At 35.4% G+C, this 1,028,856-nt stretch overlaps 2 protein-coding genes and 1 long non-coding RNA gene across 17 annotated transcripts; all 3 read right to left on the minus strand.

Annotated features, from left to right (window-relative positions):
• Positions 1–20,660: 20,660 nt before the first annotated feature.
• LOC116274500 lies at positions 20,661–27,537 on the minus strand. The gene is made up of 3 exons (XR_004183191.1): positions 27,467–27,537; positions 24,331–24,367; positions 20,661–21,087 (listed from the first exon to the last, which is right to left on the minus strand). It is a non-coding gene; the product is annotated as an uncharacterized LOC116274500 (long non-coding RNA).
• A 186,147-nt stretch (positions 27,538–213,684) lies between these two features.
• On the minus strand, positions 213,685–284,489 carry HGF (hepatocyte growth factor). 5 transcript variants are annotated; one of them, XM_009203538.4, is made up of 19 exons: positions 284,321–284,486; positions 283,914–284,058; positions 276,729–276,894; positions 272,709–272,821; positions 271,217–271,331; positions 266,170–266,297; positions 259,385–259,505; positions 257,737–257,855; positions 243,870–244,044; positions 240,149–240,276; positions 235,745–235,847; positions 232,200–232,333; positions 226,476–226,514; positions 225,146–225,242; positions 222,290–222,364; positions 221,282–221,422; positions 220,652–220,758; positions 220,414–220,559; positions 213,685–217,438 (listed from the first exon to the last, which is right to left on the minus strand). In XM_009203538.4, exons 1-19 carry the CDS (start codon positions 284,456–284,458, stop codon positions 217,262–217,264), a joined length of 2,367 nt encoding a protein of 788 aa, XP_009201802.2. In that variant the 5' UTR covers positions 284,459–284,486; the 3' UTR covers positions 213,685–217,261. The 5 variants fall into 5 exon arrangements, 4 of the variants coding, with proteins under 4 accessions (XP_009201802.2, XP_009201801.2, XP_009201800.2 ...); XM_009203537.4 differs by having other exon boundaries at positions 266,170–266,312; positions 283,914–284,043; positions 284,321–284,485; XM_009203536.4 differs by having other exon boundaries at positions 266,170–266,312; positions 284,321–284,485.
• Positions 284,490–467,571: 183,082 nt separating this feature from the next.
• On the minus strand, positions 467,572–973,605 carry CACNA2D1 (calcium voltage-gated channel auxiliary subunit alpha2delta 1). Of its 11 annotated transcripts, XM_021936124.2 has the most exons (41): positions 941,458–941,552; positions 940,238–940,348; positions 881,719–881,800; positions 866,581–866,697; positions 698,528–698,587; positions 658,685–658,726; positions 635,282–635,411; positions 603,026–603,157; positions 588,509–588,578; positions 586,367–586,417; positions 582,634–582,733; positions 560,874–561,032; positions 555,542–555,646; positions 536,791–536,869; positions 535,852–535,901; positions 534,549–534,638; positions 530,117–530,194; positions 528,175–528,249; positions 527,828–527,902; positions 523,992–524,048; positions 519,175–519,246; positions 516,856–516,927; positions 513,481–513,542; positions 506,912–506,988; positions 505,570–505,590; positions 504,821–504,881; positions 496,273–496,370; positions 493,235–493,322; positions 492,123–492,185; positions 491,339–491,442; positions 490,391–490,477; positions 489,102–489,169; positions 488,665–488,703; positions 487,152–487,223; positions 485,758–485,910; positions 485,603–485,655; positions 483,662–483,717; positions 483,115–483,244; positions 480,982–481,091; positions 480,539–480,621; positions 477,701–478,780 (listed from the first exon to the last, which is right to left on the minus strand). In XM_021936124.2, exons 3-41 carry the CDS (start codon positions 881,776–881,778, stop codon positions 478,622–478,624), a joined length of 3,258 nt encoding a protein of 1,085 aa, XP_021791816.1. In that variant the 5' UTR covers positions 881,779–881,800; positions 940,238–940,348; positions 941,458–941,552; the 3' UTR covers positions 477,701–478,621. The 11 variants fall into 11 exon arrangements, with proteins under 11 accessions (XP_021791810.1, XP_021791812.1, XP_021791815.1 ...); XM_021936118.2 differs by lacking the exons at positions 477,701–478,780; positions 940,238–940,348; positions 941,458–941,552 and adding exons at positions 467,572–471,646; positions 973,019–973,509; XM_021936116.2 differs by lacking the exons at positions 940,238–940,348; positions 941,458–941,552 and adding an exon at positions 973,019–973,514.
• Between the last annotated feature and the right edge of the window lie 55,251 nt (positions 973,606–1,028,856).

Below are 1,028,856 nucleotides of genomic sequence, written 5' to 3' on the forward strand. Positions count from 1 at the left end.
TGAAAGAACAAGTTCACTGGAGCTAAGCAGACCTGAATTTGAATCCTCAATATAACTTGGGCATGTTTGTTGACTTTTCTGAGGCTCAGTCTCTTGTCTAGGGAAGGTTTAAGTCTCTACGATTTCCCTACATACATCTCCAAGTCAGGGCTTCCAGACCTTCCCTGTTATCACTAGCTGCTCCCCAAGCAGACTTGGTAGCCAGGATGGGCTCTGTCCTCCCCACTGGAGGCTACCTTACTCTTCAGAATGTGTCCCACTGTGCAATCTCTCCCTCCACATGCCCCATTCATGTCTTCTTTCTGTTATAATCTCTCTTGTATACTTTGTTCTTACATAGATATTTCAGAATTTATGACTAGGTCAGCACATCATGTTTCTCAATGTATGAGTACTTGATTTGTATTAGTTTTTCTATTTATTTATACACTATTGATTGCATCCTCACCATAAACAATGATGAAACTAATATATTGTCTTTCCCCTCCACCTCTTCTCTCTCTGAACATTCCAATTCTAGTTAATTATGTTGATTGCTTGGTCACCTTTTTAACTTCAATTGTCTCATATATGACTTAATTGATGTTTAACCCTTGCAATAAAACATAAGGGAAATCATCTCATTCCACTTCTACCTTCCTTCTTTTTTTTCTTATTTATATAATTTGTACATAATCTGGGCTTATAACATTTACAGTCTGTTCTGTATGTATAATCCTAACTTATGTTAGGAAATTGCTATAGTTAAAAAGACGTCAATTCTCAATTCACTTCTCTCCATGAAGGAGTAGCCAGGACTTGTGTTGCATACCTATCTTGAAAAAAAATAAAAGAATCAGCTGAAATATACAATCTAATTTTTGGTCTGACACATTGGACAACAGACAGCACAGAATAGTGACCCTTGAGAGAAGGGGAGCAAGGTCAACCCTGGGATTGCCACAGCTCCCTGTCTGGAACTTCTGTCCATGGTACAGACACGTGGAACCTAAACAAAACCTGGTGATCTGGGTTGAAGAGATACCCAGAGTGGAGGTCAGTGTGGCTGGAATTTACAGGGCAGGGAAACAGGAGAGAGCAACCAGAAAAAGGCAGAGCTAAACACCCTTTTTTGAGATTATTTCAACACAGAATATCATGCTTAGTGGAGGAGTCCTTCAAGCTCATTAAACTATTGCAGAAGTTTTATTAGACTGTTATATAATGATATGTTTGCAAATGCCAGAGCATTTAAATTAGACTTAACATTTAATTTCCTTCCTCTTCTTAATACAATGTTTTATTGAAGGGCTCTAATCAGACAGCTGCAACGATAGAAAGAGATTGTATTTTCTGGGAGAATAGACAGTGTGGTAGTGGCAGATAAGGATAGGAAGAGGAAGTAGAGTTTGAGCACCCGATGGCCAGATGTGGGTACACTGTGTTAATAAGCCATTTCGTCAACATTAACAGCCTTCTGTTATAGAGCAGAAGATTTTTTGAGGTTAAGGAAGTTTCCTCCAAACACTGAAGCGGATGGAAAGCTGCTTGAATATAACTTCACCAGCTGCACACAGTTGGACATCCTCATTTGGGCAGAAGAAAAGGGACAAGGAGAACAAATACAAGTAAGATGATTTTGCTGCTTGTTGCATTATGCCTAAATAAAGTCTTTTCTGTCTGATACTGGAATCGTGTGTCTTCCGCAAGCATCCACAACACAGTAACAAGCTAACTTAGTTGGTAAGCAGGATAAAACCTCAGACTCTGACCATTTTGACAAGGATGAAATGTTGGCACAGACAGAACTTTCTGGGAGGGGAAAGACAAGAGCTGACCTAGACTGGGTTTGAAGCTATAAGACTCCCTAGAATCAGTTAATAAATACTTCTGCCTCTGAGGTGGGTGAGGAATACTAGTAAAACCGCCTGCTCTTATATCTGTGAATGAATCTGAGCAGCAAGAAATGGGATTGAAATGTCACTTAAATGGCTCACGCTTTTCCAGGTAGGAGGAAGAAGGATGTTTTCACAACAGGGAAGTAAGTGGACCTATAGCTAAAGGAAATGGTTTCAGAAAGTTGGACTTAGAACTTTAAATGCACAGAAAATATTAAAAGACTGTTGATCCTGGGAGACCAAGGGTACAGTTCCTTAAAACTGTAAGTAAATGCTAAGTCTAGTCAAGTCTGAAGCAAAGCTGCTTTCCCCTTCCATGCACCCTTACATGTCCCTTTCTCTCCTTCGTACTGACCTCTCCTGCTTCAGGAAAAATGCTGAGAATGCTAAGGAACACTGGGAAGAAGAAGCACTCACAATTTTAAAGCAATGTTGAATACACGCACACAAGTCACTATTTTAGTTGAGTTCCTCGAGAGGGTGTGCTAAACATAGAGGTGGCCATAGGGCCAAGAACTTCGGGGAGGAACTATAAAGGGAGGAAGGTGGAGTGGCAGAAAAGGATCCCCAGACTCAAGTCCGGAGGTACGCTTAAGAGGAGAAAATGCTTAACCTGAAGCTAGGCACTGTAGGGAAGAAAACATCACTTCTTTCCTTTCCCTTTTTAGGTTCTTAGTTGAGACACTCTCCTGAAAACAAACATCAAATTAATAAATGAAAAACAAGCAGAAGCTTATTCACAAATGCTGTACCCATGATTTGGAGAAGCTTCAGTTCAAACGTATTTCTCTCTGAAAGCACTGGCTTGGGCCTTGGTTAAATAGCATTTCAACAAAGAGGCGTAAATCCTATAGAGTGACAAGACAAAAAAAAAAAAGAGAGAGCGGTTGTAGTCTTTTAAAAAGTGAAAAAATGTGGGAAGACAGTAAATCTGTTTCCAGATTTTTCTGGTGCCTGCTGGTGCCTTCTCTGGCCTGATAAGTGCTGTCTGCAGTAAGGAAGGATTGATGTCTGGCCATCAGGCAAACAGAGGTTGAGGCAGAGTGCTTTCTTGTGTCCTTGATGTTTTTAACTTAACAATCCTCAATATTTCAGGGGAAAATACTTGTATTTCCTTCAGGACAGAGAAAGAAAAATAGTTTCCTCTATGACCTCTTCCCACATCTTAGTCCCTCATGGCCTTACTTCCCTGATTCCTATACTTCTGTGTTAGAGGATAGTATAATCTCCCAGTGGCTATGGCTATAGCCCCTGACCAGTATAGTTAAACACTTTGGTCTATGCGCTTGAGGAGTAAAAATGTACTTGGACTCAACTAATAGATTTAGGAAAATTGCAGTGGAAAAGGAAAATTAAAGCGACCTCAGGGAGGGGAGGGGGCAGCCTTTGGGGCTATTCAATGTACGTTGTAGTTTCCACTATTGGATGTATAATTGGAATTAATGTGCTATGTGCTTGTACTGTAAGTGCTCATAAAATCTAGAGTTAATTTTTCTATGCAGCTACTGTGCCATGTAGAGTGGTGATTCCTGTCTCCCCCTATGTGGTCCAACAAAAACAAAATAGAATCCAGGAGGGAGAAGAAAAGAGGAAAATCACAGCCTTCATGATCATTTAGCTGACAGTTGCTGTGGGAACACTAGGAGTGGCAATTTCCCAGTACAAGGGCGCCACCTGCTTGAAGCAAGTAAATTCCTTCTAAATAGAAGAGAGCGTTTGTCTTGATGAAACTGAGCAGCAGCAAGCTGGAGGTGTTGAGCCCTCCCATATTAGGGTGGAGCAATCAGACTCCATGACTGACAAGAAAAGAGACCAGCAATCCTTGCTAATCAAATGTAAATGATATAGCTGGCTTGGCTCTCGTGGCATCTCGGTTTTACATGAAGTGGTTGCACGTACCCTTTTAGGGGGAATTTCATTTCTCATACTGCTGTCTGGATCAAAGCTGCAAGCTCAATGGAGGCCTTGATTTATGGAGTTTCCTTTAAAGGCTTGGACCTGATTCCTTGATGATTCAGCTGAGTTAATAGCTGATGGTGTCCACTTGGCGGCATCCCCAGTCTTTCCCCAACAATAACTCTGGAAGACCAACTGCAGTAAGTTTCAGAACGCAGGACTGAATTGAAAGCCATCACATCACCTTTGCCTTAGATAATACTTTTAAAGACTATATAATACTTTAAAATAATAATTTTAAAGACAAAATGTTTGATTTTGACTGTCTCTTAGACAATTGCCAATAGCATACCCATCTCCACTGCCACTTGGAGAACTGGCGAACTGTGGCAATAAACCACAGCTGCCTATCGGATGTTTGAGTTAGTTAAATACCCATACTAATAACCTGTTCTCTGATAAGACCAGCTGAAATCCAGCTCCTAATCAAACCTGCACTCTCTAGACTACCGTGACTGCCAACTAGCTGCAGCATTAAACTGCACATGACAATTCATCCAACATTAGAAACTGGGCACAAAAAAAGACTTTATGTTTTGATATGTTACTGTTGCTTATCAGACTTTTGACTCCTGCTGAAAGATAGCCATTGGTCCAGTGGTAAAGAAGGCCACAGGATGTAGAGCCTACAGTGACCGCACCTGCTCCTGACAGATTGACGACATTGGACTTTGACCTCCTCTCAGGGTTATCAATGATGCCTCACTCATTGCTGTTGACACTTTATCAAGTTACATTATTGCTCTTCTAGACCAATTGGCCAATTCCAGCCGCAATACTATGACCCTTGAAACTAATCTGTGTCACCTTTTCAGGTTTCTGGGCCATTTGCATCAGAAAATACAGTGTATTTTATCACAAAAGCCAATTAACAATGGACCAGTAGTCAAGAAATGTCACAGATATTCCACATTCCCTACCTTCCATAGACATCTGATATTACCAGGTGTGGAAACAGCTTCCTCAAAATCCAGCTCAAAAATTTCTGACTCTATCTCCCTCTTCCCCTAAATGTCCATATACTTAGTAAGGCAATTTGGGCATAAAATAGTCATCTTTTTCAATGAATCATCTCTTCTTAGCCATTTCGTGAGTAATGCTCAGGACAAATGGGGTGGACAGTTATACAGACCTATATTAAGGATTCAGGTTCTGCACTGACAGTACTTGGGTTTGATGCCTTCTTCATTCCCTTGACAACCACTCCTTAGGGTTGGTAAATCTCTGGGTGGGAGCTGAGCCAAAACGGGGTTTGAGCACTCAAACTTAATTCTAATTGAGCTATTTCAATTCTTGGAACAAAATAAATATCATGACCACTTTCGTGAGCAACCTCGTCTCTCTGCATTGAGTCTCCCTTAGTGACCCATGCCGGCCAAGGTGGGAGATAAAATAGATATAATGCCCTTGTCCTATATGTGCCTAACCCTTCTAGATAAAGATCTGGGTGTGAATAGGAGATGGCTGGAGAAAAGTTGAATGTATAGCCATTGAAATGGGCCATGTGGATTTTTTAGTAGTGGAGGAAGAAAAATCCTGGCACATAGGGAACACCTGAGCTCCAGGAGATTCAGGAAAGAGCAGGACAATTAATGGTCCCTTTTCCCCATAGGTCTACCACCACCGTGTGGTTAATCAAGAGGCAACTACACCTGACAATCTGACTCACTTCTGTGTTTGTCCAGGGCATCCATGTGCTCTGAAAACAGAAAAACTCACGTGTATATGGTTTGTCCTCTACCACTCTGCTGTTCTTGATGCCCTAATAGCAGCTCTGGAACATGGAGCCTCATTATCTATACACAAACCTATGGATCTGCACAAACTTGTCTTAATCTGAATGCTACAAAACCGTATGTTTCTCCTGAGGCCCAACCAGCCCTGCATAACACCATGTATGATCATCAAGACTGAAGCTTCTTGGTGATTCTGCCTATTTACTTACCCAAATCAAGGTTATGTGATCCAAGTCAAGTTTAACAACAAATCCTGAAATGGAATAACCAGTGTCCCTTTATGGCCCATCTATTGCTTGCTGTAATTATTGACAATGACAGCAAAGATCAACAAGTCAATCTTCAGTCCTCTGCAGGGCTCTCCATGTGTTGAAATTTATATCATATTCTGTAACCCTTCTTCTAAGGCTTTACAGTATGAGCCTTTTTGTTTCCAGGTGTAACATTTGTATCAAAAAAAAAAAAAAAATGATACAAGTTCAAATCTACTCTTTTCAGAAATCTAATTTGAAAATCATAGTTGAACATTTAATTTTTTGTTCTATCACAGTATTCCCCATCCTGGGAAATTAAGTAAACCTTTCAAGAAGTAAATTAGTGCATCACATCACTGATTCATTGATGGAGCACTGCAGGGCAAAATGATTTACCGAGATTTTTGTTTTAAGGCATGAGTTTTCTCCCTTCTGTCAGTATTCTTGATTAGATTTTCAGAGGGAACCTCTCCTTCAGAACAACTGAGACAGGCTTTTTGAGCCACTGCTATCTTCAAGCAACCCATTAAAAGGATTAGGGGAGATAACTGTAGGGATCTGGGGACTGGGTAATAGGATAACACTCAGGGTATATGTGCCCAGAAGCACAACTACCAAGGTGCTGGTGTCCTGGACCCTGTGCCAGCAGTAAAAATGGAGCACAGTATCCACTCTGTGCAGCATAACAAATCAAATTCAGTAGATAAAATTACTTTGGGAAAACTGATTAACAATATGATGACAAATAAAGTTGCTTCTTTACCTCTTACCTTTGAGAAAGTTATTCCAAGATTGTTTAAAATCAAATGAGAGATAAATGATAAGTAAAATAAATAAAAGAGGAAGTATTTTTTAAACATGTCAGAAACCACCAACCAGGCCAGGTGCGGTGGCTCACATCTGTAGTCCCAGCACTTTGGGAGGCCAAGGTGGGCAGATTGCTTGAGGCCAGGATTTCAAGAACAGCCTGGCAAAAAAAATAAAATTAAATTTAAAAAAAGTGTGTGTGTATGTATATATATATATAAATAAATTAGCTGGGCATGGTGATGTGTGCCTGTAATCCCAGTTACCTGAGAGGCTGAGGCACGGGAATTGCTTGAACCTGGGAGGCGGAGGTTGTAGTGAGCCAAGACTGTGCCACTGCACTCCAGCCCAGAGGACAGAGTGAGACTCTGTCTCAAAAAAAAAAAAAAAAAAGATTATTGCCAGAATAGAGTTAATTCAACATGGGTATCTAGCATATAAGGTGAAGTACTGAAAATCAATATAAAAATTTAAAAACCTATTTGGAAAAATATGGATAAAAATATAAATCTATTTTTCATGGAAGAGAAAATAAGGATTGCCAAGAAGTATGTTTAGGGTGCTCAACTTCACCGGTAATGATAAAAATGAAAGTAAAGAAACAAGGAAAAATCACCTGACACACATTATGTAGGCAAAGAATACAATACTGGTTAAGCCAATGTTTATGAGGATGAAGTGTAAACTTGGGAACATTCTAGAGTGCAGTCTTGAACTAAAGTTGTATATATCCCATGGTCCTATAATATCTCTTCTAAAAAAGATTTCACCAGAGAAATATTTGGATAGATGCATTAAAAGACATGTATAGACACTTTATTCAGTATGGTGTGTGTTTAATTGCAGGATCTGTTGCTGTCTATTGCCAGGCATTTATGAATACAATTTGGTGAATGCATAAGAAAGAATATTATATAGCCATAATATTAAAAGCATCAATGTGGGTATACATAAAGCAATATGGATGGCTCTTAGAATAATTTTGAGTCTGAAAATAGCAACAGAATATGATTCATAACTATTTATGGAAATTGAAATATACACACAATACATCATTGTTTATTTTTCAATGTAAGTACCTATATCAATCACATTATAATGAGCCCCTATTGCAGGAAGAAGAGAAGGCATGAGCAATGGCAGGAAATGAAATAATATAAAATAAGAAAAAGGCCCAGTACAGACCAACAATAATTGCTTTTTATGAACCAATGAGTTGTGAACTAAATTCAATCTACTTGAGACCCAGATATGGGTAGTGGTAGGTCTCCACCCAAAAGCCTCTCAAAAATTCTTAAAGAGATATGTTAACAGAAGCATTCAATGAGTTAATTCAAATGGTTGACTAATTTGGGGACTTTAGGATACTAAAGTGAACCAAGAGAGGAAGTCTTTTTGTTTGTTTGTTTGTTTGTTGAGACAGAGTCTTGCTCTGTTGCCCAGGCTGGAGTGCAGTGGTGCCATCTTGGCTCACTGCAACCTCTGCCTCCCGGGTTCAAGCCATTCTCCTGACTCAGTTTCTTGAGTAGCTGGGATCACAGGCATCTGCCATGATGCCTGGCTAATTTTTGTATTTTTAGTAGAGACAGGATTTCACCAAGTTGTCCAGGCTGGTCTCGAATTCCTGACCTCCGGTCATCCACCCACTTCTGCCTCCCAAAGTGCTGGGATTACAGGTGTGAGCCACCACACCTGGCCAGGAGGAAATTTTTAGTGTTTTCAAGCATATAACTCTCTCAGAGCTGACAAATCAATACTCATTAAGTGGCAAGTTCTGTTCCAGTGAGCTCTGGAATATTTTAAAAGATGCCTTAGAGGCTAAGTGAATGAAGCGTTGGTCTCTTCTTTCAAGAAAGCAATTTTTTAGCCACTGCACTCCAGCCTGGGCAACAGAGCGAGACTCCATCTCAAAAAAAAAAAAAAAAAAAAGAAAGCAATTTTTTATATATTTGCTTTAGTAACATTTAATTTGGCACAAGAATCTATCATAAAAAATTATTTCCATTTTATATTTCATTAAAAGCAACCTTGAACCATAACTGAATTTAATACTCTGACTTTGGATTACGTATAATGCTTTTGCTACACATAAATGTTACCTTTATAATGTCTTCCTGTTTTATTTCATCAAGAAAATAATGGCAGATGTAAGCAGTTATTCTTTGATTTGTGCTAAAAATGGAACTCAACTTAGTACTACTTATTTTAAAAAGCAAAGAATTATGCAAGGAAGTTATGTTTGAATATTGTGATAATTTTGTTTTAATGTTTTAGCATTTCATGCAGAAATATGAATCATCTGATCTGATTAAAAATATAGTTAAAATTATTACATTTTAAAATCATTTTTGGATTTTTAATATAGCAAATAACAAATTTAGATAGTAATTCAATTTTATTACATTATTTCCTTTTAGTACATGTACTATAACTCTTATCATGTCTTTCTTTTCTTTGATGATAATACTGATTTTGGAAAAGTTGTTTCAATAGAAATATAGTGAAAGATATATAAAAACTTTAAAAATTAAATTAGTAAATTTAAGATATAGATGGTGGGGATGATCAATTTTATCAGATATTGAGAATGGGGAGTATTCATTAAACTGACCCAGTAAAATTCTTGCTAAAACTGGACTAAGTGTGCCAAGGACAGAGCCCAAGGTTGAAACCTCGTTGAGAAGAGGGCTCAGAGGAACCTGACTCGAGTTTGGTCAAGTGATTAGAAACTGATTTGTTTTATAGTGTTCAGGTAAAATGGAACAGTGACTCATTCATGCAAAGAACGTTTTCTGCTTAGAAAACAGAAACTTAATGCTGCAGTCTTCGCAAGACAGTCTTGGTGCCAGCATGGTCAAGCGTGAGGACCCTTTTCTGGGTTGCGGACTGCCAGCTTCTTGTTCCTCGTGTGGTGGGCAGCAGAGCACATCAAGCTCTTTCCTGACTCTGATGTGGGCATAATACCATTTCTGGGGTGTCTGCCCTGAAGATCTCATCTAACACTAATGATCATCCAAAGGCCCTACCTCCTAATATCATCACATTGGGAGGAGAGTTTGAACTATGAATTTTGGGGAGACACAAATATTCAGTCCATAACAGAAATGAAATATACTGTAGCTCCTACAACACAGGTCCTGCTGCTTTGGATAAAATAGTCCTCATATATTAATTCCTTTTCTGGTTCTGGCAAATCACTTCTATGTTCATCTATCAAAAAGACAATTTCCATTGAGGTTTTTTTTAGCTAAAAAAATTTAGGTAGAAAACATTAGATTGAACCCTATGAAGTTTCCAGTAATTGACACATTTTGGCCTATATATAACAAGAAATTTTATAGGTTTCAATTTAATACCACATGTCCATTGTATAAAACTGGGAAAATAAGGACATGTGGACAACAATATTTTTCAGTAATTTTATCTTTTAGTTATAATCACTAAAAATATTTAAGTATATCTCTTCAGACTCTTTTTATAGAGTTGAGATTATAAGTTACGTTATAAACTACTTTTTCTAGTTCATAAATATCTTACATATCTTTTTAAAAGTGTCCCTGAATGCTTCTAGATAGTGAGAAAACATTCCACTGATAGATGTAATGTTAGAGGTTTAGGTTGTTTCCAATATTTTTGCCATTGTCAATGATGCTTCTATAAATCATTTTTATATAAACTGCTTAATGATTATCCATATTATTGATCAAATTACTTTTTATATAGTGTCAATTTAAGCTCTCAGGAATAAGATTTCAGAAAATTCAACTTATTGTACTTATACAACATGAAATGCTACTTGTAACTTGGTAAAATGTTAAGTGATATTAGAACCTAATTGATGCTTGAATATGCATTGTCATAATTTCTAATGAAAATAAACTTTTGCCGGGAACGGTGGCTCACGCCTGTAATCCCAGCACTTTGAGAGGCAAGGCTGAGGTGGGTGGATCATGAAGTCAGGAGATTGAGACCATTCTGTCCAACATAGTGAAACCCTGTCTCTCCTGAAAATACAAAAATTAGCTGGGCATGGTGACACAAGCCTGTAGTCCCAGCTACTTGGGAGGCTGAGGCAGGAGAATCACATAAACCCAGGAGGTGGAGGTTACAGTGAGCCGAGATTGTGCCACTGCACTCCAGCTTGGTGACAGAGTGAGACTCCATCTCAAAAAATAAAAAATAAAGAGCAATATGGTATAGTAGAGGGAAAGAAAATAGATTTTGGAGTTAAACTGGCCTATGTTTAAACTGGTCATATGACCTCAAGTAAGTTAATGAAGGTCTTTAAGACTCAATTTTATGTATCTATAAAATCCTGTCTCCAGGATTGTTATGAAGATTTTTAGAACAATGTAAACTTTATACCAATAATTATTAATTAAAGAAGTTCAAGCCTTTCTATGTAAATATCCTGCTCACTTTATCCTAGAGTGTTCACAGGAACATTTTTCCCCCAGTTTATGCTTGTTCAAAGTGTTAAGGTGTCCAAGTGCGTGCTGAAGTTAGAAAGACAAAAGCATGAAGATACAGTGGGTGAACCTAGGGGAAGACTGCCAAGACTCTGCTGGCTTCATGTTATCCCACGCTCTGAGATCTGGCCCTTGGCCTCCCAGTCCAGCAATAACTTCATTGCAACACTCAGAAATGAGGAGACATGTAGTAATGAACTCCTATGAAGTTCACATGCAACTAGGACATGAAGTGAAATGTCAATGTGTTTTTTTTCTTGAAGGTGGGTATAGATCTCCAGCTGGAACTATTTACATCCTTAAACCAAGGCAACTCATTCTCAATATCAGAGGGTTCAAGAAACTGCAGACATCTCATTTGGCCTCCCTTGTGCTACATCTGGTTGATTATAGTTTTTACTTGCTTTAAATTTTTAAAAAATATATGTATACCTTTGTGAAGGAAAAAAAAAAAACAAGAAGAAAAAAATAAAAATAAATAAAAAATAAACTTCAAACAATGTGCTTACATTTACTGAAATCTTTGAACATTTATGTTTTCGGTTATGATTTTTAAATATCCAAATGGTAAAACAGGACATTTTTATCAGTTTCTGTATTCTGTGTTTTAAAATTATATTCATTAAAATAATAATTCATATCATCCAAGTCCAAATTTATTTCTTTAATTGCTAACAAAAATACAAGAAATATCTGTACAAGTCCATTATAGTGTGGGAGAAAACACTGTTTTGGCTTTTCCTAAATGCTATCTTCTCTGACACTGTTATTTGGTTCTGGTTATAATCAGCAACCATTCCTTGAGTGTCTGCTACCTGCAAAGCACATCTTCTGACTGCAGCTCCATGAGATAAATGTAGGGTAAATGGACAACAAAATTTCAACTGCAATTCCAATTTTGAAGTATCACAAAATAAGCATACCTCTAACTACCTATTAAAAAGTAATTGAGGGACTGAGTGCAGTGGCTCATGCTTGTAATCCCAGCACTTTGGGAGGCTGAGGTGGGTGGATCACCTTGAGTCCAGGAATTAGACAGCCTGGGCAACATGGTGAAATCCATCTCTACAAAAATACAAAAACTAGCTGGGTGTGGTGGCGGGCACCTGTAATCCCAGCTACTCAGGAGGCTGAGGCAGGAGAATCACTTCAACGGGGTAGGCAGAGGTTGCAGTGAGCCGAGATCGTGCCACTGCACTACATCCTGGGTGACAGAGTGAGACTCCATCTCAAAAAAAAAACAAAAAACAAAAAAACAAAAAACAAAAAACGTAGGGGTTGCTTCCAAGATGGCTGAACAGGAACAGCTCTGATCTACAGCTCCCAGCAAGATGGACACAGAAGATGGGTGATTTCTGCATTTCCAACTGAAACTGAGGTACCTGGTTCATCTGAGGTACCTGGTTTTCCAAACTGAGGTACCTGGTTCATCTCATTGGGACTGGTTGGACAGTGGGTGCAGCCCACAGAAGGCAAGCCAAAGCAGGGCAGGGTGTCGCCTCACCCAGGAAGCACAACAGGCCGGGGGATTTCCCTTTCCTAGCCAAGGGAAGCTGTGAGTCACTGTACCTGGAAGAATGGTACACTGCTGCCCAAATATTACACTATTCCCACAACCTTCGCAACCAGTAGACCAGGAGATTCCCTCCCGTGCTTGGCTCCACAGGTCCCACGCATATGGAGCCTTGCTTGCTGCTAGTTCAGCAGTCTGAGATAGACCTAGGAAGTTGGAGCTTGGCAGGGCGAGGGACTTCTGCCATTGCTGAGGCTTGAGTAGGTGGTTCTATGCTCACAGTGTAAACAAAGCGGCAGGGAAGCTTGAACTGAGCAGAACCCACCGCAGCTCAGCAAGGCCTACTGCCTCTCTACATTCCACCCCTGGGGGCAGGGCATATCTGAACAAAAGGCAGCAGACAGCTTCTGTAGACTTAAATGCCTCTGCCTGACAGCTCTGAAGAGAGCAGTGGTTCTCCTAGCACAGTGTTTGAGCTCCGATAATGGACGGACTGCCTCCTCAAGTGGATCCCTGATCCCCATGTAGCCTGACTGGGAGACACCTCCCAGTAGCTTCCAGAAAGAAGTAAGCTTCCAGAGGAAGGATCAGGCAGCAATAACTGCTGTTCTACAGTCTCTGCTGGTGATACCCAGGCAAACAAGGTCTGGAGTGGACCTCCAGCAAACTCCAACAGATCTCCAGCTGCTCCTGAATGACTACTGGCTAAATAACGAAATGAAGGCAGAAATAAAGACGTTCTTTGAAACCAATGAGAACGAAGATGTAACGTACTAAATATCTCTAGGACACATGTAAAGCAGTGTGTAGAGGGAAATTTATAGCACTAAATGCCCACAAGAGAAAGCAGGAAAAATCTAAAATCGACACCCTAATATGACAATTAAAAGAACTACAGAAGCAAGAGCAAACAAATTCAAAAGCTAGCAGAAGACAAGAAATAACTAAGATCAGAGCAGAAATGGAGGAGATAGAGGCACATGCAAAAAAAGTAAATCACAAATTCACAATTTCTTTTTTCTTTTCTTTTCTTTATTTTTTGGCTAACTGCAAGCTCCACCTCCCAGGTTCACGCCCTCCTTTCTTCTGCCTCAGCCTCCCTAGTAGCTGGGACTACAGGTGCCCGCCACCACGCCCTGCTAATGTTTTGTATTTTTAGTAGAGACGAGGTTTCACCATGTTAACCAAGATGGTTTTGATCTCCTGACCTTGTGATCCGCCTGCCTTGGCCTCCCAACACAATTTCTTTAGCACCAGTCTTTAGAAATGACTGTGGGAATAGTACAATTTATTGAGAAGTACCTTTACCCTCTTGCTTTATTTGGTGTTGTAACTCCTTCTTCTAATTTAGTTATTTCTATGCGGAGGTGATTTTCTAGTTGTAGAGTTAGTGACTGATGGATGCCACCTGATAATAGCAAGGGAAGGACTAGAATCATCATGTTCACTAGCACGAGGTTCTGGTGTCAGAGCACAGGACCAGGTTTCTGGAGGCTTCTATTCTGCCAGCAGAGCACAACATTTTCAGTCACCAATATGAGGTACAAAGAACGGGGATAATCAATGCCTTAATTCAAAGGTGTGACACATGTTAGGCAATTAACAATGTATAGGTTGGAAAAAAAAAAAGATGTGGCAAGAAGTTCCATGTAATGAAACTTGAAAGCTTTTAAACATGCTACTTTATAAAAACAGAAACATGAATCATGTATAAACTGAACTAGTTTTAGATATTTCTTAATATAAAATTTTCAAGATAATTTATTTAGTGCATCAGTCTAAGTGTATATTTACATTTACATATAGAAAAAAGGGGATCAGGTTTGATCATCTTGTAAAGACTTATGTTGGTGGTTGGAGGCATGGAATTCAGACAAATGGATTACATTATGATTTAATAACAACTTGTTACTTTTCTGATGACACTTTATGCATAAAAATATGCATTATAAAAATGTATGAAAAACCAGGGGACTTCATTTCAACAGAATTTCTCCCTTAGGGTGGCATATATAAAGATTCAGAAGCATAAACAGAAGTATAGTATACTAAGAAATGGAGAATGTTATGAAGTTGTAAGTGAAGTTTCTTTAGTGCCACTAGATGGCATATGTTAGCTGCAAATCTCACTTGAATAAAGTTTAAGATTTAACGTGACTTGTTTCCTCAGAGTATCCAACACATTTTATTTTAAATATTAATGGATTTTTATATGTTTTCTCAAATATATAAAACTCAATACAATTAATAAATAATTGGAAAAATATCACATTTTTCATATCAAGTTAAAATAAAGAAGAATTAATGTCATTTGCAAACAGTTTTGTGTCTTCCTTTCTAATTTGAATGTATTTTAGTTCTTTTTCTTGACTAATGGTTCTAGCTAGGATTTCCAGGACTATGCTGAATAGAGGTGGTGTGAAGAAGCATTTTTGTTTTGTTTCTGGTGGTAGAGGAAAAGCTTTCAATTTTTAACCATTGAGTATGATGTTAGCTATGGGTTTGTCACATATAGCCTTTATTAGGTTGAGGCAAATTCCTTCTATACCTAGTTTGTTAAGGGTTTTTATCATCATGAGGATGGCTGTAATATGGTGGAGTAAAGTCTCTACTACACACCCCCCCAACCCCTTGAAAGTTTATCTAGCAACTATCCATAGACCAGAACATCTTCTTCAAAAGCCCAATATTGGAAACGAGCCTGAGAAACCATGTGGTATATATACCTGAGTGAAAACTGAGTGAGAAGGGTCAGAAGAATGGTCTCCCCCTCCCCCCTACACACCAAGTTGGCACAACACTGGCTGAAGAGCACTACCCTGGACCCACAGTTTCTACAGTGACGAAAGAGAACTGGAGGCAGTCATTCAGCTTCCCTAGCATTTTAAGATGCTTTCTTTCCAGGAATCTCACCTGTCTCACCTCATGGGGAAAGAAAAGGGTAAAGGCATGGCTAGACCACCTGTGGTCAAGTAGAAACAAAGAAAGAAGGCAGAGCCCAAGTGACTAGCATATGGATCTGTGTGGCACCTCTGTGTTCACACCAGATGCGGTGCCCAATCAGAGTTACCGGTCAACTTCATAGCCCACCCACAAAGCTGAACTGATCTTTTTCAGAAGCACAGTTGGAAGTTCAACCTGGCTTGAGTCCCTAGATGGCTAGTCTCTATGCCCAGGCACACAGCCTACTCCAGCAACCCCACCCTCATAGGGCAATGCCCACCTCTGCCCATTTTGAGAATCACAGGGGCTAGATATCTTGGGTCAAGCAGCGGCTCCACTCAGCCAAAAAGCTTGCCTTATACTCCTGTTGATGCAGGGAGACATCCACCTGCATACATTTCTGAGAGGCACAAGGGTTAGACCTGTAAGACCTAGCAGTCCAAAGACTAAGTAGCTTACCTCAGCCAAAAAGCCTGCCCAACAACCTGCCCTGTGCATTTTGCAGAAGTGTAGGGACTAAACCTGCTTGACCTCGGAGGTCAAGTAGCATCCTGACTCAGGCAAAAGTCCACCCTACAGCTCTGACCTAATGGAGGCAACCCTTAATCATACATTTTTAAGGAGCACAGCCTCTTGTCTTGCCCATCGCAAGCAGCAACTTTCAGAGCCCAGCCTGAAGCCCTGCCCCAGTGCAGATTCCGAATAGCAAAACTGCCCAGACAGGGAATACGTCACGTGACCAGCCTGACCAGAGAGCGTCACAGTACCAAGCCTTCAACACTTCCTAATAGTGGAGCCCAACCGGTAGCTTCCTCTAATAGCAGGGCCCAACCATTGGTCTCTCTGGACAGCAGAGCCCAGCCATCAGAGCAAAGGCAGTGGCCCAGCCAACTAGAGAAACCACAGCAAGTTCTCCCTGGAGCTGTCAGCCCTTTCAGAATCACAGGCTAGACTATTAGTGAAGGTCTGTTCCTACAATGAACACCTGTAAAGGCTGAAAGAGTGAACCATTTCTTCAAATGCACAGAAAATGCAAGGACACAAGTATTATAAAGAATCAAGGAAACATGACAACTCTACAGAAACTAATAAAACTGAAACAGCCGGAGGTCAGAAAAAGCTAAGCTCGAGTCCAGGACATATAAGTATAGTGGAGCTCCATTGAAAATTTAATTCTCATGCAGGTCAGCTCCACCATGGTCAGGACCTTCATTGCAAAGAAGTGAATCCTGGAATCAAGACATCTGAAATGACACACTTGATAAACTTGAAACTCAGACTTCTCTGAACTTTGTGGGCCTACAGAAGTGGCCTATTCCTCCCTGTTAAGAACTAGTGCTACCCACTGGCTTGAAGACAATCTCTTGCAATTTTACTTTCAGGTCATTCAGGATGAACTTCCAACTCCTCTCCTGGATATCAGACCAATAACTCGGATCAAGTCAAAACATAACCCAACTGACAAAGAGCTGATTCTATGGGGGAAGGAGAGCTGTCCACCAAAGAAGCTGCAAAACTTAGCTAGGGTGTACCAGCAGAAGCTGGCAGAGTACATATGGGACTAAATCCTAAGGGTGTCCAGGTTGAGGGATCTAGAGTTCTGGAACATAAAATTAATAAGGAAGAATTTATCAATATGAATATTGATTAATACCCTAGCACTAACCACAAGAAACAGTGTTAACATATTCCTGGAATCTTGGAAAAACGAAAAGGCCACACTAAATGAAGAATTATAGAATTTTCATAGCAGGTGGTCAAGAAGATATCAAACAGCTCACAAAAAATGAGATGCTAGAGTAAATACACCATATAAGGGTAGAATACCCACCTCCAAGCTGTGCTCCCCAAGAGGACCCAGGGAAACACTGCGCTTACTAAATCAATAAGAAATGCATTGGTGAGAATGGCATCACCATTGAGAACCTCAGTGGTCGCTATTTTCTGTAGGCCAGGGCTGATAGTAGGAGGGGTCATTATAGAAACTGGGCACAATGATTGCAATGGGGATATTAAGATGCTAACATGAGAGAAGCCATGCATTTAAGAGTCATAAGTAAGAAACATCATAATGAGAAACATGGTCAGAGTAGCAGGTGGAAGTTCCTGATCCAGAGTTATGGAGATTGTTACTAGGACATGTTGTTCTGTGTACAAGATTAATGGACAGCCAGTTAGCATATTTCATAATTAATACAACCAAAAAGTAACTCAAAGATTCATGCTCTAAAGTTTTAGGACAGCCACTCCAATAAAAAAGCCATAATCCCATGCTGAGTACCCACAGCTGAGATAATTTGCAGACCAAGAGCCCACTAACTGAACGAGCAACTTCCTCGTGAGGAAGAAAAATACCCTTCACCATCACAGCATGTGTATATGGCAGTAATTGCCCTAGTGTTTCTTTCTTTCTCCAAAGGAATCATAGGCCATTTAATTCTATAAGTGATCAGTGTAAAAGGGGAATACCAAACATTTTAAGAACTATTGGACACAGTGCTCAAATTGACATTGATTCCTATGGTCTGAAGCATCACCCTGGCCTCAGATTTAGGACTCATGGAAGCCAGGTAAAATAAATGGAGTCCCTGCCCAAGTCTAGTTCACTGCTGGCCTGCTCAGCTCATTCCCCATCTGATGAATATCTCCGTAGTGCCCAGATGTATAATTACATACGTGCATGTGGATATACTTGATTGTTGGCAAAATCATGTTAACTCCTTGGCCTGTGGCAAAGGTCAAATATACATCTTCAAAACTGCCCCCTCCATGGAAAAGATAGTACATCTAATACAATATCACATTCTGGGGGTAGGTGGTGCATGACAGAGATTTGTGCTACCTGTATGTAGTATGTAAAGAATGATTGTGGTGCCCATTCAAGCCCCATTTAAACTGCAAGTCTTTCCTCTACAAATTTAAATGGCTCCTAGTGGATGAGAGGGCACTACCTCTCACTCAACCAAAAGGTAGCCCAAATTTTAGTTGTTGAGCAGAGTATAGGAACTCTGCTAGAGATGGCATCAATATCAATATTGATGAAGTTGCTATCGATATCAATACTGCCTCAGGTAAATGGTATAATTATGGACATTGATTTTGTGAGTGCATTATTTTTATCCATGTGAAAAATGCATTCACATTCATGGAATAAACAATAATATATATTTGTGATCTTGCTCAAGTTTGGGGTTAATTCTCTCACCTTCTGTCACAATGTAGTCCAAAGGGACCATGATTGGACATAACATCACATTGTTCCATTATATCTATGCCATCAAATTAATTGTAGAGATGAGCAAAAGGTAATAAGAAAGTTGGAGGCTTTGGTAAGACATACGCACATCAGAGGGTGGGAGATGAATCCTACAAATATTCAGGGGTCTGCCACCTTCGGATGCTTCTTATTGTCATTCCCATAGTTTGGAATATGCTGTGTGACATACCCTCTATAGTAAAGGAAATTTTTACTTTATACTTCCCACCCACTAAGATGGAAACATGACACCTCGTAATCTTACACTATATTTGTCTGTTCTCACACTGCTATAAAGATACTGAGACGGGGTAATTTATAATGGAAAGAGTTTTAATTGACTCACAGTTCTACATGGCTGGGGAGGCCTCAGGAAACTTATAATCATGGTGGAAGGGGAAGCAGGCACTTCTTACATGATGGCAGGCAAGAGAGAAGTGAACGAAGGAGGAACTTGCCAAACACTTATAAAACAATCAGATCTCCTGAGAACTCACTCACTATCACAAGAACAGCATGGGGGAAACTGTCCCCATGGTCCAATCACATCCCACTATGTTCCTCCCTCAACACGTGGGGATTACAATTCAAGATGAGATTTGGGTAGGGACACAAAGCCAAACTATATCATGCACCCATCTATTTACCAGGTGACATTAAAAGCTAACAACTTTGAGCAGGGCTCAGAGCAAGAAAGGGCTCTGTACTAGGTCTAGACTGTAGAGTACGCATTCCTACCTCCTGGACCATATGACCCAGCAGGATTCTATACCACTATACGAATCCACGGCAAAAAAAAGAATTGTGAAGTTTACAAAAAACCTTAATAAAAGAATGACCATGTAAACCCATAAAGCTTAAAGGTAATGGCAAGTCCATGCAATCTGCAGCAGAAAGCCCTCCACCACTGAAAATAAATTTTAATTTTTTTTTAAATCCCAGTGTGCTAAAAATAAAGAATTTAATCTTATCATAGAATATTAAGTGACCATCTGGCCACAGCTACCTATCATGAGCTGCATTCTATCAGAACAACTAAGTCAAAAGTTGGGTGAAGCCAACAACAACTCATGGTAAAATGGAAGTACATCTGGGATCAGGCCTGAGCAGAGCCAGAGGGCACACGCCAGCTGCATGCTCTGATGGCTCACACCTCCAGGTTTGCACTAACACCTCTCCCTCAACCTAAGGTTACACTGGGTGTCCCAGCTAACAGAGGAGGGAAAAGACTGAGTCTGTTTAATGGGTGAGCTAGCTCAGTATATGGAATACAAACATAAAAAGGACTTTTGCTGCTATAGCTATGCTGGAAAATCACAACAACTATTTAGTATCTCCCTCCATTAGTCTGCTTTGAATTACTTATACTCTAGGCTAGAACCTCTGATAAGTCCTCTTTGCCACAATACCACAGTTCTACTTCTGCCCAATCCTGCTTCTCTCACAGCCTAGATGTTATTACACCAAACAGACTTCCAGTAAATCTCCTGCAAGCAAGTGTCTGCCTAAGCACTGCATTTTCAGAGAAGCTGACTTAAGATACTATCTGACTTGAGATGTACACTTAGGAAAAATTTGAGCAAGTTTGTTCTTTTTTTTCAATATTGCTACTCAAAGTAGCACCAATTTTGCAGCAGAACTCTAAAGTTTCTGAGGTATGTTGGGAAACTGGAATTAAGTAAGCACGTGATAGTTTCAAAATTTATCAAAGGTCATCATTAAAATGGTACAGAATTGTTTATCACTGACTGTGCCTTTCGAAAATGAGAATCAAATCCAGTTTCTGAATGGTCTAATAAAAAAATCAATCATTTTATATCATATTTTTATTTTATAAATTATTTTATATGACTATCTATTTAAATACCTTCATTTAATATTAGTTATTGAAATACAATCACAATCTAAACACAGTTGGAATCCTCAATTTATTTTCTATTGGTGATTGTCTAGCACTGTAAATGTTTTAACCAAAACAAGAACATCTCTGTGGCATGTAAACCTTAGCATAATTGCAGCAGTAAAATTCAGACCTATCAAAATATGTGACATATTACACAAAAATATTCAGCTATGTGAAAAAAATTGATATCGTTTTATTGTTAAAAGCTGTGGTTTTAAAAGACCTTTTCAAAGAAAGCAAGTGACATGAAGATATGGTGACCTTTATGCTGCTTAAAGTCAAATGTCTTCCATTGGCATCACATTCTTTTCTTAATTGTTCAACATCTTGACTTCTCCTGTCTTACTGTTAAACAACTATTGTATTTCTGTCACTGAAGAAAAAAATATAATTTTTTCTATGTTATAAAATTTATTAAAACATATTTATGAAAAGTTAAAATGTTTAAAATATTTTTAAACTGTCAAAATTTAAATATTTAAAGTTAAATATTTTTATAAATATGAAATATTTATAAATTAATGTAATTAATTATATTAAATTAAAATATTTATAACAACTTGAATGTCTGTTAAGTATTAGAAGTATAAAGTTCACCAATAAAAAGTAACCAAAATTAAAATATTTCATAATGGTAATATTTTGGGCAGATAAATTTTATACTTAATCATTAAGTATAAAAGCAGTATATATGCTTCAAAGAAACCTGATTATGATAAAAACCAGAATCAATCTTTGGCACCACTTTCATCAGTAATTAACAATATCACAAATTCTTTATAACATATGAACAAGGAGAGAAGGTGCTTATCACTCTACTGTACTAATGAATTTTCTTGACTCTCCCCCAAGAAATCTATCAAAGTTACCCCATGCTCTTGAAGGTGTAGCTTATTATTATTATTGTTATTCTTATTATTTTTTGAGAAATTCCTCTCTACTGTCAGTAGCATCTGCCGACTCCATCTCCCAAGACCTTGCAGAATTTTCTCATTCAAAGATTAGGAAAGAGGTGAAATCTTCAAGATGATACAAAGCATACACATAGTAGATACACCCAAACAATGTGATGAATCATTAAAAATAGCTTAATCCCTGTTCACTCATTCATTCAACATATAGCTATTGAAAACATTCAACATATCCAACAACCTCTGAGTAGCTGGGATTTCAAAGTTCTGGAGTCAAACTACTGGAATTTGAATTGTCTCTATATTTGCCATCCAGGTAACCTCATTCAAGTTACTAGACTTTGCTCTGTCTCAAATCCTTACAGGCAAAATGGTACTGGTAAATACATTACTTATCTCCTAGGATGGAAGTGATCATTAAATGAGTTTATGCATATGCCTAGCAAGTTAAATTTGCTCAGTAGTCGAGAAATGTTTGTCAACTGCTGATAGAAGAGAAGGAGAGAACTTGTGTATAATGCCTCTCAGGTATAAAGCAACATGAAAAAATATTATGTAGGAATGGAATTGACATTTTGATGAATTTTCTGTGGCATACATGATGTTTCTCTAGGTTTGTTTGGTAGCATGTAATAATAGTAAGATGATGTTTTTAATTATACATATTTATATTCAAAGTATGCCATAAATAATGAGCAGATATACTTTATGTGCCTTATTTTGTTTTATTTACATTTTATTTCTAAACTCATCCAATGTAATGCTTCTCTTCATCTACATAATCAACTTTTTGATGTTTTACTTCAGCTATCTTTCCACTCAAGGAACAAAAAACTCATTCTTCCTATTGGATCCTTCACCCTCATCCTTTCTATTAGCTCCTGCTTCACTAATTTTATCTGTACCTTTTAGAGTTCCTCTCACTTGTACCTTCTGATGGGTTCCACCTATGCCAATGATAAACCTATTATCAACACTTGAAAAGGAAGGACATTAACAGAGTCAATCCCTCTGCATAGTGCAGTGTTTCTCAAGCCTGCTTGCGTATTAGAGTCACCTGCAGGGAAAATGGTCTTTTTAACACATCCCAGTCCCACTCAATAAATACGTCTGTTAGTAGTACACAGGCATCAGTATTTCTTAATAACACTCATACATCCCATTTACATATGAGGAAACTGAGGTTCAGTCAGACTAAATGGATACCTCATGATTATGTAGAAATTAAAGGATGAGCTATGACTCCAATTGAGCTCTATCTTATTCTTAAACCCTAATTGTTACTGCTGCACGTTTATGCCTAAAACAAACCTTATCTATTGTTTACTTCATCTATGGTTCCAGTAAAATTTTCCCCTTAGCTTATTGTACACACATGTGCACACACTCTCACATGTACGTGCGAGAGATACCACATCTCTCCTCTACTCTAGAGCAAAAAATATTTTTATAACGACTGCTTAAAATTATATTGTATCATCCTACTCTCCCATATCTTCCTTCCCTTCTGCAAGAAACTCTCTGGAAAGGACAACTTACACCTGATTACTTATTTCCATTAAGTCATTAATCCCTTGTACCATGATATTTACCTTCTTAAAGGTTACTAGCAAGCTCTTAAACAGCAAGTCCTCTCTTAAATAAACATGATTTGAGTGCCTAGTATTTTCTTTGCACTGGAGCTAAACATTCAATTAATATATCTTACTGTCTTCCAAGAAGTTTACAGTAAGAACGACAAAGAGGCCAATGATATTACAGATGGTGATAAGTGTTTGAGGAGTACAGTGGAGACATGCCCATTCAAGTAAGCTTATACAGGGGATGTGATGTCTGAGGCACCTTGCTTTGCAAGTAGAAGTTAGCTATTTAAAGAAGAGTGAAAGAGGTCAGAGACGATATAAAGAGAATATATGCAATAAAGTTCTATGCAAAAGAATAAAGGCATGGCATTGTGACAAGCTTTGTAAGCTACAAATGGTGCTATATTCCCAGGATTAACGTATCTGTGATTGTATAGGTCTTAGGGATAATAAAGAACATGCTTGTTTTCATCAGCTAAGAATTTGGAATTTGGGCAATGGGAAGTTGGCCCAACTATCTATTTTCTTATAGGTAAAAATTGGAATAATATTACCTTCCTCCTCATGGTTTCATGAGTATTACATGTTAGGGTGCTTTTTGCTCATGGGCACTTAGCACCTACTCACACAGTGTGGCTCATAAATATTTTGTGTCATTACATAGGAGCAGTGTAGGCACTATTTGAAGCTTTTTAAGAAAATGTAGAACAGAAACCCTGAGGTCAATTAGGAGCCTACTGCCTTGGCAGGCAAAAGTGATTAATGAGGGCTATTCAAGTGGTAATGGAGATTAATGGGAGATAACAGAATGCAGTTAAATCTACTTAGGAGAGGGTTTGTGAACTTTCAGAATATAGTTTCAAGAAAAAGTATTTCAAGAATTTATGAATTATTGTGATTAAGAAAAATCAAATAATGGTTTTTTGAATAGTAGAACTTATTAGACCTTTAAACGAAAGTATTTATAATTCCTTTAATTAGGCATCTTTCATGTAACTAAAACTGAACAATACAGTAATTAATCACACCATAATTCTTCTCTCAGTATGGTGAAACTTTTTGCATGCTTTGGGGATACTTTTTTAGACATAAGAACATTGATATTATAATGTGCTTCTTAACCAGGGTCAGTTGTGCATCCATCACGAACTATTCATGGCTAGAGGAAATACTTTACAATTATTATTCCATTTTAAATTTCTATTCCTATATAGAGAATCTGACATTATCAATGACTTTACAATTCCTAATAGGATTACCACTTTGATATTCACAGGCCCACTATACTAGAATCATTTACATAACAAGAAATTTGACAACTGATCCAAATGATTGTCTTGTTTACTCCCATTACTCATGTTTTAAGTAAATACACTTACAACATAGAGGATGTTTCCTTATAGTTTCATAGCAATTTACTTGTTGATATTAAAGCTTTACTCAAACCATATCCACGACACTCGTCACTATTATACTAAGTCTCCAGGGCAGCTAAGAAACATGCGCACTGTTACCTTTTTATTGACTCCATAAAAATGGATTTAGAGAAATCAGGCTTGGGCCACATCTCCCCTAAATTGTAGGTCATTGCAGATATGGATAAGGTCTTTTCAATGAAATGTTGGAGCATAACCCCCTTTGGAGTGGGATGAGTAGCTATTAGAAGGCAAAACAAATTGTATATAACTAGTCTAGACAATTCTTTTAAAGGGTATTTGTTACAAAAATAGCAGAAATGGGTTGGTTGCTGAAGGAAGGAATGGGACAGAGAAGGTATTTGGAAAGTAGGATATTTTCAGTCATGTCAAGCAATGTGAATAATCCCATAGAGAGAGTAGAATTTTCCATGAGAAGACCAGAGGGATGGGTGCCCAAAGCATAACCACAGAGAACAACCTTAGAAAGGAGCAAGGAGTCTTCTGGAAGGAGAAAGGTCAGGCTTTGTAGTACTGATGCAGACATGCTTGTAGAGTTGGTTTTAGGAGTCAGGGAGAGTTTGTGAAGCCAACTGTGTCTTTTTTGTTTAGGAAATGTGTGGAGATACCACAGATCAGAGTGAGAAGAGATGGAAGTGTTAGAAAGCTGTGAAATTGTTATTACTGTAAGGGGTAAAGTGAATTTATGAAGGACGTAAGGTTAGGTGTGTCTGTATTGAGCTGCCAGTTGAAGGCATGGTCATCAATCTGAAATGAGTTCAGAAGGCATAACCACGTTATATTCAACAGGAACACACTGATGCTTGGGTGCAGTCATAGAGCAGACTGCACCTAGTTGGATTTCATCAGGTTTGAGATTTTTTTTCTTAAGTTTTAAGGAGGCTGTTGGGACAAAGAAGTTAAGTGTTTGCAAAGAGAGTAATTGTGCTGGACAATGGAATCCAAACCATGTAAGAAAGGTGACACATGAAAGAAGTAATGGATACAGAAAAAGTAATAGGGTCATCAGCTTAGCTCCTTAAATAAGCACAGAAATATTTTGGATTAAGTTGGGTAATAGAGAATGGGCTCCTTTGTAATCTAGATTTGTTGACAGTGTTGCAATTACTGATGATGACAAAGTCTTGAGTGAGACCATGCAAATGGATGTTTGGAATAGGGAAAAGGACCAAAGAGTAGGAACAAAGGAGTTAAAAGAACTGATCGGCCATTATATTGGTTGGTAGTTTTTGTGGAGGTTCAATATGCCAAAAAAAACATGCCAGGAAAAGTAGTAGCGAAAAAACCCTGTGAGCCAGAAATTAAAATTATTGATGATTTTGAGGATAACAGTAATAGCAATTAATGGCTGTTAAAATCTGATGATAGACACAAAAGGCAGCAATTTGTGAAGGAAGAAAGAGACATATTCCAGAAGAGGATGAAATGGGGAATAAGTAAGTCACTTATTCCATCTTTAGACTCTGTGACATTGGGATGTGTGTGCAAGTATGAACACCTCCACAGCAGTGTCTTTCAAGGTAAAAAAAAAAAATCATTAGTGCAAGAAGTGAAAGGAATAGTATGGTGGGAAACACATGTACACACATATGTATGTACATATATATATGTGCATAATGTATATTAATATGGTTTGATAAATGCAATTATGAAGCATGTGTGAGTTTCTATAGATATATCTAACTTGGTCCAGGTGTGGGATTGGAGAGGGTGGTAGTACACATAACTTAATTTAGTTCCAAAATATGACAACGGCAAAGAAGGAGAGAAAGCTAGGTGAAGTGGAAGGGAAGTTTGCTTGTAAAAAGTCTGGGAGTTTGTATACAGTGCTTAATGCCAGGACTATGCAACCTCTTTCCCACTGTTCTCCATCTAGAAAAAGACATATATTCTTCATGTGACCCTCTGGACTAATTATTGCACAAACTTTCCTCTGACTGGTCTAGCTCACTTGTTCTCTGAATTCCTATGGAGTGTATTATATGTTGGCATGCACAGTTGTCAGGAATTAATAAACCACCACACATTATTCCCTACAATATTTTTCATATCTTTTCCCAACTAAAATACGGGTTCTTGAAGAGTAAAGACCATATTTTATACTTCTCTAAATTTCTTAAGTAATCCATAGATAACTGTAGAGCTCTACAGTTAAGTGTTGCATAAATACCTGTTGAATTAACCTTATAGATCAAATTGGGTACAAATTATTTTGATACTAACTGGAAAATATTTTACCAACTCAAAGACATTGAGTCAAATATAATTTTACATAAAAACTAATTCTGTAATTGAGCAAAACTATGTGGTTTGGGGTTGATTTGAAAGAAATATATGTTAAATGAATGTTTCAGTGAAAGAACTCCTATAAGACAATTTGGCATACAGTAAATATTTGTTAAATATCTGAGTGTTATAAGGATGAATGGGCATCATAGGTGTCCTTAGCTACACCCCAACTAGATTATGTATGTAATTTAATTTCACCTAATGTTTTTCAGACTTCAATAGGGAGAAAATACAGAACAATAAAATTGAATGCCATCTCACTAATATACATCATTCATATATCTACAGATATATCAACATTACTATATTATTTTCCTCATCACTGATGTCACACAATGTCAATCACTTAAAATTGAATTCGCTCTTTCTTTCTTAATTTCCGCCTCAACTGAAATGTCTAAATTCTCTCATTTTCATTGAAGAGTTACCATTCATTATGACATATTTGCAAGTGCTTTTTATTGTCTGGACACTGTGAAAAATAAGAGTAGCTATTGTAATAGCTATGACATGTTTTTTCTCTTTGTCCTTACCTGACGATTTCCAGGAAGCAAGTTTGGTCTCATGTTTGGTTTGGGGTCACTACTCAGTAAGTTTCCATGCCCATAAAAAAAAAATAAAGACATAATGTAAGTATTTATTTTATCCTTTAAAACAAATAATATATTTTAGTGCTTTTCTGCATAAGTACTAAATAATTCCATAGTTTAGTTTTTTATAAAGAAGTAGGTAAGCAAATACTACATAATGCTATATTTAAATAGCCCTTACATTAACTGTTGATAAACTTCTATATATAACAAATCAATCATTTTGTGTTCTTAGGTTCAAATCTTTCTACTATTATTAATAATTCCAGTTAATATCTTTTCTAGATAGAGATAATGGATCTTGATGCTGCTCTAAGTAATAAGTTTATATATTTCATCTTAGATTCTTGAAAAACAAACTGTATTTGTTCTAATTTCTGTGGCAGTTATCACCCCTAATCATTATATAAATAACTTCGCTTGAAAATAGTAGCAACTCTGTAGAATTGGTAGAATACCAGTAGCAGATCCCAGTGTTCATCTATAAATCTGATCTTGCTCTCTGCTATTTCCCCATGCCTACAAGAATATTATGTAGTCAGTAGATATTGTTGAATGAACATAAGAGTCATTTTTGAAAATTCCTCTGTTAAAGAATTTAGGAGCAAAATTTAAACTTCTAAAACGCTAATTGCTGTGATCTGAATGTCTGTGTCCCCTAAAATTGATAAGTTTAAATTGACCCCTAAGGTAATGACATTAGGAACTGGGGCCTTTTGAGAGATATGTCATGAGGGCAGAGCCTTTGTGAATGGAATTAGTGTCCCTTATAAAGGAGGTCCCTGAGAAACCTCTTGCCCCTTCAGCATGTGAGGTTGTAGTGAGAAGGCTCTGTCTGTGAGGAAGCAGGCCCTCACCAGACAACAGATTTGCTCCTGCCTTGATGTTGGACTTCCCAGCCTCTGAAACTGTAAAAAAAACAAATGTTTTCTGCTTATAAACCACCTATCTTATGGTATTTTTGTTATGGCAGCCAGAATGGACTAACATACCAATCACTATTTTGTGGCTCTATATTTGAAAATTAATAAAGCATTAAGGAACACATCTTATTGCCTAAAATTTCTTTCCTTAAAGCATCGGCCCTACTTTTACCTTGGTACCAGTCCAGGCCCTTTGGGTGTGAGACTTGGTTGACTCTGGTGATGTTTGTGACAGTGGGGAAATAATCTTGAACAAACGGGAGAACTACAGTAAAAGAACAAAAAACAGGGGTGCAGTATGTTTGAAAAAAGAAACTGAATGCTTATTTTTTGATCAAAATTGTCAAAATTTATCAAAATCAGCTCCCTGCTTTGATCTTAATCAAATAGCCTTAAACTTCTAGTTAACCCTCCACATGCAAAAAATAAAACAGTTGCACATAATGCCAATAATATTTCTTTTGAATGTGAAAGTAAAAATAATGTCCTTAAACTATTTTAACAAAATCAAATAAAAATATCAGCTCCTTCGACATAAAAATATTTCAGATTACTCTGCCATTTCTACATTCAGAAAAAAAAGTATGAACATAGTAGATGACAATGAAATATCTGGGGAGAAGTTTCCAGTGTAACAGATTCCATTCTAGTGGAATATCTGGGAAGAAGTTTCTAGTGTATATGGTAGCACTATTATTCTGTTATATTCTTCCATGATACATCTGAACCAGATTTCATTCAGGAGTTAGTTATAGGGAAAAGGAGGAAATGGGTGCAACACTTACTTTTAAACCTACTTATTACACTTTAATTCACTGTATTTTTTGGACAAATGGTTCCTTTTTAAAATTCAATAATAAATTGCTTATTTATTCAGGCACTTGATATCACCATTATAAATCCAAATATTGTGCTAAGGTATATATCACCTTCAAAACAAAAATTCAAATTTACTATGCTATCTCCATTTTACATAAAAGTGGCAGCTTCTCAGTTGTCCTTAATACATTTTTACTTTCATGCTAATACAACTATTATCTTTAGATTTTATTACTTTACCTTGTAGAATCTATACTCCATATTCCAGGATAAAAGTCAGACTTTTGTTAGTGAGGAAATATAGTAGTGTTCATATAATCCTGTTTCCATTTTTATGCCTCTCAAAAGAAAAATCACCCTTAAATATAAACTAAACTATATTTTATGTATTTCCTTTATATTTTCCTCCATTCATTCTTCTACTGCCAGTTTCAGTGGCATGTTCTCTGTGAAACATTCCCTGACCAATCTCTCCGAGTCAGAGTTAAGTATGCCATAGAAAGATATTTAAATTTCAATTACCCTCTCTTTTTACTCTCTCTTTTAATCTATTGCAACCATTCATTCTCCTGAGCCCTTTTTAGTCAAGGCTGTGCTCCTGGAGGGTGGGTACTGCTTGTTATCATCTCTGTATTCTGCTCACCTGGCACAATCTGAGCTGTGAAAGCTCAGGAGATATTTCCTGAATTAATTCACTCCTTCTATAATTACTGTTGAAATTCTTTCATCTTACCTTTTTGAGACTTCTGTCTATCCTTTGACAGGAAAATACAGGCAGAGGACTTGATCTTATTTAAATATGTATCAACTAAATTTCATCTGTTCCTTTTCTATGGGAAATTTAAAAACCTCATTTCCTTTCTTTTTTTTTTTTTTCAGACGAATGGTTTTAGCTTGAATCATTTGACTGATGACTTAGCGAAAGAACAGTAGCTTTAGAACCAAAAGATCTTGGTTAAAATCATTTATGTAAATCTAAAACACTGATGCTGTTACCAATCTCTCAGCATTGTTGTGATTATCAGCAAGGATAACATCTGTAAAGCACTTAAAGTAATAGATGCTCAATGACATTTTCTCCAATTTCTTCTTTCTACTTTCATCCTGCTCTTTTTAAGCCATTGCTGATGGACTTTATGAGCAATGAACAAATTCAAATAGAAACAGCAATTAAAATCTTACTCTTTAAAGAGGCACCATGCAAGAGCATAGAGGCACATCACAAAAAGCGCTCCTGTTAGAGTTAATAACGCAGGAATCCAGTTATCAGGGATCCAATAATACGAAATCTTTATTAAGACAGAAGTAGTAATCTGAGAAATATAATAAATATGAAGTATTAATAGCAGTTCAATGGACAAAACTATAAAGATGTATATGCTGTGTAGAATATCTTGCACATTTCACTTTACTTCTTCTCTTTGAATAATTAAAAATAAATATAGCAAGTAACAAGGCATAATAACATCTCTTAATGCCACAAAAAACAAATATCATTTTTTCTAGAAACAAATGTCTTTGTTTATAATATTTCTTCTGGCCAGACTTCTTTCTCCCGTCTTGCCTTCTTGGTGAGTATTTGTTCATTATCATGGTTATCCTCTACCATTGCTCTTGCAAAAAGCCTGACTTTGGGGTAGAAATTACCATACCCACACCCTCTTTTCTTATATTTCTACTGTAATATCTAGAATACTTTGCCACATTTACTTCCTTTGTGATTCTTCCTACTAAGAAATAAACTCTTATTAAACAGAACCATTTCATGCTCATCTTTGTGGATTCTCTGTAGTTCTTGGCACAGAAGACAATAATTAGTGTTGGCTAAATGACAGATAGAATGAATCAGCAAGTTTTTTATAGGGCAAAGCATTATTTCAAAAATGGGTCAGATCACTGTTGCCCTTTCCTGCTTCCTATCGTAAAAGCACAAAAAGTTTTTACCCAAGTAATTTTCCATTACTATCTAAAGTATGACCATTTAAGAAGCTAGCAATACAAAGTTCAACACAGATTTTAATGTAAAGTCCATGACCAAGCAACATTACCTTCCCAGCAGATGGCAGCATATGACAGGATAAGTTTTGTGAACACTCAAGTATTAAGGTGTCTTTTTTTCTTTTTCTTCTTCTTCTTCTTTTTTTTTTTTTTTTGTTGAGACGAAGTCTCGTTCTGTCACCCAGGCTGGAGTTCAGTGGCAGGATCTCTGCTCACTACAACCTCCGCCTCCCGGGTTCAAGCGATTCTCCTGCCTCAGCCTCCCGAGTAGCTGGGATTACAGGCATATACCTCCACACCCAGCTGATTTTTTATATTTTTGGTAGAGACGGAGTTTCACCATGTTGGCCAGCCTGGTCTAGAGCTCCAGACCTCAGGTGATCCGCCCACCTCAGCCTCCCAAAGCTGTGTCATTTCTTAAGGCAATATAATTCATGAGGCTGATTTCACAGAAATAATAAAAGGAGAAAGCAGACCTCTGCAAAGAAGATCAGTCCACAATGGTAGTAACAGAAATAACACTACTTATACAATTGAGTGAGAGGACTCCTGGTTACTTTGTTGAATTTCGATAGTTGCAGAGATCAAGTATTATAGGACTGAACATTCTGCTTTATACAACAACAATAAGGGTATGTCTGGACAAAGAAAGAACAAGAAAGGTTCCAGTAGTGTCAGTTGAAGTATTGTGGCATTGTTTTCTTAAATAAATACTATGCTGTATTTCCAGATCATAGACTAAAAGAGTGACAGACAATTTGATTACCACACTTAATCACCTAGCTCTATTTACAACTCGTTAAGAAATAATACCTGCACCAAGCACCGGTATGGGGAAGAATGTCGCGACTAATGTAAGTAAAGATACCACAGCCCACACCTGTTTAACTTGCTTTCTCATTCCTTCTTCCATCCTTCCTTATCTCCCTCCCGACTTCCTTCCTTCCTTTTTTTCCTTCTTCCCTTCCTTTCTCTTTAACAAATGTTTATTGAGTAGTTACCATATTTCAAGAATCGCCATATGAAGGAAATATAGAGCCTGACAAAGGTGTTTGTGAGAAAACATTGAGAACATATTCTTAGAATATGTTTCTTTCTTTATTGGGCACATTTGGTGACAGCATGGCAGATTAAAACAAAAAGGGTAGGGGTAGCATTAATTTAAAAGCAACTGTTTGTCATGGTTGGTGCTGAGCCTTTTAGCTATATTATTTAGTTATATTATTAACATAGCCTTTTAAAACTATATTACTTGCCCATTCTAAGAGAGATGTGTTCAGAACCACCAATTTACGAAGGAGGAACTAAAGCTCTGTATGTTAACAAAAGTTCCATAGCTACTAAGTGGCAGAATTTGTATTCAGATAAAAATTCATGTGTCTCCACTAAGTGGCAGAATTGGTATTCAGATAAAAGTTCATATATCTCCAAGACCATGTTCTTTTCAATGGACTAGGCAACGTCCCCCAAAATGAGGATATGAGAGCTCTGAGAAAACAATCCAATTCCTATACCAAGGGGTGTAGGCATCATTTTGTAAATCACAATTATATTCATATAAAAGTAATTACAAATTTTTATCCATGAGAACTTAACTGTATAGAGCCAGTTCGAGGCATCTGAAAATTGTGTAGAGGTTAGTTGAAGGAATCATCCTAACTTTCTACACTTTCCTGGCCTGACAAAAAAGAGTAGATTTCCTGATTTCTGTTTTCTCTGTCTTTTATTTCCCCCTCTCTCTCATATATGCACACAAAGAAACTACTAAAGCTTTTATATTAAATAATTCACATTTTTTCATATTTCAAAATCTAAGATAAGTAGGAATGTTACTTTTTTCACTAGCAATGTAAAAGCAAAATCTTTGTATAGGGATTAAATATAATAGTAATGGTTTATATATACATAACATTTATTACAAGAGCTTTCATATCCCTTGTTTCATTTAATCCTCACAAAATTCTTTGTACAATACATATAGCTATTCTAATCTAATCGCCATAGTAATCCATGTACACAGAGTAAATATTGAAGTGTATATTATGTGCAAGCTGGACCCTGTCAGCAATATACTTTTTCAATTGGTGAGTCAAAACATTTTTAAAGAGCCAAATTTGGGGATTAGTATTTGATCCTCTCAGCACTTCCATAGCTTATTCCTTTATCCCCTTATGTTTTCATTGTTTGTAAACTCTTTGGAGGCCCTAGTAGGTAGTAACCATGAGGGTAAAGGCAAATGCCTGGTCTTATTTCTGGCAATTGTATTCTGCCTGAACCTGCTGCCTCCAGTCTTCTCTTCCGCATTCTATCTTTCACTCGGCTGGTTTAGTTTCAATGATTCATTTGCACTTCCTAGGAATCTAACATGGCTTTGTATTAACTACAAAACAAAGTCTAAAACCCATAGCATTGACTCTAGGCCTTTGTCAGTCTCCCTGCTATCTACCTTTCTGGCCTTGCCTCTGGCCAGTGCTCCTCACATGCTCCAGACATGCTTGGTTTCTCTCCTTTCAAGAAAAGACTGTGCAATCCCATATCCATACTCCTCAATTTCCACCATTTTGAAATGTCTTTGCTTCTCATTCTATCCATCAAAGACCTACATAAAATACAAATATCTTTTCTGGGAGTTTCTCAATATTCTTCAAGTCAGAATTTGCCATGTTATCTGTCCTCCATTTATTTACACTTCCTTTATAGCACTTGTCAAAATGACTTGTAATTTGATTAATTGGAAATCAATCTCTATACTTACTATGGCTTCTAAGTCTTTGCATAATACGATCCCTGTCAATCTCTTCACCTCATTTCATTATCTTTTGTCCAAGTCACTTGCCTTACAAGCCAGGAGATTCCTCAAGCCTGGATCATTTCTCTGTCTCTTTGCCAGTCTTTCTGGTTCTACCACTCACTATGTCTGTGACCTTGATAAAGTTATTTAAACTTCTGGTGTCTTCATTTTCCCCTTTCTAACATGTACAAAAACAGCTGACACTAAATATGATTTAATCAAATGATTTTTTTATGTGGAAATTTTACATATAAATAGATTATAAAGATCCTTTCCATGACTAAGAAGTTTTTGTCAGATATTAATTAAATTAAAATAATAAAATTTGATTTGATTATTGCATCTTAAAATTTCTGAAAATTATTTTAGATTATGTATATATAATTGTGCAAAGTGTACCTTTTTATATTTACTTTTAAAATGTAACTTAAAACTTTTTTTCCAGTTTACAGTTTTGCCTAAGCAGAAAATATGAAGATACTTATACTTGGACAATTGAGCAGTTACTCCTCCCTGTCAGGAACATGATGAGTGATGAAATAAATGGCTAAGGATTGACAGGACCCTGGTTTTTGTATGTCATCGGACATTTATCTCACCATTAGGTAAATCACGAGTGAAAACAAAAGAATTTCCCATCTGTCATGTGGTCATGCACTAAGCTTCTTACAGCTGTGCACAGTTAATTTGGTTTGATTCATAACCTTAATTACTTAACTTGTTATATTTTACAGAAAAGACAATAATAATAATCTTCCCTGTCATGAAATCTTTCGTCAGTGGGCATTATAGTCTCAGCAGATGTGCAAGGCTATGACCTAGATGAGTAAAATTTATACTATTTCTACTGGCTTTCAAATTATTTCATTTAATGCTCACTGGAAGAAGATTATTTAAAAGGTTGCAATTAAGAAATTCTCATTCAGTGTGTCTAATGGATGCTTCTTATGATCTGTTTCAAATAGTGGTAAAACTTCCAATTTAAGAAGAAATGCTGGTCCTGCCCATTTGCTAAGAAAATTACTATAAAATTTAATAAATATTAGAAAGTACTTTTTAAAATATCAGTATAAATAATATATAAATATAAAGTAAATAAGTAAAATAATAAAATAAATACAATTGTAAAATAAAATATAACATTTTTTTTCCTTAAGGAGAACTGTAGATGAGAACTGGCGGTTTGGTAACTATATTGGCAATCACTTACACTTGATGTTTGCAAACAATCTTTCTGTGTTTATAATCAATTAATACACATTTAAAAAATAATTAATAAACATTAATATAATGCTACTAGCTATTAATGACTTTCTATATTCCAGGCACTGCACCAGGAGAGGCTTCTAAAATAATTTAACAATTTCTATTGAAAATTGGAAACGGGGCCGGGCGCGGTGGCTCAAGCCTGTAATCCCAGCACTTTGGGAGGCCGAGGCGGGTGGATCACGAGGTCAGGAGATCGAGACTATCCTGGCTAACATGGTGAAACCCCGTCTCTACTAAAAATACAAAAAACTAGCCGGGCGTGGTGGCGGGCGCCTGTAGTCTCAGCTACTTGGGAGGCTGAGGCGGGAGAATGGCGTGAACCCAGGAGGCGGAGCTTGCAGTGAGCCGAGATCACGCCACTGCACTCCAGCCTGGGAGCACAGCGAGACTCCGTCTCAAAAAAAAAAAAAAAAAAAAAAAGAAAATTGGAAACGGAGGTTCAAAGGTGGTAAATAACTCAACCCAGTTTTACAGGATGATCTAGTCAAAGAGCTGGAATTCAAACCAAAACCTGTCTTATTCCTAAGGCCACACTTTTTCTTTTGCACTACTTGGACCTCAGGATTGCTTACTATAAATGTAAAAACTGTTTGGATACAATCTATGTGAAATTATGTTGTTTACATTTAATTTCAAAATTTCATTTGAAAACTTTACTTCCCTTTATGAGAAGGCTTGGTCATATTATAAATTATTGAATATGATTAAAATTTAAAAATTAGTGTTGTCAAAATTGTTTTCTGAGCCTTGTTAGTATAAAAAAGTTAAGTGCTTTTTTATTTTACTATAATATTACTTCTTGAGCTTCTTATTCATTCTTAATCCTAGGTACTAATTCAATTAATATATGTCATACAAATTAGAATGCATGAAAAGAAAAAAAGGAAAAAGTATTTAAAAATATAAAGACAGAAATTTTAAGGGATTGACTGCACAACTATTATTTTTCTTGAGTGAAAGGTCATTATTTAGGAGATCAAAACAAAATGATCCAAACTTAAAAAATTGTATAAATCACTTTAATCAGTGACTTGTCTCACTTTGACTATCCATATCATTACACTGGAATGCCATGTGGCTTCCTTTATATTGTGTAAAATATTAAGTACAATATTAGTTTCTAGCTCATAGGTAATCTTTACAAATAAGTCAACTATGCTAATAAAAACTAGCGTATGTAGTGTTCTCTTTTTAATAAGGTAAGACATTATTTTCCTTAAAAATAAACTTTAGCTCTTATGTTGAATGGCCTAGGAAGACTTCATTGAGCATCTTTAGGCAGCAGAGTCATCAAGTGGAATCAGAAAAGGAAATGTATATCAATTGTACAGGATGTAATCTGCTTATGGAATGACAGGCAGATACATGTCATGCTGGTTTTCCTTAACTGTGTCTACACCCTTTTAAATAGCTCCTTCCACAACTTTTCTCATTTTTTTTTTGTTTCCTTTTGAGAGTCAGATGGACACAAAGACCAATAAATAAATTAATGTAAAATGTGATTCTCACTATTTATTCATGCAGTTTGTTTTTTTATAGAGTGATTAAATGTGAAATAATACATACAGAAATAGTAAAACAGTTGCATAACTTATGTCCCTTATCAAATAGCAGAAAGTGAAATGTTTTGAGGGTCACCAAGAGACTTTGCTCCAAATCCACAAATAGAAGGGTGACTGAGCCCCTTAGTTCCCATATTCACAATTTAAGAAGAATAATTACATAGTTTGTAGGTTGACTATCAGAGTGTTCCAAGATAAGCAGCAAAAATTTCCATTGTCCCCCAGTAGGTCTAAGGGATCTTTTATTGTTTTTTCACACAGGAGTAAATACATACATTGTATCTCATCATGCATCTGTCCTGTATGCTTGGCCAGACCAGATAAAAATGGGCATGCTTTCTTTTTAATATGTTTTGTCACAGCCTCTCCAATTTCTGGCATACCATAAAGGTATTATTTTCATCGTCATCAACTCATTACATCAATGCTTCTTTACTAGTTTTTTCTTAGAAACAATTTGAGGTAAGAGATGCAGATTTGTTATAATTTTGCTACTGCATTTAAAGATATATAATCTAATATATATATTTTTGTACCTCTTGCAAAAATAATATAAATCAATATTGGATGTCTAGGGGATTCATTTTTATTTAAAAAGCATGCATGAATTAATCAAATTTGAAAAATACAGCAATACTAGTATAATGGAGCAAACATGTTCTCTGGAAATAGACGTATCTGGGCTAAAATTATTACTTTCACTTAATTTGAGCAAGTTAATTTTTTTGTTTGGAACAATGTTGTCTAGTTTGTAGAGTTTCTATGGGGAAGAAAATACCTCAGGGAAGTTTATAGCATTCAATAGGCAAACAATTTGTGACCATTATTACCACTACTATTATTTTGCAATTTAAGTCTTCACACATTAGGAGAAGACAAAGAACGAGAAAACCTTAGTTCATGGGTTAGAGACATCAGGTGATCATTGAAATATCACAATGAGCTCCACTTCCTAGGTTGACAAGGCAGGGTGGATATTAAAGCATAGTTGACAGCAAGTAATATATATCTCTAATCTCTATAGGCATTTTGGATAGAGTCTAGTGAATATTAGACTCAGGCTAGCAGATAGTGCTGGTGGCTTCCATGGGTACTCTGGCTTCAAAAAAATATCCATATCATACACAAACATTGCTAATTTCTCTTAAACTTTCTTCCTATTCACCATAAATTTTTCTGCCTTTCTATGTCTACTAAAGAATAAAATAGGTCCAATAATGTGCTGGTAAACCAACTTTTAAAAGGTAAAACAAAACCAAAAACATGGTATGCATTTGCCAATTTTTGTGATATAAATATTCCCACCATTACCTATTTCAGGCTACCAAATGCTTAGCAACAAGACTACAAAATTTCTGCATGCTTAACAATGGGCTGTCTCAGCTGGGATAAACCAGCTCCAGCATATGACTGTTTCAAACTATCAGCTGAAAACAAAGTTCCAAGAGTATTTGGTTGTAAATAATCTTATGAGGTGTATGTAGTAAGGGTTTGGTCTTTGACGAGTCAAATCAGCCTTGGAAAAGTAATGTGCCTGTGCAATGAGCACAATAGAAGAAAAAACACATGAGATTACAAAGATATAAGTCTCTGGTGTGTCTAAGCAGCCATAATATCCCCAGGATTCATCTTTAATGTCCAAATTAAGTGAAAAGCACTGAAAAATTCCAGTTTTGTCACTCTATGCAGCTCTTAAATTTTTTTTAGTTCTTCACTGATTGTTTAAAACCTTTTCATTACTGATTTGCATCATGAAATATGAATGGTTGAAATGATGAAAATATTGGACAGAGTTATTTATAGACCTTCTCCTTCCTAGTCTTCTGCTTATACACTGTTTATGTTGAAATCAGAGTACAAAACGTAGTTATAAATTTTGATGATTTAAATCTACCTTTCTTTCATTTTGTCAAAGTAGACATTAGTTCTGGAATTTTTATTATGGGCTCAATTTGCTACACGCAGATAGTTTCAGAAATTTTGATTCATAATTCCTTGGGGATCAGATTTGCAGGAAATGGTGTCTAGCCAGTTACCTCATTGTCTCTTTAGCCAATCTGGACTCAAATTGGAAGGGTTTAATTCAGTTCATGAAACATGGCTTAATGTCTTCTCTACCTGCCCTGAGAGAGACCTCTGAATAATCAGGTATGAGTTCAAAGACTAAGGTGAATCAGAAGACAATATACAACAGTTTTGTTTATTTTATTTAATTTAGGGTGGGGCTTATTTATCATTACCTTATTTAACTAAGTTATTCTACACTTAAGATAAAAGGATTTCTTTCTATTCTCCTTCCTAAGTTTCAAGGTATTATTTTACTCATTCTAATGTCTATAAGTGCACGCCAAATATTGATATATTTAAGGAATATATTATGTAAAATTTCCCTGTAGCTATGTTAGTGACTTCCACTGTATACTAATAGAAACATATTTTGCTCATGAAAACATTTTTTTTTACAAATTAAAAAGCACGGATAAACTCGTTTTTAGTCAGTATTTTGTAACCTGGATTCCATGGATGGGTTTTACAGGCTCTAAAACTGAATAATTGTGTACACACATGTATATATGTATGTGTTGTTCTGGAGAGAGGAGCCATAAGATTTCATCAGATTCTAACATGGTTCATGAACCTCCCCTCCTCCCAATTATGAACTATCACATACCTTTCTGATAACATATGGCATTGGTCTTTGATTTATCAAGTACCATATTTGGCACTGTAAAAGATGCAAAGATCTTTATTGAATGCTTTCAGTAGATTACAGTTTATGGGATGTTCTAATTTTTTTCTAAAGAACATAGAATGAAGTTTTCCTTTAAAAATCTGCATTTATAATGAATTTCATGCTGAAAGGGTCTCCTATAATATTTGTAATGTAATTGAATTTGTTCTTAATTACTTTGAACTTTTTATCATTAGGCCTTTTGTTCCTCTAAAATTCATAGACATTGTTAGCAATCTGGCTTTAAGAATGTTCTATTTCTGAAATAGACTTTTATAGTTACATTTTAGAAGCAGATAAAATTCTGGCATTATATTCTAACCACTTAGAAATGTTTTTAAGTTTTCATATCTCATCCAATATTCTAAATAGAAAGATCTGCTTTGTATTAATAATAATAAAATATATAGTCTATAATAATAATGGCTAGGTCCTAAGAGAAATTCTCTTTCCCATGATATATCATAATATATATATTCTAATGCACAAACTTTAAATACAATAGATGGTGAATTCTACTAATTATGTATATTTTAGATGTAGCAGTTCATCTTCACATAAAGTACTATTGCCTTGGTTTAGAGCTTAAGTCTTTCATCTGGATTATTAAAACAAGCTTCTAGCTGGTTTTGTGAGCACTTTATCTGCATCCACCAATCTTCCTTTCATATTTTCGCATCCTTAGTCTAAAATCATTCATACTTAGAAATATCTGATACCGTCACCCTCTCTTGTAATCTTTCTTTAGATCCTCTCTGATTGGAAGACAAAATCCATCTTCCTTAGGATGTTGTACAGGTATCTTCAAATTTATGCTGTAATAATCCTCCACTTTCTGAACATGAATGTTTATTATTTAAACCAGTTATAGTTTTATATTCCACCATTTATAGTAAAAAGGATTTTCTCTGACTTTCTTAACTTTGTTCACTAATACCTGGCACAAGGTTTGACCATACAGTTGGGAAATAGACAGATAGTTGGCAATACAGGTGACCTTTATAACATACTGATATGGTTTGGCGGTGTCCCCACCCAAATCTCAACTTCATATGTTTTGTATCTCCCAGAAGTCCCACATATTGTGGGAAGGACCCAGGGGGTGCTAATTGAATCTTGGGGTCCCGTCTTTCCCGTACTATTCCCCTGATAGTGAATAAGTCTCATGAAATCTGATGGGTTTATCAGGGGTTTCCACTTTTGCTTCTTCCTTGTTTTCTCTTGCCACTGCCATGTAAGAAGTGGCCATGACTCTGAGGCCTCCCCAGTCATGTGGAACTGTAAGTCCAACTAAAACCCTTTTTCTTCCCAGTCTAGGGTATGTCTTTATACCCTAGCAGCATGGAAACGGACTAATAGAGTAAATTGGTACCACTAGAGTAGGGCATTGCTGATAAATACCTGAAAATGTGGAAGCGACTTTCGAAGTGGGTAATAGGGCAGAGGTTGGAACAGTTTGGAGGGCTCAGAAGAAAACAGGTAAATGAGGGAAGGTTTGGAACTTCATAGAGACTTGGTGAATGGCTTTGCCCAAAATGCTTATAGTGATATGGACAATAAGGTCCAGGCTGAGGTGGTCTCAGATGGAGATGAGGAACTTGTTGGTAAATGGAGTAAAGGTGACTCTTGTTATGTGTTAGCAAAGAGACTGGCGTCATTTTGCCCCTGCCCTAGCGATTTGTGGAACTTTGAACTTGAGAAAGATGATTTAGGGTATAAGGCGGAAGAAATTTCTAAGCAGAAAAGCATCCAAGGGGTGACTTGGGTACTGTTAAAGGCATTCAGTTTTATAAGGGAAGCAGAGCATGAAAGTTTGGAAAATTTGCAGCCTGACTATGCCATGGAAAAGAAAATCCCATTTTCTGGAGAGAGATTCAAGCTGGCTACAGAAATTTGCATAAGTAGCAAGGAGCCTAATGTTAACCTCCAAGACCAAGGGGAAAAAATCTCCAGGCCTTGTTGGAGACGTTCACGGCAGCCCCTCCCATCACAGGCCAGGAGGCCCAGGAAGAAAATGTGGTTTTGTGGGCTGTGCCCAGGGATCCTGTGCTGTGTGCAGCCTAGGGATCCGGTGCCCTGTGTCCCAGCTGCTGCAGCCGTGGCGGAAACGGGTCAACATACAGCTCGGACTGTGGCTTCCGTGGGTGGAAGCCCCAAGCCTTGGCAGCTTTCACCTGTTGTTCAGCCTGCAGGTACACAGAAGTCAAAAATTGAGATTTGAGAGCCTCTGCCTAGATTTCAGAAAATGTATGGAAATGCCTGGATGCCTAGGCAAAAGTTTGCTGCAGTGGCAGGGCCCTCATGGAGAACCTCTGCTAAGGCAGTGCAGAAGGAAAATGTGGAGTCAGAGCCCCCACACAGAGTCTCTGCTGCGGCGCTGCCTAGTGGAGCTGTGAGAAGAGGGCCACCATCCTCCAGACCCCAGAATGTTAGATCCACAGACAACTTGCACTGTACACCTGGAAAAGGCACAGACACTCAATACCAGCCCGTGAAAACAGCCAGGAGGGAGGCTGTACCCAGCAAAGTCACAGGGGTGGAGCTGCCAAAGACCATGAGAACCCACCTCTTGGATCAGTGTGACTTGGACGTGAGACCTGGAGTCAAAAGAGATCATTTTGGAGCTTTAAAATTTGACTGCCCCAAGGCCGGGCACAGTGGCTCACGCCTGTAATCCCAGTACTTTGGGAGGCTGAGGCAGGCGGATCATGAGGTCAGGAGATCGAGACCACCCTGGCTAACACGGTGAAACCCCGTCTCTACTAAAAATACAAACAATTAGCGGGGCGTGGTGGTGGGCGCCTGTAGTCCAAGCTACTTGGGAGGCTGAGGCAGGAGAATGGCATGAACCCAGGAGGCGGAGCTTGCAGTGAGCCGAGATTGCGTCACTGCACTCCAGCCTGGGTGACAGAGCGAGACTCTGTCCCCCCTCCAAAAAAAAAAAATTGACTGCCCCACTGGATTTCGGACTTGGATGGGCCTTGTAACCCCTTTGTTTTGGCCAATTTCTCCCATGTGGAATGGCTGTATTTACCCAGTACCTATACCCCCATTATATCTAGGAAGTAACTAGCTTGCTTTTGATTTTACAGGCTCATAGGCTGAAAGGGACTTGCTTTGTCTCAGATGAGACTTTGGACTATGGAATTTTGGGTTAATGCTGAAATGAGCTAAGACTTTAGGGGACAGTTGGGAAGGCATGATTGGTTTTGAAATGTGAAGAGATGAGATTTGGTGGGTCCAGGGGCAGAATTATATGGTTTGGCTCTGTTGCCACCCAAATCTCAACTTGAATTGTATCTCCCAGAATTCCCACTTGTTGTGGGAGGAGCCCAGGGGGAGATAATTGAATCATGGGGTCTGGTCTTTCCTGTGCTATTCTTGTGATAGTGAATAAGTCTCACGATATCTGATGGGTTTATCAGGGGCTTCCGCTTTTGCTGCCCACACGTAAGAAGTGCCTTTCACCTCCTGCCATGATTCTGAAACCTCCACAGCCACGCGGAACTGTAAGGCCAATTAAACCTCTTTTTCTTCCCAGTCTGCGGTATGTCTTTATCAGCAGCATGAAAACAGACTAATACACGTACCCAAATATAAATAATGGCTAGTCAGTGCTGCATTTAACAAATGTTTAGAAATATTAGTTTTTTTTTTTTAATTATTTTTTATTATTATACTTTAAGTTCTAGGGTACATGTGCATAACGTGCAGGTTTGTTACATATGTATACTTGTGCCATGTTGCTGTGCTGCACCCATCAACTCGTCAGCACCCATCAACTCGTCATTTACATCAGGTATAACTCCCAATGCAATCCCTCCCCTCTCCCCCCTCCCCATGATAGGCCCCGGTGTGTGATGTTCCCCTTCCCGAGTCCAAGTGATCTCATTGTTCAGTTCCCACCTATGAGTGAGAACATGCGGTGTTTGGTTTTCTGTTCTTGTGATAGTTTGCTAAGAATGATGGTTTCCAGCTGCATCCATGTCCCTACAAAGGACACAAGCTCATCCTTTTTTATGGCTGCATAGTATTCCATGGTGTATATGTGCCACATTTTCTTAATCCAGTCTGTCACTGATGGACATTTGGGTTGATTCCAAGTCTTTGCTATTGTGAATAGTGCCGCAATAAACATACGTGTGCATGTATCTAGGAGTGTAAATTAGTTCAGCCATTGTGGAAATAAGTGGAGCAATTTCTCAAGGAACTTAAAACAGAATTACCATTTAACCCAGCAATCCCATTACTGGGTATATACCGAAAATAATATAAATCATTCTACCATAAAGATACATGCACACATATGTTTACTGCAGCACTAATCACAATAGCAAAGACATGGAATCAACCTAAATGCCCTTCAATGGTAGACTGGATAAATAAATGTGGTACATATATATCATAGAATACTATGCAGCTATGAAACAGAATGAGATTATGTCCTTTGCAGCAACATGTATAGAGGTGGAGGCCATCATTCTAAGCAAACTAACACAGGAACAGAAAACTAAGTAACACATGTCATCACTTATGAGTGGAAGCTGAACAATGAGAACACAATAATACTGGGAGAAGAAGAACGGACACTGGAGGGAGATGATCAGGAAAAAAATAAGCCATCAGGTACTATGCTTATTACTTGGGTGACAAAATTATATGTGTGCCAAACCCCCATGACACACAGTTTACCTATTATAACAAATTTGCTCATATACACTTAACCTAAAATAAAAGGTTAAAAAACAAAAAAGAAAAGAAAGGAGTTTGAAAATAATATATGCCTAATTATGAGGTTTGTCCTGCCCCCATTGTTTCATTCTTCTACCTGCCTTCAAGATATCATTATCATACCCTAAAATCCTTGACTTACACACACTACATAAATTTGCACAAATTTAAAATAATACCATCATCAAATACAACCCTCATCCTGAAACTAGTATTCAATATTGTCTTGCTTTGTTTTAACTTTATAACTTTACAAAGTGTGTATGTTTGCAATCTTTTGGTGCTTGAATTATTAGCCTAATTTTCCCCTTTAATTAAGTCATTAAATAAAAAACAAATAGCATATTGCTAGGTTCCATGCATATTGCTGGGTGTTACTACTGATCATTTCACCATAATTTCTTCATTTTGACAACTGCATTGCTGTTTACCATTGTTTTTACACAACATCAAGATCTTGGGTATTATTTTGTATGGTAGGTACTAATTTTTAATAAAAATGACTTATCTAATGAAAGAAGGCCATAGCATAACAATGATGACAGTGAGTCATGAATGTCCAATTTTGTGTACTTGAAGTCAACTTTATGAATTAAATGAAAATGTCCTTTCGGGCTTTCGTTTCCAAAAATCTGACAGAAGCCTCTTTACATTATTCAGAATTTTACAGAGAAACAGAACCAATAGGAGATGGGTGGGTGGATGGATGGATGGATAGATAGATAGATAGATAGATAGATAGATAGATAGGTAGATAGGTAGATAGATAGATAGATAGAGAATTGGCTCACATAATTATGAGAGGCTGAAAAGTCCCACCATCTGTTGCCTGTAAGCTGGAGAACTAGGAAAATCAGTGATATAAGTCAGCCCCCTATCAAAAGCATGAGAACCAGGGTTGAGGGGGTGGGGTGGAAATCTGCTGGTACAAGTCTCAGAGTCTGAACGTCTAAGAATCAGGAGATGTGATGTTCAAGGTCAGGAGAAGATGGATGCCCCAGCTCAAGAAAAGAGCAAGATTTACCCTTTCTCTACCTTTTTTTCTGCTCAGGCCCTCAGTGAATTAGATGACATTCACCCACATCAACAAAGGCAGACCTTTACTCAATCTACAGATTCAAATGCTAATCTATTCCAGAAACACCTTCACAAACACACCCAGAAATAATATTTTACCAGCTATCTGGGCATCTCTTAGACCAGTTAAGTTGACAGATAAAATTAATTATCACAATCTTCTATTACAAAATACCTGAAATGATAAATCTGAGCATATGGAATTGAATTTACAGGTTAGAAGGGGAAGCTTATAGATGTCACCCATGGAGAAGAAACTGAAAGCCAGAGCAAACTCACTTTGCATGGACACTGGAGGCTCAATTTGGGCAGCTTTGCACATGGCCCAAATGGTAAAAAGGATTGGCATTTATGGTTTGCTCAGAGATCATGGGACACTAGGCACTGAGACTGTGTGAGACAAGAAGTTAAGACTGGAAAGTCTGTGCAGAGTCAAAACTCATGAAAGCTGGTACTCTCCCTGGGACTAGAACTACATACATTCCACAGCGAGAAAGATTTCTCAGCCCAGAGATCTACTAAGGAAAATCAAAAGTTCATTTGATAAATTAAAGTCACAAACCTGTGTTCGTTCTGGTACAGAGTTCAAATTTACCTTATTTTCATACTGTGGGAATCCTGATGAAAAGATTAATACAAAATTTGATTCAGAGTACATGGTATTCACAGAGTACAAGACAGAAATAACGGCAAATGTGTTCTAGAGGGATAATTTTATGAGCTAAAAACAATGGGCTTTTTATTTTTAAAAATCCCTGCAAAAGGTAAGTGCACAAAATGGTAAAACGTAAATAATTTTCCAGGAAATAATAGGACTACCTAAAATAGACAATAAATATAAGTATATTTGAATTATACTTATTATATATTTAGTAAAATTTTAAATATTATAAACCATAAGCAAAGCATAAAGCCATATGAAAAATATAAGATTTGATCAAATGTCATTATTCCTGCCTTATAATTTGGAAATTATAGTAAACACCATGTAACAAATACTTTTATGTAAGAACAGACTTAATGTTAATTATCGTTTATGATCTCACCATTGAACTCTATTCTGCCTTAATAATTGTAAACAAATGCAATAAGTAATTTCCCAAATTCAGACAATATGGCCTCTCAAGTATCCCTACACAGTGGGAAGCTCTCTACAACTTAGGCAAGATAAATTTGCTACCATTCAACAGCTCTATTTGAAGGAAAACAAACACTAATCTGAACTACCATATAATACAGGAAACCAATGAAAGTAATGATCTCTTTCTCTCTGTTTTGAAAAAGGATTTAGTTTGCAAGTAACAAGTCAGGGTAGCCATTTGTACAAAGGTTTGCTAAGAAAACCAGAAATGGTACTTGAATTATTACTCAAATCCTCCCTTTTAATTTGGTTGTACTTTTTGGAAATTAGGTTGAAAGACTGGAATATATCCCTTAACTGGCATAATGGGATTTAAAAATCATTCCTTTATTATGTTTTCTTCTTAGTTTATGGGATCAATTTTCCATATGGTATTTGTAGTACTTACAGGAAAGTTTGTATTTTGGCTTTCTCCCTTGTAAAACACATGTTCTTGAGTTCTTGGAATCTGATTGAACATCCTCTGTCTCAGAGGATGCCCAAAGGCTGTTTTTATGCTATCTCTGGGGTTTATACATACACAGCCTCCAGCTCGACTTTAATTACTTTAACTTAGGAGGGCTTTCCAGTTGAGGAACTGTGGGTGGGCATCGACATAATTTCCCTTTTGTCTCTTTTTCCCCCTCACACAGACTCGTTTAAAAAAACAAAAAACAAAAACAAAATAACAACAAAGTAATAATAATGCTTCCCACCCTTGCTTTCATCCTGGCTTCTAAGATTTGCTGCATTAGAAAAACACAAGTAAAGTAGTAAGGATTAAACAACATCATTAAAAATGGAAGCAAATTCATATTCAGGTTCAAACAAATCACAAAAATAAATCTAACATCCCTCTGGCTTTATTTCTACATTTTCTTGTTTGGGCCAAAGAAGAAAAGAGAAAACTGAGACAGAAAACTTTCATGTGTATATGTATCCAATGTTGTTGTCATCCTAATGTTCTGAATCTCATGAGAAATCTGTTTCCCTTGCAAGTGCAATTTGATGTCTGACACACAGCACTAATATATTAAGATGGTATGAATGTTGACAGAAAGCAAAATGGCACTGAAGCCAACACAAAAGTCTCCGCTAAATCACAATCTGGAATTTCCTTTGTTATAGTCTGGCAAATTTCCCATTATCAAACTGGAGTAAAAATATAATACTACTGGGGATTATCCAGTATTAATTTGTCCAAATCTTTTCCATGCCCCTTAAGTTTCCAATACAATTTATTTATATTCAGCACATGGCCTTGTCTACTTTAATGGATTAATGCAGGGCATTCCAGATTAAATCCCTTAATTTTTATCCCCTAAAATAAAATTTCAATGACCGTTTGTCCATTTTTAACAAAAATCCACCACATGTCTATCATACTTTACCTTTTACAGGCACAGTTTCTCAAGTAAGCCTCATAATAGCTCGAGAAGTTAGATGGGAAACAAAACATTGTTCCTACTTGATGCGTAAGGGACCAGAGACTCTGAGTAGTAAATGGCTTGGCTAAGTCACCAGCCTGGTGCATGAGCAAACAGCTGCCAGCCACAGGCTTCTGCCTACCAGCCTACACATTCTTAAGTCAGAATTTGGGGTTCAAACTTTGTCTCCATGGCAGTTCCTAGACAAGGAACCTCCCAGTTACTTTCTTGTAAAATAGAAATGAAACCTTTTTATCTTTTATATTTTTGTAAGAATTAAAGGATATGTTCTATACAAAGTATTTAGAACAGCAACTAGATGGTGTGTTGTTAATAATTGTTTTTATTTTTTCCTGAGAAATAATTTTTTCATCCCTTTGTAACCTTAGTACCCCTACTTATATTCTTTTTCTCATTATAGTCTATAAATATTCTTCCTCTTTTAAATATTCTAACTTACTCTCTACCTCAGATCTTTTCCGTCTACCAACATTTTCAGGATTCTTTCTTATACATGCAAAAATGAACATTGTTACTCTAAGTATTATCTTTTTTTTTTTTTTTAATCCTCTACTTACTCAATTTTTTTCTCTCAAAGAACCATGCATGAATCATGTAACTTTCCAGCTGGAAATGACCTTCCAATTCATCACCTTTGTTTCACTGATTAGGCACATAGATCACAGAGAAGTTACCTTTTTTCTTTGTGCAAGAAAAAAGGCACCACCTAAGAAGTAGAATGAAGCCTTGAAACCCAGTCAGGTCCCCTGATGGGAGGGAACAGTGCACTCTTTCACACTCCCACACTTGTTCTGCTTCCACTTATACACCCAATTATCCATCAGTTTGTGCCTTTTGACTTTTAGCTTTACTACTCTTCTAAAAAAAAAAAAAAAGTAACTTTTGGCCCACTCTCTTCAGAATACAAAACCCTTGACTCCCTTTTACACCTCCAGTTTGCAATAGAACACACAAAGTTGAATTTACATTTTAGTTCTGATATGCACAGGAGGCAAGAGGGTGGGGTCCCTGGTGAGGGCTCCACCCTCAAGCCTGGAAACCCATGGCCCTAAATAAGAACAGGCATTCCTGTTTTCACGTCCAAATGTTGCCTTTTCCAAGACCAGTCTGGCCCGCCACACCCCTATCCTGTACCCATATAAACCCCAAGTTCCACTGGCAGAACAGCAGAGCGGCACAGCAGAGAAGGAGAGGAAAGGCAAACAGCTGAAAGTGGAGAGGAGGCAACTGAGCGTCAGAGACTACAGATAGACATGGCTTAACTTCAGACAGCATGATTTTGGACAGAAGCCCAGCCAGAGGCAACCAGGCTTCAGGAGAAGGTTATCTTCCCACTCCATCCCCTTTCCTGCTCCCCATCCCACTGAGAGCCACCTCCATCACTCAATAAAACCTCAGCATTCACTTTCCTTCAAGTCGGAGTGACCTGATTCATCCTGGATCGTGGACAAGGACCCAGGTACCAAGAGGGTAGGGTGAAAAAGGCTGTCACCCTGACTCTCCACTGAGCTGGTTAACACTTAGCTGTCCACGGATGGCAAATGCTAAAAGAGCGCTGTATCACCCCTAGACATTGACATGGGGCTGGAGCCCAAAAGTGCTTGCCCTGGCTCCTGCACCTGCTCACCTGCGTGCTCTCCCTCCCATAAGGGGTTTGAGTTAGAAGCAGCTGAGCAAATGAGCCACACCCCTGTCACAAGTCCCGCGAGGGGGTTAGGGAACTCTCCCATTTCAGTTCTTCTGTTAAAATGTGCCAAATTTTTAATTCTTATCTTACCTACCAGAAATGCTCTACCAAACTCTCATTTCACCCTCTTTTCTCAAATGCACTTCCACCTTTGGTGACTAAGTTCTCTCATTTGGCTTCAATCATAACATCACTGTAAATCACTTTATAAAACTGATTAATCAATTTAACATACATTTCTGAACTCCAACTATGTGACAGGCCCTATGCCACAACAGAAACTTTAAAGGCTAGTGGGATTGATTCACTGGTGTGTTCGTACTTAACAACTGACTCAACCCCCTCTCCAAAGAAAAAGAAGTCTCTAATTCATAGAGTTTGCCAAATTTCATGATGTAAATATTTTAAAAATATTTACGCTACCAATGTGTTACTAAATGAAACGTTGAGAAGAGACACTAATAACAAACACAATCCAGTATGAGCTCATTCCAACATGCCAGTGAACTTGTGAATATTCCATGGAAAAATCCAAATAAACATATATTTATAAACTTCATAACTGCTGAGTCTAACTTTGACTTTTCACAAGTATTTGCAAAGAACCTAGGTTAATTTTCCATTACAGACCCCCAAATCCTCACAATATTCATCATACATTTGTTTTTTCCCTTTGCAGAAAAAAATGCACTAAAAGTCTTACAACAGATATTACTGAAAATAAGCCATTCTTTGATCTGTGTGCACCTTTAAAAAAATTATTAAACTTCATTCTTTAGAGCAGTTTTGGGTTCATTGAGCAGAAAGTAGAGAGTTACCATACACTTCCTCTTCCATACATGGACAACCTCCCCACTACGGATATACTGCACCACAATGGTACATTTGTTGTAATCAATGAACTACATTGACACATCATTACCAACTAAAGTCTATAATTTACATTAGGGTTTACTCTTGGTGTTGTGTATTGTATGGTTTTGGGCAAAAATTTGACGTGTATCCATCACTGTAGTATCATACAAAATCCGCTGCCTAAAAAATCCCTTGTGTTCTCCCAAGCTAAATCATTCCTTCTTCTCTCAAACCCCAGAAACCACTGATATTTTTACTATATTTATAGTTTTGAATTTTTCAGAACATTATATAATTGGAATCCTATAGTATGTGGCCTTTTCAGACAGGCTCTTTTCACTTAATAATATGCTTTTAGGTTTCCTCCTTGTCTTTTCATGACTTGACGACTCATTTTCTTTCAGCACTGAATAAAATTCCAATGTCTAGATGTACCACAGTATATTTATATATTCACCTACTTAAGGCCATTTTGGCTGCTTCCTCCTGTTGGCAGTTATGAATACAGTGGAGCAAACATTTGTATACAGGTGTTGTATTGACATACATTTTAAATACCAAGGAGCACAGTTGCCAGATCATACAGTAAGAGTATGTAAGAAACTACTGGCCGGGCGCGGTGGCTCACGCCTGTAATCCCAGCACTTTGGGAGGCCGAGGCGGGCGGATCACAAGGTCAGGAGATCGAGACCACGGTGAAACCCCGTCTCTACTAAAAATACAAAAAATTAGCTGGGCGCGGTTGTGGGCGCCAGTAGTCCCAGCTACTCGGGAGGCTGAGGCAGGAGAATGGCGTGAACCCGGGAGGCGGAGCTTGCAGTGAGCCGAGATCGCGCCACTGCACTCCAGCCTGGGCGACAGAGCTGCACTCTTCCAAAGTGGCTGCATTGGTTTGCATTTCCAGAGCAATGAATAAGGGTTCCTGCTGCTCCACATACTCGCTAGCATTTGGTGTTGTCAGTGTATTAGAATACTTTTCATCATTCTAATAGGTTTGTCATATTTTATTACTGCTTCAACTTGTAATTCCCTAAAGATACATGATATTGAACATCTTTGCATATGGTTACTTGCCATCTGTCTATCTTCTTTGGTGAATTATCTGTTCAGTCCTTTCCTCATTTTTTAATCTGGTTGCTTGTTTTCTTATTGTTGATTTTTAAAAGTTCTTTATTTATTTTGCATAACAGTCTTTTGTCAGGCATGTCTTTTAGAAATATTTTCTCTCAGTGTGATTTTTCTTCACATACTCTTGATATTGTAATTCATAATAAAGGGAAATTTGATTTTAATGAAGTCCAGATGATCAATTCTTTATTTTCATGTATCATGCCTTTCATGTTGTATAGTATCTAAAATGTCATTCCCATCCCAAAGTCCTCTACTTCTATGTTATCTTCTAGGAGTTTTAGAGTTTTGCATTAAATATTTAGAGCTATGATCCATTCTTAGTTAATTTTTTGAGGAAAGGCATGAGGTCATTGTCTGGGTTCATTCCTCTGCATGTGAATTTCTGGTTGTTCCAGCATCATTTGTTAAAAAGGCTATCTTTGTATGGCTTTTGTCAAACATCAGTTGACTATATTATGTGGGTCTATTTCTGGACTCTGTTCTGTTATTCTGTTTTATATTCTTTCACCAGTATCACACTGTCTTGATTACTGTAGATTTATAGTAAATTTTGAAGTCCCACAGTAGTTTCAGTCTTTTTTTCTCCTCCAACAGTGTGTTGACAATTCTGGGCCTTTTTCCTCTCCAAATAAACTGTAGAATCAGTTTGTCAATATCCACAAGATAAATTGCTGGGCTTTTGACTGAGATAACATTGAATCTGTAGATCAAGTTGAGAAGAATTGGCATCTTAAAAATATTGAGTCTTCTATCAATGAACATGGAATAACTCTCCATTTATTTAGTTTTTCTTTGATTTTTTAGAGTCAGTTTTGTAGTTTTCCTCAATATATCTTATACATATTTTGATAGATTTATACCTAAGTATTTCATTTTTAAGGGTGCCAATGTAAATGGTATTGTAGTTTTAATGTCAATTTCTACCTGTTTGCTGCTGATACATTAAAATAAAGCAATTGACTTTAATATATTAAACTAGTATCCTGCAATCTTGCTATAATGGTTTATTAGTTCCAAAAGTTTTTGTCTATTCTTTTGAGTTTTTTTTTTATGTAGAAAAGCATGCCATCTGCAAACAAAGAGAGTTTTATTTCTTATTTCCCAATCAGTATACTTTTTAATTCTCTTTCTTGTTCTATTGCATTATCAATGATGTTGAAAGCAGTAGTATAAGAACAAATCCTTGCTTTATTCCTGATCTTAGCAGGAAATCCTAGTTTTCCACCATTAAATATGATATTATTTGTAGTTTTTTGTAGATTTAAAAAATCAGTTCAAAGAAGCACTCCTCTATTCTTGGTTTGCTTAGAGATTTTATCATGAATTAGGGTGCATTTTATCAAATGCTTTTACTGCATCTATTGATATGCTCCTGGTATTTTTCTACTTCAGCCTGGGATATGATGGATTACATTCATTGATTTATATATTTTGAACTAGCGTTGTATACTTTGGATAAACACCAGGTCATGATGTATAATTATTTCTATAGATTTTTGGATTTGATTTGTGAATATTTTTTTGAGGATATCTGCATCTACATTCATAAGAAATATTGGTCTGTAGTTTTCTGAGTAGTATCTTAGTCTAGTTTTGATATTAGACTAATTCTGGCCACATAACACCTTTTTAAAATAAATAGATAATTGTGCCTTTTCACAAATAGAACACAAAATTCTTACAAAGTACTTCTGATAGCTTTGTCCAGAAATGGAACCAGCTTGTACTGTTTGTAGTTAAAAACAAGAGAGGTGACTGCATATTAACATGACTCAAAATAAGCAATACGTTTATAGTTCTATAGAATTACTGCCAATTATTTTTGCCCCAGTGAGGTTTCAGCAAGGGTCAGAAAACTTCTATTTACAAGGAGGCATATGGTTGTGCGTACAATACTTTGGGACTATATCTTCAAAGTTTGACAAAAATTAGTTCTTATCATAAAAGAAAAAAAAACTTTGTCATTTATTTTATCAGTAGATTCTGAATGTTTCATAATATTGTTTTGGGTAGAAAACAAAGAAATGCAAAGCAATCATTTATCTGTTGTTTTTTTTCTTTTCTCTTTTTTTGGTGGGGGGAGAATTAAAATTTGGGGTCTTAAAAGTAAGACCATGTTCCTTACTTTAAAAGATCTTAATGTTAGTCCTGTATTAACAAGACATTCATCCTGATTTTGGTACCTAATTCATAAAGATCCAACCTATTTCTATTTCCTTTTATCTATCTTCAGATGGGTTCCCTTTCAGTACTTGAAGCCTGAATCATAATTTCACCTAGGTCCTATTCTGTACTTACATAATTAAGTTCAAAACCTCATATTGATTTTAACAGTTCTTCCTTTTTTTTTTTTTTTTTTTTTTTTTTTGAGACAGAGTCTCGCTCTGTCACCCAGGCTGGAGTGCAGTGGCCGGATCTCGGCTCACTGCAAGCTCCGTTCCCCGGGGTTCACACCATTCTCCTGCCCCAGCCTCCCCAGTAGCTGAGACTACAGGCGCCCGCCACCATGCCCGGCTAATTTTTTGTATTTTTAGTAGAGACGGGGTTTCACTGTGTTAGCCAGGATGATCTCCATCTCCTGACCTCGTGATCCGCCCGCCTCGGCCTCCCAAAGTGCTGGGATTACAGGTGTGAGCCACCGTGCTCGGCCTCTTACTTTTTTTTTTTTTTTTTAAACATCAGGATTCATTTAGTTACAAGTTCCACAAACCTTGCCTCTTTAAAATAATTTTTTTCTATCCTCCAGAGCATTTTGCTTGTGACTCCTTTATGGCCCATTTGCTTCGTACTATAGTTATGTGTACTGGAATATTAACTTCTCCAATAGATCGTACCTTGAGAGCATATAATTTGGGAATATTATGTCTATTAAATTCTAGCCATTGTATTTTTCCTCTTTAACTTGTTGAACTAAAATATGACATATAAAATAGATACATGCTGTTTTGAAAGTAAATAACTTTTTGTCTTGAAAAAGACCAATTGAGTGTTAATGTCAATGTAAAAAAATACAAAACAATTTAAAAAGTCAAGTAGATATTGATGGTCTTAAAAAGATAAAAAAAGAGGAATCAAGAAGTGTCAACCAAAACATTTTGTTTGTTTTAGTTCAAATAATTTCAGCAGTAATATCCCTAAAACTAATCCCTAAAGCTGCCATCCAGAACACTGCAAGAGATTATTTTTCCAAAATATTTCATCCGGGCTGGGAGCGGTAGCTCACGCCTGTAATCCCAGCACTTGGGGAGGCCAAGGCAGGCGGATCACGAGGTCAGGAGTTTGCGACCAGCCTGGCCAACATGGTGAAACCCCATTTTTACTAAAAATACAAAAATTAGCCAGGCATGGTGGCGGGCACCTGTAATCCCAGCTACTCAGGAGGCTAAGGCAGAAGAATTGCTTGGACCTGGGAGGTGGAGGTTGCAGTGAGCCAAGATCACACACCATTGCACTACAGCCTGGGCAATAAGAGCAAAACTCCATCTCAATCAATTAGTCAATCAATCAATCAAGCAATGTTTTACCTGTAAAAGTGTATGTCTAAGTGGTTAGACTGCTCATTAGTACTTGGATAATCTAAGCCATGTTGTTATATTCACAGTTCTCGCTCTTATTTTTCATTTCAATTATCTAATTTTTGTACATTATTTCTCAATGCATGTTGTAAGGAGCATTGCTTTCCCAAGATATGCCATAAAAGTTATTCCACGGGCAATGAGTTTGGAAACTATTATAAACTATTACTCCCAATCTTCTCAGAGGAATTCATAGGGCATAAGTATTAAACACCCTGATAATTTGAGCAGTGGATTTAAAAATTTGAAATTATTGATCTCATACTTTCCTATATATACCTACATATATCTATCTATCTACCTACTTACCTATCTACCTATCTACCAGTCTGCCTGTCTACATTATAATCTAGTTCTACTTTGATTAATGTTACTGATTTCTGGCCAAATTTCCCAAATAAACTTTACAAAAAAGTATGCTTATCATATTAAGTAGGTAAATGCACACGATAATGTAAAAATTAGAGAGAATTTCAGTCTCTCTATGAAACCATTCAACGTCGAGTAAAACTCAACTAGTGATTGTAACAGCTAAAACAATAATAAACACTAAAATGTATCCACTATGTCTCTGGCACTGTGAGGGATTCACATTTTTATTTAATCATCTGCCAAACCCTTTTAGCAAGTATTGTTAGCAGATGTCACTTGTGAGTAAACTGAGGCCCACAGAGTTAAGTAACTTTCTTAAGATATCCAGTTCATAAGGAAAAAAATGGGAATGTCTGCCAGGTTTACCTAATGCCAGAATCCATGCTTCTAACCATTATTTTAAACTTGCTTTCCAAAATAGAAATTGACTAAGATGACATACGTGATTGCTATGATTTGAATTGCCCTTCAAAAATATATGTTCGAGTTTTATCCCTTGATACCTATGAATTTAATATTTTTTGGAAATATACTATTTGTGTATGTAATCAAGTTAAGATGAATCATATTAGTGTGTACTCTTAACCCAATACAATATCCTTATAAGAAGGGGAGAATCAACATAGACAGAGATACACAGGGAGGGCATCATATGACAACCAAGGCAGAGATGACAACAAAGACAGAGATGGAAATAATGTGTCTGCAAGCTAAGGAATGCCAAGTCCTTCTAGGAACAGAAGATGCTAAGAGGGAGGCATGGAACAGATTACTCCCTAGAGTGTTCAGAGAGAACATGGCTCTGCTGACACCTTGATTTTAGACTTCTAGCTTGCAGAACTAGAAGGGAATACATTTCTGCTGTTGTAAGCCACTCCTAGTTTGTGTTACTTTGTTACAGCAACCCTAGGAAATAAATAACAATAATCAAAGACACTCAGCATTTAAAGCTAATAGGATGCACATATTTCTCATATTTTCAGAAATGTTTATAGATCATTAGGAAAGTATTGTTACAGAATATAAATCCCATCCCCAAGATTATAATGCCACGTAAGTAATTAAAATTATTTTCAAGTTCATGCATCTGAAATAATAACAATAATACTATGTGAATTATTGTTTAGGAAATAAATATACAGGCTTTTATTTAAAGATGTGTTATATATGCTTACTTTTTATTAATTTTGCTAAAATTTAAATTACATAAAATATTCTGTATTTAGGGTTAATAATGTATTATGGGGAATAAGTCCTGTGATTTCTTTTTTCCCCACTTGATAATGGAATAATTTACAGAAGAATTTGAAATTGTCAAGACAGGAAATGCCATTTTATGTCCATTTTTGTGTCTTGGTTTTGCTTAATTACCAAATTCTCTCTCTGTATATACATATATGTATATTATATATATAAATATGCACACATGCAGATACAAACATATATCTATATGTGAGTATATATTTGTGTGTGTTTTCCAAGAAATACACTGGTTTCTTGTAATGTTATATAATACCCTCATATAACATTAAGTCATTAGCCCCAGGACAATTGTATTCCAGTAAAAATAAAAGATGAGGACAAATCAGAGACAATGTTCATCTCAAGTAGTTGATTTAATAAATCACTTAATACTGGAATAAAAATGCCAATACAGATAAATTTCAGATTGCACAGATATTTCAATACCATTTTCTGTGATTTTCAAAACACAGTATTATCTTTTATTATTGTCAAAGCTGAAATATATATTTGTTAAGTAAGTACTAAACTTTACCAAGAAGCCTCTGGGTTTCCTTATATTTTATCATTTACCAATACTGCAAAAATATCAAACAATTAGAAAAGCACATAGTTTCAAAGAATATTCGCTGGTAAAATTGAAACCTATAATTTTTCCCCAAACCAGTTGCTTATATAATTTTTTACATAATCTTATAACCTAAATAAAACCATGAGAGCATAAAACAAGTGTCTTGATACTAGAAAGATTGCTGTTGTCGGGTGTGGTGGCTCATGCCTATGATCCCAGCACTTTGGGAGGCCAAGGCAGGCAGATCACAAGGTCAGGAGTTAGAAACCAGCCTCACCAATATGAAATCCCGTCTCTACTAAAAAAAATTAGCCAGGCATGGTGGTCTGTGCCTGTAATCCCAGCTACTCGGGAGGTTGAGGCAGGACAATTTGTTGAACCCGGGAGATGGAGGTTGCAGATCACACTACTGCACTCTAGCCTGGGCAACAGAGCAAGACTTTGTCTCAGAAAAAAAAAAAAAAAAAAAAAAAAAAAGGATTGTTGTTTGCTATAAAAGCATGAAACATAAAGATGGGAAACTTGTGGAAATTCCAACTATTTGGGAAAATCTGACTATCCAGGAAATTCTGCATTAGGCAAAATAGATTATACTATGTTGCAGTAACAACTAAAACATGAAATCTGATTCACTTAACTTGGAACAAGGTTAATTCTTCCCTATCACAATAAGACATGTTAAGAAGCTCACCTTGGAAAATTTTTCTCAAGGAGTGACTTAGAGATCCAAGTTCCTTTCATCTCGTAATGTTTCTGTCTTTAAAAGATGACCTAAAATCACCTTGCAAAGGCAAAGTGGACTTTACACTTGGGTTTTTATTGCAGGCTTGGGAAAGAGCATCTGCTATATGTGAGTCACGTGGCCCCAATCTCACTGAAAAGAAGTCAGAAAATGTAGTATCCCTCTGTACCCATAAAATAAAACAGGATCTGATGAGCACAAAATAATTTATCTGTCATGACTTCAACTACATGACTGCAAAGCTGCACGTTTGAGAAACCATCAGTAGTCACATTGCTTTTGAAAATCAGTAAGGCAAGTCTAAGTTTCTTGTGTGTAAAATGATAGAGAAATATAGGTTTCTCTTAGGTTTTCTCCAGCTCTAGAATTCTCATACTCAGTGACAATAAGTACTTAGGCCATAACGCATTTTTTTCTGCTCAGGGTCCCTAAGAAATTTACAGATAGATAGACAGATGGATAGATTTACAGACAGTAATTATGTACTTAATTATTTACTGAATATATACATACATATATGAAAGAAAGTCTATGCTTATTTCATAGAGGTAAAAGATAATAAGAAAGAATCCTGCCTTCAAGGGCTTAACTACTTCATAAAATAATGTTTATTATTATATAAGCCAGAAAGATTTCTGTGACAAAATATAGATATAAAAAAGTTGCTGGGACACTGAAAAAGAACGATTATTTTCCAATTTAAATATCTACGAGAACTGTGATGGGTTTTTCCTTCTTCTTTTGTTTCTTTCAGCTTGCATTTCTTAAAACTTTTTTCTCAAAGTGTGATCTCATATCTTATAAATAAAATCTGTAGAAGGTTAGTTCTTTACGCTATATTTTTAAAATTTTTAAGTTATGCCATATTTAGTGCATGCAAGAAATTGATTTACAGTTTCAGTTTTATATTAATATAAACAAGCTAAGAAACATTATGCTTTTAAAAAAATATCCAAGCTTAGTGATTTTTATGCTGAGGCTTTTAATCCATAATCTCAAAAAAACAGAACATTTTTGAAGCATTTATCAGTCACACTTAAGTGGTTTCTAGTTTTTGTTTTGATGAGGCAATGACAAAAATCCAATCTTAACTATGTACACACAAAAGAACAACAATTGTCATCACTTTCCTCTCCAGTTATGGAAATGTTTCTAGTTTATTCATTTATAGAACACTTGTATAGTGCTTATTACTAGGAGCCACTCAGTACTTTATAAATATTTGCTTTTAAAAACCTCATATCTACCTTCAGAGGTAGGCACTATTATTATCACCATTTTACAATGAGGAATCAAGTTAAGAAAGGTTCAGTAACTTGTCTACCTTCACAAAAAACCGTAAGTGGTGAACTTGGGATTCTTAACCAAGCATTCTGGCTGAAGAACCTGTGCTGTAAACATCATGCAATGGTATAAAAGAAATGTTGCAATGTCATTGTCACTAAATACGTGTGCGTATACTTAATAGCTCTTGTGGTTAGTAGGCATCCAGGTTAAAGATAAATAGATTCAGTATCCATTTATTTTTATTTTTATTTTTTATTTTTATTTTTTTTGCCACAAAAAGCTTTCCAAGAGAAAAATAGCCACAGACAGACATTCAGCTCTTGGTAATGCCTTCAGGCTTCAGACGGTCATTTCTGAATTTTCTAACATCTCTCTGTTAGAAAGCAAAATTTTTAAAATTTCTTTTCCAAAGAGGCAATTTTCTTATAAAACTAGATAAATTTAATGTGGATGTTGCCATGTACTTTCAGACTAGTTCCTTAAAACAGTAGTCAGTAGTCAGAGTTTGATTATTCATAAACGCATTCAAAGAAAGAGAAACAATAATTTATGTCCTTGACTCTATTCGCATTTTTAGAAGTAAAGGAAATAGCTTATATTTGTAGGTGTTTAGTTTAAAGCACTATACTCCAGGTCACAAATAAAGGGCATGTGTTTGGTAACAATTTCTGTAAAAGAATCACTGAAGAGACAGTGAGTATTTAGAAAACACGTTCTAAGGAAATTTGTCATGCTCTTTGCAGGAGACAAAATAGCCTTCAAATTTTTTAATCCAAATTCTTGTCAGCAAGTACATGATGGGTATTAGACAATATACGATCATGCTATTTTTTATATATCAGTAAAGATATTCTTAATTTTTCTTCAGATCTAGGCAGGAGCATTATTGGTGAATATTGATTTACTTACCTTGTATGTTATAGATACAAACATTTTGTCTCTGACCAGATACATGTACATTTCCTTGTAGTTATCTGCTTTATTTCACAGGAAAGGCCTCCTTCTATGTGCTTTTCCTAATTTACATAAGGTACAACACTAATAGCCAAGAGAAGCCACCAAGGTCACACCCATTTAAAAGGACAAGTTTTTGTAACATTGTAAAAACTTGTTTCAGATATCAGGACTCAACTCACAAATTATGATTTGATAAGAAAATCTGTTGAAACTTCTTCAGCTTATCTGGTCTCAGAACTATTTTTCAATTTTCCAATAAATTATTTTTCTCGCTTTTTACGAATGACGTGAGGCTCCTTGTCTTGTAACAATGCAACTTGGCTGGATGCTTCTAGTACAACTTCTCAACCGACACAATATAAATGACCTACAGCTTATTTTATTACAATAAATAGTGCCCTTCTAAACATCAGGACCACATCTAATTTTCACTAATGAGCACTTTGTTGAAATATTCAGAATGCCTTGATGATTTGAAACTAGGTACAATGTAAACATTGTAGTCATTAATTTCTAACCATTGTCATTGCAAAAATGATCTATTAAAAATATAGTTATTTTTATATATTTCTTTTACAAAAGGTATACTCAAATATGCCAATACTACCTGGAGCTGCTGTGCAGATTTATTGTGAAGTAAACACTATAACATATGTTGATAATTAGCATCTCAGTAACAATTAGCAGCTCACTAATATAAAATAAAGCCACAACACTGTCATATCATCATGTGTGCTGAAGTCAGAAACAAATCCCACAACAGGAGGAAGTAAATAATTCCTTTTCATCAAGTCAATTTACAAAAGTACACCAGCCTGTGCATTGCACCCAGGTTTAAAGCCACTTATCCTCAGGCATTTCGGGTTACAGCCAGGGAAATGGGTGTGAAATAGCTGTGCACTGGTCTATAAGTTATGGCTGTTTTCTAAGAGTTCGTAATTTTAGATTCTGAGCCTATATTCAGCCAAATTTTTTTCTTTAGGAATTTTCTGCAGCTTAGGTGGATGTTAGGCCTCTCTAGGGAAGTTTTGCATTTGTTTCTGCCAGGAATTCCTCAGAATAAAACACCAAGACCCCTTTTCTTCTAATGTCTTGTCTGGGTTTTCCAATACTTTGCAGTGTGCATAATTCAAACCCAATATATTTCCTTTACATTTTGGAGGATGCTTTTTCCGCTTAATTCAGAGCCTAGTCCTAGATGGGCAAACTTTCTTATTGTCTTCCCAGGCTAGCGTGTGAAGGTGTCCTTTCCAGGTTTTCGTCCTGAAGGACCTCTTATTTTATGAGGTTCCAACTGCCTGCCCTTATTGCTCCCAAAGTTTTACTTGCTGTTTCCAAGTGGCTGTGAAAACCTAAGCCTCTTCTTTACAGAGAAGATGCTCTCAGGGCACATGGCATCTTTGAGGAGGCTCTGTTTTTGGCCCCTGAGATGTGCCCTAATTATTTTTTAGGTCAAATTTCCACATTAAAGGATACTTATATTCCATCATACATTTCTAAGTGTTTTCTGCCAGGAAATTCTTTGGAATATTTACCTTCTAAATGAAAATGGAAATAAATTGTAAATTGTAATACTGCTGATTAGGGTGCTCCTGGTGAGGCAGAAAAATAGAGTCTGGAGGCAGGGAACATAAGGCCAATTCACGCTTCAGCTATGACAGGAAATATTCTCTCCATAGGGCGAAGGCCAAGTAAATGACTTTGTAAGTTTACTTCATCCTCTTCATTTACATAGGGCATACCCCAAGTAGAGGGTACTTAAACTCCCCAAAATTCTGTAACAAGGCCTTTGAACCCCTGTGCTCAGGCCTGGTCCCACACTGTGGAGTGTACTTTCTTTCTTTTTTTTTTTTTGAGACAGAGTCTCACTTTGTCGCCAGGCTAGAGTGCTGTGGTGCAATCTCGGCTCACTGCAACCTCCAACTACCTGGTTCAAGGGATTCTCCTACCTCTGCCTCCCGAGTAGCTGGGATTACAGGCATGTGCCACCATGCCTGGCTAATTTTTGTATTTTTAGTAGAGATGGGATTTCACTATGTTGGCTGGGATGGTCTCAATCTCCTGACCTCATGATCGGCCCGTGCTGGGATTACAGGCTTGAGCCACCACGCCCAGCCTGGAGTATACTTTCATTTTCAATAAAACCTTTCATTCCTTCCTTGCTCTGTTTGTGCATTCTGTTCAATTCTTTGCTCAAGAAACCAGGAATCTGGACACCCTCCACTGTTAACGTATTTTGGAGAGCCAGCCAGGAGGAAGAGGTTAGCCCAAAGTTTGGGATTTTTCTCCTTTCTCCTTTTCCTTTCTACTCCATACAGGGGAATTTCTCTCTCTCTCTCTCTCTCTCTCTCTCTCTCTGTGTGTGTGTGTGTGTGTGTGTGTGTGTGTGTCTTTCTCTCTCTCTTTTCCTTTCCAACCCGGGACTCTTGGTGGGCAGCACGTAAACATGGAAGCAACTGCAGGTTTCTGGCCATGGCCAGTGAAACTAAGGGGTTTCCATGCGGAGATGCCTAACTGCCAACACCAGGTTTGTAGTCTGGGTCTTTTTGATTTTTGTTTCCTTTCTTTCTTTTTCAGTCTTTCAGTGGCTGTTTATAATTGCTCTGCCGCAAAAGGGGAAGGACTTTTTAAAATATCTTTTCTGCAGGTGTTCCTTGATCCCTGCGTGTGGTGCACCTCAGAGCAAACACACATGTTTCAGGGAACTTAAACCTTCTTTTCTTATGCTAAATTCTTCCCTTATCATACTAAACTGGCTAAGGACAAAAAGGCCCACCTGGAATCCAGTTCTCATTATGAGAGGTGACAAGGTGCTAGTAGCCCTCTCTCGCTCTCGGTGCCACCTTGGCCTTGGCATCCACTCTGCCCACGTTTGAGGAGCCCTTCAGCCCATGGCTGCACTGTGGGAGCCCCTCTCTGGGCCGGTCGAGGCTGGAGCCAACTCCCTCTGCTTGTAGGGAGGGGTGGAGGGAGAGGTGCCAGTGGGAACCCTAGCCGCACCCGACCCTCGCGGGCCGGCGTGAGTTCCGGGTGGGCGCTGGCTCTGTAGGCCCCGCACTTGGAGTGGCCGGCCAACACCACTGGCCCTGGGCAGTGAGGGGCTTAGCACCTGGGCCAGCAGCTGCCAAGGGTGTGCCAGATCCCCCAGCACTGACGGCCTGCCCACACTGCACTGGAATTCTCTCCGGGCCTCAGCCTCCTCCCAGCGGGGCAGGGCTCAGGACCTGCAGCCCACCATGCCCGAGCAACCCCCCCAACCAGCTCCCACGTGGCCCGAGCCTCCCTGATTGGCACCTCCCCCTGCTCCACAGTGCCCAGTCCCATCAACTGCCCAAGGGCTGAGGAGTGCGGGCGCCTGGCGCTGGCACAGGATCCACTAGGCGAAGCAAGCTGGCCTCCTGAGTCTGGTGGGGACTTGGACAACTTTTACCTCTAGCTAGAGGATTGTAAATGCACCAATCAGCACTTTGTGGCTAGCTTGGGATTCGTGGATGCACCAATCAGCACTCTGTGTCTAGCTCAAGGTTTGTAAACGTACCAATGGATGCTCTGTGTCTAGCTAATCTAGCCGGGACTTGGAGAACTTTTGTGTCTAAAGGATTGTAAATGTACCAACCAGCACTCTGTGTGTAGCTCAAGGTTTGTAGATGCACCAATCAGCAACCTGTCAAAATGGACCAATCAGCTTTCTGTAAAATGAACCAATGGGCAGGAGGGGTGTGGGGGTCAGAAAAGGGAATAAAAGCAGGCTGCCCCAGCCAGCAGCGGGGAATTGTTTGAGTCCTTTTCTGGCCTGTGGAAGGTTTGTTCTTTTGCTCTTTGCAATAAATCTTGCTGCTTCTCACTTTTTGTGTCCGCGCTGCGTTTATGAGCTGTAACACTCACTATTAAGGTCTGCAGGTTTGCTCCTGAGGCCAGCCAAACCATGAACCCACCGGGAGGGATGTACAACTCCGGGCGGGAAGAACGAACAACTCCAGACGCGCCACCTTAAGAGCTGTAACACTCACCATGAAGGTATGCAGCTTCACTCCTGAAGCCAGTGAGACCACAAACCCACCAGAAGGAAGAAACTCTGAACACGTTCAAACATCAAAAGGAACAAACTCGGGACACACCATTTTAAAAAACTGTAACACTCACTGTGAGGGTCCGTGGCTTCATTCTTGAAGTCAGTGAGACCAAGAACCCAGCAATTTTGGACGCAGTTACAGTTCATGGCTATTCTTACGAAGCTCATAGTATGCTCTGGAGGGGAAAACCGGCATGTGCCACTGGTGCCCCCACCTAAGGTCAGATTGGACCCCACAGGAGGATGCTCCAGGATTCCTGCAGACCTTAACCTGCCCCAAGGGGATGCTCTCTGTTCTCCGCAGAGGTTCTGAGGTCTAGTACTAAGCCCTTCTTAGAATTTTCTCTCACAGTTACAATGCTGTTTGGCCCCAACATTGTTTGGAATCTGGAGTTTACTGTTGACTGGGGAAGCAGAGTGGCATTGCATGTATCCAGGCTTTTGTTCTGAGGTTCTAAGCATGGGGACTGATTGTGTGATACCCTCCTTTGGTACTGTTTGGCACCAGGGCTCTTTGGAGTCTGGGGAGGTTTGGCCTTTAAAGATCAAACTGCCAGGCTGGGCGCAGTGGCTCACTCCTGTCATCCCAGCACATTGGGAGGCCAAGGCGGTTGGATCATGAGGTCAGGAGTTCAAGACCAGCCTGGTCAACATGGTGAAATCCCACCTCTACTACAAATTGAGGAGCCCTTCGGCCCGCTGCTGCGCTGTGGGACTCCCTCGCTGGGTTGACCGAGGCCAGAGCCGTCTCCCTCTGCTTGTGGCGAGGTGTGGAGGGAGAGGCGTGGGCGGAAACTGGGGCTGCGCACGGCGCTCACGGGCCAGCGTGAGTTCTGGGTGTGCGTGGACTCAGCAGGCCCTGCACTCGGAATTGTTTGAACCGGGATTGGGATGTGGAGGCTGCAGTGAACCGAGATTGTGCCACTGCACTCCAGCCTGGGAGAATGCTTTACCCGAAAGTTTGGTTCACAGCCTTTATTGGATTATCTACTGGGGCAAAGTAAAACCAGCAAGCTTGTATTGCTATCCCATGGCTAAGGTTCCAAGCTACTAGATCTTCATTTGTGTGCGTATACATGTCAAGATGTGTTTGTTTGTATGTACACTTATTGTTATATGTTTTACCAAAATTATCTTATCAGTAAAAGAGTACTCATAAGTAAATAAGTGTAAGCAATTTTCAAGTTCACGTGATGCAAAGTGTAACTTTACTAAACAAGCTAGCTTTAAAATTATTGGTGAAATAAAAATAGAAATGCCGTCAGAATTGTCAGCATACATTTTTGTCTGAATTTTATGTTTGTCTCTGCTAGATATTTTAAAATGTCAGTGTTAATTCAAGCTGGGAGCTGCTTGGGGAAAGCCTGCCTCCCATTCTATTCAAACTTTCACTGAGATAAATATATATCTGATTGTTTCCTCTGGAAAGGCTAATCAGAAACTCAGAAGAATGCGACCATTCCTCTCACACCTACCTGTGACCTGGAAGCCCCAACTCCCCTCCCACTTTGAGTTGTCCTGCCTTTCAGGACCAAACCAAGGTTCATTTTACATATGTTGATTAATATCTCATGTCTCCCTTATGAAAAGTAAAAAATTACGTACAGTGATTGGGATAAATGTTTGAGGTAAACTTTTTGCGTAAATTAAAATCTTAAAGTTATTCTTAATGCTCATTTAATATCTGGGTCATTTCCAATTAAGAAAGTGTTGTAATATGGGCAAGTATGCTACTAAAATTGTGGAGTTGTTCTTATCTATAAATGCCCATATCTACTAGTTCAGGATTTCTTGCTTTTAGGGTTTCACTAAAGTTTTAGTTTACTAAGGATAAAATTCTGGTTAACACGTAATTCTGTATACAAAATGTGCCAGAAAGAGTTTTGTTATCAGTGGAAGAAGAATAATTTTGTCTAATTCAAAAGTTATTTAAAAGTTAAATTACAGATTTATAAAGGTTATTTATGAAACAATGTAGTAAGGAATCATCAAGTAAGGGAGAAAGATGTGGAAAAAGTTTATGTAATAAAACATTCTTAAGAACCTGATAAAGAATTGGGGACATTTTCATAACTAACATGTTCATAGTTGGCCCGGCGCGGTGGCTGAAGCCTGTAATCCCAGCACTTTGGGAGGCCGAGACGGGCGGATCACGAGGTCAGGAGATCGAGACCATCCTGCCTAACATGGTGAAACCCCGTCTTTACTAAAAACAATACGAAAAACTAGCCGGGCGAGGTGGCGGGCGCCTGTAGTCCCAGCTACTCGGGAGGCTGAGAGAGGAGAATGGCATATACATGGGAGGCGGAGCTTGCAGTGAGCTGAGATCTGGCCACTGCACTCCAGCCTGGGCGACAGAGTGAGACTCCGTCTCAAAAAAAAAAAAAAAAAAAAAGAAGTATCATAAAAAATGCATCAGCAGTTTGGCAATTCTTTTTTTAATATAGTTAAGCATGAAGCTGGATTTAGCATAGAGTCAAATTTCATATACATGCTTGCTTTGCTTCACACTATGTTTACTGTTTTGCATGGATAGTGCTAGAGTACTTATTGGTCATGTGTCTAAAGTGGATTTCTTGATTGCACAGAATGTATAATGATGTTGGTGAACTTAAAGATACTGAATTATGTGTCAGGAATGAAATATTCATTATGTGGGTTTTGGGGGCCCTAGGTAACACTATAGCCTCCAAGGTAAATTAAGTAGGAAAATTTAGGGTTGGTTTCCTGTTTGTTTTTGCTTCTAGGTTTCATTTGTTTGCTGTTTATTCTCCTCTGGCTTTGCTTGTGTATCCTTATATATAAAAGCATGATGCTTTTTAGTTTCTAGTGGAAGGCGTGTATTTGGTTCTGTGAATAGTTATTTTGTTTCCTATGCATTTCTAGCAAGTCATCATTCATTCCATTTATCTGGAATTCCTAAGGTACCTTGGTCAGGCCGCAGTAATTAATGGAGCACACCAGCTTTTTATCCTTACAAACTAACTTTTTGGGTTTAAGGCTTTCTAATAATTTAAGCGTGTTGAATATACTTTCATAAATAGAATTGGAGTCATACTTCTCTCTCTCTGCTTAATTTCTCCAAAATTTGTAAACCATTTGTGAATATTCTTAATTCATGGCAATATATTTGTTTGCATACAGTCAAGCAGGATCACTAAGGCTGCCCAGGGAGAGAGAACTCAGAAACCCAGCATGCCAGCAAAGGATAAAAGTTTCTTACCAATCTCTGGTCTCTTTCTTTCTGTGCAAACTGGTTAATCTCCTCTGTAAAGTTTTAAATTAATTGATTTAATAATAATAAGAGCTTAAATCAAATATTTTGCCAGAAAAGTAGAAAACGTACTGCCTCTTAGTTTACATGACTTTAGCAGTCTTTGGGAAATAAAGATGGTTTTACAGATTATTGGTAAAATACAGTGTATTCAAAATATAAATATATGGTCTAAATTATGTTCAAATATTAGGTTTTCTAAATGTTTTCAGGTCATAAACTGCTTCTTTGGCTTTTGAAAATTGTTTCACTTGCCTGCTTTTCAACTAGATAAGGCCAGGAGAAATGTGGAGTTGGCCACACCCCTAACTATGCTGGAAATAGTCAAACCTTAGAACACAACTTACCAGGTTTTACACTAAAGTTAAAATTGCTAAGAGTTGCCACTGTAACTTGCAATTAAGACAACTAGAAACAGTTTTACATGCGAGGTGTGTAAAAACAGTAGAATGTATTTATTTTTTTGTAAAAGGTTATAAAACATTTTTGCTTCTTTAAAATTTCTGCATCATCATTTTGACAAAATAAGTACTTTATGGTAATATTGAATTCAAAAATCAAACTTCAGTTTCAAATTTGTCTTTCTTAATGCCTGGTTTTCTGGATGGATCAGAGGGCCCCTGAAAAATCCAGAAATGAGGTAAGCAGGGGTATTTGTCATGTTTAGGTACATGGAATTGCCAAAATGATGTTCAGTCTTCTTTAGGTTATATTTTTGTGAATAATACTAATATATGTTCCGAAATAGTATGGGATTTCTAAAATAGTATATGCTATCAATTATAATTATGGTTATTATGCTAAGTCATTGTAAACCACAGATATAACCAAATTTCCTTGTATAAAGCTACTGACCCAAGTAGAACAAAAATTAACTTAAAAAACACCAAGAAAATACTTTGTCAGATTTTCATGTTAAACCAGCTGATACTGAAATTGTTTAAATAGTTTATAACCAGTGCTTGATCCCATATTCCTGGGCAGATAATTAAAGCTTCATGTACATTTGGTCACTTGGTGGGCCATTTAAACAGTTTGTAAAGGGATTTTATTCAGTTGTCACTGTCAATGCATGTTTTCTGGTTGTATAAAAGTTTTCCCTTGCAAGAGGGCTGATGTTATAACAGATTATTATGCTATACTGTATTTTCACCAGGTAAAAAGACTTTTCATGGTCTGGATCCTCTGAGAACATTGGAGAAAGACTGTCCTTGCCATCCACACTACAGCAAAACTTCAGGAACTTGGGCTTTGGGTTCATAGTTTCACAACTGAGATCCCACCACACTTTTGGAACTGTGTACCCATTGGATTGTATTTTACCAATAATCTGTAAAATCTTAACAAGGGTAAAGTTAACCCGGGACATTTCTCCTCAGAAGAACATGGCATCCTTGATGTGAACAGCCTTTCCCAAGTTCACAGGTTAAGACTTTTACTATTGTGAAACTCTTTTCTTTGAATTTTTTTTTCTTGCTTATGCCTCTACAAAGAAAAAAAAGCATTCTGTTACGTGCACTTATGGGGTTATACTTTTATTTGTGAAGGAGTTGGTCACCAGCCTTATACATGGATAACCTTATCTTTGATAGATAAAGATGAAGGCCCAATGTAGGTAAGAAACTTTAATGGCACGTACATTGCCTCATAATCAGTCAAAAACAAAACATTAGTTTCCTCTTAATCCACATCATGGGTTAAAGAGTATCCTGACAGGACGCCTTCACTCTTCTAGAAGGGCATCATTTGTTAGGTCCTTTTTCCATGGTTTAAGGTAAAAGAAGCAATGATTAGAAATGTATACCTCATGATAGGCTCTATAGCTAATTCTAAAGGTTATCGTCACCAACAGACTTTGAATTCTCTTGTGAAAGTTATGCTAAATAATAGAATTTAGTAAACAGAAAAGTACCTGTGCAGCTGCTGACACTTGTGGCGTATGGAGAAATACATCAAATGCAGATTATAAAAATTCAGTTGTAGAGGATTAATGAAAAGACCACGTAGTCAAGAGAGTAGACTCTTCATTTAGCTCATTCTTTAATCTATTTAATTTTAGGTGGTTTGGTTTATGGGGACCCTGGGTAAGGAGCATACACTGAACTGTTGGTATTATCCTCCCAATAGTCATAATAATAGTCTCCCTGGTGAGCTGTATTCTCTTAAAGGTTTTAAATTTATGCAAGCAGCCATCTCTAGAATGTCATATGGTCTCTCTTCAACAGGAATGACAAGAGCTGAAAGAAATGTGCAACAATAAGGACACTGTAACCTGTAAGTGACGTGCTGAGACCAGAAACCCAAAATGATGGTAACTGAGAGTGGTGCTAAGGCCTTAAGTTTTAGTCACACTCTCACCTAAGTGAGAACCTGACCAAAAAGGGGGAATATTTAAAACAAAATTCTGGGAGGCCATTGTTTTGGACTCAGCTCATGCACTAGGCCCCAACAGACCAAACCAAAATGGAATCTTTGTGCTAAGACTCTAAGGAAACACATGGATTCGAGAAAACACCAAGTTTTGTTTTTTCTTCTGCAAATCTTTATAACAAACATTTCTGACAGCATAGGTATCCACTCCCTGAAGTTCCCATTAAATATTTTAACCAAATACATTTCCTCTCACCTAGAGACTATCCTCCTTCAGATGATCATGCAACAAAGGTTCCAGCCAGTTCCAGGCGAAGACACCAGCCCTGGCCATCAAGAAGCTACCCTGCTTCCACTAGATAGAGCAGGATGAGTTCTGTGATCCCCAACAGATAGGGACTATGCCTCAACCAGTATGAGCAGTTACAGAAAAAAGATCATCGGTCCCTCTGCCTCCTACAAAGATTTATGGGGATCACATCTGTCAGGCAGGAGATGAGGCAGGAAAATAGGGTCTGGAGGCAGGGAACATAAGTCGATTTATGCTTCAGATATGACAGGAAATATCCTCTTCATAGGTCGGTAGGCCAAGTAAATGTAACTTTACTTCATCCTCTTCATTTACATAGGGTGTACCCCAAGTAGTGGATGTTTAAATGCCCCAAAATTCTGTAACGGGGCCTTTGAGCCCCTCTGCTCAGGCCCGCTCCCACACGGTGGAGTGTACTTTTGTTTTCAGTAAAAGCCATCATTTCTTCCTTGCTTTGTGTGTTTTGTCCAATGCTGTTTTCAAGAGGCCAAGAACCTGAACACCCTCCACCATTAACACTGGAATCAGCAACAGCAGGAGGCAGCAGCAATTTGTTCTTTCATAGCTTAATTTGAGTTATCTGTAATTTACATTTGAAACAAATTTGTAGATCTTACAACCCCAAATGGAGCATCTTAGTGGGTGACACGCAACCTGGATAAGAATAACTATACCAGGCTGCAAGCTTTTTGAAAGCAGATAAGTTAGTTCTCAGAATGACCAGAGGCACTACCATACAGTTTGGCCCAACGTTTGCACTATATTTAAAAAGTGAAGCTTCATGTAAAACGAATGCATTGGGCCTTGAAGGATAAGAAGAATACTAAGAGGTATAGGAGGGAGTAAAGGATGCATTAAATTGAATTCAAAATCCAGAGTTCTTAAAGCTGGTGCTATGATCCAAGGAGAAAGCAGATGTGTAGACGTCATTAGGTAACAACAGTAGCCAAGAGAGATTTCAAATATCCTTGAAAGTCACAGTAGTTAGGAATTGCCTTTATTATAAAACACATGATATGGCCGGGCGCGGTGGCTCAGGCCTGTTATCCCAGCACTTTGGGAGGCGGAGGCAGGCAGATCATGATGTCAAGAGATTGAGACCATCCTGACCAACACGGTGAAACCCCATCTCTACTAAAAATACAAAATTTAACTGGGCGTGGTGGTGCATGCCTGTAATCCCAGCTACTCGGGAGGCTGAGGAAGGAGAATCGCTTGAACCTGGGAGGCGGAGGTTGCAGTGAGCCGAGATCATGCCACTGCATTTCAGCCTAGGTGACAGAGCGAGACTCCGTCTCAAAAACAAACAAACAACAACAAAAAAAACTGGTGATAATTATTTGTAGGGTGAAAGTGCGATGTGTGCTGAACTTCCCTTCCTTTTAAAATGTTACTTGAAAATCTAGTGCCTGATTTTGTCAAAACAAAGACGTGTGCCACCCAATTCCTGCTTCTGTGAAATATGCATTTTCTAGCAACCAGTTTATCATAATGCAGTTTATTATCATGACCTGAGTTTTCTTAGAAACATGAGCTTCAGATCAATATATCAATTGGCAATAACAAATTTGAAGTTGGCAATAGCTAATGGCATCTGTAAAATTTATCTCATTAAGACGTGCTAACTAACATGCATTTGGAAATTAGTTTATCTGGGAGGACATAGCAGAATCGTGTATATGTGGTTTTTTGGGTGCTATATTAGGAGTCTTTTGTTGTTGTTATTTGAGAAACAAAAGGTAGACACTCTGTACCAGAATTGCTTCAATTAAAATTTTCAAGACATAGAGATCATGTGGAGAAAAATATTTAATCACATGAAAAATCATCTATGAAAGATTTCCAGATGTTTATAAAATAATGATTGTTATGATTTCAGATACTTTTTCACCACAGGAATCATGAGAGTAGTCTTTGTGGTTATGTTTTTGTCAAAAAATAGAAGAGTATTGTGACCAAAGGGCTGGGACTAAGGACTGGCTCTAGTTTCAATAACCATGCTAGGTTCATTATTTAACTGTAAACAAGAGCTTCTTCACACATAAAATGTGAATATTAATTTGCATGTGTTGCCCAAAACCTTCAGAAAAACCTAGTGCCAATTCAATTTGAATTCCCAGAGAAATGAGCTGTCAATTCCCCATACCATTTTCGACAAAAAATATCATCTGCTTTATTTTATAATTCAGTACAAAAATAGAAATTAGATTGTTTCATTTTCCTTTCTTTACTTGCTAGTAAAGTTGGTAATATTTTTCATATATTAACTTTCAATTCCTGTTGAGAATTTTTCTTTCTGATTTATAAAAAGCTCTTTATTGACTAAAATATTAATATTTGAAATTACTTTATAAATGCTTCAAATATATTTGTGCTAATGTTTTGTTTCCTTTTTAATTTCCTTTATGCTATTTTTGGACTGAAGACAGGTTAACTGTCTCTGTAGTTACACCTACCAATCTTGTTCTACATGAGGTCCCAACTTGCTTAGATGCCACACAGGTTAATTTGCATATAATAACAATTGATGCTTGCCTTGTGATGACCCTTCCTAAATTAACATTTCATAATTATTTTCATGTTTCTTCATATTAAAGATTATATTACATATTAATTTTTTATATATATATATATTTTTATTTATTTTTATTTTTTTAAATTTATTTATTATTATTATACTTTAAGTTGTAGGGTACATGTGCATAACATGCAGGTTTGTTACATATGTATACTTGTGCCATGTTAGTCTGCTGCACCCATCAATTCGTCATTTACATCAGGTATAACTCCCAATGCAATCCCTCCCCCCTCCCCCCTCCCCATGATAGGCCCCGGTGTGTGATGTTCCCCTTCCTGAGTCCAAGTGATCTCGTTGTTCAGTTCCCACCTATGAGTGAGAACATGCGGTGTTTGGTTTTCTGTTCTTGTGATAGTTTGCTAAGAATGATGGTTTCCAGCTGCATCCATGTCCCTACAAAGGACGCAAACTCATCCTTTTTTATGGCTGCATAGTCCAACCTAGTAGGGCAGGCCAACATTCAAATCCAGGAAATACAGAGAACGCCACAAAGATACTCCTCGAGAAGAGCAACTCCAAGACACATAATTGCCAGATTCACCAAAGTTGAAATGAAGGAAAAAATCTTAAGGGCAGCCAGAGAGAAAGGTCGGGTTACCCACAAAGGGAAGCCCATCAGACTCACAGCAGATCTCTCGGCAGAAACTCTCCAAGCCAGAAGAGAGTGGGGGCCAATATTCAACATTCTTAAAGAAAAGAATTTTAAACCCAGAATTTCATATCCAGCCAAACTAAGTTTCATAAGTGAAGGAGAAATAAAATCCTTTACAGATAAGCAAATGCTTAGAGATTTTGTCACCACTAGGCCTGCCTTACAAGAGACCCTGAAGGAAGCACTCAACATGGAAAGGAACAACCGGTACCAGCCATTGCAAAAACAGGCCAAAATGTAAAGACCATCGAGGCTAGGAAGAAACTGCATCAACTAACGAGCAAAATAACCAGTTAATATCATAATGGCAGGATCAAGTTCACACATAACAATCTTAACCTTAAATGTAAATGGACTAAATGCTCCAATGAAAAGACACAGACTGGCAAACTGGATAAAGAGTCAAGACCCATCAGTCTGCTGTATTCAGGAGACCCATCTCACACGCAGAGACATACATAGGCTCAAAATAAAGGGATGGAGGAAGATTTACCAAGCAAATGGAGAACAAAAAAAAGCAGGGGTTGCAATCCTAGTCTCTGATAAAACAGACTTTAAACCATCAAAGATCAAAAGAGACAAAGAAGGCCATTACATAATGGTCAAGGGATCAATTCAACAGGAAGAGCTAACTATCCTAAATATATATGCACCCAATACAGGAGCACCCAGATTCATAAAGCAAGTCCTTAGAGACTTACAAAGAGACTTAGACTCCCATACAATAATAATGGGAGACTTCAACACTCCACTGTCAACATTAGACAGATCAACGAGACAGAAAGTTAACAAGGATGTCCAGGAATTGAACTCATCTCTGCAGCAAGCAGACCTAATAGACATCTATAGAACTCTCCACCCCAAATCAACAGAATATACATTCTTCTCAGCACCACATCGTACTTACTCCAAAATTGACCATATAATTGGAAGTAAAGCACTCCTCAGCAAATGTACAAGAACAGAAATTATAACAAACTGTCTCTCAGACCACAGTGCAATCAAACTAGAACTCAGGACTAAGAAACTCAATCAAAACCGCTCAACTACATGGAAACTGAACAACCTGCTCCTGAATGACTACTGGGTACATAACGAAATGAAGGCAGAAATAAAGATGTTCTTTGAAACCAATGAGAACAAAGATACAACATACCAGAATCTCTGGGACACATTTAAAGCAGTGTGCAGAGGGAAATTTATAGCACTAAATGCCCACAAGAGAAAGCAGGAAAGATCAAAAATTGACACTCTAACATCGCAATTAAAAGAACTAGAGAAGCAAGAGCAAACACATTCCAAAGCTAGCAGAAGGCAAGAAATAATTTTTTATATTTCTAAAGTAGGAAACGGTGTTCATTGTTTTCCAAAATGGATTCTTACTCTAATCACATTTATGTAATAATTTATCATTAACCTACTATTTTATCACTTGGATCCTAGACTTACTACTATTTTCCATTGAGATATATATATATATGTATCTATCATTTACTAGAAATACATATTTTAATACTATAACTTTCTAATATTTTTGCTAAACCAAAATTAGTATTTCTCTTAGGATACTTTCAACAGCCATTACAAAATACCATACACAGCATGGCTTAAACAAAAGAAATTATTTTCTCATGGTTCTAGAGGTTGGAAAGTCCAAGATAAAGATCTGGCAGTGTTCAGTTTCTGGTGAGGGTTCCCTTCCTGGTTTGCAGGTAGCCACCTTCTCATTGTGTCCTCACATGGCAGAGAGGGAGACCAAGCTCTCTGGTGTCTTTTCTTACAAGGACACGAATACCATCACACCATGTTCTCACCTTTATTTCTTCATCTAATCCTAATTACCTCCAAATACAAGTACGAGTAGTTTCCAAATGCAGTCACACTGGGAGTTACGGCTTCAATGTGTGAACTGAGAGGGGAGGTATAATCATTCAGTCTATAACAGTATTAAACTTCCATTTATAAATAACATACATTTTTGTTATTTGTTTATTCTTATAGATAAAATTCATCCATCTGCCCTGGCTTTATGTAATAATATTCTATTGTGTGTAACTTCATATGTCAGCTTCAGTCTTTTTTTGAACAAAGTGTAGTATAATAAACTTTATTGTGCTAGAGAATTTTGGCTTCAACTTATTTTTTCTAAATGATGCATTTTGATAACTTCTACCTAAAGTTTGGTTTAAAGTATTTTTAGAGAAATGGTATTTAAATTTAGTAACAGTATCTTCAGCAATGTTAAGTTAACCCATCTGATGGTGGGAAATGTATAGCCTTTTGCCTACTCTCAAGAAATCAAGTATTCTTTCCTGAACCAATCCTTCTAGTCCCATAAGAGAACAAATTTGAATGATTTTACAGATGAAGAACAGAGATCGTTTATTCTCATACTTATTGGAATGTAGGAATTCACACACAAAATGAAAGTGACACTAGTAAGTTTGCAGAAGTGCAACTATGAAGGACATCTACTGAGAAACTGTACCTTAGAGTGTATTGGGATGTATTATTGAAAGCTGGCATAAGGAGAGTAGGTTCATTAGCTTATGACATCCTCTGAGTCATTGTTGAAGCCATGCAAGTCACTTTATTAAATTTCTCCCTACAAAGATTTTTGGCCTGGTTTATTGTGTTTTCCAGACATAATAAGCCTAAAGTGGGGATTGTAACACTGAGTCATGACCACCGCTAACTATTTTAGCTCACTAAGAACACATATGAAAGTGTTCACCATGCAAGAGTACGCACAGGCTTTAAACAATGTTTGTGGTTTTAAATATTTTCATGAGAAGTTATTGTCTTTTCCATAGGATCCAGTGTTAGAATTCTTACTGTTCTCAAGCACCAAAAAGAGTGTAAACAAAATCATAAGATAAAAAAATTGGCACTACCTATAAAGGCAAATTTTTCTTTCTATATGCGTCTGCCAATGAAAGTAATGTACAGAATTTTATTGATGTAAGCCTTGAACAAGCCAAGTAAAATATATTCTTGCATTAATTAAAAAAAAAACTTAGAATTTTTTGCCTCTATACTTCATGTTTGTGAGACTCTGAGGCTGATCTCTCAGAATCTGTATTAGTAAAAAATATTAAGATATTTCTTCCTTGAAAACCAGAGAGGGTGAGAAGAGGCAGGCAAACCACCGAAATGGATTAAAATGTATCAAAGTAACTTCTTAAAGCTCTAGGACATATGTTTGCTTGCTTATGGAAATATGTTTAACCACAAAATAATCCCTCCAACAACTTCTGAAATACAACCAGAGGTATCAGCACCTTTCATCCAAGTTCAGATTTGTAAGACAATCAAATTAGTTTAGAAGTCACACAGGTTAATTTGCATATAATGACAATTGTATCAATGTATGTTACAATTAGAATATTTTTGGACCCATATGCTACTCTCTCAATTTAGATCCATACCAAGGACTCTGAAATATAACCATTTACAACTTTCCCTCATTTTTATTTCTCCAGAATGTGCTTTCAAAGGGATAACAATGTCACAAGCAGTGACTCATTCTTACCAGAACATTGATGGTCACCTGAGCAGTACCACTTCTCTGTCTGAGGGGATCAGGGATGGCATCGTTGTCCAAGTCTGTTACTTTCACAGCTATCTTGTACTGTGATTCAATTTCTCTGTCTAGTGAATCTAATAGCTTTATCACTCCTGATGCAAAAATAAAGGGAGACCTGTTATCCCAGGATTAGTAAATACTTGCAATATATTCTAAAATGTTAATTCTATAAATGAAATTATTACAATAATGAATAGAAATTAACTAATACAAATAAATTCATTATATATTAATACCCCTAAAGTGTAATTATAACAGGTATTAAACTATGCACTATTTTATTCACCTGTTAAGTCACGTTCTTGGATACATGGAAAAGCACAAGTGCATAGGCTTTATATAGAAGATCAATATAGCAAAGATCAAAGCTTTAGTGCTTTGCCTTAGGTAAGTAAGAATTTATGGATACAGCTAACAAATCCAGGCGAACATTAAATAGTTCAAGAGAAAGTTTTTAAGATGTTCTCATGATCACAGTTTCTAAATAAAATACATTTCCAATGAGTGTATATGAGATCTTTACTTTTATGATTAATTGGTATCAGCGTTTTTACAATACCTGTATCTGGTTCAATGTAAAATTTGGGAGGTGTTCCCAAATTGCCTTCAACAATGGTATATTTCATATTATTAAATGGCCAGTCTGCATCAGTAAATGTAACTTTTCCAACTAGCATATCAACTGGACTATTTTCAAATACACTGAAGGCAAATGCTGATGCAGTTCCAATTGGATTCAGTTCATTTATGCGACTCACGCTTACAATGACTGTAATAATTGCTATGGAAAAGAAAGCATATAAAAATGTAGCTGAGGTAATAATGTGTTTTCTTCAATAATCCTTTTTATCTTTTTAATTAACACCTCCTATTATATTACATTTATTATATTTTATACTAAAATCTCAGGGCATAAATTATACATTTATACTGATAAGTTTTATTAAATTATTACCTTTTCAATCATAGAGCATTTGGAAATAAGTTTAGGAGTAAAACATTCCATTGATTCTTTTTGAACACTTGTCAAAGCAATTGTTTTTTATAGTGTGTTTATATATAAATGCTACTATTCTGAATTAAAGACCATAGTTTCCAAAATCTGACAAACTATTCATCAAATTGAAATATAATCAAAATACTTCAGCATAATGAAAGAAATGCAATTTACTATGAGAATCTGAATATTAGTATTTTCTCTAAAGTAGAATAAACAAATAATTCCTTGAGAAATATTTTAAATACACAAGTATTCTAAAAATGTTTATTTTTTGACATTGTATTTTAATAACTGTAATGTGCTGTATTAAACATTTGGGTTTCATTCTCTAGTTTGTTTTTATGTAGACTCAGTTTTTAAATAGCTGTGCATGAGCACTAAATAAGTTAATATAATAATATATTGCATATGTTATTATAACAGATTATTTGAATACTTATAAATATGACAAACTTCTGAGACACAATTTTTAAATGCACTGAGTGCTTTCCATGTCAAACTATTTTAATATTTCAAATTAGTAATTTCTTACTTGATAGTACAGGACTTCCTTCGTCAGACACTTTCACAAACAATGTATGTTTGAAATGCATTCCTGCAAAAATAGCGTTATCAAAATCCAGATGTCTAGGTCCAATCTGTAGATGAAAAACAGTGTATCAATGGTTCACTTTGTTTTCTTTGGTTAAACATCTCTTTTGTTATTTACATGAATCCAAAATGAAGACATACGAAACTTATATTGGTAACAAATTAGTGAAAGTGATATTCTAGAACAGCATTGTCCAATAGGAATATGAGTCATAAATGTGTGCCACATATGAAATTAAAAACTTTCTAGTAGCCATATTTTAAAATAATACAAATAAGCAGGTAATATTAATTTTAATAAAGTATTTTATTTAGTCAAACATATCCCAAATGCTAGCATTTTAAATTACAATCAATATCAAAAATATTGATGAGATGTTTACATGTTTGTTCATTCTAATTCTATGAAATTCTTTGCTTAATTGAAAACTATAGCATATCTCAATTTGGACAAAACACATTTCATGAGCTCAAAGGTATATGTAGCTAGTGGATTCTGTACTGCAAAATTTTATAATATACAACTATAAATTTATTGCAAAACTAAGATGATATTACTTCATATTCTGGCACTTTGTAATTATTACCATACATTGTAAAAGTATGCTAAGAGCAAAAGTAGGGTATCATATTTATGTGCGTTTGTTCGCACTGATTCATTTGTCATAGATTGCCATTTTCTTATGCATTATCTTCATAAATAGTTACTATGATGTGGAAAAAGTAGTCGTCATGAATTTGTGTTCTTTCAAAATGAGTTAGATCTGGGTATTAGTGGAAATAACCTGTAGGCGGCAAGCTTCGAATTGCAAGCTTCAAAATTACACAAAAACAGAACTTGAGATCCATTCTGCTGGGAGAGGTCAAAGCATCTCATATTTTTGCTCTTTCACTTTACTCTCCTGGGAAGAATGTGCATGGCAGGCATGATGCTTTCAGGATCTTTAATAACATTAAATACAAAGGAAAGTGGCAAGAGTCTTGCCCTTCACAATCCTCAGGGTGGTTGTAGCCTAGAGTATGTCTGGGGCCATCCAAGGGGAAGAGTGGAAAGAATGTGATCGCGTGCTGTGTCTTCAGTTCTTCTGAAGATATTTTTTGTGCCTCAGCCACATTCACATTAACTATTTTTTCTCAACAAACAGCCAATACCTATTAAGGAGGGAAGTTATGTGTAGCAACTGGATACTGAGTTTGTGCAAAAAGGATAGGTGAATAAAACTGTTTTCTCAAAATTCTACAGTGTTCCCAGAATTATAGAAATCAGAGTCCGTAAATGAAATAGTCAAATGGGGCAAAATAGTTTTTCGTGAATGAAGTAGCATATTAAGTAATCTCTAAGGTGCTTTTCAATATTAGAATTCTGTAGTCTATATTCTAAATAGATAAAGTAACAAAGAGAACAATGGCACTGAATCATATATCAGTCAGGAAGTTAACAATTTACACCAGTAATTATTTTGTAAATTTATTGTATGCCTTTTCTATCGATATTAAGAGAATATGAAAATACAGACATAAATTTAACAATGAAAAGAACTACAACTACAATAAGGAAATTGCCAGAGGCAGACACAGCATCTATGGAAATTCTATGTGTGTCAGAGATAGCATTAGAAGTCTCTGTAGAAATATCACTGTGAGAGTAGGTGCTCTAAATAGTGAAAAATAATTAATTGCATTCCTACTTTACTGCAGACCACAAAATAAGTTCTTTTACATTTAGAAAAACTTAAATATAAAATGTCACTTGTAAAAATATTTACAAGAAAATATAGGATATTTTCCAAAATATCAGAGTATATCACACCAATAATAACAAAACAGAATGGATAAAGACATGATTATGCTTTTCACACAAAGGAAACACAAATATTTAATGTTTATTCACATATTTGGTGAATATATGGAATGATGTGCGATCTCATTATCAATTAGGCAAAAACATGTTAAACGATGTGACAGTAGCAGTTATTATAAGAATATTGCTCAAAAGCAATGCATATCCATTTCAGGTGACAGTATAAGCTGGTACAACCTCTTTGGAAAGCAACTTGGCACTAACTCATACAGCTGAACGTTTAAATACATTATAACATAGCAGTTCTGTTCTGGGGGGCACTAAGAGAAACACACAAGAATGCTCATTACAATGATATACATAACACACAAAAACCAGGAGGAAATTCAAATCTCTACCAATGGGAGAATGGTTATAGTCATACAATGGAATATTAAGATATATAATGGAACATTACAGCAACTAAGTGACTGATAGACAGATAGATAGATGATAAATAGACAGACAGATGATAGATATGATAAACAAGTACTCCCTAAACAATAATGACTCAAACACATAATGAATCAAGTATCAAGTTACAGAAGACTGCATAGGTATACCACTTTTTTAAAGGTCAAGAACTAAGCAAACATAACAAGGTTATCTAGTAATATGTACATCGATGACAAAACTATAAAATCCCCAATCAATGACAAACACAAAATTCAGGATACTGGTTGCGTCTAGAAGACAAGCAGAGGGATGGCAAAGGGTAGCAGCACAGCTCTTAGTAATATTCAATTTCTGAAGTGAGATGATAGGCTCAGGGGTTCATTTTATTGCTATGCTTTATTACTTGCAAATATGTTACTTATGTTATCTAATATCAAATATTACATCATAAAATAATAATTTAAAAAATGAATTGACTAGTAAAAATATATTGGGGTGATTTTTCAGGTCAATGCTCATTAAAGAGAAATAACCTCATAAAATACATGATTAGTAATACTGACTTAAAGAAATATTCCTTTTTATTATTTTATTAATAAGCTCAATATATTGCATATGAAATCATTTGGATTCATTAAATAGTAATTCATTGTTAAACATTACAATTACATGGCTATCACTGGCACCCTGGTGAATATCATTCCTCCATGAGTAAAGGTAAATTTAAAGTTAATATCTAATAGTCTACTAGAGCTGTAATCATTATTTTAACATAACATTCTTGGTGCTTATTATAAATCATAGTTTTGAGTGATTGCTAATCTCTTTTTATCTCATTAATATAATACATATGCCAATGTATGGCATCTAAGAACAAATGTTTTATTTTTAATTTTAAAAAATTATATTTTAATTATGCCCTTTTATGAGTTTAAAACTCAGACATCATTGGAGAGCCAAACACATGTTCTTTCTATGTTCTTCTAGTAAATGTTTTATTCCCTAAGCATTAAAATTGTGTCAGTTTCTTTTTTTACACACTAGCTTCTTTTCTCTAGCTTCTTTAAGATAAGGATGTTGCCACTTTGTGACTTTTTCTGAACTTAATCACCCTTTGAGAAAAATACTATTGTTCTCCTTCTAATAATAGTTGGAAAAAAGAAAAAGAGGTTATACCATATGCCAGGGAATTTAATAAAGATTACTTTTTCATAATTTTCAGGCAAAGGTAGAAAGCCATCATAAAATACTCTGTGTCAATGGTTTTGCTTCTAGGAAATTTATGTGGCCGGTTTTATGGTTTTAGTCAAATTAGAACAGGTCCACTACAAAAATTTTGTTGTTGTTTACTCATGTATTTTGTATGCTTGTTTTATTTGTTTTATTCTTGTTAGAGTTGCATGAATAAGGGAGATTCAAAGAAATGTTTTTCATGCCATGATCTTCGTATGCCTAATTGAAGATATTTTTGATATTGTATTATTTTCCATCATTATCAGAATACAAATGTAACATATGTAGTTTACAAGTATCCGTTTTGATATTCTAGTCATATCAACAATATATTCTAATTGCAAGGAATTATGAAAACGTGGCATTGATGCATCTGGCAATAATGTTATTAAATCCTGACAATGTCTTACAAAAACGACTTTTACAGTATAATTTTGTTCATTTTATTTACTCATTCAGCATTTTTAGTTTATTTTTTATTGATACATAATGTACATATTTTGGGGTACATGCAACAATATATTTGTATAATTTGTAAAGATCAAATCAGTGTAATTGGGATATCCATCACCTTAAATATTCATCTTTTCTTTACACTAGAAATATCTATATTATTTTCTTCTATTTTGAATTATACAATGGATTGTTGCAAACTACAGTCACCCTACTGATCAAACACTAGGTCTTATTTCTTCTATCAATTGGTAAATTTATATCCATTCATTGTTCATTAATCAATATATATATCTCTAAAAGCATACGTCAGAAACTAGTTTAATAACAGATTTTTTTATTTTACCATCTAACGGGAGAAACAGATGGAACGTGTAATTAGTGCTATGGTGGGAGAGATACAAAATGCTGCAAGAACCCAATGAGATGTGCCTAATCCAGACAAGAGGGAGAAGAAATATCAGGGATGGCTCTTAAAAGAAACAATCTCTAAACAAAGCCATGAGGGCTATGCAGAAGTGTGTGAGTACTGGGGACACAACATAACTGAGGAAGAATTTCTAACAGTATGAATAGCACGAACAGCAGAACTAAAAGTGAGGTGAAGGACATCCATTGTTTTAAGATTGTGAAAGTGGTTCTGTGCATCTCAGCCACAAAGTATAAGACAGAGAATGATAATGTTAGGGGTTTGTATGGAATGCAACTTGGATAGAGGTCCATTTGCAATGAATTCAGTATCAAAATAAGGTAAAAAAAGAAGTGCTTGTTACCTGTGTCTACTCATCCAAACCGTGTTTTGTTTCTTATCTGTTAATGAAAACAAACTCAACATGGGTTTGAACAACTTTTATCATAGCAATGTTCAACCATTACCCAGGAATCTTTGTTGAACACAATGTCTAATCTAACCCCACCTATTCTTTTAAAAATATGTGAGTATAACAACATATAGCCTGACTTAGGTCTCAAAATTTATTGGAAATAAAGTTCTAGATTTCTTTAATTGGTAAAATATTTGAGCTATGGCACATCCCAGAATACAGTAATAAAGTATGCATATTAATTATCTTCATATACCATATTTGATAGTTATTGAATATATTTATTAAAAGTAACTATGGCAGTGATATGGACAGGAGGCAAGGAAATAATGGGTAGAAGAGGGTGGTCCCCAGCTAAGGCCACACCCCCAAGCCTAGGACTATGGCCCAAAGTGAGAACATGTATTCCTGTTTTCCCATCCAAATGTTGCCTTTTCTAAAACCATCTTGGCCTGCCCCACCCCACATCCTGTACACCCATAATCCCAGGCTCCAATGGCAGAGGGGCAGCAGAGCAGCAGAGTGGCTGAGCAGCAAAGAAGGAGAGAAGAAAAGCAGCAGCTGGACATCAGAGAGAGCAGCTTGACAGTGGGACTTCAGAGAAGAGTTCGATTGGAGCCAAATTCCAGAGGAAGCCCCCCTTCCCACTGCATCCCCTGTCCAGCTCCCCATCACACTGAGAGTCACTTCCACCACTCAATAAAATATTCTACGTTCACTACTCTTCAGTTCGTTTGTGCGGCCTGATTCTTCCTGGATGCTGGACAAGAACTTAGGTACCAAGAGGATGGGTGTGAAAGGCTGTCACCCTGACCCTCCACTGAGCTGTTAAACACTTAAACTGTACATGGATGGACATAAAAGCTGAAAGAGCACACTGTAACACATGCCCTCTGGGGCTCCAGGGTCACAAGTACCCCCTTAGACGCCATGGTGAAGCACAGAGCTGTACTCCTGCCAGTGCCCAGAGGCATGAGTCCCAGCCCCTGCACCCGCTCACCTGTGAGCTCCCCATCCTGTGAGGGGTTTAGAGCTGAGGGCTGAGTAAATGAGCCACCCCCTTCACAAGTCCTGCATAGGGGTCAAAAGAATTAACCCGTTTCAGTAGTTTTGACACATTCCAAAGAAATAGACAGTATTTTACTACAGAGCCATTTGTTTTAGGAAATTTATAACCTTCCTAGTTCAGTTCCAAAGATCAAAATTGCATTCCAGCATTCATTTCAAACTAAGATATGTTGTTGGTAATTTAAGGTTCAATTAAAAATCCAGGAACAAATTCTGCCATCAGCTATTTGAATTACTGTAGTTCATTAAGAATTTTATAATCATGAAAATATTTTTCTATCTAAGGTTAATCACAGGGACACAATCAGAGAGCAACTTAAAAATACTCACTCTCAGTTCATTGTTTGTGAGGGTAAAAGCAGCACGTGGGTTCAGAAAGAAATTCGTAATCAAGATTATACTAATTATACTACCAATACATACATATTTGGTGTGAGAATTGTCAAGGCATGAAATTAACATGTAAGCTTGCTGAGGCCAGTGATGCCCTTTTGAGGCCCAGCAGACAATTTCTCAACTGTCCAAATAGATTTTGTATACCTTCTAAAGGTGACTTCATGGGTGGGGAGCAAAGAAATAAATAAGTTTTAAAAAAGCACCATGAACTTTAGTCAGAGAAGAGGTAAAAAATCAGGACTCAAATATCAAAATTAAATGATTGGTAAATTGAATTCAGCATTATATATTGAAGACTATCTCATATGGGATTGGTTACAGGTCAGAACATAAGGATGCTATAAAAATAAAAAAAAGTATTAAAGTATCTCAAAACATTGATAAATTAAGGGAAGATAAGCAATATAATCATCTGAGTAGATGAAGAAAAATTATAAAAGTCAACATCGAATTTCTGATAAAACCTCTAAACAAACTAGGAATAAAAAAAAAATTTTCTTTACTTAAGGAAGATTACCCACCAAAATTCTACTGTAAAAATCACTGTTGTTTGAAACAATTAAACAATGTCTTTTAAAATCATACAAGACAAAGATGCCTGCTATTACCATTTCTAAGAAATGTTGTTCTGGAAGTCCTCATCAGAAAAATAAGATAGATAATATACATAAAATTTTATAAAGATTAGAGAGAAAGGAACAACTGCAATTTTCCACAGATATTTTATGAATGTTAACACAGAAAAATAAAAGATCACTTCAAAATTATTAGAATCAATGTAAAATTTTAGCAAGTTTGCTGTTTTTAAGAGTAAGATACAAGATCAATAGTTTTCTATAAAACCACAAATAACAATTAGAAAACAAGAATTTACAATAAAACTCAAGGAATGTTAAACATATGATGTGTAAGAACTTTATAGAGAAAATACAAAATCTTATTGAAGGATTCAAATAAAATTGTTAAATAAATACATGAATTTGCTAGGTTTATGATGATAAAAATGTCAGTTCTCTCTAGTATAATTTATGAATTAAGTACAATTAAAATCAAAATGTTGGCTGGGCACGGTGGCTCACACCTGTAATCATAGCACTTTGGGAGGCTGAGGTGGGTGGATCACCTGTGGTTAGGAGTGCGAGACCAGCCTGACCAACATGGCGAAACCCTGTCTCTACAAAATTAGCCATGCCTGACGGCAGGTGCCTATAGTCCCACTAACTCAGGAGGCTGAGGCAGGAGAATCACTTGAACCTGGGGGGCGGAGGTTGCAGTAAGCAGAGATTGCCCCATTGCACTCCAGCCTGGGCAACGAGAGTGAAACTCCATCCCAAAATAAATACATAAAAATAAATAAATAAAATCAAAATGTCATTATGCACCTTCTAAATAAACTTAATCCTGAACTTTGTATGAGAGAACAAAGAAACAAAAAGAAAAAAGGCAATTTGTTTAGGAGTGAATGGAAAACAACAAAATTGACTATAGGAGAAACGATCCTATAACACCAGGGTGAAAAGTATTCTTACAAGCAACTAGCCAAATATCGTGGAAAAATAGCTGTTTTCTTTCTTTTATTTCTTTAACTCTCACATAGTGAGATAAGTTCTGGTCAAAATATTTGCAGTTTAGAAAGTCATGTTTTAGTTAAGATGATGTTAAACAAACAAACAAATAAAAAACACAACAACAACAACAACAATAGCCTGATAAGTCTACTATTGGAAATGTCCAGAATTGCTTAAAGAAACTGGAAAACATTTGACATTTAAATGGTCTCATTTTCCAGGATGATTTGGTAGGAAAAAATGATATGTTACGTGTTTTCTTCTCCTTATACCTCACTCTTCTTTCCAATTATTCGCAAATTTCAAATTTGATCAGGACATTGCAGGGAAAAAAGGCCACACCAGGTCTCCACAATCACATAAAGCCAAAGAGAGAGGCACTTTTTCAGATAATTCAAGACTAAAGAAGTGTACTTTTAGTTAATTACCCAGAACATTGCCTCTGTTCCATGCTGTTGAATATGGAGATAATCCCTTCTCCAACTTTTATACACACCCACAGAAACACACACAACGATTGAAATGATATTTAACTAAGGTCTAATGAAAAAGTACACATAATGAATCACATAAGCGCCTAAATTTATTTTCTTTTAAAATGAATTTCTGCTTGATCTGGGTGACTATGAAAATGCAATTATATAAATTTGATTACTTTTTATTTCAACTTAGATAAGTTTTTAAAAATTATTTTATTGAAGGGTATTTAAAGGTATTCATTGTTTGATATTTAGTCTCACCTTAGGATTTGTTTCATAGTCCAAAAGAGGTTCAGTGGTTTTAGAAATGACACCATTACGTGAATCCAAAGCAAAGTAGGCAGTGGCATTAACTGAAAAATTTAATATTAAAAACTGCAACACACACAAACATGGTTAATACATTATTAAGCATGAATCCTGAACTGACAGCTTTGATGAAATGATTTGGCAAGGTGTAAACCAAAATAAATTTTGTGAAGACAGTGCCTATAAATTAAAATCTGAACTCACTTTCAGTTCCAGACTTCAAAAATAATCTACATATTCTTTCACATTTTAGTTGTATTTTTTCCAATGCATTTTATACTAAAATATTAGAGCATTTTTGGTGAATAGTTTTCAATAATTTCATAGTTTACTTTCAAGTGTTGCATTTATAGATTTTTCCAATATAAAAAAAAAGCTGTTCCCTCTTGAATATATCTAAAAGAGGATATCTAAAGGAGGAAGTATATCTAAAGGAGGCACCGAATTATTTGGAAAAAGCCATTTGATTTCATCTCTGAATTGATTTTCTGTATGGCAAAAATAAAATATTGCCTTGCACAAAGCTATTACTTTTATGGGCATCGGCATGTTTCTCTCCATTGTTATCAAAACAAATATTAAAGATTTTGAAAAGGATTTCATAAAGAAATTATACTGTAAACACTTACATCCAGATTCCAGCCCATAAAAAAACCCCAATAAAACCTGGGAGATTTGATACTCAATGCCATTTCCAAAAAATGCATAATAGCCATTTTGATGGTTATATTAACCATCTTTCATTTGCCTGTAAGCGAACAACCAAAGTTGGCTTATATTAGACTAAAATCTTCTTAAATATCCTTATGAAAATAATCTCTTTGTTTTTCCCATTATGGTTAATCATCATTTTCCAAATTTTTGTTTTCTCTTTCCTAATGACTTTTACAATAAAATCTAGATATTACATTAATTTTTGGTAATGGAAGCTATGCACGTAGACACATAAATATAACTGATACTATTGTAGACACCCATCCACCACACATATGGACATATTCTAGTTTAAATGCACACATCCACATACCCCAATATCCTGACTCTTATCCTCCCAACACACACACTAACACATTCACACAAATAGATGAGCTGAGCCTGGTATACCAGGAATTACATTGTTCCTGTGTTGTCGTCTGTCCTCACTCTGAAATTCACATGAGCAAAAAATGTAATCAAGCGTATTAATCAATATCTCATTATAATCAGGTAACCAGAAAAATTATATATAGACTAAATTCTCCACAGAGTTTTCTCCCAAACTTTTTAGTTTCAACCATATTCCCAAGTGATATTTGTAAGTGTATCACTATAGCAAGCATGAACAAACAGAAAAAAAGTTAGTTTCTTCTATGGAGAATTTGACTCACTAAATTTAGGGCAGAGTATTGCAGTGTATTAATCAGATTTATGATATATTGCACCATCAATAAACAATTTTTTTCTTACCAATATAATTAGATTATAGGTCATATGTATACCAGAAAAATTTCTGAGAAAGTATACAGTGATGAATAACCTTAAATTTCTTCTTTACCCCCACTTAAGCTGTAACCATTTTATCATCTAAAATTTATTCTCTCCTCTTTATGAATTATTACTAAAACCAGAATTAATATGAAGACCTAAAATATCCTTTACTCACATTGTATGTATAGTAAAGAAAATATGCCTGATTGGGATGAATAAAAGGCAATGAACAATGAAAGAACATTCTATTTATGCTCATAAATGTCATCAAATAAATGCCAATAGATGTAAGCTCTAGTTTTTCACAATGCTTTCAGACCATTTGATATCTGTTGCTTTCATTTTAAAGCCAGAGCATTTTAATTCTATGTTACTACATCGAAAGGTTTAAGTCTCCTCTCTCACTTCAGTGACTACCATACATATGAAGCACACTTTAATCAACAGCCTAGCAAGATAATATTTTGTACATTAAAAATTGAGCACTCTTTTGGGGTTTTTTTTTTTTTTTTCATCCAAGTTGGGCAAAAATAAATAGATGAAAATTAAAAAAAAAACTTACTTCAACTTCCTGTCCTAGATCTGGATCTCTTGAAAGAATCATATATATAAAAGTAGATGCAGGAATATTTTCAGGAACAGACACTGAAACACCTATACAATTACACAATCATAAACAATAATTTAAATTCAAATGTCTTTCTTTCACTTCTTGCTTCATGATGGTACCATAAATTACCATGCTGTATTTTCCTTAAAACGGTCTTCTTCATATTTGTTTCAGAGAAACAAAAAACCCCTACAAATACTTACTCCCATTAACATCAACATTTAAAAGAGCCATCATAATTCAGGTTCATATTCCTGCATTTGAACTTTGGGCTACTATATGGAATGGGATATAATTGCTCAAAGTCAATGGTCACTAAGATACGATTTCTACTTTTATTATTTTATATTAGGATATTGAAGCTTTTTGTCTCCTTTCACAATCATGTACAAAAAAATAGAGCACAGCCTTTGAAGACAAGAAGAAATGCACTTGAATTCCTGCTCCATCACTATTCTCACCTGTACAATGGGGGATAAAGTACATCTCCAATCTTAGAGTAGTTCTGGAGATTAAAATACTATACATAACACATCTCACAAATGCTCAACAAATGCTACTTGCCTTTTTCCAACCACAGCCCCTCATCCTCCTTCCAATGTTACCATGATTCTGTGTAATCCCAAAATCAAATAACATAAATGCACATTTAGACTATTGAGAGTTTCTTTACCTGTTACGTGATTCTAAAAATACTTCTTTTAAAAGAAAAAAGGCTTACTGTTTACTGTGCAGCTGAATCTTGGATACCAAATCCAGTGAATATTGTATCACAATCTAGTCTGGGTAGTCCTGTAACGGTCTCATATTATTCTATAATATCCTTAGAAAGGATTGGTGTGACTAGGAGTTGCTTATTTTGAACCTTTGTTTCAAACTGAACACGTGTAGGCAGATTCTCTAATTTAGTGATTTGTTCTGGTTAATTATAGCAACTGGATAATTAAACCCAGTAAATGATTTGAATATGTGTGTGCCAAATCAGCAGCTTGAAAATCATGGCAATGTCTTCTCTTTGGTAATTGTTTGTCACAGAGACCCACAGAGTTGCCCTACTTTAAACAGAAAGTGACTTCTTGTCCTCTCTTCTCTTATGTCCCAACACCCACAGCCCAGATGATGGAAGAGAAAGACATCCCGATCTTGATGCTTCCCTAGCAGTTTATGCTGGTTTAGCCAAACTTGTGGTAGAAATTGGGTCAAAATGACCTTCTTGAGATCCATGTGTATCTTTTTAAAGTTTACTATAATTTTGGAAGACTGAAAGGAAATTACAAAGAACATCAACTAAATTGTTTCAAAGTGGTCCAAAAGATCATATCTTCACAAACACCAAACCCATTCATTGGTACATTGCCAAGGCTCACCTAGGAGACTTTTCTTGGTTAAATTTATTTTCTGTGAACAAATTTCTTTAATATAAACTTCTATTTTTAGATAAGTTTATTATTATGTATATCAGAAGATATGTTCTGATTCAAAGTAAGAAATCTGTGTGTTGTGCGTTTTGGAACTTCTGGGTTTCCAAAAAGATGATGTTTCTGAAGATTGAGAAGAGATAATTCTGGTGGTAAGACATAGATAGAGCAGCAATGAATGGGCATCCAGGAAAAACAAAACAAAAAAGAGACTATTTTAATGAAGTTTGCCTTGTTCCACTTGCCCTCAACTTCTTTTTTGTCTTATTGCCTCCCAATTAGTTGGGTAGTTTCTTTTAATAGAAATAGAGAAGGAAAAGCAGTAAAACAAAGAAGGTAGAAGGAGTAAAGTCTTTATGGTAGATGAGCAAATAAAGTTAGAAATAAATGGAGAGAAAAAAATGAAAAGACTAACTAATAGAACAGATATAATTGTTGAGATCCAGTGGAACCAGCCAAAATTAAATCAAGCCAATCTATGTTTTCTGAGATCCAATCATGTGCAAGGTCTCAAGTATATTCAAATGTTTTAAAGATTGTGTTTTTAGGTCCTCATGAAAAACACAAATACACATAAGAGTGAGGTTAGGGAACAGTATATGAGGTTATGATTGGTTTGACACAAAGTGTAATAGCATATTTTATCATTTTATACACAAAGACACACTGATTCCAATAGATGATGCATGCTTTCTTTTATGAGGTAAGTAAAAGAATAAAATTTGATTTACAAAAGCTTAATTTATCAAACTTTTCGGGGCTATGTCTATTGTAATCATACTGAAAGCTACCTCTATATATTACTTTAAATCTATTATAGTTTGTACAACTGAAAACTTATTTTAAGCAAGTATTTTTGGAGGCAAGTATAGCAGATGAAATAACTACATACTACTAGGAGTAATGATGACACTTAAGAGGCTGAAATTTTATAAATACAGGTAGAATTTTTAATTTAAGAAACATTAAAAATTAATAGTGGAGCATGTTTACTAAAATCTTGGGAAAAAAATTTATTATAATCATACAAAAATAAATAATGATTATATACAAATGGTATATGTGTTTATAATTTATATGTGGTATATACATTATTGTATACACCAAATTAAAGGAAATGTGTTTATAGTTTGTTATCATGTATCATTTCATGCTTATTATTTTTTGAAGATAAGCTTTAATGGTTAGATAGCAATTCATCAAATGGACATAGTGTCTTTTAATCAATTTCTTATTCTTAGACATTTTGGTTATTTCAAACCTTATACTATTACAAACTTTGAACATAAATCTTGATTATATCTCCAATATGTCTCTAAAGAAGAATTCAGGGAGAAATACTCAGGTACAGATTAAAATCATTTTTAAAATAACTGTTTATGAAATAGTATTCTAGGTGGTTATTCTAAAATCCCACTTTATGAAAGTGATAATTTCTGTATATCCTAGCCAATGCTGAATTTTTCCCTATTATTTTCATATTTTGGCCAATTTAGTAGGTGAAAATTATATTTTACTGTTTAGATTTTTATGTGTTTGATAAATTGTGAGCCTACATATCAATCCATATGTTACAGATACACTCAGAATAATTTTGTCATTACTCCTATCCCTATCTACCACACACAGAAATGATAATTTGAATTCAAATTTGAATTATAGTAACTTTATTTCTTTTTCTTTGTAGGAACATGCTATGTCTCTAACTTTATTTGCTTTTATTTACTTCCCATTTATAAAACTAGAAAGCTTAAACTATAATTCCAAGTTATATTTTTAAATTTTATTATTGTCTCATGAATTTTATCAATAAAATTGACTTGTATTATACCTGCTCCTGTAGAAAAACTTGGATCACAGGAAATAGGATCATCTACATTCTCCACAAAAACTGTAAACATATAGCTGCTGGTATTATTCCCATTATTTGTTGCCTCAATTTCCAAAGAGTAGATTTTGGAGTTACTTGGGTTGTCAAGATTCAAAGGCTGGAAGAAGAGTGATTGTTCCTGTGGCTAATAAAAGATAAATAAAATGAAGAAAAATGACCAAACTTGATAATTAAGTCTATGTTAACTTATTTATATTAACGATGTTTTAATTCACTTAACAGTATACTTTTTTCACACACGAGAAAAGCAATATTTAGCAATTCTACGTCCATTGGAAATACTTTCTTAAAAGCTTCTGTTGGGTAAGGTGGCTCACACCTGTAATCCCTGCACCTTGGGAGGCTAAGGCGGGCAGATCATGAGGTCAGGAGTTCAAGACCAGCCTGACCAGCATGGTGAAACCCATCTCTACTAAAAATACAAAAATTAGCAGGGCATGGTGGCACATGCCTGTAGTCCCAGTTACTTGGGAGACTGAGGCAAGAGAATTGCTTGAACCGGGAGGCGGAGGTTGCAGTGAGCCAAGATTGCACCACTGCACTCTAGCCTGAGTGACAGAGCGAGATTCTGTCTCAAAAAATAAAATAAAATAAAAAAAGCTTCTGTTTATGTTTACATTGTAAATATAATTAAATATTAAAAATGGTTGCATATTTTTCTTCAAGTTTCTAAATGATCATTCATTTACTAAGCATAGATAGCATTCCTACTTAAAAAATATCAAACACAAACCAGAATATTTTACTTTAATTACAACAATAAATGATGTTTTTGAGCCTGAAAAATTCATCAAACCATATTAAAATCTTAATCATTCATTGCTTCTGCCTTCTATCTTAACTCAATCTTATTGTGTACAAAAATGGAAAATGAGCTCAAACGTCAAACTTATAAAAAAAAAAAAAGACAGCAACAGAAGTGGCTCTTTATTTCTGGTACCATCACCTATCTTCCCTCCCAGAATTTCTTCTTTCTTGTTCAAAAATCTTCTACCTTGACCCTATCCTGAATATCTTCATAATTTCCACAAGGCCTTATGGAATCTCTTCTAAATTTTCTCTAGCTAGTACATCATTATTTAATAATGGACTTCTTCTCCCACTGGTATTTGGATCTTGAAGTTAAATGCATAAGTTGCCAACAACTTTCAGGATTCAAATAAATTATCTCAAATATTGAATGATTAGTATGATGGCTTTGTAATGTGCCACATTTGCTAAGCCAAACTGTATTTCTCAGAATTCTATTTTGTGTGTGTGTCAGTTTGGTGAGACACAGGGAAATTCTTGGCCAGCTTGGAGGGTAGAAGGGTAGCAGCAGCCATTTTGTTTGTTATGCATGTTTTTGTTGATCTGCTGTGTTATTGTTGGTGTGAACTAGCTTCAGCTAAATCTGAAACTGCTTGACCTACTGCTGGATCTTCTTTCAGCTTCTCTGACTCCTAGAACAGGTCTGTATACTCAGCCCTGTGATGAAAGGCTCAGTTTCTTCAGAACACCCACACAAGCAAGGTCAGAAGCACAAAGAACTAACATGGGTTTCAATTCATTCTTATGGGGCCCAGCACATGCTTGTGTGTTCCAGACTACCCTTAACCTCCCCAACTTTGTATGCATCTTCTCTTCCTTACTTCCTGCTTGAGGGGTGAAAGCTTCAGCATCAGACACAAAGTCTTACAGAGACTACTTAACTCACTGCTACAGTGTACTTTTTTTTTTTCTTTTTTCTATGAGATGAAGTCTCATTCTGTCACCCAGGCTGGAGTGCAATGGCGCAATCTCGGCTCACTGCAACCTCCACCTTCCGGGTTCAAGTGATTCTCCTGTCTCAGCCCCCTGAGTAGCTGGGACTACAGGCGCCCACCACCATGCCCAGCTAATTTTTGTGTTTTTAGTACAGACGGGGTTTCATCATGTTGGCCAGGATGGTCTCAATTTCTTGACCTCGTGATCCACCCGCTCGGCCTACCAAAATGCTGGGATGACAGGCATGAGCCACTGTGCCCAGCCTACAGTGTACTCTTAGTGGTTATTTTTCTCTGGTTGTACCCTGATTGATAAAACCAGCTAGTGTGACAACCCATAAGAGAGAAATATTTCAGAACAGCAATCCTATTCACACAGGCAGAAATCTGTTCGTAACAAATATCCAAAACCTAGTCATTCTGGAAAAGTCCCAATTTTCTCAAATCAAATTGAAAAGATAGACATGACATTTCATCCTATAATTTATAAGGATGCACAGAGCATTTGTATTGAGTGCCTCTGAAAAATGATAGCCAGTTATAAAAGCAAGGTATTACATCACCCATTATTTCACAAGAATGTCATTTTCAGAAACAGGAAAACAGCAACTGTCAAATACCACATGTTTGGGGAATGTTTTATTCTTCATATTTAATTTAATTTTGAAAGGGCAGTTTTACCAGCCTAAGATCTAATGGAAGTGTAGAGATTAGATAGTGAATGTTTAGCCAACGTAGGCTAAAAGTATTTATTTAAAACTTACAGGGGTCCAAACCAAACATTTTCTGCTGAGTCTTAAAGGAATAAATGATACTGCTATCTTCATCTCAATCTGTTGCTTTTACTCTTGCTATAATTTCTCCAACAGATTTCTTCTCAGTCACATTAATAGAATCCAAAGGAAATGGCCTTAAGAAAAAATGGCAATAAAAAATTTTGAGGATGCAAATTTGAGAATTCTTACACACATAATTGCCAAGTTACGATAACCTGGAAATAATCTTTTGGATTTATCATATCACCTTTCTCTTGTCAAGAATTTAACAAGTCCCAAAGCTATTCAAATGTTGAACAAATCCATTTGTGGCACAAAGTTATTTACCTTTTTGCAAAAGCATTATTTTTTAATCATATAGTCTCTAGCACTATGCACGTCAAAGACATGGCATAAAAGAGATGGAAAATGAAAAACAATTGGAACAGTGCACCTCCATTATTCCAGATATTCAGTGCATGGAATAATTGGCAACTGAACATAAAGGACTAAATATATTCGTTTGCATCTTGTTATCTGATATGATGAAATTCTGTCCAAAGTCACCACCTACTAGGGCAAGTTTCCAGAAAGTTCTTGTAAATATATTGCTTAACCTCTTCAAGTTGTATGTAAAAGTCCTTGATCAATTTCCAAAACATTTCTGAAAGTTACATTTAGTTCTTATTCAGCCTTTCATTCAGGCATCAGACATTTATTGATAACCTACCATGTGTCACTCCAGTTAATGCACATATGACTAAGTGTTAGCCCTTGTTCAGATCTCACTGCTAACGGGAAACACAAGGATAAACAGCTATAATACTAGGTAATAGATGCTGTCAATTTGCTGCAAACTTAAAAAAGAGAGAAAACTAATTCTGGGGATAGAAGAGAGGTTCAAGGAAGTCCTCAAAGGAATGTAAATTCAAAGGAAAAGTGAGTGATGCCATCCCTTGAGCAACCTTCTTGATCACAGTAATCTAATGTGGTTTCTTCTCTACAGAGTGTTTTCTCGTTTGTGCCACAATATAATGTAAATTATAATATTTATATTCTGGACCACATTAAATATTTCTCTTCATTAATTGTTACTTAACATGCAATTTCACTTGAGAGATGGAAAAAGGTAGTTGAGGGCAGCATTTTGATAATTTTTGTATTGTTTATAATATCTAGCATTAAATTCTACTAAAAAGTAAAATCAACAAGTTCATGCTTATTGAAGACATGAAGGCAGCAGAAAATTTTTCCAAAAAGTTGATGGTGACTCTACTACAAACACAGTCAGGAAAGTGATTCATACAAATAAAGGATAAACTAAGCTCCAAATTACCTTAAGTTGTTCAGATAATATAACTTAAAATGAATTTGGGGAATCAAACAATGAATTATTCTCCTTAGTCATCTGTAGAGATATAACTTAGTGATATAAGGAAAGTAACTTGAAAACTATTTTTCTTTTTCCCTTTCATAATCTAAGAAGTATTTGATTCCTCTTAGATTGCAGTAATACATTTCATTACTACATTTTGAAGTACAGAAAAACATCTAATATTCATTGCGTTCATTATCTGCAAACAGTTTTGAATGCTACAACTATGCTTCCAGAGTATGAAAGTAAAATATTTTAAATTAAAGGCTGTAAGCTTAAGGTCTACCTTTCTTTTTATTTAAAATTAATGTAATTATTAAAAAGCAACATAGCAACTATGAATAATCTTCAGGAAAGGAAAAGAAGATACACCAAGATCTTTTACCATATTACAATGTTGGTAACTTCTAAATTTGCTTTCCAGTATTTTCTAATACATATTTTACTTATTATCAGTGTATACCTTAATCATTGATACATAGTCATATGTTTTAACAACATCAAAAAAAATTTGTGTAGCTACATAATCTTTATTATCATTATTTATAACACGGTCGTCCTTGGTATCCATGGGTTTTATATTCATAGATTTAACCAACCATGGGGACAAAAATATTCCCTAAATATGGCATAACAACTACTTACACAGCATTTATACTATATTAGGTATTATAAGTAATATAGAGATGATTTAAAGTACACAAGAGGATGTGCATAGGTTATATGAAAATAAAACTACCGGCATGGTGGCTTACACCTATAATCCCAGCACTTTGGGAGGCCGAGGTGGGTGGATTGGATCATTTGAGGTCAGGAGTTCAAGACCAGCCTGGCCAACATGGTGAAACCCCAGCTGTACTAAAAATACAAAAATTAGCTGGGCGTGGTGGCGCACACCTGTAGTCCCAGCTACTCCACTCAGGAGGCTGAGGCAATTGCTTAAACCCAGGAGGTGGAGGTTGCAGTAAGCCAAGATTGTGTCACTGCCTGGGTGACAGAGTGAGACTGTCTTAAAAAAAAAAAAGAAAGAAAAGAAAAAGAAAATAATACAACATTATAAAAGATTCTTGAGCATCCATAGCTTTTGGTATTCAGGGGAGTCCTGGAATGCATGCCCCACAGACACCAAGGGCCGACTGTATATGTGAAAAGTTTATTTTAACCATTCTCCTATATATATACCTTGAAATAAATATGCTTACTCAAATTGAGGCTTCTCATCATTTATGTTTCAATCAAGATAATTAGTGTTCCTTGACAGAACAGACCTGTTGTATCTGTTGCTTTCAGTACAAGGTGGAAAACCTGGAAAAGAGTTTTTCAAAACTTTACAAAATGCTACTTTGTAATACATAGTTTCACAATATGCATCCTGTTAGGTTTTTGTTTTGTTTTCTCCAACTAGATTCTTATTTTTCTTCTCATTAGCTAAAAGAAATACAAGCGATTTCTTACTTGCATTTACTTATCTTTCTTAGATTCATTATAAGTTGCTTCATTTCATATGCCATTAAATTTCACTCAAAAGTCTGTGTAGCTTGGTTATATGCCTCATCCAGTGCACTGAAACTATTGACAAAGCAAGCTGTTTGATGCTAAACCCCAGAAACAGGAAGACGGGCTACTCTTTGGGATCTATGACACAAGGAATTTCTGAAGAGTTGAGAATGTCATCAAACATTGAATATTCTTCTCCTCAGCCTGTCACCCATCTCACCCCTCAGAAACCATTTACTCATATCAGGAAACACCCTTTTGAAAACAAAAACAAAAACCAAACACCACTGAGGCAGTAAGTATCCACTAAAAACCCTTTTTGAGCAGATATTCAATAAAACTCTACAGTGTATAAGACTCCATGCTGAGGAAAGGGCTGACAATGATTGTACCAAACTTCAGTCACTTGGATAGGTAATTACATGTCAGATGTCATATAATGAATCGATGAGTTATGCAGTGGAAAGATGAAAGTGATCTTAAAGGACTTAGTAGGAGATAGGTTGAATGTTGGTCAAGGCAGGAAGTGAAGAGGCCCAGAAAGAATCAGAGATGTGGAGCTGAACGGTTTATATGCATGATGTCCATTTATCTTCCATCTAACCTATCTCATATTGTAGTCCTAATACTCAAGCTGCTTAAAAGGTATGTATCATTGGCCTCTCCACCATCCTCTGACATACAACACATCAAATTGAAATTTAAATAGAATTCATTGACTTTCTTATGTTCTTTCAGGCCAGAAAGTTAAGATTTTTAACTATTAACTCTTCCCTCAAATTATCTTATCAGCAGCAAATTCTCTATTTTTACTCTAATCTCTCGCATTTTCCCCTTCTTCCTATTTTCTCAATTACTTATTTTCTAAATTTACTATTTCAATAGAAATAGTAAATTTGAAGACACTTCTGAAAATAAAAATTTTTTTACAGTGTTGTAAAACATTATTTTATGATCACAATAATACCAACCTTTATTTATCGAACTACCCACTTCATTTCCATGTGGACAGACTATCTCCAGTAGCTGGTTTCTTTCCAGTCAGTTGTTCATACTTACATATCATTCATTTTCCACTCAGAAAAATCATTCCTGAATACTTTCCTTAAATTATATTTCTCATGTAAATACTATATACTGTTCTTTCTTACCATGTTAGTTTCAAATTCACCTATAAGGTTTATGCCCAACCTTACCTTGGCTACTTAAGTGAGTTAACACTCTAAATGGGGTAGGGTATATGAATCATAATAGTTTCAACATGAAAACTTGACTGATTTAAGTTTCTTTCATTTCTTTGATGTTCAGAAAGATTTACATTGTAATGATTTACTGATTTGGTTTTCCCGGATTAAAATGACACTTAATTGTTTTTTTCATAAACTTTTTTTGGTAGAACTAAAATGTTAAGACATAATCTCTATATTTCCAGTAACCATAAAGATTGAATGTAGGCTTTTGGTTAACTGCAGAAATCCTCACAAATGAATGACACAAAATATTAATCTTCCTTCAAAATAACAAGGTGTCTAATTTTTCATGAAGAACTCAAAGTGATACAAATTCTGTTTCATTCTGCATGGAAAAATAAATACACATTTTAATTACATGATATCCAGCATCAAAATCCAGGGGATCTTCACCTCTTACACTAACAACACCATTTATAGGATCCACTCCAAAAGAGTTTGCTCCTTTCTTTGGTCCAGATAACTGTGTCTCAATGGTGTACTAGAAAAATAAAATATGTATTACTCAAGACTGAATAAATGAGAAGGCATGGAAGATCATTAAGACATGATACTGGGGCAAATATATAGAAAGTTATCTATTTTCACACTGATTAATTTCAGTTTTTCTTTATGATCTACTAGCATTAGAACCACTGACATTATCAGAATAAAGGAAAAACAATATGGTTGTTTAGCCTATGAACATAACCAAAATATTTGCTATTTTTTAAATAGAACTGAACAACCCTTTACAGTTTTCTAAGATAAGTTGTTAAAAGCTTTTTTTTTTTTTTCTTTTAACGGAGTCTCACTTTGTCGCTCAGGCTGGAGTGCAGTGGTGTGATCTCAGCTCACTGCAAGCTCCGCCTCCCAGGTTCACGCCATTCTCCTGCCTCAGCTTCCCAAGTAGCTGGAACTCCAGGTGCCTGCCACCATGCCCAGCTAATTTTTTGTATTTTTAGTGGAGACACGGTTTCACCGTGTTAGCCAGGATGGTCTCGATCTCCTGACCTTGTGATCCGCCTGCCTTGGCCTCCCAAAGTACTGGGATTACAGGCATGAGCCACCGTGCTCAGCCAAAAGCTTAATTTTTATTAAGTATTTAATATTAATTTAATTCTGCAAATTAATACAATGCTAAAAGAGTGTAGAATAAACTCACTATCACTATCATTAAAAGTATACAAAATAAACTCATTATCATTTTTAAGAAACAAAATAATTATAATGGTATAAACCCATTTCAAGTGTTACCATTTCAAATATTAATGCAGCTTATAATTTATCTTGCTGCCACTTCTTAGAATAGATAAAAGTAGGTAAGTATAGCCTCAAAAGTATCTTAAAACTATTTAGTTTGGAAGGAGGTAAAATTTCGTTGAAGAAAAGTTTAATTACTTCTGTGTGCTTTTTTGTAATCTGATATGATTTCTAGCCTCTAAAAATAGAACTATTTCTCAAAACAATGAATTTTAAAACAATCACCTGTTTGGTTCCTATTATGTTTCTGAAAATCACACAAGTGGTAATAATTACTTTCAGCTGGACCACAGCATTTTAAAAAATTTATTGAAAAGACATCATGTAATGGGATAGGTCTTGTGTTTCTAAACAATTTCATATTGGCTGGTCCACAACAAAATATTTTTGGAGTATCCCACAGGGATTTTGAATACTTTGACTGACAACGGCACATCTATCACTGAAGGTTAATGGAAGGAAAAATTATCTCTTAAAATTGTGAAAATCAAACGCAAGGGGGATTAAGCGACTTCCCCAGTATTATAGCACTAGTTGGTGGTAAAGCCATATTTAGCCCAAGTCATCTGACAACCCCACCGCCATTTGGTGCTCCATTACCTTATACTGTGAGTTACTACATTAGAAGTAGTAAACTATTTCAATACATGTTCAAAAAGAACAGCTGCAGAGCAAGCATGCTGACTTTTGTAGTCCATTGCATCGCTAAAGTCTCCAAAACAAACTTTATAGGTTCTTTTCATTTTGCCAAATCTCTAAGAGACTTTACAACCATGAATCAATTAAGAGAAAAAGCAAGTCTCTTAGGGTTAAATACTTAGTAATTAGGATACTGAAACATCAAAAAATATATAATCACATTCATATGTGTCATTGAAATAGCTCGGAAAGAGAAATAGTTCTGATCAGCTTCCAAAAGGCAAAGCCACAGTTTTGCCTCAGCATTGACATCTTCCTCCCAGTCCTCTGCCTCAATTAGAAGTCATGTAATTTTCCTGTATGCCTCAAGAAAATAGCTTCTTCTAAAAATGCCATTTTCAATATTAACATGAGTATTGCATCCTGGTGGTTGTAAACTTCATACAGTCTTTAATTATCAAACTATATTAACTGTCCTTGAAAACTTTTTTAAAAGGATTGCACTTTACGCTGAAGTGATAAATGCATCTGGCACAATGATCACCACCTACATTCAGCCAATCACCATTTGCAAAGTCCTCATCTGTGGCCGTCACTCTATAAACGAACTGAAATAATGGATAGTCCTCATCAATTTCTAAGGTAGCTGTGAAGCAGAAATCAACAAGTTGCATCAGAAAATTAAAGTATACTAGGCATTCATTATCTCTTTATATAATATAAACAGAACAACATTAATTTCGGATTGGATTCTGAGTCTGGGATAATATTTTAATATTTTAAGATAGTAATTTATATTTTTCTGACTTTTGTGTTTTTCCCTCTGGCTTCTGATCATCCTCCCTGCCCTTACAGAGTGCCTTTTCCTTACTTCCTGGCACTATTTGAGGCAACTATAGCTTAATGAGAAAGAACATGATATATGCGCTGACAAACTGTCCTGTGGGAAGCCAGAGTGGTAGCTTCATAAAATATTTCTGTACAACAATTTCTAGACCTGTTTGGGTCTTAAGGGGGAGGAACTCTGTTTCTTACAAAAGCACATGTGTGAACAGCTGATTAACATCCAGCTCTCACACACCTCCCAACATTTTCCCACAGCCTTGAGCATGGGTGAAAAGCCCAATCTACAATATAACATGGATGCAGTGACCTCAGGGAAGAAGTGGGTAAAATTGTCCCATTTGGAGTAATAAGACGTTTTAAAATTTCTTATTTCTTACACATAGAAATGTGTAGACCAAATTTATATGTTATTATAAACATAAATTTTAACAACTTGCTCAACTAAATTTAATTTTTTCAAATGTAGTTATGTTTAAAGTTAATGACTAGGTGGTTTTTGAGTAGCTAAAGATAATGGTGGTTACCCAGAACCGTGTCTCCCAGTATTTTCTCCAAAAACAATACAGAAAAAAGAAAAAACAATATTACACAAAAGCCATGCCCTCAGCATAAATTGAAGACAGAATATGACCAAACCTTATCATAGCTTTAAGTAAATTTTAACATGTCGTGTTTCCATCCCACCATGAGCCCTCATGGCAAGCCAAGAATGGCCCAGAAAACTACAGGTATGAGAAAAGGAGAAAGCTGATATGATGTAAAATTATTTCCAGAAAGAGTAAGTCTATTCAAAGTGTAAAACAACAGGCCAGGCGCGGTGGCTCATGCCTGTAATCCCAGCACTTTGGGAGGCCAAGGCAGGTGGATCACCTGAGGTCAAGAGTTCAAGATCAGCCTGGCCAACATGGCGAAACCCTGTGTCTACTAAAAATACAAAAATTAGCTGTGCGTGGTGGCACACACCCATAATCTCAGCTACTCAGGAGGCTGAGGCAGGAGAATTGCTTGAACCCAGGAGGTAGAGTTTGCAGTGAACCAAGATTGTGCCATTGCACTCCAGCCTGGGTGACAGAGTGAAATGTCATCTAAAAAATAATAATAATAAAACAAAAACAGAAAATTCTATTATGTTAAAAGTATTATCCATGCTTAGTACTGTGGGGAGATACATAAATGAATAAAAGCAAGTTTCTCATAATCCAATTTGTATATTTCTTAAGGGCAAATAAATAATGACAAAATTGATTTTAAGATAAGCATTTTAAACAAAATAATAAGCTAAAACGTGTGTTAGAGAGATAAAAGCATCTAGAAAAGATTTTGAGTCAAATAATTAGAACAGTGAACTTAAATTTTAAAAAAAAATTTCCAATAATTAGATAAATGTCAGATTTTGTGATACTTCATAAACATAGGCCTGAGCTATTGGTTGCAAAGAGAATTATTAGAGGAATAATTAGAATAACTCAGTGCCCTTAAGCAAGTCTCTGTTCTGTTACTCTTCAACTTCCTACAATAATTGTTTCAAATCTTGCCTTTTTGACCAAAACCTCTTACACCTACCCTTCCTTTCTATCTCACGCTTCATAGAGGATCTCCCATCTTACTGCATAGAAAACAGAAACCATTAGATCAGTGGTAGCTCACTTTTTCTGATAGGATCTGCAAACTCACCTACGTTGGTACCTTCTTTACTATAAAAGGAAGGAACTTGTTACTAAAGATAATCCCTGTTCATTGGGTGGTGACTCACCTTACACTTTCTCAAGGACTTGTCTCTACTTCCTATCTTCAGTCACTCCCTCACTTCTGGGTACTTTCCATTAGCACTTAAACATGCTCAAGTCTCTTTCATTTTAAAAGAAACACGCTTGACCCTAAACTTAACCTAACAAGGTCCCTATATCTCTCTACTACCCTTCAGGGCCAGAGTTTGTACATTTCTTTACCGCCTGTTCAGTCCTTAGTTCACACTAGTAGAGGTTCTGCCTCTACTAACAGAAGCTATTTCCAGTAAGTATCAAAGATTTCCATGCTGCCAGACTCACTGGACACTCAGTGTCCACCTTAACCTCCTTCAACATTTACACAGTTGACTCTTCCTTCTACTCTTCGCAGAAAAGGAGCACTGCACATCTATAGGAATCACTCCTAAACTTCTGAGTACCTTTGGAAAAACTGCTTGTGAAAATCAAAATTGGCAAGTTTCCCAAACAGCCATTAAGTTCCCCAATCAGGCAAAGTCCTTATTACAGCTTTCCAAATCTTAACTAACAATTTCTTAATAATCTGCAGTCCCCTCTAGCTACCACTCTATTCTCTCATCCTTGAATGTATTTTTTACCTTTTCATAGACTGGACAGGGTCAGCACTGGGAATGGAAAATGGGAAGCAGAAGCAGGACATAAGACTGGCGGGCCCCCAGTAACCTGCGGAGGTTTGACAAAAGAAAGGGGCTAGGAACTCAGGAGAGCTCAGAAGAGATGACCTGGAGTCTAACCCCTTGACCAAGAGAGTAAGAAAAAAACATGAAGAGATTTCAGTTGCTTATTCATATTCATAGGCAATATCATTATTGAAAGTGGCTATGTGTGTGTCCACGTTCGTTCTGAAAAATAACTGCACATGGTTATCAGACAACACTGCCTTTCGCAGTGAAAATTAATAATAATGGAGCTGGAGCTCAAGCCTGTATCCCAGCACTTTGGGCCGGACAGAGGATCACGAGCTCAGAGATCGGCACTAACTTTGGAGCATTGCTGTGAAACCTCGGCCTCTACTAAAATATAGGGAATTGCCGGGAGGAGGCTCTGTAGTCCCAGCTACTTGGGAGGCTGAGGCAGGAGAATGGCGTGAACCCGGGAGGCGGGCTTGCAGTGAGCTGAGATCCTGCCACTGCACTCCAGCCTGGGCACAGAGCCAGACTCCGCCTCAAAAAAAAAAAAAAAAAAAAGAAAATTTACTAACAGTTTGTATCAACTAAATGGAGTAAACATTACATTTCTGAATGCATCAATGTTCCTGCTGTAGCTTTTAAGGAGATAAATGTAATATATGAGCACAATGTAATAGAGATGTATTCACAAAAATCCTAGTTTATTTTATAATCTTAAAATGTTCTTAATATGACTCATTTAATGAAATAAATAATTGGTTTTTGTTAGTATGGTCCAAACTTAAAAATTGTAAGTTTTTATTCATTTATATTTTCAAAAGAAATTGATAGTTGACATTCGTGATCTTTCAGAGCATGTTTTCGAGTATTTTATTTATATATTTAAGTATATATTTCAGTATATATTTTAACTGCAATGATAAAAAAAAATTCTTTCAAGCATACACTCAAATTGGGACTCCCAACTCACTAGTACTTTTCCAGAGATTCAGCTGCAAGTAAAATCTGAATAGAAAAATCTTAAAGCTTCAAGGCATTTCAAATTTGTTAAACGTAAACAATTGAAATCGTAAATAGAGACATGGAAGAGTTTAGGCGATACATAGATGGGTAGACCAGACTGACAGATGATTGATTGACTGATTCCACCTGTGCTTTGTTCCCATTTCTCACCTACTTTCTTATTTATTTGTCTTCAGCCTCCTCATCAAATGGATTCTCTATGTTTGTAAAATTACTCATGTCTCCCTTTAAAAAGAAATATAGCAGACCCAACTCTTGCAATCCCATATAATTCTGCCTCTCCATCCTCTCCAACTTTATGTGCAAATTTTTTTTTTTTTAAAAAAAAGATGTTTTCTGTTTTTACAATCTCACTAATCAATCTGCTCCATTCTGGCTCCCATCCCTATAACAGCCATAAAATAGTTATCAAACTCATTAGTTATCACTTTCCCGATATTGTTAACTCAATGCATTTTACTTGTTGTGGAATATAAGACTACTAACCACTGGCACTCTTGAAACATTGTTCTTCTTTGCCATTCACGATATAATTCACCTTTTTCTACCACCACTTTAGCAGCTCCTTCTTCGTCTCCTTGGCAGGCTGAGTTTCTTCCCCATGTCATTAAGTGTAGGAGTTCCTCAAGGTTGGCCCTCTGCCCTCCTTTCTTCTCATTCTCTACTCTCGGGTTAAGTAATCTCATCCAAGTCCATGGTTTCAATTACAAAACATTAATAGCCCTGGGGAAGACTTTCAAGCCCAACTGCTTACACAAATCTATCCTTATATTGACATAACAAAGGCATATCAAAGAGGACCTTTGCAAAAGTGAACTCTTGATTTTTCTCTCCACATTTGGTATATTTCTTTCTTTTTTTTTTTTTAGACGGAGTCTCACCCTGTCACCCAGGCTGGAGCGCAGTGGTGCGATCTCGGTTCACTGCAACCTCCACCTCCCGGGTTCAAGCAGTTCTCTGGGTCATCCTCCCGAGTAGCTGGGATAACAGGTGCCCGCCACCATGCCCAGCTAATTTTTGTATTTTTAGTAGAGATGAGGGTTCACCATCTTGGGCAGGTTGGTCTTGAACTCATGACCTCGTGATCCACCCGCCTTGGTGTCCCAAAGTGTTGGGATTACAGGTGTGAGCCACTGTGCTCGGCCAAATTTGGTATATTTCTAAGTTTTCGTATATTTCTTGAGGATTTCCACACCAGTTACACAAATTAGAAAACTCAAAGTCCCTTCTCTCTTTCATTCTACTAAATTCATCACCAGATATATTATATGTCCTAAGATTATCCTTTTCTCATCTCTATCATCTTCCTAGGCCAAACTATACCATTCCTTGCCTGGATTACTGAAATGAATGTCTTCTTTTTTCTTGAGCCAAATTTAGACTATTGCCTGGTTTTGTATGCTCTGTAAGCTTAGTTTTTGTACTTTAAATAAAAATGGTTTAAAAATAGTTTAAACAATCAAAATAAGTCTAATATTTTGTGACACGTTAAACTTATATGGAGCTCAAATTTCAGTATTTATAAAGTTTTAACAACACATATACACTCATTTATTTATAGACTATATATTTTTGCATTCTTGCTACTGAGTTGAGTGATGGAAATACATGGTGCTCTCATCACCTCCAATACCATAAATTCCAGTAATCCAGTTATAACAGCATTCTGAGTACCATATTGTTTTTAATTATCATATCTACCCACCATTGCAAAATAAGAAAAGAAGAGGAAAGTAAACTGAATGACACACTTTTAAGGCATAATGCAGTGTGGATTGTTTTGTTTTTAAGTTGTGTGACCGAAAACTATTTTTATTATATAATGACACTATAACTTTGATATTAATAAAAGAATACAATACATGTCTGAAAAACAAGACTAAGAACTCATCCCAATATTCCCACTTGACAGAAAAACAATGATGAGAAAAAGTAGAAAATGTAAAACAAAATATTTCACGAAGACAGATTTTATAAACAAAAATAATTAACAATGAAACTCAGTAAAAAAAGATTCTAAGCAGTTCATCAGTTAGCTAAGTAAGGAAAGAGATTTGCTGATGGTATTTAATGCCCCATCCCATAAAGAGAAATTCTATTCCCTCCCAAGTGAAAATTCACTCCTCTCATTAGCAGAGCTGTAGTACAAAATTATACCCAATTAGTACTGTTATTATCTTTTAAAACTTCTATCAATAAAAATTGTAGATATTTATTTCCTTGCTTATAAGTACTACCTAAATAATAGACTCAATTTATCTTTTAACTTGCAAGGCCTAAAATATTTATTTTCTGGCCTTTTACAATGCTTGCTGATACCTAGACTAACTTTGTCCCCTTCTAATATTTCTCTATACTCAACAAGATGGATATATTTGAAATATCTATCAGCTTAAAATACTTTATAGGATTCCCAGTACCCTTAGAACTAAGACTGGCATTCTTAAAATACTCTTCTTTACTTTTCAATTATCATTTTGTACCATATTACTTAGTGCTTGATTTCAATTATACTAGACTTCCAATTATTCTTAGTCAACATGTTCTATGCTGCCTCAGGTCATTTATACCTACAGTTCCTTCTGCATGAAATGCTATTTTCCCTCCTCTTACTTATTTACTATTATCAGAGTTTAGAGCTAAAGTAAACTGTCAATACTTTAGAGAAAATTTTTCTTATATCTCTGACTTGGTCAACTGCCCCACATTCATACACAATATTTGATTATGTAATACAAGTGTCTCGTATTTCTATGATCATATTATAATGAAAATTCACATTTATTTCTGTGCATTTTTGATTGATGGCTATCTCCCTTACTTCTTTGGAAAACTAAAACACAATTTGAACCTTAAGGGTACTAAAACTAAATTATTCTTTGTAGCATTTTCACAAGTGAAGGTTTAACTTTGTGTATGAAGTTATGAAAACCTTTTATTCATTTTTTTCCTTCTTGTCTTGCTTCTCTTACGGCAAGTCTTGTAGAATCTCTATTGCTGTTTTTAATGTATGTGCTCTCCTACCTCATAATTGTGGCATGAAAATTTTTATAGGGTAAACATGTTTTTCAAATTATTCCTTAGAGAGGTTATGTTTTCTTACAAACATGAAGGTCTGCACATAGTTTTGTATATTTATATAAACACACATTATATGCATAATTTAAAGAATCACTGAATCATCTCTAACTGAAGGAGTATGCCTGGCCTCTGTCATTATACATAGCTCTTAGAAGTAAACTATAGGAAGATAATGCATCATACCTGTGCCTGAAGAAAATTTGGGATCAGCAGTAGTTTGGAGATTCAGGAACATCAATAATAATAATGGTCAAAACATGTCTAGAGAGCCTAGTATCAACTATCAGAAGAAACCTTATTGGATCTGTTTCATAATTAAAAATTTTGGTAGCAGTGATGGCACCAGAACCTATGAAACAGATAAGCCACAAATTATAATTACCATCAGTACATAGAAACATAACTTTTGTATCTTAAAAGATTTTGGCATTACAGATTTTAACTCCTTTAGAAAGAACTTAAATTGGAGATTATGTTGTCAACCCAAAGTCACACAATTAACAAGCATCATCTGAATCTTTAGCTGAAGGAAAGGAGGAAAAAAAAAAGAAAGTTCTAAACATATTTCAGCTGCCTCACAAGGAAAAGATTCAAAATATACAAATGATAGAAAATATTAAATATTGACTTATTTTCTTTTCAAAATGTTTCAAGATTCAGACTTCTATTATTAGTAAACCATATATGTCTCTTGAAAGTTTTCATCGAAAATCATTTCCAGAGATCACAGGACCATCAGTGACAGAGATAATATTATCATCACAGTACATGCCTACTTTTTATTAACAGAGGAAAAAAAGGTCATTTGTTTCTGTTCAATCTCATTAATTATTATGAGTTTATCCCAAAGTCGTAAAATAGATTTGACATCATTTTTTGCTGGCACCTAGATAAACTGTATCACTGAGAATTCTGTTGTCAAAAGTGGCATACTGCCTTAAAAGGGATACTTTCATATGCTACTTATTGCAACAATAATCAATTCCCTACTAGGTTAGACTAAGACCTGGATGTAAAACAATTAGCTGATTTAAGTGAAGATAAGAAAAGAAAGTAAGGTTGTGCCCCATTATCCATATAGAATATACTCCAAGACCCCCAGTAGATTTGTAAAACCAAAAGTATATATGTCAATATATATGTAAATAAATATATATGTAATAAATGTAATAAAAATATATGTAAATATATATGTAAATAAAATATATATGTAAAACCATAGTATATACAGAACCCTGTATATGCTGTGTTTTTTCCTATACATATATACATACCTATAATAAAGTTAAATTTATAAATTAGGCATGGTAAGAGATTAACAACAATAATAAAATAGAAGAATTATAACCATATACCCTAATAAACATCATGAGAATGTGCTCTCTCTGAAAATATCGTATATTAATAAAAATAGGCCAGTCACAGTGGCTCATGCCTATACCAAAACTTTGAAAGGCTGAGGTGGAAGGATTGCTTGAGACCAGGAGTTCAATACCAGCCTGAGCAACATAGTATGACTCCATCTACACACACACACACAAACAAATAAAAAATCAGCTGGGCATGGTGGCATGTGCCTGTAGTCCCAGCTACTTGGGAGGCTGAGGAGGGAGGATTGCTTGACACCAGGAGTTTGAGGCTGCAGTGAGCTACAATTGCACCACTGTACTCCAGCCTGGGTGACAGACTGTCTCAAAAAAATAAATAACCTACGTGATTGTCTATGGGTAACTAAAAATAGGAAAGTGAAACCCTGGTAAAAGGGCAGTACTGTATAGATGAAGAAAATAAAAATACAGACACTAGTACACTTTTAAAAATTTTTGTTATTATTAGCAATAATAGGTCCACTTAATCTGGGCATTCTTTAAATAATTTATATCAAGTTTTTAGCAAAGAAACAAATGTAATCATTGAGATTCTTTTTTTTTTTTTTTTTTTTTTTTTGAGATGACATTTAGCTCTTGTTGCCCAGGCTAGAGTGAAATGGTGCGATCTCAGCTCACCACAACGCCCCCCTCCTGAATTCAAGTGATTCTCCTCAGTCTCCCCAGTAGCTGGGATTACACAGGCATGCACCACCATGCCCAGCTAATTTTGTATTTTTAGTAGAGATGGGATTTCTCTATGTTGGTCAGGCTGGTCTTGAACTCCTGAGCTCAGGTGATCTACCCGCCTCAGCCTCCCAAAGTGCTGGGATTACAGACGTGAGCCACTGTGACTGGCGAGATTCTTTCAGAAAGTCCTGAGTCACAAAAGCTACTGATTAGAGGAAGAATAAAAATATTCTTAATTTTGAGAAAGCCAGTAATATGCATAGGCAATACTTTATAAAACTATATATACTAACTTGTCTTAGCTAATGGATTTAATAGATACAAAATGTGAGTCTCACTGGAACAAATAAATTTCTTACACATTTTTGTAGAGTTTCCTTTTCAAGCTTACAAAATAAGAATCAAGCAAAATCAAATCATAACAAAATGAATAACCCAATGCTGAATTTCTTCCAAACTGAAGGGCAGCTTATATGTCCCTTCCTAATAGCACAAGAAACAATCTCAAAATGCAACATTGGATCAAAGCTGGAGAAAACACAATAGGTTCAACCACTGAATGGTTATTGATTATGATGTCTTCTGTTAAGTCTCCTCCAGCCATATTAAAAGAACTAAAACTTGACTGAATAATCCTGTGGGCCTCCCTTCACTCCCAAGAAAGATTTTTTTACCCCTTATATTTGGTGTCAAGAATACTAATTTACTGACAACGTATCAAACAACTTGTAGCACAGCACAAACAGCTGGATTCATCTGGGGGCTAGAGGGATAGGCTAAGAAAGGAAGAATTTTCTACAATGTGATTGATATGATTTGTGTTCCCGCCCAAATCTCATGTCGAATTATAATCCCCAATGTTGACAGTGGAGCCTGGTGGGAGGTGATTGAATCATGGGGGCCGATTTTTCCTTTTGGTACTATTGTCATAATGGAGTTCTCAGAAGATCTGGTTATTTAAAAGTGTGTGGCACCTCCCCCTCTCTCTTCCTCTTCCTCCCGCTCTGGCCAGGTAAGATGTGCCTGCTTCCCCTTCACCTTCTGCAGTGATTTTAAGTTTCCTGATGCCTCCCCAGAAACCAAGCAGATGCTGCTATGCTTCCTGTACAACCCGTGGAACCATGCGCCAATTAAACCTCTTTGATCTATCAATTACCCAGTCTCAGGTCTTTATTCATAGAAATGTGAGAATGGACTAATACAGTGATCCTAACTGGAACCTGTCTCTCCAGTGCTATATAGCACTACAACTTTGTAGATGAGTCACCAGTAATAGCATCAGAAGGCTTTGGCATGTTAAAGAAACCAAAGATAGACTTCGGTTAATTTAAAGGACATTGCTAGGCTAGGTTTCAGAGGTTAACGTCGACTTTCCATTGGAATAGACATGAACAAGCCTTTGGAATTCAGCCCTATGAATGAACTCAAGCAATAACAGTAGAATAATTACTCAGCCAACCCACAGAATTTTAAGAGATAAAACAGTATTGTTTGAAGTCACTATGTTTTGAGGTGGTTTGTTATGCAGCACCAGAAAACAGATACAGGAGGCATGCAGATCTGGAGTTGGGTGAAGAATTAGAAATACAACTAAGAATTTATTATCATAGGGGCATCCATGTGTATAGTACATCAAGAGGACCAACAACTGAATCAGGCATAGTCCTTGTGCTCAAGGGATTCAATCAGGGAAATAAAACTATTAAAGAAAAATGGTTTAAAAATACATAAGAGGAGCATTTTCCCTAATGTTGAGAACAGGGTAGATGCTGAACTAAGGAAACTATTTCTGAACTAATACAGGAAGGATGTGAATGAGTCGGTCAGGAGAAGGAGAATAGAGGAGGCAGAAGACATGATATGTGCAAAGGCTCAGGGGAGAAGAAAGTTTTGCATTGGGAGATGTATGTTTAGACTAAAATATAGAACACACAATGGGGAATAGTATCTTTTCAGTCTGCAAAGATAAACAGGAGCCACATTTTAAAAAGAATTGTGTGTCAGTTTAAAGAACTTGGATTTTACTTGGGGGGAAAATAGAAAGTTAGCAAAGAATTACAGGTGGTATCACCTATATATAGACAGCAAAAAATTGTGGGAATATGATCCTGTTTGTGCATTAGTAAAATTACTTTCAGTGAAAATTGTGAAGGAATTCTGAAAGGAAAGAATCAAGTGAGAACGTTGGTGCAAAAATCTAGAAGAAGGGTGCTATGGTTTGGATGTTGGTTGTTTGTTCCCACCAAATCTCAAGTTGAAATTGATCCCCAGTGTGGTGGTGTTGGAAGGTGGGGTCTAGTGGGAGGTACTGGGGTCATTGGGGTAGATCTCTCATGCATGGCTTGGTGCCTTCTGTGTGTGAGCTCTCCTGTTCATGAGACTGGATTAGTTATGAGGGAATGGATTAGTTTCCAGAGGGTGGGTTGTTATAAAGCCAGGATGCAACTCAGATTTTGTTCGTCTTCACACATGCCTGCTTTCCCTTTGACTTTCTCTGCAATGATGTGATGCAGCATAAAAGCCCTCAGCAGATACCAAGCAGATGCTGGTGTCATACCTCTTGCACAGCCTCCATAAGTATGAGCCAAACTAACCTCTTTTCTTTACGAATAACCTAACCTCAGGAGTTCCTTCACAGCAACACAAAATACACTAAGACAAGAGCTTATAAGGATGTGACATGAGATAGTAATCATAGACATGCGATAAACATACCAAGGATTTAAAATCTATAGAATTTGGTGAATGACTGGAAGCAGAAAGTGTGATAGGAGTCAGTAAGGCATGCCTGTCACAGAGTTTTCTGAAGGGTAGATGGCAGCAAGGCTACCATACATGATGGTGTTTATGATGTCCTGCAAAATAGTAGATGATGATTGGGGGCGAGAGTAACTGAGGACTACATGCCTTAGTGCTTGACTGCATCTGCTCTGGAGAGAGCTGTTTTACATAATTCACACAAAGGTTATATTAGAAGCAGGTTTTTGGAGAAAATAATCTGTGCAGATTTGAATAATTCAATTTAAAATATTTGAGAATATTTCTGTAAAGTAGATATATTGGTCTGAAGTTAAGTCATAGTGTTTGAGCTTTGTGTGTGTGTTTCTGTGTGTGTGTGTGTGTGTGTATATATATATAATTCAGATAATCAGAATATATATTTAATTGTAGTTAAGGGATACATAGATGGGTTTGTAGTCAAGGGATAAATGTAAGGTAAACTGTGTAGAATATGGAGAGAAGAAAACCTAAGTAGACCTGAATAACACAAACATGTACAGAATAAATGGAGGAAAAATTTAAGAGGAAGAAGAGGAGGGGAAGGACGAAGAGATATAAGGGGAAAACTAGCAGAGTATAGTGCCATAAGAATAACAAAATGAGCATGTTTCAAAACCTAAGGAGTGATTTTCACCTCTAAATTTTAAAGAGAGGTTACATATAAGACGAAGACTTAAATATGGCATTGTTTTTAACAATAAAAATATTGCTATGTATGGTGGCATGTCTTGTTGAAGTGACCTGTCACAACTTTGTTCAAAAATAAATGGAAAGTGTAGGAGTAAGGAGAATGTAGAGAACTCTAAAAATATTTAACCAGTTAGATGAAATGCCAGATGTTCTATAAAATGTCAAAAATAAGCCAGTAAAAGAAAAGAGACAGAGGGCAAGAGTGAATTTTATTAAGATAGGGAAGACTTATAAGATTAGTTGAAAGTTATTGAAAATAATCAGTAGAGAAGAACATAAAATATAGTAAAAGGGGATAATCAGTATAGAAAGAAATATGAGGAGTGGGGATATGGAACTCAACCAAACTGAAAGGAATGAAAGTAGACAAAGGAAGGCATGAATCTTCTTTTGCAGCAGAAGAGCAAAAGGAAGGAAATCATTGCAAAGAACTAACTATATATAGGAAATAGCCTAAGGAATTTCCCTCTTGATTGTTTATAATTTTCCTCAAATTTGTAAGCTGATTTTATCTGCCAAGAGAAAAGGTTTTAGGTGAGTAAGAGAGTTGAGATGAGACTGGAGAAATTCTAATATAACCAACTTGGCAAATTAAAGAGAGATCTAACTGGAGAAATTTTGAAGAACTACCAAAAAGCATTTAGGGCCAAGCAAAATCTAGAGTGAGCAAGCTGGCTCATGTGATTTTTTTCCAACAATATCCATAAGCTTAGGCACATCAATAATTGGGTCTCGGAATTGGAGTTTTCATGGGTAAAGTTTACAGAAGAAGTACAGGACAAATTATCTGAAGATATTGTCCAGGAAGGGTTGAAAGACGGATCATACTGCCAGATACAGAAGTAAAGAGAAGTGGTGATGATAGAGAGCAAAAGAATAAATCAATGTATTGTTGACTTCAGAGATGAAGCATCTATCCCTTGACTACAATTAAAATGTAGAGATGATAAAATGCATAGTAAGGATAACTGAATAAAAATACAAAGTAATATTGTTCTGGGTGCTGATGAAGTTCTGACTGCAGCCATGGCAGTGCATGGATGGAAGTAAATTTTCAAGTCACTGAGATTTAAGTAGAGAGATTTACACCAAATAAATTAAAGGGCCTGAGAATTTGGAGAGCTGGAGAGGCCAAACTGTGAATATCAAAGTAGCCTAAAAGATGGTGGCCAGATCTGAGACGGGGAGAAACACTGTGAGTGATATGTTCAAGTCCCCAGGACTCAACGGAGACTGATTAGTACGGTTTGGTAAGGAGCCAGATATACTGAGCTTCAGTTGAGCAAGGGAGTTTCCAAAGAGGATCAGGGTAATGGTCAGGAATCAGCTTTGTGGAGTGAAAAGAATGCCGTCTCCCCACTTCCTGACCCAGAGATATGAGATGTGTGGGAGAATGAGTAACATCAGTTTGAGGCATGCTGTGGTCATCCCATAGGACAGCAAATTTCAGTTAAAGCCAAGAGGTAGGGAAATGTCACAAAATAGGTTGAGAAAGTAGGGGATTTTATTTGTCTATTTATTTACCATATAAAAGTCATGCCCATTTCACAGGACACCACTGAAAGGCATGAGAACGCAAGAAGCTTGAGACATTAGTTTAAGGGGCACATATTTTCCATATAATCAGATTCAGATATTTCTATACTATTAGGTAAGTGTTATGTAAAAAGGGTGGGAAATTCATCTGGGAGTCAGGCCAAGGTTTGTAGTATCACTTCTAGCAGAGGACAAATAGGAAAAAACATGCCCTGGGTCAGAATGGCAGGCAAACCAGCCGTCTGAGACGATGGGCCTTATTGCAGTCTGACTACCGGAAATCGGCAACTCTCCTACTAAAGGAAGGTTTCCAGTATCTGATCCTAGTCAGAAGGAAACAGTTGTTCAGATTTTATTCAAAATTTGGGGTTTCAAGCACAGTCCTGTAGACAGAGAAAAGGGAGCAGGTGAATCAACAGAAGTTGGAATTGACTTCTGTGGAAAAGAGTGAGCTTGTTCTATGTGTGTGGAGTTGTGTTCAGCCACTGGTAAATCATTCCGGTGAGGTGACACTGGGTGGTGAGTAAGACATAAAATTCTTTTTGTTTTAAAAACCATTTTGTTAAATTTATAAAAATCACGTCCAGCAATATTTTGACATTTTCTGAGAATGCCTCACAAATAAACACACACACACATTTTTACAAATATCTGAAATGTACATAAAACGGTTATGCTACCTTATATCTCATTTCAGAATTAACATCTAATTAAAATTGTATATAACTGTAGAAATCATACACTGAGAAAAAAACATCGCAGTAAGAAAATAGGTTGATCTTATGTCAGAGGACATCAGAAACATCATTTGCGTTTGCAATTTAGCATTGGTTGGATTCTTAATTGTGAAAACAAATACTTTTTTGTTTGTTTTTTGTTTTAAATGCGAGACACTGTCCCACTTTTTCATTGAACCTACTGAGAGTCTACCATCCAGCCACCTGGTTAGGCACAGGATGATGTGAGGAGTACAATGTATTTGAGGAGTACAATGTATTTTCTGCTTTCGTGGACAGGCAGAAATGTATTTTCTGCCTTCGTGGACTAATTAATACTTCCGAAGAAGAAGTATAATACTTCTGCTTGAGAAAAATTCCAGTCCGCAGTCAGTTATCAAGCACTGACAATATCAGGGTTGGTAGTCAGCAAACCAGGATTTGTTTTGGAGAAAACTAACGTAGAACTTCACCATCTTTCGCTATGTTCACAGATCAAACTCAGTTGATGCAACTATCCATTCTAAAGTGTGATCCCTCACTACCGTGGGCACTGCAATTCCCCACAAGCACTTTGGAAGAAAACAGGCAAAGTCAACCTAAAATTGGCTATAGTATTTTGGCTAGGGGTTCTTTTAAAAAGGGACACAATCTTAGCATTTAATTAGTTAATTTTTAATGTAATTTCAAATAATTAGATTATGAGCCAAGGATGATAAACAATGCAAGGTAAACAGAGCTACCATATCATGATTTTATTTAGTGATACTGATCTAGTTTTTAAGCCACATGTATGTAAAACTTAATGATATTATTTATGATGTTTGTCTTCACTGTACCAAAACTAAAACATTTTAAAACAAAAAATAAGTATTAATTATTTTTCTTGAAATTGGTACAAACATATCTGTCTTCATTTTATTATCTTTTTCGCCTTAAAGGAACAATTTTTGGCCAAACTTTTCAGATCTTGAATTTAGGACTGTTAAGAAATAACTTTGAAATGTGATGATGCTTAAAATAATTTTTGAAATTCAGTGATAGGGTAGAACTAGGTCAGGAAATTGAAATTTTTCTAATGGTATGAGACCTAGGAGACAAGGTGATTTACTTTATTATTTAAACCAAGGTTAATTTTTAGTTTTTAGTTCACTTTATTTATTTAAGCCAAGGTTAATGTTTAGCTTTCATTGTTTAAATGCACTAGAAAATTAAGTTTGCACAGGGATTGTTTTAAAATAAATAAAAGAGCTATGCTAACCCACAGATGACCTTTGTTGGTAGTATCCCTTTATCTTCATATAAAGTCTAATGTTTGAAAAGTTATTGTTATAAAGCAAAATTATCTCTTCCTATTCTAATATTATTATCATGTATTTCAAGCATGTACTTGAAAACAAGTATAAGAGAGGACATAAGAAAATCATATAGATAATGCATTTGCTTGACTGACTAACATAATCACTGCGTTTCATAATAACTGCTTATGGAATAATGGGAAGTTTTATAAAGTGCTGGCCTTGCATATATCTTAGAATGCCAGTTTAATAAAGTGTGTATACATGCATTACATACATAGATAGATGTAGAGATAGATGTATAGATAGATAATGGATACATCCTCTTTCCTATTTTTCAAAGAATATCTTTTTTCCTAAAAAGAATAAGATGACTCTCATGTTATTTTTATGAAAAAAAATTTATGTTTTCAGGAAACAACACTTGTGACAATGTTGTAATATCACAAATATGGGGCAAAGTGGGAATAGGAAGCCCTTTTAGAAATTGTGTTGAATTTATGTGACTATCTGCAGCAAATTTTGACCAAGAAATCGAATGTACCACTTGGGTTCAACAAAATAATTTTCTTTACAGTCTAAACCTTAAATGTGTTCTCACTCATATGTGAAAGCTAAAAAATAGTGATCTCATGGAAGTAATAAGTAGAACAGAGGATACTAGAGACGGGCAGGGATAGGAGGAAGGGAAGGAAGAATAGGGAGAGACTTGCTAAAAGCTACAAAATTGCAGCTAGGTAGAAGGAGTAAGTTCTGGTGTTAAGCACTGGTACTAAGCACTGTAGTATGACTATAGTTAACAATAATATATACTTTCAAATAGCTAGAAGGAGGATATTGAATATTCCAGACACAAAGAAGTGATAAAGGTGTGAGATGATAGATATGCTAATTATTCTGATCTGATCACTACACATTATATGTGTGGAAACATTATGTACCCCATAAATATGTACAATTATTAGCTGTCAATTTTAAAAGTAAAATTAAAAAGTAATAACTATAAAGGAAATAAAAATATAAATGTCACGGTTACTTACTTGCATCGATGACAAAATCTTTTGTTTTATTCAGAAAACGGTAGACATCTCCCTTTCCAGCCACATCTTTATCATAAGCACGACTTAGCTGTGTTCCAGGAAGCATATTTTCAGGCAAATTCACGGGGTTAATTAAAATCTGAATTTCTGTTTTCATGTGTGAAAACACTGAAGAGATAACACAGAAAGACTTCTTAATACCAAGAAAAAATATAAAAGCGAACAATTTTATCAATAATCAATATTTTATCAATATTTCCATTTGTCTTGATACATTTCAAGCTGAAATCGGAGTAAAAAGTTTCATCTAAAACTGAGTAAGTTTTTTTCTTTAACATATCAATATTGTTTTTCAGTGATGAACTGTGTAGAACAAACTTGCAGGAAAGTACAAGTTTAGATCCCAGCTTTAATATATCTTGAGTTTATTCTTTTGTTTAATATGAATTATTTCAAAAGAAAATTTTGCTAATTTCTTCCTTCAGTTTATTGACCATTTCAGTGAAATCATTTCGCATGCTCACATAAGCTATATTTTTAAATATGAAGTTTGTTGTATTACATTTTAAAGTGCTAATTGAAAAAATCAAGGAAAAGACCTTTCTTCTTTAATTTGCTTAATTATTTTCATTGCTTTTCTTTTTTAGAAAGAAAAGGTCTGTTTTTGGTTTAGGTGTGAGTCATTGTAAATTACATTATGCCGTACCTCAATAGTGGAAAACAGAAATAGGCATATTCTGAAACTCATTCCCAGAATATGTAATATGACTAAAAGGAAATAATATATATATAAGAAATGTCTAAAACAATAACATAAATGTGGAAAATATTAATAAACTGATAAATAGTATTTTATATGACTTTTTGTTATAAAATAAATATTTTTACATAGCAAATTACTCTACAAAAAGAAGACCCTTACGGAAAAAAAATTACCAAAAGTAGAATCCTGTCTAAAATAATCCAATATTAAGAATTGAGTTTTTTGTTCATTATTTAATATCACTTTCTCTCTCTCTCTGTCTCACACACACACACATACACACACACGCAAACAACAAGAATGAAAATGAGAAAGAAATATTGAATGAATTAAAAGGATCTCAAGCAGGGATTCAAATTCCATAATTAACAATTAGTTTCCTTAAAAACAAATATCAAATTTACATAAACCTGTGCATATTAACAAAGTCTTGAAGATGTTCATATTTAGACCAGCTTCCCATTTGCCCTTAGCAACGTCTACAAACAAGTGCATGGCTTTGGCTATTTATACAAATTCAATCTTTACACAAATTAAGCCAACAAGTCAATACATTGTTACTCAATATTGAAGCCAATAGTTTTATTCTATTTAATTGAGTGATTATGCACATAGGTCATATTTCAGCTTCTGTTTCTGTTTCCCGTTTGTACCTGGTAAGAAGATTGTCAGCAAGGCTAGGATCATTACATAGCAACAATTTAAAACATTAGTCTTTAGAGTTGACATGGAGTAACCTATGGAGAATTTTTGCCAAGAAGTTCAGGTGATTTAATTTTTAAACCCTGTTTACCTAATAGAAGCTGTTCTGCAAGTAGAATAAAGAATTATGTTTAATATGACCGCATACATATTTGCAAACCCCGAGATGATTTAGTATTATTTCTGAGTGCAACTAGTTGTATACTCACCATTCTCCTGCAGCTAAACAAGACCCACTCTTAGGTCATTTGTAACCTAGCAAAGATAATGGCTGGATAAAAATGGCTATGCCACAACAGAGTGGGTAGCAAGTTTCAGTAAAATAACACGAAAGTTCAGAAAAGGAAGGAAACACTTTCAAAAGAGGACGAAAGAGAGAAACCTTCAAAGAAGTGGAGGCTTTTAAAAAATGAGGCTTTGAGGCTTTGAAGCACCAAAGTCTTGATAACAGCATTGTATTGGAAAAATAGTTGTCAGCGTGTTTCTCTCAATATATGTGCATTTTTATATTCATAAATTATTTAAATGCACCACAGCACGGTATATTTTATATGCTCATGAAATACACATAAAAACTAGAATAAATGCAAAAGAATGATATAAATGTGGAAAATACTGTATTATGTTATACCTATCACATCATATTATATTGCAAATGATATAAATATACCACAGTAAATGTTTTTCTGTTTCTAAAATGTTACAAATAACATTTTATAGTACTTATTATTTTATTAATTTTCATGAGATGACAAAGATAAATCAAATAGTTTTAAACTCATTTTATGCATTAATTATACAATAAATGTTAAATAATAAACATACATATATTTGTATAATAAAGTACTTAATATTTATGTCATAATACTTGGAGTGGAAAAAATTAATATGCTTTATTCTTGTTGAAAACATGATTTTACATTATATGAGATTACATGTTCATAGCAAAGACCAAATTTCAGTTTATGTTCATACTCAGTGGCTCTTAAAGATACAAAGGATCCCTAACATCCCTCACAAATATAACTAAATAGAAACGCATCATCTTATACTTAATAAATCATAAACTCATTTTTTTGTTTTATCTACCAACACTAAAAAGTATTGAATAGAGCCAGTTGTAAAATATTCTTCATCCTTGATGTCAATCCGATTTTATTTCAAATCAATTGGATAGTATTTCATTTTACATTTTTACTAGTTTAAAACCTACTGACATTTTTTATGTGGAAGATTTTTACGCTGATTAGAAAATTCTGTTTTCCGGTACATGTAGGCAGATAAATGTTTGTGGAGGTGACACAACTGTAGTGGTTTGAAGTCTAGAATGATGGAAACATTTTCAAATAAGCCTCTCTATACTGAGTTTCTTTCAGATGACAATTGCTTCCTTATTCATCGGTAAATGCCAGAATTATCTTTGTGGGACTGATAAAGTACTCATTATTGTCTTTCATGACGAATTGTATTTTATAAATACAATTGTATATTATAAAATTTCATATATTATAAAATATTTTAAATAAATTTCATAGTCTTTACCATATTATTAAATTGTATTTGTTTAATAATAAATTAACAAAGTTGGAAAAGTTGTCCTTTTCTAACGGAAAAATATGAAGCTCATCCTTAAATTTGACAATTCTATAAACACGATGCCAAGGGATCACAAATAAATATGTAGGGTACAAAATATTTTCATTATTATGCTTTATCTCTTTATATAACTCTATGATTCTTAGGGATCTAGGTTTTGTTTCCCAAGTATAAATAATTCTCATTTTATTAAGGTAAGTATAAAACATTGAATTCTACATCTTTAAACACTATTGTTTCAAGAATCAGTCGAATCAGTCTGGTCTCTTCATAGTGCCGGCATGTCCAATACTTCCCCGACTAAGTTTTTCTTCAATGGTGGTAAATCAAGTCTGCATTCTGAACTGTAATTTTCTTCTGGCTTTTTAATAAAATTATCTATCGCCGCTTTTGCTTTTGTTTGCATTATCTTGCCGCTAAAATTTTTGAGTAATGATTCTGGTTGTTCTTGCATTGTTTAGATTGCGGTGTTTGTTGTATTTTGTATATTCTTTATTTTTGACGCCACCGCGCTCTACCCAGCACCGCGCCGACAAAGTGGTTCTTCAAAGCAAAACACTGCGGCGGTTCCCGGTGACCAGCAGCCACCGCCTCCCGGAGTCTACAGGGGCCTCTCCAGCTGCCACCTCGGCCATCCCTATGGCCCTCAGGACCTCTTCGATTCACCTCCTCCGCCGGCCTCCTCTCTGGTGCCCGGGACACCGACGAGCTTCACCAGCTAGCAACGACCCAGGTAGAGGTCTGGGAGGCTTCTCTTTGGAGAGACATTTTTCCAAGAATGGGCGCGTCCGACGTCGTTCCCGTCCGGCTCTGCACCATCTGACGGTGCCGTTGTAAGACTAGAGCGCGATCTGTGTTTAATGACTGCTTTCCACTTCTGGCTTAAATTTTCACATCTTTTCTGTAATAAACTTTCTTATGAACATTGCAAATGAATGTATTTCATACATGATGCTATTTCTATAAAGTAATTCTTAAACTCTTTGCTTGCTTTAATTCTGGTCAAACAACCATTATATAAAAGTTACCCTTCAGTTTTTCCCCATGAATTATAAATTCTATTTTCTTTCCAGTAGTCACTTTTGGATGAGACCATGTTTTGCTTAGCGAATGTTTCCTTTAGTAGTTCAAAGAAAGTGATACTTTTTCATTATTAAAATACAATATTGCAGATATCATAAGCTAAGACATGTTTAAAAACCTGAACTTTCATTCAACTATAGAGCAAATTTTTCACTCTAAATGATTAATTCTAATCAGTTTCCTAACATTTCTCTACATCTTACAAAAATGTGATAGCGAGCAATACATTTTACTTTGTCTTTTATTCCACATCATCTCTTTTAGCCAATTTCCACTGTAGGAGGAAAACTTATTACCTCAGTCAAATGTGAACTTCTGTCTTTTGCTATTTATTTATTGCTGAATTAGTAAAAATTTGTCAGGTTCAAAATGTACACAGAATTTATAACATTGCTAAAATATTGTATAATTTTGACTTCATGTCCTGGGTGCTAAATTTTAACATTTTGCCACCTGTGATATATTTGTGCTACCATGAACGAAAATCTCCAGGGAAAATGTACACTAACATTAAAATTCATTATTAACAATAGTGCATGTAAATATTTACTGCAATGATTTCTTCTGAATAATTTTGAATGTTGTTTGGCCGACTTCTGGGTAGATCAACTTTTAGCTCCTAACCCTAGAGGTAAGCATGCCCAGTATCGTTTATTTACCCCAACTCCTTCCGCACAAACCTTTTTTATCCTCATTCTGGCCTAATTGAATTTAAATTTCTTTTTTATTTAGTGAAGAGAGATTTAGTTTAAACAATATTATATAATGCATAAATCCAGTTCAACTGCATTTCTATGAAGTCTAAATGATTGCAATACGCTGAACATGAACAAGCGTGGGATAATTTCCTTGTCTGTGCAAAACTCTCACCCTGCCTTCTACTTGTAAATATTTGACATGAGAACTCCATAAGAATGCCAATACCTACACGTAAATATTAAAGCTTAGTTTTTTCTTGTATTTGAGATTTTAAAAGAATAAATGTAAATAGAAGTTCTAATATTTCCTTCTAGCACCAAAATAAATCATTTAACACACTGTCTTGTGTATAAAAATCACATTTTGGAAAATGCTAATTGATTTAATATTTATGAAATATTGCACCAGTAAATACTTGCTAATTTATTCATTTATCAATGTATATATTCATATAATAAATGGAAGATGAAAAGGGAGAAATGAGACATTGGTGGAGAAGGTAGCATGACGAAAAGTAGGATAGCAGGAAAATATTTTTTGTTTAATAAAATTCACAGACGGTTTTCATTATTCGTTTTTGAGAAAGGTTGCAACATGACCACAAATGCATTTCAGAAAGATTCACATGGAAGGACACTGAGGGTTGAGAAAATGGATGATGAGAAAACGGAGGAGCGAATGGTAGATTTATAACTTTCTATGTGAGAGGTAATGAGTACAAAAAACAAGATATTGTCAGGAACATATAAAGATACTCACACACTTTATACTTGTAAAACAATCTCTGGCATGTGAAATATATATTTATATCATAAATAATCATATATACATATAAAGTACTTGCTTTATACAGTATTGCAGGACTATAAAAATGCCTGTGTAAGCTGAAATTGTGCAAATCAATCTTAATAATCCATAGGGAAAGTCATAATGGTTACAGTATTTTTAAAAAATTTGTCAAAACATTAAAATTTTTTAGTATAGCTTAGAAATTGATAGAGGTGAAACACATAGTAAAACAAATATTTAGCTGATACATGGTAAATGAGAATTAAAATGTTTTCTTTCTTTGTTAAGAAGGATATTTCAAGAGTAGTTCGAACAGTGCTTGCTGTCCGCTACGGAGCAAAGATCTTTTCTGGGCTTTAGCAAATCATTCTATTCCTTTCTAGGTTTGGATCAGCTTCCCACATTTTATTATTTGCACTTTCAGTGTTGTAAAATATCTTTGAGTTTCCTTAATGTGAAGTTTTTTGACAATGTCACTTCCTCCGGGACATCATCATCCTTTTAAGCACAACCATTTTCTTAATTTTGGTTAATGTCACCTTCACTAAGTTCTTCTGGCTGCAAACCTGATGTTTCTCAAACAGTGGCAGTGCCAACATTCTCACAATCAGGGATTTTTTTTTTTTTCCCCCTATTAACTCCATTTATGTTAACTTAGAATCCTGAAAAGTTATTTTCACAGTGTGGTAAATGTTTCTGCAATACTTCATGAATATTACTCAGTTTACTTTCTGAATGTCCTCATGATTTCTAATGCTTGCTTTAAATCATATTTATCCAAAGACGAGCTACAGTTCATTGCTTGATCTTTAGTTGTAGTGTCAATGGCTTGTCTGAAAATTCATCTAAAGTTATAGGCTCTAAAAGTTGAAATAATTCCTTGGTCTATCCACTGACTGACTTAATAAAGTTGAGTTTGGTGATAAAATACAAATTTTTGCATCATGACCTTAAGAAATTCAGGGTGACCTGGAGCATTATTCATCCATAATAGTTCTTTAAAAGTTAAATTATTTTGGCAACAGTATCTCTCTACTGCTTAGAACAAACAAGGGTGTATATGATTCAAGGAATCACAGTGCTAAAAAAATACACTGGAGCATACTCATCCTTCAACTGTGGCAACACAAACTACCAAAGAGTGATAGCTTTTATACTTTGATAAAAATAAATTCCACACAGTCTTATTAAACATATAATAAAATAAAATAATCTTCCATATGGCAGTGGAATAGAACTTAGCTTAGATTACCCAGGTCAAGTTCTCGGAAATGTTTGCATTTCGAGAATTCCATGGGATTTGAAGTGTGTAAAGTAGAAATGGTGGGATAAGCTCTCCTTCCTGGGTAAAGATCAGGTACACTTAATGTCCCTTATAAAACATTGGCATTCCCTAAGCCCAAAATTCCTCTTCTCTAACCCAACCCATGGCCACGTGCAAGCATCACTTGGCCCTCTTTGCCTTACTTTTTAGGATTTGGGACCGAAGGAACCAGTGTGAATGCTGGCACTCTGGCTTCTGCAATTCCTGTGAATAATAATAATAATAATAATAATAATAATAATAATAATGTCCTGTGTATCTGACCCCGAAGTCTTATGTCTTGTACCAGTATACATGAACCTGTGGGAAGTCAACCTCTCAGCTTGCAAGTAAGGCAAAATCTCAGACCCTTCATATTTCTTGCCAGAAGTAACTCATTATTTTTCTAGTCACAAAAACGTATTTTGTGAAGGCATAAACCAGTCCCAGGTCAAAACCTGTAGAAGAGAAATCATTTCAGACGTGTGCTATGCCTTAATGGCAGAATGCTACCAACTCCAAAGTCTGACACATTTTCAGGGAAGTGGTAAAGCATCACACTTGCAATCAGAAGTACAAGATTTTTTTAAAAAAAGCTATTTTATCTATGCATATAGTTTAACTTCCCCTAGAAATCTCTTTTTTTTCATTTATAATATGTGGAAAGTTATAATAACTACCTCAGAGCTGTTATGAATATATGAGGTAATGCATAAAAGGAACTAGCACAATACAGGATATATGAGAAACACTCAAATATTTTATATTGCTTTAGAGTTACTTAGGATACCTCATTAAATAAGTCAAAGTCTAGAAAGGAATTTTGTAGACCCTCGTATTGAACACCCCCATGGGATTGTGATTTGAATATTTTAGGAAGTAACCTATCCTATTCTGAGTTCTGTTCTCCATCAACACTAGCAATAAGATTCCTACGTAATGTTATAAAGCTTTCCCTGAAGAATTAAAGCATCTTTACACGTGTATATACAGGGACCTCTTATGAATGGCTGGTAACTGGAGATGGTTGCCGGCATGGTGCAATCCATCCTCCATATCTACCATCAAATAGTTGTAATTTACAAACCTGATTATGTCATTTTTATACTAAAACTTCCTTCCTACAGAAGAGAGAGTCCAAACCACTTAGCATGCAGTATTTTACATTTTACTCATTTCTTCTTTTCCCTTCTAATGTACCACACATTCAGCGAATTCAATGCTTTTTCATATTCTCTTCCATACTTGCATTACAGATATGATTCTATGCCCAGAAATGCATCTCTCTCATTACTTTCTTGTGAAACTTTAAAAATTCTTTAGGAACCAGATCAAATGTCACTTCCTTAGTGAAGGCATTCATGACATTCCCAGGATACTTAGACGTTCCCTCCCTCTACTATTACCCCAAAGTGTTCTGTGCACTTTCCTATGGCATTTGTTCGATGGAGTGTAATGCTCTGTTTACATGAATTTTTTCCTATTTGTCTAGCTTGTGTTTGTGTTTCCAGTGCTGAGGTCAAGGAAAGGCTTGTTTTATCAATGAATGAATAAACAAGATTTTGTCTATCATGATATTCTAGATTAAGTTCTATCATGAGAGTTTTACTCCCTTTGAGTCTTAAGCATGTATATTCTCTTAGAATCTAATACTAAAATCCCAAGCTCTTTGTCAAATATGTTCTACCAGACACACTGCTGTCCCACGCTCTTGGAAATGACCATTCTCTCTTCCTGGAAAATTCTTACGTTAGATGTTCACATGTCTTGGGTCATCAACTCCTTCAAAGTTTTGCTCAATTATCATTTTCTCATTGAAATTTACCTGCATCATCTGATTTAAATAGGAACTCCTCTTTTTTCCCTTTCCTTTTTCCCTATCTTGTTTTCTTCCACAGAATTTATCATCCTTTAACATACTATGCAATTGTTTAAAGTATAATATCTATTGTCTATGTACACTCACTACTATGTCAACAGTTTTTGGGAAGGTTTCAGGGAAGGGTTGTAGTAGTTTTCTTTCTTTCTTTTTTTTTTTTTCAAGGAGGCATTTTCAGTAACTAAGAATGTCAGGTTCAATCATTATTTGGAACAGTAACCATAAGGGACAAACTATGGTAAAGATTTTACATCACATTCTTTCTGAATTCAGTCTCCAATAAAAACTGGTCCAGAGAAAAGTGCAAGGATTTGATTTATGATATTGAAATAAATTTTGGAATGCCTCTAACAGATTTCATAGTTCTAACCAGGACCAGACAGATTTAGAGATGTGTATGTTTATATAACAGGTGTGTATGTATGTATGTATGTATGTGAGATATAGATGAGGGAACTTCAAAAAGTTTATGCAAAAATAGAATTAAAATACTAAAAATAAAAATATAAACTTTACTTGTCAACATCAGCTTCATCAAGTTCCAGATACTTTTGTAAGCAATAATACCAGCCATTTAGTCCATCCGTAAAGAACTGAGGGTCCTGGGAATTTAACCATGTCAATGCAGTCTTTTTTACATTTATTAACTGAGGAAAAAATGAGTGCCCTTTACAGATTTTTAAGAATAGGAAACAAAAACAAGTCAGAGGAGCCAAGTCAGAACTGCAAGGTGGATGACTAATGGTTTGTTATCGTAACTCTCACAAAATTGCTCTTGTTTGAAGAGAGGTGTGAGAAGGAGCATTGTAGTGGTGAAGAAGGACTCCCTGGTGAAGTTTTCCCGGGAATTTTTCTGCTGAAGCTTCAGCTAACTTTCTCAAAACACCCTCATAACAAGCAGATGTTATCGTTCTGTGGCCCTCCAGGAAGTCAATAAGTAAAAATGCCTTGAGCATCCCCCAAAAATTCTTGCATGACCTTTGCTGTTGACTTATCTGCTTTTCCTTTGACTGGACCACTGCCACTTCTTGGTAGCCATTGTTTTTATTTTTCTTTGTCTTCAGTTCACTGGTAAAGCTATATTTTATCTCCTATCACTACTCTTTGAAGAAATGCTTCTTAATCCCACTTTTTTTTTTTTTTTTTTTTTTTTTGAGACGGAGTCTCGCTCTGTCGTCCAGGCTGGAGTGCAGTGGCGCGATCTCGGCTCACTGCAAGCTCCGCCTCCCGGGTTCACGCCATTCTCCTGCCTCAGCCTAACGAGTAGCTGGGACTACAGGCGCCCGCTGCCACGCCCGGCTAATTTTTTTGTATTTTTTAGTAGAGACGGGGTTTCACTGTGTTAGCCAGGATGGTCTCGATCTCCTGACCTCGTGATCCGCCCGCCTCGGCCTCCCAAAGCGCTGGGATTACAGGCGTGAGCCACCGCGCCCGGCCAATCCCACTTTTTAAAAATGTTCATTAAAAGCTCTGCTCTTGTCTGCAACAGACCCAGGCACAACAGTTTTAGCACCTATCGAGTGAAAGGTTTGCTCGGTTTTATTTTTTCCACAAAATGTGTGGTAAACGAATTGAGATGTCTATGGTATTGGCTATTGTTTGTGCTATTAATCATCAGTCCTCTTCAGTCAGGTCATGGACAAGATTAATTTTTTTTCTTACGAATTGATGTGGACAGTCTGCCTCTTTGGGCTTCATTTTCAGTATCATCTCACCACTTCTTAAAATGAGTTATCCATTTGCAAACTGCTGATTTCTTTGAGGCATTGTCCCTATACATTTTTGGAAAGCATCAATGATTTCACAATTCTTACACTAAAACTTCACCACATATTTGATGTTTTTGCTTTAATTTTGGTAGAATTCACACTGCTCTGATAAGGGCTCTTTTCAAACTGATGTATTACCTGTATTATCTTTTTGGGTGCCTCCAACTAGGTCCTGTTCAGATATATTATAGCAAATTAGCATGTGATTATTTTGATGCAAAAATATTTTGAAATCCATGCATTGATTTGTCATAATATACAGTTTCCATGAACTTTCTGAAGACCCCTCGTGTGTGTGTGTGTGTGTGTGTGTGTGTCTCAGAACTGTCAGACACTTTTGTAAGCGACGAAACCTGCCATTTAGTCCATCCCTAAAGAACTGAGAGTCTTAGGAATCTAACCATGTCAGTGCAGTCTTTTTTACATTATTAACTGAGGAAAAAATGAGTGTGCCTTTACAGGCTTTTAAGATTAGGAAACATAAAGAAGCCAGGGCAGCCAAATCAGAACTGTATATGTGCATGTGTATATATAAATTTGTACATTTATACAAAGTAGTGCAAGTATTAACATCTCTATTTAACATTATACAAATGAAATATAAGTAAATAATATATCCAGTCTAACATTAAGTCATAAAACAATATTTTTCCCTTTCATTGATTATTCATTTGCTCCTTCTAAAATACAGTCTAGTTATAAAATCGCCATGGATTTTTAAAGCATCTTTGAATGTCAAGAGCTAAGATAAGCAACAGAAGGGCATGCTAAAAACAGTCAATTAATTTGTATTTTCTGGTGAAGCAGGAAAGAACAGAGGAGAGAAGGGGAGGGAAAGGAGATTCCTGGCCCTATTACTCATCCTGAGTCACTGGTTGTGGGCCTGAAAAAGTACAGACCTTTCATGGAGAACTCAAGCTCTTTTGAACCAAAGGCTTAAGTAACCCTTGGAGAAAATGGTAGTTTATGCTTTCCGAATTATTATATAATCTTATTACTGGTATCAGTTCCCATTCATTATATGAATTCTTTCACATAAGATATCAAACTAACATATATAGAAAGTTTAGTAAGAAACATTCTATTTCTCCTAGTTGACACGTTTATTTAGGACCATAGTATTTTAGCAGTGCTATAAGACCATTCAGGTATTTGCTTGTTATTTGGTTGGTCAGTGGGTTTCAATAACTTTTTATTCTAAAATGCCCCCCAAACACTTCAAAGAACCTAAACTTCAAAAAATTGCTACTAATTTATCTCTGATAAAAAAAAAGGTATCCAGCTTAAAAAGCACTGTTTTGGGTTTTGTTTTTCCCTAACAGAGTGTTTACATTGGCAGATGAGGAATGAAGGGCAAAGTTGAGGGTAAATGTATTTTTTCTCTTTTTGCTTTCTTAAAATGTTCTTTTCAAGGTTTAATGATTTATGCAGTTTGGAAAAGTAGTCAGGCCTTGGATTCTTAGTTATCAAGCAGTATATGGGTAATTCCCAATGAATCTGTCGCAAAATGAAAATTGAACAAAATTTTGCTGAAATTGAAGTAGGCAGTTTTAAAGAATCAAAGTTAATTATACTCGTCCCTCAAATTCCCAAGTTTATGATAACAAAATAACTCATCAATACTCTTACAAATTAGGCCTGAACATATGAACACAATCTTGGTCAATTTGGTGTCTAACGGGTGATGAATCTAGTAGAACATGAGGCAAGGTGGTATTGTCTGGAGATGGAAAAAAGAATTATAACAGTCACTTCTAGCATTCTCATTCGCACATTAAAAAATCAAGACTATAAGAAGGTATGTTGGACATTTCACTCCATTCTTGGAGAACTCAATTTACATATATGGCTTGATGGGGAACGGAACAGGAAGACTGCTAGCCTCTTAGCAGCTCTATTACTTTTAGCTTCTCGGAACCCCTCATTTGTCTTATTTTTAAAATGAAGATGATACCAATTTCCTCACAGGTTTTTAAATAATTTACTTATATATAAACATAAACCTATTTATTTGTATATTTTATACTATAGTATATATCTTTATATTTTAAACATATTTGTATTTGTGTATATATATGACATAGACAACATGCATATGACACCCTTGTCTCAGAGCTACTCAAAATTGAAACTCCATTGTCTTTCTCTGCATTGTGAGTGAAAATTGTCTCTTTATCTTCCCCTTTATCATCTTAATCTTGCTCTTTGGAGCTACCTTTAAAAAGCTTCATTGCAATTATTTTCATTGTTTCATGAATTTGAAAAGGAATATCACAGTTTTACTTAATTGTTTATTTGTTCTATTCTCTAGGTTGAATATTACTAAGCCTGTAATTCTTTTTTAGCTGATATAATCTCAAATGCCCTCCAAAATATATGCATGTTTTTCAAAGCATATCTGCAGATTTCTTAAATGCAATGTACCAAACTGTACTTGATTGTTTTGCAAATGAAAGTTGATTGGTTCAGAGTAGTATATAATCCTCTTGAGGTATACATTATACTTATATGATAACAGGGTAAGATTGCATCAACACCTTATTTTCTACTCTTTTGTTTGGGGATACTTCTATAAGAAAGACAAAATGGCTACTAATAATCATATTCAGAGATACTTAGGTTTGAATCCTAGCTACATTGTCACAAAACCTAAAATGTATCTCATAATGTTTATTATATTATTTGAATAAATGTTGACTTTATTTAAGTCTCATTGTTCTCTTTTGTAAAATAGGTATTTAGGTTGTGCTAAGTATGGTGTCTGGCCCATAGCACACACATTATGTGTGATATTAGCAGGAAATTATCATTTCTTAATTTCATTTTCAACATTATCATTATAAAGTATTCTAAGAAGCCACATCTCACAGCTAATTTGCCTTTTTCCTTCTTGAAAAGGAACTCATCTTCATAAGCATAGTTTTAAAATACTCCCTCTCTTTTTAGTCAAGGGAATTTTAACCAGTGAAGCCTTTTCCTTGAAGATGGAGAAATCCATAATACACAGGAGGTATCTTTGATCAAACTCAATATTTTCTGCCTTGGCCATCATGTATATTAAGATCGCATGCTCACTTTTCTTCAAATGGCATTAACTTAATCCTTGTTCTTGCAGATTCATATCCAAGATAGCAGCTCACCCTACTTACTCCCTTTACCTTCTTGAGAATCCTCTAAGACAAAATAAATATATAATAAATGCTCTTATTTTAGTAAAATATAATTCATACTCATATATATTTATTGCTATCTGAATTATCACATTCCCACATCACAAGTACTTCTTGTCTCTGACATAGTTTTGTGATCAAATCTTCATCATATCCTGTAGCTCACCTTTCAACTCGTCCTTTTAAATGGCTGACCCATTTACATTAATATCATACAGCCTACCGTATATTTCTATTTTCCTTCTTCTTAAAATTTTATCAAAATTTTCCCCACCATCCTATAGCTTTTTATATATGTGGATATTTTCTTGATACCAAATATAGTTATATTTTTTGTGAGAAAAATCTGCCCTTTCTTTTAAATACTACAGGCATGAACCCAGTATGACTAGTGTTAGTGATTTTCTAATTTCATATTTTTCCAGTGAGTATTTAGAGAAACTTGTAGCTGTCTGAAACATACTTTCTGTCAATTACTGCTGTGAGTATTGGTAAGATGACCTTCCACCCTATCCTGGCATAATTACCAAGTGTTCTTTCACTCTCAAAATGACCATTTTGAAGGGTAAATTATACAATGTCTCTTATTGGAAATATAAGTCTGCTTAGAAATGTTATATTATATTGATAAAACTATTAAAAACAATATAAACTGAAGACATTTTCAATCATATATATAAGATTTCAAGGCTAATTGTCGACATTGTATTTATATTCTGATTTTAAAAAGAGTTCAATTACCTATTAATTTTAGTGCAGACATTCTAAGGCAAGCAGCCATCAGATCCATTTACTAATATGTTAATGAAGAAGTGCATACATGTATATTGGTTGAACTATGACAGCTCTTACAGTATACGAGGATGATTATTATGGTGTCTATGCATTTCAAGATGTATTTAAGGAAAATAGCCAAACATATACATATGAATAATATGCTAATAAATATAGATGTTATCATGACCAATATTCATATTTAGCAATATAATGTGTTCTGTAAGATATTGCTTATTCTCATAAATCTATATATTTTGGTTTTCCACTACTCTCAATAACATCTTCTGCTCAAGCAGTATAGAACTTTTAGATCTTTTTCACAACTTCTTTCTGTTGTTCTAAACCACGTAGGTTATGTATACTGCACTTTGTGTCTTTTTCCTGTGGCAACTCCCACTTATCATTAAATACCATCCCCAGATGGAGTTAATTATTCCTTCCATTATCACTGCACTCCCTTCAAAAGCATTTTAATTGCCTGTTGATGTATTTCTTTCCTATCTCAAATTATGAGCACCTTGAATGTAGGGATCATTCATTTTCATCATCATATTGTATGTCTTGCATACAATATGGAATTCAGTTAATAATAGAATAATATGTGAATATATGAATCACATGAATGAATGAGTGAATAAAGGAAAGTGTGAGTGACTTACTAAATGTGTAATGGTTATGAAATTTAGAGTACAACCAAACGTGAAGAATGCAGCCTTTTTATTTCCTACTTATAAAAATAATTGAGTGTCGACCAGGCACGGTGGCTCAGGCCTGTAATCCCAGCACTTTGGGAGGCCGAGGTGGGCGGATCACCTGAGGTCGGGAGTTTGAGACCAGCCTGACCAATATGGAGAAATGAAACATGTCTCTACAAAAAATACAAAATTAGCTGGGTGTGGTGGCACATGCCTGCAATCCCAGCTACTCAGGAGGCTGAGCCAGGAGAATCGCCTGAACCCAGGGGGCAGAAGTTGCATTGAGCCGAGATCATGCCATTGCACTCCAGCTTGGGCAACAAAAGCGAAACTCTGTCTCAACAATAACAACAACAACAACAATAATAACAACAATAATTGGGTGTCAAAGGGACCATATTTGGGTATTAAAGGTTAGAAATCCATTTTCCTCCCAAGAAAAAAGTGAGCAAAATGATAATAATCAAAATCTGAAGTTTTCACTTAAAAATCCAAATTCCTAGCTTCCCTTGGAAAATCATAAGCTTTGGCAATACATAGTATGCATTCCTAAATGACAACCATTGGCTCGAGTTAAACAGCAGCTACTTCTTTGAGCACACAGTCCGCATCCCTATATTCTATATGGGATGTCTCATTTATTATTAGTGCATAAATTTGCCACCCAGGATTCAGTGAGTTCTGTTAAAGCACTAACCTGGAATTGTTTTAAGTTAAACATCACCAATTTCAGTAAAAATGAGTGACAGGCATTTTAGGGAGGAGAAAAGGAATGGAGAAATATGTAAAACTGAGGCATATTTAATGAAAATAATGTAAAAGGCCTTGTCTGAAACATAAAGGTAGCAAAATAGTGCAATGTTTAAGAGCCTGAATTTTAGATTTGGAGAACTGATCTAGAATTTTGCTAGATTGAACAAACTGCTTAATTTCATAGAGGTTAAGTTTCCTCATTAGAGAAATAGAAGCAATAATAATAGTTTAGATCTACCTCTTAGATTTGTTGCAAGGATTAAATACAACCATATATATGCAGGCTTGGTTGAGTGTAAAGGTTTTAGACATGCCTAGACATGCTCGGACATTTATGATAGCCTAAGACAACTCAAAGACATAGATAGAGAAGGGCTACAGGAAGAAGGTGAAGGACAAGGGGGAAGGTTTCTGAGAGACAAGCATCAATGCCTGGAGCCACGTCTAACAGCCTCATCCACATTTTGCAACAGTACTTAGTGTAAACTGGATATCCCAAGGGCCTATGCTGTCTTCCCTTCAAATATTCTGTTTAGACACAGCAGTACCTTGCAGATGATTCACCGGGAGAGGGTAGGCTTCATTGGAAGTGGTACAATAATGAGTAGAGATGGTGATACCCAGAAGCTGCCTAGCAGAAAAGAGGTAGTACAGCAATAGCAAGTGTCTTCATGAGTGCCAGTAAGACACTTCCAGAAACATATCTGAGGGTTACTTTATTAGGCAGCTAATATCCTTTGTGATAAGAAGAGACAAAGGACAGTAACACTTGTAAACAGTTACTATGACTTTATCTGACAATTGCATTATATAGGTAACAAAATGCAAAGTGTGGTATTTTCATATTTGAAGAATTTGCTATGTATTCAGAATTCTCTGTGTAGCAGAGGTAACTTTGCATTCACCAACACCCATATCCTATTCTTCCTGATTCACAGTTACAGGACATTTCTGAGTCCTTTATGTGTGGTTAGTGAACATGGAAGTGCTGTACACAATTCCAGGCCTGTCACCTAAAAATCTCCAGAACGAGCCTATTAACTCTCTGTGATGTTCAGACACAGAACCATCTTCAGAGATCTTTGAGCCCTACTTACTGGGAGAGCCACACAGTTTAATGAACTTGGGTCCCTAAATGACAATGCTGAAAACTACCCATCAAACACTAACATCTGCAATAGGCTTGAGTGAAAAAGAAACGTCTGTTGTGTTAAGCCACTGGTATTTGGGGGTTACTTACCATAACAAATAAATGTAGTCACCCAAATATTCTGAAATACCATCTCTTCAGGTCATTTCAGTTATCTGAGTCTATGTAAACAAGAAAAAAAAAATAGCCAGAGCTAGCTGAAACCAGAAACCACAAGCAGTCTTTGTTCACAAGTAAGTAGTTACTTGATCGGTCCCACAACCATCATTATTTCCATCTTTGCATTGTCTACCTGAGAACTATCAAAAGCACTGCCTGTCCTACTCTGTTCTCCGTCTGGAAGAAAGTAGACATGTTCAAACTTCCATGGTCATTTCTGCGGTATTGTTAAAAAATCAGTGCACACTCACAAATCTGTACTTTTCTTCCTAAAATAGGGTGTTGACCTCAAACAAAAACAGGTTTAGGCTACATCTACATGGGTGACCATGTGTGGCATAAAATAGATTTTCCAGCATGCGTTTATTTGGCAATGACTTAAAAGTGCAACCAGATGTTTTCATAGAGAACAGCTCTTTTAGCCACAAATGTTTCCAATTTAAATGCATTTGTTTTGACTCTATTTTGCTGCAGATGGAAAACATCCATTTTCTCTCTTTCCATTGGGGATAGACAGTGAACGTTGGCAAATCTCATAGAGAATGATTACCAGTGTCGACAAAACTTCGGTGAGAGCTGAATCTCCAGGAGAAAATTTTTAAAAGACAAGTTTGCATTTTAAACAGGTTGGCTCTTTTAAGACCATTTTCCCCCTCTAATTTGTACCATAAGTCTTAAACATCTGTATGTGTTTGATCCTAGGGAACTTACCTTACTTTTAAGTGATAAGTCAAACAGATCTATTTAGAATGACAGCATAGCTTCCGGGCGTGCCATTGATAGTTACTGCAAACAGATACTTCAGATATTCTTATCAAAAGGCAGATTATGTAGGTGTGCTTTACTAAAGTTTTTGCAATCGGCAGGTTGAAAAATTACAGGAATTTTAAATGTCTTTATAAAAATAACATAAAAGGTTTTCTTATTTTTTCAAAAACAAACTAATGTGTACGTGACAGAGTATAAAATGATCTTGGCAAGAGTATAGATTTCTGTTTTAAGAAGCTGGGAGTTATATTTTAACTCATGAAATATAATGTTTTCTTTAACCAAATTATCCTTAACATTTGTCGTTTTAGTTTAACTCTATGATTTCTGAGAAGCTTCTTGAAAACAAGAAGATATTTTAAAATTTTATTTCCTGTTTTAGACATTTAAATGAGTAAAAAAGGTCCAAATACTGTTTTGAGCAGTAAAATTATTATTTTTCCCCTGGAAGAGTAAAATCTCTGTCAGCCAGACTATAATACTTTCATAGACTGAGCACTGTGATATACATATGCTATTTTAAATATACAGACCCTGTAAGAAGGAGGTAGAAATGCTAAAATGAATATTAATTTTTGCATTAGTAATTAGACTGATGTAAGAACAATTGTTTTTCTCCTATGTCTTCCAACTTGCAAGTAATTCAGTTAAGATGTCATTCTTTGTGGAAAGTATTTACATCTATATTTTCTTAGTTTTTTCTTCTAGAGAATATTAACTTTTGTTAGATATCTTTTGATTACTTTATCTGTCATAGATATTCCAATGAATTTTCAGTAAATTAAAGTTCATCTTTTAGAAAACCACTTCACCCACTCTTCAAACTACATTAACATGTTAAGTATTCACCACCTACCACATAGTCACTTTGGCCTCATTATACAGGATATTGTTCTTACCAATGATTATCTGTTGAGGGAAATCTGGGTTTCTCCTAGACCCCAGTTAAAGAGAGGAACACTGTGAGATCTTGGCCCTGTTGCAAAACCTTTCCAGTCATTCTCCCAGTTTGATATCACTGGGGAAATAACGTATTTTGCCAGACTGCAGAGCTGGACCGGGTTCTAAGAACGTAAAGTAGTCATAGACTGTTTAAATGATCCATTGGAATTGGCTGTTGGCTGACAGAAGTTATCTGGAAAAGGAAAAAGCCATGGTTGTCCAATTTTCCCGTAATAATATTATGTTGTTTAATTTGTAAATTATAATGATAAATAGCAAATATTATACTTTACTATCATCTCAATCTGAAATACTATATATGATGTGAGTTTCTAATGGGAGAATAAAGGAGAAGACTATCTCTGTATTCCACTTGGGCTACATAATTCATGCTACATTTAATTTTAAAAAATTCTACAGCTCTACATTTTTTTCTAGGTAGTTTGCATTTTAAAGTTATAAAGCATTTGCAGTAGGAACATTTTATATTATCATAAAATATAATTCTTTTGTTTTACATTTGTTGATAATTGAAATATATTATGCTTTTGTATGCATTTTTACATTACATTATGCTTAAAAGCGTAGTTTTTGTGTTTTATTTAAATTAAATGTCTCAATATAACTTTGCCTCTTTTAAAATACTATTCAGAATGTTTTCTAACATGTAAAGAAAGACACTTTCTCCTGCATAAACAGCTTGACATTTAGTTTATCAACTTAATATATGAGAAAAGTGTAAACAGAATATGGAAATAATCACCATAAAATTTTTATTGTTTTTAACCATTATTTGGAAATAAATTTCTAAAATTATATTTTAAAATTAAATATTTACAATTATTTTTCCAAATATCAGAAGAAGTAATGTTCAAGAATTAGCCCATAGAATTTACTTACTTGGTATGGCTTATAAATCAGTCTTCAGATGAATAACATGAATTTTCCCAAGTAATCACTCTTATTGCCATTCTTAATGTGAAAACTTATTTTTTTGTCCACTGGTTTAAAGTCTTTAAATGTAGCTCATCTATTTGAAAATATCTTGAAAAATTGCCAGGCTAGTGAGATTCATAAATATCAAGTTACTGTCTTGTGAATTACATTTTTCTTAAAATGTTTGCTTTCACTATTTCACATGCACTTAAGAAGGGATGAATGCTAAGGTTTTTGAACCTATGTATATAGCTTTAGGTTACTTTCATAAATCTATGTTTGCCCTTTTAAAAATCAGAAATTCAAGAGAATCCAATCAATACTTTATATTACTTTATAGTTAGAGAATGCAGTCAGAATATAGATAAATGCTACTTTAATCTGCTGCATCGACAATGAAAATCAATGTTTCATGCTCTGTGAAAGGGAAAAGAATTTAATTTTAGGAATTTCAAATAAGAGTAGATTTGTGACATAATTTACCTAAATTTAGAAAGCTATTGTTAAAATATATGGTACAAAAAGTATAAGACGATGAATGTAGTAAACAATAATTTCCTTTCATAAATGATGTCATTGACTTATGGGAATTACTAGGCTCTACATCTGGTATTTAGTGACTAATACTGAGCAATCAAATCAGAAGATCTTAATTCAGTAAAACTGAGTAATCATAAGGATGTTAAGACTTCATATAACAACTCAATCTAGCCTATGAAAAACATGGTTCTGTAAAATCAGAATACTTGTCTTTGAAATTTATTAATACATCTTTAGCACAATTTATTGAAATCTGGGGAAAACTAAAGTTCCCATTATTCTCAACCCAAAGAATTACTTAAAATTTAATGTATCAGGAGCCATGAACTAAAAAATATAAAGTAGTCCCTAAAATAAATGAGGTCTAAATAAAGACTCAAGAGGATAATCAAAGAGTAGAAACTTGGTAAACAACAGACTCTTACTTTATGACTAATCTTAGTCACTGATTTATATTTATATTTGTATAAACTGAACTTTGGTGAAAATAGGATAAATTAAAGAGGCAGTAAGGCTTCAAGCAGTGACCTTGGGATATTCATTATAATTATGTTCTTTTGTATTCCTTGTCTTGAAAGGGAAGCCACGGGAGCTTATATTCTTGGAATACAGATTTTGCCTAGTCTTTTTGAGCCTTCATTTAACTGTATTTTATTCTCCACTCCTAACTCTTTATCCTCTTACTTCAAGAAACAAAAATAACATTTCAAAAATATATTATCAAGTTAATGTACATGACACTCTATTCTTGTTTTGTTTCTACATTAACGAGAATTATTCACTCATGAATCTGTATCAGTTGTTGACATGAAAATTACTAGAATTGTAAGACAAATAAGTGCCAGAAAATTATACATAATTATAATGCTTTATGATGAAAACCATAAAATCTTGACATTAGACCTATAGGTTAATCAAAAGTAACGTAGGTAGTATTCTCTTTATACGCAAATAATTTATACTGAACATGAAAGCAAATGGTTAGAAATGAAAATTTAATCTTCAAATTGCTAACGAGATTTGATTTCAAAATCAGAAAGCCTAGATGACCATCCTGCTTCCAAATCTGCTCTAGTATTTACATAACAATTCTGTCTTTGGCAAGTTACTTGATTTCCCTAAGCTTTAGTTTCACGTGAACCAAATATGAATTTATGCAAAGTTCTTACTACAGAGCTAGGCAGAGAGTAAACATTTAATAAAAGGCTGCCTAATCTTAATAAAAATAATACATTGTAAAACAATTTGTTATTTTATGTTTTGTACTATCTAGACATGTCAAAAATATAGATTACTATATTTGCTTTTAGATTCATGTGGTGTAATTAGATGTTAAAGTGCATATGCAGACTACTGTTTATCAACTGAATCTCTCACCATATTCATGTATATACTGGGTCTTTTGAAAGACCAATTATAAGCTACAACAATACAATTTCAGTGCTTATGCTTGCATGTGTGTTTACAGTCTTGTTAGTGCTCTGTTAGCAATGAAAATTACAATACTGAATTTGTTAATATGCTGGAAAACCACCATCCCATGTATGTTGTTATTAAAGTCATGTTTAATTGTTTCTCTAAGTGTAAAATAAAAAACTTTTTTCAGTCATAATTTACAGTTTAAAAAGCTTTAATTTGGTATAATGAAAATGAAAATATGGTGATCTCTTTTTTAATGAGTAAAGGAGAGGAAGACATAAAATGTAACCAATATGGCTAAATGAAGTAAAATGACATTGTGTTTCATGAATAACAATTGCATAGTAATTAAAGAAAAATAATATTTTTGGTATAATTTATCACCCAGTATGTGGAACTCATGTTTTGACCATTAATTAATTATTTTTCAGAAAAATGATATATTAAACTAGTTTTCATTTGAATTTCCCTAATTTTGTTCTATTTGTAAATATGCTTGGGATTTATAGTTCTATGTAGCTATAAACATTAAGAGTTTAATCTATTCTGTCTATAAACCATTTCCAACCTAGTGGTATGTTCCGAGCTATTCCAAACTCGGAAAAGAGCTATCATTTTATTTTACTCATGGATTTTTCAAATCAGGAATTCATATAGGCCACAGTGGGAATTGCTTGGTTCTGCGAAAGCATTGGCTTATAGCTAAAACTATCTGGAGGTTTCTTTACTCAGGTTCTAGCGCTGAGATGAAACTAAGAATGGTTTAGCTGGGATTATCAACCGAAGTGTCCACAGGTGACCTCTCAATGTGGCTTGGGCTTTTCAGACATGATGTCTTCAGACTTCTTACATATGACTTAGAAATCCAAGACCAAGTTATCTAGGAAACAAGGTGCCTGATCTTTTATAATGGCCACGCAAGTCACATAATATTACTTCTGGTATACTCTGTCAGTGAAATTGTCAGAGAGCACTCAGATTCAAGTGAAAGAGACCTAGACCTGATTACTTGATGGGAGAAATATCAAAGAATTTGCCACCACTTTTGAAAACTACACTTGTATGCCTTCTGACCATAAATTGTTTATGCACATAACACACAACCAAAATGAACTTACTCTCTTCCAAGACCCTCAAATGACTTGTAAGATCAAGTTCATGATAAATAATTTCATTATTTAAATAGATCCAAATACAATTGAGTCTCCTCAGATGCAATTTGTTTTTATTACAGTTCATCTGGATCAATCTGTTTCCTACCACTACCACATCTGACATTCAACAGTGGGATTACTTCAACAGACAAATTTTTTTTCCTAGAGTAAAAAAGAAGGTACATAAAAAGTTGCTTCTAGTCCATAAGAATTCTGTAAACCAGCCAGATCTACCTGCCATTATTTGATTAGGACCCAGACCTGCTCCCTGAAAATGATTATCTGCAGCATGTGGCTCCACCTTGCCATTTGTATCATGTTCACATTTTAGTTTACTGCCCATAGACATTTGAGGCTATAAAGGCCCCTTTTTATTTTATATTATTCACATCCCTTTCAATCTAGGCTGGATTCTACTAAAAACTCTGTCAGTTTTTTATGCATCAGTATAATTCAATTCATTAGGCAAAAGCCATATCTATAAATATCTTTCACTTATGCCTTTCGCTATTTATCTTAAGTCCCATTACTCTGTGGGACTGCTGTAGGACAAAGCCCTTAAGATTCCTAGAAACCCTACTTAATAGTATCTCCAAGACTTATCCTTAAAATCCTTGGGAGGTCTTATGTCTTCCTGAAACATACATAAGAAAAATATTTTAACTCATTTTGGGATCTTAACACAGAGTTTTTCTCCCAAACATTGGCTTCATTTTTACCCCAAAGCCATGTTTTCTTGACAGCATTCTGGATCTGATCTTTGTCTTGAGGACTTTGAGATTCCTCTGCTGGCTGGAAAGATGGTTCTGGGTTCTCTGTGTATTTTTTCTAAATTCTACTTGAAAACGAATGGTTTGTTCTTTAGTTTATCGCTCTACTCTAAAATTTTATTATAAGAAGCCAAAAGAAGTCAGGTGTTACCTTTAACATCGTGACTGGAATTCTTACCCATAATAGTGATTCCATTAAGTACATTTCATTTTTTTTATGTTACTACAGATGCAGTGATGCAAAATTTTCTTCAACTGTATGACCAAAGTCCCCTTTCCTCAAACTTCCAGCAACATTTTCTTCACTTCCCTTTAAGGCTTTATGGATAGGCTCCTCAAGGACCAGCCCACTTCCATGTAATTGGTCCCCAAACCAGCATGATACAGGTTTTTAAATGAAACTCCCCTAAAATTTTTGTCCTGTTCCCAAATTATCTTCCAGTTTTCTATTTTTGTATAGCAAACCCCCAGACCTTAATGACAAAAACAAAAAACAAGCAAAACAAAACAAAACAAAACAAAAACCAAGCAATCTTCTCTTGCTCATGGTTCTGTGTCAAGATTTTAAAGACAGCATGGTAGAGACAGCTTGCCTCTGCTTCACAATCTTTGCAATCTCAGCTGGAAAAACTGGACTATCTGGGAGTAACTTAAATGGCTAGCCTGAAATGATGCAAACCCTTTTTTGTTCATATATCTTGTACCTGGGCTGGGAGGACTCAAAGGCTAGACTCATCCGGAATTGCTGAGCGGAACTGCTATACAAAGTTTCTCCATTTGGCCTGGACTTTCTCACGGCATGGAATTTTGGGGGTATTCAGACTTATATGATGACTCAGTTCTTTAAATAGCAAGTGCTCCAGCAAAAGGTAAAACACACATACCATTTCATTACCTCATTTGGAAAGTCACATAAGGTAACTTCCCGTATTCTTGTATATGAAATAGTCACAAACCTGAGACAGATTCCAAAGAAGACTAGAATTCACTTCCCAATTGGACAAGTGTTTAAAAAATTATGGTGCTATGTTCTAAAACAACCATAATATATAAATAATACATATAAATAATAAGCAAATAATAGTGACTTCTTGTTTTTACTATAGAAATAACTCCATGTACCTATTCTTAAAATACATGCTTCACATATTAATTGTTGGAAAACTGATCTAGATTTCTATACAAATATCCAACTTAACATAAATATTTCTTTAGTTTATATTTGGTTTTCATATGCAACACAGTCTCCAGGAGTGAACTGATCAAAATATAAATATCTGGAATAATGTTATATACATTAGCAAATTTATCAGAAAGCAAATTAACTTTAAAAATCCAAAACAATACCAAATATATTGCCTTTCTTTGTATTAGTCTCTCCAGTTAATAAAAGTATAGTCTTCTCTTTCTGACTTATTTATTCCAGTTTATATTATATTTAGTTTTTAAAAATTAGAAATTTATACAAGAAATTTTGTACAAAAGTACATAAGTTGTTTCATACTAATTTTTTAATTAAAACAGCTTTCTGAAAGCATCAGACAGCTAGAATTTTCAGGGCCAAATACAGAAGAAGAAAAAAGAAAAACAAATTGACCGATATTTTTCTCTGCCCTTAGGATTATATCTAGACCAACTGTGGTGCCTCACACCTGTAATCCCAGCACTTTGGGAGGCACAGGCAGGAAGATCGTTTGGGGCCAGGAGTTCAAGACTAGCCTGGGTAATATAGCAAGATCACTTATATACTATACATATATAATATATATTATAATATATATATTATATTATATATAAGTTGGATGTGGCGGCACACATTGGTAGGCCCAGCTACTTGGGAGGCTTAAGTGAGAGGATGGCTTGAGCACAGGAGTTCAAGCTTGCAGTCAGCTGTGATCATGCCACCACAATCTAGCCTAGGCAGCAGAGCAAGACTCTATCCTAAAAAGTAAATAAATACATAAAACCAGTTTTTATTCTGAAAGTTGGAGGTGAGAAACTAAGTAGGCAAATGTTTTAGTAGAATCAAGGGATTTTGTTAAAGAAGACATACTAATAAATCCAACAGATTTTCAGATGAGACTCAGATGTACTAAATCACAGGATTCACAGCACTGCATTATAAGTTTACCAGGTTTTGGAAGGACCAAAGGCCATATTTGATAAATTTTACCAAATAAGAAAATGTTATTGCAGAATAGAAAACATAAAAAGATTACAAAACTGAAAATTAAAAATACAATAACTGGGAAGACAGCTTGAGTTCAGGAGTTCCAAGCTGCAACGAGCTATAATGGTGCTCCTGCAGTTCAGCCTGGGTGACAGCGCAAGACATGGTCTCTTGAAAACAAACAAACAAACAAATATAATACTATAACTGAAACTAAGAAATTAATACGTAAACAAAGTTGAAGAGAGACTTAGTTAACCTAGAGATGAGAATATATCCTACTAAATAAAGCTACAAAGGATGCAAAGTGTGGAAGTTACACAAAAAAGTATTAAGCAAACATATAGAAGAGTTTTTAAAAGTCTAGCATACATGTAATTGAGTTTAGAGATGGAAAGAAAGAATAAAATTGAGAAAAAACCGTATTTGAAGAGATGACAGCCAAGAATTTTCCAAAACTGATAAAAGATAACAAATTACAAATTCCAGAAGCACTACATGAACCTAAGATAAATACGAAGAAAACCACATTTAGTGGCAAAATTTACATTAGCTTAAAACTAAACATAAAGAGAAACTTTTATGACAAGCAGGAAAAAATACATATTAGCACGAAAGGAAAAAAGTCAACAGAAAAAAGTCAAATCAGTGACTTCTCAATAATAAACGACACCACAGGAAAAGGGAATTACCGTTATCTTCAAAATGCTGAAAAACACTTTTAAACTCAAAATCTATATCCATGCAGCTCATGCTAAAAAATTGGTAATAATTTTATAATTTTTATGTAGGCAATACTTTTGCAGAAAACAAAAACCTCAACAATAGAAAAATATACAAAATATGACCTTAACAGAAAATCATGAATTTCTGTCAAGCAGAAGCTATCATTAGATAAACAGACAAGCTATAGATCAATAGAAAATGTTTGTAATACTTACACCTTAAAAAAGACTTTTATGAATACTCTAAAAATACTCGTAATAGTCAGTGATAGAAAAAACAAGCAACACAACTAAAAATGGTTAAAAGACTTGAATAGACACTTCATAAAAAATTTTTTTTGTTGGCCAAAAGCTCATGAAAATGTGCTAACATTACAAGCATCAAGTCAATGCAAATTAAAATTGCAATGAGATTTCATTTTACACAGAATAAAAGGCTAAACAAACAAAAAGACTGATATTGCTAAATGTGGAGAGGATGTAGAGCAGCTAGAGTTGAAGTGTAAATGCTACGCTACCTTTGGAAAACTGGCAGTTTCCTATATGTTAAATAGACACATGACTAAATAATTCATTTCTGGGTATTCACCCAATAAAACATATGTTCACACAAAGACTTGTGCAAGACAGCCATAGCCATCTTATTTATGTATATAAAATGGAAACAACTCAAATGTCAATTAATAGAAAATAGATAAATTGTGATATAGTCATTTAATGGAATAATATTAAGTGACTAACAAGGAACAAACTATTTATGCAACACTGAGGATGCATCTCAAAAACATCATATTGAGAGAGAGAAGGTAAATACAAAAGAATATATACTATATGATTTCACTTATATGAAGTTCATAAACAGGTGAAAGTAGCCTAAATGGACAGAAATAAGAAAATTTCGGTATTCAGACCTGAAAGAGGATTAGATTATTCTAATCTAAATAAAGATTAGAAACTTTATTTCTTCTTCATTACTCCCCTTTTCCATTTTTTTAATCAGAGTTAGAGATTTTAAAGTATTGGTAAAGCCGGCTGTCCTTTCACCATTCTGTTATCTTAATAATAAAGTAGAGCAATAAACCAGTTTTTTTTCAAATCCAATTTCAGAGTGATAGGACAAACTGATCTCACGCTAGAAAACAGCTTGAAGCAATGTAAAGTTGGGAATGTAAAGTAGTTTGAACTTAAAACATTTTACACTTAAAAAGTAGACATTTTGTTATATACATATATAAATGAATTAAAAATATAGATAAATGTATAGTCTTTAATCACTACAGAAATTGAATAGGCGATTCATCCTCCCCTCAATCTCCAGCAAAGAAAACTGCAATTTACACATACTGACACAGAAGTGAAAGTAATGTTTTCCAACTTAGTTTAAGATTGTAGCTTTAATACCAAAACCTGACAAGGATAACACAAGAAAGGCTGGTTCCAAGCCATTACTCTCATGAATATAATTTTTTTTTTTTTTTTTTTTTTTTTTTTGAGACCGAGTCTTCCTCGGTCACCCAGGCTGGAGTGCAGCGGCGCGATCTCGGCTCACTGCAAGCTCCGCCTCCCAGGTTCGTGAATATAAATTTTTAAAATTATAAGTGAAATATTAGCAATTCATTGATTGTATGTGGGTGCTGAGAGGAGGTGTAAAACCACAACTAGGCTGGGTTTATCCCAGGAATATAAGGTTTATTTAATATTTAAAAATCCTTCAATATAAGTCACCGTATTAAAAGAACATAACAGAAAACTCGTATTTTAGGTATTCAAAAAGAATTTGGTAATATCCTTTTCATGACATAAAGATCTTTGTACACTAGAAATATAAAGGAACTTCCTACAAATGTTCTGTAGAAAATGTAAGATTAATGGTGAAATAGAAGAAACTTACTCTTGAACGTTAGGAAGGAGACAATGCTATCTGACATCATTGCTTCTTATTTTAACATTGCTAGGGAATTTTCCTAGTCAGTTAAAAAAAAAAAAAAGAGGGGTGGTCAAGTGAAGGAATAGTGGAAAAGAAAAAAAATACAATTGTCATTATTCCAAATGACATGAATTTGCACGAGAAAACAGACTCTATATTAAACTATTAAATAAGTAAATTTAGTAAGCTCATACCATAGAATAAGTAATTGTACTCCCATAAGCCAGTACAATCAGAAACTGGAAATGTTTTAAAAGTTCTTTAAACCTTTGACTCAAAAAAAAACAAAACAAAACAACAAAAAAAAAGATACCTAACTCTCTCCACAGAGAAAACAACAAATCATTACAGAGATACTTTAGATTCAAAGATTTGTATTGAAATGCAAAAAGTCAAAAAATAGAGAATATTTAAGAAGAAAATTAGAGAACTTAGCCTACTGAATAACAAAATGTTATTAAACAGCTGTAATAATATTTCTTGAATGGCACAATGTCAGATTGCTAAAACAATACAGTATTATAGAATTCAGAAACAGACTCACATACAGTAGACTGAAGAACAGTTGGGGAAAGGATAATCTTTTCAATAATGTACATGTCCATTAATAATTGAATAGATGAATAATTTTAGGCATATTCGTATAACAAAATATTATACAGCACAGTGATTCTTGAAGGATGGTTCAAGAAACCCAGTGTGTCCTGAGGTCCTTACAGGTGGTCTGTGAAGTCAAAACCATTTTCAAAATAATAGTATGATATTATTCGTCATTTTCACTCTCATTCTCTCACAAATGTTCAGAATATGGAAGTTCATTAGTACAGCTTTGGTTATAAGTTCTAACTTATATTTAATAAATTACCATTGTTGGCCGGGTGCGGTGGCTCATGCCTGTAATCCCTGCACTTTAGGAGGCCAAGGTAGATGGATCATGAGGTCAAGAGATCGAGACCATCCTGGCCAACATGGTGAAACCCCATCTCTACTAAATATACAAAAATTAGCTGGGTGTGGTGGCCACGTGCCTGTAGTCCCAGCTATTGAGGAGGTTGAGGCAGGAGAATTGCTTGAACCCAGAAGCGGAGGTTGCGGTGAGTCAAGATCGTGCCACTGCACTCCAGCCTGGCGACAGAGCGAGACTCTGTCTCAAAAAAAAAAAAAAAAATACAATTGTTTCCCTATAGTGTCAAAGCTTTTCTGCAGTATCACAGACGACTATCCACAATTATCTGAAAATGACATTTAAAACAATCTTTTCCTTCCAACTACATAAGATTAAACTTTCTTAAAGTATTCAACCAAATATAGCAACAGATTGAATTAAGGAGCTGATGTAAAAATTTCAAATTTCTTCTATTACTATAGATATTAAAGAGATTTGCAAAAATGTAAACAATGCCAATTGTAAACAATGCTATTTTTGGTTGGGAAAATATTGTTATTTTCCATAAAATATTTATGAAACATTTATGTTAACATATAATGATTTCGTTATTATATTAAATAAACATTTTTAAATAGTTCCTATTTAATTTCTAATACATTAAATATAAATGAATGTATATGTTCATTTAGTAATAATTTATTGCACTATACACTTATGACATGTATATATTATGTGTATATTTCATTTCAATAAAGGTTAGTAAAATATAAAAATATTTAATGTGGAAATTACGATTTTATGTCACAGAAGAGGATTTCTTTCTAGCTTTTTCCCATTAAAATACCATTCACTTTTAGATTATACTTAAAAAATTTTTGATTACCATTTTCAAAAATGAATAGGGCTTTAACCTCTAAGACTAGAAACTGGATTTCTTCTTCATTATTCCTCTTTTCTATATTTAATCAGAGGTAGAGATTTAAAAGTATTGCTAAAGTTCTCATGATTTTTAATGAGGTAATTATTTGGCTATCCTTTAAACATTCTGTTATCTTAATAATAGAGTAATAAACTAATTTTTTTAAGTCCAATTTCAGAATGGTTGGACAAATGGATCTCACTTGAGATGATTACCAGCAGGGGAGATATTATTTCAATAAAATCAAAGACTACCAATGAAACACATGGAAATATACCCTGCAATTCTTTTAGGTCCTAGTCCAAAGATGTCAAACAGAATAAGTCAAAGTCTTGAAGAAAAAGAAAAGATGGATTGTGCATGGAGGACACATATTTGTTTCCTACTATGAACTAGGAACTGTCCATATTTATACTAATATTGTCAATAATATTATGAAATAGGTGGGGATTTTTCCTGCTGTAGTTAAACAGTAGAGAGGCTGTCACATAACTATTAATGATCCAGCCAGAGGGCAAATTAAAGTCTGCCTATTGCTAAGGCTGGTGGCCTTCTAGTTCATCATAAATGCATCATGGTCACAAGATGTGTTTTAAAGATGGCAAATCCCTAATCATGACACAGTTATTATTCTGCTGTCACTGGACTTATAAACTTAGAAACGTAGTAACCAGGTTGACACGCCACCTGAAAAAAAAATTCATTTTCAGTCAACACTGAGGATCCTTGGTGACCCCAAAATGATCCATAGACTAGAATATATGAGAACTAGTATTCTAGAAGATATTTCCTTAGTCAAAATCTTGTCTTCTTTCATATAATAACATTTCAGTACATTTATCCTTCAGATGATCTAACTCTCTCTGGATATATGTGACTTTTCACTTGGGTCTGCTGATTTGGGCAAACTTACAAGGGTCATATAACATATTTCCTTTTTAGTTTGTAGCAACTTGGTCAGATTAAATGTCTAGAGGTAGAAAATAAAAATAGAAAGGCTTTTACTTTTTAAATTTTTTTTATACTTTGAACATTTTCTCTCATGATCCAGTATTAACTTTCACTTAACAGCAATCTCAAAAGTATGCCTCTTAGTCAGTTCCCTAGGGAAAATGGTAAACCAATAAAAACAGAGACAGTGCAATCTTTTTTGGCACGAGAGCATAACTTATTTGAACAGATCAGGAAGCATCAATAAAATACAGTGACGCACAAGATAAATGGAAATGTGATATACTGTAGAGTTACAGACTAACGAGTGTCTCTTCTCCTAATATACATGTCAATCTAGCAAGGCGATGGTCTAAAACTCTCTGATGTCTATCAGGTCACGGGGTCATCCTGGGAAAACATACTGCAGATTATGTAGAAATCTGCAAATAGAACAGTGCAAATAAAGAGAGGGATTTATGTCTTCATGGGTTTCAAGAGATAATGTTTCAATTGGAAAATTATAGTATTTGGGCCTTGTGGGGAATGTCACAGTTTCGAGATTTAAAGAATACCTTTGTTGAAACAGTCATTTATGAAATACACAAATCCTTGATTTAAAAACAAAAAATAGAAAAACAAAAAGGAAAGAAAACCCCAGACTTTGCACTTTTCAGAACATAAAGTAAGAGAAAAATTAACTATACTTCCTGAAATAATATCTGTGTGAAAGGTTAAGCCTCAAATCAATTGATTTCTAGCAAAAGGATTAATAGTTCATATGTTAAATTTTCTATTTCAAATGCTTAAATGTGAAAACATTTATTAATCTTCTCTTTGGCAAGTAGATGAAATAAATATATAGATTGATAAATAATGTTTGGCAGGCTCCAATTTTATTTGATTACCATATCACTACCCACAACACAAATTATATGCTACCATTAAAATATCTGTAATCAAAAAACTTAATAAGTGTAAAGTTTATTACAGGTATCAGATCTTTTTTTAAGAAGAAAATCTAAGCCTGAAAACATGTTAATTATGCATCTTTCCTGAGGCAATATATTATACATATGGTTTTTCAGTTCAAAATGTAAACCCACATCAAGGAACTCTTACTGACTTCACTTCTGAACTAGGCATTTCTAGGCACTAGGAAAGAAAGATAAATAGGATACCATTCCTGCCAGAAGAAAACTCACAGTGTCATAGGAAAATGAGGAAGCAAAAGTAATTTAAATTTACTATGGTAATTAGGTGAGAGAGATTTGCATTGAAGAAATGTAGTTAATTAAGTTTTTTAAAAATTAGAAAACTCTTCCTTGAGGAAGTAATACAACAGCTGAGTCTAAATGTATTATACTGACTCATCAAATTAGAAATGAAGTCCCTTCCAGGGCAAGAAAACAGCATGAACAAAAGCAGAGAAGTGTGAAATAGCATAGTGCATGCACTAATGTCTGTGTGTGTGTGTGTGCGTGAGACAGAGAGAGAGAGAGTCCAAGTATGAGGGAAGAGGAAGGGAATAACAGATGATGCAGCTGAAATAGCAGATCATGATGATCTTAAGTGATTTTTGCTAACAGATGATACAATCAGACTTACTAAAGTTTTACTTAAGTTTTAGACTTACTCATTTGTGTGTATTGTAAAATTTTAAGAGGTAGAAACTGATACATGAATCACATGGGACTCTGCAATTACTCAGGGATAGGTAATAAGAATCCAATATAAAGCAATATATATATATACAAATGGAACAAAATGGGACAGTTTTTTTTTCATCATATGCAAGTGATGAAAAGTGTAAGACTTGATACTTAATTAGATGTAACTAGTAAGAGCAAGGGGTAGCCTGGTTAGCTCGCCAATCCCTATCTTAGGTATTATATAGATGGAGGTATCACTAAATGAGATGGAAAATACAGGAAGAATACTAAGGCTTGTGATTTAAAGGAGGAGAGAACAGTGAATAATGATGTGAGCATGGGTTACATGTGAGACATCCAAGTGATATGCACTGGGTAATTTTATATATTTTTTCTAAAGGGCAAAATAGAGGTAAGGTCAAGAAATAAATATCTGGCATAAAAATAAGCACAGAATTGTTAGTCAAAATTTAGAATATAATTAAGATGGTCTAAGAAAAAAGAAAACTTTTTCTTAAAAACATAGTATTTGAAAAGTAGTTCTAGAATGACAGCACTGCAGTGGAGAATGGGAAAAAATATACATATATATATATAAAGCAACCAAGAAAAAGGGTTTCAGAAAACTGAAAATACAGAGTTCAGCCATTAATTTTACATCATGAAAGTTATTGGCTCATGTTCCCTTACCAGGATGAGTGACTGGGCTTGAAAACAGTTAACAGTTGGATAAAAAATTAATAAGAGGTGAAGAACCTTGAAGAATGACTACTGGGCCTCTCTCAAAAGAACTCTTCTAAAAAGGCAGGGAGGCAGAGAGAAAGAGGAATTCCCTATACCTCCCCTGTAGAGGAGAGGAAGAGAGACAGACTTAGAATTACTTAGAATTTAAGAACAAAAAGAAGTTATTTAGAATAGGATTTAAAAATAGAAAGAAGTTACTTAGATTAGGAGAAACTTGATCAATGAAGTTGATAAAGAAGAGAATGGATAAGCAATGGTTTAAGCTCCCTGAGAAGAAAGGACATGGAACCAAGAGCTTGAAAACAGAAACTAGCCTCCATAGGGAAGGTCACTCAAATTCTGAGAAGAAAAGAAAATATTACAGTAGAGTAACATAGATAAATTGGGCTGTGGGATGGGATTGAATTTGAGTCATATGTGACTGTGCATCTCAATTTTTTAAAGGAAACAGGAGAGGAGATTAAAGAGAATAGATTTGGTTTGGGAGCTTAAAGAAATCAATGAAAAGTATGACGAAGTATGACTGTTGGAGAGGGAAGACTTTTCCTTTACCCTCTTAGGCTCTATGACTGGGCAAGAGAAATAAACTGACAAAAGACAAAAGAACAGGAAAGAAGTGTACACATTTATTTAATGTCTTTACTTGCATATGAAGGGCTCTATAGATAAAAAATGAAGATTCCAAAAGTAGATATGCCTGAAACAGCATATATACCATTTTAACAAAGAGTGATAAGTTGTGGCGACATGAGAAAGCAAAGAAAAAGAGAGAGAGATTTACGCTGGGAACAGTAAATTGGGGAAAAGTGACTGGGAAATATATAAGGAAAACTAATTGAAGATAAGGGTTATTTTAGTATATTTGTTTGTACAGATTCATCTTGGCACCAACTCCCCAACTCCAGTGATAAAACAAATATTCTCTCCTTGGTACAAGGACTTCTTTCTAAGAAAGTCATGCCCTACTTTTTGGTAAAAAGGGAGAAGAAACTCTTTCCTGCATCTATCTTTTCTCAATTGCCTTCAGCTCAAAATAATCAATATACCAAAATGGCATATTTTGGGGTAACATATTCTGACTTCCTTCAGAGCTAAAACTAAAAAGGTAAAGAAACATAAAGTCTATAGGGGAAATAAACTTTTCTATTCTACATTTTTAATTAGAACTTTCAATCCCTATGTCAAATTCAGCATAATTTCAGGACACCTCTCCATTCAAAAGATAATTTAAATAACTTAAAAATGTAAATAAATGACAAAAACTATAAAGGTGTTGGTAGAAAAAGAAAACACAAGGCAGTCCAGGGATTATGAAAACTCTTGGAATATCTAAAACAAATGGAATATATGAGAGAAATAGAAGGAATATTACAGTCCTGAAATTAACAGCAACAGGGCTTGTAAGAAGTTTCATGCTGAAAGTCAATAAACTTAAGATCCTTGAGTAAGGTTTTGACTACTAATCATAGTCATTAAATGGAACTTCATTTTGAACAGCTCAACCAGATAGGTCCAGTGGCTTTTACCCTCAGCCTAGAAACCAAGAACTGCTATGAAAGCAAAATGAAACATCTGCCCTGGGAGTTATGCAAATATGGGTGTTGCAGAGTAGGAATCATTTGCAAAGCTCACCTTGAAGTAGCTCTAGAGTCTTGACCCACATACTCAGAGCTACATAAAAGCAAAGATAGCTTTACCCAAGAGTGAAATACAATGAGTACAAAACTCTTCTTGGATTGGTAATGGTGGGGACCATAGCCTTTCAACTTGCTGCACATGTACACACACTGAATCCTAACCAGCAGTAAGCACCGACGTAGAGCCCTCAGATGTGCTCCTCTACAGAATATGCCTGTTGGATAAATTTACCTAAACCAAAGCAGAGGAAAGTTATAGCAGCTACCTAGATAATTAACCCAGCCCTTCATTTTGAAATAGAAATCAGTAAGTAGACAAGGATCTTCACATAAAGAAAAGGACAAACCTAAATGAAAGGAAGCAAAATAAACTGAACTGGGAAACAAAAATAATTCAAGAAGGAAAAAAGAAACTTGTTTCAAATTTGTGATTAGTGTAACAATAGACAGATAATTAATATTAACATATTAATATTAATTAAAGGGGTACTATGGGCTGGCTGCTGTTAACTGATTTATAAATATTTTATATGTAATTCTCATTAAAACCTCACTAAATTTTATCTAGGTACTATTCCTATTCTTATTTTACACAAGGCCCATCACTTACTAAGTTTTATAGTTTGGAAATTTAAAATGTCTTATAGTCTGTATTAGAACACGGATTGTTTGATAAACTGGGCTCTTGACCTACATTTATATCACATCTCTTAAATGGAAACAGACTACTGTAAAAACAATAATGTATTTATTAAAAGTATGACTGTTGAAATTAAAATAAGAAGAAATAATGAATTGTGTAATCAAGTGAATCGAGTTGGAGAAACACAAGATAAAAATCTAGTAATCCCCCCAAACAAATCAAAGACACAAAGACGTGGAATATGTTTAAGAAAAATTGGAAGCAATAGAGGATAGATTAGGGAATTTCAGAACTCCAGAGACCAAGTAGGGCAGAAAATATTCAAAGAAATTCTATATTCCTGAACGAGAGTGACTAAAAGAGTTCATTCAGTAATTAGCAAGATGAATTAAAATAACCCACACCAGAAAATTAGAAAAGTGTTTTCCAGCCCACATAACTGACACCCCAATTCACATTCACCAGCATTGTTTCTTTTTGTGTTTCCTTTCTGATTTAGTGTAAATATATAAAAAATGATCACTTTAAATATAAATAGCTAGTCAAACATTTTATAAAAGACATTTAATTTAGCCATTGAAATTAATAAAAGGTTGAGTAAAACAGAAAAAGCCAAGGAAGCATAATTTTCAAACCGATATACAACTAATATGGTTTGACTCTGTGTCCCAACCCACATCTCATGTTGGATTGTAATTATCAATACTGTACAAGGGACCTGGTGGGAGGTGATTGGATCATGTGGGTGGATTTCTCCCTTGCTCTTCTCATGACAGTGAGTCCTCACAAGATCTGGTTGCTTAAAAGTGTGTGATACTTCCCCCTTTGTTCTCTCTCCCCTGCTCTGCCATGTGAAGATTGTGCCTGCTTCCCCTTTGCCTTCTGTCATGACTGTAAATTTCCCGAGACCTCCCCACTTATGCCTCCAGTACAGCCTGTGAAACTATGAGTCAATTAAACCTCTTTTCTCCATAAATTACCCAATCTCAGATGTGTCTTTATAGCAATGTGAAAATGGACTAATACAACAACTTATCCAAAAAAAGAAAACACAAGAAGTTTATTTTTAAATTAAAGAAAAGCCAGCAACAAAAGATCAGCATGAGTTTTACTTGGAAACATGAAATCTCAAAAGATGAAGACTGAATAATTAATAATAAATTCTTAATAAATATGTAGTTAATATCTAATTTTATAATAATAAAATGTAATTTTCATAGGGGTCCTTTTATAGATACCATTTGGTAGATATATAAATTTTGCTACAAGTTCAAAGTGAATTTTTCTAATGCAAATTGTATTTAAGTCTAGTTGAAGCCAAAATATTAATACCTGTTTTAAGAGAGATAAGATGTAGGCAGAGAAAGATCATTTATTCGAGACTGGCCGCGGTGGCTCACGCTTGTAATCTCAGCACTTTGGGAGACTGAGGTGGGTGGATCACCTGAGATCAGGAGTTTGAGACCAGCCTGGCCAACATGGTGCAATCCTGTCTGTACCAAAAATACAAAAATTAGCCGAGTGTGGTGGTAGGCACCTATAATCCCAGCTACTCGGGAGGCTGAGGCAAGAGAATTGCTTGAACCTGGGAGGTGGAGTTTGCAGTGAGCCACGATTGCACCACTGCACTCCAGCCTGGGCAATGAGAGCAAAACTCCATCTCAAAAAAAGAAAAAAGAAAGAAAGATCATTTGTTCTAAAAGAAAATAAGAACTTTTATCAATATAAAAAAAGTCATTCAGATGTGTCCATTTAAATGAGACTTTTATTACAATAAAATTTTAGAAGTGAGCAACAACTAATGAGATTAGAAAAACTTAATTTTATCAAAGTATAGATTTTGTGCCCACTTAAAGGAAAATGTTTTAACTTGTATTTTTAAACAGTAGTTTTAGTTCTATGATACTCAAGCTCACTTGGAGTAGTAAAATAGGAAGCAGGCTGGGATATAAAGATGCCACACTGTCCTGGGGTGCTTTTTTTTTTTTTTTTTTTTTTTTTTTTTGGCAACACAGAGTGTGCAACCAATGCTACATGTTTTGACAATGTTATTTTTTGTTACGTCTCATTGGGAGGCACATAATATAAGGTTGTTCCATTTTTAATGATGTTAAGATTGATCATGGGGCCTGTGAAAATTCCTGAGACCCAGGTGCAAGCTATACCAATTAAATCTGAGTGTCCAGAGTTGGTGGTCAGGTATAGTAATTTTTTAAAGATACTCAGGTGATGCCAATATGTGTGTGGCAAAGTTTGGAAAACACAGGGTTGAAGTGATTCTAGCCTAATCTATTCATTTATATAATTCGCCATTAACATTTAATTCATGGTTTCAGTGTAATGATTAATGCTTAGATTCATTATTCATTAGGGTTTGTAAATTATGACTTATCAAAGTTCTATCTATTTCTGAACTCATTATCTGGACTTCTATAAAGAAATTTTTGTCATCAACTAGTTGGTTATCCTAAAATATGTTTTTTACAAGAAATCCAGATAAATTTGTTATATTCATCATGACTCTTTTTATTCTAGAAATATATTGGATAGCTGTAGTCCATACGTGACCCAAGGCCTCTTTTTGTATTGCCTACAAGCTGAAATTGCTTTTTAAAAAAAACATTTCTCAAAGGGTATTAATAAAAACAAGAAAAGACTATGCAACAGGTAACAGTATGTAGACCTACAGAAGAAGTGGAGGAAGAGGAAAGGGAAGAAAAAAGAGAAGAAAGAAGAGGGAAGAAGGAAGAAGTAGAAGAGACTGATGTGAATCCCAAAGTCTAAAATTCTTATTACGTGGTCTTTCACAGAAAACATTTGCCAGTCCCTGGTTTAGAATAAAGAGTTTGTGTCCTTATAAATTCTCAATGGTAAAAAATAACCAGTATGTATGTTTCATAATAAACTCATAATTTTTAACATTACATATTATTTTTTTTGTGCTGTATCTCTCTTGTATTTTAAGGAACATTTTCACATAATTTTTAGTTTTGTTTAGTTAGTTTAGTTTTGTGATGTTAACTGGATTCCAGCAATATTTGATAGCTTCCTTTGTTTCTGGCAGAAAAATTTCCAGAAACATCTGACCCTTTTCCTGCTCCAGACCTGGAACCAGCCATTTCATCAAGGAGTCCTCCTTTCCTTTAGTGAGAAATTATATTTAGAGATGAAAATCTGGGTGCTAATGGAATACTATGAAGCCATAAAAAGGAATGAGATCATCTCCTTTTCAAGGATGTGGATGGAGCTGGAAGTCATTATCCTCAGCAAACTAATGCAGGAACAGAAACCAAGCACTACATGTTCTCATTTATAAGTGGGAGCTTTACAATGAGAACACAGGGTGGGAACACACACTGGAGCCTGTTGGGGGTTGTGGGGAGTTGGGGATGGAGAGCATTAGGATAAATAACTAATGCCTGCAGGGTGTAATACCTAGGTGATGGGTTGATAGGTGCAGCAAACCACCATGGCACACATTTACCTATGTAACAAGACTACACATCCTAAACATGTATCTTGGAACTTCAGTTGAAAAAAAAATCTGGGTAATAGAGGCACTAATTGCTAATCAGTTGTTTTTGCTTATAGCCTACATTGTTATTGTTTCTATGACTTTTCAACAAGTTAGATAATACATATTTATTTTAGAGATATAAAATAAAACATAAAATGTATCTGATATTTCCAAATTACATTTAAGTTGTTTTATTTAATATTTCTTTTCTCTTATGCTGAAAGCTTAATTCCTAACAATATAAACATAATTTCTTATTTATTTTATATTGCAATAACAGCAACATTATTAATATGTTCAGTTTCAAATTACATAGCCTTGTTTTATAGCTGATTCTGTTTAAAGACACCTCATGTAAAATACAGTGTTGATTCATATAACACTGAACTTATAGTCAACCGCAGTGTAACTCATGCCTGAAGGAAGCCGATGTGACACATCTATTTTCTGTGAATGGCACATCACAGCCATCTTGCAGTCAGGATCACTAGACAGCATTGCAGCAATATGCTTGGGGACCATTTTAAAAGCAAAATCACCAACAACAAGCACAAGAATGTGAAAATGTGGCATTAAATAGAACACAAAAACGACACTGTTTATAGTATAACAACTGAAACAAGAAAACAGAGTGTCTCCTTAGTCAATGTGTACTGGGAATAAGCACCTTGGGCAATTCAATTTTTCTGCCACTCTTAATGTCTGCAATTAACTGTGTCTGAATGTCTGCAAAGGACTGTGAGAGTTTTGTGAATATTGGTTTGGGGGTTACAAATACATTTTAATGTGTAGGTGGATTCTCAAATATGGAATCTGTGAATATAATGAGGATTGGCTCTGTGTGAAAGATTCATAGGTAACATACATACAGAAAAAAAATATGATGCTGGAAGAGTGAGGAAGGGTAACGTCAGACTGACTTCTCAAGCTTAGAAGCTTTAGCCTGTAGGAATTTTGCCAACAGAGAACATTTAAGGATTTTTAAGCTGAGGGGTGATACAATGGTATTTCTGTTTTGTGATAATCACTGTATGTATTGTGGGAAGGATAGTGGTGAGGCAGAAGTTGGAGACTATCAGGCCCTAGCGATGATCCCAGTAAGAAGTCATGAGGCCTGTACTAAGGAAGTAGCAATGGGCATGATGTGAAGGGGTTGGCCATGGCAAGTTCTTCAGTGTGAAGGACAAGAGAAGAGAAATCAAAGATGACCTTCTGGGTAATCAAGGTGCCATGTGGTGGGACAAAATTTAAAAGCGTCAGAATCAGTTTCAACAGGGAAAAATGCAAAATTAAGTTTAGCCAGGTTAAGCTTTAGTTGGCTAGAGGTTATCTAGGTGTAAATTTCCAGAAAATATTTACATATAGAAATCAGTTTTTAGATAACATTTAAGTAATAAGTTGAGGGCTGAGAACTGAATTTAAACAAAACAAAACAAAACTAAAATAAAACTAAGAGGTTGAAGAAGGTAGAATATATGGGGGAAAAAAAAAAAGCAACCAGAATGCTAAGAAGGCAAGCAAAAGTAAAACATTTTCATGAAAACTAAGCAAGATAAAGTTTCAACAAGGAAGAAGTGGACAATAATGTTAATTATGGCAAAAAGTAAAACAAGATAGGCTTGGTAAGACATAAAAGAAATTTGGCAATTAAAGACTTGGTGACTCTAGCAAAGAGAGTTTCACTATAATACAAGCCAGATTTGTTTTAGGTTGAGAGAGAAACCTGGTAAGAAAATCTAGACAACCTACTGGTGATCAAGCACTTAGATTAAAGTACATCATTCAAATTTCAATTCTGCCACTTGAAAGCTGTGGTAGCCTTTGATAATTTGTTCAGTGTCTGTTTTTGTCATCTGCAAAACCGATTCAGTACTAGTACTTAAAATATTTGAGTACTGTTTTGAGAAAGAAATGAGTGAATGCATGTGAAGTAATTACAAAATTTTAAAAGGTTTTAGCCCAGGTAGAACTAAGATATGAAACATCATAATATATGGTATAAAATTTATTTTAAAATGAGGATACTAAAGTTGAATATGTACAAATAATATTATAAAGGCTCTTTGAAGGCGTATTTCAAAGGTAAAAATAAACATTGGCTTGTGAAATTGAATTAAATAACATAATTAAAATAAATTAACATAAAAATTAGTAAGGTAAATTTCTAGAAGTGATGATCTGAGGTAAAATAAGCACTTAATAACATAAAAAAGATAGACTGCAATAGCATATTTTTATGATAAACACACTGTCAAAAGAAATATAACAATCCAAAGAGTACGCTGGCATATATATATATATATATATATATATATATATATATATACACACACACACACACACACACATACACATACATATAATATATTTTCTGGAGAAGAAGGAAGGCATATAATCTCTATAAACATCTTTTAGTAGTAGTCTCACTAACATGTATTAAAATAGCCAAAACTACAAAGAACTCAAACAAATTTACAAGAAAAAAACAAACAACCCCATCAAAAAGTGAGCAAAGGATATGAACAGACATTTCTCAAAAGAAGACATTCATACAGCCAACAGACACATGAAAAAATGCTCATCAGCGCTGGCCATCAGAGAAATGCAAATCAAAACCACAATGAGATACCATCTCACACCAGTTAGAATGGCAATCATTAAAAAGTCAGGAAACAACAGGTGCTGGAGAGGATGTGGAGAAATAGGAACGCTTTTACACTGTTGGTGGGATTGTATACTAGTTCAACCATTATGGAAAACAGTATGGCGATTCCTCAAGGATCTAGAACTAGATGTACCATATGACCCAGCCATCCCATTACTGGGTATATACCCAAAGGATTATAAATCATGCTGCTATAAAGACACATGCACACGTATATTTATTGAGGCACTATTCACAATAGCAAAGACTTGGAATCAACCCAAATGTCCATCAGTGACAGACTGGATTAAGAAAATGTGGCACATATACACCATGGAATACTATGCAGCCATAAAAAAGGATGAGTTTGTGTCCTTTGTAGGGACATGGATGCAGCTGGAAACCATCATTCTTAGCAAACTATCACAAGAACAGAAAACCAAACACCGCATGTTCTCACTCATAGGTGGGAACTGAACAATGAGATCACTTGGACTTGGGAAGGGGAACATCACACACCGGGGCCTATCATGGGGAGGGGGGAGGGGGGAGGGATTGCATTGGGAGTTATACCTGATGTAAATAACGAGTTGATGGGTGCAGCACACCAACATGGCACAAGTATACATATGTAACAAACCTGCACGTTATGCACATGTACCCTAGAACTTAAATAATAATAATAATAAAAAAAAAATAGCCAAAACTTGGAGCCCTGGCAACACCAAATGCTGGTTAGTATGTGGAACAACAGGAACTCTAATTAATTGGTGGTATGAATGCCAAATGGCACAACCACTTTGAAAGACAGTTTGGTAGTTTCTTAGAAAATTAAACATCGTCTTACCATATATGATTTAGCAATCATACTCCTTGGTATTTACTCAAAGGTGTTGAAAACTTATACCTGCCCAAAAATCTGCAGATAGATATTTATAGCAGTTTTGTTAATAGTAGACAAAACTTGGAAACAAACAAGATGTCCTTTAGTAAGTGAATGGATAAACTGTGGTACATCTAGACAATGGAATATTATTAGTGCTAAAAAGAAATGAATTACCAACACATGAAAAGGCAGGGGAACTTAAATGCCTATTACTAAGTGGAAGAAGCCAATCTAAGAAAATTACATACTGTATGATTTCAACTATATGACATGGGAAAAAGGAAACTCTGCAGACACTGAAAAGAGCAGTGGTTGCAGGGGTTGAGTGGACAAGGAGGGATGAATAGGCAGAACACAGAGGATTTTGAGGGTAGGTAAAATACTCTATATAATATAATGGTGGATACATGTCATTTTACATTTGTCTAAACCCACAGAATATATAACAACAACTATGGACCCTGGTGTAAACTATGGACTTTGGGAAATTAGGATGTGTCAATATGGCTTTATGAATTATAGCAAATTTACCATTCTGTGGGAGGACGTGCATGTGTGACAGAAAAAAGTATATGGGGAATCTCTACTTTTCTCTCAATTTAACTAGGAACCTAAAACTGTTCTTAAAAAAGGTTTTAATAAAACAAAAAAATTTTTAAAGTGTAGTCCTTGTTTACCATTAAGCAGAAACAGACAGCAGAAAGTTTAATTGGGTTATATACTTCATTTTCACAAAACCAATGTTTATTTTTAACTTTGAAATCATGCTGCCTTCAAAGAGCCTTTATAATATTTCTTGTATATATGCAACTTTACATTACCATTTTAAGAGACATTCTGTACCATAAATTCTGATGTTTCACATCTTAGTTTAACTTAGGTTTAAAATGTTTTCAAAAGTTCTAAATTTTAAAAAAATGGTAGGATAGATTGTACCTTTATTTGATTTCTACTTTAATAAAAATGTTATGTTTCATTTATTTATCCTTTAACATCATGAAGTGTTGAAATTTTTTTTTAATGGTGTGGTTTTTCTGGATGCTGCATTACCGTGAAACTGCAGTGTTTTAAGTGTGAAACATTAGAGTTTCAAGTTTGATTTGGCCTGAATGTTTTTCTTTGGCAAACCTTCAACTTCAAAAACATACAAGCTTATTTGTGGTTTCTTATGGTTTTGAGCCTCTTTGGGGGAAAGAGATTGGCTTAATCTGGTTAAAACTGTCTATGTGGCGTGCTGGCAGGTACAAGGGGAAACACAGAAGAGACTGACTAAACAAAGGATTTTCCAAAGATATTCCATCCCAAGAGGAAAAAAAAAAAAAATCATTCTTTTAACCATGTTAAAATACCCGTATTAGGTACAGTTCATACTTGACAAAATTGTGCTTGATGTTTATTTTAGCTAGATTTGCTTTGGTATTAATCCAAGCTATTTGGTTTTCTATTTTTGGAACTTACTGTTAGAATTGTCTTTACATTAAAAAATGTCTCCTCTCTCCTGAGCAATCCACAGTTGTCCCACCAAACTTTAAGCTCAATTTTCCCAAATACATAATTATCAGCTTTCTCCTACCATTCCACATCCTCCTACATAAGCATATTTTTATCATTATGGGAGTTCAGAATCGTTATTTATTCTTTCACCATAATAATTCAACAAAAAATGGGGGGAAGCTAATATATATTGTACATTTTCTGTAGGTATTGGTGACAGACATGAAGAAAATCCATTCAAAGATTCCACTATGGGACATCAATCTAGAAAAGAGTCAAATAAAAAAATAATGATTTCAAATAATTATAATTAAATTCGTGTAATGAGGCACAGTGAGAGTGATTCATAAGCATACCTACCTTGTCTAAAATGAGAAAGCAAAGCTAAATTCTGAAAGTAAAAAGGGAACCTGTAGGTGAGAAGACCTTTTAAAACAGTAGGTGCAAAGATCACAAGGAATAATGACCTCAAGTCATTCTGAAGCTATCCCAAGGTCAGTAAGGCTGGAGTTAAGGAATGGTTGACATGTGGAAGAGGTGGGATGATATGTTGAAGTAAATGCAGAGATAAAGGTAAGGATTATATCATGCAAAACTTAATATCTATCAAAAATAATTACTTTAATTTTTAGGCACTCTTCTAAATTTACTATCATTTAATCTGCACAATAACCTCATAATGTGTATATATTTTTTCTCCATTGTATAGACAAAGAAACTTGGCACAGAGAGTTAAAAACTTGCCCAAAATTACATAGTTAGTCAACAGGAGAGCTAGGATTTGAAGGGGCTCCAGAGGATGTTTTCTTAGCCAGAGTTTCTCAGTCTCACTAGCTGTACTGCTGGGCAATGCTAAGGACTTAGCCTTAGTTTCTTTTACACATACATTGTTCTAAAACTATTTTTAGAAATGGCATGAAAAGCTACTGAAAACTTTCAAGAAGAGAGGCAAGTAACATGATTTTTTTTTTTTAACTTAAAAAATCACTCTGATGGTTTATTCATGAGTAGAATCAAGGAGCTGAATGTGTCTATTACAGTTACTAGGTGTGCAATAATGGTGGTTTAGACTCGGTTGATGGCATCAGAGATGTAGAAAAGTGGGTAGATCTGAGAGCTATTAAGGATTTAGAATTAAAAATGATTGGTGATTGGTTAGATTTGGGGCAGGTTGATATCATGAAAATCTTTTAGGTTACCCTCATAAACAACTTTCATTCCTACATTATAGAAAATACAGCCCCTTTGCCCAAAAAAGTAAATATACTAACACATGTATGTATACATGGATATTGTTTTCATACTTCATGAGACTAAGAACAATATAAAGCACAGGCAATAGACACACAGGGTTCATGGATCTCAACTTAAGAAGTGCTGCCCTATATATCCTCCACACTGTAGATTACCTGTATCACAAAAGCACCACAGGGTGATTACAAATTTCTTGAGGTGACAGCAGAGTTAAGTTTCAATGCTTAGAGAACACAGCTAGATTACCAGAAATTTGTCCAAATAGTGAAAGCAGAGTTGAAGGGAAGTTATATATGGATCCAATTCAAAAGCAGAAAACATCCAGTCCGCCGAGTAAACTACAGAACCAAAATCCAAACAGTATATTCCATATTTGAACCAGCAAGCAAAACTTAGAAATCAAATACCATGATTCCACAGTCTGTGTGACTACTGTGGTAGATACTCATGAAAGGGCATAGCTGGGCGTTCCAAAGTTTTTCCTGACTATTCTTCTAGGTAACATATTTAGCCTAGTGCCATAAATTTATAATTAGTTTACAAAATTCCTTTAAAGAGTTACTAAAAATCTGACTCTCTTTTCTATTTCTACTGCAATTGATCTATTTCATTAGACTATAAGGCCCATGTTAGGAAAGATATTTGCCTATTTTTTCACTTCCATGTTGTCAGCATTTAGAAGATAGCTCAGTTCACAGTAGTGCCTCAATAAGTACTTGATTAAAAATTAGTAAGTTTCCCACCTTCTTTGTCTTGTGTATAAGCAAATAAAATAGCATCCTGCTCAATCTCACCTTAACTATACATCCTGGAAGTGTCCAAAAGATACAACATGAATAAACACATTTTTGTCTTACCCTTCCAGTTGTGATGGACTAAATTATGAGAGACAAATCCTCCTTCTGAGAATAACTATAAAAACTAAATGAAATAGAAATATATCAGCTGTTAGGAAATGTTAGAAAAGCTACAACAGCAGACAGGACTTGAGGAGTCACGTTGTGGAGACAGAAAACCACAATTATGTAAGCACAACATTTTCCATTAATTTTCAACCCAAAGGATTGCACATATGTAACAAGTGCTAGTATAGGCTTATCAATGGCTTCGTACTTTTGGAAGGCTGAAGATAGGCAGAAAATAGAGATGAGCCGTACAAGGTAGCCAGAAAATGAAGGTCTGACATCACAGAGAAACCAGAACTGTAAAGACGTGAGCATGACACTCTCTACTACTTTTCCGAATGTACTTCCTGATCCCTATGCTGCATATGGTCAGTGATTAGAAAGCCAAAACTGAAGCAGCAAAGGTAAGAAAGAAAAGAAAAAGAAAAAGAAAAAAGGCAAACTTTAGCAGCAACATAGTGATAGTGAGACAAAAACTGGATCTTAGGGCATTGTAAGACAGAAGATACCTGGAACACAACCCAGACCTTCAGCCAAGACTTCAGAAGGACCTCATCATAGGAGCAAAAGCAGACAGGATCAGTCATCCCAAGTGCTGAAATACAACTTCAACTCATTTGCTGGTAATCTGCTCCTACTCTAACAGAATGCCCAGACCAATCAAATCTTCCCTGAAATAAGATAGTGGCACCCATAGAATAAATAATGTTATAAACAATAGTCATTAAGTCACTATAAATACAGACATATCTAGAGGATCAATTAATGAAAAAAACAATAAAAATAACTGAAAATAAAAGTCATTGGAAGAGTGACTATATATTACAGTTTTCAAATATAAATTTTAGAAAAACCTGTTCAAGAAAATATACTTTTAGAAAAACTAGAAAATTTCATCTGAGAACTTGAAGTTTTAAAAAAGAAACAAGTAGAAATACTAGAGTGGTAAAACGTAATAATTTCAAAAAAGAACTAAGTGGATGAGGCTTACAGTCAAATAGATACCGCAAAAAGAGGGTTACTAAATTGGAAAACTGGTTGGTAGAAATAGTTAAAACTGAAGAAAGGTAAGAAAAAAAAACAGAAAATAAATACAAGTGTGAAAAAGATACTTGGATCATAGTAAAAAGTTCGGACATACAGTTAACTAGAATCCCAGAAAAAGGAGAGAGAAATAGTTGGGCAGAGGAAATATTTGAAGATTCTGGCCAAAAACTATTTCAAAAACTTAATTAGGTTATCAAACCACAGAGTCAAGAAACTCTGCAAATATCCAACAGGATAAGTGTAAGAAAGCCATACCCAGCTACATCTTAATAAAACCCTGAAAATCAAAGACCAAGAGAAAAATCTCAAAAGTAGCCACCATCTCCAATGGACCAATAATTAGGCTGACTACTGACATTTCAATAGAAACAACAAAAGACAAAACAAAATTGACATTTTAAAATGTTAAAAGAAAATAACTAGTGACCTAGGATATTATCTAGATGAGGTCATATAGAGTGTGAAGGGGGAGCTATGGGTGGCTGTAAGCTCTTGGCACCAGCACTGAGGTTCTTCTTATGTGAAGTGGGTGGCAGCAGAGGCTGGACTTGGTGGGGAGAGATTGTCTTTGCCCTCATAGCACTGTTTATTCCCCAGTGCTTCTGCCGTAATTCATTGCCCACAGAAGGATCACCTGGGGTTGGGTTCTGGCCTTAGACAAGCGGGCACAGGCAGTCCCCATTCAGTAGCTTACTGAGAACAGACATTCTCACCCTGTCCTCTTTTGCATAAACATCCCTTAAATAACTTCCTGGAAGATTCTCTCTGGTCCACCAGCTTCCACAGGAAGGGAGATACTGTCCTTATTGGCTAAGTTTCTATAGAGGAATTACTCTGGCTGGAGAAGTCTAGAGGATCAATACCTACAGACTGCCTCTTCAAGCAGGAATGATAGGAATTTCAGATTCATCAAACAGAATGGTCCCTGAATACCTATTATTATTTTGTCAGGTTCATGTCTTGCTACAATAAGCCTCCCTGTACAATTCAACCATTCATCTTTATTTCATCTGCCTACATTGATCAGGCAATCCCAGTATCACTAGTACCAGCACCAGGAGAAGCTTTAACATTGTGTCCTCTACTCATTCCAGCTGGAAATCTCTCTTTATTGCCCATCCCTGTGCATCAGTATCATGACTATTGAAAAAGACTAAATGTCATCTACCTCTGCTTTCAGTATTTCCTACTTTCCAAATGAGAAGTCCATCAGTCCCCTCAAGGAAGACCATCTAAAGGCTTATGTCAGAAGTATCCCACAGTGTGGTGAGAGGTGGCAGGGGATGGTTTATTGGTTACAGGGATTAGGCATCCAGCAGCCTTGGCCTATCTGCCTTTCCTGTAGGATATGATAGCGAAGTGTTTCAGACTTTAATGGCTAAAAACAGCTAGTGTTTATGTTGTTGAGGATCAGCTCTTTGATGTGTAACAAGCATTTAGGGCTGAAAACTTGGCTAAAACTCAAGTGCTTCAAGGATGGAGACATCATCTTAATTGACCAACCTGTCTGTGGAGTTATGCTATTAGTCAATGTTGAGGTAGCACTGAAATATTAATAGATGTTTTATCAGCAGGAATGGTGGTGTTCTATGAGAATCCATCTAGTTTGAATACACAGACTGCCAAGTAAAGCTGACAAATGTGGAAATCTGTGGATTTGACAAGCATTTTGATCCAGTTTATAATTCTTATAGTAAAAGTTACATAAGCTGTGTATAATGGCGATTTATCACATAATTACACTTGACATTCTATATCCAGCAGCATCTCTTATCATCCTAAGGAAGTCAGGTAGAAATCTCTGTAATGTTGCTGCATCTAATATGAATATTAGTAGTATGTTACTGGAAAAAAATGATCCACACACAGCATTTGTAATGAGAAATGAATTTTGTTCAAATATGACCTCCTTAAATGATACTGACACTCTTCTGATCAGCATAGAATGGTCGGTGCTAGTGAACTATTCTTAGCTTAGATATCAGAACTTAATTAAAATTTCTGATCAGACTAAAGCTCCTTGTTTTTTAAGGAACACAACAGGGAGATAATAAGAACACTTGGATCCCAGAACTTTGGGAGGCCGAGGCGGGCAGATCACAAGGTCAGGAGATCAAGACCATCCTGGCTAACACAGTGAATCCCCGTCTCTACTAAAAATACAAAAAAATTAGCCAGGCATGGTGGCAGGCACCTGTAGTCCCAGCTACTTGGGAGGCTGAGGCAGGAGAATGGCATGAGGCAGGAGAATGGCATGAACCCGGGAGGCGGAGCTTGTAGTGAGCCGAGATCGCGCCACTGCACTCCAGCCTGGGCAATAGACCAAGACTCTGTCTCAAAAAAAAAGAACAGTTGGGGGGTTTCAAAAACGTGGTACTCTTATGCCCCTATGCTTACAAAGCCATGCCAGTTGCCACCAGGAAGTCAGAGCTTCTTCAATATTTTCTCAGGACTCTCAAAGGAATAGAAGCTCCTGCTATCACCAAAGTAGTGTCTTGGGACCACTCAGGCAGCTGAAGCAGCTGGGATTCTTTAGGTAATGGTCAGCTTTGGTTTTTGTTTGTTTTTGTTTTTGAGATGGAGTCTTGTTCTGTTGCCCAGTCTGGAGAGCAGTGGTGTGATCTCAGCTCACTGAAACCTCTGTCCCCTGTGTTCAACTGGTTCTGCTGCCCCAGTCACAGAGTAACTGGGACTACAAGCGCCCACCACCATGCCCAGCCTTTATTATTATTATTATTATTTTACTTTTAGTAGAGAGAAGGTTTTGCTGCCATGTTGGCCTCGAACTCCTGACCTCAAGTGATCTACCTGCCTTGGCCTCCCAAAGTGCTAGGATTATAGGCATGAGCAACTGTGCTGGGCCTAGCTTTGGATCTTCAAAATGAAACTCTAGATGCCTCTGTTATCAAGATGGAAATTATGTGCCATCCACCATGGTTTGAACACAAGATCCTACCTAAAGTATAATTTTAAAAGAAAAATATGGCATTACACTTACTGCTATTTAGACCAATTACTAAACAGAATATACAAAATTTTGTGTTAAATTTTTTCACTAGAAACTAGACTGGGGAACACTTTTAACCTAAAGTATATATTTAATTGCTGGTATAACAAGTGCTACTTTAAGATGTTATAGAAAATTCAGGAAAACCTACTAGAGGGAGATGCTTTTGGGTTATTTCGTTTTGAGGTAAGATTTGGAAAATAGAAAATGCCTTCTTAATCAAGGTTTTCCTTGATGGAAGCCCTCAGCCTGAAACACATGTTGATAGAGTCTATTAGGATGAATTTAAGTCAGGAGGTTCAACTATATAAAGTGAGTCAGAAACCTTCAGCTTCAGCAGTGAGTATATTTTTTGTGTATGTATGAAGATAGTAAAAGAGGGCTAAGTTTATTTTTGATTAACTCTGTCACGAAATAGGTTGCACTTTTCATTTGAGCTTTTTTGAGCAAACATATTCACACTATGTAAAAACTATTCTTTTAGAATCTCTAATATTATACAATGCTATTTCAAAGGAATATGATGAAATATCCATATATAATATGAAGAACAAGTTTGTTGTTCATACCTGCATATAAATCTTCTCTTCTGACTTCAGTAGGGGAATAGAATGATTGTTTCCTTCCAGTGGGGGAATAGCAAGTATTTTAGCAATAGGATTTATCTTTCATATTTAACAGTTAAGTATTCGGGGTTTCATGGAAATGTTCCAGAAAATGTTCCTGCAATGTGGGCAGATCAGCTTTAAAATAGGCCATTTGTAACTTTTTTTAAAGTGCATGTAAAAATTTATTGCAGATGTTTTTATATGTTCAAAAACAGTTATCCATCTCATACCCTGTGTTATTTTTTAAAATACCCTTGTGATTAAAGAAAAAAATGGAGGCAAAATAAAAATGTTTTCAGACAAAAAGAAAACAAAAAACAAAGAAAGAAAAAAAAATACAGGTTAGGTGCAGTGGCTAATTTCTATAATCCCAGTAATTTAAGAGGCCAAAGCAGGAGGATTGCTAGAAGCTGAAAGTTCAAGACCAGCCTGGGCAACATAGTGAGACCACATCTCTACAAAAAATAAAAATAATAAAACAAGGAAACTTATTTTAAGCTCTTCAGATAGAGGAAAAATCACCTGTGATGAAAGCATACAAATTCAGGGAGGAATGACAAACATTAAAAAGGGGAAAATAGGCAAATCTGAATTAATATTAATTATGTAAAACAATAATAATCTGAGTGTCAATATATCTGACTAAAACAAAAAAGACAAGAGAGAAGTATAAGGAAAACTAAGTGATCTAAAACCCTTGCATTGTCTTGGAAATGATGAAAATACCAATAGACATCACATTGTAGTAAGTCGGGGTATATATTGCTATCTCCAAGGTAACCATCAAAACAAAAATTGAAAGAATGTATTAAGAATAGCTATCACAGGGGAAAGACACAGGATAATTAAAAGAAAACCAATTCTTAACCCAAGTTGAAGAATGAAAGAAGGAAAACAAATACAAGAAAAAAGTGATGCCAGGAGACAAAAAAGTAAAATAGTAGTTATAAGACTAACTTGAAATTGAATTATGAGTAAACAGTAAGTAGTCCAATGAAAAGGCAAAATTGTCAGATTGTACTAATCAATAAGCAATAGATCAACCCATTAACTTAAAGAAAGTGGAAAGGAAGAAATAACAAACTATAAAAAGTATTTATTTAAATAATAAATAAATATGTAATAGCAAAAGCAACTAGCCAGATTTACTTCTCCAAAAGATGAAAAAATTGGTCATTTCTAGGGAGGCTAAATTTAAAAAAGAGAAAAGGCACAAGTTAGTATCAGGAATAGGAATCTGGACATCTCTAAGCTCTTTTTCATATTTAGAATTTAATAAGGATTTCATAAACAATATCATGCTAACAAATTTTAAAAATATAAATTCAATGGATAAATTCCTGAGACAAAAGAAAAACAAAATTTACCCAAATTATACAAGAAGAAATATGAATTTCAAATTGTATACCTTAAATAAAAACTTTTTCACAAAGAAAATTCCCACCTAGATGCCTTCTTTGAACTTTTCCAAATATTTAAAAAATAAATAACATAAATATGACATAAACTTTTTCAATAAATGTAAGAAAATGGGAAAACTTTCCAACATGCTTTATAAAATTAGCATAAGAGTGACACAGAAGCCTGACAAAAACATCACAGGAAAGGAAAATTATAAGTTAAACTTTCTCATAAGCATAGTCACAGAAGTTCAAAACAAATATTCACTAACTGAATCCAGTATATCTACTCATATAACTGAGTATATGTTATATACTCAGCTATATATGTATATAGCCGTACAGATACATACATTGCTGAGAAAAATTAATTACCCAGAATGTATACTAGTAATAGATACACTTAAGAACGCCCATATTTGTTTCCTGGCCCATGGAGTAAGGACTATTATGAGAGGGAACAAAATGTGACATTCCCTGGAGCCACTCTACCCCCACTCCAGCCAACACTGTGTCTAAAATAAAAAGCAATGCCAAATTTCTGGATTGTGCAGGCCAGGATTTTAGAATGTACCCAATTCCCACATGAGCTATAGGGCATTGTGAGTGGAGTTCTAGTTTCAATTACTAGTGCCAGATTTGGCAGGGAGTGCAAGACTAGCTGCTCTAAATTCCATTCTGTGTTTTAATCTAAAGAGAAGTTCAGGAAATAAACCCCAAGATTCATGTGAATTGTCCATAGGATTTTAAAACTCACTCTCTACTCTGTGATCTCAAGTTGGGCCTAACTTGGTTAATTACATAAATACTGATAATATTCTGCTTCACCTAAATGTCAGCTTCACCCAGAGAAACATGATAGTTTTTATTAATGAGCAACTGAAAGGAATATAGGCCTAACGTATAGGCCTTTCATTTACTCATTAATAAAAACTATGTATACTTACAAAAGAAATGTACATCTTCTTGGGTTAAAATAAGACTGAGAGAAATTATCCAAATCCACGTATAAGAAGGTAAAAAACAGGGCTTTGAAACAAATCTGTATCTGCACCTAACAATCAGGTTTCTTCAAATAGAAAATATGGTGGCTTATAAAACCATAAGCTTTGATATGAAAGGAGTAGCTAATAAAAAGAAATGAAAAATAATTAAAAGATAGGCTGATTCAACTAGAAGAAAAGAGAAATGCGATTTGAAAAAAAGATTGACATCCAAAGTTTACACTAGAAATATAAACTAGAAAATGATATGTTGAAGAGAATAGTCGATGTTTCTAGAGCTAGTTACTCTCTTAAAGAGATAAATAAAGGAGAAACATGTATTAGCTGTTACCAGATTTTATTTTTCTGAAAGAATAGATTGGAATATTTTCCCCAAAAGTAAGACACAGGAAATGATGGGGAAGTGTCTCTTAAGCCTTCATAGTCAATTTGTACCTTGAAACTCTAACCCCACCTCCGTGAAACGGTATTAAGAGGTAAGGCTCTGGGAGGTGATTAAGTCATGAGGGTAGAGTTCCCATGATGGATTCATGCCCTTATCGAAAGAGGAAGAGGATTCGGTTCAAGATGGCTGACAAGAAACAGCTAGCACAAGTCATGTTAGATTAGCATGGAAGTGAGGAGGCTTGGCAGCTTTGTGTGCTCACAATAGCAAAATCCAGCATCACTTGTGCGGAGGGAAATGCCAGTGGGCCACCTTCCCCACAGCCACCAGTCTCCATTGCCCCAGCTGAGGGGTCCTTTCAGCGTAAGGCCCACAGAACAGCTACCTTCCCCCTTCATGAATATTTCAGCTGTGGCCCATAAGAGTTCTGAAACCCCATTCCCCACAGGCCTGTGATACTCCCTCAGGCTCTCACCACCTCAGTGTTCTGCCTGCCCCACCTGAGAGTTCGGATGGTGAGCCAGGGACCAACCCGTTTCAATCATCACAGTGAGCACCTGAACACTGGGCTAGCCCAACCCTGGTCCAGCTCCTTCATGACTCATACACACTCTCCAGTGGGCCATCTAGGGGCCAAAGAACTGAGGAACTACCTACCCCATTCTGACTCAGCTATTAGCTGACCACTTCCTTAAGAGCAGAGCCTGAGGTGGGTCTGACCCAACCAGTTGACACCATCACAGCCAACACCCACCCACACAGACCTAACAGTGGAAATCCCACTTTTAAACAAAGTGGCAATGCTATAATGTTGGAGAACAGGTGAGAAGCAAATCCAAAAGACCCTTCTGAACATACTCTACAGTCACACTGCCTAGGCGAGCAATAAAGCTATCTGTATTGTGCTCGGTGACAAGGTTCTGCCCTGAAAGCAATCTCAGAGAGAGTCACAAAACCAGGTTTTCCCCACGACCCTCAAGCACATCATGGTCTGGAGATAGCCTACAGTGTATGCCTGAACTAGAAGTCACCATCCCTGGAACAGGGGTGAGATAGGGAAACAGATCACATTCCTGCTTCTCTAGGATGGGGAGCCAGTGAAAGTCCCTCACCCTCCCACAGACATCTCAGTGTCTTTCGACAGGAGTTCCCTGCAGCCACCCTCATCAGCGTTGGTGCTTGTGCTCACCACTGGGGCATTCGAGGGCAATTCAGGGACTCTAGCTCTGCCCAGCTGTGTCCTCTCACCCACACAGAATAGGAAGCTCAGGGCACTGGGTACTCCACTGTCTAGCCCATCACCTGAAACAACAGAGAGCACCTAACAGTAAACAAAAATCCACAGCTGGTTGTTGCCCAAAAGTGCCTTCTACTGGCCTGTAGGTTAAACCACACAGCCCAATATAAAACCTACCAACAGAAGTGGCAACATGCTTTATAGTCACACTCTCTAGTGAGGGAAAGATGGGAAAGAGAAATAAATATATAAGCAAAGAAAAAAAAATCCTATTTCTACTAAAATAATTACAAATTTAGAAGTGCCAGCCACTTCAGGTAAGAAGGAACCAGTAAAAACACTCTGGCACTATGAAAAATCTGAATGTTGTAAAACTACCGGAGAATCACACCAGCATTCTAGCAGTGAACCTTAACCACAATGAAAACTCAGAAGTGACAGGTAAAGAATTCAAAGCATGGATTGCAAGGAAGCTCAATGAAACCCAAGACAAGGTTGAAAATCAACACAAAGAAACTAATAAAGCAATTCAGGAAATGAAGGAAGAGATAGATATCTTTTAAAAAATCAGTCAAAACATCTGAAATTGAAAAACTCACTTAAGGAATTTGAAAATAAAATTGAAAGCTTTATCAAAAGACTAGACCAAGCAGAAGAAAGAATTTCAGAGCTTGAAGTCTTCCAAACTAACCCAATTAGAGAAAAACAAATCAGAATTTTTTTAAAAAAATTGAGAAATATGGAAATATACGAAGCAACCAAAACTATGAATTATTGGCATTCCTGAGAGAGAAGGAGAAAAAGTTTAAAACCTAGAAAACATACTTCAGGGAATAATTCAAGAAAAAAATTTTCTAATCTTACTAGACACGTAGACATCCAGAGGACATTTGTGAGATATTATGTAAGATGAATATCACCAACGTGTGTAGTCATCAGACTATCCAAAGTCAATGTGAAAGAAAAACCTTAAAGGCAGCAGGAGAACAGGGAGCCCCATCAGGCTAACAGCAGGTTTCTTAGCAGAAACCATATAAGCCAGAAGAGATTAGAGAGCCTATTTTCAGCCTTCTTAAAGAAAAGAAATTACAACCAAGGATTTCATATCTTGCCAAATAAGCTTCATAAGCAAAGGAGAAATAAAATCTTTTCCAGATAAGAAACTGCTAAGGGAACTTGTTACCGCTAGACCAGTTTTATAAGAGACCCTTAAGGGAGTTATTAACATGAAAACCAAATAAGAATAGTTGCTACTACAAAAACACACTTAAATACATGGCCCACAGACTCTATAAAGCAACTATACAATTGACACTACTAAGCGACTAACATCACAACAGGATCAAAACCCTACATGCCAATATTAAGTTTGAATGTAAATGATCTAAATGACTCACTTAAAAGACACAAAGTGGCAAGTTGGATTAAAAAAACAAGACCCAGCCAAAGTAAAGGATTGGAGAAAGACCTATCACACAAACAGAAAACAAAAAAAGAGCAGGAGTCTCTATTTTTACGTCAAATAAAACAGACTTTAAACCAACAAGAGTTACAAAAGGACAAAGAAGGGCATTACCTAATGATAAATGGTTCAATTCAACAAGAAGACTTAATTATGTATGCAACAATATTGGAGTGCTCACATTCAAAAACAAGTAATTCTACACCTAGGAAAAGCCACAGAGTAATAGTGGGGACTTTAATAGCCCACTGACGGTGTTAGCAGATCATTGAGAAAGAAAACTGACAAAGAAATTTTGAACTTAAATTTGACACCTGACCAATTGGACCTGATAGAATACTCCACTCAACAACCATAGAATATACAGCTTTCTCATCTGTACATGAAACTTACTGTAAATACCCCATGTTATCACTTGTAAGTGGAAAGTGAACACTGGGCACATATGGACATGAAGATGGGAATAGTAGGGGGGCACTGTTGAAAAATTACCTGTAGGGTACTATGCTCACTACCTGACTGACAGATTCAGTCATACCCAAAATGACAACATTGCACTATATACCCTTATAACAAACCTGTACATGTACGCCCTCAATCTAAAATACAAGTTGAAAAAAACCTGCATAGTTAGAGCAATTAGGAAACTATCTCTTTATAGACACATCTAGGCCACTTGATTAGATAAAATAATTCACTGACTTGAAATGGGAAGACCAGAAATACTGGAGTAAAAAATTCAAAATATTACAAGATGATTTTCAAGTTGATATAAGTATACATGCAGCTACAGACATTGCCTGTGCCTAAAATATGCATGAAATTAGTCTTCCAAGGGAAGTTCTAGAAAAGAGAAACATGTTGAAGTACAGAGGTTAGAGATGGAAAGACAGGGACAGTTTGACTCCAGGCCTTAGTGACATTCTTATGGGTGACACATTCTGAATGTGATTCTTCCAAATTAGAAACTTGAAGATGGAGAAGATTACCTGAACAGGGGTTCATTTGGGAAGTCCCTGAACTAATTTTCACTACTTACCCTATGGAACACAACACGAGACAACACAAAGAAGATTATGAAGGAAGGTGCGGGCCAGCTATGAGGAGAGAAAATGAAAATTAATGAAAGAAACCATTCTGTCCCAGAAATCAATTTGAGCCCAAATGTACGAAAGATGTAAAAGAAACAGGCCAGGCACAGTGGCTCATGCCTGTAATCCCAGCACTTTGGGAGGCTGAGGCAAAAGAATCACTTGAGCCCAGGAGTTTGTGACTATCCTGGGCAACATAGTAAGACCCTGTCTAAAAAAGAAAAAAAAAAAAGTGTAAAGAAAGCAATGGACACATTGATTCAGCTGGGCCTCCCTAAAAGAGATAAAAAAATATATAGAGAGAGGAATTAAATACTAGAGGTATGAGAGGCATGACCCACTGCTGCAAAAAAATGATGGAACAGATAGAATGTTGCTCAACGCTATAAAGCCACACATAAGCCTTTCAAAAGCTGAAGAAATATACAGACTCTGTGGCTAGACTAAATCTAGCTAATTAACATGTATTAACTCACAAAGTTATCATTTTCGTAGTGGGAAAACTTAACATCCACCATCTTAGAATTTTTTGTACATAATACAATTTTATCTGTCAATTAAAATAACTAAAATTAAGAAATGCAAACATAAATAAATAAATAAATAAAATGTCAGTGTAGAAGAAAAAATCCCGAAGACATACAGTGCCTCGGGAAGGACATATTCTGATTTGACATACTGCCTTGACATCTTCTGACATTCAGAGTTTACTCCTAGTTCTGACTTGAGCCATGAGGCCCAAGTTCCAAACCTCAGTGGCAGCCACAGTTCAGAAATCTCATGAGGACAAATACATATCTGAAACAAATGTGGAAATGAAAGAAAAACCTTGCCTAAGAGGCAGATATCAGCTGAAAGCTTGTGGAAGACATATCATCCCTAGAGGCCATACTCAGCAAATTAAGGGGCATATTAAGTAGGAGAGTTCACATGGGCTGGATGGGTACATCTTGTGTAGGCTGGGCCAAAATGCCATTCTCTGAGAAAAGACAAAGTATGAATCAATGACGTTTCCTGCAACAGAAAAATGCACAATGTCAAAATTATCATTTGAAAGGAGGGTATTCTAATCACATCTTAAGTCTCAAGCGATGAACTCTGGACAACTAGTGCAGACAAAATGGTAGCTATTGAGGCAAAAAAAAAAAAAAAAAAAAAAAAGACCTTTCCCTTCTGCTCTTCCTCTGGAGACACTACTGAGTCTCCATTTTATGTTTTGGAATCACTCTGGAGTCCCAGATTTGCCAGGAGTAATTGGTTTAGGGGCTTTTTTATTTAAAAGGTTGAACTTTTAAATTTTATTTATTAATTTGATGGATGAGGAGCCGGTGCTGTGATCATCTTATTTATCCCACTAACTCTTGAGCTCCTTTAAAAGGGAACACATGAGACTAATTAGGACTTGAAGTACTGGAAAAATTACAATGATTTTCATGGAGAAAAGCCCAGGATACAGATGCTTGAAGGTGCTCACATCTAACCAGTCATTGAGAATGTCTTTGGCTGAGGCTGAGCAGAATAAAAAATCAGGGAGATGAGCTTTAGATTTTAATTTATTTGAAGTTTACATGGTAAAAAGAATTTAATTTTGTTAGTCATTTCTACTCTTTGAACTAGAAACTGGAAACTTGGCCAAAGTCAGCCACATAGAGCTCCAGAAAAATTGGCCAAAAATAATTATTACTCTTGCATGTTTGTGATAGAGCAAGTTTGGTAAAACATTCATAACCAAAAATAGGACATTAGTTGGAAGAATAACATCCAACAATTGGTGAACACATACATATGTATTTGTAGGTTTATATAACCATACACATAATGTTTTTATAAAGAAGATAGAGTTGGGGCACAGAGAATGATACCCCAAATTATGGTACTCTGACATGCTAGGCACCTTGAATTTTAAAAAACTGGAATGACTTAAAAGATGCTTCAAAACCCATAACTTCCTAAACTTCTTTTGTTCCTCCCCACTATTCTCCCCGCCATCAGCGCAGGGAGGAACTCTCTTAATTTCCTCATTCAACTAAAGAAGCTTCTCTCCAAAAGAAATGAAACTGTCTTTAACACACCCCTTCCCCCAGGGATCTCATTAAATAACCAGGAAAGATTAACCACTGGGGAAAAGACTAAGAGAAAAGATTAAAAGTCGCAATGCCCAGACAGACTTTTCATCTGTTCTCCTGAGGGCAGCACTGAGAGATTATCTAGGGGGCCGTCTGCGTCATAAGAACCTTTGTTCATGGTGAAGTTCCACCCCTCAACTTCTCTAAATTTGCCTCCACCTTCCCCAGAGCTCAGAGAAACTCTTTTCCAAGTCAATTGTCTGTTCCTTCCAAGTCAATTGTCTGTTCTGCATTTTCCCTGAAAGTTGTTTTTTGCTACTCATAATTACTTACATCCCCCATTTCCCCCCTTCCCTATAAGAGAGTATCTGACCTTCAAACATCTGGCCCTTCTTTAAGTCTCGTATTTGTAGGACTCCGATGTCCACGTGCATGTAAATAAACGTGTATGCATTTTTCTCCTATTATTCTGTCTATTGCAAGTTCAGTCTAGTGAATGTTCAGAGAGGACAGAGGGGAGCTTTCCCTCTGCTCCTACAATATCCAGATACATACATGCATACATACACACATACATAAAATCTATGACTCTTAGTGATTACATCATACTTTATCAATAAAGGTTGCCTCAAGGTGAGAAATATTACTGATATGTATCGTGATTTTTTTTTTCTGATTATTTGAGAGATATGAAAATACGATCAAGAATTGGGGCAGAAATAGGCACTGTTTTGGGAGGACCGGATTTTTTTCCTTCTCTGAAATAAAAGAGCTCCAAAATTAATTCTTTTGTTTCTTTTCTTACCTGTCTACTTTTGATATATTTGAATAAACTATCTATCTATCTATCTATCTATCTATCTATCTATCTATCTATCTATCTATAAAATCTTCTAAAAGATCACCTACCGTACATATTGATTTTTCAATGTTTCCCTAACACAAATTTGGAAAAAATAGCTGATTGAAAATGAAAGTAATAAAACAATACTGATAATAATGGGTAAGATTTTAATAACATTAACTTACTAAATGCCAGATGCTGTTCTACAGGCTTTACAAATCCTAAGTATTTAATCCTCATCATATCAATATGAAGTTTTACTCTATTATATGAGATTAAGTGTCTTGCTCAAGGCCATGCAGCTGTTTCTGAGAAAATGATTATTAGGGTTGGGACATCATTGTTGCTTTGCACAGAACTTGATCAAAGACATTTCAATTTTTAGAACCTGGCTGGGCATTTCTGAAATTTTTTTTTTATGTTTCTTCACTTTTTAATATATTGTCACAAAAAAAAAAAAAAAGGAAAATCATCTAGAGTGATTTGAATTTGCACCTGATCTAACAAATTACTAGTTCTGGGATCTTAGCAAGCTTATGAATTTGATATTCATTCCTTCAATAAATACCTAAGTGCAAGAAGGTATTCTCGGCACTGAGGGTATGGTTGTGAAAAGACAGAGCAAGATCTCCGTTCTGGGGATTGCATTCCAGTGAGGGAGATCTACAATAATCAAACAAACATATAATACAAAGTAATATCATTTTAGGTGTTTAATATTCCTTAGCCTCAATTTTCTTTTCTATGAATTAAGAAATATACTACCGACTTCAGGGCTGTTCCTGAGATCCAATAAAATAATATGTGGAAAGTATTTAATACAGTAAAAATTGCAGCTCTTCTCTGGCTACTATAGAAATACATATTTAACTTTTGTTTGAATCTTTCTCTGTATATCTTTTTTTCTTCTAAAATAACACGTGCATACTTTTTCATTTAAATAATATAAGCAACTTTCTTAGGTATTACACAATAGGATCTCAGTTTATCTTTGAACATCTAGGCCTCCTTGTGTTCCCAGTGTTAGCAATAATCTATTCTCTGTTTAAAATTTTTGCTTTTATTAGTAGCTTTAAGGAATTTAAGATAAATATTTGCATAAGAAAGAGTTTTTATTGAAATGATCCCAAATCAACATATGCTTTGTCATTTGTGATATTCCCACTAGGGAGTAGAATGAATAATAAATGGCCAGCCAGATGTAGGACTTATTTAAGTACTTAACAGAGAGTTTATATTTGAGGCATTTAGCCGTAACCATACTTCAGCTGTGCTTTTGCCTTAAGACACATTTTTTAACTCCATGAATACAGAGAGCTTCAGACATCTACTCTGATTCTCTTTCTCTCTCTGGGCTCAAACAGAATTGAGTAGTAAGAGTGTACATAATTAAAACATGGTAAAAAAAAAAAACAATCTCAATTAAATTTTGTTTTAATCTGCTATGAAAAATGGCATTGCTCACAGGGAACTACCTGTAGGTCAATGGTCGGTTTACAATAAATATGAAAACATAGTCAATTGTAAGATACGCCTTGAGGCACTTTATCCTAGTCAGAATTCTACAAAGTACTATAAGTTTATACCTTATATACAGCAGACAAAGTACTGTACATTTTTAAAAACAGACATACTGAAGGTTTATTAACAGCTCTTTTATGATACTTAGCATGTGTCAGCCTGTTTTAAGCAATTTACAAATATTAATTCATTTAATACATTGCAAAAATCTAATGAGGATGGTTCTAATATAGACCCTATTTTACAGGTAAGGAAACAGAAGCCAGATAAAAAGTAAATTTCTCAAGATTGTAGAGCTAGTAAGTGGCTGCAAGTTGGATTCAGCACTAGCACATGGGGGAGTCAAAGTTCTTAACCATAGCCCTCTGCTGCCTCTTATTTGAAAAGCATGTGGGCAAAGTAACTTACGGGGAGTAAAAGAGACTTCAAAGCTGGTTTTGTTTAATATTATAAATCCCTGAACTTTTGCTATTCCTTACTAAAAATATTACTGTTTTCAATAATAAGTAATAGTATTCTAAGATAATTCTTGTATTTTTCAATAACTATTTGGTCTACTTAGTTCCTGAACTTAGTTACTGAGTGCAAAAGAAAATGAATTGTAATTCTCTAGGAAGTAAAGATATAGCCGCACTAACTAAAATGTTCATATATGTTTCATCAGGTATTTTTACATTCTTAGCAAAAGGTAAAATATAAAAGTTTTATATGTAACACCAAAAACAAAACACATTTTGTGAGACTTGGCAAATAATATTAAATAATATACAAATAATATTCACTTAGTTTGCAAAGAACTTTCCAAAAGATTATATATACTTGGGTATTGACCTTTAAGGTTCAGGCCTTTCTGAAAAAATGTTGTGGCTCGTGATAGTTTCCTAGTAGACTTTATCTATAATGTGTAACTATCAGCAATAACATGAAGACAACAATTGTTTATATTAGGCACTAGAGAGTTTTGTAACCCTGATTCACATACTAATTAAAATCTTTGAATAAAAGGAAACAAAATGTTACAGAAAAGAAGGAAGGCATTTTTCAGGTAACTAATAAAGAAACAAAAGTATTACTGAATAAATTACATTTCACACTAACTCTGGATAATTTTACCATTTGAAACAGGAATGAAATTGCTATTAAGTATTAATCCCTTTGCATTCTGAGCATAGCAATCTAGATAAACTATTAATCATATGCTATTTACCCCCATTGGGCCATCATGTTCTCTTGTATCATCATCACATGTGACTGTATGGCAAATGCACCTGATAGCAATAACTCAAGCATACCCTTAGAATGACCCTGTATGGCAGACACACTTGAATGTGTGTTCCCAGTTCTGAGCTAAGGAATCCAGGAATGACCAACCCAGAGATCTGTTCTATGAGGAGCATCTAAGCCTCCGTCTTGTACCGTGGACCACAGGATGAGTCATATGCAGAATCAAGGCCACAAGTTTTGGGTTGAATAAATGTTGCCAGGTGGAAGTTGTTAGGGAGAGGGTGCTAAGTGAAAATGCTATATAAACTGCCTGCTTTTTGCAAGCAGTTGCAATTCTTCTGCTCAGCCTGCCACCATCAAACCATGCGATTCTCCTGTCCAGTCTGCCACCAATGGACTCTCTTTGAGATGTATGCCCTTCTGAAACCCCTCATTTGCTAGCTCTGGGTTTCTTTGGCTTCTTGAACCTGGTGCCATCCCCATTGGCATCGATACAGGTTGGCCACAATGGCGACTGACCCTTAACCCAGATCAGCTGCTTGTCAAAACACAAAGTCTTCAGACTTGACCAATAAAATTAAATGGCTCTAAGTGCGGTGGTTCACTCCCATATCCTCAGTATTTTGAGAGGCAGAGGCAGAAAGATTGCTTGAGGCCAGGGGTTTAAGGCCAGCCTGGGCAACAAAGCAAGACCTCATCTCTAAAAATACAAAAGAGTTTTAATTAAAATAAATAGCCAGACATCGTGGTGCACACCTGTTTCCCAGCTACTCAGGAGGCTGAGGTGGGAGGATCGTTTGAGTCCAGGAGTTCAAGGTTACAGTGAGCTACAATTGTGCCATTGCACTCCAGCCTAGGCAACAGAGCAAGACCCTATCTCTAAAATTAAAAAATAAAACAAAACATAAAACTAAATAGCTCTATATAGGTACCTAGAAGTTTCATCTTGAGTTCCTTTTAATGTCTATCAAAATTCATCAATATTAAACAGTAGTTGATGAATCTGTGTCCCATCCTCTTTTCTAAAATTTTCCCTGAGTTAATCTAGAGTCTACATGATCAGAAGTCTATTGGACATTATTAGGTGCACAAATTTCCTGAAGTATTTCTTATGCAATGGTATTAGTTTAGGTTTTAAAATATTGTCAGAAATAGGCCCATGAAACTTCATCACTGCAAGGATTTTGAGAAGTACATTGCTTGTTAAACTGCCTTCTTTACTGGGACACTTAGAACAAATTCATTTCTGGTCTTGGCATCAAAAAGAGCTTTGCCTCTTCTGAATAATTTTTGACACAAACTTTGTGGCTACCTACATTTCCCTCTTTGATTTGTTAAAAAGCTTAAAAAATAGCTGCCTCTGTTTATCAGGCCAGTATGTTTTGGGGCAGAGTTTTGTATAGTACCTTCATCTTTACTCACTGGTGTGTTCCTATCATTGTTTTCTTTTGGAATCATGTTATCCACTTCTCATTTATGTTATTGTGCCAGTCCTAGGGCTCACACTTATCTATGATTATCTTCCCAGCTCCTCTCAATTGATTTCCACTGTGTTCAGCCAATGAGAGGCACTTTGGGAAGGCTGGAGCCCACAGGCTGGGAGAAGCCAGGGCACTTTTCCCTCTCTCTCTCTCCAGAGATGCAGTCAGCAACTACGTATCTGCTGAGGCCCTGGTTCTGCCAGAGAGCCCTGCAGTGGTTCTAGCTCCTATGGGAAGGATTCAGTTCTTAGGTTCCATTAACACAACCTTATCATCTTCTTTCAGCTGCAGGATGGCAGCTGTCTCCTGCTGTTGCTAATTTCTGTGTACCTCATGATCCCCTATTTACCATGTTCCTCAGTTTATTGCCTGTGTAAACACTGTTTTCTATTAAATTCACTTTATTAAACATGTTTAGACCAGTTTCTGTTTTCCTGGTTAGACCCTGACGGTTATCTTGCGAAATGTCATGCATTTCCATATAAGGTAACGTAAATCCTTTTGGAAGACAGCCAGAAGTCTGGATAGATAGGGAGAGGGGACTGAGGAAGATAGAAGGAGACAGAGATAGAGATGAAAGAAAGCGTGAGACACTATGTAAATATTCTAAGTTCATAGTGTTTGTAAATAGATTTCTCGGCATAATTGCTTTCAAACTTGCATTTCACAGACTCTCTTTGCACTTCATTCAGATATTTAAATTCATTTTTGCTTTCTTAATGTTATTTAAGATGTTTGTGATAGAACGTTAAGGAATCTAATTTATGAAAAGAAATGATTAGCTATATTTTTTTCATGACTGTGAAAGTAGCAGTAATCTTTTAAAACTTTCCATTTTTCATTTGGATTTATTTTAAGCATTCTTCAGTCTTGCCTAAAATAACATTTCTTACTTACATACTCTTACACTTTAAGTCACGTTGAAAATTATGTGCAAAATCTGATTTTTTTTTGAGAAAGACACACTTGTTTTCCTTTTAATGTCATTAATATTAATTACTCCTAGAAGGCCCTGATATTAACATGTGGGAAGTATAATGGTGATATTATAAATCTGGTTAACCTTACAACAACCTAACAGCTGTCTTATTCCATATGGGCTCCAGATATTTTTCCAGGATCTTTTAATGGGAAATACTTGTATTATTATGTATACACACAATTGTAATATGTTTGTTACAAGGTTTTCTGTTTTTTGGTTTTACTTTTCATTTTTTGGAGCATTCCTCCCTGATATACCATGACAAGAAAAAGACCTGTAATATGTGAGCTATAGCTCTTCAGTAGCAACCATATGTTCATGGGAGACCTTGGGTTTCCTTTTGTTAAACATTTGTGACATTTACACCACAAGCTAAGCTCTCAACAAGCAGCCCTGATTTTTTTCCTCCACACAAATCTTTATTTAAGGAATATATTGGCAAAGGCAGCCCAATATTAATTATCAACATAAAATCAGTAATTATTACTAATTAAAATTTAAATTCTTGAGACAGAAACTTTCTCCTCCATCAAAAGCAAGGATAAAGTTTCACACTTGGTAATTAGTATTTCTGTTAATAATGATGGTCTTTATTACAACATTTATTATTTTTTCACAATTAATTTTTTTATCTTATTTTACTTATGACATATACTCCACCCTCTTCCAGTAAGATTTTTGGTAGAATAAAATTAAGTGTGAAAAAATCGGGAAAAATATTATATTATGAAGTTAAGGAATGAATTTAAGATCACATATATATGAGTTGCCTAGCTCTAGATCAACTAATTATCAATATTAAGTGATAAATATGGTTATATATTTCCTGACAAGATCAAAGAATCCAAACAAATATTGTCATTCACAGACAAACATATGCCAATTCATGTGTAAAGATCCTTTTTTCCCCCCAGAATTCAATTACAAATTTACTCTCCATGGCATTTAACAATTGAGAAAACAGATATTCTTAACTATAAAGTTATCTAAAACTTATTTTAATTAGTTCAGTAACACCTGTTTTAGCTAAAAATTTCCAGAAGATGCAGAGTTACTGTTTAAATGGTTAATTCTTAAAACATCCTTCTATGCAGAAGATACGATATTAAATCAATATATAAGACTAAGACAGAAGGTCTGGACACTTTGCTACTTTTTTAATGCTATTACTTAATGTTGGACTAGAACATGGCAAATGTATTCAAGTAGACAGTAAACATGTCCATTAGGCTTTTCTGAAACATCTGTCTTGAAAAAGGTTTTGGCAGGAGCCGGATGGCCATCAAGACATGATTGAATCCCCTAAGTATATTTCACTCAGTTATATCACTTAATTGAAAGTCATATGCTCTGTTTAGCAGAAACGAGGAGGACAAGTCCTCATTCTACTTTAAATTTTTAAGAATTCAATATTTAGTCTCAAAGACAATTCAGAATTGATATAGGCATCAGGTACTAGCTGTTAGATCTAGGTTCATACACAGAAAAAAAAGCTTTGAATCTTAAGTACCTTCAGAAAATGTCAGAAGTGTGGACTTTAAAGCACAGAAGATAGGACAGTATGAAAACAAAAAATGAGGAAAGTACTAGTTCTGTATAACTAATAGAATGTCTAATATATATTTCTTATATAAAGAATTGTACCTGGACATGGGGAAATAAGCTGTAAAGCTGGAAGAAAGAGTCAATGCTATTATTTAAATCTCCTGGTTTAAATGTTGAAGAACACATATGGAATACAATCATTTTTGATTAATCATTAATCAGAATTCATACTGAGATGCCTTCCTAAGCATCTGTCAGTCATCAAGCCCAATCTCAATATAAATCTACTACCAAAGCAATAGTGATGCTTTGTTTTTGTCTTTTCATAGATAAAAAATATTTTTCCAATGCACTTGGAGGCTAACAAGTGGTTATACCATAAGCAGTAAGAAGATATGAGAAAATGGCTGTTTCACAATGTTTAAAGTTGAAGTTTTATGTAAATGTAACTGATATGGGAATACACAGCATGAAAGATAACTAGCAAAGATTAAAAGAACGTATTAAAATTTGTGAAGATAGAAAGAGGTTCAGAAAATTAGAAATAATGTTTGAAGAAACATCCTGATAAATTGTCTTTTATTGGCTATCCCAGGAGACTAGTTCCAGGGATTTCAGATATCATAGAAGACAGAAGATAACTGGCTTGTGATGTTTCCAAAATTAATTTTGGTTTACACTCAAGGCTTTACATGATAGCCACCAAAAAGTACCGTGTTTATTAAGCCCTACTTCTAAGTGGTTTGAAGGACTAAGAAAACGCAAAACAATTCATTAAACTGTATAAAACTCCTTCTGAAACTGCATTTATTTGTAGTTTTTCTCTTACAGGACTCTATTTTGTGATGAAGTAATACCTACTGAGAATGAAACAATTCAAAGTACCTAGGCAGACTGTTAAGAAAAGTTAAATCCTTTGTGTTTGTTTGTTTGATGCCACAATTTAAATAGGAGAATTCCTTTAACAGCTTCAGGGGGTGCTATTGTTTGGATGTGGTTTGTCTCCACTAAAACTCAAGTTGAAATCTGATCCCAAATGTGGCAGTGTTGAGAAGTAGGGCCTAGCGGGTAGTATTTGGGTCATGGGGGCAGATCCCTCATGAACAGATGAATATCCTTCAGTGGGGGTGAGTTCTTGCTCTCCTGGGAAAGGATTGTTAAAGAGTCTGACTTCCTTGGTTTCTGTCTCTGGCCTCCTCTCTTCCATGTGATCTGTTTGCACACATCCACTCCCCTTTGCACTCACAGTAGATGGGGGCAATATGAGGACCTCGCCAGATGAGACTGCCGAATTATAAACTTTCCAGCCACCAGCATCATGAGCCAAATAAACCTCTTTTCTTTATAAGTTACCCAGCCTCCAGTATTTGTTATAGCAACACTGAATGGAGTGAGGCAGTAGTGGTGACAGTAAATTTTAAAGACTTCTTTTTGAGACTTCTGGCTTTTGTCCACTTAAACTTAATTGCCTTGCAGTCAACTTCCAATTATATCCACCCAATCCTAGTGATTCCAAAGTGCCCTACCACATCACCAATATCTGTCATCACTAATGATTTTAGTTGGAAAAATAATAACTATAAAATGCATGGTTGCAACAAGGAAAAACCTTTATAATTTTGAATTAGTGGTATGACTTTAATTCATCTGTTTTGTATTTCTAGTCTATGTAAACTAGGACCACAACTAAAATGCAATACCAGCCCCAAACTCTTATTTGAAGATTGTATTCTCCAAAAGACAAAGGTAAGGTAAATCAGTAACTTTAATCACAACATTATCTATGAAGAGATTGACAAATAAGTATAAGATAGCTGAATTTACCCACAAAACTGCAAAATAGCTATTAGTTGTTCACGTGCATAGTGTAGAATCCTCACATTTTGAATGCTTAACAAAAGGTAACTATAGTCCTAAAGTAAATGTTAAAATTAAAGCTAAAATGTGTGTCTTTAAGCCAAAGTTGAAAGTGTCAGAAAGTGCTATAGGAACTTAAAGGCAAACTTGGTGACTTCCTTTCTCTGAAAGGACTGAAAAATGATTTATTTGTACTTAGATTCACAGAAGTATATGCTCTAGTTTAAGGCAAATTAATTTAAATTAACATTTGATCTTACTTTATGGTTTGGTTTAAAATATATTTGTGTATTTTAAATTAACTTATTTGTAAAGGAAAGTAATTTTTGTCCAACTGTGGTAATAATGTTCTCTTCTGCTCTGAAAAGGAAGGAAAGAAATTTGAAGTTCTTCTAATGAAACAACTTGAAAATACAATATATTTTATTATATAACTGCATTATATTTGTGCAGGGGAAAAATTGTGGCTAAAATATCCCAAAGGTAAACACTAAAGAAAACAAAAAAGAGTTAATTTGTTTCTGCAATTCAGCTAGGAGAGTCAGAGCCGCAAGCTAATTGGAGCAAGGAGGGTTGCATTAGGGTAACAGTTTTCAAATTTAAAATATATACCTTTTCCCCTCTTAATAAAGAAATACTTACTTGTTTGCTGGCTTCCTCACTGCTAGTATTTATCATTTTTTTTTCCCATGGATTTTTTTTTTTTTCTTCTTTAGTTCCTTCTAAAAAGGGAACAGGAACTCCGTTCTGGAACTGACCTCCTTCATTAGGAGCCAAGAATCTACCCTACGAACTTTCTGGAGGAACTCCCAGTTGCTGAAACATAAGTTAAAATATAGCAAATAGAGTTATCAATTATTACAAAAATAATATATAGGTTTTTATATGGCTATACTACAACATTAGCACTACTTCCTAGATCATACTAATGGAATAGACTGAACATTATTTCAGTAACCATCTTAGTCTTAAAGCCAAAATAATTTTAAAAGTCCTATTTTATAACAGATAAAAGTGCATTCACACATTATTGAAAGCTACATTTGATTTTCTGTCATTCTTTAAAGAGAATTTTACTTTTAGATTTTTTGGAAAAAAAATAAACCAGCTGCTTTTAGTTTAAATAGTTTACTCTTGCTAAATGCAATGGCAGTCTAGAAACATTTTTCTATCAAGGTTTATCTCCACTTGTTAAAGTTTAGATAAGAGACTGCCAGATTTTCTGCTTCAAAAGCGGTAAGAACAAATGTAACCATCGATTCTGCTCATTTATCATTAGTATGTATGGTTTCACAGAACAAAGTAAAAATGCATCTAGCTCTGCTTAGAAAGAGGATACATTTGATTTAGACCAAAAGGGAAACATCAGATATTTAATTTCAAAAGATAGTGGTACAGGTTTTGTAGAAGAGGAGAGAATAATTCATAAATAATACAATAATGGAATTTTAAGTATAAAGTTATTGGTTTGAAGTTCACTCGACTCAGGTGTTTTTAAGGGTTTGTGGGGAAGACAACATGTTAAAACAGTCACTCATCATTATTCTAATGCTTAGGGTTGAAACACAGTGCTTTCTCTATTCAAGATGATTTGCAAATACTTTGTATACCTACATAGTATCATTTCTAATTCAGCAATTAACATTTACATGTACTTAAGTATTGCACAAAATAACTATTGGGAATTATAGGACAGATAGTATAGTCTAGGCATACTAAACACAGCAAGATAAAAGACAAAAAAGAATGCACAGGGGGATGATACACAAAGATACAAATAATCCAAATGTAGTATGATAGGCATTACCGGTGAAAAATGAGTGAGCAATATATGGACAAGGCACAATTCATGGAGGGAAAAAGATTGGATCTAGGACTTGAGGAAGAACAATCAAGATGATTTCAAGTAGAGAATGAGAAAGGGAGAAGACAATTCTGCATAAGGGGCATAAGTAAAGGCACTGAATCATAAAAGGATATCAGGAGTTTGGGAACAGAAATATTGTTTAAATTGGTCATACATCATCAGTTGTTGAAATGGTGTAGGAAAGGATGGAGGAGATACAGATTTAAGTCAGGATAATGAAGGAAATTTAACTGAATCTTTGGCAAAATTGCATGATACATTTCTGTCATGGCAAATAGGTCTGGCTAAAATATGTGATATCTTTGACTAACAAAAGAAAGCAAGAGGCAGATGAAATGACTGGAGAGATACATATGTAAAAAATTGAGAAGGGTCTTGCAGAGTGTGCTAAAATGTTGTATTTAGCTGCAGTCAATGGGGGTCCACTGAAGAATTTAAGCTGGGAGATGACATGATGAGTTCTGTCATTTTGGATAACTGGGTGATGCTGTGTAGTATGAGAATGTGAAGGAAGTGAATTGCCTAAGACCGGGTCATGTTAATTTTGCCTTCCCACCATTCTTCCTTCCCCTTCTACTGAAAGGACCTTTTCCTTTTTTTTTTTTTTTTTTTTTTGCTGGTTCTGGGAGCAAAAGTCATCCTATTATGCCTTGGCTAAGTTAATTATATGGGCTAATTATAGTATTCTTTATCCCTGGCTACAGTGAAAGAATCAGAGATAGGTATGTATCCCTAGTGGGGTTTACCCTGGGATTTTTTTTTTCAGATGTTTTTGCTGAGAAAGGATGTAGTTTCATTTTAAGTGCGGAGCCACTTGCAACTTTAGAACCAGCCTCGTGGGAATAGCTGGCCTGAAAATAACAGATCAGAACTGAACAGAGGAAAGGAGAAAGGAGACTCCTGATAGACTCTATCCCCATAGTCGGCCTTCTCTGGAACAGCTCTATCTCATTTCTAAATTGTATTTATGTGATTACAGTAGTTTGAAAGTGGCCCCAGTTCTTCCCCCATCTGTGCCCTTTGCAATGTGAATTTTCAGCTCCTCCCATCGAAAAAAATGGATTCTATTCTCCACTTCTCAAAGCCAGGATAACCTTGTAACTGACTTTGGCCAATAGAATGAGGAGGAAGTGATCATGTACCAGCTCTGAGCCTGAGTTTCAAGAGGCCTATGGCAATCTGTCCTCTTGAAACCCTGCCATTGCTGTAAGAACAAACCTACACTGGCTCACTGGAGTTTGGAAGACCTTGTGAAGGAGAGCTGAGTCATCCTGGCCAGATGGCAGCCGCCTTGCCAGCCTACCTCAATTATGCTAGCGCAACCAAAAGTATTCAAACCCAGTCCAGCTTAGCGGTTGTGCTCACCTAACCCATAGGCTTATAGGGAAAAATCAATGTTTAGTGTTTATATTCCACTGAAATGTAATGGCTATTTCTGACATTGTTTCTTGTGACATTATATAATTGACAGTGTATGACTGTGACAATATATAATTGATGCAATAAGCCAATAAATTTACCCTTTTTAGAATAAATTAACTGGATTCGAGATTATGAAACAACTAAATGAATCCAAACATAACCAGTTAACGAGGCATTTCAATCATCTAGATGACAGTTCATAGCCTGAAATACCATGGAATGCACAATTATTTAACATTATAAACAAATTAGAAAACCTAAAGTTGCACTAAAATAGTCTTGTAAAAACAACAAATGTGATGGGTGAAGCACAAAACTTGTTATACAGTTGGATGCAGTCTGGGAGTAAGGGGACATTGTTAAAAATGATGCTAAGATTTCAATTTAGAAAAATTAGGAGTTTGATAACTAAAATGGGGGAATAAAGCAGAGCAGGGAACTGAGAAAACATGACCTAAGTGGCAAAGACAGAAGTTAGGGAAAGAGTGGAATTCAAATGTGTTAGCATTTAATGACTTCCATGGTTATGGAAAGATCAAGTATGATGGAGTCTAAAATGAAGGCATTGGTTTTGATAATTAGAACAGAGTGGTTGAATTTTCCATTGCAACTTCAGTGAAAACATAAAGTGGAATGTATGAGAAAATACAATCTGTACCAATTATTAAGCACTATCATTTATATTGTATATATCTGTTTTTAAGTGTATATGTCTATATTTACTTTGAAAGGAAGGCATACATGTGTATTTACTCATTCACGCACTCAACATTTATGTATTGCCTGCTTGTCATGTTGATTGCCAGAGATATGGATAGTGTCTCTGCTCATATTCCTGTGAAGGAGATATTATGTAGACATACATATGAAATATGTAAAAATTAGAAGAAAACATTTAATAAAATAAAATATATCACAGAGAGAGAAATCATCAACTCTACCTTTCAGAAGGCTTCCTAAAAGACAACATATGAATTGGGTTTTGAAGCACGAATCTAAATTCTTCATTTGAATAAGCAAATATGTGACCATCTAGTCAAAGGGAACTATTGCCTAGATGGTCATAGATTGTAAAATTGTACTGGGTATGATAATGACATTTCAAAAACTTGATTCTGATGAAGCACAAAGTGTGCTGGGAAAGCTGTGATCATTGAGATTGGCGATGAAGGCAGAGGCCAAATCTGCCTTTGTTGTAGTCTCAATGATCACAAAGAGATTTGTGCATTCCTAAAGCTGAGATCTGTACTATAGGGAAGGCTAAGAGTTGAAGACCCCTAATGCAAGGGGGTCACAGAGTCATAGTTTTGTTTAAAGGTAATTCAGGGGATAGTAGAGAATTGAAAAGTAGGGAATGAGACTGGGGTAAAAAGATGGTCAAGATAAAAATCTTTCTAAATATCAGTGACTATTCCTACAAAATGCCATCAAGTTTTGCATATCCGTGTATTAACTATATATCTTTACTTGATGCTTTATATCAACGTGCTTTAAAATTCAAACTTACTCATTCAGAACAAAACTAATTTCACTATCTTAAAACAGAATAACTTTATTTTATGATTTATTCTTACATGACATCTAAAATAATCTTCTGTACTACTAGTGCCAAGTAAACTGAAAACAGTACCATCTGTCAATGATGGTAGGAAAAGGAGACGATAGAGTTGAGAGACACTGAGAGAGAGATTCACCAAGGTCTGATAATTGATTGGGTGATGGTAGTAATACTAACTTTACATTAGACACTTCATATGTGCTGAACACAACTGTAAGCACTTCAATATGCTTACAATGAGAATAGAGTGAGTTGTCTCAATTTTTATGGCATTATCTACATTTTACAGATGGGAAATGCACCATAGAGTCTAATAGAATGGTTCTTAGGTTTCTCATCCCACTGGTTTTCTCTAAAGACTTATCTGGATAAAATAAAGATTCCATATCATTCTGAATAAGCTAGCATTTATTGGGTGCTAAATATTATTAGATAATGTATTGGGACTTTGTTAGTATTTGATGATACTAAGTCCAGGAACAAAAAAAGAACCACAGACTCCCCTGCTAATGAAAACTAAAATTGGCCGGGTGCGGTGGCTCACGCCTGTAATCCCAGCACTTTGGGAGGCTGAGGCAGGCAGATCATGAGGTCAGGAGATCGAGATCATCCCAGCCAACATGGTGAAACCCCGTCTCTACCGAAAATACAAAAATTAGCCGGGCATGGTGGCGGGCCACTGTAATCCCAGCTACTCAGGAGGCTGAGGCAGGAGAATCGCTTGAACTAGGAGGCAGAGGTTGCAGTGAGCCGAGATCACACACCATTGCACTCCAGCCTGGGCAACAGAGTGAGACTCAGTCTCAAAAACAAACAAACAGACAAACAAAACTAACTTTTTGTCTCACTACCACATTAATATCCCTGTGGAATGATTATTAAAGAATGGTAGCAAACTTAGGTAAAGTGCCAACTGATTAAGAGCTGAGGTTGTCTTATTCCATATCCTAAAGAACTCTGGTGAAATTGAATTGGAATGTATAGTGTGGGCGTTCTACCTTCTGCTCATTTATCTGTATTGCTTTTTTTTCCCGATTATTTGGAAAATATATATTAAAGACTGACTCTGTGACAAGTACTCTGGTTACAAGATCCAAGAAACACCTGTTGACCTTCATGGAATTTATATCCTATTGAGGAAAGAGATAATTAATGTTGGATGGCCATAAGTGGCTTGGGCAAATAAATAAAGCAGTGACAAATGATAGGGAAAGCCAAAAGGCTCTGAATGCAGTTTATAATGGATGGACACGGAAAGGTCTCATTGAGAGCTTTGTGATTTTGACAAAGATCTGAAGGAAGTAAGCCATAAGATAACCCAGGTGGAAGTATTCTATACAGAGGAAACAGCAACAGAAAAAAAATCCCATATGTTTCAACAGGCATGGGGAAGATACTCTCCCCTGGGTAAGGTAGAGAGAGTTAGAAGGCTCTGCAGGGTCTTAACCACTAAGCTACAAAGAGGAAATAGGAGAGAAAGTATCTGATAATAGCAACTACCTTTTAAGCCATAGTGACTCCATTGGCTAGTTACTATGGTTTATAGTAAATTCAAACCCTGATCAAGTAGATTAGCAACTAGTTCCTCCTTGAGGAAAAACTAGAAATGAGTTTAACAGGAGCAGGTGTAGCATGAAAAAAGGGCAAAAATTGTTCTTTCCAGTGGCAGTCTTAGATGAAATATAGGTGAATCGGGGATCTTCCTTCAGATAACTCCATTTCATGCCAGATTGCATTTCCAAACTGGCTTCCCTGTGTTATCATCATGTATGCATCTATATCCTTTCATTTATTGCTGAAATAAAGCCAATACTATGCTTAAGCATGTATTAAGTATAATACAACAGCTGTTTTGTAGCATATTATGGAATAACTGAAGATAGGTTTAAACACCATAATAATGCAACTAACAATCATGTTTTCAGAGTTCTCTCACTTAAATGTAATCTTATTTTAATAAAGTAATTGAGTTTCAGTTTATAGAAATTCATACCTTATTTGAAAGGAATTTTATAACAGCATAAATACGCATATAACCAGTAAAGTTGCTCTTAAGAACAACTTCCAAATATAGGATACTGTTGAAATGAATTTACTTCTTTCACTTAAAAGATTATTCCTAACATAAGAAGGTGCTTATAAAAAATAAATCAAAAGTAGCTCAAACATCAGCAAAATCCAATAAAAGAGACATTCGAATGACTTTTCAGTATTGGATTTACCAGAGCTAGAAAATTATAAACAGAGAAGTCATAGATGTCATGAAGTTACACAAGGCTCTAATGCCTTAAAAAGAGGCCGGGGGTCATTTCTCTAGGTCTTTTTCTTGTGCCCAATAAAACAATATGCATTGGACCTAAGTTCATAGTAAACTCTGGCAATATCTGTTGGAATATTTAAATGGTCCTAGAGTGGAAAGAGAAATCTGTCCTATATTCTCACCTTTTCCTAACAATCCTAGAGTAAAACTGGCTACAGTAGTAGAGAAGGTTTGGGACATAATTAGTATGGTCCATCCATACAAAAATACTCATCCCTCAAATATGCAGATTTAGATTATTAAAGCTAATCTATATTCTCATGGTAGATTTGGTAATTTCTTATTCAGGGGTCAGGATAGGAACCTAACCTCAAGTTAAGTATTCTGTGGTATTTGTTTAGCTCTCATTTCTTGAGCACTGACTATTTGTTACCTTAAGAGCTAGACTGGGTAGAAGATAAATAGAAGCTACAAATACAAATTTTACTTTCTAAAAGTCTGTGCTCTAGTAGAAATAAAAGCATAATTGCACAATATTATGATACCATATAAACTATGGTAAAGACATGTCTCAATTGATATAGCAGCTCATAGAAGGAAGTGATTATTTTCTCTGAGGAAGTTTAGGAGGGCTTCCCAGAGGTGGTGACAATTTAGTTGTATGGAAAATATAAATATAAGTTTACCATGTATAGAAGGAAGGTATAGTAGCATTTGAGAAAGTGATATGCAAAGTTATGACATATAATGTTTGGTGAATGAAAATTAGTTATGCACGATTATAGGATTGAGGGCTTGGAGACAAAAGAGTTTAAATGGCTTTGAAACACTGTTGAGTATTTCAGACCAGATACCCTAGAGAATTGCAAGCCATTGCAGGTTTGTAACTAAATTAAATTTTATTTTTAGGAAGATGATTTGTGAAACAATGTAAAACAAATATTATTTATTATAAACACTTAAATGAGTAACCTTCAATGGTTTAATAGAAAAATAAACGCTATGTTTTTATACAGACATGTTCAAATCCTATCAAATCCATTTATCACCTTTAGTTTTTAGCCTCTTGAAGTCAGTTTTCCCTTCCCTTTATGAAATGATCACAATATATCTAACTTGCGTGACAGCTAGTTCATACAACATTGGGCACAAAGGAGGTGTTCAATAAATATTGTATTACCAATGGGTTTTATTCACAGAATTTTTATGAAGATAAAAAACATATATATTTAAAAGTCGTAGTATAAATCCTGGCACATATTAAGCACGATGTTTCATTTCCCTTTCTTTTTAAATTTTTGACTGAAATAATTGGATTTTGATACTTATTTTTATAAGAAAAGGCAAAGAAAAATTACTTATTTTGAAAATGCCATAAGGAAATCTAGGGGATTAAGTAGTGTGATTGAAAGAAAAAAATAACAATAATAAGGTTATGTGATATCCATTTCACATAAAAAACAATAGCTTCCCAGTGGAATACTGATCTATATAAATACATATACACCTAAAGTATAGAATAATTTCAGTTATGGAGGATGGAAACGGTCTGTGAATGTGATCATGGAAAGATATATATGATAGAGTGTTGAGAGTATTTAAAAAATTACAGAACAATATCTGTAGGCTGATTACATTTTTGAAAAGAAAGCATAAATTATATAAATAGAATAGCATTTAAATGATATATGTCAAACTGTTAATATCATCTCTGTGATGATGTGCTATTTTCAATTTTACCCTCTACTGTTCTGCATTTCTTACATTTTTATATTCATAGGCATATATTACATTCATACTATAAGTACAAAATGGTAACACACACACACAGACACCTCTCACCAAGCTCTTTATTTTTTGCTAAGCTAATACACAAAAGATAGCACTAAAGAACAAAACACCAGCTCCTTTTGCCAAGGGACCCAGCACACAAAAATGCAAAGGGAAAGTGGTAGCTTTGCCTTAATGAAGATAAAGCTGACAGTGAGAAAGTCCAGGGGAGGGTAATTGAAGAGATGTGCAGACATATGCCTCCACTCACTTATGGTTACTGACTACCAACGCTGCTGCTGTGTGTGGATGGCAGAGGCAATCTATGAGGCTTGAAATTAAGTAAATAAAGACAAATTTCCCCTTTTATTACACATAGAATTAGAAGCAAAAAGGATGAGGGAACGTCGTGATAAATAGTGTAAAGCTAAACCTTAGCATATGGCATCTACAGCCACACAGGATACGTTTTTAGAGACTCCAACTACAGTTAGAAACAAAAGTCTGAATCATTTTAAATGACAAATTGAAGGTATAAGATTATGAAATTGATTAATATGGAGTCACAAAGAGACTCGTTCTAAATTGCACAAAGAAAAATTGGCAATGTTAAGGGGGGAAATGCTATTTTTCATGTCCATGAAAACTCAGATTTTCTTTTCTAAACACTTTATGAGCATTTTGTACTTGTATATATTATGTTTTCTGCTTAATTTCAAGGCTGAGAGAGAACATTTGGAAAAACACAAACTAAAATTACCTGCTAATCCAATACGTCATGTTTAGTTTCTTTTCTCCCTCAGTTAAATCTTGTTTTTCCAAGATCAACCACAAAACTCTACCTTCCAAATCCTGCAGGCCCTATTTTGTTCTATATTGTGCGTATATGTTCTATATTGTGTGTAAATATCATAGGGTGATGACATTTTGTTAAACATGGCAAGAATAATTTAAAATCACTCTTTTGTCCATCTTATGGCTACATATGTCACCTTTTTCCTTGCTATCCAGAAATACTCATTTTCACTTTTATTTTTACTATGTTTTATATTTACACACAGACATATACACACATCACACATATACATCATCACAAGCATTTTCACAAGTAACTCTCAACAATGTGACATATTTTAATAGCAGCAAAATATATCTGAGTTTATGCTATATATTAAACCATCCTAAAGTTAGATATTTAGGTTGTTTCAGGGCTTGAGTATTATAGAAATGCAATGATAAACATATTAGCACACTTTTTTCTCTGTATATATAGTTCTATCCTTAGGCTAGATGAGTTAGCCTCCTCAGCCTTGCTCTCAATAATCAATACTGCTATTTATGACAATAAATAAGTCTCTGATGCCACTCATTGTAAACCAAACCAGAGTCAACTGTGAGTGACAGGTTAACTGTAAATCAACACCTCTTCATTTAGAGTTTCCACCTGTCTGAATTTTAATTTTGACCTCATACATGAAACCACTATTTGTTTTCACATTCCATAGAATCTGAATGCTTATTGTGTACTGTTACTGATTGACTGTCATGTAGCAGTCTTAGTGTGCCTTCATTTCAATCTTCTGAAGCGTGATTATTTCAGTCAAGACAGTCTAGGTTATGCCATGGTGATAAACAACACCAATATCCTAGTGTTTTTCAAGACAATGGCTTGTTTCTTTCACACCATTTTCCATTGCAGGTGGAGAGGACATGAAAAAAAAAAAAAAAAGCCATCTTCAGAGCTACACACACAAAAATTCTAGCTCTTCTTACAAGCCAGAGCAGGAGAAAGTACCTATTATCCTATATCAAAAAAGCAAATCACAAGAAGTCAGAAAACAAACTGCTAACGATGCTTCAATGACACTTAAAATTCTCATATGTTGTTAAGAGCTTAAATTCATGAAAATTCTCATATGTTGTTGATGAGAGCATAAATTCATGCATCCCCATTTTGAAGGCAATCTGGTTATATGTTAAAGAGCTTCAGAAATAATTATCTCCCTTACTTTAACCCAGTCATTCCTTTTCTGAAGCTTTAAATAAATAAAGCCAGACCTGTCTGGCTGATCTGTTTCAGCGACATAGCTGATTTTTTTTTTTCTTGCAAAGTTGGGAAAAAGTATTTTAAATTGTATGATTTAAATTCTGTCATATGGAGTATATGAAATTCATTTGGGGTCCCAGAGGACCCTCCAATTAACAGTTACTTATGATAGGTTGTGTTACGATTCACACATGTTCCTGGCTCTTTTCTCAGGGAGAATTACATTCTGGCTCACTGACTCAGGACTGGCCCTGTGACTCACTCTCATCAATGAACTCTACACAGAAGTGACGTGTGTTGCCTCTGGGGAGCAGCTGTAAGTCCCTTCTGCAATGCTGACTGGCAGTGGTCCAGAGTGAGGCTGTTCCCTCAATCTGAGTAAGCAGAGCTTCCTACTAAACTCCTAACCATAGCCTACAAAGCTCTCCATTTAGGATCTGGCCCCTGTCTATCTCCAACCCTACTTCTAGACCTCCTCTTCCACCACTCTCTAAACTCATCCAAACATGCAGACCTTCTTGTTGCCCTAGAGTTCTCCAGGCATGCACCCACCACTTCATGTCCCTTATGCTTGCCGTTCCTCCCCATGGAGTATGATTTTATTTTTTTCCTTCTTGTGTTTTCTGTCTCTACTCAAATATGATCTCATGAAGAGAAAGGTCTTATGTGTCATAGATCTTATACCTCAGACTCTTCCTCGGATTTCTTTAGCTCCCTCCTTATTTTTTTCTATTTTTAAAAAACTATTTTTATGTTTTTAAGTTGTTTGTTTATTGCCTAAGTCATCCACTACTGTGTTCTCAATGCTTAGGCAAGTACCTGACACATAACATCTGTTTAATAAATATGTCAAGTTAAATTAACAAATGCAGTTTAGAGCAGGGCCGAATTTCACATTCTTGAATAAACGGTTTGTTCTATTGCCACAAGGAATTTTCATAAATAGCAACAAGCAGAAATAATTTAACTCCTTGAAATATATACTTAAAAATAAGGGAGGCAGAACACAGATAAAATAACATTAGTATATCTTTCAAAATAGATATGTTAGCTTTTTCATCCTGAGATTATGAAACAATGAAAATAAAACATATGTCATGGTAGAGCAAGATGGAAAAGTCTGTGGTGAAGAGTATAAATTGGATGCCCATCACTTAATAATGATCACCATGCCTACTTCCTAACTTTCCATTAACTTGTTGGTAAAATGAAGATAGACAAACATATTAGTCTGTTCTCATACTGCTATAAAGAACTGCCTAAGACTGGGTAACTTATAAAAGAAAGAGGTTTAATTGACTCACAGTTCCGCATGGCCAGGGAGGCCTCAGGAAAGTTACAAGCATGGCAGAAGGGAAAGCAAACACATCCTTCGTCACATGATTTCAGGAAAGAAGAATGAGAGCCAAGCAAAGGGGGAAGGAAGCCCCTTATATAACCATAAGATCTTGTGAGAACTTATTATCACGAGACTAGAACGGGCGAAACTGCCCCCATGGTTCAATTATCTCCACCTGGTCCCACCCTTGACATGTGGGGATTATTACAATTCAAGATGAGATTTAGATGGGAACACAGAGCCAAACCCTATCAACAGATTATTGTGAGATTAAAAATCTATACTGTGGCCAGGCACCATGGCTCATGGCAGTAATTCCAGCACTTTGGGAGACCGAAGCAGGTAGATCACCTAAGGTCAGGAGTTTAAGAGCAGCCTGGCTAACATGGTGAAACCTCATCTCTACTAACAATACTAAAATCATCTGAGCATAGTGGCGGGCACCTGTAATCCCAGCTACTCAGGAGGCTGAGGCAGGAGAATCCCTTGAACCTGGGAGGCAGAGGTTGCAGTGAGCCGAGATTGTGCCACTGCACTCCAGCCTGGGCGACAGTGTGAGACTCATCTCGAAAAACAAAAACAAAAACAAAAACTATATTCACTTTTTATATAGTGAATACACATAGTTCTGCACATAGAACATATTCAATAAGTATTGGTTCATTTCTTTATCTTGGCTTATTTATATTGTATTAATTGCAATGTTTTAAATGTTGAACATATAACACATCATTACTTAAAAGTAGATTACCTAATCATAAATATTTTCTAAATAGAAAGCCTATCTAATTATGAAAAAGTAAGCATTACATTGTACACTTTAACTAAAAAATTTAACCATTGTAAACTAAAATTCTTTCCTCATGAATATATGAAATTCATATAGATTCCTATAGATTACTAGGCTTTAGTGAGATTAAAAAAAAGTATAGCTTACTTTATTATAGGAATATAAGTATGTTTAATTTAAATTGAAATGGTTGCTAGAAAATGTATTTAAAAAACTCTACTTTCTTTCCCATATAAAATCCAGCTCACATAATTATCTAGCATATCATCAAATCACATGAGTGTTGCTTGAAATAGTCATGACCAGATGTTAAGTACAGTTTTGTCTTCATAATTTTAAGATATTGTTTAGTTTTTTTCTTGTCTTTTAAAGCTCACTGATTACACAATACAGTCTCTCTCCACAAAGTATATAAAGTTTGTTCCAACAAAAGTATAAAAAATAAAAAAGTAAAATAGATTAAAAATGAAATTTTAGGACTGTGATCTGATGAAAACAGTAGAAAATGAAGGTAAGAGGAGAAATTTGGAGATAACAATTTTTTCAGTAAATATTCTTATACTCACTCTGAATCACTAGAAATGTTGTCTCTAATTGTCCCTTTATGTAACCTGATCCTGTAATTCAAATAAAGTTCTACTGTCATTCAGTGGGTTAAATAATTGTTTGTATCAATACTCCATCTAAGGAAGTATAATACTACTACTTTACCTTTCCACCCTCACCATTTATGTTCTGCTACACAAGGAAAAGAGAACTATATGTCACATTTTCCTCCTTAAAATTATGAAGAATTCTGAATCTTTGAAAAGAATGGGAAAGAAAGTTTAAAGTTTTTCTTTATAAAAGTAAATATCCTTTAGCACAGAGTTGGCTGGTGCTCCCCTAAATCCATTCTCTACTTCTGTTAGTAATAGAATTCCAAATATTTAGCTGGGCACATGAAGCCTAAGTCACCCTTTCAGCTAGGTTTGGCCATGTAACTAAGTTCATGGTCAAGGCAACATAAGCAGGAGAGCCATGCTTGGGCTCTTGGGATACGTTCTTAAGGAAAGACTGCACTTCCTTCTTTTCTGTCTCTGGGTGCTTGGAACACAGACTTGATAATGGGTCCTTAAGCAACCATTTTGTATATGAAATGGAGCTGAGTATTGGGATATAATTCAGTACAAGAATATGAAATGGAGCTGGGAATTGGGAATAATTCAGTACAAAATAAACAGTATCTGAGTCCCCAGTGATTCCCGAAACTATCGTGTCAACGCGGGACTTCTACCCCTAGTTTACTTTTATATGAAGGAAAAATAAAATTATTATCTTGTACTTTTGTCAATTTAGCAAAACCTAATTCTAACTGATAAAACCACATTCATGAGACTTTCTTTCATATGAATAACATACTTAATATATATTGCAAACAACTCATAAAGGCATAGATAGAACCCCTTAATATCACACAAGTGATGTTAAATATTTAAATGGAGGGAAATTACAGTGATTCAAACTACTGCTGATAAACTAAAAATCTAAAATTAAGATCAAACAAACCCAAGGTCATAATTATTTTAAGAGCTATTTATGTGTACCTTTTCTAGATTTCATTTCATGGGAGAGAAAGCAAAGATATCGATTCATGGTTCAGTGGTGTGCACACTAGGCAACACTTGAGGTAGAAACTGAAGCTCCCAGGAAGAGAGAACAGCTGTGAGAACAATGTCTATGGGGTTTTATGTGCAACAATGTCAAGCTCTAAGTGGGCTAAGCTCAGTTACAGAGCTGAAATCCTATTGCTTCAGGAAAAGTAGGTTTTTTAAGGTTATCCACTTAAAAACGGATGGAACAGATCTAGAGCAGTGTTTCATGCCCCGACAATGGGTCTGGTAGGAACTAAACTAGAAAGGCAGGACCCAGCCAGTCACTTACTTGGTTGGGATAAGGGCCAAGAGGAAGATACAACTGAAGTCAAACTCAAAACCTAAGTAGGATTTAGCAAAGAATAGAGATGATAGGCAGAATTATATAAGAAAGAACACCATGACAAAACATTGACAAAACACCAAAATGCAACACCATGACAAACACAATTGAGACCAATAAAACAAAGGGACAGATAAAAACAAACAGCAAAACAAAACATATGAATATTCTACCAAAGAAGGACCATGCAATCTCTTTGCTTAAAGCAGAACTAACAATGAGGGAAGAGGTGAGGGTAAGCTCTGAGGTCACTAAAAACCTGCTGTCTGCATCATGGCAGTTGGAAAACCACAGAAGGACTGTAGTGTTGGCTGCCTTTTCCACATGTGCCTTTTAAAGAGGTCACTCCAACAGAGGTCACTCCAACAGAACAGGGGAGAGGGGCTTGAGGAAAAACTAGTTTGGATTCAGCTTTTTAGAACAGAGGCAGTGGAGGGAAATGATGATAGTTTCTACTAGAGCGAATGAGGCAAACAGGAAGAGGAATGGTGACTCTGAGGGCATAATTACAAGCACCTAGAGAGCTGAGCTGTGGGGCAGTGGCAGAAGAATGGATGAGCCAGGGCTCTGGCTTTGATGGTTTTGCAGATGCTACTGCCAGAACTGGAATAGAAACTTGAAATTTTTAGAGAAAACCAGGTTCTGGGGGGAAATGACATGATCTGTGTTTGTAAGAGATCATTTGAAGTACCTATTGGACATCCAGGTGGATAGATGCACAAGAGTTTGTCTTTTTGAGTAAACCTCAGAAGAGCATGACACTATAAGAGGGTTCCAAAAAATGTAGCTAAAATTTGGGCCACATTGCTATGATGTTACTCAAAATATGAAAGTCAAGATAATACAATTGTATATCATTGACCACAGGCAGACCGTGATCAGGATAGCTCATTTGCCAACCCTCTCTTTTCCCCGAAACAGTACTATTTCGTAAAGGAGACTGCACAGTTTCCACAGGGATCATTAAAGAGGGCTTTTGTTTCATTTTTAAATATGTGAAAATCTTGAGACTACTCATGATATTATAAGGTACACAGAGTTTGAAGATTCAAAGTAATGAATTAAGGTGGCTGAGAAACATATAAACCACGAGCATATTGAGAACGATAAGACCTATTTACTAAGCCTGTAATCAAAGTGTACAATCTGTATTTGGGAAACATCAAGTTAGAGTCTCAAACTGGTCTATTTAAGAACTCATCTCACAGGTTGCACAGTCACAGAACACCCCTAGTTCTATAAAAGTGAAAGCGATTTTAAATCTGCAAGTAAAGACAGTCGTCTAAAGCTGCTTAAAAAAATAAAAATAAAATCACCTCTCTAGGTCAGGAACTCTTGCAGGTTTATGAATTGGGAGGGTCATTTCCCCAGAGGTTGAAAACAATGGACTTGCACTCATTCCATTTTATGCTACCGCTTGCTGGCTTGTGCTTTTGTTTGATTTGCATTTCAACTCCATTTCTGCCAACAAATTCAGTCCCAGGTTCTCCTTAGGAGAACTTCTTCCTGGCCAGGCATGGAGTCAAATTACAAACTGAATTGGGGAAGGAGGCCAAATGAAGATCCACCTTGGCTTGCTCCTTATGTAGGAGTTTACTAGGGCTGCACCTGGGATTGGCTTTCTCTGCCAGGCCTTTTCTATTATCTCTTTCAGCTGTAAGGTAGGTTGAAGCTCTCCTTTTCTCTGACAGTGTTTTAAATTTTTTAACTATTCATGTTTTTAAACTCTTTTAAAAGTATTGCAGATACTTTAGGATTTTGATTAAATTTTAATATACTTGAATATGATTAAAAATAAGTAAATAATAAAACTAAGGTTCTAAATTTAAAATAGAGTAGATCTTGTTTCCAGGACTGGCTCTGCCTCCAGCTATGTGACCCTGGGCAAGTCATTATACTTTTCTGTTTGCGTGTGTGTGTGTGTGTGTGTGTGTGTGTGTGTGTGTGTGTAAAATGAAGAGCTGATTTTTAACTGGCCTTGGCAGTTGTCAAAGTATATAATATAGACTTGTCATGCAAAATGACCCTACGAAAACGATTGTAATTTCCTTTGAAGGTGTTTCTCTCTTTCATAAAATGCCTTCTAGTATCAGCAATAAAGGGCAAGGGACTATTACTGCTTTTCTTTGTTTCAGAATAAATGTTGAACTTTTTCCCAACAAAGCCCCTTAGAATTCTTACCAATACACATTTCTCTGCAGTTCTATTTCTGTCTCAGAAGCCTGTTGCTTTTCTTTTTCAATAGCTGCATTGCCTTCCCCCATAAAAGATAAATAAATCTCCTCTGCTAAACTGGCCTTTCCCCGCTAACTTTCAACTCCATGGTAAGAAGCAACACGCATGTTAGCCAGGTGTATTTAGAGATGAGGAGGCCACGTTCCCTTAGTTGACATCTCAAAGAGCTTTGGGCAAGGCCTGTCTGAAAAGCAATTTGACCTCTGAATAACTTCTTGCTCATATCCTACCCAGATGATAACAGTGTTTTCTTGTTTAAATACGTGTTTTCCCTCCTTCCTACTTTCCTGGAAAATAATTAAATCAAATGTCCACCACACAGGATAAAGCAAAGGGCCAGGTGGAATTAATATTGAAAATCCACCCCTTAATGTATTCTAATTATGAATTATTTGAACACTTCCTTTTCTCTAAAATGGATGTAGTTTTAGAACCTGCCTATGTAAAGTTGTAATGGTGATTAAATGAGATAAAACAGAGCCTGGAAAACAGTAAGCACTGAATAAGCATTATCTACTGTTATTTGATCATCTTCAAATGTAATTAAAAACTTATGATGAAACATTTGTCAATTTCATCCTAACTAGAGAAATCTTTGTAATTTCATGTGTAAAATTTGCTAGTGTTTTCACCATTTGAGAAACTACATTATTCCCTTGATAATAGACACACAGACCTCTTGAATCTATTAAGAGTTATAAGATTCTTGGGAAAGTAAGGAAGAAGGAGCAAGACTTAAAAGATTAGGAATCTCAAAAAACTCAACAAAGTAAGAGGGAGATAAAAGAGAGAAACACTAAATATAATTAAATAATTATGTCATAATGGAAGTGTTCATAAAATAGAAAAAAAATATTCAAATACAGGATTTAAGATTACCACAATATTGAAAGATTAAGGAAGGGTGAACTGAAAAGCATAGTAAACTCTTGCTGTAAACTCCAGAAGCTATTTGCACTTCTCAGTTAATACTTTCAGATTCTCGGTTTGTGCCTGTTTCCCAAACTTGTTTGTATTTATAAGAAGGGTAGGGTCAAGGTTTATTTATTCATGACAGCATCCACAGCACCAAGTACTATCATAGTAAATGCTCAATAAACATGTGCTGATTTAAAACAGAAGTGTATGACAGAAGGCAGTGGAAACCACCTCCCCAATACTACTGCCAAAGGAATTTGGAGATGCTATTACTAAAAGAGTAAACAAAAGAGATTGTAATGCAGTCATATTTTTGAATTGAAAGAAAACAAGACAAAAACTGTGCACATAATTACTGACTCATTCATTTAAAAAATATTTATCATGTAGTAACTAGCCTAGCCCATGTTCTCCTGAAGCTTAGAATCTAGGAGTAGAGACAACATTCATATCTATGTATGCAAATGACAATTTAATTAATTGAGGTAAGTGTCCCGAAATAGAAGTGTGTCATCCTGTGCAGTGTGTAACTGGGTCAGGAAGGTGGGTGGGGGGACGATTGGTGATATTTAAGCTGAATGATGAAGTAGGCATTAGTCAGGCAAAAGTTCGTGGGTGGGGGGATAATTCCAGGCAGAAAGAACAGCAGATGCAGAGGGTTTGAGGCAGGAAAGAGGTTCCTGGCCTACTCTTAGAACCAAAAGATACCAGTGTAGCTAGGATATAGAGGACAAAAGGAAAAGAGGTGACTGAGGAGTTGAACCATCAGGGACAGTTCATCTATTGGTCAGCTGATAGGAAATCATTGAGAAAATTCAAACAGGAGAATAACACAGAGTTACATTTTAAAATGTGTATTCTAGCTGGATATGGTGGTGCAGGCCTAGAGTCCCATCTGCTTGGGAAGCTGAGGTGAGAGGATTGTTTGAACCCAGGAGTTCAATACGGTATTGAGCCATATTGAGCCATGATGGCCACTGCACTCCAGCCTGGGCCACAGAAGAGAAGCTGTCTCAAAAACAAAAAGAACAAAAAAACCAAACAAACAAACAAAAAAAAAAGAAAGAAAGAAAGAAAAGAAAAGAAAAGAAAGAGAAGGTGGAGAGTAAATGTGGAGAAAGAAATTTTGAGATCACTGTAGTCATGAAAGTGGAAGAAAACTATGCCGTGGGCTAAAGCGGAGCCATTGGAGATAGAGACATGTGAGTGATTTAAGATTAATTTAGAAGATAAAACTGATGTCTGGGTGATTGGCTGAATGGAGAAAGGACACAAATAGGTTAAAAATGACTTTCTGGATCCTAGCTTAAGCAATCCCAATGGATGTTCCTTTTATTGAGAAGAAGATTGAAGGGCAGGGAGAGATTGGGGTTCAGTTTTAGAAACATTCAGTTTAGATGCTGAGAGCACATCCAAACAGTGAAATCAAGTGCACAGATGAGCCTTTGCTTTTGTCTCCACCTGCTTCAGTGCTTTCCCATTGAGCGGCTTTGCTGAGATCCAGCCAAACTCCTCTGTAAAGTCATGGTGGTGGAAAGATGCTAAAGCATTTGAAGCTGAGATGGGAGTTATAATATTTTAGAGAGCAATTTTACTAAGTACTGGAGCCTTAATGTACAGCTTGGTAACTATAGTTAAGAAGACGTTGTAGACTCGAAATTTGTTGAGAGTAAAAATCAAGTGTCCTCATCATACACGGTATCTGTAAGGTGATGAATATATTAATTAATTTGATTGTGGTAATCATTTTGCAATGTGTACATTTATCAAACATTGTTTTACACCTTAAAAATATACAATGTTTATTTGTCAATCATACCTACTGAGGAAGTTCAGAAGTAAAAAGAAGAACAAGGATGGTTAAAAAATAAAAATGGGACGTTTTGAACGTGGAAGAACTGAATTCTCTGTGCTTGTTAATTTCGGGATGACTCATTGTGTTTGGTTTGTAAGTGGATTTTGGAAGTACAAGTGACTGTAATTAAGAGGAAAGAGGCTAATAAAGAAGAATAATGCTTTATATCTTTTTGTTGACCTCACTTCTAAGGACATGTAAATGCCTTCAGAAAACTTCTCTCAGCTCCCCTCAACTTCATTTTAATCTTTTTTTTTTCCTTTTCCTTCTTTCGTTTTTATTTTCTTTCCTAATCTTTACATGTCTTTCTTTTCCTTGGTGCCCCATTTCTAGAGCTGGAAATTTAGGCAGACGAGGAGATATTGTAAACACTGGAAAGATTTTTAAAAACACACTTCTTTTTTTTTTTTTTTTTTTTTTTTTAGCTTTCGTACTGTTAAAATAGGACTACCTTCATAGTTTTGTGTAATCAATTTTGGTTCTGTATTATTGATAGGAAAGTTTCTATAGATGGTATGTATAGGTGAAGAAAAATATGCATCAACTCCTCCTATCTGAATTTTCCTCAAATTAAGTAGAAAAGAGTAAATCATGTAAAAAAGAAGTTTGATCTGGGAAAATTTGCTCTGAGATGCTTTTGTTGAGAAAAAAATATTTTACATTATGGACATAAAAATCTCAAACCATATAGTAATAACTGCCTCTCATTTAGAAAGTAAATTTGAAAATCCAGTTTTTCTGGACTGCATTTATCAGAACTCTAGTGTCTTAAGAGGAAATGAAATATTGGCTCTGTAATTGTAAGGGGGTTCTGTAATACAATAAATCTAAAGGGTGTGCTCTACCATACTCCCTCATGGAGCTTCAAGACACACATGAGCACCTAAAGGCTCTCAACTGTCCCACAGCAAAGTGGCCTGTATAAAGCATCCCAGCATCTCCAAAGCTTACTTACGCCTTGAACAGTTTATTCTTCTCAGTATAGCTTTTGAGGATCCTGCAAAAGACCAGTTTGGGTAAAGCTTATGAAAGTCATTAAATAAATATTTCCTTCTTTAGAAAACGTTTGTAGTTAGGGATTCCATTCTTCTTGTTCATTCTTCTGCAACCTTCACTATTGGGAAGTACTGCCTGGTACCTAAACTATCTGATTGAAATGTCAATCTTATTTTTCACAAATTCTTACTTTTTTAACCAAAGAGACCTGAGCATTTCCTCTCAGAAAGACTTTTTGGACAACTGAAGAAACATATTTAATCATATTTGCACCTTCTCTAACCTAGGGAGCTTTAATCACTTATTTCATAAAGTCAATTTTCCACGTATTAAATCATTTCATTATTTTTAATAGGATGTAAATTCTTTGTTTTACGGCACAACAATATATTTTGAACTATTACTACATTTAGGTTTTAATTCACCAAAAAAGCCAGAAACTTGAAAACCGCACACTTTTGTAAAGCTTTAAAAATAAGTGGTCGGACACGGTGGCTCACGCCTGTAATCCCAGCACTTTGGGAGGCCACGAGGCAGGCAGATCACGAGGTCAGGAGATTGAGACCATTCTGGCTAACACGGTAAAACTCCGTCTCTACCGAAAACACACATAAAAATTAGCCGGGCGTGGTGGAGTGCGCCTGTAGTCCCTCCCAGCTACTCGGGAGGCTGAGGCAGGAGAATGGTGTCAACCCTGGAGGTGGAGCTTGCAGTGAGCCAAGATCGCGCCACTGCGCTCCAGCCTGGGCAACAGAGGGAGACTCTGTGTCGCAAAAAATTAAAAAAAAAAAAAAAAGGCTTTAAAAATACATGAAAAATAATTAGTACGAAAATCCATCTGCCTTTGGTCCACCTCATTTCCTTGCAACATGCTACCCATGTTGATTTCTCTCAGTTAAGAAAACTCATCAAATGAAAACCTTTTGTTCCTTAAATAATGATACCGTGAAACTACTCAATGCACAACAGATTGGATATATTTGGCACGTATGTAATGAGTGGACTATTGTGGACTCAGGATATCTTTGCAATAATTTATCCTTTAACTTCATCCTCCAATGTTATGACATCAGCCTTTCATAGAAGAATCTTTTCCCAGATGGGAAAAAAGTGTTCACTAGCATAATCTAAACTCTATTAGTTTGATAAAATAATATATTTATCCATAAGCAAACTAAAATTTAATTTTTTATTTCTATTTTTAATAACCACATTGCAAATGTAAATGTATAAACTCTCTAAAGTTGATAATTTCTCTTTTCCAGCTGCATTGTCTGTTGTATAAATACAATAAACTTTTAAAATAGCCCCACTTACTAATTCAAATCTAAATGATGCAACTAAATAGAAAATCTTAAAATTCTTAATCCACATTGAGAGTTGCATAAGTTTCACAAAAATCCCAAACGTCTTGTTAACACTGATAAGGCTTCAAGAAGAGGGTGAATTATAGAATATTAATAATTATAAAATATATATTGGATACCATATGTGAAGCACTGTACAAAATAGTGTACAAATATTACTAATGTGACAATGCTAAATGTCTTCAAGGAGCTCAAACTCACTGGATGTGATTGCACATTGAAAGCAAAGCAGAATGGCTGGGCATCGTGGCTCAGGCCTGTAATCTCAGCACTTTGGGAGGCCAAGGTGGGTAGATCACAAGGTCAGGAGTTCAAGACCAGCCTGGCCAAGATGGTGAAACACCATCTCTACTAAAAATGCGAAAATTAGCCGGGCATGGTGGCACATGCCTGTAATTCCAGCTACTCGGTGGCTGAGGCAAGGAATTGCCTGAACCTGGGAGGCAGAGGTTGCAGTGAGCCGAGATCATGCCACTGCACTCCAGTCTGGGCAATAGAGTGAGACTCCGTTTCGGAAAAAAAAAAAAAAAAAAAGAAAGAAAGAAAGAAAGCAGAATAAAACAAAACTAATCTAATCCAGCCATACACACACTATTGTAACAAACAAAAAGAAAGCATCAACAATTCACAATTGTCAAATTGTGGAACCAACCCAAATGCCCCTCAATCAACAAGAAGATAAAGAAGCTGTGGTGTGTGTATGTATATAGATGGAATACTATACATATATATATAGTATACATTTATATCATGTATACATATATATGATGATATATATATGAGATGGAATTCTACACAGCCATAAAAAGGAATGAATTAACAGCATTTGCAGTGACCTGGGTGAGATTGGAAACTATTATTCTAAGTGAAGTAGCTCAGGAATGGAAAACCAAATATCGTATGTTCTCATCAATATGTGGACGTTAAGCTATGAGGACACACAAGCATAAGAATGATGCAATGGACTTTGGGGACTTGGGGGGAAGAGTAGGGGGTGGCGAGGGATAAAAGACTACAAATATGGTGCAGTGTGTACTGCTCGGGTGATGAGTGCACCGAAATTTTGCATGTTACCACTAAAGAACTTGCTCATTTAACCAAATACCACCTGTACCCCAATAACTTGTGGAAAAAAAAATGAAATAATAAAACATTTAAAAATATATATTAAAAAATAAAATAAAGCATAAGCAGCCACTGTAGCAGGCTGAGGAAATGATGATTTTTTGGATAAGGATGTTGAGGATGGAATCACATAGGATACTCGGTGACATATAAAGGTTTTTAAGTGTTGAAGAACAGTATGATATTCTTAGGGACTGTTTGAACACAGACATGAAGTTTAAATATGAACACATGTTCAAAAATGATGAAAATAAAATAATGAGTGTTAAGGAGTATTGGAGAGGATGAGGGTCTGAGGTTGGTTTGGTGTTAGATTATATGTCAGATTGATAAGATTTTTGTTTTCGTTGATGGTTTTTGATGTCATCATTTACTTTTAAAATCCATAAACAAACATATAACCTATGATCCCATATTTCTTTTGAATTATATAAAATAAAAGTAAGTTTCTTTCCATTGCCAGGTATTTTCTGTCATGCTTAGCTGTGCTTTAGACAATAATATATTCTTCATAATACTGTAAACTCTTCACCAATTACTAGAAGTATTCCTTTTATCTTTTAATTCTTGGCTTTTAAAAATAACACATGCAATCGAGATATTTGTAAATATAAGGGACAAAAGAAAAATATAGAGTGCCAAGAATAAAACTTCTAATGTGAATTATACATGAGAGGCTTATAATTTGGTGAGAGTGATATAGAAAGCCTGTAATCTGAGCACTTTGGGAGGCTGAGGTGGGTAGATCACAAGGTCAGGAGTTCAAGACCAGCCTGGCCAAGATGGTGAAACACCATCTCTACTATTGTATAGGTTAAAGATGGTGCCTGTGTAGGAGAATAATAAAATAGAACGGCAATAGAACTCTGGGACTAAAACACAGAGTTCTATTGAGGACATTGACAAATGGTAACTATTTAGAGCATCACAATTTATAAGAGTAAATGAATAAGAAACCAAGAAAAATATTTTCTAAGTATTATTTATGAGACCCCAGGTATCTAAACAGCTCACTCCTTAACTTTTACTGAGGACCCTGTTCAAATATCTCTTAAAGAAGCTTTGCTGGACTATTCTATTAAAATAGCAGAATATAAGTTTAGAATGGAATGGAATTCTAGAAAAGAGAGAAAAAAAGGTCAAAATCTAGAGAAATCAACAGTTATTTGAAATATTCTTACTGTCACCGTAAGTGGATAAGTGTATGTTCTGCTTTAATCATAATCACTTAAAAGATTAGATATCTTAATATGGGCTATAGAATTAGATACATTAATAATCACTTGAGATCACTATCTATGGCAGAATAAATTAGTACAGCAACCTTTTGAGGGAAAAAGGCAGTAAAATACAATTTGAAATAATCAGTGGTGTTATAGAGCTCTCTTTGCGTAGATCATTGATGACTAGTTCTTCCAATTTGAATTAAATGAATCCATTGGATTCTTATTTATTCTTAACTGAATGCACACTTTAAAGAGATACCCAAAGTGATTAATTAAATAATTTAAAATCACCTTTGTATTATATAGTGGCATGAGACAGGAAATTAGGTGACAATTCATGGGAATATTTTGTATATCTTGGCAAATAACAATATAGCACCATTCCAGCAAATATGAAGAATGAATAAGTAGTTGTATTTTACAGTAGGAGAAACTAAAGTGCATAGAGATTAATGGTTTACTGAAGACCATCTATATTGCTATGGATATTAGTTGGAATAAAATAATACTTTTTGTCTTAGTTCTATAGACAAGTTATATTTTTTGCAAGAACGTATATGTAATTTTTGTCAGTGAAGTCGTTGTTGCTATTTTCTGCATTTAAGCCATAAGACAGATACAAATATGTACATGTAAATAATTATAACAGAGAAAATGAGCATTTTGATAAAATATTTTATTAATAATAATATATAATCATGGTTATAAAAATAACAACTTTATTAACTACAGAAAGTTTATAATACAAGTCATAACCACAGTGTTCCCTTTTTTGGGTAAGCATACAGCTATACCACTCAATAGGCAGCTTATTAATTTCCTATTTACATAGAAGACAAACAGTCATAACATCCACAGTATTTCATTTTCAGTTTCCTAAAGACAGAAACTTTCTGTGCAAATGGAAATGAGCCTACTTAAAAGTTACACTGTCAAGATATATATGGTCCAAAACATTTTAACTTTTTTTGTATTAGTAAATTCTTAGCTCCAAACTTAGTTGAATATTGAAAGATAACTTCTTTTTGGACTTTATCATGACAAATGATTTATTTTAAAATTATGTATTTTAAAAACAAACACTATGTACTTTTACCAAAATTCATTTTATTTTTTAAATGAGTTTGCCTACATATATGGGATATAATTGATTATAATAGTATGTTTCGAATCTCAGTAAATCGATTTAAGGCTTTTTAGTATAAGAGCTTATTAAAATTCTTTACCTCATGATCTCTATCTTGCAAAACCAGTATTTCTTTTTTAAAAAGTTTAAAAACAACAACGAAATGCCTGACAGCAATTTCCCACTTCTTGACAGTGTTCTTTTCAAGAGAATGTTGTGGCTATAACATTCACTTTGTACAGTACCATTGGTACCAACAAGAAATATTCACAGGAATAAGTGAAATACAATTTTGCTATCACATGCCATTATTGTTAATTTTCTTGCCTTCCAGTGTCTCACACTTCCCATAATTTGAAACACTTAGATAGCAAGCAAAAGCCTGTTAATACTAGAAATTGACTCAATAGATTTTACTGAGGACCTGCCCACAGCATATAGGTAAAAGTCATTACACATTTTACAATAAAATTAAAGAAGTATACAAAAGGATTATCATTCCTTCCGCACGGCAGAGGCATTATGAAAAATATTTTAGTTTTACACTTCAATTCCTGGTAGACATGAGAAAATGTCTACAATTATAACAGTACATAACCATTATTCAAACAGCCAAACCAAAAATCACATTGAAACCTCTGACTTAAAAGATCCTTTTGTCAATGACACAAAATAAAGTGGATAATTTGATTTTTAAAAATGTTTAATAATTTATTCAGCAAAGAACACGTGGTAAATAGTATCTTCCGCCCGCAAATAATGACATGACTCTACCCTGTTCTACTACCTAAAATAACACGGACCTTGTTCATCTAACTTTCATTGTCAATTCCACCCATGTCCCTCTATCACAAAAGGAGCCTCCCAAAGACAGAATTATTTTGTACAGTTTGTTTGATGATTTATTGGTGGTATTGTTTTTAGCCTTTAATAAAATGAAAAATACTGGGCTCAAAATGTCTAAATACTTAGCTGCATCTTGTATCTAGCTAATCTTTATCTGTATTTCCAGGAAATTTAGAGGAAGAGTCATAAAAGAAGTATTTTTAAAATGTGAGTATTTAAAAGTATGACAATTTTTATAAAAGTTTTAAAAATATCATTAATATGTAACAATAAAATTTCACTGGTTCAGCCAGAAGAAACTATGAAATATACTTTATATTTTGGCAATATACTCTTGAAATGTCTAGGTGTTCTTATGAAAATGGTGTATTATATAAGGAAAAGAGAAATACAATCAGATAAGATGATGGAGACTAGCAACTAGTTGGATGTCTTTTTGCTTCCACTTTAAGTTCCTTGATACCAGCACATATCTTATTATGAAAAAAAATTTTGTATAAGCATTTCTGGACTTGCCGCCAGAAGTCCAGTTAGTTCTGTGGACTAAACTCTCCATAAACTTAAAACCATTTTAGTCCAGATTAAACGGTATTCTAAAGAGCTGTTAGGGAATCATTTGGGGACTTAGCCTTGATAAAAATCACTCAAGAAAACTAAATCAGAGAAATGGGAATACTAGATTCACACCACTCAAAAAATTATTTTTAAAGATGTTTTGTACAGGAAGATTTTTGCAAAAATTCAAAGCCTATCCTATTACTTTTTGTTATTCTATTTCTCAACAATACATGATTTTTAGCTAAACATGACAAATACAATGATAAATATGATCATTTGGCTGTTATACAGAACACAAAATTTAAATGTCTATTACATATGGCATTGGGAGTGATCTTTGTAAAATGAAATAAGAAAAAATAAAGATATCTTGATAAAATATCTGATTCAACAGATTCCACTGTACTTCAAAAGAAAAAAATGAATACAGAGTTTAGACAAACTAGTTTCTTTCCTTTTACAAGTTTTCTTTTACTTCAAAAAAACCTTATTAGGCTAAAATCTTCCAGGTTGAGAAAAGTGTTTTTATTTTTTTCTCTAATATATACTTTAATGCATGACTTGATGAAGGGTATTTATAAAACTTTGGAGACATGAAAATTTTCCTCTTAAATTTTTTAAAATTTAAAGGCAGTGAGCTAGAAGTCAATCACAGCAGCAAGTCTTAGAATTAACCTGTTTAAATACGTTTTTAATGACCAAAGCACTTTTAATCTTCTTCAATTAGACACTGATCTGAGCACTAAAGAAATGCTTTAGGAAAGTAGACATACAAATATCTTGTGTAAATAAGTGGCCTTAAGTTTGGAGGAAACAAATTATACAAATAGAATTATTACCCTCTTTCCTTTAAGAATTAGAAACTACATGAAACAAACTAGGATATTGAATACATGTAAACACCTAGATTAGGTGTTATTTAACCCAGGGTGATGGCCACACGTAAAATGTCAACCAGAGAAGATCATCTGCAGATTACGTATGGAGAATTAGCCACTCATTTTGATTTTGCATCATTTTTTAATATTTCTACTGGTCTTTAGAGATTTCTATTTTTTTGAGGTAAAACTATAGGTACATACTTCTAAAATATTTAGAGGTTACATTAGGTACATCATAATTTAAACTGTAGTGCATGTACATGTGTACCTAGGCATGTGTACATGGGTATGTGGTTTTGTAAAAAGTGTGTTCGTGTACCAGTATTGCAAGATACATGGTGAAGAGAAATGAATGAACTATAACATATAGCATATGAAATGTAATATAATTTAATATAGGCCTACAATTTAAGGACACAAGGTATAAATTGTTTTGGTGAGGTTAAAATAACATTTAATTTATGGTTTACTCATTATTAAGAAACCAACCTCAGAAAGCAGCTTAGAGAGATTAATTGATTTTTTTCCCACGAAATCTTTATCCAGCAATTATACCTGTGTGTTTTTTTAATCCATTCAAGTATCTTCAGGAGATATGTTACTACACTTGCATGTACCTTAATTCACTTCAACATTGACAAAATAACACTGACAAACAAAACAACAGAAAACACCCATAAACATTAATGAGAATTTTAACAAACATGACTCTCCAGTAGTTGTCTTAGGATTGTTGTAAGTGATATTTTTAATTCCACATTCTCTGAAATCTTCATGTAAAAGACAGTTGTATTGGTGGGTGCTTCAGATACACTTACTTCAGCTATGACTGTGGTACCTTATATGTTAAAATAATTTTGTGTATCCATTTTGCATAATATGCTACTCGGACAAAAATACCAGGACGATTTGGAATGGCGCATCCACGGCCGGGAACAATGACACCAAGAACCATTCTCATTTTATGTTGCTCACAAACAAGTGGGCCACCATAATCCCCCTAGGAGTAAGACATACAAAAACAAAGTATTATTAGGAATTTAAAAAATAGTTCATTAACATTATCGTATATAGATTTGCATCTCAGAGATATATACAGAAAAAGAGAATAACTGCAACTGAAATATGAAGATATACAAATTAGTGTACTAGACCATTTGTTGACTTTCTACTGAATTAGCCAAGACCGAGATAATACCAAGTTTAAAGTGTTCTATTATGTGTAGTATTCTCCTAAAATGACTTGCCTTTTCCAAAATAGTCAATCATATTTTAAGTGTGCTCTGCCTTTGTTGGATGCAGACTAACATATAACCATTGGTACCTATTTAATAAGGTAGATTTTATATTTATTTTAATCTTCTTATGTTCAGTATAGAAAATTTGGAACATGTGCAAAAATACAAGTAAAAAAGAAAATAACTTGTAATCATATAACTTTAATAATTAAACTGCATTATATTTTAACTTATTTCTAAACCTTTTTTTATTTGCCTCACCCAATCCTGCCCCAGATGATTTTAACAAGTTAAATAAAAAACTTGTAGTCAATAAAATAATTCTGTTAATTGAAATTGCTTTTCCAAGCAAGGAGTATTCCTCCACTTACTGCTGGTATTAGTAGTTAACATAGTTATATTTATATTTTATACCCTCCTTTCTATAGGATGTCCTGTGATTTCATGGCATTTCTTATATGGTAAGCCCGTTGCATTGTCAGATAGAGATAGATGGAAGATTAACAGATAGCTTTATTTGTGTTATATATATATGCATTCATATATTCATCTATGGTTTTATTTATTCATATAATTATATAAAAATATATAATAAACCAATATAAATAAACAATGCACTTATTGTTACATATAACCAGTACAACTGTGCTGTACCACTTTCATGAACCATGTAGCCTCCTAAAAATGCAATGGCTGGCTTTTGGTATCCTTATATGCAGAAGAGTGTTTGGAACTACCTTAATTTTCCCCCAACAGCGACAGGAGAAACCGCTGCAAAATTAACTTCTGTGATTCAAATGGGAAAGAAGAGAGACATTGGCATTCTATGATGGGGAAAACCAAGTTAGGGGTAAAGCAGAATATTAAACAGTAAAGAAAAATAGTTTATTCCAAGAGACTTTGCATAAACTATGCCAGCTGAGGAAAGAACACTGATTTCATTTTTTTTTTTTTTTTTTTCTGAGGCAGAATCTCGCTCTGTCACCCAGGCTGGAGTACAGTGGTGTGATCCCGGCTCACTGCAAGCTCCGTCTGCTGGGTTCATGCCATTCTCCTGCCTCAGTCTCCCAAGTAGGTGGGACTACAGGCACTCGCCACCACGCCTGGCTAATTTTTTGTATTTTTTTCTTTTTCTTTTTTTTTTCAGTAGAGATGGGGTTTCACTGTGTTAGCCAGGATGGTCTCGATCTCCTGACCTCGTGATCTGCCTGCCTCGACCTCCCAAAGTGCTGGGATTACAGATGTGAGCCATCATGCCTGTCCAAGAAAACTGATTTTTAAACAAATGCACTAGTGATTACTGACACAAACTCCTCGAAGTAATTTACTCTGGAAACTTTCACAAAATATGATGTTACTGCTATTATACAAACATTTGGGAGGTATCTCCTTCAAATTTATTTCAGTGGTTAAATTGCCTTGATTTAAATGTCAGTGACATATATATTTTTAAAAACATTCTGGAGGATAAAAACATTTTTTAGAAGTGGCAGAATCTATTTGAGGCCAAGTCTTATCAATAAGGTTAAAAACAACACATATAGTAGACAGAGATGAATAAATCAAGCTGAAGAAGGGAAATGAAGAATATATAGTTGATAATCCAGATTAAAGGCTATTCTTCAAAAGCAGTTGTCAAATTGGTTTTGGTAATGACAATAATTAGATGATCTGTAAGGTTGGGTCTACTTAGAAACTTCTGTGTTTCCGGGATGCTTATTGCTTTTTCTTTTTAAAGTATAGTCATTTCTTTCTCCTAGTAAATTTTCCCCTGTTGTAATGAACAACGGTTTCATTGTTCATGATTTACTAGAAAGGCAACAAATTTGAAACTGGTTATAAACATGTAATCTGTTTCTAACCATATCATTTTTAAGCAGTTCTAAAAACTAACTTAGTAAACAGTAAACATTTTCTCTTCTTTTCAGAAATAAAATCTCAGAGCAAGGTGTATAGCACTTGCATTTCAATACATATTTATGTTCCATACTTACAGCATGCATTTTCCTATATATCAAAGGACATTTCACTATCATTGAACTCATTTCATCCTTTGCCACACAAAGCATTCCACAATCCCACAGCCCTGAAGCTTGGAGAACATGTCTCTCACATTCAAAAGCTAATTAAACTAACAGCTTAACAGCTTGTCTATGTAAAATAGGGATAGGAACATTGCCAAGCCGAAATAACAGTTGCCTACAAATGAAATGTCCAAGCTCATAAAGTCACAAACTTTGACCTTTGGGCTTTTTAAAACAGAATGTTTAAACACATACACAGAGTGAGAGAGCAAAAGAGAGACCAGCTTACCCAAAAAGAGATTTTAAAGTTTAAAGCCAGGCATCTCTAAATGATATAACTCGTGGAGCTCATTTCGAGATAATTTGGGAAGATGAGAGAGATACATTTAGAAAAACATTAGAAAAATGCAAACTATTGATTTAACTGATTTGGACACTTCTCATTTGAATAGCTCTCCCTTGGAGTTCCGACTCTACACACTTATTGATTTTTGAGTGACAAATGTCATCATAGTTTGCTGCTAATAAAACATTGATTATCTCACTGTTTAGTTAAAGAAATGCAGAATATTACAGAGATAATTTTCCCAATTCCTCTCTCCTAGAACAGGTTGGTATACAACATTTTTCATTTGAGAAAAATAAACAAAAAACCCCCCATTAAACACTAAGCTATTAATCACATCCTCCTTATGAAAGAACTTCCTTTTTACCTCACATGGTCCTGATCCAATCTTCTCAGCCCCAGCACATATTTCAGACTCATTCAGAGTCACCTTCCCTCGGTGATGCTGGCTGCATTTCTCATTTCCCATTATATAGAGATGTGCCACTCGTAATAGACCGTCATAGTTGATCACTAGATTGATGCAAAAAAACATACAATAAGGTGAGAAAAGTAAGAAACAAAAATAAAATAAATATGGCCTCATCTTTTGAAAACTAGCTTACATCCAGTGTAGCCCCAGCCATAAACACTGCAACTGGTCTTTTCAGGAATTGTGCATCCATAATTAGGTAAATCAATTGTATTAACAAAATCATCCAGGACAGCAGGCCTGAAAACAGAAAATAAAATGGTAAATACTCTCAACTGGATTCAACACAAAATTAACATATTAAATGTAGTGTTCATGTTTAATATGGCATTTACAGAGAAGTCCTGTTTCTTTATTAAAAAAAAGAAGTGGGAATGTCCAAATGTATTGATGAAATTTGGAATAGGTAGTAAAGAAATGAGTCATGTATTTGCCAATATTGAAGAATAAATGGTCAATGCTATTTTTTAAAAGAATTATTTTACATTAGAAAGTTATCAAATAACTGCTAAGTTTCTATTTTAAAACAGACTGATCAGACTGTTGACCCAATGTTAGTTATTCATTTTTTACAGTTTTGTGAATACCTCTCTCTATATACACACAGAGAGACCCACAGGCACACATATATACATATATATAGCATGTGACATATGTTTATAATGCATCTGCATGAGAGAGAAACAACTGCCACACAGCTGAAGAAAATGCTCCAACAATTCTAGTCCAGGTGAAAAATACAAAATCTTCTAAAGTAACTAACCTGGCAAGCTTCATTAAAACCAGATCTGATCCTTCAGGGCCATATACCAGCTGGGAAACATTGAGAACCTGTTTGCGTTTCTCATCTCCTCTTCCATGGACATCATGAATTCCAAGCCAAGCCTCATAATCTTTCAAGTCTCTGTTTTGAAGGAAACAACTTTAAATGTAAAACATAGTAATTCCAAATTCTGTAGTATTTTTCTTATCTATTGTTATTTTAGACTATTAAGGCACATAACCTAAATTTAAAATTTGATTCATAGTATAATAAAGAGCAACACATTTGTTATGGGAGATTCTGAATACTACAAACATACGTAAGCAGAAAGAGGCTTTTAAGTTGCTGAGATTCTAAATGACTATTTTAGAAACTTGCTTATGCTTGCTAGAGTAAGTCACTTGTGAAAAATGCTCAGGTAAAGCACTTTACATGAATTACAATTTTTTCTGCAAATTTTGTTTTGTTTATATCAGCTGTGTATATGTTTGGTTTGGTAACAGGTGTTGAAGTTTTCTACAAACAAAATCAAAGTGACCTTGCTGAGAAGCAGGAAGTTAGTTTACGAATGCTGCCTCTTTATCTTTTCCTTAGGCCAATTTTCATTGAAAATTATGCCCAGGTGATCCTGAGGCTGACTCTACAGGAGAAAGAAGCAGTGAGGATTGGAAAAAGCCTACTGATAATTTAGAAAAAAAAAAAGAATTATATCTAGAAATATAGGGTACAAGTAGAAAGTTGGGATATAAAATATTTACATAATTCTAGCAAAATTTTTCCCCAACTGAGAGTAATGCTAATTGTGAAAAGAGGTGAACTGAAGTAGTGTCTTGTAAATATCAGTGAAGTCAAAGTAAGTTTTGTAAGCCAAATTCTAAAAATAAAATAATTTGTTCACCCCACTGGTGAATCTCTGTAAAATGAATACATATTATAACCTTAAGAGCAAAGTGGAAGACATATAAATTTTAAAGGCTCAAAATAATACTAGTTTTAAAAACACTTTACCGAGAAGGGAAACACTGTCGTGCAGTAAGAACCCAACTTTCCTTTATCAATGATCCTCCGCAGATATGTTTATTTCTGTGAAAAAGAGGAAAGAGAAACAAGTAACATCTGTGCAGAAAGAGTGACTGCCAATTAATGCAAAGCCTGTGGCTCCATTTGTTAAAAATAAATGCACTGCAGAAGAAAATATATAAATTAATCCAATTGGGATAAAATGAGAAGTTCTTTTATCTGAAGGGTGATATTTGGTGATTGTAGCATTAGAACTTTTTTTCATAATGTGACTACAAATTTATGAAATCAATTTTACTTTTGTGTAGTCTAAAGAACTCAGTTATTACACATCAATAGCCATCCCGAATGTACACATTCGTGTGTATGTGCATCTATCCTTGTGAGGAAAGTATGTGCTACAAACATAGAATAATTATAATTTTTTAAAACTGTGAACCTATTTTAAATTCAGTGTTTGCTTATTAAAAATGCAAAGTTGAGTTCCTATTGGAACCCTGAAAACCATCCAGTGGTAGCAATTTTATTTGTGCACTATTTCCTTCTTCTACTACCATTATGTAGTTTTGATATATTAACTTAAAATATAACCGAATCTGAATAAATTACTTTCTCCAGTATAAGATCAGGAATATAATATTTCATCTCTAAAGTAAAACAATTTTGTGAGGCAAATCATTTAGGAAATTGTAAAATATTTGTAGAGTATGATGAGTACTAGTACATTTATTTGATGATATCCAAAATCTGTAAATCCATTCTTTTTTGGCAGAGACATGGAAAAAGTACAACTTTTCACAATTTACATTTCCAAAGAGTACAGAGGTTCAGTGCTTCAGAGGGTAATACTAGAAGATTCCCAGACTGAGACCGCAGTTATTTATGGCCTTTACCACACAGGAGGATAAGAATATATATTGACTTTTAATTTCTATCCTTCTCGGTATGAGTTTTGGAAGAATAACTAAGCAGCTGTTGTTGCTAAGAACTTGGATTTAAAAAGGAAAAAAACTAAAAATTTACAGTACTCTAATCTGATGGAAAAATAGCTTCACCTGCTTCTCCAAAAATGGAGATGACCAAAGCAGTATCCTTGTGAATTCTCTTACTAGAAAAAATAATTTAGAAGTATTAATATATGTCTTCTTTTATCCTCTGGGGTTATAAGAAAAGCAAAGAATCACCAATTAACTCAAATGTGGATTATTGAAAGATTTCTCCTTCTTTCCTTCCTTCCTTTTTTTTTTTTTTTTGACAGACTCTTACTCAGTAGCTGGGATTACAGGCATGTGCCACCGCCACCATGCCTGGCTAATTTTTGTATTTTTAGTATAGATGGGGTTTTACCATGTTGTCCAGGCTTGTCTCGAACTCCTGACCTCAAGTGATACACCTGCCTCAGCCTCCCAAACTGCTGGGATTACAGATGTGAGCCACCACACTTGGCCTCTTGAAATATTTTCTATAATTAAGAAAATTAAACACTCCAACAGAATTCTAGAGTCTTTACTAAATCCTCATACTGCACACTCAGCTTTAATATTCTGGTTAGTTTCACAATTCTGTTTTAGTACTACACACCTAGGACAGCTATACGACAATTATTGGTATGAATATTTGTAAAATCTGATGAGCCATTCCTTGAGAAAAGGGTATACTAAAAAAGAACTTCAGGCCATCTCCTACAACATTATGGTCATCTAAAGTCACATATATCAAATGGTATAAACTCTTGCTTTCCAATAATTGGTTTATTCATAAAAGGACTTACGTTTCAAGTTGTCTCTATTCTAATGTCACTGTGATTTAATAATAGTAACACACATACTTTCTTTTTCTCTACTCTAGGAGGCTAGGGGTGAGGGAACAGGAGGGTATTCTAAAAGAGAGGATATTTAGGTTGAAATTTGAAGAAGGAGAAAGAATTTTCAGGCATAAAACATGGAGGAAGAAAGCCACATGTGCTGTGGGAACAACAAAATAAAGTCTTGGAGGAAGAAACGTGAGGTATCTAGAAAACAAGAGACAATGTGCTCAAATTCAGATGTACCTTGGGGTGTGTTGCATGGCGAGGTTCTGATAGAGATAGCCAAAACATAAATATTTTAGCATTCCGATTAACATACAGAATAATATATGTAGTATATGAAAGTTCTAAGATCAGATTTTAAGTTAACTAATATTTTCAAACTTTAATTCTTATGACATAATTATTAAGCTTAATTTTCTCTAACAATATGATTTGCAAAGTGATTTTATGTAGAACATATCATTGATTCTTAAGAGCATTGAGAAATAGATATGTCAAGAATTTTGTATCCCCACTGATTATTGTAATATCACGACTATTTAACTATTGGCCTTTTTGTAATGATAACATGCTCTAGAATTTAAAATCGCCACTTTTCTTTTGATTGACAAGGAAAAAGTCAGAAATTAAAAATAAAAATAAATGTTTTGACATGATCATGCTTAAACATATTAGAAAATAAACCCATAATATCCTAGATTGGAAATTTAATAACAAGTATAATAACTACTATGGTTATAATAGGGCTTCAATAATATTTTGCTTAATCAGAACCAAAGTGTCCCTTGGAATCAGGGACAATGCCAACACATATGGACCTTTGTGAAGATTTAAAAAGGCACTACCACTGGAGGCACAGATTGCAGTCCAGAGCTTACAGTTTGGCAAGCAGAATGTGATCAGGCTCCTCTTTTACTGCCTCACCCAGGTGCCCCGTAGAGGCTACAACCTTCACGACCACGTGTCCATATTTTGGGGAATATGACTCTTGCACATATTCTGGATATGCATGATTTGCATCTATTAATAATTACCTGTATCTCAAACTAACCATCCATCCTACATTTGTTCGTGTTGGAATCCCATTTACAACTCGCAGTTGTTTCGTTTTGGCGCAAGATATTACAGGATCTAAAACAGGACCAAACATAACATTTTAAAATAGGAATTTGAAATAATCAGTGCCTCTTAGTTTTCTTAAATGCAATGATAATTAGATAAATGTAACTATTCTTATTGTGTCCAAAGAACAGTTTGGAGAAAGAGTAGTTTTATATGACCACAGCATTATATTAAGCCCTTAACACATGCCATCCTCATCTAAGAAGCTGAGTAACTCAGAAAAACAAATCAACTCAAAGCAGACAGGATTGCCATGATAGTGACAGTGGCTTTGCTCACAATCCACTAACACCGAGCTCCTCAGATCTAATCCCTCACCACCTTCAACATAAAATAAACCAAAGTTATTTACAACGATTATTTCTAAAGGTCAGTAGAAATCAATAGCTTCAGTGAAAAAAACAAAACCAAGCTTTACTTGGATATTACTTCTGAATTTGTACAGTTAGATTGTAGATTTATTTGATATGTCTTACCGACATTTGATTTATTGAAATCATATCCAAATGATATAATTATTATATTCAAATCCTTATGTCCAAAGACATAATACAAAATTCATTGGAGTAAATGTTTTCCTGACCCTCCTCTGTGCTCCTCGCCTTATCCTCTCTACTTCTGCCCATGGTCTAGAATAGATTTCCATTTGCTTCCTGAGCCTGGGGCACAGCAGGTGGTATTTTAAATCAAAAACACTTGAGTTACTTCCTTCAGCTCAAGAGATATGTGAAAATAAAATACAAGTGGCCACCAACAGATTCTTAAACTGAGGATTAACTGGATATCTCAGATTGTGTCATCTCGTGCCCACTGGACTGTAGGGCCTGCAGAGAAATTTACAAACAGAGTAGAAGAGAGGCACTGAATAACTTTCCAACTTTCGGGTTTCCTTCTTCCTGATTTCAGCATCCTAATTTTATTAAAGCATAGTATATATAAAGGTGTTCCGTTATATACATTGTGCCCCAAATTAGAAATAAATATAAACACTCTTTTCAAAATCACATATACCATCTTATAGATTTTTTGAAAGAGAATTGAATTTTCATATTCAGTATGCAGTTGCCTTTGAAACTCCTTTACACGTACGCATAGAAAAATATATTTTAAAAAGTAAAAATAAATAGATTAACTTTTTATAATGAAAGCTAATATAGATAATTTTCTTTGAAAGAAATAATGACATTTCTGACACTCAGAGAGAGACTCAGAATATACTTCACATTGTGAAAGATTACTTACGGTCTAAATTGACTATTGTAGGTGTGGTATCACCTTCACCTGTAAAAATAAATGTATAGATAAATACATAATTCATACATGCATATATCTGTTATATAAAACCAAATATATATTAAAATCCAAGTATCAATGAATTCAATAATTTACTAAAATTCTTTTTTGTTTGTTTGTTTTGTTTTGTTTTGTTTGAGACAGAGTCTCATTCTCTCACCCAGGCTGGAGTCCAGTGGCACTATCTCAACTCACTGCAACCTTCCCTTCTCAGGTTCAAGCGATTCTCCTGACTCAGTCTCCCAAGTAGCTGGGACCACAGGCACACACTACCACACCCAGCTACTTTTTGTATTTTGAATAGAGATGGGATTTCACCATATTGGCCAGGCTGGTCCCAAACCCCTGACCTCAAATGATCCACCTGCCTCAGCCTCCCAAAGTGGTAGGATTCTAGGCATGAGCCACCACATCTGGCCAATTTACTAAAATTCTCGACATTTTATTCAGAGATGAAATGTAAACTGTTTTGAGTAATTATGCATCATTTTTACTGGATAATATTGTATGTATATGCCCTCTGGTACTAGGTGATATGAGCAGAGCCCTATTTTATGACTGTGGAGGCTCTCAGGTGTGTGTTTGAATGATCACTGGCCATTTGAATTACATTGCCGTCATCAAGGAGCTGCCTCGATCCACCAGGATGTCCAACATCCTACACAATGAACATTCCATTGAATAGCACTCATGTTCATTACCGTCTACTTGGACTCTTCATATTGATAGGCCATTTTGCTTCTGTAATTTGAATCATTTATTTTTTTTCTGAAAACTTTTAGTTTTATATGGTTAAGGATAATTGCAACTACACAAACTTCATAAATCTCTGCAAGGATTCTAGAAGATAGAAATCAATGTCACTAGTGGAAAAAGAGTAGTAACACCATATAATTATGCTTTGTTAATTGAATATTTCAAGGGTTGTTTTTTCCAGATGCTAGTAAAAAAATATGGAAAAAAGAGAACACTGAAAACTACAACTTAATTCTAATTAAAACCTGTAGCTTACTACTTTTTCATCTCTACTGGGGCTTAATTGCCACAAATAAGAGAAAGGCTTGGAAGATGTGAGGATTTTGAAATACTTATGCTATAATGAATGAGACACAAGACATTTCCTGGAGCTTAATGTCTGACTATTCAGAATTGATGGCATAGAGTTCAGTTAGGCAGTGTTTAGACCCAGATGGTTGTTAATCCCTGGAAATGCCCTGAGCTCAAATAAGCCAGCAACAAACCAATAATGCATATGGATTCCTTTGTAATAGACACCAATGTGATTGTTATTTATGATGATAGTTGTGAGAATTAATATATACTTATTTATGCTCATGTTCCAGATCTAGATATTTTAAATGAATAGGTTAATGGTGAACATACAAAATTCATCATTTCTCTTTCCCTGTAGCTTATCCTAGAGGAGGGTTTGTCAGTTAGCTAAGGACAGTGTTTTAGTTCATAAATATGAGTTAAGATTGAGGCCGACTATGGTAACAAAAACATCAAGGATATTGGTTTTCCACATGAGTCAAATACTTGAAAATGTTAAATAAGTAGATATTTATTTCTTATTTTGTGATGAGAAAGACTGTTCTATCTTTACTTGTATATTAAGTCTCTTATTTGTAAGCATTAAGCTAATAGGTCTACAAAGTGCTTAGTTAACTATTGTATCTTACAATATATTTAGTTTTAAAAATTTGTAGATATGGCCTTGCGCGGTGGCTCACGCCTGTGATCCCAACACTTTGGGAGGCCGAGGCGGATGGATCACAAGGTCAGGAGTTCAAGACCAGTTTGGCCAACACGGTGAAACCCTGAATCTACTAAAAATACAAAAAATCAGCCAGGTGTGGTGGCAGGCACCTGTAATCCCAGCTCCTTGGGAGGCTGAGGCAGGATAATCGCTTAAATCTAGGAAGTGGAGGTTGCAGTGAGCAGAGATCGTGCCACTACATTCCAGCCTGGCTGACAGTGTAAGACTCTGTCTCAAAAAAAAAAAAAAAATTGTAGATACTATAAATTTGGGATTTTAATAATTAATAGTAATGTATATGTTTTCCTTTCTCTAATCCAATATTTCTCACACTTTAGCATAAACTGAAATACCTTTTAAAATTAAATTTCTGGGGATTCTGGGTTGGTAGCTGGACTCTTAATTTTTAGCAAGCATCCTAGGTTCTTCTGTTGCATACCTGGATTAAAACTTGAAAAACTACTTTCTAGGCCTTTTCCATTTCACTACCAAATACTATTCTCACTTTTCTTCCTTTACTTTCACCCTATCTATACTACACTATCTATACCACACTACTTTCAGACTCATGTCTAAAAAATATATGTGATACAATACTTATTTTTTATTGGTTCAACTTAAATTTGAAGAGAGAAAACATGTCAATGATAAAAGTTTTACCTGTGGAAGAGTAGGGGTGTGTGTGTGTGTGTGTGTGTGTGTGTGTGTTTGTATGGCCTCAGAACCAAACATGGACTTTTTCTGAAAACATAAAGAAAACTTTCTCCCACTCTTCTTAAAGTTTTAACTCAATTTCAAAAGTTTACAAACATTATGTATTTCTCCATGAGAAATCTATGTTCATATTCTCATTTTATATATTGTCTATACATACATATTACATGATTATATTGCTTTGTAATTGTTTACATAAATGTCTCCTTTCTATATTATGAACTATTTGAAATTAAGAAGCAACGTTTGTATTTTTATAAATGTAGTCTGTTAAATATGGCTTTGTACACAACAGCAGCTCAATTAACAATAATGAATGAAGAAATGAAAACAGAGATGGAAGTTAAGGCTTTGACTGTTTACTATGCAACAGACACTGTTAACAATAGCCCCATATAATAGGTACTTTTATTATAAAATATTGCAAATACAAATATGAGTCCTAAGTGGGTTTAGTAACTTGCCCAAGATACTTAAAAGTGATGGGTCTGGCATTCTTAGGAAATGTGGACTGAAGTTCTTAACCACTACGCTCTTGGTAGTTAATTAAGATTTTTCTAAAATAGTATACCAACTGTGTCTGTGTATACTCATCATATAGGCATCTCTTCATTTTTATGTTTGCATATTTGATAAACTTAAAAATATGTAAAATATTATTTTGTAAGCATGTTAGAAAAAAGAATAAAAACCTTTACATATTTTGTAAGAGAATTTTACAGTGTGAAAATGATTTATACAGTCTCTGCAGTTATATAAATAATAAGAACTCAAATCTTCTAAAGATAAATATTATTACCCTTTCACCAGGGAGAAAATGTAAATAAATCCTGGCTATAAATATTAGTTAGAAAAATGACAGTGTAAAAATCTTTATTGAAATTAATGTGTGGTATACATTGAAATAAAATGATTTATCTGCAATAGCATTTAATCAAATACTAGTAACCCCCTCAAATCTTTCAACAGCACATTACTTTTAGTTTAAAAATATTAGTTGAAAAAATTTTTTGAAAACTTGTAAATTATTAGAGTCCTGGCTCCCTTGGTTTGTGATTATAAACCAAATCACAGTGCCTTGAGATTCTACAGGACATTTCACTGTTAACCATGCATGTGTGCTAGATAGAGCTGCTGTGGTCTTTAAAAAGTCTGGAAATCTGTAGAGGAAGCAAAATAACCTGTTTTAGAAGGCAGATAATTGCCTTTTTCCTTCTTCCTACACCATTGTCTATTTTATGAGCCTCTATTAGTCTTAAACATAGAGAGTGAACAAAAACATAGTGCTATAAAACTAGGACTTAGAAAAATAATAATCTTTTAATAATTTGTAAGTATTTTTGTATGGCATTCTCTGAAAAGGTAGATGTGTTTCTTTTAGTATTAACATTGGGGCTGTGTCAACCTTAATATGGGAAAAGTGAAGAACATTAGGAAAACAAATTAGTTTGAAAGGCTATGATCATGGCTGATAATATGAAAATAAACTTATTAGAAATGCCATTTATTTGCAAGCATATAATATATTTAGTTATTTATTCTTATAGAGAATTTCCCAACCTATTAAAAATAGACGGAGCAGCTCCAAGTCTTAATTATAGGTAGACTTGATTAACATCGTATTTTAAAAGTTTCCTTTAATGCTAGAATTTCATAAAACACAACTGTTATTTCCATTTAAGGTGAAATTTACCACTTTAATTTGACAGAAATTCTAGAAAAACATAGACTTATGTTTGTATTTCATTTTTTAAAAGCAACATATTATTTCTTCAATTTAATCTCTCTTTTTAGAGTAGACAATTTTGCTGCTGTTCTCAAGGAACTTGCTACTACTGGCTGGTCTCACAAGAAAAACTTTCTTAAAACAAAGTTCTTATCAAACTATAAAAGTATTTCCTTTCTAAAGAGAATGTGGTTTAACATTGTGGTAAAGGATGTTTGTTGTAAACATAGAGTTACAGATACATAGTATAGTAAAATGGTCTCTTTCTACTGGCACAGCTTTATAAAAAGGATTTTTCACTCAATAACATATTTAAGACACACTTCCATCTCAATACATATTACTTTATATCACTGGTCACCGGTGGAAATGATTTTGCCCTCCAGGGAACATTGGCAATGTCTAGAGATAGTTTTGATTGTCACAACTTGGGGCAGGTGTCATGCTACTGGCATCTAGTGGATAGAGTCCAGGAATACTACTAAACATGCTACAATGCACAGAACAGCATCTAGCCCAAAATGTCGGTGTGGAGAGGCTCAAAAATCCTGACTATGTCAACATTATTACTGCTTTTGATACATTTTATCAAACTGACTTCGAAGCAGGATTTTGAATTCACACTCTAAGTAGCACAGAATTGAGACAACCTGATTACCCAGGTCCTCACTAATACTGGATATTTACAATCATTTTATTTGCTAACCTGACAGGTAGAAGTGACTTCTCATGTCTTAAAATTTTTTTTCCTATTAATACATTTTAATGTCTTTTCATTTATTTCTTAGCTATATTCTTGAAGACTTATTTTCTACTTTTTTCTCCTGAGTTCTCACATCTTTTTCTTATTGATATCTAGGGACTTTTTAACATGAATTATACCAGACATGTATTTTATATGAACTATGTCAAACAGGTATTACATGTTTTTTATATAACTTTTACTTTATGCACTAATATCCTTTTAACAAAGCCATCTGGGAATCAGGTAACTGGGTGGAAAACTCCAGGCCCTTCTTTAGTCTTAAGTTAAAGAACTGAGAAGGAAATAGAAGTACCACTAGTTCAGATCTGCTCATGGCTCTTTTAGTGGGCTGGGAACTTTGCTGAGAGCTCTGCTATATTCAGAAGTCGAACAGGGAGTACTGGTGTTGGGGACTGGGGAGATATTTCTAGCCCAGTCATATTAGAACTGTGGCAATTAATGCTTTTGGAATCCAAATGGAAATCTTCTGAGGGAAGAGAATCTCCTTTAAAATGTTAAATTTCTTCTTATCTATAAGAGAGATGGAGAGAGAGAAAGAGACCATGTGGTGTGTCTGCGTGTGTGTTGTGTGCATTTGTGAGTGTTGCTCTCTGGAGAGCTTCCTCATTTGGGAATAAATGCCAGACCACCTATATTATTTGCAACTTTTAGATGAAATGTAGTATATTTAAAATATTTCACAAGACACCAATCCCTAAGTGTACTTACAACGAGAAATAGGGCAGTAATCCCAAGGAATGAGTGGATTTCCCGTGTAGCACCAGGGTCCATGAGCATCATCATCTGGATTTCGGCAGTAATTCTCATTCAGCTTACTTGCATCTGGTTCCCAGAAGATATGACTGCGGAAACAACAGGTTTGCACATCACAAGATGCTCATTCCATCCAAGAGACACAAAATATTACAAAAAGATATAATCTCAGCACATTACTTTCACTGTAGATACAGTATAACCTTCTACTTGGGATGAATTTTAGCTATTTTGTTTGAGGTCTGTTTTGTTGCTGCTGTTGTTCCTACACTTTAGAAGCAGACTCTCTAACTTGGAAATCCGGAAGAGGGCTCCATAACTGGCATATTAGATTTTGTGATTTTGCCTCTATTTGAGAATCCCAGTGGCATGGTAACAATACTTCTGTGCATAGAAATAAGAGAAACATTGTCTAAAGCAAGCAGATGGCAAAGATTAAAACTATAAAGTACATAAAAATACAAGCTATTATACAAGTATTTTTTTACATTTTAGATACAAATGAAGCATCACTAGCAATACCACTATGACAGAGTACAAGATATACTGAAATTAATAATGTGTTAATTAAATAATTAAAATTCTAAACTATACGGGTCATATGGTTATAAAATATTATTTTCTGACAGATAACTGAGCAATACGTTATTTCTAATTTACATCTTAACAATTTATTACAAAAGAAAAGCAAAGATTGTAAATTTACTGTAAATTATTTTATACGGCCATTTTCATTCATGTAACATCAATATTTACATTTACCTCAATAACATGAATGAAGTCAATTCTACGTGGTCACTCTGACTGCTCATAAAAGTCATTAAAACTATGCATCTTACTGAATTTGTTTCCAGTTATTAATTGCTACCATGCTTGAATATAATTAATGTATAATTTTAAATAAAACTTTAAAAAGCTTGAATATGGAAACTTGGACTATATTTCCAGAACAAGGTTCATTTTTCTGGACCAAGAATAATAGTAAACACATATAGTACTTATTACATGCCAGATTGTGTTGTAGGTTCTTTATAGATATAACCTTAGACCAATCTTATGAGACAGTCTTTAAGGTTATACCATATTACATTTGTGGAAATTGAAATCTGGAGAGGACAACTAATTGGTGTAATGTCACATGGCTTGCAAACACTAGAGCTGGGGTTTGAACCCACAGCTGTTTTAAGAGTCAGTGCTCAAAACCGCCATGCTCTATCTCCTACTTACAAAGTTTGTCCTTAAGCCAAAATGATACCATGTGACTTAATCCTTGATCAATTTCCTACAAATTGTTTCCAAAAGTCAAACCTAAACTAGATGAATTAAGTATTATTAGGGACCCATTGATAGTTTCTAAATAAATATATCCCATATTTTCAGTGGCATGCTGGTAAAAGTTTACCAACTGGTACTTTGAGGTATGTGTATGTTGAGGATGAAGATGAGGAGTCCTCATTTGTAGCTGTTGCTGATTTCTGTCATGCAAATATTTCTACCATGAAAATTTCAAGCTTCTAATGTAAAATCACTGAAGGCAACATTTTTGAAAGAAGATGAGAACAATTATATCTCACAAGTCCGTAAGAGCAATCTGCCCCACCCACCACTGCATGTTTCTAAAAATGCTTTAAAAAATAGCAGTGCTGAAATTAGCATTTATTTTAATCATGCCAATTCTTATTTAAAATTATTTAATACATCCTTTTAATCTTCAGGATAAAATTTACATTTCTTAATTGAGCTTACAAGACTCTCTATATGGTGTTGTAAAGAGGTAAAAATAAACACGTAAAAAATTCACTTTGTGAATTCCTTCTTTGTGGACATTGACCAAGTTACATTCTTTCAGTCTAACCGCAATTATTTCCTATATTCAAATAACCTAATGCTTTGGCCTTTGCACATACGATTTCTTGTGTCTAATGTCCTCTTCCTCCTCTACTTCCCTCGCCCGATTCTTACTCATCATGTACATCCCAGTCAATTTCCCTTCCTTTAAGAAGCCTTCCTGACCACTTATGTCCGAATAGGCACTTCTTCGCATTCCCATAGCATAAAATATGCTATCTTTCATAGTGTTCATATGGTATTTCCTGTTTGCTTGCATCCCACACTAGAGTGGGAGATCTATAAGGACAGAACTCTGCTGCTCTTTGAAGTCCTAGAACTACAGTGTCGATATAGTAGCCATTGGCCACATATGGCTAGTGAGAAATTGATCCAGTCCAAATTGACAGGTGCTGTAAGTGTAAACAGACACCAGATTCTGAATATGCAGCATGAGAGTATAATGTAAAAGATATTTTCAATTATTTTGTATTAAATACATATTGAAATGAAAAACTGTAGATATATTGAATTAAATAAAATATATTAAAATTAACTTTGCCTGTTTATTTTTACCTCTTTAAAAGTGGCTACTAGGAATTTAACAGAACGTATGTCGCTTACATTTGTGAGTTGCATTATCTTTATATTGGACAGCATTATTTTAGAACCATTCTTTTTGTGTGAAGTAAATTAATTGAAACAATATAATCCCCTATTGAATACATTTTGGAAGAGAATAAGGAACTTAAAAGACTGAAGCAAAGTCACTCCATCTCTCTGAGCCCTTAAATTCCTATCCACACATAGGAATCTTTCCTATAGGATTGTGGTGGTCAAATGGCATAACTCAGGTAAAGCAGCCATGTTATAGGCACTCGATCAAATGACTGTAACTTGTTTTTTCTTTTATTCTAGCGCATATACTCTGGGATGTTTATGAAAAATCTGCTTTAGGTCACAATTATGTGTCATACTGCTTTCACAATTTTGTAAACACTAGCACTATTGCTAGGGCTGAATAGATGCTACCTTCTCTGTCTATGAGTATATCTATGGTAAAAATCTGTAATTCTCTAAAATTTGTAGATTTTTTTCAATTACATATATGTTCCTGTAATTATTGGAAAATTTTATGTATCAAAGTTCATAAGGAAACCTGTCATTACACATTTTTAATAGTTAAGGTTTAGTATTTTAGATATTTAAATTATATATGAGTAATTATTCATTGATTTGTCATAAACTATCAATTATTAAATATGAAAACAATAATCCCATAAAATACACTATTTCAAACACAAGATTTGCCACTTAATTATACACTGTCTTATTAAATTATGTAATTATTTTGTCAATGTGACTGTATCCTCCTTAGAGGTTGGAACTAAAATATTATCCACTTTTTGTTGATGTTCCCCATGATAGCAATTACAGTACAGAACACACACTAAATGCTCAATAAATATCTACTAACTTGAATTGTATATTTAAAAGTTTGCTACATAGAGAAACAATGTTATGATGAGTTGTAAAGCAAAACCAATCTAATGTTTTTATTAGTTTACCATGATATATAAAAGAATAGAAAGAAATAGCAATGTACATATCTAAGTATACAATTTGTTGGTATCACTAAATTCTATATATTTGAAAGGAAGAAATTTACACACCGGTGTAAGTCTTCCATGTTCTTGTTCCACATTGAACATGTTAGTCCAGATCTTGTTTGGGATAAGTTGCCCATATAATTTTTGCCATTCCCACGATAACAATCTAGACATAAAATATACAGAAATAAATCTAACGACTATTAAGGCAGATAAAACAAAAACATTTTTTACGAGTATACAGAATCATGAAATCAACATAAAAATTAAAGTACTTGAAAGGGCTGGGCACAGTGGCTCACACGTATAATCCCAGCACTTTGGGAGGCCAAGGCAGGCAGATCACGAGGTCAGGAGATCAAGACCATCCTGGCTAACACGGTGAAACCCTCTCTCTACTAAAAGAATACAAAAAATTAGCTGGGCGTGGTGGCAGGCGCTTGTAGTCCCAGCTACTCGGGAGGCTGAGGCAGGAGAATGGTGTGAACCCAGGAGGCGGAGCTTGCAGTGAGCTGAGATTGCACCACTGCACTCCAGCCTGGGCGATAGAGCAAGACTCTGTCTCAAAAAAAAAAAAAAAAAAAAAAAAAAAAATTAAAGTACTTGAAATCTGTACAAATCAAAAGTACTCAAATATCTCAGGTTAAAATGTCTTTATTTTAAGTCCAATATCTTCATCAAAATAAGGATTTATGCAAATTCAAATGTAACAAATAATAATTTAAAAACAAAATAATTTAAATAAGTGGCCCTTGGAACAACAAAGAAATAAGAATTTTTAGAATAACACATGTATATCCCAACATTTTCTTCTGAAAAATTTCATTCCATAGAAAAGTAATATAACAAGCATTCATCTACTAGTCACATTCCTTATGTTTTGATTTTTGTCTTTTATGACATTAACATTCTGAATCACCCAAGTCAGCTGTTTTACAAATGCTCTTTAACTTCAGTTTGTTTGATTTATTTTCTCATGAATAAAACCAAGTTAAAGATACTTAACAGGAATATTGCATCAGTGATGCTTTGTCCTTTTTAGAGCATAACATCTTGTGGCACATGATGTCACTTTGTTCCATCACTGGTGATGTGTTTGATCACTTGGTTAAGTGGTGCAAAAGAAAAACTCCTCTTTGTATTTAACAAAAAATCAGTTGGGGTCTTTGAGTCTGAATAAATATCCTATTGCCAAACAAATTTTCACAAAATAGCTTAGGCATACATCAATGAATTTTGCATGAAACACTTTTGTCATGCTGATGGTAAAATGGTTATTTTGCTATTTCTAACATTTCTTTGTATTTGTTAGTTAGCATTCTTCTGTAAATAAAAAATTTTCCTTTTCCCTTACCCCATTCATTTAGGTATTAGTAGTAGAAGTGCTAGCACTAGCTGTAGAAGTAGTAAATGAAATGTGGACCAGGGGATTTTCTTTTTATTTCATATGATATATAATCTATTCCTGTTATTCATTTTGATGCTCAAATTGTTCCAAATTTGACCAATGGAACCCCCTTTAAACTGACTCCTGTGTCTCTTACTATGCTCCATGAGGTTTTCTGTTTCTCGTTTTTTTAATTGAGCAATTTGTGTTCTCCTGCCTCAGCCTCCTGAGTAGCTAGGATTACAGGCATGCATCACCACACCTGGCTGATTTTTTGTATTTTTAGTAGAGATGGGGTTTCACCATGTTTGGCCAGACTGGTCTCAAACTCCTGACCTCAAGTGATCCGCCCACCTCGGACTCCCAAAGTGCTGGGATTACAAGCATGAGCCACCATGCCCGGCCATATTGTTCATATTTTTAATCAAAAGAAATGCAGTCAGAAATCAAGTTCTTCAAAAAATGTAAAGTTGGTCAGGCGCTGTGGCTTACACCTGTAATCCCAGCACTTTGGGAGGATGAGGTAGGTGGATCACTTCAGGTCAGGAGTTCTGGCCAACATGGTGAAACCCCATTTGTACCAAAAATATAAAAAATTAGCTGGGTGTGGTGCTCACGCCTGTAGTCCTAGCTACTCAGGAGGCTGAGGCAGGAGAATTGCTTAAATTCCAGAGGCGGAGGTTGCAATGAGCCAAGATCATGCCACTGCAATCCAGCCTGGGTGACAGAGCAAGACTCTATCTCAAAATAAATAAATAAAATTTAAAAGATTTTATCTCTCCCTATATATCTATATATTGCATTCCGAATTTTAAAAGAATTATTCTATTTTTAAAAATACTCTATATTTTTAAATAATACCAAAAATTTTTAAAGTGACTTTTTATATTTAAGATTCTTAATTTTTATATGAATGAAAACTGTACATTTGACTATGAAAGGTCATCTACAAATTTACATCAACATTAAGATTTTATGCGGGAAAAATAACTAATGAGTACTAGCCTTAGTACCTGGGTGATGAAATTATCTGTACAACAAACCCCCATGACACAAGTTTACCTATGTAACAAACCTATACATATATTCCAAAAAAGTAAAGAATGGAAAATACACAAGAGCCATAAACAAGAAAGTAATGAAATTGTCTACTTGCAATGGTGAGTAGAAAGTAGAAATGGAATGACATGGAAGCAAGAGAAAAGGACAGTTCTCTGAATTTACCCTTTCATATAGTATTGACTATTATCCAATATCAAGGTTTTAAATATTCAAAAAATAATATCCAGAAAGATGGAAATAAAGACAGAAATATGCCTATGTATATATCATATGTATACCATTAATACAGAGAAGGAAAAAAAATCCAGATGATTTTTGGACACAATTTTCTGATTGTATATCTGACTGTATATACTCTCACTAGAATATATTTTAAGACTGAAATAACTGTAAATACATTCTATGATATCAATATAAATATTTAAATAAATTATATTGTTTACTGCCTTAAGTGTATAATACATAGTATTATAATAAGTAGTGTTTTATAACATTTTAAAGAAATTCTGTAATCAGTTTTCATTTTTCTTTAATAGTGTTTTTTAATATTCAGTTGGAAGAATATTTATATATATGTTAATTCAGATGTTGCAAGATTTGAAAAATGTTTCCACTCATCTAACTATATGTAGCACTTATATTTTCTGTTTTTAGAAAAATGCCTACATCTAAGCATCCACTTAGAACGTTAGATAGATCTATCTACTTAGATCTAGGTATTTTTCAATAGATATAAATAGAAACATTTTTCTATAGATATATAAAACAACACATACTATTAGCTCAGCAATGTCAAACAACAACATAACTGACAGTTAAAATTCCACAGCTGAATGTTGATTTAGCTAACAGTGTTTTTCTTGAGTAGAAGGTCTATGGCTTCTTTATTTTTAAATTGTCCCATAGTCTAGCAGTTTGTTGTATATATCAGGTGCAATTGTGCAATATATTGTTAAAGAATAGTAATATAATGTGGTGTTAAAGAATGAATGAAAGGAAAAAAGGATGAAAGAATGAAAAGGTCAATGTAAAGAGAGTCAGATTTAATCCCAATGTGCCAATTTGAGAATTTAGGAAAGGTACTTAAATTCCATAAAACTAATATTTTCCCCTATGAATGAATTATCTGATAAGCAATAACATGTTTACTCTCCAGAATCCAAAATTTTCATATTCTATTACCTGATCCTTTTTAAGTGATGTAATCACTTAAAGTGATTACAGTTAAAACTTAAGTTTGGTTGTGTAACTTTTTAAGTGATCCAGTTAAAACTTAAGTTTGGTTGTGTAACTTCTCCTTTCAGAGCCCTAAGAGTCCTTTCTCTTTCAGAGCAAAAGTACAAACGTTTACAATTCCTGAAAGGCTGATACAATTTTAGCCCAATTGCCTCTCTAATCTCATCTCCTACTACTCTTCATCTTACTTATTTTGTACTAGCTATAGTGATGTGGTTATTTACTTAACTTTCCCAGAACTCCCTCATCTCACACCATTTGCATTTGCAGTTTTCTCTATCTAGAATACTCTTACACATATATGTGCATGGCACATGCTGCTCCCTCACTGCCCTTGGCTCCTTCTTATATGTTAACATAATAAGTATGATCTTCCCTGAACATTAAAATATAAAAGAGCAGCAGCCCTCTTTTCTAACTCTGAGACATTTTTCTCTCTACTACTTATGACAAACTGCTGTAATATTCCCATTCTCATTTTTATTTTGCTTATTTTCTATCAGTTGGATATTAGCTCCAGGTGATCAGATAACTTAGTTTTGTTTACTGGTATATCTCCAAGGCTTAGAACTGTGGCTGTCAGTAGCATACACTCAGCTAAATAAATAAATGTTGAGTGAATAAACATATAAGAAAAACTCAACTTCAAACTTGGTGATTTTGTTTGCTAGCCAGCAAAACCAGTGCAGCAAGAAGTAGATTTTATGCTGTAAAATGTGGCCTCCCTTTAGGCATTTCCCCTGAATTTAATCATGCCCACCCTGCAGAATGTCAGCTATTACCTTGTCCATTTGACATATCACAGTTTGGAATTTGGGAGCAGTAACCAACTCGGATGTTTGGATCAGTGGTAAAACACCAGGGTGATTCAGACCCATCTGGATTTCGGCAGTAATTTTCTCGTAGGTCCCTATTGAGAATAAGCATGTTAATGTAAATTACCAGAGTTCTTACGTTGGTGAAGTCAGAGCTATTACATTGCTAGAATTCTAGAATGTATCATGTTTATAAATAGAGTTCTAAGTTTTTGCACTTAAAATAGCTATAACAATTTAATATTCAGTATACATAACTGACACTGCCCAAATTACTGAAATAAATGCTGTCATATGTTAATATTTTTTTTCCTTCCACAGGTGTAGAGTTTCACCCAAACATTACCGCTTCATAAAAGAGAGAAACGGTACCACTGCATTCTTCTCACTCAGTCTCAAGATTTAGACTCTCAATTGGTACCATTTCAAAACATTGGCCTGTTATTTATTACATGTTCATGACCCATATATTGTGTAGAAACAACATGTGGAAGAAATGTTATTATCAATAGTCATTAACTACTCTCATTTAAAATGGAAGTTCAATCTATTCAAATATGTCCCACGAAAATTATGATAGCTATTTTTTCCTTGAGTTCTGCATTTCTTTAATTTATTTAATTTGTTGCATCAATTTACTTTAATTACAAAGCAATTCTTTATGGATTTAGAGAGGCTACCTAAAATCTTTATACATATTTCTGTAAAATTAAGGCCCAGTTATACTATAGAAAAACGAACTATAGAACAAATTGTCAATGTAGTACATGTATATTCTTCATTTTACCAGTATTTTAATTAGAAACTTAGAATTCCTAATAAGAAAAAAAATCTATGCTAATAATCCCTGTATGTAAAAGAATTTTAATGGTTTTCTATCAATATAAATAAGGTTCACATTAAATAAAATATGGATTTCATGATAAATAAAATCTATTAAATATGCTGTCTAATTTTAAACAAGTACGTGCTTTTATTTCATAGATTCCTTGTTAATAATTAATATTCAATCTTTTGGAAACCAGTGTTTGTATCACTTAGCTCCAAATAGAAGTACTATTATACAATTATATTAATATCCAAATGGACCATTCGAAACTGAGAATTTTTTTTTTTTTTTTTTTTTTTTTTTTTTTTTTTTTTTTTTTTTGAGACGGAGTCTCGTTTTGTCACCCAGGCTGGAGTGCAGTGGTGCAATCTCAGCTCACTGCAAGCTCCGCCCCCCGGGTTCACGCCATTCTCTTGCCTCAGCCTCCCGAGTAGCTGGGACTACAGGCGCCCGCCCGCCATCATGTCTGGCTTTTTTTTTTTTTTTTTTTTTAAGCAGAGACGGGGTTTCACCATGTTAATCACGATGGTCTCGATCTCCTGACCTCATGATCTGCCTACCTCTGCCTCCCAAAGTGCTGGGATTAGAGGCATGAGCCACCACGCCCGGCCAAAACTGAGAAAGTTTTAAGGAAGAAGCTTGTGTTGCGTTAGAAAGTCAACAAGTAATAGTCTTATCTAATCAAAGTCAGTCCTGACACAAACTATTATTTAAGGATATGAGAACATCAGCCACCAGTGGTTAAAGCCATGGTATAGTTAAGTGTTCATAACCCATATTCAAACCTTTAGCCTTCCTATACAATTATTAACTAGAATAGGTAAGACAAGCAATTTATAGTTACATATACTTTTAAAAATCTATGTCAGTATAAAATATGTGTGTTAAATTTTACATAAACTTTGCATACACTTTGGCTTTATTTTCTATTATTTGGTAGAGATGGAGTCACCCTTTGTTGCCCAGGCTGGTCTTGAACTCCTGACCTTAAGCCATCTTCCTGTCTCATCCTCCCAAAGTTCTGGATTGCTCATTTAGACAAGCTAATTAAGTGAAAATCGAGGGCTATCAAAGTCTTAGTGTGGACTGACTTTAACATCTGTATTAGAAGCACCTCAGTCAATCTAGATGAAGCAAGAATGAAAGTCAAGATTTGCCGAGATATTTTTACTAAGTCCTTATTTTTCACTTGAAGAAAGGATGGTTTATAATTACTAAAGGGAATTGATTTTATGATTTGTGTAGATTCATCGGAGGCAGTATTGTTCAGTTACAGTGTTCCAAAAATTGCCATTTGTAAGGTCTCAGTACCAGGGCAAGTAATATTCCATGTTTAATATTTAATAGAGACGCCTGACCAGTACACCCCTCACTACTGGATCACAAAGAGTAAATGGTAAGTCAATGTCCTGAGAAAAATGTTGAGTTAGATTTTATCAGTTTTGTAACACAGCACAAGCTTTGTTTCATAATATTTATGTTTGGTTATTTAAACCAAATAACAAAATTAGGAAATGATGACTTAAATTCTGCCAAAATATAACAGGTAACTTTTGATACTTAAGTTTCACTTGTGAAGTCTGTGAAGTAAATGTTTATAACCATTCTGTTTTTCTTACAGATGAATTTCACTAGGTATCTTCATATACACAATTTCTTATTGGGTATTACGAGTCATTAGAAGTTAACAAAAATGTGAATGGCAGTGACACTATCTCCTTTGTCCCTTATAACTAATATTCTCTGTGTTTCTTTGGTTTTTTCTACTTTGATATGTATTTCTCAGGTGTGAAACTCATAGGTCAGGAATAGAGAGTGAATTGCTGTGATGGAAATTAGGGAAATAAACCCAGAATGACAACTATCAATTTTGTTATTGTAAATTAACGGGAAAACAATCTTAGATTAATATTTACTATTTAAACAAGTTATGGAACTAGCTAAAGCTTGTGCATGCACACACACACACATACAACACAAATCTCCCCTCTTCTATGGTGGATAGGCCAACTAGTGCTCACAGCTCCTCATTCAGAAATGTTAGCCTGTCTTATTAAAAGCCAATTACATAAAGCCAATATATGTTATTTATAGGTGCTATTTCAGGAAAGCCACTACAAATGATGTGTGTTATTAATTCAAAAAGCAATCACTTTATGTTCCTCATAACAAGGTGGACAATTTGAAAACACATGGCATTGTGTTTGTGCCTTTCTACAAAAGCCAAGTGGTGTGAAAAGTACCCATAGAGAATGCACAAAACAACTATGTAATTGATGCTCAAGGGCAGTTTCTTTGGCTTGAGTCATCTACACAATTGTTTTGCTTCCTCACTTTTCAAAGCAAATCCAGAAACAATTGAACACATTCATTTAAGCTTTGAAAAATTATTTTATTCACAGATCTTTAAGGCTAATAACTCTTCAGTGGTAGGCCTTTTCTTTCCATTCTTTCAAAAGGAAAAATGTGTAATCCTCCCAAAGCTAACACGAAAATTTAAGAAGGCAGTATTTTGAAACATGCCTGGCTATCATTACTATTAATTGATTTATTAAACAGACCCACAAGAGCAAAGTTGTGATCAGAAATCCACCTAGGGATGTATTTCCCAAAGCATAGTGAATCTACCCTCTGGATCTGAACCACCTAGAGTGCTTAATGAAATGCATATTTGAGGACCAAATCCCAGATCGAAAGAATCAAAATCTCTGAGTGGAGGAATAATCTGCCTTTTAACTCCTGATTATCACTGGGCACAATAAAGTTTGATCACTAACACAAAATTAGTAAAAAGTAACCACTCTACCTCATTTTCCCCAGGGCCTACTGAAATGTATAACATTTGCCTACTTTACTCACTTGCACTTGAAATTTTCAGGAGTCATGTCATGCTTGTGAGGATACTGAGAATCCCAACGCTGACATGGAATTCCATTCCAAATGGTATTGGCAGTGCCCCTGTAGCCTTCTCCTTGACCTTGGATGCATTCAGTTGTTTCCATAGGAACATCAGTATCATTTACAGTATTGTCAGCTATTGGAAAAACAATAACAAAAAAACTTACATAAAATCTTTGAAGATGCCATCTGCCTCTTAGAGTTCATTGGCATTTTTATTAGCAGATTTTTTTCCTGTTACTTATAAGTTTTTATAACAATTGAGTGGAATAAGAAATTTAACTTAACATTATTACTAACTTAACTCCAATTTTCCTTTCATTTAGATCCTAAATTAGTTTTTTCTTGAACAGTTACTTAAATGCATTTTACTTCCACATGTATAACTTACATATGCTGAATATATAGTGTTTCTGAAATGACTATACAATTATTTCTAAAATCAGCTTGCTTATAAGTACATACTAAGTGGTAATGAAATTAACCACAATTTTCCTCCAATATAATACATACAGTCTGGCCGGGTATGGTGGCTTATGCCTGTAATCCCAGCATTTTGGGAAGCTGAGGTGGGTGGATCACCTGAGGTCAGGAGTTTAAGACCAGCCTGGCCAACATGGTGAAACCCCGTCTCTACTGGAAAAAAAAAAAAAAAGCCAGGAGTGGTGGCAGGTGCCTGTAATTCCAGCTACTTGGGAGGCTGAGCCAGGAAAATAACTTGAACTCGGGAAGCAGAAGTTGCAGTGAGCCAAGATTGTGCCATTGCACTCCAGCCTGGGCAAGAAGAGTGAAAGTCTGTCTCAAAAAATGAATTAAATAAATAAATTCTAAGTTTCTAGGCTGACAAGTTAAATATATTTTTAATCAATTTGTTTATAATAAAGAAAAAAATCAGTTATTCCTAGGAAGATCCATCTCCTGCTTTTTTCCTAGTCCAACTTCAATGCTTACTATACTTCATGAAGATTATGAAATCCTCAGTCACTAAGCAAAAAAAGTATAAATTTAAATTTTTACCACAATTTGGTCTCTGTGTGTAATGTTTAGTCAATCAAAATATAACTCAAAACATTCCAGAGCAAGTAAAATTCATATTTCTTAAAACATACATGGAAATGTTTATGGTTTGATAAAAGTGTAAACTTCCCAGCTACCTTTACAATCTAAATGGCCATTCAAGATGCCTCCGAATGAAACTCAAGTCAACAGCCTCTAGGACAGTTTAAGATCTGAGTAAATTTCATTGATGTATCCATTTTGGAATTGGATGTACCACTATACAAAGTACAGGCCAGAATTAGACATGCTTTCAGTGACTAAGAATGCCTATGAAAGTTTTCTATAGTTAATAGTGTAAATATTTTTAATAGCTCTTAAATTTCATCTAAACATTTCTCTCACACAAACCATTGCTAACTTATGTAGTTAGCTGAATGCTTTATTTCATTGCATTCTATGAGCTAACCTTAGGCAAACTAAACAATAGCGTATGTTTAGAGTTATTCTATGAAGCTTTGTGAGAAAAGGGAAAGCATTACCTTAATGACCACCCTAATTACTGAAATAAGTTGTACTATGCAAATTTCCATTAAATTCCTTTTAAATAACTTTATTGCAACCCATTTAAAAAGTGTCTCAATGTTTTGTATATCTGCTTTAGAGAATAGAAATATGACTCAGAAATACCCAAACTTAAAAAGAAATTCAAATGAAGATGAAAAGTGTTCAGCAATTGACCCATAAAGTGGTAATGGAGAGCTGATAGCCTAGAGAATTCATCTATATTGATATTGATGATATATATTGATTTTAGGAAGAACACAAATTACTGAACTTGGGGAAATGGCTTGTATAGAAAAAGTTGATGCTGATTATGCAAGTCTTTTATAATTTCAATACTATCCAAAGGTCTTTGGTGAAATACAAAATAAGATGGATTTCATAGGTCCTAAGGAACTATATTTCATCAATATAAATGCCATTAAGTTGCTCTATTTCTGACTATGTGAATTAACTGTTAAATGATATGAGGAGACTGAATGTGTGGGGGAAAGTTTTAATAGATGATAACTCTAAAACAGGTAAAAGGTCAAGTTTGTACTGCCATATTTCATATCTAGTTATAAAACTGATGGGAAAGGAGACAAAAATAAATGTCCTTGGGCATCTATCAATTCATTAGCTTAACATGCTAAAAGAAAAGTTTTGGGGCACAAGCTCTTGTGCAGCAAACTTGTGACCTCAGTCAAAACTAAGTCCTGACAATAGAAGGGAGTTCAGAGTTAGAACAGCCAGTGTAAATACACTTCCACTAATCTCTTAGACTTCATTGTCTGCCTCAGGTACCTCAACTCTTTTACTTTCCTACTCAATTGTATGTGATTTGTTTTGATTGTTTACTACTGAGCCATTCTTCTCAAGCACTACTCTTATACTGCGCATATAACTCACAGATAAGTCTTGATGAGTCCAGGTGTCAATCAGTGCCATCTTTGGCTGGATATGGACCCATCCATTGCATCTCACTGAGAAACTAGTTCAAGGCTCAGTCCAAGAAAAATTAACACACCACTCCTTGGACACAAGTATGATTTGCCAGATACCAATCAAGACAATAAATAAAAGGAATGTAATATTTAGACATGATTAAGGATTTGAACATTATTTGTTGAAATTTCTAAATATGGAAGCAGCTTCAAAAGGCTGTTTCCTCTATTATGTGAAGGTAACTTCCTACTGTAAGGATATGCCTGGGTGGGGGTGAGAGAGTAAAACTGTCTGTCTATGTTGTCAATGTCAGATTAAATATCAATTATCATTTCTACAGCATGTTATTAGTCAAGGGTGATTCTAATTTCAAAGTAATTTTTCCAAAAATAATACTTTAAAGTTACACTCTTACAGAAATGACACATGATAGTTACAATCTGAAGCAATATTTAGAGCCTTAAAGTCAGAAACAAGTGGAAATATACCTTATAAAAAGGGAGATAGTAAGGTAGACATAGGTTATCACAATTCATTAAAAAAATCAATACTTGGAAGGTGCAATGAGCAACTATAAGCAATCACGTGATAATCAGGTAATATTAAGAGGAACGATAAAAGGTAAATACTGATAAAGGATAAACATATTCCTAATTTGAGAGCAAATTTTGAAATTTTAAGAACCTCTGTGAAATGAGAGATCTATATTACCAAAATCCCAAGTCAAAGAAAAGGCTACTTGCTTAAAAATATTCAGGAAAATAGTTCACTGCTGATTTATCCACTAAAATTTCAATGTCAATTCAGACATGTATTGTTAGTGCTAATTCTCTACTTCAACTAGAAGTTTCCAACCAGATTTAATAAATGAATCTTTCACTTTTAAAAATAGCAATGATATAAATCTCATCATTTGAACTATCATGTTGAATAGGTTTTTTTCTAAACTTTTATTAGCATATTTTAAAGCGTTTATTATAAACTTGAAGAGTTGCCGAATATTCATTTTTTAAAAAGTATGTTAAATCATTAAATAAAAACCAAAATGCTGGCTTTGGATTAAATAATTTAAACAGTTTAATATATTTTAATTTGGACATGGAAAAATAAAACCTTTTAGAATTTTTAAAATTATAGAATACAAAGAATTACTGTAATTAATATAAATATAACATTTTACCAAATAAATATAACTTTTTCATTAGGTTTTATTAAAATGTAAAGAATCTAAATAATAACATTATTATTTTTCATCTTTTAAAAAATAAATATCTATAACTTTAAAATGTGTATAACTCTCATAACTTAATAGTTTTATTTTTCTGGTGTTCTAATTCATTGGAAATATTTGTCATTATTTTAAACACAAACTAGAGTATTTAGCTAGTATTTTTCTTTAACTCCAAAGTACCTTCTGAAATCAGTGCATTGTATTTATTCCCTTTGACATTGAACTGCTAGAAGTCACCCCATAAATAAAAACTACATAATTCTGGTGCAATGTATAGAATAAATAATACAGGCAAATAAAGATATATTAGTATGACAAGGTAACTAAATAGTTTTCATCAATAAATGAGAGTTATTATGAGTCTCCATGAAGCTGTTTAATAAACATCTGATGAGGACCATGATGAATGATTTGTCCATAGACCATTTAACTGTGATATAAATGTTTGATCTTTGCTGCTCACATACTTACTATTCAAACAAAATTAATTATTCCTCAATGGCAGTAAAACAAACTCCTCCTGCAGCCCTGCTGTATAAATATCAAAACCGGGTGTAAAAATAAAACAAATATTTCATGACAATTGATTTGGAAAGGGCTATTAAATGTTGGGAAAGGCATTCCTTTGTACTTAATACTTAACATGGGACCTGAGTAAGGGAGGGTTTTGAAAAATCTCCATTGGCCAAACTAAAATGTCAGAAAAGACAGAAACATTCCCAAATATCAGCTGAAGTTGATTGTTTAGACAAAGCAACAGGTATTTTAAAATACAGCAGCCCCACATACACAAATATATTTTCAATTCTGTCTACCAAGTTAACACTGAAAATATCTGGAACTCTTCTGAGAGTTTCTACAAAGGAAACATTTTACCAGGAGTATCAGTAGTGGCTACCCATTGGAAGCAGAAGCAAAGGTATTTGTGTAATCGTCAGTGGTCTATGAGTAAAGGAATGCTTTTCTTTGATGATTGACACAAAATTTGCTGTTTGGAAATGCTTTAAGTAAAACATTTGCTATCAAAATTTTTCACTGTCCTGTTTGAATATGATCAAATACAATGAGTGTCTCTTGGAACATTAATTTCACTTTGCTGGTGTGGTTGTGATGTGATCTGATTGCTACAAAATTTGGAAGTGAATTTTAAGATTTGAATAGATTACTTTTGAGACAAAGAGTATTCATTGTTGTCTAATTCTTGGGACAACCATCTTGCCTCCCAACAGTGACTAATAGAACAAGATCAACAATTTTAAAAAAAATCTGATTACTTTTCTCTGTGAAGGGCTGGCCAAAGCCTTGCAGAGAGGCCACAGGGCCCTGTTGGAGGTCTGAATGGTAGCTAGAGAGGAAGAGTGCATAGTATATTACAAACAGCGACCCGCAGGGCTCTATAAGCTTCATATGAATGATGAGTAAATTCTTACATCTACAGTTTCCACCACCGCCAACCTGCCCCCAACATCCCCACCAAAAGAAATCCCAGATTTCCCAATGGAGACAAGCTATTGCTTCTCTTTTCCCTATAGCCAAGAATAAGTCGATTCATAGTCTGGTAGACAAATACCCAATTACCCCTTGGAGTAGTTCAACCTAACCCACTGCTTCTTCCCAGCTACTGAAGAGCAACTGAAATAGAATTTACTTTATGAAGGTCCCTCGGGATTGAGAACAGTGTGTAATAAAGCCACTCTCCCATCAACAGTACTTATGCTCTGTGGGCCACTGAGGATGAAGCTCATTGTAAATTTAAAGAGCTTCTTGTTTTAAAATTGGCATGGGAAAACAGTAAAGACCTCCAAAATAATGAACCTCAAATTGTTTGCACGTTTGCTTTCTATGTGAAGCCAGGATTCACATCTCAAACTTTTCCCTGGACTTTATCCAAGCTTTTTCTCGTACAAAATGCTCAGGAGACAAGACTTTCATGAAAGGTCTTCAATTCTATATAGCTTTATTCTTTAGAAAATGATTTGGAAGAGACCTCCAAGTAAAGACTTTTCCCTTGAGAAAGGGCATTGATAGCACTGTTTTTTTTCTGACACAGGGCACAAGATTTTATTTCTATGAGTCTCTATTCTGGCCTTGGATAAATTAGGAAAACTCAAAGAAACAATCAGCTTTCTCTAAGAAAGAAAATAATTTGTAAAAATTATTCTGTAATTGTATACAATTTGTAAAAAAAACATTTTCTCATCATATGAACACACTGAATCTTAAAAGATGACTATGTTCTTTTAAAGTGATGTCCATGTTCATTGGTTACTAAGGGAAAGGATTTTTTTTTGTATATTTGTTTCCAATGGCAACATACCTATATTAGTCTGCACATGCTGCCATAACAAAGTACTGCAGATTTGCTGATTTAAACAAAAATAATTTATCTTCTTACAGTTCTGGAGGCTAAGACGTGTTCAAGACCAAGGTGCTAGCCAATTGGGTCCTTGGTGAGGGCTCTCTTCCTCACTTGCAAATGGCCACTTTCTTGCTATGTCCTTACATGGTAGAAAAATAGAATTCTCTCTTTCTTCCTCTTGTTATAAGGCCACCAATCCTACCAGATTAGGGTCCACTCTCATGACCTCATTTAACATTAATTACCACTGACAATCCCTATATTATCTAAATATAGTCACAATGGCAGCTGGGGCTTCAACATAAGGATTTGGTGGGAGAAGCAATTCACTCCATAGTAAGACCTCAAATAGAAACCTTAGTTATCAAAGATCTACCCAGGTCTCACTTCTAAAGTGTTTCTGGGCACTTAAGTATACTAGTTCCTCCTTAATTGCAGTTTTGCTTTCTGCCATTTCAGTTACCTGTGGTCAACCATTGTCCAAAAATATTAAAAAAAAAATTCCAGAAGTAAATAATTCATAAGTTTCAAATTGTACACTCCATTCTATTTTGCCTCAAATATGCCTCATTTCTTTGTCCAGCATTGTATATGCAACTCGCACATTTAGTCACTTAGTAGCCTTCTGGGTGATCAGGTCAATGGTCATAATTTTGCAGTAACCTTTATTTTACTTAACAATGGTCCCAAGGCACAAGAATAGTGATGCTGGCATATTGTTATCATTATTCTATTTTATTGTTGTTGTTAATCTCTTATTGTGCCTAATTAATAAATTAAACTTTGTCATAAGAATGTATGGAGATGATACAGTAAGGGAGCTCAAATGAAGGAGCTGATGTGAGGAAATCATAACTTAGTTGAAATGTGAATGAGTAGCTGCCAATTAGATCAGGAAGAAAGTAAAATTTTTGGAAGGCAGAAGGCATGGTTGGGGTAAAGAGACTATAATGAGAACATGGAAAATACGAGGCAAAGGAAGAAAATCATTGTGGCTGTAACAGAGAGCAAGAGAGCCTGGAGAGAAATGTGGAGGTATATGAAGTCATATATAAGGTTAGAAATATAGGTAGGGGGTAAAAGATGGTTATGTTTTGTCATTGTCCTAAGATCAAAGGAAACCACTGGAGGGTTTTTAATTTATGTGTAGAGGTGTGTGTGTGTGTGTGCATGTGTGAGTGTGTGTGGTGTTCTGTAGATGAGGAATGATATAATCAGATTTTTGAAAACATTCTCTTTTGCAGGGAAAAATAATGGATATAGATATTTCACTCTGAAGGCCATTCGTGTTAAAAATGATACTCTCTTAGAAAAAGGAGACAATGATGGAGTGAAATGGTCTTATGTGAAAGGTATATAGAAGATAAAATTGACAGGACTTGGTGATAAATGAAATGTGAACAGTGAAGGAGAAGGCTATATCTAGGATTATGCCAGACTTTTGGATTTTAAACAGGGCAAATAATGGTATCAATCATGCAAAAGAGAGTATAAGGCAGAACAGACTCTCTCAACCCCCTTTACAGGATTCATGAAGAAAATCAGGGTAAAAGATAATCAGTAAGAGAAGAGGCGAGTTTCTGGTTCTGAGGGGCTGAGGGAAATTGGAGTAGCCCATAGGTAAATACTAATTAGTGTACTCTTAAGGGGACCATGTCAGTCTTGCATGTTCTGATATATAGCTAAAAGTTGTTCTTAGAGCGTCCTGGGACACCTGAGGTTCCTGAGATCCTTTCAGGGATCCAGGAGATCAAAACTATTTTCACAGTAATGTTAAGAGATCATTTGTTCTTTACACCATGAAGCTTTCAGATGGCATGTGATATGTGATATCCTGAAAGACTGATGGCAAAAGCAAATACAAGACACCCAACTGTCTTCATTTAAGGTGTCATTAAGTAAAAAATTTTTAAATGCCAAATTTGTAAAAAGTTGACGATGCCACTGTTTATTTTTCAGTAAAATATATTTATTAATAGCTAATGGCCTTACTGCTGTTTTAAATGAATTAATACATGTCTTGAAGTTCCTGTTTTAATTTCTAATATAGTAAACATGGATTCATATAATCCACACAGATAATTTGGGCTTCCCAATAATGTCAAAGAGTATAAATGTATGTTCAGTCCAAGAAGTTTGTGAACTGATCTAAATACTCAATGTGATTTCTAAGGGGTATCAATCACAAGACAGTTTTTAAATTTCTAGGGACCTGTTGAAGTTTACTTCATAAAAAAATACTAATACTGCATGTTCTTACTTATAAGTGGCAGCTAAATGATAAGAACACATAGACACATAGAAGGGAACAACAGACATTGGGGCCCACCAGAGGGTGATGGATAGGAGAAGGGAGAGGATGGGAAAAAATAACTAATGGGTACTAAATTTAATGCCTGGGTGACAAAATAATCTTTACAACAAAACCCCATGACATAGGTTTACCTATATAACAAACCTGCACATGTACGCCTGAACTTAAAACTTAAAGAAAATACAATAAATTTAACAAATGTTATTATTTGTCTCCAAAAAGCAGGAAACTAATATATAGAACCAACTGTTATTCAGAATATGAAGTTATAATCAGGGAAAAGCATAAGAAAATCAGTCCTTCATTCAAGCACTATGCAGGACTTCTAATCTTATATTTGTGATGTCTTAAAATTCCATATGCCCAAAACGCTGTTAAAAATTATATACACAGAATATTTGTGGGCTGATGACATTTAGGTATATATCCCCTCCTGAGAAATACAGTGTAAGGAAGTCTGAAAAGGCCCATCCTAGAGTACACTGGCACACATTTGTCAATGAGCAACATTCATTCTTTACTTTGAGTAAGACATTGATTGTAACATAAAAGCTTGGAAGCAAAGTGACTAGAACAAATTTGTAGTTCATTCAGCTTTTGAACAAATAAAAGGAACAAATAAAAGGAGAGCAGTATTCAAATGCTGGCTGGCAGGTGTGAATATCCTAATATCAAGGCAGTGTCATTTTTTGCTTTACTGGTTTGTGTTAAAGTTCTGAATTTTCTATCCCGTTATAGGCCTTGGTCTGTTTTATTCACTTCTGTATCCCCGCTACTAGAAAAGTGTTTGTTTGACACATCATAGCTGCTCAGAAAATATTCATTGAATGAATGCTATGGAGAAAGGGGCAAACAACACTCTTTGCGTTCTCAATATGCCGGGTGGAATTGCCGATGCCAAAGGCTTTTGCTATCCCTGTTTACTTGTCACTTTCCTTGACTTTCTGGAGAAGAATGAACTTAGATGTGCTATAAACAAGGATGCCAAGTGCATGCATCTCAATATAAGCAGAACTAAACCTGTGATCTTTCTCCTCAAATTAATGCCTCTCTGATATATACGTCATCTACCCAATAACTTGGAAATATTTTAGACTCTTCTATCTCCCTATCCCATTTCCTAGTATAACCAATTTGTCATTATACACTGTACATTCCCCCCTTTTGCTATTGTTCACATCCTTCCTTACCTTGTTTTTCTCACCACTTACTGCCTTAATCACACTCTTTTGATTTCTTACTGGCCTGCATTGTATTTTGTGTTTAATAGTCTTTTATTCCTCACCTAATCATACTTCTCTGAAAGCTTTTTAATTCATTGAAATTACATTTAAAATGTCTTGTGACCACAAGGTTTTAAGAGAAAAATACACACATACACTGAATACATGCACATATGTACAAACATATATAGTATATAGGGATACAATTATTAGTAGTCCACAAATTATAAACAGCACGAATATATGTTTAATGTATTTTCAAAGATCTCTTTGCTGTCCCCAGGGTTTTTAAACCCAGGGCAATGAGCTACAGTAAAATTCAGGTAAAGTAGGAAAGGGCAGCAGTGTGGGAGGGCAGGGGTGTTGACGTGCCTGGCTTCCAAGAAACACATGCATCTCAAGAAGGGACCTTTGGGAAAGAATTCACCTGAGAGAAGAGGAGATGGAACTGTAGCCCCTTAAGCAATCTATGCCCAAAGGCCCCTAGGAGAGTCTTTGTGTTTTTCTGGGTCTCATGGACACCAGTTTAAAGATCACTGTTCTAGATCACAAATGAGGTAAGATCCCTCCCTTTGCTTAATTTTCCAGTGTTTCTCATGGCAACTGAATGGGTTACTCTTGGATCTTACTTGATCTGCCTCATATCAACTTAATTTTTCTCAACTTCTTTCATTTTTCTGTTTTTACCCCATACCCTACCCATATCAATCATGTACCTTGTCTTGAATTGCCATCCAGCCACCCATGTCTTTACCCCTTTCCTCACTGGCCTAATTACAGACATTTGCTAAGAATGAATTAAGGATTGTTAACTCTACAATGGAAAGCCCCTCTTTGTAGGTGTTAAATAAATGGTGGTAATTATGATGTTCTAATACAGTTATTATATGATAAAACAAGAGTTTAGAAATTCCCCTCCAACTTTCTAGAGAGTAAGTGACATAATCATTATCTTTATTCTTTGTTTTAGAATCATTGAAAACCCAGAATGAGTTCAGCTGGACTGGACTAAGAGAAAACCAGAAAACTGCCCCAGTTAATGATATGAATAAAAAATAATAATTAATTATCTGTTATAACCAGTACAAGTAAATACAGATCCCCACCCTCTGGTGTACACACTGCATAATCTTCTCCCTTTGGGTGTGGATGAAACTTTTGAATACAATGAGAACTACTCTTGTGATTAGGTTATATTATACAACAAAGACGAAGAGATTTTGCATATGTAACTAAAGTCCCTAATCAGTTGACTGTAAGTGAATTAAAAGGGAAATTAACCTAGGCAGGACTGACCTAATTAGGTTAGCTCTTTAAAAGAGAGTCTGGAGGTCAAACGCTCAAAGCAGGAGAGATGCTATCCTGTGGGCAGGAGTAAACTGCCATATTGTAGAGAGGGTTATGTGTCACAGAAAGTTAGGCAGTCTCTAGAAGAATTAGACCACAGCCTTAAAACCACAAGAAACTGAATTCTGTCAAAACTAGTGAACTTTAAATGCAACATGGAGTTTTACATGAGACCAGAGGTGTGGTGGGCACCTTGATCAGGTCCTTTTGAGACCCTAGCAAGGAACCCGCTTGAGTTATGGCTGGACTCCTGACCCACAGAAAATATGAGACAATAAATGTGTGTTGCTGTTAGCCACTAAGGTTTTGGTAATTTGTTATGCCACAATAGAAAATAAAGGCACAATTGAATCCACCACCAAATTTTTGGTTTCACATTAAAGGCTTTACTATAAATGTGAACCAAAACATTTGAAAGAATATTCATAAAACATTATCTCTTATGCTTTCCAGTATGTCAACTTCATTTCATTCACTTTAATAGAAGTATTATCTCTTTATAGTCATATTTATATCTCTTTCATATATGTATTTTTTAAACTAAAAGCTATCCTTTAATAAAATATTTCCAAAATATGCCCAAAACTCAGAAGACTTTTTAAATCTGAGTGATACAGGTTTGGCTCACAAATTCTGTTGTTTTTTTGTTTTGTTTTGTTTTGTTTTTTAGAATTAACACCCTATAAATACTATCCTCTGCTTAACAAAGACATTGGAATTATATAGCATGTTACTTGTGTAACTAGCCAGCTCCTCTTTGGACAGAAGAGAAAAAAGAAACCTACTTAATAGCTAGAAAGTGTCATAGTCATTGTATTTCTTGCCTCTCTCAATCTCTTTTTAAAAATACCCTAAAGATTGGTTTGGAACTGAAGAGGAGGGCAACATTTGGATTTCTTGGTGTGTGTATGCCAGTTGAAGGGTGAATGTGCAGGTGAGCATATGTGTGTGTGTGTCTGTGTGTGTGTGTGTCTGTGTGTGTGTGTCTGTGTGTGTGTGTGTGTGTGTCTGTGTGTGTGTGTGTGTGTGTCTGTGTGTTTGTGTGTGTGTGTACAGGTTTTATTCCAGAGAAGATTTATAAGAGTACCTAAACTGACCAGGCATGGTGGCTCATGCCTGTAATCCCAGCACTTTGGGAGGCCAAGGCGAGCAGATCACCTGAGGTCGGGAGTTCGAGACCAGCCTGACCAACATGGAGAAACTCTGTATCTACTAAAAATACAAAATTAGCAGGGTGTGGTGGTACATGCCTGCAATCCCAGCTTCTCAGGAGGCTGAGGCAGGAGAATCACTTGAACCCAGAAGGTGGAGGTTTGGCAAGCCAAGATTGTGCCATTGCACTCCAGCCTGGGAAATAAGAGTGAAACTCCATCTCAAAAAAAAAAAAAAAAAAAAAAAAAAGTACCTAAACCACACATACATACACACATACACACACACACACACACACACACAAAAATCAAAAGGGAAACAGTTGGTTTATTATACCTAACTGGTGTAGAACAATGGGAAGACTAATACATTTTTAAAAGTCAATGAGTGGAACCAACCTAATCTATACAAAGAAACACTATGACAGGAGTCATCTTTTATTTTAAAGGACAAAACAGATGATTCAATTTCCTGGGAACACAGTGTTTTACTCTGAAAGGCTTCCAGATTCTTCAGTTATTTCATATATGCCAGGCATATCCCCTGCCTATGGGATTATTGTCCAAAATATTAAGAGTTGTCCAAAACATTTCCTTTCCTTTTATCAGTAGGTCTACATTGAGAGAGATTTACCTTGGCAGTATCATGGTGTGGATTATATTCAATTAGGTTTGTTCAGAGGAATTTCCCCATCATTCTGCTATAGTGAAATATATGAAAATCAATCCATGCCCTCTTAATTGTATATTTTACTCTAGGTGCTGGTGCCTGATCTTATGTAGGTTATTTAGCTTTACATATCTGTCCATATATACATAACTTTATATTATCAGGCCAATTTATAACACTATTATACCTTACTAAATTTATGCAATTCTATTGATTTTAAAGAATTTTAGGATCCAGTTGAAAAAAATAAGAACTGTATTCAAAGAAATGAAAATATTATGTAATATTATTTAAGAGAACAGTGAAAATGTGTGAGTTAACCATAGAGGAGAGGACCAAGTTCATACATCGAAAGGAACAATATAAAACAGGTTAAAAAAATAGTTTTTATCGTAAATTCAGAAAAGCTGGGTAAGGGCCAGCATATGGAAAAATGATTGTATGGACTGCTAAAAGACAGATTGAAACAGAATGCAGGCTGGGTACAAGGACAGCCAGAGAAGTAGGGATCAGCTATAGGTATTAGAGACATCTGTGATAAACTTCTGTTAGACTTATTATTCTTCATTGCAGCCTCTGTCACTCACCAGAAGAGGTTCACCATCAGTTGAGAGCTCATGTTATATCTCTGGGGAGGAAAGGTAGGTAAAGGATACAGGATTGGAAGGCAAGGATCTAAGGTCCTAGCTTTTACTCCCCTAATGACTTTGTGATGCTGCGCACATTTCCAATCTTTTTCTCTCTGTGGTTTTTCAAATTTTCTTGATAACGTTAGAATGTTTAGGCTCTTGCCATGTTGAACATTTTGCCATAAGTAAAAATGTTTTCTGTGAATGTGTGTATGTGCATATTTATCACTGTCAAAATAATCAGTCTCTGAAAATGCAAAAGATTGGGTAGGATTATGTAACACATTCTTAAAATATTAAAACCTGCACACATTAAAGCATCAAGTTAAATAGTTGTTAACCTGTCTCACTAATAATCGCCTGCTTAGATCCAGTCTGTGAGAGGAAAAGGAAGCAATAAATTTGACCTTCACTTACCGCATGTTTTAATTGCACAGTACTCCCAGCGGGTGTGAGGGTCAAGAGTATAGCACCATGGCCTCGGCTGGCCATCGGGATTGCGGCAATAATTATCATCAAAGCCCTTGTCGGGATATCTGCAAACCACACCAAGAAAAGTGTCACGTAAATCTGCCTGGAAACACCACCCACCCTTTAGCTCACAAAATAACTTTCCACTTAGGTTGTCTACACCTAGCTGAGGAAAGAGGACGTTTTCTATGTCTTGCCTTACAAGGACTGCTTATCACTGACTATTGAATCTACTAATTTATATATCCCACTAAGGATAGAGTATCATCCCCTGGCTAGTAAGTTAGGTCCATGTGGTGCCTTCCCACTAGCTGAGGTTCCAAATCGAGTCTCTTTGTCCTAGAACCCAGTTAAGGGCAGATTACAAAAACATGACCTCATGTAGAGTGCTCATTAAGAAAACAGGTACTCTTCCAGGGAAGGCTTAAAGTTCAAACTGAAAGTTCGTTTTCAATAGCGCTGTTACTAATGACAGCTCAGTTTTGGAAATAGAGCCTTTCGAGGTCATGCCCTCACCTTCACCAGATCATGAGACAAACTTCATCACACTACTTTCTCCACACCCCACCTCCCTTCAAATGAACAAAGTCCTGAATTGGTGACTTGATTTTAATTGCTACCATATCCCTTCTGCTCTCACTTAAATGACAAGACAAGCATTTATTTGGAAAATAAGCTGGAGTTTTAATTTCATTTAAAATAACAACAAACAAAAAAGGATAGAGGAAAAGAACAAAGAGAAAACACCTAACATCAATTTCCGAAGAAAGGTGGGGGATGAAGTTTCCTGTGTAATTATTTGTATTTTTATTCTTTATAATTAAAATAAAGGAACTTCTTCCTTTTTTTTTTTTTACCTTAAAAGTTTTATGTAAAATATATGGTCAAAAGTAGACATTATTATTATTATTATTATTTTGGCGGAGGTGGGTAATGGCTTAAGCTCAAAACCTACTCCTGGGGGAAAAAGATAGATTTAGCTGCCTAACTTCTCCAAATGCGCTTTTTATATGGGCAATTTCAAAACACACCAGGATAAAGCAACCTGAATGGTTTGCTCTTTTACTCCATTTCTATGAGCACTACTTATTTCATGTTGTTATGCGTGTCGCCTGCAGTACCTGAGTCTCTGAAGATGCAACTCCAGATTTGCCTGCAATTAGTAACAATACCTCTAACCACAGCTAAGGCTTGTCAAAGTGGTCATTACTGAATTGGCCCTGTGGTTTGCTTTGGTTTTGTTTTGTTTCTGCTCTGAGAGAGAAAGAAGCTTCTTTTAGTGTTTCCACTCTACACCCTGCTGATGATTTTGTGTTTAGTACCATGCTGATTTTAGAAACTCTGACCAGTTGACTATGTAGTCAGTGTTCTCATATATCTCATCAGAAATATTTTTGCCCTTTGACTATTTCCTCCAAATATAATGGCCAGAAATTCTATCAGAAGAACTCCTGAACATTCTGGGAGTTCTAAATGTTATGTTCATGCCCTATCGGGAAAACACAATATAAGGAGAATTTCCACAGCGGTGTGTCATAGAGTGAATAGAAGTTTATAAAAGAATCATTGAAAGCATGATTCATTAATATATTACCTTTCAGGCAAGAATTTGTGCCGGTGTGGTGTCTGATGATCCCAGCGCTGACAAATCTTGCCTGATTCTGTATGATCCATGAGACCTCGATAACTCTCCCCATTGCAGGTCATGCATTCAACTAATAAAATTAAAGTATGGCATGTTAATTGTTTCTGACAGCAAAATCAAAAACACCACTGTTCCATTTAAAGAACAGCACCTGTTTAGTAAACAGATTTTTAAAAAATCCTACACATCATCCTAACATTTTATTAGGGCCTAATGTCCATAAATAGTGACATAAACTACTCCCTACGGAACACATCATACAGTTTAAGTGGGATTTTTGTAATTAGTGTCACACAGATTTACTATAGGGCCACGATGCTGTCTATCTATTTTTTTCAATAACTGTCTCAAAGGTATCTAGAAAATGGAAATAAAAGACATATCCTTGGAAATTTTTCCTGTGTTGGTCTAAAGTGCAAAGATCTCAGTATCTATTTGTCAGCACAATAGTGTTTCTCTCTCAATTTGCCCTCCAAACACATACACAGTAATTACAAAGGTTAATTGAGTTTGTGTCATACTTTTATGGTTAATGCCACAATCAGGACCACATAGATTTAAGAGATTGGCATCACATAGAAATCTGGTGCAATTCAAAGAATACGGATCTTTTTAAAAAATAAATCACAGTTCCTTTCTGTTAGCAAACATCCATGTTGAATAGGCTGGGCAGGTTTACATTCCTATCTGGCTTAGGATAGAAGATGACCTGATATTGAACTCCGTGTTTCCACTCTTTGTAAAATGTATAAGCTAATGTAATTAGGTAGGATCTTACAGATAATTTTGTTAGGTTAATTCATTGTTCTTTTCTGGCTGGCCCCTTATGTCACACTGAAAACTGAATCACATCAATTGCTGAAAGTGAGACTTCTCAAACAGACAGGTTGATTTGTAGCACAGCAAGCATCCTGTGGAATAAATCATTGCTTGGCTTTCCTATGAATCAGGCAAACTTCCTTAAACACATCATTTGTATCTTATAATTACTGATAATCTAACTTTAGCTGAAGTGGGAAGAGGCATCAATGTTTAGTTTTATCCAATGGAATCTAGCCTAATGAGTATTTGTAGTAATTTGGGATTATAGTATTAGAATCATCACTTTTGAATCCTTGATTCTTACAATCCAATAGGGACATTAACTATTAACTTTCTGAAACATGAATAACTTGGCTTGATCCATCTACTTTCTTTCATTTATATTAATATATGGGCTAAGAGGTCAACTCAGCTTCCCTTCATTTGATACTGAGATTCCCCAGACTACACCCAATAAGCATCTGAACTGTAAATGAGTGAAGTCCATGAGCATATCAATAAAGGTGCTCAGGTTGGCCAAGGTCATTGCAATGATCAACACAGGTGATGCAATGTTACATTTCAGCTTTCCATTTGAATGGTTAACAGGTTCATTTAGTTCCCTCTCTTTTTTTTTTAAAGAACACAAAGTTTGATACCATCAAGGAAAATGATGCAGCATTTATCATTATTTGTTCCTTTGTATTGAATGAAATGTACAATAGAGTACTAGGGTCACATATAAAAGATAAGTATTCATATATACAATTTCTACTCGTACTCAGGAAAGAGATTACATCTATTATGCCTTCTTCAGCAAATGCAGCTTATGATAGTATATTCCTTTCTAATGAGAGTGAATAGAATTATTTTCTGGTAATCACTACATTGAGCAATATTATAAATTTTTTTCCTTGACTTATACATTTTAATGGTTTTAAGAAAAAATAGCTACATGAATGAAACAGACAGTTCCATAAGATGACCACTTTTCAGTATGAGTGTGGCAGATCAATGCTTGTTCAAGTATGAATGTGCATAAAACCACCTTGAGATCCTGTTAAGAGGCAAGTTCTGAGTCAGTGGGTCTGGGCTGGGGCATTAAGAAGAAGCTCCCAGCGGTTGCTGCCGCTGCTGGTACTTGGACCTCACTTTGCTTTGCAACTTTCTAGATAATGGGATCTACTGTAAAAGTTCTACGTATTTGGCAGTCATAGTCTAGGGAGAGACTAGATTTTACTGGGACCTTGAATAGATGAGAGTTGGATAAATTATAAAGGGACAAAATAACATAAAATCAGAAGCATACTTATGGATTTTGATAGTAAAGTGAAGAGAGAGTTATTATTGCAGTTGTGGACCTAAAAATAAATAAATAAAAGTTATCAAGAATAACGTTACATTTTAGAAAGCAATGAAAGTTATTGTTTGGGTGGGAATTAAACATGTCATGATTGCATTGAGATATTTAGATATATTATAGTAACATATTATTTGATTGTTTATACCATAATTTTAACATAAAAGGTATCAGCCAGGTGTGGTGGCTCAAGCCTGTAATCCCAGCACTTTGGGAGGCCAAGGTGGGCAGATTGCCTGAGGTCAGGAGTTTGAGACCAGCTTGGGCATGGTGGCACATGCCTGTAGTGCCAGCTACTTGGGAGGCTGAGGCAGAAGGATTGCTTGAACCCAGGAGGTGGAGGCTGCAGTGAGCTGAGATGGCACCACTGCACCACTCCAGCCTGGGCAACAGAGCAAGACTCTGTCTAAAAAAAACAAAAACAAAAACAAAAAGCAAACAAACAAACATGAAAGGTATCATCTGATTCTTACAGTGAGGAAAACAAGGCTCACAAAAGTTTTAAGAGACTTACCTAAAACACAAAATGTTAAACCTGAGCCTGGAACACAAATCTTCTGACCCACAGTCTTAGTAATTTTTGCATTATCCCGAACTGCCTTTTTGTTTTACATATTTTAACTTATTTTCTACATATTCTAGCTGGTTATACTTTATGATATACTGACAGTAATAACTTTAGAAAGTTGGTATCCCTAACAGCTTGTCCTCATTGCCCTCTGTTTTTTTGTTTACAACAGTTAACTTGCTCTCCTTTTGCAGTCTCATCTACTGGAACATTGCAGGGAAAGTGCATGGGAATGTAACTAGATTGGATACCTTATCCAAAGTCAATGGCTGAAAAGTTGGCTGTTTTACTATGGAATCAAATCATCAAGTTAGTCATAAGAATTATCTCAAGAAAGTCAAATTTTTAACTCATATTCACTTTTCAAACTTTCGGAATTCTCAGATTCTTCTAAATTTTCTTAAAATCAAGCAGTTCAGGTGAAACCAAGTCCATGTACTCAAGGAAACAGGTGAACATATAAACTATGTAACAGTTTACATGTAGGAATGCCCTTTGGCTCTTTCTATTGCTGTCAGTACATTATTTAACTGCTCCAGCAAGTTCTCCTCAAAAAAAGAAAGAAAAAGAAAAAAGAAAAAAAAAAGCTAACTACTGCCCTAGATCACAAAAACTCACAGAGTAATGGTTTCTGTTCATCAGTTCAATATTTTTTCTAAGTACAGCTCTGGACTGAATAATACTAGAATACTACAAAAACTGTATATAAATTACAAAACACAGAGGATTAATTTAACAGCTTTTTCATCATACTAACCAACTAATCTTTAAAAATGTGTTTCATTTTTCTCAGTCATAAAACAGGAGTGATATAAGTATACAGACTAAAACAGTTATTTTGAAAGTATCTGAAACTATTTTGAATTAGTGTTTATTTTATTACATTAAAGACAATCTCAGAAAAATCCATGCAAGTGATTCATTCAACAAAACTAAATGTTTAAAATATAAGCAGTCTCATACATTTACATATATAAATAAAAGTTTTACAAATAAATTATAAGTTGCCATTTAATCTTTATAACTTGCCATTTAATATTTGTTTTAGAAAGTTTTTCTTCACTTAGAGTATCAAATTATACACATAAACTTATGTCAGTATTATTTGGAATTTTAAATGTAATGTATTTTTTAAAATAATGATTATGGCTTAATTAAAATATATTGACTTGGTCATTTGACAATCATTAGAAATGACATCTGTTCCAATGACTAATGATTGTTTTATTTTAAGTTTCAAGCAAACGCTAAAGCAAGAAATTGGATTTTACATACCTCAACTTTCTAAAACTTTTGAATCAAGCACTAATTGGTTTTTTTTTTTTTGTATAACTCTATAGGGTTCTTTTTGAAAACTATCCAATAAAAGTGTACATATTTATCATGTACAACATGATGTTTTGAAGCATATATACATTGTCAGTGGACTAAATCAAGCTAGTTAACATATATATTACCTTACATAGCATTTTTGTAGTAAGAACATTTAACATCTAGTCTCTTAACATTTTTTAAATATACGATATAATATTATTATCTATAGTCAACATTCACAAAATAGATCTATTGAACTTATTCCTCTTACCTAACTGAAAGGTGATAAGTGTGATCAAAGAATATTTGTTTTCCTTTGGAATATTTACTATATTTTAAAGTTTTAAATTATAAGAAAATAATATTAATCATTGACTATCAGATATAATCCTTTTAATTTTAAACAAATTTCAGGTGATTATAAGCCAAGTTTTAAGCTTGGTTACAAAAATTTCAAAACAGATGTACTGTTCTATATGTCTTTTTCATTTGAGCCATCTAAAGTTTGATCATGGGTGTTTTTCTTGTTTAATTTTAAATATGCAAAATGATTTTATAGTTGCTACCTTAGCCATAATAAAATAACCTTTATAACTTACCATTTAATTTGTATCCATGGATAGAAATGGCCCATCTATTACACAACTTAAGCACTCTGGATTTTGAGGTTTCCCCCTTATATGTATTTTAGAAGAAATTTATATCATGTCTATACTATTTTGTATATTTTATATTATTGATTTTAAAAGTCACTCTTTTTCTCTGCCAATGTTTTGACAATGCTTCTTATTTTGGATCTTTTTCATTAAAGTCCTGCTAACACGTTGCTTGTGTTAGCTTGAATTTAAAATACCACAGTTTAACTCATACTCTCTGAAATAAGTTTAACCTACAGGGCAGATGTTGGTTCCCTTCTCCCACAGGAGAGTTATTCCACTATTGTCAGGCCACTAATTATTTCCAGAAAGAACATGTCTGCAACCTTTAGTGCCGTGGTGACCAACAGCATCATATACCATCAATACCAATGAGCAATGCCCTTTTCTAAGGGAGGTGTGATGACTTCAAATTATTAAGATACTAGAGAGTTACATTCTAATGAGATAAGAATAACTGAAAATAGGATTTATTCAAGGACTTCTTTTCTAGCACTTTTAATCTATGTCGCCTAGCAGTCCAGTCCTATGTAGGTAAGTATATTTTGATGAATGTTTTTCATATAAACCCAGAGGTGAAAAATCATATTCTCACAAGAACCAGGCAGGTAATGAAAACAGTAAGCTGTTTAAAGTTTGGCCAAGGTACCAGTCTTTGAAAACACTTTTTCAGGTCAAACAACACCCCTTGCCAATGATTTTCAACCTCAGAAAACTGTAATAGGAGAGATTCCCTTAAAAGTAGGGGTGTTTTTTTCTTCCTTGTGCAAGTTTAAGACAAATATTAATTCATTCAGACTTATTCATACAAAACAGACTTGTTCATAACGTGATCATAGAAAAGTTTATTATTTTTAAAAGAAAAGAAAACAATGAAGAGGTTATAGGGAACAGAATATGATATGGAATGGAAAGTAAGAATTTACAAACAGAGATGGAACTGGCTCTAGCACATAAAGGCAAGGATTTCAAATTCACTAACAACAGAAAACAAATCCTTCTCTGTGACAATTAGCTAACAGTAGCCTTTACTTTTTATGTGATAAATATCAACCTAATATTAAATGAATATTTATGGAGGAAATATTTTAAAAAAATATTTGGTTAATAACAAACAGGTAAGATATCTTTGTATAAAACTTGGACAGCATTCCAGTAGTCCCCCTCCCCAAATACTTCGAAATCCTAATAATTTTCTAACAGAGTTTCATCCATGTTTCACTTAGATTTTTGGAAATTTAGAGTTTTTTGACAGAACTGAAAACCCCAGCTATTCAGTAACCAGATAACTAAGAAAAATGAAACCATATACAATGCTGAAATGGTTACTCTTCCATCTTGTCATTCAGTTTTCCACTGCAAAAGTAAGGACAATGCCCTTTTATGCTGTGAGAAGAGCTGAAAACACAGACATGGATTTAAGGTGCCTGCCTTCAAGACAATTTGGGCTCCATTGCTTTGATCTCTTCAGATCCTATGCTGAATGGTACTCAGTTCCAGTCTGTGTGTCAGATTCTAGGCACATTTTCACCAAAACGTGCATGGGGTCAAGCTTCCAGTGATCCCTTCTTATATTGTATTTTCTTCTGGGTCCATATGCCCTTGTCACACCACTTCAGAATAGTTTTGACAAAATTTCTGTGGAAGCAGGTGCTGGTTGAATAGAATTAGCATTGCTAATGAAAGGCTAAGCTTCATTCAACTCCTTTCAGGTGCCACACAGTAAGTAGATTTTGAGGTATGTGAGCTCAAGACAGTAGGTAAGTAAACCCTCTCTTTCACTTTCCCCAGAGGGATGTCTCAGGCAGTGTTGAAATTCAAACTGATAACTTGCTCTGTTATTTTGCATTAATCTGGTGATAATCCAACAGTTTTAAAAACATTGTGTAAAAATGTTTAAATAATTATTTGTAGTTGCATTTGCATGAACAACATATTTATTATGATTGATTCGTTGCTGTTAACCTTTAATGTGAGTTACAGTTCTACACATAGGGGGAATAGAATGGCCCACATGGCATTCAGGTTTATTTACCTTCTGAACACTGAGGAATGTCACAGACTTCGTAGCGTACCTCTGGATTGCTTGTGAAACACCAGGGTCCCCCTTCTTCCCCTCGAGGATTTCGACAGTAGTTTTCCTGTAGGTCTTTACCCCGATAGCTCGAAGGCAAAAAGCTAGTTTTAAAATGATAATCATTACAGTATAAGAGCATGCAACATTTTTTGGCCTATTAATTTTGCTAATTAGTGGGTATGTTTTTGCTGAAAGTAGAAAAATCCTTTATCTTATATTCCTTCATATATTTTAATTTAAATTCTGTCATTTCCATCTATCCTTAAAACCTTTGAATTTTATTAACATTCATTTAGCTGAATTTTCATATTCACCATCAAGTTAGAACGATTAGCCTCTTAATTTGCTAAGAGTCAAACATTCTAGAACTTAATCGATGTTGTTTGAAACATAATTTCAAAACTCCATTAAAAGATAGCAGGTGATTGAGCAAGGCCACTTAGGAGAGAACTGAGAAAATGCTGCCACTGATTTTGAAATCTTACTATTTCTTGCATTACTTGCGATCATTACTTGTTTATTGTTTTTCTTATAAATAGCCCCCTTTTTTCTGCACAATTGAGAAACAGATTCATGAAGTAACATGAATAAAGAGCCCAGAATCCAATTAAATCTGGGCTGAAACTTCAGCTCACTTTCTTACTGTGAGACCCCAGCAAGTAATTTAGCTTCTCTCAGCCTATTAGCTTACCTGTGCACTGAGTATAACCATAACCTTTAACATCTTACACCTTATATGGTTATTTTGAGAAGTTCCAATGGATGATAGAGTAATTGGCATCTAGCAAATGCTACCTCTCATTAAGCACACTCTACTTTATCTACCCTGTCCTAATAAAGAATTGCTTATTCTCTTCAATAATTTTGATCATTTTGACTGACTGGAGCTTAGTGATCCCAATTTTGGTTTATAATAGTAAGCCATTGGGTGCAGTAACTGCAACACATTATCTTCACTTAAAATTTCTAGTGCCCTACTCTTAGTTTTATTACCAGCATAAAGTATTTTAACACATCAGAAAAGGCCAAGTCTTTTTTATACTTTTGTACTGCTTGTGATATTGGACTCAACAATTAGATATTGCATTTGTCTGCCAGACTTCACACAAAAGATCATAATAGAGAATATACATCGGCAGGTAATACCAGTAAACATTTCTTTGAAATTCCAGTAACATTTTTAATATTCAGTTTGGGTTTTGTTAACAGGCTTTATTTCTACTTTTACTGAGACTTTGAGTTCTAAATGGCCCTAAAAGTAGAGTGAATTTCAAGGATTTTGGTCTCTTAGTAAATACCATTCAAATGCGTTTCCTACCCAATGAAACTTCTAATAAACCATCATTTTTCATGTTGTGACACAAAACAAATACAGGTATGCATCATGTACCAAGCAATATTTTGCAATGAAATTCTTTCATTTTGGCATGAGTGCATTCTAGAGTTAAGTCTTCAACAAATATAAATTATTGGACAAAACAAATAGTGTAAGACACTTATTACTAACTAAACATTTTCAGGGAGCCAATTAAACATTATCCACATTATGCAACTTCAATGCATCTAAACAGTTAATATCCTTGCTTCACCAGCATTCTTCATATGGGGAAATAGAAATAAGACACGTTGTCAGACCGTATGACTGACAAAAATTATAATGCAACTAAAATTCAGCATAATTTCACAATTCCTAACAGTAAACTTTTTTAAAAAGTCGTTTTTCTTACTTTTAGCTCTATCATTCCAGAGTATTTTAATGCATCTTTTGTTTGGGCTATGGCTTACTCATTTTTCTGACAGAATCAAATGTGACTTTTGCTTTATATGTTTTCAAGAAGTCATGCACTAATCAAATTTATTTAAGCAAAGTATACTATAGCTCTCTTTCATGGAAAAGTTGATACAGTACAGTGTTGAGAAGTTACTTGTTAATCATAAAACTCATACAGTTGCCCCATATCTATCACCTAAATAGTTATACGACCTTAGTCCTTAGACAGTTTATTTACTCCCTGGGTTCTAATTTCTTCACTTAGATGAGTAATAAAAACTATAACTTCCCTTTTTCTATATCATTTTATATATTAAGATTATTTAAGAAGCCTAGTAGTTATAGCAAATGTTCAATACACAAATACTCAATATTTATAGTTTGAGAGAGGGTTTTAGTCCCCTCTACACATGCACACTGAAATACACAAAGTGATACACCCGTATACCTTTCCAGTGGATTTGAAAAGCCAAAAAAAGCTGTGAAGAAGTAGTGAATTAATCAGTCAACAATTTATTAGGAAAAATACAAGTAGAAAGGAAGAGAGAATAATGTAGAAATCAAAAGTAGATATGGCCAACAGATGAATAAAGTTCCCCCATTGGAGTTAATAAAATCAAAATGAAGAGAAAAGATGGGCCCCTTTCCACAATTCTGAATCAATCCATATCAAATTACTCTCTAAGACATGAAGGTTAAAGAGCAGTCTGGGTCATCTCTTCATTCTATAGTGTATTTTACCTTTTACCTAAATTAACTTTGTTTTTGTTAGTGTCCCAGTGTGTTTCGCCTGATTTTCTTTAGCACCCCATATTTGACCAAAGGATGAAGCCTTGCCGTGCTATTTCACTTATGTGTGTTCATTCAGCAAGTGTTTATGAGAACTCATTACACACAAAGCATGTGCCAGTCAGCAGGTTCTGTAATAAGCATTTATTCACATATACACTATTTTTGGTTCTCTGTCCTTGCTGTTGGCAAGGCTTTAAGAGAGATAAGTGAGGAAATGTTTAAAATTGGGTTATATCCAAATATACTTTGAAATATAAACTAGGTCTTCTAGGTGCTAGACTCCCTTTGTTTTCTTTTAATATTCACTGTGCTCCTTGGAAACTTGATCTATTCCATCATCTGATTCATTAATGAATGCTGGGTGGCCAATGAAGGATACAGATGTAGATATCAGGTCACCTGATTTTCTAGTTAAGCTTCTACACTAATTTCATCATCTATCATCATCTTTCCATTAAGCCACTTGTGAAATATTTCAATTTAGGGGTCAACAATAAATCATTCCTCCAGACAGGAACATATTTTCTTTTTCTATTTTCTGTAAAATTAATCTTTAGTCAACACTTAAAAGTGTTAAAACATCATGCAGCTATTCCAATAAGCTGCTAATTGATGAAAATTATGTGTTTCCCTCATTGAATGCAAAAAAGGATTTTATTAATATATTGGATCCTCTCAGCTGTAAACATCTATATCACAAGGAAGTGTTCATTGGTAAAATAGCTGATTGGACTGGGAAGCCAGTTCCCAGGGAGATCTATTTCATATTTACTCCTCCAGCGGAGAATCGCAACCATAGAAAACTCAGGGTGAAATAAGACCTCTACTAGGTCAGTCCAGTGCATTCTCCTGGACTAGGGTAAGATTGATTTCAAATGTTATTCCTTTGTTCATGAAAAACTTAGATCCACCTACTTAAATAAAATGTTTTCTTCACTATGCAGGGAGTTACACCATGCAAACTCTCAAGAAAGGACAAAACCAATCATAATTTTTGTTTTTGTAATGTAAGGAAAACACTATGTTTTAGAGGTATTTCGACATAATTGTTAAGTAACTAATTTTGAAAGTTGTTGTTTTCTGTTATTGAAATGTAGTAGAGCTGATCAGCTTGGACACTTACTAGCTAGTGTTAATTAGGCCAAGATCATATGTTTAATCCCAGTGTGGAGCAACAAACTCTTTTTCTTTCTGTGTTGGTCAATTAACTCATCTCTGTTTCCTAATTAGAATCGTCTTGCAGAATTATGTCCCCAAAATGGAATAGAATAAAAAGTGGATTCAACAAGGCAGTCATCACCACCACTGCAAAAACAAATCACAGCATGGATCCTACTGATAGGCCAAATGTTTCATGCCCTGAAGTTGTTAAAAGCATAGGTTACAGAGTGATGGTGACTGGGCTTATATTCTGGCCATGTGACTTTCTAGTTGTGCATGACACTGAAAACTTACTAAGTGTTTTTACGCTTCAGTTTTGTCATGTAGCTAAAATAGAACCAATAAAACTACCCACTGTGTGGTTCTTATGACAAGTAAATAAGATTAACGAGGTACGTTGCTCAGCACGGTACACGGTAAAGTAAACCCTCCAAAGCATTACTAACAAGGGGAGAGTTGTTTTAAACTATTTTGGTTTCTGATAAAATTGTATGTGAAATAAGCCTTGACTAATACTCCAGTCAGTATTAGATATCTATATTTTTCTTCAGTGATGAGTAAAACTCTCAGTCTGACGAGCCTAAGTATATTGTGTTTACTCATCTCTAAATAGTATCCATCTGTTGTAATGAACACATTTATCCAATCTGGTCTTTAGGCAATAGGTGAGATGGAAAAGCTGGTCAATCTGAAGCTTGAACTTCTAGCAGTGGTTCTCAAATTTGGCTGCACTTTGGAATCATGGTGGGAGCTTAAAAAATACTGGTGCCTTATTCTTCCCAGATATTCTGATTTAATTGTTCTGTGTTGTCATCTTCTAAGTAAGATTCGTCGAGGGCTTGCAGCAGGTGATTTTAACGTGCAACCAGTGTTGGGATCCACCAAGGTTAAAGAACCCTCAGCTTTCAGTAAGGTAAGAATCTCATCTGCCTCTCACTTTTCACAGTCAGCCTCTACCCCTGCACAGTGCCATACTTTTTCAAAGACAGAAAGAGGAAGAAGAATCCTTTTAAATGAGGTTTACATTATTATTTCACAAATACTGAGATCTACAAATTGAGGCATTAAGGTAAGATATTGTTTTGGCTACATTTTATTAACATATTAATTAATCATTCGCTAAATATCAGTCATGAATTCATATAAACCTTGCTGTAATACAAATCAGGAAGTTGGCTAAGTTATTCTAGGATTGTAGAATTATTCTGGAGGACTAATATGAGACTGTTAACATATATAAAAGACAGAGGCTTCATCCTCTTTTCTTCATACTGTTCTTACCTGTGTTCGTGTGGTATCATGGAACTCCAGGGCTGACATTTGATGCCACTCTTAGTGATAGATACTGTTCCCTTGTAGCTGCGTCCTTTACCAATGATGCAGTTTCTAATGTAGTCTATTGAAGAAAGCAGATAAAATTATTGCAACTATGCAAAACATATGCTGTATTTAAGAAAAAAAAATCCATTCAAACCTGTAAGTAATTAACTCTTGTAAACTATTTCAAATAACATTGAAATTTCTTGCCTAAAGCTTCTACTAGTATTTTCAAAATAACACATTTTGAATAATCCAAAACAAATAGATGATTGAGAAGTTTTTATTTTGTGTATATATGCATAGATAACTCCAGAGAGCAGTCTCTCTGTACTTAACATAGTCTGTATACTCAACTAGCCAAGCAATTCTGATTTGCTCACATATATAGACCATTTTAAGAAAATATTAACAACAAAAATTAAATGATTTTTAAAGCCTATATTGAATTCAAAAAGTTACCTAAGATAATTAATTTGTCCTTCTTAGTAAAATTGTGTCGATTTTTGTTTACGTATATATATGCATGAGGTAGCTTGCTTATTTTATTCCATATTTTTGCAAACATTTCCACTGCTAACTGATATGACAACCAAATTGTAATAACCTATATATTCCTACCAAATAATAGTACATGCAGTTGTTAGCAAGCTAGAAGACAGTTTGAAGTAAGAACGGTCTTGTACTAGATCATGAATTATGTTTAGGATTTGTAGTATTATATACATAAAGATTAACTCCTACCATGAATTTATTTTTAATTTTATTTAAACATTTACCCTATTAACTTGAAAACATCTACATATTCTACCATGTTATGTATCCAAATTTAATAGGACACAGTTAACATTCTTTCATTTCATTTACTTGAGTCTGCTTTTGAACAAAGTAAATACCTAGTGAATACAATATCAGACCACCAGAATAGGCAATCAACAAATAATATGGTCTCAATTCCTCCTTTAAATATTTTTCAAGTATATGTTGAAACATAGTCCCAACTCATTTATCCAAAATCTCCATATTTTGTTATTATCAGTAATCATCACTATAATTTAGTTATCCAACATTGTTAAATGCAAAATACTGTAGCAAACTCAAAATTTGCTGTAATATAAAGTGTTTTAAACTAATGAATTAAAGTAGCACTTTCTAAAATGAACATGGAGAATGCCAGTTCTAGGAGATACTCCTCACCCCCGCTCCAAAAAAAAAAAAAAAAAAAAAAAAAGGGAGGAAGGAATCTAGATTATGAAAAGTTTTGAAAATGTTTTCCTTAAAGTACCATACTAAAAATAGTTAAGATACTAGTTTCAACTGTCTTAATGGATGAATTGACTACATAAGATATCTCATATATACTAGAGAAATCAGTGAGAAAGACCACTCTGGCAGGAAATTACAACATGTATTTCATTATACTTTATTATGCACTATTTAGGGAGAAGTCAGTTACCTTTGTTTTCATAGAGGTCAAATTCATGGCCAAATTCTTTCTTCACTCCACTTGACATGCTATTGAAGGGGAACCAGAGGCATTGTTTTCTCGCTTTATCAAAAACAAAGGCCCTGAAAAAAATATCAGTGTGAAAAGAAGAAATACTACTGTTTATACAGTATTTAAAGAAAGGGCATATGGTTCATCAAGGAGGACAATATAGAAACGAATGCATAATTACATATACATAATAAAAATATGAGTAAAATGTGAACCTACCATTTTGATAGCCAAGCAAGAAAGAACAAAATTAAGTTTTTGTAGTAGTAGATTTAAATATCAGATTGAATACTCTTTGGAATATTCTCATGTTATTCCAAAAGACTTGTAGAAAAATAACAGTTTTAACATGCAAAATCAATATGTAACACAACTATTTGAACTATTTCTGAAGGCTTTATTTTTCTGTAACTTCACAGAAAGTTGGATGATTTTTATCCGCAGTTGTATAAAATGGTATTATATTTGAGATATTTAAGCTATCTCAATTATATCTGAGATATCCGGAGTAATTTACAAAGTGTATAACTGTAAAAAATATATGCTAAAATGACATTTTCTAAGGTGCATTAGATATATCAGTGCCCTAGGAGATTCTCCTAAAAAGCGGGATCTGAAACCAGTGTTTGGAAATTTTTGCATATAATGTAACTTTTTGGTGAATTACAAAACATTGCAGTTTATTAAAAGCTATGAAAATGTTGAGGATAACTATTTAAGCTAATATTTCCTAAATAGGTTTGCTTATATAAGTTTTTCTTTTTCTTTCTTTTGTGTGTGTGTGTGTGTGTGTGTGTGTGTGAGACAGAGTCTTGTGCTGTCGCCGAGGCTGGAGTGCAGTGGCGTGATCTCCGCTCACTGCGAGCTCCGCCTCCTGGGTTCATGCCGTTCTCCTGTCTGGGTCTCCTGAGTAGCTGGGACTACAGGCACCCACCACCGCGCTGGGCTAATTTTTAGTTTTTGTATTTTTAGTAGAGATAGGGTTTCACCGTGTTAGCCAGGATGGTCTCGATCTCCTGACCTCGTGATACGCCCGTCTCGGCCTCCCAAAGTGCTAAGCATTTTTAATTTTAATTTAAAGAAAACTAGTAATATTAGAGGATATCTTTTTGATATAACATCTCAAAGAAAGTTACGAAAACTTGCCACCCCTACTATTCCTATAGCTAAGTATTTTTTTTGTCGTTGTTCACTAAAATAATCTATGTATATAACAAAATGATAAATACCCAAAAAAGTGATAAATTTGTTTTTAAGTAATTCTATCTGTAAAGTGGGTAACAAGATTTCCAGTTTGCTGATCTCATTCACTCTTTTCTCTCGTTCCAATGCAATGACAAATTCTTTAAGAAATGTGTTTTTTATATTGTTTTACACCTCCATATAAAGTGGGTGGAAGCCATCAAATTCCATGAGTTGCATCTTCTTTTAGGTTTGACTTTTGGAGTCTTTATCTTAACATCGTTCTAGTTGTAATCTTTTCAACAGCTTCTTTTGTCTATTTCCTGGTTGTTTATGGCAGGAAGGCAATTCCAGTAGCAGTTGCCAGCCATGGCTAAAAGAGGAAAGCTTCTTATCTTATTCTTTTAAGTGAATTCATGAATGAGCTATTTCCTGAAGAGCTTTGAATCAGACATTCTTGGTCATCTTTCCTACCCAGCAAAGAAGAATTTGAATCTCTAGAAAACTAATATTGTTGATATCTTCTCAAGAACAAACAGTATTTAAGAATGTTCCACCTCACACCCATTCACTTCACAGATGGTTTTGCACACTTCTTTGGTATTTTATAAGTGGTTTAGGGTATTTTTCATTGTTTTAAAATAATTCTGTTTTATATAACATGTCTACAAATAAGATCCTTTGGTTCATTAAGACCCTAAGTTCATAGTATCATAGTATGTTAATTCAATTCTGTATAGCTAACATATTTAATAATTCCAAATACATAAGTGTGTGTGTGTGTGTGTGTGTGTGTGTGTATGAACAAGGAGGATTTTACCATTTCTGGGCCAATAAATCTTGGCTCTAATACATAATATTACCTGTGGTTTTCTGCACAGGTTGCCATAAATTTGGAGACCAAATATAACAACCAAAATATGGTAGGAAAGTATGAAATTTCATATATATGGAATATGTGAGCACTTACTAATTTATTAATGTCTTCTCTAGTAAAATCATTTTAGTTCCTACTAAATAAAATAAGAGGAAAGTTTTTCTTTCCTAAGTATAAGGTTGACTAATGTGCAAATTGAATGGTAGCAATACTTTCCTTACTTGTAGGTCCAAGAGAGTTTATTTTCAAAGTTAAAAATCAGCAATGAGGCGTCCTCTCCTTCCCTTCACCCTGCTCTTCCAACCCGGAGAGGGGAAAATACAACTGTATCCTCCTCAACTGCTGGAGCATCTCCATGAATCTACACAGCTGAGATGTTGATTGAGAGTAGTTGTCTCTATTTTTAACAATAGCAAGGCTTTTATAGGAAACTCAGGGAATGAAACAGAATTATCATAGGAATATACTTGCAAAGTCAATTCCCACTCCCCTTGCCAGGAACTATCTCCCTGAAATTGGCAGTTTCACTCTAGATATTGAAAGCAGATAGTGTTTCCTCAACCTAAACCTGGTAAAGATCTTTTCTGACCATGCTGTTTCCTCTCAGGCCCATAACATTTATTTCTCTGAAAAAGGCAAGATGAAATTAGGACCGCTTGCCATGACCTTACTAAACCCTGTGGTCACATTACGGGTCACTACCTAAATGTAATTGAGTAGAATTTAATATGTAGAGGATTTTATGCATGACCCTATTTAAAAAAAAAAAAAAAAGATAAAATAGGGAGTGAAAGACTAGGAAATAAGTGAGGGAAGATAATGAAGAACTAAAAAAATGTGTCTTCTTCTGACAGTTTAGGAGACTATTAGAATGAAATTGTCACCCTCTTAGTGCAAAACAAAAAGTTTTATGCTCTGGGATCACTGGCAAAGTAGTAAGGCATCAGTTCCCAACCTTTTTGGCACCAGGGACTGGTTTATTTTTCCAAGGGGGTGGAGTGGGGTGGGGGGGCCAGGGAGCGGGGGATGGTTTTGGGATGAAACTGTTCCACTTCAGATCATCAGGCATTAGATTCTCATAAGGAGCACACGCACTAGATCCCACACATGTGCAGTTAACAATAGGGTTCAGCTCCTATGAGAATCTAATGCCACAGATACAACAGGAGGTGGAGCTCAGGCAGTAATGCTCACTGGCCTGCAGCTCACTCCCGCTGTGAGGCCTGGTTCTTAACAGGCCACAGACTAGTGGCAGGGGTCGGGGGTTAAGGACCCCTGTAGTAAGGAATTCTTCCCTATGAGGTCACACAGGGACTGTCAAAAGACATAAAACTCTCCATTTAAGTCCCCTCATGCCTCTTTAAACTGCCCCATCAATTTTCACCTGAAACTTTACCATTGCTATCCTCTTCTTTTAAACAGTCTCTGCTGACACCAGTCTCTCTAATTTTTAAACTAATTCTCTCAACACCTTTTATTTAAATCCCTAAAAGCAATGATATAATAAAGTTGAAGTAAATTTTGGCTGCTGCCCAATTTCTGTTCTAAAAATTCCTCCATTCCTCTTGCAAGGAAAAAAAAAAGGTTACTCTGAATAGATATTTTAAAATATTAGGGAGATCAGAGCCAACTGAATTTCATTTTAGTTACTCAAATTCAATTGCTCATCAGATGAGAAAAGAAATTCCATAAGCAAAGCCACTGTGGATTTTAGAAGGTAGCAGTTTTTGCACTCTCCCTTACTCAAGCTATGTTTCGATAAACTGAGAGCTAAGTCTTCCTTTGTAGTGAGTTAAATCTAGAATCAAAGTTACTTATGATCAAATCACAATGACTACAACACAAAAGAGACACATTATTATAATACATGCATGCTATATTTGGAAAATTATTCTAAGAACAAAAATGAAGTAACTTACTTGCAAGTGAATGGAAGTCCATTATTCCTAGTACATCTATTAGCACATTGGTCTGCAGTATTCACTTTTTTGGTTTTTATCTTCAGTGCTGGATCTATTTTGATTAGGGTAGTCTTTGCTGATTTTTTGAATTCATGAATTGTATTTCTTCTTTTCTTATGTCCCTCTATTAAATACAAAATGTTTGAAAAAAATAAACATTGGAGAAATGTTTTTAAGGTTCATATATTAAAAAAATCCCAAGAATCATCTACAAGACAGTGATTTTACCTAACAATATACTAGATTTCCAGGGGTTAGAAGCAGAGTGAGGTAGGGAATAATTAAGAGAAAGAGAGGAATATTGTAAACACGTAAAAACAAATAACTTGTCATGTAGAGTCATTCATTTACATTCTTTCAAATTAGGGAACTTTTAAAAATCAGGACAGAGTTCACACTAAAGAAATAAATAACATGATATTTTCCAAACATCATGAAAGCAAATATCAGTGCTAGAAGCATATCATATCATGCTTTATAATTAAACTTTTCATTTCCTTCTACAGTTGGTCCTCATGTACATTATAGTATTTAATGAGATAAGCCAACACAAAGACAGGTGAGAAATTTCTCACTAAAAACTGTGCAGTGGACAAATTCTTCTGACCTACTCTTTAAAGTCTTTCATATTATTCATATTTTAGCCCCTCTCTCCTCATTTAATGCATAAATGTTTTCTATGCTTTTGGACACTATTTCTTGGTATCACTGAACTATTTGTCTTGAGATCAAGCCAAATGCTGTAAATCAAATGTATGTAAAACTTCATCCTTTAATGTAGCAATATCATTTTTCTTCATGAAAATACAAGGCGCCTGGATAGCATGAAGCCTCCTACTGAAAACCTGAAAAACAGAACTAAAACATTCTAAAAGACTTAATCTTATGGATAACTTTAGTGTATCAAAAACTTGTTCTCTGTATTCTCCATTTGCCCAAAATAGCTCCAATCTGTTAGTGATCAGCATCTTCACAATGCAGATCAAAATGTTGAATAGAATGCAACTATTGTGTAATAAGGATAGATGTGCTTGTGCTCCTCTGCCTGTCAATTCTTTTCGAACATGCTTATACTAAAGGCGGTAAGGATACATTCATTTTTCAGTCAAAGAAACCAAGACATAGAAAAAAAATTAATTGACCACTTAGAATATCTCAGATTGGAAACCCAGCAGGCTGGCTTAAAGACCACCACTCTGAACCACTGACCATGCCATCTGTATCTAAGAATTGCTAAGATCGTAATGGAAATATGGCATGCAGCATTTTCCTGAAGATTTGGTTTAGAGCTAGCAGTAGAGAAGAAATGTGGATAGTAGAGCAGGAAATACATTCCTGATCTGTATCTGTGTTGAAATGTGTCAAAAAAGGAGAGTAAAAATTTGTGTGCACGTAATTTGGAAATACACCTAGCAGAGTGAGGTACCAAAAATGCCATCATACTCTAAGTTTGTCAGCAACCACTGGCTCCAGTTGGTTTATGAGATGAGCAGATGCTACTAATTAGTGTCCATCCTAATTTGAAGGCTGCAATAAATTAGAGAAAACATGAGGTCCTCTAAATTTCTGAATCTCTGTAAAACTCCAAAGCAGAGTCTCCAAAAGATAATATTAATTCTGCAATGATGCTTTCATTTTTAATTTTTATTTGCCTTACAGGATAGAATGGCTATGGTACAACAGATACAGTTTATAAGACATTTTAACATGAAAATGAAATTAACCAAAAATTCTGTCAACATGTTATTTATTGAGCATGGACCAAATGCCTTGTATAACACTGGCAATCTTATTGACTTGCCAAATGACTTTAATTACCTAAAATGTTAACACCCCAATTTCTCAATCTAAAATATAAAAGTTATGTTAACTTGATAACCTTAAGTAAATGTTTGAAAATCAATTTGGATTTTTTAAATGTTATAGATATGCAAAGTTTTAGTTTTGTTTTTGAAATTTTATCCTTTAATCTCTGGCATGAAGAAGGAACTGTTATTCTTCCAAGCAAAGAAGGCATAAATCATTTCAAATTTTGGTTTCTGTCACAGAACCATGTTAATAGGAGATAAGTTTTTCCATTAAGAGTTTCTCTTTCCTTTGACCTTATTACCCTATTTCTAAGGTGCTTTGAAATGCTTCATAGCATAATAGTTATATAATTTCCTGTATAAATTTGAATGTTTCTTAGAAATAAATGATAGTTAATGGATGAAAAAAAATCTATGAAACAACTGTTCACCAAAATAGAAGAGTTTTGTACACATATTTCTCAAATATGTGTATAATTATATTAACTAAAAATATAAAATTGAAGTTGGCCTGATGTATTTAGTATACACGTCTAAGTGTGAGGGAAAAGCATAAAAATCAAAACGTCTAAGACAAACATTAAATTGTAATATATTTTAATGTATCAAATGAAACAAAATCTCTGGTCAATGTTCTGGTTTCTTTTCCCAATGCCACGCAAAATGAAGGCAAGCCATGAAGAAGATTCTGGAGAGCGGAGGTCTCCATGGAATTGTTGATTGTATTTAATTCTGAATCTCCTCAGTTGTCCTACTGAAATGTGTTTATGTTTTGTTGTACCTCATAAAAACAGTCTACCCTTGCTTGCTGACAAATTTTCCAATCACTACCTTTCATCTAAAGATCAAAAAGCATTTTGAAAAACAAATAAATCTATTATTTCCCTTTACTAGATAATAAATATAAGTGAAAAACTTGTCTGGGGCTACAAAGCTATCAGGGGCAATCAGAACCAGACACCAGAATTCTTTTCTCACTATTTTGTTCTCATGACATAGAAACTTTCCCTTTTAATTAAGTCATTTATACTAAGCCAGTAACTAATTACTAAAAAATATGAAGTTGGAGCTAATTGTACATCATGTAATCCACACATCTATAAAATTAATTCCTTATTCAATAAAAGAAAAATTCAAAACAGAAGTCATTCAAAAACAGCATCTGAAAATAAAATTCCTTTGCTGAAAATAGTTTCAACTTTCTCTTCCATATGTATTAACAACTGATGCTTGTTTTACTGAAAACAGTTAAAAGCCAAGCTTAATTTGGGAAGAAACTCAAAAATATCTTTGGATCAGATTTGTCCCTACTATTTTTTGTGCGTGACTGTTAGCTGAAGTGTATAAACAAAATATTGAAATGAAATCAAAGGGTGAGAGATCACTACAAATTTGTCATGCTTTCCTGTGCTTTAAATTACAACTCCTTTTTCCTCTTCTCCCAGTATGGTAAACCATTCTGGAAGCTATATTTCCTGAAGAACCTAAAGTCCCTGTCTTAGAGCTGAAATCATTAGGATCCTAGTGAAAACCTACACACAGAAAGTAGGGTCAAATGTATCAAGGTGCTTGAAGAAAGACACATTTCTCCCTCTAGTCCCAGCACCTCACACTCATTTCTCTCAGTACCTCATATATTTTCTTCTCTGTGTGGACTAACCATTTACTTCAAAGGAAAATCATGCAAGGAAAGGATTTGCAGGGTGTGGAAAGAAGCAGGAATCTGGCTCCACATATTCTGAGAAACCTATCCACATGATTAGTGATTAACAGTTTGAAGTGGCAAGATGTTAAGATGAAAGTACACAAATAATTAAAGGAAGGGAATGGTTGGGACTGGAGATTGTAAACTCTCCAAAGCCAAGAATTTCAAATAGAAATCTAAATTTTCGTTATTATCTAAGACATGGATTTTTGCAAATTGGCAGTCATCTCCCCTTATTTAGAGAAGGCAACAATATCACAAATAAAGATACCAAGAAGACAGAGACTGTGCCAGATGTAAATCAAATGCTGGTATTTGAGAAGCTGCACCATCATCTCTTCCAAGGGGATTTACAAAATGAAGTGATGTCCAGTGTCATTTGAGGGGCCTCCCTAGGTATTTTCTTCCTTCTCCTTCTTTCCAGTTCTTATTTAAGGCTTCATTCTTCTAGAAGCCTAATCCTGGCCTCCACCTTCACAGTCTGTTTGTGCCTACAACTTTCCTTCCACACAGGAACTGAAGCAACCACACTGAAGAACAACTTCAATCAAGTATCTTTTCAACAAAAAACTTTCAGCTGCTCCCATGATGTTCATTTTAAAGACCACATGGTTGAGCATGACATTCAGTCCTATCCATTCTACCTCATCTTACTTTTCCACTCACAGACAATATTCCGCATCACATGCCCAGTACTTCTGTCTCAAATGCTTACCTTCAGTTGCTGTGTGGGGTCCTTCCTGGGACATTCCTTATACTTATGAACCTCTGTACTTTGGCCCACTTGTGTTCCTGCGCTAAGGTACTGACTATTCTACCATCTATCTTTTCATATGGACTTTAGTACCATATGACCCCTTAACCTGGTTTGATTCTCTATGCTAGAAATGAACTCTCAATCATAGTACAAAGTATTTCTAACTGGTTTTTTTTTTTTTTAATATATCACTTAGTTAAATGATTTTTTAAAATTAAGTTTCAGTTGATTTCGCTGCTGCTGGCTTCAATATAAATGAAAAAAGAAAAAAAAAAACACGACATAGTTCATTCACATAGATTTGGGTAGGAACCTCAGCTCTGTCCCTTAACTCACAAAGAAATAAGATAACTGAGGTCTTTGAACCTCAGTTTCCTCAGGCAAAATGAGTCCAATAGTGCCAATCTTATTAGAATTAAGTAAGATATACTTTACTACTTGGTTCATATCGGTTGCTCAACAAATTTAAGTTCCTTTCTCATTTGTTCATCTTTACATCCCCCACATACTCTTGAACATTAGGTGTTCATTTAATGCTTATTTTATTACAGAGGATTGGATATTTGTTTCCCATGTAGCTGGGAGTGAATAGAGGGTAATTCTAAATAGGCTAACTCCATCCAAAGATGGCTTGGGCCTTTTATATTGAATATTTCTTAAGAAGCTTTTAAAAAAAGTATCTCTATAATGTATTCTGTTGATAACTGGTTGTCAACTTACAGTATATACTTCTTTCCTAACAATGTGTTATTTTATAATATGTACAAATATAAATTCATAGAATAAATAATTACAATCAAAGCTAGTAACAACAACAAAAGAAACCTCTAAATAGTCAATACTAAATGACATTTAAAAAAGAACAAACTTTTATGTGTTTAAGAGGCTACCCATGTTTTTTATTTTAAAGGTTATTTAAAAAACTATCAAAATAAACTGGCCACCTAAACAAAGGCGGACCCTCCTTTGATGACAGTTTTAGAATTATCCACTTCAGGAATTATTCACAGCATATTTGTAATTCCCAACTGGACTCTCCTTGCCTGCCAGCACTCTTGGGCTGCATTCTGCCTGTACTCAGGAAACACAGTCATTTCTACATTAGGCAAGTGAAATATAATTATAAATGTATGTCTCCTGCCAAAAGTTCATAATGCATGCCAAAAACAAATAGAAACTGCCTATGGTTGATCTACTGTTTGGGTTTTCCACACTGTGTTCCCCTTACATTCGCACAGATGAATTCAGGTAACCAGATTCTACTTCAGAACAGTGACATTTTAATCTTTAAAAATGAAAACCCTCAAAATATTAGCCATTATTTCAATTTAAGCTCAAAATCCCCTAAACCAGCAGTTGTCTGTGAAACTTTTTTTTTTTTTCTTCTTCATCTTGAGATGGATTCTCTCTGTTGCCCAGGCTGGAGTGCATGGCACAATCTTGGCTCACTGCAACCTCCACCTCCCAGGTTCAAACAATTCTCCTGCCTCAGTCTCCCGAGTAGCTGGGATTACAGGCGCCCGCTACCACGCCTGGCTAATTTTTTGTATTTTTAGTAGAGACAGGGTTTCACCGTGTTAGCCAGGATGGTCTTGATCTCCTGACCTCATGATCCGCTCGCCTCAGCCTCCCAAAGTGCTGGGATTATAGGTGTGAGCCACCGCACCCGATCCTGTGAAGCAATTTTAACATGACACATCTCAAGCATGATAACCTGCTTGATTTGAACTCACTTCTTTTTAACTTCTTCAGAAATCTTACCTAAATGCTTTCAAAGTGACCCTTCCAAACAGCGTCATTTTCCAAAAGGGCCACTTCACGAAATAAAAGAAAACCAGGTGGGTTGAATGATTTTCCTTTTCATTTAGCAAATTCTTGAGGTTTTTAACCTTTGTACCATATCAAAAACTAGATCTGACGCCTGATAAATTTCATATTTAACATCTCAAAAGATACAGCCAGTTTCCTTTTTTATATTGTAAAAAGGCCATGTCTCCATCTGGGCATTTGTTCCACTCTTTTATTCCCCTGTGCCCACCCTTGATATTCACTGCCTTCTCCCGTTGGCACTTCAGCCTCTACAATGATAATACAACAAAATACAGATGTTTCCTCTTGCCCTGATAACAAGAGAAACTTCCCAAAGCAGCAAATGAGTTCTCTAAACCTCCAGGCAATATGAACTTTCAAGCGACTCCTCCCCAACCGGCAAACCCAAGGGAGAAAGTGGGAGACAGAGAGGGGCAATTCTGCAGCTTTAATCAAAGTCTTCATGCACTGCAGTTTCCAAAGGGCAGACATCCACACCCAGAAAGGATAAGATCTTCAAAAAGAGGCTTTCTCTTTCATTTTTATGATATGCAAATAATCAGTTTATTCTGCCTCCTGAAAATGAAAACCTGTACAAAGTTGTAATTTGGCCCCAAATGTTGACTAGGTGATGTGGAATAGTGGATTATTATGAAAAAATTTTCTCTGGAAAAAGATGACTTCCTGCTGGACTGACCATCACTCTGGCCTCTTCAGACCAGACCCTCTCTTTAGCTTTAAACTAGTCCAAAGCAGCCAAGTTCAGCCAGTATTAGCACTTCCTCCCTATCCCATAATCCACAACTATTAGGCTAAGTGGGACAGGGCTTGGGTTGGGGGTGGAGGGGAGTTGAGGGAAAGTTAATTATCATTTTAAATGCTATTCAAACAAACAAAAAAGAATGTCAAAAGCAAGCATAATGAGAGCTTTTAGAAACCTATACTACATACTGAGTTCAGAAAGGATGCTGGGAATAGGATAAAAAGAGGGTGTTAAAAGGAATAGGGAAGGTTAGCAGGAGACTTAAATACTAATAATAATAAAGAAGAAGAAGGAAACTAACCTGCATAGGGGATGGCGATGGGGAGCAGGAGGAGATGCAGGAGGACATGCTGTAGCAGCAGGGCTGGCAGGAGTTTGGTCACCCACATGGTGCTGCTGGACGGGCTGGCGGATCCCTCTGGAGGAGATGCCTGGGTGAAAGAATCCTGTTCGGAGTCAGTGCCTAAAAGAGCCCGTCGGCTCTGAGCTGCTTTTTATTGCGATGAGCTAAGTTTGTTGTGTGATTAACTGGAAAGATCTAGGTCTGAACTCCCTCTTACGGTAAGAAACTGTTTAACAACAGCCCTTTACTCTCTTCCAGCCCCCTCCTTTCCTCACTCGCCCCCCCACTTCAACACCACCAAACAGATCCCTGCACTCCCCCATTCCCCGCCTCCCCCCAACCCCACGCTTAGGAAAGAAACTTACAAAGAAAAGGTCACCTGGCCTGAGGCCAGCTTCAATTTGGAAGCTGGAGCTCCAGATCCCAGTGGCTCCTATCCGAGTAAGGCAGGGAGGAGCAAGGCTGAGCCCAATAGCTAAATCAAGGCACAGGCAGAGGACCATTCGCTCAATTTAAACAGGAAAATACATGTGTTTATATATCTATTTGGGAAAAGAGGAAGGGGAAGCAGCATAAGAAGAAAGCGAAGAGCTGTCTTTCAGCCAAATGTGCCCCAGCTCCTAATCTGTCTAGTTTTCCTGCTAGAGCAATTGAGGGATTCAAAACACTGATACAGGTTCTCTAGGGGTTTAGAGACCTGGGAGAGGAGGGAGAGGGGCCAGGGAGGAGAGCCCAGGCAAGTCCAGCCCAGGTAGAAAGAGGTTAGATAAGAAAAGGGTGTGGTATTGTGGGGCCAAAATAAGCAAGCAAAACAAAAGCACGCAGATTGTCAGATGAAAAATGTACCCCTGCCCCATGGGCTCAGAGAAAGCAGTTTTTTTGTTTTTGTTTTTATTTTCCCCCCACAAATTGTGCTAAACTCACGAAATACCACACGTTTTCCCAAAGGATACAAAATAAACTTGTCTGATCTGACTTTTTAAGAGAAAGTCCAAGAAACAGTCATTGTCCACAGCCTGTCCCTGACAGGTAAATATGCCATGTGTCCTTGTACAGGCACACACGTGCACACAACACATATTCACACATGTTGGTGTGTACATACGTATGCACTGGCTAGGACTGACTTTCACCGGAAATCCCTCAAGCTGTTTGAATTCATGAGTGTTGACTATGCCTCTCTTTTCCAGCTTCATCCGCCTGTACATGACAGCCAGCTTCCCAAAGTGTAAGTGGAAGGATGAGGCGCTTGTATGGGGATAGAGGGACTGCTAGGTATCAAATCTTTGTAAGGTCATTGCACAGACCGCTCACTTGATTCAGAGATTTTGTCTTTGCACCCAGAGGTGGATGCTCTGGTAACTTTAAGCCAGAGCCTGCTTTATTTCTAATGGATGCTGAGGGAGAGTTGCCCCTGTGTCTCTCTGAGATGGATATTATTAGAGAACAGTGCCCCTGTCCACAGAGGAAGAGAAAGCAGGCCGAATGTCGGAATGACTAGAGCAGTGTGTAGCTGTACAGAAGTAATTGTGGGGCTGAATTAAACTCATCCACAGAACAGCCTTCCCTCCACATACCACCTTCATTTGTCCTCCAGCTCCCCTACCCCAACTTTCAGGGAAAAACGACCTGCCTGATAAGTCCCTGAGGTTGTGGGATATCTGGAGAAGCTAGGGATTAAGCAAATTCCTTTTGAAGGATCTATTTTATATGACCCATTTCTATTGCTAATCCTTCTCTTTTATCATTTTCTCCTTACTTAAAATTCATTTGTCAGCCTCTCTCTGGTGTCCCCAGGATCCATTTTACTTTCTTTTTACTGTTCATTAGACCTTTTGGGAAATCTCAGTTCAATGTATTGCCTGACCATGACCCTGAATTGCTCCACTGCATCTCTTGTGCTCTATTAAGGTGTAGGGGCTCAGAAAAATGATACCCCAAGTGAAGACCTCAGAAGCAGCTCTCTCTGACCTTCTCTTGCCCTCCAGTCTCCGGCCCTTCATTCTTCCCAAAGGCAAGCCGTAGAAACTAGAATCCCTCTTTCCCAAGGTGGCTCCTAGAAACCAGAACCCTTTTTCCCAAACCAGCCATAAAACCTAAACATATCACTCTAACACCTCAACTTTCTGTGTGAAATCTGGCCATAAAGACATTATCTGACCTACCTTGTTTGATCGTAGCTCATAAGACCCCATTCCAGAGAAGGTCTTGCCCCATAGCCAGAAGGAATGAGTGCTGCACAGATATACCAGGAAGAATCTCACCTTGCCAGGCATCCCCACTCAGTTTGTTAGCATGAGATCATATTCCCTTTGTCCAGTTGTATTTCTCCACACCTGCCCACACTTTGTTGAACCTAAGCATAAAAATGGACAATTTCTTTTGTAACTTTGGGTCTTTGTTCTAAAGGCTCTCGTGTTGTATAAAATTATGATCAAATAAATGTATATGCGTTTTTCTCCTATTGATCTGCCCCTTGTCAGTAATTTTTTTAGCAAAACTTCAGTGAGCAATGGAAAAGTTTTCCCTTGGCCCAACAAGGGATTAAGACTGTTTTTAAAAGAAGCTAGATTTTTCTGTAAGTAAATTCCTGTAGGTAAGGAAAGAAAACGAACAGTGTTTCTACTTATTTTTTTCTCTCAGAAAAAACTAGAGTCAGGGTTGTAAATTATTGTTATAAGTTAGGAGCAAAATCCATCCAGGATAAGGGGTTCAGGACATTAGAAAACTGAATAAACTTATTTATTAGGTCACACGTTTTGAGGACTTTTTTTACTGTCATATTAAATATGGTAAATACAACTAAAAACCTATATAATTTATTTGTATTTCTTTTTGACAAAAATTATTTGGTCTTTCTTTACTGAAATTGTGGCTGATATGCACTGAGCTCTTAATGTATGCTAAGCATCATATTACATATCATTGAAAATTATTTAATTCTTACAACAAGTTTAAAATTATTAAAATTCTCATTTTATAGTTGAGGAAACATAGGTAAGTTATTTTTATTCTTAAATAACTTGCGTTTAAGATCCCGAAGTAATATTCAAGTGTGAGATTCAGATTAGTCATACTCCATAGCATGGTGTACATTTTCTTTAACCCCAGGAGGAGAAGAATCACATGTTCCAGAATATAATCACCAAAATAATAAGTCTAAGACTGGATATATAGGAGGTGCTCCATAATAATTTATAAAATAAATCAATACACAATTTTAAATCTCGTAAAACTATAAAGAAATATTCAAATGAAATTCTAATTATGCTATTAGTTTAGTCTGTTTTGATAACACATTCTCTTTGTTCTTTCTACATCATACACTGTTGTTTTCCCATCATCTACTGATTGCCTTACATAGTCATACATCATTTTATTGCTCTTCACTTTATTGTACTTCACAGATAACGTGTTTTTTACAAATTGAAGTTTTGTGGTGTCCTCGAATTGAGCAAGTCTGTTGGTGCCGTTTTTCCCACAGCGTGTGCTCACTTTGTGTCTCCGTGTCACACTTTGGTAATTCTCGCAATATTTCAAGTAGTTCATTATTATTTTACATGATGATCTGTGATCAGTGATCTTTGATGTTACTGCTATAATTGTTTTGGGCACCACAAACCACAACCCAAACTTGATCCATTAATGTGTGTATTCTGACTACTCCACTGACCAGCTGTTCACCCATCTCTCTCCCACCCCTCAGGCCTCTCTATTTCCTAAAACACAACATTATTGAAATTAGGCCAACTGATAGCCCTGCAATGACCTCTAAGTGTTCAAGTGAAATGAAGAGTTACATGTCTCTTCCTTGAAATCAAAAGGTAGAAATAATTAAGCTTCTGGGGAAAGGCATGCCGAAAGATGAGTTAGGTCAAAAGCCAGTCCTCTTGCACCAAACAGTTACCCGAGTTGCGGATGCAAAAGAAAAGTTTTTGAAGTAAGTTAGAAGTGCTGTTCCAGTGAACACACAAATGATAAGAGAGCAGAGCAGCCTTATTGCTGATATGCAGATAATTTAAGCAGTCTAGATAGAAGATCAAACCAGCTGCAATATTCCCTTAAGCCTTAGGCCAAAGCCACAGCAACACTCTGAACATCAAGCAAGACTCTCCATCAGCGAAAAGATTACCACTCACTGAAAGCTCATACGATCGTTATCATTTTTTAACAATAAAGTATTTTTAAGTTAAGATATAGACATTTTTAAACATAATGCTATTGCACACTTAATAGTCTGCTGTGTAACTTTTATATGCACTGGGAAACAAAAAAAATTCATGTGACTTGCTTTATTGCGATTTTTGCTTGATCACAATGGTCGGAAGCGAAACGAGCAGTATCTCCAAGGTAAGCCGGTACTTCTTAAGTGTTAAACAGTTTGTATAAATCCCCAAAAAATTGTGTCTGAAAAGTTTTTGATAAAATAAAATAACTTGTAAAGAGATTACTTTAAATATTGCAGTTTATGTAAATACTGAAATGCTAGGTGGATACTCATTACCCTATAATACCATTTTAAATCTGTCCTATGATTGAGGTTTCTAGTATCATGGATACTAGATGGATTTAATGGAAAAGCCTCTATTACTGAGCTTTTTAAAAGACTGCTGCTTTAACACAGTATCTTTCTTTGTCTTAAGCTCATGTTTCTCCACAAGTGATGCTTATAAGTTCGTTCGTACGTGGGGAATAAACTGACATGACCTTATGATCTGCAGATTACTAATGAGTTTTGTATTCTTGAACTGGTTATTTTGTTTACTAAACGCCTGTGATTACTAATGCGTTTTGTGTTCTTGAACTGTCATTTTGTTTATTAAATGCCTGTCACATGCCAGGTGCCATTCTGTTTCCGCTACCACTTGGACAGGCTCAGCTTAGTCATAGGCCTGCTTTCAAATCCCAGCTGAGTCACTTACTAAAACAATTACAAATTGAGGGAGCTAATTTATTGCCCTAATACCTCAGTTTCCCTATCACCAAAATGGGACCCTATGTGTCAGGTGCTGTACTAAACACTTCATACATATTATCTCACTTGCCCTTACACCTTGCCTCAGGAAAAAAAAAAAAAGGTATGTGTATCTAAGAGGTATATCTTATTATTGTCATTGACTTACAGGTAATGAAATCAACATATAGAGATGGTGACTTGGTTTAGGTTAAATTGTTAATGAAATGTGATTTGAAGACACCAGCTATCCAGGTATCAAATCACTGCTATCAAACACTATGCCACATTGAAAGAGATCCAGATTAAGAAATTTCCAGCATTGCTTCTATCTTTAAAATTAGATTATCCTACTTCTCTGAATTTTTAGTGGCCACTATACTTCTATACAATTCTTACCTTCCAAACCTATGAAGGAAGCATTTGTGTAACCTTTGGTATTGCTTACTTTTCCTATACGACCATATCTTCTCATTCTTTTCCTGTTTGTTGATTCTACCCTCTAACTGGTCATTTTTTTATCTTTAGACCTCACCACTGAATATGTTGACTACCTTTAGTGTAGGAAATATTACAAAATTCACTACAATTTGAATCAGACAAAAACCACTTTAAACATGAAACAGAAACTAAAATCTATATGACACAAGCAAGCATGATGACATATCTATTTGCAAAATTATTGAAGAGTGGGTACAACATTCATGCAGACACCTAGACCTGTGATGTCTAATATGGTAGCTATAAGCCACATGTTCCTATATATATTCAAAATTAAATTAATTAAAACAAAACCTCCTCTGTTGTGTTCAGTAATCACATACGTGTGGTTGGTGGCTCCCACAGTAGGTAATGCAGATACAGAATATGTCCATCATCGCAGAAAGCTATGTTAGATAATGTTGATCTAGTCTAAGATGATTGGTGTAAATGTTGTCTAAATGTGATTATGGGAAAAGCAAGATAATGACTATTAAAGGTGTAATTTTAAAAGATACTAAAAAGTTATCTGTATGTTGGTGGCACTTGAGTTTGAAATCCCCCTTTCTTTCTACCAGTAGTTTGCATAGTATATTATGAACCAGGATAACAGGATTTTGATTACTTTGTCTTTTGAATACAAGGTAACAATGACTGAAGATAGCTCCTTGTTCGGAGAGTATGCCAAGCACTTACCACAGACACAAGTCCAGAGAAAATGGTTAAAGAAAAGTGTTTTAAAATAGTTATGTCTAACAAAACACCTGTCTGCTAAGGAATGTGATGCAATCTATAGAGTCAAGTATAGAGTCTCTGGGAATTTGGTGAGTCTTTGTCCGTTACATAATAAAAATGACCTAATTGAAAGCAACTTACAGGACTTCAGTACACATTATAATTATAGACTTAATGTAAAGGTTTTATTTTTATTAATTCATCATTGATTAACCACTAAAAAGACTCTAATGGTTACTCAGTCAAATCATAGTCTCAACCACTCACGCATGGCTTTGCCACACTCCCAGGAAATCTGTTGCAGAATTTGTGGTGAGACCGCAAAGCAACATCCAGGAAAATGACAGTAACAGTTAAAGTACATCATCACAGGGTAGGAATTGTCATGTATGTAAAAATAGCAGGGTTATTTTTTTTCCTCTAGAAATATGCCATATATACTTAAACAGCATTTTTATATTGTTCACTATGACTATAAAACAATAGCAGGGTACATATTAAAAGAAATTCTTCTCAAACAGAAAAGACTGTCATGACTTGAGCTGTGTTTTGCCTTTTGGGAGTAAAGAGAGGATAGGCGTTGAGAACACCAGGAAATCTGAGCTAAAACTAAACTCTGATGCTGCATTTTCAGTTTTCTTTTCTGAGCCACGAGGGGCCATTTTCTGAATCCAGGGGGCCCAGTTAACTAACACTCATCACCTTGTGCTTAGAGGCCAGCTTTTATGTATTTCCAGGTGTTGGCTGCTTTGTTAAATCTGGAGTGCCCCCAAACTTATAAAGCCTAAGCACTCCACACCTGGTATATTCGACACTGGCATATTAGTAAAATGCATGAATTGGAGGAATCTATTTCTTTTTTCCCAGTTTAGAATCCAACTATGATAAAATCATTAGTGTAAGAAAATGGGAATATTCACAATAAGGTACTTTTTAAAGCAACTGTTTAATCCATTTATTTTGCATCTTAAAAGCCATGTAATAAAATTGAGGTTTCCCTTTTACTATATGTACATGTTCCATGTTTATTGTGGTCCTGGGGATATCTGAGGGCAATTCCACTTACCAGATGGCACTCAATACCAGGAATTACATTTCAAACCTGGGAGAAAAAGGCTCCACCTGGTGGAGCACTGCTTTTTTGTGTGTACAGGGCCAAGGGTTGGGGGGCAGTGTTTGTTTCTTTATAATATACTATTCTGTACACCAGTCATCTGGTGCATTGGCCCTTCTTAGGAATTACTTAAAGAGTTATTTAGCTAATGCTATGATAGCATGGCCCCATATGATACATTAATCTTGCAACATTTTTTAAATGACTGAATTTATATCTAGTTTATGCTTAATAAGATAGTATGCTTTAAGTTTTTTAAGAAGCTTCTACTTAAATTCCTAAACTATGAGCCTGGGAATCCTCATTCTAAATGGGAGGGTTCTTGGCAGACTTCTTACCATTTTCAAGTTTGTGAGGATTTGCAGTTACTGGACTCCTGGAGACCTGATAGAGCTAAGGGACTATCAAATCCACCAGAAACATTGCTTTATCTAGCCATGGAACAAAGCATGCGAGGAGGCAAATTCATAGTTCCTGACATTTTCTATATTCTTTATTTAATCTTGTTTTAATTATATGTTTTTACAACTCACAATAATGAATATAGCAAAAGTATTGAAAACGGTAAGTGTAAAGGACAGATGAAGTATATTGCCCAATGCTTTAATCTAGTCCTGAATGAAGGGACTAGAAGGGAGAAACACCTCTAGAATGAGCCCAGTGTCCTCATGCTGCAACTCCAAAACAGAATTATGCCTTGCATACTGAATAAGTGATGACATTTAGCAGAACACCCACTATGGAGAGCACCAGATTATAGCTATCCTTAAACTGCTTGTTTGCTTTGCCCTGATAAAAGAAAAAATGTTCATAGAGTTTTCTAAGTCTCTTTTGTGTGGTTAGTTTATTTGCTTGTTTTATGGTGAATAAGAAAGATTACATATGGCCTTCTCTTTTAAGAGTTAAGTAAGAGAATTCTCTTTTTCAGCTGTCTCTGTCCAGCCTCAAAATGATGTATTTATCCTAGGATTTCTCACATTTAAAGGTGCACTAATATTTTTCTATAGTTTTTTCTGTCATTTTCCTAAGAGACAATCTTTTACCTCTCCAAAGTGCTAGTACATCTTATGGTTATTTAGCCATTGTCCCAAATATTACTTATCAGAAAAAAACTTTGTGTCTTGTTTAATTTTTAATTCAGGATTTCTGTACAATATATAGCTTGAATACCCTACCAATTAACATTTCTTGTTAGGGATTTATTTATGTTCTTCCTAACGTACACAATGAGATAGCACAGTGTAGACCAGCTGGTTGAAGTCTTAATTATACCACTTACTAACTGAGAAAACCTGGACAAATTATTTTACTGTATTCATTTGCAAAATGATTATAATAAGAGTTGTAGCAGTTATTTACACTTACATGTCTTACATGTGAATTATAGTGATGATTAGAGAATAAACATGCAAAACACAGATGACATATTTAGTAACACAATACAATTTTATTACTAGTCTTATTAATACTGAAACACTTAAGATAGTCCTTGAGTCATTTAATATCTCAAACAGAAAATACCTAAATTAAAATGCAGAGTGAAGGCATGATCTTGGCATAATGATATTAGGAAATGCCTTAGTGTTTAACAATTATTTAATCCAAAGTATCTGCTAATATTTTACAATAAGTTTTAAGTGAAATTAAACATGAATTTAACTTTGCTGCATGCATCCACACGTTAACTAATGCAGGGAAGCAGAAGAAGCCACAGAATTCCATGTTACAAAATATTGCTAGTAAAAAATTATATTTAAGTTAAATAATTTGGTATTTTAAAATGTAAGAAGTTTTGAGCATACTTAACTTTGCATTGGCATCATTTCTTGATAAATGTCATTAAAATAATTTTCTTGAAGTTCCGTAAGGGGTATATAGCACCCAGGAACTAAGCATTTGTGTTTTGTACCATTAAATCAGTAAAAAGAGAATAAATACCATCATGCCCTATCCAAAAAATTCCTATTGACTCAGCTTCTCATTTTTATTAATAAAATGTTAACTGAATTTGCCTATTTCAAAAGAACTCAAGCTAGCCACTCATTCTATTAATAGAGTACATGATTGACTATATATTGTCCACCTTCTGAGTTAGAGCCTATGGCAGCGTCTGGCATATCTTAGTGACTACCAAAAGATATTTAGCAGTCACTAAGTAGGCTTTAATTGTTTTCACCTAATATATTCAAAGTATTTGATATTCTCATTCAAACAACATTGCAAGGCTGACGCGGTGACTCATATGTGTAATCCCAGTATTTTGAGAGGCCAAGGTGGGTGGATTATTTGAGCCCAGGAGTTTGAGACCAGCCTGGGCAACTTGGTGAAACCTCGTTTCTACACAAAAATACAAAAATTAGACAGGTGTGGTGGTACGCATCTGTGATCCCGACTACCCAGAAGGCTGAGGTGGGAGTGTGTGAGCTCAGGAGGTTGAGGCTGCAGTGAGCCATGAATCACACCACTGCACTCCAACCTGGACGATAGAGTGAGACCCTGTCTCAAAAAAAAAAAAAGATAATAGTAAATTCACTATTTAATTTATTTCACACAGACACATATACACAGACACACATCTGTATATACATGCATACATACACACACCCACAAGAATGCATAAGTAAAATCTGTTCATCAAAACCACCGTGAATTACTCTAAGTCAGTTTATCATTTAGTAGACTGCTAGATTTGTAAGTGACTCAAGGTCTGTCAATTTACAATAATAGAAATTGAAACTGAGAGCAGATTTCTACTTTTCCAGCTTTCAAAGATTCCTATTCTCTGATACATATCTTTAGATATAATTTTAAGACAAAACCCAAGATCTATGCCTATTGGCATTGTATTGAGATTGTGTTAAGCTCTAATAAATGGCATTCTAAACAGTATATGATTTGTAATAGCAGAACTTATGAGCAATATATTAACATGTATTGACACTAGAATTTATTTTTTATAATTGTAACACCATTCATTAATGCATTTATAAGTACATACTTTTAAGTTCTTTTTGAAACATTTATTTTTAGAGACGGAGTCTTGCTATGTTACCCAGGCTGGAGTACAGTAGCTATTCACAGCCACCATCATGGCACACTACAGTTGCAAACTCCTCTGCTCAAGCAATCCTCCTGCCTTTGCCTCCAGAGAGCTGGGACTACGTGTGCCTCCCACCTCAAACAGCAGTCTATAAGTTCTAAATGGAATCTTCAAATTTTTGACTTGAAATAATGAGATATTAATTAGATATTACTGTGCCAAAAACAAATCATGTGAATTTATGTACGAGAGATGTCTATTTCCATAAACCTAAAAGCCCTTTTCTTATATCATCTTTATTGCTGTATACATCTTTCTATTTATTCATTGATTAAAAACATTTATGAAGTATTTTCTAAGTGCTAAAGATACCATAGTGATTTTATATGTTGTGGTAGGCAGAATAATGTTTCCCAAAAATGTCCATGTCCTAATCCCTAGAAGTAGTGATACCTTACATAGCAAAAGGGACTTTGTATATGTGGTTGAGGTTAAGAACGTTGAGACGGGAGATTATCTTGGTTTATCCAGGTAGGTCCATCATATGACTACTTTAAGTCAGAGAACCTTTCCCAGCTGTGCTCAGAGAGAGCTGTGCTGTCTGAATAAGGGTCAGAGGAATGCAACGTTGCTGATTTTGAAGATGGAGAAAGGGGCCAAAAGATAAGAAATATGGGCAGCCGCTAGAAGCTGAAGAAGTTGAAGAAACAGATTATCCCCTAGAGCCACCAGAAGTGAACACTGCCCTGCTGTCACCTTGATTTTATCCCAGTGAGATGCACATCAGACTTCGGAGGTACACTAACAAAGAATACAGCTGTGTTGCTTTAAAGCCAAGTCAGTTTTTTTTGTTGTTGTTTTTTTTTTGTTTTTTATTTTTTTGTAATTTGTTATATCAGCAATTAATACCTAATATCTTCTAAGTATATTTTACTTCTGTGAATGTTTTGTAAACTCTTTAAAGGTCGTAATTAAGTCTTATATTTCATTGTATCTTTCCAAATTACCTATTTCTATGCTTTGCACTTAGTATTAAAGGAAATCTCTGAATGATTGATATAATAAGGAAGGTTTGTTTTTTTAGGAAACTGTTTGTATTGATTAGATTACAATGATAATCTTAACCTCACAGTGGTTTTTGCCTTACCCTGTGCAATGATGCATTAACTGATCTTTGAGAGAAACATTTTGCAATGTGCTGTTTATTCAAGTAATCAGGAGAAAGCACAAATATTACACTTGACTTTGCAGGAAGATTAGCAAATAATAGTGCTGTTTTGAAAGACGCAGATCTGTATCTTTGAAAAGGGAAGTGGCAAAACTGTCTTTTCCTTTATCTATTCAGATTCCTTAGGAAGGAGGATTTTACAACTAGTATTGTCCTTGTTGGAGACTCTTTTATATGTGGCAATCTTCCAGTCCAAGTTTATCTGATACCCTAAGGTTTCCCGCAGCCTCCTCTGGGATGTAGATCCAAAGTTCTTGTGCAAAATGTAACTGAAAAAATGTGGTGTAGCAGTACAGAAACTTGTCAAATAATTTATTAAGAAGAAGCAGAAAAATAGTTACAGAAATTACACAAAATTTGTCAAACAGATGATTTTTGCTAAAAATCCTGGCCACATCCTCTAGAACCTATGGGTGTAAAGTGGGTAATTGAAAGTATTTTTATTCCCACCCCTCTTACCTTTTTAGCTCATTTACTATACTTTGGATGACTCTTGTATTTACATATCTTATTACGTACATAAATCATGTATTAAAACCCATTCTAATTCTTGCACCTGCTGGGAAGTGACATTAATAATTATTGAGTGCCCCATGTACTAATAGATATGAAATCATCCAGAGAAATAGGAGACAGCTTCCTCACCCAAAGGAGGAATTATCTTCTACCAATAGGCCTAACAATAATAACCCGAGTAGAGCCACTAGAGATTTTATATAATATATATTTAAAGTTATTTCGTGTATTTTTATACTTAATTTTGTATTTCCATTCTTTGTATTTTATTTCTCGTAATTTTTTTGACTCAGTAACTAGAACTCAGTTTATTTTTTTCTTCCTTTTTCCTCAGTTACTACAATCTTTGGTGACCAAAACACTAGTATATGGCAAATCTGAGATTGGAACCCAAACATTCTGCTTCTGCAGCCTATTCTATTATCCTTTAGAAAAAAGGAGAAAAATAAGGCACAGCAGTCTAGGGAAAGAAGATAGGGATTTTCCTCTCAACTGAACTTGAATGTAATGTAGAAAATGGGGAGAAATCTATCCATTAGTAATAAAACTGATTTCTCTCCGTCGGTAGCTGACAGCATGCATAAGTCAATTGTTGCAATCATTATTCAGGACTGCCCTATCCCCCGCATGCATTGATCTATAATCCCTTTCCAGTTTTTTCCGAACACTATTAGCTGTTACAAGTTTTTGATATTAAAGTAAATTACTGATGCTAACGTTCTAGCTTTACCTGTTGCTGCTAACAACACTTCAACTACTAGTTATTTACCCTCTCTTGCTTGTTCAAAGACAGGAAATATACCATCATTCTTGGCAGTTCTATTACTAAGCCGTTGTACATTTAGAATATGCTCCTTCGTGTTGATCTGAAATCTACCACCTTATAATGTTCATGCATTTGGTTGTGATACTGCTTTCCAAAGCCAAAGAAAATAAGACTACTACTCTCTTTAGAATACATAAAGATATGTAGTACTTCATAGGATGCACCCTACTCCAGTCCTTTCAATATTCCTTCTCAGCTGTCATGTTCAAATGCCCTTTTAAACCACCAGGTCCAGAAGAGAATAGAACATGATAAACATGATCCACTCCATGCAGAATGGAGCTCTGATTATCTCTATTTATGAGCTAAAAACCAAAGAAATGTCAATTAAATTCAATTCTTTTAACACAGAACCTGCCATCTATTGACAGGCTATTATATGTCCAAAACTGGGAAAGAACTTCATATAACACCATATCATTTAATCCTCATAACAACTCCCTAAGGTGGGTACTTTGGGGAACAAGTTATACTCTTTCTATCCAGATGCAATTTTTCTTTCTCCACATTTTGTTCACTGTGGTCTCTCAGTGCCCACTCAGTATCACTTCTTCAGGCAGGCTTGTGAAACTTCTCTTGCGTGCTTTGTGGATATTTAGGAACAATAAAATATAAAATGTACATAAATATATTTTATAGCAGTATTAAAATGATGTAGTAAAACCATTCTCACGTAATAAATCCTCATAAATGCAGTAATTTTAAAGTGTTATTTTCTCATGTAATCCGTTCTTTAACTCATGCTTATAAGGTTATGTCAGCTCATATAGTTACATATAATTTGATTATATAATATTAACAGGTAAACATTTGGTCATAGAATTTTTAGCTGTTTGTCAAAACTGAAATCCACAATAATTAGGAAAAAATTCATTAAGAGAAAGCTGTTTGGAACATGAAAATTCAAGCAACAGTAACAAAAGTATCCATAAATCACAAAAAAAAACCTTTGAGAAATTTATCCAGATTTAAAAACAAAGATCATTGTTTTTCAACTGGAATAAAATTTAATTATAATAGCATAGGATCAAGAGTCACTGTCCAATAATGTGTTTTAAATTAACTAAATGACACCTTACCCTCTTTTTAGATCTACTCCAGGAAACCCTGATCTTTATAGTTCACAAAAATATAAGCATACTTGTCAGACCTCACTAAATTTATTAAGATCTGGCAGAATGCCTATGCAAAAAAACATGTTTCAGAAGGAAGTTTAAAATGAGTAAGAAAAATAACCTCTTGAAGTCAAGCAGCAGAGCAAAGCAGGTTGCAGCTAACTAGTGAAATAATGAGTTCCTTTAGTACTTATCTATCATATATTAACCATTTCATTTTTTAAACAAACTTCTAAAACAGATTTGCTGCACGCTGAGTTCTGTTCACTTTGGCAATAATAAAAATTTCACTGAGATAAATCTGTGTCATGAAAATGAGGGATAAAGATGAAAACAGTAAATAAGTGATGCTATCACCTACACTGATACTTTAAATTTGTTTCCACCTATATCTTGAATTTATGTAGTACTTGGTTAATCACCTCTGTATTATGCTGGCTTGGCCAACATTAGGCATAAAACAGGGAACCATGGTTACTTCAAAATAAATAATAAAACAATAGATAAGAAGTCTTTCAAAATATTCATAGAAATAAAATGCATTTGAATCACCATTTATTTCCTTATTTTGTATGCTTATTAGCATTTTATTTGCCCTTAAGGAATAAGAAAATATTAATGAAAAATAAATACACACATACAAATATACATTTATATATTTGAGCTATCTGCAGATAATAATAGTAAATTCACAAATATTCCTTAAAATAATTGATAGTTTTAGTGTCATTATTCTTAAAGGGTCAATTCCCCAAAATTGTATTTCCTTTTATTTCCAAATATTTTGATGTTTAAATATTAAATATTTAATTCATTAAGAATTTCTGGCAGGGTAACACTTTTCAAAGACGAATTTCTTGAAATTTAATGATTCAATATTTTTGATTTAAGAATAAAAATAATTTTTTCAATATCATAAATTATGCCAAAGGTTCACTAATGTGGCCCATTAAATGTGTTCATAATTAACCTAATTTTCTGCTACTGTGGTTAAAAGTGTTTACAGGATCTAGTCCTGAAAACATAAAAGATGTAAATTTACATAAGTTACTGTAATTTAAACTGATTGTTGTTAATTACAAAGGAAAATGACTTCTGAAAACAATAGAGTTTCTTCATAAATTCCTTATTTTGCTTTAATTCTGGCAACAAAAACTAAAGAAACTCAACATTTTTTGCCTCATATTGAATATATTATAACAGCAAAGACATTCAAGATACAACAGGTGAGACTCAAATGATTTTGGAGACTAAACTATTAAGGATATAATTACCCCAGAGTTATAGGTTAAGTTTCACTAAAATAAAATTTAAATGAAATTAATTAAAATGTAATTATATTTTTTTTTCCAAGAGAAATGTTGTTTTCCTTCTTGCTAATCTTTCCCAGGTATTGAACTACCATTAATATTATATTTATTTCTAAATAGGGCCACTGATTTCAGAGGAAAATGATCATATATAATAGTTCAAATATTGTTCTGTGATGTAGAGAAAGATAATTCCACTTAACTGCTCATATGTAGTTCATGTTGCTATACTTTTTCCTATTATTGTTATATATTTATTATACTATATATACTTGATATGAAAACACATGCAAATTTATATGTAAAACATCACTTAAATAAACATTTCAAGGATGTTTGGGGCCAAAAGCAAGAATGTTTTACTATAGTTTTTTTAACTTGTTACTTATTTTGAATAAAACCAAAAGGCTAAAAGTAGAATTAATAAGTTAGCATTGAAGTAGGACCTGTATATTTTTTTATTATCTCTGGCATTCATTGGTAAATGGCAATTTAATTTTTTATCCTATCCCACTAATATTCACCATAAAGCATCTTTATCACTTGATTTCCATAATATTATACTACCATACTTTTATACTATGTGCTTTTATTTTTCTCATTTATTGGATCAGTTTTGTCTCCATATACCCTATCTTTGGCTACTAGCCAGAGGCAGAGTACTTCATTGTGTTCCTCTGCCTAAACATCCTTCCTCAGAGGGCTGCTTTATTGTCATGGCATAGCTCCTTAATGACAAATAACATGTTTCATTAAATTATGATTCCTCAGTATTTAACTCAGAGACCCACATATATTTCAGTCAAATTATCTATATTCATTCATTCTTTCTTTTAGTTTTTTTTTCTGTGAATGTTTAATGAGTGCTTATTTTCAGCCAATAATAATTGTAGTCTGTGAAGCACTGGTGAATGAAAGAGGCAAAGGTCCCTCATCACCTAGGGATGATATTTTAGTGAAAAGAGACAGCAAGCAAGTAAATACACAATGACTGAAATTATTTTAGATAAATAGTGCTCTGAAGAATATAAAACATGGTGATATGTTAAGAGTGTTGAAACAAATAGGGATGGAAAATTTAGACTGGACTAAGAAAGACTGAGTAGGAGAGGTGACGAGAGAATTAAGACCAAAATGTCAAAAGCAAATGGTTTTGAGAAATCTGGAATAAGAGCTTCCAGAGCAAGTATGATTTGAAAGGCATATGTCCAGAATGAGCCCGTCCTCTGACTGCACCTTCTCAGTTCCTTCTGGTCATTTCAATAAATATTTGAATGTCAACCCAGAGTTAGTTTAATAGACCACCATACTAACTTCCTCAAGACTTGCTAACTCTTTTAACATTAAAATGGTTTTTGGTGACATTACCGTTTTTCAAATCACCAAGTTCGGAATCTTGAATTAGCTGAGACCCTCATCTTTCTTTTTCATGAAGAATCAGCCAAGATTCTTTTCAGATGTGTTCTCTCTCTCCCTCTCTTTTTTGTTTGTTTGTTTGTTTGTTTTGTTTTGTTTTTTGAGAAAAGATCTCACTCCCATTGCCCATGCCAGACTGTGGTGGTGCAATATTGGTTCACTGCAGCCTCGACTTCCCAGCCTCAGGTGATTCTCCCATCTCAGACTCCTGACTAGCTGGAACTACAGGCATGTGTCACCACACCTGTCTAATTTTTATTATTATTATTATTTGTAGTGAACAGGCCTCTCTATATTGCTCAGGCTCGTCTCTAACTCCTGGGCTCAAGCAATACGCCTGTCTCGGCATCCCAAAGTGCTGGGATTACAGGACTGAGCCACTGTATCTGGCCTCTCCTATCTTTCTCTTTCTACTTCCCTAGATGTGTCACCTGGTCCAATTACATGATTTCCTGAAAACATAGTACTTCATCTGTGAAACAGAGGTGATACTTCTAGTGGTAATGTAACTGCTGGAAGTGTTCTTCCTGCCTGTTGTACAAAGACAGACCAGGGGAAATAACATGAGTTTTGCAAAGAGGCACACAGATTAAAATCTGGCCCATTGCTTATTAACTATCTCATCAGGACAGTGCCAAACTATTTTAATTTTTGCTTTCTGGCTTTATAAAAAAAAATTCATTAAATAAAATGATGTGTTTGTTCACAATAGTTTTGTAAAGAATAAGGAAGATATCACACAAAAAGAACCTAGCATACATATTTAGTGAGTGTTAAATAAACTCCCTTGCCTTTTTTAATTGTAGCACCAAAGGAATTAATATACAGGAAAGCACTTTATTGATGATATAAAATATTTTGTAAAACATTTTTTGTTTTATTTATATTCCCGGTGTCCCTACCTGATCTAACTCTCAGTTCTTCCCACTTGAATTTTTCTTTAATTTTTGGAGGTTGCTGTGGTTTGAATGTTTATGTCTCCAGAAAATTTATATGTTGAGATACTAACCCCCAAGGTGATGGAATTACGAGGTGGGGACTTCGGGAGGTGATTTGGTCATGAGGGCAGAGCTCTTATAAATAGTATTAGTGCCTTTCTAAAAGAGGTCCCAGAGAGATCCCTCCACTCATCCACCATGTCAGCGCACAGCTAGAAGTCACCCTCTGAACCAGATGTCTGCCCCTCACTAGACACCGCATGGGCCAGCACTTTGTTCTTGGACTTCTCAGCCTCCAGAGTTGTGAGAAACACATAAGCAACCTAACTGATGCTATTTTATTAAACCAGACTGAATGGACAAAGACGGATGCTAAATAAGGAATTGATCATTCTTTTCCTTAAGATCTCTCATATTGAGCTCATTGAAACAGGGGCATCAGAGCTTGGACACCAGAGATTTTGCTTAGGATAGATTATGTGGGATATCACTGAATATGAAATCATCAAAACTTCATTACACTTCCCATGAATGAGTTTCTAAGAGTGCAGAGGTTCACATGGAGAAATCTGTGACCCCTGGCACCATGCTGTTTGAGTGACGGGTTATTCTGAAAAGACCGCAATCACTGAGCCAATTGGGAGAGCAGTCCTCAGCTTAGTCCTATACACACCACACCACCCATGATCAGGAGCCTGGCAGCTTCTCCAGAAGATTTTGCCAACAGAGTGACTATACTATCATAAAGCAGGTCATAGCCCTCAAAGATGAAGAGAAAAATCTCTTTTTGAAGCTACCATCCCCTTCACTGGAAGTTCCAGCAAAGAGGAGGTTTTGCTGTGGTTGTTTTATTTGTTTTGGGTTGTTTTTGCTCTTGCTTTTCTTGTTTTGTTTTGTTTTGTTTTTAACCAAGTTCAAGGCCAGAAAAGTGTATCACCCATAAAGTAACCCCAGCACTTCATGCCAGAGGAATTTCAGACAAAATGAATGGTTTCAAATACAACAGCCTGCTGACCAAGTTCCCAGCTTGCAACCTCCCTGGAATCTGCAGTCTTGGATTAACCCTCAGCAAAAAAGCCCTTCGTTCTGGTGTCTTTGCCATATCTATTGTCTGCTCCAATCCTATGAACCCTCTAGGAAGGGTAAGCGAATTTGGACAACCAGATGTGCAGTCATACTATAAAACTATTTTGTTCTACTTCTTCTAAATGTGTTTTTAAAAGAACGTAAAGAAAAAGTAGCAAAGTCTCTTTAAAAATCCACATTCAGAACCAGCAGAAGGAACACAGGAAGTTTTACTGAGTAATTGAAGTGATTACATGCAAAGCACTTTCCCATAATCAGTGAGTTTCAAAGAAGGGCAGAGGGTGATTGACAGTGTTGGCCACCCTTGAAACTACATCCTGATTGGAGAAAATAATTACAAGCAGGGAGAAAGAGACTCAGTGCTCTACATCTCTTTTATTTTTAGATTTAATCTGAGAGAAGAAAGATTATAGAAGAAAATAAAGTTTAGAAAGTTTAGAAATCTTGTTCTTGGAGAAGAAGAAAGCAAAAAGTCCCTGCTATACCAACCACAATAGCTTATTTTATGTTTTATTTTCCTTTTATTCATTTACTGAGCACCTACTATGCTCCAGGTTGTAGAAAAGATCAGAGGATGTTTTGGCATAAAAACATGTGAACTGCAAACCTATAAACAGATATAAAGCTGTCATTGTGGATATAAACTTTTCAAGGAAAAGAGGGTAAAATGACAAGCTAAGATTCCAGATCAAGCTTGCTGTCTGTTTGCTGGAATGTATATCTATCTACACATATGTGCAATAGATAGGGTAGAGCAATTTCAGTTGAACCAGACATGGAGTCACTTGACTCGAAGGATTCCAGAGCTCTAGGAAAGCCTTTGAAAGCCACTGGCCTATGAGAACGTATTCACGCATCGTTGTCTGCTGTTGGTGTTCTGGCCCTTCAAAAGGAGCCAGGCTGTTTTGCTATCTTTGAAATGCTTCCTCCTTTCTTCCTCTGTCTTGTTGAATGCTTCTACCTTGAATTCTTGATCTCTCTCTTTCTCATATTTTTTTTAACAAAAGGCTGCCCTCTTCCCTGAAGATTCCCAGATTCACATTTATCTTTCGATTTCTCCCAAATGCCTATATATAGCAAGTACTAAAAACACAGTATTTGGTCGCATACCATTTTTCTATCACTCAATGTATGAATTTCTCATAAGTCCTAAGAAGCGCATGATATACTTACCTACCTCTTCTGGAGTGCTTATTACAAGCACCCAGGCTTTGCAGTCAGCTTTTGAGGGTTTAAATTCTGGTTCTACCACTTAATTGTCAAGACCTATGAGCAAGCTATTTACCGTCTCCACATGTCATTTTCTGCATCTATAAAATGGTGATTGATAATACTCATATATACCTTATATGGTTGTTTTAAAAGTTAAATAAAGTATTGCATACTCAATACAGTGCCTGGCACGCAACACATTTGAAGTATTATTATTATTATCAGTATTATAATTATTTTCTCAGGAAAGACTTACTGAATGGAATTCTGTTAAATAAAAATTAGAATAGGTCTGTTCCACATTCTTTCCCAAGGAGAAAAATGGAAACTTTTCAGAATGTCACCCATTCACAAGAATGTGTTGCTAAAGCCAAATGGGAGGGAACTAGAAAATCCTGAATAGAACTGGCTAAGCAGAAAGTATTAATATATTAGACTAAACAACAAGCTGGGTGATGTAGGGGAATAAGGCATTAATATGAAAGCATCGGCTTGGAAATTCCTGGTTACCCATGGTCAAGTTGGATGAGCAGAAAGTGATGCAGCCCAGCTGCCTCCCTCACCGCTGCTCCTCCCATGTTGCAAGCACTCTCTTAGGAGCGGTCTCATATCAGCAGCATTTAGTCTTACCTTTAGGTATTCTGTTCCATTTTATGATTAAACGATTTCCTAAAGTCTTTAGTGGACTTCGTAAGTGAATTATTGGTGGCAGAATTTAACTGGTCTAGAAACAAGTGCAGAATCTGGGTGTTTTTAGAGACACAGATGCAGGGCTACCCTCAGTACAGAGACTAGACCGTTAGTTCTGTTGTGTGCTTTATTTCGGCAACAAAGTGGTGAACTGTGAAACATTGAGCAAAACTTCAGATTGCTACCAAACAGAGAACTTCATGATTTATAAAATGAAACATTTCATAGATAATATGCACAATGAAACCTCTTAAAAGGATTCCTCCTTTTAATCATGTTTAATATTTTATTCTTGTCAATTTTTCTAATTCACTTGATATTCTCTCAGCAATTTTGTTAACTACAAATTGTTGGCCATTGGTCTGACATCATCTTCTCTGATTTCCCAAGACTCCTTTATGGTAATTGGGGTTTTGACAATGAGCCGTCACATGGTTTTATCTAGTAAGTGTCTGTCTCTCTCACTTTAGCCTCTTAGCACCTTGAGGGCAAGGACTTTATTAATCAGTCACGTAATTTTAGTTCAAGGCACATACTAGATGAACAAAATATTAATGTTGACTATACAAAAGCCAAATATTTTATGAATAAAGATTTGGGGTTTTTTTGTTGTTGTTTTTGTTTTTAGTATTTCTACTAATTCTCAGGCCTAGGCTTTAGAGCTCTTCGAAGTTACTTTCTTAAATTCAGAGGTTTATCCAACATCTATCCCATTTCCAGAAAAACCATTAACAATGTCCCTAATATGGTTCACCCATAAACTGCTTGCATACAATATTCTGAGTTGTATTCCCTTGTCTGCAAATAGGAATACTATCTATTTCCCAGTTAATATATTAAAACAAACAAACAAGAACCAAAAAAGGAAAGACCAGAAACTCAGGGCACTAATTAGCTTTTACAAATGCAGAAGTTATTTTTGGCACTAAGGACTAACAGCAAGACAAGCAATCATCTTTGAGAGAGTGCTCACTGAAAGACCACTCCCAGGAGGGAAGATTTGTCAACCGTATTTGAACAAACTCTTTTTTTTTTTTTTGTGGAAAGCTCTTAATTTACATTTCAGTAAACAATCCACTGAATATGTTGATGAAGATGTCATATAGTAATCTTGCAAAGGACGAAAATATATATATCTCCAAAAATTCTCAACAGCTAATAATTACATCAGGCTTATATCATTCAAGATTCTATATTAGGTGACCAACAGTTTACTCTATATTTGGCTGTTTCTCCATTCAGTGTAATTAATTTTGTATTAAACATCTCCTCTTCTAAAACAATATCCTCTCATTAAGAAGTAGACTGAATATTGTAGATTCTGTGTTTTGAAATGCATTTATTTCCAAGAGAATAATATCATTTGTTTCTAAATATTCTTTGGCTTAATATAATTCTTTGATCCTATATAAAATAGAGATAGATATATAAATTTCTCTGTATTGATTGCAGATATATATACATATATATGCTTTCTACATTAAAATGCACGAAATCATTTAAAATTTTCAGATTTATATGCCAACATATTTAGCCATGCCTGCAAGATTTTTCTGTAACCGGTCCTCCTAATTTAAAAGAACTTTAAAATATACATATTGAAAGATAGATGTTATTTTATTTTATTTTGAGATATGGTCTCCCTTTGTCACCTAGGCCGGAGTACAGTGGCACAATCTTGGCTCACTGCAGCCTCAACTTCCCGGGTTGAAGTGATCTTCTTGCCTCAGCTCCTAAAGTGGCTAGGATTACAGGAAAAGGCCACCACAATTGGCTATTTTGTTTTGTATTTTTTTTTTTTTTTGTAGAAATGATGTTTTACCATGTTGCCCAGGTTGGTATCGAATTCCTAAACTCAAGCAATCCACCCATATCGGTTTCCCATAGTGCTGGGATTACAGGCATGAGTCACCGCGCCAGGCCAACAGATAGTTTTTTTTTAAAAAAACGAATTCCCTGATAAATCTTAATCTCCCTAAGTAGCACCTTAATGAATTTCACTTCTTTGTTGTGTAAAAATGCAAAAACTTTCAGGTGAATTTTCAAGTATAATGCAGATTGTCTGGTGAAGTTCATGAGATGCTATAAATGATAAAAAAATTTATTTAAATTACTCTCATTGAAAATGTAGGTGTAGCTTAGAAAGTAGTCAAGATGCGATACAAAATGGAAATTGAATAGAAAAGTAGTGTCCATATTTCTTTATGGCTGGGAAAAATAAATGGTAGTTATTTGCTTCCATACGATAGCCCTAGATTGAAAAGGTTAATAACAGATTTTCACTAATTAAACAGTGGTTTAAAAGAATATTTGCACAGAATTTTAAATCCTTGTTTAGCCAGTGTTGGCTAAGAAATCTCCTCCAGCACCAAAACATGAAATCAAAATGTAAATAAAAGATCAAAGGCTTTGCACAGCTGGCCATGGTGGTCCCTGAATTCACACCAGGCCTCACTGAGCAGTTAGCAAAATCATGTTTAATAGCTATGCTGAGTGTCAGTGTCACCCTGAAAGCAGTGTAGGTTTGGAGATCAGGGAAGGAAAATGAAGAAGGGGTTATAAAAAGGAGAAGCTGAAACTCAGTAAAATCTTCAGGAAAAACTTGCCCAAACAGAAAAGAAAAATGATTTTGTCTGTAAAATTTATTTCACCTTTAAATAGCAGATTTATTTTGCAGACAATGGTTCTAAATTGTTTCTTAAATTAGCACCTGTTTTGATTTTTCAAACAAAACCACAGGCCATTACAAAGTAACCTTAAATAAGATGTGATACACTGTGCATCATCAATTTTTCTCTTTAAATCAGGCATGAGCAAAAGTGAATTATGTCTTGCTTAGATGAAATTGCTTAATGCAGGAGTCTTCATCCATGGAATCGTTTCAAAGAACAATGATGATAAATATTAATTGAATTCGTCCAGAATGAGATTATAATATAGAGCAACAATGGGTGGATCCCACAATTTTAGAAGTAGCCTATTCCCCCTCTTCTGTTTATAATGCCCTTTAAAGTCTGTCTATAATACATCTGGTGTTTATTCTCCTAGACTGAAACTAACTAGTAGACCACCAGTAATTTAAATTGTACCCTGTTCCAAGGATATTTGACATGTGGTCCCTTTGGAAGAACTAATGCAAAAAACTGGCTCTAACCCTGGAAATAAGGTTACTATGGACTAACAGAAGGTTGCAATTAACTAATATCAAGAAGGTTAACCTGTAAATTTCTCTCTCAAATACTTACTAATCTCATTTGTAAACCATTTTATGCAGTTACAGAGAATGAAAATAATAAGGGTTATATTGTTTAATTTTAAATGTGATTTTTTTTTCCCTCTGGAAGAAAAAATAAAAAGAAAATGTCACATTTAGTTAATAGTTACCAGTCTACCAAACACAAATACACACACACACACACACACACACACACACACACTGAATTTATTTAATGCCTAAACTTTATCATAGATAGGTAGATGAGAGAGAGAGAAAACAAAAGAGAAAGATTCTTTCTAAAAACCATGATATGTCTTTTATTTTTATGTAAATGTTTACAAAACTAAAACAGTATATTTTAAGGTCTTCCTCCATCATTCTCCATCATTGTGATTTCTTAGTAGACAGGAAAATCAGACTCATTAGAGTATCAGAGGATGAAGAGTTCAAAATTATGTAATTTAACCACTGCACTTCACAGGTTAGAAAACAAAAATGCAGATCATTGAAGCGACTTGCTGCAGTGTACACAGCCAGTCACTGGGTAATGCAAACTAGAAATCTGTTTTTCTGATTCAACGTCCAGAACACTTTTTTTACAATACCATAGTGTCTCTCATAAAATATTCTGCATGTATCTCCATAATTGGTAAAATGTGGGCATACTTAACTAGAAGGTTAAAATAGTAGCATATGAAACTTGGTGACAAAGTTTTAAAAATTCTTGTATAATAGTTTCTCTTACAATATTTTACAAATGGATGGGAGGGGCAAAGAGAGTTAATGTTAATTTTCTAATGGGAAAAAGTAACATTTATTTGTATTTAAAAAAAATAGCAGAACCTGATCACCAAGCATTTAACACTTACGTATGGTTTAAAGAATTGCTTTAGTTTCATGTTGACTATTGGGAACAAAGTGCATAGAGTAAGGAGGAACATGCTACTACAGTATCCTATGAATTATGGTGCTGGCTATCCATGGAAGATAGGATTAATAGAAATCATTGTGATATTTTCTTTTTTACCTCTGTTACTCGAAGAATGTTACAGAAGCACATGCCAAGCTTAAAAAGCAAAATAAAATAAAAATTGAATCTCACCTAAAATATTAATTTATATGACAAAATAGAATTGTTTATATAGATATATAAATATACTGAAAATAAGAAATGTATTGCTAGTTCTAGTCATTTAAATTTACCCTGCACGAATCACTTGAGGTCAGGATTTCAAGACCAGCTTGGCCCACGTGGCAAAACCTCACCTCTACTGAAAATTTAAAAAAATTGGCCGGGCCTGGTAGCACATGCCTGTAATCTTAGCTACTCAGGAGGCTGAGACAGAAGAATCGCTTGAATCTGGGAGGCTGAGGGTGCAGTGAATCAGGACCATACCATTGTACTCCAGCCTGGGTGACGAGAGCAAAATTCTGTCTCAAACAAACAAATAAATAAATTTGCCCTGCAGCGCACAACCCTACTCCCGAGTGATAGGCCTTCCTCAGATGCATTCCAGTTCTCTTTTATCTTGACTCTTGAAGGTAGTAAAATCATCTACCTCTGAAAAAGTGAATCACTCATTTACTTCCTCCATGTAAATATTAAATGGAGAAATAGCTCATTAAATCTTAAAACAGTAAATACTGTTGCATTAAGATCATTCGTAATTTTTAAGTAATATATATTCAAAAATTTAAAAAACCTAAGCAACATATTTGACACTAAAAATGTGACAGCTTGACTGAAGTACAGATCTTCGATGGGGAAAAAATAAGTATTTGAATAACTTAAAACATCACTAATGGTAAAGTTAACCCTCAAAAATATACTCAGTGAATTGCATATCTATAATTGATATTTATACAAAGTAAAAATATTATAAAGTGTTACTTTATAATCAAAACTCAAACATACTTTTGACATAATAATACTGCTGGACAATTGATCTTGATAAGTACCAAAATTCAGGAAAGATAATAAATGTGAATAAAAACAAAATTTTGCAAATCCTGTATGCATGATAAAATTAATTTCCAAAATAGGTCCAGGCTACCTTCATTTTTTGACACAAAGTCATGCTAAACAGAATATATTCAAGTTTATATCAAATTTTCTCTTCAAGGTCTGGAGAGAAGGTCTCCAAGAGGGTGAAGTGATAAAGTAGCAATGAAACCATGGAGATTATTGGTGTGATTCATTGCTTTCATTTCTTAAAGCACACTTTTCTCATCTCAAAACTATGGAAACTAATAAATATCTTGCAAAGTTGTGTTGAGTTTCACAAATAATATATGTAAACTGCCTGGTGCAGAAGAGGAATTTAATACATGCTAGCTAGTGTTATTAATGTGACTGGAGAACATAGGTTCAACATAGCATGGGAGACATCTCTGAAAGGAAGGAGGAATAGAAGAACCACCGTGTTGCTGAGTTTGGCTCTATTAAACATCAGCTTGGCAAGAACAAATATTTTGTACAACGCAGCATTTTTTCCATGCAGGTGCAAATGCATGATTTATGCATTTATAAATAAATCTGGCTTTACACATGGCTAACTATGTAAAATGAGGCTTTTTTCCCAGAGGATATATGATCATGGTATACATACAGAGAAGAAAGTGGGACTGTTGAGAACCAGTAACAATAGAAATTGTGGAAATGATGATGTCAGGAAAAGCTTGAAATATTTGAAAATAAATTAAAAAAAATATATGCCTAAGCCTATGGTCATAATTTACTTTTTAAGAAGTATGTTTAAGAAGTATTTATGTTGCTACAATCAACATAAATATGCAGGAAACAATGTTCTTCAAGCAATTATGTAAGTGAAAAGGAGTTTAAAACTGAAACTATAGGCAGTGTCCTATCATTTAAATATCTATACTAGGGTCAGGCGCAGTGGCTCACGCCTGTAATCCCAGTACTTTTGGAGGCTGAGGTGGGTGGATCACCTGAGGTCGGGAGTTCAAGAGCAGCCTGACCAACTTGGAGAAACCCCATCTCTACTAAAAATACAAAATTAGCCGGATATGGTGCCGCATGCCTGTAATCCTTGCTATTCGGGAGGATGAGGCAGGAGAATCACTTGAGCCCGGGAGGCGGAGGTTACAGTAAGCTGAGATCGCACATTGCACTCCAGCCTGGGCAAGAAGAGTGAAACTCTGACTCAATATATATATATATATATGTATGTGTATATATATGTGTATGGATATGTATATATATGTATATATATATAAACTGAAGAGATCAGCAATATAAAATAAAAGTGTATATATATACACATACACTGAAGAGATCAGTAATATAAAATAAAAGTGTGTGTGTGTGTGTGTGTGTATATATATACACACACACACACACACACTTAAGAGATCAGTAATCATCGGACAGTGATTCAGTTATTCACTTGCTATGTGTGGGACCAGAGATAAAACACTAGACCTTAGTTTTATTAACAGTTATCTAGGTCAATGTGTCTCTAATTTCCCTTTATTTCATTTTACTTTTTATTTTTATTTATTTATTTAGCTAGGCAGGTAGTAAAGCCAAGAAATCCTTCCTTCAAAAAATAGCTTATTCAGATGCCTACCACTTAAGACAGGTGAAACTATCTTCTCTGATTGAAGCAGAAATAATGGCCCTGGAAATCCAGTCTTTCAGCTTCCACTTTGCTCTGTACTCTCTCTTTCCAACGATGTTAAGTGCATCATGGAACCCAATTTAAAAAATCTTTCAAGAGTCTTTTGATAGTAAGAAATATTCTGGTCGAATGGTTTATTTAGAGTGTTCTACTTACCTCAAGAAGTTATCTTCCCTTTTGGTTATTAAAAACAGGATAATTGCTTCCTCCAATTTATTTATAAAATAACAATTTGATATGAGTCATTTACAGTTCTTCTGAAAAGACAGCATAGTTAAAAGTAAATAACAATGAGTTTAAAGCCACAAAATCTCGTCTGGTTCTGCTTGCCTCCATTTATAATATAGGTGACCTTGATCAAATCGTTTAACTTCTCAGAGTCTCAGCTTTCTCAAGTATCTAATGGACACAATGATCTCTACCTACTTCAAAAACGTGTTGTAAACTTTCAATGAGATAAACATATCACAGTGTTTGTAATATTTACCTCATTCACATTCTTTACTACAGCCTTCATTCTTGCAGGTTCAGGTTATAAATGTTTGTTTAATATTCAACTTAATTACAGATTTATTTCTCACTTTAACTTTTTAATAACTATTTTTTCATAGAATATCAACCTATAGAGTCATCATTAACTATTTCAGAATTTTACATTTGCAATAATAATTATATACTTATTCTTGGACTACTGATAAAATTTCAACAATGACAGACATACATTCTTTCAGTCCAAGGGAAGAAAATAATCAGAAATGAATAATACATCTAAATGACACGGCTTCTTCCTTTTAGTGGCATCAGTGTGGCAATTAGACTTCTTGGGAACCCAATAACTTTTCATATACATGCTCAGGAACACTAAAAATGATATGGAAATAGACATTCACCTTTCTGGCTTTCCAAAGGTCAGGGCTGAAGTCAAAACCAATAAGCAGATTTTAGACAAATCTAAAGACTGAAGGTGAACTTTGGTGCATCCTTAAATATATTTAATCTCCGTGAGTTCTTTCTTGTTTTCTATTTGCTCTTCTCTTTATTTTGTCTTATTCGTGTTTTGTGGACATGATTGTCTTTTCAAATATCTTCAAGAGTATTCAGTAAAGACAAATTAAAGTTTGAGTCTGTGTTGCAGGCAGGGACTGCTTTACGTGTGTGCGACCTGTGGGTTCTCACAGGGCCCCATGATGAGAAGGTGTAGTTCTTGGTTTAATGCTCTACTGTGGCCATATTGAAAATTTTACTAATTTTAGAAGGGTCTCATGTTATTATTTTTTCACTGGGCCCCACAAATTATGTGGCCATTCCTGTTCTAAGTGCACTCCTCCTTCCTGGGCCAATTTTGCTTTCTTCTTCTCATTGTTTACCTTGTTCTCTCATTTTGAGGTTGATTCTTCCCCACAACTCTTTAGTCATCTTTGGTTGCCCACTCATTTTCTAAGAGTGACACAATACAAAAGGCTCTTGGAATATCTGTGTTTACAGGGAGAGTTTTGCCTTAAAATGCTCAGGCAGGGAACCTTGCCCTCCCTTCAGGGACTAGAAGCTTGTTCCTGCAACATTCAATTTCCCCACAGAACAAATGTTTAATTAAGGGTCATATTGATACAATCACCTTTCAAGTTAGGGTCACTTCAAGATACAGATGAAAATAGACCTTACTTTATCCTCCCCGCATGTAACAGAATATATCTATATACAATTTTTTCCAGAAAATCCATTTTCTACAATAACCCACCTGCTATTTTATCATCATTCATCTAAAAATGATTTATTTCAAGAATTAAGCAACATAAAGTGTTAAGATTGAGCTAGTGAAAGAAATGCTATTTTGAGTAGGTAAAGGAAAGCCACTTTATAAATGAGGTGGTTCAGGCAAAAAAATTCTGAGGGAACTTCCAGATAAGATATTTTAGTATTAATTGTGGATATGAGAAAATATTAGCTTCTGTGTGTAGCATATATGGGTACCTCCCTCTGCATATTTTTTTTTCTTTTCTTTTTTCTTTCTTCCTTTTTTTTTTCTTTTTTTTTTCTTTTCTTTTCTTTTTTTTTTTTTTTTGAGACAGAGTCTCACTCTGTTGCCCAGCCTGGATTACAGTGGTGTGATCTTGGCTCACTGCAACCTCTGCCTCCCGGGTTCAAGCAATTCTCCTGTCTCAGCCTCCTGAGTAGCTGGGATTACAGGCGCGTGCCACCACGCCTGGCTAATTTTTGTATTTTTAGTAGAGATGCAATTTTACAATGTTGGTCAGGCTGGTCTCTAACTCCTGACCTCGTGATCCTCCCACCTCGGCCTCCCAAAGTGCTGGGATTACAGGCATGAGCCACCATGCCCAGTCCCCTCTGCATATTTTTAATGACAGAAGTAACAGGTGCATTGAGAAGAGTCGTGGATATACAGAGAAGGCTAGAGATGCTGCAAAAAGTAAAATCAAATCTCACTTTTACCTGTCTTATTTTTACCCATTTCATATTCAAGGTGTTTGTTAGTATTTTAAAATTCGGAAAATATCCGATAAATGCAAGTTTTCCAGCACTCAGTAATTCCTTGCTTGAAAGGGCTCAAAATATTAAAAGTTCAGGGTATACCCACAGTGCACATGACAGAGATACAATTTAAAATTGTAGCAAAATATATGATTCATTATGGATATCATTGCATATAAAGAAAGGCCATATTTCCTAGTTTAATCTTTCAATACACATTTCCATTGAGTATAATATATAATGTATATATAATATATATAATGTATACATAATATATAATGTATATATTGAGTGTATATATACATATAGTAATGTAACTATATATACATAGCTTTTTTTCCTGAGAAGAGGGAAAGAAGACTCAGGGTTATTATCAAATTCTAATTCTCTCAGGAATCTGAAACTCAGCAAAGTTAAAAATATTGGTCCTTTTTATGAAATTAAGAATACAGAGCACTGACAGAAATTGGGATATAGCAGAGGGATATATTTTTCAATTTATTAGTGTTACTACTCATGTAATTTCATTTTCACCTTCAAGAAAAATATAAAAGACATTTAAGATTTGGAGACATGTAAGTTCAATCAATTGATAGCTTTTGCTATTATCTGGCTATGATTCTCAGCTAGAAATATCCCACAGATGTCAAGGAGTCTGTGTGTTCTTTTAAAATAAGGCTATTTTTAAGATTACACATCACATTTACATCTAGAGAATGCTACTGGCAGGCATTAAAACAAAAAGAGATTTTTGCTTCGAATGCCTCAATATTTAAATTTTAATAAAATGATTGGTAATTTTAGTTTTTTTGTATTTTGAGATACACACATAGTATATTATAATAATTAACTTAAATTACCTATGCAGATCAGAAATATCTATTTATGAAAACTTCTAGAGAAAGCAACTTCAAACTCTTTTTTAAAACCTTTTTTATTTTTTCCTAACGATACTGATCTTCATCTATAGCCTCATATATGTGGCTCTTTTTAAATACAAAAATAATACTACAGACTTTTTCTGATAATATACTTAAGATGTATTTTCAGAATATGTTTGATCGTATATGCAGAGTGATCAGGGAGCTCTAATTTTCCATTTATATTTCTAAGAAGCAACTGTATGAGTATGTTCTGCATCTGTTTTGAGACAGCTCTTAACGGCATTCGTAGAAATTAAGAACACAATCCCTGAAGTCAGGTTTGAATCCTGACCAGTTCCATCACAGACCATCTGGGTGACCTTGGCAATTTATTTATTACAATTATAATTACGAGCTAGTGTACTCTTTTCATTGGGAGGTTGTGAGGTTTAACAAATGTAAAGTACCTAAAATGGTGCTTATAAGACTGAATAGGTGTCAGATAAGATATTTCTACTGTTGTTGCTGTTGCCACCTCTATTGGGCATGATCTGATCCTGTTTAGATTGATTGCCCAGCAACTCATTTCCTCACTTTCAAGAGCACTCTCGTTTCCTTTTGGGAAATTGCCATTCCCCACTCTGTGTAACATTGTTGGGATTGTGAATTCAGGTGCCTGGTTTCCTGCTAAGGAAGCCCATGGGGTCCTTAGAAAAGTCCTACATCAGAACCTTCCACTCACTGTCCCATACAGGTCAGAGCTATGAATGTCCCCTAAACGCACCCAACTACCCTCTCACAGGACTTTTAATCCTGAGCATCACACAGATAGGGAACCATTTTTAAAAACAGTTGTTCTTTTGTTTTATCAGGCGTGGCTCTTTGTATCTCTCTCTCACTGAAGGTGATGGGTTTACCCTCTCCACCTTCTCCTTCCTCCTCTACTCTGGCCTGGGGTTAGTGGTAAGGAGGAGAGAAGGTAAGACTCCCAATTAAAGTGTTTCAATGTTTTCTGAAAAATTCTGTCTGGTGCAATGACATCTACTCATATCAGATTATTGCATTTGACCCTCAATATTCAGTTCAATGTTTCCTCTCCCCTAAGCATAGTCAATTTGCTTAATTATATTTGTCTTGACCAAATAAGGTCTACACGGACCTGGCTATTGACAGGTGAGAAGGGGTGGGAGCAGTTGATGGCAAGAGAAGGAAAGCAGTTGGATATCTCAAGTGCCTGCCACAAGTAAATTGTTGTAAAAGCAAGGACAATGGGAAAGTTGGACTTATTCATGAGAGTGCTAGTGCCTGGAAGAAACTGTTAAACTCTTTCTGCTATTGAGACACAAGTCGCCTTATTATAGTCACAGATACAAACACAGCAGAAAAGTGGGACTTACTGAAATGCTATTGCCTGGGAGAGGCTGTCAGACCGTTTCAGCTACTGAAATTCTAAAACAACCTGGTTCCTCATGGGTCCAAGCTGGTTCCTCAACCTGTCCTTTGACTCTGTAAGTTCTCTCATATCTTTTCTCACTTAAGTTATACAGAGCTGAATTTTGTTGTTTGAAACTGAAGACTTACAACATCACTGCTTTACAGTGAGATGTATAAGATAAATTCCTCCTAAAAATTAGTGCTAGAAGATTTGTTTTCCTGGCATTCTGTTATGTTTTGCATGAGATCATTTATTCTATTTCTCTTTTTGTGCTTTTTCTTCTTGAAAGTTTAGGGCTAGAATTAGTTCACAACTACGGTAGCCATCTTTAAGCACGGATTTTGAAAAAAATAACACCGCATTTTTTCTCCTTTGAGTATTTCTTTACCTTTATTTTAATTTTTTATTATGTATTTGCCTTTTATCACAAGTTCCTTATTTTATACTTAAATGGATGAATAAAAGAATCCAAAACTTAATAAAAACAATTAAAGATAAAGATGGCACATTTAAAAATTTTAGACTATTAAAGTGTCCATCCATTCTGCTATTTACCTACACACATACAAAAATGAATTACCTATGAAATATACATTTTTATTCAATGTGATAAATTTATCTTTGTTTCTTTTATCAGATTTCTTTTAAATCTGATATTTGCATATATTATAGACATGAAACTTTAGTGTCAGTAAGGCAGATTATCATGAAAATATGCACGACTCTTCTTTTCCTTCTGATATTTAATGTCATTGAATGCTTTTCTTTAAACTCTTCAGTGACACTCACTAATGATTAATGACCCACTGACTCGTGCTGCCTTATAACATGAAAGTCACCGAAATGCCTTTTCCCTGGAGAGCAATTATTCTATGGAACAATATCCCCTACCTGGTGCATTGAAGTCCCAAAGGTTGGCTGTTAAACTTGCAGTTGTAATTCTTGAAAAAGTCCAGAATGCCAAGTTTTGAACTGCTGGGGATTTTATGCACAGTTTCATTTTACTAGAAACAACTTGTTTCTTTTCTGCCTTTGCTTGCAAAGATTTTGAATAGGTAGCTGAAATGGCAGAAACTTGAAATAGAAGTTTTCATATTTAAACCCAAAGTTACCTAAAGCCTGTGTATCTTCTAGCTTCTTGGTTTGTGAAATTATCTTGCTGACTTGGAAATGTAGACATTTGGGTGTTTGTATGTTTTCAGATGATCATCTATTTTGATATCCCAATGAGGTAAAACGATTAGACAAAAGGAGAAAACATAGGCCTCAGAGTTACATTTCGAAGTAGTAGAGAATTTCAATACATAATACAATTTTGCATATGAATCTCTGGGCCTTGAAGTAAAGGATTCTTTCTGAACACTTCCCTTGTCTGCAGAATATTCGGAATATTTCACTTAGTATGTACACAAATAAAGCTGCCATCATTAGACATATAAAGTCTAAAGAAGTCACTTACCTCCTTGATGTATTCGATACTGAGGGAGACCTTGCCAGCTTTTCCTATGCTTATAAAAAATGATAACACCTGTTCAGTGTGAATCAGTCAATTAGGAAAAATATTGCTTTTATGTGCCGTCAGCTATTTTAATGCTATGAATGGTACAAGTAATATTAGTCTTACACATTAAGTATTTATGGTCTTTTTCATAAGAAAAAGATATATTTATTAGAGCGCAGTAAAAGACTAGACCGTATGATATTGATGAAAATCATATGATTCCGAAAATGGAGAAATTATTATTAACTTGCTTGATCATAGAATATGCGGGACAAGTATTTTGAGCTGAGTCTCCAATTACAGTTAAAGTTTGAATGAATGGAAAAGAAGGAAGAAGGAAAGCAGGAAGAGAGAACAAGATGAAGTTTTGAAGTAGAAATAATGTGACTTGTGTAGGAGAGTGGATGGAGAATGGCCTCTCTTGAGCTTAAATGTTGGACTATCTTAGAAAGTAGACGTAGATTCAAAAGACCCAGACATCCCAGAAGAAGTGTTTGGACTAGCTAGGGGCTGTGAATATTGACAGGCCACTGATCTGAGGCCAGAGTGGTGGATGATGGAGTGTAGGCAAGGGAGTCATCCTAAAGGCTTTTTAGTAATTTACGTCTAAGGCGATGAAAGCCTGGAGTAGTGAGGTAGCTGCGGGAAGGAAGCAGGGGAGGAGAAGATGAAGGAATGATAACGCTTGGGGACAGATCATAATTAGATGATGAAGGAATAGAAAGAATAAAAGATGGCTCCAAATTTTCTAGTCTCATCCAGATGACTGGAAGAATAATAGCACCTGTGAGAGCCATGATGCACTTAAAACTTGATAAATTGAGTGTGGTGGAAAGAAAGTTCAGTGGTAGCACCCTATAAGCAACTGGACTCAGGAGAAATGCTCAAAGATCCAAGCCATATATTATGTATGTGCAAATATATACATACATGTATACTATATATGTGTAAATATAAGAGAATTATATATATGTATATGTGTGTATATATACACATATATATAATTCATGGATGAATGTCATAGGAATAAACAAACAGGAAACTGGGAGGACTAAGATATTCAGTTTTGATATAAGTAAAATAAAATGCTATATTCAGAAATGTCATTGATTTAAACTTAACATTTAAGTAATCCCAGATGAGTGCCCTTCATCTCCTCATCTGTGAGCTGGAAATAGTAACCATGGCGTTTCCCAACTCAAAAAAACTATCTACATTTTTTATCCTAATTATGCATTATACTTATATTTTTAAAAATGCTTGCTTAGTGAATTAGTCAGTAAAAAATGTTTTTGTGTTCGAATTTTGTATTATCTCTTATGATATAAAGATGTACATGCAATATATAGAAAAATATATTTAATGTAAAGCATTGCAGTTTCTGACTGGCATACACATTTACATTTTTTACTTATTGCTCACTACCTCAACTAGCCAGCCGTGAGACCTCCACAGAGTTTTAACTTATCTTACCCTCTATTTTATCCTACTGAAATCTAACATGTCTACTGCAACTCACCACCATTTCCTCCCACTTCTGTCACCCTGGAAGCCCTTGGGGAGCAGTGGAACATGGAAGCAGGGACATGTGAGGAAGGGAAATGACTGAGAAGAATGTACACCGCTATCCAGATCCCATTACGCCATTAGCAACCACAGAACCCACCAAGTCTCCTGCCGCAATAGAGAGGACGTAGAATGAAAGGAAGAGAAGGAAGAAGCAGGGAGGAAAGTTAAGACGTTAATAACAACCTGGGCAACAAAAGGAGGCCCCCATCTCTACAAAAGATGAAAAACAAAACAAAACAAATTAGCCAGGTGCAGTAGCACACACCTGTAGTCCCAGCTACTCAGGAGGCTGAGTCAGGAGGATACCTTGAGCCCAGGAGTTTGAAGTTGCAGTGAGCTATGATCGTGCCACTGCACTCCAGAATGGGTGACAGAGCAAGATTCTGTCTCAAAAAAGAAAAAGGAGTTAATACATTATGGGAGAAAAAGAGAACAAGTCCTTTTCAATCCTCAAGGAGCGTTCTAGAGTCCTTCTTTATCACTTCAGCATCCCACTACTATTTCTCAGTCCCTAACAGCTGATACTAGAATTCTGCTGTGTCTCCTCTAACCTCTACCTAAAGTTCTTGCTCTGCATACACTTCAGGTCCAGTGCTGCCAGTCCAGAGTTGCGGACGGTTCTTTTTTTATCGTCATCTATTATGGTCTAGCAGGACACAAAGTGGAACAGAGGGAGACCCTGTATCAATCAATCAATCAATCAGTCAGTAGAACAATGAGAAACAGGGGTTTTCTGCCCCTCACACTATTGTGTGATCTTCCTGGACTTCACAGGCCATGACTCTGAAAGAAATTGATCTCACTGAAAATGTAAAGATTTTGTTGTTCATTTCTTCTTCTTTCACTATATTGGTGCATTTTCAAAACTTTTCAGCACTTAAACCTTGGGAATTATATTTTATATTGTTCTAGTCACAATGTGCTTGTAAATTTTTAATCTCTAGACTAGACCCAGTCATTGATATTTTGTTTCCTTAATTTTTTAAATTAAATATTAAAAATCTGCTCTATAATTTTGTGTGGAAGAAAGCATTGAATCAAAAGGAAATATATATATTCACAGCTCATGTGAAGACAATATATATACATATATAGATATAGATATAGATATTCTTGTCCTAACTCTGCCACAATGGCGTTAGGCAAGTCAGATTTATTTTGTTCTTTTTAAAGTGTATGCCATCTCTGAAATTCAGTTGCCTTAATGTAAACTGGGGATAATATTTATCTTACTGGGCTCTCTTGATCTTTAAAATAGGTAATGTATTTGATAACTATTATTATTAAATGATAGCTTTAACATTCTACCTTCTTTTCCTTTTTAATGAGAGAATCAGGTCAGGCACAGTGGCTCATGCCTGTAAACCCAGCACTTTGGGAGGCCGAGGTGGGTGGATCACTTGAGGTCAGGAGTTCGAGACCAGCCTGGCCAACATGGTGAAGCCCCATCTCTACTGAAAAAATACAAAAATTAGCCAGGTGCCTATAATCCCAGCTACTTGAGAGGCTGAGGCAGGAGAATCACTCAAACTTGCGAGGCAGAGGTTGCACTGAGCCGAGATTGTGCCACTGCACTCTAGCCTGGGTGACAGAGCAAGACTCCATCTGAAAAAAAATTAATAATAATAATGAGAGAATCACAAATGTTTTGGGATATGAGGTGACTTGGGAATATGGGATAATAGGTGGGATAAAATCTATTATAGATGGGATAAAATTGGGAAATTAAACCACTTTATGAAATAAATGTTATTTAATTCAGAAACTCTTGATTTTATAAATATTTTATAAAATGTTTATTTATTTATATATTTATTTATTTTGGAGACAGGGTCTCACTCTGTCACCCAGATGAGTGCAGTGGTGCAATCTCAGCTCACTGCAACCTCTGCCTCCCAAGCTCAAGCAATTCTCCTGCCTCAGCCTCCTGAGTAACTGACATTACAGGTGTGCACCACTACTACCTAGCTAATTTGTGTATTTTCAGGAGAGATGGGGTTTCACCATGTTAGTCAGGCTGATCTCGCACTCCTGAACTCAAATGATCCACTTGCCTTGACCTCCTAAAGTGCTGTGATTACAGATGTGAGCCACCACACCAGGACTAAAGATGTTTTTGAGAAGAGAAAGAGGGACTTTAAGCCAAAATACAGCTAGAAAAAAATAGATTAAATAGATGTTTGTATCTTCAAACGAGTAGACAGATATCGCCATGTTCTTGCACAATAAGGCAGTAAAATCACTACTGTCCCTGATCCACTGTCCACTTGCTAAAGGTGGAACTTTTGCTTTTGCCACCTGCTGTGTGTTTAAGTAGCATTTTAGTCCCATTGCTAGGACAGCATCAGGGAAACAGATGCATAGGGAAATATCCAGTTGCCTGCTCCTGTGGGTATAACAAAAAACAACTAGATTGATGAAATGCTGTCTCAAGTACATATTTTACATAAATTGCACATATTTTAAATAAATGTACATATTGTACATATTTTAAATAAATTTAACTTTAATTTTTGTTGACTATTAAAATCACAAGCTGGATACAGTGGTATATGCCTATAGTACCAGCTACTTGGGATGCATGGCAAAGGATTGCTTTAGCCCAGACATTTAAGATCATAGCAAGATCCTGTCTCTAAAAAAAAAAAAAAAAAAAATGAAGATTAAAAATAGACAATTCATCAATGCTAGACTGGATAAAGAAAATGTGGTACAATACAACATGGAATACTATGCAGCCATAAAAAGAACAAGATCATATCATTTGAAGGGAGCTGGAGACAATTGTCCTCAGCAAACTAATACGGAAACAGAAACCCAAATACCACATGTCCTTACTTATAAGTGGGAGCTAAATGATGAGAACACATGGACACATAGAGGCGAACAACACACAGTGGGGCCTTTCAGAGGGTGGAAGGTAGGAGGAGAGAGAAGATCAGGAAAAACAACTAATGGTTACTAGACTTAATAACTGGATGACGAAGTAATCTGTACAACAAACCCCCATGATGCACATTTACTTATGTAACAAACCTGTACTTGTATACCTGAACTTAAAATAAAAGTTAAAAAAAGCCTTTTCAAATAAAAATGTAAAATTGAAAGATTAAGGAAAAATTGACATTTAAATGTTAAAATTTATAACATAAAGTAGTTCAATACCAGTCATTTAAAAAATTTACATTTTACATGTTACAAATGTTTTTCAGTTATCTCACTATAGATTTGGGTACTATATTCATTTTATGCACAGATGAATTATAAATTGCATTTACATTCAATTAAAATTTAAATAAACATTTTAATAATGAAGTAACATAATATTAATATATGTGTATTTTCCATTTTAAAAAATTTTACCTCAATTTTTTTTTTTTTTTTTTTTTTTTTTTTTTGAGACGGAGTCTCGCTGTGTGGCCCAGGCTGGAGTGCAGTGGCCCGATCTCGGCTCACTGCAAGCTCCACCTCCCAGGTTCACGCCATTCTCCAGCCTCAGCCTCCGAGTAGCTGGGACTACAGGCGCCCGCCACCACGCCCGGCTAGTTTTTTTTTTTGTATTTTTAGTAGAGACAGGGTTTCACCATGTTAGCCAGGATGGTCTCGATCTCCTGACCTCGTGATCCACCCGCCTCGGCCTCCCAAAGTGCTGGGATTACAGGCTTGAGCCACCGCGCCCAGCCTCAATTATTTTTTTTGAGATGGAGTCTCACTCTGTCACCCAGACTAGAGTGCAGTGGCATGATCTCAGTTCTCTGCAACCTCCGCCTCCCAGGTTCAAGCAATTCTCCTGCCTCAGCCTCCTGAGTAGCTGGGATTATGGGTGCGCACCACCATGCCTGGCTAATTTTTTGTATTTTTAGTAGACACGGAGTTTCACTATGCTGGCCAGGCTGGTCTCAAACTCCTGACCTCGTGATCCACCCGCCTCAGCCTCCCAAAGTGCTGGGATTATAGGCGTGAGCCACTGCACCTGGCCCAATTTTTTTATATCTATAATATTTATACAGACATTTCTATAATCAATAAACAAGATACATAGTTACATGTTTATTCCTCTGGAAGTTAGTAATATCATTTTTGTCTACTCATTCACATCTTTAGGGAAACAAAGTCATGTTTGTGTTATGATTTCTATCATAAAATATATTGTACCGATTGTTCACAAGCATCCTACTATATTCTCTGGCTACCAATGAACTCAAAGGGAAAAAATTTGATTTCCTCTGTTCCAGAATTTTGCATATAGAATTCTCTTTCTAAAATATTGATTAATTTCAGAGGCTTGGTCTTAGCCATGTTCAGAGGTAAAATTAAAAGTATATAAACATGAGACTAAGGAAGAGTTAGTCAAATGTCAGCTGAATTCATAGAGCATCACTTAGTTTCCCTTTGCTTCCTTCTATGAAATAGGATTGTTAGGAGCACAGAGGCAACTCATGGGAAGACAACACATGACCTAGTGAGACAGTGCTAAGCACCCAGATGAGGCTTGGCACTGCCCTGGAAACTGGCGGTTGAGAGCATGAGCATGCATGCATGAAAGCATACAGGTACACAGCCACCCGCGGCCCCGGCCCCTGCCCCAACACTTTCCTTCTAAGTGCTGAGAGATGCTATGGCACTGCTCAGAAAAATTCTCTCAGTATTTTCTTCTAATGAAATCATAGTTTAGAAATACAACAAGGTGCACATTAACATGAAAAGCAATAGAGTTAAATTATTTTTCTCTTTGGTCCTCCTGTACCTTACTTCATCAAACTGCAGACCCTCAGGATAGTGAGACAGCGACAAGATTTACTCTCTGCACTTGATTGCCAAGTGGACCAGAGGCATCATTTCAGCTTCCTATCAGCTGGTTTATAACAACCTCCACTCAGGTCTCACTTAGAAGAGAACACAGATCTGAGGGAAAGTCATTCTGTTTGGGACGTTTTCCAAAACGTATTAAACTGAACATTAGAGAAAGTTGTAAAGAGAAAAATTATAGAGGCCCAGCTTGGATACCTCTTTGCTACACTGCTTTGGGGTTATTGGCAGTCTGCCGGAAGGTACCTTATGTGCTCATGAGAGAGGCCTTCTTAGACTGTTTAAAAACGGCTTCATCTAGACCCAGAATGAGATAACATAAGACTGAGACTTGACTCCCTCAGAAATGAGCATTGGGTGGGGGAAGTGTAGCTTCATATGTCATCATACCAGAAATACTGAAGTTCATTTAGGGAACTTAGAGAGGGTTTATGACAAAAATATATTTACAATGGCATAATCTTTACATTTTGATACTTTCTAAAGTTAGTTTTGCCATGCTGAAAAGAGTCCGGTTTTAACTAAGACCAGAGCAATGGCACTTTGCAGATGAAAAGAGAAGCAAGTGATGCTGTCCTTAGATCAGTCCTGTTTCTCAGGGATTCAGAAGGGAACATATGCTAGGAGGCATGCCCACAGCGGTTTGAGATGCTGACCTTACCCCACCCGTCTCTACAGATCATGTGGTCCACCCAGAGTCTTGTGCTCACATGCGGACTGCTTGCTGACACAGCAGGATTATTTTTAAGTATTATTTAATGGTCTTGAGTCTTTTGTTAGGGAAAAAAATAAAAGAGTGGGATGGAGAATTCCTCTTTTTATCATAAGTAAGGGTATGCATTTCTGGAAGCTCTGACCAGATCACCAAGACCCGAGGCAGTGAAGCTCACCATCTGGAATAAAGTTCCACTTAGCCATCTGCAAGCCACTTACAAAGACTATTTTAGGCTCAAAATAGCAGCAAATTCTGTAATGTTCATCCAAGAGCCTGCATTTCTGAAATTTCCTCACAATATTTTGTAAAGGAAATCAGTCACTGAATGAGTGGGTCTACCCTGTGTCTCTAAAATCCAGTACATACTAACACCAACTGAAAGTACTACACAGGTCAGGCGCAGTGGCTCACACCTGTAATACCAGCACTTAGGGAGGCCAAGGCAGATGGATCACCTGAGGTCAGGAGTTCAAGACCAGCCTGGCCAACATGGTGAAACCCTATCTCTACTAAAAATACATAAATTAGCCGGGCGTGATGCATGCCTATAGTCACAGCTACTCCGGAGGCTGAGGCGGGAGAATCGCTTGAACCCGAGAGGTGGAGGTTGCAGTGATTCAAAATCATGCCATTGCACTGCAGCCTGAGTGACAGAGCAAGACTCCATCTAAATAAATAAATAAATAAATAAATAAATAAATAAATAAATGTACTACACATACACACCTACACACATATAGGACATGGAGCCATTATGAAATGAAAACAGCTAAGGTGAGACTGGGTTCGGCCAGCTATGTGACTTCTAAGAGGCATCACAATTTGACAGGTCTTTTAGGGAGTTCATAACTGAGAAGTACACAAACTTTATTTGGTCAACAAACCATAAGTGGTCTCTAGAAATAGATGAATTCAACTCAAAGTAAACACTAAATTAGCCAAAATGGCAATGATCAATTTACAACAAAAATGCAGTTGCATTTGAGACTGAAAACACTGCCCCATGGGACCAGTTCATTTTCTTTCTGTTGGGGACTGGCATGGGGATCCAAACCATAACTCGAAGTGATAAGGACAAAACCAGTATGGTAAGAATTCCATATCTCATCTGAACAAGGATGCAAATCTGGATCGCCAAGGAGTGTACTAGAAATAGATTATCTAGCCACACCCTGCAGATTCTGGGACCTGGGAATTGTATTTAAAAAGCACCTCAGACAAACCGTTGACATCAGTTTTGAGTTGGGGAATGACTGAAAGCTTATCCATTGTGCCAACATCACTCTAGGACAATCAAATATGCCATCTGCACTTTAGAGATATACCAGCCCTCTGACTAAACAGTTCATATTCTTATCTCCTGCCGCCTGGACCTATGTGAATGAGCACTGCCAGTGAAGCTCTTTCTGGAAATATCTATGGCTGAATAACTTCTTTCTAACCAACACCTGCTTTCATTACTTGCATTGTTACCTTCACTTAATTTTGCTGCATCCTGTGATCTATTCTGCTTCCTGAAAGGCAGATTTTTCAGACAATAGTACTAAAAAAATTCCAGCAAAACTGGAAATAAGATATATTTTGGGTTAATTTAAGCTTCAGTGTCATAATCACTAGGCATAGCTTTGTACATTGGTTTTTACACTTCATCGCACAAAGGACACTGTTAATTCCAAACATTGGTGTAACCTCTCACTGTTCCTGTTCTTCTTCATGTATTACCTGCCTAAAGAATTGAGATACTTGGTTGTCTAACAGTGGGTTTGCCTGGTCCAAAGGTTTCAGAAATTTTATTAATTTATTTATATCCATTCCCTCATTCTACTCATAGGCGCAATAAGAACATATTTCAGTTATGTTAAAAAGCACACATTAATTTTAATAGAATATTGAAAGTGCCTATCAAGAGAGAGCTGTTAAGTTTTTTTTAAAATGGAGACTAATACATGTTTCGTTTTGTTTTGTTTTCAGACAGGGTTTCACTCTGTCTGTCACCCGGGCCAGATTGCAACAGTGTGATCTCGGCTTAAGGCAGCCTTGACTTCACAAGCTCAAGCGATTCTCATGCCTCTGCCTCCCGAGTAGCTGGAACTACAGGCACATGCGGCCAAGCTTGGCTAATTTTTGTATTTTTTTATAGAGATGGGGTTTCACCATGCTGCCCAGGCTGGTCTCAAACTCCTGGCCTCAAGTGATCCAGCTGTCTTAGCCTCCCAAAGTGCTGGGATCACAAGCATGAGCCACTGCACCCAGCCATATATTAATTTTTATTAGGAAAATACACACGTATAATGAAGAGAAAATGACTAACATTGAAGAAAATATGCTTGTAACTCACCACAGACAATAGAGTTTTTAAAACATGTAAATCTCTTAATCTTGAAATGCAGAAGGTCAGGATCTCCTCTTCCTCATTTTTGTTCCCTTCCTCATCCATTGTGGAAGGTATAATCAAGGTAAAATGTGTTTGTCATGAGAAGGACAATACCGGCAAACTCTATTGAGATGTTGTGATGTTCCAACTGGAAAAATATTTATCCAGCAATGAAAAGTAAGGCATGGCTACCTGTCTGCAAGGAACATTGCCTAGAGTTTTCATTTCTGCATGACAAGTTCCCCTAAGGACCAAGTCACAAACTTGGAGACTTGGCAGATAATTGGAAAAGTTAAGAACATCATGAGAAGAAGAAAGAAGACAGTAAGAGACCAGGGTCAGAAGACTTCAGAACACTGGAAAGGGATTCTAATCGAGCCAAACATTAACAATGATTAACGTTAACTATTTGAATTGAGAGAACATCAGCAGGAAAAGGAAATGAATGTTTGGTATCATTCAACAGCATTTAGATTTCACTAGTTTCCTTTTGTTTTTCTTAACTTTTATCTTAAGTTCAGGGGTACATGTGAAGGTTTGTTATATAGGTAAACTTGGGTCATGGGAGTTTGTTGTACAGATGATTTTGCCACCCGGGTATTCATTTTCTTTAGTCTGTCACTGATGGACATTAAGGTTTATTCCATGTCTTTGCTATTGTGACTAGTACTGCAATGAACATATGTGGCATGTATCCTTTGTCATCTAAAATGATTGTTTTCTTTCAAATAGAAAACTATACCTAAATATCCTGCCAAATGCTAAAGATAAAGCTAAGAGTTTAGCTTACATTGTCTACATTTTTTTCCTAACAACTAGTCCAATAACGAAAGTAGTATCACTACACTTCAAATTCTGTCCAGTCCTTACCTTAATTTTGCAAAAAGCATCAGTGGTACCTGTTAAATGCCCAAAGAGAGGGAAAATGTTTATTCTATCTCCTCCCTAATTTCACACTTGATTTTTCTTCGCAATTTGATTTGAAAATTGCTCCACTTTTACTCATGCAACAAAATTTTATTGAATAACTACCATAATTCAACACAGTTAGGTAATGGTTTAATCTGCCTGTTAATTAAAGCTTTGCCACTTGATGAGTTCATAAAAAAATGTTACCTCCCAGGCTGTTCGATGTCTCTATAATTTTACTAAAGGTCTCTTTACTTGCTCTCATGTCTTACTTCTTTGGTCCAAAAATTAGCTGGATGCAGTGTTTCGCGGGTGCAACCCCAGCACTTTGGGAGGCCAAGGCAGGCGGATTACCTGAGGTCATAAATTTGAGACCAGTTGAACAACATGGTGAAACTCCCGCCTCTACTGAAAATACAAAGATTAGCCAGGCGTGGTGGTGTGCGCCTGTAGTCCTAGCTACTCAGGAGGCTGAGGCAGGAGAATTGCTAGAACCCAGAAGGCGGAGGTTTCACGGAGCCAAGATCGTGCCACTGCTCTGCAGTCTGAGCGACAAGAACCATACACCAGCTGGGCAACAAGAGTGAAACTCCATCTCAAGGAAAACATACAAACAAACAAACAATTAAATGTCTACTTTATATTTTAAAATGTAGGCCAGGGTTTACTTACCGTCTTAAGCCTTCTTTCCCTTCCCACCCCTCTAGAATATTGGACACCACTTCCTTTGTGCTCTGAATAAGCTCATCTATATTTCTATAATACCTATGTTATATAAATATATCTTTAAATATCCATCACAGACATTATATTTTATTTTCCTAGCTAATTTTGGAAAATTACTTCTTCCCATTTTCATCTCTGTAGTTCAGTTGGAACTAACTTCACCTTCATAAAACTCACATAAAAATGATCTAAGTGGTAAAAATCAGATTTCATTTTGAAATTGATATGAATGCTTGAAAAGAAAAGGTCTCTTTTCTGAAATCTTAATTGCTAAGCATCGTATAAAATCGAGGATCATATATGCCACCATTTGTTGGTGGCAATCCGGAGAGTGAAATCATTAGAGTAAAACTCAGCCAAGAAGTAAAGAGGTAGAGAATGTGTCCTAAAACTATGTGAGTTCCTGGATCTAGCTATGGCTGAAGCCATTTGTACCCCCAGATATTTAGATCTTCTTGCTAGTGAACATTATCCTGATTAAACTAGTTTAGACTGAATTTTCATCATTTGCAAGCAGAAAAGCCTGCAGTAATACATCATGTCTGTTGCTGTAACTATACTATTCGGTCTAAATTGCCTCTTTTGGTCTATGACAGAACTTGGAACAAAATGGGTACTCTTTTGGTTTACTGATTAAAGAATGAATATGAATGAATAAAATAAATACATGGAGGAATATAGAAAAAAGGTAAATTTCTTGTTGTAGTCCCGGTATACCAACAATTTGGTGCCCTTGTTCTAAAACAAACAGAAATGCCCAGTGAAAAAACTAATTAATTATTTCCAAGTTATCACACTGCACTGTGCTGGTCAAAGTGGATCACGATCCCTTGAAAAATCCTAAGATGGCTTACTCATATTGAATGGATTTAGGAAATATCTCAGGATAACCAAACCCTTTACTTACTTCTTAACACCAAATGATATCTTCCAGGTCCTAAAGTTATTTTAAATGGCACATGAGATGGCGTCTCTGTCTGTTCTCTTGAGATCAGGTTTCATGGTCTAATCAGACTCACCATTAACAATCTTCCCCTGGACAGGAACAGAGTTAATATAGTGTGATGAGAGAGTGTTGGCCGGTGGCTCAAGCAGCTCTGCAAGTCTGCACATGTGGATTCTATTTTCAAACCTATGATTGATTTACTTTCAGACTATGGCAAACCCTCCACTCTCCCACATGATGCTTATCAACAAATGGTGTCTGCTTAACTCATTTATTGAGAAAATGTAACTGCATTTCAGAAATTTAAAATTATTTCCCATGAACAATTTTTGTTTCTCTTACCACAATGTAGTTCTGCATGCATAATACACTACCTGATCTAAATAGTTACATTAAGATATTTTTTTTTTTTAAATTTTGAAAGTTCAACATTTCCTCTTAATGAAGATATTGGCCTGTGTTTACAACTTGATATTCTTCTTATCTCGATTTATGTTATTTATAGCTGTAAAAAAAATCGCTCTAAAGATCCATCGTTTTTGAACATTCTCTAAGTTGTTTCCTATGGATTGTAAGCTACTCAGATAGGGATGAATGAGTATAGAACGTACATTTGTTGATTTGACTTAATGACATTTGAATTTGATACAATAATCATCAGTTCACATATATAAGGTGATATGTATGTGTGTGTCATTTCCAAATGCAAACTGCTAGAAGAAGGGAGTATATATACATTTGAAACTCATTTTTCTTTTGATGGTATACAAATTTGAGTTAGCTTGTGTTGGAAAGAAATGGCAGGGGCTGTGAAAAACAGTTTCTGAATTATTACTATACCTTAAAGTCAAGAGCTAGGATAGATAACTTTGAGGGATACTTTAGAAGTCATTTTATTATTTGAAAACCAATACTAGATACCATAAGAAATCATATAAGACACTATCATCCATAAATTTTCTTTAAATTATTTTTAAATGTACTTGGTGTGTGGATTTGTGGTTAGAGTTATGCTGACCTACTTAGTTCCATGTTATGGAACACGTGAAATAATATCAGCACTGTCTGTTTCTTCAAAGACTGAAAAAGAAAAGTTACTGGGAAATCATCTCGGCCTGACACTTTGGGAAGGATATTAAATCAATGTTTTGTTCCATGTTAGTCTCTCTTGCTGGGTCAAATTTTTTGTTACTTGAGTTTGTTGGTTATTTAGTTATCTTGGTTTTCATTGTTATCTTCCATTTCTTCTAGGGTTTTGTAATTATTTTGCTGTACTTCTGTAAAAACACACTAAAAATGATTTGATTACTTCTGTTTCTGTACCCTTTAGCTTTTTGTCTTTATAATTGTGTAATTCTGTTTTCTCACATAATTTATTTATGTATTGTAAAATATTTTATCTAAAATTTGGCTCTACATTATTTATCAATGTTGTGTTTTTATACTTGGTTCACTTATTTATGTCTTTAACTTTATTTGTGCCTTTCAATCTTCTTTCTTTAGATTTTTTTTTGGTCTATTTCTATCTTATTTTGTTAGATGTTTAATTTTTCACATTTATTCTACATCAGCTTAAGTTGTATGAAAGTATAATGCTATGAAGTTGTGTCTAAGCTCAAGTTTGGCTCTATCCTATATATCATATATAGCATATCATATCTCATATATATATGAGATACATAGGGGTTCATCTAAAATATTTTCTATTTTGAGTATTAAATATATTTGCATACATAAGCATATACAAATATATATATGTGCATGTGTATGTGTATATATGCATATATAATAACTGGATCATTTTCATTGGTGCTATTTGTTCTATACTACATTTTGGAATATGTTATCTAAAAATACTATTTTTAAAACATGTTCAAAATACCTTGAGAGGAATTGTTATTCTAGTGATGTATTTATTTATTTTATATATTTGGATTAACCTAATAACTATATACATCTACATGCTTTCATCTACTTACTGTTTCTCAAGATATTAGATTTCTTAAGTTAGCCTCCTGCTTCTACAAATTTTTTTATAGTTACACCCATGAGAATCTGCAATTCTTGTTTAATATACTTTATTATTTGCTGCATAATAATCAATTCATTTCTCTAATTCAAGAACATTAGTTTTCCATGAGTTGAGTGTTTCCATGTTGAGTTCTATACCTAATATATATCATTTTTTCTATGACTACTTTAAAGAAATTGTCTTTTCTGTAGTTTTTAGTTTTTAAGATATTTTATTTTTTTCCTAATAGCCATTTATTTGTTTATTCTATAATGATACAGTTTTGGTGCTCATTTGTTTATTTTTTTTTCCAGTCTCTAATTTATATCACTCTTGTTTCATGAGATAATGAAGCAAAAAAATGGTATAAATTAGACTTATTTTTTTGTTTGTTTACCTATCTTATTTTTTGTTTCATTGATTTCATGTTTTCATGTTTTTTGTACTTCTTGGAGATGTGCAAGTATTTTTGAAATAATTTTAAAAAATATTTTGTGTAAATCCTATAAGATGTTTTTTTCCACAATTATATGTTCTTAAAATTGGAGTAGCATTTTTTATAGGGCTCAGGGAGTTATTATTTTCATCTTTCTGATAATTAATGTGGGCAGTTATAGCTGGATATTATCCCCTGGGATCTAATTTATATAAATTTCCTATAATTATTTTACTTCCTTATCTGAGACCTGTTTGTGTTCACATCAGAACATTGTGAAGTTTGAGGGTGATTATTGCTGACTTGTGTTCTATGTGTAATAACTTTATAATCTCATATTAGATCAGAGCTATGGGTTCGTCAGTAAAAACTGCATATTAACATGATTGGTGGATTGGTCTCTGATATTTTAAAATTAAAGGTTTTATTCCATCAGTTAGGAGTTTTTCCTAATCCAATAGGAGATACATTTGAATTTAATATCAAAGTTAAATCATTAAAGTTTCTTTTCCCATGGATTCATTCAGAGAAGTTGAGTTCCACACCATTGCCAATCTTTCCAGCATCATTCCACCTCCTCTCTCAGCCAAAGGAGAGAAAAATAGACAAACTATGTAGAGAGCTCAAATATAACTTTCTTTGAGGGCTTTCCCTTAGGTACTTGCACAGCTGCAGAGATTCTTGTGTAATTTATTTTCTCTTTTGTGATTCTGATGGAAAATTCTATATTTATTTTTGTTGACCATTTTGATTTTATGTTGCCTCTGCTGCCTTTCTACCTGCGAGAAGACAAACTCATTCATCTTTAATGAATAATTCTCATGGTGATGATGACATTTGCCTTCTCTTTCCTTTAGTTATCTGTCTGCAGATAGAATTAATTACTCTTGAAATGGGGTTTGCCAATTATTTAACCTGAAATAATCTCATTTTCCACAGCTCAATCAAAATCCTGGGAGGTAAAACTTCTCTAACAAATGTTCTTAGTATCCTCGATGATCAATCCACCAGAATATTCATTTTCTTCTAAAAATATTACTTTACTTTTTTAGCTCCATGATGACAATCATATCTTCCAGTAAAAAAAAAAAAAAAAAAAAAATAGCTTTTTATTTTAAAATGTTTAGAGGCTATGATTTCTGTAAAATTAAAGACAAGGCTCTTTCTTTAGCTTTTGCCACACTAATTTGTCCTGGTCAAGCCAAAATATCATTTTAGTTCATGTGGTACTTAATTGTGAACAGCAATGGCTGGAGGATTTTAAGGGTCACTAGGTCCAGATGTTTGGTCATTAGTCACCACCATATAACCCACCTTCAATATAATAAATATGGATAAAATAAGGAAACACTTCAGCCGTCAACAAGATTAGTGTTCAAGACTAATAGGAGCCTGATTTCTGCTTTTTAACTTTGTTAACATTTAACCCTTTGAGGGCAGAGAATTTCACTTGAAGTAAATCTCTCTCCTCACACACTCTGCTCTTATTTTCTGAAGTTTATATACCTTCATTAATGGCACATCCATTCACCAAAGAAGTGCAGGCATGCTTTTAAGTATTTTAATACTTTACATCACACTTCATATCTTTTTCTTAACAACATATTGGAATGTTTAAGAAGGTGGTTTTGCTGGACAGTCAGGTAATTGTCTGATAAAGTGACCTATGTCTGTGGCTATAGAACAGCCTATTTAAAAGAATTTATTGGACGTATTGGGTTGATCTGTACTCCCTAAAACAATAAAAAGATTATTTTAAAATCTTCTTTGTGGGTTTCCTCTTCTTTTTATTTTTTGGTATTTGTATAGAAAAAAAAGTACATGTCCTAAAATCTTCTATCTCTTGTGTAGTATTTCTCAACTGGTGCAATGAAAATAAAACTTGCAACCGTATGCTGCAGGCCTTAGAATCTAGCTACAATAGGTGCCATTTCTGTCACTTCTGTAGGCACCACTGCAGTAAATGAAATAGTAATAATATTAACCATGTAGAGTTGTTATTTGGATGAACAAGATAAAGTAGGCATTCAATTAATACTAATTTTATTTTTCTTATTTGCATTGATGTTTGAACAATATTCTGAAAGATATGTTTGCAAATAAAATATCTACTTCAAGAGGTGGATAAGATTGTTGGCTACAAGCTGCAAAGGATCCTTTTGCTGGTATTTTGGCATTATGGAATGCCTATAATATCTGCTATTTTAAATGTAACTATTCGTGGAAACTCATTTTTTGTTATTAAATTAAATATCATCTTGAGTCTGTTACTCGGATAACTTTTTTTTCTGTTAAAACAGGCCTCATACTGAATTATTAATAACTTACTGTAATTATAGCTTTATCTTAAAATAAGAATTCCAAATTGAAAAAAAAAGGAAAATATAAATCTTTGGCTAGTTGATGCAGTTCACAATGCTAATTGTTTACTATATATGTATCAGCAGTCTTAGAAACATCTTTTTTATTTTAGCTTTACTGATCTATAATTTACAGATAAAAATGTATATATTCAAGGAGTTCAATATGATGATTTGATATTGTATAATGATCACCACAATCAAATTAATCAACACATTCATCACCACACAATTACTTTCTTTGTGTGTATGTGTGTGTGGTAAGGACACTTAACATCTACTCTCAGCAAATTTCAGGTAAATAATACAGTCTTGCCAACTAGAGTCACCATGCTGTACATTAGATGCCCGTGAGCTACTCATCTCATAATTGAAAGTTGTATACTCTTTAACCAACATTCACCACTTTTCCCATGCCCAAGCCCCTGGAAACCACCATTCAGGATATAATTTTGATGATAATACAATGGTGTCAGTTTTGGCCTCCTGAGTACCAATTCTTTCTGCTCTATGCAAATGCTCTAGAACTCTAAGCCTGGCCATGTGAAAATCACAGATTGTCTCTTCCAGGTCTTTAAGTCCTTTCTTGACATGTCACAGGAACTAACTGACAATGATCTGGGTGAAAATAATTACTCAACTGAAAGAAACCAGTAGAAAAATAATGGATCATCTGCTTCAACCAAAAAGTGGGGAGGTCCATTGACTAAATTCTGTAACAACCTCAGAATCCTTTCTCTTATCATGAATTGTTTTTTGTTTGTTTGTTTTCTTCTCTACCTACTGCTAGTTCATATATTTCCTCTGTGATTTATTGTTTTCTTTGCTCCAAAAATAATAACTATCTCATTCCATATGGTCTATTGTGATGGCACAATGCATTTATAGATAAAAAAGAAGTAATTGATTGCTATATCAATTATATGATCCTAAAAAGGCAAATTCGTATAGGCTTCTATATAGTTAACTGCATTATTTATTTTCTATTAAGATGTTTTTATATTCTGCAAACTCAATCAGCTTTCAGTCTTATTTATGCACTGTACTAAGTTCTTTTTTGTTTGTTCATTTGTTTGTTTTTATAGAAACAAGGTCTTGCTCTATCGCCTAGTCTGTAGTGCAATGGTGCAATCAGAGCTCACTGCAGCCTCAACTTCCTGGGCTCAAGCATTCTCCCATCTCAACCTCCCAAGCAGCTGAGACTACAGGCATGTGCCATGACACCCGGCTACTTTTTTTTTTTTTTTGTACAGACAGGGTCTTGCTATGTTTCCCAGACTATTTTCCCAGGTCTTGAACTCCTGGCTTCAACTGATTCCCCCATCTTAATCTCCCAAAGTGGTGGGATTGCAGGTGTGAGCCACCATACCTGGCCTGTTTTTTTGTTTTGTTTTGTTTCGAATATATAATATTTATTTTTCAAGGTTGTTTATTAATCCAGATACATAAAATAGTTTACATTTAGTATGTGTGTATAACATACACAGAGTAATTACCTATTGTCCACATCAGTGTATATATATATGTACATCAATATACAAATTAATATTCATTCATAATTTATGTTCCCTTATAAATTTGGAAATTAGCTTTCCAATGCTTATATCTATTTCCATTGAGTCTGGGAAAATTGTCACAATTTATGTATTATGCTGCTGTGAAGCTATATATGGAATACATGAAATTTATTTTCAAATGTCAACTGAACACTTTATACATTTTTATTTCTTCCATCTCTTTCTGTAACCCTGTTACTTAAATTATTAGTACAGCTGTCTGAGAGATCAGATTTAAGGCCTTCAAATGTTTCCTCGGTCTTAGAACAGATGCCTCAGGAGACTTTCCATCAGAAAGGTACATTGGATTAGCACAGCCTGTTTCTCTACCATATTCTTTGAGCAGAACTGACAGCCTCAAAATAAGAAAAACAATTTTTGTTAGGATGTATATGGAATTTAAAGAGAGGACATATTTTCTCCTTACCAGTATGAAGGATACCAAAATTGATTATCTAGAAAACAATTTCATACCATTCCAATGAATGAAAGGAGGTCAAATGAAATATATAAATGTGTCAGGCTTCTATCAAATGTAATAGATGCTTACAAAATCAGAAGAGTGTTTTAATGAAGAAGGAAATTAGTGTATCAGCTTGGTAGACCTATCAATCCAGGCATAATTCTTTGGCATAGGATACCAATATTGAATGCATACACCACGATCTGGTTTTGCCAGAACACATATATCAATGTTTACTGATTAAGTGGCAGTGAAGTGTCATAAGATCAGAGGCAGAATCTTCAATTCCTTAGCAGAAGAATGGATTTAGTGAAGAATGCTGCACCTGCTACTTTTCACCAAGTGAGATTTAAGGATTTATTTTTTCTTTTAACTCTGAACTGAGTATATAGACTGGATTATACCTAAGAATTGGAAGACGCAATTCTAAGATGACAAGTAGAAATATGCCACAAGTTATAGAGAGCTAAGATTAACTCATGAAAAATAAATGGAAAATGTAAGCAAAATATAAATCATTTTATTGTACTTCTCTAATTGTATGAGAGGCGACGTGTCTGAATATAAACTTGTGTTTGGGCTACAAAAATCTTCATATTTGGCAAAGGAGTTTTTCATCATAGGACTGCAGCTTTTCTAGACTGGATTTCTGCCTCTGACTATACATTATTTATGCAGGCACCAGTTGAACTAATGATATTGTTCAAACAATGAGATATTTTCCTACAGAGTGAAAATCAAGAAATCCCATGCAAACTGTACAGGCATTTTCATTTCATTATTTTAATAGCAAAATATACACTTTAAAACCTGGAAGGCAAAAAAAAAATGTATCTAATTTTGACTTGTTAAGCATACCTAAAATTTCCTTTTACAAAACTACGCCAAATTCAAGGTTTTTAAAATAATTATTATTATACTTTAAGTTCTAGGGTACATGTGCACAACGCACAGGTTTCTTACATAGGTATACATGTGCCATGTTGATTTGCTGCACCCATTAACTTGTCATTTACATTAGGTATTTCTCCTAATGCTATCCCTCCCCCAGCCTCCCACCCCATGACAGGTCCCGGTGTGGGATGTTCCCCTCCCTGTGTCCAAGTGTTCTCATTGTTCAATTCCCACCTATGAGTGAGAACATGCGGTGTTTGGTTTTTTGTCCTTGCGATACTTTGCTCAGAATGATGGTTTCCAGCTTCATCTGTGTCCCTGCAAAGAACATGAACTCATCCTTTTTTATGGATTCATAGCATTCCATGGTGTACATGTGCCACATTTTCTTAATCCAGTCTATCATTGATGGGCATTTGGGTTAGTTCCAAGTCTTTGCTATTGTGAATAGTGCCTCAATAAACATACATGTGCATGCGTCTTCATAGTAGCATGATTTATAATCTTTTGGGTATATACCCAGTAATGGGATCACTGGGTCAAATGGTATTTCTGGTTCTAGATCCTTGAGGAATCACCACACTGTCTTCCACCATGGTTGAACTAATTTACACTCCCACCAACAGTGTAAAAGTGTTCCTATTTCTCCACATCCTCTCCAGCATCTGTTATTTCCTGACTTTTTAATGATTGCCATTCTAAGTGGCGGGAGATGGTATCTCATTGTGGTTTTGATTTGTATTTCTCTGATGACCAGTTATGATGAGCAGAGCATTTTTTCATGTGTCTGTTGGCGGCATAAATGTCTTATTTTGAGAAGTGTCTGTTCGTATCCTTTGCACAGTTTTTGATGAGGTTGTTTGATTTTTTTTCTTGTAAATTTGTTTAAGTTCTTTGTAGATTCTGGTTATTAGCCCTTTGTCAGATGGGTAGATTGCAAACATTTTCTCCCATTCTGTAGGTTGCCTGCTCATTCTGATGGTAGTTTCTTTAGCTGTGCAGAAGCTCTTTAGTTTAATTAGATCCCATTTGTCAATTTTGGCTTTTGTTGCCATTTCTTTTGGTGTTTTAGTCATGAAGTCCTTGCCCATGCCTATGTCCTGAATGGTATTGTGTAGGTTTTCTTCTATGGTTTTTATAGTTTTAGGTCTAACATTTAAGTCTTTATCTTGAATTAATTTTTGTATAAGGTGTAAGGAAGGGATCCAGATTCAGCTTTCTACATATGGCTAGCCAGTTTTCTTAGCACAATTTATTAAATAGGGAATCCTTTCCCATTTCTTATTTTGTCAGGTTTATCAAAGATCAGATGGTTGTAGATGTTTGGCATTATTTCTGAGGCCTCCATTCTGATCCATTGGTGTGTGTGTGTGTGTGTATATGTATGTATATACACATATACATACACACACACACACACACACACACACACACACACACACACATACATATATATATGTCTGTTTTGGTACCAGTACCATGCTGTGTTTTGGTTACTGTAGCCTTGTAGTATAGTTTGAAGTCAGGTAGCATGATGCCTCCAGCTTTCTTCTTTTTGCTTAGGATTGTCTTGACAATGCAGGTTCTTTTTTGGTTCCATATGAACTTTAAAGTAGTTTTTCCCAGTTCTGTGAAGAAAGTCATTGGTAGCTTGATGGGGGTGGCATTGAATCTATACATTACTTTGGACAGTATGGCCATTTTCATGATATTGATTCTTACTATCCATGAGCATGGAATTTTCTTCCATTTGGTGGTGTCCTCTTTTATTTCATTGAGCAGTGGTTTGTAGTTCTCCTTGAAGAGGTCCTTCACATCACTTGTAAGCTGTATTCCTAAGTATTTTATTCTCTTTGTAGCAATTGTGAACGGGAGCTCAGTCATGATTTGACTCTGTCTGTTATTAATATATAGGAATGCTTGTGACTTTTGCACATTGATTTTGTATCCTGAAACTTTGCTGAAGTTGCTTATCAGCTTAAGGAGATTTGGGGCTGAGATGATGGGGCTTTCTAAATATACAATCATGTCATCTGCAAACAGGGACAATTTGATTTCCTCTTTTTTTCTAATTGAATACCGTTTATTTCTTTCTCTTGCCTGATTGCCCTGGCCAGAACTTCCAACACTATGTTGAATAGAAGTGATACGAGAGGACATCCTTGTCTTATGCCAGTTTTCAAGGGTAATACTTCCCGTTTTTCCCAATTCAGTATGATATTGGCTGTGGATTTGTCATAAATAGCTCTTATTATTTTGAGATATGTTCCATTGATACCTGGTTGATTGAGAGTTTTTAGCATGAAGGGCTATTGAATTTTGTCAAAGGCCTTTTCTGTACATATTGAGATAATCAGGTGGTTTTTGTCGTTGGTTCTGTATATGTGATGGATTACATTTACAAATTTGCATATGTTGAACCAGCCTTGCATCCCAGGGTTGAAGCTGACTTGATCATGGTGGATAGGGTTTTTGATGTGCTGCTGGATTCGGTTTGCCAGTATTTTATTGAGTATTTTCGCATCGATGTTCATCGGGAATATTGGTCTAAAATTCTCTTTTTTTGTTGTGTCTCTGCCAGGCTTTGGTATCAGGATGATGCTGGCCTCATAAAATGAGTTAGGGAGGATTCTCTCTTTTTCTATTGATTGGTATAGTTTCAGAAAGAATGGTACCAGCTCCTCTTTGTACCCACGGTAGAATTTGGCTGTGAATACGTCTGGTCCGGGACTTTTTTTGGTTGTTAGGCTATTAATTATTGCCTCAATTTCAGGGCTTGTTATTGGTCTATTCAGAGATTCAACTTCTTCCTGGTTTAGTCTTGGGATGGTGTACGTGTCCAGGACTTTATATATTTCTTTTAGATTTTCTAGTTTATTCACATAGACATCTTTATAGTATTCTCTGATGGTAGTTTTTATTTCTGTGGGATCGGTGGTGATATCCCCTTTATCATTTTTTATTGCATCTATTTGATTCTTCTCTCTTTTCTTCTTTATTAGTCCTGCTAGCAGTCTATCAATTTTGTTGATCTTCTGAAAAAAACAGCTGCTGAATTCATTGATTTTTTGAAGGGTTTTTTTGTGTCTCTATCTCCTTCAGTTCTGCTCTGATCTTAGTTATTTCTTGCCTTATGCTAAGTTTTGAATTTTTTGCTCTTGCTTCTCTAGTTCCTTTAATTGTGATGTTAGAGTATCTATTTTAGATCTTTCTTTCTTTCTCTTGTGGGCATTTAGTGGTATAAATTTCCCTCTACACAGTGCTTTAAGTGTGTCCCAGAGATTCTGGTGTGTTGTGTCTTCGTTCTCACTGGTTTCAAAGAACATCTTTATTTCTGCCTTCATTTCATTATTTACCCAGTAGTCATTCAGGAGCAGGTTGTTCAGTTTCCATGTAGTTGTGTAGTTGTGAGTGAGTTTCTTCATCCTGAGTTCTAAATTGTTTGCACTGTGATCGGAGAGACTGTTGTGATTTCTGTTCTTTTACATTTGCTGAGGAGTGCTTTACTTCCAATTATGTGGTCAACTTTAGAATAAGTGTGATGTGGTACTGAGAAGAAGGTATATTCTGTTGATTTGGGGTGGAGAGTTCTGTAGATGTCTATTAGGTCTGCTTGGTGCAGAGATTAGTTCAAGTCTTGGATATCCTTGTTAAACTTCTGCCTCATTGATCTGTCTAATATTTACAGTGGGGTGTTAAAGTCTCCAAGTATTATTGTGTGGGAGTCTAAGTCTCTTTGCAGGTCTCTAACAACTTGCTTTATGAATCTGGCTGCTCCTGTATTGGGTGCATATATATTTAGGATAGTTAGTTCTTCTTGTTGAATTGATCCCTTTACCATTATGTAATGACCTTCTTTGTCTCTTTTGATTTTTGTTGGTTTAAAGTCTGTTTTATCAGAGACTAGGATTGCAACCCCTGTTTTTGTTTTGTTTTGTTTCTTTGCTTTCCATTTACTTGGTAGACCTTTCTCTATCCCTTTATTTTGAGCCTATGTGTGTCTCTGCACATGAGATGGGTCTTCTGAATACAGCACACTGATGAGTCTTAACTCTTTATCCAGTTTGGCAGTCTGTGTCCTTTAATTGGGGCATTAGCCCATTTACATTTCGGGTTAATATTGTTATGTGTGAATTTGATCCTGTTATTATGATGCTAGCTGGTTATTTCACCCATTAATTGAAGCAGTTTCTTCATACCATTGATCGTCTTTACAATTTGGCATGTTTTTGGAGTGTCTGGTACCAGTTGTTCCTTTCCATGTTTAGTGCTTCCTTCAGGAGCTCTTGTAAGGCAGGCCTGGTGGGGACAAAATCTCTCAGCATTTGCTTGTCTGTAAATGATTTTATTTTCCTTCACTTATGAAGCTTAGTTTGGCTGGATATGAAATTCTGAGTTGAAAATTATTTTCTTTAAGAACGTTGAATATTGGCCCCCCACTCTCTTTGGCTTGTAGCATTTCTGCTGAGAGATTCACCGTTAGTCTGATGGACTTCCCTTTGTGGGTAACCCGACCTTTCTCTCTGACTGCCCTTAACATTTTTTCCTTCATTTCAGCATTGGTGAATCTGACAAGTAAGTGTCTTTGGGTTGCTCTACTTGATGAGTATCTTTGTGGTAGTCTCTGTATTTCCTGAATTAGAATGTTGGCCTGCCTTGCTAGGTAAGGGAAGTTCTCCTGGATAATACCCTGCAGAGTGTTTTCCAACCTGGTTCCATTCTCCTCATCACTTTTAGGTACACCAGTCAAACGTAGATTTGGTCTTTTCACATAGTTTCATATTTCTTGGAAGCTTTGTTCATTTCTTTTTACTTTTTTCTCTAAACTTCTTGCTTTATTTCATTAACTTAATCTTCAATCACTGATACCCTTTTTTCCACTTGATAAAATCAGCTATTGAAGCTTGTGCATGCGTCACAAACTTCTCATGCCATGGTTTTCAGCTCCATCAGGTCATTTAAGGTCTTCTCTACACTGTTTATTCTAATTAGCCATTCATCTAACATTTTTTCAAGGTTTTTAGCTTCCTTGCAGTGGGTTAGAACATGCTCCTTTAGCTCAGAGAAGTGTGTTATTACCAACCTTCTGAAGCCTACTTTGGTCAACTCGTCAAAGTCATTCTCTGTGCAGCTTTGTTCTGTTGCTGGCGAGGAGCTACAATCCTTTGTAGGAGAAGAGGCACTCTGTTTTTTACAATTTTCAGCCTTTCTGCTCTGGTTTCTCCCAATCTTTGTGGTTTTTATCCACCTTTGGTCTTTGATGTTGGTGGCCTACAGATGGGGTTTTGGTGTAGGTGTCCTTTTTGTTGATGTTGAAGTTAATCCTTTTTGTTTGTTAGTTTTCCTTCTAACAGTCAGGTCCCTCAGCTGCAGGTCTGTTGGAGTTTGCTGGAGGTTCACTCCAGACCCTGTTTGCCTGGATATCACCAGCAGAGATTGTAGAACAGCAAATATTGCTGAACAGCAAATACTGCTCCCTGATCCTTCCTCTTGAAGCTTTGTCCCAGAGAGGCACTCACCTATATGAGGTGTCTGTATCCCCCTACTGGGAGGTGTCTGCCAGTTAGGCTACATGGGGGTAAGGGACCCACTTGAGGAGGTAGTCTCTTCATTCTCAGAGCTCAAATGCCATGCTTGGAGAACCACTGCTCTCTTCAGAGCTGTCAGACAGGGACGTTTAAGTCTGCAGAAGTTGTCTGCTTCCTTTTGTTCAGCTATACCCTGCCCACAGAAGTGGAGTCTATAGAAGTAGTAGGCCTTGCTGAGCTGCGGTGGGCTTCACCCAGTTCGAGCTTCCTGGCTTCTTTGTTTACCTACTCAAACCTCAGCAATGACAGACACCCCTCCCGCAGCCAGACTGCTGCCTTGCAGTTTGATCTCAGACTGCTGCACTAGCAGTGAGCAAGGCTCCATAGGCATAGGACCCACCGAGGCGGGCACAGGAGAGAATCTCCTTGTCTGCAGGCTGCTAATACCGTGGGAAAAGTGCAGTATTTGGGCAGGAGTGTCCTGTTTTTCCAGGTACAGTCAGTCACAGATACCTTTGGCTAGGAAAGGGAAATTCCCTGACCCCTTGCACTTCCCAGGTGAGGCGATGCCCTGCTCTACTTCTGCTCGCCCTCTATGGGCTGCATCCACTGTCCATCCAGTCCCAATGAGATGAACCAGGTACCTCAGTTGGAAATGCAGAAATCACCCATCTTCTGGGTGCTGCTGGGACCTGCACCCAGAATGCTGGGAGCTGCAGACTGAAGTTGTTCTTATTTGGCCATCTTGGAATGGATCCCAAGAATTTTCTTTAAAGTAACAACAGGCTAAAATAACAAGTAGCAGTAATAATCTTGTATATGTATATGTATATGTATAGAGAGACACAATACTTATTGTTAATATGGGTCATTTGACTTTTGATTTCTAGTCCAACATATAAAGAACTTGGAAGTCATCATTATCATCCAAATATGAAAGAAGTTGAACAAACTGAAAATCAACAATTCTTAGCTCAATCAGACAATTGAAGTCACAAGTCGAACTACCCCTTGAAAACTGGAAAGATGGAGAAGTAGATTCAGAGAATAACAGCTTACCTGAATTGGAAGCCCAGGAACAGAACCCTGCAACTGGCATCAGTATCAGGATTAACGTGTCAAGCTAGAAATTATGAATTGCTGGAGGTACAATGTAAACTAATTTGACAGTTAAAAACTCTGAGGTGTCAAAGTCTTAGTAAAGACCTTTTTTAAATGAGTTTTACATTTGTATGAGTTTTACCTGCAGATTCCCAGTCAGGTTCTAACTTTAAAGATTTAAGAAAAATTACCTCTTGTTTCCAGCAGGGTGAAGGGAAAAAGCAACTATTTTGGAATATACTCCAAGCTCTCAGTTCTCATCAAAAAGCTATAAAAATAAAATCATGTCATTTTCTGCAACATGGATTGAAATGGAGGACATTATGTTAAGTGAAATAAGCCAGGCACAGAAAGATAAACATCATGTTTTCTCATTCATATGTAGGAACTAAAAAAATTGATCTCATGAAAATAAAGAGTAGAATGGTGGTTATCAGACACTAGGGAGTATAGGGGGTAAAGGAGTATGAAGGTTAATGGGTACAAAAGTACAATTAGCTAGAAGAAATATGTTCTAATCTTTGACAGCACAGTAGAACAACTATAATTAAAAATAATGTGTTGTATATGTCTGAATAGCTAGAAGAGAAGATTTGGAATGTTATCAACACAAAAAAATTATAAACATCTGCGGTGATAGATATCCCAGTTACCCTTATTTGATAGTTGCACATTGTATGCATGTACCAAAATATCACATGAACCTCATAAATATATACAACTATTATAGCTATTGTGTATCAATTTTTAAAAAGTCCTGGCCCCAAGGAAACCATTTCATCAGAGAATAACTGGGGTTTTGTCAGACCCTAATCAAACAGAGAGAAGGGAAATGCCCAACTCAGGCTCACTAAAAGACTGAGACCTAATCACAGGTTTGTAGAACACCTCCCCACCTACCTTACCAACACATAGATAGCATGACTATATAACAGGAATGTAGCTAAAAGAACTATAAGTTCCAGACCCTATTTACGTAGTCTCTAGGAAAACCTGAGAATCGCAGGGGAAGCAAAATCATGGACATTAAATAAAATGTTAGTTTCTGACACCAAAGCTATAGCAAACTGAACATGGCCTAAACCCCAGAAAGAAAAACATAAAACTTCACACTAAGGACCTTTCTATATCAGTTCCTTTTGGCAGGTAATCATGTCTTGCTTTCAATGAAAAATTACAAGGCATGCTAAAAGGCAAAAGTTACACTCTGATGAGGCAAAGCAAGCATCAGAATGAAAACCAGATCTAGCAAAGGTTTTAGAATGATCACATTGGGAATTTAAAATACCTATGATTAATATGCTAAGGTTCTACAGGAAAAGTAAGCAATATACAAAATAATGGGTACCATAAACAAAGAGATAAAATAGATAAGAAAGGATCGAAAGAAAATGCTAGAAATGAAGAGTCCCTTTGATGGGTTCATCAATAGACTGGACACAGTTGTAGAGCAAATCAGTAACCTCGAATATATGTCAATAGAAACCTCTAAAACTGAATGTAAAGAGAAAAAATTAATGAAAAAGATAGAACAGAATTTCCAATTACTGAGATAAATACAAAAGATATAACGTATGTATAATGGAAATACCAGAGAAAAGAGTAAAAAAAAAATTTTCAAGTAGTCATGGCTGAGAATTTTCCAAAATTAATGACACCAAGCCATAGATCTAGAAAGCTAAGAAAACACCAAGCAGAACAAATATCAAAAATTCTATACCTAAGTACACAATATTCCAACTATAGAAAAATCAAAGACAAAGAGAAAGTCTTAAAGAAGCCAGAGGGGAAAAAATACTATATTACCTACTGAGGAATAGGGATTAGAATTACAATTATATTCAGAAACCTCAGAAAGCATCCAAAGAAAAAGAACATGGAAAGAAATATTTAAAGTATTTTCTAAAAGCACTATCAACATAAAATATTGTATCTAGCAAAATTACCCTTCAAAAGTAAAAGAGAAATAAAAACTCTCTCAGACAAACAGAAATGGATGGAATTTGTCAGTGGTAGATCTGCTTTGCAAGAAATGTTAAGAGAAGTTCTTCAGAGAGAAAGAAATTATATAGAAACTCAAAGCTATATAAAGGAAGAGCATTTGAGACACTGAAAGCTGTATAAAGGAAGCATTAGAGAAAGCTTTATAAGTTATATAAAGGAAGTATTAGAGAAACTCAAAGCTATATAAAGGAAGAGCATTACAGAAGGAGTAAGTGAAGGTAGTACAAAATCTTTTATTTTTCTCATTCTTAATCAATTTAACAGATAACATATTGTCCAAAATAATAACAATGTACTTGACCATTATAGCTTTTGGATAAGTAAAATTAATGACAGCAAGATTATAAGGGATGGGAGGAAAGAATTAGGAAGATCCTGTTATAAGGTACTTGCATTACTCATGAAACAATATAGTTTTATTTGAAGCTGAATTTGGATTACTGGTAAATGTATACTGCAAACTCTAAGGCAAAAATGGGCTAGCCATTTTACATCAATTAACTTACATATTTTTAATCCCTTGTAGTAGACATGTACATCATATTATAGATGTGAAATTAAGCATAGATTCAGAAGAAAATTTTCAGAAAATATTGTTTTCTAGACAAGAAAACTAAGGGACATATAAATTTTCAATTTACTCAAGTACTAAGTGGAGGACTCATAATTTTAACCTCTATCAGCTTTCAAATCCTGTAATTTCCACCACAGGCTCATGATGCTTCCCATTTGTGAACTGTCTTTGAAATATGACCCAAATCGGAAACTCATGATTAAATGGTCAAACAAAATCAAAACAAAAAAGATAATACATATTTTTTAAAAATGATATCAATATAAGAAATATGTTTGGAAGTAGCAAATGTCTTTTGTACATTGGTGTTGAATAAAAGATAGTGATGAGGAGTACATATCAAAAATAGTCCAATTATTTACATTCCAGGAATAGTACTGTTATCAATCAACTTAAAGCTATACAACTTCAAAGTATGGAAAACCGAATTCAGTGTCCTAGAGAGGCATGCCCTAATTCATTCCTTCAATAATAAATGTTTGCCAACCAAGTACAACACTGCCCTGAACAAGTCTCTCTGGTATTTCTGTACTCTCTACTTGTACATGTCTTACAATTGTTCTCTTCCATCTTAAACTGCTGAAGTATTAGAAATTATATCTCAATAGCCTTCATTAGTCCTAATTCTACTATTTGATAAGTACCAGTATCTTTGCCACATGACAGCCCTAGAAATATTTGAGGTATATCCCATTATTTCTCTGAGCTAAACATTCATATACTATTTCTTCTTGAGGGGAAAGTCATGACTTACATTTTCTGTCTGCTACTCTGAGGAATAGTTCCAGATTGGTGGCCCATGCTTACAAAATATTTCTCAAAGCAATGGCAACAAAAGCCAAAATTGACAAATGAGATCTAATTAAACTAAAGAGCTTCTTCACAGCAAAAGAAACTACCATCAGAGTGAACAGGCAACCTACAGAATGGGAGAAAATTTTTGCAATTTGCTCATCTGACAAAGGGCTAATACCCAGAACCTACAAAGAACTCAAACAAATTTACAAGAAAAAAACAAACAACCCCATCAAAAAGTGGGCAAAGGATATGAACACACATTTCTCAAAAGAAGGCATTCATACAGCCAACAGACACATGAAAAAATGCTCATCATCACTCGCCATCAGAGAAATGCAAATCAAAACCACAATGAGATACCATCTCACACCAGTTAGAATGGCAATCATTAAAAAGTCAGGAAACAACAGGTGCTGGAGAGGATGTGGAGAAATAGGAACACTTTTACACTGTTGGTGGGATTGTAAACTAGTTCAACCATTGTGGAACACACTGTGATGATTCCTCAAGGATCTAGAATTAAAAATACCACATGACCCAACCATCCCATTACTGGGTATATACCCAAAGGATTATAAATCATGCTGCTATAAAGACACATGCACACATATGTTTATTGTGGCACTATTCACAATAGCAAAGACTTGGAATCAACCCAAATGTCCATCAGTGACAGACTGGATTAAGAAAATGTGGCACCAATACACCATGGAATACTATACAGCCATAAAAAAGGATGAATTTGTGTCCTTTGTAGGTACATGGATGCAGCTGGAAACCGTCATTCTCAGCAAACTGTCGCAAGAACAGAAAACCAAACACCGCATGTTCTCACTCATAAGTGGGAATTGAACAATAAGATCACTTGGACACAGGAAGGGGAACATCACACACCAGGGCCTATTGTGGGTAGGGTGGAGGGGGGAGGGATAGCATTAGGAGATATACCTAATTTAAATGATGAGTTAATGGGTGCAGCACACCAACATGGCACATGTATACATATGTAACAAACCTACATGCTGTACACATGTACCCTAGAACTTAAAAGATAATTTAAAAAACTATATTTCTCTTGGCCCACACAGAGTTAAAAAAAAAAAAATCACTTAGCAAGATTAAAGGTCACAAGATACTACACAAGAATACATGTTTACCACATTTTTTCTAAGTATCTAAGGGTTCCAAGAATGAAGTCCCCATGTATATTGGAGTAGTTGCCCCATAACTAGGGCAATACTCAGTCCACCACACATTTCACCAGTTCTTACTGCCTTTTCTACACTAAGGAAGGCCAAGCAGCAGTTGTCGCTTAGTATCTTGCCGTTCTTTCTTTGTTTTTCTTTCTCTTTCTTTTTCTTCTTTTCTCTTTCTTTTTCTCTTTTTAATTCTGGGTCCACTTCACTCCTTTACTTTACAAACCTGGCACCTCAGGCGATTAAATTTGTCCTGAAACTGTATGTCACTTTGTCTCATAAAATTTCATATCCAGAACTAAGCACAATACACCATTTTTAGACCACCCTCTTTGATTCTGATGTTATATTACTATATAAAAATAAAAATTGCGTTACATTTTTTGACATCCCAAGTAAGCTTACAGTGAATTCACAGTCAAGTAAAATTCTCAAGGCTGAAGCCCTGCATGCCACACAGCTGGAATTCCTTGAAAACCACCTGCAGACTCAACATTTCCCTATATCCTAGTGGGATACTTGGAGCTCTAGCTAACTGTGAGACTAAACATAAGTCACCCCTGCAATGACCCATAGCTATGTTCTAATAACAGCTTTTACCTTATTCTCACTTGAATCTTTATTCTGATGACTTGATCTTTGCCTATTAATACCTATGCAGAAGTTCCTGCTTTATATTTTGCCATATCAGTACATGTGCCTCCTCCCTAAACCCTAGCAGAGTAACTGATACTGTTACTGGCTTTAGACAGCAAGCTTGTGTATATTTCAAAATGAACCTTGTGGCTAGATTTGCCTATTAGTCTGACATTGCCTTTTACCATTGTTTCTGTTCTATCTCTTGAGTGGATGTGCCAGCCCCTGCAAAGGACTCTCGTCCCCCAAAGTCAACTAGCAGACAGGGCCAGATGAAGGTCCTAGGCATTACTACTTATCTGCATGGTGCTTCTATTAAATATATCACACTTACTTTTTTATGCAAATAGTTAAGGGATTCTTTGTACTGTAACAGTTAAGTATAACAGTTAAAATTTATTTTAATTATAAATAATAATATCTATCAGTGGTATACTCAATAATATAAGTATACTACATACTCAATAATATAAGTATACTATATAACTATTTTTATATTAGCATGGTGTTACATTCCCAAAATATTCACAAAAGACCTTTACATGGTTCACGTTTTCCAAATGTTTTTTCCTTTCAGTTACCATCAACCTTTTTGCTGCTCACTTTAGCACTAAACTACAGCTGATGCTTGGAATTTTTGCATGAAGAACTTTACAAATATTCCTACCACATTTACCGAAATTCTTCCTTTCACTTTATTTCACTTCCTTTCACTTTATTTCCCTTTCAACCTTGATTTACTCACTCAGCATTTTACTTATGAATTCTAGTTTTAAAGCTTCTGAAATATTGATAATTATTCCCTGATTATCTACCAAGTAAAGCAAACTTGGATAGCGACTTGTGGCTCTCCTCTATAGATAACTATCTGGGTTAATATTTTAATATTGAAAAGTAAATTTGAATTGTGGCATTTAAAAATTCTTAGTTACAATTTATTAATCAATAAAATCAAATAGTTCAGGCAGAAATGATAAGAATCTGGTATAAGTGGTCTAACTAAGTATTTGAGTTGTAGAATTCACAGAACTTGCTAACAACTCCATGCCACTCCATAGAAGGTACCAAGTTCAAATAGTCCCCTAGATAAATTTTGAAAAAACATTAAACTTTCCAAAACATACACCAGTGGATTTCAACGGGAGGTGATTGTTTGCCAAAGGACATTTGTCAACGTCTGAAAAACATTTTTGATTGTTACAACTGGGCAAGCTGGCAGGAAGTGGGGTTAGGTGTCCCTAATGGCTTCTAGTAGGTACAGGCTAGATATGCTGTTCAACATTTTGTCACACATAGGACAGCCCCTACAGCAAAAAATTATCAACCCCATAATCAAAAGTGCCAACATTGAGAAACCCTGGCATAGAGAAAAATAATAAATAGAAAGCACATTCTTAGTTTATATTCAAAGACAAATGAAATTCCAAAACTAAAAACTACCAAAATGGCTATAATAAATTTAGGTGTAAAGCTTACTTATAATTGTCTATGCAAATGCAACGATAAAATATGAACAATTCCAATGCTCTTACTGAAATAATAATCATGACAAAGGTTTTATTTCATGAGCAGATGGATAATTCAACAAAAGCAATCTGATGATAATCTCATTTTATTGAACAATAAAAACAACTAGATCTCAATACATTCCAAACAGCATTTCAAAAAACTTAATATCCAATTCTAATTTAAAAATACAATCCTCATGCCTATAATCCCAGCAGTTTGGGAGGCCAAGGCAGGCAGATCACAAGGTCAAGAGATCGAGACCATCCTGGCCATCATGGTGAAACCCCATCTCTACTAAAAATACAAAATTAGCTGGGCATGGTTGCATGGTTGTAGTCTCAGCTACTCAGGAGGCTGAGGCAGGAGAATCGCTTGAACCCGTGAAGTAGAGGTTGCAATGAGCCGAGATTGTGCCACTGCACTCCAGCCTGGCAACAGAGCAAGACTCCGTCTCAAAAAAATAAAAAATAAATAAAAAATAAAATAAATAAATGAATAAAAAATATAATCCTAGTCTAGTGATTGAAATAATCTTTATTAATATGGTAAAAAGCATTTGTGTGTGTGTGTGTGTGTGTGTGTGTTTATAATTAGGGATTATACTCCATAATGTAAAGTCTATATACTTGATATAAAAATATGCACAAAATCATGTTGAATAATGAACTACTAGAGGCATTTCTGTTAAAATTAGAAATTTAAAAGTGTGACAATTACCAGTATATTAGGTTATATTCTATAATGTAATAAGACAAGAAAATATGTATTAACATGAATTTTATATGGAAGAGACAAAATAAGCAGTAGTACCTACATATAATATTATTGAATACCTAGAGAATTCAAGAAGACAGAAATATATTCCAATGATTGAAAGAATGCAAAAAATTATTAAAGCAATATTTTAAAAATTATAGATTTACTTAATACAAGAAATAACCAACTTATCACAAGTTAAAATGCCTCATTTGATTTGCATTAATAGTCATGATAATAAGTTTAAAATAGAGGCTATCTTTTGCTTTGGATTACCTACTCTCTCTTCCTCCCCTTCGTATGGCAACATCCTAATTTTATGGCGCAGAACTAAAGATGCCCCTCACATGCTGCTATCTAGATCTTCAGAGTTACTCTGGCCATCTATTTTTTTCTAAACTCATTATTATTCTTTGTTTATAGAGATACCCTATAAAGGTTCAATTGATTTGAAATTGCTTGTTAGGGTAATTTTAGTGATTATAACCAAAGAACTAAAAAAGTGAGATATAAAGGACCAAAGGAGAGAAAAGTTCAATGACAAAAACAAACTGAAAGATGAACTATTGGGTTCATATTGTGCCTGGATGGAGAGACCTAATCAGCAAAGGTGTAAGTTTTTTTTTTTTTTTTTTTTTTTTGCAAATAATGATTATAATTCCATGTTATCACAATTCCACTATTAGGATGTGACCCTTAACTAATTAACATGGTATTTTATTTTTAAATTAATTCAAGAAAATTAATTTTTAGAGGTATAATGCAAAGTATCTGCCTATCAGATAATAAAACAAATCAAATAAGCCCTTTTTACTGCAGGAAAAAGTCAAAATAAACACAGAGATGAACAGACATAAAAAGAAATTGTAGCAATAACTTCACATATAACAAAATTATAATTGAAAACCTATAAAAAACATTCAAACAAATGAAGTTAACCCCCTCCCATATTACATACACACATACACACATACACATGTGCACACACACACACACAAATATATTCCGGTTTGATTAAAGGTTTAGATTTACGTACGAAACCATAATAACTTAAGAAAACTTCAGGAGACTATTTTTAGCACCTTAATGTAGGGAGAGTCTGTATTTGTAAAAAGAACTCTAGGTCAGACTAGAAAGGGAAGGACTGATAGATCTGTTAACATAAAAATATAGAAATAAAAATCCTACACTGTATGACAAAAGTCACCACTAAGAAGGTTAAAAAACATATTTGACAAATGCAACTATGTTTTATCTCATTAATAATCCAAGAATTACAGTTTTAACCAACCAATCAAACTGAGGACGATTGCAGGGGCCTAGTGATAAAGACATTCCAAATACTGTTGATATAAATTAGAACATTTCTGAAGCACAATTTGGTAAAAAGATTTTAAATTCTGAGTGCACAGCAATTTTTATTCAGTGAATTTATTTCTAGGAATTTTTTAAAAGGAAGTAATTTGACAAGTCTGAAAAAACACATATTATGCTTGTTTCTTTAAACATGATAGTAATATTTGGAAACAACCTGAATGACCATCAATGATGGATTTTTCATGAACAAAGTGTAATACAACCATACAGAAAAATATTATACAGTCATTAAAAAGTTTGAATTATGACTACAGTTAATGAACAGATGTTTATAAGACAGTAAATAAAATAAAGCATGTTGTTATATCAAGTGTATAGAGTACATTATGGAGTATAATTTCTAATTATTAAAACAAAGTCTGGAAGAATATACATCAAATGATTAATTACTGAGGGATAAGAAATTAGGATATTTAATTTATTTTTACTTCATACAGTTTTATACTGCTTGAATTTTTCACACAAATCAAACATCTTCATCATTGTAATGTATGTTAATATGAGTTCAATTTGAAAAAAATAATTGGGTCAGAAAAAATTAATCATACATTTGGGCCTAATAATTTCACTTTTAATAGTTGATCCAAAGAAAAGAATTCAAAATAAGAAAAGTCTGCAGAACTATCTTATTGGATCACAATTTATAACTGTAAAATATTAAAACCAGCATATATGTCCAACAATAAGAGATTATGCCATTTCACAAAATATTATGAAACCACTAAAATGCAATTAGGAAGATTTGCAGAAACCTGACCCAACATATTTGCCAAATAATCAGTACAAAAGCAGGATACAAATTATATGTTTGTAAACATTAGAAATATTTGCATATACATGGTAGATTTAAACAGGCATATTAAAGTTGAATAGGATTTTTGTTAGTGTGTATATGTGTTTCATAGTTAAACTCTTCATGATATCATTTAATTTATTTCTTGAAAAAATTTTTTAGAATGAAACATTCTTTGTTTCTTTTCCTTAAGCCTCTTTGGCTGGTCAGTGAACTCTGAAGACAGTCAGTTTACCATTGATTCTATATTGCCATTCATATCACATCTCACAGTTAGTGATTATGCATTGACTTGTATATTATTGGCTTACAATCCTTACAAACTTAATTACATATTCACAAGTTCTATTTTTTTCTCATTTCACTCACTAGATTCTCTGTAATGTGAGGACAGGTACTGTAAATTTACTTACACACTTTTTTTCTTTTTTTGTTTTTCAACTTTTATTATAGGTTCAGTGGGCACAGGTGCAAGTTTGTTAAACGGGTAAATTGTATGTTCCTGAGGTTTGGTATACAAGTCATTCCCTCACCCAGGGAGTGAGCGTAGTACCTGGTAAGTAGCTTTTCACTCCATGCCGTGCTACCGCTGTCCCACCTAAAGTGGTCCCCAGTGTCTATTGTTCCCATCTTTGTGTCTATGGGTATTCAATATTTAGCACTCACTTACAAGTGAGAACATGCAGTATTTGGTTTTCTGTTCCTGCAGTAATTCCCTGAGAATAACAGCCTCCAGCTGCATTCATATTGCTGCAAAGGACATGATTACATTATTTTGTATGGCTGTGTAGTATTCCATGGTGTATGATACAGTTTGGCTGGGTCCCTACCCCAATCTCATTTTGAATTGTAGCTCCCATAATTTCCATGTGTTGTGGGAGGGACCCAGTAGGACATAACTGAATCACGGTGGCGGTTTCCCCCATACTGCTCCTGTGGTGGTAAATAAGTCTCACAGATCTGATGGTTTTCTAAGGGGAAACTCCTTTCATTATGTTCTCATTTTCTCTTGCCTGCCACAACATAAGATATGCCTTTCGCCTTCTGCCATGATTGTGAGGTCTCCCCAGCCACGTGGAACTGTGAGTCCATTAAATTTTTTATTCTTCTTAAATTACCCAGTCTCGGGTATGTTTATCGGGTATGTTTCAGCAGTGTGAAAATGGACGAATACAGTGTATATGTACCACATTTTCTCTATATAATCCATTGCTGATGGGCAACTAGGTTGATATGAGGTATTGGCTATTGTGAATAATGCTGCAATGAACACATGAGTGCAGTGTGTTTTTGGTAGGAAGGTTTATTTTCATTTGGGTATATACCCAGTAACAAAACTGGTGAGTCAAATGGTAGTACTGTCTTAAGTACTTTGAGAAATCTCCACTGCTTTCTACTGTGGGTGAACTAATTTACATTTCCATCAGTAGTGTATAAGTGTTCCCTTTTTTTCGAAACCTCACCAACATCTGTTTTTGTTTTTGTTTTTGTTTGTGCAGTGGCGCGATCTCGGCTCACTGAAAGCTCCGCCTTCTGAGTTCACGCCATTCTCCTGCCTCAGCCTCCCGAGTAGCTGGGACTACAGGCGCCCGTCACCACGCCCAGCTAATTTTTGTATTTTTAGTAGAGACGGGGTTTCACCGTGGTCTCGATCTCCTGACCTTGTGATCTGCCTGCCTTGGCCTCCCAAAGTGCTGGGATTACTGGTGTGAGCCACCGCACCCGGCCTTTTTTTTTTACTTTTTAATAGCAGCCATTCTTAATGGTGTGAGATGGCATCTTATAGTGGTTTTATTTTTCTAATGATTAGTGATCATGAGTACTTTTAAATATATTTGTTGGCCACATGTATGTCTTCTATTGAGAAGTGTGTCTATTCATGCTGTTTGCCTATTTTTTAATGAACTTGTTTGGTTTTTGCTTGAGTTAACTTCCTTATAGATTCTGGATATCAGACCTTTGTTAGTTGCATAGTTTGCGAGTATTTTCTCCCACGCTGTAGATTTCTGTTTACTCTGGTGATAGTTTCTTTTGCTGTGCAGAAGCTCTTTAGTTTAATTAAATTCCACGTGTCAATTTTTGTTTCTGTTGCAATTGCTTTTGAGAACTTAGTCGTAAATTCTTTGCCAACGCTAATGTCTGAAATAGTATTTCCTAGGTTTTATCCTAGGGTTTTATAGCTTAGGGCTTACACTGAAGTCTTTAATCCATTTTAAGTTGATTTTTTTATATAGTGAAAGGAAGGGGTCCAGTTTCAATCTTCTGCATATGGCTAACCAGTTATCCTAGCACCACTTATTGAGTAGGGAGTCCTTTTCCCTTTGGTTGTTATTGTTGACTTTGTCGAAGATCAGATGTTTGCAGGTGTGTTGCTTTTCTTCTGGGTCCTCTATCCTGTTCCACTGCTGAAAGAAATCAGAGACAACAAAAACAAATGAAAAAACATTCCATGCTCATGGATAGGAAGAACAAATATTGTTGAAAGGGCCATACTGACCAAAGTAATTTACAGATTCAATGCTATTCCTATCAAACTATCAATGTCATTTTACACAGAATTAGAAAAAACTATTCTAAAATTCATATGAAATCAAAAGAGTCTGAAGAGTCAAAGCAATTCTAAGCCAAAAGAACAGAGCCAGAGGCATGGTATTTGTACAAAAACAGGCACATGGATTTACACTATTTTCTAATAAATTTCTTACACTATTTCCACATGCACACCTGATATGGTTAGGCTTTGTGTTCCCACCCAAATCTCATCTTGAATTGCAATCCCGGTATCCTGATAATCCCCACATGACAAGGAGAGATCAGATGGAGGTAATTGAAACATGGGGCGTGGTTTCCCCCATGCTGTTCCCACAATAAGTGAGTTCTTAGGAGAGCTGATGGTGGTATTTTAAGGGGCTCTTCCCCCTTAGCTTGGCACTGCTTCCTGCTGCCTTGTGAAGAAGGTGTCTTGCTTTCTCTTTGCCTTCTGCCATGGTTGTAAATTTCTTGAGGCCTCCCCGCCACGCTGAATTGTGAGTCAATTAAACTCTTTTTCTTTATAAATTACACAGCCTCAGGCAATTCTTTCTAGCCTATGAAAATGGACTAATACAACACCTAAACAAGATTAATCTCTTATACAAACAAAATTAACCAGACAAGATAAATATATTTATAAAGAGAAAGGGGCACAGCAAAAGAAAAAAAAATTAAAGCAACAACAGCAACACAGTTAACAGTTAATACTTTATAAGGTACCAGGCACTGTTGTAGGCACTTTACATCCATTAACTCCTTTAATAATCGTAACAACCTTGTGAAGTAGGTACTGATGGTCAACTGTAATTTACAGATAGAAAATACAAAACAAAACAAAACGAGTCACAGAGTTAGGAATCATAAGAGTTAGGAAATCTAGACATAAACCTTGGCAGTCTGGGACCTTCTTGCTCCCAAATCTGCATCATTTACCAAGGGTGTCATGTAATATAGGCCGTTGGTATTGTTATTAAACCACATTTCAATTACCATTATGTAATATATACATTGAATACGTCATCTTAAAAAAACTCTTGAATATATGTATATATATCACACATAGTGTTAAAACTGTACTATTTATAATTTCTCTAGGCTTTCATGAAGCACTCACAGGAGCTGATCTCAGAATCCATTGTGATCTATTGAAACTGTGCTTTAAGGTCTAATTAATAATTTTCTGTGAAAAACTATTAGATAGTATTTTTTAAAATCTGACTCCAAAGTGCCCTTTAAAATTAAGAAGCAAAATTTCATGTATCTAACTTACACAGAATTTAGACTATTTGGGTATTTCATCTGTCTTCATTGTTTTTTTTTTTTTTAATTTGAGAGAGACCAAGTAAACAAAACAAGGAATTGTAAAATACGATTGGTCCTTGGTTTTCCTGAACCATCTTAATGGATTCTTGGCAGTGGAACAGGAATTTCCATTATATAGAGAGCAGCAGTCACTAATTCTACTTAAAGCCAACCAACTGAAAGAGTTTGGTCAAAAGAAAAATGTTGTAAAGTTGCTTGCAATGCAGCACCAAAAGTATTTTCAGGGAGACAAAATGATTGTTTTAGCAGGTAGGTTCTTCTATAGCTTGAAAATGTGTTTTTCACTTGTACTTCCTACGCTATTGGTAATTTGGGAACTCTACTAATTAAGCTTTTTGCCTACTGTCAATGCAGTACAAAGTCAAGCTATTAAGCTATAAACTGTAAAAACTGTAAAAATGATTAAATCATACAGCTTAGAGATAATGCTTTACAAACTTAGTCATACATTCATAAGTTCTTTTTTCCCATTTTAAAATGGGTTGAGGCTATTGTGTAGCTATAGCTAGGATAGTTTCTATCTAATCTGACATGATCGTATTGTTTTGGTAAATTTAACAATAAAGAATATAATAATCTTTTCAACAAATTTAGCATCAGTAGTATGAGACATTAGCAATCTGAAAAATACTTATATTTTAATACCTTTTTTAGGTCAATCAAAAAGAAAATAATGTTCGATTGTTTTGTCATGTATGGCAATTGCGGGTTTTTTTGTTTGTTTGTTTGTTTGTTTGTTTTATTTGAAGAGCTCTGTGCCTTCTATAAAGAGGGACTCACTCCTCAGGAATACTCTAAGTATAAGAGAAGATAATATACATAAGTAGAACTATGGAAAGTATAAATGAAGCAAGATATTCTTCACCTTTCCTATGGCTTAATTCTTATGTTTTTGAATTGTATTACATTTCGCTATTCCTTTTCTTCTGCCTAAATATCAAGCTTCCTTCCCTTCATCACACATAAGGTATATTTTCCACCAGTCATTCATCAATGTAGCCATTCAGTCAGTCTACTTGGGATACAGTGAGGGAACTTCCATTGTATTCACTTTTTTTTTTTTTTATACTTCAAGTTCTACGATACATGTGTAAAACCTGCAGGTTTGTTATGTAGGTATACACATGCCATGGTGGTTTTCTGCACCCATCAACTCGTTATCTACGTTAGGTATTTCTCCTAATGCTATCCCTCCCTCACCCTACAACAGGCCCTAGTGTGTGGTGTTCCCCTCCCTCTGCCCATGTGTTCTCATTGTTCAGTTCCCACTCATGAGAGAACATGCGGTGTTTGGTTTTCTGTCCCTGTGTTAGTTTGCTAAGAATGATGGTGTCTAGCTTCATCCATGTCCCTGCAAAGGACATGAGCTCATCCATTTTTATGGCTGCATAGTATTCCATGGTGTATATGTGCCACATTTTCTTTTTCCAGTCTATCATTGATGGACATTTGGGTTGGTTCCAAGTCTTTGCTATTGTGAATAGTGCTGCGGTAAACATACATGTGCATGTGTCTTTATACTAAAATGATTTCTAATTCTTTGGGTATATACTCAGTAATAGGATTGCTGGGTCAAATGGTATTTCTAGTTCTAGATCCTTGAGGAATTGCCACACTATCTTCCACAATGGTTGAACTAATTTACATTCCCACCAACAGTGTAAAAGCATTCCTATTTCTCCACATCCTCTCCAGCATCTGTTGTGTCCTGACTTTTTAATGATTGCCATTCTAACTGGCATGAGATGGTATCTCATTGTGGTTTTGATTTGCATTTCTCCAATGACCAGTGATGATGAGCTTTTCAAATGTTTGTTGGCTGCATAAATGTGTTCTTTTGAGAAGTGTCTATTCATATCCTTCTGCTTTTTGATGGGGTTCTTTTTTTTCTTGTAAATTTGTTTAAGTTCTTTGTAGAGTCTGGCTATTAGCCCTTTATCAGATGGATAGGAAGAATCAATATCATGAAAATGGTCGTACTGCCCAAAGTAATTTATAGATTCAATGCTATCCCCATCTAGCTACCACTGACTTTCTTTAGAGAATTAGAAAAAAGTACTTTAAATTTCATATGAAACCAAAAAAGAGCCCATATAGCCAACACAATTGTAAGCAAAAAAATAACACACAAAAAAACACACAGCTGGAGGCATCATGCTACCTGACTTCAAACTATATTACAAGGCTACAGTAACCAAAACAGCATGGTACTGGTACCAAAACAGATATACAGACCAATGGAACAGGACAGAGGCCTCAGAATAATGCCACACATCTACAACCATCTGATCTTTGACAAACCTGACAAAAACAAGCAATGGGCAAATGATTCCCTATTTAATAAATAGTGTTGGGAAAACTGGCTAGCCATATGCAGAAAACTGAAACTGGACCCCTTCCTTACACCTTATACAAAAATTAACTCAGATGGATTAAAGACTTAAATGTAGGCCAGGCGTGGTGGCTCACACCTGTAATCCTAGCACTTTGGGAGGCTGGGGCGGGGGGTGGGGGGGTGGATCACAAGGTCAGGAGTTCAAGACCAGCCTGACCAACATAGTAAAACCCCGTCTCTACTAAAAATAAAAAATAAAATAAAATAGCTGGGCATGGTGGCAGGTGCCTGTAATCCCAGTTACTCAGGAGGCGGAGGCAGGAGAATTGCTTGATCCTGGGAGGCGGAGGTTGCAGTGAGCGGACATTGAGCCATTGCACTCCAGCCTGGGCATCAGTGTGAGACTCCATCTCAAAAAGAAACAAACAAACAAAATACTTAAATGTAAGACCTAAAACCATAAAATCCTAGAAGAAAACCTAGGCAATACCATTCAGAACATAGGCATGGGCAAAGACTTCATGACTAAAACATCAAAAGCAATGGTGACAAAAGCCAAAATTGAAAAATGGGATCTAATTAAACTAAAGAGCTTCTGTACAACAAAAGACACTATTATCAGAGTGAACAGGCAACCTATAGAATGGAAGCAAATTTTTGCAATCAAAATTCTAATTATCTTATGTTTAAACAATGGGAGAAGATATGCTGCCAATTCACAATGTAATATTCTCATCATAGAACACAACATATGTAGTTAAGTTAAACTATTTGTGATTTGATACTTTTTTGGGGGGGGAGGTCTTTAAATTTGTCTCATTCCCCCAAATAGAACCAGTTAGAGTCACAGTAAGAAATATAAGGTAATATAAAAACACCTTTTGGAATCAGAAGGAACGGAGTCCCAATTCTTATTTTGCCATTTCATGTTCATGGGATTACTATTAACTACTTAACCTTTCTTAAACATCAGTTTCCTTATCTGTCAAAGGGACACAGCAAGAAAAGCTCTTAAACTGTTAGAGGCTCAATATACTGCTGTCTCTGTGAGATGTTTAGTAAATCTTCTGTGTGAGATATTTAGTGTATTTTTTTTCTGTAACAATTAAACTCAACTCCTCTTTGGACGGCTATTTTTTAAAGTCCTAAATTATCTTCTTTAATGATACCTATATGATAAGAGTTATAAACTTTCTGTTTTAAGTGACCAAATTATATGTAAAACAAAACTTTGAAAAAGTTCAAAATGATACAGTATTTGAGACTTAGATGTATCTTACAGACTAATTTGGATTCATGATGTTTCGTTTCCTCTTTTACTCCACTCGCAACCAAGAGATGATAACTGAAGAGAGATATAAAAAATGTTTACAGTTTGGTTTATCCTCTCATGTCCTTCATTAATGTACTGTGGGTGTTGTTCTTTTAAAAGGCCAAGGTTCATGGTTCTGTTTTTTAATTGCAATTCAGTCTTTCCTCCGTCTTCCAGGAGCATCGGCTTTATCATTGCTTGTGAGATTTACAGCGCTTCCTTCCATCGTCAGCTTGCTAATAGGCAGTTGTTGAGCTCCCCAGAGTCTAAACTAGGAAATATGAGCAGTATGTAATTGCTACAGCTGGAATCGTGTTCTACTTCAGAAGCTTCTTAACAGCATTCTCAGATGTGTGAATATCCATTAGTGACCCAAGGGGATTACTCCCTGGCACCAAGTATACCTTTATGAGGGGTCTGGATGATGAGACTTTCCCCTCCCATCAGCAGAAAGCGAGGCGAGGCGAGGGACTTGGAGGTTGGCAAATTCAAAAAGATAAATAAAATAAATAAATGTGTGGGAACAGAGAATGCTTTTTAAAAAGAATTCAAAAGGAAAATTATAAAATTTGGCCATGGGGTATGTAAGTTGAATATTTATATTGAGTAAATAGCTAACATATTTATCAAAACATTCAAGGGCACTAAGGCTAAAGTAACATGACTTGATCTTCCTGTGTCTGTTTATGTGGATGGCAATTGACAGTAAGCAACACTAAACTTTCACTTCCTGTTCACTGTATCTAGGACAGACAATACTGGGAGGATGACTCAGTTGCTCCTGCAGCAACTGCCCTTTGAGGAAAAAGCTTCCTGATTTCACCATGTCTCTTTTAAAATACTTCTACTCTTCCTGCCCACCCCAACAGTTCTGCAGCTTCTCTTTTTGCAGCAGTATCTCTAACCACTGTCCTCTAGATGTTATAGCAATCAGAAAGTCTCCCTTTCAGTTTTAAGAGTAAGGGGAAAATATTTGTGAGTAGATGTATTCATTTTATAGAAGAGGTTCATGAATTTTCTTGCATAAGCCATGCCTGCATTATTACATTTGTACAATCAGAGGGAAAGACTACTGCATGTTCAAGTAGTAGGTACAGTGAGAGGATCTGCAAAGAGAAAATGCTAGGGATTGAATTCTGATTAAATCTATGATATTAGCTAAGTGAGGAAGAACATTCATATTAGAATCTTGGAAGTAACTGTCTGCATTTTATATCCTTCACAATTCCTAGTACAAACTTTTGCTTCTAGTAATAATACGTAACATGTAATATTTATGTAACAAATATAAGATGTAACAACATATAATTTAAAACTATTATATGTTTTGAATGAATATATGAATGAATGATTCCAGAATTATTTAATTAGAATTAGAAATTTCCTAGGCCAAGAGTAACGGTTTGTATGGTTCATGAACAGATGGGTATTCAGATTTCATCCATTAGAGAGCATGTTTCACAACTCTAGCTGCACATTAGCATCATCTAGAGAGCTTTTGAAAAAATGTTGCCTGAGCCTCACCTCCAGAAATGCTGATTTAACTGTTCTGTGGTGGGCCTAACTTTGGGTGTTTATTAAAAGCTCCCCAAATAATTCTAATATGCAGCCAGCATTAAGAATCATTATGGTACCATCTCGTAGGTAGATTCTTAGAATGACTTGCACATTACAGGAAATGAACATCTTTTGCTGATCTATTAGGGGGAGGAAACTATGAGAGAAAGAGAGAAGAAATACATGTATTCCAATTATTCCACATTTTAACACATTTATTCAATAATTGGTAATATGTATTGAGTTCTTATTGAGTGTCACACACTCTAAGTATTGATGCTGTAAATATTGAACATAAGCAGATAGTGTGGAGCTTATAGTCTATTGAGAAGAAACAGACATTAATTAAATAAAACAGAAATGCCTATGAAATTATAATACTGACAAAGCCATTAAACAAAAATACGACATAGGAAAGGAGTTTTTCTATATTCCTTGAGAGGCATGGGTTTCCCAGTGAAGTGATATTTGAACTGAGAATCTAATTACTAGCAAAGATGAGAGAGTAAAGTGCTGTAAGACAGAGGACACTGCATGTGCAAGGGCCCTGAGCCTTCAGGGACCACTCATTGTAAGAAAGTCAGTAAGGCTGTCATATAGAGATTAAGGGGAGGGTTAATTTGATACATGCCTGAAGACATAGGTAAGAGAGGTTTCATGCTTGTTGGCCATGTGATGTTAGTTGGTGGAACACATTAAGGCTCTTGATCATTATCCTAAAAGCAGACAAAGTCATTAACAGATTTTAAGAAGAGGTGAGGTATTATCAAACTTGAATTTATAATAACAATCTGTTGAGGAGATTGTATTGGGAGGAGATAAGAAAGGATAAGGGAGACTAATTTGTAAACTATCCAGTAAGAGAGGATAGGAGCTTGGCTTACGGAGCTAGCAGATCAAATGGAGAGAGGTGGAAGAATTTTAAAGGGTGTTTTAAATATGCAGTGTAATGGAGATGCAAAACTGTTAAAGACCACATTTAGGGAGAAGATGAGAAATATTTTTCTACATAAGTAAGTTAGAGTTACTTTTTATTATCCAAATGGAAATATCAAGCAAGTTGTAGGTTCTGTGGGCTTGGGCTCAATACAGAACTTTCAAATAGAAAATACAATTTTTGGAGTCATTTTCAAACATTAGATGAAATTTTCTTTCAAGAAAGTAACAGGGTTTGAAAACAAGAGAGCCTAGGTCCCGATCTTTAAAAAAATATCCAGCATTTTGACCAGAAGAAAACCAGGAAAGCATGGTCTACCTTTACTTCATACTCTATGCCTTTTGTTTCCTCATGTTTGTGCATTATGTTATAGAAGTTTCCATGCAGTTGGAATCAGTTGGAACCAACACTTTGTCAATAATGTCTTTGCTCACAATCAATTGACTCATCAAATTCTAGATTTACATGAGTTTTTACAATAAAGATAAACTAAGACAGACCAATCTGCTGCTGAGAAAAATAGATTATTCAAAAGGGTGTGAGAGGTTTCAAATTGTGATGGTGTCCAAGATTATGTGAAAATTAATATGGATCAAGTCAATGATATTCTGGTAATTATGTAATAATTGGTTCTCCAAAATGTAATAAAAGGAAAATGGAACTTATTCAAGAGACCTGACTATAGTTAATGACAAAATATTATATATTTGAAAATCACTGAAAATAGATTTTAGGTGTTCTCACCACACACAAAAAAGATAAGTACGTGAGGTAACACTTATGTTAATGTATTAGTCTGTTTCATAAGGCTATCAAGAACTGCCCAAGACTGGGTAATTTATAAAGGAAAAAAGTTTAATTGACTCACAGTTCAGCATGGCTGGTGTGGCCTCAGGAAACTTACAATCATGGCAGAAGGCGAAGGAGAAGCAAGGTACCTTCTTCACAAGGCAGCAGAAAGAAGAAGTGCTCACTTAAGGGGGAAGAGCCCCTTAAAAAACCATCAGATTTTGTGAGAACTCATTCACTATCACAAGAACAGCATGGAGGAACCACCTCCATGATCTAAATACTGCCACCTGGTCTCTCCCTTAACATGTGGAGACTGGAAATTATGGGGATTATAATTCAAGATGATCCATGAGTGGGGACACAAAGCCTAACCACATCAATTAATTAGCTCAATGTAGTCATTTTACAAATATATGAATATGTCATCATTTTGCGCACCATAAAAATATTTTATTTGTTAATTTAAAAATAAGTAATTTTAAATATTGTTTTTGATCCATAATTGTACATATTTATGGGGTATAATGTGATATTTTCATACATGCAGACATTGTGGAAAAATTGAATCAGGATGTTTAGCATATCCATCACCTTATATATTTATCTCTTTTTGTGCTGAGAACTTTCAAAATCCTCTCTTCTAGCTCTTTTGAAGTATGTAATGCAATGTACAATATTATTAATTCTAGGCACCTACTGTGCAATAGAACACCAGAGCTTATTCTTTCTATCTAACTATAACTTTGTACCCATTGACCAATATCTCCCTATCTTGCCCACAACTTTAACCTCCCCCAACTCTGGCAACCATTATTGTACTCTCTGCTTCTATGAGATCAACTTTTTATGAATCCACATATGTGTAAACCATGCCATATTTGTCTTTTTGTGCCTGGTTTATTTCACTTAACATACTGTCCTCCAGGTTTATCCATGTTGCCACAAATGATAGAATTTCATTCTTTGTTATGGATGAATAGTATTCCATTGTATATGCGTACTACATTTTCTTTTTCCATTCATCCATTGATGGACACACACTTATTCCATAACTTGCTTGTTGTGAATTGTGTTGCAATAAACATAGGAGTGTAGATGTTTCTTCAACATACTGACTTCATTTCCTTAAAATATAAATAAATTTTAAAAAGAAATCAACAAATCAACATCAGATTTACAGTCATCAGATTTTTAAAAATTTCATAATATAAAATAAAAATACATAATGCAAAATTCATATGGTAAAAGCAAATACTGTGCAGTTGCTTACAAATGAAATAGATCTATCTGTGTGTCTAGATGTATATTGTTTTTAAAAAAAACTAGTTACAGAATACTATATAGAGCAGTTTCTCAACATTGGCTCTCTTGACATTTAAGGCAGGATACTTCTTTGCTGTGGGGGTTGTCCTGTGCATTCTAGTTACAACCAAAAATGTCTCTATATATCACCAAATGTTCCCTGGGGACAAAATCACCTTTGGTTCAGAAACAGAAATAACACATGATTTCATTGATGTGCAAACAAAATATCTATTTATTTGTTTTGTACATATGTAGGTTTATTATTAACTGTGAATCATAAGTACAGTTTAAAGTGCATACATGAGACGATATACCTGAGGAAGGGAATGTAATTATAGATAATGGGGAATATTGAAGAATAAAATTCTTCTGGGGGGAAAAGCAGAAAGAAAAACTGATTTTTAATGACTGTCCATTTCCGTGGGGCTAAATACTCCCACCATGACCAATATCAGCTTCAGTGATATCACCGAACCCAGTGTTTAGAATAGATTGGCAGACCTGGTTTTCAAAAGCCATTCAGGCCAGCTTCAACCCACAACTGGATCTAATATATAACAGATAATAAAATTAAATCTTGGGAGACCACCCAACTTCCATAAGCTCATAGTTCTAGCAAAGGAAACATCTGGAAAAGGATCTAGATCTTCTTGCGAGTCCTGTGCTCTATCTAATCACCATGCTAATAAAAGTAATACAGACCAGTGGTTCTCAAAGTCCTGAGACCAGCAGTCTCAGCAGCATTTGTGAAATTCTTAGAAATGCAAATTTACAGGCTCCTCCTCAGACTCCTGAATTTAAAAAATCTGGGGGTAGGACCCAGCAGTGTATCTTTTAGCAAGCCCTCTCTCTGGGTGATTCTGATGCATACTAAAGTTAAAGAACCACAGGCATGGACAATAGTGATATCTTAAGTCACTTGATGGTTTTCAAAGAATTATCATCCTATCAGCCAGGCTTCCCAAAAATGCTAATCCTAGTAACACCGTAAAACTGTTCTTTAGGAAGAGCAATCTAGCAGCTTTGTTAGATTTAACAAAGAGAAATTGAAAATTTAGAAATGAGTTGTGATTCTAATTTATTATGCTGACTGTGAATAAAGAAAGAAATGGTCCCAATGTAGAACCTGTAGTGATGACATTTTAAAGGAAGGATAACATACAGAAAGAAACTTAAAGTTCCTTCAAGGTTTAGAGCTTCAAAAAATTTAATTAAAGTAATCCTGTCCACAAATTTATCCTGCTTTGTCCTCAACTTGTTGCTATGGTTTCCCATCTTTTTCATGCACTCAGAACTTTAGAAGTATATCACATATCGCATATACTCTCCCTAATAGTATTTTTTTCAAGCTCCCCATTTGAGGATACAGAGCTTTACTCATCCTTATATCCCCTGCAAAAACTGGCAGAATGTCTTTCACATAGTCAATAACTCGAATAACTGAAATAAGAAATCGTTATGTAAGAATCATTTCAGAAGGGTGATTAAGTTAATATTTACTTTGATGCCTCAGAACAATGGGAGGCACCCAATAAAAATATTAAAAAACAGATGAAGTTAACATACCTGGAACACTCACAGCAACATATAAACCTTCAAACAAGTCTCTATCACAGCTTAGTTCAATCTGATACATTCCTAAATGAGCTTCCTTTGTTTCAGCCAACACATGCTCCTTGTATGCCTTCTAATTTTAGTGCATCCCCCGCTTTCTTTATAGTTCCTATAGTTTTGTTGTCCTAAAACTGATAAGCTTTTTATTCTGTATTCATTTAGAAGTCAACCTCAAATATGGAACCATTTTCATACTTAATATGTATAGTTATATATTGAAATATATTTTTAAAATTTATTCTCTACTATTTCTCACTCTTTAAAATATTTTAGCTAAATAGAAAAAATACATTTATCTTCACATTTATGTGTTACAGTGTGCATAGACTATTTTGCAGATAATGAAATAGAAGCTTCTACTAAATTTAGTCAGTGAATAGGTGTTCCTGCATTCATAGGTAAAATTATGTACATTTACTGTCAAAAAAAAAAAAAAGAAAAGAATTTTCTATATTCAAATACATATGGAATTACCGAAAAGGTGGTATATGTATTTGGGTAGTATTCCATTCTGTATATTCATCTATGCTAAAATATACTAAATTATATAGAGGTGGGTAAGAAGGAGTACAGATAATAGAATGAGATACTTGTAATTGACTTAGTTTTGCCATTAGATCCATGACTTCAGGAATTTGTTTCATGTAGGTCTCAATCTAAAAAATACAGAGAAATAATAAGGCCTATTATCAAGTGTTTTTCAAAAGACTAAAATATTGACCCAAGTACAGCAATTAGCACAGGACCTGACTCAGAGTGCGTGTCTCAACATTTATTCGTTTATTATTAACTGCTGTTATTATTGTTAATGCAACTTTTCTTCAGCATTCCCAACTATCTACTAGGCCATCAGATCTTTTATCTACAAAAAAGTATTGTTGTCACTCACATTTACAAAAAATTTACTTCATTCATATAAAACATTCTCGATTTCCATAAAAATCCCCTTTAATTGTGTGGGGGAGGTGGGCGGGGGGGTGAACACCTATCTGCTGCTAGGTAGTAGCTACAGAAGCAACCATTTATTTTCCTTCCTGTGAACTTTGTATATTTTGGCAGTCAGTGAAGCCATGGCATACAGGTGAGGCTGTATGCAGCCCAATCATCTAAACTTAGGTAAGAACATTCTAAGAAGTAAAAATGTAATTATTTGAAAATTAATCATAAGAAATTACTGCACTCATTTTAGTTGTCATAATCATATTATAGTTCTGTTTTTCCTTAAAGAGTACTTGTCTTTTAGAGATATATCAAAGTATGTACCTATGAAATAATTTAATGTCTTGGATTTCCACATATATAATCTGGAGTGGAAGCAATAGATCAACAAAATTAGACATACTGTTGAAATTAGAGTACATATACATATGTTTTACTATTCTCTACATTTTTGCAAATATTTGAAAAAATTCTGTATTAGTTCGTTTCACACTGCTATAAAGATACTACCCAAGACTGGGTAATTTGTAAAAGAAAGGAGGTTGAATTGACTCACACCTCCAGATGGCTGCAGTGGCCTCAGGAAACTACAGTCATGGTGGAAGGCCAAGGAGAAGCAAGGCACCTCTTACATCTCTCTGGCAGGAGAGAGATGGAGAGAGAGAGAAAGAGAGAGAAGAGCACACACGAAGGGAGAAGAACCCCACACTTACCAAACAACCAGATCTCCTGAGAACTCTATAAAAGAACAGCAAGGGAGAAGACCACCCCCATGATCCAATCACCTCCCACCAGGTCCCTCCCTTGACACATGGGGATTATAATTCAAGATGAGATTTGGGTGGGGACACAGAGCCAAACCATATCAAATTCATAAATTAAAATAACTAATAAGTGTAAATGAATAAAGTACATTTTTCTATGCCTTAATTCTTTTTGATAGTCTTTGAAAATCTGATTCTCAGCAGCCTCACCTGTATGCCCATGGCTTCACTGACGTTCACAGGAAGGAAAATAAATGGTTGCTTCTGTAGCTACTACCTAGTAGGAAATAGGCGATCAGCCCCCACCCAACCCCCCACACACACAATTAAAGGGGATTTTTATGGAAATTCAGTATGTTTTATATGAATGAAGTAAATTTTTTGTAAATGAGTGACAACAGTACTTTTTTGTAGCTAAAAGATATGATGGCCTAGTAGATTTATGAGACTCTGTATAGTTGGGTGAAGTATACTGATATACTGATAAGATAGCAAGGAATAAGGCAATTTCAGTATAAAGTTATATCACAGTAATAAAAATTGCTAGCAGTGACCATATGATGAATTTACCATGACTATTATAAAAGCAACTACAATTCCAAACTTTTGCAAATCTACCTTGTGGAAAAGCTTTCTTAGTAACAGATGGGATTTTTGGGAATCAAAGGGGAAACGTATGAGTAATGTTGAACTTTATTTAACCTAACCAAATCTCACATAATTGATATAAGGAAGTTTAAAAATCATCCCAGAATAAATAAATGCATCTCATAAATAAATGTACCATATATATATATATGATATTGTAATACATTTATGAGGTACATTTACATATAAATATATCCCATTTTAGCCTAAATTTTTCAATTTCCCTTATTATGTTTCCATTATTTTATCAGAATAAGATTATTCTTTATGTAGACAAACTTGCCATGAAATTCATTGCTAAGTAATTGTTGTGGTGGGGAATGTTGGACTCCCAAAGAATTTTTATGATAAGGGGGTATTATACTTCAAAGTCACTTTTAAAAGTGACTTTGGTAACTGATGTGTAATTGGATCTACTCTTGCAAGTGTCCTAAACTATTCTAAAATTTTTGGCTTTATCTTTTGCAAATATATGACTTTCTGACAACCAGATACTGGTAATTAAATATAGATCCAGTATAAACATGAGAAGTCATAAATCATAGAATCATTTTTAAACTAGCATAGTGTACTGTGTATGTACTTCAGAAAACCTGGAGCATGTTAAGTTTTCTCAAAATGAAGAAAACAAAACCACTTTCATGGGACTTAAGATATCTTATTATTAGCATTATTAGTGTGATGACTGTTCAACCTAGTAATTAACAAAAGGAATAGGGACAAGCTTCTAATTTGTGAAAGCTAAACATTTTTTAAAAACCGTATCCTATTTTACCTCAGAAAAACATCCTGACTTATCATTTAATCCTAAGGATCAGACTATAGAAAAGCAGTCATCTCCATTTTAAAAAAGTTTAAATGGGCCGGGCGCGGTGGCTCAAGCCTGTAATCCCAGCACTTTGGGAGGCCGAGACGGGCGGATCACAAGGCCAGGAGATCGAGACCATCCTGGCTAACATGGTGAAACCCCGTCTCTACTAAAAAATACAAAAAAAAAAAAAAAACTAACCGGGCGAGGTGGCGGGCGCCTGTAGTCCCTGCTACTCGGGGGGCGGAGGCAGGAGAATGGCGTAAACCCGGGAGGAGGAGCTTGCAGTGAGCTGAGATCCGGCCACAGCACTCCAGCCTGGGCGACAGAACGAGACTCCGTCTTAAAAAAAAAAAAAAAAAAGTTTAAATGGACAGTATTTTTCTTATAAATATACAGCATGGTTTTTAGGCTAAATATATTGACACTCATGGACATAATTCATGGTATTTTTCTACTTAAAGGATTATTTGCATGCAGCTTAATTTATTGAAAAGAATGCACCAAGAAGTCACAGAGGGCTACTATTCTTTTTAACCTGATATTCTTAGCTTATGGCAGAGTTTATCATTCATAAATATTTTCTTCCAGTGTTAAGTTAATGCTAATGATTTATAAAAGAAAATAAAATATGTCCCTATTAGATGACAAGAAAAAATAGTGCTTGAAGTTTTATAATTTGGGATATATTTTCTTTTTTCAAACATACAAAAGTCCCTTCTCAACCTACATGTAATCATTATAGGATGTTACTCACCATTAACGATAACCCTTGACTTTTGTCATACTCTCAAGTGGTAGGCTGAAAAAAAAAGTAGACTTAGGTTGTGACATGATCATGTATTCTTTTCAGCTGGATATAGGCAGTATAAGTGTGAAGTTACATTCCATTCATCATGATAACATGATGTGAAGGATGCAGTACAGGACCCACACTTCTGAACTCAGTCATTCTCCTCCACATGGAGGCTTTTTGATTTGCACTCTGAATTACAGAACAACTCTTTCAATTTAGCTGACAGGCTAATTTAAGCAATCCTAAATATACAGTAAGTCAATCAGATGTTTCAAAATACAATTCAAAATTTCATATTTGTTAAAACCCATTATAGTCTTTCGATTTTGTTCTTTGTGCACAAATCTCCTGGTAAGGATTGCCTCCTTGGGGTAGCCCGTAAAACCAAAGCATAACCTTATGACAGAAGGAGGAATTGACAAAGACACGTCACCTGTATTTGACATATGTGTATTTTAAAGAAATTGAAATCCAAATGTATTCATTAGATATAAAGTATCAAAATTTGGAGGACTAGTCCAAGAAATGTTGGCTTCCCATTTGGAAGAAGAGAATGTTAGCATATATCTACCAATCTAAAAACCATACATTCTAGTTATGAATGCAAAGAAGAAAGATTGAATACACAGAATACATTTTCTCATCCATAGTTCACCATTGCTCCATCTGTAAGGCCGCACCTTTCTACAGAAATACATTGCCTTGCTGAGAATTAAAAAGAAAATTTTATATTTCAGTGCTATTTCTTTTGCAGCACCAAAACTTTATTTTTAAAAGAATCTTTTGATTAATACAGTGGCATGTTAAATAAGCACAGCCTCCATGATCCTTTCATTTTGTCATGAGGTAGAGCACTCACAAACTCTGAGATAAATAAATGTTATTTTAAACAGAGTTTTGTTTTGTTTTGTTTTGTTTTTTCCTGGCAGCAATAAAAAACTAATACAGGTGGGTGGGTGGAAGAAGAAGGGGCAGGAAACTGAGGAAGAAGGACATAAGTAAAATCACCTTATTTCTAATGTTCTAATTCTTAAGGAAATGGGAATAAGGCTCATGTTTTCTCTTTTTCTGTGCTTCATAACATATATACAATATTTTATATTTTTTGGTATCTATCTCACCTTATGGGAAAACAGTTAAAATCTCTGGCACTATTTCACTCATGGATTTGTGACAAAAGGAAGTTATAGTAGACTGTCAATCTTTTCAAATGAAACTTTTTCCTTTCACGAAAAAGAAATACAGAACTCATATCTAACAATTCCATTTTCCTACATAATTTGCACCAAAAGCTAGTTCCTGAGTCTATTTCTTCAAGTTTCTGGCCAGCATGCCCAGTGTATTCTGAACCAGCTGAGAAGCAGACACAAGGATCAGATGGGACTCCAGATTTTCATTCTCTCCAGTACAGCTAGATTAGAAAACAAAGCTTGACTGCCAGAACAAATTGCATCATACTCTTCCTTCCTCTGAAATTAAATTTACCTTCCCAAGCAGAGGAACAAATAATCAACATGATAAACTTACCATGGTAAGTTGACCATGGAGAAGAGAAAGCAGAGTGGAAAGCACATACTATGTGAAAGGCAATTTATTGATTCCTGCAGGAGCACAGTGGGCTAAACTCTGGCTAAATAGTGGGCAGGATCTTGCAAGGAATGGTCTAATCTGATTACAGACATTCACTAGCTTTTCAGATGATACATGTTCAAGTCTTTGATGAAACCACAGGTAATAAAGTTACTTTCTGGTTTATGTTGTTTTTAACAAGATATAAGCATCATTGGCAGAATAACAATAAGTATTATTTTTGTCAGAATAATTTAAGTGGAATAACTTAATTAGAAGATATATTTGGCCTGTGAATAATGGCAGTATAAAACATTATATATGCTGCTAAAACTTTAATAATGTAAGACTAATCTTCATGATAAAGGTGATAAGACGGAGACACCAGGAAGAACACCTTGATGCCAAAATACGTTAGCTAGCTGGACTTGTAAGAGGTACGGCATTAGCTATTTTCCCATATGCAAAAATCTGCAGATGCCTATAAAAACTGTAGGACTCCTTTGAAGTCTGTTACTGATTTTAATGTGTGTGTGTGTGTGTGTGTGTGTGTTTATGAGACAGAGTCTCGCTCTGTTGCCCAGGCTAGAGTGTAGTGGCGGAATCTCGGCTTACTGCATCCTCTGCATCCCAGGTTCAAACAATTCTCTTGCCTCAGTCTCCTCCAGAAGCTGGAACTACTGGCACCCGCCATCACACCTAGCTAATTTTTGTATTTTTAGTAGAGACGGGGTTTCACTACGTTGGCCAGGCTGGTTTTGAACTCCTGACCTCAAGTGACCCACTCAGCCTCCCAAAGTGCTGGGATTACAGGCATGAGCTACCTTGCCTGGCTGATTTTATTTTTTTTATTGAATAAGAATTTACATATCAATTTATCACATATGTATTTTATAAAATATATAAAAATGTATTATAAAAGTATGATGTATTTAATCTTCCCCTGAAAACATCACTAATCATCAAGAAAATGCAAATCAAAATCACAATGAGATATCATCTTGCCCCCGTTAGACTGGCTATTATTAAAAAGACAACAAATAACAGATTATTTTTGCTGAGGATGTAGAGAATCGGGAATGTTTATGCACTGTTGCAAATGGAAATGAGTACAGCCACCATGGAAAACAGTATGGAGATTTCTCAAAAAACTAAAAACTACATAATCTAGCAATCCCACAACTGGGTATTTATCCAAAAGAAAAGAAATCAGTATATCCAAAGGATGTCTACACACAAATATTTATTGCTGCACTATTCACAATAGCAAAGATATGAAATCAACCTAAGTGTCCATCAATGGATGAATCGATGAAGAAAATGTGGTTTGTATACACAATGGAATGCTATCTGGCCATAAAAAAAGAAAAAAAATTCCTGTCATATGCAGCAAACATGGATGGGCCTGGAGGTCACTATGTTAAGTGAAAAAAGCCAGACACAGAAAATTTCACAGGTTCATTGGTGAGCACTAAAAACATTCACTCATGGAGGCAGAGAGTAGAATGATAGATACCAGAGGCTAGGAAGGTTTATGGTTGGGAGAGGGGTATGAAGAGAGGTTGTTGCATGGGTATAACCATACAGTTAAATAGAAGGTACCAGTTCTAATGTTTGATAGCAGAGTAGGGGGACTATAGTTTGCAACAATGTATTATATATTTTAAAGTAGCTAGAAGAGAGAACTTGAAATGTTTTCAACAAAGAGAAATGATACTCAAGGTGATGAATACCCCCAAATACCCTGAATTAATCATTATACGTCTATGGATGCAACAAAATGTTACATGTACTCTATATATGTAAAATACTATATATCAATAAGAATAAAGGAAAAACTTATCAAACAGAATTTTGAAAAAGTGGTGTAGTGAACACATGTACCACTATCTTATATTAATCTTTTTTCTTCTGGCATACTCAGCATCAAGGATAGAAGCATTACTAAAATTAACTTAATTGCACTAAAGACAAAGGAGAATGGTGAATGTAACTTGAAGCATATTAAGGAATGCCTGAGTTTCTGAACACAAGCTTATCCTTATCTTTAAAAGCCAACTACAGGAGTGTGGTTCTTTTTTACCATTACACACTTCTGTGACAGGGTTGTTAGCACTTGTAGCTACCCAAAAATAATCCCAAACATGACTTCACATAGTGCTGGGAGTTTGACTGTTTGCTGTCAGATCTTTTCTCCATCTTCCCTTGTTTGACTCTGTAACAAGGGGGACTGATCCTCACAATTATTATTTCCCAGTCTGCTTTGCAACTTGGCTGCCCATTGGGTCCAGCAATGAGAAGCACTGCCGGGAGATCGAAGGTTCTTTTTAAGTGAATGAATATCACTTGAATATCTATTTTGACTTCATAGAGTGAATTAGCTTGCTTCCAAGATACTAAGGGAAAATAAATAGTATCTTTATCCTTGTTAATTATTTTAACTTGCTAATGATATGCATTGAATTCTACTTTAGAATTTATTTGAAGTCTGGGAAAATAGTAAATATTTTGAATAGTTTTCTCACTCCTAGAAATTTTAGTATATTGGAGTAAAATATATTACAATTCTTAGAGGGTAGTGAATAATATATATACCTATTTATTTCAATCACAAAATAATGATATAAAAGAGTATAGTTTTCAAATCAGAACAGAGCAAGCAAAAGCAAGTGGTCAAAAAATATTAGCTACTTTCATTTAACCCTTGAAATCTAACATTGTTTATCACTCCCTGTATCTCAAAATCTCTCTGTCACTGACTTTTGTGGGACAATGCTCTTTTACAGTTACCTTTTCTCTGAACTTTCTTTAGAAACCACTTCACATTTTACATTTTTAAAGTATTTCATCTTTTATTCTATTTCAGTCTTGCTCTATAATTTATCTTCATGGTGACCTCAGCTTTAATTATCCTAATATGGTTCATACTAGTAACTGCAACATTTATAATTCCATGTCTGTGCCCTCTTTTGAGCAAGTTAATTGAGTATTAACTCTGGAGATCTGTTAACTTTGATCATTGAAAGTGGGCATTTAGATGTCTCTGTTACCAGTCAGAGTTGCATTAGATATTAGGAGATGGTAGAAAACTTCAGTGAGATCTTTTAGGTCCTCAGAGTATGGCTGGAGGTTAAACACCACATTGAAATGTAGAAAAATTATTAATGGCCACCAATAAAGAAATACTTTCAAAAGTCCTTGTAATGAAGGAAGATATTCAAATATTCATTAATTTGACAAATTACTTACTATTTTGTTGCCTTTACTGCTTGGTAGATGATTAGCACTTTGTTCAAATAGTCACTGCAGCAATTATAATGTGTTACACATATATTTATATACTCATGCTGATTAGATTATGATCATTTCAAAATGTGGATCACTCTTATTCATGTTTATATTTACAGTACTCAGTACTGTAAATGTACAGTACTCATTGGCTTTATAGACATTCAGTTTCAGGAAGAAAGTTTTTTATCAGCTAATAAACTTTACAAGTGAACTTAAGGAAGAAAAATCTTAGCTAGAGTGATTAAGAAAAACGTTACCAGTTTTCATAGAAGTCTGTATCAAACCAGTTTGGAGGATTGATCTAGAGTAGGTCATTGAGCAAGATTGATGGCCCACAGACCAGTCTATGATTCAGAAATATAGGACCCTCATAAGTTTGATTTTGACTAGCTTCTGTATTAAAGGTTGCCCAATTTGGTGGAGGCAAATTCAGCAACTAGAATCATCATGGAATTACACTACATTTGCTGAGGAACAATGGTATTGATCAGGCTATCTGTTCACTTAAAAATGGTACTCCAGTCAGCCTATGAAAGTACAGAATAGAGAGTACAAGATTCATCCCTACAAGCCAAGGAGTTAGATTATCAATTCAGATATAGGTTCTGCGTGTAGTTTTAAATCAACAAGAGAATTGCAGTGCTCATTAGAAACTAGAATAAGCTATTAAAGAATTACTAGGAAGATAGGAGAAAACACTGGCTTAGTGGGATTTCTGGTGTTCAGAGTTCAACCACAGAAACCTCTGTACACAAAAGTTTCAACATCAAGTATGTGTAAACATCTTGATATGAAGCAAGCCAAGTGGCTTTGCTTTCAGATTAAAAGTAGATGTGAATAAAACTCAAAGGAAACTATAAAGGATGAGAACTAAATGATAAAACTTTAGAACAAACAACATCAATAGTTTCCAGCAATGTAACTATTAGCTCCCTTAAGAAATGTCGATATAAAATTATACTCAGTATTCTTTGTTTTATAAACCTTAGTACTGAAGGAAAATATTGTTTCTTCCATAATTTTGGTGTTTCTTCCAACAAGGCAGGATTCAAAATGTGATATATTTGATGTCTTTATTTTCCTAACTACACACCTTTTGTGACATCATAATTTCTTACTTTCTTCTCAGTGTGGACTTAAGGAACTTTACTAGATTTTACTATTCCTACCATAAAGAAATTGTAAACCCAATGATAAAGTCATTTTATTACTGGCATGTCCTGGGGAGCTTCCTAACTTAATCTGTGTGGAACAGATTCATCACTGGTATGTACTTCTCTTTCTAGAAATCCAACAACACTACATTTCCAGCCTCTCTTGAAATTACGTTGGAATCATATGACTGGCTTCTGACTGTTGAAATGTGGCAGAAACTAATGCTGGCCTTTTCTTGAGTTGTGTTTGTCCTCACTGTGTTCCATTTCAACTGTGATCTTGGAGATCATATGTTCAAGATGGCAGCATAGCAGGATGGAAGAGCCTTCGCCCCTGGGTCCCTACTTGCCCAACTCATATCGGTGTATTGATGTGAACAAGAAATAAATTTTCATTGTGTTACGTCATTGAATTTGGGTGATTATACATTATAAATACTTGCATCAGTTCATTTGACTAATACTTCCAGCCTGAGTTAAATGTTTTCCACTTTGCAATAGTAACAACATGTTTATATATCTATTATGATTTTTATTTCAGCACCTTATTAGTCTTTTTGTTGTTTACCTCCTCTTTCTCTTTGTCTTTCATAAGTTCCTTAAGGACAAGGACTTTGCAAGACAATGCATATATGGAAAAATGTAGATGCACAAAACATGATTAGTGAAAGAATATTTAGATGCATTAGATTTTAAAATAGTTACTTTCAAAGTATTAATTAATGCTGAGTTTTTGAGATTCTATTAGTCAAATAGTTTACATGCTATAGTCCTAAGCCAGGTAGAGAAAGTCGCATGAAATTAGAAAGCAAAATTTTTAAAAATTATTATATTCCTTTAATACTACTATAGAAGTCATATCCTGAGTTGATAGAAATAAGTTAGGCATTACAAAAGTCATCACCTTTGTGCCACATAATTCATTGATTTCTTCTAGGTATGCATTTTTATAAGTCAAAAATAAAAATAAAACTTCTACTGTAGTTGCTAATATTCTTTTAAAGCTTTTAGAGGAAAAAACTTGTTTTGTATCATATTACAAAAAATGAACTTTGTTTAACATTGGAAATGAGTACACTCAATAGTACCCTCTCTCCCCAATAACTCTTAGTCATAATAGCAAAAATTGTAACCATATATATGTGTACAGTATATGCATCTGTACATGCAAGTACCCATGTATGTGAGTAATCATTTAGACACTATGCTCAAAAACAAAAAAAGAAAGTCTTAAATGCCAGAAATGATTAGGATTACTAAGAAACTAAAGGGGGATGATAAATTAAACAATGACTTGATAACCTAGAATGTAATTAAGAGCCTGAGAGAGAATGGCACACAGTGGCAGCACATTGAGTTTCTCCAGACCCAAGGAAAGTAGAGACTGGAAATATTAAGAGAGTTGGAGCAACTCATAGTAAGTTTGGCCATCAAACCGTGAAAGATATCTTTGACTGCAGATTTCTGTACTCAGTTAAACCCATTGATATATGGGATGAAGACATTTTCCTAATATACAGAGACTCAGTTTACAACCAAAACACTCCTAAAATACTACCAAAGAAGTTAGCCCATTAATAATGAAAGGGAATTCTACGAGGAGGTAGTGAGTTGAAAAAAATGTAATGGTGTACCACAGCCAAAAAAAGTACAATAATATGTCGCCATGTAACTTAGCTAACACTTGGAAAAATACAGAACAATTGTATCTTTTCCTGAGCTACAAACACTAGATATACTAGCTAAAAGCACTAACAAAATAATGAACATATATACACACACACACTACTAGTGAACAAATGGTATATACACTAATAGTGAACATTATATATAATATATACTATTTATTATATAATATATATTCTATATATATATATACACACTACTATTAGTGAGCATATAAATTTTTTTCCATCATAGCTGAAGTATAAAAAAAAGAAAATGAGACTTGAAGCTCCCAGAAAGAAACTTAAAACTTCATTCATTCCAGAATGAAGAGGGAATGTAAAGACAAAATGGAAAATTCACTATTTCATGCTTTGAGAGGAGAAATCAGCCCAAATATAGACTCTACATCTAGGAGACTAGAGTTTTAATGGTCAATGGCAAGAGAAAACATGGCACTGGGTCTTAATTCGGTATAGAGTTGGAAATGAGACTTCTAAATAAAGCTGGGACTTGCAAGGTTTGTCCATTCAAGACAAATAAAGAAGAGAGTCTAAAAAAAAATAGCTGTGTCCCAGTGGAATGATAGGGAAATCTTCCCTATACCAGGGCTTTGATGGCAAAAACAAAACAAAACAAACAAACAAACAAAAACACCACCAAAGAAGGTCTTACGTTAGAAGTAAGTCCTCCAAGCTTCTATACAACTCTATGCACATGGCACTGTTTAGTTAAGTGAGGAGAGTGGCAGGGGGCTGGGAGATGAGGCTTATGCAGACTCACAAATGAAACTTAGGAAACCACAATAAGAAAAACATTTATCATAATGCAAAACCAGTAAACAAGGGTCTGTCTAAATGGCCTTATTAGACTCTTTAAGCCAATCTTTCAGAACAGACATGCATGATAATTTCCTTTCTGCCACAAACATAAGAAAAAAGATTTATCTTCGCTAGTATTGAAAGACATTCATCTTAAAATCCCTAAATAATGATGATTTTTAAAGAAGGATATTGTATTAGTTTCTCAAGCCTGTTGTAACAAATTATCATAAACTAGGTGGCTTCTAACAGCAGAAATTTACTCTTTCACAGTTCTGCAGTCTAGTCCAAAATTAAGATGTTGGTAGAGTCATTCTCCTAAAGAAGAATCCTTCCTTGCCTCTTTTGGCTTCTGTTGGTTTCCAGCAATCATCAGCATTCCTTGATTTATAGCAGCATAACTCCAGTCTCTGCCTTCGTCTTTGTAGGGCCTTATTCCCTAAGTCTCCTCTGTGTCTCCGTATGTCTCCAAAGCTCCCTCACCTTCTGAAGAGTCCAGCATTGGATTTAAGGGCTGCCCTAATCCAGTATGACCTCATAGTAACTCGATTATATCTGCAAAGACCTTATTTCCAAACAAGGTCACATTCACAAATACCTGGGGTTGGGACCTCAACATATCTCTTTGGGGGACACAATTCCACCCACAACAGACATGTAAATACTTATGATGATTCAAAAAATAGACATTCTCCTAATTTTCTGTTAAAGATTTCTCAACTTTTCTGGAGGAAAACTAACAATGATTATCAAGAGATGCAAAATTTCATATTCTTTGGCGTGACTTCATTTAAAAAACTATATCCTCAAGAAATAATTGGAAATTAGTAAAAAATTAACAACAAATCTATAGAGCATCATGTATAATAAAAGAAAATCTTTATATACATATTATTTATATAGTATTAAAGCCTTTAAATTATAGATCAAGTAATTTTAAAATATAGTAAAATGCTAATGAAATACTTTAAAGTAAAAAATAATATACTATAGTTTTTTTTGAGGTATGATAGTCGTATGATTAAAGAGTTTTTCTAGTTGACATTGTTTTTATTTTTTCTTATATGTATATTTTTCAAAGTTTCTCCAGTGGATGTATACATGTGTTACTTTTATGAATCAGGAAAAAAATAAATAAAACAATGTTGTTCAAAAACCCACCTGTTCTAGTGGTCATTCCAGCTGCAATGATTTCTTAGTCTTAGGTTATAATAAATGGTATCTGTTCATCTGCTTTTTTGTCTTTTGCTTTCCTGAATTGTAATTGTGTCTTTCCTCTGGCTCTTTTGATCAACATTGTTATTGTTTTTCATGTCCTACTGAAATAATAATGTATTGTGTGTGATTACAGATCTGCTGAAGTACATAGAAAATGATTCTGCAAAACAGCTACTTAAAAAAATTGCAATGCTACAAAAACACAACACACTCCATAAAACATGCTGAGAAGTTACGCTGTTTCACAAATATTTCAAAAAATCATCCAGAAATGGTAGCAATGCAGCCAAAGCAAAAAGTATAAGGAGCAAGGAAGAACATAAGCCACAAATCAGAAACTAAGGAACTGAATAGCTAAAATACACCCAGAATTATTGTGTTATTTTAATACAATTTTTAAATGATTTGTTATCCCCTTTTCAATAAAAGCCACAGCCTAACAAATAGACTCTTCATAGCACTTATTTTATGAATGCATGTTGTTAATATTTTAAATATTTAATGTCCAGTGTGTGTTGAGCACTACTGATATCTATCCAGGAAATTCACTCTATTGGCCTGCAACATAGGAATTTATAATCTCATCAAAACAAATGCCCTGACATTTAGAACAATGTGGGAGACATCTTTATTCTGTTCTATGCCCCAGGAAAGTTATATCTTTATATATTTTATCAACCAGGTTCTCTTGTCCTCTGGATCCTAGTTGAATTTGTACAATGGAAGTTACCAGCAGGAGATCAGAAGGGAGAGAGGTCTGGTTATTTATTTCTCCTATCCACCCACCATGGGTCATGGTTTGGCAGTGGCAATGGTCCACTATCCAAGACACAGTTACTGTTGTGCAACTTTGATGTTATCAACACACCACTTGGATGTAATCTCTTAATTGTTCCCCATTCTTGCCTATCAAGCCTAGGAGGTTTAAGGGCTTCCCATCAACAGTTCTCCTCAGGTGGTTTTCTATCACCTGCATCTTCCCTTATATAAAAAACCTGTATACTCCTTGTATAAAAAACCTGTGACTAACTTCACCAATAACAAGGAGTTACAGATTCTCTTAATTGTCTCTTACAGCAATTCTCCTTGCCTCTAGGCCTATAGAAAGACATATTTCAACATACCACAGATATAAAACTATAAAATCTGCTCCAAGGATGAGACAGCTTAAACAATAAAGATCTTGCCCATTCGCATTTCTGCTTATTCCTATGTACATGCTTACCTTAAACTGTTTAAATGTTCCTTTGGGTCAACTATCTCCTACCTGGAAAACTTCTGACACCTTAATTTTTACCAAATTTGCCTTCAAGAAACAGACCTTTTAAAATGGATTTGGAACTACTCTTCTTCTATTCAATCTATGCAAAGAATCTCTTTGTTGAAATTAAATGAGACATTGCGAATTTGTGGCTTGCATTGGTATTAGGCTTACTCAAATTATCACTAGTGGTGGCATGGGTGGAGGGTAAGGTATTTGCAAAACTTGTGGTAGTGAAGTCTTTCATCACTATGGTGATGATGATTATAAAAACCACATGATGAGCTAGCTTTTTCTGATTAGTCTAAAAACATGAAAAACGAGAAACACACTGAAAGCCTTGAATTCAAAACTCACATCATGGGTGGAGAGTCAACTAATTTTCAGGGCATTCTAAAAAATATTAACTTATTTAGCCACAGAGAAGTTATGACTGAATACCCAGCCCAAGACCTAATAACTAGGGTTAAACATTTGCAATTCCAATTAAATATGTAACATCTTCAGTCTCTTCTGTCAAGAGAAGGACATAGGCTTACTAGGAACAGCACTCTAAAAGGTGGTATGGGAACATTTGGGCAGACACAGAAAGTCAAGATAGAAGTCACAGAAAATTCAAATCATTTTCAATAGTCCCTAGAAGAGAAAACTGCCTTTCCCCCGATCTTAACCTCTGAGAAAACAAGCCCCTCCTTGTATAAAAAACCTGTGACTAACTTCAGCCAATAACAAGGAATTACAGATTCTCTTAATTGTCTCTTACAGCAATTCTCCTTGTCTCTAGGCCTATAGAAAGACATATTTGAACACACCACAGATACAAAACTATAAAATCTGCTCCAAGGATGAGACAGCTTAAACAATAAGGATCTTGCCCATCTGCATTTTCAGGAGTTTTGGTAATATAAGTGAAAATTATTTTTAAGAGTGGACCAAAAAAGCTAAAATAAGATTTAGTTAGAGAAACTCACCTGAGATGAGCTAACATATTAGCTCAAGCCCTAGGAGTAACGTTAACAGTCTACTTGGTCCATTAATCAAATGAAAACTGAACCCAAAGGAGAAATACAATCAATGCAGTGAAAATGACAACACTTCCTGGAATGCTAAAGGAAGAAGTGTGAAGGTTTATGGAATGTTAGCGTGGATCTACTCTGTGCCAGTTGCTCACCCACCTCCTACTATCTTCCCAGGAAGTCCAGAGGGTACTCTTTTCTGCAAGGCATTAGTAAAACCTCTTTTACCATCTTGTGATGACTGCCTTCTGTAAGCTAGAAATAGCAGTGAGAGATGATGGCTGAAACTGAGATCTGTGATTCAATTTTTATAACAGAATCCTGGACCACAGATTCAAGAAGTAGGCCTAAACCATCAGAGATAATGTGGCCGTGCATATTGAAAAATACTCTGCAATGTGGCCATGAATAATTGTCTTCAACTAACACCAAGAATAATTCTCTAAGTCTTCCCCAAAAGGAGGGAGCAGTGTTAGAACTCTAGACTGGAGAGAATGCATAGATGTTTGTAAGGTTAAATAGACACTGGCTTTTCACTGAGTTTAATTCTTAGAAATCCAAAACACCACTAATATTCATCAATTAGAGCAGATGCTTATTAAAATAAGATGATAGATGGTGTCTTGACCCGAGTCTGTCTCACAGTGGAACCAGTGATCTAGCCTGTGGTTATTTAGCACAAGCATTCACAGTAAAAATTACAACACTTAGTAACTGGCAAAATTGGCCACAGTAATTACCTCACCATGGATAAAGAGATAGTATGATAGAAAATTTTTAGTGGAAGGCCCTATAAATGTGGCTGTCCATCCAAAATAGTACATTCAAGGCAACACTATGCCTCTTGGAGAATTATAGAGATTAGCATTATCATTAGCATGTTGAAAAATACAGGATTGGCAAATCCTCTGTTCTCCCTATTCAACTGGTCTCTTTAGGCATTGCAAAATGAGATGGATCATGAATAATGACTGTGGATTTTCTTAAAGATGATCAGAAGCTGAAGCTAAATTCAGTTGCTCTTCTTGATATGATTGGAGCAAATCAGTCGCTGGTACCTGATATACAGCTTTTGAACAAGAAATTACTTTCAATTCTCGTCAAGAAAGATTAGTAGAAGTAGTTGACCTGTACCTGGAAAGGGTGGAAGAGTTTTGTTTGCTGGATGTGACATATGGAAATAAGCAAATGTATTAGATATGTTGTAATAACATGGCATGACGTCCTTGAAATGGACCAGCAAGATAATCATGGTTGTCCTGAACTATAATATGACAGAGAGAAGAGTTGACATGGCCCTAAGGTAAGGCAGCAAACATATGCTGCTGACTTTTCCAGGTACAGATTGATCGTTTCTTCTTATTTTTGTTGATGGGAACTGAGCTTTAAAACGGTCGATTTTATGGCATGTAAATTATATCTCAGTACAGCTATTTTTTAAAATAATAGATATTGAAGTAGAAAAGGGATGGTCAATGAGAATATTCTCCATTTTTCCATTCAGCATCTGGATGGTAAAGAGAGACTTCCTTTCTCCGACTCTTACTTTGACTTCCTCTTTCCCACTCTTTTTTTTTTTTTTTTTTTTTTTTTTTTTTTGAGACGGAGTCTCTCTGTGTTGCGCAGGCTGGAGTGCAGTGGCCGGATCTCAGCTCACTGCAAGCTCTGCCTCCCGGGTTTACGCCATTCTCCTGCCTCAGCCTCCCGAGTAGCTGGGACTACAGGCGCCCACCACCTCGCCTGGCTAGCTTTTTTGTATTTTTTTAGTAGAGATGGGGTTTCACCGTGTTCGCCAGGATGGTCTCGATCTCCTGACCTCGTGATCCGCCCGTCTCAGCCTCCCAAACTCTTTCCCACTCTTGGAGGCTTGCCTCACCATATGTGGAACTCCTTCACTCTTGGCTTTTATTTGAGTTCAACCAGTGTGAGGCCCAGAAGGCAATCATATGACAAAAAGAGAGCGATATCAAGATATCTATTCCCCTTACTCTCTCCCCCGATGAATTATAATTAGTTAGTGCCTCTGTTTCTCTATCTACAGCCATAAGCTCCTATCTGGTAACTTCTCTCTCAAAACTACATCTCCCTGTACATTCAGTAACAGCTTTTTTCCCTTTGTGCTTTCACTCTAGAGAGAATAATAGGTTCCAGCTGTTGTTAATCTCTGCCTGCTTCACCATCTTTTTGTACTTCCTTAATTCTTCCCACACTTTTTAAATAATGCCTAATCATTTCTTAAGTTACTTGTTTGAGGTACCATTTTCCATCAGAAGGCCAGCAAATACAGAAGGTCTCACGGAGATGTGAGAAGGTAAGATTGGCAAAAATACTTTTAAAGAGAAAATGAAGCAAACCATATGAATATATTGGGAATGAGTGTTCTACACAGAGGCGAGAGCAAATGCTAAAGCCTGAGGCAAGAGTGTAATCAACCAGCTTGCTTAAGAAACAGTAAGGAGGCAAATTTGGCTGAAGTGAAGCAAGCACAAGAGTTGTAAGAAATAAGATTGCAAAGAGTACAGGTTCGATGAGATGATGTAGTAAACTAACGGATATTGTAGAAATTTTGGAATTTACTCTGAACAATAGGAAGCCATTGGGAGGTTTAAATGCAAAAGTGAAATTATTTAGCAGGATCACTCCAGCTGTTAGAGCTGAACAGACCGTAGAGACAAGCATGGAAAATGACGTTGCAATACTCTTGCAGTAAATAGGCTAGAGATGATGGTAGCTAGGATCAAAGTGATAGCTCTGGAGGTGATAGAAAGTAGGCAAAGTCTCAATATGTTTTGAAAGTAAAGCCAACAATAATTGCTTATGAATTGGATAGAAAGTGTGGGTGAAATAAGAGTTAAGAATGACTACAGCTATTTTGCTTTGAGCAATGGAAAGAATGGATTCACCATTAATTGAGATGACCTTTGAATTATTTCAAAGAAATATAGAATTCTCTTTCAGCAATCCATATACAACTTAATTCTTCTCAAGAAACATGGTATTTATCATTAATCTCTTGCAAAATATCCAGCAGGTCCTCCAATAATGTCATTTCATTCAGTGTTGTTTTGTTGTAGCATTGATGAGAAAATTAAAATCAATTTCAGGTGGGAGCCACTGTCTTGCATGGTTTGCAGTCATGTCATGTCTGTGTGGGTTTTCTCCAGGTACTCTAGTTTCCTCTCGTATCCCAAAGAGGTACATGTTAGGTTAATTGGGGTGTCTCAATTATCCCAGTATGGTGAGTGTGGGTGTGGGCATGAGTGCTCCCTTGAGGGATGGTGTACTGTCCAAGACTAGTTCCCACTTTGCACCCAGAGCTGCCGGGACAGGCTCTGGCTACCCACAGTCCTGAACTAGAATAATTGAGTAAATTACCTTACTTGTTTTCACTAATCTTTCTTAAAAGGTAGGTATAGCTCACATTTATCTCGATGTCTATTATTAGAAGTCTTTTGGCCTTTAGTTAGAGATTTGGTCATGTTTTTATGACCAGTAATGTGTGGTAGGAACTAAGCTCTTGTTTGTATCAACTAGCCTATGGTGAAATTCGTTTTGTTGTATGTTGTTTCACTTTACGTCGCAGTTTTCAAGAACCTATGTACAACTCTAAATAAGGACTTGCTGTGCAAATGTGTTATATATCATTTTGTTACTTTATAAGGACCCGCTAAATAGCAAACTAGTTGACATTTTCACAACTTACTCATTTTAGAAGTACACAGGGGGGTGATGGGTGCACCAAAATCTCAGAAATTACCACTAAAGAATTTATCCATGTAACAAAAACCCACCTGTTCCCCCAAAACTACAGAAATGAAAAACAAAAGTACACAGGGTTTTTACAGTTTCATAATACAATGTAAACCGAAAATAATTGTTTGATAGCCACTCCTTTAGACTCATTCATCAGAAAAAGAAAGAAAAAAAAAAGGCATTTCCTAGGAATGGCTAGGACCCTGAAGATCATAAAACATACCATCAAAACTTTTTAAAAATTTTTAGTTCATGTGGTTAGGTCACTGACGTCAAAGCAATGATGTGTCTCACGAGAACAGATGTAAGTTTTCAAGTATTTCATAATTTAAACGCATTGTTTTCTCAGTGTTTCAGTTTACAGTAATCAGAATCTGATGTCTGTTTTAAAGAATCTGAGACTATTGTTATAAATGGCCCTACAATTTGCATAAAAGTAATATCAATGAATTGATGAGTTTAAGGTTCTCTATTTTCTTTTTAAAAAGTTAATTGAACTAAAAAACAGAACTTTATTAAATATTTATGTAGAGGTAGTAATGTAAATTAAACATGATAAACAGTCTCATTTTCCACACTTGGATTCATCAAAGTAAAACATGAATGTTGTCTTTAATACCTCTTAATGCAGGCTTTGTTTTGGCTATTTCCAACTGTATAGTTCTGTTTTAGAGAAATACTTAATGACAGGCAACTGAAAGGCTAACTTTTTCATATGTCTTTAAAATTTTGAATGTAAAAGTGACACAGGAAGAGGACACCTAAGTGCCAGAAAATAAGTGCCAGAGTAAACCTGAGTGCCAGAGTAAAAATCAGCATTCCAACCATCAAAAAAACTTAATGTTTTATTAGGGCTTTAGAATGTAATGCATTTTTGTTGGAAATGCATTAATTTATGTAATTCTTCCAATGATCCCATAGGGGCCTATCTAACATGTGTGTATGGGACATCATGACTCAGATTATGAACCTTAATATATTAAAACAAATATCTTCATTTTTACTATATATTTATATCTCTCTAGATATAAAGCTGATAGACCAGCTTTGGATAGATGCTCTGAACTATGCTATCTCACCTAAGAAGTGAATATCAAATGGTAATTTCTTGTTGCTTATTAACCAATACTTATTTAAAAAGATACAGTCAATACGTTTTATAATGGTATCTGCACATACACTTTATGAATAATAATAGAATTAGACATACAATGAAATCTTGCTAACCTAGGAAGATATAGAAAGCAGATGTGAATGAATAAACAATTTAAATTACCATTTTAATACAGTTGGTCTCAATAAGCAGCATTTTTAAAACTACATTCATGGGTTCTATAATAACCCTACATTCATGGGTTCTATTATTAAAGTGTGTATTTATAATTATTATTTACATATAGGTAGCACTTTGTTTTTCAAACTTTTCTGCCCCATTTTTTTGGCACTGTTAATTTGCATTGAGTTTTTTTAAAGTTTATCAAAAGTTAATTTAAATCTGGTTATCAAATTTTCAGTCTAAATTGATGGACTCTAAATTAATACCAGAAACTTGTTCTCAAGTGTCCTAATTCCACTCCTAACCATCCAGTCTTATTCATAATAACTTTATATCTCTCTTCAATCTATAGATTTATTTTCATACGTATCATATATATTACAACATACGTTAGTCTTTTTACGTCCGGTCTTGAATTGCTCTAAGTGCTTCTCCATACTGCAAAGATGTCTGTGAAATACAAATCTGATGCATTCATTTGTTTAAACCCCTCGAGGATTCCTATTATTCCAAAGATAATATCCAATATCCTTACTAGGGTTTTAAGGCCCTTTATCTTCTGGCCTCTGTTTATCTTTGTTCCTCATCTGCCCCAAGCTTTCTAACTCCTAGACTCTAAACCAAAAAACAGAACAAACGTCTTTATTTTTTGCCTCAGTCATACTGACTTCCTTGAACATCCCGCACTTAACTCACACTCCCTTGCTTCCAGTCTTTGAACATTTTTCACCATCCTCCTATCTTTTTAAAAACTGATTTAGGTGTTCCTTCTGTCAGACGATGTCCTTCCAATGGATTAATCACTTTTTAAATTTAATTTCCCCTGACTAGTTTGAAGTTTCTTAAGTGTCATCCTCATAATTTTACTCCCAATTCTTAGTGGTTTTCCCATGAAAAAATAAAACTGATTCAATGCAATGAAATTAAGTTTCTTATAAAGTGTTTACTTGTAGTTACCAAAAAAAGTTGCTAGCGCAATAGAGGATGGACAAAACTTATTATTAAAATTAAAATGGTCAAAGTTCTTCTGCTTCACTCTGCAGACCTGCTCTTGCAGCACAATAGTCCCATAACAGAAGCCGTGGAAATGATTTAAAACAAAATCAGATTCTTCTTGCATAATCCAATCCCCATAACCTCTTCCCATCTCTTCTCCTACCTCTCTCATCCCTACTCAAACCTCCCTAGATATTTTGCAGTTTCATGATTGTTGGATCCTACCTTAGGGACCTCGAAGATGTAATTTTCTTGGACCTCAATTACTTGCATAATTCTTTCTGAAATAACAACACTTAAAGAGAGCCAGCTGCCCTAGGTGCCTTATCTAAAATATCAAGTCTTTGTACATACCATCACTCTCTTACCTTACTCTAAAGTCTGTGTTTTCCTAATAGTACTTTTCAATACCTGACATTAATTTACATATTTATGTATTTATTGACTTCCCTAATTAGCTCATTGGTGGCATGATTTGAACTTGTCACATAAACAGCTGTATTTCTAGCACCTAGACCAGGGCTTCACACTTAGTAGATGTTCAATAAATATTTCTGGAAGGAAGGAAAAAATAAACAATGAAAGATTTTAAACTGTTAATACTTTTTAAAAGTTTATTTGATGCTTTAAACCAATTGAATGGCTGACTTAATCATAAAATCGGGCATGCAGTCATCAATTCTTTAATTAGTCTCAAATAACAGGTTGAATAGTAGATTTGGTGATTATAAGTAACTTTGTTAGTATTACAATATAATGTGAATACAGTTATTTATATTATGTTTTAAAATTATAATACTTGTGTATTATAGACAAAGAATGTTTATTAAGTCCTTGGACATTTTTCCCCAATGTTTATATTTTAACAAAATTGTCTCTGGGGGTATTTGCTTCATAAATATTTGAGAGTTGACCATTGTGGACACTGGTGACAGAGTAGGGACCCCAGCAGGGTCAATAATTATATTTTATTCCCCCAACCTTGGGGGTTCAAGTGTTGGCAAGTATCCCAATCTGACCCAGGCAGAATATTTTGGAAGAATTTTTAAACAGGAGAGGTGGTCTTGGTTCTCTGTAGCTTCAGACATAGGAGGTTTTGAGTACAGAGCTGCAGGTGGCTATTTCGCTCATTATGTGGAGAAGCCCATCTGTAGTCAAAGATAAGAAATATGACTCATGGAGAGAAATAGAAATTTGTGATAGACCAAATCCTCCAGGCATTTGTTGTATGGTTTGAACTGCTCTGACTTTGGAGCTACCCTTTCTGTAGCTTGGGATGTTTAGCCGTTCCTTCAGTTCTCTACACTACCACAATGTATGTCTAATATATAGCTTGTTATTGATTAAGCTATTACAAATTGGATTTCTATCTTTACAATGAAGAGAGTTCTAAGAGTATTTATGACAAAATGTCTTTTGAAAATATTAGTGTACTTGAGCCCTATGAAATTTTATGATGCTGTTAAAGAAAATGGAAATAATTCATAAAATTTAACTTGCTACATTAAGTGAACAAATTAAAAATTGGTGTAGATCATGAGATACCACTAGGGCTGGGAGTACTGGGGAAGAGGAAAAGTTTATATATTGTATTTTTTTTTTTTACAAGAAGCACTTATCCATTTTTAATTAAAGAAAAAACATACAACTATTTAAAAGTAACAAAATAAAGTAAGTAGACAATAAAGAATCTGTTTACTAATTTAAAGCAATTTAGCTTAGATAGAGAATAATAAGGCTATATCTAGACAGGCAAACCATGTACGTATATCTATTGGTAAAATACTGTCTTTAAACTCTTACTATAATGGCAATCTCACTCTGACCCTTTTTAGAGTGCTACAAGCCTCCACTCATAATAAGGCAACCTCACAGGGGTAAGATATGCTTCTAAGAGCAAATCACAATCTTAAGTTATTTTATGTATTATAGGAATTTAACAATGTAAAATAGGATATATGTTGTCAAAAGAAAAGGAAATAAAAGTCTTCCAATAAACAGGAAAATAGAGACAAATTTCTGTCCAATATCCTTTAAACTATATTTTGATACACAGAGAGTGAGGCTGCTAGCTTTGTGGTTCAATTGCTCTGTGGATTCATAACAATGGATACATATGTAAGGATTGGTCAGTACTTTGGGTTTAGAGTCTCATAGATCTAGGATGTGACTTTCTGGCTGTTGGCAATCAATTAACTTCACATAGAAAATATATGCTACTCCTCATATCAAACACTGATGGCAGGTGCTACTTGAACCGGCTTCTGAATCCACATTGCCTGGATCCTTTTTAGCCAAGTAAATATGATGTGTCAGCGGAAAAGGGCAGAACTTTTGAGTCATTCAAAGTTTTAAATGCTGATTCTGCTAATTTTAAGCTTTGGGATTTAGGGGTAACTATTTGTCTTATGCTTGTTTTCCTAATATGAGAAATGGGTTACTAACATGGAACATTCAGAGTTTTTGTTAAATTTAGTATTTTTCTATAAGCAATTAATTTAACTTTCACCAAGTATCATCATTGTTTTAAGAATATTGTTTACTCAGACTATCAAAGTGCCCTGTAGCAATATGATTAATTCATTTTGATTACAGTAAACATTAACATAAATTATAAATTTTCAGAGATGATGTCTATAGGGAAATTACCTGGAACTTCAAAGCTAACAATATTCATGCTTTTTGGAATAAATGTAGAATGAACTGTTTATGTTGCCTGTAAGAATTTATTTAAAGTTTTCTTCCAGTACGTAATTTTCCCTACAACTGTAATTAACCTTCAAGATTTTATGGGACTTAAGTGTTGTTTTGATAATATAGTTTTAAAAATAAGGTTAATTGGATGAATAATAAGACAACAAACAAAGGTTTCTTGGAGACACAGAAAATTATACCAAGAACTCCTCATGTATTTGCCAAGATGTAATCCTAATTACATGGGATATATGATTTTTCAACAGCTTCTGCATTTGTATAAACAGCAATACCTCAAGTATGATTTTTCTTGAAGGTCCAGGTGAAGGTGTAGTATCAGCTCTATGAGTGATAGTTGCTATTAGAAGATGGGAAAACAGATGACAGGCCAACAATGGGCAAATAAAAGGGGCAAGGAGGGGTTCTGTCCTCCATTGGATCAAGGTCACACTCAATATTTGATCCTTTAAATTAAAATATTTCAGTATATGTTGTACTCTAGCTTTTGAAACAAGCTTTAGTGAGAAAGTTGTGATCTGTAATACATCCTAGGAGACCTTTAGATCCAGAAATTTTACATAGCATTCAATATTTCTATTAATCAAACTTCAAATATTTATTACATTGTGCTCTGTGTCTTGGCATTGCAGGACAGATTTCCCAAAATAAATTTGTCCCTTTTATTTAAATTAAGAAAAATTTGTACAAGAGTTTTTTTGAACACTACGTCAGGAAAATAGACATAGAACAGAATGACTGTTAAAAATTCCAGTATTTTAATGTTAAAATGTATTAATATCTTAAAATGTATTTTAAAATGAATCATACTATGTAACATGGAAAAATATAAGGTCTCATATCTTATAAAATCTCATAGAAAAATAGCAATAATAACAAAACAGTAACAATAAAATCCAGATTTGTTTAGAATTTAAGTATAAAAAATTACTTTAAAAATTAGGAAAAACTGGAAAGATGTACAGTTAAAACAAATTCAGATGATAGCAGTTGACCACACAAAAACGGTATGTTTCAAGAGGCTTAGGAATGATCTTGAAATTTTACTTCTAGGATTTTATTCTAAATGAATTATTATCTATATATATGTATACATATAATTTTATGTACAAAGATGTTTGTAAATGAGTTAATATTAGCAAAAATTGAAAACAAAACCTAGAACTTAATTTCAACAATAGAGAAACATCTAAATTTCATTTATTACAGACACAAAATTAATAACATGTTTTAAAGAACTTTTGAGAGATGAAAATGCTAATGATACAATATAAAAATATGATACACAGTGCATTTGTGTTAATAAAAAATAATAAAAGAAAATAGAATGTTAATGAATATTTTGGGGTGGTGAAATTATGATTATTTTTCTCTTCTATATATTTTTCTATATTTTCAATTTTTAAAAGGTCACATGTTAATTTTAATTCAAATCAAAATAAACATTGACCTAAATAATAAATACATGGCATACCCAATGGAAGAATATGACTGTTTAACTTCCATATATGATGAAGACTATGTTTTATGTCTTTTTGTTTTAGTTTATATTATCTTTTATCTATAAAAATTCCAAACAACTAACAAACAAAAAGCAACAACATCGTCAATAAAAAAGACCCTCCACAAAAACCCCATCCAAAGGTAATCAGCCTCAAAGATCAAAGGTAGATAAACCCACAAAGATGAGGAAAAAACCAGTGCAAAAATGCTGAAAATTTCAACAGCAAGAATGCCTTTTGTAATCTTAATTTGGTGCTAAATGCCCCAATTAAAAGACACAGTCTGGCAAATTGGATAGAGTCAAGACCCATCAGTGTGCTATACTCAGGAGACCCATCTCACATGCAAAGACACATATAGGCTCAAAATAAAGAGATAGAGGAAAACTTACCAAGCAAATGGAAAGCAAACAAACAAACAAAAAAACAGGGGTTGTAATTCTAGCCTCTGATAAAACAGACTTTAAACCAACAAAGATCAAAAAAGACAAGGATAAAATGATATAATGGTAAAGGAATCAATTCAACAAGAAAAGCTAACTATCCTAAATATCTACGCACCTAATACAGGAGCACCCAGATTCAGAAAACAAGCTCTTAGAGACCTACAAAGAGACTTATACTCCCACACAATAATAGTGGGAGACTTTAACACCCCACTGTCAATATTAGATCAATAAGACAGAAAATTAACAAGGTTATTCAGGACTTGAACTGAACTCTGGATCAAGCAGACCTGATAGACATCTACAGAACTCTCCACCCCAAATCAACAGAATATACATTCTTCTCAGTGCCACATGGCACTTATTCTAAAATCAACTACATAATTGGAAGTAAAGCACACCTCAGGAAATGCAAAAGCACAGAAATCGTAACAGTCTCTCAGACAACAGTGCAATCAAATTAGGACTCAGGATTAAGAAACTCACTCAAAACCAAACAACTACATGGAAATGGAATAACCTGCTCCCGAGTGACTCCTGGGTAAATAACAAAATTAAGGCAGAAATCAAGAAGTTCTTTGAAACCAATGAAAACAAAGAGACAACATACCAGAATCACTGGGACGCCGTTAAAGCAGTGTTAAGAGGGAAATTTATAGCATTAAATGCCCACATCGGAAAACTGGAAAGATCTAAAATCAACACCCTAACATCACAATTAAAAGAAATAGAGAAGTAAGAGCAAACAAATCCAAAAACAAGCAGAAAACAAGAAATAACTAAGATCAGAGCAAAACTAAAGGAGATAGAGACACGAAAAACCTTTCAAAAAATCAATGAATGCAGGAGCTGGTTTTTTGAAAAGATTAACAAAATAGACCATTAGGTAGACTAATAAAAAAGAGAGAAAAATCAAATAGACACAATAAAAAATTATAAAGGAAATATTACCGCTGATCCCACAGAAATACAACTACCATCAGAGAATACTATAAACACTTCTATGCAAATAAACTAGAAAATCTAAAAGAAATGGATAAATTCCTGGACACATGTACCTACCCAAGACTAAACCAGGAAGAAGTTGAATCCCTGAATTGACCAATAACAAGTTCTGAAATTAGGGCAGTAATTAATAGCCTGCCAACCAAAAAAAGCCTAGGACCAGACAGATTCTCAACCGAATTCTACCAGAGGTACAAAGAGGAGCTGGTACCATTCCCTCTGAAAGTATTCCAAACAATTGAAAAGGAGGGACTCTTCCCTAACTCATTTTATGAGGCCAGCATCATCCTGATACCAAAACCTGGCAGGGACACAACAAAAAAATAAAACTGCAGGCCAATATCACTGATGAATATCGATGTGAAAATCCTCAATAAAATACTGGCAAAACAAATCCAGCAGCACATCAAAAAGCTTACCCACCACAATCAAGTTGGCTTCATCCCTGGGATACAAGGCTGGTTCAACATACACAGATCAATAAACATAATCCATCACATAAACAGAACCAGTGACAAAAACCACATGATTATCTCAATAGATGCACAAAACGCCTTTGATAAAATTCAACAGCCCTTCATGTTAAAAACTTAATAAACTAGGTATTGATGGAGCATATCTCCAAATAACTATGACAAACCCATAGCCAGTGTCATACTGAATGGGTAAAAGCTGACAACATTCCCTTTGAAAACTGGCACAAAACAAGGATGCCTTCTCTCACCACTTCTATTAAACATAGTATTGGAAGTTCTGGCCAGGGCAATCAGGCAAGAGAAAGAAACAGAGGGTATTCAAATACGAAGAGAGGAAGTCAAGTTGTCTCTGTTTGCAGATGACATGATTTTCTATTTGGAAAACCCCATCATCTCATCCTAAAAACTTCAAGTGATAAGAAACTTCAGCAAAGTCTCAAGATACAGTTGAATTATCAGTGTTTGGTATGTAAGTACATACTTAATAAGTATTATTATTCTCATTCTAAGTTATATAAGTTAGAAAGTCTCACTTTACACATGATGATATCAATTTCACCGGCTAAGTCAAACATGAACAAATGTGTTTTCAAGTGTGTTTAAAATATGCAGTTATGTTTTAAATGTTCTCTTCAGCTCTAAAAAATTCTTTCTTGTGGAATTTTTTAGGCCTTGAACAGTTCTAGAATATTACGATGTCCTGTCCTCATTTTACTTTCAACCCGAGTTGAGAGGAAATTATTACTCCTTTATCTTAGCCACAGATATTTCCTGGCCTTTGGTCATTTTAGGAATTCTCTAGTTTCACAACTCTCACAATAGCCATTTTTAACAATCTAAGTCTAACACCACAGCCTAAAAACAAACAAAAAAAAATCAAGTACAAATTTATCACTAAAACAATTTACATTATTGACAACCCTAGATTTATTAAAATGAAAGAAAGACATCAGTGTTACTGAAGATGGCCACAAAGATGGTACTAATTCTAGTCTAAGCATTTGGAAAGATTTTTTTCTTTAGTTCTGCAGATTTTTCATATGCATGGTCAACAGAAGCAGAAAACTCCAGTTTGTATATTCCTATTTTTTCTATAGCCTTATAAAGAGAGGAATTCCCATTTTGTTGCCACTATTCAATTTCATGTGGTCAGAGTTGTCAACAGGTAAGTTCCCATTGTAATGTTTATTGTCCTGGTACTAGTTTACCTACTAGATTTGTTCACTCAGAACACCAACTTGCTAGTCTTGCAGAAATAGTTCTTCCAGCACAAAATATAGTCATCTCTGTCTCTGAGACGGTTGACTTGACCATGCTTTCTATATCTGCTCTTAGGAAAATCTCTAGAGAATTGGCTTTTATGACATGGCCCTTTAGATTTCTTATATAATTTTTTATTTTTTAAATAATTTTTTTTTTTTTTTTTTTTGAGATGGAGTTTTGTTCCTGTTGCCCAGGCTGGAGTGTAACAGTGTGATCTCAGCTCACTGCAACCTCTGCCTCATAGGTCCAAGCAATTCTCCTGCCTCAGCCTCCTGAGTAGCTGAGATTACAGGTGCCCACCACCACACCCAACTAATATTTTTGTATGTTTTTTTAGTAGAGATGGAGTTTCACCATGTCAGCTAGGCTGGTCTCAAACTCCTGAGCTCAGGTGATCCTGAGCTTGCCCATGTCGTATTTAACATCCTATATTGTGATATGTCTCATGTTTTCCTTTCATGTGACGTTTTTCAAAAAAGTTTTTTTTTCTTCGTGTGGTAGTTTATACTAAATTTTCCACAGATTCTTTTGAGTGTCTTTTCACTGTCATAACATGAGCTACCAAAGCCAGTCAGGAGAGTAGGTCAGCCAATATGAAACATAGCATCAGTGCTTCTCAAAAGTAAATATAGTACTGTAAAGAAAGCTCTAGTCAAATTAGCAGATATTTTCCCAACAAATAATTTATTTCTACTTTACCAATGAGAAAATTGAGGTATAGAAATACCTTTTATGGCGTTTTTTGTTTGTTTGTTTGTTTGTTTTGAGACAGTCTCACTCTGTTGCCCAGGCTAGAGTGCAGCGGCATGATGTCAGCTCACTCTAACCTCCGCCTCCCAGGTTCAAGTGATTCTGTTGCCTCAGCCTCTCGCGTAGCTGGGACCACAGGCACCCGCCACCACACCTGTCTAATTTCTGTATTTTTAGTAGAGATGGGGTTTTACCATATTGGCCAGGCTGGTCTCGAACTCCTGACCTTGTGATCCACCCACCTCAGTCTCCCAAAGTGATGTGATTACAGGCATGACCAAGGTATAGAAATGTTAAGAAATGAGTCTAAACTTATTCAAAAAGAAAGTATAGCACCATGACCTACTGCCAGGTCTTACTGACTTTGTAGGTTTTTTCTAGTTAACAACTCCCATCAACTAATCCAAGACATTTTTGCTCTCTCATATCTGATCTTATGTCTTTGGTAGATGCTAAGTGGTCGTAGCACCCTTTCCAGCTGAATCTGAACTTAACCTCTCAATCTTTCTCAGAAGAAATCAGTACAGAGACACTAGCAATTGGTTAGAGTTAGCCCTCAAACAGAAAGCTAGTTTTTAATCACATTAGAATGCATTCCCTCGCTGAAATGATTTATGTCTTTATTTACCTGTCTGCAAAATGGGAGCAATGGACTAGAAAATCTCTAACATCTTTACCACATTAAAATTTTATGAAGATCCAAAATCTGTATGTTACCAGAAAACATGTAATTTAGAAATTCCTAAGTATTTTCCATAGAGAATATATTTGAATTACAGTATGTTTACAACATGAAAGTAGAATTACCCATGAACTTATATTCATTTTATAACCTTCAAATATTTTTCCTCAGGATAGAAATTTCTCATGCTTGATCACAGCCCAAAGATAATTATGTCCTGGAAACACACCATATCTTTATTCTTCTAGAAGTCCTGTCCCGTATGTGATGAAATAAGGGGAAAAATGAAGAGCCACACACAGTTGAAATAGACCATGCATCTGGTCTTTACTAAGGCATATTCTCCTGAGACTAACCATTTGATATATGTTTTACAAATTGCATTTTTAATGGAGTATATGAAGTATGAGGTCAGATGAAATTCTTAGGTTATTTCTTTGAAGTCTGATGTTTTACAAATAATGCCAATACTGATTTAGGAATCTTTCAAAATTATATAACTGTGGTTTAGTTTTGCTTTTTCACCTAGAGGTATAATCTTTTTTTTCCCTTTCAAAAGACAATAGCAAAGCTCTGCTCTGACAAATCTCTCCCTTTCCCACTCCCTTGTTTTTTTGGCCAAAATGAGCTCACATCTGTCCAGATCTGAGGAAGTCACAGCCACCATGTGCAGTCTTTTTGCTTTCAGCCTGCAGCCCAGGAAATTACTACCTGTGTGGGCAGATCCTCAGTGCATAACTGCTAAGTTCCACAAAACTGAGGATTCAGCCAAAAGACAAAAAAGGAAAAGAAAAAACTAAAAACATTGTTTCTTCTACCAAGAAACCCTCTTTCTTTGAGGTTTCACAGCCCAGGTTACAAACAAAAAAGTGTAGAGTTAGCAAGGCATATTCCCTTACAAATGAGAAAAACAAAACAAAACACCATAGAATATCCTTAATGATACTTAAGAATTTTTTTTATTATTATACTTTTAAGTTCCGAGATACATGTGCAGAACGTGCAGGTTTGTTACATAGGTATACACGTGCCATGGTGGTTTGCTATACCAAACAACCTGTCATCTACATCAGGTATTTCTCCTAATGCTGTCCCTCCCCTTGCTCCCCACCCCCCGACAGGCCCTGTGTGTGATGTTCCCTTCCCTGTGTCCATGTGATCTCATTGTTCAACTCCCACTTATGAGTGAGAACATGTGGTATTTGGTTTTCTGTTCCTGTGTTACTTTGCTGAGAATGATGGTTTCCAGCTTCATCCACGTCCCTGCAAAGGACATGAACTCATCCTTTTATATGGCTGCATAGTATGCCATGGTGTATATATGCCACATTTCCTTTTTCCAGTCTATCATTGATGGGCATTGGTGTTGGTTCCAAGTCTTTCGTATTATGAACAGTGCTGCAGTAAACATGAGTGTGCATGTGTCTGTATAGTAAAATGATTTATAATCCTTTGGATATTTACCCAGTAATGGGATTGCTAGGTCAAATGGTATTTCTAGTTCTAGAGTCTTGAGGAATTGCAACCCTGTCTTCCAGAATGGTTGAACTAACTTACACTACCACCAACAGTGTAAAAGCCTTTTTATTCCTCCACAATAATAAAAATAATATGCTAAGTGAAAGCTCTGTGCCCACTTACTCATTTAATCATTATGTCAACCCTATTTAGTGCAGATTTTAATCTCCACTTCTTAGATGAAGAAATTGAGGCAGAAAGAAGTTAAATACATTGTCCAGGGTTACAGGGATGAAGTAGAGATGCTGGGATCTGGCTCACGGGTCTCTCACACTGGCTCACAAACTCAGCCTCTGGAGTGTGTTGTCCCAATTGCAAATATGGACTTATGAATACTTTCAGAATCCTCACAGCCCCACAGGGATTAAGGCACTGTAATTAGTTTTCAGTTCTTTATAGGTAGAAAGTATGGAGGAAAAGCATACTCTTCTGAGTGTACATTTTAGTAATCTCCTATATCATTCTCTCCTCTGTGATAACTCAAGACTCTCCCCTTTATAATCCAGTTGGATGACACATCACTAAGTTTGCCTCTTGCATTCTGTTACTCTCTTGCATATAATCAGATGATTATGTGCCATGGCAGGGGCAAAGAATCTGGACCTTCTTTTTCTTATGTGCCCGGTAGTGCCTGACTTTCCAGAGTGTGTTGGATGACTGTGTTCCAGGGGGCTGAGAGCCACAGACCTACAGATGCCACTTGATAACCGCATGTCATTATTAGCATTATTATTCCCAGAAAACACTCCCTCGTATTCAGGATTCTGTTACATAGCAAAAATGGCTGAGGAATGGAAAGACAACATTGTTTGGTGATACAAGCCAACTAAAGAGGCAGGATGTACAAATATGATGTTTTCCTGTTTTTCAAATGTGGCACTTAACATTTTAATTCCATTCAAAATATCTGAAAAATCATCAGGAAACAGTAGCCTCAAAGGTATTTAAAAATGGATTTGTCTCAGTAATCTTTGAGTTCCACCCCCTCCCTATCCAATATGGAAGTGTTCAAGCGGAGGATAGTGGCCCATCTTCCAGGGCAGTAATAAAGAGAATACCTGCACTACCATAGAATTTGAATGAGACATCTTGAGAGTCTATCTTGTTATAAGCTTTCATAATTCTGAGACATTGGGTAGTATTGGTATATTAAAAATGAAAAAGAAGAATATAAATCTCAATTATGGGTTTTATGTTATTTAGAATATAATTTAAACCTAAAGCAATTTCCATATGAGCAGTGGTAAATTGAATTAGGTTTTTTAAAAAAATTCTTCTGGCTAGATTCCCTGCAGCTAATCTATATGGTTATGCCATGTGGTTAGAAACAGGAAACACCTGTCTCTCTGCTTGCTAGCACTCACTTAACATGATCCCTGGCAAAGCAGTTTTTTCAGCCCCACTCCAATTCACCAGAGGTCATTTCAATATGGACTATTTCAACTTGTATTACAAACCATCAGTGCTTAACAATTTTCAAGCACTTTCTGGATATGAATCATTATATAGTCACAAGAGGTTTTAAAATTATTGTCCTGAGGTCCTCTGAAAGAGATCATTTGCAAATTTCAAATTCATTGGGATTTCAATACATAAAATACCTTATTTTTACATTTTTATTGTCATAGAGAGAATATATCTCACCTTGCAAAATGGAATGTGTATTTCTAGTTCTTTGTTTTTAAAAAGCATGAAATGTAAAATCTATTGTAAGAGTTTCAAATGTCAGCACAGTATATCTGCCTTAGGGCTTTCAATATTTTACTCTTTACAGTGCTTCAAAATAGAAACCTCATATTTAATATCCCATTCAAATTCTAGCTTTGAATTTTGTAATACAAAATTTGACAGCTATCACCAATACAGATGCTTCAGATATGCTAACAATTTATGCTTTGGGAGTGACTATTTTTTTTAACATTACCATAGTTTCATAATTGACAATATGCCTAGGTTAACCATGGAAAAAATGAGGTTGGGAAATTGCTTTACTATTCCCTCTGGTTGTGATTGTACTCATTTCTAAAATAAGGGGATGAATAAATAGACTCCTCCCCACCCCCAACTTAAAGGAGTTAAGAAACAAATATTGACTTAAAAATAGCAAATTGCAGAATTCCTATTATAATAAATATTCCACAATTATTATACCATTTAGTCACTCTTGTAGAACTACGTGGCTGTTTGAGAGAGTTCTTTTCACCCCACCCCTGAAAATTTTCTTCCTGTGCACCAGACAAAATTATTTGATATCTCCAGTAAATACATTGTAGCACTGGCTTTAAATTATTATACTATACATTGCCTCTTAAATTATAATCTGCTACGTGTCATGTTTCACATCCTCTTTAGTTAAAAAGTCAATTTGACAGACAGACAACATAACAGCATGTTATAAAAGTGAAAATTTTTAACATAGATGAAAATTTGGCAGTTTACCTATAAATGTGTTTTGATCTATCAGCTTGCCTTTGCTTTTTTTATACAGAAATAGAACTAACTGATTAAACATAGGTTGACCAAACAGACAATAAGGCAAAAGATAGGACTAACATTTGATTATGTAAGTAAAATTAGAAATGCTGGTAGATATGCCTCTGCCTTCATCTTTAAGACGTACAGAAGTTTTTGGACAACTAATGCTCTAATAATGAGGTTGGTGCACAGAGAAAAGAGAGTTGGAGGGTAGCAGTTGCATTGTGTCAATAACAACTGCCAGACATGAGTTCTCTGGGCATAAATTGTACTTATAGAAATAGGCAGCCATATGTCAAATTTTTTCTAGAAATCTCAGTCTCTCAGTGGAGATGCCTCTTGAGATACAGGGAATTCTTCCAGCTCTAAACGTATGCTATAGTTTTAAGAAATACATTACACTTTGAGGGTCATGTCACTACCAAGAGAACTATAATTTAGACCACAGAGAGCTTAGGAGAACAAGAGCAAGGCTTTTTCCTTATATCAAAAATCTATCAATTCCTACATAGAAATTTCTCATAATTGAAATGAATTCATGATCTGATACCTCATTACTGCAATGCGGAGATACAAAAGGAAGCTGGAGGACAATAACCCCCTTACACACACAATTTTAATTTTAGAAAAGGAAAGAAAGAAAAAAGAAAGGGAAACAATACAATTCATAAGGTGATGGAGATGAGAGAACTTCTTAGGTTATCGAACACATTTTGACTCCTTTTTCTCAAGTCATTGACTGAAAAACTTGGGCCATGTTCCCTGGTGAGAGACTTTAGTAACATTCTTCTGCTATAAACATTCACCAATCACTGGATAAACACAGACACAGACATAGCTAAGTTATAATATCTAGTCCAAGAGGTTTAGGAAGATGTTTTTAGGAATAGATTGGTATGGGTTAATTCAGTTTCTAGGTAAGGAAGTCAAAAATTGGATAACAAAGATCTGATTAGAAATTTTCCCCATAGCCACACCCCTAATCTTTTGTCTTTTTCTCTACCATTTCTCAATCTGAGTTCACAGGAGGTGGAAACTCTTTTGAACTCCTTTGAATATGTGAATCTCCATAATGATGTTTACTAAGTAGATAGTTCTTAAGTTTTCAGAATTTGCTTACTTTTTAAAATGATCTGATCACTTTTGAGATTAAAAAAAAAAGGCAAAACATTTTCTCAGTAATTTAAGCAAAACTGGCAAGTTACAATCCTAATTATATATTACTGAAGAAACTGGCTAAAATACTTTGTGTTGTGATTTCAAATCCAGAATGAAATCTACCATGGCAGAAAACTGGGGGTGGGGGCTATGTAAAATATAGTGGAATATTTTAGTAAGACCTTAAGTGAGGTAAGAAAGGAAGGGACATCAGTCATATGGAAGCAGAGAGAGAGGGAGAGAGAGAACATCATTAAAAAAAAAAGAAAACAAAATTCCCTCTCATAGGCAAGGTTCTAAAATTACTGAATCCAAAAATATCATGTCCTGTGAAACTCTAATAGGCCAATTATCTGCCCTATGCTGAATAAAGGTCCTATATGACAAACCCACAGCTAACATCGTTCTCAATGAGAAAGAGTTGAAAGCTTTTCCTTTAAGATCAGGAATAATATAAGGATGCTCACCCTCACCACTTCTATTCAACATAGTACTGAGTGTTCTGGCCAGAGCAATTAGGCAAGAGAAAAAAATACAGAGTATCCAATTTGGAAAGAATGCAGTTAAAATTTTGTTTACAGATGACATAGTCTTAAACATAGAAAGCCCTGAAGACTGTCAGAAACCTCTTAGAAACAATAAATGAATTCAGCAAGGTTGCAGGATACAAAATCAACATACAAAAACCAGTAGTATTTCTATACTATAAAAAACTATCGGAAAAAGAAATTAAGAAAACAATCCCATTTACAATAGCTACAAAAACAGACATTTAAGAAGGTAAAAGATCTGTAAGCATTGATGAAGGAAACCAGGGAAGACACAAATAAATATTAAAGAACTCTTATGTTCATGGATTGGAAGACTTAATATCATAAAAATGTTCCTACTACCCAAAGCAATCTACATATTCAATGTAGTCTTTATAAAAATTCAAATGACATTTTCACAGAATTAGAAAAAACAATCCTAAAATTCCTATGGAACTCCAAAGACACTGAATAGCGAAAGCAAGAACAAAGCTGTAGGTGTCACACTACCTGACTTCAAAATATACTACTAAGCTCTAGTAGCCAAAACAACATGATACTGGCACAAAAACAGACATCTAGACCAAAGAAACAGAAGAGCCCAGAAATAATCTACACATTTATAGTCAATTGATTTTTCAACACAAATGCCAAGAATACATGCGAGGAAATGACTGTCTCTTCAGTAAATGGTGTTGGGACAACAGAATATCCACATGCAGAAGAATGAAATTAGCACCTGTTCTCACTTCTTATACAAACATCAACCCCAAAAGGATGAAAGTCTTAAAGACCTGTAACTGTAAAATTTCTCAAAAAAAAAAAAAAAATCCATTGCATTGGTCTGGGTGATTTTTTTTTTTTTTTTTTTTTTTTTTTTTAGATATAACACTGAAAGCAAAAAAACAAAAGCAAAACCAGATAAATGGTATTACATTAAACTAAGTAGCTCTGTACAGCCAAGGAAACAATCAACACAGTGAAGAGACAACTTATAGAATGGGAAATTATATTTGCAAACTGTATGTCTCGTAAGGGGTTAATATTTACAATATATGAGGAAATCAAATAATAGAAAACTGAATTAAAAAATGGACAAAGGATCTAAACCGACATTTCTCAAAAGAAGGCACACAAATGGCCAATAGATATAGGAAAAACTGTTCAATATCACTAATCATTAGAGAAATGCAAATTAAATCCACAATGAGATATCACCTAACATGTTGGGTTATTAGAAAAAAGATGAAAGATAACAAGTGTTGGCAAAGGAGTGGAATAAAAGGAACTCATACACTGTTGGTGGGACTGTAAATTAGTACAGTCATATGTTAAAAAGTATGGAGCTTCCTCAAAAAAGTAAAAATAGAACAACAATATTTTTCAGTAATCCTAATACTGGGTATATATCCAAAGGAAATGAAATCAGTATGTGAAAGATTCCTGCACTACCATATTCATTGTAGGATTATTCCCAACAGACAAGCTATCAAATCCACATAAGTGTCCATGAATGAATTAATGGATAAAGAAAATGTGATATATGTCCACAGTGGAATATTGTGAGTTGTTAAAAAAAAAAAAAGGAGATCCTGTCATTTTTGATAACATGAAGGAAACTGGAGGATGTTACATTATGAGAAAAGTCAGGTACAGAAAGATAAATACGACATGATTTCACTTGCATGTGAAATCTACAAAATTTAAGCTCATAGAAATAGAGCTTAGAATGGTGGTTACCAGGGGCTGGTGGGGGAGAAATGGAGAGATATCGGTTCAAAAGATACAAAATTTCAGTTACGAAGAACAAGTCCATGAGATCTATTGTGTGACAGGATGGCTATAGTTAGTGCAATGTACTATATTCCTAAAAATTGCTAAGAAAGTAGATTTTAAGAATTTTTACCACAAAATAATAACTATGTGAGGTAATGTGTATGTTAATTAGCTCAATTTAGCTATTTCACAATGTGTGCATATTTTAAAACATGTTTCACACAATATATACAAGTTTTGTCAAATAAATAATGTTTTCATGGGCAGAGGCCCAAGACTTGAGATAAAATTAGTTTGCACTGTAAAGAGAAGAGAAATGAGGAAAGCCTGAACCTTTAAGCGTCTCTAAAATAACTCAGCCTGTAAACCATTTACCCTAGATTAGTAAGATTCTCTCCCAAGTGCCAACATAAAATGAAATTTCCTAAATGCCACCAGGGGACAGTGGGCATATTAGATTTGCCTTATATTTGAGTAGGTGAAGTAAAAGATGAGACTGTAGCATTAATCTAGGAGTAAGGTTTTTATCACAGGAGTTACCATCAATGCCTGATAAATTATTGAATTAACATTGGCAGAATACACCAGGAGTGGTAAACACAGGCACATTGTTTCTTATACAGTCTTCTAGTAAAACGAGATTCTGAATCACTGGTTTTCTTAATTCTCCATCCATTCAGTCAGCTATCTCAGCATACTTCCCAGAAAAAATGAGGCAGTGTTTTTACCCCCAGTTAAATTATTTTAAGTCAGTTTCTTTTTCTATTAAGGAATTGTATGTCGTGCAATTATAAGGAAACTCCATTTGTTGAAAAGATAAACTTTAGAGTTCACTTGACATAGCTTTTTGGAGAATATTTTTCTTTTTCCATTAGCTCTAAGGCCAATAGTATAGAGTCTCCTAAAACATTCAGAAGTTTGTTTATGTAAACTGGCACTCTAGAAGGGGAGATGGGAAATAGACAACATGTGAACTTCCCAAAGCTGGACATATGTCTGCAGAGTGTATCAAGAGTTTATACCTCAGATTCACTACAGGCAGGAATCAGGGGACATCTGGGAACTCTGAAACCCTCTTGTGAAGATTACTTTAGCTCAGATAACCTCAAAATTGAAATGTGGATTTTATATTCATTTCTTGTCTAACACAGACAACATCAATAAAGATATACCTTGCCAAAGATGATGTCAGCCTTGAAGACAAAAGATTTGACATGATTTCAAAGAAGTGTCTTAGAGAATTCTGGGTTTCCTCGACATAAGCCATGCTTATCTTGAGAAGTGGCAATGAGAATTCACTGTTTGTGTTTGTTAATGCATGCTTTTGTGAGTCTAGATTTTCTGCAGCCTGCTGTCAAAGAGAAAATGGTCAAAATTAATTAATTGATAATTTCAAGTGTATTGCCGTGTGAAAGATCACTCATCAATTCAAAACACTGCATTCCCTACAGCAGTCTTCATAATAAAAAATAGGAACAGAATTAAAGTTTAATTAATATAAGTTAAAGTTAAATATAGCTTTGTTTTAAAATGAAATAGATATGTTTGCAGTAAACTAAAGACAATTTTTGAGGTATAATTTTAGGATTTTCATTTTGTGAAAAAAATAAATTTCTAATGCAATAAGATGAATTTCAGGTAAACTTTTAAATGTGTTTATGTATTGAATGAAGCAGCGATAGAAGAGGCTGATAGAGTTCTTTAGTCTTAAAGAAGTCTATGGCTCTAAAAGTTTGAGTCACTTGTATATGGTTCACATTTGTTTATATTTTTCAATAACTAGCAATATATACATGCTCCATGTAGGTATTATAAGTTATTTAATTTTTTTGATGATCAAGTCTTCTGAATTCAGTCATGTAAAAAGAAGAATTTGACATTTTTATATCCCTTTAAGATTGGAGTCCCATCTATTTCCTCTTAATTGAATATATTCTTTGCTTTTCATTTATGGATAAGTATATTTAAAATCTATATTGTCTTTGAAGAATTATTTTTGTATTTAGCTCCCACTTATTCACTATATTTATTAAAATTGTTAAAATTAGGTCTCAAGATCCATCTGCTATTTCTTTTAATTATCCTGTTCTTAAATATTTTTGTTTTTATATACTGAGAATATGTCAAGTTTTTTAGTCATTTTTGAATCTGAGAACACCTTACAGTAGTTCTCAAACGTAAATGACATTCTGACTGCAAACAAAATTCTTATTTTATAGCATTTTTCTCTTAAAATGCAGTGAATTCTATGATTTCATGTTCTGTCAGTGTCTTCAGTTTCAGTCTGATTTGTGTTTAATTTCAATTAATTTTTGCCCCTTTAAAAACTTACATGTAGAATAATATAAATAACATTTATATTGCTTTATTTAATGCAGAAATATGTGCTAAGTTTTACTAATATTTCATAGTCAAAATTCATTTTAACTTTTTGCATAGTTGGGTATGTTTTGCTAATAGGCTGGAGGTTTTTGTGTTTGGTCTTGTTAGAGCATTCTTTATTACTTTTGTGTAATTTTAATACTTCATCAATAACTACTATTTACAAATACTTTTTATAGCTTTCTGGGGGTAAAAATGCCACTTTGTTACATGGATGTATTATGTAGTGGTGAAGTCTGTGCTCTTTTGCATAACTATCAAAATTACTTACTGTACATTGTACCCTTTAGGTAATTTCTCCTCACCCCTCTCTCACCCTCCAATCCTTCCAAGTCTCCAATGTCTGTTACTCCATTCTCTATGTCTATATGTACACATTATATAGTTCCCACTTACAAGTGAGAACATATGGTATTTGACTTTCTGAGTTATTTCAGTTAAGATAATGACCTCCAGTTCTATCCATGTTGCTGTAAAAGACATGATTTCATTCTTCTTTTATTATTTTATTGTTTTTTTATGGCTGAGTAGTATTCCATGGTGTGTGTGTGTGTATCTCATTTTCATTATTAATCTTTTGATGGATGCTTAAGTTGATTCCATATCTTTGCCATTGTGAATAGTGCTGCCATAAATATACGGGTGCAGTTATCTTTTTGATATCATGACTTGTTTTCCTTTGGATATATACCCAATAGTGGGATTGCTGGATCAATGCTAGATCTACTTTTAGTTTTCTGAGAAATTTTCATACTGTTTTCCTTAGAGGTTATACTAATTTACATTCCCACTAACAGTGAGTAAGCGTTCCCTTTTCTCCACATACTCATCAACATCTGTTATTTTTTGATTTTTAATGATAGCCATTCTGACTGATAGTATCTTTATGTGGCTTTAATTTGCATTTCTCTGATTAGTGATGTTGAACATTTTTCATATGCTTGTTGGACATTTGAATTTTTTTTTTTTGAAACATTTGTGTTCATGTCATTTGTCAATTTTTTAATGGGGTTATGTTGTTGTTCTTGTTAAATTCCTTGTAGACTCTATATATTAGTCCTTTGTTGTATACATAGCTTGCAAATATTTTCTCCCATTCTGAAAGTTTTCTGTTCACTCTGTCGATCATCTTATTTCCTGTGTAGAAGCCTTTTAGTTTAATTAACTAAATTGTCTATTTTTGTTATTGTTGTCTTTTGAGATCTTCGTCATAAATTATTTGCCTAGGCCAATATTCAAAGGGTTTTTCCTCTCTTTACTTATAGAATTTTTACAGTTTTAGGTCTTATATTTAAATCTTTAATTCATCTTGAGTTAATATTTGTATATAGTGAGAAACAGGAATCCAGTTTCATTCTTTTGTATATAGCAATCCAAATTTCCCAGCATCATTTATTGAATTAGGGTGTCCTTTATCCAGTGCATGTTTTTGTCGACTCTGTCGAACTTAAGTTGAATGTAGGTGTGTGGCTTCATTTCTGGGTTCTCCAATCCATTTCCTTGATCTATATGTCTATTTTTATACCAGTACTATGCTATTTTAGTTACCATAGCCTTGTACTATAATTCAAAGTTAATGTAAGGATACTTCTGGCTTTGCTCTTTTTGCTTAGGATTGTTATGGTGATTGGGGTTTTTTTTTAGGTTCTATATGAGTATTTTGATTGTTTTACTAATTTTGTGAAAAATGATGTTGGTATTTTGATAGGAATTGTATTAAATATGTAGATTGCCTTGGAAAGTATAATTTTAGCAATACTGATTCTTCAGATCCATGAACATGGAATATTTTTTCATTTCTGTCATCTATTAATATAATTTCTTTTATCAGTGTTTTGCAGTTTCCTTCTAGAGATTTTTTTTACCTCCTCAGTTAAATATATTCATATGTATTTTATTTTCTTTTTTATAGCTATTAAAAATAAGATTGACTTCTCTATTTGGTTCTTAGCTTGATTGTTATTGGGGTATAGAAATGCTACTGAATTTTGAATGTTGATTTTGTATCCTGAGACTTTAGTGAAGTCACTTATCAAATCTAAGAGTTTGTTTGAGCAGTCATTAGAGCCTCCTAGCTATAAGATCATATTATGACCAGACAGAGATAATTTGAAGTCCTCTTTTCCAATTTAGATGCCTTATTTTTTTCTTTCCCTTGCCTGATTCCACTTGCTAGGCTAGTACTATGTTGAATATGAGTGCAGAAAATCAATGCGCAAAAATCACAAGCATTCTTATACACCAATAACAGACTAACAGCCAAATCATGAGTGAACTCCCATTCACAATTGTCAAAGAATAATATACCTAGGAATTCAACTTATATGGATGTGAAGGACCTTCGTCCTTCTACTACTCAGCCATGTTCAATAAAATAATAAAAGAAGAATGAAATCATGTCTGTTACAGCAACATGGATAGAACTGGAGGTCATTATCTTAACTGAAATGAATTCTGAAAGTCAAACACATGTTCTCACCTCTAGGTGGAACTATGGCATGGGCAGGACATGGAGAGAAGGAGTAACAGACATTGGAGACTTGGAAGGATTGGAGGGTGAGAGAGGGGTGAGGAATGAGAAATTACTTAAGGGGTACAATGTACAGTAAGTAATTTTGATGGTTATGCAAAAGAGCACAGACTTCACCACTACACAATACATGACCTCTTCATGGGAGAATCTACAAAGAACTCAAACTTACAAAACAAAACAAACAACCCCATCAAAAAGTGGGCGAAGGGTATCAACAGACACTGCTCAAAAGAAGACATTTATACAGCCAACAGACACATGAAAAAATGCTCATCATCACTGGCCATCAGAGAAATGGAAATCAAAACCACAAAGAGATACCATCTCACACCAGTTAGAATGGTGATCATTAAAAAGTCAGGAAACAACAGGTGCTGGAGAGGATGTGGAGAAATAGGAACCCTTTACACTGTTGGTGGGACTGTAAATGAGTTCAACCATTGTGGAAAACAATGTGGCGATACCTCAAGGATCTAGAACTAGAAATACCATTTGACTCAGCCATCCCATTACTGGGTATATACCCAAAGGATTATAAATCATGCTGCTATAAAGACACATGCACAGGTATGTTTATTGTGGCACTATTCACAATAGCAAAGACTCGGAACTAACCCAAATGTCCATCAGTGATGGACTGGATTAAGAAAATGTGGCACATATACATCATGGAATACTATGCAGCCATAAAAAAGGATAAGTTCATGTCTTTTGTAGGGACATGGATGAAGCTGGAAACCATCATTCTCAGCAAACTATTGCAAGGACAAAAAAACCAAATACTGCATGTTCTCACTCAGGTGGGAATTGAATAATGAGAACACTTGGACACAGGAAGGGGAACACACCATGGCCTGTCATGGGGATGGGGAAGGGATAGCATTAGGAGATATGCCTAATGTAAATGACGAGTTAATGGGTGCAGCACACCAACATGGCACATGTATACATATGTAACAAACCTGCACATTGTGCACATGTACCCTAGAACTTAAAGTATAATTTTTTTTTTTTTTTTTTTTGGAAAAAAAAGGATATCCTTGTCTTGTTACAAGTATTAGAGGAAATGCTTTCAGCTTTTCCACAATCAGTATAAAGTTGGATGTGGGCTTGTTTTATATAACTTTTATTATTTAAGGAATGTTTCTTATATACCTAGTTTGTTGAGGGCTTTCTAAAAAATTTCAACAGTTTTGGGTGTAGTTTTTAAGTTCTTTAGTGTTGATTTCTGGTATTTCGGTGCATTCATCACCTGAGCATTATACACTGTACCTGATTTATAGTCTTTTATTTCTCATCCCCTCCCAACCTTCTCCCAAGTCCCCAAAGTCCATTATATTATTCTTATTCCTTTATATCCTCATAGTTTAGCCCCTACTTACAAGTGAAAACATACAGTATTTGGGTTTCATTCCTGAGTTACTTCACTTAGAATGATGGCCTGCAGCTCCATTCAAGTTACTGCAAAGGCCATTACTTTCTTGGCCTTTGCATTTTATTTTATTTTTTGGCTGAGTGGTATTCCATGATGTATATATACCACATTTTCTTTATCCACTTGTTGGTTGACGAACCTTTACGTTGGTTCCATATTTTTGCAATTGCAAATTGTGCTGCTATAAACATGCAAGTGCATGTGTCATTTTCATATAATGATTTCTTTTCCTTTGGGTAGAAACTCAGTAGTGGGATTGCTGGATTGAATGGTAGTTCTACTTTTAATTCTTTAAGGAATCTTGATACTGTTTTCCATACAGAGTTTAATAGTTTACATTCCCACCAGCTGTGTAAAGGTGTTCCTTTTTCACCACATCCACACCAGCATCTATTATTATTTTTATTTTTTATTTATGGCCATTCTTGCAGGAGTAAGGAGGTATGTCACTGTGGTTTTAATTTGCATTTCCCTGATAATTAGTGATGTTGAGAATTTTTTTCATCTGTGTTAGCTGTTTGTATATCTTTTTTTCAAGAATTGTCTATTCATGTCTTTTGCCCACTTTTTAATGGAATTTTTTTTCTTGCTGATTTGAGGGCTTTGTAGATTCTGGATGTTAGTCCTTTGTCAGATGAATAGTTTATGAATTTTTTTTTTTTTTTTTTTTTTTTTTTTTTCTTTGCAGAAGCTTTTTAGTTTTAATTAGGTTCCATCTTTTTATTTTTGCTTTTGGGTTCTTAATCATGAATTATTTGCCTAAACCAATGTGTAGAAGAGTTTTTCCAATATTATCTTCTAGAATGCTTATGATTTCATAACTTAGATTTAAGTCATTGATCCATCTTCAGTTGGTTTTTGTATAAGATGAGACATGAAGATCCAGTTTCATTCTTCTACATGTGGCTTGCCAGTTTTCCCAACAGTGTTTTCCCTGCTTTGTTTTTGTATGCTTTGTTAAAGATCCACTGACTGTAAGTATTTAGCTTTATTTCTGGGTTCTCTATTCTGTTCCATTGGTCTATGTGCCTATTTTTATACCAGTACCATGCTGCTTTGTTAACTGTACTCTTGTAGTATAATTTGAAGTCAAGTAATGTGATGCTTCCAGATTTGTTCTTTTTGCTTAGTATTGTTTTGGCTATGTGGGCTCTCTTTTGGTTTCATATGACATTTAGGGTTGTTTTTCTAGTTCTGTGAAGAATGATGATGGTATTTTAATGAGAAATGCATTGAATCTGTATATTGCCTTGGGCAGTATGGACATTTTCACAATATTGATTCTACCCACCATGAGAATGGGATGTGTTTCCATTTGTTTGTGTTGTCTGTGATTTCTTTCAGCAGGGTTTTGTAGTTGTCCCTGTAGAGGTTTTTCACCTCCTTGGTTAAGTATATTTCTCTAAGCTTTTTTTTTTTTTTTTTTTCCAGCTATTGTGAAAGGGGTTGAGTTCTTGATTTGATTCTCAGTGTGGTCACTATTGGTGTATAGCAGAGCTACTGATTTGTGTACATTAATTTTTGTTTCCTGAAATATTGCTGTATTCATCTACCAGTTCTAGGAGCCTTTTGGATGAGTCTTTAGGGTTTTCTAAGTATATACATATCATCAGCAAACAGCAACAGTTTAACTCTTTACCAATTTATTTCTTTCTCTAGTCTAATTTCTCTGGCTGGGATTTCCAGTATTATGTTGAATAGAAGTGGTAAAAGTGGGCATCCTTGTCTTGTTCCAGTTCTCAAGGGGAATGCTTTCAATGTTTCCCCATTCAGTATAATGTTGGTTGTGGGTTTCATGTAGATAGCTTTTATTACCTTAAGGTATATCCATTCTATGCTGATTTTGCTGAGGGTTTTAATCATAAAGGGATGATGGATTTTGTCAGATGCTTTTTCTGTGTCCATTGAGATGATCACGTGATTTTTGTTTTAAATTCTGTTTATATGTTGTGTATTACATTTATTGACTTATATATATTAAACCATCCCTGCATCCCTGGTATGAGATCCACTTGATCATGGTGAATTATCTTTTTAATATGCTGTTGGATTCAGTTTGCTAGTATTTAGTATTTTGTTGAGAATTTTTGCATCTATGTTCATCAGGGATATTGGTCTTTAGTTTTCTTTTTTGTTATGTTCTTCCTTGGTTTTGGTATTAAGGGGATACTGGCTTCATAGAATCATTTAGGGAGGATTTCCTATATCTCTATCACTTGGAATAGTGTCAATAGGCTTGGTACCAACCCCTCTTTGAATGTCTGATAGAATTCAGCTGTAAATCCATCTGGTCCTGGACTTTTTTTTTGTTGGCTTTTTTTTGTTGTTGTTATTATTATCATTTCAATCTCTCTGTTATTGGTCTGTGCAGAGATTCTGTATCTTCCTGTTTTCAGGAAGGGTTGTATATTTCCAGGAATTCATCCATCTCTAGGTTTTCTAGTTTATACTTGCTCATAAAGGTGTTCATAGTAACCTTGAATAATTCTTTGTATTCTGTGTTATCAGTTGTAATACCTCCTGTTTTATTTCGAACTGAATCTTATTTGGATCTTCTCTCTTCTTTTCTTGGTTAATCTCACTAATAGTCCATTTTTCTTTTCAAAACAACAGATTTTTGTTTGATTTATCTTTTGTATCTTTTTGTTACAATTTCATTTAGTTCTGCTCTGATTTTTATAATTTCTTTTCTTCTGCTGGGTTGGGGTTTGGTTTGTTCTTGTTTCTCTAGTTCCTTAAGGTATGAGCTTTGATTGTCTACTTATGCTTTTTCACTTTTTGATGTAGGCATTTAATGCTATGAACTTTCCTCTTAGCACTGCTTTTGCTGTATCCCAGAGATTTTGATAGGTTGTGTAACTATTATTGTTCAGTACAAATAATTTTTAAATTTCCATCTTGATTTCATTACTGATCCAAAGATTATATAGGAGCAGCTTATTTAATTTCCATGTATTTGTATAGTTTAGAAGGTTCCTTTTGGAGTTAATTTCCAATTTTATTCTGTTGTGGTCTATGAGAGTACTTGATATAATTTTGATTTTCTTAAATTTATTGAGACTTGTTTTGTAGCCTATCACGCAGTCTATCTCTGAGAATGTTTTATGTGCTGATGAAAAGAATGTATTTTCTGCAGTTGGTTGGGTAGAATATTCTGTATCTGTTAAGTTCATTTGTTCCAGGGTATAGTTTAAGTCAGTTGTTTCTTTATTGACTTTCTGTCCTGATGAAATTGTCTAGTGCTCTCAGTGGAGTATTGAATACCTCCACTATTATCGTGTTGCCATGTAGCTCATTTTTAGGTCTAGTAGTAATTGTTTTATAAATTTGGGAGCTACAGTGTTAAGTGCATATATATTTAAAAGTGATGTTTTTCTGTTGGACTAATATTTTCATCATTATATAATGTCCCTATTTGTCTTTTTAAAATTGTTGTTGCTTTAAAGTCTGTTTTATCTGATATAAATATAGATACTCTTGCTCACTTGTTTGCCATTGGCATGGAGTATCTTTTTCCACCCCTTCACCTTATGTGAGTCCTTATGTATTAGGTGAATCTCTTAAAGACAGCAAATACTTGTTGGTGAATTTTTATTCATTCTGCCATTCTTTTAAGTGGAGAATTTAGGCCATTTACACTCAACATTAGTATTGAGATATGAGGTAGTATTCTATGCATCATGATAGTTGTTGCATGAATAACTTTTTTTTTTCATTGTTTTATTGTTTTACAAGCCCTGTAAAACATGCTTTAGGGAGGTTCTATTTTGGTGCATTTTAAGGTTTTGTTTCAAGATTTAATACTCCTTTTAGCATTTCCTGCAGTGCTAGCTTGGTAGTGGCGAATTCTCTCAGCAATTGTTTGTCTAAAAAAGATTTTACCTCTCCATTTATAAATCTGTTTCACTGGACACAAAATTTTGGGCTGATAATTATTTTGTTTCAGGAGTTTAAAGACCTCAATTCCTGCTGGATTATAGGGTTTCTGCTGAGAAATCTGACATTAATCTGATAGGTTGTCCTTTAAGGTTAAGGGAGGAGACCACCCCTTATATTGTCTTATGCCCAATTTCTGCCTCCAAAGAAAGAAGAAGTAAAATCTAAAAGGCAACAATGAAATCCACAGGCAGATAGCCCAGTGCCATGCCCTGAGCCTGGTTAAAGATCGACCCCTGACCTAACTGGTTATGTTATCTATAGTTTCCAGACATTGTTTGGAAAAGTGTTGTGAAAATTCCTGTCCTATTCTGTTCCATTCTGATTACTGGTGCATGCAGCCCCCAGTCAATTGATCAATTGCTTGCTCAATTGATCACAACCCTCTCACGCAGACCCCCTTAGAGTTGTAAGCTCTTAAAAGGGACAGGAATTGCTCACTCGGGGAGCTCAGTTTTTGGAGCCATGAGTCTTGCCAAAGCTCCTGGCCAAATAAAGCCCTTCCTTATTTAACTCAGTGTCTGAGGAGTTTTGTCTGTGGCTTATCCTGCTACATTTCTTGGTTCCCTGACTGGGAAGCGAGGTAATTAATGGACAGTTGAGGCAGCCCCTTAGGTGGCTTAGGCCTGCCCTGTGGAGCATCCTTGCAGAGGACTCTGGCCAGCCTGAGCGACGCAGATCCTGAGAGCACTTCTGGGTAGGTAATTTCCCCAGTGGAATGCCCCACCAGAGCAGCACATGGCAGGCTCCTGTGGAGGATCAATGCAGTGGCTGAACACTGGGAAGGAACTGGCACTTGGAGTCCGGACATCTGAAACTTGGTATGACTGGTCTTTGGAACTTGCCCACTCCATTTGAGTGGAAGTGTGGCCTGATCACCCATGGCGTGCCTGTACTGGCACTTTAATTTTTGTTTTTCACTTGACTTGGATTGCTTGATACTTTGGTTTTGACCCTGCCTTGGATTTCTTGATACTCTGATTTTGGTTTGATTCTGGTTTGGCATAAACTCTAAAAGTGTGTGTGTGCCCTTTTTACCCATTCTTTGTTTTGTGGTGTGCGTGTAATGTGAGCATGGTGTCTTGTCTCGAGGAAGCATGGGTCAGGCACAAAGTAAGCCCACCCTACTAGGAACTATGCTGAAAATTTTCAAGAAAGGATTTAAGGGAGATTATGGTGTTACTATGATACCAGGAAAACTTAGAACTTTGTGTGAAATAGACTGGCCAGCATTAGAGGTGGGCTGGCCATAAGAAGGAAGTCTGGACAGGTCTCTTGTTTCAAAAGTATGGCACAAGGTAACCTGTAAGCCAGGACACCCAGACAAGTTCCCGTATATAGACACTTGGTTACAGCTGGTTTTAGACCTCCCCCACCCACCCCCACGCCCCGCACAGTGGTTGAGAGAACAGCAGCATAAGTGGCTAGCAGAGGCAAGGAAAGACCAGCACAGAGAGAGACGAAATAGACAGAGAGGAAAAGAGGCAAAGAGAGACAAGAAGAGATAGAGAGGAAGAGACAGAGAGACAAAGAGGGAGTCGAGAGAGAGAAAGAGAGAGGCAGAGAGAGAAAGGAAGAGACAGAGGCAAAAGGAAAGTCAGAGAGAGAAATAAAGTCAAAGAGAGAAAGATAGATATACAAGTAGTTAAGAAAAAACAGTATACCCTATTCCTTTAAAGCCAGGGTAAATTTAAAACCTATAATTAATAATTGAAGGTCTTCTCCATGACCCTACAACATTCCAGTACCACTTTGTTGTAAGTATAAACAAGGGCATAGCCTGAAATCACTGAGGCCACTGACAACCGATAGCCTTCCTATCAAAAATCCTTAACCTAGTAATCTGCAGATTGCCCAAATGCATTCAATCTGTAGCAGCAACTGCTTTACTAACAGAAGAAAGTAGAAAAATAACTTTTTATAGGAAACCTCATTGTGAGTACACCTCACCAGTTCAAAAGTATCCTAAGGAAAAAAAAAAAAAGATGATTTAACATTAACCACTGAAAATTCCCTTAACCCAGCATGTTTCCTAATGGGGGATCTAAATCTTAATTACCATACAAAGAGGTCCGACCAGACCTAGGAGGAACTCCCTTTAGGACAGGATGATAGATGTTTCCTCCCGGGTAATTGAAGGAAAAAAACATCTATACAAATTCTACGTTAATTTGGACTAAAAAAGGTCTTACGAATAGCAAAGGATAATTGAAATCCCAAACTTACAAGGTTTTCAACAAAAGTAAAGTTTACTAAAAGTTAATAGTGTAACATGTATTATAGTAACTTCTAATCTTGTGGCCTTAGACAGTCTCGTCCACAGACATAAAGGAAGTTTGCTTTGGAAAAGAATGGTTATCTTTGGAAAAAAAATGGGAAAAAAGGTGGGGTGCAGAATTTATATAAAAAGAATGTTATATGGTAAATTCTTGTCCTGAAATAAATTAACTGGTTGTTTAAAGAAAGAAATGTTTGTAATAATTCTGAAAGTTGAGGCAGGTCAAAGAATTGTCTGTGAAAGTCGTGAAAGAGAAAAAAAATGCTATAAAATAAGAAGTTATGCAAGAAATGTCATATAATTTAAAAGCAACTAGGCCTCCTGAATGTAAAACTATTGAAAAAACAGATTATGTGCAAGGTGTATAAGGAAAGTAAAATATACCTCTGGTAAAAGGATTATAAGGAGGCATAAGAATATGGATTTTTACCTACAATAAAAGGTTAAAAAATTGTTTTGAAGGTTTAAGCAAGTTTTAAAACATTAATTGTAAAGGAAATTCTGTGTGTAAACATATTGGTCAAAGTTAAAGGGGTATCATCCAGTTTTTCTGTGAACTGAACATTAAAATAAAAACACAACGAGTTTTTCTTAAAGCACTAACCTGCTCTTTAACAAAAATTATAGAAGGTTACAAAGAGTCTAGAAAAATCTTATCTTATGGTCTAACATTAAAAATTGAAATGTATCTACAAAGTTTTATTAAAACTAAGTTTAATGTTAATAGCACACTAATATAAAAGTAAAATTTATCTGGTATAAAAATCATACAGGAAGCACTGTCAAATATAAAATGGTGTTTGGCTTCTTTGGTCTAAAAACTAATAAAAAATAGGTGCTAAAGGAGATTTCTCAGTAGAAATGCACTAAGGACTATGAAGTCCACTGTTGATGTCCCCACATTTAAAACAAAAAGTCGATTTCTTAAAAATTATATAATTGGTTTATCTTCCACTTTCCTTTCCCTCAAAACTAAAAGTCTTTTAGCACATGTAGCACCCCTAGAATTTCTGGTAAACCAGCACTAACCTGAAGATCATGTTCTCATCAAAAGGTGAAACAAAAGGAAACTTGAGCCCACCTAGGAAGGACCCTACCTTGTGCCGCTAACCACCAAGAGTGCTGTTTATACAGTGAAAAAAGGATGGACTCATCACAACTGAGTCAAGAACACGTCACCCCCTCCAGAGTCGTGGGCCACAGTCCCAGGGGAAAACCCTACCAAACTAAAGCTAAGAAAAATTTAACTCTTTCATCTGTTCTATTACTCTTTCTTCTTTCCTTGCTCTATTGCTGACCATCAAGTTATTAACATAACTAAGTCAATTTCACCTCAAACTATTACATTTAATGCTTGCCTTGTTATACCCTGTGGGGACTTGCCAAGTCAAAGACAGCTCTCTACTTCAGAAAAGTACCTCTGTCCCTCTTGACTCTCCTCAGACTGGGCATTAGTAAATTAGGATCATTTAATCAAGGGAAATTTCGATAGTCTCCAGTGTTGACCAGGAGTTTTGCCTCCCAATATAGAGCTTTTATGCCATAGTTGGTCCAACGTTCTGTGGACCACTAAAGAGCAAGGATGGACTGCCCTAACTGGTTTTTGTAATTTCCTAAAATCATATATTCATTTTACTAGAAGGATCATAGAAGTTAAAGACTTGAAACAAACTTTGGCAATTAAGACAGGATACCAGGATACAAATGCCTGGTTAAAGTGGATCAAATATTCCACCCACATGTTAAACAAAAGCAACTGTTATGCTTGTGCACATGGCAGGCCAGAGGCCCAGATTGTCCCGTTTCCACTAAGGTGGTCCTCCAGTCGACCAGGCATGGGCTGCATGGTAACTCTTTTCCAGAATTCTACAGCCTGAAGTAACAAGTCATGCCACGCTCTCTCTGCTATATCCTAAAGTCCAGCACCCTGTGGGTCAGCCCCTGAGGGCCATCCAGCTTCTGTCTCCCAACACTAAGTTCACTTTGTGTCTCTCATGACAGGGAGGAAATTTAGCATTCCTTGGAGACCTGAAGGGATGCAGTGAGCTTAAGAATTCTCAAGAGTTTATCAATCAGTCAGCCCTTGTTCATCCCCAAGTGAATATGTGGTGGTATGGTGGTAGACTTTTACTGGGCACTCTGCCAAATAACTGGAGTGGCACTTGTACTTTAGCCCAATTGGCTACCCCTTTCACCCTGCCATTTCATCAACCAGAGGGAGGAAAAATAAGATGTTGTAAAGCAAGAGAAGCCCCTTATGGGTCTTTTGATTCTCACATCTATTTAGATGCAATTGGAGTCCCACGGGGCATACCAGATCAATTTAAAACTTGAAATCAAATAGCTGCAGGATTTGAGTCAATATTTTAGTGGGTGACAGTTAATAAAAATGTAGATTGGATAAACTACATCTGTTACAACCAACAGCAATGAGATTTTCATGAGTTAAAAGAAAAACTCATGTCATCCCCAGCCCTGGGGCCACCTGACCTGACAAAACCCTTTACACTCTATGTATCAGAAAGAAAAAATGGCAGTTGGAGTTATAACCCAGACTGTGAGGCCCTGGCCAAGGCCAGTGGCCTATCTCTCAAAACAACTAGATGGAGTTTCCAAAGGCTGGCCCCCAGGTCTAAGAGTGCTAACAGCAATGGCCCTGTTAGCACAAGAAGCAGATAAACTAACCCTTGGGCAAAACCTGAATATAAAGGCCCCCATGCTGTGGTAACTTTGATAAATACCAAAGGACATCATTGGTTAACAAATGCTAAATTAACCAAGTACCAAAACTTGTTATGTGAAAATTCCCACATAACCATTGAAGTCTGCAACACCCTAAACCCTGACACCTTGCTCCTGGTATCAGAGAGTCCAGTTGAACATAACTGTGTAGAAGTATTGGAGTCAGTTTATTTTAGTGGGCCCAACCTTCAAGACCATCTTTAAACATCAGTAGACTGTGAGCTGTACATGGACGGGAGTAGCTTTGCTAACCCCTGCAAAGTGACTCTGAAAAAGACGACAAGCCCTGCTCCAGTCACACCCGGAAGCTGACTGGTCCATGCATGGCCGAAGCATGAGAAAACTCATGGTGGAACTCATTTTCCTTAAAATTTGGCCTTGTACAGTAAGGACTTCAACTGACCTTCCGCAGACTGAGCACTGTTCCCAGTGTATACATCAAGTCACTGAGGTAGGACAAAAGGTTCCTATGGTCCTATTTTATGGTTATTGTAAGTGTACTAGAACTCTAAAAAGAACTTGTTTGTATAATGTTATTCTATACAAGGTATGTAGCCCAGAAAATGACAACTTGTGTGTTATGACCCATCTGAGCCTCCCATGACCACAGTTTTTGAAATAAGATTAAGGACTGAGGACTGGCGGGGGCTCACAAACAATACGAGTAAAGTGTTAGCCAAAACAGAAGAAAAGCGGGGCATCCAAACAAGTCACCTTGAAATTTGATGCCTGTGATGTCATTAATAGCAGTAAGTTAGGAATAGCATGCAGTTCTCTTAATTAAGAAAGAGGCTATCGGCCGGGCGCGGTGGCTCAAGCCTGTAATCCCAGCACTTTGGGAGGCCGATACGGGCAGATCACGAGGTTAGGAGATCGAGACCATCTTGACTAACATGGTGAAACCCCGTCTCTACTAAAAAATACAAAAAACTAGCCAGGTGAGGTGACGGGCACCTGTAGTCCCAGCTACTCAGGAGGCTGAGGCAGGAGAGTGGCATAAACCCGGGAGGTGGAGCTTGCAGTGAGCTGAGATCTGGCCACTGCACTCCAGCCCAGGTGACAGAGCGAGACTCTGTCTCAAAAAAAAAAAAAAAAAAAAAAAGAAAAAGAAAGAGGCTATATGGCAGAAAATAAGTACACTTGCCATGAATTAGAACTGTGTGAAAATAAATGTGGATACTGGTCTTGTGTCATTTGGGCTACTTGGATAAAAAATGAAAAGAATCCTGTCCACCTTCAGAAAGGAAAAAGTGGCCCTTCCTGTGGTCAGTGTAACCCCTTACAACTAGTAATAACCAACCCCCTTGATCCTCACCGGAAAAAAGAGGAACGTATAACCCTAGAAATCAATGGGGCTGGACTGGATCCAGCCCCATTGGGTAAATATCGTGGTTTGAGGAGAAGTTTATAAACTCTCCTGAGCCAGTATTTCAAACCTTCTATGATGAACTAAATGTGCCAGTACCAGAAATTCCAGGAAAAACAAGAAATTTGTTTTTGCAATTAGTCGAGCATGTAGCCCAGTCTCTCAATGTCACTTCATGTTATGTATGTGGAGGAACTATAATAGGAGATCAATGGCAATGGGAAACCTGAGAATTAGTACCTACAGACCCAGTTCCTGATAAATTCCTGGCTGAAAAGAATCACCCTGATAACTTCTGGGTTCTAAAAGCCTCAAGCATTAGACAATGCTGTATAGCAAGAGTGGGGAAGGACTTCACCCTTCCTGAGGGAAGACTCAGCTGCCTTGGGCAAAACCTGTATAATAGTACTACAAAAACAGCCACCTAGTGGAGTTCAAACCACACTAAGAAAAACCCATTTAGTAAACTCCCAAAGTTGCAAACCATGTGGGACCCACCCAGAGTCCCACCGGGACTGGACAGCCCACTGGATTATACTGGATATGTGGGCATAGAGCTCATGCCAAATTACCTGACTGGTGGGCAGGTCGTTATGTTATCGGCACTATTAAACCATCTTTCTTCCTACTGCCTGTAAAGACAGGTGAACTCCTGGGCTTCCCTTTGTATGCTTCCTGCGAAAAGAGAAGCACAGTTATAGGAAATTGGAAAGATAATTAATGGCCCCTGAGAGAATCATACAATATTATGGGCCTACTACTTGGGCACAAGATGGCTCATGGGGATACCAGACCCCCATTTACATGCTTAACCGAACCGTATGGTTACAAGCTGTCTTGAAAATAATCACTAATAAGACTGGCAGAGCCTTGACTATTCTTGCCTGGCAAGAAATTCAGATGAGAAATGCTATCAATCAAAATAGATTGGCATTCGACTACTTGCTAGCAGCTGAAGGAAGGGTCTGTAGAAAATTTAACCTTACTAATTGCCGTCTACACATAGATGATCAAGGGAAAGTAGTTGAAGACACAGTTAGAAATATGAAAAAACTGGCACACGTATCCATGTAAGTGTGGTAGGAATTTGATCCTGGGGCCATGTTTGGTTCCCAGTACTAGAGGGATTTAAAACTCTTACAATAGGAGTTATAATAGTAATAGGAACCTGCTTACTGCTCCCTTGTTTGCTGTATGTACTTCTTCAAATGATAAAAAGCTTCATTGCTACCTTAGTTCACCAAAATGCTTCAGCACAAGTGTACTATATGAATCACTATGGATCTGTCTTGCAAGAAGACACGGGTAATGAGAATGAAAGTGAGAACTCCCACTAATAAGTGAGATTCTCAAAGTGGGGGAATAAGGGAGGAGACCACCTCTTATATTGTCTTATGCCCAATTTCTGCCTCCAAAGAAAGAAGTAAAAACTAAAAGGCAGAAATGAAATCCACAGGCAGACAGCCCAGTGCCGTGCCCTAAGCCTGGTTAAAGATTGACCCCTGACCTAACTGACCTAACTGGTTATGTTATCTATAGATTCCAGACATTGTATGGAAAAGCATTGTGAAAATCCCTGTCTTGTTCTGTTCCATTCTGATTACTGGTGCATGCAGTCCCCAGTCAACTGATCAATTGCTTACTCAATTGATCATGACCTGCTTGCTCAATTGACCCTCTCAAGTGGACCCCTTTAGAGTTGTAAGTCCTTTAAAGGGACAGGAATTGCTCACTCTGGGAGCTCAGTTTTTGGAGACAAGAGTCTTGCTGAAGCTCCTGGCCGAATAAAGCCCTTCCTTGTTTAACTCGGTGTCTGAGGAGTTTTGTCTGAGGCTTGTCCTGCTACAAGGTTACCTGATGCTTTTGCCTCACAGTTCTTAAGATTCTTTCCTTTATCTTGACTTCAGATAACCCGATGACTGTGTGCCTAGGTGATGATCCTTTTGTGATAAATTTCCCAGGTGTTCTTTGAGCTTCTTATGTGTAGATGTCTAGATCTACAGCAAGGCCAGGGAAATTTTCCTCAATTATTCCCCCAAGTTATTTTTCCAAATTTTTAGACACTCTTCTTCCCCAGCAACAACAATTATTCTTTGGTTTGGCTGTTTGACATAATCCCAGACTTCTTGGAGGCTTTGTTCATTTCTTTAAATTCTTTTTTCTTTGCATTTGTCAGATTTGTTAATTGGATAGCCTTGTCTTCAAGCTCTTAAGTTCTTTCTTCTACTTTAGTTCTATTGTTGAAACTTTACAGCATAATTTGCATTTTTCTAGGTGTGTCTTTTATTTCCAGAAGTTGTGATTGTCTTTTCTCTATGATAGCTATTTCTCCAGATACTTTTTCAACAATATTCTGTTTTTTTTGTTTGTTTGTTTGTTTGTTTGTTTTTTAATTTCTCAAAGTTGGTTTTCATCTTTCTCTGGTGTCTCTTTGAGTAGCTTACTAATCAACCTTCTGAATTCTTTATCTGGCAATTCAGAGAGTTCTTTTTGTTTTAGATCTATGCTGGAGAGCTAGTATGATCTTTTGGGGGTGTTATAGAACCTTGTTTTGTCATACTACCAGAATTACTTTTCTGGTTCCTTCTTATTTGGGTAGACTCTTTCAGTGGAAAGATCTGGAATTCAAGGGCTGCTGTTCATATTACGTTGTACCACAAGGTGATCCCTTGATGTGGTGCCCTCCCTCTTCCCCTAGGAGTGGAGCTTTCTGAGGGCCAGAATGCAGTGATTGTTATTGCCCTTTTGGGTCTAGTCATCCAGTGAGCTACTGTGCTCCAGGCTAGTGCTAGGGAATATCTGCAAAGAGTCCTGTGATGTGATTCATCTTTAGGTCTCCCAGTCATAGATATCAGCGCCTGCTCTGGTGGAAGTGGCAGGGGAGTGAAGTGGCCTCTGTGGGAGTTCTTGGTTGCAGTTTTGTTTAGTATGCTGGTTTTCTTGAATGCTAATTGTGCTAGCAGTGAAGTTGTCACACAGACTCAGGACCTTTGGTTATTCAGGGTGCTGCAGGCTGTGGAATTAGCTATTGTTTTCTCCTTCTTTGGGGCAAGGTTGTTCTGAGTTGCTGCAATGGCTTGAGTTGGCTGGCCACCAGCCAAGAGGTGATAATTTCCAGACAGCACCAGCTGTGTTACTAGAATGGGGATATAATCTTGCCCTACTTTGGCCAGGATGAATATTTGGGTTCCTCACATGATGGACAAGGCCATAGATCTCCCAAGAGTTTATGTCTTTCGTCTTCAGCTACCAGAGTAGGTAGAGAAAAACCATGAGGTGGAAACAGGGTTAGGTGGGTCTGAGTTCAGACTCTCTTTGAGTGGGGCTTGCTGCAGCCACTGAGGGGGATAGGAGGGTGGTTCTTAGGCCAGTGGAGTTACGTTCCCTTTGGGGATTTTGCCTGAATTTTCTGAAACATACAGGTCACCAGGGAAGTCGGGGGAAGCCAGCTATGACAGGCCTCACACAGCTCCCATGCAGCCAGCAAGGCAAGTCTCCCTCCCACCGTGTCCTGCTAACCACATTGAATTTATATCCAGGCAACTGGCCAGCAGTGTTGAGATCTTGCCACAGTCTACAAGCCTCCCCAGTGAGAAAGCAAGAAGGGCTCTCAGGTTTTACCCCTCCCTGCCTGCCCTCACTGTTGCCTGTGGCTTCTGTGATCGTATCTGCATCATATCATTCACCCCCACAGGATTCTATTCAGGAAAATTTGTGCTAAATTGAAATAATTACAAAGTTCAGCAACGAGATTCCTTCACACTCCAGCTCCTCCCAAGTTCCACTGTCTGCCTTCCTTTCCCCAAGGACCTCTGTGAGAAAAGGACAGGAATGATTTCCCTGAGTTTGAGCTGGGGACCAGGAGTTTCTATAGAGTTTTTCCTGCTGTGGCTTCTACTTTTATGTTTTTCTGGACTCCATAAATCTGTTTCAACTCTAGGTAAGCTTAAATCTGTGAACCACAAATATCTGAGACAGGTCCCAGTCAATTTAGAAAGTTTATTTTGCTAAGGTTAAGGGTATGTGCCTGTGGCACAGACTCAGTGGGTCTTGATGAAATGTGCCTTGTGTGGTAGGGGCACAGCTTAGCTTTACACATTTTAAGGAGACATGAGACATCAATCAACATATATAAGATGAACATTGGTTCAGTCTGGAAAGGCAGGACAGCTCAAAGCAAAGGTGGGACAACTTGAAGAAAGGAGGGGGCTTCCAGATCATAGGCAGATAAGACAAATGATTGCATTCTTTTGAGTTCTGTTTAGTCTTTCCAAGGAGGTAATCAGATGCGCATTTATCTCAGTGAGCAGAGGGATGACTTTGAATAGAATTGGAGGCATGTTTGCCCTAAGCAGTTCCCAGCTTGACTTTTCCCTTTAACTTAGTGATTTTGGGGTCCCAAGATTTTTTTTCACAAATCCTTCTCCTGTGATCTATATTTTCAGGTTCCCCAGTGGGGATGTGTGTTCAGAGACCAACTTTTCTCCCTCTCACACTTTGGAAACTGTTTTTCAGCTGTCTCACAGAGTTTGCAGCAGCAAGTTGCTTCTTTCAGAGTCTGTGAATTTGTTCTGTTTTCCTAGTATGTTCTTGGAGGTCCTTGGTGGTTCTTGGAGCAAAACTTTGGTGCATATATGTATTAGTCTGTTTTCATGTTGCTGATAAAGACTTACCCAAGACTGGGTAATTTATAAACAGAAAGAGGTTAAATGGACTCACAGTGCCATGTGGCTGGGGAGGCCTCACAATCATGGCAGAAAAAGAAAGGCACATCTAACTTGGCATCAGACAAGAGAGAAAAGACAGCTAAATGAAAGGGGAAACGAAATCATCATATCTCGTGAAACTTACTACCATGAGAACAGTGTGGGGGAAATTGCCCCCATGATTCAATTATCTCCCACCAGATCCCTCTCATAACACCTGGGAATTATGGCAGCTACAATTCAAGATGAGATTTGGGTGGAGGCACAGCCAAGCCACATCAACATATATTTTAAATCGTTGTATCTTCTTCCTGAATTGACCCCTTTATCATTATATACTGATGTTCTCGGTTGCTTCTTATAATCTTGACTTCTATTTTGTCTGATACCAGTATAGCTACTGTTCTTTTTTGGTTTCCATTTGTATGGAATGCTGTTTTTCATCTCTGTATTTGTAGTCTTTGTGCTTTGAAAGGTGAAATGTGTTTCTTGTAGGCAACACATTGGCCATTTTGTTTGTTTCGCTTTGTTGTTTGTTTTGTTTTGGTTCATTCAGCCACACTATGCCTTTAAAGAGTTTAGTCCATTTACATTCAGTGCTTTTGTTGATAAATAAGGACTTCCTCCTGCCTTTGATTTATTTGTTTTCTGATTGTTTTGATTTATTTGTTTTCTGATTGTTTTGTATTCTTCCCTGCCTGCCTGCCTGTCCAACCCCTCCCTCCCTCCTTCCCCTTCCCCTTCCTTCCTTCCTTCCTTTCTTCCTTCCTTTCCTTCCTTTCCTTCCTTTCCTCCCTCCCTCCCTCCCTCTTTCCTTCCTTTTTTGCTCTCTACCTTCATTTCTTCCTACCTTTCTTCCTTTATGTGAAGGTGGTTTTCTCTGGTGGTATGTTTTAATTTCTTGCTTTACGTTTTTTGCCTATCTGTTGTAGAATTTATTTGATGGTACCATGAGGCTTACAAATAACATCCTATAACCCATTATTTAAAACTGATTATGACATAACACCAATTGTAAAGAGAAAGTAAATAACACAAAAGTGAAAGAAAACTTTTTCATTAGTTTTCTTTATTAGTTTTCTACACTCTAACTTCATCTCCTCCTCCACCTTTTAACTTCTGTTGTTTCTATTTGTATCTCATTATACTGTCTATGTCTTGAAACGTTGTTGTAGTTATTTTTGATAGGTTCATCTTTTAGTATTTCTACTCAAGATATAAGTAGCTTACACACCACAATTACAGTGTTATAATAGTCTGTGTTCGTGTACTTATTATTGACAGCTAGTTTTATACCTTTGGATGATTTCTTACCGCTTGTGAATGTCCACTTCTTTAACATTGAAGAACTCCCTTTAGTATTTCTTATAGGACAGTTCTGGTATTGATAATCCCTTAGCTTTTGTTTGTATGGGAAAATTTTTATTTCTCCTTCATGTTTGAAGGATATTTTTACTATATATAGTATATACTATACTATATATATCCTTCAAACATGAAGGAGAAATAAAAAAATATATATAATATACTATATATACACACACTGTATATATATACTATATATACTATTTATATATACACACATACACGTTTACTTTCCTATCACTACTATTTCTTACTCATTATCCAGATTATCACATGTATATTCCGGTTACTCTAAACCACAACTTGCCTGGCATGTAAGTTGTAACTCAGATGATCATGTCTGCCCTATGTCTCAGTTTCCTTGGCACTGATTTGTTTATGCCAGGGAAATCAGAAAAATAATTATGTTGACCCTTTCCTTTGATGATCATTAGTTATAGATGATAAATTTTGATCTCTAATTTTAATCTCACCAGCAGATTGCACTAATAAGCAGCACAGTTAAATGGCCCTGTGGTCCATTAGACCATCATAGACTTAAATGGTATTATGTACACACTGTAGTATAGTTCTAACCTAATATTTTCTTTCTTTATAATTTTATATAAAACCAAAATAAAACAATTAGGAATCATAAGATTTTAAGTTTATCTTTTTATGTTTTCCTCTTCTTTTAAATCTCTGGAGTTTGCAGAAAGATAGCCGTCTAGATACAACCAGGAGGAATATGTACCACATAGGGACCAGGACATCAGAAAGACTGGCACACTCTGAGGAGATCTTTGGAGGGAAGGCATTGAGAGTAAATGGAGAGAGGACACAGGTGCTGGGCTGAAAGGGAAGGAAGCTGGGGACACTGCATGGGGCTACCATGCACTAGGATTTGTTCCTGGCCCCTAATGATTCCTGAAGAGGGGTGAGTTGAGCACATGAGGTGCAACTCACTCTATGTGATATGGTTTGGCTGTGTCCCCACCCAAATCTCATCTTAAATTGTAGCTACCATAGTTCCCACGTGTTGTGGGAGGGACCCCATGGGAGATAATTTAATTGTGGTGCAGTTTCCCCCATATTGTTCTCATGGTAGTGAAAAAGTCTCATGAGAAATGATGGTTTTATAAGAGGAAACCCCTTTCATTTGGCTCTCTTTTCTCTCTTGTCTGCCACCATGTAAGATGTGCCCTTCTTTTTCCACCATGATTGTGAGGCCTCCCCAGCCACGTGGAACTGTGAGTCCATTTAACCTCTTTCTGCTTATAAATTACCTAGTCTCAAGTATGTCTTTATCATCAGTGTGTAAACGGACTGATACACAATGGATCTCTGGAATCCTAGCAGTAGGACATCTCAAAACCCCCATGAACACTTGAGTTGACAGGGACAGCTGCTTAGAGAGGTGTTAGGGGTGCATTAGTCCATTTCATAATACTAAAAATAATTGCCTGAAAGTGGATAATTTCTAAAGATAAAAGGTTTAATTGACTCACAGTTCAGCAGGAATGGGGAGGTCTCAGGAAACTTATATTCATGGCAGAAGGAGAAGGGGAAGCAAGGTACTCTCTTCTCAAGGCAGCAAGAAAGAGAAGTGCCAAGGGAAGAGGGGAGAGCCCCTTAGAAAACCATTAAATTTTGTGAGAACTCACTATTATAAGAACAGCATGATTCAATGACCTCCACCTGGTCTCTCCCTTGGTGTGGGAATTATGAGAATCACAATTCAAGATGAGATTTGGGTGGGGACACAAAGCCTAACCATATCATTCTGACCCTGACTCCTCCAAAATCTCATGACTTTTTCACATTTAAAAAGCAATCATGCCTTCCCCATAGTCCCCCAAAGTCTTAATTCATTTCAGCATTAACCCAAGTGTCCAAGTCCAAAGTCTCATCTGAGACAAGCCAACTCTCTTCTGCATACAAGCCTGTAAAATCAAAAGCAAGTTAGTTACTTCATAGATACAATGGAGGTATGAGCACAGGGTAAATACACCCATTCAAATTGGGAGATATTGGCCAAAACGAAGGGACTATAGGCCCCATGCAAATCCTAAATACAGCGGGGCAATCAAATGTTGAAGATCCAAAATAACCTGCTTTGATTCTATGTCTAACATCCTGGTCACACTGATGCAAGAGGTGGGCTCCCACAGCCTTGAGCAGCTCCACCCCTGTGGCTCTACAGGGTATAGCCCCCTCTCTCGGCTGCTTTCATGGGCTGGCATTGAGTCTGCAGGTTTTCTAGGTGCACAGTGCAAGCTGAGTACAAGCTGTCAGTGGATCCATCATTCAGGGGTTTGGAGGCCCGCTTCTCACATCTCCACTAGGTGGTGTCCCCATGTGGACTCTGTGTGAAGGCTCTGAACCCACATTTCCCTTCTGTACTACCCTAGCAGAGGTTGTCCATGAGGGCTCCACCCTTACAGCAAACTTCTTCCTGGCCATCTAGGCATTTCCATACATCCTCTAAAATTTAGGGGGAGGTTCCCAAACCTCAATTCTTGACTTCTGTTTACCCGTAAACCCAATACCATTTTAAGAAAGAACCAAGCTGATCTGAAAGAGGTGAAAAACCGAAAAAGTCACTTTAAGAATGCAATCTCAAGTATTAACAGCAAAATCGAGCAAGCTGAGGACTCTCCAAGTTCCGAGATCAATTATCTGAAATAACTCAGTCAGACAAAATCAAAGAACAAATATTAAAGAAGAATAAATAATACCTCCAAGAAATATGGGATTATGTAAAGAGATCAAGTCTATGACTCATTGGCATCCCTGAAAGAGAAAGTAAGCAATTTGCAAAACATATCTTAGAATATTGTAGATGAAAATTTTTCCAATCTTGCTAGAAAGGCGAACATTCAAATTCAGGAAATGCAGAGAAACCTTGTGAGATAGTACACACACACACACACACACACACACACACACACACACACACACCAAATTCCCAAGACACATAGTCATCAGATTCTCCATGGTCTCAATAAAAGAAAAAATGTTAAAGGCAGCTAGAGAGAACGACAAGTCCTCTACAAAAGGAAACCCTTCATGTTAACAGCAGACTTTTTTTTTTTAGCAGAAACCCTACAAGCCAGAAGAGATTGGGGGCCTGTGTTCTGAATGCTTAAAGAAAAGAAATTCCAACCAAGAATTTCATATCCAGCCAAACTAAGCTTCATAAGCAAAGGAGAAATAATATTCTTTTCAGTCAAGCAAATGCTGAGGGAATTTGCTGCCTATGAGACGTGCCTTACAAGAGGTCCTGAAGGGAGTGCTAAATATGGAAAAGATCATTACTGACCACTGCAAAACACACATAAGTACATAGACCACTGACATTATAAAGCAACCACACAAACAAGTCTGCATAATAAACAGTTAACAATATAATGACAGGATCAGATTTGCATATATCAATATTAACTTTGAATATAAACAAACAAAATGTCCCCATTAAAAGGCACAGAGTAGCAAGTTGGGTAAAGAAGCAAGACTCAACAGGATGCTGTCTTCAAGAGACTCATCTCACATGCAATGCCACTAATAGAGAAGCATAATTCTTTTTTTTTTTTTTCCTTCAGCTGGAGTCTTGCTCTATTGCCCAGGCTGGAGTGCAGTGGCATGATGTTGGCTCACTACAACCTCTGCCTCCCAGGTTCAAGTAATTCTCCTGCCTCAGCCTCCCAAGTAGCTGGGACTACAGGCACATGCCACCACAACCAGTTAATTTTTTGTATTTTAGTAGAGACAGGGTTTCACCATGCTGCCCAGGCTGGTCTCAAACTCCTGAGCCCAGGCAATCTGCCCACCTAGGCCTCCCAAAGTGCTAGGACCATAGGCGTGAGCCACTGTGCCTGGCCGACAAGCATAATTCTTTCTCTGGTATATTAAATATTTCATCATGGTAGGATCTATTGCTGGGGAGTTAATATAATCCTTTAGTAATGTCATAACTCCCTGCTTTTTTATACTTCCAGAATTGTTATGCTTGTTCCTTCACAGCTGGAGAAACAGTCACTTCTTTTTACTTTGAATTTATTTTTGTTTGAAAGGACATTTTTCTCTTGTTAATATGACTGTATGTATATTTAGTAGGGCCATTTGGCTTTGCTTCTGGGTGTTTTCAGTGGCAGTGGATGTATGAATTCCTTGGTTATAGATAGTTAGTGTGCTGGCTTTTTCAAATGCCAATAGTGGTAGCGGTATATGGGGAGTTTGAGCAGGCCCATGGCCTCCCACAAAGACACGGTGGCACAGGCCTTGAGAAGCTAAGGCTGTCTTCCACATGTTTTCTTCTTTGTTTTCTTCATTATGATCCACTTGTCCATTTACATGTCATTACACCACTACATTAAAATAATTTCTTAGATTTGTTTTCTGCTTGATTGATTTGATTTCTAAAATGTCTATTCTGCTATTTACAGTATAGAATATATATTTTTATTCTAAAATTTTAATTTTGTTAAAATTATTTTACAATGTCATCAGTGAATAATGATTGCTTTATAGCTACCTTATCAATATAAATACTTTTCCTTTTCTTAATTCCCATATTGCACTAAGTATAACCTGCAACATAGTATTGAATAAAAGTGATAAGAGAAGATATTTTTGTCTTGTTTCTAAACCGAGAGGGAAAGAATTTAGACTTTCACCAATAAGTATGATATTAGCTGTAGGTTTTTCAAAGATGCCTTTTATCATATTGAGGAAGTTTCCTTGTGTTTCTAGTTTTCTGAGAGTTGCTATTATGAATAGTCATTGTATATGATCAAATATTTTGTCAACATATACTGTATTAAGATAATAATTTGTGGTTTTTCATTTATTACTTTGTTTTTAAGATTTTTAATTTTAAAAATATTTAATTGACAAGTAAAAACTATGTAAGATGCTATGTGAGTACAATATGATTTGATATATGTATACACTGTGAAATAATTACTATATCATGTTAATTAACACATCCATAATATCAAAGAGTTACATGTCTGTGTATGTGTGTGTGTGTTAAGAACACTTAAGATCCACTCTCCTAGCAACACAGTATTATTAACTATAGTCACCAGGATGTATACTAGATTTCTAGAACTTTATCATCTTATAACTGACAGTTTGTATCCTTTGAGAAATATATTTCCTTCCCCCAAACTCCAATTCATGGCAAGCAGTGTTCTTCCCTCTGCTTCTAAGACTTCTACTTTTTAAGATTCCACATACAAGTGAGATCATACAGTATTTGTTATTCTGTGGCTGACTTATTTCACTCAGAATAATATTCCCAAGGTTTATTCATGTTGTCACAAATGACAGGAGTTTCTTTATTTTATGGCTGAACATATTCCATTGTATTTCTATGATATATTTTCTTTATTGATCTGTTGAAGGGCACTTAAGTTTGTACCATACCTTTCTTTCATTTTTTTCTTAATGTAGGTCTTATCACTATACATTTCCTTCTTATAACTGCTTTTCCACATATCGTTAAGTTTTTGTATGTTGTCTTTCCAATTTTGTCTAAAGATACTTTTTGATTTGCCTTTTGATTTCTTTGACCTATTGATTATACAGAAGTGTTGTTTAATTTCTACATATTTGTGAATTTTTCAAAATTCCTTGTATTATTATTTCTAATTTTATAATATTGTGCTCAGAAAAGTCACTTGATATGATCTGAATCTTTTAAAATTTGTTAAGACTTGTTTTATGGCCCAATATATAATCTCTCCTGGCTAATGTTCCATATGTGCTTGAGAAGAATGTGTATTCCGCTGATGTTGAGTGAAATGTTTTACATATGTCAGTTAGATCTGTTTGATCTATAGTGTTATTCAAGTTTCTGTCTTCTAATTGATTTTCGGTTTGGGCAAACTACCCTGTGTTCCAAGGGGGATAATGAAGTTTCCTGCTATTATTACATTGCTGCCTGTTTGTCCCTTCATTTCTGTTAACATTTGACTTAAAACATTAAGTCTTTCACTGTTGGTTGAAATATATATTTTAAGTATTTAGGCCCTGAGTTACATGGCCTTTATGTGGGAATCACAGTAGATGTGACTCCTGGGTCCCTAGGTAGATGACTCTGGTAGCAGGACCAAGGCCAAATGGAGATATATATACACTTAAAATTTTATGTTATCTTAATGAATTGATCCTTTATTATATAGTGACCTTATTTGTCTCTTGTGACAGATTTTGTCTGAAAGTCTATTTTTTCTAATAAAAGTATAGCTAACCCCTGTTATGTTTACTGTTTTTATGGAATATATTTTTCATCCCTTCCCTTTCAGTCTATGTGACACTAGGGCTAAAGTAGGACTCTTGTAGGCAACATATTTTTGGCCTTTTTTTCCAATTTATTCATCCACTCTCTTTTGATTGGAGAATTTAATCCATTTACATGCAAAGTAATTATTGATAGTTTAAAAAACTTACAATTTTTTCATTGCTTTTTGATTGCTTTGTAATATCTTTGGTCCTTTCTCTCATCTTCCTTTATGATTTATTTGTTGATTTTTATAGTGGTATGCTTTAATTTCTTTGTTTTTGGTAGATCCACCAGAGGTTTTTTTCTTTGTTGTTACCATAGGACTTATACAAAACATCTTACAATTAATACCATGTATTCATGAATCTGCATGTTTATTCCTTCTCAAGACTTTTCAGTCCGTATTTCTTTAAACTTTCTGCCACTTCTTTTTCTTTTTCTCTTCTATATATGTGTTCTCATAATTCTATATATGAAGGCTTGATGGTATTCCATATGTTTCTTATATTTTCTTCTCTCTTTTTAATTTCTTTTTATTTCTCTAACGCTAATTTCAAATGGTGGCCTGTCTTGAAGTTTGCCATTTTTTTCTTTTTCATGATCAAATCTTGTATTAAAACTCTCTATTGAATATTTAGATTTATCATTGCATTCTTTAACTCTAGAATTTCTGTGTGGTTCTTTTTTATGGTTTATGGTTTATATTTCTTAAGCTTCTCATTTTGTTTATACATTCATTTACTAATGTAATTTAGTTGTCTGTGTATTCTTAAATCTCATTGAGCTTCTCTAAGGATGATCATTTTAAATTTTTTTCAAGCAATTTATAAATCTCCCTTTATTTGGAGTTCTGATGCTAGAACTTTATTAATTCCTTTGGTGGTGACTTGTTTGCCTGATTCTTTGTATTCATGCAGTCTTGCATGTGTATGTTTACATGGAGTAAACATTTCTTTCTGGTATTTATGACTGATTTTGGCAGGTAAAAGCCTTCTCCTGTTGGGTCCCCAGGCTGATAGGATTGCCTCTGGGATTGATAGGATTGCCTCTGGGATCACAGTTGAGTCAGGGTGGAAGCCAGGTCAAGTGGCTGCTGCTGGGTCTGCAGTGGGGTCTGTGGTTGGTGCTTATCACCAGGGATTGAAATAGATATGGGTCCTGTGTGGTTCCTTGGTGGACTGGACTGTCACCCAAGTCTTCAGGTCTGTCTCTTGGGGCACAGATGGGCATGTCTCCTTCTGGGCATTTAAGTGGGCAGGACTGCTCTCAGACCACAGCTAAGAAGGGATAGAGCTGAGTTTTAGGGTCATTTCAGTTGGGCCTGAGTTACAGGGCCTTTAGGTGGGAATCACCGTAGGTGTGACTGGGCCTCTGAAACTATGGTTGGTGAGTCTGCCACTTGGGAGTAGATATCCCTTCTCATGGCTGTGGAATATTGGTGCTGTGGAGATATAAACAGGGGACCTCTTATTCTGTTATCTGGTTGATATCACCCTTTTCTAATTTGTCAATATAGTTATTTACATTTGTCGATTCCTGAATATAAAACCAACCTTGAATTCCTGTAATAAACTCTACTTAATCATGAGGTATTATCCCTTTTTCATACTGCAAGATTTGTTGTGCCAGATTTTAAGGAATTCATGTCTCTGTTCATAAAGGTATTGGTCTATAATATTCTCTATAGTTTTACATGTATGTGTGTGTTATAATCCCGGTAAACATGAATTTGTAGTAATATCTCTGACTTCAATAAAGTGCCAAAGGATTTATTATAGCTTTTGTTCTTCATTATCTGTAACTTCCCTCTTCAACAATAAGAAACCACCCACCACTTTTCTTATGTATTTCTTTAAAAGTTCATTTTGTCTTTAATGTTATAGTTTAGAGTCAAACGTAATTTTCTGAGGGTTATTAAGTCAATCTCTCCCCACCTCCCATTTAGTGTGGCTGTGTTATATATTTGTGATATAATTATCTTCATTTGGTCCTGGAGTATCCCAAAATTTTGGTTAATTTTTTAAAATTTTTCTGTTTACATACATTAAATTTAACCATTTGAGGGTTATAATTCTATGGCATTTAAATTTCTTAAATTTTTATTTATATTAATTTTTCAGAGAGAGGGTCTTTCTTGCTATGTTGCCCAAGCTGGACTTGAATTCCTGGGTTCAAGCAATAACACCTGCCTCAGCCTCCTAAGTAACTTGGAGTACAGGAATACACTGGTTATGCCTGGCAATTTCTGAGTTTTGACAAATCTGCAGAGCCCTGAAACCACAACTCACTGCTATATAGAACAGTTTGTCTGTGTGTCTTTTTCATATTCAATCCTCCTACCCCATTCAACCAACCACTAGCAACTACTGATTTGTTTTCTATCTTGATTGCATTGCCTTTTTCAGAAGATCATATTAATGCAATCATATAGTAGGTAACTTTTTTTTTCTGTCTGGTTTCTTTTACTTAGCAAAATGCATTTAACATTTATCCATGTCGTATGAAACAATAGCCATTTCTTCTTATTGCTGAGTATTACCGCACTCTTTGTTTTTCCATTCTTTTGTCCGAGGACATCTTGGTCATTTCTAGTTTTAGTGATTATGAATAAAACTGCTATAAAAGTTTTTATATGTGAACATAATTTTTCAAATCACCTGGAAGAATACTTAGAAGTATAATTGCTGGGCCATATGGCAAGTCCATATTTAACAACAACAAAATAAAAAACACAAAAATAGCCAAACTGCCGCCCAAAGTGCATGAATCACTTTGAATTCCTATAAGTGATAAATGTTCTATATCCTTGCCTGCATTTGGTATTGCCCATTATTTAGATTTTAGTTATTTTAATGGATGTTTAGTGGCATCTCATTATTGTGTTTTTGTTTTTGAGACAGTCTCCCTCTGTTTCCCAGGCTGGAGTGCAGTGGCGTGGTCTCTGCTTAATGCAACCTCTACCTCCTGGCTTCAAGCAATCTCAGCCTCCCAAGTAGCTGGGACTACAGGCATGCACCACCACACGTCATGCTAATTTTTGTATTTTTAGAAGAGACAGGGTTTCATCATGTTGGCCAGGCTGGTCTCAAAGTCCTGACCTCAGGTGATCTGCCTGCCTCAGCCTCCCAAAGAACTGGGATAACAGGCGTGAGCCACTGCACCTGGCCTCTCATTATTATTTTAATTTGCATTTCCCCAATTACAAATGGCATTGAATATCACTCCAAGTATTTTCCATCTATGTTTTTGAAGTTCTGTTTAGATCTTTTGTCAATGTTTTATTGGGTTGTTTGCTTCTTGTTGAATTTTAAGAATTTTTACATATTCTAGATGAAGTTCTTTATCAGATACATGATTTGAAAATATTTTCTCCCAGTCTGTGGTTTGTCGTTTTTTTATTTTTCATTTATTTATTTATTTATTTATTTATTTATTTATTTTTATTTAAGTTCCAGGATACATGTGCAGAACATGCAGCTTCGTTATATAAGTATACATGTGCCATGGTGGTTTGCTGCACCTATCAACCCATCACCCAGGTTTTAAGCCCCGTTTGCATAAGCTATTTGTCCTGATGCTCTCCCTCCCCTCACCAGCCCCACCCAATAAGCCCCAGTGTGTTCCCCTCCCTGTGTCCATCTGTTCTCATTGTTCAACTCCCACTTATGAGTGAGAATATGCGATACTTGGTTTTCTGTTCTTCTGTTAGTTTGTTGAAGATGATGGCTTCCAGCTTCATCCATGTCTCTGCAATGGACACCTCATTTCTTTTTGTGGCTGCATAATATTTAGCGGAGTATATGTATGTGGCTTATTTTTTCATTCTCTTAACAATATCTTTTGCAGATTTATTTTTAAATTTTTATTGATATCTATTTTATTGATATTTTCTTTCATGGATGTTGCTGTTGGTGCTGTCTCTAAAAACTGATTGCCAAAGTCATGAAGATTTTCTCCTATTAATTACATATTTTACAGTTTTATGTTTTACATTTTGGTCTATGATCCAAGTTTTGTATGAGGTGTGAGTCATGTGCTGGGGCTTATTATTTTCACTTTTGTCTTTTTGCATATGGTTATTCATTTTTTTCCAACACAATTTGTTGAGAAGACTACCCTTTCTTCATGGAATTACCTTTGAAACTTTGCCAAAAACTGTTGAGTATATTTGTTAGGGTCAATTTCTGGGCTTTCTGTTGATGTTTATGTATGTGTCTATCCTTTCTCTAGTCCTGCATTGTGTTGATTGCTGAAGACTTTAGAGTGAGTTCTCCAATTTCCTTCTTTTTACAGAATGTTTAGCTAATAATCTAGTTATTTCCTACTAAAAATTTAATGGATTTTTTAGTGGGGATTGTGTTGACTATATGCACCATATTAGAAATAATTAATATCGTAACAGTATTGTGGTTTCCAATCCATAAACTTGACATCTCTCTCAATATATGTAATTTCTTTAATTATTCTCATCCATGTTTTATAGCTTTTAAAAACATAATTTAATAGATTCATATAAAAGTGGTTCACTTGAGGATGGTTATTGTGGACTGAAATATTTTATATTCCATAAGTGAATTTCTGGTACATCAGAATACAATTAACTTTTGTAAATTGAACTTGTACCTGGCAACCTTAACCTTAGTAGTCATGGACTACTCCCAGAAAAAAACAGTAGATTCATTGGGAATTTCTACATAGAAAATCATGGCATCAGATTACAAAAGAAGACTTTTATTTCTTTCCTTCTAATCTCTATGCCTTTTATTTGTTTTTCTTGCTTTATTGCACTAGCTAGGACTTTCAGTATGCTATTGAGTAGGAGTGGTGAGTGAGCACATCCTCTTCTTGTTCCAGGTCTTAAGGAGGAAGCAATCAATCTCTCACCATTAAGTATAATGTTCACTGTAGACTTTTCATAAATACTCTGTGCCAGGTTAAAGAGTTTACTTTCTAACACAGTTTGCTGAGAGTTTCCATCATAAATGGATATTACTTTTTACCAAATTATTTTTCTACATCTGTTTAGATGATAATATGCCTTCTCTTATTTAGTCTGTTACTATGATCAAATTCACTTATTGACTCAATATTGAACCAGTCTTCCATTCTGTAGATAAAGTACCAGGTCATGATGTGTTATCCTATTTATATATCATTAGACTAAATTTGCTAATAATTTGTTAAACATTTTTGTGTCGATTTTCCTGAAAGACATTAGCCTGATTTTGGTAATATGTTGGACTCATAAAAGGCTGAGAACTGTTCCCTCTGATTCTATTTCCTGGAAGTATTTATATAGTACTGGTGGTATTTATTTTTTAGTCTGATAGATTTTATTGAAATCATTTGGTCCTAGAGCTTGATTTATAAAGTTTTTACTACAATTCAAAAGACATAGGAGTATTTAGCTTATCTACTACTTTTTTGATAAGCTTGGGAGTTTGTATTTTGTGGAATCAGGCCATTTCATCTAAGTTATGGAATTTATAAGCATAGATTTTTAGTAGTATTTTCTTACTATCTATTTAAAATATCGGCACTGATATCTCCACTTGATACTGGTAAATTATGTCTCCTCTCTTTTGTCTTAGTTAGCTTAGCTAGAGTGTAAACTTCAGTAATAAAGCAATGTAATTTATGAGAGGTACAATGAGAAATAGAAAGTGCATGTTAAGAAGAGGAAATTTTGATTTATGTTTTTTCCTTTGCACATTAAGCAAGAGGACAACTAAAGACAAACATAGAAGACTAACAAAATATCTTTAAGAAGGTAGATAAAACTGATATACATAAAATTCTGCACTCTAAATAAATAAATAATCTTCTTTTTGGGGGTTCCTCGAATAGACACAAAAATTTACGCTATATTGCTTCACTGAGATAACTTCCTAAAAGTCTAAGCTAGTAGTACTACTACATATAACATTCTCTTACTTCATTGCATAGAAACTAAACATTAATTAATGACAAATATCATAACAGTGGTAAATCCTAGTAATTGTGATCTTATTAGATATTAAGCAATTTGCAAAAGAAACTGGAACCTTCTGCTACGTAAAACAAGGCAAAATGAGATATAATCAACCCTTCTAAGATATATTAATTTCTCTTTGAAATATAATCAATTTTAAAGGATGACTCCACTGCTTGGAACCATGTAAAAAAACGCTATGTGTTAGTAATGCCATGGGATCCTTAGGGTGTTGCTTGACCAACCAGAAACCTCTGTGGCTGGCGCCGCCTCTGCTTGAGTTTTGCTCATGCCTCCTGCTCTCGTTCTGCCCACTTGGCCCAGCAGGCTGTGCTTGGCTCATGCTACTGGCCTAGGTCCCACAGCTGCCAAGGACGAGCCAGGTGCAGAGCAGCAAGGGGTGTGTGGGTGAGCAAGTATGGGGTCTGGACATTGTGCACAGCCAAGCATGGCTGTGGTGGGGCAGGCAGTTTCAGGCACTGGCACAGGTGCCAGCTCCTTCGAGGCTGCAGCTGGACCAGAGGTAAAAGTGGCTTCCGCTGTGGACACCAGTGTCTGGACAAGGGGAAAGTGATTACACCCAAAAGCTTAGAGATGCCAGGACCTGCAGAGCCCCAAAAAGGATGTTACAGCTGTTGCAACTCTGGCTTGGGGATCCCTGATGTCTTGGCTCCCAGAAGGGCTGGAGCTCTCCTCTCCTTCTCATTGCCCGCAATGTGGGGAGTAGGGGATGTGTTTCAGCCCTGTTTGTGTTATGGCTCTTTCCGTCCTGCCATTCAGCATGTCCTAAGTTCTTGTTCTATGTCCATGGAGAATGAGGTATGTGGACAATTCAGGGTGAGCAAGGTGGAGAGGAGCTTCCTTGAGCTACAGAACAGCTCTCAGAAGGCCCAAAGTGGGTAGCTCCTTTCCGCAGGCAGATCGTCCTGATAAGCGTCCAGCTCTCAGCAGGAAGGAGACCGACAGTGGGTAGCTCATTTTTACAGGCAGGTCAGCCCAACAAGTTGAGGAGACCCACAGTGGATAGATCCTTCCCACAGTTGATAGTCCTGATGTCTGTGTTAGTCTGGCTGGGTCCAGGGTTGTTATGGGCTCAAAACGCAGTTGGTGTGTGCTGACTGGTCCATGGGCAGCCATGGGCAGGCCTGGAAAAAGCACCATAAGTATTTTCTCTTGGCCATGGAGTCCACTCAGAACTAGCAGTCCTGTCCCCAGGCTTTAGGCCATCTTGGCTTGAAGGTGGAGCTTCACCAGGTACCCACCCCTTTCCGTCCAGGAATCTGTCTGCCTCCTGCTGCCATCAACATTTTGTCCATGGTGCCCAGCTGCTTGTGCTGAAGGGGGCCTGCAGTCCCACGCTAAGCTGCCCTCAGTACCCCCTCAGCCTCCTTCCTGTTCTTGTTGCTGCAAGGTAGCAGAAGGCTGGTGTTTTAGCACTGCCCTGAGTATGCAAACTCCTAGCTGGGTTGTGACAGTGCCCAGGTTTGGCCACAACTTTAATCCAAAATCAGAGGGGTTACTGGGAGCTGGGGAGGAGCGGGAGCAGGCATTTCCAAGCCTGTGGGAACAGGGGGTCTTCCTGCGCCCCTGAGAGCACAGGGATACCTGGGTCTGGAGCTGAGTCTGGGCAGCTGCAGCTGCACCCAGAAGTGCAGGGTTCCTGCCACGCCAACTCGATAGAGGGTAGGGGTCTCACCTGTTCCTGGCTCCTGGCGGCCTGTGGGGCGTGCAACCCCAGCCATGTTTCCTGTGCTGCAGCGGGCATCTTCACAATGGCTGCTCCATACAGGCCGCTGCTGCCATCAATAATGAATAGCGTAAATCAACATTTTTGTTTGTACTTATATTTTTTTTAAAGTAGAAAATTAGTGCAGTTCCTTTGGCTTGTAACACAAAGATATGTTTTCTTTATCTTTTTTATAGAAATTTCTATCAATATGCATCTGTATCAGAGAATGCTTCTGGTTTGTTATGTAATTTTTATGATGCTCTGAGATTATTATGAAAATATTGGGGAGAAGTAATTAAACATTCTTTATTCCACAGCTTATCTAATAATGTTTTTATATTCTTATTAATATTAGACTGGTAGAATTGGCAATTTATATTTTTTTTCTTTTTTAATAGTAGTAATTAAGAACCATTACTAATTTGAGGTCAAACTATTTCTTTAAGTACATTCAATTCAATACACTGGAGAATGAAAAATTGTAATGCTATCGGACTCTTCTGTAACACCTGTAATCAGATAAGCCATTTCCCATATGTTAAGACTTTTTATTCCATGGAAGATGCTACTGAAGAAAAAGTATGTGTCTCAAGCTTACCAGACCTTTCTATGTCTGAACACAGTTGATGATAATAGATTAATTTCATGTTCCATATACTTCAGAATGAATTTTCATTCTAATTAACTACAGTGTTTTTCAGTGAGTTACCGGCTTCTTTTGAAAGGTTACAAAAAGTGCCTATGATAGGTCTATATCTCTACTAAAAAAATTTGTTTGAAGCAGAGGTAATTGAATAAAGTGTGGTTATAAAAAATAACTCAGATATTTACTATTATCACTATGTGTTAAAATTGAGTAAAAAAGTAACACTCCACAAAATAGAATATTAAGGGATTCATGTCCATTTAATATACAAATTACAATGATTGTCTCACTTAATTTTCCTTACACTTCTTTGCAGCCATTTTAATCCTGCAAATTTGTCAGTAACATTTCTTATGCAAATTTGCTAAGAGTATAAAAACACGTATTTGCTTCATAAAACACAATTGGACTTCTTTTTCTCTATAACTTTATCTTTCTACTATTATTCACTACAAAACACATTGGCTTAACTAGCAACATAACTTGTTTTTAATGTCTCATCTCAATTCCTGGTTAATTCATCAAGGTGGCTTCTGTCTCTAACACTTAATTGTAATCATCATTAATTAGGGTCAGTTGTTTGCTGTTTTGTGTCTACTTTGCTTAATCTCATCAGCACCATTCACCTAATAGATTATTGTTTGATTTTTCTTCTTTTTCTCCCACTCCTCCTTTCTCCTCTCCCCCTTTCTTATGATTCCTCTTCCTTCTCTTCTCCTCCTCCTTCTCTTTCCCCCAACCCCACCACCCTTGAGTGAGATACCCTTCTTTTCTTGTACATTGCTGCTGCTGGGCATGGCATGAATTTGCAATAAAAAGTTACAATAATAATTATCCAGTCTTTAAGCAATTTATGCACTGTGGCAAAAAAAAAAAAAAAAAAAAAAAAGATCCCAAAGTGTGTAAAAAACAAAACAAACTTTTCATATGGCTCAAATGTCATTTCTGTATTTTAGTTGAAACAATATGTCTTTCCTAAAATATATTATAAAATGAACTTTAGTGATAAATTAACCATGTTGCTTAAAGGATATAAAATGAATGGCTTCCTCTAAAATGAAAATGAATACATACAATAGAGTTGCTTTGTTAATTTAAACATCTTAAAGGTAATTTTTCAAACTGTTTCGGTGGCCTGGAGCCAAATTTTATGCTTCAGGTGAACAAAAATCTATCCTTTCCAAATGAACACTATGGACGGGCAGTTTACTCAGAGGAAAGAAATGTTTAATGTATTTTCTTTGCTGTAACTATCAATAATGATATAGATAAACTGTAAAATATAAAAAGAACCTTTTGTGGAGAATAAGCTTTGCTTCATCACCGTGTTAAGATAAATGCAATTTGTACTCACAGAAAAACAAAAATTTAAACTAAAACGTAGTACCATGTCACATCAGTTTTAAAAGGCTTACTTATGTCTCAGCCATATGGTTGAACATCAGAAAAATAATGTCAACTAGATATATTATTTCACCAAAAGACAAAAGTGTGTTTTTGTTTTCTGGCTTAAAATATTGCTGTTCTAAATATTTTTCCCTCAAAGCTCATGAATATACCATATATATAAAATAATACCAGTGAATTATGAAACTGTAAACTATTCAGTGTTTGAATAAACTAATAATGAATCTCAAAGTATGGAATAAATCCATATACTATATAGCACACAATTAACTCTTCATAGGCTAATAGATTTTGAAACTATGAAACTGGATTATTTTCCTATAAAACTTGATTATTTTATAATTGTGATAGGGAAATTAAGATCTAGTAAAAAATAGTGATCAAGATTTATTGAGAATTAGTATGTAAGACCAGGAGACAGTGATTATATCTTTATAGCAGCAAATACAAAAATGCTTGGCAGTTTCAGTTGCAGTTAAGTGGAATGGATTCTAATGGCATTATTTGCCTTGGAATCTACAGGAAGGAAATGCATTATTTGAAAAACTGATGAATAGAAGAAATGAGGTCAAGGCTTTGGGCAGTGAAAGGGAGGCCTCTGAAAAGAGTTGAAAAAGGAAAGTGTGGGCCAGATCAGAAGAACAACGCAAGTGTTATGTTGTATTCTAAGAAAGTGTAATGCTATATCAGGGTGCCTGGGGGAACAAACTTCATGAACAACATGAGTACTCCCAATTCAAATTAAATTTATAAGCCTAGTTTTTGATATGCAGATTCTTAAAAAAAGGAGGTAAAAAAGCCAAGAACCAAACAACATAGCCCAGATTTCTGTTTGTGATCGATCTATGATTGGATCGCTATGAGTCAATACCATCAACCAAAAAATAGTACCTTCCTGGACAAAAATCACATATTATTTAATAGTTTCTTCTTTTTCTTTTGTGTTCTATACAGCTGAAATACTCTTGTTGAAGTTATTTTCATTTCTCGCCCTATAGAAAAAGTGATATTGTTACATAGGTAATTATCATGTTTTGTTTCAAAAATAAGTTTCTATTGTATTTCTTTTGTGTTAACTTTTAAAATTAGTAATAACTGACATCTTTATCATAGATTTTCTTACCAATTCAAACAAATATTTTTTTACGCATCTGTTTACTTTTTTTTTTAGTAGCATTTTTAGAATTATTTTTTCACATTTTCTGTTAGGATTTTGTTAGCTGTTTAATCTTTTTATTCTTTGTTACTTTTTGGTGGATATAACAAGACTCCTAATATTGCATATTAATTTTCTACCCACCACTTTACTATATAATTTAGTGTTTATAATATCCTCTTGGTTTAGCTGATATAGTTATCAAAAACAAGTAATAAATTTACCTTCTTTCCAATTCCTGTAATTCACTTTTTTCTTTTCTCCTTGAAGTTGCTATTTAAATAGCCAACACTCAAAGTCACTCTTGAGCTAAGGTGTCATGATAAATTCATTAGGTCATTTTGGATTTTTTTTTTTTTAATGAAAGCAGTATACTTTAGAATGCTTTGAAGTACTAATGAACAAAATGAATGAAAGCATGCCTAGGAGGGTAATGCTTGTGATAGGGTTCTGAAACAGAGCAGTTGACTTATATGGCCCTGAGTATTCCAAGAAATGATGTGTTAACCTCATTTAATGATGAAGTAATCAAGGCAGAAGCAGCATCAGCCTTTTGTTCTTTCCTTTGTTTTATCTAACATTGTTTGGTTTGCTGTCTTTCTCTCAACCACTTTCTGATGCTCATTGAGGTACTTAAGCTGCTCTGGCATCAAGTTTCCCTTTTCGATGGTTTTCCTTTAGTACTAAGGGCTAAGTGTGCTCATCTTCTCAAATATGTTGTCAGTTAGACTTGGGGGTCTACTGCCCACTTGGTTCTAGTGATCACTCATGTTAATCCTGAAGTGATACTAACCTCTAAATCTAGTTAGTCTCTTGGCACTACCAGGTACACTATTTATTGACCTCCCCTTTGATATGTGTCATGTATGGGACAGCATAGTTACAACTTAGTGCAAACTGAGAGCCTTGGCTGTTGCCAACACGGAGATCAGAAAATTTCTGAATGGGATGCAAAATGTGGTTGAGGTTATAGCACCAGCATTCCTCCTGAGGGTTCACAGTGGAATGAGGTAAAGAGATCCTGTAGAAGAGGCTATAGAAAGACAACCTGTATTGGGAAGCAGCTACGTGCCTCAGTCCTTGTCCTGGAGTTCAGCTTTTCTCGTGGGACTGAATCCCAGTCCAATATCTTAATGAGCAGCCACCTCAAAGGCAAAACTTTCTAATGTCCATATAACCTACCAGTTCCAAACCTTTGCTACATATTAAAATTCTCTGGGTAATTATATAATTATAATGTGTAATTATAAAAAAAATTATACATGGTCAGGTATGGAGGCTCACACCTATAATTTCAGCATTTTGGGAGGTCAAGCAAGGAGGATCACTTGAGTTTAGGAGTTAAGAGACCAGTATGGACAATATAGTGAGACCCTGTCTCTACTTTAAAAAAAAAAAAAATGGTGGGTGTGGTGGGGCTTCCCTGTAGTCCCACCTAGTTAGAAGGCTGAGATGGGAGAATTGCTTGAGCCCACTGCACTCCAGCCTGGGCGACCGAGCAAGACCCTGACTCAGAAAAAAAAATGCATGTCAAGGTTTTAGGTTTCAACCATAAATTACTGATTTCATTAGTAGATTCCACAACTGTGTAGTCAGTCTAAGAATCACTGATCTTACTTGGCTGTAAAATATCATCTGTCTTTCTTCTTTACTTTTCTGACTGGCATTCTACCACTACATGGACACTCCTGGGCACTTATGGTCCAGAATAGCCTGGGTCTATCAATTCCCTTTGGCCATTGTTCTTTGTATTACCTACTTGGTAGATGCTCCACTGCTACCCTGACCCACCTAATAGTCTATTCAAGTATAGTAAATTGTTTACTGAGCTATAAGGAGTAAGCATAATTCACACTTAAGTCACTTACATAGGTAGTTAGTAATAGAGCCATCCCAGAAACCAGGTGCACTAACTTCTAGACATCTGTTCTTCACATTTTGTCTGAATGCTTTTAACTTATTTCATTATTTACTTTACTTTGTTCTAGAGTCTTCCTCTTTCCCCACATTTGGGCCTAGTATACTAACTAAATATAGATTACTGATTTTTTTTTTTTTACATATTTTTTCCTTTGTACTCATATCTCATGTTAGACGATGCTAAAAAGATCACTATTCATTATTTCACATAGTAACTAACATCTGGAGTCAATTAAAATGAGTCTAACTCATATGCCACATGGTACAGAAGCTGGATAAAGTTTTTTTATTGAAGCTAGACATTGGTAATGTAATATGTAATGTATATACACTCTATCACATTTCATTCCTCATGTCTTTGGACTTAGGTGCTATAAGAAGGCATGACCAGATGATGAAAAATTATATCTTCAATTTTTTCAAAGAAATAACTGTTTTGCTTTCATCTAGATCCCCAGAATTGTGCTTTAAAATGAATTACAATATGCAAATTCTTTTTCATACTTCAAGACTGAAAGGATATTGAAATAAAAGCAAAAGTGTGACAGTGCTGCATACTGATGTTTCTCATAAGAATCATAGTTCTCTTATTTTTTTTCTTTGTCTTTAAACCATCAAGGAACAAGCAAGAGGCCATTTATTACATATATATTGTGGCTGATAATCAGGATTTCTATTTTAGGAATAATCTATTTTACTTAGCTAGGAAGGAAAATGAATCAATTTAATTACATGGGTGAAAAAATCATTCCTAAAAATTATGTTACTCTAAATTAAGCATCACACTAAATATGCACATGAAATTTTACGGTTTGATATTTTGATCACTAGAAAACTTAAAGCGGTGTCATGTATTTGGCCTACAACAAAAAATAGCAAATGTGCAGTCATTCAATATTGTATTATCAAATACAGTTGGACTAAAATGAAAAAACATAAAATATTAACCTGTGTTTTAATCTTATAAAATCACATTCTAATTGCATTATATATGAATTTCAGAGACATCTTTAGAGATTTTTTTTTTTGAGTCTCACTTTGTCGCCCAGACTGGAGTGCTGTGACACTATCTTAGCTCACTGGAACCTCTGCCTCCTGGGTTCAAGAAATTCTCAGGCCCCTGTCTTCCGAACTGCTGGGATTACAGTCTCACACCACCATCCCTGGCAAAGACATTCTTAGACATTAAAACTGCAAATAGAGTCTCAGATCTCAGTTTCCATGTATAATATTACATTACATTATTTAGTAAAACTCCACTCTTATTCATATATGGCAGTTTAAATAGTGGAGAGTAAAATTTTACCCACCACATATAATTGAGAAATGGGATAGAGATCATTAGGAAAGAGTGAGCCCAAAATAGAAATTTCTTCTCAAGAGAATATTTTAAGTATAGGTTACTCTAATTATAATTTAGTATTCTTTTCTTTTATAAATAAAATTTACTCTCTTTCTCCCATTTGCTCCAGTCACTGTGTGATAGCATACTCAAATTTCTTTTACCTCTAAATTTATTTAGTATCTTCATACTACAGTTATACTATTTATTTATACACCCTTAATATGTGTCATGTAGGTGACAGCATAGTTGCAATTTAGTCCAAACAGAGAATATTGGCTATTACCAACATGGAGAAGATCAGAAAATTTCTGAATGGAATGCAAAATGTGGTTGAGATTATGGCACCAGCATGCCTGCTGAGAGTTCCTGGAGGAATGGGGCAAAGGGACCCTATAGCTGAGACTACAGATAGATAGCCTGTATTGGGAGAAAGCTACGTTTCATGGTATCAGATTCCTTCAACAAATACTAAAGTGGGAAAGTGGGACCCAGATTGACAGAGGGAGAATCACCAAGCTCCACTTGAGAAAAAACGCTGTACATTTCCTATGGTTAAAGTAGATAGCATAAATTATTCCATCAGGGAGCATATGTATTACAATGGAGGCAATGGCCCAGTGTCTTGGGCCAGACATGGGAAACTATGAAAGCAGATGTCAGTACTTGGAGCAGGCATTACATTGCTAGATATCTCCCGTTACCACTTTTTTTTTTTTTTTTTTTTTTTTTTAAATCAATAAGATAAGCAAGAGAAGAGTCCTGAGAGCTCAAGCTTTAAACTCTTAAGAACCTGAGTTACCTTGTATTGGCCAGATATTCATTTGTACTACCAGACACAAATTGGGATTTGTGAGTTAAATTTCAATTAGGTAGAAATGTAATTCCAAAGGAGCACACTGACATTGGGTCCATTTTGTAACCGCAACTATTTAAAGCATATTATAAATTCTGAGTGCATTGCCCTACTGCCTTCTCACATTCAAGGTCACCCTTGATAAGTCTGAAAATTATTATAGTCAACATGTATTATTAACAGCTTATTAGGGCTAAGGTATAGTCTAAGCACTTAAAGGTCTGAACCATAAAAGATAGGAACTATTATTATCCTTATTTTGTGGTAGAAGTCATTGAAGTATAAGTTAAATAAATTTCCTGAATCACATGTTTAGTAAATTGCAGCATCTAAGTCTAGAATTCTTTAATACTACATTACACAGCTTCCCAGGGCAGTCATTTTCTCGTTGCTTTTTGTATAACTTAAAAAATGTCTTTAGAAACTTTGAATATCTTCTTATCTCTACTGTTCTGAAGTTAAATGCATATATGTCTAATTATGACTTTTTAAATTCAAAGTGATAGGACTGTTGTGGGCTCTTTTATTCTGAAATTTGTTTCTCACATCAATCTGTTTTCTCACATTCATTTGTCTTTTTTCTTTCTTTTGTGGAAACCCTCAAGTAGCGAAATAATGGGAGCTTAATTCTGCAGTGCAAATGCCTACACTAGAAGGCTTGGTTATCCCATTTTTTCCCTAATTTTTTTGAGCAAGAGAATAGTTAAAGTGAGAATTGACTAGATGAAGCCTTGAGCAAATTACAAAACTTAGTGATTTTCAAAACTGTAGAAACTTCTATTTTTGTTTCATGTCTCTTCACTCTGGAATGCAGGCTGATAAAGCAGCCACTGTCTCAATGTTGCTGTTTGTGGTTGATGGAAGGAAGGTTCTTGAAGGGCATCAATCACATGATCCTGCCTGAAAAGGATTTCACATCACTTTCTCTGGCAATTCATTGGCCATAACTAGTCACATGGTCCTATACAATTATATTAATGAATTAGTTTGGGAATAAATATGGATTGCTTATGATTTGCATGTCCAGCATTAGAGTTAGCAAGTTGGTATCTAACAACAGTTACTCAGTACATACACAGTCACTGAATTTCAGCCCTATTTTCCGTTTCTATGTTTTACCATACTGCCTGATTCTGAGATTAGAGCTTCTCTAAGGTCTTCTTTTGTGCATTAGTTCCTACGTTCTTCCTTATAGCATATCTCTTCTAGCATATGCTAGGTTGTAGCTTTTCTGCTTTCATCCAGTGATTAATTCTCAATTACCTTCTGTGTTCAACCAAATTGTTAATCTTTCTCCCTGGTCATAACACTCACTTTTTACTTTCTGTTCTCCTTATCTTATATCTTTCATTCTTCATTGTAATTCTAGTGGAATATTACAAATAATGGGGCAAACTGTATGTATTATCTGCCATCATTAATATGAAGTCAGGTGAGAAAACTGGTTTTTCAGTCTTATAATTTATTCATATATTGACACATCTAAATATATGAGGAAAAATACTTCCGATGTATGAGATAATCTTTCCTTATGAATCCAAAGTATAAATCTGTTCTTGTTAGATTTCAGGAACAAGTATAATATCAAAATTTTAAGCTTTGGTATTACAGTGGAATTTAAAAAATAACTAGTTCTTGTCTTGAGGAAGTTCAGGATTTATCAGAGAGGTACGATACACAAATATAAATATATAGTACTAATTTAAAAATAGAGTATATAAATAGTATGGTATTACACAAGATGGAGAAATTCTTTTCACCTCATAAATGCAAAAAGTTAATATAGGAGAATACTTATTCCCTCTGTTCCTTACCCACCTCACTTCCCTTTCCATATTCTACTTTTCCTGCTTTACCAATCCATCCATCTAAACTAAATGTATAATACATTTAATTCTTTCATAAGAAATTTGAGAAAATTCCTAATTAGTACTTAGGATTCATTTTAAGCATGGCTATTATAGCCTGAATGTTTGTGTCCCCCCAAAATTCATATGTTAAAACCCCACCTGCCACTAACTCCCTACAGTGTGATGGTATTAGGAGGTAGGGCCTTTGGGAAGCAATTAGGCTTAGACGAACTTATAATAGTGGAGCCCTCATGAATGAGATTAGTGCCCATATCAGTGAATAGAGAGAACCTGCTCTGCCCTCTGCCCTCCACCATGTGGAGATACAAGTCAGTCGTAGTCTTCAGCCCAGAATAGGCTCCTCACCAGAAGCCAACTGTGTTGGTAACCTTGTCTCATTTTTCCAGCTTTCAGAACTACAACAAATACATTTCTACTGTTTATATGCCACCCAGTCTGATAATTTATTATTGCAGCCTGAACTAAGTCAGTGATCTAAGACCTTAGACACAGTTTAGTTATGGAACTTACCTAAGAAGTAAGCAATTATTTATGCATACACATGCAAATTCATACCTTTTTAAAAGACATCTGTTATGTCCTTTAAAAAGCTATATTTATATGAAATTTGAATAAATAAGATTGGCATAAAAGAAGGTTGAAGGGTCCAAAGATTCATTAGACTAAAAACAAATGTGTTGCCTACTTTTTACTTTCCTGACCTACTACATCTAAGGCTATGACTTCAAGTGGTGTTTATATATTGATCCCAAAATCTATATTGTTTCCTCTGAATTTTCTTGCTGAGATACAGACTTTTATATCCTACGGCTGCTCTATACCTTTATGTCCCTATAGACTTCTAAAACCCAATCTTGTCAAATAAACTCATTATTTCTCCTCCTGAATGTAGTCCCTCTCTTAACTTCCCTTACTCAGCAATGGCTCCATCACATATCTGGAATCATGGTTAATTTCTAGATCAAGTTGTTTCAGTTAGGATTCTTTGGCTCCAAGGAATGGAAAGTCTGACTAAAATCTGAATAATTCATTATGCTATCTAATGGGTTATACTTTCAATTGTCTCTATTCACCCCATTGGTGAGGGATGACTCCTATTCATCCCTAGGATTTCTGCCCCAGGAATGTGGGAATTGCTGAACATACAATACCTAACAGTGGAGAGATGAGATTGACAGCAAATTATACTCATAGCTTGGGGAAGAAGGATTCTGGACATCATTCAGGTCCACATGGGGTTACATTCAATGACAAAGTGAACAAATAGGATTTCTGGGAAGCTTTGTAGTACAGTATCAAGAGGGCGCAGTTCCTTCTAGTTTTAGAGGGAGGATGTATTTGGCTTTTTTGACCAATTCTACTGGGCTGGCAAGGAACTGAAACCCATTCCTCTGAGATAAGCGGGAATGGTGCCTGGTTCATTGGATATGGAAGTGACCGGATTCCAAGAGCTGAGTAGAAAGAAGAACCTGTGTTTGGGCCATGCATGGATGTCCCAGTTTCAGATGTCAAAGTGGCATATAATATTTGAGATTAATTTTAAGCCTTACACTACAGTTATTAAGAGTTGTTTTCTGGAGGGGATTTCTGGTGTTCTCTCCTAAGGAATAAATGTTAGAGACTTTAGCCACATTCTGAGAGCTCCAACCACATAAGTGCTTCCCAAATCTTTATGTTATCAATCTTTCGGTATTCGCCTTAGACCCTGATCACCTGGCCAAACAAACCATTAACTACTAGTCCAATGTACAACCTGATCTCAGGCCATGACTTCCAGGTAACATGGAAGATAAAGCATAGTGCTAATTGTCCTGCCTACAAAGGGTATTTATTTTATTCATTTTATTTCACAGCCAATCTTCAGTGGGACTTAATACTGTAGAAATCTTCTGTAAGTAATGCTAATGAATTACACAGAGGTATCTATAGTAGTTGTTGTTATTTGTCCTCTTTGAACTGGTCATAAAAGCAATCCATGAAGCCCTAATTAGGATAACTAGAGAGGGGGCATGAGTAGGAATGCTGAAGTCAGAGCACCCAGCTCATGCAGTTGATTTGTGCCTTCTGGGTGTTCTCAGGTCTAGTTCACATACCACAATTCCACCTTAACTGTGGAATGCTATCAGGCACAACTGACCCCTTAGTAAGCTAGGACAGAGGGATAATTTTGGACACATAATCAGTTTGTGTCCCAGACACACATTTGACTTGCAAGATTATGTATTTCATTTCCTCCATAGACTTTGTTTTGAAATCTATGTTGTCTGTTTGTTTCTTAGTTGTCCCCCAACCCCCTTCAATAAGAAAGAAATTTTTAGCTGAAAGTTAAGTGCCTCACTTAAATACCCTATTATTCTCCTACTGGGGAGAATAATCTCTACAAAGAGTCTAGATTAGATGCAGACATTTTGAGCTCCAATGAATACATAGGTTTGTAAGGTTGAGTAGCGGAGGTACTTGCACTGATTGTGTAATTGCCCAACAGGTCCTTGCTGTGCACTGCACAGACAAAATTAGCTCACTGAGACAATGGTATTTCAGTAAAGAAAGTGTTTAATTGATGCAAGGCTGACCACACAAGAGACAAAGTTATTACCCAAATCAGTCTCTCTGAAGGATCAGAGGTTAGGGTTTTTCAAGGATAGTTTGATGGGCAGCGGGCTAGGGAATGGAGAATGTTGATTGGTTGGAAATGAAATCATAGGATACAGAATATGGTCCTCGTGCACTGAGTCAGTCACTCGGCAGGGGCCACAGGACTGGTTGAGTCATAGGTCTGAGTGAAGTCAGGTGGTTGTCAGAAATGCAAAAATCTGAAAAAAAAATTTTCAAAAGACCAATCTTAGGTTCAATGTTAGTGATGTTATGTACAGGAACAATTGGGGAAGTCACAAATCCTGTAATCTCTGGCCATTTGGCTTCTGAGTAGTAAGGGATTATAGAAACTATGCCTACATCTTAGCAGAATTCAGGCTCCTCTCATAACCCTAACATTGTGGCTTTCACAAGTTTTATAAAAGCAGTTTAGTTTAGGGAAGGGCTGTTACCATCCTGCTTTAAGGTTAAACTATAGACTAAATTTCTCCCAAAGTTAGCTTGGCCTGTGCCCAGGAATGACCAAAGACAGCTTAGTGGTTAGAGGCAAGAGGGAGTCAAATTTCTCCTAACTGTGTAATTTTACAAAGGCAGTTTCAATTGTATCCTGGACTACATGGAACTTTATCCTGTTAAGGGCATCATTCAAATCTGACAGTTATTAATATAAATATTTTGGAACAGCATGTCCAAAACTTTAGTCTCCAGTATCCAAAGAGGCTATTCAAGCATTTCATGTTTTTAATTTCAGAGGGTACTTTTTTTTTTTTTTTTTTTTTTTAATGTTAGAGGTTCTACCATAACTTACACGACAGCTAAATACTGATAGAAACTTCCTGATGTGGAAGTTCGGTGCATTTTTGTGTAATATTTTGTGAACATTGTCATTTCCATGGTGTTTATGTTTTTTTGCAACCCAATGGCAAAAAAGGGCATGAGGGGAATTGAGAGCCTTCTTCTTGCTCAGACAAATAAATGTTCCAACATTAATCTAGTTATTTCAACTAGATTTAGAGATGGGACCAAAGTTGATTACTTTTTTTTTTTTTTAGCACTCAGCAATTTCTATTTGTGTGTGTGTGTGTGTGTGTGTGTGTGTGTGTGTGTAGATATATAATGTAAACATTAAAAGCTTGCTGAATGGATATATAAACAATAATAAACAATAAGAATAAAAAATAGGAAGAATTTCAGCCAGGAGTGGTGTCTCATGCTTGGAGTCCCAGGATTCTGGGAGGCCAAGGAAGAGGACAGCTTGAGCCCAGGAGTTTGAGACTAGTCTGGACAACATAGTGAGACCCTGTCTCCACAAGAAAAAAAATTAACTGAGTATAGTTGTGAAAGTCTGTGATCCCAGCTAATCGGGAGGCTGCGGCAGGGGTATTACTTGAGCCCCAGGAGGTCAAGGCTGTGATTACATCACTGCATTCCAGCCTGGGCAACAGAACAAGAACTCCCATCTCAAAAAATAAAAATAAATAAAAAAAGTAAAAAATTTATAAATAGAAAAAAATAGGAACAATTTAAGCATAAGTTTTTAATAAATCAGCCTTGGCTCAGTTTTATTAAACTTCAACACATGCTTTCCAATGGCTATATTTAAAAAAAAAAAAAAAAAACTATAATTCCCATGTCTCATTATACTATTATTGTTACAAGTAATAGACTGACTTAATAAAATGATCTCCTTATCCATGATAATGGATTTAAAATTTATGCATTCATGTCTTATGATCCTTGTTAAACTTCACTGTCAAGTAAAATATTATACAGTAACCTAATTCATGCTTTGAATACCTATTTTATCTAGGGAAATGTTTGGCACTGGATCACATATATAAGCTTATATCTTTTGATCACTACATTTTAACTATAGTATCAGAGATATTCAAGAAATGATTTTCCTATTTAGTTACCACAAAATGTGGGAAGGGACGGATAAGAAGAAACAGAGTCAAATACATATTTTTACACATCTGTGGGAATTTTTATAGACATTAACCAGCAAGCAAATTCATGGCAGTAGGATGATGTTGTACTGGAAACAATCAACCCGCAATGTGCTCCTGGAATGCACAGATAGCCTGTACTTCTGGGAGCATCTGAACTGCTAGTTCTTGAATTAGAGCCATTTAGATAAAATTTAAATACTGTAGTATTTAGAAAATATTTTATATAACATTTACTTCGTTATTATATGTGCATATTGAATATTTACTTTAAAATAACTTGGGTTCTGAGATTCCACCATATGGAATAATATGGTGCAACTACATGCCATGAGATATGCATGATTTAATACTAGGTACAAAGCCAACCTCTGGAGAAGTCCACAGATAATTCTCCTCACGCATTTGTATTCCTTTCCCTTTCCCACTACAAGAGGCGACCTAATTAAATTTCGGAATATTTATAATAACTGACACGATAGCACTTACTATATGCCAAGTATTATTTTAGCCCTTCTATGTTTTTTAACCACTTAATCAAAGCAACTCTGTAATGTTGAGTACTGTTATTATATGAGTACTATTATTCTTTCGGCTTCACGGAGGCTTGGAAAGAGTAAGTAAATTGCCCAGGATCACAGTTTTAATAATTGAGAGTAGTATGGGAGGAGATGATGATCACACTAGGGAAGTGTTAATGGCAATTTAGAAAACTAGACAGATATCCAATATAATTTAGAAGTAAAATTACTTGACTCAAAATATGATCTTGGTAAAAGAAAACAGTACAGAGTACAATAATTCCTATGCTTTTGGCTGGAAAATTCTGTGGATGTTGATGTCATTTACAAAGTTGGGGAATGGAGAAGGAACCCTGTTAATGGAAGGGAGAGAATGTGAAGTGGTGGAGGATACATTGCAATAAGAGTTATGTAGGGACACGTTAAATTAGGGGTCTTTTTTTCTAGGCTGCATTCTAGGTGGGACAAACTGAAATGGACACTTGCATATAGGTGGTTTATTGCAAAGAACCCTCAGAAACAATACCTGTGAAGGAAGTAAGCAGGATTGAAAAAGAAATTGGTGATGTACAGTTGAAACAGAAGTGTCAGTCAATCTCATGGGAAACTGGAGCTGGGATGGCCCTCCAGAAATGGGCTGAATTGAGACATGTTACCAAACCTGTCCTTCTATCCCTTTGCAGTGGGTATTACTTGGAGAAAAGCAGCTTCCTCCACCCCAAAGTAATTTCTGGGGAGAATCTTGGCTATGAGCCACAACTAGTCAACTCCCCTGGAAGATGGAATAATGGGTACCTCAGTTTTGAGGCACACTCAGATGGAGAAATCAAATTGGCCATCTACTATATCAACATGGATGTAAGAATCCAGACATAAGGGAAAAATCAAGGTGGGAGATATAAATTAGGGAACTCATAATAAGCATTTTCCACTCATATAACATAATGCCAAGGGAATATAGATGGTGGGTTGAATTGTGTCCTCAAAAAAGAAATGTCCAAGTCCTAATCCCTGAAACCTGTGAATGTGACTTTATTTGGATAAAGGGACTTTTCAAATGTAATTAAGTTAAGGATCTAGAGATGAGATTAGCCCAGATTTAGGTTAGAACATAAAAACCAATGATACATGCTCTTATAAAAGACACAGGAGGAAAAAACACAGACAAAGGGAAAAGGCCATATGAAGGCAGTGGCCAAAATTAGAATTAACTGCTACAAACTGAGCAATGGCTGGAGTAACAGAAACTGGAATAGACAAGAAAAAAAAAAAATCTCTTAGAGGCTCAGAGGGAGTGTGGTCCTGCTAACACCTTGATTTTGAATTTCTGACCTCCAAAATTGTGAGATAATATATTTCTGTTGTTTGCAAACTACCACTTGGTGGTAATTTATAGCAACGCTAGGCAACCATGATCATATGTAACAAACTCCCTATGCCTAAGGGATAAAATGATATTGAGAAGCTAATTCCCTATAAGGATAATAACAAAGATTTATATACTACTAAGGAAACCACTGGAAGAAATTATGTTGTTATTTGTGAGATACTTAAGTTAATCTCTGTAAAATTTTGTATTTTTCTTTAATTTGGAAAATAGGAAGTTCAAAGTATTAGTGAAGACTATTTACTATTTTATTTTTAGGTACATATTGATCCTACTACATGAAGGGCACACTACTAAACTTCCATAATGCATATTTAGGAATAGCCTGAAAGAGAAATACCAAAATAAATGACAACTTGAGTCACTGAGGACTTTGAAACCTTAGGAATAACCCTTGGCAGGTGAGAACAGAATAGGGTTCAGAGGGTTGATGGAATTTTCTTCAGGTACACCCTACTCCTCCTTTGCAATCAGTAACAATACAAGGAGAGATTAAGGAGGACTGTGCCCCTGAGTATTCACTCGTAAGCACAGCGGTATAAATACTTCAGTGTTACAAAACTGAGGCATCTACTATCTTATTATCAGCAAGACAATAGCATTGATCAACATGCTCCTGATTCATAATGAGTGATTCAGTGACTTCAAGCTCTCAGTATCCCAAGAGACAAATACAGAAGGGTTTGAGATATGTTAGGATTACAGTCTTTCCTTTGGATTAGAGGGAGTGACTCAGACTGGCTCAAATCAGCAGCAATCTAGCTTATGAGGCCACCTCACACCCTAAATGGTATCTCTTGGGATGGAGTGGCCCTGCGACATCACTATTATGTAGGGATTAATAAGACATGTACTTGGGTGTTCAGGAACACACACTATAGTTTGAAAGCACAATTTTAGGTTTTTTTGGATCAGCTTGAAGCTATGTTTTCAGGTTTAGCTTAACCATTCTCTTAGGTTTTTTATTCGTGAATTTCTTGATTCTCCATTTTTGTTTAACAGCATTTCTTACTTCTATTAATGAAACAGAATAATAGTGTATACAGAAATCTTTTACTGAATTATATAGTTAATAATAATTTAGGGCTACAGTTTAGGTCTTTTGGTATTATGGTATCTAATATGTAATTTATAATATAAATTGACTGAGATTGCTTTACAATTTTGCTCTTTTCTTCAATTTAATGCCATTTGGGTACAATCACTTTTCACCACAGAAAAAAAGGTTGAGGTATCAAAGCAGTAAAGGATTCAAGCTTTAAAGAAACATTTTCTACCATAATTTTGCCTAGTTACAGGCCATGTTGTATTAGTCACAGTTGCAACAGAAACAACTGGACTTGAGACTTTTGCCCTGTCTGTATTGCTCATCCTAATGTTTTTAAAAATCGAAATGTGTTGTTCCTTTCCGCTTACTTTCCTCTCTTTAGTGGCTAAACTGACTTGCTTACCATCAGTTGTGAGCCACTTAATGTCTTTCTTGAGGCTCTGCTGACTCTAGAATTTAGGAAAATATAGGAAGTCCATCAGTAAACTTAACGGCCCCGTATTAAATCAAACTTTCTCTTGAATTCTGTTTTTGCATCCCAGTTTTATTTTTTAAATCATTATACTTGTCTTATTTAAAAATGATCCACATGATCTGCCATTTTTTCTAACTTTGTCCAGTCCCACTTTTACTAATTCCAGAATTCTGATTCAAAAAAACAATTTAGGGATAGATTCTTGAGTCATGGATGAGACAGTCTGAGATGCAGGTTGACATGTCTTACTAGGTTTTCCTAACCTGACTTGGGGTTGTACTAAGTGGAATGATGTTATATTAGAAGGAAAAGTAGATGCCCTCCAGAAGATGTCACAGCTTAACCATTATTTAAGATGAGATGGAAATTTAATTGAAAAATTAACCAAATGTTTGACTACTTGAAGCATTCTTCTTATTCTGGCAATACCAGAGATAGTATGGTTATTAGTAGATTAGGATCTTATTTTACTAGAAGCTGGTATTATTTATTAAGCTCCTATTTTGTGCCTGTCCTATATCATTAATAATTGTTCCCACCATATTGCAAAGAAAATGCTGCAACAATTTACAATTGCAGATTCTGATCCCCTAAGCTCACACTAGTAAAAATTAAAGCGACAGTTGAGACTAGGTTTTTTAAAATTCTAAAGTCCACACTTTTTTTTAAAGTATGCCACATTTTCATAGATTGTAACAGAGATATGTTCCAAATATCTCTCTCGGTCCAGAGCAGAGTGTCTAGTAAATACTTGGGTTTTCTTTATTTCCAAGCTCTTCCTCCTTGTTTCCTAAAAGGAAGTAATTTAATATAAATGTTATTTAAGATAATTCTGACAAACATTCAAACTCAAATCTTTGTTGAAAAACAGAGGAGAAAATGGCCTAACCACTCCAGAACACCAGAGAATGCTGTAGAAGAGTGGTAGTGTTTACAGTGGGTATTAAAATATAGGTAATGGTAAAGGGGAGGTTAGGAGAAGGCATTGTGGGAGTCGTGTTCAGCACAGAAAAATGAATTAGTGCATTATATTTGAAAAACTTTAGGTAATTTGGTAAGGTTTAAGTTAAAAATTGCTTTTTTTTTTTTTTTTGGTATTAGGATAGGAATGAGGGGAATATGAAGTCATAAGTAGCGAGAGGCCTGCTTCTAATTGGTGTCATATGTCCTCCTAAGGCACTTTTATTTTATAAGCAATGGGGAGTCACTGAATATTTTTTAAAGGGGGAAGATGTGATCAGAGGTAAATTTTAGAAAATAAGTACCATGGGGGTGGATTGAAGTGGAAAGAAACCCAAAGTAGGGAAACCAGTTGGGAATCATTTAAATGGTTTGGGCAGCAGTTGACAAAAGTCTGAAGAAAGAAAATAGCAGTGGGTGTGGAAAGTAGTGGGAAATCAAAAGGTATTTAAGGTGTAGGCTTGTCAGAATTTGGTCATTTAGTGACACTAAAGCTCTAGCTTAGCTGACTTTGCCTCTTTGACTTGGTCCTGAGATACAGAGGGCAAAAGGAGGAAGAGATATTGAGAAAGATGTTAGTTATTTTCTAGGTATGTTAGATTAGTCATATATTTAAGACTCCTAGGTATGAGAATCCAATGACGACTGGGAATTTGGACCAGAATGAAGATAGAAAACCATAACATTTAATAAAATCATATAGGTAAAGATTTTATAAACACCAATATTTAAGGGCCAGATGAGTTGGACTATCTTGAGAAGGGAGTGAGTGAGAAGACAGTGAAGCACTGGAACTCAGAGAAGTCTGAGTTTTCAGAGGGAAACTGACAGAATATATTGAGATTGGAATGAGCAATTAGGAAATCATCCAAATCAGTTTTGGAGGAGAGGTTGAGATGAAATTTCAGGAGATTGAGAACTAATGAAAATGAGGACAAGTGGAAATTTAGCAGAGAAAATTAAAGGTTTTTGATGAAAGGAAATAAGAAAATGGATGAGGTAATGCATTTTTGTTGAGGGAAACTTAAGTATTGGCCCATAAGTGAGAAGAAGTTTCTTCCTTCATACCCTAAGCTGTTAGCTGAAGTCAAACATTCTCCCAGAGCTAACATTGCCATCTGCTTCTCCATTACTTAGTCTGTATCTACTGTGCTCCAGATGTCTAATTGTTGCTGAGATTTGGATGAAGACACCCAGGGCAGTGTGAATCTTCCATCTACCTTCTTCCCAGCTCAGTCACTAAACACAGGTCAGTTCCCATCAGGTTCTTTCCTTCCATCTGCCATCAACTCCTTGTTACCAAGATCTTTTTATTACATAGCGCTTTTTTTTAGAGTTAGTAATACATGCCTCTTCATGCAATTTTTGGACGAATACTCTCCTTGTGGTCTCCTGCAACTCGCGCTGTGTTTGTGTTTCTCATCATTATATTTCCAATGCCCAGCAGAGAGAAAATTTTGAGGTCTTGGTAATATTTGTTATACCTTAGAAATCTTTTTGATGTCGTGTTTCTCCAGGCATTCCTAAAATCATCAGCATCAGAATGATTAAGCTTCTGAGGTAAGAAACAGAGGCCTGAGTGACTATTAGGTAGTGACTATAATCATTGTTACTATACACATGTATTTATTGAGTGAATAAAATAAATCAGACAACGAACAGAAACTTAAGAGGTGTCATATGACATGCCCAAGTTGGGGAGCTGGGATGTGTCCCCAGGCAATCTGACTATACAGCCAGGAACTTCTATCATGCACCAGTCTCTCTTGCCTCAGTCAGATATCTTTGAGGGTCTCTAAATGAAGATGAGCAGGCAGCCTGCCATCAATCTGAAATAGTAATCTTTTAAGTGGGATTTTAAAAGTTTTGATGAGCTTTTCATTGTGTCAAGAAATAGCCATTTAATTGTGATATGTAAAAAAAAAAAAACATATTGTCAAGTCACAGAATTTTCTAATTTTATTCTGTTGTTTGGTATCATTTACCATAAGAAAGAACCTGATTGACAAAGTTCTTTTTGTTTGATATTTATAGAAATCTGTGGTGCAACTATATAAGACATTTGATATTATTAATGTGACTTAAATAGGAATAGAATGTCTATTAAAAAGAATTATCCCAATAGTGGTCCTAAATATCAGCCACAATCAACGAGAACTATATTGATTATCAGGTATGTCCAACTATAGAATCCAGATCCAAAGAGAAAAATGAATAGAAAAGCCCTAAAAAATAATGCAATTAAAATGGGATTGCAGAATGTGTTTTAAAATATGCTCATAAAATGTGTTCATTTAAAATTGAAACAAAAAATTGTATGTAGATATAGTTTTATAAAGTATAATTTAGAAACATCCTGCATCTGAGTCGTCACTCCTGTCACTTAACATCCCCCTGGCTAGTGTAACCCTGGCTGCAGGAAACACTCGAGATTCTGAATTAATTAGAGTGGCACTTAAGTATCAATATATAAAACAAAACAAACCAACAAAACTTTCAATAAGCATTTCTAACATGCAATCAGTGTTAAAAATCACACAGAGTGTATACATTCTTGGGCAGCAGCGACTCACCCAACTTTGCATCTTCTCGTCTTCATATCCTCAACACTGTACAAAGTCTCCTTCACAATATTTCTGAAGAGCAATTTTTAATTTTCTCATCTGGATTTGTCCCGTCTACCTCACCCCTGCCTTGGGCACCCTCCTTTGTCCCCCGCACTTTGGGGACTGCACTGCTAGTCAGGATGTTAAACTTCAGAACCCTGAGAGTAATTGTTTCTCCCCCAACTTTTTTTTTTTTTTAAATATAACCGGTGAATCATAAAGTCTTCTCCTTTTTTTCTTCTAAATATTTCAAAGATCAGTTCACTTTTCTCTGTCTACTTTCCTACCAGTCAACAAAAGTTTCACACCTCGATGGTAGGCTCCTAAGTGGTCTCCTTATCTGTAGGTGTTCTTCTATCAATAACACATTTCACCCAGAGTGGTTGTCCGAAGATGTAAATATGATGATACTGTTCTCTGCCTAAAACTCTTCAGTGGCTTTCACTTACTTAAATACCCAATGTGATTCAGAGAGAGTTTCAGGCCCTGGTTCTTCATCTCTCCAGCGGCATCTTCCACTTCATCTTCAGTCACCCACCCCTCCAGCCAGACTTAACTGTCACATTGAGCTACTTCCAGTTCCCTGGATGCATCTCTTTTCATACACTCTTCTCTATTTATTACAGTATTGCGTCCTCCTTCCTTCAGCTTAAGATCATGGCAGCCTTCTCTGACCAGCCTAGTCTTGCTAGGTTACTTTTCTGTAAGCTCCTATAATATGTATTTCCTACAGAATAGCACTCATCTCACTATTGTAAATGTTTATTATATTTTCAATACTCTCAGCCAGTAGTCCCTCAAGGAAAGGAATTATTTTTATCTTGTATAAAGGGTCCACATCTAACACTTCAGTGGAATAAAGAATAAATGCATGTTTCATGGAGTACACATGGATACAAAGAAGAGAATAACAGGCAGTGGGCTCTACTTGATGATGGAGGGTAAGAGGAGGAAAAGGATTGAAAAACTACCTATTAGGTACATGTTTGTTACCTGGGTAATGAAATAATCTGTAAAACAAACCCCTGTGACATGCAACTTACCTATACAACAAACCTGCGCATATACCCCTGGACCTAAAAGTTAAAAATTAAAAATTAAAAAAAATTAAATTACACATTAATGGTTACAGTGATATAGTTTGAAGATTTGTCCCCTCCAAATGTCATGTTGATTTGTAGTCCCCAATGTCCGAGATCACGTCTGCTGGGAGGTGTTTGAGTCATGGGGGCTGATCCTTCATGAATGGTTTGGTACCCTCCTCATGGTAATAAGCGAATTTTTGCTCTATTAGTTCATGCGAGAGCTGGTTGTTTAAAAGAGCCTAGCATCTCTCTTTCTTGCTTTCTCTTGCCATGTGACATGCCTGCTCACCCTCTGCCTTCTGCCATGATTGAGTAGATGCAGATGCTGGTGCTATGCTTATTGTACAGTATGCAGAACCATGAGCCAAAATAAACATCTTTTCTTTATAAAAGACCCAGACTCAGGTATTCCTTTATACAACACAAAAAGACTGATACATGTAGATAATTAGGATCTTTAGCGCTTCAGCCCAAAATGAAGATTGTACTAGGAAGATGACTGTCATGATAACAATTCATAATAATGTATGGCATTGATGAGTGATAACAGTGCTGGGCTCTATGCTAGGTTATTTATATTAATTTTATCACTTAATCATGGCAATCCTTCAATGTAGTTACTGTTATTTTTATTTTAGAGATGAGGAAACTGAAACTTTCAGATGTTATGTAACTTGTCCATGGTCCCATAGCTAGTAAGTGGTTAAGTCAGGTTTTAAATCGAAGCAAGGAATTCCAGTGACCATGTGGCTACACTGCCTTCACAATGTGGACTAGGGTAGTATTATAGTTCCTGGATTAAGAAATTTTACAGGTCATTATAATTATAAAATATAAAAGGGAGTGTAACAGAGGTAATGACAACTAACATGAGTTTGCTCTTTATTTTGCTGTTTACAATAGTTATAATCAATGATGCCATACTTTCACAAAACATCATTTTTCCTTAAACAATTAGGGGAAATAAGAATATCTGGAAAAGGGAATTCCTCCTAATACAGAAAATTGCCAACATTGCTTGCATTTTACTCCAACCTATACATACATTGTCCTTATATCAATATGTTGGATAGCTGGTGTCTGGAATCATTGTCTCTAGGGAAGTTACTAACAGCCAACTCGGGTTCCTAGTCCAGTTTTGACAAAAGGAGCTGGTGGCCTTGGACACGATTTAACTCCTCTGGGCTGCTTCATGTGAAAGAGAGCACTTAGAACTCCATAAGCTCTCTGTCTTAGAATCCATTAGCTATTTTTTTAAACCTTAAGCATTTTTTTTTTCATGGAAACTTCATCCTACAGTATAAGAAATGTTTTAAATCATTCATCCTTACCATATAAAGTTCATGATAAACTTATTTTTTAGATTAAAAAAAAAGTTTCAAATGACCCAAAACTATTACATAATAAATCATTTGGGGGAAAATTCTACACATCTAAGAAAAGCCGAACTTTGACAAAATTTCATGAGTATACATTTTTAACATATTAATAACTAAAGTATACAGTCTGATATTCGGGTCCAGGTTTTTATTTTATGCAAAAACTTCCTGAACTTTCATAATAAATGCATTAAGCATTTATTAAATGTGGCACATTTGACAACTGGCATATGCTGAGTTTGTTCATTTTTTCTTATCATCATAGCTATGAACCTACTTTAATGTGACATACTTACTAAATTGGGCAAGTTATATTCTTTTCCAATTATGGTAGTGATATTAAATTTTCTTCTCAAATACATTTTTAAATAGTTCATTTATTAAATATAAAACAGCATTGTTGAGTTGTATAGAAACTTTATAAGAAAGTATATAGGTGCTCTGGTGGGTAACTCCACTTTGAGATACAAAACATTTAGGAATTTAGAAATGTCCACGAACTTGAATTTATTAGGACTTCATACCAGTAATTAAAAATTTTCAGCAGTAGTGAAAACTGGCGGTCAGAGGTAATGTGTCTTACAGATCTAAAATTCTAAGGCCAACTTGAATATAATGCAAAGAGAAAAGACTACCAATACATGTCTATGGATATACAAATGAATAATTCTAGTTTTATAAATCTAGGAAGTAATAGGGTTAATGGGCGGGGGTGGATGTTTGATTGTTCAGTTTGTTTTAGGTAGAGGTGTTCCAAATGACTTTAGACCAGAGGGAAAGAAGCCTGTTGGAAGGGGGATGGAATATCCTTGAGAAAGAAGAACCGATGAAGCAAGGTCCCAAGAGAAGAGGCAGGAGTGGGATCAAAATGATTGATAGAGGAAATGAAGGTGTCTGGGGAATGAGAAAATTAAAGAGAGAAATTGGTATAGAATGAATCCAGATGTTCAAAAAACAAACGAAATCTACCTTACACTTTTGTGTAGGTTTTTTTTTCTGTTAAAATGTCTTTATCAGACATGGGGGGTCAGATTTTCCAGTAATCACCATCATGGGTACCCACATACTACAGTCCACCCATACGTAGGTATTTTTCAGATTCTCCAGATACAAAAAAGACGAGTAGGCCTATGTTCTACTAGATTCCATACAATATCAGGCTTATCACTTTATCAGGTAAGCATAGAAAGGCAGGTCATAAGCTGACATAAGTGTAAAAGGAACCTAATAGGGTTTTTAGGGAAAATTCTTTATACTTCATTGCCTCAGCTACTGTTCAAATGTTAGATGCATAGAAGATAAGCACATTTCAGATACTCTAACTTGTTTCTTTTAACCTACTTTCCTGAGGTCTTTAAAGAAACATGGCAACATTTTTGCCTAGGGAACTTTTTTTTGTAAAAGAAGTCCAAAGTCTGATTAAGTACATTCCTAAATGCCTTGATAGAGAAGGCAAGTTAGAAGGTTAGACTTAAGTAAAGGTGTTGTGAGTGAATTGACAGTCGTCCCTCTGTGTATGTCGGGGAGTGGTTTCACGATGCCCACATGTATCAAAAGTTTGGAAACTGGCCCCGCAGAATCTGGGTACAGAGAAAGTAGGCCCCTGGTATATGTGGGTTTTCCATTTTGTAAATACTGTATTTTCAATCTGCATTTGGTTGAAAAAAATCCATATAAGTAGATCCATGCAGTTCAAACATATATTGTTCAAGGATTCACTGTATTTGTGTGAGTTGAGGTTTGTAATTGTAAAAGCACTATTTAAGCCCAACTTTTATCTCCACAATCCAGAATTCTCTCTTAAAATATATTTATGACAGAGCCATCTGTCTCTTCCAACTGGATCTTTAAAAAAGCAGAAAACCCAAACCACGTGGTGACTTTAAATGATAAACTTTTATTCTGAATATACTGTTTTTGCACAAGATTTAACACAACATTTTCTGGGATTATAAATATTTTATAACAGTATTATACAAATTTTTACAAAATGTTTTTATCAGGCTAGATAATTTTCACAAAAGTGTCAAGAGAACAAAATAAAGGGGAGAAAAAATCTATTGTTCACAAAAGCCAGTTGGCCTTTTGCATGAATGCACACCATTTTAATAAAAGTATTCCTAAAAGCATGATCTGACACTCACACAACACAACAAAAAGACAGCTTGACTAGGTCACATTATAAACTGAATTGGCATCTACACAAGACAGTATCCCATTAGTTTCAGTGGAATTTCTTTGAGATAACTGTGTGAACTAGAAATAAGGTAGATGAAACTATTGGTAAGGGTTGTTTAATTTTTTAAAAATCTGGAATTTTTTCAACACTCAATATATTGTATTGGTTTGCTCTTCACAGAAATATACTGTGAATATTAACATTCTGCTATGGGAAACAATACAAGTTTAGATTAAAAAATATTTAAAATTTTGGGCAAGTGAAATAGTCATTCCATTCTATTCTTTTAAAAAAGTCACAACATCCATTTTGTTTCACTAGGTCAGACTATACCATTAAACATTTTAACGTCTAACATGATCAATGGAATAGATCCAGAGTTTTAAATTAAGACAAAATTTAAGCTTTGTTGGTCACAGACAGAGATTTAAATGAGATTTAAAATACAAGAGAGCATCAAATAAGCAAGTAACACTTGGGTTGCAAAGGTCACTTAAAAGGGATACTGCCTATTTGAACCCCATAAGGCCAGTTTTAAAGTTAATAAAAGGAATATTATAGGAAAACTTACAAATGGCAGCAACACTGTTTTTTTTTCCCCCAAGTTAAGCGGTAATGCCTCAAGCATTAGAAACATGAAAAAGATCATACTAAAATCTTATAGGCCCAGGACCTAAAAATCTCTTCAATCAAACTTGCTAACTATGTCATGTTAAAAACTTGTTACAAATATGGACCACGGTTGGTGTTTGGCAGTAATGCTGGTTGTTTAAATGAGGAAAATATAAAGAAATCATTAATGCAAAATTCTTTCTTGTTACTCAACACCATCGCCAAGCTTACTTGAATTCTGTTTTAGTGACTAACTACATTAAGCCACATGAGGATAACAAAAATTAAATAGTAAAAGCAGTGTATAAATTTTTTTATTGATCTTTTATACTGTTCAGTCGTTGGAAATCAATATTAATAACAGGCTATAATTTAAGTTCTTGTCAACATAACTCACAGAAAAATACTAAATGTAATATAATAATTTGATGGGATGAGTGTTACTGTCTTAAAGAAAAGTATGCTAAAAGCATGAAGACTAATATTAGTCATGGGAACAATTTTTAATCAGCTTGTTCTTACCCAATTTATAATTGTATTTGTCAATTTGTCAATAATATATAACTCTACAGCAGAAAATAAAGGTTTATAGCAAAACTCATGCATATAAATATATTTTGATGGCAAAAGAAATCAAATAGGATCCTGCCAAGAGATGCCAAGTTTAACTGCGATTAATACAATAACAGTGTAATTGATGAAAACATATAATCGACATTAGCCATGAAAATATATTTAATAGATTTTGAACATAATTTTAAGGTAGTTTGTTGTATGCTGGAAGCAATTCAATTGTTTTAATGTGCATTGTTTATATACACAAACTAACAATTTTATATTTTGATACCCCCTTCCCAACACTATCATGATTTAAGATAGTCTAGCAAAAATTGAACAATAACTTTTAAATATTGAACAAACAACATGATTTAAACGTTGTTACTAGAGTGAGAAGTTTTTTTCCACATATATTTTAAATCACTTTGGTGTTTTCTAAAATGTCAATACCAGTTATGAATGACACTACAAAATCACAACAATGCATTAGAAATGGTAACTGATGTCAACTCTTAGAACAACAGTTGGCAAAGTGATTCCATTTCCCCCTCCCCCCTTTTTATTGAAAAAAAAAACTTAAATAAAGAAATGTACACAAATGGTACCTAAGGTATATTGGTGGTGAGAGGGAATTACAAATGTATGCAAAGCTAAAAACAAAACAAATATTATCTTTTAAACTACATTAAATTATTGGTTATATCTTTGATATGTGGAGCATATTAAAGCATGCTGGATAATGTTAATAACTTTGACTTAAAAAGGATATGTAAGAAAATTTCCAGCATATACACATACCTTTAATTGGCATGTTCCAAAAAAAGAAAAACTGCATTTTATCATAAAAAATATCTACATACGTTCAGCCTTCAGTAAAATTATTAACTATTCTTAGAATTACACATTCATAGTTTTTACCCTTTCTTCAAATACTGTTTGCTCCAGAAAATAATTTTTAAAAGCATAAATAATCTGCTACCGTATTAGTCTATAATGAAATATCTGATTTACTACACTAACCATTTTCACCAATGAGGCTGTATAAAAAACAACTTTTATTATTCACAATCAAGTATTCATGTGCATACATAGAGATTCAAGGTTTCCTATTTGTTCAGATTATTGTAAAACCCTTATCAAATTGCATGGAAATTTTGGTCAAACGATCATACCATTTAAAATGGAAGGGCAAAAGCAGCAGTAGCAGGAACTTTTGGATTGTATGTGCTACCATTGAAACGAACAAAGAGGAAACCTAGGATGAATCTTCATTGAGAACATATATGTACTTTTCAAAAAATAAATGTGTCAAATCTGATTTATGTACTTAAAATATCTGTACATAGGTTATCAGGCGAAAGCACGAATCTGTATAAAATTCATTAATTCTCATTTCACCATTTATCTAACCCCAATCATTCAGCATTTACATTGCACAGTATATTCAGAGTAGTTTAACAACATTTTAAAAGATGACTTAAGTGCATTTACACTGCAAGGTTCAGATTCTTACATAACAATAATATCACTCAGTTAACTTTTCAATGACTACACTCTACAGTAAGAGAAAAAAGAACTGAAAAGTTAAAATAGCAGCAGCATCATGCAAAATACCCTTGGTAAACCAAAGTTCATTTATCACAAGAAAAACATTTCCCCCTCCCCCCAACAAGCTTTTCTTAGAGCATTTTTAAATATCTGGCTAGCACTACATTACTGTGAACAAAAGAAAATTACATCAAAGCACTTATTAAGGGCTTGCTTACATTTATAAGGAAATATGTCACATATTCTAATTTCTCCCTCAAGCACCTTTAGTTTAATAATTTCTTAGGTACTATTTTCAAACCATCAGTTCATTACTCCATCAAAATTTAATTGGTCATCAATTGTGTTTTATTTTTGGCAAAGAAGCCATTCTTCATAAGGCATTTGATTCATGGCAAATTTTTCATAGAAAATTAGCCATTATTTGTGTTTCAACAATTTAGACCAATGTTAATTCTTTCTCTATACATTTCAATAATTTATACTCAAAGCAGGAATTAAGTTTTAACAGAAGAATAAGTGAAGGCAAAAATAATTTCTTTCCCCTTAGAGATTTTCTTAGTAAAACTGCAACAAGTCAAAATTCCAGGTCAATATCAAGACATTTCTTATGATTCATAAACAATTGTATGGGGAACCCTTTCACATGTAATCACCAACAATGCAACAACAAACTCCCAAATTTTCCAATAGAGGACACGTATAGGATTTTGCTTTGATGTTATACATAGATGATGCAGCATTCACACACGTTTAAGGATCTGACACCCTGACATGCAGCCAGTGGGTGTCTTAGGAGTCTGCGCCTTAGTGTTATGCCATGGTATAGGCCCAGGTAATATCTGTCTGATTTTATAGCTGACCCTACTTTAATGTAATTGAGGGCTCATGTTCTGGCAGGGTCTGGAGTTTAATTATGCAGATTTGGTTTCAGAAGGTCACAACAGGCGGTGTCTGCTGCCAGATACCAGCCAAAGTAGTAGAAACTGGATTCCGAAGATATACCACAGGGAGGGATTTAATCCAGAAACACCACCACAGTCAGTATAATCCTCCTGTTGTAAAAAATAAATAAATAAAATAAAAATAAAAATCTTGAAAAATCTTTAGTAACACATCTTTTAGAGTAATCCATATTTACTTCACTTCTGAACTTACCTTATAAAATTGCTTTAACTGAAATCCAAATAAATTACTTTCTCCTGGATTTTATCATTGAGGAATTTTGGTTAAAGCAACTTCCCTAGCATCATTTGACAAATGCTTTAAATTTTTAGTTGTAGATTTTTATGATTATGAAAGAAAATAATAAATGCTGTTTGAATAATAATTTTAAAGTAAAAACTTTCATAGTATCAAAAGTCCTATATATTTATAAATACAAGAAGTGTAAAATTTAATAGGTTTTATAATTCCCAAGAATTATGATTTTAGCAACTATGCTCCATATGGGAAAGTTTGGGACTGATAAATACATTTCCATTTCCCGTGTTTCTTACACAGTTTCTAAGGTTCAACATAGCGTGCAATCATAGCATCTGGACCTTCATCAAGAATTAAAGTAAAATGAAGAATAATGTATTTGAACCATAAACAATGAAAGGACACGGAAAATAAATATCCAAAATAAAGAGCTAGGCTAGGAAGAGATTTGTCTTGAGACAATGAAGAAATATTAGAATGAATGTACTCACATTAACTCCCCACGGTCTAGTGGTAGCTCATTTAGTTCCCTCTTAATGCAAAAGTATTATTCATCTTTTATTCCTAGGTTCTATATTTGATAACAATTTCCACATCCTTTAATTCCTTTTAACATAGTGAATTTCATTTTTAAAAACCTCATATTTATTTTTTATTTTTTATTTAATTTCAATAGTTTTTGGGGAACAGGTGGTTTTTGGTTACATGGATAAGTTCTTTAGTGGTGATTTCTGAGATTTTGGTGCACCTGTCACCCAAGCAGTGTACAATGCACCCAATGTATGTAATCTTTTATCCCTTTCCCCTCTTCCTCCCGAGTCCCCAAAGTCCATTATATCATTCTTATGCCTCTGCATCCTCATAGTTTAGCTCCCACTTAGAAGTGAGAACATACAATATTTGGTTTTCCATTCATGAGTTACTTAGAAAAATGGTTTCCAACTCCATGTAGGTTGCTGCAAATGCCACTATTTCATTCCTTTTTATGGGTGAGTTGTATTCCATGTTGTATATAGACCACATTTTCTTTACCTACTCATTGGCTGATGGACATTTAGGTTGGCTCCACATTTTTGTAATTTTGAATTGTGCTGCTATAAACATACATGCGCAAGTGTCTTTTTCATAAAATGACTACTTTTCCTCAGGGTAGATACACAGCAGTGAGACTGCTGGATCAAATGGTAGTTCTACTTTTCGTCCTTTAAGGAATCACCATACTGTTTTCCATAGTGGTTGTATTAGTTTACATTCCCACCAGAAGTGTAAAAATTGGTCCTTTTTTTTTTTTTTACCACATCCATGCCAACATCTATTTTTTGATTATGGCCATTCACGCAGGAGTAAGGTGGTATCACATTGTGGTATTAACATGCATTTCCCTGATAATTAGTGATGTTGAGCAATGTTTCATATGTTTTGGCCATTTCTATATCATTTTTTAAAAATTGTCTATTCATGTTTTTTTGCCCACTTTCTGATGGGATTTTTTGAAAGACCATATATTTAAACATCTTTAAAGAATCTAATCCAAGGTAGATGTTCTAATAATCAAAATAATAGGTTGAATAATTTTACAAAGATTCTAAGTTCCCAAAGAATAAGAACTTTGACTATTTTCGTTCACCAGGATTTAATACAGTGCTGCCACATAGTAAATATATAAAAATTATTTCTTTAATTGTATTTTAAGGCAGCAGAACTATTTTGTTTGTTAAGAAGAAAGAAAGCTGGGAGAAAAGAATCTATGAAAATAATTTTGGTTTTAATCAATTTACCTCCCAAATCTAAACAATCATAAAATAATCAATTATTAGTCTTTATCCTATTTGACCTTTCAGAAGCATTTGACAAATATATAACATTGTCTCCTTGAAATACGTTCTTGTGTATCTTTGGCTAACCCACTCTTCTGGTTTTTCTGGAAACTTGTTCGTGTATTTCTCCTTGGCTTGACCTCCTTTTCTTCATGCTGTCTACAATGTTAGACTTTTCCAGGTGTTACTTCTCTCTCCTTTCTTCTTTTTCCTTTACACTTTGTTCCTAGATGATCTAATCTAGTCCTACAGCTTTAAATTTCATCCATTTCCAAATAACTTGCTCTTTTATATGTTCAATCCTGTATTCTCCTCTGGTCTCTGAATTCATTGATCTCTACTTTCTCCTCTTGTATGTCTCATAGGGATTTCAAACTTGACTTGCCCCTAATATAATTCTTCTGGTATCAGTAAATAGCACTTTTAGAGTAGCAGATAAGGCCAAAGACTACAAGTAATGTATGATCCTCTTTTTTTCTCAAATCTAATCCTTTTTTTTTTTTTTTCTGAGATAGGGTCTCACTCTGTCACTCAGGCTGGAGTGCAATGATCTTGACCTCCCTGGGCTCAGGTGATCCTCCCACCTCAGCCTCCCGAGTAGCTGGGACTATAGGTGTGCATCACCACACCTAATTTTTTATATTTTTTGTAGAGTTGGGGTTTCAGCTGGGAATCCATCCTCTAACTCTAGCTTCAAAATACACCCCCAAACCTACTGCTTGTCACTACTGCAGGTCCAAGTCACCATTACTTCTTCCTTCCGTTTTGCAAAAGCTGCCTCACTTGTCCCATGGCTTCTACTCTGCCCTTTTGCAAATGCTTCTCCAAAAAGCAGTCTTCTTAACACCACACATTCTTTCACTCCCTGCTCAACATTTCTCATCATTCTCAGAGCAAAATCTACATTCTTTATTAAGGTCTACAAAGTCTTATGAGGTCTGGAGCCTGGCTGCCTCGTCTTCCCACTTTTTCCTCTCCCACATACTCACTCTGCTTCAGTAACACTGGCTGCATCTGCAACAGGCCAAGCTCTTTAGTGCCTTTGCATTTCTTTTGTTCAGATGCTTTTCTCTCCAGGTAGGGTAACCAGATAAAAAACAGGGTACCAGCAATAATTGAATATGAGATTAAAAAAATACTTTATATAAATGCATTTCACACACAGAAGAGAGGCTAGATACATAGTAACGATTTGATAAATGAATAGTAGGTACTCAATAAAGCAGCACACACTGACTGGTTAGAAACACTATGAGGTATTAACTTAAAGAAGTCATTGTCACTTAACCAGGAGTACTCCCCAGTTATGATTAAGTGTTAATTTGAATAAAAATTACCACACAACAAGACCCATTTGTGTATTAAGAATATATTTTGTCATCTTTATAATCTACAAATGTGTTACGGAAAGAAAAATATTCTCTTTGGCCCTTATTTCAGTGTTTTTATTTTTATATTTGGGTGTTTTTTGTTTCATTTCCTCTGTGTGATGATGAGATATATCTGTTTCGATGGGAGGTGGTAGTTTAGATAAGTTATTGGGGCTCCCTGTAGTCTGCATGTCAATTCACACTGAAAAATGTGCCTTTTAAGTTTCCTGATCATGTCTTCCCATACATTTTGCATGGTGCAACTCCATGTAATGTATTTCATAGAATCATTTCAAGTCTTATTATGGGATACATTCTAAATCACAAATGCCCTGATGTGGGAGCAACCCAGCATTATCTCCATCCTATAGAGACTGAAATCCCACTGACACCATGACCAGATATAATAAATCGGTCTGATTTTTAAACGATTATTTAAGTAGAAAACAACATATTGGTACTTTAAGTTTAGAACATTAAAATGGAAGAAGAATCAGTGCCAATATTATATATTTATTTTAAAATATGATAAAACTAATTTTATTAGACTTCCTCATAGGGGAACGTCTCTTAAAAGATTGTGTTGTTAAAGATATCAACTGAGAACTCTTTAGTCCTTTCTTTCTCATTACTCTTTAAAAAATCTAAACCATAGTAAAATTCATATGGTATTTGCCCCCAAAGTTTTCCTTATACAGCATGTGTTACCAGTGACTAAAATCTTTTGAATTTACTGTTGCTAAACTCTTACTCTGCTTTTCTTTCCCCATTCAGAACCTGGGACAACTAATGGCATACAGTACAAGCTTAATAATTTTTAATTTATTAAATTTAGAAATACATTTTTCAAAAGAAAATGTTCTGGTCATTTGGCTAAAAGGTTTTTGATCTTTTTTTTTTTTCTGAATTATAGCCATCATTTAATTTCCTTCAAAATGCAAATCACTGTTGAAGACAGCCATCAAATCATGGATTAACTTTGGAATTCAGGTAAGTCTGTACTAAAGTTACCACCAGCAACTTCAAAGAAAATCTATATTTAAAAATTTTTAGGCAGGTAGATACTGCATAATAATAGGAATAATGCCCCCAGCAAATAATTTGTTCTCCTACATGGCACCTTAACACTCTTACACATTTACTCGAGAGATAGGCAGTATATTTATTCAACTCTTTAAATGTAGACAGATTATGTACCCAATAATATGCTTTATAAATTGGGTTTGCATAAAATAATTTCTCAATGGACAGAATTGGCTTGCCTTACTTCTTTGATTAGTAAACGTTAGCTTTTTCATTTGCTTTTGTACTTGTGTGTGACTTGAGTCTTCACAAAGCTTGTTATCAAAAAGTCTTGTTTGAACACTTGAGTTCTGATGAAGTCGTCATGGTATGGAGCTTCATAATTGTTTATGTATAATCTTTATCCTTCTGGAATCTACAGGATTAATGGCCCTTTGGTAGGCTTTGGAGATTACACTACCATTCTACCTTGCTTGTGAGCAGAACCTAATCCAACAGAAATTGCTAGTTTTAGCCAGACTATATTGGAGCATAGACCATGACCTTTATTGGTCCTTAATGTGGGAAACAACTGCCAACTAACCTTTCAGTACTTTTTGTAATGATTTTTTTTCAACTTAATTGTTTCAGAGAAAATAATACTTCCTCTGATATCATTATATCAACATTCAAATAGCACTAAGGGGATTCACTGTTCTATACTGATAACTGTGTTTTTAAATACTGAAACCACATCTTGTTAATGTAAAATATACACCATCTATATTATGTATTCCTGTGATATAATAATATAAAGGAATCTCACATGTGTTCCTTTTAGAGATCAGGATATAGATTTACAGCATCTACAATTATGAAGTTCCATACCATGAGGACTTCATCAAAACTCAAGTGTTCGAGAGTTTTTGATACAAGCTTTATGAAGACTTAAGTCACACACAAGCAAAAAAGATAAGCAAATGAAAAAGCTAACATTTATTAATCAAAGAAGTAAAGCAAGTCAATAATTGTCCATTGAGAAATTTATTTTATGTAAACCCAATTCATAAAGCATATTATCCGGTACATAAATATCTAGTTGAGTCCATGGTGATATATAATTATTTCCATGATAGATTTATAATGTATCATAATAGGAAAATGTTATTTTGTGTGTGTGTGTGGGGGGGGGGGGGTCTTAGGTTAAAAAAAACTTTACATTCACTGTTGCTATAGGTTTTTTTTTTTTTTTTTTTGGAGACGGAGTCTAGCTCTGTGATCCAGGCTGGACTGCAGTGGCACAATCTCGGCTCACTGCAACTTCCAACCTCTCAGGCTCAAGCAATTTTCCTGCCTCAGCCTCCAGAGTAGCTGGGACTACAGGTGCGTGCCACCATGCCCAGCTACTTTTTGAATTTTAGCAGAGATGGGGTTTCACCAGGTTGCCCAGGCTGGTCTCAACTCCTGACCTCAGGTCCACCTCGGCCTCCCAAAGTGATGGGATTACAGGCGTGAACCACTGCGACCAGCCATTGCTATAGGTTTTTAAGAGAAAGGTAAAAAGAGAGCTGGCCTACTCAAGACCAATACTTACATATTTTTTAGTGTAATTGATAACCTATAAATCTTACCTAAAAATTCTATGATCGAGAGAAGTAAGCTTTTGAATGAAGGGAAAATAAGGACAATTATGGAAACATATTTGGTAACACTTTTCTTGTGTAATCGTTGACTACCTATGAACTTCTTTAAGGAATCAATAATATTTCAAATAGTTGTATACATATCAATTTTTAAAATGTTTATATGAAGATATTTAATTTTAGTATTTTAATTATTACAGTAATGTTTCCTTTGCTTGGAGTCTTTTGCCATGAAAACCATTCTTTTATTATCTCAGAAGACAAGTGGTTATTTTCTGAGACTCCCTCTGCTATTCTACTCCCCACCCTCTACCACCCCTGCCTGTGAATTCACTCCATTCATAGTAATGGCCACATCTCCATCTAGTGGCTTCCTAATCAATGACTACCTGGAAACCGATGACAAACACAACAAACATGTGTGCTGTAGTAACACAATCATGATGATTCCAGAGCATTAGAAAAGAAATTGCAAAACAGTAAATGAAGAACTAAACGCAAATGCAAGCGCCGAAACCTCTCTTTAGTAGTACTGAATACAGAACTCAGAAATTTCTTCAAAGGTTAATAATTTTGGGCTAGATAATGTAATATTAAATAAAATGAACTTAGAAACTGGAAGCACTTATTCTAAAATATTTCAATATTGAGAGTAAAAATCTAAAAAGTTATTTAAGTCAGATTTATTTTAAAAAGTAGAAAAATCTGAAAGGAATTAAATTTGCGTTAGCATCTTTTGTAAATAAACTGAGATAACCACCTCTAAAAATTGTCATTAGATAGTTCTCATATCATGAAGCATGTATATTTGTCTCTGCAATGACAATTTTTATACAAAAACTTTATGAAAAAAATCATTTTTACATAAATATTGAAAACTAATATGTTTCATTTAGGATTAGAAATTTACATGCCATTTGAAATCAGCTATTTCCAAAACAACATTGGTCCTGAGATTTTAATAACCTAGTTTCAGGAACATTAATATTATGGATTTAGGGATATGGGTGATTTTCTAAAATTTCAAGCCAAAAACAAAAAGAAAAATTAGAGAAAGTGACTGACCATCCACACCACATGAAAACTTGCAGTAAAATGAAGATAGGAGCTGACATCATGGTACAGGCACCACTCGTTGTGCATTTAAGTTGATCCTATTAATAACGGGCAAAGTAGCAAGTACAGGAAAAGGAAAGAAAACACAGAAAAGAAGACATACAAGATGAGATTTCATGCAATTTGCTGGCAGTTAACGTGAGTCTCCATCCAGAGCAGATTCACAGTGACCATTGCAAATAAGCATTACCAAAATACTCCACTGCTAAAGAAACACAAGATATTATTAGCACACCAAGCTACTGAGCAACAGTTGTACTTTCACACACAACCTGTTTATAGGAGCTTCAATTGCTGAACATTTTTGTCTTGGTCAAATCTTTTTAATGCCTTGATCATAAGATAGAGCCTCCTAGAATAATATTTTGGGCAAGAGGGTTTTTATGTCATTTTTTCAAGTTCTTCTGAATTTAATATTCCTACTGTCAAAAAATGGTGGCAAATAGTTGATGAGTGAAGCTTCTCTAACGAGTGACATGACCCTTGGCGCTTCATAAAATATTCTTTGGGAAATAATTTTACATGGGCAACTTGCTGAAGGTGTAGTAGGCAGAATAACATGAGTCCTCCTATCTGGACTTTAAATGTCTTAAGGAGAAAAAAAAAAAAAAAACCCAACCCTTAGTGGCATTGTTGAAATACTTTCCCTAGCAAGGATCAATAATCCCTCACAGAGATAACTGGGATTGACTGGCTAATACATCTTGAATTTTTTAGTCCCCATCACTGATTTTATTTCTTTCTTTGCTCCATTTTTACTTTATATTATCTGTGAAATGTTTTATCCTTTCTGGGACAAATGCAGCTATGTATTTGAGTAGGTAAACCTCTTCTAAATAACTCTTAAAAATGCATATTAATCAATAGATGTTCTGACCTATTTTTAGAATAAACAATTTATGAGATAATGCATTACACGTTTGGATGCTCATTGGTGTGTGCAAGCCACTTCATGCAGTGGCACACCTTGAAGAATCAGAATTGGGAAGTATCGTATTTAAAATTAGTTAAAAAGAGGTGGACAGAGATTTTTATGTGGACTTCATCTTTGAGAATAGATTAGTATTTCTAAAGCATAAAGCTAATGTATTACATACTGATGATGTATTACCTACCTTGTACATAATCAATACACAATAAGTCAGAATAGTATTTATTAGGGAAAGATAGATGAACTATAGGAAACGTAGTAAGCCATCTTTAAGTGACATATATTTAATATGATTTGTAATATTTTATCAAACTAACCCTGTGTAATTGACCTGGTCTAATTTCAAACACCAGAAAAAGAAATTAAATAATACAAGTCTAATATGTGATAGAATCAGAAACCATCCAAAAGAAACTAGAACTCCATAATAATAAGACAATGGCTGTATAACAGGTTTTTCAATTCACTGAAGACGAATATAACTAATAAAAATGTAATAAACTTAATTTTTATATCTTCAGGATTGGAATATAAATAGAGGCAACAAATATAATTAACATTTACTATGAGTTAATTATTTATTAATCTTGAAAATCAGATTTATGACCTTGGATTATTAGTCAATTGATTGGAATTGTGTTTGAAAGCACAATTTCTGTGGGAAGGACATACAAAAGAAGCAACTGTTAAGTTTATGCTAACCATGAAAACTACTGAAATGAAAAAAATCTACCAGCAAGTATGTCATGTTAATGAGAAAAACTATGGTTAAGACATTATGTTTGAGTTAAATTGTCTCCTTGAATTCTTGTGGCCAGTGAGCATTAATTTATAGTATTTCAATCCAGTAGAAGTGTGATCTTACCAAGACATTGTTATCAAAGCAGACATCAGGCCCTTTTCGGTATCTGGGTTGCTTAACCATGTCACAAGGATTTGGACCATCAGCTAAAGAGGCTTGTTAAGGAATCTCTTGTTAGTTTTTTTTCCACATGACTAAAAATAAATACAATGCAATGTATTTCCCGAAACATGTAAGAGATAACTTATACATCATTACTCTCATCCAACACAATTCAAGTACATTGGGATTTAAAGAACTAAATTGTGAATTATCCTTTTCTGTGTAGCATAATTATTATTGACATTCCAACCAAATTTTGAGTGAGGAATCCATTATGCCTTTGCGAGGTGATCAGAGCAGTCTAATATTTTTCCTCTTTATGAGCATAAACAATGTGACAAGATTCAAAATGCATTATTTTAAGATGTTTTTCCTTTCCAGATAGCTCTGATGTCAAAGGATACAAGTCTGTTCTGCTTGTATGAGCAGTCGTGTGTCACAGGGACATGTCCCTTTGCTCTCAACCATTATGAATATTAAGTTGGTGTTCATAAGCTTTTCGCCATGAAAGATTCTGCAAAATACGATATCACAGAAAATGAGTATCTTTGTCTAAATAAATGGAAATATTTCAAAGATTCTTACATATTAAAATGAAAGACAAAATATGACATTTGAAACATAAACCATTCCAAGCACAACAGGAGTATGATTTTAGAAGGAAAAAAAAGTTTCATTTATTAGTGTGAAAATATTACCTATGTCAAATGAATAAAAAATTGCAATAGATGTTTTATGTGTGACCATTTTAAAGTATTAGTTCTCATTGCAAAATAAGCACTATTTAGTTGTTGATGCACATACAAAAATTTCTTTACACTTACAAATAATTGTGATACTTATCACTGAAAATATGCCAAAGTTGCCTTATTTTACAGATAACACAACAGGGAATACAAAAATGTCTAGGCATCTTGCCCAAACTAAGGGCAGAGAAAAGTCCGGAACAGTGCTATTAAGCAAAGTTTCTGTGAAGATGGAAAAGTTTTTTACACTGTCCAGTATGGTAAATACCAACCACTCAAGGGGTATTGGGCACTTAAAATGTGACAAGTGTGACTGAGGCACAAAATTTTAATTTTAATAACTGTAACTGAAATTTCGATGGCCACCTATGGGTGGTAACTACTGCATTGGACAACACAGACATGGACAGAATCAAGGGTTTTGAATTCCATCCCCTGTTTTGTCCACACCTTAAGCTGCTCTTACTTTAGTAACCAACACAGAAAATGTAAATATATATCACTAAAAAAGTAATTTCTTCATCATTATACATTTTGCAGAAAAGTGGGATTTTCTTTTTGCTCTGTTAAGCTTTGATTTCCATAAAACAAATCAAAAGGAAAGTATGATTCAATTTAATGTCTTGGTTATATTGACCTTCACTTTACAATTTAACTTACTTCTTTAAGCACACATTGCTCTTGCTGAATGTCAATTAATAAAAGGCCAATGACTGTGAAACTCTGATGTATCCAATAAACATGCCACAATTCCATTTCCTGAGGTCCATAGCCTGATACGCTAATCTCCTCTAAACAAGATAGTCTGCTTTTTTGTGAGTTCATGCTTGACTCCTCCTCTTCATATATTCTACCTCCTCCTTGGACATAGAGGTATGCTAGAGAAAGTCATAAAACATACCACGTCTACTAAAAATTCATGAGAGGTTGCTTAGCCCCTCTTGCAAAAAATTTTTTAAACTATTCTGGCACTTTCATAATCTCAGATTACCTCACTTCCTCCTATTTCTTCTTCTGCTATGGTAACATTTCTTCTAAAATAACCTGCCCTCCACCTCTAAAAACAAAGTGTCTCTACTCTGTGCTTTGTAGGCTGTGACTTGCTGCTCTCTTCTCAGGAATCTTGTGGCATTAATTATTACTTTCCCCTCAAAATCCCCATCTTGCCTTTCTCCTCTATCCTCATTACAATAAAATTAAATTCTCCATCTCTTCCCAACATTTTAAAAGATATTTTATGGATACTGACTAAACATTAACCATGACCTAAGAAAATTGTATTTTTTCCCAGTTCCTTCAAATTCAAATAAAGATAACATTCAGTTCTTCAAGTCAGAGAAGACTAGAAGTAAAAACAAAACAAGACTTTTTTTTTGTAAATCTGTTTAGTTACCATATAGAAAAATAATTCATATTTGGCTTAGAATTATTTAGAATTACTAATATATTTAATTTTATAACTTTATATTAGAAATTTTTAATATGGGTTATTTTAGGAAAAAAGTTAAAATATCAAATTTCTCTATGTTCTGCCTAAAGAGAAAGTAATTATCTTGATCATGTAATTATTATTATAGTTGAAGAAATAACAGCTTATCAAAGTTAGAATTTTAAAAATTATAAATTTTAAAAGCCTACAGAGAAACTAAAGATCTCTGACAATTTCAACTTAAAACAATTACTCACATCTCTGGCTCCAACACAACTTTCAGTTTTTTCTGTAATGATTATAACAGTATATACAATTTCTTAATGAAATAGGACGACTCCAGAAATAAAGAAAGAAATTACCTGGAACAGTTTCCACAGTCTAATACACCACTGAATGATTTACTATCGTTATCGAAGAAATACTGGGTTTGTTCAGTAATGCAGCTCTGCTTTGACAGGGAGGCTGTAAAGTCATCATCCTCCATCTCAACTTGGGTGGGGAGAGGGGGGTAAAAACAAAGAACACCATTAGGAGGGGCCACTGTAGTCAGTCCCCTGGAGTCTTCACTTCTCACAGAGCAAAATAAATGTCTAAGACCAGGAGGCCTGGACTGGCTTGTTTACTGCTGTGTAATATCGTGGCAGCCCGTAATAGATGTCTGATAAATATCAATAGAATAAATTAATTTAAATACATGATGGCTATGAGATCAAGGCCAATGTGACCTAAGTAATTTCTAAGACATTAGGAAAGGTTGGACAAAAAGTTGCTAGCTCTAAAATTATGAGATGGGTGATCTGTTTTCTCTTTCTCACACAAATATTCTCTGAATTTGCTGAACTCAAGCATATCCCCCCAAATAATTTTTATTGTTATGACAGTGACAAGGTCTGAGCATTTACATACCTGCCTCAAGGAGTCGTGGAAAGGTCAAACTCAAGAGAAACTGCTGTAGAATAGACCTGAATTTTTCAAATAAAAAAAAAATAATAAAAATCTAGGGAAAAATGTGTTTTTACATGCACACATACACATACTGTTTCCTTTTATCTTTTTGGGAAGGAAAGTCTAGGAGTGTTTTTATTTAAGTATTTTTAAAATTATATAACACATTGTAACCTTTCTTGAATGTGTCAAAGAAGTCATGAAATCAGAAGTGTTCAGGTCTTGTTTTGGACCAAGTGAGACACAGTGTGTTAAGAAGCCTAATAGGCAATATTATCAAGCAGAAGTGTTCACTCTAAGAAGGAGAATGTCAGTCTTTCAGCGCATAGGTTTTTACATTCATTACATCTCCTTATTTTAGCTTTTAAAACCATTCGTTTTTTGAATTCCCCCCGCCCCCAACAAAGAAACAACACTGTTTATACCATGGGTTTGAATTTAACTATTTACTTTGTAATACAGAAAATATTTGTAAATATGTAATGTAACTTTCATGAAACAAAATATACATATTATATAGAGAGATATGGCACATTTCAGTTTTTTTTTTTTTTTTTTTTTTTGAGACGGAGTCTCGCTCTGTAGCCCAGGCTGGAGTGCAGTGGCCGGATCTCAGCTCACTGCAAGCTCCGCCTCCCGGGTTCACGCCATTCTCCGGCCTCAGCCTCCCGAGTAGCTGGGACTACAGGCGCCCGCCATCTCGCCCGGCTATTTTTTTTATTTCTTAGTAGAGACGGGGTTTCACTGTGTTCGCCAGGATGGTCTCGATCTCCTGACCTCGTGATCCGCCCATCTCGGCCTCCCAAAGTGCTGGGATTACAGGCTTGAGCCACCGCGCCCGGCCACATTTCAGTTTTATAGTAACTGACAACTGAGCCAAATTTCTAGAACTGAATTTAGTTTAAAACAAGTGGGGGTGGGAGGGGATATAGGATAAAGAAAGTATTTCAGGGTCATGATGAAATTTTAAAAGCCTACTGAAATTAATATATAAAATCACATCAGAAAATACCATTTTTCAGAATAAAACAGAATTTTCTAAATCTTTCAAAAAATCTCAAAATTTTAAAATCCTAAAATCTTCTTTGCTGCTTTAATGATATCATCACTTAATTTTAGCTGGGCAAACCTCAACATCAAATGAATATTGTACATTAATCTACGTGGAATAGGGCTAACAATACAGTGTGATGATACCAAAAAAAAAAAAAAAAAAAAAAAAATCAGAGGGGAGAGAAGGAAGAGGGAGATAATGGATCCCAGACGTAACAGGTTTAGTTACAACTAAACAATAAGAAATGTGATCTTCCAGACTTTCCATAGTGCCACAATTGACCATTTGAATGTCTTATTTTCATAGGTTGTAGGGTCTACAGGTGAGGGATGGGGGAGGTTTGGAAGGTAGAATCGGTGAAAAGAAACAATTAGATCCATTTCAGCAACATGATGCCTCTAAAATGATACCAGTACTTGTATCAATAGTAAAGAGGTAGAAGGTTGCCATCATGCCATGAATTTGATGCATGCAGACATCCAACTTGGATACTAAAGACAATTAAATTGTAACTTCTTACAGATCAATACACCTAAAATTGGTGTAATACTTTTATAAATAATACAAATGAAAAGAATTTCAATAGATGTGTAGAGGAAAGAAGACTCTAAAGAGGTTGAAGTTTACATGCACATAACATTGTTTTCATATGAGAAACTGAATAATGGTAATTTTATAGTGTTCACTTAGGAAAAAATATCAATATTACCAATAAGTGATGCAGAGAATGAAAAAACCTTAACTCCCTTAATAAAAAATTTGAGTGTCGCCTAAATCCATATTTTCATCAGATGTTTTTCTATTTTACAACTTCTTTCATTACCAATAAAACTAAAATTTTGACCTACCAGGCAGCAGCAGTGGCCCACCAGCCAATTTGTAATATGTCTGCTATTGATGGCTATAAAATAAAATAATAAAGTCATTTCAGTAGTCTACTTGATACTGAGGACACTTGAGTATCCTCTCGAGAAGAATTGATTAGACTGTGGATATTACTGACCACATATGCTGAGCGATGTCCTGCTCCTTGTTTTGGTGCAGCACCAGGCTCGCATACTGACTGATAATCATAAGATTTGTTAAAAGCATAAACTGATATATTAACCAGGTGTCTCATCAAGCTGGGATCAATCTCTCCAAAAAATCGTCCAATCTGGTGAAGAAAAAAATCATAAAGCAATGTGTACTTAAAATGTAAGTCAAAAATGAACATTGGAATCACCACTACAGTGAAAAGAAATAATACAGAGAAACTGAACTACAACCGAGGAGCTTAAAAACAAAAGCAAATGAGAAACTATATGACACTGTGAACAAATTAAAATGAGAGTAAGTGTTCTCATTACTCAGTGGGGCTGTGTGATGTTTTATTTGTGGAAGGAATGGACACACATTACTAAGCACTAAATCACAATCAAATGCCTCCCAGATGAATAAAACAGGGGTGGGGAATGAAGAGGTGTAAGTCAAAGGGTACAAAGAAGCAGTTATGTAGAATGCATCAGCCTAGAGATTCAATATACAACAGAGGACTGTAGTTAATAATACTGTTTTGTCTACCAGAAATTTGATGAGAGTAGATTTTAAGTCTTCTTACCATACTGCAAAAAAGGTTAACAACCTGAGATGATGGATGTTAATTGGCTTGACTTCAGTAATCACTTAACTATGCAAATCAAAACATTTTGTTGTACATCTTAAACATATACAATAAAAAAAAGATCAAATGCCTCCCTGGGGAATGGAAAAGTAGCATAAATGAGAGAGCAGGCTGGCCTAGAAAAAGAACTTGTAGGGACTGTGATGAACTGGAACAAGTCCCATCTAAAGGGGCAATCACGAGTTAATCAGCTTCAGCCCATAAACACTGTCATCCAGAAAACAAAAAAAAGCCTAGTGTTGAGATCTCTTTTGCTTTTTCCAAAAAAGAGAAGCCAGGAATACAGATTCAGATGCGAAATTAATTGGCATCTAATTCAAATTTGTTAAAAATCTTGTATGAGGTAAATAGCCTATGTGCTGCTAATTTGCAGATTTGAGACTAGAAATCACATCAGTTTTAACCAGCTATATATTAAATTAGATATCATCAACTGACAAATTTTGAAGTGAAAATTTTCTAAATATCTGAAAGATTAAAAAGGTCATATCATGCTAAAATTCTGAACTGTATGTTTTAATGATACCAGTACTAAAATGTAAAATCAAATAACATAAAAACTAGACTTAGCATGCCTTTCTTAATGGTTTACATAATATTAAGCATTTTACAAATTATTTTATGATAGAAACAAAACATCTCATCAATTTCTAAAACACTGAAAGAGGTTTTGTAATGTTGATCAGGGAAACACACTTTGGAAAGCCTAATTCTCTCTTATTTCAGGCACATACCTGATTAGTATAATCATCATGATTTGCCATCAAAAGAAACCCACCGTCATCCAGAATTACACAATCCATTACCTACCAAAAATAAAATGAAGAGTTAACACATTTTTAGAAAGGTTTGGAGGTTGTATTGTCTTTACCCCATTATATGTACATGATTAGAGCAATAAAAAATAGAAAATTTTAAATGACTATCTTCTCTTGAACGTATATATATGTTCATGAAATTCTGGTGAAATAAAGGCACGCATAGATTTATATCAAACCATCCATTTGAGACTGTCAATTCAGTCTGAACAAATCATAAAAGCAAATTCAAAATAATCTTTTTACCACTTTCGTGTCATCTAAATGATCCAGAAAAGTGGATAATTATTTAATGATGAATAACTGATTTAAACACATACTTAGGATTTCAACAAAAAGATATTTTAAAAAAATCATTTTAGTTATCCTGTTTCACAGACTTAAAACACGTCAGTACTATAAGACTATAATTATTTCATATTTTCAGATTGAAAATATGTAGTTGGATAATTGGAGATTTAAAAGCAAAATGCAAAACAAAAAATGTCCATGGTTAAGAAAATACTTAATTCACCCTGAAACATAGGATAAATTCCTACCTAGTTTAAAGCATGTTTTAATGTATGAAAATCAATATAATTTGTATTTAATAAAATCACAAATAAAAACATTGTTTTCAAAGTTGAGGATGTAATGCATTGCATTTTCCTAATGTGGAAGCAGCTTATTACTAAATTTTTTGCTCTTAAAACAGCTACTGCATAGTCTATGTCAAATAGATAAGTTACAAAAATCATTGAAATTATTGGCTCATAATTCCACATGAGTAGGAGTGATAAAGATGATATAAACCGCCTGTTTCCCTTGGAGATATGCAGACACACATAAGAGGACTGGAAGAAAATATCGTTTCATCATTGTTACTCAATTTTTAGAATTAGAGCATCTTCAACTTTTGAACAAAGTTCACATTTCCTTTTTCAATTTCTCAAACAGATGTGAAAGTAATACAACTTAAAACTCAATCCATGTAACTAGAACTTTATAATAAACTGAAATACTTCTGGGTTTAGTTAAAAAAAAATTTTCCTATAACTATATAATACAGTGTGAACAAATTTAGAGAAAGTGTGATAGGTGAGAGAAAACTGCATTGATAACCAATAGGGATGCTTTGGTTAGAAACTTCCTATCCAGAAATAGAGCTAAACATAAATATGTACAAAAGAATGTAACACCGTTGAGACCGAAGAGAACCATCACATTGACATGACTACTTTTTTAACCTTCCAAGGACATATACATATTTTTAAAAATTCAAGCATTTCACGTTCAAAATCAAAAGCATATAAATTCAAATGAATATATTATTTCACATTTCCGTAGAATTTTTTAGCCTTTGATTAAAAATTCCTGCATATTTTTTGTCATCATTCTAGTAACACAGGGAAATATTGTACTCAAAAGTGATTTTAAACAGTTTTCTTACATCACTGTTTCTTTTGCAGTCACAAACTGGACCAGCACACTGAAAGACAAAAAACCGAATATTACATTTTTTTTAGCAGTTGGATTTTAATTACATTATTACCATGTTATAATTAGAAATTCTGGAATAATTTATCCAGTAGAAAAATGAGATTAAACAGTCTAGTCCATAAGAAACAGAAGTTTTATCTTTAAAATTAGAAAATGTCAATCAATATATAAACTAGCATTGCATGTTGTAACCTTGAAATACTTTTATTACATATTGACTAATTTAAACAAAAAGCTTTGAAAAAATAGGAATTCAGAATTCTGCTTCAGTGTAGTGGTACTGAGAACGTATTTGCCTTATGTTTATTTGTATAAAGACCTTATTTTTTTCCTACTGAATTTTGAAAACATTAAATATAGCATAAGAATTTTTTTAAACTATCTTACCGGATCTCTGATTGAGGTTTTGGTGAAATTCTCTATCCAGGAATTTACATCGATTTTAATTCCAACAACTGGAAAATTAATTTGAATTAATTCAAAGGCATAATTACCTGTAATACAACCTTTGCAATATGACAGTTTAATTGTTTTGATAGCAAGTATCAGATTATAGTTTATTACAGAAGTTTTAGTCTTTTGTTCTTAAGAAATAATGCTAATAGCTCTTAAACTATTACATAAATTGTAATTTATATTCACAAAGAGTGTATTCATTAGCCACAACCTGACCAATTAACTAATACAATAAGCTAAATAAAAAACATTAGTGTCAGGAGAGCCTCATAAACTTGAGGTCACTCAAATGGTATATTTTAAGAGGTTTCCCTAACTCCACCAGTGCTTGCAGTAGGTGCTTAATAAATCTTTGCTGAAAGAGTGAACAGATGAATGGATGAGTAGGTGGGTTAGTAGGAGAGTGGGTGAATAAATGAATGGCTGAGAGAATAACTGATTTAGTAAGTAAATGAGCAATTGAGTGAATGAAGGAATAGGTGGATGAGTTAGTAAGTGATGGAGTGAATTAATGTAATAGATCCACTGATGGGGTAAAGCTGCCCTCAGGAGAAGGAAGGCTCAAAATACTCTCCTTTATAACTTCAAACACTGAATCATACAATCAAAAAAAAAACTAATAGCTTTAACCTTATTGTATGCACTCCCTCTAGCCCACTTCCGATCCTCATGGATGCTCACTTTTACTATGTTTGTTTACTTGCCTATTTTTCCAAAAAGTCGTTTTTCTATATATTTTATAGCAAGTTTTTAACTGAGCCCTACTTAATTCACTTTAACAGACACCTAGTAGGATATAGTATAATTATGCCATATTTATCTTTTCCCTCAGGGCTGGAAACTTAACTTTTTTGTACAAATATGTAACTCCTTGGCCATATAACTTTGTATGTATTTTAAAGTATTAAGAGAGACTTCTGGAGTGGGGTTGCTAATCCAACATTAAAATTTATTATTATTATACTAAACTGATTCCATAAATTTGTCTCAGACTATAAACATACACACAGTTTTGAAAATTTCTCAAATCTATGTAGTATCAATTTGATTTTATCCCAACTTCATAGGTAACTAGTTACATTTTATTTAATTTTTTAAGTATGCGTGCCTTTGTTGTTTGAGACCTTCTGATGACCTTGATAAACACTGCCAGTTTATAACATAAATGCCAAGTAACATTTAATTGTGGTTGTGTTTTTGTAATTAATATGTATCCTTACCTGCAGGTTTAAGAAGTTTCCCTTGAATATATATTTCTACAGCTTTGCTTACCATAATGCCCGATTCATAGGCACCAGGTCCACTTTCTAAAAAATAAATAAATAAACAAACACCTATCAAGATGTATTGATTAATAATATTGATTTTCTGTCGTTAGATACAGATGGATAGTATTTTGCTTAAAAATTCTAGCATCTATAAACTATAAAAATGTTTGTGCTCTCCTTCCTCTCTTCTTCCTTTGTATATACTAGGCTAACTAGTATATCCAAGAATTGGTTTGTATTCATTGATTCGGGGGCATTAATTAGCTTGGTTACATCTGCTTTCACAACAATTGTTAAAATATTAGGGAGTTCTGCTGAAGTGAAGTGGAAAGATTGATTCTGGATACATAAAACTGACTTTGTCTAAGATATATGTCACTGGCAAAACTTTGAAATTCTCTGAACTTGTTTCCCCATTTATGAAAATAAAGGTAAATAGTACCTATGTGCAAAGACGTTCAGGGATTAAATTACAAGGTTTTTGGGAAATAACTCAAAATATTTTAAAAGATAAGCTATTAATTGTATAATTATATAATTAATACTGATAAAATGTAATTAGTCAATGAAATTACTCTACTTTATTTAATTCCTTAAATGTTTTTCAATACATTTTCAGTTGTAATATGAGGGATTATCTACATGTGTTTCTACTTCTTATGCATGCCTGACAGATATGCTATCTCTAAATTATTGGAAGACTGCTGTGTATGTATTTTGCCTCTTCAACTAAATGATGTTTCTTTTCTATTTTCCTAATGCCTTGCAAATACTCTATTTTTAATGATGACTATTCTGAGTAGTTGACATAAAATGTAGTGACTTTGGGGGAAAGCAGATAGTAGCAATAATTTATTTTTAAGAAAACTGAGAAAAGCTGAATTCCAAAGCAATACTTACTGTTAAAGTAGGGAGCAGTGAAAACATAGTTATCATTATCTAGGCTCCTTTTATAGAAGCTGTCCTCATATGTCTCTGGGTTTTCTTGCCAATTTTCTCCAGCCCTAAGGAGGAAATGGCTCATCATTTGTATTCTTTAATCTAGCTGATAACCTACTTTATCCAATGTGGACTTGCTGAGCTTTACAGATACGCCTACATTTCAGGTATGTCTAAAGAAGTTAGTGGTAATTGATAGCATAACTGATACTCATTACTGAGCAATGCATCAGCATAGCACTAAATTAAGAATCAGAAAAAGCTAACTCCTAGTTTTACTCCATTGTTTACTAGTCAGGTAGTAGGACAAGTAAGTTAATAGGTCAATTAATGTTAGTAAGCATTGGTGACTATTCAACCTACTTCATGAACTGTTATGAAGATAATAGAGACAAGATGCATCAAAGAAGAGTGAAAGACCATGAAGTGCTACATAAATATTGCTGATAGGCTATAATCATTGTGCTCATTTTGCTGGTTTAGCTCATATCTACAAAGAGAAAAATCTCTTTAAATGTCTCTTAAATTTGGTAATAAATATATTTAGCAAGCATTCCAGAATTTTATAATGTCATTTTTCAGAGAAATAAAATCTTTTAATAATGTAAATACTGTAAACAATGGCTCCAATGTAATCTAACGGCAATCAGTTTATTTGAAGAATAGCTTCCTTATGCTGGAATGTACAAATCTTTGGTGCAGTCTTTTGTAATGTACTTGTTTTTACAGATGTTATTTGACTCACTCTTTGGGATAAACTCTGGTAATCCCACCATCAGTCACAACAAATCGTGCTTTCACTCCCTTGCTGGAACAGAAGACAAAAGAAGGAAATGTTCTATTGAACATATTCTAAGATACAAAGTTAGGTGTTGGTGATACAAAGAGAAGTAAGTTTCTAAAGTAAAGGAAGTAAATATATCAATAGATGCACAACAATGTTTTAATAATTTAAATTATGTATGAAATTTGTTACTTGAAAGCTGTTTAAGGAAGACATCTCATAGGAAAATAATGACTGAGGTGCATTTTGAACACGGAATATGAATTGACAGCAATGACACAGAAAGTAGGAAGGTATCACTTGTAGAGAGGAAAGTATGTATAAGGGAAAGCTACCAGAGATGGCTGTTGTTTGGTATAGAAAAAAACATAAGACAAAAGGAGAGAAACAGTAAGAGGTAAAGTTTCAAGTACAAGTTTCTCAATGGTCAGCTAATGAATGATTTTGAATTCCATGTCAGAGAGCTTCACCTGTATCTTGAACTTAGAACTGCATTTTAGGAGTTAGATTCTGGTAAATATGAATTGTATGGAGAATTGACTAGGAGCTGCGTGTGGAGGAATGGAGAACGTTAAAGGCAGAAAAATCAGTTGCTGTGATTTCTTAGAAATGGGATCTTAGGGCCTTGATTATGAGGTAAAGAAGAAAACATTGCTAGGAGAAATATTTAGCATTTAGTGACTGAAAATGGGGTGGAGAAGAGATTATAAATAAGAATCATATTCAGATTTTCTTGACTGGATGTGTGGTAGTGCTATTAGAAATCCAAATAAACACTGACTAGAAATCCTACTTCAGCACAAACAGAAACACACAATCATGCCAATTTAATTTGGTTTATTCACCCTGAAGTGTATGTGCATGAAAAGCTGAGTAATGGCAGACACTAGTACTGAAAAACACCCACAAGTGAAAATGCAAGTTGTCAACAACTGTACAGTGATTTTCTTGAGAAATAATTATCAAATATTACTAATGAACTGTAAATTTTTGAGACTCATACCCAACTTCCACAGGAGAAACGAAACTGAAATGCAGAATATATACTTTTATTAATAAGAACAAATACTTACATATTTTTCTGCTTACTCCAGTAATTTTGGACAAGTTCATTTGTAAAGCCTGCATCAAGCAAGACTCTATTAATCAAATCTGTGTTACCTAACACAGAAAAAGGAGATCATCAGTTACACTCACAGTTCTAAAATTATGATCATAATGAAAAATATATTTTCTATTTTCAAAAGCAGTTTAGAGTAGATATTTCTATGAATTTAAAAATATATTCCATATTCATTTTCTTTGTAATTTTTATATTGTTTATCTTGCCTCACATTTTCCAGGAAATAAATGGATTTAGTAGCAGAAAAATCAATTCTAAATGAGACAAATTATTTTGTAAACTTTATCAAAGTATGAAATAAGCTATGTTAAGAAACAGGAAATCGTCTTTCTTTTGTGTTTTTGTTTATTTCTGTATGGTAGCATGGTGATTCCCAACCACTATAATTTTGTGACAATTTAATGTATACACACACATCAAATTTTATATATGTATATAAAATGTATATATATAGAAACAGAACTACCTCTGAAATTATCAAGTAAAAACATTCAACAAAAAGTTACTGTCTACTTTCACTTTCATTGTTATAAGAAAAGCTGTTTTCATTCTTTTCTATCACAAATATCAAAACATAGGATAATCTTGGAGTAAATAAGACTATGAAAAATTCATTGCCACCCACTGAGGAGCAAGGAATGGAATGAGTATCACAGAGCAGTACAATCCCAAGAATGATTTTGAAATCTACTGGTATTGGTCACAGAACCAATACCAAAGTAGATAATAGGTTGTCATTTCTTGAACAACTGAAGTGCATATTAGCCCAAGTTTAAAGATAATTGAGGAAACAGATGATGAGGATCAAAGGTCAATTATTACATATTCTTAAACAAAAACGTCTGCCTTCTTCCCATTCTCCTTGTTCCTCTCAACCCATTAAGCTCTGAAATAACCTAACAGGTACCCTCTGAAATTTCACATTTATGATAAAATTTGACTCTTTTCAAATAAAGAATATATGTTCTTAACATCCTATTACGATACAAGGTAGTAGTGAGATAGGCTGGAAACATTTTTGTTGCTTTTAATTATTTTAAGTTAATATGCCTTACACCCAGGATTAAAGGATCAATTTAATCCCTATTTTGGAGTAAATTTTAATTCATTCTAGACACTCTTTTTTTTTTACTATATTATTTTAGAAACTGAATCATTAAAAAAACAGTTCATTTGGAAAGTCAATGTTCTAATTGCCTCCAATCCCTTTAGGTAAAACAAAATAAATAGATATAGATATAAAAATTGGATTAAAATAAGTGATTCCAATTATTTTGGAATAAAAAGGAGTGATTCCAATTTTCACAGTGTTCTGAAAAGTATGTTAAGAAAAACATTTCTGATAAACTCTTTTTGCAAGGAATATGAGTGTTTCATAACTTTGGTATCCAATTAAAGGAATAATCAACAATCTTATTACAGTTCTCTAGGAAATGCCTAGTACTCGTTAATAGGAAATAATGACGTAAAATAACATTTCGAAGGCACTAGCTCAGTCTCAGTGAGCTTGTACTGAGTAGAAAGGTTTGGAATCATCATGTGAAGACATGATCAATGTAGACTTCGGCTCCCATGACAGGTTTTCAGAGTGGCTCACTGAAGCCACTAACTAATTTGTGCTAAAGTGAAGGAGCTGGAAAGTTATTTCTTCTCATATGCAATAAATTGAAGTTAAGGGCAGCTTTAAGAAGGGCTCTGCCTTTTTGATAACTGATAAAGTGCTTTGTTTGACCCTTCCTGATAGAAAGATAAATAACTGAAAAAAAAAAAAAAAAAGGAGGAGAAGGAAAAGGAGGGAGGGGAAGAGAAGAACAAAGAGACTCCTCTTTGAAAGAGAACCAAAAAAGTCAAATATGTGTACTTATTCTTTTTCCAAATTTTATTTATGAAGATAAATTTTGCCATGAATTTGGTTTTCCTCTTATTTCCCATTTGTACAGTATTTGTTCTGGTAGTGCTTTTATAATAAATATTTTTTAGGAGAAAAAAAGATTTAGATAGGCCAGGCGCAGTGGCTCAAGCCTGTAATCCCAGCACTTTGGGAGGCCCAGACGGGCGGATCACGAGGTCAGGAGATCGAGACCATCCTGGCCAACACGGTGAAACCCCGTCTCTACTAAAAAAAAATACAAAAAAAAACTAGCCGGGTGACTTGGCGGGCGCCTGTAGTCCCAGCTACTCAGGAGGCTGAGGCAGGAGAATGGCATAAACCCAGGAGGCGGAGCTTGCAGTGAGCTGAGATCCAACCACTGCACTCCAGCCTGGGTGACAGAGCGAGACTCTGTCTCAAAAAAAAAAAAAAAAAGATTTAGATTTGCTAATGATTTAAAAGCCAAGTATCCATAATTTTCTATTAAGCTTAGAGTATGAATGATGCAAATTTACCTGAAAGACAAATATAATGGTTAAAAAATAATTACTAATTTTCTGTTGTCTATTTTAACTTGATTTACCGCATAAATGAAAAATTGCAGAAGCATAATTTTTTAAGACATAAAGTTAACTTGTGATGAAAATAGAATGTCAGGAAGGAAGAAAACCATTAAGTGATACATCTTTATTTATACTTTGGTTTTTATTCTACCCATATTAAAACTCATTATATTATTTGAAGGATATAAATAAATTTATAAAAATGTATGTTTTTCTCTATATAGCAGGCAAAATGCTATAAAAAATCTTCAAAAGATCATTCAAAATTAAATTTCCTAAATTTGAGAGGAGCTAACATGAGCGTGCCATATTTACGTTTAACCATATGAAAGAATCTATTACCTTGTTTTGAAAATTTGATGTAACTAAATAATGAAATAACATTTCTTTAGTTTGCAAAATTAAGGATCAAATTGTTACATTTTACTATTAGAAAGTTATAAAGTAAATAAACAACCAGTACAACATAAAGTAATATGACTATCATATCCTATGATATACTATAAACCAATAGAACCACACTCAAGCAATCATTTTGAATTAATGCATACTTACATGATGGATTGTTTGGAGTTTTTCTATCAATAAACTCATTGAAATTTAAAAGAAATTCAGTGTTATTATCCGATATTTTCAGGTCATTGCAGTAATCTCTGAAAAAAAAATCATTTTGACATATTAGGTATTAAAATCGAAACTTTACAGGGTAATTAAACGTAGTGAAAACTCTTTTTTTTTAATTAGCTATAAGACTTTGCAAACCGTTGAGCTTCTTGTAACTTCCATTTCCTCACTTCTATAATGGACCAATACTTTGCCAGTAAGTGGTGATTATAGGCAATGTGAATTAAACATTTGGCCTTTGGACAGTAGGTGCTCATTAAATATTAGGTTTTGGTGTAGCTACTATACTATTATCATTGTATATCACAGATTTAGGAGTCTCATATAGCAATTAAAACAGAAATCTTGGGGCATGGGAGCAAGGGGTGGGAGAGCATTAGGACAAAAACCTAATGCATGCGGGGCTTAAAACCTAGATGACAAGTTGATAGGTGCAGCAAACCACCATGGCACATACATACCAATATAACAAACCTGCATGTTCCGCACATGTATCCCAGAACTTAAAGTAAAATTTTAAAAAACTTCATACCCAAACGCAATTGAGTGGATATAAAGCTAGTGAAATTTGAATAACATTAGTGGATTGTATTTATGTCAGTTTCCTGGTTGTGATACTGTGTTAAACTTATACAAGATGTTGCCATTGGAGGAAACTGAGTAAAGGGTATATAGGTTCTGTTTGTATTATTTCTTGCAACTGCATGTGAATCTATGATTGTCTCAAAATAAAAAAATAGAAAATAAATTAAAAAAAACCCCAGAAAATAAAAAAAAAAACTAGAAATCTTAAAGTTCATTACATGTTAACATATTTTAATAAAATATTACCAATATTTAAAAAAAGATTTTAAAAAGTGGCAGTGTTTTACATATTTGCAAATTATCTTTAATTCCTGACAAGAGAAGACAAGTATGTCTCTGCAATCAATTGCAAGATTTTGTTTTGGTACATAAAGAAACTTTGTCCTCACAGAGATGAGAGACTTGTTTTTTTTCGGAGATTGTGGCTGTTCTTTTTTTGATAACATACTCAAACTTGTTTATTTGTAATTTATTGATGGGTAGTTGTAACATGGAATGTGAAACAACATTAATAGTTTTTTTTTGTCTTCTGTTACATTAAAATTCCATATTCTTTCTTACACTTTAATCTTTTAAGCATCTGTGATTTTGTAAAATCATAAACTGGTTATTTACAAAATGAGTTGTATACAACTTCCAAATAATGATACATTATACAATATTGACAAATTACACTCATTATTAAGTATTGGGAAGGTATCATGTACATAGTAGCGTATATAACTTTCCCAAAATTCTAATTTTTGTTTGAAAGCTCAGTTTCTGTCACTGGCAGCAAATACTCTTAGTTGTTTTCTTCGACGTAAAAAGCTCATCTGATTTATTTTTGAGAAAATATCTGCTGAGCATCCAAGTCTGAATAACCATAGTTCTGTAATTTGTTCTTTCAAGTAATGTTACATTAAAAAAATGCAGAAAGCACCTTGTTCCCTTCCTAACATAATCATACAAATTCTGTACTTTTTGAGACATCTAAGTTACTCTGGGATACAGTAGCACTTCTAGTTTTATCACATATAATATTAAAAGACATGCACTCAAGGGGAAAACTTCAATAAAATTTATAATTCTGAAATTGGTAGCATGATGCCTCTAGCTTTGTTCTTTTTGCTTAGGTTGTCTTGGCTATCTGGGCTCTTTTTTGGTTCCATATGAAATTTAGTTTTTTCTAATTCTGTGAAGAAAGTCAGTGGTAATTTGATGGGGATAGCACTGAATCTATAAATTACTTTGGGCAGTAAGGAATTCCTGTGTTATTCCATGGGAATATTTCCATTCCTTCCCTTCCTTCCTTCCCTTCCTTCCTTCCTTCCTTCCTTCCTTCCTTCCTTCCTTCCTTCCTTCCCTTCCTTCCCTTCCTTCCCTCCCTCCCTCCCTCCTCCCTCCCTCCTTCCTTCCTTCCTTCCTTCCTTTCTTTCCCTTTCTTTCCTTCCTTCCTTCCTTCCTTCCTTCCTTCCTTCTTTGCTCACTTTCTCTTTCTTTCTTTCTTTCTTTCTTTCTTTCTTTCTTTCTTTCTTTCTTTCTTTCTTTCTTTCTTTCTTTCTTTCTTTCTTATTATTATACCTAAGTTCCATTTTCTTCACCCGTGCAGGTTTATTATATGTACTGTGCCATGTTGGTGTGCCTGCCCATCAACTTCGTCAGCACCATCAGCTTCGTCATTTACATCAGGTATAACTCCCAATGCAATCCGTCCCCCCTCCCCCCTCGTCTTAATCTTATTTCTTTGAGCAGTGTTTTGTAGTTCTCCATGAAGAGGTCCTTCACACACATCCCTTGTAAGTTGTATTCCTAGGTATTTTATTCTCTTTGTAGCAACTGGGAATGGGAGTTCATTCATGATTTGGCTCTCTGTTTATCTATTATTGGTGTACAGGAATGCTTGTGGCCAGGCGCCATGGCTCGTGCCTGTAATCCCAGTACCTTGGGAGACCAAGGCAGGCAGATCACGAGGTCAGGAATTCAAGGCCAGTCTGGCCAAGATAGTGAAACCTCATCTCTACTAAAAATACAAAAAATTAGCCAGGCATGGTGGTGGGCACCTATAATCTCAGCTACTCGGGAGGCTGAGGCAGATGAATCGCTTGAACCCAGAAGGTGGAGGTTGCAGTGAGCCAAGATCGCGCCATTGCACTCCAGCCTGAGAAACAAAAGCGAGACTCTGTTTCAAAAAAAAAAAAAAAAAAAAGAAGGAATGCTTGTGATTTTTTTTTTTTTTGTTTGTTTTTTGATTTTGTATCCTGAGACTTTGCTGAAGTTGCTTATCAGCTTAAGGAGATTTTAGGAAGAGACAATAGGGTTTTCTAAGTATACAATCATGTCATCTGCAAACAGAGACAATTTGACTTCCTCTCTTCCTAGTTGAATACCTTTATTTCTTTCTCTTGCCTGACTGCCCTGGCCAAAACTTCCAATACTATGTTGGAATAGGAGTGGTGAGAGAGTGCATCCTTTTCTTGTGCCTTTTTCTAAGGGAATGCTTCCAGCTTTTGCCCATTCGGTATGATATTGGCTGTGGGTTTGTCATAAATAGCTCTTATTATTTTGAGATATGTTCCATCAATACCTAGTTTATTATGAGTTTTTAGCATGAAGGGGTGTTGAATTTCACTGAAGGCCTTTTCTGCATTGAATGAGGTAATCATGTTGTTTTTGTCATTGGTTCTGTTTATCTGTTGGATTACAAGGCTACAGTAACCAAAATAGCATGATACTGGTACAAAAACATATAAACCACTGGAACAGAACAGAGGTCTCAGAAATAACACCACACACCTACAACCATCTGATCTTTGACAAACCTGATAAAAACAAGCAATGGGGGAAAAGATTCCCTATTTAATAAATGGTGCTGGAAAAACTGGCTAGTCACATGCAGAAAACAGAAGCTGGACCCCCTTCCCTACACTTTATACAAAAATTAACTCAAGATGGATTAAAGACTTAAATGTAAGACCTAAAACCATAAAAACCCTAGAAGAAAATCCAGGCAATACCATTCAGGACATAGGCATGGGCAAAGACTTCATGACTAAAACACTCAAAGCAATGGCAACAAAAGCCAAAATTGACAAATGGGATCTAATTAAACTAAAGAGCTCCTGCACAGCAAAAGAAACTATTATCAGAGTGAACAGGCAACCTACAGAATGGGAGAAAAGTTGTGCAATCTACTCATCTGACAAAAGGCTAATATCTGGAATCTACAAAGAACTTAAATTTCCAAGAAAAAAACAAACAACCCCATCAAAAAGTGGGCGAAGGATATGAACAGACATTTCTCAAAATAAGACATTTATGCAGCCAACAAACATATTAAAAAAGCTCATCACTGGTCATTAGAGAAATGCAAATCAAAACCACAATGAGATACCATCTCATGCCAGTTAGAATGGTGATCATTGAAAAGTCAGGAAATCACAGAGGCTGGAGAGGACGTGGTGTAATAGGAACACTTTTACATTGTTGGTGAGAGTGTAAATTGGTTCAACCATTGTGGAAGACACTGTGGCGATTCCTCAAGGATCTAGAACCAGAAATACCATTTGGCCCAGCAATCCCACTACTGGCTATATACCCAAAGGATTATAAATCATTCTACTATGAAGACATGTGCACACGTATGTTTATTGCAGCATGGTTCAGAATAGCAAAGACTTGGAACCAACCCAAATGCCGATCAATGATATAGACTGGATAAAGAAAATATGGCACAGATACACCATGGAATACTATGCAGTCATAGTAAGGATGAGTTCACGTCCTTTGCAGGGACATGGATGAAGCTGGAAGCCATCATTCTCAGCAAACTAACACAAGTGGGAGTCGAACAATGAGAACACATGGACACAGGAGGGGAACATCACACACTGGGGCCTGTTGGAGGGCAAGGGGAGGGACAGCATTAGGACAAATTTCTAATGCATGTGGGGCTTAAAACCTAGATGACTTGTTGATAGGTACAGAAACCACTACAGTACATGTATACCTACGTAACAAATCTGCACATTGTGCACATGTATCCCAGAACTTAAAATTTTTAAAAAAGTGCATATGCATATATATACACACACTGTTCACAACAGCACATATATATAATTTATATATATTATATATAATATATATTGCATATATGTTATATATTTATATATATTATATATGTATAATCAAGCACATAAAGGGCTTAACATATGTTAACTGAAGTGGACATTCATTGGCTTGTCCCACATGCCAAATACTCTTCCTTCTCAAGTATATTCTTCTCCCCTAAACACGTAAGTAAATTCCAGTTTTCTAGTCAGCTGTATTGATATCATTCAGCTATAAAAAAGTACTGATACGTGCTACAACATGGATGAACCTTGAAAACATCATGCTACATGAGATAAGGCAGATGCAAATGGTCACGTATTATATTGTTCCATTTATACGATGTGTCTAGAACAAGCATATAGCTGTAAGAGATAGAAAATAGATTAGTGTTTGCGTGGGTCTGGGGAGGGTTGGAGGAAGGATGGGTAGGTAACAGTTAAGGTCAGAGAATTAATTTCTCTTTATAGTGATGAAAATGTTCTAAAATTAACTCTAGTGATAGTTGTACATATATGTAAATATATTTTAAAACTTTGAATTGTTAAAAAAAAAAATGTGAAATGTGACACTGACTACAGAAATTGTTCCTACACTAATACCTGCTGGATTAAACAAAATCCATTGCCTATGAATTAGGAATTAGAATTGAATACTTTCTTTATGTATCTGGATTCTACCCTAGTTTCCACTTTGTCTTATAGTGAAGCTGAGAAAACCAACATGCATAATCTGTTACTTAATAACTGGGAGAGACAAGGGAAGAAACTGTAGAGAACAATACAGACCTGAGATGGAGAGTCTTGCCAACATAGCAGGCCTAATTTAATCCCTTCTTAAATTTTTTGTTATGTTAATATTCTGCGGGACCTGGTTTTTTTCCTAGCTAATGTTCTCCTTAATACTGAGAAGATTCTTTCTAGTTAAAGTGGGTTAAAGTTGCTCTCACTAATTCAAAGTAACTTGAAATTAATTAAGTGACTTGCGTCCAAAAACTACTAATAAGATTGCAGGTATTATTAGTGATACAATTTTTAAGAATATTCTTTATATGTTTACAGATTCTCCAGTCACCAGGTATTTATACAGCACCTACTGTGTGCCAGCAATGGATTCAATGTACTGAATGTTACATTGAATGTAAGTGAATGTTAAGTCAAATAGACAGTCATGGTCTGTTGAAGAAAGTAAATAAAATGTGGCCAGTGCTCCCCAAGAGAAATTGAGAATTCTATGAAGCAGGAAGGATGCTTACACCAGTGAAGAAAGGAAAGAAATCCCCGCATCAAGGAACTTTTAAGTTTGGATTTCGGAGGGAGTGGGATGCATATATATGCGTGTAGCCCAAAAGGGAAGAAAGGAGGTAAAACCGAAACAAAGCAAAAGAAAGAAAAAAAAGAAAGAAAGGAAGAAAGAAGAAACAAAGAAAAGAAAACAGTGCATTTAGGAACTGAAAGAGGTTAGTATGGCTGAAATTTAGAGTAGAGGTAGGGAAACTTTCCCTGACAGGGCCATGGAGCAAGTGATTTAGGCTTTTGTGGCCCATAAAGTCTATGCCACAACTACTCAACCCTGTGTTTGTAGAGAAAGCAGCCAAAGACATTCCAGAAACAAATAAGCATCACTGTGCTCCAATAAAACTTTATGTTTAAAATTGATAGCTGATCTACAGGATGTAGATGGGCCCCGGTTTAGAGTGTGAGGGACCACACTGGTACACCAGGACATGGTGGAAGAGCATTTGAAAGCTATAATATAAAGCACAGATAATCACAAAGATAATATAGAACCACTGGCCTGTATTTAGAAGATGAGAAAAATGATTTTTCTTTTCACATTTTAGAAACTCTCTCTGGTTACAGAACAGAGACAGCATTAAGAAATATGGGGTAAATATGAAAGTAGGGAGATCAAGTAAGAGGCAAATGTAGTAGTTTAGATGAGAGAAGGCAGAGGCCTGGATTAGGGCAGAGGCAGCTGAGATTAACAGATATACTTGATACTCATAAGACAGAATGGGCAAGACGTGGTGATTGATTAGAAGTGAGACACAAGAGAAAGGAAGCAGGGAAGGACAACTAACAGGTTTCAAGATTGCTCATTTGGGAGGATGGCATTTTCTCCTCTGAGGCAATACAGGTAGAACTTTCCAAAGGAAACAATTATTTATAAGATGCTAAATCTGAAGCACATTGAAGAGATATTCTTGTCTGGTTTCCATGAGATATGAATGTCTCATGTTGAAATATATAAAGTCTGAAAATAGATACAATATAGAATTCAATAACTTAATGAAATATTAATGAAACACATATGTCTTTGTCTCTAGATGTTTATGGCCATCATATAGCTTTGGGAGTTATGAACCTAACCTGTAGGCAGGGAACAGATGGGTGGCTTGTGGTCTGAATGCAGTCTCAGATAAAAAGGGAGCCTGGGCTAGCACCCTTTGCAGCCCTCTCATATGAGTGATCAGCAGAAGAAATGAAACCCATGAAAGAGACAGTGAATATGCATCCAGAGAGGGAGTAAGAAAATCAGAATAGTGTGTCATCAAGCAAGAGAAAGCATGGAGTGTCAAAGGACATCGCAATCACCAGTGTCACACACTAAAGGACATTCAAGCAAGATAAGTTTCTCAAGGATAGGGGCACTCACAAAGCCAAGAATATGCTTTGTTAACACAGATTTCTCAAAAAACCCATATTCCCTATGTTAAAGTAGAAACAGAATCCAGAAATATCCTTTTGCAGGAATTAAAAGGTAACTCAGAACAATTTATATGCATCTTTGGGTTTTTGGAGTAATTTAAGAAAAGTGAAAAATTAATAATCCAAGCTTCTATGTAAATTGTTCCCAGATTAATGGGAATTATATTTGAATATTATATGTGTCTGCCATGGACTAGGAGTCAAAAACTGAGGAAAGAAAGTAAAATAAAGAACATCCTTCGATTATTGAATAGTTTCAAATAATTACAGAAAATCAAGATGGGGAAAAAGATGTACATGTGTGATAAAGAAGGGGGATTATATGAGAGAGAAGTAAACTTGGGTAGGAAGAAATGAGGTGCATCTAAAACACTATGTAAAGCAATGCCACTGTTAACAATTTCTCCCAGACAGTTGAATTAGACCATTAAAAAAATCCATTATTATGTTCATTCTATCCATACGTGTAAAGATACACATAAATATTGGTACATATATGTGTATTTATATATGTATATTTGTGTATGTGTGTGTGTATATATATTCACAGGTGCAAATACACAATTTTCTATTATTGTTGGATGCACTGGTTGTTCTACAAGAGCAAAGCCTATATCCATCTTATTCCCATTGTATCCCAGAGTCTACATTGCTTAGTAATTGCCTTTTTTTTTTTTGAGATGGAATCTCGCTCTGTTGCCAGGCAAGAGTGCGGTGGCACGATCTCGGCTCACTGCAACCTCCGCCTCCTGGGTTCAAGTCATTCTCCTGCCTCAGCCTCCCAAGTAGCTGGGACTACAGGCACGTGTCACCACGCCCAGCTAATTTTTGTATTTTTAGTGGAGATGGGGCTTCACCATGTTGGCCAGATGGTCTTGATCTTTTGACCTTGTGAGCTGCCAGCCTCGGCCTCCCGTATTTGAATGAGTAAAGAAATGAATAAATAAGATTTTGTTTCAGTTTTAAAGTAATTATTTCCTTTGATTCCATAATGTGATATGGAATTAATCCAGAGCAGTCTTGACCCAATTCTGAACTATTGCTGAAGGCCTAGCTACTGATACAAGATGTATCAAAAATACAACAAAACCAACCTTGGTGCTATGAATGTATAGCCAGATTCTTCAAAATGATCTGGCTTCAGGGTTTCCGAATCTGCAAAGAAAATGTTACAGGATTAGATAGATAATTCAGAGTATATATCCAGAGATTCTATAATAATAATAAGGCATGAGAAAGATTATCTAATAAGAAAAATTGAAAATAGAATACTTACATCCTAAAATTGAAACATATCAATGAATATAAATGTCCTCAATGCTTCCCAATATAATAACATTATAATATAGATTAATTTCATAACATGGATCCCCACAGTTATTTTAAAGAAAATACAATGTCTATAATTTTCTGATCTAACCCTACTATAACCAAATATCTTTTAAAAAGTGATTGATGTGAATGTTATGCCAGAGGTATTTTAAAGACCAATTATTTATATAAACAGTTTACCAATATTATGATACAGAAAACAATGTTAAAAAAACTCATTAATGCCTTTGGTGAATTAATAACATTCCTCATATTAGGTATGAATTAGTAAGCGGAAGGCTACACAACAAAACTCCTTAAGTCCAAGAAAAAACTTGAGTGTGAACCAGGTTGCATATGAAAATACAGCATATTCTTTCTACCATTTTTTTGCTGCTAAGTTTTGAGTGATCATGAAGGAAAATTTAGTAAATGAGAAGCACAGAGGATAATATCCAATAGGAAGGAAAATATCAGTGGAAATGTCAAGTGTACTAAACAGAAAGAAATTGAGCAACAAGAAAATACTTGCCCTTCATTTTGCCCTTTTTTGCTGTGAAAATCCATCAGAAAGAGAAAGCAGGGAAACAAAAAAAAAAGAGGGTAAAGCAAAGGGGGTCACAAACAATATTTTATTCAATGACTTTCTTGAATAAAAATATTGTGCATAGATCAAAGGTTCATTTATGTACAGCTGTAGTCTGGGGGAAAAAAAGACATATTTTGAATACTGGATAGTATGTCCTGTCAATTATTACTAGATTACCCTCTCTGTACTGTGGTTATTTCAAGGGTCTGTTTTGCAAAGTGATTAATGCAGGTGTAATACCAATGACGTCAGGCTATAAACATAATATAAACATAAGCATTTACCAATACAAAACTCACTAGTTATCCCCTTATTTATCAATTGAAGAACTAGCTCATGCAGAATTGCTGGTTGTGAAAAGACCATCATATCTATCAAGTGAAAGTGGAAATATAAATGTACTATGTATAATACACTATGAACACCAGGCCTGCTGAGGGCAAAAAAGAACTGACAGAGAAATGAAAGAAACTGTAGCTTACTTTAAGATCAGATGTAAAACATATATGTATATTTTTGGTATTGTTTTGTTTTTTACTTCATCCTCACAGAAAAATTTAAGGTTGTTAGCAATAATTGGCAATGTGCAACGGATATGATGGTCATTTTACTTTACAAAATCTAGTCACCCAAAACAAAATAAACAATAACTTGAAGTATGCACTAGTATTAATTACTCTACATTCCAAATGAGGCTTAAAAAAATTAATCCATTTTCATTACTGAGACATTAATTTGGATTACGAAAAGAAAGTTAATTGCCAAACCAAAGCCAAAGACCAGTGCAATTTAATTTATTCAAAGTAGAAGAAGTAGAAGATGTGAAGCACAATATTATTCTGGCCAAATGCAAAATAAATAAATAAATAAATAAGTAACCAGAAAGAAATAAAAGGAAAGAAAAGGAAAAGCTTTACTAGCACAGTGCCATGACAGTAGAGACTATGTTGATAAGTAGCATGTGAAACATTTTGCTCCAGCTAGCAGACCCTTAAAACGACAGCAACAGGACACAGCACTGCAATGATTCTATGAGCACATAGCAAGGCAGGGAAGGGCGGTGGGGACTGCCAGTGAGACTGGAGTACCTGCTCATATTCTATCCATGTAGAATATTTCTTGTTCCTTGCATGTTTGGAATGGGTTAGAATCATTGCTGTAGATTTGGTAATAACACCTACTAAAATATTTAATAAGCCTTGGGTATTCCAAAATCTAGACGTATTTAAACATCTGGTACTAAGAGATAACAAATGGACCCTGAAGTCACTTTCACAGTACTTACATCTGGCCTGAGTTATTGTCTCTTCTAGTTTGGCTTTTATATAGTAAAAACTGTAGGTTGGTAATACCAAGGCCAAACTGCAATAGAAACAAGAGAAGCATAAACACAAACAAACAAAAATGAAACATAACTTAAAAAAAAAGACACATCAAGTTCATGGGAAAATCGAAAGATCTTCCTCATGGGAAGGAAAAGACATATTATTTTCACAAGAAAATGCATTCAGCAAATACAGTACTTAATTTTGGTCTTGCCATCCAGAGTCATCTAGCTGTCTACATTGTAGGAAATCAGAAGAGACAAGTGGAAAATAAGCTCCTGAATGAACCCACAAATGAGGCAAGGAAGGAATGTCATGTCCCCCTACTATACTTCCAGAAAATTATATTAAAGTACTTTGAATTTTAACAAAAAATTGAAGAACATTAGGGGTATTTTTAAACAAAGTAAATATATAATATCATTTAGATATACTTCCTTAATGTATTATATATCATGTTAAAGTGCTTTCTATAAGATGGACATACTATTAAAATACAAACGGAAGAGTTACTATTATCATTACCTTGTTTTTTTCTTTTCTTTTCTTTTCTTTTCTTTTTTTTTTTTTGGAGACAAGGTCTCACTCTATCCCCCAGGCTGGAGTGCAGTGGTTTCAATCATGGCTGATCACAGCCTCAATCCCCTGGGCTCGATCGATCCTCCCACCTCAGCCCCCGAAGTAGCTGGGACCATAGTCACATGCCACCACGCCCAGCTAATGTTTGTATTTTAGTAGAGACAGGGTTTACACTATGTTGCCCAGGCAATCTGCCTGTCTCAGACTCCCAAAGTGTTGGGGTTACAGGCATGAGCCACCACACCTGGCCATTATCATTACTATTGAACAATGCATAAAGTCATCTAAAATATATTCTTTTGAGGGATAAATACCTACTAAAACTCTAATCCTTGGGCAAGTTCTCTAGTGTCTACTCATAGGTAAATTCAGATTCCTTTACTGCACTAATAGAAATTGTCTGCTCAGCTCATTAGTTCATACCCAACAGTAAAACTAAGTCATAGTATTTATTTCAAGTTTATTTACTGTGGCTATTCCACATTATTTGGAAGTTTGTTATTAGGTGCAACAGGAACTGTATCTTGAGTTTGGTAGTTAACAAGAGCCATGGCGCTACTCTAGTCTTATGGTGGATGTCCAAAGCAGAGGAGAGTTCCGGTGAAAATCTTAGGCCAAATTCAGAATGTTTTAGACACAATGAATGTCAGACAAGCTGGCCATCAAAACTTGTCTTAATGACTGCCCAAAATAAAAAGCTGTTAGGCAGGTATCTTACTTATTTTGAAATTGCCAATTAATAATAAAATAATAAAATACATATCAGAATTGTTAAAGGATTTCAGAATTTTATGCACTTTCCAGTAACACAGCTGCATATGTGTAATTCTCCTACTCTCACGCTAATACTCAAATGTAGGATATAACTATTCCATATCCACATGTGCTATGGAGCCACATGATCTTTGCTATGCTTTGAATATAGAAGGAAACTTGTGAACAGTGGGTTTATGTTACCTTTAAAATGCCCAATCTAACTACTTTCCAAAAGCAATACTTGTTTAATGTAACCCACTTGGTCACCTTCGGCATCCACTTCTAATAGCTAGCCCAAATTTTAGTGATGTGCAGGGAAAGGTGTGCGTATCTAGGCTTTTGAGTATTTCTAGGCATGTGTAGATCCTTTAATTAATTAATTTTTAATAATTTCAGCTTTTAGATTTAGGGATGTGTAGATCTTTTGAATCACTTAAGCCTCATGTAGCCCCAGTTTTGGGAATGGCTATCCCAATGTCATTATGTATTTTTATAGACGATATAGAATAGGGAAAACCATGAAATTTCAAAATTTCATTCTTATGACTATAAATATTAAAATTTCACTCTCTGAAAAGGAAAAAAAACTCAAGGGTTTATTTGCTAAAATTTAATGATATAATAAAGATAGCAAAATGAATGGATGCTTGTTACCTCTAATTCCCAAACCTTTCCCAGTCATTAAGTAATTCACAGACGTTCCTTATGGGAAAAGGTCAGGGAAATAAAATGTTATATAGATTTAATGAAAATTTCTATATTCACTTTATAGGTAACTTCCTTTAAGTGCAGGCAGAGATTAAAATTAAAATAAGTAGTGCAATCACTCTGACAGCAAGATGACCTTTCCTGATTCACTTGCCATTTACAAAATGTACAGCAGAATTACTGAGCACTGAAGATTGTCTCCTACAAATTCTTCTCAAGGGAAATTAGGACATTTTTATTGCCCCATCAGCATTTATTGCTAAGAGAAATTTCTAATTAAAACCGATAACGTTATATCATACAACTGCTAAACTGTCACTCTATAAGCTTGGGTTACATCTAATATACCATAAATATAGTATGGAAACCCATGAGGAAGAAAATAGAAGTCTTAAAATTGGCATATCTACTATGTGTTTTGTTGGCCTGTAAGTCTTTGGTTGTTATTAATAGCTATAATCCGTTCTATAGAAAAACGTAGCTATACTTAATTATATCCATCTCAAGCCAAGTTAATTTTTCAACATATAGCCAGATAAGATCTTTATCAACATTCCTAGTCAATGGTGCTGTCATATACAATGTTTGCTGTCTCTGTCCCTACAAAACTGATAGACCAAGACTGCTTTATTTCCTTCTAGAGATTAAAGTTTAATAAAGCAAGTGGCCACCAGATGAATGGTATAGCCCAGGCAGTGTTTTGTGACTGACAGAAACATGGTTAACTGAGTTAAGTGGACTATAACACATTTATCAACTCATTTATCTCCATAAAAGTAAATTATTCTCTAAAAAAAGAAAGCATCCTATTAAAATAATTGATTACATTTCAAAATACAGTACTTGGATCAAGACTTAAGAAGAGAGAAATCACCAGATGAAAATTTTGTATCTCATTCATGAAATAAAAACACATCATGTTTTTTTCCTTCAACTTAGATGCAATATTTTGTTCTAAATCATTGTTTGTGAATTTGTACAGTGATTCAGAAAAGTATTGCCAATGGAAATAGATTTAATCTGGCCCAAAGTTGGAGACTTGGAAAGCGAATGTGTGAGGAAAACATGCAAAGGTGGGCAAGTTGGGGCCTTGTCAGAGAACAGTTGTATGTATAGTGATGGAAGTGACAGAAACGACAGGACAGATACATTGGGCTAGAAATGTGTGAAGGGACTATCAGACTTGGAAGTTCAAATTAAACTTCGATGAAAATGGAAGGAGATGAAAGTTTTGTCAACAAGGAGTGATATGAACTTGAGAAAAGAACATTAACCTGCCTGCACTGTGTATTATCACTCAGTGTATGAGGAAAAGAGGTTGAGTGTAGAGGCCATTCACGAGACACATAAAACACCCCAAACGTGTCCTTATAACTGTGGGAGGGCCAGCTATCACATTGTAAGGGTCAAAAGAATCCAGTTTTTCTCAGAATTAGTTCATCTAAGCAACAGGGGCACAGAACACATTCTCATACAATTCCTTGATACTCTGTTTTATCATAAAATCATCTCTCAAGAGACAGACCTTTAAGACTTCCTCTCTTTTTGCACCTTTTGACAAGTTAATCTAAAAATTGAAAGGTGGCAATAATCAAGGAAGGGAGAGGAAAAAGAGTAACTTGTGTATACACATGAAGATTATACATGTATAAAGAAATGCCTAGAAATTAGAGATAGGAATCAGTTGATGGAAAAGAGTAAAATAATTAAAACAGCCATTCTGGTGTTTTGCAATATGCTCTTTTCTTCTACGTCTATTCTACATGCAATCCTAGGAATACTAAAGGAGACAGGTTCCTATGATAATAACATAGGCTCCCATAAAAGGTTATGCGTATGTTCTGGGGACTTGGTTTGATTTTTATTAGGAGAGAAATCGTTGAGTCCATCACAGCCTACATATTAGTTGTATATTAATATGTAGTTAAAGAGATTTCTGTACTTAAATATTGCAATGGAAGTTCAGCACACCACTATATAAATTTGAAAAGATGAGACAGATCGAAAATTTCTTCAATTGGAAAATTCTTCCATTTCTCCAAATTGAAATTCTTCAATTCTGTAAATATTTCTAGAGTGCCAACTATGTGCCACTGTCATACAAGCTGATGATTCAGAAGTAAATAAAGCAGGGAACAATCCCTGCCCTCTTGGAACTTACTAGTGAGAGAACAGATGATAATCAGTAGAAATAAGTTTATATATGCTTCGTGTGTGTGTGCGTGATGTTAAATGTCAATAAGGGTTATGGAGAATATGAAGTGCAAGAGGGAGATAGAGTGTGGAGAAGCATTATACATTTTAAATAAGATTGTTGGAGAAGGCCTTTCTGAAGAGATGAAAAGTAAGTAAAGATGGGAAGATGAGGGAATGAGCATGTGACTGTTTGGGAAAAGTAATTCCAGGCAGAAGTAATTTCATATACAAAAGTTCTGAGGCAGATGGGTGCCAGTGTTTATGTTGTTTTGTAAAAAGGACAATGTGGCTTAACCAGGTACTGTTCAGTGGAGAATCTGGAAGATAAATTCACAGAGCTGATGGTGAGTGAGGTCAAATGGTTTAAGCCACTGATGGCCTTGCCAGACTTCGGGTGTCAGACTGAATGAGATAGCAAATTTACTGGTGAGAGTTGAGTAGAGAAATGAAACAGTCTACTCAAGGGTTAAGAACCTTCTTGTGATTGTGTTGAGAACAGAAATAAAGATAGAAGATGGAGACACAGATGCAAGTAGTTATTACTCTAATAGTGGGAGTTCTTTCTGACCACTTCTATTTTACTCTGTGAAATGGAAAGCAAATTCATCACCCGAGTGAAAATGATGAGAATGTACTACAGGTTTGGAGAGTGAAGTGATCAAGAGTCATCTACAAGCATCCTAAAATTACAGGAATATGGAGACTGCTAGCCATCAGTAAGGCCCACTTCAGGTTAGAGGTCATGAATTTTAGGTGATATATCAGCTAGTGAGTATTTTACTTCAGCCACTTTTAGCTGTATGGGTACAGTGTGGTATGGCTAATAATTTGAATGTAACCAGGACTAGTATTTTGCCAAATTGCTGTTTGCCAAACTCAACTATGATGAAAGGAGTTGGTGGTGTGCGCAAGACAGTGAAAGACCCAAGGAATTTCTGCTAAATAAAGAAGGGCACAAGGACACGAAGAAGGCAAGGCAGCAAAAAGGAAGAAGGGATTGATGGATTTCATGTCTTGAGTCAAGGATTACTGCTAGTAGCAGGAGAGGATGGAAAGTTAAAATGTGGTAACCTGAGAGTTGGATGAAAAATTCTCATGTAAAGACTATGAAGGCATTGCAGACTTGATACTGTAAGAGCTGCAAAATATGATTTTGGAGTCAGTGGCTAAGGTAGGGGGATGACAAGATCATTAGAGGAGAGGAGGCCAAAAGTAAGACAGCCCAGGTAGTAGAAACATCATCTATGTCAATGCTACTTAAAGTGTTTTCCATGGACCTAGCCAATTTACAAACTGTCTATTACCAGCCCATGATAGCAAAATACAGAAATTGGGAGGAAGTATTCAGAAAATTTTATAGCAATCGAACAGACTAATTTTATATCTGTGAAATCTAATAGTAAAAATTTTGAGCTTACGTTTTTTCCTTTTAAAGTTTATTTTATTAAACAATTTTTATTTTTCTTTACACCAGTGTAGGTATGGCATCATTTGAAAAACAGTGAAATATGTGAATGTAGGAGAGTGACAATGAGCCAGGAGCTGAAATCTTTATAGGAATGAGAGGGACATGATTGTTAAGAAGGAGGAATAGTAGGTGGTGTGGTATGGTGGCATGAGATTCAAAGATGGAAATTTTAGAAAGGAAAAAAAAATAATAATGAGTAATGAGGACACACTCATATCACCCTCAGTATTCTGAAGACTTCAGAGGAATTAGTGAGCTCAGAGGAGAGTTACAGAAAGAAAGTGAAGGAAGTGTTGAGCAAGTGTTAAAGAATGGAGAATTACCAATAGATTACTAACTTTTAGGCTGTCCAACTTTCCAAAGCCCAGCCAATAAGAGGAATCAGAATATTATAGAACTGATACTCATGGAGGTAAATTATATCAACTAAACATTTTATATCAGATACTACAATGATGACATAAGCTTTATATTTGAGGTTAGTTTTCAACTCAAATGTGTGTATGTGTGTAATGTAAACTAAACAACAACTAAAAGAGGAAGTCAGTGGAGTGAACCCTACATATCATTATGGGTATTTGTCAACATTTCTCAAGTAAAAATACAAAATATATAGGTTTATATCACATACATTTTCATTTGTAAATTTTGTATTACTAGATTTTTTCCATCTTTTCCATTTTAAAAATTAGTCTATAAGTTTACTATGTTTTCATTTTGGGAACTCTTCTATTGAAAATCACATGAAAATTCACTTATGAAAATGCAGACTTAATATTAATCCATTGGAATACACAATACACATAGAATGCAGTTAATTACCTGTAATCTGTGCCATTGACAGGTGTCCATGTGTATGTCCTGTTTCCTTTGTCAATATATCTCTAGAAAGAAGTTTGACGTGGTTATTATCATGGTTATTATCACTACATTTTGTATGAATATATACGAAAAGTAAAGCAGTAGAATTTACTTATAAATTTTGCAGTCATTTAATACTCATCTTTACAAAGGTATGATCTATTTTATTCTACGTTTATTTATTCTATGTGTGTCTAGCAAAATTTTTGACAGAAATAAATATAAGTGCAAAATCATAATAGTTTATGCCAAATTATCTTCAAAACATTGAAAACAGTATTTCCTGAAAAACAAATTTTAATAATGAAACAGGACTATGAAGTATTTAGACAAGGCTCAGATATGTCCATACTAAAGTATGTTTAAGAGTAACAGGCAACATCAGGACATTAACGCAGTGTGTCTAGATCCAAGTGTGTGATTAGCATATGACTGTTTTTATGAAGCCACTATTATAGCATTATTATGGTATCATAAGAGGCTATTCAGTATCACTGAAGGTTAGGAAAACACCTAAATCCACCAGGGAAAGAAAATATAGAGCTAAAGAAGTTCATGCATGGCTATATCTTTTATACATGCACTTTTCCATTACGTATAGCGATGACATATATGTAATTTTTAATTTGCTTAGTTATTTTTGAGTTTCATCATTCTCACCAAAACAGTAACATGTACTGAAGTATTTCTTGGTATAAGGCACCATGCTAAGCACCTTAAAGTCATTCTGTCACTTGATCCAACCCCTGGAGTATATACTTTTATATCCCGCAATTTATTGATAAAGAAATAAGTGTTAAAGAGGAGGTAAGGTACTTAAGTTGGCAAAATGTATAATGCCAAATTCATGTTTATAACAACTACACAATGTATGTGTGCGTGTGTGTCTGTGTGTGAGCATGTGTGGGTGTATGTGTAGCAGATGGGGGGAGGGGGAACAGGGTTGGTGAAGAGGGCTTAGTATTATTAAAAGAATTAGAAGAAACAATGCTTATATATTTGTTACTACTCATATACGCATAAACAAAGAGGGCAAGCAAGTGTTGGTCTGCAAGTTATAAATAAAATACGGTATCAGAAAATAGTATCAGAGCAGAGAAATAAAAATACAGGTTTTTTCAATATCAGTAGCAGAAATTATAATCTGGTTCAGTCTTCAATTTGTAATGAAATAATCATTACAAATCATTGAAACAGACAACTTTAAACATTATTACTATCTAATATTTTAGTCAAGAAATCTATTTTTCAACTGCTTTCAAAGTTTGGAAATATTCTCAGATTAGCTTCTTAAGGAAGTCGTTATTCAGTAAGTTTATCCTTACTAAATTCTGCCATCTTTCAGTAAATTTTCTGCATGAAATAGAACAAATGCATTCTAGTTTTAGCCCAAGCATATAGTTATAAAGGACTGTTGATGGAATATGTGTAATAAATACAAACTATTTTCAGATTCCAACAAAACAGATTCACTTGGGCATAAATTAAATTGAAAAGCTCTAATTCTATTTTAAACTTATTTCAGTAGTAACACTAAAATCCATAAAAATACAGTATCATAAGGGTTAGCATATATGTATTAAACATTTGATTATTCATATAATTTCTCATTTATTCCATACACTTACAATTTTTATAGAGTAGTAAGACTCATGAAAGACATGACTATGAAAAAAATGTTTACAAATTAATTTCAGACAGGTTTTGGTGAAAAATATTCAATAAATCAGGTGTAAAGAGAGGTTCTGTGGGAAACATTTCCTAGGTGAGGAATTTCAAATTACTTCCAACTCATTATGCCAAACATTGTGAAATGTGTTAACACTGGAGATTCCCAGCTCATCAATACGGAAAATGGTACAAGAAAGGTTATATAATTCCTACAACCACCACAAAAATGAACTTCAAAGTTAATAACTAACCTAAGCCTGTGGAATTCAGCTACTTTGGCTAAACCGCATAACACTATAATGTGAAGGTTACTATCACATCCTAAATATCTCTGCCAAATCCCTTACATAGACCATTTAGAAAGAGCTTTTGAAAGATATCACCTAAAAATTAGAGTAATATGTATGCACAGAGTTTTAATTGTTTTGATTGTCTATAAAATAGTGAATAGTGATAAAAATTATAGTCACTCATAGAGTAAATAATAACTTTTCTTGAAATACCAACATACATAGAAATCTGGAGTACAAGGCAACATAGTAATTGAAGATTAGCAGTTATATCTATTTACAATAGTGTGTTCATGACAGACATTTTAAAATTCTAAGATAGGAAAACATAGTCTTTAGCTCAATATTTGTCAAAGTTATTTGCAGTAAATTGAAGGGGGAAAAATATCAATGGAAGTTAACAGAAAATTACTTTGTAAGCTGAAAAAAGAATGTGCAAAAGTCTAAGTAAATAGATTTGAAGTTGCAACAAAGACTGAAATGTAAATATACCTCCCTTTGTGTTCTGTAATAGGGACTCATAATGATATTAAAATGAGAAAGGCCATGTGCTAATGAAGGATCATATTCAGATCCTAGCTCACCTTCCACCTAGGGAAGGATCTGATGAGGAATTTCAGAGAAATGTCATCCATCTAAAAAGGATGAGATTGTGAGGAAAAGGATATAGGTTATACATAAAAGCTTAAATTACATTTCCAGGCTCAAAAGCTTCTGAGACCTATATTTTTCAAATACTCAAATGTATAAATGTCTGTATGTACTCCACATCTGACTGATAATAGACATACTCCAATATGATAATAGACATAAATCAATTATTTGTGGGGGTAGTTGTGTTATCACAGGATTTAATTTCAGATGTAAGTGCTGGGAAATTTTAAAGTGTGTAACTAGTAAATGAAGATAAATCAAGCCAGAAACAAGTAAACAAAAAGCTAAAAATACAAAATAATTAATATATGGAACTCAATAATTAGAACATCCACCTAGACAAATCATATAAAACACATAGCTATTAAATATTAACTTCAATTTTGCAACATTGGCATGGTGTAAAACAACATGGCAAAATTATATTGTGCATTCTATTTCTCATAAAAGATATGTAAAATATAATTTCAAGAATATACTGTTAATGTATAAGAAAACATCAAGAAACCTAAAGCAATAGTGTTTTATAAAAAGAAAAAAGAGTTAAAAATACATCTTAGTGAAAATATCCCTCCAGCTAAGAAGTGCTTTAAAAAAGAAAAATTGTTTCCTAGAGGTATCCGTTTTATAATAGTGGATTAATAGAAAAAAGGACAAATTACCAATATCAAATTTTCTTGATATAATTTTTATTTAAGAATAAGCTAGAATCAATTCTTACCTCATCTTGAGATTTAACCAGAGTTCTGAATGTTTTTTCTCCACTTTCCCCATCAATCATCTTATTTCGAATCTAAGAGTAAATGAAACAACTACTTTATTCTAGAAACAAAGCTGACCTGCCAAAGTATGACTGCTAACATGGTAGTTTTTTAAGTTCTTTACTTCATGTAGAACAAATAAAATAAAAATAGGGAGTTAGTTTTACCAGTATCTGCAGTTGTTCTCTGGGAATTTTTTTAAGGTACCACATTATAGTCATTTTACACTGTTTTAAAATTTAAATAAAACATCCTTCATGAAATATTTTCAATCTGTTGGTAGTTTTTGCAACATAATTAATAAAATGAATGGTCAATTATGTTACGGCTGGCCACAGTGGAGTGGAAAGTAGTCACTGAGACACAGAAATGTATATATACAAAATTACATATAACACAGAATGCTTCAAATTTCTGCCTTACACAATCAGTTTCATGTGAGAAAAGATTTTTTAAGAGGACTCTTTATACTTTTTTGTTAGTAATTCTTATATCTGGAGTACAAAAAAAAATCTAAATAAAGGATAGAGAAAACTATAAACACCTATTTGGATTTCAGATAAGAGAGTTGAGTCTCCTTCAGTAGAATACTCCAAATCCTTAAAAATGCAAGGTTGGCCAGGTGCGGTGGCTCGCTCCTGTAATCCCAGCACTTTGGGAGGCCGAGTCAGGCAAATTGCCTGAGGTTGACAGTTTGAGACCAGCCTGGCCAGCATGATGAAACCCCGTTTCTACTAAAAATACAAAAATTAGCCAGGCATGGTGGCAGGCGCCTATTATCCCAGCTACTCAGGAAGCTGAGGCAGGAGAATGGCGTGAACCCAGGAGGTGGACGTTGCAGTGAGCCGAGATTGCGCCATTGCACTCCAGCCTAGGTGACAGAGCAAGACTCTATCTCAAAAAAAAAAAAAAAAAAAAAAAAAGTGCAAGGTCACATTATCCACTAAATATTCCAGTCTACTGGCCATTCTCAGAAGTTTCCTCAACTTATTTTTTATAACTCAACCAGTGATTTACATGTGGCTTCAGGCAACTGCAAATAATAAGTAAACAAACTTGGTGTGATTAAAGGAATAATCTGAAGAATATACGAATGTGTGATGTATCTAATTTCAAATAATTGGGTCTGAAAGGAAGGAGTAGATAACAGCTTCTAATGTAAGTTGAGTGTGCACTTATGAAAAGCTCAAAAATAATAAAGACTTTACTATGAACCAGGTCTTTTGCTAAGTCCTTTCTATATATTATTTCATTTGATGACTATTACTAATTGATTTAGAAGAAACTGAGGCTTGGAGAATATAAATAAGATCATTTTGGTCACTCAGTGGAGTGACAGCCCAGACACCAAGCTTATCCCTATTACTTTATCCTACTTTATTATGTCCAGTACTTTACAACAAACATTATTAATCACCTAAACACCCTAACACGAGGCCACAGTCTAGGGTAATTAAAGTAAATTAAATTCTATTGTTCTACAATTAAAATACACTATAACAAGTTATAAAAGAAATATGATGGCCTTTGCAAAGGAGTTAATCCATCTGGAAAAATCCTAAAAATCTGGAATCTGGAATGCAAGAGCCAAGTTCTGCTACTTATTAGCTGAAGAACTGTAGAGAAACTATTTAACTTCTCTGTACCTCAGATGTAACATCAGTACAACAGATATTATAGTGTGAAACAATAATAGCAAGACCAATTTCCAAGCCTCTTGAGAATCCATGACTAACATATATCATATACTTAATGTTATTTATTATTTATTTTATTTTTCTTATTAATACTCTCATTATTATGGAAGACTCTCTCAGAGGAGGAAATAATGCAATTTTGCTTTTGAAATAAAATAGATTGCTGAGTAAAATGTATTAAGGCAAACATGGCAGCTTCTCTCACACTACTCCTTATGTGTTTGGGTGGTTGGATTCCTTCCAAGTCTTTTTTCAATACTATAGCAACATCCTCCATCTCTATGAGTTTTACTGACGTCTACAAGATAAATTTGTATTAGAAAAGTGAAAATATGTCTACCTTTAGAAAGAGAAAGAACACTAAGGTCAAATCCAACTTAAACATTCATACCTTTTCATATGATCTTTTGGATAGGAAAACCCAGGATCTAGAAAATTTTAATGACACAGAACATTCATCTTTGTGTACACAGTATCTAACAGACAAGCTAACACATTGTAGCTGTTCAACAGATACCTGTAGAAGGAGTGCACAGCAACATCTGACCTGAGGAATTGTTTAGTCTTACTGATTCCACTCACCTCCACTTTAATATCATTCTCTAACTCTGCATCAAGGAAATCCAATGTTACTGGCTCCTGAGATTTGGGATTCTACACAGAAAACAATAATAATTAGGTACACGTAACATTATACAATGATGCTGTGTATAAAACAATTCAATGGGTATTTATGAAATTAATTGTGCAAAAATTACTTACCTAGGATACAATAACTATCTAAAGGTATCTTCTTTCATTCATATATATATATATATATATATAATATATATAGCTTACATATATAAAAGCTAGAGATTGAGCTTTCAGTGCAGGCAATCTTAATTAATAACCAAGTGAAGAGAGTCTCATTTTGAGTGGTGTATTTGATACTGCATTTCTAATCACAAGCTCTTTGGGCACACTACTTTTGAAGAATCATTCACAACTTCCTTTTCATTAATTAGCATGGGAAAGGGGCAAAATATAGCCATTTGGATAACTTATTTGGCCATAAAACAATGGAAACATGTAGGCATACTTTTAAAATTTGTAAAAAAAAAAAAAAAAAAAAAAGTGTATGATAAAATGTTTTAAAATTACGTTTACATTTGCCAAGTAAAACATTCTATTGGACCTGTTCTTCCTTCTGAAAGTGTATAAAGAAAAGGTGCAAGTGTGCTTCATATATTTCAATCTAATAAATTTTATATTTTAATAATTCAAATGACATCAGAATGCGTAAGATAAACTTGTGGTTGTCATAAAGATTTTAAGATTAGCTATTATAATTAAAGTCTTACTAGGATAATAACCCCTGGGTTCACTGAATACTATTTCCTATTGCTTCTTCTTGCTGGTATATAATAATAAATAAATAACACTGGGGAATAAGATAAATTCTTATTTATCGATATCATTATATAAAATGATACTGTTAGTCTGGCAAATTTACCTCATATTTTCTCAATTGCAAAATGAAGATTCATTGAACTATTTGATAAACAAAATACAGTTAATTCCTCTATAACTTCCTAAGTAATGTAACATGTCATACTAAAACTTTAAAGCTTACTAGACCAATAAAATCATAATAGGTATATGTAATTTATAATTGCAAAATTTTATAAATTGAATTTTTAATTTTTATTAAAATATTACCTAAATCTGATAACTAGATACCAGTAACAAATGCAAACTATGCTGGATTAGTGCAAAGGTCATTCAAACTTTAATAATATAAGCCTCACAGGCTCTTTCAAAAGATATTCGGATCATCACTGTTTTAAGCACTGTTTTAGGAAGAAACTGACCAAGACAGTTGCAATAAGTAAAAATGTACTAAAATTAAGCATATCTTATCAAGATGCTGAATGACATAGTATACATGGCAAATATTTACTGACAAAAATGCCTTCTTTCTTCAAAGAGTAATTCCACCTAAAGATGAAAATTTTTTATTGCTATGGTTTTTGATAAATGAACATTCTTAAAGGCAAATTTTAAAAAACAGCCATGTCTGGCACTTTAATTGAAAAAATATTCACTGCTTAAGTAGTCTATCGCTATCATCAGAAGATTCTAGAATACTGAAAATAAGTATTAAATTTTTCAAAGGTGAAAATGCTGACCAGTATTGGTAAGCTACTGATGACATCTTACTGCCTGAAAAGGAAATACTCATTTGAAATCTAGTGTATTTTAAAAGAAGAAGAAAAAAGCCAATGTTGAAAATCCTTCTAATTTCTTTGTTAAAAAATGAAACCTAGGAAGTCCCTAACAAAAGGATACTCTAAAGTTTACAATATTATTCAGCATTGCTCATTTAATGTCCCATGAAATAAACCGTCTTCACACAAACACCGTATCAGCATTAAAATTTTAACAAACTCACTGCAAAACAAAGTCAAAATAATGAAAATAATAAAAAGTAAACAGAAATAAGAGTATTTATCTTACATGCAATGGATAATGCATAGCATGACCAGACCCAAACAGCATGCATGGAGGAGGCATTATCAGGAAGAATTGGCAATATGAAGATCATGTCCCAATCCAGCATACAAAGACACAGAGAAGAAAATGAAATCATAAAAGAAAAACCTCAATGCATAACTTGTACTTTTAAAATAGCAATCTAGCTGACCATTTTTTTAAAAGATCCATCAAGGGCATGGTGACTACAAAATTCAAAAGCGTAATGTTTCAATAAGAAAGCACCAAGAGAGGCTGAAGAACTGGAAAATAGTCTCGCATACCCATTATTTTTGTTTGATATTTAAAATACCTAGTATTTCTCATTTGCAAAATGTGGATATCAATGGAAATAACTACCATACCATTTGTGGAAACAGAAGAATGCAAAGTTAACAAATTTTAAATTGAAATAATTACTAGATAGTATTACAAATGATACTTAGTTCAAAAATATCCTTCAAATTGAGGAGTCTTGTGTGGTTGCTAGTTTGCCATTTAGAGTTTTCTTAGAATGAAAACAAAAATAAAACAAACCATTTTCAGGTTGTTTATTTTTTAATTATATTGTTAAGAGTTACATGCAATATTTGAGGTTGCTGCAAAAACAAAAATTCACTAAAATGCACATGACTGCAAACGTATAAGATAATACATAAAAAGAAACATGCAAGGATAGTAACAAAATAATTTACTATATCAAGAAAGGCATAAACATAATTTTAAACTTTATAGGAAATTATAAAAGATATGAAGACTTTCATATGCAACAATATGAAATTCAATTTGTTCTAAAATTCTAGCACTGGAAGGGAGTTAAAGCTTCTCAACTAGTTCAGTGGCTCTGCACTTTAGAACTCCATGGGGAGCTTTAAAAATTTACTATTTAGAGGCCAGGCACGGTGGCTCATGCTTGTAATCCCAGCACTTTGGCAGGCCGAGGCGGGTGGATCACGAAGTCGAGAGATTGAGACCGTCCTGGACAAGGTAATGAAACCCCGTCTCTACTAAAAATACAAAAATTAGCTGGGCATGGTGGCCAGAAGCTGTAATCCCAGCTACTTGGGAGGCTGAAGCAGGAGAATCATATGAACCCGGGAGGCAGAGGTTGCAGTAAGCTGAGATCATGCCACTGCACTCCAGCCTAGCGACACAGTGAGACTCATCTCAGAAAAAAAAATAAATAAAATAAACGAAACAAAACAAAAACGATTTAGAGGCCTGGTGCCATCACTGCCAAATTAAATCAGAATTTTCAGAGGATGAGGCAGGGAACTGACATACATATTTAATTTCCTAGGTGAATATACTGTGTAGGATGGAAACTAGTGACTAGTTCAATTCTCCTGCTTTTCAGATGAAGAAATTGAAGCACTACAGGATTTAGTGGAGTGCTCAAGAACAGTGTTGGCTATTAGAACCAAACTAGCACTCAGTTCTACTACTTCATAGCTTATCCATCTCTTCTTAATGACATATTATCTCTTCGTTTTAATGTCACCCACTTTTTTATGTATTTATTCATTTTTTTTTTTTTTTTGAGATGGGTCTCGCTCTGTCACCCAGCCTGGAGGCAGTGGCACAATATTGGCTCACCGCAACCTCTACCTCCCGGTCCAAGCGATTCCCTGCCTCAGCTTCTCGAGTAGCTGGGACTACTGGCATGTGCCACCATGCCTAACTAATTTCTTTTGTATTTTTTTATTTTTATGTTTTAAGTAGAGACAGGGTTTCACTATGTTGGCCAGGCTGGTCTTGAACTGCTGACCTTGTGATCCGCCCTCCTCAGCCTCCCACAGTGCTGAGATTACAGGCGTAAGCCACCGCGGTTGGCCTTAATGTCACCAACTTTTTTAAAGAAATGGTAGGCTTACCTATAAAATCTTTTTTTTTTTTTTTTTTTTTTTTTTTTTTTGAGACTGAGTCTGGCTCTGTCGCCCAGGCTGGAGTGCGGTGGCCGGATCTCAGCTCACTGCAAGCTCCGCCTCCCGGGTTCACGCCATTCTCCTGCCTCAGCCTCCCGAGTAGCTGGGACCACAGGCGCCCGCCACTTCGCCCGGCTAGTTTTTTGTATTTTTTAGTAGAGACGGGGTTTCACCGTGTTAGCCAGGATGGTCTCGATCTCCTGACCTCGTGATCCGCCCGTCTCGGCCTCCCAAAGTGCTGGGATTACAGGCTTGAGCCACCGCGCCCGGCCTAAAATCTTAAATAATGTTGAACATCCTTTGAAATTCTGAAATTCTCTTGCTAAGCTGTGGGAAGTATCCTTTTATGCTGATTATTAATAGTTTTACTGTGCATATAGAAATATTGCATACATATGATAACGGAAGTTTTGTTGCCAAAAGGAAAAGCTTTTGCAATGAGTTTGCCAGGTAATAAAATTCACTACTTATTTGCACTTTGGTACATTTTTAATTAGCTAAGGGAAATTTCTTTAATGTCTAACCCCAAATTACACTTTTTAGAGGTTTTGGCTTAAAATCTGTGGCTTATGGCAACTGTCACATAGGAATTGTATTTTATTTCCACTTAGAAGTAAATTTACAAGCAAATTGTTAGGATCACATGAATTTGACATTAATTTTATAATTTTAATAACAAATTTATTTTTAGAAGCCATCTCTTTATGATTTCTCTGATTATTAACCTGATTCCATAATTGACTTTGCAATCTTTAGTTAGCCAATACATACCCTCTACCATTATTAATAACATTTTTGCTCTGGTTTATTAAGAAATGATGCTCATCTCCATTTCATGCTCTGGAAGCTTGATGTCAGGAAAGGCAGCTTTAATTATATAAGCTTTAAACAGAAGCTTAATCTCAACTCGGATTTAGCAAATTTGAAAGCACTGTTAAATCTACCTTCATTCACCGTTACCTGGACATTGGGTCTCCTTTTTCTTAAATTAACTGTTGGTATACCTACACCAATAGGCTGAAGCAACAGAAAAATGGTAATTCATCATACTACATATCAACATAGGTAGGGGTTCTATCCTATAATCAATTTTCCTCAGATATTTCCTTGATTGGAAAAAGGTCTAAATGATAGATTTAGAATTCAAAGTATTTGGTAGGTATGGAGTTCATGAGTCAATAAAATAAAAATTTAAAAATATCTTCAACGAATAAAAACTGTTACATGAATAGTCATTTTTAAGAAAAATGACTATTATTTTTCTTTTTCTAGAAAAGTACATATTTGGGAAGTGGGAAAAAAGGTTGTTTGTCTCAGATTAGTTTTCCATCGATTTGACCAAAAAAAGAAAAAAAAAAAAAAAGAAAAAGAAAAGTAACAATTGTTAGAATTTACACGACCCAAATATAAATACTTTTAATGTCCATCCCTCGATTTATATGTTGAAATCCTCATCCCCAGAGATGACGGTATCCAAAGGCTTTTGGGAGGTGATTAGGTCCTGGTTGGTGGGTCCCTCCTGAATGGGATTGGTGCCCTTATAAAAGAGGCCCTAGAGAGAAACGTCTCACCCCTTCTCCTCCGTGTGAGGTTAGAGTGAGAAGATGGCTGTGAATAGGGAGGCAAACCCTCACAGAACACCAATCTGTCCAAGCCTTCATCTTGTACTTCCCAATTTTCAGAACTGTGAGTTACTAAATTCTGTTTATAAGCCACCCAGTCTATGGTATTTTGTTATAGCAGCCTGAATGAACTAAGAAAATTATATGATATTAAAAAGTTTTAATGTTTAATATTTGTGCCTTTGTTTTCTGAAGTGATACCAAATGTTCTATCTGTGGAACTAATGGAGAATGTAACCATAACAGTGTAGATTTATTTTAAATATTAACTTCTCAAACATAGATTATGCACAATTTCCTATACAATACATATTTCTTAGAATTGAACAAAATGAGGTATCTAACTAAGTAGACCTAACCTGGTTATTTCAATGACACAAAATGGAAGAAAGTTAAAATGCTTTTTGTAATAAAGCAGAATATATAATTCAACACATGTCAAAATGTGGTCATGCTGGTAAAAGTACAAGCTTAGAAAATGTTATGAGTCCTTAGAAATTAAATATGTGAAAAGTCCGTAGCTATTTTATTTAATGATATTCTGGGGGCTTTTAAAGAATACTCATCTACAAAAAAACCTTCACTGAAATATTTTTAATTAAGGTTCCATATCAGGAGGAAAACACAGGCATTGATCAAAAAATACTTGCATAACATTAGACTTTCACCTTGTTAAATAATAATGGCTGCTATAGATAAGCATTATTTTTCTTCACTTGTATTAATGAATTTCTGATAAAATAATTAAGATTAATTTTGTTAGTATACTGTCACCATATGTTCCTTTGTATTTGCGTATTTCTAAAGCAATTATCTTATGCTATGTCATCCTTTTATGAGGTCTTGTATCAATCTGTATAGCGTCCTCCTTTAGCCACAAAACGGAAATCATAATATTTACTGAGTTAATGATGAGAATTCACAAGCATATTTAATTCACAAGCATGAACTTCAGAAATAAAGAATAAACTGATATTCAGAATAATTTCTTTTTCATGGTGTTCTGAAATAGTATTTTTGGAGATGTCTTTCTGTTACATATTAATATTTGCTTTAGTAAAATCCAAATATAAAGATATGAAAAGCTAATTTATAATATGGAAGAAAAATATCAGTTGGGCTTTAATGAAGTTGCTAAAGAATTTGTTTTCTCTGTACTATTATAAATTTTAGTGAATTATTTCAAATATGAACCAAATATAGGTTAATGTCATTCAAATAGTAATATTTTCTACATAAATATTGGTTATTAGTGGAATGTAGAAAAGAAAAAAACTTCAAATTATTACTTCTCTTTGACTATGAAAACCACCTAAACTGTTACAGCCATTAGATGGTAGATTTATACATATATATCTCTCCATCATATATGCATTATTGTCCTTATTCTTCTTTTTGTCTATGATATATTTTAGTTCCTTTGGGTGAGGGTTAAGGTTTATAATTATAAAACTAGAGATCCTTCACACTCACCCTTCATCACATTACACTTTTTTTTTTTTTTTTGAGACGGAGTTTCGCTCTTGTTGCCCAGGCTGGAGTGCAATGGAGTGGTCTCGGCTCACTGCAACCTTCGCCTCCCAGGTTCAAGAGATTCCCCTGACTTAGCCTCCTGAGTAGCTGGGATTACAGGCAAGCACTGCCACGCCCGGCTAATTTTGTATTTTTAGTACAGACAGGGTTTCACCATGTTGGCCAGGCTGGTCTCGAACTCCTGCCCTCAGGTGATCCACCTGCCTCGGCCTCCCAAAGTGCTGGGATTATAAGTGGGAGCCACCGCACCCAGCCCACGTTACACTTTTATTACTTTTGAATTACTTTAGTTAGGGGAAATTTAATTGAAAATACACTGTATATACAAAGCCCAAACAATAATACTGCAAAATTATAAAAAAAAATTAAGATATAAAAAGATAAGTTTTCAAGCTATAGCAAAATCATAGGATGATTAGCCAAACATAAATTACTCTTTTAAGAGGAATTTAACAGGTTATGCTTTTAAAGAGCTGTGGTAGTTTAATAATAATATGAAAAAGTACTTATGCAACATTTATATTAAAATAACACATTTAGCATAACTAGGGTGATCAACAGCTACATGTGCTACAAGTAATTATATGATGAATTTGATATGGAAATAAGTTCCAAAGTCAGATAAATTAAAGTAGACATCAGTTATAAAATGTAATATTATTTAATGTATTAAAATAGATAATTAATGTATTACATTTAATGTAGTTTTGCATTCAATATCAATAGTTCTCTTATGGATTTGAACAATATTTAAATGACACAACTGTGTGTATGTTCACACACTTGTGGTATATTCTAATATATGGCTAACATTACATATCCATGACTCGGGAGAAAGAAGTAGTATGCATAAGTCTGCATGGTTTAAAGGATCTTCAATATTATCTTCAAAGTTAAGCAATAACTAAACAGATGCTTCTAAGGTTACAATTATAAGACTTTGATTAATTTTATGTCTAAATAAATTTTGCTATTAATGCCCTGTGAAGCAGTTCATGAAGAGTGAAATGAGTTGTACAAGATAATTGATGAAAATATCTTGAGAAAATAGGCATAAAAATTAAGATAATATGGTTCATCGATGGCATTTTATCTCTTTCAGATTAACTTGCTGATTAATAAATATTTCCCATTTCTGAAGCCCATCTCATGAATTTTACTTATTCAATCTCTTACATCTCTTTACAGGCCTGTCCTAAAGTAAAAGGAAAACCATTCTGGGAGATGGAAAGCAGAGTTAATTACTAGAAGAGAAGGGCAATAGAAAATGTGACCTGGACATAGACGAACATTACTAATATTTATCAGGTTCAAACTCATGTCTGGAGCAATATCCTTTATTATCTTACAGCCTTAAAATCAAAGTCAGAAGTGGGATGCATGAAATTGAGGCTCAGTGGGTGATAATGGCTGTCTTTGAGATAAAAATACTAGTGCAGCTAAATTGGTAACAGAAAATGAAAACTGCTTTCACTCTTTCATATATTATGATGTGTTGTCTTGTCATCTAAGAGAGCCACGTTACAGACTGTACTTTGATATTTAGTGTTATATAGTAAATTTTAAAACAACAATCCTATTAAGAACATTAGTCATTAATTCTACAAAACACTAACCAGTGTAAACAAATTATATACCGACCTTTGGCTGAAGATTTGGATGTAATAAAACATAACCATTAGGATCGATTGCAAAGTAATACCCATTGGGGCATAGCTGGAAAAGAAAAAATATAAGCTTAGATATGCCTGAGTCACAATTAGAAATCTATATTCTTTTAAATACATAATGTATTAAATACACATTTTATAGTATGTTGAAAGATAACATGGAATCATTTTATTTTAGAGATGCTTTTAACCATGTAGTTCCTTTGCTAAGATAACTGCCCATAATTTTTGAGAATTACCTAAGTGCTTTGTGGCCAAGCTAAATTAGTACAGAGTTCTAAACTAGAAAGGGTATCAAAAGAGCAAATTTCATCTTACTGTAAAACGTGGTGTCAGTCTTTTAATATCTTCCAAAGACACATCTACCCCCATCACACCAAGAATCAGCTGGTTCTATAATAAGAGAGCAAAAATGGCATTTTATATCAAAAATTTACATATTTTTACACAATTATCATATGCTCATATTTTGCTGGCATTATGGTTATATTCCATATTAGTTTAAATGTATATATAGAGTGAAGCATTCTTACTGTCAATTTACAAGGATTCTCAGCTTTGTTTCCTACAACTTTATCATCATTATCATTTACCTTAGCAAAGAAAATCTAGATAATTGAGGCTAAAATATATAAAAGATAAATAAAAATGTTTGACACTTCTTGTACCCTTTTCTTCTAATATTTATTTTCACTGCTATCGTACAGTCAGCGCTTATCGCTGTGTGTCTATGTATGTGAGTTTAGACTGACTTTATGGTTTACTATAATTAAGAAGCCACAAGAATGTCCAGCTTAAAGATTAGACAATATAGAATAAGAACACATTGGATTTTTGCTGCAGATAGTTCCTGCGTATGTAACTATCCTGAAAGTATGTGACCATATTGGTGATAAAATCCTAAAAACACTATTTCTAGTCGCGGCTAATAACTTCTATATACCAAGCAACAGGCATCACAGTTTTAGGTGCAAGTAGAGGAGATTTGTGGCAAACTGCCATCATGATCTTCCATGGGACATAAAGATGGAAATTGTGTTAAAATTTTGAGTCCAAAATTGTTGTTTCAAATGGAATTATATAAATTATAAAATAATAAATTTGAAATGTGCTTGCAAAAAATTATAAAATCTAGTAATTACAAAAACATTTAAACTTTGTGGAGGTACAGATAGAGTAAGAAAGTTCTGTCAATAACTATGCTCTTTTCCATGAACCAATCCTAGTCTGAGCAAAAACTTCCCAACTGGAGCAATCTCTTAGTTCACAGTGAGATTTCTGAACACGTATGAGAAAGTTAGAGAGTTACTCTTTTATGAGTTACAATATTTAGAACCTGCAGATAGTTAAGAATGGTCATGGGCCCCCAAAGAGAAATAACTGTTTTCTATGGCCTCCTTATTAAAATAAGGAGTTCAAATGAGATATATAATAACTGATCAAACAATGCTTAACTGCAACAGACTTCATGAAACCATAAACTGGAAATAAATATTCACTCAAATCAAGTATATCATCTATATTATAAAATCAGTCTCTAGTATTAAAAAACTCTTAACTTCAAAATCTCAAATTCCTTCTGAATCAAACTAAAAAACTGGAATGCAATCCTATTTAAAATCAAAAGCATTTAACAAATAAGACATAATAAGTATAAGATACGTATTTTTTAGAACTTTTAAATAGGCATTTTACTGCAGTGACCAAAAAACCAGTGCTATAAAAATTAAGCATTCTATGACATTATTCTTCTTGTACCCTAAAATAGAAAAAAATAAAGAGAAATATTAATTTAAATCAGATCCTTAAGTTACAAGATAATTTTTTAAAAGCTACTGTTTGGGAGTTGGGGAGGAATGATTTAATATACCAATGTACACCTGATACAAACATCACCATGCTTTTGGTCTTTGGATTTTTCTTTCTAAACTCCATTAATATCTCAGATGGATTCTTAAAATGTACACACAATATTACTGTCCATTTATCATATAATTACTCCCAGAGTCTGACTCTGTGTTCTCATCAGGTCATAGTTAAGTGGAGTTAAGCTGAATCTTGGCTCTAGGGCAACAGAGAGTTTGACCTGCATTTCCTTTTTCCCAGGTGGTTATCGCATAGGCAGCTGTTGCCTTTGACCTCTGGCCTCACAAGACAGTTACACTGCATGTATTTTCTTATGGAAATATCTTATCCATGTTGAGCTTCAACGTCACAGTTTGTCATTTATTATTATTAATTTTATCAATTAACTTTTAACCTTTAAGTTTGTCTTATTTTCAAATTGGCCGGTTATGTTGAAGACCGGAAGAGTTCCAGTAATGACAAGTCCCAGTTCCTAAAAATAGATTCAGAGAGAAAGGGCAAATTAAAATTACAATTTAAGCTTTGTCAGAGTGCATTAGCCTTTGATATCTGAGACTGCATTTTCTAGTTACTTTACAAAGAGCCAAAAACATTAGTAACTCATTTTGAATATCTACTAAAATTTATTTTTAAAGTATCAATGAAAATATCTTGGAGAAAATTAGGACCTACTAGGCAGCTACTGAAGCATGAAACATTTAAAATAATACTCTAAGATAACTTTAAAAATAATCAACTTACACAACTGGTCAACACCTGTATGCATTTCAGTAACTCTCTGTCCTCCCCCTTTTTAATAGTGATAGTTCACCTAATATCAGGGCCTCCATAAGCACAGTGATAATAAAATATTATTTTAAGTGATTTACTTAGCTTCCCTTTTTGTAGCCTCATGCTTAATTTTTTTATGCCCTAAGCCAAAGACTTCATGCCAAATGACAAATGTGCAGTTGAATGGCATGATAAATAAAATAAACATTCTATTGATACTGCATATCTGTGATATTCTAAGTACGTGTTATTCTTCAGAAGAAGCAATACTACTTCTAAGTAGCCCCCAAAATAAGCAGTACTTTTTGACAAGGTAAAATGATGAAGAAAAGACAACTGAAAGCATCAAATATAAAAGTCTAGTCTGAAGAGTTTAACATAATAGAAATAATGCCATCCTATTAATCGGCACATAATTTAATATATTAAATGAATTCATAGAGATTAGTTGAAATAAACTGATTTTCAAGTCAGAGTTTGCTTTTGTTACTGACATCTATATCCATTATAATTTTTAGCCACTATTTCATGTCAAAACTACCTGTTTATCAAAATCACTCTTTAAAATAATTTTTAAATTGTTTGAAATTTTGAATTTGCTAAAATGAGAAAATATTATTAATCTTCTCACAAATAGTGATTCCAAATCCAAAGTTCATGAACTTGGAACAGAGTTCTGGAATCAGAACCGAGTTCATAAAGTTGGATTTGGAATCATTATTCATTAGAACATTAAAAATTTTATTAATATCAGGGAGCAAATGTTGTGGTATCAGGTTGTGGTTCATAATTGGGCACATAGGAGGCCCAAATTCAATGGGAATGATGAATGAATTACGGAGGAGAGACAATAATAGAGAAGCTTCCAGCAGACCAAAATACCAAATTATTTGCAACAAATACAACTAAGGAAACAACGAAACATATTTGGGTGCATGATGATTGACATGGTTTGGTTGTGTTCCCACCCAAATCTCATCTTCAATTGTTGTTCCCATAATCCCCACGTGTTGTGGGAGGGATCCAGAAGTAATTGAATAATGGGACGGTTTCCCCCATTCTATTCTCATGATAGTAATTTCTCACGAGATCTGATGTTTTTATAAGTGGCTTCCTCCTTTGCTCAGCACTTATTCTCTCTCCTGCCGCCCCATGAAGAGGTGCCTTCCTCCATGATTTTAAGTTTCCGGAGTCCTCTCCAGCCACATGAAACTGTGAATCAATTAAACCTCTCTTCTTTATCAATTACTCAGTCTCGGGTATTTCTTCACAGCAGCGTGAGAACAGACTAATACAATTATATATAATATATGTATTATATATAATACATATATATGAATAGATTAATTCATAAAACTGTATCCAAAAGGTAATTCAGTAAAGATTTGGTGAAGTGTCTCTTAGAGGTATAATCTATATGCAGAGTTTTAAAAATGCTACCGTGGTTTAAGACGAGGTAGATATGGATGTAATCATTTCCTTTGCATTTTTACTGCATACCATTATTTGCTTCTAAAAATGGTAAAATGTAGCCTAAAGTGAGTTACTAGATTACTAACATATTGGATTTAAGATAATTATGAATGAACTCATTGGGACCCAACTTGAATTTTTTCTCCTCATTTATTAAGTAGACCAAAAACTTCTACTCTACTCCTGAGCACTGCATGTGTCTCTAGAAAATAAGAGAGAAATAAAACAAGATTTCTCTACCCTGGAATTTTAAAAATATTTTCTAGAGCCCCAACTCTTGTCATATCTCTTTTTATAAAGAGCTTCACTTTGTCTCCTAATTAAAATGAACCTTCCATAATATTGTCCTAATCTCCCCTTATCACCAAAAATGACCAGGGTATCATTTTTTTGATATACTCAGTGCTCCCCCAATTTTTATGCTATACTCCATTTCTATGGTTTCACTTTTCACCACCAACAGCAAAAATCTTACAGTAATATGACCAGCTAAAATGACTCCATTTTCTTAACCACAATCCACTTTGCCCCAATATTGGCTTCTTTATTTTGAAGTCAGAATTCTTTTTCTCATTATATCCATTATATTTGGTTTTAAAATATATTTACCTTTTCCTTTTTAATACAACTGTTTATTTTTGACCAACATATATTTTTAATCTGCTGTGTGGAGAGATTATAAACAAATAACTAGGAATATATGGGGATCACTTTATCATTTTCAAACCAGTAAAAAGAATGCTGTATGTGTCCAATGAATAGCAAACTCACGTGTTTCTTTCTTTTCTTTTCTTTTTTTTTTACATTTAGTTTCAGCTTATAGCACAGCACATTTAGAACCAACATTTCCTCCTAATGTCATTTGTGCTATCAGTAAGAACCTTACCAGCAATGCAGACATGCTGGCTAATGAACTTCCAGTCAAAGGAAACACAACAGGGCATCATTATTGACTCCTCCTATCACACACTGTCCTGTGATGGATTTGAAAAGTGCAACATTTTGACCACAGCTTTGGATCACTGTGTGACCTTAAGTAAATATGTGATGTCTAAAAGGAACACTGGACAGTCATTTTAAGCTAGGGCTTGAGGTAAGCAAGCTTCATGCTTCATTTTATCTTTCTTAGCGTGCAAGGCTTATGTTAATAGTGCCTATTTTTCTTCTAACTTCCTGTATATGTTTATTTTCTAAAAACCAAATGATAAGTAATTCTAAATGGACTGCATTTTGCCCTGTGGGTTCATCATTACATTTGGAAAAGTAGTAACAACTGATCTCCAAGTACGGAAAAGGGTTACTGAATCAGCATTTATTTTTCAGTTCTTATTATTTTGATTCTCTCCAAATATATTATTTTAGTAAATCATTAATAAGTTCTTCTCATTAAGACTAAACATAAGAATAAAGCTTAAGTGCGATGATTATTATTTATAATTTTCATGTCAGGAAGTAAAAATTACATGTAAACAATTTTCAACTTTGGCCCTATTGACATTTTTGGAGGGATAATTCTTTGTTGTGTGTGGTGGGCAGTTTTCCTCTGCATTAAAGGATGTTTAACAGCATGCCTGGCCTCTATCCACTCAGGGGTGTCCAATCTTTTGGCTTCTGTAGGCCACACTGAGAGAAGATGAATTGTCTTGGGCCACACCTAAAATACACTAATACTAACAATAGCTGATGAGATTTTAAAAAGAGCAAAAAAAAAAATTCATAATGTTTTCAGAAAGTGTAAAAGTTTGTGTTGGGCTGCATTCCAAGCCGTCCTGGGCCACAGGTTGGACAAGCTTGCTCTAGATGCCAGTAGCAACCCCTCCCCTCAAGCCATGACAATCAAAAATGTCTACAGAGTTTTTTCCAAATGAACTGTAAGGGGCAAAAAGACCCCCCTGTTGAGAACCACTGCTTTTAAATATAATGACATATCTTTACTGAAATGTCAGTTGTTCAATGGACAATTTAACATGTGTTGGTTTCACACCAGATGTGATCATCTCAATGACATATTTCCATAAAAAGTCTGAAGTTGAATCTGGCACAAAAGATTATACTAATATATTAAGATGTTTGTGATGATTTTAGTATAGGGTAAAGTTTTTGCCTATCTAACAGCATGTATTCCTGAGTTTTAGCAGATTCAGCTATAGTTGTGGAGGCTAGACATGCTTCTATGCTTCTACTAGCTCCTATACTTTAAAAATACTTTCTTCTAAATTATTGTTCAAAATCTGCAAAAATAGATTCTAGTTCACGAAGACTTTCATCTTTTTTTTTTACGTTAACAATTTAAAAAGTTACTGAAATGCCCATGTGTTCAACATTCCAGGTTGGAAATTCTACATTCTCAATGAAGGGATCAAGTAGACAATAAGCTAACACTTCGTATTTGTAGTTCTCTACTACATACAAATCTATGTTTTTATGTAAATTATGTAAATTCTAGGAAACAGGTCTGTGATATAAGAAATTTGGGTGAGGGTTTAATGAAAAGGAAAACAGAGACATCATCTAGAAAGAAGTAGAAATCATCTGTGTGCTTTTGTTATGAAAGTCTTTGACTGAACAGCTCAACCTCTTACCAATGCATCCAGGTACACATTTGTCCATTGGACTTGCTTAGCTTTGTCTCCTGCTAAAACCATTGGTCTTCCCAAAACATCCAAATATTCCTGTTTGTGAAAAAAAGAAAAAGTTGTGGTTAAAACTAGGAATGCTGTGTTGTAATAAAAATTACAGAGAAAAAAAATCCTAGAGTTAAAAATGAATATAGAACCAAAATTATTGAGACTGAATATATAATCAGTTAATTTCTATTTTGGATACTCCCTAAGTGGTATGGCTACGTATTTTGAATCAACAATATTTGACTTATATTATTTATACAATGTATCTACCCAAGTTTTTTTCCAGTAACAATCAGAACATTGTTTTCTGTGTTACAGCCAATAAGTGAAATACGTTCCTTGTGAATTGTTTCATGTTAATCTGAACTATTTAAGGCTCTGTGATTTACTGCGTGGAATTGCAGAAATTTAAAATCATAAAGCAGCCACATACTTTCTTTCATATCACAGATTGTTTGGCTGAAATTCAAAACTACATTTAAACACATCAAAAAATAAAGGAAATACTGTGCCAAATCTAGACATCAGACTCAAATGCAGCTGCTGTTTCATTTCAACATTCAATGTATTCAGTATTCACTTCCACAAATGCCATGTTATTTATGCTAAATTTTGACTTTGTTTATTTTGTAGATCTTCAACTGTGTTTAAAAAGGAGTAGCAATTTTCATAGTAATTTATGATTATTTTAAAATAATAAATATTTAAATTAACTTAATTACTACATTCTACAAAAAGTTATTTAACAGGCATGATTTCAACTGAATGATGTTAGAAAAATCATCTCCTTGTTGTAACTTTATTTTAGATAGATAAATAGATCCACAGGGGTTATTTGGGAGGTATTTAAGTTCCAACTAGGTCCCTGTACAATTTGTCCAGCATAATTAGTGTTTAATTTTATACATGGTACCTACAATTTGAAGAAACTTTAAAAAATCGTTTGCAGAATCAAGTTCAAATTACATGAAGTGTATTTTTAGAAAATTTGATTTTCTGTATTTTCTATGATATTTTTAACATCTGAGAGTAACAATATACTCATTTTATTTACCTGAGTTTTGGATGTTTGAAAACACTTGCAATGTTAATAAAATAAAACCAATATATCACCAAGATACTCAGTATTTTAATATAAGTGTAATATTACAGATCTTTTCATTCTTACTAATTTTCTCCATATTGAGCATATTTAAACCAGAAAAGAAGTATCTTATACTTGAAAAAAAAAATTTAAACAAGCTTTAAATAATCATACCTGAGTATTGATTCTTATTGCACCAATGGAAGGAATTTCATAATAATAACCTGAAATATACATATATATATTTATATATAAATGTTACTTTATAATAAAGGGCCACAAAATTATTTTATTTTATAAATATTCATAAAGAGTATTTTGAAAATAATATATTTCACTTCAAAATTGAACTAATACTAAAATATCAAAATTAAGAAAATGGTTAATGAATCTTCACAACAAACACACAGGCTTTGTGAAAAATTTCACTACATTTCTTAGTTATTATAAAATAGGTATTATTCTTCTACGAAGGAATAAGAAACATGGAATCATTAAAAATATTTTTTCATTGGATAAATTATTAAAGATACATGATGGATAATTATTATATTTATATAAAATCTTTGCCTAAATATAACTTTCAGAAAAAATTTAGGTTCTTTTTGTTGCCATGGCATCACAGTTCATTTTTCAAATTAATATATTTTTTTCTCAGTAACATCATTCTTTCCGAGTGAAAATATGAGCTCACTGCACAACATTTGAATTATCCTGGAATGCATAAGATTTTTCAAAAACAGTAATTAAACCACCCAGAGAAAAAAATATATATGTCATACTCTCATATTTAAGCTTTATGAAATTCAGATATTGTTTCATTCCTAATTTTTCATGTAAGATTATATCTGATATATATCATTCAGTATAATTCAGTGTAATACATTATTTTATAAATGTGGAAATATAATCAATGTCTGAATTTTCATATAATGTAATGCTAATGTCAAAATTTGTATGTGTTTTCTCTATAGAAACATGTTCATAATCTTACTCTTGCCTGATTCTTATAGAAGTTAGCTACAGCTTTAGCTTATTTTAAATAAGCACACCTAATAACAGCTACCAAAATATTTTTTCTTCTAGTTTACTAGAAGAAAACAGATTTGTTACCTTTGTTTTCACAGGCCATCCACTGAATAGGTCCTCTGTCATAATTGTGTTGACCAACTGAAAACGTGAATACACGTACCTAGATGAATTGAAAAATAGGTATTCATTAGGCTTAATAAAATTTAATTGAATGGCAAAATAAAACAGCTAAAATTTCTATTAAAAAGAGTGTTTTCTGGTTGAATGATACGACAAGAAAAACTGAGGTCAGTAAAGACTTCAGAAAGGGACCAGAGGAAAATCACATAACCTACTGTAAACATAGACTCCAGTTGCTACATTTAAATTTGTACCAAAGTGTCCTCTTGCATATTCCATTCCTCAGGCAGGAGCATGACTAATGTTTCATTCATAGAAAGTACATCTTTCATGGCCAGGCACGGTGACTCACGCTTGTAATCCCAGCACTTTGGGAGGCCGAGGCAGGTGGATCACCTGAAGTCAGGAGTTCGAGACCATCCTGGCTAACATGGTGAAACCCCGTTTGTACTAAAAATACAAAAAATTAGCTGGACCTTGTAATACATGCCTGTAATCCCAACTACTTGGGAGGCTGAGGCAGGAGAATCGCCTGAAACTGGGAGGTGGAGGTTACAGTGAGCCGAGATTGTGCCATTGCACTCCAGCTTGGGCAATGAGAGTGAAACTCGGTTTCAAAAAAAGAAAGAAAGAAAGAAAGAAGGAAAAAAGGAAAGAAGGAAAGAAAGAAGAAAAGAAGGAAGGAAGGAAGGAAGGAAGGAAGGAAGGAAGGAAGGAAGGAAGGAAGGAAGGAAGGAAGGAAGGGAGGGAGGAAGGACGGGAAGAAAGAAAAGAAAAGAAAAGAAAAGAAAAGAAAAGAAAAGAAAAGAAAAGAAAAGAAAAGAAAAGAAAAGAAAAGACATCTTTGAGGTCCAACCTCACTTCACCTGTCTTACATGGTTACACATGTTATCTACATAGCGAGCCACTGCAAAAAAGTTTATTTCCCTATTTCATAGGTATGTAGTAATGAAAAACTATTCAGAAAGGTCATTGTACTTCAAAGTCGCTTAAGGCAATTAAACTCTGTGATGGTTTTCACCATGGAAATAATTAGGATGCACACATATGATTATGTTGTTAGTATATTACTTATTTTCTATAAAAGTTGGCTGACACATGTAAGTAAGCTCCTATGATTTTTAAATATAACCAAAATATTGACTGTTCCTAACATGCTATAAAGTATGAAAATATTTTAAAATCAATGGAGAGTTTTTATAATTTAAGTATTTATTGAAAGCCACTAAATTTAAATAATAGTGTGAAAGTATAAAAGGTAAATTCCATGAGGTCGACCTATACTTAATAAAATGATTTTTTCATATATTGATTTTTACTAATTTAGTAATCTAAGTAAACCAACACTCTCAACCCAACATTTTAGCTATTTCTAAATATAGACGTGCAGAAAATCACTTTTCCATGAGTTCAAATTCCAGTTTGAACTATGTTAAGAGCTTTTCCCTAATTCATGTTGATTGACTATTTGAATGGACATTTTCTAATTGTTTTATGTCTTTTAACTGTTGCACATGATTTCAGAGCACAAATCTCAAAAGAGATTTCACATCTGTTCTCTGTTCTTTCACTGGTCTTGGCCACACAGATCACATTATTACAATCCCTGTCCCCAAAACATACATCAGGGATGTTGCTATTTCATTTGTAAGGTTTTAGGCGAGCCACTCTTACATCATCCAGGTTTGCCTTAGCTGGTTATGTAAGAAGCCACATGATGAACATAATCCGAGTTTTAAATACTTCAAATTGTAAGTATAAATGACTGTTTCTAAGTGAATGATAGAAGTTGGTTTTTTTCTCTCTCTCAATCTATCTTTCTCTCCAGGAATTTCCAATCAAAATGCAATGGTTTCATTTTCTTTAATTCATCAGTTAGGTCATTTTTGGGTCTGTCTATAAATTTCAACGTAGGGTTACTGCTTACATAGTTGAGCTTACTTCTAAATGGAAATATTTTTATAAGCAGGTTGACCACCCTAACTGATAATTCAATTTAAATGCCATACCCTAAACAATCATCAAATTAATTCAAGTCAGGGAAAAAGTCCAGATGCTCCAGAAAGCACTGGGAGTTCTCTCTCACAACTAACATTTGAACCCATACCTCTAATTTTCAACTGAAGCATGGCTTTGTCTAGAAGTTCCTGTTACCACAACAATCATCTAGTAAAACATTTTTCATAAAATACTTTCACTAAAAAAATAAACAAGACTATATGAATCTTATATCTATGTCTCAGAAAGGCAAGCATTTCTAATAACATTGAGGCTACACTCAGATTCACACATATGATTATTTGACTGATGTTATCATTCAAATAGTCCAAATAAACACTAGGCAAAAAAAAAAAAAAAAAAAGCTTGTTGCTTTATTTATTTTGCTATAAAAGTTTCACTTAACTTCTATGTGTTTGCTTACATGGACCCCTCAGAAGTTTTCAAAATTAAGGTATTTGGGATCAGGGCTGGGGGTAGTGCACATTCTGTCAGTTTTAATTATAATTTTTGAAACATGCCAAACTCTTTTTGTTCTTTTTCTCACATAGGTTCTTGGCTACTTAAATGTAAGATGCATTAACTAACTGAATCATTCCCATATCATCAATGTATAATTTGTACCCCTTTTCTCAATTTTCATTTGCCTTGTAGAGATTTTTAAAGACATTATTTTCCTGAAATTTTATTCCAAGTGGTTAGTAAAATCCTAATTGCAAATGCAGCCTTCTTTATAATTTATACAACTGCCTTACCATTACAATATTTACACAATCTAATATACCCAAGATCATTTTGTCTTGGGTTTATGTATATATATGTATATACATACACACACACACAAACACATACGCACACTGGTATTTAATGATTTTATGGATTATATAGATTATCTTAGAGCTTTCTATAATGATCTTATAAATATATATTCAGTTGAGAAAAAAGTTTAATATAAGTCATTCAAAACTTAGGATCTACTGTAGTGCCTTACACACATTCTTCATATGACAGTAAAAAAATTAAAATAAAAAAATTTCATTCCTTAGTGCCATACTTGTCTTTTCTTTGTACATTTAAGCTAATTCCATAAGAATTTTAACTTCATTGATTTCATAAACATTCACATTACATATTGTATAGTGTGTATACATAATGTATTGGTTAAGTTTAAAGTAATTTTTGTGTACACAAATTTCTACTTGGAATTGTAAATGGTTTCATTTCTCCTATTCCATACTATACTACTGCCACCATGTGGAATAGTCAATGAACTAAATTCCAGATGCTAAAGTCCATAGAGGTGATTGATAACCCGCTTCTTCTATTTTTTTTTTTTTAATTCTTTAAACTTACAGTTCTTGTTTAGCCATAATTTTGGAGTTATAGAAAAATAAAGTGATTTCTTCAAATACGTACAATTAAAAATTTAAGGTAAATTACATTCTCAAAGATGTGTATTTGTACAGTTCTTTTAAGTACATTTGCATGGTCTTACATAAAAACAAAATGACATATAAAAATAACTCAAAATGCTTAACTGGTAGTCACACAAGCTAAATATTTCATCTTAATTCTCACTTAAGCAAATCACTTACATGAGAGTATATCTACATCCGGGCTAAGGTGACTTTTGTGGAGAAAAAAATTCCTTTACTCATGCCTAGTAGTATATTTATAATCACAACACTAGGTTCATATAACAAATGCAGATGAAATTTTTCTGTTCTGAGTAAAATGTTCCTAGAAAATTAACTAAATGTTTCTCAACATGTATGATTTTAGATAGGTTCATCTTTCAAAATGTTCACTTCTATGAAATTTTCATCATAGAGCCACATGAGACATATACAATAACAGATGGCTTTGACAAATATTTTTCGTAATGCTGGAGTACAGGTCTTCAACAGAAATACAGTGGGAAGCTAGTATTGAATAGATGTTGGATTGGGTTTTAAAAGTACCAAGATTATACAATTTAGCATCTATTGTAGTACATTACTCATCAATGGAAACAAACATTTGTTAAATGAAGAACAAGTGAATAGACACTTGAGTGGTTTCTACTTCTTACCAGAGGGATCTAAGATAGACTTTGATGTTATCCAACATATCAATAAGTTCATTACAGTATGTGGTAAGAGCAGGACAAAAACTGGGCTATTAGTTGTCTTGCATTTTGCAATTTGGGCTGTTTCACTATACTCATATCATCATACATTCTTAATCTTTTTATTTAATGCGAAATAAGCAGATATCCTTACTGGAGGTAAACAACTATTTTAGGCAAAATAAAGTGTACTTAGTACACTTATTTATGTACTATGTTATTCCTAGAAAATAAAAAAAAATTCTTATAATTCTGGATTCATGCATAGTTATAGAATTGTAAAAGCAGTAATTTGGAGAGCAGACAATAAAATTAAACTTAAGGCCAGGTGTGGTGGCTCATGCTTATAATCCCAGCACTTTGAGAGGCTGAGGTGGGTGGATCACTTGAGCTCAGGAGTTCGAGACCAGCCTGGGCAACACAGTGAGACCCCATCTCTACTAAAAATACAAAAATTAGCTGAGCATGGTGGATTACACCTGTAATCCTAGCTACCCTAGGGTGCTGAGGCAGGAGAATCACTTTAACCCAGGAGGTGGAGATTGCAGTGAGCCTAGATCACACCACCGCACTCCAGTCTGGGCAACACAGTGAGATTCTGTCTCGGTTGCAGGTGGAGGGGGTGGGGGTGGAAATAAACTTAAAAATTAAATTCCTGGCCAGGTACAGTAGCTCATGTCTGTAATCCCAGCACTCTGGGAGGCTGCGGCAGGCAGATCACGAGGTCAGGAGATCAAGACCATCCTGGCCAACATGGTGAAACCCTGTCTGTACTAAAAATACAAAAATTAGCTGGGCATGGTGGCGCACACCTGTAATCCCAGCTACTTGGGAAGTTGAGGCAGGAGAGTTGCTGGAACCCGGGAGGCGGAGATTGCAGTGAGCTGAGATCACACCACTGCACTTCAGCCTGGCCACGGAGCGAGACTCCATCTCAAGGAAAAAAAAAAAAAAATTCTTATGGCCCTATGGCTTTTTAACATAGTTATAAACTTATATAATTTTACTTTCAGTTGTTTCAAAAACTAATTTTCCTCTGAAAGGAACAATAATTCAATAATTCAAATTTGGTATTACAGCTCTGGCCTACTTGATTTGAGAAGATTTTTAAGTAACAGCAGTTTTGGCTATTTACAATGTATTACTGATTTGTTCCTTATATACCACTGATTTTAACTTTATCCTACAGTTCTGACTTCTGCTACTCTGTTTTTGTTTTGTTTTGTTTGAAAACTAAAATACTTGTCTTCAATTAAGAGTTCTCCAAAGCCACAGGGTCAACCTATTTTAAAAAGCCATAGGAATTTGTTTCCCAGCAGAACCCAGTTACTGGAAACTGTCACCTCAACAATTATCAGTTACCCAGAGTTCAACTTTAATTTACAATAGGCAAATCTCCAAAGAATAATGGAAATTAGTCTATGAAGAAAGCCAATAAAACTAAAATAAAAACTTCAGCCTTCGAATCATGTTAGAAAAATGAAGTCAGAAATAGGTTTTATTAATCTACTCTGTGTACTAAAATTTTTGGCATTAAGCCTATGAAAATACTAGATTGGATGGAATATTTTAGGATACAATTCTACTGTGGTTTCCATAATTCACAAAGACATCAGAATCCAGAGCATTTGACAAGTCTATATCTCCAGTTTTATAGCATTATGTAATAAATAGAAGTGTCCAAATTCACCTTTCACACTTTATTTTATAAAGCCCAAGGATCTGAAAGTTACTTGCAGCCTGCAAAGTTCTGGCGGTCCACCTTAGCCTGTGAAAGCTGTGAGGAGTAGATCCCTGTGGGGAAGTTCTGGCTGTCTGACTTGAAGGCAGGCTCCTGGGTGGGCAAATTATGATTAGCATAGCCACTGAGCTGCTCAGAGAAAGACACAGACAGATGGCCAGTCAGGAGCATTCTGCGTGAGGTTACGGAATTCAGACTGTAGATTACCATCTTGACTCTGCCACTTAGTAGCCGTACGACTTTCAGCAAGTTACTTTACTTTTCTGATTTTGGATTTCTTATTTCCAAAACGGGGGTGATGTTACCATATGATATTATTATTATATCATATGATTATTCCAGTTGTAAATGAAACAGTAATATAAGGCATTAATATATGGAATTTATAAGCTCTGTGTTAGCTATGGTAATGAAGATGATGATGACACCAATGTTTGTCTTTTATAGTCAAACTGTTAGTATTAAATGAGGTAATATTTTCCATTAGTGTGTCTTTAGCCTTTTATGCCTCAAGAGGAACCTAAAATAACTCAAAATAACACCTTCCTAGATAAGCAAATTTGGTGTGCTTTATCATACTTAGCAACAAACTCTGATGAAAAGGGGTCAGTATTTTCTAAATGCCATTATGTCCACATAAGATGTATCTATATGAAATTTCCCGTATTTATTGTAAATTTACAAATATGGCTGACACATCTGCTAGAGGGTCTGACGGAGACAAGAATTTAATCAATGTCTGTTGAATTTGTTCAAGTGAATGAAACAGAAAAACTGTTTTATAAAGGACAACAAAGTGTAGTAGTCATGTAAGTTTTGCACACACATTCAAAAAGAACCAAGCTAATATTTCTCTTATGTGTCTTACATGTGGGTGTTTGACATACATACATGCTATGATATTTTTAATTCACTAGCAACTATGAATCACCCTCACAACATCAGATTGTAAGTAAGTAATCTGAGGTTTCCTTTTCTCTATATGCATTTAGAGTACTAGATAAAGGAAGAATAAGCTGGGGGTCCACTGAATTTCCAAGCAATTTGCAGTTCTGCAAAGAGTATTATCAGCTGAGAGGGCAGAATAGAAGCTGTATGGTGATTTATTTCAAATGTTCCTCTTGGGAAATGTCAAATACTTTGCTGACACTGATAATGAGAATGCTCATGAAAAACTATGTGTTAGATGATTAGAGTGAAGGGAAAGGTGCCATCACTACAATCATTTATTATATAAGCTGAAGTGTTACCCACTTATAAGATGACATATATAAGAACATCTATATCAATTTTATTCCACATTCCAATATTTAGAAAAAAATTGTTTTTAATGATTTCCTTCTAAAAGAACAAAGCTATTTAATTTTTCTAACATTTATGAATTTTGTATAGATTAGGAGCATATTTATTGCATATGTACTGATATGACCAACATATCTGCTAGTAATGAGCAACTACCACGTATCAAGTACTGTGCCATCCTTTAAGAATTCATTGGTATGTTTACAAATGTATACAACTACTTCGTGGAGTTTATATTAGATAGGAATGCTCCAGATAAAAAGCAAACACAGCATTAAAATCATTAAAAAATGGTAATATGAGGGAAAGAAGACCAGGAAGAAAGAGGGTGCTGAAATAGAGAATGATAAAGGGGGTGTCTGGGGAAAGGTTCCACTGTAGAAAGGTTGAGTGGAGGAAAATCCCTCTGAGAAGATATATTGTGAGTAGAGTTCTTAATCAGAGAAGAGAAGAGAACCGCAGAAAAATCAGCAAAAAGTGCCTTTCTGGCATAACATTTTAACACAAACAATGGGCAATTGCAATTCTAGGTAGTAAATTTTACTTGGAATTTCATGTGTCATTTCTGTGCTATAAAGTTTACATCATATCATATACTCTGTGCTTAAAGTAATACTTAGCCTCATTTTTCATTCAGTTTGTTTCAGATATTAAAAGGACTTTGCAAAATGCATTAAAGTCATATAATTCAAAGCTGAAGATGTGCCTGGTAAAATATTCCATAGTTTGAGGGACTGACAACATTAATTTTACTCTAAGAGAAACGAGTGTAAATGTTATCAGAGACAAGAACACACACACGCACACACATATGCATAAAACATATCTTTTAAATTGATGATCACGCTACTGGCTGGGCATATTACATGGTAATTCTTGTTTTCAGCTTCACAGTAACTCCAGAATAAATACTTGGTTTTTATAAACAAAGGTGGAGCCCTATTCGAAAGCTAAAAATTTAAGTAACTGTTGAAAGCATCAAAATATCTAAATAAAAGTTTTTAGAAGCAATCCATGTGTTAAATAGAATTAAATGTTACAAGTTAAATGTCCTTCATTATCATATATTTGGACATTTCCTCCAAAGGCTTTATTTTTGCCTGATGAAGAAGCCAAGCAGAGACAGTAGATATGCAATCAATTACTTCCCATGGATTATCTTCCTTACTATCTGTTGAAAAACTGACAGTGTTCACTCTAACTACATAACACACATCTGCATGTTCAGCTATTTGTAACTTGGTTTAGATTTTATAAACTATTGACTATTTCTAGTTTGGATATGACAGCAAAATAGAAAAGACTTTCTCGATCACTTTTTAAAGTAAATTCTTTAAAATAAGTGCATTAAGAATAATGCATTGTCCAAAATGGATATATTATCAAGTGATTATAACTTCAAATGTGCATTCTTTGAAAGTTATTTCAAATCTATCATATGATTTTTTTCTCGTTTGTTCTCATTCAATTTACTAGTTATTTTGAAATTTTTATTTTGTTAATTTGAATGTTTTTTCATTTTTTAAATTAATTCTTAGAATTAAGGTAACAGTTGGAGAATTATTTCCTAACTGGCTAGGCAATCTTAAGTATGTATTGCTAAGCAGTCCCTTGGCTATTCTATGGAAAATAAAGTATTTTTTAATTTTGCTAGCCCTGGGAATTATCTTTCAACTCTATGTCTGGTTTTACTTTCCTTTATTCATTTGTTTGGACTACGTGATCGAGTTCATTTTAGTTTTGGCACTATTTTTAAGGAGGTCTCATGTACATGGGTGAGCCCTAAGGAATGACAATGCTGCAGGTAAAGATTATAAAGCAAATGTATTATAATTTGGAACAGCTGTGTGAGGAGATTAACATGGATTCAGTTTTAAAGCTATACCTATCTATAATCAGGTAGATTAATTCCCAAGAGTAGTACATTTCACAAAAGAACTCAAACATTTTGTTCTAATTCTCAAACCTTTTGGCCTCATTAAATTGTGCTGTGTATCTGCTGCAGCCTCATTCTTCAGCTCTCCAATTGTACCTCATCAGGCCTACCCGGATTTCTCTGAAAGATTTCTGATTCATCTAGATGAAATATGAATGTAAATGAAGCATTCTGCAGCCACAATAGTATTAAACAAGAAGCATGGGGGAAAACAAAGAGTTGGTTTTTTTGTGTTTTTTTTTAAGCCCACCAAACTTTCTTTCAAGATGTTGTAATTTTTCTGTTTCTAAATTTTATTATATTATGGCAAGAACACGACATAAGAGCTATCATCCTAACACACATTTAAATGTACAATGTATTATTGCTGACTCTAAGTACAATGTTTACAGTAAATCTCTGGAGCTTATTCATCTTGCTTAACTGAAACCTCATGTCCACTTCCCATTTCTCCCTTCTCCCCACTTCCGGCAACCACTTTTTCACTCTTTGAATCTGTAAAATTGACCATTTTTGATATCTCATGTAAGTTGAATAATGCAATATTTTTTTTTTATTGATTTTAGGTTCATCCAGGTTCGCACAAATTGAGAATTTCTTTCTTTTTTATCTGAGTAGTATTGCATGGTATGTATATACCACATTTTCTTTATCCATTCATCTGTCAAGGAACATTAAGGTTGTTTCCATATCTGGGCTATTCTGAATGGAAGTGCTCTTCAAGATCCTAACTTCAGTTTTTTTGGATAAATATCCAGAAGTAGGATTGCTGGATGCTAAGGTAGTTATATTTTTAATTCTTTGGGGACCTCCATATTATTTTCTGTAGGTGCTGCACAATTTTGCCTTCCCATCAACGTTGTGCAAGGATTCCACTTTCTCCACATCCTCCCCAACACTAGTCTTTTGTTTCTTTGATAACAGCAATCCTGACAGGTAAGAGATGATATCACATTTTGGTTTTGATTTGTATTTCCCTGATGACCAGTAATGTACATTTTTTCATGTAGCTATTGGCTACCTCTATGTCTTTTCTCCAAAAACATCAAGTCCTTAGCTCATTTTTCAATTGGGTTATTAGGGGGTTTTTGCTATTGAGTTGTAGGAGTTATTTTCATATTTTGTATACTAACCCTTATCAAATATATGGTTTTGTAAATATTTTCTCAATTCCAAAAGTTGTCTTTATAACTCTGTTGGTTGTTTCCTTTTCTGTGGACAAGAGTTTTAGCTTGATGTAGTCTCACTTATTTTTGGATTTATTACCTATGTTTTTAGTGTCATATCCATGAAATCATCACCAAAATAAATGAATGCCATGAAGCTTTCTCTCTGTTCTCTTTTAGGAGTTTTAACATTTTAGGTCTTAAATCCATTTTGACCTTTAATTTTAGATTTTAATCCATTTTGAGTTATTCTTTGTGTATGGTGTCAGATAAGGATCGAATTTCATCTTTATTTGCATGTCAGTATTCAGTTTTCCAACACCATTTTTTGCACAGGCTATCCTTTCTCCATTCTGTATTGTTTGCACCCTTATAGAGGATCAATTGGCCATACATTCATGGAGTTATTTCTGGGAGCTCTATTCTGTTCCAGAGGTCTAAATGTCTGTCTTTATGCTAGTTCCCTACTGTTTTGATTACCAGATGCTTTGTAATACATTTTAATATTAGGAGGTGTGATGCCTCCAGCTTTAGTCTTGTTTTGTTCAAGATTTCTTTGGCTATTTCGTGGTCTTTTGTAGTTTTATATGTATTTTGGATTTTTTTCTATTTTTATTAAAAATACCATTGGGATTTTGATGGGGGTTGCATTGAAACTGTAGATAACTTTGGGTACTATGGAAATTTTTACAATATTAAGTCTTCCAATCCATTAACACAAGAAGCCTTTCAATTGGTGTCTTCTTTAATTTCTTTCATCACAGTGTTACAGATTTCAGTATACAAAACTCATTTGTTAAGTTTGCCTCCTTTTTTAAGTTTATTCCTAACTATAGTGTACTTTTTGGTGCTATTGTAAATGAGATTGTTTTCCTCATTTCCCTGTCAGGTAGTCAGTCGTTAATGTACAGAAACACAACTAATTTTTCAAATGTTGATTTTGTATTCTGCAATGTTACTGAATTTTGTTTATTAGTTCTAATGAGCTTTTTGAAGTCCTTTAGTGTCTTCTATATTTAGATCATATCATCTGCAAAAGGAGACTATTTCTTTCCACTACTAATTTCTAGTTTCACTCCACTGTGGTCAGTAAGGAGACTGGGTATGATTTCAATCTTAAATTTGTTAAGAATTTGTTGTGACCTAATACATGATCTATCCTGAAGAACCTTCCATGTGCACTTGAGAAAAATGTGTATTATTTGTATTGGGTCAAATGTTCTCAATCTATTGCAGTCTATTTGGTTATGGTGTTGTTTAAGTCCTCTGTTTCCTTATTGATCATCTGTCTGGATGTTCTATCCATCACTGAAAGTGAGGCATTCAAGTTTTCTAGTATTACTGTATTGCTGCCTATTTGTCCCTTCAGTGCTGTCCATGTTTGCTTTATGTATTTAGACTCTCTGATGTTGGGTGCATATATCTTTGTTATATATTCTTGCTGGATTGATGCTTTTATTATATAACATCCTTCTTTGTCTCTTGTGTCAGTTTTTTTACTTAAACCCTGTTTTGTCTAAGTGTAGCCACCCACAGTCTCTTTTGGTTAACATTTGCATGAAATAACTTTTTTCATCCCTTCACTTTCAGCCTATGTGTGTCCTTAAATCTAAAGTGGATTTCTGATAGGCAGCATATAGTTGGGTTTTGTTTTTATCCATTTGGCCACTCTGAGTCTTTTGATTGGGGAGTTTAATTCATTTACATTTAAAATTATTATTGATAAGACAAAACTTATTATTGTCATTTTGCTATTTTTAGTTTGTTATTTTAGTTTGTTAGGCTTTTGTTATTTTAGTTTATTTTAGTTAGTCTTATTTTCCTTTTGTATTTTCTTTCTTTCTTCCCCTATGTTTGTCATTTTGATATTTTAATGTTACACATGAACTTTTTTAAAAAAAGTTTTAAAAAGTTGCATTCAAATATAGAATTTTTAAGAGTACTGAACATTTACATTTTACTAAATCTATCAAATTTGATTTTTACACATTGGCCATTTGAAAGATAGTATTTTTGTGGAAAGTGAAATGCTGTGCTGATAAACTTATTATGTAACATTAATTTTGTGGCTCTGGAATTAGTATTGCATGCACAACTTTAGAAAACAACAATAAACAATTATCTTTGCTATTAATATCTGTGGGCTGCAGATCACTCACACAGGGTGGGTGTGTATACAGCAGGCAATAAAGTTAGAACGTGTTCCTCAATTCATCCACACACATTTGAAGCCATATTTGAAGATGGTGAAAAATATACAATGTATTTATGTATACTATTTTATGTATATAAGCACTCTACGCATACATATATGTTCTTGGCATAAACGATTACTATGCGAATGTTGTTTTAATAAAATACAAATATATTCAAAAGTATAACTGAATTAAAGGTGGTTGTCTGCTATCATTTGTACTCATTTTTAGTGGATACAGAACATTCAAATACCTGTTGTCATTTATTTGTGGGATCTAAAGATCAAAATAATTGAACTTCAGGAGATAGAGAAGAGTGGTTATCAGAGGCTGGGAAGGGTAGTGTTGGGGGTTTGTAGGGAGGTGGAGATGATTAATGGGTACAAAAAAAATAGAATGAAAAAGACCTAGTTCTTGATAGCACAAGAGGAATATAGTAAATAATAATGGTACATTTAAAAATAATGAAAATGTATAGTTGGGTTGTTTTTACTGCAAAGGATAAATGCTTAAGGGGATGGATACTAAATTTTCCATGATGTAATGTGATTGCATGCCTATACCCAAATATCTCAAATTCCAAGATGAACGTTTTATTCATTTAACATGGTCTTCTCACATTAGAAAATGTGGGATGTCATTTAACTTCAGAGTGCATATGAAATATGGGACAGCAGTGTTTCCAGAAATTAATATCTACTTGTCAAATTCAGAAACGTGTTCCATCTCTCTCAATCCCTCCTCTTTTAGAGATCTCTATCAATTAGCCTTTCTCAGTTTTGTATCTAGAAGCTTTCCTCGTCTGAGTATCCTCTCATTCATCTTTAGCATATAATAATGTATAAGGTATTATATTGTAAAACACTATGCATATGCATATACTCATATGTGAGTACAAGTATACCTCATTTTATCATGGTCCTTTGTTGCATTTTTTACAGATTCGAGGTTTGTGGCAACCCTGTATCAAGTAAGTCCACTGGTGCCATTTTTCCAACAGCACATGCTAACGTCACGTCTCTGTCACAGTTTAGTAATTCTTAGAGTCGTTTAATATTTTTCATTATTATTATATCTGTTATAGTGATCATTATATCGGATACAGTGAATATAGTGATATTATACTGTTATAATCAGTGGTCCCTGAAGCTGGCAGAGGTTGGTTCATGAGGTGTAAGGACAAAAGGCATCTCTGTAACATAAAAGTGCAAGGTGAAACAGCAATTGCTGATACAGAAGCTGCAGCAAGTTATCCAGAAGATGTAGCTAAGATCACCGGTGAAGGCAACTATAATAAACAACAGATTTTCAATGTAGAGAAAAACAGCCTTGTATTTGAAGACAATGTTATCTAGGACTTTCACAGCTAAAGCGGAGAACTTATTGCCTGCTTCAAAGCTTCAAAGGACAGGATGACTTTCTTGTTAGTAGCTAATGCACTTGGTAATGTTAGGTGGAAGTCAATGCTCTTTAACCATTCCAAAAGTCTCAGAGTCCTTAAGAATTATGCTGAATCTACTCTGCTTGTGCTCTATAAATGAAACAACAAAGCCTGGATGACAGCACATCTGTTTACAGCATGGTTTGCTGAATATTTTGAGCCCACTATTGAAACTTACCGTTAGAAGAAAATATTACTCACTGACAATACATGTAGTCACCCAAGAGCTCTCATTGAGATTTACAAGGAGATTAATGTGTTTTCATGCCTGCTAACACAACTTCCATTTTGTAGCACTGGGATCAAGAACTAATTGGGGTTTTCAAGTCTTATTATTTGAGAAACACATTTGGTAAGACTATAGCTGCTATAAATTGTGATTCCTCTTATTGATCGGGGAAAACTGAATTGAAAATCTTCTAGAAAGATCCACAATTCTATATACCATTACAAACATTCGTGATTCGTGGGAAAAGACAAAAATATCAACATTATCAGGAGTTTGGAAGAAGTTGATTTTAACCCTCATGGATGGCTTTGAGGGGTTCTAGCCTTCCTTCAGTGGAGGACATAACAGCAGATGTGGATGTGGTGAAAACAGCAAGAGAACTAGAAGTGGACACTGAAGATGGGATGAATTTCTACAATCTCATGATAAAACTTTAACAAATGAGGAGTTGCTTCTTATGCATGAGCAAAGACAGTGGTTTCTTGAGATGGAATATACCCATGGTGAAGATGTGAATATTGTTCAAGTGACCCAAAGATATAGAATATTAGATGAACTTATTTGATAAAGCAGTGCCAGGTTTGAGAAAATTGACTTAAATATTTAAAAGGTGTGCGTGGGTAAAATGCTATCAAATAGCACTGCATACTACAGAGAAATATTTTGTGAAAGGAAGAGTCAGTCAATGCAGCCAACTTCATTGTTGTCCTATTTTAAGAAATTGCCACAGCCATCCAACCCTCAGCAACCACAACTTTGATCAGTCAGCAGTCACCAACATTAAGGCAAGACCCTCCACCAGCAAAAATACAAATACTTGCTGAAGGCTTAGATGATCGTTGGTGTTTGTTATACATTTTGTGAATTAAAAAATAGAGTATTCTTTAATTAAGGTATGTACTTTTTTTTTTTTAGATAAAGTGCTACCACACAATTAAGAGACTACAGTATTTAGTAAACATAACTTTTATACACAATGGGAAAACAAAAAATCTGTGTGACTCACTTAATTGCAATATTCGCTCTGTTGTGGTTGTGGTGATCTGGAACCAAACCCTCAGCATCTTTGAGGTATGCCTCTGTGTGTGTGTGTGTGTGTGTGTTTGTATGCATGTGCGCGCACACACACAACTTGATCCTGAGTTAACTTATTCTTCTCCTTTATTTCTTAGCAAATTTTCCATGATTTAAAAAAGAAAAACAGCTTATATTTATATTCCTACTTTCTCATTCCTCATTTACTTCTCAACCCTCTGTTGGCTTTTACTCATATCACTTTATGTAAGAGAGGTCATGCCAAAGTTATATACATGATTCCTTGTTCCTGGAGGGGATATCCATTTGAAACAGATATAAATAAGTGTGGAGACAGATATATGTGTGTGTATATGCAGGCTTTTATATTTGTATTACTGTGTGTATCACAGAACTTTGTTGTAGCCTCTAAACTTAGAAAAACAAATACTATGCAGTTCCAAGAATATCTTAATTTTTATGTTAGACAGAGACAAAACTAAACGAAACATCACAACTGCATGCTAACTACTTAATTTTCAAAATTGCTTTGGCATTAATAAAGGTTGTATGTTTTCAGGAAAAATGTGTGTGTCCTTAAAACACAGCATCAATATGTTAGCAGACAAACAGCAGGACTGTTGAAGTTGAATATAAATTGATTCATTAGTTTTAGAAAAGTACATGTGATATGAATCTTTTATCATGTGGTTTATCCTGTCATGAAACGCAACCTTTGTTTAAAAAGTTGAGCTCCTGTAAATGGTGACTGGAATGAGAAGCCATATTTCAAGATAATGATATTCAGATTGGACACTTTTAGGATCGATACATAGAAAAGGGGCTTTAAACCAGTAAATTCTTCACTAATTCAACCAACTGAACAATTTGTGAAAATAGTGGGTGAAATACATTTGCTTTCCTTATTACATAAAATCTTGCATGTTTAAAAAACAGAAAAAGATCAAATTAATGATATGCCTCCAAGACACTATATATCCTGGATATATAGAGAATACTGAAAGAGGAAAAAAAATACCACATTTCTGAATTTACATGAAAGCAACTTGTTTTTATTATTTTTTACTTAAATCTACCTTAAAAAACCTTTATACTCTTTTAAAATCAGATATATCTTATGCACAAATTTGAATACAGAATGTAAAATTCATTGCCATCTTTGAGTCAAAAACTTTTCCTTTTTGAAATAAAGTATGTAGAAGTGAACAAGATTCCTAGTGGTTGCTTTGGATGATTTCATTATGAAAGGAAAAAAACAATTTATTTACACTTAATATATTTTAAAATGATGTAAGTAGTGGCTTGCACTTACATACCTCTCTCTCACAAAATAATATACTTAAAATTATGACGAATTATAAGATCGTAAAAAATCTCTTCCAATTATCAGAGTAAGGTTAATTTGTAAATGTTGGAGACAGTACATTTTATATTAACAGAGTTGAATTTTGTGTTCAACTTTTGTTATATTTGAGTTCTTCAAAATAAGGAAATGCTAGATTATTTAAAATATGTGAAAGCAGCATATTACTTTCCCCCAGTTATATTTCATAATTATAAATCTGTCCTGTAACAGCACTCATGCTTCCAACCTCTGTTATGTATTCTCAATTTATTTGTTGTGATGTATTAGGAACTATCATTGGATCTGTGCTCTGGGCTGCATGCCTAAAGTTCACAGTTAAACAGGACACAGCCCCGATATTATAGAATTTTTTTTTTTTTTTTAATCCAGAGAGGAACAGAGGAGAGATACCATGGGTAGAGTATAGAGTGAGGGATACGTACATGGCTTTGCACAGTGTACTATGGGATCAGAGGCCAAGCATCTAAAGAAGCCTACAGTGGGAGGGAGGTTCAGGGACATCCTCCAGGTGGTGAGGATCACCCTGAATTTTGATTGAGGAATAAGAGTTATTAAATAAAGATATGCATATTATATACTAGATTAACGCATCTGCATATTCCCATTAATTTCATTTCTGATGATTTGAAAGAAATATTCGTAGAATCTAGTTATCACTTGAAAATATTCACAATATATTAACAGCTCAGTTCATTTATCAACTTTTCAAAAGTAATTCCTCTATATTGTTAAAATCATCAGATGCTAAACAAAAACCAAAAGAAGTATCCTTAAACCTTGCATTAAACTGTGTGACACTGTAGTACATGCAGTAAGCAAAGAGTGTAATTAATTTGAAATTATGTGCGCATTATTTCAGTCCTTTGATCATTTTTAGATACTCATAGGCCAAAAATTTTAGCACCTAGAGTGTCTTAAAGTGTTCCAAAAATTTAAACCTTTGTTTAAAAAGTTTGAGCTCCTGTAAAAGGTGACTGGAATGAGAAGCCGTATTTCAAGATAATGATATTTAGATTGGACACTTTTAGGATCGCTACATAGAAAAGGGCTTTAAACCAGTAAATTCTTCACTAATTCAACCAACTGTTTCATTATTTCATCAAACTGTTCCCCATTATTCACAATATTTTGTCACCAAACCATCTGAACATATTAATTCATTTTTGTCTCGCTTTTGAACACCCAATCCGTATGTGTTCCTCAAGCATATATAAAACAATCCATTAGAGCTAGTAATAACCACAGCTTTCAAAATGGTGAAAATTCCAATCAGAAGCAAAGTGAATGGGCATTTTACCCAGCAGTCTTCTTATATATAAATGTATAATTTTTGTAGAAATTGTTGAAACACCAGAAAGTTTATAATTTCTAATTACTTTTAAAATGAATCATTAGCATTTTAGGAAACATTTAGGTTGAGAATCACAGTACTCTTACAAAATATGGAGTCTTGGTCAGAAAATTGAAATAAGCTGATGATAGGACTGCTAGAGAAGATAGTTAGAGTTTGATTGAAGTTGATATTCCTCCACAGTATCAGTTTCAGTGAGGTCCCTCTCTCTGTAATACTCTTCCCTTATAGTAAAACATACATTCAAATATATTCCAACTACAAACCCTAATCTTCACAGTCTTCATTTGCTTATGAAATGCTTTCTTTTAATATATTATACCTATAAAAAAGATTTGTCTTCATCTTTTCTTGAAAGGAATCAGTTTTCAAATGAGGATGTAGTTTTTGCTGTTGTAAACTGCCTTTTTGTAAATTTACAAAACAATAGACATTTGTTGAGTATTTAGGAAATTTGAGTATTACTTCAATGTTTAATAATGAAATAATATAATAAATTTTATCCAATAAACTTTAAATGTTTAAATTTTTCCTATTTTTCCATTCCTTGGATTTCTCTATTTTAATAACATTTTATTTACAATCTATGCATAAGAATAAAATAGGACCCATACATATATTTTATTAAAATATTAGGCATGAGTTACCTGTGAACATGATACAAATATTATATTTAACAGCTCTCTAATTCACCCATTAGTTTATAATCTATGATTCATATGGCTTTATAATTGGCACACTCAAGTTTTAAACCAAAAATTCTCCCCTCACTACCACTACCCACTATCTCTTTAAAAACCACCTAGATCAATATTAAATTTTAAATATTATAAAATTACACTCACTTTTTTATCTTTATTGTATTTGGTAAATATCTCCTGGGCTCTCTCTTCTCCCCCATCCGTGAACAGCATAATAATCTTATTGCAGTTTGCTCTGGAAACATTATACTGTTAAAAACAAAACCACACAAAACAATACGCGTATCATTCACAATATAAGAGAAAATAAAGCTATATGGAAAGTGCATGAGCAGGTTGCAAGTCATTAATGAAATATCTGCTCACAAAATATATTCTAAGAACTGGTTCCTGGATCAGTTCAGGCCCACCCCCTTCATCAGGCCTTCCCCACACCACCCAGATAACCATAGGTCTATCTCACTTCCTTCAGCCTTTGATCAAATGCCACTTTATCATGAGGTGATTCTTCATAACTATGTTTTAAATTGCAGTCTCCCTCCCAGATAGTATCTTCACAGCATTTTACTTTCTTTTATTTACATATTTTATTTTCTTGTTTGTTTATTGTTGGTGTCCCCCAACAGAATGTAAGCTACGTAAGCGAAGGAAGTTTTGTCTTTTTTGCTCAGACTTTTTTGTCCCTCCCTAGAAGACCGCCTAGCACATAATAAAATCTCAGTAGTTTCTTAAAAAATGAGCTTTTAATAAATGCTTATGTCAATTTTATGCCCATATAATTTTATAGTATAAACCAAAAATAACATTATTTTAAAATGTGTATCTTCAGTCCACTTCCAAATAAGTGTTTTCTTCCCTCTTTCTTCATTCTACTTTATTCACTTTACCTGGTTGAAATCACAAATCCTAAAACTGATCACCTAAAATCCAGTACTCTTTTGTTCCTTTGTAAAGGCCGATACCTGTTCCCACGATATCCTCCTATCCTCTCTCAACCAACCACACATGTTCTAATCCTGAAAGACTCAAGTCCATGGTAAATCTTCTTACACTTTAAGGTCTCCAGAAGAGTTAGATATGGGAGAATGATGGATTAGCACCAAAGGGCCATTAAAATGAACAATTAATTTAGAAAGCTGGACTTCTCTGAGGTCTAAAATTATTATCTTAACTTTTCCACTGTTGTGAAATGTGTTTGCTTTAAATGCTGAGAATAAAAGATCACACTAATTTATGAATGCTCAGCTTCTTTGAAAATGTCAACCCTAGGTTCAGTGCTGTCCAAAAGAAATATAACATGAGATTAATATAAAACTTTAAATTTTCTAATAATTACTTAAGGGGAGTAATAAGAAATATTCAACATTAATCCTAGTAATATATTTTCTTTAACCTAGTCATCCAAAATATTAATCAATATGAATATTGAACATTAATCAATATTGAGATGTTATACAGCTTTTTCTTCCATAATAAGTATTCAAACTTCAGTAAGCATTTTATAATTATACAACACATCAGTTCAGATCAGCCACCTTTCAAGTGCTGGCTAGCCACCTGTGATTGTTGTTACCATATTGTACAGCACGGCACAACCCTGGCTTTTAAATGACTAATATTTTTAAAAACTCATTAATTTTTCTTTAGTGTTCTAAGTCATTGAAGGTCCATGCTCTACCTTATTTTTTCAAAGAAGATAAAACCCACTTTCTGTTGTGAAAATTAATAAATACAACATTTTTATTTATTAATGAAAAGATCCTGTTTCAGGTCATCTCACTCCATTGACTCAGCCATTAGAACACTGGCTGTAAAAGCTTTTAATCAAGCATTGTGGAAGCATAAGTATTAACTAATATAATTTGTCACTTTCAAGCATGGCTCTTATCTTTGAAGGTAACCTATCTGAAAATCTGACTACACAAAAAGTTGCATATTTTAACATCAAAATACTTTTGTGAAACGTGCCTCAAATCTCTTAACTAAAATTAGTTTCTCTGGTGATTTGTCTTTTTTATCTGCATGTGTAAAATAGGCAAAATAATATGTACCTAAAGAACTATCCTGTAAAAATGTTAAACAAAACCATAGGAAATGGTTTTCTTTTTGAAGTACTGAAAGTACTATTATTGGATGCAAATATCAATGTAAATTAACACATTAGGTCTTGCTGATCATTTGTATATTTAAGTAAATAAAATTACAATAACATTTCCCAAGTGAGACTGATGTTAGGGCATACACAAAAGAAGGAATATGGGGAAAATAAAGAAACTGTTTTGCCTACAACATGATTTTTCCTAGGAGTAGCCTCTCAGGACTTGTGGTGGAGCCAAGTACATATTAGCAAATTTTCAATGCATTTGCAATTGTCTAAAGAATCACACAGCGACAACAATTAACTGGCTTTGAACAAATTAAGCCCAAAAAAACTAGATTATTTCAATAAAATTACAATTAGTAGAGTTGATAACTTGCTTTAATATGGTACTTTGCTGTATTTCTGTGTGCCAGTATATAACACAGCATCTATCATATATGCACTCAATATAAATGTTTTTGAAAAATGCATATATATGGTAATATTTTATGAAATGGTACCTGAAGATTAATTCAAGTCTAAATGTAAGTTTTACTTTGGGACTGATATGTCTAATTCTATTTAATACTTGCTTCAGTGATCTTAAAGGTGGATGCTGCAAGGACCAAACAAAAAAAAAAAAAAAAAGCATTTGAGTGATAAAATGACTGGAAGTGTTTGAAAGAAAACAAAAATATGCTTCAAATTATTTTAATATAAAGAATTTCAATATATATATGAGATGTATGGAAAGCAAAACATATTAGACTTACTCAGGGAACAACTGGGACCGTATTTTTAAAATCATTACAATTGTAGCAGTTATAAAGGCAGCAGGAGAGGCCAATAGGAGTTAAATCATATTTTGTCAGCAACTAATAAATCTGGAAGTTAATGTGGCCTCTCTAGTGAGGCTGCCTCCGAAATTGTACTTTACACTTGAAACTCCTGATCATCTCACAACTGAAACCTAAACAGAAGGCAATGAAGCGAGGGGAAAAAATACTAAGAAGAATAATGAAAATGCCAAAATCAAAGAAACTCAATTATTGACCTAAGCAAAAAATAATTTTTATCAAAAACAAGCATATTCCTTTACTAGAGGAAGAATACATCTTAATCTAATGGTTAATTACATTACAATTTCATAGTTTTGAGCTTTCAATTTTTATTAATGAACATACAACATTTAACAAACATATGAATTTTGCCACGCATTATTTCCCTTGAAAATAGCAGGGCTGCACATCTCTGATTTTCTGTCTTCTTACTTGTCTAACGGTGTCTATTAAATAACATGACCTCAAAATTCATCATATCTGAAACTGAGCTATTTCTACCCCACATTTCCTCTATGTGGGTTCCTGTGTAATCATCTATTTACTAGTTCAGTTCAGAGAATGCAGTCACCTAAGCCCCTCTCACTCTGCAACCCAGCCCACACCACTTAATCAGTTCCCATGCCACGCTCCTTAGTAGCTCCTCACTTCTATTCCCACACCAGGATCTCTACAATAGCTTCCTTAACTGAGAACACTCCAAGGCCATATTCTAAAGTTTTCCTTTGCCCCTAAACACTTCCTTAACCGATACCTCATGGCCTTTCCATTTCCATCAGGTTCCTATATTGCTCATGTCCTAACTATGGCAGCCATTTGCAATTTTTTACAGTGCTATGTTGTGTCACACTTGTGTGCTTTGTCTACAATGTGATCCTTTTTCTGAAATAATTTTCCCTTCTTCTACCTACCTAAATTCTAATCATTCCTCAAAATCTCATTTTCACGGGATTGTCACACTTTTCTGACCTCCTTTGAGTGAGCTGAGCCCATTCTCTGTGCTGTCCCAGGGAACACGCTAAATACCCTATAATGGCACTTGCACACTGTTCTATGGATGATGATTTAGCACATTATGCTGGGCCTTCTGAGAGCAGCTGGTCCTGTTTACTTCTATAATTCCAGCACCAGCACTATAACAGGAATTGGTGATGCATTCAATAAATATTGGCTGAATGAATAAATGAATCATCCAATTGGGTATCTCAAAAACTATTCAGAATACTCACTCAGGAACAACAAACTCATATTTGCATAAAGACCAAATGTAACAGTTCATTCAGTGATTCAGCAAATATTAACAGACATTATGATCTGACTTTTTACCAGACATGGGCTAGTAATTACAGCAATAACGACCATGACTCCAATACCACCCAGCAACCTACACCTGTGTGTGGTTTGCTACATGCCAGGTTCCATGGACAATCTTATGCACAGTTCTCTGAGGTACATGTTATAGTAACCTCTAATGCATACATGTGGAAACCAAGGTACAGAGAAGTAAGGTTGCTACTCTCAAACATGATAATAATATTGCCTAGTAAGAAATAAAATAATTGAACAATGGTCCCTTCTTTTAAGTAACTCAAAGTGAAATAGAGGGCAAGGTAATTTAAAAACACTAGTCCACAGTATAAGACACACACTGTAAGGCCAGGCGCAGTAGCTCATGCCTGTAATCCCAGCATTTTGGGAGGCCAAGGCGGGTGGATCACCTGGGCTCAGAAGTTCAACACCAGTCTGGCCAACATGGTGAAACCCTGTCTCTACTAAAAATTAAGAAAAAAAAAAAAAAAAAAAAATTAGCTAGGCATGGTGGCGGGTGCCTGTAATCCCAGCTACTTGAGAGGATGAGGCAGGAAAATCGCTTGAACCCAGGAGGCGGAGGTTGCAGTGAGCCGAGATCGTGCCACTGTACTCCAGCCTGGATGACAAAAGTGAAACTCCATTTAAAAAAAAAAAAAAAAAAAAAAAAGAACATGGGGCAATAAGCCAGTATCTGACAGCGTAACTGTAGACGCTGATGAGAGACTGTGTGGAATCCTCACTGAGAAAGAAGCCCTGCTCCAGGAGTTGCATTTCTGTTCATCTTAATGTCTACCATTTGGAACTTTCTGTACATTTAGGAACAACTGAAAGACCCAAACGAGATGTTTAAAACTAAAATGTTCTCAGTAACCATTTGATGATTGAAAGTGTGAGGTTACAGATAAATACTGCAGTGATTGAGATAAGAAAAAGTAATGATATTCTATATAGGCCAATTAAGTTTCAAGGGTTTATTCAAAATTAAATTCAACTATTTCCTCATAAATTTAAAAACATAGATTGAAAAAAATAAAGATCAAAAACTTAAAAATCTACATTTTAGATACCTTTTGAATTTTAAATTCAAAAATAAAAATAGTTCAAAGGTTTCTTCTGCCTGCACACACCTGCTTTTTAAATAAATGGAAAATAGTACTATCTAATCCCAGACAGTAACTATCAGAATATTGAAATTCAGATACTACAATTGAACAAGAAAAAAAAAAAGATATAGCATGATACTTACATTAAGTAGCTGTTCGAAAGCAAAACTAAAGCCCTTCTTATAATCTGTAATTCCTTTGGCTGTGATATTATTCACTGCATCTTTCAATACTTTCTTATTTCTTACATTTGCTTGGACAAGGTGCTGAAAACAGCTTACATCCTGAGCATTGCTGTTAAACTGCAAAAGATCAAAAAGTAAATATATAAATGAACATTAAAATCAATCATATAGTTTTCATAGAATTTGTGTTTGATACTCCTAAACGGTATTGCATTGCTTACTCTTTCAAATGGAAAAGTGAGTAGGCTGGTAACAAAGGCGCATTAAGAAACAAATGGCAATTTTCATCTGAGCTACCAACCCATACTGGAACGCTGAGTCTGCTGCTTATATTCCTGAAGCCTGGTTTCCCTGCTTATAAATTTGAGAATTAAATTATATGACATCCCTTCTAGGTCTCAAATTTGATGAGCATGTAGAAAAAATAATCCAAAGCAATGAAATATATGCAGAATCCAGAAATGATATGGGATGCCTGCCCCGGTTGTGGGGACATGTTAAATATTTTCATTGCCTCTTATTAGGAAAGATTGGTTGGAAAAGTAATACACTGAAAACATGAATCAATGTTTAGTCATTTTGAAGTTTGAGGGTATGTTTTTCTATGGAGGCTAACAGAGCAAAGCAATCTGAATCAAGAACAATTGGTGGCCTTTTAGAAACATCACTTTAGAGGTTACTAAAGAGTGCCAGGGGAACCATGGAGGCAAGGCGATGGGACCCTGAACAGCAGAGAGGCTGTGGGAGAGAAAACATCAACTCCAACGTTAACTGCCCAAGATGGAAAATTTAAGAACGATCATCAAAGTAACTTCGTCAGCCCCATAAAAAATATTCACATCGTTCTCTGGATATTTCCAAAAAGAAAGAACAATAGGAATGCTGCAACAAAATCCAGGATAATAGGATGAGTGGAGTCATCCAATCATTTATTAACTCTGTAATCTGTAGAAGTTCTTTTGCTCTTGGCACCTAGACTGTCACATCTGCAAAATGGGAATAATAATAAAAAGCATACTCGCCAGAAAAAAGGGACTGGCCAGATAAAATGTTAAAGATACTTTCAGATCAAAAACATATACTTCTTTTAATGAGTGGGTCACAATTTATTACATATTCTTGCAAATATAATTCATCTTTTTTTCTCTGAAGATCACTGAACCTAATTATAAGGTGCACTGCACAATTCATCAGTTTATTAAGCAAATATTTACTAGCAGCCTATTATATACCAAGAATCATGACCAGTAGTTTTACACTTTCAGGCATAATTATTTGCACACACACACAAATACCATAAATATGTAAAGTTATATAGTGTCTACTATGTGCTGCATTTACTATATATTCTACAAATGTAAATCATTTTATCCTTACAAATGCTCCTTAAGATAAACATTATTATCCCCATTTTATCTATGAAAAAACTCATCCTGTATTGCCGCTCAATATAGTGTAATAAATTATGATTAATTCTATAAAGCAATATAATATTATGCTGTAGAAGACAATATCAGGAGAGGCATTTCTAATTTGGACTGTGGACATTTGAAAGAAAATTCTCCTGAACAACGGCATTTCCTGTGATTCCAGAGAAATGTTCCAGTGAAGAGCACAAAGGAAGAACATTCCAAGCAAATAGAACAATATGTGCAAAGGCCCTGACATGGAAACAAACGAATCCTTTTTAAGAAAACATACGGAGAGTGAGTTTAGCTCGGTCTCATAGGAGGACAAAAGACATAAAATGAGTTCAGAGAGGGAGGCAAGGGCTAGATCACGTGAGGTCCAATGGAATTGTTGAAGATGATTTTATTTTCTATGAAATGGAAAGTCACTGGGAGATCTTAAGCCAAATGTAAAATAACTGAATCTAGAATGTGAAGAGTGCATCCTAGCTGTTGTGTGGAAAATGGACTTGAGATGAGCACAATATAAAGGAGGGAGCGTAATTAGAAGGCTTTGCAGTAACCTAGCTGAAAATACATAGTGGTTTTGTTATTTGTGGAGATGGTTAGAAAGAAAAGAATTCAGGAGATATTTCTGAGAAGGAATCAAATAGGACTTGGTGGTGGATTTAGCAGGATGCATAACAGAGCGGTATCTTGAATAACTGCCAAGTCTCTGACTCAGGCATCTGGAAGGATAGAGGACTGGAGGGATGACTGGTTCAGGGATAACTGAGGAATAGAGAAGAGAGGCACAGAGTGCAACTTAGGGTGAGATTTCAATAGATGTGAGATATGCAAGTGTACATGTCAAGAAATGATAACATTTAAAGCATGAGGCTCAAAATAAGTCTTGGTTAAATAATTTATAAAAGAAAAAACAGAAGGCTTCAGGAAAAAAAAAATGCTTTAAAGCCATATGAAAACAAAACATAAAAAGTAGAGTAGAATAGGAGTACCTGAGAAAACTTAGTAAGAGCAAGTTTCCATGGAGACAGGAGGAAAATCAGGATATTAGACTGTTTTGGATGAGAGAAAAATGTGCCAAAAGGAAGATATTATGTGGAGACAGAGAAGATGGGGATTTAAAACTGCCCAGTAGGGCTGGGCACGGTGGCTCACACCAGTAATCCCAGCACTTTGAGAGGCTGAGGCAGGCGGATCACCTGAGGTTGGGAGTTTGAGACCAGCCTGATCAACATGGAGAAACCCCATCTCTACTAAAAATACAAAATTAGCCTGGTATGGTGGTGCATGCCTGTAATCCCAGCTACTCGGGAGGCTGAGGCAGGAGAATCGCTTGAACCCAGGAAGCAGAGGTTGCGGTGAGCCAAGATTGCACTCCAGCCTGGGCAACAAGAGCGAAACTCTGTCTCGGAAAAACAAAACAAACAAACAAAAAATGCCCAGTGAACTCATCCACATTATGTAGGCAGCCTTGGGTGGGCAGAGGGAGGGCAGAACCAATGGACAGCAGAAGCATCTGAATACAGGAAAATCCTCAAAGTGCCTTGGCTGGATGCAGAGCAGGAAAACAGGGTGGCATCTGTAGGGTAGACCAGGGGTCAAGAAAAGCCTACTTTAAAGTTAGGGGTCACTAGCGCATGAGAAGATTTGTATCAAAGAGAGGAGAAGAAAGAGATGCAGGAAATAGAAGAGAGGTAAAAAATAAAGTTCGTGGAAAGGTAGGAACAGATGGATCCAGGTGACACACAGAGGAATGGCTCTAGGAAAATGCACATCAACTTCATTATTCTAGGAAAGAAGAGTGCAAGCTGATCCAGCCAGGTGGTACGTGGATTTGGATTATGATCGTTACTGTCTGTGGCATTTGTGTCCTTTAACAATGAGGCAAGGTGATTAGGATGATGAGAGGAGAAGGAAGGCTTAGAGAGAAGAAAGATAAAACAAGAGGTAAAATATCCTGCACAGATAGTGAGCCCTTTTCCACGTTTATTTTGAACACGACTTTCATGAATATCACCAGTGTGAGAATAAAGTTCCAGTATATTTATTTACCGTTTTCTATAAATTCAAATATTGAAAACTGGGTATCTTCAGGTCCCAATGACCAGTCCCACTGCCTCTTTTATCGCTCTTCTATTCTTTGGTTATTGGATACAACCTTATTCCACAGGTTCCATTTTCTTTTTCTTTTTCATTTTTGTATAACAGTGAGTTTTTTTTTTATTATACTTTAAGTTCTAGGGTACATGTGCATAACGTGCAGGTTTGTTACATATGTATACTTGTGCCATGTTGGTGTGCTGCACCCATCAACTCGTCAGCACCCATCACCTCATCATTTACATCAGGTATAACTCCCAATGCAATCCCTCCCGCCCTACCCCCTCCCCATGATAGGCCCCGGTGTGTGATGTTCCCCTTCCCGAGTCCAAGTGATCTCATTCCATTTTCAAAACAAATAAATATTAGAATTCCCCTGTATTGGTAAGTAAAAATACAGTTTGCCAATATATTAATAGTAAAGTGACCTTAGAGAATTATTAGAAATGGTTACAGGAAATGTTATTAACTGGCTTATTTAAACCATAAATCATCAGAAAGGTACAAGTTATGCAGAAATTGAGCACTGAATAATGTATTGCTCAGAGTCTTTCAGTTGACCTTGACCTGCTTTTAACACAGAAAAGTGAAGCATCTCATTGTCACTTTAACACAAACTGGTTAAATGTGAATTCAATTCATTAAATACATATTCAGTAGTGTATAACAGAATTACTACAATTGCACTCATAATAAAACTCAAATAATGTACAGAAAGGAATAACTTACAAAGTATAACTCCCTATACCAAATCTTACTCTCCTAGGAAAGTGATGAGAAATTTGAAAGTTTACAATCAGATAAGACTATATTTCACAGGTATCTTAGACTCATCAGCTTATATCATATTATATATAATTTAAATTAGGTTAATTTTCATGGGCTGAAGTGGCAGTCTTAGATAACATGTGCCTAGATACTAATTTAAAACCACGTATTAAAAACCTTAGAGTGAAAGTGTAATAGTAAACATATTACAAAACCTTGAAATGGTATATGGTGAGTGAAAAGAGATTGAAGGAGCTCTGATTTTTCATCTATTAAGAAAATACTTTTTGTAAAAGTATGTATTTAACATGACAGAGTCAGAAATTCAAACTAACATTACATTGACTGCTTTTCCAATTCCAGAAAATTCAACTAAGTAGGTCACTCATTAGAACTGCTGAGAACAATTTCTGTTACCCTGTTTAGATAGGAAGGCACGTGTGTTAACATGGGCATCTGGGGTAAAAATCCTGGAGGGCTTTGTATTTCAACTGCAGCACTGGGGCATTCTTTCCTTTACCCTTCCACATCTCTTGTTCCTTCTGCCAAAAACACTTTTTCCCACTATATATACTGTTCCTCTGCCCACAATACTTTTTCTCCCTTCTTCACTCGGTCCTCATGAAAGTTTTCATGACCTTCCCTGACTAGATTAAATTACCCAGTACTAAGCTCCCCTAAATCTATCTCTTTTTTACAGAGCACCAGTTATAATCTCATATTTCTCTGTATCCTAGCTTGATAAATCGACCCTCTATTGGATTATTAGCCCAGATTGCCAGAGAATATGTCCACTTCACCACTGCATCTTCTGTGCTTGGCATGTAATAGACATGCTATAAATATTTACTAAATGAATGGATAAATGTTTAAACTCTTTGGCTGTGGGCTTTAAGAAAATTAGAAGCCAGTGTAAAATGTTGATCAATAATCGAGCTATAGATTTATAAGTAAATCAATTGCATCTTAGCTCTGCAATATGTTGTTAAACTTCTACATTCAAAAGGACAAATATTCTGTCCAAATAAACATTAAAATAGTCAAATAAAGATATACAGAACATCTGACATAGAGTCTGACATACAGTAGATGTTAAATGGCAACTGTATTGTTTTAAAAATTATTTAAGTAAAAAGCATTAGGATTCTCAGTACTAAAATTAGAACAGATTCCTAATTCATAAGATTCAGATAAACTGCCTCAGCTGTACTGAGCTTGAAATAAAGTTTACTAACAGGATGATACAAGTGTCCCTCAAACATTAGTTTAGTGTTTGAAACAGTTTCTGATAAAACTATGATCCATGCATTTCAATTTTCCAAAGAACCTTCTTATTAAATATCACCATCAAGTACACAAATCCACAAATTGAAAGATGCTTTCCAGTCAAAACAAAGTATCAGTATCTCAAATGAAATAAGCCAAGCTTTTGGTTTTGTAAAGGCAGTCTCTATTTTTGCTCTAATTTCCTCTGCTGAATAAGAAATCATTCCACGAAATAGTTCTGAGAAGAGGGACTCTGCTCGTCATCACATTATGTCAGGATACAAACAATGAAATATTCCTATTGCCTTAATATACACTACAAGTCAAAGAAGCAGAAAGTTACTGGGAAGTGCCCTTTGCCTGGAAATGGCAACTGGAACACATCTTCTTGGAGTCCCAAGTCTTCCTTTGAATGGTTTACTGGAGTCAAGTAGTTCAGAACTAGAAACATGAAGAATTAAAGACAAAAGATCTTCTTAAGGTCATATCTCCTACTTGAAACTTCAGTGAAAGAGAAGCAGCTCACTTATTCTTTGCCCACTTGATCTGTCTTTTTAAAATTATTTTTAGTTTTAAAACATGAGACAGGGTCTTACTACTTTGCCCAAGTTGGTTTCGAATTCCTGGCCTCAAGTGATCCTCCCACCTCGGCCTCCCAAGCAGCTGAAATTACAGGCATAAGTCACCGTGCCCAGCGCTCAATATGTCTTTTAATTTGCATCCCTTCCCTTCAGAAAGACTGTTCTCCTATGCATGGATTCTAAATGTTTAAAGGCAGGCTTTCTTTAGGGTACTTTGTACATTGTTTAGTCCTAAAGCATTTTTAATAAGCAAAAACAGGACATAACTATAGTTTTTGAAAAAATTGTTCAACATTTATTACTTAACATGTCTTAATGTTTTGTTTTCTCTATTTTTGGCATGCAAAATAAATAATGGTGCAAAATTGTTGGCTCAAGTCATGTAACGATCAGCAAAAATAATAATTCAAATCCAGACCTGACTGCTTTGGAAAAGAATTTTTTTAATTAAAATAATATTAGTAATATTATTTATGCAAGTTAACTGTGATGGATAACATATATAATAAATTTATATTTTATAAGCTATATTCAATAATTTAAATAAGAAACTTAATAAAATTTTGCATGTTAGTAAGTACAAACAGAAATTATGGTATCAGACACTATTCACATTTTGGCCACCAGATGGCGATGCAGGAAAATAAAAGGAAAATGACCAGCAGCTGTGCGCTCCAACATTTTGGCTATGCTAGTTTTATGTACTTATTCCTATTTTTCAAAAACTTTCAAAATTTATTTTGATTTTCATATTTTTCATAGTAAGTTTGGATTATAAGAGATTATATGAAAATGATTATTCTAAAATCCAGATAAAAATAGCTGATAACATTTATCCTTACAGATGTGGATACATTCCCAGTTAAGAGTTATTTCTGGAAAACTGATGAGAAATAAGATTTATAAAGTTGCTGTTTAGAATTCAATGTCTGGGTGAAATGTTGTAACTGCAGTTAGGACTTTAGTTCATTTGTTACTGCAACTTAGCTGCATTTTTGGATGTTTAGTATGTCTTTGAATTTCAGAAGTCAATAAATGAATAGAAAAGTCCAGATGAATAGGAAAAAAAAAAAAGGCTTGCTGGGTTATCTGTTACCAAATTACTTTCCAAAAACTTTGTTCCAATTTAAAGTATATGTGTGCTAGTATCATTGTAGCCTCATAAACACTTCCCATTTTTGGTTTGCTAAATTGTAAATAAAAATATTTCAATATTTTAACTATTTGAATTTGATTGCCAGCAAAATGACCCTTTTTCTCAAATAATTTTTGTGTAGTTCTGTTTTTCCAGATTGTTGCTTACTATTTAATCTAAACCTGTGAGCCTATTCCTTTATTATTTCTTAAAAGAGTTTTCTACTTAGAAAATCAACCATCTATCAGTCAGGAAATTATTCATCTGTAACCTTACTAATGTTTCACGGATTTTGGTATATAGTCACGGTGGAATTTATTTTCCCCAATACTATGAGGTGATAACAAAATTAAGCAATTTGTTTTTACAAATAACAAACTTTCCCTTTTACGAACAAATACATTCATGATCCATTCCTTATAACAAATTAAGATTTTTGGATATATTTCTATAATTTCTTAGTTCTTTGTCCCTCTGTTATTTCATGAGCTTACTTTTTTTTTTTTTTTTGAGACGGAGTCTCGCTCTGTCGCCCAGGCTGGAGTGCAGTGGCCGGATCTCAGCTCACTGCAACCTCTGCCTCCTGGGTTTATGCCATTCTCCTGCCTCAGCCTCCCGAATAGCTGGGAGTGATTTTTTTTTTTTTACAACTCTCTTCCTATTGCAATAACCTTAGAAATTTTTGTCAAATTAAAATTGCTTTTATGAGTAAATTAGAAAGATTGCCATCTTCACATGGGTATCCTTTTCATTCCAGGAAAAATTATTCATTCATTCCAAATTTTAAATCTTTTAAATATATCTCTCACATTCTTTTCTCTATCTTCAATATAGGTCCTAAATATATTACTAAAAGTACTGCTAGTTAATTCACGATTTTTGCTAATGTTGTGAATGTGATTTTAATTTCTGTTATTAATCCCTGTCCAGGGAAAACTAGAAGGTGTGGTCACCCTCTCACAGTCACAGACATAAATGTCTTCACTAATGACACTCGTGGAGTTGGCCACTCCACTCTTCAAGTTGACAGTGCTGTTCCCAACAGTGGCTGCTGGTTTGCGGTTTCCTTGGTCCATTGTATAAAAACAGAAACATATTGAGAATGAATTATCTCTTCTTTAATCAATTTAGGAAAACCAAGTCTAGTCCAGGCCTTGCCTTTAATAAGCATCACAGCCAAAACTGATTCAATTATCTCCTCTAAGCTGCAGATTGCTCCTTTCTGAAATAAAGGGTTTTTCTAGATCAGGTGGAAAGTCCTTCAAATTATAAAATCATATAATTTACATCAGATAGTTTAAGAATCAGGAAAAAAATATAAATATGGAATAAATTCTGTATATGTCTAAAAAATGGCATCAGTAGAGAAAATTGAATACAATTCTCTATTATAAAGACATGAATTGTGTTTGCCTATAAATGTAAATCATCATTCATCAAATATTTCAATAAATATTTTCATTTTTAAACAAATATTCTAAACAACTGGAAGCATGATGTAACCTATATTTAGTTCATTTACCTTGTTGAAATCTTGGATAGATTTCTAAATAAGTCCCAATTATCATTTTTCATATATTCTGTTTATATTTTGATAGATAAAATTTTATAATTCTCTAATCATATTCATTTAAAAACATTTGAAGCCATTGGAAGTATGCCATTCTTTTACTTGAAATGTAAACTGAATTTAGCATCCCCCTGCATCACTACCTGACATTTCTGTTTTCTCAACCATCTTTTAATCAACTGTGCACTCCTGAGTCCACAGCACTTTTCCAACTGGAAAAATGGGCAGCTTTCTTTCCCACCCCATCACTCTCCAGGTACAATAATCTTATCAGTATTATTTTCATTACAAATGTTTTTTGCATAGCCTTCTAGAAATTTGAATGTCAGCTCCTGAAGACAGAACCTTAATGAAATGATGAAACAATCACATACTCTCTGATCTAGTCCCCTTTACCAACACTGTGATGCAGACAATGACCAATATGTACAATATTTTCATGATACCTGAAACTGAGTACTTGGAAAATTCCCTAGTTGAAAAATAAAATAAAATAACAGTTACAGCATGGTGATGGCTCAGTTTGCTTGAAGAACACAAAAAGAACTGCATACGTAACGAATGTGTTTGCAGAGCAGAGATACTGCAATACTGATTATGTGAGTGAGGATGACTGGCCATATAAAAACACAAAGTTAACTTATCACTGATTGAAACTGTTTATAAAATTCTGACATCCATCTAGCACATTTTTTGTTCAGCACTGTTCTGACTGACAAAAAGGTAGAGTCAATTCAAGAACCACCACTATGTGCCTTGAACTATTCTATGTACAGTAACATTAGTACAAAAAAGACTCTATACTCAAAGAAGCATGCATTCTTGGAGAGGAGGGAATACAGAGATATAGAAAATGAACACAGGTAAAATATCAGGTGAAGAGAAATGATAGAAAAAATGAAGTGACATGAAATATTAAATAAACAAAGTGGTTGAATAACCAACATTGGAATGCTGTCTGAGAGACAGTAGTCAGGGAAGGCCTCTCTATCAGGCAGCATCTGAGCAAAGACCTGAGCTGGGGGAAGATCTGCGGGATGATCAGGCAGCTATCTAGACCTGGAAGCATCCAGATTCACATAATGGTAAGCAGAAGTAATGTCTCATCTGTACACATCTATAAGACATGCACTAGACAGAAAGGATACATCTGCCTCTCAAGAAAGTTTACTCACATAACCAATGAATTCTTTTAAACATGAAATTGTAGCTGGGATGCAGAAACAGCTGATGACAGTTATCAACTAGGGGTGAAGGAATTATTTTCAATTTAACTCAGTTCCACTGAGACAAATTATATACATCTGGAAAACTTAGAGCATGATTATGATATAAATTAATGACCAAAAGATAGGTAAAGAAGATACCTACCAAACTACATAGCAGGAGAGATTTCACAAGGATGGAAAACATACTTTAAAATATATTTTAAAGTGTGCAATAAGCATGAATTACTGAACAAAACATTACAAACGTGAATTAGTTGTAGAAAAAAGTAATTGCCAATATTTTTATTTGAAGCTTATAAGAGAACTTATACAAATTGTCACTTTATGAAAAATCTCTTATATTTTAACATAAGGTAAAAATATTTTCATGTCTTAGCACATTATTTTTCAAGCTATAATATATACATCAAAATTCTCTAAATGCTTTTTTGTTATTCCTCTAGGAATTTGATGAAACAGATTTTGTTTATTCAACAATAAAGACTGAAGTGTATGCATTTTAGTAATAAGTTCTCATAGAGTAAATTTATATTTGAATTTCTTTTGAATTTTAAGCATACTAAATAATTAAGAACAAATATAGTTTAGTTTAATTTAAAGAACTCTGAACAATTCTGCTACATCTATTGCTCAGGCCAGCCCAAGTTACTCTCTTTACCTACACTCAAAATTAAATGAAATTATAATTTAAAAAATTTCATCTAATAAGTACTGACACACATGGTATCTTTTCCTAGTCCTTCAAGCTCCATCAAATAAGTCAATAACTTTTATAATTTTAAAAACAATAGTTCAGTTCGGAATAAAAGTATTCCCTTTGCCTCACCCTGAATATTACTTTGCTATTTCCTTTTTACATATACAACTAATTTCTAAGTGCCAAAAACTGAGTGTACCATGTAACTAATGGGGAAAAAAAATACTTATCATACTTGTCAACACCTTCTTATAAACTCTCTTTATATTTCCAAAGCAATTAAGTTATCTTCTGGCATCTCATTAAAAAAAAAAAGAAAAAACCTAAATAACCTTGATGGCTTTGCCCTGCTATCATAACAACTCAATTTGTCTTTCTCTTCTATCTTTTCTTACTGTCCATAATTTCTTTATGTGTCTTTTAAATGAAAATACTTTTATAAAGCTCCTATCTTTACCTAAAAAAAAAAAAAAAAAAGGACAGAAGAGGTTAGAATTCTGGTTCTTTTTAACAAATTCTCTTAATTCTATTTCTTCCTGTTTTAAGACCTCCTCCATCCCAAAGAAGCAAATGTCTACAAAATAAAAATATTCAAACATCCATAGTATTAAGAATTCTATAAATTACCAAGCTCTTAAAATGGGAGTCAGTGAAAAATATGATTATGTATAACAAGCCCCAGTTAATCATCTGCTGAGTTTGCTAAATGTACCTCTTTAGTATACTGATTTCCTCTTCTCTAATGACATGAAGCCTGCTAGTTATACACACAGTTAACAGTAATGTGATAAAAACGCCTACACAGGAATCACTCGGGGGACTTTCCAAATGCAGATGCCCTCCTTTGCTCTGGAGTGGAGCTGGAGATGCTGCATTTCTACCCATTGCTTAACAGAGCTCCCAAGCAAGGCTCAGGCTGCTTGGCCACAGGCTCCACTTTGATGGCAAGAGAATAAACTATAGTCTTCTTGTTGACATAAATGAGCAATAGATCAACATAAAGTTTTCCTGAACTTTAGATGGATGGCTTTTGATAAGTCATGAAATTACTCTCTCAGATTTGTCACAAAACTGTATTGGTATGGCAAATATCTTTTATTTTATTTGAGCTCTGGCAAAAAGAGGGCCTGTTTGGTAAGAAACTTTTAGCATTGGGGGATACAAATTGCTTTTAAGTTCAAATCGTGCAGCAATTTACAATTGTACCTGTTTTCATATGCTGAGTACCAAAGTTCCTTATCTAAAAAACCAACAAAACATGTCCTTGTAGGAATACATTAGGCGTATTTTAGAAGGAAATCTGAAATTTAAAGCACATAGGAAATGGAACAATTGAAATCATCTCATCTCTTACTTGCCTACACAGTGCAACTCCATATTTAAACAACCCCCTGCTCTGATATTAGTTGGTGTTAAACATTCAAGTCAGGAACTGTGAAATGTCTGAGATTTTACAGCAGTTGTAAGCTAACAAGTTAGCCTCCTACGGTGTCATAGATAAAAGGCAGAAAAAATACAAGCCCTCTGAGTCAGAGACAAAGAGTTTATTACTCATAGCAACAGCAGGAGCAGAGTAACATCTTTGTTTATACAAGCTGCCCAAACCTCCATTCCCATAGGAAGACAGGAGGACAGGCAGGGGTCACCTGCATAGGTAGTCAGATGGGTTTCCAGCCAGGAGTCCCAAGATGAGGAAGTCCCTGATCTTATACTGGGGCTTCTGACAGCCCACACTCATCCTCCTCTCCAGAGAGACACAATAGTTTAATTACTCGGCAATGAAAATCTCTTTGGGAGAAGGAGAAATCTCTTTACTATCCTGGAATGTAAATAAATCTGAGTAAATTGGCTGTTAATGTTTAGACTTAAATGTGAAAGATTCATAGAGAAATGTCTCCCAACAGTTGGTGGAAAAATGTTGGAAGATGACACTAATAACAATAATCATCATAATACATGATTACAATATATAAGCACTTTACATGTGACATTTCACTTGGTACTCAACATTTTAGCAAGTTAAATTATCCTGTTCTTTTTTTTTTTTTTTTTTGAGACAGAGTCTCGCTCTGCCGCCCAGGCTGGAGTGCAGTGGCCGGATCTCAGCTCACTGCACAGCTCCGCCTCCCGGGTTCACGCCATTCTCCTGCCTCAGCCTCCCGAGTAGCTGGGACTACAGGCGCCCGCCACCTCGCCCGGCTAGTTTTTCGTATTTTTTAGTAGAGACGGGGTTTCAGCGTGTCAGCCAGGATGGTCTCGATCTCCTGACCTCGTGATCCGCCCGTCTTGGCCTCCCAAAGTGCTGGGATTACAGGCTTGAGCCACCGCGCCCGGCCTATCCTGTTCATTTTTAAGATAAGGAAACTGACAGAAGCCCTAGGTTACTTGTGTAAAGTCATATAACTAGTAGTTTCCAAAGTTGTACATTATCCCTATGCAGTTCTACCAGTCCATCTAAGAGGCAGGATTGCCTGTGAAGAGTGAGTCAAACCAGATGTGACCTTACTAATACTGCCCATGCAGGTATAATATGTTGGCACGATCATTCCATCCTGTTGCTCTTTATTTGATATAAACCAACATATATCGGCTCCTTGAACCACATACTGTGGAAAGCAAAGACTTTTACAATCTTTAGAATACCATATTCAGAATTATTGTTTGTTTATATAGACAAATAATAAGCACAGACCTGTCTCACACAGAGATCTAGACCCAGGAAATCTGCAAGCTTTTTTAGCAGTTCCATCTAGGGAAAACCTTCCAGCTGGAATAGGGCTCACCTTCCTTTCCAGCCTCCTGTTTAGCTATGGTTCTTCACTTTTCATTTTGTACTTACATTTATAAACTGTCACTTCTAGGACTGTTGCTTAGCGACTACAATCTGGGCAAAAGATACAACCAATTTTTTAAAAAGTTATCTCCTACAAGCAAGAGCAAAGATATTATAAGGAATTATATTTTGATCGTATTTTTTTCTGGTGAAAAATCAAAGACAGTATTTTATAATGACCATGAATTGGAAAAGCTTCCATGAAGAAAACTGAGTCAAAGATCCTTAACATAATCATAACATGTGCATCTAATTCTTTAGTAAGAAATGTGTGGTTTTATTAAAAGACATGAAGATCTTCTTTGGTTGTTAACTTTTAGCACATTGTCTACAATCCATATACATTTTCCCATCATCCTCCACCGGCTTGCAGTATTTTACTCGTAAAATGTCAAACTCCCTCACATTCATAAACAAATTCAAATCGCTGTGTCAACATTTGAAATTTTGCCTGCAAATCAGAACATGCTGTGATTGAATTGCTGCTCGTATCATCTACCACTGACTCCTATCAAAGCATATAACTGGATTAGTGGGAAAACAGCTACATTATGCTTGCATTTCAGCTTTGCTAACAGCAGGTTTCCTTTCTGCAACAAAGAGTAACCCTGGAGATAGTAGAAACACTCAGAAATGATGCAGCATTAGTTCTGACATCTTATACATGATTTAAGCATGAAAAATTACTGTTATTTTTTTAAAAAATGAAAGAAACCTAGACATATAACCCTGAAAATGAGAGGCTACTTGATTTTTCTGTCTGGTGGCTTCTGGGCATCTTTGGGAAAGTGTTAATATAGATTGCATCCGACGTCTTTGGATGACCCACACTATCTGGGGTATGAAGGTAAAGAGGAATGCATGAGGTCTCTAAGGAAAAATTACTGTCAAAGTTACCTATAGAACCACTCCCTGCTTCCTCAGTGCCTATGGATTCTTGAAGTTACAAAAGCTAAAGGTATATTGTTGCTTTCCTAGACTTTCAAACAGCTTTAGAGAGAAAATAAAATACACATGCACAAGTGCACGTACGCATACAATCTGACATTATAAATATATTTTGAAGTATTTTTTCCTGAGAATTTCAGTATCATTAAATTATTAAATCTGTATTTAATGAGAAGGGCCTATCTGTTAAAGACAAAAATGTAGTTTTACTTTTTTCTTACCAGAATGTTGCATAAGAATCAATTCTCTTTAAATGTATCAGTTTCAGACAGTATATACTCAAAGCAGAGTAACTCATAAGACTGAAAAATTTCTTTAAAATTATGAATTTAATGTGGTTGACACTAAAGATTATATATAATGTGGTTAACACTAAATATTGTAAATGCAAAAAAGGCTATATGAAGTTTGATAAGAGCAAAAGATACACGGTAAAGAAAGTAAATATTCTTGAAGATTTAGCCTCGTAACTTTTCGGTTAAATCTAGACTCATGAATGAAGATGGCTATGCTCCAATTTTTTCTCTTTTCTTGGAAAAATTGCTAAGACTCTTTCTACCTGTTTTCTTATCTGCAATACTAAGAAGAGTAATATTGTCAACCTCACAGGGTTGCTGTAAAGACTAAACAAATTACCACGAAAAACCCTAGAACAGTTTCTGCCACATGAACATTGCTTTAAAAAAATTAAATGGCCTGTAATCCCAGCATTTTGGGAGGCCCAGGTGAGTGGATCACAAGGTCAGGAGATCAAGACCATCCTGGCTAACACAGTCAACCCCGTCTCTACTAAAAATACAAAAAATTAGCCGGGTGTGGTGGTGGGCGCCTGTAGTCCCAGCCACTCGGGAGGCTGAGGCAAGAGAATGGCATGGAGCCGGGAGGTGGAGCTTGCAGTGAGCCAAGATGGTGCCACTGCACTCCAGTCTAGGTGACAAAGTGAGACTCCATCTCAAAAAAAAAAAAAAAAAAATTAAATAATTACCTATCAATTATGATTAAATAGAAGGTTAAAGCACAAATAAGAAAAATAATGAACACATGTTTAATTTGGATCTTATTTGTACTGATTTTCTGAGGAGCAAATCTATGTCTCAATATAATCACTTAAAATTATTTAGTGAGTTTTCAATCATAAAAATATATTATTTTGAAATAATAAAATTAAACAAAAGTGTACAGTTAACAAAACTTCAAAGTGTAGTTGACAAAAAAAGATCTTTTTATAGTAAGTAAGAGCCATAAACAAGTAAATGAGTAACCAAAACTAATTAAGCCTAAGGAAGAACTAGGAGCTGGGACCAGTAACACCAGGAGCCGAAACCAGTAATATGTATCTCCAGAAGCAGAGTGGAAAGTTACTGTGACCTCATCTTCCAAATGTCTTCCTAATTATTTATCTTTTAAGTTCCATGAGTTGTGCATGTTTCAATATTACTTTTCTGTCCTATTTCTGAGATATTAACAGAGATATTTTAATAACTTTTAACTTGAGGTACTGAGGTGCATACTTCTAGGTCAAATGTATTCTCAGTTTTTCCTACGAGTAATATATTCTATTTTCCTATATGCTTTTAGCTCACACATTCAAGCCATACTGAATGAGTATACCCAGCTTAGGATTTACAAAGAGCTGTCAGTGCTATCAGTAAAGTCTGTATTAACTTGGTTCACAGAAATCACAAGGAGATCTCCTGCAATTGTGTTTCTTAAGAAATTATTTGCCGGGCGCGGTGGCTCAAGCCTGTAATCCCAGCACTTTGGGAGGCCGAGACGGGCGGATCACGAGGTCAGGAGATCGAGACCATCCTGGCTAACACGGTGAAACCCCGTCTCTATTAAGAAATACAAAAAACTAGCCGGGCGAGGTGGCGGGCGCCTGTAGTCCCAGCTACTCGGGAGGCTGAGGCAGGAGAATGGCGTGAACCTGGGAGGCGGAGCTTGCAGTGAGCTGAGATCCGGCCACTGCACTCCAGCCTTGGCGACAGAGCGAGACTCCGTCTCAAAAAAAAAAAAAAAAAAAAAAAAGAAATTATTTAACAATTTTCTTCAAATAAATACACATTTAACAACATAATATTTTTAGCAAAATCAATGGCCTTTAAAATTGGCAGGCATTAGGAATCCCAATGCCCATTCTAAGTTCTTTAACTGGGAAATAAATGTTAGTTGCTGAGTAAATGTTGGCAGTATAAAATTCATACAAAGCTTACTTAATTGGAAATTATTTTAAAGCATTTTATCGATAGTATTATTCAGTTTCGAATTGAGCTAGATGATATTGATGCCCCATACATTTTTCCATTCATGTCAACCCAACTTTTAACTGCCTGAGATTGCAGGGAGCCCTCTGCTCTTGCACATGGTGGTCTGGGAATGCCCGAGAATTAACATTACTTGGGGACAGTCATCAACTTTATATACTCCAGCACATTTTTCCCCTTGGAAGGGATAGCTCTAATTCATGAAATCTATACTCATTCCCAGAGAAATAAGCTCTGCTCACTCACAATGGAAACTTGTTTGAATACGAATTATTTATTAATTCTCTGCCTTGTTTTAATTCCCACATTTCTCTAACAGTCTTTCCTAGAGTTACTTTCCAAATAAACCATTTAAGCTTGAATTCTTGTCTCAGTGACTATTCTGGGGAAACTCAATCTAAGCAGATACCACCAGTGTTCTTAGTAAGCAGACCCTCAGAATGGGATTCCAGAATTGAATCATTTCCTAAACATATGGCAACAAAGATCCTGTTGGTACCTGGGTGTACAGTCATCACTGAAGTCAGAAAACTCCTCAGATGCTGTGGCAACACAATTGCTAAGATTTTCATTTGCAGCGATCAGAATAAAATACAGATTAATGGGGATGCACCTAGTGTTTGAGAGAGATGGGGACAATAGTAATCAAAAAACAATGAGTTGGCTGGTTGTTGAATTTCACTGAAGAAAATGATAGTCTTATGTCAGCCAACTATCAACTAAGGGCAACGTAATAAAGCCAGAAAACCTATGTGGCAACTAATTAAAAGATTCTCATTTCCCATTTTGGGAAGGTCAGTACGTGCTAGAAATTTGGCTCAGAATTTTCTTTTGAGAATGTCAGAATTACAAAATACGCTGCATTCATAACCTTGGCAGCTTTCTGTGCAAAAGTCAGAACATCAATAGGCAAAGAGAGGCACCCTTTGTACTAGGATGAGGACATCTAAGTGGATGCACTTGAGAAGATAAAATTCTGGATTCCCCTATACCCTCTGGATAGGCAAAAGTAACCTGTGACCCTTAGTTAGAGGGTAGTAGCTTCTGTGTTCCTAGAGACCATAAAAGATGATGCATACTCTCCTCATGATCTGATCATATCTCATCTAATGGCTTTAGGCAACAAAAAGGCCAAATATCAACATGGCCCACCTTGAAAAGTACAGTCTCTACTCCAGGAAAACAAAAAAGAAGATATTTGACAAAAAAGTTTCAGGATCTGCCTAATATGAACCAGAAGATACTGAGATAATATGCCAGGGAATGGATGTTTAGGGATATTGAAGCAAAATACAACTGGTCATCAATATTGTTGTGGAAAATAAGTAACCTACAATTAGAAAACTCATGTACTCCTATACAGTTATAAATGGCATGGCTGGTTGGCCAAAGTCCTAAAAGGATCAAGATTAGAAGATGTTCCTTATACAGAGTTTTGGAGAAGCAACATGAAGATGGACCTATGGAAGCAGGCATGAAGCATAAAGATGTCTTTGTTTTGCATTAATGTTAGTTAGAGAACATTCATCACAGAAAAGACACTAAACAATTGGGTAGATAAGATGATCTGTCCACTGGAGATCATCAGCTCTGTATGTGACAACTGTACTGCTTGCAAAATAGGCCCATGAATGGAGGAGCTGGATAATAGAGAGGGAGGATATACAGGGGCCTAAAATCATGGGTCTCTCTCATCCAGTTTGATGCCACTGGTAAATAACCAACCCATGACAATAGTGCGATGCCGAGTCTTCAGTATAGTACTACTTCTTAAAGAAAGCAACCAGCATTTTACCCCCTTGGAGAAGGGGTAAAATTTGTTTTTTCTATTATGGATACAAATTCCAGTTATGGGTTCCCCGTTCTTGTTCACAGAGGGGGTGTCATTAAGTATCACTAATCCTCAGGTTCACAAATACTGCCTGATTTATCGTGGGATACTGAATAACATCTCAAACTAAGCAACACATGTTATAGTAAAGGGAGTCCAATAATAAGCACATGACCACAGGACTCACAGGGTCTACCATATGTTGCATCACTAGAGGCTGCCAGCCTGATAACATTGGGACAGTCTCCTCTCAAGGTACAACTAAGGTTCCAGCTTACAGATGACGATCTGATTTGGGATGTTGTCTTCAAGATGCAATATGTATTTTGAACCACAGCGCTATGTACTGAAGCCAGGTTGTAACTGCTAATAAAAAAAAAAAAAAAAAAAAAATGGTTGAAATTTTCATGAAATGTAAAAGCCAGTTAACCTCACATTGGTAGCTTAAAATTGGTCATAGTGGGAATATTTACATCATGAAAATTGGCAAATGCTACATATCAATTTTCTCCTGCACCCCCTGGCTTTGCCCCTAAAATGTAGAATGTATGAGTATGAAAACCAAGGGAATGAACTAGGAAAATCCCCTCTTACTATAATTAAAAGTGATCCACTTGGAAAAGGTGTACTTCTTGTCACTGAGACTTCAGGCTCCACTGAAATAAATGTTCTGCTTTCCAAGTGTATATGTGTTGGGGTAAATGGGCAGGTAATGCAGTGCTCCTACCAGGGTCCCAGAAAGAATTTAACTAAACCTAAATCTATAGCTACTATCTGAATATGCTGCAATTCTCATGCCAGTAGACATACAAGAAAAAAAAAAAAGTGATGCCACTGGCAGGGTTCCGGTTGACAAGAGGAATATCACGAGGGCTGCTGCTATATAATAGTGAGAGGGAACTCAGGATTCGTTCAAGCATATCTGTGGTTGGAGATAACTGTGAATGGACAACTGCAGAAACCACCATTTGAAAGGGGACAGAAGCCATGGATTCATAGGGCCCAGGGGTAAGAGTCTGGTTCGTCCTAACAGGTAAGCCACCAGCACAGGAGTTGGCCAAGGCTGCAGGGAAATTAGGAAAGGTATTAGAGAAAAGAAAAGATGAGTATGAAGTATATCCTTGGTTCTAACTCTAGAAGCCCACCAGCCTGATGTTCCATGTTTGTTTATTTAAAGATTGTGACCAGTCTCCATCTTTAAGAATCACTGACTGGATAGATGGGATCCTGGACCAGGCTTCTACCTACCAGCAGCTACAACTTTTTGTTTCAGTACTCCCTCTTGTGGCCAGTCTGTTTTTCTCACACATAGGGAAGTCGGCTACCTAAAACCTCAGCTCCTTTGGATTTAGGGCAGGTTAACTCTGAAGTGAATATTATGTATGGCTTCCAGAATTCCTCAGAGAATTAAGTTCCTTTAAATTAAAGTAAGATTCTGTCATTGTTTCCTTCCATCCACTGCCTGACTTAAGTAGTAGTGTTTTCTGTGATCACCACCCAAATACACTATTTATATTTGAATCTACAAGTGAAGTTCAGCTTCTCGAAGTCAGAGTAAGACATTCACCACACTGAATATCTGCTACTTTTATATAAATTTCACCTAGACATGTCAAATCTGTGCTGAATTTAAGACTTTCTCTTTTACTATGCCATAAATAGTATGTTTTTTAAGAACTATCCCCATGGTTTGTTATGAACTATATGTTTATATACAAATAAAGCCAAATAAGTATCTTTTCTGATAATCTTATTTGAGAGATCAAGTATTACATTTTACTTGTTTGTATTCTGTTGGAATACATAGTGAGCTGACACAGGGTCAGAGAGATTGTAAAATCAGACTTAAATGAATCAGAGATCTTACGCAGTATCAAGTTTTAGTAAATAATGTGGAGAATACAGACAAGCGAAAGGACTTCTGAAGGTTCAGATGAAGTAGATAGAGGCCTCACATGAAGGAGGGCTTCCCAGCTCCTCCTTCCTGTGTTGAACACATTCTTCTTGCCCACATGAAGGGAAATCACAAAAAGAGTTTCGCAGGGCTCCTTGTACTATAGAATACTTCCAGTTTATTCCCCAGAGAATTCTATCACCTGTGAGAGAGTTTTGCCAAGAACCTTGCCTCATAGGTATCATGTTTTACCATACCTACTCTTAGGCTGCGATATACCACCAAAAACATTTCAGGGGTAAATTCTCTTCCTCTTAGTAAATATCAATAATCTAGTTACCTGGAGCTTCAGGTGAAAAAGGATTAAACAAGATCTCCTGCCTTCGTATTTCTAGTTCCCCTTAGTGAGTAAATCAATTTCAGACCAGCTGCTGTAACTTCTTCCTCCCAAGTCATTTCAGAGACAGATCCATTTTCAATACAAAATAACCTTACCACAAACTCCTCCTCTTCACATCTCTATGAATATATTTACCTCAAATGTAAATACATCCTCCAGAAAATGGCCATGAAATATTTTGCATAAATTCTATGAATTAAAATGAGACATGGTAACATTTGTTTGTCTTATTTCATTTGCTTCACAGTTCAGTACTTTCTAGCTATGAGTAGGAGGGTCTATGATGGTTCTGAGAAGACTTTAATGAGAGCACATTCAAATATCTATTGATTTTTATGTTAACAAGAAAAACATACTATAAAAACACAATACATTATAGATATGTGTCCAAGGTGAAATGAGGATGATAATGAATAGAAAACTGCCATATAATCACACTGCCAAGTTGCTATTTTCTAGGAGTTTCAATGGTGTCTGTGCGTAAAGGACATCTACTTAAGCTCCTATGAGTGAAGCAGGAAATGTGGAATGCTTCTTTTTTTTTTTTTTTTTTACAGTCATTACTTCAATTACTTTACCCAGGGGTAAATTCTTAGAAACTCAAAAAGGATCCTGGCATAGAATTATAAGAGGATCAGTCACTAAGATAGGACAGGTCAATAAGATAGTCTTGCAATATATCAGAAATGTCTCAGCCTCCATAAGATAAAAGTATAAAGTACCTAAAGTCAGGAGAAGATAGAAATTCCAAATTTAATTCAGGAAAATGCAGTCATCTTATACTTACTGAAGCTACATTCACGAAATCATCATCTGAGAGAGTTTCTAACATTTCGGAGACAGATGTTCGGATCAGTTTAAGTGTCAATCCACTAACACTTCCACTCCTATAAATAGACAAATGGGTCCATATATGTTATTCATCATTTACTTAATCAAGAACATCATAAGGAAAGATAATGTATGTACTGACGCTAGATCTTTTATATATTATTTAAATAATAATTTTGCCCTTGAAAATCTTGGTGTAAAAAGTCACATTTTTTGATAGAAGTGGAAATTATAAGAAATCCTGCCTTTCTTTCCTCCCAATATCAGTACATGTGCATTTCTAACTGAAATTATCACAATTACATGGTAAGTGACAATTCAAAAAAAATGTGGATACTGATGGTATAGTCAGCCATCTAGGAACATGTATTAAATACCAGTTCTGTTAGCCAAGTTAGAAGAGAGGAGTAGAGAGATTAATAGACAGTCATTGCTCCAGGGAGCCCACTGTTTGACTTAATTAAAACAGTAATTATAAATCCACATAACAATTGTGATAACAGATTTGCAAAGAAAATGCTTTGTTCTGCATCCTAAAGTAAACATCCTCTAGAATTTATTCTTCATTTTTCTTTTCTATACATATTCTACAATACTTGGTGACTTCACCTACGTGCAGGGCTGGCTCAACTCTAGGCGACTAACCCCTACTTCTACATTTCTAGCTCCCAACACTTTCCTGGTTTTATCCTTCGAGCTGCCTGCTGAACCACTACAACTGAATGTCCAAAATGATAAATTACGTCCAAATGTATTTTTCATTCCTCTTTATGTTCTTGGTACCAAAGAGTCTATGTCTCAGTCATCCAATTTGTTCTTCCCTCTCAACCTTCCTATGCATTCAGGCAAACTCCCTTATTCATTCCATGTAACAGTGTTCCAAGGCTGTGGTCCCTACTCCACCCTCACTCCTCTCTGGCTCAGTCTTCATTATATGAAGGTGCTGAGCTAGAGTAACAGCCACTCAACCCAGCAATTAGTCTCCTTCACATGCTAACAGGTGAAAGTTCTGGAAACACATCCTGACCTAATACTTTTAACAGCTCATAGACACCGAATAATAGCCAGTAATCTCAATAGCCCTGTATTCCAGTCCTTTCATTTTGGCATTTTCTCTCTCTCCTTCCTGTAACCACCACAGGTTCTTCCTGCCCACTGCACTAACAAAGAACATGACATTGCAGTAAAGAAAGAGTTTACCTGATGCGGGGCCAGCCATGCCAGACAAGAGATGGTGTTATTACTCAAATCAATCTCATCAAAGGCTCAGAGGGAGGTTAGGAATTTTTCAGACAGTTTGGTGGGCAGGGGGCTAGAATATGAGTGTTACTAATTGGTTGAAGATGAAATCACAGGGGTGTGGAAAATGGCTCACATGTGCCAAGCCCACTTTTGGGTGGGGGGCACAGGACTGATTGAGTCACAGGTCCCCGTGGGACCATCTGCTAGAAACGCAAAAGCCTCAAAAGATATCTCAAAAGCACCACCTGAGATTCTGTAATAGTGATGTTATTTACAGGAATAATTGGGGAAGTTGCAAATCTTGTGATGTCCAGAATAATGGCTAGTAATTATTTAACTACATCTACATCTTAGTAGAATTCAAGTTTCTCTCATCCTTCTAATTTGGTAGCCTTTCATTGGTTTTATAAGGGCAGTTTCATTTTAGGGAAGGGCTATTATCATTTAAACTATAAACTAAATTTCTCCCAAAGTTATCTTGGCCCACACCCAGGAATGAGTAGCCAATCAGCCTGTGAAGCTAGAAACTAGAGTCAACCATGTCAGATTTGTCTCACTGTCATAATTTTGCAAAGGCATTTTCAATCCTCTACCTCCTCCATAAATGTCCCCAGACTTACCTGTGCAGCTTCACTTCTGGCAGTTCTTCCACCTGAAATTCCACTCTCTTTCCTCTCCCCTCCCATGCTTGTGTTTGAAAATATGAGCCATGAGGAGTCAATCCCAATTTTATCTCCTTAATGCTTTCCTGACACATTAAATCAAGTTGCTATCTCTTACGGATTCCTTTAGTGCTATGTCATACTTTATATCTATTAATTTCTACAATTATTTTTGTTATTTGTTAAGGTCTAGTTTACCTAATACATTTGGATTATCTTTGAGATCAGGTACTATGTCTTTTTTTTTTTTTTTTTTTTTTGAGACAAGCTCTTGCTCTGTTGCCCAGGCTGGAGTGCAGGGCATGAACACGACTCACTGCAGCCCCCATCTCCTGGCCTCAGGCATCCTCCCACTTCAGCCTCCTAAATGTAGCTGGAATTACAGGTGTGTGCCACCATGCCCAGCTTGTTTTTCTTTTGTATTTGTTGTAGAAATGAGATATTGCTTTATTGCTCAAGCTGGTCTCAGACTCCTGGGCTTAAGCCATCCACCTGCCTCAGCCTCCCAAGTGATGGGATCACAGGCATGAGTAACCACATCTGGTCTCAGGAACTATGTCTTAATCATCTTTGCTTCTATGTTACTACACTGTATGTAAGAACACCTCAATACATTTCTGTTGAAATATTTTTAAAAACAGTATTTCAATTTCATATATATTTTCAATTTTAGGATATAAATTTGGCTTCTATTTTGAAATGACATTATTTCTGGACATTATTATACATCCAATGGGATTATAATATATTGCATTAATACATTGATTTTACTTAAGAAGATGATCAAGGATTAGCATATAAGATCCATAATTTAATTAAAGTAACATGAGGCTTAAATGCATCTTAACAAAATAAGAATTAACATTTAAATTACATTTGTTGAATTCATTTATCTTCTCTTTTTCAGGCTGGGTTATAAGAGTTTGGACAACTAAATTAAATTGTTTTACTTCAGCTTAAAATGGGGAAAATTCAAATGTTAATACTTGCCTGTGGGATTTAGCTGTCCCCAAATTACTAGATTTTGTTTCTTCCAATGAGACAGATAATTTTTTTTTTTTTTCTCTCAGGGAAAAACATGAGCATTTTTTTCTCTTGGGGAAAAACATGAGTAACCTAAGCATTGTACACTTAGTGTTTAATTCCTTGATTATTGCTCTTTAAAAAAGTAAATCTCCATAACAGGATATAATCTTTTCAATTTCTGCATCTTCAACCTTATTAGAAAATGTGTACACGTGCAAACATACACATATATCTTGGATTGAAGCACTATAACAAATAAACAGACCAATATAAAAACTCAAGGAATTCTGTCTTGTATATCACCATTTCACTTTTAGAAGTCCCAGATTTTTTTTTTTTTTCCCTGAGACATTGTCTCTGCCACCCAGGCTGGAATACAGTGGCGGGAATATGGTTCACTGCAGCCTTCATCTCCTGGGCTCAAGCAATCTTCCCACCTTAGCCTCCCAAGTAGCTGGAACTACAGGTGTGAAGCTACCACGTCCAACCAAGTTCCAATATTAACTTATTTAATATATTTCATATTTAATATTATATATAATATTAATATATTAATACTCATATAGAGTCTCTTCATTTTCAATTAAATAATTTGTTTTGTTATTATCCTGATATGGGTTCATTGCCTGAATATAAAAGTCATCATAATTTTTCTTTCTTTTTTAACCTATCAAACATTTCTTAGTCCCAACCTACTACTGTTATCTACAAATCCTCCCATATTCTCAATATATAAATATGTGGTATTTAACTACTCACACATCCACAAGAATAAGCATGTCTTTAGGAGATGCAGCTCCTTGGATGTACCTGAAACAAATATCATAATAAATGCTTTTCCCTTCCAAAATATCAAACACTGATATTTGTTGAATTGATATTTACTGATCTCTGAGACAAGGTTTTTTCCCCCAAGCAAAGACCCATTTCTATCTAAGCAGACAATGGTTTTCTTTTCATATTCTTCAATGTCAGTTTGATAAAAGCAATATTCAATATAACAATAGAGATGTCAGAAGCATAATATTTAACATTTTTCGATATTTATAACAAAAGATGAAGAATTATATTTTAACTTTGAGAAGAACATTTTTCCTGGGAAAACAATTATCTAAACTCCAATTGTTGACCAATTAAAGGTTTAAAAGTCACTTTAATGAATAATAGATTGTCATATTTTTAAATGTAAAAAAATAAGCACAAAAAACCAGATAAGTTGTTTAGGAACATTAAAAAGCAGTATCAACAGAAAAGAAATATAAGTGGCCAATAAAGAGATTAAAATTAGGCAATATGTGATGTTATTACCAAGAATTTCAAAGGCTCTCAAACTTTACAGTGTTTAAGAATCACCTGGGGTATCAGTCCAGAATATTAATTTCCAAATTCAACCCTGTGGAATCAGAATCTCAGCATTTTAAAGAGACTCTAGAAGAGATTTACACAGATGGTTCAGTGGTTGCGGGAGAGATCAACTTGACTGTGTATGACTGACCCAAAAAGCTCACTCACATTGCCTGGCCACCTACTGGAATGGGGCTTGACTTCTCCAGCAGGAAGGGCTGCACCTGACCTCAATTTTTTCACTAATCCCTGAAGCCATCACTGTAAATGTAAGTTCTCAGGAGGTTGCCAGTTAACTTTCCAGTTAGTTTTCAGACAACATACAGCACAATTAGTTCTATGTGTTGAGGAAGCAGTTGGAGTTTATAACCTGCACCCTTGCTTGATAAGAAGGTAAAGTGGCAGAGTTGCAGGTGAATTTTCGTGGACGGCAAACCTGGCTGATGCCTAGTATCTTAGTGCTGGTCAATGGGAAGAGGAGAAGACAGGTCATGTCTGCTTCTACTGATTGGCACCCACTTTCTAAGTCTCCTCCAAAACAACCAATTCCTGAATTCAAACAAGATGATATATTAGTTTTTAGCTCCACTCAACAGCCCTATGGCTCCACAGGAAGAATATGTAAATTAATAATAATTGTCACTATTAAACATGGTTGGTGTTGGCATAAATTGCTACTGGGATATTTAAAAGGGCATCTAAAAGCCTCTAAATACATGTCTTCGGAATCAAACTTTATGCTCTTGCAATTTGTCTGAACCCAAGAAAAAAGTCAGAAATAACTTAAATGTCCAATAATAGAAGATTTCCTGAATAAGTTACCATACAGTCTTCATCCAAATGATGGTATGTGTCTTTCCTCATGCCTATGTACTCAAATGTTATTGATATGAAAAGTGTGGGATACAAAGCACTATACTGTATATGTGAACTCATTTCTTAATATTCACACATTAAATACATTTTTAAAAAGCAATAAGGTACAATTAATCATTTAAAAAAACTCAAAAATAGTTGTTTTCCAGTAAGTCCAATAACAAATTATTGGTATTCTTCCAGCTTTATGTTAGGAGAACAAGTTGCTTCAGTAGTGAGGAACAAATAAAACTTCATTTTGGAAAAAAAAATCAAACCTAAGCTATATGAATATAACTAGGGGCAGCTTTTACCTTGGGGCCAATTCTCATTAGTTCACTGCCAGAGGCAAATTATCTCCTACTCTATCTCATCTCTGTTGGAGCTCTACTCCAAGCAAACTCGGATCCCTGCCATAGAAATCCCTACCAGCTAAGAGGTGAAGCACTGAGATTAAATATAAAACTTAAAGCAGTCCATTTGAAATGAATGTGATAAGTGGGTTCAACTGTATTAATTAGCAGTACCCACTTGAACTCATCATTTTCATTTACCTTTACCTATATTTACTTATTTTTAAAAATCAGATCACTTTCAATAAGTAGTTAATACTCATCCCAATAATAAAAAGATTTCGACTTTTTAGCAAATATATATCTTCTTGCCTATATGATCTTTTCATGGCTAGCTAAAAATTCTTACCATGGTCTTCTGCGTACATCATAAAGGTCAATCTTGTTTGGAGTTCTACTATTATCAACCCATGGTGAAGCTAAAAAAAAAAAAAAAAAAGAGAGAGAGATATTAAATCAAAATATTAGACATGCTCTAAAAATAATGAAACTTTTTTAAAAATCACAAAATGCAATAGATACGTAAGTTCACTTATGTACTTCAATGTTCAAATGGGAGATGTCATTTTTAAGCCCTCATAATATATTGCTTTAACATGGAAAACACCACAGTAGTACAAGAAGGAAGCCAATGATAGTCAATTCTCTTTTTACATGTTATTTCAAAAATAAATTTACATGTACAGTTTTTTTTTGGTGCTAGCTTAATATGTTTTAGTAGGTGTCCAGAGGTTATAACTTTTTTCTAACAGAAAACTTATGTGCCACTAATGAAAATTGTGCTTTCAATTATTTTCTCCCTATATTTTCATTCAATGCCATATTCTCTTGGTCTATATAAGACAACTGTTTTTCTTGAGTTTTTATGTAATAGAATTTTACCCAGTCCATGTTAAAATGATAACGAAAAGGTCAGCTGTAATTAACTCCATAGAAAGCTGTTTTCTTTAAATTTATTGTAATGATATGAAGTAATTCAAGCGCAGATTCAACAATCTTGTATGACTTTCACAGCCTTTATCATTTTGCAATAATCAGAAAAAACTTCATCTAATTGTATTGATTTTTAAATGCAATTAATTTAGATCTATTCAAATTAAATTGATACATGCTTTAACTAAAATGCTTTACAAAGCTTTACATGCACGCATACCTTAGACCTAATGAAAAAAATAAATGCTGATGGATTGGATGATAATTTCATGCTAAAGAAGTCCCTGTCCTTGAACATGTTTAAACATATGACTCCTGGGTAAATGCCTAATTCATATGACTTATGTTCCCCAATCAATTTCGTTTTTCTGAGGAACTATGGAAATTATGAAGAACTTTACTCAGAGTCAGGTTTATTAGCCAACTAAGATAATTTGGCCAATTAGGATACGTCAGAAACTATATACAACTAAACTCCTCCTTGACTGTAAAATTTTTTTCTTATTAGTAGCTATATTAAAAAATCATTTATTCATTTTAAATGACTAATCATATTTACATAAAATAGCAAGTTTAAATACAGCACTCTTCCAACCACCATTGACACAGTCAGTATAACTGAAATGGTGAGCTTACTGAAATTTGTTCAATTTGCACTTGCAGAAAGTGAGAGTCTGCGATGTAAAATAATCCTTTGTGTGTGTGTGTGTGGTAGTGCTATAATTAAGTAACAAGCATGCTGATACATACATCAGTTCACTTTCGTTATCCCTCTATAATATCTGACTCTCCAAGATGGGGTCTTAGCAATACCTAAAACTTTATAGAAATTGTATCCTTCTTTCAGTACCATGTTATGCTGATAATACATCTACTGCCGCTCAACTCCAAATGCACCCTTCTACCTTGCCCTATGAAAATGGATCTGAGCCTTTTAAATACTTTTCCTTTATCAGATGGCACATTTTCAAGGCTTGCCTGCAAATGATGCAAAACAGACACTGAGTGAGCAAAGGATTTTGCTTCCTTGTTTTGGTTTGTTTGCCCACAGGCTCTTGTAGCATGTGCTGCTGTCTGGTGTCTGTCTCCTGCACTGTCTGTATATTCTCCAGAGCTCAGCTCCTACAGTGTTGGAGTTTGCCCAAATTGCCCACTCCTGCAACATGGCCAGCTTCACCAGGCTCAGGCTCCAATCTGTCACCTGTATCCCTCCAGCCCCACCCCCTTCCCCAGGTATTTTTGTAGAGGACAGCTTACAAGGAAAGACCTGGAACCTCACAGGGTAAATTTGCAGCAAATCCTGTCAGTGTGACATCACAGTGACTTCTCCACCTTGGTGGGCCATGACCATGGCCTCTACAAGGTATGAACCTCAGCCTGGGAACTGGGGGATTAGGAGCTCTGCCTTGGGCACTCTACCTCAACCCTAGAGGCAGTTGTTATTACATATTAGATTATGTAATATTATATCTGATACTCATAAATCCTTTAGAGTTGTCTGTACTTTTAGCCAATCCCTTATTACTCCAATCCCCATTGTAGATAATTTTTTATTAAAAAATAGACTTTCCCTGTTCAAGATATTATATTTTTTCTGTCTCCTGATTGAACCAAGACTGACACAAACGTAGGGGGTAGATGAGAGAAGTGATTAGTTACCACTGCCAATATGACAGCAGCAATCCTGAGTTAAAAGTGGTGTGCAATGAATCTGATAAACAACTTAAAGAAATTGGAATTTGAAAGTTATGATTCAATTAGATTTTTGAATTGTTTGCCAATCACATTCATCTAGGATTTCTGTTGTCACTACCATTGCTAATTGAAATTAACTGTGATATATATCACTATGTTCAATAAAATGTATATCTTTCTTTAAGGAAAGAAAAAAGTTAAAAGGCTATCATTTACAGTATGAGCCAGGCTATTACATTTTAATACTGTTTATAACCTTCGGTGGTTTATATTTTAAAATATTAATAATCTTCTCTTAGAAGTTTTCTGAGATATTTACTCTTAGGTAGTAGCCCTTGATTAAACCAAATTAAGATATTAATGTTATGGTAAAATTGAACAACATAACTTCTTCTGTGATATTACTCATTCCCTTGTAAAATCCCATCATGTCATTTAAATAGTTCATTCCTTATATACACTCAGAATTATGAAAGATCAAAGAGTAAAAAAGCTAATAACCATACATTGTAATTCCCTGAAATAATCAGTTTCAAAACCATGCACAGTGAAAACTGCATGTTTAGAGAGGGAAAGAGAGCTTCCAAAATTCCTGTAAAAAGTGAAATGCTGCTCAGTTTAGATGACTTTTTACTGTTTTAGGAAGATTTGGGGACAGCAGAAAAGAGAACAGAAAATGACAGTTCACAATGTAGAAATCTCCTTTTTGAATGTCATCATTAAAGGTGATAACAATGATTTACAGGAATGTTTTCCCCTAATCAAAAATGAACCGTTAGTGTGTCCTTTACTAAATCTACTGGTCTACCATTTACTTCACCGTATACATAGGATGTGTTATGTGTGTTATCAAATTGTTGATTTAAGCAAGTATTTACTTGTACATTAACTCAGAATACTAATATATGTAATAGGAAAATATTCTTAAGAAAGTATGCAGATTTTAGTGACATTTTCTGGTTAATATGGTCTAAAAATAATAGCAAAGTACCCTTTTTTTTTTTATTTCAGCTGCTAGGAAAGAATAAAGCAAATAATGATGCATTCAGTACTGATTCTCTTGGTAGAAACGTCAAATGACAACTAATTGCATTTCCCAATTAAAAAGTTCAAGTGTATTTTTTCAATTCTAAAAACTTCACAGTCTTAGTCTCAGGATAATTTTAAAAAGTAAATTTCATATACTCAACAATGCCTTAAAAGTCACTCCTGGTCCTTTGCCTAGATCTAATTGGTGGACCATTATTTTCGGTTTGTCTCAATCATCTCCTATAGAATATTAGTCATGGCTCTGAACTGCAAGCCAAGATAATCAATTGGGACTATTTTCAAGCCCAAATTATTTCACTAAATGTGTACTGCATAGCTCACACAATTTTCACAAGTTTCAATGTTGTTCAATTACTATCATCCCAGAATGGATTCTCCACAGTCCCTAATTTGCACCATGGCTCCAATAACCAAGTTCAGGGTAGATAACTGTCATTAGAAGAATGTGGATTATACCCACACCAAGGTGCCAAAAAATCTAGGAAAGTGAATAGCTGGCTTTTCAGATTTTGAGTTATCTGCTCCCGAATACAACTTTTAACCTGGAAAATACTGAAAATACAGGAACAAGATTCTATGTTAGCCAGGGTGGCACAAATGCCTTAATGAAAAATCTGAAATCTTTGGTATCTTAGTATAGTAAAGTACTTCTAACTCAAATAACAGGCTAAGTTGTGCAGGGTGTGGAGAGTGGTAGTGCATGGATAGATTGTGCTCCAGGCAGTTATGCAGAGTCTTAAAGCTGGCAGAGCTTTTGCCTCCTTCAGCACTTGGATTCCAAGGGCATCCAGGACACTGGGCTTGCAGCTGCTGGATGGAGGGAGGAAGTGTGGAGAAGGCACACTCTAGTCCTAACGATCTCAGGCTGGAAGTGACACATATTACTTTCACTCATTTTCTATTGGTATGAACTTGCCACATGGTCCTACAGAGACCAAAAGGTGGGAGAAATGTAGTCCCTGCCTAGCCAGGGACTACATTTTTCTTTTTTAAAAGAAAATTTTAAAAGAAATTTTTTTTTTTTTTTTTTTTTTTTTTTGAGACGGAGTCTCGCTCTGTCGCCCAGGCTGGAGTGCAGTGGCCCGATCTCGGCTCACTACAAGCTCCGCCCCCCGGGTTCCCTCCATTCTCCGGCCTCAGCCTCCCGAGTAGCTGGGACTACAGGCGCCCGCCACCTCACCCGGCTAGTTTTTGTATTTTTTAGTAGAGACGGGGTTTCACCGTGTTAGCCAGGATGGTCTCGATCTCCTGACCTCATGATCCGCCCGTCTCGGCCTCCCAAAGTGTTGGGATTACAGGCTTGAGCCACCGCGCCCGGCCAAGAAATTTTTTTTTTTAAAGAAAATTTTTTAAAAGAAAATTTCCCAATGGAATGGGAAGACAGAACTTTGGTGGACAGCTAGCAACCCTGGTCACAGGTACAAGTGAACAATTTAAAAATTAGTAACATCCAGTACCTATTAGAACATCAAATTTTCTGTACTCAGCAATGTCTTCAAGTAATCCACCATGGAGATGACGGAGATGAGGATAAGCTAAATTTAGAACCTAACAAATAAATAAAACATACCAGTATTAAGAATTATTTCTAGACTAAATTTTAGGACTGAGGTGGTTTGCACAAGAAATTTACTGGTGAAAAGAACAACTGGAACTCATCTGGGCATTGTTGTTGATGTTGTTTGTGTTACTAACGAAACCACAAACCTGGCCTGTAGAAATGTAATTGAACCCTAAAGCAACTTTTGGGCACTAAACTTGCACCAGGAACAGCAAGCTATAAAAGTTCTTTAGCCTCAAGCACACCCCTTCAGATGTGTCAGAAAGTGTTTTAGACAAGATAGTTACTCCCACAGAACACTACCAGAAACAGAGAGATGAGCTAACCAAGAAATACAGCTTTAAGCAAGAGTAGGATATCTTTGTATTTCTTGCCTGATAGAATGGGATAGGGTGAATGGGTCAGTGATTGTCCTGTATTTCTCACTCTCATTTTACAGATGGGAGTTTTTATCATAGTTACGCAGCAGACGTGACCAATGAATATTATATATTTGGGCAGCAATGGGAATAGGGTAGAGAAAATAACTGGTACAAGGCTCTATTATAGGTAGTCAAATTAGGAAACATCCTACCTGATGGAGAGAACTGCATGTGACCCAGAGATCCTGGATTTTATTCATTTGTTGGGAATTTGAATCATCTACGGGGAGGAGCTGAGTATGTTCTACACGTGGGGAAAAATGGTATGCACAGATATTTGAAATGCCAGAAGAATGAACTGTAACAGGGCTTCAATATGCATTTCCTCCTCCTTCCTTCTAGTAAGAGTCCTCATGACTGCCCTGCCAGAAATTATACTTTTCAGTTTCTCTTGTCATGATGTAGCCATGTGATCAAATTCTAGTAGATAGGATGTGAGCAAAAGCGATATATGTGTGATCCTTCAATCACTCTTGTTGCCTTCTACTAATTTTCCCCTGTCTTCTCTTGGTCTCAAAAGTTTTATGATGGTATTGAGCCCATGTTAACCAGACAGATGAGGACAACAACCTAAAGAATGGCAGATAGCTGAAACCTCAGTTGCTGGATGACACCATGGACCAGGGTTACCCTAAGCACTGATTACCTATTCGGTAGAAATTTTACCTCAGAGTATTTTTTAAATGTTTCATTATATTGATTATTAAGTAATTGAGTCAGTACCTTGATACAGGTCAGGACTTTTCTCAATCATGCAACCTGGGTCAAGTATTAAAGCTAAGAGAATGCACAGGAGGCAAAATCTAAAAGGGGTGTTTTGAATAACTGACGGAGTACAATTGGAATGTTCGTAACACAAAGAGATGATGAACGCTTGAGGTGATGAATACCCCCGCTAACCCTGATGTGATTATTATACATTATATGCTTGTATCAAAATTATATACCTGCTATGTGCCCATAAAAATTAAAAACAAAAATAAAAAACTTAAAAAAATCTACTTCACTGTATTGCTCTCATTCCCATATATTTTTAGGAGAGTTTTATTTTGTTCCCAGGAAACTGCTTATTGCCATATAAGACTTCTAGTGAGTCCCAAGTAAACGGTCCCAAGTAATCAGTTACTTCTGAAAAATAAAAATCATTCCCAGATGGAATTTTCAAACGCTGAATGTCTCAAGCTTTATGGCTTAGAATCATCAAGGAGATTCACAGGCAGAAGGGAAGCCTGGAAAGCAAGTATTCCAGGTGAGTAAATGTTCATATGAAGAGTCTATTCTCTTGTCATTTTGAAATTGTCTTCTCACGTTGGATCTAGCCTAGTGCAGAAATTAAGATCATGAATTTGGGAACCAGCCTACCTGGATTTTTCACTGGGTGCATGAATTTGGATAAATTATTTAATCTTTTTTTTTTTTTTTTTTTTTTGCCCAGTAAAATGGGACTAATAATGCCACTTACTAGGATTACAGCTAAGACGTAATGAATTGTGCATATAAACACTTAGAACCACATTTGGCACAAAATAAGCACTGCATTTACAGATACCTGAAACAGTATCACTGAGTCACTGGAACTACTTATAGATTAAAGATTTTTTAAAATAATAGATTTTTATAGGATATGCTTAGATGTTAACCACTTAAAAGTATGTCCCTGTGACTGAGGCTTGAACATGATACTATTTCCCCATCTGACTCCATCTCCCTGATGCAAGCTGGTGTCACACCGTCAACAAAACTTTCTAGACATCTAAAACTGACTTCATGATATTAGCCTCAGAAACCTCATGGAGAATACTGACATAGATGAGAGGACAGGATGGGCAAGATGTGCAGACAGGGACCTAGAAAACAGTAACTCTATGTTCCTTAACATTCTCCAGCTGCTTGTTCTCCTTATTTCATTTTTATTTAGAAACTGATTCTCTACAATTCTACCCTAAAACTCTCTTTCAGTTATAGTACTTATGATCTTGACTTATTTATCCAGCTTAAAAAATACCTATTATACACTATATACATGAAACTGTGTTAGGTGATATGAGGCACACAAATGTGTAATTAACTATCTCTCACTGCATAGATTGCAATGGTTTTTAAAATGGCATATGCAAAATAAATTCTGGAAGAAGGTAAAATTCGCTATCTATTGTAACATATACAAAAACAAAATTATCTGAGAGAACAAAATGAAGAAAGACTGCTTTTGGGCAAGTCTTCATATATTGGTATTTTAATGTATTTATTTTATTTTAATTTTTTTTGAGATGGAGTTTCACTGTTGTTGCGCAGGCGTGAGTGTAATGGTGTGATCTCGGCTCACTTGAACCTCTGCCTCCTGGGTTCAAGTGATTCTCCTGCCTCAGCCTACCAAGTAGCTGGGATTACAGGTGCCCACCACCACAACCAGCTAATTTCTGTGTTTTTAGTAGAGATGGGGTTTCACCATGTTGACCAGGCTGGTCTCGAACTCCTGACCTCAGGTGATCCGCCTGCCTCGGCCTCCCAAAATGCTTTGATTACAGGCGTGAGCCCCCACTCTCGGCCTGCATTTTATTTTGAATGAACGATAAGATGCAATCGACCAGAGATAGGCTCTAGGAACTAGGCACATAGAGATACAAAAACAAAAAGGCAGATTTGTAGAATAGAAAATAAAACAAAAAAATTAAAAGGGGAGAAAATGTAATACAGGGGTAAACAATGAAGTTTGAACTGTACATTAAGAGATAAAACTGGAGATGCAGATTGAATTAGAATCTTTGGATAGTCTCAATGTCATGGTAAGAGAGCCAGATGCCATTAACTAGACAATGCCAGCTTGTATAATTCACCAGACAGCTGATAATCCAACTCTACCCCACATCACTTTTATTACTTTTTATTTTTCTAGATGGAGTCTCAGTCTGTTGCCCAGGCTTGAGTGCAGTGATATGATCTCGACTCACTGCAACCTTTTTTCCCAGGTTCAAGCAATTCTCCTGCCTCAGCCTCCTGAGTAGCTGGGATTACAGGTGCCCGCCACCACACCTGGCTAATTTTTGTATTTTTAGTAGAGATGAGGTTTCACTATGTTGGCCAGGCTGGTCTCGAACTCCTGACCTCAGATGATCCTCCCTCCTTGGCCTCCCAAAGTGCTGGGATAACAGGCATGAGCCACTGCACCTGGCCCTCCACATCATTTTGAAATAATTTTACTAGCTCTTTGCTTGCATTATATTTTAGTGTGTTTACAAGTTTTCATCCACCTATGAACTCCTCCAGAAAAAAAATCTCTTACTGGTATTAGAATCCTCAGGATATCTCAGTTTCTTCAGAAACAGGAGTTCTGCCTTGTTGTTATCAGTCTTTCCTCCTTTGTCCAGACTTAATTACACTGATGTAATCAAATAATTTTGAATTTTAATTTTGTTTCTGGGCAGTGAGTCTCGGTATTTAGGATATTCAGATGATATCACTCTATTGGTGGGAGAATGACTTTGATATTTCCACTGTAATATTTCCAAAAGTTTTTTTCTTTTTTTTTTTTTTAATTATACTTGTTCTGGGGGTACTTGTACATAACGTGCAGGTTTGTTACACAGGTATACATGTGCCATGATGGTTTGCTACACCCATCAGCTTGTCATTTACATTAGGTATTTCTCCTAATGCTATGCCTCCCCTTGCCCCCCATTCCCCGACAGGCCCTGGTGTGTGATGTTCCCCTCCCTGCGTCCATGTTTTCTCATTGTTCAACTCCCACTTATGAGTGAGAACATGCGGTGTTTGGTTTTCTCTATTTCCAGAAATTTTCTGTAACTTATAAACAATGGGCAGAAACCCATACACAGACACATGGTATTACAGCCAAGGATAAATCACCATAATTAAAAAAATAAAAGCCCTTTTAACAAAGCGGATTACTGGTAATACTGAAGATGCCAGATAATACACTTAAAACATTTTTACTTAAAGTGATACCTGTCTGTCAGCAGGAGTAGCAGTCAACAAGGACAAGTTGGGTAGTTAAATGAAATATTCAATAAAGTAAATCGTACACAAACACTTAATCCTTTAGATGTCCCATAATGCAGTCATTAAGTGACTTGGAAATAAGCGTGAGCACAGTAAGTTCTATGAGGCAAGTGTTGGGGTGGGCTTACTGGGAAATAATGTTAGATATGTGCTCCATAGAGAAAACCATGAAGTCTGACAGAGAAACATGTTTCTTATTTTTGTAAGCAAATATATTCAATTAGATGACAATAATGACATCGCTAAAAACATAAAACAAACTATGATTCCATAGGAACGAGTTTCCTAGTTTTGTAAGTCAAACTCTTAGATGATGGTGATAGTGATAGATTTCTTTGAAAAGTTTATATTTAGCGTACCTGAGAAGGTGCATGAAACATCTGATTTTTTGACAAAAAATCTTTTTCATTTTTCATAATCAAGTATACTGAACATAATGAATTACACAGCAAAGATGTTCTATGCATCTAAAAATGAATGACATAAGTATAGAAATTTGGTAACACATAAAGAAAAAAGAAACAGATTGAGATATGTATCTTAGAAGTTGAAAACAGCTAAAGTTTTGTAGCAATTCTTATTTACACATTTTGCATATAGTGTTATCCCCAGTCAAATTACAAATGGCTCCTATTTTCATATTGCCATCCTGTTTACCTACTCTAATCTGTGAGCAATAAAATCAATTATTTAGTCAGTTTAGGTATGACTGAATCCATGGCTGACCATAAGGTGAACAATTATTACAACTCTGTAATAATCTGTGAAAAATAAGACAGATTCAGGTAAGAGATAAGGTTATACAAAATGCAACAAAAATGCTACAGAATTGCCTTCATAATCAGGATGAATTCAGAATTTTAAAACAGTATATCATCCTTTTGTGTATGTGTAAGATGCATCCCACACACAATACAATTGGTGGATAGTATATAGCAAAGAAAACCATGTAATACGAAACCAGTGCTTGAGTATAAACAGAGCTATTTGTACCCTCTTGTCAACACCTCAAACTTTACTGTTCTAAGTTAAACTCATCACTTTACTCCCAAAATAAGAACTTTTGATTGTTAATTTTAGTAAACAGCTTTGATATTCTCATCCATTCAGCTTAAAATATGATACTCAACTTAGACTCTACGTCAGTCATTAAATTCATGTTTTTAAAAAATGAAGTCTGATATCATCATTTCTATTTAAGAATTCTTAATTCCTATTTGATCCCTTGTTCAGATCTTTAAAATTCCACGTCTGACCATTAAAATAGCATATCCTCTGGTCAAGTTTCCCCATGTCTTTCTCCTTCTAATCATAATAATAAGTGCTTTAATCATAGCATTACAGTGCCCAAAATGTTTGTGGCACTTTGCCTACACATTAAATCCCAAACCATTCTGACATCAAGGCCATATAATCTACCATTAATAAACCTTTTGATTCAATATTACTTTTTCTGTAACAAACTATTGGATTAACTGACCTCACTAGTCTCCAGCAGTAGTTGTTCATCTCCTTGTAGTTTTACTTTATGCCATTCTTCCCTCCAGAAACATTTTGCCTTTTCTTCTTCACTGACTTCATTTTCAATCCAAAGTTCATAAACCTCTTTTATGACTCTGATCCATAAGGACCTCTTCTTTTTCAAAATTTCTATAGCAACTCTATTGCTACTGTCTATTTAAGTGACTTGGCATTTAATCATTTAATAATTTGTATTGTAATCTAAATTTAAGATGTATAAGTTTTGACTCCCTAGATTTAAATTTTCTAAAAGGCAGAAACAACTTGTTATTTTAAAACACAAATGTGCACATAGAAACCATAGCGGAGATGCTTTCTGTTCCCCAATATCTGTTTTCCTCTTCTTACTTAGTACAGCCCCCTGCCATTTAGCTGGATATATGGCCATTTTGAAGGTAGCTATGACCAAGAGACCACTAAATTCTGGCCAGAAACAAAAGAGAATGTTTTATGTGATTTCCAGGAAGTTCCCTTAAAAAGGGGGGCACAGAACAACACCATTCTTTGCTTCCAATAAAGAGCACAAGTAACCACAATAAGGCAGAGGCCATGCTCAGAGAAAGACAGAGTAATGAGATCTGGGGTGCAGACCCCTTATTTGTATAGTTTCCCTACCTGCCACAGTCTATGTTAACTCTGATTGACATGAGTGGGCACAGGGTTGCTTCCCTAGCTAATGTTCTAGAAAGACTGATGGAGGACTCTCCTCAGTCACTGTGCAAGCCAGAGATCTCCGGTCAGTGATGCCCCTGCCCAGTCCTTGCTTGGGCCCGGGTTCACTGCAGGAGACACCCCATCTACTCTGCCTGCTGGTCAGCACCCGGCCTGTGCTCCAGCGTGGATCCCACAGTCATTGTGACTATGCACCCAGCCTTTGGCAGGAGGCAGTGTGTGAGCAAGTGAGTTCAGGCTCCGGCCTGCCATTCCAAGTGCTGGCACAGAAGTGGGCTGTTTGTGGGGCTTGTGGCTAGACAAGGCACGTTGTAAGTGACTCCCGTGGTGGACTCCGGCACCTCGAATGGGGAAACGTGCTGGCACCCAAGCAGGGGTGCCTCTGACCCCAAAGCACATGTGTCGGGCAGCTGTCCTCCACCAGCAGAAGGCAGAGGGCTATAGTGTTATAACTTCCTTTGTACCCGCATTTCGTAGATTCTTGTCACACTTCCAAAAAGAATGAGGTTATGCTGACAATGGAAGGGTGGGGAGGGTGGAGAAGAATCTTATTGAGCAATGAGAAAGCTCTCAGAGGAGAAGGAATGTAAGGGTCATTGCCCACCTGACGTCAGATCGTCTCTTGCCCAGTGTGTTTGGGTCTGGGGCTTTCATGGACTCAGAATGGAGAGTTCATGTTGATTGGTTTGTAAGTATTCAAAAAAGGCTAAAACAAAGGCACCACTCAAAGATGGGCATGACAGTGTAAAAAAACAATTAGAAAAGGGTAGGTATATGTGAAATAGGTGAAGAGCAGGGCTCAATCAGAGGAAAGCACATCAAACAAGAAGAGACGTTCTCAATCTGGTCCGGGGATTTACCAGACTTGCAGCTAGGCTTTAAACTGTCTTCGGCTTGAAGGCAGTGTTTCACCGGAAACCCGCCCCATCTTCACAGATTTTGTCTGTCTCCTGCCTCTGTCAAGACCACATGAATTCTGCTAAATATCTAAATATGTTTTCCAAGGTGAAGCAAACAAATGTCAACACATTTGAAAATACATGATTAGTGTTAAAAAATTAAAGCCATCATCCCTCAAATAGCATTTGAAATTAAAGAATTACAGAATATGTTTTATTAGTAATTTTTAAAGTTAACGGCTAGTTGTTAAAAGAGCCATTTTTGAAAGGTGTTTACAATATAACTTATCTTTCCATCCACCTCTTGATCCCCATGTTTTATCTCCCATTTTGGATGCATTCTTTCCTTCCTCTCCTCTTGTTTTTCTCTAGTAACCCTTTTCTCTCTTTTCCTCTACATCATCATTTTCTCTCTGATACTGGGCTCTTGGTTGCTCATTATCATCCTAATTTTCTTTTATCATTTCCTTCTTTGCCTTACTTCTATATGGAATATTGTTATGATAAGTGATATATTAAGAGACTTAAAAGCAACATAATGCTGTAAGTTGTTGACAAATATATTCTTATATTTGTATATTATAGGATAGGACATCAGATGTCTATTTCCTGTATTTTAAATTATATCAGGTCTTATAATTTATAAATGTTTTATAAGACCTGATATAATTTTAAGGTTTATTACATCAGATTTATTATGTGCATGAGTAGTGCTGTCTTTTTCCTTTACGTTATCTAAGTATTATATACTCAAATTTTACGTCTTCTGATACATAGTATTAAACATGTTAATAAACTAATAAGATTATGTCTAGAAGGGTTCTACTAAAATGAACAATATTTCATAAAGGGAAAATTCCCCTATTATAATAATAAACTATGTGATATATTACCATCAGATATTAATACAAATATTTAATTATAACTCATTTTTTCAATATTTAATACAAACTTGGCTTCTCCTAGTGTGTTGGACTTATGTGGAAACATTATTACTGATTTTACCATCTGGGATCTGCAACCCTGTCCAAATTATATGGTCTTTACCTAATTTGAGTACCGTTAGGTCCATTGATATCCAGATACTTACATTCATTGCTATAATATTACAACCCAAAGTTATGCTTTCTAATTTTTATTCACCCCTATTTACTGCTGTGACTTTTTATATGAATAACTCAATTTATTAAACATGTTTAGGACACCCAAGTCTCAAGAAGAATTATGCTATTTAAAGTCATACTGTAGACATTTAAAGCCAAATTACCTAGCATGTATCCCATAACTCAATCATGTTTGAGAAAGAAAATGCATTTTATGTTTTTCAGCTTGCGTTAAAAATTGGAGAAGTTAAAAACACCAACAGACATTTCACTTAAAAGTGTTTTCAGGATGTCCTAGGAATTGATTTTTCATGTTTTGCTATAGAAATTACTATTTATTTCTCCTTACTTTTTTACAATAATACATATTTATAAAAAGACTTTTTCATTTTAACATAAAACATATTCATCTTCATTGAGTATATACGATCACTGAGATGCACTCAGAAGTAATACAACCTGACACATAAGAAAAACTATATTTTCTTTGTGATTTCATTTTATTTCTTGTCCTACTCATTTTAACAGATCCACATCTACTGATTAAAGAAACACATTAAACTTTTGTTACAAATGTCAATCACAGACCTAAAACCTGAAGATAAATATTTCAATTAATTTATAAAAATTCAATTCAATTCTCTAACATGACTCACAGCTTGGTGCATGCTGAGCAGTTGGGCCTTTATCTCAGAGCTGTTTTAAGATTGATGGTAATTTCCTGTTCCAGGTATATAACTAAGGATACCTGCTCATGGTCTCACAGCAGCATGGCCTGATTCCAGGTACTAACAGCTCCAGTTGCTCCTTAAGTATTTCAGTTTAAAGTGATTGTGGTCAATCTAAAGCCATGTAAAGAGGAATATTCCTTCCTTATATAAGTAGTGTGATATAGTCATCTTTTTCTTACAATATCAGGGAAGATAACAGAGTATTCTCCAGAAACATTGAGGCTATAACTTGACAATGATTGAATCACTAAGCACCTACCTGGATAATATCGAGCCAGGCCAGTGGCACTGCCAAAAACCTGCCACAACAGTGAAGGGTCTTCCTCTCGATTTTTTTTGAAAACTTCATCTAAGGCACTTGTCCAGTTGAGTTCATTTAACACAATTGTTGCTAACAAAAAAAAAAAAAAAAGGGAAACAATTCAAATTTATAATTAAAAACTGAATCTGTCTTCATTTATTTAGAAAATAACATTAAATATGTTCATTGTTCTACTTCTAAAAGAACTCTAATCCAGTGGTTATCAACATTTTCGACATTTTAGAGGACAGTTTGAACCTACTACCAACATGTACACGGTATTCATTGAAAGATGATAAATCAAGACATTTATCCTCTGGAAAGAATTTCTGAAAACAAAACTTTATATGACAGTGGCCCTAGTGACATTTTGGCCTAGGTTATTCTTTGTGGTGAGGTCTAATCCTGTGAACATGTTTAGCAGTGTCTCGGGCCTCTACCCACTAGACACCAGTACCTCCCCACCCCCAAGCTGTGACAAGTGAAAATGTCTCCAGACTGTCAGACAGCCCCTGTGGGCAAAATCCCTCCTGATTGAGAACCACCATGACACATAAAATATGAGGAGGCATGAGTGGTGTTCCTTTTTATCCTCGGAGGTAGTTCTGAGGAAAACTATGGGGCACCTTAAGACAGAGTTTTAAGACCACAGTAATCAACTATTGATGACTCTCTGCGGCAGAGCAACATAAATTAGCCTGCTAGTTTAAAAAAAAAAAAAAAAAGTTGAGCATAGCTTATTAACTATGTTTACATAACAAAATTGTACGTATTTTAATAATGGGAAAATTTATTCAGAGGCTTGACAATATCAGTGTTAGAAACCAACTAGCTGACACTTTATCACTACCTTCATAAACAATAGTGTTTTTTTCCTCCTGGTTAGTTATCTTAATAATTAAGATCGTGGTGCCAATAAGGGTCAGGTGATTGATTTTGATACGTATTTATAACCAGAAACTGATCTTGGATAGGTATTAGAAACATATACCATTCATTACAATGAAAGCGAAGCAATTATAATGCAGGATATAATCTAGGTTAAAATAATACATAATTTATAATTATGGGCCTTCATGATCATAACTTCTCAAGTCTAGCATATGAAAAGTTGAATTGGCCTAATATAATTTTCTCTCTACACAAAAACATGACATAGAAAATTTTCTATGTAAAATACACACCATGCCCCGAGAGATTAGCAGACTGGGCCACTTTGCATTTGACAATCTCTGACCTAGCCTGAACACAGTGGAAATGTGATTAGGATGAAGACTGGAGATACAGCTTAATTTTCTTCTATTTTTTTCTGTGATGACAGCAAATAAAAGAAATGAATGCCATCATGGTTAAATCATGCACAAGCCTTTTTAAAGGTAAAACTAAAAGGGCGCCTGTGAAACAAGATGCACAGCCTATGTGTTTATATTTTAAAGTTTGTATCATTTACCAAAAAAGAAAACAGAAACAAGGTGATTGTGAAACTCTTCTGGGACCAGCATGCTAACGCAGTCCTCATTATTGAAAACTAACAAGATTTTCATTTTTATGGATGCGATTATTTTCAAAAAGATCAGTTGTGTGTGTGTGAATATTCATGAGCTGCGTCAGATCCATCATGCATCTGAGATACTGGAGAATTCATATTCAAAAGCATGATCCAATGAACACTAAGCGGCCGGTTATATGAGAATTTATATTCACACAGATAACCTGAACTGATACCCACTATTCATGAATATTTATATCAATATACAAAATAGCACAGAAAGAGGAACATTGTGTTTTCTCTTAAACATTTATGACTATTATAGTAATATTGTACTAAACAAATGTTTATTTATGATCCAGATAGACTTCATTAATCCCCAATCTATTCTATCTCTTTAATTTCCTTGATTCTTTCATTCATATTAGGCAACAACATCTAGTTATTTTTAATCAAGTTTTATTTGTTTTCAAGGCTGCTAACTTTTTCTTAGTTTTGATAACTCAACAGCTACTAAGTATTGGGTACTGACACACTGATTGTGAATTATACTTTTATACACTGAGAGAAAAAGACAAGTTCTAAAATATTCCTATTATCCTGGCAATATGTTTTAAAGTTTCCAGTTGATGCTTTGAAAATTTTCTTTACCAGGCAAACCATTACTAAGGTAGATTTCAAAATATTTTTCTCAAGATGTGTTCATCTACAAATGAGCAAATAATATAAAGAATTCTCAGACTAGGCACTAGAACTGATTTTAAATTTGACTCAGAATGAAAGTACTGGTATTGCACACCTATCACATCTGTTTGGTTTATAAATTTGATAATACTCAATGTGTAGTAAGATGTAAGAATACAGATACTTCCACGTGTTAGTATATAGTTACAGGGACTTTTTAATGCAATCATTATCCTATTAGTCACAGTCTTTTTATGGATATCCAGAAATCAAAATTCAAAGAGGATCTACCATAGGAATGCGAAATTACTACAGCCTTTGTAGAGGGCAGTTTGACTGGATCTACCTACCAACATTCACATGGTGTTCAATGAACAATGTTCTTCAAGCGATTTATACTACGTACAGAATATGAGTCTCCAGTTCTTCATCAGAGTATTATAGAGCAAGAATCATTCATTCAATTATACCATTCAAATTCCTTAAAATACCAAAGCTAGAAAGTAGGATTAGATGGTTTCACTAGGAAAGCTTTTTCTCAAATAATATTGAAAGCAGCTTAAAAAAAAAGGAAAAGAAAATATATAAAGCATCAAAGCAAACAAGGAAGAATAAATGCTATTTTAGACCTTGGGTTATCTGCCTATATTTTTCTGATCCATATTATGAATGATATTTGACTAATAAACCTATATTACTCTGGTACCTTGAAAAGACCAGACTATTTTTCTTCTTAACCTTATAAAATTAAATAGATCATCCAGAATTACTAAGATGCCTAACATTTCTCCATCTTTATGCTATTAGCACACTCAGGATAAATAATGCTGGAATAAGAGGGTAATCTGTAGATGATGGAATACTATAACACTAAATGCACAATACTGGCCATGCTAAAACAAGTTTATGTCATTTCCTAGATATGAATTGTGCTCTGTCATTTCCATTGTACTTACACACACATTATCTCTCTTTTTCTGCCCTTGTCTCTATCTCTCCCCAGGATGCCCCTTAACTCCCATCTCTGTTTCTGTCTGTGTCTCTAAATGTGAGGGTAGAGTTTATTCAGGAAGATTTTTTTGAACTAACTATTCTGGTTACCACCGGGTAAGTTAAGTGCTTTTTAAAGTTAAAAGTTGTTTTCAGGAGATCCTTTGTTTTATATTATAAAGAGTTTATGTGGTTATGCTAGTGCCTTTCTCTATTCTTAGAAAGTATTTTTAGTCTCTCCTGTTTTCCTGACACTGTAGTTCTTAAAAAATAAAAGGTATAAAACATGATTCTTTCATAACAGGAAAAATAAAACAAGGCCAAATTACTTGAAAAATCATTTTCAGCAAATATTACTCTAGATTATGAAACTGTATTTTTCATTCATATAAAAACCTAATCTCAAAAAATAATTGTGGAATTCTGATTCACTGAAGTTCAATAAATTTCAATGAAATTCAACAAAAAAGTTTTCATTTGTCATTGTATATTATAAAGACTTTAAAATGCAATTATTATTCTATAAGTCATAATCTTTATTTGAATGTCCACAGCAAACAATCAAAATTCAAAGGATTTTATTTAATTGTGGAAATATCAATGTAAACTAGTAGCCAAATAATGTTTAATATAAAAATTCCAGAATAAATTTTCTTTAGAAAAAAACATAGTATTTTTGGCCATAAAAATCCTTTTATTTGGCAAGTTATATTTAATAATATTTATAACAGGTGAACGATATCCTATAAATTGGTATTATTTAAAATTATATTGTATTACATATTCTCAATTATATATTCCATGATCTTTTTGGCACTGGGGACTGGTTTCGTTAATGACATTTTTTCCACAAATGGAGGTGAGACATGGTTTCGGGATGACTGTTTCACCTCAGATCATCAGGCATTATTAGATTCTCAGAAGGAGCGTGGAACCTAGATCATGCACATGTGCCGTTCACAACAGGGTTCATGCTCCTATGAAAATTTAATGCTGCTGCTCACCTGACAGAAGGCAGAGCTCAGGAAGAAATGCTCTCCTGCTGCGTGGCCCGGTTCCTGACAGGTCAGAGACCTGGACTGGTCCATGGCCCAGGGGTTGGGGACCTTTGTTCTATATGATACATTATTTATTATAGATTATTTCAATAGTTGCCCTCTTTTTCTTCCCTACCCCTGACAAATAGTAATGCTTTACATTCATATACACTTCCAGTTTCTTGCTTCAGATGAGATTAGAAGTACATGAGTGGTCAAAAATTTTTCACTATAGAAGACCACTCAATGACAATCTAGCCTTGAACCTACTACCAGTTACTGACAAATTTAGCTAATTGTCTTAGATTAGGAGTATAATTAGTTCTCATTTTCTGTCAACTTTTAAGAAATGAAGATCTTTATCCCTGTTAGAAAATTTGATTTTGTAAAAATGAAGTCTTTTATAGATGTCCAAGGCCAAGCCTCCTAAAAGCAGTGAATGCTTGGAAAACAAACCTTGACTTTGAGGCCTCTATTCTGAATGGCATAACAGGATTTCACTGATAATTGATTCAGAATGCCAAGCATACATCTCTATTCTTTGTTTACTTAGTTTTCAAAAACATGGCCTTGGTGTTCAGCAATTCTCTCTTTTAGAGTATTCTATTGTTCAGTCTGGATTCTCAAGGGAAGAAAGAAAAATCTAATTTGTAACAGCACAAAAGAAACCCCTTACATTTGCTGCTAATTCTTCTAAAAGACACAACTATTCTATCTATATCTTGTTTATGACAAGGAATACAGAATATTTGACGAGCTCTGAATCCAATGTTCTTCTGCAAACTTCAACCAATAAAATGTTGCACTATTGCTCCCTCTTAAGTCTGAATTAAGTTTGAATTAAGTTTGCATACATTTTCTTGATTTATTCAGGGTCCAAGGCCTCACCATACATTGATGGCACCATATGACTATTTGAAAAATGTTAATGTTATTTTTAATGTCAACTACAACTTTGTAACAGCTTTATTGAGATGTCATTGACATATAAAATCATGTAGAGTATGAAATGTGATGTTTTAAAATACCTGTATGTTGTAAAATCATCATCAAAATCAAGTTCATTAACTTATCCATCACCTTTACATAACTACCATTAGGGTAGAAGTTGGGGGAATTAATTTAAGATATATCCTCCTAGAAAATTATAATACAATATTGTTAATTTTCCTCACCATGCTGTATATTAGGTCTCCAGAAATTACACATCTTTTAAAACTGAATCTTTGTACCCTTACCTACAGCTTTCTGAAAAAGCATATTTATGCAAGAAAAAAGAGAAAAAACATTTGTTATGACTTGCTGAAAATATAAAATAACTTTAATAAGTCTTTGATAAGAGATGTAGCTATTAAAGATATGTAAGGGACAAGATACTAAAAATTACTTTTGTTTAACAATACCAAATATCGTACAGTTAAATAAGTAGAGCAAGAAAACAGGCAAAAATGTTTACTATTTCATGTAATTTATACTATTCTATTACAGTCTTGCATTGAGATGAAAATTAGCATATTCAAACAACTGTTACTAATAACAAATATTAACTTAGTAATATTTATTAATCACTTACTTCATGCCAAGTATTAATGATTTCCTATGCATCATTTAACTTTTAAAATGACACTTTAAGTGGAATATTAGTATTATCTTCCCTTTTACATAACAAAAATAAAATCTCAAAAGGTTATACAAAAATCACACAGTGCAAGCTGTAGAGACGGTACTCAAACAAGTATACTAGATTCCAAAATCCCTGCTTATGAGCTATTTATTTCTAGGCTTTCAAAACTTTTTGTGTAGCTCTGATTATCCAGAATTTTAAATCCAAAAAAACAAGATTGACTACACCTTTGTAACACAATGGTTCCTAATTAAGACCTATATTTCACCCCAGAGAACATTTGGTGATGTCTAGGACATTTTTCATGGTCATGACTAGTTGGATGCTATTGGCATCTAGTGAGTAGAGGCCAGAGATGCTTTAAACATCCTACAATGCACAGGATAGAACCCACAGAAATATCAATCCTAAAAAGTCAGTGGTGCCTAAGTTGAGAAACCTTGTTCAAGTATAACTACAAATACAATTGATCAACTTTGGGGGGAAAAAAGCAGTGTACCCAATGAATAGTGTCAATAAAAAACTACAGTAAACTTCTGGAAAATAAAAGTTTATATATTTAAAACTATTTCTTTGTGATAGTAAATTTTGTCTATATTTTATTCTACATTTTGGCACTCTTTGGGTTGGGCAAATTTTCATTTTAGTTTTGAAAACTTACTATTCTCTTCCTTAAACAAGCAGGCAAGGGTTTCAAATCTAGTTTTTAGTGCCCTTAAATGTTACCTCCTCCACACCTTTCATTTTTGGACAATCATAGAATATTAGAGATTTTGTTTAGTTTTAGATTCAGCACTTATTGTAAATACAATTCTAAACAAAAGATATCTTTTGTGACATATGTTCATTTCACAACATATAAATAAGGTAGTCATGAAAAGAGTTGCATTATCAAATAAACTGAGCCAGATGTCACTAATTTTATTCACCAACCTTAATCTCTGAAAAGAAAGATGTTAATAAGAAGAAACCTACTGATCTAATTAAGTGCACAGGGAAAAAAAGAATCCACTTTAAGGAGAAGACGGTGTGCATAAATATTAAAATGAATGAATCTTTTCAGTGGATTTGGCTAATGGAATCTCATCTAATCCCAGTGTAAATGAAAGATTAATAAGGTACAGGGAGATGGGAAGACCAAATCTAATCTCCCTAATCATGTCTCGGGCACAAGAATCTACCTCCCACTGAGGATGGGCGAGCAGAAGGCTCCGAGGCACACAAGGACCTTGATGAGGAGATAAGCCTTATTCCTACAGTTAATTTGGTACAAATGTGAAAAGGCCCTTGTCCTTGTCAGTTGTCTAGCCCCTGTATTACTGAGATTTCCGGCCTTGCCCCCTATCGCTTTAGCTTCCTGCAGACTGCGCACCTGGCCAATGCCCAGAACACAGCTGTTCTGCTTTAATGAAATCTGCAAATTGTGGAGCACAGAGGAGGAGCTCAGAAGAAATCCACTTTATTATTAAAGAAAATAAGGGTAATGCAAGGGGAATAGAAGACACTAGGATCTAATATCATGTCTACTAATTGAAGGATTTAATGTCACTTGAAATAAAATGATAATTGTAAGATTTGAGGAGGGAGAAGGGCTGTATTTTATATAAGAAACCTCAGAAATACAGGAGCCCAAGGTCAAAATATTATTTTATCCTTCAAGCACTCTAAGTTTCTCTTCTTAGTATTATCAAAACAAAATATTATTAATGATTTTGATAGCCTAGAATCACAATCACTGGCACAACATGCTACTTAAAACAAATCATTTAACTTCTTGTGCATCTGTTCTTTTCATCTAAAAAAATGAATATAGCTATATAAGGATCCTAGATTGCCTATAGGGTTGGTGTGAAGGTCAAATCAATCTATGAATGAGAACTGAATTAGCAAGCGCATTTTTATTCCAGTTCTTTCCTCAGCTAGATTAAAATACTGTAAGGTGCATATCTCCTTAAGTGTCTTACATAGACAACAGCTTTTGACATGTCAGCATATTGTTTTAGTCTGGTCAGTAATTTTCCTTTCCTTGAACAAAAACACATTTCTTTTACATAGAGCAATTAGAATGTAATTCTGTTGATGTTGTGTAAAGCAATATTCCTTCTGCTTAACCTCCTAATTTATTTAAACGCTCTCACATCATAAGATACTCTTCATTAGAATCAACTAGTTGAAAATTTTCATTTCAAATTTAGGAACATTATCTAATTTGTAAATATAAACTAGAAATTTTAGCATAATTATCTGAAGAAAATACAATATCTTCTATTGATACTATTTCACAGTCACATTTTTTTTTTTTTTCTTGAGACAGAGTCTCACTCTGTTGCCCAGGCTTGAGTGCAGTGGCACCATCTCGGCTCACTGCAAGCTCCACCTCCTGGGTTCACGCCATTCTCCTGCCTCAGCCTCCCAAGTAGCTGGGACTACAGGCGCCTGCCACCATGCCCGGCTAATTTTTTTTTTTTTTTTTAGTAGAAACGGGGTTTTCAACATGTTAGCCAGGATGGTCTCGATCTCCTCACCTCGTGATCCGCCCGCCTCAGCCTCCCAAAGTGCTGGGATTACAGGCGTGAGCCACCGCACCTGGCCCACTTCACAGTCATTTTTATGAGAAATTTGAGTATTTGTAATTAAATGTGTAAATAAATTGTTAAATTTCTATTGTATATTTTAGAGTAGTATTTCAGTAAATACATAGCCTGCTAAATTCTGGGTACATGAGAACAACAAGAAATACCCTAAAGATCTTTCATTTAGACCTTTAAAAGGGAAATAAAATGTGTGAGTTTAAAAAACATCAGAAACTCTGAGAGCAGAGAAATGAAGCTGGAAGCCACAAAAGAATGAATATGCAATTAAGACCAAATTTAAAGGACTCCAAATTAAAGTGTGTGTATGTTTTTTTTTTTTTTTTTTTTTTTTTTTTTTGTCATGCATACTATAGATTTTCTTGCTGGTGAAGCCTTTTTCTAAGTGGTATTTTTTAAATGAGCATGTGAATGTATGTAATGTGTGCAAAAACTATTCTCATCCATTATCCACCCTCTCACAGACTGCACGTCTTTCTGTCAGAAGTAACCACTTGACCTTGGGAGAGTATTTCACCCTCTCTAAACCTCAGTTTCCTCACCCACACAGTGGGGATAATAATAGCATCTGCATCACAGGGCCGTTTTTGAAGATTATACATACTTAGAATACTACTTGTCATTTAGTAACTGCACAATAAATGTTACCTGCTCTCATCATTAATCATCATTTTCTCTGTCTCCTAATGCTCAGCATTTAAAATATATTTTTAATTTATCTTGATTAATTCTGATCTGACTCCTACAAGGCAAGTATGAGTGACTAAAACCTAGTATTTTCTTCTTCCTCAAGGAACTCTTGTCCTTCTTACCCCAACCCCAGTAATGTCCAACAATACACTTATTTTTTTTGCTATGAATCTCATGAAGAAAATACTCTATTAACCTTTGCATTTCCAATGCTATATAAGACAATGGCAAACTGGATAAAAGATTTTTAATATATTACATAATTTGGTGAGAAAATAATTTTTACAATGGCATATTCCCAGTGTTCCAGAAAGCAAACCACACTGATGAATGCTGTACTGAATATAGAATAGTCATAGTAAAGTTTTAGTAAAAGAAATGAAATTATATAAGGTCTAATAGGCATAATAGACACCACCCACACATACACATGCACACACACACAGAATTATGCACATACGAGCTCCTGTTAATGCCGAGAAGAAACTCTGGCTGAGAAATACAGACCAAATTAGATAAGGGAAATCTCTTGGTTTTGCTGTGACACTGCCCAACTGCATAAGAAATTTAGTGTCTCCATATAAATCTGGACTGAATTCACAAAGAAGGATTAAAAGTATTGGAACTGACTAATGAGATACGGTTGAAGAAGGATAACAAGGCTCCTGGGGAAGAGGGTGATACTGTCAATGAAGCACACACAGCTTGGTACTACGCAAGGGTTTGTGTCAACCAGTTTTAGAACAAAGAGTTGCCTGGTGATTTTAAGATGGAAAGATCAGATCCATTGAAGCACAGTATACAGAAGTCTGCTATAATCAAGAACAGTGACCCGTTGGTTTAAACATGTACTGCTTCAGAGTGAAAAGAAAAAAAGAAAAAAAAAACACTATACACATCTCAGAAATTGAACTACAGATTAATACTTACCGAATCATAATACATAAAGGTATGGGCCGGGCGCGGTGGCTCAAGCCTGTAATCCCAGCACTTTGGGAGGCCGAGACGGGCGGATCACGAGGTCAGGAGATCGAGACCATCCTGGCTAACACGGTGAAACCCCGTCTTTACTAAAAAATACAAAAAACTAGCCGGGCGAGGTGGCGGGCGCCTGTAGTCCCAGCTACTCGGGAGGCTGAGGCAGGAGAATGGCGTAAACCCGGGAGGCGGAGCTTGCAGTGAGCTGAGATCCGGCCACTGCACTCCAGCCTGGGCCACAGAGCGAGACTCTGTCTCAAAAAAACAAAACAAAACAAAACAAAACAAAACAAAAGGTATGAATGAACTCAAGCACTATTTCTAAGACAATATGAGGTTAAAATCCTTGTATCTCTAGTTGCACATGTATAGATATTATCCATTTATGCATGTATGCATACATACATGCAGAACACTATATATTTTATGTATACAGATATACGGACGGCTATATACAAAAAAATCAATATTGTCAGTATTCAGGATGCTTACAACATAGTGAGCATAACTTGTTTAGACTTTAATGTACTCATTACAGTTGACACATTAAATTTACAAGTCCTTTCTCATGTATTACTCAGCAGATATTTTAATACAGACAGGAATCTTTTTCTCTAATAAACCATGTATTTTTCATTTTCATTCATAGCTCAATATCCCATAAAACCTTAGATTTTTCAAACAGATTTAAAAAGCTCATTATTCTGACATGATTTTAAATATTAAAATTAATTCAATACCCGATCAAAACATGTACCCATAAGACTTTTAAAATGACTTAAAAATTTTCAATCTGACAAAAGATAATAGAGGAAGGTAAACAACCAAGTCATGTTGGTTCTAACGCCACTGTAGCTATCCTCATTTCTGCTCCTAGTCATACTCTTGGGTCTTTTGTGTAACCTTTAAACACCCTCCCTGTCTCTAATTCCAGCTCACTTCCATCCATTCTTCCTACTGCTGCCACAATATTCTACTTGGCAAATGTCTTCCCTAATTAAAAGTATTTGTTGGTTCTCCATAAAAGCTGGTCTTTTATGATTGGCTTCCATCCATCCTTCTAGCATCCTCTCCTACTGCTCTTTCAAACACAACAAGCCCAAGCCATAACAAGACTTTTACCATTCCCAGAAGATGCAAAGTTTACTCCTGCCTCAAATGTCACTCTGTATACTGTCTTCTCTGACTGGACTGTTTTTTTTTTTTTTTTTTTTTTTTTTCCTATGCCTACTTGTTAAACTTCTCCCATATTACAGTTCAGCATCACCTTCTCTACAGGGTGTTCCTCGATTTTCCCCACACCATCTCCCCTTACCCAGCAGAGTATAAACTCACTCCCAATTCCTTATATTTCTCTACATTCCTCTATTAAAATACTTCCTACATTTCACTATCTTTATGTGTATGCCTTCCATTATACTGGGTATGGCAGGCACCATGTTATTTTTCCTGATGCCTAGAATATAGTGAAAGAGGCAATGGGATGTGACAAACCTGTGTTTAATGCACAGTTATACAACCTTAAGCAAACTATACAATTGTACAGACTTCTAGTTTTTCAGGAAAGAGGTGGATAAAACATTATGTACAATAGCTAGGGTTGTGAAAATTAAAATATGCTATATTTAATGCATAACAGGCATGCCATAAACAGTAATAACTAGTATGTTTTGGTACATACTAACAATATCTATTTGTTAATGAATGAAAGAGTATGTGAATATATGAACTGTACCTCTATGTTGGATAATTTTAAGTTGGAAGTAATTTTCCATGAAAGGTAATAATTTTCCCATTCATTCATTACCTTTCATTCATTGGTGCCATATCATATCTGACCAAGTACAAATGGTACAACATTTCCTTTCCTTTCCTTCAACCAACAATGATAGACGATGGATGGGTATCATCTGAATCGGAGTAATTTCATCCATTCAAATGTCCATTTAATCCTGTTTTTAGTTTCACTTCAAGTTCTGTGATAAAACCACCCCTTTAATGGAGATGTTCTGAAGAGCCTGGTGTAAATACTGGCCCAATTTTTAGATAAAACCTTTAGGTCAGTGAATACGACTATGAAGCTTCTTGTTAGGTATTCCCCAATGTCTGTGCTTCATTTTCTAATCATCTCATTTCTATCAAAAATTCATTCAAAAAATATTTACTAAACACCTATTATGTGTCTGGCACCATTCTAAGCTCTTGGGCAGGAGAATAGGTACACTTTTTCGTAAAGAACCAGGTGGTAAATATTTTAGGTCTATGGTCCACATGGTCTCTGTCACAACTCACTTTACAGCAGTAGCACAAAAACTTCCTTAGACAACACATAAACAAATGGGTGTGGCTGTGTTCCCGTAAAACTGTATTTATAAAAACAGGCAATGGGCGATAGTTTGCAGACTCCTATACTCAAGCTCCAGGGCCTATGGAGACAGACAGGACTTCTAACACTCTACTGGAAGAGAAACACAATAAACACATAAATAAGAACATCATGAGTGCTCTTTAAAGAATAAAATCTGGAGATGTCATAGAGATTGACTAGGTGGCTACTGTAGATCAAGTTGTCAGGAGTATCCTCTTTGAAGAACTGTATTTTAAACTGGTATTTTAAAGACAACTAGCCATGGAAATATTAATATAAAGCATTTTAATAAACCAGTAGACACAATGATATTGACAAATAGGAAACACCTAGATATCAACAGGATGGTATTATGATCTAGTGTGATATTTCAAGGACAAACTCTCAATATCAAAATATCCTGCAATAACAAAACATCCAAACAGATACAGATGGTACAAGAGTATTGTGACAGATTATAAATGGTTTTAATTTTTTTATTGTAATGGATATATCCTAGAAAGAAAAACATGTAACTCTAGCATCATATTTAATCATTTTTTTAATCGCTATTTAATAATTCTTCACGAGGCTCTTAAAATTCAATTTCAAATAAATTGTGATCACTATTTTTGAAGATACTTTGAGTCTAATTGAGAAGACACATAGATAAAGCATCTAAATCAAATTTTGCTTTGTATAACAGACCCTATGAGTAACACCTGTCTATCAGAAACTAAGCAAAGGTTTTGAGGGGCAGGGTAGAAGTAGTGGTCACAAAAGATTTTCTGAAACAGGTGATAAGCAGTTTAAAAGAAAGGGCAGAGAGGTAGTAGAAGGACCACGTGCCTGATTCAGTGAACTCGCTGTACAGGGCACACAGGCAGAAATAGACATAGGGCATTCTGGGAGTTGAACATTGTTCAAAGTGACTGAATGGATGAGGAATGTGGGGCAATTACAGGGATGATATTAGAGACACATGATTATAATAATCTAGGAGTACTAAACTTAATTATTCTGAGAATTATGGAGGGCCATAATAAGCTGAAGTGTGAAATAATCAAAGTCAGCCAGACGTGAAAAGAGAAGAGAGAAAGCAGGTACAGTCAGACTGGTGAGGAGTAATACCATTCTGAACTGAAACAGTGGTGGTGGATATAGAGAGTGGAGAGATTAAAAAGATGTTGAGAAAAAATCTACAGGCCACGGTAACAAATGTGGGAAAGGAGAAAACAGGAAGCCTGGTTTTCTGGGTTGGGTTCTTAGTGTTATTAACAAAGATATGAACATTGGATGAGAGGTACACTCGGGGACAACAGTGATACATTCAATTTTGAACATAATGTGAGGTGCCTCTGAGATATCCATTAAACCAAGTTGTTTAAAAAAAGGCCATTAGAGTAGTCAATCTGCATCTTAGCCATGAAGCTTATATGAAAGACTCAGATTTGGGAATCGTGTTTCAGTGACAATTCAAATTATTGATTGACTAAAATTATCACTAAAATGACACCAAAAATGTCTATGAACCCTCAGGTTAAAGAGGCAAGAAAGGCCGGGTCCAGTGGCTCACGCCTGCAATCCCAACACTTTGCGAGGCCCAGGCAAGCACATCAATTGAGGTCAGGAGTTCAAGACCAGCCTGGCCAACATGGTGAAACCCCATCTCTACTAAAAATACAAAAATTAGTTGGGCGTGGTGGTATGCGCCTGTAGTCCCAGCTACTTGGGAGGCTGAGGCAGGAGAATCACTTGAACTCATGAGGCAGTGGTTGCAGTGAGCTGAGGTTGCAGTGAGCTGGGTGACAGAGCAAGACTTCATTTAAAAAATAAAAATAAAAATAAAGCAAGCAATAGGAATCAGATAGAGGTTGCTAAAAGGAAGCAATGTGGACCCAACTCTCACAAACAAAAACATAATTTCCCATTAAAAAGTAATCAGTGGACTGGGACACTTTAACATTGTTTTCATTTAACTAAAATTGCAAAATGTGCTTTTTAAATATGATTGTTGCATTTGCATTAAAATAAATGTACTGATTATAAATTCCATGTATCTATATAAAACTCAGTCTACCAAGAAGAGATAATACGAAGGATGTTGAAACCAATAAAAATCCATTATTTTTTAAAGCATTTTTTTTGGATTTTGCCTTCTTCAAAATTGTTATTGATGTAAATCAAGTACTCAGGGATAGAATGCCTGCATATCTTATCTGTACAGCACTTTGACTAATGCTCGCTGTGCACTTGGAGAATAAGCAATTTCCCTGCTGCCTCCTTTAGAATGATGAGGTAATCTACTGTGCCTTTACACTTACAGAAAACCTCAAGAGACTGAGACTTGATGATTACACGGTCTTATAAGGCCATAAAGTTCTACCACAGGAGTCGTATACGTATTATAAAGACACTTCAAATTGCTGAACATACTCTCCCCACCATCATTGCATGACTCTTCTGCAATTCACTTGCACCTCTGGCTTTCTGAAATGATTTAAAACTGCATCAGAACTCAATGCATGCAGGCCAACCATCATCATCAGAAGGCTGGTCTGACAAGATTTAATTACTTAGAAACATATCAGATTTTTAATCCTGGAAAATAAAACTATAAATGACTTTTCGGTAAGATGTAACACCAAAAGGCATTTTTCTCAAAACACAAAACTAGACTCATGTTAAGAATAAACTCAGTTTAATTTTAAACTAGTAGTTATTCTGATGTAAACATTCATGTTATACTGAAATGAATTTTACCAATGTTTTCCCCAAAACGCATTTGGCTTCATATTAATCTTACTCATGTTTTTAAAAGAATCCTTTACTTTCTTGTCAGTTTGCATTCTGTATCAAACTGACGGAAGCCAAGATCTTTCACATTATTTGTCAGTTTCACTGCCCTTTCAAAATAAATCTGTAGCAAAGCCTTTTCATTTGTCTGATCCAGTTGAAAATCTTTTATATTCATTCTACTGAAGCATCAGTCTTCAATTTTTTCCTTCCATTCACTATTCCTAGATGTGACACTTCTAACAATTTGTAGTTAAAATCAAAAGCCTGTATATTTTATTACTGTTTAATACGTTCATTTGTATATTTTTCTATTTTTAAAATTACATACTCTAAAACAGGTGGCAATACCTTCTTAAACAGGAAGGTAGGAGTGTGTGTGAAACACTGTAGGAACCAGATCCTATTATTCTGTTCTCTATTTAAACTGATGTATACTTACTACATGTATAATTAATGACATTTGCGTCATTTAAAAAAGTAGTTCTACATGGAAACAGGGAGGGGAACAACACACACTGAGGCCTGTCAGGAGGTAGGGGTAGGGGGAGGGAGAGCATTAAGAATAATAAGTAATGCATGGTGAGCTTAATACCAAGGGGGTGGGTTGCATGTTTACCTATGTAACAAACCTGTGCATCCTGCACATGTACCCTGGAACTTAAAAATGAGAAAAAAATATTTCAAAGGACAAAATATTTAGTTCTGATACATCTTCTACACACTGAAAAAAACTTAAAATATTTTTTTTGTGTGTGAGGACAGTAAAGCGAGTTTCTCAGGCTTTTAGAGATTCCAAATGCAATGAGATTGAATTTACTGTTTGTGTTAGTCTCAAAGGGGCTTTCCCTTAATGCAAATTTATTTTCTTGAATCCAAGGGTATGGTGATTTTTTCTACATCTTGAAACGTCTTCTTACTTGATAGAAAGGTTTTTTTTATTTTAAATCAAAAATCCAATTTTTAATCTAGAATTCACATCCTTTAATAAAATATAATAAATCATTCACAGTTATTATTAGTGTTTTTAGAGCATAAAGATGTGTTCATTAAAATGAAAACTTCTCTGAAACCCCTGGATGCTATTTTTTATGTCCATTTCTAAACAATTTCCTTCTTTCAATTTGTTCAGAATAGGTTGAAATAAATGCTATCAACATCAAAATATAGACTATCAAAGTGTACTTATTTCCTGGCTTAAGAAACTTTTATCTGAAATTTGAATCAATGCACAGCTTGCTGGAAAGATTTCTATGCATGAAACATATACATATATGAAGTGTATACACATATGTATTTATGCCAAGTAAAATAGAGATTTACTAGAAGATTTAAAATGGTGTTCTAAATATTTCAATTTTGAGAATGTTACCCGCAAAGGTATATTTTAGACCAAGATTGATTTCCTGAACTTTTTAATTTTTTTTTTTCTGGCAAATGCTTTAATGCTATTTTCTAGGTAGTGCTTAGAAGTGTTTAATTGTACAAATTTTTGAAATGTACAAATCATAGTAAGACCATAATTTTGTGGATAAACTCTTTGATATATAATAGAATTAGAATATTTGGCAATATTTCATGTTGAAATCTAGAACTTACTATTTATACCAAACACAAATATAGATACAGATCTGCCAAATGTGTAAATGTCATATTCCTTTATAGACTTTTATCCTGGAGGATTCTTATATAAATAAGATATTATATAAGTAGATTAAATTTGTAGTCACCATACACTAACATAAAATGAAAATCTAAAGAAGAAAACAACTCTGCACGTGTACCAACTGTGTATTACCAACAGAATTTTAAGTTTAGAACCAAGTGGGTATTGGTTAGAACAGACTTTCCAACATTCCCGTACCAAAGACTCCAATATTATCATTAATATATAATATAGCAGAAGGTCTATATTTGGCGTGGCCAAAGTCTTAAGGGGGTACACAGATGATGATGGGTGACAAATACCTTCTACATTGTTTACCTAGAAATTCAACAAATGAACACCAGTAAAATATTACATGACAGATGGAATAAGACAAATGAAAATCTAAAAGTTCCAAAGTAAAATTTCCAATATATTTTTAAGTATACTTTCTTGATAAATTGAAAATCAGCAAGGCACATAATAGTAACACTTAGTCCACTGATAGCCTCTAATTTATTTTCAATTTCCATTTAGGTTTTATCCTTTGTGATCTTATAACAAATTCAATTAAGGTGGGTATAGCAATGTTATATTTGCAGTCATGGTATTATAATATGATACATGTCTCGTATAATGCAAAAATATCCAATTTTAGGTTTTATCCTTTGTGATCTTAATAACAAATTCAATTAAGGTGGGTATAGCAATGCTATAGTTGCAGTAATGGTATTATAACATGATACATAGTCTCCTATAATGCAAAAATGTCTCATTTCATTGATAGTTTAAATATGCTTCTGTCCTTTTTTCACCACAACCTACCAATTCAGGTTAAATTCAAATCTCTTAATTTGATTTTGACCTCTAACCTATGATTATATAGTACACGTTAGTTCAATTATTTTTGTCATAAATTAAGCTGTGTAATTATGTCAGCAGGAAAGGTTAACATCACATACTGTGGGTCACAGATTTTGAGTTTTATATAATAAATTGGAGATATTATTTCAGCACATAAGATTTATGTATTCATATAATACGTTCATCTGTGGACACGGAAATGAACAAAAATGTAGACTTAAAACTATTAGAGCCTAAAATCAATTTCTCCTCCAAACCTCCTAAGAGGGTAAGCTGCGGGTTTTTGTTTTCCCTAACCTGTCATTGTTTTAAAATCTGGATTAAAGAGAAAAAGGATAGAAGATTGAAAATAAGGGAAGGGAAGTAACAGCGACTCTGCAGCTCCTGAAAATCTGATTGAGAAAGGTTTTAAGACTTGAAAAAATTAAGCTCTAAAATTTATTTTAGAGATAAAACTTTTAGATAAAAATTTTGATTTTTAAACATTTTTGGGAAAAAACATCCCGAGAAGCAGAGGAAGCCAGATTTAAATCAATTCGTTAGTAATTTTATAAATAGAAGGATGGCACAAGGATAAGTAAATGAGTAATATTTCAGGAAGATTTAAGTGGAAATATCATATTTGTTGTGTGTATTTGATACATATATATGCATATATATATACACACATACATATATAATTTAAGTTGGTAAAAACATCAAAGTAGTTGGTTTGTTATTATTTTTCACTCATCCTACAACCCGTTGCTTGTTGCTGGTGGAATTCAGGTGTGGAAAATGGGGCAGTCTCTGCAGTATGTTTTCATTCAACAAAGGAACTTAGACTGATGGAGGTTCTATCTATATGGGAGTGGGGCAGAAAGAGTTCCAGAGGGCCCTGTGCTGGCAATTAAATCCACCAGCTTGAAAGTCATACATATAATTTGCACCTATAACCAGTGGAAAAATGCCAACCACATATTACCACCCTACTGCAGGTTAGAAAGGGTGCATAATCCTATGTGTCTAAAGGAGAGATTAAGATTCCTTTGAGCAATGAAGTATCTACTAAGCCTTGTCACAGCACAAAACACTAAGATGTATTATGAAATGATTGTTTTTAACTTCATTACAGACATAACCTATATACTGGAAAGTCCATGACTTTTAATAATGATTTATGTGGATGAACAAAAGAGGAACAACTTGGCCAGGTGCGTGGGCTCATGCTTGTAATCCCAGCACTTTGGGAGGCCGAGGCGGGAGGATCACTTGAGGGCACGAGTTCGAGACCAGCCTGGCCAACATGGTGAAACCCCATCTCTACTAAAAATACAAAAATTAGCTGGGCCTGGTGGCAGACGCCTATAATCCCAGCTACTCAGGAGGCTAAGGGAAAAGAATCACATGAACCAGGAGGTGGAGGTTGCAGTGAGCTACTGCATTCCAGCCTGGGTGACAGAACTAGGCTCCGTTTCAAAAATTAAGGCATAATCTAACAAAAAAACAGAAAGTCTGGAATGTTTTTGGAATTACCCATATTTTTCTAAACGAAGCAAAAGGTCTAATTAAGAGAGGAGAAAAGGTTATGTGTTGAAAGTCATGAAAGATAGAAAAAGGAATATTATAACACTGTGGTTGTGGTATTTTGTTACATAGAGTCCTAATGGCTACTTTTGTACATAATTCTTAATGTCGAGTTTACCAAAATACTATAATACGTAATAAGACAAATGCGTACCAGTTACCCAAATTTACATTTTGATTTTTTCTTTTTTTTTTTTTTTTTGAGACGGAGTCTTGCTCTGCCGCCCAGGCTGGAGTACAGTGGCCGGATCTCAGCTCACTGCAAGCTCCGCCTCCCGGGTTCACGCCATTCTCCTGCCTCAGCCTCCCGAGTAGCTGGGACTACAGGCGCCTGCCACCTCGCCCGGCTAGTTTTTTGTATTTTTAGTAGAGACGGGGTTTCACCGTGTTAGCCAGGATGGTCTCGATCTCCTGACCTCGTGATCCGCCCATCTCGGCCTCCCAAAGTGCTGGGATTACAGGCTTGAGCCACCGCGCCCGGCCTGATTTTTTCTTATTATTTGTACAAGTTAATGCCAGTTATAGAATTAGATGCTTGCCAAATAAACCTTTGTGTTTATGTATGTATGTATGTATGTATGTGTATATACATATTTCAGATTTTGATAGAATGCATAAAAATAGAAGTCAATTTTAATCTTAGCACATCCTTTCTGAGAAAGCTAAAAACAGTATATTTAATGCCCTATGAGTAAAATATATTTAACTCCCCAACCTGAATATGTACAGTTAATTTTACTGATCCATAAGAACCGGCTTTCTTGTGGCAAAATGATAGTTTTATTATAGTATTTTAGTAAACTTAACTTTAAATATTAAAAATATTATAAACTCAAAAATATATACTTTATTATACACAGAGGGAGGCTGCATATTAATAAGTTGAAGGCCATCGAAGTGAATAATTTCATATTCAAATTTTCAGATTTAGTCTATTCATTAAAATATAACCCATCTCAAAATCAGCTACTAATATTTATATTCACAAGCTACTTGGAATACTGTAATATTTGTGCTAAAGGAACCAAGAATCTAATTAATATAATTAAATTAATTTGCATTTGAGTAAATTTAATTAATTGTATAATTCATCACATTTTCAGTTATTTTAATACTGATTTTTTTAATTTAATGAATGAATGAATGTAAAGAGGATGTTTATAGATACACAATTCCATGTTCAAGAACTTGTTTTAATAGTATATGACAACATTCTCATTACACAGACTAATCAAACTAATTTATACTTAAGTTTTCTTATGAAAATGAAGAATACTGATAAATTAGATTGATTTTGGTTTAACAGTTATCTAAGAGTGATCTAGTCCCCTCATAACATGTTTTCTTTTAATCCTCATTACAGTCCTTTGAGGTATTATTACAAATAGTATATTCTTATGAAAGACAACTTTGTCATACTATTTTTGCTTAAGCACTGTTATTTGAATGTTCACTGAATATCACCGTTTTCCTTTTATAGTTAGAAAATTTTATTTCTTGCCCCTTATTTTTGGAACCATTCCACTTATGCTTAAAAAGGCTATCCAATTCACACTATATTACTTCTTCCCTAACTTTTCTACTTTGAAAAGCCTTTGAGGAATCTTCAAAAGCAACCCATAGCATCCTTTAAAAAGTGAGTATGAGACAATCAACTAATTGAGTAATTGTGAACTCCTATGTGAAAATTTTAACAGTACGACATGCTTTAAGAAAACAGGTTGTAATTGAAGTGATATGAATATTGATTTGACAGACTACAATATATCAATAGTATTCTTCACTAAAATGATTGTATATAACACTTGCATGATCTTTTAAAATTATAGATGACTGCCTTTCAATTATACCATCTGGACATTAGAGGGAAGATTCTATTTCTCAAAATATTCTCGGAAATCCTTATTTTGAATTATACTTGAAATTGATGACAAATATTTTGGACCCTTCAGGAATTATCTTATTTTTCAAACAGCTATAACTCCTCTAGAATTAAGTCCGATGAAAAACACTGTCTTATTCTTTTTAAAATATGGTAATGACTATTTTCCCTAGACTAAAAAATTGATACCGAAGGTAATTTCAAAAGAGAATTGTAAGGTTAAAATACCAGAAATAGCATATATGCAAAATTATTGTGTCAATCTTATTCTCATTTAAAATACTAAGAGAAAATGATTTTATATAATTTAAAACTTGGTTTAATTTGAGAATACACAAACTGTTAATAATGAATGACAAAATACAGAGGATAATCAATTTTATCCATTTACCCTTCTATTACAAATGAGAAGATGTTGGTTATATATCCTAAAAAATGAATCAAACCAGTTTTTGTCTTTTTTTTTTTTTTAAAGCTTTGAGGTGGAGCTGAAAATTCACGACAGTCACAAATTAAATTATTCTGGAATTAAGATGTTCTCCTCCAGGTCAAAAGATTCCTGTGACTTACAAAGGGTGTAGATTAAATAGAGGAGTCATTTTGAGTATAAATAATACTATCTCCATACAAAATTTGTTTCTTTCAAATATGAAGCCTTCCACCAACTACCTGTATGACTCATCTGGGGACTTCTGCTCTATACTCTAAGTGGCTTAGTCACTGCCAATATATTTCCATATGAGGGATGGTGATTACTAAGAAAGTATAGAAACAATAACTGATCTTCACAGACTTAGAAGTGTAGTAATGGCACAGTTCTTCAATCACATGGCAGTCTAGGTGAATACAAGATAATAACAGGCCCCAGTGTCCATGACGCCTACATGAACATCCACACGTTCCAATTACTGTTACTTGAAAGGAGCAAGCAAAAACAGAACCACCTTTTCAGAAGACTGAAACAACATTAGCAAGACCTTTAGTACTATTTTATGATACTCTTAGGTAGTTTTTTAAAATAACATTATTCATTAAACTAAAATTTACATATAACTTCATTTGATCTAATGACCAATGTTCACTAAATCCAATCTGAATATTTGCCTATCTCATAACCTAGTAGTTTTAAAGTCTGATCTTTGAATTTTGAGACAAAATAAACATGAAATCTTTATAGTCCATTTAAAATCTTTGTCGTTTTAATAAAATTTTAGAAATATCTTTTAAATGCCTTTCTACCTCTAGGGAGAAATCAAGTAAGATTTTATCCATGAAGTCAAATGCCAAATGATTAAAATATCCTCATCTCAAATTCCAGACCTCCATTTTTTTTCCAGTTGTGAATCCCTTTCTAATTTGCTGTGAACAGTACTGTCAGTCTGTTTTGGAAACTATTTTAAGATTATCTCTCTTCAACCTTTGAATGGCCTGTCATTTGTTATATCCATCATAAATGCTAGCCAAGTACACTTCTGATTTCCAGCTGTCAATTTATAGAGGCACTGAATTTTTCACACATTCTTTTTCATGTTTTCCCTCTGGCTTTCCTTTTAATTTTTTTTTTTAAACAGTAAATTTTTATTTGTATTCCCTACTAAACAGTAAGAAAAAATAAAGCAATAACTGGATTTTTAACAAATCCCTGAATATTCTTATTCCATAATAGACTAAAAAAACACAATATTTTCTTTATACATTGTGCCTAGGTAAGTGTGAAAACCAAATGGAAATGAAGAAAATCTAGTATTGTTATAAAATACTTGAGGTCCTTCTTAAGAAAAGGTACTGAGAAATATCAGCTCTGAGAAGTACTTGTGGAAAAATATAAGATATGATATTCCTTTTTGACTTATGTGCACACACTAGACAGTGTGCTGGGATTTATGTGATCTGCATGTGGGCATTGTTCTCCTAATTAGATAGAAAACTTGGGTTCAATACCAAGATTAACCATATATGCTGGCACAGATTCTTAAAAACTTCAAGTACTCTTAACTCACTGAATGTCCTCCATGAGGCTCTCCTAAGAACAGCAGAACTTCCACTGGCTTTTTCTTATGTATTTGGCCAAATATACAACATGAAATAAATTTGTAATGAAATACAGTATAAGAGATACAGAGTAAAACATTAAAAACTATCCAACATTTTATGCCCTGATTTTGGCTGACTTAGTAGTGTCTGCTAAGGCTGGCATGAAGCATGTAAGATTCCATCATTCTCCTGTAGTACTTCAGGTAGTTCTGGGGAGCAAATCCAAAATGTTCCCAGGGCCATGGAAGGAATAGGCAGTAAGTTTTCACATACAACAGATGTATGTTGCCTGGGTCAAAGGAACCAGAGAAAAACAGAACTCCAAAAAAGAGTCAGCATAAACTAGCTACAAGGCCCACCATCTACCCAGCCCTGCCCTAAGTTATCCAGACAGGTAACAACCAACCATCCTTGTTCTTCCCTTCCTGTCTGCTTCTCCCTACTTTGGGTAAAATTCAAACAGCAGCTATTAAATGCCCAGCCTGCACTGAAGGCTTCCATTAGCTCTTCTTTAAGGTAGGGAAGAGGAGTTAACACTAACTCAAATTTGGAAATTTCACTATTACAATGAAAATAAGCTTTTAAATTTTTTTGAGAGAGAGAGAGAGAGAGAGAGAGAGAGAGAGAGAGAGAGACTCGCTCTGTCACCCAGGCTGGAAGGCAGTGGCGCCATCTCAGCTTACTGCAACCTCCACCTCCTGGGTTCAAGCTATTCTCTTGCCTCAGCCTCCCGAGTAACTGGGATTAGAGGCACATACCACCACACCTGGCTAAGTTCTGTATTTTTAGTAGAGGCAGGGTTTCACCCTGTTGGCCAGGCTGGTCTTGGACTCCTAACCTCAGATGATCCGCCCTCTTCTCCCTCCCAAAGTGCTGGGATTATAGGTGTTAGCGTCCGTGCCTAGCCAGAATTTCTTAACTGAGACATTTTTATTGAGATTATTTTTATGTCTAAAGGTAATCTAGATCATTTTGTTATTTTGAATCTCTAGGAAAGTCATCCTTATCCAGGGTCACTCACTGAAAAGGTTTAATAGGCTATCAAAATAAAGGTGGATTTTCACAATAAACCACGTCACATTTGTACAAAGTGATTCACACAGAAAGAAAAATGAGTTATAAATGGTATCAAATTTAGAATATGCCAACTTCTTAATATACAGCTATCTGAAAAGGTGATTATGTGAATTAACTGAAACACATACTTGTGAGAGGTAAACGTTACATAGTCACATACATATATGAAAAATAATGGGTAAAACAAATTTTGTTTATTCCTAGCAGAATTTCTTTGACATTTTAAGGGTTAATGTGTACTATGAACCTCCAAAGAAGTAGTTATAAATATAGCTACTTACAGATATCCTCATATCTGCACATACTCAATGAAAGAGAAGGATTCCTCTTCGTCGTAGAAGGCCACCAACCCTTTCAGACTGAGGCCTCTTTTGTGACCCCATTTAATCCTAATTACTTCCTAAAGTCCCTGCCTCCAAGTGTCATATCACATTGGAGGTTAGAGCTTCAACATATAAATTGGGGATGGAGGGAACACAATTCAGTCTAAAGCAATTTACAACATCTATAAAGCTATTACTAATTGGTCTGTTGTTCTGTAATCTGAAATGAATTTAAAAACTAATATCTATATGATCATAAGAATACTGTATCTTTGGCATTTGGGTTGATAAGTCGTCCATATTCTCTTATCAGAAAATCAACAGTATATTGTTCTCTATGAGTATGAATGTATTACACGAATATTATTTTAAAAAATAGTGAAAGTAAAGGCCAACTTTATCTCAGAAGCAGAATTGTTTCTCTTTGTGCCAAACTTATTAATTATGATCAAATTACCTTAGCCTAAAATTTACATTCCCTACCTCAGGCTTGTCCTCAATGTCTTATGATGTTCTTAACATTTCCTTGCTCACTCCTAATGAGAAACGATGTTAATTATGTAAGCTAATCACTTTTTACAATATATGATCACTTTGTTACAGAATCAGTTGTACTTTTTAAAAAGTGCCCTTTCTTAGCACTTAATCAGATTTCTAGTTGCATGATTCAGAATCAAGACTTTATAATTTATACAACACTTTAAAAGAAAAAAAGAAAAGCTACTCTGTTAATATCAGAACCATGACATTTTACCGACAGTTCTTTAAAAACATTCACTGTTTTAGTCATTTAACAAACAACTCTATATATTATATAATGATGTACTTTCCGGAATTAAAGAACTCTTTTTTTTTTTCTTTTTTGTAAATCATCTTGTTTAAAAAAATCAATAAACACAAAACTTAAGAATGCTCTACTGATGAAAACTCTTTTATGATTCTATCATGATCCAGAGTCACATTTGTGAAAAATACCAAGCATAGAAAAAAATTACCCTGAAAAATACCACTGGGTTGGAAATGTAGTGCATTTTTCAGCTCTTCATCAGAGAATAAGGTATGTGGAAATTCATCACGGTGAGGATATTCACGTACGGCAGCTCAGGTAAGTCATGTCCCATTAGACTAATCAGCAACTTTAACAAGAATGAGTCACCATCCGGTAAAACTTAGAACAATTAAGCCTGTTTTGATTTCTACCATGGCAACAATGAAACTATCAAGTAAAAAATATGTTGTGGAATTATTTGATTGTTGTTCATGAAACAAATTTGGTATAGTTTAGATTTGAGGAACATGGTAATATTTTCAATTAGTGAGAAAAATTGTTCTCCTTTATTCATCTTAACTTTGCTATTTGGGGATTTAAAAAATAGGAAGATGGAAGCATTTCCTATTAGATAGATTCCTTACATTAGTTACTGCATGCAATCCTCACTGCAACCTAGTAAGGTATATTCACCTCCTTTGATTGTAAAGAAGTTGAATATGTAATTCAGCGATAAAGCCAGGACTTGCATCCACTTCTGTTAGATTCTATGTTCTTGTCCATGACCCATAGTTGAACCTTGATAACGTGAATGACATCGCTTTTAACCCCAAGATTGTACATGTTTAAAATTCTAGCATTTGAAGGCTCAGATTTTTTAGTATAAATGTGTTATTTCGGCCCACCTGTCCATCACACCTCCTATTCTTACACCTTTTATGCCATTCTCATCAACAAAGTATCCCAAGTCCACAACTTTTTCATAGAGAGAAAAAGATTACATAATTCTTCCTCCAGAAAACATCCCACAGCTTTCCATTTATGTTATGGATTGGATGTCTGTATACTCCCAAAATTCATATGTTAAAGCCCTAACCACCAATGTGATAGTATCAGGAGATGGGGTCTTTGGGAGGTAATTTCCATGAGGTCATGAGGATAGGGCACCTACAATAGGATTAATGGCCTCATAAGAAAAGGAAGATAAAACAGCCTGCTCTCTCCCTCTGCTGGTGCAGAAGAGGTGATGTGAGGACACACTGAGAAGACCCAGGAAGAAAATTCTTACTGGGCACCAACCTGCACCTCAATCTTGGACTTCCTAGCTTCCAAAACTGTAAGAAATACATGCCTGTTATTTTAGCCTATCTGTCTCTGGTATTTTGCTATTGCAGTCTGAGATAATTAAGACAATCTCAAAGTAAATATCAAAGTCTTTGCAATCATCCATAGGGCTGTGGCTGACATGGCATCTGCTGCTACTCCTGCTCCCCGTTCCCTTGCTAACTCTGCTCTGGCCACACTGGTCTCCCTGTTGATTATGAGCCCACCATGCTCCTGCCTGAAGATCTTTGAGCTTTCTGTTTCCATGGCCACAACCTTCTTACCCAGGTGATTTTTATGGCTCTTGTGCTCACAAACTACAGACTTCAATGACAATACTGCCTTAGCCAAAAGGCCTTCTCTATCGACCCATTATAAAATATCACTCTTCTCTCTTATCCCAGGAACTATCTTTAACCTCTTCTCTACTTTATTTTTATCAAGAGCATTCATTACACTATGACATATACTATTATTTTAATTGTTTGTTTTACACTCCACTATCCTCCAATAGAATGCGGGCTCCATGAGTACAGAGATTTTTGACCATTTAGTCAGTGCTATATTTCCATTATCTGGAAAAGTACATGACATGCTAGGTCCTTAATAAGTATTTGCTAAATGAAGAAATGTGTTAAAGGCAAAATAAAGAGAACATTTACTATTTTTCATTTCTATGATATATATTTTAACATACATATATATTTGAAGCCAGTTTGTTTTAATTAATTAAATTTCACTTGATGATTGACTGCCTCTGAGGTAATTAAATGATAATACCGTGTCTAAAAAAGCTATTTTCCCAGTTATGATTAACTTTTCCTTGATATATATATATATATATATATATATATATATATTCTTTTGAAACAGGGTCTCACTCTGTCACTCAGACTGGAGTGCAGTGGCATGATCATAGCTCACTGAAACTTCTGCCTCCTGGGCTCAAGTGAACCTCCAACCTCTGCCTTCCAAGGAGCTGGGACTATAGGCGCATGACACCACCCAAGGCTGTTTTAAAATTTGTTTAGAGAAACAGAGTTTCACTATGTTGCCCAGCCCGGTCCCTAACTCCTGGGCTCAATTGATCTGCCCACTTTGGTCTCCCAAAGTGCTGGGATTATAGGCATGAGCCACCACACGAGGAGGAGATTTCTATTCCAACAAAGATAGTCAAAAGATACTCTGTTAAAGGTATACTACCCTCACTGTACTTGGAGTAACAACAAAATGGGCTGTTTACAACAGCTAAATGTAAATTATTAGTAAGTGGTGGATCTGTGTTGGAACAGATTAGTTACTAAAATTTACGGGAGATTATGCAATTGTCGGCAAAGACTGCACGCACCTTTTTCCTCTGCAATTTTGACACTGACATCATCTAAGATACAGTAGCTATATCTTTTAAGATAACACAATTGAATATCAAGATAAGTTACAAGGATAATTGATTTTTAGCTTAAATTACAAAAATGAAGTACTTTTAGTAAAGCATATGAGACATCAAAAGATAATATAACTCATGAAAATTGTCTTCTTTTATCAAAATGAAGATATCTTCATGATAAAAATGTTAGGTATTTTTACTTCTAAAATGTAAATAATAATTGCCTTACTTAAATTATGGGGTAAGTATAAGGACAAAAGTATCTGGTCCCTAAAAGCTTTATGGAAGTTGGAGTTCCTTCCTATTATTTTCCCTTATTTATGTTATTCTTACAGAAATATAATTATATAAAGAAATATCAATACAAATTGCCATTTAAAATGATTATAGAATATTCTATGAAAACAGCCCGACATTGAGTCTAAAGTGATTCAAAAATTAATAAAGTTCTGTGATTAAAAACAAATTAAGTCAGAATATTCAGCCCTTGTTTTTACTAAGTTATATGCTTGTCTTCTATATTCCTAAGCAGATAAATTAGATCTGAAAATTAAGTATGGTTTGGGTGTCCTCTAAAAGAAAAGGAGCAACCAGTGAAATTCTCAAAAATGGAAATTTTGAGATGGGGCTCTAATTAAATACAGTATTTAAAACTTTAAATATATCACTGAGCAGAAATAATCACATTTCAATTCAAGGGACTTTAAAAAGTAATCATCTTTGTGAAATTAGAACACGAGGTTTCTTATAAGAGTACAGCTACACAACTGTCTTAAAATGAAAAAGGTTGTTTCCTTCAGTTAAGCCTTCAATTAAAGTGCACTTTCATATTCATTAAACTCAGAAGCCTAGAACAATCCTCTAAATCGGATATGTTCCCACCCACCGCATGAAGAATGCTGGTAATTATTAAATTTTCCAGATCTTGTGGACATTTCTGATTTTATTCCTGTCATTTATTCATGCAGCTTATAACACTGGATATGAATTTTAAAGAAGTACAGGCCGGGAAAGGTTAGAGTCTTACTGATGAGATTTCAGCAAAGAGGAAGATGCCAATATTAAGATGAATGGGACTAAATAAATAATCCAAAGACAGAGCTTCTTTTTACTTTTAATTATGACATATCCCAAAGAATGCCTATAACTTCTGAAAACATATTATTTTATTGATTCTTGAAATAAGTTGTATTCTCTGAGACTATTAAAATTATCTGTAGCTATTTACAAATAGTTTATTTTAAATTGGAAAGAAAAACATTGTTTATACAAATTTAAAACTGTACCATACTAAGATATATGTATACCTATGTAAACATTTTTTTTTGATTCTTAAAAAAATTTGTTCAAATTTGTGAGTCAGATTTCATATTTGTTCTAGCATACAATAGATGGATGCTTTAGTTATAAAGTGATTTCAACTAAGGAAAGGAAGAAAAAGAGTAACAGAATGCAGATTTTAATGCAAAGTAAGTATCTTACTGCCTCCTGTGTACAATTCTGGCTCACAACTAATCAAACAATAATCTATAAACTTGTCCAGACAATCTGTCTTGACTACCAATACTAGACATAGGACATTAAAGTAAAGACGGCTGGCGTGGAGGCTCACGTCTTTAATCCCAGCACTTTGGAAGGCCAAGGCAGGTGGATCATGAGGTCGGGAGTTTGAGATCAGCCTGGCCAACATGGTGAAACCCTGTCTCTACTAAATGCAAAAAACAAACAAAAAAATTAGCTGGGCATGGTGGCGCATGCCTGTAATCCTAGCTACTCAGGATAATTGCTTGAACCCAGGAGGCAGAGGTAGCAGTGAGCTTAGATCGCACCACTGCACTCCAGCCTGGGTGAGGGAGTCAGAAAGTAAAGAGAAAGCAGCTAGTGTTCTGGCCACACCACATTTATTTCCGGCACAGTGGTTTTTGCTTTAATCTCTTTTACACATCAATCTTCCATGTAAATACATATTGTAAACAAAATGTTCATAGATTAAAGCTATTAGAAAATCACTGACTTAAAATATCTTGTCGACATTTATAAATTATTAAATTTAGAAATAAAAAAGCCTCCCAGATATCAACAGTACAAAACCCAATCATAAAAGATTTCTAATAAATGAGCAACTTTCAAGTTGGCTTCAGTTTTCTTCAACACAGTAATGCAGGCTGAAAAGCAGTGTCATAATGTACAGAGTACTGACAAAAAATATTTTGACTCAAAGCTTCTATACCCAGCGAGTTTTTCTTCCAATCGGAATTCAATAGAAAGATACAGAACGAGATTATTATTTTGTTGACATATCCAACAAACAACAGGTGATAGATCTGAAACTAAAGTGGAAGATGTATTATTCAAAAATTGAGAAACATAACCATATAGCTTAGCATTGTCTGAATAGTTATAATAATGACAAAAACAATTACAAATATCAAAAGTAGCTATAGAAAAAATAACACAATGGTCAAAGAAAAATTATTAATATATGAATCCAAATCCCAAATGATTCTAAAAAGGGCTTGGAATTAATAGTCTGAGTTGGAGTGTAAAAAGTTAAATTATGTTTAAGGCTCATGTAAGAAACTACATATATATACACACAAATATATATATACACACATACAACATTTTGTTTCTATTATACATAATTATAGGTTTAAAGTCATCAAAGAATTGATAGAATGAAAACAGCGGCACTTTTAAAACACTTAAAAGGAGAAATGAAATAAAATAATTTGATCAAAGACAAAATCTGTTACAAAAAGAATCATACATGCATTAAAAAATTGTTTATAAAAACCAATAATCTCAAAGTGAATTAAAAAAAAAGTCATTCACAATGTGAGTCCTTTACTTAATCTTGTGAGTCTAAATAAACTTTAACTGTAAATAATAACAACAACAAACACTTATAGAGCACTTACTATGAGCCTGGCACTATTATGAGAACTTAAATACATTAAACTTGCTTTATCCTCAAAGGACATTTCAGGATACTAATCTTATCTCCATTTTACAGACGAGAGAATGCCTACTCAGAAAGTTGCAGGATTTGCCCGAGGAAATAATACTGCTAAAATTTACATTTGACCACAGGTAGTCTGGTTCCAGAACCCAGGCCATCTGGATAATCTGGATTCCAAATACACTCTACCACCTCCCAAGAGGAATACAAGAAACATGTTCTTTACAATCTCAAGCAGTTCTTTTCCCTTATTCTTTACTATATGAGAAGGCAGGGAACAAGGTGCAGGATGGGGTGGAGGGATGGGTTAAAGAATAAACAATATGGAAGACCAGGGATATGACTGAACAAATACCCTGGTTCTGGTCACAGTTCATTCTCAGACACAATAGAGTGGTCCTTTGGAAAATTCCTAGTTAGAATTCTCAGGCTTTGCTCTGATTAATGCAAAGCGTGTCTCTAAAAAACAACACCTGCGCAAGCTTCCTCCACTATTTTCCTAAACACTTTTTTTCCCCCATCCCTTTCTCACAGGGAAGCCTTCCCAACCAAGATTTTCAGTCACTACTTTTCTAGTTTTTAAGGTCTCTTCCTTTTACCCAAGCACTTCTTTTGGCTGGAAGCCCACAATACATTGAGAGGAAGGTACTTTTTACCTATATCCTAGGGTAAGGCAGAGAAACATACACAGAAGGGGAGGGAAAAAGAGAGAGAGACTGACAGACATGAGAAGAAGTCGTAAGAACTGGAAAGAATCTAAAACATACAATTTTCTCCCTTTACCCATTTATGCAAGAATATTTTTGCATGTCCGTGTAATATAGCTGCATAGTTTTGACTTTTGACAAATATATCTATATACTTTGTAAGTTATGGATGGCAACTGGGAAAGCAGAATTAATTACTAAACATTAAGTTAGAAGGACCACTCCACGGATGCAGGCTGTCCTATGAATATCCGTTTAGTGAGGCTATATTGACATAAATTGTTCATGAAAATCAGATTGATTCTTTCACATAAATCAGAGTTTACCACAGACTCTTATATGACAAACAAAACAATGTCACATTTGCTCTTTTTTCCCCCTCAAACATGGGAAACATAAGACAGGCAACAGCATGGTATTCCAACAGATGTTAACATTCTTTTACTTACAGCCCTCATAGATGTCAGTAGGAATATGGACTGCTGCATGCTGATAAGATATTTGTCGTCCAAAATTAGCATCTTCAATGAAAACGGGTTTTATCCTCTGGCTGCCTGGCTCACTGTCATTTTTCTCAGGCTATATACAAAAGAGAGAATAAACAGAATATTATAATTTTTGCTAACATAAATATTTCCACATGCACTTCTTTATTTGCCCAATGCATTTTTTTTCAAAAAATATATCTACAAGAATTGTTTAAAATATAGTACCTTAATAGAATTGGATACACAAATTTCCATTCTGGTATTAGCAATCACAGTATATCTTTATTGTATTATTCACATTATAACTAACTGCTCTCCTGATTTCCTCAATGTTGGAGTCATTCAGGATCATCTTTGGGGGACGAGGGAGATCTGACTTCCACACATATAATACTTATCAAGATGTAAACTTAAAGAATTGGATAGGCCAGGCCCAGTGGCTCATGTCAGTAATCCCAGCACTTTGGGAGGAAGAGGTAGGCAGATGGCTTGAGCCCAGGAGTTTTAGACCAGCCCAGGCAACATGGCAAATCCTTGTTTCTATGAAAAATAACAGAAAATTAGCTGGACAAGGCAGCACAGGCCTGTAGACATACGAGGCTTTAGGTGGAAAGACCGCTTGTGTCTGGGAGGTTAAGGCTGCAGTAAGCCATGATCACATCACCACACTGTAGCCTGGGCAACAAAGTGAGACGCTGTCTCAAATAAATAAACAAGCAAACAAATAAATAAATAAAATAATAAGAAATTGGATAGGTGCCTTTTAAATACAACCTAACTAATATAATCGACTTGAAATAAATTTCACAATTTATGTAACTAAATTTATATTGGGTAGTTGAAGATGATTCTTTGACAAATAACGGTACGCATGACAGAAATAATATGGCAATGAAGGATTATTTTAAATCTCATCCTCTTGCTTTTTGCATGTTTTTCAGGTATACCAATTTTTGTCTTAAAAAAGAAAGTATACTAGGAAAGGAGTGATCTATTTAAACTATAAACAAAATTAAATCCTAATTCAACCAATTTGTCTCTTGAGGTAGGAATGAAGATCCAATCAATAATGATTCAGGAAAACCCCTCGGGAGTCTATAGTCAAAGATTAATTTTCTATCTATTGGAACTATACATTTGATACTGAATTACCTTGTTGCCTTCCCTGGTAACAAACTAAGAATTTCATTCATTTATCCGAAATGCATCTATAACATTTTTTGACATTTGTGTTAAACTTTTTTTGTTCAAAATATATTTTAACTCTACCCTAACTGTATTTTTTTTAAATGATATGAAGTTTAAAAATTACAAGTTAAGCAAAAATGAAAAGAGAAAAAAACCTATTTGTTTTGGGTGGAAACAGGTAGAAGGAGAAATGAATGCATGTATACGTAGCAAGTGTTACCAGTATTATTCCTGGCTTTTCAATTTTAAGAAATAATTTGTGCTTTCTGGTTTTTACAATTACAATAATACAATGAGAATGTATTATATTTGTGATCAGAATAAAACTATTAAGGTTTAAGTCTTTTCTATTAATATTATAAAGCATTACATGCTTGTCTTACATAAAAATTACTTCTGTTTCCTCTGAATCCTCTCACACTTAAAAATTAGCAGTTTTATATACATCTTATGCAGACTCTTCCTCTTTTAAATAACCATATAAATGGCTTTTAGAAATAACTTTAAAATAATAATGTACTTCTCAACTTCTAAAATCATGTATCAAGAATCCTTAAGGTACAATTGCTAAACATAATTTAAGAACAAATAATAGTGCTATTTCCATGGTTCTCCTTTTGTAGTTTATATAAATTAAAATAATTTCATAAAAATATGAGAATTTCTAAATTGAACTCATTTGTTATCTTTAAGCTACTGGAAACTACTGTTCCTCGTACCACCATACTCCATGTCTTTACTTATCTTTATATATTACGGCAGTATATATTTAATTGAAATACAGTAAATATTACACACAAAGGAGTTTTTATGAAAAAACCTACTTAACACAGAATGTCTCGTGTAGTAATTAACTACCTCAAATAAATTCTCCCTCTGAAACAAAGAATTCCATTTCTTCAGATCATATACAAGAAAGAACATCTATGTCTCCATCCAACTGTTTTTTTTCAAAATATATCTTCTGAAGTTTACAGACCACCATATACAAATGTGTACAGAGAAAATGAGCAAGTGGATTCTAAAATATATTCAAATGCATTTGGTAAAACATAACTGACACATGAAATGCATAATTCTCAGACTATCCTTCTCAATATAATTTCAGCTATTAAATAACAGATTCGATTACTCAGAGACAGAGATACAAGCTAATGTTGGATGAGGAGGTCATTCAATTTTACAACCAGTGCATATTAGCAAATTTAATTTGGAAAGTCACAATGATAATTATTTGACAGGTACAAAAAGCTCTTGCAAATTTAACATATTTATCTCACCCTTAGAATTGATATTTATAAAAAGCATTGATTTTTAATATTTTGTTCTCTTTTTCATGTTATTAACTTAAAAAATATTCCTACTTATAGCAAAATATTCAAAAATTAAAGTCTATATATTTTTACCTAAATTGCAATGGAAACTTACTTAACTATTTTGCACAATTCAGATTTGCAAACTGATAAACTTTACTTGTAATCATACTATGGCTATAATTATGTCCCAGTTCTGTATTATTTTTGTGTGCCACAAAGTTGTAAAAGAATTAGTTGATATAGAATAAAGTGGCTCACTAAAACTCTCTACGAAAATATCACACTTTGTATTTCTATCTCACAAGTAAAGGAGTTAGATCAACAGTCTTGGCTAGGCCCAGCGGCTCATGCCTGTAATCCCAGCACTTTGGGAGACCTAGGCTGGACAACTGCTTGATGCCAGGAGATTAAGAACATCCTGGACAACATAGTGAGGCCCTCATCTCTACAAAAAATTTAAAAATAAGCCTGGCATGGTGGCATGCTCCTGTATTTCCAGCTATGCAGGAGGCTGAGGCAGGAAGGCCTTGAGCCCATGAGTTTCAGGCTGCAATGAGCTATGATCACACTATTCCACTCTAGCCTGGATGACAGAATGAGACTGTGCGCGCACATGCTTCTGTCTGTGTGTAGGTTCCTGTGTGAAGAAACAAGACTTGCATGCGATTCTCCAATACGTATGTATGTATATATGCATGTATATTTTCAAATTTCAATCTCTAAATACATCCTGTTTTTTTGTAGTTTTTTACAGTTGTTATTTACATTAGGGCCTGCAACTTTTATAACATAGGTATTACTGATTTCAGAATTTTTTTAAGTCTCACATACTATTCTCAGTATCAATTTTGGATATGTAATATGACTTAAGGCATGGCATTATAGTCCAATATAAAGCATTATCAAAGAGAGGATGTGTTTTTTTTTTTTATTATACTTTTAAGTTCTAGGGTATATGCGCACAACATGCAGGTTTGCTATGTATGTATACATGTGCCATGCTGGTGTGCTGCACCTACTAACTTGTCATTTACATTAAGTATATCTCCTAATGCTATCCCTCTCCCCTCCTCCCTCCTCACAATAGGCCCCGGTGTGTGATGTTCCCCTTCCTTTGTCCAAGTGATCTCATTGTTCAATTCCCACCTATGAGTGAGAACATGTGGTGTTTGGTTTTCTGTTCTTGTGATAGTGTGCTGAAAATGATGGTTTCCAGCTGCATCCATGTCCCTACAAAGGACACGAACTCATCCTTTTTTATGGCTGCATAGTATTCCATGGTGTATATGTGCCACATTTTCTTAATCCAGTCTGTCACTGATGGACATTTGAGTTGATTCCAAGTCTTTGCTATTGTGAATAGTGCTGCAATAAATATATGTGTGCATGTGTCTTTATAGCAGCATGATTTATAATCCTTTGGGTATATACCCAGTAATGGGATGGCTGGGTCAAATGGTATTTCTAATTCTAGATCCTTGAGGAATCGTCACACTGTTTTCCACAATGGTTGAACTAGTTTACAATCCCACCAACAGTATAAAAGTGTTCCTATTTCTCCACATCCTCTCCAGCACCTGTTGTTTCCTGATTTTTTAATGATTGCCATTCTAACCGGTGTGAGGTGGTATCTCATTGTGGTTTTCATTTGCATTTCTCTGATGGCCAGTGATGATGAGCATTTTTTCATGTGTCTGTTGGCTGTATGAATGTCTTCTTTTGAGAAATGTCTGTTCATATCCTTTGCCCACTTTTTGATGGGGTTGTTTTTTTCTTGTATATTTGTTTGAGTTCTTTGTAGGTTCTGAATATTAGCTCTTTGTCAGATGAGTAGATTGCAAAAATTTTCTCCCATTCTGTGGGTTTCCTGTTCACTCTGATGGTAGTTTCTTTTGCTGTGCAGAAACTCTTTAGTTTAATTAGATCCCATTTCTCAAATTTGGCTTTTGTTGCTGTTGCTTTTGGTATTTTTGACATGAAGTCCTTGCCCATGCCTATGTCCTGAATGTTATTACCTAGGTTTTCTTCTAGGGTTTTTATGGTTTTAGGTCTAACATTTAAGTCTCTAATCCATCTTGAATTAATTTTCGTATAAGGAGTAAGGAAAGGATCCAGTTTCAGCTTTCTACTTATGGCTAGCCAATTTTCCCAGCACCATTTATTAAATAGGGAATCCTTTCCCCATTTCTTGTTTTTCTCAGGTTTGTCAAAGATCAGATGGCTGTAGATGTGTGGTATTATTTCTGAGGGCTCTGTTCTGTTCCATTGGTCTATCTCTGTTTTGGTACCAGTACCATGCTGTTTTGGTTACTGTAGCCTTGTAGTATAGTTTGAAGTCAGGTAGCATGATGCCTCTAGCTTTGTTCTTTTGGCTTAGGATTGTCTTGGCAATGCGGACTCTTTTTTGGTTTCATAAGAACTTTAAAAAGCAGTTTTTTTCCAATTCTGTGAAGAAAGTCATTGGTAGCTTAATGGGGATGGCATTGAATCTATAAATTACCTTGGGCAGTATGGCCATTTTCACAATATTGATTCTTCCTATCCATGAGCATGGTATGTTCTTCCATTTGTTTGTGTCCTCTTTTATTTCACTGAGCAGTAGTTTGTAGTTCTTGAAGAGGTCCTTTACATCCCTTGTAAGTTGGATTCTTAGGTATTTTATTCTCTTTGAAGCTATTGTGAATGGAAATTCATTCATGATTTGGCTCTCTCTTTGTTATTGGTGTATAAGAATGCTTGTGATCTTTGCACATTGATTTTGTATCCTGACGCTTTGCTGAAGTTGCTTATCAGCTTAAGGAGATTTTGAGCTGAGACCATAGGGTTTTCTAAATATACAATCATGTCATCTGCAAACAGGGACAATTTGACTTCTTCTTTTCCTAACTGAATACCCTTGATTTCTTTCTCTTGCCTGATTGCCCTAGCCAGAACTTCCAACACTATGTTGAATAGGAGTGGTGAGAGAGGGCATCCCTGTCTTGTGCCAGTTTTCAAAGGGAATGCTTTCAGTTTTTACCCATTCAGTATGATATTGGCTGTGGGTCTGTCATAAATAGCTCTTATTATTTTGAGATACGTTCCATCAGTACCAAATTTATTGGGAGTTTTTAGCATGAAGGGCTGTTGAATTTTCTCAAAGGCCTTTTCTGCATCTACTGAGATAATCATGTGGTTTTGTCTTTGGTTCTGTTTATATGCTGGATTACATTTATTGATTTGCATATGTTGAACCAGCCTTGCATCCCAGGGATGAAGCCCACTTGATCATGGTGGATAAGCTTTTTGATGTGCTGCTGGATTCGGTTTGCCAGTAATTTATTGAGAGTTAGACTCCCATACAATCAAAATGGGAGACTTTAACACCCCACTGTCAACATTAGACAGATCAAGGAGACAGAAAGTTAACAAGGATATCCAGCAATGGAACTCAACTCTGCACCAAGCGGACCTAATAGACATCTAGAGAACTCTCTACCCCAAATCAACTGAATAGACATTCTTCTCAGCACCACATCGCACTTATTCCAAAATTGACCACACAACTGGAAGTAAAGCACTCCTCAGCAAATGTACAAGAACAGAAATTATAACAAACTGTCTCTCAGACCACAGTGCAATCAAACTAGAACTCAGGAATAAGAAACTCAATCAAAACCACTCAACTACATGGAAACTGAACAACCTGCTCCTGAATGACTACTGGGTACATAACGAAATGAAGGCAGAAATAAAAATGTTCTTTGAAACCAATGAGAACAAAGATACAACATACCAGAATCTCTGGGACACATTTAAAGCTTTGTGTAGAGGGAAATTTATAGCATTAAATGCCCACAGGAGAAAGCAGGAAAGATCTAAAATTGACACCCTAACATCACAATTAAAAGAACTAGAGAAGCAAGAGCAAACACATTCAAAAGCTAGCAGAAGGCAAGAAATAACTAAGATTAGAGCAGAACTGAAGGAGATAGAGACAGAAAAAACCCTCCAAAAAATCAATGAATCCAGGAGCTGGTTTTTTGAAAAGATCAACAAAATTGACAGACCGCTAGCAAGACTAATAAAGAAGAAAAGAGAGAAGAATCAAATAGACACAATAAAAAATGATAAAGGGGATATCACCACCGACCCCACAGAAATACAAACTACCATCAGAGAATACTATAAACACCTCTACGCAAATAAACTAGAAAACCTAGAAGAAATGGATAATTTCCTGGACACTTACACTCTTCCAAGACTAAACCAGGAAGAAGTTGAATCCCTGAAGAGACCAATAGCAGGCTCTGAAATTGAGGCAATAATTAATAGCCTACCAACCAAAAAAAGTCCAGGACCAGATGGATTCACAGCTGAATTCTACCAGAGGTACAAGGAGGAGCTGGTACCATTCCTTCTGAAACTATTCTAATCAATAGAAAAAGAGGGAATCCTCCCTAACTCATTTTATGAGGCCAATATCATCCTGATACCAAAGTCTGGCAGAGACACAACAAAAAAAGAGAATTTTAGACCAATATCCCTGATGAACATTGATGCAAAAATCCTCAATAAAATACTGGCAAACTGAATCCAGCAGCACATCAAAAAGCTTATCCATCATGATGCGTTATATTTAAAGTGGACTTTCATACAGCCATCAAGTCTGAATATTCTGGTATACTGGGATACTGGGATCAATATTATGGATTAAAAAGTAATGTTTAGGCCAGGCGTGGTGGCTCACACCTGTAACTCCAGCACTTTGGGAGGCCAAGGCGGGCAGATCACGAGGTCAGGAGTATGAGATCAGCCTGGCCAACATGGTGAAACCCTGTCTCTACTAATAATACAAAAATTAGCTGGGTGTGGTGGTATGCGCCTGTAGTCACAGCTGCTCAGGAGGTTGAGGCAGGAGAATCGCTTGAACCTGGGAGGCAAAGTTTGCAGTGCGCCGAGATTGAGCCACTGAACTCCAGTCTGGTGACAGAGTGAGACTCCGTCTCAAAAAAAAAAAAAAAAAAAGAATAAGAACGTTTAAGCATTACTTTAAACATTACTTTTTAATATACAGTATTAGATTACTCTGTTACCACTAGTTCAGCATTGGAATTTAAGCATCCTGTGCTGCTCTGCTAATTAAAGATGGTCACCAGGTCTGACTCGCACAGAGGAAAAGCCTTGTGATTTTTTTTTTTTTTTTTCATTTTCTTTTGTTTTGAATCAGGATCTTACTCTCTTCCCCAGCCTGGAGTACAGTGGCACAATCATGGCTCATTACATCCTTGAGCTGCCAACCTCCTACCTAAGCCTCCAGAGCGGCTGGGACTACAGGTGCATTCCATCATACCCAGATAGGTTTTTCAATTTCTATTGCTTAGAGCCAGTGTCTTGCTATCTTGACCAGGCTGGTCTCAAACTCCTGGCCTCAAGTAATCCTCCTGCCTGAGCCTCCTGAGTCGCTGAGATTACAGGTGTGAGCCACCACACCCAGCTTGAAAAGCTTCATTTTTGGTAAATCTCTTGGATCAACGAGAAATGAAGACTCAACAGAATTGCAGGTGATGACGCCCAATTGAAGAATGAATAGAAAGAGGTGTGGAACTTTCATCCAGTCAGAGTTGTTCTAAGTTAGAAGGCCAGGTTGAATATTAATTGATGAATCTAGTACAATGACAATAAGAACATAACTGAGCCTTCTGATTTCATTGATTTAAGCTGCTATTTTCTCCTAGGACTTAGAGAAGTATTTGGTAGATGAACAGATTTAGAAAGAATATGAGTTGGATGACACTGAATATGCACTAAGGACTTACACATAACATTTGTACTTTTGTTTTACTGAATCATAACAAATAAAAATTTGAAATTATGTATTTAATGAATAGAAATATTGTTCTTGCAAAAAACATATAAGCTTAGCTAAAATATTTGATGAAGAACAAATTTTATGTATTCAGATGTTTTTGCCAGTTCTTCAGGTAATAAAAAAATATTGTAACTCCTTAGATTTACTCTGGAAAAACTACAGCATTAATTCTTTAGAAGCAATTTATTTAACATACTCAGAAAAGAAAGTTTTAAAAATAACATGAAAAGTAAATTTATAACATCAGTGGTGAAAAGAAATTTGAAGAAATCTCATTTTTGAAGATTAGATTCACTGTAAAGTTTTCATGTATTTTTCCACTAATAATTATGATGTATAAAAGAGAAGAAAGAAACAGTCTGAGATACGTAGATTTTGGGGAAAAGTGAAACCACGAAGCAGCTGAAATTGTGCAGTAACAAAAAGAAAGTTAAAAAACACTGTAGGGAATATTAAAACAAAGAACACATACATTTTCCAAATGACAGTCAAAGAAAAATTGGAACTAAATTAAGTTAAAAGGCGATACTGATCCCTGCAATAACTTGTTTATTAAATTTAAAAGACAAAAATGACATTCTTCAAATAAGATGTATTAAAGTTGCTGATGAGGACTATAATGATAGCATTCAAAAGATTTTAAATAGAGAACCTGAGGACATCCTTGAAATAAAACTGATGTAATTTTAGTTTGCATGATGAATAAATTTAGTTTGCATGAATGACCATGAATTGCCTATCACAGGACCTAGCAAGGAGTAAGGAGAGCCACTAACAATACAATACAGTTGAGTATGATGGAAAAGAGTTGGGGGCTGATTTAAATTCCACATGTAGTATGAAGTTTTCAAATATCCAGCATCAGAAAGGGATGTAATACAGTGCTACAAAAGTATACCCATATGTATACATTATGTCTAAATATGTCATGTATATTTTGGGAAGAGAGTGATATTTATCTTCTGCTCAAGGATTGTAAAAGGCACTATGCGATTTTTACAGATTCTGAAAGTTCAACATAGCACTCCCCATGGAAATCATGTAGTACCATGCATTATATTATAAAAGGAAATGTTTTAAATGAGCCATTCTAATTCTAAAAAATTAAAAGAATCTTTTTATATTATGATACACAAATACACTTTTCAAAATATTGCCAGGGCAAATGAGGTTTAAAACCATCACCACCATCTTGAAAAGTACGAAGATCAATGATATTCTCTTGATATCTGAGGCAAAGACTGGCTAAAGTCATACAACCAAGATCTAATTTAAGAGATCAGACGGTAGGACTCCAGGATCCCACCATAAATGCCACTAATCCAGGACGACTAGGAACTCATGTTTAAACCATCTTTGCAAAAGGAGCATGTGCTCAAGTGGGTAAAGCATTAAAAATATATCAGGACAGGCTTGAAAAATTTTGGAAAGCAGCCCCAAAAGCATAAGGCAAAATTCTTAGAAGACACTGAGTCTACTCTACCTTTTTACCGGTTTTATAGTTTCTTCCCCCAGTGATTCCTGAGATGGCTACATTCCATATAGAGATGCACACATTAATTTTAAGATATTCATGGTAAACATAACTCGGAATAGTGGATAAGAACAGCAGAAACTTAGGACTCAAAGTTTAACAAGATTATACATCACACACATTATATTTTGCCTACAGCAGGAACACCGTAACCTCACAACTGTCAATGATAAAATTAGTTGTATGAAATATAAGCCAAATTCATCAAAATTAAATATGGACAAAATAATGGATAGATGTAATAAATTCAAATTTTCAATCAAAACTGTCTCCAAAATTTTACCCCTAAGTCTCAATTTACAACAGCTCCTTCAGAGTCCCTCTTCTTCCTCACAGGTACCCACTGCCCAGACAGCACAGCACAGCGACACAGTGTTCCAGCTCTGGATCATACAGACTGCACTGCATTCACTTCCCTACTCTGACAAATACAAAATGTGTGGCACTGGACAAGTAGCTTACGCTCATTAAATTTTACTTGTTTTACCTGAAAAATAAAATAATATATGTACCACAAAGGGTTCTCATGAATTGTAAATGATACATGAAGTTATAGTAATGGCTAGTATATATTATATATACTTATTCTATACTAGGTAGTATGCTTTAAATGCTACCACTCAGTATAGAATAAGCATATGTATATAAGTATATATCATACAATCAGTATATATAAAAGTATATATAATATCTGCTAGCTATTATTACCCAATCCAAACGTATCACATCAAAAATATTTAAACCATTTATTTTAGAAGCAAAAAGAACCAAAGCAATTATGGATACAAAGTAATTAATATTCTACCTTTATGCCATCCTATTCAAGGATTCAATATTGGCCAACATCAAAAATGGAAATAAAGATTGCAAACTATAAGATAATTTTTTTAATGTTAGAAAAGAAACCTATGAGGCAGAAGAATAGGGTCTAGAGGCAGGGAACCTAAGGCCAATTCATGCTGACTTTCTAGAACTAAATCAAAAGGTAAATCCAACTTTCCATGCCCAAGTAACAAAAGGATCAGAGACTACTTCCTTTGCAAAACCCTCAACCCCCTTCCCACTGCATGGCAGAGGAAAAATGCAAAGTACCTCTGATTGGTCCCCTCCCACAACCAATCAGACTGGTCACAGTCTTTATTTGCATAGGGGTGTAACTTTGTAATTTCACGTCAGTATCTAACTGGTGCCCTCCAGCAGCCAATCAGGCTGATTGCAGGACAAATCTTCTTGTGTAACTTCACTTCAGCGTCTGATTAGTCACTTTCTGCTACCAATCAGAATGGTTGCAGGCCACTACTTCATTTACACAGAAAGTAAACCAAGTAAGCAACAGAAACCTCTAGAGGGTATTTAAACTCCAGAAAATTCTATAACTGGAGCTCTTGACCCACTTGCTCAAGCCTGCTCCTACTCTGTGGAGTATACTTCTGTTTCAATAAATCTATGTTTTTCTTTCATTGCTTTCTGCATTTTATCCAGTTCTTTGTTCAAAACTCCAAGGACCTGGACACCCTCCACTGGTAACACCTAGACTCTGATTCTTTCTTCAATAATTAGATTTCATCACTGTCTGGTACCTAAGAGTGTAAAACAAAGGGTACATACTATAAGACAGCTTTTTAAAATGCTAGAAAAGAAACTCGGATTTTTCCTTTTTTTTTAATAATTAGATTTCATTGCTGTTTGATGCATATCCCTACTAGCTTATTCTAGAACCAGGTTTATTTATGGGTATAAAGTAAAATATAATCATTAAAGACTGGGCATTGAAAAAGACATTTAGATAGCAGATTATGTTGGAATTAATGTTAATGTAGACAAGACTCTGCTAAGAGGAAAATAAATAGCAACATAAATATGCAAGGGAATTCAGCAGACTAGCCAAATGTCCCAGACAGGACAAATTTTGAACATGATCAATAAAACAAAATGTAGCAAATAAATCAACTCAATTTAATGACATGGGAATTCTAGGTGGAACTTCATTTGAATTTTAGTCAGACAGATCTTCGAATTAGGTTAATAAGGCTTTGTAATGATCTCCTTTCTTTTTTGCTTACTCTGGGAATTAAGAAAATAGCACAGTTTGCGGGCACAACTCAAGTCTTCTGAGGAATTTGCTTCACTAATCTTCAGGGAATTTAATGACTTATTGGGTCAGATGTCTTTTGAAACCTAGACTAGGAATCCAAATAAATTTCAAAACTAATGAGAACTTGAATTTGGATTTTCATAGATAATTGTTACATTGCTAGCTTTTTTTTTTTCTCAGTTTATTTTAAAATCTAATTTTTCTTTAAAATCTGAATAAACAGAGCCAGAAATGATGGCAAGTGCCCATAGTGCCAGCTACTCAGAAGGCCGAGTTGGGAGGATACCTTGAGGCAGGAGTTTGAGGCCAGTCTGAACAACATAGTGAGACCCTGTCTCTAAAATTAAAAAATAAAATTGAATATATAAAACCTACAATGATATCAAAACAGTCTTCCCCATGTGTGTTTGCATTTTTAATATGTGCTTTGAGCATTCAACTTTGATTTGTATTTTGTGTGTGCATTATATTAAGGTTTTCATACAAATGCAAAGATTAAATTCATGACAATAAAATGAAAAATATCTCAATATAATGCCCTTTCATTATTAACACATTCAGATACACAAACATGCTCCATTTGATGCTAAGATCACTTCCACTTAATCTTAAATAGTAATGATATTAATAATTAATGTTTTTCAGAAATACATTAACATTTCTAGACTGCTCTCTATGATCCAGGAGATGGTCTGTATGTTTTATATGTGTTAATTTCATCTTTATAATAACTCTGAGGTTGGTATTACTATCACCTCCATTTATAGGGACCAAATAAGCAAAAAGCAGAGAGATTATGTGATCTTGCCAATATCACCCAGATAGGAAATGGCAGAGCTAAGATTTGAATGTAGCTAGCGCTCCAGTATATAATCTCAACTATCACACTCTATTGTCTCTACTGTATAACAAGGTATACAGCAATTGTACATGTATGTCTTGTTATTTAGAAGAAACAAAAATAGAGTTTCATGTAGAAGTATTTAGAAATAAAATGTCTCTATCTTAAAAGACTTAAGCAAGTCATAGATGACATGATTCATTATACTATTTCCTTCTTCTATATATTTAAAATCTTTTTCCTAATAATCTTACATTTAAACATTATGATCATTTGAATGATGTAGGCTCTTTGGAAATAGAACTCAACTTTTTTATTAATATTATATGTAGAATAAGAAAGTGAAATCTGTCAAATTTCCTCAAAGAACTAATGTCTGCACTGTTTTTGAATAAACACATAAATTGACCCAGCTGGTCTTAAAGCTTGAAACTTGTGTTTATCTTCTCTGAATTCCTTTCTCAGGAAACCAACCATCAGGACTCCCAAGGAACTGAAACTCACCAAATCACCACATCCAGACAATGAGACACCAGACCCCCTCCTAATTCCTGTTTTTCCTGCATATAGCTACATTTCTCTCACGCTATATAAACTGCCAATTTTAGTCAGTTGAGCAGACAGATTTGAGACGTATCTCCCATCTCCTCAGTTGCAACACCCAAATAAAGCTTTCTTCCCTGGCAATATTCTTTGTCTCAGTGACTGGCTTTCTGTGCATCAAGCAACAGGACATAAGCCAGAGTTCATGTTTCACAAATATTCATGCTAAATTAGCTTATCATATCTGTCCATACTTGGAACCAAAAATCTTGACACTTACATCACTTGTAATTATAGACAAATATTCTAACTCCACCACTTATTCTCCAACTTCAATTTATTTTGGACATGGGAAAAACTACATTGTCTGTTTTAACTCTCCTCTTAGTCTTGATGGCTGTCCCCAGGGACAAAGGAGAGAAGATGAGGAAACAGTGTCCACTGCCACTTTCATCTGCATCTAGTCCCATTAGATGAAATTAAGGAAGCAAATGTCTATCTTACACATTAATTGAAATATCATCCATAGTAAAAGCTGGCTTTACTATTTCCTATCTTAATTTTGCTTCCAGTAACCTTGAAGCAAAATTAACATTTTCATTTCCACCATGCTTACAATACAGCACCTCTTTAAAAGGTGAACACATCTTCATAAACACTATGAAAATAGTATGGATACACAAATTTAACAAGCATTATCTCAGCAACTACTGTATACTACAAAAGAAACTAAATATTATTTCCACCTCAAATTGCTAAAAAATTTAGTAGAGAAGACCAGATCCTGTACACACATTCTATCGTATAAGGTATTGTACCATTAAAGCCAGAAATGCATTACAAGTTGCTTAGAATGCTCATAGGAAGGACTACCATTTGCTGACTAGAGAAAAAAAAAAACAAACAAACAAAAAAAAAAAAAACAAGGAAGGCTTAAAGAGAGAGTTATTACTTAAATTGGGTTTTTAAGTAAAGCATTTGATTGGAAGAATTGTATGGTATCATGATCAGGCAACTAACATGATTAGTCATGTTAACATTATCTGGCATAAGTTAACTGGACACAGGAAAGATTGTCTTAAATATCGAATAAGGCCATATGTGCCTTATATCCTTCCATGAGAATCATGGCTCATCCAATAATTTATCCCAGTTATACCTGCATATTTTTTGTTTGTTTTCTGAGGTTTTTTGTTTGTTTTTGAGACAGGGTCCCACTGTCACCCTGGCTGGAGTGCAGTGGCACAATATCAGCTCACTGCAGCCCCGACCTCCCGAGCTCAAGCAATCCTCCCATCTCAGTCTCCCAAGTAGCTGGCACTACAGGTGCACCCCATCATGTCTGGCTAATTTTAGTAGTTTTTTGTACAGACGGGGTTTTTGCCATATTGCCCAGGCTGGTCTTAAACTCCTGAGATCATGGGTTCTGCCTGCCTCAGCCTCCTGAAGGGCTGGGATTACAGGTGTGCACCACCACACCTGGCCTCTACCTGTGTTTTTAAGTTTCAAGAGGAAAATCTATTTAGAGCCATAATTTTTATATTATCCAATTGTAAGGAGACATTAATTCTATACTTAATTTCAGCCACTGCTTTAACTAAATCTGGCTGTCAGTATTTATTTTATAGCCACAAGGTGAATATAAATAGCATTGATCTAAGTAGAGGAATGTAGATAACTATAAAATGCCCTTCTGGAATTGTCTTATACCATAGTCCTTGAAGAGCTTAAACTTCCCCACAAGCTGACTAATTCAGATGCAGCTAATAGAAAGCTTTCACTCTAAAGGAAGCATTGATAAACTTTAAATACTTGCTTTACCTTTGAGGCCATGCATCATCATTATAATGAACAAAATCAATAGATTACACTCGAATGTATCCTTCTTTCTATATAAACGTGAACTTGGTGCTACACCAGCCTAATAAATACAAAAGAACAGTAGAAATCAGGAAATTCCAAATTTCGTCCTGATGCCAACAGGTACTAATCTCATGACCTTCTCTGTATGATTTACTTCTATTATGAAGGCTGCTACTACTTCATCTCTAACTACTCATATCCCATACTCCCCTCCCCTGCCCCCACATTCCCCTAAATGCTGGTGTTCTGAGGAGTCTATCTTGTACTGTCTTAAGGTAATTTTTTTTTAATGTTGTGTAGATGTGTGAAGCAGGCTGAAAGAAAGACACTAACGAGTAGTGGTATTACAGCAGGCTGGAGAATATGTTATATCCAAAGGTATTCAAATTCATTTTGTTTTTAACTTTGTATAAGCATGCCAAAATTTATCTGTAGATGAATCTGGCCTTGCTATATATGTAACTTCACACTTGCTCAGGAAATTTCAGCCACTTGTTTTCAAATTCCCCTCATAAGCTAAACATAAAACTCTATTCTAGGCCACTCTCCTAAGCAACCAAACTAAATACTTAGCAGCCTACTAGAAATCTCCTCTTGAATATCCTTGAGCAAGTTTTTGGTATAAATGTTCTTGACTTTTAAAAATCTTTGTCTGAATCACTGCAGGCCTTCCAGACCTACAATTATATACAGATTTCTTGGCAGACCTGAATGTTTTCTTCCATTAAATCTTTGATGATTATATCTGATACATGTGCTTTGACTTGATCTCTGGGAAGACAGGACTTATGAATACACCTATGAATTCTGACCTTCATATTTATTAACTTTGTTCCCACATTTTTTTTACGTTTCCGGCATTCAAAGAGTACTTCTCAAACTTATTCTGAGGATTATTGATAAATAATTCACATTGTCAAATTTGTTAATTTCTCCAATGAGAATTTTGTTTCAGTGGTTTTCGTTTTGATGGTTTTAGTCTACTTTTTATAGATCATTGATTGGGCCTTTCTCTGGGGACAGTAAGCATATATTAAATGTTGTTTGTCTTTCTGCCTGACACATCTGAAGTAATACTATCTTAGAGAAAAATTTTCCTCTGTGTCTTTAATACTTACTTTACCGTTCCTGAATCTCTCATGGATTTCTCCATTGACTAGAATTTATTTTATTAGTCTTAAATGAAGAAAGGCCTATATAGTCTCAAGACTGGGAAGTAGTCTGATGGTACAGATGTTTTTTTCCCCAAGTATGTGCTGTCATATTTGTAACTACAGAAGTGACAATGATATAAAACATGTGGTCCCGTCACTGGTCAACAGTAGGGCAAGCATTTTCTTCAAGGTATGAATTTCATTGTCAATCCTCTAGATTATAGACCTACACAGGTCTGGGCTAAGGTTAGGGGTAGCAGGGAAAGCGTCTAAAAATGAAAGTATGAAAAAAAATAGAAAGTATGGGGAACAAAAATGGGGAAGTAAGTCTGGAATATTATGACGTGTTCTTAAACTATACTTAAGAACATTCCTTTTACAGTTGTGTGAAATGAAGCTTTAATATTAACTTAGATTTATTGGGAAAGAAAGTTTGAGTGATTACAATGTGTATGCGATATTGTAAGAGTCATGTCAGCTGCTATAAGTGTGTAAGAGCTGCACTCTGGGAACTTGCACTCTTAAGGAGGGACCTCAAGATAATAATTCACAAAGATTGGCTGTGCCTTCAAGAAGGAAAAACTTTCATTTCACTGCCAAACATTGTATGTTCCACTTACGAAAGTTTCTGGTAAAGTTTCTGCAGAGTATTAAAAACCAAAAAGAGAGTCAGTAATAAGTGATAAAGATCTTGGCAATGGAAAAAGATATATGAATATAATGTTTATAAATGTATATAATAATGTATCATAATTAAATGTATATTTAAAATTTATAATCATAAAATGAGATAATTTCAATAGCTCTTAAGAACATATTTGAGACCAATGTCTAAACTTAGATGATCGTATTAGAGCAGTGAAAGGAAATGATTGATGTGACTACTAGGAAATATTGGAAATGATCACTAATCCACTAGTCTTAGGAGTTGGAAAACTAATCATCTCCAGCGGAACTGGTGAAAAAGTTAAAAATAATAACCAGAGCCTCAGCATTTATAATCTTTTAGTTATACCTAGGAGGTATAACATTTAAAATAGAAACTTTATTTAGCACTTTGTTTTTGGGGGGGTATGGGGGAGAGGGAGTCTTGTTCTGTTACCCAAGCTGGAGCGCAGTGGCGTGACTGCAAGCTCCGCCTCCTGGGTTCACACTGTTCTGCCTCAGCCTCCCGAGTAGCCAAAATTTTTTTTTTAATTTTTTTTTTAGTAGAGACAGGGTTTCACCGTGTTAGCCAGGATGGTCTCAATCTCCTGACCTCATGATCTGCCCACCTCAGCCTCCCAAAAGTGCTGGGATTACAGATGTGAGCCACCGCGCCCGGCCAGCTCTTTTAAGTTAAATTTGTTCTAGGGTTATAATGTTATTTTGTATTTTGTATTTCTATATACATATTATATATGTATATTTTTATACATTATGCATATTATACATATATATTTTTATATAAGTATACATATATATGTATATGTATATATTTTATATTTTGAATTTCTATGTAGTGAACTGCAACCTAACTTAGTATGTTAACAAACTGCAACCTACTTTTAAAGTATATTCTTGTAACTAATAGCTGAGCTTCAGCTAATCATAGCAGCTGAGTTTCAGCCAATCACAGGCTGCCCAGTGATCAGATTATATCCACAGAGGGCATATGCTACATCATGCCCAAGTAAGGTAAATGTCCAGCTATAACCAATCAAGCTGTTTCTGTACATCACTTCCTTTGTCTGTCTATAAATACTGCCTGGGTGGGGCTCTCTCCTAGTTTTGATTACTGCTTGATTCACGAATCATTCTTTATACAAATAAACTTGGGTAAATTTAATTTCTCCATAATTTATTTCAACAGCCCTCAGATATTAATCCCCATTGAAACATACTGAGGATTAAATTTATTAATAATGTTATCTCAGCAGTTAGTATGCCAATTAGCCGCATTGTTTTATTAGATAGTTGATGTAGATATATGAGATTGTAAAAGTACATTTTATACTCTCAAATGACACATTTTTAATGAGGAATATGACATTGTAGAATTTGAACAATAAAAATACATAGCTAAACTAGTATGTAGAAAAGTGAGAGCCAAGAACAGTGATAGTAGCCAAATTCAAACAAAAACAATGTGATGACATTATGATTTGTGAACACCTAGTATATAAAATACCAAGCAATGCATATATAAAGTTGTAAATAAAAGATCCAATTAAATCTACCCCCTATTGCAAAACTTTTGGTGAGGGTGAGTAAATTTCATCATCCGTAGGAGTTTAACTTCATGAGACAGGTAACAATCTTTTTAAAAAAATGTAAACACTGAAAATCGTTAACTAGAATATCAAAGTGCAACATGTACTTACAGTTCTTAACTTTCACTGTAAGATAGTAAATATTTCTATTGCAGAAAACAATTTGATCATTAGTTATCAAAATACATTAGAAGATATTAGAAAAATCTCAGTACAGAACCTAATTTTATATTCATTTTACTATAAAAGAATTATCTCCCACAAAGGGTTTGATTATATTTAAAAGATAACAGTCACTCAGATGAATGAGTGGAGTGTTTGCACTAACTTTAACATGTCAAGAAGAACAAATTCAAGATATGTGCAGAAACTGTTAATTAATGACCACCTTCTCAACTACTATCCTCTCCCTTCTCTCTTTAGTAATATAACTCTACGTGTTAGTTGGGTATATACACATGGGTCAAGGGTTGGGGGAAAAAAGTACTCCATATCATCTTGCAACCATTCGAGGCTGGTCACTAAGTTGTTGACAATGGGCACAGATAGAAGTGATGTATGCAAACTCTAAGACATGCCCCTAAAGGCAAAGGGTGTGGCTCCCATCGTCACTTGCCTCTCTCCTCTAATCTAGAACACCAAAAGAATCATGGATATTGGAACATCGATCTTGGAGCACAACATGGAGCAGCTACAATGTGGAAAGTAGAGAATGGGGAGAAGAACCTGGAAGCCTGGAAAGACAGGGAGTTGCCATATTAGCCAATGTATCCAGAACGTTCCTAGAGAGGAATCAACTTCTGTCTAATTTTGGCCATTTTTACTTTAGTCATCTCTCAAACAGACTAACTGATATACTAATAAATACAACATAATTCATTTTGATTCAATGTTTAAGATCTTATAAGAGCATTAGCAATACATTCTAAAGCACTTTGAGCTTGTCCAATGAAAAATTTTTAGTATACAATAAATTATCATATAGTTCTTTACAAATTCTGAGAAAAATTCACATGAAATATTCCAGATACAGAAAACTGAATTATGTCACAAGGATTAACTTTGTATTTCACATTCAGGTTGATTTGACATGATAATTTATTGGTATTTTTATTTTATAAAGCCTTCTACAAGTAAAATTATATTTCCTCATGTAATTCCTTCCATGCTTTCTCTTAACAAATTATATTCTTGCTTTACGTGAGCAATGACAGCCATAAATATGGCCAAATGCAATAAATATTTACATAGTGCTTACATATATCAGCAATATTCAGATTTGTTTGTGTAAAATAATATTTTACCCAGTATTAAGAAATGCACATTAATGTACAGATTTCACAGATATGTAAACAACCTCACTTTGGCTCAGAAACTTTTACAAGTCAATGAGCCTGAAAAAACGTGGGCTTCCCATGTTGGGGGCAAAATCTGAATACTGGAAGACAAGTAATCAAAACGGTGAAAAACTATTTCAATGTGTTAGATTATCTTTTAATATAATGCTGAGCAGCCTATGAGGAAATAATGTCTCTGTACATTAATGGTGGTAGAACTTGGTCCGGTCCTTTTTGTAAGTGACATTACACTATGTATCAAAATTCATTAAAATGTCAAAAATTCCCACTTTTGGGAATCTATCCTAAAAATAAGTTTAAAACGTTGAAGAAAAATGTTTATGTGTAAAGATGTATTGATATTCATGTGAATACTCACAAAGGAAAATTAACCTCCAAGATAGAAGTGGGGTTAATTGAATCGTGTTATATCAACTCAAAAGAATGATCCAACTATTTCACAAGATAAAAAATGATTATGCCACTTAATAACTTGTGTACTTAAAGAATCATGCAGGGCTGGCTGCGGTGGCTCATGCCTGTAATCCCAGCACTTTGGGAGGTTGAGGCGGGCAGATCACGACGTCAGGAGATCGAGACCATCCTGGCTAACACAGTGAAACCCCGTCTCTACTAAAAATACAAAAAATTAGCTGGGTGTGGTGGCGGGCGCCTGTAGTCCCAGCCACCTGGGAGACTGAGGCAGGACAATGGGGTGAACCTGGGAGGCGGAGCTTGCAGTGAGCCGAGATCGCGCCACTGTACTCCAGGCTGGGCGACACAGTGAGACTCTGTCTCAAAAAACAAACAAACAAAAAACAAAACAACAACAACAAAAAAAAGAATCATGCAAATAAAAAAACATATATGTTCATGAGAAAATCTTAAAAATGTACCAAAAAAACAACATGCTTATAGTAGGGTAAGAGTAATGAATGTCATTTTCTTCCCTCCTTTTGACTATTACATTCTATAATGTGATCATATTCTTTATCCATTTAAGTATATTCTTTATATATAAGTATATATTTTCATTAGAATCTAAGAATATCCAGAACTGAAATGAACTTTATGGATCACCTATTCATCTGTATCATGTCTTAGATGAGAGAATAACAGTTCAAATTTTGATAGCCCTAGGGTGACTATAATTTTAGGGCTGGATTAGGGCATGAATTATTCTGATTCCTATTGTAGTTCACTTTGCACGAAACAACACTGTTTGCGAATTATTCTGATAATGTTATTGTTTGTATATAAAGAAATTGAGTTTTCTCCAAATGCTGACCATCACTTTTTTAAGTTTTAAATTTAAATGTGCACATTTTACTATTTATGCGGCTTTGATTTAATTTGCTAAATTTCACCTCATGGCAGAAGAGAGAGACAGAATCCTTTTCATAAGCATAAATATATAACCCACAGTAGTATTAGATACTATTTTTTTAGATGAGCAAATGGAAAAAACAGGGCAAGTTTAATAAGTTCACTTACAAATTTTTTTTCTCTCTCAAGAGAGTTTGATTTTAATATTTCAATGAACATCAGTGAAGGCAAACTATGTAACCATATTAGAACAACTCAAGTATTACAAATAGTAACACGTGCACTTTTCCACTTGTAGTGGACATATATGCTTAAATGGGCAACTTTGATGCATTGATTGAAACTGGAGTGATAGTTACTACAAAGTCATATTGACATTTTACATATAATTGTTAAAATCTTGAACAAAGGAAAATGACCACTTTCAATGTAAAATAAAAATTATTTTCTAAATAATGAGCAAACCTAAATAAAACTGTTTGACATATAAATGTAACTTAATTAGTTTAGAGAAAAAAAATACGTATTTGAAGTATTGGTTTCAGTATCTTCATGCAATCCTTAATTGGAGGATTGCATGTCAATGCCATTCACTTTATTATAAGTCTTTGTCATTGCTTTACAAATTAAATATTAAATAAATGTTGCAATTTATGTACCAGGAAGGTTGACGAAGATTTTGTGTATATTTCTAAATAAGTTTAAAAATATCAAGTGCTAGTTATAATGGTGAAACTAAACATCTCTTCAAAAATGGTATTTATTTTGATATCAATAAACCATTAAAACATTTTGTTTTAGTTGACAGTTTGTACTTTATAAGCCTCCTACGTCATTAAAATAATATATACAATCATGATAAGAGGAAAGATGTCACTAGAATACCACCTATGTCTAGAGGAAAAAAATATACTTTTCAAAACACTCTTAGCTCTTCAACTATAAATTGGAGAAAATAAAACCTTCTTCATTCACAGTATTGTTGTAGGAACTAAGTAAAGTATGTTGTATAAAGTGGTTAGTAGTATGGTTTGAGATGGTGGTGGTATAATTTGTTATAATTTGGGAAACTGTGACATTATCAAGCCATTACATGTTTTCTCATTTTTTGAAGACCAGATAGACTTGTTTTATATATTTTTTCATTTTCTTCTTTTAAATAGCTGGAAGAAAATACCATATAATAGTATATAAATACAATTATTTGGATTCGGATGAGAAATGTGTGAAACACATGCAACACTTTTATTATATTTGTTTGCTATGTTTACTAAAATACCCCAAGCTCTTAAAATAACTAAAATATAGGATGACCTTAACAAATATTTTGTCTTAAAAAATAAGTATACATAGGCATTTTTTGATTTAAGAGTCAAACACAAGAATTTTAAAAAAAATAAGTGTAACTTTTATTAGATAACTTTGAAAACGTTTTCACCATAACTAAGTAATAAAACATGTCCTCAATGTCTGTCCAAATGTAGCAATATTAGAAGTAACTGATTAGCACTAAAATAATCCATGTTTCAAGTTATTTAAATATGCACATTAGAGTCATTTATTTAAAAAGTCATATAGAGCAACTACTTTGTTTCAGACTGTACAAGCAGGGCAGGTTGTTGCACAGCTTCTGGGGTGTCATTCATATTGCAGTTGAAGTAAATGGTTATCCCTGGTGTGCAAAGTTCAAGTCAAAGCAGATAGGCGTGGTAACCCTGGTGACAGGAGCCAGGACACATAGATAGATGGGATTTGATAGCTCTTTTCAGTATTGCTAATGGAGTCCAGAGTATCACAGTTGGTACAGTGGACTGTGGTCTGGAAACAGTGCAGTGAGGGTTCAGATCCAGAGACACACATGGAATTTTTACTTAGGAAGATGTCAAGAATAAGTTGTTAAAAATCACAAAAGTTCTTCATTATCTTGTATCTAACCAGTATTTTGCTCATGCAATCTAACATTGTCTTAAAAACTAAACCTGCTACCTCAATTTATTCTATAAGACCAATCATTTTACTATAATTAATTTTCTTGGAATTTAATGTAAAATATTTAATACTTACATCGAGATCATCCTTTGCATTGTAGTAGACAACTTCATTGCTCTACAAAAAAAAGAGAATGCTTTATTGATTTTAATAAAAACAATACTGTATCAAATATTGAATACATTTTGTGCATATTTAAAATAAACTCCTTGTAACCTTTCTTTCACGATATATTCCACAATGATCCATAAAGATTAGCCACTATTTTTCTAAGAACATATTAAAACAGTTTATCAGTGATGTTACATCTTGCATTGGGAAAAAGATTCCAGTGTACGTCTGAGACCCATTTGTCAAGAAAAAATAAGTGAAAAATTCGTAAGTAAAATAAATTATACATGAACACATATATACACCAATATATTAATACACAATGAACAGGATAATTCAAGAAGCATGTAAGATACATGTCTTAATACTTTGTTGAAGCCATGATTTTTATATACATATACACACATAGAGTGTTGCAATGATTCTTGTGGAAATGTGCATCTATACAATATTGGCAGAAATTTACTCATGAGAGTCAGATAAGAAATGATGAGCACCTGGGAATTCAGATAGTAAAAAATACCACATCGTCTCACACTAACACTCGCATATTCTAGCAAAGTGGTGAATTAGCATTGGTTTTCTAGCAAGAGTAAATATATATGGATGACTCTGCTAGCCATCAGTGTTCCTGATTATTAAATACAATAAATATAAATTAGGGCTATAAACTATGTTACAAAGGAAAAATGGAAATGGATTAATAAAATGACTGTCAGGAATTTAAAACTACTATTCTGTGTGTCTCTGAGGCTAGTTCTATGCAGTGTAAAAATAATTCACTTATACTGATTTCTGTCTTATTCCAAACTGATTGAAGATATAGTTCATCTTCCATGTCTTCAAGTAGTAAACTCACTACGATATGAACACATATTTTTCTCTGCCTCTTAAACATCCAAACACATAGATGCTGTAAAATTTTATTAAAAGCATATAATACACAATTTTTAAAACAGAAATTACTTGGGAAAAGTTCACTAAATTAGTGCTTCTCAAAGTGTAGTCCCTTTCCCCCTCCCCCGCAAAAATCACTACTTCTTCAAGATATTAATGGTTGTTATGCAGGCAAAAGCATTCCATGATCATATGACTTTAGAAAATAATAAAGTTAAAATTGTCTCTTTCCGGCAGAACTTCACAGAGACAATGTATGACTGTACATTATACATCTCCAAAAGGAAAATACATTGTGTTTTCTCAGTGTATTTATCACAGAAATCTGCCTCTTCTTGTTTGAGAAACATACCACAAGACTGAAACTCTATAAAATATAGAGGTCTCTATGAAGACCAAACAAACCAAAAATGATATAAATATCAGAACATATGATTCATAATAGAAACTGAAACCGATGAGTTTGAATTTCATTTAGAATAACTAAAAGTTTTACATTATTTTACATTATTTAATTGATTTCCAAAAGAATTATTTAGTAGCTAAAATTTTTAACATGCATAAAAATTCTAATTCCTGAAACATTTTTTATAGCATTAGTTTCATAACAGTTAAAATAAAAAGCAGAGCTCATCACATGTACAAAGCAAGACAATCTTCTGAATCCACCTGAGACCCAAACCTAATTACTAGTTTATTGATCCTGCTTGTACCTCTGCAGTTTATACTTAGGAGACAATTTTCAATTTAAAATGTGGATTCTACGAAAAGTTAAAGCACTGAATAAGTTCATCTTCATTTTAGACTTTATTTTCTGCCATCTGCTTGTTTATATTAACGGAATGGGAACATGCAGAAAACAAGGTGAGGCTGCATTGAATTTCAAGCAGCTCAACATCGTCATTTTCAACAGATGCTCACTAATATCTATATGCACACACCGTTGTGCCAAGAAAGGCAAAAAATAAGTCAAACCTATCAACTCCTACTCTTTTGGTAAAATAATGGATACAGATCAGCTGTATAAAACAACCTATGTATGTAGGATTACACTTGGTCCATGGTATCAGAATTAATGGTTGGTAAATGTATTTCCTAGTAATAAAATATAAATAATCATTATTGATTAAGGCTAAGATTAAGAGTATTTCACCTAGTGTCAGAAGGGTTACAAGTATGATTTTTTTAGAATTGCCAGTGATATAGAGCTAAGTGTGATATAAACTAGAAGTAGTACAGTTCCGTTAAAAAGAGCTATGCATGAAACTAAAATTAAGTAAAATTAAGAATTAAAAAAAAAAAAAGAATATTGGGAAGTGAGCAAGAGGATGGCGAATAGGACAGCTCCAGTCTCCAGCTCCAAGCGCCAGCGACACACAGAACTGAGTGATTTCTGCATTTTCAGCTGGGATGCCTGGAGTTCATCTCACTGGGGAGATGCGGACTGATCTGTGCTGGTCAGCTGCTGCAGCCGACCAGCGAGGCTGGAGGCAAGTGAGGCATGCAGCCTCACCTGGGAGGCATGAGGGGAGGAATCCCTTTTCCTAGCCAGGAGACTGGGACACACAGCACCTGGAAAATCTGGTAACTCCACCCCAATATTGCCTTTTAGAAACAGAGCAGGCACACCAGGAGATCATATCCCACACCTGGCGGGAGGGTCCCGCCCGCGGAGCCTCCCTCATTGCTAGCTGGCAGTCTGTGATCTACCAGCAAGGCGGCAGCCAGGCCTACAGGGAGAGCCCGCCAAGTACTGAGGGAGCTTAAGTAGGTAAACAAAGCTGCTGGGGAAGCTCCAACTGGAGGTGGAGCTCACAGCAGCTCAAAGAAACTGCCTGTCTCTGCTTGGGCGTCTCCACCTCTGGGGACAGGGCACAGCTACAGCAACAGCAACAACAGCAACAAAGCGAAACCTCTGCGGGCCTGGAAGCAGTGACTCTGTCTACGGCGGCTTTGAAGAGGCAGTGGATCTCCCCAGCACGGGAGGCTGAGATCTGAGGAACGGACAGACTGCCTGCTCAGAGTGGGTCCCTGACCCCTGGGTAGCCTAACTGGAGACATCCCCACTGGGGCAGTCTGACACACACACCTCACAGGGTGGGAGTGCACACCCCTGAGAGGGGCTTTTAAAGCAAGAATCTGAGACAGGTACACTCGCTGTTCCGATATTCTATCTTCTGCAGCCTGCTGCTGATACCCAGACAGAGCAGGGTCTGGGTGGACCTCAGAAGCCAATCTCCAACAGACCTACGGCTGGGGTCCTGACTGTTAGAGGAGAGCTATCCAAGGCAGGAAGGGACACTTACCACTAAAACCCCATCAAGTACATCCACCATCATCAAGACCAAGAGGCAGATCACAAGATGGGAAAAAGGCAGGCAGAAAAGCTGGAAATTCAAAATAAGAGCACATCTCAGCCAAAGGAATGCGAAAGCTCCTTCGCCAACAATGGATCAAACCTGGACGAGAGAATGGCTTTGTGCTTGAGATGAGAAGAAGGCTTCTGAAGTCCATCAAATTTCTCAAGAGCTAAAGGAGGAATTCACATTACCCAAGCATAAAAGAAACTAAAATCTTGAAAAGAGTGGAAGAATTGGCCGGCTAGAGTAATTAATGCAGAGAAGGTCCTAAACAGAATGAAAGAGATGAAAAGCAGCACAGAAATCGTGAACCGATACAAACTAATAACCGGCCTCGACAACTGGAAGAAAAATGCATCAAAAGCGATTGAGATCAAATGAATAAAATAGAAAGAGAAGAGAAACCAAAAGAAAAAGAAGAAAAAGAAATGAACAAAGCCACAAGAAGTATAGGATTATATAAAAAGACCAAATCTACATCTGATTAAATTGCCTAAGAAAGTGAAAGAGGAGAAAATGGAACCAAGTTAGAAGAAACACTCTTCAGGATATCATCCAGGAGAACTTAACCCTAAGTAGGACAGAGCCAACATTCAAATCCAGAGGAAATACAGAAGGCATACAAAGATACTCCTCCGGAAAAGAACTAACTCAAGACCTTACATAATTACCAGGTCACCTTAAAGAAGTTAGAATGAAGAAGAGAAAAATCACCAAAGGGCAGCCAGAGAAAGGTCAGGTTACCCACAAAGGGGAAGCCCATCAGACTCACAGCAGATCTCTCAGCAGAAACTCTACAAACCAGAAGAGTGGGGGCCAATGGTCCAGCATTCTTAAAGAAAAGAATTTTAAACCAAATTTCATATCCAGCCAAACTAAAGTTTCATAAGTGAAGGAGAAATAAAATCCTTTACAGATAAGCAAATCTTGAGATTTATCACCACTAGGCCTGCCCACAGAGACCCTGAAGGAAGCACTCAACATGGGAAAGGAACAGCCAGTACCAGCCATTGCAAAACATGCCAAAATAAAGAGACCATCGAGGCTAGGAAGAGAGCTGCATCAACTAGCAGGCAAAATGCTTCAGTTAATATCCATAACAAGCAGGATCAGTTCACACACCAACAATCTGTATAAAATGTAAAATGGACTAAAATGCTCCAGTAGAAAAGACACAGACTGGCAAGAGCTGGATAAAGAAGTCAAGACCCATCAGTCTGCTGTATTCAGGAGACCCATCACGCAGAGAGACATACATAGAGCTCAAAATAAAGGGATGGAGGAAAGGTTACAAGCAAATGGAGAACAAAAAGAGTGCAATCCTAGTCTCTGATAAAACAGACTTTAAACCATCAAAGATCAAAGAGACAAAGAAGGCCATTACACATAATGAGTCAAAGGGATCAATTCAACAGGAAAGGCTAACTATCCTAAATATATATATGCACCCAATACAGGAACTTAGATTCCATAAAGCAAGTCCTTAGAGAGACTTACAAAGAGACTTAGGCTCCCAGCCCTGGCTGTAATGGGAGACTGGCCTCCACTATCAATATTAAGACAGATCAACAGCAAGACAGAAAGTTAACAAGGATATTCAGGGTGGAACTCATCTCTGCAGCAAGCCAGACCCTAATAGACATCTATAGAACTCTCACACAAATCAACAAGATATACATTCTTTACTCAGCACCATTGTGCCTCCAAGGTGGCCACTGGTGGAAGTAAGCACTCCTCAGCAAATGTGCAAGAACAGAAATTATAACAGAGCTGTCTCTCAGACCACGAAAGTGCAATCCAGAGCTAGAACTCAGGACTAAGGAAACTCCAATCCAAACCCGCTCAACTGCATGAGAGCTAGACAGCCTCCTAGATTACAGCTACTGGGTACATCCCACAGAAATGAGAGCAGAAATAAAGATATTCTTTTGAAACCAATGGGAACTAAAGATACAACATACCCAGAATCTCACAGGACACATTTAAAGCAGTGTGAAATTTATAGCACTAAATTACACAGAAGCAGGAAAGATCTAAAAGATTGACACTCTAACATACATGATTAAAGGACTAGTAGAGAAGCAAAGACGACACATTCAAAGCTAGCAGAAGGCAAAGAAATAACTAAGATCAAGAGCAGAACTAGAAGGGAGATAGAACACAAAAATCCCTCCAAAATCAAAGTAAGATCCAAGGAGTTGGTTTTTGAGAAAAGATCAACAAAATTGGCAGACCACTAGCAAGACTAATAAAGAAGAAAGAGGAAAGAAGAATCAAATCAGCGCAATTAAAAGGAAATGATAAAGAGGATATCACCACCAGCCCCACAGAGGAAATACAAACTACCATCAGAGAATGCTATAAACATCTCTATGCAAATAAACTGGAAAACCTAGAAAGAAATGGGATGAATTTCTAGTTGCCACTCTTCAAGACTGCCAGGAAAGAAGTTAGATCCTAAGATAGACCAATAAGTAGGCTCTAGAATTAGAGAGCTAATTAATAGCCTACCAACCAAAAGTCCAGGACCAGATGGGATTCTGGCTGAATTCTACCAGAGGTATAAGGAGGAGTTAGGTACCATTCCTTCACAAGAACTATTCCAATCAATGAAAAGAGAATCCTCCTAACTCTCATTTATAGGGCCAACATCATCACAAATTACAAAGCTGGCAGAGGCTTTAAAAGAAATTTTAGACCAATATCCCTAGTAGACATCGTGCAAAAATCCTCAATAAAATACTGTAAAACCGGATTCAACAACACATCAAAAGCTTATCCACCACGGTCAAGTGGGCTTCATCCCCTAGGATGCAAGGCTAGTTCAACGATGCCGTCAATAGAAGCATAATCCAGCATATAAACAGAGACCAAAGACAAGAACCATGATTATCTCAGCTGGGTGCAGAAAGAACTTTGACAAGGAATTCAACAGCCCTTCATGCTAAAACGCTCAATAAATTCAGTATTGATGGAATGTACCTCAAATAATGGAGCTATTTATGACAGAGCTACAGCCAATATCATGCTAGATAGGCAAAACTGGAAAAATTCCCTTTGAAAACTGGCACAAGACAGGATGCCCTCTCCTCCACCCTCCCTGGCTTCAGCATGGTGTTGGAAGTTCCTGGCTAGGGCAATTAGGCCAAGAGAAATCAGAAATTCAGTTAGGAAAGGAAGAAGTCAAATTGTCCCTATTTGCAGATGACATGGTGTATATTTAGAAAACCCACATTGTAAGCCAAGAATCCTGTAAGCTGATAAACCCAGCTTCCAGCAAAGGAAGTCTCAGGATACAAAATTAATGTACAAGAAATCACAAGCATTCTTATACACCAATAACAGACAAACACAGAGGCCAAATCCTTGAATGAACTTCCATTCACAAGAATTTATTCAAAGAGAATCAAATTACCTAGGAATCCAACACAAAGGGATGTAAGGACCTCTTCAAGGCTACAAACCACTGCTCAGTAGAATAAAGAGACACAAACAAATGGAAGAACATACCATGTACTCCTTGGATAGGAAGAATCAATATCGTGAAAGTAAGCCCATACTACTTAAAAGGTAATTTTATAGATTCAATGCCATTACATCAAGCTACCCACTTAGGTTTCTTCACAGAATTGGAAAAACTGCTTTTAAAAGTTCCATATGGAACCAAAAGAGCCCGCATTACTTAAGACAATCCCTAAGTCAAAGAACAACAGAAGCTGGAGGCATCCAGCTACCTGACTTCAAACTATACACTAGGGCTACAGTAACCAAGGCTGTAGCATGGTACTGGTACCAAAGAGCAAGAGATATAGACCAATGGAGACAGAACAGAGCCCTCAAATAATACCACACATCTACAGCCATCTGATCTTTGCAGCAAACCCACAGCCAAAGGAAACAAAGAAATGGGGAAAAGATTCCCTATTTAATAGGCGTGCTGGGAAAAGATTGGCTTTAATACATAAGTAGAAAGCTGAAACTGGGTCCTTTCCTTGCTCTGTATAGAAAATTCAGGCCAAGATGGATTAGAGACTTAAAATGTTAGACCTAATACCACTTAAAATCCTAGAGAGAAACCTAGGTAGTACCATTCCAGGACACACAGGCATGGGCAAGACTTCATGTCCTAAAACACCAAAAGCAATGGCAGCAAAAGCTAAAATTGACAAATGGGATCCTAATTAAACTAAGAGCTTCTGCACAATGAGCTACCATCCAGAGTGGGCAAGGCATCCTGCAGAATGGGAGAGAAATTTTGCAATCCTACTCTCATCTAACAAAGGCTAATATCCAGAACCTACAAAGAACTCAAACAAATTTACAAAGAAAAAACAAACAACCCCACCACCATCAAAAAGTAGGCAAAAGGATATGAAGAGACATTTCTCAAAGAGACATTCCTTACAGCCAACAGACACATGAAAAATGCTCAGCATCATCCCACTGGCCATCAGAGGAAATGCAAATCAAAGACCACAATGAGATACCATCTCACCCAGTTAGAATGGCGATCATTAAAAGTCAAGAACAACAGATTGCTGCAGAGGATGTGGAAATAGGAACACTTTACACTGTTGGTAGGATTGTAAAACTAGTTCAACCATTATAGGAAACAGTAGCGATTCCTCAGGATCTAGAACTAGATGTACCATATATTGTCATCCCATTACTAGGGATATACCCAAAGGATTATAAATTATACTGCTCTAAAGACACATGCACACGTATGTGTATTTGCTTACTATTCTAATAACAAGACTTGGAATCAACCCAAATGTCCATCAGTAGATTGGATTAAGAAAATGTGGCACATATACACCATGGGGGCCTATGCAGCCATAAAAGGATGAGTTTGCACGTCCTTTGGGATAGCGTTCAGCTAGAGCCATCATTCTTAGCAAACTATCCACAGAACAGAAAACCAAACACACATGTATTTCTCCTTAGGTAGGAACTGAACAATGAGATCCACTTGGACTCAGGAAGGGAACATCCCACTGGGCCTATCCTTAGGGAGGGGAGGGGGGAGGGATTGCATTGGGAGTTATACCTGATGTAAATGACGAGTTGATGGGTGCAGCACACCAACATGGCACAAGTATACATATGTAACAAACCTGCACGTTATGCACATGTACCCTACAACTTAAAGTATAATAATAATAAATAAATTTTTAAAAAAAGAAAAAAAAAAAAAGAATTAAAAATATCTAAGTTTATTTGAGAATTTCCAAATGGTTTTTTTAACCTTTTTTTTGTGTACAACATTCTACAAAACTTGTTACTTATCTCTTCTTTCAGAAACTATATTATGAGGATCCATGGTATAATGATGAGCACTCTCAACTCTGAAACTCTATGTTGCTTTTAAAGCTGTAATTGTAAAGGTGCATTGCAAACTTTACTTAAGTATTATGAATTTGTACAAGACTTTCTGGATTCTGAATTGCATATAATTCCAAATGCCGAGTTTTTAAGTAAACTGAAGAAACAAATATATATTAGTCATAAAGTTATATTGCATGTCAAACATCCATATTCAACCATACTCATCCATAAGCCTTTCTTATAACTAAGTATTTGACATTTCATTTTTTTTTTTTCTTTTGAGATGGAGTCTCACTCTATCACCCAGGCTGGAGTTCAATGGCACGATCTCGGCTCACTGCAAATTCTGCCTCCCGGGTTCAAGCAATTCTCCTGCCTCAGCCTCCCAAATAGCTGGGATTGCAGGCATTTGCCAACACACCTGGCTATTATTATTATTATTATTAGAGATCGTGTTTTATCATGTTGATCAGGCTGGTCTCGAACCCCTCACCTCAAGTGATCGGCGCACCTCGGCCACCCAAAGTGTAGGGATTACAGGCATGAGCCACCGTGCCTGGACTTGACATTTCCATTTTAAAAGAGTTCTTTCTCAATATGTCATTCATTTACATGGTCAAAATATCAATGAAAAAAACAAAACTGACTTTTTATAGAAAACAACAAAATGAGAAAGCATTTACTCAAATATGCGAGCTTAGACAGGTTGTCACATTTTAAGAAGAGAACATAGACCTTAGTGGAATATGCAACCAATTATGTCCAATACCTTAAAACTAAATTTCTTCTTCACCCAAAAATGGGATATTGCTTTTGGCTTAGGAGCATTTTTATAAACCTCATATGATAAATATGCTTTTCTTTCTCAAACCCCAAATTTTCATTCATAGCATATACAGTTCATTATTCCCTTATTTCATGAAACAGAAAAGCTCACTTGATCAATTTTAAAAAGAATAAATTTATACAGGGCATCATGAGTTGAAGCAACTAACTCTGCATCTCCTCTGTCAACCAAATTCACCTTTTCAGAACATGACATTAAAATAAATGCCAAACATTCAAAGAGCACTTAATTTATATCACCACATAAAAATATTTTCCACGTCTCAGTTCATCATATTTTCTTATTTAAAAAAAAAAAAAAAAAAAATTGCAATTGGCAGGGCGTGGTGGCTCATGCCTGTAGTCCCAGAACTTTGGGAGGTCAAGGCAGGCAGATCACGAGGTCAGGAGATTGAGACCATCCTGGTTAACACGATGAAACCCTGTCTCTACCAAAAAATACAAAAAACTGGCTGGGCGTGGTGACGGGCGCCTATGGTCCTGGCTGCTTAGGAGGCTGAGGCAGGAGAACGGCGTGAGGCAGGAGAACGGCGTGAGCCCGGGAGGCGGAGCTTGCAGTGAGCCAAGATAGCTTCACTGCACTCCAGCACAGGCGACAGAGTCGGATTCTCAAAAAAAAAAAGAAAAAAAAAAAAATTGCAATTATTCGTTTGTGATTTTTGTTTGGAAGGTTTCAGAATTATTTGGCTCAGAAACAATTTCAACTATAATTTTGAGAAAAATCATATTTTGGAGAAGCAGTCATTCTCTTTCACATCAATTCATTCATAGCTATCTTTTTGCCATTTAGAAATGTATTAAGATATGTGCAGCTATGTTAACTAAATCAGTCTTTCACTAGGAGTTATTCAAATCACTGAGTCACCAAAATATATTCAGAACCAATCTTAACAGGATTGGGATAAAGGACAATTCTTAGGAATAAAAGACGATTCACACTGAATCAACCAAATTCTGTTCTGATGCTTTTACAGACATGAGTTTTACTTAAAACGAATTCTGTGCTAATAGAAAATTAGGGGAGGAAATTTAAAAAAAAAAAAAGTTAAATGCCTTAAGTGGATAAAATTAAAGGAGAAGAGGAAAAAGTCTCAGCTGAATTCCTTCTCCCTTAACCCAGTCTCCTGTTCCTATCCCACTTAGATTTTGTACAGGGAGATTTTCCGGCTTCAACATCAATCGAGGGAGCCACATCCCACTCATTGAACAATTGCTTTGGCAACCTTCTCCATGCTAAGTACTGGAGAAACAAAGATGAATCAAATCTACACCCTGACCACAGGGAGCAAGTGTTCACCCTCCAACTCGTCTGTGGCAAGGAGCTGACCTCTTGTATATGAAAAATATCTCATTATGATTGGATGACATGACCACATAAACTAAAACTTTCCAGTTTTCAAAATAGTTGAGAATTAAGAATTTCAGATAGTCAAGACTTTGCCCCTCTGTTGATCAGTTTGAGCATGTGTGTGTTTCTGTCTTATTACTAAAAATTCCCTCGGTCCCTTCTCCAGAAAGTACTGTTATACCAGTATCATTTAATACTTTAATTAAAACTATGGCATATAAACTAATTACCATAGGCACAAATGACAGAGTAATCTTGTTTCTCTATTATCCTTCAGCCTAAATGTCTTTATGCAAATTATTAAACAACATCATGTTGGAAGGTATTTCACACTCAAACACACAGGTTTTCAGTGGATTTCAAGGCATTATGTGCAGTATGATAGAATAAAGTCAGCAACAGCCTCAAACTAGATTCAGAGGTTAAGCCTTTGGAGAGCTATTTTTCATAATTTAAGCACCACCAGATGACAAGAACAAATTGTTTTGTTTCTGATTTTTTAACCATGCAGTTTAGTTATTTATTATCTCCTTGAAACAAATTGGCCCAAATGGTCCATGCTAATATAATACTGCTGCTTACTGAAATTTAAAACATCCCCTAGCAAGTTGAGAGATAAATTACTTTAGTACCACATTGTCTATTGGGAGTCAAAAATTAAAACTGAGCAAAATAGACCTTTCCATCTTAAAAACGTGCATTGTGAGTGACAGCTCCTTGCATGCCACTTGCCCACAAATGTGGGCCTCTGATGAATAGTTTATGTTAAAAATCTGAGGCAGACATGTAAAACTTCCCCATGGAACTAAGATGTTGCCAGGAAAAAGGCTTAAATATTGCAACTGAAAATTAAGATTTTATAGTCAACAATTAAAATATATGACACATTCAAAATTCAAATAGAGACTAACTTCCTGTCCAATCTACGAATTCTCTTTTCTTGGTTATACTCAGCTCTGCACATGATTCACAGCCTGACAAATTTTGGGCAACTGTCCTGTCTGCTAAAGTCACTTTTACAAAATATTGCAATCTTATTGTCATTTTTATCACTCCTGAGTTCCAAATATGAAGTCAAGTGGTTAAACATTGTAGAGACACTTCATTAAAAATAAGTTACATTAATGATTCATGCCGGCCAACATCTAAATGTTTAACTAAAATCATTTATAACTCAAATTTTCTGGAAATACATTTGTAGCAATTTGACTTACCAACCACTGCTATTTTGTCCATATCAACTGTTGTACATGGGATGAGTTCAATCAACAGCACTGTAACACTGTGTGAATAAAAGAACTTAGGAACATGTATGTGTGTGTGGCTGTGTGTGCGTGTCAGTGGCAAGGAGGGACATGAATGTGAGTGAATCACTTTTAAGACAGTGGTCCAGGAAAAAAGTATTTTTTACCTGTCATTATATTTGTTTGAAGTTTGGAAAACATGAACATATTGAGAAAGCACATAATTTAGAGGATGAAAAGAAAAAATAAAAATGGGCACAGGTCCATCTAGAGATCAGTGTTACCATATAACTGAACTGAAGACGTGATAAACCTGCATTCATATTATGTGACAAGAGACAATAAGATAATTGATTTAAAGTGTTAAGTACAGTGCATGGCATACAATGTATGCCCCATAATTGTTAACTACTTTATATATATGAAAAATATCAGGAATATACATCCATAGAATTTACCTATTAACTTAATACCTACTTATACATGAAGTCATGTAAATTATAATTTTATTTTCTTAGATCAGTTAGGATGCAATGTGTTTATTTAAAGTATTATCTTCAAAGATTCCACATAGCAGAGTGGAGAAGTAATAAAATTACTAATTGTTGTTATGCTTTTTAATCTGATACACCAAATGAGATTATTTATAACAAAGCCTAATGCAAATGGTAATTAATTGGAGTGGAAAGGGCTTATATGCATCCTGTCCACCAAATGTGTTGCTGTGCTCCAGACCTGTGTGATTCCGTACTCTTCCGTATCTACATGTACACCTCCACATATCAATCATCATTCATTACTGCCTACAGAAACTTTCAGCTTGTATTAACCTAAAAGTTTGCTTGTCCATCCCAACATTCAAACTGCCCAATCTTGCTGGAGAAAATTACACACCAGTAAATCAGGAGTTTATATGTTTTCAAAACTGTAACAAACATGTAGCATTGTTTGGTAAAATGTTTTTCTATTCAGAAATCCTACAGCTTTTCAGAAACTGTTTATTCACCCAATCTAATCATGTGATTCTGTCTGGCTAGTAAATCATATCACCCCACTTCTCTGATGACAGAAATTAACAAGTACCTAAATATATTCAATAACTGTATTCCATCTCTCTATTTCTTTGGGAGTAATAGGTCTAGGCATAGTTATAGTCGTACAAGTTGAGCCGGTTACAGCCTGAATCCTTGAGGCTTCCTTCATCTGTTGGCTTCATGGTTACAGGACAAATCATTTAATTTTCTTAAGCTAGTAAGAATTTGGTTTCTAACACAATCGATAGTACTGATACTAATAACATGCTTTCCAAAATATTTTCTTCGAATCTGATTTTCTATTACTAACAGTATTATTTGCTTAAAGTTTAATTTTTATTTGTAGCTTTATGAGAATTTCAGTGTTCTAGAACTAACTCCTAAATCTGTGTCCTGGATGCTAGCCCCTGCTGATTCATTAAGAATTCCATTTCTTCTTCATCCCCTTTTTCTCCCCTGTGTATCCATCTTTTATTTAAACACATTCAGGTAATTTGCAAAATGCAACTAAGAGAATTTGTGGAATAAAAACTCAGATGTGTTCTGGCATGAAATATTTTTCACCTAAAATTTAAAATTCTAGCAGAAGGTTAAGAAAATAAATCAAAGAAGCCAAGTTCAATGTTTCCTTAGCTCCTATATAATACAAACCATTTTAATATTTTTCTAACATTTCTCTAATGAACTAAAGGTCAAAAATCACCTACTGCCAACTTAATATTTTATAAGTCATATACCAGTAATCATTACCATTTTTTAAATGATGGATCATTTTTTACATAAACTCTTCACTAGCCTTTAAAATTAGTTGCATAATAAAAAATCATATAAGTCTACATTTTGATTGTACGCTTGAATATCAGAGTTTTATTTAAAAAGGTTGAAGTAAAATGACTTTGCTAGTGTGATTCAATAATGTATGGATTATATTGAAACATAATCTGTTCCTTCTTTGAATTTTCAGCATTCTTTCATAAGAATAAATAAGCATTGAGCTTTGTACACATACTCAGCCTGATTTAGGTTAGAAACCTAAACACATGTTTTTTGAGACCCTGATTACTAAAGGTAACCCAGTGAGTTAAATATTTTCAGTGTCAACTTTATGTATTGAAAAGCTAAGACTAGCAACAGTTAAACTGAGTCTTCTTATCCCCAATCAAATACTTATACCTCCTGCAGGCAGGACCTACATCTTAGAGACAGTGAATTATGTATATGTATATGTATATATGTATCTATAAAGTACACATATAAATTTTATATATACACACATACACACACATTCTGTATATATATATTATACACACACAATTATATATATACACATACATATATATATACCTATATGTACTAGGTATATATATACACATATATATACCTATATGTATTAGGTAAACTCTAAATAGTTTACCTAATAGTTAATCTTTGAGACACATTCATTAATTTTATCCATTCTTTTAACTTTGTCTTATAATCTACATTAAAATATAAATTTAAAATTATTATTAATTTATTTAGCTTACTGGAAGAACAACAAAACTAGAAAATAATTTTGGCCTTTTGTAAGCTTGCTTCTGTTACTTTTACCACATATCACTTTACATTTCTTCATGAGGTATTTTCAATTGCTTAATTGTAATATTTTAGTCTGCTTATTAAGTTGCCATTATGGTGCCTGTAAATTAAAGTATCACTTCATAAGTTGTCCAGCACATTAACCAATCTACAAGCCAAAGACATCTAAGAGAAGTAGTCACAGTGAAACATAATAGATCCGTGTGTCTTTACCATGTTTAATAACCTAACTGCAAAGATACTCATGTACTACAGCCCAGAGCTGTACTATCATGCTAGTGACACAAATGGAAATATCTCCCTAGAGGAAAGAAACAGTCATGACGTTCACTAAAAGGAACTGCTCATTGCTTCTACATAAGTATATATATATATTAAAGGTAAGAAGATTAAGCTACTACAATTTGAGTAGAGACAATGTTCTATTGTGCATATACTCAATGCTAGCAGTGTCTGGAATGCTGTATGAAGTGCTATTGAAAGGGTTGATAAATGAGTAAATGAACACGACAGGCCTATGAGCAACTATTAGAAATTTGACCAGGTGCTGTGACTCAGTCCTATAATCCCAGCACTCTGGGAGGCCGAGGGGGGCAGATCACCTGAGGTCAGGAGTTCAAGACCAGCCTGGCCATCAAGGTGAAACCCTGTCTCTACTAAAACTACAAAAATTAGTTGGGTGTGGTGGCACACACCTGTAATCCCAGCTACTTGGGAGGCTGAGGCAGGAGAATCACTTGATCCCAGGGGCAGAGGTTGTAGTGAGCCAAGATAGCGCCACTGTACTCCAGCCTGGGTGACAGCAAGACTCCCATATCTACATAAATAAATAAATAAATAAATAAACAAACAAATAAACAAATAGAAAAAAGAAGCTATTAGAAATTCTAATAAAATAACACACACACACACATACCCCTGCACACATACACATAATGCATCACAGTCGAAAAAAAGTATAGAGCTTTACAAAAGCTCAAATAAGTTAAAAGGTAGGCTACTTTCACTCTTATAGGAAATCAAGGAGAAATTCCGAGTAGACTGATTTCAGAGTTCGTTGGCTCTTGAACTTCAAAGGAGATCAATTCCTATTAAACATTAAGAGCTATATCAATTTATTTCTTCATCTGATAAACTTTAATAGGAGTCTGCCTGTAAGCTATTTTGGTGCTCCAAACGATATCAATAAATATATGATTTAAACTCTATGAGAAGAGCAAAGGTAGAATATGAGAAGGTAAATATATTATTTTCCTCAGGCACCAAATCTCCCAGGAACCTCATTCCAGAACTGAACAAACACATTCATAATGCTGTGGAACTGGCTTTAATCTCTTTTAATCTGTAACTCCAATGAAGCTTCAGATATAATCATCTAAAGCATTAAAATTTAATCCTCCAAAATATTTCATTTCTTATGTTTCTTCCTATTGACTCAGACACCCCACAGATCTTCTTGACTCGCGATCAAGGTCAGCAGCACTTGATCATAATATATGATGTCTTAACAAGACAGTTGTTAATCTGTCCAATGGTAATATTAGCCCTTCCTTTCCAGATTAATGACTATCAACTCCAGATTAATATCCAACTAAAACAAAATATGAGGATTAACATTATAGTCAATGAATAACTTAGTTTAAAATAATCTGTTCAGAATCAGAGCCTCGAAGAACATTTGGTTGATAATCACTACATCAATTTCATTCATCTTTCATCGGGCTTACAGGGATATGTAGGATAGGAAAGAAAGGGTAGTACAGGGGCATTTATTATGTGTCATTTATGAAATAAACAGTCACATATATACAGTACTCTTTGCTCATCTCCAGAAGAAACTTCCAAAACGTTCCAGTAAAGGCCTGACACTGCAGATATAGATAATATTCCTATGTTATACAAACTTACAAGGTTTAATTTATGTATCAGGCACAGCAAGAGATTAACAACAATAATCAAATAGAATAATTATTAATTTATGCTGGCATCACTATTCTGTGAAAGTGGTAACAGCTAAAACAAATATATCACTGTTCAGCTTGGATACTGCATTATGTTCCTATAAGGCAATAGACTTAAAAGTAAGGCTTATTAAAGTAGAAAGGAGATTTATAAGTTTCAAAACTAGATGATTTTACATATAAGACAAAAAACTAAGAAGTCTAAATGATGAGGCATAGTCAGAAAAAAAAAAAAAAAGTCAGGATATGAAACAAGGGATGTTCCTCCCTACTAGAAAAAGGAATATGGCCGGGAGCGGTGGCTCAAGCCTGTAATCCCAGCACTTTGGGAGGCTGAGACGGGTGGATCACGAGGTCAGGAGATCGAGATCGAGACCATCCTGGCTAACACGGTGAAACCCCGTCTCTACTAAAAAATACAAAAAAAAAAAAAAAAACTAGCCGGGCGAGGTGGCGGGCGCCTGTAGTCCCGGCTACTTGGGAGGCTGAGGCAAGAGAATGGCGTAAACCCGGGAGACGGAGCTTGCAGTGAGTTGAGATCTGGCCACTGCACTCCAGCCTGGGCGACAGAGCGAGACTTTGTCTCAAAAAAAAAAAAAAAGGAATATTGAGAATTTCCAAAGTTGAGTTGAAAGAGCAAAAGAAAAGCTGAAGGAAAGAGCTAAAAGTGACACATATATGGACTGGCTCCCATTATAGGTAGAAAACAGTGGGAGAGAGAAGGAGGTGTGTTTGGGAGAAATTTGTCACATTTTCTATTGGGAGTCTGGAATAAAGCCTTTCCATTATTAAGTAAAATAAAGGTACATCCAGGAAGTTTTCTTTGCTGCAGAAAACTCCCCAGCACCCCTGCTTCATGTCAAAATCGGATCACCATTTTTTTTTTTTTTTTTTTTTTTTTTTTAGAATGGAGTTTTGCTATTGTCGCCCAGCTGGACTGCAGTGGTGCAATCTTGGCTCACTGCAACCTCCGCCTCCCAGGTTCAAGTGATTCTCCTGCCTCAGCCTCCCAAGCAGCTGGGATTGCAGGCACCCTCCACCACGCCCAGCTAATCTTTTATTTTTAGTAGAGAAAGGGATTCACCATGTTGGCCAGGCTGGTCTCAAACTCCTGACCTCGGGGGATCCACTCACCTCAGCCTTCCAAAATGCTGGGATTACAGGCATGAGCCACTATGCCCGGCCAGATACCCTTCTTAATGCCTCTCATTGAACCTTCTTGTATTTCCCCACTCTATAAATCAGAGAGAAGAGTCACTACACATCACTGGTTTGTTGTATTGACTAAATGGAAAAGTATCTGAGTCAGGGATTGGCTGCACTCCCTGCCTCAGTCTGTGCACTCACCGCACCATAGTGTGATCACCTGCCTGAGCCCTGGGAGATACTACCCCTCAGTCATCTTTGAGCCCATCACAGCTTAGACGCCATTAACTACTAAATAAGCCTGCCTCCCTCATAAGGTCGTTGAATCATCTGACGAATTCTCTTAATATTCTATAGATAAGATGTTCATTGACTGGTTTTTAACACTGTCCTAGGTTTGGTTCCCTAGAAATAGACACTGAGATTAGGATTTGAGCATAGGTAATTTATTTGGGAGGTGATCCCAGGAGACACCAATAGGAGAGTAGAGAAGTGACACACCAAGGCACACAAGCTGTGGTCAAGAGTAGGTGGACAACTGGGGCTGTTTCCCTAGGAACCTTGGGAGGCTATATAGAATTTCACTCAAAACTGTCATTTCCTAAAGTCACGGGAGGCTCGGGCTGTCCGCCCATACCAACTGTCACTAAGAGTGTTCACTCCTGCACATTCTGGCCACCTGAGAAAGCCCTCAAGGCCAAGATGCACAGACACTTAGAGTAGGAAGCTATGAGTATGTGTGTGCCCAGGAGCAGTGTCTCACGCCTGTAATCCCAGCACTTTGGAGGCCGAGGGAGTGGGGAGGATCACAGGAGTCAGGATTGAGATCATCCACAAGCTAACAGGTGAAACCCATCCCACTACTAAAAATACAAAAAAAAAAAAAAAAAAAAAAAAACCTTAGCCAGGTGTGAAGATGGCCGAGCCCACCATGATCCCAGCTACTGGGAAGGCTAGACAGGAGAATAAGCAGGGAGGCGGAGCTTACAGTGAGCCAGGCCGAGATTGCGCCACTAAAACTCAGCCTGGACTCCCAGCAACCTCCGCCTCAAAAAAAAAAAGAAGTTGTCACGTCACATCTGCAGCGTCTACATATACGATATTATTGTGGCCACATGCATTTCTGAGATGTGGGCAGGAACCAACACAGCATCTACAGGCACATGGAGTGTTTAAAATACCTGAGCACATGGTTAAATGCTTAAAGGACTTTAAGCATTGACTAGTTTAGCAATGTGGCTTCCCGAGGCTTTGGTTCCTCCCCTGTGACATGAAGATTCAGTTGACAAATACGGTCTCTAGAATCCTTCCATCTTTAAGGTTTGGTGTTTCCACTAACTGCTTTGCTTTAGATCACATCAAAACAAAACAAAACAAAAAAAAACAACAAAAAACAAACAAACAAACAAAAACACAAACTGGTAGCTGGGTTCATCTACTTTTTTCCCCCAGTAGGCCATTGATTAGTTTGCTTCTCATGTGAGCACCCAACAGAACTTAAAGAGGCATCTCTCTTATTCCGAAAACAAAGCAAAGCTTTCCCTTAAGAAAAAAAAAAAAAATTTGAAACCTCCAGTACATAGTTTTGTAGAAGCATGTAAAACTGTAAAAGGAAAAACCTCTGCATCATTTATTTTTTCTATCTTGAAAGGTCAAGTTAAGGTATATTCATTTATTCTTGAAAAGTAATGACTATGTTCCAAGGATAGATGTTTGCAATAGAAACATCCGCAAACTAATCTAAATCAACCCCTTTACACCTACCAAATACAAGCTGGCAATTTCCCCATTATGACATAAATTACCTGCTATAGATCAATTGCTGCTCTCTTTCATTAATATAATTAAATGACATTCATTTGTATTTAACTAAAGTAGAAATCAATGTTTTTTATAGAGCATAGATTACAGTTTAAATCTGTACTGTTTCTTTGTAAAAAAAAAAAAAAAAATTGTTAACAGTACAAAGAGAGGAAGGCTGTTACAGAAGAAAAAAAAATGAAATAGCTTCAGACATTGTAGAAGCACTTTATAATTGCTTGGAAACAAAAATTTCTAATAGCTTAGGTTTCTTTAGCCTAGTTTTAGTAACTGTATTTAAGTTATATTTCAAATAGCTTTTTAAATTCAAACTGTTCAGTGATTCAGAGATAATCTGTCTTTTTTTAAATTAAAACATGCATAATTGTTAAAATGTTAATTTCCAAAAGCAACAATCCAAAAGATTCTCAACAAATTCAAAAGTCTCTCAACATAGTCCTAAATTGTATACTTTATTTCATCTCTTGTCCAAATTTAAAAGAAAAAAGTAAAAGAGAGGCAAGGAAAGGGAATTCTGTGGATCATGCTTCATTCCTCAGGCATATTTTCATAGTAGTTATTTTAATTTCAAAATGCATAATTGTTTAACAAATGCAACATTTTCTTTTCTTTAGAGTAGTAAATGAAGGTCTATATACATTTCCAAAAAAATTACAGACAAAGTTGTACCAAGGAAAGGCTGAATCATGGCAATACAGATACACTGAATGACAAATTTAAAAATCTACATTCTTTTTCTTGGTGCAATTCTTAGACTGTGGTTGCAAACAAATCAATCTATCCTAAGTTGTTTTGGCTTCTCATTTATCAATTAGGCAAAGAATTCCAAATTCAGAGCAGTATAAATGAAGAAATTTGGATGGTTTTTAAATAAGAAATTGAGGTAAAAAGAAGATAAACTGAATAGCTAAAGAACTAAATAAAACTACTTCAATCATAAGAGGCTGGTGTCACTTCGGTGGAGAGCAAAAATACTGCAGAGAAGCTGAGTCAATTATAGAGTTGTCTACATTTTAAACTGTGATTCCAGATGTGTTATTGAACAAAGGAACACATCAACATACTCATCTTTTGATCATATTAACTTCTTTCTAGCACATAAGAAACTCAGTATGAAAAATATTTTACATTTAAAGAATCAAGCAATTTCAAAGTTAATATTCAGGTGAGAAGAACGAAGAAAATGTATTAGCACCTAATTAACCTTTATAGACACAATTCCCTCTCTACAAAACTAGAAGGAGATGTTTTTTTCCTCCAACGTGTTGCATATTTTTGTCCACTTTCATGGACTGTTTAGTAAAAACATAGCAGATCTAGAAACACATAAGAAGAACAAGTGAACTGAAAGCAGATCAAGTGAGATTACATCTAAGCTTTATATTCCAAAGTTAAATGTATCACGCTATATATTTATAGAGGACAAGCAAAACCTAAAAATGACTAACCAAAGCTTATAAGTGTTAATATAATAATATGCTTTTCATTTATCATAATGTAAATGATACGAAAACCACAGTTATATTAATATAATTGGTCTATTATTATCTAGAAATTGTTTAGAGATTTCTCCCCCCACCAAAAAAAATTAGATCTTAATATACGAAGTTGAGCTCAGGCTAAGAATTTTCTTAAAACCTTGAGAAAAGGTTAATACTTGAGAAAACGTAAAACTTTGAGAAAATATTAACAGTAATAGGTTTATCAGGAAAAATACAGGACATCCAATTAAATTGGATGATAAATTCTTTCTAGTAAAAGTATATTCCAAACTTCTACAAAAGGTATAGTTACTTGAAATTCAAATGTAACTGGGAACCCTGTGTTTTTCTGTACTAAATCTGGCAACTTTCATTTATGAGATAGTACTATATCATTTATACAAATTTTACATTATTTCTGATAAATTTTAAAATTCAATATTATTGCAGAAATTGGGAAGCGGAGAATGCTACATCACTAAATACTAGCTTTGAAATTAAGTCAGGAACATGATCTCAAAGGAGTAACATCAAAATTGCAAACAGCTCCAGCCCTTAGAAAACATAATTACCCAGAAAGGCCAAGGTATATTTCTGTTTTTGAAAACTGGAGTAACTCTTTAGTTAAATGCATTACATGCTTCAATGGTACTTCCAATTTTACATATAGAAGAATTATTGGGCATTGTTCATTTAATTTCTCATTTTGAAACATACTAAGGCAATAAAATGGTTGCAATGGTAATTTAGTAATTTATTAACTTTTGAGAACATTCATAAGAGAAAAACATGGCTATATCTGCCATCCCACTGATCATCTAGGCTGATTTCTGTGACCTGATCAGCCAGGCAGTTATACTCAAAGTAGACTATGCAATCCTTCTAAACTTGCACACTAGATCAAATGAAATTACTTTCAGACAGGCACTATTTTTAATGTCAAAGGTATATGAAAGGCTGAGACCTTGGCAAAACCTGCAAACTCAGCATTTTAAGTGACCCTTAAATAACTGTTTTCCTTTCTGAAGTTTTCTTGCCACCAGTTATTCTGTTGAGATGACCAGGAGCCTAGCTCTCTCAGAAATTAATGAAGAATTAAAACTGAGAAAAAAAATCTGGACACTAAAGGCAAGCTAGTCATATATAAACAAAACAGGAAACTTGAAAGAGCTAGGTGAGAGATTATATATGATTAATAAAATATTTTTAGATCTTATTTCTAATAAGTTTAATCATTACAAACTCAAGTTCAAATTTCCATAAGTAGAAGGCAAATGCTCAATTGCATAATCTAAAGTTGCGCATGGAACCATTTTTCTCCAGTCTTCATTGAAAAGACTCTTGGATCTAAAGTGGTATCTAAAATTGATGAATTATGTAATAGAATCTCTAACTATATAATATAAACTTATTTGTGACAATCATCATGACTACAAATTCCAATGCCTTAAAGCTTTTAACTATAGCTTTGTATGACCACTTCTTGATGTTTAATTGACTAGTCATTGATTTATAACTGGATTATGTATAGGGATATCAAGAAAATTGTTTTGAACAGCTCTGATGAAAAGTTGTCAAATTCCTCCCTCCCTCAACCAAACCTTACCAAGCATCATTGTTCTAAGATATACAAATCTACTCTTAGAGCAAACGATTAAAAAAACACCCATTGAACAGCACAGTTAAAAATAAATATTTCAATGATAATGGTTTTAAAGAGAAACACTTAGCAGGAAGAAAAAAGATAATGTTGCAGAGCTTGTAATCCTGTAATTAAGCATTAAATCTTGTGTTAAGCTTCTTGACAGACTGGGAGAAAAGGAAATCATGATCGCTAGCATGATTCTCTGTATCTGATGAAAAGGATAAATGGGATTTTGCCATGAGCAATAAGCTTCTTCTTATAACCAAAGCCTGTAGAACCATGAAAAACATAATGGATGTAGTTCTCAACAAACAGAAAAAGATTCTTCACATGATGTCTGTGTGTCTCACCCTGCCCCGTATATCTGCATATGTAATGATTATATCTATTTGTATAAAAAGCAGACAATAGTCTAATATCACTTTTAATTTTTAAAATATTTGTCAGCAGAACACTCAAATGCTTCAAGAAGCATGTAAGTTTTGTACATGTACAGAGAACAAAGAACCTGAGATAACTGGTACTCCATTTTCCTTCCATTAGTAGAAAGGTATGGTATGCACTGTTCTCACTCCTAAGCGGGAGTTGAACACATGGACACAGGGAGGGGAACAACACACACCAGGGCCTATTGTGTGGTGGGGGACAAGGGGAGGGAACTTAGAGGACTAGTCAATAGGTGCAGCAAACCGCTATGACACATGTATACCTATGTAAAAATACCTACACGTTCTATACATATATCCCTGAGCTTAAATTTTAAAAAAAGATATGGTATGCACATAAAAAATACATGCTCACATAAATTCTGAAAAAGAGTATTGTGCTGAAATTAAAGAGGTAGAGGCATAAAATTTGATTCAGAAACTGAATGCCATATTCCGTTTTCTCTTCAGACTGTATAAATCTTTGCCTTTTATAAAAAAATGAATACTAGTTGGTCTTTGTAAAATCATTTCTAGTAAAACAAGGTATAAACAATAATGATAATGGGGTATCTATCCATTTATTGATTTAGTATGAAAACTATCTGATATGGTTTGGATCTATGTCCCCACCCAAGTCTCATGTCAAATTGTAATCACCGGTGTTGCAGGTGGGACCTGGTGAGAGCTGACTGGATCATGAGGGAGTTTCTTATGAATGGTTCAGCACCACTTCCTTGGTGCTGTATTCATGACAGTGAGTTCTCAGTAGAACTGGTGTGTAAAGTGTGTGGCACCTCCCTCCTCCCCTTTCTGTCTTGCTCCTGCTCCCACCACAGGAGATGCCTTGCTCCCCCTTGCTTTCTGTCATGATAGTAAGTTTCCTGAGACCTCCCTGGAAAACAGAAACCAAGCAGATGCCAGCATTATGCTTCCTGTACAGCCTATGGAACGATAAGCCAGTTAAACCTATTTTCTTTTTAAATTATCCAGTATCAGGTATTTCTTTATAGCAATGCAAGAACCAACTAATACACTATTTCATACAGTACTCACCACAAATATTAAAAAGATATACATTATTACAATTTGCAGATGAGAAAACTGATGTTCAGGGAGGTAAGCCAATGTCTCAAAGTAAGTACGTACCAAACAAGAAATCTGAATCCAGGTCTATCAACCACAAATGCTCAAGTTACTTCCTCTAGAGCAAATTTATATTTTCATTTACTAATATAACACTACAAACATATCATACATTTTTTGTGTAAATAAATATATTTATAAACAAGCATATTTAACTAGGAGAATAATAAATTCTAAGTCTCTCAACTTCTGTATAAAAAGGTTCTCTCCTGGAGCTTCCCATGTGGTATTTTTTTGCTATTAGCAAACAGAAAATTGGTTCATCAAAGCTAGATTTGACTCTAAAGTGGTCTCTGCTTCCGCAAGTCTCCCTGCTACTAGCCAGCCAAAGCATAAAGCTGATGACATTTTAAAAAAATGACAATCGAAGAGTGAAAAGGTACAGAATATAAGATGTCATCAGCATGAAGAAAGAGTATAAAAATTACTGTCTTAATTACTATTTCGCAAAGAGCAGCTGAAACAGACAACTACAAGTTGAGGAAAAACACAGTCAAGTAATCAGTAAAATAATACTAAGAAATATATTCAGCATGCTAGTCAACGTATTCACTTTGATACTGTTAATAGTTGTACATTGATAATATTAAGTATTTTACTTACCTTCTCATCTAATTCTTGTAACACTCAATTTACTAAAAATTAAAAAGTGGATTTAGAATTACATATGAATTTTTATATCATCATAAGATTTGGTGTTAATGTATAAGATCTAAAATATTTGTACATGAAATGTAATTACATAATACTTAATGGCATACTTTTAAAAAATAATTTTAAATGAAATATGTTGGTATACCATGTGATTAACTTAATTTTCCATGCTTTTACTTTAATTCAGAAAATCTTGCTTTTAAATTTAGTTACAATCAGTGTCATCATGGCTATTTAGTTACTTGTTTTGTTGACTTCTCTTTACTCTAGGTTTCTATTGACTTATGGTATCAGTTATCCCAGGAGGAAGCCCTTTATAACCCAACTGTGGGCCACAAATACAGCTCCAAGGGAGCCTGAAAGCAGTTAAAGTTAAACTACTGCTATAGATCAGTCTTTTCCAAGGGAGAACATGGTAAATCAATCTTGAAGCAACTCAAATAGTTCTCTGTATTATCAACTTTTGCCCTACATTTGCAAATAATATATTGTAAGTCTACTTATTTTTAAAAAAGGAAATTATATATCTTCCCCCTTTTTATTTGCCTGTATATCTTTAAAAGTATATAAGAACTATAATTTTAGTATAATAGTAAATAAACTTATTTTCTTTTAAAAAAGGAGAGATCAATGTGCATAATATCAAGTATAATCAAGCTGTTAAACACTTTTTTAAAATCTTTTTCTTTGTGAAGTGAGATGAACAGGTAAATTGAAATGAAAAGCTGAGTAGATTTATCTTTTTCTTGAGTTAAATATGGTTGAACTTTTTCTCAAAGGCCCCTGTTTATAAATGCATTATTAATCTGTCATGAAAGTTGCTTAAATGTTATAGTTTCCACATTACCAAACTGACTAGTATCAACATAATTAAGTAAATTTCCTATCAAACCACACAATAGATGTTTTATATTCTTTGAAATAAAAATATTTTGATGAATTTAATTTGCTCAACAAGTAGCCTTGAATCGTACATCTTCTAAAGGAATGTAAAGCCGTTGGAGGATGCGGCTCCATGGCTCTCCGAGCCACAGTTAGGAATTATGGTACAATTGCCGACCTTTCTAAATTCACAAAGCTTGCAACACGGCCAAGCAATGCTTTTGTAGCCAGACCTTGGCTTTTCTTGTCATTGCTGTTTTTACTGTGAGTCACAGAGCACGGCTCAAGACAATTTATAATCATCAATGAAATATCCTTGACATTTTCAGAGTACTGTAAAAAGAAACAAAATCAAGTAGGCCATATAAAGCCCCTACACCAGAGAAATCCCATGATCTAAATTTCTACAACATTCTCTTCATGCTTATCTGTGGGCAGTTTGATGAAAATGGTTTATAATGTGATTTTATTGATTTGTGGATCAAAATTATTCATGTCTTCTTCCACCATATCTGTGTATTCCACCATTTCCCATTGCCACCACAAACAAAGACTTGTGAGACAGAAGAAATTTGGGGGATTAAATTCCAGGTTATTAAATTTATGAATCGGAACTTCAGAGAAAATCTGGTAAAAATAGAGACAATTCTGGGAAGCCTCAGGATCAACATCTATGATATTAAAATAACAGAAACACCGATACTCTTTGTCAGGTCATTTCATTTCCCTCCTAGCCAAAGAAGTAGGTTTAAGTCATCTTGAATATATGATCTAGTCATTTTCAGCATAGGATTTTGAAAAAAGAGTTTAGCAATAGGGCCAAACATACACTTTAAATTTATTACAGCTTTCATTCTGTAATCTATCCTCTCCTGAGTCTAACTAATGTTCTTTGTTTCAAAACCCAAAATGCTCAAAACATAAATACCTCAGATTTTCAAATAAAAGTGTGAAAATATAAAATTTATTAGATTTCACCAATTGTTGAGTTCTAAGGTAATAAACTCTGACATTTATAGAAACACTAAGATTGGAGAAATGATTTTGGGACATTTCTAGAGCTTAAAAGTCATGCTGAATAAACATATGAAAACATGTTTTCAGCATGCTGAATATATGTAAACATATCCATTTTGATAAGCTGGATATTTATCAAAATGGATAAATTGGATATTCATCTGAGAAATTATATTCTTGCTTTGTACAAACATATGTAAACTATATAATTTGTTTATAATATATATAATATGTTTCCACATATTTGTATAAAGCAAGAATATAATTTACCAAAATGGATACTTTTATTCTGTACTGCCCTGCCCTCCTTACTTAACAATTCATGTATTCACTTTGCAAAGCTTTAAAAATATGTTCCAATAGGGAATTTGCACTTTTGCTAACATAATCAGTCTCAGTGAAATGTACTGGTAAAGTGTATGTGAAATGTGTTTGATAATGACAGGTTGCTATATACCTTTCAGATTCCATTACAAAGCAAACAGGAGAAATGGAAATCAAGTCAAAAAAAGAAAAAAAGCAAATTTGATTGCCAATAAAAGTTCAGTTATGTTTGCTTAACCCACACTGGAATATAGGTTTATAAACAATGTGACATTATTCATTTTCCTTTATTTAAGCTTGAGTCTACTCAAAAGCCTCTGTGAAGTCTTGGGTGAATAATTTCAATTTGGTATCAAAATAACTTGTGCTATTGGTAACAATACTAGTCTTATTTTATTGATGAGGAAACTGTGGCTTAGAGGTTAAATAATTGGCTGAAAGTTACACAATGGAAAAATGACTAAATTTCTGTTATCTTGGCTGGAGGTCCTACTTATTAGAATATGTAACTTCCAAACATAACAGTTTTGATACTTCATGGCTCAAAAAATAAGACAGACTTTATGTTAAACAGCAAATATCCTATTGAATAGAGGCAGATGCACAGTAAATTCTATGTTGTATAATCAATATATCTCATTTGCAAATGGTAACTTTAGGGTATCTGTTTAAATATCAGAGTATTTTCTGCTCTCTGTATTGCTGTACTGGTTTACATCATATTTTCTTTTCTTCATATGTTCTAATAATTTAAGACCATAATTTAGAATAGCTAGCAGGTATCTAGGGGATAATTAGATACTGCATATATTTTCAGGAACACTTAAGTTGACATTGCCTATTTTGGCTTTGAAAATGCAGCTAATTGTACTGCCTGCAGTTTTCTACTTTTTCCTAATAAATTCTAGCTGAAAAATGTAGAACAAAATAAATCCCAGTAAGAAAGCAAAAGTGGTAATCATCAAATTGCAAGAAAAACCATGACTTAATCCTTTCTACCCTAAGTCTTATCGACTGCTTGAATGCTAAAACACTGACTGGAATGTTTTAAAGGAAGCATGCTTTGTAAGGTATTTGAAACTATTCACCAAGTTTCAAAGCTACTTCAGCATCTTCTCCTTTTAATCTTCCCAATATTCCATCAAATCACTAGCTTATTCAGAGATTCAGGAATCCATCCATATCCATATTTTTCAAAAGGTGAAAGAAGAAAGAAAAACTAACCAAACACGTGAGATCCTAAAATAAAAGGAATAATACCCATTATTCTTCAGTCTCAGATAAATTACAGATCTGTTCTTTAAAATGGTGATGAGAGATGGCCCTAAGAAGTGAAAGAAAAGACGAAGGGGTTCAGAATCTGATGTTATAAACCGATGTAAGTTGACAAGGAAGTTGCCAAAATACTGAGAAAAAAATCAGATGAAAACAATAATGGAGAAGAAAGACACATGAACACAGCCAAAGCACAGATGCATATGAAAAGGATATCATTAGTGACAGGCTTTAGGAAATCATGCAAAATGTAATGTTAAAAAATGAAGATATTTTAAAAAGACTGTAATAAAGAGAAAATACCAGTTATGGAAAACAGAAAATGTAGCTCAAATAATGTGACGTTCCTGAAGAGAGCACAAAGACACACACACACATGTACACATACACACACACACTCAAAAATATGCAGAAAGATTATATCTCTGAAATAAAATTAAAACTTTAATACAAAGACACCAAACAATCAAAAATAAGATGTATAAGATGCATTACTCCTACTTCAATCTCAAGAATGAAGAACGTATCATTTGGAAACCAGTGGGAAAAAAATCAGTTCAATTTAGGAGGAGTCTACAAACTGGAAACAGACTGATTTCCGACTTCCTACTAGCCACTATGTATGACAAAAGACAGTGAAGAAATGTCCCAAAATTTTGAGGAAAATAATACATACTCAGCCAAGGCAACCTTCTAGTCCAAAATGAAAAGGCCAGATATTCTCAATCATACAACAACTCAGATTAGGGCATTCTACCACTCTCCTTGATCAACATACTTAACAAAATCCAATCAAATTATGAAATTAAAAAGAAAAAATTAAAGAAATAAGGTAATGGAGGAGCTATCATAAAAGTATTGCTGATAAAATTTAATCCATCAAAATATAGAATCAGTATCACATACTGTCAGAATTTTTATTATTACGGAACGTAAGGCAAACCTTAATGTAAAAGTAATAATTTAATAAGATTTGGGAGATATGTGGAAGGTGTGAAGAAATGCTCCATTACCCAGGCTGGAGTGCAGTAACACAATCACTGCTCACTGCAGCCTGGACCTGCTGAGGTGAAGCCATCCTCCCACCTCGGCCTCTCACCCAAGTATCTGGGACTACAGGTATGTGCAACCATGCCCAGCTAATTTTTTAATTTTTTGTAGAGACAAGGTCTCCTTATGTGGCCCAGGCTGATCTTGAATTCCTGGGCTCAAGCGATCCTCATGCCTTGGCCTCCCAAGTGCTGGGATTATGAGCATGAGCCACCACACCTGGCCTTTACTACTATTTTATAAAATTATTTCTTAATTCCAAGAAAAAAATCTCATCATTCTCTTCTATTTAACTGACTAAAAATCTTATTTGCCTATATATATGTTGGGTCACTATTGTGGGAAAAATATATCTTTTCATCCCATTTTAAGTTCATAGCTGAGATTCCTATAAGAGTTTAACAATAGAAAAGCATATACACTTACTTAATGTAGGTTTTATGTGACACAAGAGCCTCCATAAGGAAATGAAGACCCAAAGAAACAGGGCATCTTGAGTATTTTTTATGCTAGGTTTGATGGGGAAGTGGATAGTTATGGAGAAGTCTGATTGGATTAAAAAAGCTTGATGTAATAGAGATAAGCTGGGGCAAACTCAGCAAGATCTGTTCGTTGAGATTTTTCTCTGTATCCCTGTATCTTCAGAGATGAAGATGTTCCTTTCCTTCCTTTCTCTGAGGGTTTTATGACCTGCTTCAGGAAAGAAAGACGTGAGGGAAGGTCAGAGAGACCTCACGCCCTCATGGTTTTCTTTGATTCCTTCAGCTTAAAATATTTTGGGGTAGCATGTACTGAACCTCATTACTAGAATTCTATAAAACAATTTTGTGGATACCAAAGAATAGTGTAGTGGATTCTGATTCATAATTTAACAATCTCAAGATTATTCTGCCTGCAGAATATGAATGTTTTGGAGGAAAACTGGTGTTAGTGGAGATGAAGAGAAATGAATGCTTGCTTGATAAGTTTTAGAGTTGGAATTGACAAAATTTGCAGATGAATTACATGTGGAGTTATGGCAGAGAGAAGAACTAAGATTACTCCTGAATTTGAGCTATATTAACTGGAGGAGAAAGTGATATCCTTTGAGATCCAAAACTTAACAGAAGATCAGGATACTGATGGAAAAAAGTAATAGAAATAATAGTTCACAATGAGAACACTTGGGACACAGGGTGGGGAACGTCACACACTTGGGCCTGTCGTGGGGTGGGGGGAGTGGGGGAGGGATAGCATTAGGAGATATACCTAATGTAAATGACGAGTTAAACGGTGCAGCACACCAACATGGCACATGTATACATATGTAACAAACCTGCACGTTGTGCACATGTACCCTAGAACTTAAATTTAAAAAAAAAAAGAAATAATAGTTCACCTGAGAATGTTAGTCTTGACACGCCAGTGAGACAGGCAAATGAAAACAGCAAGCATGTCACTGGATGAATGAGCCTAGAGCTCAGAAAAGAGGTTTGGGTGAAATCATATGTAAATCCAACAATATGGATCAGGTGTCCTTGGAGGAATATGGGCATTAAAGATGAGAAGGCAAAGATTGTGCTCTAAATTTAGATGACATTAAAGACACAGAGGTACTGTAAAGAAAAATGTACCAATAAATATTGAAAAGGAATGGGTAGTCAAAAGTAGGAAATCAGGGAAAGTGAAGTTTTCTAATAGAGAAGTATTTGAAGAAAGGAAATATAGTAAGTGGTGCACTAAAATGATGAAAAAACACAAAGTGTGAAGATAAACAGAACATGCTCATTCGATTTGATGACATAGAGGTAGTTGTTAACTACAAAGAAGAGCTTCACTATAGATGAAATTTAAAGTCATATTGGAGTGGGCTGGCCAGTGAGTAAAGGTGAAAATGTGAAAACTGCAGAGGTCCACATAACTTTTGGAGGTTTGCAGTATAAAACAGCAAAGAAATGTGGCAGAGCTACAAGGGGTAATATATTTTTTAAATGTCGGAAGATACTGGAGCTAGTATGTATGTGAATGAAAAGATGAAGTGAAAAAACTTTTTGATTAATGAAAGAGAAGATAGCGTGAGAAAGAAATCCACGGCTAGGCTGCTTTGGAAGGTTGGAAGATGACAAGACTATCAACAGAAGGCATGAGCTTTAAAGGAGGACGTCATTTTGCACAGCAGGGGAGAGCTGGTCATTCCTTTCAATTTCTATAGCATTTCTTTAATATGTAAACAAACCCAGTACTAATATCCAGCTACAAACTTCTTAAGAACTTGTTGAAGAAAAATGTAGATGAATATTCTTTAGAATTTGTTTTCAAAAGACTTTGAGGGACCTCTCAAAAGCATCTTCTTTCTACTTAGAGACATCTTTTCTGACTAAGCTTCTGGTTGCAATGTCCACTCTCTTAACCCCAATCCAGACCCTTTTCAGTCTTCTGGACAAATATTCTCTCTCCACTGAAACCAGTCTACTAAGCCCTCAGTCCCCGGCATCAGCTTTCCTGGGTAGCTCCCAATGCCAAAATGTATTCCACTAGTGACTGTACCCCATGCCTATATTAATCATCTGTGCCTCATAACTTTGCTTCCTTATTTTAAAGCTTCAATTTTCACTGTAGTGTCAACCCTTTAGGAAGAAAACTCTCAGGCCAGATCTTCAAGTCCTGGAACATTTTCTCTTTCCCACAGTAATATTAGCAAAACCATTAATATATCTATAACTCCACTACATTGAAATTATTCCAGCATCTGATGTTATTCTTCATACACAAATTATCCCTGGGAATACAGTGATTTCCCCAGGGTTCTGTTCTGAAGGATTGACAATAAATGGAAATATATATTAGTCTCTACATTTCCCAACTTCTTTGAAGAAATACATCTGAAAGGAGATAGGGCCTCTATACTAAAATTATCATTTTTAAAGACTTTCCAAAATTTTAGGCATATTTATATAAATTATCTCATTTAATTTAAAAACAATTTTTTGGAGATACGAAAGTATATAGCAATAGGGCCCCCCCTAGGCTAAACCTGAATGATGACAATATATGTTTGGAGTTGGCAAATTATCAGGAATCTCTCTTCATGCATTGAGTTCCTGGAGGTCAACTGATTATTGTTAATCCTTAAGAAGGAGAAATATAGACAAGAATGCATAGGGACATTGAGAAGATGAGGGTAAAGAAAGAAATAAAGACATACACAGAAAGGTGTTTCTGCCTTTATAGAGAGAATAATTAAATGATGAATGAGCCGTTTTCTTCAGAACTCTGTGACACACGTAGTATGAGAAAGAGCTTCAGGTCTCTTATTAAAAACCTTTTGGGTTGGAAATAGGGGCATTCACCCCATTTTTGCATAGAGCACATCGAATCCAGCTCAAAGACTTCACAGTTTGGGATGCTGCAATGGCAAACATAGCACAACAGTACTAGGAGCTGGCAGATGCTCACTAGACTAGGCAAATATCCATCAAGAGACTGTGCCAACTTGCTTGTGAACACCTGAGACAAACCCTGGGGTTTCTAGAAATATCTTCCTTGGAAGAGAGATAGTACTCATAGAAGCAGAGAAAGACAATTATCAAGCATCTTGCAGTAATAATGATGCTGCTGGAGATCACAGAGCCAAGAGTTTTTAGATTAAAAAATTAATATTCAAATAGACTATTATTTTGCTAAAAGTGCACAGCAAGTTGTTGGCAGAACTAAAATCTGAAGTAGATTTGCATAACTCCAAGACTGAGGCTCCATGACTATACCAAAGCTGTGTACAAGTATGTTCAGACAAGTAGAAGTGCAGTTTAAATTTTCATTTTCTCCACAGTTATATTGACAATAATGCTTACAAGCAAAAACAGATATCCTAATACTACAAGTAATTATTTTTTAATTAAAAAATTATATATAGGCTACGCTGTCATATACTGGACTAGACTACGGTTTTCTTGGTAATGCATTAGCCGCAGTTTTATCCCCAAGAAGTTTATATTTTAGCAGTTAAAAAAAGTGAAGAAAGGAAAACTATACAGTGAGCTATACTTGAATTAAATATATATTGGTCATTGGGGAGCATATAAAACAGAAAGAGCATTGTTAGACAAGAAGTCTAACATTGGTTATCAAAAATATGAAGAAATTGGAGAAAAACAGAAGAGATTTCTAGGCAGAGATTATCAAAACATCTGAAAGTGAAGAAAATAATATTGTTCTAGGGAAATGTCCAGTAATTTATTCTGCTTTGAGCTTAGTTTTCAAGACAGCAGTAATAGCTGCTGGAGAGATTATGCAATATAAAATTTAGGAAAGGCTAGATGGGGCCAGGTCATAAAGGGCTTAGTACACCCTAAATATACACTATTAATAAATGGAGAGTCACTGAGGATTTTTGAACAAGGATATGAAATGAATGGAAATACGTATATGGAATAAATCTTCTTAGATTATGCATTAAATGAAAATTGCAGTAATTTGTAATGCTTATGTATTTTTCTTAATCTTTTTATTTTGAAGTTCAAAAATACAGTATACTCTCAATTTAATGCAAATAAGAAATATACAACAATTTTAATAAAATGCAGCTCAAGTTACAGAGAGGCTAATGAAATCAGAGTTTAAAAACCTTCTTTTGACTGTTGCAATTTGGTACCAGCTGGTGGCAGTAATCTACTCCAGCCTAAACATCAATGAAGATGATACTGGGTGCTCTGCATGGCTGAAATTTTTAGAACACTGGCAGCAATCCCAGGAATCTCCCAATAATTTAGCACTATTTTCATCATCTCAATCCCAGGATACTGAAGCAGCAGATCGGTCCTGAAAATATAGAGAACCACCTTCTACCTCCCCATTTCTTAAGCCAAGGATGTTTGTTCTCTTTTAACTTTTCCCTCCTTTCCTGAGAGGAGAGGAAAGGAAGAGAAAGAAGGAAATTTACCAGCTTCATTTATATCTACGTGTGCATTATCACAAGACATATCATCATGATGTTTGAATGTCTGACTGCAGGGGCCTCTACTGTACTATCACGTACTATTGTCATTTTGGCTTCAATAGAAATGGAAACTGAGGTCAGCAAAATCATTAGAAAATATTAAAAATTGTTAACTGTGAAACTAGTGTTTTTGCCTAGGTAATTAATGGTTAAATATTTTGCTTCTTTTCAATATAAAAAACAAAAGAGATAGGTTATCACCCAGTGTAACAATTTTAAGCCCATGGTTAATACTTTTTATGCCAGTGTTTTAATACTCTTACCACAGCATTTATATGTATGTATGAACAAAAACAGTAAGGCACACAAATACACCTGACTCCTTTACATTATATTGGTTTTCCAGAATTTGGGGGTAAATGAGTTTTGCATTATGGCTCCTTTTAATCTATCTTTATGATGAAGATAAAGTCTCAAGACTCTTAAAAAGCTGTAATAAAGGGAGGGGGGAGGGACAGCATTAGGAGATATACCTAATGTAAATGACGAGTTAATGGGTACAGCACACCAACATGGCACATGTATACATATGTAACAAACCTGCACATTGTGCATATGTACCCTAGAACTTAAAGTATAATTTTAAAAAAAGCCGTAATAAAAAATTGTTTCCCTACATAGCAGAAATGTTGCAAAAACATTAAAATATGCAAGCTCTTGATTTCAACAGTGTTTCAACCAAAGGTGTAAACTAAGAAGGACTAAATAAAGCCAGAGCCTAAAATCATTTTGGTGATCTATTAAAATTCACTTATTTATTCATTAACACAAGCTACGCCCTCACTTTTTAACCCTAAGTCAGTTCTCTCATATCCAAGACCTCATACCAAGTGACTGTGTGTCTTCGATTCTAAGTAAAACAAATACAGTATGTTTTCCCATCCCACATATTCAAAAGTGTTTCTGCTACAAGAAATAAAAACGATGCAATTTCATGAAATGAATAAGGATAGATGAAATGATTAAATACATAATGTCAGTGACTATTAGTTTAACTCACATAAACACAAAATTTTAAATATCAAAATTTCAAAATATGATTTGGCAAAGTAATTTTAATATTACAAAATTAAAGCTATAACTGGAGAACTAAATTAGCCTGACTGACACTCAATAACATACAACTTCACCAGAAACATTTTCCCTTTCTAATTTACTTTGTCTGTGAAGCTGAAGCTAAAAGGGACTCTTCAAATATTTTATGTACTGGCCAATTTCTAGACGTCTGTACTCTGCCTGCACAGTAACAAGCTGGTGCTAATAAGCCATACATAAAGATCCTACTTATTAAAATACAAATTAGACACCCCTTATGTTTATACATGTGTAAGTACAATTAATTTTGCAAGCTTCGTTGGAAACAAAATTGCTTTAGTTAACCAACCATTGCAATGCAATCAAATGAGATTTTAAATGCAATTGGAAAAGATCTGTTTGGTAGAAATAGCAATTATTTCATGCGGAACAATTAGCTTTCCAAGCTCTTTTTTGCTTCTCCCACCTGCCCTTAATAGAATAATTTGTCCATCATAAGTGACATGAAATGTCACCTTTAACACCCGTAAGTTGTATGGAGACCTAGAAGGCAGCTGGTAGACATAGCTTATTTACAAATATTAGTTTGAACTTGTAAATGCATGACCACATAAATCTTAATCCATTTAGAGTGTATGCCCTTTGTTCCCTCAATTGTATATTCAGTTGGGAATTGAATGGAGCTGAGAGAGAGTGTGAATTGCATGAACCCTTTGTTGTTGCCAGCATATTAGTGTTTTGCCTTTTATTCTTGTTGTTCATGAGATTTCTCTACATTACACAGTAGGGAATGTTAATCAACATTTTGCCTGAGTAATATTAATGAAACTTGCCTACTTACACTTGAGGGAAGAATCAGAATATTACATTGCTCTTTGAAATGTTAATGTACCTTTTAGGAAATTATGTCTGCCTTCTAAATCATCTTAGTGTTAAATTATTAAAGGATGGCATTAAAGAAATATTGCACTGATGCACATTGTTAAATACCTTAAAAGATAAAAGAATTATAAAGTTTAAAAGAAGGACCTTTTGAAAGATGGTAGATTTATCTTCAAATTAAACATTTTTAAATGTTTGGTTAAAGTATTGAGAAAATTTACAATTGTTTTGTGTGCTTTCACAAAACAAGAGATTTAATGTTAATGATTTCTAATTTCCAAACATGAATTTGAACTGTATTCTGTTCTGGTCTTGAAGGGTTTATTTAACCTTCCTGTATCTGTGCATTAAAACACCATCCAGTTTACTAGAAACAACAACAACAACAAAAAAAAGCTGAGAGGAGTGTATTATTTTTGTACTTTTTATTTATTTGAATCTTAAGACTAGATAGTCTTCACTGAGGTTCTATTCTCCAAGCACAAAAACAACCACTATCTAAACCTTCTATCACTCTATGGCATTTCAAAGGGAAGGGCTATCATAAAGACTATGTATGGCTGCCAATGTAAGATATGGGAAATAGCAATTCTCAGTGTGCAAACTGTGACAGACATGTGTCCTGTCAACATCATTCACGGTCCTTCAGGAATGATGCTCAGGAAATGAGTTGACAGGACTCTAAGTGGTCTAACTTGTTCTCCCTTTAACAGTCTCTTTTGATATCAATCAGTGTGTTGATAGGCCCTAAATAAACTGTGAGGTAACCAAGGGGGAAATTAGGAACAGAATTTGTTCAAGAATTCTCCCACATGGTGACCACTATTTGCTAAGAACTCCTAATACTTACTGGGCAAACAATTCAGTTTCTATTTCACCATACAAGAGTTAGTAATGGCTTTTGTATTATTGTGGGCCTGACTTGTCCTCTTGCACAATGTTCTTTAGCAGTACTGCTACTTGGATATATGCACTGAAAAAATGGATAATAGGAGTTACATTTCAAGGTAATTTTTTTCACATTTTGACATCTCTAAGATACAATTGCTGATGCATCATAATTTAAGTGTCTTTTTTGGGGGATGCTCGGGGGAGATGGGGTCTCTCTCTGTTGTCCAGGCTGGAGTGGTACAGTGGCGCAATCTCAGCTCACTGCAACCTCCACCTCCCAGGTTCAAGTGATTCTCCTGCCTCAGCCTGCCAAGTAGCTGGGATTACAAGCATGTACCACCAAGCCCAGCTAATTTTTGTAGTTTTGGTAGAGATAGGGTTTCACCATGTTGACAAGGCAGGTTTCGAATTTCTGGCCTCAAGGGATCCACCCGTCTTGGCTTCCCAAAGTGCTGGGATTACAGGTGTGAGCCACCGTGCCCGGCCAAGTGGCTTTTTCTTAGAAATAAGTAAAATAAATAGAATGACTAAGTGCCTTACAATTGATGATTTACATTCAATAAAATATGGTAATAGTGAACTTGAACTGAGAGTTTTTGTGTTGTGTTTGTGTTGTGGTCACCCATTACCTCAATATAGAAAACAAAATCATTGCCAAATGTTAGTGTTAATGAGACCAATATTAAAGAGTTCACAATATAATTAGGAAATGAAACCTAATGTCTAGAAATTAATAAATAAATAAAACAACACCAATGATACAGGCATTACTACAACCCTACTTGCCAAGTTAATTTTTTCCCACATTATTGCTCCTTAAAAAAGTGAAAACGACATACAACTAATCAATGACTACTTAAAATACTACAAAATGACTTTAATGCAAAGAAAAAAGGGTGTTTTGAACAGGGAATGTATAATCTATATATTTCAGAGGTTGATTTTGTGTGTCCATTTTGAGTTCTCCGAATTACTGAAGATTCAAACTAAAACAGCACCAAGGGTATTACATCCATGCTAGGCAGAATACATGAGCTAGCCATACATCTATTATGACTTTACACGGCTTTTATCATGCATGCTTTATGTTGTGGGAGATAAGGGAAGAGTAATTTATATTTAATGTTATTAATCAAACATATATTTAGCTGATTTGTTTTGCTGCATTTTGCCTATTTGCAAAAGCGAAAAAAAAATCGTTTCTCTTTAAAAGCAACTAAGTATATTGCAAGCCCCTTCATTCACTAGATGAGCTTACAGTTTGCTCGATACTCTAGGAGCTTATGTTTTTAGCTTAATCATTGATTTTTTTCCTTAATATATCATAGATAGCAAATTGATCTTTATTAACCTATATATGATAAAGGTTGTAGACAAAGCCAATACCTACATAATATTAATACCAATCAGGTTAAGTGATATGATCAGTTTAGTAGAGAATCAAACTGACAGTTGTCAAATAGAGTCTCTCATTAGTAGACTGTTTAAAATACATAAATTAGTGACAAACAGTAAAAAACAAATAATGTCACAAGTATCAAGAATGAAAGACTATGTATTATATACGTGAATTAAATATCATTTAGTGCATTTTCCTTTGATATTCAACATAATCATACAACACAAAGAAGTGCTAATTCCTAAACCTCAGTTTAGTGTCCATTGAAGCACAACTACATACCTTCAAATTTGAGACTTTTGCTTTGCAAAGAGTACAATTAAGCTGTCGCTCACATTCTAAACCTATTTTAAATGTGGGAAGGTAGAGGGGAGTTGGTTATATCTCCAAAATGAATTGTCTAGAAGTTTTCTGTGATCAGAAATTATAAAAATTTTCTTTCATTACAACTGTAACCATTCGAATATGTAACAGAAGTAATTTCTGATTATTAAGGAAATATCTTTTTTACTATGCCCCTTGGCCATAAGAGGATAAATGATAGATATGCAGACCTTACCACAAGGAGAATTTCTGCTATTTCTATAAACTAGTAACTCTTAGTTCACAAAACAAGTTTATTTAAAAAAACATGCAACTGCTAATGTCAGCTGGCATTTCTCAAAGTAGGCCAGAGTAGAAGAGAGATTACTTAAAAGTGAAACAAATTAAATTTTAAGAAGCTGAATATACTCATTCTCACTTTCATTATATTGCCCACCATCATGGTGATTATAATATGTATACTGCTTCTTAAAAACTCAAAGTACTTAAAGGCAACTTTTTTCAACTTGTATATTCATAATATCGACAAAAATTATTCAGATATTAAAATTTAATGCTATTTTTAATGTATTTTATAAATAATGTACCTTTAATTATGGAAGAACATTTCAAGGGTTTTTTTTTTTTTTTTTTTTTTGGTAATATGGAACATAAGAAAGTACATTTTGGCTAACTTAATTGGCCCTGATTACCCAAAAGCAATTTCTTTAAAAAGCAACAAGTGTGGTTATTTTTAATCCCATAAGATTCCATCATTAAAATATATTTTAATATGAACATAATTATCCATACGCAATATATCAAGCTACTTAAATCAAGTAGTTAAAAGGGGTTCTTACTGCAAAATCTTCCCTCCACTGGTGAGCTGCTTGAACTTTCTCTGCTTCCAATGCCAGGCGCTGAAAAACAAACAATAAATCTTAGAATTCAAATGACCACAAAATATGGAATTGTTATATAAAATGCTTGGGCTTTCTAATCAATTATGAGGACATAAAAAGCAGAAGATGATCATTATTTATGATTCATAAATTCTAAATCATTTAGTAATCTAATCTACTAAAGTTGATGTATGTATATTTACTCTTTAGCAATATAAGTAATAAACTATTCTTGAATACCATTGAGTTTGTTACCTCTGCCATCATCAGCTGTAGTGTCCTCTATGAGTGCTTTCTTTCAATGACTAATACTTCAGTTTTTAGAAAAAAACTTGAGTACATTAATTTTCATCTTATTTTTAGTAAATACCTTTAGAGCATACATTGCTCTAAAAAAAAGACATTGAGAGATTAATATGCATTAATATACTAGGCACCTTCTTAATTGCATATTGTGTTTTTGCCAAAAGCCACAAAAGCTGAAATAACTTCCCCTTTGCTGAGGCACATCTTTAGTAGTTCTTTCAGTGATAATCTTTGATAGAGGATTTGTGCATCTGAAAATTGCTTGATTTCACCTTCAATTGTGTATGCTAAGGTAGTTAAGAATTATAAGCCAATTTATTTTCCTGTAGCACTTTTGAAATGCTATTCCATTAAGTTCAGCGGGAGATGACAGTACTAGTGTCAGCCTGCTAATTACTTTTTATAAACATTTTTCCCCTACTCCAGTACCTTTTAGATTTTTCTCTTTGTATTTTTCAACTTCACTATGATGTTCTCCATGTGATAGGCTTTCATAAGACAGTGTTGTTTAATGGTTAGCAACACAGAGTTGGGGACCTGGCTGTCTGGATTTGAATACCAGCCCTTGCAAACTACTAGCTGTGCAACCTTGGGAAAAATTAAGACTCTTCTCCCATTATCTCATGTGAATAACGTAAAAGCCTGCCTCATGGCTTATTGGAAAGACTAAATGAGTTATAAAGTGTTTAGAACAGTGCTTGGCACACAGTAAACAATATATATATGTCAGCTATCAACTTCAAAGAGTAATGGTTCTATTTTCTCCCTGGATCCCCTTTAAAACAATAGTGCAGTGTTGAGTTTATTTGTGGTTTGCCTTATGCAGCCAGAAGATAGTGATAAAACTGAGCAAACAGAAAAGTAAATAAAATAAATATACTAAACTTACTTATTAAGGTATAGAAATTATCAGGGTAGGTTTAAAAAATTACAAATCTCAGAGTCACTTATTGATTCATGCTGTTTGTGATCTACGAACTATTCCTCAGTATAAGTTCTTCCTGTGGAAGTCCAGTCTACACTGGATAAACATCTTTTAGATCAGTTTTTATGTTAATGTATTGGCTTCCATCCCTGTGATTTGTTATAATCTATTCATTTTTCTAAGCTGTTACATAGGTTTTATCAGTGACTCTGTAATATCGCCTAGTGGGAGATCTCAATTTAAGAGTTCCAAAGCTAAATTTAAGTGAAAATGTACCATAGCGTGCTAAAAGGACAATGGTTTTGGTTTTCACTACTAGGCAGAAATGGAATATATAAGGAGCTGGGAAGTGTTAGAAACTGTACCACGTAGAGTAACCAAAAGGCGGCTCCCTCTCCCTACAAAAACAAAAACTAAATTGCAAAGCCAACAGACGAGCATATACATTTCAGAAACACTGCATCATAACACTTTTGGAAACTCAACTTCAAATGAAAAATGAAGCAACAAATGAATAAAACGGCAAACAGAATGGAAATGGAAGCAACTCGTTTATAGAAACACTTCAGTATGGGAAGATAAAGAGAAGACAGAATGAGAAAATAAGCAGGAAGGCTTTTTCTTTTTTCTTTGTTTTGATACAGGGTCTCACTCTGTCTGCCAGCCTGGAATACAGTAGTATGATCATAGCTCACTGCAGGCCTGCAGCCTTGACCTCCTGGGCTCAAGTGATCTTCCCACTTCAGCCTCCTAAGTAGCTGGGACTACAGGTGTGCATCGAGAAGTCCAGCTTCTTTCTTTCCTCCTTTCCTCCTTTCCTCCCTTCCTCCCTCCCTCCCTCCCTCCCTCCCTCCCTCTCTCTCTCTTTCTTTCTTTCTTTTGTAAAGTTGGGTCTCAAACGCCTGGCTTCAAATTATCCTCCTATCTCAGCCTCGCAAAGTGCTGATATTGCAGGCATGAGCCCTCCTGCCCGGCCAAAGACGTGCTCTTGACAAAATTCACAACATAAATCTTCCCCATTTTAAAAAGCAGTATAATAACTAAACTTTTATATGTATGGGCAAAAAAAAAAAAAAAAAGATTTCCAGAACTTAAACAAAATACTGCATAAAATATTAATTTTTTTAGATTAAGAAATATTACAACTCTAAAATGTCTTTGGGTCTTAGAGAAGAATATTAAGATTTTTCTTCAGAATACACAGGAGGATGCCGTTTCAGCAAACAAAACACACTAGTGAGCATTCACCCACAGGGCTATGCAGTTTCCAAGGCACCAGCTGTAACTCTACCAGATCTTTCCTCCTTGGGAGTGCATGAGAAAGTGCAATTTAACTGATCTCACCCAGAATCGTGTGGCTTATGACTTGAACATAATCCATGTTTAGTAAGTTATAGTGACAGTAATCATCACAGTTAACTATTTCCAGAGAAACAGAATAACAATGGCAATACACTCTAACACAATTCCTTAGGAGGAAGAGAGTCCAAATCAGCTTTATTTATATGTATTCTGAACACTAATTTTATAAAGTAAATGTCCTGTATTGCAAGACTCTGAAAAAGTTTTTAGAAAAATAAAGAAAGGCATGAAGTTATGTATACCAAAGAAGTTATGCACTTTAAAAGGTTGGTCTGAAGCTTGAAAGTTGTTAAATTTCATATCCCCAGGTTGGAATTTTAGAAATATATAATCATGAAAACTCTACTCCTGTTAATTTCGTTGTTCATGAAGAAATTAATAAATATTTTTACCTAGCAAATTTCATGAGAAAGCATATAATACTAAACTTTAGATACTTAGTCTATCGTGAGACTAGAGTCAACAGTCACAGTGGTGCTATTTCTCGCAGCAAAAAACCAGCTGGTCATTACTTATAGAAAACTGACATGTCTTCTAGACACATTAAGTCTTTAATTCACTTCCGTTTTGTTCAACTGACATTTTATTTTTAAAGCTAATGAGCTACCATTAAATGCCATTGGTGAATTGTGTTAAGGCTGTCAAAGGCCAGGCGCATGGCTCATGCCCTTACTCCCAACACTTTGGGAAGGTGAGTCGGGAAAATCTCTTGAGGCCAGGAGTTCAAGGCCAGCCTGGGCAGCACAGTGAGATCCTGTCTCTAAAAAAAATAACCCAGTTAGCCTGGCATGGTGACACATGCCTATCATCCCAGCTACTCAGGGGGCCGAGGCAGGAGGGTCACTTGGATCAGGAGTTCAAAGTTACAGTGATCTACGATGGTACCACTGCACAGCAGCTGAGCTACAGTGCAAGACTCTGTCTCAAAAAAAAAAAAAAAAAAAAAAAAAAAAAATTAAAAAGAGACATAAAACATCCAATAAAATGTGAGTATCTGCTCAATAGAATATCCCTGTTTTCTCAGCTGGCTATATAAGTATATCCTGTAACAGTAACTTACTTCAGAAAAAGAAAAAGAAAAGAAAAAACAAAACAGAACATTTTTCTGATTTATGGCACAGTATAATACAGCATCAGACCTTAAAACCAGACAGAGTACCACACAGAAATAAAAAACCTGGATTACAATGAATATCTATGAGAAAAATTTGAAGCTTAATTCTGCTAATATTAAGATATTCAGCAAGGTTTATTAAATGGCTTTGTTGTAAATGAGATACCACATGTATATATGAAAATCCTTTGGATATCAAATAAATATTTATACAAAGTAATAGATGTGCTAAGAATGTATGCATCCCTACCTACCTATTGGTTTGAACATTTAAAACAGAAAATCACTGTAAAGGCTTTAAGGACTTACAACTATAACAAAAATATACTTGACCCCAGACTTTCTGACTCCAAAGCTTATGCTCCTTCCACAAGACCCTTCTTTAGATTCCCATAAAACCCATTACAGTATATATGAAGACAGCGTAATATCAAAACCAAAACACTAGTAGAATTCTATTTTAGGTTAATAAAAAAATCCCCAGCAAAGTTTTAGAAATTACTAAAAAATGAAAAACAAAGTCAGCAGCAACAACGAAAACCATATTTTAGTTGGGAACCATCTTTACAGGTCTTATCCTCAAATCCTGAGAGATTATTGCTAATCAGTAAAAACGCTTTTGCTATGCAGTGGTCTGCAGGGAGAAGGATAGAGAATGGAAGAGGTTTTATCAGATGAGAGAAAGATCAGCTCCCTTGAAGGTCTATTCATTCTCAACCTTTACTTTTTGTCATATCTTCATCTTTTCCATTAGCATTGAATTCTGTCAGATGATATGAACTTCTATAAAAGCAGTATTATACAGTATATAAAGATATAATTCTACTGTCCTAATCAATATCCACATATATTTTTCCAAAAAATAGACTATTTTCCAAACATGTAAGTAACTTGCTTCCTAGATTGCAAATTTATTGCAAGTTAAAGATAAAATTTGCTTTCTGAAATTATGAGAAATTTTCTTTTGATAGCTTTAAAAAGACCATCAGGGATCATATAACAGTTCAGTTAGACTCCCATAATGTTGGTACTCTTGTTTATATACAAATATTTGACTTACAGACACCATTTAAACAAATATCACTAAATTTCAAAACAATTTCTTCAGCTAATGTAAGTCAAGATTTTCCTTTTTAATAAAAGGTAATAGAGATCTACAACAGCAAATCCAAATAAAATATGCATGTGGTATGTGATTAATCTTCAAACAGTTAACACCCATTACAGATTAGCAAATTGTATTATACCTATGTTGACAATTCAATTATCACTCTAGGAGTTTCACCTACTATCTTCATCAAAAGGTTCTTAGCATATCAAAAGGATCAGGATAATCATTTGAATTTTCTACCAATACCTACTGAAAATAGCAGACTTAGGTGAACAGACTTCAACGTCCGAAAGAAAAGCCTACAGGTACAATCAATTACTTTGGAGCTATGGTATAATGAACATGCACTTGTAAATCAGACAGATCTGGTTTACAATTCTGGTGCTGCTTTTCACTAACAATACAATTTTAGGTGATAAAGTTAACAATTTTGCATCTAGGATTTTTTTAACCTTACATTTTCTACTTGACATTCTATATATCCAGCATAATACAAACTCAGTAAAGTTTTGCTTCCATTTGAACCTGACAAACATGAACCCACAGAGTAGGCTATGTCAGAACTCTAATCACCAATGACCTCTTCAACACGTAAATACGAGCAAATAAATGAAAAATATCTTAGTGGTCCTGAAGTTTTCACTATATTTTACCCTGCAGAAAAGCTCTAGTCTGTAAAACCATAGGGTAACCAAAAGCGTATGCAATTCAGGGAATACAACAGTTCAGCTCTGTAAAATAAGTTCAATTTTATTTTAATTTTACCACAAATAGAATAAGAAAGCAGAGAATATCATTGTGTTCTCCCTGTGACACCTTATTTTTTCTAAAGGGTGGGGAAGGGTATAGGCAAGGTGTGACATTTCTTCAGCATTTCTTATGCTGATAGGCAGTCTTGAAGGCCTCCACAGACATAACAACATAATACTTCCATGAATATTTAGTATCATATTCCATCTCAAAGGTAAAATGTTCTTTTTTCCAATAACCTTAACCAGATAATGGGAAACAATGCAGTTTCAATTCATATAAACATGTATGGTCAGCAAAATTCTACCAAAGGCTTCTAAAAATTTGTTATATCCCAGTGAACAAGGATTTTACTATGAAAATCTTAATGTGCAGAGAAATTGCTCTATATGTTTAAGTCACATGTGCTGCACTTACAGATTGCTAAAAATGTTTCCACAAATAAACATTATTAGTACTTTGAAATGGTTCTGTTAGCAAAAGAAGCCAGGCTGGAAACTGGGATTTGAGGATTAAAAGTTATAAAATGTAAACAGACTAACCAGGATGAGTTAACTTTGGCATATTTCAACATTCCATAATTGTAGCAACTAGATAAATACCCTGACAAGGGGGAAAAGTTATTTCTAGGACAAGAAGCCTAGTGTGTTTGCTTCTATTCAATGAACATTTACCGAGGCTTGTTATATGCAAGTTTACAGAATTAAAAAAAAAAGACATAGTTTTACTAACTATGCTTCTAAAGTGACCTTATATTCATATACCATACACATCATATACACTCACACATAATATCATGTGGTCAGTGTTTCACAGATGCTTTCTCAATAGTTAAAGTCTACACGCTTTATTCGTTTTACTTCATTTCAGTGAGTTCTGCCACATGGAGAATACATTTTTAAAGTACTGCTTCTATCATGATGCGAAAATCTCAAAGAACAGGCAGGATTCTAGAAATAGTGTCATTAGCTAATTACAAGATTTAGCTACAGGTCTCTTTTTTTTTTTTTTTTTTTTTGGTCTGGGGTGGAGGGTACTAGGGAGGCTAAAAATACTGAAAAGCACAGAAACAAACAGTCTTGAGCCTAACACCCCAGAATTCACCTTGATCTTTATATTCGCTTTATAACTGTTTATGTAAGAAAAAAAAATATTGCAAATCATCTTGAAGTTCACCTTATTCACCTCTTCTGACCAATTTCCCTACATAAAGCAATCACTATAATAATCTGACCTATAACCTTAGGCATTGGTTGGAAGTATATTTTTTAAAATATGGAAATATCATCTGATATCGATATTGTTGATTCTCCTTGCTAATAGGCTACATGCAAAGAGAAATTCCACAAGTTTCATGAGGAATGATTTATCTAAGAACAAACCTATCATCCTTTCAAGGTTTGGATTGAACAAACAAATTACAGTCAATGGCGTATGAGAAATTATTTGCTGAAGGTTTTGGAAAGTTAAGATAATATCTGGAGGAGGACAAAACCCCTCAGGGAAACTAAGCTAGAGCCATTTCTAAGATTTTTTTCAGCATCAAAATTTTATACATCAATTGCATATTTACTAACAGAATATAGAATAGGTCTTATTTCTTAATACAAACCTACCTATTCCTTCACTCCATCAGGAGACCCTCCTTCTTCACAGGCATTCATGATGCAATTTGAAAGATTCTAAATCATCACTTGAGCAAGGCAACTTAACCAAAGACATGCTGATCCCCTCTCACTATTGTGCTATAGGTTAGCAAGCCCACCCTTATAAAGATGACTAAATGCTGTTTTTACATTTTGCTTATGCTTGCCTAAAAAATTCTTACAGATAAATCTTATAATGTACAAGGTATATTGTAAGGATACAGATTAACTCTTTTTGATAGCTATCATTTTCTTACAACTGATTTCATACCAGATTATGGGAAATAAAAATTTCATAATACAAACACAATTTCTCTTTACAGCCTAAGCTTTAAGGGAGTGTAATACATGCAAAACATATAAATAAAACTTGCTGAAATCAAGCCAGTCATCATTTATTTTTCTATCTGTGGCCACGTGAAAAATAAAACTTTTGCCTCATAGCTTCTGGAGTGTGTTGTATAGATTTCAACCTGATCTGCCATATTCACGAAATACTTTAAAATTAACCACAAAGCTTCAAGTCTGATCTTCAGAGATGTAATTAGTTCCGAATGAATTGGCAGACTCTTGAAATACAGAAGGCAGGGTAAGGGAGATAAAATCTGGTGAGAACAACAAAACTCCTTTTAGCAGTATGAAAATAAACAAATAAATAATACAACTGATTATTATCATACCTTCTTTGGGATCTACGGCACAAAATAAAATAAAAGGTTGTCCGAGTGAATGTAATTTGCAGCTCTACTCTACATTTTGCCACCTGCAAAGAATTACATGTTGAACTTATTCAACAAATCTGGAGCTGATGAAAACCCCTCCAACCCCACCATCAACTAAATATTCTGATTCTATAGCTGGTGTCATTCCTGAAAATCTACATGTTTACTATGTTACACCTTTTCTGTAGATTAACCTTGAAAACATTCTTCTAGAGGGTAATATTTTAGAGCTATTAGACATACAGATTGAGTTACTTTTTAAGAAGCACTGTTCTAAATAGCAATATAATTATCCTAAGACAATAAAATAGCCCATGCCCTTCATTAGTTCCATAACCTTATACTATCATGACCCATCATGCTATACTCAATTCGCTCTCCCTCTAAATCAGTAAATGTGTAAATTCAGTGCAGGAAGCAGTTCTTTCACATCTGTGCACCTCCAGTATGTTATACAATGTGCAGCAGTGTGTAGGCACTCAGTGTGTACAGAATTGTGGAAACAATCATTTCCAAGCATTTTCAAAGTTGTATCAACATTTATAACCAGGTTCACCAAATCATCCTCATTCAGTATTATAACACTTAGACATTTTGTGACTTTCTGGCCACAAAAGCTGTCCTCCTACATGACAAGCATACATCAACACCTAATTCTTAAAAATTGCCAGATTAACTCAACACTACCTGTCTCTTAAAAAGTAGTAGAATATGGCCAGGTAAGTGGCAGGGATACATACTAATCCATGTAATTCCACTCTGGGGTCTTAGAATTTTAGCTACTGTCAGTTACCTTACTCTCTACATGTTGACTGTTGCAGATTCAAAAACCCAGGAAGGAATCAGTGTGAAGAAGGGAGAGAAAATGGACTGTGGAGAGGAAAAAAAACAAAAAAAGAGAACCATTCCTATACTATAGTCCTGCTGATAATCTAGTCTAAAATCCCATAAAATTAAGTCACAACATCAAACTATTTACATTAGGAGATCATCCACTCAGAGAATGCAAATATCTCTTCAGCTTGAGAAGTGCATTCTGGTACGTCACACTAATTCCAAAGGCCTTCAATCACTTTGCATACCAACCAAATTGCCTACAAATAAACACCAACGGAAGTTGCCCTAAACTGGTTGTTTTATGTCCCATGTGACCACTCCTTCACATATCTAGCAATTATTTTTTACTACTATGAATAACTAAGGAAGCATAATATAGCAAAAACAGCTCTGCCACTTATGACCAGTAACATATTAAATTAATAACTTTTACCACAATTTCTCAACTGTAAAATGAGAATTTTAGTAATGCATATATCATTTTGTATTATAATGGGTAAATATGATATGTGCTTAGTAGTCAATAAATACAAGCTATTATATATTAAAAACTAAGGTAGAGATGTTAAGAGACTCGTCATAAAGTCAATAAACTGAATTCTTAAAATTATTATCACCAAAAAATATTACATACACCTGAGAGAAAAAAGCCATCTTAAATTCTTTCCATAATAAAGTTATTGGAAAGGGCATACCTTCGCTGAGATTACAAACTTCAGAATTCTTTTGACTATATTAGTCCTCTGAATTAGTCCCAATTTCAATCACCACATTGAGAGAAATTTCTCCTTGGGTCCCTCATGTTTCTGCATGTCACATGAACAGAGACAAAGAGACTAGTTTTTCAAGAATGCATAGCAAACTGCCTTGGAATATAGAGATAGTGTCTCCCTCCAGAGCGAGGGCAGATTTGTTTGTTGCCCAGAAAAATAAAAGTGATCCTCTGGGGCAAGTGCAGTGTCCTGGCAGACCCCTTCAAATGACTGGGGTTTCCCAAGCTCAGGATTCATCCCATTGCATATACCACAGGCCCTTGGGCCACTGAGCAGCATACTCGATGGGTCTGAGAGTCCAGAGATACTGATGCGAACACAAAGCTCGTGCTGCCTACTGTGCCATGAGGCATAAGGTCCACTGTGATTCAGAGAGTCTCCTGCATCTATGAAATTGTGGTCGGCTAGCTTGTTAGCTTGCAATTAGGGCAAAATCTCAGACCCTTTACATTTCTTGATACCCATGTTGTGATTTTTGTTGTTACAGTTTCTTTCTAGTTTGATCTTGAGATCTCTCTTGAGAGTGGCCAGAAAGCAAGAAAGTCACTCTCTGGGAGAGCCCTGATGAGGGGGTGGGTTGTGAGGAGGAATTAGGCCTATGGGACGGGTAAGACACAATGCGAGGTGAAACTAAAATGCATAAAACAAGAAATGCATTACTCACAGATCCCAGAGAGGTTGGGGGTGTCCAAAAGAGGCCAACGGGAAGTCTAGAGGTGACAGGGAGCTCGACCAGCAGGTGGCAGGTGGGTGGAAGAGAGACAGAGAGAAATAGAGACAGAGACAGGCAGAGACAGTGAGGAGGATCCCTGGGACTATGCCTTTCTTAAGGTTCTCGGGCTTTCTCGCAGGAGTTGCGGATTGGCTAGTTTGCAGAAAACATGCCAGAGGGGGAACTTATTTATGTAACTCTGGTGTTGACCATTAGGTTTATCATGGTCAGCAGCTGTGGGGCACGTCGGATTTTTTTTTTTTTTGCATCAGTGAAACAAGAAACAAGAGAGTCGTATCAAAAACTACAAAGGGTGGGGAAGTTTTAACCAGGCCGAAAGTGACGGGGTGTTACTGGGTTTGAAACAACTTATGTCAGGCCTAGAAACTGATGCCAAGGCAGTCACTATATTAAACAAATTTATGACACACCATGTCTGGCTGAGTCAGCTTGTCAAAATGTTCACTGATCCATCTCTCTGGCTTCAGACTCTCACTATGATTTAACTGGTGTCATCTTTATTTTGCCTTCAGCAGTTCTTTAGTGACTCTGCATTCTGGACCTTAAGAGTCACGATGTCTTTAGAACAGTACTTCTCAAAGTGCCCAGACCCACTGGGGCAGCATCACCTGCAACTTGTTAGACATGCAAATTCTCAAATCTCTCCCTAGGTCTACTGAATGAGAAACTACTGGAGTGGGCCCTGTGAATCCATGGTTTCACAAACATCCAGGTTATTCTAATGTGCACTGAAGTTTGAGAAGCATTACTTTAAAAGAAAACTTCACAGAACCGTTCAAGGATAAGTTTTAGGTTATCTTAAAAAAGCAAGCTCTCATATCTGAGGGAAATAAAACAATTACAACTTATGTGTTCTAAAGCTCTTTTGAAAAAATAAGCCTTGTAAATGAAACAGAAGTCACTGGAATGATACCAATTCAGAAATTTAATCGTAACTTATTACTTTCAGTGATTATTGTAATTTGATGAACTTTGTCTCTGAGCCAATTAACATTAATACTAAAACAGTAAAATAAAAGGAAAAAGGATATTTGCTTTTTAGACAAAATATGTAAAGTGATAGCATAATATATTAATATTACAATCAAACGTATATTGGAAATGTTATTAAATCCTCAATAAAGTGTCCTAAAATTTATTAATTGGCATTAACAAAATTTCATTTTTTAGTTGTCTAAAATTATCTTTTCTAATTTTTTTCTTTGAAATGTACTGTTGTAACACACTGCTTCATATGTAGAGTCTTTATAATTCTCCTTTCCCTTCCTTCTTTCCTTTCTTTCTTGGATGTAGGATGCTCAAACTTGTTTGTCCTTGTGAGCCCGCTACTCACAATTTGCAGGAATTTGTGTAGGCTTCAGGATTTCATTTTGTTTTAGTATTCTGGTTGCCAAATGCATTAAAGTTTATAAAAGGTAGAAGGAAGAAAATTGCTATACTCGTAAGAAAATGATCAAATCTCTGTAGGAATTAGGTAAAAGAATTAAACTACACAACCACTTTAAAAAGGAAAAAGATATGGAAAGGCCCCCTCTCACTATCAGATTTTTGCATATAAGGTTCTGTCTTTATAAAACTCTAGAACTGGATCAAAGTTCATGTGGGTCTCATTATTCTACCAAAATAACAAAAACACAATGTAACTGGACATGATCTAAATTGACATAATGAACAAAAAAATGTAAAATGTAGTATAATAGGGTAAGAAGTACCTTTGAAACTTATTTTTGGTACTTTTTTCTGCGTTTAATTTTAAGAAGGAATAAAAGGTAAATCTAAAAAACTCAACTCTGTTCAAAGAACTTAGTGGGAGGTAAGAATACAAAAAATTAGTATACATCTGACAAAAGAACATACTTTAATTACAAATCTTTTCATTTACATATACATGCATAAGCTTGCATATGTATATATGAAATGAGATGAATAAAAGTTGATTGCCCAGGCACAGTGGGTCCTGCCTGTAATCCCAGCACTTTGGGAGGCCGAGGAGGGTGGATCACGAGGTCAGGAGTTCGAGACCCGTCTGGCCAACATAGTGAAACCCCCATTTCTACTAAAAATACAAAAAATTAGCCAGTTGTGGTGGTGTGCTCCTGTAATCCCAGCTACTCAGAAGGCTGAGGCAGGAGAATCACGTGAACCTGGGAGGCGGAGGATGCAGTGAGCCAAGATTGCACCATTGCACTCCATCCCGGGCGACAGTGTGAGACTTCATCTTAAAAAAAAAAAAAGCGATGCGCAGGAAGGGTAGATAAAATCAGGAAAACTTATTTTGATCTCCATAGTGAAAACTAACTTAAAAGGTTTATTTTATCAGTAAGGACCATCACTTTTCTCATATAATTTACTTTTCAACATTTTATAATCCCTAAAGTGTTTATCATTATATTGACCTTGTCATAATCCAAGAGTTTTAAAACAGTCTGAATGATTAACTTTCCAAATCAGCTGGCAGAGAGATATCCATTATCTTCCATTGCCCCCAAACTGGTCTTAAATAGGTATTTGAGATGGGCAGATACTACACACAAATTTAAAGGATTAGAAAATGCAGTAATGTCCCAATAATTGGTAACTAAAAATATTATCAAGTGTTCACTTCAGTTATTCTGAATATAATTCTCAAGTTGGTTTTTATTTTTAAAATTTTGTGCAATTAAGAATACAAGAAACCATAAAACACACTCTGACTTTGAAAATGTGGGGAAAGGAGAGTTTTTAAAATTTCTCTGAACTTCTGGTTCTTCTTCTGTAAAATGGAGACAATAATACCCATTTCACAGAATTTTTTTCACGAATTTTTATAAAAATTGAGAAAAAAATTACAAAAAAAAGAGATTTTTGCAAAACAGAGCAGTGACATCTGATTCAACATTAGCTATTATGAATGAAGAAGGAGGAAAAGGACAGGGTTCTTTTATTTCATGGAAGGTATAAGCAAATAGGTATGTATCACTGTGGTCAATGTACGTTACGCTCCCAAGATTGTATGAGATTCCGTCTGCTGAACCACCTCCAGTCCTTTTAATTTTACAATAATGATTTGTCATCTCCAGCTCTGCTCCTCCCACCACCCACACTCTTATATCAAAGGGGATTCATTTCCAGTTACCTCGGGCTATTCTTTGACTGGTGGTAAACTATTTATCATTCCTGACTTGTTATATTAATCTTATTTTACCTTTAAATAATTTACCTTTGAGTTTAATTAACTTGCACAGGCTGCCAATTCAGTGAGTAGGATGGTTTAAAAAAAAAAAAAAAATGAAAAGTGTGATCTTAGACAGTAGGCAAATTTTCTGTTTTGCTAATGTTGCTATGGAAACATCGCTTTCCTCTTTTTTTGTTGTTAATACATGGAGGGAGACGGATGTATCACATTCTGTGGCAAAGTGTGTACTATGTGCCCCTCTCGCTTTATAATCTTTCCTCCTAGGAGTTGGAAAATTACTGTGATGTGTAAATCAATCAATCAAATTTGTAAAATATAAATTTACTAGGTTTCTTAAATGATAGAAACATCATCCACTAATAATCTGAAAAAAAAAGTGCTACTTCTGTTTTCCCCTTTTTCTAGAGAACATGATTTTTTAAATGCTGTAAAATATTCAGTAGGTCTTTAGTTTTTATTTTAATTTGAGTAATACTATTATTCTTTCTCTTGTTCTTAAGTGAGTTTTAATGATTTTGGTAAAAGCTTCAGTAACTGACATTATCAAAGATTCTTTTAATAATTCTCATACTATTATCCTGTAATTTTCCACTCACATTTCTTAGATATAAAACTTCTAAGCGGTGACAAAATTTTAAGCTCTCAGGTCTCAAGTACAAAGTTCAAAAAGGCTGCTTCTTTTCCTTTTTAAGAAAAATTAAAATTATATTTATTATACAGTATACATCATGTTATTAAGAATAATGATGGTTAAAATGTGTACATTTTACAGTTTATGAAATTTCTTTTACACATGGCATCTCAGTTGAACATCATAATGAGAAATAAATAAAGAAGGGTTGATATCTTTTCAGTACTTACTTTTTACCAAGCACTTTACAGAAATTATCTATATTTCCTACAAACTTAGTACATACTCCCATTAGTTTCATTTTACAGAGGAGTAAACAGATGTTATCGAGCTTGAGTCCCCTTAAGTCACCAGCTAAATGGTGGACCAGCTGGAATTTAAATAGAGGTTACCTATTCCAGAGTCCTTGTCTCTACCCTGCCTGATGAAAGAAGTTATACAACTTACTCTCAACATCACGTAAGTAGGAGACAAACTATGAACAGGAGTAATTTTTTCTCATTCTACATACGGTAGAGCATTACTTATGGCCATGTGTCAAATAACCAATTAAGAATTTGGAAAAAGTCTCCCTCAGCCTTTATTTAATTTTATATTTATTTTCTAAATTAGTAGCATCCTTTTTCATCTGGTATTTTCCCCCACTATCCCACTGCATTCCACCACCTGGCTGCAGCATTCAGAGGCTGGAACATTAGGCCAAATGGAGATAGGGCTGTGTAGCAGAAAGCTATATAAACATTACCCACCCCGATAACTCAAAAGGAGCAATGTTACTATCAATCAATAAAAAATAATAAATATCAACAATGGAACAAAGGGTTAGATTTAAAAAAGAAAAAGAAGAAGAAAAGACCAAAAGTACAGTGTAAGCGTAGGAATGCCTCCTCAGAAACTCAACTGTCAGTTCTTCTAGAGACTTTCATGATATCTATTATTAAAAAGGCAAGTGAAGGGCAAGGACAGTGGTTACTTTGAACATACAGACTGTATTCACTATGTGAAAGTTTGGAAGAGCAGATGAGATGTTCTTTTAAGAGATTTATTAATATTTATCCAGGGTATCTCCAAGCATTCAGGAGACGATTTTTAACTAAAGAAAGGGAAAATACAGGCAAACACATTTGATTTAAAGAAATGGGCCACACCAGGCATGGTGGCTCACACCTATAATCCCAGCACTTTGGGAGGCCAAGGCAGATGGATCACCTGAGGTCAGGAGTTCAAGACCAGCCTGAGCAGCATGGTGAAACCCTATCTCTACTAATAATACAAAAATTAGCTGGGTGTGGTGTTATATGCCTGTAATCCCAGCTACTCGGGAGGTTGAGGCAGGAGAATCTCTTGAACCCGGGAGGTGGAGGTTGCAGTGGGCCAAGTTTGCGCCATTGCACTCCAGCCTAGGTATCAAGAGTGAAACTCCATCAAAAAAAGGAAGGAAGGAAGGAAGGAAGGAAGGAAGGAAGGAAGGAAGGAAGGAAGGAAGGAAGGAAGGAAGGAAGGGAGGAAGGGAGGAAGGGAGGGAGGGAGGGGCCAGATTTGGGGAAGGTAGACAAGGTTAATTCTGAGTGAAACCTCTTAAATATGCCCCCTGATTGTCTTTATACCAGACCTCAAGGACTCTTGAAAGAAACCATTATAAGTTATTTCACCAATATCTCTGTAAAGGACTAAAATCACAAGGCAATGATACTTTGATGTATGTTACAGAGCAAAATGAAGGTTGCAGGGTATTTACTTCCTGCCATTGGCATTATGGGTGTAGAAACCATCCACAGGAGGCTCAGAAACACCCCAGACCTGACTGAGGTACGAGGGCATTACCATGTATAGAGATAGTCTCAAAGAAATTTTTTTTTTGGTAAACAGCTATTAAAAGTTTATTATACACTATTTGATCACCTAGCTAGGTAACATAGATGGAACATGTTAGGACAAAAGAAACAGAATGGAGGATTTCTGGAAAAGCAATCTGATAGCAATTATAATAGCAAACATGTATAGATCTATTATATGTGATACTATGATATGTCCAAGAAAGAGGCACTGTGGATTTAGACACTGATTTGAATTCTGAATGTGGCCCTTCCACTCATTACATATAATCTCTAAGCCATACCTTCTTCAAAAAATAATGATAACAATGCAAAATATTCTCAAGTTTATGATGAAGCTTTAATGTCACAACAAACATAAACCATCTGATGAACCATAAGACTCATTAGTATTCAATGACTCTAGATCTCTAAACTTCTTTTTTCCTTCCATAACACTTGATCCATTTTTAAGGCTGCAAATGATAATAAATGATTTTTTAAGATCCATGTATCTCAACCTCACAAATATCTGGCTTTTTCACAAACATTAGTCATATAAAATCTGGCATTTGAATTGGAAAATATTTTTTAAAAACCCTATTTTCAACTGAATATGTATGAAATCTGTGTCTCTACCATCAATCAATCCCAAAGGCTGAAGGTAAGTATCACAATAATCCATATAATAAATACATTTATTACTCATCTGCAATTTACAACTGCACAGAAAAATTTTACATTGGAATCTTTTCAAGCAGCACAGAATCACAAGCCTAAAAACAATCTAATCTATAGAATAGGCATGGAAAAAATGTAGGCTGATTTAAATTAACCAAAAAGTTAACAACAGAAATAAGGACGATGTACAATAGTATTTATTACTCCAGCAACATCTGTAGATAAGATTTGTTAGCATTTTCAATTATGAGATCACAGAAGGTCAAAAGATAATCACATACATGGATAAACATTGCCAAAAAAAAGATGTTAATAGTCAAGATTTCAGAGGAAATCGCTGATAGCCATCAAAGAATTAGAATTGACTTAATTAATTAAATCAGTCAATTTGATGTAATCAATTAAGTAAGTCAATGCAGATTTATTGATCACCTACTTTCTATTAGTAGAGCTTGATTTTAGGAGCTGTGTAGATTACTTTGACAGCTAAATTTGGGCTGCTATAACAAAAATGGCATAGACTGGGTAACTTATGCAACAAGTATTTATTTCTCACAGTTCTGGAGTCTGGGAAGTCCAAGATCAAGGCATTGGCAGACACAGTGTCTGGTTAGGGTCTGCTTTCTGGTTCATAGGCATACATATGTATGATAGTACGATATATCCAAGAAAGAGATATTGTGGCCTTAGAGACAGATCTGAATTCTAACTGTGGCTCTTCCACTTATTACATGTAATCTCTATACTATATTTTCTCCTTGTATAAAATAGGATCCTCCAATTACAGAATTGGTGAGGGAGCTCTCTGGGGTCTCTTTATAAGAGCACTAATCCCATTTGTGAAGGCTATGCTCTCATAAACTAATCACCTTCCAAATTCCCCACTTCCTAATATCATCGCCTTGGGGATTAGGTTTCATCATGGCAATTTTGGGGGACATAAACATTCAACCTCTAGCATGATTTGATCAGAGAAAAATACCACAAAGAGAAATATAAAATAGACCAAAGTATACTAAAGATTTGTAAAGAAGGTAGGAAGCAAAAAAGGAATTTAGCAGTCAGGGAGAAAGCAATATCTGGTAGTTGAGACAGTTTAAGCAAAATAATATAGTAGTCATATTTAAGGCATATTTTACTTTTTTGGCTGATTGAATGTTGACTAACTTGATGTAGCAAGAATCTGTCTAAATAAATTGGTAATACAGTATTAAAAAGTATCATCATGGGAACTTGGTACAATGTCTATCCACTAAATAACCAGTGAATAAAATTAAGTTTTATGCTTATACACTGTTGATGGGAATGTAAATTATATCAGCCACTATGAAAAGCAGTTTGGAATTTTCACAAAGACCTTAAAACAGAACAAAGAACTACCATTACACTCAGTAATCCAATTTTGGGGTATATACCCAAAGGAATAGAAATCATTCTACCATAGACACATGCATGCATCTGTTCTTCACAGCACTATTCATAATAGCAAAGACATGGAATCAACTTAGCTGTCCATCAACAGTAGACTGAATAAAGAAAATGTGGTACATACATATCATGGAATACTACGCAGCTACAAAAAAGAATGAGATCATGTCCTTTGCAGTGACTTGGATGGAGCTGGAGGCCATTATCCTAAGTGAATTAACACAAGAACAGAAAACCAAATACCACATGTTCTCACTTATAAGTGGAAGCTAAACATTGAGTAAGCATGGACATGAAGAAGAAAACAGTAGACACTGGGAGCTACTTGAGAGTAGAGGGTGGGAGGAGGGTGAGGATAGAAAAAGCACCTATTGGGTGCTATGCTTATTACTTGGGTGATGAAATAATCTGTACACCAAACTCTCATGACATGCAATTTATCTATATAACAAACCTGAACATGTACCCTTGAGCCTAAAAAAATAGTTAAACATAATTAGGCTTTAAAGAAGCAACCAATGTCAACACTATGATGAAAATGGTATTTGGGCTGCAGTATTCCATTCTTCTTCAATGCACAAGCACAGTATAAATGAGATTACTTAATGGGTAAGCAGTAATAGAGACTCACGTGTGGGAATCTAGAAAGACTCAGCAGACTGCAGTTGTGCCTAAATTTTTCCCTGTTTAGCTGATAGTGCTCTAAGTTTCTCTGTCCAAGATTCACTCATTTGGCCCAAATATGCATTACCTATTCCAAAATTGCTCTTAAATACAAGTATCTATGGAAATAATTAAGATGAGAAATTTTCTTGGAACTAAATTTACCATGAATTAATTTATTTTATCTTTCACAGATTGAAGATAAACAAGATACTAGAAAATGAAAAAAAATTGGCAAGGGTTAAAAGCAAAGGAGAATAGAAGAATTATTTTAAAATAAGAGATACCAACTAAATATGGCAACTCTGGGTAAAGACTCAAAGGGGTGAATACTGTGGAATAACGGAAGAGTATAAAAGAGCTTGACACTTACAGAAAAGAATACACAAGGGAGAAGAATACAGAGAAAAAAATTTGTTGAAGAAAAATTTCATTTTCATTGTTACTGACGTTTTTTACAAGGCTAGCGCTGGAAATAGATAAAAAATGCACAGTAGCTGCATTAAGATTACTCATGATTTTGCTTTAGGAAAAAATTAAACTAATTTTAAAAGTTATTAATAAAATGTTTACATTAGATAAATGAAATGATAGGAGCCACAAATTTTATTATGTATATATTTCAAAGATAAGTGATTTAGAATTAGTTTTTCATTTCAAATAATTAGGTAACCCTACGTTGCCTTGAAACAATTCTGTTACGAAGTTTGCAACAGAATTGTGTAGTATTCAATGATGAGAAACTGTCATTTTTGGCCTTTTTAGTGAAGGGTTGTTAAGAGTCAGAGAAGCAAAGTGTTATAATTGAAAGTAAACAATCTTAGTCACCAAAATGATATTGTTATTCACCTCCACAGAAAGAATAATCTCAACAGCAAGACTGCATTACTCTTGTTCTATGCATGAGGAATTTAGTTTATCAATTAGTTTTTCTTTATCCTGAATGTGAGCCAATGTTTAATTGCTTCATATCCATGATTGTATTAACTATGAATAAATTGTCTTAAGAAAAAAATCTGTTCTGTGGCACAAAGGACATTAATTACTAAAAGACAATAGCAATTCTTTGCTATCAATCAAAGATGCAGAATAGCATGGCTACCTAATGAGGATTCAGCTTCATTAACTTTCCTCAAATCTCATTTGTAATATGAAACATCACCATACATTCAATTCCCAGAAAGATAAATTTAATCAACCCAGTAGTGTGTGAATTTGTTTACACCACCCTTACTCATCATCCAGCTGCAATTCCATGTCCTTTTCAAACTGTAATACTTTCATAGCAAATTATTTTGATAGAGCTTTGGGCCATTTTCAATAAAATAATGAAATCCTCCCAATATCCTTAAATCCATCACCATTTCCTCTTGGTATTATGAGAAAAATAAATTCATAGAATCATATATTGTTAGAGATTGGAAGGGATCTTAGGAGTCATTGGATCTATCCCTATCATTTTACAGAATGACAAACTAGATTACTTAAAGAAACTTTCTCTTTGAGCCTTGAAAAGTCAACAAGAGCCATCAAAGCACATTTTTCTTAAAAGGGAGAGAACGCCATTGAATGACACTACAAAATTACAAAATATGTTCCATTGTATATGTACAGGTAAACAAGTAACATTTAATAGGTATACTGTTAATGGTGGCAATAATAAACACTATGCTGATAAAGAAGATAAAGGTTTTATGCACAACTCAAAAACATCTATAATCAGTAAAGATATGCTTTTCACTCATCCCACACTCACAATCCCCTTATTGCATAATTATTTATAAAGGATTTATAAAGAGAAATCTAAGAGGTAAGGGATCACAAAATTAGTAATTTGCCTAAATCATTATTAGAAAACATGTGCTTACTATACATTTATTGGTTGTACTTTTTTAAACTTAAGTTACATCTTTGCATCTATTCAATATAATAATTCTAGCATGCATATTTATTTAAATATAATTTATTTCCAGTCTGGGAAATAATTTTTCAAAAGCTATTAGTTTAAAGGATTTTTGTAGTATTAGCTTTCTGATAAAAGCTTTGAGAGCTTCCCAAAGCAATCTGAATTTATCAACCTGCTTTTCAGCAAAAAGGTGTTTAATTAGGTTGTCTCACACTTCTCTAAACCTGAAAACCTAATCACCACCTTATAACTCAAAGAACACAGGCAAGTTGCTTTGACAATTATCCTGTGTAAAACCTTTGGTTTTTCCTTCTACTCATTCCTACCCTCTATCAAGAAGAACTTTGACTTTACAAATGTTTTATATTTTTTTTAAATCAAACGAAAAGTTAAAGAAAAAAAGCAAAGTCATAACATGAATAAATCCAACTAATTTCCTTCCTCTCTTGTTAAAGAGGCATGTGTGTATGTGTTCACATAATCAACTGCAAGTACAACCAGATGTTTGAAAGCAGCAAATCAAAAAACGTGAATAAATAAATCAAAAAAGAGAAAAATTTAATTATTTTATTAATGAATATATTTCAAAGAAATAGGCTGCAACATACAAGCTTAATGAAATATGCTTTTCTCTCAATGAGGATTCATATTCATCTTAGAAACACAAAGAATGATTATTATCATTTACTGTGAGTGTAAGCACTCTATCATCCAAAGAAATCTCACCACATACTGTGGAAAACTTCTTAAAGTTGTATTTTCACAAATTCGTGAATCTAAAAAAAAGTTTGACTCTTCTCTATCCCTCTTTACTTTGTTCTGTACCATCAGATACATAACTTTAGGCACGAAGATACAGTTCCTGCCCTCAAGAATTTTCAAATTTAATGTAAAGAAACAGGAAATACAAACAAAACAAAACAAAACAAAAAACAAAACAAAACAAAAAAAAACCTAAATAGAACGACTTTGTGTCCAAAAGTTATTTCATATTCAGTAAGATTCCAAACAAGAAAATAAGGTGGATATGACATAAAATCACTTAGTGCTGAGTGCCAAGCATTGTATTAGGTAATGTCACAATAACTCTATTTTACTATCACCATACTAAATGCTTAGAAACTCATGCAGAATAGGCCCCAAGTTATCTAGTTAACAAAAAACAGGGGAAATATATAGAATATACATACGTGTGTGTGTGTGTCTGTGTACAGAGAAGCGTAAAAAGAATCAAGGGTCAATCCTTGAGAAATATGTTTGAAAAGTAGAAAGATCAACAGAATCAGTGAAGAAAACAGAAATTAAGAATTCAAGATGTATAAGTGTTAAGTGTACGTATTAAATGAACTCTCTTTGACTGAGCCAACTGCCTGGCAGATAATCCTATGTCTTCTATACAATACTCTCTGTTGATTATATGTAGATTTTTCAAATGCTACTAACTTGAGCAGCTGTTCCTTTTTTTAATTTCTGAAACATCTAACTTTTTTCTGTAACTAAGTACACACACACACATTCACACACACACACACACACACACACACACACACTGTACATTTGATCTCCGTACTTTGAGATTGGCTCCAGAATATATTATTCTCTTGTATAGTAGCATCTACCTTGACTTGCACAGAAAATATTAGATGGTTAATGATATTTTAGTCATAATTTCTTTAAAACAAAAACAGTTATTTTATGAAGGTCATCTTGAAAGCATCAGTTAAACTGGAACTGGATCCCATTTGTTCTAATTCCCAGTCCCCTTTGTCTGATGCTTCTTCTGCGAAAATATATTGGTAAGTGATGTGCTGCTCTCAAGGGGTCATACAAGGATTTAGCCAAAGCTTTAGAGTTAGCTCTGGAAAGAGAATTGCACTTTACCTGGACTTCAGCCCCTCATAATTCAAGTAAACAAGGCCAAACAGGTACAATAAATAATTAAATACTGTTAATGTTAGACATAGTTTGAAATTTTTCTGAAGTAACTTTAAACAATGCACATTCATACATTATCTAATTTTTAAAATTACTAATGGCGACATCACAATAAAAAATTAATAGCTTCTATCACGTGTGCCCAATATAAACCCGGGCAAACTGACAAGTATCTGGGATATTTTAGCAGTTTTTACAATTAACAATAATTGCTATCATTGTAGTTTGCCAAATCTTTTGAGATGCATGGGTTTGTGGGAATATATTTAAGTCTAAAAAGATTTAGCGTGAACCAAAATGAAATGTCTCATTTTTTAAGTAGATTTAAAAATAATTAAATGAAACATTTATTACACGTGAGCACCCCATAATCTATGGAAATGCACACCATATTGAAGTGAGTACAAAAGTTAATGCATTGCATTTTATGGTTAGATTTTTCTGAATCACTTTTATAATGTTTTGCAGGTTTGTTGAAATGTATCCTCCCCCCAACAACCAAAATTCAATATTTGAAGAGTAGACATTATTGGAAACAAATTTGTTTAACATGCTAGCCAGTTATATACTTGATATGTTTTATCTTTATCTTGATTAGCTGCTTTAATTTTGTGGTGCTGAATAAAATCAAATAACATATTTACTTACAAATACTGGCTTCCAAAATATTCCCTTTATGTATTATGCATATTTTATCAACTTTATGTCATAAATATTTTTAAAAGCATCATATCTGTATAATTGTTTTCATGGTGCAGTGGCATCCCACCACAATAATTTTGGCATCAAAATTATACGGCTGCATTGTTGTTCTGGTAACGAATCTCCTCAAAGGAAGGAGACTTTTGTGTTGAATTAAATTTCTAAAACTAACTGACTTCATTAGAGTAAGATTTCAAAGTAGCTGCTCAAAGCCATGTGTATTTCTACATGAGTTGGCCTGAGCCAGTGGCAGAATGTGAATCATTCTTCCATGAGCTTCTCCGTAGGGCTGGGTTATCAATTATCATAAGCAACCTCCAGTTGGTAGTCAAGCTACGGCTCAAGAGCTCCAGTGATTGTCTCAACCCCGCCCTTCAAGATAACAAACCTTATCTTGCTTTGTGTCAGAAATGACAAACTCCTGCATGTTCATGCAGGGATAGCAAAGTAAGTCTTTATTTCTTATGCCGGAATGGCAAAAAAAAAACCAAAAAATTTTCTTCTCTTAATGATTTGTTTGTACGCTGAAGTATGTATGTGTAAATACCAAGCAAGAGTTGAAGTCGTTACACAGCAGATCTCACATCCACTTTTCCTTATAGCTTCATTTTTTTTAAATGAATAATAGCTATTAAGCTAAAGTCCAAGCTGAAACATTGTAAGTCTTAATGAGAAGAGAGGGCAAACAATATTCTTTCATGTTTTCATTTGATATTTATATATATTATGATATATTTTAATGAAAAATTAATTCTGAAAACATCTTCCAATTTGGGGAAAGGACAGCAGTAAGAACATCTGGCAAAGGTCAGATCAGGGAGAAGAGATAACAGTAAAATTATCTGGGAGGAAGAACTGGAAAACCTACGATAAGAAATAACTCTCAACTGTATTCTAGAATGAAGTAAGAGTCTGCGAAAATACTTGATAATGAAAGGCAAGCAGTATTGTACTTTCACATCTACCCAGCACAAGAACGGGGGAAGGGGAAGATAGAGCCAGAGACTGAGATTCCCAGTAGTCATATGAAGATAATCGTAATAGGCACAGACAGCACTTTAAATTGCACTCTTTTATCTTTTACATAAAATGTTTCATGTGCAATTGTGTTTCTATTTTTAGTGACATATACTTAAAGTATCTTTTCAGATTTACATTTTATCTCAATTCAATGATTCCATTACCAATTAATTTTTGTTTACAAAATTATTTCACCTATACTTTGTTAAAGACACTGCAATTAGTATCAGGGGCACAGATTTAAAAGAGAGTCCCTAGATATACAATAGCCTCATAAGGGAAATAGATGAGACCATCACCATCTGGGCTGATGAGTGATGGGATGGAAATGAGTGGTATGCCGAAGACCATATAAGGTAGCACTTCATGTAAAATGGGGTGGGATACGGTATTATGGAAGGTTCCATTGAAAAGGTGATTCCAAATAAAGATTCAGGAATTACCTTTTCCATTGAAAAGGTGATGAAGGAAGGAGGTTCAAAGTAGGTTGATACAGCACAGACTGGAGATTGGAGGGATAGTGGTGAAAAATGAGGGTAGTTAAAATAGGAAACAAATATTCTATTTAAAGATCATGCTATTAGAACTGGATTTTTGTTTTTAGGTCTGTAGAATATTGTAGGGACAAATAAATTGCCTTTCTTCTTTGCCAGGTGAAATCTCCTGTCTCTAACCCAACATGTTCTCTCTCCCAGAGTCTATAATTTCCTAATCAATGTCATGTATTTAAAAAACAAAAACAAAAAAAACAAAAAAACAAACAAAGAAAACCTCTGGCCTAACAAAATCTCTACCAAATTGAAATCTTTCAATCCTTTCACAGCTTGGCCTGGCTCACCCTGAGAAGTTCACAGAATAATTTGCACTGTAGAATCATGGCTCTGTGACTCCATCTCACACTTGCAGCAACTCTTAATGACTGGATCAGAGGACGGAGGATAGATAATGGCAGAAAGGGTCTTTATAGTCGGTTACACAGAGTTATACTTTGCAGTGGGTGGGTGTGGAGAAGTTGAAGTGCTGACTCTGTCTCCTGGAAAGCTTTTGCAGTTCTGCAAAAATTCTCACATTGGGGTTACCTAAATGTAGTCACTGAGCAGTTGTGATTCCTTCCCCATCTACTCAGTGAGCCTCTCTATAAAATCTGGATTCTGCTAATTCACAACTAGCCTCTTTTGGTTGGAGACATCTTGATGCCCCCACCCACACCCAACCAACTATCCTCTTTGCTTTTTGTTACATTGCTTCAAAGTAGAAGATTAGCTAAGGCTAGAACTAGATTTTGGAACCATTTTGCAAGTCCCTATACATGGTCTAATAACTCTCTTTAAAGTAAGGATGTTTGGCATTCATAACCACTAGCTTTGGGGTCTAGCCAAAATTTCCAGACAGGAAGGGTTAACAACCAGTTTACTATACTATGTGGTTTGGATTTTATCATAAAGACAATGCTAGAAGACTTCTATGGGGGATGCTTGAAAAGGCATACTAGCTGGACACACCTGAGGTGGGGATTCCTGTTGGATAGCTACTGCATTGCTACATTAGGGAGAAAATGAAAAGATCACAGATCTAACTAGTGCCATTAGGAATGGTGCTGTGGGAATGGATTCAAGAAATACTAAGGAAGGAGAATTGAGATATTTAGGCTTGGAGATTGTTGTTTTATGGTTCATTAGTTGGTCTGTTTGTAGATTTGTTTGCCTTCGAGGAAGCACAAGAGAAAACAGGAACAGTTGATGGAGGGGAGCAAAGTCATTAAAGAGTTAGGAAAAAGATTGAAATAACAAGAGAAGATTGTTAGCTTGAACAAAATAGACTCCGATTTACATTTGTCAGAAATAAGAGAGATGGATGAAGACAATTCAGGATGAGAATAGTTTGGGCAAAGAAACTGAGGTAGTTCACATCTGGTACGTTTCTGTTTTTATATATGTGAATAGAGAACGCTTGCCTTAACATGAAAGAGGATATGGTAGAGTGGAAGAAAAGTAGTACAAATTTGAAATAATACACTTCTTTGGGGAATTGAGTGAGGGAATTATCTAAGAATAAATAAATAGATTTTACACTCTTCAATTTTCTGAGGAAAAGTATCTTTTCTCATGTAATTTTTTAAAAGTCAAAGTACTGAATAATAAGAATCTGTGAAAAATTGTGGCTAGGTTAAGCATGTTGCTATCAAATAAATATATAGAAAAATTAATCTTTACTAAAGATTACTTAATTAGGAACATTGTTATTGTGACAGAATATACTATATGAGAGTATTCAAAAACAAAACCTAAGGTTTAAGGAAAATTTATGAGATGCATAGGAACAGGAAATTTTAAATTTCATCCTATCAGTGGTTCTCTGAATAATATGTCTGATATTTTAAGCACTCCAGAATACATTTCCAAAATAAACTGATTTTTCTAATTCAAGATTATTAGAAATGTTTAAAATCATGTATGCGCTACAACTTTGTAACTATAAATCACTACATAAATGTGAGGCATTATACCACAAAGACTAGAATTGACAGGCATATAATTTTCTAATATATGGGGCTGAGAAATGAATTACAAATGGTCTTTTTTATTGTATGGTAGAAATTACTTTTAATGGAGTGTGATGTGTCACAAGCACTAAAGAAACGTCAAGGCTTTGATAATCCTGGTCATTCTTCACAAATTCTGCTGTTATGTGGCATGTGCCTTAGGGATGACACAGACAAGTTACCAGTTTTCAGAAGAACTAAACATTCAACTACAATTACTTTTAACATAATATGCATGAAAATAACATTTCCAAGAGAAAATTTGGCATATATTTTCTACTTCTAGTATCTTTTTTAAACACTCTCTCTCTCTATACACACACACACACACACACACACACACACACAACCATGTGTTTTAATTATATCTTATCTTGCTATCCCATCAGTTATATTTATGGGAAATTTGCATATATATGACATTACACACACACACACACACACACACACATACACACCCCTACCTGGAATAAAGACAAAATACATGTAACACATTTTCTACATTGAAAAATACTTGTATTAAATGTCAGAATGTTTCCTGAATTCCAGGTACAGAGAGAGAAATCCCAGTCCTTGTCTTGAATGAGCTCATGGTCCCGTGGGAATGCCATTCATTTCTATACCCCCAGTATAAAACAAAAACAACAATAAATAGACTTTATTTGCTGTAAACCAGGCACTGTGCTAAGCACTCTACAGACTTAATATTTGATTGGCACAACAATACTATCAGGTACTATTAAGGTCCACATTTTACAAATGAGGAAACTGAGGCACAGAGAAGTTAAAAACCTACAGAAGTAGTAGGATGGGAGGAATAAGTGAGTGGAGCACAAAGCATTATGCTCCTATTTTGGCCTGGCTATAATTATTCTGTGTTGAGCCTGGGCAAGTTCTTTCCCCTCTCTGAGTCTCAGTATTTACCACCTGCAAAATGGGCTCGTGGAGCACTGTGAGCCACAGGGCTCAAAGGCACTGATTTCCAAATGTTGCTGCACATTAGAAAGACTAAGAGAGCTTCCAAATATTAACATCTTGATACCATGCTGGGATCCCACATCACTTAAATCAGAATGTCTGAGGGTAGAAGTCAGGCATCAGTTTTGACGCAGCACTTTTAATGAATCTAGGCTGTTATCTAACTCGGTGTAAGAAGAGGAAAACAAGCGGCCCCCTTCTATTTTATGTACAAACACAAAGAGATACCTGGGCCTTTTTTTTTTTTTTTTTTTTTTTTTAAACTGGATACCCTTGCTTTCTAGAATCCCCATCAAAGAAAGCAAAGGGCTTATGGAGAGGAAACCTAATAAAACCTTAATCCTCTACTCCATTAATACTACGCTGCTCCAGTTAAACCGAGAGTTTGTGAGCTTCCTTTTTATTAAAAACTAATGCGCCACAGTTTTTGCAGGTTTGAATTACCCATAAGTATATACACCCCAAAGACATTTTGGCTTTGTGACGAGTTTCACTTTATGCTCCATACTGGGGTTATAATTGTGTATTCTCATTTTCTCACACTTACAAGGAAGGATTTGGATTTCCCTTGCCTCTGTCTTTATGGAAGAGTCAAGATGCTGACAACTTTCCTCCCAGACACCTGTGATTCTAGTTTATACCTGTAATAATCACAGGCATTTTGTCTCCTGTAATATCAACTTGTTCAAAGAGTAAAGTATTATTGACATACTTTTATTTTCACATAGTTATTTTGCTTTCACTGGCCTGTATGTACATATTAGTTTATTTGCATTACTGGGTTAATTACATATTGATTATTCCATGTGTGTTCAGTTTGTAAGCATAATCTTAATATTTGTTGTTACAAAGGCTCACAATAAGAGCAGAAAAAGACATATTTTAGAAATATTAATGAAAAGAAAATGCCTTGGTAGATTTTATTACAACTAATGTTAACTATTATAGTAATTCAATTTGTTTCATCATAAATGAATACACATTTGGGGCTCCAAAACATGTAAAAAATGTTTTGAAGTAATTCACCTTAAAAGCTTCTATTCTGTAATAAACTATGCTGGCTTTGTGGGGGAACTTTATATGAGTTATTTCAGTATACAGAAACAAAGATTCTAATTGCTTCTGAACACTTCATCTTTAAAACCCTATTTATATTAGCAAAGAGAAATTAGAAATTGATTAACTTTTTTTCAGCCAAAAAATATCTTCAAATTGAGTTTTCTTCTTTGGCAGTTTCTAACGAAGTTATATATATTCTCACTTTACAATCCAGCAGTTCTACTCATAGATATATAACCCCCTCATTCTAGCAAAGTAAAAGCATATGTACATAAAAAGAAATATACAGAAGTTTCACTGCTATTTATAATACCAAAAAAAAAAAAAAGAGAAACATGAATGTACATCACTAGGAGAATGGATAAACAAATTGTGGTATATTCATATAATGGACTACTACTCATCAATAACAAAGAAGAAATTATTGCCACACACAACACACAAATTAATCTCAAAAGTATGATGCTTTATGAAAGAAGACGGATACAAAAGGAATACATACTGCATGGTTCCATTTAATGAAGTACAAGAATAGGAAAAGCACGCCTATAGGAGAGAAATTGGAATAGCATTTTCCTGGGTTGGAGATAAACTATAATCTTCCCTTGATACAAAATAATCTCTAAATATATGTGCAAAAACACACATACATATATATAACAAAGCCTGCAGCAAAATATGGTATAGAAATTATTGATATCTGTTTAATACTCTTATCAACTCAAGTAGAATATATTGTTTAGCAAAAAAGCAAGGTTATCCAACAGAATTTTTAGTGTAAATATTTATATAAATGTATCACATATATATAACATTCATATACATATTTATAAAATGTATACTCATGCATCATAATTATTAATTAAAATATACCTGTGAATAAAATAGTGAGATCTTTTTATTTTGGGTTTTAAAGCATTCTCTATTGTCTTTTCAGTAATAAGCATATATTTTTACTTAAAAAGGATATTTATATCTTGTAAAAGAATAAATATAGCAATTGAATTTAGCCTTATTAATTACCTTCTTCTCTCTAATGAAGAAAGAACACGAATTCTGTAAATTAGTTATATGTTTTTAAATTTACACCATATTACTGTATATGTTTTTTTCTGTTCACTTACTTCTTGAAATTTTTTATAATCCTTTACTTTGATCCTTCAAGATTTTTGTCAAGTTGCTATTTTGTGAACACACCCTATTTACAAGCTCTTCCATGATTCTGAACATAACTCAGGCCTAAAAAAGATTCTAAACACCAAATATGCAAAAAGCACATTCCAGGAGAAATGATATGTGTGAAACCATGGAGTGATTTGGAAATGTGAAGCTGTTTAACATATCTAACTGAAGCCAATTACACAAGAAAGGCAATGAGATATGCAGCTTTTGAGACAAGCAATCTTGTGACTGGAGAATGATAAGGCATGCGTGTGCAGGCATGTTATGCATGGGTAACAGAACTGTACATTTTATAAAGGGTTCTTAATGAAACAGTTTTAAAAGAACCTTGAATTATATATGTTTATTGATTATTCAAGTATATATATCTACTACTAGGTGACTCCATTCATTTCTAGTGCCTCTTGTTCATTTACTTAACAAATAATAGATGTGAGACCACTAGAAATCAGGTATCAGAAGGGGTGTCTGTGACAGCAGTAGCTCAACAGATCTTATTTGCACTGAGAAAGAGACATAGCAAACAAGCCTGTGTGCTAAGCACAACCAAGGAGAAGTTGAGGGTGTTAGAAAAGGAAGGTTAATGATATGAGGAAAGAGAAGTGCTCACTAGTGACGCTGAAATCTCAGAATTTCAGTAAGGATGTATCGTACATAACATGCTTTTGCTTCTGATGGTTCTAGTCACATTTGTTTTAATAACTTTAGAATATGTACGTAGTATCACTTACAAAAATATTTCAAACAATACATTAGGTGTCTGGATAATCTGGCCAGCATCATGGACTCACAAAGACCACTTAGCAAACATACTGGATTATCAAAAACGACACTGAGTGTTGGACAATGTTGGTAACTGCACAATGTTGATGATTATTCCGGTCCCCTTTATGTGCCCAGGTGCACTCTTCCCCCAGGTGCAGTGTTAGCTGCAAACAGTTTACAGCTGCCCCTTCTCTAAAGAATGGCCCTCAGCTGAACAGAGGCTCCTCAGAGGTTTTGCTACCCTTCGCTAGTCCCCACCTCTTCTCCCTGGGGCCTACAGCCAATGATGGATTCGAACAGGAATACAAAAGGCTAACCCCTAACCATCACTGATGTGAGACTGATTTTGCAGTGCAGTTCATGCTAGGCATTCTTCATGGGATCAGGCTGAAAGGAGTGTTCTGGCTGAAAGCTTGTCCTTGCTTAGCTCTTTCTCCTGCTTCCCACATTCCCTTACCTGTTCTTCCTGAGTACCCCCTGAACAAACAAGAAATTCAATTTCAGGCTCTGCTTCTAGGAGGCTTGGACTAAGACAATGATACTGTCCTGTAAGGAAAATGGATGTGCCACGGTCAAGAATAGGCTGAGGCAGGCATCTGATCCAGCAAGACACGGCGAGTTTGGAGTGCAGGCACACAACTCCACTCATCATATAACCATGCTACGTGAAATGCATTAGGTGATCACCCACGTGAGCTCATGCTTGGCTTGGAGCCACTATTGTATGGACAAGGGTATAATTACCCTGCTGACACTGTACATATGGCTTGCACCCAGGCATGTGCCCATGACTTGCTGGCGTCCAGAGAAAAAGTAAAGCCATGTCAAAATTCCCTACTATTCCTCAAGCGTTCTTTCAGCTGCCCACCACTCGTCCACCCACTCCCCTCGATCCTCAGCTTGGGCTGGAACCTGACACTTGGCATAACCAGCAGTATACTGAGGAGAGTGAGCCTTAGGTCCCCACTGATTCTAGGTCAGCCATGCAGCCGAAACATTGGTTGTGGTGCCCAGTGGCAGCTTACTGCCCAGATGGGATCCAGTGGAAACCTGGGCAGCAGTAGATGGGTCCCCCACAAGGATGGAGAAGGTGCTGAAACAGCTGAGCACCGAGAAGGAATGAGCCTTTGCTGGCAGAGTTGGATGTGTGTTTTTGACTGCGTTACAAGAAGTACACACCCAGTCCCTGAGGGATGCAGCAGAGGTAAGGGCACTCCAGGTACAGGCGGGACACCTGGAGGCCTGGCTACAGAGCTTGGAAAAGATATTAGACGTTGCTGTGAATGCAGGCCTGGGTCCGTTGTCTTGACCAGAGACCCCCACTGGGTCTGATACAGAGGAGGCTGTCAGTGGGACCAAGGGGTCTGCACTGTAAAGAAGGGGAAATCGCGCCACCCTCAGGGATCCCCCCACAGGAGAAAAGAGACCCCAATGAGTGACACGCTGACAGATGTGGATAGATTTGATTTTGGCCAGGTTGACAGACAGAAAATCAATAAGCAGCCCAATGAAGTACTCTTAACTTTGTGGAGACAGTTGTCCCCAGAGCAGCAATTCCAGAAAATGCCCAAGTGGGAGAAGGACATTGCTGTGCAACCCTGTCACGCCCAGGTGCTTCAACTCAAAGACTATGTGCTGCAGCCATGCAGGGGGTATAAAGCCTTTGCTGTCTGATGAGGGACCTGGCTGAAGTGCCCGGCTTGCAGGGATACCAGACAACCAGAGCCCACATGTAGAGCTGACAATCCACTTGTACCCCACCAACGTACAGCGAGCGCTGGTGCTGGTAGACATCAGCACAGATACATTCTGGAGGTGAATATTTTACACAGCTTGGTAGCTGTGCCGTCTATTATGGACTTGATGGACCGCTTGACAGTACCGAGACAGTACCACTGTATAGTGGACTTGGCCAATGCCTTCTCTTCCAGAGAGCCAGGAACAGTTTGCCTTTATGGGAGGACGACAATGAACTTTCACAGTGTTGCCGCAGGGCTATATGCATAGCCCCACCATATGTCGTCGTCTTGTTAATGATACTATGCTAACTTCTGATTCTCTTGCAGATTTAGAAGTGGTAAGGCTCCCCTTGCCTAGAATTATGATGATTCGGCTGAGACCACCTTTGGGCAGCCAAATGGGCTGTTCAGCAGGCACAAGCCCTACGGGTAGTTGATCCGGGGCGCCCATTTGAGCTGCATGTGCATGTGACCACACATGGTTTTGGCTGGAGACTATAGCAGCGCATGGAGCACTTGAGAACACCAGTAAGCTTTTGGTCTCAGCTATGGAAAGGAACTGAGCTCGACTATTTATTGACAGAGAAGCAGTTAGTAACTGCATATGCTGCCCTTCGGGCTCATGACAGCGTGGCAGGATGGACGACAGTCATCGTGCGGACAACTTACCTAATAGCGGATGGGTGCATTCATGGATAAATGACCCCCCAAACTGGGACGCACAGACATCCACTTTAGCAAAGTGGGGCACATACCTGGAGCAGCCGAGTATGCTGAGTACAAGTCCCTTAACAGCAGAGTTGCAAGAGATCTTGGGACCTGTAGTCCTAATGCAAGATAAGGCCATGGGGCCTGAGGCACCCCTAGACCCCAAGCCTTCACCATTTAAGGAAGGGCATCCTCCATTCCCTATGGGGCATAGTACACAGATGGGTCTAGCCAAGGTGCTACTGCTGCCTGGACTGCTGTTGCACTCCAACCTAGTATTGACACCGCATGGTTTGATACCAGGTGTGAACAAAGTAGTCAATGGGCTGAACCTAGAGCAATGTGAATGGTGATCACCATAGAGGTGACAACTATGATAATCTGCACTGACAGCTGGGGAGCTTATCAAGGCTTAGCCTTGTGATTAACTACCTAGAAGTTACAAAACTGACTAGTTGGTCACCAGTCCAAATGCGGCCAGGCCATGTGACAAGACCTAGGGGAGGAAGGATGACCTTCTCCAACCAGGTATGGGAACGAACGGTAACCTGTTGTTGCCTGCCCCAACACGCTTAAAGGTAGGGAAATAAAAACCTGGCTTAATGTATAAAGCAACATTGGGGTAATGTCACCATGGGGTGGTTGCCTGCCATAACCTGGAGTTGTTGCTCCCTGTATTACTACTGTGACCTCTGGGTCCAGGGTTCCACCCGGTGGGCACATCTCCCTACTAGAAAAACTCCCTCAGCCTAGGGGGTGGAATATAAGGCCTATGTGTTAAACCTGTGTGTCCGGGGCCTATGTACCCAGAGTCTACATATAAGGCTTATGTGTTGGACCTGTGTGTCCAGGGCCTGTGTGCCCAAAGCCTATGTATAAGGCCTCTGTGTCAGACCTGTGTGTCCAAGGCCTATGTCTGCCTTGGTCTAGGGGGTGGAGTGTAACGAAAATGGACATGCTGTGGTCAAGAATAGGCCAAGGCAGACATCCAGTCCAGCATGACTCAGTGAGTTTGAAGTGCCGGTGCACAACTCCACTCATTATGTAGCCATGCCATGTGAGGTGCATTAGGTGATCACCCAAGTGAGCTCATGCTTAGCTTGGAGTCACTGTTGTCTGTAAAAGGCATAACTACCCTGCTGACACTGTACATGCAGCTTGTGCCCAGGTCGGCTTGCACCCAGGTTTATGTCTAGGCTCACTTGCATCCCGAGAGAGAGTAAAGCCATGTCGAAACTCCCTATGATTCCCTGAGTGTTCTTTCAGCTGCCTGCCACTTGTCCACCCACTCCCCTTGGTCCTTAGCTTGGGCTAAGGACCAAGGGCTTAGCTTGATATTTGGTGTGACATGCCCCAAAATTTACATAATGATTTAAAGAGTATAGATTTATATATGTAACATATAATTATTAAAAATTATATATTTGCAGGCCGGGCGCGGTGGCTCAAGCCTGTAATCCCAGCACTTTGGGAGGCCGAGACAGGTGGATCACGAGGTCAGGAGATCGAGACCATCCTGGCTAACCCGGTGAAACCCCGTCTCTACTAAAAAATACAAAAAAATAGCCGGGCAAGATGGCGGGCGCCTGTAGTCCCAGCTACTCGGGAGGCTGAGGCCGGAGAATGGCGTGGACCAGATGAGCTGCAGTGAGCTGACATCCAGCCACTGCACTCCAGCCTGGGCAAGGAAGCGAGACTCGATCTAAAATTATACTGCAATGTGTTTTATATACTCTCTCTCTATATATATATATATATATATCACATATCTCTTAGCGAATATTACAAGAAGGCTTAGGAACCTTTTGCTCATGAAGTCTGCTCCTATTAGAGTAGTAATGGGGGCAGTACCTACTGAATCTTACTCCCTTCTGGCTAAGTATTATTCCCAACTGATAACTCTTTTCCTGTCTTTTAAGTTTCAACAAGTAGGACAACATATGTTGTCTTTCTATTGTTGACAGAGGACACAGATAAAATAAATGAATCACCTTTTTAAAAAAAATTAGAATACATACACACACACATATATGCTAAACTTTCATGTCAAAAATGGTTACAATCCAAATAGTCTAAGTTATTAGAATATCCTAGAAGAATGCAGATACTGTAGCCCCAATTATTTCTATAGTATAAGTCATTTTGAAGAGTAGATTTTGCTATTTACATTTTCTAAGATTACAGAAATATAAATTCAACTCATATAATGCATAGTGTTAAAAAGCTTAACCACAGAGCAATGATACACTCTGAAATAATTCCCATTAAAAAGACTGAACCAAGTTAAACTGATTTGCTCCAATAATTTTTATTACATACACTTTTTCTAATCCTTTTCACTTTGATAGATACACAACTTAAAGAATGTTTTGTTAACTAGTTAATTAAAAGTTAAAGGAAAAAAACACAAGAATGTGCTTTTATCTGGAGGTTTCCCATTAATGTCTAAAGGACAATTTGTTTCTGAAGTACATTGATACTTCTATTAATCATGACTTTAAAATATATACTTAACAAAATATGACTTGAATGTCAATTTTTTGAGTTTCTCTTTTCAATTTCTTGAATTAAATCCTGAACTATTATTTCTGGAATCAAATTTACAAGCTCAGTGTGAATCAATTAACTGCATTTAGATCATACTTCTTAGTTGTTGGCAGATAAATATATATATATATATATATTTTGTCATTTTTGTTTAAAGGCTATATTTTTCCACAGAAGGACTGTTTAAAAATTTACCAGTTTTTAAAATTATCTTTCATGAATGAGAAAGGTAAAAGAGCTAAGTACATAATAACCATGAAATCAAACATTTATTATACACTAATTGTAATAACTCTTAACAAGTAACAACCATATATATTTTATTTCCTAATTCATCAAATAGTAACAATACTACCACTGCTAAAACATTCAATAAACCAAATTAGATATTTAGGAAATAAAATAATTAGCTGCATTCATATAAAATATTAAAAATATGCCATAAAAGATGCAAATTTAATTACAAGAACAGTTTCTGTTCCGCTTCTTCCGGCAACGCCTGAGGCTTATTATCTTTTTTCTAGGTCTCAAAATGGCAGGAGGTAACCAAAGCTTTTGGTAGTAAAACATAATAGCAGGATCCCAAATTTTAAACAGGATAAAAACTATTTTTCCAATAGTGACGTTACTAACTTGGAAGAATAACAACTAACAGGATACGCAGTGAGAGATATAGATATGTTCATATGTGTTTGTGTTGTAACTAAAAACCAAAACAAGAATGAAAAATTAGGTATTACTTTAACCATCCTATATATAATATTCTTTAGAGAATAAACATCTTTTTTTTTAACCATATAACATTAGACTCGTTTATAAAGACAAACAAAAACAAGGAATACATTTATTGAATGGAATTTAAACAAACTTACAAAATCTCCCTTTCCTGGTAAGCCAGGTGATTGTAAATGTTCTCAACGGCGCATTACACGATTTTTAGGCAGAACAAGTCCTCTTCTATGGGACTATCCCTGGCCCCACCCTCTAAATACCACCAGGTTTCACTGTGACAATCAAAACACCCTCACCCATTTTCTTTCTTTTTTTTTTTTTTTTTTTTTTTTTTTTGAGACGGAGTCTCGCTCTGCCGCCCAGGCTGGAGTGCAGTGGCCAGATCTCGGCTCACGCAAGCTCCGCCTCCCGGGTTTACGCCATTCTCCTGCCTCAGCCTCCCCAGTAGCGGGGACTACAGGCGCCCGCCACCTCGCCCGGCTAGTTTTTTGTATTTTTTTTTTAGTAGAGACGGGGTTTCACCGTGTCAGCCAGGATGGTCTCGATCTCCTGACCTCGTGATCCGCCCGTCTCGGCCTCCCAAAGTGCTGGGATTACAGGCTTGAGCCACCGCGCCCGGCCCACCCTCACCCATTTTCAAAAACTTGGGGTGGGGAGCTGGGAGGTGTGAGAGGGTGTTATATCAGCCCCTGGCTGAGCACAGGATCGATCAAAGGTCTCAGAATGGAGCAGGCTGAATTCAGTAAACATGGTCCTACCATAGTAGCTCTGTGCTCTTAGAAAAATTCCCTCTCTGTGCCTCACTTCATGCTTCTGTAATATGTCTTCTTCTTAGCAATTGTTTGCAAACCTCCCAGAATCATTGTATGGAATAAATGAGACACTGACAATAAAAAAGCTTTGTAAAGTATCAAGTGCCATCCAAAATTATGACATTTTGTTTCATTTAACAATTATCCTATGCTGTCCTTTTCATGTTTGATTGGAGAAGATTTGAGGTTAAAAAAAAAAAGTGTGCATTACTGTTTAATTTGGACACAGTATACTAATTTGGAGGCTGCAGTTTTTTCCATTATCAGGCCAGAGGCAATTTTAATCTTTGACCCTGTGCTACAGCCTTAATGAGGCCACACAGTCACCTGCTGGTAGTTCCAGAGGTGAAGAAAAAGAAGCTGGTACTAGTAGGAATTTAATAACCTCTTTAGGTTTTGTTCCAAAAAATCCAATCTTGTTTAAGTGGAAGCAACAACAATATGCCCATTTTAATTTAATTCTATGGATTTAGGAAATTACAGATTTTCCCATTCCATAGATTTGTTTTCAATATTTCTCAACACATATATATTCAACAACACGCACAGTATATTGCTATAGAGGGTATACAAAACCCCCTCATTTCTTCATTACTGAAGCTGAAAGATCATTACTTGTTCTCCTAAGAGGCTTATAAAGCTGTCTAACTTTTAATGGCAAATAGCAACATATCACATTCTGACTTGCTGTGAACTTGTGCCATATACCTTAAGGGTGAGAAAAGGCGGCTGTCACTTTATACAAAGAATGGTGCTTCTATAATACAGTGACAGAATTCACAGTGTGATGCATGATATTGCAAGAATTACTGAAAATGACTCAAATTTAGATTTGATCCTTAAAATTGGTTTTTACCTTTTAAATGTTTAATAAATACGCATTATAGAAGTGTATGTATAAACATATGTATGTAAAGAATATATATGAATGATAGTACTTAGGTTCTATTTTTGACAGGAACTCTTATTTCATAGCATTAACGACTTGATATCATTAATAGTTTATCAGAAAGCTATAGAATTTACATTTAAAAATATTCAGGCTGATTGTTCAATTTACCAAATTTGTTTCTTGGTATTTCTTCACCACAGAGGCTATATTCAAATAGCCTGAAATCAAATACAAAATTATAATTAGATTAACAACTACACAGGTAACTTCCCAATGTATTTTTCAATTAAAAATACATTTTTAAACAAAAATAAATCACTTAAGATGAGTGACATTATTCATATTCTAAATCTACTATTCATATAACTCCCCTTAAATTTGCTTCTGTAACTCTTATTGTTAAAAGTACTGAAAATGGTTTGAAAAGTATCTTTATCAGATTTATAACCATTCATTACCATTATCAAATTTTATCAGTTTATATTTATCCAAGAAAAGCCCCAGTACACAACGTTTTAGTATGGAGGAATAAGTTCAGGAGTTGTACTGTACAACATGGTGACTATAGTTAATAAAAATGTACCGTATTTTCGAAAACTGCTAAGAGAGTAGGTTTTGTGTTCTCACCATAAATGAATGATACGAGGTAATACATACGTTAACTAGTTTGATTCAGCCATTCTACAATGTTTACATATTTCTAAATAATAGGTACATAACAGATATATACAATTTTTGTTTGTCAATTGAAGTTAATTGATTTTAAAAAGAAAATCTCAGCTTATATATAAAAATGATTTCCAGTGATTGCCTTACAAATATAATTTCCCATATTTTACATCAGTGAAGCAACTTCAGATTCATACACATTTCAATTCATACACATGTACACTCACAGCATCTCACACAAACACACACAGAGAGAGCTTTTTAAAAGAAAACCTGCAGAGTACATTTCAACCAAATATGTCTGGGGGAAATTAAACTGGGAAATGGAGACCATTCATGGAGTCTCAGTGCAGTAGCAAACTCTTCCCTTCTACTTAATCATTTTGTGAAAGCCGTCATAAATCTATGTCCACTGATCCACTTGCATTTGGCATAGGGGTTCCTAGATTATTTATCGAAGGGATTTCTGTCAGACTGGGATTAAGATGTCCTAAAAATTCCCAAGTGTGCAATTCATCACAGCACAATTTAGAGAGTGAAAAGAGAGCCACAATAGACCTTGGTAGCAAAGTGGAAGTGAGTGATAGGTGAACCGAAGCCCCCAGCTTGATCTAAAGAAAGCAGACAACATATACCAACGGTGTCAATCAAACCGCCTCAAAAGCAGCCCCATGAATATAAAATAGGGAACAAACAGATTGGTTTTTCTTTCCTTGTTCCCAACAGTTATAAGAAGATACATTCCAACACTAATGAGCTTGTTTTTGTATATATGCCAAGAAAGTTCTATCTCTAATTTTTTCTTATAACCAAAGAAACAAAAACACGCATTATTTCTGAAATAATGGAGGTTGTGAAATATTTTATTTTTGCCAAATTGTTCCCCTACATAGCCAGTGCCACATTTTTGCACTGTGTGAATCAAATAAATCTTGCCTCTTTGTTTCTAAAAATTAACAAACTGAAGTATATTTTTGGTACTTTCAGACCCACATTTATAACACAACCTAAAAACATCCCCAATCTAAGTGTGAAACTTAAATCATCATGTTAAACTTAGATTTTAAAAATTAAAAAGAACTGCTAACAATAAAGCAAATGTCACTATGTACCAGAATTCTCTGTGGAGGTCAGTAGTCAAGTTAGTCAAATTTTCTCAACTTAAATATAAAATCAGTATTTTTCACAGAGGCTATTATGGATAAAATTATGGTCCCCAACGTTAGTGCCTGGCAAATGGCTTGCACTGTAGAAATATTTGTTGAATAAATGAATTAAGAGGGTAATTAATAATAGGTTCATTGTTTTATTTATTAAGATTAGTTCAAAACAGTTCTTTTTAAAATTATGCTGAATTTGTAATAGTTTGAAACTTTAATTCTAATCTTATTTGAAGCATGCCTCGTCTACTCTATTTATTGGTCTGATATGTTATGAATATACTGGAAAATGTCACTTTAGAAGGAATAAACATCTCTGGAAAAAAGGTAACAATATTGACTGTTCAGGTCTCTCGGACTGGATCTCAGATAGCGGGTGGGAGTTGAGACTGTCTCCCATGCCAGAGAACTATAACTAGTAATTGTTAACCTTGATCTGTGACTTCAGCAGTAAGGGGTCAAATGAGCTGGGACTTAGAGATATAGTTTTAGATTATTGGATGGGTGTGTGCAGGCTGTTCAGACGTTAGTGGAAATTGCACTGTATCTGGGGTAAAAGGGAGACAACCAGACTCCTTCGTTCGGAATGTGGATTTTTGCAGAAGTGTCTGTTAGTTCAGCATAGGTATCAAGGGATTTCAAAACATTCATACCTTCTGAGCTAGTAATTTCTCTCTGGTCCTAAGAACAACTCCAGTTAGGTAAGGGGAAATGTCTAATGTACAAAGATGTTCAACAAAAGAATTGCCTCACCGTTATCCTGTTGTTTCCTTTTTTCTATTAAATTTGAAAACAAGAAACTTATGAAATAATATAGGGATGCTCAATTCATGTTTGTTTAATGAATGGGTTAAGTGCTTAATATGTTAGGATTAGAACAGTAATAATATATGCAGTAGAAAAAAATACCTGAGGTTTTCTACGTGCTAGGCACTGTGTTAAGAGCTTTAAAACAATTTTCCCATATGACGTAATCTTCACAGACGTGCTATAAGGTAGACTCTATTTATATAAAACATCATTGTTTATATGTTTTCATTTTCTATCTGCATAGTATCTCTTCTTTGATAATAATGGCACCTCAATTTTTATGATGAGGCTCCTTCTAGAACACTCTCAACTCATTTGACTTGGGACAAGTTTTTTTTTTTTTTTAAATAAAAGTTCTTTTTTTCTTTTTCAAATATTATTTTAGGTTCGGGGGCACATGTGCAGGTTTGCTACATGGGTAAATTACATGTTGCGGGGGTTTGGTGTACAAATGATTTTGTACACGTGTACACAATGTTCAGCTCCCACTTATAAATGAGAACATGCAGAATTTGGTTTTCTGTTCGTGCATTAATTCACTTAGGATAATGGCTGCCAGCTGCATTTGTGTTGCTGCAAAGGACATAATGTTGTTCTTTTTTATGGCTGTGAAGTATTTTCTGGCGTAGATTTACCACATTTTCTCTATCTAATCTACTGTTGATGGGCACCTAGGTTGATTCCATGTCTCTGCAATTTTGCATAGCACCACAATAAACATAGGAGTGCATGTGCTTTCTGGCCAGAATGATTTATTTTCCTTTGGTTATATACCCAGTAATGAGACCGCTTGGTCGAAAGGTAGTTCTGTCTGAATTTCCTTGAGAAATCTCCAAACTACTTTCCACAATGGCTGAACTAATTTACATTCCCACTGGCAGTGCATAAATGTTCCCTTTCTCTGCAACCTCACCAACACCTGTTTTTTGTTTGTTTGTTTGTTTTTGTTTTTGTTTTTTTTTACTTTATAGCAGTATCCATTCTGACTGATATGAGAGGGTATCTCATTGTGGTTTTGGTTTGCATTTCTGATTATTATAGTGATGTTGAGCATTGTTATATGCTTGCTGACCACGTGTATATCTTCTTTTGGGAAGTGTCTGTTCATGCCCTTTGCTCATTTTTTAATAGGCTTATTTGTTTTTTGCTTTCTAAGTCTCTCATAGATTCTGAATATTAGATCAGGGCAGGAGAATTTAGTCAGAAGGCATATAACCAGGACTAATCAACACTCCATCATCTTGATCCAAACGATGGATATAAGAATCATCAAGGGGCCCAATAAGGGTTGCCAGAGCTAGCAATTAAAAATATGGGATATCTAATTCAATTTGAATTTCAGACATACAATGAATCATTTTTTAGGATAAGTGTATTCCATGCAATGTTTAGGTCACACTTTAAAAAAAATGATTCATTGTTTATCTGAAATTCAAATATAATTGGTGCACTGAATTTTATCTGGCAATCCTACAAGGAACAACGGTAAGACTCAATCCAAGACTTATACTCAACCATTGGACAAGAAGTACTTCGTTTTTTCCTTGCAGTAGATAAGTTTGTAGAATATAAGCCTACAGTTGCTATGTGCTATCTTTTATTCAATATGGGGAAATTCAGCCTGGGAGTAAAACTTTCACAGAGAATAGCAGACTCAAGGTTCATGTCAGCAGATATGGATGCATTTTATATCATTTGAAGAGATATGGATGCAGTCATGGCTGAAGCCATTTGCCCTTTAGACTTTGTCTGAACTGGCACAATTCAAAGTTTATGTTCCAATACATTTTTTATTGAAACATAATTTTTGTTTATGTCACATGGGACTGAAATATGCTGGTAAAATAGGTCATTATTATCCTCATAAATGATGAAACAGGTATTGCTTTGATAGATTTAAGGTTTCAGAGCAAGTATGTGGTGGATTTGGGAAGACAAGAAGTCTGGGTACAATATCCTAGTTCTTTTTTTTTTTTTTTTTTTTTTTTTCCTGAGATGGAATCTCACTCTGTCACCCAGGACGGAGTGCAATGGTGCGATCTCAGCTCACTGCAACCTCTGCCTCCCGGGTTCAAGCAATTCTACTGTCTCAGCCTCCTGGGTAGCTGGGATTACTGGTGCCTGCCACCACGCCCTGCTAATTTTTTGTATTTTTAGTAGAGACAGGGTTTCACCAAGTTGACCAAGCTATTCTCGAACTCCTGACCTCAGGTGATCCACCCACCTTGGCCTCCCAAACTGCTCGGATTATAGGCAGGAGCCGCTGCACCCGGCACAATATCCTAGTTCTTAAGTAATATTCTAGACTGTTTTTCAAAAAGACAACTATATAACATGATAAACTGCAAGTTAAGTCTTTAAAAAATATTTACACACACAAACAGAAAGGAAGACATCCTCTTGAGTAACTAGTCTTGTTGAGGCTGGCAGAGTACAGGACCCCTTGGGTATATTCTTAAGGCTGATATATCTCAGGTCAGACAAGGTCATAACACTTCGAAGTAAAACAGAAGAAACTCAGCTCTCCTTCCTCATCTGTTTGTACTTCCATAAGGCTGTACTTTTTCTTGTTACAAAACACCCACCAGATTTGAAAAGTAAACTCACTAAAAACCAAAAACTAAAATAAAACCTGCTTTCAGTTAAATAATGGAAAAATATACACCTAAAACACAAATTTGATCATGCCACTCTCCTGCTTACAGGCAAAGTACACTTTCTCTATGTTGAATGTAAGAATTTTAATTTTCTGACCATTGTCTACTCTCCTGTACTCATCTTTTGTCAATCTCTGCTTGCACTTTGCTGACTTGCCACACTGAAATTCTGGCAGCTGTGTACAGACTCAGGCTTTTTTTTTGCCTCGAAATATCCTACACTGTTCTGTGTACCTGGAATTCCCTGCTTATCCCTTTTCCACCTGTCTTCATCTACTCAGGCTACTATAACAAAATACCACAAACTGGCTGGCTTTTAGGCAACAGAAATTTATTTCTTACAGTTCTGGAGGCTGGGAAGTCCAAGATTAATGCACCAGGAGATTCAGTGTTTGGAGAGGGCATGCTTTCTGGTTCATAGATGGTGACTTCCTGCTGTGTCCTCTCATGGTTGAAGGGACTAGCCAGCTTTCCGGGGTTTCTTTTATATGGTTACTAATCCCAGTGGCCAGGACTCTACCCTCATGACCTAATCTACTTCCAAAGGCCCCACCCTTAATACCATCACCTTGGGGATTAGGATTTCAACATGTGAATTTTTCAGGGACATAAGAATTCAGTCCATTGCAACACTGGAAAAATTCCTACTCACATTTGAAAAGTAAACTTACCTACCTCTTCTGAGAAAGGCTTTCTTAATCTATTACAACCCTTCCTAAATTGGTGAGATAATGCTCTTCTATTTATGATAGAATTCAATAGTTAAGATACCTGTTTCATGCTATATTGTATGCTCTCATTAAGCAGTCATTGGGTGCAAGTTTCCTTCAGGGACGCGGCAAGCCCTTGCGCAAGGTGGCTTTTTTTGTTGTTGTTGTTTGTTTTTCTTTTTGGCTTAAGACCATCAACTGTCAAAAATCCCAGCAGCTGGGAGAGTAAGGACCTCAATCCTCAAAGAAGGTTCTGAGTGAGCAACACAGCACACAATATCCAACTTGGAAGTTATGGAAGTCTGGAATAAAACTATCTCATCAGAAATCAGAAAAAAAATACTCTATAACATATAATAATGGGCATAGTTAACACAACCATTTAAAATAAAAAGCACTGTAAATGACTGCAGCCAATCCATACATACAATGGATTCTGTTTACAACATATCAAAATTATTAATTGTAGCAAGTTAAATATCAAGAAAATCAATTAACTCTTCAATTTCCTGATAACAGTCTTGTGACCAAAAATAATTTACAAACCTCCAAAAATTAAACTATTATGAAGTAATCCAAATAGCATAATTTATTATTTCAGCTTTATCAATAGTCTCTTCCTTTTGGTGAGACATTAACAAAAAGAAATATCATTTAAGTCGGCATCTCAAAGAACAATTAATTCAAAGAAAGTTTAATGAAAGCATTTAGCCATATGTTGAAAACAACCCAGTAGTCCCATAGAGAGTTTCTGCTAAACATAGAAATTGACCTCCTCATCTTAAAGCTTGAAATTTACATTTTTCTTACCTGAGTTTCTTCCTCAGGAAAGGAACTTCAGGCCTCTCCAAAAAAAGGATGAAAGAAATGAAACTCACCAGGTACCACACCCAGATAAGCCAGACTGCTCATTCATCATAATTTCTTCCTTGGCCCTCCATTATTCCTGTTTTCTTACATATTGGTTCATTTCTTCCCTGCTATACAAAACTCTAGTTTTACTAGTCAGAGAGATGGATTTGAAGCTAAGCTCCCATCTCCTTGGCTGCAGCATCAGATTAAAGCCTTCTTTTGTGGCAATACTTGTTGTCTCAGTCATTGGCTTTCTGTGCAGTGAACAGCAGGACCTAGACCAAACCCCAGGGTGTTTCAGTAACAGTATCAGAACCACAATAGCAAGCAAGAAATCTTGTAATTTCACTCCAAATAAATCAAGAATTGGAGTCTCTACATTTGCATTTCACATTCTATGAAAATAAATATGATTTCTTAGAAACTTGAAATATGATTTAGCAATAAATATTACCTAATATATAACATAATTAAGCTATAATGTAATTCATGTATGAGTTCTTTTATAACTTTTTTAAAATTTTTTCCTGTCACTTTATTTTTCATGTTCTAATACATTAAGCATTTAAAATAATTTTAATTAATACTTCTTTAAAATTCAATGCCATATTATTTTGTTTCATATTTCTTATTGACCATGATTTCTTCTCTTACACCAAAATCTCCTTGACAGGAATTATCTTCTTGAATCACTGAAATTCAGAATTTACTTCACCCAAAAGAATGTTTTTTGAATTAATTCTATCAGTATTTTTGCATCTTGTTTTTATAGTGAGATGCATTTATTCTGATATGCCATAGAAAATTATATGCAAGAAAAACACTTCCCAGAATCCAATTCAATTTGACATGAAAAAAGACACAAAATAAACCTTAATTGTGCCTCAGAAAATAATCTTAACTAGTCAAAAATCATTTTGCCTCTAATTGAGATCTTTCTGCTCAGTTTACTTTGTCACTTTATCACAGGTTTCTTGGTCATATTGTCTAATTACAAAACCATGGCTCTTGTTTCTTTATACAGAGATTTGTAAACAGTTGAATAAATGGAAAAAATGCATCTTAAATGAAGCATGTGGTAGAAATAATTTTTCACAAGTGGTATGTCAGTTCAGGATCAATTTGAGAAGTTCCCAAGCCTAAAACAATCCAATGGAGAGGTCGTAAGAAACCAGAAACTAGAGCCCACCAAAACAAAGACCAGTAACCTATTTTCTTGTACAGAACAAAGGCGTGACTTTGCAAAGCACTGTTGCCTAAAAGTCTTTTCTGGAAAATTTTTTTATTCACCTGACATTCACTCCCTTTTGTTTTCAAATATTCATTATATTGTTTAACTGTCTCACCACACAAAGCAAATCTTTCTGGACAGAGTAATAACAATAGAATATGAAGCAGTTTATCAAAATCAATTTGATTTGCTACATATTCATGAGATATTTTATTGTATACTCCAAACTTGCCTTTTTCAAAAATCAAACTGCTGATTTATTCTTTTTTCTGAAGCATTCTGAAGCTTAAACCATCACAATAACGAGACAGTTTGCTCCTAAGAATGGTTCCATTTTGTCAAGTATTTCAGCTCTCCAAAGACAGACTCCTAGCAAAATCAAGTAGCTAAAGCACAATGAATCCAAGAGGAAAGACCAAAAGGCCAGAATGTCCTGGATAAGAAATAAACGTCCATAAATAAGATTTAAAAAAAAAAAAGTAAATATATCTGTCGAAAAAAAGAGCTATACATTCTAAACTTCTTGATCTTCAAATTGCTGTAAGCCTAAACGCAAAAACAGAAAAAAAGCTGGATAATCCTCCTCCAATAATTATATTTTCTACAGATACAGTGTTGAAGATGTTTTTAATTACATTATATGACATTCTTTTTATGTCAAACCAGTGGAGAATTAATGTATAGTTGCCAAATTTATAAGATGCTATTTCCTTTATTTTCATAATGTCTTTGACCAACTCCATTAATGACAGAGGCTCAGGATCTTTTTATTAGCATCATCTTTCTGACTGACCAAGTTTGTGAGTAAATTTTTAATTTGTTTCTCTCTCAAGCACCTTTTTCCTAGACCCTTAAAACAATATACTTTGAATTAATTGCAAGTCATACACACAAGGTGACAGTATCCTGAAGCTGTAAGATTTAAAACAGGACAATCAACTAATAAACAGAAAATAAGATGTTTTACTTCATTTACTCATTGATGTCTGTTACATCCAATCTTTAAAAAAAAATATATATATATATACACACACACACACACACACACACACACATATATATATCAGGAAAATGACTGAGTGTGTCTTTAGGATATAAATAAATTTCATGGCTATGTCCAAATAAATTCAGTCCATTTCCAAAGTCAACTAAAAAGTTTTTTTTTTTTTTTTTTTAATGAAACAGAGAGAGAAAATTTCAAGTACAACTATAATTTCAGCGGTCATACAGTGGTCGTTATACTGTTGCCAAAAACTGAAGATCTATCAACATTCATGGTCAGGTTTCACAGAAAAAAATCAAAAATCTTTATCATCATCATGAGCATAGGTCTAACTTAATTTAAAATAAAAATAAAAAATAAATTTAAGGCTATTAAAATTCAGAATAGTTTCAAGGGTAAAATATATCACTAATACTCCATTTTGAAAACTACTTTTCAGTTAGTTTTTCATCATTTTTTTTTTTTTTTGCCACCATTATTATAACTGACCCACCTACATGTACTGAATTTTTTTTTTCTTTTTTTCTTTTTTTTTTTTTTTTAAATGTGGGAGCTACTATACAGGGCTTCACCAAGACTACATTATTTATTATTTAACTCTCAGGAAAACCCTTTCAGGCAGACACTATTTTTATTCTACTTAAGATGTACGAAAACAGGTCCATAAGGAGGCTCGCTCTTTTATTCAAGTTCAGACAACTCGTAAGCAGTGAACCTAGAATCAATGACGACAGTTTCCCTCCAGACCAAGAAGTACTAAGCCTGAAAACACTGCTTCTCTTAGGAAACAGCAAAGTAATTTGCAGACTTTATTCCAGATTGTTTTCTACTTGATAATATGTCCTGGTAAAAATAATGGCACCTTACTATAAAATAGGAGTGTAGAACTTGTCTACATCACATATTTATAGATTTTTTAAATTATAAATTTATTAATTACCAGGAAGTAAGTACAGAACCAACATGAGTGACCTAACTTCTAATATTGACAAAAAATTACTTTTCTCTGTAGCAGCTGAGGAATAGCCACAACATACGTTGTGTGTTGTGATACTACACTAAAACTCAAGAAATAGAAGTTTCTTAAAGCTTTTAAAGTTTAGTGCAATGTGGAATCTTAAACTCTACTAATAAACTTTAATCCTTTTTTACATTAAAACACACTGATCTATCTACTCATGCATTAATTAAAATCTCAAATAGGTATTTGGATTAATTTTTAAATATTTCTATATTATCACAATAAAAATATTAGCCTGTATTTTAAGAGAAATGAGCGTATGTGGCTAAGTTTTGCCTAAATGGTCTTCATGGGATCCTCCATTTAATAAGGCAGCATCTTTTCTCTATTCTGTGATGCAAATATTAATTGTAAATCATAAAAATTTATCAAAAAGATGTTATTAAAATCAATTCACTTGTACAATGGTATGGCCTAAGGAATTTACAATGGTCTGAAGTAGCTACCTAATAAATACTTGTCCAAAAAGCATTAGAAGTCTTTGGGATTGCAATGCCTTGAGACCTATACAGTCTGAATTCATGCAGAAAAAAGTAGCACAGGTCAAATCTCTGTTATTTAGTAGGAAATAACTTGATAGTTTGTATTATTGACAATCACCTAACAATATAGCATACTTCATAAAATTATTTTACATATTTTCTAAACTTGGAAATAAGCATAATTGGTTCTACATATAATTATGTTTTTCAATTTCTGTATCACTTAAATGAAGACATCATGATCCATTCCACATCTGCATTTATTTCCAATATTAACAAAAAATCATAAACTTAAGAATTTTTGCTGTTTATGTGTGACATTTAATATATAAAAATTAAAAGGCTATCCACTATCTATTGTAAATAAACAAAGAATTGTAGTCAAATTCTAGGTGACATTAAGTTATGTTTTAATCATTTTAGAAAGATTTTCAAAGGAATGTCATTTTCTTTGAATAGCAAAGACCTAGTCTCAGCTTTCTGAAATATTTAATAAACTAGAGAACTGTCATAATAGTTAAAGTAACTTTAAATTTATACATGTTTAAACAAAAAGTACAAGCTTGACTCTTAAATTTCAATTACATTTAATTATGAAATATCTAAGCATATTTCTCCTCTATGCCTTATGATTTAGTTTTATCTTATTCTGATGAGAACAACATTTAAATGTCAATAGTTAAAGGTGCCTACCAAAGAATAGCATATTCATGAAAAACATTTGAGATTTAGAAAAACACCTACAGGTTTTCAACGGATTTTATACTTAGAATCGTTACAAAATTATTATTTCCCTTTTTCATGATATAAAGATTATTGTAGATTCGCTGTTTTTCCATTAAAAAGAGAAAGTATAGCTTTTGACAACAGCAGAAGTCACAGGCATTAATAAAAACCTACATAAAATTAGGAGTAGTGATACTTGGTTTCCACTTCAAAATAGAGGGCACACAGCAGATCTTTAAACATGTCAATATCTGTTAACATCTAGGAAAAATTTCAGGCATTGTTGTCAATCAATACAAAAAATAATCTGAAAATAAGATACTTTTGAGAACTTAATTATGTAGGTCTGATAGAAATCAATAGATTGATGGTAATTATTTTTTTTTAAATCCACAAGATACAGGGGTTATATTCAAATGTCAATGTAAATCTACTTTAAGAAATTCGTTGCTTGGGGTTTAGGTGAATCTTCATTGTGTTTGGTTGAAGTCAAAGCACATCTTTATGTTACAGATGACAATTTTGTTCCGCCAGCATTTCTCAGATGTTCTGGTCTCATGACACTTTTACATTCTCAAAAATTACTGAGGACCCCAAAAAGCTTTTGTGTATGTGACTTATACGTAGTATTATTTGCTGTATTAGAAATTAAACTGAGCACTTTTGAATTTACTATTTATAATTCATTTAATAAAAAATAACCCCCTCATATGAGTAATAATATATTTTAATGAAAAATAACTAGAGTTTTAAAATGAGATGAGAGGCAGAGAGCTATAGTTTGAAAACAAATAAATATTTTAATAGCTGTTGTAGATAATGGTGGAAAATCTTTTGTGATACTACAATAAAACTCGAGAAACAGAAAAACAGAAAAGTTTCTTTCTTTCTTTCCTTCCTTCCTTCTTTCTTTTTTTTTTTTTTTTTTTTTTTTAATGGAATCTTGCTCTGTGTCACCCAGGCTGCAGTGCAGTGGCAAGATCTCGGCTCAATACAACCTCCACCTCACAGGTTCAAGCGATTCTCATGCCTCAGCCTCCCAAGTAGCTGAGACTACAGGTGTGTGCCACCATGCCCGGCTAATATTTGTATTTTTAGTAGAGACAGGGTTTCACCATGTTAGCCAGACTGATCTCAAACTCCTGACCTCGCATGATCTGCCCACCTTGGGTTCCCAAAGTGCTGTGCGGCACTGCACCCAGCCCATAAAAGTTTCTTAAAGTTTTTAAGGTTTCGTGCAATATGGAATCTTAAATCCTATCAATAAACTTTTTCATTCTTTGTTACATTAAAGCACAGTGGTCTATTTTACACATGGAGTGTATATTTTATACTCATGCATGATTTGTATTCTGCCGATCCACTGAAAGTGCTTTGGGGACTCCTCAATGTCCTTGGACCACACTTTTGAAAACTGTGTTAGAGTGTTTTAATAGAGAAAAATTTTTAAACACTTGCATTATACACATATCAAATAAATATGATGATTCAGGACTGAATATTACACATAAGACTCACTTCAAACACATTTTCTACAGTAGATTCTCCAATTCCTATTGAGCTATGACCTGGCTTTAGAGTTCCAATCTCAGCCGGGGGTGGTGGCTCAGGTCTGTAATTCCGGCACTTAGGGAGACCCAGGTGGGCGGATCACTTGAGGTCAGGAGTTCGAGACCAACCTGAAATCCCGTCTCTATTAAAAATCAAAAAAAAAAAAGCTGGCATGGTGGCAGGTGCCTATAATACCACCTACTCGGAGGCTGAGGCAGGAGAATCGCTTGAACCATGGAGGTTGCAGTGAGCCAAGATTCCACTACTGCACCCCAGCCTGGGCAACAGAGTGAGACTCTGTCTCAAAGAAGAAAAAAAAAAAAAAAAAAGATTTACACCCTCAGGGTGAAGCAACTTCACCCTGTTGTTAACCTGTTGTTAAATCAGTTCACTTACAAAAAAAAATTCACTACAAATTCAGATAGCACTTTAAAGTAATTTCAAGATAAGTAATAAGATATTTTCTATAATATTTCTTTTTGGGTAAATGATGAGTTTGACATGAAGAAAAATCTCAGTCTGAAAACTGAGCAGCTTTGGTGACTAGTCTATCCGCTTAAATAAAAATGAAAAAAAAAAAAACAAAAACAAAAAACAGAGCTTCCTTTTAATCTATATAATACCAAAGATTTTTTGCCAGTTTGTAAGAAACACTAGCCCCTAATTAAAAGTAGGTCACACTCTTTTAGGTGACACCAGAATATTGTTAAAAGAAAAAAATAAGCAAAATGGGGTTTCTGTAGGAGGCAAAGAGAATACATCTGTTGCTCACAGAACCCAAATAAGCAGCCCAAACATGCTGTTCAAAGTGAAGACAGTAGAAAGTGGAAGTCCCAAGGAGAGTTACTACAGTATGGCAGGGATTTAGATGATGTTTAGCCAGAAATGAGACTTCTGAGAAGGAATTTCTAGGATAAAATGACCAGAAGCTGATCTGATCCACAGTCAGTTGAGACCAGGGAGGCCAGAGAGAACTACACAAGACTATATACTTACCTGTAACCATAGTCATATGGTTTTCTATACTCTCCGCTGTTAGAATACAAGGAGACTCAGGACAAAACTAGCTTGCTCTGTTTCTAGCTTGAGCCACAGGAAAGTCTTCTTAAGACCAAGAGTATTGGGAGCAAATGAATGAAGGTTGTTCTACTCCCTGGATCAAATGAACTTCCTAATTGTAACAGAAGAGGTGAGCTATCACGAATGCTTTCTCCTCTCTGAAGACTTCCCTGCCATCCTCAAGACACATAACTGCCTACTGCTTTCGACTTTCTAATAGAACACTTTTTTTTTCCTTTAACATAAGCTATTATCATTTATTATAAAGCCAAGCTCTTGAGGGCAGGAATCTTTTCTTATTCATTTATTTTATCCCAAGCATCTAATATAGTACCTACCACATACTAGGTACTAAATAAGTATAATAATTGTTTCTTGAATGAAAGAATATCCAAATAAAATCAAAATTAGGTTTTTATTTTCAGAATATTATGTTGTTAGTTTTCTTTTTTTTTTTTTTTTGGAGATGTAGTTTCACTCTGTCGCCCAGGCTGGAGGGAGGTGGCACAATCTCGGCTCACTGCAACCTCTGCTTGCTGGGTTCAAGGGATTCTCCTGCCTCAGCCTCTCAAGCAACTGGTATTACAGGCACATGTCACCACACTCAGCTAACTTTTTGCATTTTTAGTAGAGACAGGGTTTCAACAAGTTGGCCAGGCTGGTCTCGAACTCCTGACCTCAAGTGATTCACCCGCCTCAGCCTCCCAAAGTGCTGGGATTACAGGCATGAGCCACTGCACTCAGCCAGTACTTCGCTTCTAATGTTTTCTCTCAAAAATGCTAAATTACTTTAATCTTGTTCTAAAAGAAGTTTTGTACTTTAAATGCATTGGATTCCAAAACATAAAAACTCCAAAACGTGCTATAAAATTTTTCATTCTTCTAAATCTGCCAGTCTTAACATTTGTTTCCCCAAGGTATCCACTAGGGTTGAAATTAATCATATGATGTATTATTTTAAAAGTCATAAGTTTACTTAACCTGACAAAGCAATTGACATACAGGTGATTTTCTTTTTTACTTTTGGCTGTAGAAAGCAGGAAAGACAGAGAACATCAGGGCATCCTTGCACTTTAGATGCAATGACATTCGGTAAATCATACCTCAAAACGGTAATAATACATCCTGTTTCAGGCTGTTGTATGAATTAGAGTAAATTCTAATTTACATCCGGCTCATGTTCGAATACTATTAGACCTTTTGTGTTGTTTTCTACATTTCCTGGCTAGTCCAAGACAGCATCATGTCTCATGTCTCACTTAAACCGCTGCAATAGCTTCTAATTGGCCTTCTTGATTTCACACTTGTCACCCCAGTCTCCACACAGTAGCCATAATGATGCTTCTGAAAATGTAAATCAGATATGCCACGCTCCTGCTTAACCCCATTCAGTGGCTTCCCTTGGTCCTGCCTGTTAAGGCTGACATGAAGATTCCACCCCACTCCAATTTCATCACCTGACGTGACATTCCTACTACTACATCACCAGCCTCCTTGTGGTGCCTTGAACATGCCAGCACCATCCAGCTTGGGCCCTTGCTGCATCTAAAGATCCCTTGCCTGGAATGCACTTCCCTTCACTTTCATTACTTTAGGCCTCTGCTCACATACTTCGTTATCCTCTCAGCCTCATTCCAGTCACTATGTCTTATTCACTACTATTTGCCCAAGATCGACAGCAGTGCCTGATACATTGTGAGCCTTCAAAAATATTTGCTGAATCAATAAATAAATATATTATTGATAATAATTCCTTAAAATCCTAGTTAGCATGCTGGAGAACTGTAAAATCATGGGAAAACATTTTTCTTTATCACAAACTTAAGAATAGCTAATATTTATTGAATGCTTACTTGCTGTACAAACAGAAAGTAACTAATTTGGACCTCATACAAAACTTACATTATAATCACTGTGCCCATCTGGCAGTTTAAAAAAGCTGAGATTCAGCGAAGTTAGGTAATTAACCCCAACACAGTAAGAAATGATAGAGTCTGGTATTGAACTCAGACATTCTGGTTCCAGATTCTATCTGAATCAACACAATAATTTCTAAAAGTAACTTCACAACTAAAATACTCCAGTCTCCTTACAACATTCATTTTCTTGTAAGGTTCATAAAATCATTTTGATCTACTGTTACAATACATCAAATGATTTGTTACGATTCAAAGAGCATTTTTTCCTGTCATGTTGGGAAGGTAAGAAATAAGACAGAACTGACTGGGTGCGGTGGCTCACGCCTGTAATCCCAGCACTTTGGGCAGCCGAGGCGGGCCGATCACAAGGTCAAGGGATCGAGACCATCCTGGCCAACATGGTGAAACCCTGTCTCTACAAAAAGTACAAAAATTAGCTGGGCATGCTGGCGCACGCCTGTAGTCCCAGCTATTCAGGAGGCTGAAGCAGGAGAATCACTTGAACCCAGGAGGCGGGGGGTGCAGTGAGCCAAGATTATGCCACTGCACTCCAGCCTGGGCAACAGAGCGAGACTCTGATTCAAAAAAAAAAAAAAAAAGAAAAGAAAACAGAAAAAAAGAAATAAGACAGAACCTATTTCTCAGTCAGTCCACACTTCATAGTTCATATAGGTCTGAGGAGATGTAGCTCCCTGTCGTAACAGAAACTGTGTGAACTGCTCCTGTTCATCAATCATGTAGTGGCTGTTTACTCGTCTCCAGGCCACATGTCTCTCCACATGGCATCTGGGTCTTCCCCTCAGCAAAGCTAAAATGTGCAATGACAGATGAAATTTCTGCTTTTATTTGGATATGAAATTCAAACCTAAGTTGGAATGCCCCACTGCTGGAAAACAAACTTAAATCATTAATGAGGCATAAATTTTATGCCTAGTTTGTCCAATTGACTGAAAAAAATACATCAACTATTGAGTGATCATGACATAAAGGTAACACTTGGAATTATATAAACAATCATTCTCTTTCTCTCTCAACTTTTTCTAAGGGTTTTCCCATTTGCACATTAATTTTTGTCCAAGTGATCTTACTACTTTATTGAGAAAAAGGGTCAAATGTAGCAAATAAACTAAAATGGCAGAAATATTAGGAAAATTAAGAAACAATAAGAATTATGAACAGAAGTGTTTAACAAAGAAAATATAGTACAGGCTTTGCCAATTATGAAATTAAATCACTCTGGATGCAGCAAGGAAATAAATAGAGAAATGATAGAGTAGAAATTAAGAACTAGGTTGATTGCCTTGACAAAGGTAGCTGAATAACTTTAATTCTCTGTACTTCAAAAGACTTACTATAAAATTAATCTCACCACATAGATTATCCTTCCAACTCAAGTTCATTGAATTGTGGTGTTAAATCTGAAATTCTTGAACTACCTACCAGAATAGGATTCAAGAATTCCAACAATCTCTAGAAAAAAAATATGCAAAATTTTGTGCAGATATTTAATATTCATTTTACTGGGAAAAGTTGCACATCATACATGAATTTTTCAAGGCAATCTATGATCCAATACAGATTTAGAAAAAGCCTATTCAATATAATTTGCATGAATCATTGATATTTCTATATTTTTACACACACAAGTTTATATGGAAGACAAGTTTTGTAAGACATAAGACCAGGACTTTTCTTTCTGTGACGAAGCCATCCTACTACCTAGAGGAATGTCTATCCATCCTCTATTAGATGGCAGTCTTAAAGTTGCTGGTGTCAGTAATTTTTTGAAGGAAGAGAGGTATTGCTTCTGATCCCTATTGTCTTTTAAAATAATAGAATTTCTAAAATAGATATCAATAACCCATTTAATTGAATGTCAATGCATATTAATCATATTTTTCAATGCAAATGAAAAACTTGATTAGGACTAAGGCCTGTAGAGAAACTAAAAGCTAAAAGGATTATAGCCATCTATTCATTATTCGAAATAAAACCAATTCCAAAATGTAAAGTCCATGTTAGGAAACCTAACATAATTGTACTTTAATTATCTTTTTGAAATGTATCAAATAGGAAATCATTTTTTTAAAAATGTCCTAAGTAGTTGTCAAGTTTGCTTATTAAATTCTCAGTCCTTCTTGGACCTCTTTTGCAAAGCACAGGTGAATAACCATCTTATTTGTGGCAAGTAACTGTCGTAAACCAAAGGCTCATTGATTTTCATTGATTCACAAAATTACTAACAGCTTAAAAATGTACCCCCAACATCACCACGGCCGCCTCTGCTGCTCTATAGCCACCATTTATTGAGGGCTGACTCAACTCTGCTGGGCATTTCACATCTATTTTCTAATTTCTAATCACATACTCACAACAACCCTTCAAGAAAAAGGTTGAACTGGAGCTGCATTTTAGATGAGGTAAGCAATTATGACCTAGACTTCCTTCCTGGGATGAACACTTTTCCTATTACCCATCCCTTCTAGAGAAAGGGGCGAACTGATTTAACTTTTTAGATAGGTGTGCAGCCTCTGAGATATTTTGTCATTCTGCTAACATATTGGCTTTTCAGAGGGATCGATAAAAAAGCAATTGAGCCACAGAACCATTGGTGTAGGCCTCCTGAGTACAGAAGAGGAAGGAGCTCATTCAATCACGCATTATATTAGAAATTAGAACCAATCCATAGATGAAAAAGCAATTAATATCCTATAGGAAGAAGAAATAAGTAATATGGGATTCAGAAGAGCTTGATCCTATAATATTAGACCTAGAAAGCATCTTAGCTGACTGCTTTTCTTGCATCCTTCAATTAAAGGCTATATTTTATATTTGTATACTTTATTATCTACTAGATATTTTCAACATTTCCTTCTAAAAGAAGACTCAGGTGAGTCAGGCACTGTACCCAGTTTAACTTGTACTATAAAAGCTGGTGTAGAAGGCCTTCCCTTTGCTTTATATAAAATACAGAAAAATACTAGAATTCTTATTTGCACAAGGACAAAAAACCATTTTATATTACCTTGGTAATTACTTATCTAAAGCCATGTTAGTAATTTAAAGTATGTTTTAAAATCTTGGATACAGATTAGTACAACTGAAAGGTGTTATTATAGAGATAAATATAAAGCCTAGAATATACAAAGTTAAAAAAAAATAAAGAATAAAACGGTATCCATTCCCCACTACGTGAATGAGATCAAATTTATCCATTCTCAATAAGTTCAGGAATTTCAGCCTAAAAGAACATGACACAGTCTGGGAAGACTTGAAAACAAATCAGTTGAAACTATTACTACGGTCTCAAATGATTCACAGAGAGCAGGAAAGGGGCTTTAAGAGCCGAGATACACACGTGCAACTGATCTGAAAGAAATAGAAAATAAATTGTATAAATGACAAAGTTGACAACTTAGTAATGATTTTGGGCAAGGCTCTACACTTTGGGCCCTAAGAAGATAACACAGAGTCATGTATCAGATTAGTGATTAGTTTAGCAAGCTATTAAAATTTCTTCCAACTCGGAAAATATGGACTTATCAATAATAGTGACTAGTTTGGATTCTCTGGATAAACATGTCCCTAGAATGTAGAAGGGAAATTCCTTACACTAACATAGCTTAATAATTGCTTGATAACAGTACAGCCGAGTGGTTAAGAGAGTTACTCTAGACTTGATTAAACCGACTTCTGCTCTGCTACTTATTCCAGGTTCATAAACCATTATTTGAAACTTAAAGCCAGAGATTTTGCCATTTGGATGTTTTTTAATGTTAGAAAGAAACTACAGTGAATAATCTGTAATTTTGTTAACATTCCCAGTATCCAATACTCAAACACAATATTTCTACAGTGATTCTTCATAGTAAGTTAATAAATAAATGCTTTATATATCCTCATCTCAATTTAGGTAAGATTGTTTGTCTCCAAAATATCTCAAGTCTGTGGAGGGTAGAATTCTAAAATGAATCCCAAGTGTACATGTACCCCCTGCTGTGCATGTCCTTTATAACAATCCCCTACCCTAGAGTGTGCGTAGGGCCAGTGAGTATGATGGATATCATTCATGTTACATTATATGGCAAAGGCAAAGGGATTTTTGCAGATGTAATTAAGGTCCTTAATCAGTTGATATTGAGTTAATAAAAATGGAGATTCTCTCGGGTGGACCTGTCCTAATCTTATGAAAGCTTTAAATGAGGATCTAGTAGTCAGAGACTATAAGGAAAAGAGGCTTTCTCCTGCTGACTTTACAGAAGCAAACCACTATGAGTTTTACAGCTGCCAAAAAGTAAATTTTGCCAACAACCCAGAAACTTGGAAGAGGATCCCAAACCTCAAATAAGGTGATAAGAGGCTGCCTGGTGAGACCTTGAGCTGAAGATCCTGTCAGGTCATACCCAATTCCTGACCTATGGAAACTGCGAGGCAATAAATGGCCATTGCTTTAAAGCTGACAAGCTTGTGGTACTTGATTATACATCATGGAAATGCATGGAAACCCAATACAATGTTAGATCACCTTTTGCTAACAATTAGTTACAAAAACATTTTAGTTCTTAGAGATTTCTGAATTTTGAAATTGTGAATAAGAAATTGTATGCCTGTGGTTGTATGACTTTTATTTAATTCCTATGAGCTTCAATTTTCTTATCTTTGAAAGAGAGGCAGTAACAACACCTACTTCATAGTGTGGTGGTGAGAACTTAATAAAATAGTGTTTGTAAGACACCTGATATAAAACATGAAACCACCATCCCATTGTGAACTTTTTATTATTATTATTATTTTCTGCCCTTTGCTCTAAACCAGTGATCTCAACACTAGCTATATATTAAAATCACCAGGACAGCTTTAAGAAATAGCAGTGCCTGGGCCCCACACCATATCAATCATACTGGGATCTCTGGTTGCAAGACCAGTACCACTGCAGTTTTAAAAGCTCCTGAGATGACTCTAATGTTCTCTAAGACTCTAAGATGACTCTAATGTTAACTTGAGAATGACTATTCCAAATATGTCACAGAAAATCTTGGCTTTTTAAAAAATTTGGAAGCATTTAATGGGTATTTCTGAATAACTCACCATCAAGAAAGGGAATATTCTATTTTTAAACAAGCTTTGCCCTCCACTTTACATAATGAATTCTTTCCATTATATATCCCTATTAGATTAGTTTAGTAGATATGGGTTTACTAGGTAGCTTCTTATAGTGTAACTCCTTTTGGAGAACTGACAAATCACAGGCCTGGCTCTCAAAACAAAAGACACCAAACCTTGTATCCCAAATGCAAAGCCCTTTCAGAGCATATCACTTTCTTGTTCCCTGCATAATGACTCCACTTGATTTCTACTATAATGAGACTGAATACAGAATGCACACTGGTCAAACTATAAATAGCAGTGGAACTCTCACCCACAATCTATGAAGCAACCAACCTGGAAAGACAATTTACACAGAATAGTCAGAGCTTGATTAGAAACTACCAACTCCCAATTTTATTATTTCTTATTTTTTTAGTCCCTGCTTCCAACTCAGAACCAACCAGAAAATCTAATATACTCCTCAAACCAGTCACATACCTAGTTTACCTCCAGGTTCTCATACAATCCCAATCAGAGCACACCTAGAGCCTTCTTTCTCTGCCTTTCCCACACTTCTGTTTTACTTTTTTTTTTTTTTTTTTTAATATTGGCAGGGTCTCACTTTGTTGCCCAGGCTGCTTTCAAATTCCTGGGTTCAAGTGTTCCTCCCTTCTTGCCCTCCCAAAGTGCTGGGATTACAGGCATGAGCCACCGTGCCCAGCCTCCTGCTTTATTTCGAGTCTCTACCAAATGCATGTGATGATGGCTGCCATGGAAAGCTTTGAATAAATAGATCTAATTTGTGTGGTTTTATTTATAATTGCCACAAAAATGTAGGTGAAGGAGGAGCATGTTTTTATAAGCACAGCTCCAATTCCTGTTACATTTTTTTATCTATTCATGTAATTTAACTGTGAACGTTTAAACTTTGTATTGGAGTATAATATCCAGAAAAGTGCACATAAGTATAAAACTTGGTGAATCTTCACAAACTGAAACACCCATGTAATTAGCACCAGATGAAGGAACAGGTTGTAACTAGAGACCCTCCTTTGTGCTCTCTTCCAGGCACCACAACCTCCCCAAACAGGTGACCACTATGCTGACTTCTAACATCACGGAGTAGATTGGCCTGCTTTATATTTTATTGAAATGGAATCAGAGAGTAGTATCCACATTTGGTGTCTAGTTGCTTTCATTCAATGTTATGTTTCAGTTTTGTCCTTACTTTTGCATGCTTTCCTTGCAATGTGATACTCCAGTGTAATGAATGCTTCACAATTTATATTTTACATCTTATTCTTGATGGAGATTTGGGTTGTTTCTAGTTTGGAGCTATGAAAAATTGTGATGCAGTGAACATTCTAGTACATGTCTTTTGGCAATCTGCACGTTTCTGCTGGAAATGTATCTAAGACTGCATATGTTTCACTTTGATAAATATGAAAATTATTCTTTAATTTTAAAAAAAGCACAGGAATCATGTATTGGTCCTCAACTAAAACTGAAGAAGGAATTTGGTAGCCAAATGGGTGCAACTTAAATCCTGTATTTTCTTTCATGGTAATGCTATTTTAAAAGATTGCATTAAAAATGTTTATCCTACAAAAAACCAACATTGCAGATATTATGCCATTTTCATTTCTTCTAGAAATACACAGACTATCTTATGTAAAAGGTAATTTACATCTACTGGAAATATATATATCTCTGAGAATACCAGTATAAGAAAAGCATCCTTGGCTTTCTTTTTGTGTAGTACAAAAAGAGAAAGAAGCTTGGATTTTAGGAAGGCTTGAACTAAGCAGGACAAACTTCTCCCTTATATAAGCTGCTTGAGGCAGGGGCCAAGTCATATTCATCTTTATAGTCTCACATCTGTACCTCTGATACATGAAGAGTTTGGCTCAATGTTTGTGGAATAAATGAATCCTCACAAAGCCATGTCAGCAAATGTTCCTCTTGAAATGTTCTTTTAATGAGCTGGTAGGACACTTGATAAAATTCATTAAATCAGCGTTCCTAGCCCTACCTTTTGTTGTTTGTGCTTCAGAGCTCAGCAGTGGGAACCTGCCCTCAAGTTCTGCCCTTCCAGGGGAGGCTGGAAAGGGCTTGAACCAAAAGAGAAAAGAAAGCAAATGTTTACATTTTACCTGCTCTGAGAACACAGACTGCTCACCTCAGCATTCAGATAACTGCCCTCCAACCCCAAGGTGGGATAGAGAGAGATCCCGCTGTATTATGAATGTTGCTACAATAAGGCACAAGAAGGAGCAATAGGAAACACAGGTGAGCCACCGAATCTGGCAGCTTACAGAGGCCTCAGAACATTCACATTTGCAGATGCATTAACAGGGCTTGTTTAGTAGCTGACATTCACCATTCACATTTTCAAAGAGTTATTTAGATAGAATTTCAAAGGTATGTTTTGAGGCGACCAAACACATAGCACCAAGGTAAGCCACCTCAATTTTGTAGATTTTTCATCAATGGCCATTAAAAAAAAAAATCACATGGTATAATAAGTAGAAATCAGCCTGAGAGGAAAAATGTACTAGATTGGATTTTTTTAAAAAACTGCCCTTAAATTTATTATGCACTTTCCCTTTTCATCTCACCCATCCCACATGGAAAAAACAAAATCATAAAAACATTAAAGAAACAGTATCACCCCAAATTCCAACACTGTTGCCCAATAAATGTTTACATTTTTTCCTAATTCTTGTAAAGTCTTTGTTCAGATGCACAATTAGAAAAATAATGGTAATCATGGTATTACCATTGATTTGAACAAGTCATGTTATGTCATAGACTTTTTACATTTTACTCTTCCCCAAGGAACACTGACCATATTGTAACCAAGTCTTCATAATATTAGTTTTTAAATTCTGTAATACACTACCCACAATAAACTGTCATGCTATTTTATTACAGTGTGACATTTCGCCACAGAAAGTCTTTTACTATTCCATCTTTGTGGCTATTTAGTATTTTTCCTACTTTTAAAATTTTTTCCTGAGAATACTCAGCAATATCAATACAAGCCAAAGAGTATGTGTATATGTATTGTTTTTAAAACAAATTTACTTTCCAAAATAATTTTTGTTAATTTTACAAATTTAAATAGTCAGAATACTAAAATGTGAAAAATATAGCACCCCAAATTAGGAAACCATTCTAATTTGGCTTATACCCATCACATTGCTAATCACCATCTATAAAGATTTATCTGGATAATGCTTTCATTAAATGATGCATATTTTAAAGTACCAAATGTCTGCCTTTTTGTATTGCTGGCAAGACAAAAAAAAAAAAATTATCCATTTTCAACAGTAGATTGAGGTGAGATCTCCATAGAGACAAAGAGTAAAAAGCTCATCTTAGTTGAAAATAGATCATGTGCCATAATTTGTACTATGGACTTTCTCAGTGTCATCTAATTTAATGCTGTGAAGTAAATAATAATTGCCCCCATTTTAACAAATTGAGATTCTAATATTAAGACTTGGTTGGCCAGGTGCGGTGGCTCACGTCTGTAATCCCAGCACTTTGGAAGGCCGAAGCAGGTGGATCAGGAGGTCGGGAGATGGAGACCATCCTGGTTAATACTGTGAAACCCCGTCTCTACTAAAAATACAAAAATTAGCCTGGCGTGGTGGCGGGCACCTGTAATGCCAGCTGCTCAGGAGGCCGAGGCAGGAGAATCGCTTGAACCTGGGAGGCAGAGGTTGCAGTGAGCCGAGATCGCGCCACTGCACTCCAGCCTGGGCAACAGAGCAAGACTCTGTCTCAAAAAAAAAAAAAAAAAAAAAAAAGACTTGTTTAAGATCACATAGATTCAGGGTAAAACACAGATTAGGTTGTTTCTACTACAACATTCTAAATACACAAAAAATTAATAAACTAATTACACAGATATTTCAGGATTACTTTCAAGCAGACATATCCAAACATTGAAAATCGGCCAGCAAATTTCTCATAACGGGGAAGTAATTAACTGATTATTTGGAAGATACTGTACTTTTTCTGACTTCGGGTTAATTATAAAGAAGAATCACTTCATAAAACTTATTTCAGGTGAAAGAATTAGTTATAAAGCATTATATAGTGATGGCTACATAAAACTATATTTCAAAGAACATTGTTTTATTCTTGACATATTACTATTTTCACAACATGAACATTTCTACAATGTTCCACCAGGGTTCACAAATATTATTTTCCTCTTTTTTTTTTTTTGTCAGTTTATTGCTGAAAAACAGTATACATACAGAAAAGTGTATACATTTTAACAAGGTAAACATATTCATATTATGCATTCACATCAAAAAACAGAAATTACCATTATCCCAGAAATCATGCTTCTAACACCAGAGATTAGTTTTGCCTTCACAGATTTTTTTTAATCTAGCAAAGCTCTGATAAATTATTTGTGACCTTTATTGAAGTATTCATTTAATTTCTGCTACCTCTTCCATTTCTTCCATGAAGATAGAAGTTTATCCCATGAGATCAAGTAAAGTAGACCAGATGAAAATAGTAATATCAAATTGGCACTGGTAGGGACAACCTTTGAATACCTATCATTTGGTACATACTATACAAGACCTTTTTTTTTCCCACTCTTACAACAACATCAAAACTAAAAAGATTATGTTTCACTAAAACAACTCACAGAGAGTAGTTATATTTGCATAACAGGATTTATTCCTGCTTAGTTCACTACCATCTGTTTTCATATTTTAAGTCAAAAGATTTATACATTAAACAATCTTATATAGCTTTTCACATGCTATTTTAGAGAGCAATTGGCCCAAATCCTGATTATTTTTTCTAAGTATATAGAGTTGTTTCCATAGGTAGGATACAAACCCTCAAATTCAACATTTTTTGATATAAATAATTTAAAGTCTTATCACAACTGTGAAAAGAGCAATTACTTATTCTATTTATGATAAATTATTAATTGAAGTATGCATTCAAATATATACTTCCTGATAGCAACTTCTTTAATCCTTATGTAGAACATAAAACACTAAACAAAGGAGAAAAATCTTCAATAATTTACTTTTCTCTGAAATTTACAGTTCTCTGAAATGGCTCAAGATACTTCCCCTAATGAAGAATAAAATGAATTCTATGTGGAACCAGATCATTATTGTAATGAAAATGTTAGGATTTAATTATCAAAAGCACATACATAATATATGCTGTGTCACATCTTCCTATATTAATAGGTTTTAAGTATTAGATTATTTATAATTAAGATTCAACAACATAAAAAATATATTGTTTACCACCTTATCCATACATCTAAACTAAAATGTCACAGAGGGTAGGGTAAGGAAAGTAATGATTCAGATGTTATTCAAATAAGCCTGAACAGTTACCTATTTACATAAAAAATTGGATGTTTGACTTTATGTTGATTAAATAATCAACTGATGTCTTTATTGCCCCTCTGACAATTTTATGATTTTTAAGCCACAGCCTTAGAATTTTTAAGAATATCATTTTAGGAAAAAAAATAGCTATTCTTTCATCCTGACAACTTTATATTATTTAACCACAAGGGGGCCATAACTATCTTCTTTGAATTGTTTAAGCATGCCAGGAAGCAGATAACATTGAAAATAAAATCAATCCATTCTCAAAAATTAAGTAAACATAAGAAAACAATTAGGAACATACAAATCTGATTTTTGAAAGTAAAATGAAAATGAAACACATGGGTATTTCCCATACATGTTACACATTTGAAGCAAGATACTTACCCCTACTTCTGTCTCCAAAACAGGCACATCTCTGTACCTTCTGAGCTTACAACAGACTTTTACTTTAAACAGAATTAGTATTAAGTATGATCGTTTGTGAGAATTATTAACAAAGCCACTATTGCTCCAGTGCTGCAATTTACCACTTGGCAAATAATAAATGCACCTCCAGTCTGTGCTAACCTGATGACCTGAGGTGAAATTTGAGAATGAGTAAAATTACCAAAATATTGCTCCCCTGGCTAAGTGAGCACACTAAAAAAGGAAAATAACATCTAATAATGGTATGCTTAAATTATGTTCTTTTTTTAATTAAAATTACAAAACAGATGGAATGGTAAACTACACAAAGCAATAAACGTTTTGTTCAAATAGTCTCTCTGGTACATTCAGCAAAATAAACTCCTCTTTGCAGATAAAAATATAACATTTGTCTTCTGAAAGAAATATTTCACACAAGTGCTAGTATAAGGTAGAACTAAACCAGCTGTTCCACCCGTGGCCCTATGTTAATACTTTAGTGCCTTCAAAGATGTTATCCAAAACTCTCACCAAAGGCAAATGAACCTTCCCTGAGGGGAGGGGCAGGCTGCTTCTAAAGCAGTGGCCACATTATGAATTCACACTATATCCAATGATCTTCTGAAATTTCCAGTCACTCACGCCATCCTCACATTATCACTTTAAATTTTGTTATACCAAGGAAGGAAAATGTTGATAACAGTAATAATAAATGCTGGAGTAACAGAAATATTCATCCTTTTAACAATATTGATACAAGTTCTTAGAGTCTTCTAATTTTAACATTTCACGCCACATCTTTCATATTCATTCTCATGTTGTCATAATACCTGGATTTCCTTCATTTTTTAAAGATTTTTCCTCAAATGCCAAGCACCACTGTCTAACTACTCTGCTGGTTGGAGGAGTAGTTACTACTCTGCTGGTTGGAGGATATTTAGGCTTTGAGATAACATGACAAGCCAACTGGACAATCCAGAAGAGGACAAGAATGGCCTGGATGTAGTCTTAAAATGTTACAGTGTATGAGCCCCAATAATGTCTCTGTACCAAGGAAATGGATATTTCCATGACTCATTCCCCTCATCCGTCTAATGGAAATGTACTCATCACCTGCTCTATATGCTGATGACTATGTGTCCATGAACTGTGGAAGAGGTATACATAAAGTAAGCCTATTAACCTTCCCAATATTCTTATGTGAAAAGCCAAGGAGTGAACAGAAATGAGTAGGCTAACATTTGGCAAAATTCTCAGTTATGCAGCACTTCTTTGTAGAGGGAAACCAATATTTGAAAAGAAAAAGCAACACGGAGAACAGAAAAATTATCTCTAGAAACTCCTAACAAGTTACCAATAAATAGCGAATTATAGAATGTGAAACCCAATTTCTTAGGCCAAATGTTATTTTCGGCACAAATTTTCAGAGCCTTTGGATCCACTCTGTTTTAGGGTAGCATAGGCTCTATCCATTCCAATGGAAAACAGAGGGTGATTCCAGGGCCCAACCTATATTAAGAACAGTGGTAGTCAATAGTATAATATGACATCTGTATTCCAAACTGATAGGTACTCTAGACATGCATAACTAACGCACAACAACATCTTTCCTACACGTTTTTCAAAAGACCTTCAACAAGTTGCACTTGACATTCACAAAAGATCACATTCCCTATGATAGTGCTATTTCTCTCTTTAGTTTTAAATTAAATGTGACATTCATAATTTAATCTCCTCACTAACCAATTGTATATCAGAAAAATTGACTTAGAGTAAGCATTTTCTTCACTGATTAATATTAGAATGGAGAATTCAACCAAAGCTATTAAAAGCTTTTGTCCCTTTCTTATTAGTAGTGTTTCTTACATTGAGCTTTTTATAAAAGGCTATAACTTGATGATATAACAAAAGTAGAAGAAAAAACAGTATATTTAAGCTCTATTTCACCATGTTCTTAATATTTCCTCACTTACGGCAGATTTTCATGCCATGAAACTAATTTACCACCCACTGCAGGTGATTTTAACTCTAAATTTTAAAATTTTATGAAGAGTGAAATAAAATAATAAATAATCCAATTACTAAGAACTTATTAAAGAGACTCTCCTTCCTCAACCACGGTTAAATCCATTTACATTTCTAACTCAGTATTTTAATCCAATTATAAATAAGAATATCCTTTAATGGGTCCACTTAAATCATAAATCAGCACTTGTAAAATTAAAAATTACCACAGTAATTCTATAGCCTGGTACTTAAGTGTCTTTTTTAAGTAGCTGGGTATTTACCCAACCCTTATATAAATTATGTAAAAAGTAAAGACCAGAAAAAATATGTTCTAAATCCTAAAAACAAATTTTACAAGTCTCTCACTCTTAATACACTTCACAATCCTAAAACTAATGATAATCATTTCCCCCCTAACATTTTTCAATTCGAATAAAGTCAGGAAATAAAAAGACAATCTAACAACTATCACTTCTGAAGCTAGATCAGCAAATTTTTTTTGAACACAAGGCATCAGAGTGATGTGTTATTGGCAAAACAGACAGACAAACACACAGATATATACTTATGTCTTCTAGACTGGTTTTTCCTACTTCCAATCTTCTGTGATTTTATTCTATTGGGTTATGCACCTGGGGTGACTAGGCTGTCTCAAACCTTACTCATTTAAGTCCTTTTTTATTTTATAATCAAATTATGGACAATTTATAATCTCACATTAACATTTTGATCTAATCGGATTATTTTCTGAATGCAAAGTACAGATTGCAAGCTAAAACACACATTAAGTATAAGCATTTGAAAAGATAGGAGAGAGGGTCATGAAAGAGCTTAATTTAAATATGCTATAACCTATAAGTAACTTACACAGTGTATTCAAATATATATTCAGTACTTTACTATGTGTTGGTCACTATGTTAGTTGCTTTGTTATACATTAAAAAGAATCAGATACAAAAGCATCAAACATTAAAACACATTAGCACAAGTTTTATGTGTGTAATTAGTAGCTAACCGAAAATCTAAAGATGTCAATTAAAAAAATAAAGTACAGTTAAATGATGCACACATTACTACTCATTGCTGTTACTCATGGTTGCTTGTAGTTACACAATATTTTTCCACACACTATCTCATATATCTTACAATCCAATTTCATCCTCTCAACATCTTACATGTTAAATAAAATAGATACTATCTTCTATTGTGAATGAGGAAATGAAAAGATAGAGGTCCTGAAACTTTGTCACACAGAAAAATCATACAATAAATTCATATAAGAAGGGAATAAGATTTAAGTTGTCTGTCTTCTAGTAGTGTCCCCACTACCTCACAGGTAACATACCCACACTTTCTCATGCTATCACTAGCAAGGGGATTTATGCTAACCTTTTGAATGTGTTCTCATTTTTGACGCCTCAGTTTGTGAACCAATCATCTACAAGATAGGGGAGAGGCAAAACTATGTCACACAAATAGACATTCCCAAACACATAATGAAGCTATTAATCGGTCAATTAAAGATGGTCCTATTAAAAAGTGAACAAAGGACATGAACAGACACTTTTCAAAAGAAGACATATATACGGCCAACGATGATATGAAAAAAAGCCCAACATCACTAATCATTAGGGAAATGAAAATCAAAACTACAATGATATACTATCTCACACCAGTCAGAATTGGCTATTATTAAAAAGTCAAACCATAACAGATGCTGGCAAGGTTGTGGAAAAAAAAGAAACACTTTGCACTGTTGGTAGAAGTGTACATTGGTTCAGCCACATTCAGTAGTAACTGATCTATTTGAAAGAAGAATCTATGAGTTTTTTTGAGAAGAGGAATCTTGGATCTTGACTTAGACACTTTTATATCTTCAGTGTTATCTGTATATCTGTTACACAGAAGTCACTCATTAAATGTTTATTGAAATGATAATTGTCATCACATAATGCTGCACCTGGAGTTGGCTCTGATGGATCTGTCCTTGCAGATAAACTAGATGTTGCTTGGGAATAAACACGGCAATTGGATTCCTTCATTTTATTATTCTCAAAACTCATCAAAATATCTGACCCAAGACAGATACACAACAATCTTTATTGAATGAAAATAAAATCACTGAGTAGATGAATGGTATATTGGGATATGGACATTTTGAGGTAAATAATATATTCAATTGATGAAAAGAAAATAGCAACCAATAGAAATTCTAGTAATGACTGTGTTTATCTTTACAATGAAGTTTAGTTAAATTCATTTCTTCCTTTTTCTCTAATATCTTTAAGAAAAACAGAATATTATTTTAGAAATACCCTTATGCCAAGAAAATAAGAATATGAATCAGTATGCTCATTGGTAAATGGCTAGAACTTATTGCTCCTAAATGCCAAAAACTTAGTCAAATAAAGCAATATATGGAACCAATATGATACATTTGGTGTACTGTTTAAAAAAAAAAAATCAAGTCTGTATGAAGGCACCATAAGGAAATCAGAATTTTAGCTCCACACAATCATGATTTCAAAATCCATTTTAAATACTCAGTAGACCCCACATTCCTGAAAAAATCCCACCGCTATAGTAATGCTCCCACGTTTCCTTACAGTTTCTCATTAGTAATCATAACAATAGTAGGTAAAAATAATTGTGCTATCCAAATGCATTTATTGCAGTAAATTTATTGTTCTCTTTAAGGAGCACTTTGCGCTTCAAAGCTTTTCACTAGAAAGAGACAAGGAATAATATTATCAATATCCATCATAAAAATATCAAAGCCCATATCACTAAAGTTAGTGGAAGAGTTTTCCACAGAAATAATACTGAAGCCTAAATTGTCATGTAGCCTAAATGTCTCTTTTTTTCATTAGATTCCGAGTCAACTGCATTTTCCTAACTAGTCAATCACTTTGTAAAAGGCTGGAAGGCCCCATTGGAGGTCATTAGCCTATTTGCAGGGTCTACTGGAACTTGCCTCTGTGCCTCTGAAGTGTATACACACATACTGCCACCCCAACAACGGGACTCATTTTCAGGTTTTCTACACATTTATGAGATCTCAGCTTATAAAAGTGCTCTTTCCATGGTCTGTGGTAAAAAGATTAGGACATTAAGTATAAAGAATCAATAAATAATGTAGATGTAATTTGCTTAGCTAAGAATTGATATATTAGAAATGAATACAGCACTAAGATTATTCTGCAAAAGAACAGTTATAAACTACAATGTTAGACTCACTTTAGGGCGTCTATGGAGTAAGAAAAGGATCCTTGACTTTGGAGTCATACACACCCATGTTTAAACCCCATCCCTGGCACTCAGGCATACCAGTTGCATCACTGGGCCAAATTAGTATCTATGAGCCTTGGTTTCCTCCTCAGTAAAAATAACACCACTGACCTCATAAGTTTATTTTGGTTATTAAGTAAAATAATATCTCTCAAACAAAGGAAAAGCCTCTCAATCTACGTTATATCCCTTCGTCTTCTCCATTCTGCCCTTATAGATAAGCTCCAGGAGGAATTGAATTTCAACCCTGATCTAATAATGTCATTTTATATTTTGGATCTAAATCTATTATGTGAGTTTAAAAAACTATTAGCCCCCTTTCATAAGGACATGAATCATACACTGAGTTTTAAAATTGCAAAGTTTAGAGGCAAACACAAGTATATTACTGACTTGGCAGTATAAATACATCAAAGAATTCTCACGAACCGTATCTTTTATGTTGCTTTATGTACCAATAATTCATCAATTAATTTATTTTACTAAACTCTTAAAACACAAACTTATGTTTTACTTAAAAGGTAACTTTAGGCCAGGCACGGTGGCTCATGCCTGTAATCCCAATCTCAGCACTTTGAGAGGCCGTGGCGGGGGGATCACAAGGTCAAGAGATCGAGACCATCCTGGCCAACATGGTGAAACCCTGCCTCTACTAAAAATACAAACATTAGCTGGGCGTGATAGTGCGTGCCTGTAGCTCCAGCTACTCGTGAAGCTGAGGCAGGAGAATCACTTGAACACGGCAGGTGGAGGTTGCAATGAGCCGAGATCATGCCACTGCACTCCAGCCTGGGCGACAGAGTGAGACTGTGTTTCAAAAAAAAAAAAAAAAAAAAAAGCAACTTTAAGGCCTTACTTTAAAGGTGTCATAAAGTACAGTTACGGAAATATTTCACAATTTTAACTGAATGGAGAGTACACCAACCTAGGAATCTAACTCAGTCCTTAAATCATCTTTGAAGTTGGATCAAATTCTCCGTGTTAAAATTCTACCAGTTCTTTGTAGGACTGATATAACTCATGTGTATTAAAAATAATTTTTAAGAATTCCTCAGTAGTTATGACCCTGATTACAAGTCAGACACCTTTGTACGATTTACTAATAGTTTACATTATCAGATTATCAGTTATTAAAAATAAAGCCATGTCTTCATACTTCAATATTTGACCTAAATACTTTTTACTTTTCTATATTTTATTCTCTACACGAGGTAGCTGCAGAGAGAATAGTGCTAATCTGGACTATATTTTGCATTAATTCAGGGACTTTTGGAGCTACACTAAATTGCTTTTGCTTTTTCAGACCTGCTTAAGGTCAGACAGCTGAGGAAAAGCCAATACCCCATAATGAAATCTCAAACATCCTGGGAATACTCACTTCAAATCTGTGGGATCAATTTGGGGATTCACGACAAAAGGAGTCCCAAGAGATCTACTTATACCATCACCATCTCACATTTCAGATCCTAGTCTCCTAATTATTCTAGAGTGCTTGATGGAGAAAGGGGCAGAGGGGGGAGGAACAGAAAGACAGTATGTATATGTTTAAGGATGCATGGAAGGGAGGGAGGGGGCAATTAGGTCAGAAGGGTTAATTCTGGGCCCAGTCACATATGTGTAATTAATTTCTATGTTTAGTACAAACGCAACTGTATCAATATAATGTACATATAACTGTATTAATATAATGGCAAGCTAAGAGCAGAAATATATGCTACTATTTTTAATTCCTATGGGATAAATTTGTGTCATTTTTCACAGTATAGAACCACAGTATGGTTCTATTGAAAACCTTAACAGAGAAAATATTACTTTCTGGGCTATAAGAGCCGACTGATGATGTCACCTCTTGAAATGTATTTAACTATTTAAATATTAAGCTAAAATAATGCTCCAACAATCTTCCTAAGTTGTTTCACTCACATAAGAAGGATAAAATTTATCCTCAAAAGAATGCTATGAGGCTTGATAAGAGGGAAAAAAAAGTGAAAATGCCTAATGGAGAACATGACTTAGGTTAGGGATTAGTTGACATTATGTAAATCTGAATGTCATTAAAGTAACAGTAAATGAATTTTATCACCAAGAGTAAGAACAGTATAAGGTAGCATATAATATGTCGTACTAAAATAATTTTTAATATATTTTAATCAATTCTCTAGCCTATCTGAGACATATTCAGAAGATAGTAATCTAAGATGTAACGCTGAAAAAGAAATTAACACAAAACTATATGGAGCAGCCACAGCAATTCTTAAAATGTGAGAATAAACATGTTAAAAGTCTCATATTTAACTTCACTACAACTATTTTACTCTTCAGTTAAACTAAGAATTTCATTTGTGAATTTTAAGTAATCTATACTCATTTCTACCAGGAAAATTTTCTGGTTGCACATTTTCAAATACAGTCAACTTTTTCTTGCTCATATGCTAACTGGCATTCAGTCTTTTATAGCAGTAATCACTGAAAGAAAATACTTCTGTCAAATGCAAGAGATCTTATTCAGCAAATTGAATAACACAGAAGAAATTTTCATTATATGATATAGAAAATTTTCCTTCTCCAAATAGAGTCACTGCATTGATTTTTTTCATGATTTGTTGGTTGTCTATTACACACATCTACACATTCCAAATCAATTTTATGAGTCCAGACTCATACTGAATTTATTGCAGAAAAACTAAATATTTTGTAAGAGCAAGAAAAAAAAATGTATTTTGTTTTCATTTTATTAAAATGAAGGGTGTGCCTTAAAATCATATTTAGTGTAATGGTTAGGAAATAATCACTGCACTATGAAAGTTTATCTTGTTTTAAAACCATAAATCAGGCTGTCCAGAAACTTTTTAAAGCATTTAAAAATTGTACTTTCAACTCCGGACAGTTTATGATACCAAAACATTTTAGCATATGTTACACAGATATTTGCATTCCATACATCTATTTAAATTCTTTATAAAAACATTTTAAACTGAACTGTTCTGATATTTTGTTTTACAATGAAACCAAGCCTTTAAAGATGGTGTATAAAGGTAAACTCTTCTTTAACTTTTACCTCCTTTTTGTTTCAAGTTCTCCCCATCCTGCTACCGCATGCTCTACTATCCCACCCTCCAGAGGCACCATTAAGAAACAATTTTTATTTACATACAACTTTCTAAACAAGAAAAGAATCCTGGCTGATTTTAGCTATAGATCCTTTAAAATTCAATTCTGCAATTGAGTTTATGCCTTATAAATATTTTTTAAAGATTGTTGACGTATGATTGGCTCTTATATTTTTCTACGATAGAGAAACAAGTCTCAATTATACCCAATTAGCTATCCAAATATTTACTTGTTATTGTGAGTAGTTAATATTATCAATTTGTTATAAAAGTAACCAACAATGACTAAATACTTGTTATTTGACAAGCAAAAGTGGTTTTGTTTTGGTTTTTACACACATTATCTCTTTTAATCCCCACAACAAACCCAAGAACAAGGTGTTGTCGTGATCTCCCTTCGGAGGTGAACAGGGAGGTACAGGGAGGCCATGTAGCTTGCCTACACTCCCATCATGCTACATGGGTGCAGACAAAAGAAAACACACGTAGTTTTCTTACTACATGTAGCAAATCCCAAACTCTTCTTCTTTATTCTATATATCCTAAAATAATGACATTACAGAACTATTTACATTTAGCTCTAATTTTGAATTTTTAAAAATTTCCATTTTCCAAGGTGACCAGGAACCAAAGACTTAAAGCTTTTCTGGGCTGAACTCACTCTTTCTTTAACAGATTAATTTAGAGGTAGAAACTCTTTCAAACTTCACCTTGATTTGTATCTTTAAGAGAGGGGAAAGAGTTTTCATTCATTCATTAATGTGCACATTAATGAGATAATTTGTGGGTTTTATTACTTCTTCAGAGACATTAAACTTCTCAAGGGAAAACATTTCATGGAAACAACATGCATTCTTATTATTAAAATTTCCACTTTAATCTCAATGGATAAATAATACTTCATATGTAGATTCATTTATTAGGATTTTAATCAGCTTTTAAGTTCAAATCCTTTATGACGCTAAAGGATGACTTATCCAAACCTAACCAGAAATCTTTTTTATTTATCAAGGGTGTTTCTATAATCCCATAAGACAAAAGGAAGAAAGCGTGAAGCAGCAAGAAATCTAAAATATTAATCATATTGCATTTTAAAATGGTCTTTGCAGTCTCTTTTTTATATGTAAATTGGATGTTTAGGCTTAGTTTTGCTTTTCTACAGTAGAACAAACAGTGCTACCTGTGTTAAACTGCATCAAGTAATAACTTCTAAGAGGTATGCTGAAAAACAAATGGAACTGAAATAATACCATGACCAGATGTCTTAACATCAGTTAAACTAAAAGGAAAATAAAATTAAGCATGGGAAAAAAAGCAAGAGAAAAAAGCACAGAATGGTTATGATTACAGAAATAATCGCCACACAAAAACAGGTCATATGAAGGAAAACTATTCTCAATAAGAATAAGCCGCATAACTTAGGAATCCTTGATACAGTATCCTTTTTAAAATTTTCTCCATGGATAGTAGTGCTTAATTTTTCTTTTAAGTACCATCGCATCCTTTATGTGATGTCACTAAGGCCATTTAAAAATCTGTTTCCAAAATCTTTCTCTAACAGTCCCAACTTTCCAACTTTAACATACTTATATAAACACAACTACTAGTATTATTTTAAAACGCATAATTGTAACCATATTCCACTGCTGCAGACAATTGCAATACGCTTTCCATTAAAATCATATGAATTATACATAGGAAAAATTCTTTGATCATTACTCTCTCTCACACATGGGAAAAGTGGAATAAAATAGATGTAGCAACAGCTTAGAGCTGATTTTCTAACAAAGCATAAAGCTTCCTCCACCATGTCCACTAAAACTTATGGAGCAGCACTGATATCAAACAAGAAGTACAATGTCTTGCCTACACAGCAATTCTGTGGCAAACACTAAGCCAGCCATGGAACCTTAAGGTTTCATAATGTCAATGTCTACTGTCTTCCTCACATCATTGTCATCACAGGTGAGGCAAAATTCTCTGAATCCCATGGGCTTACAGCTTACTGTGCCCTGCACTAATGCATAATTTGTTTTGGTTTTGAATAAATCCCTGCATAATTATTTATTCTTGCAGAAGTCTCCTGCACACAATTGAAATTCACCTTTAATGGTTTCCAAGAGGACAGAACCCCTCGGTTTGGTGTTTCCAAAGATGTAAGAAAACTCTAATAATGTTTTATGCACAAAAAAATACAACCCCAAATTGTCCTAGAAGACTTTCGTAAATATTCAGTAATTTAAAAGGTTGCAAATTCATTGTCCAGACATACACAAAATGTCTCCCTCTCTCTCTCTCACACGCACACATGCACACACACACACACATACACAGAGAGAGAGAGAATTTAGAAAACTGGTTAGTTTTATAAAATTCACTTTAAAGGGAAGGTTGCCATTTTGATGTAGGAGAAACTGGTAACATTAAAGAATAAGATACATGTATGTTGTGGTTTCTTATAAAAGTCCCGGTATCTTCACCTTCTGGCATAACATAAACTATTGATTTATATTTAAATATTCTTTCAATGATAGTTTGTAGTTTATTATAAGCATTTAACTTAAATTTTTTCTATATGACTTCGTAGTTATCAGTGATCTCTCCTCATCAAAGGTCTGACATTCTACTGTCTATGTATATGGGATCATTTGTATTCTGTCATAATAATCCCTTTACAGACCTAAGCCTCTGTGTCCAAGTATATTAATAAATTGCTCGGTTTTTTTCAAAGACACCAAAGAATATTCATTTATTTTATAAATGCCCCATGTTTATAGTAGAAAAAATCTAGAAAATATTGATAAGCCAAATAAGCAAATACTCTACAGCCCACTCAGTTAATATCTTAAGTACTGTCTTTGTATATATAGATGTGTCTATATATGTGTATATATATCTTTCTATATTTTATGCATATGTAGAGATATTAATATATACATTTGATTTATACATATCACATTAAAAATATACTTGCACACCCGTTCTTGCTCATATGATAATGGAAAGTGAACGTATGTTCATCTCAATAAATATCTGGCACCATAAACATAGATCATATTTCATTAACCAACCTGCTATTATTTGAGAACTGAACATCTAAAAAACATCATAGAATATTTTTGGAAGTACATGATAAGCATTTTAATTTTAAAAAATACTTTTTGAATATAAATGGGACAAAGCTTCTTCTCTAAGTCCTGTCTGATCTGTGAGTGTAAGAGTGTAGGTGTATGTGTTTGTTTGCAGAGTGGGGAGAATGTTGAAGGGTAGGGGGTTAAGAGAAGGAACTTTCTTCTTTGATCAGCTCACAAATGGTTGAGATAGCTATACAAGTTCATCCAATAGCTAATTGTTCTGTAAAAGTGTTTTAACCTTTTGGGGGGGGATATTCAGATTATTTTGAACTTTATGAAAATGAAAAACCATCTTTGGCTGATGATATAGACATAGGCATGGGCATGAGTGAGATGGAATGTAGGGGTCCTTTCGGTTTAATTCTGTCAGTATTGTATATCAACATATTGTTCATTTTTACCTCTCTCCCCACCATCACTCCACAAGTACACAAATACACACTTAAAGAAGACACCCCATACCTAGGGTCTTCTTCCACTTCTCCAGGTCCATTGCTTATCCACCAGTCTCCAGCTTTGAGAATAAGGGAGGTCAAAATGTGCTGGACAGAGTCCAAATAGAAGTTTTCAGACTGTCAGACATATTAGCTAGCTTTCTCCTTTTCTAGATCTTTTGGGGATTTTAAAATAGAAATTTTGATGATGAAGTGGGGAAATACATTACAGTAAGTAACTTATTTGACAGTAAGGTCTACCAATATTCTTCCCAGCCATATTTGGATGTATGGCTCTGGAAATGAAAATAGAAAGACCCAGGCTAGACACAGCAGCTCACACCTGTAATCCCAGCACTTTGGGAGGCTGAGGCGGGCAGATCACTTGAGACCAGGAGCTCAAGATCAGCCTGGGCAACATGGCGAAACCCTGTCTCTACAAGAAATACAAAAATTAGCAGGGGTGGTGATACGCATCGGTAGCCTCAGCTACTTGGGAGGCTGAGGAGGGATGATGGCTTAAATCCAGGAGGTGGGGGCTGCAGTGAGCCGACATCACACCCCTGGACTCCAGCAACAGAGCCAGACCCTGTCTCAAAAAAGAAAATAAAATCAAAAGGCCCAACCCTTCTCACAAGACCCACTGAGGTCTGCCCAAAGTAAATCCAAGCATGCATTGCTGAATCAGTTAGTGCTTTATCATAAAAACACAGGCTTGTTTTGATTTGATGATATCAGGTTGACAAAGTCATTTTGTTAAACATTTTAACTACGAGGAAAGAGCCTCCATAATAATTTTTATCCAGTTTTTAAATTTTCCTTAGAACAAATTAAACTGGTAATGTTTTAACATTATAAATTCACTATTCAGTAAACCCATAATTTGGAAAGAAAAAAAATACTGTACAACAAACAAATGTTAATTCTATGAAATACTGAAATATGGGTGGAGGACGGTGGAAATCCCTCAGCCCTCCTAACATAAACTTCAATATCTGATTAGAACAAGCCAAGTTATCCCTATTTCAGGGAAATGAAACCAGGAAATAACACAAAGGCCAGGACTAAGCAATAGGCATTAAACAGTCGCTTATACTGCCACTAATCTACCACCTTTAAAACATTGGGCAGGTCAAGCACAGAATGTCTGCAGATAGTACACAGGCTCACAGAGTGCAGTGGTAACTCCACTGGAGAGTCTAAGTTGCCATAGGTAACAACTATGTGTATAAATAATAACAATAACAACCATAATAAAATGATATAAAGTACTTCATGCATAAGGTTAATGATGCCCATTCAGCAATCAGGCATTCACTGTGACTGTTTTTTCTAAATTGTTGGAAGATTTCCATAGCTCCATTCGGGTATCTGTGATGGTTCTTTTCCCTAGGCCTTCTTTTTGGAAGGCTGATAATTGGAGATGAAGGCCCTTCTGCTGACCTGAGAAGATAGGACAGCTCTTTAACCCACACAGAAACTACACCCAGGGATGACCCCATTTGAATTGTGCTGTTGATTTTCTCAACCACATTGTTTCACACTCATTTAAAACAGGATTTTAATAATCATGAAAATATGAAAGAGAATATTAAAATACAAAAGTTTTCTTATTCATAGGCTAATACTTTGAATAACAAAGTGATTTATTTTCTGACACCTGAAGGTAACCTTGCAAACCCAAGCGAGTAATATTTTTCTTGCACCTATTGCCAATTGAAGAATAAGTTTTCCGTACTTTGAGCACAATACAGAATGCAGCTGCATCTCAAGTTGCAAAACAGAGCATTGATGAAGTAGATCAAAATCCTGCTATAGTACCACTGGGGAAGAATAGATGGTTCTTTGGATACAGTGATGAACAAACACCTACCCTAAACAAGCTCTAATGAGAGAAAGGCCAAAAAAAAAAAAAAAAAGCCCTCCTAAAATTCAACATAGATGTTTTCCCAAAGTGTCATGGGAGCACAAAGGAGAAGCATCATACTCAGTAGATGTAACCGGCGTAAAAGACACTAGGAAATACTTCAAAGAGACAGTTACCCTAGAGTTGAGTCTTAAAGAATAAATGTTGGCTAGGCATTCAAGGAATATAATTAGTCAAAGGATTCTGGGTACATGGACTTGTAGAAAAAAAGAATTAGGATAAAATAAAAGTCATACAATAATCTGGGAATGGAATTCTTTGCAGGATCATTTGGCTTGGTTAAAAAGCAAATGTAGGGAACAAACAAAATGAGGCTGAAAAGGTGTGCAAGAACCAGCTCATGAAAGATCATTTTGACTGGCTAAAGAAAGACATTTCCTTGGCTCTTAACTTCTTCATGTGTTAGCATTATCTTTAACACATCATATTCAGCATTGTTAACCTCATAGTTACAAAATGGCTGGAAATAGAGCTGAAATCATCCTTTTCATCCCTCCAGTGGGAGAATAAGGGTCATATTCTCACAACCATCAAACAATAATGCTGAACCCACCTATTAGAATACCCTTGATGTGCTCTCTATAATCACGCACGCATGTTGTGCTGGTTGACTTAGACAGATTTTATGTCCAATCCTGAACCAAGATGGCTTAGAACAATCAGAACCTATCCCTGAAGCTGGGCCTAGGACCAGTCCTACATAATCTTACCTACATTTTATGACTGTTACAATATGAGAGTTTTGAGAAGGGGGAAACAGGAAAATTATTGGTGAGTACGTGTCTTAGTCCATTTTCTGCTGCTATATTAGAAAACCACGTATAAAGAACAGAGGTTTATTTGGTACACAGTTTTGGAGACTGTGAAGTCCCAGAGCATAGTGCTACCACCCAGTGAGGGTCATCCCATGGTGAAAGCAGAAGCAAGCAAGTAAACAGAGAGAGGCACCAGAGGCAGGATTTGTTGTGTAATAACCCACTCCCATGATGACTAAACCATTCTTGAGACATTGACATTAATCCATTCGTGAGGTCTCCACCCTCATTACCCAATCACCTCTTATTAGGCCCCACCTCCCAACAGTGCTACATTGGGAATTAAGTTTCAAACATAAGAACTTTTGGGGAATACATTCAAACCACCGTAGTAAGTAATGAGCAAAACTATCTCTACTGCTTTTCTGCAAATTCTCCTGCATTTTAAGGAAGCTTTATAATATTACTTGGAGAGAGAAAAGCAAAAGGCAGAAGTGATCCTATAAAAATAAATTCTCATTGTAGGAAAGCATTTTTGTTTCTTAAATAACATATAAAATCTTATATAATTTCCTGTGGATATATCCTGAAATCTCCTTTTAACTTCATCACATAACTAGGTACATACAGGCAATTCTTAGGGATCTGCACCTAGTAGCTTTAATTATCTTTTCTCTGAGGAGAATCACTATTCTAGTAAGAGTCTAAGCTTCTATTGTTACTGCTTAAGCAATAATTTTTTATGTGTTAGATCTCAAATTTTAACAAATACCAACTTCTAACATCATAATATAGCAACTTTATTTTAATTTCTTACCTAGCATTCTGCTTTCAGTACATAACATTCTTCCAAGAAATTAAATAGTGGCCCTTTTGTCTGTTCTTCTTCTCTTGAAAAGATTTCACAAGAGTTCTGGTTTACTGGTAATTTCAAATGCCTGTCACATGAAATAATTGCTTTCCATCACTATCATTTTTCCCAGACTATCAACAATCAAAAATCACTTACAGTTTGCCATAAGAATATCTCAGGACTTGATTTGTATCATTTTAATAGCCTTTTCCCAGGTATTTTCAAAAATTAAGAGAGTCTGTTATACATATTTATCTATTTATATGAATAAATAAAGCCAAAAACTGTAAGAAGCAGTCATATGACACATAACAAATAAGATATCTATATCTGTATTCAAAAATCTTCTTTAAGCAAGGGGACATAATAATGAATGCTGTTCTCACACTCTCCTGTATCTCCCATCTCTCAATGTCATGATGTAATAAGAAGTTACTGAACAATATTAAAGCCAGAAATCACCTGCTTCTGCCACTTGTATGATTTACACATTTTTTTAAAAGCTTGTATAATGATCAGTTCACTAGCACCTAAAATAGGTTGCTGCCATTATATCTGAAAACAGAGATTTTTAAATTCTGTACCAAGAACAATCACAAAAAGAGACACAAAACTATGTTTTGGGTACTGGAAATTGTCTATATCTTGATAGGAATTTGTTATACATTGCTGTAGGCATCTGTCAAAACTCACTGAATTTCACACTTAAGATTTGTATATTTCAGTGTACATTCATGGTACTGCAAAGGAAATATTTACATACACACACATATAAAATAATTTAAGAATACAATGTATTATCATTGTGCTGTGACAAGTAGATCCTTGTAAAGCAATCACTCCACTGGTCATCTGCCCAAGGACAATATGGCTGTGAAAGGATTAAGCTGTAATGCTTTTTTTCCATTGCTTTTCTAGGTATGTAAGTGATTTGATGTTATTATGCCCTCTGTTTTTATTTTCAGAGCCATACATTGAAAATACTTTTCCAGCTTTGTGTATGCCGTACATTAGATTCATTAGAATAACTTCCAATTAGAAAATATCAAGTAGTCCATCAGTGGTTACATTGCTTGGAAGGGACACGAGATATTATGCAAATCTGGACCTATCTGATGACACATCCTTAGCTTCCCATGGGCAGCCTTTAACACTTGTCTATAAACAGTTATCAGTCGCAGAACTACAAGGGACATGCAAGACAAAAAGTCTAGGGAATATCACTTTATTTATCTATGATATACGTACTTTGCAATACCCAAATCTGTGTCTTTCAAAATACAGATTTCAATTTTTTATGTCATTGACTATATTTTATTTATTAGACAGTATAACATTAACTGTTTTCCAAAAACATCCTACCCTATTCGTATTTTAAAATGGGAATGAGAGTATGTTTTGCGAGGGGCAAAATAGAAACTAAATTTCCATAAGCTTCTTCCCTTTGCAACAATAATAATAATAAACATTTATTAGATGATGATAGGCCAAGCATTTTGCAAACTGCTTGATGTAATCCTTACAACTATGCTCTGAGGTAGTTATGCTTATAGCACTCATTTTTCCAAAGTAAAGTAAAGAGAGGTGAAGTTACTTGCCTGTTAGTAATAGTTAATGAGTACTGGAGCCAATATTTGAAAGCTGGCAGGTCTGTCTGGCCTTATCACAATGTTACGAGCCATATTCTCTCTTAATTAAACATGTATTGGTTCATTTATTAAGCATACACTTATTGAATGTCCACTGTACTCATCAATGGAGACTTAGAGTTCTTGACCTCAAGGGGTTACAAAAATAGTGGGTGTTACACTACTAGAAAATGTCGCTGCAGTTTGATAAGAACTATGCTATTTAAGCAAAAGGAAGAAACACTTGGCCAGGCGTGGTGGCTCACACCTATAATCCCAGCACTTTGGGAGGTTGAGGTGGACAGATCACTAGGTGAAGAGATCGAGACCATCTGGGCCAACATGGTGAAACCCTGTCTCTACTAAAAATACAAAAATTAGGTAGGTGTGCTGGCGTGTGCCTATAGTCCCAGCTACTCAGGAGGCTGAGGCATGAGAATTGCTTGAACCCGGGAGGCGGAAGTTGCAGTGAGCCGAGATCATGCCACTGTACTCCAGCCTGGCAAAAGAGTGAGACTCTGTCTAAAAAAAAAAAAAAAAAAGAAAAAAACAATACCCAGACAAAAAGTGTGGGGTGTGTGGGGTGGCGGGGGGTGAACTGAAGAAGAGATGAGAGGCTAAAATGTACGAAGGTTCTGTGGAGAAAGCCCAGTTTTAAAGAATGAAAAGTTATCCAGCTGAGGAATAAAATTAAGGGTGTTCAAAAGTCAGGGCACAAAGTGAGCATTCAGGGAAATGGAAGTGTGAGTGGATTATAGACAGGAATGGCTGGAAAAGAAGGCTTATACTGGATTTGACTTTCAAAATAATTTGGATTTCATAACAAAGAGAATGAGAAGCCATTACAGAATTTGGGATAGAAAAAATGATAAGCTTTGAATGTGAAAAAGATGATTGGCAGTAGTATGGAAAATGAATTAAATCACAGGGCTGTGAGAATCTAAAGCAAGAAGATGGTTAGAAACACAGACCAGAAATGATAAGCGCATGATGTGAGGCAGGCATAGGGCCATGGCCAGACTTCTACATTTTACTGAAAAGGAGATCCATGAAGAGAGAAAGGAACTTTGTAATTAAGGTATTGTCATACTGCATGTATCACATAATGTTCAAGAACATTCACCAAGGGCATGATGAGAAAAACTGGTTCTGGAAGATGGTTTCAAGTTACAAGGAAATCTAAAAGATACCAATAAATATTTTAATACACAAAAGTAAGATAAAGAATCTGAGAAGTCTTAACATATTGGCATGTAAAATAAATGAACATTAATGTTAATGATCTTTCATGTTAAATTCTTATGTAATTATTTGTTTAATAAATGTCATGGTCCTATATAATATGTTTTTATGATATTACATGATTTTTACACTAGAAATAATGTATATATGGTATTTATTCTCCAGAAACTTGCAAGGTTTCAGAGCAGATTCCCTGAAGCTACTGAACCTTGAATTTAGTATGTTCCCACATGGCTAAGAAGCATGAGGTCAAAATATTTTTTAGGTGACAGATTTTTTTAGGAAAGAAATAAACTATTTTGTTTTCTTGACAACACTATTTGATGAATAGCTTTACCCTCCCCTAGATTCTGAGCTTGAGGAGTGTTTCTATTCCAACTTAAAAACAAAGCATCAAAAGTTGATGCTACCAATAGATTATTCATCTAATCTCTATTCTAATTTACCAAAAATAAATAGTAAATATATTTTTGCTTCACTACATACTAAATAGGGTGCCATCGAATTATACATCATTAAAAGTTTAAAAAGATCACATCTTCTGTCACCCCATTCCATCTCCATAATTTCGTTAATTCTTTTTCTGTCTTTTCAAAAATAAATATAAAACAAACAAAACAGCTTAACATTCAGCATAAATCTTGTATTTTCTGGAATGTGCTTAGTAGGAAAAAATGTATACTATCATACGTTTGTAATTGTGGGGAGAAAGAACCATAAAAGGTTACTTGTTTTCATATACCTTTTATTGGTTCACTTTGCTTTAAACCTTTCTTTGTTTTGCTCTACTATTTTTTCTTCCAGCTTCACTGATGTATAATTGATAAGTAAAAAATGCACATATTCAAGGTATATAATGTTATGATTTACTATACATATATTATTTAATGATTATGACAGTTTAATTAACACATCCATCATCACCTATGGTTACTATTAGCAGCTTTTAAGTGTCACCCTGTTATTTCTGTTCCTAATTCTTAAGCGTCCTTTTGGTGGAAACTCCTAGTGATAGGAGGAAGGAATAAAAGCATTTATATCCCTTTAGGTTCTGTGGCCTCTCTTTGCCTAAATAAGTATATCATTTTCTGAGTTAGCAATATGGTATCAGTTATATGTTTCGAAGCAATAATGCCATCCCCATCAAGCCACCAATGACTTTCTTCACAGAACTGGAAAAAACTATGGTAAAGTTCATATGGAACCAAAAAAGAGCCCACATTGCCAAGACAATCCTAAGTCAAAAGAACAAAGCTGGAGGCATCATGCTACCTGACTTCAAACTATACTACAAGGCTACAGTAACCAAAACAGCATGGTACTGGTACCAAAACAGAGATATAGACCAATGGAACAGAACAGAGCCCTCAGAAATAATACCACACATCTACAACCATCTGATCTTTGACAAACCTGACAAAAACAAGAAATGGGGAAAGGATTCCCTATTTAATAAATGGTGCTGGGAAAACTGGTTAGCCATATATAGAAAACTGAAACTGGGTCCCTTCCTTACACCTTATACAAAAATTAATTCAAGATGGATTAAAGATTTAAATGTTAGACCTAAAACCATAAAAACCCTAGAAGAAAATCTAGGCAATACCATTCCAGGACGTAGGCATGGGCAAGGACTTCATGTCTAAAACACCAAAACCAATGGCAACGAAAGCCAAAATTGACAAATGGGATCTAATTAAACTAAAGAGCTTCTGTACAGCAAAAGAAACTACCATCAGAGTGAACAGGCAATCTACAGAATGGGAGAAAATTTTTGCAATCTACTCGTCTGACAAAGGGCTAATATCCAGAATCTACAAAGAACTCAAACAAATTTACAAGAAAAAAAAAAACAGCCCTATCAAAAAGTAGGTGAAAGATATGAACAGACATTTCTCAAAAGAAGACATTCATACAGCCAACAGACACATGAAAAAATACTCATCATCACTGACCATCAAAGATATGCAAATCAAAACCAAAATGAAATATCATCTCACACCAGTTAGAATGGCTATCATTAAAAAGTCAGGAAACAACAGGTGCTGGAGAGGATGTGGAGAAGTAGGAACACTTTTACACTGTTGGTGGGACTGTAAACTAGTTCAACCATTGTGGAAGACAGTGTGGCAATTCCTCAAGGATCTAGAACTAGAAATACCATTTGATCCAGCCATCCCATTACTGGGTATATACCCAAAGGATTATAAATCATGCTGCTATAAAGACACATGCACACATATGTTTATTGTGACACTATTCACAATAGCAAAGACTTGGAACCAACCCAAATATCCATCAATGACAAAGTGGATTAAGAAAATGTGGCACATATACACTATGGAATACTATGCAGCCATTAAAAAGGATGAGTTCATGTCCTTTGTAGGGACATGGATGAATCTGGAAATCATCATTCTCAGCAAACTACCATAAGGACAAAAAAACAAATACCGCATGTTCTCACTCATAGGTGGGAATTGAACAATGAGAACACTTGGACACAGGAAGGGGAATATCACACACTGGGGCCTGTCGTAGGGTGGGGGTAGGGGGAGGGATAGCATTAGGAGATGTACCTAATGCAAATGACAAGTTAATGGGTGCAGCACACCAACATGGCACATGTATTCATATGTAACAAACCTGCACATTGTGCACATGTACCCTAGAACTTAAAGTATAATAAAAAAAAATCAAAAAAATCAAAAAAATGAAAGAAAGAAAACAGTATGACATTTTACGTAGCATTGTTGACATATATAATCTTCTGCTATCATTCACCTTTTTGCTATAAGATAGGTAGAGAAAGTCTAAAGGCACAGGTTGTGAGAGAAACTGGCTTCAAAAGACCTCATAGGGTACAGTACATTACCTTGTTTAATTACCCACATCTCAGAGTCAGTCTTTCACCTTTACAAACTTAGATTCTGGTTTCATCAGTACTCTTGGAGTGGACATCTCCCAGATTAGATCTAAAACGTATTCATTTATTGCATTTAGAAAAAAATCCAAACTCACAAATCTGCAAGGTTCTAGTCAGTCTGATCTTTCCCTAACTATTTGGCTTCATCTTATCATGGTGTCCTTTCAGTACTAAAATCACAGCCTGTTCTGACCATTTGGGTTTCTCTGCTTGAAAAACTGTTTTCCCCTCACTTGCTAAACAAAAGTTCCAAGCCTTTCGTGTCTAGCTCAAATGTCACCTCCTGACCACCCACACTAAACTGCTCCTTCCCTCTTCCACTAGTTCTCTGGGTCTTATCACTATGTTCATATCCTCCACTGTGTTTTTCCCAATGTGAGTGCATCTTGTCTGTCTCACTACTCTAGAATACAGGCTTTTTGAGGACAAGCAACATGTCTGTCTGTTCTTTGATGTATGTATGCCCAGAGTACATAATAAAGCTAGCTCCAAAGGTGAGCACTTTATAAATATTTCATGTGAGAAAGAATTAACCCAGTTCACAAGATTTTGGTAAAACAGAAACTGTCAATTATTTATGAGAAAATTGATTCCCTTAATTTTCATAGATGGCATACTCTATACATTATCTGCCCGCAGGCAGAACTTCTTTAAAAGCCCAATGATGAAAATTGTTTTTGAGCCGGGAATGAGAACAAAGGGCCTTAGATTGATATAAGAATTAATGGGAACAATCAGAATATACTGATACATCCAGAACCTAAAAGTCAAAGACTGATAGCTAAATACCTTCTCCAGAGGTAATGCTTGATTGCTCACTGACAATTTTCTATGATGTCCCTTCTTTCCTTGTTTGAATTACTGACCAACTGCCCTACAGCTTAGTACTTTCATGCCCTAAGTAAGTTAATACATTCAGTCAAGTTACTGAAATAGTCATTCTGGGTTAATTAGAATCATACTTCCACCTTCCAGTGTGTGTATGCACCTGTACCTGTGCAAGTACACACACTGGGTGATGGAAGCCATGAACTAAAGTTTGACTATCAGGTTGGGTGAGGTGGCTCACACCTGTAATCCCAGCACTTTGAGAGGCCAAGGCAGGTGGATCACTTGAGGTCATCAGTTCAAGACCAGCCTGGTCGACATGGTGAAACCCCATCTCTTTAAAAAAAAAAAAAGCCAGGCGTGGTGGTGGGTGCCTATATAATAGCCGGGTATGGCAGTAGGGAGCGGTGGGAGGCTGAGGTGGGAGAATTGCTTGAACCTTGGAGGCAGAGGTTGCAGTGAGCCGAGATTGTACTACCGTACTCCAGCCTGGGTGACATAGTAAGACTCCATCTCAAAAAAATCAAATAAAATTAAATAAATAAAGTTTGACTATCAGAGTTTGATCTCCTCTCCAAGTTCTTGTGGAATGATTCAATTCAAGCTGCCAGATACTAACAATATATAAATGTCTAAATTTATTCTTACATTGTACAATTCATTGTATTATCTAATTTTTTTTCTAAAAATCACATTAAGTTTGGCCATAGAGAAAAACTGGTTAATGAAGAGCATGTAATCATTGCATGCCTACATGGGTGTAGGAAAATACAGGCACACACTGATATACATACAGCAAAGAGAGAATAAAGAATGGTAATACAGAATTATGAGAATTGTTTTTAAAGTATATTTGAATTTTTACTAATGACTTTATTGTCTTATTTAGAAAATCTTTGACTTACAAATTAAAGCTTAAGGATGAAGACCCTTAATGGAACCATCCATTAGAGGATGCTATCATATTCTGACAAAAGGAAAGCATGAAGAACTAAAATAATCTGAATCTCTAAGGCATTTAAAATATGCAGAAAAATAATTTTAGGTAAGATACATTTCACAAAAGAATGTTTGACTTATTAATACTTGGTACTTTCTGTGAATATACCATTGTCATTGGAAATAATATATACTATCATGAGTTTCAAAAATGTAACTATTTCACCTAAACTATGTGCTGAGATTTCATCAGAGATGGTATTAATGGTCAGGGTGGCAGGAACAAAACCAACCTGAATTCTTACAATTTGGAAGTGGTTTGTTTTGCTCACAGTACTATCCAGGTTTTACTACACTGGCTTCATTTTTTGTATTTGTGTCAAGTTTTAATACTTTTCATCATAAAGAAAAATAAAGTTTCTGTGAGTTTCAGTCAAGAAAATAGTTCATTTTCCTCTCCTTTTATGAGACTCAGTGTGGTAGCTTACGTAAGGCATTTCAGCTGAGCAAAGCAGCTCTAGTCGGCTCTTCTCCTCGAAGGGACTGGCACAGAATACAAGACAGGATTTTGGCGCCAAGCCCACAGCAGTCTATATTTTTACCACTAATCATATACATTACCCCTGTCTTGACACTGAAAACACACATTCAGTGCCAATCATCTATTTTCAGGGAAAAATGCATACACATCTTGGGATAATTTCCATTTACAACTGGCAACTCAATCCACTGAATCAAATTGTACTCGTTTTGATTCAAAGCCAAAGTGGTAATGCCTAAAATGTGAATTACAGGCACTGGGTTGAAACAATGAAATCACAATGAAGAAATGCAGGAGTTAATGAGAGTAAGAATTCTATACTTCAACACTATGTAAATCATAAAACAGTGTCAAAATGGAATAATCATACATGTCTTTCCTCCTTTTGCGGTGTTATAATATCCTCTCTTTCATGACATTAAGTTGGTGAGATATAACAATTGTTAGGAATCTGGACTGGTTCTCGCATTTAAAAAAATACTGGTGTATGAAATCTGAAAAATCTAGGAGCTCTGATAAAAGCTTGACTGTAAAGTGAAAGGGAGAAGAAACATATTAGCTAAAAAAAGACTACAGGCTTTAATAATATTTATTTTGTTTGTAGATTTATCTTATAGAGATGGGGGAGATTAGAGAATTTATAAATGCATAAACTTTGAGGCAGAAGCCAGTAATGTGGAAGAGAATAGAAATAAAATAGAAGCAGTGATGGCTGGTGGAGGGAGACCCCAATGTTGAAAGAGATGGGAGGCAAATGCTCATGAAAGCAGGTAAAGCCATTCGCTTCTACAGAAGAAAGGACACTTTTTCTAGGACTGGAGGGAAAGAGCTACAGGTGGATACAGATAAAATTTGAAAATACAGGAGTTCAAAGAGGAAGGAATCCAGCACTCCACTCTTATGCCTAAAGTAAATCACATGCTATCCATTCTAAACAGTATGTACTCACAATGCCTTTTATTTCTTCCCATTTCCTTTATAGATTACAGTTCTCTTTTCACTTACTCCTATCTCCTCAGACAGAAGGCAGAAGAAAAAAAAAAAAAGAGAGAGCTTTAGTGACCTCAGCCAAAAAAATAGTTCCTTGGCCAGTCTGAAAACATGTAAGGATGTCCAGTTCAATGGAAAAGAACGGTACACATTGTTGTCCTTAAAGAGAGCTTCAATTCTTGAGTATTCCTGGCAGGTCCATCATCTGAGCCCTCCAGCCTTACATAAACTTTATTGAGTCAGAGGGTATATAGAACTAAAGCTCCCAGTTCATAACCACTAACTACTCTGACAAACCAAGAATTTCCTAGTTCAAAACCTGGAGCATCACTCTAAACAGTTGTGTATGGCAAGATAAAATACATCACTAAGAAAGCTCTTTTCAAAGTATTTAAATATTAATCATGCCTCTGTCTTCAAAAGATTATGTTCTCCCTTTTTGGTCAATAATCACTCATCTGATCAACCAAAAGAATACATAAGCCAATACATTTCAAAATGTGTTTTCGGCTTAATAGAAGGTTAAATTTATTTATTTATTTATTTATTTATTTATTTATTTTATTTATTTTTGAGACAGAGTTTCGCTCTGTTGCACAGGCTGGAGTGAAGTGGCACAATGGTCCAGTCTCGGCTCACTGCAACCTCCGCCTCCCAGGTTCAAGCAATTCTCCTGCCTCAGCCTCCACAGTAGCTGGGGTTACAGGTGCCCGCCACCATGTCTGGCTATTCTTTGTATTTTTAGTAAAGACAAAGTTTCGCCGTGTTGGCCAAGCTGGTCTTGAAATCCTAACCTCAAGTGATCTGCCCACCCTGGCCTCCCAAAGTGCTGGGATTACAGGTGTGAGCCACCACACCTGGACAGAAAGATATAATTTCTTAAAAAATAAAGTCCAAAATCTGATTCATGAATAAACTATGAGATAGATAGACAGATGATAATAGACAGATGAGAGATAAATAGGCAGACAGATCTATAGGCAGGCCCTTTATGGATTGTCAACTTCTATCCAAGAAAGAACCATTATGTATGGTCTCAATCCAAATCATTTAGCTTGTAATAGGGTTAAAATGTAAAATTTAGTTTTTAAATTTTATTTTAAATTATAAGTATTTTAGTGTCCTTCTGTATATATATACACAACATTCGTGTCACATTTGTTATTTTGAATACTAATGAGCAGTCTAAAGCTTTCATGTGAATCTCTCTGAAATATTTCTATGGTAACACATTTCAGTTATTAAGACTATCAGCCTGAATTTGAATGTGATATTAACTATATACTACTTTCAGTCCTAAATACTATAGGGTGATGAAAGAAAGCAGAAAGACGTAATTATAACCATCCAGGAACACAAATATTGGAATGATAAAGTTTTGAAAAATTAGGTTTGGCTGGGGTCACATGCTCACTCTCACATAGGTGGGGAGACAGGAGCAGGGGCCCTTCACTGCATAAACTGCAGTGTTTAAGAGCTCAGACTAGTGCCCTATTGGTTAGGTTTGGTTTCACTACTGACTAACACTTATTAGTTATTTTATGACCTTCAGCAAGTTAATTAACCTCTCTCTTTTGTTTTTGAGGATTTTTGTCTCTAAAATTGATATAATTATAGTAGGTATGTTGTAGGGTTGATATAAGAATTATGTGAATTAATAACATTTAGGGCTGGACACGGTGGCTCACGGCTATAATCCCAACACTTTGGGAGGTCAAGGTGAGTGGACAACCTGAGGTCAGGAGTTCGAGACCAGCCTGGCCAACATGGTGAAACCCACCTCTACTAAAAACACAAAAATTAGCTTGGTGTGGTGGTGGGTGCCTGCAATCCCAGCTTCTGGAGAGGCTGAGGCAGGAGAATCGTTTGAACCCAGGAGGCAGAGGTTGCAGTGAGCCAAGATCACGCCATTGCACTCCAGCCTGGGTAACAAGAGTGAAACTCCATCTCAAATAAATAAATAAATAAATAAATAAATAAATAAATAAAACACTTAGAACCGTGCCTGGCACTTAGCAAGTGTCATGTATAGTCATGATCATCAACATAATTCTTGATAATCTCACCAGGATCACACGGAATACAAGTACTTTTTCCATAAAAAATTAGCTGGGCGTGGTGGCAGGCGCCTGTAGTCCCAGGTACTCGGGAGGCTGAGGCAGGAGAATGGCGTGCACCCAGGAGGCGGAGCTTGCAGTGAGCTGAGATGGTGCCACTGCACTCCAGCCTGGGAGACAGAGAGAGACTCCATCTCAAAAATCAATCAATCAATCAATTAAAAAAAGAAAGAGAGATATGTTATCCTTTTACATATGTATAGCACCATGCTGAGAAAAGTGCTTTGGTCACTGGCTCCAGATAAATAGAGAAAACTTTAGCCTACAGTTGAAAAAGTAAACGTGAATGCTGTTATTTCTAGAGCATTGCCACCAACTGAAAAAAAATTCACTTTTGTATTTTTCCTTTTAAAAAAATACATGAGATTGACCCTGTCAGAACTCAGAAAATGATACCCCAAAGTATGATGCCTTGGCAAGCTGAGTATTTTGAACTAATGGAAATTGGGAAGGTCTCAGTACCATGTCTTTCTGACCTTCACCCGTCCTCCTGTCTCCTACTCATATATCTCTCATGAAACAAGCCATAAAAACCAAAACTCCTCTTCCCCAAGGCAGTTATTGAAACTAAAATTTTTCTCTCCCAAAGCAATCATGCAACATAGAAGAGTCACTCTCTCTCCTTCCTCCCTTCTCCCTTTGAACACCTTCATTGAAAAGGGGTCCTGCTCCACACCCAGGAGGAAGGAATGCTACACAAACAGGCCAAGAAGAATCTGAACAAACAGGCCTTGCTGGGTTCCCCCCTTGTCTCTCACCATTAGATCATGCCTTTTTGTCCAATCACATGTCTACATGGCTGTCCATTCTTCACTGAACCTAAGCATAAAAATAGACAAGGTTCCTGGGTCTTTGAGGCTTCATTTCTGAAGGCTCCTATGTCACATAAAACCTTTTTTTTTTTTTGAGACAGAGTCTGGCTCTGTGTCCCAGGCTGGATGGAGTACAGTGGTTCAATCTCAGCTTACTGCAACCTCTGCCTCCCAGGTTCAAGCAGTTCTCCAGCCTCAGCCCCCCAAAGTATCTGGGATTACAGGTGCACACCACCATGCCTGGCTAATTTTTTGGCAATTTTACTACAGATGGGGTTTCACCATATTGGCCCGGCTGGTCTCAAACTCCTGACCTCAAGTGATCTGCCTGCCTCAGTGTCCCAAAGAGCTGGGATTACAGGCATGAGCCAGCACACCCGGCTAAAACCTTTATTGAATAAATTTGTTATGCTTTTCTCTTATTAACCTGTCTTGTTATAGAAGTGTGGGCTCTCACCCTGGTGATGAATGAGGAAAGGTATCACACCCCTCTGCCCCTACAACCCTATCCACAGAACTAACTCTGAAATTATAAATGAATGACTTAAAAAATGAAATAAAAGTGATTATTCCAACAGACTGGTAACATATTCCACTTGGAGATAACTTAAAAGAGACAGTAAAATGAAATAAAAGGTATAGATATACCTTTGTTTTGTTTTGGTACCATCTGAACTATTATCCATCATTATTGGCCATTTTTCATGGTGAGGAAGAAAAAGGCAGCAAAAGCAAAGGTATGTTTGATTTTCCTCTAAATGATATGAATAAAATCTACATGGGTATGGCAAACAAATTAGAGAGAAGATTACCCCAATCTCCGCAAAATGAAACATGCTACAATATGTTTTTTCCTCCAAGACTGAGATAAATAAACACATAATATGGGTTTTTTTCCCTCTGAAAATTTGGAAAATATTCTAGTTTAACATGATTATGTAGGCTGTCACCGTTTTTAAAAATTGCATTAAGCCCATAAACTCATTCTAATTGGCAGATCTTTAAAAAAGATGTTTATGCTTACAGATCCTAATGCTTTTGAGAAAACAGACACCCATTTCCATTTCCTTTGCTTCTCAACACATCATGCCGGTGACAGATGTTTCTGAACTGTTTCAATGTCCCTGTCTAAATAGAAAATGCACACTTAATAATACCCATGTGTGTATATTTATATTTCTAGTCTTATCTTTATATATCTACAAAAGATTGTTCCCCTTGGTAATTACAGTCCTATTCAATATTAATGAATTATTGGCAGAAAGTCACTTTTTATGTATATATCCACACACAAAAGATCTGCTTTTGTACATTATGATGACTACAGATACTCATGTTTGCTTGTAAGTGTAAATGGTCACAACGTTTTATATATTTTTTCTTTTAAAAGCTTAAACTTCATATGCTTATTTTCAAGGCATATAGTCAAGGTATCGTTTATTGTGAGAGAGTAAAAGAAATGCAGCTTAGTGTCAGCTCTGCTGTCTTTGACTAATCCGCTAGTCACCCACTTTAATGGCTCTTCATAAATAATTCAAATTTTAATTATGCTGCCAGCCTCTGACCTGAAGAGAAATTAAGAAAGAAAAGGAAAAGAATGGGCCAGGGAAAGCATATCAGTTGAATCAAATTGTGCCTCCAGTAAATGACTTTGTGTCTCACAGCTCCACTTTCCTACTCAAGATGCACCTGCTTCCTCATTTGTGATTTTTTAAAAATAATATTAGTGTCATCTAGGATACACCATTGATGATTAACTATTTATTTTCTCTATATCTATCACATTTACAAATATACACTTATAGATGAAAATATATACCTAGATTACAATAGAGTCCCCTAACCAGATATCTCCCCATTGTTTCCCATTTCAGACTCTGTTCTGTCTCCTAAAACAGTCACTGGAGTTCATCATAATATCAGCCATGTTTGTATCACTGCAATGACACATCAGGTCTCTGTTATATTAAAAAAGAACACATAAGTCTTCGTCCAAACCCAGGTCTTATAAGTTATTGTTGGAGGAACTGCTGCCAAATGAATGGCTGGCTGAATAGATTTAGGAAAATCTAACTGCATCTGTCACACAGAAAGCTGGCCAAGGTAGATTTGACAGGCGATACATGGCTGAATGATCTCTTCCCACCTAAAAACATCTTTTAATTGCATCAGGTCTCTCAATCCACAGTTGAGCATCTGCTCATTAGAACCAAAGCAATATTTCTCAAATTGAAATGCTGAATCTCACTGTATAATTTTCTTCTAAATATTACCTTACAATTTTCCTAAAGCAAGCAAACCCAGTCATATTTTATGTAAGATCTCTGGGGCCAAATCTAATCTATGTATATTAACAATTTTACCTTTCATTTTTTTTTTTTGGCGTCAGTATAATTTTTGTCCTATTTATTTAACAAAGAACACATTTGGATTTCATTCAAGAAATCCCCGCTCACAGATATATATCCAGAAGTTGATTTAATCTGCTCTGAGTTCCTTTTTATTGCTGAGTAACTACCTTTTACAGCAAGCCCTTGTGAAAGGTTTGGAAAATCTATTGGATTTTATACAAAAGTATTATTTAGCTGTCTCAAAGATGAATTTATCTTAAAATTACATCATTCTTCAACCACTTGCCATTATTTGCAGCCCATTTTCTGTTTGCTTATACCCTAAAATTTTGACTTTTCAATCATTTCCCTCTTTATTTTCCTTTCTCCTTATCCAGGATTTAATTTGGAGAATTGAGAGGCAATAAAGAATCTCTTAGAATCCATATTTTTGGTAACTTATTTTATTGGTCTAATCTCAATAAAGAACCTATATTTTTGGCAACTTATTGTTCCAACTCTGTCGATATGATGATAAAACGGTTAGATGGAAATACATTCTAGCTCATTAAACTGTCTACAAGATGGCAAATATATTTGTGTATGTGCATCTTTATAATGCACCATTTCTTATAAAATTATATCGAGACAGTCTTACAGGAGCCATTCAATTACCTTGAAAAAAGCCACAAAAACATTTTTATTCAATAAACCAATTTGGAAGATGAAAGAGAAACTGTCTGGCTTTTAGATAATTAGGTACACCTTCTTTGTCTATATGAAACCTAGGTTTTGATTTAAGATTGACAAGTGCAGGGTGCTATTTGTTATCAGTGGACAGGCTACTCTGTAGCTTACTGCTATTCTGATATACTCGTGTTTCAAACAATTTAGATAAGAATAAGCTTCTCTAAGTACTCTTGAGTTAGTTTAGTAGAAAATGTCATGAAAATGGTTGTAAATTTACATGTAAAAATATAACAGTGTAGAAATCAACTCATAAGAAGTATTTTATGAAACCCTAAATGCAGTAGGTCAGTGCTTCCCATCAGAAGTCTACTGGCAAGAAAGGTTTTCACGTCTTTTTTTTTTTTTTTTTTTTTTTTTTTTGAGATGGATTGTTGCTCTTGTCGCTCAGGCTGGAGAGCAATGGTGTGATCTCTGCTCACTGCAACCTTCGCCTCCCGGTTTCAAGTGATTATCCTGCCTCAGCCTCCCAAGTAGCCAGGATTATAGGTGCCTATCACCACACCCGACTAGTTTTTGTATTTTTAGTAGAGATGAGGTTTCACCATGTTGGCTGGGCCGGTCTTGAACTCCTGACCTCAGGTGATCCGCCCACCTCTGCCTCCCAAAGTGCTGGGATTACAGGGGTGAGTCACCGCGTCCAGCCTCAATTAATTCTTAACAAAAATGTGTTTGACCTTTTCCTATGCCCAGTTAAATTGTAAGAAGAACTATAGTATCTTAAAGAAGACCGAATCTAAAAAGTATTTGATTTGCTTGATATATCCATTTCAATCACAGGACAAACTACTTCTGAAAAATTTTTATCCATCAAAAAATCTTTTGGACTCTATGCAAAAGTCTCAAAGATGAATCTATCTTAAAATTATATCATTCTTCAAACACTTGCCTAGAAGTTTCCATGAATGTGTACAGAATATAGCCTTCTTAAAACTGGCAGATCAATTTAGATTCAAATAGATTCAAGACAAATATCACAATCCTAAAATGACTCTTTATAAAAATAGCATTTATTTTTCAGTGAAAAACTATATTTGTGAAAAGGGCTATACTAATGTTTAGATTTAAAGGATAAGCACTTTTTATATGTGCACTTGTGTGAGTGTGCGTGTATAAAATCCCTTTACTTACACTTTGCCCATTTTTCTTCAGATTGCTAATCTTTTGCTTATTGATCTTTCTGATATAAATATAACCTTACAGTTCATAAGTGTCACGATTATTTATGCCTCAGAACCAAATGAAATGAAATTCAAATCAGGAAAACAGCTCAAAATAATTTGTTTGCTAACAATTCATCGGAAGACCTTCGATTGTAGTACCTAATTGTATAATATGGTATTACTGTATAGCATTATTCAGTGCTCGTCTATTTCTCCCATCAGCCTGGAAGTTCTTTGACTCCAAGGGTTCTAAACAGAATCCTTCTTTTTAACTATCACCTCATACTTTTCCTCATTTACAACAGCAACCATGATTGTCTTCCTGAATTGAAGAAATGAAAGCTTTTGAAAGCCCTTAAACCTACAGACTCGGCCAGGTGCGGTGGCTCACGCCTGTAATCCCAGCACTTTGGGAGACCAAGGCAGGCAGATCACGAGGTCAGGAGATCGAGACCATCCTGGCTAACACGGTGAAACCCTGTCTCTGCTAAAAATACAAAAAAAAAAATTAGCCACCAGGCGTGGTGGCGGGCGCCTGTAGTCCCAGCTACTCGGGAGGCTAAGGCAGGAGAATGGTGTGAACCCGGAAGGCAGAGCTTGCAGTGAGCCGAGATCGTGCCACTGCACTCCAGCCTGGGTGACAGAGCGAGACTCTGTCTCAAAAACAAAACAAAACAAAACAAAAAACCTACAGACTCTACAAGCTGCCTATTTGGACAACAAAATAAATAAATAATTAACAGTTATTTTACTACTTTTGGTAAATTAAGTTACTTAAATATTTTACATAGGCAGAAGAAAAATCTGTTTGGCATAGCGTTTTGTTTTTATCCTTTTACACAAAAGCATTTGTGAAATAGAAGTGGAGTTTAGAAAAATTAAAATTGTTCAGATAACACAGTGCAATAATTGCATCAAAGTTAAAATGTGTCTTTTTTAAAGGAAATTCCACAGTAAATGTCTACGACAATGTTTCAATATTAAATACTCAGTAAACATTTAACTGAGCATAATATATCACAGGTATGATATTAACCTTTAAAGGTTATTTTAGGAAAATAAATAAAACAGCCAGCAAAGGTATTATGGAGACAGCCTGAAACATACTGTTTAATGTTTATTTAATTACAAAAATTTATTGGGGACAACCAAGTCATCCACTCTCCCTCCAACTACACATAGTCCTTTTTTTTCTTCTCTTCACTTCTTCTTATTCAACCAAAACCAGAAATATCCAAACAGAAGAGTTAATTATTGGGGATGTGTGGGCCATGGTTGGGAAAAATGTTGAGAAATTATTTGGGCTATGTGGAGCAAGCTGTCTTGCATGAAAAGCTATATTGTGCTCTACAGAAAGTAGGAATGGAAAGAGAATTTGAGAGACACCTGAGACCAAAAAAATAAGACACAATTAAGAATGTTTAATAGAATACAATGACAAGAAGCCTTTCCAAGACAGTAAATCCAAAAAGGCTGCTAAATAGCATAAGACAGGAAAAAGATAAGGAAGCAAAGGGTGGCTGGGAAGCTTTAATCCAGAGCTCCCGATGTACAAGAGAGGCTGGCAACAGGAAATTGAAAAGACAGTGGTTCTAGCCAGAGCAGGAGCAGATGATGAAATGGCATAGAAAAATTGACAGCAAGTGCAAACAGTTTTAAAAAGAAAGTTGATGCCCCTCTTGTATACTCTTTCTTGGTTACGCAAACCTGAAACCTAGACGTCTTCTTTTCTATAAATGCTCACCTTCAGCGACGCAACAAGACCTACACATAGTCCCTCTTTCCTGTATCTCCCATCGCCTCTATTTTCTTTTTTTTTTTTTTTTTTTTTTTTTGAGACAGAGTGTCGCTTAGTCCCAGGCTGGAGTGCAGTGGCGCGATCTCGGCTCACTGCAAGCTCCGCCTCCCGGGTTCACGCCATTCTCCTGCCTCAGCCTCCCGAGTAGCTGGGACTACAGGCGCCCGCCGCCTCGCCCGGCTAATTTTTTGCATTTTTAGTAGAGACGGGGTTTCACCGTGTTAGCCAGGATGGTCTCGATCTCCTGACCTCGTGATCCGCCCGCCTCGGCCTCCCAAAGTGCTGGGATTACAGGCGTGAGCCACCGCGCCCGGCCGCCTCTATTTTCATAACTGTTTCCCTTTAAGCTATCTGCACCATCCTGAATTTCTGCAATAGTCTCCTTGGTAGCTTCCTGCATCTGATTTTGAACCCCTGTGACTCATACACCCCGTAGAACTGCCAATGTAAATTTACAAAAATACCAATCTTATTTTCCTTTTTTTTCATACATTTTACAGAAAAGCCATAGAATTCAAATCCAGGTGTGCCCACTCTTAAGTGTAAAGGACTCCAAGGGCAGATGCTTTACAAGACCCTTCATTACTGACCTCTACCTACTTTTCCAGCCTCATGTCTCATCATTTTCTTCATGCTTCATAACTTTGCATTGTGTACTACCCGAAATTCTCTAGAATATTTTCTTTACCTAAGGAGTCAAAGAACTCATCTATATGCTTCCGTGGTACTTGTTCATCTATAGGAATTACTTGTTTATTTGACAATTTTCCCCACTGGACTGTGAGGTCCTTAAGGCAGACACTGTCTTTCAACTCTATATCCTTTGTACCTAGCTTAATGTCCAGAACGTAAGAGGTACTTAGTAAATATTTTCTGAGCGAATGATTGAGGCATCAGCAACACCAGCAAGAAAGTGACAGACAAGAATTAATCCCTTCATTTACATTCTCTCCTCTTCCAATGTCACAGAGATTTTTTCAAGCTCCAGTTCACTTTTGTTATTATTAAAGTGCCTCAGTAGATGAACAGTGTTATCAGTAGTCACCACAAACTTTACTGACATATTCACAAAAAAACCATCTCTAAAATCACTCAAATGTTTTTCTGTGTTGTAATAGCAAGCACCATTGGAGGCTGAGGCATCTAGGATACAAAGAACAAACAAGAAAGACTCCAGTGCCTTATTTTGTTATATAGTTCTGCATCATTGTTCTGCCCTTCTGGTTTCCATATCTTGAATTCCAGCTTTATAGGCCCATAACGTGGCTTTCTATCTAACTAAATTCTTTAGCTGTTATCTCCTCAGCTATTTCTGACATGCACTGTTCATGCTTTGTTTTTGGTTTTGCTTTTTTAGTATTTATCCACACATCTTCATGCTCTTGAGTCATTGGCTATTCCCCAAACCCAAAAGGTAGCTATTGTTGTGACTTCTATTACTATAAATTAGTTTGGGCTAATTTACTTACTCCTTTACTTCATATATATTGAATCATATAACATGTAGTCTTCTCCATCTGGCCTCTTTGGCCCATCACTATAGTTGTGAGATATATAATTGTTGCTGTGTACAGCAGTATTTTGTTCTTTTTATTGCTGTGCAGTTTACTATGTATGTATATACTTCGGTTTATTTATCCAATCTTTCTTTAAAGGACATTTGTGTTGTAACCAGTTAAGGACTATTGTGAATAAAAATGTGTATCTGATGGGAAACATGTACTCATTTCTGTTGGAAATATCCTAGGAATTGCTGGATTGTAGGGTAGGTACTGCCAAAGAATTTTCCAAAATGGTTTTGGTGAAATGGATATCCACACATCTAATGTATTTAAGTTCCGGTTTCTCCATATACTAGCTACTCTCTTCTATCCACATTTTCAATCTTCTTTTTTAAGTTGTGAATTCTACACAGACTCTTTCAAAGTCGTCATTACTAAACTCCCATTAACCACTTCTTTGGGTTTCACTCGTTATTTAACTTATTTCATTATGGCCTTTGTCTAACTACTCTTAAGTCCCATTTCAAACTAACTGTATTTTCTCCATAATCATCTTTCTTGAACTGTATTCCTTATTTAACAACAAATTACTTCTTTATCCAAACTCCTTCCTGTGCTGCATCAGATGACAAATGAATATCATAATTCCCATGAGACTCTGGCTCTATTTCATTCTTCCACTCTAAACACTAAATACAGTGTTTTAACCCCAGATTCAGGCCTCTGCTCTTGCTTTTTTCATGTCAACTATCACCTAAATGAAAGTACACATCCACTACCATCCTCTCTCTCAGAAGTGTCAATCTTCTAATTCCATTTGCTGTTCGACAGCTACAGCAATAAAGTCTACCATCACCTCAAATTCATCATTTAGAAAAGGAAAGTACCGCTTTCTCTAGAACCTAGATCCTCTCTAGTCCAAATATCATGATGCACACAGTCATTCGATCTGAAAACCTGAGTCATTCATTTTTATTATTTCTCCCCTACATGCAGTAAATGAATAAATTCTCTTGATTCTTTATCAAATTTTATCTCCATCATCTAAATATATATAGTTATTTCATTAAAATAGAAAGATTTTAATTATAATTTTATTCATTTTCTACCATCCACAAGTGAACCCATTATCAGTGGTCAGATTTCACACATGCTTGCTAATTTCTAATTTATTGATTGTGATTCTCCAACTATCATCAAAACCGCCACCATTAACAAAGCAATAACCATCATGCCATATTTTTGAGTATATATATTATCCCTTTTATGTATGACAAGTAGTACATTATTGTATTATTTCCATTTGGAAGTTTAGAAAAAAATAAGCTTTAGATGCACAGTTATTAATTAGAGCCAAGGAGATAAACAGGCATCAAGAGTAAGGTAAATGGCTAGACCAGCAAAGCAGCTAATTACAATGGAAAACTCAAATCATCATTTATTTCTTTCCTGAATCGATTTCAACTTTTTCAAAATAAATAATATTTATAATCATAGACAGTAGATGATGGATGAATGGCTAGACCAGGAAAGCAGCTAATTACAATGAAACACTCTAATAATCACTTTCTTCTTTCCTGAATCTATGTCAACTTTTTCAAAATAAAAAATATTTATAATCCTAGACAGTAGATAACGAACTGGCAATCCAAACAGTACTAAAATAAAGGAAAAATAAATTTACAGAAGTCAAAGCTCAATTAAGCTGAAACCCAAAATGATTAATTTATGAGAGAAAACTTCTGACAGATTTTTTTCTCTCAACGTAATCTCTAAAAGACAGATATTCTATAAAACATAAATAGAATCTAAATTGTAGCATTACAGCTTTTAGAAAGGAAGAATTTTGACAGCAAGAGTATTGGGATATATGACAAAAATGTAAAATAGCCCTTATTGAGGAATTTTTGTACTAAAGGTAGTCCAGTGGTGGCATCAGTCATCCAATAGTAATAATAGTTGTAGTAATGTGTTCAACACCCTCTAATATGCCAGTGAGAAGTTGGAAAAAATTACTCTCATGGCTTAAAAATATGTCTACAAATCTTTTGATACATCTTCCTTCAAGTGGTCGGCTGGATATAGCACCTCACTTCTCACAAATAGCATAAACTAGAAAGGATAGCACCCAACGTAAGAGACTAGGTTGTAAAGGGTAATGTGAATCCCTCCTTGTGCTTTCTTGAATTGCTCACTGTTTGGGAAGTTAGCTACCATGGTCAGACCATGTGGAAAGAAGCCCAAGTGGCAAGAAACTGAAGTCTCCTGACAATAGCCATGTAAACAAACCACCTTAAAAGTGGATCTTCTGAAAACAAAAGAATAAAGGTACTACCAAGAAAAAAAAAAAATAAGTGTAATATCCTAGTACTTCTTTTGGTAAACTTATTTCTGAATGTTTCTGTTTGTTGCTATTATAAATAACATTGTTTTTCTTCATTTCAAAAAAAAAAAAAGTGCACAGTGAAAATTTAAAAAGTAGATTTTGCAGCACCAGGCAAGCCATCAGAGAAGCACCACCTAAGAAACCATGAGAAAGACTCACCCAGGTAAGCCACTCCTAATTTCCTGACCCACGGAAACTATGAGATGAGAAATGTTTGTTACTTTAAGCCACTTTGTTTTGAGGTAATCCATTATATGTAGCAATAAGGAAATGTAGCAATAAAGAACTAATACTACTATCTAATAAACAAGTTTGATATGTTCTAAATAAAATCACAAAATAAAGTTAAATTAAAAAAAAATCTATCAACTTCATTGCCTAAAAAAATAATATCCAATGTTGAAGAGGAGATAGAAACACGCTATCATAAACTCCTAAAAAATTCCAGATGAATAATCTGGCAAGCTCTATTCATAGTTTTTAAATAATAATAACATACCTTTTGATATAGTTCAACTTTGAGAATTTATGCTAAGGAAATAAGAAATTTGTACATATATTTCTATATAAAAATGTTTACAGGATTGATATTTGTGGTATTAAAAACTGCAGTTCTTCTAAATTAGTCATAGGTACTGGCATATACATATGATGTTGCCATTATGATTCTATTTTATATATTATTTATTATGTATTATGGTATATCTTATCTATAACATTTTCTATTTTATTATTATTTTTAGAAACAGGATCTTGCTATATTGCCTGGGCTGTAGGTATTCACAGATGTGATCATAGCACGCTGAGGCCTTGAATTCCTGGCCTCAAGTGATCCTCCTGCCTCAGCCGCCCAAGTAGCTTTGACCACAAGAGCGCCCTACCATGCCTGTATTATTTTATTTCATTTTTATATTTGATGAAATAGGAAAACATTCTGAATACATTAATTGCAAATGAAGGGTATAATTCCTATTTAATAAAAGTTGTGTGCATATGCATGCATAAGTGTACACATGTATTTCACCTGCATACAGGTGCACATGAGTATAAAAGAAAAGAAAGAGGAATGAAAATAAAAGCTTCTTGATGTTGATAATGTTTATACCTAGGTGTAGAATTAAGAATATGCTTTATTTTTGCCTTTGTACTTACTCATATTATCAGTTTCTTAACAATGAGAATGTAATTTTTCTACTGAAGAAATAATCCCAGTCATTATAACACATTGTGACTGCTCTTCTACAAGACCATATGTCATTTGACCCTCTGAATTCTCCTTATATACTCTTGCACTTGCTCATTAAGCTCCAATCACAGTGACCCTCCTGATCTTAGAACACAAACAGCTCCTTCTGTCATAGAGCCTACGCACTAACCCCTCCTTCTTCCTAGAATGGCATTTTCACATCTGCTCATGGCTCCTTTCACCACTGTATCTTCCTCTCCAGTAACTGATAGGATCTTTTGACCACCAAATTCAAAGTAGCATGCCTTGGCAATACATTAAAAACTATGTTCCCCAGATTTCCAATCTTCACAGTACTTTTATACTATAAAAATCTATTATTTTCTTTATTGCATATTTACTTTACTTTGTAAACATAAAATTACCATCTGGAAACTTGCCTGTCTTGGTAACTACTGTATCCCTAGATCCTAGAAATAGCAAAAATTCATGAAATGTTTTCTTAATAAATGAATCCTAGAGTGAATGCTTCATTTAAGTTGCTGACCATCACATATTTTTTACACTGTCTCCACTCTTGGGTTATAGACACTGCACACTCCAAGTTTTCTTCTTACATTTCTAATCAGTAATGTTTTCTCATTCACTGAGTCAATCACTGTTAGGTTATCCTTATTTAAGTGCAAAAAGGGGAAAGCAATGTGGGAAGCACCATATCTATATTGAACAATGTACAGGGGCTCATATGAATACAATACACTCCCACACTCAAAAGAATACTATATTACAAATTCTATGAGGGGAGACAATTATTTTTTTGTTGGTTCTAGCTCCTAAATCAGTGCCTAACATACATTAAGCACCCAATAAATAAATACGTGTTCAATACAGGTATTTATGAATGAATGAATGAATAATGGTCAATACATTTTGTTCCATGCATTCATAAAAATGACATAACTGAAAGGAATAAAATAAAACAAGCCAAATTTTATTATCCGCACACAGTATGACCTAAAGCATGCAGCAACAAAAGCATACTGAGTGAAAGTAATTTGCTCATGAACCAATCTCATATGCAAGCACTAAGTAAATCTGATATGAAATATATAGACTGCTGTACAATGCACAGCTTTTTCCATCAAGCAGCCAGCTATCTGGTGATGCCAATTAAATCACAGCATAAATTTATCACTTCAATTAAAGATCAAAATTTACTTAGAACCTACAGCAAGATCCTTGCCTCTGTCACGTAGTTCCCTAAAAAGAACTGGAAACAATACCACATTTGAACTGTTTTCCCAAGTATTCAGAATTTCAGTACCACTCCCCCTTTTATAACTCCTTTTTAAAATTCAGATCCATCTCAGAGCATGTGCCCAGCAGTGTTTGCCCGTTATTTAACACTTTCTTTTTAACTTCTCTGATCTTCTTGAATAGATACCACAGCTGTTCACCCAAGGTGAATGTGAAACCCCCTATCAGATTGCTCTCTGATTCTATCAGTCCCAAAAGCAGATCTATCATTATCTCTGGAAGGGGTCTTTCTGCAGAGAGCCCAGAGTTTGTGTATGCTTTTAGTATACTCTCCAGCATGACAAACACCATCTATCTGGCTTTACACTGTCATTTCCACTGAAAACCTGTAATTACTTTCCACAAGCAACACTTCATCCTGCCAAGCTGATTAAAAGCAATACGCGCAGGAAGGCAAAGAGTGGCAATGCTCAGATATCAAAATGTTTATCTTATAAGCAACACTGCAATGGCATGCACACAGTAAGCACTAAATAATTGTTTTTAGATATTACATTTGCTCTTGGACAGACAACATAGTTAATTATTTTCTCATGAAACATAATAGTCTCTTAAAGAGTGAGTAGGGCAGACCAACATGGACTTTTGAACTGCCATTTATTTAAAATATTCCACCATAAAGGACATATCATTCCACGGTCTCCACTCTCACCATCTAATTTACATCTACACCAAATAAATAATTACTTAACTATTATCATGTTTTGACAAGCAAACCAATAGGCAGGTACTTTTCCTTTATCACATTCTTTAACTGAGTTGAGTCTACTTAATTTGGCTGATTAGAGCAATCAGGTTTCTGCAGAAGAGTGTTTGGAGATAGTATCAAGAAGTACTTAATTGCAGTTAGATAAATTTTATAGTGGACGTTTGTCATGGTTTTATTTATCTGTTGCTGTACGTTAAAATATCTTTCTATGTCTGGAGAATTTCCCAAGATATACACTATGTTGAATGTCAATGTTCACATCCAAGTAGAGAAATCAAAAAATTGTTTTCCCTGCCTCCTTTGCACCTGGGACTTGGCCAAACAGTTTCATTTAGCCAATCAGATATGGACCTGCCTTGGGTTTTTAATCCTGAACTAATGACCTAGAGAAGCAAGGATAGTGACAGAGCCACCCTGGCCATGGCAGCAACATCGGGGCAGCAATAGCCAGTTTGTTTTAGGGGCAGAAATAGTAGCTCCAGGTAGCAATGTAAACTATGATGTTTCTGTTCAGGGATGGTGGCAAGAGTGTCCTCCCCAGCCTGGCTCTTAATGTGATTTTAAGTTTAGTTCTTAGTTCTGTGAATTAGCCAACGTATTATTCTTTCAATAAATATGTCTGCTGTTTAAGTCAGCTTGCCAATCTATTATTTGAAACCATAAACACTTACTGGGACAACTTTCTAGTAGTGGGTACTTTGATAGATACATTGACATACATCTCTCCCCCCCCCCCCCCCCCCTTTTTTTTTTTTTTTTTTTTTTTTTGAGACAGAGACTCATTCTGCCGCCAGGCTGGAGTACAGGTTGCTCACTGCAACCTTTGCCTCCTAGGTTCAAGCAATTCTCCTGCCTCACCCTCCCAAGTAGCTGGGACTACAGGCAAGCACCACCATGCCCAGCTAATTTTTGTACTTTTAGAAGAGACAGGGTTTCACCATATTGGCCAGGATGGCCTCAATCTCTTGACCTCATCATCTGCCCGCCTCGGCCTCCCAAAGTGCTGGGATTACAGGTGTGAGCCACCCTGCCCAGCCTCCATCTCTCCTTTTTTAACATCAGTTTATGTTTGACCATTTAGAGATCGTTCAACATGCTATCAGCTAAGACACAATGGTTCTGTTGGACAGACTTTTCACATTTATCTGTATAGTAGTAGTGTCAGTCTAACTTTGTATTTGAATATTTGAATATTTAACTGCATTTTGCTTTTTTTTTTTCTCTTTTTGAGACAGAGTCTCGCTCTGTCACCCAGGCTGTAGTGCAGTGGCACAATCTCGGCTCATTGCAACCTCCGCCTCACAAATTCAAGCAATTCTCCTGCCTCAGCCCCTGAGTAGCTGGGACTACAGGCACCTGCCACCATGCTCAGCTAACTTTTGTATTTTCAGTACAGACAGGGTTTCACCTTATTGGCCAGACTGGTCTCAAACTCCTGACCTTGTGATCTTCCCACCTCAGCTTCCCAAAGTATTGGAATTACAGGTGTAAGCCACTGCACCCAGCCCCCTTTTTTATCTTATACAACAATGGTTATGGATTGGAAAAGCAAAATTGCTGGTACTTGGAAAAAAAACATAAATGTGATTGCCTTAGTAGAATTGATACAATGATAGAAATTTGACCTAAAACATCAGTCTATCTTCAACCTCAACTGGTTGTGTGAGGATATACACACACACACACACACACAAAAAAAATACATATGTAATATTTTTATTTTTTACTTTTATTTTTATTTTTTTGAGATGGAGTCTCACCCTGTTGCTCAGGCTGTAGTGCAGTGGTGCGATCTTGACTCGCAGCAACCTCCACCTCTCGGGTACAAGCAATTCTTCTGCCTTAGCCTCCCAAGTAGCTGGGACCACAGGCACGCACTACCACACTGAACTAATTTTTGTATTTTTAGTATAGACGGGATTTCACCATGTGGGCCAGGTTGGTCCTTGAATTCCTGACCTCAAGTGATCCACCCACCTTGGCCTCCCAAAGTGCTAGGAGTACAGGTGTGAGTCACCACACCGGCCTATAACTGATTTTAAAAATTTTTAGCTGTCTGACAGCAAGGCTCCTCCCTCCTTTAACATGTATGTTAATCTTCATTTATTCAACTTTTGGTATGAATCACATACAAAAGTAGAAGATTGTCTGTATCTATCAACTTCTTATGTTAATACAATTTATTATTTATTTGAAACATCACTCATTACCTAATATACTTATATCAACAAACAAAATTACACATCTTCCTGACCGGGGACAGTGGCTCATGCCTGTAATCCCAGCACTTTGGGAGGCCAAATCAGGCAGATCACTTGAGGTCAGGAGTTCGAGAACAGCCTGGCCAACATGGCAAAACCCCATAAGTAATAAAAATACAAAACTTAGCTGGATCTCAGCTACTCAGGAGGCTGAGGCAGGGGAATCGCTTGAACCCAGGAGGCAGAGGCTGCAATCAGCCGAGATCATGCCACTGCATTCCAGCCTGAGAGATAGAGTGAGACTCTGTCTCAAAAAAAAAAAAAAAAAAAAATTACACATCTTCCTGACAAAAAGAAACTTAAGAAACTTCCAGTCTTCAGTGGATATGATAAGTTCCAAAAATAGTTACCAAGTTTGTGATAAAACTCATGAACCCTCTTCTTTTATTTCTTTGGAGTAAGAAATACAACAATTCAAACAGAAATTAACAATGACCTACAAGATTGTAATTGAATCCCCACATTTTTAGTTCTATTAGTTTTATTTGAATAGCGGATCCAAATTTTAAATTAAACCTTAATGGCATCAAAGCAGATGCAGAGGGGTAAGACTTAAAATGCAAGCATATGTAAGAGTCTACTCGACCAGCACAGACACTCCTGTCTAAATGTCAACAGAACACATGAGTTGGTTTTCAGTAGTTTCAAAGGCTTCTAGGAACCTAAGCAAAACCATGTGACTTGTCTTTCAGCCTATGGCTTCCTTAAAGCTTCCAACCTTCCCTCAGCCACCCATCCCAGCATTTCATCCAGGGACGCTATGCAGAAAAGTCAGTGCCAAGGTTTTCTCTTCCATGAAAATTTCACTGTATTTTGCAGGCCAACTACATGGTCAGTATTTGGAGAAAAAATAGAATTTTCTTGTTAAGGTAATTCCATTATGACTAATAGGTTCAGATGTGCAATAAACTGAAATGAATATGTTCTGGAGAAGTACGTGGATAGAGGGCTCTTTCTGCCCCTCCTCTATTTCAGGCTGCAATGCACCCATTACCATTAATAACTGGAATATACTTTATCTATCTATCTATCTATCTATCTATCTATCTATCTATCTATCTATCTATCTGAAGTTATTATAAGTGGTATAGCCTACTTCTGAAAAGTTGGCAATTCAAATTTTAGGGAAAGACATATTTTGCAAATTAAGAGGCCATCTATAGAATCTGATTGTCAACCAGTCTGTACTTGTTATAATCCAAAATGACTGGCTAATAATATTTTCTCTAGGGCGTTTCTTCATCATCGACCATTAATACTTCTAAATCTCAGTGACAAAGACCTCTTCCCCAAGTTTATATTCACCTCAATGCAGATAAATCTATATGGGACTAAAACTAAACAGATTCCTTAAATAATATCCAGTCTCCTCTTCTAACCTAACTTTTCGTAATTGCTCTCTCCTTAGACTGCCAGGTTCCCATAACCTACTGCTCCTTTAATAGTTCCTTTTAAAAACTGATCTGTTGTTAAGATTTGAAAAAATTAGGTCTCCCTGAATAAAATCATAATAAGTATATATACTGCTTATTATTTGTACTCTGTAGCTTTAGAGTCATTTTTTAAAACTAAAATGTAATTAGATTGTGTCTTATGACAAGACTCAACTTGGTCGAGGTAATTTTCACATAATCTGGTCTCTGTTCACAGCTTAAGTGATCAAAAGTAATTGGACCTAAATATCTGTAACAATACAAAAATGATATAATTGCATGCTATTTTCTATGTTTCTCTTTTAAGTGACATGAAGCAAACAAAACACTTTTTAAAAACCTGGTATTGATTTATTTAAAGTAAATCTTGTGAATCAAAAAGAAGCAGCACTAAAAATATATTAATTTTTAACTGAACAATGTATTTTATTTGAATCATAAGTGAAAATACATGTTACTTGTATGATATTTTTGATTGTTAGTTTTGGCTAGTTTCCATTTCAAGACATTTAAAATGTAAAAATAGTATGTGTGCATGCTCATGTACATGTACATATATAATACATATATATTACAAATTATAATTTTCAGAATTCCAGGACAAAAGAGCTCAGAAGGACACAACACGAGGCTCAAGTAATTAACAAAAGAGTTCTGTGGCATTTTTTGTTTATGCTAATATCTTCCCAAATGAAACTTTGATGTGTGCCATCTTAATATATCCTGAAGAGTACACAGGCCTGTCCTACTCCCAAGCTCTAGTCCAGCTCTGAAAGAAGCTAATGATCTTCACCAATACATGAAATTTACATTTTTTAAATTTAGAAACCAATTTAGGATCACAGGATTCTAGAATTATAGCGTTATAAGCTTTGTATGTAATCTCATCTACACCTTTTACATAGAAACCTTATTAATTATTTTAATTTTATTTTATTTTTAGAGATAGAGTTTTCTTTGTTGCCCAGGCTGGAATGCAGTGGTATGATCATAGCTCACTGTCTCCTTGAACTCTTGGGCTCCAGTGATCCTCCCACCTCAGCCTCCTGTGTAGCTGGGACTATAGGCACATGCACCAATGCCCGCCTGGAAATTATTTATTTGTCTGAAGTCAAACTGCAAGTAAATGAAGAGCCAAGACGCAAATTTAGGCTCATGCTTTGGAATCCATTTTAGCGCATTTCCATAGCAGCAGGTATGTCATTTGGGTTTCCTTTAGCTGTAAGTAACTGAAAATCCAACTGAAATTGGTCTGATTTTTAAGGAATTTACTAAACTGGAGAACAAGGAAGTTCAGATGTAAAGTGTGATTCAGTGTTAGTTGACTGACCACCTCCACATAAGCATCAACTAATCAAGTGCTCCATAATTTAAAGGCTCCTTTTGTTCTCAGGAGGGTCTGGTTTGGTGCCACTGGAAAAGAGATTTTTCTTCCTCATATCACTACTGAAGATACTTGAGCTTTGCACTGATAAGACTACCCTTGAACCAGTTTTTCTAGACAACAGAAGACCATGTGTTAATCAACTTAATCTTGGGTTTTACAAGAACCAGTCATTGTGTCAAGAGACAAAAATCCCATGTCAGTAACTGGTCAGTGTCATCCAAACCAGATGGATGCTACACAAAGGAGAGGGGTGAACTCACTGTTCAAGAGAGAGCCACAGGAGTGTGCATGTAGTCCCAGCTACTCAGGAGGCTGAGCCAGGAAAATGGCGTGAACCCAGGAGGTGGAGCTTACAGTGAGCCGAGATCGTGCCACTGCACTCCAGCCTGGGCAACAGAGGGAGACTCCGTCTCAAAAAAACAAAAAATAAAAATAAATAAAAAAAATAAAAAGAGACACAATGTCCACTACACAAGACAATGTGGAGACATAACTTTTTCACCTAAATTCTTACCTACTAATTGCCATCCCTTAGAAAGTGAATATCCTCAATTATATGGAGTTTCATATAGATTAAAAAGCAACATTATACCAAAAAGTTTTCTGTCCTCTATAATATGGACTATTTATAAAATTCAGAGTTGTGCCTTGCCTTTCATTTTATCTGCACAAATATCTCTATTAAAAAATAGTTCAAAACACTATAAGTATATAGTGGGATATGATAAAGATGCTATTTTTATAGATTTTATATCAATATGTTAAATATAAGTATGAATATAAATATCAAATGTACATGTCATAAACTTTCATTTAATAGCTAAAATAATTTATAAATTTAAAATATTATGTTTATTTAAAACTCCCTGATTCCATTCTACAATTGGCAATTCCTTTATAAATGTAATGTCATACATCCTGCAATAACTTAGGATTTTTTTCATGATAGCAATTTCTAAAATCTTTCATAATATTGAAAATATCAAGAAAACAAAGCAAAAGGAAAAAAAAGAAAAAAACTCCATGTGCCAAAGCTAAATCTAATCTGTTGACCATTGGTCAGACATGGTGGCTCACGCCTGTAATCCCAGCACTTTGGGAGGCTGAGGTGGGTGGATCACTTGAGGTCAGGAGTTCGAGACCAGCCTGGTCAACATGGCGAAACCCCTTCTCTACTAAAAATACAAAAAGTTAGCTGGGTGTGGTGGCCCCCGCCTATAGTCCCAGCTACTTGGGAGGCTGAGGTAGGAGAGCCAGACTCTGTCTCCAAAATATAAAATAAAAATAAATCTAATCTGTTGTTGCAGTTATGTTCAGATCCAGAGTGATCTAGGGAAGTTGCGGAATATCTGAATTGAAAATACCCAGCATGCTCTCAACAAGTTCCAGGGAGAAAAATCTGTGTGAGGGTTAACTGATGCTTCCTAACCCACGGGTTGACCCTTGTGAGACAGGTAAGAGTTGTGGGCGGAAAGGTTAGCAGGATTCGTGAGAAAAACTCTTAGCAGAAGGAGGGCATGTCTGATTTCCCAGTATACTTAACCTAAGTAATTATCCTATTTTCTTACATTTATAACTAGCTCCTATACTGCCAACAAATAAAATAATGTTTTCATAATTCCATTTTATTAAACAAAGTGTTGTGTAAATAAAATTGTAAAATGGGGGGAAAATCACAGAAGGTTAACTATAAAAATATCCAAAACAATAAAACTGAATCCTAAGTAAGAAGATATACTTGAGGATATTTTTGATTTTTTTTTTCCTTTAGTTCAAATTTATTTTATGTGTATGTGGCAGAGAGGGTGTGGGAAGGGGCATCTCAGGTACATCATGCACATTCCTACAATACATTACAAATTTAAACACTGCAATTTCCCCAATATAAGGATCACATTAAATAAAACTGGTAATGCCATGGCAATGGTGACTATGCATTCAGAATTTTTCAGATATTTTTAACTTTATAAAAGAACCTTCATTTAAACAGCTGAATCAAGAGACAGATTTTGTTTCCCACACTCCTTACAATGTATTATAAGAAACCTGCTACTACAATTGTGTTTTGACCATATTAGACCTTCCCTGAAGAATACCAATCTAATTGTGGCTATTAAAAAAAAAAAAATTGAAGTTAAAAAAAATTTCATTTCAGAAAATACTGTACCAATCTTTTCCATTCTGTGTTCCAGAATTCAACCTGATCTTTCTCAACTTATTATTTTATGAGACATTTACAAAACTTTCTTCCACAAAGTTTCCTTCTAACATTAGAAGAAGACAACTCAATGCTTACTATACGCAAGGCTGGGTAGGATGAATAATTAAAAGATAAGCCAGGAAGGATCCAGCATCTAAATAGCTTATGATTTTATAGAACTTTAAAATTTACAAAAAGGGATAGATATTTATTCAAGTATTAAAATATACAATCAAATAGCACAAGTGTTGATAGAGTTCCTAACAAGCAATTTCATATGGAGATGAAAACATTAATGGAGACTTTTAAGCGAATGGTATCTGTGAATATGGAGAGCAAGCTTCTAAGGAATTAGGAGTAAAAATGATATGGTCTTGGAAGAAGACAGTAAGAGGAAGACTCTTATAAAACTTTATTAACAATCATCATAAATAATCTCTATTTTTTAAATAAGATAAGGTCACACATGGACTTTCGGACATTAAATTGTGCAGTAAGGGAAAAATAGCATTAATGCATGTAACTAGTAAAACAATGTAAAAACTAATGAAACAGAACTGAACATCTAGAAACAAATTAGCAGATATATACCTTTTTAAATAAATGAGAACATGATTCTAGAATGATCACTTAACTATTTGTAAGGAAAAATAAAAAGATGCCCAGCTTGCAGTATGTAAGCCCATTCATATAGATTAAGAGGTTAAACATGAGGGGAAATAAATTAGAAAAATAATGAAAGGATAAACTAAAAGAAAAGGAAATAGTTCAAGTTAGAGATGGTCTGTTTAAGCAAAACTTTGAAGACAGAAACTACAAAGAACTGGGTGTGGTGACGTGCACCTGTAGTCCCAGACACTAGAGAGGCTGAGGCAGGAAGATCACTTGAGGCAGGAGTTACAGACTCTACTGTGCTATGATCGCCACTGTACTCCAGCCTGGGCAACATAAGAGCCCTCTCCCAGAAAAAAAAAAAAAGAAAAAACCTATAAAGAAAAAGATTGACAAATCTACACAAATTTAAAAATAAAAGACACAAGCAAACTGAAATAAATATTAGCATCACATATCTTGTATCTCCAAGGGCGAGATCATGCAGGCAGGCTAATGTAGAAACTTGGCTTCGAGGTTTAATTGATTTTTTAAAAAGTCACTGGAGTCTGCCCAGGTATTTGCCATTTTCCCTCTTGTTGTGAGGGTTAATACAGTTGTCTTAGTCCATTCAGGCTGCTGTAACAAAATACCCTAGACTGAGTCATTTATAAACAAAGAAATTTATTTCTCAGTTCTGAAGGCTGGGAAGTTCAAGACCAAGGTACCAGTGCATTCAGCGTCTGATGAGGGCTTGCTCTCTGCTTCAAAGATGGCGCCTAGTTGCTGAGTTCTCACATGGCAGGAGGAGGAGAAGAGCAAGGAGGGTAAACTTTCTCCTTCAAGCTCTTCTATATGGCGCTAATGGCATCCAGGAGAGCAGAGTCCTTATGATCTTATTACCTCCAGGAGGCCTCACCTCATAATACCATCACCTTGAGGGTTAAGTTCCAACATAGGAATTGTGGAGAAACATCAACATTCAGGCCATAGCAACAGTATATATGTGGCTTGGGTTGTCTTTGTAACATACATAAGACCCTGAGAGGTCCAACCCTTCAGAAGTTAACAAAACTCAAATTTTTACACATCCACTATTCTTTTTAATAGCCCCAATAAACAGATTTTTAGCCACACAGCAGACTGCCTCCTTTGTGTATTCCTTAAAACTCCACCCACATCTACTAGCAATAGATCAAATAAGCTCTGGGCGATGAAAATCCCAAGGCCCTGCTCCCTTGCAGAGCTTGTTGATCCACAACCACCCCTCACCCAGTGCTGCTTAATGACTGCACATAGACATGTAAGCCTCCTCTCTGATTCCCCTCTTCCCTGGAGTTCCCCTTGCCCTCCTCCTCTTCTCAATGGTGGTCATGGCCATAAGCTTCTGGATGGCTTCATGCTGCAAGAGACTTCCTCGCTCTTGCATTCCTGTTCAAGTGCTGCCCAATAAAACCTGTTTTGTGGTAATGCCTCTCATGGTCATATCATTTTCCTCAATCAGGCCCCAAATCCTTTGAATCCCCTACACACAGCCCAACCCTGTGCAATCCTGCAGTCCTAGCCAAGGTACCTTTCACAGACTGAAAAGTGTCACGATATGCAGTAGGTACTCTTGAAATAGTTATTCCCTTACTAACTTATAAAATGTAAGCAACTTTGAAATTCTTCAGCTCTTAAATGAAGTACATAACTGGTATCAAAAAAATTAAATGCTGGGCAGGGGGTGATAAGAAGGTGTCAGGGCAGTACTATCCATGTATTATGGTAGCTTTGGGTTGCAGCACATTGGCTGCATCCACTATGATTAGTGGACCATATGTAACATTTTACAATTGAACCCTCGGAAGAGTAAACGTTGAGTAGCATATATGAACACGTGGGACAGGACTTTTCCTGGTAAACTGGAACATATGGTTATGCTAATTATTTTGACAATGACATATTTAAAAACTTGATACTGGAGGCCATGGGACCCTCTATGAAAAATACAGGTTATGAAGACTCTTTCCTACTTGGTGATGTCTTAGGTTAAAGTACTCAACACTGGCACAGATGATAAAATACAGTAGGGAGTATGCACATGAATGAATCATTCTATTTTTTGTAGATCAGTGATTAAAAAGCCACAGATGGATTCCAGTGAATTATTCCTGAGGAACTGAAAGCATTTTCTTGGGTTATCCAATGGCAATATTTGTTGTTTTCCTTTTCCCTTGTCTCTTCTTCCTCTCTATCCCTGCTCTGCCATGCCCCCTTGTAATACACCACTGTTTGGTACTCTTTCTCCTTTTTTTCCTTCTCTTCCATATCTACTTATTTAGCATTTGTGTGTCTGCCTGTAGCTTTTATAGATATTACTTGCTATCTAGGGGCTTTAATTACCTAGACAGCATCATAAAATTGTTTTGGAAGAAAGGGTCCCAGGCAATTGAGAAACACCCCTTCTCTGGGAAGTCTCTGTTTTTCCTGTCTTATCACTGCCCCTGTTTGTGCTGGTCCTCTGCTCTCTTATCCTCATACTCGCTGCTTTTCTTGCTGAAGAAGAAACAGATTTATAATCACTCACAGGAAACTTTGATTCTCACATATTTACTAAAACATACACACACCCCAAAACTACCTACTCAAAGAATTTTAAAACTCATTGAAATGGACACAGGATTTTATCCAGGCAAAAACAGATACACATGTGTCTTATAGCTTTTTATAATCTAAGCAAAATACAAAGTTGTCCAATCTTTCCAAAGTGATTTTTTGAAGTACTGTTTCTAGCTTTGTTCATTGTCCTAAGTTTCCCTACTTTCATATTCCAAGCCAGACACTGATTATTGATGTAGCAAAGCCTGGTGGGAGAAGGCAGATTAGATCATGTCTCAATACCTCATATGGTCTTAAAAAGCTTTAGTTTATTCTCACAAAAAAAGAGAAAGAAAGCAAAAAGAAAAATGTTTTTTTTTTTTAATCACCAATTGGTTTTCGCTTCTTTAGCAAAGTTACTTTGTCCCCATGCCTATTTAAGTGTGTGGGGATCTTTCCCCCCGTTTACAAAGATGAAATAGACTCCATGAGGTGCTTGGAACACATTTAACTTATCTATAGGTTTCAAAAGCACAGCAGGTCCAGGGCATGAAAAACGCAGGCAGGTGCTCTTTGCATCCTGCACCATTTAACAAGCACACACAGATTAAAAGAGTAATTTCTTCTTTTCTTAATCATCAGCTGATCTAATTTATAGTTCATTTATTATTTATTATTACTGTCCTCATGTTCTTTTTAATCATATATATCTCCAACCAAGGGTAATGACAATTAGAACCAATGTTTCTTTTTTTTTTCTTTTTCTGTAGATTCCCAGAAAGTAACTTCAGGTCTACTTGCACAGTCCCCAACATACAAATCTATTAGCCTTCTTTTCTTTCTTTCTTTCTTTTTTTTTTTTTTTTTTTTTTTGGTGCACTAAAGTCCCTTGTTTATTTCCAAAAACAAATTTCTAACTTAAATTATATTTACGCAGGCAGTTTTAGCAATAAGGTCACTGGTTTCGAGGATGGATGTTATCCTTGGCCGGGATGTTCTGAAGAAATAACCATATTGAATTCTATTATATCTCCTCCCACATACACCCCAATGCACAGTTGTGTTTGTTTTCCATTTTCTTTCTCATACACAACATCTGTCCTATATGCTTCACTGCACTGTTTTTTAGTGAAGAAAATGCGGCTGAGAAAGGAAATGAATATCAAATTCAGACCTCCCAGGAGAGCTGACCCAAATTCTCAAATGATAGCATTATAATGCACTTTCTACTTTCAGATCCGGGATATCATAGCCTTAATGATTTAAATGTCACGTATTTTGGCAAGCTCTCTCTGACAACCCTTTTAAAAATGATGCAGACAGTTAAAATAATGAGAGAACAAACAATCAACCATCTAACAACAAACATAAAAGAATAAAGCTCTGAGAGTTACAAGGGCTAAGAATAGAGCTTGTTTATCTCCTTTTTTTTTTTTTTTTTTTTTTTTGAGATGGAGTCTTGCTCTGTCGCCCAGGCTGGAGTACAGTGGTGCGATCTCGGCTCACTGCAAGCTCCACCTCCCGGGTTCACGCCATTCTCCTGCCTCAGCCTCCCTAGTAGCTGGGACTACAGGCGCTCACCACCACGCCCAGCTAATTTTTTGTATTTTTAGTAGAGACGGGGTTTCATCGTGTTAGCCAGGATGGTCTCGATCTCCTGACCTCATGATCCGCCTGCCTCGGCCTCCCAAAGTGCTGGGATTACAGGTGTGAGCCACCGCACCTGGCCATCTCCTTACTTTTAAGTTGGTGACAGATTTGCACACTGTTATGCTTATCTCAGCATTATATGTGGAGCAGAGCACTGGAATTGGATGCTATTTGGCTGTGGTATTAAATGTTATGAGTGCTTGAGGTATAATAGTCCCAACTTTTGTGTGTGTGTGTGTGTGTGTGTGTGTGTGTGTGTGTGTGTGTTGAGATGGAGTCTGGCTCTCTCACCCAGGCTGGAGTACAGTGGTGCGATCTCGGCTCACTGCAACCTCCGCCTCCCGGGTTCATGCCATTCTCCTGCTTCAGCTTCCAGGGTAGCTGGGACTATAGGCGCCCGCCACCACGCCCGGCTAATTTTTTGTATTTTTAGTGGAGACAGGGTTTCACCGTGTTAGCCACGATGGTTTCGATCTTCTGACCTCATGATCCGCCCGCCTCGGCCTCCCAAAGTGCTGCAATTACAGGAGTGAGCCACCACTCCCGGCCCTAAGTTTTTTATACAAAGGTCTTCAAGTGCCATAGAGTAAACTTTCCTGCAATTCTCTTCTTAGCATACATTCCAGTATTAAAACTTGTTCTGTTATTCAATATTTCTTAAAAGATTATTATTTTTGACTCCCTTTTATCCTACTCTTGTCTTCTAAAAGTTATATTATGCATAATTTTAATAAAATTAAGGGAAGAGAGGATTGTTTGGGGCAGTTAAGGTAACTGAAGGGAATAGAGAAGGAGGACTCACATTAAAAGATAGATTCTTTTGCTTCTCTACACACACACACACATATATTTGAATCCTTAGCTTCTTTTAACAAAGAGTTATTGAATTGATATATTCTGTTGAGTCATCTAGGCAGACTAAAAATTATTCCTGCTAAAATATTTGTATCTCACAAATGCATACTTGTCTCTTAAGACACTGGTTTAATATTCCACATCTGTAAGGAATCTGATGCTAATTGAGCAGGTTTTCTTCTAGTATTAATTTTAATTATTTAGAACAGCATGAAGTTCTTCGTAATTTCCCACCTGACAACTGGGACCCAAAAGAACAGCTGCCTATGGTTTTACGCTGCTATGAGCATGCTGGATATCAGAGTCAATAAGTTTAGGCATGAATTCTCTGTGTGTTCCATTGAGGTTGTGAAAATCAAGCCTTTTGGAGGAGTTCAGAGGAAACCTGCAACTGAGAATGATGTCCATACCACTGTGCAAAGTGTTATGACAGTCACAGATCTCAAAGGAGCTACAGGAAGCGAGGCTCCCTGCTGTAATGAACACAGCCCATAGTTAAATAATAAATCACAGTCATGTATCTAGTCTGCAACAGCCACTACCTATCAGAAAGTCACCATGACCACATAGTGCAAATATTTAGTTCCACACAGTTATATATCTCTATGGGATCCAAATAAAGTAGTTATCTATTGTCCTTTATAAAGCAGAAAATGAATGTTATTTGTTTATGGTGAATTGAAAGTCAAAATATTATTTGAATTTATCAAATGCAAAAAAGTACAATAAAACCTAGTCATACACCTCCACATTTAAATATACCCCTCAGCATGACTTTAAGAATCAAGTGTCCAACATATACATAATTTAGTACAAACATCTTTTGACACCCAACATTTTTTTCTTTTGCAAAAGAACAAAAGGCTTCTTGTACAAACACACAGTATTGTATCTGCTCTCAGATATGCCAATTCACAATACAATGAACAAGATGAATTATTCATTTGAAAATTGCGATTGTTTGTGGACAGAACTTTGCAAAGGCCTAGAATAAAAAGGTAGGTAAAAATGGGACTAGAATTGAACACAGTAAAAAGGCGCTAACCATTCCAAATAATTTAACCAACTACATAATTAATTTCTAACTTCAAGGTATGATAAGGGTCTCTGATTAAAAAATTAAATACGACTCTCACTGACTTAAGGCATAGAGGGAAGAAATACCATTTAACCTAACAGAGCTCAAACACAGTTCATTTATCTTGAATCTCTATCAACAAATACTTGGCTCTGAAACCTTACCTATCTTTGAGAAAACTCTAATATTTACAGCCTTTTACAACTTGACTTAAAAGGGAGGAAGTTGTCTTTCTAATATTTATATCCCTAGTAGTTAGCAGAGTGCTTGGCGTATGTCAGTGATCAGTAAATATTGTTGAATGAATAACCTTATCAATGGCACCAGATATAGGGACATGACATACTGTCCCGAAGACAAGTATTTTCCATTGAAAAGACTGCCTCATCTTACCCTTAACTTTTTTGTTGCTGTTGTTCACTTAAAGTAGAACCTACATTACTGTTGTAATTTCTGAAGATCAAGTTGAAGGCACTTCAGAATAAATTAAAGCAGAGAGAGACTAGAAGTTGAAATATCATTTCAGAAGTAGTTGCTATTAGGTTGGTGCAAAAGTAATTGCAGTTTTTGCCATTACTTTTAATAGCAAAAACCACAGTTACTTTTGCACCAACCTAATATATTCCAGGTAAGATTTAATGAAGTTCTGAACTAAGCAAAAGGAAGACTAAAGGACAGAGGCAAGCAGAGTACAGGAAAAATCAAAAGGATGCCTCAAATATTTTCATGCAGAGGTATAGAAGGAGGAGGGGCTAATTGTTGCTATTTTAATTTTAGGTTATGACAAAAATAGACAATTCAAGAAGGAAACAGGTACATCTTTCAGCAGTAATATACTAAGTTGAAATAAGCAGAAACCTACAAAAGACGTAAGAGTTCAAGCTAAACTTTGAGGGTAACACATTGTTTTATATAAGAAAGTAATATAAAGGTAATACTTTCATTTCCAAATGCAAACAATAGTTTCATTTTATTTTTTATTAAATCATATTTTCCCCATATAAGTGTTCAATTTAAAAGTCAATGAGTACTACAAGTCGTATTAAAGAAAAAAAAAAGGGGGGCATTTTTTTTTTTGAGACAGAGTTTCACTCTTGTTGCCCAGGCTGGGGTGCAGTGGCACAATCTCAGATCACCACAACCTCTGCCTCCTAGGTTTAAGCAGCGATTCTCACGCCTCAGCCTCCCAAGCAGCTGGGATTACAGGCATCGCCACCACGTCTGGCTAATTTTGTATTTTTAGTAGAGATGGGATTTCTCCATGTTGGTCAGGCTGGTCTCAAACTCCTGACCTTAGGTGATCCGCCTGCCTCGGCCTCCCAAAGTGCTGGGATTACAGGCGTGAGCCACCACGCCCAATGAAAGCATTATTTTTAAAAATCCTGCCACCTTTTCCACTCTTAATTCATTTCCATTGCCAATCATTTTCTACTTTCTTTTCTTTTTTTTCCTTCTTTTTTTCCTTTGAGACAGGGTCTGGCTCTGTTGCCCAGGATGGAGTACGGTGGGGCAATCACACTCCACTGCAGGCCTTAACAGATCCTCCCACCTCATCCCCCAAACCCCATCCCCTACTATTTGGGACTACAAGTGCAGGCCATGATATATATATATAATCATAATTATATATTATATATTATATATTTAATATATACATATACTATATACTATATGTAATATAGTATATATAATTCCTTTCTCTATAGTATATATAATATATAAATATATATCCATTTAGATATCTATATCTCTATCTATTTAGATATCTATATCTCTACATCTACACTAGATACAGATATATAATACATATAAAAATATAATTATATATAAAATTTATATCTCTATATCTATCTATATCTGCGTGTGTGTATATACATATGTGTGTGTGTGTGTGTGTGTCAATTTTTTTTTTGTCTTTTTTTTGGAGAGATGTGGTCTCACTATGTTGCCCAGGCTGGTCTCAAATTCCTGGGCTCTGGTGATCCTTCCACCTCAACCTCCCAGAGTGCTGAGATTACAGGCATGAGCCACCGCACCCAGCCCAGAGTTAAATGTTTTCAGTCATGTTAGCTATTTTTGTTATATACTTCCATTTTTAAATATAACATGCAAAAACTGCTATACATTTTTAAAATTTAGATAATATCCACAAAATTGTGTTATCAAAATAATTATTTATTTTTCTTTTGTTACTTTCCCTTTGCCACTACACACAAACACATTCATACACACACACACACACACACACACACACACACTTTTATCCCTCAGTTTTTCCAATTTAGCTAGTGGCAACTTTTAGGTAGTTCTATATTCAGTGCTGACATAATTATGATAATGAAAATATTACTCATAGCAAAGCAATGTAGTGTGCTGTGACATTTCCTTTATTTTACAACTTGTTGATTTCCCTGGAGTTATACATTCTTAGGTTCTCTAAAGGAAAACTCAGTCACTTCAACAGGATCAAATATATTCAGCAATCCATCTGCTTCATGTTTTCCTTGGAGACAAAAGTCCTGGATACCTCTATCACCCTGCACCTATTTGATGGGATTAAACTCTTTGCTTGCTGCTCTGCTGACATCCAGTAATTGCCTTGCTTCTTCCTTTCCAATTTCCTGTTTCTTTAAAACAATCCATGTATTCCTTTTATTGTTTGCTTCTTTGTTTTGTTGGAGTACTTCCTCCAGTAGCTTCCTGAGAAAAGGTGCATTGAGAGAACAATTTTTTGAGAATTTACGTGTTCTACCTTACACTTGATTGATAATTTCAATAGACAATTCTAGTTTGGAAATTATCATTTCTCAGAATTTTTAAGGTATTTCACATTGTTTTTGGCTCCCAGTGTTATTAAAAAGTCTACTGCCTTTTTGACTATTATTCCAATGTACTGTCATTTATCTTTCTTTCTGGAGCTGTAATATAATTTCTTCAGTGTTCCCAAACCTCTTGTCAATGTCCTGTTCTTTATTTCACTTCCTATTTATGATGTCTTTCAATCTGGCTTCCAAGTCCATTACCTATGAGAAATTATACATGGGTATATATAATTTAAATAAACAAATTTTTATATGAATATATGAGTAAGCATTCTTACTATATACAAATATATGAGAATCACAATACATATCTACACATATATGTATATGTGTGTGTGTATATATACACATACACACACACACACAAATACACATTAAAAAAAATTTCTTCCCCTTGTTTTTTTCTTTTCGGAAACCTTATTTTATACTTCATAGACTGATCTCATTTCCAATGACTTTGTCTTCTATTTTGTATTTCTTTGCCCTTTTTTTCTAGGGGAGTCTCCTTAACTTTACCTTTCTTCACTTCTACTTAATGTTTCGGTTATGAATTTTTATAAATTATCTCAATAGTCCTTTTATATAGCACTCTAATCTTGTTTTACACATGAAAGATCTCTTATCTAAGGATATTTAATATCATTTCTGAAGTTTTCCTCGGTTTCCTGCATTGTCTCAGTTGCCGCTGTTTTTTGCGTTTGTCTTTTTTTTTCTTTTTATCCTGTTTGTCATTTTTGACTTTGTCATTACGTTAAAAGCTTTCTTCAATTATACATAATCTTTGTTTATCCATATTTAAGAGTAAGACATAGAAAAGCTAGTTGAAAGCCCATTCTGCATGGGCAGGTTTGCTAACAGGTAGGCTTTACCATAGGGTGATCAGTTGGTGACCTGGCCATTTCGTTTGCAAATCCCAAAATGTCAGTCTCTGAAGATCTCCTCTCTTGGGCCAATAGCTCCAGAAATTAAGTTTACAAACTCCTTTCTAATTCTAGGATTCAAGAAGGGAAGAGCCTGGGTATCTCACAGCTCAAAGAAGAGGCTACATTTAATTCTAAAATAGTTTCCTGTTTTAGAATGATGCCTCATACACTTCTTACCTCCAGCTATCTCTGAGTCCAGAGCTTCTTGGGTTCAACCCAGGGCTGAGTTCAGTATGGGAAAGATCTGGGAATATAATTTCTTTTCAACACTTTCAGCCAATCTTTATGTTTTCAGCTGTATTTTGCACCCAGCTTTTTAAAGGCAGCTTGTGGCTCCCATTTCTAAAATCTTCCAAAGACATGAGGTGCAAATGTGATTATTTCCCAATAGAATATGTATTTATTATATATTACCCCAATAGAGGCCCTTGGCTTTTTGCTCTTTCTACTCTTAGAAGCTAATGATCACTCTTCCGGCTCTACAATTTTGTTAGCATTTCTTATCTGACACTATCTTCTCTTTTATCATCTTTATCCTCACAGATTTAAGTCTTTATTTTATTTCAGTGGGGGATTTGAAAGAAAATAAAGATAGATACGCTTGTTCAAGCCATCATGCTTAATCAAAATTCTAGTAAACTTAACTATTTTAACGTAACATAAATTGCATGAGCTATATTTTAATATGGCTAAATATCTAGTCAAGATATTCTTATTTCTTACTACTAGAAAATACTTAAAATTGACAGTAAAAATAACTTGGTCTTTATTACATAAAATTCAGATATTTTTGGTTTGATGTAGAAGTCAGCTGTAACATAGAAGGATGGAAATTTTAATTTGTTATTAGGCTCCTTTATCACAGGTCTTCTCTTGAATCTAGGAATTCAGTTATTCACACTTGCAATTTCCATATGGTGACATGACTCATCATTTATTTTTACTATAATTAAGTTTTCTGCTGCAACAGAAATATGACTTTTTGTACTCTGAGATGAGCTATTTTATTCTGGAGAGAAAAATAAATTTCACAATAAAAAGCAGGTTGACTAATGGTTAATGATAAGTCATGTCATTAAGTATCTCCTAATGTTAAAAATATGTCATGAGTCATGAAATCTAGTATGCATAAAACAATTACAGAGGAATCCCTGCAACAAAACAGATGATAAACCAGATTTAAAGCAGTTATATAGCTGAAGCCTAACCATATAGAAGAGAATTTAAACCAACAGCCTATAAAGTAAGTATCAATCTTACCATTCTGAAACTTTGTTAAAGGAATTACAATAATAAATTTGAGTTAATTTTTTAATTTATATTTTTCTAGCTACATTTTATGTTGTTAAAATGTTTTACTTTTTTTTACATGATATATCCAATTTATAAACATCTCAATAACAAAAAAAGAAAGTTAAATCAGTCTAAGACACATCAACTGCAGATAACTAATACCAGGCACAATTTGTCAACATTTTACTTGCTAACTTGAAAAGGAAAAAGACAAAAGACTTGCCATCTAATTATTAGTTGTGCAAAAATCTTTCAGAAAAGGAAGTGAAACTTGAGACATCATTTTTGGAGAGCACCTATATTTCCAATACTTCATTTTGCCCATTTCCTCAAATATTCCATAGAGGAAAAAGAACCTTAAATATAAATGTTAATGTAAAAGGTTCCTTGTTACAGTAAAATAACAAATACAAAAAGGCAAAAAGATTTGGGGAGGTAATAATCAAAAGGTATAAAATTTCAGTTAGACAGAGGGAATAAGTTCAAGAGACACAAGGTGAGTATAAGTAATAACAATTTATTGTATACTTGAAAATGTCTAAGAAAGTAGGTTGTATTTTTTTTTTTTTTTTTTTTTGAGACAGGGTCTCTGTTGCCCAGGCTGGAGTACAGTGGCACGATCACTGCTCACTGCAGCCTTGACCCCCCAGGCTCCAGCAACCCTCCTGCCTCAGCCTCCCCAGTAGCTGGGATTACAGCTGTATACCACTATACACTATATCTCGTTAATTTCTTTCTTCTTTCTTCTTTTTTTTTCTTTTTAGAGATGAGGTTTCACCATGTTGCCTGGGCTAGTCTAAAACTCCTGAACTCAAGCGATTCTCCCACCTCAGCCTCCCAAAGTGTTGAGATTACAGGTATGAGCCACCACTCTCACCACAAACACATGTAAGTATATGAAGTAATACAAAACAGCTTAGTTTAGCCATTCTGCAATGTATGCACATTTCAAAACATCATGCACACCATAAATATACACACTTTTATTTGGCAACTTAAAAATCTAAGAAATAACATTGTAAGTTGAAAAAAAACAAAAAGTAAAAAGAGTACCCAAGCCACCTATTCCCAAACATGTCCAGAAAAAAACAAACTATTTCTCAACTGCTCTGACTTAGACATTGTCCTTGGGGAGATAGTTTCAAATTTCAGCAGGACAGACAGTTTAGTGATTTATAGCATACAAACATAAATGAGTCACTATTGTTATAACATGACCAGTTTGTGATAACATAAAGGAGAGAAGAGTAGGAAAAAAGTGTGAGGATACAGAGTTAACATGTAGATTCTGAAGTGGAAAAACTATTTCTGTAAGTGACCCCTTTAAAATAGGGTTAACATCTCAGAGCATTTCTGACATCTGAATCAGCTCAATATGTCAAGCTAAAATTTTGCAGCCTTGGGCACAATAGCGGTTACAAGTAAGTGAAGCTTTATGCTATCACAGTTAATTAGCAGAAAGACACCTAACTAGAAACCTCTTAGAATAGCAGGAAGGATTTTTGATAAATTTAGACCCAAGATGCTTAATTGCACATTTTAGTTTAACAAATTGTATGTCTCCTTTTATTTATTTATTTATTTATTTATTTTTTTAATTTATTTATTATTATTATACTTTAAGTTGTAGGGTACATGTAAATGACGAGTTGATGGGTGCAGCAGACCAACATGGTATGTCTCCTTTTAAAGCTATCTGTTAAACTCCTATTCACTTCAATGTGGACTGATTTAAAATGTAGCTATAGCATTCCCTGACCCCATGCCATCCCATAACAAAGTAGAGTTAATTATTCTCTCCTATGTATTACCACTGTATCTGAACATTCTTTATGATTTCATTTGTTAGATAGTATTCTGATTAATTGTATATGTAGGTGAATATGAATTTTTGCCACTTCAACCTGTAGGAGCCTGGCAAATAGTTGGTATTCAATAAATAAGAATCTATGAGATTTAAAATTAAAAGGATTTATGCATGTAGTTGGTGACTGCCTATGTATCTGCAAAAATCATTTTAAATGTCAGAGTTTAGGATACTATTATTTCTCATTAGTAAAAACTTATATTGGCGGGGAGCGGTGGCTTATGCCTGTAATGCCAGTGTTATGGGAGGCGGAGGTGGAAAGATCGCTTGAGTCCAGGAGTTCGAGACCAGCCTGGGAAACACAATGAGGCTCTGTCTCTACTAAAACAAAAAAAAAATCAAAAATTATCCAGGTGTGGTGGCACACATCTATAGTCCCAGCTAATCAGGTGGCTGAGGCAGGAGAATTCCTTGAGCCCAAGAGGCTGAGTGCAGTGAGCAAGGTCGTGCCACTGCACTCCAGCCTGAGCAACAAAGAGAGACCCTGTCTCAATAAATAAATAAATAAATAAATAAATAAATAAATAAATAAATAGAAAAAAACTCACATTAAAATGAATTACCCTATTCAATAGCATAACAACAATCTTGATCATTGATCTGCACCATAAATGTCTCCTGGCAGCTAATACTCAGATACCACACCTGTTAATATTTCCTTTGGAGAGGGGGTGATGTTGAATGGCAAACTATCACTTGTTCTCAATTGGTAACTTCACATAATTAGAAGTGTGTTTCTTCTAATATTACCAATGCTGTTACACAACGAAAGAATGTAAACAGTTTGTAGACTAGCAGTCAACATTCCTTTTCAAAAAAAATAATTTTGTAAAACAAGTCATTGTAATTATAGAATAAAAAGGGTTTCTATTAAAGAAATGAATAAACAAACAGAATTCTAGGATACAATGGCTACGTTTTTATTCCTGAGATCACCTTTAACCTTTTTAATGTAGTTGTAGTCTTTACCAGTATCTGTGCCTTATAACATTGGCCAGTTTATTCTATGTAGCACATCTTCTTGGGAATGTATTATATTTCAGATGCTGGAGGCTGGTAATAAAGATTTTACTATAAAACAAAATGACTAATAAGTAATCTTAAAAATAAGTGTGTATTCATCTACCTTCATAAACAAGAACCAACCATAATTTTCCTCAATTATTCTCTTGTAATATGGATATATCAGAAGCAGAATTTATTGCCAACGGGTGGTTTTAATTAGAATCAAGTAGGGTAAAATTGAAATTTTAGTAATTTTTTAAAAACCTTTCTTCATTAAATACACAAACAAAATTATTATGAAATACATCACTAACTAGAAAATGTTATTCAAAAACTCTTCAATACAAAAACATTTGCAGCTATTATAGAATTATACATACTAATTGGCAATTACTGAGTAATATTTAGTATGAATTTTTAAAGTGCTCCAGTAGCAAATAATGACTCTAAAAACTAGTGCCATGTAAATGTTTTCCACCAATAGGGAATCCCAGGGCGATGCAGACATTCCCACCTACTACCCAGTTCTTTGATTTCCTAGTATACTAATATATATATAAGAGGACTAGAACTGTAATTGCCACTAAAAGATAACATTACAGAGCGGCATTATGAAGTCATCTGAGATTCCACTGTCTTCTTTCTTCTTCTATGCTTATATATTTCAGACACATAATCCAAGTTTTCCATTCTTTTCTATACTATTGTTAACATCTGAATGACAGTATCTACGCTCTTTACTTAAAGTTGGCGACCAGAACTTATGAATAAGTTTCTTTACTTTAAATTTCATAATTTCATATTTATAGTTCAATCATACTATGAAATTTATTTTTAAAAAGAGTCCAAATGTCTTTTTTTCTTTTTTAAGAGACAAGGGTCTCACTATGTTGCCCATGCTGGAAAGCAGTGGCTTTGCACAGGCACACTTCAGCCTCTAAATCCTAGGCTTCAGTGTTCTGAGTAGCTGGGACTACAGATGCATGCTACCACACCCGGCTCCAAATGTCTAATGAGGCAAGTTTATGTACATATAATTCCATTAATAAGTAAAAATAGGCCAGGCGCAGTGGCTCACGCCTGTAATCCCAGCACTGTGGGAGGCCGAGGTGGGCCGATCACCTGAGGTCAGGAGTTCAAGACCAGCCTGGCCAACATGGCAAAACCCCGTCTCTACTAAAAGTACAAAAATTGGCCGGGCCTGGTGGCATGTGCCTGTAATCGCAGCTACTCAGGAGGCTGAGGCAGGAGAATACCCTGAACCTGGGAGGTGGAGGTTGCAGCGAGCCGAAATGGCGCCACTGCACCCAGCCTGGGCGAAAAGAGCGAGACTCTGTCTGAAAAAAAAAAAAAAGTAAAAATAATAGTAAATACTAAGTCATTTTTTACTCACCTGGTTAATTGGGAAAAAAAAAATTTCTCTACTTATCATACAAACATGTTGTTAACATTAAAGAGACACTATGTATACAATGAAAGATGATCATATAGCAAATTATTCTGTTAGGTTTTTTTGTTTGTTTTGGGGGATTTTAGGGAGAAAGTAGGTCAAAGTGGAAACTTCTACTTTCTCATTATTGTTTTGGGTATTTTGCAATCAGCGTTTTCTCAGAAAGAACAGTGAAGATAGTTTTACTTTAAAAGTTAGATGAGAATGACTGGGTGCGGTGGCTCATGCCTGTAATCCCAGCACTTTGGGAGGCTGGAGTGGGCAGATCACTCGAGGTCAGGAGTTCGAGACCAGCCTGGCTAACATGGTGAAACACCATCTCTACTAAAAATAAAAAATTAGCCAGGCGAGTTGGTAGGTGACTGTAATCCCAGCTACTGGGGAGGCTGAGGCACAAGAATCACTTGAACCCAGGAGGTGGAGGTTACAGTGAGCCAAGATCACGTCACTGCACTCCAGCCTGGGCAACAGAGCAAGACTCTATCTCAAAAAAAAAAAAAAAAGTCTAGATGAGAGTATGAATACATAATTTCCAAGTGTCTTCACTTCACTATCACATCTTTAAACTTCAGTTTTATTGTTATATGAATAGCAATCAGATAAACATAATTGATTTCTACAGCCCTAAATTAATAGGATTATAGAAAATCAGAAAATATTAGAGAGCTTATAAAGGGAAAAAAAAAATCTACATTTTAATCATTAGCCAACTTATTCATTCAGTAAATATTTATAGAATACCAACTATATATTAGGAACTATGTTAGGCCCAACAAGTATAAAGATAAATATGAACTGAAATGGGCGCTTATGGATTTTACCAGTTAGGAGACAATGAAACAAACAAAAACTTGAATCATGACCAATCTGTGATCATTGCTCTGAAGATAATATAGGTCGGTGTCTCTCATTCAGAATAACAATAAGGGTGTGTGTCTGATTTAAACAACATCGTTAAGCAGGCTATTTTGATCTTCACACTGAGACCCAAGGTGAAGAAAGAAAAAGTAAACAAAGCACTGAGCTAGGGAATATTTTTTTTAAGTAAAGGGAACAGAACGTGCAAATATTCTTAGGCAGGAATAAAGATAAAGAAGGCCTCTGGACTGAAGCATTGTAAGGGGTCAAGAGGAATTAAATCAGAAAGGAAAGGACAAACCAGGTCATAGAAGGACTCACAGCCCTTAATAGGATTGCAGATATCCTTTTAAATGAATAATATTTTATATGTAAAAGAATGAGAATTTGAAAAGCTCTTTCATCATGTAATATACAAACCATGTTGCCCACATAAAACAAAAGTAAAAGCCATGAGTAATTCATGTAAAACTAAAGGTTATCAGAATATATATGAAAAGCCTCAGTAATTTGCTATATTTGCTACTGTAAGTATGCAGGAAAGACCATTTTTTTCAAAGTAATTATTTCTAATTCATAAAGTTTAAACATGTCAACCATGTTTTCCAACTTAAGGACATAATTAAATGATAGTCAACCAAAGGAAGAAGGCTTCTTAAATTAGAATATTTAGAATAGTGAGGTTACAGCAATTCAGAATACAGAGAATTCAAATCTAATCCACAAATCTGTCTTCTATAATAATAAATACAATATAAAATAAAACTAAAACACTATAAATATAATAATCCAGACATAGTATATACTTTCTAAAATTAAAATACACATGAAACTAATGTAGTCTCAGTTTTCAAAACACAGTCTGAATACTTCAATATATTGAAAAACTAGGACCTGGATTGCTGGTGTTAGTGATTATAATGAAGCCGTTGATAACTTCCAAATTTAAATTTTACAAAGGAAGATTTGTTAGGTTGATAAATAACATCTAAATGTAAACATTGCAATTTAATTTACATATTACAGTTTCATTGAATTTGCGTAAAAGTTGAGATGGGCCGGGCGCGGTGGCTCAAGCCTGTAATCCCAGCACTTTGGGAGGCCGAGGCGGGTGGATCATGAGGTCAGGAGATCGAGACCATCCTGGCTAACATGGTGAAACCCCGTCTCTACTAAAAATACAAAAAAAAAAAAACTAGCCGGGCGTGGTGGCGGGCGCCTGTAGTCCCAGCTACTCGGAGGCTGAGGCAGGAGAATGTCGTGAACCTGGGAGGCGGAGCTTGCAGTGAGCCGAGATCGCGCCACTGCACTCCAGCCTGGGTGACACAGCGCGAGACTCCGTCTCAAAAAAAAAAAAAAAAGTTGAGATGGTAAGAATGTGAATGACTAAGGAAAAGTTTGCTATCTTTTTTTGGAGTCGGGGGAAAGGTAGGGGATGGAGTTTCGCTCTTGTTGCCCAGGCTGGAGTGAAAAACCACGATCTTGGCTCACCGCAAACTCCGCCTCCCGGGTTCAAGGGATTCTCCTGCCTCAGCCTCCCAAGTAGTTGGGATTACAGGCATGTGCCACAACACTCGGCTAATTTTGTATTTTTAGTAGAGACAGGGTTTCTCCATGTTGGTCAGGCTAGTCTTGAACTCCAACCTCAGGTGATCTGCCCACCTCAGCCTCCCAAATTGCTGGGATTATAGGCATAAACTGCCGTGCCTGACCAGGTTTGCTATCTTAATAGAGCAAACCAATGTCTTAGGTGATCATTTTTCACTTAGAAATTTGATGAATCAAAATATAAATATATATGTAGTATAAAATGTGCATGTTGTCCTAACCATACATAATGAAAAAAAGAGTTGTTAAGAGTAGATTGATAATGATCCTTTTTATTCCCACCAACATAGATGGTAGAAAATTTGATATCTAATTTTCAAATATTTCAAATATGAATTTTTTAAATAAATTTTCTTACATAAATAAGGGATGTTTCCATTAAATTGTATATTAATTTTGGTAAATAATACACACACACACACACATATATTTTTTGAGACGGAGTCTCTCTCTGTAACACAGGCTGGAGTACAGTGGTGCAATTTTCCACTGACTGCAACCTCTGCCTCCTGGGTTCAAGCGATTCTCCTGCCTCAGCCTCCCGAGTAGCTGGAATTACAGGTGCCTGCCACCACACCTGGCTAATTTTTTGTATTTTTTAGTAGAGATGGGGTTTCACCATGTTGGCCAGGCTGGTCTCGAACTCCTGACCTCAGGTGATCCACCCACCTCAGCCTCCCAAAGTGCTGGAATTATAGGCGTGAGCCACCGCCTGGCCTATGCTATTATATTTTATGAACAGAATGTATTTAAATTTCCTTTCCTAAATAATATTCCATGAACCTATCAACTCTATTGAAAAAACAAAATCTGCATATAACTGTACCCCTTATTAGAGGTTGAGATTTTGGGGGTTTTTTGGTGATTTTTCATATAAAGAATGTTTTATGTATCAATAAAATTTCCATTTATGTAGCTGACACATACATTTCAAAATGGTAACCCCTAATGTAGGTGGTAAAGTGTGAGAGAACGAGTACATCCAAACATTAGACTATACTTTCACAGCCCAATTTGAATATGTGTAATAAAACGCCTTGAAACGCACAAACCTTCACCTCCACGATTTCTAATTTTTTTTTTCCTTTTTTTGAGACAGAGTTTCGCTCTTGTTGCCCAGACTGGAGTGCAATGGCGCAATCTTGGTTCACTGCAACCTCCGCCTCCCGGGTTCAAGTGATTCTCCTGCCTCAGCCTCCCAGGTTGCTGGGAAACAGGCATGCACCACCACACGCAACTAATTTTGTATTTTTAGTAGAGACGGGGTTTCTCCATGTTGGTCAGGCTGGTCTCAAACTCCCGACCTCAGGTGATCCGTCCACCTCGGCTTCCCACGGTGCTGGGATTACAGGCATGAGCCACCGCACCCAGCCCACACGATTTCTAATTCTTAAAATTTATTCAAGCAGTAATCCTGAATATCAGAAATGACTAGGTACAAGTCATGCATCCCAATAATAATTATATACAGACAAATATAAGCTAAATATAATTGTCTACTAAAGAGGAATAGTTAAGTAAATCCTAAAATGTCTAAAAGATAGTTTAGACAACCATTAAGAATCATGTCACAAAGGAAGAGTTAACATAGGAAGGAAGATGATACGTTGGAGAAATAATACAACATTTGGCCTTTTTCTCTTCTTTTTTTTTTTTTTTTTTTTTTTTTTGAGACGGAGTCTTGCTCTGTTGCCCAGGCTGGAGTGCAGTGGTGCAGCTCGCTACAAGCTCCACCTCCTCAGTTCACACCACTCTCCCACCTCAGCCTCCTGAGTAGGCAGGACTACAGGCGCTCGGCACCACACCCAGCTAATTTTGTTTTTATATTTTTTGTAGAAACAGGGTTTCACCATGTTAGCCAAGATGGTCTCAATCTCCTGACCTTGTGATCCGCTTGCCTTGGCCTCCCAAAGTGCTGGGATTACAGGTGTGAGCCACCGTGCCCAGCCAACATTTGGTCTTTTAAGACCAAAATAATTATTATCAAGATGACTACATTACTCAAAGCAATGTACAGATCCATTGCAATACCTATCAAAATTCCAATATTATTTTTCACAGAAATAGAAAAAAAAATTCTAAACTGTGTATGTAACTAAAAAAAATTTCAAGTAGCCAAAGCAATCCTGAGCTAAAAGAACAAAGCTGGAGGCATCAGTACTTGACTTCAAAATATATTACAAGGCAATAGTAACCAAAACAGTATGGCATTGGTATAAAAATAGACACATAGACCAGTGGAACAGAACAGAGAACTCAGGAATATATCCACATATTTACAGCCAATTGATTTTTTACAAAAGCGCTAAGATGAAACTGGGCCACTATCTTTCACCGTATACAAAAATCAACTAAAGAGGGATTAAAGATGTAAATGTAAAACCTGAAACTAAAATTACTACAAGAGAAGATAGGGTAGACACTTCATTGGTCTAGGCAAAAAATTTAAGGCTAAGACCTTAAAAACACAGGCAACAAAAACAAAATTAGACAAATGGGACCATATTAAACTGAAAAGCTTCTGCACAGCAAAGAAAAAAAACAGAGTAAAAAGACAAACTATTGAAAGGGAGAAAATATTTGCAAACTATTCATCTGACAAGGGACTAATATCAAGGATATATAAGGAACTCAAACAACTCAACAGTTAAAAAATGGGCAGAGGACATAAACAGACATTTCTCAAAAAGAGACATACAAATGGCTAACAGGTATATAAAAAAATGTTCAACATAACTAATCATCAGGGAAATGCAAATCAAAACCACAATGAGTTATCATCTTATTCCAGTTAGAATGGCTATTAATAAAAGGACAAAATGTAATAGATGCTGGTGAGAATGTAGAGAAAAGAGAACTCTTACATACTTTCGGTAGTAATGTAAATTACTACAGCCACTACGGAAAACAGTATGGAGATTTCTTAAAAAACTAAAAATTTAACTACCATTCTATCCAATAATCCCACTAGTGGGCATTAATCCAAAGGAAAGAAAATCAGCATATTAAAGAGATAACTGCACTCCCAAGTTTATTGCAACACTACACCACAATGGCAAAGATACATTATCAATCTAAGTGTCCATCAGTAGATGAATAGATAAGAAAATGTGGTAGCATACATACTTAATGAAATACTATTGGGCCACAAAAAAAGAATGAAATTCTGTCATTAGCAGCAACATGAATGGAACTGGAGATCATTATGTTAAGTGAAATACGCCAGAAGCAGAAAGACAAATATCGCATGTTCTCAATCATATGTGGATGCTAAAAAGTTGTATTTCATGGAGGTAAAAAGTATAATGATAGATAACCAGAGGCTGGGAATATTTTAGGAAGGAGTATATAGAGAGGGGCATAAAGACAGGTTGGTTAATGGGCACAAACACACAATGAAAGAGAAGTAATGAGTTCTAATGATTGATAACAGAGTAGGGTGACAATAGTTAACAACGATGTATTGTTTATCTCAAAATAGCTAGAACAGACGACTTGATCAGTTACCAACACATAAAACTGGAAAATATCAAGGTGACAGACACCCTAAACACTCTGATTTGATCGTTACACATTCTATGCATGTAACAAAATATCACATGTACACCATAGTGATGTACAGATACTATGTAATGATTCAAAAAAATTTAATGTTAATTTTTTAAAAAAGAATTGCTATTAGTCTCAAATGGTCCTAACTCTGCCACTAATTAATGCTGCAATCTTGGGTAATTTATTTATCTGAATTTCAGATAACTTCTCTCTAAAATGATAATTGTGAAGAATAACTTATGAAATTCATTTGAATTAAGACACTGTATTTTGTAAGAGTCTCACGCACACATGTACATGCATACAAAGTATTTTGGCATAACTATGATTTTTAAAGTAAATATTTATATAGAAATAATCAGATGATAATAAAGGGAACCAAAAACATTTCACTCCAAAATATACTTCTTTGATATATTTTGAGATGGCTATTCAGAGGGTCTACAGATTAACAAGAGTCCTGAAAGCTGTCTTTTGTCAAGGAGATTTGCATCTGTTGAAAACAATCTTATTAGTGAAATAAACAATCAAGATTTTTCTGGGGCCCTACACCTTACCTCCAGATCTAGGAAATAAACTCAACCACAGCCTACCATCCATTCTTTCTCAGAGCTGCTACCTATGAGATTTCATTTACATAACAAGACTACCTCTGCCCCAAGCCTTTCTTTCTCTCCTATAACCTGTCTTGCCATGCTCCAAGTCCCTGTAATTTTTATAACACAAGATGGTATAAAAACAACCACCATCTGGCCTATTCCTTGAGTTTTCATATGTTCTATGATGCTCATGCACATGTGTGCACAAATAATAAATCTATATGATTTTCTCCTATTAATTTGCCTTTCATCAGTTGATTTTCATCAAATCTATAGAGGGCAAAGGGAAGGTTTCCCTGCACTTTTGGCGCTATGAGCATCATAACCAAAAGCTCTTTTGAAGCCACAGGCGAGGGAACTCAGAATCTGTCAGGCTGGCAGAAGGGTAAAAATGTCTTGCTAGTCAGATTCCCAGGTGTCTATCTGTGGAATACAGTTGAGCAGATAGTGAAAGTCACTGTTTTTCCTTTTCCAAATTTAAGATTAATAAGAGAAAAGCATTTATACACACTAGTCCTAGGTTCAGTGACTCTGGTAGATATTTTGGAATATTCATATTGTCTGATCCTTTTCCTCCCAGAAATAGTCATGTGTTTTCCTTTGTCTTTGTTTTTCTGTCTTGTCATAAAGTCCCTTTGGTCTTGTTTTATGTGTCTGAGAGCTTATCTTGTCATCAAATGGAATCACTATTTTTTGGTCTCAGTCATCCAGATGGCATGATTTTGGGGTCATGTCTGGTAGCCAGTGTGAAAGAGGTGAGAACTCTAAAACAAGTAAGATTTTAAGCAGCACACTCTTTGTTGTGAATTTGCCAACCTCTCAGGGGAATGTGTCTTAAGAAGAAGTCCCATCCCCTTAAGAAGAAGAAGGGGATTTTGCTGTCTCCAAGAAGAAGTTGTGTCTTAAGAAGAAGTTCCATCCCCTAAAGAAGAAGAAGGGATTTTGCTGTCTCAAGAAGAAATTTTGTCTTAAGAAGTTCCATCCTCTAAAGAAGAAGAAGGGGATTTTGCTGTCTCAACTTTTGCTGCACGGTTAGATCTGGGAATGTCCAGTCGCACATGGGCCTCTCCACTGTCACAGATTAATGGGTTAGTGACTGGCAGCTTCCCACAAATTTCTGAGAGACTGGAGACATCGTATGTATAAATATCGTCCTTAACCTGTGGCAAAAAGAGACTTCTGCTATCCTAACCTATTTCTGGGAGTGAATTTTCTAGGGGATCATGGGGGCTGCATCTTCGGTGCACATTTTTAAAATGCCACTTATATCCATGGTATGCTAAACCTGGAAAGTTATCTCTGGGAATTTCCAAGTAAAAGGCTTATTAGCTTGAGTCATTAATAGAATAAATAAAATTGGCTATATTTAAAAGAAAATTTTTTAGTGTTTCTCTTCACCAGCTCTCTTACTGGTATCTACGAAAACAAACAAACAAACAAAAAATAGCCTTAAAACCTCTCTTGGCAAAAATAACAATCTGATTTAAAATAAAATTAAAATCCTTTGTGTGCTCAACAGCCTGCATTGGTTTCTCCACGGAATCTGCAAAAAAGCACTCCAGCCTGTGGCCTAGTGGCTAGGGTTCTATGATCCCACAATGCAGCCAAGGTTTGAATCTCATTAGAGACTCAGAGAGATGTGGATGTAAATTCCTTAACTTAGGAGAAAAAACAAACATTTATATGTAATTCTTTTTTTAGGTGGCAGAATGGAGTCTTGCTCTATTGCCCAGGCTGGAGTGCAATGGCACAATCTCGCTCACTACAACCACTGCCTCCTGAGTTCAAGCAATTCTCCTGCCTCGGCCTACCAAGTAGTTGGGATTTATAGGCGCGTGCCACCACGGCTGACTAATTTTTTTGTATTTTTAGTAGAGACAGAGTTTCACCATGTTGGCCAGGCTGGTCTTGAACTCCTGACCTCAAGTGATCCTCCCGCCTCAGCCTCCCAAAATGCTGGGATTACAGGAGTGAGCCACTGTGCCTGAGAAGAATTATATAATTCTTATAAATAATTATATAATTTATACAATTATAATTCTTAAAATAATTATATAATTTATAAATTTATAATTCTCATAAAGAATTACGTAAGAATTAGTTTGAATTTTTGTAACTTTTGACATTTGGGGGTACCCATTTGTTATAGATCATTTTCCCCTCTGTGGAGGGCTATTGCTCTCCTGTTCGTATCTATGTCTCTTTCTTCTTCTAGTTGTCTTTGCGGGTGGCTCTGGATCTTGTTAGGACTACTTCTTTGCATCTCTTTTGAGATATCTCTTGCATCCTTGCTTAGTCATAGAAGACTTACTGGTTTTGATTCTGAGTCACTTGGTAGATACCTTCTGTTTAAATGCAAAGAGGGATAAAAAATATTCAAAAGCTTCAATACTGGCAATTTGTCTCAGCAAAAATCTGATGATGAGAGATTTGAAAAGATTTTGTAAGAGCCCTATGGTCATCAGCTTAACTAAAAGCTGACATTCAAACTATGTATTGTTTAAACTTCCCTGTTCTCTTTCAGATCCTGTTTCTCACACAAGAATCTTTTTCAGTGAACTGAAACGCCATCTTAATTGTATGTTCAGTCCCTCTGTTGACTTCCTTTCTTATTGGCAAGAGTTTTGCTTAAACAAAAAACTAAAACTTCATTGGCCTTTTCGGAAGCTTAAGATGTATCCACACTGGCTCCTCTTGGACTCAATGCTCCATTTGATTCTTGCCCTCCTTTTACCACTTTCTGTCTTCCACCCAGTTCCCTTTAATCATTGATTGTTCACCCTTCAAACCCATATTTCTTTCATTTGGCCAATCAATGGATAAAAATGTACTGAAAGGAAACATGAGAGTTATGGTTGTCACATAAAGGGATCGAAAAGGGACTTCTAGGAACACTCATATGCCTTCAAAACACAGCCAAGGTACCACTGTCCCCTTTTTGGGTAACCTATCTTCCTCATAGAGCCCCAACAGTCACAAGTAGGTTCAGCCCTAATTCATTCATGGGCTCCACCCTGAATTCAATAATCTAGTTAATTTAAGAAACAGAAACTTAAAAAGCCACCTGTTCAACTAAATGGATCTTCCAAATACAACTTTTCAATATTTTGCTGCCCATTTTCAAACCTGCTGTAAAAAAAATTTACATCTGTAAGAAAACTCTCCATCTGTAAGGGAAATCTTCCCTCTCTACACCAAAACCACTGGAAACCTATATAATGGGAAAGGTATTCCCTTAAAAGTTTCCATAACAAACTTTTGTTTAAGGTATTTTTCCTGGCTATTTGTCTTAAATGGGCCTTTACCTATGCCTTTCTTTGTCTTGGCAAATAATGATGTTTACATCTAAGTTATCTGTCTTTGAGACAGAAATTTTCTATCTTAATTCACCTAGGGCCATCCCGTTAGAAGTGCAAGTTTAAAGTTGCCTAGCTAACAGTTGCATAGGGCAATGAAACAGGTGATCTCAAGATTGGTCTAAATGGGGTGGAGAAGGGCTATTTGGAAGTCGGCAAATGAGAATTTCAATGAAAGCTATAAGATTTGATTCTGTGTCTCTTTATGTTATATGTCTATATCTGTTGTGTATATGTGATACTTCTAAGTGAACCAACATAATCATTGGTAAACAAAGCTAGTTTTAAAACTGTTGATAAAGGCCAGGCACAGTGGGTCATGCCTGTAATACCAGCACTTTGGGAGACCAAGGCAGGTGGATCACCTGAGGTCAGGAGTTCAAGATCAGCCTGATCAACATGACGAAACTCCGTTTCTACTAAAAATATAAAAATTAGCTGGGCATGGTGGTTGGTGCTTGTAATCCCAGCTACTCAGGAGGTTGAAGCGGGAGAATTGCTTGAATCTGGAAGGCAGGGGTTGCAGTGAGCCAAGATCACGCCATTGCACTCCAGGCTAGGTGACAAGAGTGAAATTATGTCTCAAAATAATAATAATGATAACAATAATAATAATTGATAAAATGGAAAGTCTTTAGAACTATACTAAATATAATTCAGACATTTTTGCCTGGGTCTACTGGTTAGATAGGTTTATACTGTCTGTGCTACAATTTTCAAGGTCATGAAACTGCTCCTTCTGTAATATTTTTTATGCTAGTCTAATCTGTCTGTAATCTAAAGCTGTAAATGCTGGCTGCTTGATTCTTCCAAATCCTTGTAAATATCTTTATGTGAACTTCTATCTTTGGTTTTGAGCCTCCGGACTCCAGAGTCTGGAGAGGTGGCCATAGTAAGACCTGGAAACATATGTGTGTCCATGGCACGTGGCCCACCAAGTGCCATGTTCACACTTCTGTCCTCTGTCCTGGGTTGTAAACCTGGCATATGGATCCAGGACCCAGACAGTCCCTGTTCTTCATACCTGTCCTGAATGCCATGTGAGTAACTCAGAACCCATGACAACTGGGGAAGACATTCACAAGGGCACCTGTGTCATAGTTTCAAAATACTTTTCAGTAAAGTCTTTAAAAGTCTTGTTATGTGAAATTAAATAATAGTCATAAAAATGTCTGTATGTCTGTATCATTTCTAAGCTAAAAGTACTATAACATTAACTATTAAATATAACTCTAAATTTATATGCTTTAACATCTTATTTTTATATGGTATAGGAAAGCTAAATATATTTAGATCTGTTAATTAAAAACTAAGAAAATGTATCTTTCTTACAAATTATGAAATGGTTTTCATCTACAAATACTGATATGAAACAGTTCAAAATTACTTCCTAGGTTTTCACTAGAAATTAAGGTTACTAAGAGTTAATATTTAAATTAATATAATTAAATCTATTAAATAAATAATTCTATATGTAATGTGTACAAGAAACTAGCAGATACATTCTTCGGTAAGAAATGTTACAAAAGGTATGATGATGTATGTGTATTTGTCGAGAAAATAATTTTGTCTAGTTTAGAGGTTATTTAAAGGTTGCTTCAAAATGAAGGGAAAAATGATGCAAATAAAACTAAATGGGCATAGAAAGTTGAGGGAAAAGGAGAATTTCAAATTTTGTAAGGTTGAATGGTAAAGTTAAATAAATTTATTCATATGGTTTTTAAATTGAGCCTTCATATCAAAAACACATACTAATGCAAAGCTATAATTTCTTTTTTCTCTTTTGAATACGATTTTCATATAGTAGTAATAAGAAACAGTAAAAGACTTTGGTTTACCTTTTAGGAAAACTTTTAAAAAGGGGGAAGGGAGAGAGAAACAGATTCTGTGTGACTCGTGATGTCTTTACTAGGTCTTTTAATACTTGGAAAGCTTGAGTCTCCTCTCTAACAAACAGTAAAGGGTTTTGCTTTTTGAAATCTTTTAATTATCACTTTGGCTAAATGAATGACTATTATTTCACAACGACCTGTGATCCTATTTTTGATAAAGTGTTTTAAACCTTTGACATGTTTAATAGGCTTCACAGAATCAAATTTTAAGTTGTAAATTAAGTGTTCTGACCACAAATTAGCTCTGGGATGTTACAGAGGAACCCTAAAGCATCCAAAAGAGAGACAGTAAGGCTTATTTTATTTATTAAATTGTATAGACCACCTTGTCAAATAAGAAATGGTGTTTAATCTTCTTTGAGTTATATGTGTATAAATTAATATGTGTCCAAAATTTGATGAGATTCCTAAATATCTGATGTGTTAAATTTCTGTATGTCACAGAAAATAACAAAAGTCCTTGTTAGTTCCATCTTTAACCATGGTCATTTTAAATCTTGTTGTCATAATAAATTGATTATTCTGATGCTTTTTGTCCATAAAAGCTTTTTGCAAATCCTAAAATAGTATGTCTTCAAGGAGGTTCATGGAAAAGGCTACAAATATTCTTAAATACATGTTTCTGACAGCTTTTTAGATCATACAAATGCACTAGGTAAGAATTTCTGAAACTCCAATACAAAAAAAATAAAAAAATAAAACTAGACTCATAAAATTGCTAACCTAGTATCAAGCAGAACAAGAATTACATTTAGTTGAACTGATGGAGGACTAAACTAATTTTTTATCACTGTTTTTGACTGAAATATTGTTTATGCTTTTACTTTTTACAGTCCTTTTCCAAAGTCAAAAAAATATATATTTTTTTCTTTCAAGTTACTCACAGCTTATAACAATTAGATAGAATAAACTTTTATGTGCACAATTTAAACATTTAACTTTCTCTCTACTGCTCTCTCCAGAATTTGGAAGCTATTTGTGAGTATTCTTATTTTATAGCAATATAGTTATTTGTGTAAGTTGAATAACAATCTGTTTTGTTTTGTAACAATTGAAGACACTGGTTATTTTACACCGGCTTTGACTAGAAAGACATATTTTAAAATGTGACCAGCCTGCTTTGAAACACTGGGATTGACCTTATAACACCAACAGACTTGGAAAAAGACTGGCCCAGCTACCTTGCCTACACAGTTCCCTTACAAGATTCCTGACCTTGTTGTGATAAGTAAATTATATCACTTTCTGACAGGCCCCCAAGAACCTCAACATATTTTAGGGACCTTGAGAAGAAAGCAATTTACTCAATTCAGACTGGTATTACAGACACAGTCTTTGGCTTGACTCTAAACCTCAAGAGATTTTAAAAAGTCTAACATGAAATTTCATATGAAAAAGTTACAGCAAAGTCAACTTATGGCCTATATGACTAATCACTACCCTTGTTGCACTTTACGCAAATAATCAGGCCAAAGTTAATAAGACTAAAACTTATTTTATAAATAAATTGGTCTTACTATAGTATGCCTGTTACTAGTTTCCAGCTCACTGAAGTTTATCTTGTTTGTTTTTCAGATTTTATTATTTCCTGCAATCTGGACTGAATCTTAAACTTTTAGTCTCCTTTAATAGCTGACTGTGATTCTCCAAACTACTGTTTCCAATTTTGCATCCACCATTCTGACTTAAAAATCACTAGAAATAAAAATTGTGCTTTTCTTAAAGTCCTGCAAACTGAAGCTGGACAATCTGTCATAAACTTTGGGAGAAACCACTGTAGCCACTTAATATATGAACAGTCTTCATGACTATTGAAGTAGACTCACAAAGTTATCTGAAACTTTTGTTGTTTTTGTTTTGGTTTGTTTTGTTTTGAGACACAGTCTTACTCTGTCACCCAGGCTGGAGTGTGCAGTGGCACGATTTCAGCTCACTGCAACCTCTGCCTCCCGGGTTCCAGCAATCCTCCTACCTCAGCCAACCGAGTAGCTAGGATTACAGGTGTGTACCACCATGCCCAGCTAATTTTTTTTGTATTATTTGTATTTTTTGTATTTTTAGTACAGATGGTGTTTTGCCATGTTGGCCAGCTGGTCTCGAACACCTGAACTCAAGTGATCCACGGGCTTCGGGCTCCCAAATTACTAGGATTACAGGCATGAGCCACTGCACCTGGCCTTGGAGGATACAAAATTAATGTGCAGAAATCACAAGCATTCTTATACACCAGTAACAGACAAACAGAGAGCCAAACCATGAATTAACTTCCATTCAGAACTGCTTCAAAGAGAATAAAATACCTAGGAATCCAACTTACAAGGGATGTAAAGGACCTCTTCAAGGAGAACTACAAACCACTGCTCAGTGAAATAAAAGAGGACACAAACAAATGGAAGAACATACCATGTTCATGGATAGGAAGAATCAATATCGCAAAAATGGCCATACTGCCCAAGGTAATTTACAGATTCAATGCCATCCCCATTAAGCTACCAATGACTTTCTTCACAGAATTGGAAAAAACTGCTTTAAACTTCATATGGAATGAAAAAAGAACCCGCATTGCCAAGACAATCCTAAGTCAAAAGAAAAAAGCTGGAGGCACCACGCTACCTGACTTCAAACTATACTACAAGGCTACAGTAACCAAAACAGCATGGTACTGGTACCAAAACAGAGATATAGACCAATGGAACAGAACAGAGTCCTCAGAAATAATACCACACATCTACAGCCATCTGATCTTTGACAAACCTGAGAAAAACAAGAAATGGGCAAAAGATTCCCTATTTAATAAATGATGCTGGGAAAATTGGCTAGTCATAAGTAGAAAGCTGAAACTGGATCCTTTCCTTACTCCTTATATGAAAATTAATTCAAGATGGATTAGAGACTTAAATGTTAGACCTAATACCATAAAAACCTTAGAAGAAAACCTAGGTAATACCATTCAGGACATAGGCATGGGCAAGGACTTCATGTCTAAAACACCAAAAGCAACGGCAACAACAGCCAAAATGGACAAATGGGATCTAATTAAACTAAAGAGCTTCTGCACAGCAAAAGAAACTACCATCAGAGTGAACAGGCAACCTACAGAATGGGAGAACATTTTTGCAATCTACTCATCTGACAAAAGGCTAATATCCAGAACCTACAAAGAACTCAAACAAATCTACAAGAAAAAAACAAACAACCCCATCAAAAAGTGGGCAAGGGATATGAACAGACATTTCTCAAAAGAAGACATGCATACAGCCAACAGACACATGAAAAAATGCTCGTCATCACTGGCCATCAGAGAAATGCAAATCAAAACCACAATGAGATACCATCTCACACCAGTTAGAATGGCAATCATTAAAAAGTCAGAAAACAACAGGTTCTGGAGAGGATGTGGAGAAATAGGAACACTTTTACACTGTTAGTGGGATTGTAAACTAGTTCAACCATTATGGAAAACAGTATGGCGATTCCTTAAGGATCTAGAACTAGAAGTACCATACGACCCAGCCATCCCATTACTGGGTATATACCCAAAGGATTATAAATCATGCTACTATAAAGACACATGCACACGTATGTTCATTGCAGCACTATTCACAATAGCAAAGACTTGGAATCAACCCAAATGTCCATCAGTGACAGACTGGATTAAGAAAATGTGGCACATATACACCATGGAATACTATGCAGCCATAAAAAAGGATGAGTTCATGTCCTTTGTAGGGACATGGATGCAGCTGGAAACCACTGCATGTTCTCACTCATAGGTGGGAACTGAACAATGAGATCACTTGGACTCGGGAAGGGGAACATCACACACTGGGGCCTATTATAGGGAGGGGGGAGGAGGGAGGGATTGCATTGGGAGTTATACCTGATGTAAATGACGAGTTGATGGGTGCTGACGAGTTGATGGGTGCAGCACACCAACATGGCACAAGTATACATATGTAACAAACCTGCACATTATGCACATGTACCCTAGAACTTAAAGTATAATAATAAAAAAATTTTTTAAAAATACTTTTTAAAGTTGGTTTTCTTAAATCAAGATCCAAAATAAATAAATAAATAAATAAAAGAAACTCTTGATTTGAAATACAATCCAAGACTGTGGATTCCCACTGTGCCCATTTAAACTGAAGATGCTTCAAATTCTAAAAAAACCTAATTTACAGATAAGTCCAGACATTAGCCTTTGTTTTTCCTGTTTCCACAGAAATGCCTGTTATTAATGATATATTTAAGTGCACCATATGTACAGTCCTGGTTTGAGAGTCCATCTGCAATGCAATGTCCAAGAATGAAGAATATCTTTAATTGAACTGACCTATCCTCAGGACTAACAGATTGATATCAAGAGAATATGAGCTAGTTGTTCCAATCTACCTATTTTTTCTTCTTCTTTGCCAATCTATCTCACAATCTCCAACCCAAATTTGCCCATAGCTAACAATCTTTGCATAATATGTGAAACTTTGTGAAGACAAAGTTTCAAATGGGAGACTAAAGGAAACCAAAAAGATTTCACCCTCAAATATATTTATTTGACCTATTTGGAGATGGCTATTCAGAGGGCCTGCAGACAACAATAGCCCTAAAAAGCTGCCTTTTGCTAAGATTTGCATCAGTTGAGAAAAACCTATACTGGTGAAGTAAATAACCAGGCTTTCTCAGAGGCCCTACTTATCAGCAGATCTCAGAAATTAAATCAACCACAAGCTATGCTATCCATTCTGTCTCAGAGATATTATCGGTGAAGTTTCATCTGCCTAACGAGACCACCTTTGTCCCATGCCTTCCATTCTCTCCTAGAACCAGTCTTGCCATGCTCCAAGCTCCTACTCCTTCTGTAACCTCAACATGGTATGAAAACATCACCCAACTGGCCCTTTGAGTTTTCATATTCTGTATGACTTCTCTGCACATGTGTGCATGTTAATAAAATGTGTATGCCTTTTCTCCTTTCAATGTATCTTTTGTCGGTTAATTTTCAGCATACCTTCAGAGGGCAAAGTGGAAACTTTCCCTTGGTTCTTTCAATGTACACTAAAAATATAAATCATGTTTATTTATGGGTAATAGGATTTCAAGTAGTTCTAATTCTCATCTTTCCTACATTGAACATGTATATTTTGTAAATTAAAAAATATTACTCCAAAATTAGTACTAAAAAACAAAATAATATTGCATACCATGTCAATGATTTAGATCAGTATTGTTTAATGCAAACTACTGTAGTATACATTCTTTTTGTAGATTTTTACATATATCCAGTGCTTCTGTGGGAGAACATATATCTTTCTAAAAGAATCACATGAATAAATAATGCTTAAATCATTTACTTTTTCAATCGCAATAATGTTTGGGTTTCTTTTATATCTGAATCTCAAAGGATCAAAGGTTGCTAGGGTAGACAGGTAAATACTTTGGTTTGCTTGTCTTAATTTTTTCTATATTTGCTCTACTGGCCATCTTAGCTCAGTTGAAAATTGAAGGAAAAAATAAAGTTAGATTTGTCTTCATTAATTTTTTATAGACACTAAAAGAACTCTACTTGTGTTCACAATGCGGAAAGCATTTATTCTTCCAGTCAGCTGTATGTGTTGGTCATTAAGGAATGTGAGAGAGCCAGAGAATATTGTTTTCATTCAATTCTTCCAAACAGCAGAATAATGAAACTTCTGGCAAAAACAGTATTCTTATTTGTTCCTATAGTAAGCACAGAAAACAAATGTGGTAAATATCAACAATATGTGGGAAGAATTGCAAGAAAGTATAACATTAGTGAGGTGTGCTAACTATTAGTAATCTTACAGCTGCTGAGAGAATTATTTCACTCAATCGTTTGCATGCCACCTTTTCTGTTTAAAAAATAATAAAATAAAATCTTATTTAATTTACATTGTTCATATTTGCAAAAAAAATATTTACCAATTTTAATTTGTGATTTTCAACAGCAGCCCTTCTCTCCGGACTAAAAAACGACCCCATCACTGTAGCAGCAGTAACAATGACATTTTAATATGATACAGAAATGCCTGAGATAAACTTATCCATCATTATGCCAATGAAAATGTGATAAGTCAAAGCAGATATGACTGCTGTTAACAGTGGCTTCAGCAACCTGTGTTTTACCACCCCATATCATATGATATCATATCATATTCCAATGTTAAAGAAACAGGAACAAATAACTTTGTCTCTCCTGCTTTAAATGTTAGGCATATTATCTTTTTTTTCTTCTCCTTTTTTTTTTTTTTTTTTTTTTTTTTTTTTGAGACAGAGTCTCACTCTGTCGCCTAGCTACTCCGGAGGCTGAGGCAGGAGAATTGCTTGAAACCTGGGAAGCAGAAGTTGCAGTGAGCCGAGATTGTGCCACTGCACTCCAGCCTGGGCAACAGAGTCTCAACAAAAACAAAAACAGGAAACAAGATGTCCTATCTCTTAAAGTTGTATCAATTGGATTGAGGAGGGCAAGAGAAGTAGGGAGAAAGGAGCATCAGTGTAGAGATAAAGTGCAACTTAATTTGCCAAATAGCTGGTACCATATTTAAATAGTAGGGTTATTGAAAGACTAAGGAAATAATAGAAACTATGATGAATTCAAAACACACAACTTTCAAATGATCATGTACAAAGATGGAAATAAATACAATAAGAAAAAAAGCAACAGCAGCAATTTTGTTAAACAATAAAAAGTTGGAAGAAATAAAAACAAGTTTTTCAGTCATTAAAGTAAACATCAATGGATTGGATTTTCTCATTAAGATACAGAAATTACCATATTGCATCAAAAATTAAAAGCTATATATTGCTTGAAAGGAACACCACTAAAAGAAAGTTGCAAATGTTGCAAATAAAAAGAAAGGTATGCCGGAAAAAAAATCAGGTAAGATAACACTAAAAGACAAGGTGGTTTTTAAAAATTAACCTGCTACATGCAAATTAAAAATGTCATCCTCCACTGATAACATGAAGAAGGGGAAGAAATCAGAATTCTAGAAAAATAAATCCTGAATAATAGATAAAACAAACATTGTATTTCACCACACAACTAATTCTACACACAGTGTAAATCAACTAATGCCCACTAACAGTAGAATTAATCAAAATTTATCTCGATACTTTTTTCTTAAGAAGTTTCAGTTAATCTCTGCTTACATTTTGTAAATACTGGGTCCGGGTAGAAATTAAAATTAATTCCTTAGATCAATGTCACCAGGTGGTATTTTTTTAAATTATTTGCTTTAAAGTATGGGAATTCTAGGTATAAAAAAATTCAACAAAAAACCCCTTGAAGATCAAAAATGTAATATATATTTTACTTGATAAATAAGTTTGCTTATGTTTTAAAACCTATAATTATAAATTTTAAATACAATCACTAAGAATTCCTAAAAGACACAGATAATAAATAAGGTAGTTTTAATTATTTTATATAGTAACTACTTAAGAATTTAAAATAACTATTTTAACAATATTCAACACTATTCTAACAACTGACAGGACAGAAGTGTTCCTAAAGTGTCTCACTGAATACCACTGCTTACTTGTACTCGGGTATATGTCGTTGATAACTCGATTATTTCCTTTCATTACTTATTGCCTTTATAAACATTAATAAAATTATTTCTTCTCTGACTGAAATTTAAAAAGAAAATCAAATATTTTTACCGTTGTCAGTTCTAACTCTAATTCTCCTTTCTCTCGCTACTCCCAAATTCTCACAAAGAGAACAATCCGGACCCTTAAAATGAGACATGCTTATAAGATTTTTCCCTCTCTGATGAGAACCAAATATAATAGAATAATGTTCTATCTGAAAGAAAAGAAAACTAAAGCTATTGAATCAGTAGCTAACACATAAATCAAAATATCTGTGTGTTAGTCTGTTCTCACGCTGCTAATAAAGGCTGGGTAACTTATAAAGAAAAGAGGTTTAATGGACTCACAGTTCCACCTCCACTGGGGATGCCTCACAATCATGGTAGAAGGCACAGGAGAAGCAAAGGCATGCCTTACATGGTGGCAGGCAAGAGAGATTGTGCAGGAGAACTTCCATTTATAAAACCATCAGATCCTGTGAGACTTATTCACTACCATAAGAACAGTTTGGGGGAAACTGCCCCCATGATTCAATTATTTCCACCTGGCCCCACCCTTGACACACGGAGATTGTAACAATTCAAGGTGAGATCTGGGCGGGGACACAGCTAAACCATATTAATCTGATTCAGTAATACACTCTTAACACTACAAAGTAAATCATAAAAGGATGTACAAATGTCATCAAAGCCATATTAGGCAGACCTTGGTCTTTCACTGGTTAATGTTAGTTGAATATTACCCAATGAGTAAACATTAACTGTACCATACATGTGATTCTGCATGTACATAAGCTACCAAGAGTACCTAGAAGTCTTTTGGGGCTCAATGCTTCTTAAAATGCATACATTATTTTCTTTTTTTAAATGCTGTCACTAAATGGAGAAGTCGGAAATTACTACTGTCACACAAACACAACAAAAATGTACACTGCCAGCTTCCTCTGTAATGGATGCCTACTTATGTGGCAATTTAAAACACAGGCAGATCACAGGGATAATTCCCCTGTGTGTGTACGGCTGAGAGGAAAAGTATGGCCTGCCTTGACAGAGACTGCTTTTAAGTCTTTAAACTGTCCTCCTTCCAGTATTTATTCGGTATGCCTTCCATGCAGCTGAAAAACGTTGTTTCAAATCAGTGGGCACGTCTAAAATACTTAAGGAGGAGCAGCTGAGAATCTTTGTGGTAACTAAAACCTAGTAACTTTTCTCAGGGCAGGCATTAGGTGCCACTTGCTGCTTCTTAATATGCTGATTTAGCCTCCAACAGTGACAGGGCAATTGGTGTGAAATGTCAGCTAAGGACTGGAGACTACTATTTAGAAGAGAAATTTGATCATGGCAGCATAGCAACACCAAGTAGTCCTGATTTTCCTCGCCAGATGACTAGCAGACATTTGGCATCATTTAAATTAAAGAAAGGGCAATCCCCAAAAGATAGCTTCATTTGCAAAATTATAAAGCTCCAATAAACAGTTATTTGGGGGAAAAAGAATGACGGTGTATGTATTAAACAGCTGTAAATTCAGTTAAGAATGAAAATACGAAGAGAGTTTTCCCAAGCTCTTTGTATTCTACTAGATCAACTCAGCTGACCTCCATGGTTTACTTTCCCCTCTCATGTGATGCCTCTCTTCTTTCTCCTTTAATTGAGTAAGAGGTCTTGTCTTTTAACTATATATATACCCTCCATTTCTCACTAGTTGTAATTAAAAGTTGGTTAATTAAGCACGTCTTATGCTTAGAACATCAAATGATATACTTCACTTTTCAATGGCCTACAACCTATGCTTTAGGAGCTAACAAAAATCACTTCTTGAAATACCAACAGAGCAGCATAATTTTTTTGAAAGGTTGCTAGTCTCATTGCTAATTAAAAAAGTGAATGTCTGCATGGTATCTAAGCTCAAGTTCAGAAATAAAAACTATTCTAATTAATTTTGATCTTTATACAACCATATATGCCATAATATCTAGACAAAAATTTCCCCAAAACACTCCTAAAATATACTCACTCACGAGTATAAAAGCCCCAGCACAGTGTGTGGCTTGTAGATACTCTAAAATTGTTGTTTTTCACATATATAAACCTAAGTAATTACAGTGAGATTAATAAAAACTCGTGGATGTTACAATCTCTGTCTCCATTACCAAATTCACCACACATTTTATGTAAATACTTAATGCAAGTAAGTCTAGAGAATAAAAAGGCTAGATCCCCTCTCCTTTGTTCTCTCCATGCCTTCTTTCTTCTCTTTCAATCCTTCTCTCCTTTTACATAAATTGTAACTTAATTAAAATAAGCTACCATTATTGCTTTTCTATACCACATCTGATGTAAAATAAAACACAGTAATACGTAATCTCATTGTGAAACAAAATGCCAACCTAGAACTACAAGACCTCAGATAATACAGTTAAAACTTTTTCATTCTATACTTCTCTGCCTTATCACATCATGTAATAATAACGAGAAGATGAGTAGGTAAAGCAATAGAAAGAGGAAGAGGAAGGGACAGAGGAAGAGGGAGAGGAAGAAGAGAAAGAGGGGAAGTCAGAGAAAAGAGAATTAAATGGAATAATCTGTGTAAAACACTAGGCAGAGTGCCTGACATACGGTAAGTGCAAGGCCGAGTGAGGAGATATGCTGCCAGGAAGCTTGGGAATTAAATGGATCTGGATACAAATACATGGGCAAAACATCTCTATAAAATTGAAACTATCAATACCAAGTACAGAAGTATGTTGTAAGGATTAAATGAGTACATACAAAAAAGCCCTTAGTACAGTGTCTAGTATATCAGAAGCACACAATACATTGTTATTAAGACCTTCTATTTTAAGGTCTCATATAAGATATTTGATATTTTTAGAACATTTTAATATTTAAACTAAAAACATAATTACTCTCTACTGAGAAATTACGAGGATTAATTTCATTTCAATGGATACAATTTTTGAATCAAAATATAGTTGTTAACAAAGACATCAAAATTATACATTATATTCATCTGTTTTTATCTAAACTAAAAAATACCCATGTGAGAGGTAGAAGTTGATGCATGCAGTCATTTAATGAAAATGAACATTTCTGCAAGAGCCAAACTTGTTACTATCAATGACAAGCAAAAATGGCTATCTGAAAATCCTAATTTTAAGGAAATGTTCTGAGCACATAAATATAACACTTGATAATTTACTTAATTTTTTGTTGTTGTTGTTTAAGAGATCACATTAGGTTGTTTTGCTAGAAAAAAAAAATGTCACAGGCAGTAAGATATAGGGGAATAAATTCTCTCTAAACCCTCTTGTAGAAAATGAGTCATTATTATTTATTATTAGACCTTTAAGTTGACGGACCTAGAATTTCTCAGAAAAGACAGTGTAAACAATCAAGGGTGACTGGTTCACAATAGACCAACATTTATAGGAGTAGCTGTAATTGGGGAGTAATGAGTCCTGAGACCAAATGAATAAATTAACCAGAGAAGGAGTAGACAGTCTTTTGTAACTAATGTCTCGGCTGTCAAGACACAACTTGGCTTTTGCTCTTAACTGGGCCTTGACAGTGTCCGCTGCCCTAGAATACAAGGACTGCCAACAGCAGGAGCACTCATCCACACTGCGGCCTGTTGGCATGCTGCCTGTGGCTGGATAATACATGCAAGATAGAGCATATGAGCTGGTATCGAGAATCAGTAACTGCAACTCTGAGGCTGCATTTTTTTTTTTAATAAATCTGGAAGACAGATGTTTGCCCCAACCAGCCTGTTAATTCTGAACTGATTATGTTGCCAACAACAAAGGCACTAATCTGCAGAGAAAAGTATGAGTTTTAGACATTATTATAATAATTAAAAATATATCTATCATTTAAAATTAAGTCCTACTTACAGAACCGTACTTAACTTATTATACTGAGTCAAATGTAACTCAGTCACAGTTGCTTAAGTCTATTAGAAATTCTGTTATTTAAAAATAAACAAAAAAGAGAGAAGGAATTAATGGAAGAATTAAAGATTTCTATTTTGTTAAAAGAAAAACAAATAATAAATAATGCTCCATCCATGGTTTTGAGAGAGACAGGGTCTCACTTTGTCACCCAAGCTGGAGTGCTGTGGCACCATCATAGCTTACCACAGTCTTGAACTTCTGGGCTCAAGTGATCTTCCCGTCTTCGTCTCCTGAGTAGCTGAGACTATAGGCACATGCTACCAGACTTGGCAATTTTTTTTTTTTTGGAGACAGGGTCTTGCTATATTGCCCAGGCTGGTCTTAAATTCTTGGCCTCAAGCAATCCTCCTGCCTCAGCCTCCCAAAATGTTGAGATTACAGGAGTGAGCCACCACCTGACTCCCATATGCTGTTAGACACAACAATTTCACTTACATGACTTAAGTATAATAAAGCAATCAAAAGTTTTCTCGTATATGTGTAAAGATGTGCTATAAACAGTATTCATACCATCCATATAAAAAATAAACTATCAGAAGGAGATAGCTAAATAAATAATACATTCACAAAATGGAATACTATAAAATTAGTAAACAGATTTTATATAAGTTAATAGGCATTCACATAAAAATCTGCATGAAATACTGGTAAGTCACATACACACACACACACACACACACACACACAATTATTCTAAAGGGTAGTCACCAAACTTTAAAAGGTAGTTTTTCTCTGGATAGTGAACACTTAAGAGAATTTTTCTTCTCACCTCACACATTTTTTGATTTGTTTAAATTATTTACAAAAATATATACTTGTATATTTACAAACATAAGATATATCAAAATCATCTAACACATTTAGTATAATCTAACATAGAGCCTACAGAAAATAAATCAGCTTTCACTGTAATGGATCATATGCAAATGAAAAAGTATGAATTTGTAGTTATACACTGCTTTATCATAGTGATCCCCTATAAAAGCACAACCTTCAACTCTGGCCTCAATGCTTTGAGAAAATTAGAGAATAAATATTCGATAATTTCCAGAACACAGTACAAATGAAAAAGGAATAAAAATTTGTCTACATAGGAATGTTAAAAAAATCAAGGCTCATTAAATTACAGAGTTAAAAGCATATTGTTGAAAAGCACAGACATAAGTCAGACATACCTGAGTATAAAACCTCCTCCACCTGACACTTGAGAGTGGGATGGGTGCTGGGTGTGGTGACTCATGCCTGTAATCCCAGCACTTCGGGAGGCCAAGGCAGGCAGATCAGTTGAGGTCAGGAGTTCAAGACCAGCCTGGCCAACATGGTGAAACCTCGTCTCTACTGAAAAATACAAAAATTAGCCTGGCGTGGTGGTGCACGCTTGTAACCCCAGCTACCTGGGAGGCTAAGCAGGGAAAATAGCTTGAATCTGGGAGGTGGAGGTTGCAGTGGGCTGAGATGGCACCATTTTACTCCAGCCTGGGTGACAGAGCAAGATTCTGTCTTGAAAAAGAATAAAATAATAAAATAAAATAAAATAGTCTTAACCCCCCCCCAAAAAAAGTGAGATGGCTTTCACCTCAAAGTGTAACAGATTACAGACTGTAAGAAGACTGAAGAAGACTGCATCTTATCTTCAAACACAATAACATATCTTCCTCATAAGGTTATTCTGAAGATGAAATTTGATACTGTGTGTAAAGCACTTCCCACAATGTCTGGCAATAATGATGGCTCAGCAACTGAAAGCCATTGTTACGTGCCAAGAACACTAAATTGTGATGAACTGATGATAGCTCCTACCATCCCCAACACCCCCCATGCACATACATACAAAAATGAGATATTCTTCTAAAAAGAATGTCAATCAAAGTTTAGTGTACACAGGAGAGAGAAAAGAAAAAAGCTTTAAATTAGACAAGGACACAGAGGTTAGGAATCACTTCTTAAAAACCAAGCTAAGCAACAATAATGGGGTTTTACAATTGTGGAAGCTTAATCACTAAAAATATTTGAGAAAAGAACAGCCAACTCCCTCGCCTTAGTGGCTTAGACATTCAACTGTGCGAGATGAAAAGACCAAAAAACTGAAATTCCAAAATTCCATCAAGATGTAGGATTTGGGGCCAGGCATGGTGGCTCACGCCTATAAGTCCAGTACTTTGGCAGGCTGAGGAGGGAGTGGGAGGATCCCCTGAAGTCAAGAGTTTGAGACCAGCCTGGTCTCAAAAAAAAAAAAAATTTTTTTTTTAATTAGCCAGACATGGTAGCATGTGTCTGTAGTCCTAGCTACTCGAGAGGCCAAGGCAGGAAGACTGCTTGAACCCAGAAGGTCAAGGTTGCAGTGAACCATAATAGCGCTGCTGCACTCCAGCCTAGGTAACAGAGTGAGACCCTGTCTCAAAAAAATAATAAAAATAAATTTTAAAAAGATTTATGATCCATGATACTTTAATTAAAGTAACACAGCATTCCATCGTTCTAATGGTAAATTGTGTCAGGAGATTTTTTAAAAATCGTAGAAAACTAATCTTGCAAATGTAGTTTTTGACTTTAGAAGCTTTAAACAATTATGGGCCAGGTGCAGTGGCTCACGCCTGTAATACCAGCACTTTGGGAGGCCAAGGCGGGTGGATCACAAGGTCAGGAGATAGAGACCACCCTGGCTAACACAGTGAAACCCTGTCTGCACTAAAAAAATACAGAAAAATTAGCCAGGCCTGGTGGCAGGCACCTGTAGTCCCAGCTATGCAGGAGACTGAGGCAGGAGAATGGCGTGAACCCAGGAGGTGGAACTTGCAGTGACCGGAGATCACGCCACTGCACTCCAGCCTAGGCGACAGAGCGAGACTCCGTCTCAAAAAAAAAAAAAGAAGAAGAAGAAGCAGCTTTGAACAATTATGAAGAACAGATCCAAAGAACACCTGTGTATATATAAAAGCCAGAATGGGTTTGGGCATCTCACAACGGGCTTCTACCTTCATATTATTCAGTACAAGTTAGCAAGTGAATTTACAGAGAAAGATTTAGAGTTTATTTTATTCTGTGGGGAGATAATAAGGGGTTAACAAGGAAAAGGGAAAAGTAAACATCAACAGATTAAAAAATAAAGTTAACATTTAGGAATCAGAACACCACTTACAGTTCAACTCTATAAATGACTAAATGTTGTTTAATGTTAGCAAACATTACTCGATCAGATTGTCTTTGAATTTATGGGATACCATGAAGTGAAAGTCTCTTTAACGATTCCACTATGTGAATTGAAGAGGTTGGCCTTGAATCAGCACTGTTTCTCTATATTTATTTTTACCCAAAACACTATTAACTAGCACATTCAGATCAGAGCATTTCTGTTGAGGCGAACTTGCTACTTTGTGGGGAAAAAAAAGAGGTGAAATGACATACAGATTTTTTTTCTTTTTTTCTTTTTTTTGCCTCACTTTGGGATTATCTTGCAACAATCATCAAGGATTTCATAGACTCTGAAGTCCCCAAGTAAAGTCTGACGACTATCATCATAGAAAGAACGCGGTACAAGCAGCTGAGAATCCCAAGTTCTGGTTCCAGCTCTACCCCTAACGACCTATGTGCAGGACCAGCCAGCTTCGGTGGGTGTGAGACCTGTGCAGTCAGATGAGGCTGACTGACTTGGTGAGGACTCCACACTCAGAAGGACCCCATGTTTGGTTTCATTCTCTGATGCTGCCCTTTTGAAATGCTAATAATTTATTAAGAAGAGCCTCACATTTACATTTTGTACTAGGCTCTACAAATTGTGTAGTTTTTGCCTGAGCGAGTTTTGCAAGTCACTTGAGCTAATTCTCATTTTGCTCAAAGTAATCACAAACCCAACACTCCCTTTCCCCCATGCTGTATTACCAGAACATAAATTATACATTAGATACTGCTTTCTGATCCTAAAGCCAACTCTAAGAATCTCATTTCCAAGAGATTTCGTTTAGAAGACAGAGCCTATCACTGTTGCCCCAAACCTTTCCATGTCTGAACCTTCCATTCAATAATTAGGTGCCCTATACCATTAATTGTGCTTTCTATCTTAAAGGTATATTTGACTACTACCTTTTTTTCAAAAGTGCCTTTGTTAAAATACCCATTTAGTGCTGACACTACTCCATGGAATGTGGGAGGAAAACGCATTCTCTAGCAATGACAGATTTACAACAGAAAGTGTGGTTGGCCGGGCGCAGTGGCTCATGCCTGTAATCCCGGCACTTTGGGAGGTTGAGATGGGCAGATTACATGAGGTCAGGAGTTTGAGACCAGCCTGGCTAACATGGTGAAAACCCATCTCTACTAAAAATACAAAAATTAGCTGGGTGTGGTGGTTGGTGCCTGTAAACCCAGCTACTCGGGAGGCTGAGGCAGGAGAATCCTTTGAACCTGGGAGGTGGAGGTCGCCATCATACTCCAGCCTGGGCGACAAGAGTAAAATTCCTTCAAAAGGAAAGAAAGAGAGAGAGAGAGAGCGAGAGAGAGAAAAGAAGTTGGAAGGAAGGAAGGAAGGAAGGAAGGAAGGAAGGAAGGAAGGAAGGAAGGAAGGAAGGAAGGAAGGAAGGAAGTTGTTTTAAAACACTTCACTGCTAACCTTTAGATAATACATTAATCAGAACAAAATGTTATAAAACTTAAAATGCTGAGTGTGGTAGAGAGTACCAGCACAGTTACAGGTAAATAGATCTGTCTCCTTGGTGTAATTGAAAAGGTCGTAAACACAGCACTTAGTGTTTCACCATCTCTTCTGTTTGGCCCCAAATTCCTACCATTATAATTACTTTAGACTTAAAAATCTATAAAGATGCTGCTCCAGTGTGTAACTTTCCATTTACCACATTAACAAATGGTATCAAGCAGGACAGGCATCTCCCACTTAAGCAGTAATCTGCTTCAGAAAAATCTGATGTTCTGAGTGAAAATTCTGATAGCCTATTATTTATTAAGTGAAAAAAATAGAGCATTTTTATATCAACCCAAACCCCTCACAACCAGCTTTCAACCACCTAAAGAAAACAGTAAAACAGACACCTGCCAAATGCCAAGGTGCGTGGACAAATGTTATAAACTATATATTAGGGTGTAAAGGGCTACAGGCATCATTTCCTGCTCACACAATGAACAGGATGTTAACACACAGTGTCTATAGGCCCTACTTGGCCTTTCACTGTTGGCAGAAAACATGCACATCTAACTGGGCACCTGGACTACATTTCAAGGCATCTCCACATGATTCTGATGTTCTACTATCTGTAACATAAATCACATGTTATTTTGTTAAAGACATGAGACTGGAAGATGTCAATGTAAGTAGGTGCCTTATAAGCATCAGCAAAAAGCAAAACGAGAAACAAAAACGTCTTAGTGAGAGCTCAGTCTAGTCTGTGCAGATTGGATTTCAAAAATCAAGAGGCATTCCACTGGGCAATCATTCACAGGCAAGATATTCTGCAGGTTATGTCTGAATTTTATTCGGTAGCTAAACTAGCTAAACTGCACTCTAGGTAGGTGTTACAAGCTGTAGGGCAAGCAAAATAAATGACGTTGCTGACTTTAAAGCACTTAAATATAACGGTACTATGAGACCCCAGTAGAGCATTAATATGGCTTTCTTAGTTATAATAGCTCCACGTCAACTGGACAGACTGCTTTGATTTAACTGGACAAATGACAGACAAATAAATTTTGGCTAAGATTATTGAGGTGCCATGGAGCTGAGAAACATGATGCAGCCACCTAAAAGTTAGATAACATAAACACAAGAATTCCAGCCCAAATCTCTCACTCTACGTAAGATGTGGTGAAGTCATTTAACCTTTCTTAGTTTCAGCTATGCACGGTAAAGATTAGATAAGTTAATGTTGTAAGCTTTTAAACAAATAACAGGACACACAAGGGAACACCAAGTATTTTTGTAGATACAGCAGGTCTTCAAATAACATTGTTTTGTTCGGTATCGTTTTGTTGTAACACTGATGAGAAAAAACGAAAACCAATTCCTGGCCAGAGCACTGTCTGTGTGGAGTCTGCATGTTCTCCCCATATCTGGATAGGTTTCCTCTGGGTACTCCAGCTTCCTCCAGCATCCCAAAGATATGTACATTAGGTAAACTGGCATGTCTCAATTGCCCCATGACAAGTAGCTGTGGGTGTAGGAATGAGGGCACTCGGTGATGTGATGATGTCCTGTCCAGGGTAGGTTCCCATCTTGTACCCTGAGCTTCTGGGAGAGGTTCTGGCCACCCAACACTCTGAACTGGGATAATTACGCAAATAATTATCTTACTTGTTCATATTAATCTTTCTTAAATGTATGTATAGCTCACATTTATTTCAGTGTTTAATAACAGAAGTTTTTGGTGTTTATGAAAAGTTTAGTGGTATTTTTGTGACCAGGAATATGCCATGGACACTTCACATTTGCTTATATCAGTCAGTGGGAAAATTGGGTTTGTTATATAGTATGTCATTTAAAGTCACAGTTTCCAAAAACCCATCAATGATGTTAAGTGAGAACTTATTGTATACACAACTGGGTTTGAATTCTTTGCTAGCTGTGTAAGCTTGGGCAATGTATTCAACCTCTCCAGGCTTTCATTCTCCCATGTGTACAGTGAAAACAACTATATGTACTTCGCAGAACAGAAATAGTGTTAGAAATATATGGAAAGTGCCTAGCAAACTATCTGGACCATTGCAGACAGTCAATAAATGCTAATGATTAATTTGCCCCTTTTCTAGTAAAACTCCAAAAACTTTCACTCTTCTCCATCTAAGTAACCAGCTCATTCACTCATGCTTCTACATTCTTTTTACCCAAAACACTTAATTTCTTAAATTTCTGTCCTTTACCACAACTTCTTATTTCTCCACTGTTCCTTATAAATGTACACTTTATCCACATAAAAATGTCTACTCCCTTGAACTCTTATTTCTTGACCATTATCAGATCCTATCTAACATGGTTCCTGGTTTCAAATACTTCAAATACTGTTGACTATTCTCAAATATCCTTGATGTTTACAAAGTTTACTTTGCTAATCCTCAATCCTAGATGGATTCAACAGTCTTCTCATTCTATTAAGTTGGTGCAAAAGTAATTGCAGTTTTCTACTCTTCATATTATGCCAATTCGTGTTAGAGAAAGCTGATTTGATTATGAATATAACTGTTACATTGAAAGGTGGGGCTCCATATAAAAAATGCCCACAGAAAACAATGTTTCCTTTCCTCTCCTCTGCTTCTTTAAAATGATTTTTCTCTAGACCATCTTCCATAAAACTCATATTAAATCCTGAAAAAGTCTTGACATAGACATCAACTGGTGGGATATACATTGTAATTGAGAGTTCACCCAATTTTGTTCAGAGAAGCAATGGCCTAGCTAAAACTACATTTCTTATCCCCCTTGCAGCCAAAGGTTGCCCAGTGAGATAGACACAGAAGTAACAGAGTGGGATTTCTGGAAATCTCTTGAGTTACCTACCCATGTATATCTTATTACAGGAGGAAAAATAAATCCACACTCTGTTTAAATCATCTTTTGTTGGGTTGTCTATTAATCATACTTGAACACAACATTATGCCTTTCAGGTTCCCTAATTTTTCCATTCACCATTGTATATAAAAGTGTTATTGCTAAAAGTAGTCTCAGTTAATCAATTAAAATATTTAGTCTGGAATAAAAATGAAATATCTAAGCCTAATGTAAAATTCATTTAAAATCCCATTACTATGTTAGTACTGCTTCAGACCGAGAAACTTCAGATGGGGAATGTGGTAGATGGCTATGTCCACGCTCCAAGTTTTTCCTCCTGATTTCATCTTGACACTACTTAGCAGCTCAAGCACAGTGATTTCAGCAATGGCACTATGAGAAAGTTCACAATAGATGGCCTTTTCTTGACTATAATTATGTGTTGTTACTCTCTGCAGCTGATGGATGTTCAACACTGACTTGTTTCTTTATTAAGATACTGTCCCAGTTGTTTGGAGGTACCCAGGACATTCAATTGCAACGTAATACTTCTGAGGGTCATTTAAACCCCAGCCCCTCAGCTCCCATTTGACAGTATATTTCTACCCTCTTTCTGCTAAACTAGTTTTGTTCCTGGCAGGAAGCCCTGTTGGGTCCTGTCCGAGACCAGCTCCATCTCACACTGCCTTGCTTTGTATGTAAGTTTATGGCCCTTGATACCGTGTCTCATTGCCCTGTCACCGGGTAAACATGTCGAGCCTCAGCACTTCCCTTTTAGCATCCACAGGCATGTATCAAATCCAAATAAATAAAAGTAATCTCAATTTTGCAAAACAATTAGTGGATTACCTAATCCCTTCACCACTCCGACTCAAAGGGAAATGTATTAGCTCTCTAAGTAATCTTCTCAAAGACATTTACACTAAGATTACAGAGAAGGGTAAGCATACTTTTCTCCTTGGAGAAAGCAAATGGCACAACATTTTATACCTCTTTCAAAGGAATTTTTCTCCTGTTCTCTTTAACCTGGATAATTTATACCCTCCAGATAGATTCTGAATTAATGATCAAAATATGCACATCTACATAAACACAGAGTTTTCAGAAAGCTCTTTGAAATTCATATGTAGCTGGAACCTCATTTTTAGAATATGAGGGTGTTTTATATCTTCTGATTCTTCTCAGTGTTAGGAAGGCCCTAGATTTTATTCCTCAGTCATTTTACTTACCCATAATAGACTCCTTTCACCTTTTCTTACTTTGCTCTCCCAAATCTTCAACAAGTCCCCAAGACTCCCATAGCCCCTTCTATCTTTACATATAATATCCCCTTCTACTTGGCCAAGAGAAAAGTGGTCATCCGTTGTGACTTTTAAATTTTCTCTACCTGCAAAACTGTCTTTATTTACATCTAATAATATTCCTTCTGTCCCAAGTGAAAGGTTCCAAAATCTTTTCAAAGAAAATTGCATGACCTCGATCTCTCTCTGTCTGCTTTTTCTGGAATCATCCTTCAACATTCAGACTATATTTTTCTTATTTTCAAATTTCATAGATTTCTGTTTTTCTAGCTATAAGCATGCTTATATGTCCTCCAGTGTCAAAAATAAACAAGAAAGAAAAACATGCTTTAGTAGTACTCCACATTTTCCTTCACTGTTTTACCAAACTTCATGAAAATCCAGACAAATTTCTTGCCAATGTTTCACTTTCCAATCACTCCTTAACACTACCATCTTTATTCTGTTCCAATGCATTCTATTGAATCTATTCTCACAAAAGTAAACCAATGACCCCTAATAGCCAAACACAATGAATTTTGTATTCTTTGAGTCTCTAAAGAATTTCAGAATTCCTTCCTGGATCCCCTTTCTCACTTCTTTGGATCTAATTTTTCTTGAGTTTCTTTCCACATTTTTTAGTTAAAATCCCTAGAGATAAAGATCAGAAACCTGAATTTTTATAAAATGTTATTGGCACTGCTGACAAATAGAAATAATATAGAATGACTGGCCTAAGAGTTAAAGAAAAATAAAAAAAAAAAAAAACTATTTGGTTAAATAACAATAATCTAGTACTTCCAGGAAAACAAAAACAAAACCTACTTTAAAAATCACTTGAGAACATTTGTCATGTTCCTCTTCTTGTTATCTAATCATAAGCTCAATATCAAGGTTGAATTAAGAGTTGGAGTATATTACAGTATTTAAAGCTCCAGAATAGATTGGAGCAGCTTTAATTAAAGTTACCAGGACAACCAGAGGGAGACAGAATATGCCATAATTGGAAAGTGTCACCAGAAAAATTTGTTTATTGTAACCTTGATCCTATTTCCTTTGAGCAAAATGCCTAGAGACCTTCATTTACTGAGCAGATCCCCTTGGCTGGGCTGGTTGGTGAACAATGAGACCACTGATTTCATTTACCTCCATCTCTCAGAAGGCCGCACTGGAGGTTGGATTGCTTTGTTGAAAAGCTTTCTCCTGTGAATTGTTCATTAACACTTGCAGATATTTCAGCCTAGTTCAAGCTGAAATGTATGTTCATAATAATGTTAAATGACTGTATCTTTTTTTGCTTCAAAACACTGTTTGATTTGAGATTGCTTAAGAATAATCCAATGATAATAGTCAGATAATCACTGCAGGGAGCCAGTTCCTGAGACACAGACATAGCAAATGTCAGAAAAACAAGTCATTTAGCAAACACATCTTGGAAATAAAAAATGGTTCAAATTATGAATGTGGGTTTAGAGGGGAAAAAAACTGGATTTTAGACAGAAGTCAAAGTTGAATTCTACCACCACCTCATGCTATCTACACAGTCTCGGATAAGAACATTGGTATTCTAAATTTCCTCATTTATAAAATAAGAATGCATAAATGTTTAATGTGTCTACTTCACAGAGTTTCTGTAAGGGCCTAATATATATGAGTCATCAGAATCATAACATGATTTTATATAGTAACAAGCCCCCCCTACCAAAAAAAAAGCAAAATTGCTATCAAAGAGACAGCAACGAAAATGTTTTGATATCATTTTATCTTTCAGCTCTTTCTAAGGCTGGTAGATGCAGCTGATCAAAAGACAAAAGCACAAATGAGTGTAACGTAAAGTTGAAATAAGTAGTTTAGAGTCAAACATAAAAACAAGATAGCACATAAGGCAATAAGTTAAATTGACTTTTTAATCAAAAATATTATAAAAGATAGGATTAACAATTTAATCTTCAAATACATAAAATCCGTGTTCATGTATGCACAATAACAATTATTGCAGATACTAAAAAGCAATAATTTCACCCAAAAACCCTCCAGTTTTAATTTCCTTTTTTCAAAAACCTGAATTATCAAAGACTGTTAAGTAATTTCTTTAGAAGGCATATAAGAAAACAACCAGTTACATTTATTTTTCTCTCACAGTGTTTACATTTATATTTTCAGAGGTATCTTATGTTTACCAAAGAATAATAAAGGTTTTTAAATTTTTCAAACTCAAATTAAAATGAAAATTGTTTGAATACCATATAGTCTCTTTCACTAAATCATTCTTTTGAAAATGGTTAATTGATACAGGATTCACTGAAAAATTAAAAGCCTTCCAGAATATTCTATCACCTAGATCATCCAATTATTCAGCATGGATGAATAGAAGTTTACAAAATACTGCTTAGCCATCGTTTCTTCCCTGTTATGATTACACACTTCTTTAGGTCAAAGGATGTATTTGTATAATAACTAGGAATGCAGATCTTGAAGTCAGACACAACTGAATTTGAATTTTACATTCAAATTCACATTCAAATTTCACATTCTTGCTGCTAAAAGTATAGTCTTTGTACCAGGAGCGTAAGCATTACCTTATGCTTGGTGGCTTATTAGAAATGTACTGTCTCTGTCCAGATCTACTGAATAAAAATCTGCATTTTAACAAGAGCCATGGGTGATCTGCATGCATATTAAAGTTTGACAAGCATTGGCAAACATTACTTATTAGATATATTTCCTTGAGCAAGTTTCAGGAACTCTCAAAGTCCCAGTTTCTTCATTGAAAAATGAGACTAATACTGGTGTCTCTACCATAGCATTATTATGGGAAATAATTCGATGATGCTACTTAGTAACCACTCAATAAAGTCTAACTGGTATTAAATTTTCTCATCTACCTTAGATTTGTATATTCATGATGTTTTCCACTATATTTACCTATAAAATTATATTAGTGTCCCACCCAGAAGAAATAAAGCTCCTTTAATCCAGATGTCTCCCTGAGTATAAGCCTACAACAAAAATACAAGCAAATTAACAATGCCATCTTGCATTCATTTACAATACAATGTAGCATATGTGTTTCTATTAGCCTCAAAATATTTCTCTTTGAAATAATGTTTTCTATTTTTGTAGAATCAAAGAAGTTAAGCAAAGAATTTAGTTTGAAAACAAACATGAATCTGTCTCCCTGAAATAAAATGGAACTATTCTACACTTAATTAGCCATTGTGTCTTCAGTATTCTGTCACCACGTGCCTAAGATATTCTACTGATCCCTCACAAGACTCAAATAATGCACCAGGTGTCTTGAGCTTCCATTCCAAATGAGATATAAGAAAGTCTCAATAGGATTATACTTTAATCCAATTAAGGCAAGACATACACTATTTCATTCCACAATTTTTTTAAGGGACTATAACGTCCAAATCACCTGCTTCCTACATCCAGAGGAAAAATGTAGACTGATAAAATCAATATAAATCTAATCATTTTCCACTGTCACCTGAATATTAATCACTTCAGTGGATAGCACCTTATTTTTATCAGATAAGTTTTTATTAAAAACATTTACATAAATAAATGCTTAAAAGTTGTATTCTCATCTCCAAAATTGAAGATAATAATGCTTTGAATTTTCCAGTAAAGAAAGTTTATCTTCCTATGGATTACTCAATTATTATTATTTTTATTTATTCATTTATGTTTTTTTTTTTTTTTTTGAGACAGAGTCTTGCTCTTTCGTGCAGTTTGGAGTGCAGTGGTGTGGTCTCAGCTCACTGCAAACTCTGCCTCCCGAGTTTAAGCAATTTTCCCTGCCTCAGCCTCTGGAGTAGCTGGGATTACAGGCACCTGCCACCACACCCAGCTAATTTTTGTATTTTTAGTAGAGACGGGGTTTCACCATGTTGGCCAGGCTGATCTCGAACTCCTGACCTCAGGTGATCCTCCCAACTCGGCTTCCCAAAGTGCTGAGATTACTGGAGTAAGCCACTGCATCCGGCCTCAGTTATTATTTTTAATTAAATGTTTCAACTTCTAGCAACATGGCATAACAGAATTTCCAAGCAACATACCTGCTACACTACAACAATATCTTGGATACTTGAAGAAGCATAATATAAAGATTTAGAAGTATCTAAGAAAGCATAGAAAATTTATGAGGGTCAAGATATTTATAAAACATAGTAAACAAAAAAATCTGAACTCTGAGTATTAAGTAAATAGGAAATTCAGAGTTGTATTGAGACAAATATCCATAAATATACTGAAATCTATACAATAAGAGGAACCAGGCTAGGCGCAGTAGCTCATGCCTGTAATCCCAGCTCTTTGAGAGGCCAAGGCAATAGGATCACTTGAGCCCAGGAGTTAAAGGCTTGCCTGGACAACATAGGGAGACCTCATCTCTATAAAAAATTAAAAAACTAGCCAGGTATGGTGGTACATGCCTGTAGTCCTAGCTACTTGGAGGGCTGAGATGGGAAGGCTGCTTGAGCCCAGCAGGTTGAGGCTACAGTGAGCAGTGATTGTGCACTGCACTCCAGGCTAGGCAATGAAGTGAGACGCTGTCTCAAAAACAAACAAACAAAGAATAAGAGGACCTAAACTGAAGCTCCAGCATTATGTCTAACAAAAGATGTATAAGAAGTTTATGAAAAAAAAATTGTTAAAGTTTATCAAATGGTGTAAAATACTGCTAAATGAGAGATACTATGTATAAATAGAAAGACAAAATATAATAAAAATATCAATTCTTCTCAATTTGATCTGAGTCAATATAATACAAATCAAAATCCCAGCAGACATGTTCCTGGATAATTATATGCTGAATCTAAAATTTAGATAAACGGTAAGAGTTTAAGAATACTCAAGATTATTCTGAAGAAGAATATAGTGAGGGACTTAGCCTATGTATTTAGTCTGTTCTCACACGGCTAATAAAGACATACCCCAGACTGGATAATTTATAAAGGAAAGAGGTGTAATTGACTCACAGTTCCACATGGCTGGTGATGCCTCACAATCATGGCGGAAGGCAAAGAAGGAGCAAAGTCACATTTTACATGGCAACAGGCAAGAGAACATGTGTAAGGGAATTCCCCTTTATAAAACCATCAGATCCTATGAGCCTTTTTTTTTTTTTTTTTGAGACTTACTATCATGGGAGCCACACGGGAAAGACCCACCCCCATGATTCAATTACCTCCCACCACATCCCTTCCACAACACGTAGGAATTATAGAAGCTACTATTCAAGATGAGATTTGGGTGAGGCACAGCCAAATCACATCAGCCTACTAGATATTGAGCTGGACAACTGGAGTTCACTAGGGGAAGGCAAACTATTTTATAAATGCCCTGGAAAAATTCCTTGGAAAAAATAATTTGAAATGCAGACTGAAATTATATACTCATATAACTTGCAAGTGGACTAAATACAAAAATGCAAAAGACAAAGCTTAGAATCAGGTAAAATGAAATATATTAAATTATGTGTATAACCTCAGGGTAGGCAAGGATTTCTTAAAGAAAACACTCTACAATACTAATAATTAAAAGAAATGTTGACTTTGCAATAAAATTAAGAATTTATCTCATCAAAAATCACAATAAAGGCAATGGACAAGGCATACACTTGAAAAAGATGTTTGGGCCATATATAACTAAAATGAATTAGCATCAGGAATACATAACCTACAAATCAATATTTTAAATTACAAAAAAATTTCACTGAAGAGGAAACAATAAAGGTACATGAATATACAGCAAAATGTCTCCTTCATTAGTGACAAGCACAGGTACTATTTACACCCATTTGATTGCCTATAATTAAGCAGTGTAACACTTTCACATGTCGGCCAGAATATGTATCAATGTGGGCTCATATACAACTAGTGAAGATCTGAACTGATACAATTATTTTGGAAATCAATTGTCATATTTTATAAAGCTGACTCTGCGAATACACTACAATCTAGCAATTCTACTCTCCTGTACTGACCCTACAGATATTCTTGCACATAAGTACTATGAGACTTGTTCAAGAAAATTCAGCAGCACTATTCATAATAGCATTCATCTGCAATAATCCAAATAATTTACCTACAGAGACTAAATGAAGGAATTGAGATACATCCTCATAAAATGATATTTAACTGAAAGAATGAATTAAATCTAAGTGCAAACACACATATAAATCATACAAACATAATATTGATGGAGAAAACCAAGTAGCTGAAGACTACATACAGTGTGACATCAATTTGATAATGCTAAAAAGTAAGCAAACTAAAGAATAACTTGTTCAGCAAAGCATTTTTGTGGGGGAAAACTATTTTTAAAAAGAAAAAAATGGTAACTTGAATAGCTAGCATTTTGGCCACCTCTAGCAGAGAGGAAGGGTGATGGAATAAGAGACTATACAACTAAAGAGGATGATAATATTCTGGGTTTTATATTGTGTAAACATGTTCAATTATTATTATCTATCATGATGTACATACGGATTTAAACATGTTCAATTATTATCTATCATGATGTACATATGGATTTAGACATGTTCAATTTATTATTATGTATCATGATGTGCATATGGATACATATAATCAATTAAACATATATTATTAAAATATAATAGTAATATAAACTAAAATTAGAAATATTTAGGGTTTGCAATTAAACCATAATATCTCATCTTTTATGAACATATCAGATGAACACAGTTACTAAGAAGAAGAACGCATACCAAAGAAAACCCCTCAATAGGGCATGAAAATTAAATAATAGATAAGTAAGGAAAATAATAAAATGAGCAGATCCGATTTAAACTCACCACCAGGGCTTTAGATCTGTTGCTTAGAAGTTTCTCAATATCCCTGGCTGCAATTTCTACCAGCTGGCGTGCATTATTTGGTTCCACAGTATACAAATCTTGATATTTCTCATAAATCTATGTGAAAGAAAAAAAAAACAATAAGAACAATAGTTACTTATTTGGCTTACAAGTTCCCATTAGAATGTATTTAAAACTATAAACAACTGATTAGAAACACCACCCTGTTCTTTCTTTATATTGATCTTTTTGGAGTTTGAGTGTGTCAGGAAAAAATATGTAAATATAAATTTGCTCTAAGACCACCAGCTTGCCAAAATAGAGGTTATGTTAACAGGTTGTAAAACGTCTTGTACCACAATGGTTTGTACATGCAATTTTGAAGCTTGATGCTGCACTGTCCAATCTCGAAACTGGGTATTATCTGTCATCAGCATCGTAAGAGAAAGGGTAACATCCTAGACAACAGAAGGCAAAGTGGAGCATGGGAGGTCAAACCTGGAGGAGTGTGGAAAACAAAGGTAGGAGGAAGGGTTATGTGCTACAGAATGAAGAGAGAGAGAGAATACATATAAAGCCCCTGCCCATGTTCATCCAGATAACAAGAGGAGCTTTAGGGACAGTTCACATATAGAGGAGATGAAGGTCATTAAGGTTTTGGTTAGAACTGTAATGGCATATTTATTTTTTATTATCAAAGTAAATGCCGCTGTTAGTTTTTAATCACTGAATTAAAGCACACTGAAATTAAGCTAGGTGCCAAAAGAAAAATTTGACTACCTTTCTGGCTCACCTTAGTGTCTATGGAAGGATTTCCCCAGAGTGGCATAAGCTGCACCTGTCTTACACAGCCTGTACACTCTCAGCAGGAGAGGAAGAATTAAAGAAAGGGCGGTTGGAGGGGAAGCAGTCACAGTGTTTGTGGCTGGAGGGCTGAGATGAGAAGGAAATCCCTCATGCATCCAACAGATGGGGTGCACATGCATGACTAAACCATCTTTGAAAGCCAGGACCTGGCAGGTTTTTACTGTCTTATGAGAAGTGAATCCAGGCACATACAGGAACCAGTTCAACCCTGCTTTTTTCTGGCACAACTCCAACATTCTGCTTTACTACCAACAGGTTCTACAGTATGATCCCAGCTGCACACTGGTAACACTGGTGCATACTGGCTTCAGATGAACACAGATACATACTGACATTTATTGACTACAGAGCGTATTAGTTTTACATGGACTTACAATTTTTTATTTGAAATTAAAATTTATTTGAAATTAAAATTAATATTTTGTAAAGATGTAAATCCATTTTTACTCCTAAAAGTGACTCACTCACACTATGAGGTTCTTCCATACTCATGTGAACTTTGAACTTGTAGGTTTTCACTCAAAGTACTCAAGGCACGTTAATTTAGTGACAAAATCTCCATATTTGGATTCATCCAGGAGTCCTGCATTTTACTAGATTGCTTATGCTTTCTGCTAACGGGCAGATTATTGAACACTGTTTTTTTTTTTTTAAGACCCATGTCATCCATGAAAAACTTCATCCAATGCAAAGCTTTCTCTTTCATTTCAGACTAAGATAAGATTCAGGAATATTGATTAATTGATTTGGGGTACAAATAGATAAACTTCAACATCACTTTAATTGATCCAGGATACGTAGTTCTTTGCAGTAAAACCAATAGAGCTAATTGGTGTGAAATGTACTGTGCATTGTACCATTAATACCTTGTTCATTTCTCTATGCAGTCTAACCTCCTTCCTGTGGTATAGGGAATACAATACGCTTCATAGGTGGAGATTAGTTCAGATGTGCAATCTATACTTCAAGTAATGTCATTTATTAAGTCTCTTCATACATGTGCCAGACATATTAATTGTTTGGTGCTTTAAGGAATAAATAGATTATAAGTCCGCGGAAACAATTTATTTCAAGTATGTATCTACTCAAATATATAAATTTATATCTCTCAAATTTCCTTTTAGGATAATTTTTAACTACTTAACAAAAACAAGATCTAACTCACAAATAAATGTGAAAAAAAAAAGTCAAGAAGCTTAAGTCTAGAACCCCCAGTGTAAATATCTGGATGTATTATTTTATATATAAAGCCACAACTGAAATGTTTTCTTTGGTAATAAAAATAAATTAAAATTATATCACTCTCCCCCAAAAAAACTAGCTCTTGCTTCTGGTTCCAAAGACTACAATCATCTTTGTTGTCATAAGAGCTATTGCAAAGCTCTCCTGATATATGTTTAGTAAATAATTTTCAGAATAGAAGGTTTCATATGGAGTTTTATGGTCACACAATATATTTTCATAATATGTGTATATTTCCAACTCTTTCCATCACTAAGACATATTTCTACAATATTTCATGTATTAATATTTCAAACACATCTTGAGGCATTTTTTTCTCTTCTTCAGCTTACTGTTTTGTAAATAATTATCTGCTTTGCCATTTTATCCAATTTCTTTCTTGAAGGAAAAATAGCACGGTGGAAATAATACAAGTTTTTGGCACCAGAGTTACATTTCAATCATGTCAACTCTTCACATGCTGTGCAATACTGGCCTTCGTTTTTTCTCTACTAGAAAGAATGTAGCATATAGAGAGAGTTCAAAACAGGATGCTTTTCCTCCTGATACACTCCTATGCTTTAGTTTTCCTACAGTTCAAGTTCTCCTGTTGCCACCCTGACGTAAGTCTTAACAAAAAGAATATTTGTCACCTGTACATTCTTCCTTTCCTATAATCTTAACCAACTGGCTTTAATGTACTTCCGTTGTAACATTCAAAGACCAAGTTTCTCTGTGATGACAACATGGATTATGGTTTGTGAGATAGGCAGAAAAACCGTAATCTATGTTCTAAATATCTTTGTTATAATTAAAATAATATGTTAATTATGCTAATTAGCTATGTTAACATAATCTATGTTCTAAGTCACTTTGCTCTAATTAGGTCCACAGTTCCAAGATAATCATCACAATTATACATTTTAAAATAACTTCAAGTGTAATATCTAAAAAATGATATTACTCAATGATATAATTGCTTAACAAAATTCCTAAAGAAACCTCTTGGAAATCATAATACAGATGCCCCAGAAATATTTACTCAAAACTAAATATGCTTCCAAGCTTTTAGATGACCTAATTTTTTTTTTTAAATTTCATTTAAAAAAAAGTTTTTTAGAGACAGGTCTCACTATATTGCCCAGGCTGGGGTGCAATGGCTATTCACAGAGGCAATCATCCTAGCCCTCCTGGCCTCAGGTGATCCTCCCAGGTCAGCTTTCCAAGTAGTTGGAACTACAGGTGCATGCCACTGCACCCAGCTATATCATTATTAGCAATCAATTTAGGCAGCTACTCTAAATCACTTTTAGGTGTTTCACATACATTATATTATTTATTCACTTTAAGAAATCTATAATATACATTTAATTAACCATTGTATTAGTGAGAACAATGGGATTCAGGCTGTAGAATACCTGGAGGGAGTCTGAATCGCACTTCATCATAAAAGAGCAAACCAATGCCCAGAGCAGCCGAAGGTGAATGGTAAAATGTGGCATGTTTAGGCAAAGTGAATCTGCAATGCCACTCTATGCCCTGAATCTTGCTTGGCTTCAGCAGGATGTGGAAATTTAAGAAAGCCCTTTGAAATGAGCAAGAAAGGAACAAGGGTCAGTATGTCTGCTAGGAGATAGGCTCTGCACACGATCAAATAAATTCTAATGCAGAAGCTGAGAGATGGAAAGTGGGAAGCAGATGCCCAGCTGAAGGATAATGATAAAGAATCACCTAGAGCTGAGGGGCCCTAAGCAGGTTGAGAAGATTGGCCAAGTTCTAAGTAGCAGTCAAGTTCACTATCTATATCAAGAGAACAAAAGCAAGCAAATACACCAGATATCTTGTCACGTAAGTTTCTCCCTATGCCCAGGCACTAAGAAACAAAGTAAAGAAGATTAGAGAAATATCAAAAAAGAGATAGAACTTACTAAATCCTTAGTGGACCACAAAAGGTTGTTTTGATCTGAAAGAGGCTAACATTCAAGTGATTAAATTAATTTTTCCCACTCCTAGGGAAGAGAATGGCAGCTCATAAGCAAGTTAAGTTCCCTAAAGAGAAACAGTCAAATTTCTGCATATTAAATCTTAGATATGTAAATTTTGACAACCCCATCTCCCAATACTTGCATGTGTACTTTCGTTCCATGGAAATTGGCTTGGACAAGCAATCAAGATTCCTGCCATATCCACAGACATCTTTCTGAGGGATGCTTTCCCTTTGACAGTCCCTGATGAAATAGGAGCTCCCTTACATATGGCTAGAAATATTCTAATGTATGGCCTTGTCCTTGACTTCTAACCAATTATATCAGGACTTTTATCAGACCTGCAAGCCGTTAACTTCTGAGTCAATGGCATGTAAAGGGCCAGATACAAAAGACCTGTATAAATAAACACACTGAGACAATCAGATGCTCTCACCACAGGATGACAGTTGGATGAAATAGCATGGATCAAATGTTTAGTAGAAGTGGAACTGAAAAGACTAGTGGGAGGAAAACAGTATTCAGATCTACTGAGCAATAGAAGTGGTGGTTATGACAGACAGAAGAATAGCTTCCCAAACATCCATATCCTAATCCCCAGAACCTGTTAATATGTTGTTACATAGCAAAAGGGAATTAAGTTTGCAGATGGAATTAAATTTACTAATCAGCTGGTCTTAAAAGAAGATTACCCTAGATAGTCAGAGTTAGCCAGTGGAATCACAAAGGTCCTTAAAAATGGAAGAGGAAGATGTGACTAAGGAAGAGTAAACCAGAGAAATGGCAGCATGAGAAGAAATCAGGCCAACACAGCTGGCTTTGAAGACCAAGGGAAGGAGAAATGAGCCACAGAAAGGACTTCTCATCTCCAGAATTGTAAGAAAATGAATCTGCATTGTGTTAAACCAGTAAGTTTTTAGTCATCTGTCACCATAGCAATAGAAGACTAACATAATGTGTTGCGGGAAGTCAGGGACCCTGAACGGAGGGACCAGCTGAAGTCACAGCAGAAGAACATAAATTGTAAAGATTTCAAGGACATTTATTAGTTCCCCAAATTAATACTTTTATAATTTCTTATGCCTGTCTTTACTGCAACCTCTGAACATAAATTATGAAGATTTCATGGACACTTATCACTTCCCCAATCAATACCCTTGTGATTTCCTATGCCTGTCTTTACTTTACTCTCTTAATCCCATCATCTTCATAAGCCGAGGAGGATGTATGTTGCCTCAGGACCCTGTGATGACTGCGTTAACTGAACAAATTGTTTGCAGAGCATGTGTGTTTGAACAATATGAAACCTGGGCACTTTGAAAAAAGAACAGGATAACAGCAATGTTCAGGCAACAAGGGAGATGAGAGTTTGGATTCTGACTGCCATTGAGCCGGACAGAACAGAGCCATATTTCTCTTCTTTCAAAGGCAAATAGGGGAAATATCGCTGAATTCTTTTTCTCAGCAAGGAACATCTCTGAGAAAGAGAATGCGCCCTGAGGGTAGGCCTATAAATGGCCCCTTGGGGGCAGCTGTCTTTTACAGTCAAAGCCTAAGCCCCAGTCTCCCGTAGCGCTCCCAGGCTTATTAGGATGAGGAAATTCCCACCTAATACATTTTGGTCAGACAGGTTGTCTGCTCTCAAACCCCGTCTCCTGATAAGATGTTATCAATGACAATGCATGCCCGAAACTTCATTAGCAACTTTCATTTCACTCCATCCTGTGGTCCTGTGATCTTGCCCTGCCTCCACTTGCTTTGTGATATTTTATTACCTTGAGAAGTATGTGATCTCTGTGACCCACACCCTATTCATACACTCCCTCCCCTTTTGAAAATTGTTAATAAAAATTTGCTGGTTTTACGGTTCAGGGAGCATCACGGAACCTGCCGATGTGTGCTGTCTCCCCTGGACACCTGGCTTTAAAATTTCTCTCTTTTGTACTCTTTCCCTTTATTTCTCAAACCAGCCAAGATGCTTAGGGAAATAGAAAAGAACCCACGTTAACTATCAGGGGCGGGTTCTCTCGATAATAATGAGTTAGCTGTGAAGAGTTCCCAGCAGAGTCAACAATGATAGCTTCTGAGGTTGCCTTGCCTCTGAACTGCCCTTCCTTGGAACAAACTATTTTCTAAATAACTTGAGTTCTTGCTGAAAGCCAGGTTCCTCCTGAGTTCGCTTAAATTAGCTAGTTTTTATTTTTTTTTTAAATAGGATCTCACTATGCTATCCAGGCTGTTCTTGAACTCTTGGGCTCAAGCAATCCTCCTTTCTCAGCCTCCCAAAGTGCTGGAATTACAGGCTTGAGCCACAGCACCCAGCCTATTATTTTTTAAATGAGTAGGTCAACAATATACTTCCTGAGTGATTCACTGTTCCTAATAATGAAAAATTCTAACAGAACTGCATGTCTGAAGTGATTAACAGTATTTATTAATTATTAGTTTGCATTTTCATTTCATTTATCATTAGATTCTGATGAATATGAAAGATGAGCTCCATTGTGAGCAACATACAATTTCCATTAGGCATCAGGATATAATAAAATTAGTTCAAGGATACACATTGTTACCTTCACAATTGTGTGAGGTTCTAAGAAGAAAGATGACAGAAAAGCTAAAAATATCAAAATGAACAAACATTGTATAAAACTGTACACAAACTGGATAAATAAATATCATCCTACCTCAAAATAATGAGAATTGGGATTAAAAGAAAGTGTTACATTATATTTCCCACCATCATTCTAATTCCACTATCTATTGGATAACAGGAGTAAGTTCAATATCTTCAATACTAATGAAGGCAAGAAAAGTGATTCATTGTCACCTCTGCTGCTTCAGATACCCACAAAATTAATTTCACTTAATTTTAGTTGAATTTTGCAACGTGGGATGGTTTGTCTGTGGGTTATACTTTTTTTTTTCCTTTATTAAGTATTCCTTGGGCTTTTGAACTACTTGTTCCTTAGCAACTAAGAATGTCTTCTCTCTAAAGGGTGTATTAACACAAAAGAATGATATAATGTACTTTCCTGATCACTTTCAAGGATCAAAGTTCCCTTAACTAAACAAATACTAATGCAATATTTTTATATATCGTAAGTATCTTTTTTCTTTATTTATCATAAGTCTCCTCATCATCTAAGCTGGTCATCACATAGAAATGTTGAGAAATGTGAAGATTCCTTCATCTAAGGTAAAGAGTAACTAGTGACTGGAGATCTGAATTGATGTTAGAATATACTTTTAACAACAACAAAGACAATACCAACAAAACCTCCTTTTCTCCTATGAAAATTAGCTGAGTTTTAACAAAATGAATTTTGTCATAAAAATTATGTAATCATTTCTAATTAGTCCCTGATATCTTCAACCTCTTCCTTCCCTTTGATTAAAATAATAAATGATGTCATCTCCCAAATAAAAGTCAGGCTTTTAAAATGTCTTACTCTTTAGCATATTGTCAATTGTGTTTAGGGCTGCTGTGTAAATAACTAATGCAAATAACAACTGCTAAAATATATTAATTCATCTTAGTGTGTGTGCATTTATGAAACTATAGGTAATCATTTTACAAGATGCATGATATTGTATTAACGTCATTTTTAAAAATCACATTTGATTCCCTGCATCTTCACTCTAAGCAAATTATGGCCTTTTTTTCTTTTCCCTATAACCTAGCTTTTTGAATTGGGACACTACCTTTGAAATTTTTTATGACTTGATATTTCTATTGTGCTACTTTTAAGCACATGTGAACATCAAACATATATAATTTATATAACTGTTATATTTATTGTGTATTTTCTATTCCCCTTCACCAGAAGGTAAATTTCAGGAAGACAAAGATTTTTGTCTGTTTTGTTCACTGGTGCATAACCAGTGCATAGCACAGTGCCTGGCACGATCACTAATGAGTGCATGAATTAGTGAATAGATACTGATTCTGTATCAGGCTTTGCTGGGAATGTAACTTCCCTGTATTTTTATAATTTATAAAACAACTTCTTCCCTGTATTTAAAAATCAACATTTATTTTAAGCCTAAAAAAATGACCAAGATACTACGCAGTTACATAATAGACTACAAATACAACACTGATACAATAATTAAATTCCAACAATAGAATAAATACACAAAATAAGGTAGTGATCAGTGTGAGGAAGAATATGAGTGTTCCAATGAAGAGAGACAGAAATGTATGCTGTCAGAATTCCCAGAAATTAAGATCACATAGGCTGCAACACTCACATAAATGAAACTATAGCCATGTTTTGGAGGAAAAGTGATTCAGTAAGGGATGAAAGAGATCAGAATGTGTGTAATACAAGGAGTTATGGGAAAATAGAGTGAAAGGCAAATTGAGACATAATTATGAAGGATGATAAAAGGATATTGGTTTATATCTTATTCTCTAGTCTACCCAACCTATTTTAGACTAGTAAACCACCGAGCTCAGAACTTCTAGTGGCTATCACAGCAATCAATGCACAGGAAGAATCTGAATTATAAATTTGTTCACTATAAACACAATCCGAGTATATATATATACACACACATGCAATTATATACATACCACATACATATACACACACATATAAATACATCATTTGCTCATATCCTCAGATTTATAGTGCATACTTTTCCAATGATAACTATATCAAACTGGCATTCTAATACCCAACTCACAAGTCTCCCTAGCCACTCTATTCTTTCTATTTGCTGTGATACAGCTTCTTAGCTAGGACTATAACATTTCAAATGGAGCATCATCTTTAGAAGGATATTTAGGAAGAATGAAGTCACAATTGGTGAGCGTTCTGCAGCACACACTGCTACTTGCCGTAGCTCCTATTAACAAGAACATGATGGTGACATTTCCAAGCAATATATTAAAGATGGAAGAAAGAAAAGAACAAGTGACAATTGCAAACAGGCCACTTAATTTTCTCCATATTATACATAGGAATGGGTGATTATATTTAACCAGAAATGCAGGTTGTCCCTTGAACAGAAAAACTAAACTATAACAAAGATGAAAGAATCTTTCAGTTTTTAGGATAAAGGTGTTTGGTACAAAAAGTAAATTTTAAGTTCATGTTTAAGAACACTTAGATTCAAAACAAGGAAAATATTAACATACATAAATAACAGAAACTCTCTACCTGTTTTGTTGTTGTTATTTCTTAATTCCAGAGGTAATTAATTAACCTAGCCTCTCTTTTTCCATATCTGAAGCTATATATAAATTGTAATTTGAGTATATACTTTGCCAGAAAATTCATATGCAATTAAAAGTGAAAAAGATCATACTAAATTCATTAAAACTAAATATAAATATAATTAACCATAGGCTGAGTGAGCTGCCTGTTTAATGTCTCTAACCCCAAACGACCTAAATTCATTTCACTGCCAGTAAAACAATTTTTCAAAGCAGTCCGGTTTTAATTTGCCCATAACTATCATACCTTATTAACAAATGGCTTTTCTAAAGCAAAACTGATACCTACCAATGCTGATATGCAATTTTACAAATTTATATTCATTTAAAGAATTTCATACACTCAGATTCTTCAGTTCTTCTTGAGCAGTTTTTCAACCTTAGTACAATTGACATTTTACAGATAATTATCTGTTGTGAAGGGATGTCTCATGCATTGTAGGATGTTTAAAAGCCTCATTGGCCTTTTTACCAAGACTATGCAAGTAGCAACCACCCCATGCCCCCAGTTATGATAATCACAAGTATTTCCATACCATCCCACGCCCTGAGTTATGATAATCACAATATTTCCAAAGATTGCCAAATATATGCCAAGGCACAAAACAGCACCTGGCTGAGAACCACTGCACTAAATATATATTTAGAGAAATAATAGATAATAACATGTCCCTCAAATAGTAGCATAACTTCAGAATGTTAATTAATGGCTGGATGAGAATGGTAAGGTTAAAAAAAAAAGTTTTAATATCTTTTGAGAAAATATTGAAAGTCACCCTAAAATTAGAAATCCCCTGAGTTTATTCTGTGTCTTTGAAAATTAATGTAATTAACCACTGTTCAAACAAAAATAGCTTCTTACTTAAAAATCTCCAGTGCAGCAGGGAGGCGGGGGCAGGATGATGGTGAAAGGAATCCATACTCTCTGCACTCTTTGTAGTGCTATATTCTGCAGTCAAAATAGATTTCTTTCTACTTATGACAAAAAGAGCAAATTCCGAGTGTAAGATAATTTTAAATTGCCTACATAATTATGGTGCTGATTTAGTTATAGCACTTAATTGTTGAGGGAAGTAAGGCAACTCTGAATAAAAGCAAAACATATGGAATTAATAATAAATAGTATATATTTGTTTATTTAAAGTGAGAAAGCACATAACTTATTTAAAATTTTATATTGCCTTTTACCCTCAAAACAATTGGGTAAAGGGAATTCTAATATCTGATATTCTAATACAGCTTTTTTCAGCACTCCCAGACTTGAAGATTTCCAATCCTCCTTGTTGCCTGCACATCTTGCTGATTCCCTAGTCAGGATCACCAATGATTAATTGTGTTCTGTTTTTGAGTGTCTCCCTTTGTAAATATATTAAACTCTCTGCCACCTAGAAAAAGAATATTCTATTTACATGAGATGACATGACCACAATGTCAAAGAATAAGCATTAGTTTGAATTACTAATGAAAAGAAATTATTCACTCAGAATGCTTATGTAAATACTATCTTAATTGAGAGTGCTGAATGCTCAATATTTATACACATTTCATATTTACATCTTTGAGTAGCATATTGAAATGTAAAGGTATTGGTTTTGAAATTTTCACTTAATAAATCATTAATAATGAATCAAAAGCCAGGAAGTTCTATGGCAATGCCACTGCAGAATAAGCCTACCTTCAAAATTAAGCTTCCAGGAAAAATTTAATCAACACATTATTCTAAATATATTTGCAGATGCTATCCTAAAATTTGAGAAAGTCAGACAGTTTACCTTTAAGAAGAAAGCTTCATAACAACAATGTCACATGCACCATTTAAAATGGCAATGGTAAACATTTCATTAACTTTAAAACACTGTTCTCAGGAATATTAAGACTATTTAATTTTTTAAAAGGTTATATATTCATAAATATGTGATGATCAGCCTTGCCATTTGTCAGTGCAGTAGCTAAAGGAGTGTGTGTGTGTGTGTTTAGAAATAATAAAATATATTTCAAAATATTCTATAATCCAGATTATTAAAAATACATATATATTTTTCTAAATTTGGGGATTGTTCTCCTATTTTTCTGTCTATAATATTTTAAATGTGTAAATACAGCTTCTATCTCTGTTAATATAGCTTTAATACATTTTTATATATTCGGATAATAATACATACAAGTGAAGACTGCTCTTGTCCTCCACTATTGGTTCTGTCCCCTTCCATTGTGACAGAATTTTAGTGGGGCACATGGCTGCTCAGAAAAAGCCTCCACTTCTTTGACACATTTTGAGTTACATGTGACTAAATTCTAACCACTGGAATGTGAGCAAAACGTCTTACTCTTAAATGACTGGATATCTTCTCTCCAAATCTCTTTCCCTTTACAGGACAACTGGGAAACAAAAGCAACTGGAAGAATAATTTTGTATCCAGGCATGGAAGCCACATGCTAAGGATGGCAGAGTCACCCTGCCAGCCCTCGACAGCTTACCTCTCAACTGCTATGTGACAGTAAAATACATGTTTAGCCTGTATGTTTGTCATACTGGCCCAGCCTGTACCCCAACTTATACAACGCCACCAAGTAATATGACAAATGAATGACATTTGTTGAGCTCTCATTATATGTCAATAAATAATTTATATGGATTGTATCATTAATCCCAACAACTCCATGAGATTAAATATCTTGGCCAGATCCTAAAGCTGGCAATTGGCAGAACCAAGGTAAAATAGCCTTAGGGATTTTTCAGAGGGATATGTTATAATACTCCATTGGAAATATTAAGTGTTTTCTTCAGTTAGAAGACTATGAAGAAAAAAAATCAGTGAAAATTTACTTTCTGTATCATTCTTAGCAATTATCTCAATGGATATACAAACAAACCATTTCTGTGGTATCAACAGAAATGGGAGGTTTTAAATTATGAATGTATATTATATGTTAAAATTTCCTTCCACTCTTTTCTTTTTGGAAAAAAAAAAATCAAATGGAAACATCATGAGTAGGTAATTGTTGCTGGCGGAGCTTTGGTTTCTTATAATTTATATCTTTTATAAAAAGAGCATTAGCATAATCAGATATACTGACCTTGTTTACATGGGGAATCTGCTTATTTTTTCAAGGTACAAATAAGGACAAAAAACGCTATTAACATATGTTCTAAAGCATACAAGAAGGTGTTTCAAATTTCAGAGTTGCATCCTATTTAATAGTTGTGTAACCTAAAACAAAATTTTAACCTTCTCTCAATTATTTTACCCACCTTGTGGATGAGCATATACAACTGATGGACATATGTATTCTCCAAATGGTTCAGTAATGGAATAATCTAATAAAAGACATCTTAAAAGTCTAATGCATCACGGACAATAGTCCTAAGCAACCCTATTCACTTGTGATCTTTAACAGAAGACAGGCAGGTAACCTGGGAAAAATCTCACATTTGTAAAGTTGAAGCACTGAATGTATTCAATAATATTAGCAACTTTCTGTGGGCTACTATTTTAGGATACAATAAAGCAATTTTCACAAAATTGCAAAACTATATTACTATTTTATTTTTGAGACAGGGTCTCACTCTGAAGCCCAGGGGTAGTGCAGTGGCACAATCACAAAAAATATATTACTTTAGCCATGGTACCTGTGTTGGTTCTTGGCCTTCATGTAAAAAGCTAATTGTACCCTGTGAAGTCAGTAAAAAATGAATGTAATTTGTAATTTGAAGAACCTTCATTTCTACAATATTAAATTTCAACCTGGAGCCCTGCTAAACTCCTGTGTTTATTCAACTTCTGGCCCTCACCATGTATCCAACACCCCCAATCTCAGCTCAAAGTTCACTCTAAACTCTGACATGCTTCCTCAAAATGAATGAGGCAATATGGAATCATTTGTCTGTGTAAGATGATACTCTTTGTGTGCCCTAGTACTTAAATTCTTTTTCCAATAATGAATTCTGCTCTAACACTCTTCCCACCACCCCAGTTATCTAACATATTATTCATTAATTTGGAATTTTTCTGTCACCGTAAAGAGGTATGTATCCCATAAACAGAAAACTAGAGAGATTTTCTTTCATCTTTTCCATTCTATTTTGTTATGTTAATTCAGACAGAGTCATTGATTCATTCATCAATAGCTGTACTCTTCTTAGTAATCTATTCTTCATAAAGCATAATAGAAACCAGTTAGACTTCTTTTTGGTTAATGAGTCATTGCAAAAAAGCAGATTCAGAAAGAAAAGTTTCACATATTAACACCAAAAGGAACAATGAGGCCAGCCAAGCAAGTTGTTTTTTGAGGCTGGGGAAGCACTCACAGAGTAAGGGAGATGCTCCCAAGAGCAGCTTATTTTTAATCTCCACCTGTTGATAAAAACAGTCATGTAATTTCTCACCAGAACCTGTAATTTCTTTTTTTTTTCTCATTATGATTATATAAAATATTTGCTCTCAATCTAAATAGTGTCCAAATGAAAATTAACAAAGAAGATTTGGTGGTGCTTCCAAATAAACTCCATGACTTTCACAGAGGCTCACTTACTACCTACACACTTTCATATTCTAATTTAGTTTCCCACAGTGAATCACTACAGATCCCAAGCATCAGCACACAATAACTTTCAAGTTTCTTTGCACCATCAGTAATTGAGATTTGTTTTTATCAACAGAGTGTCAGTTCTCTGAGGAGAGGAATACTGTTTCTTTATTTATCTTTGGCAGCCCGCACAGTGTCTGGGACATATTACCTGCTCAACATAATACACTGACTAGAATTAAATCTGATCATTGTTATTCGCAGGGAACACCTTTCATTTCCAAACATATTCCCCTTATCTCACAGACACTTAGGTTTGTTCAACACACTCTATAGTTGTTTTATAAAGACATTCTGGTATAATTTTTTGAAGTATATATGTATGTGGTTTCCTTAAGAATTTCTATTAATACATGAAGTAACCACACATTCCATTTTCTCATACATATTTGCATGATAAATAGTCATATATTATACATCAAGCTGCTTTTATACCACTTTATCTCATTGACTCATCACATTTTTGGAAAATAAAAGGCCTCATTTCATCACTAACAATACAAGATGAGAATACTTTCAAATGTATTATTTACATTGAAATGAAAGTAGTGAGGCCCTTAAAAAGTGACATTTAATTTTTAATAAATCTTACAGAACCTATACATGTAAATGCTCTTACCCATGGAAAATAATCTAGTTAAGATGCCATACAAATATTTATATATTGCTGTCACTCAAACATCGTTTTAGAGTGACTTTCATAGCCAATTCATAAGTCACAAGAAAAATCATCTTTCATAGAGTCTCCTTATCTTGCACCAAAACCGTTATTACTGATCTCATGACTAACTCTAATCTCTAGACATGCCTGTAAACACTTTTCAAATAATTTTTACCCTCAAAGAATAAAGATATGTTTTCACTGAGGATATTCAAAAGAATTCATCACAGGAGTTCAAGTCACCACTGTATAAGGGATTATTACATATATTCTGAAGAATGGAAACATTATAATAGTAAGTACATGACTTCCCTACTTAAATTTATGGAGAGTATACATGACACGCAGGCTCATTTAAGTGAGACCTATGTATCAACTGCAAAGTGTGCTGAGAAAGTTTCCTTAGTTTTTAAGGATGGCATTTCTTGTTCACAGTAACTAGCAGTACCAAAGGTGTCTCTCAGAATTTCACCACCAGACCCACATGAGAAATCACATCCCATTTGTAATATAGAGATATAGTTTCCTAGAAGATAGAACTGCATTTGAATAAATGAAAAGATTAAGAAATCTCTTCGGTGGATTTTACTCACATCAACAAGCTGATTGACTCCACTTGCTGTTTTTGCCAGTGTGACAAGGTCTTCTTGCATCTTATCCACCCATGATTTGATACTGCAGAAATCAGAAAAGATTATGTTCTATCAGATCTCTGGCAAATAAAAGTCACACGCTGATATTTTGTATCCATGCTACAGATAATTCATTAAAATGCCCTTAAATTATTCTCCCTCCTAGCACCGACTATGTCCACCCTTCCACTCCAGCTTTAAATTGCAAAAGCGCTGAATCTTTAGTGTGCAGGCTTTCAGGAAGCTGAAATGCCTCCAAATCAAAAGAGAAAAATGACATTGATGTCTTGTCCAATGAGAGTAAACAATTTGCTTATTTTGTATTAAAATTCCATTAAATAGCTATTAAACATTCTAAACTACAAACTTTATCTTTTAGCTTCCAAGTCTTCTGAATATAATAGTAAGATTATACTAAATGCAGACCAGTTGTAAAATGCAAGAAAAATTCCACCAGCCAGGTAGAACATTCAACAATTTGATGCATTCCCTTCTAGTCTTTTAAAATTCCTTCACATCGTTGAAAGCATGTTATATAAAATTCATATATCTTTTAGCTTTATATAATACAATATGTACTTTCCCATGGCATTACAAACATTTTGTAAACATTTTATTTTTAATGGCCACTTAATACTCCATTATCATGGCCACTTAATATTCCATTATCTCTATATTCCATAATATACTTGACCATCCTCCTTTTTAAAGGGAAATTTAAGAAATCATCAGCTTTTAACCACTACATACTACACTACCACAAATATCTTACAGCATGAAGCTTAAGAATATTTTACTTCCAGTCTGGGCATTGTGGCTCATGCCTGTAATCCTAGCATTTCGGGAGGCTGAGGCAGGTGGATCACGAGGTCAGGAGATCGAGACCATCCTGGCTAACACGGTGAAACCCTGTCTCTACTAAAAATACAAAAAATTAGACAGGCGTGGTGGCCGGCACCTGTAGTCCCAACTACTCGGGAGGCTGAGGCAGGAGAATGGCATGAACCCCGGAGGTGGAGCTTGCAGTGAGCCCAGATCACGCCACTGCTCTCCAGCCTGGGCAACAGAGCAAGACCTGTCTCAAAAAAAAAAAAAGAATACTTCCTTAGCGAGGCTCTTAGATTTGGAATTACTGGATCCAATTAGATTTGGAATTATTGGATCCAAGTAATTACTGGAATTACTAGATCCAAATTTTAAAGCAGTAGTTTTGATCATTACAATTATGATTGAAGGATTTAAGTTCAAATCTTTTTCAGGTACAATGTACATCTTAGATGACCATTATGCAATGGACATCTTAAACTATGAGCTATGGATGTCAGGATATTTTAGAAGACCCTAAATCCATGTTCTATATCACTTTTTCCTGGTATTAGAGATATTACCAAATAGAACCACAAAATCTTCCCTATTCATATTAAAATCACTTAATTTGTATTCCTCCATATATTTCACTTATTCTTCCTCAGGTTGTAGACCTAAAGTGTGTATTCCTTTTTGCCAAGGCAAGTATAAAGAAACATTAGTAAGCTAGTAAGAATGTTAGATAATTTATATTTGAATTTGAACTTTTCTCTACATATCTATGTATAATTTCAGTCATGGAGATTTAACTGTGTATATCTTCTCTTCCTTAGGGAAGAAATCCAGTAGTATAAATATAATTTTTTAAATATAAATATAAGTAGTGTAAATATATTTTTTCAGATAAATTTAAATATAACAAAATAAACATGGAATAAAAGTATGACGTGGAAAAGAGATTTAAATGACATGTAAGAGAGCATTTCAAGAATGATGAGCAGAGAAGAGGAAGAAAAAAATGGAAAGTCAGTTATAGAAAAGGATGAAATGCCTTAGAGGAAAACACAGAGGCTTGACTGACATATGAAACAAACTAGTTACTAAATGAAATACATTAAAACTAGGAATACTTTAGCACATATGAAAATAAGGAAGAATACTTATTAAATCACACTGTATGAACAGGATAGAAAAAGGTAAATGAATATCAAGAAACAAAAAACAAAAGAGAGTAAGGCATAAAATAGAGAAAAGTTGTTAGAATAATATTTTGACTAGTGCTACTTATTCGCTGGTGCCTATATTTGAAAAATATTATAAGTAAATACAGTTGTGTCCCATTTTTATATTAAATACAAAAAATTACAGTAGGATACAGGTAGGAGCAAAAACCATTGATACAATAATTTCCTAATTTAGATGAGACTATCTCATTTCTCTAAGCAGGTGCTGAACAAGTACTAGAACCTAGAGAAAATGAGTCATCTCTTCTCAAATATAATTTCCAACACTGACAAATAGTAAGACACGTTATACATCCCTTTAGCTTGAAACTGAGAGGCAAAGAATATATATGTAAGGAAGTGAATGTAACTCATCCCTGAATTCTGATTTATACTAAACTGATGCAAAATATGCATTCTAACTTGTCACAAGTGCACTGTCACTACCAATGTTCATTGAGGTGAACCTGCTTTGGCTAAAAAGCAATTCAGAACCCATCCAATCTTCCCTACCCCACTGACAAGCTGTTAGGAACACTTTATAGGAGCAAGGATTATTTTTTATAAATATGAGGTGTTAACCTGGTTTTCTGAAATGCTTAGGCACTCAGGCTTTCAACCTGGAATTAAAAGGTTATAAAAAATAGAAAATAAGGAAAGGCCCCATTAATCATGAAAGTAAAAAATTACTCAAGTGAAAACACTCATATGAGCAAAAAATTTTTATCAGTCTTTCTCTTTCTTGGTAAATTGTCAAGCACAAATATGTAATCACTAAGCACTATTTTATTAAATTTATACAGAAGACACTATAAAATTTGGGGGGAAATTACAGAGGATACAGCTTTTTCATGTAATAAGCAACTAACATAGCACTCCACTAGGAAGAATTCATTGTTGTTCTTTGTCAATCCATTCAACAAGTACTAGTAACTGCTGGAAAAGATACTAAAAGATGGAGATGCAGGCTGCGTTTAAAACTGGGTCTGGGAGGGAGAGAGAAAACAAGAAGAAGAACATGGTAGGAAATGTTTGAGGAAGCACAAGAGAGTCAATGCTTAGTAAGTAGTGGTATGAGGAGGTTGATAGGAGAGGCTTTCTGGAGTAGTAGCTACTTGAAGTCATATTTGAAAGACAAGTGGAACTTGTCAAAATTGAGCAGAGAGGGAAGTAACAACGAAGGCGGAGAGAATGTAAAACATGACATGTTCAGTAACTTCAAGAGATTCAAATGATTGAGTCCAAGCTTGGTTCAGCAAAAGGTATGGAATGAGAGCAGGAGAGATAGGGAAGAGTGATGGGTCAGGCCAAGGGTCTTAAATACGATTCTGAAACATTTAGATTATATTCTCAAAATAATGGAAAGATACTAGAAAATGAGAAGTCAGAGAGTAAAAAGATCACGTAAATGTATATAAACATGATTAAATTATTTCCCTGACACTGAATGGATGGTAGTTTACAGGGAGAACAGAAATCACAAACAGAAAGTCTAGTTAAGAGGTAAGAAATGAGATGGACTCAGACTAATTTAGTGGTGGTGGAAGGGATAAAGGAAAAAGAAGGGGAGGCCAAGTAGAAGCAACTAACGCAACAGAAATTCTGAAGGATGGACAATAAGATTTCATGCACTGTTGGGTACAGAAAGTGAATGACAGGAAGAAAGTGGGATGATTCAGGGAGTTTCTCAGGTAGAGGATGATGGAAAATTGTGGCATAGAAAGTAAGTATAGGAGAAATAACAGTTTAAAGGGACATTGACAGGTTCATTTTTATTGGTTCAATTAGAGGTATTTTGGGGAGACTCAAGTATAAATATACACTAGGCAATTGAATGGCATGGGTTTAGAGCTCTTGAAAGAGAAATCTCCATAGAAATTAAGATCAATGTATAACTCCCGAAGTAGAGTGAAGAGCGAAAGGAAAGAAATAAACAGTAGTTACAACTCTGGAAAGGTACATTTAAAAAACAAACAGAGGAACCTGAGTAGTATAGAAAAAGGAATCCAAGAACAATGGTATCGCAAGAGCCAAAGCAGAGAGAAGTTTCTAAAGAGAAGAAAGAAGTATACAGTCATCAAATAAGGTGAAAAATTTATCCCACCTTATCTTTGAGGAGAATGAAACATGGAGAATGAGGAATCAGTGTTCTTTTTGGTTTTTAATAGAATAGAAGTGAGCCTATTTCTATGCAAAAAGAGAAAGGCAAGTAGAGAAGGAAATATCAAAGATTCAGGAGAGAACATGTAATTTATTGACAATGATGGGGTACAGGAAATGCCACCCCCAAACAGGGCACCTTGGCGTTTAAGAAAACAGCAAAAGCAAGGAGGTCTTTCTGACCTTCTCCCACGAGGCAGACAATAAAGCCTAGGAAGGTCACTGTCTGACCTCCCTCCCTTCTCCCCTGAAGACTCTCATGTGGCGAGTGTCCTGCCCTATACCCAAAGGGAAGGAACATCACACAGAGACTCCAAGAAGTACTGAATAAACAAGTCTTGCTAAGTTTCCCTAGTTTATTAGTAGATCATACCCTTTCATCTTCTAATCATACTTCTGCAGTACTGTCCATAAAAACATACAGTTTTCCATAGGTTTTGGGGTCATTTTCTGAAAGTTCCTGTGTCACATAAAACTTAATTCATATGCTTTTCTCTTGCTATTTGTCTTTTATGTTATAGGAGATCTCAGCTGTGAATCTTGCAATAGGTAAGAAATCTTTTCTCCCCTACAACTGTCCTTTAAAAGGTTCCAGATATTTTTTCTAGTTTCCAACGTGAGAATGTGGAAGTGAGGGATGAATTAAGAAATAAGTAGAACCAAAGAGAAATCTAATCCATGGGTAGAAGACAGGATACTTCTTCTCTGGAAAATGGAAAGAGAATGTAGATTTGGGGTAAATTGACATAACTGGAATAACTAGAACAAAAGTTGAGATAGTTTTACCTACTGCTCTCTATTTTCTTTGTAATGAAGGAGGACCAGTTATCTGTTAAGGGACAAGAAGTAGGTATTAAGGTAGATAGTTGAAAAGAAAAATTGGAGGCTTAAAAAGAATAGCTGGAGAGTATTTAAGGACTTGGCATTATACTGGAGGTCATCAGTTTCCAATGGTATTAATCAGTATGGCTGTGTGAAATTCTTACTAGTATAGTCTGAGGAGAGCAAGTTCGGGGGAAAAAGGCATTCAGATGAATATGGGGCAGATACCAGCAGGTGACAAAGACAGACAAGGAAAGGCAGTTGACGGTCCTGACAATTTCAAGATCTCCACACATTCTAAATTAACAAGGACTACTAAAATATTTGCTAAAATGTTTTTAATATTTGCATAAACAACGCTTATCTACTTAACCCTTTCTCTATGCAACCAAGAATTTTATCATAATACTTATAAGAAACTGTGAAAATACCAAATTACCAGATTTCAAATTTTTATTTTTTGCATTTTTTGCGTGATAACTTATGAATATACTGCAGAGACTAAATGAGGAGGGCTGAGTATACACACCACACTTTAAATCACCTAACACAAGCATTTTTAAAAGAACAAAATCCTAAAATTATTGTGAAATCAAATTGCTCTAAAAAAGTTTAATAGTTTGAAAATCTTTCTCTTAGAAAAAAAATATATGCAATCTTTGGCTAGCTCAAGAAAGTGCATGGCAACTCATGTATATCTGGTTGTACAGGTATAATAGACCTTGACTAATAGGCACATTGTTTCCATGAGAAAATACATGGAATTTTTCAAATATGCAATGGCAAGAACACACTTAACACTGCTTGTTAGAAATGTATATTCCCTGGCTTCAAGTCTCCAATAGCAACAGAGGTTTCAGTGTTATAAAGGCAGGACTTGAACATGATAGCTAGTCAGAAGAGTAAGAACAATGGATGGTACTTGTGAAAGCAAACAAGGTGAAGCTCCAGAGTTTCCCTATGCAGTCAAGGTACATTTGCAACAGAACTATTTCTTATCCTTTTCCTACCCAATGTTCACCACTGCTCCACTGCCCTCTTGAAACCCATGTTCCTATGGCTCCTATGACCCTATTCCCTGGTCTCTCCTTTTATATTATTATCATCTGACTCCTTTACATTTTCCCAAAGCCAAATTGGTCATTTCTCAGCATCTGTCTTTGATTTTATGTGCCATTCTGCTTCCTTACTTCTCTTTATTTCTACTTCTTCAAAATCTCCATGTATAATATCTAAATCTGAGCTCCAGTTCTACCTTAACTACCATTTGATCATTTCATCTAGATGTCCCACCATTCCTTTCAAATATGTACAATATTGAACTCAATAGCTTCCCTCCCCATACTATAAACCCTCTATGTCCCTTCTCCTTGTTGGAAAATCATCTCCCCAGTCATCAGACTCCATACCATCAATTTCTTCATTTTATCCCTCCTCCAGTCCTTTGTTTAATAATAGTATCTCAGCATTTTTCCAACACAGAGCTAATAGCTAAATGCCTTGAGACCTTATTTTATACTATCTCTATGCTAAAGTGTTTAATATGCATTCTCTCATTTAGTCATCATAAAAATTATTCATCTTTCACTGATGAGAAAAATTAAGAGATGAAGAAAATTTAGAAAAGATAAGCTACACAGCCCGCTAGCTTTTTATTTTCAAAGACCTTTTAATCCAACCAACCTCACACATTTCCATGCATGCTGACTGTCCTTTTCCATATTCTGCCTTTGCTCTTTATATAACCTCTACCTGGAATTAATCTCCCACTTACGTCATGAATGGATAAATCACACTAATATTCCAATATCACCTTTCACAAATTCCCAAATTAAAATATTCTTGTCTCTCCACGGAACTTCAAAAGTCCTTTAATTTTGCTGTGCACTTATTTCCTTGTACTTTCATAATTAGATGAATATACATTTATTCTCATTTATCAATGCATTTCCAAAGTTTTTATGACAGTGCTTTGAATATAGTAGACACATAAGTATTTATTGAATAGAAAAGTAAATTGAAATGAAATGCAATTGCACTACCATTTTTTTAAATAGGTATCTTTATTTAACGCCTTAATGCATATCTTCTCTCCATAATCCACATCAGAAAAAAAATGAACTGCTGGACCGATGCATCTGTAAACAGCATCCACTTTTCAATAAGTAGCAGATTATCAAAATGTAGACTTAATACTCTAAAGAAATTATTAAATCTCTAGAGTGTATGCCTTAAAATTCCAAATATTTTGTGTGTATTAATTGTCATAGAAAAAAAAGTCTTATAATCCTTCTCTGTCCCTACAATAACTCATTACAGAGTTGACTAGCAGTACAAGGTTTCCAAATGTTAGGTGTTCACAAATTCAATAAAATTTGAAGCAGCCACCAAAATATCTCTTAAAATTGATGCAAATCTTTTACTGAATAGTTGAAAAAATCTTTTATATCTTCTACTTCACTTTATTGTACAGAAACAGCCCAAATTCTAAAAGCAAACATATAAAATATGCAGATTTTCATTAAGTTTGAGATAAAAAACTTGCCATTCAATTAATATTGTTCCTTTTGAGGTGGATTTGTCTGTAATGTGGCTTTCAAAAGAGTAGTGCAGTGCATTCAGAAAACTCTTTAGTTTCAAAATGAAAAAAATACGGTAATCCATTTCATTTTGTGTGCATGTGCAAAACAACAAATTCAGAAAAACACAAATTACACTTTGTGTAATCTACTGTAAAAGTATAACAGTTGAGTATAAAGTGTCAAGTCTGCATAGTTATCTATTTAATTGTTTTAAATCCTAAGCTAAAGACAGAATTTGCCTGGTTGGAGCAATGCAGCCAGAATGATAGCTAAGAATTGTTATAATAGGCCCTATCCAAGATTAACTGTCTTTCCTTCCTATATTTGATGTGCCTAAGTCCTCTGGAAAAAAAGTATAATGTGTGTAAACCTACTCCTATTTGTAAGGAGAGAATATCGAAACAGACCTTTTTTTCATGCGCTTCCCAATTTATTCCACTAGCAACTATCACAGAGACAAAGAGGGAATGGGAACTATACCATAGAGAAAATGGAAAGGAAGAGGGCTTGTTACAGTAAGGGATTTATAGGAGGGGTAGTGGGAAAGTGAGATGTCTGTACCACTTGGAGCCTTATCCTAAGGCAATTCTCTGATTTTTGCCACTATTTTTAAGAAATCATTTATTTTTAACCTAAGCAAATAAGAGACATAGTTATGCCCTGTGGAGCTGAGAAAAAATTTAAATATCAAAAGATCTAACAAACTGGCCACTTCAGTTGTGTGGATGCATAAATAGCTTATCATAAATCTGAAGTAATAAGATCATATATTTCAAAAGTCTAGTGTTCCACTTGCTATAAATACTCTACCAATGCCAAACTGTTCCTATTTTTGTTATATAATAAACCACCCACAGTGTTCCTGTAGTTGGGTAAAAATAACATAAGTAAGCCAAAGATTTAGATAACCTAGACATGAAATTTTGCTAAATATGCATTTCTTATAACATGGATAAGTGTACAATTAATTTTTTTTTTTTTTTTTTGGTATAAAGGGAGTGCTTGTTGTCTACATTAAATCATAGGATTGTTTGTGAGATGGGTGTCATGCCAGGAATGTTAGTTAGTTCCTGAAATTATTCTCAATTTAAACCATTTTCAATAACACTGCTGCTCTGTTTTTAGAAAGCTGTTTCAACTTGTGAAGTGCTTTAGTATTCCATTTTTGACTAGAGTAATCCTGTAAGAAATGCAGAAAAGGATGTGCTCATGCTAATCAGTGGAAAGGTAAAGTACTTGAGAGTAGGAGAAAAGACTATCACTAAACTCTGATTCCTAAGCTGTTCATGTTTCTCTGCCTTCATTTTCTGGGTTTTTTTTTTTTTTTTTTTTTTTTTTCCTGCTCGTGTGTGTGTGTGCGCGCATGTGTCGTGTGTAGTTAATCCACATTACAAATTTCATACTCATAGCTCTCAAAGGCCCTGAGATCTACTGTTGTTCATAAGGTCTTCTTTTCACGAGATCTAAATTTATTTTCATGAGATCTTCTTTTCCACTATCTTGGATTGATTTTTGTTTTATCCAAGTATTTTTTTTCATCTTTTCTTTATTTTCTTCCTCAGCTGCAGCGATTTGCTTCCAGCTTCCAAGACAACAAATAAAAATTATACTTTGGGGTTGATAGTAACGTAGTTCCATGGGTTAGCTGGGGGGAGGGTTCTCATATATGAGATTTGTTCCCTGAAGCCTTGAGGGCTTTGTTTTTTATCCTTCCACATCACAATTAGTTACAACCTCTAGCATAGTCCCGGGTAGCCTGATGCCAGCTGAGGTGTCCCACATGGCCACACAATCTGCTGCTGGTGTTTCTATGAACCAAATGAGCTAAAATTCTAATTGCTCATTACAAAATCTCCATTCATTTTATTGAAGATCTTTCCCTTTATTGTTTATCTGTGATTTTTCTCAGCCATTGCAAATTGTTCACAAAATTTACTTTAGCCTATTTCAAGCATGTATTTAATTATTATTTAATTACCATGACATTACTTAATGTCACGGTAAAAATTTCCTTATTTTCTTTACTTCTAGGAATTTTTAGCTGAGCATTCATAATATTTCCAATACTATAAAAACCTCAAATGCTTATTACGTTTGGATTCTAACCTAAATGGCGAATCCACTTCCCCATATAGGTAAGTATCTCCAGTCCAGCCTGTTGAATGGTTTTACAAATATGTCAGTTTTGTCATGCTCTTTAAATATGTTTTCTACTAAACTGAAATCACCTCTCTAATCATCTTAAGCTCCCGAAAATCACCCAAGTCTGGGCTTGGTGATTTTGGTTCCTCCTCTGGCCTATTCAAGTCCTCAAACTCTCATATTTTTTCTTTTCTCTAAGTATCTAAAATATATACAGCCTGTCCTACAGAATGTTACACATCTAGACATATTGTTTTATATTAGTGTTATTTCTCCAACAATATTTAATTTCCTTGAATGGATGGGCCATAGCTTATCGTGTTCTGAGACTATCTAGCACAGTTCTGAGCATACAGAGGTACTAAGAAACAACAGGTAATATCTATTGAGCACCTATATGTCAGGAACTGTTCTAAACATGTTATGTGAACATACTCTTTAATTCTCACAAAAATCTATTGAGGTAGATACTGTTATTAGTCCTACTTTACAGATGAGGAAACTGAGGCATAGAGAGGTTAAGTTACTTACCAAAGGACACAAAATTAGTAAGTGGGAAAGCAGTTTGCCCTGAGAAGTCAATAACACATAATTCCATTAATAAATGCTAACTGATGCCATGGTCTGATTCATGGTTTGGTTTTCATTGTTAAACCACCAGATAGTAGTCCTCAACTCTCCTCTCATCAGAACTTGGAGATACCTCCTGTTTTCTAGTTTACAGACTGTCATAGCCCTAGGTTCAAAGTCTGTTTCATTGATAGAAAGAGAGAAAATAACATTTGCAGAAGTCTTTCTTTACATGGCAAGAAAAAAGGCTATTGTCGTTAGAAAATAAAGATTTAAAAACAAGAATATCTAAGTATGTTCTTCCTTAAGACATCTCAGTGGAAATACGTACATATTAATAATTATTCCTTCAATGCTATAATTTTTCCTCACCTTAAATTTTTAAGTTTTCATCAGTATTTTCAAATTAAACAAGCACCATTTACTTTGCTTACAACCAGAAGTTGTACTACTTTCATTAACATAACATGACATCCTCAGTGTTATGCATTAGGTCCACAGCAATTGATTCTGATATTATTTATAACATGCACACAAGACTTCACATACAGTAGCAGGTTAGGTGTAGAGGCAGCCGTGATATGTTTATAAACATAAAATATTCTAAAAGCAACATTAAGTCCTTCAATATGCATAGAAAATATGACTATGTCAGCTGGCCTTCCTTGTTTTTATGATGTAGGTTCAGATATACAAACAAATATATGAATATAAAACCAGGACCCAAATTGACTCATGTGGCACTTCTTTTAAATATAGCCTATAGTGTAATCTGCTGACAGCTGTTCTAAGACAGAGCTTATTTAACAATCAAAAAGCTGTCAATGCAAATATATTAACTTGCAAATTAGAAAGACAATAACTCTCTGAAAACCATCAGAAAAGAATATTGCCAGGTTATTCCATCTTCAACATTTTTTTTAACATTAAGTAAACGATTCTAGAGAAACAGAAATGAAGCCTTTGAATATGAGATGGTAAACATCTTTCTAGCTCAAAAAATATATTGCAACTTTAATTGCTTTCAACCTTTTTGTCCTCACAGAACATGGTTCTCTCTGACCCTCTTTGCCTGAGCAGCATATACATTGCCCTTATGTTCCCCTCTGCTGGCCTGAGCACAGTGAACATTCTAAACAGAAGATTGTTTCTTAGATAGGAATTAGAGACAGCTCCCTTTCCTAACCTGCTCAATCTAAATGAAAAACAGTTTTGTTTTTCCCCATTAATGCAGTAAAAATAACAATGAGAATTGTGTTTAAAAATAATGTTTATCAAATGGCAAAAAAGTTACAATTTTTAGCACTATCCAATAACCCCTTTCAAAAACTGTGAACCATTAGTGCAAAGTTTATGTAAATGTCCAAGTAATACAGAAAAACAAATCATTTTTAATTTCTTGGTCATGCTTTCAACTATTTTTCAATTTGAATTTTCAGTGTTTCAAATTATGTAACATTTGCTAATGTTTAAAAAACAATATTATATAATTATGATCTTTTATGTATTATATGTTGAAAAGCAGGTCAAAATCTAGGCAATTAAATTTTTTTAAATATTAAAATATTAGGGAGAAAAAGCACTTTGTATAACTAAATCCAATAGAAGCTTGCATATACGCTCAGTAAATTAAAAACACGCTTTAAGACATGATTAATGTATGTACAGTTATTGGAGAAGGTTTTTTAAACATTATTTTTCTATTTAAATATTTAATATCATATAATTTGTTAATACTAACAAAAGAAAAAAAACACAGTGTTAGCTCTATTTTCTCTTATGGGGAAGCAAATGTCAAGATGGTTACTGGAATTTAAATTATTAACACAAAATGTGAAATAAACACTTTAAAACACAATAGCTGATCTCATAAAATGCCTCATTTGTGTTGATGTTTATATCTTTCATATTTCAAATAATTATTCTGTAATTAGAAGCAAAGACTTGAAAACTGAATCATATTCAATCATCTTAGATACAGGTAGGAGGCATTTAACAAGCCCCGGTGAAAAGAGAATGGTATTTTAGCTTGAGGTCCCTGCTGTAGATGGCACGCCCATGTAACTCATCATCTTTATGAAATATGAAAGAATCATGAAGCAGCCAGTAACATGAATTAAACATCAACATTCCAAATGAATTGTTGCAGTCTCCTAATTTTTTTTTCATTATTAGTCATTCTGTCACTGTTCCTAGTGCTCCATTTAGAGCACATCCCAATGTGGATTTCAACAAGCAGTTTTAAAATGGACCACCCTGTATTGTAACGTTAAAGTCTAAAGATTTCTGAGGCTAGATCTGTGAATCATATGTGACTCAGCAGCCTCCCACAGGCCTGAAAACCCTTATATTCTCTCTCAAAATGTTCCTTCTGTAGAAGAGAGGCTGAATGGACTCCTTTATCACTATTCAGGAAATACAAAAGGACTTGAGCACATGCAATCCATTAGAATTCACACTACCTGTTTTAGGTCACCTGCAGTAACAGAGGAAAAAAGGCCCTTCAGTGCATCTCCTGCTGTCTGCAGAACTGTCTTTTCAACTACCCTACATGTATTTTCCCAAAGCTCTGGTTTATCCTCTCATGTCTCTTGATCATATCAGGGAAATACTGACCTCATAGGCATTTATATCACCTTTGGACATCTTGTAAGTGAACCTTGAACTAAGATTATTTCTCTAGTTAATGCAAGTAATAAATATTTTCAAATACTTCCAGAAACTGCAGAAGAAAACATCATGGTCTTCTAGTCCAGTTCTTAATAAATGGAAGCCTCCTTTATACATTACACATGAAAAAGTATCATGGTAATTCTCCCAAATACTTCCTGCAATGGGCATTCATTACCCTACTGAAAACCTTTCTATTTAGGTGCAAAACTGTCAGAAAGTTCCGCTAGGTGCAAAATAAATGATGGTATAATTGTCTTATGAATTGGCAGGCAATCCCCTAAAATAAGACCTACTCTTTACATATACTTCTACATTGCTTACTTTTTCAATGATTATTATAACTTTGAAATGTGTAAGTTACAAAAATTTCAGAAAAGAAATTAAGTGTCCTCAGGCATCCGATTTCTAACGCCTACCAAAAGAACACATAAAATAGTCATTTTTATAATGTATGCAGCTGACTTAGTTATATGTGGTCATCTGACTACCATAGTTTTATTTGTTTTTTTGTTTTTTTTTTTTTTTGAGATGGAGTCTCACTCTGTCGCCCAGGCTGGAGCGCAGTGGTGCGATCTCAGCTCACTGCAAGCTCCGCCTCCTGGCTTCACGCCATTCACCTGCCTCCACCTCCCAAGCAGCTGGGACTACAGGCACCCGCCACCACATGCAGCTAATTTTTTGTGTTTTTTAGTAGAGAGGGGGCTTCTCCATGTTAGCCAAGATGGTCTCGATCTCCTGACCTCATGATCCATCCGCCTCCACCTCCCAAAATGCTGGGATTACAGGCGTGAGCAACCACGCCCGGCCTGTTTGTCTTTATCCTTAGATTTAATCAGCATGAAAGGAATGAACAAAAGTACATGTGTATAAAGGGCAAGGTGAGACTTTTTATCTTGATCCTATTAAAAGAAAAGCAAATCAGCAATTAATGGCAAAATAAGTAGTAATGATTAATAAACATCTTACCTAAGTTTTGGATAAATACTTTGTGACCAGGTGGTGGTCAGGCAGCCCTAGACATACTAAGTTCTTGGACCTAGGCTTGGAGTTTATGGATGGACTGGGTCTGATTCTCCAGCCAGGTTCTTCAGACTATAGATCTAAGGAGGATCAATAGCCAGCGTCTAAGGACAAAGCTGAAGCCAAGAACCAAACAAGCAACCCAAAGGAATAATGATTCAAAAAGGTTGGGCAAAGACAGGGCTCGGCGGCTCACGCCTGTAATCCCAGCACTTTGGGAGGCTGAAGTGGACAAATTGCTTGGGGTCAGGAGTTCAAGATCAGCCTAGCCAACATGGCAAAACCCTGTCTCCACGAAGAAAAAAAAAGAATAGCTAGGCATGGTAGCTCATACCAGCTACTCAGGAGGCTGAGATACAAGAATCGCTTGAACCCAGGAGACAGAGGCTGCAGTGAGCAGAGATCACGTCATTGCACTCCAGCCTGGGTGATATAGACCTGTGTCAAAAAAAAAAAAAAAAAAAGAGTTTGGCAGAAAGATTGCAGGGCTCTGGCTAGGGGACTGCAACTGGAAACAAGAACATAGCAAATGTCAAAGATAGAGCAAATCAATTCAGAACTGTGGATCTAGCTCAAGAAGTTCACAATATGATTAAGGACCTACATATAGAGTCTTGCATTGTTGTCCACCTGTGGATATAAAGGTAAAAGCCCTGACTGGTTAAGAGAAATGGTCAAAAAGTTTTGTTTAAAGACCTCCACTCTGTATATAGTTTCTTGCTCTGGGATACCAAACTGCACCATGCTAAATGCCACTAAAATGAGAAATTAATTTTGTTTTTCTTATTTCTATAATAAAACTGCTATCTAAAAAGTGCATAATATACTTCTTTTATGGTAATGCCAGGGCTTAAATTAGAATCTTATTCTTGACCCTCCCAATCAGATTCTTCCTGCTAGATTTTTCAAAAAGCACATGGAAATCACCTTGGATAAATTCAAGCATAGTGTATATACTGTCCATCTAAAGAAAACATCTCTGTCAGGATTGTGGGAAAAGGTTTCTAATTGCCATCCAAGCTGGTCTTGTTCCCTATGTTCAGTTTTCTGATGGGACAGAAGGGAAAGTTTATGGAATGAATGGATGAATGGGCAGACAACAGGATTAATGCAAGAGACTCTGTTGTGTTCATCACAATGTCTTTCCTCTTCAGTAGAGACGTTCAGGGAGGGCATAAAGCTAGTAAACCCAGGAGAAATAACACATTCCTGATTGACCAATTCTCTCTCAATTTATAACACAGCCACCTGGCACTAGATAAGAATAAAACAGGGAAAATAAAACAAGGAATTGAAAGAGATCCAGAGAACCCAAAGGAAAATAGATTGAGAGAAGGAATAAGGGACAAGGACATCTGGAAGTTGGGAGAAGTGGGGAAGACAGTAGAAAAAGGACACTAGAAAGGAATGCACATTTTAGAAAAAGAATGTGGGGTTTCCCTTAAAAAATGAAAATTTACTTTTGCACGTTAAAAACAATTGGCCTTCCACCAAAAACTGTAAACAATGCACTATCTAATGCACTACTGTTCAAATATTCATTGCAACTTTTGAGGTATACAATTTTCAGTCCTCTAGACTAAAATGACCTAACCTTTAACACATATATGATGAAACATATGATTACTGTGGTTTATTTTGCATGGAAGTGTAAAGACAATTCTCTTATAAGACTATTTTTATTCAGAAGAAAGTATTTTTGTTTACATTCAATTTATTCTCAGGAAAGTAATGTTCATTGATTTTCATTGCTCAAGAATACATCCTTTCAGTGTGAGTAAGGGATTCAAATAACATTGATTTTTGTGGTGTAGACCAATGACAGATCAATGAATGAATGATGTTTTGTTTATAGCAGTCATTGGGTTAGCTATATACAGAGAAATGAAGTTCATAACTGTGCATCTCTACATTTTTAGCTATGCTTTTATTTGAGTCTTTCTATGAAAGACACAATATTGTTTCTTTTTTTAAATACTGAAGAGCTAGCTATATGTACTTCTAAACATTAGGTAGTCATCTTTCGCATTTTCTGAAGTGTTATACGTGGCTAATTGGAGAGGTTTGAAGACAGCCTGAGCTTATATTGCACAATTTGCATGACCCTTATAGTTATTTTCTCCTGAACACAGTTAGATGACAGACAAGAATACTGGGTACTCAAGCTACTACTGGGATGAGGTCTCTTTGTCGTCCTCTATCATTCTGACAGGGGGCCTCTTTACTCCCTACTCTCTTAGCCAGGGAATGGGGAAACGTTAGCACTGAGAGCCTCAAAAGGGAAAAGGAACCAAATGGCAAATAATACCAAAGCCAACTCTCCTCCTAGAACACTCGTTGCTACAACACAGACATATAGGACCATATACTCACTTTCACTTTGGGGAACAGAAAGAAATTTTGATCTTGAACTTGTGTTGTCTGTAGTATTTGACACCATCATCGAAAAGCAGTTCCTTTTATTCTAATATAATGTCAACTTTTGTTGTAGATTTGCGGGGTATATATGCAGGTTTGTTATATGGGTATATCGTGTAATGCTGAAGTCTAGGGTACAAATGATCCCATCACCCAGGTAGTGAACATAATACCCAATAGGTGGTTTTTCAGTCCTTGACCCCCTCTCTCTATCCCAACTCTAGTAATCTCCTTTGTTTATTATTTCAATCTTTATAACCATGTGCACCCAATGTTCAGCTCCCACTTATATCAATGAGAGCATGTGGTATTTGGACTCCTGTTCCTGCATTAATTCTCTTAGGATAATGGCCTCCAGTTGCATCCATGTTGCTGCAAAAGACAATACGTCATTCTTTTATATGACTGTGAAGTATTTCATGGTAGGTGTGTACCACATTTCTCTATCTAATCCACTGTTGATGGGCACCTAGGTTGATTCCATGTCTTTGCTATTGGGAATAGCACCACAATCACTGCAATGAACATGAGTGTATTTGTCTCTTTGGCAGAATGATTTATTTTCCTTTGGGTATATATCCAGTAATGGGATAGATGGGTTGAATGGTAGTTCTGTTTTAAGTTCTTTGAGAAATCTCCAAACTGCTTCCCAAACTGCTAATTACCATTCCCACCAATAATGTATAAGTGGCCCCTTTTCTCCACAGCCCTGCCAGCATCTACTGATTTTGAACTTTTAATTTATTTATTTTGTTTTTTTTTGACAGGGCCTTGCTGTGTCACCCAGGCTGGAGTGCAGTGGCATGAAAAGGGCTTCTAGGCTCAAGCAATTCTCCTGCCTCAGCCTCTCAAGTAGCTGGGACTACAGATATGCACCACAATGCCAGGGTATTTGTTTTTTAATTTTTTGTAGTGACAGGGCCTCACCATGTTGCCCAGGTTGGTCTCAAACTCCTGGGCTCAAGCAATCTTTCCACCTCAGCCTCCCAAAGTGGTAGGATTACAGGCATGAGCCACCATGCCTGGTTGATTTTTGACTTTAAATATCCATTGTGACTGCTGTGAGATGGTATCTCACTGTGGTTTTGATTTGCATTTCTCTGATGATTAGTGATGTGGAGCATTTTTTGGTACGCTCGGTGGCTAGAAAACCTGTTCCTAATAGTGTCCACTGTTTTCTCTCCCTACCATGCTTTCTCTCCATGCCTTTGTATTTTTTCTCATTCCTTTAAGCACCAGGTCAAATGTCACCACCTCACAGACGCATTCCTGACCATACTACATAAATGCATCACTTTTCCCTGCCTTCTGTCCTTCACATCAGGTTCTCATTGTTTCTTCAGACACTCACAACCATGCAATTATTATATTTGTCTGTTTACTTGTTTTCAGCCTCTTTCCTCCAGAATGTAAACAGCTCAAAAGGAAGTGTTTTTCACCTGAAGTCAAAAGCACTTATCTTTGCACTGAGATAAAATGGTTGCCCAGATAAGTATTAATTAAATAAAAAAAAGAATGACTCTTTGAGGGAAGCAAGGAGAGTAGTCAAATTGGTATATTAGCAAGGTGTGATAAACAAGGTTTTTATTGAAAAAGCATAGACTTTTTAATCCAATAATTTCTCTTTTTTCTTAACTACCAGAATGGAGAGGATACGGGTAAAAATAATCTTAGCTGACAGAGACCATAAAGTTTCTTTTAAAGTCACATGGAAAAAAAAATTTCTATTTGAAATATCTGAATTTTTACACAAAATGTCCACAAAACTTTCATACGGAGAAAAAAAAAAAAAAAAGATCACTGTTTCCTTATCAAATTTCAAAATTCAGGGAGGGTGAAGCCATCGCATTAGCAACCTCAGTGTAATCGAGAGTAATGATTTCTGGGCTCTGTCCCCCGACACTAGCTTTGATCCAGCAACATACTTAAAAGAGGCACTGCCACCACTGCCAGTTTGCTCAGCTACCTACATCTTCAACTGCCAGCATCTACTTTGGTTGTGGGAATGCTCCTTGTCGCAAGCAGAAACTTCAACCCGAAGGATTGTAGAAGTATCTCCCTATGAAATTCAAGTATTGGCAGACTAGAATAAATGTTTAGATTCTTCAGAGAAAAGCAGCCAAACAAATTGTGTGGAAATATACGGAAGTTACTATTTAACATTATATGGCTTTGCCAATTGCTAAAATTACTTTTAAAAGCTCATTAAGTTCTGTGAAGCAGGAAAGTAATGACACCATAGCTGATCTCTCATTCAAAGTCACAAGCAGATTCCTAAATGGAAAGGAAAATAGAGTATCTGCATTTTTAGACTTTAAACAAATCCATGTACTGTTTTATTTTACTTTAAATTTTTGAGACTATTAATTCCAAGAAATGCATTATTTCACATATTTTATGTTTTAATCTAACCTCAATTTCCAGAGTTGCTAAGAGACTAAAATTCTATTATTGAACAAAAAAAAGTAAATTAAAATAAATAAAGCCATAAGGACTTGTTATTTGTAATATCTCCAGCCTATCAGTTTCCTCCTTTTTCAGAAATTTCCAGATACGTCACAGTCATAGTAATTTACATTTCAACTATTCCATAAGGAGCCTCCATAAACTAATCTTCCTATACTTCCAATCTTTTCTTCTATCAATATTTTTTGTTTTGCTGTACATAACAATGACTCTTGTATAATTCTCATTCCAGAATAAGCTGAGTTCATCTTAGATCATTCTGTGTAAAATGAAGAAGTCTGAAATATTTTGAGTAGGGAATGTTACTAATCACATACTTTCCATTTTCCCAATTTACAGACACTTCACTTTCTATTTTTTTCTGCGGGGAATGTCACTTCCTTGAAATCTCCTTTCTAGAAAATTTCCAATCATCTTTTGAGGTTAAATTTAATAGTTTATTCTCTGTAAATCCCTTTAGGCTGGATTTACATACAATTATCAAAATTTACATACAATTATCGAAAAGAGTTTCGCATTTCATAGTAATTATTTCTTTGTCAAATTCTCCATTAAACTTTAAGCTTCATGCAGACAGTGAGAGTGACTAATGCTTAATACCTAGTAGGAATTCGTTAAATGTTTAATGAATTAATGTTAATTCTATTACATGAATAACTGTCTTTGTCACCCCTTTCTCCTTTCATTTTACACTGCCACTGCTTTTAGGGACTTTTTCATCTAATATATGGAATACTGCATTTTCTGGCTAACTGGTCAATCTGACTCTGGCTTCCTCTGCCTCCAGTGCTTCAACAGCTCTTTTTTCAGAGTAAATATTAATGGATGATAGTTTGTAGTAGCACCAACATTACTTTTCTGAATGTAAAATTAATGTGTATATTCATTACATCACAAGAAATAGTAAAAAGTTATTCCACTACTAAAACAGGCCAAGAAAAAAAGACAGAATATAAGCTGATTTCACCTATGACCATAAGCACAATCCTATATAAAATACTGATAAGTCAAATCCGACAGACATTTTCAAAAATAGTATATCACGACCAAGGAATAGTTGTTTTAGGAAGATAATAGATATTTCACCTTAGAATAGCCCAGTTCCTCCATAAATTTAAATAACCTCTCTGAGTCTGCTTCTTTATCTAGGTTTGAGAAACTGAAATCAATTAAGACAAAAAGAAAACCATTCAGAGCAATGCCTGGAACATATTAAATAAACAACTATGATTAATATTATATTATTTTCAGCTTGTAATGTAATCCAGTAAATTAACAGATGATGGCAAAAATGGCCTAATCATTTCAATGACTGTCCCCCAAAATGTTTTTATTAATATTCCATTTTTATTCTTGCTAAAAAATTAGGGTGTTAGAAAGAGAAAGTTCTTTAACTTACACATTATCTACCATATAGATGTGTGAAAAAAATATTTAATGTTAAAAATCTTTAAAATATTCCACTTAAAGACAAAAGGAAGAATGTTCACTCTCATTAGTCCAATAATGCTGTTATAGAACTCATAGTTAATGTACTAGGACAAGAAAAGAAATACAAGGGATAAGCTTCAGGAAAGAAAAGAACAAAAACTTTTATTATGTAGCATATGACTGTCTACATAACAATCTAAGAGAATAAACTGATGAATTACTAAATTAACTCACAGTTAAGTATGAAATTTTGGAAAATCAATATGAGAACTGTCAACAAATAAGTGGAGCAGTATACAGAGAACTAGAAATTGTCAGGATAAAAAGGATTAAAATTGGTGATAAGAAACTCAGCCTCACTAATAACCAATTAAACAATTAAAATACACCAAAATATTTTATTACAAATCAGATAAACAATAATTTTAGAATATTGACAACACTGGGAGAGATGGATGGATGGATGGATGGATGGATGGATGGATGGATGGATAGATAGAAATAGAGACATACAGATATAGATACAGAAATAGATATAAGTAGATACAGATACTCTTTGAAAGCAAATCAGGAAATATTGTTCAAATATTTTCAAAGTGAAAAATACCTATTCTCTATTCATGTCTAGGTTTCTATCACAAGGAAATGCTCTGAAAAATACATAAAGTAATATGTATAAGGATGTTCACTGAAACATTATTAGTAATAAAAAATAAATAGAAGAAATCCAAATATTACCAACTAAGGGAACTCCTTAAACAGTCTAAGGTACATCAATTCCATGAAATATGCAGTAGTTAAAATATTGAATTAAAAATAAAGGATTTAAAAATAATGAAAAGATCTCAAGAACTTTAGTGAAAAAGCAAGTCATAATAGAGTTATCCAAATGTATATGTAAAAAAATAAATATTTGATTCTATATGCATTCACACAAGGAGCACCATACGCAGTGAACACTACTGAAAAGACACATCTGAACTGTTAATAATAAAATGGGTAGTGAAAGTGGGGGATGGGTTATAAGGGGTGTCCTCTCTAGTTTATTTTGTATGTAACTTATTAGCTGCTTGCATCTTTTGCAAAATAATGCATAGTAATGTAATGAAAATAGAAATTGTAAAGGGTAATTCACACCTCATCACAGAAAGAAAGGGGGCACTAATTAACATGATTTGGAGTATTTCTCATTTAGTAAGGGTATAGCAAAGTGATGGGTAAAGTTCTTGTGCTCTGGGCTAGACTTGGGTTTTAATTCCGGTGTGGCTGTTTCTGAAATGATGTGAGACAGTTACATCATCATTTGAAAAATTAGGCTAGTAATGGCACATAACTCACAAGGTTTTTTTGTAAGGATTAAAAAAGATCTTATATAGAAAATATTTAAAGCAATGTATGGTACATAATAAATATTTACTAAGTTTCTGTTGCACTACGAAGTCTAAAATGCTAAGAATTTAAGCTTAAGGCTGACAAATAAAAGTATTGCTAATCTATAGCCTTAATTCTTTTTTCTTTCTTCTTCTTTTTTTTTTTTTTGAGACAGAGCTTTGCTCTTGTTGCCCAGGCTGGAGTGCAATGGCAAGATCTCGGCACACTGCAACCTCTGCCTCCTGGGCTCAATCAATTCTCCTGCTTTAGCCTCCTGAGTAGCTGGGACTTCAAGTGCACACCACCACCCCCAGCTATTTTTTGTCTTTTTAGTAGAGATGGAGTTTCACCATGTTGACGAGGCTGGTCTCGAACTCCTGACCTCAGGTGATCTGCCTGCAAAGTGCTGGGATTACAGGCATGAGCCACCGTGCCTAGCCAGTCTTAATTCTTTTAAGAACCAATAATTATTTACATTAGAACAGCTGTGCTCTCAATATTAAACTCTACTGAAAAAATCACTTATTCTAGAAGAGATTTTATAAAAACTTTTCATTTTAATGAAATTCTATGAAATGTTTAACGTGCAATTTCTTTAAAAGACTATAGGCCTGGTATGCTGTACAACTGTTTGTCATTTTCATGCTTTTAATTCCCTTCTGTATTTTTTCTATATTTAATAAACATTCTATTATTAGAAAAAGAAAATGAAATTAACTAAACTTTAATTTCATATATTGAACAAATTAATATGATTTGAAGCTTAAAAACTGTAGATTATTGGATTTGGATATTATCTTTGATATGTATTTTTGTATAACACAAAAAGCATGCTCAACTACATGCTTAATTAACTTACATATAAATTTTGTTCCAAGGCAATATCCCCAAAATTAAAAATATAGTAAACAAAAATATTAGCTCAAAAATAAGCTATAAACTTTAAAATATTGTGCAGCTTTATTGTAGCATTTCCAAAATCACCAGGTAATTTTAACATAAATATTCCTCCAAAAATCTGTTCAGTCCTCTGGCAATTAGTATGAGATTCTTCACTGCATTTAAGATATGAATGAATTAGTTCTCTAGTAAGTAACTTACAAAATTGATTCATATAAAGAAAGCAAAAATAAATTCAATGAGGCAAAATCTAATATTGTATAAAATTTTGCAATATATTGTTATGAAGCAGGTATTTATTTTCTAATCTCACCTAAGACATAAAAAAGAATTTTATTCAAATTTAGAATATGGTTTGCAGAGAAAAATCATAATTGCTTATAAAATCTTTAGTTTTCAAAACATATGATATCATCCTGTTTTTTGAAGGACTTGCAAAGGATCTACAACAATGGATGCTGAAGTATTACTATGTGTACAATCAAGAGAATGGTTTACAGTTTCCTGTAAATATTCTTATATTTTACTATCTTAAAGTTAAAATGATTAATAATATGAATAAAAACAGTATCAGGCCAGGTGTGGTGGCTCATGCCTGTAATCCCAGCACTTTGGAAAGCCAATGTGGGTGGATCACCTGAGGTCAGGAGTTCAAGACCAGCCTGGCCAACATGGTGAAACCCCATCTCTAACAAAAATACAAAATTAGCTTGGCATGGTGGCACATGCCTGTAGTCCCAGCTACTTGGGAGGCTGAGGTACGAGAATCGCTTGAACCCAGGAGGCAGAGGATGCAGTGAACCAAGATCATGCCACTGCACTCTAGCCAGGGTGACAGAGTGAGGTCCTATCTCAAAAAAAAAAAAAAAAAAAAAAAAATTAGTATGGAACACATTTTAGAACAATCAGGTTCTAACTAGACTGCTTTTATCCATGTAACTCATTTAGTGTTGGAAAGAGGCTTCTAATTGAAGTTAGTAAAATCAACAATTCTTTATTCTTTTTTTAACAACATAGTAATATGCTTCTCAACCTTTAAGAAAAACCACACAGTCCACAAAAACACTCCACACACTTATAGACCAGTTGATTAAACTAGATCCCGTCTGTTCCTCAAGCAAGCCTCAACCTTTATAATTCATTTTTAAGAACTTAATTTTCTGTGCTGTCAATTCCCCCTTTTTAATTGTTACAGGATCTCATACATAATGCATAATTGTATTAAAACACATCGTACTGCCTTGTGACATAGCATAAGTTGTCAAGTAAAATGTAATAATCTTTGACCTCCACCCACCCATTGACTTCAATAAAAAATAAAAATTATGCCTACAATCTGGCTAAAAGGGCTTTTAGACTGTGGCACTAGCAACTCCCTAGCTAATGTGCAGAACACTGAGCTCCTTAGACACTCCATTCTGTTACAAATATTTTCCTATTGTGTTTTCAAGGGTTGAATTTATAAATAGTTATTCACCAAATAAATCTATGCATTAGTGTATCTCCAAATAAGTTCAGTGTGATCATACATTTTAAAACAAAAATATGCAATTGGTGTTTCATTTGCTTCTATCTAGACACATGTACAAAAACAGTAAATTATAGTTTCAAACAATATAATCGGGGCAGTATTTTCTAAAGAAAACCATCCTGAGAATGGAAGGCTATTTAACAAAAGTTGTATCACCCATGGGAAGGCTTCCTTCTGTTGCCAGCTAAAGGTTGACAAGGGTCAGTCTGCATGAAACCAGACATGAGCGACATTCAAGGCAAACCAGTTCCAATACAGCTTACTTGCCAGGGAACATTACACTTCCTCTCCAAGACAGTGTAAATGTTTTAAGGTCAGAAGAACACAATGCCTGTCAAAGTGTTTCATGTATGTTAAAAAGACAGGTAATTTAGGAAGAGTCTCTGGCATTTAAAAGGGAATCATGCTTTCACCATCTCCCCCTCCTCCAACTTGACACCTAATTAAGCATCAATACAAAACAATATAATTGAACAGATGTACTAGTCATTAACAGGAATCACCCATTCTCCTATCAAATCAGAGTGTACAGACAGGGCTCTATTTGTAATAGGTTGACTTAATTGCCTGAGAATTCCCCAGAGAAATGTACAAATGGATCAAGACATCTCACACATACACACGTACACACCCCACAAACACATGCACTCCTCCTAAGCTTTGATCCATGCTTTTGTCACTGTTACACCCATCTTTGCAAATGAGAATTTATGGTGGCTACAATCAGTACTAGAAGATCAATTAAATAAATGGAAAAATAAATAAAGCTGAATGAAAGGTACCTGCATTCAGATTTAGCAACACCTTAATAATAAAAGCTTTTTTATATAGCAGTGCTTTGCACAATGTAGTTGCTTAAATTTTATTAGTAAAAACAAAACACATACCCTGATTTGAAAATTTTAAAAAAGAGCACACTAAACAAAAATGCCAAAAAAAAAAAAAAGACTACAAAAGAATTCTTTCCCCTGGCACCTCTCTTGGATGTGTAGATTGTATCTGCTGACTATGTGGCTCAGTTTTCCCTTATTAAAACCTACCTCAATAAAATCATTTGGAAAGTAGAAAATAAGGGACCTCTCTAAAGGATTAAGTAAGTAGCTGGATTTAGAATTCGGAAAACAGATTCCAGTTTTCTACTCCCCAACAAGCTAAGGGCACTAATGTGAAGGAATATAAGAGATTTACTCCCAAAAATATCATATTGGATCTGAATTTCAAATGAAAAATTGGCATTCCCTCCTGGAGTCAGAGAGATGGAAGAAAAAATAATGAGCAGAAAAGACACAGAAATACAACTTTCAAACGAAATGTCCCACCCTCACATCCCCCACCAACATACATGCCCATGCACACACATTTAAACATTGAGGTCTATCACTTTTCTATCTGTCTTACCCCATCACCGTCAGGCCAGTGGAGAATGCAGTCCCTGGTGGCTGTTTGCATTTCAGGTTCCAGAGATGACATTGTCAGGGCTTATTCCTGGGCTTTTTCAGTGCCATAGATTTCCCAGCCACATCATCACATCCCTCCTGTTGGAACTGCAGGTGCCAAGATCAAATTTCCAGCCACCCTGATCACAAGGGTATGGGGGTGTAGAAATGGGGAGTGTGGTCCAGTTCTAACCTCTTCTCATACAAAATGTTCCCAGTTGGTTGCCCCAGCTCCATGGCACCTCTTCCCTCCTCTTTTCTTGGAGCACATATTATCTATACCACTCATTGGGCCATTTAATCAGGCACTGCTGGCAACACTTCTTACAATTCTGTATTTTTTTAATTATAAAGTTAACAAGCTTTCTGTGTGTATTTTCTCCTCCGTAAAAAAGTAGATTTTTGAGGGCAAGGCATGACCTGTATTTCTTTGTATTTAGCACAGTGCTTAGTAAATATACTCAACGCCCCCCAAATATTATTGATTTCATTGTAGACTGTCTTAATTGCCGACAGCCCCAAACAGCATGTCTTTGAGGTCTCTGGGGTGAAAATCAGTTACTGGTGATTGCCTCGGGCTCTCCTGACTCCAGGAGGAAGCTTAATGACGGAAAACACATTGGCTGTCCATCAGCAAAACAAGACCACGTGTCACTGTGTTTCTGTGTCAGCTAAAGCTGGGGGATAGAAAATAGGTGTTACAAAGGACATCTTCAGGGCCTTAAGTTCCCTACCTCTTGTGAAATATGATAAATCTGTGCTTCTTTTCTCAAAAATACACACAAAAAAATCTGCCTGGTTTTGTCCAATTCATCAGCCTGGGAGACGGGTAAGAAAGGTAGTTAGATCCCAAACATGGCTAAATCCTTTAAAAACAAATTTTTAAATTACTAGGAGCTTTTAATGGATATTTATCCATGACTAAGCAGCTCAACAAATACCTGTCACTCACACACTAGAAATGAAACAAGCTTTAATGCACACAGCACCAATCATACATTTCACTCTATTGTTATCAAAAATACAAAACAGCTGGGAACCTGACAACGACAACCTAACACTCATGATTTTAGATGCTGTCCTTGCTTTACTTCCCAAATAGGAGATTAATGTTTTCTTTAAAGGGAAACAACCAACAGATAAAATACAACCTTTGAATACGAACTGTGTATTTTTCTCACAGTAAGTAAACAATAGATATTCCAAAACAGCAGGCATCTTATTAATTCAGTAGGGTCAGCAATGGTTAAACTCTTCTCATCTGAAAAGAACAGTTTCACACTTCTTTTCTGAATACACATCTCTGTATATAACTTATAAAAATTCATGTGGGTTAGAAGACTGGATCTGTGTACGTATAGAATTTCTATATAGTATCAAGCTTGATTAAATTTTCCCTTGCTACTAGCCTTCTCAGAGACTAACAAGTAAAATATTCGGCTGTGAACAGCATTTCATTTCACTGTTGATGAAAGTGAGCTGAACTGAGCAATGTCGGCTTTATACTTTAAAGAAAATCTTTTAGGCGATGGAGGAAAAGAGAAACAAAACCAACACTACTTTAGAATAAAATGCTGAACAATGAAATGAAGGGTTATTAATTCTCCACCACTTGAAGATTGTTTTCCACCCTTCAGCATGCTGAGATAATTATATACACATGACATTGTATTATGCATGCTGTTTGCCTACTTCAAAACTGTTCTCTAATGCAAGGATTATTGATGGAAGCTTCTTGTGCATCATGTTAAAGGTACAAAAAATTACCTAATTTCCACTACAGCTAATCCATTACTCAAATTTTATCAAGAAAATTCTGGATGAATGGTGTAAAACTGCCAGGTTCCATTCCTAATAAAAATTGATTTGTTTTTATTGGGGTCATACAGCCAGCTTTTAAAATCTAACATCTCTTCTTTTGCCAAAAACCTAACATTCCAGTTATTGATTAAAGCTTCAGCATTATTTTGGAAGGTTATTAGATTTTCTTTTCTATTTAGATCAGAATTGTTATATTGGATCAATGCAATTGTAACCATCTGTAGGATTCAGCTTTCCATGCTGGCATGTCTTGTCCCCTATTTTATTTTCAGAGATAGTATAGCCACTGTAACTCTTGGTATTTCCATCAAGAATGCAGGCAGAAAAATCCAATAAAAATTATGAGAGGAATTATTTTGGCTTTTTCTCCCTAAATTGAAATATTTGCCTCCTTCTTTCTCGGTCATGGTATACTCCCTCACCTTCCCCTGCATAATGGAAGGATTTGATCATCTTACTGGTTCACACTTGAAATACTGATTGGCCCATGAATACTAATAATCAAGAGTCACTATGATTAAAGGTTAGGAACCCTTTAAAAGAGAGATCTTTTCTCTTGCACTTTCTGCCTCTTGCCACATGATCATAAGGCCTCAGACTGAAACGTTCCCAATCTCTTTTTCTTCCTGGTCCAAAGAACTTGCATGGAGAGGAAAGTCCAAGTCCCCTTGTGAACCTAGCTTTTTCTTTCTGTGGTTGATGTTAAAAACAAAACAAATTCCTAAAGGTCATCTAACTCAAACCTTCATCCAAAGGATGTAGTCTAAATATATTAAATTTTGGTTTTATCTTCTTACTTGGGAGTTCAGGTCTTCAGAGTCAGAATTGGGATTCCTATCATGTATGACCTGTATGATCCTGGGCAGGTTGCTTTGTCTCCTTAAATTTGTATTTTCTTTCCTGTAAAATATAGCTACTTAGCATTCATTACCTTTCTCTTAGGGATGCTGTGAGAAGTAAATAAAATAATGGATTAAATGGGTTCAAGTATGTTAAGGCTGGTTGTGGTGGCTCATGCTTGTAATCCCAGCACTTTGGGAGGACAAGGCAGGAGTATTGCTTGAGCCCAGGAGTTTGAGACCATCCTGGGCAACATTGTCTCTATCTTAAAAAATTTAAATTAGCTGGGCGTGGTGGCACATGCCTGTAATCCCAGCTACCAAGAAGGCCGAGACAGGATGATCACTGGAGCCCAAGAAGTCCAGATTGCAGTGAACCATGTTAGTGCCACTGCACTCCAGCCTGGGCAACACAGCAAGATTGCATCTCTGAAATAAATAAATAAATAAATAAATAAATAAATAAATAAATAAGTATTTAAAATATTTACTATAGAAGTGCTCAATAGTAGTTATTATAACTATATTAAACATTATGAGTGATTATGAGCTCAGTTTCTTAAAAATTATATTTTGTTAATGTTTTTTAATGATAGAATTTCTGTTGAACCATACCGTTTCCCTATAATTTTTGTGCATTACAACTCTAAATTTCTGATGCTTTCATTACATGCCTAAATTTGTCACGAATTCTCCATACTTGTTAAAGTACAAAACTATTAGTTACTCTTACTAGACTATGATTTCTTAATACATTAGCATCCTAGTTATCTCCTTAAAAATAACCTAATTTGCCAACAAACTTGTTAAATATAATTTGACTCTGAGACTTGAAGCCACCATTGAAGATGTCCTCTGGCCAGAATGAAGTTCTGTATTTGTCAGGATGGCAAGCTTTGTTCATATTCAATTTCACTTCCTAGGTTTTAAGTTATATTGTTCTTGCTGCTGCTGCTGTTGCTAATGTATGTGTGCAGGGGTTGACTCTGTGTGTGTGTGCGTGTGTGTGTGTGTGTGTTACACTCGGGAGCTGCATCTAAGCCAGTTCTCAACTCTGTATTATAGATTTTAAATTTAATTTAAAATTATATCTGTCTCTGTTAAATTGCATTTTTTAAACAAGGTTAGGCGAGGAGACTGGGAGAAGAAGTGGTGACTTTTTGTGTGTGTGGCCTGTAGTAGTTTTTTAATTCAGTTTCTCAAATGTTTCCCCAACCATTAGCATTATAGTTCATTTGTAAGCTTAAAAAAAATTACAGATTGTCTGATGCAACCCTATGTCTACTGACTGACGAATTTCAAAGCATAGGTCACAAGAATCCACGGAAACATGATTCATAAGAGTTTTTTTTTTTTTTCACATAAAGTTTTTAAACACTTCTCCATAGAAAAATGTTTCAAAGACAATCTTGATAAACCATAGAAGCATCTATTTTGTACCATTTAAAATTTGAGAAGTACTTTAACAAATACAAACATATTTCTTCATTATCACTTGTAACAATGTATGCATTTTTTTTTTAGAAAAAAATGATTATGTTTATCTAACTTACACTTATCTGAACTTCTCTGAAGAGGACATTTAGGAAAACGTGGTCTGTCATCCTGGGATGCATTCAAAGATTATTGACTACTCAGACAATTGTCTAAAATTTCAAAATTAATATATATCTTGAACCACGCATTAACTTTTTTGAAACACAAAGTTCTGTTGATATTTTTTGTTTTGACTATGGTAAGAACTGGAAATAATTTGTTTTTACCTCTGTTTCTTGACTCTTTCACTGTAAAGAGTGCCAACTCACTCCTTCTATGAAATCTACAGAAATTATATCATGTGTTCTACTGTCCTCTCTTCCTACATATATCCATCCTTCTTTCTCTTACCCTTCCTCCAATCTTTGTTATAATTTATTTTTAATTTTTAAACTATTTTCCATTAAAAATAAATAACATCTTAAGAATCTACTGGACTATCCATATGCTTTAGGCAATATTTTTTACTCCCTAAGTACGAAAAGTAAAATAAATTAGTGCCTTGCCACATCCCTTCAACATCCCATAACCCAGCTTCTCTCCACTATAGCATTATTTTTAAATTGTCGAGTTTATTACATTTACATTCTATTCTCTAACCATAATTGTCTCCCATCACAGTATCCATGAAGCAGAAAGTTTTGGCATTAAAGCATGGTTCATTTCAAATCTCAAATTTTCTCACCTCCAAAGAAGATGATAAAATTAAAGTAGGAAAATTCATTTTGTGACTGATTGGAAAGGTAGAAAACATCCAATACATGTACAACAACTCAAGCCCATGCTTTCATGTAATTCATAATATCAATTTTATGTCAATACTCCCTTTATACCACAGTCTAGACATAGAGAAAAAAAAATCCTATGACAGATAGGTAAAAATATCCTATGATTATGTGTTATATATTTGGAGAATTGATCATTCAATTTTTCATGTGAGTGATTCCAAACTATTATATAATAAAAAGTCTGCTGTAACTCTAGACACTCTGCTAGAACATATTTTTATAGAGACAGGTGGCAAGTGAGAGGGAAGGGTATCCATTCAATAAGCATTTTGATCAAGTAATTCAGTTTTCACAAACTACTCATTTATTGTGCATGTGTGTGTGTGTGTGTTTTTATAGAGACAGAGTCTTGCTCTGTCGCCCACCGTGGTATGCAGTGGCATGATCTCGGCTCACTGCAACCTCCACCTGCCAGGTCCAAGCGATTTTCATGCCTCAGCCTACCGAGTAGCTGGGACCACAGGTGCATGCCACCACACCCGGCTAATTTTTGTATTTTTAGTCGAGACAAGGTTACAGCTTGTTGGCCAGGCTGGTCTTGAACTTTTGGTCTCAAGTGATCTGCCTGCCTTGGCGTCCCAAAGTGCTGGGCATGAGCCACTGTGCCCGGCCACATTTATTATCAATGTGTATAAATATGTCCTTGACAGGAACAAAACTATCTAGATTCCATGGTCCTATACAGAATATAGTCTCAAATTATTTGTGACTATCTTTATCATTAGCTTCATGAAGAGAAACGATATTTATGAAAGACAGTTTAAAAGACATTCCTCTGTTGTCTATATATTATATACATATCAAAGCCATGTTCTTGGACCACAATGTCTCAAAACCCTGCAAAATTACTTTTACTAAGTTTGGCTTTATTATTGTACCCTTAGCTTTTATGGGAAGAAGTTTACAAAATTCGATCCTGCAGTTATTAATCTTCAATAACTCATGTATTGAAAATTTATGGCAAGGCTTTCTTTCTCATCTTAAGCACCAGGAAAATCACCTGAGCTCCCTTATGCAATTAGTACACTGTTTCCATATATAAACTGTACATCAGATTTGTTCCGTTCTCACTTTGGCTGGTAGGAAACTCAAGAATAAAATTCGAAGGTCAATTTTTAATAGCTGTGTAACATCCATGGTCTACATATCTGCATTCAACCAACTCTGGCCTCTTATTTGTATTTACCTTTTTCCAGTCTTTACTTTTGTATAAATTTTATTTTCTATAGTTTTATATTCATAGAAGTGTATAAATAAATACAAAAATATTTATAGATACTCCCTTTTTCCTAATAGACCGATTTTACCCACTCACATATGAGACTTTTAAGAAAAAACACATCAGGGAGGACATGAATCTTCATGACTTGAAGGAAGCATCCTCAACAAAGATATTGTAAATCCCAAAGAGAAATAAAGTTCAAATTGAAGTGGGGTTATAGATTGTACAGACTTCCAGTGAGAAAGCATTATGATAAATAACTGCATATAGAAATTCTTTTCAATTTAAGGAAATTTCTTGATTTTCTGATGGCCAGAGTTTTGTCCTTTACCTCTAAAATTCACTAGAACTAAAATGAAAGTGAGACAGAAGCAACTAGTCCTTCCCAAGGCTTCTCATCCTGGAGTTCTCTGTCAAGTGGGTGATTTTGACTGTAAAGCATTCTTTTGTTTTCTTTGTCTGAAGTCATTCCCAGATTAGTTTGTGACTTGCTTGAGCATGTTTCCCAGCAGTGATCTTGGGCTGTCCCATTCACTTCTGACCTGCACCTGCTCTTTTCAAGTATTGCACCAAGAGTAGCTGAGGCCTAAACAGAGGCCTGCTGGCCCATTCACAGAGACTATTCAGAGAGCTGCTAGGGGAGGGGCAGTGGGCGGGATGGCAGCCCTCCAGAGAAAAAAGGAAAGTGACCCCTTAAATCAGAGAATGACCTTTTATTTGTTATTAGTTGTCTAAGTAAGTGTAAGGGGACCACCTCCTCCATAATGCGCTTTGTGATACGGTAAATGTTACATGGTCTAAAATGGTGCTTCTGAAAAGATTAGATGAATTATTGGTATTTAAAACTAATTAAGTGACATGTTTAGATATCTAGACAGGGCATAAAATCTATTATATAACTGGTGTTCAAAAACATTTACGGTTTGTTCCAAAAACAAGAACGTACATGTATTTGGAGACATTTCTGCATGAAAGATATCATGGTAACAAGGGATTTACAGAACACTTAATAAGTTTCTCACTAAGGTTTGAGATTCAGCCATTCAGTACTTCTGTTGAAATGGTACTGTGATTTCTTCTAAATCTTCAGCTCCACAGTTGTAAAAGAAGGACTCACACTTGTATTTTATCTAGTAACCTAAAAGTCAGCAGAAATTTTAAAATAAACCCACTAGGCATATTTACACATTTGCCATTCAGAACACAACCTTGAACAAGAAAAACAGATCATAATTCATGTTGGGTATTTGTCTCCAGTGGACAAGTTTACAGAAATTGTTCTTCAGTTTCTTTTATTGAGATTTTTGGGCCACTAATCTGTTCCAAAAGAGAAAAAAACTGGCCCTGAGGCTCAACTTTTCCAACCCAAGGATGCTTGTAGGCAAGACTGCCAGCAGTACCACTGCCACTCTGAACTAAAAACTACTTGCCATTCAATTATTCATATTCAGCCCTTCTAGGGAAGAGAAAGCACTAAAGAGAAATAGAGCAGCAAATATGTAGACATAGAAAGTAGGAAGAAGGGCCGGGCGCGGTGGCTCAAGCCTGTAATCCCAGCACTTTGGGAGGCCGAGACGGGCGGATCACAAGGTCAGGAGATCGAGACCATCCTGGCTAACACGGTGAAACCCCGTCTCTATTAAGAAATACAAAAAACTAGCCGGGCGAGGTGGCGGGCGCCTGTAGTCCCAGCTACTCGGGAGGCTGAGGCTGGAGAATGGCGTGAACCCGGGAGGCGGAGCTTGCAGTGAGCTGAGATCCGGCCACTGCACTCCAGCCTGGGCGACAGAGCGAGACTCCGTCTCAAAAAAAAAAAAAAAGAAAGTAGGAAGAAGATTTGTAATAGTTACATGGGAAAAGGGAATCACAGAAGAATGATGTCATTTAAAATAGGTGACAGATTCAGGAGTTCCAGTAAAAATGAACAGTATCCTTGGTCTTCATACATACAAAATGAATTAGCAGCAAATATGCTCAAAAAGGTACACAGTTCAGTGAAATGCTGAATTACCTGATGCTCTCAGAGTAGGAACAAGCACAGTATTTTTAATGCTTTTGGTTTGTCACCTGAGCTCTGCCAGGCACCCACCTGCACAAGAACTTTTATCACTTTGCCTACATTCTCCTATTATGAATTAAGCATATTTGATACCAATGCTTATTTACTAATATACACATGCTAGGTGACTATTTTGGTCAAAGTTCTTTCCATATAAATTAAGATTTCCAATATTGACAATAGCAAGTATTTATAAAGTACCTCTTCACACTAACACATGTAGATTATCAAAATTTTACATATTTGAAAAAATGAAATAATTATTTAAAATAAACAAGCCAAAGCAGCTGCTGCAAAAATATCCAAGTCTATATGAGGTACATTTCCACCACGTATAGTCAAGAGGCTGTTGAAAATAGGAAATTGTGAGAGAGACAGAAAAACTTCCTTTTCACTTACAGTATATATTATACTTAAACCTCTCATTTATCACATTTCATTTGACTAAAACCAAGAGAATTAAGGTGACAATTGAAGAGGTCACAAGGGGTATTTTGGTTTTGGTTTGAATGCTGTAGACGGAATTGTGTCCCCCAAAAAATGTGTATGTTGAAGCCCTGAACTCCAGTGTGTCCGTGTTTGGAGAAGGGGCCTTTGCAAGGCAATTACGGTTAGAAGAGGTCATGAGTATGAGGCCCTCATAATGCATTTAGCAGCTTTATAAGAAAAGGGAGAGAAAGACTGTTCCTTCTCCAGCATGTGAGGACATAGCATGGAAGTAGTTATTTGCAAGCCAGAAAGAGAGCTCTCACCAAAACCTGAATGAGTTGGCACCTTAATATTGGACTTCCGACCTCCAGAACTGTGAAAAATAAATGTCTTTCACTTAAGCCACCCAGTCTATGGTTTTTGTCATAGCAGCTTGAGCAGAGTTGTAAAATATTCTGAAATTAAAAAAAAAAAAATCACTGGTGAAGAAGAAGAGGCAGGAAAATTGAAGTGAAGAAGAGGGAGGAAAAAAAGAAAAAAACTTCTGTCTGGAAACAATTTGTTTTATAATGTGAAATAAACATTTTATTAAATGCTAAGGATAAAAGAAATGTAAAGTTTGTTTGTCTTGTACATAAATGACAAAAATGGCACTTTTCGTATAATTTGAGATCAGCAGACGTTAGGACAGAAATCAAGCAAAAATATATCTCACTGCCAAAAGCAGCAGAGATGCAGTTCCTTTTTACTGACTGTTGATGCAAGACACAAGGGAAAACTTTGGGGCATGATGTAAGAATCAATTAATGCACATAAATGGAGCATAAATCACATTAATGTATTGCAATGCTCTTGCACACTTTAGCCCCTACTGAAACACGGGTCCAATATAAATGCTTTCTCCTCTGTAGGCATTAATGACTCCCTCCCCTTCCTTGTTCCAACATCTTGTATGAAACTTCACCATTGCACAAGACAATGAATCTAAACTCCAGCCTTCCCACTGGATTGCAGGCTCCTGGAGGAGCAGGATTGTATGTTGCTAGGCTTATGCTTTGCTTGTCCACCCCTTTCTGTCCCTGCTACTGGCCATCCAAAGAGGCCGGAGGAGTCTTCACTCCCACTGCTGGAATAAGAAACTTCAGAATCTCAAATTGAAATGGATCATAACTTAGTACAGAAGGAATTATTAGCTATTTAGAGAAAAAGACTTTCTCATACATACCTTTTCCCCCCCATCTCCACCTCTATCCTCTTTCCCTGACGCTTACAAATGTCTTCCACTGATGCTCATGACGATAAATGAACACAAAATTCTGGTGATAAAATATAGTTGAAATAGTCTATTATAACCCTATGTGGTACAATATGGGTTAAACGAGCTCTACAAACTGGTGTGGGAACCTGTTGCTTTAATGCTAACATATCTTGTCTTTTCCAAAACATTTTGGCAAATATATTTTTGGAACACTACGGCCAGATACCACTTACACTGGTACACTTTCAGACACTAGATTTAAGGGTTTTGTTGTTGTTGTTGTTGGTTGTTTTGTTTTGTTGTTTTTGGTTTTTCTGCTTGTTTGTTTTTTGAGACAGAGTCTCTCTGTCGCCCAGGCTGGAGTGCAGTGGTGCAATCTCCGTTCACTGCGATATTCGTCTCCCAGGTTCAAACAATTCTCCTGCCTCAGCCTCCCGAATAACTGTGATTACAGACACCTGCCACCATGACCAACTGATTTTTGTATTTTTAGTAGAGACGGGGTTTCACCACGTTGACCACGCTGGTCTCCAACTCCTGACCTCAAGTGATCCACCTGCCTCGGTCTACCAAATTGATAGGATTACAGGCGTGAGCCACCGTGCCCAGCCTATTTTTATTATATAATATGAGCTACATTCTAGCATTAATATTTAGGTTTAGAGTTGTAAACACATTAGATGACTGAACTAGAATATTTTTTCAGGTAATTTCAAAATATTTTTGGTTCTTGGAATAACTATGCATTCTTGGAATCTGCAAAGTGCCCTGGAGACCTCCAGCTACCATTAAGTAAGCAGCAATTTTGCCTGTTGAAATCACAATAGCTACTTCAATAAGTGCATTCATCAAGGGGAAAAAATACTGTAGTACTGCATACTCTTCCCTTTTAATTAGCCAGATTCTCAATTCTTACTTTGAGCTGCATTCTCCTATTGACACTTTTACATCAAATACAACCAAACAACATTACAAAGGTCAAAATATACTTTGGAATACATTTGCACATGAGATTGAGGAGACAAATTAGTTTCTGTCTCAAAATTACATTTTAACATACTTATCATAGCCTTCTAGAGCCAAAGAAGTGCCTATTAAGAACCAACACCGGGCTGGGCGCGGTGGCTCAAGCCTGTAATTCCAGCACTTTGGGAGGCCGAGACGGACGGATCAAGACGTCAGGAGATCGACACCATCCTGGCTAATACGGGGAAACCTCGTCTCTACCAAAAAATACAAAAACCTAGCCGGGCGAGGTGGCGAGAGCCTGTAGTCCCAGCTACTCCGGAGGCTGAGGCAGGAGAATGGCGTAAACCCCGGAGGCGGAGCTTGCAGTGAGCTGAGATCCGGCCACTGCCCTCCAGCCTGGGAAATAGAGTGAGACTCCGTCTCAAAAAAAAAGAACACTGGCCAGGTGCATGGCATGAGCCATGCTGTAATCCCAGCACTTTGGGAAATCACCAGAGGTCGGGAATTCAAGACCAGCCTGACCAACATGGAGAAACCCCGTCTCTACTAAAAATACAAAAATTAGCCAGGCGCGGTGGCGCATGCCTATAGTTCAGCTACTCGCGAGGCTGAGGCAGAAGAATCACTTGAACCCGGGAGGCGGAGGTTGTGGTGAGCCGAGATTGCACCATTGCACTCCAGCCTGGGCAATAAGAGCGAAACTCCGTCTCAAAAATAAAGAAATAAATAAACAATAAAAGAACTAACCCTTAGCAAAAATACACAATGCAAATATAAATACTGAAATAAAATACAGCCCCACATCCATTTAAAGACTCTATATGTAAAAGTATCAAAGTCCTTGTTTTATTGTAAAAATATACTATAATTTAGCTTTTAATAATCAAGTAAAAATAATTACATCTAAGCAATAAGATTAGCACCCTCTACACATATTCTTAATGTATATAGTATAAAGTGGTGGCAAATTAAATATATTATCTAAAACATGGTTAAAGATTTGTTGACTGTTTAATTATTAATTATTATACTTAAGATAGTTCTTTGAAAAAAAATTAGGTCATTTCAAATGGTCATGTCTTTTATAAATCATTAAATGCCCTCACTGTGATGGCTGGTAAATTAATACATATTGCTAGCCCTTTCCCAGGCATTTAAAAAAAATAAATAACCATAGAAAATAGTAGAAGGTAGAAATATATTGTGATGTATCTCTTGGAAATAAGTAAGTGTGGCTCTCTTACTCTTCAAAATTTAAAGCATTCTTAGTTGTTATTCCAATTCCTCCCCCTTTAAAAAAGAAAGGCATTTTCTTGAATATTGTTCTTTATGTGAAAGTTAAGATCAATGCTGGATCAGAGAAGATCACATATGAGTCAAAAAAAACCATACATGTTTAGCAATATTGTTAGCTGCTTTTGCACTGCCAAATTTAGTGTTTCTTTAAATTCACAAATGTTTAATCATGTTGAGAAGTGCCAAGGGTGATAAATTTTATTTATGAAGTTATAATATATTGATATGATGTTCTAACAATGAACAGTACCATGAAAATACCCGATTTTATGATTCATTTAGAATCGTAATTCTGAGACACTCAAAATGACCAAGAGCACAATAGTAATAGTTGCTTATTTTCTTAGCTAAATGCAAGTAAAAGTAGCAAAGGAAATCAAAGTACATTAGAAAAGCGTGAGTGTTCAGGTTCATAGTGAAGTTGCGCCGGTTCAAATGTAAATCTGAAGGCCGGGTGCAGTGGCTCATGCCTGTAATCCCAGCACTTTGCGAGGCAGAGGCAGGCGGATTGCTTGAGCTTAGGAGTTCAAGACCAACCTAGGCAAACATGGTGAAACCCCATCTCTAAAAAAATTTTAAAATTAGGTGGTCATGGTGGCATGGACCTGTGGTCCCAGCTACTTGGGGGAGCTGAGAAGGGAAGACCACTTAAGCCCATGAGGTTCGAGCTATTGCACTCCAGCCTGGGTGACAAAGTCTCCAAAAAAAAAACAAAAAAACAAAAAACAAATTACATCTGACCTAATCTCTTCATCTCCAGATCTTCCTACTGGCAGAGTTGGCTGCTTCTTACATAAAAACAGGAAAGAAGTACTGACTTAAATGCACTTGAATGCTACAAATTAGTAAATATTCTAGAAATTTTATTATATTTCACAATCAAAGGAGGTCATGGTTTATTTTTGTTCGATTTGGTTATTTTACTAGCAGCTAAATGGACGTGTGACAAACTACAGAACAGACGGATAAGAAAATAAAATCCAGATGTTTTGACCACCAGTGCTCTCTTCTGAGAGCAAAACTCACAACATTTTGAAAATAAATTCAGGTTGATTTTTCATTTTCCATATTATGTTCCATTTCAGATAAGATCCAGGAAGGTCACAGTATCTCTGCTGTTAGCAGCTTTAGGGCACATGAGAGTGGCAGTAGAATATAATCAAAGGGCAAGGGCCAACCCGGGTGCAACAAGGAGCACCAAACTCGCAGTTCCACTTGCTTCCACAGAGTGGGATTTTGATTTCATGTGAGGGGAAAAAGAATGTGCTTAAAGTTAGTATGAGGTCTTGTACAGTGTGCACCTTCTGTAGACAAGAAGAGAATGCTTAAGTTTACTGTGACAGCAGTATGTTTAGGATCTCTCCTTAAGATTTGATCCTCTAAACTTTTATTTCCAGAAAAAAGTGAAAAGAAACTCTGAAATTAAAACATATATATTAAGGTAAGCTGGGCACGGTGGCTCACGCCTGTAATCCCAGCACTTTGGGAGGCCGAGACTGGTGGACCACTGGAGGCGAGGAGTTTGGGACCAGCCTAGCCAACATGGCAAAACCCTGTCTCTACCAAAAATACAAAATTAGCTGGGCATGTTGGCACACACCTGTAATCCCAGCTACTCAGGAGGCTGAGGCAGGAGAATCACTTTAACCTGGGAGGTGGAGATTGCAGTGAGCCAAGATCCTGCCACTGCACTTCAGCCCGGGCAACAGAGCGAGACTCTGTCTCAAAATAATAATAATAATTATATATATACACACACACACACACACACACACACACGAGTATATATGCAAAGGTATATGTATGTATGTAAAGGTAAACAATAAAACAAGGATGGGAGTTAATTCTGCTTCCTTTTGTTTCTTAGAAGTTTCTTAATAGACAATTTTCTTTTCTAGAAAGTTATTATTTTGACTGTCATCTCTACCACCCTGGAAACATTTTAATGCATGTTCAAGATGAACAAACTTTGAATGCTCATGTTGGTAGTATTTAACAAACACTTTGATCCCAATATTCATTTATATATTATGCATGCTCTGATCTTCATAAAGATGTCCTGAGTTCCTCACCTCCATTCTTAAATAGGTATTCTGTTAATAACATAGCATTTAGAAGTATAGAATGCTAAATAGTATGAGGTGTTATCTCTACTGAACTGATCTCCTAGTCTCCCTGCCCCCTGAGCTTTCTAATCAGGAAGCTGGCCCACTTAGCTGATATACAGATTCGACGTCTCATTCTTATTTGATATATGACCATAGAAATTCCCAGTCTCTATTAGAAATCTCCAGTCTCTGTTTCCCTATCTTTAAAACACAGTTAACTGTATTTAATTTCCTGGGTTGTGGGGAGAATAATATGAACTCAGGTATATATCCTTAATAAACTTAAAGTAACTGAGCAGAGTTCCTTATACACAATAAACATTCACATAAATAGATGTAATTGTTTTGAAGTTAAAATTCTGATGTGTTTGCTTAAAGTCTCCATGTGTCATAATTTATTGATAAGTTAAATACATCTCATGTGTTCTCTGTGTTGTTACTTAAGTTTTTAAAATTGTATATGCAACAGGAGCTCACGGGAGAAGACACTTTGAGTCTGTGTAACTTTCTCTGAGATCTTCAGGGAATAGGACAGAAGAAGCAAAATAAAGATGAGCTCATATTCCAGAAGTCTGCAAAGGTTTACAGAAAGGGCAATGTGGGTGTGGCTGATTTGAATGACAATCAGTAAAACACTCTACTTAAAGTCAGTGAATCTAGCTGTAGGAATAAGATTGGAGACAGCAATTCCTTTCTAAGGTCTTAACCTTCCTCTAGCAGAAAGTGGAGTCAATAACATATATCTGTGTTCAAACCTTTGTATTTCTTTGGAGTAAAAAGAGAAACCTCTGACGTGATCATTATACACTATGTACATGTATCAAAATCTCCTATGTACCCAACCAATACGTATAATTATTATATGTCTATTTAAAAATTTTTTAAAAGAGAGAAAAGTCTCTTGGGAAAGTTGGTATTCTCCCTGCTCTCAGGTAATTGAGCAAACCTGGAGGTGAAATAGGGTTGAAGCTTGAGAAACTCTTTAGGGATTCCTTAAAGCAGCTCTTGTAGCTATCAACAAGAAAAGTCAGTTATTAAAGAAGCTAATGCAAAATGCTACTTCTAGAAAAGTGGTTCATGGAGCCATTACTGTGGATGTGTATCGTTCCAGAGATCCTAGGAAGCCCAGCCCCCTTACCCCTATTCAAACAACTCACGTGATGTATTTTTTCCTTGAGGTGTTTACCATTGGTTATGGAACAGCATCACCCTCACACACATAAAAATGTGCAAAGCTGTGTATCCAATATAGAAAACATTAATTACTAAAGAGACTAACAGGGTCATAAAAAGGAAAAAAAATGTTTTTTAAATATTTTCAAAAAAATTATAATATTTTTAAAGATTTTTTTTCATGATATAGTAGCTCCATTTACTAAGGGTAGTTTTATTTAAGGCTCATGCTATCTTGACATTCACCTCCTTTTTTCCCCATGAAAAACATAAAAGAGGCTTGGGTTTTTTCCTCCTCCTAAGGTAGACAGTGTGGAAAGGCAGAAAAAAAGGCCAAAACTCTGCCAAAAAGCTGTACATCTAAGCAAGACAACTGGCCCATTAACAAATGTCTCCATCAATATCTTACCATCTGCTGTTTGCACTGTACTTGTCAATATTGAGCATCACTCACAGTTCATGTGACCATATAAAATCTCAGAAAGCACAGAGTACCAAGGTGGGAAAAAAAAGCAAATTCAAAGATGGTTTTAGAATCTGACAACACATTCACCACACAAGGATATAATTAGCTAGAAACAAGTTATGTACTTTGCATGCTTTATGTGTCAAAGGAAATTCCTCATAATTTCTAACAGTAGATTGATTATGACTGGCAAACCACGCAGTGCAATCTCCATTTCTCCCTCTGATTCACCTGACTTTTTGCCCACTCATCTAATTCAGAAGCTCAGATTACCAGATTAAGCTGCTTAAATTCAAATCAGTGAATTTTAATTATTCATGTTATTAAAGGATACTGATGTTGTGGCACACTTAGGTAGGATATAGCCCAAAAATGCTACCCTGGTTTTATTAAGAAATACCTTAAATGTTTTCCCAACAATGCACTTTTTTTTTGTCTTTTGTGTTTTGTTTCTTTGCACAGATTCAAAGGAAGCAGAAAGTAGGAGTTGTTTGCAGAGGTACAATTGATAGTCCTATGTGATGGAATTTAAAGGGGACTGGAAAGGGGATTCCTTAAGGGAGATCTTAAGAACTAAAACATCAACAAGAAAAGTGAATTACCAAGGAAGTTAATGCAAAATTAGTAGCAATAACGCAAAATGCTTCTTCTAGAAAAGTGATTTATTGAACCATTACTGTGGACATGTACGGTTCCAGAGATTCTTCCCAACTTTCACTAGTCTTTCTGAGTTTGACATAAACATTCCTATTTCATTAAATATTCCTTCATTTGAAAATACTCCTGTGAAGAGTGACATTGATAGTGGCAGGAAGCAGACGAATCCCTAGGCAGAGAGGGGCAGGTCCCTGGTGAAACCAGACCTTCAAGCCAAAAACACTTTAAAGCCTAAAAGCCAAGCTACAAGTTAAATCCATGGACTGGATTGAGACCCTCTCTTCCCATGTGGCACACTTTCCTCTGATTGGTCCTCACCCTTCGCCTATTTTACATAAACCTACCCTTCCCTAATTGGTTTTTCATGCTGCCCTTCCAACCTTTGAATGATATCTTTGTTTTAGTTTCTTGCATACTCACAAACCAACCAGCACATGCTCCCCCATTCTGAGCTCATAAAAGGCCTAGACCCAGCCACACTGAGAAAGACCACCCAACTTCAGGTGGGGGGGCCACCCTCCCGTCCCCTTCTGTGGATAGCTGTTCAGTTGCTCAGTAAAATTCTTCTCTGCCATGCTCAGCCTTCAGTTGTCAGAGTAACCTCATTTTTCTCGGACACAGGACAAGAACTCGAGAACCATCCAACACGGGTACAAGCTGTAATGCAGGGAGGTGGGGACACACTCAGCCCTGCCATGGGTTGAGCTGGTATGCAAGCCAGGCATGGCCCAGTGGGCCAAATGAGTGTAACACCTCCTGCGGCAGGCCTGGGGCCAAGCAAGGCCTAGGCGGGGGCATTGCCGGCCACAGAAGTCCCCGACTGGCAAAGTGGCCATGAAAAATCCTGCATCAATATGTTCAATCATTAACAGTTTAGAATGAATCAATTTATTAACATGATTGGAGAACAGATAGTATATGAACTCTAGGTACCTTCAGGAAAAGAAAATCATTGGGTCGTTTCCCATATCAATACAATTCCAATTAGAAATGTGTTGCTTTGGATTTAAATGTTTGAGTGCCTCTATAAGGCAGTGGGAAACAACAGAGAAAATAAATAAATTTATTAGCCCTAACCTTGAAAGATAAAGTTATCCCTTTCCTACCTAATATTCTAAATTTAATTTTGCACACAGGTTCTAGGTAATCGGTCTTCTAACTCAGTCCTAAAAAATTCAAATACAATAATAAAGAGACAGAGAGGAAGGAAGGAAGGAAGGAAGGAAGGAAGGAAGGAAGGAAGGAAGGAAGGAAGGAAGGGAGGGAGGGAGGGAGGGAGGAAGTCAGGCAGGCAGGCAGGCAGGCAAGGCAATAACACTTTAATTGCCTTGAAACAGCACTTGCATATAAAAATTGTAGCTATATACAAACATATAGGAGTTTAATGAAGTAACAGAAATGAACTTCCTCTTGCAATAGGGAAACGGTGACCTCTTACACAAAGAACAACAGTAAGCATGCTCTTGAATGTAATGAGTACATGATCCATGCTGGAGGATACAGAGGTCTATGCAAGTTAAGCAACAGCTCAAATACTACTACTGTATCCATGTTAACAAAAATATAAACAAAAATAAGAGCCAATAAGATACATATTGAAATTAGAAAATGGGATTAAAAATAAAATTTAAGCCCTTGGCTGTTTTATTTCAATGTAATAGCAGATATAAAAGATGCAGTTTCTCTGCATTCTTATAAATATTTTACTATAACAAACACTGAGAATTGAAAATATGCTTCCAACAATTAAAATCCACCTATACAAATATCTGTACCTACCAGTGATTGAGCTCTCGGGTGTGGCTACTAAATGCTGCACTGTATTTATACAAAAGCTTTCATTTGCATATTTATGATATAAAGAAGACAGGATAAAACTTTTTTAAAATTGTAAAAAAAAACTTAATATTCTAAAATGTAAAATCAAATAAACGTGTAAAAAATAACATTTGAGTTACTGATATACATAATTTGCAAACATTGTTTTATTTACAAATAAATAGACACTTCATAGACTTCTACTGTAGCATCAGTGAGAAACTAGCAGCAACAACCCTTTGTTGAAATGAGAATTAGGGAGCAACGGAAAGGTGAAGTGAGAAGAGGCAAAAAAAGTTTGCCAAAGGTCAAGTTGATAAATAAACAAAACTTTATTGAGACTGTGCGGAGAAGTATGTGATGCAAATAAATAAAGCATATTAAGTTCACCAATAGAGGCAAGTAAAAGGTAGCATCAGACTCAAAGGAGGGTTTTATTAACACTAGGTTGAAAATGGAGGGAGAGGGCTCCAAAAGATACATTTCTGGATAAGTCTACCTGCATTTTAAATCACAATCCAGTGATTTTTATCTTATTCCTCATTCTTCTTTATAAATGTTACAGAGCTTAGAAGAAAAATGACAAAAAGAAAAAAGAAAAAGGGAGAGATCCAGACGGAGGGAGAGAAGAAGGGAAAGTGGGAGAAAGAAAAAAGGAAACAAAGGAAAAAATAGGAAGAAAAGACACAAGGGAGAAAGGAAGGAAAAATGAAACCACATTTTCTCTGTATTAAATGAAATCTACCATTGCAGATGATAGCTAGCTAGACAGACAGACAGATGGAGATGGATAGATACAGCCAGGTTATCAACAGCCAAGATCATTACCAGTTTGCTTCAAAGACATTTTTTGAGAGTTGTACCTTGGATTTGAGACACAGAAAAATGAATCATTCCTGAAGTAGCAATAAGCAAGTGGTTTATTTTGAATGAGTTTTTACGGGCTTTTTTGGTTTTGTTTGTTTGCTTGTGTGTTTTCCCAGAATCTTGTTTCATAAAGATTTCTCAAATTCAGGATGAGCTCAACCATTAGAAGTAAAAGAATCAACTGATTTTCTGTGAGACAAAGAGAAGTGAAGTAGAACAGAATAAGAAACAGAGGTTCAAAACAACTTCAAACTTTTATTAGTGAGAATGTACATAAAGCCACAGCTGTCCCCTCTGGGTTTAACTAAAATGAACCAACTCTTAGATACAAATGTGCTGCCCCAGGTGGAGGGCCTTTCTCTAAAACACCAGCTTCATTGTTATACATATATATATATATACTTATTTCACCTTCAACCATAATAATAAAACCTAATGACAATTTCAATAGTAAAAGTTAGCATTTCCCATATTTGCTAGTTGCTACTATCTCCTATATTTGCTAAGAATTCTGGTAAGCGGTATACTTTTGAAGCATCCTATGGGTAGATAACACAGTCATTCCACTTTGCAGATCTGTTCACAAAAATGTATCAATGTCTGTTATATGTAGAGTACTATTGTAGACACTAAAAACACAACATCAAATAAAAAAACACAAAAAAACCAACTGTGATGGAATGCATGAAATGATGGAGTAAACTGAGCGACAGAGAAGTAAACGATATTTTCCTGGTATTGCACACCAAGTAAGTAACAAGGTCAGTGTCAAGCAGTCTGATTCCAGGACGGGTTCCCTTACACCATGTGCTTTGCTGCTATGGAAGCTAATGCATACTTGCCAGGGGTTATCCATGGCATTCTGCTTTTCAGATTTTAATTTTAACATTTTGTATTATATCAGTAGTAATTCAATGTAATGTAGTTACATATTTAAAAGCCCTCTAAGTGCATGTCTCATATAAGCAAGTAAGGCACTTCAATTACTACAATTATTTCATTTAAATTCATTGATAAAATGTGTATTCTAAAAGTGACTGAGGAACTGAATTGAGTATTATGCTGTTCATGGATATGAACAATAGCTGAGTACAATTAATAGTCTATTTGGGTACAATTAATAGTCTGAAGGAAGCTGGACTAACAGGCATGCCTATCTGCATTTATAATACAACACTTCAGATCATGGTCAATGTTTAGTATTATAGTAAGTACGTATTTTCTCAGCCTATAGAAATATTCTCTAGCATAAAGAACACAATAATTGGAATCAAGCAGACAGCTCATTTTACTATTTTGAGACCCAATTATTGGTATAAAAAAATAAAATGGGCAGAAGACACATTCCCAACATTTGTTTGATAGGCTTAAGGGAGACGATATATGTGACAATCCTATGCAGGCTACAGAATGCAGCGTCCTTTGATTTTCTCTTTTCAGGATTACAGAATTGTTTGGACTTTCTAATATATTTTATTACTTTTAGTAATTAGCAGTTAAAATGTTCCTACGTATAAGTCAAGATAAAAATAATTTGCCCTTAACTCCTTAAACCAACCTCAAGGTTTAGTAGCCACTTTTTCTGAGTTGAAATTATCTTTTCAACTTTCACAGAGGCCCTTTATTCTCTAAGTTTTCTCTTTCCAGGCTGGGTGCGGTGGTTCACACCTGTAATCCCAGCACTTTGGGAGGCTGAGGCAGGAGGATCACCTGAGCCCAGGAGTTTGAGACTAGCCTGGGCAACACGGTGAAAACCCATCTCTATAAGAAATAAAAAATTAAAAAATACATAAATAAGATTTCTCTTTCCAAATCCAGGTTTTGTGTAATTTCAAGCAATGTGGAATTCCAGGTATAATCATATAGTTCCATAATCTGGCTCTTTAAAAATGAAGGGGACTATCTGGATAGTCTTAAATCACCTAAGGTTTCTTAATACTAGCATTTCTCAAGGTTAATTCACCACTCTGTGGCTACACAATATATGTCTGCCCTGGGGACTCCTTGTACTAGCTACTTCTTTACATCCAAATAGCTATTGCTCAATTTGTAAATACTGCCCCTCACTTCTATTCACTGTCTGTACCCTTTTACATGAAGCTCATTTTTATCTTGAAGCTTGGCTTTCCTGGCAGTAGTCCTGCTACTTCCTATATCCAAATAATGAAGGAAATCTAACTATAATGAAACTAAGGCCTAAATTACTACTCAAAATATTGAAGTGTCTGGACCCAGATTGGCAACATAATAGGCATGGAAGAAATCAAGCATCTGTAGACAACAAAAGTTTGCTACCTCCTCACTGATGTTAGAAACTAAGGTTCTTTTCCATTCATATTCCTTAACTGAAAACAAAAGTCTAACAGAACTCCAAACTAGAGATTAAAGTCCAGTCACATCTTTCCAACCAATTTCTGACACTGTGAATTGAAATGCATTTCTTTTTGAACTCATGCATTGATTTCTTCACATCTTTCACCTGTTTCTAGGTTTTTCATAAAAGTTGCATGGTCCTCTCCACCCCACCTCCATTACACACTGAGTACCAATCAAAATCATTTGGTCTTGGAATCAACATCCAGATAGAGGAGGCTTTAATCAATAACTCACTTTCCCGAAAAGGATTTTGGCTTTTGTTTATCATCAGCATTTGGTCTCTCTCCAACTAACAAGCCCTCACATGTATAACCTGTATCATTATATTTGTAATTAACAAAAAATTGAATATTCTTATATGAATCTAAAAATATATTTTTATTTTAATATACCTATACTTGGTATATTTCAGTCTTCTCTTAGCTCTTTATTCTTTTGACATTCTTTTGGTCCTACGTTTTCTTTCTTTGAATATACTTATCTAACTTATATATTTGTGTTTATGAAAGTATTTTTAGATTGCAAGTGATTATTCTTAACAATATTCATTTTGCCTAGAATTGAGTATTTTAAAATGCAGAAGTCTATGCTCACAGAGCACACAAAAGAGTGAAGAAATACAAAGACAAATCAGTGATTACAATATAAGGCAATAATGACTCTCATGAGGTATCTGCACAAGGAGCAATATTTGTATAGAAGGTAGCATCTGATTCCTTCTGACAGCCAAACGTATTGAGCATATATTGCTATTAGAGAATGTACTAAGCACATATGACCTCATTTAATCATTACCAGGCTCTGTGATAGGCACTGTTACAATGATGAGACCCAGAGAGATTAAAAACAACAGAGCTAACACCATAGCAGAGTCAACATTCACACTGCTTATTAGATAAGACTTATTAGATGAAACTCTGAAAGACTAAATGGCTTTTATTAGACGATAAAAGGGGAAAAGGGCAAACCAGGTGGTGGAACAGAATGACCAACAGCCAACAGTCATGAGTATATTACAAACCTGGTGAGAGATACCAGTGGGATAGGATTAGACAGATGAAGAGAGTGGCTAAGAATGAAGCTTCATAGGCAGGCTGTGTCCAACTACTCTTTCACCTGAATATCTAAAGATGAAATCATTCCTTAAAGATTTAGACTGTATGATGCTAAGATTAAACTACAACTATTAAAGAAGGAAGGGCTCAATAGCCTTAGAGCCCAAGTCCTAACATTTAGGGGAGAGATTAAAAAAGTAAGGAAGAAAGAACACAGCTAGAAGAGAAAGAGCTCTATTTCTTCATGATTTTTATTGCAGCAAATCAACAAATTTACTATCCCCATAATTTAACAGTCTTTGCCACAGTGAAGACAAACATCATTCCATTAAGAAATGTGTAGCAACAGAATTCTCAAGTCAGAAAAAAGAATGAGTTTTATCTTTGAAATTCTTAATTATGTGGTGAGTAAATATATATGTGTGTACATGTGTGTATGTGTATACTCATACTAACATATCCACAGAATTGAAATGCTGTTGTTAGACACAACTAAAAGTAAGTATCACTTTACAGATGCTTGGTTCATTTCTGAGTGAGGTCTCACTACACTACCACTTCAGTTTCTTTCTTTCTCCTTCTTGTTTTTGCTTTTGTTTTTTTTTTTCCAGATAAGGTCTTGCTCAGTTGTCCAGGCTGAAGTGCAGTGGCATGATCATAGCTCACTGCAGCCTCAAACCCCTTTGCTCAAGGGGTTCTCCCACCTCAGCCTTCTGAGTAGCTGGGACTACAGGTGTGCACCACCATGCTGGTTAATTTTTTAAATTTTTTGTAGAGATGGGGGTCTCAACATGTTGCCTAGGCTGGTCTCAGACTCCTGACCTCAAGAGTTTCTCCTTCCTCACCCTTCTAAAGTGCTAGGATTACAGGCATGAGCCACCACACCCAACCCCATTCTTTTTTTTTTCCTTCCTTCTACCCTTCTTTCCTTCCTTCCATCTTTCCTTCTTTTGACACTGCTTTTACTTTTTCATTCTTCCTTTTAATTATAAGGTGAGGTTATTTTTATAATGGAACAGAGAACCTTCTACATTTGAATCACCAATTCAAAGTAGATCAACACACTCGTCAATATCTGGCTGGTTTGTGATTAGTATGAAATGAAGTTGGCCGGGCGCGGTGGCTCAAGCCTGTAATCCCAGCACTTTGGGAGGCCGAGACGGGTGGATCACGAGGTCAGGAGATCGAGACCATCCTGGCTAACACAGTGAAACCCCGTCTCTACTAAAAAATACAAAAAAACTAGCCAGGCGAGGTGGCGGGCGCCTGTAGTCCCAGCTACTTGGGAGGCTGAGGCAGGAGAATGGCCTGAACCCGGGAGGCGGAGCTTGCAGTGAGCTGAGATCCGGCCACTGCACTCCAGCCAGGGGGACAGAGTGAGACTCCGTCTCAAAAAAAAAAAAAAAAAAAGAAATGAAGTTTAAAGTCTCATAAAAATCAGAATCAGCACTAAAAGGAACTCTGTTTCCACTCAGTTCTATTTCTGTATTGTAACTTAACAAAAACTCTGTTTTATTGGGAGGCCGAGGTGGGCGCATCACCTGAGGTCAAGAGTTCAAGACCAGTCTGGCCCACATTGCGAAACCCTGTCTCTACCAAAAATACAAAAATTAGCTGGGTGTGATGGTGGGCACCCATAATCCCAGCTACTCCGAGAGGCTCAGACAGAAGAATCACTTGAACCCAGGAGGCAGAGGTTGCAGTGAGCCGAGATCACTCCACTGCACTCCAGCCTGGGAACAGAGCATGACTCCATCTCAAAAAAAAAAAAACCTCTGCTTTAAATAGCTATGTAGAAATTCAACTATTTTCACAAGATAGGAAAATAATTTAGAAAAAAAAGTTCTTAACAATGATAAAACATCTGTGGGTTTACATTTCCCATTTATAAACAAGCAGACAGGAAGACTGGTGAATATTTTATTTACAGTTTTAAATCACTTCCTATTTGTAAACAGATAAAAACTAATTAGCAGATTCCATCTCCCTCCACCCCGGGCCCCCCTCCCCCCACCACACACACAGACCTTCATTCTTTCAATTCCATCCCAGAAAAGAAACTAAACAGTTCAAAATGGGGAACCTGGGAGATATCGCTGCAATTGACCCCTATCTTCACTAAAGTTTACTGTAATAGAAAATCTTCTACATTTAAGTCGCTAATTTAAATTCTTACAGATTTCCAGGTTTGTAGCATCACTCATTCATTTATTCAGCCAAATTTGTTTAGCACCTACCATAGGCAAGCTACTCCATTAGGCATTAGAAATAAAAAGATAAATAAGACATTCATTTATTCCCTCAAAATGCTGACTTCTAGAGACTGGAACTACATTAGTGAATAAAAAGGCAAAAGTTTCCATCCTAGTAAAACACATTTTAATGGGGAAGCTAGAAAATGTGACGAATAGGTAAACCATATAGTGTTAAATATTTACAGGCATAAGAGAAGAATAAAATTGGGAAATGGGATAGAAAGTGCAAGAGCAGTGTTGTAATTTTAGAGAGGTAGACAGGGTTTAGTTCCTTTTTTCACAGAATTCAGTAGAGAAAGGCAATCTTTTCTTAAAAACTATGGCAATACAATGTGATAAATGCTACTAACCAAGTGATTGACAAAATGCGAAGATTACATAACAGAAAGAGCTACTGATTGTTGGAGAAATCACAGAGGGAAGAAACCATCTGAATTCTGAAAGAGAAGATGACATTCCCAAAGGGGCTGGTAGAGAACAGGCAAAGGAACAGCATATGCAAAGTCAGAGAGGCAGCATTTGGCGAGTAATTGCTATTTATCAGCAGACAGTAGCAATTACCATTGAATTCAGAACGTACCATGTTCCAGATACTTTCACACATCATCTTTATTAACCCTCACAATAAATCTATGCGCTTATTAATAGTATTCCTTTTTTAAAATAACGGCAAGGCCAGAATGAAGATAGAAGGAGAAACTTAAAAAATAGGTTGAGATGGGCCGGGGGTGGTGGCTCATGCCTGTACTCCCAGCACTTTGGGAGACTGAGGCTGGTGGATCACGAGGTCAGGAGATTGAGACCATCCTGGCCAACATGGTGAAACTCCATCTCTACTAAAAATACAAAAATTAGCCGGACATGATGGCGGGCGCCTGTAGTCCCAGCTACTCGGGAGGCTGAGGCAGGAGAATCGCTTGAACCCAGGAGGCAGAGGTTGCAGTGAGCCCAGATCACTGCACTTCAGCCTGGGCAACAGAGCGAGATTCTGTCTCAGAAAAAAAAAAAAAAAAAGAAAGAAAGAAAGAAAAAAGAAAAACAAATAGGTTGAGGTTAAAGAGTTTGAATATTATCCTTTAAACGAGTCAACCGAATGTTTTAAAATAAAGAAGGGACATGATCAAAAGTTACAGTTTGTTTAAAATTGTAGACTGCAGTGTGAAGAACAGATCATTGGGGTTGGGAGGCAGAATGATAATAGATTATTATTTATAATAACGAAAGGCTATAATTTAGTTAAAATGTGGCAAAAACTTGATCTTAGCCAATAACCATGGAAAAATTAAAAGTAGGATAAGAAAAACCTGGTAGCCAACTAAATGTGGGTGGAAGAGGAATGGAAGAGCATAAAAAGGGGAGGTATTCAGCCAATTCTAAATGTTCTAACTTAGAACATCTAGAGGGTGACACTATTAGCAAAGAAAAAAAGGTAAGGGGAGAAGATTGGGAGAAAAGAGGACGGAGATAAAAAGAGGTCTAAGTTTGAACTTCTTCAATATATCTTGGTGATACTGAAGTCAAGATACCCAGTAGACCTGAAATGATGACCAGACTGATGAGAGAAAGATTTTGGAGTTAATACAGTTCAGAATTGTTAGCAAGTATATCTTTGTATTAGTTAGAATTTTTTTGGTAGCAAAAGACAAAAAACTCAAATTGCTTGTAGAAGTAATACAAACTCTTTTTGGCCAGTTGTCAAGTCTCTAAAAGTAAGGTGGATTTTCAAGTGTAGTTTAGTTAGGACTCCAGTTCTGTTTCTCTCCAATTATTTTCAACTTGTCTTCTTCCTTCTATCATGTCATCCTGGTTTCACTTAGGGTAGCAAAATCATGTATCAATCCCCAATTTTATATCTGCATCCCACAAAATCCAGAAGAGAAATATTCTCTTTTGCTATTTATTGAACAATAGTGCTAGGCATCTTTCTAGAAGAACTTGGGTGTCACACCCACCACTGTCAAGGTTGAGGAGATTTCACTGATTAACATGGAATCAGCACCCCTACCCCAAACTATATGGATACTACATCATGGGGGAAGACCGGGATTAATGCTGGGGAAGCAATCTCAGTGTCCTCCTCAGTTTCCTTTCAAGGCTGACAGTGGCTCATTGTTCCATTACCTAGCAGCAGGAAGTTTTTATGAAGTCACATCTGAAAGAAAAAAGCATTATTCTAAGACGGACCAACTTTTTAGGATTGAGCTTCCAGTGTCATCTAAATCCAACTACGCTTCCTTACTAGAGGTAATGACAAACTAAATATTCAGGCTATATGAGAAACTATATTTAAAATGTAAGTACTGACTAGTTTTCATAAATGTGAACAATGAAAATCTAGTGGTGTTAACTAAGAATTCACTTTCCTCTTCCTCTAACGGCCTCTCACTCCAATCCCTACAGCAACTCAGTAGCCAAAGGACGACACCAGGGAACACAGATTAAAGAGTCGAATTCTTGGATGGGAGCTCTAAATAAGTTCTGGAAACTCTGGCCAAAAGAGGGATATGGAAAGAGCCGATAAAGGCCTGTCACCTGAAGGAACCTCGTGGTTGCAATGAGGACACAGAGTGACATGTGTATCCAAGAGGGCACAGCAGGAACATGGAGAGCAAAGGATCTGCAGTTGGGACAAAGATCAGAACAGATTAGCTTCATTTCAAAGGATGCTAGATGAACTCTTCCCCTCTGAAGCCTAGAACTGCTTAGGCCTTCCCCAGATCTGAATTGACACCCCTGGTTCAAATGAGTTAGGGAAGAATCCTTAAATGAGTTTAGGTTAATTGTTAACTAGCTTAAGTTTTCTTCTAAGATAGTTAAGAAGGAGTCAAGGTTGAAATGAAGCTCAATTGTGGGGGAATAAATTTAGTTATATTTCTTGCACACTTGCTTCTGTAATGCATTACAGAATTTTGTTTAAAGCAAAACTCTAATTCCACACTTGGCATCATTTGGTAACTTTTCAAAACTAACTCATTATTTCAGACCCCAGTCAATACTACTAATTTTACAACTGCAGAAAAGAAAATCATAAAACTGCACTCTGTGTCTCATGCAGTGTCACTCTGTAGTCAACAAAAAAGATATTTGCTGGATCAGTGAGTCCAGAGGGAGAAGTGATTTGCCAAATATGGCCCATTAGAGTACTAAGAATTTAGGGTTAGGTTTCAGCATTTGTTGCTGTCATTCAAGTACTAAATTTATATTTACTTGGGGCAGTGTGTACAGTTTGAATAGAAGAATCTAAAGCATGTAAGACACTTTCCTGATTTAGTTGATTTTAAGAGTTATTCTCATTGAGCTAGAATGTTTCAAAAATGGTAAAATACAACTTTTTTTGGTACTATGATAAGTTTTGTTGAGGTAAAATGAGTTAGCAGATAATACTGATATTTTCTTTATCATTTTTTAAATTATCTAATTAGTCATTTAGAAGTCACTGTTCTTGGGATTTCTGGACATAAAACATGGTCAGTGGTGGAAGACAATAAATGCTCTCAATTTACAAGTGAAGATGTATGCCTAATTAGACAACAGTAGTAACATAAAAATAACAGACGATTAACACACTTTCTTTTTAAATGTATGTATCAAATCTATTAATAGCCTTAGGATGGTCTTTTATTAATAAAAGGACATAAAATTAAGGTTTTAAAATTTAGATATCTAACTAAATTAAGGCATTCAAATGAGCTAAATTTATACAAATGGGATCACGTTTACAAATCTGGGAGAAATTACTTTACTTCTAAGTAAAGACATTGCAACATCCCTGGGAAAAATTAACATTGATCTTATAGGAGGCTACTGAATAGGAAAATGAATGACAAAGTCTAGGAAATCATACTGTGGCTGAATGATTAACAGAAATGCATCTGTGAAAGTTAGAAGGAGATTCCAAGGAATGACATAGTATGTACTTATGTATTACAAAATGCAAATTATCATGACTGTACAACTGGAACTAGTTTTCAAGTGTGGGGATTATAGTTTGAGTGGTGTCTGGTGGAATACATTCTCCAACCCATCATCAAAGTGTGTCACATCCTCACTCTTTCCACCTTTGGGTTTATAGTTTAGATGCCTGTGCTATATATAAAAAGAAAAGAATGTATTTTTGAGAAGCCCGGGCTCAGAAATCATAGCTTTGGTGTTCATTATACTGCTTTTTGGGGGGCAAGTCTTTATCTGTTTCAATCTTACAAGTTTTTTTGTCTCATTCATTTGTTAATTTTAGGCTTTCCACTTTCTTTTCAACTTTATCCAGATAATTCCTTCCCAAAAAAAATTCAGTAACTATAATGAATCAATGTATGTTTTAGTAATTTCAAATGATAGGTCCACATATATAAACACTACCAAAAAAATTAATTACCCTATTTACTACCCCTCTACAAATATGATAAAGAGGGCTTACTGGCAGATCTGTTAATGATAGAAGCTTTCTGTCCCACCAAAGAATGTGATTGATATAGACAAAGAGTTCCAGCACAGCTGAAATTAACAAATGCCTCACAGGTGTCTTCAACTCTGCTCCAGTGAATTCTGTGACATCTGCTTACCAGAGAGCACACATATAAGGTGTGTGAACTCACTTTGCTAGACTATGAAAATGCATTTAAAATCCAAAGAGGAAATAGAAAATGAATTTGACAACTGTATCTGAGTACCTTTCCTTGGGCTAGAGCTTCTCATATCACTAAATAAGCAAAGTAAGATATGAGTACACCAAATGACTCATAATATTTCTTCACTTCTATAAAATGGAATCCTCTATCTCTCAAACATTTAAAGATTACTGCTGCTTATTTATTAATTGATTTTTTCTTCATGGTCTGCACATTCATCACAAAAATGTCTAGTAAGAGCAATGCTTGCTAAAATTTTTAAATGAATATTCCTTTTAACAATGATACTGATTTATGATCTTTAAAAAATGATACTGTTCCTTGAAAACACGTATTTGATCTTTAAAAAGAATTTGAAGGAAAAAGTTTATATCAACAAAAATGCTATTATAAATTCATGAAGATTTCCAAATATAATTTATTAGTAACAACAGCATTGACGTACAGTTGGAAAACTGCGAAAATTTTTATGAGTAAGACAATTTAGGTGGGAAAAAAATAAATAAGACATAGCATCTGCACTTTACATACTACGGTGTATTAAATAAAAGAGTTCTGTAGATAAATGTTAATTAATGCAACTCTATTCCCGGGGACTAGACACTGTAGAACATAGTATTTGTTCAATAAATCATTTTTGAATGAATAATCATTTCTATTGAACTGACATAGCCCATCTATCCCTGATAGATTAGCCTTCTAAAATATCTAGAAGATATTCCTCCTTCAATAATCTTCAATGGCTCCCCATTTCCATCAGAATAAAACATATCCCTTGCATTAAAAGGACTCCACAACCCAGCTTGTACTTTCTTTCTTTTTTTTTTTTTTTTTTTTTGAGACTGAGTCTCACTTTGTCACCCAGACTGGAGTGCAGTGAACGATCTCAGCTCACTGCAACCTCCGCCTCCCAGGTTCAAGCAATTCTTGAGCCTCAGCCTTCTGAGTAGCTGGGATTACAGGCGCCTGCCACCATGAGTGGCTAACTTTTTTATTTTTAGTAGAGGCGGGGTTTCACCATGTTGGCCAGGCTGGTCTCGAACTCCTGACCTCAAGTGGTCTGCCACCTCAGCCTCCCAAAATGCTGGAATTACAGGCGTGAGCCTCAGCACCTGGCCTTTCCTTTTACTTTCTTTTTGTCTCTTCTCATATTCCTTTATACAAGGCAGCACAACAGAGTGAAAAGAACAATGCTTTTGAAATCAGAATGGCTGCTGGGACATTATAGCAAACTTGACTTACTAATGTATGATACTTTGTATGACATTGGAATATATGCAACTCTTTGAACCTCTCCTTTTACTAAATAAAGGTAATTAATACCTGAGGGAAGTTGTAAACATAAGAATAATAAAGACGCACTTAGCACATATGGCACAGAACAGATGCAGGGCATGTACTCTGATACTGTTGAGATAACTTTCTCTCTTTTTTCAATCAAGTTGTATACGTTCTACTTTTGTTTATAGTGTTTTCTTCCTTCTAACCTTGGACTGGAAAATCCACCCTATTATACTTGGACCTAAATCCTATTCCATTCTGTAAGTCAAATCGAAAGCTACCAATTTTAGATAAGCACCATATCCAAGTACCAGGCAGTTGTGAACACAGCGTAGTCAACTAATTACACATGATCCCAAGAAGTTTTATGTACACAGAGAAGACCATATAAGGTACTTTTAAGCTACCAACCAAGCTTCAAAGATACTAAAGCTTTAAAGAAAAGACTTGATGGGGAGGACGGCAAACAGACAACATGGTTAACTTCGTAAATGTCATAGCTTCTGTGAAGGCTCTGTGACCTCATGAGCCCAGAGTTGTTACTTTTTTTTGCATTCATTATTGAACTATTGTACATAGCTGTGAGGCACACACAGCTTTGAAACATTAATGATTTCTTTGGCTATATCTATGAGTTCCCCTGCTTGTAATTACTTGAGAACAAATAAAAGGCCAAAATCCGTAGTCTCTCCATCAGTGCCTTCTACATAGTAGGTATTCAACAAACATTTGAGTGACTATTACTTGTTGATTATCAGATAATGAAAGTCTTATGACTTTTTTTTTCAATTAATGTTAGTACATTTTAAAATGTTGTTTTCTGCAAGTCATGCAAGCCAAATATAAGTGGATGTAAATAATTCTGAATGCACCTTACAGAGTTCCCCAGTTTTTTAAAGGTCTGTTTATTCTGGTAGCCTCTTAATTCAGGAAACTGAAATATGAAGAAGTAAAGTGTGGTACCCAAGATGATGCAAGCACTGGCAAAAGCAGAAACTAGCTACTGTTAGGTTCTCCTATTCAGTGGTTCTCAACCTTGGCTACATATTAAAATCATCTAGGTAGATTCTTAAAAATACCAATGTCAGGCCAATTATCCGAATCTCTAGGGTGGGGCCGAGGCACTCATAACTTTTTTAAATTCTCCAGGAGATTCAAATATGTATCTGTTGTATAAAGCCATTGCACCTCTCGTAATTCCAATGAACAATGTGATTGCTAAGAGTTCCTGAGAAAATCATTGCCTAAGGTCTCTTCTGCACACTGTTGTTTTCTGGGTTTTAAATACAGTCATGCAACACGTAATGATAGGGATACATTCTGAGATATGCATTGCTAGGCGATTTTGTCATTGTGCAAACATCATAGAGTGTGCTTATACAAACCTAGATAGTATAGCCTACGACACATCTAAGTTGTATGGTATAGCCTATTGCTCCTAGGCTGCAAACAACATGCTACCCTACTGAACACTGTCGGTAACTGTAACACAATGATAAGTGTCTGTATATCTAATCATTTGTCAACACAGAAAGCTACAGAAAAACAGAGTATCATAATCTCATGGGACCACTGGCATATACGTGGCCCATCATTGAACAAAATGTCATTATTTGGTGCATGTATTTGAAACTGTGACTCTTTACCTCTTAAACTATTATACTTACTTTTCCCCTGAGTAGCATGCTTTAGATAAATCTCTAAATAATAGTTCCTCTGATTTCTTCAGAAACATAAACACACATGCACAATTTTAGTAGGAAAAAAGTGCTCTGCTTTATTACAAGAAAAGGTATGTTTGTGTGATTTGAGACTTTTATGATATCTGCTTAGGTTGTGTAAGGGAAGCCCTAAAATATACCTTTTCATCCTTTCCTTATGAATCAATCCATCATAGCAGTTTATCTAATCCATTTTTTATTAAATATTGTTTATCACTTCTGTACTGCTATCTCTCCAACATCTTTCATTCTGATTGGCTTAGCCTTAAGAAAAAACTAATGCATGTTAACAGGCAGTAGAAAAATTACCTCTTTCATGAGCTCAGTGGTCTGAAGGTGCACGCTACATCGGGGTGGCTGATGCCAGGTGTCTGGCTTGCGACACTTAGGAAGTCCCTCACACCTGTCAAGGGAGGCAGACTGCAAGAGAGAAGGCGAGTCTGACTGAGCAGGCGCATAAGGGCAAACCCTGCTCCCAACTGCTGCTAGCAGAGCTCTAAAAATAAAGCGACAAAAGCACAGGGAAGGCAGAATGAATTCTTAACACTTGTACTCTTCTATTTCTGTCTGTTACGAAGCAGGTGATCTCAGTACCAAGCGATGAGTCTTTTAACTTTCTATATACCTCACTTTCAGAAATGATCCTCATGACTGCATTCATTCCAGCTGTTTCAAATTCATAATCATAAAAAGAATCTTTTTTAATCTTTCAAGACTGCCCTCTCTCTCATAGGATTACATTCTAAAATAAGCTTCTTTGATATTCATTTGCCTATTTTACTTTGAAGATTTTTTTCACTTGTATTACTCTGGAAAACAAAATGTTTATTCCATTAATACTTTACATATTCTTTGAGAGAAGCAAGAGTTTTAAAAGTTATTCCTTTATCTAGAGAGATGGCAGTCTAAATGTCTTCCAGGTAACAATCACTAATCTAGAGAAAGTGAAACTATGAACTTGTTAACAACATCTTTTAATGGCCCTCCAAGTAAGGCCATATTTATTATAAATGTTATTTTAAATACGCTGGTGCCTGAGCAGCTCTGCATGAGAGGGAAATGCAATGTAGTGGTTGAGAGAAAGTTTGAAATCAGATAGACCTGAGTTACAGCCCTGCCCACTATTACTGTCTATGTAGTCCAGAACAGGTGATTTTACTGCTCAACACTTCAGTGTCTTCATTTACAAAAAAGAGAAAATAATGTCTTTCCCTGTTTTATAGAATTGAGATCAGAATTAAATAATATAAGCAAAATACTACCATACTGCTTGGTATCTAGCACTCAATAGATGACACCAATTATTATTATTGCTAACAACAATCTTTAGCCAAATAAACAGCTGATGGTTCAAAAGATAAAGAAGTAATATTATTTGAAATATGTTGCTGACATTTTAAAATAAGCACCTACATGTACATCTAAGAATCCAAACCCTCAAAGTCTTTTCTCCATAATGGTATGTGGACATCTTGCCTCTTCCCATTCTTTCTGGCATATGGAGCAGAAGAGCTAGAAGTAGAAAATACCTTGGGGAATTTTTCCTGAGTAGTAGTCTTCACTGCAGACACTTCTGCATTTTAATGCATTTCTCACAACAGGTATGCACAGGACATGTCTACATTTGCTGAGAAGTAAAAAAAAAAAAAAAAAAAATTCACAGCAATTGAGAGTACCTCAAGATGCTAAACTCCTTACCTCAAGCCAAACGAAAACTAAATCTCTCTCTCTCTCTCTCTCTGTCTCTCTCTCTCTCTCTCACACACACACACACACACACACACACACACTCCCCATTATCTGGATTTGCAAATCCTCAAAAAATCCTCTTTCATAATTCATCATTACCACTTCACCTAAATCTCAAATGGTGCTACTGAGCTGCCATCCACGTAGGTGTCACCAAATACATGACGAGTCATTTTTAAATATAAACTTTGATCAAGACACCAGTGAAGTACTTCAAAACATCATGTATACAATAAATATATACAATGTTATCTGTGCATTAAAAACACAAACACAAAACAGGCCACATCTCACAGGTATTTGTATCTAGACACTTGATCAGTCTTCCAGAAACTGTTCAGGGCTTCACTTACACATCTGTAACTCTGTTCAAAGCTATCAGTGCTTGTAACTTTTGTTGTTGCTGTTTGTTTGTTTGTTTGTTTTGAGACAGAGCCTTGCTCTGTCACCCAGGCTGGAGTGCGAAGACACAACCTCAGCTTACTGCAACCATCACCTCCAGGTGAATCTTTTTATGATTATGAATTTCAAGCGATTCTCCTGCCTCAGCCTCCCAAGTAGCTGAGATTACAGGCAGGCGCCACTAGTCCAGCTAATTTTTTGTATCTTTAGTAGGTTTCACCATGTTGGCCAGGCTGGTGTCGAACTCCTGACCTCAAGTAATCTGCCCACCTCAGCCTCCCAAAGTGCTGGGATTACAGGCGTGAGCCACTGTGCCCAGCCTAGTGCTTGTAACTATTTAAACCATTTTCTCTGATTTGGTTCTCAAAGAACATGGAAATCATTTCTTAGTCTCTTGGTAACTACTCAGTTTATTTCTGAAAAATATACCAAGAATTGATGATTTTCTAATCAGAAGACATCATGATCTGATCAGAAAATCATCAATTATTTGTATAAATGGGGAAAATTATGCCGAAATCTATGTTAAAAAGTACTTGATATTCAAAAAGTCTATTTAGAGTAAACATTATACATCTCCCTTGAGATTATCAAAACATTGTGTTAAATTCAGAATTAATTCAGAATTAACAACAGAAACATTTCCTGTTATTTCTGTCAAATGACAAAAGGAGAAAGCTCTAAAGTGTTTATAAGCCATTCAAGTAAGCATTAAGAGTTGTTAAAAGTGAAGTATTTAGTTTGCTAAATTCTCTTAACTGTAGTAATTTAATCTTAAAAATTAGAGAAGTATTATTTGAATGAGTCCTACATCTACATATTATTTCTGTTTTCATGTCAAACAGATTTTGATAGACTACCTCAGTATTTCTCACATAACATTTCCAAGTAGTTCTTAGTTGAACATTTCTTAGTCAATCACTTTTAATCTTTTATATTTTGCCTGAGGAACAATTTTTATATATCTGTGCAAAAGAAACTTTGTATTAATTTATTAATTTTTCATCTCTAATATTTAACATTTACTCAAGGAAAATGGGTCATCAGCAAGTTTATTTCTACTCATGCCCTGGTTTCTCTGCCAAAGAATTGTTGTGTCTGCATTTTCAGGCCAGGGCTGTGAAGTGCCTCTTCAGAGTCTTCCCACCTCTGCCTGGCTGCAGAGCTTCACCCTCATGACCCACATCTCCCTAGGGAGCCCCAGGACAATGGCTGACATTGAGTTTGGCTCTCAAGCCCTACCATTCCTTAGGAAAATAAATGGACTTGTTCTATTATTCATACTTGGCAGAAAAACATTTGTTGAGATATTACCATTCTTTCCCAAATGGCACCATTATAAACAGTAAGTCTTAATTGCAGTCAAATCTTTTGTAAAGACAAAGTAATTTAGGAAAATATAAAGCTTTTAAGGTGGTAGATATAAATACTTAATGTGTTAATTATTGTTAAAATGAGCCTATAAATGATCTGAGAAACGACCTTGTTCTATTGGCTTTGTTTCTTCAGAGACTAATACACTGCTTGAACTATGATGGGAAATGCTTATTAAATTATTTGATTAATATATATATACACACACACATATATAAACTCAATACAGAATATAATATATATAAAATGAAAATATACCTTGAATTATTTCATTAATGATATACAATCCTGAAAAACATTTACAAATTACTTTATATCTGTCAAAAGTTTAACTAATGAAGTACTAGAATAATAATCTGAGATGTAATAATAATACAGTCAAAATTTTATTTGGTTGGTCAACAAATAAACCTGGAGGCTATTTATGGAGCAAAATCAGAGCATGTAATTACTGGTGTCTGCACTTCATCACTTCTAATGATGTCCAAACTTCATTTCAAATACAAGATGAGCTCAGAAAAAGCAGTCCTCAAGCAGCCCATTCGCCAACCTAAACGCAAGATTAATGCTATAAAAATCCAACATGATGGCTTAGTGAAGAAGATGAATAGCCTGATATCACATGTAAATACTGTGCTCTACAGTCTTCAAAGTATTCACATATACATTGCCTCATTTGAAAGTCACAACGACACATGGTACTAGAGAAGAGAGTGAATTTGAATGCATTTTACTGATGAGGAACGGAGACTCAGAGATGTTTATTGCTGTACCCAAGGACCCCTGGCTAGTATGAAATGCCAAAATCACATCTGACCCCACACACATATTACAGAACTGGTTAAGGAAACATGAAACAAACATGGCAAAAGAAATAAATAGTGGGAAGACCTACTAAACATAACTATGGACAATAATCTATTACATACTAATTTGTGGGAAGCAAGAGTAGCAATGAATATTAAAAGCATGTATAAAAGCATTCCATCCAGGGAGGCCAGGGTGAACATAGTATCAAGTCCTGAAAGAGAAGACACACTATACTGATTCAGCCTACAAGTAATTCTGATCCATTCTGAGGAGGTGTATGTGTTCAGAATGTTTATTGTAAAAATGTCTTCTTCAAGAAGTTGAACTTAACACTCAACAGCCAGCACTAACAGCACAAAGTGAGCCTGGCCTTTAATTCTACATGTCCACACACCCTAGAAGTGTACACCTCTGTGAAAACAGTGTTAGTGCACTGGTTATAGGTACTCATTCATATTTATAATCACATCATTATCATTCTAACAATGCACATATTAACAAATTCATATTATCTTACCTTAAAATGTACCAAAATAGAAGGTACTATTCTCACAATACCTTATTTAGAGGAAGAAGAAAAAACAGCTTTCTAAATTAGCTCCCTTTTTCATTAAACAAATCTTTAAAAATCTAAAGTTTCTCTTTATTTCTTGGGAAATCTGTCTGGCAAGAATCATCCTATTCACCCATCACACATTTTCCAAACCTGGAGCAGATCCCCTGTGGTTGCACCACAGAAGAGTACAGGAAGACACATCAGATACAAATCTCTTTGTCCAAGAATGCAAGAAAAATTCCCTAGGCATGAAGTCTTCAAGTTGCATAAAATTACCTGAAATTGGCCCGGCGCGGTGGCTCACACCTGTAATCCCAGCACTTTCGGAGGCCAAGACGGGCAGATCACCTGAGGTCAGGAGTTTGCGACCAGCCTGGCCAACATGATGAAACCCCATCTCTAATAAAAACACAAAAATTAGCTGGGCGTGGTGGTGGGAGCCTGTAGTCCCAGCTATTCAGGAGGCTGGGGCAGGAAAATAGCTTGAACCCAGGAGGCGTTGCAGTGAGCTGAGATCACGCCATTGCACTCTAGCCTGGGTGACAAGAGCCAAATCACCTCAAAAAAAAAAAAAAAAAAAAAGAAAGAAAGAAAAAAATACCTGAAATTTTGATCTGGTAGGACTTAATAAATGGGCAACATTGCATGTACTCTCACTCTGGTCGGGTAGGTTATGTATGGCTCTTACCTACTCATAGTCTGTGTGCCACATAAGACTTTGAATTTTGTCTTTAGGTTAATGCACTACATTTTTTTTTTAAATCAGGCTTATTTGCTTTAGATTTAGATTAATCTTAATTTATTAATGTATATTTTCTTATAAGAGAAAAAATGCCCAGAAGAAAAGCAAGATGGATGAATCAGTGTGTATAGATCATTATGTGTACACACAGCCAGTAAAAAATCATATCTGGGAATCCAAACACAGGACAGATTCAATACTAAATACTCTAAAGGAATTATTTTTTAATAATATCTCACTTAGGCCAGGCGAGGTGGCTTACACCTGTAATCCCAGCTCTTTGGGAGGCCGAGGCGGATGGTTTGCTTGAGGTCAGGAATTCAAGACCAGTCTGACCAACATGGTGAAACCCCGTCTCTGCTAAAAATACAAAAATTAGCTGGGCGTGATAGCGGGCACCTGTAATCCCAGCTACTCAGGAGGGTGAGGTAGGAGAATCACTTCAACCTGGGAGGTGGAGGTTGCAGTTAGCTAAGATTGCACCACTGCACTCCAACCTGGGTAAAAGAGCAAGACTCCATCTCGAAAAATAAAATAAATAAAAAATACATAAATAAATAATTTAAAAATCTCATTTAAAATGTAATCACTGTAATAATTGTGGTATATGACAGCATGATCCACCAGTCCTTAAATGACTGAATAGTGATGTCGTGACCATCCCAACAGAGCAGCAAAAAGAAGGTAATGGTGTCTGGATTAGTTTGCTCAGGCTACCATAACAAAATATTGTCAACTGGGTGGCTTAAAACAACATCAATGTATTGTCTCAGGGTTCAGGACACTAGAAGTCTGAAATCAAGGCGTCAGCAGGGTCATGCTCCCTCTGAGAGCTCTCAGGAAAGATCTGTTCAAGTTCTCTCCCCTTGCTACTAGTAGTTCTTTGGCGTGTGGCAGCATAACTCCAATCTTCACACGCACTCTCCATTTATAGCACTGATCCTGTGTATATGTCTGTGTCCAAATTCTTCCTTTTTATAAGAACATGTATCATATCGGATTAAGCGCCCACCCTACTCTAATATGATCTGATCCTAACTAGTTACATCTGCAAAGACCCAATTTCAAAATAAGGTCACATTCTGAAGTATTGGGGGTTAGAAATTCAACACAGTAATTTTGGGGGAGCACAAGTCAATTCATGTGACTCGACAGCAGTCTCATATGTAATGCCTAAATTAGGATTGTTCTTGATATTAATGGTTTGCATAACTTGGCTACTCACAGCTGTTTAAAGCTCTTAAACTGCTATTGTGGAATATAATACGTAGTAATTATCCCATTTCTTAATGCATGTAAAGGAAAGAATGATCCAGCACATGAGGAGTCAAGAAGTGTTTCTCAGTCATTGTGGTTTATTCAAGTTAATATATCTACAATCTACATATATGTATAGAAGTTGATAAATACATAGTTTCACTACATGTTACATATACACATTAGTAATATATAATCCAAATTTCCTAAAGATCACACCATATGGCAGACATATTAGTGAGATAGCCTCAGCATAGGGCCAACATAAAATCTGTTGTCTGACCTGAACACTTTTGAGAGTGAAAGGGCACTATTAACAATTAGGCTAAACTACAGGCAAAAACCAGAGGGTCCTAGTCACATCCAACATGACTATAAACAAAGGGAAGAGCTGAATTCAAATAAAATGATAGTAGGTATAGAATAGACGTTTACCAAATTTGTCTGTAGTAGGAAAGGGAAAGGCAGTGATCCTTCTGATCATTTATAAATATTGAATACCTTAAAAAAGGGGGAGATCAATGTGTGAAAAATGCATTAGGTTTTACATATAGTGAGAATGTAACATATTTATGTTTTGTAAATAAAATGGCATACAAAAAAAGTATTATGGAGAGGACAATATTAAAAGGAGACACTAACCACATCAACATGGGTCTTTCTAGTCTTTCCGAAGACAATGTATGTCTGTTCTCACGCGGCTATAAAGAACTGCCCAGGACTGGGTAATTTATAAAGGAAAGAGGTTTAATTAATTCACAGTTCCACAAGGCTGGGAAGCCTCAGAAAACTTACAATCATGGTGGAAATGGAATCAAACACATCCATCTTCACATGGCAGCAGGAGAGAGAAATGAGTGCCGAGCAAAGGAGGAAGTCCCTTATAAAACCATCAAATCTTGTGAGAACGAACTCAGTATCATGAGAATAGGATGGGAGAAACCAGCCCCCTGATTCAATTATCTCCACTTGGTCTCCACCTGGTCCCCACCCGCTCCCCCAACGACACATGGGGATTATGGGAACTACAATTCAAGATGAGATTTGGGTGGGGACACAGCCAAACCATATGAGACAATAAGAGGAGACTGCATCTGAAATATTTAAGACCCCCATTAATGCCAATCAACTAAAGAAGTGAAATAATGTATTATTTCTTGTCTGTAGAAAGAAGAAAAAGCAGCAAAGATACTACTTTTTGATAGAATAAAGCAAAAGATTATTCTGTAACAGAGATTCTGTGCTTCCCTCACGTAATTCTGATTTTCCCTCATGCAATAGCATTCCCTCCTATCCAATGTAGACAGTGATTACTGGGATTTCTCTGTTTCTATAATACACCACTTTGTGGTGTCATTTTTGTAAGTGCACTGTCCTATAAGACAACAAGCATTCTCCATTTACAGAAAAAGTAGATGAGCAGAAACACGTGGTATTCTTTTCATACTCACCAAGCTATTTTTGGTGTATCAGAGTTCAGGCCAGCCCTATAAAACTTCAGAGCCACATATAAGATTGAACATTATATGCCTACAATTAAAGCGTCATAGCGTCATAAGCCTGTCCCCAAAGTGCTTTTATTGTTTTGGGGTCTCTGTAATTGTACCTCTCTGAAAAAAAGCCAAGTACTTTCAGCCAAGAAAAAAAAATCTTCATTAGTTTACTATGCAGCTTTCCCAGGTGAAACAAACACCCTCAGCAAGAGTGTGTGTCCATGTTAATTACAGCTTGCCCACAGGCCACCCTGGCAACTGTCCAGCCTTCCTGATGTCTACAAAGCATTTTATGCAGTATGCACTTGGGCAGGATAGATTGCCTAATTTCCGCTCCAGACCCAGCAGGAAAGAACAGACACTAGTACCTTTCTGCTAAAGACATGTTTCACTGCAAAATTTTCCTTCAGGAAATTCACAGATCTCCAGGAACAAGGGAAATTTACCCCTGGACATTTGACTGTACATTACATAATTACACTTCCTGCTTCACCAAGCACTAAATTTAACAGCTTCATTTAGAAAATAATTTGAACTACCCAATTTACCTGTTTTAATAGCATACTCGTTATCGGGAATTAATGAATAAAACTCATTGATGTGACAAAACTTTAGCAAAATGCAAACACCACATCAGGATTATGAGAGTCAGACAGAATTGGACACCACCGGCCACAGAAACATGTATCATGGGTCAATTTACTATGCAGATTCAACTAAATATCTGCATTAAAGTAAAATCTTAGATCAGTGGTTTTCAACCCAGGGTGATTTTGCCCCTCAGGGGACATCTGATGATATCTGGAGACATTTTTTATTGTCATGACTTGAGGAGGGATTACTTACTGGCATTTACTATGTAGAGGCCAAGGATGCTACTAAAATCCTACAACGCACAGGACAGCGCCCCCTGCCCTCTCACTTCAAAGAACTGTCTGATCCAAAATGTCAATAGTCCTGAGGTTGAGAAATTCTGCCTTAGGTTATGTGAGAAAAATTAGTGATTTTGCATAAATTCTGTGTGTTAATACTATGTCCCATAGATGCATTTTAATAGACATTAAAAGTTATTTTCAGTCGTTTCTCTGATACGATTCTCCTACCTTGCCAAATTACGAATTGTCACCAAATACTACACAATGAAGTACAAACAAGTTCTATAAGATTAAAATAAAATAGTCTAACATTCATCACGCTGTGTCTGAATATAGGAGAGATGAAAGACTGGTGAGAAATATAAATGACCAGCATTCCTGATATTTTCCTGGCATCTACAAAATGCAAAATTAATTACATGTGATGTTAATTGAGGATTCCAAAGATCTCTTAATTTCCAGTTTTCATCCATTACCAACTCATGATTTTTTTTTCCCTTAAACATAAAACTTGCACTGCTTTTAACCTACCACATTACCAAGGTCAGAAACAGAACCACTCTCACTGTCAGATAAAAAGCATGAGAAAAATATTCACAAATGTACTTAACTAGACATAAGGTGGAAATCCAGTTCTGTCTCTTAAAAACTGCTAGAAATCTTCTCTGTGATATAATTTAAAAGGAATAATTGCTTTACATGTTTTGAAGTCCTTGCCTCATTATTTATAAACAACAACTTTGCAGAGTACTTGCCCGTGATAAATTTGTATTATGTTTTATGTGGAGCAAATTTTTGACCTTCAATTCAGAATGACAAAAAATAGAAGAATCATAGCGAGCATGAAAAAAAATATAAGGCCACACTTTTCTCTAATGTTGGTTGTTATCATTTAGTCCTTTATGGATAACACTCAACTATCTTTTACACTTCTTCAAGTCCATATCCTTCAAAACATCTTTATTCTTCTTATCCTAATGTTCTGTCCCTCAATCTACCATATGGGTATTCGGGTATCTTATTAATTTTATTTAAAAGTCCTTGTGCTTTATTATTACAAAATACAACATATAGAGCAGTTTTTTTCCTGGCCATGCTCAGCTTATCAGAACTACTTTATTATGCACCACTGATATCTATTTAAAATGATGACTTTGTTTTAGGACAGAATCTAATGTTCTAAGGAGACGGTATCTGATGTTAGAAAGGGGAAAACCCCAGGAAGCATTCTTTCAAAACCTGCTCCATGACTTTATGCCAAGACATTGGTAAGCAAACTTTCAGAAGCAGATACCCCAGAAGCTCCTCTTCTGAAACAGTGTTTGGCAGTAGCAATCACAAGTCAGAATAGAACGATGAAATAATTACCTCTTAAAAAATATGGTCCACATTTAAATGGTCTACACAGCAGAGACTCATCTGTGCTATTAAACTCTCTTTAAAATGACATCACTAGGAAGATTCTGCTTATCCAATGGTTTGAGACAGAAGGGTTCCTTTGAATTTTAGAGGGGAGAGGGCTCAAATCATGGGTGAGACATAAAAACAAGAATTTGAATTTGATCAATCAAGGAAGAGCGTTTGGGCACTGATACTCCAAAAAAGAATAAATATCATGGTAGAAGAGCAGGGAAAGAGACACAGACGAACACAAAGCCAAATTTCATCACAGTTGATGATTGCCTCCTGCACTACTAAGAATGTTTATATTTCTTTCAAGGTGCTTACCTACATATAGGACTGGCTCAGAACTCATCAGACCACAGATGCATATATGTGCCTTAATTCACCATCTCATTGCAAATAAGGATGGTCAGGGAAGATAAAGAAAAACACAAAAAATCTTATTTCAGAACTATCTTAAGTCTACAGAATGATCTTACAGATAATTTGGAATACACAATCCTGGTCTCCAAAAATTTCCCATGGTGGTTTCATCCATTTACGTTCCTTAAATATACTTTTTCTTTTTATTCCATGGACCCTTGAAAAAAGGCCTAACCATCCCCTAACTGAAGCTGTTCACAAAGAAGAGAATACTTAACTTTTAAACGTGAGGTTTATGAGGCAACATCTGGCTTTAAATGTCCATCCCATATTTTTAGCTAAATTGCAAATAAATTAAAATATTCATGTTTAAGAGTCATCTTGCCAAGATACTTTAAATGATGTGCACATAAAATGTAATAATAATTAATATTTTACTGCAATAATTAACTATAGTAGTCACCAAGGTGTTGGACAATTTCTATTGGTAAGATTTCAGCAGCTATCTCTTAGAATCATGGCCTCTGCATTCTCTTTCTTGAAGACTTTCATCCTTGATGAATAACCTCCATGATGTTTCATATAAGGAAATGTATCAATAATGTTATTTGTTGTGAGCTTTATCCTGAAAATCACTTAAAAGGGAAAAGCTACTCTAGGAAGTTTAGCGAGAGTATGTCTAGCACTGTTTATATTGGTATTCTTCTTGACCTGACATTGTAACCATTATCTGGGAGATGCAGCATCTTTGCAAAAATATCTAGTTTTATTCAATTCATTTTAAGTGACCTACTGGAAAGCAGAATAAGGACCCCTCAAGAGAGTCTTAAAACACATAACTCTGATTTTCTAGGAAACTAGTTTATCTCAACAGTCTGGAAAAACTCCATAAAAGTTCTTGAGACAACTGTTCAGGAAGAAGCATATAGTGACAGATATAATGTAGTAAGGACTGCATGGAAAGGCATTTAAAACAAAACAGATAACCTTGTACTAGTCTTTTGATATAATTCATGCCTTGTTTTCATTAGGTAAAATCCTACATGCAACATAAGAACATCGTTGGCAACAGGCTGTCAGAAAAATATCCAGTAGAACAGAAAATAAGCAAAAGATGCTTTGTCAAAAAAACAAAACACACACACACACACACACACATTTTTTCCATGCATTTTAATTCCAATGTGCACAGATGCTTGGAAAGAAACTGAGGTCCACAAAATGAAAAAGCTCTGCAATTCTCACTATTTGCTAAATGAACATCTGAACCAAACTTAAAAGGCATTCCATTCCTTGAAAACTTTTAATTGCCTTTTGCAAGAATATATTGTTTAATTCTGGATGTGTTTCAATACAGGGACAATTATTTATACTTTTACACTTTTGCAGACACTCTGAGATCTGAGTTATCAATGGAGACTTTTATATAGCCTCAGCCCCATAGGCCAAATATATTTTAAACAGATATATACATACACACACACATATATATATACACTTTTTTTAATGTAGAGAGAACTCAACCTGCCCCAGGCATGCATTAATGTTTTTATCTTCATTCTTGGACATAAAATATTTGTGGATTAACAATTTTGTACACATCCGCTTCTTGACTATATGCAAATAATCTCAGAAGCCATCAAAAGGGAATAGCTACCTTCAGATTAGCTGATTTACTGAAACTATGAAGAAAGAGCATGCAGCCCTCCTCTTCATTGCAGTATCAAAATAGTTGGTTTGCTGACAGCAAGTGTTTGAATTCATAGCAAATAGTAAATGTTCTGAAGAGAACACATTAAAAGCCAAATTTGCTTATGAGAAACAAAATTCTGGCAAGGAGGTACAGCTTGTAGTTCCTTGTCAAATAGCAGGCTTCCTTCAAACCAAAGCATTACGATTACTTTGAGGAAAAGGCCATTGCTATCCATAGCTAAAATAGAAAGTAAGTGTTGAAGTAGAGCACATCACTTTCATGTAAAATCATTTAATGTGAAAATCTTCTATTGTAGTTTTTGTAATGTCATTTTCAAACTGAAAACAGTAGTTATGTCTTAAATACTCAAATAAAGTAAACTAGAGCTATTCAGATTATGCTACTCAGAGGCTACTAATCTGGGAACTGTGTCTACCAGTCCACAAGAAAAGTGCACAAATTCGGAGTGTTTACACACTTTTAAAACTGTTTAGAAAGAGTAATTCTTTGGCTGTGGAATTTAATTAAGTAAAAGAAGGTTTATAATTTGCATATCTTTTTAAATTTCATTTTTCTATTAATTGATTTTCATTCCATTTCACAAAAATATACCTTTGCAATGGATATAAAATTTACAAAATAAATAAATCAACCCTACCCCTTTAGCACAGTTAGTGTGAAAAGCACTGAATTAGACAATTACTCTGACCAGCGTTCCCTGGTGCTAGCAAATTAATCATTGCTAGAGTTATAACAAGAAAAATCCTGAACAAATCAGACAACCAGCAGCACTAAAATGACATAGGATATGCACAGGCTGAGCAGGGAAGCACCTGTATGGAGTATATGAAGGACCCACTTTTTAAAGGAAATTTACTTAGCACCCAGTACATAAGCAGTATTAAGAAGCATGTCATCATTATTTTTTTCTTTGAAAAACAGAAGTCATAGCTATTCACCTAAATCTACTCAATGAAGTGAAGAAATCATTAATACTTTATAACTGGGGCGTTAGTTAGAGGACATTACCATTACATAGTGATACAAATGAAAAATCAGATGCTGTTTAGGATTGTAGAGTATTGGCTAGTTTATGCAGGCAAATAAATGCATATTTTTCAGGAGATACCCAAGTATAAACCTTAATTTGGAAGGATCATAATCCTTTACCTTTCAAAAGAATTGTTTTATAATTTTTCTACACATTTATTGACAATAATGGTATAAATTGGCTTAAACCATAGCAAAGAGAAATCTTCTTTGCAGAAAGTGAAAAGTTCAGCTAACTAATGATGACAGCACCCTTAATGACTAGCTAATGAGCTACTGGAGTTTACTTTCCTTACAGGATGGATCAGAACTAATGTCACCCAACACAGTCTGCCTGAAGGCAAGAGAGTGATAGGTCATCTGATGCTTCACAGCATTTCCCGAATCTGTGAACACATAAAGTAGGAAAGAAATGAGCATTCACATCTTTTAGTTTTTGGTGTATTTACGATGGCTCTCTAATCTAACACCTGTGGTAGGCAGGATTCTGAGATGATTCTCATAATTCCCACTCCTGCAGAGCCCATTCTCCTTGAGTGTGAGTGGGGCCCGTGCTACGAAGGGATGTCACTCCCTTAATTATGTGATGTTATGTGGTAAAGGTGACACAATTCTGCAGATGGAATTTAGATGTCACATCCCTTGATTTTGAATGAATCAAAAAAGGGAATATAATGGATGGTCTAACTTAATCAACTGAAAGCCCTTCAAAGACGGATTGAGCCCCCTTTCTGAATGCAGAGAGTTTCCCTCCAGTCTAGAAGAAATAAACTGCCATGTTGTGAGAGGACCTTTAATAGGGCCTCCATAACCACACGATTTTGAAAGAGGAGCAGGAAGTAGCCCCATACAGGAATGCAGGCCAGGCAAGTCCTTACTGCAGCCTTGTGAGACTGAACAGAGGGCTGCCACGACTCCTCAGCACTGAAACTGTTAGATAATAAATGTATATTGTTTTCAACCATTCAGTTTGTGGTAGTATGCTACACAGAATAGAAATTACCAAACCAAAATAAAGAAATAAATACATTTACATTACCAAATTTTAAACATGATATTCAATTTTTTTTTCTTTTTTAAGAGACAGAGTCTTGCTCTCTTGCCCAGGCTGGAGTGCGGCTGCTGGATCATAGCTCACTGCAGCCCTGACTTTCAGGCTCAACTGATCCTCTCACCTCAGTCTCCCACATAGCTGGGACTAATAGGTGCATGCCACCACACCCACACAATTATTTAATTTTTAGTAAAGATGAGGTCTCGTTGCATTGCTCAGGCTGGTCTCAAACTCCTGGGCTCGACTGATCCTCCCACCTCAGCCTCCCAAATTGCTGGGATTACAAGTGTGAGCCACCATGCCCAGTCCAGGATTCATTTTATCTCTGCATAAAATGCCTTTATGAAGATTCTACTTGGGGCTGGGCGCGGTGGCTCACTCCTGTAATTCTGCAATTTTTGGAAGGCCGAGGCAAGTGGATCACCTGAGGTTGGGAGTTCAAAACCAGCCTGGCCAACATGACGAAATCCCGTCTCTTACTAAAAATACAAAAATTAGCCGGGCATGGTGGCACATGCCTGTTATCCCAGCTAGTAGGGAGGCTGAGGCACGAGAATCTGTTGAACCTGGGAGGCGAAGGTTGAAATGAGCCAAGATTGCACCACTGCACTGCAGCCTGGGTGACAGTGAGACTCTGCCTCAAAATAAATAAATAAATAAATAAATAAATAAATAAATAAATTCTATTTGTTTTGTTTAGATTCACTGAACCTTAAATTAGTCATCAGTCTTTGATTTCCTCTGTATAATCTGATTCACATCTTTTTTGCACACATGTTGAGGATCTAACATGTGTTTCTAACTCTTCTCATTTATTCATGCCTCTACACTAGGAGGAAAACTCATCAACTGGCACAATAAAGGGCCGCACATAAAAGACTGCACACATCCCTCTTCTATACTTTAAAATGCCTTATGAGCTCGGATATAAATTCTTGAAAAATTAGAATTGATACTATAAACAGCATAATATAATTGATTTTTACTCTTTTCTGAAAATATTTCATAATACACATTTATTACTCAAGGTAAACCATGATGATATGTTTGCTGCTCATCCTAGAGGAAAAAAGCCCCACTCTATGTTATAGATAGCATGGTAATTATTGCTTATGTAGCTTTAAAGTTACCATTTCCCACTTGCAAAGATTCCTAGAACTATATTGTCAAGGGAGAACATCTAGGGCCTCTTTCACAGAACTAAAATCATCAGGGACAATGGGCCACTAAAATTATTTTTCTGCACACGAGGTCAATTTTTCTGCAAGGTCAATGACTTCATTATATACTACAATATACTCCCCCACCCTTATTAGAGGTTTTGCTCTCTCTTTCTGGGGTTTCAGTTACACGCAGTCAACCAAAGTCCAAAAGTGTTACAGAATTAGAGAGAGAGAGACAGACCACCTCCACACAACTTTTATTACAGCGTATTGTTATAACTGTTCTATTTTATTAATTGTTTTAATCTCCTTTCTGTTCCTAACTTATAAACTTTATCATAGGTATGTATACATAGGCAAAAACATAGTATATATTTTTAATCAGTAATATATGCAGTTTCAGGCATCCACTGGGGGTTTTGAAATGTGTCCCCAGCAGGTAAGGGGGAACTTATCTGTACTGGATATGCCCTTCAATCAGATACAAAAAGAAGCTTGGTACCGTATTATGCTTTAGCACAATTTGGTGGTAGCAAAATGTTTAAAAGAGAGGAAAACATCAAACTTCATCATTTTTGCTTTCAGAAAGAAGAAACTTAAAACAGTGGGAAAATAAACTTTTCAGGAGCATAACTACAGGTATGGGAGTGCTCAAGTACCAAGAAACATCTCATTTATGGTCAATAGATACATGAATGGCAATTATGTGACAATTAAAACCAAGTTTTTAAGAAATAGGAGGTGAACAATTAAATGTTGGATAGTGCTAAAGCCAGAAATTCTTCCTTACAAGATGTTACCAAGTAGGTCTTACATCTAGTTAATGGTGGAAGCAAACAGGAACCCACATCACCTGATTAGACTGTTATCCTGCTTCTAATCAAGAGTATATTTTTTCAGTGCTTTCTACATGCAGTGTTTTACATGAATATTTTTAATCCTTACAAGAACCCTATGAAGTTTTATGAATGGGAAGGTTGACTTGTTCAAGTTACCCAGCTAATTGTAGAGCTGAGATTTGAATCTACACTTTTAACCAACCATGCAAGTTCCATGAAATAATTAAACCCTAATGTTTAAAAGCATCAATTTTTTAATGCAATGACTCTTCTTCTATGCCATTATTATGGTACTAGTTACAAATCATTTTGAGGAGAACTAAAAAGTCACTCAGATGAATATCTGTCCTCTGGTTTAGATGAGGAAACCTGATTAGAAAGGCAGCAATCCAAGGACAGACGCAATGGCTCACACCTGTAATCCCAGTGCTTTGGGAGGCTGAAGCAGGAGGATCACCTGAGGTCAGGAGTTTGAGATGAGCCTGGGCAACATAGTGAAATAGCAAGACTGCGTCTCTCCAAAATATTTAAAAAACAAACAAACAAACAAACAAAAAAACAGAAAGGCAGCAACCACACCACATATGATCACTTTTTAGAATACAAGAATGAAGTTTTAATGATACTCAGCATAGATCCAACATCTAAATTCATTTAAATTATAGGAGACCTGTGTAACTTGACAGGAATCTGTACTGATTTAGTAAACAGAAAGGATATGGAGCAAACTGCCATCTTCAGCTTCAGACAAAAGTCATGACACATAGCATAAAAAATCTTAAACATAACCTCAGGACGACAAGCAAGGAACAATCTGGTGCAATTTATTTATTTATTTTTTGACTTGGTCCTCCCTTTCCTACTCCCATTCCAGAGATTTTCCCCTAGTGCTCTAATGAGATAAATATGAAAAGCATAAAAGAAAATAGTAATCTTTACTAATCTCCATAGATTACTCCAGGAGTAGATTAGAAAATCAAGAAAAAATGTCTAGTTCTAATGGCTCCACATTAGAATAAGAAAAGATGAAGGAACTAACACTTTTTACTCTTTGCTCAATAAATTCAGTGGAATATACATAGATGGCCTATCATTTAAGCCTTACAATTTCCCCTAAAAGGTATGGTGTGTGACACTCTTTTACAGAATATGAAATGAAATTGAAAGAAAATTAACTTTCCAAGATCACACAGGCTATATCAGAAGCAAGGTTCAACCTTGGGATTCTCTGACTCAAAATCCTGAGTATTCCCACCATACCAGACTGCCCACCTTGAGTCCTCTGAACTACCATAGCATAGACTCATAAGGTTCTGGCTTTACTTAAGTATCTATCAACTTAGCAACTTTTGGGAGTTAGTAGAGTAATACACAACCACTGTGTGTTTGAAGATGTGAAAAAGCAGATCACGGCCGGGCGCGGTGGCTCAAGCCTGTAATCCCAGCACTTTGGGAGGCCGAGACGGGCGGATCACGAGGTCAGGAGATCGAGACCATCCTCGCTGACAGGGTGAAACCCCGCTCTACTAAAAAAAAAAAAATAATGTAAAACTTAGCCGGGCGAGGTGGAAGGGCTTCGTAGTCCCAGCTACTCGGGAGGCTGAGGCAGGAGAATGGCTGAACTCCGGGAGGCTGAGCTTGCAGCAGCCGATCCCGCCACTGCACTCCAGCCTGTGACAGAGCTGACTCCGCCCCCAAAAAAAAAGAAAGCTGACCAGCTTCAGGATAGGACAAAAAAATTAAAATCAATAATCAGTGTTATATCACATCCATTTTGATGTTTCAGTTACTCCTAATAAATTTACAATCTTCCCATGGATGACGGCATTTCTGGACACTACAAAGCATTTTCAGGTTTTATAATGTTTTCTAAATATATGTATTCTACATACATGTAGCACATCTGAATCTGCATATATATTTTCTTCATATCTTATAACTTTCACTTGATATAAATCATTATAATATATATTTGATGTTCATATATTGTGTAATGTTTATTATATGTACACACATATAAATATGTATATATCAGTGTACGTGACTGATGTATGCGTTTCTCTGCAATTAGGGTAGATATACAGAGGCAACAGAAGGAAGAATGAAAATAAAAACCGATTCTGAGTAGCCTGCTGACCCCAGGTTTTGGCTCCCTGTGCATATTACAAGAATAGAATCCAGGAGCCAATTCACTTCACATGTGGAAAAACCCAAAAGGGGTAGGACCAAATCCAAGACTTGCAACCTTCAAATGGCTCCTCTGTCACAATCATGTACAACCGGGACTCAGCTGGCCTTCAGATGCCACACAGGTTGTGTCACATCTGATAATTTAAGGAGATGAATGACCTCATATAATTATCACGCATGGTTTGGTCTGTGATGAGTTACCATTCCCCTATGTTTATTTATTACCATCGAGGAAAAATATAAATTTTAAACAATTACTCACCAGTAGACCTTGAAACCCATGTGTCAGTCCTCTGGGAACTAAGCTATCCATGCACAATAAAATTTCACCTCATAAAAATTAATGCCAATTTCTACACTTACATCGACAGGAAAATCAGGTGTCTGGACAGACAGCCAAGCATCTAATATGTTTAATTTAGAGCAATCTGCACAGCCTCCATTGTGCCCATCTTCCTCAGGCTTCATATGGCCCATTTGTTCAAGTCCCCCAACATTTTTGCAGATGTAAATTTAAGTCAATTCTAATAAAATGTCATGACAAAGACAGGGTGGTATTTTTAAAGTGGCAAACATCATAAAAATTTTATACATTCTTTTCTGTGGCAAATGTCAAAATGACTGCTATAAAAAGGCCATGTTGGCCAGGCACGGTGGCTCACGCCTGTAATCCTAACACTTGGGAAGCCGAGGTGGGCAGATCACCTGAGGTCAGGATTCTGAGACCAGCCTGGCCAATACGGTGAACCCCGTCTCTACTCAGAATACAAAAAAAAATAGCCAGGTATGGTGGTAGGTACCTGTAATCCCAGCTACTTAGGAGGCTGAGGCAGGAGAATTGCTTGAACCCAGGAGGCGGAGGTTGCAGTGAGCCGAGATCAGGTCATTGCACTCCAACTTGGGTGACAGAGACAGACTCCATCTCAAAAAAAACAAAAACAAAACAAAACAAAAGCCAGGTTGCTGGCATCGAAAACTTCCTGCTTCAATGGTTATCATCAAGTTGTAATCATTAGTCATGGTATTAATGTATTGGTTAATCTAAAACATCTCTTTTATCCATAAATCAATTCCAAATTTGCACCAGAAATTTTATTTCAGTGCTTGATTTCTGCCAACAAAAAAACAGCGTTTATGAGAGGATCAACTCCATTTATATTGCAAAGTGAAGGGCTAGAGTTAAATGAGTGTAACTAACCATCAGTTGGATGAGTCAAGTAAAAGCTGGCCTTTTTCCGTACGCTTTTGGCAGATTTTTGCCAACTTCTGTATTGGTTGCGAAAAATGCAACTGGTCTTGATTTTACTATCCTGCACTCACTCAATTTGTAAGGTAGTCTGGAATCATTTCTATAAACATCCTAGATAGATTGCATTATTAACTTTCAGATATTCTGTTTTGAGGCTAAAAACTCACATCTTTGACAATGAGAGGATATTGGTGGTAAAGCTATGACTTTTAAAAATAGATTCACACTCTGTGGCACAGTTCTCCTACAACAGGTGCTGGCTGAATTGTCACAACAAAGCACATCAAATGCTTTGTGGTTCTGCTTTCTTCATGGTCTCTTTTAGGACACTGGTTTTGTCCTTAACCTAGGGATGGAACAGTTCACCCACCCTATTTCACTTACACTCCACTGCATCTCTTTCCCTTTCCCTTTTATGATGAAAGGCTACACAGGTTTTAGGAAGAGACGTTTTTAAGACCTGCTAAGCATCCCTTTTTCCATTCATTTTAAGTTTTTCTCATGGCCCAAATGGTTATATATTAGCACAATAATCTAGCTCACTAATCCATAGTCATCAATTCATGATCTCTTAAAGGCAGAAAAACCACACAACGCACACATAATGAAGCCTGGCTATTAAACAATCCTTTAAAGTTCCTCACGCATTCTTTTATTTAATCTTCACGGTAACATTGGATGCAGGAAGAAAAAATACTATCCTTGTTCTACAGACGGAGAAATCAAGGCTGAGAGTTAGTTCTGCCGTACTTTACATGACTCCTCTCCCTCAATCTTATTGCTGGAATATACAGTCAGGCGAGATAATATATAAGACCTCAAAGCTCCTGCAAAGGGCAGCAACGTTCAGCAGGTAAGTGTAGGAATCTAGAATTGAGCTGCTTGAGATCAAATTTGAACTCCTAAGGAAATTCAGAAAAGTTCTTCATACCCTAAACTTGTTCCCGCATTTACAAAACAGAGATAATAATACTACTTATCTCAGAGGATTGGCTTGAAGGCTAGATGGATTAAAAAACATGAGGCCAGGCACAGTGGTTCGCGCCTGTAATCCCAGCACTTTGTGAGGCTGAGGTGGTTGGATTACTGAGGTCAGGCGTTTGAGACCAGCCTGGCCAACGTGGTGAAACCCCATCTCTACTAAAAATACAAAAATTAGCCAGGCGTGGTGGCGCACACCTGTAATCCCAGCTACTAGGAAGGCTGAGGCAGGAGAATCACTTGAACCCGGGAGGCAGAGGTTGCAGTGAGCCAAGATCACGCCACTCTACTCTTGGAGTGAATAAAGAAATAACTTGTTCATTATTAATTATGAATTTATTATTCATTATTTATTTTTTCTTAACTTTTATTTTTAAATTCAGGGGTACAAGTGGAGGTAGGTAACATAGGTAAACTTGTGTCGTATGGGTTTGTTATACACATTATTTCATCAGCCAGGCATTAAGCCAGTACTCATTAATTATTTTTTCCTGATCCTCTCCCTCCTCCCACCCTCCACCCTCTGAAAGTTCCCAGTGTTGATCCCCTCTATGTGTCTATGGGTGACAGAGCGAGACTCTGTCTCAAAAAAAAAAAAAAAAAAAAAAAAAAAAAGGAGAGTACTAATTAATAGTGCCTGGCATACAGAAGGAAAAATGTCAGAAAACAATATTATTGTAACTGAAGGATGATTGGTAGTCATTATTACTGTTCAGACACTGCAGGTAGAGACACCAAAATTACTTCAAACTGTGAATATCTATGGGAGAGAAAAAAGAGCAAAGTCACAAAAGGGAAATAAATAGCCCACCCTAACTCTTCTCATCTCTTGCCACAAACCACAAGAGTGGTTTTTCCACACTGCAACGGTACCAATGAGAGGAAGATTGATTCTCAGATCCGCTGGCATTTGCAGTCCTAACCATTCATTCATTCATCTTGGAAACTCAGGGAACTGCCGTGATGGCAACTGCCAGTAATTTCCAGACCTTCGGGAGACCTGAGATGCCTCAGTGAGGGTTAACCAGATATACACTTTGCGGGGATATTCTGTCAGTTTTTTGTTTATTTGTTTGGAGACAAGCCTCCCTATGTTGCCCAGGCAAGATTTGAACTCCTGGGCTCAAGCGATCTTCCTTCCTCAGCCTCCCTAACAGCTGAGCCTACAAGCAAGCCCTCGCCCAACTTCCAGTGGTTTTTTATCTTCTAGAGTTTACTATTTTGTTTTCTTGACAAGGATCTGTTTCAACCAAAACTTTTCCCCTCTACTGAGGGCAGGAAGCACCAATAGAGTTGGGCAGTAAACCACTACTATCTGCTGAAAATCAATGAATAAGTAATGCTAAATTGTCAAAGCAAATAACAATTTGCTCTTTTATCTGTTTTTCAATGATATTACTGGAAGATCTTTCTACCACAAGCACTACACACTTTTAAAATCTAATGACATTGGCCAGGCGTGGTGGTTCACATCTGTATTCCCAGCAATTTGGGAGGCCAAGGCGGGTGGATCACCTGAGGTCAGGAGTTTGAGACCAGCCTGACCAATATGGTGAAACCCCATCTCTACTAAAAATACAAAACCTAGCCGGGTGTGGTGGTGTGCGCCTGTAGTCCCAGTTACTCAGGAGGCTGAGACAGGAGAATCGCTTGAACCCAGGAGGCAGAGATTGCAGTGAGCTGAGATCACACCACTGCACTCCAGCCTGGGTGACACAGTGAGATGTCATCTCAAAAAAAAAAAAAAATCTAATAACATGTTATAAAACTACATGGATCTTTAAGATGATAATCTCTCCTAGGAAAGAAGTAAACGAAAAATAAAGACAAGTGAGAACCAAATGTTGCTGTGTCCAAAGGTAATATAGTGGCAAACTGGAGTCTTGTTACCACCACTGGAAGAAAAACTCTAGTCCATGCCTCTCAAAATTTGAATATCACTAATGTGTATGTATTACATTTCTGAATTATGTCATTCCTTCTCAAGAATGGAGTACGTAATTTAAATCATTCCTCTAAAAACATCTCCAGTAAATTAAAATTATATCTATCCTGTATTCCAACCATCTGCTTTACTTCTCAAGGCTGTTTCATATTTCAAAAGTTACTTTGTAAGACACTGTGTTTAGTCTTGATCCCTTCCTCACCTGCCTCTATCAGAACTTTCATCCATCAATCATGGCATCTCATTGCTTTCATCTCTCTGACATTTGGTCTTCTCCCTCTGAGGTATGGGAATCTCCCTTCTGGTAACACTTATTTAGTTGTCTGTACAGCCTTCCCCACCTTCCCCACCCTTCCCACCAGAGTCTTTTTCTGAGAATCGCCTCTTCCCCTATCCACAGTAATAGCAACTGGCCTCTTACAATGTAATACCTCCTAATAAGATTGGACCAGATATGGTGAAGTAACCCAAGCTCAGGCAACCAGAGTCTCTTTTCCAAATCCCATCTCCTGGTCACAATTAAATGGGCTGTAAGTGGCCATCTGGCCCATATTCAGACAATCAACACATCTTCTTTGGGAGGTTATCTTTAGGACTAGGATTCTACACTCAAATTGGTTCAAAGCTTCAAAGGAGAAAACATAATCCCTCGCCACCATTCAATATCACGAGCACTGGAGTCAGATAATGCCAACTTATAGAGAAAGAGAAGAAACAAGTGACACAAAGAGAAGCAGAAAATGACTTGAGAGATTATCGTGACAGCAGTCTCACCTTTGTCTGCAGTTGTTGGAACATCCTTAACCTGAACTCCCATGACGGATCATCCAGCTCCACTATCATTTAAAAATATTTCTTTTTGGTTTACGAAAGTTCTATGGTTTTGTACAATTTACAATCCCAAATGGCCTAACATTAACTTCTTCATTATTTATTATTTTTTCTTAACTTTTATTTTTAAGTTCAGGGGTACAAGTGGAGGTCTGTTACATAGGTAAACTTGTGTCATAGGGGTTTGTTGTACAGATGATTTCATCAGCCAGGCATTAAGCCTAGTACTCATTAGTTATTTTTTCCTGATCCTCTCCCTCCTCCCACCTCCTACCCTCTGAAAGGTCCCAGTGTGTGCTGATCCCCTCTAAGTGTCCATGTGTTCTCATCATGTTGCTCCCCTTTATAAGTAAGAACATGCGGTATTTGGTTTTCTGTTACTGTGTTAGTTTGCTAAGGATAATGTCTTCCTCTGAATTTACTATCTCTCACTTTCCTCATGTCACCAAATTCCTGGAAGGAACAAACTGCACTTGTCTCCATATTCTCAACTTGACCAACTCCTCCAGCCACTGAAACCATGCTTCTGTCCCTGACATGATGAGACTTCTCTCTTTCATCAGTGGCCTTGATGCCTTCCTTAAAGGGGTCATCTGGTTTGACCTTCCACAAAATGAAACTGTAAATCGAGGCCCTTCTTTTGAAATTCAGTGGCTATCTTCGATTACAGATAAATATGAGTTAAATAAATGGAAAAAAAAAATCCTCCTTCTGCCTTCAAAGATATTGCTCTCTGAATTTGCCTCCAAACTCTCTTCAGATACATTTTTTTTTTTTTTTTTTTTTTTTAAACACAGAGTCTCACTCTGTCACCCAGGCGTGCAGTGACGCAATCTTGGCTCACTGCAACATCTGCCTCCCAGGTTCAAGCGATTCTCCTGCCTCAGCCTCCTCAATGGCTGGGACTACAGGAGCATGCCATCACACCCGGCTAATTTTTTTTTTGTATTTTTAGTAGAGATGGGGTTTCACCGTGTTAGCCAGGATTGTCTCGATCTCCTGACCTCATGATCTACCCACCTTGGCCTCCCAAAGTGCTGGGATTACAGGTGTGAGCCATAGCGCCCAGCCCAGATACATACTTCTAAGGGCCTAACAGACATCTACAAGATGCACTGCAAACTGCAAATGTCCAACAGTCAAGCTGCTCCCACCCTCACAACATCAACCTGCATTCCTCCTTGTTCTCTAGCCTACAAAATTAAGAGATCTAAACGACATCTCCAATTCTTCTTCCCTTCCCAATTCCTCAAATCTCACAACCACCAAGTCCTGAAATTATACTTCTACTTTAAACCTGCTTCACCTTCTCACTGACACTAATCTTTTTGAAACCTCGGGCATCATCTCTAGTTCAGTGAATGCTGCAACGGTATACTAACTAATCTCATAGCTTCTGCCTCATATACTGGCCCCATTTTCTACATATTATGATTCAAACCTATTACTTTTTTTTTTTTAATTTAAAAATCTCAACAGCAACACAGGATGAAGACCAAATTTGTGTTGGTACACAGAACAGGGCTATTGCTAATGTCGATGTAATATGAACACTGCCCATCTCCTCCTTGGGTCAGGGGGCAAGAAATTTATCACCAGACTTAAGCCAACAGCTACCAACATCATTTCCCATCGACAAGTCCAATGCCTAACAAAGAACATACCATGTTTCTTTAGACCATGCCCCTTCAGTGTGCAATGTACTTTTTCCTTGGTCATGCTCTGATGTATCCCAGTGTTTCATAGTCAGCTTGGAGTTGCTAATGTCTTCCTTAGGAACTCTCTCCCTCAGTTTGTATTCTCAATAGGTAGCTCAGTGCAGTACGTAATTTGCACTCAATAATAATAATTGCATTAATTGTTGAATTAAATTATATTTGGTATTAAAAAATTTGAAACAAGAAATATTAAAAGAGGCAACATAAATGAAAACTACTTCAAAAATAAAATATACTATTTATTTAGAAGCCTAGTTTTAAGTATACTACCTAGAAGGCTGCTTACCTGCAAGTTATTTCTTTCTCGTAATCTAATGGAAAAAAATTTACTAATGGAATTTCTTTCTTGTTGATTAGCACTTAAGCTCTTAATTGAAGATTATACTAGTGTTTCTTATCCAATAAACCATTTCCCAGAATTTCATAAAAACTAAAAATTTTTAAGTACTTATGTTTTCAGATCTAGATAATTTTATTGTCTTGGTCTCTAAGGTGAATTTCCAAATGTGAATATTTAAGTCTCTAAAAATGATTATTAAGTTTAGGAAGCAGCATTTCCAATATAACCAAGCTCACATGGGAAATGAAGAAAACAGAAGAAATTAAGAAAAATAACCAACTGCTACCTTTAGTATCTTTAATATAATGCTGCACCTCATAAATCTGAGGGCTCTTCTCTCTGCCCCACTTACACATCCATCATTCCTCAAAGTATTTTCACCACAATGCCTGTTGATCACTTTTTAAAAACAAGAGATTTTTGTAGTCTGCCTGAGCCCATTTATTTTATTGTACCATCCCTCTTGTAACTCTCAAAATATGGCATTATTAATATTTAACCATCCCTTCACATCGTTTGACAGTATGCACCTTAGAAAAATTTTATTAGCTCTTTCCCCTCTTTTCCCTAATTATCTCTAAGGTATTGAGCAAATATCAAAAGAAACAATTCTCTAGACTTGTTTGACAATTTTGTTATGTGTTGATTACATATTACAGGTTTAACTGTATACCAAAATCCCTTAATAATTTCTCTTACAGAGAAATGTCTGATAACAGGAAATCTCCTGAAACAGTGAGTGCAGATCTAAGTGAAAAGGACCTGAAACTGAGGTCTGATCACAGGTAACTTAAGAAAAACAAATTTTTAAATTTTTCATTTGATTTGATGTTATATATAAATAATAATGTTATGGTTAATAGTAATTGTACGCATGTATGTGTATTAAAGAGCGAGAAAACAGAATTTATTATTTGAATAAAATAACACTGGAATTACTTTTCATCATTTGCCAAGAAACCACCATAGTGCATTTTTAATTACTCAGAAAAAAATGAGCTTCAAATAGACAGTAAGATTATCCCCAAATCCGAAACATTTAAAATGGCCAACACCATTATTTTCTACTGTCACCAGTTCTAGTTTAAGTTGTTCTTCCATTTATGATATAGAATTTTAAATGTATCCTAATTTTTTAAATCCACAGAGCATATGGTTAAAAAAAATCAGCAGAAGCAAATGTTAAAATAACATTTAGCCAGAAATATCCCACATTCATATTCAAAGAGAACTTCAAATATTGCTTTATATATAACAGCCTAATTCTGAATTATTGAAATTAACTATAAAAAGTGTGCCGGTTTATTGAGGCCACAAAGTCAATCTTTTCCTTGTTCATAACCTGTACAAAACAGTGGCAAAATACAAAGGAGCAATGACTGCTTTCTTTACTCAATTTTAAAAACTGCTAAGAGTAGCTGACTCTATGTACTGAATTACTACAAAAGATGTAAATCCTACAAGGAAGGGATATTTAAGAGCTTATATTTTTACAAATAAAAATTTTAAACCTGTGCACATTTGCCTTCATTCCTAAAATATCACACTACCAAATATGTTTAATTCTTACAAATTTCAAAGCATATCTTATCTAAATGAAAGAAATAAAACTGCTTAGTATGTAAAGAACTTTTAATAGGTGCCAACATTTCAAATGTAGTTTCTTTCTCATACTTGTTTTGTTTAAAAGATGGCAAAACTGTCTTTAGAGTCACTTTTTACATTACTTGTCAACTATGTTAGTAACCCATCTCTAAAGGACTTGAGCATTTTCCGGCTGCTTGTGTATGCAATATCTCATTTAATTGTCTTGGCAAATTATTCTTAACTGCTAGTGTTATTAAGTTAGATGTAATCCCTGAAAACAGTTGTGGACTGACAGAAGACCTAAGGTATGCACACTTGTGAATAAACTTACCTTACTGAGGTTTTTCTACTATATCAATTCACTTAAAGTTTTAAAAATATGTGTGGACATACACATACAATATTATCTCTTAACAGAATACTATATAGTGACACAAACTAGGAAAGTTATCTATGCGATGTTAATATTTTGAACTCTCAAGGAAAAGCATTATAGTATTTTTTCACAAAGTGCTGCCACTTTTACTTAATTGACATTGAGGTCAATCGCCTTTTTCTCTCATCTCTGTAAACAATATGATGCAATCATTTACATGTTTCAGTGCACTCACATAAAAAAATGAACCATGTGTAAGCTACATGGTTGGCCATCACAGCCCATTCCCAGTTTACTGGAAAGCAACTGTATGAAAGCCTTGGGAACAGTTGTGGTACTGCTCACAGATAGTTCATGAAAAGAAAGACTGGTTGACACACTTAGTGACACAGTGCTTGATGCACACTGTAAGCCTTAAGTAAATGTGGAGGCGATATAATAGAACAAAGTTTGTTCCCCATGGAAAGCAGCTGACCTGCTTTTTGAAACACTACCACAGACAGCTCTTTTAATAGAAATAATGGAACATTGTCATTTTAATAACAATAAAATGTTACTTTTTTTGAAATACTGAAATTCTGATTTTTTTCCCAAATGCTATGTATACTTATGTTAGAAATGTTTATGTCCATACCTGTAAGACACTAAATGAGATCAACAAATAGCATGATTTGCCTAAGATATGTTTTATTTTACCCATTTAAATCTCCAATTTAAAGTTATAAATAGCTTGAAGACATGTGCTAGGAAATTCTTGGAAACTTGCATCTACATAGAGGAATAGAGAAATCAAGAAAAACCTGAAGAGTGCTTTATATAATGATACTCCAGAGAATATGTAAATTAAATAATAGTTTGTTATGCGCACTATTGTAAAAACTATTTGTAAAATTTCTAAATGCATTATTGTTTACGAATATATACTCCTAAATATATATACTAAATTTTAACACAATAATAATTTCCATATGTTATGTTTTTGTAAAAATTTACTATGTGTAAACCCTAGAGAGGAGAGTATTTTATTGTTATTTTTATCAGTGTTGGAGACATAACAGAAAGATGTCTACACAGTCAGGTTGCTGTGAAGAAAAAAACTGTAAAGCTCTTATCTATTGTCAAAATGAACCACCTACTTTATATTCAAATTTTATGTATATTTATTAAATTATATTAATGAAAGCCATGGGGGGGAAAGATAATAAAGGTACATTTTATTTCCCTTTAATAAACCATAATATGCTTAGATTCTTGTATTTTCTGACATTTTTTCAAAAATTATATCCATTTCCGTCTGTTTAATTTTCATTCAAATGCCAATCCAAATAGCTACACATATAGTGATGTGTAACATTAATAAATTTAACATAATATTACACTTACATGGAATAATATATCTACTGTTGCATATTTTAAAACATACATCTGTGGAATAATAAATGTTACATGGTTAAGACAATGAAAACAAAATTAAAGACCTGAGAAAAGTTTATTAATGTTCACTGTTTCAGGTTTTATTCTACATTTAATATTTTATCTCATAATTGATCATATGGCACATTTCCTTGTGTATGTAAAATGTAAACAGAAACTGCTGACCTCAAGTGAGAATAATTATGTCACTTCTAATGCATGGAATAGATATCCATTACAATATCTTGACATACAAAATTTCTCCTTTATAGCCTTAAATACAAATTTCTCTAATAACAGAAAAAAAATTTATATCCTAAGTAATTAAACCCAAAAGTACTATTCGTTTATGAGATTTTATGTTTATTTCCTGTGGAGATCCATAATCCTTAGTTTTATGTTTATACCATTATACACTTTATATTAAAATCCCCGTATACCAATGGGCTCTCGGCCAATTATTGAAGACCGGCATTTTGATGTGACTAAGATAAAAGTTTAATATGAATAGTTATAACTATATATTTTTTAATTGCATTTGTAAATAGATTCTAAAATTAAGGACAAATTTAAATTAACATTATAATACTGGCTATCACACATGTAATTCTAAATTTTAAAATAGAAGTCTTTCAACATGTGCCAAGAAATTATTTCTAGAAAAAAGGACAACTACCCTTTTTGAAAGCTACGTTTTAAAAATACCAGTACATGTGCATACTATAGCATAAAAATGATATATTTTCCATTTATATATCAACCAATACACATTATGTGGCTGCTACCATATCACGTATTTATGTTTCACACTGTAGGGAGACAAACATTTCCAAAAGAAACACCTAACCCAGAGAAATAATTGTATCAAAATTTCCTTGCCTGAAAAACATCTATTTTAGTGTTAACTCTTAGAACAGGTTAACTACTACTTTAATCCCAAAAAAATTTATATTAGAATGTATGTTAAACCAGACAGCAAAAATTGAAAGAAGATACTTAGACTGACACATTATTTGTTTTACCATACTTAGACTGACACATTATTTGTTTTACCATAATAGAATTTAAGCCCTTCATACAGATGTAAACACTCTACATTAAAAAAAAAACAACTTTGAATTACTAATTCTAATTGAAATCCAACTCCAATTAGTGCATAATTAATTTTATAGTATGTGATGGCATGCTCTTCCTCTTCAGATGATAAAAACTTCTTATACTTTTTCTCTGAAAAATAAAATTGGCAAAAAAACCCAAAAATATTTATTAATGATTCCCAGAGAAATTTATATACAGAAGCATAATGATTTGCCTTTAGTAACACTACAATCTTAGTACTCACTTTTCATAAATTTGAAGTTTCCCCAAAGATTTGAGATTTGGCCTGATTACACAGTGCATATGAATTCTTTTCTCTAAAGAAAAGCAAATGGCACCACATCTTCATGCAAAAAAATTGCATTTTTTTGTTTCATAAAGTTTATTCAGAAATCTAACATGAAGTACAAATGTCAACCATCAGTTCTTTCCTCAGAAGACAGTGTTACTAACTTTTCAAATGAAAAACTGAAGATGCCGAAGGCTTCCAAAAAAATTGCTAAGATTACCTACAGGAGATTGACTTCGCTCCACAAAACCTTTCATTAAGTATTTCATTCATGAAATAATCAATGTCCTATATAATTTGAAAATATCTTGAATTTTCATTGTTAAGAAAATTTCAGATCCTTTCAAAGAAAAGAAATTGTGGTGTCCTACTTCCCATTTTAGCCCACTATTTATACTCTTTCCTGTCTAGTAAATTTCTGATCATGAAAATTGATTTACTTATAATTTTAGGAAAGCATTATTGCAGATGTTCTTCTTACAATAAGGATTTTTACATTAATATTTTACCATAGTATGTTGAGGAATAAAAGGTTGTATTTTGTTGCAGTTTTCTCCAATGGTATGAGGATGTATCCCCTCCCATGACAAAAATATTGATAGATTGTCAGTTAAAAACAACAGTGTAAAAATGAGTAATAGGAACACATTTAGAAAGTGACTGTTTTTTAAAGAGCCACTTCTTTATTTGACACAATGCAAGCGACTCACTTGAGTTCTCACTTTACAGGCCAAGCAACAAAAAGGCTTAAAAAATTAAATGGAAGTGTGATGCCTTAACAAGAGTAAATAATTCTGAAGCACCCTTTAGGGTGATTCTTATTCTTTTTATGTTCAAAAATATCCGACTGGAACATCCTGCCAATTAAACGAAGATCTCCAGATGGCATTTACCCTTCTGCTTCATAACAAAAAGGATCTGCAATCAGTTTTATGAAAGATTACCTAAAGAGGAACATTACTGTAAATCAATGACAACAAAAATTAGACACTCCCCTTCTAAGGGATAGAATGTGCATCCTCCAGATTCTTGCACTGACACCTAACGTAATAAATACTTAAAACTGAATCTTAAATAATAGCCGCAGGGTTTCAACCGGTAAAGATTCACTGTTACTTTCCACCAAAAACTGTATTCAGCACTCAGCCAACAAAGGACAGCAAATAATTCCCAGCAGCATAAATACCGGGAAAGCTACCTTGGGCTTTGTTTTTGTTATGTAAAATGCATTAAAGTGACTCATGCACTTAAGATTACCTACCCTTAGAAGCTTTAAAGAAGCTTCAAGAACCAAAATAAATGCTTTCCCAGAAAGCCGGGTAGGCTATTCGGTGCATTAAGAAATATGTATATATTTATATGTGCCACTGAGTTTGATTCTATTTTGCTGCCTAAGAGAGGAGAGAATTATTATTTTCCATTCCCTTCCTGTCGTGTGACTATAGCTACCTATAAGCCCTCTATTTCCAGAACAGCAGCGAGGTTTTTAAAAGTTATTTTAGAAATGTTAAAAATAAAAGAAAATTGCAGGAGACTGGAAACAGTCCCTCCTTCAAAGAACAGGCTCTATTCATTTGAAGAACAGGGACCGCGTGTCTGCCGACACTTAGATGTTTCAAATAATGGGGTTGGGGAGGTTGGATCGCTCGGTCCCAGTACCTGCGAGCCCCCTGCGTGGACAGCACGCTCGGCCGCGGGGAGCCAGCACGCGTCTAACTGGAAGGCTGTCAAGTGCTTCCAGTAATGTGGGATAAAACGAGTTTGGGCACTACAGCAATTAAAGAGCATCTCGGAGGCCAAGTGCGGGAGAAGTCCACGCTACCTCCGCAAGCCTGAAATTACCTATTTGTAAATTACCCAACCAAAACATAACTTTTTATTGAACTGGGTTGAATGAGAACGGGTGAGCTGGCTGGAAACTTTTTTTCCCCAGTACGGCTGAACTCTGAAGTCTAGAGAATCCCGTTAGAGACTGGCTGAGACGCCGCAAGTCGTCGGCGGGCGCTTCCCGGGACAACCGGCCCCCGTGCCCGGCCCCGCGGAGGCGCCCGAGACGCCGGCTCGGGGCGCATTCCAGCGGCGAGCGGCGCGCACCGCCCGCCCGGCCTCTCCGCATCCGAGCCCGGCTCCCCGGCCGCTCGCTCCCCACCCCCACGGGCGGAAAAGCCCCGCGACTCGGGAACCGACCCCCACCCCAGACTCCCGCGGCGCCCCTCGGCCGGCGCTCCCTGCCCGGCCCGCCGACTTACGTGACGGCCGAAGGGAACGGCTCCTCCGACGAGGGGCCGATGAGCAAAGATTGGAAAAGTGTCAGAGTCAAGGCCAGCAGGCAGCCAGCAGCCATCTTCGCGATCGAAGATCAATGCCCCCTCCCTGCCCAAGCGGGGGAAGGAGCGGCGCTGGAAACCGCGGGCGGAGGAAGAGCAGCACACGCCGCCGGGACCGCTGGCGTCTGGAGGGCCGGCTGCGCCCGGGGCCCGAGGCGCGGAGCCGAGCGGAGGACGGCGAGGGCGGGAGCGGGCGACGGAGAAGGGGCGGTGGCGGGCGGACCCACTAGCGCGCGTCGGTTGCTCCGCGCCGCGGCCGCCTTGCCTCCGCCGCCATCAAGGGCGACTTTGGAAACAGACCTCGGCGAGCCCGCCGGCGCTCGCGCGCTCTCGCTGTCCCTCTCGGTTTCCTCCCTGATTTATTCCCCCGATTGCCGAGGCGAAGGCGGAGGCGGGGGCGGGGGCGGAGGAGGGGTGACGGCGCTGGAGGGTGGGGGTGGCTGCAGGAATGGGGGAATGGCAGGCAGAGAGACTTGTGGAAGCGAGAGGCTCCGTCTGGCTTCTCAGGCAAGTCAGAGGGAGGCGGCTGGGGGTGGGCAGCGGGAGGGCTGGGCGTCAGAGCAGTCGGGCGGAGACGGGCCGGGAGCAGCCCTCCATACAAGGCAGCCAGGAACTCCCAAAGTCGGCGCCGGCTCTCTCCCGCCGCCCGGCGTGCGCAGGGGGAGCGGAGCAGCCCCGCGGGGCTCCCGGGGGACGGTCAGCCGCCCAGCGGGCATCCACAGGCTGCAGAGGCTCCAACCCAGGACTTGGCTCGCGTCTTCGGGGGTTATTTTTGCACATGCAGGCAGCGTTCCCCCCAGCCCTACTCCCAGGCGCAGAATCCACTGCCTGCCTAGGAATCGTGAAGTGATTTGACAACAAATGTAGGAGGGGTTTGTATTGCATTTTAAAGCACCACTGTTGACTCTACCAGGTGGCACTATATGCCCGCGTGTGCCATAGGTTATAGCCTCTGGCGGGGCCGGGTGTCCTTTGTGCCAGCGGCCCCACGCCCAGGTACTGCTCGGCTCACCTGGCCAGGACAGAGCCTCGGGCACCGGGCTGTGGACTGACGGAGAAGTACTGACGCTGTAAAATCTTCCAGTCCTGTGGTTCCACTGGACAGAGGGGCGGAGGGACGAATTCTGCATCTAGGGAGGACAGTAGTAAAAGAAGGGCTTTGCAGCATCTCAGTTGGGACTGCCTCCAAAAGGGTCCTAATGCCCTGCTCTGGCCACTGGTCTGCCCGGCCTGACAAAGGCTACCGAAGGGTGAGCTCACTCTTGTCAATGCGAAGGCATGAAAAGGGTAAGCAGCAGGAACAGGTGGCACTCTGTGAAATGCGCCTGAAATGTAGAGGAGGAATTAAGGGAGGGGGAGAGAGCTAGGGAGTAGCAATGTCGGACTGGTTTTACCTCCAGACTCAGGAGAAGCAGTAGCGGGCTTTCTCCTTGAAAAAACAAGGTCTGCGAATAGGCCTTTCCCGTCCAGCACAAGACTCCTATCCAAAGGGCTCCTGGTGGGCCAAAGGTGGAAATATATCCTTGCACACCTTAAATTCTTAAGCTCCCTCTAGTAGTGTATGAGAATACTTTTGACATGACGTGCAGAGAATACAATTTGTGATGACTATCCTGCATATGCAAAAATTCTGTTAAGTATCGGAGTGACTGTCAGATTTTTAATTAGCCCGTTCTTATTTCTAGGAGAAGCTTCTGAAAGAAAGAGACCCTTATTAATCGGAAATGGATTTTCCAGCTCTCTGAAGGCAATCTCCCAAAACAAAGACTGATAGTACTACTATTAATTACTGACCAGATTTTAAAAGCGTGTGTGATTTTATGATGCTTAGCATCGTGAATTGTTTTTCCTTCCTACTTATCTCTCCTTTTTTAATGCTTTATTTGTTTTCTTTATGTTCTCTGCATCTCTGTCTGGCTCTTTGTTTCTTTCTTTCTACTCTGAGTGGCCTCACAAAAGGCACCCCACCGTGACTTAACTTAGTTTGTTTTATGCTAGGCATGGAGACTGTGGCAGCAGGAGCTGCGCAAATGAGGGATGAAGTGGGATGTAATGGGACTGAGAACTACAGCTCAGAAGGGATATTTTATATAACTGAAGATAGCATTCCACTCCAAAATTAGATAAGCAAATAGTCAAATTCATCATTTCTTCCATTTTTAATAATTCAAAAGCAGACATGCTTCCCCAGCATGAGGATGAAGAAGAGCAGAATTAGATGCCCATTATTGTCTATGTGATATGTTGGTATCATAATACGCTCACTACCTAAAAATATCATTATTATATATTCTGTCAATTATTTCAACATCAACTCCAGACTTCCCACTGTGGTACACTGTTTCCAATTTTATATCTTTAGGAGAAAGGGCTTAAAGAATAAAAGAATGTAATAAGCTTGTAGAGAAGGTAAGTCAGCTTTTATTATTAACTTTGTTGGCCTTTGAGCCAAATCTCAATTTCTTTGGATCACTCTGATGAAGCACTGTGTTCTCCAATATGTGAAGCTGTTGAGGAAAGATATTGCTTCTACAATTCTTACTGAAAGGGTTGATTATCAACTGTGAGCCTACATCATTGTTTAAAACTCTGTTGTGAGGTTTGCTATTAATTGCTTTTTACCAATCTAAACCTTTTTATTGAGGATATTCAAAATGTGTGGGTTTTTTTAATGTATAACAGCTAAAAGAAGACCATTTCCATAACATAGCATTATGTTTCTGTTGGATTAACTATACCCATAACAGTGCATTTTTTCAGCTCAGTTCTGTTATATCGGAAAATCCCCTTAAAATCAGATTTTATCCCATTAATCTTAATAAAATGTTGCTTAATCACGATAAATTTGCTATTCAACATAAAATGTTGACAGATCATAAGGACTGATGTTAAGCTGTTATAGTAAATGATGTAAATGTGCAGTAAATACAGTAAATATATTAGAGGTTATAAATGCGCAAGAAGTCACAAATCAATATCTACTATTCATTTAAAAAGAAATATTTTAATTAGAAAGTAAGTTAGTGAAGTATTGCAGGAGATTTTTGCATTTAATCATTTCTAGAACAAAGTTTAAAGAGATTTAATTCATGCAAATCACTGACCTTTACCTACAACAAACTTGAGATTAGCACCTTTTGGCTCAATCTCAATTGTTAATTCATATGTTTAATTTGTTCATATGTATTTCATTTTTTAGTAACTAAGAGTAAATAAAAAACAATAAAAACCTGATTGCCATGAAATGTTTATTCTTCCTTATTTTAGGTGATACTATGATTATTGGCAGCATAAAATTATGTTTTTATTGTAGTTTTGTATGAGTGTATGTACAAACATATTTTTCTGTGATTTTATTCAGTAAATCAAATCTAATTTCTTCAACATTTTGCCTGAGAAATTGAGACAAAGTAACCTAATTGAAGTTATTTTATCTTTCTCTCTCTTTTTTGTGCTCATGTACAAACAGACAAACCCAAACACTGAAAAGGGAAATAATTATCCATAGCCAAAAAAAAAAAAAAAATTAAAGGAAATAATTTTCATATTTTTTCCACATCTTAAGAAAACTAAGGTGAAAACCTTGACAAAGGGCCTTATTTGTTTGTATGCATATAGGTGTATATGACTCATCTCTGAGACAGACATACTGTTAAGAGTCATAATCAAGAAATCTTGTGATTTGAGATGGTACTATGCTTCCATGCACACAAAGATGTGTGCCAGAAAAAGCGAAAATTAAAGACAAATGGACATAAAGCGTCCACAATCTTACCTCTTTGGGGAATACTTTCAAGAGACAGGAATAAGAAAGAAAGCAATTCAGAAGTATCAATGCCCAGGAGAATGGTTAAGAGAGTGTGCAGCGATTTTTTAAGTCAAGAGTTTATATTTGGCATTTTTAAAGTAAAGTGGCACATTGAAGCCTTCATAAAAAATAAAAAATAAGAAAAGCTTAGAAAAGAAACTATCCTAAACTAAGAAACAAGGTTAAATATTTTCTATGAACAAGACAACTATTTAGAAAAAAATTTCCTTGACCCAAGTAATACAGCTATTGAGTGATAGGGCATTGAATTTCTGATGAAAGAAATACCTTTTCTAACGAGGCGCAAAGTAACATTAAACAAGTATTTATTGGAGGTTTATTATTTGTCCATCAGAATCCCCATATTGGCAAACTTATGCTAGTTTAAGTATTTAGAAAACAGTAGCTGTTATATTTTAAAATACCATCATGTCTTCAAGCAATAACTTCAATGTTACTTTATTTTGAATCTCTGCTAATCATAGAATTTTTCATTCGGTTTCTTTTTTATTTTACTCTTTCTCTCCTTTTTCCTCCATTAAACAAACACATTCAGAAAAAATCAGGACCTACAACATGACTTCCTATTTAAACAAAACAAAACAAAACTGTATTCATCTCTAAAATCTGAATTTCATAGCAAGATCTTTCTTCACTCCAGAGTGTTGCAGTTGTGGTTTTTTTGTTTTGTGACTGTGACAGCACAAAAGTATATGGAATCCATTTATGTAGGCCTACATAGACTAAGGGAAGTAGATAATTCGGTTATTTATCCAAATATTCACTAACAATGAAAATGCAATGGGAAGTAATTAATAAGCAGTAGATGGTAAAACCTGAAATAGGAACAACTAATAACTCTTTCCAGTTTTTTTAATTTTATGGATGCAGCCTGCCATGAGAGGGGAAGAGAAAGGTCATCTATTTATATTACTCTTCTGATACTAGGGTTTCTGTTTTGTTTTTAGACAGGGTCTCACTCTTTCACCCAGGCTGGAGTGCAAATGGCGTGATCTCGGCTCACTGCAACCTTTGCCTTCTGGGTTCAAGTGATTATCATGCCTCAGCCTCCCAAGTAGCTGGAATTACAGGTGCCTGCCACAATACCTGGCTGATTTTTTTTTTTTTTTTTTTTTTGTATTTCTAGTAAAGATGGGGTTTCACCATGTTGATCAGGCTGGTCTTGAACTCCTGACGTCAAGTGATCCGCCCACCTCAGCCTCCCAAAGTGCTGGAATTACAGGCGTGAGCCACTGCACCCAGCCAATACTAGGTTTTTTATATTCTTTAAACACAGTGAAACACCTTTGTAACCTAGCATTTTTCTATAAAATTTAGATATGTTTTGGATCAAATTGACTTCCTGAATAACATAACTCATTATAGTAGGCTACAGATAACATAGTCTATTAGATGGGTGTCCATAGAAGCACCATAATATGATGTTGCTAGGGGTTTCTTCCTCTGAAGTAATGAACATGGGAGAGAAAATAAGACAGCAGTCATTTTATTTTTGTAGCCACATGTTTTAGATTGATATTTAAATGCCTACCATTATCACAAAGAATACGTGACTATCTGGACATACTAGTGAACTTACAATTAAAATACTATATTCTTTTGATGCATGAATAAAATAGAGATCCTGTTGTTATCTATCACACCTGGGAGATACAAACTTTTATTAAAGTTTTGCATTTGGGAATATTTGACAATCCACATAGAGCAAATGCTATCCAGTAATAGTATTTTCTTCAACATGTGCAAGGTAGAGGAGTATAATTCCTAAAGATTACTGGTAATTTAGGGGAAAAAAATAGTGTGATATCTAATCAGCTGAAGAATATTGTTGTTATCTGTCTAATGCTTTTACCACGTTTTTATAATCAAATTAATAGTATTTCAACATTTCATGCCTTTAAAATTAAGGACAGGGATTTTAAACCATTTTGTTCTAAAGACAGCTTGTGTTGTATAGAGTTGGAATTCATATATATTGATTTTTTCTTATCCACAATTCTTGAAATTTTACTCTAGGGTGACCCATTCTTTAATAATATGGTTCTCTCAGAATGTCCATAGCTATCTAGAAAAAAAGAATTGATTTAATAAATTTGCCAACCTGGGTAAAGATGGTCCAAACAAAAGCAGTAAACTGGGTCTTGAGTTTCAAGTGGAGTGTTTTTATTACCTGGGTGTTGCTACAAGCCTTTCTGTTACACAGAGATCAATCTTATCTTTTGCCAAGATGTTCATTTTTGTGGATATATTTTATACTATCAAGATACTGGCAGATTAACATTCAGTTAGTTTAAAGCAGACAGTCAAATGGATAACTTTAAAATATCACATAACTCCAAAGAGAGGATATTTGTTTATTATATTGAATAACATTTAATCATTTAGCTCTCATTAATAATGATCTTAACTTTAATTGTATCATTTCACGTATGATTAGCAGTCATTATTTGTAACAAGGGCAAGCATGTTTTGGTTGGGAAGACTGTATATTCAGTCACCTTTGTGTTTTTCTCTGTTACTATCAGAAAATTCATCATATTCAAGACCTAATGCTTTCCAAATGACTTATTACAGTACATTCAGATTTCCTATGTTTTGGATTAAATATACATTTCTTTTAAACTTCATTTGTTTCTTAAAATATATAAAACTTTCCCCTTTCAGCAACAACAATACTTACCAACAATGAGCTGTCACAGTAAACCTAGTTACAACACCATGTCCACACCTCAATTCAAGCCTTAACATCAATGTTCAGGAACAGAACCCAGTTCTGCTGTTTCTCCTTTTCTTCCCAAAGTTAATCAGCCAACTCACTCCACCCCTTCTCCACGCCTTCTTTTGATCTTTTTCTTCTTCAACAGGCAATAGTTGATTGTCTTTATTGTCTTTAACATATTACCATAGGAGAGACTTTTTTTTTTTTTTAGTAGTAGTAGTGATAAAGAGAAAAGGAAGTAGAAAAGTAGGGAAAGCAAAGAGAAATTATCTAGAGGAGAGAACAACGGAAACATGAAGGAGGGAACAATATGAAACAAGGATGACTTTGTTCATATAACGCAGACAAACACAATGCAAAGAAGAAAGAAACCAGAGATGGAAATGTCAAGGCCAAAATTGCTTGAAAGAAACTGGGAGCATAAATGAGACCAAAGAGTAGGGCAACTCAATTTACTTCAATATTCAATCAACTGAAATTTGTATTGCTAAACAAATACATCATCTTCAAATCTCATGATTTTACAAGAAATATAAATAATCATTCAAGGTTTTTGTTCTAATTTAAAAGTAAAACAGGTTACATGATGTTAAGATTTAACACCCCCCGCCTTTTGTGTGTGTGTCTGTGTGTGTGTGTGTGTGTGTGTGTGTGTGTGTGTGTGAGAGACAGGTTCTCACTCTGTCGCCCCTGTCTGGAGTGCAGTGGCGTGATCTAGGCTCACTGCAGCCTTGACCTCCTGTGCTCAAGTCATCCGCCCACCTCGACCTCTCGAGTAGCTGAGACTACAGGCACACACCACTACACCCGGCTAATTTTTGGTTTGTTTTGTAGAGACTGGGTTTTGCCATGTTGGCCAGACTGGTCTCGAACTCCTGGCTTCAAGTGATCCACCTGCCTTGGTCTCCCAAAGTGCTAGGATTACAGACGTGAGCCACCGTGCCTGGCCTTTAAGTAAAAAAGTAAATGATATTTGAAGCATTACATTAGATCCAACTACTGTAACATAAGTTTGCAAATTCCCTATGCATTCAAAGTTAGTTGCAAATCCAGTCACTTGACATGTAGAATATTTATATGAACTAGGAAAAACTATATTACATATCAAGTGCTGATTTGTATATAACAAATTTTTTTAGTAAATTACTCATGAACTTTAACCTACATTTTTAACATTTTCAACTTTCAGAATCCCGTTTTTCTCGCTATACCTTTTTCAGAAAAATTCACAAACAATAGTAAAGTGTAAATGGGATTACAGGAAAGGGCAACAGTGACTTAGCTGCTTCAGTGATTTTCTTCTCACCTGAAAAACTGTTCACATTTAAAAAATGTTCAGGATCCCCAGACTGTGTCGTCTGTCTTGGGCTCCTCCCCATGTTTTACATCAGTTTGTTCTTAATAAGAAAACTTGAACTTATTCATATATTAGGCTTGTGTCAAATACTCAAATTACTGATCTCAGATTTTCTATTGGCTCTTAAAATTAATCATTACACAAACTCCTCCGTAACTAAGGATAACCATGTTAACATACAGAAGTGTGTTAGACATAGCCATCTCTCTTAGCTATGGTATTTATCAAAGAGCAGATTTACGATTTGAGCCCAGGCACACTTCCTTAGGTACCCTGACTCTCAACCTCTGTGCCATATGGTCTTTCTGCTCTGAATATTTAGTAGTTCAGACATTTAGGCAGAGTTACTCAGCCTTCCTGAGCCTCAGTTTTTAATTTTCTTAAAATTAGAATAAAGCTGTGGTATAGTTTTTTTTTTTTATTTGTTCTTTTTAACAGCTTTATTGTTTTTATACATACAATAATATATACCAATTCACACATTTAAAGTGTACATTCTAATGCCTTTTAGTATTATAGAAAGATTTTCACTCCTATTTAAAAAGATCAATCATTAATATTTGAACTGGGATTGGGTTTGATGAGACCTACATGTATTGGCTATGTAGACATGTGCCAAATAGAAATTCAATTTAACATTAACGTTAGGCAAACTTTAATGACTTTGACCCTTAAGTCTTACTAATTCCTAATGACAGGGTTTTTCCCTATATAAAACCTTAGTCTCTCTTCTACACATTGTCTATCTTGAGCACGTAATCACTATTAAAAACTTGTATTTAAACTTATATGAAAAAATATTAGTCATTAGCTCTCACGTGATAGATTCATATAAACATAAAATTATAATTTAGATTGGCACACGTACCTATGTTTTTATTTGTGCCATTTGTATCATTTATGTATATATATGGAGTTTATTTTATGTTGTCATCTTTTTACTTGTACAATGAAAATAGTATTTATGACATTGAAGTATCTGAAGCTGTAAATGGCATTTGCATTCATAAGATACATCGACTGTGCTTCTACATTTAATCACTGGCTAGAGCTATTTATTGCTTCGTGTACTTTGCTTCCATAAACAGCAGTACCTTAGTAGGACACCTTCATCTACTGACTCTTTTTCCCTTTCAATGCAGATCAGAAAAACAGAAACATTTTATAGAAATAAAACATTGTCACCTCGATCAAGTAAATAAGCTTTAAAAATCTAAATATGGAAATACCAGGAAAATCAAATCAATAAAATCTATAACTAAATACATTTCATTGTGGCATTTTCTATTAAATCCTCACATGTATAGATATGTGAAGAATATGTCATTTTATTTCTCAATGAGATATTAAAACAACTACCTGATTTTTGTGCTTTCTTTTAAGAGAATTCTTTAAAATTTAAGTAAAATAAGTTTTAAAAACTACAATAGTAACAGTAATCCACAGGCAATCAACAACTTATCTGTTTCAAATGACTATTTTTATATCTGTATTTTGAAACATAGGATGTATTTTCTCATGTAGATTTTAATTAGGAACGTGAGCATGCATTTAAATTTCTACGTAGTTTCAGTCACTGGTTCTAGAATCACCACTGTAGTCATGGTGTCTAGTGGACTTCAAATAATATGTAAATTAATAACCTTGGAAATATCACTTGATTGATGTGGGCTAATGGTCATTTATTTTCATTAATAGCATAAGGGTGATTTACTGTATTTCACTAAGAAAAAAAGCCAAATTCTCTGTTTCACACATGTAGCACATTTGTAAATGTATAGAAACCTAAAGAATTCATATTTCCTGATGCAAACTAGAAATTTAGTTGTGTATCTTCTTTTTCTTTTTTTTTCTTTTTTTTTTTTTTTTTTTTTGAGACAGAATCTTGCTCTGTTGCCCAGCTTGGAGTGCCGTGGCATGATCTTGACTCACTGCAGCCTCCGCCTCCCACGGGTTCAAGCGATTCTCCCACCTCAGCCTCCCAAGTAGCTGATTTTACAGGTGTGTGCCACCACACTCAGCTAATTTTTGTATTTTTAGTAGAAACAGGGTTCTGCCATGTTGGCCAGACTGGTCTTGAACTCCTGGCCTCAAGTGATCCACCCATCTTGGTCTCCCAAAGTGCTGGGATTATAGGTGAGCCACCATGCCCGGCCTTCCTTGTATATCTTTATTCATTCATTTATACATTTATTCTCTCGGTCAACCACCTATTCACTTTGGATTAATTATATAGTCATTTGTTGCTAACTTACTAAGAGCCAAACATTATGATAGAAATCATGTGCTTCATAAAGTTATATAGATATTTCTACTTACTACCCACAAATTGGGTTACATGTGTGTGTTTGTATGTTATACATAAATGTTTATATGAGACAACTTATTTTCCAGTCTTAGGATGTGATGCCCTTTGTTATTTAAAAAAATGTTTTAAACTTGAAACTTGTGTCCAGAATTCCAAGTCAAGAACCCTTGTAAGTTACATTGCTTGGGAGAATGTAAAATGGCATAGCTGCTTTGGAATAGCTTAAATGTAGAGTTACCATGTGACTCAGCAGCTCAACTCCTAGATATTTACCAAAGAGAGAGAAAAACATGGGTTTACACAAAAACATGTACATGAAATGTTAATAGTGGCAATATTCATCATAGTAGAAACAGGTCAAATGTTCATCAATTGATGAGCAGATAAATAAAATTGGTGTATTCATTCAATGGAATATTATTTGTCAATAAAAATGAATGAGTTACTGATACATGCTACAACATGAATAAACCTTCAAAACATGTCCAGTGAAAGGAGCCATTGATGAAAGATCACATATTGTATAATTCTATTTATATGAAATACCCAAATCAGGCAAATCCATAGAGAAGAAAGTCAATGAGTGTTTGCCTAGGACAGGACTAGGGTGTTAGGGGAAATGGAGAGTAACTGCTAATAGGTATGGGGTTTCTTTTGGGAGTAATAATATGTTCTAAGATTGATAGTGGAGATGGTTGCATAACTTTGTAAATATACTAAAAGTCATTTAATCATACACTTTAAATGCATAGTGCAATGACTAGACTGCAAATCTAGACAATGTTGCCTTTATTCAAGTACCTGGGCCATAGTAGTCACGCAATAAATATATAATGAAAGAAAAAAGGTAAGTAAACAAGCCAGAAGCATTACACGCAAGAAAAATTAACCAGAATTTGGTATTGGATCTGTTTAAAGTAAGCTCAATGTAACTGAAATGAATTCTAATTATTCTCCTAAGAGCCAAGATTGATTCCTGGGAGGGGTAGATTCATAGAGATGGGGGCTTATCTTCTTCTACGCAGTTTCAGAGGGCATATTCAGCACCAGGAAAGTGAGACAGAGGCTGGACCGAGTGCTACTGGTAGAAGAGGACAGGAAAAGGTTTTAGTTGTAACTTTGAAGCTACACTCCCACTCATACACATTAGTGGTTCTCCAGCTTGAACATGTATCATAAACACCTAGAAGACCTGTGAAAACACAGATGACTAGTGCCCAAGCCCTGAATCCCTGATTCAGTAGGTCTAGGTGGGGCCCAAGAATTTACAAGTCTGATATATTTGAAAGTGATACTAATTCTGCTGGTAAAGGGACTATACTTTAAGAACCACTTGCATTTATGTATGTTATTAATAACATAAATGTTTATGAATGGGATATGATGGGAGGTGGGCTAGAAAAAAGGAGAAAAATATACAAAAGGAAATAATACACTGAAAACAAATTTGTAATTCAATAAACTCAGAGCAAAGCTTCTAACACTGCAGATCATCTTGGCACATGGTGAGAATGGGGATTCAGTGAAGTGAGCGTTAGCATCAGGTGTTACTCTTAACACCACTTTCTGAGTTAAATCCCCTGTCAGGTCTGCTGCTCACTTTCATGTATAAAGGCCACTGATACTGACATATGCCAAAAAGAGCTCCAGCAACATGGGAAGCCAAGTTGGAAGTCTACTCTTCAGTGTTAGAATCAGGGTGTGTCAAACTCCACATTCTTCCCAAAACATGTACCCATCAAGACCATCTTCTTAGCTATTTGGTTTAAAACTCTATTATCAATGTTATGTTGGGTTAGTAATCTTATTATGTTGAATATTATGTTACCCTATTAACACGTTATTTTATTGGGTGCATTCAAATGCACTATTATCAAGTATTAGTTTATCACCTGGGGAGGAGATTTCCAGGCTCTGTTAAGCCAAAAGTTATTTTGGTTCGGGTAAGAAAATCAGTATAGATTTGATTTAATATAAATATTTCACTCTAAAATGGAATGATTAAGATATTTTATTTAACTTACCAGGCAAATATTTTTCTGATTACCAAGAAAAATAATCAGCAAGAAAATATTGAGTACTTTAAAAACAGTCTTAGATGTTTCCAAGTCTACTTTATGTGACGTTAAAAGACAATTTCATGCATTTTGATGATTTCCAGTAAGACTGAGCTTCATATGGGTTGCAGAATCCTTTCAGGGAACAAAAGGAAAAAAATAAGCAAAACTACTTTAGTTAAAAATAGGAAATGGTCTTAGGGCTTTGGGCAGAAAAGTAATCTGTGTACTCCAAAGAAAATGTGGTATGGAAAGAAAAATAATTCAATAGAGAAAGTGTAGAATTGTAATTCAGTCTTCCTCTTTTTATTTTATTATTATTATTATTATTTTTTGCCATAGGATCTCCCTGTGTTGCTCAGATTGGAGTGCAGTGTCACGAACACAGTTCATTGCAGCCTCAACCTCCTGGGCTCAAAGGATCCTCCGGCCTCAGCCCCTCAAGTAGCTGGGACTACAAGTGTGCAGCACCACGCCTGGCTAATTTTGGGGTATTTTTTTTTTTTTGGTAGAGACAGCATTTCGCCATTTTGTTCAGGCTGGTCTCAAACTCCTGAGCTCAAGAGATCCACGAGCCTCAGCCTCCCAGAGTGCTGGGATTACAGGCATGAGCCACTGTGCTTAGTCCTTCTTCTTTTAACTTTCTAAATTTCCCAAGGAAATCTGTATCATCTGGAGACAGATGCTTTAATTCTTTATTTCTGTTATGTCAACTAATATGCATAAACAGATAGGAGCACTAGTGCAAAGACTGCCACTGGTAAATACATGGATTGGGTTACTGTAACATTTGTGATTTCCAATTAGAATTTTGTAAATGTAATGACTTTTGAAAACCATTTCCAAAGCCACATATATATGCAATATTTTACTTTACAAGAAACATTGCATCGTGACTGTAAATATTAGATAATTCTCTATTACTTTCAGAATCAGATTATGTGAACTGGCAAGCCAATTATTGGGTTTAGATTAAAATACAATCAACATTATTAAACTACCTTGATAAGGTTAAGAAAATCAAGCCTCTGAAATGACATACCTACTTTAGTAATAATTTATAAAATGAAATGGGTTAATTCTTGTCATCATATACTCAATATTTTCAAGTGTTATCACACATAGAATTTGGTTCTAATTATACCACTCTTATATAAAACAGTTGCAGTCATATGTTTTTACATTTTTTTCTCATTAACACAAAAATAGTTCCATTCTTGGAGGTAATTTGACAAGATTAAATCCACACATGCCTTAATGTAACCAAGACCCTTAAAAATAAAAATTGATAGAGGATCATGCTAAGTTATATCTAACAATGTATTTTACCTAGTACTTACCTTTAAAGGAATATTTAACAAACTGCTGAACAAAATAGGCAAATAGTGTTTCTGTACCTAAATAACTACAAATTTTAGCACTGATTAATATAGTCTCAGAATGAATTATATTCATTCATGCTATGGTTTTTATAAGTTTTGGTATCTTAATAGGGGAAAAATTAACACATTCTAAAGGATTAAAATTTTTTTTTAAGATTGAGTTTTTTTCTGATTATGTAAGTAATTCTTTATTAGGTTAGCATTGATTTATTTGACAAATAAACCCTTAAACATGAATGGTTTACCACAGGAAAAAAAATAGGTTTTGCTTACTATAATATAGTCCAATGCAGGCTTGCTTGACGACAGGCAGATTTCTCCTAGTGGTAATTCAAGGACCCAGGCTCTTTCCTTCTTCTGGCTCCTTCTCTCTAGGGCTTTAGTGTTCTTTGCATCCAGATAAAAGGAGAATGGGGAACCGGACAAGGAATATCCACTTCTTACTGGCTTGAAATATATCACTTCTACTCTCATTCTCTAGAGGTAAACTGCTCAGTCATATAGCCTCACCTAGATGCAAATAGAGGTTGACAAATGAAGTTCCTGCCTGGGCAGTAACTTCCCATAAATTTGATGGCAAGTTAGTTGTCTCTGCCATAGACTATCCTCTGACAACCAAATGTCGGTGCTTCTTTCTTTCCACACATAGAACATTCTTCTTCCTTCTAAGCGAAGTGCCTATCCCATCTATATTATGTTAGTCCATTTTCACGTTGCTATAAAGAACTACCTGAGACAGGGTAATTTATAAAGAAAAAAGATTTAATTGACTCGCAGTTCCACAGGGTATACAGGAAGCATGGCTGAGAAGGCTCATGAAACTTATAACCATGGTGGAAAGTGAAGGGGAAGCAAGCACATCTTACCAAAGTGCTATACAATCCCAGCACTTTGGGAGGCCGAGGCAGGAAGATTGCCTGAACTCAGGAGTTCGAGACCAGCCTGGGCAACACGGTGAAACCCTGTCTCCACTAAAATACAAAAAATTAGCCGGGCATGGTGTTGTGCGCCTGTAGTCCCAGCTACTTGGGAGACTGAGGCAAAAGAATTGCTTGAACCCGGGAGGTGGGGGTTGCAACGAGCCGAGATCATGCCACTGCACTCCAGCCTGGGTGACAGAGCAAGACTCTGTCTCAAAAAAACAAAACAAAACAAAACAAAACAGATCTTGTGAGAACTCATTCACTATCACAAGAACAGCAAGGGGGAAATCTACCCCCACGATCCCATCACCTCCCACCAAGCCCCTCCCCCAACAATGGTAATTATAATTCAACATGATTTATAATTTGATTTGAGTGCAGACACGGAGCCAAACCATATCACCATCACTTTATCCAGCTCCGTGTCCAGGATCTCTACGCAATGCACAGCTCTCGCTACTTCATCAAAGTAGGGCCCCACATGATCCTGTGATATCTAAAGAACAAGTTTCCTGCCCATCCCCTTACTACACACCTGCAGTATAAAATTTGGACAGTGAAAGGATTGCTGCCACAGTTCTCATTTGCAAAAGAACCAATGGTATATAAATACAAAATTTACTGTTTCTCAGCAACGACAAAATGTTGCTGTTCAGAGGTGATGAGGAAAACTTAACTTTGAAGAAGTTCTACAAAACCTTGACTTATCTCTCTGAGATTAACTTTCTTATCTATTACTTTTGATGGCCTCTGATTCCAGTTTATGGAAGGTTTGTCTTTATTATCCTCCGTGACTGCTTCTAAAGTGGACAGTGAAGAATATTCCCACTCTCGTGGGCAGAACAGTAGTCCCCTCACAAAAGTTTACATCTGAATCCTTAGTACCGGTGAATGTGTCATATTATATAGCAAGGGAAAATTAGGATTGTAGATGGAATTAAGATTGCTACCTGGGGCCGGGCGCGGTGGCTCAAGCCTGTAATCCCAGCACTTTGGGAGGCCGAGGCGGGTGGATCACGAGGTCAGGAGATCGAGACCATCCTGGCTAACATGGTGAAACCCCGTCTCTACTAAAAATACAAAAAAAAACTAGCCGGGCGTGGTGGCGGGCGCCTGTAGTCCCAGCTACTCGGAGGCTGAGGCGGGAGAATGGCGTGAACCCGGGAGGCGGAGCTTGCAGTGAGCCGAGATCGCGCCACTGCACTCCAGCCTGGGCGACACAGCGAGACTCCGTCTCAAAAAAAAAAAAAAAAAAAAAAAGATTGCTACCTGACCTTGAGATGGGAATATTATTCTGGATTATCTAGGCGGAGTAGGGGGCTGGTATAATCAGAAGGTGGAAAAGAGAGGCCGGAAAGACAGTGCAGAATGATGCAGCTTGACAAAGACCAGACCTCCATCTCTGGCTTCTAAGATGAAAAGGTCAGAAGCTAAGAAATGCAATGTTGTCTAGATGCTGTGAAGAGCAAGGAAAACAGATTCTCTCCTAGAGCCTCCAGAAGGTATGCAGCCCTGCTGACATTTTGGTTTTAGCTCAGTGAGACCTATTTTGGATTTCTGACCTCTGGAACTAAAAGATAATGCATTTGAGTTGTTTTAAACCACTATATTTTCAGTGATTTATAATAGCAGCAGCAATAGGAAACTAATGCAACCTCCTTGAGAGCTACACAGATTTTTGGATTATAATCCCTATTATTGCAAATTTGTGGGGGTAGAGGAAAAAAAATACATATATATAGTTGTAGCCTTTTTTTAAGGCCAGGCTCATTTTGTGTTTAGTTCTCAAAGATAGAATTATTTTAAAATTTAAAGCAGGGATGTCCAATCTTTTGGCTTCCCTGGGCCACATTGGAAGAAGAATTGTCTTCTTGGGCCACAGATAAAATACACTAACACTAACAATAGCTGATGAGCTAAAATAAAAAATTGCAAAAAAACTTATTATGCTTTTAAAAACTTTATTCCTTTGTGTTAGGCTGCTTTCAAAGCCATCCTGAGCCACATGCAGCCCACGGGCCATAGGTTGAACAAGTTTGATTTAGAGGCTTCTAATTACTTTTCTCAGTACCAAGTTACAATAACTATACTCAAAAGCTATGTCCTAGACATCATACTCAACTTGGCTTCAGGAATTTTTTTCTTACTATCCTCTCTCTCTCTCTCTCTCTCTTTAATATTAGCTGCCTTAGAGCCATCTGAAAATATAAACTTATTTGGGAATGAAACACTCTTAAACTAATGTTTATCATAGGGCTGAACTTTTCATCCCATTCTTACATGAACCCTTCTCTTTAACACTTACATTAAGTCAGACAAGAATGAAGCAACTCACAGTATCTTCATTATAGATTTTTTTAAAATATCTCTTTCTTTAGACAGAGTTATGGGTTTGGTAGTTATATAGTTGGCTTATTAAGTTCTGCTGGTGACAATTTGACCAAATGTTTTGACACTCCATAACACGTGTCTCCAACTTTCTAGTCTGATACATCAATTTATTTTCAGACTGTCTCCTAACCATTGAACCAGTACCACATACTTTAGGTTTTTGTTCTGGGAGCACTCAGTTCAAAGAATTAATTTCTGTATTAGTTTAAGAATGTTAACTGTTGTTACAGATAAACCAACGTGTTTTAATGGCTCAACAAAATGGGCATTTACTTCTCACTCTATTAATCATATGATGTGGAGATTCATCCAGATGTTTGTTATGCTAAAAGCATAGCAAAGTTTTCAAGAGTTTCTCTGTGCTGCGGGACAAGGATTAGAGTTCTGGACCTTTCATGGAAAGAGCTAAGACATACATTTAAGACCCTAGAGTGGCCGAGTATAGTGGCTCCCATCTGTAATCCCAGCAATTTGAGAGGCTGAGGTGGGTGGATCATTTGAGACCAGGAGTTCAAGACCAGTTTGGCCAACATGGCAGAACACTGTCTTTTCTAAAAATACAAAGATTAGCCAGGCTTGGTGGCATGCGCCTCTAGTCCCAGCAACTTGAGAGACTGAGGCACGAGAATCACATAAATCCAGGAGGCGGAGATTGCAGTGAGCCAAGATCACACCACTGCACTCAAACATGGACAATATAATGAGACTGTCTCAAAAAATAAAATAAAAGCCCTGTAGTGTATGCCCTCAGCAAAGGGGAAATCCAGAAATAGACAAAATATTATCAAAACCTTAACCCAGAAGTCACTGTTCGTGGAAAAAAGAGTCCATCAATCCTGTGGCCCTAAGCTCCCTGAATCTCAGAGTGATCTGCAGAAGAGGGCAGAGAAGAAAAGAAATGCCTTCTTTGTAAGTGACTTTGTATAAAAGCAACTCACAGAATTTTTGCTCACGTTTCAATGGAGGAACTAATCACATGGTGCTGTCTGTTTGCATGGATTGGCCAGTCAATTCTATACTGTGGGAAGAGAGCTACACTTCTGTTGTTCAACAGTTAGCTGTCTTTGCTGCTAATACATACTTATCATATATGGGACAGAGTGTTTTTTAATTTTTCCTACTTATAAAGGATTTACTCACTAGGACTATATCCTCAACCAAGATAGAAAACCAGTGCTTTTGAGGTGTGATGCTACATCCTGGCAGGTGGAATATCAAGCACAAAATATTGATTAGTTAGAGAACTGAGTGCTTGAATGCGAGACCAAGATAAAGATCAGGATCACAAACCTACCATTTACCAAGATCTGCAACAGACCCTAGGAAATAGCACACACACACAGACACACACACGTACACCTAGTACAATGGTTCCTGTCTTCGAGGACCTTAAAATTTGGTTGAGGAAAAGGGTTGAGGACATAACCCAATTAAGTACAGAAATTGAGAAGTGTTATAGATGACAAGTATAAGGTACTAGGAAACAGTTCAACAGCAAAACTTAATATTGATTGAAGAATTAGTAAATAGTTTCTTCAATGAAGATATCCAGAAGAGGACTAACAGCGAGGTGAAGAGTGGGGTAAAAAACATTTCAGTAAAAGAAAAATCGGCCAGGCACTGTGGCTCACGCCTATAATCCCAGCACTTTGGGAAGCCGAGGCGGGTGGGTCACGAGGTCAGGAGATCGAGACCATCCTGGCTAACATGGTGAAACCCCGTCTCTACTAAAAATACAAAAAAAATTAGCCAGGGGTAGTGGCGGGCGCCTGTAGTCCCAGCTACTCGGGAGGCTGAGGCAGGAAAATGGAGTGAACCCGGGAGGCGGAGCTTGCAGTGAGCTGAGATCGCACCACTGCACTCCAACCCGGTGACAGTGTGAGACTCTGTCTTAAAAAAAAAAAAAAGAAAAATCATGTGAAACTGAAGCAGATTCTTTATTATGATCGAACGAATTAGCTTACAGCAGACCAAAGTTTATTTTGAAAACAACTAGAAAAGTCACATAAAATATTTAAAGGCATCAAAGTTCTGTTAAATCAATCAGGGTAAAGGGTCCAGAGGTTTGGAGAAATGACTATAAAGAAATGCACTAATATTCCGAAGCAAAGGTCTGAGAATACGGCTTTGCCTGGGCAAAAAGATCACTGCTGGAGGCAAGAGGTATCTGGAGAGATTTCAGTGATCTTGCAAGGCTGAAGTAAAAAAAAGCAAAAGAAAGAAACTGCGGGACAAAGATCCTGAGAGAAGAGAGGCTTGGAGAATTGTACCGGACACAGGGGCAGTTTAACAGGTTATGAGGAAAGTTTCCGAAAAGCGTAGCAAAGTTTTCAATAGTTTCACCATGCTGTGGGGACAAGGATTAAGGTTCTAGACCTTTCATGAAAAGGGCTAAGACATACTTTTAAAAGTCCTAGTGTTGGCTGGGCGCCGTGGCTCACACCTGTAATCCCAGCACTTTGGGAGGCCACGGTGGGCGGATCACGAGGTTAGCAAATCCAGACCATTCTGGCTAACACAGTGAAAACCCGTCTCGACTAAAAACACAAAAAAATTATCCGGGCATGGTGGCGGGCGCCTGCAGTCCCAGCTACTCTGGAGGCTGAGGCAGGAGAATGGCGTGAACTCGGGAGGCCGAGCTTGCAGCGAGCCAAGATTGCACCACTGCACTCCAGCCTGGGCGACAGAGCGAGACTCCAGCCTGGGCGACAGAGCGAGACTCCACCAAAAAAAAAAAAAAAAAAAAAAAAAAAGGCCTAGTGTTACCAATGGGGATGGAGTGGGGGTCTTGACTAGGAGTTGTCCAGGTTCTTGGCGTTTTGAACAAAGAATTGGACAAAATGCACAAAGCAATGACAGAATGAAGCAATAAAAGCACAGATTTATTTAAACAAAAGTACACTCCACACAGAGACAGTGGTCTTCAGCAAGAGGCTCAAGAGCACTGGCTACAGAATTTTCCAGGGCCTAAATACACTCTAGAGGTTTCCCATTGGTCACTTGGTTTACACCTTATGTAAATGAAGGAGTGGCCCACAACCAGTCTGATTGGTTGTGGAAGGCAACCAATCAGAGGCTGAATGAAGTTACAAAGTTATAACCTATGCAAACATCTGATTGCTTGTGGGAGGGGCCCAATTAGAGGCTAAAGTGAAGTTACAAAGTTACACCCCTATGTAAATAAACACTAGGCCCTGGCCAAACTGATTGGTTGTAGGAGGTGACCAGTGAGAGGTGCTTTCCATTTTTCATCTGCCATGCAGAAAGGAGAGGGCTTCAAAGGGTGTAGCCTCTGTTTTTTTTTTTGCTCGGGTGTGGAAAGTTGGGGTCTTTCTTTTGATTTAGTTCTAGGAAGTCAAAATGAATCGGCCTTAGGTTCCCTGCCTCCAGATTTCATTCTTCTGTGTGCCCTCAGCAAAAAAGAAATCCAGAAGTAGACTAAATATTATCAAAACCTTAACCCAGAAGTCACTGATCATATTAAGGACATCAGCTTCAGTATATCTTCCTTGAGAAAGAAAGGGGAGGATAATATAATTTGAAACCTCTATTGATTTTTATGCCCAATGTCTAACAGTTAGTCACATATTCTAAACATGCCAAAAAAAAAAAAAAAAAAAAAAAACCAGAATTATATGACCAAACATTTAGAAAATATAAGAAAACAAAAATGGACTTATAGGAATCCAATTAGTGGAAATAGCAGACAAGAACATCAAAATAATTATAATTAAGATGTTCAAGAAAAGAGATAAAAATATGGACCCAAAAATTTAAAAAGTAGAAAATTTAGCCAGAGAGTTGAAAACTATTTTAGAAAATCTAATATAACTTTTAGGGCTAAAGAAATGAGTATATTTAACAGCCGATTGTCCTTGTGAAACAGTAGGGAATTTGAATATAGGTCTATGGAAAACATACTATACTATACTAAAGAGAGAAAAAAAGAAAATTACAGAAAAGTATGTGATAAACCTGTTGGAAAGAATGAAAAGCTCTAACAAACATGTAATTGGTGTCTTGAAAGGAGATGAAAGAGAATGGTGCAGCAGTGGAGAGAATGGTTGAGAATTTCTAAAACTGATGAGAGGCCAGGTCAGAAATTTGGGAAGTACTGTAAATTTCAGTATAAATAAAAAGTAAACCATAATGACATGATCAAATTAAGCCCATTATAGTTAACTGCTAAATGCCAGAGACAATGAGACAATTTTGAAAATAGTCCCGCAAAAAAAAGAGCCAGACAAGTAAGAATTTGTCAAATTCCAGAAAAACATATTTAAAAATCAGTGTTCTTAGACTTTAGTTTATAACAAAATAACGATAATTATTATAATAGTAAGAGGAATGATTCAAAACAAAGCTGCAAAAGGAAGAAATAGGCAAAGTTTATTCAGAATCTTGGAGACCATATTTAGGATTTTAGATTTTATCTTCAGGTAATGAAAACCTTTGGAAGACTTAACAGGGGAATGACATGATCAAATATGCATAATTAAAACCTTACCTCTGCAGTTCTGAGGAGAATGGATCGGGATGGGGGAAGAAAAAGAGTGGGAGACCAGGAATCTGGTCACCATAACGAGGAGTAAAAGGTATTAAAACAAAACAGAAGAACACTTGGCATAACTATGACTCAAGTTTAGGGAACAACCACAAGCAAGGTTGATTTGATCCTTGGTCTCTATGTGTTGAGTGAGACCTTGTAAAAATATAAAACTTCCAACCAATGATTCTTGCAATATAGACAAGACTGAAATTACTGGACAGGGTCCGGTGATTGATGGTCAAATCTAGAGTCTCCACTCTACTGCCCAGGCTGGAATGCAGTGGCACAATTATAGCTCAGTGCAGCCTTAAACTCCTGGGCTCAAGTGATCCTTCTGCCACAGCCTCCCGAATAGCTGGGACTATAGGCATGCGCCACCACACCCAGCTAATTTTTTGATTGTAGAGATCAGGTCTTGCTATATTGCCTAGGTTGGTCTGGAACTCATAGGCTCAAGTGATTCTCCCACCTTGACCTTCCAAAGTGCTGGGATTACAGGTATGAACCACCACACCCAGCCCTCAGTGATCAAATCTGTGGATACCTAACGTTTGCCCAGGTGAGGACCTGGGAATTTGCTACTGCTCGTATACACTGAAACGATATTTTGTCCTTTGTTGTGTTTTTAGCCAAATAATTTTAGAGATGTTGATGCTGCATATAGTCATAAGAGGGATAAAACTTCTAACTGTGGTCATGAAAGAGAAGGAAACTAATAATTGTCAAGCACTTACTAGTGTCAGGCACTGTATTTTATGTTTTATATATTTCATCTCATTCAATTGTCACAATGACCTTGTAAAGCGGTCTTATTCCCTTTATACAAGTGAGAAAATTGAAGCTAAATTTAAGTAATTTGATGACAGTGAAAGAGTAGTTAAGAAACTTGTTTAGGAAAGCACAGCTACCAAATGGCAGCTGGAAATAAACTGAGTTCACTGACTTTGAAGTCTGTGATGCTTCCACTATAACATTGCTCTGCAAAACCCTTTAGATCTTTTTACATCATCACTCACACTTTTAGGTAAGGATTTTGGTTCTACAAAAAGTTGAGCAGGGAAGGAAGTAACCAGTACTGTCCCAGGAAGTGGGATCAAGGGGCAGAGTAATAAAAGGAAGGTGACTCAGTTTCAATGATTATTCTGATCTTTTTTTCCCAACTTGGTGAGTCATATATAACTTTGTTTTATGATGACTTCTATTAACTAGAACAATAAAATATTAATAAGCATATACAATTCCATAGAATAAGATCATCACAATGATATGAGAAAAAAGAGATAGTTACAATATATAATGACATTTTGGAGAAATGTACAGTTTCTTAAAATTTCTCTTTGTAAGTATGTAATTGTCTCTGTGTGCAAATATCTAACCTTGGCACTGCCCCCCATCAGTTTTCAATTAAGACTGAGCTGAAAAATATGGAACATGGTATTACTCTATTTTATTCTTTAATGAAATATTACATGATGCATGGAAAATCCTGTGCATCACATAAGACTGTTTCTTTGGAAAGAATATGAGGGAACTGAAGAACAGTAATGCATGAAAACACATTTAATAAAAGTGACCCAATACCTCTGCTACAGGTTCCAAGCTCAGTATCTCATAAAAGATGACTATTCTTGAGAAGAAGCAGAAAACTGCAGAATTTCTTAAAAAGTAAAAGTAGAGAATCAGATAGACTTTTAATTATACAGCTCCTGAAACAACAGCAAAATCCCCATAAACAATGTAGTTGTACTCTAGGAAGGACTGAGGGTGGTTTATGGAGGCTTTGAGAGATAGGGTCAGAAAAATCAACCACTCATTATCTGGGGACCATGATTCTTGGACACTTTAGATAGCATGGTGTTAAGCAATCAGCCTGTCTGGAATGGAATTAGTATTTCTGCTCTGCTATGTACCAAAAGTGTAACATTTTCAAGTTTTTTTGAATTTTATATGCTTCAGTTTAGTAATGTAAAAAATAAGAATAGTAGTGAAACCTATCCCATGAAATTATTGTAATGTTTAAATGAGTTAATAGATGCAAACTAAAAATATTATCTGGGGCCGGGCGCGGTGGCTCAAGCCTTTAATCCCAGCACTTTGGGAGGCCGAGATGGGCGGATCACTAGGTCAGGAGATCAAGACCATCCTGGCTAACACCATGAAACCCCATCTCTACTAAAAAAATACAAAAAACTAGCCGGGCGAGGTGGCGGGCACCTGTAGTCCCAGCTACTCGGGAGGCTGAGGCAGGAGAATGGCGTGAACCCGGGAGGCGGAGCTTGCAGTGAGCTGAGATCTCGCCACTGCACTCCAGCCTGGGCAACAGAACAAGACTCCGTCTCAAAAAAAAAAAAATTATCTGGAAAATAACAACCACTCCGTAATTGTTAGATACCGTGACATCACCACCACCACCACCACCACCATCATCATAATTTTAATGTTATGGTTAATGTATGTATCATCATGATCAACATTTTTCTGTTTTCTACAACTTTGCCTTTCAGATGTCCATTTTGCTCAGACTCCTTAACGATTTCATTTTGTCTTTCTTAGTCATTATTTCCCTTTTTATTTTTCCATGTTTTTCCTTTCTTTCTCCCTCCCTTCCTTCCTCTTCTTTATAACTCTGTTTTTAATTATTTTCAGTGTAATATTTGATGCATATAAAATAATACTTATTATAAGGTTTAATACAGATTATAAGGTTTAATAAATAGTCATAAATCAACCACTCCCATATCTACCACACTGATTAGGAAATAAAGCATCACCGGCACACCTTGGAAGCCCCTGCTTGCCTTGTCCTGGTTCCATCATCTCTCTTCATTTCCCATAAATTCACTAATATCTTGAACTTTCTCATTATCACTATTTTAAAAATATATAACCATTTTATCTCCTATGTGTGTATTCTTAATCAATGGATTGTTCAATGTTGCATGTCTTAAAACTTTATGTACGTAAAATTTTTCTTGTTTATAGTCTTCCACGTTGCATTTTCACCTCTATCTTGTGATTCCAAGGTAGATCCATGCCAATTTTAGCTGTAGATAATTCATTTTTATTGCTTACTAGGATTCCGACATATAAATTCACCACAATTCTTTTGATCAGTTTTATGCTAATAGGTCTTTGTGTAGTCCCTAATTCTGTGCTGTCATCAACAGTATTTCTGTGAACATTCTTATACCTATTTTTTGGTTTGCATGTTCCAGATTTTCCTTAGGATACAATCCAATGAATGAATTGTTGGATAGTTGAGCATTCTCAACTTTACTAAATATTAATAATATTAGACTATTTTCTATGGTAACTATCATGTTCTACATCCCAACTAGCAATATATAAGAATTTGGTTACTCCAGAGACTCATTTGCACTAAATAGTATCTCTCTTTTTTCTGCCTAGCAAAAACTTAAAATGAAATCTACTTGGAATTCAGGACATAAGGGTCTATAACATTTTGCTGGTCCTGAAAACTTTGTTGTTGTTGTTGTTGTTTATCATAGTTAACACTTTCTTCTTTAAAGCTTCCAATCTTATTACAACTTTAATAGATGAGAATATTGAAGGTAATAATTTGAAAAAAGTTCCAGCAACATAATTGGCCCTTACATGCTGAAGCACCTTAAAAAAAAAAAGCTATAACACAGTAGGCTATTATAGCTAGATAACTGAAAACTTATCATCTCTGTTGACTTGATTGCTCCGTGAAGATGTTGACAAGCTGAAAGAGATTCTCTTCAGGAAGGTTAGAGACCAAGGATACAGAGATTAAATTCCTCCACCTTGATATCTTGGGAATGGTATTGAGTCATGCTGGCAGAATTTGGTGTGGAGGCTGACTTGTTTCAGGCAGTTCGTGTTCTATGGCTGTGCAACTCCAATAACACAGTAGGCTATTATAGCTAGATAACTGAAAACTTATCATGTACAGTTGACTTGATATGTTTCGTAATAGATGTAAATGCACAATGAAAAACAAATATATTTCACTATATTTAAGATCACTTTTGACAGAAATTTCATTAGTTTTCTATGTTAGAATTATAGTTTGATTCCATAAGCAAAATTTGGTGAGGAGACTGACTCTGTTTCAGGCAGTTCGTGTTCTATAACTGTGCAACTACACAAAATTCCCAATGGAGAGGGTTAAAGTCTTTCTCTCTCTCTTTTCTCTCTTTCTATATATACATATTATATATATATTATATATATTTATATATGTACACACAAGTGTATATATACACACATGCATATATATATACACACACACATATAAATAAATATATATATAAAAATGTGGGGGGTGGATAGATGTAAATTGCTTGGGAAGCAAGAAGTCTTGCAAAAATTGTCAGGCCCACAGAAATTCCATTTGGGCTGCCAAATTTGCATTAGTCCCGCCCACAGTTTGAAATGTCACCCCACCCTCTCTTTGCCATCTGCACCACCACCTACTGAATCCTATGTCTCTAGTCTTAGAGAACAGAAGCATCTGCCTGTGACAGGCACATTCAGAATTGCCCCCAAACAGATTCAAATGAAAATCCAAAAGATTTATTAAAGCAGAGTTACAATATATATGTGTGTGTGTGTGTGTATATATATATGTTTTTAGAGTGAAAGCTTTACGATTATAAGGTTTTCAGTCTGGTTTCTTTTTTCCTGATTTCTTCTATGTTATAAGCATACACAAAGAGGATATTTTTATGATAGATCTAAAATCACTTTGATAAATCAGTAACATACAACCTCTGCAAATGTTTTCACTTGTTGCTAATTAAATGATGCAGCTATTTTTCTACTGATTACTAGCCATTTATTAATTTATTCATCTAGTACACATTTTTGAGGCCATAAAGTATTACAGAATCAATACAATATGTTTGCACTACTCCTGAAGACCATGACCTAGTGCAGCGCTGTCTAATAAAAATATGATGTGTAGCACATATAAAACATTTAATTTTCTGATGTCAGGTTAAAAAGAGTAAACAGAAAGAAGTAAAATTAATTTTACTAATATACAGTTAGTTGTCCTTTAGCATCCATGGGAGTTTAGTTCCAGGACTTTCCGCAGGCACCAAAATCCACAGATGCTCAACTCTCAAAGTATTTGCATATAACTTAGGCATATCCTCGTACATATTTTTATTTATTTGTTTTTCGTTTTGTTTTTGTTTGTTTTTTACAGAGTCTTGCTCTGTCACCCAGGCTGGAGTGCAGTGGTAATTTCGGCTCATTGCTACCTCCACCACCTGGGCTCAAGTGATTGTGCTGCCTCAGCCACCCAAGTAGCTGGGATTACAGGCATGTACCACCACACCTGGCTAATTTTTGTATTTTTAATAGAGACAGAATTTTGTCATGTTCGTCAGACTGGTCTTGAACTGTTGGCCTCAAGTGATCCGCCTGCCTTCACCTCTCAAAGTGCTAAGATTACAGGCCTGAGCCATTATGCCCAACCTCCTCCTATACACTTTAAATTATTTCTAGTTACTTATAATACCTAACACAATGTAAATGCTATGTAAATAGTTGCTATACTGTGTTGTTTAAATAATAATGTTAAATAATGTTAAGGACAAAAGGTCTGGATGTGTTCAGTACAGATATTTTAGATCCACAGTTCATTAAATCCATGGATGCAGAACCCATGAATATCGAAGACTGACTGTACTTTATTTATCTCAATATATCCAAGATTCTATCATTTCAACATGGAACCAATATAAAAATTATTATTGTGATGTTTTATATTCTTTCTTTCTGGCACTTTTTGGAAATCCTGTTCATACTTTACAGTTATAGGACATCTCAGTTTGGATGTGCTCCTTGCAAGTGCTCCTTAACCACATGTGGTTAGTGACTGCTACATTGGACAGCACAGGTCTAGCAGATAGATGATATTCATTCACTCTTTCAGAGTGAGGCAAATGGCATGCAAATAAGTACTCAATCAAAGTGTGATGAGTGTGATGAGGGGGTGTTTATAGGGACACTTGTTAATCTTACGAGACTAGAAAAGTTTCCCAGAAGAATTTTAGGCCAAGGATTAATTGAAAAATAGGAGTTATACTTGCACAATAGAGAAGCACCAGAGAGAAATAGACAGTTTTCCAGACCAAGCAAACAATATGTGCCACTTTAAGGCGCTGAAATAAGTCCAATACAGGAAGACATATGCAATAGAAATAGCAACTAATTATATATAATGGACTGACGTTCAAGATGCAATGGAAATATGGAGAATCAAGGATCGTGGGGTTAGCAAAAAAGGTAAAAAGTTTAACCAGGAGTTGAAGAATGAATGGGAGTTTGTGAAAAGGACTAATAGGATTGGGAAGGAGAGAGGGTTTCCCAGGTAAAGCTTAAAGTTATAAATGAGCAAGGCAACATGGAAAATTTGAGATCGCTCCTTTAGGATGAAGATGAGAATATTTGTGGTAGTAGTAGGAAATGAAACAAAAGAGTAACACTGGGGCCAAATCACAAAGGGTCTTCTTTGCCAGGATCATATAAACTTTATGTCACAGATGACAAGCTCATATTGAAGAGTAAAGCCATGCTGTGATCAGGCTGGTACCGCACAGCCTTCTTTCTGCATTGGAGAGTCATTATCATATTCTTGCCGTGGTACCCTGCTACTTCTAGGACTGTCATCTTGCTTCTACTCGCTATCTGCTTGCTTTTTCTCACTGTCACCTTGCTTTTTAAAATTCCTAAGGAAATCTGCCTTTTGACAATAGAATCCAGTACCCTGGGATCTGGACACCTATGATAGCATCTCATCATGTTTGCAATACATTGCTTAGATCTGATCAGTTTTCAAGTTCTCCTGTTAAAGGTAAACCCTTTCTTTACCTTGCTGCAGATCTGAGCACTCCAGGTGGGAAGGATGGGATCTTAGCATGCTAATGACAGTTTAAAGAATTTAGAAAATCCTTTTCTTTTTCAAAATTACCCGGAGTTTAGACAATTGTCTCGCAAGACACTAAAAAATATCCTGCTTTTGTTCTGTAGGACACTTCTGAGCAGGTACTTCTTTCTCTTTCTTTAACAACCCTAAGCCCCTACAAAGAAAATAGTTGATGGGGAGAATTACACGGCATAGAAAGATGAAAGATAAAAGTATATTAACATAGTTTAAAGGATTATTATACCTATTGCATGTGCAAGGATGTGTGAAAAAATTAAATTCTTTTAAATATACCAAAGGCTTTTTTGGACATTGATTTTTGCCTCATTTATTCATTGATTTAAAAATATCTACAGGCCAGGTGCGGTGGCTCATGCATGTGATCCCAGCACTTTCGGAGGCCGAGGCAGGCGGATCGCCCGAGGTCAGGAGTTCAAGACCGTCTCTACTAAAAATACACACACACACACACACACACACACACACACACACAAAATTAGCTGGGCATGGTCATAGGCGCCTATAATACCAGCTAGTTAGGAGGCTGAGGCAGGGGAATTGCTTGAACCCAGGAGGCGGAGGTTTCAGTGAACTGAGATCATGCCACTGTACTCCAGTCTGGGTGACAAGAGTGAAACTCCATCTCAAAGAAAAATAAATAAATAAATACATAAATAAATAAAAATAAAAATATCTACTGAGTGCCCACTAAGCCCAAGTGCTATATTCTGAGTGCTGTATATACAGTGATAGACAAGACAGATAAGGTCCCTGGCCTCAGTGAGAAAAATGCTAAGAAGAAAAAATAAGACAATAGGATATTGAATACAGCAGTAAGGATGCTTCTTTTCTCAAGTTACAGAAATAAAAAAATAACAAAAATTTTAGTCAATAAGGATATTGATTATCTCACACAACATAAAGTTAGTGGTTAGAAGAGTTCCAGGATAAGTAATTCAAGAACTCATTTACTTCATCATTTACAGAAGTTATTTCCACTTTGCCATTTCCAACATGTTGGCCAGTCCTTTTTGCCTGGATATCCTGAGGACTCCAAAATAGCAGAGTCTCAGTGGTCATTTTCAGACAATGATATCCTGGGGATAGGAAAGGCCGCATTCTTTTTAAGCAGTGAGATACATTTTTCTAGAAGTACAATGCCCTGGCCCCTACTCAAAACATCCTCTGTATTATATAACATGTTTATTCCTAGACCAATCAATTGTTAATAGTCTGAGACAATGATGAATGCCTTAAAATAATCAAGTATCTTGGCCAGGCGTGGGTGGCTCATGCCTGTAGTTCCAGCATTTTGGGTGGCTGAGGAAGGCAAGTCACTTGAGGTTGGGAGTTGGAGACCAGCCTGGCCAACATGATGAAACCCCATCTCTACTAAAAATAGGAAAATTAGCCGGTCATGGTGGTACTTGTTTGTAGTCCCAGCTACTCAGGAGGCAGAAGCAGGAGAATAGCTTGAACCTGGGGAGCGGGGGATTGCAGTGAGCTGAAATCACGCCACTGTACTCCAACTTGGTGACAGAGCAAGACTCAGTCTAAAACAACAACAATAAAAACGAAAACAAACAAAAATTATCAAGCGTCTTGCTTTGCGGTTAGAAAGGGTCCAGTCTCCATTGAAGATCTTGTTCTTCTAGGGGACGTGAATAATACCAAGGTCCTATCATCAAACAGTGACTGTAGAATAAGCAATGAAAAGTATCTGCTACAGTGAGTGGCTGAATTGGAAGGAGTGGGAGATCTGAGAAATCTCTCTGAGATAAAATTGAACCAAGATCTAACTGATGAGAAAGACACAGCCATACAGCAATCTGGGGGAAGAATATTCCAGGCAAAGTGAAGAGCAAATGAAATGGATCCAAGATGGGGAAAAGTTTGATGTGCTTGAGGAAATAAAAAAGACAGTGTGGATGAAGTTCAGAGAATATTTGGGAAAATGGAATTTAAAAGGACCCAGAAGCAAGTATTAGCTCAATCTACATAGTCTTGTGAGCCACTGTAGGAAGCTGAGTTTTATTCTGTTGAAACTTAGACGTCATTGGAAAATTTTGAAGCTGGAGTTTTTTTTTTTTTTTTAACAGAATCTCACTCTGTTACCTAGATTGAAGTGCAATAATGAAATCATAGCTCACTGCAGCCTTGACTCCTGGGCTCAAGCAATCCACCTGTTTCAGCCTCTCAAATGGCTGGCATTACAGGCATGAGCCACCGTGCCCATCCAAGCCTGAAAAAATGTTAAGCCATTTAAAAACAGTTACTTTGGTTGCCATGTAGGAATGAGTCACAGTGAGGCAAGAGTAAAAACATTTAAGAAACAAATGTAGTAGAACAGACAAAAAATCATTATAGCTAGTACAAAAACATTATATTAAAGATGGCAAGGAGATGCCAGTTATATGTTGGGGTATTGCTGACATCATCTATCAATGGATTGTTTGTCAAGGATATGAAAAAAGACAGAAATAAAACATAACTTTTGGGTTTAGGGCCTGAACGATTGAGTAGATATTTGTACCATTAACTGAAATGGAAAGTTATTGAGGAGAAACTGATTTTGTTGGGCTGAAGAAAATCAAGAATTCTGTTTTGGACGTGTTGAGTTTGACATTCCGATTACATCCAAGGAGAAATATGAATACAGAATTGGCCAGTGATCTGGACAGGGTTTTCAGCTGGAGACAATTTGGGTAATTATAATATGGATTAGATTTTAATTTGTGGGACTAGATGAGATCATCTAGAAAAAAGGAGATGGAGAAAAATTTCATCTAAGGACACATTAAAATTTACAGTTTTGTCCTATGAATCAAGATTAGCAAAGTATCCTAAAGAGGAACTACCAATAAGGTAAGAGAAAAGCCAGGATACTGGAGCATCTTGGAAATCAAGAGAAGGAAGTGTTACAAGATTGAGAGGTAGTCAACTGATCAGTGCTGCTGAGTGATGAAGTGAGAGAAAGACATAGGATTGACCACTGGCTTTGGAAAATGGAAGTTGTTGAAGACTTAGATAATAGCCTTTACTTAGTAAAGTCTGTATAAAGAGTTGTTGAGTTAAAATGCTATTCAGGTCTGTCTTATTTTTTTTATCTCACCACTGTCCCAAATTCCAATTATGATAAATATCTAAAATATAAACATTTTTAGTACAACATAATACATATTTTGCTTTAACGTGGCCTTGATGATTAGTCATTCTTAAAAAGACTTGATTTAACGTATTGTTGGGGATACTTCTCCAAAGGTCTCTTAAATTTCTGTACATCTTGCTAGCGGAGGAACTTAGCCTTTGTTCTGAACTCTTCCTAAAAATGTTTTATAGGGAACAACCTTGAAAGATGAAGATGGTGTCTTCTTCTGGAGCAAAAACATGTTTGTTTATTGTTGTGTATAAATACGTATGATGTATTCTATGTATGGGAGAAGCACCATTCATGCTTATTGTCCATTAGAAAGGATCTGTTTCCTAAGCTCAGAATGCCTCTCCAATAATGTAAACCACTACATGTGTGGATAGCATCTGTCTCTTTTCTAATCTGCCTGTGGGAATTGGAATATAGGCCTAAATGATAATACTCTGGTATCAGTTAATACAATGAGTAATAAAGTTTTTTTTCTTTGACCTAGGAGCTTCATGTCTTCTGTTGGCAACCAAAAATTGTGGCAGGCCAACCTGATAGCTTACAAGTATAATAAAATTTCCCATCCTTGGCAGTACTTGACACACAAATATATCTCAGTGATCTAAGCTAATGAAAACAGCTATTTATTTTCAGTTTGTAATGTTTAGTCTCCATAATTATTCCATTACATAGTTTTTTTTGTTGTTGTTCTCTGACAACTTAAAACATTGTATACTTTCAAGCCTTGCCTATATGACTTTGGCTGCTATTTCCACTAGGAAACAAGGAACAAGCTGTTCCTTGTGGACATTTGGTATAATGTTCAAGAGGTATCTTGAACAGACATAGAGTGAATATTATAATAATATATCGAAAGATCTCCACAGTTTCTATCAAACTTTACAGCTCATATTCTACTTTTTTGTAACCAGAAATGGAAATAGAATTATGATGTTTTGAAACTGATACACTAGTTTCTGTGAAAAAGAAAAAATAAGTACTGCCATTGTGTTGTAATGAATATTGCTTCAGTAATACATGATAGTTTATTTTCTCCTTCTTCACACACTCAGAATAATAAATTACAGAGCGAGAAGAATCTCAGAGAGCATGATTTCTGAGGCCTCCTTTTTACATATGAAGAAATGGAAACTGAAGTATGTTGCTTAGTTAGTTATATTACCAGGATTGAATTTACACTTCTGATTGTCAGCTAATTTTCCCTGTCACGGTGTTTTATATACTTATTCCCTCTGACCTCTGTCCTCTGTTAATTCCTTAGTGCCAAGAAGGAGGAATGTTCTGAAAAACAATGTATAGTGTCAAGAGAAATCATGTGGCAGATAAATGAGACAAAAAGGATCAGGTTTATAGCTGAGGCTCCTCAGTCACCAATGGCCAGCTATTGCCAGCAAATTCTACTAAAGACAAATGAACAACCCAAACTGGAATTTCGAAATCTGCTCACTTAAAAAAAATCCCATTGACTAGAAATTCAGAGAAATTGTTATGAGCAAGTCATCAACAAATTAGCAATGCCAGACACAATTGCAACATCCATTTGTTCCTTTAATTAATTCCCCGGGCAGGTCAACTGAAAGAATAAATCACATGAGTCATTTGTCATTAAGTAGGACAAAAGCTCAGGAGTTTGATTTTATATATATATATATATAGTTTTTCCTTTGCAACATATTTTAGGCATTACATAAACATAGGATAAGAATCCTTCTGCAACTAGACATACAGCAATACTTTTTAACAGATTATAAATCAATTTTAGACTTCATCCAGTTTGTCTATGTTTAATTTTCCCTGTAGAGAAGGTACAAATTTAAAATTTATATCTTATACAGAGTAACAATCTTATTTGTTTACTTAATGGTCTAAGATCGATTATATTTCTTCTTTTGAACCTATTAAAAAGTGAACAAACTTCCATTTCATTTTTTCCTTTTATGTGTAATCTTGTTTACAACTCTAGGTTTGTTAACACCACTTGATTTTAAGAATGATTGATTCCTATCTCCAACCAACCTTAAGAATTTTGTTTAAATCAACTCCAATGAGCTTCTGATTCTCGTCTTACTTAAGGGCTATAAAGCTGCACTGTCTAATCAGCAACAGGATTTATATCTAACAAGTTCTTGATATTTAGCTGGTAACTGGGAAGTTTATTCACTGCCATCTAAGTGGTGAGAATTATTTTTACCTACATCAATCATTTCTATGGTTAAATGAGAAGCAACAGCGTGGCGAGTCTGAGCACAGCAGTTAACAGCTGTTAAGACAGAGACATTCTTTTTTTCCTTTAAATTTGCCTCAGTATTATGTCCTAGTGCTGGTTAAGCCACTTCTGATGTTCTGGAGGGTTATAAGACTTTTACATGGACTTAAATTTGTATAGTTAAGAAATCATTGGCAAACAAAAAAAAGTTTTTTATTGAAACCAACGTATACTTAAACTCATCCTCATTTGTATAAACAGCTTATCTTTTAAAAATATGCAGAAAAAACTGCCACGTTGCATGTAACTGAAATTGAGTATATTAACATGCTTTTTCCTAAATATGCCAATAGATGCCAGTTATTATTTAATACACGGGATTCAGTTTCATGGCACAACTATATCTAAATTTAGCTGTGCCATGAAACTGAATCCCACATGTTTATGAAGAGACAAACATGCCAAAATGGACTTCTTATGAAGAGGTAGTCCATTAAAATGAATCTCCGTAAGGTTACTATACGTTATCTTTATGTTTTAAAAGCTGTAACAGAAAGTACAGTGTTCTGTTTTGTGACCACTGTGAGCTTAATTCAAAGGCTTGTTCATTCTATTACTGGTCTTGTAACGTCTCCTGCTTTTATGATTGTATTTTGTTGCCTCTCTCCAATGTAGTCTTGCCTGTTTGTCATTTCTTTGTTACTAAATATAAGTGAAAATGCCATGATATTGTTCATCTGATTTTCTTTAGGGAAATTTTGACTCATTGCTTCAGTTTTGATATCCTTCCTCCCCTCTCAGCTACTGTGGTTCACTCATGTTGGCTTTATGCCATTATAGTACCAATAAAATATGTTGTGACAGCATTATCACTAAGTGATGTTGCGTATCTATATTTATATTTTTATATTTCTTGATATTACTTGCTGTTGTTATATTGAAGTCAAGAAGGGTATTGGATTGTTAAATTATGGCTAATCATATTACTAAAATGTTAATAAATAGATAAATATATAGCATTTAATCAAAACATCATTATTCACTTATGGAAATATATGTTAAGTACTTTTTCAAAATTAAATGAGCAAAGGAATTCACTAAAGTGGGGGTTACGAAGCTATCTTAGTTAACCTGTTTATAATTTAGCAGGACCTTTTGATAGAGGAGCTGTCCTCAACAACTTGCTTTATAAACGTAGCTTAAATTATTTGCGATAAACTAAAATATAGACCAAAATCACATTTACCTATTTTATTTGAATTTACTCACCAATATGAATTTCTTTTCAAATGTAAAGCAAATTACCATTACAATCTATAATTTGCATGCAGACATTATATTTCTGTTACCTATCCTGTTATAAATGGCCTTCTTCTCTTCAATTCTCACTTACTAGTCTGTCCTCAACAGAGCTGTAAAAATAATTTGCTTAAATTGCAGGTCTTATATCATTATTCTATTGCAAAACATTCAGTGGGCCCCAATTTTCCTTTAGACCAAGGAAAAACAGGTATTCAGAACACTTCACATTCTGGATACAACCTTCTTTGCAAAACTTATCCCTCTCTATATGCGTTCATGGATTGTAACACACTTGGCAGAATTAAATTGTATGATGTTTATTTGTTTTTTTAGACAAAAATACTTTTAACTATTTTAATTATAATTCATCTTATTTACTAGTAACGTTTAAAGTTTTTGACAATGTTATGGACTTATAAGTTGTCACACAGTCCTTTTTAATTTGATATATACTTTTTGATTTCTGACTGAGAAATTTTGATTTCTGAGCTCAGAAAGTTGTCACTTACTTGATATGACAGAGGTGGCAAAGTCAGAAATAGAATCTCCATCTTCTGATATTTAGTCCAGTGGGTTTGGTTTCCAGTGGCTTAGGTTTTTTTCATATTAGCAAGCTGCTTCAATATCATGTTATCATTCAGCAACATCAATATTATTACATAAAAAGAAAAGAAAAGCAAATAAAACTATAATGCTAGTTATTACATACATATTCAATATTATTAAATCATTAAATATAATTATACAATAGCTATATTAATATAACTTTTACAAAGTAGAAAAAGCAAATATGAAAACTGAGATAAAATATATGATTCAATTCTTTTTGTACCTGGGACAATATTATATATACCATTTAGACATGATAAAACATTGAAAATATTGTGATATGTTATAATAGTTTAGGAAAAGGAATATTCATACATGTCATATCATTAGGGAATTTTAAGATTGTATGAATCTAATACAGCATCTAGAATGAATAATAGCAACCAAAAATGGGTATAAATTGCAAGATTGCATTTTTTTTTTTTTTTTTTTTTTGAGACAGGGTCTCGCTTTGTCACCCAATCTGGAGCATAATGGAATAATCACAGTTCACTGCAGCCTCTACCTCTTGGGCTCAAACAATCCTCCCACCTCGGCCTCTCAAGAAGCTACAGGCACATGCTACCACACTCCACTAATTTTTATATATATGTATTTTTTATAGAGATGGAGTCTCACTATGTTGCCCAGGCTGGTCTCCAACTCCAGAGCACTAGGAATACAGGCTTGAGCAACTGTGCCCGGCCCCAAGATTGCATCTAAGTAGATGAGAACTTGATAAACTATCTGTTGTTTTCAGGTAGCAGAATTAAACTACTTCTAAATAATTGAAGTAAAAAGTCTTCCAGTATAGCAGACCCTCTGTAGCGGGAGTTTTCATATCCGTGGATATGGAGGGCTGAGTCTACTGGGCAATTTTATATGAGAAATTGGAGCATCTGTGGATTTTGAACTCTGTGGGGAGGTCCTGGAACTAATCCACTGCAGATACCAAGGGATGATTGTGTCTATGCTGCAATACTTGAAATCCTGGCTACACCACTTATTGGCATGAGATCTTGAGCAAGTTACTAAACCTTTCTGTTTCTCAGTTTTCTTATCTATAGAATTAAGATAATAATAGCATTTACCTCATAGATTTGTTTTGAGGATTGGATGATTTTATTCATGTTATACACTCAAAACAGTTCTGGACACATTTAAGGAGTTCATTTATGTTATGTACTCTGAACAGTACCTGGTTCAGTAATGTTAGCCATCACCATTATCATCATCAGTACATTCATCATCAAAAACAATAATAAAAAACCAGTAAATACTTGTAAAATTTGGAAAGGAAGCATATTCATGGAATAGTATACATTTCCGCCAGCAGTTTCAGGTTAAAAGTAAAAGAACCAAGGGATATCTAGCTGCATCCGTTTAATTAAGTCAGTTTAAATAAATCTGATATAAATTAGTCATAAGGCTAACATGGAGACACCAAAGAAGTGAACGAGCATTTGTGTCACTTAAAACAGTGAACTTGGGATTTATTATGAATAAACATTCTTCAAAAGTGAATTGCCAGAAAATTTCTATTCTGTCACCAAGTGTGTCATTATGCTTAAAATTTTTGTTTGAGATGGAGTCTCGCTCTGTTACCCAGAATGAGTGCAGTAGTGCAATCTTGGCTCACAGCAATCTCCGCCTCCCGAGTTCAAGCAATTCTCCCTGCCTCAGCCTCCCAAGTAGCTGGGATTATAGGTGGATGCCACCACGTCTGGCTAATTTTTGTATTTTTAGTAGAGACGGGGTTTCACCATGTTGGCCAAACTGTTCTTGAACTCCTGACCTAAGGTGATCCACCCTCCATGGCCTCCCAAAGTGCTGGGATTACAGGCATGAGCTACTGCACCTGGTCCTGGTTATGCTTAAATTAATAGACATCATACATTTAAAACAAGTATTTTTAAAAAATTAAAACTATTAGATTTATCTAAGTAATAATAAATAATCACATTAACTGAAACATAATATAGTGTTAGCTTTTGGATTATTTTCAAATAACTTGCTTTAAAAGTAGGTAGCAAAATGGTTGCCACACTGAAGATGTAGAAGAGTTGTGATTTCTGGTTAGTTGGCTGAAATCAAATCATCAACTCATCTGTTTAGAAATTGTCTCAAGTATAAGTATGGATATTTTTCTTATAGTAAAATTCTGTGAAGGTCAATAATGGTTTTAAATGTAATAAATTGTCATATATTGATTAAATGAAGTATTTTGCAGAAATATTTTCACATGAAATTGTGGCTATGTTTCTCATTTCACCCTCTAGTGGTCTTATGACAATACTGCATTTACCCTTTTTAGTCATTTCATAGTTGGTTCTGCTTTCTTTGATTAACACTTGTTTTACAGCTCAATGCTAAATGACTTAATCACATCTGTATATTAATGCATTGCTGTTGTTGGGTCTGTGCTAAAATACTGCTCTTAAAACGATAGAGAATAATGGGTTTATTTTATTGTTTTCGTGATGTTGATAGACTCAGGTCACACGTCCTGTCATCTACTTACTCTTTTCTATTAAGGTACTTTGGTTAAATGTTCCATATCTCCAAAATATGCTCTAAAAATCCTCATGGAGGGAAACGGTAATTGACAGTCTTCAGAATTTCATTGATTTACACTCTTCCCTCATCTGCAAACGAATTTAAAAATCATAATAAAGTGGTAAAAGTTTATGGATCTGACAAAAGAAGGATAAACGTACACATTTTACTAATCCTGGAAGCTTGAAATATATATCAGATTTCTACAAGATGGTGAAAGAAGAAAAACATGCTATTTTTTAAAAATCTTGTTCTAAAGCTCAATCATATGTGTTAATATGATACTGCATATTTTTCACCAAAATGTGAGGTAAGCAAACAATAAATAGTCTTACCTGAATTATACAGATCCCTGACAATACCAATGAATACTTGTAAAGGTTTGCAGACAACTACACAAGTAACTTTTCACTAAGACCCTTTAAGAGAATATTAGTGCGTAAAACATTTTTTTATTTTGCAAGTAACACTTTTTTCCCCAATAATATTTTAGGAAGTCTGAATTTAAGCATTTACGATTTGTTATTTATTTATTTTAGAGGCAGGGTCTTGCTCTGTCACCCAGGTTGGAATGCAGTGGCACCATCATAGCTCACTGTAGCATTGAACACCTGGGCTTAAGTGACTCCTCTGCCTCAGCCTCCCAAAGTGCTGGGATTTACAGGCATGAGCCACTGCACCTGGCCACATTTACTATTTGGTAGCATCTTTGATAACTACATTTTTAGGTCACTTTATCTTCTATCATGCATATACATATTTGTTATTTTCCCAGTAATACTCAAGTTTGCCCTGTCTTCAGTTATTGGATGATAAGTGATAGGTTTGAGGTTTTCTTGTTTTTTTCATGATGTGTTTGCTGTTCTGACTGAAGGAAAATTAAATATTGCCTACAGATTGTACCATTACTGTGCAGTGATAATACTTGGAAACTACACGTATTTTTGAAGCAAATTTAATCACATAGAAGACTATATGTATTATTCCATGTTTGTTTATGTGCCACAGAATTAACATATGGCCAAGAAAAAAAATATACAATTTTTGAAATTAGCTGGATTTTTCATTCATTTGGATGTATATTTACAGATAAGACCTTTGTCCCCAGGAATCTTCTTTCTAGTCTTCTAGAAAGATACAAAATAAATAATAATACACATAAATATATGACTACAAATATCTTCAGTGAAAAAAATAATAATATAATAAAGATCAGGAGTATGTGATTTAGATTTTGGCATGTAGGAAAGACTTTGCTGAGAAAATAATATTTAAGCTGAAACCTAAAAGATAATTTAGAGTTAGCCATGTGGAAAGTTGGGAACAAGCTTCCCAGGCAACAGAACTGTATGCTTAAAAATTCTGAGGTAGAAAACAGCTAAAAAGTGAGCTACCGAGTAGCATTTACTGTAATTCTGTATACTACAAAACTGTACTTATATTCTGGTTATTTTCCTTTGGGCATTTTTTGGTCAATGGAAAAACTTGTATTATCAAATAATTTATTCATAATAAATACCTGTGTTAATTGGGTATCTCAGTAAACGAAAATTAAGATCTGCACACATCTATGTATATATACATATATATGGAATAGGCATGGCTAAGTACTCTAAGAATGACTTCAACAATTTTTTTATTCCTTAGAAAAAGAATGAGTGATATTGACCTATTTTGCATATAATAACATTCAAAAGGATCTCAGCAGTAGGCTTCTCTCTCTTTCTTTTCTTTCTGTTTTTAAGACAGGGTTTTGCTCTGTTGTCCAGGCTGAAGTGCAGTAGCCCAAACATGGCTTACCGCCACCTTGAACTCCTGGGCTCAACCTATCCTCCCACCTCAGCCTCTTAGTGGCTGGGACTATAGGTGTGTGACACCATGCCTGGCTAATTTCTGTAATTTTTGTAGAGACAGGGTTTCACCATGTTGCCCAGGCTGGTCTCCAACTTCTGGGCTCAAGGGATCTGCCTGCCTCGGCTTCTTAAAGTGCTGAGATTACAGGTGTGAACCACCACACTGGCCAAGGCAACATCTTATAGATAGTACTTTTTTTTTTGACAGGGTCTCGCTCTATCACCCAGGGTCAAATGCAATGGCACAATCATAGTTCACTGTAACCTTGAACTCCTGGGCTCAAGCAATACTCCCACCTCAGGCTTCCCAATAGCTAGGACTCTGGGCATGTTCCACTAGTCCCAGGTAAATTTTAAATTCTTCGTAGAGATGGGAGCCTCATTACATTGTTCAGGCTGATCTCAAACTCTTTGCTTTGAGTGATGTTCCTGCCTCAGCCTCCAAAGGACGGGGATTACAGGGATGAGTTGCCCTCCCAGCCTAGATCGTGCTCTAGATTGTCCAGAGCATTAATCTGGAATTTTTCTTTTTGTTGGGTTTTCGTGTTTATTTTTTTCTCCTCTGTTCACTATTAAAGTATAGGACATTAATGATTCAGTAAAAATGTAAAGAGATGCCTATATCTTTATTACCTGGTGTGACGGTTAACATTGAGTGTCAATTTGATGGGATTGAAGGATGCAAAGTATTGTTCCTGGGTGTGTCTGTGAGGGTGTTGCCAAAGGAGATTAACATTTGAGTCAGTGGGCTGGGAAAGGCAGACCCACCCTTAATCTGGGTGGGCACCATCTAATCAGCTGCAGGCGCAAGCAGAATAAAAGGAGGCAGAAAAATGTGAAAAGACCAGACTGGCTTAGCCTCCCAGTCTACATCTTTCTCCCATGCTGGATGCTTCCTGCCCTCGAACACTGGACTCCAAGTTCTTCAGCTTTGGGACTTGGACTGGCTTCCTTGCTCCTTGGCTTGCAGACAGTCTATTGTGGGACCTTGTGATTGTGTGAGATAGTACTCTTTAATAAACTCCCCTTTATATATACATCTATCCTATTAGTTCTGTCCCTCTAGAGAACCCTGAGTAATACACCTAGCTAAAGTATCAACCTCAGCTATTATTTTTTAACACTTCCCTGTAAGACTTGAACTATAAGGCCAGGTAAATTCCCAAGATGGCAAACCACCATCCTGGAATCTTAGGAGTGGTATCCTCAAAATTTTTTAGAAGCAGATGATTGCTCAGTGACCAGCCCATTCTTTCTCACCTCTTCAAAATAAAGGGATCAAAACATAAACAAGAGTTTGTTTATCTGTTCCTTTATACAAGATACACTATGAGTAAGGGTAAACCTATGTCCTGGTCATGTTTTATACCTGTTGTCATAGCTTAATTTTTAATGATATTCCACTTTGACTTTCAAAAGTGTTCCAGTTTAAGACAATATATTATACTGTCATTTTGCCTATTAGATCCTCAGTATAATCCATTAACAATAGCATGTCATACTGAAACCACCTAACCACTATTAGAAGTTGCCCAGTACCAGACAGTATTCTTAGTTGCAAGACTTGGAAACTCTTTGTGGGAAACATAAGCGAAAAATGAATGTCTTGGAGGCATATGGGACAACTCAATGTATGAAGAGAAAACTGAAGAACTAGTGTCCCTGTGCACCAAAACTAGAACAGCTCCCGGAGACGAGTTAGGAGAAACTGTTGAACAGCCTATTTAAGGTGCCACTAATTGAGATATTTTGCCTCAGAGATTCATTGTTTGTGACATTCTGCTAAAGTATCAAATTTAAAGACAGGGTATCTGATTGGTCTTGGGTCAAGTGTTCCTTTTATTTATTTATTTATTTTATTATACTTTAAGTTCTGGGGTACATATGCAGAGCATGCAGTTTTGTTACATAGTTATACATGTGCCAAGGTGGTTCGCTGCACCCATCAAACCATCACCCGTATTAGGTATTTCTCCTAATGCTATCCCTCCCCTAGCCCCCGACTCCAACGGGCCCTAGTGTGTGCTGTTCCAGTCCCTGTGTCCATGTGTTCTCATTGTTCAACTTCCACTTATGAGTGAGAACATGTAGTGTTTGGTTTTCTGCTCTTGTGTTAGTTGGCTGAGAATGATGGTTTCCAGCATCATCCCTGTCCCTGCAAAGGACATGAAATCATCCTTTATTATGGCTGCATAGTATTCCATGGTGTATATGTGCCACATTTTCTTAATCCAGTCTATTATTGAGGGACATTTGGGTTGGTTCCAAGTCTTTGCTATGTGAATAGTGCCACAATAAACACACGTGTGCATGCGTCTTTATAGCAGCATGATTTATAATCCTTTGGGTATATGCACAGTAATGGAATTGCTGAGTCAAATGGTATTTCTAGCTCTAGATCCTTGAGGAATTGCCACACTATCTTCCTCAATGGTTGAACTAATTTGCACTCCCACCAACAGTGTAAAAGTGTTCCTATTTCTCCACATCCTCTTCAGCAGCTGTTGTTTCCTGACTTTTGAATGGTTGCCATTCTAACTGGTGTGAGATGGTATCTCATTGTGGTTTTGATTTGTATTTCTCTAATGATCAGTGGTGATGAGCTTTTTTTTCATATGTCTGTTGGCTGCATAAATGTCTTCTTTTGAGAAGTGTCTGCCCATATACTTTGCCCACTTTTTGATGTTTTTTTTTTTTTTTCTTGTAAATTTGTTCAACTTCCTTGTAGATTCTGGATATTAGCTCTTTGTCTGATGAGTAGATTGAAAAAATTTTCTCCTATTCTGTAGGTTGCCTGTTCACTCTGATGATAGTTTCTTTTGCTGTGCAGGAGCTCTTTAGTGTAATTAGATCCCATTTGTCAATTTTGGCTTTTGTTGCCATTGCTTTTGGTATTTTTAGATATGAAGTCTTTGCCCATGTCTATGTCCTGAATGGTATTGCCTAGGATTTTTTATAGTTTTAGGTCTTATGCTTAAGTCTTTAATCCATCTTGAGTTAATTTTTGTATAAGGCGTAAGGAAGGGGCCCAGTTTCAGTTTTCTGCATATGGCTAGCCAGTTTTCCAAACACCATTTATTAAATAGGGTGTCCCTTGTCCATTGCTTGTTTTTGTCACATTTGTTAAAGATCACATGGTCGTAGATGTGTGGTTTTATTTCTGAGGCCTCTGTTCTCTTCCATTGATCTATATATCTGTTTTGGTATCAGTACCATGCTGTTTTGGTTACTGTAGCCTTGTAGTATAGATTGAAGTCAGATAGCATGATGCCTACAGCTTTGTTCTTTTGGCTTAGGATTGTCTTAGCTAAGGGGGCTCTTTTCTGGTTCCATGTGAAGTTTAAAGTAGTTTTCTTTCCCCAATTCTGTGAAGAAAGTCAATGGTAGCTTGATAGGAATAGCATTGAAACTATAAATTACTTTGGGCAGTATGGCCATTTTCATGATATTGATTCTTCCTATCCATGAGCATGGAATGTTTTTCCATTTGTTTGTCCTCTCTTATTTCCTTGAGCAGTGGTTTGTAGTCCTCTTTGAAGAGGTGCTTCACATCCCTTGTAAGTTGTATTCCTAGGTATTTTATTCTCTTTGTAGCAATTGTGAACGGGAGTTCATTCATGATTTGTTATTGGTGTATAGAAATGCTTGTGATTTTGCACATTGATTTTGTATCCTGAGACTTTGCTGAAGTTGCTTATCAGCTTAAGGAGATTTTGGGCTGAGATGATGGGGTTTTCTAAATATACAACCAGCAATCATGTCATCTGCAAACAGAGACAATCTGACATCCTCTTTTCCTATTTGAATACACTTTCTTTCTCTCTCTTGCCTGATTGCCCTGGTCAGAACTTCCAATACCATGTTGAATAGGAGTGGTGAGAGAGGGCATCCTTGTCTTGTGCTGGTTTTCAAAGGGAATGCTTCCAGTTTTTGCCTATTCAGTATGATATTGGCTATGGGTTTGTCATAAATAGCTCTTATGATTTTGAGATATGTTCCATCAATACCTAGTTTATTGAGAGTTTTTAGCATGAAGTGCTGTTGAATTTTGTCGAAGGGCTTTCCTGCATCTATTGAGATAATCATGTGGTTTTTGTCATTGGTTCTGTTTATGTGATGGATTATGTTTATTTATTTGCATATGTCGAACCAGCCTTGCATCCCAGGGATGACACTGAGTTGATCATGTGGATAAGCTTTTTGATGTGCTGCTGGATTCGGTTTGCCAGTATTTTATTGATGATTTTCACATCGATGTTCATCAGAGATATCAGTCTAAAAATTTGTTGTTGTTGTTGTTGTGTCTCTGCCAGGTTTTGGTATCAGGATGGTGCTGGCCTCACTAAGTGAGTTAAGAGGATTCACTCCTTTTCTATTGTTTGGAATCGTTTCAGAAGGAATGGGACCAGTTCCTCTTTGTACCTCTGGTAGAATTTGGTTGTGAATCCATCTGGTTCTGGACTTTTTTTGATTGGTAGGCTATTAATTACTGCCTCAATTTCAGAACTTGTTATTGGTCTTTTCAGGGATTTGACCTCTTCATGCTTTAGACTTAGGAGGGTGTATGTGTCCAGGAATTTATCCATTTCTTCTAGATTTTCTAGTTTATTTTCTTAGAGGTGTTTATAGTATTCTCTGATGGTTGTTTGTATTTCTGTGAGATCAGTGGTGATATCCTCTATATCATTTTTTTATTGTGTCTATTTGATTCTTCTCTTTTTTTTTTCTTTTTTATTCTGGCTAACAGTCTACCTATTTTGTTGATCTTTTCAAAAAAAGCAGCTCCTGGATTCATTGATTTTTAAAAGGATTTTTCGTGTCTCTATCTCCTTCAGTTCTGCTCTGATCTTAATTATTTCTTGCCTTCTGCTAGCTTTTGAATTTGTTTGCTCTTGCTTCTCTAGTTCTTTTCCTTTTGATGTTAGGGTGTCGATTTTAGATCTTTCCTACTTTCTCTTGTGGGTATTTAGTGCTATAAATTTCCCTCTACACACTGCTTTAAATGTGTCCCAGAGATTCTGGTATGTTGTGTCTTTGTTCTCATTGGTTTCAAAGAACATCTTTATTTCTGCCTTCATTTCATTATTTACCCAGTAGTCACTCAGGAGCAGGTTGTTCCGTTTCTGTGTAGTTGTGCGGTTTTGAGTGAGTTTCTTAATCTTGAGTTCTAATTTGATTGCACTGTAGTCTGAGAGAATGTTATTATTTCTGTTCTTTTGCATTTGCTGAGGAGTATTTTACTTCCAATTATGTGGTCAATTTTAGAATAAGTGCGATGAGGTTCTTCGAAGACCAGTATATTCTGTTGATTTAGGGTGAAGAGTTCTGTAGATGTCTTTTAGGTCCACTTGGTCCAGAGCTGAGTTCAAGTCCTGAATACCCTTGTTATTTTTTTTGTCTTGTTGATCTGTCTAATATTGACAGTGGGGTGTTAAAGTCTTCACTATTATTGTATGGGAGTCTAAGTCTCTTTGCAATTCTCTAAGAACTTGCTTTCTGAGTCTGGGTGCTTCTGTATTGGGTCCATATATATTTAGGATAGTTAGCTCTTCTTGATGCGTATATCCCTTTACCATTATGTAATGCCATTCTTTGTCTCTTTTGATCTTTATTGGTTTAAAGTCTGTTTTTTCAGATATTAGGATTGCAACTCCTGCTCTTTTTTTTGCTTTCCATTTGCTTAGTAAATCTTCCTCCATCCCTTTATTTTGAGCCTGTGTGTGTCTTTGCACGTGAGATGGGTCTCCTGAATACAGCACACTGATGGGTCTTGACTCTTTATCCAATTTGCCAGTCTGTGTCTTTTAATTGGGGCATTTAACCCATTTACATTTAAGGTTAATATTGTTATGTGTGAATTTGATCCTGTCATTATGATGCTAGCTGGTTATTGTGCCCATTAGTTGATGCAGTTTACTCACAGTGTCGATGGTGTTTACAATTTGGTATGTTCTTGCAATGGCTGGTACCAGTTGCTCCTTTCCATGTTTAGTGCTTCCTTCAGGAGGTCTTGTAAGGCAGGCCTGGTGGTGACAAATCTCTCAGCATTTGCTTGTCTGTTTACTTCTCTGTCACTTATGAAGCTTAGTTTTGCTGGATATGAAATTCTGGGTTAAAGATTCTTTTCTTTAAGAATGTTGAATATTGGCCCCCACTCTCTTCTGGTTTGTAGGGTTTCTGCCAAGAGATCTACTGTTAATTGGATGGGCTTTCCTTTATGGGTAACCTGACCTTTCTCTCTGGATGCCTTTAACATTTCCTCCTTCATTTCAACCTTGGTGAATCTGACGATTATGTGTCTTGGGGTTGCTCTTCTCGAGGAGTATGTGGTGTTCTCTGTATTTCCTGGATTTGAATGTTGGCCTGTCTTGCTAGGTTGGGGACGTTTTCCTGGATAATATCCTTAAGAGTGTTTTTCAACTTGGTTCCATTCTCCCCATCACTTTCAGGTACACCAATCAAAAGTAGATTTGGTCTTTTCACAAAGTTCCATGTTTCTTGGCTTTTTTTCATTCCTTTTTATTCTTTTTTCCTAATCTTGTCTTCACACTTTATTTTATTAAGTTGATCTTCAATCTCTGATATCCTTTCTTCCACTTGATCGATTTGGCTATGATACTTGTGTATGCTTCATGAAGTTCTCGTGCTGTGTTTTTCAGCTCCATAAGGTCATTTATGTTCTTCTCGAAACTGGTTATTCTAATTAGGAATTTGTCTAACCTCTTTTCAAGGTTCTTAGCTTCCTTGCATTGGGTTTGAACATGCTCCTTTAGCTCAGAGGGGTTTGTTATTACCCACCTTCTGAAGCCTACTTCTGTCAATTTGTCAAACTCATTCTCCATCCAGTTGTGTTCCCTTGCTAACAAGGAGGTATGATCCTTTGGAGGAGAAGAGGCATTCTGGTTTTTCTAATTTTCAGCTGTTTTGCGATGGTTTCTCCCCATCTTCGTGGATTTATCTACCTTTGATCTTTGATGTTGGTGACTTTCGGATGGGGTCTCTGAGTGGGCATGCTAATCCTTGCTGTTTGTTAGTTTTCCTTCTAACAGTCAGGTCCCTCTGCTGCAGGTCTGCTGGAGTTTGCTGGAAGTCCATTCTAGACCCTGTTTGCCTTGGCATCACCAGCAGAGGCTGCAGAACAGCAAAGATTGCTGCCTGTTCCTTCCTTTGGAAGTTTTGTCCCAGAGGGGCTCCTGCCAGATGCCAACCAGAGCTCTCCTGTATGAGGTGTCTGTCAGCCCTTATGGGGAGGTGCCTACCAGTTAGGATACACAGGAGTCAGGGACCCACTTGAGGAGCCAGTCTGACCCTTAGCAGAGATTGAACGCTGAGCTGGGAGGTCTGCTGCACTTTTAAGGGCCATCAGATAGGGACATTTAATTCTACTGAAGCTGCGCCCACAGCTGCCCCTTCCCCTAAGTGCTCAGTCCCAGGGAGGTGGGTGTTTTGTTTATAAGTCCCTTACTGGGACTGCTGCCCGTTTTTCAGAGATGCCTTGCCCAAAGCAGAGAAGTCTGGCAGTCTGGCCACAGTGGCCTTGCTGAGCTGCTGTGGGCTCCCCCAAATTAGAAATTCCTGGTGGCTTTGTTTACACTGAGAAGATAAAACCGCCTACTCAAACCTCAGCAATGGTGGATGCCCCTCCCCCAACCAAACTCGAGCCTCCCAGGTGGATCTCAGACTGCTGCTGTGCGGGCAGCAAGAATTTCAACCCAGTGGATCTTAGTTTGCTGGGCTCTGTGGGGGTGGGACCCATCAAGCCAGACCACTTGGCTCCCTGGCTTCAGCCTGCTTTCTAGGGGAGTGAGCAGTTCTGTTTCACTGGCGTTCCAGGTGCCGCTGGGGTATGGAAAAACAGCCCAAAGGGCCAACCAGTTTTGTACTTGAAACCCATGGCTCTGGTGGCATAGGCACTGAAGGGAATCTCCTGGTCTATCGGTTGCAAAGACTGTGGGAAAAGCACAGCATCTGGGCCAGAGTTCACCCTTTCTCCTGGTACAGTTTCTCAGGACTTCCCTTGGCTAGGGGAATGAAATCCAAGACCACTTGCGCTTCCTGGTGAGGCGACACCCCACCCTGCTTCAGCTTGTCCTTCGTGGGCTGCACCCACTGTCCAACCAGTCCCTATGAGATGAACCAAGTACCTCAGCTGGAAATGCAGAAATCACCCATCTTTTGCATCAATCTTGCTGCAGACTGGAGCTGTTCCTATCCAGCCATCTTGCCAGCGTTCTTTTTTTTTTTCTTTTTCTTTTAGATAGAGTCTTGCCCTGTTGCCCATGCTGGAGTGCAGTGGCGTGTGATCTTGGCTTACTGCAAACTCTGCCTCCTGGGTTCAGATGATCCTCCTGCCTCAGCCTCCCAAGTAGCTGGGATTACAGGCGCCCACCATCACGCCCAGCTAATTTTTGTATTTTTAGTAGAGACGGGGTTTCACCATGTTGGCCAGGCTGGTCTAGAACTCCTGACTTTGTGATCCGCCCACCTCGGCATCCTAAAGTGCTGGGATTACAGGCATGAGCCACCGCACCTGGCCAAGTGTTCCTCTTAATGATAGGGAAGGTCAAGCACTTTAATTAGCAATTCTTCCAAATGATATACAACGGGAAAAGTGAAACAGGATTGAGGTAGAAGGAAAGGTTGCTGGCCAGAAAACCACAAAGGTTCACCACCTACTGTCAGGTAGTAATGAGGACTCATCTCAGAGGAGGTTTCAACTGACATGCATGATGTAGCACAGTTGAGAAATCCCCTTTTAAAGACTTGAGTTCATTCTTAAGACATAGGAAGACTTTTATATTATCATTTTAACCAATTGTTTAAAATTTCTACTCAACTTACTTTCACAAAATCCTTAGGTAAAAGTAAACAGGCATATAATGAACAACTGCTCTTTTCAGGTAAGCAAGTTCATCCACTTTTAACTCCTCCACATCTTGTTTCTGTTTGGATTTGCAGATGTAGTAACTGAGGAAACACATGAAAATATTAAAACAATGGTTGAGATCCATACTTCTCAATCTGGCATTTAATATTCTCCACAACTAAACCCAATCCTATTTTTGCAGCTCTATCATACCTATTCAGATATCCTGGGAAATATGTCTACTCCTCAATTCCAAACATGCACAATGTTTTCGTGATCCTTCTGCCTCAGTCTCCCAAAGTGCTGGCATTACAAGCGTGAGCCACCGCACCTGGCCCCACAGTGATTTTTTGATCCTTTGCCTTTGTCAAAACCACTTTCTCCTTATCATATTCAATTGTGACATATCCTTCAAGGGCTAGCTCATCTCATACTTACAGTGAACAAATTTATCTTGCTTTCATAGGTCAGAAATATCTATCTTATGTTGTAACTCTTCCCTGGCAATTTCACTGTTTTGCATAAATCGTATTTCATGTGAATATGTATTATACTTCTGACAATATCATACATTTCTTAAGCAGAAATTATTTATCATAATTTTTTATATCCATAGCAGTGTGCCTTGAGATTTGTTAATTGACTATGAGTCTAAGTTTTTTTTTTTTTTTTTTTTTTTTTTGAGACAGTCTCGCTCTGTCGCCCAGGCTGGAGTGCAGTGGTGCTATCTCGGCTCACTGCAAGCTCCACTTCCCGAGTTCACGCCCTTCTCTTGCCTCAGCCTCCTGAATGGCTCTGGGACTACAGAGCGCCATGCAGCCAGTGCTTATTTTTGTATTTTTAGTAGAGACAGGGTTTCACCGTGGTCTCGATCTCCTGACCTTGTGATCCACCTGCCTCGGCCTCCCAAAGTGCTGGGATTACAGGTGTGAGCCACCATGCCCGGCGAGTCTAAGTTTTAAGTAACAATGACCAACATCTACAGATAAACCCAAATTGCTATGCCCTCTGCTTTTAAAAAATGTTAAAAATAACTTTCTTATTATCTTTAATATGTTTATTGAAGAAAGTTTCCACCTTTAAATAGCATTGGGATCTTAGCCAGTTAGACCAATTAGCTCATATTCATTTATAGATTCAAAATGAGTGCACTCTTCTTGCATGACTCTACTTGATGTAATTAAATGTCCTTTTATGACATGAAAACCAGAGTGATGGTACTTTAAACAATTACAAATCTTGAAAATTCATACATTGGAATCGTTCAATTAATTTTAGCATTTAAACATAATACAAAATAACACATTCCTTTAGTTCCTTTATATTAAACTCTCTATACTGGTCCTGATTTTCATACAATATAGACTTGCTGACAAATTGTCAACCTTTTGGCTGGTTTTAATCTTTGAAAGAGCTTGAAAAAAATTCAGCAGCAACACACAATTCCTTTACTAAAAACATCTATTGCTCTCCCAAATTTACTCATATAATTACCGCCATGTTAGCCTCATGTTCTATGATTTTTGCTAAAAGATGGTATTACAGTTTTATAATTACTGATTTCTTTCTGTCACCTGTAATGGAGTTGTTTTGTGCCAGAAAAACTATTAAACACACACTGTTAAAGGATTTAACTACGTTGGCTTTAAAAATATATATAGATTACCATTTGTCTTTTGCTCTTTTTTTTTTTTTTTTTTTCTTTTTTAAATTTATTTATTATTATTATACTTTAAGTTGTAGGGTACATGTGCATAACGTGCAGGTTTGTTACATATGTATACTTGTGCCATGTTGGTCTGCTGCACCCATCAACTCGTCATTTACATCAGGTATAACTCCCAATGCAATCCCTCCCCCCTCCCCCCCCCATGAACATCACCCCAGTGTGTGATGTTCCCCTTCCTGAGTCCAAGTGATCTCATTGTTCAGTTCCCACCTATGAGTGAGAACATGCGGTGTTTGGTTTTCTGTTCTTGCGATAGTTTGCTAAGAATGATGGTTTCCAGCTGCATCCATGTCCCTACAAAGGACGCAAACTCATCCTTTTTTATGGCTGCATAGTATTCCATGGTGTATATGTGCCACATTTTCTTAATCCAATCTGTCACTGATGGACATTTGGGTTGATTCCAAGTCTTTGCTATTGTGAATAGTGCTGCAATAAACATACGTGTGCATGTGTCTTTATAGCAGCATAATTTATAATCCTTTGGGTATATCCCCAGTAATGGGATGGCTGGGTCATATGGTACATCTACTTCTAGATCCTTGAGGAATCGCCATACTGTTTTCCATAATGGTTGAACTAGTTTACAATCCCACCAACAGTGTAAAAGCGTTCCTATTTCTCCACATCCTCTCCAGCACCTGTTGTTTCCTGACTTTTTAATGATCGCCATTCTAACTGGTGTGAGATGGTATCTCATTGTGGTTTTGATTTGCATTTCTCTGATGGCCAGTGATGATGAGCATTTTTTCATATGTCTGTTGGCTGTATGAATGTCTTCTTTTGAGAAATGTCTGTTCATATCCTTTGCCCACTTTTTGATGGGGTTGTTTGTTTTTTTCTTGTAAATTTGTTTGAGTTCTTTGTAGGTTCTGGATATTAGCCCTGTGTCAGATGAGTAGATTGCAAAAATTTTCTCCCATTCTGTAGGTTGCCTGTTCACTCTGATGGTAGTTTCTTTTGCTGTGCAGAAGCTCTTTAGTTTAATTAGATCCCATTTGTCAATTTTAGCTTTTGCTGCCGTTGCTTTTGGTGTTTTAGACATGAAGTCTTTGCCCATGCCTATGTCCTGAATGGTACTACCTAGGTTTTCCTCTAGGATTTTTATGGTATTAGGTCTAACATTTAAGTCTCTAATCCATCTTGAATTAATTTTCGTATAAGGAGTAAGGAAAGGATCCAGTTTCAGCTTTCTACTTATGGCTAGCCAATTTTCCCAGCACCATTTATTAAATAGGGAATCCTTTCCCCATTTCTTGTTTCTCTCAGGTTTGTCAAAGATCAGATGGCTGTAGATGTGTGGTGTTATTTCTGAGGACTCTGTTCTGTTCCATTGGTCTATATCTCTGTTTTGGTACCAGTACCATGCTGTTTTGGTTACTGTAGCCTTGTAGTATAGTTTGAAGTCAGGTAGCGTGATGCCTCCAGCTTTGTTCTTTTGACTTAGGATTGTCTTGGAGATGCGGGCTCTTTTTTGGTTCCATATGAACTTTAAAGCAGTTTTTTCCAATTCTGTGAAGAAACTCATGGGTAGCTTGATGGGGATGGCATTGAATCTATAAATTACCTTGGGCAGTATGGCCATTTTCACGATATTGATTCTTCCTATCCATGAGCATGGTATGTTCTTCCATTTGTTTGTGTCCTCTTTGATTTCACTGAGCAGTGGTTTGTAGTTCTCCTTGAAGAGGTCCTTTACATCCCTTGTAAGTTGGATTCCTAGGTATTTGATTCTCTTTGAAGCAATTGTGAATGGAAGTTCATTCATGATTTGGCTCTGTGTTTGTCTGTTATTGGTGTATAAGAATGCTTGTGATTTTTGCACATTAATTTTGTATCTGAGACTTTGCTGAAGTTGCTTATCAGCTTAAGGAGATTTTGGGCTGAGACAATGGGGTTTTCTAAATATACAATCATGTCATCTGCAAACAGGGACAATTTGACTTCTTCTTTTCCTAACTGAATACCCCTGATTTCTTTCTCTTGCCTGATTGCCCTGGCCAGAACTTCCAACACTATGTTGAATAGGAGTGGTGAGAGAGGGCATCCCTGTCTTGTGCCAGTTTTCAAAGGGAATTTTTCCAGTTTTTGCCCATTCAGTATGATATTGCCTGTGGGTTTGTCATAAATAGCTCTTATTATTTTGAGGTACGTTCCATCAATACCGAATTTATTGAGTGTTTTTAGCATGAAGGGCTGTTGAATTTTGTCAAAAGCCTTTTCTGCATCTATTGAGATAATCATGTGGTTCTTGTCTTTGGTTCTGTTTATATGCTGGATTATGTTTATTGATTTGCGAATGTTGAACCAGCCTTGCATCCCAGGGATGAAGCCCACTTGATCATGGTGGATAAGCTTTTTGATGTGTTGTTGAATCCGGTTTGCCAGTATTTTATTGAGGATTTTTGCATCGATGTTCCTCAGGGATATTGGTCTAAAATTCTCTTTTTTTGTTGTGTCTCTGCCAGGCTTTGGAATCAGGATGATGTTGGCCTCATAAAATGAGTTAGGGAGGATTCCCTCTTTTTCTATTGATTGGAATAGTTTCAGAAGGAATGGTACCAACTCCTCCTTATACCTCTGGTAGAATTCAGCTGTGAATCCATCTGGTCCTGGACTTTTTTTGGTTGGTAGGCTATTAATTATTGCCTCAATTTCAGAGCCTACTATTGGTCTATTCAGGGATTCAACTTCTTCCTGGTTTAGTCTTGGAAGAGTGTAAGTGTCCAGGAAATTATCCATTTCTTCTAGGTTTTCCAGTTTATTTGCGTAGAGGTGTTTATAGTATTCTCTGATGGTAGTTTGTATTTCTGTGGGGTCGGTGGTGATATCCCCTTTATCATTTTTAATTGCGTCGATTTGATTCTTCTCTCTTTTCTTCTTTATTAGTCTTGCTAGAGGTCTGTCAATTTTGTTGATCTTTTCAAAAAACCAACTCCTGGATTCATTGATTTTTTGGAGGGTTTTTTGTGTCTCTATCTCCTTCAGTTCTGCTCTGATCTTAGTTATTTCTTGCCTTCTGCTAGCTTTGGAATGTGTTTGCTCTTGCTTCTCCAGTTCTTTTAATTGCGATGTTAGAGTGTCAATTTTTGATCTTTCCTGCTTTCTCTTGTGGGCATTTAGTGCTATAAATTTCCCTCTACACACTGCTTTAAATGTGTCCCAGAGATTCTGGTATGTTGTATCTTTGTTCTCATTGGTTTCAAAGAACATCTTTATTTCTGCCTTCATTTCGTTATGTACCCAGTAGTCATTCAGGAGCAGGTTGTTCAGTTTCCATGTAGTTGAGCGGTTTTGATTGAGTTTCTTAGTCCTGAGTTCTAGTTTGATTGCACTGTGGTCTGAGAGACAGTTTGTTATAATTTCTGTTCTTGTACATTTGCTGAGGAGTGCTTTAGTTCCAATTATATGGTCAATTTTGGAGTAAGTACGATGTGGTGCTGAGAAGAATGTATATTCTGTTGATTTGGGGTGGAGAGTTCTATAGATGTCTATTAGGTCTGCTTGCTGCAGAGATGAGTTCAATTCCTGGATATCCTTGTTCACTTTCTGTCTTGTTGATCTGTCTAATGTTGACAGTGGAGTGTTGAAGTCTCCCATTATTATTGTATGGGAGTCTAAGTCTCTTTGTAAGTCTCTAAGGACTTGCTTTATGAATCTGGGTGCTCCTGTATTGGGTGCATATATATTTAGGATAGTTAGCTCTTCCTGTTGAATTGATCCCTTTACCATTATGTAATGGCCTTCTTTGTCTCTTTTGATCTTTGATGGTTTAAAGTCTGTTTTATCAGAGACTAGGATTGCAACCCCCGCTTTTTTTTGTTCTCTATTTGCTTGGTAAATCTTCCTCCATCCCTTTATTTTGAGCCTATGTATGTCTCTGCGTGTGAGATGGGTCTCCTGAATACAGCAGACTGATGGGTCTTGACTCTTTATCCAGTTTGCCAGTCTGTGTCTTTTCATTGGAGCATTTAGTCCATTTACATTTAAGGTTAAGATTGTTATGTGTGAACTTGATCCTGCCATTATGATATTAACTGGTTATTTTGCTCGTTAGTTGATGCAGTTTCTTCCTAGCCTCGATGGTCTTTACATTTTGGCATGTTTTTGCAATGGCTGGTACCGGTTGTTCCTTTCCATGTTGAGTGCTTCCTTCAGAGTCTCTTGTAAGGCAGGCCTAGTGGTGACAAAATCTCTAAGCATTTGCTTATCTGTAAAGGATTTTATTTCTCCTTCACTTATGAAACTTAGTTTGGCTGGATATGAAATTCTGGGTTTAAAATTCTTTTCTTTAAGAATGTTGAATATTGGCCCCCACTCTCTTCTGGCTTGTAGAGTTTCTGCCGAGAGATCTGCTGTGAGTCTGATGGGCTTCCCTTTGTGGGTAACCCGACCTTTCTCTCTGGCTGCCCTTAAGATTTTTTCCTTCATTTCAACTTTGGTGAATCTGGCAATTATGTGTCTTGGAGTTGCTCTTCTCGAGGAGTATCTTTGTGGCGTTCTCTGTATTTCCTGGATTTGAATGTTGGCCTGCCCTACTAGGTTGGGGAAGTTCTCCTGGATGATATCCTGAAGAGTGTTTTCCAACTTGGTTCCATTTTCCCCCTCACTTTCAGGCACCCCAATCACACGTAGATTTGGTCTTTTTACATAATCCCATACTTCTTGCAGGCTTTGTTCATTTCTTTTTCTTCTTTTTTCTTTTGGTTTCTCTTCTCGCTTCATTTCATTCATTTGATCCTCAATCGCTGATACTCTTTCTTCCAGTTGATCGAGTCGGTTACTGAAGCTTGTGCATTTGTCCCGTATTTCTCGTGTCATGGTTTTCATCTCTTTCATTTCGTTTAGGACCTTCTCTGCATTAATTACTCTAGCCGTCAATTCTTCCACTTTTTTTCAAGATTTTTAGTTTCTTTGCGCTGGGTACGTAATTCCTCCTTTAGCTCTGAGATATTTGATGGACTGAAGCCTTCTTCTCTCATCTCGTCAAAGTCATTCTCCGTCCAGCTTTGATCTGTTGCTGGCAATGAGCTGCGCTCCTTTGCCGGGGGAGATGTGCTCTT

This window comes from Papio anubis, chromosome 4, assembly GCF_008728515.1.
Source record: "Papio anubis isolate 15944 chromosome 4, Panubis1.0, whole genome shotgun sequence".
Classification (NCBI taxonomy): domain Eukaryota; kingdom Metazoa; phylum Chordata; class Mammalia; order Primates; family Cercopithecidae; genus Papio; species Papio anubis.

Excerpts from the sequence above, each read along its gene's own strand:
- CACNA2D1 (XM_021936116.2), bottom strand. The coding sequence starts at position 973,113 with ATGGCTGCTGGCTGCCTGCTGGCCTTGACTCTGACACTTTTCCAATCT. Across the intron at positions 513,543-516,855 it reads TGGTTAAATCTCAAGATGAG|AGATATATTGACAAAGGAAA; the intron begins GTAAGAATTGAT and ends ACTTCTTTCTAG. Across the intron at positions 480,622-480,981 it reads CATACAAGCAGAACAGACTT|CTGATGGTCCAAATCCTTGT; the intron begins GTATCCTTTGAC and ends AAGCCTCTTTAG.
- HGF (XM_009203536.4), bottom strand. The coding sequence starts at position 284,458 with ATGGTCCTCTGCCTGTGCCTTGATTTAGCTATTGGGCTCAGCCTTGCT. Across the intron at positions 271,332-272,708 it reads TGACCTCTATGAAAACAAAG|ACTACATTAGAAACTGCATC; the intron begins GTAACTGACTTC and ends TTTCTTCAATAG. Across the intron at positions 257,856-259,384 it reads CACAAATTCTTGCCTGAAAG|ATATCCCGACAAGGGCTTTG; the intron begins GTAATATATTAA and ends TGTGGTTTGCAG.